Consider the following 1,120,044-nt stretch of genomic DNA (forward strand, 5'->3'; position numbering starts at 1 on the left):
TGCGAATTAAAACATACCATGTATTGTTGATTTGTTGATGAGCAATATTCAAAATTGTAGATTTATAAATAACATAGGTTTATATCAATCATTTTAAAACATTAAATGAAACCATTTGTACTTGAAATAACTTTTTCTAATTGAATTGTCTCATAGAATAATGCGATTTGTCATTATTTCAATGATAAATTATTGAACTTATACCTGTATGTTATTTACTTACATTTTCTTTTAGCCTTTTTTTTCAAATCAGTGTGACACTTTTCAAATTACTTTGCAAATAACAAAATATAATTATTAGAAGTCATACAATTTAATTTACATGCATATATAAGGACATGTCAACAGTAATTTGAACATGTTTGTGAAAGGTCTACATATATTATGCATGGATGGGTAAAATGACCAACACTTCAAATTTTATTTGAAAGTTACACATGCACATTCTACATAAACAATACCATATATGACCATGAATGTTGATTCCTCATTTAGAGAAAATCAGGCATGTAGTCATTTGTTTATAATTATTTGGGTTTTTTTTATTACCAATAGTACAGCATCATAAGTATGAACCCAGGTGACAAGATTTCAAACAGTGTTATGGTAGTAATATACTGAGTTCTAAAAACTAACTATAGTAATAATTAATAAGAAATTAATGTGCATGAATATCTTACATCAACTGGATGAATGTGTAAAAAATATATATGAACTGTCATGGAAGAATTTTGAACACAGTAGAAAGGTGTTATTGATCAGCTGTTCATCAATTTCCAGAAAATGAAATCAGCATCTTTTAGCCTGCACTGTACTGATTTTCAGAAAATCAAATCAGCTGTTTTCACACAGTCTTTGTATTGTTTACTTACAAATTGAAAAAAAACCAGCTGTGTAAAACTAAATATTATCAGTACAAGTACTATGAACTGATTCGTGTCGATTGGTGAAAATGATCAACAATTTAACTTACTGGCAATAAAGCTACATGTACAATGTACATTGTACAGGCCTAAATGTAAACAATGCAGTCTCTCCTCATGTTTAGAACGAAACAACACATTAAGTCGATCAGAAATGCATCAACAGTATAAAATCACAATAAAGTAGTTATTGAGCTATCTGGTACTTTCAAATACACTGTATATCTATTCTATATACCTGATAAATCATCAAAAGATCGCAATCATCGGGAATACCAGCTACACGTGTTTACATCGTCTGACGAGCGCTTTTTGGACGCAGATTCACACCCATACGACAGATGCGTTATCGAAATTCTTCGTATATTCTGATTGTTGTAAACTTATAAAAACACACATGAGTGATTCGTAGTTATATTTTTCTTATGAAGCATTAAATCAGCCGTATTTTATGCTTAAACTGCTGTTTTCGGTATATTTTCTATATATGGAAATACAGAGGCGGGGCGTATATTATGACGTCATAACTCATTATCCCTTCATTAGCATATCAAAACGATGTGCTGCCTTATCTGTCCTGCGTGCTTCCATTGTTGCTACAAGTCATAATTATTAAGAGTTTACAGGAACAAAGTGAGGATATCTTCAACATAAAATTCAGAGGAACATTCCAGTTTTGATAGAAGCTGTAAAAACTTAATCAACTTTCTGAAGTCAAAGTAATAAGGGAAATGTTCAGTTAAGATAAATGCACATATTCCATGGTAAAATTGTTAACAAAGTTTAGTAAGATATCATACAATAGGTAAATGTTACCAATAATAATAATATATGATTCAATAAAACTTAGATTGATCTCGAAATACATGATTTTAATACTTGAAGTAAATAACATTATTCAGAATTTTTTATCACAAAGTTTAGACTGAGCCATTGCCCATAAAGTTTCAAAGAATGTACTCACGACTTAACTTCACACTTTGCATATCTGATACATTGACTTTCAGGCTTGACGACGTAACACGTGGTTCCATACACCTCGACCTTGATAGGATAGGCAACCTCTGATGGACAGACATTTGTCAGCCCAACAGACTTGTAATAGCTAAAACATGATATCAAAAATGATCAATAATCCTGTTATATTAAAATGTAATAAAAGAAAAACAACTACAACCCTAAAAAGCAACGTGATAGATAAAATGTTTTAGGGTACAAAAAAATTCATGATCATACTCTTGTTTTTTTAAATATATAGAGGCGGTATATTTCTATTCTATAGATCTTTCCTATTTTTTTATCGTAGGACACCTTAAATTAAATCTTAGAATTGAAATCATTTCTAAATAAGCGTTTCCCCAAAAAAGAATAAAATATGAGAACGCTGCCGTCTGTTCTTAAATTCAAAACATTTGATCTTAAACTCTCATACCTTTTGTCACAACGGATGTATTTTTCTTTGATAACAGCCATTACACTTGGGTTCTTTCTTAAGAGGTATTCGATTTTAAGTCTAAAAAAATCATATTACATTGGCATTTCTCTCAGACGTAAAAAAAACGTTATGCTCTTAACTACATAAAAAGTCCAAAAATATGTCAACCCAGGTATGCACATTTTTGAACAGTTACTAAACAGCAACTTACTTAGTACTGGCTGGTATGCAATCATCAGAGACAGGGAGAGTGGGGTTCTCCGGGCCGTCCTTCCAACATTCATTGTCTTTGTCAAAATCTCCGTAAATGCTTGTTTTGTCATAAAACTCCACAGCAAAGGTATCTGCTGCCTCTGTGGCCACCACAAATAAGAATGGCCCAACCAAGGCAAGGAATATGGTCTAAAGAAAAATAATAAAAGAAAACCTTTATCTTTAAAACATTATCGCTCTTGTTTAGTTACTGCATTTAATTAATCATTTCACTATTTCAAAGTACCCATTTTGTAATCAGTGCACATATGTATGCATGATTATTTTGGAAAATATAAGAATGAAAATTAGTAGAATAACAAGTCAAGATAGAATTGAAGCATTTTTGCATTCGGTTAATTCTTTTACAGGTAAGTTTGGAGGTAATTTAGTCATTTGAAGGAAAACTGTCTCATTTTTTAAATTAAAGATTTAAGAATGTTTTTTTCCTTTTTTGCGTTTCACTTGTTACAAAATTGTTGCTTAGTTTATATTTAGCATAATTGTGATATAGGAAATATGTAAAAAACATTGTTTTGATGATCAAAATAATCATTTTATGTACATGTATGCATTAAACCTTGACTTGTTAGAAATTAAATGATTTTCCTTGAAAAATATATGTTTATACAAAATTTGTCCCTTCATTCTTTTAAATAAGAAGTAGACGATAATTTGGCATGTTTATTTATACCCTTGATGCTTACAAAAATTAATGCATTTAACGTGGAAAGAATAAATGTAGTTTTAACTCCAAGTCTGGTTACATGTTGATATTTAAGTAGTCTAGCTTGCCTTCGATAAAATACGAATTGCGTTAAAATGTATTAAATCATTGCCCTTTCATTCAAATTCTGCACTGTCGTTAAGATATCATGCGATTTTCTTGACTTAATGTTGCAAAACTGAAACAAAACATATATGAATAACACCTTACCAGCTCTTTTTTGTACACGCATTACTCGGTACATGTATAACGATATTTGAAACTTTCTCATATTTTTGCTCTAAAGCTACGTAACGCACAAATTCATTATTTCAAGTTTACGTAACAATATTTTACCTTAAATGAGTAATTAAAATAAATCTTTAAAAATGATGAAAATTTTACCTGCATGCTGTAAATCACTGTTGCAAGCTGAAGAATCAAGATGACTAAACACGCCGTACATCCCTCTTTTTTATATCCCCAATCCGTTACAAAATACGCTCATTATTATACAAGATCATTCGTCGATAAAGATATATGTGATATTATACCGATTCATTTATTAACTTGATCTTTCAAATTAATTTAGTTCATGGCACATATCTGTACGAACGGATTTTATATAACTTAGGATTAGATAATAGACCATAAGTTAATCCATTGTTCATAGCAATATTATCTGCTCATTTTAAAAGAAAGGGGCGAAAATATACATGTATCTTCCCCTCAGCTATTGCGTCTATTTATTTTTGTCGATCAGTTAAGTTTACAAAATGTCGGTTTGAATCCCCTCTTAATTATTTTTATTTTTTCTCATCCCAAAGTCTTTCATCCATAAAGCATTTTTTTAAGACTGTTAACCCACAACTTACAAAACAACAAAACAAGAGGAGATTTAAAGAAAATCAAACAGTATTTTATGAAAAACTATACATTGTTCTGCTTATAATATTGATCTTTTTTAACTTAAGTTTTTGTTAAATCTTTGTAAACGGATCATTACGTTACAACAGCGTAAAAATTATTCCCTTAGAACCGCGTCTTTAAATCAAAGAACATCATTAGAATCTTTTTTATTTGTAGAGGTCAATGTTCGTGGGTAGCCAAAATTGTCCTGGTACTTGGGGAAGTAATTACGTTGGTAATCAGGATAATTTGAATCAATATCAAAGATATACTTGTAAATAGGTTTGTGGGGATGTAAATTCGTTGGCATGAGTTTCCCACGAAATCCAAGATCATTGGTCACCCACGAACAATGATGATTCAACAGTATAAGTTATTTCTTACCTTTCAAATATATGTTCAGAAGTGAGTCTCAAATGTTATTTCTTTAAAAAGTAATGTTTATTCTATGTTTATCTGTTTAAGAAAGTGAGAAAAAATTAAATCATTTTAAAAATACAAGATTTGTATAGATGAAAACATAACTTTAAAAAAAGTTGACAACAACTTGTAATAATGTAAAATATTGATATTTATTGAATATAAGCTCCTACTAATCATTAATACACATTGCTAAAAGGGACAAATTAAACGTCACAAAGCCTGAAAATTTTATTTAAAAAATTATTTTCATCTTTGAAAAGAAATTGAGAGAAGAATTAAAGGAAAATACATCCTAATTTAATATAATTAGCATAATTTCTGCAAATTTTCAACAGCAAAAAGCCCTAAATACGATATGATATTTTAAAGGATAAATTGATTCACACTCATCTCAGTTAAGTTTTTCTTTTCAAGTGCTGTCTCTGTTGTTTCTAGTTTCCAAAAATCGTTCATACTTTATTCAAGAAAGTCATCAACAAATAATGTTTTAACAATTTGTCTCTTTATTTTTTTTTAAATCACAGCTATTTCAAACAATAACTTTAAAGAAATTATACATTGATGACACCTCTCATTTATTTATTTCTAATACAGATGATTTCAAGTACGGATGACGTTGTTTTTAAAGTATATATTCAGTTAAACCTTAAAGTGTACCCAGTCATATTTTTTATTCATATTTTTATCAAATATTTTGGAATCATTAGAATTCAACGGTGCTCAATTTTAGTGATATTTGTGAGTTTGTGAGTTAAAAGAGTTAGTTTTCTAACTGAAACTGATGCATCCACGAAATTACATAAAAATGACAAACAGTAACAGATAAAGATGCAATCCTTTATTTCCTGTTCATGAAATCTATACTATCTGCGTATCTCCAGGGGAAGTTTTAAACGAATATTTATGATACTATGATAAAATGCAATTAGTAACAATCGTGTTAAAACACTGAGTAGAAAAAAGCCCCATTAAATATACTCAAGTTTGTCTTGGTATCTGAGTTGCATTATGTGTAATACATGATACTTATTACAGTTGTCTTGAATAAAAAATAAATGACTTTATGATATAAAACGCGTTACAAAAAATTTAATCGTAAATACTCCTTCATGTTTTAAAGTTTGGAAACATACCAAAAAGCTATAAGATAAAGAATAATCGTCCTTTCTCCTTTATCTTAATCATTGATTTAAGATAAAATTATACAACATTAATCTAGAATTATAGTCTTAATGATTTTTTATAAACTGATAGGTGTTTTCATATCAAAAATTAATGTTCAATATTATACAACGTTGATTGACTTAAGATATGCAAAACATATTGTCATTTTTATAACTTATTTGCTATATATAAAGGAGTGTTTCAGTACAGCCATCATCTTTCTTCAACGGTTTAGCGTTGGTTAACATCATGCAGGTAAGGTTTCTAGATGAAAAAGTGAATAAATAACTTATGTCTGAAGTGAATATGTTTTTAATAAAGATAAAGCTTCCAGTTAAGTAATTTAGGTGCAGCTGATCAATCAAACGACGAACAGTTTTTAACGAAAAATTATTAGAAATTTGAAAAATTGAGAATAGATTGCTTTTCTGTGATGAAATTTTTAAGATCGAGACATGTACATTTTCTTAAAAACAAAGATAAGCCTCTGGTTTGTGGTTCGAAAGCATTAAGGTCCATGTAGGCTCAAAATACTTAACTGAGATACAAAATTAAAGTACACGAGTAATACCACTATTTATAAGAGAAGTTCTCGAAACAAGAGTTCTTTTTAATATTAAGTTGAAACGACATACGAACAATTTATCCCGGAATGATTTGACATGCATAAAACGATTATTGTCTATTCATAATGTTAATTTAATCATCTTAAAGGTCATAACTGTGGTCATTGCGATTTCTCTCCTGTTCTGGAGTCACGTGGTGGGTGAGGATTCTCCTGTCGCTAAATAAGCCGAACGCCGTGATGCTGACTTGTATGCTGTTTCGCGTTATGACAAAACTAGCCTGTATGGAGAGTATGACAAAGAGGGTGAATGCTGGACAGATGGACCTACTAATCCAGACCTACCAGTTGGAGACGAGTGTCAAAGCGCGGCCGTGAAGCAAGATTAGCCACCGCAATAATGTACTGCTTATCTTCATCAAATATTCATTCAAGTTAACATGCAAACATTTTTTTTAATACTTTGCCATATGATGGAAAAAAATGCAGTTGCTTTTTAGTTTACACGTGCAAGATGGAACGTATATAATTAACAATTGATAACGAAAAATAATTTGTTGATAAAATTATTATTTCAGGCTGAAGATTGAGTATCGTTTGAGAAAGAATCCAGCTGTTAATGAGGAAATCAAAGAAAAATATCTTCACTGCGCAAACACGTAAATTAAATTCTATACAATATGTGATTAATTGATTAATTGATTCAAAAACCATTTCAATCAAAACAAATAAATTGGACATTTGATATATTTCATGTATTTTAATTTTGTAAAAAAAATATGCAAAACTGGTTTTTAGCTACTACACTCCATATGGGCTGGATAATGTTTGTCCCAGCGAGGTCACCTTTCCTACGACAGTTGAAATATATGGCAAGACCTGTTACATCGTCAAGCCAGAAAAGCAATGTCTGACCTATGTGAAATGTGACGACGCACCGTAAGTATAAGATAAATAATACTTGCATTTGCTAAAACCGCTTAATCTTAAAAAATAAATCTTTTGAATGACTATTTCAGATTTAAATTCAGAATAATTTTAAAAAAATACATGGAGAAACTAATAAAACAATGCTATACAGTCTATTATAACAAAAAAAGCATGTTCGAATTAAAACATCAATTACATATAGTTTAATTTCTTTAAAATTAACCAAACAAACATCCCTCTTGAATATATATTGTAAAATTATTTCTAGGGGCTGCTCTGGTTCAGATACAGAAGATAGCAAGTGTTTGATGTCTTACTTCCGTGACTTCAATGCATGGGTTTATTGCGAGAATTGTGGATTTACGATGGTCAAGCTAAGACTTCCACAATGCTGCACATGTAACAAGTATGAACAATGTACCCCCCTGTAAAAAAAAAATCAATAGGATGATTATCACCGGATTGGTTTAAATAAATTGTATTCAGTCCATAACTGTCTGATGTGTTTTATATACTTGGATGAAAATTGATCCTTTTTACAGTATTTTTTAAGGTACATACTTAAAAATTGATATTTATTGCATGATTTTATTAAAATCGGTATTATGACGAAAATCATGTTATGTGTTTCGCATGCAATCCTGAACTTACCTAATTCTTAAATATATGGAATTTTATCATGCTTTCGATTCGAAAATAACAGTCAAAATGTTCAATTTTTGAAAACAGTCTGCTTCTAAAAATGTACTGCTATTTATAAAAACAAAAACCCCTATTGTAATCAAAATTGGATTATATATAATCCAATTTTGACCTATATAGGTCGAAGCTGTATTATAGCGCTACAACGATAGAGATCCACTTCCAGCGATATCTAAATGGAATGTTTAATAAAATTCAAGATTATTACAGATTGGTTTGAAAAAAATAAACTCAATATCTTTGATTTATGGTATTTGCATTTTTTGATTGAAGAAAGTCTAGATCTGCAGTGCACAATTCTTTCTACTTGCTGCCGCTGATTAAACTGTTTTTTTGTATTAAGTCGACGGAGCATTCATCATTATCAAAAAGTCCTTTTATGTAAAGACATTATTTCGTATACTGATGCTAAGCCAGTACACTGTATATAGAAGCACTAAAAATGGCTAACGATACGACTTCTTCAGGACATAAGAAATAAATGAAATGAAATAAAAACAAAGAAAACAAAATTTAGCCTTTAACCTAACACTACTAAAGGAACTTAAAAAACAATTTCAATGCTTCGGAAACTGTAAGCCAAGCGACCAATCGCTCTAGAGTAATTAATCGAACGTCGATTTCACACCTGATTGAGTTGATTAAGCTAATTTAAATTGACGTCCTTAATAATGATTGAAATATACAGCACCAATGTGAAGTCGAACGGAGGGCGCTTTGGTTAAAATCCGAAGTATTTAATTAATTCAAGCTAAGGAATGAAACGGAGTTTGAAATAAAAGAGGAAAACAAATTTAAAAATAGCATTAAAAATATCAAATAAATGATGAAAAAGCGTTAAGTAGACTAAAACGGAAACAGGAAAAGTCGACAGATTCGGTAAAATTACTATAAGGGTATCAGGTAATAAGTCTATCAGACATTCATTTTAATGAACTTGCTTGCTCATGTCAACAAGTCTGAATGTTTTGGGTCAGTGCATCTATAAATTATTCTTGATTTTCCCCTCCATACACATCCAATGGGAATTATTGTCAATAACCAATGCTGTCATGTCTTCCAATTTCTGAACACTGAAAATAAACTCTTCCCCGATTGGCTTCCTATTTTTTTGGTCTATGGTTGAACGGAGGGTTGAACGGAGGGCACCTGTTTCTGCAATTTATTGCTTAGATCAAACCTTGAAACTAATAAAACTACTGGCGCACTGGAGCTGGCGTACTATATAACTTCAATTTCACTCCTCATTTCCTTATTTTCATATCAATTTTTTACATACTACCAAAAAAGTGGGGGGGGGGGGGCAACTCCATGATTATTCCATTTTTTATATGTAAATTTTACAAAATTTGTTGCTGCGAGACAAAAGTGGGGGGGGGGGGGCAGGCCGCCCCTGCCCCCTCCCCCCCCCCCCCCCCGATGCTACGTGCCTGCATTTGGGAAGTCAGGAGCAATTCAAGAGATCGTACTACGGTACTTTAGTTTTATATTCATCACGCATATATAGTTAAAGTGTAAATATTATATCTGCTTACTTTCATCGATAATCCGTCACATATGTATGATCGGTTGAAGATGACATGACAAAAATGCATTGCCAATAGCAGGGAAACATCATATTATTTAAATTTCATGTTTCCGTACAAAACCGCTGATAATCAATGTTATACTTAGTTGAAAGCTTTAACCACAAAGAAAATATTGATATATTTTCTAAGCGTTTTGGTGACTTCATTCCTATCTTATCTCCCTTTTTAGAAGTGTTTATTTAAATGGGGGTATAACTATTTTGTACCACGACATAATGTTATCACTCCGGAACAAAATGGCGTTTCAAACGGATGTCAGACATGTTGTGACGATGTGGCCTTCAACTTTAACTATTCATGTAATACATTTCTATTTTATAAAGTTATAGATAGCAATATCAATAGCAGCGGAAGGTTTGCAAGCCAAATGCAGGAACGACAAATTCTGAGGAGCATGTTTTTCATTACAAAACGTGCATGTTTATTACAGTGGAGAACTTAAGTATTTATATTCGTATGGCTGCTGTTTCTAATTGTTATTGTAATAAAAAGTTAAATGCAATTTAACTACTTAAATTTTTTTTAAATAGTTTACTTTATTTGATGCATTCATCAAAAATATAATTTGTCTGATTCAAACATGATCATAAGCACTCCTTGCCTTACATGTGTATTCACATATTAAGCATGGACGTTTTATTTTTTATTCTTTCATTGTGATTTTTATTTAATAATTTTATTTTATGGTCTGTAGTTTTTTTTTCATTAAAACCATCCTAGGTGTTACTGTAGGTGAACGGCATTTAATGGTCAATATTTTTTTTACCTTATACAAGATTAAATGTAGATTAGATGTTGCCTCCGTGTCAGAAAAAAACCCATCCAACTTTCGCTAAAATATATGCTTCATATTAAAAACACTGTTAAAAAAGACTGCATGGCACATGTATCTTACGCTCTAGCCTGTTATTACGTATTGACCCTATACATGCATGGTATTTAACCTTATGGCGGTCTGGAAAGACCATTACTTTTTAAAAATTCAAAAATAATGTTACATCTTGATATAGATAAACCACTTTTAAATTCTATACTACTAGCTGTAGAAACAGTGTCAATTTTTTTCTCACCGGTAATTATTATTTCATTGGTTCAACGTGTAAAAATTGTGCAACGGGGACCTTTTTCCTACAATAAATAAAGAGGGGTAAAATATCGGTAAAGTTATGAGGTCAATTTATACTGTAAAACTTGTTGTTTCATAAAACTTGATAAGATTTACATGTAGTGCCGGGATTCAACTTGTATGAGGCCAAAATAAATCAAATTTGGAAGACAATTCTTTTTTGCATCACGTCGATATTCATTTCTCCGACGTTGACCAGACGGAATCCGCTTCCTCCGCTTTTCGTAGCCCTAGCCAACACCACACCCCTCGCCGTAAGGACAAGAAAGATTCAAGGGAAGACTAGATAACAAACTCAGAGAAAGGAACAGAATCTGTCGGATTTCAAAACACGACGGACCTCCGTCAGAATTCCGTCTTCCACATATGCATCATGAAAAACATCGTTGAGAATTACAAAATCGAACATTTCCGTCCAGTCCTGAGGAAGCTGTTCTCCGCATACACAAGAAGTTGACATTGCTCAGCGCTGTCCAGGTCAATGTCATATACGGTGCTGTTAGGATAACGCTTGGATATCATTAGTGAGTATCTCCCGTATCCACAGCTAAGATCAAGCAGCTTGAAGTCGTAACTAAATTTGAGGTCAAACACAGGTAAAAGTAGTTCCAAGATAAAGGTCGTTGTGATAGGTAGTGACAAGTGGTACCCTACTTTTGTCTGTTTCTCTTTGTTAAGCAAAAGGGTTTTCCATCTTTTATTACAATTTCATTAATAATTATTGCAGATTGTTCTATGTTGGCTTAAAAGCCAGGATTACACATATGGGATTTTAATATATAGTTCTTTATTTCAACTATTTCAACAGAAGAGCAGATATGTCTGATTCGGGTTAATCGGATTAAGAATTTCTCAAAATGAAATGGGGGGAGGGGGGGGGGTGTCCTTATAGCTTAAAATATCAGGAATTACAGGGAATAGCCTATTAGAAGTGTACTCTTTAGATCCACCTCCACAGACTCTGCAAAAGAACATCATTCAATCCTGCGATCATATCAAACGCTGTATCGAAAGTTATGATTTCTATAAAAAATAATTTTAAATAAGTAAATGAATTGATGCAAAGATATGGAAAATACTATATATCATCCACCAATCAACGCTTGACGTTGGAACAACTCTTCTATTTGAAATATGGTAAGGGAAATTGAGTCTGATCAAGAGGTCCACGGACCACATCGCTCACCTGAGCAACAATGGGCATAATAAACTCAGCTTCAAGGAGTAATAATACAAAATATCTGGACAATGTGGTGTAATACATGTAGATCCTATACAAAAAAATCTGTTTCCACCTGGATATTTTAAAATTTATAATCAAGTTCCTTTTCTAACTGGATGATTTTATAGTCATTTCACATTCAGCATTGCAGTTCTCAAAAAGACCCTTAACAGTTGTTTATATACAGGATATAAACCTACATCAAACTCTGAACCCCTTGTGAGGCCCAATAATCGTCCAGAGGCCAAAGTTTAAACAATTTTAAAGAATCAGCAATACATAAAAATGCTTGCACATAACTAAAAGCCATTTCATTTTTTGTGAATAATTAAAATGTTTTCCTTTGTATAAGTGCATTCACTTAAGTTACAGCTTTTTTAGGAATTAAAGATATTTTTCTATATATTCTTATGTAAAAATTTGTCCCCTCCTTCTGATCCTATCCTACCCACGAGAGTCATGATTTGAATAAACTTGAAATTCCACTACCTGACGGTGCATCTATACAAGTTTCAGCTTTCCTGGCCTAATGGTTTTGAGAAAAAGATTTTAAAAGATTTACTCTAAATATTCCTGTGTAAAAAGTCGATCACCCCATTGTGGCCCCACCAAAAAATAATGATTTCCACAAACTTTACTTTATATATTCCTATGTAAAAATCAACCCCCCCCACCCCCCCCCCCCCACCCCGTTGTGGCTCCACCATAGTTTCAACTTTCCTTGCCAAATGATTCTTGAAAAGAAGATTTTTTAAGATTAACTCAATATATTTCAATGTAAAAAGTCAATCCCCCATTGTGGCCCCACCCTAACCCAAGGGGCCACGATTTTCACAACGTTAAATCTACACTACTCGAGGACGCTTCCACACAAGTTTCAGCTTTCCTGGTTGATTGATCTCTGAAAAGCAGAATAGCGTGGTCCTTAATTTTCAGAACTTTGAATTCCCTTGGCCTAAGGATGCGTTGTGCCAAGTTTGGTTGAAAATAGCCCAGTTGTTCCGGAGAAGATGTTGAAAATGTGAAAAGTTTACCGACAGACGGACGGACAGACAACCATACAGACGGACGACATACAAAATGTGACCAGAATAGCTTACTTGAGCTTTCAGCTCAGGTGAGCAAACAAAATTCATCATTCTTTTTACACGGTGTTCTTTTCACAATTTCGTCCTGCAACTGGTCGTTAAACTGTCTTACACCATCTTTTCAGACAACTTTAAGAAAAAGTCAATGAGCCACATTGCTCGTCTGTGCAACAAGAAACACAATAAAATCAGCGTTATTATCTCATATAAAAACGACCTCGACTATGTCGTAGAATATATCTTAAAATTAAAGATTTTCAAATATTTTCCAAATTTACTTTAACTTTAACAATATTTTTATGTATATATAAACCTATCTTAGACTTTAAACCTTTTGTGGGACCCAAAAATTGACCAGGTGCCCACGATTTAACAATAAAGAATTTCAGATGTGTCAAAATGCTTGTACAAGTATACCAAGAGGCCCATAGAGCCAAATCGCTCATCTGAACAATAATGACTTTTTATGGGCGTTTAAAAGATAATGTGCAATATTGTTCCTCGGTAGAATAACAAATAAAAACTAGTGCAAAGCCTCGTTGCATAGCAACGAATGGGACTTCCGTTAAGGGTGTTTTTTACTCAGAGTTTGAGTTCTCTAATTCGGATTGTTATAAAGTTCGATGTCATGAGTAAAATTTGTTCTGAACATTAAAAGTATTTATGAAAGGAATTATTATTAATATAAAATTCGATATTTTTCTTCATTATGGAAATAGGCTTAAAAAAAAATAGACTTTTAACCAAACAGAGAAAATTTGGACTGAATTTTTCAGATTTTGTTTTTCCGCTTAAACATTTTTAGCACTACTCTACTATTAAAAGTTAAAATTTAATGTTTTAGTCTGTATAATTTTGCATATTTTCTGTTTGTTTTACCTTACTTATTCATTAAATCAATCGAATGACACGAATTGTAAAAATATTGAAAAATGTTTCAAAACTATAAAAGGCACTATATCTTAAAATTTTGATCATTCACCTCATATCAATTTTATGCATACAGAATTAGGTTAATATAAGTAGTTTGATACTATAAACATTTTTCTATTATCATCACTCATGTTTAAAAAATTGGATCAAAAGTTGGTAGGAATTTAAAAATATAATAGGGGAAATTTGGACTGGAATATTTTTTAAAATGTTGCTAAAATATTATTGCTTTGTACCTATTTAGTGCCACTATCATTCATAAACTGTACCTTTTTTTTGAAGTGTGTAATTATTTGTAATATTTTGACATATTAAAACAATCTCAATCGTAGTGTAAAATTTTACGGAATTTTTTTTGTTTGATTTTTCAAAAAATATTCAATGGCCATTAACTCAAAATGTAGGTCATTGACCTTCTTTTTTGAAAGTGAAAAATAACACTACAATCATAGGTCTATAACATACAATAGATGGTTTTTCATTATCATCAGTTTTGTTTTCATTCTGAGTAAACATCATCCTTAATATCATAAGTAAAGTTGGAATTTACTGGAAGAAGAGTTCTTAAATTAAAAACAATAGTGACTAAAAGTGAAAGAGATGCAAAAAACCGAACAATTCTTGGTACAAAATCCGAAAGATATTAAGTACAAATAAACAAAAACCTTAACAATTTCAAGGACAACATAGCATAAAAAAAATTCGAATTTGTTCAAGTACGACTTAGGAATTATCGAATTAGTTTAGGTACACGTTTACTCAAATCTGAACTAACAACTATTTTGTTAACCAAGAATGCGGAATCAAAAGTTCCGTAAAAATCAATTTTTTTTCACGCTAATATCCATGCAATCAATCGTCGGCCGATTTTTAAACAGGATATCAATCTAAAATTCAGCTTAATAAGCTCTTATTGCGTTTATGGTTTAAAACAAACTATTGCTCCTAAAAGAGTTATCATGAAGAGCTTTTAAAGCCCTCCTAGCCCAAAATTTGAGGGGCCAGCCCCCTATTCCTGATATCAAATAAAAAGTCTCGTAAATATAAACATATTTTGTTCAACAAGTGTTCAAGATTAGTTGATCCCTCTAGATATAATTGAACAACTGTGTTTTAGGAGCCGACCTTTAAACTTCTTAACAGGGCCACCAACAGAAAACTTTTGGGCTGACCTTCTATACTGAGTGCTTGTTGCACCATCAAATTTCAGAAACTTACCGATGTATAGTTTACTTTATTATAACTCTGAGAATATTTTCTATGTCAAACTACAATGAATAAACATGCTTTTCTCTTTACCGTGAATTAGTTTCCGTGCTATCTGCCCATGGTGAATAGTCATCGAAACTATTCATCCGCAACATACGATTTCCCTCCTTTTTAAAGTCGGAACATCTCTGACGTAACATAATCATTGCATTAAATTCAAAGTCCGATAACTCTATCACCAAAAGATTCTGCATCGCCTACAAATAAAGTTTTCTTCTGTATAATAAAATACATGAACCTATTCACTGACTATTCGGAAGATTGCAAGTTTATTGTTCCCCTCGACAGCAATTTCTTCCCTCGGCTTCGCCTCATAATATAATTGCTGTCTTGGAGGAAAAATAAACTTGCTACATCCTTAAACCCATTAAAAAGGTATGTAATGTCCCATCCACCTTCATTTCGAGTTATATAATCTCCCGTTTGCTACCTGTAATTACACTATGTAAAGTCAACACAACAGTCATTGACGCAAGATTCACAATTTATTTCTGCTTCCTATGAACTTAACATTAGGGGGCTTCATATTGCATACCGATTCCTACAATAGACATCCCTCTAACTAACATTAAAATTTATTTCATGAATCTTAGCAACATTCATCAGCCCTCAAGTACAGCAACTCATTTTTACAAAAATATTAACGGGTACTTTATCCGAAGCTGTACTTTGATACCTTCAACTTAATTAGTACACTTACATTTTATGAAAAGACGTTTTGTCTTAGAATTGAAAAGATTATGCAGTTTTGCGAAAAAGTGTACCACAAATTGCCAATTTCATCGAAATTAAAAAAAAACATATATGGCAATTTAAGTGAACCCATCAATTCCACTTCCCTCTATTCAACACAGATTCATATGTTTCTCATTACTAAAACATCTTTACATGACCTTTTGGAGGCCAATTGTTGTTCAGCCTCCTTTAATAAGAAACCTAATTCAATACAACATAAATCTACATTAACAATATCTTGATAAAAGCATCACATCACTTTTAAATGTCTTTACATATATACCCTCCCCTATCTGTTAATTTTCATAAAAAGTCATGGTTTAAAATCTTTAACCTAATTTTATGAAACTTGTGGCAATTTTTTTGAGTCATTTCTCAAACATATTTGAAAACAATCATTAATGATACTAAAATTTTATATTTGTTTGTTTATTGAAAGATTTGTAACTTTTAATTAACAAATATTCCGGCATGTAATTTCTTGTTTCATAAAAAAAGAAAGCTAACAATCATATTAAGTGAATATCTAATCTATTCTGTTTTCTAGTTTCCTTTAACCATGCCAAAACAGTAAGACCTTCAAATTAGACATCCGCCTTAACTTAAAATTAAATTCAAACACAACCGGGTAGCTGGAGACGGAGGAGAATTCCATGTAAAATAATCAAATTTTACATATTTACCTACATTTGTTTATGCATATATACATTAAAACGGTAAAAAATATTGTATTTTGTTCATTTCAAAAATTATAGCAGATGTTATTTCAAGATCAAATGTACATTAACATATCCTACATGTAATCTTAATGGTAGCAATAAAAAAGAGGAGGGTGATTTTTAATTTTGTAAACACATCTAAATATCATTATAAAATACAAAAAAAGGAAACATAATTGCATGCTTTTATTGAAAAACGAATTTTCACAACTAACAATTGTAAATTTATTTAATCAGCCTTAATTTTGGTTTTCATAATTTCTTATCAAACACAAACCACAACAAGGCATGATGCTTTCTTCAAGTTATATTATTGTTCACGCATTATCTGGTTTAATTTGAATTACCGACAAACAGTTTGTAGTAAACAAGGACTATGCATGTCGGTAGAGGAGTACAGGTTAACCTCAAGAGCTGAAACCACAAGATTCAACAGGTAAAGCCATGTGGTCGCCTTGTAGTAACAAGAGTCCGTTTTGACCTGAAATCCTAAACCTAAAATCAATTAGCTGTGTTAGAGGGCGAACCCCCTCACGGGCCCGAAAGGCCTGTGAGAGCGAAGCTAACCCTAAAGACAACACGTGTATATATCTCTAAAGTAGAAATTACACTCTATACCTATGAAGTTAAAAAAAACTTTTCCAAGATGGAGGAGAAAAAGAATAATTTCATGCGCAGAGACATCGCCGGTTAAATTTGCATCTCGTACTTACTTATATTTGGTGATAACTTGTCAATATTGTTTAATGAGTAATAAATACATTCAAACATACCGTGTTTGTTCTTGAAAAATTAATCCTTAATAAAGGAAACGAATTTTCCTTTCCTACAACTTTCAACAGTTGCATTAGATCCGATCAAATGAATTTCATCTGATTGGATAAAAGATGTGTTTTAACAGTAAAGCAGTTTTTTTCACCCTTTTAAAAATAATATCAGGCTTTTTATTTGAATTTACCTTCTCATTATCTTTCTAAATCAATAAAGGCCATTTTTTCCTTCTTTCCCAGGTCAATTCGTACCCAGAATTACATTTTTCTTCAAAAGCCAAAAAATAAGGTGTTACAATCAATAACTAATTCAATAAAAACATAAGATTATCAAGTCTTAAATTGCAGACACCCTAGTCTTTAATAAACACATTGTAAAACATTTCGCCATTCCAAATCACCCTCTACCCCCCCCCCCCCCCCCTTAACCATGTGTGAACCAATTACATATGATTACTTAATACAATAAATTATGTTTAGATTATTCCAAATCTACCTATTTTTAGCATATATGTGTATTTTTTATAAAAACCATCAGATTGTGATGAGAAACAGTACCTTGAGACAGACTACACTCAGGGTTTGAACAAATTAAACAAGGGTCCAATGCTCTTGGACCACCAGCAATGAGATTAGAGTCCAAACAAAACAAACATTAATCCGGGTATGAGATGACCAGCCAGAGAAGATTTTTGGCTTCGACCTCCAAACGAGTTTGTTTAACTTGTAGTGCGACAGTCAATATTTCATTTCGTAACCTCAAAAGGAATATTACCCATCCTAACAGTGCCAAAGTTTAAGCTTCTGCTATAATACCATGTTTTATCAATTCTACTGTTTTTTGCGAATAAATTAAGCGAGAGTTTTTTCTTTTTTTTAATACATGTTTTAAAAACAATATCATGTATAATGTATAATATAAATTATATTATCACTGTGCAAAATAAACAAATATATTTATACCTTTTGTGATGTTATCATATCACAATATTACCACGGAAAAATACCGTTACATTTCATTTCACTTAAAAAGCAATACTGGCAAGCTTTTTGCAGATTCTCACACACTGGTAGCTCTCCCCTGTCTCTTTACCCTTTATCATTAGCCATTATCAAACATCGTGATACAGCAGTGTGTGGAGCAGGTTAAAGCCCCAAACAGCGACTAGACGTACCTCATTGACACCAAGGCCGACGAGGTTATGGAAACTAAAGCGATATTACGTAATTTGAAGGTTTTGTACTCTAGGCTATTTAAAAAAAACCCAGTAGCTTGCCTTGTTTTAGGAATTGTTATTTCTAGGATCTTATTCTCGAAAGCTTATCCTATTTATTGTTTTTCCCCTCGGTGATCGCACATGCCCTTATATATCCAATAAAGCCACACTACAAATAGCGGCAGTTAACTATCCTATATATGATTTAGTGCAGACAGAGGTTGACACTCTCAAGTAATCTAAAATATTTGGGTATCGATTATTATGTTTATTTACTTAGATTTTCTCTTGAATCACTCCCAAAACCTTTTGACCAAGAAGTCTTTGAGCTACAGCTTTACAATTATATATCAAACTTTGGAAAATAAGCCATTCCGGATATCTGAGTTTTTGTTATTAAATCTTCCAAACACTTTGGAGACATAGAGGCTATAAATTAAAGTCCTCTCTGTTGACTAATAATACTTCAGAAAATTGAACGAGCCTTTGTAAGCATCACCATTTTCGTCGTAGCAGCAGCAGAGACCAGAATTTTTAATCAATGCTACAGTCAATTATTGAACCTTTTCTTGCGGTAGTCTACAACCGTATCTATTGTCTATTTCTTATTAAAAAAACAACTTCTGTTCAGAGTGCATTCATTTGAGTCCGAAAAAGAAATCATTAAAAAAAAATCAAAATATCCTATTCCTATCTGTCCATGCCATTTCCAATTTAAACAATGTTGCCAATTTTTTAAAACAAGATGCTGTCATTAGACAGTAATACCCGCACCAAGTGTTTCCCCCTCAATAAAACTGTTTTGTAACAGTTTAGGTAAAAATGAAGGCAACATGTAATTTTTGGTAATTTTTAAAATTGATGATTTTCATAAAGGAGGAGGTCCCATCCCACAATATACAAAATAACAAAAACGATTCCCCTTTGGTCTAGTACACTCACCCATTTACTGATTCTGAGGTAAAAAGAGGAAGGGATAACCTGGTCCAGGATACATGCGCTACAGTCCTGCCAATGGTGACCTTTAATATTAATGTCCCCATGTTTTTGGCCATGTTTTAATTCTAACTTCTTTAGCCAACTCACATTTAGACTCTCAATAATAATGCTCTTTGAAATGCTTCTTCACAGCTGTAGATAAAACATCTGCACCCCGCCCTCCTGATACAGTTAAACACAAATTCGCCATATTAATTTTTCCCTGTAAACGCCCACACTGTCTTTACCTCATATACCCCCAACTCCTTACGACGCACTTTAAGAGCTAAACTAGCTATTTCGTCTACAGTTATTAACAGTACTAACTCTTAAGGATCATGCTATGTGGCCAAAATCGTCACCTTTTCTTTCGTCTTTCCCTCATACTCCTTTCCAGCCAGAGGGATTGCTTCATCACGTCCTCTATTTTCCTTCTTCTTTATTTCTTCTTCCTTACCACATCAGGCTACAAATATCTGCAATAATTAAACAACCTAAAATCTTTTTTACCATTTAAATTTTTGTAATAACAAGATATGTCATTAATTTACCTCATTTGGGCTAACTTTTCCATAATTAATTACCCATCGAAATAACCTTATTTAACAAAATTCAACAAGGTCATTAAAAGTATTTGGACATGATAATGATGACATACATCAACCTGCTAACATTGCCACATTAGAAATGCCAGATAGGTATCCCAAATACAACACTATATCTTCTTGAATGTATATACACACTAAATCTGCATGGTAGGCTAGTTGTATATGATATATATCTGAAACTGCCATCAACAGCTATTCACACTCGCATGCATTTAAAGTGTTATTATGAATTTTACCTGCCAATTCCAAAATAACATGAAGTGGCACTACCGTAATTAGCACCACTGCTCTCTTGATCTCCTTTCCATTTAAGCTCTCCTTTTTTCTCATCGATCCTCTCGAATTCCATTAAATTTCTCACATCACTCTCCTTCATCTTCCGTATCACTGGGAAGAGGGATTATCCTTTGATGAATGTATACTATAAACCTACTATATTTAGCTTGTACGATATTTGGCGAAAAGTGATCTTTCAACAAGTCAACGTGGAATTGATTAAGCGCATTTCTGAAGGTACCTATTTATCTACTAAAGTATTTCGCATTTGGCGATGAACTTTATTTAGCGTACCATATTTTCCGCCAAAAACGCCAAATAGAATACACAGCCAGTTGTAATACGTTTACAGTTATACTCAACTTTACATGTTGAACTATGACTACAGAAAAGGGAACTTATTACATGTAGAAATTTCCCTTCAAACGTAATCAAATACAAATACATGCAGTCTGTTCTATCTTCAATGGTGTGACGTTACACCCATATGTCTTGACCCATACACATTTCCAGTTACATATAATATTTAAAAAACGCAAGCAGTTTAACGTTCGAAAATCCATGGAAAATTACTGTTTTGAAACCAACAGATGCAAATTCTATAAAACTACCATTCCAATACAAACTTTACTTTATTAATATAGGACAAGAGATCCTGTAACAAAATATACACAGTATTTAGTCATATCAATATCACAAAAGATACTACCCTGCATGATCATAATCCATAAACGTCAATTCAATAGCAAGATATCAAACAGTCTCTGCTTACCAAATATATCCTAGAGAAATCCAACAGTCTCATATCAATAAATATATCGATTCCAACAACAATTACATGCACATTACATTAGAGACATGAATTACCCGTCTTCAGCTTGTCGGGCGTTGTCTCTCAAACAACCTAAAAGATAATGATACACATGTATACACGGCCTCACTATATCCCCGAAAATTAAACTTAAATCTACACTGTCTGAAATTGCTTCCACACTACACTCTGTCCCAAGATATCCTCGATTGCTTAATTACTCTATACTTAAGTTAGGGATAACCTATTATTTTTTGATTAATAAGAGCATGGACGGATTATCTTTATTTAGAATAGTATGATGTCGCTTCGTTACAGTTTTTCAAATCCTAAATTTGATTGGTGAATTTATTTTTGAATCTTAAAATTCGAATCTTTCCCAAACAAAAACTTTTTTAAAGAAATCATATCAAAATCACTTAAAAGTCATATCAAACTCACAAATTCATGATTTTGTTCTATAATTTAGATATGATCCAATAAATGAATCATACCCAAATCATAGATGACAAATAAGGAAGTATGATCCTGATGTGGTTTGTTTCTTGGTTTTGAGTCTGCTATGATTTTCTTGTGATTCTGGTATGTGCTATTATCTTAGAAGGCAACAGTGCATGCGTTTGAAATGATTCGTTAATTGCCAGATAAACTGACCACTTAGAATTAAGATTTCTGCATAACAGGAAGTTGAGTTGCAAATTTGAATGTTCATCTTGGAGCCTAAATGTGATGTACATGTCAGGAAAATTTGTTATTGTTGGGCATCTTGCTCTATCCTGGCATATTTATAAAGTGAATTTATGGAAGTATTTTGGGAGAATATATTCTTATTCACTTGAGGTAAATAATATTTTATAAAGACTAATTTACAATACACTATCACGTGATTTATTAAGTGAAGCAAGCAACTAATGCATGGATGTACATGTATCATTAGTTCAGACCGGGAGCTACAGACCTGCAGCAAGGTTTTGAAATGCATACGCAATATTTTAATTTTTACAATTCATGTAATAATTGCTAGAAGAGTTTGAAATAACAGTATAATTATCATCTAAATCATGGAAGACTCTGATCCTGTGTTGTAATTCAGATTATATTGGCTTAACAATACAGTTCGTGTGACATATATGTATACTATTTTTCATATTTGGTAATTGACAATGTATTTCAAATATAATGGCTTCAATGTCATCAGGATATCTTAATTTTTCGGGGCAGCAACTCGAATGAGATGAGTTTTGCATTTAAGTAATTTTAATGCTTTATATCCATTCTTTCAATTTTATTTTGCATTTATTTATCATTGGCACCACATAAAAGATCCAATAATGTGGCTTGTCTTAAACCTCTCAAAAAGTGTAAATATTTTACACACATAATCAACCATTATATACCTTTTTTTCATTGCCGCCACAATTTTATTTCTAACATTTATGTTCCTAAGTATGCACACACCTTTTGACCTAGTTCTGTATGCAATAAATTCCTTGTAAATAATTGAGGAACCCACAACCGAGATACATGTATCAAACTCTAAAATGATAGTTTTACAGCTAGATTGTAAATTTGAAAAAAACAAGTAATACAAAATATTTAATTCTGATTGATAGCTTGTAAGACAAAGACAAAGGTTTCCACAACTTAGCCACATTAATGGCTGCACCTTTTCTAGATGAATGAGACTTAAACATAGTGCTATGTGCCCCCATTCATTTTGATGACCCCCCCCCCCCTCCGAAAGTAACAAAATAAACAGGTCGTTTTATCGGTCATAGAACTAAGTCAATGATGACTTCAATCGAGACAGTTGATAAACTTGTTTTATCATCTTGTTTGTCAGTAGCTTGCCTCGTTTTATAAATTGTTATTTCGGGTTCTTATACTCTAAAGCAAAGCTTATTTATTGTTGTCTCCTCTAGGTGGTCTCACATGCCCTTAAAGGGGCATGGTCACAATTTTGGTCAAATTTTATTTTTCTGTTTTTTAGCTCACCTGAGCTGAAAGCTCAAGTGAGCTATTCTGATCACATTTTTTCCGTCGTCCGTCTGTCCGTCTGTAAACTTTTCATATTTTGAACTTCTTCTCTAAAACCACTTAACCAGATTCAACCAAATTTGGCTCAAAGCATTCTTTTGGAAAGATGAATATAAATTGCAGAAATGAAAGAAAAATTTTCATTTTCATTGCAAAATGTTTTGTTGAGATGCTCGGCATTTTCTCGAGTTTATTCAGTTTAAATAGAGTTTAATATCGCTGACGGAAATATGTGGGTATATACATGTATATGATTCATTTTGAAAAATAAATTGTGTTCTTTATTTGTTATAGTGCATGTTTCTTGTGTTTAATTGTTTACAATTTCTATTTACTTACCATATTTGAGTGTTAAGCTTCGAATTATAAGCAAGATACAGAGATTTGCTCACAATTTTATGTTTGTACACAGATTCATTTTTTTCCATTTTAAATGCCGAATAGGACATACCGAGTTAAAAATCTTAAGCTGAATGTAATAAACTCATGTGAACAAAATATGACTTTAACAAGCAAAATTTTGAGCTCATCTTGCTTATAATTCTACGATTGACGCTGAAATTTTGGTTGATTATTAGAAATTCTATATGAATTATAATGTGAAATGTGAGGAAATAAAAACGACATCGTTAAAACAGTTTCCATAGTTCTGACACATTTCTGTTGCGGGGATAAAAAAAATTATCGCTATTCCCAAGAAAATATTACAGCGGAAAATTATCCTGGTTTGTAGCCATTTGTTATTTTTAATTAAAAATGAAAATAATGGGTGGGCCATAGTAAATTAGAGTGATGTGCCTGTCAATACGGTAACATTGATTTTTATAGCTCTTTAACATGTCACGTGACAAAATTTTTCATTCCAGTGTATTCATCAATCAAGTGTCAGTAAAGTTATAAAAGTCACGAGTTTACGCGAGGTAAACAATAGTCATTTAATTATAATGGAGAAGACAAATTAAATTGTTGATTATTTTTAATTTGAGAAATTGACCGCATTGAGATGCAATTTTTTGTTCTTTTCATATATTCATGTAGGATTTCTTTGATAAAATACAATAACTATTATATTTTAAAAAAATACAATAACTAGTAAGTAGTTGGGGAAGAAAATGTACCTATATGCTCTCATATATTTTGATCGCTTTATTAAGTGGGGGAGGGGGGCAGAACGAAAATACAGGGAATTAGAAGTTATATAACAGTGTACCCCTACCAAATATTTAGTTCTATATCTTGCGTAGGATATTCTTATTCTGTGTAAAAACAGTATTTCATGAAGGTACAATGTCAAAGATTACGTGTATGAAAAAATAAGTGTAAAATTCGAATACTTTACAATATTTATTTTTTTGCCATTCTACCGAGGGCCATATGGCACAATATCTTTTGAACGCCCATTGTTGCTCAGGTGAGCGATGTGGCCCCATGGGCCTCTTGTATTATTAACAATACTTAATGAATGCATTTTAAATGATCAAATGAAATTTGGGTGCCCGTCGATGAGTTTTAAGCAAGATACAGGGCTCACAATTCTTTGTCATGTAAACAAGGCTCGTGCCCTGTTTTTGTTTACATATGTTCAATATAACAGTAAAAAATCTTTTTCAAGATGATTTGTCTATATTCTTATTCTTTTTAAGCATAAACAAACAGTTCCTACCGATTAACACATTCATTTTAAGTCTAAAACTGGAACTTTCACTTCAACATTCAAAATGTAAACAAAAGCTTTGTTTACATAGCGAGGAATTGTAAGCTGTGTAACTCGCTTATAACTCAAAAAATGGCATTCAAATTCTGATTGCCTTTTAAAAATGCCTTACTGAAGCATTATAAAGATAGAAATCGTAAAAAAAAATTTTGACCAAAATCGTGACCATGCTCCTTAACACATTCAAAAGATACTATGCAAATAACTGCAATTAACTTTGCTTTGTGGGATTTAGTGCAGACAGAGGAAGATACTCTCAAGAAGTAATCAAAAATGTTTGGGTTATCGATTACCTTATGACAAAGAAGTTTATTTTGAGTTACATTTTTACAAGGCTATCAATAAAAATATGTATACTTCCCCTAATCCGACCCTAAATTTTGAAGTTGGGTAGGTAGGTAAGTAAAATTTTTTTTTCTGCCATGGTAAAATATAGAATATATTATAAAATAAATCAATTTTTTATTTGATTACAAAACTAAAAAAAAAGTTTGACCAGTTGTAAAACAAAATGATATACTTGTATATAATGATATAACTTGATGGAATGTTAAACAAAGGACTATGTGCGGTATGGTCAAATATCTTCCTCCAATTCTAACCAATTTTTAAATAGTACTGTATAAAAATCAAAATCTTCATAAATCATTGTATAGAAGACGCCTATCACTTTAATCTTGATTTTAGTCATAATTGCTCAATCGCTGTTTATCTATGACGTCATCTAAATGACCTAATTCCTGCAAATTTGCAAACAAATGAAAATATTCTCATTTTTGCTTTAGATTTGGGATTCGGAAGTATAGAGCGCAGGTCTGCTCAAGTACGATTTTAACATATATTTGTTTTCAGGTAATTATACACATTATATTAAAAAATGGTACTTGAGCAAGCATGCGCTCGTTGTTTCCCAGTCGAAAACCCATCAGAAAACACCCATATTTTGCTACAAAACATCAATTGTTCAAAATAAGACAATCTTTATGACGTCATTACTACATAATACACAATTATTTTCAATATGATTTTAACTATCTTCCACCTTATGTTGAAAGCTCTTTTTAAAACTTTAATTTTGGGGGCAAAAATGCATAAAACCGCACATAGTCCTTTAATGTCGAATTCACCATTTGGTATTGTTAATCTTATATTTAAACATGTTTGATTCAATGATTACATGTGCATGAATACATTAATTCATTATCATTTGTATGTTGATGTACATGTAAGCATATATTTGAATATCATTTTAATGATCATAATGTACCTACTTTAAGTGTCAATTAATTTTTTAAAATTTCGTTTATAAAATGTCTACAAGTACATTAAAACAATAATATGAGAAACTTAAAGTGGTGTAATAAATGTAGATATTTGTAAATCATATTTAATAATTCTACAATAATAAGGTTACACGAAATCACTATATTTTCAGAGAATTTCCTTTTCGACAAAAAAAAATTAACCCATATTTGAAACATAATGCTAGCTAGGAAGAAAAAAGAAAAAAGAAATTTAAATGATAAAGATTTTTGTAAATTTACCCAATTTCACTTTAAATATAGTCATTACCAAGCCAACTCTTTTGTTTCTGTTGAATTGAAATTTAACGAAGTTAAGAGAACTGTTTAAATTTTCCAAAACAAAGAGTTTTTTACTTCACAAGTACCAACCTAAATTTGGGGAGATTGTTTCTCCCTAACAGAAATGTAGGGAAACTGTCAATATTTATGATACAGCATAATCTACAGGAATGATAATATACACAGTTTTAACCTTATAATTAATATTCCAACCCATATTTGAAACATAATGCTAGCTAGGAAGAAAAAAGAAAAAAGAAATTTAAATGATAAAGATTTTTGTAAATTTACCCAATTTCACTTTAAAGGGAAAGGTCAGGCAAAAGTAAAGAAGAGTTGAAATATTTATATTTACCATAAAAATAATGTCAACCACTAAATTCTTCTTAACATGATCATAATTCAGCAACAATCACTGATTGAATATCAAAGTTTGACAAAGTCATGGGAGCTGCCATTTTGATGCTCTCCACTATTTAGAGTTAAATATGTTGTGGCTTATCATCGGGTTTTATCCCAGCATCCCGATAACTTCCAAATGTTCTGTGATGTCAGCATACCCCATTCATAGTTCTTATCAGTTCACATGTGTGGTCAGTGTCTAGGGAAGTTACACATCCTTGTTGTTTCTTAAACATCATAAATTGAATAATAGTAATGGAAAGAGGATTAAGAATTAGAAGATCAAATTGGTCATGGTCAGTTATACAACCTATCTCTCCCATATTTTGTATTGTTACAGTATAATCGCATTGTTTACAACACATGCATTCCTCGGCAGTGGGCATGACCTTAAACTGTCTACAGGAACACCATTCCTCTAATGTTGGAATAATTGGACGTAATGATTTATTATCGGCAGGGAGATTTTCAACTTTTTCAGTATATTCAGGTTTAAATGCATAAGGTACTCTCCCAAATGTATTTTCTTGCGCCATTCTTGCAGAGTTAAGTTATACAATTAGTGGGTCAGTTTATCGAAGTGGTATGCTGACGTCACAGAGATGCTATCATGGCAGCCTCCATGCGTTTGAAGGAGATTTAACACTGACCAGATAACTAAACCAAGTTTTATGGCTTAAGATGAGATCATGAGATAAAGTTTATGGTGGATGTTTTAAACAAACTTTTGTTTATCTATTTCACTAGAGATGTGCTATACCTGACCTTTCCCTTTAAATATAGTCATTACCAAGCAAACTCTTTTGTTTCTGTTGATTTGAAATTTGACGAAGTTAAGAGAACTGTTTAAATTTTCCAAAACAAAGAGTTTTTTACTTCACAAGTACCAACCTAAATTTGGGGAGATTGTTTCTCCCTAACAGAAATGTAGGGAAACTGTCAATATTTATGATACAGCATAATCTACAGGAATGATAATATACACAGTTTTAACCTTATAATTAATATTCCAACCAAGTTAATAAAGAATTAAAACACTTTTAAAAATTTTAAAACTCATTTTCCAATCTAATAGATTTAATGTATTTTATGTATTCATACATTTCATAGAAATGTTTTGTAATTGTGTTAGCTAAATGACAAATAAAATCAGTCTCTGTACCTCTGTGTATTTTGAGGTATTAGTCACACCTTTTGACCCAATTAACCGTTGTGTAGAAGATTATTTTAATTTTTATGATAAATATAAGCAGACGATTTTATGATTATTTTAGCATTAATTTGGCAGAGTCATTAACTAATTACAAGCTACCAACCAATTGTAATATCAACACTGAAAGTAGTAATCATCGGTTCCCGGGTAGGTTAAGGCAACTCTGAGTTTAACGACCGTCAAAATTATGATCAATTTAAAAATTGTTTGCTTTTATGAAGACAGTGCTGAATATTAATACCAACTTGAAATGAATATGTTAACCAAGATATTATTTTTTTACTTCAGAATCGACTCAATCTTTGAAGCTGTCGTGCCATAGTATCACTTGACATTTAAAAATAGATCACTTTTTCACCTTAACAAAAAATCAAAAAGTTTAACACTACCCCGAAGTTCATTTGTATGTATGATACAAAAATTCGATCGGCAATTAGTTCATGTTTATAAGTATTACTGCTAGAATCCTATTGTTAATCGCATAAAATAAATATTGTCATTATTTCTCGGAAACCCCCTCAACTTCTTTAATTTTATTGAAGATTGTTTGTATTTTAATTTACAGCAACGAAGCACATGATTCTAGCAGCACTTTTCAAGTACTTAGGGTCATACACTTTTGAAATTTACCAAATTCATCTTTCATAATATTCTGGGTAGTGTTTCACTTTTGCCTTTTTTGTACACACTGACAGAGGAAAGGCCGGTCAAGGCATATAAATGTCTATTTGCTTCCCTTGTAAAACTCGCTGATAAAACAAAATATCAATGCCTTTATTATCCTGATTATATCCTAACTGACACTCATATAAATCTTGGGTATTTGTATTAATTAAGTCTTATTTCGGCATTGTTTACACTGCATTCCGATGATTTGTCTACCGACATTGATCTTCTCTATTAAACATGCTTCTGACGTTGTCATACATACGTAATACAGAGAAATCGAAGATATATCAGTTAGAAGTTTCTAGTGACATTTTTCTTCTGAAGTTCTTATAATTCAAACCAGAGATAAAGTTAAAATTGACATGTTTCTGAGTAAAATATGACACCATGCTGCTTATTGTGACGTCTTATCGATCAGAGGAATTTTACTCAGTCGATCGCTGAGAGTTGCCTTATCATACCCGCGGTGTAATTTTCAATGCACTGTGAGTAGGCTATATGTTGCCTCACCCCGTATTTATACCAATAAAAAATAAGACAATCGATTAATCACAAAAATGGTTAACTGAGACTGTGGAAACGTCTTTTGAAATAAATGATTATCGATTTAATGTATCTGGGGTTAAATAACACGAACGTGAACTCAGAAATCAGGACGACTTCAACTCTTTGGGAGGAAATTTCGGCGAAGTTACTGATCAAAAAGCGAGTATTTCGCCCATGTTGATGATCGATACTATCAAAATAATTGTTAAACGAAAAAGATGTGGGTATTCTAAAAACGAATTTGGATAAATCAGGTTTCTTATAAAAAAAATATTTTCAATGTGTAAAAAAAAAATTCAGTCAACGGGATTTAATTGGGTCGGTCGAGTAAGGGGAAAGATATATAATTTTAATTTTGGCCCAATTATCTAACTTAAGGGAATAAGCGATGCCGGAAATGTTAGATCTTCCTATTGAATCTACCAAACCCTTTGCAGACATAAAGCCTATCAAAAGGAGACCAAGAGTAGAAAAATTGAACGAGTATGTTAATATCTCTTTTTTTTCTTCGTGCTAGAAGATGAGACCAGATTTCCTAATCAGGGCTGCAGTCAATTGTTGACTTTTTTCTTGCGGCCGTATTCTACAACCATATCTACTCTGTCTATTTCTTATTTCAAAAACACAACCTTTGTTCAGAAGCCTACTGTTTTCTTTGATTTTATTGGAACCCAAGTAGTTTCACACAAATTCCTTCGACCCTGCATTAATGAGCACATTCATTTGAACCCGAAAAACCCGAGAAAAAGAGAAAGCCCACCCCCCACCCCCCCAAAAAAATAAAAAGTTAAAAATATTATATTCCTACTCGTCTCTGCTTTTCCCAATGAAAAATAAATGACGTTTTTCATACTTATGACTGGAAATTGCACATCACTTTGGCAAACATTCATCAATGCAATAATTTTCTGAAAACTTTTGAAATAAAAGATCAAACTCTCCAAAATTTAAAACCATCAATTAAAATTTGATATCCAGTTTTTGTTAGATAAGAAATGTGTGTTTTAAAGTCCAGCCACCTCGAAACACTTGAACTATACTTATTGTTGACGATTTTAGGTTATTTATTGATTTGTTCAAAAAAGGCCATGAAATTCGAATTCTACATTACAGAACTTCTTCACAGCTTATTTTCTCTTTAGCTGCATTAATATTAATTTATATTTTTTACACATATTGTTGTCATTTTAAACGCCTTTATTTGTTTGTTTTATAGTAACAATTTAATTTGAAATGAAAGCTTTTTCAATTTAAAGATTTCAAGAAAACATGCGATAAGTGATGTAGACCTTTTGTTTTAGAAAGTAAACCCCAATGGTATACATCTTGAAATGTTGCCTAAACGTTTATGAATTATTATATTATCAATGAGCAAAAAAAAAAAAAAAACAACAACATATACATTAATTTCGTTTTGTGATTGTTGTCAAATAACGGAAAAATAACGTCATATTTTCATTTCACTTAAAAAGTAACACTGACAATTTTGTTTACCTTTTCTGACACACTGATTCATCCCCCCCTGTTTGTTCAACCTTTACCCTACGTCATTATCAAACAGCGTGATACAGCAGGTTAAATCTCTAAACAGCGACTAGGTGTAACTTATTGACACCAAGGCCAATGAGGTTCATACGGAAACTATGGCAAGATTATGTATTTTGAAGGTTTTGTACTCTAAGTCATTGACAACCCCCGCGGCCCTCCTCAAGACAACACTGGTTTATGCTGAAATTTTCGCTGCTACGGATTGTTTCATTCTTAAACACTTTCTAAGTCATTTGTTTGTTTAAGTTAATTTTATTGGGTAATGTTTTGTTTACATTACCGTTTGGAACTTGTTTACTTAGTTTTAAAGCTTTGTTTCGTTCCTGTAATAAAAATGTATAGTGTTATGTGCACTCAGAAATGGAAAATTTATTTTTTATTCACGCACAATTTTGAACGTAAGAAAGTACTTAAACAGTTTTAAAAGAATTCGATTAAAGGGATTTATATGACTTGTACTCCAGAAAATGGAACGAATCTCACTAAGTATTGCCAGCAAGATGAAGATTTTACTTAAATCTTAAAAGACTCAAAACCTGTTTTAACCAAGGACAGGATATTTTATTGAAGTGATAGTAAATTGAACCTTTTTGGTGTAAAACATAATTTTGATTTTCTATTTTTCAGACATAAAGAGTATGGTTTGTACGTACTCCGTTTGACCATGCTAGATGATTTATATTAGTTACAAAGTTGATAATGAATATAATAACCGAGGTGAAATATAGATTAAACAATCATTAATTTCTTTTCAGTTTGATGATTGCAACCTCAAACAAAGTCCCAAGTACTTGATAACTTAGCAAACTCTTATTAAATCAAATTTATGATTTTCTTCCTTGAGAATTCCCTCAATCAAACAATTTGAGATGGTGCAAACTTTGAACTTGTCTTGTGAACTTGGTTTAAATCTTTCAACTATATCGATGCAAAATGTTAAGAAAGAAACCGAAAATTCTTTTCGACATTTACTTAATGAAACATGAAAAAAAAAATTGATAAAAATAAATTCAGGAAATTTTTAGGTAACACGAAAGTTCGTAGATTTTATTTCATTTATCATCTTCCATTATCATATTCTACATCATGTACAATATCACTATTTTAATCTTTGTTTAAATAATTAGTTTTATTGTTTAAAAACGGCTAAATTTTCAAGTTGTTAAAATGAATCAAAAATACGACAGATAACGCCGGCGCAAACAAGACTGATTTATCTTAAGGCCATTCACCTTGTAATAATCGGGTGTCGACATTGATTCAAGTTTTGTCGCAAAGTACGGCGAAACACCCTGATAATGCATGATTTATAAAGCACCATTGTATAATATAATAATAACAGATTTGAATAGAAAAAAGACAGTTATTTTCGAAAACATAATAAAAAATACAATTTTACTGTTACTACAGATTAGAAGCTTGTAGCATTTTCGAATTAACACTGTTTAATCTATACTTCTTTTTCGGAGAAAAAATTATTTTAAAGGTTTTATTTAATATTTACTTTTGTTATTTATTATAAAAATTGTTTTTTTAACAGATAAAATGGAGTTTGTATAGCGATACAGTTTAATTCTAATTAACATATTCCATACAAGTTTGTTATCTTGATGGTCCATTTAAGCTTTGCTTACATCATCACTCATCATACACGTGATCTAATCATGAATACTTATGTATGAATTAGACTTCCAAGATTAAGACTTAGATTATTAAATGAAAAAGTGCTTGACTGTTAGACAACTCTTTCACAATGGGAATTCTTTTCGTTATTTTGGTAAGACATCAAGCAGTTCATCAGTTAATGAATCATGTCTCAAAGATTTGTTATAAAGCTTAAGTTTTTAAATATTTTCTACGATTTTTAATTGTGAAAGTGAGTCCTATTGATTTCAAAATGGTATGTGCTTTTGATTTTAAAACAAATATTTTTTTTCAGATACTAGGATTATACTCAGACGATGGTTTGAACATTTTTTAGCTATCAAATTTAAAAAAATTCTAAGCACAGAATTTACAAATTTAAACCCATCAATAAAATTATTTTAACCATTTTTATTGGTCGTCAGAGGTAGCATTTATTTCAATTTTGATCATCCATTTTTTTCAAATGGAGCTTCAATGGATAGGTACTACAGTTCAAACTTTTAAAAATAAATAGCTCTTAAACTGATTTTTTTATTTGATATTTTTTAAGGTATGAGTTATGCATTTTGTATATCATCTTACAGATGTATAAATGGCGACAGTTTTGTTTAAACTCAAAATGATAATTGTACAAAATCACACCCAATTGACACGCACTCACGATATAACGTACAGCGGGGAAAGATCGAGACAGACACTCTTATCAATAGTGTTGTAATTGCGACTTAAATTAAGTAGAAAAAGGCGGTCAATATAGACGTTTCATTTTATTATTATTAACCTTGCATTTCGTGCCTTTCCTGTCTATGCACATTTAAACAATCTGTCAGCTTGACCAAGCTTTGCAAGTCTAATAAGCGAAAAAAAAATCAATGTTCAATTACCAAACAAAAAAGTGGTTATATCTGAAGTATTTTACCTGCACTCTAAACATTATTCTTTTAAGAAGCCATTCATGTGTGAGGTAAGCACGTATTTACCTGATTTTAAAATAGCCTCGTTTTCAAAATGTGGTATATTTTAAGTAACGTTTTAATTTCTTTTCGTTTAGGTAAAGTTAACGCATCCACATACAGTAAAACTTGTCTAATCGAGCGGAGGGTGGTTCTGAAAAATTTGGTCGGATTAGGCAACATCCGGTTTGGAGAACATTGTTGTTGATTAATTTTAGTATCTCATGCAGTAGGTCTTGATCGTCTATTCTTGCAAATGGTTTTAATTTTTCTGAAATATTTTAGCTCTCCTTGGTCGTAATTACGGTGCAGATTTACATTTTTCTATTTAGAAAACATTAATTGCATAACGGATTACGTACGATGAAATACTTGTGAATCAAATAATCGTAACTGATAAATTTTCAAACATCCGATTAACTTGAGAAGTCCGACACGAGACAAGTGCAGGAATCCCCGCAAATAGTTAAACAAACATTTACCACGCGACATCTGGCTGATTATGTAATGACAAGCACTGTTTTGAAAAGGAACCAATGATAAATATACGGGAATTTAAATAAAAAACGGGAATTTACTATAGAATGGAGCATTTTGACAAAGTAAAATGTGACTCTGTAAGTGTAACAATACAACGCGCATTACAAACAATATTGACAGTCTTTCTCCCACGGTATCAAGAATCATGGCCTGAAAAAAAAATGAGGTGAAGCTTTTCATGTTAATCATCAATTAATAGTTTTAAAGCCAAGGAACAATGTAGTTGATTTTAAATTTAACCATTTATACAGTTACTTATGGTTTAAATCATGTTTTGTTTTTCATTACATGCGTATGAATGTTGTTCGGAAATAGTTTTCCTACTAAATATAGAGTGTATTTGTTCTTGGTTGTTCCGGAAGCCAACAAACAACGCAATTTGTCCTATATAATGTATGTTGTACTTTTGGCAAAACATTTCATTTTGACAACTGGTTTCACATGCCGTTCATTCCTTTAAAAGGAATATCTGTTTAACCTCCCACGGACTCGCGATAGTTAATAAATAAATAGACATGTTAAAACGTTTACTTGTTTAAAGTATAGAACAATATGATTTATTATTAGAACAATAAGTTGTCTATTATATAGTTTATATTTATTCAATTTGAACACACGTCTTTCCTTTTAAAGCTTGACAGAACTCTTAAAATATATATTTTGAGATAATAGATCAATGGATGAGTAAAAAATATGGTATGATTTATAAAAGGTGTGTGTTCTCCCTAATGCTTACATATTATATGACACAATTATTACATGACCCAAACTACATATCAACCCAAAACAAACACACTAATCGCAGACACACTTTCGTCTAACCCTATTGATCAAACATATCTATGTACCGTTGAAATACTTTTGATAATGAATTTAAGCTGAAATTTAAAAATGTAAAATCAATCTCTATAGTTTAAATGTTTGAAAATTCAGACTGTTTTGCTGACAATTTGTCAACGGAAGGTACTGTTTTTAATTTTCAGACGGGATTGTCAATCACATTTCAATGTTTTATTCAATTTCTTCTCCAAATACATATACACAACCCATAATATAAAAGTATGTTAATACACTGTCATCATACCATACAATATAAAGATTTATACATTAGAATGATAAACTGTCATCATACCATACAATATAAAAATTAATACTAGAGAATGATATTGTGGAATCATTTTAATTCATGGGGACCAATTTCCCTGGATTACTTACATTTTACAGGTTCGTGGGAACGTACTTTCGTGTATTTACTCAAACCAACATAAGGAAATATGACTTTGAAACCCTAGTCTATTAATTCTAGGGGAATGTTAATTCGTTGATGAGAGGTACCCAAGAATATCACGAGATAATAAACTAGCACATAACATACTAAGTGAAAATTGATACAATTGAATAATACACTAGCACATGTGTCTGACCTTTCTATCCCATTCCTTTCCAACATCTATTTTATATGCAAATCATACTGTTTCCAAATTTAAATAATGTCATTCTATGTTAAGGGGAATTGAAATTGTTAATATAGAAAAATGACATTTTTAAATTAACCCTTTTCAGAATTTCCTACTTTCCAACAACTTAATTGCCTACAATAGCATAGTGTTGTTAACAATCTTCTTTTATTGTAACAGTATTTTGAATAATGAATGGCCCGGTGTTTTTCCTAGCGTTATAAAATTGTGATTTTTCTCTCCATTAGGCTGATCAAATATTAGCCTTTCCTACTAAATAAACGTATATTGTTTCTAGAACTTTTCGGTTTTCTGTAAGCATTATATATGCATAAATTACGTTGTTGTATTGTTAAGAGTGTCTTGCTTCCAACGAAAAAAAAATTGTAAAAGGATATAAGTACATGTAATATATTTTATATATCAGACTTTGTTCGTACATGCCATACAGTTTAAAATGTGTGTTTACGGAGTATAGTTATGTATAGTCTGTCCCAAGATATTTATGCAGCACATTTGGACGATTTTTAATAAAATACAGTAAAACACGCTTATAACGAAGTCCCAGGGACGGCCAATTTAACTTCGTTATAAGCGTAATTCGTTATTACCGTCAAGTTTACAACATGAAATGGAGACTTCGGGAATGAAATTCACTTAGCTGTAAGCGTCAATTCATTATAAGCGTGTTCGCTATAACCGTGTTTTACTGTATACACACACCTGTAAAAGAAGTGCAATTGAAATAGTTGAAAGGGATAATTTCCAAGATAATTCCATTGACACATTATCATCTTTCACTCGGAAAAATTCACAGAATCGAAAACAGATTCCTTACGGAGATTTATAATGGGAAATGTTTACATCTTTTTTTCAATTCGGAATACACTCGGAATACATCGCGCAATTTTACAAAGTTATCATCCGGACTTGCTTCAATACAAAATCCTCGTAGACATCACATTTTTTAGCATTGTATTTAGACCTGATGAGGTAACAGGGGCGTTTCCACTGAGAAATCATGGAAATTTTTCATACTTTTGAATGAACATTGTTTTGACCCTGATATATTTATAAATATAATGCAATTAAGCAAAATGTAAATCCAGGATATCTTGGGACAGAGTATAGTTATGTAGTGCTATACAGGTGTTTGAGGTTTTAAATCACTTGGGTTTATTTTGAAGTCCATACGACACCAGTTCATCAAACAAAGATCAGTTCTAAAGCAACTACCTCATTGTCCTCTAAAATGACAATACCAGGTAAATATGTATTTTTTCATTTCATCAAAATGCAATATCTAAGAACCTACTGTTCAACTTAAATCTAATATATGTAATAATTTTATTTTGTAGTTTACGCTCGTACAGTAGGTAAGATTATTCAACGCATGATTTGATGGGAATATTCCCAATGTTGCCTTAAATCCTTTTTTTGGCCTTTTTTAATTTACAGTTCTATTTTAAAACATAAGCATTTATTTTGCGACAGGAATCTCTGATGTACTGTTTCCTTTTCGTTATGGGGGACACATCAAACTCAACGGTAGGGAGCTGTGTTATAGATCCTTCACCAAAACAGCCGGGGAGGCACTCTGCCAATCAAAAGGGCTGCAGTATGGGTCACATAACAGGTATACATGATTTAAAAATACTAGTGTGCGATATAGGCAACGTTTTTTTTAAAATTATGTTTTAGGACGCAGTTGAAGATGAAAGCATAAGCGAGTCGAGTACCGTTGAACAGTAAAAATTACAATCAATAAAGTTTTACGTAAAATTATTTTTTAAAGTTGACATAAGTCAAACTTCAGACAATATATTAGGCTGTATGAAAATTCCTAAGGATGAAGTAAAACGTTTCTAAAACAAAGATCAATTTCTTATCGTAGTAAAATTACATCAAGTTGATATTTGAATTCCTATAAAAATTTAACGAAAATCATCAGGCATATTATGAAATTCAGCAAAAACTTTTTTTTCGATGAAAAAAAAAACATATTCTAAAATATATGTATGCGAAGAAACAACGCCAACAGGATATTTCAAAACTTTTGTTTAACTTTTACATTAAAAGTTTCTGAAATGTTCATTTACATATATAAATCAAATTAAGGAAACCATTCATAAAGTTGTTTTGTGATTTCGTATGTTGTAGAACAATAATGTATGACCGTTATAGATCCCAGCTGCTTCACTGTTCCTATCCAGACCTGTCTTATTGCTACATTTTCCAGAGATTTTGTGATGAGGCTGTTGAATTACATTGTACAGGTTGGCGTTTGTTTTCGTAAAGAAAAGTACGAATCTAATATCTCGAATCTCAAATGAGCCTTCTCAGCCTTCGAAAAAAACAATTCATAAGAGACTATCAGCTGTTTATCAATCAAAAGTAAGCAGATGGATGATATAAGAATTTTAAATTTACGAGATGCTTTGGTTCTAAAACATACCTTTATATCTAATAAGGCTTCGAACTCATTTGGAATCCAATGTTTTATCAAACCGTTTTGTTTCAAATATTGGTATGTTGATCACTTGACAAGGAGAAGAAACAATTATGTAATAACAAATGAATTGAAACAGTACAGCGAGGAAACAAATAAAATCATCAAAGTATTAATTGTAAGAACTTACTTCGAAATTGTCATTGAAAAGTGTTGACAAAACATTTGTAGCATTTCAGATGGAAATTGATGTCTTTGACTGGTTGTTTGTTCGTACATCTACATGTATAAGATGCTTTGTGCAACGCGAAATCTCATTATAACACGAAATTCTACAGCCCTTTCCTTAATAATAATAACAACAAGGGGGTAATAACAATGTGTTGTGTTATGTCAACAACTGTTGTTTTTACTACATATTTATAAACGTTATATACGATTAATAACAGTTGTTTTGAGAAACATAATCTTCTTGGAAATGTTTCTAAAAATAGTTTTGCCATTGTGTGAGACCATATGACTATAAAGTCTTTCAATCCTGTTTCAGATAAATACTTAATAAGTGTTAGAGGTATTCATGAACATACACCTAGTTTACAATTATAAAACTTTTTTTCAATATTTTGTCCTGCTGCTGTAGTTAAAAACAAAATCTGATAGATAGAAAGGATTAAAAGATTGATAGAAAACTTGATATGTATGGGAAAATCACATTTTTTAAACATTTCATTTTATTTCTTTTAAGCAGGATATTCCACAAATCCGATAGGTAAGCAATATAAATTATTTCTTGTTCAATTTCAATGTAAAACAGTCTTTGCAAAATACATACATACAATTCTAAAAATTACATAATTTCAACTTAATATTTGCAGTTAAAAAATGTCAAGCCTTACCACTGATCTTTACACGTTTTTTCTATAAACTGTCATCTCTTAAAAATACAATTATTATCTTACATTTGAAGTTACAACAACCAGTTCTCCAACACGTAAGTTTTACGTGATATTTGCAGGATTTATCACGAACGATTTTCTGCACAAACTTTAATATCTGTATATACAACAAAAGTTTACTAAATTACGAATCAAGACTTAATTCATTGGTTTATACTTTCTCCTATATCATATGCATGTTAATGAACAAAATCAGTTTTCAATAATGATACATGTCTTTTCCCTTTCTATGATAATGAAACATATAAAATAGTATAATTAGAACGTGTTTCATAGTTGTAAGACTCATAAATGGAGAGTCTGAGACGGAAGGTAGAGTAGAGCTGTTGCATGACGGGAAATGGGGTACGGTCTGTGACGACATGTTTGATAAAGCAGACGGTGATGTCATCTGTAGAATGATTGGTTACAAAGAGGCAAGGTAGATGAACAATAAATGACCATTTCTTACAGTTATTAAAGTTTGGTTTTTCACTGTTCAAAAAAGCCAACCTAATGCCTACAATTCGAATTTAGAGTTTTCAAATTTAAAATGATGACAAGTTCACAGTTTTTGGCTTTGATTCTGCTTATGAAATATTATTGTTTTTATAGGTATTAATTTCGATAGGCCCGAACATTTTCACACTGATTAATTAGGGGAAAATATTCCAATGATAAGAAGAAATGTTTTTTTCTTGTTTTTTTCTTGTTTTTTGCAGTCAAGTGTTTAAATATGCCCACTTTTCAAACGGATACGGACCAATATGGCAAGACAATTTACAATGCGTGGGAAATGAGACAGACATCGGAGACTGTCCCTCAAATGGATGGGGAAACACTGACTGTAGTCACGGGGAGGACGCTGGGGTTTCTTGTGGTTAGCTGTTAACCTTAATTACATGTGCATGTACAATTACATAAATGTATAACTGATTATCTGTAATGAGTTTAATCTAGACGTAATCCGATAGTGTAAATTTTAAATAGTTCTGTAATCCAGGTCACATAGCTAAAATATATATCAATATAAATAATTTTATAAACAACTAAAAACTTTATTGCGTCTTTTTGTTTTAAATTTCAGTACCTTATGAGTTTGGTAACATTCCTTTGAATCAGAAGACGACGGTAGGAAACCCTTGCACTTTGACCTCGACACCGTGCAAGAGTGGCGGTACATGTGTTGTCAGTTCAAATTATGGTTACACATGTATATGCTCGGAAGGACTCGGTGGACCTTACTGTCAATACGGCATGTTTTATTTGATTACGCTCTTGTATTTTCAACGTCTTTTTCATAAATGCAACGCAGTACACACTTAAACAATTTGCATGTTAGATATTTTGATAAATTCAAGGGGCATGGTCACAATTTTGGCCAAATAATATTTTACAATTCTTTTATGAATAACAATGCGTTAGTAATGCATTTCCAATGATCAACAAAAGTTTGAGTGTTGAACGTAAATTAATAAGTAAATGTTTACAAGGCTGGTGCCTTGTTTTTGTTTACATTCACAGGATGAATGACCATCTTTAAGTTCTCCTTAAAGATAGCTTAAAGATGCTTAAAGGTAGCTTAAAGACGATCTTTAAGCCACCTTTAAGCTACCTTTAAGCTATATGTGTTGCTTAAAGATGGCTTAAAGAAAGCGTAAAGATGGCTTAAAGGCAGCTTAAAGACTATCTTTAAGCCACCTTTAAGCCACCTTTAAGGACAACTTATAGGTCCTTAATGTCCAAACTTCTTTAAGCCACCTTTAAGCCACCTTTAAGCTACCTTTAAGCCACCTTTAAGCCATTAAAAAATTTTTATTTCAATATTGTGCTTAATTTCCAACAAAATGTATTAACTTTATGAAAGAAAAGGTATTAAAACGGTTTTTGTTCTAGAAAGAAAAATGAAAAAAAAAACAAAAAAAAACCCTGCCACGGCGAGAATTGAACCCGGGACCCTTAGTTTACTAGCATCACCACACTTCCTCTGCGCCACGGCAACTTACATATATATGTGTGTTTTTATATCCTATATATCAGTGGATATTGAATCACTGTATTGAATGTGTTTACTTGAAAAGATTTTGACAAACCATTCAGTTTATAACAATCAATTATATCTAATTTATAAATTACATGCATGCGTGTATTTAGAATGAAATACGGAACTTGGTCTTAAGTGAACATAAATATATTATACCTAAATGGAAACCGTTAGGTTCACTATAGTAGGCTTTCTTAGTTAATAAATGTAAACCGAGTAGATATACGTTCATCTAATTTATAGCTATAAAAATGTAAGAAAGAAAATGAAATTATTTCTTTTATGAAATGCATTGATACTATTAGGGTATTTGTTCAATTTCCCGCAATTTCCCGGTTTTCATGATTGCGGCGCCGTTCCAATATGTTTAAATATTTACATGTAATTGTATGTACATGATTTTTAAACTATCAATTCTATAAAAAACAAAATTACCAATTACCGATGACGTATTTACTGCATGTGGCAATTGCAAATGACTTGTATATACAATTGTATGATGTGCCAGGCCGGGTATATTTGACATATTTACCCTTATACATATATTTAAATAATCAACCCCTATTTATGATCACCGGTACATTAATTAATTAGCCTCAAGATTTTACTCTTACATACATGTATCGTTAAGTTGTAGACGTAACATCTTTGAAACCCAGAGCTAGGAAATAATACTTTGAAAATGAATTACAAATGTAAATTAACTTTTATTCACTAGACTTATCGTATACTCGTACATACTAAGATTTAACGCCTTTAGAAACCCTGACGTGCACCTGGGCACACGACACACCTGTTGTGTATATCTTGTATATTCTGTGTTAGTTCCAGGGGTTTTCTTAAGTTGGACAAACAATAGACTTTAATTAGATATACACAAACATGCACCTGGGCACACGACACAACTGTTGTGTATATCTTGTATATTCTGTGTTAGTTCCAGGGGTTTTCTTAAGTTGGACAAACAATAGACTCTAATTAGATATACACAAACGAACAAAACTATGTCTAGACAAACAAAGCAGTAATATCCTGCCCGATATAACAAAGGCAGTTGAGAGTCTTTTCATCTTTAACATGTATCTAGCAGATCTAGAGTTAGAAATAATGAAAATTGAAAAAAAAAATACAAACCTTAAACCGATTATCAAATTAAATCATGCATTTTTGGTTCATTATCTTTATTTTGTTTAATAACCGGAGAAGAGAGAGAGAGAGAGAGAGAGAGAGAGAGAGAGAGAGAGAGAGAGAGAGAGAGATTTCACCGATTAATTTATAATAGGAAACAAACATACTTTAATTAGTTTTATGCACATATTAAGATTGCGCTCATCCCTATAATAATTTTGAAACCCCAAAAAAATTATAAAGAATTTTATAACGGCAATCTGTGTCCATCGGAGCGGTGCTGATGATAGCGATCTGTGTTTAATGGAGCGACGATTAAAACCGCCTGGAACACCCCCCCCCCTTCCTTGGAAATTATATTATCACTCGGATGACCCCCTCCCATCTCTATAAAAGAGCTTTTGCATTTAATATATGTTTTTATTGTTCAGCTTGATCAATATTGACTTAAAGGCCACTTAAAGACAGTGTAAAGGCAGTGTAAAGAGAGCGTAAATGCCACTTAAAGATGCTTAAAGATGGCTTAAAGGTGGCTTAAAGGTGGCTTAAAGAAGTTTGGACATTAAGGACCTATAAGCACTTGCTTAAAGGTGACTTAAAGGCGGCTTAAAGGTTGTATAGCCTTTAAGCTCCTTTAAGTCACCTTTAAGCCACCTTTAAGGACTTGCTTAAAGATGGTTTTTCGCCCTGTGATTCGTATATAAACCGGTTAAAGCTCTTTTTCAATCAGATATTTCTATCCGCTGATTCGTTTTGATATATGAATGAACAGTTCCAATCGTTTGTCACATCCAATGAAGCTATATGTCTAAACATGGAATATTCAAAATGTAATCGAAAACATCGCCCAAGCTTTGTTTCATAGCAGCTAACAAATAATTGTTAATCCTGTATCTAGCTTATAATTTAACGAATAACCCTCAAATTTTGGTTGCCTATCAGAATGCTTTACCGAAGCATTATAAACATTTAAAACAATTTTTTTTTATGGAAGATTGTGACCATGCACCTTTAAGTACAAATGATTAAATTATTGCCATGGATTTCTGTAACGTGTGAAGATACGTCGAATATTTAGAAGGAGTTATTTTACTATACACAATTGTATCTACATGTATACTATACAATTTTCAAAAATATATTTAACTTTTCATGACACGAAAACGCGATATCATATGTAATCAATATCTTGAACAATGATATTTATATGACATCCAATGTCTTGGAACACGTTGAAGGTTGAAAAGTGTTACAAACGTTTTGATATCGATCGTAACATTACGTTTATTAATAATTGTTATAAATAAATCAGGTATCGCCAGAACAACAACGAAAAGCGCTTGTCCAATCAACTATTGTCAAAATGGGGGCACGTGCTTTCAAACTAGTTCCCAAAAAGGACACACTTGTGCGTGTCCTAATAGCTATACTGGACACACTTGTGAAACAGGTGAGTATTCAACTTTATATTAAAACTAACAATGAATATACCTGCTCAAATTCAATTATTAATTTATTGATATATTGTATACCAATGAAAACATTTGGAGGATACGCCCAAAACGAACTGCACAGATATTGATTTAAATGGAAAATGGGTCAATATACGTTTGTCATCATGGCAAACATTGATATATATTTTCATTCACTTTCTGCCCCCCCCCCCTCTTAAATTTCTTTAATTGATATAAGTGTTATTTACTTATAACACAGAAAATCACCAACTCTGTTGCGTATGAAAACAATATTTCTTTAGTATTTCTTAAAGAACTTGACTGACTCTCCTCGCGACTTCAAACCGGATTACGATCGATCTGGTATTATACGTATGCTTATAAATATAATTATTTCATTGATGTGAATATTTTTTATACTTGAATAAATTCAAGTAGAATACCAAAGATTTTATTCATCTTATAACAAAAAGAAAACAAAATTGTGGAAATAGAAAACCATAATCTATAGAATTGTGCACTATTTTGGCAGCATAGTTCGGCTGTGTCAATGCCTTTTCCATTGATTGCACACAATCCGTTTTTTTTAAAAAGTGAAAAAACGCAAATGTAAGCATTAAATCATTAATTCTTTTAAAGATGTGGACTTCAACGGTATGTGTAAACAAAGTTTCATAACGCAGTAGTGCACGTTAAAACATTTGAGAGCGTTATTTAATTTGTATGCATACACCGTTGCATTTACAGAAGAGACCACATCTTTAAAAAAATACTGATTAAATACATGTACTTAATTACACGAGATGCACTTTTGTACCTTATGTTTTCAGATACATCTTCCTCGTCATCAGTCTTTGTCAGCTGTCTTGATGACGCATGGAACATCACAGTGGATCTTCAACCTTTGCGTCAAAAATACCCGGATTTTGATCCAGATGAATGTTATATAGGTTTTGACAACGCTAACTGTACCGGAAGTATACATGGTGATAGTCTCTATTTCAGACAAAAATACAAGGACTGCAAAACAATTGAAAAGGTAATTTAATGAAAAGTGTTAAAATTGATATTGTGTACGACGACATTAAATATATACATAATCATATTTTTGTATAGCATATGGTATGCATACACAACTATCAACATCCAATTCTACCAGACTATTACAAGTAACTAACTATGGAGTAATCACTTCGGTGTTTATATTTGCACAGAAAAGTAATCCTGAAGGAAACATTCGGAAGAAAAGTACATGAAAAGGTATCTAGCCATTAGTCTTAATTCTTTACAGAATCTGACGGAAGGTATTGAATACAGCAATGAACTTCTCTGCGCCCGTCATGATCGTCTGTACCACTTCATAATTCGTGAAGTTCGACTTCAAGTGAAACTGCTTTGCAAATTTTTCTCTCTTGATGTGGTTTCTTCAACACCTACGGATCGACAAGTTCATCTTCAATACTTTTCTGACCCCGCGCTCACAAGGGCCAAGGATTTCAATAGATGCCAAGCTGGAGAGAAGCTATATGTTCGGGCATTGAGTGACGTCACGGACAGTAACATAAAAATGAGATTATCACACTGCTATATCACACCAGCGGTTATCACTGACCTTGGGATGCAGTATTATATCATCAAAGATGGGTAAACATTTTTTCACATCATTTACAAGTACCTTAAATCCCTTTGCAGTATTTTTATAAAACTAAGTAGTTGTCTTTTTTATGAGAATTATTCAATTGCCAATGATTGCATTACCATTTAGCAATACATTTATTAATACGAAACAGTAACAGAAAATATCAGATAACATAATGAATGTCACGGGTATGATACTTTTTGTTTAATGATAATTGTAAACCACGGACGAAAAGTGTTTAATAAGTATTTTTTAGTATAAGAAAATTTAACCACTTTACTTTTTCCCGATATTTTTTGTTGTGGTCAATAAGGTCTGAATTCTACATTTACAATATCTAATTGTGCACCTTATATATATCATACAAATATATATCGAATGTTTTTGAGAATACATAATACATGTAACTTAGCAATTTGTTTTCTTAATTCGTCAATTTTTCTTAAATACAGTCACTTTCTATTGACATTTTAATACTGTAAACGTACTACATTTGGCTCTGTATTTTATTTAGCCCTTTTGGCGGAACGATACTTCCGCTAAAAATCAAGTACATCGCTAAATGCCATGCATAAATGTATAAGAATAGTCACATTCAGGAAAATGCTAATTCAAATCCTCGCCAACTTGTTCAAAAACTAATTTCCGCCAAATATCGTACACGCCAAATATAATACGTTTACAGTATAGAACCTATTGCTACACTGTAAAAACAATTCATATAAAGGATGGTTAACGCCACTAGTTTCCCTAATACCTGCCTAAATGTAAAGAAATACTTTTTATCAGTTCAGTAGGGATCACATTCTTCTTGCGTCTGTCTATTTAAAGCACCTGTTTAATGCTGGTCAGCGAGTGTCATTTGAAACAAATTTAATACGTTTTATTAAATCTTGTAACCGTTGTTCGCTGCAGTCCGAACTTTAACAAACACTAATTACTTTATAAGCATTCGGTCGTATAAATGGTATGGTTTGTTGAAGAACACAAAAGTAATATGCAGCAAAGATTTCCACCTTTTCACTCGTACATTTATGCGCACCATCAGACGTACTGTATGTTATGAATCTGCCTAGTATTTACGTAGGTGAATATACTTTTGTGTCTTTGCAGGTGTGTAATTGATCCTAATGCTGTAGTTTTCTATCAGTTAGATCACGAAACAAGGTTCTCCTTCCAGTATGTTGAGTTCTCTAGCAGTCATGGTGCTGTGCATTTATACTGTAACGCTACTTTCTGTCAGAAAAATGATCATTCTCCCGCCTGTCAACCCACGTGTTCTAGTCACGTGGCCAGAAGTTTAAGGGAAAATTTATCAATATCCAAAATGATACCGACAATGATGAAGAAAAACGTCGTTTGTTGAATTTGGTAGGTTATAATTCGCAATTTCCGATCAAGACGTGCTGAATTCAAATGTTAATTGGGAGGAAATATTTAGGTTATGTTTTACTTTTCTATTTTCAGGTCTCCCGCACAACTTTCAGCGTCAAAGCAGTTTTTCCGATTTTAAACAAAATGAATGTATCTGAACAGATCGCAGAGCTGTGATTCATACATCGAACATTTATATTATGACGCAAAACACAGGAATAATTTTGTTTTTAAATATGAACTATAACTAAGTATTATGCATTTTTGTAATGCTAATGATTGCACAATAGCAAATGTCGAAATAAGATTTTAAAGATTTGTTGTTCTCCCTTTCTCTCGTTTATGTAAATCTAAATACCGACTATCTATTGAATATTGTAAATAAGTCGACACCACACTGATACCATTTGCATTCAAATTATATTTGGATTTGAGATTAATCTCTAACAGATTTAAAAGAAACATAACATACAAACAAACATTCAAACAATAATGCCAAAAATGCAATATGTTATATTAGTGTCAGTGAGTAAATGACTTGTTAAAATAAGTGGAAATCGATTATATATACTTGAAAGTTGTAACGAAATAAAACAAATTTTAATTCTGAGATAAAATGTTGTACAATTATCATAAGAAGTCGTTATTAGGAGACATGACAAGTCATCGATTTGCAATGAAAATACATTAAATGGAAAGAAAAGAAAGATAAACTCAAAGATATTGTTATGATATATATAAGTGGATTATTAAGATATCTGATGCATAAACAATTGTTAAAACTAAGTCACTTAACAATGCAATGAGTTGACTCAAAGAATAATCCGAGGCAGCGCAAAAATTTTGAAGGCGTGTAGACGTCGATATTTAAATGAACAGAAAATAAACACATAACTGTGTAAATAGATAAATAATCATAAAATACATGTACTGAGATAAATTATAAAATTAGAGGGAGACAAGTGTTAGTGTATATCAGTGTATAATATGATTTTCCAATGAATGAACAGTCGTATTAACGATCAACAAATAAAATTTTAAGTAAATATTTCCCACTTAGATAGAAAAATTGCGAGAGTATTGCATTTTTCAAATTCAGGTTGCCTCCCTTGCATTAGAATCAAGTAAAAGAGTATTTTTTAATCATGCGTTAGGGGAAACATTGTTTAGAAAGTGATATTTCCATGACCAATAATCATATGTTAGATTGAGATTGTTGCACAGTTTATAGAATATAAAAACAGCCCAGTTAAGTGTGGGTTTAAACAATGTATCATTTCTTTAACCATGCAGTCATTTTTTTTTTCATTTCCTAAGACCATTATAAAAGTTTCTTATCTAAAATGATATAAATTGGTTTTTGGTGTGTGTGTGTGTGTGTGTGTGTGTGTGTGTGTGTAATGCATGTATGTATGTATTGAATATTTGTTTAAAACATTTTCGTGTTAAAAAAAGTATGATAAGATAGTCCAGGTCTTAAATTCAAAACATCTTATTCGTTCGTTCAAAAGGAAATTGTGCATACATGAACTTGTACATTGTCTCTAAAAATAAGATGTTTGCTGCTTTAGCAAACTAATCATTTGCTAATTTATAAATGAATGCCAAAGTAAAATGCAAAAAAAACCTAAGTAACAATGTCAAAACCGTTTATATTTTTATTATAAGCACAGACGTTCCAAAAACATCTATAAGATCTTTTTTGTACAATATAATGATCAAAAATCAAGTTCATCATTTTACTTTTCTATATCATTCCATATCTTGAAACCAATTCTCCAAACGATAAAATATACGCTTTTCTTTCTTTATACAGCATCAGATGATATTAAGCATAAAGATTAATTAAAACTGACACATGTTTTTGAAATTTAAATTTAAAGTTTTACGTCACTATATTAATACAAACTTGCTTGTGTTTTGTCAGATACAAGCATCTTCGGGTGTATTAGGGTAAGGATAATTGGCAATGAGAATCAAAGTCAATGGCCAGAATAAATACAAATAGTTATCTTTTTCAAAATATCAATAAGGTTTAAACACTTACTCTCTACATATTAAAATGATAAAGTTAATGGTTTTGATAAATATATTGATTTGTTTTCTATAACTAAACATTTATACAGTGAATTTGATAATGATACACGTTTGTATCAGGTTTTGTCTCAGTGCAATCGATAAATTTTATACTAAGGGGAAGCCGGACTAATGTACAGATATTTTGTCCTTAGTATCAGTTTTTTTAAACCTACCGGGTTTGTACACAATCTATGTAATATGATCCAATCTTTAAAAAAACAACAATAAAACATCATGCGCATATCTTAGACCACAACTTTTGTAACAGCAAATCTTTCATAAGTCTGAGTGTAAAATGTACCAAACATCCTTTTTGAAGCAAAAAAATAAAAAATAAATAAAATAAACACCATTTATGTGAATACGATTGAAATAGGCGTGTATTACTGTAGTCTATTTTTCTTAGCAACTTTTATTCGTTATCGAAGACCATTTTCATAAATGTAATGTTCTATAAAATGATATCGCCTGACTATTGCTTAAATTTGTATGTGTTTGCTATTTCAAATAACGTTTCAAAAACAAATCTGCATTCAAAAAATGTATGGAATAGTTTTATGTCTGTAGGGCTGAACGTTTAAAAAGTATCATAATCTATCATAAAGAATGATAGAAAGCATTTATCATACTGGTCCCTCAAGCTTTCCCTTTAAATATTGAAACAATGTTTTATATGACTTTACTCATAAAAAACTTAGTTGTATTTTTATCAGACACATGCATCGTTAGGGGTAATAAGTTTAAAAAAATAACGTTATGAATCGAAAAAGAACAAATGATAATCTTTCACAAAATAACTATAAGGCTTTCACATTTAATATCCACATATCAAAGCAGATTTAAATAGTTTCGATTTTGATATTGTTTTCTATTGTAAAACTATTTCGCGGTGAATTTAATCAAGGTACCCGTTTGTATATGCACAAAAAAATATTAGCAATTTTTTTAAAGTGCAGTCAACGAATTTTATACCTAGGGGGGAGCCAGCCCTGACTGTACACATATTTTGTCTTTCAGTTTTTCAACCGATCGACTTTAAAATCGCTGCAAACTGATCCTATTTTTTAAAAAGCAGCACCATTGAAACCTCAGGCGCATATCTTAAGCCACAAGTTTTTGTGTAAAATTATCAAACCGTCCTTTTTTTTGAGATGAGAATAAAAACCTTCTTATGAATGACATTGAAATATGGCATTGTAGTGTCGTCTCTTAATCTCAGCCGTACAGCGCATCGAAACCGAAACCTTTTAATATTATGCCCTTTTAATAATACCTTCATATCTTGTGTAAGACTATATCTTGCACTGAATCTCTGCCTAAGTAAATAACGTATTCTAAACATTTTTGTTCATTCCCCTTGCTCTAGAACAGCGCTTATGTAACATATGTGTGATATTTATTTAAATATAAACTCTACGTCTTCATTGTTTACCAATCTCGTTATTTGAAAAATTAGATTAAGGCTAAACTTAACATGTATTTAAAAGAAGAGACTGTGAATGGTTAAAAGTTAAACATTTTCATAAAAATAAATCTTCTGCGAGTATATTTAGATGGAAAGAACGTGTGCAATGAACAAAATTCATATGTTCATAGGGGGGGGGGGCCTTGCACTTGCCTGTTCACACATTATTTCTTTGGTATCAGTTCTTTTTAATCCACTGTGTATACAATTGGTGTGAAATGATCAAATCTTTTATAAGAGGCAACAGTGAAACATCGGGAGCATATCTTAAACCATTGTAGTGTCGTCTCTTTATCTCGGCAGTACAGCGTATAACCAGAAACGAAACTCTCAAAACCTGGGTTGTCATTTTAATTACCATTTTAGCAGTACTTACATATTTTGTGAAAGACAATACCTTGTACTGAATACCTGACTATGTATTTTACGTATTGAGAACAATTTTGTTCATTCTTTTTATTCTAGAAAAAAGAATTTGGACCATATGTATAAAACTAGTACTTATATAGTTACAAACCGTACATTAATTTTTTTTTACCAGTTCCTTTATTTAAAAAAAAATCAGATTGCAGCACACATATTTTGTCTTTCAGTTTTTCAACCGATCGACTTTAAAATCGCTGCAAACTGATCCTATTTTTTAAAAAGCAGCACCATTGAAACCTCAGGCGCATATCTTAAGCCACAAGTTTTTGTGTAAAATTATCAAACCGTCCTTTTTTTTGAGGTGAGAATAAAAACCTTCTTATGAATGACATTGAAATATGGCGTTGTAGTGTCGTCTCTTAATCTCAGCCGTAGAGCGCATCGAAACCGAAACCTTTTAATATTATGCCCTTTTAATAATACCTTCATATCTTGTGTAAGACGATATCTTGCACTGAATCTCTGACTAAGTAAATAACGTATTCTAAACATTTTTGTTCATTCCCCTTGCTCTAGAACAGCGCTTATGTAACATATGTGTGATATTTATTTAAATATAAACTCTACGTCTTCATTGTTTACCAATCTCGTTATTTGAAAAATTAGATTAAGGCTAAACTTAACATGTATTTAAAAGAGGAGACTGTGAATGGTTAAAAGTTAAACATTTTCATAAAAATAAATCTTCTGCGAGTATATTTAGATGGAAAGAACGTGTGCAATGAACAAAATTTGAGGTGAGAATAAAAACCTTCTTATGAATGACATTGAAATATGGCGTTGTAGTGTCGTCTCTTAATCTCAGCCGTAGAGCGCATCGAAACCGAAACCTTTTAATATTATGCCCTTTTAATAATACCTTCATATCTTGTGTAAGACGATATCTTGCACTGAATCTCTGACTAAGTAAATAACGTATTCTAAACATTTTTGTTCATTCCCCTTGCTCTAGAACAGCGCTTATGTAACATATGTGTGATATTTATTTAAATATAAACTCTACGTCTTCATTGTTTACCAATCTCGTTATTTGAAAAATTAGATTAAGGCTAAACTTAACATGTATTTAAAAGAGGAGACTGTGAATGGTTAAAAGTTAAACATTTTCATAAAAATAAATCTTCTGCGAGTATATTTAGATGGAAAGAACGTGTGCAATGAACAAAATTCATATGTTCATAGGGGGGGGGGGCTTGCACTTGCCTGTTCACACATTATTTCTTTGGTATCAGTTCTTTTTAATCCACTGTGTATACAATTGGTGTGAAATGATCAAATCTTTTATAAGAGGCAACAGTGAAACATCGGGAGCATATCTTAAACCATTGTAGTGTCGTCTCTTTATCTCGGCAGTACAGCGTATAACCAGAAACGAAACTCTCAAAACCTGGGTTGTCATTTTAATTACCATTTTAGCAGTACTTACATATTTTGTGAAAGACAATACCTTGTACTGAATACCTGACTATGTATTTTACGTATTGAGAACAATTTTGTTCATTCTTTTTATTCTAGAAAAAAGAATTTGGACCATATGTATAAAACTAGTACTTATATAGTTACAAACCGTACATTAATTTTTTTTTACCAGTTCCTTTATTTAAAAAAAATCAGATTGCAGTCAAACTGGACATACTTGTAAAAGTTTAATGAATCGTAAATGTTAATTGTTAGAAGTTCAATGACATTTTTATAAAATTACATCTTTTGCAATTATAGTTTAAAAGTTTGTACCGACTGGCTGTGTATTGTGTATATTTCATCAATCATTGTAAGTTAAGATGTGTAAAGTATTCGTCATGTGCTGTATTTTCACGTCTAGCCAATTCAGTTTTACACCGACTAGTAATAAGAAACAGCTACTTTTAATCGACAGAAGTTAGCCTTAGCATTTACATGTAATTGTGTTGAGAGAGTTATAGCTTTTGTGAATGATAGTGCTAACAGATTTTTAATTAGCGATCGATTAAGATGCTTTATTGCTAATCTGTCTCACTCCATACATATTAGCTAAAGTGTGTATCTATTGAAACAGATAACAACCCGTGTAGCTGGTTTTTTAAAGCACATGTCTCGCTTTTGTAGGGATTTCTATTTTTGGCGACACATGTGAACGATGCGTGATAAAGCCATTTAATGCCTAAGTTTCTACATTTTGCTTACACATGAAGAAATTTACTCTATTATAACAGATAACAACCCGTGTACCTGGGTTTTTTTTAAAAGCACATGTTTCATTTTTGTAGGGATTGGTATTTTGGCGACACGATGCGTGATAAAGCCATTTAATGTCTTTCTATATTGTGCACACAAATGAAGAAATTTAATATATCTGTTCAAACTGGCGGCACGGACCTTTAAGCAAATTAAACACAAATTGTTCGGAAACGTGATATCGTTTTAAAGAAAGAGGAAACAAACATTTAAATGCTATTGTCGGTTTTGATTAATATTTCCTTATTAAAAATAATTTCTGAATGGCAATACCTAAAAACATAGTATGTTTTAGTTTGAGTAAATCTAACGGATACAAACAATTAAATATTTGTAACTATGACCATTAATACCTTAGATATCCATTCACTTTACAGTTAGTTACTCTAATTAGATAAATTAAGATTATAAAATTAACAAGTCATTATTGTAAAATACAAGCCGTTAAAACGATAGGAAACACTATTTGTGTTGTTATCATTTACTCATAACTAGCAAAAGCTTAATTCGTACGTTGTACACAAATACCATAAAATTATACATACATGGCATTCCCATACATTTCGAGGTCATAGAGCAAATGTCATACAGATGATATGTAATACCTAATACCATTGTTCAGGAAGCCCGACTTTAAAAATTAAGGTCAACGTTTTAACGTCCTATTCCTTCTTGCCTGTTACCTATTTTTTGTAAGAGGCATGACATTATAATGCAGTCCTTGATAAAGTCTTTGTTATCAAAGTTACTTGTAGGAAGATTTTCTATATATATGAATTGTTTTTTAAATATTCTAACACTTTATTTTTTCTATACCTGATGATTATGCTGAACTCATTTTGGTCATTAACTGTGAACGCTAATTAGAACGTTTCAGAGGCTTGCAAAAGCATCATTTTAAAAAAAAACCTACTGCATTGAACAATAAGATTCGATAAGACAATATACACATTGTCACTCATGAACCAACGTTACAAGAAACATTAAATTTCTTAAAAAATACAAGATGGTTTTAATTCTTATCTGTATCTTATTTTTTTTGTTTGATATTTGTGTTTAATATTTCAAGCGCATCCCATTGTATTTTGTTTTTCCGTTTGTCTTATTCTTTGCTTGAATTAGCTCAGTGTTGTTTTTGTAAACTAGTCATCCAATTGCTGTTTCATTTTGATGGTATCTGAAAGAATTTTCAAATTTTCTGAAATTCTTGGCTCAGATTACTGGCTAAGTCATCTTGATTGGTTTCAACAACATATATCTCTGACAAATAGGAATTATAATTAAGCCTTGAATCATTATTTTTTGAAAAATATAGTCTCATAACTGCAGCGCTGCAGTTATGAGAATGTCTTTCAAAAAAGAATGATTTAATGCTTATATTTAGATTTTTTCAACTTCTTGCTTTGTCTGCAAATGGGATTTATACGTCAAAATTTCTGTTTTGTGACGTTGCATTTTACATCGTTCAACGTTTGTGACGTCATAACAAAACTAGTCTTTCTAACCTTTGAGTACCCTGTGTGTGTTACGGTCTTAGAACTGAAGTGTCTATTCACACACTTTACATGCAAACACTATTTGGAATGTAAATATTTCCGAATAATTCCACGTTTATTACATTACCGATGATAATATCATATCTGGCTATATTATGCTATAAAAATTCTTTTAAAAGAGTGCGTTTTGTTTAAAAAGAACAGCATGCTTGAGGTGATTTACATTGTAAAGTAATGCATTGCATCCCCCTCACCATTACTTTGTGAATTTTAAAAGGCATTACATTACCATTACAAGTGCTCATTTTCTTGAACTTATGCATTACATTACTATTGCATGAGTAAAGGTATGCCATACCATAACCTTTAATTCGAAAAGTCAATAACAAACTTTAAAAAGTATAGCTACATTTGTAAATAAAGAGTCTTTGCGAAATGTTTAATATATATATTACACACTTAACACATACAGGTTTATGTTCAGTATTAGGTTCAAATTTAATGATTTATACAAGCAAGATTGCTTTAAATTTGAAATTGAAGGTCGTCAAAATTTCTTTTTTTTAATTTAAAAAATGAATATGCATAAATAAACAAAGTAATGTTTTGTAATGCCAGCATTACATTATGTTTGGAAAGTAATGCATTACATTTTCTTTTACTTGTAATGCTAAATTTGTAGCATTATGCATTACTAGCATATACTTTGAAACGCATAATACATTGCAATGCATTGCCATTACGTTTAGCAATACCCCAAGCCTGAATAATAGAAAATCAAAATAGGAAACAAAAGCAACAATGCAAGTTTAAATCAGGTTTTTATTTATTTGTGTCTCGTCAATTTTCACTTTTGGTGTAACTTCAATACGGCATCAAAACGATGTGCCTTATTTCTAACAACATATCAAACAAAAAACAAGTAAGAGTTTGATAGTCTGTTATAAATTACTCAATCGTTCGTATGAACCTTATATCTGGATCTTTTTATTCTTTTTTTTTTTCTATTTTTATCCACGGCAACATATCTACATTTAAATATAGACAAAAATCATTAAACACGCATTTAATAATCTGAATAGAAAAACAGCAACATACCATAAATTAAATATATAATTATGATTTGGAGCAAAATTATTATTATATACTCTATGTGTGAGAAGTAATTCAACCACTTCCAACGTTTTTAAAGATTTTTCTGGTTTGTTAGGAAAAGGAAACCATTACGAACATTTACCAAAAAACATTTAGATTATTTTTTGCCGGTCTTTGTGAAATGTCATAGATATTTTTAAAGCGATACTTAAACTGCAAAGATATTGCAGAACATGTTCATTCTCTGCTTTTTCATCCTCTTTGTTTCCATCGGTTTGAAATTGTGACTATAGGATTTTTAACGTTATTCCTTAATTAAAAATATACTTATGTTATATATTTAACTAAAATACATTTAGATGAAATTTACATCTCTAATGAATGTCCTTCCGTGACATCTTTTTTTTTGTTTCCTTGTACCGAGAAATTAAACCACTTAAATTAACTTAGATTTAAATATATACTCATATATCTTCCGTAATGTTACCTAACATGAACTAATTTGGATTTGGTATTTTTTTCCCTTTAAATTTATTGCTTGATCCGTGTTGAGAAATAAATAGTAATATACTTACTACAATTAAAGGTCTGGTATCCTTTTTTCCACCAAAACGATTGCAAAACAATCACATCGTCAGTGTCTTAGATTATATATTGATTTAAACATTTTAAAAGTGCTCTGAATCATTTGTTTTATTACTTTTATTACCAAAACTACAATTATTGTTTTATTGACCTGCTCTGGTAATAAAAAAGCGATAAAAAATTCATATGTATGTATATTTTTCTACATAGTTGGAATATAAACATTTTTATAACATTAGGTCAATCCATTTACTTGCCATTTATTATTAAGTCATTTACCTATTATCTAATTAAGACCAACAGATATTTTGATGAATCATTTCAAGATTACAATAAATAATTGGGCGTTTTTTTCTTCAAGATGTGTTAAACTTGTTTTGGGTACCAAAACACAAGATCTAGGGTAGCTTCTGTCCGAAAAAAATAATAAAGGGGCATGGTTAGGATTTCGATCAAAATTCATTATTCCGTTTTTAATGTTTACAATGCTTCAGTAAGGCATTTCTATTAGTTAACCAAAATTTGAATATCAGTCGTGTAGTTTTAAGTGAGAAACAAAGCTCACATGTATATTAAACCAACGTTACCAAAAACCTTCAATTGACACTCAAATTACCGTAACAGTCTAATAATAAGTGTAATATTAGACTAGTCATTAGCTTTTCTTATTCATTGTTCATTGCAAAATATAAATTTATGCTGAAAATAAATATGAAAGAGCAGCATTTTTACAACGTTACATAAAGTCAGCAGCTTACAAAGATTGACTAATATATCACAATGGTACAGTTTATTATGAACAATAATAACTTCATTTTATTTTTTTTCTAACATTCTATATCATGAAAAACTGTAACATATATACTCCCTTTCCTTATCTAGAATCAGAAGGTATTTCGCATGATCATATTTAAGAAGTTTTATTGAAAACTTAATTATACATGCTTAAAACATGTAGCAAACATCGTCGGGGGTAACAAGTTAAAGATAATTAGTAATAAAGTCAAAACCAATGAACAAAATCCGTATGAATGATAATCTTTTACGAAAAAAAAATACGTTTTTACACTTAATCGCTACATTTTAACATAGTGAGATATAAATGGGTTCTAATAAAGTTACTGGATTATTTCCAAAATAGTTTTTTTCCTTCAAGAACATTTAATCAAGTTTTCCCCCAGTGCAATCGAGGACATTCATACATAGCGAGGAGCTTGTAGTTGCCTTCCTGTATATATATTTTGACTTTGATATCAGTTTTAAAACTCACAGTGTATGCAATCGGTGCAAAATGATCCTATCTTTTAAAAAGCAGATACAATGAAACATCAGGCGCATACTTTATACCACCACATTTGTTAAAGCAAATCTTTTGTGCGTTTCTGTGTAAAATGACCTAAGCGTCCTTTTTTTAAACAAGGATATAGCCCATCGATATGAATGAACTTACAACATTTCTATTGTAGTGTCATCTCTTTATCTCAGCAACACAGCACATAACCTGAAATGAAACTTTTCAAAACTGTGTTGGTATTTAATGCCCTTTTAAATAATACCTCCATTTTTGTGAAAGGCCATATCCTAGACTGAATACCTGACTACTAAAGTCGCGTATTATGAACATTCTTGTAAATTCTCCTTGCTCTGAAACAGTGCATTTGTAACATGTTTTAGATTTATTTAACTATAAACTTTTGTTTTCATTGTTCACTAATCCTATTATTTTAAAAAGTAAGACTAATCCCAAACAGGACATGTTTGTTAAAGTATATACAAAATTGATATTGTTGATTGTAATAGGTTTAACAACATTCATTTTTATAAAATAACATCTGCAAGTATACTCTAAAAGTACTTGCGGACCGGGTTTGTAGATAGAATGCAATCATTGTCGGTTAAGATGATTGTGGTAACACGGGCTCTAATCCACGATCAACAAACTTTTTTACACTACATATAATCGAAAAAAACCAATGGTAAGATATAAACAGGTTCTGATAAAAGTTACTGGATTTTTTTCCATAATAATGTTCTTTTCTTCAAGAACATTTAATTGAATTACATCTGTGTATATGCACAACAAAAACCTGAAGAGTTTTTTCCCCAGTGCAATCGAGGACATTCATACATAGCCAGGAGCTTGCAGTTGCCTTCCTGTACATATATGTTGACTTCCATATCATTTTTTAAACTCATCGTGTATGCAATCAGGTCAAAATGATCCCATCTTTTAAAAAGCAGAAACAATGAAATATCAGTTGCATACCTTATACCACCACATTTGTTAAAGCAAATCTTTTGTGTGTTTGTGTGTAAAATGACCTAAGCGTCCTTTTTTAAAACGAGGATATAACCCATCCATGTGAATGATCTTGAAATATTTCTATTGCAGTGTCAACTCCTTATCTTAGCAGCACAGCACATAACCGAAAAGGAAACTTTTCAAAACTGTGTTGGTATTTAATGCCCTTTTGAATAATACCTCCATTTTTGTGAAAGGCGATATCATAGACTGAATACCTAACTACTAAAGTCGCGTATTATGAACATTCTTGTAAATTCTCCTTGCTCTGAAACAGTGCATTTGTAACATATGTTTTAATTTATTTAAGCATTGAATCATTATTTTTTTGCAAGACATAGTCTCATAACTGCAGCGGCGTGTGCATACAAATTGAATAAAGCGCGCTAGCGCGTTATGAAAATTTGTATGCACACACCGCTGCAGTTATGAGACTATATCTTTCAAAAAATAATGATGTATTGCTTATATTTACATTTTTTTAAACTTCTTTTCTTGTCTGCAAATGTGATTTTTACGTCAACATTTCTGTTTTATCCTAAGGGTAAGTTCAAATTAATGGACGACCCACTGTAACAGCCACAACCGTGAACTTTGATTCTCGTTTGTGACGTTGCATTTTACAGCGTTCAACGTTTGTGTCGTCATTATAAAACTAGTCATGTTAATCTTTGATTACCCTGTGTGTGTTGCAGTCTTATAACTGCAGTATCTTTTCACACACTTTACATGCAAAACATATTTGGAATGTAAATATTTAAGTAGTCCTATTAATTTAAAAAGTGAGATTAATCCCAAACAGAACATGTTTGTTAAAGTATAAAAAAAATAGATATTGTTGATTTTAATAGGTTTAACAACATTCATTTCATAAACTTACTTCTGCTAGTATACTCTAAAAGTACTTGCGGACCGGGTTTGTAGATACAATCATTGTCGGTAAAGATGATTGTGGAAACACGGGCTCTAATCCATGACTACCAAACTTTTTTTTACTCCAACTACTACATATAATATAAAAAACCCTGGTTTTAATCTACACAAGTTAGCCTCGGTACTTACATGTAATTACATCTAAAACACTGAACTGAAATTATTACTAACAGTATTTTAAAATAATTGATTTTTTAAAAACACATTAATGAACGTAATAAATGATATAATTCGTTTTCTTCTTAATATCAAGACACGGAAAATTCGCTGTTCTCGTTTTTCTTTTTGAGAAACAATACAATTCTTAATGCCCCTAGACATTGTACACAAGTATAATGAAATTTAATACACCTGAGAATACATATGGGCGGCATTGTCCTTTAAGCAACTTAAATGCATATTATTACGAAATGTAAAAACGGTGAATAAATCGGTAAAGAAACAGTTCCTTGTTCCTGTCCGGGTTTTACTTCACATTACCTTATTTTAAAAGATGAGATTTGCATAAACTATATGTAATTGCATAATGGTTCTATATTCACTAATGATAAGGCCAAAGACATCCAACCGATATAAACACTTTGAAGCTAATTTGTCATACTCATACGTATAAAGCTGACTAAGGACTACATTATACATACACACGTTATATTAATCTTCAATGTGATCAAATCCAAATGTCATTATTGTAAGAAACAAAACAAAGAACTAGTAGACTAATTGTTCTCGAACAATTAGAGGTCTTTCCACCTCGTTGTTTTTTTATGTTTGAAATAAGATTGCTTCAATAGAATAAAGTATTTTTTCTGCGTTACTTTAAAAAAAGTGTCAAACGATTAAGTTTGCAATTTTTTATTGCTTGACCTTGACCTTTGACCTTTATGTGATTTTCATCTGACAAGGAAGACAATTCAATACCAAGTGTCCGATGTATCTAGGATCATTGATTCAAAAGTTATTTGTGTTTTTATTGAATGTTCGAAACTTTCAGGGGCAATAACTGCTAAAAAGGGACTTTGGACCCTGTCGGTATGATAGATTGAAGAAGCGTCTTAGTATACTGAATACATTAGTAAAAGTTTCAAGTCTTTATCTCTAACCGTTAATGAGGAGTAGCGATAACAAGCATTTCGTACATTAGGGGCAATAACTCTATAATTGTTACATGGTAAGGGTCAAAGGGCTATATTTTTAAATGTCTTAAGATGTCCTATTACATCCATGAAAAAGTTTTTCTTTACTACACTAATCAAAAGAGATATAAAAACTCATTGATTAAGAGATTTCCAAATGACCTTGACCTTTGACCTTTATGTCATTTTGTTCGGCCAAGGTAGACGCTTCCTTCCCAAGTAGTCCGAAGTCTTTATGATAAGTAATAAAAAAGTTGGAAGTGATTTTATTGAAATGTAAATACTTTCAGGGGAAATAACCACTAGAAGGGGGGCTCAGATCCTTTCGGTATGAATAAATTGAAGAACCCTCTAAGTGTACTGAAGACATTGGTAAAAGTTCCATGTTTCTATCTCTTATGGTTTCAGAGGAGTAGCGATAACAAGCTTTACATACAAAAGGGGCAATAACTCTGTTTCTATTTAAAAGAAGGAGCCAAGGGGATATATTTTAAAATGTCTTAAGATGTCCTATTACATCCATTAAAAAGTCTTTCTTTACTACACTAAACAAAAGAGATCTTAAAAGTCATTAATTAAGAGATTTTCAGATGACCTTGACCTTTGACCTTTATGTCATTTTGTTTGGCCAAGGTAGACGCTTCCATCCCAAGTGGTCCGAAGTCTCTATGATAAATAATAAAAAAAATTGGAAGTGGTTTTATGGAAATTCAAATACTTTCAGGGGCAATAACTGATAGAAGGGGGGCTCGGATCCTTTCGGTATTAGTAGATTGAAGAACTCTTTAAGTGTACTGAAGACATTGGTAAAAGTTCCAAGTCTCTATCTCTTATGGTTTCAGAGGAGTAGCGATAACAAGCTTTTCGTACACAAGGGCAATAACTTTGTAAGTTCTGGGAGTTATCGAGCAAAGGGTCATTTGGTACCATAACTTTTAATGGCCAATAACATAAAGAAAAAATTGTTTCAATATCTCTTGAAATAAAAAAGTTGTCCCAAGGAAAATAGAAAAGAAAAATTATAAGAATAATAAAAAACATAAGAAATACAAAAGGTCTTTCACCTGAAAGGTGGAAAGACCTAAAAACATAAGAACAACAAAAGGTCTTTCACCTGAAAGGTGGAAAGACCTAATAAGAATTGAAATGTTAAGTAATGAAGAAGATAGGCAACTACTAATTTTGGTGTTAGTTCATACTCATGCCCAGCTAAAGCTGCGTACTCTGTACAGTTATACAATAAAGATTTATGCATGACATTATCATGTCGATTTGCAAATAGAGTTAAACTATTTATACGCAAATTAAACTGCTCATTAAACTGTGCTTTACAAACTAAGAAGGTCAACGTTTCAACGTAATGCTCTCTTATCTTCTTTATGCTCCCTATTTTGAGAGAGAGATATTGCATATTAAGGTTAATGAAAAATTATGTAATTATAATCTGGTTTTAATTGTTTTTGAGATATCGAACATTTTATTCATACGTGATGATATTATACAAAATCATATTTTCTAAAACTGCAAAGCATCTCACCAGTGAGAACATTTCTGAAGCTAGGAAAAGCCTCGTTGTTGCAAATATTTATTGCAATGAAACAGTCTTTATTTTCTGACTTTGTTCAAGAGGGCAATGTACTTAGTCAAATGACGTTTGCTACCAGCACCAATGTAATTTTAAAGCTTTGTGAGTATACAAAATGGTTTTATTTCCTATCGGTATGAAATTTTGATATTTTGTTTGATAATTGTTGCTAATAATAAGTAAAAATAGCCCAGCGTGTTATCGTTTTCCTTTATTTGATCTCCTGATCAAAACTAGCTCAAGGTTGATTTTTTTTTTACACTCTGGAATAATTTTCTCCTTTAGATTTTCTGAAATTCTGATTTCAGGATACAGGCTTGACATATTAGTTTCAATAAGAGATGTATCTGACCGCTTTCAATCAATCTCCATATATTCTAACCAATGATATTATCGGAATCTGGTAAATCATGCTAGAATAATCTTTAATATTAATACAACGCGTTTCAAAAATAAAACTACAATAGGCCTCATCGCTAACCTGAGCAACAATAAGCATGATAAAATCAGCTTCATGGAGTCACAATACAAAATATCTGAACAATGTGGATTAATACATGTAGATCCTATACAAAAAATGTTTCCCCTTGGATATTCTTATATTTATAATTATGTCCCTGATTTTAAAGTCAGATCACATTCAGCACTGCAGTTCTAAAAAGACCCTTTACAATTGTTTGTATACAGGATAAAAACTACATCAAACTCTGAAACCCTGGTGAGGCCCAATAATCGTTCAGGGGCCAACGTTTAAACCATATTAAAGAATCAGCAGTGTATAAAAATGCTTGCTTATAAGTAAAAGCATATATATAATAACATTTCAGTCTTTGTGAATAATTAAACAATGTTTTCCTTTGTATAACTGAATCAAAAACTTTGTCACCACACTTCTCCTAAAGATTGTGAATTGAACAAATTTGAATGTACACTATCTAAAGTTCCTTTCACTAAAGTTACAGCTTTTCTAGGCAAATGCTTTTTAGAAAACGATTCAATGATATTTCCCATATATTCCTATGTAAAAATTTGCCCCCCCCCCTTTTGACCTCATCCTACCCCCGGGAACCATGCTTTGAACAAACTTGAAATCCCACTACCTGACGATGTTTTCGAACAAGTTTCAGCTTTCCTTCCCAAATAGTTCTTGAGGAGAATATTTTTAGAGATTTACTCTTTTTATTACTATGAAAAAAAATGACCCCACCAAACCCCAGAGGGTCATGATTTTTACAACTTTGAATTTTCACTACCTGAGGATGCTTCCATACAGCCTACATGGATTTATATACTGTGCGTTTTGATACTGTTGATTTATTAGTGTTGACTTTGTAGCGTTGTGACAGTGGTCGATGAGCATGATGTAGCACACGTTTGGATCCCATAGGACTGTTTCACTACCACGCCACACCACAACCAGTTCTAGGACTACAGCCCCAGAAATTGTGATGAGGGTGGACTTGTGATTGTCTTTATTAAGCCATCAGCGCAGACGTCCGTATCTAAATGTCGATGGTTGAGATAAGTGGAACCCTATAGCGATAGGATTAGTGGACAAGAAGTGTTCTTGTGAACGTTTGGCAACATATATAATATAAGCATTACAATATGATTGTGTTTGCAAACTGAACATTATTAATAAGATCATTTAGCTGTCTATTATTTATTATTTATACAATTAATTGTCAAGAAAGGAATTTAATTTTTTGGGGATAGATTTAAGTATTTAGTTTTTAAACGATAGTGAGTGTGTGAGTGAGGATGAAAGTTAGTGAGAATTTGTTAATATATTCTATTGATTTATTTTCTTGTAAAAAAATTCACTAATTGAAGCTATCTTGAGTGTAATTTGGAGATCGCATGGCTCAATCACGTTACAAACCCAGTCAGAAGTATACCCCTGAAAGCAGACGCTAACTGTGTATTCGGAATATACAAAGGGTAGGAATTACAGGCAGTAGGATGGTAAGACAAAACACTAGTCTGCTTCACACTTCATCGCATACAGTTGACCTCAAAAGCATTTTCAAAGTTAACCAAAGTAAACCCCGAGTAAACCTAAAGTAAACCCGGAGTGGACCAAAATTTTCAAAACGTAAACACAGAGTAAACCCCAAGTAAACCCAAAAAGTAAACCCAGGGTTTTTTTGAGGTTTACTCTGGTGTTAGGTTGGGTCTAATCGGTACTGTACCTATGTAAAAAGTCGACCCCTCATTGTGGCCCCATTTATCCCTGAGGATCATGATTTTCACAACTTTGAATCTACAATACCCGAGGATGCTTCCACACAAGTGTCAGCTTTTCTGGCCGAAAGGTTAGTGAGATAAAGATTTTTAAAGATTTACTCTATATATTCCTATGTTAAAAGTCAACCCCTCGATGTGGCCCTACCCTACCCCCCAGGGGTCATGGTTTTCACAACTTTAAATCTACACTACCTGAGGATGCTTTCACAAAGTTTCAGCTTTCCTGGCCTAATGTTTCGCTAGAAGATTTTTGAAAATTTCTCGAACATTTTCAATAATTCCTAATTTTCTCCCTTTGAAAAATAGCATAGTCCGTAATTTTCACAACTTTGAATTCTCTTAGACTAAGAATACATTGTACAAAGTTTGGTTGAAATTGGCCCATGGGTTCTGGAGAAAATGTTGAAAATGTCAAACGTTTACAGACAGACAGACAGACAGACTGACGGACAGACAGACGGACGACAGACAAGATGTGATCAGTATAGCTCACTTGAGCTTTCACCTCACGTGAGTTAAAAACCCAATAAAAAAACTCAAAGAGAAAATATTGAGCGAGATACAACTTTCGAATCTATCTTTTCCTATATTTGTTTGTCAATTTTTACTTTTTGTAGAACTTCACCACTAAGCAAAAGATTGGTTATAACTGGTAATTGATTACACCGGCATGAAAAAACAACAACACAATAATCTTTACTGATTTAATGTGGCATATTCGCTAGGGGTTTAATATCCTAACAAAGGTGTTGCTAGCCTTTAGGTATCTTTCACCTGCAAGTCCTGTTTCTATCCTGAGTCAAACACATCTACGTAGAAATAAAGGGAATCATAAGACATGTGAGCCTCGTGCCAGGAACTATACACGTTTATATGATGATGATATGAAAAAACATAACAATCAAACACTGTATGTGCGAGAAGGTTGACTTTTAACATAGAAATATATAGAGTAAATCTCTCAATAACCTTGTAATCATTGTGTTTCTAATTTGTGTATAAAAAGAAACGTTCTTAAATATTTACAAAAAAAAACCCAGACCATATGACAATCATTGTAGAATACGTTCTCAAAACGATACAGAAACTAGAAATATAATAGTATTACATGTTTATTTAGGCATCCTCATAAACTTCATCGGAGTTTGAAAAAGTAAAAATATGCTAGAGTTTTTAATTTAACTCAAATACATTTAGATGGCATTGACAGTTTACTAATGAATATACTTCCGTGATATCAGTTTGTAAAGCTTCCTTGTACCGAGTGATCCAACTGCTAAAATGCATCTAGATTTGAATTTGTCTTTGTATTTCTACGAAATGTTACAAAAATGACCTGAGTTTGATTTGTTCTTTTTTTATTGAAATTTAAAACTTGACTTGTGTTGAAAAATAATGGTTATATACTTACAATTTTCAAAAGTCTACTTACAATCCACCAGGCATCATTTCTTCCATCAAAGCGAGAGCAAAACAATCACATCGTCCGTGTTTTATACACATGTATTATATATACATCGTATGTATTTAAACTTTTTAAATCTGTACTGAATTATTTGTTTTATCATACTTTTATTTAAACCCTTCCGAATAAAAAGTACAAGAGTGTTTCGGAAAGGTGTAATAACGGGTACAATTAAAAATGAAAAAAGGAAAATGATACAGGAGATGTGATAGAGGGGTGTACCTTTGATCATATCAAGTTTGCAAAACACATATATTCTATATAAGATGCAAGTGTATATGATAAAAAAGAGTATAAAATGGCAAACTTATAAGCTTAAATGTACCTCACGTACAATAAAATCTATAGAAGTAAATGTCGTTTTATATTGTAACTATCATATACTAGTAAATGGATTTTTCAAAGTACACATTTTTGCAATCTTACGCCGATGTTTACTCTTAAATTGTAATTGTAACATTACTTTTATATAAAAAGTGTGCAATTGCTGTGAAATGTTATTTGTTTATTATAAAGTGAACGAAATTTAGCATTTTGTTTTCTCCATCCTTTAAAATATGTAAAAAATCAAATGTCTTAAAGTTTAAAGAATTCTGACTTACTGCGATTTTTTTGTTTTGTTGTGTTGTATATAGCAAGGGGTACTGACGATCCAGAAGTCATTAGTTTACTGGTACTTTGCCTTGTTTCTATATACAAATACATTAGGAAATTTAAACACTGTTCGTTATCACTACATTTCATTTAAGAAATATACAAATTGTTTTGAAATCTAACAAATTTACAAACTATAATCATAAGAAATCTATTTCTTTTGTTTGTTTTTGCTGTTGTAGTTGTTTTGGGGGAATTTTTTGGTTGTGTTTGAGCTTAGTGAAATGAAGCAATAAATTTTCTATTTTCAAACAAAATTTGAAATATCGAAAAAAAAAATAAAAAAAATATACCAAGAATGGTTTGGTTTGTTATGTTGATCACATCATGGGTTACTGTTGTTTCTGACTTTATATGTTCAATTGTACTTGCCTCTATTAAAAAAAAGAATGCTGAATTTCTATAATTCATGGCCAGAAAAGTTTTCATACATCAAAACTATTAACAATTTTAAAAAATGTTATACAAAGCGCATGCCGTGCATGATATTTTTCTTTTAAATTTGTTTACATTCAAATTAAATAACACAAGGACAGAATATAATATTTTAAAATATTTATTTCAAAGGTCTTACCTGTTGTCATGCAACCGAATATGTGATGACATGATGTACATTTACATGACTGACTGCACAATTTTCCGTAGGTATGTGGGGGACATACATCAGAGCAATTGTCTCCAGTATACCCAACAGGACAATCTGAGTTACACCATTTAAATAGCATGATATACTATACATGTATTTTTTCTTGAAACAATTTCTTTAAAAAACTGTGACTGTTATGTCTATTTGAGTATTCGCATGTTTGGCTATGTTTTTTTTAATTACCTTTGCAATTGTCTCCATCCCTGAATGCACCGTAACGACAATCATCATTGGAATCGTTTTTAACTCTGTAAAAAATGTTTTTAAAAATTGCATGATTCATTCATAAATTACCATAAAAAGATGTTGTAATGCTTGGTTAAAATATTTCAGGTTTTTTGATAAAGAGCAAAACCAAAGCGATGATCAATGATGTACAAATACTTTTGAAAAAGAGATGTCCAAATAATGAATAACGTAAGGATTTTACACGTCCTCAAAAACCATCTTTGCATGTTGATTGTAATTTTTGGTATGAATAGTTTCTCTTCTGGTGTGTACCGATATTTAAATCATTAATCATACTTCCTCAAATTATTTTTATTTTACGGATGTCAATAACAGGCAACTTACAGACCCTGAAACTTACTACTACACCACACGCTCGCTACGCGCTCGCTAAACGGTTGACGTGAAACGCTGAACGATTTACACGAAACACTGACCGGTTTACACGAAAGGATTCTCGCACGAAACGATTTGCTTTTTCCCCACATTGATATGTTTATTGGTTTTAGAGAATACGATGTAAAAATACTAACAGTAAATAAACCTGTAAATGTTCCGTACATAATATCACTAAAAAAACGCAATCGATTAAAAAATAAAGAAAGTTGTCATTACTATTTCGGACAGAACAAAAAATAAATGATTTAAATTTTTGTCTCAATATTCGTATACATAACCGGCGCCACGCATAACGGCGTACAATATATCTATCATAATCTATTTGAATTTAGTACAGTGCATATAGATTCCCATAGTAATTAATTGCATGTGTACATTTTAGGAAAATTTCAGTGTGTTAATTACTTGTTGTTTTCCGTTATCAGTGTTTGAATAATTAAAATAATAACTTAAAGAAATATTTTTAATCGCGATTCAGAAGAATTTACTTCCTGCATTTCATTTAAATGAACAGAATATTTCCTTTCTATGTTTACATTTAATTTGTTTTCAAATTAATGTTAAATAACCTTTATTGAAATTGTGTGCATCGTCAATTCCGACTACCGTGAAGTCATTTAATTTCTATTGGCTATGACAAAAAAGAGACGAGTGACCATCCAATGAAAACGAATATAGTGAGTTTGATTGACAGGTTATGCCAGGTGCAGGTCTTATCCGATGTCCGAGGTTATATGTACTGGTTGTACACAGCCGAATAGTCTCAGTAACTAGTCTTCTTTCAATACACGTACTTTTCTTTTGTTTGTTAAAAATTAATTCAATTTGTAAAAAGATAAGTATATCATTTCTTATAGATTTTTTTCACGAGAATATGTCATAGGAGTTTTGCCAATCACAAACAGTTTAAAGTAATGTTTAACACGAGCGCTATTTTGAAACAATTAAATTGTCAGAGAGTTCCGAATGAAATATGATGAACGTTTCACACGGTTCTCGCACGCTTAGCCCGAAACGATTTACACGCTTTGCCCGAAACGCTGCACGCTATGCCCGAAACGCTAAACGGTTTACACGAAACGCTTTCCGATTCACACGAAACGCTAAACGGTTTACACGAAACGCTAAACAGTTTACACGAAACGTTTCTCGCACGAAAGTCGCGCGCTTTCGTGGTGTAGTAGTACGTTTCAGGGTCTGTAGTCAAAAAAATCAGAGACTTTAGTCGAGCGATGGTCGAGTCCTTGTTTATATGTTTTGAAGTCAATACAACTCACTTTTGGTAAGCTTGTAGCTTACTTTTGTAAGTTATCAGTTGCATGTATTGTTTTTTATTATTTGCTAAGCCTTACCATGTTTAAATTAATTGTAAGTTGCAAGTCAGTACTCCAGAGAGAATCACGAATTATTAAAAATGTGTTGGTATCTTTAAAAAAAAATATTTCTCAGAAGTCAATCGGCTGGAAAAAAAATTGTAACTTGTGTGAGGGCATTCTTAGATTGTGTACAATTCGTGATTCCTGGGGGTAGGTTTTGGCCACAATGTCTGTGTATGGGGGGATATTCACATAGGAATATTTAAAGAAAAATCTTTACAAATATTCCTTTAAAAACCAACTGGCCAGAAAAGCAGCTTTTGTTGAAGCATCCTCATGTTGTGTAGATTCTAGTTTGTTTCAAAAATGAGGTAGGGTGGGGCCACCATGGAGACTAATTTTTACCTAGGAATATTAAGAGAAAAATCTTTTAACATCTTTTAAAATCTTTTTAAGGATGACGTTTACTCAGAATGAAAAAAAAATCCACTGATGATAATGAAAAACCATCTATTGTATGTTATAGACCTTTGATTGTAGTGTTGTTTCTCACTTTCAGAAAAGTAGGTCAATGGCCTACTTTTTGAGTTAATGACCATTGAATATTTTTTGAAAAATCAAGAAAAATCCCGTAAAATTTTACACCACGATTGAGATTTTCTTAATTGTTAAAATATTACAAATAATAAAACACTTTAAAAAATAAAATACAGTTTATGAATGGTAGTGGCACTAAAAAGATACAATGCATGAAGATTTCAGCAACAATTTTTAAAAATATTCTAGTCCGAATTTCCTCTATCAGTTTTAAAATTCATACCCATTATTGATCTGATTTTACAAAAATTTGAATGATGATAATACAAAAACATTTATAGCATTATATTACTTATTTTGACCTTATTCTGTTGGCATAAAATCTATATGAGGTCAATGATCAAAATTTTGAGATATGGTGTCTTTTATCGTTTTTAAGCATTTTTCAATATTCGTGAAAGTCGTGTCATAAGATTATTCTAATGAATAAGTGAGGTTAGAACTAACAGAAAATATGCAAAATTATAAATACTAAAATATAAAATCTTAACTTTCAATATTAGAGTACTACCAAAAAAAATTTAGCGGAAAACAAAATCTGCAAAATTTAGTCCGAATTTCCTCTGTTTGGCTAAAAGTCTATTTTTGTTTGAGCCTAATTTCATAATATAGTAAAAATACCGATTGTTTTGTCAATAATAATTCATTTCATAAATACTTTTTGTGTTTAGAACAAATTTGACTCATTAAATTGAATTTTATAACAATCCGAATTTGAGAACTCAAACCCTGAGTAAACAACACCCTTAAAACCATTTGGCAAGAAAAGCTTTTATTTGTATGGAGGCATCCTCAGGCAGTGAAAATTCAAATTGCTCAAATCATGATCCCGGAGGGTAGGGTGGGGACACAATGGACGTGCGTTCGATTACTAAAAACTAAATGACTACCCCACATTTCCCCCGCCAGAACACAGGGGAAATGAATTAAAATTTAAAGGTTTTTTAATCCTACATGCTTATCCTAACCATGTTGGATAGATTACAAGTGGCAATTCAATACCTCCATATCTCTATCAACAGACCCTGTACCCTTGGTATAGATTCCATGATTTCACAAAGCTAAAAAATGCCTCTTTGTTCACCATTGCCATGTACTTACATTGCCTTTTTATAAGTTTAGTAGTTGTGAGGAATATTTTTTGCCTTTAATAAATGCCTTATTTTAGAGTAGAATATTTTAAATGAAAGGATAGTCACTTTAGTACCTCTACAGCTATACCCTAGTATCAACCCTTCAACCCTAGAACCGAAAATGGTAAAATTTTAAAGTAGAATAATACTTTTTGTCTTGATCATGCCTTGGCTTGCTTGCTAGATGCCTTGTCGTTAAGACATTTTTTAAAGGAAATAGAGCATATATGCGCTCAAGGGTCCTACTCTAACAACAAAACCCCGGACTTAGAGCCATTTGTTTCACAATTTTACTTTGTAAGGGTAAAAAAAAGTTCTGATATCAAACATCATTGGCATTATAATTTTGTTATTCGATTTTCGGATGAATGTTTAGATAATCATTTTTTGAAAAAATGCAATAACTTTGACCCAAATTTTAAGAAGGAGTCATTAATTTAACATTTTTGTTTACCTCCTTCTCGAAATAAATCACATTAAATTTGGTCAATTTAGTCCTTGTTGCTACATAAACAAGAAACTGAAAATGTTCTAATGTCAAACGACGACGCACACTGGCAGAAAAAAACCCAGCTAATCTAAACAAATAGATCTAAAAAAAATGTTATCGTAAACTTGCACACGAAGTTAGTTTAAGGTTGGTTTAAACAAAATTAAGATGAATGCAAAACATTCATTCTTAAAGTGCAACGAATGTCTGACAAAAACATATGGCTATAAAACTAATGCACAGTCTTATTTTCATTTTAGTAGAACATATTTAAAACCACTATATTTGTGCAAAGCATATTGGGTTAAAATTTGGTGTTATGATGTGAAATTATCTGTTCTTCTTTATAAGAAACCATAAAACGCCCAAGCATACAAAAGATCGTAAATGATGTAGAAAGATTTCTTTTGTATAACTTGTATATCATGTTTTATTAGAAAAATATGTTGTTATTTTAAAATCCAATTTAGCAATACCTGCATATTTTGTAAAAAAAAAATATATATTTTTAAAACTAAATATAACTTCGTATGTATTTTCTGCCTTGGGAACATAAAAATGTATTCTTTTAAAAAGAGTAAATTTGTAATATATTGAAAATGCAATAACATTCGACCGCATCTACGCCCTTATTAATAACACGGATATTGTAGGCCAAATTCAATTTGTCAGATTCACATGATTGATTATTTGTTGTACATGGACTTGTTTATACATCTAGCCTGCTTATTAAAGTTGATGTTCAAACGAATATGGTTGTACTTTTTTATATACCTGACAAGTAAGATAAAGGGTTTTTGTGATATAACCTGTGATTTTAATTGATATAGGAAGAAATTTAGAAATTTGAAGATAATGAAAACAGATGTGGCCTATCTTAGTTACATCTGTATTCAAAAATTTTCATTAACTAAAGATGAGAAATACAAAACTTTTGCTTTCAAACAAAGCAATAGAATGAAGCTGATATGAATGAATTACTATTGAATAAGGTCGTTTTGTGAATAGAACAAAAATTGCTTGTAAATCATCAACCATCAACTACACTACTGTTCAAACAGTTCTTTTCTTACTAGCAGAATAGAGCATTGTACAACGGCTTGGCATACTGTTGTACTATATGCATCATATGCTTATTATCAGCTTGATTTTGGTATTGTTAGATGTTTTACAGCATGTAAAAACACATTGGTTGTAAATATACTTTAACAGTACGTGCTGACTAGATGTGAAAATGACATTATCATTTAACAAATTATTATTATTTTATACACGTCCGTTAAAAGGTTTGTTGAATTCAACATTTATCACCATTTATCACAAGACGTAATCATAAATATTAATTTGAAATACGGTCAAGAAATAAATTAAAGTAAATTTTTAAGTTTACTGGGTTTTTTAAATTAATTCATTACATATCTACTGATTTACTTGAAAATATTAGGATTTTTTAAGACTGGTTGAATGACTTGTTGCAATTATAAAACTGAAAGAACCTCTGGGTTATTGTTTTGCATGACCTCACAATTTTCTTCTGTATAATTTTTTTTTGTGGCGCATGAGATAATTGCGTAATGGTGAAATTCAATGCTTCTCGACATTGTGTGTGATTAGGATGAATGCCGTTATGCACACTGCCACACATTTCTCAACAACTTGAACGCTGAACAATGGGAAACATGATATTGCTGAATAAAAACCGTAAAAATTTAGAATGCGTTATCATATGTCCCCAAATTTACAAAATGGTCATCTTTTCATAATCCAAAACCAGAAATGGCTGGTTGGTTATTTTAAACACTTTGTCACTATTATATACATTGCATTGGATGAATAGCAATATGCTAATTCATACATAGTGCATTAACAAAAATACACAGTAACAAGGGTAAACATTTTTCTTAGATCATGACTAGATACAATTCAGATGAACATTTGTTATTTTCATAAGATTTTACCAGGTAAAGTATATCAGAAATAATTATTGACACGTGCATTTATATTTGTAATCATTTAATATGTATTCATTATTGGCACAATGTTTTGTTATGGCTGGGGTAACAAGTAACACAACACTAATGTTTTCAGTAAAAGGAATTTCAGTTGGAATTCTTGTGCGCTATATAATATCCCCGAGAAAACCATGAGTTACGCTTGTAGGATACACGCTACTTTTGTAAAGAGTCAATTTCGAAACCATAGAGATGACGTGAAAACGCTTGTAAGCATAATAACACTTGTTATTCTTACTTATATTTTGCAAACCAGTATACATGTATATATATATATTTTAAATATGCAAAACAACTATTTATAAGACTTAATACTTTTATTGCATGATTGGTGGGGAAATACGAAGATTTATTCCTGTGTGGAAAATTATATTTCCCGAGATCGACGCCCGAAAGAAATATGATTTTTTAGGGGGGATACATCTTCATATTTCCCTTACAATCATGCCACAAATTGTATGCTATACCGAACGACAGGTGAGGATTTAAAATATATCAAATTTTAATCGTTTTTTAAATCCAGTAAAGCAATAACGTAGTTAATGTTTACCGGTTTCTTTTTATGCCAGTTTTATAACATAAAAAGGATTTAAAACATTTTTTAATAGAATTAATCATTGCATCACATCGAATGTTCATCCTGTGGATTTTTCATCACTACACTGTATGCAATGAAAAGTCGAGGGGGTAGGATATGATGAAAAATATGACGATGAGAGAGAAATATGAAGTTTATTGACCTGACACGTGGTTGTCTAGAACCAATCAGATTTCGCATTATATGGCATAATCAAAAATCAATAGCATTATGAACAAGGTTGTCTAAAATGACCTTTGAAAAATGATAACTGCAGAATACCGGCTTTAACGAACATCAATTAAATTATACACACTGAAACATATTTTAGAAAACATCCCAGTTATGTATAACTTTCCTTTTGTTGCTTTGAATTCTGTAACCAAAACTAAGCCTTGAGGTATGGTCTATTTTAAAACCGTATTTGGTTTCAGACATGCGCATTAAAGGAGAGGTGTTGTCCTTGAGCCCGCTACCGCTTAAGGACTAGGTTTGAGTGAAGCTGCTAGTTTTGCAGAGGAAATACAATGGTTGTGCATACACAATTGTGTTTTTTGCTCCTTGGAACATGTTTGGTCTCTCTTCTTCTGCTTCTGGAGTGTGTAAGTACCAAGTTTGAATTCAAATATTAATAATGAGTTGTGATTCGTTTCAATCTAGACTAAGAACTGGAGGAATAGTGATCAAAGTATCATTATTTTTATGATAATATCATAGTTAAATTTCATGCTCTGCGTTATTGATATTATTTTAATGACACTGAGTAAATTTACACACAAATGTTGTTTTAATAGGTGATGTCTGAAGACGTGCAAAGCATAAAAGAAATGCAAAGAAACAAACTTCTTTTCATGTCTTACTGGTTAATCCAAATACATATTGTTAACAACTTACCATACATCTAAATATCTAAAGCAAGAATACATGTAGTAAAGTATTTTCATCTTAAAAAAAAGTCGAGTGCGACCATTAGCTACGAAAAGAAAGGTTATGTGTGTCACAAAAACAGTTTAATGATTGCATCTTAAACGAACTCTCTAAAATACTTTGTCTCGATATTTTATACAATCGTTTCTGAACTTGTTTAAACCAGTCAAGATAAAAAAAAGTTACGATTGACTGCTTTCAGGTTAAAATACAGTAATGTCTTGCTCATTAGATATCCCTTACCTGTTGACTGGCTGTGGTGGCTTTTTAAAATGTTTTTTTTTTCAAATCTATTGTGCTCGGTAGGATAAAATATTCGATGCAGTAAATCTTGAATGATGTTCTTACTTTTACATTACAGAGTTAGCTATACTTTGAAAGCATATATGGAGATTAAAAAACAATGGTGGTAGTTTAAGAAAAAAAGTAAATTTAATGCGCATAATTTATAAACGTATGTCTGTTTTAACATGAGTGTTCATTATAGAACCGTTGACTTATTCTGTCGTTTGAAACTGCTTTGCCAAAAACATGGCCTTGATTTCGTGCAACCCTATCGGTGCATGTGTTTTAGGTTTTTAGGTCTGTCCCTGTAACTGGAAAAGATTATTTTGATCTACTTTACATAACTTTTTATATTCAAAACAAGGAAGCAATATAAGTACATGTGTGCACATGATAATAAATAAACACTACTATATATGAACGATTACATCTATGCAAACGATTTTGAAACATATTCATTGTAGTGTCGTCTCTTTGTACCAGCAGCTTATTACCAGAAACGAGAATTTTTAAACTGGTTGTTATTTTAATATCCTCTTTAGTAATACCTACATATTCTGTAAAAGCACCGAATACTCGACTGAATTTTTAACATATTGAGAACATTCTTGGGTATTCTTCTCACTTTGAAGCAGTCCATTTGTACCATACTAGTACAAGTATGTATCATATTTGTTAATTCTGTACATCTTTGTCTTGATAAATCGGTATTTTTGATCGGCTTATTTAATAAGCGCCACGTTTCCATTTACCTCCTTATATGCAACTTCAACAGAGTATGACACGGGTCCAATTCAAGTCATAATAGTTCCAGGTGTTCATCGACTCTGATGATAATCATGGAGAGTGAATGTCTGTCGTTGTTAAAATGTACGCAACATTCTCTTTTTCCTTTCACGCACTTCTGTTTCAACTCCACCTTCCTTCTCACATCCGGTCCCATAAGGTCCAATCTTGATTAAGGACTTCTCCACATCAGCAATTTAGCTAGAATTACATTTCGCGATATTATTATTGATAAAGGAAAGTCCATGTACTCTGTGGTACGGGTATTGCTCATGTTTGTTTGAAAACAATTGCTTTGAGATTCCTGAAAAGTACTTACTTTAAATAGTTAAATAGATTTTCGTATCATTTTTTCATATTAATTTTATGATTGAATCCATCAATATGTCACTTTAATTGTTAGTTTCGTTTTGATGAAAAGTAAATTAAAAAAAAAAACTATTTAAAACAAATAATTTCAAAAGTAAAAATCAATTGCATTTATCATAACGCCTCCAATACTATTTTATAAAAGTCCACTTGGGGTTATATGGGGTGTTTTGATATTTAATTTATTTAGATCCTCGAGATCTTTGTTCCAACATGCCCACACCTGGTGGGTGCTCTAGCCAATGTCTAATACTCTACATGGGGAGTAGCCCGTGTCCCAGTCTGAATAAAAAGAGGAGGCAGAAAGACAGCTTCCAGATGACTACTCTTTTATTAATTTAATATGAAATTTAAACAATAAAGATCAATATTAATTACAATGAAATTATAAACATTAATAGTTATTACAAAAATCTCTGAAAATAAAATATTAGTTGAACCCTCTGAATCTATTAACTTTACTATTGAGAATGCGCGCAAACGTTATAATTCATCTTACCTGTATAAAAAGAGGAGGCAGAAAGACAGCTTCCAGATGACTACTGGAGAGCTGTGTTTCCCGCACCCCCATTTTAAACGCATGGACACTGGGCTACAACATTCTCCTCCTAATAAGTTAATGCGATTAAGTGCATACTAGTGATCTGACGCACCCAGGTCAGTAAAAGCGTTTTATTTAGATTTCTGACCCGGCATCGACAGGCTCATCACTGGAATTAATAACACATTTTTCCATGAACATGAATAAACATACAATATCTATTCAACGCAAGTACTTTAACCAATTTCTATAGAATTTCCGTTATGATACATTCATGTACTCACTTTGCCAGCCACTCCCCCAAAATAAATACTATCTCTTTGATCAGTTTTGCTTACGTACAATATGACTATCTGAGCCCTTCTCTTACTTCACCTAACACCCTATACAGCTAGGCATTTACCCAGGGGTCATAATTTCAGAATTTTAATTAAAAGCCTCTTTTCTCATTATTATTATGCATTTGTTTTTTTCTAAAAGCTCATTAAAAGTTGAGACAATTTAACGTAACTGCGAGATTATTACCCCCTCCCCATCGCAAAAACTGGAAACGACGACCAAAGGTCACTAGTTTAAAGGTTTTGATTAGGCCTACTAATCCTAAGCATAATAAGATTACAAGTTGCAAGTCAATCTTCCCATCCCGTCATTAAAAACAAGAGGCACAGGGGCCACATCGCTCACCTGAGCAACAATTGCCTTAATTCTGATCAAATTAGCATTACAGTATCAAAATAACTTGACAACTAAGTACAGTAAATCTTGCTAAAAAAATTGAAAATCTGCCAATTTTTATCCACTTCTTTTTGTTGGTAAATACCAAGCCCCTTTTGTTGTTGTACCTGTAAGAAGATTTTTCTCTATTCCTATATACCCCCCCCCCCATTTCGTGGCCCCACTTTTCTCTATGGAATCATGGTGTCATCAAACTTAAATCTGCATCACCTGTGATTTCACACTAAGAACTGAGTTTAGGACCGAAAACTTTCCCAGAATATTTTTAAAGATTTTCTCTATATATTCCTATGTAAAAATGCATCCCCCATTGTGACCTTACCCTACCCTTTGACTATTATTAAACAAACTTGAATCTATACGATCTGGGAGTGCTTCCACTCAAATTTGGGCTTTCCTGGCCCAATAGTTTTGAGAAGAAGATTTTTAAAGATTTTCACTATATATAAAAATTCATTCCCCATTGTAGCCCCGCCCTACCCCCAGGGACCATGATTTGAACAAACCTGAATCTACACTACCTGAGGATATTTCCATTTTATTTTGGGCTTTCCTGGCCTGATAGTTTTTGAGAAGAAGATTTTTAATGATTTTTTCTATATATTCCTATGTAAAACTCGATACCCCTACTGTGGCCTCACCCTACCCACAGGATCCATGATTTAACACAATTAAATCTACACTACCTGAGGATGCTTTCACTTTAATTTGAGCTTTCCTGGCCTAATAGTTTTTTAGAAGAAGATTTTTAATGATTTTTTCTATATATTCCTAGGTAAAACTTAATCCCCCAATTGTAGCCCCACCCTACCCCCAGGGACTATGATTTGAACAAACTTGAATCTACACTACCTGAGGATGCTTCCATTTTAATTTGAGCTTTTCTGGCCTAATAGTTTTTTAGAAGAAGATTTTTAATGATTTTTTCTATATATTCCTAGGTAAAACTTGATCCCCCAATTGCAGCCCAACCCTACCCCCAGGGACTATGATTTGAACAAACTTGAATCTACACTACCTGAGGATGCTTCCCTTTTAATTTGAGCTTTTCTGGCCTAATAGTTTTTAGAAGAATATTTTTAAAGATTTTCTCTACATATTCCTATGTAAAAATCTATTCCCCCATTGTGGCCCCACCATACTACCGGGGACCACACTCTGCTCACCATTCCAATACAGTCAATGTGACTGTTAAATATCCAATAAAAGTGAAGAATATTTTAATAAATAGTCAATCCATGTTCACAGTATTTCGAATAATAATATGTCTCAGTACCGAACTTGTGATCATAAATTCATACATTTTACACTTTTTTGTCCATGTTGACTTTCTTAGTGTGACAGTTCACTTACTTTGTCTGCTGAATGTCTGTTTAAAAGTATACTACTCAAAAGAAATAAATAAACAATATGCACTTTATGAGCACCAGAACCCTAACCTAATACAAACATTCTAACCCTAATGCTGTATTTTTTTTTCTTCAAATTTTAGATAAAATAATATATTTTCTTATTGCTATCATGCATTAGTTGCTTGCTTAATGCCTAGTTGTAGAAACTTTTTTTTTAATAGTTGAAGCATATTGACTATATGATCACAAGAGCCCCACCCTAACACGAGAGCACCTGCCCCGAGCCATAAATTTTACAAATAATTTTGATAAATAAAGCAAAAATATTTATGGTAAAGGCATAACTACGTGTCTTGTTTGTTTGATGAATGTCCAGATTTAGAAAATATATTTTTGTACAAAATGGATCAATTTTTTTAACTAAGTTTTAAGGATTAGAGTTTTGAATTATGCACTTTTGCTTACCTTCTTTTCGAAATACATATCAAATATAAGTTAGTTACATTGTATTTAAATCTTTCTCCATGCCATGAATGCGCATAGGGCCGGAGCTTATCCTTAATTTCCGTGGTGCTAAGTGGATTAGAGTCATTGACTCCCCCTGGATGGGACACCAGTCCATCGCAGGTTAGCCCACATCGTAAGCCGGTACCCAATTTCAACTTAGTGGACTGAGACAATGTAGATAAATAGCCTTGTCAAAGTGTACAACACACAACATCAAGTGGCCACAGTGGGGTTTGAACCAGAGACCTGTCGGATACTGGCCTAACACCCATAGCCACTGAGCCATTTGCTTTACACATATCACATATCAAAGCAAATGTATCTTATTAGTTTCAGAAAATCAGAAAAGAAACAGAAAATGTTCAAATTATTAAAAGATAGACCTAAAGAATTGTTGCACAGTGGTTTTAAAGAAAATATTCTGTAATATTCCTGGAAAACGTCCAATCTTTTCCAAAAATCATGAATTTAATTTTGGTATTGTAAGATGTTTTACAGCATGTAAAAACACTTTAGCTGAAAATATCTTTAACAGTACGTGCTGATTAGATGTAAATATAACATAATCACTTTACAAATTATCATTATCTTATACATGTCATTCAATGGATTTGTTGAATTCACAATTCATGGACAGCATTTAGCCTAAATATTTACTTAAAAATACTGTAAAGATATGAATGAAAGTATGATTAGTTTAAATGTTTGAATAATTTTTTAATAAAAAGATGTGTAGATTTATTAATTTAGTTTAAGATATTTGATTTTATTGGTTTTTGTGTCGATCATAATTATGGTTGTATTTGTCGTATTTCAAATACCTAGCCAAATGTTGTGCATTTCAATATATTTTGAGATGTCCCACTTAAGATTTCTCCACCCTTGATGTTTTTTATGGTTACTGAATATTCCTTATTTTACGCGAGTACTTAATTCCGCAATTCAAGGGTTTTCCATCAATCGCGAGAAAATAAAATTGCAAACGTCGAAATTTTAGTATAGTTTCATGTAGTTTACATATGTTCGAAAATTAAAAGCGAGATTTATAAATTCTCTCGATTTTACGCGGATATTAATTCCTCGCGTTTAATTAGGAATTTACAATAAATCCGTGTGATATTTGTTGTAATTTGAAGATTAATATGTTAACATTTAAATTAAACTTAAAAAGCATTATGTTGCAAATATTTTGTTTATGCTGTAGGAGCTAACCCAGGTACACTATCAGGGCAATTATAGCGACGAATTCTCTCCAATCAAACTTCACATTTTTTTTACTGATTTCTATATGATAAAAGTAATTTTTTAAAGAAAATAATTGCAATCCATTATTTCATGTATTTTAACATTTAACGGCCATTTAGACTTACAAGTATGAAATTTATCACATTTAGAGTGAATTTTGATGCAATTTATCAACCATGAATAAGTACAGTTTAGCAACATAAACCGTTTATAACTTTTGAAATAATAGTGCAAACTCACTAAAAATTGATACGTTTGTTACCCATCATAGCTCCTATCGAAATCTGCTAAGAAATGTTAACCTTGCCTGGTAAAAAATTATGAATTGTAGTCTCTGTCAACTTTTCCTATGTACTGTTTTATCAATTTGTTCATAGAATTCAGCGAATCAATCTACTCTCTATAAATTGTTTAGTTTTATTGTCATTTCACTCTACAACACAAGATAAATCAAGAAATATTGGCAAAACTATGCATCACATAACAATGCAATTAGAAAATGATTTAATTAATCACATATTTCAATTTTAGGAATACCGCTATTTTAGTTTTTTCTTAATCTGAAGTGCGGAAAATGACAATTTCTTATATATTCCTAAAGTAAGTATACTTTTATTTTGAGATAGCATATTACAAAAAACCAGATTGTCGATTTTCTTGAAACTCCGCAACTATATAAATTTGAGAGTTTTGATATTACAGTTTTTCCGTAAAAACCTCAAATTTGCCCAATTAAAATCACGACACATTTTTTTTTTAGAATAATTGAGAAGAATGTATAAGAACTTTAATAAAGTAAATGTTTTAGTGTTATGATATCATTATTCATATTTCTCTTTGTTATATTGATTAAAAAAATAGGTAGTGATTTAAAAACCTGATAGAAGAAATTCGGGTTAAAATATTTGATAAAAATTGTTACTGAAAAGTTAATGTTTTGTATTTAATTATTTTTAATGCGTTTTTAATTAAGAAAATCTCAATCATAGTGGAACATTTTTACTGATTTTTCTAAATTTTCTAAAATATCCCATGGCCATTTACTCTATTAAAAAGGTTATTGATTTACTTTTTTTGAAAGTGAAATATAACATAGCAATCGAAAGTCTATAAAATACAATAAATGTTTATTCTTTATTATAGTGGATTTCTCTCATTCTGAGTAATCGTCATCCGTTAAGAGGTTCGCTCCTCTGTATGGGGTAGCCATTTTGGGTCACATCTAGTCTGAACATTCTTCCTATCTTATATCTACTTGTATATTTATATTTTATAATACCACATAAACAATTATATTTAAATAACTAAGTAAACACTACATGTTTACAGAAATTAGTAATGGACAATACTAGGGGGGGGGGGGGGCCTCAAGAGGAAAATTAACATTTATCATAACTCAATAGTTATAGAGTATTGTAACTGTAGCTCCCTAATTTTAAGTGCGGATCAAACTTTCAGATGTTTACGCACTGAGATATGAATTGGAACACATTTTTTATTATTTCTATTGATATACATATAGATTGGTATTTTAGCTATATTTTAAAAAAGGACAAGAACAAATAAACGTTTTGCCTAAAATTAAATTAAAATTAAATATCTTAAAATTTTCTTTTTGTCTCTGATGACCTCCAACCTTTGAAAATGTCCTTGTCAGAAATTGACCACAATTACAAAGTTTTGAATTGTCTTGTACTAAAATTGTTCTATGCTATTTGAATAAATCTTCTTATAATTTTCACTTTTTATGAATATTAAAATTTCATCAACGTAATTTTAAACTCTGAAACATCTACGAGAGACTACGCCTAATACCTACCCTTGCCCATGGTCATCTACCTAAAACATTATTAGCTTTAATGTTATATAGCCACGATTTGTTTAATTCCTGTTCAAACATACAATGTCACATGTTTAGAGAAAGATGGAAAATTATCGTAATAGCACATTTTTACAACAAAAAAAGCAACTAAAAATACCAATTTTCAAGATAGATATATAAAGTTACGTGTACTATGAACTATATTTCTTAAACCACTAATGATTCCGAAAAAAAACACACGACTGTATAAAATATCAAAATTTAGGAAAATGAAATTTTAGCAAAATGACTGCCAAAAACCTTTCTCTTTTTTTGTAAATTAAATGGGAGAATATTAATAAAAACATGAAAAAAAACTAGATGCTGTCATTAGACAGTGATACCCGCGCCAAGTGCCCCTAAATAACACTGTTTTGTACCAGTTTAATAAAAAATGAAGGCCACATGCAAGCTCCGGTAATACATTCAAAAATTATAATTTTCATAACTGAAGGATGAGATCCCTTCCCATATGATAATACACATGAGCAGCACTTTTTGTGCAATTTGGGGTTGAACTGTTTGCAGTGATTTCTCAGTTAATCAATAATCTTAACATTTCATGTCATAGAAAGTGTAATGGTCTATATAATTGTTACAAATAAAATTAAAAATTAAATTATGCCCCCTCCCCGTGGCGGTTGCCGGTTTTAGATTTGCATGTACATTATCGTGTGCACAGATTTAGAGAAGGGATGGGAGTGAGGGGTCCAGACCCCCCCCCCCTCTCCCCATGAAAATTCATTTATATCAATCGTAAAATTACCAAAAATATACCTTGGACCCCAATGCTCTTACAGACATGTAAACGCTCTAACCCATTGTGTCTCAATGTTAGGTAACTTTATTTCGGGGGTAAATATTTAATTAATATTTAATATACTTTATTGTTTATCTCAATAGGAAGTATACATCACAATATGCAGGTGTCATGCACCACCTTCAAGCTCTTATTTACCTAATAAAAAAGTGCGAGTGGATTTGAAGAATAGGTCATAAAAATACATGCAAGTTATAAATAACTGATCTTTGTCTGAAGTTACGTACACAACACAGGTCTGCAGGTCTCATTAGCGGGTACTAGTTTTACCCTCGATTAGATGGGTTCACGTGTATACATACATGCATGTGTTTTCCATATGCAGAAAAGGATTAGTTAAGATCAGCTAAAGGAATTCATTATTGTGTTTTATATGGATTATCATTATGATGTTGACCAATATAGGTAAGCATAATACATGTAGTAGCAGTAGCACAATATAATGAGATGCCAGCATACATAAGTTCTACTTTCACTTTCTAAATGTGATATCCCTTTGACAGCATACTGTATCATCATCTTTTAATATTTAATATTTAAATAAGCTTATCATCGTTACCTATCCTATCGCTTTTGTAAAGTTTCTGTCATTTTAATTGCAAAAGTTATTTTTTTCATTTGTCTGACTTGCACTATTGAGTTGACCCCATATGGACCCTGTATAAACAATTTCGTATTAAATTGGTGTATTACATGTAAGTGTAGACACCTCTCATTTTTATATGAGTTATAATAGGAAGGAGGGAGTATTTCTTTCTTAATGTACTATAATGCATCAAATACAATGTAGGCCATGACCTTATGGGACTGTTCTGGCCCCACGAAACAGGAAAATACAAAATATCTTCTAATGTCATTATGATGCATCATATGGTGTAATGTACATTAATGACCATTTTGTTTATAAATCTTAAAAATTGAATTAAGCAATTTCCAAAATGTTAATGTACATCAGGAGAGAAAAAGCAATCAAGAAATGATTTAAAATTTGCTACTGTACACATGTAAAAATGTATTAAGAAGACTGACTCTTTAGAACCAGGTTAGATTGGGGGGTGGGTGGGTGAATGTTGAATGGTGAATGTTGAGTATAAACATTTATAATTTGAATCATTTATTGTTATTAATTTTAACTTGTCAATGAATACTAGTTATTGATCCCGAGGTAGAAATAGGATCTCCGATCATATCTCAATAGATCATTTGTCAATTATTCAAGGTGTAATAAAACTTTTTAAAATCAACATTTTTTACCAGCTTATAAAAGTTTTTAGACACCCAAATTATATTTTGATTTTAATAGATCATTCGACAGGGGGGGGGGGGGCAGTTTATATTTGAGTTTGTTTGGGGGTGGGGGTTCCAAGTCATATATTTGACAATTTTTTAATGTAATTCAAAATAAGACTAAGCCATATTACAGTCATGAACATGAATAGCATAGAACAAAACACAAACTAATACATGTATATATACATAGGAAGTATTACAAAACATAGATGATTGATCTATATCTGGGTTCTTAAATTGAATCATATATCATGTACATATTATATTATTGTATCTTTGTTTAAGACATTTCAGATGGTACATGTATGTTGAGGTCATTATCCCAAGTGCTCTTCCTGAAATTGACAAATATCATAAAAGCCATTGAGATCCCCACCTTAATCCAAAGATATTATTCCTCCTTAGGTTATGGCGCATCAGATCATTATGGCATGTAAGTCATGACCCTAAGGGTTCATACTGACCCCCTTAGAAACAGAAATTGTCAATTATCTTTAAATTATTGATGTTTGATGATCCTATTTCTATTTAGTCTTTATTATTAAGTCTCCCGAATGAAATTTGGAGACTTATTGTTTTTGTACGGTTCCTAATACATGTATTATTATTCTTCAACTTTTTCTTCTTTCTAGCTCTGAACTTGTTTCTCAGAGATGGCTGAACAGAATTGTACAAAACTCCAGGATATGATAGGCTTGCAAATCTAGTTGTGCACCCTGGTTTGATTTTTCTCATTTTGGGTTAGACAACCACTTTTCGGGAGGAGGGGGGTGGAGGGGATTCAAAAGGGTGTAGAGTCTAACATTGAACCTTGTAGGAAGAATCGTAGACTCTATTGTAAATGGTAACTTGAAAACAGACAAAGATAATAATGTAGGGTTTTCATAATCATATATTGACTGTTACTGGCAATAAATAGGGCTTATTAGTTATGATCCCTGGGGTCAGCCCCACCCCCTAGGAATTTGAAATTACCATATATCTCAAAAACTGTTATAATCATGACCCCTAAATCATATATATTCATTTTTCTGATGTCTAGGGGCATCAAATGTTATGTAGGTCATAGGCCCTGTGGGTGGTCCTGACCCCCTCAAACAGCAAGTCCCTTAATATCTTCAAAACAGATGAGATCTCCAATCTTAAACATATATATTCTTGTTCCTTGTGTCAATGGGCATCAAACGGTATGTAGGTCATGGGCCCCGGGGGTGGTCATGACCCCCCTCGAACAGGAACTGCACGAATATCTCAAAAAACGGTTGAGATCCCCACCCCTTGTATGTAGGTAATGGGCCTCAGTGTTAAATTTAATTTTTCAAAACCGTAATGCACATCTATGGAACAGTTCCTATCATATCCCAAGATATGATGTGTCTATCTATTAAATCATAAGAGGAGCTCTTGGATCCTTGGATGAAATTTAACTTTTTAAAACCTTATTGCAGATCTATAGGACAGCTCCAATTATATCCTAAGAGATGACGTAGCTACTCCAAAAGTTGTAAGAGGAGTTCTGGGAGCCAAACTTTATTTGCAAAAAACGTCATTTTTTGTTGCCCACTGATCCCCTTAAGAAAAAAAAATCTGGAACCTGATCACACTTAAATGACCCCTAGGTCAAAATTAAAAATTCCGAAACCTTATTGCGCATATATGGGATACCCTAAAACATATTCAAAGAGATGATTGGTCTACTGTTGAAAATGTAGGAGGGGTTCGAGGAAGAAGGTTTTTTGTGAAAAGACGTAATTTTTTACCAATTATTTGACCCACAGGACTAACAGAGAATTTTTAAAACCTTTTTACAAAACAACATGATACCCCAAATCAAACTTCAAGAGTTGAGTTTGCTGGTTTATATGATGTAAGAGCAGTTTGAGAAAGTAAAACGTGACAGACGGACGGACTGAAGGACGGACGGACGGACGGAACAGGGTAACAACAATATACCCGAACTTTCTTTAGAAAGTGCGGGTATAAAAATAGTTTAGATATATTTATTGGATGTACATGTAAAAATGGAATCAACAGTATATTACAAAGTATGAAGTAAATTTTGTATTTAAACTCAGCAGGGAAATTTACAAAGTAAAAATGAGTAAGCATGAGTAAAAAAGTATTATGCACTGTAAATTTTGTATTTACACCTTTACAGCAAGTTTGTGAAACGAAAGTATTTCTGGACGGAATAGTACATTTTTTGTGTAACCTTGTAAAACAATGAAAAAGTATTCTTGTTAAAGACATTATTTTTGAATCATTAATATCAAAAAACCTAGCAATGTTATATATACACTACATATAATAGCATGCGTGTTCGAGGGATTCATATTAATAATTCAAGGTCTAGTCATAAAAATGTTTATTGTTTTCGAGATACAATTTGTTTTGAATTGAAGATGCTCCAATTACAAATAAACCTTTAAAATATATTTATCTGAAGGTTGAATATGATTGCACTATAATATTTTAAATTCAATATATCAAACATATAAATATAAGTTCGGTTTACGTGTTTCCTTGTTGTTAAATTAAAAACCGGTTTAATGATTAAAATTCTACGATGCGGGTCAATTTTCATTAAACTAGGGTCTTTATTTAACATCTTTAGTTTCAATATTCAATGTTGAAAAATCCTTTAAGGTCAATTTTTTAGCTGGGTCAAACTTCTTTGTTACGCCATATAAGGACCTATAACATTTTTTGTACATAAGAGAGACCATCAAACACTTGATTTTTGTAACAGTGTGCATATATGTTTAAATGTTTTGTGACTGCACTAATATCGATAGCAAGGCGATTGCTGAATAAAACTAAGTAATAAATGGTAGCAGTTTCAAGTGTGATTTTAAAATAGTCTAGCATATAGACGTGTTACATACACCAAGTAATTTAAAAGCACGTAAAGGTGTGTATGTCATATATTTTAAAGGTCATTTACATGTGGTCTGTTGCAACAACTATTGAAATAAAACCACTATTGAAATAAATTATTTCAATAGTGGTTGGGAATGTATTTCATTTGAAAAATCAACTTGCAACCACTATTGAAATACAACCACTATTGAAGTAATGATTTAAAGAGGTTGGGGATGTATTTCATGATAAGAACTACTTTACAGACACCATTAAAGTTCAACTACTATTATTTTTTTTTTAATTGTAGATAGAAATGAATTACTTATAATCATAACTATGTAATCACTATTATGTAACACATTTGGAAAGAAAGAAGTTGTATATCATATTTGCAAACTATTTTGAAATGCAAGAAATCTAATATCTAATATCAAATACACAATTATGGTACAATTTTCACTGCTGTGTAGAAGTAAATGACCAATTCTCAAAGAAAAACATGCATATACATTTGTTTAAATTTAACAAACAATTCAAATACACAATTAAGGTACTAAGGACTTGCATATTTTATGGTAATAGTAATCAAGACTATGATGTAAATGTACTTATTTTAGGATTTTCACTGTTGTGCAGAAATAACTAATCCTCGCAGATTAACATATAGAATTGTTTCCATATTTTTCTTTACCTTTCTCTTTCTATAGTTATATCATGTTTTATGGAAATTGTAAATTATTTGTACTAGAAGACAACGTTGTAAATTGCCAGAACTTCTATTCAAAACCCCTGCATATTAAAAAAATAATTTATAGCTTATATATCATTATAGATTTATGTAATAATGAATATCACTATTAAGATAGATAATTTCAATGATTGTTGGGGATGTACTTCATTAAGACCAATATTGAATGAAATAAATTATTTCAATAGTGGTTGGGTGTGCGTTTCATTATAACCACTGTTGAAATATATTATTTCAATGGTGGTTAGGTATGCATTTAATTACAACCACTTTTGAATTAATTTATTTCAATTGTGGTTAAGGATGCGGTTCTTTACAACCATTATTGAAATAAAATAGTTTAATAGTGGTAGGATGTTATTCTAATGCCTATTACTCCGACTTTGCATAACACTTTCGGTTCCAGGTGACAGGTGGTATGGAAAACATGACCATATAGAGGTAAATCAAAGAACATCATAATCAAAAAGGAATTCATCATCTCATAAGACATACTTCTTTTTTTAAGAAACTCCCCTAGCAGAATGGAAAATGTTACAAACAGACATAATGATAGACATAAAACTGAAATGCATCATCAACCACTATTGAAATACTTTTTATCAATAGTGGTTGAAATGAAAGGTATCCCCAACCACTATTGAAATAAATTATTTCAATAGTGGTTGAAATGAATTGCATCCTTAACCACTATTGAAATAATATATTTCAATAGTGGTCGTAATGAAGTAACCCCCAACCCCTATTGAAATAATTTATATTAATAATGATATTTATAATAATATTTATCAATAAATAATTATTCAATATACAGGGAGTTTGAATAGAAGTTCTGGCAATTTACAAGATGTTCACATTTGTGCAAATAATATACAATATCATAGGACATGATATGTTTGTACAAAGAGAAATGTAAAGAAAAAAAATGTAAATTTTCAAAGAAAAATTAATAAAGAAATTCATTATAAGCTACGATTGACAAATCATTTTAATTTTAGTTTGTCTTTAAATTTATATTGAAAATGGAATACATCCCGGAACACGATTTAAATATTTTGTTTTAGTAGTGGTTGTATTTCAATAGTGGTTGCAAAGTGATTCTTCAGATGAAATACATTCCCAACCAGTATTGAAATAATTTATTTCAATAGTGGTTTTATTTCAATAGTGGTTTCAACAGTGGTCTGACGTGACGATCCAATTTTTAAATATTTTATCGATTCCTCTTTAAGTATAGTCCATTGACAATTTATAGAATCATTGTGAGATTATAAACATTTGTAACAAAAGTTAAATATTATTCAGAGAAAGCTTGACGGCTATGCGTTTCCGGTGTTTTCAACAAAAGAATGCCCTGGAAATCAAGCAGAGTGGAAAAACAGGTCCTCTGCTATCAACTGCACGGATAGTAATGGATACATGTGTCTACCAAACGAAAACTTTACTGAGCTCTTAGAATTCTGTTACATATATCCACGAATATTGGTTCAAAAAGGTATGGAACATTGATATTAACACTTTTGTTGGTATAAATAAATATTCATTGTGCTTACATTCATTAAGATAATTGATTCATTCTATACTGTTTTATTTCGTTTAGATCTGTGTTTGTATCTGGTCAAACGTTTCTCCAGAATAGATTCATACAATTGCCGCATATTTACAAATGGATGCCCTAAACTGAGTTACTTCTCGTCTGAAACCTATACTCGTGAGTAAATGATCTTTATATACTTTAAATTGTATTCAATTTTTTTTCATTGTAATGCCATTCTTTAAAAAATTCAAAACATCTACAACTGCTCCAGTAGGCATATGCAAAAAAATTAACTCTTTTGGTTTTTAGGGTTAGGTTACCTGAGTAACTCAGGTGACATTTTGCAATCGGTATTGGTCCATCGTCGTTAGCAGCTTTTTCTGAAAGCTAAATGGTCAATTGCTTCAATTTTTGGCTTAAACTACATCTAGGATAAAAGAAATCATAATTATAAATAATTATGTCATAATCTTACCATCGCTGGGGCCTCATGAATGGGGCCAAATATGCAAAAAGGCAAAGTTTTAAAAATCTTCGATATGAGAAAAAACGTATATGAATGGTTATGATGTCCATAAAGTTCCCTACCAAAATTGTGAAATTCGTGGCACCTGTATCAAGGTTTAGGCCTCTTCATTTACTTCCATTAATATCTGAGAAAAACAAAATTTATGGTAATGTCCACAAAACCCTCTATCAATATTGTGAAATTCATTGCTCCGGGTCTTGGGTTCAAACTACACGGCGAGGCTAACTGCAAGAATGTACACTCTCTCTCTCTCTCTCTCTCTCTCTCTCTCTCTCTCTCGGGGGGGGGGGGTACAATCATAGGATCTCGGCTCGGTATTGGTGCAATTCGGCTCAAATTACATAAATGAAAATAACATTTGCATTTCTTACCTGAACTTAAACATTGTAAACTTTATCCAATAATATAATAAAATCTACTAAAATTTCTAGAATCCCAAACATAATACATGTATCATAGTATCTAAAAATGCTCATCCTTCGGTCAAATAGACATCCAATGACGTATTGATTTGCTAATCATATGACTTTGTAAAGTATTTTGTAGCCTAGGAGCGCTATAAATTAAGCATATTTTGAAGAAAAAAACCCGTTATTGATGATCCTACAAATGACAGAATTGTAATAATCATATGTGATGAATGGAGTTAAGGGGAAAACTAAATAATTAATTAAAACGATTTGTGTGGAAAAAAGCCCAAGGAAACAATTGAAAATATTGTAAAATACATTGGATAGGTGTTGTCATATTTTGCGTATCTATAATTATTAAAAAAAATGTCGATAAATCCCACAACTACATGTAGTATCGGAAACATAAGACGCCCATTTCAATTGGTCAACTTCGGCATCCAGTTCATATGAAGCAAGAACAACATATGACGACGATTTTTGTATCGGCAATTTCCGATGTTTTCTGAGGTCAAAAAATTGAATAGTTTCAAAACTGTTAACTAAACATTTTCCTGTATTATGGTACTTGAATACTACAGTAACCAATTTATATTCCCTGCTGCATATTCATCTACTAGTATATGTGCCATGGTGTTCAGTATCAATCATTCGATTTTATAGGTCTCTGATTGGTTAAAACTGTTCTATTTGTATACAAAGAAATGTCATATAGTTTAAATTGATATTATTGAAAATTTCTACAGATCCGAGTTGTATGGAAATTGAAAATGGGTGTTTCTCTGCTGAGCCTAGTTGCAAAAGGTAAGACTGCTTCAGGTTTATTTTTTACCACCAGAGGACGGTCGGTTAGTTAATTAACCGTATTTTTATGCTGAGTCGCGTGCATTATTAACTATTCTTGGTCATACAGACGCTTTGTACATGTTCATTTATAGAAACGATTTAAAACTGTGCTCAGAGAAAGCATCTGCTTGAATGCCAAGTTCTACGGGTAACTGTGAAAATATGGTCTTTTTTAAAAGTAATGATAAAGTAGTATATTCACATTCACTTTCTTTTGCCCTATTGAATTGCTTTGATCGATTTGAGTGATATTTACGCATAACACAGAAGACCCAATCACCAGATCTGGTACGTATAAATACTGAAAGTATTTCTTGTAAAACATGACTGACTCTCCTTGCCGATTCAAACCAGATCACACCCTGATATTATACTTATGCTGATCAACAATTTATTGGTGTAAATATTTTTAACAATTAAATGAAATCAATTTCAAATTAATTTCAAATTATCTTATTATATCTACCAAGGGTTATATTCACTGAATAACATATTTTAAAATAATATTGTGTACTTAAAATGTATAGCGTTGTGCACTATTCCTGTCCGCATAATTCGGCTGTTCCAATGGCTCTTCGGTTTATTGCGCATTTACTCGTAGAACAAAGCAGAAATTTTGACAGATAAATCTTTTTGTCGAAGGCAAATAAAGTTAAATTAAACGTAAATATAAGGATTGAATCATTATTTTTTGAAAGATGTGTCTCGAAACTGCAACGCATTATTCAATTTGTATGCACACACCGTTGCAGTTATGAGACCACATCTTTCAAAAAATAATGATTCAATGCTTCAGTGTTTAAAATGTAAGTTAAAATTGCATTGGTGATTTTTTTAACCCATTTTTTAAACACACTATATGATATCCCCCGCACGCGCGGGAATTTACACGTTACACATTATTATGATACAGTGTTAATATTCTGAACTATATTTTTTGTTCATAGTTAAGTTGTATTTACGTTTCCGAATTTTTTCTTCATTGCTTTCATAAACTATTCGTTGGTATTAACATAAAAACCAAACTGCATGGGTAGATATTTCGAGGTTGAACAGTGTGAACAGTTTATTTTATCTCTTTGGTTGTAATTTACAACATAGAGAATATCACAAACATATACACAATATATACTTTATTCGTGAGTAGAGAAAAAAATAAACAATTATAACGATTCTCTACAAAATATATATGAAGTATTAAAGTACAATTTTTTATGTAGATTAATAACCAAGAGGTTTAGCCTTCTCGTTAGCAATATCAATAAACTTATGTAACTTGCTAAATAAGCTCACATTGTTTGAGGAAAAAAGCTCGTTAAATTAACCAATATTTGGTCTAAAAAGATAAAATTTTGATATATACTTTTCTCTTTCGTTTTTCAACACAGTGCAACACAAAATATAGTGAAATTCATCTCCAATGTCTCTGTTACATAAATTACATAACCTGTTTCTTCTTTCTATGTCATTCCATCTACATGTACCAGTTTAAATACGTAATTTATGGTAAGTTTGAAGTTCAAAATCTAGCTAAAACTTGTTTCATAAAATTTCTTAAATTACAATTAACATACGATTGGCATCTAAAGTCTAAATAAGTAAACAACTTGTATATACATGTAACACCTTTTGAAGAATTATTGCAGATTGATTCCCAGTTTTGTTGAAACTGTTAGTGAATCTGTTAGCTTTTGGTTTAAGCTTTTGATTAGCCAATCATGATTAACTACTTGGTTATTCATCCACATATTACTGTACCCACTGTCATCTAAAGTTGATTTCGAGTTTTTTAGCCATTTGGATTTCTAACCATTCACATATTTAGCATAAAGTAAACGATACATTATGTTACAATATTTTGACTGTTTTCCATGAATAATTGTTAACCAATATGCAATAATTCTTGTCTTGATAAGTAAAATTAATGGTACTCTCTCTAATTTTCCATATATCATGTAATTTGGAGTAGGTGACTTAAGATGAAAAAGTTGTTTACAAAAATTAACATGTATTCTTTCTATTATAGCAACATTACTGTATCCCCATACCTCGCAACAATTTTAAAGTATAGGAACTACGATCTTATCAAACAAAGGCAACTAATCATCTTAAGAAAGATGCAGCTGATTACCTTTTTTTAGAATCCCATACATAGCTTAAGTAGCTCTCTCAGTTGTATATTCTTTGTCTGAATAAAGGAACTCGATGACGAAAATATAACTTCAAGATATTTAAAGTTTTTTACAATTTCAACATCTTCACCATTGTAATAAAAAACATTATTTTTCATCCGTCCCTTTGTAAAAATAACTATTTTTGTTTTTTCAATATCAAATTCAAGTTTCCATTTTTGACAATAAAGTAGGAAACTATTAAGTTGGTTTTGAAGATCTTAAGATGTTTCTGAGAGTAAAACTGTATCATCAGCTTTCAAAATAATCAACAATTTTAACAATATCCCAAGCTCATGTTTAATTTCATATGATATCGTAGAAACAACAATATTGTTAGTAGTTATCAAAAAAGATTTTACATCATTAAGAAATAAAGCAAACAAAAATGGTGATAAATTTTCCCCTTGACGCACTCCTATTCTGCATGGAAAATATTCAGAAAAAATATTTTTACAGCAATTCTCGACTTACATTCAGAATACATCTTAACCATTACATCAAAGCATTTTCCAGCAATACCATTTTGTATAAGCTTCTGCCATAGTCCCACTCTCCATACATCGTCAAAAGCAGCTATAAAATCAATAAAGTTCACTATTCATTTTCTTTTTTGCTATCAAAGATAATTCACTCAAAGAATGTAAAGTCAATATATTATCTATGGTAGAATAATTTGATCTGAAACCACCTTGATTCTCATTCAAAATATTTTGTTGATCGGCATATGTATTCAACCGTTGGGACCAGGGATGGGGTAATTGAAAAAAGTATTTGTAATTGAGTGTAATTAATTACATTTTTCAAAGTAATTGAAAGTAATTTGTAATTGAGGCTGTCTTCAATTACAAGTAATTGAATGTATTTAAATACATTCCAAAAATAGTGTGAATTGTCAATTACTTTTCAATTACATCTCAATTACTTTTTTTCCAAGTTTAAAATATAAAAAAGGTGTCTTATAATGATAAATAGATTTTATACATGTTTGGCATGGACTTTTGTTTACACAATAATTAAATGTCCCATAATGTTTCATATATTTTTACAGCATAACACACTGCCCAGGGCAATAGGTAAAGATCTAATTTTGTGGAGGTGTGAACTCCTCTAATACCCAAGAACCCCCATTGATTTTAGACTTAAGGAAGTCAAAATATCTCATTTTTGTGAATTATAGCAATTATTATTTATATATGATATCCTGTACTGCCGAAAGTTGTACTTTCTGAATAAACATAGTTTTAATATGTGAATAAAAATTAATTCACTATAGAGAAAATATTATTCAGAACCAAAAATGAACTCAATGGTACTTAATGAATTTCATGTTGAAGAAAATTTTTCTAGAAAATTTCAAAAAAATTTGATCTGAACTGAACTATACAACCTTTAAAAACATAACTGTACATAAAGTTCTGTATATCGTAATGCTGTTAAAATATGTATATGTTCTCAAGATTAAAAAAAAATTAAACTAAAGTATTTGAAATGTAATTAATTACATTTATCAAAGTAATTGAGAGTAATTAATTACATTTTAAAAAATCAATGTAATTGTAATTGCAAGTAATTGATAAAATTGTCAATGTATTTGAAAGTAATTAATTACTTTTCAAATAATTGACCCCAAGTCTGGTTGGGACAATATAGATGTAAAAATTTACCCATGCAACTAAGAAGGGTAATTGGTCTTTAATTTTCTGGAAGATTATCATTACCTTTTTTATAAATAGGCAGGATATTACCCACGATCCAAGCTTCGGGTTATATTGCAATTTCAAACACAACATTAGATATTCTTACATAAATGGACAACATAAGACTGGCTGAAGATTTGATATATTCATTAAAAATGCAATCGCTTCCAGCACTTTTATTACTTTTACAATTGGCTATAGCTTGTTTAATTAAACTTTTTTCCGTTATAACATCATCCAAATATTCATCTGCATCTGAGCCCACGTGTGGTACAAATTCGTTACTTTCTATGTCACCCTTATTTTTATTTTTAAAATATTCATAAAATTCATTAATATTAACCTTACATTTTTTATTTACTTTTTTATTTATTATTATTTTCCAGTAGTTTTTTGGGGGTCCCTGCTCCTTAATTTTCTTATTTTTGTCATTATAGTTTTTCTACACTGTTTCATGCTTTGGTCCATGATTTTCTTACATTAACGTTCACTTTCCCGAACCTCGTCCTTGAATATGATTGACCCCATACTCTCTATATAACCGTTTTGATCTTTGATATTTTTTACGGGCTATAAAACAATCCGTATTGAACCAGTCCTTTCTTTTCTTTGGTTTTTTACTATGATTTTAATAAATTTTAGATGTGCCAACTGTTTTTTGAGCAGAGTTTAAAGTAAATTAGCAGTGTTTGTAACGATATCATCTACATGTTATTTGCTTAAATTGTTGACATCAATATTATTTAGAGAGGATAGAACTCTCTCATAGTCACGCATATCAATGGTTCTTAAAAATGTAACTGATTTCTCAGCAACCCAAGGTTTTGTTTTTATACATGGTAAATTAATAATAGACCTTTCAATTTAATCAGTATCAACAGAATTAAAGACATTCTCTGAGTATTTACACCTATTGCACACAGAAATGGTATATGTATATCAGAATATAACTTGCTAAAATCTAGAACAGAAAAATCAATGACATGTTCAAATATTCTATACTACTAATTTCACACTGAGATTTCTCTGTTTATGAATATGATTAAGTTGGAGAAAAGCTTCAAGTTGGTAGGATGCCACTCGGCTTTCTACTGGTTGCCAATGGAAAAGAGAAACAATTCCGTAAAATTAAAACAAGTTCTTTATTCTTTAAACGTCGGATGGAAAGTGAATTAATACAAAAACATATTTCGAAACACCCTGTAGTAAAACACAGCAATGATCGTTTTTACGCTTTACGGCTTATAATCTAAGGATCGATAATTCCGCATAAGTATAGAAATGCATAACACTTATAAAATGTAAGAAAACTAGAAAACAAAATATAAACTGTTGTCATTAAATAATTAGAGAGAAAATAACTTACAAATATTACTTAGCTGACGAATTTCTACCGATTCTTAAATTCACCTTTTCGCACTGAAGAGTTCACTACAGGTTTACAATATTTACGCGGCGAATTCAAACTTTATAAAAAACTGCATTTAACAGCATAGAAATTCAATAATAAAAACCACTCATTTAAACAAAATGAAGCACAATTATGTATCATGGCATAATAAACAATGACGCGAAATATCTTTTATAGAAAATGAAAACTAAAATTCTGGAATGACGAATTCATAGTTCCGCAAAATAATAAGAAATATATAGTTAATCAATGTTCTAAAGTATTTTAAACAAAACAAACTAAAATTTATCAAAATTAGCAACAGAAAAATATAATAAAAAATGTAATGAAAACCTAAAATACTGAAAATAGATAACATTTCATTCAAGCTTACCAAATGGAAAAGAGAAACAATTCCGTAAAACTAAAACAAGTCCTTTATTCTTTAAACGTCGGATGGAAAGTGAATTAATAAATGTACTCACCGTCCGGCTCAATTTGGAATTGCTCTCAATGACCAATCAGGATACTTGATTCAAATGCTAGCGGGCTAATTTCACAGAATTTCTTCTACGAGCTGACACTGATTACTAAAGGCCAAAAAGGTGATAAAGTCAATTAGATGAATTTCGATGTACGTATGTTAAAAAAGAGAAGATTAAGTAAAGCCGAAATGAGTAAATAAGTTTTCTGACGTAATGAAAATAGAATAATCTTCGCGAGTCGCTAAAGTGTCGCTCTGATAACACAAAGAATTTATCTTCAAAGGTTTGCCTGGACGAGGAATTTGTCAGTTTATTAAACAAGTTAAGTTATTTTCCGACAATTTGTCGTAACTAAATAATTTCCAGAAACGTGTCAAATTGTTTAGATGCCATGGTTATACAATTAAAAAGTAAAACGCTACCAATAAATTTTCTCGATTAAGAAATAAAGTAAAACGTTTAACAGTGAGAAAAAAAAACAAAGCATTTAAAATAAGTAAAATTTAAATGATTAAATTGTTATAGATAGTTTCAAATTCTCTGAATTTTCAAACTTTAATGTAACACTAATACAGTAATCAACAACATTTGATTTTATTGTGGTAAATGTTCCTTCTTCTAATTGACCATTCATTAAATACATATACTTATTTTTTTTTACAAAAATTTAGTAAAAAATTACCAAAGTTGTTCTTAGTCTTATCAAACGATTTCCTTATTTTTAGAATTCCCATGTTATGTAATTCAAAAATATTGGATAAACAATCTAGATCAGGATCATCTAAATCATACTCGTGGTTTGAGATATTATCTAATTCAATAAAACCATCTTTATCAAAAGTTCTTGAGTTAAAATCACCAATTAAACAAATATGACTTAATTCACTCTTTAAGTTAAAAAATTCTAGTTCAATTTCATTAAATGCTTCGTTTGAGCTATATACAAAATTCTCTGGAGGTATGTATACAATTCCTAAAATCAAATCTTCAACACAATTTACTAAAACAGACTTTAACTTTAGCCAGTGTACATATTTACTATCAGTGTACACAACAGAAACATTATCTTTTAAAGATCTTTTGTAGCCAACAACAATACCTCCAGAGCGTCTGTAAGAATATTCATGTCTATTTTTAGCATCAAATTAAAACTCAGTATTCTCTACCGGTGTTGTATCGTCTGTTTTTGTTTCTGTAAAACACATAGAAAGAAGTAACAGGTTAGGTAATTTATATAACAGAGACATTGGAGATGAATTTCACTATATTTTGTGTTGCACTGTGTTGAAAAACGAAAGAGAAAAGTCTATATCAAAATTTTAACCTTTTGAGACCAATTATTGTGAAAAACGAGCTTCTTTCTCAAACAAAGCGAGCTTATTAAGCAAGTTATATAAATTCATAAGTATTGTTAAGGATGACGTTTACTCAGAATGAAAAAAAATTCCACTGATGATAATGACAAACCATCTACTGTGTGTTATAGACCTTACATAGTAGTGTTATTCTTCACTTTCAAAAAAGTAGGTCAATTTGAAAATTTAAGAAAAATCCTTAAAAATATTACACTATGATTGAGAGTTTCTTAATTGTGAAAATAATACAAATTGCTTAACTCTTTAACAAATGAAATACAGTATATGAATGGTAGTGACATTAAATGGATACAAAGCATTAAGTTTTCATTCACAATGTTATAAATATTCTAGTCCGAATTTCCTCTATCAGTTTTCAAATTACTTCCCATTTTTGATTCAATATAACAAAAAACTGAATGATGATAATGCTAAAACATTTATAGTATTAAACTAAGTATATTGACCTTTTTCTGTTGGCATAAAATGTATATGAGGTCAATGATCAAAATTTTGAGATATGGTGTCTTTTATCATTTTTAAGCATTTTTCAATATTTTTGTAGTGTGTGCCATACGATTATCTAAACGAAAAAGCAAGATAAAACCAACAGAAAATATGCAAAATTATGTTGACTAACAGATAAAATCTTTACTTTAAATATTATAGTACTACCAAGATTATTTCAGTGGAAAACAAAATCTGAAAAATTAAGCCCGAATTTCCTCTGTTTTGCTAAAAGTCAAAATTTGTCAGAGCCTTATTCCATAATTTGGTAAACATATCAATTCTTATGTCAATAATAATTCATTTCATAAATGCTTTTTGTATTTAAAACAAATTTTACTCGTGAAATTTAACTTCTTAACAATCCGGATTTGAGAACTCAAATCCTGAGTAAACAACGTCCTTAACGAGAAGGCTAAACCTCATGGTTATTAATTCCTATTTATTTATCTACATAAAAAATACTTCATATATGTTTTGTAGAGAACAATTATAAAAGTTTATTTTTTGTTCTCTACTCACGCATAAAGTATATATAATTGTGTATATGTTTGTAATATTCTCTATGTTGTAAATTACAACAAAAGAGATAAAATAAACTGTTCAACTTTTCGTCATGACGTTAATAAGTCAATCCACCTTTTTAATTACCCCGATTTCTATCCCCTTTTCCCACCAGAGGTTGTGCTTCACAAGCTCTCTTTCATTCAGAACTAAAATTGCACATCCAAAAAACGAATTGGCTTATCAATTTTTTCAAGCATGCACGGATCAATTTTAGGGGGGGTGGGGGGTGGGGGGTCCGACGGTTTTTTGAGTTTGCCGCGAGGGGGGGGGGGGTCTTAGACAAATTTTTGGCAATTTTATAATGTATATTTAAAGAAATTTGATTTAACCGGGAAAGGGGGTCGATACGCGCATGTCAACACTTTATTAATCTTGACTTCTATAAATACTCTAAAAACGTCACCTGTAGTTATTTTCGTTCTTTGAGCAATCATTCAATATCATTTCATTGCAAGTATATATTTTCATTTTGATGCAAACTACCCCTGACTTGGATCCACCAAAGCGTGTCCTCTACCTCACTCTCATTTTTACTATTTTGGACTTTTTTTATCGAAAATAAAAGTAGGTTTTTGATTAACATCACAATAACTATTTATCAGTGAAAATTCAGTTAAAGCTTACGAACATCATCTCACACGTGTTGAAATACCAAAGGTGTTCGCAGTTACTCTGGTGCAGGCATTACAATGTATGTATTTAATTTGCAAAATGTCTTAATTTATAGGTATATAATTTTAAAAATAAAAAGAACCTTTCCTTTCAGATTCAAACATTTTACATTTATGTCCTTTGAAAAATTTAGACCTTACTTTTCAAATGCACACTGAAAGGTCTGCAATAGATCTGGAACATTTTATTACTTAAATACTATTTTTTTAATCTAAATTGCAGACAACCTTTACAGAGCAAAACTTCAAACGACGATACTCTTCCAATCATTTTGGGTGTATCTATTCCTATATGCCTTCTATGCATTCTTGGACTCACCGTGATCGGAATAAGTGAGTGTATATACATGTACTTATCGAACGTTTTATTACACTATATTAATTAAACTCTATTTCTTATGCGCTGTTTTATTAGATATCTATATTCTGTGTAGTTCGTAAAATTAATATATTTGCTTGGTTTTTTAAACCAGGGATGTCTGTCATGTTGTCCTCTGTATGCCTAATTGTTGAATCTATATGAACTGCGCAATGTCCATAATTTGAACCAATACTACCATATTGTTTTGTCTTTCATTGATGGCTTTAACATTCAATTAATGGTAATGATTATTTGATATACAGCATGTTATACACCTACCTAGTGAGTGTGACAATGAATAAAGAATTCACATTTTAGACAGGTGGTCAATCAACTACAAATATAAACAATCAAATTGCAGATGCATAAATTTGTGGTAGCACTGAGTGTCAATGCTGGTTTAGTTAGAAGAATCGTAACTCTACTGCTCGTGGCACTTCGAAATTGGTTTCAACGGGTTTTTTTTTATCTTGAAAATAAAATTCATGTTTTTACCTAATTATAATAATTCTACTGATTGGGTCTCGACAATCACGTGACATGCAGTGCATTACAACTTCATATGTTCCTGACATCGTAATCGTAAAATATTACGCTAACATTATAATTTTCATTCCATGCATATGAAAAATCTCGAGGATGGGCATACGACGAATCAACTAATCAATTTTAAAAAAATGTTTTAAATGCCTTTTTATAATCAGAAAACTATCAAAGAAAGAAATCCTATTTTTTATTGCATGAGTTTTCGGGAGGTATTAAGATTTATTTCCTCAGAAATATCATATTTCTTTCGGGCGTCGCCCTCGGGAATTATGATTAATCTAGCATAAATCTGCATACCTCCCGAAAATTCATGCAATACAGAATAGGATTTCCTGATGCAATACATTAATAATTAGCGAAAATAAGAGTCTGAAACACAGTTTCATCGATCCACGAATCAAGTGATATGTTGAAATGTTTAGAATATCTTCTCGAAGTTTTTCATCAACGGTCAGTTTAAAAAAAATGTTAATATTTTTCGACGAAAAAACATTACGATTTATACGTTGATGTTAACAATATACTCCTGAATATAACTAATCTAAACAAGAGGCCCATGGTCACATCGCTCACCTGAGCAACAATGCCTTTATATGGGTGTTCAAGAGATAGTGTGTCATATGGCCCCTCGGTAGAAAAACAAAAAAAGAATACCATAAAATAAACTGTATCCAAATTTTACACTTATTTTCTTACACTTAATCTTTGACATTGTACCCTTATGAAATACCATTTTTACCAAAAATAAGATCGTATGCAAGATATAAAACTAAATTTTTGGTAGGGGTACACTCTTAACTTCCGATCCCCTTTATTTCAGTTCTGGCCCCTCACTTTAAAAAACAATCAAATTATGTATGAGAATATGCTTATAGGTACATATTCATTTTCAACTACATTGTACTAGCTAATTATTGTATTTTATTAAAAAAAATTCCTATATGTGAAATAGGAAAATTGTACCTCAAGGCGCTCAAATTAAAAAGCATTCAAAACTTTTATTGGTCTTCCGCATTAAAAACGATCGTTGTTTACCAGGCGTGAACTAGTGCTACGTTTTTTAACCTTACTCACTTGATCAATGAATACATTATATTGAAAAATGTTGTCATGTGATATGTTAAGGAGCTATTACAAGTATAATCAATGCATATGCGTCATATCTGGGTGGAGGGGAGGGGGATCACCCCCCCCCCACATTTTTTGCAAAGTTAGACAAAGCCGCACTCAAACAATTTTTTTTATGTTGTCAAGATATCTGATTAGGTCTAGCCCCCTACCCCTCTCAATGAGCCTCAGACTGCAATGTATTGACAGGCATATCGCTCTTTTTTAATAAGGCGCACCCTTTATTTTTCATCTTTATTCAAAATCAACGTTTACAAATGGCTATAAATCAAAATGATTTTCCGCTGTAATTTTCTCTTAAGAAACTGTTTTAAAGAGGTCATTTTTATTTAATTATGTCTGAAAAACCAACATTGGTGTAGATTCATTGTATAAGGAGGGGCCCCAAAAAAGTTGTTACAGCATATCATCCTTTTAATTTTTCTGTACAAGTATTTAACATTTAGTGCGACATTTCTAGTGATAAATCAAAATGTCAGCGTCAATCGTAAAATTATAAGCAAGATACAGAACTCACAATTCAGCTTGGTTTGAGTCAATTTTTTGTTCACAAGAGTTAATTACATTCAAGTTAAGATTTTTAAACTTGGTATTTCCTATTCAGAATGAACAAAAGCATGACCTCAGTTCTGTGAGCAAAGCTCTGTATCTTGCTTATCATTCGAAACTTTACACAGCTGAATATGGTTAGTAAAGAAAAAATGTAAACAATTAAAACAGAAGAAACATGCACTTTAAAGAAAGAGCACAATTTATTTTTCATAATATATATATATATATATATATATATATATATATATATATATATATATATATATATATATATATATATATATATATATATATATATATATATTTCTAACAGCAAAAACAAACCCGGTTAGATTGAACATGCAGAGCATCTTAACAAAACACGCTGCATTATAATCAACCATAACGTAGAGATCGTACCGAATTACCAATAGAATGCATGGTATTCATAATATAATATGTTGTTAGTGCATCAGATTTTGCTCATTTTGCACAAGTAAACAATTAACTGTCTGATTTACAGAATTCTATATTTGATTCGATACGTAAACATTCAAAAATACAGGCGATATTTCCCCTCAACTTCAAGTTAAAAAGCATAAACGAAAATTAAATTAACGTAAAACCACTGTCACAAGTGAAAATGGCAACGCATTGAAAGATTTAACCTCAATTCACTTCACGAAATCGGCACAAATATATTAAGCATGTTTCAAGTTTCCCTTCGCACGTAAACTGTCGCACAACAAGCAAATTCATCTTTGTCAGTTTGACCCGTTTGTCATGCGTCAACATTCAAACATGGCTGCCTTATACAATAAACTTTCGTTTTCGATATGGAATATCGAACCCGAAGTGATAAACTGATTGACAGCGATTATCTCTTTATTTTTATTTTCGTTAATTACTTAAATTTGAAACATAATTCGCCGATAAGTTTTGCAATTTATATCTTCCTTTCCATAAGGATTATTTATGCAAAATTACGTTGAATTTGACTCAGTAGTTCTTGGGAAGAAGATTGTTAAAAATGCACCACTTTTCTACAGTTTCGAGGTTTTCTCCGTTTTAAATAATTATCGGTTGAAATTAGCCAAGTGGTTTTAGAGAAGAAGTCTAAAATGTGAAAAGTTTACAGACGGACAGACGGACGACGGAGAAAAGGTGATCAGAAAAGCTCACTTGGGCTTTCAGCTCAGGTAAGCTAAAAACAGAACAGGCGTCAGAGATTAGAATTAATCTTTCTACAATAATTATTGACTAAAGTAAACTGACTAAACATGCAGAGTCATGTTTATGAAGAAAATCGAAATAGTATACTAGGATAAATCAATTGCACTAAAAATAGATTAAAAGCATTAAATTAGAACTGATGAAATAAATATAGCTAATCGGAAACAAATGAAGAAAGTAGAGTTTCCCCCTTTACATCATTCCTGTCATGGTAATGGCGGATCATTCATGACAATATTTCTAGACAAGTATTCTTTTTAAGGTAATGATCGGCATGCAATATCTGTGGTTAGAACTGTTTATGTAAGCATACTACTTTCAATAAACATGATAAATAAGATACACATTATACAGCACCGTTTTGTTGATTTCCGGAATAGCAAGGTATGAATAAAGTTTACATAAAGAAAGGCAAATTATACTTCCGATTAATATTCTAACGGATATATGTAAGACAAACGTGGTTTGAATCATTATGTATGTAACTGCATACATGTTTTACTTTCAAGGCAAACGGATAAGAGTTCTAACGTTTTTAGTAATCTAATTGCATTTATAAACCTGTCATTGCATAGTTGATAAAAAAAAGTGCATGGCGCAATGGGTGCGCATATAGTAAAATTTACTGGATGCCTTATATGGACAGAGACGATATCAGTAGTAAATTGCATAAAGAGTTCAATGGTTTTCACAGAATCTGCGTTTAAATCAGGTCAATCAGTCCATTATTAGCGCAAGTTTTTGTATTGATAAAGAAATGGGCGCACAGGGAGAGTGAAAATTATATCGATTTTTTCCCCCCACAGTTTTTGAATAATAACAGTACTGTTATTTGGTTTCTTTTAAACTTAAAATGGGTAGACAAATGTTTGAAATACAGAACATTTTATTATAGTTTGTTTCTGAATATAGCAACACGACGTAATCAATGCAAAATCCTACTTATTTACAAATGTGTTAAGTAATTTTGTTGTCTCTGGGTCTTCCCTTCGTGAATTTGAAACGCGTAAAATGATATATTTCAACATAAAATATGCTGCTCTTTCAAAAGAAGAAGGCCCAGAGATGACAAAACAATATGTACTTTTTCAAAATAATTTTGGAAGGAAGGTAAACAAAGTCTAGATATATGACAATGCTGTTTTAAATACTACTTTATACCAGATATCATAAAGTATCGCATTGCTCACTGGTCTCGTCCTGGATTAGTAAATAAAGACATGTGATGTTTTGGGTTCAAATCCTGCTTGTGTTTTTAATTTTTGGAACAATTACATTATGTTGAACTATAGAATTTATATTAGTGTGTTGTTATTGATTCCTGTTAAATGCACACTATTTTATGTTCTTAGAACTAGTATATTATGATTTTAGATATACAATTCTAGACTTTGACCCCTGAGCTAATTTGTATATGTTTCAAATAAACTAGGTGCTGCGTGCACAGGTTGACATTGCATATGATATCGGACATTTACAAAATAGATACATCAACAAACCGTATTGTTGACATTTACATAACCAAGCTTTAAGCCTACAATAATGCTATTAATTTCACAACAATCTGCTTTGTTAGAATAATCTGTGTCTCAGGACATTCCATCGCCACAGTTAAAATGTCTCCCATATACCCGTATTGTAGCAAAAAATTGCAAAATCGCTCTGAAACGATTTTGGAGAAAATTAATGAAGCTGCGTTGAAAATAAGAGTTAAATTATTCATAACAAACAATGTTGAAGCTGTAAATATCTTTAATCTAAAAATTTAATTCATATTAATGAAGAATTCAACACTTTTTCACAATAGTGTTTTATTAGCTTCGAATTAACACACCATGTTGACATTCGGGACTCTCAGGATTTTTCATATTAAATGCACTGAGTTAGAGTTATTTCCCATATTTCCGTTGATGAGCAGAATATATGACAAATTTTCAATGCAAATTTACATGTATTTGTAATATTGTTTCTGAGTTTATCCATGCAAATATGATATTGTGAAAACATAAACTAAAGAGCCTCCCGTGAATGTAATACGCATGTGCAAGATTGTAAAATTCAAAAAATACAGATGATTTCCAGATTTTTTAAAAGAATTTTCTTGATTATGAAAAGGGACAGACAGACAGACAGACGGACAGACAGAATGACAGACGGACGGACAGATGGACTGACGGACGCAGAGGAAAGCTTAAGTCCCCTCCGGTGAAATCGGCAGGGGACCAATAATACCTTGCAATATTTGAGTAATCAAGTTTTTGTTCGAGCCTGTAGTATTTTGGGGTTATAGCCATTTAAGTCCCAATTGATTCGTATCGATGATTTCTGCAAACTTGCGATCTTGTGCGCCCACTTTCTTTGAACCATTTAAATATAACTGTAAACAAATGATGGCATATGCAATTTACCTTTGTATCCATATACTTTGCTAAAATAATCCTACAAATATTATTTCTTGTTCTTTTACTCCTTGTAGATATTCTAAAGTTTTCAATGTCGCTGTTCTCACAAAACAAAGTTCACTGTTCTAAACATACAATAAACACGTCATTTTCTAGCATCTGGTATATCTATGACATCGTATGGTCAATATAGTTGTCCCAATTAGTATTTTCAAGCTCAGAATATCTACGTCGATGATACATGCACTGTCTATCTTTACATTAAGGCTGACAGTGTGCATTTGAGTGGAATAAAAATGTCTAATCAAAATTGCGGCTGCATGATTTTTCCTATGTACCCTATATAGGGTATCTAAGGACAACCAACAAAAACTTGTATGATAGCTACTACAAAGTCTGTATAATTATGCACGAAGTTCGACAACCATAGCATTGTAATATTAGAACTTTGCACAAAAACACGCACAATTAAGCTTAAGATATTTAACACACGTGCGTGGTAAGCACACCTTTTATACTGTTACGGTCATTGTGTATAAAACGTGATTCAAGAAGATAACCCCAACCAAAAGTGGTCGAAAATGCGGTAACTAGGTCCACATATTATATGTGATGTAAAAAAATATTAAACTTTGTGTATAGACTGTAAGACTTACATACTGATGTTGTTGTCTTTTGGATATTACTTGTTGATGTTTCATTTGTGCAAACTTTTGAGAAACAAATCGCATTGTGACTTAAAATACATGTACCCAAAATGACTGTGTTGTTTCCAAAGAAAGCTACAATAGAGATATTAACTTCATTTCATGATTACTATCATTTTAAAATTTTTATCTCCTCAAAACAAAGTGTTTCGGATCCGCTCCTCTAGTAACAAACCAATGACCAAGCAGACAAAACATATTTTTATAGGTTTACAAATGCACCATCTATTGAGAGTTATAAGTTATAAATTTTTGTTCTGGTGATTCTGATATTCGCGGAGTCCTCTACCAAATGATGAAATGCATGATCCCTGAGACAGGGGTTCAGGACCGAGGGTGGGGCAAATATAACAATAAAGTGAAAATATATTAAATCTTCTTCTCTACTCTCATATACATGTATATTTGAGAAAAACTAAATGCATTGTTATGATGTCCTTGAAGTCCTCTACATGAATTGTAAAAGTCATTGTCCCTCAGGGCTGGGACAGGGGTTCATGCCATAAAGCGTGAACAAATAGCCACCTAAGAAAAATGTATTGCTTCAATAATATTTTCTTCTGTACTATCACGGTAAAGGGAGATGAGGTCATACACTGTTTTTATGTTCATAATGTCCTGACGATAAAGTGTGCAATTTACTGCCCAGGCGACGGGGCAGAAGTTGGGGCTTTTTATTGGGGTAGGGTTGGAGGTTGATAAGTTTGGTCATATATTGAACATGCTGTATGTCATCCATGAACATATATAACTTAATACTTCAGATCTCTAATTACCAAAAAGCTTACACTGTTTGGCCCTTGGAACTGAGGTATAGATAATCCGAGATTCCTCCGACCCTTGACGCCCCCCCCCCTCCACTTTTCTTGAATGAAGGTTTTTGAAACATTCAATGATAAAAGAAGGGTAAAAGTCAGAGGAGCCTCGGATAGGGGCTTAGACTTCAAAATGAAGCTTAAAATACAAACATGAGACTCTCTGACATGTCAGTCTAAGGAATATGGTACTTAGATGACCGTCAAGGCCAGAGGGCCTCTTGTTAGAAATTTGTATCTGCAAAAGAAAAAGGGATTTAGAAAATCGAATCGAAGTGGCAATATATTTAATATCCCCAACCTAGTAATCAAGAACCCAGTGAACTAATGGTCACCTACAAAGGTATGCATACACAAATTAATTTGTCTACACTATATTACGTTAAAGACACAAATCTTAGCTTAAAAACCTATTTTTATATTTTTGGGAGCATACTATTATAAAATTTAGTTAGTTTGGGTATTCCTAATTACACGTTACATCTTTACTACAAGAACTGTAAATAACACATGCATAATTTTTGTTTAATAACGACAGTAAGAAGTTTTTGTAAGAAAAGAGATCTGCGTAACAAGATGTTTTATCTTTGATGTAGCGAATTCGACTTGGTTTTTTTATACCTACACTTTACTTTATTGGGGGTCTCTAACGGGGATTTTTTAAATCTTACTATCTTAATGTTATTCAAACGTAAGCCTATTATTTAGTTCCTTCAGGTCTACTAAAGGAAATAACTAAGTCCAAATAAGTTTTCAATAACACTTATGTCAGCGTGAATTACATAGTACATGTAGTTAAAACAAATTCAACATCCAAATTTAAAGTCAAACACGCAACTTTTACCAAGATATACATTCAAATAAACAGTTCTGCTTGATTGGTTGGTACACCTGGTATGATCATAAGTTACAAGTAACTGCTGACCTGAACTATTCTATACAAATAGGTATATGCACGAAGCATGAGAGTAACTAGGCAACAATATAAACAATGACAATTCGTGCTACAAGTATGAAGACTCTTATTTATAAAACCTATTGACATTAAACCTTTTTCCCACAGTAGATTGCACATGGCCAACATGCAATTTTACATCCATATATTATGTTAAATTAGATATTGATCTAAATTGTCTAATCTTTGAGCTGATCGCAGGTCGATGAATTTCAGACTCACAGTCCTGATTCCTTAATTAGTGACAGATTTGTGTTGCATGCAAATAGTTGATGATTAAAAAAGATGATTAAGACTGCATAACTACTGTCTAACACAATTCTGTTCTCACTTATCAGAGTCACAGCATAGCTATCAGTCTGGTTACAGTAGAAACAAATATGAAATGTGCAGAAAGAGCTAGGGCGACGAAGGGTTATATCAGCCTTGTCACGAAAATAAAGAAATTGGTAGAATATATAGTTGAACTATCATATTTTATATATCAGAGGGTATTTAATCAAAATACTTTTAAGTAAAAAATGTGTTAATACACTACATCTAGATTAAATGTCAGTAGGTCATAGTAACATTTGAATGATGAAAGAAAACATTTTCATTTTCTGTTTGTACTACATGTACATATATTACTTAGATTTTACCAGTATTATAAATTTGAATTACGGGAAATGCTTTTAACTTTTAAGCAGCCGTTATTCAATTAAGAATGTTTTGAATAGTAAGAAGGTCATTTGTTTATGCTATTTAGGATTTATCCAGCTTGCCTTGATATGTATTCGGTATCATTATAACATAATAATATATGGGGGTCAGTGATGTCAAATTTTAGATATTAGGCTTCAACGGTAAACTTCTCACAAAATTTGGCTTAAAAATAAAGACATTTCTATATATGTGCATGAATTTTTTTGCTAAACGTCTATCATTCTATCTCTCAGATTTAGATTTGTACATGTCACACAAAATCTATAGAATTTGTTTCAAAAATATCAAATGTTATAAATGTGAATAATGAATAAAGTATAATGAAAAAAGGTACATATATCAAAAATTTATAAAACTGCTTGTCTCTGTCATTTTCGTCTAAAAACGTTTTGCATGAAAAAATCGCTATCCCACAAACTTTTTCGTTTCTCTAATTCAAATGGATTTTTTCTATGAATGTTGTGTAATTATAAAATATTTATCTTTTTGTAATGATTAAATAAACAAAATCATATTCATTTTAAAATATAATTATCATCTGCGCAATGAAATCAAAACGTGAGGAGTGAGATACCTTAATGTTTTATTATATTCATTTTGAAGCTGATAAAATAATGCAATATGTTTCTTTCTGTAAACATCGTGTAACTGTTTAGGCTAATCTGTTCAAATCGGTTATTTTAGGCATTTACAGTAACTTTCACTTTTAAACTGTCGGCCCAATTACAATGTCATATTAACACATTCTTTAAAAAAGTGAATAATTTGTTATAAAGATGAATATGTTTGAATTGAATGAAAATTATACATAAAGTGCTATAAAAGATCGAAACATTTTAGATTTATAAAATAATTTTAAATGGGGAGGGCAGAATTATTCCATTGACCCGTTTTACAGCAATTGTAAGTCTTTATTCAAACATTATTCACAGTTTTTAGTATAACAAAATATCGAACGTTAATTATATAAGTCCATTTGTTTTGTACAGACTGTCTGTCCTGTGCACATAGTACATGCATATGTATGAGCCTATATACAGTCATGACTGGTGCAGGTTTCATTATTGTTGAGATGCATTTATCTTTTTCAGATAAGTAAAGTCATTCTTAAATAAATCTACTCATTTCTAAAATATATTATGAATGTGTTAAGATTGGATTCTTTTTATAGTTGAATGTAAAACGCGCAAGTAAACTGGATTATGCATCAACATTTATTGTCTGTTTATAATTACATTGAAGATGGGTATGACTAATAACAGTAACACCATAAATTAATCTCTCTTTCGCAGGTTGAAAAATATATTACAAAAAATTCGCTGACATGGATTTTTGAAATAGAACTAAACAACTGAAAGACACATATATTGGAAATTTCATTTACAGCATAATCATAAACAATATTTTTTTTTTAAATATGCAGAATTGTAGGAAAATTGCCATCGTTAGAATTTTTGCAAAATGTTGATTTTTTTTATATGAGCATAGGTCTGCCCCAAAAAACATTGAATCAAAATTGAAAACTTCTTTACGTTATACTTAAATTGATATATGAATTAAAATATGAAAAATTTATTTGAAAAATGTGATTATATTTATATTAGAAAATTACTGTATCTAAAGACATTTCGAGCTATGGATCTACAATATATCCACACTGATGCTAAAGATTTTCTAATTTTAATTAACTACAATACCTAAGCCATATTTAAAGCAACAAATAATTCATCAAAACTATCGTCAAATTCTTGTCATATTCCAGGGCTTAGCTCTTTTAGACAAAAATTGGAGTTAATTTTTTCTTGACTTTTATGAAATATAAGCTACATATGCCAAAATATACATGTATCGATAAAAATGTTAAAATATTGTTCCAATATGCTAATACCATGATAATATTTTAATACACAATCTATCTGGAAGTTTGGTCTGCGCTGAAAATTAGAAAGATAAAGTAACAGTACTCTAAAACTATTGAGTTATGAAAATTGATCATTTTCTTTTTGTAAACCTTCCGCCACAAAATAAAGTCCCTTAACTAACTCAGTAAAATTTATCTTTTTTTTAACAATTTTATTCAATATGGTTTATCTGACATCGTAAATTATAATTATACAATTCTAAATAATATAGGAATGGATGCAAAAACTAGAGGTGACATTAAATAGTTACCCCCCCCCCCCTTCCAATAAAAAAGGAAGGAACCTCTTTAATTTCATAAGCTTTAGAAAAATAGGTGATATTTTAAAACCTGCAATTTTTAACTCTAAAACCCCCCAAAATACGCTGATATTAATTCCTCGCGTTTAGTCAGAAATATACAGTACTGTAGCCTAATTGAAGTCAGACAGTGATTCATGGAAGTGAGAATTTTCACACGTGTACTTGACAAGCATACTTATAAGCATTTCGTACCCTGGCCCTTTTTATTCTTTTTCAAAACATCTTTAAATTGATTTATTTTTATTTATATTTGATCTTCATGTTCAACATGTACTTTTTGACAGAACTGCGCTCACCTCCAAATCTTTTCCCCTCAAGTAATAAATTAATAATCAAATATTAACGGCTCAAATTAATGATTACAGTAAATAACGACTCGGTGGCATTTCTATTGAGATTTGTATATATATATATATATATATATATATATATATATATATATATATATATATATATATATATATATATATATATATATATATATATATATATATATATATATATATATATATATATATATAGGGAAAGGAGAGGGAATGCGCGGTTCATTGCAATGACATGTTCCTATTTTAATAATTTATCACCCATGCGAATAATTTATTATTACTTACATGATATTTATACGACGCATTGTATTGCAGATCTAGAATGGCAGTAAGATCCACACACCCTGAAAAATTCACACCTATTCAGTCAACTAAATAAAAAAGAATTCAAATTTATCCCTCAGACCCCCCCCCCCCCCCCACACACACACACACACCTTGAGTATTTTATAGAATTGTGCAAACTCATTGTACATATACAGTGTATGTATACATGTATAAAAAGAGAGCGTATTTTTTTTAGCCTGCGTATATCGTAGCTTATTGAAAAGTTGATCACATCTATTTCATATTCCTATATTATACTGTATTGAGTCCTTAATTGAATCTGTTTTTACCAAATCATGATACGTGTATTTATGCCATTTGTTAGTTTTGTTTTCATGAATCTTCGGGAGCAGCAATTGCAGCGCACATACTGCCTCCTGGCGTCATAGTGCAGCATTAAAGTCATGCCACTTGTAATTGTCTGTATCTAAAATGATATATGGTTTACGTGATTTAATTCACGTTTGTAACAGAGATAGAAGTAGGAATCTACACGAATAAGAATAGAATATTGCAACAAAGAATTAAGCAAGCCATTAAGAATCAAAGTGAAATTTATTGGGCATGAATATGAAAACAATAAAGTGAAATGCAAGTCTAAATGTGATGAAGAGTAAAGAAGTACGCATAATAAGAATAAAAGCAAGCTATATAAACTTTTCTTTGCGAGACACTCCATCATTTTTGTTCGCCCAAACAGCTATATAAAAAAACGCACAAGACTTTTACATATATTTTCAATTACAGTGCTTCATTTTTTGGAAGGCCTGTACCCGATAAATAAAACTTGTTTAATGAAAAACGTTTTGCTAATTAAATGTTGTTAGATATACATGTATCAAGTTTTACAAGGTATGTGTTCTCTTAATGTAGAATTTATTAACTTTAGTTATTTGACTTTCTGATTATATATAAGGGTTTTTAATTTATGATTTTCTGTTGAAACATACATTTCTTTCATTATTTCTCTATGGTGTTGTCTTTGCAAGTAAGACGAAAATATTTCTATTACTTTAGAAATTGGTTTCCGCAAAAGAAGAAGCGATATAGATATAGTAAGAGATGACGAGGAAACGGAATTACTACTTTGTGGATATGAACAACGTGAACCGACGGACAAAAACAAAGGTAAACATACATTATTTCAGATTAAGAAGTCACATGTCTTCGCAAACCCTTTTCCTGAACTGTACTACGTTAAAGATGTTAGTTTACATGTACAATCTAATAATCATATTATGAGTATAGTACCTTAATTTATATAGATATTAAGGGTATTATTGCAGGTCACTTCCGGATATTTTAAATTCCAGTTCAGATTGCAAGAGATTAACCGAAAAAAATATATATTTTGAATTAATTAGATTGTATTGTTTCCAGACAATCACTACAAAATAAGTTTTTTTCCTATTAACTTAATCAGTAAAACAATGAAACAATTTATCACAAGTGTGTAACCTGCATACATGTACCACGTTTAACATCAACAAAAGGCATCTGTATTCTACATGCAATGCTATATTCTTGGTTTGATTTACTTAATACTCGGGTAATGTCAATTTGAAAAAAAAAACACATCTGAAAAAGTCAACGATTTCTGAAAAATGTCAAAGTAGAACTTCAGCTATATATCAATTTTAAGCTTATACAATTGAGAGAGAGAGAGAGAGAGAGAGAGAGAGAGAGAGAGAGAGAGAGAGAGAGAGAGAGAGAGAGAGAGATGAAAAGAGAGAGGGAGACAGAGAGAGAGACAGAGAGAGACAGAGAGAGAGAGAGAGAGAGAGAGAGAGAGAGAGAGTTTGCCAATCTTACTTACGTAATCTGTACAATTACAGAAGATTGTCTTTAAGGATGAAGTTTACTCAGGATTAATTAAAAAAATCCCCTGATGATAATGAAAAACCAACTATTGTGTGTTATAGACTTTACAGGATAGTGTTATTCTTCATTTTCAAAAAAGTAGGTCAGTAACTTATATCAACGACTTATTCATAAAATATTTTAGAAGAGTTTCGTATGTAAAAATTTCGAAAGGACAGACTTAGGATAGACAATATTTTGTATGCTAGATTCTTTTTTCAGCACCGCCTTCTACTGTGAATGTAATGCATTCTGCTTTTCTTTTGATTTTCCTTTCGTTTTAGTTTCAATTTCTAGCAATCGCTTTCTCTATCTGAGCGTTATTTTTATTCCTTTTCAATAGTAACAGTAAGTAGATTCCCTCTGTCATGTATCGGCAGTGACTACAGTTTTGTTAAAAACAATCATGAGAAACTTTGAAAGAGAGAATGGAGGCAATGGGTCTAAAGAGGTCAGAAATCAAGCATACCATATTATGGGGATCTCAGATTGTGTTTTGTGTTAAATCAAAATGCAAGCATCGAGGTAGTTGCTCTTACAGCACTTTTATAAATACTGAAAACAGTCATGCATTAAAATCAATAGTCTATACAGGCTCTACTTACTGTTCATAAACATGATCTTTCCTAAATCAGTCAGTTGCACAGGGCGAAAAACCATCTTTAAGCAAGTCCTTAAAGGTGGCTTAAAGGTGACTTAAAGGAGCTTAAAGGCTATACAACCTTTAAGCCACCTTTAAGTCACCTTTAAGCAAGTGCTTATAGGTCCTTATTGTCCAAACTTCTTTAAGCCACCTTTAAGCCACCTTTAAGCATCTTTAAGTGGCATTTACGCTCTCTTTACACTGCCTTTACACTGTCTTTAAGTGACCTTTAAGTCAATATTGATCAAACTGAACAATAAAAACATATATTAAATGCAAAAGCTCTTTTATAGAGATGGGAGGGGGTCATCCGAGTGATAATATAATTTCCAAGGAAGGGGGGGGGGGTGTTCCAGGCGGTTTTAATCGTCGCTCCATTAAACACAGATCGCTATCATCAGCACCGCTCCGATGGACACAGATTGCCGTTATAAAATTCTTTATAATTTTTGGGAGGTTTCAAAATTATTGTAGGGATGAGCGCAGTCTCTGTATCTTAATATGTGCATAAAACTAATTTAAGTATGTTTGTTTCCTAATTTAAATTAATTGGTGAAAAAAATATTTCTCTCTCTCTCTCTCTCTCTCTCTCTCTCTCTCTCTCTCTCTCTCTCTCTCTCTCAGTTATTAAACAAAATAAAGATAATGAACCAAAAATGCATGATTTAATTTGATAATCGGTTTAAGGTTTGTATTTTTTTTTTCAATTTTCATTATTTCTAACTCTAGATCTGCTAGATACATGTTAAAGATGAAAAGACTCTCAACTGCCTTTGTTATATCGGGCAGGATATTACTGCTTTGTTTGTCTAGACATAGTTTGTTCGTTTGTGTATATCTAATTAGAGTATATTGTTTGTCCAACTTAAGAAAACCCCTGGAACTAACACAGAATAAACAAGATATACACAACAGTTGTGTCGTGTGCCCAGGTGCATGTTTGTGTATATCTAATTAAAGTCTATTGTTTGTCCAACTTAAGAAAACCCCTGGAACTAACACAGAATATACAAGATATACACAACAGGTATGTCGTGTGCCCAGGTGCACGTCAGGGTTTCTAAAGGCGTTGAATCTTAGATTCTTGTTTTTACATTTGTAACTCATTTTCAAAGTATTATTTCCTAGCTCTGGGTTTCAAAGAAGTTACGTCTACAAATTAATGATACATGTATGTAAGAGTAAAATCTTGAGGCTAATTAATTAATGTACCGGTGATCATAAATAGGGGTTGATTATTTAAATATATATATAAGGGTAAATATGTCAAATATACCCGGCCTGGCACATCATACAATTGTATGTACAAGTCATTTGCAATTGCCACATGCAGTAAATACGTCACCGGTAATTGGTAATTTTGTTTGTTATAGAATTGATAGTTTAAAAATCATGTACATACAATTACATGTAAATATTTAAACATATTGGAACGGCGCCGCGATCATGAAAACCGGGAAATTGCGGAAAATTGAACAAATACCCTAATAGTATCAATGCATTTAATAAAAGAAATGATTTCATTTTCTTTCTTACATTTTTATAGCTATAAATTAGATGAACGTATATCTATTTTATTAACTAAGAAAGCCTACTACAGTGAACCTAACGGTTTCCATTTAGGTATAATATATTTTTGTTCACTGAAGACCAAGTTCTGTATTTCATTCTAAATACATGCATGCATGTAATTTATAAATTAGATATAATTGATTGTTACAAACTGAATGGTTTGTCAAAATCTTTTCAAGTAAACACATTCAATACAGTGATTCAATATCCACTGATATATAAGATATAAAAACGCTCATATATATATGTAAGTTGCCGTGGCGCAGAGGAAGTGTGGTGATGCTAGTAAACTAAGGGTTTCGGGTTCAATTCTCGCCGTGGCCGGGTTTTTTTTGTGTTTTATTTTTCATTTTTCTTTCTAGAACAAAAACCGTTTTAATACCATTTCTTCCTTAAAGTTAATACATTTTGTTGGAAATTAAGCACAATATTGAATTAAATTTTTTTTAATGGCTTAAAGGTGGCTTAAAGGTAGCTTAAATGTGGCTTAAAGATAGTCTTTAAGCTGCCTTTAAGCCATCTTTACGCTTTCTTTAAGCCACCTTTAAGCAACACATATAGCTTAAAGGTGGCTTAAAGATCGTCTTTAAGCTACCTTTAAACACCTTTAAGCTATCTTTAAGGAGGACTTAAAGATGGTCATTCATCCTGTGTTGGAAATAAATTGCATGGTCCATCACCATAAAAGCCATGCAGTTTGTTGATTTGCTTCAATTTATTTTTATCATAAAGTAATGTTGTCAATAGCTAGAAATACTGTAAGCAAGCTCACAAATGATACCCCCCCCCCCACACACACACACTATGAAAATATAATGTACGAGTATTTCTTTATTGGAAAGTAATGGATGCACAATTTTCTTATATTGACCTATTGACTTGTAATAATGAACTCACGAACATAACATGTTTACATGTCTCAAGCAATTTTTGTGTTAAATTTAAGTTTTAATCATTTTCAATAACAAGATATGCCGCTTAGACAGGAATTATGCATTTGTTTAATAACGACTTTGAACCTATATCAAATTCATGACACATCCAAACAGGTTTTGCACTTTTCCTTTCTTCCAGTGATCTTGAATTTGCCAAATTGACCTTGGGTCAAAATCAGGTGATACGCAATCTTTGTGTTCAGTAAGAACTTCCGGTGTTCATAAGAAAGATTTAGCCTAAAGACGAATTTTACATGAACATTTTTATTTTCAGTAAAACTGAACTTGTCCAAATGACCTTTTGTTAATTTTATCATGACACACCGCAATGTCATACCATAGGAACCTAAGGTAGTGTAGATTCAAATCCGTTAAAATTAAAATCTTAAGTAGGGTCGGGCCACATTGGAGATCCAATTTTACAAACGAAAACATTTTAGTTATTCACAAAAACTGAAATGTTATAATGTATGGTGTAACTTATATGAAAGCATTTTGACATATTGTTGATCTTAAAATTGTATTAATGGCCTTTGGACAATTTTCAGAGTTTGATGTAGGTTTATATCCCATATATAAACAATTGTTTAGAATCTTGAGAACTACAATGCCCAGCATGTGATACGACTTTAAAATCCTTCTGTTACAAAAAGGACTTAACTATAAACATAAGAATATCCAGAGGGAAAGAGTTGATTTTTATTTATACAACATTGTCCAGATGTTTTGAATAATGAATCCATAAAACTGAATTTAGCATGTCTATTGTTGCTCAAATGAGTGATGTGGTTCATGGGCCTCTTGTTCTAGACGTGACTTGCTGTTGGGAGCAAGTTTAACACTTCCTTCGTGTAGGTCTATCATTTGGAGTTGACACATTAATGATTGTTAGATTCTAAACACATTGTTTTGTGGCTGGAGTGTAGCATTTTGAGACTGAGTCAAGTTTGACAGATAATTTTCTAAACTGCGGCAAGGAAGGCTTTTCAAATAAGCTATATCTTCTTTTGCCTTTTTAATTATGCTTGTAGGTTTCCGGTATATTTTCTCTTTCTTATCTCAACTAATTTTCTGATATTCAAAAATTGTATTAGTATAGGTACATTTAAAGACAATTTTAGTTTGTTTTGTTTTTAAAATGTTATTTCTTTTTCAGTCACTAAGTATGTTTTCCATGCTTCTGAATTTGTGACTCAGTTGTTATGAAAACCATCTTAGTTTTAATGTTAACAGTAATTTCTGATAATCCTGGCACGAAGCACAGAGGGAAAGCAAGAAGATTAGGCTTCACCTTTTTTTTCTCAGATTTACATATAAAATGTTGAATTTACACGGAGATATCCACCACCACCACTATTTTAAGAGCATGTAAAAAAAACGATGTGAAAATAAGGAAAATGTTATTGAAGTTATACATACATGTTGACGCACAATATACCCCCCTCCCCCCCAAAAAAAAATGGATTATGATATATAAAAGTTTGAATCGGCCTATTAGCCCTAGCTTTGGTTGCTCTCACGACTACGCCAAAACACGCGTATCAAGGTGTCCTTTCCTCTATCGTCAAGACATTTCTCGAGTAGACTTACCCTCCCCTACCCAATGTATGATTATTGACAGACTTAACGGTAGTTTTCCGGTCAATTGGGTCATTTTTGAATATCTTAATTCTGGTTGTAAGGCCTCATTTGATTGGCTAAACAAATTTATATATGTGACAGGGGTCCCATGTCACCTGTACTGATTAATATACATGTATTGTCTATATTAAAAAGTTTATTTACATATTTACAACGAACACAAAATATATGAAACATAAAAAATACTCCTGCATTACATAAAATGCGTCCTTACTCGATCACATGTAAACTAGTACTCGTTCTCCCTCTCTCCCACATGTTCTCTGGGTAAGGCTCTACCAATTATCTTTCAATCCTCAGAGTTTCCCATACCTCAATCAACTACTCACTTTCATATCTCTATCATGCACAATTTAAACAATAAAATGCTTTCTTTGTGGATTCATTCGGGATATACATTGCAGAAAAATACATAACCCGCTATGTAATTTTTTTCTTTAATGATCGCTACCTTCATAACCCGCATGAATCATCAAAGAAAGCATTCTTTTGTTTATATTAACGTCTCTCTTTTAACAACTTAATAAACTGATTATGAAAAATAAGTAAAAATCACTAAGTTACTGTAAATACACATAAGTACGTTAGCTAGAAGAAACAGCCAAATCGTCTCCCATAAGACTTTGCGTCTGACATCATCATAATTATTTCGTGCAGTCCGTGATATTTTTTAGGTCGCTGTATGTTTAGACCAATCGATAAATAGGGCGTGTCAATTTCGGACCTATTTTCTCAGTTTCAGCCGCTGTAGATTTCGACCAATCGATAAACGGGGCGTGTATATTTTAGTCTGGCTGTTTCTATAGAGCTGTGAATTAACTATATGTTTTCGTGAGAAATAGAGAGAATAATACTTGGTAGATGTGAATATAAACAAATGACAACTACTTTTTTTTACAAATGATAAATTCATGTTCGCTCGCGCTCACTTTTCTTAAAAGGTGTAGTGATACTCTTGGGAAGCAAGGCTACAACGCCTGCATTCTGCACCTGCAACGTTTTTAAATCTTTCATTATACCACTTTTCACATTTGTTATGAATAATTTACCCCAGGGGAATGCCTTGTAATATATATATCGTCTAACATTACTTGCATACGCCAGAATACGACGCTCGTTCGAAACGTTCGAAATCCGCTTGCCGTTACGTTTAGTTTTGCCCAAATAAACGTTATTTTAGTAAATCATTGTCCTAATCTTTTATATATTAGAAGCATACAATTGAATTTTTTAAGGAGTAAATTTTTTTTTTACCTATATCAAACGATATTATAATAAAATAACTTTTTACGTTTTTTATAAACTGCTTCGCGGTTTAAAAATTCATTCCTTTAATGGAAAAATGGTATACGTAATTTAGGTGCAAAACCAAACTTTTCAAGGCTACAGCTTTATCTAGTATTTTAAAATGAATGGCTTCTGATGTCGAGACATGTATAATTATGTTACGACTTACAAAACATATAAAGCAAGATTTCAAAAATGTTTTGGCAAATCAAAAATAAACCCGTGTTCGTTTTTCCCCGTTTTTCACTATTCTTTCTGAAGTTTGTATTGTTGACAATCGATGCATAATATCCGGGTTAAATAATTAAAAACAAATTTACCGCAGGACGAAACTAAACGGATCTTTATTTTGACAAACCCATGATCCATTTGTTTTGGGTTGTTGTGTTCCCGTTAATGAATTATTTTCTATTAAATTTAGATATTCCTATCTTTAAAACTAGACCGATTATAACAAGTCTATATTAATTGATTTTTGTGGAAATTTATTTGATACTAGATACAGTACTGTAACTATATAATAGCCAAAAAATCGGACCAAGCAGCTTTGATAATTTCATCAACGAAAACAAATGTCTCTTTGTTGGATTTCCAAATCATACAAAACAAAAGGGCAAATGATGTCACTGTTTAATACTAAATGATAAAATGGCTGAAAATGTTATCAATATAAGTTAAAAGGACTATTTTTAAAATTGCATTGAGGTAGGTAATCATTACGGTCAGGGGTGATGAAATCTCAAAGAAAGTTCGACGGGCTTTATTGGATATGTTTGCTTACCCTGATGGTCACCTTATAGTATACCTATTAATAAAGAATTATTCCTTAATAACAAAGTTTTTAGTAATATCTTTTCAATTTCTGTAGTGAATTGAAATAGTGTGTTTTCATTGACAATTCGTTTCTTTTAAAATAGACTATACAGCTCATTTTCTGCAAATACCATGATATGACAATTTTTCCCATAACTTCAATGAATTTTCTGAAAAGTTTATTGCATACTTTGTAAAACCCATGCTTTACAACATCTTAAAATTCTCAACGAACCGTGAGCATATTATTGCTGTAAAAAGATTCAAACATCTAGTGCATTCACGCATTCACAAATTCTTTTATATTATTGAACTGTATTTAAAAAAGTAATTAACCAAGATAAATAAAATAAGCTGTAAGGTATTTTTTTATATTAATTTCTTTTTTTAGCTGCTTTTTAGTTTTACAATAAATTAAAAGTCAATAGTTTACTCTCCACTATTTTTTTCAAACTGAGATTTGAAATCAGCATGTTCTGTGGCTCAGATTAAATACGTGTTTTAAGGCATTCTACATGAACTTAATCGTGATAAAACTAACCCTTATAATACATAAACTTTTTTAGGCTTTTGGAAATTGTATTTATTGGCATCTTAAATGCATTGTCGCTATGAAATCGAAATAAGTAGATATTTTGAAAAAAAATATCAATTTGTGTTAACCCACGTGATTTACCTTTGCTTTATCAACGAGTGATGTTTATTCAAATACTTCCTCGGTTGCGGTCATATTGTTATTAATTTAAACTCGACAGTTTTCGTAATCCGACTGCTTTTAAACTTATAATCATTTGATACTTTGCTGAAATAATTTGAAATAATGAAATAATTGAATTGCAAATACTATTGGTTGGTTTGATCATATTTTACTGTGTATTTGATAAACAAAGTGTTCGAAAACAAGTTCTTGCAACGTACTAGATTCTCACTCTAATATTATAATAAACTCTAATATAATAAAAAAAACACATTACTTCTTGAGTCTGCACGTTTCGATTATGAATCTATGAACAGAAACGAAAATTAAAATTTTTGCAAAAATTGATCCATGCATGCTTCCGAAAAGATAATTTTATTTGAAAATGCAAGATTTTTGGAAAGCTATTATTTGTTACATTTATAGTACTGGGAATTATCTTATTTCAAAAGGATTTTTTCAAGTCAGATGCCTGTGCAGGATCCGATCAGTATTTTTTGTGTCGGAGGTATAATCCTATTCTTTCTCCTCATGATATGTCCTGGTTGCTTGCAAACCGATTTCTGTTATAAGAAGACAACTCTTTAAAATAACTCAGTTATATAGCAAAATATTATACCCCCCCCCCCCCTCCAAACAAAGTTTGGGGGTATATACTATATACGAATCACCTTATCCGTCTGTCTCTTAGTCCGTCTGTTCGTATGTCTGTGCAATTGTGTTCGGCCCAAATCTGTCTTATAAAGGAACATTGTAAGTTTTTATTCCACACAAAGAATGTTTATGACCTAAGGGTGTTTCATGATATTTACCCTAGGTTATTTGGGCAAGTTCAAAATCACTGGAAGGAAAAGTGCAAATTTTCTTAGCGGGGATATCATCTGTGAGCTTGCTCACAGTAACTCTAGTTAGATTAATACACTATGAAATATGGAAAATTTCACCTCATGATTTTCCTTATATGTATAAAATTCATTTAAAAACCAGATATCTATTTATCTAAAAAAATAGAAAACCATTAATTAAACAAACTATAACATGTCATATTTTAAGAGTATTAAAAAATTTAGTAACAAAGTGGCAAGTAATTCTGTGATAAGATTCGCAAAATGAAAATGAATCAAAGGAAATGATAACGTTTATTTAAAAAGAGTTTCTTATAAAAGTTATAAGTATCAAGTATCAAGTAATGAAAAAATGTTTTCATTACATGAGCAGTAAACAAGCTCATTACAGTCATGGCCGTACCGTTTGCTGCTTAAAAATAACCCCACACATAAAAAATACACATCGTGGAATGCAGGACATATTTTTTTTCTGGATAACAATAATTTTGGAAATAGATGATAATTATGAGATGATGAGAAAATGAACATACATGTACATGTGTTTTATATCAATCTCACAAAAAAAGTATATTAGGACAAGTAGCACCCGAAGGTATATAATATGTAATCTATATTATGAGGGAATGTAAACAATTTTATATTTTTACTTATCATATATTCAATCATAATGATTCAGTTATAGAAATTTCCTTTTTTGATAATTCTGATGTTCATTGCGTAATTTGGGTAATCTATGTTCCATCTTTGGGTTTTTTTTTTTTATGAGTTGACTTGTCATCAGATACGAATGTTAATTTGTTGGACACTTACACTATAGATGTATGTGTCCGTTTTACGTGTATCATCTACTATGTTATCATTGATTACCTACTATTTATCAATTCCAGAATATTCTATTGAAGAAGTTATATTCGATCAATGGGAACAGGAGGACATTAATTTCATTTCAACAACGGCATGTAAAAAGGTAGAAAACATAATTAAACGCAGGAACCTGGTTATTGTTGCTGGTCACTCGGGATCCGGAAAGTCAGCCATCATTCAACATATTGCGCTCCAATACAGAAAACAGGACTGGACCGTAAAACCAGTAAAAAAAGTAGAAGACATCGTAGATGTATATAATTCAAGTGGATTTCAAAATTATAAAACAATTTTTGTTTTTAATAATCCATTGGGAAAAGAATCTTTTGATGAAATATATAATGATTCATGGCAAAGATATGAGGAAGATTTAACGTTGTTCCTAAAAACAGCAAAAATTCTCATGTCATGTAGAAATCATATTATATCTGATTCTAGAGTGGCGCGTTATCTCGTTAATCGGACAGCTACTGTTGACCTCGATAATGAGAAATACAAATTGTCTGTTGGTGAAAAACGTCATATTATGACAAAATATACATTAGATAAGAATTTATCCGACGAAGATTGTAAGGAGATTGTCAAAGTAGAAAGGTATTTCCCGTTATTATGTAATTTTTGTTCTAGAAAAGAAAAATACATTTCTATGGGGATACGGTTTTTTACTGAACCCGTAACAGTGCTGAAAGAGGAAATACTAGGGTTCAAGGAAAAAGACAAGGGTAAATATTGTGCGTTGGCTCTCCTTGTTCTTTTTAACGATGATCTTTGCGTAAGTGATCTTTTAAAAAATAGAGACACGGAAAACAAATTCAAATACACGTTAAAACTTTGTGGATTACCAGAAAGCACGTCAGTGTTAGAAATGTCGGACAATCTTTACTCCCTAAAGGATTGTTTTGTTAAAAAAGTTGGCAACACGTATCATTTTTACCACGACCTTGTGATGGAAGCTACTTCTTATGTGTTTGGAACAGATTATCCCGCTGAAACACTAAAATACGCTGATATCGGATTCCTCAGAAGAAGAGTAAAATTAGAAAATTGTAATAAACACGACGACTCGTTCACTATCTATCTAAGTGACAAATACATTGAAGAACTTGGAGAAAGGCTTTATACTGAACTGTTTGGAAATCGTTTAATAGATGTTGCTCTCAATCCTTGTTTAAAAAATAAAAAAGTAATTGAAACGTTGAAAAAAATCATACAAAAGCATCCAGAAAAACTGCCAATGCTACTAGAAAAGAAAAAACAAAAATATGAAAAACAAAATTATTACACAGCAAAACATCTTACGAAAATCGCTTTCATGCGTTTGGAAAATGACGTATCACCTTTATATGTACTGATCGTTTATAGTCATACGGATTTATCATGTGAATATTTATATACTCTGACGCGAATGCATATCAATTTTAAAAGCAGTTCCTTGCTTCCTGCAGTATATTGTAATGGATCAATACAACTGTTTAATATATTTCCATCTGTTCATGTAAAAGAATCCTTGAGAAATGTTTTGAGAGGATTCTCACCTATTCACATTGTGAGCGCGTTCCATAATTATGAAATACTTCAAGAATTAATTATGATCGGTGGCGATGTTAATTCAATTAGTAACACCTGGGGTCATTTTACCCCCTTACTATTGGCAGCTAGTTACGATACCAAGGAATACGAATTTAATTTTTATGGAGGAAGTGGTGCACGTCGAAGTAATATAACTGTAGAACTTTTACTGAGAAATGGAGCAGACATTGATTTATGTGATAAAGACGGAGCCAGTCCTCTTTATATAGCGTCTCAAAACGGACATGATAGCACTATACAACTTTTACTGACCTATGGAGCAGACATAAATTCATGTTCAAACAACGGAGCCAGTCCTCTCTATATATCTTGTCAAAACGGACATGATAGCACTGTACAACTTTTACTAGATAATGGAGCAGACATTAATTTATGTGATAAGGACGGAGCCAGTCCTCTCTATATATCTTGTCAAAACGGACATGATATCACTGTACAACATTTACTGAACAAATGGGCAGACATTAATTTATGTGCTAAGGACGGAGCCAGTCCTCTCTATATAGCTTGTCAAAACGGACATGATAGTACTGTACAACTTTTACTGAACAAATGGGCAGACATTAATTCATGTGCTAAGGACGGAGCCAGTCCTCTCTATATAGCTTGTCAAAACGGACATGATAGCACTGTAAAACTTTTACTGAAAAATGGAGCAGACATTAATTTATGTGATAAGGACGGAGCCAGTCCTCTCTATATATCTTGTCAAAACGGACATGATAGCACTGTACAACATTTACTGAACAAATGGGCAGACATTAATTTATGTGCTAAGGACGGAGCCAGTCCTCTCTATATAGCTTGTCAAAACGGACATGATAGCACTGTAAAACTTTTACTGAAAAATGGAGCAGACATTTATTTATGTGATAAGGACGGAGCCAGTCCTCTCTATATATCTTGTCAAAACGGACATGATAGCACTGTACAACATTTACTGAACAAATGGGCAGACATTAATTTATGTGCTAAGGACGGAGCCAGTCCTCTCTATATAGCTTGTCAAAACGGACATGATAGCACTGTACAACTTTTACTGAGTAATGGAGCAGGCATTAATTTATGTAATAAGGACGGAGCTAGTCCTCTGTATATATCTTGTCAAAACGGACATGATAGCACTGTACAACTTTTACTGAGTAATGGAGCAGGCATTAATTTATGTAATAAGGACGGAGCTAGTCCTCTGTATTTATCTTGTCAAAACGGACATGATATCCCTGTACAACTTTTACTGAGTAATGGAGCAGACATTAATTTATGTGATAAGGACGGAGCCAGTCCTCTCTATATATCTTGTCAACTCGGACATGATAGCACTGTACAACTTTTACTGAGTAATGGAGCAAACATTAATTTATGTGTTAAAGATGGAGCCAGTCCCCTCTATATATCTTGTCAAAACGGACATGATAGCACTGTACAACTTTTACTGAGTAATGGAGCAGACATTAATTTATGTGATAAGGACGGAGCTAGTCCTCTCTATATATCTTGTCAAAACGGACATGATATCACTGCACAACGTTTACTGAGTAATGGAGCAGACATTAATGTATGTGCTAAGGACGGAGCCAGTCCTTTCTATATATCTTGTCAAAACGGACATGATATCACTGTACAACGTTTACTTAGTAATGGAGCAAACATAAATGTATGTGCAAACGACGGGGCTAGTCCTCTCTATATAGCTTGTCAAAACGGACATTATAGCACTATACAATTTTTACTGAGTATTGGAGCAGATATTAATTTATGCAACAAAAACGGAGCCAGTCCTCTCTATTAAACTTGTGAAAAGGGATCTCATAGCACTGTACAACTTTTACTGAAAAATGGAGCAAACTTAAATGTATGTGCAAACGACGGAGCCAGTCCTCTCTATATAGCTTGTCAAAATGGAGATAAGAATATTGCAAAAATTTTACTGAAAAATGGAGCAGACATTAATTTATGTGATGAGGACGGAACTAGTCCTCTCTATATAGCTTGTAAAAAAGGTCATGATAGCACTGTACAACTTTTACTGAGTAATGGAGCAGACAATAATTTATGTATAAAAGATGGAGTTAGCCCCCTCTATATAGCTTTTAAGGAGAGAAGATACAAAACTGTTAATATTTTGCATAACAACGGTACAGATACTAGCCTAGCTTGCGGATGGAAAGTCAACCCTGACTTGGTCGACTTCTTTGATAAACAAGACAGCACAATTGATTTTTTTACTACAAAAGGACAACATTTCAAACAACTTGTATGACCCTGATTCGTATTTTTCTCTTTTTGTGTCATGTCAGATAGAAAGAGTGACACGAATGATTTATGATCAAAATACATTCATATTATCACTTAAACTTAAAGGTATGCATTAACAATTTAGTACATTCAAGCAGATATATATGTAGCAGAATTTGTGTTGAAAACAAATATTTGAACACACTTTGAATAGGTCGTTTAAGATTAGAAAAACTTATCTTCCATTTTTTTACTTTTCTTTTCTATCTTCGCAGTGTAAAGATTATATTTTATTTCATATTAAGTTTTCGTATGATCATACATACATTTAGTTTCAATGAGCATCATAAACTATGACTTTACCTACTATTTTTCTATTTATATTGTGTGCTTAGTACTCTCATTTCTGAAACTTCCGGACGTGGGAATGCATGTACAACTCTTACCTAGATTGAGTTGAGTAAATGTGTCGACAACGTCAAATTAGCTAATGTTACTTTTTGTAAAATAAGCGTTAAGCTTTTGCTTTGGGTAGGGTCAGTTGAAGATAAAACGTTCTATTTCTGTTGTTACAAGAGAATTGTTTTTGTTTAGCTGTTTTTGAATTATGCATAGTATGTATGTAGTCATTTCTGGACTATCCAGAATGTCAAGGTTATTATAATACCATTTTCGATAAGGTCTATTACTGCCCTTTTTCTCACAAAGTTTAAAAAACATCATTTCATACTGATATTCTAAAAGCATATAAAACTTAATATGTAAGTAACAGAAATCAAGAAATTTTACAGCTTCATTTTTTCCTCGTGTCTCTATGATGTCATGCAATTGGCCAATTCCCGCAATCTCTCAAAAACGCGTATAGTAAAAATTAGTTTTTCTTCATATTCCAATGGGAAATAAAGAGCGTACCATTTCAACATATATTATTGCGCGTATCATTTTGTGTATCATATTAAAATAAGGTTTTGGACCAGGGATGCGCTCGATGTTTCCTGTTTTAAAAACTGATATGAAATACCCATGTTTTTTTGCCTAAATCCGTACTTTTTTTGGAATTAGATCATATATGAATTATTTATTATAACATCGATCAGACATTTTATTTTTTAAAATGTGACTTATATATGTTTTTATCTTTTTATTAAGTAGTTTCTATTCATAACGTTAAATTTTGAGGCATAAAAATACGTTATCCCGCACATAGTTCTTTGTTTACTACATGTACATGTTTAGTGCGAAAATTATATCTACACTTGGAATATAATTGCATTCATATTTTTTCTGTATGTTCAGGTTCCTAAAATATTTGTAGCAATTAAAGGGTGGAACTGTGTTTCTATTGTACTTGATTTGTTATTTAAAATTGTAAATCAACTAATCATGATAAATTATATATAAATTTTAAACGCTTTATAGACTTGTTGTTTTCTTTTTATCATACTTGAACGTTATCGGGTCAAAAATGTGTGCTGGAAAGTCCCCTACTGTTGATGTGTTATTTTCGTACATATATTAATAGAATTAGTCTATTCAGTTTTCTTTTTGTAAAAATATACTCTTATGAATCGTTATATCACATAAATTGTTCCCCTTACCTCTATTGAGTGCATAATTTGAATTAAATACCAGTAACCTAGAAGTAAAGGTTATGGCAAATAAAACATTCACAAAGAATGCTCTTACATGTATAATAATTACTTTCATTTGTGTACGATCTATTTGTTTGAATAATCCAAGAGGATGGCACTAATTTTCAAAATTCTAATCTCGCTAACAGTCATTAATCATAAATTCTTCGTAAATAAGTACTCCCAACTTCTGTCTCATATAGTTTGAAAAGTAAATTTTGCCGCATTTTCCAATACATCAAAGTTTTTCCGTCACGCTGTCAGTTTAAAAAAAAAAGACAAAAAAGAAACCAATTGATGCAATAGTTTAACGTATTATCTTCTAGTAACGCAGTAGAATCTTTTGTGAGATCTAAATAAAAAAAAACATGCAAAATTGAATAAAAAATGACTGCAGGATTTTGAAATTCAAGAACAACATCCTTTCGATGATGCTTCATAATTATAGCTCTGTTGAATATGGTGTACTTGGGGCCTTAATCTTTGGTAAACAAAAAAGTACTCTTTTTCTGTCAATTTACATTTAAAATGAGGGAAATAAGTAACACAATTTTTTTTTCATTTTTGTTTACCTCTGAAATATATCTATAGGTGTTGACACTTAATGTTATTTTTTATGAAATGATGTACGGAAAAAGGGGCTGTTGCATCATAAAAGGTTTTTTTTTTTTAAATCTATCCAATTTTTACACAAAAAAATCTTCTTTAGTATTCAAATTTAACACAATTTATGAGAATACATCCGACGCACGCCCCGCCCCCCCCCCCTCTCCCCGCCCCGCACTAACATTTCTTGTATAAGAAGAAGACATTATCAACGATGACAGCCATTCTAGGTTCATACTTTACAAGTTTTGATTTGTTATTTACAGCCATACTGCATGTATACTCAATTACTGTAACTTCTGGATTTAAAATGCTTTGTTTGCATCAATGTAAACATTTCGTCCAAGGTTGCTGTTTTAGCTTCGTGAATTGTTTGTCCCGGGCGAGAGGAATAGGGGAAGGAGTTGTGTAATTGTGAATGATTTGGCTTTTGTATAAAAAATGTTTAATAATTTAGCATATTAGAAATAAAGATCGTCGTAAGTCATGAATTTTAACAGTTCGATGAATAAATAAAGGACTATGTGTGGTTTTATGCATTTTTTGCCCCCAAAATCAAAGTTTTAGAAAGAGCTTTAAAAATAAGGTAAAAGATAGTTAAAATCACATTGGAAATTAAGGTGTAAAAGGTTATCACCACAGTGACGTCATAATGTAGTAATGACGTCATGAAGATTGCATTATTTTGAGAAATTGATGTTTTGTAGCAAAATATGGGTGTTTTCCGATGGTTTTTCGACTGGGAAACATCGAGCGCAGGCTTGCTCAAGTACCATATTTTAGTATAATATGTATAACTATCTGAAGAAAAACATATGTCAAAATCGCACTTGAGCAGACCTGCGCTCTATACTTCCGAATGCAAAATATAGAGCAAAACTGAGAATATCTTCATTTTTTGCAAATTTGCGGGGATTAGGTCATTTAGGTGACGTCATAGATAAACAGCGAGTGAGCAATGATGACTAAAATCAAGATAAAAGTTATAGGCATCCTCTATACAATGATTTGTGAAGATTTGATTTTTATACGATACTATTTAAAAATTGGTTGAAATTTCACTTAGATCCGCGAAGCACACTGCAATATTACTAGTCTACTTAGATATTCTGTGTATGATTATATAGTTAGGTAGGGAGAAGTGAACATAGCATTTTTGTGTATATAAGAGCATGTACGGATAATTTTTATTTAGAACAGTTTGATGTCGCTAGGATACATATTTTCAGATCCTTGATTCGATTGGTTAACTTAGATATTGAATCCCAAATTTCGAATCTTGAATCTCGTATTTCGAAACTCGTATTTCGAATCTCGAATCTCGCATGATCCTTCTCGGCTTTCGTAGGTAATGGCAAAAATGTCTTTCCTTAGGCCAGTGTCATCAGCTACATATTCTCTACTTGAACTTGCCAAAGATTGTGACAGCAAATGCATCTATAGCTAAATGCAACATCAAGTTTTAAATGGTGGGCTGTGGAGGGTATAGGCAGATATGTGGCTTTGACATTAAGTCAGTCAAGTAGCAGACTGGCAATGGCAAATAGGCATGATAACATCAATTTTCTAGGGCCAATGTCTAAAGCTCCACCTAAAATCTTGAAGGTATTTTACGTGTGTAACAGCAAAACAGTTAAGTAATTACTTATTAGTTCTGGTTAAGCTATTTCTTACTTTGTTTCAAAAGTTAATATAATTTCAACATTCACATTCACATGTTGATTTTAAATTTTAAAAAAAGAAATTTTAAGAGAGAGACAGAGACAGAGAGGAGAGAAAGAGAGAGAGAAAGAGAGGATAGAGAGAGAGAGAGACTTAGAAAGCAGAGGGAGAGAAAGGAGTTTGATGGGGTCAAAAGTACATAGAGAGATCTTACCATGGCAAAGAAAGGAAAATAAAGGTATGTCTTTTGTTTAGGCCCACTTAGATTATTACTAAAGTGAGTTTTTCTGATCAAGAATTGTTAATTATGTCTGTGCAATGAATTATTTATTTTATTGAATTCTGTAGTCTCAAAACTTCACTGAGTGTGTGTTATCACAGATTGAGTTCTGCATTTTATGACTATCTATAGATACACAAACCATTGCAGTTAGGAGACTACATCTTTAAAATAAATACAGAATCTGATGTATTATTAAACGCTTAAGTTTATTTTTATTTATTGATAATATCTGCCTTGCTGTATAATATTACTATATGCAGTTATTAATGTTTTAAAGTTAAATAAAGAATAAATCCTTCTCCATGCCATAAAGGCACATAGGGCCTGGGCTTGTCCAGATATTCGTGGTGCTAAGCGGACAAGAGTCATTGACTCCCCCTGGATGGGACACCAGTCCATTGCAGACCCCATCGTAAGCAGTACCCATTTTCAGCCTAATGGACTGAAACAGTAAATAACGTACCTTATCTGTTTAGTGCACAACACACAACACCAAGTGAGCATAACAAGGTTAGAACCAGCCACCTTTTCAGTCAGTTACTGGCCTAACGCCCATTACTATTGAGCTACCTGCTCCACAATGTCTTAAAATCCTTGTATCATTCTAACATTAAGCTCACATTAAGTTAAAACTTCAAAACCATTGTCTTCTCTATCTGTGTATGTCAAAGCTCTCCACACACTTTTTACAAACAAAATTCATATGGAAAGTAAATATTGTTGCAATGTTTCTGAAGGAAGATCGTTTTAAGTGCATGAGCAATATGGACTACATACATGTAGGTCTGTTGATTTTTTTAGCATGATTAACTGTTTCCCAACTGATGAAACCCGGACAGTTAATAGTAATATATACTACTATATTAAAATAATATTCGAATTGTTGGGATTTAATACCGAGAAATCGGAAGAATATTGTCTTTTGTTTTATATATTTTTCACATTATTGGTACTAGGAGATTCCCAATTTGTTTTTATTTTTTCTCAATAAGGCTTTGCTAATTAATAATCAACGAAAATTCCTTTTAAAAATCCGGAAATCGTCTGATTTTTTTGGATTTTACAATCCTGCGCATGCGCAATACATTCACGATAAATCACGGGATGTTCTTTAGTTTATGTTTCCACAATGTCACATTTGCATAAATAAACTAAAAAACGATAATACAAATACGTGTACATTTTCATTAAAAATTTGCTATATATCCTATTCATGAAAGGAAAAAAAATAAGGGGGATAACTCTAACTCAGTGCGTTCAATATGAAAAATTCATAGAGTTCTGAATGTCAACATGGTGTGCAAATTTGATGTATCTACTTCGTAGATGCCCGACATAATAGGCAATGCTAACCTATGCACGCACGGGTCAAAGTCTAGTTAGAAATAAAAACTATGGAATGCTGAATGTGTATTAGTACTTATTTAAATCAAAGTACTTAGAGTACTGAAAGACAGGGTCTTAAAAGGTTGAAATTGTAATTGTCCACTTGTCCTCGAAATGTAATATGTTCCAAACATTAAAAATTTGAATTCGTTGTTTCAATCTAGTACATGTATGTTAAAATTCGGCATTTTACAATTGCCTGATACTTTGTCTAAACACCGACCGGGACTGTTCTTCATAATTGTAGAAAATTGACACAACTTTATTTAATTTTTATTTATTTTAAGACCCCAAGGAAAATTTTTAAAAAGTACATCTAACAGGGAAAATCAAAACAACTATATTTAGGTAGATAATTTAAATCATTAGATTTATTTGATTTTGTGATCCAAGGGAAAAACTGTTTTACAAGGCTTATGAATACTCCGAAAACTCTCAAACTGCTAAATTACCGAACAAAGTTAACATCTGTATACCGATAACAAACACAGGCACCTGACGTTAGAAATATTTCTTTTTACAATAAGATTATTCCAAGTACTATAACAATAAAAACGTCCTATACGGCATCCTTTTTTTTTAGACGGACTTATCTGTCACGATTTTCTTGCATCGATTCATATAAAATTGATGGGTAAAAATAAATTCGTTCGCCGCCTACTACTTTTTGTGTAAACTCGTGCATCATCTACACGAATTACGATAAAACCGTTACTTTCATTTAAAAATCATACTCTGAATTCATTCTACTGCTTTTCAAATCGATAAAACTAGAAAATGGAGACCAAAAGTGAATGAATCACGTCATATTTTGGGGTAAACCTTTCCTGAATGACTGTTATAAATGTTGTAAAAAATAAAGCAACAGAATAATAAAGATATTAACGGATAACTGTACAGTCAGTAAATTGACTGGTTAGAAAAAAAAATGAGGAAAATGTTCAGATCAGTTACTTGTGCTAATGAAGGAGAGTAGGTTTCATGTCTAGAAAAAAAATATTTACATGGTCGGTAATATGTTTTACTGACAATTGATAAAGCAATAATTATTGTATGATAATTGTAAATTGTTAATTTTAGCTATTAATTCAGAATCATTTGATTTAAAATTTCTAATATATATATATATAAGTTAACGCTTTTAATGGCAAAATTAACAAATGTCGTAGGAAATTGTCATTTCAGGGATCTGTGTCATTTCAATACACTCTCGTCTATAACGCACACATTTTCATGCGTGTCTTGGAAAAAATTAACTTAATTTCGAAAGCGATTTAATTTCAATTTTTTTGAAGAGCTACAATAAAGAATTTGTAAATCAGATTTTAAAACTACGATAAAAACTTGTACTTCTAAATCTTTTTAAAATTGAGATAAGCATTATTTATTTACATATACTACCACACGGTAAATTAAAAATTTAAAACATAACCATGCATTATCTCTGAATTCATAGGTCTAATATTGGTGTGAAATATTTACCGATGAGAGAAAGATTAGCTGAGTTTCTGATGAGAGACATTAAGATATTGATGAAGAATTCTTTAAAACCATGGATATGACTGGTTTTGTCCGTTATAAAGTATAAAAAAAAAGAGTGTAACCTTATGTCTCATAACATTAAAAAATAATATAATGATATATTCCTATTAAGCCGGACAACATGAACATTAACTTTTAACTTGGTTCTTCAATCGATAAGATTATATACATGTATCTTACTTGATCTATTGGTCCCTCAAAATGTATAATCTATGTAGATTTTGCTTACAATGCATTGTTCAAAATTTAATTCCAGTTTAATTAACTAAAGAGTCAATGAACGAGAAGGCAAATTCAGACTTGTTTTTATTTTCTATGTACAAAATTCCTTTAGATATGAACAGCAGTCATACCGCAATTAGACTCGAAGCCAATGAAACACCTATTTAGTATGTAAGACATCTGTGTATAACCCGTCCAGATTTTAACCTCGGCTCGCGTATGAAGTTCGGTATTTCTCAGGTGTTAGATTGTTAAAATGAAATACACAACTTTTCAAAAAATGGCACATTGCGTTTAGGAACTTTACTTTCGATTCAACTTTCAACCTCTTCTATTGATTAATGAGCTCGTCCACCAACTGAATCGTCAACAGCGTTGTGCATTCAGTTACGTAACTGACATTCCACAAATCACTACAACTATTAAATCCGAGCAATAATATGTTGATCAATAAAGCTATATTTGTTTATTTTCTTTATAGAATTTGGTTTATACATAGAGGAATTAAATCGATTTAATGCGTGTTTTATAATACATATGTTTACTTAAATGCATGAACAGTTTCTGTATTATTTTCTTACGCGTAAACTCTATTCATTTGTTCTACGCGTGCCTTCCGGTTTGAGACTTAGGCTGACAGTAAACTAATAGACGGGGGTCACTTCACCCCGTCTAAAACTTAGTACTGTAAAAAAAACTTCAGCATTTTGTAATAGTTTATCCTGCATCACATTCCGTTCCGTTTGACGGATGTATGCATGTACAATATATGTTTAAAATCGAGTACCAGTACTGCAGCATAAACAATTTAACCACATGACGACCCTAAGAGCACGCATATCAAATTTTGGCTCAACCAATTTAAGAATACAATAAAATATTTATAAAAAATTTAGAGACTAGACATGGTTATCATGTATTTGGTACAGATATACCTTGTACATGTATTTGAAAACAAATCAAAATGTTTCATTTCCAGCTTAAATTATATGAATAGTTATTTTATCTATAGGTGTAATCGGTACCAATAAAAGGGCAGAATCTTACCTGGCAAATAATATAAATTTTGATGTGTATCTTACATTTTGAATATGATAATTTTGAAATTGATTTTAAAAACGTAAACTATATACATGTATTTTAATAGATATGATTATAGAAAATACTATCTGTCACGCCATGTTGGGGATTCCTAGTTGGCAGAACTTTTACATGTACCATACTCTCTTCCATAAACAGGTACATGTACTACTTATTTGTCTTAATGTGGTAGACTCAGACATATGGCATTCCTAATAGCTTTAGCTTAAGCTCAATCCATAGAGTGCTGGACTGGCGTGCCAGAGGACCCGATGACTACAATGTGGTAGTGTCAGACATATGGCATTCCTACTAGCTTTGACTAGTGGGTTAACCCTTTAGTTCGATCGGTAGAGTGCTGGACTGGCGTGCCAGAAGACCCAGGATCAAACCCCAGCAGAGGCAATAAGTGACTCTGTTACATTAACTAATATATTTAATAACTTTTTTTAATAATATGTATTTGAGTATTTAAATGATCAGTGATGATTATAATGATAAATCTGAGCATGTATAGATTTCTTTATATCATGTCAAATTCAATATTTTTACATGTAAAATGCGGTGACAAGGGGAATAACTCTTCCATATTGTAGCATTAAAACTTGATGTATATTCTTTGCCTGTTAAAGTAATTATATTATATGAATTTATTATGTTACTGTATAATATTGATGTTTATTTACAGGTTGATTTTTAAATGACAACAAGAAAAGGGAATAACATTCAACAACAAATGTGTCCATCATTTTCCTATTTACAAGGACATCTGTTATACCCAGATATTGCATTGGCTGTTTCTTTTTTTTTGGAATGATCACCACCTTCTTAGACCACATAAATCACCCTAGAGAGTATTTAACTTATTGTTTATTTGTGTATATATGATATCAAATGATACGTGGGTGTCGTTTTCTATGAAAACCCAGATTTTTTTTATCAGATAGCACACAGTTAAATTGCTTTGTTACATACATGTAATACTGGAAAAATATATCATGGTAAGGCTAATGGTATAATGAGACGTCAAGACCTTTGTTAAAGGAGTGCATATGTGTGAAGTTAAAACTACATGTACATGTACCTGTATTTTTTATCATAACAATGAAACACATAGATATACTAATTAATATGAACTTCCTATTGAGTTTCTAAGCATGGCTTAAAGGTGATAACTTAAAGCAATATGAGCTGTATTTTTTAGATTTTTATTTTGCTGCAAAAACCTGCTAGTTTGATAAGTCTGCATATAACTTAAACTTTTATGATCAATAAGATTTAAAAAAATCATTAATTTTTGTCAAAGGAAATATTTCTCTTCTAAGGAATATATAGCAGATCAATTTTGTACAGGACGACAATCATTCCATTTTGCTCCAAATAGGGCTTCTTATCAACCTTTTCCACAAAAATATGGCTTACAGAAATTAAAAAACCATGATATTTTTGTCATTTAAGTAGAAAAGAACATTTTCGTAAAAATAAAATTCAACATGAAAGATGCAGCTCAAATTGCTTTAAGTTTGTTTTACATGTATATATTCATGGCATTTTCTGTTAATCATGTAGATATTTTACATATACATATGTATTTTGGCTATCTAAAGCAATTCCCTAATAAATTTATTGTAGCACAAAGTGAATAAGCAACAAATGACATTAACTTGATGTATTGATGGATTAGAAAAATCACCTAAATGTTTTTTTTATTTTGGAAAAATCTATAAGACACCAAAATAATTATATTGTCATTTATAGGGCTCACAACAAACATGTAACAATTTCCTGTGATCAACTAAGTAGGCACTCCTATAATTTTCCATCTGATGTACATGTAATTAAACTAGGCATTATTGTGTAATTTTTTTTTTACATGCGATAAGTTTCTGCATTGTAATAGATGCATATTTTCTAATCATTTGGTGGCATTGAAAAAGACCGTTTTGACTAGATGGTAAGGTCAACAGCAAAGATCAGCTAACAGGACACCTATCTGTACCAATCTGAATTGGAAGGAGGCAGCTGTGCATCACAGGACCAGCCGAAGGGCTGAAAAAATGCTGTGATAGAAACACCTGTTTCCATCATCATTCAGGTGAACTCCATCCCTGTCAAAGTATTTCTCCTTAAATAATTTGTGGGAAAAGAAAAATACTTTCTTCCCCTTCTCGAAAACACCAAATTCTTTAAGAAGAAATGTATTGACCCGTTTCTTCTTACGGTCATATAAGACCGTGAAGAAAGACCCCTGGGTCGCGTTCGACAAAAGATCGAGGCCACAATGATGATGAAATCCTCTGTGTTTTTTCTTATTCAGCACGGAAATCAGACTCTTCAGCTTCACCAGGACATCAGTGGCGGAGGTCGTGTCTATGATGTCATTTACCCCCAGCTGAAGCAAAATAACGTCAGGACTGATCCTCTCTACCAACTGCATGTCAACGTGGTACACCTGTGGGACAGTTTTGCCTCCAACACCATGCAGATGGACATGCAGGTTGCCATGCCTCATCACTCTGCCGTTCACCCTCAGCCAGTATCTCAGTCGCCTGATAAAGCTGTGCCCAAGAACAAGTGCTTTCATAGTGGCAGCTTCTCTAAATGACTACACTGCCCGAGTGTTACGTTTATATAGCCGAAGAGCGGACGTCTGAGAAAGCAGTTATGGAGTCAACACACTAGTCAAGGAGTTGTGCCCCTTTCCGATCAGCTGATATGCATTTGTGTTTCTTAAAATATATTTTCAAGAAATTTTGAGCACAGTTTAATGTTTCCTCTATTACTCAAGGGTTGTAAAACACTATGTACCTATGAAAGTGTCACACAATGTACGGAATACTATAAAAATAGATTATTACATGTATGCAACGCAGAATTATGTTGAAGGGAATCACTTTCGTGAGCAAATTAGTTTAAATTGTGCGTGAATAGTTTGACTTGGAGTAAATTTTAATTTCATAAGAGGATATAGCAAAGTTAAAAAATATATTTATGTATTTGTTGTTAACTGACATCGCATTTATAGAGAGAAATTCGTATAAACTCTTGGCTATGAAACACAAAATTTAATGTTAAACACGCGGACTATACATATGATTTAGTAGTTATTTCACCAACACGTAGGCTTAAATTTTTTTTTAAATGTATTAATAATTAAGTGCTAAAATATAAATTGGTAGACTTATTATGCACGCAGAAAATATGTATTTAACAGACAAAACTATGTTGACCTTCAGCTGATGATAAACATGCAAGCACTGGTCAAATATCATGAACCTCTTCAACATTTATTCTACACCATTCATTCCTCTGTATGACTAAAGTTATATAAGACATTGAATTGTGGATTAGGTATGTTTGAATCATTAACATGTATATTATTTCCTCAGTGAATGAACGATAATATATTGTTTTAAAACTTATTGTTTATGTATACTTCGATTTTAAATTGTTTACATTGGTTTTCGAGCGATTAATAAATCATAGCAATTTCTTTTCTTATACAATAAATTATTTTAATTTTTTCAGTTATATTTATGAATAAATTGTGCTTTTTTACTGTTTGATTTATATATATTTATAAGTATAACTAAATCGGAAAAATATAACGTAATCGGAAACTTTTTCTGCGTTACATGTAAATCTTGCGAGATCCCAGCTTCTCAACATCTGCCCCTGTGACACATTCAATAAATAAAGGGTAGTTGGTGTAACGTCACAATTAACATCTCCGTGTAACCGCAAATCTTACCTTAAAGCTTGATTTTTTTTAACATTCGTTAAGTTTTTTACACCTTCAAGTATAGGTGGTGTGCATCCAACGATTAGAATGAATTTGGTGGTTAAAAATGTGTGTAAGTTACTGCTGAATATTTTTTCACAACCGTTTTGCTCTTACAAATGTATTTTGTTATTTTTTATAGGAACAATTTAATTTGAAATGAAATTTTTTCAATATCAAGATTTGGGGAAATTCAATGACATTTGTCTGGTCAGGTATGTTTTTTTAAACAAACCGTGATAAACTGCTTATTTGTTAAATTTCATCTGTGTTAACAAAGACTACTTAATATGTTCCAAAGATATCACAAGTCAAAAGTTTGCATGCACAAAAACAAAAGATAAATCAAATATATATTCTGTCAAATTTATATTCTGAAGTACATTTTCGAAAATTGCATGATATTTTTACTGTTTTAGATACATTGTACATGCAACCCTAATTTTCATTATTTATATCACTTTTCATATTGAGTAATAAAGAAATTATATTATTACTGTGAACATTATTATATCTTTTGTAATTCTTGTTTAAAGCCGGATACCTTAAAGGTCTGAAACTAAATTAAACTATATTGTAACGTTATACATTTTTAATTATAAAGGTATTGTAGAAATATCTATCAAAAAATATATTGATTCATTGTTTAGGTTATCTGATAATTCAGCTTGCAGTGCCATTAAATTGCCAATTGAAGACAATGCTATCAATACTGTCTATTATATAGAAATTATATTGACATTAGTATTTCTCTACAAGCCTGCATCATATTATGTAGACATGTACAATAGGTAGTGTCCACTAGTTCAGTGTGGTTAAATTTTCTTTCATGAGTTTAGATAAGTTATTTTTTTAATTCATGTATTTAAAAGCAAGCGTACATTTACGTTATTTTAATCAAAATATGAATATTTTTTGGTGACATTGTACCTGTTATCCGATACACCTTAACAAAATTAAGGTATTTGATACATATTACATGTAGGACTTCATTTTTCCACCTTAAATATCCATCACGTATTTAATACTTTGATATTTATTTAAAGCATTTAAGATTAGAAAAAAAAGATTTACCGACATAATTGTTACAAATATTATTAACTAAGCAGTAATTAATTAATGATAATTGCATTAAGGTCTATGGAAACAAGCAAATTCTTTTTAGATAATAAAGCAATTACTAGAAATATCAAAAATCCTTTGGTGGAAAGAGGTATTTTATTATTAGGAATACAAAAACCATTGAAAATAAATTTTATATTTTTTTAGAATTAATTTTAATAGAATAAAAGCAAAACGGGGGGGGGGGGGGGGCTCTCTAAAAAAAGTTACTAATAAGGACACAGTTCACTCTTACATATTGATACTTATATAGGAAAACTATATCCAAGTATACTGAGTATTAAGCCCATACATATATGTTATGCACCAATATTCATTCATTAGATCTGAGGATACCTTAAGTACATCATAGACAGTTATTTATATCAATGTCAAGAGATTTGTTGAAAGAAGTAGAAAACATGAGAGTTTCTTAAAATGACAAGATCCCCCTTTTCGTTCTTACATGTAAATGTATATGCACCCCATCAGGCTCGCAGCATGTGTTTAATAAACCTTGTATTTACCTTACTTTTGTGTCTTTGCAGGTGAATGCACAGCTGCAAATTTACATTTATAGTGAATATTTGCAAGGTTTTCATTGTATAGTATTTATAACTATTAATATACATAGTAAAATAAGATTTGTTCTTTGCATTTATTTATTTCTCTCGTTTATTTAAATCTAAATACCGACTAATTATTGAATATTGTAAATTATTTAAAAACATACTGCAACCTTGTGTATTTAAAGAATATTTGGACATCAGATTAATCTCTTAACAGGATTAAAATGAATATGAAAAAAAAGGAGACAAGCTTTAGTGTAAATTATGATTATCCAGTGAAGATGTATTCATATTGACGTTCAACAATTAACATTATACAAAAGAATTGGGGTTGAGTACACCATTGATTATATTCGCACCAGAGAGATGATACATTGTCTGAAGCGAAGATGACGTCTCCTTGTTTTGAAGCCGAGAAAATGTATTAACATCATTGTCTAAGAGTTTACGAATCAGAAGCGATTTATCGAAATATTTTACATTTTTTTGGTAGAAAATATTCGATAGTTATGATTTTTTTTTAAATTCATGTTGCCTCCCTTGCATTAGAATCGACGGAAAAAGCGTACTTATACTATTACATGATGTATGTGGTGGTAAAACAATGTTATGTTTTCCAGACCAGTAATCATTTGTTTAGATTGTAATTGCTGCATAGTTTATAAAATATTAAACAGTTTAGTTATATCATTTTTCGTTCACCCGTCATTTATCTAAAGTGATATTAACTGGTTTTTTGTGTATGTGGATTTCTATTAATAATGAACAAAAATAGCATTCATCATTTTAGTGTTCTAGAGCATTCCATATTTTGAAACTAAAACCAATTATCCAACCATGATATCTTCACTTTTTTTTCTTTATACAGAATAAGATAATAAAACGCATGGTAATTTTAAAAAAAATTGATTTGAAAACTGACATATGATATTGAAATCTAAATGAGTTTTACGTCATTGTTCTAATAATTACTTGCATGTTTTTTGTCAGATACAAGCATCTCTCGGTGTTATGGATTGAAGATCATGATCATTGGTTATAGAAATCAAAACAAATGATTTAAATAAGTAGAAATAGTGATCATTTAGAAAATAACACATATCTTCTCTTTGATATCGGTTTTAAACCCGTTGTGTATAGGATCTATCTACACTGTAATATGACCCCATCTTCTGAACAAAAACGATCGCAATGAAGCAACAGGCGCATATCTTAAACCACAACTTTTGTATCAGCAAATCGTTTAGGAGTCTGTTTGTGAAATGACCAAAGACGTCCTTTTTAAAGCAAAAATAAGTATATCAATAAAATGCATTCATGTGAATGATATTGAAATAGGCGGATATTACTGTAGTCTATTCATCTTTGCAGCTCACTTTTTTTCATTTTCGAAAATCCTTATTCATAAATATAATGTTCTATAAATGATATCACCTGACTATTGTTATACACGTGTTTGCTGTTTTGGATAAAGTTCAAATACAAAATTAATCTGCATTCAAATAATGTATCAGATAATTTGATGCCGAAAGCTTTCCCTTTAAATTATTGCTAGTTGATACGTTTATTTACCAGAGACGTGTTGAGTTTGAGAGATACAAATACTGCATGCAACTGATATAAATTCAGCTTAGTTTTTTGTGTATTCAAACAATATGATATTTCGTTGACTAGTTATTTATTTTCATTTGCTGTAATCATTATTGATGTTTGTTATATAAAATGATAGCACATGACTATTGCTGTACATGTATGTATGGATATATGTTATATACAATTGTGTATTAAAAGAATCAGGTCGTATAATTTAAAATAGCTCATTCTTCCATTCATAAGAGAATGTAACCTATATCGGACTAAAATACTGTCTTTAAATTCTAATAGGAATGATGTTGTTTACCTCATTCGGTCCTAGTTTAAAAGATACAAATATTGCGACAGTCAGCTAATAGTAAGGGTAAACTCAGACTGATCATTAGTTTATTTAGAAAGGATTGCAAAGGGAAAATGCTACAAAAAATAATAATGTCGAAGCCATATGTCAACAATTCTTATCATAAACACATAATTGTCAAACAATGACTGGTAGATAACCTTGGATACTGTGTGTCATGATCAAAAGTAGAGTTCATCATCTATAAGATTCTATAACTTGAAACTGCTACCAGTTCTTCAAAAGAAGACACACACACTTTTAGTTTTTATCATGCATCAGAAGATATTAAATGCAAATTAATATTTTATATCTAAAAAGGATAATTAAAAATCGATCTATGTTTTTAAACCAACCTTTGAATATTACTATATTGACCTCATTTAAACATACCTGCTTTGTTTACCGTCAGGAACAAGCATCGTTGGTGTTGATAAGTTAAAGATACTATTGAAAATGGTTATGAATACGTAGAAATAATTACTATTATCCTTTACAATATAAATATTAAGTTTTAACATATAATTTCTTCATGTAAGAATAATTAGATTTGTAGTTTTGATAAAGATATTGGTTGTTTTCTGTTAAAAAAAAACTTACTTTATAGCAATGAATTTGATTAAGATATACGTTTGTATATGCACATCAAAGTTTTTTTTTTTCGAGTGCAATGGACGACATTCATATGTTCATGAGGGTGGGGGGAAAAGAGCTTGCACTTGCTTGTCCACACATTATGTCTTTGGTATCAGTTTTTTTAATCTACTGTGTATGCAACCGGTGTAAAATGATCAAATCTTTTATAAGAGGCAACAATGAAACATCTGGCGCATATCTTAAACCATTGTATTGATTTTATTTCTTTATCAGCAGTACAGCGCAAACCCGAAAACGAAACTCTTAAAAACCGGGTTGTCATTTTAATGTCCTTTATAGCATTACTTACATATTTTGTGAAAGACGATACCTTCTACTGAATACCTGACTATGTATTTTACGTATTGAGAACAATTTTGTTTATTCAATTTATTCAGGAACGACGAATTGGACCATATATATGATATTCAATTAGTTATCAACACTACATATGTATGTTTTACCAGTTCCAATATTAAAAAAAAAGATTGCGGTCAAACTGAACATGTTTGTAAAAGAATAATAAGTCTCTATTGTTTATGTTTTAAGATCAACAACATTTTTATAAAATTACATCTTTTGCAATCATAGTTTAAAAGCTTGTACCAACCGATTGTGTATATAGCATCAATTAGTGTAAGTAAAGGTGTGTAAATTATATAGCATGTACTGTATTCAGTTTTACACAGACTAGTAACACGAAAATGCTGCTTTAAATCTACAAAAGGTTGTCGTGGCATTAACAGGAAATTAATGGAGAGAGTTATAGCTTTTGTTAATGATAGCGCTAAGAGATTTTTAATTAGCAATCGATTAAGACATTTTGTTGCTAATCTGTCTCACTCCATACATATGAGCTATAATTGGTCTCTATTATGACAGATCACAACCCGTGTACCCTGGCTTTTTTTAAAAGCACATGCCTCGTTTTTGTAGGGATTGCCAAGATGGCGACACATGTGAACGATGCGTGATAAAAGCCATTTCTATGTTGTGCACACAAATGAAGAAATTTAATATATCTGTACAAACTGGCGGCACGGTCCTTTAAGCAACTTAAATAAACACACATTTTTCGGAAATGAGATATCATTTTTTGAAAAGGGAAACAAACATTTAAATTATATTATCGCTTTTGATTAACATTAAAAATAATATTTGCATAACTTTACGTAAAGACGTAATATGTTTTACGGTGCGACCGTTGGGGCGAGCGCAGCATGTGATCAAATAATAAATTATGATAAATCAATAAAGTTAAAAGTATCAACGTAACGTAAATTAATTTGAATGCAAAATAAAATATAAACATGCCTATTTGTTCCAGTAAATTTTCATTATTCATAATTTATAAGATTGTTTATTTATTTAAATAGAATTTATCTCAGATACAATATTATTGAATAATAAAGATTTTAACAGTTTATTGCAGTTTATTTCCTCTTTTCTTGCAGCAGACATTTTTCTTAAACTTACATATAAAAAATTGACTTATCATATACCCCCTCCCTCCCCGTTTAAAATAAAATATAATTTACGTATAAAAAAATTGCTGATCATATAAGAAAAACAGTTTTGCCCCCCCCCCCCGGGAGGATGTCATAAATGTGAAAATAAAGATACCATTGAGCAGTTAAAGAGCTAAATGCATACTACGCAATCACCATTCCTCACCCGGATTAGAATTTCCCTGATTTTGAGAATTTCTTGTTCATTTATTGCTTGTAAATATTTTTTGAATGATGCTGCCGCGTCCCCTTTTAAAAAACGTTCCTGGAAATTAATTACTGTAAATAAATAGTGAATAAAATAAACGTGAACATTCATCCAAATGAGAGCAAGTTACAACTGTTTCCTATTTAAAAAAAAAGATGTCCCCATTCGTTAGCTTTGCAAGATTTTGAGAAGATTTTGGTATTTATATTTCAGCAGATTTACAATAACTACTTAGAGTAATTTCCCCTTATTGTGACGTCAAAGGTCACGTCGGTCATGTGTCGTCTGTCTCTTTGAAAAAACCCTGAAAAAAAACTAAGTTAAATATACTGCTTAGTTTACTTAAGAAGCATGATATTCTTGAAATTACACAGTTTATCTGTTTCTCAAAAGTTTTACTTTGATTCTGGCGAGAAGGCATCAAGTCTAGTGAGATTGTCCGACATTGATAAATTGCATTGTGGGTCGAAATTTACTGACGCCGAAAAATTTTGTGGGATCAATGTGCAAGAAATCCATTGTGACGTCACTCGAAGGAACGACAACTCTGTTAGTCTTATGAAATGGAATTATTTTATTTACAATGCATGATGTACATAGTCTTTTATCCTAGTTCTCGTGAGAGTGTGAAATGGGAAACCATATTTACAGGGAATTACTGGGACGATTAAAACAAGGCATTACTGAGACGATTTACTGACGCCAAAAAAATCCGTTGAATGAATGTGTAACTAGTCCGAATTGTCTATTCACACACGCCTTGTCGTTAGAGCTCGCTTCGAGCCGGCGCTGCGCGCCGGCGAGCTGCGCTCGCTATTAGGTTTCAGTCTGGATACAAACACTTTGATATATTTAGTAATGACCCACTTATACATTATATATACATACACTTTACAGTTCAATTTACTCTAATTAGATAAATGATTATAAAACCAATATGTCATTATTGTAAAAGACAAGTCGTAAAAACGATAGGGAAACATAACTTGTGTTGTTATCATTTACTCATAATTAGCTAAAGCTTAATTCGTACGTTGTACACAAATACCATAAAATTATATGTACATGGCATTCCCACACATTTCGAAGTCATAGTGCAAATGTCATTCAGATATAATCGTAATACCTAATGCCATTGTTCAGGAAGCCCGATTTTAACAATTAAGGTCAACATTTAAACGTCTTATTCCTTTCTGCCTGTTACCTATTTTTTGTAAGAGGCATTACATGATAATGCAGTCCTTGATAAAGTCTTTGTTATCAAAGTTACTTGTATGAGGCTTTCATATATATGAATTGTTTTTGAAATATTCTAACACTTTATTTTTTTTATACCTGATGATTATGCTTTACTCGTTTTGGTCATTAACTGTGAACCAACTCGCCAATTAGAACATTTCAGATGCTTGCAAAAGCATCATTTTTAAAAATACCTACTGCATTGAACAATAAGATTCAATATGACAATATGCATAGTGTCACTCATGAACCAACGTTATAACAAACATTGAATTTCTTAAAAACTACAAGATGGTTTTAATTCTTATCTGTATCTTATTTTTTTGTTTGATATTTTTGTTTATTTTTTCAAGCACATCCCATTGTATTATCTTTTTCCGTTTGTCTTATTCTTCACTTAAATTAGCTCAGTGTTGTTTTTTGTAAACTAGTCATCCGTTTGCTGTTTCATTTTGATGTTACAATGTATCTGGAAGAACATCCACTTTCATATTTTCTGAAATTCTGAGCTCAGGATACGAGCTAAGTCATCCTGATTGGTTTCAACTACATATATATCTGAAAAATAGGATTTATAATTCCTAATAATCCCACGTTTATTACATTACCAATGATTATATATCTGGCTACATCATCCGATAAATATTGTTTTAAAAGAGTGCGTTTTTGCTATAAAAAGAACAACAGCTGGCTTAAGGCGAATTACACTGTAAAGTAATGCATTACATCACCGATTAACCAATTATCCAACCATGATATCTACACTTTGTTTTCTTTATACAGAATAAGATTATATAACGCATGGTAATTTTTTTTAATTGATTTGAAAACTGACATATGACATTGAAATATAAATGAGTTTTACGTCATTGTACTAATAATTACCTGTTTTTGTCAGATGCATGCATCTTCGAGTGTTATGGATTGAAGATCATGATCATTGGTTATAGAGATTAAAACAAATGATTTAAATAATTAGAAATAGTGATCATTTACAAAATAACACATATCTTCTCTTTGGTATCAGTTTTAAACCCGTTGTGTATGGGATCTATGTTCACTGTAATATTACCCCATCTTCTGAACAAAAACGGTCACAATGAAGCAACAGGCGCATATCTTAAACCACAACTTTTGTATCAGCAAATCGTTTAGGAGTCTGTTTGTGAAATGACCAAAAACGTCCTTTTTAAAGAAAAAATAAGTAAATAAATAAAATGCATTCATGTGAATGATATTGAAATAGGCCTATATTACTGTAGTCTATTTATCTTTGCAGCTCGCGTTTTTCCTTTTCGACAATCCTTATTCATAAATGTAACGTTCTATAAATGATATCACCTGACTACTGTTATACATGTGTTTCCTTTTTTGGATAAAGTTCAAATACAAAATTAATCTGCATTCAAATAATGTATCAGATAGTTTGATGCCAAAAGCTTTCCCTTTATATTTTTGCTAGTTGATGCGTTTATTTACCAGAGACGTGTTGAGTTTAAAAGATACAAATACTGCAACAGTGTGATTATCAATGTAGTATTAGACTGGTACATGTAATTTCCACGTTATATATACAGGACTACACCAGATAAATTTATCCACATTTGAACAACTATTACCCTTATATAATTAATAATTTAAGAACAATGAATTATAGATGGGTGTTGGTAATTTTATGATAAGCAAGAATATAGTTTATCAATTAATTTTTCTATCAAATCCTAAATCCTATAAAACGATATCATTTATTTTTCACTTTCTTTCCTTATCTAAACCAGAAGTTATTTTGATCATAATAAAGAAGTTTCATTAAAGGGTGATATAGTTTTTTTTAATGTTACTTTGAAACTGTCAGTGTTTTAATGACTACTTCTAAATACCTACTTGCATTTATATCAGATACAGGCATTGTTTGGGGTAATAGATTGAAAATGATAAAGGTACACGTTTGTTTCTGCATATATTTTTGTGTAAAATGCCCCAATCCTCCTTTTTGCAGCGAGAATAAAAACCATCCATGTGAATGACATTGAAATATGGCCATTTGCATGTCGTCTCTTACTCTCTGCGGTACAGCGGATAATCTAAAACGAAACGTTTCAAAACTTTGTCGTTTTTCAACGTCCTTTTTATAATACCTTCATATTTCGTGAAAAACGATATCTTGCACTTAATACTTGACAAAGTAAATTACGTATTCTAAACATTCTTGTTCATTCTTCTTGATCTGGAACAGTGCATATGTAACATATGTATGATATTTATTAAAATATAAACTGTACGTCTTCATTGTTTACCAATCTCGTTATTTAAAAAATAAGATTAAGACCAAACTTAACACTTATTAAAAGAAGAGACTGTTAATGGTTAAAAGTTAAACATTTTCATAGAAATAAATCTTCTGCGAGTATATTTAGATGAAAAGAACGTGTGCAATGAACGACATTCATATGTTCATGAGGGTGGGGGGGGGGGAGAGAAAGAGCTTGCACTTGCCTGTTCACACATTATGTTTTTGGTATCAGTTATTGTAATACACTGTGTATGATATCGGTGTAAAATGATTAAATCTTTTATAAGAGGCAACAATGAAACATCTGGCGCATATCTTAAACCATTGTAGTGGTTTTTTTTATCTCAACAGTACAGCGCATAACCGAAAACTAAACTTTTCAATGGTCATTTTAATGACCATTTTAGCAGTACTCACATATTTTGTGAAAGACGATACCTTGTACTGAATACCTGACTATGTATTTTACGTATTGAGAACAATTTCGTTCATTCTATTTATTCTGGAAAAAAAAACATTTGATCCATTTGTATAACACTAGTACTTATTTAGTTACTATTACTTCATTTAATTTTTTTACCAGTTCCATTATTTTAAAAAAATCAGATTGCAGTCAATTGGACATACTTGTAAAATATAATGAATCGTAAACGTTAATTGTTAGAAGTTCTATAACATTTTTAAATAATATCATATTTTGCAATTATAGTTTAAAAGTTTGTACCGATCGGTTGTGTTTTGTCTATACATGTATAACATCAATCATTGTAAGTTAAGATGTGTTAAGTATTTGTCATGTGCTGTATTTCACGTCTAGCTAATTCAGTTTTACACCGACTAGTATTAAGAAACAGCTACTTTTAATCGACAAAAGTTAGCCTTAGCATTTACATGTAATTACGTGGAGAGAGTTATAGCTTTTTTTGATGATAGCGCTAAGAGTTTTAATTAGCGATCGATTTAGACCCTTTGTTGCTAATCTGTCGCCCTCACACATATTAGCTATAATTTGTCTCTATTACAACATATTACAGCCCGTGTAGCTGGGGTTTTTTAATAGCACATGTTCCCTTTTGTAGGGATTTCTATTTTTGGCGACACATGTGAACGATGCGTGATAAAGCAATTTAATGCATTTCTACATTTTGCTTACAAATGAAGAAATTTAATATATCTGTACACACTGGTGGCACGGTCCTTTAAGCAACTTAAACACAAATTATTCAGAAATGTGATATCGTTTAAAGATAGAGGAAACAAACATTTAAATGCTCTTGTCGGTTTTCATTGATATTTCCTTATCAAAAATAATATCTGAATGACAATACGTAAAGACATAGTATGTTTTAGTCTGAGTAAATCAAACGGATACAAACAATTTAAGATGTGTAACAATGACCCATTATTACTTTATATATACATACACTTTACAGTTATTTACTCTAATTAGATAAATTAAGATTATATAATTAACATGTCATCATTGTAAAATACAAGTCGTTAAAACGATAGGAAACATAAATTGTGTTGTTATCATTTACTCATAACTAGCAAAAGCTTAATTTGTACGTTGTACACAAATACCTTAAAATTATATATACATGTACATGCCATTCCCATACATTTCGAGGTCATAGTGCAAATGTCATTCAGATAATATGTAATACCTAATACCATTGTTCAGGAAGCTCGACTTTAAACATTAAGGTCAACGTTTTAACCTAAAGTCCTATTCCTTTCTGCCTGTTACCTATTTTTGTAAGAGGCATTAAATGATAATGCAGTCCTTGATGAAGTCTTTGTTATCAAAGTTACTTGTAGGAAGCTTTCATATATATGAATTTTTTTTGAAATATTCTTAAACTTTATTTTTTTATATACCTGATGATTATGCTTAACTCATTTTGGTCATATACTGTGAACCAACTCGCTAGTTAGAACATTTCAGAGGCTCGCTAAAGCATCATTTTTAAAAATACCTGCTGCATTGAAAAATAAGATCCAATAAGACAATGTACATATTGTCACTCATGAACCATCGTTATAACAAACATTAAATTTCTTGAAAAGTACAACTGAAGATGGTTTTAATTCTTATCTGTATCTTATTTTTTGGTTTGATATTTGTGTTTAATATTTCAAGCACATCCCATTAAATTATCTTTTTCCGTTTGTCTTACTCTTCGCTTCAATCAGCTCAGTGTTGTTTTTTGTAAACTAGTCATCGGTTTGCTGTTTCATTTTGATGTTATCTATAAGAACATCCTCTTTCAAATTTTCTGAAATTCTGTGCTCAGGATACGGGGTTAGTCATTTTGATTGGTTTCAACAGCATATATATCTGACAAATAGGAATTATAATTCCTAATAATCCCACGTTTATTACATAAACAATGATAATTCTCTGCTTTTTCATCCTCATCGTTTTCATCAGTTTGAAATTTCGACTTAATGATTGTTATTTTTTAATTAAAAATATACTTTGGTAATATATTTAACTGAAAAAACATTTAGACGAAATTTGCATTTCTCTAATGAATGTCCTTCCGTGACATATCTTTTTAAGGTTCCTTGTACCGAGCGATCAAGCCACTAAAATTAGATTTAGATTTGAATATATATTCATATATTTTCTTCCGTAATGCTACTAAACATAAAATAATTTTGATTTGGTATTTTTTTCTTAATTATTATTTGTTTCATGTTGAGAAATTAATGGTAATATACTTACGATAATCAAAGGACTGGTATACTTCTACCATCAAAACGATGGCAAAACGATCATCTCGCCAGTGTCTTAGATTATATATTGATTTAAACTTATATAAAAGTGCTCTGAATTATTTGTTTTATTAGTTTGAGTACCAAAATTGAAATGATTGTTTTATATAACCTGTTCTGGTAATATAAAGCGACAATAAATTTATATGTGTGTATTTTTTTCTATATAGTTGGTATATAAACATTTTTATAACATTAGATTATTCCATTGACTTGCCATTTATTATAAAGTTCTTTACCTAATTATCTAATTAAGATCAAAAATAGTGTGATGAATCATTTAAAATTTACAATCAACAACTGAGCGTGTTTTCCAATATCTGTTAAACTTGTTTTAGGTACCAAAAACACAGAGTAGCTTCTATCTGAAAAAAAATTAAAGGGGCATGGTTACGATTGCCGTCAATATCTATTATTCCGTTTTTAGTGTTTACAATGCTTCAGTAGGGTATTTCTAATAATTAACCAACATTTGAATGTCAGTCGTCAAGTTATAAGCGAGCTGTAAAGCTCACATGTATTTTAAACCAATGTTACCAAAGACTTTAAATTGGCACTCAAATTTTCACTGACCAAAAGAAATGTTTTTTTGAGGCAATGTAAACAATAAATATAGAAAATAAAATTTGACAAAAATCGTGATCATATCCCTAAAACAGGAAAATAAATATAAATAGACATATGCATTTATTTGTTCGTGAAATATTAGAAGCATTATTATTCTAAGATAAGACAAATGTTTGGTATTGTGTTTTGTGTTTTTCAAAGATAAAATACTGCAAATGAGTTTTTGTAAAGTCAATTGATTCATATATGAATAGATGAGTGCATTATAATGTTCAATATGGCCAACAGATAATTCTCCAAAAGCACAGTTATTCCAAAATGGGACGATGCCAAACATGCATACATGCCACTTAACATTAAACGAAAGATTACTCTATGGATATTTGGATTCGCCTGTATTAAATATTTCACTGTAAAAACATGCAACAGCTTTCAAAAGATGTGTATCAAAGTTGGTCGAAGATATATACTATGCAAAATGTCAAACTGACTCATATTTTCTCTGTGATCATATATGGTATACTACTAAAATAACTGTTGATTGAAGATCAGTATTTTCTGAAAGTCCTTATATTTCAGGAATACTATCTGCTAATGATCTTATAAATGGAAATGGTAATGTACATGCCTTGTATTATGTTAAAAAAAATGTATTAAAACCTAAGATAAATGATTTAGAATATACAGGGTTAAATCATGCACAAAAACAAACATTAGTCCATTCACAAATTATAAAATCGAGAATGCAATCGATGGGATAAGATCCTATCTTTTAAGAAAAGCCAAAAAAAACAAAACAACAAACAAACAAACAAACAAAAACCAAAGAAAAACAGCGCTTATCTTAAACCTAAACTTTTGTAAAATCTTATGTGTGAGTCTGTGTAAAATGACCCAATCGTTCCTTTTAACAAGAATTAAAACTATTCATTTATTTAAATGAAATTGAAATACTCTGATAAAATTGTCGTCTCTTTATCGTGGCATTGCATTTTTTTATTTTCTAAGATCATTATCTACAGAAGTAATGTTGATCAATTTAATTGATATTATTTCACAATTGTTTAATATATGTTCGTTACCTTCAGTAAAAGTTAATTTTAAATTTGAATTTAAAAAAAAATATTGGGGAGTTTGAGATCTGTCAGGCCAAAGGTTTCAAATGTATCGTAATCGTTAACATAGAATTGTATGAAGCATTAATCATACTTCATACATTCCCTTTTAATCATTTAAATATTTTGATTATTCATTTGTTGATTTACGAGATGGTGCAAGTTTGAACGATACAAATACTGTATCCGTCTCATTATTAGAGTGATATTAGACTGGTCATTGGCTTTCTGTATTCATATAAGATTGCGAAATAGAAATTTATGCTGAAAAAAAGTTATGAAAAGCCACCATTTTTACAACTTTCATTATAATTAGTAGCTTACAAAGATTGACTAATAAATCACTATGCTGTGGCGTGTAATGAACAATAATATAGTTCATCATTTTATTTTCTATTTTCTAACATTCTATTTCATGAAAAACTATAACATATACACTTCCTTTCCTTATATAGAATCAGAAGGTATTTCGAATGAACATTTTCAAGAAGTTTTAGTAAAAACTAATACATGCTTATAAAATGTAGCAAGCATCGTTGGGGGTAACATGTTGAAGATAATAAGTCATATAGATCAAAACCAATAAACAAAATCCGTACGAATGCTAAGCTGATACAAAATAACTATGAGGTCTTCACACTTAATCGTTACTATCAACATGGTATGATTTAAACAAGTTGTGATAAAGTTATTGGATTATTTTCCATAGTAATTGTTTTCTTGCAGTACATTTAATTAAATTAAATCGTTGTATATGAACAACAAAAATCTGAATTTTTTTTTCAGTGCAATCGAGGACATTCATACACAGTGAGGAGCTTGCAGCTGCCTGTACACATATTTTGACTTTGGCATCAGTTTTAAAACCCATTGTATATGCAGTCGGTGTAAAATGATCCCATCTTTCAAAAAACAGCAACAATGAAACATCAGGCACATAATCGAAAACGAAACTTTTCAAGGCTGTGTTGTTATTTTAATGTCCTTTTAAATAATACCTACATATTTTGTGAAAGACGATATCCTAGACTGAATACCTGACGATGTTAATCGCGTATTGACAACGATTTAGATATTAAAAGTGTATTGTCGAGATTACACAGAGAGAGAGAGAGAGAGAGAGAGAAAAAGAGAGAGACTGACTTATGGTTATGGTTTCAAATTCAAAGAGAGGAGATGGCAGTAGGGTAAGGCAGACCTACAAGCAAGCTTTATTTCCTTCATCGGTGGTAGCGCACGTGTGATTTACACCAACTCTCTCTCCCCTCTCTTTCTCTTTCTCTCATCACCTGGTTTAAGGTAATATGTGGATTTAAAATGAACATTGGTTTGCAACGATGTATTTTATTTTCCGTGAGGGGGATTGTGGGGATTTGTGATGTCTTGTACATCAGCTAACTAGCGATAATAATTAAAAAACCATTAAATTTTCTGAAAATTGTTTGCAGATGTTCCAATGATAACGTTCAGTGTATATTTTGCAGGGTGGGTGCGTGGGCAATATACTAGTAGTCTTCATTCCGATTTGTCAGTTTTTCTGTCCCTTCTTCTTTTTTCCTTCGTTTCCTAGGTTTTTACGTTTTGGTTCGGCAAACTAATTTTACATTTTCTGTGTAGTTTCATAACGATGTCCTACAGGTAAATTATGAGTAATTCTACTTCTAATCAACATGTATATTTATGTACTTAATTTAAATCTGACTCTAGTGATCGGGTTAGTTGAGTTTTTTAGTGTTCCAATAAATAAAGGTTAGGATAAAATGAAATATACCTATGTTTCCCCTAACGCGATCGACCCAATAAAATCTCGCCGACTGAATTGTTTTTTAACACATTGAATAGAGAATTTTTTTTCAAGAAACTTAATTTTACCCAAATTCGTTTTCAGTTGACCCAATTTTTTTTTATATTTTACAATCATTGTGTTAACCTTGATCATCAGCATGGGCAATACTCGCTTTATGATTGGTAACTTAGCCGGAATTCCCCCCGAAAGAAAAATGAAGTCGCGCTCTATTTTGAGTTCACTTATGTGTGAATAAACCCCAAAGGCATTGAAATGATAATCATTCAATTCAAAAGACGTTTTCACTACCTAAGTTATAAACTGCTAGTATAAATAATTCGCGATTGTCTTATCTTTTATGGGTAATAAATACGGATGATGCAATATATAGCTTACTGTGCATTGACAGTTACAACCGATGTTTATTACTTTAAATGTTGATATTACAATTAGTTGGTAAGATGTAATTAGATTATAACTCTGCTTAATTAATGCTAAAACAATCATAAAATCATCTGTTAACCGTAATCTTAAAAATAAAATGATTCTCTACACATCAACTCTCTCTTGGGTCAAATGGTTGAAATAATGCCTCCAAAATACACAAAAGTACAGATAGTGAGTAATTCTAATTTGTCATTTAGCTAACATAATTACAAAACATTTCATTTTTAAAATTTATGAATACATCAAATAAATTGGATAATATTTTAAAACGTTTAGAAGTTGTTTTATTTTTATTAGTTGCTTAATTTTTTAATCCAATTTAAACTAAGGTTGAATGTGTATATCATCATTCATTTAGTTTATGCTGTATCAAATAGTGACAGTCTTCCTGATTTCTCAAACTTCTCCATATTTTGTTAGGGTGAAAATGCTCTCAAAAATTAGGATGGTACCTGTGATATGAAAGACATTTTATGTTGTGAAAATTTTATACAGTTCTCTTAAATTCGTTAAATTTAAAATAGACCAAAACAATAGAGTTGGTTTTGATAATGACTATAATCAAAGTGAAATTGGGTAAATTTACAAAAAATCTGAAAATCATTTTCTTCTCTGGCATTATGTTTCAAATTTAGATTAGTATTTCTTTGCATAGACACCCATTTCATTGTCAAAAAAGGAAATTCTCTGCAGAAGTAGTGCTTTTACGTAAACTTGACATTAAAGGATCATTGAATATGACTTCACAAACATTTGCATTCATTTTCAAGTTTGCATTCAAGTTTATTAAATATTATCCTTTCATTATTTTTTTAATAAATTTATAATTATTTAACCAAATTTTGAAAAATTAATTGATACTTTTTATGTACATTATCATTAAAAATGATATCTAAATATAGTTTAACATCTACATCAACATACAAATATTAATAAATCTATATTCATGTAGGTTTAATCATTAAATCTAACATGTTTAACTTTAAGATAAACAATATCAAATTGTGAATTCAAAATTGAATTTGTTTTACATTCCCTTATAGTAAAATTATAACAATTTGTTTTGCAACTAATTATATTTTTTTAGTTTTTAATTAATTAAAAAAATGATTAATTTCCTTTTTTATTTTTTATTTATAATGTACTCATATTTTCAATTATGTCCTGGCAGAAAAAAAAATATTTTAAAAATATCTTATAAAAATAATAATATATTAATATTAAAAAAATTGTAAAAAGTAAAAATATGTTAGAGTTATTAATTTAACTCAAAACATTGACATTTTACTAATGAATATACCTCCGGGAAATAAATATTGTACGTTTCCTTGTACCGAGCGATCCAACTCCTAAAATTCATATAGATTTTTAAAAATATGTCTTTGTATATTTACGAAATGTTACAAAACATGACCTCAGTTTGATTTTTTGCTTTTTTTCTTGAAATTTAAAACTTGATATGTGTTGATAAAGTAATGGTTATATACTTACCATAACCAAAAGTATACTCACAATCCACCCGATATCCCTTCTTCAATCAAAGCGATTGCAAAACAATCAAATCGCCAGTTTCTTAGATTATATATACATTGCAATGTAAGACTTTAAACTTTTTAAATCTGAACTGAACTATATGTTATATTATACTTTTATTAATAAAAATGAAACTGAAATAATTGTTTTAGATGACCTTTTCTGGTGAATTTAAAAACAAATACTAAGTTCACATTTTCTCATCATATTCATTTTGTGTTTATATGTTTGTTACATAGTTGGTATATATAAACATTTTTACCAGTGTTTAAATGACGCATTTCAAAATTACAAGAAACACATAGGCGTATTCTTTTATATGTATCAAATTTGTTTCGGGTACTAACAGACAAGGGTCGCTTCCGTCCAAAAATGCTTTAACAGAAAAATAAGTGATAAAGATACGCTTGTATATGTTCGATGTTGTGTATTTTGTCTCAATAAAGTACTGCAGAAAAAGTCTGTAGAGCAAAAATTTATTCTTATTGATTTATCATAATGTTCATTATATCCAATCCTTTTTGGAAAAAAATACAATTCTATAAAAGCACAGCTATTTCACAATAGTATGATATCCAACCTTGCGTACATGTTATACAATAACAAAAGAATGATTCATGTGACAAGGATCAGAATATATCATAATAATGATACACGTCGGGTAAATACACTATATTTTTACGTCATATCTTTAACCTTTAAGATCAATTACATAGTTACGAACTTGACTTTTATTGTAATAAAAGAGGGACGACTATTCAAACACATCTCCAAATAATTGGTATCCACTTTTAAAAAACGTAAAAACAATTAGGACATTATATGATCAGTAGGTTAACAAAATAGAGAATAATAGAGGAACAATCTGTACCACATCTCATATCTAACCGAGATTCCAATATCAGACCTAGGGCCGAAGGCCTGTGGTCGAAGGTTGATTTGATGTCGTGATACGGATTTCACATAAATTGTTGTTTTGTTATATATTTGAATACATAACTTGTTTAAATTTTTATGTAAAAACTTAAGAATCGACGACCTTATGGGAAGAATTATGCATTGTTTGACTTTTAAAGGTATTATAAGGTTAACGTAATATATGTTGTACTCTGTGTACAATAATAGAAAGCTCTCAACACCACACGATATCAGATTACCATGGATTTACCTCAAAGGTTGGTTTTGATGTCGTCTGTTGAAAGGCTTCGCAAGAGAGAGAGAGAGAGAGAGAGAGAGAGAGAGAGAGAGAGAGTTGTCTTCTAATATCCGGTGACGTCACTTCCGGGTGTAGGCCTAACCCGATCTACACTACATATATGTGTCAAATTGAATATGCCTTGTTTCGACTACGGATATGCAACGAAAAAAGAGAAAAAGGCAAAGTATTCCAAAGAAAAAGTACAAAGGTGTTTCGGAAAGTTGTAATAAAGGGTAGGATAAAGAATGAAGTAAAGGATGATGATACAGGAGGTGTGATAGAGGGGTGTACCTTTGTTCATTTTAAGTGTGCAAAACACATATATTCTATATTAGATACAATAAGAGTACTATATGAAATAATTACAAGCTAAATTGAACCTCACGTACAATAAAATATGTTGTCTTTTAAAGTAATTGTCGTTTTACATTCATTTGTAACTATCAAATGCTAGCAAATGGATTTTTCAAAGGAAGCAGTTTTGTTACTTTATACTTCGATATTTACACTTTAATCGTAATCCGAACATTACTTTTATATTAAGAGCGTGCAATTGCTGTGAATGGTTATTTGTTTTGTATAAACCAAACACAATTGAGCATGTTGCTTTCTCCAACCTTTAGAATTGATATGGAAAAAATCAAAAGTCGTAAACTTTTAAGAATTCCGACTTGCTGAAAATGTTTTGGTTTGTTGTGTTGTATACAGCAAGGGATACCGACGATCAAGACGTCATTATTAGTTTACTTGTACTTTCCCTTGTATCTGTATACAAATTCATTATGCAATTCATTATCACCATATTTCATTTAAAAAATATATAATTTTTAAAACAAATTATATATTTAAAAAATATATAATTTGTTTTAAAATTTACCAATTTAGAAACCTTAATCATTAAAAATCTATGTATTTTGTCAGTTTGTTTGTTGTTGGGGTGGATTTTTTTTTTATTGGGGGGGGGGCTGTTTGTTTTAAGCTTAACGAAATGAAACAATAAAGTTTCTATTTTCAATCAAAATTACCAAAGATACAATAATCTTGTCAGCAAATACAATCTTCCACTGGGTCGCGTGCTGACCGACGTTTTTCATACTAATTGTTAGACCATAATTAATCACCTAATTGTCTACGGACTTTTTCGGTTTTCCCGATTACGACAAAGAACACACTGCGGGTGTATCCTGTCAGCAGATGATGCTCACTCCTCCTACAATTTGTTATTGTCATTTTTCATTGAAAAGAGTGTATTTGTATTATATGTAAAACATGAATTTACATTCGACCGCATTTACAGCCTTATTATTAACATGGTAATTGTAGGCCATTTTTATCTTGTCAGATTGGCCTGATAGGTTATTTGTTGTACATTGACGTGTTTAAGCATCAACCCTTCATATCAAAGTACAGATGATCAAATGAAATATACTTGTACTTTTTATATACATGACACGTATGCTAAGGAATTCCTTTTATATAGTTTGTGATTTTAATTTATAAAGGGACACATTTTGAACTTTGAAATAAATGAAAATAAGTGTAGCCTATCTTGGTTTCTTCTGTTTCAAAAAACTGTAATATAAAATCCACAACTAAAGTTGAAAAATAAAAAAAACTTCAAGCAAAGCAATAGATTTAAGCGAATATAAATGTATTACTATTGAAAAATATCGTTTGTCAACAGCACAAAGAAAAGAGCACGCAAACTCTGAACCATCAACTATATCTAATTCCTACTGTTCAATGTATTTTCCTAAAGTGGTTCTTTCTTTTCTTACTACCAGACTACTGAGTACTGTACAACGGCTTGACGTATTGTTGAACTATCATATGCTACTAATTTATTGATCTGCAATCCTTTTTGTTGTATTATTAGCTTGTTTTTGTTACTGTTAGAAGTTTTAGACCATGAAATAAACACATTGACTGTAGGTACAGTTTAACGGTACGTGGTGATAAGATGTGAAAATACATATACATGTAACATAATCATTAAAAAAATTATCAATATTTTATACATGTCCGTTAGGAGGTTTGTGGAATTCACCATTCACCATTAACCTAAATATTTTTTTAAAAATACTGCAAAGAAAAATACTAAAGTAAGGATAATTTATGCGTATTATCAGTTTTTAAAAATTAATACATGTATATATTTATTGTTTTGCGTGGAAAAAAAATGGGTTTTCTTGAAACTGACTCTTATCTTGATCATGACATAAAAACAACCTCTGTGTTACTGTTCTGCATAACCCCAATGTTTTTCTCTGTATGAATTATTTTGTGGCCCATAAGAGAAATGCGTGATGGTGAAACTTAATGCTTTTCGACGTTGTGTGTGGTTACGGTGAATGCCGTTGTGTACAGTGACACATTCCTCAAGAACTTGAGCGCCGAATAGTGGGAAACGTGTTATTATTGCATAATAAATGTAAAAAAGTATAGTGTGCTAGTGTCGGTTTTTTCTTTATATATCCCCAGATTTACAAAATGCCCATGCAGCTTTTCAAAAGCTAAAAAGAACAGCCTCGTTGAATTTTTTAGCATTCATATGTGATAACAAGAAGTTGTTATCTATATACACGTAAGCACTTTGATGCAAGTATTCCACTCTCGTACACTTTACACTGTAGTAGGACTTATATATACTTTACATTGTATAACGGCTTTAAATGTAATACGATATTGAATGATATATTAATGTTCTATTTAATACCAAATGCCTCTCCTTAAGCTTGTCAATTCAGAAGCAAGGAGTATCGGGGTATGCGCCCCCAACCACCCCCACCCCCACTCTCACACACACTTTTTTCTCACAGCTAGCATTTTCTAAAATTTACCTATTAAGAAAAGTGAAAAAAACATGTAATTGTAACCCAATTTTAAGAACATAAAAATAGAGGTGAAAAGAAGTGAATAAATGATATAATTAAAATGATGTACACTACGCTCCTTACCCCTCCTACCCGGAAGCTGATTTGGGAGTATTAAAAAATTGTAGTAAAAGAAAGAAAACAAACAGTGAAATTAAAGTTATAGGTACACTACCCCCTTCACCCCACGGATTAAGATTTTCATGAGTTGAAGAAAATGAAGCCCCTCCCCCTTTTTTTGCATGTAAAGATTTTTTTGGATGAGTCTACCAACCTACCCCCACTTTTAAAAAAAGATGCTACGTGCCTATTAAGGAATTTGTAAAATCACTGTTCGTCAGCAGAAAGTAGCCTTGACACATATATTTACATGTATTTAGAATACTGTCTAGAAAAGAATAAAAGTAAGTGTATTTCATATGCATGAGGATTATTAAATATTTCATGTATATACATGTCAATATTCATTTTCTTATATTATTTATTTATTATTAAATATTTACAGCGCAATGACAATGACAAATTACATGAGCAATCATATTTAAAACTTAATATAAATATCATTTAATGTACACATATGTAAACACATGTAGATATAAAACAAGTCAAAATCAACCCACAAAACAGCCGGGTAAAACAATCAAACATCTTGTAAAGTTCATGACTAGGCATATATTTGATAAATACTAGTAGCCATATGCTAATTCATGAATACATGTAATACTTTTAAGTAAATACACAGTAGAAAGGGTAACATTATTCTGAGGTCATGACTAGATACAATTTAAATGAGCATTTGTTATTATCATCCCAAAGTATATCAGGAACAATTAATGGCATATACATTTATATTTGTATTCATTTAATGTGTATTCATCATTGACACAATGAGTTGTAATGAAACAAGTGACATGTTATCAATGTTTTCAGCAAAAGGAATAAGAGTTAAAGCTTGTGTGAACTATATAATTAATATCTTTGATAAAGCTATCAGTTATTAATTATTGTTGGAACTACAAATAACTGTAAAATCTACTAGTATACGAAAATCAAATTCAAAACCATAACGATGACGAGGAAAAGCTTGTAAGCGTGATGATGCTCGTATTGTTACTCGTATTTTGGCAAAACAATCATATTTGTTAAATATATGCCAAATAACTATATGTAAAACACTATAATATCGTTATTATGAACATGATTGTCTCAAATACCCTTTGAAAAATTATATCTGCGTAATATTGGCTCTAACAAACATCAATAAGATTATTAGAATTTAAAGAACACCCAAGTTATGTATAACTGTCCTTCTGTTGCCTTAAATTATGAAACCAAAACTAAAGCCATGAGGTATGGTCTATTTTTAACCATACATGTATTTGGTTTCAGACATGCGCATTAAAGGAAAGGTGTTCTCCTTTTAGCCCGCTACTGCTTTAGGACATCGTTAAAGTGAAGGTACTAGTGTTGTAGAAGAAAACAATGGCTGTGCAAGTACAATTGTGCTTTTTGCTTTTTGGAATATGTCTGTTCTCGTTCCTTTTGCTTCTCGAGTGTGTAAGTACCTAATTTGAATTTAATTTAATATTTAATTCGACTTTCGTTTTAATCCGGACAAAGCACCGGACAAACTGTAATCCAAGTATCATTATTTTAAAGTTCATAGCATAGTTAATTTTCATGCTATGCATTATTGATATTATTTAAATGACAGCGAGTAAATGTACACGCAACGTCATTTTAATGGTTAATGTCTGAAGTCGTGCAATGCATAACAGAAATGCAAAGAAAGGTTTTTGAAATATAATTATATATTATATAATAATATATAATATTTTAGAATATGTTGTTTTCTACTTAATATACAGAAGGTTTGGAATTATAAATTAAGCAAAACGAGTATTTTTAAAAGTATTTGTATAAAAAAAAGTCGAATGCGAAAAAGAATAACTACAAAAAGGATGGATAAATGATCACAAAAAACCAGTTACCCGCTTTCGAGGAATTATTCATGACCAGTTTGATGATTTCATCTTACATGAATCTCCAAAAAATTACATTGTCTTCATATTGTATACAATCCTGTCTCAGCTGCTACCGTAGAACCTGTTCTTACCGGCCAAAATAAAAAAGGATATTATTGACTGCTTTCAGTTTGGCCTATAGTATGTTGTGTTGTGCATTAGATATTCCTTACCTGTTGACTGGCTGAGATGTTTTCTAAAAATACTTGAATTTAATCTTATGATCTCGGGTGAAGGAAATATTTGATGCATTAAGCTTGAATGATGTTCTTAGTTTAACATGGCAGAGTGGAGCAATACTTTAATGGAATCAATAGAAATGAAAAACTGATATGGTGGTAGTTTAAGACAAAAAAGTAAATTGTATGCACATAGTTTATAAATTTATGTTAGCTTTAACATGAGTGTGCAGGTGGCAGGGGATAGTTTCGAACGAAAGACCCGGTTAAAATTTTGAAATAAATGGAGAATCTGAGGTTTGGCTGGCTATTTGGGGGTATAAATTGCTAGAAAATTTATTGCATTCATTTTGTGGATAAAGGAGCTCATGATCATGTCAATTTCATTGACATATGACACTTTAATACTGGTAGCACTTTTCATCAGATATGGAATGAAAATGCAAAACTGTGGCCAAATTTTTCACTTTCGGTTTTTTGCTTGAAAGGTAGGGTAGGTTCAGAACACAAAATGTCACTCGAAAAGAAGGTGATTGACTCCCAATCGATTGGTAATTATTTGCATTGTAATACATTAAGCTACCAATCCTATGGTAGTTTATGAAAGTTGCTCGGGACTGGGGCGGTGTGTTGGACCCGTGAAAGTGTGAAAAAGGGCAATTTTTCAGAAAACTTTGAGACCTTCCCTGGCTATTCTATACAGTGCTAAATGTAAGTTGTACTTGTATTATTCTGAAATGTTTCAAAACTCTCAAGGGTCGGGTCCATGTGTCCCCTGCATGCAAACCAATTTTAGTAAAATTAGAAATCCACTGACAAATTAGATCACATATATGATCACTATCTGCCTCACATTTCCTCGACCAAAAAAAAACCATCCCCTGCCACCTCATCATAGAACCACTGACATGTCAAGTCGTTCAGAACTGCTTTCTGACAAATCTAGGTCTGTCCCTGTAACTGGAGAAGATTATTTTGATTAGTTTGACCTAGCTATTATCATATTAAAAAGGGGAACAGTAGTAGTATTTGTATGCACATAATAACAAAGAAACACTACAATATAAACAATTAAATCTATGCAAAATTGCAAAAGATCTTAAACATGTTTATTGTAAAGTCGTCTCTTTATCTCAGCATGACCGGAAACCGAAACTTTTTAAAACTGGGTTTCTATTCAAATATCCTTTTTAATAACACATGTACGGTACCTACTTAACTTGTGAAAGACGATACCTTGCACTAAAAGCCAACGTATTGTGGACATTATTGTTAATTCTTCTCGACTGGAACAGTCTACTTGCACACTATGTGACATATTAATGAATCGCAGTTATGCATTTTATGTCTGCAGGTCGAGCATTGCGCTACGAAACTAGTACATTACTGTATCAACCTGCGTACAAACAAACATAACAGTTAGAACCATAATGATACATTTGCGTAATAGAAATATGCATTAAATAACATTCCCACCCCACTCTCCTTAGTAAATATATGAGTCATTTCCTGCAACTTAAGCTCTCATACATTTACTTAGGAATGCAAAGATTAATACTTTTATATAAACTTGAACATACATACAAATGAGAAACTTGCTTCTCATGCCACCATGCATTAGGTTTCATGAATAGGTTTTTGTTTATTACAAACATAATCCATAAGATGTTTTGGTAATTTTCTGGCGCTGACTGGTTATCGTGGTTCGGTGCATATGGCATAAACGAGTTACCACTTGAAGCATGTGTAACAAGTGGTTCTGTGTCGCGCATAGATGAATCAAATGGAAAAATGGCTGATGTCACAGTTGGTTTGTTAAATTGTATATCCGTGTCTTGCTTAATCGGTATATTTGATCAGCGTATTTGATCAGTATGCCGTCCCCACCTGCCTCTTTTTGCTACACTGTACTTAAACCGAGTATATCACGGGTCCAGTTTAAGCCATAATAGTTCGAGGTGTTTACCGTCTATGACGATAATCCCAGAGAGCGACCGCCTGTCCTATCTTTGTTTTAACTGCGCCTCTCTTCTTCCATCAGGTCTCATACGTTACAATCTTGATCAGAGACCCCCCCCCCCCCCACCATTTATCTGCACTTTCATTTGTCGTTTTTGATTAAGGGAAAATCAATATTACATATGGTACGGGTATTGCTCATGTTTGTTTGAAAACAGCTATGTTGATAATTCTGAAAATCATTTACTTTGAAGTAATTATAATTCATTTAATGTTGAATTCATCAACGAATCATTTATCAATTTAATTGCTTCTTTTGTTTTAATGATCGGTAAATTTTAAAGAAAAAAAATATTGTGATAATTAATAATCAATTACAAGCGGTGCACACAGCAATGCGTAGTCGTTCTTTTCTTATAAAGAAACCACTACGTTTTGTAATGTAAATTATTACTGTCTCATCACGATCTGCGACAATTACGTTTTGCGTCATAACAGTACAACACACGGAAAGGTTCTGATTTTTCACTTCAACTTAAAATACAAATATTGGTTTGCATGAGTATATTATATAATCAGTTGTTTACTCTGGTTTTTTTTTTACATTTCCTTGCCTTGCATATTTTTAATCTAGTTATATGTCTTAAGATATGCAAAATCACTAGAGCTACCTAATGATTGACCAATTATTGGGAGGGAGAGCTTGATTTGAAAACATACTGGATGGGAATAACTCTTATTAAGGTCTTCCGTTTCCAACGGAAGACCTTTCTATTATTGTGCGGGTTAAGATTATTCTTATTTAAGGTCTTCCGTTTCCAACGGAAGACCTTATTGTTTTTGCTTTGTTTCTTTTTCCCTATTATTAGGGTTTTCCGTTTTCAACGGAAAACCCTTTTGTTATTCTACGGTTTCTTTTTCTTTATTATTATACTTTTTTTTCTTTTTCTGACTTTTTTGGAGCGTTATTTCTCAAAAACTATTCAACCGATTTACACCAAATTTTTAGGAGTTATAAAGCATCAATGTCGCTACTGATTATTAAAATTTCAAATGATTACGTCACTTCCGGTTTCAGATATGGACGATATTGTAAATTTTTAAGGGTCATTTTGTCCACGCATCTCCTTTGAAACTAATCACGATAAAATCTTGAAATTTGCAGGGATTGTAGATGAATGTCTGTAGATTTCCCTCCATGCTTCCAATTGCGAAAAATGCGCAAGGCCTAGAAGCTCGCCTGAACCTGAAAATTAGCACCATATTTTTTCACAAAATATTCGCACATTTTCCGTAATATCTTTTGACATATAAATATTTTGTTAAAACATGTAATGTAAACGCTGTTTCAATTTGCACGGGCTTTTATTTGATATCAAGAAAAAGGGGCTGGCCCCTCAAATTAGGGGCCAAGAGGGCTCTAAACTCTATTTGCAATAACTTTTTAGTGAACAATAATTTGTTATCAATTATAGAAGCAAAAATGTTCATTGTACAGCTGTTTATCTATACAGTGTCATACTTAAGTCATATATTACGTAATAAGGGGTTTCAAGGGGCCAGAAGTTCAAAACTTTGATCATTAATATCTGAAAAAGGAGAAATATTTTGAAAAGCAATGTAGAACAAAAGTTATTCAAAATAATGTTTTGTACAATATGCTACCTTAAATGTTTTTGTTTATGACCCCATTTAGGAGTTAAAGGGTCGGCCCCTAAAACACATTTGTACAGATATCTCAAGAACGGTAAACATTTTGTGAACACTTGATAAACAAAATATGTTTATATTTACAAGACCTTTCATTTGATGTCAAGAAAAAGGGGTTGGCTCCTCAAATTAGGGGTCAAGAGGGCTCTAATGTCTTCTTACAATAACTCTTTACTGAACAATATTTTGTTATTAATTATAGAAGCAAAAATGTTCATTGTACAGTTTTTACTCTATACATTACCATACCTAAGTCATATATTACGTCATTAGGGGTTTCAAGGGGCCAGAACTCAAAACTCTGATCATTAATATCTGAAAAAGAAGAACTATTTTTAAAAGCAATGTAGAACAAAAGTTCTTCAAAATAATGTTCTTAACAATATGATACCAAAAATTTTGTTGTAAGTGGCCCCGGTAAGGGGTTAAAGGGTCGGCCCCTAAAATGCATTTGTACAGATATCTCGTTAACGGTTTACAATTCATGAACACTTGTAGAACAAAATATGTTTATATTAGCGAGACCTTTTATTTGATATCAAGAAAAAGGGGCTGACCCCTCAAATTAGGGGCCAGAAGGGCTACTAAGTCTTTTTATAATAACTCTTTTTTGACCAATAATTTGATAATAATCATCAAGCAGCAAAGAAGCTTTTATTAAGCTTAATTTAAAACCGAAACCCGTTTTAAAATCGGACGATGCATTACAGAGATATCGGGGTTTAAAAATTATTTTTTTTCCGGAAATTTTGATACCGCGTCCTTGGTTTAAAAAATAGCGTTATGTTGAAAGTAAAATTAACTCGTACCAAAAATAATTGTTAAGTCGTACTTCAACACATTCGGATTTTTTTTGTTAAGTCGTTCTTGAAATCGGAAAGGTGTTTGTTAAGTCGTACTAAAAATCATTCGTATTTTGTTAAGTCGTACCAGGAATAATTAGATTTTTTTTCATCTTTTATATTTAAGTTACTCTTGTTATTGGTTTAAGAGCTCTGCTTCTTACAGGAACTTCCAGCTTTACTTCCGACATTAACGGAAGACCCTACTCGTTGCTTTGCAACGAGCTTTGCTCTAGTTATTTTTCTTTTTTTTTCTTACAAATTTTGTCCGCGCGAGTTCTCGGAAATGGCTCGGCCGATTTTCTTAAAACTTTCAGATCTGATAGATACTGATCTGAACCTTATTGGAAATTTTTTATTTGGATGACGTCATTTCCGTTTTAGAGATATTGACGTTTTAGCGATTTTTAGAGGGTCACCTTGTCCGTCGAACTCCTCCTAAACGATAAAAGATATCAAATTCAAATTTTCAGGAATTGTAGACGAATGATTGTAGTTTTGTCTAAAGTGAGCCATTTATGTTTGGCACAAAAGGCGCCGAAACTCGCCTGGACCCGAAAATTGAGACATAAAACATGTAGTGATTTTTCTTGGTTTTCTTTAATTATCTCTTTTCTTGAAAATATTTTGTTAAGACATGTAGAGCAATTAAAATTTATTTTTTCAAGAGCTTTCATTTGAGATCAAGAAAAAGGGGCTGGCCCTTCAAATTAGGGGCTGAGGGGGCTCTAAAGTCTTTTGATGATAACTTTTTAATGTGAAATATTTTGTGATACATTATAGAAGCAATTATGATTATTCTAACGTTATTTACCTATACATGGCAATCATTTACTCCTGTATTACGTAATTAGGGATTTTAAGGGGCCAGAAGTCCAAAACTTTGATGCTCAGTATCTAAAAATGGAGGAAAATTTTGATAAGCAATATTGAACAAAAGATGCTCAAAATATTGAGCTTATCAATATGCAATAAAAATTTCTTTGTTATGCGGTCCCTGAAAGGAGTTACAGGGTCGGCCCCTAAAACGACCCTCTCCAGATATCTCCAGAACGGTACAGAATTTCTCAACACTTGTTAAACAAAATGTGTTTGAATTGACAAGAGCTTTCATTTGAGATCAACAAAAAGGGGCTGGCCCTTCAAATTAAGGGCTGAGGGGGCTCTAAAGTCTTTTGATGATAACTTTTTACGGTAAAATATTTTGTGATACGTCATTGAAACAATTATGTTTATTCTAACGTTATTCACCTATACATGGCAATCATTTACTCCTATATGACGAAATTAGGGATTTTAAGGGACCAGAAGTCCAAAACTTTGATGCTCAATATATCTAAATGGAGGAAAATTTTGATAAGCAATATTGAACAAAAGATGCTCAAAATATTGAGCTTATCAATATGCAACAAAAATTTCTTTGTTATGCGGTCCCTGAAAGGAGTTACAGGGTCGGCCCCTAAAACGACCCTCTCCAGATATCTCCTGAACGGTACAGAATTTCTAAATACTTGTTGAACAAAATGTGTTTGAATTGACAAGAGCTTTCATTTGAGATCAACAAATAGGGGCTGGCCCTTCAAATTAGGGGCTGAGGGGGCTCTAAAGTCTTTTGATGATAACTTTTTACTGTAAAATATTTTGTGATACGTTATTGAAACAATTATGTTTATTCGAACGTTATTCACCTATACATGGCAATCATTTAGTCCTATATAACGTAATTAGGGATTTTAAGGGGCCAGAGGTCCAAAACTTTGATGCTCAGTAAATCTTAATGGAGGAAAATTTTGATAAGCAATATTGAACAAAAGATGCTCTAAATATTGAGCTTATCAATATGCATTAAAAATTTCTTTGTTATGCGGTCCCTGAAAGGAGTTACAGGGTCGGCCCCTAAAACGACCCTCTCCAGATATCTCCTGAACAGTACAGAATTTCTAAACATTTGTTGAACAAAATGTGTTTGAATTGACAAGAGCTTTCATTTCAGATCAAGAAAAAGGGGCTGGCCCTTCAAATTAGGGGCTGAGGGGGCTCTAAAGTCTTTTGATGATAACTTTTTACTGTAAAATATTTTGTCATACCTTAAAAAAACATTTCCGTTTATTCTAACGTTATTCACCTATATATGGCAATGATTTACTCCTATATTACGTAACTATAGATTTTAAGGGGCCAGAAGTCCAAAACTTCGATCCTCTATATCTCTAAATTGAGGAAAATTTTGAAAAACAATTTTGAACAAAAGTTTTTAAAAAAATTAAGCTAAACAATATGCAACCATATTTTCTGTGCGATGCAGTCCTTTAAAGGAGTTACAGGGTCGGCCCCTAAATCGACCCTCTCCAGATATCTCCAGAACGGTACAGAATTTCTAAACTCTTGTTGAACAAAATGTGTTTGAATTGACAAACACATTCTTATGACATCATGAAAAAGGGGCTGGCCCTTCAAACAAGGGGCTGAGGGGCTCTAAAGACTTTTAATGATAAATATTTACTGTGAAATATTTTTTGATCCGTTATAGAGGCAATTATGTTTATTCTAACGTTATTTACTTATACATGGCAATCATTTACTCCTACGTTACGTAAGTAGGGATTTTAAGGGGCCAGAAGTCCAAAAATCTGATCCTCTATATCTCAAAATGGAGGGCAATTCCGAAAAGCAGAATTTAACAAAAGATACTCAAAATAATGTGCTTAACAATGTACATCCATATATTGTTTGTTATTTGGACCCTAAAAGGAGTTTAGGACCAGATATAAAAACTATTTTTCACATATATCTCAAAACGATAACCAATTTCTAAACATTTATTAGCAGTACACAAAAATACCTTTTAACTAAAATGAATGAAAAGGAGCTGATCCCTCAAAAAAGGGACACAAAAGGGGTAGATTGTCTTTCAACCATTACTCTTAGATCCCGCTTCCATTTCCAGATACGTTTCGTTGACGAAGATCAAGAGCAAGGTCATTCCGTATTCTAAAAATCGGACGGAAGACCTCCTCGTTGCTCGCAACGAGATCGTGTCTAGTTTTTTTTTTTTTTTTTTTTCTTCCTAGACGCGAACTTTGAGGCTTCATATCGTGCTCATTTCTGAACGGTTTTTGCTCAAATTTTCAGGGCTAATGGACTTTACAAAACACTATCTTCATCAATTCATAAAAGTTAGAATTCCGTTTCCGTTAACGAGTTATTCCCCTTTTAAAAATTTTTAGGGCCTTTGGTTTCCAGACAAAGGCTCCGAGACTATGATAGCAGGGAATAGGAATCCAACGAATTTGAATAACAAAGACATTGAAGTTGTATACATCGGTTTTTGTTTTTGGATTACGTTCCTTATTTAGGAAAAGGTAGGGGGTCAAAAAACAGGATTCCAAAAAGTGCAAAAATTTAGACATATTTTCCTTTATATCTTTTTAACCAAAAATATTTTGTTAAGACATGTAGAATAAAAGTTGTGCAGAATATCAAGGGCTTTCATTTGACACCAATAAAAAAGGGCTGGCCCCTTAAATTAAGGGCCAATAGCCCCTAAAAGTTTTTGCTTAATAACTCAAAAACGGTTAGGATTTTGATATGGATGTTGCTGGAAAGTTGTTTGTTGGGATCTCATAAAGGTCGTAACAATATTATTTTGTAAGTGATTTGTGTAGTATGAGTGTAAAAAGCTTTACATGTTGACATGTACCTGTTTTCATTTGACAAGTTATCGAAAGTCTTTGTGCGTACAACTGGCATAAAGTTGCCGCAGAAAAGTATGCTGGTTTATACAGGAGGCATTAATTTATAAGAAATTTTTTTTTGGAGTACATGCTTTTTTTTAGGAGTTTAAGTCATTGTTGTTAAGTTCATAGAGTGCACAATCATTAAAAACGGCAATTGGAAAACAACACATTCTTTTTCTGTTCTATTTAACCACAAAATATGGAATTAAAAAACTCTATGCATTACAGTTTATTTATTAACTCCATGCATTTAAAATCTACCTTGAATCAGAGCTGTGTGTGTGTGTACCATTACGTAAGCTCTCCCTCGCCCGCGGCCGAGAAAATCGGTCACCATGCTCGCGGCTGTAGCGGTCAGCGGTTATCTAATACACGAGAGCTGTGTCTCTCATATAAATGTATGAGTTTATTTAGCCGCGAACTCGATAATTAGTTTCGTTTTGATTACACATAATTTTTTTATGGATTAAACGATTGGTTGTCAATTAAGAAATCGTTCAGTTAATTAATAAAAGCAATGTCATTCTCAATCTAAAGTAATAATAGACACAGATCAATTGTGGGTTTTAAGTTTAAAATAAATAACTTCTATTTGATAGAGTATGGTCATTATACTGCAAACTTTTCAAATCTTCCTGGGTTCTGAACTGTGCCTGTCTTTGCGTTGTACGTGTACCTTTACGTAATATATCCTTCGCCAACGGCCGATGAGATCAGCCACGGCTGCACTACCTAGAGGTAATTAAGCGGGTATTTAATACACAAGATTCTCACACCGTGACGCACACTTACATGCATATGAACGTGTTTGAGTTAACATAGCCGTAAAAACAGGAACTGTAATTTAATCCTATAAAAGTTTGTCCATCTTGTATTTATTCAATTGAGCATTTGAGTGTAAATGAATATTAATGAGCGATATTACTCCAAATCGTAAACATCGTACATGTAAGACATAAATTAATGGTTAGTTTGTTTATGTAAAATATTTTAGAAACTGCACAAATAATGTTTTAAATAAACAACAAACCCCCCCCCCCCCCCCCCCACACACACACATAGTAAACCTTTAAATGATGATCATCCCTCGCACATGGCTGAGGAGAACCGGCGCGAGTGGACAAGTAATCCGGGGTCGGATCGTGTTCTTCTACATGTACCTTATCGCGCGTTCATGTTTCATATTTTGCACGGACACAACTATATTTTATTATGTTTTCAACTATTATATTCCTTTAAGATGAAAAGATAAATTCATTAAACCTGTACTGTTGATTAAGCATTGATTTATAGATAGCGTACAAGGTAGTTTAAAAATCAAATTAAAATCAAAGTTCCATGTAACATGTTTGCGGTAGGTGCTAGCATGATAAAAAAATAACTTTAGAATAAACAACTTTAGATTAGATTCAATCAGTCACATATTAATCACTTCTGTAGTTTTTCTACATGGTCGTTCGTTTCTTTGTAGAAGCGAACTCATTGCTGCCCCCCCCCCCACCCCTCCCGCCCCGCTGACAGGAGCTCGCGCTGGACTTTTTTAATTGTCAAAACGATATCAAGATCTATCGAAAATCATTTTTGGTGGCTTCTTCTCATGTGTAACATTTTGTTTCACTTTCCCACCCGTTTGTTTATTCGGTCAGTCTGTGTAAATTCAATCGCCACAAGCGACCGAGAATCTTGTGTCGCTTCAGCGCACACAGCTCGGGACATATATAGCCCCAGGTCATCAATTGTTATATAATTGAGTAACTGTTGGAATGGTGCTTTTACATAAAATAATAAATAATAAAATCATCCAGAAAAAAAGTTACCGTAACTCAATAGTCAAAACCAAAAATAAAATCCGTATGATTGCTAACTGAAATCGGTTTTTCAGTATTCGGCGGGATTTGATTTTTCTGCTAACATTAGTATTTTTATTGGTTTCAGAGATTACGATGTAAAAACACAAACAGTAAATACACCTGATATTATTTACATAAATAATGTTGAAAAATATTTAAAATTAAATTAGTCACATTCGTAAGATAAAAATTCTCTACGAACAACCGATTACTTTTTTCCTATGTCGTATCATTCGCGCGTAAATAAGTATGTTCTGTACATATATATACATGAACCCAGAAAAAATTCAAATGATTACACAAAAAAGAAAGTTGTAATTAGTATTTCGGAATTTTTTTCTGAAAGTAATTTCACATTGTATTGAAAAGAACAAGAAATAAAAATGATATAAATTTTTGACTCAATATTCGTATATATTACCGGCGCTTCGTACATGTGTAACGGCGTACAGTGTATAGATTATTATAATCTGTTCGAATTAAGTACCATGCGTAAAGATTCCCATAATAATTACTAGTAATTGCATGACTGTTTACATTGTAGGCAAATCCCTGTGTGTTAATTACTTCTAAGATTCTTTGTTTTCCATTAACAGTGGTTTAAATAATTTTCAGATAATTAATAAAAATTTTGTCATTTGAATTGTATGCTTCATCAAATACTGATTCCGATTACCTTGAAGTCATTAATTTTCCATTGGCTATTGACAAAAAAAAAGACGCTTGACCATCCAATGAAAACAAATACATAGAGGTTGATTGACAGGTTCAGCCAGGTGCAGGAGACACCCGATATCCGAGGTTATGTGTGCTGCTTGTACAAAGTCGAATGGTCTCAGTAAGAGTTATCGATGTAAATAAATAAAAAATATATATGCTTATCAAAACATGATCGTTTAAGTTACAGCGAAGTACATTGAAGCGTTTAATAGGGGTTTACTCCAGAAAAGTTTCTACCTAATGTTTTCACTGACCTTTTTCCAATCAGATCGTAGCTGGGCGGAGTTAAGACATTGCCGCTCGTGACTTGATTGAGAGAAAGAAGAGAGAGAGAGAGAGAGAGAGAGAGAGAGAGAGAGAGAGAGAGAGAGAGAGAGAGAGAGTTGAGTAAATTTTAAGTGGTGCCGATAAAGGAATAATCATTAGTTATAAACTTGCAAACAAATTAATTAAGGTCTGTATATAAAAATTACATGTATATCCTATATTGTATAACTTTAAAGCTTTTTAAAGAACGATTGTGAAAATTTCTTTGGCCGCGCGCCGTCGACAACATGCACATGGATAAGAATGACGTAGTTTATATTCAACTAAATTTCCTAGCATGGAGTCCGAGAATACGGACATTAAATATTTTAAAATGCGAACGAATAATCACTTATGAACATGATGAATTTAGATGTAGTGTAAAGGAAAGGCAACGAAGGCGGATGCTTAGTGGAAAAGTAAAACGTATAAGGTAAAGAATGTTTCACACACTGAGTAACCATGAAAAAAGTTTTTATACAAAGTAAATTTACAACCTATGTTTAATTCCAGGAAGATTCGGCAAACTTTGATTTAATTATCAACGGTAACACTTGTAATAAAACAGTTTCTTAAATATTCGTACAGTCTTCGATGTTTGACATTACCTTATCCTATTACTGATCTATATATAGACATCGTTGTTCCCTGGTTAAAGAATTTCAAAACACTTCAAAGTTTCATAAATTCATAAGATATACTATGTCCCGAGTTTTTTCTTCCACCACTTTTTGCTTCATATTTCAATAATAGTAAATACTTTTATGCTCAAACTACGTTCATCCACTTATATGAAAAATGTCCAGATTATATGTGTTGAAACGCCCCCTCTACCGCTTCAGGTTTCAATACACATCCCAATATTGAAAGTCTACGAGGATTTTGCATTGCATCAGCCATTAATAAGCCCGGATGATAACGTTTAAAAATTGCGCGAGGTATCCCGAGTACTTCCGAATGGAGAAAAGATGTAAACATTTCCCATTATAAATCTCCGTAAGAAAATTGTTTTCGTTCCTGTGAAATTTTATGAGTGGAAATTGTTCAATGAAAATATCTTGGATATATTCCCTTTCATAAATTGAAAGTGAATTGAAGTGTCAGTGAGTTCCGAATGAAATCTGATGAATGTTTCACGCGGTTCTCGCACGCTTTGCCCGAAACGATTTACACGCTTTGCCCAAAACGCTAAACGGTTTACACGAAACGCTTCACAATCACACGAAACGCTAAACGGTTTACACGAAACGTTTCTCGCACGTAAGTCGTTCGTTTTTTTGGTGTAGTAGTACGTTGCAGGGTCTGTAAATGTTGTCATCACGCAACAATTCTGAACTTGCACATAGTTTCAAAAATTTAGAAATATTTTTAAATAAAGAAGTTATCTTAGAGAAAATGTTACGTGTTTTGTAGGCGGGTTCGGTTTTTAAATCAAAGTACTGATGTACTGACGAGAGTTGATTTTATCGAATATTTATTTATTTATTTTAAAATCAACGATATGCTAGCTTGCTTGGCAAGTAGTTTATAATCTGCATTTGAATTATGCACATTTTTATAATATGAATTCTCTGACTTTTCCGACTAGAATTTCGAGAAAACCTCTAATGAATCATGTTGTGTAATATTATAAAATAGAATTGATTTCATCAAACTATGTTTTGGTATTCCAAATATTTCAAAAATTGTATGGATCCAACCAAAAATGAACTCTAGTCTCGTTCAACCAGATGCTTGGCTGTCTTCGTTAATCTCCGACAAGTAAGAGATACCAGGTCACGTGATAGCTTGATGATGCGACCTCTAAATATAGACTGACTCTCTACTTGCCGGAGATGTAAGGAGACAGCCGATGGTTGAACGAGACTATATATTGAACTCTGGCGTAGGAATACACACGACTAAAAAAACTTCAAATTGTTCGTACCATTTAAAATCTGACTATCTCCAAGGTATTTATAAAAAAGTTTCCTTTAAAAAAATGTTCATTATTTTCAAGAACTAAGTCTTGTCAGCGGCGATGATTTGTGCTTAGGTGCAAACACAGTTTCAGTTTCGGTATGCTAGAGTAACTGCATAGGAGAGTTGATTAAAATCAACTCCCAAAAAACACAATTCCTCACATGAATCATGAGTACATGTAACAATGCTTGCTACCCTCTGAAAATTTAACTCGCCATTAAACATCTCATTTTTTAAAGAATGTTTGAAACGATTACATAAACTGTGTTCGACAGATAGTTTTCCTAAAACATTTTCTCTCTTTCTTTCTTTTTCAAAACACGTTTTATATACAGGCTTTCAATCACAACACATTTTTTAACAAAAGCAGAACTGAAAGTTTAGTCATGATTATAAATTATTGACACCATATCACATACATTTTCAACTCGCAGCAACAACGGAAGACCTACTCGTGGCTTTGCCACGAGCTCTGCTCTAGTTCTTAATAATTTTGTATATGATATGTGTGGTATACACGAATGTTAGAACAGCCCGGCGTATTCCTTTTTTTTTCGTTGTCTTACTCCTCAACAAATTAGCTCAGTTTTGTTTTGTTTTGAACTGTCAAGTCATTCGCTGGATGTTCCATTTTGATAATTTCTGGTGTGATATCTTCTTTTAGGTTTTGTTTTTTTTTTTAGAGTTTTAGGCTCAGGGTAGGGGCTTAGTCTTTTTGGCATATCAATGGATATCAACAGCATGTGTCCTTAACAGTTGAGGAAATATAAATTTCCAGATAGTCTAACCACCTCGTTGTTACCAATGACTATATCATAAACTGGCTCGGTCAAGAAAGAAATAATTTTTTGATAAAGCGCATTTGATAAAAAAAAAACAAAAAAAAAACAGAAAAAACCCCACAGAAACAATCAAACATCGTCAAAAATTTCAGTTTTACACATATCTTTGAACAATTGTGTCTCTTCATTTTTTGCTTTTTCATACAACGCCACTACCTGATCAGAGTAAATGTAATTTAATTAACGTGAACCGTTTTGCTAAAACTTAAAATATTATTGACTTAATGTGTCATATTTGCAAGGTCTTTCGAATTTTGAAACAAATGATTTGTTAGTGCTAATATTTTTTCACCCGAAAGTCTTTGTGATTTCTTGTTTATATGCTGTAAGAAACTAGGCTTCTTTTGTACTTTCACTTAACAAGAGCAATAAACACCAAAAACAAAATACAATATTTATTTTTTGCATTTGCATTCTTGCATTACAGAAGGTCACTTCCACAAAATCTGCAATATTTAACATCAATATTCTGCGATATTCAACATCAACCACATCTGAAAACTTCTGAAATTTTCATTTGACAAGCAGCTTGTCATCTATGCTCAAGAGCACATTTCCATAATACCGGTATACTCAATAAGAACCTTATCAAGGACTGATTACCACAACAATACACTTTAAACTTTCCCGTGCAAAGTTTGAACGCCAGAATGAATACATATCGAACACGACTAACCTACAAAACCTTACGCCCCGGCCCTATCGTTTATTGGCGTTTCCACAAAAGAAAATAATTTTATTCTAATTCATCGAGTTCAACCGAAATTAATTTTATATATCGTTCACATGGTCATCAGATCTGAATTTTATATATTAATTTCTTTTTTAATTTCTATTCACATGTACAGCAAACTGATTTACATTTAACTATAAGGAATTAAAAGATTTTTTTAAATTATCTTCACCACAAAATGTCACAAAGTCTTTATAAACATTATTATCATACACTATATGTGCAAAAAGGAATTCAAAGATGTCGGTATTCTTCATTGGTTTTTTATTTATCTATTCACACACTTGACAGTCCTTGGTAATTATAAAATGTTTCAACGAAATACAGAAACTGCAGAAATATTACACTACATTTATATTCGTTATATGCATATACATCATCAATTTCATTTTAGTTAAACATATGTTTGAATGTCTGTTATTTCTTGAGTAAAACAAATATACTAAAAAAATATCTAATTTAAATACATTAGGATTATATATACATTTTTACTAGAGGGTATCCTTCCGTGACATCGTTTTAAAGGTTTCCTCGTACCAAGCGGTCCAACCAATTTAATTCCTGTTGATGAAATACATTACAATATATTTTCCTTAATGTTACTGAAACTATTGCCACAATTTGATTTGTTCAATGTTAAAATTAATCGTATTAGTAAAAGTCTGAGTTCATCATATATTTCATATCTATGTTTATATTCATCATAAATTTATTTTTCATAGAAATTGTAAATTTGCTCAGTGTTGAAAAAATAAGAGTTGGTTAGAAAATGAAATATTGAGAAATTAAAAAATATATATTGAGAATGGTTTGGTTTGGGGTTTTTTAATAACAACAAGGGTTGTCAATTCGGACTTCACTTAATGATAAAGTTGATTTTATTTTTAAGAGTGTAAATCCATCACAAATATAATTTTCATAGAAATTGAAATAGTGTTGAAATAAGGTATTTTACTTACAATTATCTTATGTATACTTTCACCCATCCATTCGTTGCTTCATTCATCAAACCGATAGCAAAACAATTACATCATCATTGACTAAGATTAGATATTGATCTAATTTTTTTTAAAGTGCTTTCAGTTTGTTTCCTTTCTTTAATCAATCTAAACTAAAATAAACACAGTAATCTTCCATTGTATTGAATTTGCTCAGTCTAAAATTTGCCCGGTGACACCGATTGCGAAAGTGGCGAAAACATAAGCGGTTCCTTCGACTATAAATATTAGGCTGCGGTTAAAGAATACATTAACATTCCTGTCAAACACTAGTAGCATCTTTAGTTTTAACTTATCTTCGGAGAAATTGCATATATGTGACCGTGAGTTTTACAGATAAAGTACTGCAAATAAATCCCTGAAAATTAAATTATTTCTTTTATGTTAATAAATGAATGAATCGTTAAGTTCTAGCTGTAAGTCTGTAGCTACATGTAACTGTCTGAAACAATTTTGGTAGAAGACCTGGAAGCGACAGTGCCACATATGGAAAAAGTGTGTACTAATGCGCACAAAAACGTGTGCTAGGTTTAGACTACATAATTTTAATAAATTCTATGAAGAAAATAGTACAATTAAACTCTTCATTCAATTTACCACTATTATCGTATCCTTACGTGTTTTAGAATTTCTCACGGAAGCAGAACACGCTACCGACATCGAAAAATCAGGTATATAAAATTTACATCGAGATCGAGATTCGCAATATTTACATGTAAACGTCTTTACTTTACGGGACTTGTGATTGTGTTTTAAAGCCTATTATATGAAATATTAAGCAACGGGCCTTTTTTATTATCACTGAGTGAATAAATAAATTTTAAACATAACTCTTAGACGTTCACTTTTTAAAATTAATACATTTTATTTACAATGCACATTTCATAAAAATTGCCTTTGTACGGATTTTTAGCCGGGCTTTGCTGAAAGCAGAGTCCTGGCTGTAGGCAGGCAAATCGCCAATGATACACGTACTATTAAAAACACTTATTTAAAAGTAAACAAAAAAACCAAGCAACGTCAAAATAAAAGCTTCCGCTATACCAAATAGTTACACAGAGAGCCATGTTTTGTCAAATCTATTGGTTTTTTCATTTGTTTGCAAATAATTTTAGCGTTGAATTTTTTTCCTATCTTATTAATTACGTGTTTTTTAAACATCAATTTTTTTGGGCACATATACAATGCACATGAATTTCCATGAACTACTTTTCAAAGCATTGGTGTTTGGCTGCACAAAGAAGTAATGAGGGGAAAGGGGTTGATTTTATAATGCTTGTTTCAAATTTCAATGCAACTTTTTTTCTACTAGACAGACATATTTTTATTTATAGCCGCTTACAAAACAATTAGTCGCTCTCTGTTGCATTTCCGACATAAAAAACATGAGAGAGAGAGAGAGAGAGAGAGAGAGAGAGAGAGAGAGAGAGAGAGAGAGAGAAACAGTTTTTACTACACAATATGCATAACGACACATCAAAAGAACCCGGCTTTTAGTACTACTTCGGTACTTTGATTAAAGTTTAGTTGGTTTTTTTTTACATGTTCAAAAAGGTACATGTTTAAATTTCAACCACTAGCTTAATTATATTTATGAAGTAATAATTATCGTATTTTTTGTAATAAACATTTCACATTTCTGTCTCCTTGCGCCGATCTTAACACTTCATCGTAATTATGACATAACTTTTGGATTCGCCATTGTATTTGAAGAATGCAATATTTATAAATGGTACCATTTACCGTAAAAACTGAACGAATGAAAGAATTAAGCTTCTACATCATTATCAATTAGAATAAAAATCAAATACTACTATCTTAAAACTTCAATAATCTTGATTTACTAGCAGTTCCTTGATCTGTTATGTTGTATACAGCAAGGGGTAACGGCGTTTCTGGCGCCATATGTTTACTTGTACTTTGCCTTGCTTCTAACAAAAAAATACATCGCCAATTTTTGAATTGTTTGCTAAGTGATAAAGTAAAATTTATAATTACTACTGTTATTATAAAATTCGATGTAGTATTTGTTGGTCTGTTTGCTGTGTTTCTATTTGTTTGGTTTAATCTTAGCGCATTAAAACATTAAACTTTCTTATTTTAAAACGAATTATTGAGATATTTTTTTTTAATTTTTGAGAATGGTTTGGTTTGTTATTTTCATTACAACAAGGGTTGTCAGTATATGAATCGAAAACTTAACAGAGCGTACAAAATGCAAGAAAAATGTTCATTTTGATTTGATTTACGATCGATTGAAAATAAATAAAGAAAAAAAAACATTTATTTCAAAGGTATTACCTGTTGTCTCTTCTGTTACATTGCAACCGAATATGTGATGACATGATATACAGTGACTGTCACATGTCTGACTACAAAGTTTTCCGTAACTATCACTGGGACATACAACAGAGCAGTTATCTCCACTATATCCGACGGAACACTCTATGAATTGATAGACAGATAGATATGCACAACATAAATCATTAAAATACTGCCAATTATCTCGTTTGGTATTTTCTCATGTAGCCTATTATTTTTTTCTTCTTAAATACCTTTACAATTGTCTCCATCCTCTACTGCACCGTAACCACAATCATCATTGGAATCGTTATCAACTCTATAAAAAAATATAGATTAATTTCAAAATTCATCAATACACTATTACAAAAAAGATATTTAAATTTTTGGGTAAAATACTCCCTTAATTATAAAGACACAACCGAACAGATAGTCGACGATATACAAATCTACAATTACTTTTGAACAATAGATGTCCAAATGATAAAATACGTAAGGATTATAAACTCTATCCTAAACAATCCTCGGATGTTGATTGTATTGTTTGATTTGAGTACGTTCTATTCGCAACAAATTTAAATATTAAAATAATATATCATATTTCCTCATATACTATATATATTACGGATTTCAACAACAGACAAATTAGTCAAACAATCAGAGACTGTAGTCGAACGATGCTCAATTCGAATCCTTGTTTCTATGTTTTAAGCCCATTGGCAACTTATCTTTTGTTGAACCTGCAGCTGACGTGTAAATCATCAAATGCATCTTTTGTTATTACCGTTATTTTACGTCGATTTTTTTTATATTTAAGAATTATGCAATTAAATTTGAAATGCATGTTATAAAGATAAACGTCTATATTATATGCATCGCAAATATGTAGTAGTATTTCTCAGTGCAATCGACCCTTTTCATAAACAAGAGCCCAAAAGTCTTAACAGTTACCTGATTGTAATGGAGCCGTTTTATGATTAAAGATATAATTTATAATTATATGATAAATCAATAAAGTATGAAGTAAAGATCGATGTTTCATGTGGTGATAAGGGATAAAAAAAAAACTAATGGCTGTGGAATTTCATTTTTTTAAATATTTGATTTCATTCAATGTCTTTATAATGAAATTAATAAATGTATGACCCACTTGATTACTTGATTACGTAATAAGTGTAACACATGGCATTGTTTGACCTCACCAACAGGCGGGTTAAAATTGTTGAATTTGCGTTGGACTTAACAATATTAGATGAACAATGTAAATTGCAAAATGTTCCCATCCATTATTAGTAACGGCATACCCTAAATCAGGAACGCTTACCTAAATGTCATGAGGAACACTATTTAGAAGATTGTTTAGCTCATCTTATAGTACTCAGTTTGTCAGCCACGTGTCAAAAAGTACATAATTTATCGTTTAAAAATCATGCATATTCACTATATGACCATTATAACCCTCTTCCCCTTCCCTAAAACAACCTAGCCATTTACCCATAGGTCATGGTTTTCAAAATTTCAGTAAAAGGCTCTTTCCTCATTATAATCGAGCATTTGTTAGATGCCCATTAAAAGGCAAGAAAAACAAACATAACTATATATTTGCATCCACAAAGTATGATTCCTTCCTGAAAATTATAGTTAAGAAATAGCTCTATAAAAACAGCCAGACTGAAATGTACACGCACCGTTAATCGATTGGTTGAAACCTATAGAGACTGGAACTGACAAGACTGGTATCTTTAGGCCCCGTTTGATCGATTGGTTGGACGCTACAGCGATCTGAAAAAATCAGAGACTGTACGAAATAATCATGCTGATGTCAAACTTAAAGTCTCATCGATGACGATTTGGCTGTTTCTTTATGCTAACGTACTGATGTACATTAACAGTAATTTGGTGAATTTCACTTTTTACGATTAATTAATTAATTCGTTCAAAGAAAGATGTAAAAATATAAACAAAATGCTTTCTTTGATGATTCATGCAGACTATGAAGTTAGCGATCATTGAAGGAAAAAAATAAATAACCCTTTAACGCGGATTTTATATTTTTTCTGCAATGTCACCATCTTAATATCCCGCATGAATCACCAAGGAAATCATTTTATTGTTTAAATGACCACCACCCAAAAATGTTGTCCATATTGACCTGTAATGTCAAATGCCTTTTTCCAAGCTTGTTCTTGTTACATAATCATCATCTAGAATGTTGTTACCTTTATATGCAATTAACCTTGGTATTTATTTAAAACATTGTAAAGAATAAAATTAAGGGTATTTCATACGTACGAATATATTTAAGTATATGTATATACATGTGTATATTTATATTCTATTTTTGTATGCGACGACTTGGCCTGAGTGCTTCCGCTGGTTGGCCCTTGTCTCAGGCAGCCGTCCGTCTGGTTTTTTCTTTGGTTTTGGCATCAATATATTTATACAATACAAAAAGAAAAAAATATTGTTAACGTAAACTTCAAATTCTGTGCTTGAATTTCTGCAATTGAACTCGTTCTACATAATTTGTCGGCAATTGACAGAACAACAGTAAAATATAGTTCAATCCAAATACACACAATCAGCAGAACTCGGTGGTCATCGATAATATATAAACCAACGTTGATTCTAATATATCTTGAATAAAAAAAAAACAATATATCGATTATCAAGCTATTTAAATGTTATTTAGATTACCTTTTAAAAAAAAACTTTGAACGTGTCTAATGAGTCTTAAGAGAAGGTAAGAAAGAAAACGTGAAGCCCATCTTAATTTAGAAGTAAAAATGTTCGACTGGGAAAAGTCCGGAAAAGCAAACATACTATGAATGGGTCCTTGGAGAAATTCGCATATCATTTGAGTAATATTAGAAAAAATCGAAGCCTAAGAATCATTTTCTAATACATGTATTACCTCAAATGATCTGCGAATTTATCCAAGGACCCATTCATAGTATTTTTGCTTTTCCGGACTTTTCCCAGTCGAACATTTTTACTTTGATCTGTTTTTGAGCAGGTTATTTTAAAGTTAGAGCTAACTTATTGAAGTGAATACTTGCCCTAATCTGTTAAAACTGGCGTACCTTATGTCAAGGTTTTAGGATGTATAACATATGAAGAGCTTTAGATACAGAGTTCTAATTTCTATTATTTTTATCATTTTCAATAATTTTTAAAGAAAATATTGCTCCATCATGATCTGCGTTACGTTTTGCATATTTGCAACGTCATAACAGTACAACAATTGAAAACGTTCAATAACGTTCGTCAATAACATTTATCACATGAAATATGTGAGGCGGTACATGTATTCAAGTTTGTCTTAATTTGTTTCACTATGAATATTCATCACCTGTTAATTTGCTCTAATATTTATTTGAAATTTTTATGTTAAATATAATGTTTTCAAGAAATGAATTACCAAAAGATGTGGAGCTTGGATAGCTATCTTATTTTTGCTATGAAGGGGGTCCCTTTTCGAAAAGTTATAAGTTTTTGACTTAAACCAATGTATCAATACATACGTACATACTAACCTCTTATGAAACGGGCCCTTAAGACTTGTTTCATAAAGCGTCATAAATATTTGATCTAGCATTTGTCTTCTTCAATGACATACTACGAAACTTAGTCGAGCTTTTTTGGCATTTCATAAAGCGGCATAACGACAGAATTTATCTCTGGATTATTGATGTAGCACGAGTTATTGGCAATGGCGCACTGCACACACACAAAGATGTGTCAACTACACTGTTGTAGTATATGTAATATGTGTACATAAAGGATCTAACAATTGCAATGAACAAACCAAACAAAAAATACAGTTATTTATTACTCGATTCTTGTCTAAGTATAAACTTACAGACAAACATTACTACCATGATTCTATTTATCTTATATGCATGTATTTTTAATAGGCAACAAACCGAGTATTTATAACAAAATACTTAATGATTAAATTGAATGGTTTATTAAATCTATAGTTCTAACAATTAAAAATCTTAAAGACGCAATAAGAGGTATATGATTATTTAGCATCAATGCCGGGTTTCCCCTTGCCAATGTCAAGCAAAGATTAGGATTTTCCATTACGAATTGGTTTTTACTAAATCATTTACATAAATTGTGCGTATTGTATGTATATAACGCTACTCCAGTATGCGGAAATGAAATATTTTATTCAATCTTTAGATTGGATCCTGCTTGAAATGATTAGACTAGTGCGCTTTTCTTGTATTAGTTTAAGTATCAGGTTATGTAAAAGAAAACCCCCAATAAACATACATGTGTATGGTAATATTGTAATTTTTTGCTAATTAAGATCCCCGTAAAATTTGTTCTTTTTTCTAATTGAAATCCCCGTAAAAAATATATCTTATTAGGTTTGTTACAACCGACCACCGATTTATATTATGTCAATCAATCTCATTCTGATTTATCAACAATGAAATGGATCAACCCATTAATTGCAAACCAACATTTCGTCGCATGCGAAAAATTTTGGCGAGGTCCGAGAGCCTTATATTGTTGCAATTATTTCTCGCCGCGGGCCGTTATTTGCCATAAATTTGTAATAAAGAAACGGATGCAGATAAGGCTTTGTCTAACAAATTAGACAACGGGAACCAGTTCATATCAGGTAAATCGCGGAATAAAGTCGTTGCGAGTAAAAGTTAGCTTTTCATAGTCAATCCCATTAGAATAACACACCTGGAAAAATCAGTCAAATTAACATAATTTTGATAATGAAAGATATATAATGATAAAAAAACTGTACAAATGTCAAATAGGCGAAAATTTGCAGTTTGAGGATAAACATTAATATCTTAAATAATTAATCCAGTAAGTAACAACAAAAGCTCCTACTGAAGCAAACTTTGAGATTAATAATAAAATTGCAAACGTAGTATGATAGGTTCAAAATGCAAATTCTAAAAAATATTAGAAATTTGTACGATTTTTTTTTGGGGGGGGGGGGGGTCCTTTTCCCCAACGGGGCAATTCTCGCAATAAATTCTAAATAATATTATTTATACTTCCTTATCAGGTTTAAATATGTCTAGAAATTGTCCAGAGGGTCATTTTCAACGTTGAATATTGATCCGGAGGTGCTTATTCAACGTTGAAAACTTAGACCAAAACTCGTGAAACTTATACAAGGGTTCATTTTTTAACATCTTCAAAAAAATTTCTTGTCTTTGATAACCTGCAACCTTTGAAAATGTCCTTGTTAAAATTGATCCTAACTACGAAGTTTTGCATTGTATTTAAACTGGAACGTTCAAGGTTGTAAAATGTCCATGGGTCAATTTTCTAGGGTAAAACATCTTCGTTACATGGGCCATCTTAAGGTAGCTCCATACTCGTAAAATTCTCTGAGGAAAGTTGAAAAACCGAACTGATTTCGACTTAATAGACTTATATTAAATGTCATCAATTGTTAGAAAAAATATACATGTCATCACACTTTTTGAGATGCCAGATAAACATAAACTAAGACATATTTTAGCATTAGAAAAACGTAAGTTTTTTTGTTTAAAAGTAAAATCTTGTAGGCAGAAATTTGTTTTTCTTGTTTAATTTTAATGTCAACTTTATCAGAAAACTGCAGTTACAAAAATATTTTAAAATTAATCGTTGAAATAAGAAAAACTAGAACATTTAGACATACAACTGAGAGAAAAGTCAGAAAAGGAGTTATTTCCCCTTTGCATAGATAAAATATATAAAAATTTGGAAATTTAGTATAAAATTAAGTGCGAAAATATCTTGAACCTACCAATAATTCTAATTACATCCATGTGATTATATTCACATAAAATAAATAAAACTATCTTGCACAATTTTTAAAGAATTCAAAGTTTTACAAAAAAAGTGTGACATCACAGAACACTGGATCTACTTTAAAGGGTTTTTTTTAAACATAAGAATGACCATCATATGCTTTATTATTGTGCATTTATACTTATAGGCATATATGTTTAAATGATTTGTGACTGCATCGATTTCGACAAGGAAATTGCTGAAATTAACAAAGTGATGAAATGATAGCAATGCGAATCGTTAATTAAATATTATCTAGAATAAAGACGCGTTATATGTACCAAGAAAAGTTTAACAGAAACGTAAATGTTTGCATCTGTCATAGAATTTTAAAGTTATATAATTTAAAGGTCATTTACATCAGGTCTGATGTGATGATTCAATTTTCAATTATTTTAATGAATTCTTGTTTTAATAAAGTATATTGCGTATTTATAAGATCATTGTGGGATTATTTACATTTTAAACAAAAGTTAAATATCATTCAGAGGAAGCTGGAAGGTTATGATTTTCCGGTCTTCTCAACCAAAAAATGCCCTGGAAATCAAGCAGAGTGGAAAAAAAGGTCATCTGCTATCAACTGCACAGAGCAAAATGGATACATGTGTTTACCAAACGAAAACCTCACAGATCTCTTGGAATTCTGTTACAGATATCCACGTATATTGGTTCAAAAAGGTACGGAAGATTGATATTAACACTTTTCTAGAAATATGTACTAAGCTTACATTCATCAATATAATTGATTTATTCCGTACTGTTTCAATTCTTTCTAGATTTGTGTTTATATTTGGACAAACGCTTCTCCAAAGTAGATTCATTCAATTGCCGCAGGTTTAAACATGGATGCCCTGAATTGCATTACTTCTCCTCTGATACATATCTTCGTAAGTAAATCATCTACATATAATCTATGTTTTTATATTTCAATTCAATGCCAAATGTTTCAAAAATTCAGAACTTCTACAGCAGCTCTAAAAGGCATATGGGTATAGTCCACTAATGCATTTTCCATAGGCGGTAATGTTAACGTTAGGGTTTATAGCTCCGATGTTATATAGTGCCTTATCTCCCTAGCCATCCCCCCCCCCCGGAAAAATGGCTATATAGCAGTTTTTCCCCCACGGAAAGCTGACTCTATAGTGGGTTTTCCCCTTTTATAACCAGATTACCCCCACGGAAAACCTACTATACAGGGGATTTTCCCCTTTTCTACATTCCGGTTTTTAGCTCACCTGAGCTGAAAGCTCTCAAATGAGCTTTTCTGATCACATTTTGTCTGTCGTCCGTCTGTCTGTCTGTCCGTCTGTCTGTAAAATTTTCACATTTTCAACATCTTCTCAAGAACCACTGGGCCAATTTCAACCAAACTTGATACAAAGCATCCTTCGCCTAAAGGGATTCAAAGTTGTGAAAATTAAGGATCACGCCCTTTTGCACAGGGAGATAATTAGGAATTTATGAAAATTTTCGAGAAATTTTCAAAAATCTTCTTCTCATGAACCATAAGACCAGGAAAGCTGAAACTTGTGTGAAAGCATCATCAGGTAGTGTAAATACAAAATTCATGACCCCCGGGGGTAGGGTGGGGCCACAATGGGGGATCAAAGTTTAACATAGGAATATATAGAGTAAATCTTTAAAAATCTTCTTCTCAGAAACTAATTGGCCAGCAAAGCTGAAACTTGTGTGGAAACATCCTCAGGTAGTGTAAATTCAAAATTATGAAAATCATGACTCCCGCGGGTAGGCTAGGGCCACAAAGGGGGGGGGGTCGAAGTTTTACATAGGAATATTTAGAGTAAATCTTTAAAAATCTTCTTCTCAGAAACTAATCAGTCAGCAAAGCTGAAACTTGTGTGGAAACATTTTCAGGTAGTGTATATTCAAAGTTGTGAAAATCATGACTCCCGCGGGTAGGGTGGGGCCACAATGGGGGATCGAAGTTTTACATAGGAATATATAGAGTAAATCTTTAAAAAATCTTCTTCTCAGAAACTAATCAGTCAGCAAAGCTGAAACTTGTGTGGAAACATTCTCAGGTAGTGTATATTCAAAGTTGTGAAAATCATGACTCCCGCGGGTAGGGTGGGGCCACAATGGGGGATCGAAGTTTAACATATGAATATATAGAGTAAATCTTTAAAAAATCTTCTTCTCAGAAACTAATTGGTCAGGAAAGCTGACACTTGTGTGGAAGCATCCTTAGGTCGTGTAGATTCAAAGTTGTGAAAATCATGACTCCCGCGGGTAGGGTGGGGCCACAATGGGGGGTCGAAGTTTTACAAAGGAATATATAGAGTAAATCTTTAAAAATCTTCTTCTCAGAAACTAATCAGCCAGGAAAGCTAAAAATTGTGTGAAGGCATTCTGAGGTAGTGTTGATTCTAAGTTGTGAAAATCATGATCCCCCGCGGGTAGGGTGGGGCTACAATGGGGGATCGAAGTTTAACATAGGAATATATAGAGTAAATCTTTAAAAATCTTCTTCTCAAAAACTAATTGGCCAGCAAAACTGAAACTTGTGTTGAAGCATTCTCAGGTAGTGTAAATTCAAAGTTATGAAAATCATAACCTCTGGGGGTAGGTTGGGGCCACAATGGGGGGTCGAAGTTTTACATAGGAATATATAGAGTAGATATTTAAAAATCTTCTTCTCAGAAACTGATCAGTCAGCAAAGCTGACACTTGTGTGGAAACATCCTCAGGTAGTGTAGATTCAAAATTATGAAAATCATGACCCCTGGGTGTAGGGTTGGGCTACAATGGGGGGTCGAAGTTTAACATAGGAATATATAGAGTAAATCTTTAAAAATCTTCTTCTCAGAAACTAATCAGCCAGCAAATCTGAAACTTGTATGAAAGCATCCTCAGGTAGTGTAGATACAAAGTTGTGAAAATCATGACCCCCAGGGGGTAGGGTTGGGCCACAATGGGGGATCGAAGTATACAGAGTAGATCTTTAAAAATCTTCTTCTCAGAAATTAATCAGCCAGCAAAGCTGAAACTTGTGTTGAAGCATCCTCAAAAAGTGTAGATACAAAGTTGTGAAAATCATGACCCCCGGGGTTGGGAAGGGGCCACAACGGGGGGGGGGGTGGTCGACGTTTTACATAGGAATATATAGAGTAAATATTTAAAAATCTTCTTCTCAGAAACTAATCAACCAGCAAAGCTGAAACTTGTGTTGAAACATCCTCAGGTAGTGTAGATTAAAAGTTGTGAAAATCATGACCCCCGGGGTAGGGTGGGGCCACAATGGGGGATCAAAGTTTAACATAGGAATATATAGAGTAAATTTTTAAAAATCTTCTTCTCAGAAACTAATCAGTCAGTAAAGCTGAAACTTGTGTTGAAGCATCATCAGGTAGGGTAGATTCAAAGTTGTGAAAATCATGACCCCCAGGGGTAGGGGGGCCACAATTGGGGGTCAAAGTTTAAGAAATGAATATATAGGGTACATCTTTAAAAATCTTCTTCTCAGAAACTAATCGGCCAGATAATTCTTGATAATTGTTAAGACTTAGGCCCCAGGACAATTCTTTGGCCTCACAAAAAGGTTCAGATTTTGATGTAGGTTTATATCCCATATATATATATAAACTATTGTTTAGGATCTTTTTGAGAACTGCAATACTCAACATATGATATGACTATAAAATCATCCTGTTAGAAAAAGGGACTAATGGTTATAAACATGAGAATATCCAGGGGAAAATGGATTTTATTTATACATGATCTACATGTATTATTGTACATTGTCCAGATAGTTTGTATTATGACTCCATTAAGCTGATTTTATCATACCTATTGTTCATCAGGTGAGCGATGTGGCCCATGGGCCTCTTTTTTTTTTGGCGGACCATTGGTGGCAATAATTTGCAATAACTGATATGATGTTAATTATGGCATTTATTAATACATAGAATAACATACATGGTTTTTTCACCCCTGATATGAACAAAGGCGCGCGCCTTCGTAACATTCATGTGTCATCATCGTTTAATTTTACCTTTTGTTACAACTTTTTGGAACACCTTTTACACGGATTTCAGAATGCCTCGAAACTTTTTCATCTAATCGAAAACCATATATTTCTTCTTCTAAATATCAAACGAGAGACAGAATGAAATGATATGATGAGAAACTGAAATATTTTACATTGACTGATAGGTTTCTTAATTAGGGATAATGGGTATTATAATTGATTATATATTAAAAACATGTGTAAAGTTAGTATTTTCAATTTTGTTTCAAAGTAACGCATATTCATATCCATATTTTCAAGCACATTTTTTTACGACACGCGATGTTTAAAGATGTAAATATTTTTAAAAAAAATGACATGGCTTCACAACCAAAGCAAAGTCGGCATCTTTGCTGTTTACTTTGGAAAATGTGGAATGGAGCCTGAACTAACCTTATGTATCTATTATCATTCACTTATTGCTAACTTTTTGGTTTGCACCGTGATTTCGAAATCTACAATTTTGAAAACGATGCCATATAAAAACAAGATATGAATACGATTCACTTACCCAAAAATCTTATACTATTTAAGGTCTTCCGTTTCCAACGGAAGCCCTTATAGTTTTCGTACAGTTTCTTCTTATTAAGGTCTTCTGTTTCCAACAGAAGACTTTATTGTTTTCGTATGTTTATTTTTTTCTCTCCAAATTTTGTGCACGCGATTTCTCAAAAACTACTCAACCGATCTCAACAATTTGTTCACAGATGATGGGACATTTTCTGAATTTTATATGGTTTTGAATTTGTTGTCGTCGTCACTTCCGGTCCGGATTTACGGTCGATTTTGTAATTTTTTACGACCAATTTTTATGCAGAGCTGACCTCGGAAACTATTAGAGATATGACTTTGAAATGTTCAGGATAGGTAGACCATGGTTTGAACTTGTGCACTATACAGTTGTTTTGCGCCAATGGAGCTACTGGTACTGTACCAGTTATCGGCTAAGACCAGTTATCGGCTAAACTGAGAGTTTGGGTTTATAGCACGCGACAATCCAAGATTTTTAAATTCAGTCGTCTTTTTCGAATAAAGAAAAGTAAGGTTGCTCTTAAACTTTCTTGAATATGTTTTTTACATGAGCTTAAACGATCATTGTTTACCGCTGATTTTACATCTTTGCACTTTCAGCAGTGGGGAAAGTGACGTAATAAGTTAAAAATAGAATATTACCTCTGTGTGATACGTGATTATATCCCTTCTTTGATTTGACATATAAAATCAATACATTTAGCATATATAAACAAAAGGTATTCACGAATTTCCGAGAAATTCGTAGCGCAATTGAATGCCTGATTGCACAATTATGTATTGAATAGTATACGATTTGGTGTATTACCGTATGATAATAAACGAATTATTAAGGTCTTATTGTTTTCGTACTGTTTATTAGGGTCTTCCGTTTCCAACGGAAGACCCTTTTGTTTTTCTACGGTTTCTTTTTTTTCTTATCCTTATTATTAAGGTCTTCCGTTTCCAACGGAAGACCTTATTGTTTTGTTTCGGTTTCTTTTTCCCTATTTAGGGTCTTCCGTTTTCAACGGAAGACCCTCTTGTTATTCTATTGTTTCTTTTTCATTAGGGTCTTCCGTTGAAAACGGAAGACCCTCTTGTTATTCTATTGTTTCTTTTTCATTAGGGTCTTCCGTTTTCAACGGAAGACCCTCTTGTTATTCTATTGTTTCTTTTTCATTATTATTATTTTTCTTTTTCTTTATTTTTCTGACTTTTTCAAAGCTTAATATCTCAAAAAGTTTTCAACAGATTTACATGAAACTTTCAGGGATTATGAAGCATTATTGTGCCTCAAAGTTTTAAATTTTTCAACTACAACGTCACTTCCGTTTTTACGTTACGTCAATTTTTAAATTTTAAAAAAGTAATTTTGTCCAGGGCGTTTTTCAAAAACGGTTCAAGATAAAGACTTGGAATTTTCTGTGTTGAAGCAATGATCGTTTTTATTTGGACATAAGACTGGAAATTAGTTTCCGTCACTTCCGGTCTAAACCGGAAGTGTTTTAAAATTTTTGAATTTTCGAATTTTTCGTTTTAATTTAAAATGTTTACGAGGTTTGTAGAGTTTGTTATGCTGAACACGAATCTGAAATCCGTTTGAAAATCGGACGATGCATTACAGAGATATCGGGGGTTAAAAATTGATTTTTCCGGAAATTTTGATTCCGCGTCCTTGGTTTAAAAAATAGCGTAATGTTCAAAGTAAAATTAAGTCGTACTTGAACACATTCGGATTTTTTTGTTAAGTCGTTCTTGAAATCAGAAAGGTTTTTGTTAAGTCGTACGTAAAATCATTCGTATTTTGTTAAGTCGTACCAGGAATAATTCGATTTTTTTCATCTTTTTATTTTAGTTACTCTTGTTATTGGTTTAAGGGCTCTGCTTCATACAGGAACTTCCAGCTTTACTTCCGATATTAACGGAAGACCCACTCGTTGCTTTGCAACGAGCTTTGCTCTAGTTATTATTATTTTTCTTTTTCTTTATTTTTCTGACTTTTTCAAAGCTTAATATCTCAAAAAGTTTTCAACAGATTTACATGAAACTTTCAGGGATTATGAAGCATTATTGTGCCTCAAAGTTTTAAAATTTTCAACTACAACGTCACTTCCGTGTTTACGTTACGTCAATTTTATAATTTTAAAAAAGTAATTTTGTCCAGGGCGTTCTTCAAAAACGGTTCAAGATAAAGACTTGGAATTTTCTGTGTTGAAGCAATGATCGTTTTTATTTGGACATAAGACTGGAAATAAGTTTCCGTTACTTCCGGTCTAAACCGGAAGTGTTTTAAAATTTTCGAATTTTCGAATTTTTCGTTTTAATTTAAAATGTTTACGAGGTTTGTAGAGTTTGTTATGCTGAACACGAATCTGAAATCCGTTTGAAAATCGGACGATGCATTACAGAGATATCGGGGGTTAAAAATTGATTTTTCCGGAAATTTTGATTCCGCGTCCTTGGTTTAAAAAATAGCGTAATGTTTAAAGTAAAATTCACTCGTACCAAAAATAATCGCTAAGTCGTACTTGAACACATTCGGATTTTTTTGTTAAGTCGTTCTTGAAATCAGAAAGGTTTTTGTTAAGTCGTACGTAAAATCATTCGTATTTTGTTAAGTCGTACCAGGAATAATTCGATTTTTTTCATCTTTTTATTTTAGTTACTCTTGTTATTGGTTTAAGGGCTCTGCTTCATACAGGAACTTCCAGCTTTACTTCCGATATTAACGGAAGACCCACTCGTTGCTTTGCAACGAGCTTTGCTCTAGTTATTATTATTTTTCTTTTTCTTTATTTTTCTGACTTTTTCAAAGCTTAATATCTCAAAAAGTTTTCAACAGATTTACATGAAACTTTCAGGGATTATGAAGCATTATTGTGCCTCAAAGTTTTAAAATTTTCAACTACAACGTCACTTCCGTTTTTACGTTACGTCAATTTTTAAATTTTAAAAAAGTAATTTTGTCCAGGGCGTTTTTCAAAAACGGTTCAAGATAAAGACTTGGAATTTTCTGTGTTGAAGCAATGATCGTTTTTATTTGGACATAAGACTGGAAATTAGTTTCCGTCACTTCCGGTCTAAACCGGAAGTGTTTTAAAATTTTCGAATTTTCGAATTTTTCGTTTGAATTTAAAATGTTTACGAGGTTTGTAGAGTTTGTTATGCTGAACACGAATCTGAAATCCGTTTGAAAATCGGACGATGCATTACAGAGATATCGGGGGTTAAAAATTGATTTTTCCGGAAATTTTGATTCCGCGTCCTTGGTTTAAAAAATAGCGTAATGTTCAAAGTAAAATTAACTCGTACCAAAAATAATCGCTAAGTCGTACTTGAACACATTCGGATTTTTTTGTTAAGTCGTTCTTGAAATCAGAAAGGGTTTTGTTAAGTCGTACTTAAAATCATTCGTATTTTGTTAAGTCGTACAAGGAATAATTCGATTTTTTTTTATCTTTTTATTTTAGTTACTCTTGTTATTGGTTTAACGGCTCTGCTTCATACAGGAACTTCCAGCTTTACTTCCGATATTAACGGAAGACCCACTCGTTGCTTTGCAACGAGCTTTGCTCTAGTTATTATTATTCTTTTTATTTTTTTTTCTGACTCCTTTTCGGCTTTATAACTCAAAAAGTTTACAACCGATTTTAATGAAACTTTCAAGGATTATGTGCAATTATAATACCTCAAAGTTTATGAAGTTTCTTCGAAAATGTCACTTCCGTTTTAACGTTACGTCATTTTTAAAATTTTCAAAAAGTCATTTTGTCCGCGGCGTTTCTCAAAAACGCTTTAAGATAGAGGCTTGAAATTTTCAATGCTTATGACCTGGTCGATTTAACTCTGTAATAAGGCTCGAAATGAAAATCGGTTACTTCCGGTCGAAACCGGAAGTGAAACAAATTTTTCGAAAAAATAAATTTTCTGATCAAATCAAAAATGAATATGTGTTTTGTAGACCTTATTAAGCTGAATCTAACACTGAAAGCCGTTTTAAAATCGGACGATGCATTACAGAGATATCGGGGTTTTAAAATTGATTTTTCCGGAAATTTTGATTCCGCGTCCTTGGTTTAAAAAATAGCGTAATGTTGAAAGTAAAATTAACTCGTACCAAAAATAATTGTTAAGTCGTACTTGAACACATTCGGATTTTTTTTGTTAAGTCGTTCTTGAAATCGGAATGGTTTTTGTTAAGTCGTACTTAAAATCATTCGTATTTTGTTAAGTCGTACCAGGAATATTCGATTTTTTTCATCTTTTTATTTTAGTTACTCTTGTTATTGGTTTAGACTCTGCTTCTTACAGGAACTTCCAGCTTTACTTCAAACATTAACGGAAGACCCACTCGTTGCTTTGCAACGAGCTCTGCTCTAGTCTTCTTATTATTATTTTTCTTTTTTTTTCTTACAAATTTTGTGTACAGGATTTCTCAAAAGCTACATAACCGATTTACACGAAACTTTCAGATTTGATAAATAGTGGTCTGAACCTTATTGGAAATTTTTTTTTACCGATGACGTCACTTCCGGTTTTGAGTTATTCACAATTTAACGATTTTCAGAGGGTCGGCTTGTCCAGGGGTGAACTCCTAAACGATTTAAGATATTGAGTTCAAAATTTCAGGGATTGTAGACAAAAGATTGTAGATCTGACATGTGGTATATATATTTTTCATGTGACCAAAAGCGTCGAAGTTCGCCCGAGCTCGAAAATCACGGTTAAAAAAGCGTCGTGACTTTTCGTGGTTTTCTTTCAATATCTCTTTCCTCGATTGTATTTTATTATAACATGTAGAACAAAAAATCTTTATAAAGTCCAGGGCATTCATGGGACATCAAGAAAAAGGGGCTGATCTTTCAAATAAGGGGCTGAGGGGGCTCTAAATCTTTTAATGATAACTTTTTACTGTGAAATATTTTGTGATACGTTATAGAAGCAATTATGTTCATTCTTACGTTATTCACCTACACATGGCAATTATTTACTCTTTTATTACGTAATTAGGGATTTTAAGGGGCCAGTAGTCCAAAACTTTGATGCTCAATATCTCAAAATGGAGGCAAATTTTGAAAAGCAATATTGAACAAAAGATGCTCAAAATATTGAGCTTAACAATATGCATCCATAATTTTTTGTTATGCGATCCCTAAAAGGAGTTACAGGGTCGGCCCCTAAAACGATCCTCTCAAGATATCTCGAGAACGGTACAAAATTTGTAAACACTTGTTGAAGAAAATGTGTTTGAATTGATTAGAGCTTTCATTTGAAATCATGAAAAAGGGGCTGACCCTTCAAATAAGGGGCTGAGGGGGCTCTAAAGTCTTTTAATGATAACTTTTTACTGTGAACTATTTTGTGATACGTTATAGAAGCAATAATGTTTATTCTAACGTTATTCACTTACACATGGCAATCATTTACTTTTATGTTACATAATAAAGTGATTTAAGGGGCCAGAAATAAAAAAATATGATGCTCAATATCTCAAAATGGAGGAAAATTTTGATAAGCAATATTGAACAAAAGATGCTCAAAATATTGAGCTTAACAATATGCAACAATAATTTCTTTGTTATTCGGTCCCTAAAAGGAGTTACAGGGTCGGCCCCTAAAACGATCCTCTCAAGATATCTCGAGAACGGTACAAAATTTGTAAACATTTGTTGAAAAAATTGTGTTTGAATTGACAAGAACATTCTTATAAAATCAAGAAAAAGGGACTGGCCCTTCAAATAAGGGACTGAGGGGGCTCTAAAGTCTTTTAATGATAACTTTTTACTGTGAAATATTTTGTGATACGTTAAAGAGGCAATTAAGTTTATTCTAAGGTTATTTATCTATACATGGCAATCATTTCCTCCTATGTTATGTAATTAGGGATTTAAGGGGCCAGAAGTCCAACACTTTGATCTTCAATATCTCGAAATAGAAGAACATTCTGGAAAGCAGTATCTAACAAAAGGTGCTCAAAAAATGTGCTTAACAATGTACAACCATATATTGTTTGTTATCTGGACCCTAAAAAGAGTTTGAGGACTGGATATCAAGATATCAAAACGATTTTTCCCAGATATCTCAAAAATGGTAACTAATTTCTAAACACTTATTAGCGGTACACAAAAATACCTTTTAACAAAAATGAATGAAAAGGATCTGATCCCTCAAATAAGGGACACCAAAGGGATAGATAGTCTTTCATCCATTGCACTCATAGATTCTGCCTCCTTTTCCGGATAAGCTTCATTGACGAAGATCAATTTAAGGTCATTCCTTATTCTAAAAATCGGACGGAAGACCTCCTCGTTGCTCGCAACGAGGTCGTATCTAGTTTTATGAGTTTTGTTTATAATGTATCATGACCCCGAATACTTTAGTCTGACCTAGCAAAGGGGCATAATTCAAACTACATTTAGCAGAGTATAAAATCAACATGAACACGGATTTTTACTATGTTATTATCACGAAGCCGATAACTGGTACAGTAAATTGTAAAATCTCGGCAAATTCGGGGCGTGCTTAAAAGCACAAAACAAGATGTTTTGGGTTCTAAATAATGATATAAACTAATAGATTGATAATTAAGGAGTTCACTTTTTAAAGTATGTCAAGTTTTATCCAAAAATATCAAGAAATAAAGAATTACGAAAGGAAAACGTTAAATTTTAGCCGATAACTGGTACAGTGCCAGTATTCCTTGGAGCTTTCTTAGGCACGAAAATGGGCTACAGATTTTGAATCAAAATTTCCATACGTTTTGATCAGTATCTTTTTATCGGTTGATATTTTGTTACGACATATAGAACAAAAGTAGTAGAGAATCAAAAGTTCTATCCAACAAAAGCAAGAAAAGGAGGCTGGCTACTTTTATTTAGGGACCAAGAAACTCGTAAAGACTATCACGAATAACTTCAAAACGATAAGTATGTTGTTATGCATTATAGAATCAAAGTTGTTGATCGCTACATTATCTGTTTGAAGAAGTCATCGTCAGGCCCATGTTTGACGTAATTAGGGATTTTATTTATTATCTTAATTTTTTTCGGGGGGGGGGGGGGGGTTGTGGTGGTGTTAATTTTGATATCGTATCGAAATTTCATGGTATCATTTAGATTAATAAAAAAAAAAAAACGGACGGAAGACATACTCGTTACTCGTAACGAGGTCGTATCTAGTTATTTTTTTTTTCCACAAATTTTGTGCACGCGATTTCTCGGCAACTATCCAACCGATTTACACAATTTTTTCACAGATGATAGGAAGTGATCTGATGTTATTTTGTTTATAATATTTTTGCCTTCGTCACTTCCGGTACCGATTTATTGCTGATTTTGTCACTTTTTCGACCCATTTTGTGCACGCTTCATCTCAAAAACCATCAGCGATATGAATATGAAATTTTCAGGATGGGTAGACCATAGTCTGAAGTTGTACCTGTTTTTTGGTTGATGCCATTGGCGCCGTTCTTAAGAGCTCACTATGACTCGAAAACTGGGTACGAATGTTGTTCTCCTTCTTTGTACACACGATTTCTCAGAGATGGCTCGAAAGATTGTATTGAAATTTTTAGGAGTGATAGAAATAAATTATATATCGAGTATCCAATTTTTAATTATTTCAAAGCACTTCAAAAATTATATTTTTATTTTGCATTTAATTTGTTTCATATAGAATTGAAATATAAGTAATAATCCTTATATATGTCATGTATCCGATGTTAAATAAAAACAAAAAAATCTACTTCCGGTGAGATATATCAAGTATCTCAGAAAGCGTTTTTTTAATAAATGTTTTACGCACGAAATCTCAGAAATTCAAGTGATCAATACACGAAACTTATAAAGATAATAGACATTCGATAGAAAATGCGTTTAATCACTGGCATTTTTTCAACCGTCACGTCCGGTCCTCACCGGAAGGGTTAAAACAAATCAAGCTGTTTGAACTCTTTTTCTTTGACAATTTTGGTACGATTGATAAACAATAAAGTACAAGTGTCTAATGTTCAAGAAACTAACTTTTTATTTTCACTGAGCATTTCCGTTTGTCCGTTTCCTGTCAAGAGACAAGACACAATGACTCCACGAGATCTCAAAAACGGTGATGACTTGAACAACCAAACTTTGAGGGATGATAGCCCTAAGCATGTATCCATGTTTACATTCTTTTGTTTGAATTGTCGTCAATTCCGGTCGTCACCGGGGCACCTAAAATATTTTTTTCCTTATTATTTTTTTTACATGAAATAAATACCGGTATATCAGTACGCGATCTTATATATGTTAAATAAGCAAACATATTCTACTTCCTGTGAGATATATCAAATATCTTGGGTACCTATCCTTTTTACAAATTTGATACCCGCGAGATTTTAGTCACTGTACATTGTAAGTGATTGAGACACGAACATTTATGAATAATAGACAATTGATTGAAGATGTGTAACGGGTTTCTTTTGTTAACCGTCACTTCCGGTACTCACGAGAAGGGTTCATACAATTCATGTTTTTAACAAGTTTAACCGATTTTCTTTAGTGTTTCGTCTAGGATAATAAACAGTAATGTACACTAGGCAAATGTATAAAAAAAAAAAAACCTAGCTTTTTTTTCATTAATCACTTCCGTTCGTGCGTTTCTGGTCTCGAGACAAAAAAAACATAGTTTCACCAGAATCTCAGATTTTGCTGAGAGTATCGATATTACATCGTATCGTATAAAAAAAATCGGACGGAAGACCTACTCGTTACTCGTATCTAGTTATTTCATATTTTTGCAATAAAGATTTACTTGTGTACCATATTATTTCTTCGAACAATAAAATAAGGGTAATTAAAAAACCTGAAAAAAACCAAAAAAACTAACACATCTTTTGTGATGAGCTGACTTATTTTTTTAATATAAGCTTGTTCTTCGAATCAATTAACAGGTAAAAAAAAAAGTCGTATATCAAATGCGCTAGGGTTGGTTATTAATTTTTGCTTTTCGGTTGCTACTTTTATGAATAAAATCTTATTGATTTATTTATCTAGTTATTTACTATATCATTAGTCATCTTATGAATTGATTAAATGTTTTGAAGAATAATGAATTTACTCGCGAACTTTTTGAAATTTTTTTGAAAAGAAATACATAATTAAACGTATTTTTTAACCATTTCGATAAAGATATATTTGAATGAGTGTGTATTTTTAAACGATGTTTTTACATTTAAATGGCCGGGCTCGGAAACAACAAAGGCCCCTACCCTGGGGGCTAAAATTTTCAATGTCATCTACTAGTGGTATACCACTACCACTAAGAAAATATGGCTAAGTGGTCATCTCTTGAATTTGAGATTCGGGTCCCTACTTATAGAACACTATTCGATCATTATAATGAGGTTTTAAACATCAGGCCCTGGAACATCATGGGCCCCTACCCTGAGGGCTGTAATTTTCAGAGTCATCTACAAGTGGTAAACCACTGTCACTGTGAACATACATGTTTGGTGATATGGTCATCTCTAGTTTATGAGATATTGGACCCTAAAGAATATACACTATAATCATTATAATAGGATTTTAAACATCGGGCTCTGAAAAATCGGAAACAAATTTCTCTAAAACAGATGTTTAGCGTGAATAAAATTTGCACAAAAAGACAGACAGACTGATAGATTTATCAAATATTTTTTTAAAACATTTCCACTTACAATTTCAGAACAGAGAATTTTGCATTTAACTGTACATCTTGTAAAACCAAGTACTATAATAATTTTAAATTAATTACCTAAATAAAGTTCTATGTGTAATTCCATTACACAAATGTTCAATTGTCAACATTGTATATAAAAATAATAAATCGGAAACACAAAACTTAACCTGTACAGATGAATGCAGATATATGCAACCTGGGAGAATAGAAACATTGATTTTAATCCTTACTGGATTTCCATAAACATTATGGGGGGAAAACTGCTATATAACACCGGTCCTAATTTTAGTTCAGCAACGTGGTATCTCTTGAATGAAAGCTCATCAAACTGTCTCTTTCCTGTAAAAATTTCGGGGTGAGAAGTCAGATTCGTTTTCCGGCAAAATGCGTCTGTACTGAAAAACACTGAAAATGAAAGTCAAAGTAGGAAAATTCACAGTTTTGGATAGGGTTTACGTCAAACAAATTTCGATTCTTTTCTTCAAATGATAATTTGATTTTTACACTTGTTTTTTAAATTGCAAATTCTCTTTTCTGACATGTGTCGAGCACAGGAACCTTTTTTATCGGATGGCCATATACTGTAAAACTTGTTATTTATGTGCAGAGAGAATTTACACTAGTTATGCGGTAAGCTTAAAACAGAGCAAAATACCCCCGCACGTATGGTAAAAAAAAGCAAAATTTGCCTGCCAGGGTGGTAAATGACGCATCCGCGTATTTAAGCTCTACGGACTTATTTCGCTTAGCGTAAATATATATCGTGCAACCTACAATGGGGGATTTGTACGAACATCAAATTCTAAATATAACGTACCAATCACTAAAACTTTATGAAAAATCGCTTATGACGCAATATATACATGTAGCTGTCCTATATTTGTACGTCATTTATACATTAACATTAGTGGCTGACCTTGAAATAAATCAACATGCTAAAATACGCTCATCATATAGTAAAAATGTTGTTATTCTTAGATTTTTCCCCTCTACATCCAAAGCAACAGGAAATAAACAAAATTAATATGTGTTTCATTTTAGTAAATCTACTTCAATATCCTGTGAATCGTGTGTTATTGGGCATTATCGTTCAACAAGATGTCAATTCTACGAACATCTAATACTCATATAGCTTTCAGTATTTTTTTAAGATTGACAATCTAAGGCCTGCATATCTCTTTATTACCAAAAATTTACATGTATTTGGCCCTGGAACTACATGTAGGATATGGATTTTTCGATATTTCTCTGATTCTTCCCCCTATCTCCTTATGAAATGATTTGCAAACAATATTAGTTGGAGGAATAGACATATGAATGTTGGATGAGGGTTAAAACTCAAAAATGAATCTTAAAATACAAACATGAGACTACCAGGCAAGTTCATCTAAAGGTAATTGTACTCAGGTGGCTGTCTTGTCCGAATGTCCTCTTGTTTCAAAGTATCACTAGTCTTTAAATTCATTGCAATTGAAATTTTATATTATACTGCTTATTAACTAATAAAATAAAAACGATTGTACCGAGATATCATGCAGTCCTACTTTAGCAGACACCCAATTGCTCCAATCAAACAACCATTTTATATATTGCGTTTAAGTTTGCGTACATTTAGAGTGATAAAGTTAACAAAATTATTTTATTCATCATCTGCTACATTTGGGAAAAATACTGATTTATATTTCCTACCGATTATTCATCTTCTAATAAATGTACCTTGATGTACAGTATCAATCATTATTTTCTAAGTCTATGATTTGTTTAACATTTTATATATTTATACAAAGAGATATTATGAAGTAAATTTATTGTTTAAAATTTCTACAGATCAAAGTTGTATGGAAATTGAAAATGGGTGTTTCTCTGCTGAACCTAGTTGCAAAAGGTAAGACGGCTTCAGGTTTATTTTTTACCACCAGAGGACGGTCGGTTAGTTAATTAACCGTATTTTAATGCTGACTCATGTGTATTATAAACTATTCTTGGTCATCCAGGCACTTTGTACATGTACATTTATAGAAATGATTTAAAACTTTGCTCAGAGAAAGGGACTGCTTGAATGCTAAGTTCTACGGGTAAATGTGAAAATATGTTCTTTTTTTTAAAGTAATGATAAAGTAGTACATGTATATTTACATTCATTTTTTTTTGCCCTTTTGAATTGCATTGATTGATTTGAGTGATATTTACGCATAACACAGAAGACCCAATCACCAGATCTGGTGCGTATAAATACTGAAAGTGTTTCTCGTAGAACATGACTGACTCTCCTCGCCGATTCAAACCGGATCACACCATGATATCATACTTACGCTGATCAACATTTATTTGTGTAAATATTTTTAACAATTAAATGAAATCAATTTATTTATTTATCATATGTACCAAGGGTCATATTCATTTAACAGATTTTAAAATAAAATTGTGTACTTAGAATGTATAGCGTTGTGCACTATTTTTGTCCGTAAAATTCGGCTGTTCCAATGGCTCTTCGGTTTATTGCGCATAACTCGGAGAATAAGGCAGAAATTTTGAAAGATAAATCTTTATTGTCTAAGGCAAATAAAGTTTAAATAAACGTAAATATAAGCATTGGGTGTTTATTCTTTGAAAGATGTTGTCTGATAACTGCAACGCATTATTCAATTTGTATAATTTGTATGCACATACCGTTGCAGTTATGAGACCACACCTTTCAAAAAAATAATGATTAAATGCTTCAGTGTACAAAATATAAGTTAAATTTGCATTGGTGAATTTTTTTTTACTAATTTTTAAACACACTAGTTGATACCCCTTGTACGCACGGGAATTAACACGTAACACATTATTATGACACAATGTTAATATTTTGAACTATAGTTTTTGTTCGTAGTTGTATATACTGTTTCCGATTTTTTTTCTTAATTGCTTTCTTATACTATTCTTTAGAATTAACATAAAAAAAAACAACTGCATGGCTGGATATTTAGAGGAGCGGACAAGGGTGATAAGTCTAAGCTAAAATTGATGGTATATATATATATATATATATATATGCATGTACATGACCCTAAATCTTTTCGTTGCAAATTGGAACAAAAACCTTTTTTATTTTATTTCAAACCAATAAGTAGGGATTAAGTGCGTCGTCTCCCTAAATGTTGTTCTTTAGGTCAAATGACAATATAAGAAATTTTAGATGAAAAATGGTTTTAAAAATGGTCACCCCCACCCTTTATTAAACTTCCTTGTTTTATGTATAACAAATCTGTTCATTGTTTACAAATTAATGTCTCAGGCTTTCTCTCGATCTGTTGGGACGTAAAAATGTATGAAATTAAAAAAAAACGCTAGTGAGGGCATATTTGTTTGCATATATTAAACCAAAGTTTTCAGAGCCATAGAATTTACATGATGGTTAAAGGAGCATGGCCACAATTTTGGTCAAGAATTATTTATCCGATTTTAATTTTTACCATGCATCAGTAAGGTATTCTTAATATGCATTCAAAATTTTAGTGTTATTCGTTGAGTTATTAGCAAATTACACAGCTTGAAACTCTTTGCTATGTAAACAAAGTTTACATTTTGAAATTAAAGTGAAAATTCCAAGACTAGACATAAAATGAATGTGTCAAACGTTTTATTATGCTTAAAGTAAATAAAAAGATAGACAAATCAGGTTGTAAACAATTCTTTTTATTGGTATATTAAACCAATGAAAACATAACAGACCACGAACCTTGTTTACATGACAAAGAATTGAGAGCCCTGGGTATTGCTTATAACTCCACGAATGACTCTCAAATTTCATTTTATATTCTAAAGCATTGTAAATAATAAAAACAGAAAAATAGAATTTGACCAAAATCGTGACAATGCCCCTCGCCTACACTTCCTGTCATGACGTCAATTAGTCCTTTCGCATTCCTAGGCACCCCATTCTGAATTTTTTTCCCATCAAAACTAAAATCGCTTTAAATTTTTCCATTTTCTTTATTAACTGTTTTGTATTAACTAGAGATGTCCGATACAAGGTATATACCCGCGAATCGCCCTACACTTTTCGTCATGACGTTACATGTAATTAGTCAACCCACCTTTTTCAATAACTCCGATTTCAAACGTTCTATCCAATTCTCCAACCAGAGGTTTTGCGTCACAAGCTCTCTATCAATCAGAACTAAAAACGCACATTGAAGAAACGAATTGGCTCATTAATTTGTTCAAGCGTGCGCGGATCCAGATAATTTCCGGGGGGGGGGGGAGTTATTTGAGTTTGCCGGGGGAGGGGGGGGGGGGTCTGAGACATACTTTTGGCAATTTTATAATGTAAATATAAAGGAATTTGATTTAACCAGGGGGGGGGGGGTCGGGACCTGACTTGGATCCGCAAAAGCGAGTCCACCACCTTACTCTCATTTTTGCTATTTTTCACTTGTTTATCGAAAATGAGAGTAGGTTTCTGATTAACTTCACAATAATTATTTATCAGTTAGAACTCAGGTAAAGCTAACGAACATAATCTCACACGTGTTGAAATACCAAAGGTGTAAGCAGTTACTCTGGTGCAGGCATTTTGTAGTTTAATTGGAAAATTTCTTAATTAAAGGCATAGATTTAAAAAATAAATAGAATACTGATAAATTCAGACGTTTTGCGCTTATGTCCATTGAAACTTTAAACCTTACGTTTCCGAATGCAGACTGAAAGGTTTGCAATAGAATTGGAACATTTTTAATTACTAAAATAATACTTTTTAAAAAATCCAAATTGCAGACAACCTTTACCGAGAAAAACTTCAATCGACGATACGACACTTGCAATCATTTTGGGGGTATCTATTCCCGCATGCCTTCTATGTATTCTGGTATTCTACATGATCAGAACAAGTGAGTGTATATATTTATTTATCATTTTATTACAGTACTTTAATCTATTTTTTTTTTCGAGGGACATTTTGTGTTTTGTGTAATTCGTAAATATATAATTAATATGCTAAGTTTTTTAACCATGATGTCTGTCATGTTGTCCTCTGTATGCCTAATTGTTAAATCTACATGAACTGCGCAATGTCCATAATTTGAATAAATACTAACAAATTGTATTGTATTTCATTGATAGCTTGCATATTCAATTAATGGTAATGATTATTGGATATGCAACATGTAATACACCTACCTTGTGAGTGTGGCAGTAAATAGAGAATTGACACTTTAAACGGGCGGTCAATCAAGTACAATTTATCAAATACAGTGCAGAAGCTTAAAGTTTTGGTAGCACTGTTTCATAAGAAGAATCGACTACTACTGATCTTCGCACATCAACATTGGTTTTGTTTACTATAATAATGATAAAAAGATCTTATTATCATACCTCATTATCAAAATTCTGAATAACGCGCTATCTGATTGGTTGAAGACAATCACGTGACATGCAGGGCAATACAATTTCATATTTCCTTGGCATTATTAATTTTTTTATCATATCCTCGAAAGCTATGTGAATTTTCATTCCATGTATATGAAAAATCCCGAGGATGGGCATACTATGTTATCAAAGTATAAGTTCTAAACAGAATTGTTTTAAATGCCTTATATATCAGAAAACTACCATAGAAACAAACTGGTAAACATTCACTAAGTTATTGCTTTTCAAGAGCAAACCGTTTAGAATCCGATCAATGTATTATAAATTAAGACATGTCGATTGGTATAATGAACGTTTGGGAGGCATGAAGATTTTTTCCCCTACAAAAATCGTATTTCCCTCGGGCATTGCCCTCGGGAAATATGTTTTTCTCCGTGGGAATAAAATGCCATACAAATGTACCACCCTCACAATCATGCTTTCAATAAATAATGGGCATAAATAAGTGTCTGAAATACACAGTGCTAATTTTATTTGCGTCATTGTCATCAAATCCACAAATCAAGTGAAGTATTGAAATGTTTGGAATATCCTCTTGATGTTGTTCATAAATGGTCAGTTAAAAAAATTAAATATTTTTTTCGTCGATCAAACGTTACACTATGCATTTAATGCATGATTATGAGGGAAATATGAATATTTATTCCCCACAGAAAATTATATTTCCCGAGGGCGACGCCCGATGGAAATATGATTTTTTGGGGGAAATAAATCTTCGCATTACAATCATGCAATAATATAAACTATTTATTTTACGGAAAGACAGGTGATGATTTACAATAAATCAATTTTTAATCGTTTTAATTCACCTGAGCTGAAAGCACAAGTGAGCTTTTCTGATCACATTTTTCCTTTGTCTGTCTGTCTGTTCGTCCGTCTGTAAATTTTTTACATTTTGAAATTATTCTCTAAAACGCTTGACAAATTTCAACCAAATTTAGAACAAAGCATTCTCATGGTAGGTTTACTATAAATTGCAGAAATGAAAGACTGATCTTTATTCAAAGCGGAGAAAACAACAAAAATGTAGAAAAAGGGGGTATCATTTTTAAAAATCTTCTTCTTAAGAACTACATGAACTAAGTCAAAGGACTATTTATGATAAGGGCCTAAAATGGCCCCCTAAAATGAACATCAACATTTTACTATCATTCTTTGTTTTCTTAATACAGATATGTCTGTGATGTGTTTACATAATATTCATTTTGGTTTAAGTGTCCACAATATAGATATATGACATCGTAAAGACAACCTTTTCCCGCCATTTTTGCATTTTTAGCGTAAAACAGCTTGTTTTCAAACAGTTTTTCCTTCCGAAAACATAGAGCGCATTCTTGAACAAATAAAATATTTTAATTAGAGATGTATCTAGCCAAGACTAATAAGTGACAAAAAAATTTTCCTTGTTAAAGCATGCGATCTATATTTCCCATTCGTAAATATATAAGAAAAATGTCAATTTTTGGCCGATTTTGATTGAATTATAGAAATGGCGTCACTTCTGACGTCATATACTGCCAGTGAGTGCAAATAAATAAAATAAATAGATGAAAAATATATTTTATATCAACTCTTCTCGAAAATTAGTTAACATTTTATTGTACCCGAAACACTTAAAAAATGGCGAATTATGGGGGCAAAATTTAACTCTTATCATGTATAGCTCTTTAATGTAATTAAGAAAAAATAGTCCTAATGGAAAGGAAAAATTTAATTTCAAAAATCATGGGCTAATTCTGTTTCAAATATGAGTTAATTATGAAAATAATAATAAAGGAAATGGGTGTTTCGATCATATTATAACTTCGGGTTTGGTATTCTATACTTCTAAAACGGGACAGTGTAAAAGTAGGTCCTTTGTTTAAAGCAGCCATGTTGAATGATAAACCGGTCGATCTGACAAATGTTGTGCAATAGTTCGCGTGCAAAAGAATCTTTAAAACATGCAAGAGATATTGATGCCGATATTGATGTAAATTGAGGTTAAATATTTCAATGCGTTGACAGTTTTCACATTTGACGGTTGTGTTATGTTCGCTTGTTTTGGTTTTTGTTCATTTTTATATCGTTTATGCTTTGTAACTTTGGAAACTATCGCCTGTATTTTGTAATTTTTACGTATCAAATCAAAGATAGACTTCGGTAAATCAGACAGTTGACTGTTTACCTGCGCAAATAAGCAAAATCTGATGTATTGACAAAGTGCTAAAATACAATTCTGTCTATTGGAAATTCGGTATGATCTTTTGCATAATGGTTGATTAATGTAATGTGTTTTTTTTGAGATGCTTATCATTTTCTAGAGTTTAAAATAAGTTTAAACAGAGTTTAATGTCACTGAAGAAAATATGGACTAAGTATATATATTATTACTTATTAGGTTAGTTACTGACTCACTAGGGAAATAAATTGGGTTGATCAATCTGATAGATGGCGAGGCGAAGCCGAGCCGTCTATGAGATTGATCAACCCAATTTATTTCCATAGTGAGTCAGTAACTAACATAATAAGTGTTTTGTTTTCCCGAAGACTATCAAGTGACATATTTATTCACAAAAAGCGATGATTCAGCCACGGCGTGTACAAGAATACTAACATCTCGTCCAATTTAACACATTTAAACTCTTCAAAATTTTCAATCTCACCTTTCAAATATTTTCTCCCTTTCCTCTGCAGAGATTTGAGCAAATTTCGACGCTGCCATTTTGTTCTGCTCCAGACAAAACAATGTGACGTCAATATTCTAAGGGCAACTACTCTAATTTTAAAGAGTTTCAAAGGGCAACTACTCCAAATACTTTAAGAACGTACGGCATGCGATTTATGTATTAAATACTATAAAATGTCGAAATGAGTAAGCGAAGCGTCGGCCAATGATGGCCATTTTGCCTAATATTATTTCTCACAGCACAAATATAGAGATATATGATGCAATCACGTGCTATGTTTAAACCAATTCAAATGTGACATTTCAGTCAAAGGGAAAACAAATATATATATATATATATATATATATATATATATATATATATATATATATATATATATATATATATATATATATATATATATATATATATATATTATCGATTGTTTAGATTTTATAAATACAAACAATAGACATATAAAAACTATACTAAATTTTATAACGCACTGGTTTTTTTTTACCGCTAGTATAGAATACAACGGCTTCAATTCTAGTAAATCTATAACGTAGTTAATGTTTACCGGTTTCTTCTATGTCAGTTTTCTGATATAAAAAGGATTTAACACATTTTTTAATAGAAATAATCATTGAATTAAATCAAATGCTCATCCTCGGAATTTTTCATAGGGAACTTGGAATGAAAATTCGAAGGGTGAGATATGATGAAAAATATGACAATGACAGGGAAATATGAAGTGTTATTGCCCTGGAACGTGATTGTCTAGAACCAATCAGATGTCGCGTTATATAGATTAATCATACTGAGGTAAAATAAAATGAAAAAGTATGACGATGAGAAGGAAATATGCAGTTTTGTTGCCCTGACACGTAATTGTCTAGAAACAATCAGATGTATCAATATATAGCATAATAATATTGAGGTATAATAATAGATTTATCGGTTATCAGTTAATAATAGGTTATACTCATACTCCTGAATATAGTTAATCTATATATTAGAGCAAGTGTCAGAAAATACAGTTAAGGGTTACTGACTAAAGGACAAAATAGTTAAACAATGCTTTAATATATTAGTTATCTGATACATATGACACCTTGGTATTTAATGCAATTTAATATGCTGTGCTCGCCCCAACCATCACGCTGTAAAATAGGTAGAGGTTATAAACATATTATTGTATATTGGTTAATCTTATCTGTTTGAGTCGTCTAAGTGAGGAAGGTACATGTCATACTTTATCAATGAATTAGATTCTGTTTTTTCACAAAGCTTTAAAGTTAAAATGCACGTGTTTAAATGATATCTAATATTTAATTTAATATCCAACAAATAACGTAAATAAAGAATCAAGTAAAATAATGCAAACCAAACTCAAAAAGAATAATCCTTATAATTCCGCTTATAATAAGGACGCAAAAGACATGCACAAACACTTTCTTTTGAAATACTTTAGCTTTGGGAGCACCTGTATTAAATACAAACTTCATCCCAATTTAATGATGCTAGATGTATTAAGAAATCTAAAGTATGGATTTTTAAAGAGAGGATTAACAGTGTACGACTTTTATTTTACGAAAAACCAAAACATTTTTCCTTCCATATTTCTTCTCGGGTTACAACTTCCCTTAGGCAACCATTCTTTATCTTGCTGTATTGATTTTTCAAACAACTTCCAGATATTGCAAAACATAGTAGATATTTGTTTAAATGATTTTCCTATACAATATTTTCGGATTTATAATTTAATCTTGAATTAGAGGTTCCTTTACTCATATTTGATGAAGCTGTCTTTGTAAGCATGTAAGACAAATTATTTCTATAACTTTAGAATATCAGAGCTCCAATAGAAGACGCTACTTAGAAAGAGATGATGAGGAAATACATTCCCTATTTCCTTGGAGGGATAGCTACAAAGGTATGAATACAGTTTTCATATGCTTTAGCAGCCAAGACGAACAATTTTGGTTTACAATCCTGTACAGTAACTTTAATCTTGGGTAGTAACCTATATAGCTATATACAGTCATTTGGAGTGTTTAGAATCACATTTTACATTTTTGTTGCAAAATGTGTACATAGCACGCTCATGATTGATTATTTGGTATTAACAGATAAAAGATAATGTCAGTAAACAGATCTGTGTCAAAAGTTTGCGTTTTGACAAAGCAAATCTGACACGGTTCTTTTGACACCAACCAGTTAGTGTACCGCTGGTCACTTCTGTGTATTTCGAAAATGAGCTAAAAAGTCAAACAACAGTCCAACGGAAGTATTATTGTTTACAAATTGATAAAAATAAAGAAAATATTTATTATTGCTTTTCAATATTTTAAAGTTGATAAGACCGTCTGCATTTTCTGAAGACCAAAGTCTGACGTGTATTTTCGTGTAAGCTATTGTTTAATTAATACAGGTCTATGTTAAGAAACAACAAAACTCAAAATTAGAAAAATTAGTTTTCAATGCAAATTGTTCCAGCAGTAGTTGTCATAAGAAATTGTAAGCTCACATACAAAATCAAACAGGCATCTAATGACATAAGTTTATAAGTTCAACCAAATTCCATTCAAAGCCATCAAGGTCAAAGCATAGCTATCTTGTTAAAGTAAAAACAAAGATAACAAGTGCAAAACTTAGTACTAAATAATCAGAATAACCTTCAAATGTTAAAAATATATGACCATGATTGACTGTCGTGTACAATATTTGTAAAGTACACATTTTTTATTAAGAAATTATAACAATTCCAACTTTGATTTCAATTAAAGAAATGTTAACAAATAATGACATATCTAGTTCAACTTTGAAATATGCTATGCTAGAACAATTGTACAAATATTTTTTCGAGTACTCTTACTCTTGTTAGATTATATAAGGTTTTCAATGTCGCTTTAATCACGAAACTTCCGGAACCAATCATTTAAAATTGACTGTTTTAAACATTCTCTGCGGTAACAGGTTCATGAGTCAAAATAAAAATCATTACGCTCTGCAGTATGAGACTAAGATAAATCACTGATACCAGTTAAAGTCATCCTTTAGCATCTGGTCAACCAGTGGCAAGGTATGGTAGTCAGTAGAAGTGTCCTTCTCAGTATGCTCAAGCTCAGACACTTACTGTCTATCTTTGCATAAAATTTCGACTGCAAGTGTGCATTTGAGCGAAATAAATATGTAGTTTAATTTGCGCGACAGCATGTGTTCATACCATTCCTGTTTCATCATATAGCCAATTGGACCACACCCGGTAATTGATTTTTTTAAATTTTAGCATGCTCCTATATTTTTATTGAGATCTCTTCTTTTATTCGAAATCAATGTAGACTAAAAATTGCCAAGACCATCGAGCCCTGTGAATTGATTTTCCCTTGATTCACTATATAGGTTGAAAGGTCAATCGAAGGTTGCACCTTTTTTAACATCTATAGGCTACCAAAAGAAAAGCATTAAAATTTACGGTAACCACTACAGAGAGTATATATGTACAAAGATCGACAATCGCATGCATTGTATTATCTTTTTACACTTTTTTTTTTACACTTTTTACACAAAAACATGCACAATCAAGCTAAAAATATCTTATGGAAGAGAAAAACTATATCAAAAGAACGTTCCTTCGCATTGCCTAATATTTCAGAGAATGTGAAGGACAAAATAAACAACAAATTAAAAGTGAATACAATATGTCATAGAAACAATACAAATACCAATATTTCAACGGCTCTGGCTGTTTTCTCAAAGATCATTTTGGTCATGTTAAGTGTTTTTAGCTCACCTGAGCTGAAAGCTCAAGTGAGGTATTCTGATCACATTTTGTCCGTCGTCTGTCCGTCTGTCCGTCCGTCCGTCTGTTCGTCTGTAAACTTTTCACATTTTGAACTTCTTCTTCAAAACCACTTAACCAAACTCAACCAAATTTGGCTCAAAGCATTCTTATGGAAAGATGAATGTAAATGGCAGAACTGAAAGAAAATTTTCCATTGAAAGCAGAGAAAACCTGAAAACTGAAAAAAGGGGGGTGCATTTTTAAAAATCTTCTTTTCAAGAACTACTGAGGCAAATTCAACGTCACATGAATAATCCTTATGGGAAGGAAAATATAAATTGCAAAAATTATGGGCTAATTCTGTTTCAAATCTGAGTTATTACGAAAATAACAAGAAAAAAAAGGCGTGTTTCAAGCAATTTATAGCATCCATGAGTCTTGGTAAAATGGGTAGGCATGACCGGACCAGGGCAAAACAAAAGATTGACAGTTATTAATCTGCCAACATCATTATTTTCAAGATTTCAAGATATTTACTGACCAGTATATTTATATTCGCTGTAAATATTGCTGCAAAATAATGCGTAATTGGAATTGACGATTGCCGATCTGCCCCGGCTTTTATTTTGCCCCGGCCCGGGTTTGCTTACCCATTTTACCAAGACTCGTATTCTATAGTTCTAAAACGAGGTTCATTGTTTAAAGCAGCCATGACACTATATGATAAACTGGTCGATCTGACAATGATGAATTTGTTTGTTGTTCAACAGTTCGTGTACGAAGGGAATCTTTGAAACATGCAAAATACATTGGTGCCGATTTTGTGAAGTAAATTTTAATGCGTTGACAGTTTTCACATATGACGGTGGTGTTAGCTTGTTGTGATTTTCGTTTCGTTTTCATTTATGCTTTGCGTTAACCTGGGAACTGTCGCTTGTATTTCCTGATTTTTACGTATCAAATCAAACAGAGACTTCGGTAAATCAAACAGTTTACTGTTTACATGCGCAAATTAAGCAACATCTGATGTATTAAGAAAGAACTAAAATGCAATATTCATTCGGGCTATCGGTAATTCGGTATCATCTTTTGCGTAATGGTAGAATAATGCAATATGTTTTGTTGAGATGCTCGGCATTTTCTCGAGTTTATTCAGTTTGAATAGAGTTTAATATCGCTGACGGAAATATGTAGGTATATAAATGTATATGATTCATTTTGAAAAATAAATTGTGTTCTTTATTTGTTATAGTGCATGTTTATTGTGTTGAATTGTTTACAGTTTCTATTTACTTACCATATTTGAGTGTTAAGCTTCGAATTATAAGCAAGATACAGTGATATGCTCACATTTCTATGTTTGTACACAGATCTGAGGCCATTCATTTTTTTCCATTTTAAATGCCGAATAGGAAATACCAAGTTAAAAATCTTAAGCTGAATGTAATAAACTCATGTGAACAAAATATGACTCAAACCTAGCAAAGTTTTGAGCTCATCTTGCTTATAATTCTACGATTGACGCTGAAATTTTGGTTGATCATTAGACATTCTATATGAACTAGAGATGAGTTCGTTGCAAGCAACGATTAGGTTTTCCGTCGTAGCTGCGTCATACTTGTGACGTATTACAAAAAAATGATAGCTGGCCATAGTACAATATTAGATGTGTAAACACTGAGAAACAAAGTATTATATTTCTGTGACCGCGTAGATTTTACGGTGATAGAGAAGTCGTCTGGATCTGCATCGGTCGTGTGCAGTACGAACTGGGTGAGGGAATGTTGGCGTAAAGTGTATAAGGTAAAAGGTTGGGGCGCGCTGTGGGCCGTAAGCTAAAACGAAGGGTAGGTTTGCCGTATTCCCGAAGGTCCACCAGTATACAGTTCCAGAGAAATAAACAGGCAATTGATGCAGGATTCCACATTATTGGACGAGACTCAACGATGGCAACATTATAACAATTTAACAGACAGACATGTTACAAACAAGTCGGATATGGCCAGAAGTGGCCTCCGGACTCAAGACTCTTGGAGAGTCGGACGTGGCCGGGGCTGAACGCCGTATTCCAGACTGCGCATTGACAATTGTACATAACTATTTATAAGAATCTTAACTATGAGTATATATAAATTGCAATTGAAAGGTAATGATATAAGTAAGCTGAGTGAAAGGTTCACAGATAAAAAATAATTAAATAAACTCAATGAGTCTTTGATGTCCAAGAAATGAAAATCTGATAATTGCACAATGTTGTTTTAAGAGATTAACAGTCCTTGAGACATGACACTCTGTCTCTTTGAAATCACATATAAAGTCTGAAAAGTGTCAATCACTAATTAAAAAAAGTAACTATGCAAGAAATAAACTGTGAGAAAAAATTACGAAACAGATGTTGAATTTTAAAAGTAAAGTAAAAAAAAAAATTATAATTGAACAGTGCATTTTGCACGATGATACTACATGTTTATAAGCAAATACAGATCTTTACACGTTGTCTCTAGTTTGATTCGCCGCATTTTTTTCACAGAGTGGGACTGTGGTTATGCCCGGTACGAAGGTAAAAAGACCATTGGCAAACGTTTTTACACGCATTTTTATCGAACGCAAGCGCCAATGAATCTCTTATGCGGAGATCCTGAAAATTTTACAAGGGGTTTTGAGGAATAATTTTGTATTTCGAGGAGGGGGAACATGCGCGGATCAGAAAATTTTTCCGGGGTGGGGGTTGAAAAGTCAGACGGTTATTTGAGTTTGCCAAGGGATGTCCGAGGCATATTTGGTAAGTTTATAATGTACACGTAATTGAAAGAAATTTCGCTGGGGGGGGGGGGGGGGGGGGTCTGGAACACTTCCCCTTCTAGATCCGCGCACGGAGAAGACCGATGCCGGTAATTTTACTGTAATTTTAACCATTTTTATTTAATTATTCATGTTCATAATTATCAGAAAACCAATATTACCTTTCAAAGCAGTTAAAACTTAAAACTTAAGATACGAACCATTTACTCTCGGTGAGTATTGCGTCCGCGTCAAAAAAAAATGGCAATTTTCAAGAAATTCGGATAGACGATCTGTGTCCTGGGTCGTCTATCCGATTCTTTTTCTGACTAAAAGCTACAGACCTGCAGTTAAAGATTGTCAAACTCTTATTGATTATGTCAATTTGTTTGTCTCAAAGAATCATTTTTTAAATCAATAAAGTTTTACCTTAAAAAAAAGAAAGAAATCGGGCACAATTTTCAATGTTAGCATTTTACAATTTTATGGTCTAATAAAATTTCAAGAAACAACTCTTCATTGCTATATCCGAAATATTGCATGAAAAAATTTACATCGCATTTTTTAAATTACCAAAGGAGATTCAAAATGAACTTTGATTAACCGCTAACAAACAGGCATAAAGAGAGACTGAGAACCAATTTCTTCTCTTTTTTTTTTTACATCAAAAGAAATTTAAAAATAAATCAAAATATATTTTTTTCTTTGTATGCGTTAATGAAAATGTAGATCAGCAAGGGGTTCTTTTTCGTGCAAGCACCTACTTAACCGATTGTTACACGGGTCTACAACGATGACAAATATCGTAAAGGCAATATTGTGGGTGAAGGATGAATGTATAGTTTGTTTTTTAAGTTTATTTTTGATACATGTAATTATATTTATCTGGGTCGGTTATGTTTGTTAGTTTGTTTTGTTTATTAAAGAGGGGAATAAAGAAATGAGTAATTTCCAAGCACGGAGCATCGTTTTTTAAAGTGTGTGGGGGGGGGGGGCAAACTCATCCAACAAATCTTGACAAGCAAATAAAGAATTTTTTTTGAATTTTCTAAAATTTTCAAAGTTTCACTCATAATTTCATGATTTTCATACCACTATTTTTACATGCTACCAAAATGGGGGGGGGGGCAACTCCATGATAATTCATTTTTTTATGTAAATTTTATAAAAATAGTTGCTTCGAGAAAAAGTTGGGAGAGGACATCTTTATGTCATATAACATGTGAAACTGATTTCATTCCACCCACAAGCTTGAAATAATGAAATAATTTTAAAGAAAACAATATAAATAGACGTCATCAATCCCATATCAAACAACATATTACCACTTGATTCTGCGCGTCTTTTTAATGAATTTATAAACAGCGGCAAATTCTAAAATGTATTTTTAAAGGTAATGTTAGCTGCAATTCTGTAGACCTTGTATGAAAAATTTCGGATGGTAGTCAATTTTTCCGGGATACAGACCGAGCGGTACATATATGCAGCTAAGGTAACTAAGAATGATTCCAATAAAATACTTTGTTGAGTAATGCAAGCTTTTAAGAAAGCAATACTTATATTTGTTTAAAATATAACACCCAAATACTTCGTCTTACATTCGCTATTTGTAGAACAAGCAGAACCAGTATCAGTCTGACCGGCCTCACCATAAACATTGTTGGAATTTTATTGTCCTAGCATTGCATTGCTCTGCATGTACACAATTTCTGTTAAAAATTAAACACTTAAAGTGTTCATCTATATGGCTACACATAACGTACACACGTGATTCAAAATAACCCAGACGGAAAACGGTAAAGAATTCAGTCATTGGGTCTACGTTTTATAGAACTTGTGAGAAAACACATTGCGGGTCTGAATGTTTGTTGATATGTCAATGTATCAATAAACAGTTTGTTAATTGTTTTCGATTTGGTGAACATTGAACAACATTTTTTCCATGCCACTTTTTTCCATGGAAGTTAGCGAATACAAGTATAAAGCATTTATAAAATTTATTTAATTACCTCTTTAGAATTGTGTATGGAATAAATAATTTATAAGTTGCTGCTGAAGGTTGTTTGGTATTTTCGTTTGTAGATGTTTTGCAAGTAAAAAACCTGAAACGCGGGGCAAGTCATAGTTAATATCCCTAATAACCGTAACTTAAAACTAGCGGCTTTGGATTCAAATATCATCGTATACGAATATTAAGTTCACTTTTTAAAATCATCTCCACGATGATAATTATATGATATCCATCGCAAATCAGTATTTTTTTTTTTTTGCTTTAAAAGAATTGTTCTATCAAGAGCAATCCCGCGTTCGTTTTAATTGCCAGCGTACATTTGTCATGTCAGTAATACACATTGTGCTTTATATGACGGCCGTGTATACGTATTGTAGAAAAGTTGAGTTTAATTACCATGCATTGGAACCATTTTATTAACACATCTCCCAATACTGAAACAATTCAAAATTTCTCTGTTACAGTAACACAGTGGGCTGTTAATCGTGTACGTCCAGCTCTACAAGCACATGCACTGTCGTCTAGGCTACGGCCTGAATACAGCTAGCGACTCTCCTATCGATCGGTTACCTGAGTCTCGTAATGCATCTAAATATAGACAGGTTCACAGTTATGAAACAAACAACAAAAATAAGGTCAAAGAGGTTTATCTATATGAAATGAAAATGTACATATGTATAAAAACATTTGGGAATTTTATGTGGAATTATTTTTGCGCGCTACATGTATCAGTTAGTGCATTTTAAGAAGCCCTTTCATAACCTCATAAACGTGCGCACCCCCACAAAAGTGGACCAAACTGAAAACAATTGTTTCTGCAAATACTGACTATAAATTACGCAAACATTAAATTGAATACTATAGAGGATTCAAAATTAATTTCTTTGCAACTTTGCTTCAATGTTTATTCCTTTTTAAGTTATTGACAAGAAACTTTGGACGCCTCTAACTCCCTAATTATAAGGGCCAGCCCCTTTTTCGGTATACCAAATGAAAGGTCTGGGTAAGACCAAGAACTTTTAAAATACATGTTATAGCAAATTTTTATCAGGTAGAAAACTAACACGGAAAATACGCGAATTTTTTTGATTTTTTTCCTTACCTTTGTTTCAACATCTATACCACCCCTTTTATTTGCATTTAAATAATAAATAAAATATATATCGCACAAATTCAATGTATTAGCTTCCAAACCAGCCCATCTTTGAGACTCTGCCAGTCATCGTTAAAGCTAAACCCCCTGGACAAAAGAAGTCGTTAAATTTAACTAAAAAGGGAATAACTCAAAACCGGATAGAGATTTTCCTCAACTAAAATATGCAACGACAACATCACGCGGCATGTTATCAGTCCTGAAAATTTCAAAAAAATCGGTGAACTAACGAGCGAGATATTAAGGAAAAAATAAGAAGAAATTTGAAAAATTTTCAGAATAATAGTAAGGTTTTCCGCTGAGAGCGGAAAACCTTAATTAGAGTATGTTAAATACTTGTTCACAAAAAAATTAAAGAATTATATGCTGTATATAACTACTCTCTTGGGCCCCCTCTTTATACAATGAATAATGTGAAATGTGAGTAATCAAAAACGACATCGTTAAAACAGTTTCCATAGCTCTGACACATTTCTGTTGCGGGGATAAAAGAATTATCGCTATTCCTAAGAAAATATTACAGCGGAAAATTATCCTGGTTTGTAGCCATTTGTTATTTTTGAATAAAAAATAATGGGTGCATAGGCCATAGTAAATTAGAGTGATGTGCCTATCAATACGGTAACATTGATTTTAATAGCTCTTTAACATGTCACGTGGCAACATTTTTTATTCCAGTGTATTCATCAATCAAGTGTGAGTACAGATAAAAAAATTACAAGTTTACGCGAGGTAACCGTCATTTAATTATAATGGAGAAGACAAATGAAATTGTTGAATATTTTCTATTTGAGAAATTGAGCGCATTGAGGTGCAATTTTCGTCTTCACATATATACATGTAGGATTTTTGATAAAATACAATAACTATTATATTTAAAAAAAAAATACAATAACTAGTAAGTAGTTGAGGAAGAAAATGTACCTATATGCTCTCATATATTTTGATTGCTTTATTAAGTGGGGGAGAGGGGGGGGGGGCAGAACGAAAATACAGGGAATTAGAAGTTAACAGTGTACCCCTACCAAAAGTTTGGTTTTATAATTTGCATAGTATTTTCTTGTGTTTTGGTAAAAATGGGCATTACATAAATATATTTACATTTTCCAGTGTCTTTGCCTGTGATAACACTACGTATCGATTTTGTACTATATAACTCATAATACAAATGACGCCAAATTGAGGCACCAGCGGGGTTTGCTTATTCATATTTAAATATTAAATCGTACGATAGCTTAAAATTATATAAATATAAGTAATAAGAAATCATTCTTTGAATATTATGAGGTGATAATTTCGGTCGGGGCGTGATCAAATCTATCATATTTCGGGCTTTATTGGATTTGATCACGCCCCGACCGAAATTATCACCTCATAATACTCAAAGAATGATTCTTTATTCCTTATATACAGTTTCAAAGATTTAGTGTATGCAAAAATAAGTGTAAAATTTGAATACTAATCTTTACAATATTTAGTTTTTGTTATTCTACGAGGGGCCATATGGTATCATATCCTTTGAGTGCGTATAAAAAGTCATTGTTGCTCAGGTGAGCGATGTAGCCCCATGGCTCTCTTGTTTTAATTGTAGTAAAGCAAAGTAGTTAATGTTAACCGGTTTCTCTCTATGTCAGTTTTCTGATATAAAAATTGTAATAGAAATAATCATTGAATTACATTAAATGCCCATCCATGGGATTTTTCATTAGTATGCATTGGAAATTTGAGGTGGTGAGATATAATTCATTTATTGCATGATTGTAAGGGAAATATGAATATTTATTCCCCCATGGAAAATTATGTTTCCCGATTGCAACGCCTGAGAGAAATATGATTTTTCTTGGGGAGTAAATCTTCATATTTTCGAACTTTCATGCAATGAATTGTTTATTATACCGAAGGACAGATGATAATATATACTATCGGAAAAAAGAAACTGTGCATTATTAAATATATGAAAAAACATTTAAAAATTACAATGAACAAATTTTATTTTTTTGTAATACTGTTAACACATGTATTCGTAACAACACCTCATAGCACATTAATGTCGACGACGAATAACGTCAATTTCAGCACACTCGAAAGTCACTTTTATTTGAAATTGAATTTAAAAAATCAATAACGCGTGTGACTACCATTTCCGTTTACGCATGCTTGACAGCGACGGCTCATTATTGCCACTGAAGTGTTCAGAAATGCTTGAGGGATGTTGTTCCAGATGTTGGTTAAAGCCAATGTCACAGGCTGATTTGGTAAACGGCGTAAACGTCTTTCTATTTCATCCCGGACGTGCTCGATCGGCGACAAATCGGGGAAAACAGCTGGACAAGGTAAGACATCGACAATCTGTTGAACAAACTAATCTCTGACTACACGTACAATGTGACCTTGCGTTGTCTTGCTGCAGAGTGATGTGATTTTGATGTCTCTGTACGAAGGATATCACATGACGCTGAATAATTTCATCTCAATAGCGTACGCCGGTGAGATTTCCATTGACAATTTGTAGAGGGGTGCTTCCACGTGCTGATATTCAACCCCACACCATAACGCTACCTCCACCAAATTGTCGACGTTGCACAACACAAGAGTCCTGGTAGCACTCCCGAACGCTTCGATACACCCTAAAACGGCCGTCACTGCTATTCAAATGAAATCTGGATTCATCAGTGAACAGAAAATTGGCCCAGTCCTGTTTTTTGAATCGCAGATGTCGTGTGCACCACGCTAGCCTGGCGATACGATGACGTTGAAGCAGTACTGGGCGCACCGCTGGACGTATTGGTCTGATGTTTTGCTCGGGCAGACGACTACGCACGGTTCTTTGACTAATTGGTTGAAGCGCTGGAATGCTACAGGCAGTAAAACTTGCTGTCTGCAAACGATTTCGCAGATGCACAAGTCTAATGTGGTTGTCCTGTTGACGTGACGTCACACGAGGTCGCCCAGAACGCGGTCGATCCTGAGTGTTGCCAGATTGTTGAAAACGTCTCCACAATGACTGGATGGTGTTCCGATGAACTACAAACTGCCTTGCTACAGTATTTTGTGTCATTCCACCTTGCAGCATCCCAACAGCACGATTACGTTGGTTTTCGTAGAGTCGTGGCATGACATAGAGGTAAATTTTGTTGAAACTAAAGTGATTTCCTTAACAAAAATAAGTTTAAACAAATCCTTTACAGTTCTTATTTCAAACAGTATCGGCCCGTAAAACTTGTGGATACAAGTTCTTCAATAAACAACAGGTGCTCACTAACCATGATACAGGCCGTGCACCCGAACGACTACCATCCGATATTGTCAAAAACATTACCATTATCGATTTTTTATATTTTATAAATGCAAACAATAGATATAATTTTTTTTACTAAATTGTATAATGTACAGTTTCTTTTTTTCCGCTAGTATAGAATACATCGGGTTCTTATAGTTGTTCAATTGTAGTAAATCTATAACGTAGTTAATGTTTACCGGTTTCTTCTATGTCAGTTTTCTGATATAAAAAGGATTTAAAACGATTTTTGATAAAATTTATTATTTAATTTCATCGTATGCTCATCTTCGGGATTTTTCATAAGGAACTTGGAATGAAAATTCGACGGGTAAGATATGATGAAAAATATGACGATGACAGGGAAATATGAAGTGTTATTGCCCTGGCACGTGATTGTCTAGAGCCAATCAGATGTCGCGTCATATAGATTAATCATACTGAGGTAAAATAAAATGAAAAAATATGACGATGAGAGGGAAATATGCAGTTTTGTTGCCCTGACACGTAATTGTCTAGAACCAATAAGATGTATCATTATATAGCATAATCATATTGAGGTATAATAATAGATTTATCGGTAATCAGTTAATAATAGGTTATACTCGTACTCCTGAATATAGTTAATCTATATATTAGAGCAAGTGTCAAAAAATACAGTTAAGGGCTACTGACTAAAGAACTAAATGGTTAAACAATGCTTTAATATATTAGTTATCTGATACATATGAAGCCTTGGTATTTAATACAATTTGATATGCTGTGCTCGCCCCAACCATCACGCTGTAAAATATATAGAGGATATAAATTATCGTATATTGGTTAATCTTATCTGTTTGAGTCGTCTTAGTGAGGAAGGCACATGTCATACTTTATCAATGAATAAGATTCTGTTTTTTTTTCACAAGGCTTTTAAGATAAAATGCACGTGTTTAAATGATATCTAATATCTAGCATATAACGTAAATAAAGAATCAAGTAAAATAATGCAAACTAAACTCAATAAGAATAATCCTTATAATTCCGCTTATAATAAGGACGCAAAGGACATGCACAAACACTTTCTTTTGAAATACTTTAGCTTCGGGAGCACCTGTATAAAATGAAAACTCCATCCCAATTTAATGATGCTAGATGTATTAAGAAATCTAAAGTATGGATTTTTAAAGAGGGGATTAACAGTGTACGACTTTTATTTTACGAAAAACCAAAACATTTTTCCTTCCATATTTCTTCTCAGGGTACAACTTCCCTTAGGCTAGCATTTTTACATTGTTATATGAATTTTTCAAACAACTTCCAGATATTGCAAAAAATAGTAGATAATTAATGTTTAAATGATTTTCGTATAAAATATTTTCGAATTCATAATTTAATCTTGAAATTAAGGTTCCTTTACACATTTTAATGAAGCTGTCTTTGTAAGCATGTAAGACAAATTATTTCTAAACCTTTAGAATATCGGAGCTCCAATAGAAGACTATTCTTTAAAAGAAGTGATGAGGAAATATATACGAAAGCCGAGAAGGATCATTCGAGATTCGAGATTCGAAATACGAGATTCGAAATACGAGATTCGAGATTCGAAATTCGAGATTCAATATCTAAATTAACCAATCAAATCAAGGATCTGAAAATATGTATCCTAGCGACATCAAACTGTTCTAAATAAAAATCATACGTACATGCTCTTATATACAAATAAATGCTATGTTCACTTCTCCCTACCTAACTAAATAATTATTTGTATTTACTTTTACACAGAATATCTAAGTAGACTAGTAATAATGCAGTGCGCTTCGCGGATCTAAGTGATTTTGTTTGCCCTGGTGCATTTCCACCTGATGCGTTTGAACCCTAAGGTATTTCACCACCAGTAATAGTTTAAAACCCGGGTTTATTCACCCGTTTTGTGTAAAAATGCGGTTATGGTTGTAACGGGATGAGCGGAGGCTACTCCAAACAACAACAAGACATCTTAAATTTAACAAAATTTAATAACAAAAAAAATAAGAGAAAGAAAGAAAAGATAGAAATATAAACACTAAACCACACAAACACTCACACACCTTTCACTCAACAAGAAAAAATATTATGTTTATACAAATGACCAAAAATAAATTAGAAGAGTGTCCGAATCTCCGGGGCTGTAGTCCTGGACCAACTACGGACAACTACAACTAGAGTAGTTTCGTCACCACAATCATCATCATCACCATCGCCATCATAATCATCGACACTATCGTCAACACCATCGCCTACAACACCATAATCATAAAAGACATCATCGTCATCACCATAATCATCTACATCATCATCATCGACATGACCATCATCATCGTCGTCGTCATCATCACCATAACATCATCGTCGTCATCAACATGAACATCGCATCGTCATCGACTTCACCATAACATCATCATCTACACCATCATCATCATAATCGACATGACCATCATCATCGTCTTCGACATCACCATCACACCGTCATCTTCTCAACATCAACAATATGACACTACAATAAGTGTACAAGTGACTCCATAACACCATAATAAAAACAATATTGTATAATACATCATATAAGTATCTCACTGATAGTATCAAACTATGATAATGTATAAATAGTATTATATTAAAGGCAACATCTCAAAATATTGTAAGTATATGGTAACTAAGTTATTTGTTTACAGTAAACAATATGGCGTCTGAGACTTCCGGTGACGCACTTCCGCCCAAGTAGTTAAGTGGAAAAAGTGACAATAAATTGTAAAATAAAATAACGCATAGAAAATAGCCCTTTAAATCACCGTTTCTTTATACAGCAATAGCAAAAACTGTACTATAGAAAAAGACGAATTCCATTTAAACACTCTCGCTAAAGTCACACATCAGTGAACACACAGGTAACTCTACAGTGAACAATGGTCAAGGTGACTTTATAGGACGACTGCGTAATACTAATAAAAAGGCAAAAATTTACAAATAAACTACACCAAACTAAATAAATACTTACCAGGGTCAGCTATCCGTGTCCGCGTCAAATGCTGAACTTGTGAAACTAAAACATGCCACACAGGCTTCTAACACGATACCCCCTTCATACACTAAGCACGTCTTAATCGCTGGACAGCTCGGCCGGGTATATCTTAGCGCCTATTGTTAGGGTCGGCCAAGCACGTTGCAAAGAATTATGGGGAAAATAAAATCGGGTGTGTTCGATATGAACAGTGATTGTCACACACCTCCCCCCTTAAAAAATTGTCCTGCAATTTCAAATAAACAATCACTGAATTTTGAAAATTCTCACGTATTTACAATAAAACCTATACACATACCTGTACTGTCTACTATACATCTCACTGACGACTCAGGTAATCCGCACCCACATTGTCGCTTCCTTTGATCGCAATGATCCTAAAGCGGTATGGCTGAAGCTGCAAAGCCCAACGCATCAGTCTGGAGTTCTCTGTCTTTGCTTTGTTAAGGTAGGTCAGGGGTTAGTGATCAGTTTCAAGTAGAAACTCGCGTCCATAAAGGTACTGGTGGAACTTCTGTATTCCCCACACTACCGCCAAACACTCCTTCTCGATAACAGCGTATGCCTTTTCTCTTGGTTGAAGTTTCCTACTGGCGTACGCTACGGGTAGTTTCTCGTCATCCTCCATCTGTAACAGCACAGCACCTATCCCATCATCCGTGCGTAAAATGAAGGTTTCATTAAATTCTGGCAACTTCAATATTGGCCTTTCTGATAACATGTGTTTCAATGTATCAAAAGCTCGTTGCTGACTTTCAGTCCAAATAACTTTATTTGGTTGGCCCTTCTTCGTAAGATCAGAAAGTGGAATGGCTATCGCAGAGAAATTCGGAATAAACTTTCTGTAGAATCCTGCTAAGCCTAGGAAGGCACGAACCTGTTTCTTGGTTTGTGGTATTGGCGCATTTCTGACTGCATCAATCTTGTCCTGTTCTGGTTCTAGACACTTGTTGCCCACCATATGTCCCAAACAGTCAATCTTGTCAAATCCGATGAAACATTTTGTCGGTCTGGCCGCAAGTCCCGCATCTCTGAGTCGTTCGAACACAGTCTTCAGTATGTGTAGATGTTCTTCAAAGGTATCTGTAAAAACAATGACATCATCGATAAAGTTTTCTACGCCGTTCATACCTTGAAGTAGTTTTCTCATCATACGACTAAATGTTGCCGGCGCGTTTACAAGACCAAACGGCATTGTCCTGAATTGGTACAATCCGGATGGTGTGGAAAAGGCTGTAAGCGGCTTACTCTCGTCAGCCATCGGTACTTGCCAGTATCCTTTGCTTAAGTCTATCTTTGACACAAACTTCTTTCCGGTCATTTTGGAAAATATGCTTTCTGGACTGGGCATTGGTTCTGCATCAAATACCGTAGCACAGTTCAGTCGTCTATAATCAATGCAAAATCGATTCGTTCCATCTTTCTTCCGAGCTATGACAACTGGAGCTGAATAAGGGGAAGATGATGGCTCAATCACATTCAACTGTAGCATTTTCTGAACTTCTTCTGTAATTGTTTTCTCTGTACTGAACGGAATTGGATATGGTTTCACACGCACAGGTTCAGACGATGTCACAACAATCTTATGCTCCACTAAGTTCGTCATTCCAGGTATATCCGTAAATACATCTGAGAACGAATCACACAGTGATTTAGCAGTTTCCAACTGATCTGGTGTTAGTCTGTCTGCAAACTTTATGTCCTTTGCTGTTTCGGTTTGAGTAACAGGTGGCATAAGAATAGGGTCCTGTTGTTCATCATCATCTAGGTCACTAAAGTCTATGAGTGAAATTGCACATGTTGACAAAACACCACAGTTCAATGTATCTCGTTCAACATACTTCTTAAGAAGATTTGCGTGGAAAGTTTTCAGCTTGCCTCCCATATCGATCTTGTAGTCCATATGTCCTATCTTCTGTATTACACTATAAGGTCCCTTCCATTGCATGAGGAGTTTGTTTGACTTTGTCGGTAGAAGAACCAGTACTGTGTCTCCCTCTTTCATCTGACGACCTTGCGTTTCCTGTTGTAGTACTTGCGCTGACGTTTTGAAGCTTTCTCCAAGTTTTGGCGAGCTATGTCACATGTTTCTTCCAATCGTGTGCGTAAGTCAAGTACGTATTGATACGTTGTCTTAACGTCCTCGTCAGGAATTTCCTTTGTCCAAAGTTCTTTAAGAATTGTCATCGGACCACGAACAGTACGTCCATAGAGAAGATCAAACGGCGAAAAACCAAGGCTCTCCTTTGGTACTTCACGGTATGCAAAGAGTAATGGGTTGATGTACTTATCCCAGTCTCTTGGTCGCTCAGCACACATCCTCTTTAGCATCTGTTTCAACGTACCATTGAACTTCTCGACGAGTCCAATACACATGGGGTGATACGAAGTAGTAGTCATCCGTTTAAATGACAACAGACGGCTCACTTCTTTCATTACGTCCGATGTGAATTGCGATCCTTGATCTGTTAGCATCTCGATCGGAACTCCTAATCTACTAAAGATGTCTACCAGTGCCTCCGCTACTCGCTCTGTCTCAATTCCAGGAAGTGGAATAGCCTCGGGATAACGGGTTGCGTAATCGACAAGCGTCAGAATGTAACGATTCCCTTTGTCGGTAACTGGTTGCAGAGGGCCTATAAGATCAACTGCTACTCGTTGAAACGTTTCTGTAATTAGCGGCATTTGTCCTAACGGTACTGCAGGTACTTTTCCTTTTGGAATAGTCCGCTGACACACGTCACATGATTTGCAAAACCGTCTAATGTCTGACTGAATTCCTGGCCAGTAAAATTCGGACACTACTCTGTCGGTTGTTTTCTTTGATCCCAGATGACCACCCATCAGCGTTTCATGTGCTATCTTCATAACGATAGTTCTGTATTTCCGAGGAACGATTAACTGTCGGAAAAGTTTTCCACTGGACACTTTGGGACTGCAAAATTCTCTGAACAACATTTGCTTCCGTTCACACATTTTTGAAAATCCGCCGTCACTGAAATGTTTAAGCTGTCCACTCTCAGCTAAGCTCCATAACTTTTTCAGTGTCTCGTCGTTTCGTTGTTCTTGTAAGATATCCTCCGGCGATACATCCCGTATTGCTTCCGGTACTTTCAATGGTTTGTATGGAGACTGTTTTTTTTCAGTTGCGCACGCGTTTCAACAGCTGCTATGTTTTCAACGGAATGAATCCAGGCTGGATTTGGTTCATGTGGTTTCCTTACTCCACGAATATTACCAAGAATAAGATCGTACGAAGGCGAATCAAAGCACCAAGCATCAAAACTTCCGGTAAAGTAAGGAGTATCGACATCAATTCTAGCCACATCTGAATCAATAATACGACCGTCTGCTAACTTGCATCGTTGAGATGTCCCTGTTAGTTGATCATCGTTTACCAGTTCTCTACGAATAACGGCACCACTACAACCTGTGTCTCTTAGCACAGTCACTAGTTTATTGCCAACACATCCTTTCACAACTGGCATTTCCGTTTCACAGAAAGCACCCGAATCACCAACACACGGTAAGTTTCCATGTTTCTCGACGACACTCGCGGCTCCTTGGCGACCTCTACCGCGTCCTGGATATCCATGGTTCCCATTATTGTACGACCCACGTTGAAAATCACTAGGGTAAGTATGTTTCGGTGTTGTTTCTTGTTTCTCGCTCGAATTAAACGGCCTGTTATTCGGACTTTTGCGGAAGTTGCAGTTAAAGGCTTTATGTCCTTGTCGTCCGCACTCATAACACTTCACTGCATTTCCAGATTGGTTTTGTTGCACGGAATCTTTGTACGGCGGTTGTCTATCGGACTGCTGTCGTCTGTCAAAGAGCGGTTTTTGCGTAAGTGAAGAAGATGTCACTGTTCTGGCCTCAGCAAACTGGTCCGCGTATCGCGCCATGTCTTGGATCGAAGTAGGAATCCTCTCCTTTAGGAATAAGGCAAGTTCTTTCGAGCAACACAATAAAAACTGTTCACGTAAGAACAAGTCCTTCAGATCATCGAATGTCTTGTTAGTCTTAGACAGCTGAATCCACCGCTCAAGGTAACTGTCCAGTCTGGTAGAAAATTGCATAAAAGTTTCACTTCCGTCTGGTTTTGAAAATCGGAACTTCTTGCGGAAACCGTCCTCCGTCATGTCAAATCGTTTCAACAGGGCGTTCTTCAACTCGTTGAAATCAAGTGCTGTTTCGGGTGAGAGTCTTGCGAACACATCCAGTGCCTTTCCTTTGAGTAATGCGCTAAGATGAGTCCCCCACGTGTCTTTATTCCATTTCTGCGTTGTTGCGTATATCTCAAATCTTTGAATGTACGCGTCAATGTTGTCTTTCGAATCCTCAAACGGAGGAAGTTTTGGTCATTTTATCACTTGAGAAGTTTCTTTCTCCTCTTTAGTCACAACACTCGGCTTCATGTGAGATCTCTCGAGTTGCAGTTTGTGATCAAGTTCCAGTTCTTCTAGTTTTTGCTGATGTCTCTTTTCTTCTATCAATCGGGCGTGCTCTCGCTCATCATGTTCTCTCAATCGGGCGTGCTCTCGCTCATCGTGTTCTCTTGCGGCGCGCTCTTTCTCCATCTGTAGTTTGAAGTCGCGGTCTCTCTCCTCCTGTCTCTCGACTCTATGTTTCTCACGTTCGTCCCGCATTCTGGCCTGTTCGTCCTTCACGAATTGTTGAAGGTCTTCATCCTTCATCCCCATCTTGGTCCCCACTTCAAGTAGCTCCAGCATCTCCTTGACAGTAGACATGGTGCATTGACTGACAGACCAACTTACCTTAAAATTATCTCATAAAGGGACTAACTTCTCAACTTTTAACAAAACAATCTGCCTAACGTAATGTACTCACCAAGGGAAAAGGAAACAACGACCTACACTTGCTCTTACATGTACTACAAAAAAGATCAAAAAATGAAAAATAAAATAAACCTTGGCAACTGTTCACTTATAAAGATATCTTGTAGTATCTGGAGGAGTCAACTCATCCCACCGCTGCCACCAATTGTAACGGGATGAGCGGAGGCTACTCCAAACAACAACAAGACATCTTAAATTTAACAAAATTTAATAACAAAAAAAATAAGAGAAAGAAAGAAAAGATAGAAATATAAACACTAAACCACACAAACACTCACACACCTTTCACTCAACAAGAAAAAATATTATGTTTATACAAATGACCAAAAATAAATTAGAAGAGTGTCCGAATCTCCGGGGCTGTAGTCCTGGACCAACTACGGACAACTACAACTAGAGTAGTTTCGTCACCACAATCATCATCATCACCATCGCCATCATAATTATCGACACTATCGTCAACACCATCGCCTACAACACCATAATCATAAAAGACATCATCGTCATCACCATAATCATCTACATCATCATCATCGACATGACCATCATCATCGTCGTCGTCATCATCACCATAACATCATCGTCGTCATCAACATGAACATCGCATCGTCATCGACTTCACCATAACATCATCATCTACACCATCATCATCATAATCGACATGACCATCATCATCGTCTTCGACATCACCATCACACCGTCATCTTCTCAACATCAACAATATGACACTACAATAAGTGTACAAGTGACACCATAACACCATAATAAAAACAATATTGTATAATACATCATATAAGTATCTCACTGATAGTATCAAACTATGATAATGTATAAATAGTATTATATTAAAGGCAACATCTCAAAATATTGTAAGTATATGGTAACTAAGTTATTTGTTTACAGTAAACAATATGGCGTCTGAGACTTCCGGTGACGCACTTCCGCCCAAGTAGTTAAGTGGAAAAAGTGACAATAAATTGTAAAATAAAATAACGCATAGAAAATAGCCCTTTAAATCACCGTTTCTTTATACAGCAATAGCAAAAACTGTACTATAGAAAAAGACGAATTCCATTTAAACACTCTCGCTAAAGTCACACATCAGTGAACACACAGGTAACTCTACAGTGAACAATGGTCAAGGTGACTTTATAGGACGACTGCGTAATACTAATAAAAAGGCAAAAATTTACAAATAAACTACACCAAACTAAATAAATACTTACCAGGGTCAGCTATCCGTGTCCGCGTCAAATGCTGAACTTGTGAAACTAAAACATGCCACACAGGCTTCTAACACGATACCCCCTTCATACACTAAGCACGTCTTAATCGCTGGACAGCTCGGCCGGGTATATCTTAGCGCCTATTGTTAGGGTCGGCCAAGCACGTTGCAAAGAATTATGGGAAAAATAAAATCGGGTGTGTTCGATATGAACAGTGATTGTCACAATGGTAGAGAACTTCATAAGCGTAGCTAATTTTTTCTGTAGGGGGTCCTAGGCCAATTTTAAAAAAAAATTACTATGTAAATTTAATAAGCTCCAATTTTCCCGAGGAGGGGGTCCAGATCCCCTGACCCCCTCCTTTCTAGATCCCCGCATGAAGATTAGTACATGTATCTAAATAATCTACATATAAATAATCTGTCCTGTTTAACTAATAAATATAAGCATTACTTATCGTTTTTATGTATGCATACAGTGATACACTAGTACTATGATTATAAAAAAAATCATTGAGATATTATCACATCATACGGAATTATTAATAAATACAATTTTTTTCCTTTTCCTCAGTAAACAACTTATTATGAGTCTTACTTTTGGAATTGTTTTCAATATAGAAGGATACCTACTCTCTACAATTAAAGGTAGGGATGATAGGGTGCCAATTTGTTCACATTGCCGATTTCTTGTGCAGAGAACAGTAAAACCCTTTATTTGATTGTGCATTAATATTTCAAAATTAATTGTTGTACATATATTTTGTTATAATTCATTCATTGATATATCAACAAGAAAGAATAAAAGCATATGTTTCACAGCCAAGTTAAGTTTCTCTGTAGTTTCCTACCCCCCTACCCCCACCGCACCAAAATTGACAATAATTACATATAAGTCATACAAATGTTTACTTTTTTTGTAAGTAAATCTCTATAGATGTAAATAAGCACTGCAAACAAAGATGTGTGTATTTAATATACTACTACATTACACTTAGCCAGATAAAATGTAATCAGGATGAAGCTACAAGGGGTGAGTGGTGCAAATTTACCAATTTGTCGCCATACACACAGAACACCAAATAAAGAAACTGTGAGTGGTGTGTGGAATGCATAAAAGATGGCGGCAAATTATCTCTAATAATCAGTGCAAAAACCCACAAATAGGCTGTTATTTGCTACATATCCTGCAAAAACATTGATAAAAAATGTTATCGTCCCATAACATAGCCGATTAAGTTAATGTGTACATATGGTCAACGTACATGTAATTCTAATATACAAGAAGGCGGACGTATCAGGCGGGGATCCAGAAAATTAAATTTCAAAAATGATCGGTTGAATTACATTAAATGCTTTGAAAATTGTTTTAAACTATCGCACGGGTCAAAATGCGTGATAGAAGCTATGTACAGTGTAATTGGAAACTTTCATTATATATCAATATGTAGTATTACCTATTATAACAAATGAGAGTATAGCACACAACTGCCACAAGCAATACATGTCCTTTACCGGCACCACCTCCTTCCCCATAAAAAAATGAAACAATTGTCGTTTTATTTGCTAAAATGTGTGTGGTTCAAGATTTTTCTAAAGGACATACCCGATTAGAATTGAAAAAAAGAGTCGTACGTTTAAAACTAATTTTGTCAAAACTTTTAGATTCATTTGGTTATATTTTGGTCCATTTTGGTAAATATATGCACCAGCGCAGCTCTAATTTATATATAATCAGGCCATAAATTCAAAATATTTTCAAAAATTAATAGCTTTAAATCCAGTGGATGAAAGAAAAGGAAAGCAAGTCGAACTCGATGAGTGCTAATACCTGTGTTGAATGAATGGTACAGTAGGATATGCGCAAAAAAGTCCCGTCTACTCTTTCCTACCCTATAATTATTGGAATATTAAATCCGATTATAAGAGTCAAATTAAAAATCAAGTACGGATATGTACCTGTTTATCAAAAGTAAAACTACTCATAATTTATCTACAGTGCATCGTTATGGAGCTACACAAAAAGTTTTATATTAATTTGCCGAGCCAAATAAAAAAACCATGGAAAACGAAGAAAAAACAAAGTGGGGACAGAATAGAGAGAGAGAGAGAGAGAGAGAGAGAGAGAGAGAGAGAGAGAGAGAGTCGATGTAAATCACAGGTGCGCTAACACCGTTAAAATTAAAGCTTGCTAGTTGGTCTGCCCTACCCTAGCTACCTCCTCTCTTTTCTCGTTTTAGAGGCTTAATTATTGTCTATATATGCTTGTAACAAATCAAATCAATTTCAAATTCTAAATCAAACTGAATTTGACACTACAAAACTCTCTCTGTGTCTGTCTGTCTGTCTGTCTGTCTCTCTCTCTTTCTCTCTCTCTCTCATATCGACAATGGCATTGCCATACCCTACAATACACTATTCTTATCTGGATTTTTGTCTTTGAGGTTGTAAATCATTATATCTTCTATGGTTTAAAACTTTATCATAACCTATATTTTGACATGTCGATTATTTTTTTGAGTTTTGTTTCATAGCTAAAACATTTAGATAAAACAGATCTTTCTTCGCGAGCCGATTTTTACACAGTTGGGGCGAATACACTTCGGGTTAAAATTGTTCGGGGGGGGGGGGGGGGGGGATACATAAACGGCAAACAAAACCACTTAGATTCGCAAAGTCAACAGTGTTATTTCTAATTTAATTGTTTATACTGTGTGGGGTTAATTCATCAATGTTAATTTAACCATTTTATAACCACTATATAAGAGCTATTAAGACATTTATTTGTAGGAAAGAGCATGTACGAATGATCTTTATTTAGAACAGTTTGATGTTGCTAGGATACAGGTTTCAGATCCATGATTTGATTGGTTAATTTAGATATTGAATCTCGAATTTCGAATCTCGAATCTCGTATTTCGAATCTCGTATTTCGAATCTCGAATCTCGAATGATCCTTCTCGGCTTTCGTAAATATATCCCCTATTACGTTGGAGGAAAAGCAACGAAGGTATGAATACAGTTTTCATATGCTTTGGCAGGCAAGACGAAAAATTTTGGTTTACAATCCTGTACTTTAATCTGGGTAGTAACCTATATACAGTCATTTGGAGTGTTTAGAATCACATTTTACATTTTTGTAAGGCTATTGTTTAATTAATACAGGTCTTCTTTAGGAAACTACAAAACTCAAAATTAGTTTTCAATGCAAATTGTTCCAGCAGTAGTTGTCATAAGAAATTCAAAGCTCAAATACAAAATCAAACAGGCATCTATTGACAGGAGTTTATATAAATTCATGTTAAGAGTTCTGATTGGATTTGTACACCTGGTATGACCATTAATAACTAAACTATATTTCTATCTATATTTAGACATGTTTCTTTAAGGATATTGATGACAATATATTCCTAGACGTTCCTCCTATTTTCATAGAATGTAGTTTTATTGCTTAGGCATTCTGTTTCATAATTATCACAAGAAACTACCCTACTTGTTATTTATATTACAACATGGGATGAAAATGTGAGTATGTGAGACGTGAGAGAGCAAAAATATCATAAAATAATTAAGTAAAGTATATACTTAACATTGTTCACAATAAAAAAGAAATAACTAAACTCTAGCAGTTCGATGCTTGAGAGTAGATAAGCAACAGTACAATTGACTATTCTTACTACAAGTATCACGTCTATAAGTATGTAATAAACCTATTGACATTTACACAATTTTCCTCGTGCAGACTCCCGCTTGGATACATGTATATAACATGGAAATCATGCAATTTTACACACATATAAGCATTGCTTATTATGATTTAATTTTCATCAAGGCCGTCAATGATCTTGTACTAGTTCTACGAATTTTAGTTTCAAGATTCGGTGTCGGACTTGTTATTGATAGTACATGCAAATTTAAAAAAAAAATTAAAACAGTATAATTACTGTCCAACCAAATTCCATTCAAAGCCATCAAGGTCAAAGCATAGCTATCTGGTTAAAGTAAAAACAAAGATAAAATGTGCAAAACTTAGTATTAAATAATCTGAATAACCTTCAAATGTAAAAATATTTGACCATGATTGACTGTCGTGTACAATACTTGTAAAGTACACATTTTTGATAAAGAAAGAATGACAATTCCAACTTTGTTTTTGATTAAAAAAATGTTAACAAATAATGACATATTCAATTCAACTTTTAAATTATATGCTATGCTAAAACAATCTTACAAATATTTTTTCGAGTACTTTTATTCTTTTTATATAAGGTTTTCAATGTCGCTTTAATCACGGAACTTCCGAAACTTCCCGAACATCGTTCAAAGTTGACTGTTCTAAACATTCTCAGCGGTAACAGTTTCATGAGTCAAATAACAATCATTACGCTCTGCAGTATGAGACTAGGATAAATCACTGATACCAATTAACAAGTCATCCTTTAGCATCTGGTTTACCAATGACAAGGTATGGTCGTCAGTAGAAGTGTCTTTTTAGTATGTTCAAGTCAGACATGTACTGTCTATCTTTGCATTTAATTTCGACTGCAAGTGCGCATTTGAGCGGAATGTATATTTAGTTTAATTTGCGCGCCAGCATGTGTTCATACCATTCCTGTTTCATCATCTAGCCATTTGGACCACGCTCGGTATATGTTTTTAAATTTTAGCATGTTCCTATATTTTTATTGAGAGCTCTTCTTTTATACGAATTCAATGTAGACTAAAAATTGCCAAGACCATCGAGCCCTGTGAATTGATTTTCCCTTGATATATATGTTGAAAGGTCAATCGAAAGTTGCACATTCTCGTGACTTTTTTACATTTGTAACAGCTATAGGCTATCTAAAGTAAACATTAGAATTCACGGTAACCATTAGAGAAAGCATATATGTACAAAGGTCGAAAATCATATGAAAAGCATTGTAACATTATATTTTTACACAAAAACATGCACAATCAAGCTAAAAATAGCTTAGGGAAGAGAAAAACTATATCAAAAGAGCGTTCACTCGCATTGCTTAATATTTAAAAGATTTTGAAGGACAAAATAAACAGCAAATTAAAAATGAATACAATATGTCATAGAAACAATGAAAACACCAATATTTCAACGGCTCTGGCTGTTTTCTCAAAGATCATTTTGGCCATGTTAAGTGTTTTTTTAAACTATTGCCAAATCTAATATCAATAATAAAAAATCTCAATCATCTTAAGCATGCGCAGAAACAACCCCCAATGTTTTGACGTTTCGTCACGGGTAAGTGATTTCAATTGGTGTTGTCTTTTTCGTCTGTGCTATAATGAAGATTAATGTCAGTTACGAAATGTTGAAAATTTCACATTATTTAATTTTGTAAATTTCAAATTAATCTGTTTATCAGGGTGAACACTTGGGAATTTTGTTGATTGTATTCTCTACATGGTGCATACAGACACACCCTGTAGATTGAACAATTTTTAATCAACTCCAATTTATCACGAGAGAATAAACGATACAATAGCACTATTTTGTGTACTATGTTGTGATAGCTTCGTATGGAGCGCCTCAACTGTCTTATTTACATAATCTTCATAATATGATGATACTTCAACATTACAGGCTGATACTTTAACATAACATGCTGATACTTGAACATTACATGCTGATACTTCAACATCATATGTTGATATTACATAAAATGATGGCATCTCAGTATGCGTCGGTACTAAATTAGCTATAAGCAGCGGGATCGAAATTCCGCAAAACTACGGGATATTAGGAAAAGAGTATATGAATAAATCCAAGCTACTCAACAATTTAAATAAAATTTATTGACGTTGATTTCTTTATATAGAAATGGAACTCTTCGAACTTGATTGCATGGTTATTATTAAAATCTATATTGCCAAAACTAGGGCATGTGTCACTCAGGTAAACCTGGATTCTAAAGAGGGCATTGGGGCACTGTCACCATCATTATATTTGTTGAATCCTGCGCCGAAATCTTTCTGTGTCAAATGACCCCCAGTCCCCTAATCATAGATCGGCCTTATTTAGGCGCCTTTAAATTCGATGTCAATTTTATTTATAAGTTAGAATATTTTATTTCGTATGCTGATTGTTTTAATTTTTCAAGAAGGCGCCTTCAAATGACCCTTTTTCACCCCTATTGGTTTCGGCGCTTCTACGCTAATAAACAGTGACCTAAATGCTCCTTCAAGGGAATCAGAGCATTTGCATTCATCCAGTAGATCCCAGCGCACGCACGTATCATCTTTTATTTGGGGAGGTGCAGAACTATCCCTCAATCAAAACAAGTAAATAGAAAATAGGCTGGGGGGGGGGGGGGCAGTTCCGTATTTTTAAAACACCTCTTATATTGTACATGTATCTATTGATCTACATACGATCAAATTTTCATATATACTTAATGTATGTATTTTAACCTTGTTTGAAATAGAGTGAAATAGTCAGTTCTTCAAAACTTTTTTTTTTTAATTTGATAAAGTAAAATAAGTTTGGCTTCATGAAACATTTACTGTGCTTTTATTGTATAATTTCACTGACTTAATGCATCTGCCAACATACATGTAAAAAAAAAAGCTGTCACTCCAGAAATACACAGTACAGCTAAAAAGAGAGGATATCTTCTGAATAAAAATAATGTCGGATTATACGATATCTTTGGGTGTAATGTATTTTAAAAGGCATATTAAAACCACACGCTCTGTTTATAAGACCATGCCCCCATTCATGCAAAGAATAAAGCATTGCGTTCTCTGGATTGCAATATTTTTATGCGCTGATCGCGAGTGTAAATGGTATCACCAATTATGCCGGCATTCTCTAAACGTAAATAACCCTTTTTAAAGTTAACACGTAATCAAATAGCACTATTTGTTGCGTACCTTGATCTAAACCAGTCTCAGTCCTATCTGATCAATCTCCAAAACAGAGAAACAGTCCAGTGTTAAAAACCTAACAGGCATTCACGTATTCCGAGTTTTAGCGTATTTCGATCCCGAGGCAACGCTACCTTACTTTTAGAACCATTGCAAAGTGAAATACCATCATAAAAATGAAGTATTAGCATATAATGTTGAAATTTCACCATGTAATGTTGAAGTACTAGCACGTAATGTAGAAGTACAACATGTATTGATGAAGTATCAGCATGTAATGTTTAATTATTACGTATAATATTGAAGTATCAGCATGTAATGTTAAAATATCAGAATGTAACGTTAAAGTATCAGCATGTAATGTTGAAGTATCATCATATAATTAAGATTATCCACAGAGCAGTTGAGGCGTTCCCTAGCTTCGTGTAAACTTTTACATGTATATTACTAACATAAAATCATTATTCTTATGCGTTTGTATTGAGATTTAACGTTATTTTTCTGTTACATTATGATTCAAATTTCGTTTTCAAATTCAAATTTTCTTTACATTCGCAAGAATTTAATCGGAAATATACTTCGCGTACTAAGAGTAAAGTTTATTTATTCCTTGCTATATTTGCAACTGAAATCAGCAAAACGGTGCAATATATCCTTTTCATCATGCTTATTGCATGTAAGGCTTTACATTACATGTACATTAACACGAAGCTGACTAATGGATCACATTCGAATCATTCCTGTAAAATGAATATTTATTTTCATAATCCGATGATTCATGCGGTGAATAATAAAGGACCTAAATTTTCGAAATCATCTTAAAAGGCTATAACATAGGGGCAGAAAATTCATTTCAAATCGGTTTTGGATTAAAAACACTACTATATATAAAATCAAAAGCGCGATCCAAGGTTAACAAAATTTCCCCGATTCCATTTGCTTATTTTTTAGAATAAAGTTATAAATTCCAAACTATGCCGACCACTATACAAAACAGACTTCTTAGCACCCCCCCCCCTCCAAAAAATAATTACAGAGTACAGTGTATTTCTAAATTTGTCATATATAAAATATTGAAAAAATCTTCATGTTTATATTTAAAGCAATTTTATGAATATATATTGTCTTTTTAACTTTCGGCAGAAATCGCCCCCCCCCCAAAAAAAAAGACAGAAAAACAAAATTAAACTGGGAGATGATATAGGAATAAATATAATTCATAAAATTTTAAATCTTTAATTGGAAAATACACAAATTTTTCGAATTTTTAGGCATTCATCTACTACAGTATCTCTCTAACAGAAATTCATAAAAATATAAAATATGACATACCTCTGCAACACTTCCTCTCATGCTTGTGGTTTTTTCTGATGCCAAACAGTTCCTTTTCATGACATCAACACCCCTGCGAATGTTATTGTTATTTAAATTTTAGACCACGTGCTTTTATTTGACCCTTTCAGTTTCACAGTAAAAATGGTGCCTCGTGTATAAAGTCTATTTCCTAGAATCTAGGTACTTGAGGTCAAACATTAAATATAAAGGTTTATTGATTTTAAACCTTATCTTCATTAATTTGTGGATAAGATATGTTATAGAAATAAATATGACAATATACAATATTTTTTTCTGCTGTTGCAAAATTTAACATGCTTGGAAGTGATTCCTCCTAAGGAATAAATTGCGATCCGCGCCTGACCTTGTAATAGCATCAGTAGTAAAACAAACAATACTATTTTATGCAGAATGTTCCTTGGAAATGGCTCGATATACTAATTTTTTATGCAAAACAAACACCCATTATTTTTAAAAAAAACATGGTATTGCACACCACAAGTATCAAACATTGCTATGATTTTACTAAGCAACCTAATGTTAATATTTTCAACCACTTTACACGTGGTTGAACACGAACGATAACTTAATTCTGAATATTATCGTTTAATTTAAATAAACGCAAGATGGTGAAATAAGACATATATCCTAAAAGATTTTCATGTTTTAACTTAAATCAAAATAAGATATAATATGAAAAACGACCAGTGCTTACGTATTTTGAGAATATTTTCCGAACACTTATATCTCCGCTCGAAATTTCACAGGAACTGAACAAAACTTGGTGAAGTCTCGTGAACTTTCATTCGAGCACCTCTGGATTTACTACAGACTAATCAACGCTAAAGAAAACATTCCGAACACAAACGTAGGGGTGATCAATATTTCATTTGATCGTTGACACATTCAAAGAGGACAGAGACTACTTCCTGTTGCCAATTTTCTGTTCTATGCATTTGTAAAATAAATCGTCTGCGCGTCATCGCGTTCTGGTTCTCGCGCTATTCAAGTGTATTGTCATACCTTTACAAGAGTTCCATTATGAATTGCTGGAAAAGTTGCAATTTCGGTGTTACATTGTGCAGTTAGGACACGTTTCATAAACCAGCATTACGTTTTGTCGTCGGTTAGGAATGTTTTAGACTAAGGACATACGACTTACACATCTAAGACGGTCTCTCCATACCACAACTAAAGAAACAAAACAAAAAAAAGCTCCCAAGAAGGATGCAAAATATAGTGGTTAAGTTTGAAACTAAGTTCAAAAGTCAAAGTCGACGAGGGATATAGTAACAACTTTGTTGGATGGAATTGTACGGTATCTATAACTTAACAAATCAAAGTACTGAGAGTACTGAAAGACGGGGTCTTGAAAGTTTGAATTTGTACTTGTTCACGTTTTCCTCGAATATTTTCCAAAAATTATGAGTTTGAATTAGTTGTTTAAATCTAGTATGTAAAAATTTGGCTTTTTGCAATTGCCTGATACGTTGTCTAAATTTAACTAATTCCCGGCCGGAACTGATTTTCATAATTGTAGAAAATTGACACAACGGTTTTTTATGTAAAATAATACCCCAAAGAAAAATTTTTAAAACTACAACTAACCGGGAAAATCAAAACAACTATATTTTAGTAGATAATTTAAATCATTAGATTTATTTTATTTTGTGATCCAAGTGAAAATCCACAAGTCGGACGGTATCTGATATACAAGGTTTATGAAAACTCCGAAAACTCTCAAACTGCTGAATTACCGAACAAAGTTAACATTTGTTTACCGATAACAAACACAGGTATCTGACATTAGAAATAGTTCTTTTTACAATAAGATTATTCCAAGTACTATAACAATAAAAAAAAGTTCGTCACCGTAGCCATTTTGTTATTTTAGACCGACTTTTCTGTCACAATTTTCTTGCAGCGATTCATATAAAATTAATAGGTAAAAATAAATTTGTTCGCCAATTACTACTTTTTTGTGTAGACTCGTGCATCATCTACACGAGTTACGATACAACCGTTCCTTTCATTAAAAATCATACTCATATTAGAACCGATAAAACTAGAAAATGGAGACCAAAAGTGATTGAATCACGTCATATTTTGGGGTAGATCTTTCCTGATCGACTGTTATATATGTCGTTAACAATAAATCAACAGAATAATAAAGACAATATCTGAAAAATGTACAGAAATAAGTCAGTTAAAGGACTGGTTAGAAAAAAATAAGAAAAATGTCCAGATCAGTTACTTAGTGCTAAGGAAGGAGAGTTGGTTTCATGTCTAGAAAAAAATATTCACATGACTGTAATATGTTTACTGACAGTAGATATAGCAATAATTATTGTATGACAATTGTAAATTGTTAATTTTAGTTATTAATTCAGAATTATTTGATTTTAAAATTTCTAATATATGCAAAATAAACGCTTTTAACAGCAAAATTAACAAATGTTGTTGGACATTGTCATTTCAAGGATCTGTGTCCTTTCAATATACTCTCGTCTATTAAGCGCACATTTTCATGCGTGTCTTGGAAAAAAATGAACTTAATTTCGAGAGCAATTTAGTTTCAAATTTTTCGAAGAGCTACAATAAAGGATTTGTAAATCGGATTTTAAAACTACGGTAAAAACTTTTAGTTTTTAATCTTCTTAAAATTGAGATAAGTACTACATGTATTTATTTACATGTACTACCACACGGTAAATTAGAAATTTAAAACATAACAACCATGCATTATCTCTGAATTCATAGGTTTAATATTGGTACGAGAAATTTACCGATGGGAGAAAGATCAGCTGAGTTTCTGATGAGATACATTAAGATATTGATAAAGAATTCTTTTTAATCATGAATGTGACTGGTTTTGTCCGTTATAAAGTATAGAAAAAAGTGTGAACTTATGTCTCATAACATTAAACAAAGATTATATATTCCGACTAAGCCGGTCAACATGAAAATTAACAATTAACTTGGTTCTTCAATCGATAAGATTGTATATATTATTTGATCTATTTGTCACACAAAATGTATACTCTTTATAGATTTTGCTTACAATGCATTGTTCAAAATTAAAATTCAGTTTCATTAACTAAAGAGTAAATGAACGAGAAGGCAATTTAGACTTGTTTTTATTTTCTTTGTACAAAATTCCTTTAGAGATGAATAGCAGTCATACCGCAAGTAGACTCTAAGCCAATGAAACACTTAAAATTTAATATGTAAGACATCTGTGTATAACCCGTCCAGAATTTAACCTCGGCTCGCGCATGAAGTTCGGTTTTATCAGGTGATAGTGTAACGTGCAAGGGGGTCACTGCCTGTGATCCCCGCGGGCCCGTACCCGAGATAGAATCGGATAGCCCTGATTGCTGCCAATATTTACAAGTGCAGACTTAAATCACCGCTCCTGCACATATATAGGGACTCAACGTTACGTAGGTAGGGATGACCGCACACCTACGCAACTCAACAGGTACCAACGTTAACGCAAGCAGGGATGACCGCACACGTGCGCCAACAACGCAACCTAACGCAAGCAGGGAGTGCCGCACACTTGCGCTAGAAAGGCCAGATCACCAGCAGGATTGACCACACACTAGTGCTCCGCCGCAACCACCACCAATACAGAACAGGGATGATTGCACACTCTGTATTGTAGGTTAGATCACACAAAGATCAGATAGATCAGGGAATTCCACAAATTCAATCTAGCCGTACCATTCCAAGTTTTACCCGAACAGTCATTTTCTCAAACGCGGTTGACACTGTCCCTATATATAAGCCGGCCTAAAATAATTCATAATATCTTAAAACGAATAATCAAAAATAAACAAACTAATCCGATCTAATCCAAAATATACTTATACATAACAACTTATTGACATTGAATAATTATATTGCATAAAAGTGATTAGCAAACTCAATGGTCATTATTGGGAACATTAATTACATAATCAAAAATCAATATATCAAAGGGCAATAACTCTAACCAAAAATACATTCATTTCGTTTGGGAACTTTACTTTCGATTCAACCTTCAACCTCTTCTATTGATTAATGAGCTGGTCCACGAACTGAATCGTCGACGGCGTTGTGCATTCAGTTATGTAACTCATCTCACAGATCGTTACAACTATTGAACCCGAGCAAGAATATTTTGATCAATAAAGCTATTTGTTCATTTTCTTTATAGAATTTAATTTATACATAGAGGACTTTAAACGATTTAATGCGTGTTTTTATAGTATATATCTACTCAAATGCATGAACAGTTTCTGCACTATTTCCTTACGCGTAGACTCAATTCATGTGTTCTACGCGTGCCTTAAGGTTTGAGACTTCGGCTGACAGTAAACCAATAGACGGGGTCACGTGACTCTGTCTAAAAATCGTTGGATGATACGTCCTAGTGGTAATGAATTAGTAATGAATGCTAAAGCACTCACATACATATTATATAACTATTTTTGAGAGTAATCAGTTTAATAGTTTGCAAAAAGGAAAGCTGAATCGTTGCTTGCAGATTGCTGAGACTAATAGAATCATTCATTATTACGAGTGTGATATAGTGCAAATCCACCAAGGGGACAACTCCACGGTCTAGGACGAGGCTCTGCCGAGCCCTAGACCGTGAATCTTGGCCCCGAGGTGGAATTTCACTATCCCACACGAGTATATGATGAATGATTATTTTTCTCGCATTAAATTACCTTAAAAAGTGATGTTTGACAACTTTCTGTTTTGACGTTCAAACGATTACTTTCACTTTATCCCTCCGCGTGCTTCAAATAGTGCAAGTCAAAATGAGAGCATATGACAGTTTTTTAATTAAAAAGATGATAAATTGTAATTAAATAAGCAAAACAATTACTTAATGGATAATCTCAATGCACCATCTTGCATTTGTCTACAGCAAACAACGTTTGTTTACGTTTTAAAACGGAGTAGTAATACACAGTGTAAGACAGAAAAATGTCACACTGCTGTCTCACGCCGGACAAACCGATCTCACACCGGTGATAATGCGAGAAATATATGGTTTCAACAACTAGACATGCGAGTGCCGTCAGTACAAAAAGTTAACTTGTTTGGCTCTAGTGTGATCTTGGTTTTTGGAATATTTCTGCACTTTCCTACCCATTAACTTGTTTATAGCGAGCGCAGCTCGCCGGCACGCAGCGCCGGCGAGCGAAGCGAGCTCTAAGAACCAGTGTGCGCGGGAAAAAGAACGAGCTAAACCTACAGTTCATCAAACAAAATTTTTTGTCTACGTCCCATAATGCTCTCTAATATTTTCACCCGTGGTGCTATGCCAAAAATGGCCGACTTTTAACTCGTAATTTACAGTGACTTAAAGTTTGAAGACACGTTTTGAGTACCGCATATGCTTTGGCGAGACTCAAAAGATTTGTTACATGCTTCCATACCTCCGTAATGAGTCGAGAAACGTAAACAAAGACGAACAAAGTCATGGATGACGTCACAGTGCACTCGCGCTATATTTCCCGCGATAAATTTAGAGGTGGATCAAACATCTGTAATGCGTGTACTAGCTATTTCAGTACAGACTGCGACACCTGCCTCATTGACGTATGATTTGTTTTTAATTTTTTTTAATATAGAGATTTTATGTATATATATTAGCAAGAGCCATACTTTACTGTCATATCGATCCATTTTTAAGCTAATTGTGCATGAATGAGTAGGGAGGAAATAAACAATAGGACATTTTGAAATAAATCAAAAAGGAATAAAATAAAAAAAATAAACAGTTAAAAAAATTATGTAGATATGGGATATAGTCAGACCATTAAATTTAAAAGTGGGAAATTACACACCTACAAACAGGTACCGGTCTCTCTCTCTCTCTCTCTCTCTCTCTCTCTCTCTCTCTCTCTCTCTCTCTCTCTCTCTCTGGGAAGTGGGTTGCGCTGTATGTATCATAACCATTAAAATTAGTACCTTTGGCATACTTTTTGTAGAGCAATATACTCTCTCAAAAATTCTTTGACGTTCGTTGATACCTAAATAAAACTATAAGTTGACAATGATGCAAGGTATGTGTATAATTCTTGCTGCGCTCGCCAGAACGGTAGCACCGTAAAACATATTAACTTTCTTGATTCTAATCCGCTTTTGTTGATTTTGATTCTGATCCTCTTTTATTGATTCATGGTCAATCCCCTAGAAGTGCATACAACTAATATTGCCTGAGTAACCAAACTAGCTTGATAGTAGGCCTGAGTGCATGGTTTTTGTACAAGCTTAAGGTGTATTGTGAATATGGGTTAAAAGCTTAGAAGTTATATCATAGTTATATCATTAGAATTGAGGTTTTTTGACCAACATCGAACATTAAGTAAATCAATTAAAGGGAGGTACGTGTAGACACTCTGCCATAGCTGCAATAGTCACCTCATGTTGGTGTCACATTAGGTATTGGTGTAACCATTCCAGGTTATCTTGGCTGACAGGTTAAGATTGGAACATTTATCCAGGGCTGTGTCCAGCTTCAGTTCCTAGTCAATACGATATGAATGATCCGGGTATCCAGATGGGTATAGTCCACGAATGCATTTTCCATAGGCGGTAATGTTAACGTTAGGGTTCATAGCTCCGGTCTTATTTTCGTTCAGCAACGAGGGACCTCAATGAAAGCTCATCAAATTGTCCCTTTGCTGTTAAAATTTCGTGGTTTGAAGTCAGATTCATTTTCCGGCAAAATGCGTCTGTATTGAAAAACTCTGAAAATGAAAGTAAAAGTAGGGAATTAGGGTGTACATCAAACAATTTCAATTCTTTTCTTTAAATGATAATTCAATTTTCACACTTGTTTTAAAAATTGCAAATCCTTTTTTCTGACATGTGTCAAGCATTATAAATTAAAATGTCCCAATAAATGTATATACACTCTGCAAGTATAGGGACTATTTTGCTTAACGGCACTACTTTGTTGTCATACCGATTCTTAAAATAGTTAGAGGGATATACCCAGATATAAACACACGCAAATCCTGTTTTAAGTTAACTTAATACTATATATTTGAGATTTTTATTTTATTAAATCAAAAGTGGGGGTGGGGGAAGAAACAACATATCAAGATATGACAATATAATCGATGAAATAAAATCCAGTGGAGTTGATTGTGTTTTAGGTGACCCTGCCTGAACTCCACCTTCCCCTGGCTCTTATCTAGCTAATCGATACCTAGTGATTTAACAATAATGTTGCCATACGTTTGCGCATAAGTTATGAATTGTAAAATATCTTCTAATCTGCTAAAAATTAAAATGGTTGTAAAATTCATTAATACTGAAAACGTGTGATTGGTTTGTTGAAAATATGTAGGAGAAGTGTGCCCGTATAATCTGACATTTATTTTAACGAGGTCGAGTACAGTTCGAGTATGCACACTTTCGCGCAGCGTTTTATTTGAATGGTGACATCATCTTTTTGCTTAATAGCTATTGATATTGATATTTTATTGTAGAATAAACATAAATGTATGAAAGTATAAACTTTATTTGAGCTCGGGTCGAAAACGTGAAGAGGATTTCAGCAAGCCTAGCACTCTGTCACGTTTTCTTGCCCCGACTAAATATGGCTTAATACATGTATTTCAAGACAGTAACCATGCACTTTGTACTTATGACCTTTAATATATGATTTTTTTATTTGTTATTGCTTAAATATGTCTGAATGTTTTAATAACACTATAAAGATCACCATTTCCGCCTTTGTCAAATAAAAATAGCCATTATCCGACAACTTTTGTGAAATTGGGCATACAAATAGAACTTTGATACATGTAGGACCCCTAGAAAAAACCAGGAGGTAAAATGTTTTTTATTTGATCATTTGATGCCTTTTAGCAATAACCTTCATATGTAGAACAGGAAAAAATCCATAGGGCAGAAGTTTGAAATATAAATGTTCAAAATTGATACATTCCAAGCAAAATCCCATAGGGTCCTATGTTAAAAATTAACAAACTTTGAGATGACCCAATAAACAAACGATGCGGTAAATCTATGAATGTTTTGTTTCCAAATGATAATTATTTCAAATATAGGTTTATTTCTTTAGTTTAACTGATGGATGGCGCCCTCCTTTATCTGTTTTCGACTAAGTAATTTTCAGATCAAGATAACCTGCGGCATCAAAATAAAGATCTGAAAGTTGATTGCGTAACAGATAGTTTAAACCCTATAAACCAAAGTAAGCTATACCATAGGCAACTGAAAAAAGGAAAGCCTAATATGGGGTTCGGCATACACAGGAGATGGTCTTTGCTATTCTTGTAGAAAATTTTTGAATTTTGACCCCAAATGAATGACAAAGACCTTTTAATTTTGTAAATATGTAAAACGGCATTAATAAAAAAAAACATGCTGTTCTGTGTGCACAGCTACGGGGGATAATAAAGCAATATACTAAAAATGCAGAAATGGTCAACTGAAGCTGCCAAGCTTCATTTAAGGTCTCACATAGAGAAAGTTAATTTCATATATATGTTACTCTCCATAGGTTTAATTAAGTTTATTGATTAACTAGACTTTCAGCATATTATTGATAGAAGAAACATTATCATTGTTAAATGTAAACAGATAGCCATGCTATGACCTTAAATTACTAGTATTACATATTGGTCACTGTGATACTTATGTATACCTAAGTACTGCGCACTGAATGGTGGTAATGATAATTAACAGATTGAACTCTGTGACTCTTGTAACACTGAGTAGTATTCCTAAATGATGTTATGAAACCAGGTGAATAATACGGGCATAATAATATCCTAAATGAGAGTTTATAAACAAGTGTCATATTTGGCGATTTTGTGTCTGCAACAATGGCTCTGGTACTCTATATTGAGTCATGTATTGTATATTCTACATATTAACCTTTATAATCTTTATGCCATGTATGAATGAACGTATTATGAGTAAGTGATGCCTTATACTTAGGTGGGGGACTTCGAGACTCAGGACTCGGAGACTCAAATCCTGCATCCGTACTCTTTGATTGGCAGTTTTGACGGTTTTGTTAATTTATTTAGAAATCAAATATTAATCTTAATTTTGAACACTAAAGGTTCACTCATGATCGTCGTAAATGGGCCGAACTAGCCAGAACTGCCCATCATAAGTAAAATGTTATATATACCCAGGTGAAATGATGTTGACGAGACTCTTTGATTTGGGCTGCTTTTAATTGTTGAAACTTTGACTATACGATCACGCTTTAATAAAACTGCTTGTGAAAGAACTTCTAGACGTGGTTATTCCAGGAGATAACTAAAGTTTGAAGGCCTACATGAACTTTCTTGGTGCCAGTGACCAGGACTTACCAAATTTAAAACAGAATAAAGTAAGAACCATTTCTATATGTCTCTTATAGCGATCTCGAAGAAAACAACTTTGTCTAAGCAACCAATATGGCGACAGGTGATGGGTTTGATAAAAAAGAATTTAAAAATCAAATGGAGCAATTAGAAAAACAATTTGCGGGGTGGAATCAGAACAAAGAAAATAAAGGGCAAGAAACAGGTCAAAATTCCATAGAAAAAGAACAGATTAAACAAAATCCTTTTGAAACATATCATGATGCTAGGCCGTATGAAACTCGTGAACCTCGACACCGAGTCCCAAATCAGGATGATGACAGAGATTTTTTCATTGGTGAAGTTAAAGCTATAACAACCGCACTCTCAGTGCCCCTATCTTCTGTGATAACTCCTTTTGAGGGAGATGCTCAAAAATTTAAACAATGGATAAAAGAAGTTGAAAAGTACAGTGTTATGTCTGGGGAAAAAAGGTCATGAAATCCCCATGCTTGCATACATAACGAGTAAGGGTTCAGTTTGGGATTATATTAAAAGGTATTTAGATGAAACAGATGCGTCTGAAGAAATCCCATCTTGGAACGATCTTAAGTAATCCCTTAAAATAGATTTGCAGAAATAACAGATCCCAACGCGCGTGAGCAGTAATGCGTAGGAATCTACAAAATTCCAATGAAAGTGTTCAGTTGTTCGCCGAGAGACTATTGCAAATCGCAGAAGACGCCTACAGTAATGTCAGAAACTAAAAGATCCTTTGGTACAACAACAGTTATTAGAAATCTTTTGTGACAGGTTGACATTCGACTACCTCAGAATGAAAATTTTGCGAGAAAACCCCAAAGATGTAGTATCTGCAATTCAAATAGCAATGCGAGAACAAAATCTGAGACAGAGGCTAGCGATAAGAGGGTCAAATATGACAGAAATTGTACAAAGTAATGACAACAGACGAACTCTTTCAAATTTTGATACTACTCTTCCCTTATTAAAGGATAGCTTAGCTAATCTTACCTTAGTAGAAACAAGACATGTTGAACCAATGGAAGTTGACCATGCACGAAATAGTAGGTGTTTTAAATGCAAACAGACGGGTCATAGGGCTCGATTTTGTACTCAAAACAAACCTTTAGTCAGGTCCCATCCTCAAATGAATAAACGACTCAATCAAAACAAACCCGTTCATAATATAGAGCAGAAACCCCATTCGCCTGTGGAATGTTGGAATTGTGGAAAAGTAGGTCATGGGCGTGCAGATTGTTGGAGTTCGCATATGTATCAAAGAGCGCAGCAAAATCGGGACAGACCATCAAATCGTCGAGGCCGAACATAATCTAGCGACCAAGTAAATAGGGGATCCTCTCAAAATTTCAAATCTCGTTCTTATTTTGACAAACAAAAACAGGAAAACTAAGAAGTTCTTCCTTCGTTGAAGCCCGAAGAAAGAATTTTAAACAAAGACCTACATATGAAATTAATTTTACTAACAACTCTAGTAGCTGTTTATTTAAAGTAGGTAAAAATAAATTTAGAGCTTAGGTAGATACAGGTGCAGCCGTATCTCTAATTAGTAAGAAAATGTATGATAATCTATTTTTCCGCCCCAAGTTGTTTAATTATGACATCCCTTCTTTACAAGCAGCAAATGGCAATTCTTTAATTGCGATAGGGTATGTAAATATTTCCTTTAGGGTTTTAGGATTAACTTTAGACCACAAACTTTATGTGACAAAGGGACTCAACCGAAACATGATTCTCGGTCGTGATTGGCTCAAGAAAAACAATGTTTGTTTATACTTTGATCTTGGACTCATGCGTATCGATGGTAAAGTATACGCGGAACTTAAAGAAGATTTACACATCTCAACTACTGTAAGAACACCTAAAAAACTTATTATGAGACCAAACACGGTGACTGTATTCTATGAAAATATAAATAACAATTTTCCTCTGGAAAAAAGTGATTTGGTTGAAGAAAACAGCATAGACAATAACTGCATTATGGAAGACCCAGGACTATATTTAAAAGACACAGTTTGTATAGTTTGAAAAGATAAGAAGGTTCCAATGATCTTCGTTAACCAAACTAACAAAAATTATAAAATTCAAAAAGGATACATAGTAGGACGTATTACTGCATTTAAACAGAAGGAAATCTCAGAAATACAGACTACTCAAGACACAAAAAAAGAAATTGATGTACCAAAAAGATTTGAACACTCAATCAAAAGACTTGTGAGCAAAAACAATGATTTATTTGCAAAGAAAGACAGTGATCTTGGAGTGATTGATGCTGTTAAAATGAAGATAGAAACTGGAAATCACCACACATTAAAGAACAGACCCTACGTGTACCTCTAGATAAAAGACAAATAATTGACAAGGCCATACTTGAAATGATGGACGCAAATTTTATTGAGAGATCACGCCTTGGTCATTTCCCTTAGTAGTGGCAAAGAAAAAAAGACGGATCAGACCGGATGTGCGTCGACTTTAGGAGTTTGAATAAGATAGTGAAGCCAGTATCATTCCTGTTACCGTTGAATGATGACATCCTATGTTTACTAGGTAAGGCAAACTATTTCAATGCACTAGTCTTATAGAGTGGATATCGGCAAGTGAAATTAGAAGATTCAGGCAAAGAAAAAACGGCCTTTGCATGTCACAAAGGTCTATTCCAATTCACCTGGATGCCATTTGGGTTGAATAATGCACCAGCAGTCTTTCAGGAGCTGATGAATATAGTTCTTCAAGGACAAGAAGAGTTTGCCATCGCATACCTGGATGACATTCTTATATTCTCAGAGACACCAGAAGATCATCTTCGTCATATTCAAGACGTTTCAATCGCCTAAGAAATCATGGACTAAAACTGAAGCTAAAGAAATGTAGTTTCTTTAAGGAACAGACTGAATATCTTGGTTTCATCATTACTGAACTTGGTGTTACACCTGATCCAAAGAAAGTCGAAGCTATAAGAAAGTAAGCTTTATAGGTATTTGTAGTTATTACAGGAGATTCATACCGAACTTCTTTAAGATTGCAAAACCATTGATTGACTTAACCAGAAAGTATGAAATGTTTAAAGGGACACCATGTTGACAAAAAGCGTTTGACTTAAAATTATGGAAAGTTTAACTGCAGTGCCTTTGCTAGCATATCCAGATACTAATAAGCTGTACATCCTGTACACCAATGCCAGCGACAATTGTATTGGAGCTTGCTTCACCCAAAAGACAGATGAGGGTGAAGATAAATAATATATTACTTATCCCAGGAGCTGAATAAAACTCAAGAAAAGTGGGCAATCATAGAAAAGGAGGCATTTGCAATCCATTACACCCTTCAGAAGTTAGACCATTAATCACACGGTGCTCAGTTTACTATAAGAACAGACCATAAGCCGCTCAAGTATATCTTATAATCTCCGATGCAAAATAAGAAAATTCAACAATGGGCGTTAAGTATTGCAGGATATAACTGTAAGGTAGAGTACATAGAAGGGCAGATCTCTTATGCAGATTAGCGACAGTCAACCTGGAGTGTGAAGAGGAAGAACAATCAGAGCATGATGAACCAGATGTTAAGGACAATTTATTTGAAGTGAACGTACTTAACTCCAATGCCTTTTCACCTAAAAGATTGGCCAGATGTGAAGTTAACCAACACGACGAACTGGTCAAACCCTTTGTTGATCTACCAGAAGAAATTAACATCAAAGAAAGTCAACAACACGATGGGCAGATCAAGTAACTGAAGAATCAGTTAAGAAAACGAACAGCAACGGCAACCGAAGAAAATAAGTTTCTGGAAACTGATGGTTTAATGTACTATCTTTCAGATAGAGACTCAGAAGGCCCAAGACTTCGCCTGTATGTACCTCGTGAGTTAGAACTTTTAGTAGTGCAGCAGTATCATGATGGACTTGGACATATGGGAGTAGACAAAACATATGACGGAATTAGACAAAAGTGCTACATACCAAATTTATACAAAAGGTTATATTCTTATATATAAGGATGGGTAGTATGCCAAACGAGGAGCAATAAGAAAAATCAATCTCCACTTCAAGAGACATACCACCTTTTCCAATGGCTAAAGTAAGACTTGATCTATCAGGACCATATCCAGCATCCTTGTCGGGATACAAATACATAGTCTTTTCTATTGACATTTACTCTGGTTGGCCAGAAGCTTTTCCCGTTCCTGATAAGTCAGCTGACAACATAGTACATCTTATCTTAGAAGAAATATAACCTAGATATGGTTGTCCTCTTCAAATCCTCACCGACAATAGAACAGAAAATGTGAACAAGCTAGTGGAAGAAACCTTAAAAGAATTGAACATCCACCATATCACAACATCTTATTACAGTCCTCAAGGTAATGGTAAAGTGAAAGATTTCATAGAACTCTTCATGACGTGATGGCTAAGAAAATAACAGACAACGCTCCAACTTGGGATATTCATTTTAATCAGACGTTGGCAGCCATTCGTTTCCATTCTAACGATTCATCGAAGTTTTCCCCATATTATCTTATGTACAACAGAGATGTCGTATTACCTCTTGATACTGAAACCTCGAAGGAGATATGGGGTAGATCAACAAAAGATCGCCCTTCAAGAACAACATAAAGCTTTCCTGCTAGTACATCGTAATATGAAGGAAGCCAAGAAGAAACAGAATGCTCAGGTCGATAAGAAAAGCAAAGACGAAAATTTTCAGGTAGGTGACCCTTTCTACCTTAAGAACAACAGAAGACAAAACAAGTTAGATAAAAAGTGGCTACCATATTATCGAATCATAAAGCAGAAAGGACCAGTAAGTTTAGTGGTGAGAGATCAATTGACTGGATTGACCTCCAAATTTCATGCACGACAATTAAGACTGGCAGACATTTCGCACTGGCCCCTTGCACAAACTACTTAAGATGATTGAAGAACTCTTAGGAGACTAAATATGTGGTGCCACCAGAAACTGAATCATCGTCGGAAAACGAAGACACGCAACCAGAGCCATTAGAAAAAGCTATATAGTCCAAACAATGGAAAAGAGAAGGATCTTCAGACGAAGAGGATATACCCCTCGCAGAACTTCAAAGACGTACAAGAGCTAAGAAGATCATGGACGATCAGCAGTATAAACACGAGAACGACAAGACCGTAGATTCAGAATTGGATGAGACCCGTGAGTCAGAACAATGTGATGAAAATAGTGGTCAAGATTATGAAATAACCTTAGATAACCCAAATGTACCCTTAGATGAAAATATGGAAATAGATGAAATAGCCCCTAAAGTAGGTCTAGGCTTCAAACCAATCCCTAAACCCCGTAAATCTAATAACATCTTAAAACAGTTAGTAATAGGGTAGATAAAGTATCCTTTATTTTCAGATGTCAGAATTTGAATTTTTGGAACTGAGATTGACGCACCCTAGCGAACTTTATATCAAAATAAAGTTTGGAAGAGTCACATTGACAGCAACCTTGAACATATACAGCCATTATTTGAGTGATACAGAACCATACTCTGATATGGTCATGATAATCATTAGAGGAGAAATCACCTCCACGAGCGTTAGGAGGGAGGGCTTCACTCGAAAACGAATGTAGATGTAAATAATTTTGAATAAGCTTAGCTTTGTATATATTGCACGCTTTAAAAAAGGTATGACAGGATGACCCCCTGTGACATAAAACATGAATTGAGATACGCATGTTAGCAGCACCTCGGTTATCTGTATGAATATGCGGAGTTAAAGAGATTTAACATATATTCGAAATTCATGAAACAGCAACTAAGTAAGAAACTTTTTTTTGTAAGTGTGATTTTTGTATGTGATTTAAGATTATTGGTAAAAACAATCAAATATTGTGTTTGATATCTTGAGTATGGGACAAAGTTGCTCGAGTTTTCATGGTTCAATTTACTTAACCCATGTTTTAAACATGAAAATATTTCAAATTTAGTGATTTTTCAGTATTTCATACAAAATAACTAGATATTAGACAAATAAGGATTCCTAACAAACTAAAAGAAATTAAAAATGTCCCTATGAATGCACTATTGGCGGAATTGCGAGTAATTAATTTGCAACCCATGAAATCCTCGTCTTGGGTGGGAAGCCCCTGGTTTTATATGTGTTGAACTTTGGTAGTAACAATAACGATAGGACTTTGTATTAAGAAACGCAAAACTATTAAAAAGTGGGGTGGTATATGCTGTGGTGGTTGCTGGACAGGTTGTCGAAAAAGGGGAAGTGACAGAGATAAGAAAGGTTCTTCCAAAGACACTGTATGTTGTTGTGTGAATCCAGAGAAATGGACCTCTAGTGACATTATTTAAGTTAACCAATCTCGAAAGACACTAGGATCAAAGACAAACCCCGACGGAGCGGAAGACTCGAAACTCGCAAATTGACCAGTAACACGGGGACAATTTCGACCAAACTAGCACAACAATTAATTGGAGAGGAGAAAAATAAAGAATCACCATGGACCATATACTATAGACCGGACCCAGAGCTGGCACGTAAATACCTGAAAGAAGGCGGCGATGTCTACGCAACAGAGGAACGTAGGAGACGCTCCGCGAGAAGTCGCCTCGCCATCCGCGCCGACCCTCTATCCACGGGTGCCAATGATGGATGAATAATTAAGCTGCAGCCGTGAAGAAGTTTTGTATTCCTTATAAAAGAATTGTGAAATTTAGTGAAAATTAAAACCTATGAAGCTAACCTCACTTCTTAGAAAAAAGAGATATTTTGTGAACTTACAGGCATGCCCTGACTTTGTGTATATATTTATATATATATATATATATATATATATATATATATATATAAAAAGCACTAAAAATGGCTAACGACACGAACAATAGAAATTGTCAAATTTTCGGGACAACCAGTCCCTTCTTCAGGACTAAAAAATAAATTACATGAGTACAAAACAAAGAAAACAAAATCTAAAGCTACTACTAAACTACTTAAGAAACTATAAAAAAGAACAGCTACATTATAAACATTTGTTCACATTCTTAAAGAAGGTGTTGCTACTGTCGCCGATCGCTCTAAAGAGCGATCGGCGACAGTAGCAACACCTTCTTTAAGAATGTGAACAAATGTTTATAATGTAGCTGTTCTTTTTTATAGTTTCTTAAGTAGTTTAGTAGTAGCTTTAGATTTTGTTTTCTTTGTTTTGTACTCATGTAATTTATTTTTTAGTCCTGAAGAAGGGACTGGTTGTCCCGAAAATTTGACAATTTCTATTGTTCGTGTCGTTAGCCATTTTTAGTGCTTTTTATATTCAGTTTACTGGCTTAGTATCTATATATTAGATCCGACACTTTAAAGATGCCTAGTGTTGTTGATCCTATTCAGTGCTTTTTATATATATATATATATATATATATATATATATATATATATATATGTGTTTGTGTGTGTGTGTGTGTGTGTGTGTGTGTGTGTGTGTGTGTGTGTGTGTTCGGTGTGTGTGTGTGTGTGTGTGTGTGTGTGTGTGTGTGTGTGTGTGTGTGTGTGTGTGTGTGTGTGTGTGACATTAAGCTTTACCATACTTAGTATTACTTTGATGATGAATTACGATTATATTCAACTACGGTTATGTCATCTTGGTCATTATTGTCATACTTTATTCATTATTGTTTTCATGATTGTAATGCGATTTAATCAAACCATATGATTTTTATGTACATGTATATATCCTGGTTATAGATTTGTTTTTGTAGATGAATGATGTTTCAAGCCGAAAGTGGAAACATGTCACTTGTTACTATCTCTTAACATAGATGTTCTGACTGGTTTGTCACTAGGAAGTTCGTCTGATCAAGGGTAGATCAAGGACACTTTCTTATTCCGGGCACCAGGCATGAGAAATCTCCCTTAGGGATATTTCTTTTGTTTGGGGGACGTATGTAAACAGATAGCCATGCAATGACCTTCAATTGCTATTATCATATATTGGTCACTGTGATACTTATGTATCTAGGTACTGCGCACTGAATGGTGGTAATGATAATTAACAGATTGAACTTTATGACTCTTGTAGCACTGCGTAGTATTCCTTAATAATGTTATGAAACCAGGTGAATAATACGGGCATAACTAGAGACGAGCTCGTTGCAAGCAACGATTAGGTCTTCCGTCGTAGCTGCGTCATACTTGTGACGTAATACAAAAATTGATACCTGACCATGGTGCAATATTAGATGTATAAACACTGTGTAAAAGAAACAAAGTACATGTATATAAGCAAATACAAATCTTTAAAAGTTGTCTAAAGTTTGATTCGCCGCATGTTGTTTTTTTGCATGTGCATTTTATTTTGAGAAACTTATCTAATCATCATAATTAACTCAATATACACAGAATATGGACGACGATTATAATCACACAGTGGGTATGCCCGGTATGTACGTAAAAAGACCAAACATTTTACTCGCATTTTTTATCGAAAGCAAGGGCCAATGAATCTTTTAGAATGTATGCGGAGATCCTGGAAATTTTACAGGAGGTTCTGAAGAATAATTTTGTTTTTTGAGGGGGGGGGGGGGTGGGGGGGATGGAGGGGGGCATGCGCGGATAAGAAAAATTTTCCTGGGGTGGGGGTTGAGTGTCTGACGGTTGAGTGTCTGACGGTTATTTGAGTATGCCTGGGGATGTCCAAGGCATATTTCTGTAATTTTATATTGTACATATAATGGAAAGAAATTTTGCGGGGGTTGGGGTGGGGTCTGGAACCCTCACCCTACTCTTCTAGATTCGTGCAATGGGAAGACCGATGCCGGTAATTTAACGGTAATTTTAACCATTTTTATTTAATCAATCATTTTCAAAATTATCGGAATTCCAATATTACCTTTAAACGCAGTTAAAACTTAAAATACGAACCATTTAGTCTCGGTGAGTATTTGGCCAACATGGGTCCGCGTACGAAAGAAATGGCAACATTCAAGAAATTTGGATGGACGATCTGGGTCCTAGGTCGTCCATCCGATTCTTTTTCAGACTAAGAGCTACAGAACTGCACTTAGAGAATGTCAAACTAATTATGTCAATTAATTTATTTTGTCTCAAAGAATCAGTTTTATTTAATGAATGAAGTTTTACCTTAAAAAAAAAAAGAAATCGGGCACAAATTTCAATGTTAGCATTTTACAATTTAAAGGTCTAATAAAAATTTGAATAAAGTTTCAAGATACTACTCTTCGTTGTTTTATACGAAATATTGCATGGAAAAAAGATTTACATCGCATATATATTATAGAACTAATTTCTTCTCTTTTTTATTTACATCAAAATAAATCCAAGAAAAAATCTAAATATTTTTTTTCCTTTATATGTGTTAATGAAAACGTGGTCGGCAAGGGCCGGTTCTATGTCGTGCAAGCACCTACTTAATAGATTGTTACACGGATCTACCACGATGACAAATATGGAAAAGGCAATATTGTGGGTGAAGGATGAATGTGTAGTTTGTTTTTTAGGTTTATTTTTGATAATTATATTCATCTGGATCAATTTGGTCTGTTGGTTTGTTTTGTTTATTGAAAAGGGGAATAAAGAAAATGAGTAATATCCGATATGATGTCAAGCATATATTTTCATATTATTATTGACTTAAAACATGTTGGAAAAAAGAAATATTGTATCAAGCAGTTAGTTATTATGCGCAGATCATGCATTCCTCTATGGTTTTCACAATTGCATGTATCAGTTACTATACGTATTTGCTTACGGAGAAATAAATTTCCAAAGAGATGATATAGTTATCAGTTAAGTTCCAGATTGTCTTCTGCACATGCAAGCACGTGTGTAATCCTGATTTAAAAATAGGTATAATGGCCGGGGGGGGGGTCATCGCAACAAAATTGTGTATTAGCGTTCTAGAGTGTACATTGTTAATTAATAATTGATGTTGAATTGTTATTAACAAACAAAATCATAAATTTATAATAACATACACTAAAATGCCAGGGAGTTCTGCTGGACGCGATTTCATTTGTGTCAACCGATTAAAAATGACTGTATTTTGGATTTATAAATCGTTCTAAAACATTCGATCTGATATATCGTTGTTAACAATTCAAAACTTTGAACGATTAAATTTGTTTTTATACCTACCCCGACCCTCACGGAAAAATCCATTCAGATCAATGGACATTTCATTTACAAGACTCCGCGCCAGAATCAGAATGTCTCATTCATTAATTTTTTCGTAGTTATAGTGGACGAGTCCAAAATAGGAATAGAATAGGAATAGGAATACCATGTGAACATATGCCGTGAATGCAGTTTACTTTGCGTCTATTTTCTTATTTTGAGAGTCCTTTTTATCATGCTTATCATGGCTTGAAAACAACAAAAAAAAAAAAAAAAAAAAAAAAAAAAAGTTTTTCCCAAAATCTTCAATATCCTAATCCGGAAAAATTAATTGCTGTGAGAAAAAGTGGGGGGGGGGGGGGCACCCACAAGCTTGAATTAATAATTGCCTGACGATGCATCTTTAATGTGTCAACATTTATATTCATAATTGATGAAAACGTTATATGGGATGTAATAAGCAACAATGAGCAAGAGTGTTCAATTAAAAGGGCTTTTCACATTGCACGTGTGTAATCCTGATTTAAAAATAGATTGCCATATTTGAAAGGTCAAAAAAAAAAAAAAAAAAAAGAGGGAGGTGTCATCGCAACAAGATGATACACATTGTCTAAGTAGTACAATGTAAGTAATAGTTGGTGTTGGATTATCATCATTAACAAAGAATCATCAGTTTGGATTAATTAAACAAATATAAATTCATATAATTGGAATATTTACTGGAGGGGCTACGTACAAGTAATTCGCCGAAGTGGGGTACGTGTGACCCGATTTTCGATCAATTGGGCGATTTCATTCATCTGGAAAAGGGTTTCACTCGCGTGTACAAATGTAAATGTACATCAAACAATTGCTAGTCAATTAAGTGTGTATGTTATTTGGATAGATTTCTTCTAAAACATTCAATCCAAAGTATAATATATGTAGTTATTAGTTTACACCCTCCCAATGGATCTATGCCGATGGATCTATCTGAGATCTCAGCTGTTGCGTGAATGGTAAAGAAAGACTTCGCGCCATAATACGTCTCATTCATAATTTTGGCTCGTCGATTAGTGGGCGAGTCCAAGTTAGGCCAGAGCACATGATGTGTAGATGGTCTTACCCACTCTATTTTCTTAACTGGTCATATAAAAAATAGAGATATCATGGATCTTTCACTTTTGTCGGAGCATGTAATAAATGGAACCAAAAAATAAAGTAATTTTAATTGAATTAAATTGAAGTTAAAATGTAAACACCCCCTCCCACCTACGGATTAGGATTTTCAAAATTCCCCATTTTTTAAATTCCTTGTCAAGAATTTTATTTGATGAAGCTGCCCACCTAACCCCCCCCCCCCCACACACACACACACACACACACACTTTCAAATAACGATGCTACATGTACGTGTTTGAATATCCTGTCCTATATGGTTAGAAATAACAAAATGTCTTTGATTTTGCATCTAATATATAACAAATTCAATTTTCAATTTGGCTGTTTGAGATTATTCGATACACGTACATTCCTAAAATGATTTAAAATAATGAAATGATTTAATTTCCAGTGATATACAGGTACATGCACTCGATCGAAGAAAAAGATTGAAATTGCTTCTAAACTCTGCACGTTCAGTTTAATAATTTATGATCCGCCGCGAAAATTAAATTTCATTTCTTATAAGATAGCCTAATTGATACATGCATGCTTCCATTGAATAAATTTGGGTAGTCAGACAAGCTTTTTGGAAAGCTATTGCTTGTATAATATTAAGGTCAGACGCGACCTTCATCACTACTGGCTCTAAAAAGTACTGAAAGTGCCATTTTTTACTGATAGTTTCTGATATTTACTGATCTTGTACTGTAAGTGCTGAGAATTGCTGATATTTACTGATAATTTTACTGCCGTTACTGATAATTGCTGTTGGTTCTGATATTTACTGATATTTACTGATGCTTTTGCTGTGAGCTCTGATAATTACTGATATTTACTGAGATTTACTGTTGGTACTGAGAATTGCTGATAATTACTGAGAATTACAGGCAGGGGATTTTTAAGAGATTAATTTTAATTACTGTAACATGCAAATTATATTTATTTAAACATATCGGTAAACAATTACCGGGCATTTTTTAAAAAGAAATATGTAAGATCTAACTAAAGTTTAATCAACAGTAACTTCTTTTTTACAACCACAAAAATTAGATTTGATTATTAGGGTCTTCCGTTTCCAACGGAAGACCCTCTTGTTATTCTTCGGTTTCTTTCTATTATTAGGGTCTTCCGTTTTCAACGGAAGACCCTCTTGTTATTCTTCGATTTCTTTTTATTATTATACTTTTTCTTTTTTTTTCTGACTCCTTTTCGGCTTCATAACTCAAAAAGTTTTTCACTGATTTTTATGAAACTTTCAAAGATAATGTGAAATTATAATGCCTCAAAGATGATAAAGTTTCTATAGCAACGTCACTTCCGTTTTTACGTTACGTCATTTTAAAAAATTTCAAAAAGTCATTTTGTCCGCGGCTTTTTTCAAAAACGATTCAAGATAGAAAGTTGAAATTTTTCGAGCTTATATATTGATCGTTTTGCCTCTGTAATTAGGCTGGAAATGAAAATCCGTCACTTCCGGTCGAAACCGGAAGTAAATCAAATTTTTCGAAAATTTGAATTTTTTGATCAAATAAAAAACGTATATGTGTTTTGTAGAGCTAAATAAGCTGAATCTAACACTGAAAACCGTTTTTAAATCGGATGATGCATTACAGAGATATTGGGGTTTAAAAATTGATTTTTCCGGAAATTTTGATTCCACGTTCTTGGTTTAAAAAATAGCATAAAGTTAAAAGTTAAATTAACTCGTACCAAAAATAATTGTTAAGTCGTACTTGAACATATTCGGATTTTTTTTGTTTAGTCGTTCTTGAAATCAGAAAGGTTTTTGTTAATTCGTACTTAAAATCATTCGGGTTTTGTTAAGTCGTACCAGGAATAATTCGATTTTTTTCATCTTTTTATTTAATTTACTCTTGTTATTGGTTTTAGAGCTCTGTTTCTTACAGGAACTTCAAGCTTTACTTCCGACATCAACGGAAGACCCTGAGTCCTGAGTTGCTTTGCAACGAGCTTTGCTCTAGTTATTATTATTTTTTTTCCTTTTCTTATTTTTTCTGAGTCCTTTTCGGCTTCATAACTCAAAAAGTTTTCAACTTATTTAAAGGAAACTTTCAGGGATTATGTGCAATTATAATGCCTCAAAGATATTAAAGTTTCCATAACAACGTCACTTCCGTTTTGAAGTTACGTCATGTTTAAACTTAAAAAAAAGTCATTTTGTCCGCGACATTTCTCAAAAAAGTCTTGAAATTTTCTATGGTTATGAATTTGGCAATTTACATGTGCAATAAGGCTGGAAATAAAAATCCGTCACTTCCGGTCGAAACCGGAAGTGAAACAAATTTTTCGAAAAAATGAATTTTCTGATCAAATCAAAAATGAATATGTGTTTTATAGAACTTATCAAGCTAAATCTAACACTGAAATCTGTTTTAAAATCGGACAATGCATTAAAGAGATATCGGGGTTTAAAAATTGATTTTTCCGGAAATTTTGTTTCCGCGTCCTTGGTTTAAAAAATAGCGTAATGTTCAAAGTAAAGTTAACTCGTACCAAAAATAATTGTTAAGTCGCACTTGAACACATTCGGATTTTTTTGTTAAGTCGTTCTTGAAATCAGAAAGGTTTTTGTTAAGTCGTACTTAAAATCATTCGGATTTTGTTAAGTCGTACCAGGAATAATTCGATTTTTTCATCTTTTTATTTTAGTTACTCTTGTTATTGGTTTAAGAGCTTTGCTTCTTACAGGAACTTCCAGCTTTACTTCCGACATTAACGGAAGACCCACTCGTTGCTTTGCAACGAGCTTTGCTCTAGTTATTATTATTCTTTTTATTTTTTTTTCTGACTCCTTTTCGGCTTTATAACTCAAAAAGTTTACAACCGATTTTAATGAAATTTCCAGAGGTTGTGTGCAACTATAATACCTCAAAGTTTGTGAAGTTTCTTTGAAAACGTCACTTCCGTTTTTACGTTACGTCATTTTAAAAATTTTCAAAAAGTCATTTTGTCCGCGGCGTTTCTCAAAAACGCTTTAAGATAGAGGCTTGAAATTTTCAATGGTTATGATTTAATCGATTTACCTCTGTAATAAGGCTGGAAATGAAAATCTGTCACTTCCAGTCGAAACCGGAAGGGAATCAAATTTTTCGAAAAAATGAATTTTCTAATCAAATCAAAAATGAATATGTGTTTTATAGAGCTTATTTAGCTGAATCTAACACTGAAAGCCGTTTTAAAATCGGACGATGCACTACAGAGATATACGAGTTCAAAAAATGATTTTTCCGGAAATTTTGATTCCGCGTCCTTGGTTAGGAAATTAGTATCAAGTTCTTGGTTAAATTAACTTGTACCTAAAAATTAGTTGTTAACTCGTACTGTAACACATTCGGATTTTTTTGTTAAGTCGTTCTTGAAATGGGAAAGGTTTTTGTTAAGTCGTACGTAAAATTATTCGGTTTTTGTTAAGTCGTACCAGGAATAATTCGATTTTTTCATCTTTTTATTTAAGGTACTCTTGTTATTGGTTTAAGAGCTCTGCTTCTTACAGGAACTTCCAGCTCTACTTCCGACATTAACGGAAGACCCACTCGTTGCTTTGCAACGAGCTTTGCTCTAGTTCTTCTTATAATTTGCTTATTTATTTCAATGCATATTTTTTCTGTTTGTTCTTGTTCTAAGTTTTATTTTAGCTGATTAACACAATTCAGCACATAAATAAATGAATGTAGAAATTGCAGAATTGCTATATAATCCATCCCCGTGCGCCAATCCACTCGATACTACAGTGTTACATTGTATAATTATATAGAACAATCCATAGTAAAAAAAATATATATATAAAGATTTTAACCACTTTATGTAATTGATAAACATCTATTTAATGATTCTAAATTTTGAGCGATCAACTCTTTAATTGAACCGTGTTAAATATTTATAATTATAAACTGAAGATATTTTTATCCCGGCCATAATCACTAATTTTGTTTTCAAAATAAAATCAAACACTTTTGTTTCACATTGTATTTCCCGGCCATTTATATTTGTTTATTCTGAGGCTGCAAGACATATACACAGGTGGTCAATTTTCACACCTTGCCATGGTCACCCTGTCGTGTATATATTCTGAGCGCTGTCTGTTAGTTCTGAGGGTTTTCTTGATCCCAGACATACAAAAGAATCTTTTCAGCGACTGCCAGACATATACACAGGTGGTCAATTTTCACACCTTGCCGTGGTCACCCTGTCGTGTGTATAGTCTGAGTGCTCTCTGTTAGTTCTGAGGTTTTTCTTAATCCCAGACATACAAAATATTTTTTTCTGCTTGCTTTTAGGCGTGGAGATTAAATATCTAAGCGTTCATAGATTACGGAAAATCAGTTAAATTGTGTCTTATTTTCAAAATTGCATAGCTGCTGGTCATATAACCGTATACAAGTGCATGAATAAAGTATTAATGAGAGAGAGAGAGAGAGGGAGAGAGAGAGAGAGGGAGAGAGAGAGAGAGGTTTTCAATCAAATCGCTGTTGCAATCGGTAGTTATGATACTGTCATGGGACATAATCATGCTTATGCCTTTCTGCATTGACGCCTCAAAAAACGTTATAATAGATTATCTGAGAGAGAGAGAGAGAGAGAGAGAGAGAGAGAGAGAGAGAGAGAGAATTAAAGCATGATAAGCCGTAACACTTTTTCACTATATTAAGCTGGTGTAGTCTTAGAAAAGTTTACACTCGAAATCTGTGCTTGAAATGGCGGTTGTGATGCTGAAATAGAACTTTATCGTGCTAATGCCGTTATGCCATTTTGACTCGGAAACTCAAATTTTAGGACTAGATAATATATGCGAGCGAGAGAGAGAAAGAGAGAGAGAGAGAGAGAGAGCAGGGTGGGCAGATTTACAATAATAGAACTAGATCATGACAACATTACTTAGCCGTGCAACAGATGATATATTACATATGTATTAAAAGAGGAAGAGTGAAAGGCCGGACAATAAAAATTATTCTTCGCCGATTGTTACCTATTTCGATTTCAGCAAATGGTAGGTTAAAGAGAGAGAGAGAGAGAGATTATTTATCCAACTTTTTTTAATCAATTGAATGCGGAACAAATAAAATGATGAATATGAAAATCATTCTAATACGTTATTTATATTGTTGTCAGTAAAAATAATACTTTTCTCTTTGAATAAATATTCTCAAGATCACGGATTCCTGTATACGGATATTACGTAATGTCATACACAAGGTGCCAGACTGACAATTTACAAGGTTGAATTGCGACATTCAAACCTCTTGATCTGCTGAAAGTATGTATACTATACACAGATACTGCCTCGCTAATATTTCTGTGAAGTAAAACATCAAAGACATTATAAAGTCCTGACCGGGTATCTCTCTATTTTGAAAAGAAAAATAATCATGTTAAGAATTATGGGGTTTTTCATTGTTGAAAAAAAATGTCCACCGCATTTAGAAATTAAAATTTTTGTGGAGTCTGCCTTAAGTTTAAGTACCAATTTTTGACCGGCTTTCTAATATTGTCTAAAATGTGATCTGTGAGTTTCCGAAGTACAAAAGAAGCTAAATATCAAATAAATAAAACTTAACAATATATAATTTAATAAATTGTGTTAAATCTGAAATATATGTTTTTTAATAATTAAAAGACAATGTTTTGGGCCTTAAAATATTCTCAGTAATTATTAGCAATTCTCAGTACCAACAGTAAATATCAGTAAATATCAGTAATTATCAGAGCTCACAGCAAAAGCATCAGTAAATATCAGTAAATATCAGAACCAACAGCAATTATCAGTAACGGCAGTAAAATTATCAGTAAATATCAGCAATTCTCAGCACTAACAGTACAATATCAGTAAATATCAGAAACTATCAGTAAAAAATGGCACTTTCAGTACTTTTTAGAGCCAGTAGTGCATGTATCTTCCATTTTTTCCTATCTCCACAATGTGAATTAAGATTTCCACTTTGTTATTTCATAATTAAATTTTTATGTAATATGATTTTTTTGGTTTGAGTATAAAGTGTTCAAATTAAAATAAATAGTATGACTTTACTTATAAGCATTCAAATGCATTTTGCGTGCTATCTTAAGGAAAGTTCAAAATATTCTAGCTCCAAAACGAGCCTGGTAATGTACTCTAAATTTTTTGGAATTAACAGGTTTAAATGTTGATAAATAAGGAATGAAATATCAAGGAAAATTATATAAAATTGAGGAAAGTCTCATCTGTCCTTAATTAAAATAATTTAAATAGACATCATAAATCCCATATCAAACGACATATAACCACTTGAATCTGCACGTCTTTTAATGAATTTATGAACAGCGGCAAATTCTAAGGTAATGTTAGCTGCAAGTCTGTATAGCCCTTGTATGAAAAATTTCGGATGGTACTCAATTTTTCCAGACAGAGAGCTACATATATGCAGATAAGGTAACTAATAATGCTTCCGATGAAATTCTTTGTTTAGTAATGCAAGGTTTTAAGAGAGCAATACTTATTTGTTTAAAAAATAACAACCTAATACTTCGCATTTCATTCGCTGTTTGTAGAACAAGCAGAACCAGTATCAGTTCGATCCCTACCGTATGTACATTGTTCGAATTTAATAGCCCTTGCATTGCATTGCTTTGCATGTACAAAATATCTTTTAAAAATTCAACACTGGAAGTGTTTATCTATATGGCTATTAATCTATATGTACATGTACACATAGCGTACACATGTGATTCAAAATACCCCAAACGGAAAAATTCACTTATTGAGTCTACATTTTATAGAATTTGCAAAAATACATTGCGGGTCTGAATGTTTGTTAATGTGTCAATCTATCAATATACAGTTTGTTAATTATTTTCGATTGCTAAGGCTACATCGTTTTTGATGAACATTGAACATTTTTCCATGCCATTATTTCCACGGAAGATAGCGAGTACAATTATAAAGCACAATTTATTTAATTATCTCTTTAATATTGTGTACTAGTATGTAATAAATAATTTATAAATTGCTGCCGAAGGTTGTTTGGTATTTTCGTTTGTAGATGCATTGCAAGTAAAAAACGTGAAACGCAGGGCAAGTCATAATTAATATCCCTAATAACCGTTACTTAAAAATAGCGGCTTTGGATTCAAATATTATCGTGTACGAATATTAAGTTCACTTTTTAATATCATCTCCACGATGATAATATTATATCCATCGGAAATCAGTATTTTGTTTTGCTTTAAAAGAAATGTTCTATCGGGAGCAATCCCGCGTTCGTTTAAATTGCCGGCGTACATTTGTCATGTCAGTAATACACATTGTGCTTTGCATGACGGCCGTGTATACGTACTGTAGAAAAGTTGAGTTTAATTACCATGCATTCGAACCATTTTATTAACACATCTCCCAGTACTGAAACCATTCAAAATGTCTCTGTTACAGTAATACAGTGGGGCGTTAAACATGTGTACGTCCAGCTCTACAAGCATATGCACTGTCGTCAAGGCGACGGCCTGAATACAGCTAGCGACTCTTCTATCGATCGGTTACCTGAGTCTCGTAATGCATCTAAATATAGAAAGGGGCACAGTTATGAAACAAACAACAAAAATAAGGTCAAAGACGTTCATCTTTATGAAATGAATATGTACATATGAATAAAAACATTTGGGAATTTTATGTAGAATTATTTTTGCGCGCTGCATGTATCAGTTAGTGCATTACAAAAAGCCCTTTCATAACCTCCTAAACGTGCGCACCCCCACAAAAATGGACCGAACTGACAACAATTGTTTCTGCAAATACTGGCTATAAATTACGAAAACATTAAATTGAATACCATGGAAGGATTTAAAATTAATTTCTTTACAACTTTGCTTCAATAATGCATTAGAAATTTTTATTCCTTTACAAGTTATTGACAAGAAACTTTTGACGCATCTAACTCCCTAATTATAGGGGCCAGCCCCTTTTTCTGTATACCGAATGAAAGGTCTTGGTAAGACCAAGATCTTTTAAAATACATGTTATAACAAATTTTTATCAGGTAGAAAACTAACACGGAGAATACGCGATTTTTTTTGAATTTTTTTTCTTACCTTTGTTTCAACATCTATACCACCCCTTTTATTTGCATTTAAATAATAAATAAAATATATCTCGCACAAATTCAATGTATTAGCTTCCAAACCAGCCCATCTTTGAGACTCTGTCAGTCATCGTTATAGCTAAACCCCCCTGGACAAAAGAAGTCGTTAAATTTTACTAAAAGGGGAATAACTCAAAACCGGATGGGGATTTTCCTCAACTAAAATATGCAACGACAACATCACGCGGCATGTTATCAGTCCTGAAAATTTCAAATCGGTGAACAAACGAGCGAGATATTAAGGATCAAAGTTGGCGTCTAGAAGAAAAAAAAAAATAATAAGAAATTTGAAAAATTTTCAGAATAATAGTAAGGTCTTCCGTTGAAAACGGAAGACCTTAATAATATCCTAACTGAGAGTTTATAAACAAGTGTCATATTTGGCGATTCTGTGTCTGCAACAATGGCTCTGGTACTCTGTATTGAGTCATGTATTGTATATTCTACATATTACCCTTTGTAATAAATTAACCTTTGTAACTTTTTATGCCATGTATGAATGAACGTATTATAACGTATTATGAGTAAGTGATGCCTCATACCTAGGTGGGGGACTTCGAGACTCAAATCCAGCATCCGTACTCTTTGATTGGCAGTTTTGACGGTTTTGTTACTTTATTTAGAAATAAAATATTAATCTTAATTTTGAACATTAAAGGTTCACTCATGATCGTCGAAGATGGGCCGAACTAGCCAAAACTGTCCATCATAAGTAAAATGTTATATATACCCAGGTGAAATGATATTGACGAGACTCTTTGATTTGGGCTGCTTTTAATTGTTAGGGTCTTCCGTTTCCAACGGAAGACCCTTTTGTTTTTCTTCGGATTCTTTTTAGGGTCTTCCGTTTCCAACGGAAGACCCTATTGTTTTTCTTCGGATTCTTTTTAGGGTCTTCCGTTTCCAACGGAAGACCCTCTTGTTATTCTACGGTTTCTTTTTCTTTATTATTCTTTTTTTTCTTTTTCTGACTTTCTTGGAGCGCTATTTCTCAAAAACTATCCAACCGATTCGCACAAAATTTTCAGGACGGATAAAACATGATCGGCGCTACGTATTTTAAAATTTTTAAATGATGACGTCACTTCCGGTTTCAGATATTGACGATTTTGTAAATTTTTAAGGGTCATTTTGTCCACGCATCTCCTCCGAAACTAATCAAGATAGAAGATTGAAATTTTCAGGGATTGTAGATGAATGTATGTAGATGTACCCCCATGCTTCCAATGATGAAAATTGCTCAAGGCCTCAAAGCTCGCCTGAACCTGAAAATTAGCACCAATTTTTTTCACGAAATTTTTGCACATTTTCTGTTATATCTTTTGATGTATAAATATTTTGTTAAAACATATAATGCAAAAGTTGTTTCAAATTACACGGGCTTTCGTTTAATATCAAGAAAAAAGGGCTGGCCCCTCAAATTAGGGGCCAAGAGGGCTGTAAAGTCTTCTTACAATAACTCTTTACTGAATAATAATTTGTTATTAATTATAGCAGCAAAAATGTTCATTGTTGGGCTGTTTATCTATTCAGTACAATACTTAAGTCATATGTTACGTAATTAGGGGTTTCAAGGGGCCAGAAATTCAAAAATTTGATCATTAATATATGAAAAAGGAGAAATATTTTGAAAAGCATAGTAGAACAAAAGTTGCTCAAAATAATGTTCTGTACAATATGCCACCTTAAATTTTTTGTTGGTGGTCCCATTAAGGAGTTTAAGGGTCGGCCCATAAAACACATTTGTACAGATATCTCGAGAACGGTCAACACTTTGTGAACACTTGGTGAACAAAATATGTTTACATTTGCAAGACCTTTAATTTGATATCAAGAAAAAGTGGCTGGCCCCTCTAATTAGGGGCAAAAAGGGCTAGTAAGTCTTTTAATGATAACTTTATTCTAAGCGATAATTTAATATTTTTCATTTAGCAAAAACAAAGAACTTTTTAAGCTTAATCTATCGCTGATATTCGTTTTAAAATCGGACGATGCACTACAGAGAAATTGGAGTTTAAATTTGATTTTTCCGGAAATTTTAATTCCGCGTTCTTGGTTTAAAAAATAGCGTGAAGTTATTTTTTAAAATTAATTCGTACCAAAAATAATCGTGTCAAGTCGTATATGAACACATTCGGGTTAATTTTGTTACGACATTCTTGAAATCGGAAAGGTTTTTGTTAAGTCATACTTAAAATCATTCGGTTTTTGTTAAGTCGTACCAAGAATTATTCGATTTTTTTCTTATTGTTTTAGTTACTCTTGTTCCTGGCTTAAGAACTCTGCTTCTTACAGGTACCTCTAGCGTTTCTGTCGACATTAACGGAAGACCCTTTGTTGCTTTATTTTTTTTTCTTTTTCTCTGACTCCTTTTCTTCTTTATAACTCAAAAAGCTCAGAACTGATTTTAATGAAACTTTCAGATATTACGTTAAACTATTTTGTCTCCAACTTTGTGAAGTTTCCTCGAAAACGTCACTTCCGTTTTTATATTTCGTCATTTTTAAAATTTTCAAAAAGTAATTTTTTCCGCAACGTTTCTCAAAAACGCTTTAAGATAGAGGCTTGAAATTTTCAATGATTATGATTTGGTCGATTTACCTCTGTAATAAGGCTGAAAATGAAAATCCGCCACTTCCGGTCGAAACCGGAAGTGAATAAACTTTTTTGAAAAATTGAATTTTTTGATCAAATCATAAACGAATACGTGTTTTGTAGAGCTTTTTAAGCCAAATCTAACGCTGAAAACCCTTTAAATATCGGCTATGCATTACAGAGATATTTGACTTTAAAAATTGATTTTTTCGGTAATTTTTATTCCGCATTCTTGGTTAAGAAAATAGAATTAAGTTCTTGCTTAAATTAACTCGTACCAAAAAAATTAGTTGATAACGTGTACTTGAACATATTCGGATTTTTTTTGTTAAGTCGTTCTTTAATCAAAAAGTTTTTTGTTAATTCTTACTTAAAATTATTTGGATTTTGTTAAGTCGTACCAGGAATAATTCGATTTTTTTTATTTTGAGTTACTCTTGTTATTTGTTTAAGTGGTCTGCTTCTTACAGGAACTTCCAGCTTTACTTTCGACATTAACGGAAGACCCACTCGTTGCTTTGCAACGAGCTTTGCTCTAGTTCATTATTATTATTCTTCCTCTGACTTTTTTGGTGGCTTATATCTCAAAAACTATTCAACCGATTTTCACGAAATTTTTAGAAGTTTTTTGGTATCGTAAATACTCGAGGTTATCAAACTTTAAACTTATGACTTCACTTCCGGTTTCAGAAATTGACGATTTTGTAAATTTTTAAGGGTCATTTTGTCCACGCATCTCCTCCGAAACTAATCAAGATAGAAGCTTGAAATTTTCAGGGATTGTAGATGAATGTATGTAGATGTACCCCATTGCCTTCACTAATGGAAATTGTGCAAGGCTTTGAAGATCGCCTGAACCTGAAAATTAGCACCAATTTTGTCCATGAAATTTTCGCACATTTTCTGGAATATCTTTTGATGTATAAATATTTTGTTAAGACATGTAATGCAAAAGATGGTTTTATTTGCAAGACCTTTCATGTGATATCAAGAAAAAAGGGGCTGGCTTCTCATATTAGGGGCAAAGAGGGCTCTAATGTCTTCTTACAATAACTCTTTACGTAACAATAATTTGTTATTAATTATAGAAGCCAAAATGTTCATTGTACAACTGTTTATCTATACAGTACCATACTTAAGTCATATGTTACGTAATTAGGGGTTTTAAGGGGCCAGAAGTTCAAAACTTTGATCATTAATATTGGAAAAAAGAGAAATATTTTGAAAGGCAATGTAGAACAAAAGTTGTTCAAAATAATGTCCTAAATAATATGATAACTAAAATTTTGTTGTTAGTGGCCCCAGTAAGGAGTTAAAGGATCGGCCCCTAAAACACATTTATACAGATGTCTCGAGAACAGTTAACAATTCATGAACACTTGTTGAACAAAATATTTTTATATTTGCAAGACCTTTTAATTTGATATCAAGAAAAAGGGGCTGGCCCCTCATATTAGGGTCCAAGAGGGCTCTAAAGTCTTTTTATAATAACTCTTTACTGAAAAATATTTTGTTATTAATTATAGAAGAAAAATTGTTTATTGTACAACTGTTTATCTATACAGTACCATATCTAAATCATATGTTACGTAATTAAGGGTTTCAAGGGGCCAGAAGTTCGAAAATTTGATCATTAATATCAGGAAAAGGAGAAATATTTTGAATAGCACTATAGAACAAAAGTTGTTCAAAATAATGTTCTCAACAATATGACAACTAAAATGTTGTTGTTGGTTGCCCCAGTAAGGAGTTAAAGGGTCGGCCCCTTAAACACATTTATACAGATGTCTCGAGAAAAGTTAACAATTCGTGAACACTTGTTGAACAAAATATGTTTATATTTGCAACACCTTTAATTTGATATCAAGAAAAAGGGTCTGGCCCCTCAAATTAGGAACCAAGAGGGATCTAAAGTCTTCTTACAATAACTCTTTACTGAACAATATTTTGTTTTTTATTATAGAAGCAAAAATGTTCACTGTACAGCTGTCAATCTATACAGTACCATAGCTAAGTCATATGTTACGTAATTAGGGGTTTCAAGGTGCCATAATTTTAAAAATTTTATCATTAATATTAGAAAAAGGAGAAATATTTTGAATAGCATTGTAGAACAAAAGTTGTTCAAAATAATGTTCTCAACCGTACGAAAACTAAAACTTTGTTGTTGGTAGCCCCGGTAAGGAGTTTAAGGGTCGGCCCCTAATACACAGTTGTTAAGATATCTCGAGAGAGGTTAACAATTCCTGAACACTTCTTGTTGAACAAAATATGTTTATATTTGCAAGACCTTTTAACTGGTTCCAAATAAAAGGGGCTGGCCCCTCAAATTCTTAATTTAGAAAATAGTGTTAAATTCTTGGTTAAATCAACTCGTACCTAAAAATTAATTGCTAAGTCGTACTTTAACATATTCGGATTTTTTTTGTTAAGTTGTTCATGAAATCATGAAGGTTTCTGTTAACTCGTACTTAAAACCATTCGGATTATGTTAAGTCGTACCAAGAATTATTCGATTTTTGTAATCTTTTTGTTTTCGTGTCTCCTGTTATAAGTTTTAAACACTTCTTCTTACTGGAACTTTTAGCTTTACTTTCAACATCAACGGAAGACCCACTCGTTGCTTTGCAACGAGCTTTGCTCTAGTTATAATTCTAACTGTACGATCACGATTGTTTGTAAACTTTTGGTAAAAGAAGTACTGGACTTCGTCGTTTGAGTAGCACCCCCAGGAGATAACAAAGTGTGAAGGCTTTCATAAATATAGAAACAATTTAGATCAGAAAAATAACACCATATACACAAAATACAAAAAATAGATTACACACTTTTAATATACTGAGTGGATGTAACAACAAAAATTATAAAAATGTCATAATAAACTTTTGGAACTTTGATATGTTGTATTTACACCCGTCTAGCTGTGGATGGACAACATAAGAGCTACAGTGGCTCCCATAGTGAAAAACTACAATTTACAGCGCACTAAAAATGCGCTAGTTTTGGACAAATTAATTAGCTTAACATCAGCTGAAAGCTGAAATAAGCCTTTTAAATACATTTTGTTTGTCGTCCATCTGACTGTCCGTCTGTCCGTAAACCTTTCACATTTTCAACATATTCAACCAATCTTGGCACCTTTAGGCAAAGGGAATTCAAAGTTGAGAAAATTAAGAACCACGCATTTTTTGAAGGGAAAGATCATTAGGAATTTTTGAAATTTTTTTAGAACCTTTCAAAAATCTTTTCAACAACAATTTGGCTAGAATAGCTGAAACTTGTTTTGAAGCATTTTCAGGAGGTGTAGAATCAAAGTTGTCAAAATCACGACACCCGGGGGTTGGGTGAGGCCATGATGATGGGTCGGATTTTTACAAAGGAATGTATAGAGTATATCTTTTAAAATCTTCTTCTCAGAAACCAATTAGCCAGTAAAGTTGAAACTTGTGTGGAACCATTCTGAGATATTGTAGATTCATAATTCTTAAAATTATGACCCCAGAGGGTAGGGCGGGGCCGCAGTGAGGGTCAAATTATTACATACATGTATGAATATATAGAGTAAATCTTTGAAAATCTTCTAGAAACTAATCAGGCGGGAAGGCTGAAACTTGTCCGGAAGTATCCTCAGATAGAGTAGATTCAAGTTTGTTCAAATCATTATCCCTGGGGAGTAGAGTGGGGCCACAATGGGGTTGAATTTTTACAAAGAAATATTATGAAATGTTATGACCTTGAATTTTTAGAATTACATATTGGTCACTGTGATACTTATGTATACCTAGATACTGCAAAATGAATTGTGACAATGATAACTAACGGAATGAACTCTGTGACTCTTATTGCGCTGCGTAGTATTCCTAAGTGATATTATAAAACCAGGTGCATAATACGGGCATAATAATATCCAAATTGAGAGTTTATAAATAAGTGTCATATTTGGCGATTCTGTGTCTGCATCGATAGCTCTGGTACTCTGTATTGAGTCATGTATTGCATACTCTCTCTCTCTCTCTCTCTCTCTCTCTCTCTCTCTCTCTCTCTCTCTCTCTCTCTATATATATATATATATATATATATATATATATATATATATATATATAAAAGCACTAAAAATAACCAACGACACGAACAATAAAGTCAAATATTGTCAAATTTTCGGGACAACCCGTCCCTTCTTCAGGACAACAAAATAAAAACTACATAAGAAAGAAGAAAAACATCTACAAAACTAGCACTAAACTACAAACTAAATAATATATAAAAACTAGATAATGTATAAACACCGGATCAAAACGTGGTGTAGAAGTGATCTAGTTTGTTTCATCTAAAAACTCTCGATCTTAACGTAAATTAAACAATCTTTTTTTTTTTCAAGGGCGGTTAACGTGTTTCTCAGAGGGTCTGAGACAAGTATAGAGACGGTACATGTATCAGTAGTAAATTGCATGAAAAATTGAATGCTAATTATATTTTTCACAGAATTTGTCTGTAAATAAGGTTTTTAGTCCAAAACTGGCTCAATTTTCTGTGCGCCATAGATTTCAGTTTTTTAACTATGAGAGGAACTATCGCTCCCATGTCGTCCATCTGAATTTTTTTCAGACTAGGAGCTATATACCTGCACCTTACAACCACCAAGAAAAGAAGGTGCACTTCCTATGCTATTTTAAATAAATTCAAGGTCATTGGGGCAGGTTAAAGGTCTCTGGAAGTAAAAGGTTCAAAATTCAAGCCCAAGTTATACCTTTTTTATGGAGAAGCATTAGTATTTCATTTTTCACACAAAAATTGCTTATGGCCTAAGAATATATCTTTACCTATACCTAAGATTTTGAATAAAGGTTATTATTGAAGGTCAATGGAAAGACAATGCAACTTTGTGTCCGGTGTTGGAAGTTATTACATTTCACACAGACTGCTTTTGACCAAAGGGCTTGATATGATTTGATCCAAGGTCATACGGGCAGTTCTAGATTACTTGAAGAGCAAGTGCTGCTCATGTGTATTATCATATGGGAAGGGATCTCATTTTTCAGTTATGCAAATAATAATGTTTTAATGTATTACCGGAACTTGCATGTGGCCTTCATTGTTAATTAAACTGGTACTAAACCAGTGTTATTTAGGGGCAAACACTTGGTGCGGGTTTTACTGTCTAATGACAACATCTATTTTTCTTTTGAAATCAGTGATGACTAATAAAAATTAGCAGATAATGAGAACATAAAGTGAACCTGCATGTACATATTTTATAGAGAGGGCCACGCTTAACATAATACCCGTTTATCATTATAGTTCGGTTAATATATTATTTTTTTTTCAAAACACAAAACAATGTCTTCATAAATCATTGTATTCTACATTTGCTTAAATAGTGCACCCCGCTGAACATAATATGAAGATAACGCCTGTCAATTGAGTTTCACACCTTTTCCATGTGCTTGTCCCTCATGGGTAGCTTGTATAAACACTCTAGATTCCAAAATTCCCTTGAAATTTACCAACAGTGCTGACCAGACGAGATTAGTCACGCCTCACCGCACGTGGCTTGGGTACAAGGTGATCCATAATATTTGATACTGTTTTTAATTTCCATTACAGCTTAAAAGAATAATTTAAAATTAGTGAAACATATCATATAAATATACAAGGAGTACAGTTTTACATTATGTAGGTTAAGTGCCCTTTGCATACTTTACATAGCAGAGCTGGGAAATTGGGCTTTTTTTTAAAGAGATTTCTTTCAGTAAAGTAAAGATGATATAACATTTTAGCCTCGGGAGAATAAAGATATCTTATTTAACAGTTTAGCTTATCGGGTTAGAGTTTTATGAAGTTTTAAAGTGGTATCAGAATTTATGAATTACTTCACCTGTGCATCCGTCAAGTTACGTCGCTGAATATTGAAGTTCTTTACAGTTTAAATAAGCGAACGCCTCTTATTTGTCTGAAATCATTTATAACTATAATAGGGTATTTTATATGACTTACAATAAACTGCATCTAGTTTGTTTCGCTTTGGCGATTTGTACTGCAGTTATGTAGTGACACAGTCTTTTTTAGTTATGTCTTTAGTTTATAGGAAGAATGAGCTACGTTTTGCATAGCTTTGTGGCTTATTTGATCTCATTATTGAAAAAAAGTTATTGAAAACAAACCGTCTCGTGAATGCCTCATTAGATTTTGTCAAAACTGGAACAACAGGAAAAAAACAAAATGAAAGTCTATCAACCAATCGGAAGCAGAATGGTGGATCTTGCAATTTTCCCATCTTGTAATAGTAAACTTCATCCATAAAATTAACTTTTTTGAAGCATTAAATGTAAAGTTTTAGAAGAAATCTTCAATCATCGTAGAAATTACATTGTTTAGCAATAGAAAGTAATAATACCTAACGTGAATTATTAATGCACTTATCACACTTGTACACATTGAATTTAGCTGGGTTCGGTTATTAATATTATAGTCCAGTTAATATAATATTTTTTCCTGACTAAATAACTATTAATCGGGGTTCACTCTTACAATCTATCTAAAAAAGTGTAATAAGCTCCATACCAATCTGTCAAAAAATGCATATTAACGTAGAAGTGTATATTTCATCTAACATGTAAATTATATTCTAAGGCAATATTACTAACATGTTTTTAAATATTATTTATTTAATTACAATTATGTCCAGTTATGTTGATGTGAATGTTTAATGCCCAATTTATATAATTCAGTAATCATAATTTATCATCTTTGTTTTTCCGACAACTTGACTTGTTAATTGGATACTATTATTATAATCTTTACTTGCTGGTTATTAATTTATATGACGTTCCTCATGTATCCTCAATAATGTAACCATTTATTTCTGACTATAATGATTTTCAATTTTAGAATTTCCAAATGAAATAGCGATGTTTGACCAATGGGAACAGGACGATTCTTGTTTTATTACAACAAAGGCGTGTAAAGAGGTAGAAAAACTAATTAAAAGCAGGAACCTGGTTATTGTGGTTGGTCACTCAGGATCCGGAAAGTCAGCCATCATGCAACATATTGCGCTTAAATACAGAAAACAGGGCTGGACCGTAAAACGAGTAACACATGCAAAAGACATCAAGACACGTTCATATGAAGAAAGAGCACTTTTTGTTTTTAATGACCCATTTGGAAAAGAATCCTGTGATGAAGTATTGATAACTTCATGGAAACTGTGTAAAGTAAATTTTCCGCTTTATTCAAGAAAATCAAAGCTTCTCATGTCGTGTAGAAACAATATTATGTCTGATACTAGAATCGCTCATTATCTTGTGAATCAATCAGATATCGTAGACATCGATAGTGAGCAATACAAATTATCCGTTGATGAAAAACGTCATATTTTGACCAGATATTCATCCGATATGAATTTATCCGACAACGAGTGCGATAAAATAGTTCAAGCAGAAAGGTATTTCCCGTTATTGTGTAAATTATATTCTAGCAAAAAATACAAAAAAAAGAATATACTACTTTTTACAGAACCCGAAACAGCGCTAAAAGATGTAATTTTAGAGTTTCAAAAGGAAGACAAGGGTAAATACTGTGCGCTGGCTCTCCTTGTTCTTTTTAACAATGATCTTTGCCCAAATGATCTTTTAGAAAATGAAGACACGGTAAACAAATTTAAACACACGTCAAAACTGTGTGGATTAACAGGGAACATACCACCCTCAGCTATTAAGGATAAGCTTGACTCCTTAAAGGATTTTTTGGTCATAAAAGTTGGTGACAAGTACCGTTTTTGTCATGATTTTGTGATGGAAGTTACAACTCATGTGATCGGAACAAAATATCCCGATGAAACAATAAAATACGCTGATATCGGTTTGCTAAAAAAAGGAGTACGATTATGGGATTTTGAAGAAAACAACGACCCATTCAATTTCTATTTAAGTGATAATAACATAGAGAAACTTGGAGAAAGGTTTTTAAATGAACTGATCGGTAATCGCTTTATGGATGTGGTTTTCAATCCTTTCATGAAGGAGAAAAGGATGATTGAAGCATTGAAAAAAATAATTCAAAAGAATCCTGAAAAACTACAATTGCTACTTAAGGGTAAAAATCATAGACTTAAAATGCCACATTGTTTTTGTGCCACAGTAAAAGAATTATATATGTCGAAACTTGTGTTCATTGGTTTAGAAAGCTACATAACACCTTTATTTGCACTGATTGTTCTTGGTCACACTGATTTTTCACGTGAATGTTTGATTACTCTACAAAAATTCAAAGCCAATTCCATTGACAGATCATTGCTTCCCGCAGTGTATTGTAATGGATCAATGAGTTTGTTTGATATATTTCCCAAAGATGTTGTAAACAAATCCTTAAAAAATATACGGGATAATGAGTATGGAGATTTCTGGCCTATTCACATCGTAAGCGTATACCATAATTATGAAATACTTAAAAGATTAATACAGGACGGAGTCAAAACAAATTCAAAATGTAGCACCTGGGAAATATTGACCCCTCTACTAATAGCAGTTGGAAATGATACCCAGAGATACAAAGATTATGATCATGAAGAATCAGGTGCAAGTCGAAGAGATAAAACTGTACAACTTTTACTAAGTAATGAAGCAGACATTAATTTTAGCAATCGAAAGGGAACCAGTGCTCTCCATATAGCTTGTAAAAGGGGATATACTAGCACTGTACAACTTTTACTAAATAATGGAGCAGACATTCATTTACGTACGGCGATAGGTGATAGTCCTCTCTATAAAGCTTCTAAAAACGGGCATGATAGCACGGTACAACTTTTACTGAATAATGGAGCAAAAATTAATTTATCTAAGGAAGACGGAGCCAGTCCTCTCTACGGAGCTTGTCAAAAAGGGCATGATAGCACTGTTCAACTTTTACTGAATAATGGAGCAAACATTAATTTATCTACGGAAGACGGAGCCAGTCCTCTCTATGGAGCTTGTCAAAACGGGCATGATAGCACTGTTCAACTTTTACTGAAAAATGGAGCAAACGTTAATTTATCTACGAAAGACGGAGCCAGTCCTCTCTATAAAGCTTGTCAAAACGGGCATGATAGCACGGTACAACTTTTACTGAATTATGGAGCAAAAATAAATTTATCTACGGAAGACGGAGCCAGTCCTCTCTATGGAGCTTGTCAAAACGGGCATGATAGCACGGTACAACTTTTACTGAATAATGGAGCAAAAATTAATCCATCTACGAAAGACGGAGCCAGTCCTCTCTATGGAGCTTGTCAAAAAGGGCATGATAGCACTGTTCAACTTTTACTGAAAAATGGAGCAGACGTTAATTTATCTACGAAAGACGGAGCCAGTCCTCTCTATGGAGCTTGTCAAAACGGGCATGATAGCACTGTTCAACTTTTACTAAAAAATAAAGCAGACGTTATTTTACCTACGAAAGACGGAGCCAGTCCTCTCTATAAAGCTTGTCAAAACGGGCATGATAGCACGGTACAACTTTTACTGAATAATGGAGCAAAAATTAATTTATCTACGGAAGACGGAGCCAGTCCTCTCTATGGAGCTTGTCAAAACGGGCATGATAGCACGGTACAACTTTTACTGAATAATGGAGCAAAAATTAATTTATCTACGAAAGACGGAGCCAGTCCTCTCTATGGAGCTTGTCAAAACGGGCATGATAGCACTGTTCAACTTTTACTGAAAAATGGAGCAGACGTTAATTTATCTACGAAAGACGGAGCCAGTCCTCTCTATGGAGCTTGTCAAAACGGGCATGATAGCACTGTTCAACTTTTACTGAAAAATGGAGCAGACGTTAATTTACCTACGAAAGACGGAGCCAGTCCTCTCTATAAAGCTTGTCAAAACGGGCATGATAGCACGGTACAACTTTTACTGAATAATGGAGCAAAAATTAATTTATCTACGGAAGACGGAGCCAGTCCTCTCTATGGAGCTTGTCAAAACGGGCATGATAGCACTGTTCAACTTTTACTAAAAAATAAAGCAGACGTTAATTTACCTACGAAAGACGGAGCCAGTCCTCTCTATGGAGCTTGTCAAAACGGGCATGATAGCACGGTACAACTTTTACTGAATAATGGAGCAAAAATTAATTTATCTACGAAAGACGGAGCCAGTCCTCTCTATGGAGCTTGTCAAAACGGGCATGATAGCACTGTTCAACTTTTACTGAGTAATGTAGCAGACATTAATTTATGTACGAAGGATGGAACTAGTCCTCTCTATATTGCTTGCCAAAACGGGCATGATAGCACTGCACAACTTTTACTGAGTAATGGAGCAGACATTAATTTATGTACGAAGGATGGAACTAGTCCTCTCTATATTGCTTGCCAAAACGGGAATAATAGCACTGCACAACTTTTACAGAGTAATGGAGCAGACATTAATTTATGTACGAAGGATGGAACTAGTCCTCTCTATATACCTAGCCAAAAGGGACAAGATAGCACTAAACAACTCTTACTGAGTAATAAAGCAGAACAAAAATGAAACAAGTCCTCTCTTCATAGCTAGTTGAGAGGGGCGTGGAAGCACGGAACAACAGTTATAAGTTCATAGAGTAGACAATAATAAAAGTGTCAAAGGTGTGAAGTGGACATGATACGTATAACAGTGTTACTGAATAAGGAAGTAGACATAAATTTATGCAAGTGAAATGGAACCAGTCCGCTCATTGATGCTTGGCAAAACGGACATAAAAGCATTGTTCAACTTTACTACGCGGGTATGATAAGGCAACTCTCAGAGTAAAAATTGCTCTGATCGATATGACGTCACAATAAGCAGCAATACTCAGAAATATGTCGATTTTAACTTTATCTCTGGTTTAAATTATAAAAACTACAGGCATAAAATATCATTAGAAACTCTTCTAACTGAATATATCTCTGATTTCTTTGTATTACGTATAATTATCATTGATGACGTCACAAGCATGTTTAATAGAGAAGATCATATCGGGAGACAAATCATCGGAATGCAGTGTAAACAATGCCGATATAATACTTATTTAATACAGATAACAAAGATTTAAATGAGTGTCAGTTAGGATATAATCAGGATAATACAGGCATGAGTATTTTGTTTTATCAGCGAGTTTTATAAGGTAAGCAGATTGACATTTAGTTGGCTTGACCAGCCTTTCCGCGGTCAGTGGGTACAAAAAAGGCAAAAGTGTAACACTACCCCGGATATTATGAAAGACGAATTTTGTAAATGTCAACAGTTTATGACCTAAACTGCTTGAAAAGTGCTGCTAGAATTCTGTGCTTTGTTGTCGTAAATGAAAAATACGTAGTATTTTCAATGCAATTAAAGAAGTTGAGAGGGTTTCCGATAAATATTGACAATATTTATTTTATGCGATTAACAATAGGATTCTAGCAGTAATACTAATGAACATGAACTAACTGCCGATCGAATTATTGTAGCAAACATTCAAATGAACTGTGGGGTAGAGTTACACTTTTTGATTTTTTGTTAAGGTAAACGCATGATCCATTTTTAATTGTCACGTGATACCATGGCATGGCAGCTTCAATAATCAAGTCGATTCCGAAGTAGAAAAATAATATTATGGTAAACACATTTACTTGGTATTAATATTCAGAACTGTTTTCATAAAAATAAACAGTTTTTAAAATGATTATAATTTTGACGGACATTAAACTCGGAGTTGCCTTACCCTACCCGCGTAAAGTATGGAGCAAACATTGAATATTGTGATGATTAAGTAACCAGTAATCTCTATATAGATGTCGAAGATATTATTTTGCTACATATGACGGCATTATATTTTATAATGCAAAAGGACAAAATTTTAAAAAAATATTATCCGGATGTAATTTGTATTTGTAATCTTTTTGTATTGTGTCAAGTGACAAGAATGAGAATTGATAAATGCGTGTGAATGGTTTCCTGAACATACTACTTTTTATTGAATAACTCAAGTGTACAAGACATTTCAGCCAAAACACTTGTCTTGAAGGAATAATGAATCATTTTTGAGTGATCAAATAGAATAAAGCCCGAAGGGCTTTATGGTAGATATGATCACGCTCCGACCGAAATTGTCACCTAATGATATTCAAAGAATACTTTTATTATATTTTTATAACTTCTATCAATTGAACGATTAAGTATTTAAATATAAATGAGCAAACTCCTTTGCGCCCTAATTATGGGTCGTATTAATTTATTGGACCGTATAGTACAAAATCGATACGTAGTGTTATCAAAGGCAAAGACCCTGAAAATGTAAATATTAATGTATAAAAGATGGACACATGCAGATATTTTACAATTTTTCTTCATTTGTACTTTTAATGGAAAGGGGTATAACCTGTCCTAATTTTAGTGTATCATATGTATATTAAGACAGGGTGCCAATATGTTATATATTGTATCTAAATGTAATTTTACTTGTGATATTGACATGTGACAATTAAATAAACAATTACTTACCTACTTACTTTACATTTCTTTTGTTGGCGTTACTGACAAATACGTACAATTATGGATATTCAAGCAGACATCGTAGCCAATTTGAAAACCTAAGAGTTTTGAAAATTATTCCATATGATTTTGTAGTTATTACCAGATAATCCAGAATGTCAAATGTCAAAGTAATCAATATTTCAAATTGTTTATTTTAGTGACAAATTATATTTATAGAAATTCGCAGGCATGTTAAGACTTCCAAATGGATTTTACAGCGATATGTAGAAAGTCACTTGTCTGTACTTCATACGATATGATGTCATAATTAACATTGACGTCACGATCTGCATACCTGTCGATAGTTGTCAGGGAATGAATCTTAACGTTAAAAGTGAATTATATCAAACCAGTATAATACCGCATGTTTCCTTTACATAGATGCTGCCGTTAATGTTAGACGTACAGAATTCATTCATATTAAAATCCAGTATCAAATAATCTGCAGTTTTAATGCTTCGTTTTAAGTAAAAGACTATTTATAAACTAGTAGTTTGGAGACTCCCCCTGCTACGTGTAAACAACTGAATGAAGAAATTTTAATGCATGTAAAACCAGCTTGGCGAAGGTGAAAGATCAACACAATTTTAGAATATTTTATGTTAAATTGGAAGAAAATATAAGTACCAATATGAATCCTGCTTGGGAAACCTACGGATTTACCCCAATTTTTTGTAAATCGCTTTTGATTAGTAAAAATGTGCATTATTTTTATGATTTTGTGGAATGTTTTAACAATATCTTCCAAAAAACGAAAATATCTATTTCTCTTCCAAGCAAGAACTTCAAAGTATATGACTTAACAAAGGATTTTTCTTTAAAATATGTATGATTTAATGTCATTTATCACCTGCACCGATGCAATTTAAATAGATCATTTGCAATATTAGGATCCGCCTGTCACGTGACTACAAAGTACATATGACGTCACAAAATGCATCAAATATAATGTTAATTATCGACTTCAATAAATGCAACATACATTTTAAGAAATACTCCCGGTCAAAGTATTTTTGCGATGATTCAAGTAATATCGTTTTCCAGCCGTATTTTAGCATCGGGATTCCTTAACATTGCTGCGTTCACTTCTTTTGAACTTATTTGAATCTCGAGATTCCTAATTAAGACTAACAAGTAATGTACCGAACCCTGTATTTTCTGTACCTGATCTGTTATTTGAAATTGTATATCAATATATCACTTAAATTCAATATCAATTGTACATAAATTTTAAAAGATTTGTTGACTTGTTTGTCTTTTTTGTGCAATAACCAGTTTAAAAGGAGTACTGATATTTTCCCTTCCTTTTTTTGTGTAATTTTACATTTATTTATAGAATTACTCTATCCAGTTCACTTTGTAAAAACATGTTTTGATAATTATCGTTATATTGAGATTGTTCCCCTTACCCCAAATAATGTATAATTTGATATTTAAATATTAAACTTTAGAGCATTGATCTATGATAATATATTTCTATTTTATATCTTAATTTACGCCGGGATATAAATTTTTCTGTTTCATATTAATATAATAGAGGGACTTTACTCACCAATAGTTTAGTTAATTGGACATTTTTTTTTTGATATTTCAGAATCTAAAAACAACACAAACAAGAATGATATTTTGTATAGATATACCCCCCCCCCCCCCAAAAAAAAATACACGCCATAACATCTGGTTATTTTGCTGATAACATTTAGAAGAAAAATCACCTGTTTATAGCCTAATGCATCATTTTCTGCATATGTTTTCATCCCATAGCGGAATGGTTGTTTAGTTTGGTTGAAGGAAGAACGACAAAATAAGATTTTATTTCATTAAGTTGGAATGTTCAGTTATTGTTGCTATTTGCTTTTAAACTAAAAACAGAAATTGTCTAGATTACTGTTGTTTACCTCCCCCTTTATACAACACTACATCCCCTTCCATCTATAACCGACGTCGGTTTGATGTCATATCCATAACATATGAAGAAAGCTCTCTTTGCTAGACTATGTTTTATTTTGAAAAATACAAATTGTTGACGGCAACTTGAAAGTGCCTATCTTGCTGCCAGTCGTTAATTGCATATTCTGCGTACGTCGAGTTCAACCTTTGCCTCGTACATGAGTATATCTAGAAAATATTTGTGGGAATTTTTGGTGCATTTCTTTTTCCAATAAAGCACACTTTTTCGTTACATTGTCAATAATCTGAGAAAAAACAACGATGCAACGGTTTACAGTGTAATCTTCAAGTAATGGCTGTATGGCAGTACTATCTTTGGTTAGATCTAATGAGATTAAGATATCCAAATAAATACTATGCAATAATTAAAAAAAAAATGTCCAGTTATTTAATATTTTGTTATGGAAGGCATCAGAAATCAATAGTTTAAAAAAAAATCAACCATCAATTAAACTACTTTGATGGACTGTATGGGCAGCGGAAAGGGCAAAACATACATTTTTACAAAAACATTGAAACAGGGCTTGCTTTTATGCATGCACCGCCAAGACAGCGTGCTTGCTTGATTAGAATTTTTATTTACTTATTTTTTGAAGCCATGCCGTTTTATATGGTTCAGAACAAGAGGTGTGAATTGTGTTGTGATAACAATTACAGCCTGCCATTTACGTGAAAATTACCTGTATTTTTATTATGAAAAATTTGGGAATGTTAATGTAATTACAAATGTATAATATTAAATAGTTAGCAAAGCTCTATTTTGGGGATCATTTAATTACATGAATTATGTGCTTGAACTTCAAATACTCCTTTACTTCCCTGCATCCACTATTTAACTACAATTTTTACCAGTCTTATAAAATTGAAATAAATTTCAATTAAAAAATTAAAATTCTTATAGCAAAAGTCAAACTAAATCAAATTTAATCGTTAACAATTTTGGTTCTATCCGACTGGTTTTTTCTGGGTTTTTTTAATTTACCGGATAGCAGCAGAAAGGGAAGCACGTGACCAACATGGAGTAGTCGAGATTTTGGTCGCTCCGCATTTTATGTAGATTTATTTGATAAAAGGAATGGATCACACCAGGATTTCATTTAAAAGGTAACAAACACAACACGTTACTGATATTTATGCATTTTGTGCATTGAAAATGTCAATTTACAAACAACATGCAGTTAGAAAGCCTTTTTGCGACCAGTGAGTTCAGCTCACGGGTTATGGACTAAGGAGTAAGGACAGTCATTCGTTTACTCGTATTTACCCACATGCTTGTGCAAAACTTTATGTGCTTATACCTTTATGTGTCTTTATGTGTCCGTGTGAAGAGTGATTTATATTAAATTAACAATGAGTGGAAGAGGTAAATCGTTCAACGGTAACAGGGGCAACAGATCATACAGATCAAGTAAACAGCCTCAAGCCAGTATTCATTCCACACCCATATCCAACTCATCTGACAAACCAAAATCACTTAAAAGGTACAGACCAAATTCTGACTCTGAAATTTCCCAAGAACTCCAAGATCTAAGTAACATACTTGATAATTTGTCAAACAATAAGGAGCTTCTTAAACAAGCCACCAGCATTATCCTCGACAAACCAGCAATCAAAAATTGTATCCTTGATGAACTTTCTACTGAAGTTCAAGAACTCAAGTTTAAAATTGTCATTCTCGAGAATCGTATCGATGAGCTCGAACAGTACTCGAGAAAGACATGTCTCAAATTTTCCGGTATACCGGAAAATGTAAACGAAAATACAGACGACCTTGTGATTAACACAATTAACTCATTCGTCCTGCCACCTGATGCCAGAAAACTGGACAAATACGCAATAAGCACTTCCCACAGACTCGGTCCTCCGAACAAGGAAAAACCACGCGACATCATCCTTCGTTTTGATAGAGATCGAGACAAAGCCGTGGTTTATGCTAACAAAACCAACCTTAAAGGGTTCAACACAAACTCCAATAATAGTTACAGAATCTTCATCAATGAAGCCCTTACGAAGAAGCGATCTATCATTTACGCCAGCGCCAGGCAAGCTGTTCGCACCGGAAGTGCCAAGGGATGCTGGACTATCGACGGGAAGATTTTCGTTAAACGTAATGACGATAAACGGGTTTTGATCAGGACACAGGAAGACTTGGACACTCTTGTCTCTCGTGCAGCAACGATGCAGGACGCGTACTGTGAATCTGACATTGAGGAAGCTACCGAATCTACCAATCAAACGCGCCGTAGCTCGTATTCTGATGTGGTGAAGAGTTTTCCTACACAAGATGACCGATCGAATGACTGCGTTAAATCCTAAATAAACTAAATGTGTCTCAGATATGTGAACTTAACAAATTTGTGTCTTCTACACCTATCTGTGTGATTCTACGATCGATAACTCACTTCACTAATTGCGGAACTGTGAACTAAGTGTATATATTCTTGTTTACACTATGTTGCATTACTTTATTCTCATAGTCATGCTATATTTAGCATTGTACTGGTCAGTAGGAACCGTCCAGTACACTTTTTGTTTTCTCCTTTCTGAGGAGCAATCAATCAATCCAGTCTTTTGTACATTTATTTTTGGTGTTATTGATTTTTCATTACACCATCTGTTTTATATAACTCATATTTTTTTCATTTTCTTTCATATTTACTACATTCTAACGCAATACGTTTATGCGTAATTTAACTACCTTTGTATATTGTTATTTACCTTTTGTTTTGTCATTGTGCACATACATTTTTTATGCTATTACTTTCACCCCTACGTTTTGTTTATCTCTTTTGTTGAACAATATTTTGTCAATTGTCATATTGAGGTATCGTCATTTTCATTTGAATACCTTCATTCAGCTGTAAGTTTACTACTAGTGGTATATCTTCCGGGTTTTGGTCTTATTCATTACCCATATACGACACATTATACAGATTGCAGCCATCATTTCCCCCCTATTGTTATCAAACAGTTAATCATTGACAATGGGTAATTCATTAGAACAATACCGTGCTGCAATCGGTAACTTCTATTTTTCATGCAGATGTGTATGCAGAAGTGTTCTGGTCAATTTTTTTGGTTTCTCATTTTTTTCTAAGATCTTTATGTTTCGAAGTATTGGTCTTTTTGCATTAGCTATGAAACACTTAAGCCGTCACATTGTCGTTTATAATTTCTATCTACAATTTTTCATGTTTCCTTTACTTCTCTGCGGTGATATTGAAGTCAACCCGGGACCTATTATGACCAATGTCCTTGACATTTTACATTTGAACATTCGCAGTATTAGAAACAAAGTCGCGAATCTTAATACTATAGTGCATGATTTTGATATACTTTGTTTTACCGAAACACATCTAGATCGTAATGTTACTAACGAAAGCTTAATGTTAGATGGATTTAACACTATTTATCGCAAGGACAGAAATTGTTTTGGGGGAGGGATAATGATATATTTATCAGATTTATTACGAGCAATAAGGCGTCCTGAATTCGAAACAACATGTAATGAAAGCATATGGATAGAAATTGAAAGCCATACCTGTAGTTATTTTCTATGTTGCGTGTATCGACCCCCAAATTCCGACGGAAATTTTTGGACCAGTCTTTCTTGGAGCATTGAAAAGGTCGGGGAAATCACAGACAATATCATTATAATAGGCGATCTAAATGTTGATTTGTTAAGTATTCCACAAACTCATGTAATTCACGATATTATGTCCAACGCAAACTTTGTTAACAATATCAATGAACCCACTCGTGTCAAAAACACTTCGAGCACACTCATTGACCTAGTTTTGTCAACACCGGCTGTAAAGGTACACGAGTCCGGCGTACTTAACATGGACTCGTCCGTTAGCGACCACAAGGCTATTTATATTTCCTTCTCCATCGACATTGAACTGAATCGTGCATACGAGCGTAATATTTGGGTATATAAAGATGCAGATTTTGAAAAATTAAACTCTCTAATTTCCAACTGCGATTGGGATATTACAATTAACAGCGCTCCAAATATTGATGCGGCAGTTGCACAGTTTACTTCAACATTTATGGCATACGTTCGTGAATGTGTACCCGAAAAAACTATAACCATACGCCCCCGCGATAAACCGTGGTACGACTCGATGCTTCGTAAAACTATGAGAATTAGGGACCGCTTACGAAACAAAGCTTTAAGAACCAATAATGATGCCGACTGGACAAAATTCCGACACGTTCGCAATAAAGTAAATAATATGAAAAAACACGCTATAACTAATTATTATGATAATATTGAATCTGCATTGCATGATAGTAGTAGGAATGGTAAAATATATTGGAAGTTGATGAAAGATTTATTCAAAGTTAAAGCAACAACTGAAATACCCCCATTGCATTTCTTTGAAAATGGACAACCTACATTAGCCTTTTCAGATATTGAAAAAACAGAAACTTTGAACAAATATTTTTCATCAATTTCAAATATTGAATCTGCGAATCGTTCATTACCAAATTTATACTATATGTGTAATAATTTTTTTTCAGATATTCACATAGAGGTTCAAGAAGTTTTTGACATTATATCAATCTTGCCCGTTAATAAGGCTATTGGCCCTGATAATATTAGTCATAGAATGTTGAAATATACAAAATTTTCCATTTCTAAACCTTTATGTATGCTTTTTAACAAATCACTTGTTGAAAATTCATTTCCAAATTATTGGAAAATAGCTCATGTTCTACCGCTCTTTAAGAAAGATGATCCATCTGTTGCAAGTAACTACAGACCGGTATCCCTGCTAAGCTGTGTCAGCAAAATTATGGAAAGGATAATTTTTAAGCACGTTTATAATTTCTTTCACGAAAATAATTTATTCTATAAATACCAGGCAGGTTTTTTGCCTGGCCATTCCACGGTATTCCAACTATTAGAAACATATCATAGCATTGTCAAAAGTATAGAAGATGGGAAAATGTGTTGTATGATTTTTTGTGATTTGTCTAAAGCTTTTGACAGGGTGTGGCACGAAGCCCTAATTTTCAAACTTCAAACTTATGGTATAAGTGGGCATCTTTTACAATGGTTTAAAAGTTACTTAAGTGATAGAACACAAAGGGTAATGTACAAAAACAAGTTATCATCAACGTTATGTATCAATGCTGGTGTTCCACAAGGGTCAGTATTAGGACCACTTTTATTTCTTATTTACATTAATGATGTAGCAACGAATATGTTATCATTTTGTAGACTTTATGCAGATGATAATTCATTACAGCATTGTGATTTATATACTAAAAACATTGAAATTGTATTGAACCATGATCTGAAAATTCTCAGCGATTGGTCTGACAAGTGGTTATTGAAATTTAATCCGTCTAAAACAAAAGCAGTTTTTTTCACTAAGAAACATGTAGAAGAATTTCCTAAGTTATTTTTTCAAGGGTGTCAACTGGACTATGTTTCAACCCACAGACATCTTGGTTTACTTTTTTCTAATGATTTAAGTTGGTCTCAATATATTAATAATACAGTAAACAGTGCATACAAAAAATTAGGACTTTTGAAAAAACTTAAGTTTACTCTAGGTAGAACTAATTTATCAAAAATGTATATCACGTTTATTAGACCAGTTCTTGAATATGCTTCTGTAGTATGGGACGGTTGCAAGATGTTTGACATGGAGAGATTAGAAAAAGTTCAATTAAGTGCTGCAAGGATTGTTACTGGTTTACCCATTTTAGCATCTACAGATTCTCTCTACACAGAAACTGGCTGGGAATCTCTGGTCAGTCGACGAAATAAGGCTAAATTAATAACCATGTTTAAAATTCATACAAATCAAGTACCTGAGTACTTGAGCAATATTATTCCTCCCGTAACAAAAAATGTCTCAAAATATCACACAAGAAATAGCGAAAATTATAGTGTTCCAATCAGCAGATTAGAACTTTACAAAAAATCTTTTGTACCTGACACCATTCGGAAATGGAATTCTCTCAAATTAGAAGTTAGGGAAGCAACGTCTCTCAACATATTCAAGAAAAACATCACTGAAAGTATTCCTCAACCTCCAAATTTTTTTTCATTTGGTAAACGCACTATTAATATTTTACATACCAAGTTGAGACACAACTGTATTTTGAATTATGATCTGTATAGATGAAACATTATTGAATCACCAAATTGTATTTGTGGTCAAAAGGAGGATATTTATCACTTTTTCTTTGTATGCAAGAATTATGTAAATGCAAGAAACAATCTTTTTGAATTACTTTTTAATAGGCTTGATGAAACAATTTTAATTAACTCACATTTGCTTCTTTGGGGTAGTGACAATTTGTCTTACAATACAAACTGCTTTATTTTTTCAGCAGTTCAAAAGTTCATTAATGAGTCTGGAAGATTTAATAATTAAATTCCTTTTTGCTTTTGCTTTCTATACTGTACATTAACGTTATCTACTATATATTTGCAATTACTTTGTAAATGTATGTCCATGAATTTAATTATTATGAAGTCAATAACTATAAGTAACATGTAATATTACATGTACTATGACAATTGTATATATTGTATGTATTATCATTAGGAGAGGAACTTGTAAGTTGTAAGAACTTGTTTCCGATCCTTTTGTGTTACTTACACAATAAAATATGTTCAAATCAGCAGTAAATACAAAATTTTCAAAGATATCAAGTTGTATAGTTTCCATTACTTCCATCCAGTACAATTCAAGTGATACGAAATGCAAAAAATGACTGACATAACGTGAATAGTGGAAATTTGGTTTGCTATAATTATCTATAGAGATGCGCCTTAGCCTGACGGAAACGACTAGTCATAAAGTAAACATTTTGTATAAATTGTTATCATCAAAATATGCATTAATTAATGCATACAGTGTTTTCTTTAATGAGGTTTGATTTACATGTATTTCCCTACAGTCTTAAGTATTGTCTGTAAAAGTAGTTCGAAGAAAATATAAGACATGGCAGTATTCATGTCGATAAGCGTGAAGTGTTCTGATACATCCACTTAATTTTAATTTACAATGTACATGTGTCTTGTAGCATTTTGAAAATGTTTCTTTCAGATTTTTGTATATCATCATGTTTATAATGATAACAATTAAATGACTTTTTTATATAATTGTATTTTTCGCCCTTTCTGCTGCCCATAGGAATGGGCTTTGAATTTCGGTCTCGGGTTATGTGAATGTAACATATAGTGTCAAATGTGACATATGTATGACGACCATCCACTCAGACAGATTTTAATCATGTGGACATCTTCAATGTATGCACAGAGCGTATATGAATGAAATTGATTTCAGTTAACTCATCCTTTAAAATCACATGGCTCATCAGACTAAACTGGTTCGATAGACACGTATTATTGTTACACTTATAATAATAAAAAATGAGAGATATAAAATATTTAATTAAAATATATTTGCATCCAACCTTCCTTTTCATGATTAAGGCAAGCTAATTATCAACAACCAATTTAGAATAGTGTGTATAGTTCACATTACATTTACAAGCCAAAATAAAAAAAGTATGTCAATCAACAAAGATTCTATACAAACTGATAAAAACTAGATTCCGTCCAAAGCTATTATTTCTATTGTCACACATTTTTTACCAGAAGAAACTCAAAATAACGAAAACAAACTTATTGTCAGTGCTCTCGAGTGCTAGCAACTACGTTAGTCCACATTTCTGGAATAAGCATGCTCGACTTCACGGTCGAGCATCATGTGGAAAACTATTGTAGATCTGTAAACTGTGCGATGCCACTTTCGTTTTATCAGAAAATAATAAAGATATGTTCCATATTCTGAAGTTTCTTAATTTATTGTCAAACTTATGCATAAAACTATAAGAAAAACTAACTAGGTCGAATAATGCCATGAGTGTAAAGATAGTGTCCATGATATCCTCTTCCAAATTTGTGAAAATCATGACCCGTTGGACAGGGGTTTAGGCCCTAAAGTGGGGCCATTATAGCCATATCCATGAACTCCTCCACCTAGATCAGAGGTTCATGCCGTTGGGGGGGGGGGGGGGGGGGGGTAATATCATAATGATATTTTACATTAAATTTGCTTAAAGTACATGTGGGTAAATATAGGCTAAATATATCGCGGCAATGATTAGAAACACGTGTACAGATTCATTCATAATATTGTTTTTCGCTGGTCAGTAGATAGAGAATTCTTAAGAGATGAACTAGGGGTCATGTGTACATCATTAGGGGGATTGTATTGCTGATATATGATAAGAAACACGGAACCGAGTTAGTGGCTAAGTGTTAAATATAAAGTACGATATAAACTGACCACGGCGCGTCGGAGTAAGTGAACGCGTTGTGAGATAAACATATAAGGGTACGGAGGTTGAGGTGACGTAGGTTAGGGCATATAGACGGCGGAGATAGGACTTTTGGATTAGTGGTAAACCGAAGTCTTGTCTGCGTTGTTCTATATTCAGAGCTTGGGTCAAGAATTTACACCCCAGAGCGGGTAGGACGCCACTCCCCATAGCGGTGAGCAATCCAGATACCTTCGGTAAAACAGCGATTTCAAGATCCCGTACATTATGACAATTTTACCCCAGTAACACCAAGAATTGTCATAATAAGTGGTGAGGAGAATCCGGGGTTTCATCTTCGTCGCTAGAAGAACAGTGTACAGGCTTCCCCCAGGCCTATATTAGGGTGCGTTTACAGGCTTCCCCCAGGCCTATATTAGGGTGCGTTTACAGGCTTCCCCCAGGCCTTCATTAGGGTGCGTTTGCATAGGGCAAATAAATGGCATAAAAAACGTTACAAACTAAACTGACTCCATTCCAAAAACTTAAACGTGTGGTGACCAGACGTTCCGTGGATAATCTAGGTTCAAAGTTATCACTGGATAAATATATACAGCCTGACAATACGGACAACGAAATATTGTTCAATTCAAATACTTATAAACCGGACTATTGGAATATTTCAACAGAATCTCCTCCAATTTGGTTTGAACCTGAAGTTACGCCTAGACAATTATCGGAGACAGGCGAAGCCAAGTTCAAGTCAGCAGGAAAGGTGGTAGATGAAAAATCCTCCGTCAGCCCCACCGCCGCCCGTAACGAGAATTCAACTAAAGACAAACTCGGGGAGCACGGTTACGATCCCGACACAGAGCCCGACGGTACTGTAGATCCGTCCAACACAACACCTTTGAACTTTAAAACGTTTCTGCGTGCTGATCTAGGAAAGGAGCAAATTCGTGGTAGATTTGGAACCTTTTCCGACGACGGTTGGTCGAGTCATTCGCAGCAAGTATACGAGGACGAAGAGGACCAGGACGGAAATACGCGTGCAACAGAGGACCACGTACAGAGTGCGCGTTCGGAAACATACACAAGAGACAATCCGACGAATTTTACAGGATCAACGATTCCATCAGTTTCAGGTAGAAACTTAGGCATGTCTTCAAAAATTAAATTAGACAAATTTAAAGGAGACGGTACACAAGATGTAAATGCATGGTTTGAGAGTTTTTGTCAATGGGCTAAATTTCATGACTTGGCTGACGACAAAGCATTGGATGCCTTTCCATTTTATTTAGAGGGTCATGCAAAAATTTGGTATGAGACATTGTCTCAACAGCAAAAATCAAATTCTCTTATGTTTAAACCTTTGTTTTTTGAAAGATTCAAAGAATTGGAATTTTTTTTTAGATTTATCTGTGTTACAAATGAAACAAAACGGAACAGAACCTGTGATTGATTTTCTGTCTAGATTGATCAAAACAGCTTCCATCAAAAATGTTCCTGAGAAAGTTTTGCTTTCCGTTGCTATGAATGGGTTAAAATCAGAAATAAAGGCTTTTGTAGTAACTCAAAATCCTAAAACTATGGAACAATTAAGGCAAATTGCTATTTTGGCTAAAAAATCGCAATCAAACCAAGTCACTGCCTTGGAAACTTATGAAAATTGTTAACAGAAATCAAAAGCATTAGAGATCAAATGGTAAAAAAGTCTGAAATCAATCAGATGACCCAAGGTCAGCAATACGCCCAACCATATATGCCTCAACAGTATTCTGAGTCATGGCAATATGTACAGCAACCACCGGTACAGCGTGCGCCCATATTTGGTGAGAGAGCATCTCAAAGGGTCGGGTTCTATGAACCACGTGAGAGGTCAAGACGTCCAAACCCTCGATTTACAAGGGCTAGATCACGGTCACCGGTCACTGAGCAAGTCCAAAGTAATGAGTTCAAAACAACATACCCTCGCATGATAACTCCGCCCCCGTGTGGAAATTGTCTTGGCATGTGCATGGTAAACAGATGACCTGCCCAGAATGCGGTCTGTTATAATTGCAACAGAATTGGTCATTTTTCAAGGGCATGTAGAAAAACTTTAGCATTACAATAGGAATTCGCGCCTGTCTCTAGGAATTTTGGGACAGTTTCAAACAGACAAAATTTTTCAAAATTTCAATTTCAACAACGATTTAATATGAATCAAAGAGGTCAAAGCAAACTTAAAAATTTTCAAAATTTTCCTAGAAATTTGAATTTGAAATCTCGAGCAAAAGTTAAATTTTATCGTTCTCACAAAAAATTAGATTCTAGAGATGGGCAAGAAACAAATTCTGTTGGTACGTTAATTTCTTTTCAAGAAAAATGTTCGATTCCACTATTTGTTGAAAATATTCAATTCAAAGCTCTTTTAGACACTGGTTCCACAATTTCAGCAATTAATTCACAAACTTTGAAGAGAATTCAAAAGCGTACTGACACACTTCAAAATTCAGCAATCTCTTTCATAACGGGAGCAGGAGGAACAGCGCATAATGTGAATGGCAAAATTGATTTAAAAATTAAAATTGCACATCTGAATTTAGTTCAAACTTTTTATGTGATTCAGGATTTGTGTCAGCCTATTATATTAGGTACTGATTTTATGGAAAAACAAAAGGCATGCATTGATTGGGGCACTAGATCTTTGTATTTACAGGAAGGTTCTACTCATGTTAATCTAATGCACATTGGTCAAGGGGTAGCGAGAGTAGTAAAAACAGTCAATATTCCGCCGAATTGTTTTGCTAACATTCCAGTCAAGATATCGCGTACGGAAACTAATCAAACAATATTATCAGAACCGGTCTCGACTAACCAGAAACAACTCGCGATGGCCAAGTGTCTTGTTATCAATCGCCCAAAACGTGTAGTTATGCAGGTCGCTAATGCATCTACTAGTGATCTTTGTCTAAAAGCGGGAACAATAGTAGCTCGTGCCAATAAAGTTCACAAGCACAACATTTATTCTATGACTGAAGATAAAACAACGGAAAAGGTGAATGTAAAAAGGTTCCTTTAGATAAACAAGTTCCTTTAGATTTGACATCTACGGTTTTAACAAATGATCAAAAACAAGTATTTCAAGAATTTATAAATAACAACAGTGACGTGTTTGCAAATGATTTATCAGAACTGGGTAAATGCAACAAATTTTATCATTCCATAAAAACAACAAATGAAAAGCCAATTCAGTTGCAACCGTATAGAACATCACCAAAGGCTAAAATAGAAATTGAAAAACAAATTCAACAAATGTTAAAATACGACATCATTAAATAAGTACGTCATCTTATGCATCTCCGGTGGTGTTGGTCAAAAAGCCAAACAATGAATATAGATTTGCAATTGATTACAGAAAATTGAACGCGGTTACTCAACTTCAAACATTTCCAGCTCAAGGATAGATGATGTGTTTGATGCTGTTGGACAAACCAAAGCTAAAATATTTTCAACTTTAGATTTGGCATCTGGATATTGGCAAATTGCTCTAGATGAAGAAACAAAACTTAAAACAGCTTTTATTACGCATGATAATTTGTATCAATTCAAAAGAATGCCTTTCGGTTTAGTCAATGCACCCGCAACTTTTCAAATGGTTATGAATATGATTTTAAAAGGGTTAACTTGGAAACATTGTTTGGTTTATATTGACGACATCATTGTGTGGTCTGACAACTTTGACAATCATTTAAAACATCTTGATTTAGTTTTTCAAAGATTACGAAAAGCAAATTTAACATTAAAACCTTTAAAATGTTCATTTGCTAAAGCAGAAGTAACTTATTTAGGACATATTATATCAAAGGACGGAATGAAAGTAAATCCATCTAAAATAGAAGCGGTGAAATCATTTCCGATACCTCAAAATCAACATGATGTTCGAAGTTTTCTAGGATTGGCAAACTATTACAGAAAATTTGTAAAAGGTTACTCTAAAGTTGCGTTGCCACTAAACAGATTATTGACTAAAAACACGCCTTTTAAATGGACAACAGAGTGTCAAGATGCGTTAAAATTGTTAAAAGAAAAACTAAATAATACTCCGTTATTAGCTTATCCAGATTTTCGAAAACAATTCATTTTATCCTGCGATGCATCGGGAATGGCGATAGGATACATTTTATCTCAGATAGGAGATGATAATAAAGAACATGTAATCGCTTATGGAGGAAGAGCACTTAATAATGCGGAAAAAGCATATTCGGTTACGGAACAAGAAATGTTGGCATTAATTCTGGTTAATACAGATCACAAAGCGTTAACTTGGCTCAAAACAATAAAACATACAAATGCAAGATTAATTAGATGGGCGTTAAGGTAGCAAGGGACAGTTTCGAATAAAGTACCCGTCAATATTTTTGTAAAATTGAGAGTTGCTGTACTTGAAGGCTTATGAGTGTTGCTAAAATTCATGAAATGATTTTTAATGATTATCATTAGTTAGAGGGGTGTCTCTTGTTGAAATTGATATGCAATATGTAGGCCCCTTATGTTAGGTACATGAGAATCAGAAGTAAAATGCGAAACCTGCGGCTTTGACTGTTGTGCTGACTTTACACAGTGAAATTGCAAGTTACAGACGGGAGGTAAAAAAACACGAAAAGTAGGTGGATGGGACATTGTAAACTATACACCGGTAAGTTTCTGACATGTGATAGTGCAGCATGCACGCGGTACGGAAGGTCAACCCTCTGCAGGGAATTAGCTGGGGGAGGTCTAAAAAGCTGAAAAATCATGAAAAATTAGCAAAATATGAAAGGGTCAAAATCTCATAAAAACCAGTATGTAGAGAATTTTACCGGTTTTGATTAGCAATTTTCTTCAGAAATTGGTGATTGGCCTTATAAAGAGTGAATCAAAGGTATTTGTGCTGAATGGGAACTGAGGAAATTCTAGTTACAGAGTTCCGAAGACATGCATCCCTTGGCTACAATGAATTGGATAAAAAAAACTGTCCCCTGCCACCTTCAAGACTACATGGTATTTTCATATTTCTCCTTTAAGTGTAATTTTGAGTGGATTTTGTACCATAAGTAATACATTTTGTGAAAATGGATGATTTTCTTGGCTATAGATGTCATGACATCATTTATTAGCTAAAATATTCAAGGGGAGTAACTCCCTCTTAAATGTGTAGAATGACCACCACTAGAGTTAATTGGCTTAGAGAGTAGGCATTTCCTATCCTGATGACAATTAATAGGCTTAAGTTAATTACTGAGATAAGAATAAATACTTTAAAACAGTTTTTATCAATTAAATCATTAAATTTATGAATTTGCAGCCATTTTGCTGTCTGATTTTATGAAATAACATTAATCCACCTGACTTATATCACCCAATTTTTTTAAAACAGCATATTTTTATTTCAAATGAACTTTACATGTAGACAAATGCAGTTATCAAAGTATACAATATGTCAAAAAACTCAAAGTTTTTGCTCCTTCCTATCAAAAAATGGTATTTTAGATGTATATACAGAATTGAAAAAGCCACCCCCTCTTTCCAATGGACTCCATTACCATTACATGTAGGATATGTAACTGTACATTTGACCTTGAAATAACATCTGCTATGATAATTACTCTTGAAATGAACAAAAAACAACAAATTTGTACCCTTTTATTGTATATATGCATCAAAAATGTAGAAAAACATGTAAAATTTGAACCTTTTTCATGGAATTCTCATCCGTCCCCAGGTACCCGGGTGTGTTTGAATTTCATTTTAATTAAACGCACATGTCACACTTGTAGGTCTTACTAATTTAGCAAAGTTGAAAGGAGACTAGAAACCAGAATATATAAGATATTCACTAAATATGATTATAGGCTTAGTTTTTCATGAAAACAAGAAATCACATGTAGGGCGACATGACTTTTTGTGAATAAAAATGCTACAAATCATCCATTTACCAAAAAAGATCAATTTTAAATATCAGTGATGGTTGTTTTCAATTATGTGTAAGAAATGACTCAAGGAAACTGCCACAAGTTTCATAATATTAGGTTAAAGTGTTCAAACTAATGCTTCTTGTGAAAATCAAAAGATAGGGGGAGGGTATACATGTAAAGGGATTTCTAAGTGATGTGATGCTTTTATCATGATAATATCAAGCAGGTGCATGTAGTATTCAATAAGGTTTCTTATTTAAGGAGGTTGAACAACAGTTGACCTCTAAAAGATTAGGTAAAGATGCTTTATTTATGGAGAGCCCTGTGAATCTGTGTTAAATAGAGGAAAGTGGAAATGGTGGGTTCACTTAAATGGCCATATTTTTCTTAAACCTCAATGGAATTGGCAAAATGTGGTGTACTTTTTTTCAGAATAGCATAAGCTTTGTAATTTTAAGACAAGATGACTTTTCAGAGAATGTGAGTGTATGTTAAAGGTAGCAAGGGACAGTTTCGAATAAAGTACCCGTCAATATTTTTGTAAAATTGAGAGTTGCTGTACTTGAAGGCTTATGAGTGTTGCTAAAATTCATGAAATGATTTTTAATGATTATCATTAGTTAGAGGGGTGTCTCTTGTTGAAATTGATATGCAATATGTAGGCCCCTTATGTTAGGTACATGAGAATCAGATGTAAAATGCGAAACCTGCGGCTTTGACTGTTGTGCTGACTTTACACAGTGAAATTGCAAGTTACAGACGGGAGGTAAAATAACACGAAAAGTAGGTGGATGGGACATTGTAAACTATACACCGGTAAGTTTCTGACATGTGATAGTGCAGCATGCACGCGGTACGGAAGGTCAACCCTCTGCAGGGAATTAGCTGGGGGAGGTCTAAAAAGCTGAAAAATCATGAAAAATTAGCAAAATATGAAAGGGTCAAAATCTCATAAAAACCAGTATGTAGAGAATTTTACCGGTTTTGATTAGCAATTTTCTTCAGAAATTGGTGATTGGCCTTATAAAGAGTGAATCAAAGGTATTTGTGCTGAATGGGAACTGAGGAAATTCTAGTTACAGAGTCCCGAAGACATGCATCCCTTGGCTACAATGAATTGGATAAAAAAAAACTGTCCCCTGCCACCTAAAGTTGCAAGAATTTACTTTCGATTTGAAACATAGACCAGCGGCTAAACATCAAAATTGCGATGCACTTTCAAGAAGACCTTACGCGGAAAATTCTCAAAATGACCAAATAACAGAAAACGACAATGATTTGTTACCGATGGATAGAATTGAAACAACATTTATTTATGAAAAGGAAAATCCGGAGGAAATTTTACAAATGTCACAAGAAAAATCAGGTAAAAATTTGCCAGATGAAAATCAAATTAGTCAACAACAACAACATTGTCCTTATTTTAAACATATGTATGAATATCTTCAACATGGCAATTTACCAGATGATAAAAAACGAGCAAAAGCTATTCCATATGAAGCACAACAATATGAAATATTCAACAATGTTTTGTATCATATTTTTCAACCAAGGTACAAAAATAAAGTTAACGCAGAAATTATGATAAAACAATTAGCGGTTCCGGAAGTGTTGAGAAATGATGTTATAAGGTCATATCATGATTCCTTAGCGGGAGGTTGTCATTTGGGAATTCAAAGAACATACATGGCAATAAAACAAAAGTATTTTTGGCCAAAAATGTATCAGAATGTATATGATTATATTAGGTTTCATAGGTGGCATATGGATATTTTAGCCGGTCTACCAAAAACCAAAGAAGGTTATCAATATATTTTACTGGTTACAGATTCTTTGACACACTGGTCAGAGGCATTGCCAATGAGAACTCAGGAAGCAACTGAAGTTGCTTATTTATTGTACAAAGAAATATTTACTAGATACGGAGCGCCGAGAACTCTAGTAAGCGATAGAGGACAAAATTTTATGTCTAAAGTTGTTCAACTCTTGTGTAAAATATTTCAGGTGACCCGGCATGTCACAAGTTCATATCATCCGCAAAGTAATGTCGCGTGTGAAAGAATAAATTTTACGTTGGCGCAATCTTTACGGGCGTATTGTCAAAAGAATCAAACACAATGGGATGAAATTTTACCAAGCGTATTGATGGCTTTTAGAATGAGTCCGTCGACGCAATCATCGGGGTTTTCGTCATATTATATGGTCTTTGGACAAGAAATGTCCTTACCGTTGGATATAGCGTTATTACCAACTGAAGAGTTGAGGAAAGCACCAAAACAATATGTAGAAGAGTTGATAAACAAAGTCAAAATTATTCAGGAAATCGCGAAGCAAAACGTTCAAAAAGTCCAAAAGGTTACAAAGCAAAGATATGACATAAAAACAAAGGTACCCCAGTTTCAAATACGAGATCTGGTTTTACTTAAAATCATGAAGCGTACTCCAGGAAAAAAACATAAACTTGAACCTAAATGGGAAGGGCCTTATTACATAACTAAGGTAAACCCGAATCATTGATTTAGGTTGGGAAAATGTGACAGTCACACAGAGTTAAAAGCATCGGTTCATGCAAACAGGTTGAAACTCTTTAAAGATCCACGGGATCATAGAACACCGCCGAATTATGAACAAGCATTGCAACAAAAGGCAAATGTTCAAAATAAAGAAACACAAGAACCTGACAACATTGAATAACAGAACAATTCTACCCAGCCGAATAATGAAAGTAAAAGAAATTGTTAAAGTCGAAATACATGAATAATAAAAGATATTACTTAGTGAAATGGGCAGATGGATCAAATCCTACATGGGAGCCATCAAACAATGTTTCACAATATCTAAAACAATTGTATCATTCTACAATCAGAAAGAGAAAACGAAAACGTTATTAATGGGTACGTTATATAGTAAACGAATTAGACAAGTATTAAATAAAGCAAAGTAGAAATTTGTGCACAAATAGAATAGAAATAAGTGATTTTATTTCTAACAATTGTTTATGCATTTTAAGAAAAAGGGATATCGTTGAAGGTTGACAAGAATTATTTTGAGCCCATTCATTATCATTTTTCTTTCATTGTTTCTTCTATCAGGGCGCCCGCTTTCTTATCAAACTATTTTCATTTCATTGTAGGTATGGTGGGCACGATATGGCTCTTCGTCTTCCTTATGTTTGCGAGTATCATACCTTTTTCAATGCAAGATGAAAACAGACTCAATTATGGAGTAATGTTTCAAAAGCAGATTGATGTTGATTTTGCGTCAGATGTCTGGGTACATACTTTTTAAATACCTTTGTTTTTAGATACAAAGATTCCTACACTTTCTAAGTGTACTTTAAACAGTCAGAGATATTGTTTTACGTTGCATCAGTTAACGGTGAACATCAATGTTATACGAAATAATTTAAAAAGCCATCTCGACACAACTAAACGGTTGGTATATGATTTGATTCCACAAATCACAAATCCAATAAATTCACGCTCTAAACGTGCATTGTTACCATTTGTTGGCGAGCTTTCCAAAAGTATTTTTGGTGTTGCAAAAACAAATGATGTAAATATATTGGCTCAACATGTTAATCAATTAACTAAAAATAATAACAAGGTAGCGAAGGTACTTGAGAGATACGGTGGAGACTTTTCCTCCTTTGTTAGTCATATTGATGACCGGCTGTCAAATGCAATTAAAGGTATGCAGGAGGAAGCCGTTACAATAAATAGAATGATTACCGAGATAAAACAAGCTGAATCGGAATTGACTTCGATCACTACTATCTTTACAGGGTATTTAATGAGGCATTTAAATGATGGATTTTTATTAGAAACATTTATGACAAACTTAAGAGCATCGTTATCTGATTTGGCTGAAGGGAAACTTTCACCTTGGATAATTTCTCCAAAGATTTTAAAGAAAACAATGAGCGATATCCAAACGATACTTGAAAATGAAGAGCTGGGATATAAATTTGTTACAACAGATCCGCGATATTATTATCAGTTTGCGAAATTTACAATGTTACACTTTCAGAAAAAACAATGGCACAATGTCAGAAAACAGAGAAACTCATTCATTGTTATCAAAAACCTAATCTGTATACGGTACACAATTCAACAAATTGTCTCTTTAATTTATTTCAAGGAAATACAAGACAAGTTAAAAATACATGTGATTTTCGTTTTCTTTCAAATGAATTGAAACCTCACTTGATTCAAATTAGTGACACGGAATTATTAGTTTACCAAACTCCCAGTATAACAATGCAGTGTAAATCAATTGTGTCTGAATTGAAGGGTTGTAATTTTTGTGTTATTAACATCCCATGCCATTGTACTGTACTAACGCAAACAAGCAAATTCTTACCCCATGTCGCTAGTTGTGATTCTACTAATCAAACTGTAACACGATTGCATCCTATTAACTTGGCATTATTACAACATTTCTTTTCATAATATATTGTGGGAGATATTTTGGCAAATACGACATTCAAACAGATAGTTGATGTTAAAATTCCTTCATTTAAAATATATAAACAAAAAATGCAAAATATTTTGGCAAATGATAAAATTATAGATTTAAGTTTAAAACAGGTTATCAAGCGTACTAAACAAGATACTAAAATTTATTCTAATTTGGCTGAATCTTTGATTGATGGAGAAATTCAGTTAAAAAGTGCATGGCCTACCACTAATGATATTTTGACTTATGTTGCGTTTGGATTGACAGTCTTTAACACAATTTGGCTAATGTGGTTATTTCATAAATTTAGAACGTTTGCAGCAGCTTTAATGCTTCTAAGGTCAGCGCATGCAGATTCGCAATTTTATGTCACCAAACCCACTACAACAACAGAAACTAATACAGTTTGGGATAATTTGCTACAAGAACAATTGAATGGGATCATTTTGCACTTGCATTGCTCATAATTATAACTCTATTGCTTGGACTTGTAATTCAAAAGGTATGGTTTAATTATTCAATTAATACGAATGTATACTTGGAAATTACAACGGTCAGACATGTATTGATATCAAAACTCTAACTATTCCTCTGTGTTTATCACACTGGCATGTGCAACCACCAATTGTTATTGAGGATATAAAGGTAATTGGAACATTCCGTCCCAAATTAACTGTCAGTTGGCCGGATTTTCTATTTACAAGTAAAATAAACCCAGGATCTTTACAGGTGCCAGGAATAATAAATATTTCTTATTATCAGGCCTTCAAGTTAAAAAGGATGTTAAAACAATCATATTGTGCGTACATCTTGTTGACTCATAAGAATATTTATTATCCTTTGAAAGTGAATACTTCAAGACCTCATGCTTCTGGTCATCAACAAATATATCCGAATTTGTTGACCTTTGAGAAAGAACAAGATAAATAATGATATAGCTCATTCATAGTATACCCTGATAGTTCATTTTATTGGATAAGAAAAAAAATACATATATCTATAAAACAAAAAAAAAAAAAAATAATTTGGTTTTTCTTGTCTTTCGAAATATTTTAAATACAACTTTAAAAACATCACAGGTTTTGTTTACCGTTGATTTGAATCGAGATGGTCGTTTTTTTTTATTTTTGCAAACACACTGACAATTTGATATAAACTTGGTGAACAATATTTTTTATATACATGTGAGACACATGTACAATTGATTTTATGATTTGATGTTATGATGATATGTATAGGTGGTGCATATTGACACTTGCGGATATTAACGTTGAGCACACTATACATAATTATTTAAAGTGATGTGATTCAATATGGAATAACAAGTCGTGATAAGAGGCATAATAATCCTCTGGCTTGTTGTATAAATATTGTATTAAGAGCATGTCTACGAGAAAACCATGCAAATATGGCAAAAAGCTGCGGAAGCAAGTCTCAAGAATGAACAGAATTTTATATAAAGGATACCCATCTAGAGTCAGATATATGATGTTTGTTTTTGCACTTGATGTTTCTATTTATAGTAACGGCCAGTATTGCATTCTGGTTAATTAGCCTCTAAAATCCAGAAAAGTTAAGAGAAAAATTGTCAAATTCAGTAAATAATTACAAAATGTATAAACAATGTTTGAAAAAAATAAGACTACATCACTGCAATAGAGGCATTATTTCGCTGGATATATTCACTGGCGTCGGAAGCAAATTGAAAGTGGAGCGGCTAAACTAATCCTCAGAAATATTGAGGAAAAAATAATTCCCGAAATCATGGAAATCCTAATCCGTAATACTTACCCCAATTCTTTTTTCCAAAATCATGAAATTCCTAATTCGGGGGGGGGGGGGGGGGGGGGGGGGGGGCTGGGCTGGGCTAGTATGCTTCTGATTCCAACTTCTCAATCTTTCAAGGTAAATTTAGGAACAATAATCTTTCCTGCGAGAAAAAGTGGGGGGCTGAACTCTCTATCATGCTATGTTTCTAATGGTTAGGTATAACTTTGTATAGCTAAGCCCCCCCCCCCCCCCCCCCAGCCCCCTAAACAAAAATAAAAACATTTGGAATTCCGATAATAATAGTCGCATGCACGACGAAACCGCATACTGATTCGTTACCGGTAAAACGATTGTACCTTTTCTGAAAATTAAAATATAGTTGTAAAGGAAAAAATGAGGTGTTAGGTTACCCTTTCCCCCGGGGATCTCAACCTGCGAAAACCACTTCCACATTTTTAAAAATATTCTGTTAAATTCAACAAAGATATGTTTAATCATTTTTTTTTTCATGGAGGTGATCCTTTTGTTTTTGTTTGTTTGCTTGTTTTTTTTGGGGGGGGGGTGTTTTTTTTTTTTTTTTGGGGGGGGGGGGGGCTTTGAAATTTGGTCCTACTTCCTGAATTAAAAAGTTCTAGTTCAAGTATAAAAAACGAAAAGATCAATACATAATACATGCAGAGAGAGAGAGAAAGAGATAGAGAGAGGGGGGGGGGAGATTGTCAATCTGTGGTAAACAATATGTAAAATTACACACCAAAAGAGCCCGGCTTTAAGTATTTCAGTACTTTGAATTTTGTAGTTTTGCCTCTGTATTATTCATTCGTGTATCTAATGGGCACTCTGCTTGTCTGAATGTGTAGCACTGGCAAATAAGTCCACTTCAGCTTACAAGCATATTCAAATTCCCATTTTCCTTTGATTTCTCGTGTTTTAATGACATTGATTTTAAAAAAAACCTGAAACGTGTTGAAGCAATCCTTCAGTTCAGTAAAATATTGTTTGGCTCGCGAATATGTCTGGTTTTTTCCCCATAATAAACATGTAACAATGTATAGCTAATGCCAAACTACAGATTCTGGAGAATTTTAAAAATAGAAAAATGTCCAACTTTAAGACAATATATTTGCAATATTATTGAGAGTCCAAAGACAGATTGTTGATATATTGTAAAGATAAATGTCCTTTTATAACTAGAAACAGATTTAGTGAATTTTAAGTGCCATTTTCTGACTTTTAAGCATTTAAAAAATGTATATTTTCACAATTTTACAAAAAGTTGGAAACATGCCAGATTCGTGACCTCTCTGCACTTTACAGAAAGAATATATGGGAATTCTCACATAATGAATTACACAAGTGTACCTTGTTAGTGTTAACTCTAAATGACTTTTTGAATTCATATTTAAACTAAACTCAGAATTCTTAACAATAATTTGGTGAATTATACAAAAAAAATGTCTTAAAAGGGTCAAAATGCTATTTTTAGTAACAGTGCTGCAGAACCAAGTTTAGACTGACCACATCAACATTTTTTTTTTATGGCAAATTAATTCATATAGATGCACACTGTTACACACAAAATACGAAGTTGATCAGAGAACCTTGCTCCCACCACCTTTTGCATGGTTTTCTCGTAGACATGCTCTTAAATATGTATTGCAAATTTATGATGTATGTGTGGTGATATACTTAAACGATGATGAATTTTCTTTCATCTGAAATTGTTTTCATATATGACTTGGTGTTTTTTTTAGCGTTGTATTATCGAATCATTTCGGGTTAATAAAAATTGTATTTTGTGACACAGTGCCGAGGTTATGCGAATAATGTTCCTTAACCATTGAATATATCGTCAAATTTTGATTCGCAATTTTGCAACATTATTGACAAAATTTTTTTTCCTGCGATTATATATTGCTATCATATTCTTTTTAATAAGAATTACAATTCAACTTTTGGGAACATTATTAAGGAGGTTGGCCGTCTCTACCGTGGTGCTGGGTTCTTACATTGTTTTGAAACCCTACACCATACGACAGGCTAGGTTTTTGTGTGTTTTTTTTTGGTGTCAGTGTGTGGTATTAATTTTTTTAATTATTTTTTTTATTATTCTGTAGTTGTACGAAATCATCTGAACAATGAATGTTTACCGCTTTCGAATTACAAAATATATGCTCCATCAGTCCAACGTTCTCTCCGAATATTATTTGCAAACAAGAAAAAGAGTTTTTGAAATTCAATTGCCATCAACTATAACCATAGGAACAGAATTATTGGTATTATTTAAAAAATCTTACGTTGCGTAAATTGGTCAAATTTATTTATAATTTGAATCAAAATTCAGGTTTAAGTTTAAATCAGATTTGTTGGCAATTGGTTTAAATTTATTTGCTAAATTGTTTTCTTGGAATTTATTGCTCGATTTATTAGAATATTATTCATTAGAAATGTGTAAAGGAGCATCGTTTGAACTGTTGGAAATTTATTTTGAAACTTTTGGACCTTTCGTTAAATCACCGCGACGTGAAAATTATTTCAAAAATGTGTGTAATTTATACAGATTACCGGGTGACTGTGTTCGTCGTTTGCTCTCGGAATCTACGCTTGGGTATCCCAGACGTTTTTCGGCAAGTAAGCTACGAACAAAAGTCATAAAACAGGTAAACACGGACTGGTATGATCAACCTAGGTCTCCTTCAAAGAAAATTCAATGTGCGGTATGTACTTTTCAGTGTCCCGCTCCACCTCTCATTCTCTGGACTCGCTGCTGTTCTGCTCGAGTTCATGAGAAATGTAGAAAAGACATTGACGAACACACTCCGTGCGCTGTATGTGAGGCTGAGACATTATATAAATATCTCACCCATACACCACGGAATTTTGAAAATACAGAACAAATAATATATGATAATCATTTTGAAGGTGTACCTTCCGATCCTGCTTCATTTCAACCTCCATATATTAAAAATAGTTTTGACATAGGTACACTTTTTCCAAGTTTTCCACCTCTTTATACTTGGAAACCAGACGTTTTTTCACTCAAACTCAAGCGTTTTTCAAAATTTTCTTGATAAATCTTGGGGACAAGATTTTTTTTGTAGAAGGGGGAATTTATCATAATGATATTTTACATTAAATTTGTTTAAAGTACATGTGGGTAAATATAGGCTAAATATATCGCGGCAATGATTAGAAACACGTGTACAGATTCATTCATAATATTGTTTTCCGCTGGTCAGTAGATAGAGAATTCTTAAGAGATGAACTAGGGGTCATGTGTACATCATTAGGGGGATTGTATTGCTGATATATGATAAGAAACACGGAACCGAGTTAGTGGCTAAGTGTTAAATATAAAGTACGATATAAACTGACCACGGCGCGTCGGAGTAAGTGAACGCGTTGTGAGATAAACATATAAGGGTACGGAGGTTGAGGTGACGTAGGTTAGGGCATATATTAGACGGCGGAGATAGGACTTTTGGATTAGTGGTAAACCGAAGTCTTGTCTGCGTTGTTCTATATTCAGAGCTTGGGTCAAGAATTTACACCCCAGAGCGGGTAGGACGCCACTCCCCATAGCGGTGAGCAGTCCAGATTCCTTCGGTAAAACAGCGATTTCAAGATCCCGTACATTATGACCATTTTACCCCAGTAACACCAACAATTGTCATAATAGTAATATGCCAGATAGAGTAAATGCATATGAAATTTAAAAATCTTCTTTTCTATTCTCACACATCTGTAAGAAAAATTGACTTCATAATTATGTTAACCAGGAAGCCCTATACTAAAATTGTAAATTTCATGTCCCCTAGAATAAGGGTTTTGACTCTAGGGCGGGGTCTAAAAGATGTAAAGTATTAATGCATATCATGTTATAAAATTATCTTCTTTACTCCCACACACCTGAAAGGAAATTGAATACTTAAAATTGTAGACCAGGAAGTCTTCTTAGACTACCAAAATTATAAAGTTCATTCCCGATATAGGAGTTCTGACAATAGGACAGGGCTTCTGCTGATACTGAATAAAAACTGGCAGCATATAAAGAAAGAAAATTAAGCCATTTACAAATGTAGCAAAATTTTAAACTTCATGCCCCCCAGTGTAGATATTTGAATCAAGGGTGGGGCCAAAACATTCATATAGTGTATAGGGTAGGGGTTCTTAATACAGGGTGTGGCCAAAACGGTCATTTAATGTTAATGTAGAGAATGTTTTTAAAAAAGGTCTACTGACACGGAATAAAAACTGACTGCATATTTAGAAAAAAAATATTTTAAAAGCTGTCATTTTTAATACAATTTCGTGTCACCTACATGTTAGGCACGGGTTATGGCTGGGAGGAAGGTATATATTGGTCTTATCATTTTAATCTGCTCAAGAATTTTAATGAAAAAAAGAGTTAATTCACATATTAACAAAAAAAGTAAGAATGATTCTGTCTTTCAAAGCAAAAATATTCTGAAAGCATTTGGAAAGAGCACAGGGGGAGGGTTGTAACAGTTAATGGAGTTACCTCCATTGCTTCTTCTCAATGGAGTTATCTGCCAGTGCTTGTTCATGTATAGTAATTAATAATTAAATTTAATGTAGTTAAGAATTTGTATGATCAAAAGAGTAATGCAAGTATTTTTTCATTTGAAACAGAAACAGTTTTTAATTTCTAAGTTAAACAAACAGTCTTGTTAACAGTAAATTTATACCGGTAATTGGTCAGCCAAAATCACTGATAAGCAGTGCATGTAAAATGATTTTGGTATAAACCAAAGATGGTAATAAAATGTGAATTAAGATCAAATAATTAAAAGGTGGAACAGAAGTGAATATACCAATATACATGTAGATTTTACAACTTTTTTTGTTTAAATGCCCACAGGGAGAGTTACCGTCAGCCCCTGGGGAAGTGGGATGGTAGGTAACATGTTTAAACATGTATTAGCCACCTTGTTCTAGTTTATCTATGAAAACATAAACACAAAAAACCTATCTTGAGGGTTAACAAAACACATGATGAAATTCTTTTTATGAGAGTATTGTGCCTTTTTAATATAAGGTCATACACTCAATTTTGATCTTTAGGTATTTCGCTATGAATCGCTAAGTTTCAGTCCTTTTTGAAAGATTTGAGGAAGGGAGGTGGTCATCATAATCTTATAATTCTTATACTCTAGAATGAAACTTAATTTAATGCATATATGAGACTCTTCGACAAGTTTGTGGTTAAGCTACGGTACTCAGGTGACCATTAAGGTTTTTTTACTACTTTGAATTTTCATAACATGGACTGTCAAATTCCTTTCCAGAACTCTAATTTACGCAAGCGGAATTGACATTTTTTATTAGTCAGGCTTACTAATGAATTTTAAGATGTATATTTCCGCTTGAAATTAACATATGAGATTAGTCTTTGGTTCAATATTTCCAAATTCAAATCGGAGACCTAACGGTACGTCCAACAGAACTAGATTTAAACGACCTAGTGGCTAGGTTGGCTGCTAAGATCTTTAACGCATCCCAAGCTTTCCTTTCAGATATATCACCTACCTTGATAAATCTGGCTCAAAAAATCCCCTAAAACAGGACATTTTTTTCAGAATATGTTGGAAAGATAAGAAGCGATTTATACATTGCAGTCCAGTGCACACTGACATGAATCTATAGGGTTACATTTGTTAATCATTTTTTGACGCAAAAGCCCGATTTAAACGATACTCAAGCGAGGACATAATTTTCTATTTGTCAATTTGGCTTTTTTCTATTTTATGGAAATATTCAAGCAATCACAGGGGGATCATTTCAATAACTAATCCAGTTGATCACGGACCTTCCTTTGTGAGTTTAAAAATGATTACAGCGCTAGCTCACCTATCTTTTTTTTTTAAAAAGATAACACTGTTCCGGAGTTTTATATTGAAAATATTTTTTTTTTCATTCGGATATGTTCGGGACACCTCGCGTACTGTTTTAACATTATCATCCGAGGTACTATCATGTGGTTTGCAATACCAAATCCTCGTAGAATTTCATATCAAACGTGAATTGAAACCTAATAACTAAAAGGGCACACAGTCTTTGATTTGATCAACCATTGAATGAACAGATTTGACCGTAAGGTATAAAGTAATATCAAAATTTAAATTTTAAGAAAATTTGCTGCATTAATAGTTAGGAAAAAAAATTGCAGTATAATAATAAAAAAGAAAAATAGAAAATGGTATTTGTCTTAGTAACCTTTCAAAAACAAAAATCAATTCAGTTTTCATAAAACAAAGAAAGGCGTGTGCCAGTATTGATTTGTTTCCATGGAGTCAATTAAGAAATAAAGAACGAGTTATCGTGAATGTTGCAGAATAACCTCCGAGGTCGAGAAATGTTGTTTAGAAATATAAAAGCCGAGGCGTTAGCCGAGGCTTTTATATTTCAAACAACATATCGAGACCGAGGAGGTTATACTGCAACATTCACGAAAACAAGAACTGTATTTCTATTCTACTAACAGCCCAGTATTTCTACCGAGCGTTTCTCCTATAGAGAGACGATCTAGGTCATTTTGACGGCTGTTCAGTGTAACCCCAACGATTTTGTTAGTAATGTTTACATGTGTATCGATCAAAGGAATCACATGCAGACGACAAATTTTTCTTTGGATTTTTATTACTCCTCACATATTTATAAAATATCTTTGAGTTATGTTATTAATATTTTAAGGGCAATTTAATACGATTATTACTACTACACGTTATATATTTTATGTAAAAAAAAAACCGCAGTGAAAATGTGGTGGGGAGGTCCTTGGAACAGCTGCATTGATCTCTTTTGAGGCAATACATATTGTTTTGACTGGCACTAACACGTGAAATTGACATGGTTTTAAAACTTTTTACGGTTTGAAGTTGTACTTTCATGATAAGTGCTAGAAAAATAGGTATTTCTGATCTTATAATTTACTGATGACGTACGTGGTACATTGAAGAATAATGTCCGAGGCATCTTATTGATCTTGGCAATAACTGTAGTAGAATTTGTAATATTTCACAGTTTATTTCATCCAAAGCTACTTATTTAATTAGTCATTGACACTTTTCGGACCCTTTGTTTGTGATTTCAAAGAGACAGAGTGTTATGTCTCACGAACTACTAATCTGTTAAAAAACATTGTGCAACTATCTGTTTTCATGTCTAGGACATCAAAGGCTCATTGAGTTTATCTAATTATGTACAGTTGTCAATCGGCAGACCGGAAAACGGCGACCAGCTTCGAGCTTCGGCCACGTCCGACTAACCCAGAATCTCAAGTCCGGAGGCCACTACTGGCAATATCCGACTCGTTTGTAACATGCCTGTCTGTAAATTAAGCAGTGAATCATTTTTTTTATTAAAGTTATGGTCTCATAACTGCAACGGTGTATGCATACAAATTAAACAACGCGCGCTAGCGCGATAGGATAATTTGTTTGCACACACCGTTGAAGTTATGAGACCACATCTTTCAAACAATAATGATTCAATGTTTATATTTACGCTTTTAAACATTTATTTCCTTCCCGCAAATATGATTTGTTTTTAACAAGCTCTGATTTATACAACGAGTAATGCAAAATTTACGGAAGAGCCATTGGAACAGCCGAATTATGCTGACAAAAATAGTGCACAGCGTTTTAAATTCTAAAAACACAGCGTTATTTTTCTTTATGTGATTTAATAAATTTACTTTTGGTACACTAAGAAATTAATCGATTGAATTCATTTATCCGTCAAAATAAAATTACATCAATGAAATATTATTCAGCGTAAGTATAATATCAGGTCGTGATCCGGTTTGAAGTCGCGAGAAAAGTCAGTTCATGTTCTTCGAGAAATACTGAAATAATGCTGAATGTATTCCTTCGTACCCGATTTGGTGATTGAGTCTTCTGTGTTATGCGTAAATATCACTAAAATCAACCAATGCAATTTAATAGAGGGAAAGAAAGTGAATGTAAATATATTGTTGTAATGGTGCCATCGTTGAGTCTCGTACAATAAATTCGGAATCCTGCACCAATTGCCTTTTATTTCACGGAATTGCATATCGGTGGACCTTCGGAAATACCCTTTGTTTATACCGTACGGCCCATAGCGCGCCTCAGCCTCATACCTTGTACCCTCTACGGCAATACATATTCCATCACCCCGATCGTACTGCACACGACGGATGCAGTTCCAGACGAATTCCCTAACACCGTAAAATATCGTACAAGTGGTGATCTGTATAACATCATGTTACATCATTTACAACTGAGCGTACTCATAGATATAAAATGACTTTAGAAATGTGTATATATGCAAATACATGTACTGATTTTACTAAGGTACCTCAGAATGTGATTTCCTATACTTAAGAGATAGCACAATCATGTAATACGAGGGCTGTTCGGAAATTATTGAGACATTTACCCTTATTTCCTTGGGGGAAAAGTTAAACCCTTGAAATTTCACTGAAACGTACCCCAGGATAGATTTTATCAATGTGAAAGATTCTTGTCCATAGCATGAATAGATCATTCCTGGAAAATGAAAAAACTGCCCTCACCCAGTGACCAGGAACAACCGAAAACCTATCGCAACGTCATTTTAACGCTTCTCGTTGCTCTCCAAACACGTTAAAACGAATGGAAATTGAAATTTATTCTTCATTTCTCATATTTTGTTTACATTTTATGATGTCAACATTTGCATATTTTCTCCATTCTTGATTTGTGTGGGAAAAAATCGAATTATATCTATCCGAAAGCCAAATTACTGTGAATTGTCTCCTCCAGTCATTCTGTGTACGTATTTTAGAACAGTGTGAAAAGTTCTTTATATTTAGTCCCCTTGTCTTAATCATAGTCAATCAATCGGTGAAAAAAGACGATAAACTTAAGTCCTTTATCCCTTGTCATCGTATAGTTTTTGTTCAAGCAACTGGGTGGCCTGAAAAGGTCTTTTCCGAAATTTCCACCAAATTGACGAATTTTTGCTATGCCGCCTTGACCTCAAAATTCAATATATTGGCGTTGACAGATCTCCATTGTTTGTTTAATATATCTGTACCATATCCGTATTTCAACTCGAACATTAGTGAAACTTGATCAAAAGTTAGTAACAATGAATAGCAAAATGAACATATATAAGTTGATTTCTTTTTTCATAAACTGTAAGTCTGTGGACACTAAAAAGAATATGATTTTGATTTTTATTCTCCGAGTTTATGCCTGCGCCAGGTTCCCTGACCACCGATTTCTTTATCTACCATTGTCACAATTGTTTTTTTAAGTTTTACTAATTTTCACCCTTCGTCACATAGAAAAGGGAATATTCGTGCTGTCTCAATAATTTCCAAACATGCACTTTTCGTACAAACACTTTTTGTCAAGGAAGAAGCCATATCAATGATGGCTAATTTTGTACGTTTATACATAATATTTTTTAGAACGCCAAACGTATTGCAAAATTCTACTGTAAACCCCTATTGTTTTATATACATGTACACTGATAACCAAGGTTGGTGTTTTGCGCTTCACAAATGGTTTGTCGCGGGTGAGAGGGGAAAGGAGTTGGGGAGGGCTGTGGTTGATCTTGCTTTTGTATAAAAATAATATTTAATAATTCAGCACATCTGATAAAAAATAATAGTTATGTCATGAATATAAACAGGTCAATGAATGATAAAATGTACATTCGAAATCATCAAAATAATAATTGTAGCTTCGCAATTCCTGTCAAGCATGCCAGTATATACAAAAACCAGAATCGCGAGACATCTATTTTAATTCTAGAGCAATTATTGTAAATGAAAAGTACATGTAGAAAGTTAGCATTTTGCATTGAATATCAGAAACGTTTTCAGCCAACAAGCTGGAGTTGTTTTAACAGTTCATGTGTTAAAGTTGCGTCATGTGTCAGATACAATAATACGCTATCCTTTCTGTCACTTTGTATATTATCATTTCCAATTTGAATACCGTTTGTATGACCGGAAAAACTACTCTGATGCATATTGTTTTACACAAACTAAATAAAACCAAGCTGCGGTTGACAGTGGAGCCATAAACAAAATGTATATGTATATCTCTTGTAAATAAACAATGTACACTGTGCCGGATAATTATGCCATTGCCAAGGTGGCATTTGTGCACTCGCTTAAGATGCAGTTTTGGAAAAATCCATATATACCAAAAGATAAACCATTGACTACATTGTATATAACCACTTTTGTTTTTAGTGTGTTTCACCTGACAGGTGAGATATTTACCTTTAAAAATTAATATCCCATAGGAAAATGATAATTCCTATACGAAAACTGATTCTCCTACAGGAAATATGGACAATCCTATAGGATTTTTTTAAAGTCCTCTAGGAATTATCTTTCCTATAGGAGAATGGTATTTCCTGTAGGAATTTGATTTTGACATGTAGTTTTCCTATAGGATAATAGGTTTTCCTATCGGATTTTATCAAATTCTATCGGAATTGAAATTCCTAAAGGAAGTTCTTGCATTCCGATAGGAAACTTCAAATTACCTATAGGAATATTGTTTTTCCTATAGGAAAATTTTATTTCCTATAGGAATATATTTTTGAAAGGTAAGTATCTCACCGGCCAGGTGAGATACAATGATAACGAAGGTGGTTATTAACTCTTTAAGTAATGGTCTTGCATATGGCATATTTGAATTTTTCGATATATGCAGCTTAGACGGGTGCAAAAATGCCACCTTGGCACTGACATAATTATCCGGCACAATGTTTATAATGCATGGAATTGATGAAGAACTCCTTTGAAGTTATCCGTCTTTTACTTTTACGTTTAATGAAGGCAAAAATAACTATATCTAATGCATTGATTATTGTGGTAGCATATGATACGTGTCGTCAGGGTATCGTGAAAACAAAAATTGTCCACAACATAACGCAGCCATCAAAATGTGCATGTACAAAGTGCGAGTTTATATCGTAAATATTTAAACAATTTACTTAATTTTTGTCATAAAAAATCTCTATATTTATGGTGCACATGCATTTAGAAAAGGAATAAAAAATAAATCCTCTACTCTACTTCAGCTAAAAACTTTCTTTCAAGCTATCTAAACTGTATGTAAATTTTGAATCTTTTGGTTGAAGTAAATAACAAAATTGCAAAATGACAATTTACTGCCCTTGTTTTCAATCTAAGCAGTTTCTGGGACTGTGATGATGCAAAACCTTTGACACACACATAGACCTGTCAGGCATTGCATCTATCACGCTTTTCCTCTAACACTGTGTGTACATATTTATTAGCATCAGCATTGTACTTTTCTTTTAAAAGAAAATGATGCAGAAATATGTGTGTCAGTGTGTAAGCTTTTGATCATGCAGGCCATAAATTAACTGCAAAATGCATCAGCATTATCATGTATATGGTAAATTGATACATAAGTTTTTGGTAACAGTGCAACATTCACATGGTTCTGCTATATTCAGAAGCCCATACTAAGTACAAATACATTTAATAAACCATTCATGCTACCTATCTGATGTCAAGCTAATTGTAATCGTGTCATAAACGCAATTTTCCATGTCAAGGAATATGTTTTTAAAAATGTTAATGATGTTAAACTGAATTTATTGCTGCACATTTATTTGAAACATTTAAAGTTGATAATTAAATTTATAAATATCTGATTACTTGTGAAATGTAACATCAATTTTGTTGCATTATATTCTGATTTGCAGTGTCTACTGAAAATTGCAGTTTGCTTATATTTAGATATTTTTATGCGCGGTAGACGCTGTAAAATTCGCCCGCGGGGTAAAATTTACAAATACGAAATTGGCGTGAGTTTTACTGTTCAATTCTTCCTACCTCAGTGTTACTCAAGATGAAGCTGTTCATATTACTATAAGGCACAGATTCACGACATCAATCCTAAAATTACCAGATCAGCAATTCACAAAGACGCTGTTTGATAAAACTCCTTAGACAAGGAATCAAATATCAAGGTATTACATATATTTAGCAATTGTTACAATACAGTGGATCGAAAGAACCATTCTTTTTATTTAGAAATCACAATTTACCTCTGGAGATTCATCGGACGTTTTTGCTGTGAATACATTCACCAAAATTTGAATGTTAGTGGTCAAATTACTAGCAAAATACACTGTTATGTAAACTAAGCGCTCGTCTTATATTTGTTAACAAATAATAAAAAGTAAAGAAATTACTATTTCTTTGACGAAATAACCTACTCTCACTGCAATTTGCAAGAGGTGCCTAAGTTGGAAAATGAATTTGAACCTGCCTCGCAAGCGTCTTAAACACTGTGTCAAGGACACTAATTTCCAACATAATATTTACATAAAACATTACAAAACGTTTTGCATGTGCAATTGGTAAGACTTTTAGCTTTGTAATAAATCTAAATGATTAATATAGCCAATGAACTCTAAAGCACTGTTTGGTTATGAGAGGGTTACTTTTTTACAAGATATATACATTTTCTATTGCTATACCTGTGATAACACTACGTATCGATTTTGTACTATATAACTCATAAAGCCAAATTGAGGCGCCAGCGGGGTTTGCTTATTTATATTTAAATATTTAATCGTACGATGGTTGAAAAATATGTAAATATAAGTAATAAGGAATCATTCTTTGAATATTATGAGATGATGATTTCGGTCGGGGCGTGATCAAATCTATCATAAAGCTCTTCGGGCTTTATTGGATTTGATCACGCCCCGACCAAAATTATCACTTCATAATACTCAAAGAATGATTCCTTATTCCTTATGTATGGCATGTCTTACATTTTGATCAACCGCAAATGAAAACTTAATGTAATTGAAAATTTTATGAAGGCCTATAAAGTTTATAGGTGATACAATTTAAACTTGATCAGAGTTAAAAAACAGGTTATATGTTCGATGATTAATTAAGTGATATATCTGGAAATGATTAATCTAACAAACTATGTTCAAACTCTTTGATAAAAATCAAAATTAAGATTGTCGAATCAAACAACGAATGCTAGTACTTGCCAAGAACACACTAATACATGTGTATTCGATACAAGCATCGTATCATGGTTGTTTAAAATTTACTTTTTCAAACCATAAAAACAAGTGAATGCGTATACATGATACCAAGTAGAATACGTCAAATATTTAGTAAGAAATAATAATTTGAAAGGAATAAATTGTATACATTTAGTACATCCGCATCTAACTATGAAAGCATTTTATCAATTCATAGTTTATCTCACATAATTTATATATACGTATTTACTGGCTATGAGGACGATTGGAAGTTCATTGCCCCCCCCCCCACCCCCCCCCCCCCCAGAAAGCAACTATTTCACGAAGCGAAGCCTTGGGAAATATAGTTGCTGTTGAGAGGGACAATAAACTTGCTATCGTCCGAAAAGTCACAAATAGGTATTTTATTTTGTTATACTTTCATGTTAAATACTGAAATCTGATTGGTTAAGACGCAGTTCATAATCCGTTCTATTACCCTCAGCGTTAGCAACGCACTTAGCAACGGGTAACATTACAAATTGTTACATGCGCGAAAATCATGCGTGTACGGTTCGCTGTAGAATTCACGTTATTCCTATATAAAGCGGTAAGATTTTCTTTAAAATTAAGACATTCAATATAACAAAAAAAAATAGTGCCTGTTTGGGAGGATAACAGTTGAAAATGACACCCCGAGAAAACCATTGTCAACCGACGCGAAACGAAGCTGTTACCCTCCCAAACAGGCACTATTTATATAATACAGAAGAAAATTTAATTTATCGGTGATGCAGATTTGCTTTAAGGGAAATAGATTACAGTTACTTCGAATTCAACGGAGCGACTCGGTTTACGTCTGAGGTGTTCCTAGTTTAAAAACGAGGAAAATTGAATATCGCCGGCGAATAGTTTCGAGAATTATTCATCACGGGCAGAAAGCACGGAAAATATTTCACAGTTAGATAGAATAGCATGTTTATTTGTTGTAGTTTTACATAGAAAAGACTTACAGAGGTATAATAGAGTGAACTATTAAACAAAACAATCTCCTCAATTTGGATTTAAGATATAAAGACACTTGTCCTATTTGTAGTCTCAACATTAGATAGTTAGTATGATTAGCTAGTGCGTCAAGTTTATTAGTCAACTATACAGTAGTCTAAGTTTATTTGAATTCTTAATTGCATTTTCCTCGGTCTTGTTTGTTCCCTTGTTATTAGAAAACTTGCATGTTATAGTTGCATTTATGTAAAATATTTTTTGCACGCGTTAAACAATGTGGACAGGATAATTAGAGTTAATTATAAGTAAAATATTATCAAATTCGTTCATTGCTAGTCAACGATTTATTGAAAAACGTATGTGCATACTAAAGATATATGTACTCTATTAACCACAAAAGGCGTTTCTTTCTCAAATAGTTTTAATCAAACGTACCTTGATATTTAGCTGTTTTTAAATTTATTTTTTTCCCCTTCTAATCAACTGAAATTTTAAAGGACACTTGCTAAAAAGGTATGCAATTGTTGTTTAAAAATATCCCCTGATAAAATCTGACAGTTGCTTACATTTTCTTAATATTTATAATGATAAAGAATAGCTTAAAAAAAAACCAATCAACTTAAAAAGTTAGAATTACATTTAATTTAAATAAATTGGTTAAGAGGGTTGTGTAGTCAACAAACTAACATTCAGATCTACTTTGAAATGATGCTTTAAGCCTTAGACTTTTTGTGTAAGAAAAAGAAATTAAATGTACTAACTTTAAAATTTGACTATTTTCTTATATATTTATTTAGAGCTCTTTTTCTTATGAATATCAATAAAGTCTAAAAATGGCCATGACCATCGAGCTTTCTTTTAAAGTTTTCATATTTGCGATCATTTGTTTATGTGACTGAGTTAATGATATGAATGTAAATTTTTGAAACAACTAAGTTAGATGTAGCAAAAGTTTGATTGCACCTGATCCTACCTCTACCCTTTTAGAGGTCCGTGTTGCTCTGCTTTGAATTTGTTTTTCGTTTTGAGATGGTTGACAGTTTATATTCATTTTTTCATGTATACTAATGACATTTGATAATTGCTATATATAAATACCATCGTATACCTCTATTATAATTATGGTTCTGTTGTATCAACGTACCTTTGAGATTCATCAATTTTTCACCTAACTTTTAGACTCCTTCACATTAACTGCAGTACTACTATTATGCAAGAGAAATATTTACATGTAAAGTTTGATGAGATATGACGTCAATTGCATAATCTACGTCATTTTAAAATTATCAACCATACTTTGTCAAGATGTACATGTATGTTCTGTAGGAGAGAAGTTCTTGTGGTTATTGTGAAAGGGTCAATAACATTAGTTACCTCTTTATATGTCAAAAAAATTGTATAACAAAAGATAACACTTTTAATACCACTTACATGCATGTCCACAATTAGTGTTTTGCAATGTTGACTCATGTACATGTAGCACCTACCTCATCGTCTTTTTTCAATGATTTTATTTTGCATGTAATGCTAATCCTTTGTTAGAAGGATTGGGGGAATGCATTCTTTAAATGAAAAAAACGTCGTACAAATTTAGATCAACATTTTAATGCAATCAATAGTTACAGTAGTTCATTATTCAAGGCCGTGCGCCATGTTTATTAAAGTCTGATCAGGTTGCAGTTTCCATCCGTTATTGTTGTGGTTTTTTTTTAGTAAATACACACACATGTAAGTGAAAATTGAATATTAAATTAGAAAATATTGAAATTAATATATTTTAAAAAATATCAAGATTCTCAAGATTTCTTCATATATTTTTTTATTTGGTTATGTATTGAAACCTGTAGTTTTATAGGGCGTTTTCAAAAACAGAAAAACTTGAATTTTTCATTCTAGTGGATGAATTTAGCTTGGGACCTAAGATATTTATGATTGTCAAAATATTATGCAAAAAGTGGTGGAAGCAGAAACCTGCAACAGAGTAAAGTCAAAAGAATTCCAATTTTTTTTTACAGTCAATCAAGAAAATCCTTTGAAATCAATTAGATTTTATGCAATCATTCTGAAACGGTTATAACTTTGAGCTGTTCCTATCTAATCAATAACGACTCGCAAATGAAAGGAAACCACTCCCGGCGTAAGGAACAGTTTAACTTCCGTTTAATTTTGTTCCCATCACGTAAGAATCATAAACTGTTTCCGATTCAGTGGAAATATATGGAAATACCACATACAGAGGCCAATCAAACGGGAGAAAATAAATGTCCTTTGCAGTTAATTCACTTTTTTAAAATAAATGAGGACCACTTGTCTGGTAGGATTTATATTAAATACGGGTATTACCTACTGTATTATATGTAACTGGCCGTGAGAACGATAACAAGTTTTTTGTCCACCGAGACATCAACTTTTTTCTGAGGCTTCGCCTCGGGAAAGACATGAGGACAATACACTTGCTATGGTATTCATAGCCAACAAGTAGTATTTTGTTACATCGAACAAAGCATAGAAAATATTCACAGACTGAGTTATGTTTCATATAAAGTAGAATTTTTTTCTTTAACTTTTTAGTTCTTAGATGCGTGCACTGTATTGTAAAATGTTTTTACATAGAAGTATTTTTGAAAAATAAACAGGATCATTTTCTTTCGGTTTTCCTTTTACGTTCAAGAAGGTCTAAGACATTTCTTGATGCGTCGTTGATGTTTCTGTCAAAGTGTTTCCTTTGTGGCCTTCCTTGATGCACAAGGATGCATTTACAGACAAAACAAGGAAAGGCGCCCGGAACTGCACGCAAGGCTTCTTGATTTATTATGGCCTTACTATATTTCTGTGTACTAATACTTTTATTTTCGCCTCCCTGTAGCTTCTTTATTACCTGTATGACTCATTAAAGAGTTTAAAGATTTAAAAAAAAAATATTTTCTCAAATATATTATTCTTGTCAAATTAATATTTTTAAACAAATCTTGAAGCTTTTAGGTGCAATAGATATACACATTTGTGTAAACACGCAATATCCGTACAAGTTTTCTTCCAAGTGGAAAAAAAACCTCAAATCTTTCATATACTTTAGCTGAAGCTTCCTCCATTTGGCCAGATAAACATTATTAACCTACAGTTTTATTCTCGACTTCCTCTAGACGTGGCTATTTTTATTACATGCATGACTCTTGAAAGAATTTGAAAATGCTTACATTGTATTAATGAAATATTTACTTTTACAAATATGTTATTTTTGGTCAGATTATTATTTTTTTAAAAATCGTGAAACTTTTCAATGCAATGGTAATAAACACTTGTATACAAAAGGAGTGGTCGACAATATTTCTACCAATATATCTACATAATACCCTTTTTCTTTCATATTTTTAGGTTGAAGCCCCTTTAATTCTGTTTGGCCAGATCAGCTAAACAATGTGCACATTGTAGACAAACTTGATCGATACGTAATCTTCAAAATTATCGAACTTGTTTTTCTTTGATTCTCCAGCTACTACCCCCTCAAATATATAATGGAATGGCAGATGACTTTTTTTATTAGGAATGAGAATGTTTAACCATGCATGTGTTCGTTTGGCCTAAAATGTATTTTGGCTAATTATCTTCGACATGTATCATACCGTTATGTTACTTCCTTAATACATTTTACACATAATTAATATACTATGTGTCGGCATATTATTGATCGAAGATGTAAAGTTTTATCTGTTCTTATGTTCCACTTCTCTCCTATATATGCAGGTTGTCCTCTTAATTTGTCCTCTATCCCATCTCTAATTCCGTCTATCACTACTCTACAAAAACTTTCAAAGGTACAGATAGTAGTGATATTACTCTATAATTGTGACATATAGTGAGATTCCCTTTCTTTGGTATTTTGACGATGAGTGATCTTTTCCAGTCTGAATATATCTCCTGTTCATCAATGATTTTGTTGAATAATACCGTTAGTTTTGGTGCCGTTGGTGCTACACTTTCTTTTAACAGTTCTGTGCTGATGTTATGTATTCCGGGGCTTATTCCGTTTTTCATTTTTAGGATTGCTCTTTTAACTTGCCCTCCTCTTATCAGTGAAGATATGTCCGTGTGTTGCAACCACTATTGAAATAAAACCACTATTGAAATAAATTATTTCAATAGTGGTTGGGGATGCATTTTATTAAAAAAATCACTTTGCAACCACTATTGAAATAAAGCCACAATTGAAATAAATTATTTCAATACAGGTTAGGATTGTTTTTCATCTGAAGAACCACTTTACAACCACTACTGAAATACAACCACTACTAAAAAAATATATATTTAAATCGTATTCCGGGTTGTATTCAATTTTGAAAAGCAATTTACAGACACTGTTGAAGTTCAACTACAATTAAAATTATTTTTTCAATCGTAGCTTAGAATGAATTGCTTTATTAATTTTTCTTTGAAAATTTACATTTTTTCTTTACATTTCTCTTTCTTCAAATATATCATGTCCTATGATATTGTATATTAATTGCACAATTGTGAACATCTTGTAAATTGCCAGAACTTCTATTCAAACCCCCTGTATATTAAATAATTATTTATTGATAAATATTATTATAAATATCACTTTTAATATAAATTATTTCAATAGGGGTTGTGGGTTACTTCACTACGACCACTATTAAAACATTATTTCAATATTGGTTAAGGATGCGATTCATTTCAACCACTATTCAAATAATTTATTTCAATAGTGGTTGCAAGGTGATTTTTCTGACGAAATACATTCCAAACCACTATTGAAATAATTTATTTCAATAGTGGTTTTATTTCAGTAGTGGTTGCAACAATGCACAGTCGGAATAATAGGCATTAAAATAACATCCTACCACTATTAAAATATTTTATTTCAATAATGGTTGTAATGAACCGCATCCTTAACCACAATTGAAATAAATTATTTCAATAGTGGTTGTAATAAAATACATACCTAACCACTATTGAAATAATTTATTTCAATAAGGCTGTTTAAAATTAATTCTACGTTTAACGTAACCCGCGCGCGTAGGTTTCGGCGAAATTCTCGTTTTGAAAAAACAAACAAATCCGGATTTTAAAAAGTCGTTCCGGTTTGGGTTTTCATTTAGCGACTGAATTCTACATCCTGGATGAGAGAAAAACATGCTCAAACTGTCATTAAGGTATTCAGTTTTCACAATACGAAGAACACAACAGTCTATGCCACTATCAAAGTAAAAAACCCAACAATAATGGATCAGACAATCACATGATCGAAGTTGGCAGTAAAAATCAGATTCGAGAGTGTTTAATGTCGGTTGTCAAGTCACAGAGCCTGAACCATGATGAACCAACTTCCGCCCAAAAAGGCAAAAACGAGGTTTGTTGTATATATTTATTTAAGTGATCCATCAACAACTGAAATGACTACACATCTTATTTAACAAAAACTCAGAATGTGTACGGTTAAGTTATTAGTGCATTTTTTTTAGGAAGGGGAAAGCTTAAGTAATTTCTTACCACCGCTGTACTGAAAAGATATAAAAAGAGTTTTAAACATTATACCTTTCTCCATAGACTTCAATATTACCTTCAAGATGTGATAAATTTGTTCCTTTTTAACTTTTGTTCAATTTCAAAGGTGAATGACCCTTTAAAATCATACAAAGATTTCAGTGTTCGAACTACCAATATTTGGTTTTAAATATAATAATTGTGGATGTAATACCTTGAAGTGAAGCAATGCATTAAGTCAGCATAATTTACTGATTTAGATAAGAGTTTTGACACGATAATGAATGCAAATCCCTTTCATTTGAAATGTATCTACATTTTTAAAAACATGTTCAGGAATAATAATTCATTTATTCACAATATATAATAGGAGAAACTAACAGGTGGCCCAGCTAAAGTGGAAGAACGGAGAAAACTGGAATACACTTGTAGGGTGGCAGTTATTTCAAGAACCCTGTCTTGAGTTCTTAGAAGTAGGTATAGTGAATCTTACAACACAACTCTGATATGATAAATTTTAAAATGTATCATTATGAAAATGTATGAAATAATATCATTATTTTGATTGTAGATAATCTGTGAATCACATGTGTTGTGCAACATTTTCCCCGAAAAGAAAATGATTTCTCTTCGGTTGCTATGTTGATGTAAATCCATTGGATGTACCACTTGATGTGCTTGCAAGTCACTCCACTTTCTCGTCCAGTATACATGATGTACCCACAGAAAGGATATACACATAAATAACACAAAAGTATATGCTTTGAAAATGCAAAAATTAACATGGACTGAATCCTACCATATGTATTATATGACAGTGTTGATGTATTGATAACTGAATGGGTGACTTTCAATAAATACGCACTTGTTTGAAATTTTTGTTTGTTTATTTTTTTCCTCCCTCCCTCATAGGTTTTAAATTTTTATGTTACGTTAAACGTAGAATTAATTTTAAACAGCCTAATGGTTATAATGAAACGCATACCCAACCATTATTGAAATTATTTATCTTAATAGTGATATACATTATTACATAAATCTATAATGATATATAAGCTATAAATTATTTTTTGATATGCAGGGGTTTTGAATAGAAGTCCTTGATATTTACAACATTGTCTTCTAGTACAAATAATTTACAATTTCCATAAAACATGACAAATCTATAGAAAGAGAGAGGTAAAGAAAAAAATATAAAAAACAATTCCATATGTTAATCTGCAAGGATTGGTAATTTCTGCACAACTGAAAATCCTAAAATAAGTACATTTATATCATAGTCTTGATTACTATTACCATAAAATATGCAAGTCTTTAGTACCTTTATTGTGTATTTGAATTGTTTGTTAAATAAAAACTAATGTATATGCATGTTTATCTGCGAGAATTGGTTTTTTACTTCTACACAGCAGTGAAAATTGTACAATAATTGTGTATTTGATATTATTCGTTAGATTTCTTGCATTTCAAAATAGTTTGCAAATATGGTATACAACTTCTTTTTTTCCAAATGTGTTACATAATAGTGATTACATAGTTATATTTATTAGTTATTCATTCCCATCTACAATTAAAAAAAATAAATTTTATAGTAGTTGAACTTTAACGGTGTCTGTAAAGTAGTTCTTATCATGAAATACATCCCCAACCTCTGTTAAACCATTACTTTAATAGTGGTTGTATTTCAATAGTGGTTGCAATGTGATTTTTCTAATGAAATACGTCCCCAACCACTATTGAAATAATTCATTTCAATAGTGGTTTTATTTCAATAGTGGTTGCAACATCCAATCGTTTGTCACATTCAATGAAGCTATAGGTCTAAACATGGAATATTCAAAATGTAATCGAAAACATCGCCCTAGCTTTGTTTCATAACAGATAATTGTGAATTCTGTATCTTGCTTATGACTCAACGAATGACCCTCAAATGGTGGTTGCCTATTTGAATGCTTTACTGAAGCAAAATAAACATTTAAAACATTTTTTTTAATATGGAAGATCGTGACCATGCACCTTTAAGTGCAAATGATTAAAATATTGCCATGGATTTCTGTAACGTGTGAAGATACCTCAAATATTTTGAAGGAGTTACTTTACTATACAAAATTGTATATACATGTATGATATACAATTCTCAAAATTATGTTTGACTTTGCATGACACGAAAACACAATATTATACGTAATCTATATCTTGAATAATGAAATTAATGACATCCAATGTCTTGGAACACGTTAAAGGTTGAAAAGTGTTACAAACGTTTAGATATCGATCTTAACATTACGTTTATTTATAATTGTTATAAATAAATCAGATATTGCAAGAACAACAACGAAAAGCGCTTGTCCACTCAACCATTGTCAAAATGGGGGCACGTGCTTTCAAACTAGTTCCCTAACAAAATATACCTGTGCGTGTCCTAATAGCTATACTGGACACACTTGTGAAACAGGTGAGTATTCTACTTTTTATGAAAATTATCAATGAATATACCTACTTAATTTCAATTACTAATTTATTGATATATTTTATACCAATAAAAAAAATTGGAGAATACGCCCAAACGAACCGCACATATATTGATTTGAATGGAAAATGGGTAAATATACGTTTGTCATTATGGCAAACATTCATATATATTTACATTCACTTTCTGTCCCCCTTTTAAATTTCTTTAAATGATATGAGTGTTATTAACTTATAACAAAGAAAAACAAATCACCAAATATAGTGCGTATGAAAACAATATTTCTTTAGTATTTTTTAAAGAACTTGACTGACTCTCCTCGCGAGTTCAAACCGGATCACGATCGATCTGATATTATACGTATGCTAAGAAATATAACTATTTCATTGATGATAATATTTTAATTGTGGAATAAATTCAAGTGATTACTTTTATATTTATTGAATGCCAAAGATTTCATTCATCTTGTAACAAAATGAAAACAAAATGGTGGAATCAGAAAACTATCATCTATAGGATTGTGCAATATTTTGGCAGCATAGTTCGGCTGTGTCAATGCCTTTTTCGTTGATTGCGCACTATCGTAGACCCCCCCCCCCCCCGATTTTGAAAGATAGTCAAAATTGCGGAAAGGGAAAAAAAGGGAAAAAACGCAAATGTAAGCATTTACTCATTCTTTTTAAAGGTGTGGTCTCATAACTGCAACAGTGGGTGCAAACAAATTTTCATAACGCGCTAGCGCACGTTAAAACATTTGAGAGTGTTATTCAATTTGTATGTATACACTGTTTAATTTATGAGAACACACCTTTAAAAAAAATACTGATAAAATACATCTACTTAATTACACGAGATGCACTTTTGTATCTTATGTTTTCAGATACATCTTCCTCGTCATCAGTCTTTGTCAACTGTCTTGATGACGCATGGAACATCACAGTGGATCTTCCACCTTTGCGTCAAAAATACCCGGATTTTGATCCAGATGAATGTTATATAGGTTTTGACAACGCTAACTGTACCGGAAGTATCCATGGTGATAGTCTCTATTTCAGACAAAATAACAAGGACTGCAAAACAAGTGAAAATGTAATTTAATGAAAAGTATTAAAATTAATATTGTGTACGACGACATTAAATATATACATTATCATCTTTTTACATAGCATATGGTATACATACGCAACTATCAACATCCAATTCTACATGACTAATAAAGTAACTAACTATGGAGTTATCACCTTGGTGTTAATATTTGCACAGAAAAGTAATCCTGGAGGAAACATTCGGAAGAAAAGTACATGAATAGTTATCTAGCCATTAGTCTTAATTCTTTACAGAATCGGACGGAAGGTATTGAATACAGCAATGAACTTCTCTTGCACCCGTCATGATCGTCTGTACCACTTCATAATTCGTGAAGTTCGACTTCAAGTGAAACTGCTTTGCAAATTTTTCTCTCTCAATGTGGTTTCTTCAACACCTACTAATCGACAAGTTCATCTTCAATACTTTTCTGACCCAGCGCTTACAAGGGCCAAGGATTTCAATAGATGCCGAGCTGGGGAGAAGCTATATGTTCGGGCATTGAGTGATGTCACGGACAGTAACATCAAAATGAGATTATCACACTGCTATATCACACCAGCGGTTATCACTAACCTTGGGATGCAGTATTATATCATCAAAGATGGATAAACATTTTTTCACATGATTTACAAGAACCTTAAATCCCCTTGCAGTATTTTTATAAAACTAAATAGTTGTCTTTTTTATGAAAAATATTCAATTGCCAATGATTTCATTACCTTTTAGCAATACATATATAAATACATAACAGTAACAGCAAATATCAGATAACATAATGAATGTCACGGGTATAATACTTTTTGTTTAATGATAATTGTAAACTACCGACGAAAAGTGTTAAAGTATTTATTAGCATAAGAAAATTTAACCACTTTACTTTTTCCCGATATTTTTGTCGTAGTGAATATGGTCTGAAGTCTACATTTGCAATATCTAATTGTTCACCAAATATATATCATACAAATATATATCGAATGTTGTTGAGAATACATAATACATGTAACTTAGCGATTTGTTTTCTTAATTCGTCCATTTTTCTTAAATACAATCACTTGATATTGACAATTTAATATAAAACGTATTGCTACACTGTATAAACAATTCATTCAAAGGATGGCTAACGCCACTAGTTTCCCTCACACCTGCCTAAATGTAAAGAAATCCTTTTTATCAGTTCAGCAGGGATCACATTCCTCTTGCGTCTATCTATTTAAAGCACTTGTTTAATGCTGGTCAGTGAGCGTTATTTGAAATAAATTTGATACGTTTCATTAAATCTTGTTACCGTTGTCCACTGCAATCCGAACTTTAACAAACACTAATTACTTTATAAGCATTCGCTCGTATAAATGGCATGGTGTTTGTTGAAGAACACAAAAGTAATATGCAGCATAGATTTCCACCTTTTCACTCGTACATGTTCATTTATGCGCACCATCAGACGTACTGTATGTTATGAATCTGCCTTGTATTTACGTAGGTGAATATCCTTTTGTGTCTTTGCAGGTGTGTAATTGATCCTAATGCTGTAGTATTCTATCAGTTAGATCACGAAACAAGGTTCTCTTTCCAGTATGTTGAGTTCTCTAGCAGTCATGGTGCTGTGCATTTATACTGTAACGCTACTTTCTGTCAGAAAAATGATCATTCTCCCGCCTGTCAACCCACGTGTTCTAGTCACGTGGCCAGAAGTTTAAGGGAAAATTACGTTATCAATATCCAAAATGATACCGACAATGATGAAGAAAAACGTCGTTAGTTGAATATGGTAGGTTATAATTCACAATATCCGATTAAAACTTGCTAAATTCTAATGTTAAATGGGAGGAAATATTTAGGTTATGTTTTTCTTTAATATTTTCAGGTCTCCTGCACAACTTTCAGCGTCAATGCAGTATCTCCGTTATTAAACAAAATGAACGTTTCTGAACAGATCCCAGATCTTTGTTTCATACATTGCACATTTATACTATGACGCAAAACACAGGAATAATTTTACATTTAAAAATGAACTATAACTGAGTATTATGCATTTTTGTAATGCTAATGATTGCACAATAGCAAATGCTGATTTATAATGAAAATATGCCCTGTATCTACTATATAGCATTTATCACTATGAGGATAAATGTCGAAAAAAGATAGCTTCTTTGTTATTCTCCCTTTCTCTCGTTTATGTAAATCGAACTATCGACTATCTATTGAATATTGTAAATAAATCGACACCATAATTATACCATTTGCATTCAAATTATATTTGGATTTGAGATTAATCTTTAACAGGTATAAAAGGAACATAACATAGAAAAAAAACATTCAAACAATACTGCCAAAAATGCAAAAAAAATTATGTGTCAGTTAGTAAATGACTTGTTAAAATAGGTGGAAAACGAATATATGTACTTGAAAATTGTAACGAGATAAAACAAATTTTAATTCTGAGATAAAATGTTGTACAATAAGCATAAGAAGTCGATATAATGAGACATGACAGGTCATAGATTTGCAATGATAATACATTAGATGTAAAAGAAAATGAAAGATAAACTCAAAGATATAAGTTGATTACTAAGATATCTGATGCATAGACAATTGTTAAAACTAAGTAACTTAACAATGCCATATGCTGACTCAAAGAATAATCCGAGGCAGTGCAAAATTTTTCTGGTATGATCAACTTTTTGATTTTAGATGTTCAGGCGTTAGCAATTTTCATTTACTTTTAATTACATAAGATTCTTTTATACATAAGGCATGTATACGTCGATATTTAAATGAACAGAAAATAAACACATAACTGTGTAAATAGATAAATCATCATTATCTCTTTCAGTTGAATAAAATACATGAACTGAGATAAATGATAAAATTAGAGCGAGGCAAGTGTAAGTGTATATCAGTGTATAATATGATTGTCCAGTGCATGAACATTCGTATTAACGATCAACAAATACACATGTCGCATAAGTAAATAATCCCCACTTATATAGAAAAAATTGCGATAGTATTGCATTTTTTAAATTCAGGTTGCCTCCCTTGCATTAGAATCAAGAGAAAAAGAGTACTTTTATTATCATGCTTTAGGGGAAACAACGTTTAGAAAGTGATATTTCCAAGACCAATAATATGATTGTTGCACAGTTTATAGAATATAAATACAACCTAGTTAAGTGTGGGTTTAAACAATGTATCATTTCTTTCACCATGCAGTCATTTTTTTTTTCATTTCCTAAACCATTATAGAAGTTTCTTCAATCAATTTTATGAGTTGATCTGGTGTACATTGTAGTATAAAACATTGATGAATTAAAAATCAATTTGACAGCTCTAAGTTAATCTAAATAATTATAGAAAATTGGTTATGAAAATTAATTAGGATTGCATGTTTACTTATTAGGAAATTAATTCCCTGTTAAACTATAAGTAACTTTAATTAAAAACCAATGCAATCTCTCTCTCTCTCTCTCTCTCTCTCTCTCTCTCTCTCTCTCTCTCTCTCTCTCTCTCTCTCAACTCCTTAGGATACATGTATAGAAAACACTAATTCTACATTTACATGTATGTTGTGTATGTTCTGACCAAGGCTGCGGAATGATAAAGAATAGATAATAAAAATTAGGATTGCATGTTTACTTATAAGAAATTAATTCCCGGGTAAACTATATTATTAATTAATTTAATTCAAAATCAATGCAATCTCTCTCTCTCTCTCTCTCTCTCTCTCATGACTTTTTTTTCATTTCCTAAACCATTATAGAAGTTTCTTCAATCAATTTTATGAGTTGATCTGGTGTACATTGTAGTATAAAACATTGATGAATTAAAAATCAATTTGACAGCTCTAAGTTAATCTAAATAATTATAGAAAATTGGTTATGAAAATTAATTAGGATTGCATGTTTACTTATTAGGAAATTAATTCCCTGTTAAACTATAAGTAACTTTAATTAAAAACCAATGCAATCTCTCTCTCTCTCTCTCTCTCTCTCTCTCTCTCTCTCTCTCTCTCAACTCCTTAGGATACATGTATAGAAAACACTAATTCTACATTTACATGTATGTTGTGTATGTTCTGACCAAGGCTGCGGAATGATAAAGAATAGATAATAAAAATTAGGATTGCATGTTTACTTATAAGAAATTAATTCCCGGGTAAACTATATTATTAATTAATTTAATTCAAAATCAATGCAATCTCTCTCTCTCTCTCTCTCTCTCTCTCTCTCTCTCTCTCTCTCTCTCTCATGACTAATCAGGGTGTTTTTTTTTAATTTCTCAATATCTATAAAACCTCCTACATGTAAAGAAAACACATTTACATTTTCTGACCTTGGCGGCAGATTTCTGTTCACTGGCAATTAATTAAATTATCTTTGATATCTTCCACTTTGCAGTAAAAAGAGATATGACAATGAGATTTTGGAAATTAATGAAATTGATTATAAGAGTAAATCATCGTTTTAAATTCTATTCAAGAGTCCAATAAGCCGGTCAGAAACGAATTGAACACACATACTAAAATAATTTCTTAGGCAAACTTATATGAGCTTTATTTTGCTATTCACGGGAAATTAATAAAGGTATAACAAAGAACTTGGTTAAAAAAAAAGAAGAAAGGTGTACTCTATTGTTACATAGCTGATTATAAATTCTATATTCTGACTGATATATTGGTGTTAGTGCGCTCCTACATGTATATGTTAAGAAACATACAAAATTAAAAACCTTGTGCCACGCTTAATCTTAGTTTCTAGTGTGTTGTTTATTACCAAGGATCATATAATTCATAGGCTTAAGATATTCATAAGTAAAGTGTAAATATATCTGTAGACAATTTTAAAATATGAATAATACACTCTATGTTTATTTTTATGTCTGTTTTTCAAACATTAGGGAGTAGCGATATTCCCAAGCTCTAAAGGACTACATGCCATGAGGGCTTGCACACCTAATATAAAAAATAATTCCCGCCCTCACCTGAGGTTTACCAACCGGTGAATCGCAAATCTTTAGTTGTTAGCATGATTATTGAAGTATCAATAAATTATCAACTAAAACATGTGATTTCTAAAATTACGATAACAGTTTGCCTTGTGATTCGGCGCTGTTGAGTGCAAATATTGACTTATAGCACCAAATATAACACATGTGATTTTTTTTAGTTGCAGTAAGAAAATAATACTGAAAAAAAAAACAACAGTCTAAAGCCGTACAGGGGATGTCAGGGGCATGCACAGGGGTATACAGTGGCTTACAGGGGATGACATGAGCATACAGGGGATGACAGGGGCTTACAGTGGCACTCAGGGGGATGTGTACAGGGGCGCACAGGGGATGATAGGGTATACAGGGGCTCTGTACAGTGGCACACAGGGGATGTACAGGGGATGACTGTGAAATCACAGGGGTTTTTAGAGCCAGTAGTGTAACCATGCCCCTTTTTCTGACAGAAGCTACTCTAGATCTTGTATTTTGGTACCTAAAACAAGTTTAACGCATATTGAAAACAAAAACACGCCCAATTGGTTATTGTAATCTTGAAATGATTCATCAACAAATCTTTTAATCTTAATGAGATATTAAGTTAATGACCAAATAATGGCAAGTAAATGGATTGACCTAATGTTATAAAAATGTTTATATTCCAACTATGTAGAAAAATCTACATACATATGAACTTATTATCGCTTTTTTATTACCAGAGCAGGTCAATAAAAAAATCATTTTAGTTTTGGTAATCAAAGTAATAAAACAAATAATTCAGAGCACTTTGAAAAAGTTTAAATCAATAAATATTCTAAGATACTGACGAAGCGATTGTTTTCCAATCGTTTTGGTGGAAAAAACTATACCAGACCTTAATTGTCGTAAGTATATTACCATTTATTTCTCAACACGAATCAAGAAATAAATTTTAAGGGAAAAAATACCAAATCAAAATTAGTTCATGTTTAGTAACATTACGGAAAATGTATGAATATATATTTAAATCTAAATGAATTTTAGTGGTTTGATCTCTCGGTACAAGGAAACAAAAACAAGAGATGTCACAGAAGGACATTCATTAGAGAAATGTATATTTCATCTAAATATATTTCAGTTAAATATATAACCTAACTTTTTTTTAATTAAGAAATAACAATCATTTAGTTTCAAACCGATGAAAACGATGAGGATGAAAAAGCAGAGAATGAACATGTTATGCAATATCTTTGAAGTTTAAGTATCACTTTAAAAATATCTAAGATATTTCACAAAGACCGGCAAAAAATAATCTAAATACTTTTTGGTAAATGTTCGGAATAGTTTCCTTTTCCTAACAAACCAGAAAAATCTTTACAGACTTTGGAAGTGTTTGAAATACTTTTCGCACATACAGCATATAATAATAATTTTGCTCCAAACCATAATTATATATTTAATTTATGGTTTGTTGCTGTTTTTCTCTTCAGATTAGAAAAAAAAAAAGAATAAAAAGATCCAGATTTAAGGTTGATACGAACGATTGCGTAATTTATAACAGACTATCAAACTCTTAATTGTTTATTGTATGATCTGTTGTTATAAATTAGACACATAGTTTTGATGCCCTATTGAAGTTACAGCAAAATAAAAAATGACGAGACACAAATAAATAAAAACCTGATTTAAATTTGCATCTTGGCTTTTGTTTCATATTTTGATTTTCTGTTATTCAGGCTTGGGGTATTGCTTAATTTAGTGGCAATACATTGCAATGTATTTTGCGTTTCAAAGTAATGCTAGTAATGTAAAATGCTAGAAAATTTACTTTAAAGTAAAGGAAATGTAATGCATTACTTTCCAAACACAATGTAATGCTGGCATTACAAAACATTACTTTGTTTATTTATGAATATTCATTTTTTAAATTTAAAAAAAGAAATTTTGATGACCTACAATTGCAAATTAAAATCAATCTTGCTAGTATATATCATTAAATTTGAACCTAATAGTGAACACAAAACTGTATATGTTAAGTGTGTAATATATATATATATATTAAGCATTTGCAAGTACTCTTTATTTACAAATGTAGCTATACTTTTTTTTAAAGTTTATTATTGACTTTTCGAAGTAAATGTTATGGTAATGCATACCTTTACTCATGCAATAGTAATGTAATGCAGTACTTCAAGAAAATGAAGCAGTTGCAATGGTAATGTAATGCCCAAATTCACAAAGTAATAGTGAGGGGGTGAAATTCATTACTTAACAATGTAAATCGCCTCAAGCCAGCTGTTTTTCTTTTTTAACGAAACACACTCTTTTTAAAGAATATCTATAGCATAATGTAGCCAGATATGATATTATCATTGGTAATGTCATAAACGTGGGATTATTAGGAATTATAATTCCTATTTGTCAGATATACGTATATGCTGTTGAAAACAATCAAGATGGATTAGCCCGTATCCTGAGCTCAGAATTTCAGAAAATTTGAAAGAGGATGTTTTTCCAGATACTATCAAAATGAAACAGCAAACGGATGACTAGTTTACAAAAACAACACTGAGCTAATTCAGGCGAAGGATAAGACACACGGGAAAAGAAAATACAATGGGATGTGCTTGAAATATTAAACACAAAACTAAGATACAGATAAGAATTAAAACCATCTTATAGTTTTTAAGAAATTTAATGTTTGTTATAACGTTGGTTCATGAGTGACAATATGTATATTGTCTTATCAAATCTTATTGTTCAATACAATAGGTATTTTTTTAAAAATGATGCTTTTGCCAGCCTCTGAAATGTTTTAATTAGCGAGTTGGTTTACAATTAATGACCAAAATGAGTTAAGCATAATCATCAGGTATAGAAAAAATAAAGTGTTAGAATATTTAAAAAACAATTCATATATATGAAAGCTTCCTACAAGTAACTTTGATAACAAAGACTTTATTAAGGACTGCATTTTCATGTAACGCCTCTTACAAAAAATAGGTAACAGGCAGAAATGAATAGGGCGTTAAAACGTTGCCCTTAACTTTTAACATTTTTTACATATTATCTGAATGACATTTGCACTATGACCTCGAAATGTATGGAAATGCCATGTATACATAATTTTATGGTATTTGCGTACAACATACGAATTCAGCTTTTGCTAGTTATGAGTAAATGATAACAACACAAGTAGTGTTTCCCTATTGTTTGTGCGACTTGTATTTTACAATAATGACATGTTAATTTATTTTATAAGAGTAAATAACTGTACAATGTATGGATATATAAAGTATTAATGGGTCATTGTTACATATCTGAAATTGTTTGTATCCGTTTGATTTACTCAAATTAAAACATACTATGTCTATACGTATAGTCATTCAGATATTATTTTTTAATAAGGAAATATTAATCAAAACCGACAGTAGCATCTAAATGTTTCCTTCTTCTTTCTTTAAACGATATCACATTTCCGAATAATTTTTGTTTAAGTTGCTTAAAGGATCGTGCCACCAGTTTGTACAGGTAGATTAAATTTCTTCATTTGTGTGCACGATATAGAAAGGCATTAAATGGCTTTATCACGCATCGTTCACATGTGTCGCCAAAAATAGAAATCCCTACAAAAGCGAACATGTGCTTTAAAAAACCCAGTTACACGGGTTGTAATATGTTGCAATAGAGACTATGTATGAGTGCGAAAGATTAGCAACAACATGTCTAAATCAATTGCTAATTAAAACTCTTAGCGCTATCATTCAAAAAAGCTATAACTCTCTCAACGTAATAACATGCAAATGCTAAGGCTAACTTTTGTCGATTAAAAGTAGCTGTTTCTTATTACTAGTCGGTGTAAAACTGAATTGGCTAGACGTGAAATACAGCACATGACGAATACTTAACACATCTTAACTTACAATGATTGATGTTATATACACAAAACACAACCAGTCGGTACAAACTTTTAAACTATAATTGCAAAAGATGTAATTTTATAAAAATGTTATTCAACTGCTAACAATTAACATTTGCGATTCATTATACTTTTACAAGTATGTCCAATTGACTGCAATCTGATATTTTAAAAATATTGGAACTGGTAAAAAATTAAAATGTAGTGTTAGTAACTAGATACATGTAAGTACTAGTGTTATACATATGGTCCAAATTCTTTTTTCCAGAATAAATAGAATGAACAAAATTGTTCTCAATACGTAAAATACATAGTCAGGTATTCAGTACAAGGTATCGTCTTTCACAAAATACTTCTAGAGTACTGCTAAAATGGTCATTAAAATGACCATTGAAAAGTTTCGTTTTCGGTTATGTGCTGTACTGCTGAGATAAAAAAAAACCCACTACAACGGTTTAAGATATGCGCCAGATGTTTCATTGTTGCCTCTTATAAAAACAATTGATCATTTTACACCGATATCAAACACAGTGGATTACAAAAACTGATACCAAAAACATAATGTGTGAACAGGCAAGTGCAAGCTCTTTCTCTCCCCCCCCCTCCCCCACCCTCATGAACATATGAATGTCGTTCATTGCACACGTTCTTTTTATCTAAATATACTCGCAGAAGAATTATTTGTATGAAAATGTTTAACTTTTAACCATTAACAGTTTCTTCTTTTAAATTCATGTTAAGTTTGACCTTAATCTAATTTTTAAAATAACGAGATTGGTAAACATTGAAGACGTAGAGTTTATATTTAAATAAATATCATACATATGTTACATATGCACTGTTCCAGATCAAGGAGAATGAACAAGAATGTCTAGAATACGTTATTTACTTAGTCAGGTATTCAGTGCAGGATATCGTCTTTCACAAGATATGAAGGTATTATTAAAAGGACATTAAAATAACAATGAAATTTCGAAAGGTTTCGTTTTTGATGCGCTGTACGGCTGAGATTAAGAGACGACACTACAATGCCATATTTCAATGTCATTCACAAGGGTGGATTTTATTCTCGCCTCATAAAAGGACGATTTGATCATTGTACACAAAAACTTGTGGTTTAAGATATGCGTCTGATGTTTCTCTGTTGCTGCTTTTTAAAAAAAAATAAGATCAATTTACACCGACTTTATCGTCGATCGGTTGAAAAACTGAAAGACAAAATATGTGTACAGGCAGGGCGGGCTTCCCCCTATGTATGAAATTCGTAGACTGCACTTTTGAAAATCGCTATTTTTTTGTTGTGTATATACAAACGTGTACCTTCATTAAATTCACCGCGAAATAGTTTTACAATAGAAAACAATATCATAATCGACACTAAACTATTTGAATCTGCTTTGATATATAGATATTAAATGTTAAAGCCTTATAATTATTTTATGAAAGATTATCATTTGTTCTTTTTCTATTCATAACGTTATTATCTAACAATCATTACCCCAAACGATGCCTGTATCTGATATAAATACAACTAAGTTATTTTTTGAATTAAGTCATGTAAAACATTGTTTCAATATTTAAAGGGAAACCCTGAGGGACCGAAAATGATAAATGCTTTCTATCATTCTTTATGATAAATTAGGATACTTTTTGAACGTTCAGCCCTACAGACATCAAACTATTTCATACATTGCTTGAATGCAGATTTGTTTTTGAAAATTTATCCAAAATAGCAAACAGATGTAAAACAATAGTCAGGTGATATCGTTTAATAGAACATTACAATTATGGATAATGGTCTTCGAAAATGAATAAAAGTTAGCTGCTAGGAAAAAAAGACTACATTAAGACACGTCTATTTCAATTTCATTCACACAAATGGTTTTTATTTTTTCTTAATTTTTTTTGTTTTGAAAAGGATGTTCGGGTCATTTTACACTCAGACTCATGAAAGATTTGCTGTTACAAAAGTTGTGGTTTAAGCTATGCACGTGATGTTTTATTGTTTTTTTTTTTAAAGATTGGATCGTATTACATAGATCGCATACACACCCGGTAGGTTTGAAAAATAAAACCCCTGATACTAAGGACAAAATATGTGTACATTAGTCCGGCTTCCCCTAAGTATAAAATTTGTCGATTGCACTGAGACAAAACCTGCAAATATTTGTTGTACAAACGTTTATCATTATCGAATTCACTGTATAAAAGTTTAGTTATAGAAAACAAATCAATATCTTTATCAAAATTATTTACTTTATCATTTTAATATGTAGAGATTAAGTGTTTAAACCTTACTGATAATTCAAAAAAAAGATAATTATTTGTATTTATTCCGGTCAATGACTTTGATCCTCATTGCCAATGATCCTTTGCCTAATACACCCGAAGATGTTTGCATCTGACTAAAAACAAGCAAGTTTGTATGAATATAGTGACGTAAAACTCATTTAAATTTCAAAAACATGTGTCAGTTTTAATTAATATTTATGTTTAATATCATCTGATTCTGGATAAATAAAGAAAAGCGTATACATTTAATCGTTTGGAGAATTGGTGTTAGTTTCAAGATATGGAATGATATAGAAAAGTAAAATGATGAACTTGAATTTTGATCATTATATTGTACAAAAAGTAATCTTATAGTCATTTTTGGAACTTATGTGCTTATAATGTGCTTATAATAAAAATCTAAACGGTTTTGACGTTGTTACTTAGGTTTTTTTCCGCATTTCACTCTTGGCATTATATATTAATTTATAAATTAGCAAATGATCAGTTTGGTAAAGCAGCAACCACCTTATTTTTAGAGACAATGTACAAGTACATGTATGCACAATTTCCTTTTGAATGAACGAGTAAGACGTTTTGAATTTAGGACCTGGACTTTTTTTAACACGAAAATGGTTTCAACATATATTCAATACATACATACATGCATTACATACATACATACATACATGCATTACATACATACGTACGTACGTATGTATGTACGTATGTATGTAATAGTTTAGTGTCGATTATGATATTGTTTTCTATTGTAAAACTATTTCGCAGTGAATTTAATGAAGGTACACGTTTGTATATACACAACAAAAAAATAGCGATTTTCAAAAGTGCAGTCTACGAATTTCATACATAGGGGGAAGCCCGCCCTGCCTGTACACATATTTTGTCTTTCAGTTTTTCAACCGATCGACGATAAAGTCGGTGTAAATTGATCTTATTTTTTTTTAAAAAGCAGCAACAGAGAAACATCAGACGCATATCTTAAACCACAAGTTTTTGTGTACAATGATCAAATCGTCCTTTTATGAGGCGAGAATAAAATCCACCCTTGTGAATGACATTGAAATATGGCATTGTAGTGTCGTCTCTTAATCTCAGCCGTACAGCGCATCAAAAACGAAACCTTTCGAAATTTCATTGTTATTTTAATGTCCTTTTAATAATACCTTCATATCTTGTGAAAGACGATATCCTGCACTGAAACCTGACTAAGTAAATAACGTATTCTAGACATTCTTGTTCATTCTCCTTGATCTGGAACAGTGCATATGTAACATATGTATGATATTTATTTAAATATAAACTCTACGTCTTCAATGTTTACCAATCTCGTTATTTTAAAAATTAGATTAAGGTCAAACTTAACATGAATTTAAAAGAAGAAACTGTTAATGGTTAAAAGTTAAACATTTTCATACAAATAATTCTTCTGCGAGTATATTTAGATAAAAAGAACGTGTGCAATGAACGACATTCATATGTTCATGAGGGTGGGGGAGGGGGGGGGGAGAAAGAGCTTGCACTTGCCTGTTAACACATTATGTTTTTGGTATCAGTTTTTGTAATCCACTGTGTTTGATATCGGTGTAAAATGATCAATTGTTTTTATAAGAGGCAACAATGAAACATCTGGCGCATATCTTAAACCGTTGTAGTGGGTTTTTTTTTATCTCAGCAGTACAGCACATAACCGAAAACGAAACTTTTCAATGGTCATTTTAATGACCATTTTAGCAGTACTCTAGAAGTATTTTGTGAAAGACGATACCTTGTACTGAATACCTGACTATGTATTTTACGTATTGAGAACAATTTTGTTCATTCTATTTATTCTGGAAAAAAGAATTTGGACCATATGTATAACACTAGTACTTACATGTATCTAGTTACTAACACTACATTTTAATTTTTTACCAGTTCCAATATTTTTAAAATATCAGATTGCAGTCAATTGGACATACTTGTAAAAGTATAATGAATCGCAAATGTTAATTGTTAGCAGTTGAATAACATTTTTATAAAATTACATCTTTTGCAATTATAGTTTAAAAGTTTGTACCGACTGGTTGTGTTTTGTGTATATAACATCAATCATTGTAAGTTAAGATGTGTTAAGTATTCGTCATGTGCTGTATTTCACGTCTAGCCAATTCAGTTTTACACCGACTAGTAATAAGAAACAGCTACTTTTAATCGACAAAAGTTAGCCTTAGCATTTACATGTTATTACGTTGAGAGAGTTATAGCTTTTTTGAATGATAGCGCTAAGAGTTTTAATTAGCAATTGATTTAGACATGTTGTTGCTAATCTTTCGCACTCATACATAGTCTCTATTGCAACATATTACAACCCGTGTAACTGGGTTTTTTAAAGCACATGTTCGCTTTTGTAGGGATTTCTATTTTTGGCGACACATGTGAACGATGCGTGATAAAGCCATTTAATGCCTTTCTATATCGTGCACACAAATGAAGAAATTTAATCTACCTGTACAAACTGGTGGCACGATCCTTTAAGCAACTTAAACAAAAATTATTCGGAAATGTGATATCGTTTAAAGAAAGAAGAAGCAAACATTTAGATGCTACTGTCGGTTTTGATTAATATTTCCTTATTAAAAAATAATATCTGAATGACTATACGTATAGACATAGTATGTTTTAATTTGAGTAAATCAAACGGATACAAACAATTTCAGATATGTAACAATGACCCATTAATACTTTATATATCCATACATTGTACAGTTATTTACTCTTATAAGATAAATTAACATGTCATTATTGTAAAATACAAGTCGCACAAACAATAGGGAAACACTACTTGTGTTGTTATCATTTACTCATAACTAGCAAAAGCTGAATTCGTATGTTGTACGCAAATACCATAAAATTATGTATACATGGCATTTCCATACATTTCGAGGTCATAGTGCAAATGTCATTCAGATAATATGTAAAAAATGTTAAAAGTTAAGGGCAACGTTTTAACGCCCTATTCATTTCTGCCTGTTACCTATTTTTTGTAAGAGGCGTTACATGAAAATGCAGTCCTTAATAAAGTCTTTGTTATCAAAGTTACTTGTAGGAAGCTTTCATATATATGAATTGTTTTTTAAATATTCTAACACTTTATTTTTTCTATACCTGATGATTATGCTTAACTCATTTTGGTCATTAATTGTAAACCAACTCGCTAATTAAAACATTTCAGAGGCTGGCAAAAGCATCATTTTTAAAAAAATACCTATTGTATTGAACAATAAGATTTGATAAGACAATATACATATTGTCACTCTTGAACCAACGTTATAACAAACATTAAATTTCTTAAAAACTATAAGATGGTTTTAATTCTTATCTGTATCTTAGTTTTGTGTTTAATATTTCAAGCACATCCCATTGTATTTTCTTTTCCCGTGTGTCTTATCCTTCGCCTGAATTAGCTCAGTGTTGTTTTTGTAAACTAGTCATCCGTTTGCTGTTTCATTTTGATAGTATCTGGAAAAACATCCTCTTTCAAATTTTCTGAAATTCTGAGCTCAGGATACGGGCTAATCCATCTTGATTGTTTTCAACAGCATATACGTATATCTGACAAATAGGAATTATAATTCCTAATAATCCCACGTTTATGACATTACCAATGATAATATCATATCTGGCTACATTATGCTATAGATATTCTTTAAAAAGAGTGTGTTTCGTTAAAAAAGAAAAACAGCTGGCTTGAGGCGATTTACATTGTTAAGTAATGAATTTCACCCCCTCACTATTACTTTGTGAATTTGGGCATTACATTACCATTGCAACTGCTTCATTTTCTTGAAGTACTGCATTACATTACTATTGCATGAGTAAAGGTATGCATTACCATAACATTTACTTCGAAAAGTCAATAATAAACTTTAAAAAAAAGTATAGCTACATTTGTAAATAAAGAGTACTTGCAAATGCTTAATATATATATATATATATATATATATATATATATATATATATATATATATATATATATATATTACACACTTAACACATACAGTTTTGTGTTCACTATTAGGTTCAAATTTAATGATATATACTAGCAAGATTGATTTTAATTTGCAATTGTAGGTCATCAAAATTTCTTTTTTTAAATTTAAAAAATGAATATTCATAAATAAACAAAGTAATGTTTTGTAATGCCAGCATTACATTGTGTTTGGAAAGTAATGCATTACATTTCCTTTACTTTAAAGTAAATTTTCTAGCATTTTACATTACTAGCATTACTTTGAAACGCAAAATACATTGCAATGTATTGCCACTAAATTAAGCAATACCCCAAGCCTGAATAACAGAAAATCAAAATATGAAACAAAAGCCAAGATGCAAATTTAAATCAGGTTTTTATTTATTTGTGTCTCGTCATTTTTTATTTTGCTGTAACTTCAATAGGGCATCAAAACTATGTGTCTAATTTATAACAACAGATCAAACAATAAACAATTAAGAGTTTGATAGTCTGTTATAAATTACGCAATCGTTCGTATCAACCTTAAATCTGGATCTTTTTATTCTTTTTTTTTTTCTTATCTGAATAGAAAAACAGCAACAAACCATAAATTAAATATATAATTATGGTTTGGAGCAAAATTATTATTATATGCTGTATGTGCGAAAAGTATTTCAAACACTTCCAAAGTCTGTAAAGATTTTTCTGGTTTGTTAGGAAAAGGAAACTATTCCGAACATTTACCAAAAAGTATTTAGATTATTTTTTGCCGGTCTTTGTGAAATATCTTAGATATTTTTAAAGCGATACTTAAACTTCAAAGATATTGCATAACATGTTCATTCTCTGCTTTTTCATCCTCATCGTTTTCATCGGTTTGAAACTAAATGATTGTTATTTCTTAATTAAAAAAAAGTTAGGTTATATATTTAACTGAAATATATTTAGATGAAATATACATTTCTCTAATGAATGTCCTTCTGTGACATCTCTTGTTTTTGTTTCCTTGTACCGAGAGATCAAACCACTAAAATTCATTTAGATTTAAATATATATTCATACATTTTCCGTAATGTTACTAAACATGAACTAATTTTGATTTGGTATTTTTTCCCTTAAAATTTATTTCTTGATTCGTGTTGAGAAATAAATGGTAATATACTTACGACAATTAAGGTCTGGTATAGTTTTTTCCACCAAAACGATTGGAAAACAATCGCTTCGTCAGTATCTTAGAATATTTATTGATTTAAACTTTTTCAAAGTGCTCTGAATTATTTGTTTTATTACTTTGATTACCAAAACTAAAATGATTTTTTTATTGACCTGCTCTGGTAATAAAAAAGCGATAATAAGTTCATATGTATGTAGATTTTTCTACATAGTTGGAATATAAACATTTTTATAACATTAGGTCAATCCATTTACTTGCCATTATTTGGTCATTAACTTAATATCTCATTAAGATTAAAAGATTTGTTGATGAATCATTTCAAGATTACAATAACCAATTGGGCGTGTTTTTGTTTTCAATATGCGTTAAACTTGTTTTAGGTACCAAAATACAAGATCTAGAGTAGCTTCTGTCAGAAAAAGGGGCATGGTTACACTACTGGCTCTAAAAACCCCTGTGATTTCACAGTCATCCCCTGTACATCCCCTGTGTGCCACTGTACAGAGCCCCTGTATACCCTATCATCCCCTGTGCGCCCCTGTACACATCCCCCTGAGTGCCACTGTAAGCCCCTGTCATCCCCTGTATGCTCATGTCATCCCCTGTAAGCCACTGTATACCCCTGTGCATGCCCCTGACATCCCCTGTACGGCTTTAGACTGTTGTTTTTTTTTTCAGTATTTTTTTCTTACTGCAACTAAAAAAAATCACATGTGTTATATTTGGTGCTATAAGTCAATATTTGCACTCAACAGCGCCGAATCACAAGGCAAACTGTTATCGTAATTTTAGAAATCACATGTTTTAGTTGATAATTTATTGATACTTCAATAATCATGCTAACAACTAAAGATTTGCGATTCACCGGTTGGTAAACCTCAGGTGAGGGCGGGAATTATTTTTTATATTAGGTGTGCAAGCCCTCATGGCATGTAGTCCTTTAGAGCTTGGGAATATCGCTACTCCCTAATGTTTGAAAAACAGACATAAAAATAAACATAGAGTGTATTATTCATATTTTAAAATTGTCTACAGATATATTTACACTTTACTTATGAATATCTTAAGCCTATGAATTATATGATCCTTGGTAATAAACAACACACTAGAAACTAAGATTAAGCGTGGCACAAGGTTTTTAATTTTGTATGTTTCTTAACATATACATGTAGGAGCGCACTAACACCAATATATCAGTCAGAATATAGAATTTATAATCAGCTATGTAACAATAGAGTACACCTTTCTTCTTTTTTTTTAACCAAGTTCTTTGTTATACCTTTATTAATTTCCCGTGAATAGCAAAATAAAGCTCATATAAGTTTGCCTAAGAAATTATTTTAGTATGTGTATTCTGACCGGCTTATTGGACTCTTGAATAGAATTTAAAACGATGATTTACTCTTATAATCAATTTCATTAATTTCCAAAATCTCATTGTCATATCTCTTTTTACTGCAAAGTGGAAGATATCAAAGATAATTTAATTAATTGCCAGTGAACAGAAATCTGCCGCCAAGGTCAGAAAATGTAAATGTGTTTTCTTTACATGTAGGAGGTTTTATAGATATTGAGAAATTAAAAAAAAACACCCTGATTAGTCATGAGAGAGAGAGAGAGAGAGAGAGAGAGAGAGAGAGAGAGAGAGAGAGAGAGAGAGAGAGATTGCATTGATTTTGAATTAAATTAATTAATAATATAGTTTACCCGGGAATTAATTTCTTATAAGTAAACATGCAATCCTAGTTTTTATTATCTATTCTTTATCATTCCGCAGCCTTGGTCAGAACATACACAACATACATGTAAATGTAGAATTAGTGTTTTCTATACATGTATCCTAAGGAGTTGAGAGAGAGAGAGAGAGAGAGAGAGAGAGAGAGAGAGATTGCATTGGTTTTTAATTAAAGTTACTTATAGTTTAACAGGGAATTAATTTCCTAATAAGTAAACATGCAATCCTAATTAATTTTCATAACCAATTTTCTATAATTATTTAGATTAACTTAGAGCTGTCAAATTGATTTTTAATTCATCAATGTTTTATACTACAATGTACACCAGATCAACTCATAAAAAAACTTGAAGACACATGATTAACAATTAGCTGATTGAAGCTACAGTTTTCAAAGGAGAGGATGTTGACAATATTTCACTCGGTCAGTGATTATATAATAGCTAGTGTACACAGCCCTTCTTGACAATTTGCAGTGCACGGTAGCGAGATTAAGAACAATGAGGTGACAGACACACGTGTACTTGTATATACACACACGTCTTCAGGTCTGGATGCTTGGTAATGTTACACAATACTGCAATATGTTGTTTAAACACCCCTTATGACCTTTTACTTAGTATGTCAAGTAAAGAAACAAGAAATTGAAAATTTCGATTTTTCAGTTCTGAGAATTTCAAACATGAACAGATTGAAGAGCTTTAACTTCGGAACATTATATGCATCAAAACTGTATGTTGCTCTTTTATACTTTTCATTTTCAAATGAAATAAAATTTAAATAAATGCATGATATTTTTCTGATCCGAAACCCGGACCATTGTTTAAGATAATGCATGTGTGTATAATTAAATGGTACCCCATTAAGCGTCCTTTTTTAAAACGAGGATATAACCCATCCATGTGAATGATCTTGCAATATTTCTATTGTAGTGTCGTGTCTTTATCTCAGCAGCACAGCACATAACCGAAAAGAAACTTTTCAAAACTGTGTTGGTATTTAATGCCCTTTTAAATAATACCTCCATTTTTTGTGAAAGGCGATATCCTAGACTGCATACCTGACTACTAAAGTATTCTTGTAAATTCTCCTTGCTCTCAAACTGTGCATTTGTTACATTATGTTTTAGATTTATTTAAGTATAAACTTTAGTCCTCATTGTTCACCAGTCCTATTGTTTGAAAAAAGTGAGATTAATCCCAAACAGAAAATGTTTGTTAAAGTGTTAAAAAAAAATAGATATTGTTGATTGTAATAGGTTTAACAACATTCATTCTTATAAAAATACCTCTAGAAGTATACTCTAAAAGTATTTGCGGACCAGGTTTGTAGATAGTATGCAATCATTGTCGGTTAAGATGATTGTGGTAATACGGGCTCTAATCCACGACCACCAAACTTTTTTACACTACATATGATCGAAAAAAAAAAATCAATGGTAAGATATAAACAGGTTCTGATAAAGTTACTAGATTATTTTCCATAATATTTTTTTTTCAAGAGCATTCAATTAAATTACATCTTTGTATATGCATAAAAAACCTGAAGATTGTTTTCCCCAGTGCAGTCGAGGACATTCATACATAGCGAGTAGCTTGGAGTTGCCTGTACACATATTTTGACTTTGGCATCAGTTTTAAAACCCATCGTGTATGCAATCCTCGCAAAATGATCCCATCTATTATTAAAATGCAGATACAATGAAATATCAGACGCATACCTTATACCACCACATTTGTTAAAGCAAATATTGTGTGCGTTTGTGTGTAAAATGACCTAAGCGTCCTTTTTTAAACCAAGGATATAACCCATCATGTTTATGATCTTGCAACATTTCTATTGTAGTGTCATCTCTTTATCTCAGCAGCACAGCTCATACTTTTCAAAACTGTGTTGGTATCTAATGCATGCCCTGTTAAATAATACTTCAATTTTTTTGTGAAAGGCGATATCTTAGACTGAATACCTGACTACTAAAGTTGCGTATTATGAACATTCTTGTAAATTCTCCTTGCTCTGAAACAGTGCATTTGTAACATATGTTTTAGATTTATTTAACTATAAAATTTTGTCCTCATTGTTCACCAGTCCTATTATTATAAAAAGTGAGATTAATTCCAAACAGAAAATGGTTGTTAAAGTATAAAAAAATAGATATTGTTGATTGTATAAAATTACATCTGCAAGTATACTCTTAAAGTACTTGCGGACCGGGTTTGTAGATAGAATCCAATCATTGTCGGTTACTAGTAAGATGATTGTGGTAACACGGGCTCTAATCCACGACCACCAAACTTTTTACACTAAATATAATGGAAAAAAACCTGGTTTTAATCTACACAAGTTAGCCTTGGTATTTACATAAGGAATAAGGAATCAATCTTTGAGTATTATGAGGTGATAATTTTGGTCGGGGCGTGATCAAATCCAATAAAGCCCGAAGGGCTTTATGATAGATTTAATCACGCCCCGACTGAAATTATCACCTCATAATATTCAAAGAATGATTCCTTATTACTTATATTTATATAATTTTAGGCCATCGTACGATTAAATCTTTAAAAATAAATAAGCAAACCTCGCCGGCGCCTCAATTTGGCGTCATTTGTATTATGGGTTATATAGTACAAAATCGATACGTAGTGTTATCACAGACAAAAACACTGGATACTGTAAATATATGTTATTACATCTAAAACACTGCACTGGATTTATTACTAACAGTATTATAAAATAATTGATTTGTTAAAAACACATTAATGAACGTAATAAACAATATTCTTCGATTTCTTTTTTATTATTAAGACACAGAAAATCCGCTGTTCTCGTTTTTCTTTTTGAGAAACAACACATTTCTTGTTTCTTGTTTTTGTAAGAAGAGGTAGCGGTAATTTGTGGCGCATGAGAGACAAAGGAGAAACATTGTATGTTTCTTGATATTGTGCACACGTATAATATATGATACAGTCAAGCTTTGTAGCTTATACTCATATAATTTGAAAATATGCAATCGTTGAATGAAAACCAACACAACCATTTTGAACGTTTGTGTTGGTTTAGTCTAGATTTTTAAAATTGATACATTTTTCATAATCTGTATCAAATGAGAATACGGTCATTTTAGCTTTTGTACTTTATGATACATGCTTAGAGACCAAATTGGTATATAAATTTTAACGCTAATCTGTCGTACTTATACTTTTATACAGTAACTATCATTTGTCTCTATCATATCAACCCCAGTACGTGATTATTTTGTTCTCAGGTGAAGCACATGTATTGCTTTTGTAGGGATTCGTAATTTTGTGTCACATGTTAGATATTCCTGATAAAGAAACTTAATGCCCCTAGACACTGTACACAAGTATAATGAAATTGAATATACCCGAGAGTACATATGGGCGGCATTGTCCTTTTAGCAACTTAAATACATATTATTCACTACTGAATTCAAAATCCACTGATATTCCCAAAAATTGACTGACATTGTCTGGCATCTACTGTATAACCACTGTACCCTATTGTAAATCCACTGTACACCCACTGTACAGAGCTACTGTACCACACTGTACCCCACTGTACCCCTCTGTACAGAGCCACTGTACTCCACTGTACTTCACTGGACAGCACAGTACCTACCCACTGACCAGCACTGTACCTCACTGTACACCACTGTACGGGGCACTGACCAGCACTGTACCCCACTGTACACCACTGTACAGGGTACTGACAAATACTGTACACCACTGTAACCCACTGTACCTATTTTTGTTTTTATAAGTTATTATGTTTAAACAATGAATTGAATATTTACTTTATTTGAGACCAAAATCTGGAGTTGTTTTGATTCTTTCATATTGCTCACAAGAGAGAAAATGGGCTTCTATTTCTTTAAGTTCATATATAATTAAATGCGCGGTCAGAATTCTTTTCAGGGAAAGGGCAGGGATACTTGTTTTCTGGGGGAGCTTAGACATATTTTGGATAGTTGTACTATGTAAGTTTAAAAAATTAAATTATCCTCTGAACCCCCCCCCCCCCTCCAATCCTCCGATCCACGCATGTATTTATCTAAAAACTCGGAATCCAATTATCATACAAAATATACCAACTTATTCAATAAAAAGGGGAAAATATTTTTATATATTTCAAAATCAATGTTTTAGTAACTAAATATCTAGTTGATTTTTTTTTACGATGAATTTCATTTAATCAATATTGTCAAATAAATATTAGTATATATGTTACATTTAAGTCTTAAAATTAAGAGAATTTAAAACTATGAATTACAATTTATAGATAGTTTTAAATTATCTGAATTATAAAACGTTAATGTAACATATATATGGAGGAGGGACAACTTTTTTAACGATAAAAAAAATTCCACCATATTGCTCAACATACTGACTTTTTTTTTCAAAAGAGAGAAGATAACTGATCTGGACTTTAAAATGTCTTTGAAGTTTCACTTCACAGGAAGATCAGCGAGTCAGTATTTGTGTATAGTATACATACTTTCAGTAGATCAAAAGGTGTGAATGTCCCAATATTCAACCTTGTAAATTGTCAGTCTGACACCTTGTTCAAGATATTATGTAATACCCTTATAAGGGTATTTGTGGTCTTCAGATTATTAAATCCATTTGAAATATATTTTTTTTAAAACATACCATGAATGAATAAACGAAATACTCTTTATATTAATCATTTTAGATGCGGTTTTTTTATAATTTAAATCAAGTCGGATATTAAACATGTCAAACATTTATAAATCCTCACCCCCCCCCCCCCCCCACCAGTCGCTGATATCAAAATAAGTATTGTGTTAAATTAAAAATGAAATATGGTGATAGCGAACAGTGTTCAAATAATATTTCACCCTATTAGGGTACTTTTAATTATATACTAGTACTTTCGAATTTGAACACTGTTCATTATCAACACATGTAATACATATACATGTATCTTCTCTTGCACAGCTAAGAATGTTGCCATGATATACATGTAGTAAAAGTTTTAATAAGAAAAAATATACCCCCTCCTTCCCTCTCTCCCTCCTCTCTCTCTCTCTCTCTCTCTCTCATGTTGTAACTATTCTCCTCCAAAGTCAGGGAGGCATACATAAGCCCCCCCCCCCCCCCGCGCAATATTTTTGCTGCATCACAATTTAATTTTAGCATCTCTTCAATTATAAGCGCACCTTGATTAATAGGCAAACATGTTTATTTTCTCTTTCCGTAATAAGTGAATTGTGTAAAGGTCGGATAAATGAGAAAAATAGTTTTATTATTCAGTAATTGAAAATACGCAATTTATTTTTGAATCATATTGAATGTATAATTATGATCTAATAAATTTCACGACGATGAATGAGCATGCAGCCCAAAACATGCAAACAATATTTTCTTTTTTAAAACAAACTTATGAGCTATTAAAGCTGTATTTACTGATTAAACACTCAATTGGAACTTGTTGCACGAAAACGTCACTTCATGGAAAACGAACTCCATTAGTTGTCATCGTATAATGGCTGCATTTACATTCAAGTGAATATTTTTACTGATCGTATGGTTTTCTTATACAATTATATTTGTTAAAATTAACGTCTTAAACAATGTCAAGTGCTAAACACAATGAACTGAGTTAAATCTTTAAAGCAGAATTAGTTTACTGAATTTTTTAAATTGTGCTTTACATACGTGCTCGGACGACATTTCCGTATAAAATCGCTTCGTATGGTCATTAAAACAAAAAGATATTCAAACTATGACGAATTCTGACTAATTATTTATATCTTGTGTAATATTTGTTCCTGTGTATAGTGATTAGCAGCGTTCACGATCGCAGGTAGACTTCCAGCCCCGGAGGCTTTCACACCTCTAGAAATTAAGCCCCGCCCTCACCGGAGATTTACCCCCTAAAAATTCGGCCTCTAAAACGATATTTCTTTTTTTCTTCTGTTTTTTTTTTCTTCATTTACTGAAACCAGTATATTTTATCATAGCAAACATTTCAAATCTTCTATATAATCAAAATCTCTCTCTCTCTCTCTCTCTCTCTCTCTATGCTATAACGTACGAATATTTTAGTATTTAAATAAAGTACTACCGGTATCATGTAGTAATGTTGACAGCGGCTAAATCTACATATTGGCATTAAAAAAATTAAAGTATGTATTTATCTTTAGTTTCGGGATAATGTCCATGGATTCAAATGGTTTGATGTTCGTTATTCAATGATTGTCTTAAAAATTATTAATGATTGAAAGTCAACGCTAAAAAGTAATATTTAATATCGACAGAGTACTGTCTCCTTCTTTGTGTACGCTACAGAAAAAAAATCTTTTGTCTGTCTGGGAACAACGAAAAACCCGGAACTAACAGAAAGGCTCAGACTATACACACGGCCGGGTGACTGTGTCAAGGTGTGAAAACTGACAACCTGTGTATATGTGTTGGGGCCTAGGAATAAATAGATGTAAACGTCGGGGAAATACACTGTTAAAACAAAAAAATCTGAATTTTCACTTTTGATTAAAAAAGATCATTATGGTTGTCGGGTGCATTGGGATCATAATCATTTAAAATCTGTCTTAAAAGATTATTATAATTTACTTACATGTAGGACTAGTTTCATGTAATGTTTGCACAAAAGTGGGATTTATTATATCTATTTAATAGTGATTACACATCGAGGTCAAAATTAGAAAAAAATGCATTAATTTTTATAACCGATTGCTTAACATGAATCGTTTCGACATAACGGGTATCAAGTGGATTCGGGAAGAAAAAGGGGGGGGGGGGTGATATTATCGATATAATTACATTTCATTTTTCGACTTAAAGTTTGCAGATATTTTTCTAAAACCACGGAGTTGGTTGGCAAAAATAAACGTAAGACAAAAAGAAATATAATCGATATGTAAAAAAAGCAGATTAATAGACAATCAATTTCTTATTATTCTAATCAATTTCTGATAAATGGATCTCTCCCTCTCTCTCTCTCTCTCTCTCTCTCTCTCTCTCTCTCTCTCTCTCATGAATTTTCTTGTGCTAAAACTTGAGGCCCCGAGTCCGAAAGGTATAAGCACGTCAAAATCCCCTTACGGCATCACAACCGCCACTTCCAACATAGATTTTATTGTGAACTTTTCTACGCTTGCAAATGACACCAATACAATATTGTCAGAAAGTGATATACCTGTAATCTCTCTCTCTCTCTCTCTCTCTCTCTCTCTCTCTCTCTCTCTCTCTCATTATACAAAAAAGTGTGTAGCGTAGGGCATTTTATATATCTTATTTCGTAAACATTTAAAAGTAAATCATATATTAAGAAAACTGTACACTCAGCTACGCATATTACAAGATGTTACAACCTTCCTTGATTTAAATCCTTCCTTTTATTTCTTGTTGAAATTAATGATACAGTTAATTACCGCTTAATATGTCACTGATTATGTTTAACATTTATAATGTATTCTGAAGTAGGTGTTATTTTGTAAAATTAAAACCCGACATTTGCAATGTATATTAAAATATTTTAATCAAAAGAATTCAATTAACAAATGAGCTAGAAACTCGCACGCTATCTTCAAAATGTACCCGTGTAGTCAAGCGGGCAGTCATGATATTTGGACATTTGTACAAAAAAAAAACAAGCATGGATATATTTTGTGGATTCTGTGTTTAATTGACTGTTTTTAGTGGCTAGAACACAGCTTATGAGACAAAGAGAATTAACAACCCGATTATTTAATCGAGTGCTTGTCATATATCATCAATAAGAAATGATTATGTAACCTTGCTGCTGGGGGAGGGGGGGGGGGTATTTTCGAATGACTGGCAGAATGAACATAATGACGTACTTTTTTAATAATCAGATTCCGCATGTAAAATTTAATACTTTCACCTTATAGCTAGGGAAATTATCATAATTTTATGATCGTAACATTCAATAACAATAGACATTTATTAATAAAGAAAACATATTAAATCCATTTAACGACCTGTTGCATTCTTCTGTCAAGTTATCTGTATACATAATGATAATGCTATATACAGCATAATAAAAATAAATATCGAAGAAAAAAAATATACTGAAGATTTAAAAATCTGATATTTTTCTCAAATCAATAGTACAGTGCCGTACAGTGGGGTACAGTGATGGTCAGTGCCCGGTACAGTGGCGTACAGTGGGGTACAGTGCTGGTCAGTGCCCTGTACAGTGGCGTACAGTGGGGTACAGTGGAAGTCAGTATGACTGTACAGTGATGTACAGTGTGATACAGAGCTGTTCAGTAGAAATGTACAGTAGGGTACAGTGGGGTACAGTGCAAGTCAGTGAAATGTACAGTGAGGTACAGTCAATGTACAGTGGATGTCAGACAATGTCAGTCAATATTTGGGAATATCAGTGGATTTTGAATTCAGTAGTGATTACAAATGTAAAAACGTTGAATAAATCGGTAAAGAAACATTTTCTTGTTATATTGTCCGTTTTTTACCTCACATTATCTTATTTTAAGAGATAAGATTTGCATAAACTATATGTAATTGCATTGTGGTTCTGCCTTCACTTATGATAGGGCCAAATACATTCAACCGATATAAACACTTTGAAGCTGATTTATCGTTCCCTTACGTATAATGCTGACTAAGGACTACATTATATATACACACGTTAAATTAAACTTCATTTTAATTAAATCCGAATTTCATTATTCGAAGAAAAAAATAAGAATTGATATGTTAAGCCATGAAGATGATAGGCAAATACTAATATTGGCGTAAGTTCATACTCATGCCTAGCTAAAACTGCGTACTTTGAACAGTTATACAATAAAGAGTTGTGTATGACATTATGCACGCCGACGTCATATTGCAAATAGAGTCAAACTATTTATACGTAAATCAAACTGCTCAGGAAACTGTGCTTTACAAACTAAGAAGGTCAACGTTTCAACTTAAAGTTCTCTTCTCTTCTTTCTGCTCCCTATTTTGTGGGAGGTATTGCATATTACGGGTAATGAAAAATTATGTTATTACAATTTGGTTTTAATTGTATTTTGAGATATCGAACATTTTATTCATACGATATTATACAAAACCGTCTTTTCTAAAACTGCAAAGCATCTCACCAGTAATTACATTTCTGAGGCTCGGAAAAGCCTCGTTGTTGCAAATATGTATTGCCATGAAACGGTCTCCATTTTCTGACTTTGTTAGAGAGGGCCATATATTTAGTCAAATGACGTTTGCTATCACCACCAACGTAATGACAATTTTTAATATTATTCCCTATCGGTATCAAATTTCAATATTTTGATTGATATTTTTGGCTAACAATTTGTTAAAATAGCTCAGTTTGTTATCGTTTTCCGTTTCTTGATTTCTTGACCTAAACTAGCTCAAAGTCGATTTTCGAAATTGGTCATCTGTATATTGTTTTATTTTGTTACGTTCTGGAATAATTTCTTCATTTAGATTTTCTTAAATTCTGATTCCAGGATACGAGCTTGACATATTAGTTCCAATAACATATGAGTCTGACCGTTGGCAATCTAAATCTGTAGATAGTCTAAAAAATGGCATAATCATAAGCTGGTAAATCATGCTATAATAATCTTTAATAATGATACAACGCGTTTCAATAAAAAGAAACAATTAAACACTCAATGAGAAAACATTGACCCAGATACAACTTCTGGATTTATCTTTTTGCATATCTGTCTCCTTAATTTTTACTTTTTGTAGAACTTTACCACTGAGTAAAAGGTTGGTTATAATTGGTAAATGATTACATCCGTATGAAAAAAAACCCCAAAGACACAATAATCTTTACTGATTTAATGTGGCATATTCGCTATGTTTTTCAAAATCTTAACACACGAGTTGCTAGCCTTTAGGGATCGTTCATCTGCAAGTCCTTGTTTTTTCCTGTTTGATGTTAGAAATTGCATCGTTCAAATGAGCCTCAATTCTGAATCCTTTTATCCATTTCCTATTTCTATCCTGAGTAAAATACATCTACATAGAAATAAAGGGAATCATAAGACACGTGAGCCGCGTGCCAGGAACTATATACATTTATATAATGTTGATATGAAAAAGCATTACAATTATAAACTGTATGTGCGAGAAGTAATTTTGTAATCATTATTGTGTTTCTGATTTGTGTAAAAAAAAAAAAGAAACTTTCTTAAACATTTACGAAAAAAAAACCTCTCCAGACCATATGACGGTCTTTGTACAATACTGTTTCTAAACGATACAGAAACTGCAAATATAATAGTATTACATGTTTATTTTGATATTCCATAAACTTCATCAGAGTTGGAAAAAGTAAAAATATGCTAGAGTTCTTTCTTTAACTCAAATACATTTAGATGGCATTGATATTTTACTTATGAATATACATCCGTGACATCACTTTTTAAAGTTTCCTTGTACCGAGCAATCCAACTGTTAAAATTCATTTAAATTTAAATATGTCTTTGTAATTCTACGAAATGTTACAAAACATGACCTGAGTTTGATTTGTTGCTTTTCTCTTGAAATTTAAAACTTGACACGTGTTGAAAAAAATAATGGTTATACATGTATACTTACCAGAATCAAAAGTATACTCACAATCCACCAGGCATAACTTTTTTCCATCAAAGCGAGAGCAAACCAATCACATCGCCAGTGTCTTATATTATATATACATTGTATGGATTTAAGGGATTTAAACTTTTTATATTTGTACTGACTTATTTGTTTTATTATACCTTCATTAATCAAACCATTATGTTAATGTGTATCAAACACCAGCCATATATAATTAGAGTATAAATTATTATCTAATTAAATCAATATATAGTTTGACGAATCATTTCAAATTCACAAAAAACCAACATGGGTTTGTTCTTTAATATGTATCAAAATTGTTCTGGGCACTAACAGACAAGAGTAGCTTCTGTCCGAAAAAAAATCTTTAACAGAAAAAGAAGTGGTAAGCGGTGATTGAGATATGCAATCATATTTCTACCAAACAGTTGAGTAACCATTATGTCTATAATATCTATATTATATTCAATAATATGATAAATGTTCGGTATTGTATATTTTGTCTAAAACAAGTACTGCAGATGAGTATGTAGAGTAAATTGATTCATATTAATTGTAATGTTCATTAAAGTCCATACTTTTGAGAAAAAATACCATTCTCAAAAAAGCACAGTTATTTCAAAATAATATGATATCCAAACATGTGTACATGTTATAGAATAACAAAAGAATGATTCATGTGACAAGGATAAGAGTATATCATAATAATGATACAGGTAAACATACTATATTTTTACGCAATGTTTTAAACTTTTAAGATCACTACATACGAACTTGATCTTTATTGTAATATAAGAGGAAAAACTGTCCATACACATCTTCAAATAATTGGTATCCACTTTTAAAATACGTAAAAAAAATTGGGACATTATATGATTAAAAAGTGAACTAAATACAAAATAATATATTATACCCATATTCCAATATTGGACCGATGACCGAAGCCAGTGATCAAAGGTTGATTTGATGTCGTATTCAGATTTGACATGTATTAAATTTGTTGTTTTGTTATATTTTTTAATACATAACTTGTTTTTATTTTTATGTGAAATGTGAAGAGGTATGCATTGTCTGACATTTTAAGGTATTATGACGTTAACGTTATATCTATGTCAAATTGGATATACCTTGTTTCGACTCCTGATATGCAACGAAAAAGAAGAAAACCCTTTCGAATAAAAAGTACAAGAGTGTTTCGGAAAGGTGTAATAAAGGTTACAATTAAGAATGAAAAACGGATAATGATACAGGAAATGTGATAGAGGGGTGTACCTTTGTTCATATCAAGTGTGCAAAACACATATATTGTATATAAGATACATGTGTACATGATAAAAAGAGTATTAAATGGCAAAATTACAAGCTTAAATGTACCCCACGTAATTGTCGTTTTATATTATAACTATCATATACTAGTAAATGGATTTTTCAAATTACACAATGCTTTTGGAACTATACGCCGATCTTTACTGTTAAATTGTAATTGTAACATTACTTTTATATTAAAAGTGTGCAATTGCTGTGAAATGTTATTTGTTCAGTAGAAAGTGAACGAAATTTAGCATGTTGCTTTTTCCATCCTTTAAAATATGCAAAAAATGAAATGTCTTAAAGTTTAAAGAATTCCGACTTACTGCGAATTTTTTGTCTTGTTGTATTGTCTATAGCAAGGGGAACCGACGATCCAGACGTCATAAGTTTACTTGTACTTTGCGTTGTTTCTGTATACAAATACATAAAGCAATTTGAAACACTGTTCGGTATCACCAAATTTCATTTAAGAAATATACAATTTGTTTAATTTGTGATCTACCAAATTTACAGTTTACAAACTTTAATCATTAGAAATCTATGTCTTTTCTTTTTTTTTCTTTCTGTTGTTGTTGTTGTTGTGTTTGTGGTTTTTTGTTTGTTTGTGTTAAAGCTTAACGAAAGGAAACAAACAATTTTCTTTCATCAAACATAATTTGAAATAACGAAAAAACAATAATATAAAAATATATACCTAGAATGGTTTGGTTTCTTATGCTGATCAAATCATGGGTAACTGTTGTTTTGGACTTCATATGCTCAACTGTACTTGCTTCTATATTAAAAAAAAATGCTGAATTTCTATATTTTATGGCTAGAAAAGTCTTGTTAATCAAAATATTAAACATTTAAAAAAATATTATACAAAGCGTATACCGTGCATGAATTATTATTTTTTAAATTTTGTTTTGTTCGAATAAAATAACACAAAGACAAAACATAATATTTTAAAATATTTATATCAAAGGCCTTACCTGTTGTCATGCAACCGAATATGTGATGACATGATGTACATTTACATAGCTCACTACACAATTTTCCGTAGGTATGTGGGGGACATACATCAGAACAATTGTCTCCAGTATATCCAACAGGACAATCTGTGAGTTACAACATTTAAATTGCATGATATACTATGCAGGTATTTTTCTCGACATAATTTCTTAAGAAAAACTGTTACTGTTACTGTTATGTTTTTATGTGAGTATTCACATGGTTGTTTTGGTTTATTTTTTCTAAATTACCTTTACAATTGTCTCCATCCCTGAATGCACCGTAACGACAATCATCATTGGAATCGTTTTTAACTCTGTAAAAAAATATAAATAGCTTGCATAATTGATTAATAAATTATCAAAAAAAAAAATGATGAAATGCATGGTTAAAATATCTAAGTTTCTTAATAAAGAGCAGAACCAAAACAATGGTCAATGATGTACAAATCTACAAATACTTTTGAAAAAGAAATGTCCAAATAAATAAAAACGTAAAGATTCTACACTTCCTCCAAAACCATCCTTGCATGTTGATTGTAATTTTTGACTTAATAGTTTTTCTTCTCGTGCGTACCAATATTTAAATCATACACCATACTTCCTCTTATTATTTTTATTTTACGGATGTCAATAACAGACAACTTAGTAAAAAAAGACTTTAGTCGAGCAATGGTCTCGTCCTTGTTTTTATGTTTTGAATCCAATGCAACTTTCTTTTGGTAAGCTTTTAGCTTACTTTTGTAAGTTACCAGTTGCATTTATTGTTTTGGATTATTTGCTACGCCTTACCATGTTTTAATTAATTGTTAGTTGCAAGTCCAGAGAGAATAAAAAAATATTAAAAATGTGTTGGTATCTTTAAAACAATTCTTCTCAGGAGCCAATCGGCTGAAAAAAAGTAACTTGTGTGAAAGCATCCTTAGATTGTGTACAATTCGTGATTCCTGGGGCTAGGGTTTGGCTACAATGTGTGTGTGTGTGTGGGGGGGGGGGCGATATTCACATGGGGATATTTAAAGAAAAAAATCTTTACAAATGTTCTTTTAAAAACCAACTGCCCAGAAGCAGCTTTTGTTGAAGCATTCTCATGTTGTGTAGATTCTAGTTCGTTTCAAAAATGAGGTAGAGTGGGGCTACCATGGAGGTTAATTTTTACATAGGAATATAAAGAGAAAAATCTTTTAACATCTTTTTAAATCTTCTTAAAACCATTTGGCAAAAAAAGCTTTTTTAAATGAAGGGATCCTCAGGTAGTGAAGATTCAACTTGTTTAAATCATTATCCCAGGGGGTAATGTTTAGTCACAATGGACCTGGGTTCGATTACTAAAAACTAAATGACTACTCCACATACATGTATCCCTTGCAAGAACACAAGGGAAAATTTAAAGATTTTTTTTAATTCTACATGCTTATCCTAACCATGTCGAATAGATAACAAGTGGCAATTCAATACCTCCATATCTCTATCAAAGACCCTGTACCCTTGGCATAGATTCCATGATTTCACAAAGCTAGAGAATGCCTCTTTGTTCACCATTGCCATGCGCTAACATTGCCTTTTTATACGTCTAGTAGTAGTGAAGAATATTGTTTGCCTTTAATAAATGCCTTATTTTAGAGTAGAATATTTCAAAAGAAAGAATAGTCACTTTATTACCCACACAGCTAAACCCTAATATCAACACTTCAACCCTAGAACCGAAAATGGTAAAATTTTAAAGTAGAATAATTCTTCTTATCTTGATCATGCCTTGGCTTGCTTGCTAAATGCCTTGTCGTTATAGGAATTAGAGCATATATGAGCTCAAGGGTCCTACTCTTACAACAAACCACCCGACGAAGAGCCATTTGTTTCACATTTTACTTTGTGAGGGTAAAAAAAAAATTGATATTAAACATCATTGGCATCATAATTTTGTTATTCGTTTTTCGGATGAATGTTTAGATAATCATTTTTTTTTAAATTCAATTACTTTGACCCAAATTGTAAGAAGAAGGGGTCATTATTTTAACTTTTTTTGTTTACCTCCTTCTCTAAATAATTCACATCAAATTTGATCAATTTAGTCCTTGTTGCTACATAAACAAAAAGCTGAAAATGTTCTAATGTCAAAAAACGATAATCTAAAAAGATATATCTAAAAAAATGTTTTCGTAAACTTGCACACGAAATTAGGTTAAGGTTGGTTTTTAAAAAAATTAAGATGAGTGCAAAACATCCATTCTTAAATAAAGAGCAGCGAATGTCTAATAAAAACACATCGCTATAAAACTAATGCACAGTCTTCTTTTCATTTCAGTAGAACGTATTTAAAACCACTATATTTGTACAAAGCATGTCAGGTTTAAATTTGGTGTTATGATGTGAAATTGTCCGTTCTTCTTTATAAGAAACCATAAAACGCCCAGACATACAAAAGATCGTAAATGATGTAGAAAGATTTCTTTTGTATAACTTGTATATCATGTTTTATTGGGAAAATATGGGAAATTTTAAAATCCCATTCAGCATTACTTGCATATTTTGTAGAAAAAAAAATTAAAAACTAAATATAACTACGTATGTATTTTCTGTCTTGGGAACATAAAAATGTATTCCTTTTAAGAGAGTGAACTTGTAATATATTAAAATATGCATAAACATTCGACTGCATCTACGCCCTTATTAATAGCACGGATATTGTAGGCCATATTCAATTTTTCAGATTGACATGATTGGTTATTTGTTGTACATGGACTTGTTTATACATCTAGCCTGCTTATCAAAGTTGATGTTTAAACAAATATAATTGTACTTTTTTATATACCCGACAAGTAAGATAAAGGGTTTCTGTGATATAACCTGTGATTTTAATTGATAAAGGAACACATATAGAACTTTGAAGTTAATGACAACAGGTGCATCCTATCTTAATTACATCTTTATTCAAAAATTGTCATATAAAGTTATAACTAAAGATGAGAAGTACAATACGTTTGCATTCAAACAAAGCAATAGAATGAAGCAGATATGAATGAATGTCGTTTTGTCAACAGCACAAAAATTGCTCGCAAATCCTCAACCATCAATTACACTATTTCTTACTGTTCAGGCAAATTTTTAAAAGTGTTTCTTTCCTTACTAGCAGAATGGTGAGTATAGTAGAACGGCTTGGCATACTATTGTACTATATGCATCATATGCAACTAAGATATTGAGCCGTAATCCTTTTTGTTTTATTATCAGCTTGATTTTGGTATTGTTAGATGTTAAACAGCATGTAAAAACACATTGACTGTAAATATAGTTTAACAGCATGTGCTGACTAGATGTGAAAATGACATAATCAAACAAATTAACAAATTATTATTATTTTATACACGCCCATTAAAAGGTTTGTTCAATTCACCATTAATCACCAGACTTAATCCTAAATATCTATTTGAATTCCGGTAAAGAAATAAAGTAAATTTTTTAAGTTTTACTGGGTTTTTTTTTAAATTTATTCATTACATATCTACTGATTTACTTGACAATATTTGGATTTTTTTTAGACTGGTTGAATGACGTGTTGCAATTTAACACTGAAAAAACCTCTGTGTTGTTATTTTCCATAACCTCACAATTTTCTTCTGTATATTTTTGTGTGGCGCATGAGAAAAAAGCGTAATGGTGAAATTCAATGCTTCTCGACATTGTGTGTGATTAGGATGAATGCCGTTGTGCACACTGACACACATTTCTCAACAACTTGAACGCTGAACAAAAGAAAACGTGACATTACTGAATAAAAACCGTAAAAATTTAGAATGCATTATCATATGTCCCCAAATTTACAAAATGGCCAGCTTTTCATAATCCATACAGAAATGGCTGGTTGGGTATTTTAAACACGTTTTCACTGTCATATACAGTGTGACCTCAGATATCCGGACGCCAGATGACCGGACGCTTCAGTTTACGAATGATTTTTTGGAGGGAACAGCTTTTTTGATACGCTTTTTTGTCTCATTTATCCGGAATTCCGCGTACCGGATCTGTACGGTCTGTTTTTACTACAAAACATTGATTTACTACTTATCTTGCTTCATTTAATCGGACGGTAAAATTTGATGATACCGTACTCAGTACAAAAGATTACCCCTGTGAATGAAGTTTCACATCTTTTTACGTGCTAGACCCTCATGAGTAGCTTGTATAAACACACTGACTTCCCAAATCACTTTCAAAAATTGAAAAGAACAGTGTATCACACACGTATCACACTTAGACACATAGAATTTAGCTAGTATCTAAAAACGTTCATATCAACAGACAACTCTAGTATCTGTGATATATCATATGGAAGGCAAAAAAAACCTAGTATCAACACTAGGAGCCATTGTATACAAATACATTATCATTCATGACAACGATAGACATATTTCAGTTATCCGGACGCTTCACCTATCCGGACGATTGGACTTGGGAACGGAAGCGTCCAGATAACTGAGGCTCCACTGTACATTACATTGGATGAATAGCCATATGCTAATTCATACATTGTGCATTAACGAAAATACACAGTACCAAGGGTAAACATTTTTCTTAGATCGTGACTAGATACAATTCAGATAAACATCTGTTCTTTACATAATATTTTACCAGGTAAAGTATATCAGAAATAATTACTGACACGTGCATTTATATTTGGTAATCATTTAATATGTATTCATCATTGACACAATATTTCAGAAAACATCCCAGTTATGTGTAACTTTCCTTTTGTTGCTTTGAATTCTGTAACCAAAACTAAAGCCATGAGGTATGGTCTATTTTAAAACCATATTTGGTTTCAGATATGCGCATTAAAGGAGAGGCGTTGTCCTTTAGCCCGCTACCGCTCAAGGACTAGGTTCAAGTGAAGGTGCTAGTTTTGCAGAGGAAATACAATGGTTGTGCAAACACAATTGTGTTTTTTGCTCTTTGGAACATGTTTGGTTTCTCTTCTTCTGCTTCTCGAGTGTGTAAGTACCCAGTTTGAATTTAAATATTTTATCTGAGTTGTGATTTGTTTCAATCTGGAGGAATAGTGATCAAAGTATCATTATTTTTATGATCATATCATATTTAATGTTCATGCTCTGCGTTATTGATATTATTTTAATGACACTGAGTAAATTTACACACACATGTTGCTTTAATAGTTGATGTCTGAAGTAGTGCAAAGCATAAAAGAAATGCAAAGAAACAAATTTCTTTTCATGTCTTTTTGGTTAATAAAAATACATGTTGTTAACAACTTACCATACAGAAAGTCTGGAATTATATCTAAAGCAAGAGTAAATGTAGTAAAGTATTTTCATCTAAAAAAAAGTCGAATGCGACCATTAGCTACGAAAAGAAATGTAACAGTTTAATGATTGCATCTTAAGTGAACTCTAAAAAAAATACTTTGTCTCGATATTTTATACAATCGTTTCTGAACTGCTACCGTAGTATCTGTTTAAACCATTCAAGATAAAAAAAAGTTACGATTGGCTGCTTTCAGTTTAACCTACAGTATGTTGTGTTGCTCATTAGATATTCCTTACCTGTTGACTGGCTGTGGTGTTTTTTTCAAATGTTTTTCAAATCTATTGTGCTCGGTAGGATGAAATATCCGATGCAGTGAATCTTGAATGATGTTCTTACTTTTACATTACAGAGTTAGCTATACTTTAAAAGTATATACGGAGATAAAAAAAACTGTGGTGGTAGTTTAAGAAAAAACAGTAAATTTAATGCGCATAATTTATAAATGTATGTCTGTTTTAACATGGGTGTTCATCATAGAACCGTTGACTTATTCTGTTGTTTGAAACTGCTTTGCCCAAAAACGTGACCTTGATTCCGTGCAACCCTATCGGTGCATGTGTTAATTTAGGTCTGTCTCTGTAACTGGAGAAGATTATTTTGATCTATTTAACATAGCTTTTTATATTCGAAACAAGAAAGCAATATAAGTACTTGTATGCACATAATAACAAATAAACACTTCTATATATGAAAGATTACATCCATGCAAATGATTTTGAAACATGTACATTGTAGTGTCGTTTCTTTATCCCAGCAGCTTATAACCAGAAACGAGAATTTCTAAACTGGTTGTTATTTTAATATCCTTTTTAATAATACCTACATATTCTGTAAAAGATGATACATTGCACTAGGTACCCGACTGAATTTTTAACGTATTGAGAACATTCTTGTTAATTCTTCTCACTTTGAAACAGTCCATTTGTACCATACTAGTACAAGTGTGTGTCATATTTCTTAATTCTGTGTATCTTTGTCTTGCTAAATCGGTATTTTTGATCGGCTTATGTAATAAGCGCCACGTTTCCATTTGCCTCTTTATGCAACTTCAAAAGAGTATGATACGGGTCCAATTCAAGCCATAATAGTTCCAGGTGTTCACTGACTCTGATGGTAATCTGTCGTTGTTAAAATGCACGCAACATACCCTTTCTCCTTTCACGCACTTCTGTTTCAACTCCACCTTCCTTCTCACATCAAGTCTCATAATCAATCTTGATTAAAGACTCCTCCCCATCAGCAATTTAGCTAGAATTTCATTTCGCGTTATTGTTATTAATAAAGAAAAGTCCATGTACTGTAGTAGGGGTATTGTTCATTTTTGTTTCAAAACACTTTCGTTGAAATTCCTAAAAAAAGTATTTTTTTTTTTTATAATTTATTTCTTTTTCAAGGAACAAACATACAGAAAAGACATTCAGTCACACACACATACACACCCACACTTATGAAAAAACACCTAAATGTATTATTTAGTGGTTACTTGCCTACATAAAAAGAAAAAAGAAAAAAAAGAAAGTTTAAGTGACAAAACAGAAATAGAAAAAATAGTCATAATGAAAATATATTAGATGTCAGCATCAAAGATACATTTCCAACTATCCCATAATTTTTCAAAATATTGTAATTTACAAGTTTGTACTGCAGCATATCTTTCAATATTGTATTTTAGTTTTAAATGACAAAGGAAACCAATTAAACATGGAATCTTATTTGACATAAGACAACACAATATATATTGTTTCATATAAAGAATTATAAAATTAATGACTTTGTTATGAAACGACAATGGAAGTTGGCCAAGTATAATATTAGACATATTAAATCCGACTCTTTCAGAGGTCTTTCTGTAAATGTATAAACTAAGTTCACTCCACAGGGTATGTATTTTTTTCACAAGAAATAAAAACATGTATAATAGTTTCAACATTACTTTTACAGAACCCACATATGTCAGTAGTTTTGACATTAATTTTTTTAAGGTAGAAACCAACTGGAAGAATTTTGTGTAAAATTCTAAATTGAAGCCATTGTACAGAAGAATCTTTGGTAGTATTAAAACAAATCTTAAAAATGTCACATATAGTAAGATCTTCAACATTATAATCCGTTAGATCTGTTTTCCATTTGGTTACAGCAATTGGAACAACTACCGGTACATTTTCATTCAAAACATTATAAATAATTTTTGTACACTTTTCATGGGGTATAACTGTTTGGAAAAAAATGGTATACATGGATTAGGATTTCTTTTAACAGAAGTCCTGTCAATATTAGACATTTTGAAAAACTTAAAAATTGCTGTTTTTACACTATTGTATTGCATTGTACATAGAACCTTGAGACTGTATTTACATTTAAATTCCTCAATATCTAAAAAATTACAATTTTCATCATAAAAATCTTGAATAACCTTTACACCGGTCTTGTACCAGGCTTTAATAAAAACATATTTATTTGCTATGTGTATATTTGAGTTATACCACACTGGAGTATTTAAAAAATTATCTTTTACCTTTGGGTGATTCTTATAGGTAGTAATAAAACATAACCATGAATTTAACACATCTTTCCAAAAATCATTGTTTACCTTGTGTAAGCATTCAATTACAAAACTATCACCAAAATCAAACAATTTCTGTAAAAAATCATTTCCATAAATGGTAAATAAAAAATCCATCCAAGGTTTGTGTGCTTTTGTAAGCCTTTTAATCCAAGAACACTTAAGAGATGTTATAAAATTGTTAACGTCAACCATTTTTAACCCTCCTGACGAATAGTCCTGAGTAATGACTGACCTCTTAACTTTATCAATCTTAGATTTCCACAAAAATTCAAAAATAGTTTTGTTAAGGTATGAAATTGTTTCTTTCTTTGGATTTGGTAGTGATATGAATAAATGATTTAGTTTTGGAATGAGCAAACTTTTAATAACAGTAATTCTACCAATGGGAGTAAGAACTCGTCGTTTCCATTGCTGGACCATAGCTATATTTTTTGGAATTAGTAAATTATAATTAATATCGACAATATTATGAAGATCTACCGAGAACTGAATTCCTAAAGCGTTAAATGTTGTTGACCCCCAATCCAATTTCCATCTTGTGTGATGATAGACCTGATCTGAAATTTTTTTTGATCCAATCCAAATAATCTTTGTCTTAGATGTATTTATTTTAAGACCAGAAAAACTAGAAAAAAATTCTATGGTTTCTAGAGCTGCAAAAAGAGATTTGGGTGAACCATCAAGGGCTAGTGAAGTGTCATCTGCATATTGTGATATCTTATGTTCATTATCGTTAATAAATATACCTTTAATGTCTTTGTTTTGTTTAATCATTATTGCTAGGATTTCTGCACACATGATGAATAAATATGGAGCAACAGGGTCTCCTTGCCTACATCCCCTTTGTACAACAAACTGTTGTGATAAATGGCCGCACTGTAAAATAGCAGCATGGAAGTTTGTATTTAAAATCTTAATCCACTGAATAATATTCTCCCCGAAGCCAAAATATTTAAGGACTTGGTATATGAATGACCACGACATAGAATCAAACGCCTTTTCAAAATCTATAAGTACTAAAAGACCAGGTATGTTTTTGAACTCAGTATAAGATAAAAGGTCAAATATAAATCTAGTATTCTCTCCAATGTACCTTCCCTTGATAAATCCAGACTGTGTATCAGATATTAAATAATCCAAAACTTTCCTGATTCTGAAACTAACACACCCTGAAATAATCTTATACAAAACATTCAAAAGAGTGATTGGTCCCCAGTTTTTTAAAAACTGTCTAGGTTTATCACCTTTAGGCAAGCATGAAATAATTCCAAGCCTCTGTGAGATGGGGAGTTCCTTCCTCAGAAATATACAGTTAATGGCTCGTACAACAAAATTTTTAATATCTTTCCAAAAAAATTTAAAAAATTCAGCAGTGTACCCATCACTTCCAGGAGATTTGTTGTTCTTCATATGTTTTATGACATTCAATACCTCTTTTTCTAAGAAAGCCTCTTCTAAACCATTTGACAACTCCTTTTCTAACTTGGGTGAATTGTAATTAGAAATAATATTATCTAAATCAATCTTTACCAAATTTGTATCCACACTTGCATATAATTTTTCATAGTACTTCTTAACATAATCTAGTATTTCTCCTTGTTCATGCAGCGTTCCAATATCCTCAGCTTAAAAAAAGTATTTACTTTAAGTAATGAAATAGATTTTCATATCATTTTTCTTATAAATTTTATGATTGAATCCATCAACAGGTCAATTTAATTGCTAGTTTTGTTTTAATGATAGGTAAATTAAAAAAAAACTATTTAAAGCAAATAATTTCAAAAGTAAAAATCAAATGCATTCATGTACTCACTTTGCCAGCCACTTCCCCAAAGTAAATAGTGTCTCTTTTATCAGTTTTGCTTTTTTACTATATGACTACTAGAGCCCTTCTCCTACTTCCTCTAACACCCTTTACAGCTAGCCATTTACCCAGGGGTCATAATTTCAAAATTTTAACGCTATAAATCCACGATTTTTGAAATTCCTGTTCAAACATACAATGTCACGTGTTTAGAGAAACATGGAAAATTATCGGAATAGCACATTTTTACAACAACATAAGCAACTAAAAATACCGATTTTCAAGATGGATATATAAAGTTACATGAACCTTATTTCTTAAACCACTAACGATTCCGAAAAACACATGACTGTATACAATTTCATTTTTTTTGGAAATGAACTATTGGCAAAATGACTGCCAAAAACTTTTCTCTTTCTCTGTAAATAAAATGAGAAAATATGAATAAAAAAAGTAAAAAAAAATAGTTTAGATATATTTATTGGATGTACATATATATGTAAAAATGGAATCAACAGTATATTACAAAGTATAAAGTAAATTTTGTATTTAAAACCAACGGGAAAATTTACAACGTAAAAATGAGTAAGCATGAGTACAAACTTAAAAAGTATTATGCATTGTAAAACTTGGATTTACACCTTTACAGCAAGTTTGTGAAACAAAAGTATTTCTGGACGGAATGGTACATCTTTTTGTGTAACCTTGTAAAACAATAAAAAGGTATTCTTATTAAAGACATTATTTTTGAAACATTAATATCACAAAACCTAGCGATTTTAGATATACACTACATATTCACGATAGTTAATGCATGTTCGAGGGATTCATATTGATAATCAAAGGCCTAGTCATTAATGTTTAGCGTTTACGAGATGCTACTTGTTTAGAAATGAAGATGCTTCAATTACATATAAACCTTTAAATTATAGTTATCTGAAGGTTGAATAGGAATGCAGTATACTATTTTAAATTCAATATATCAAACATATAAATATAAGGTTGTATTACGTGTTTCCTTGTTGTTAAATTAACGAGGCCGGGTCTAATTTGTTCTGCCCTAGATTTTTTAATGAAATTTTTTACAAGAATTTCTACTGATACAATTATTATTTTAAGATTAAAAAATAAGACATTTACCACACCGTTTGTTTAGGGGGTCATCTCAAAGTTTGTTAATCTTTAACATAGGACCCTATGGGATTTCGCTTGAAATGTATCAATTTTGCACATTTTTTTAAACTTCTGCCCTAGGGATTTCTTTTTCTGTTCTACATATTAAAGTTATTGCTAAAAGGCATCAAATGGTCAAATAAAAAAAAACTTTTACCTCCTGGTTTGTTCCAGGGGTCTTATCAAAGTTGATTTTTGTATGCCCAATTTCCCAGATTTGTCAGATAATGGCTATTTTTTACTTGACAAAGGCGGAAAAGGTGCTCTTTACAGTACTATTACAGCATTCAGACATATTTAAGTAATAAAAAAATATATAACATCACATATTAAGGGTCATTAATATAAAATACATGGTTAGTGTCTTGAAATATATGAATTAAGCTATATTTAGGCGGGTTAAGAAAACGTGACAGAGAGTTAAGACTGCTGAACCCTCTTCACGTTTCCGACCCGAGCCCAAATATAGCTTATACTTCGAGACATTTATGTTTATTCCACAATATAACATTAATTTTACGCATTAAACGAGCCATTTTCAACAAATTTCGCTGAATATCTGCAGTTGAAACTATCACCCCATGGCGTTAACCAAGCAAAAAGATGACGTCACAATACAAATGAAACGCTGCGCGAAAGCGTGCGTACTCGTTCTGTACTCGGCCTCGTTAAAACCCGGTTTGCCGATTAAAATTCTACGATGTGGGTCAATTTTCATCAAACTAGGGTCTTTTTAACACCTTTAGTTTCAATGTTCAATGTTGAAAAATCCTTTCAGGTCAATTTTTTTAGCTGGGTTAAACTTTTTTGTTAGGCCATATAAGGACCTATAACATTTTTTTTTACATAAGATTGACCATCATACACTTAATTATTGTAATAGTTAGCATATGTTTAAATGTTTTGATATCGATAGCAAGGCAGTTGCTTACCTAATTAACCAAAGTAATAAATGATTGCAGTTTTCAGAGGTGATTTAAAAATAATCTAGCATATAGACCTGATACATGTACCAAGTTATTTAAAAGTTTATCAGAGCGCAAAGGTATGTATGTCATATATTTTGAAGGTAATTTACATGTGGTCTGATGTGACGATCCAATTTTTGATTATTTTATCGATTCCTCTTTAAATATAGTCCATTGCAAATTTATAGAATCATTGTGAGATTATAAACATTTGTAAAGAAATTTGGATATTATTCAGAGAAAGCTTGAAGGCTATGCGTTTCCGGTGTTTTCAACAAAAGAATGCCCTGGAAATCAAGCAGAGTGGAAAAACAGGTCCTCTTTTATCAACTGCACGGAGAGTAATGGATACATGTGTACACCAAACGAAAACTTTACTGAGCTGTTAGAATTCTGTTACATATATCCACGAATATTTGTTCAAAAAGGTATGGAACATTGATAGTAACACTTTTGTTGGTATAAATAAATATGCATTTTGCTTACATTCATTAAGATAATTAATTCATTCCATGCTGTTTTATTTCGTTTTAGATCTGTGTTTGTATCTGGTCAAACGTTTTTCCAGAGTAAATTCATACAATTGCCGTAAATTTACAAATGGATGCCCTGAATTGGGTTACCTCTCATCTGAAACATATATTCGTGAGTAAACGATCTTCATATACTTTAAATCGTATTTATTTTTTTCATTGTAATGCCATTCTTTAAAAAATTCAAAACATCTACAGCTGTTCCAGTAGGCATATGGAAAAAAAATAACTTTTTTAGTTTTTAGGTTACCTGAGTAGCTCAGGGGACATTTTGCAATCGGTATTGGCCCGTCGTCGTTAGCAGCTCTTTCTGAAAGCTAAATGGTCCATTGCTACAATTTTTGGTTTTAAAGGGACATGAACACAATTTAAGATCAACAGTTTTATTTTTTATGTATTAAATGGTTTATTGATGATTTTAAAAGATTGACCAAAATATTAAATGTTAAAGTAAAGTTATAAGCGAGATAGAGAGGTAATAATTGATAGTTATGTAAACAAAGCTCGAGTCCTATAGTTGTTTACAAAAAATGAAATGTAGAGAATTACCATTTCTTAGACAAAATGACATGTAAAAAACAATTTAAACTATTTCAATATCTTCTTAAATACTATTATCAACAAAAAAAAAGTTACATTTGATTAATATTTATACCAATAAAACGAATATGTAAAAAATGACAATATTCGAGCTTTGTTTACAAAACAAAGAATTATGAACTCTGTATCTTGCTTATAACTTGATATTTGAGTTTCAAATTTTGACATAACATTACAAACTTCTATATTTATCAGTATAAACATTGAAAATGGAACAATTTTAAGTCATATCATGTCCAAGTCACTTTAAGTACGCCTAGGATAAACTAAATCATAATTGTAAATAATTATGTCATAATCTTACCATCGCTGGGGCCTCATGAGTGGGGCCAAATATGCAAAAAGGCAACGTTTTAAAAATCTTCGATGTGGGAAAAAACGTAAATGAATTGTTATGATGTCCATAAAGTTCCCTACTAAAATTGTGAAATTCGTGGCACCTGTATCAAGCTTTAGGCCCTAGGGCCGGATCAATATGGCCATATAAAAAAATCGAATCTTAGATCACCTCTTCATTTACTTCAATTAATATATTGAGAAAAACAAAATTGATGGTTATGATGTCCACGAAACCCTCTATCAATATTGTGAAATTCATTACTCCGGGTCTGGGATTTAGGCTACACTGCGGGGCTTACTGCAAGAATGTAGCCCCTCTCTCTCTCTCTCTCGTTTTAAATAAATACGATTTTATGTACATATATGTAAATTATCTTAAGACGGTCAGTGTTAAAAATAGTTTAGACAACTGTATGGTCAATCATGGAACAATTATTACTCTTTTTTTTTTGGGGGGGGGGGGGTACAATCATAGGATCTCGGCTCGGTAATGGTGCAAGTGCGTGTTTGACTCCCGCAAGAATTCGGCTCAAATTACATAAATGAAAATAACATTTGCATTTCTTTCCTGAACTTATACAGTGTAAACTTTAAGCAATAATATAATAAAATCTACTAAAATTCTAGAATCCCAAATATAATACATGTATCATAGTATCTAAAAATGCTTATCCTTCAGTCAAATAGACATCCGATGACTTATTGATTTGCTTATCATATGACTTTGTAAAGTTTTTCTTAGCCTAGGAGCGCTATAAATTAAGCATATTTTGAAGAAGAAGAAAAAAAGTTATTGATTATCCTATAAATGACAGAATTGTAATAATCATGTAATGAATGGAGTTAAGGGGAAAACTAGATAATTAATTAAAACGATATGTGTGGGGAAGAAAAAGCCTAAGGAAACAATTGAAAATATTGTAGAATACATTCGAGAGGTTGTGTCATATTATGCGTAACTATGATTATTAAAAAGAAATTGTCGATAAATCCCACAACTAAATGTAGTATCGGAAACATAAGACGCCCAGGTTAAAAAGTTGTATAGTTTCAAAAGTGTTAACTAAATATTAGACAATCATTAGGGATAGCGTTTAGTGTAAGACTATCGTAAACCATGACGCCAAGATATATCCTCTTTTCCTGTATTATGGTACTTGAATACTACGGTAATTAATTTATGTTCCCTGCTACAGATTCATCTACTAGTATATGTACCATGGTGTTCAGTATCAATCATTCGATTTTATAGTTCTCTGATTGGTTAAAACTTTTCTATTTGTATACAAAGAAATGTCATGAATTTTAAATTAATATTATTGAAAATTTCTACAGATCCGAGTTGTATGGAAATTGAAAATGGGTGTTTCTCTGCTGAGCCTAGTTGCAAAAGGTAAGACCGCTTCAGGTTCAATATTTAATTTAATTTTTACAATCAGAGGACGGTCGGTTAGTTAAGTAACCGTTTGTTTATGCAGAGTTATGTGACTGTATTATAAGCTATTATTGGTCATCCAGACGCTTTGTATATGTACATTTTTAAAAACGACTTAAAACTTTGCCTAGAGAAAGCGTCTGCTTGAATGCAAAGCTCTAAGGTTAAATGGGAAAATATGTCTTTTTAAGTAATGATAAAGTATGTGTACAAAATATAAGTTAAATTTGCATTTTTTTTTTACTAATTTCTTTAAACACACTAGATGATATCCCCTACACACGCGGGAATTTACACGTTACATATTATAATTGTACAATGTTAATATGTTGAACCATATATTTTTGTTTATTGTTGTATATACTGTTTCCGAATTGTTCGTAGTTGCTTTCTCAGCCACCTATTTAATATTAACAAAACAATCATGTATGATACGTAGAGGAGCGGATATGGGTGACATATCTAAGCTAACATTGATGGTATATACATGTATATGTACGTGGCCCTAATTCTTTAATTTTTGTTGCAAAGTTGGAAAAAACTTTTTTTTTAATTTTACTTCAAACTAGTAAGTAGGGCTTTAGCTTTTGCTCTTTAGGTCAAATTACATTATCATTTTTATCACTGTCCAAAATAAAAAAAAAAAACAGATGAGAGATAGTTAAAAAAAAATAGTCACCCCCACCCAATTTATTCAACTTCTCCGTTTTATGCAAAACAAATGTTTTCATTGTTTACAAATTAATGTCTAAGGCTTTCTACTAATTTGTTGTGACATAAAGATGTATGAAATAAAAAATAACTCTAGTGAGGGCATATTTGTTTTCAAATTTTAAAGTTTTCAAATCTATATAATCTCTAGTGAGGGCATATTTGTTTTCATCTTTTAAAGTTTTCAGATCTATATAATCCACGCGATGGTTAAAGGGGCATGGTCACGATTTTGGTCAAAAATTATTTTTCCGACTTTTATTCTTACCATGCTTCAATAAGGCATTCTTAATAGGCATTCAAAATTTGAGTGTTATTCGTTGAGTTATAAGCGAATTATACTACTTAAAATTCTTTAATATGTATACAAAGTGTTTGTTTACATTTTGAATGTTGAAGTGAAAAATCCAATTTTAGACCTAAAATGAATATAAACGTTAGAAACTGTTTAATTATGCTTAAAATAAAAAAAGACAGACAAATCAGGTTGTAAAAGATTTTTTACTGGTATATTGAACAAATTTAAACAAAAACAGGGCACGAGCTTTGTTTACATGACAAAGAATCGGATCTTGATTATAACTCCACGAATGACTCAAAAAATTCATTTTATCATTAGAATGCATTTCTAAAGCATTGTAAATAATATAAATAGAAAAAAAAGATATGACCAAAATCGTGGCCATTTCCATTTAACTCGCCCTACACTGTCATGACGTCCAATAATCAACCACGATTTTGGTTACCCCGATTTCGAAAGTTAATTCTACCCCATTCTCCCACCAGAGACCGTTCTATCAATCAGAACTAAAATCGCACATTCAAGAAACGAATTGGCTTATTTAATTTGTTTAAACATGCGCTGATCCAGAATCTTTTTCAGGGGAGGGGGTGGGGGTCCGATTGTTATTTGAGTTGGCCGGGGGGGGGGGGGGGGGTTCTGAGACATACTTTTGGTAATTTTATAATGTAAATTTAACCAACCCCCCCCCCCGACCTCCCCTCCCCCTAGATCGGCGCATGTCAACATTTTTCAAATCTTAACTTTGAATACTCTAAAAAGTTACCTCTAATTATATTCGTTCTTTAAGTGTTCATTCAATATTATTTTATTGCAAGTATGTATTTTCATTTCGATGAAAACTACCCCTGACTTGCATCCGCCAAAGCGTGTCCACCACCTTCCTCTCATTTTTGCTATTTTGGACTTGTTTATTGTAAATGAAAGTAGGTTTTTGTTGAACTTAACAATAATTATTCATCATTTAAAATTCAGTTATAGCTTACGAACATCATCTCACACATATTGAAATACCAAAGGTTTACGCAGTTACTCTGGTGCAGGCATTGTATAGTTTATTTGCAAAATGTGTTATTTTTGTCATGTTGTGAATTTTGAATTTACCGGGTGGCAGTAAATACAAAATTCACAACATGACGGTGGCAGTAAATACAAAATTCACAACATGACGTTGTCATGTTGTGAATTTTGTATTTACTGCCACCCGGTAAATTCAAAATTCACAACATGACATTTTATAGGTATAGAATCTTAAAAAAAATTGAATCTTTCCTCATAAATTCAGACATTTTAAGCTTATGCCCTTTAAAGATTTAGACCTTACGTTTTTGAATGCAGACCGAGAGGTCTGCAATAGACCTAGAACATTTTATTACTTAAATAATATGTTTTTTTAATCTAAATTGCAGACAACCTTTACAGAGCAATATTTCAATCGACGTTACCACACTCGCAATCATTTTGGGTGTGTCTATTCCTTTTAGCCTTCTATGCATTCCGGTAGTCTACGTGATCAGAAAAAGTGAGTGTATATTTATCCATCATTTTATTACAGTAATGATCTATGTTTTTTGTTAGTTTGTTTTTTTTGCAGAGGAACATTTTGTGTTTTGTGTAATTCGTAAATATGTACGCTTAATTTTTTTTAACCAAGGCTGTCCGTCATGTTGTCCTCTGTGTGTCTAATATTTAGATTTACAATGTAAATGAGATGCACAATGTCCACAATTTGAACCAATTCTAACAAATTTTAATGGATTTCATTTATGGCTTGCACATTCAATTAATGATAATGATTATTGGATATACAGCATGTAATACACCTCCTTGTGAGTGTGACAATGAATAAAGAATTGACACTTTAGACTGACGGTCAATGAACTACAAATATAAATAATCAAAGTGCAGATTCATAAAGTTTTGGTAGTACTGATTGTCAATGCTGGTTTAATTAGAAGAATCGTAGCTCTACTGATCTTCGCACTTCGAAATTGGTTTCAAGATTTTGTTTATCTTGATAATAAAATTCATTATTTTACCTTATTATAATAATTCTACTGATTGGGTCTAGACTATCACGTGATATGCAGGGCAATACAACTTCATATTTTCCTAACATCGTAATCGTCAAATATCATGTTAACATTATATAATTATTATATTATGTTAACATAATATTATTATGTTTTCATTCCATTCATATGAAAAATCTCGAGGATGAGCATACGACGCATCAACTTATCAATTCTAAAAAAAAATAGTTTTAAATGCCTTTAAAATCAGAAAACTATCAAAGAAAGAAAATCCTATTCTTTATTGCATGAATTTTCCGGAGGTATGATTTATTTCCCCAGAAATTCATATTTCTTTCGGGCGTCGCCCTTGGGAATTAAGATTTATCTAGGGAGAATAAGTCTGCATACCTACCGAAAATTCATGCAAAAAAGAGTAGGATTTCTTGATGCAATACATTACTAATAAGCGTAAATAAGAGTCTGAAAAACAGTTTCATCGATCCACGAATCAAGTGAAATGTTGAAATGTAAGGAATATTCTCTCGAAGTTTTTCATAAACGGTCAGTTTACAATTATTGACTATTCGTCTGTATAGATTTATACGTTGATGTTATACATGTACTCCTGAATGTAACTAATCTCGAAAATAAAACAAGTGTCAGAGATTAGAAATAGTCTTTATACAATAATTATTGACTAAAGTAAACTGACTAAACATGCAGAGTTATATTAATAAAGAAAATCAAATCAATATACTAGGATAAATCTTTTGCACTAAAATTAGATTCAACGCATTAAATTAGAACTGATGAAATAATCATAACTCATCGAAAACAGGTGGAGAGTAGAGTTTTCCCCTTTCCGTCATTCCTGTCAAGGTAATGGCGGATCATTCATGACAATATTTCTATACAAGTATTCTTTTTAAAGTAATGATCGGCATGCGATATCTTTGATCAGAACTGTTAATGTAATACAAAAGCATACTACTTTTAATAAACATGATAAATAAGATACACATGTATACAGCACCGTTTTGTTGATTTCCGGAAGAGCAAGGTGTCAATAAAGTTTACTTTAAGAAAGGCAAATTATACTTCCGATTAATATTCTAACGGATATGTGTAAGATAAACGTTGTTTGAATCATCATGTATGTAACTGCATACATGTTTTACTTTCAATGCAAACGGATAAGAGTTCTAACGTTTTTTTAGTAATATACGTGCATTTATAAACCTGTCATTCCATAGTTGATAAAAAAAAAGTGCAGGGCGCAATGGGTGTAAAATTTGCTGGATGCCTTATATGGACAGAGACGATATCAGTAGTAAATTGCATGAATAGTTCAATGGTACGAATTGTTTTCACAGAATTTGCGTTTAAATCAGGTCAATCAGTCCATTATAAGCGCAAGGTGTTGTATTGATAAAGAAAGAAACTGGGCGGTTAAGTTTAAATTCGGCAGAAATCTGGGCGCACAGGGAGAGTGAAAATTATTTCGATATTTTTTTGCACATTTTTCAAATAATAATTGTAGTAATTTGGTTTCTTTTAAACTTTAAATGGGTAGAAAAATGTTTGATATACAGAAGATTTTATTATGCTTTATTTCTGAATATGGCAACACGATGTAATCAATGCAAAATCCTACTTATTCACAACTGTTTAAATAATTTTGTTGTCTCTGGGTCTTCCTTTCACGAATTTGAAACGCGTAAAAATGACGTATTTCAACATAACATATGCTGCTCTTTCAAAAGAAGAAGGCCCAGAGATGACAAAACAATATGTACTTTTTCAAAATAATTTTGGAAAGAATGTAAACAAAGTCTAAATATATGACAATGCTGTTTTAGATACTACTTTATACCAGATATCATAAAGTCCCGCATTGCTCATTGGTCTCGTCCTGAATTAGTAAATAAAGACATGTAGTGTTTTGGGTTCAAATCCTGCTTGTGTTTTTAAGTTTTGGAACTATTACATTATGTTGAACTATAGAATTTATATTAGTGTGTTGTTATTGATTTCTGTTAAATGCTCACTATTTTATTACTTAGTATGTTCTTTGAACTAGTACATTATGATTTTAGGTATACAATACTAGACTTTGACCCGTGACCTAATGTTCAAATATACTTGGTGCTGCATGCACGGGTTGACATTGCATATGATATCTGACATTTACGAACTAGATACATCAACAAACCGTATTGTTGACATTTACATAACCAAGCTTTAAGCTTACAATAATGCTATTAATTTCACTACACTCTGCTTTGTTAGAATAATCTAACTGTGTATCGGGACATGCCATCGCCACAGTTAAAATGTCTCCCATGTACCCGTAATGTAGCAAAAAATTGCAAAATGGCTCCCAAACGATTTTTAGGAGAAAATTAACGAACCTGCGTTGAAAATAACAGTTAAATTATTCATAACAAACAATGTTGAAGCTGAAAATATCTTTAATCTAAAAATTTAATTCATTTTAATGAATTTAATGAATTCAACACTTTTTCACAATAGTGTTTTATTTGCTTCGAATTTACACACCGTGTTGACATTCGGGACTCTCGGGATGTTTCATATTAAATGCACTGAGTTAGAGTTATTTCTTGTATTTCCTTTGATGAGCAGAATATATGACAAATTTTCAATTAAAATGTACATGTATTTGTAATATTGTTTCTGAAATTATCCATGCAAATATGATATTGTGGAAACATAAACTAAAGAGCCTCCCGTGGTTAAACGTGAATGTAATACGCATGTGCAAGATTGTAAAATCCAAAAAATACATGATTTCCATAAAAAATAATTTTCTTCGAAAATATGTCAACCAGACGCTATAAAAGTGTAAACTTGATATGTAGTTTGACATTTTGAAGCTGTTCAGCAAATTTCATATTATTCCTATAACGCATAAAAAAACACATGGCCCATGGGGCCACATCGCTCACCTGAGCAACAATGGGCGTTCAAAAGACATTGTGCCATATGGCCCTCGGTAGAATAACAAAAAAATAAATATTGTAAAGTATTCGAATCTTAAATTTATTTTTGCATACACGTAATCTTTGACATTGTACCTTCATGAAATACTGTTTTTACACAGAATATGAAAATCCTACGCAAGACATAGAACTAAATATTTGGTAGGGGTACACTGTTATATAACTTCTAATTCCCTGTATTTTCGTTCTGCCCCCTCCCCCACTTAATAAAGCAATCAAAATATATGATAGCATGTAGGTACATTTTTTTCCTCAACTACTTACTAGTTATTGTATTTTTTAAAAAATATAATAGTTATTGTATTTTATGAAAAAAAATCCAACATGTATATATGTGAAGAAGAAAATTGCACCTCAATGCGCTCAATTTCGCAAATTAAAAATATTCAACAATTTAATTCGTCTTCTTCATTATAATTAAATTACTGTTGTTTACCTCGCGTAAACTCGTGACTTTTATAACTTTACTCACACTTGATTGATGAATACACTGGAATGAAAAATGTTGTCACGTGACATGTTAAAGAGCTATAAAAATCAATGTTGCCGTATTGACAGGCACATTCCTCTAATTTACTATGGCCCACCCATTATTTTCATTTTATTCAAAAATAAGAAATGGCTACAAACCAGGATAATTTTCCGCTGTAATATTTTCTGAGGAATAGCGATAGTTCTTTTATCCCCGCAACATAAATGTGTCAGAACTATGGAAACTGTTTTAACGATGTCGTTTTTATTTACTCATATTTCACATTATTGATTGTATAAAGAGGGGGCCCTAGAGAGTAGTTATATACAGCATATCATTCTTTATTTTTTTGTGTACAAGTAATCAAGGTCCTCCGTTTCCAACGGAAGACCTTATTGTTATTCTTCGGTTTCTTTTTCCCTATTCTTATTAAGGTCTTCCGTTTCCAACGGAAGACCTTATTGTTTTTGCTTTGTTTCTTTTTCCCTATTATTATTTTTCTTTTTTTTTCTTTCAAATTTTGTCCGCGCGAGTTCTCGGAAATGGCTCAGCCGATTTTCGTGAAACTTTCAGATCTGAAAGATATTGATCTGAACCTTATTGGAAATTTTTTATATTGATGACGTCATTTCCATTTCCGAGATTTTAACGTGTTAGTGATTTTTGAAGGCTTAGTTTGTCCATGCAACTACTCCTAAACTACACTGAAATTTTCAGGGATTGTAGACAAAAGATTGTAGATGTGTATGATGTCAATCAAATTTGTCTGATCAAAAAGGCGTCGAAGCTCGCCTGGACCTGAAAATCGAGTTTAAAAAAACATCGTAATTTTAATAGGTTTTCTTTGTTTATCTCTTTTCTAAAAAATATTTTGTTAAGACATGTATTGCAAAATAAGTTTATATTTTCAGGACCTTTCATTTAAAACCAAGAAAAAGGGGCTGGGCCTTCAAATTAGGGGACCAAAGGGCTCTAAAGTCTTTAATCTGTATCACTTTACTGAGGGATATTTTGTGATACATTATAGAAGCAAATATGTTTATCTCTTAGTTATGTATCTAAGCAATGCAATGATTTTATCATGTATTACGTAATTAAGGGTTTTTAGGGGCCAAAAGTCCAGAATTTTGATCACCCATATCTCAGAAAGGAAAAATATTTTGTAATGCAGTACAGAAGAAAAGTTGTTCCAAATAATGGTCTTAACAAAATGCAACCTTCAAAATTTCGTTAACCAGCCCCTATAAGGAGATACAGTGCTGCTATCGTGAAAGTTGACATAACTATCCTATCCTATCCTATATCCTGTATCCTGCATCCTATCCTGCAAATAAGCTCTATCCTATCCTATCCTATCCCATACCTTCAAAATATTAGAATGCAAGTTAAATGAAACGAAATTTAAGAACGAAATGATTTTATCAATTAATGTAGTACTCAAAATGAATAACTAAATCTTAAAACCGAATATTCATCGAGCGGGATAACTTACTTACCTGTACTACGGTCAAATTAAATCGTACGCGGGATGGACACAATAACGTAAACAAACAGGTAAGCGATTATATTTTTGATTTATTTATATTTATGCATAAAAAACAGATAAATAACTTCGATGCACTTATTGAGGAACTGTTTTGTCACATATTTTTATCAAATTATTTTCTTATCACATTAAACTGAGCGTAATTCTCATTATTCGAGCGATTCGTTCGGCGATAAATGTAAACACGATCTGAAAATAAATAATTCCTTTAGGAAGTTTATATCGTTTATAGCTAAACCACTCGGAGTTATTTTTAAAGTATAAATTCTTAAGCATTTATAGCTAGCTAACATTTATTAATTCGATATGTTCAGGTTAATATCGGACAGAAATATGCGTCCCTGTTATTGGGCATCGAAGAAATTATATGAAACGTGAAGCAATGTCTGTTTCTTGTATACATGTTTATCTTTTAAAATGCCAAATTAGTCGTTTATAAATTCAAGCTTTTATTAATTTGCAGACTTTAAATGAAGTAAATACAGAAATCTATTTCTGACGTTGTCAAATGTTGCAACGAATTCTCGCAGTAACTCCGTACTTGCCTACGAGTTGACAAAGATGTAGCGCCGATATTTTAGCGCGCATTAATGTTTTACACCTTATATGGTTTAACTTGTAAAACGTATTAAATTGACATTGAAAATACATTGTTTAGCCAATTTTCGTTTCGCAAAATAACTCTGAAATTTATACTCGAATCTGATTGGCTACAGGATGCAGGATAGGATAGGATAGGATAGGATAGAACTTAACTTTTATATTTCTATCATGTATCGTGCATCCTGCATCCTATCCTACCCTATCCTTGTCAACTTTCAGGATATCAGCACTGTAAGGGATCGGCCCCTTAAACCTTCTTTCTCATATATCTCCAGAACGGTAACGAATTTCAAAACACTTGCTGAACAAAATTTGTTCAAAATTGAAAGTCCTTTCATGTGATATCAAGAAAAAGGGGCTGACCCCTCACATTAGGGGACCAAAGGGCTCTAAAGTCTTTAATCTGTATCTCTTTACTGAGGGATATTTTGTGATACATTATAGAAGCAATTATGTTTATCTCACAGTTATGTATCTAAGCAATGCAATGATTTATCATGTTTTATGTAATTAAGGGTTTTTAGGGGCCAAAAGTCCAGAATTTTGATCACACATATCTCAGAAAGGAAAAATATTTTGTAATGCAGTACAGAAGAAAAGTTGTTACAAATAATGGTCTTAACAAAATGCAACCTTCAAAATTTCGTTAACCAGCCCCTAAAAGGAAATAAGGTACCGGCCCCTAAAACCTTCTTTCTCATATATCTCCAGAACGGTAACGAATTTCAAAACAATTGCTGAACAAAATGTGTTCAGAGTTGAAAGTCCTTTCCTGTTATATCAAAAAAAGGGGCTGGCCCCTCAAATTAGGGGACCAATGGGCTCTAAAGTCTTTTATCTGTAGCCCTTCACTGAGAAATATTTTGTGAATGGTTATAGAAGCAAATATGTTTATCCTACAGTTATATATCCAAGTAATGTATTGATTTTATCATGTGTTGCGTGAATAAGGGTTTTTGGGGGCCAAAAGTCCAAAATTTTGATCACCTATATCTCAGAAAGGAAACATATTTTGCAATGCAGTACAGTAGAAAAGTTGTTCCAAATAATAGTCTTATCAAAATGCAACCTTCAAATTTTCTTTAAACGGTCCCTATAAGGAGATAAGGGATCGGCCCCTAAATCTTTCTTTCTCATGTATCTCCAGAACTATTCTAAACAGTTGTTGAACAAAATTTGTTTAAAATTAAAAGTCCTTTCATTTGATATCAAGAAAAAGGGGCTGGTCCCTCAGATTAGGGGACCAAAGGGCTCTAAAGTCTTCAATCTGTAGACCTTTACTGAGAGATATTTTGTGAAATGTTGTAGAAACAAATGTGTTTATCTTACAGTTATGTATTCAAGCAATGTAATGATTTTATCATGTGTTTTGTAATACGGGGTTTTCAGGGGCCAAAAGTCCAGAATTTTGATCACTCATATCACAGAAAGGAAGAAATATTTTGTAACGCAACAAAAGTTGTTCAAAATGATCTTCTAAACAATTTTCAACCTTCAAAATTTCGTTAAACGGCCCCTATAAAGAGATAAGGGATCGGCCCCTAAAACCTTCTTTCTAATAAATATCCAGAACGGTAACGAATTTCTAAACACTTGTTGACAAAATGTGTTTAAAATTAAATGTCCTTTGATTTGATTCTAAGAAAAAGGGGTTTGCTCCTTAAATTAGGGGATCAAAGAGCTCTAAAATCATTTAGCTATAGTCCTTTAATGAGAAGCATTTTGTGAAAGCTAGATTAGGTATAAAACGTTTATATGTCCTAACAGTATAATGATTTTCTCTTGCGTTACCCAATTAGGGTTTTTAGGGACCAGAGGTAAACAAGTTTAATCTTTTCTATCTAAATTGGAAGAAATGCAAATATTCAAAAAAGCAATGTCAGAAAACTTATAAACAGCGATACAATAAAGCCTTAGTACTTCACTCCTTTTTCCATAACATGTTTTGTTGTCGAAAATCAAATCATATTTCCTGCTAAAAATCGGACGGAAGACCTCCTCGTTGCTCGCAACGAGATCGTGTCTAGTTAGGGTCTTCCGTTTCCAACGGAAGACCCTCTTGTTATTCTACGGTTTCTTTTTCTTTATTAGGGTTTTCCGTTTTCAACGGAAAACCCTTCTGTTATTCTACGGTTTCTTTTTCTTTATTATTAGGGTCTTCCGTTTCCAACGGAAGACCCTCTTGTTATTCTACGGTTTCTTTTTCTTTATTATTCTTTTTTTTCTTTTTCTGACTTTTTTGGAGCGCTATTTCTCAAAAACTATCCAACCGATTCGCACAAAATTTTCAGGAAAAATAAAGCATGATCGGCGCTACATTTAATAAAATTTTTAAATGATGACGTCACTTCCGGTTTCAGATATTTACGATTTTGTAAATTTTTTAGGGTCATTTTGTCCACGCATCTCCTCCGAAACTAATCAAGATAGAAGCTTGAAATTTTCAGGGATTGTAGATGAATGTATGTAGATGTACCCCCATGCTTCCAATGATGAAAATTGCTAAAGGCCTACAAGCTCGCCTGAACCTGAAAATTGGCACCAAATTTTTTCACGAAATTTTTGCACATTTTCTGTGATATCTTTTGATGTATAAATATTTTGTTATAAGATGTAATGCAAAAGTTGTTTCAAATTACACGGGCTTTCGTTTGATATCAAGAAATAGGGACTGGCCCCTCAAATTAGGGGCCAAGAGGGCTGTAAAGTCTTCTTACAATAACTCTTTACTGAATAATAATTTGTTATTAATTATAGAAGCAAAAATGTTCATTGTTCAGCTGTTTATCTATACAGTACCATACCTAAGTCATATGTTACGTAATAAGGGGTTTAAAGGGGCCAGAATTTCAAAATTTCGATCATAATATCTGAAAAAGGAGAAATATTTTGAAAAGCATTGTAGAACAAAAGTTGCTTAAAATAATGTTCTGTACAATATGCTACCTTAAATTTTTTTGTTCATGACCCCATTTAGGAGATAAAGGGCCGGCCCCTAAAACACATTTGTAAAGATATCCTAAGAAGGGTTAACATTTCGTGAACACTTGTTGAACAAAATATGTTTATATTTGCAAGACCTTTCATTTGATATCAAGAAAAAGGGGCTGGCCCCTCCAATTAGGGGTCAAGAGGGGTCTTAAATCTTCTTACAAGGACTGTTTACTGAACAATAATTTGTAATTAATTATAGAAGCAAAAATGTTCATTGTACAATTGTTTATCTATACAGTATCATACCTTAGTCATATATTACGTAATTAGGGGTTTCAAGGGGCCAGAAGTTCAAAACTTTGATCATTTTAAAATATCTGAAAAAGCAGAAATATTTTTTAAAAGCAATGTAGAACAAAATAATGTTCTGAACAACATGATACCATAAATGTTGTTATTAGTGGCCAAGAGCTAAAGGGTCGGCCCCTAAAATACAGTTGTTTAGATATCTTGGTAACGGTTAACCATTCGTTAACATTTGTAGAACAAATATGTTTATATTAGCAAGACCTTTTATTTGATATAAAAAAAAGGGCTGACCCCTCAAATTAGGGACCAGAAGGGCTATTAAGTCTTTTTATAATAACTCTTTTCTGACCAACAATTTGATAAAAGTCATAAAGCAACAAAGGAGCTTTTATTAAGCTTAATTTAAAACTGAAATCCGTTTTAAAATCGGACAATGCATTACAAAAATATTGGGATTTAAAAATTGAGTTTTCCGGAAATTTTGTTTCCACGTTCTTGGAAAAGAAAATAGTGTTATTTTAAAAGTTAAATTAACTCATACCTAAAATAATTCGGAAATTGTTAATTCGTACTTGAAGACATTCGGGACTTTTTTTATTAAGTCGTTCTAGAAATTGTAAAGGTTTTTGTTAATTCGTTCTTGAAATCATTCAGACATTGTTAAGTCGTACTAAGAATTATTCGATTTTTTTTTAAATTTTTTTTTTATTTTCTTTGTAGTTGGTTTTAGAACTCTGCTTCTTACAGGAGCTTCTATCTTTACTCTCGACACCACCGGTAGACCCACTCGTTGCTTTGCAACGAGCTTTGCTCTAGTTATACTTTTTTTTCTTTTTCTGACTTTTTTGGAGCGTTATTTCTCAGAAACTATTCAACCGATTTACACTAAATTTTTAGCAGTCATAATGCATCAATGTCGCTACTAATTATTAAAATTTCAAATGATTACGTCACTTCCGGTTTCAGATATGGACGATTTTGTAAATTTTTAAGGGTCATTTTGTCCACGCATCTCCTCTGAAACTAATCATGATAAAAGCTTAAAATTTGCAGGGATTGTAGATGAACGTCTGTAGATTTCCCTCCATGCTTCCAATTGCGAAAAATGCGCAATGCCTAGAAGCTCGCCTGAACCTGAAAATTAGCACCAAATTTTTTCACAAAATTTTCGCACTTTTTTCGTAATATCTTTTGACGTATAAATATTTTGTTAAAACATGTAATGCAAAAGCTGTTTCAATTTGCACGGGCTTTTATTTGATATCAAGAAAAAGGGGCTGGCCCCTCAATTTAGGGGCCAAGAGGGCTCTAAAGTCTATTTGCAATAACTTTTTAGTGAACAATAATTTGTTATCAATTATAGAAGCAAAAATGTTCATTGTACCGCTGTTTATCAATACAGTACCATACTTAAGTCATATATTACGTAATTAGGGGTTTCAAGGGGCCAGAAGTTCAAAACTTTGATCATTAATATCTGAAAAAGGAGAAATATTTTGAAAAGCAATGTAGAACAAAAGCTGTTCAAAATATTGTTTTTAACAATATGATACCAACAATTTTGTTGTTAGTGGCCCCGGTAAGGGGTTAAAGGGTCGGCCCCTAAAACGCATTTGTACAGATAACTCGAGAACGGTTTACAATTCATGAACATTTGTAGAACAAAATATGTTTATATTAGCGAGACCTTTTATTTGATATCAAGAAAAAGGGGCTGACCCCTCAAATTAGGGGCCAGAAGGGCTACTAAGTCTTTTCATAATAACTCTTTTCTGACAAATAATTTGATATTAATCAAAAAACAGCAAATAAGCTTTTATTAAGCTTAATTTAAAACCGAAACCCGTTTTAAAATCGGACGATGCATTACAGAGATATCGGGGTTTAAAAATTGATGAAATTGATGAAATTTTGATTCCGCGTCCTTGGTTTAAAAAATAGCGTAATGTTTGAAGTAAAATTAACTCGTACCAAAATATGATTGTTAAGTCGTACTTGAATACATTCGGATTTTTTTTCTTAAGTCGTTCTTGAAATCGGAAAGGTGTTTGTTAAGTCGTACTTAAAATCATTCGTATTTTGTTAAGTCGCACCAGGAATAATTCGATTTTTTTTCATCTTTTATATTTTAGTTACTCTTGTTATTGGTTTAAGAGCTCTGCTTCTTACAGGAACTTCCAGCTTTACTTCCGACATTAACGGAAGACCCACTCGTTGCTTTGCAACGAGCTTTGCTCTAGTTCTTATTATTCTTTTTTTTCTTTTTCTGACTTTTTTGGAGCGTTATTTCTCAAAAACTACCCAACCGATTTGCACGAAATTTTTTGGAGTGATAGAACAACATCGTCGCTACATATTTTTTAAATTTTTGCATGATGACGTCACTTCCGGTTTCAGATATAGACGATTTTGTAAATTTTTAAGGGTCATTTTGTCCACGCGTCTCCTCCGAAATTAATGAAGATAAAAGCTTGAAATTTTCAGGGGTTGTAGATGAATGTCTGTAGATGTACCCCCATGCTTCCAATTATGAAAATTGCTCAAGGCCTCGAAGCTCGCCTGAACCTGAAAATTAGCACCAAATTTTTCCACGAAATTTTTGCACATTTTCTGTAATACCTTTTGTAGTGCACATAATTTGTTAAAACATGTAATGCAAAAGATGTTTTAATTTTCACGGGCTTTCCTTTGATATCAAGAAAAAGGGGCTGACCCCTCAAATTAGGGGCCAAGGGGGCTCTAAAGTCTTCTTACAATAACTCTTTACTGAACAATAATATGTAACTAGAGCAAAGCTCGTTGCAAAGCAACGAGTGGGTCTTTCGTTAATGTCGGAAGTAAAGCTGGAAGTTCCTGTAAGAAGCAGAGCTCTTGAACCAATAACAAGAGTAACTGAAATAAAAAGATGAAAAATCGAATTATTCCTGGTACGACTTAACAAAAACCGAATGATTTTAAGTACGATTTAACAAAACCCTTCCCGATTTCAAGAACGACTGAACAAAAAAAATCCGAATGTGTTCAAGTACGACTTAACAATTATTTTTGGTACGAGTTAATTTTACTTTGAACATTACCCTATTTTTTAAACCAAGGACGCGGAAACAAAATTTCCGGAAAAATCAATTTTTAAACCCCGATATCTCTTTAATGCATTGTCCGATTTTAAAACGGATTTCAGTGTTAGATTCAGCTTGATAAGCTCTATAAAACACATTTTCATTTTTTATTTGATCAGAAAATTCATTTTTTCGAAAAATTTGTTTTACTTCCGGTTTCGACCGGAAGTGACGGATTTTTATTTCCAGCCTTATTGCACATGTAAATTGCCAAATTCATAACCACATAAAATTTCAAGACTCTATCTTAAATCGTTTTTGAGAAATGTTGGGGACAAAATGACTTTTTTTTAAGTTTAAAAGTGACGTAACGTCAAAACGGAAGTGACGTTGTTATGGTCACTTTAAAATCTTTGAGGCATTATAATTGCACATAATCCCTAAAAGTTTCCTTTAAATAAGTTGAAAACTTTTTGAGTTATAAAGCCGAAAAGGAGTCAGAAAAAAAAGAAAAAGAAAAAAAATAATAATAACTAGAGCAAAGCTCGTTGCAAAGCAACGAGTGGGTCTTCCGTTAATGTAGGAAGTAAAGCTGGAAGTTCCTGTAAGAAGCAGAGCTCTAAAACCAATAACAAGAGTAACTAAAATAAAAAGATGAAAAAAATCGAATTATTCCTGGTACGACTTAACAAAATCCGAATGATTTTTAGTACGACTTAACAAAAACTTTTCTGATTTCAAGAACAACTTAACAAAAAAAAAACGAATGTGTTTAAGTACGACTTAACAATTATTTTTGGTACGAGTTAATTTCACTTTGAACATTACGCTATTTTTTAAACCAAGGACGCGGAATCAAAATTTCCGAAAAAATCAATTTTTAAACCCCGATATCTCTGTAATGCATCGTCCGATTCAAAAACAGATTTCAGTTTTGAACTCAGCATGAAAATTACTGTAAGATACGTACGTAAAATTTTCAAAATTGAAAAACATGAAAATTCAAAAAAATTGATTTTGCTTCCGGTTTCGACCGAAAGTGTCCGAATTGAGTTTCCAGCCTTATGTCTAAAGTAAAACGGTAGTTCTACCTTCTCTGTAAATCTCATAGCTTTATCTTAAATCAAAAAGGAGAAAAGCACCGGACAAAATCACTTTTTAAAACGTGAAAAACGTCAATATCAGACGAATTTGATGACGTCATCAAATAATTTTTTCACATCATAGAGATCTTTTAGATATACATAAAACCTGTAAATTTCAAAACAATCGATGCAAGCGTTTTTGAAATATTTGAGTTGGAAAAAAAATAAAAAGAATAATAATAATAAGACTAGAGCAAAGCTCGTTGCAAAGCAACGAGTGGGTCTTCCGTTAATGTCGGAAGTAAAGCTGGAAGTTCCTGTAAGAAGCAGAGCCCTTTAACTAACAACAAGAGTAACTAAAATAAAAAAAATGAAAAAATCGAATTATTCCTGGTACGACCTAACAAAATACGAATGATTTTACGACGACTTAACAAAAAACTTTCAAGAACGACTTAACAAATTAATTCCGAATGTTTTAAGTACAACTTAACAATTATTTTTGGTACGAGTTAACTTTACGATAAACATTATGCTATTTTTTAAACCAAGGACGCGGAATCAAAATTTCCGGAAAAATTAATTTTTTAACACCGATATCTCTGTAATGCATCGTCCGATTTTTAAACGGCTTTCAGTGTTAGAATCAGCTTAATAAGCTCTACAAAACACATATTCGTTTTTGATTTGATCAGAAAATTCATTTTTTCGAAAAATTTGTTTCACTGACGGTTTCAACCGGAAGTACGAGTGGGTCTTCCGTTAATGTCGGAAGTAAAGCTGGAAGTTCCTGAAAGAAGCAGAGCTCTTAAACCAATAACAACAATAACTAAAATAAAAGGTGAAAAAATCGAATTATTCTTGGTACGACTTAACAAAATACGAATGATTTTTAGTACGACTTAACAAAAACCTTTCCGATTTCAAGAACGACTTAACAAAAAAAAATCCGAATGTGTTACTGTACGACTTAACAATTATTTTTGGTACGAGATAATTTTACTTTGAACATTACGCTATTTTTTAAACCAAGGACGCGGAATCAAAATTTTCGGAAAAATCAATTTTTAAAGCCAAATATCTCTGTAATGCATTGTCCGATTTTTAAACGGTTTTCAGTGTTAGATTCAGCTTAAACAGCTCTACAAAACACATATTCGTTTTTGATTCGATCAAAAAATTCAATTTTTCGAAAAATTTAAATCACTTCCGGTTTCTACCGGAAGTGACAAAATAACTTTTTTTGTAAAAATGCCATAAGTAAATCCGCAGATTTACAATCACAGAAAATTTCAAGTCTTTATAAACTACCGTTTACGAGAAAAGTCCTGGACAAAATCACTTTTTGAAAATTTTTAAAATGGCGTAACTAGAAAACAGAAGTGACGTAATGACTGAAAATTTTAAAGCTTCTAGGGACAAGTATTTAACATAATACCTGAAAATTTCTTGCAAATCGGTTGAATAGTTTTTGAGATATAAAGCAAAAAAGAAGTCAGAAGGAAAAACAAGAAGAATAATAATAATAAAAAAAAACAATAGAATAACAAGAGGGTCTTCCGTTGAAAACGGAAGACCCTAAATAAGAAAAAAAAGAAACCGTAGAAAAACAAAAGGGTCTTCCGTTGGAAACGGAAGACCCTAAAAAGAAACCGAAGAATAACAAGAGGGTCTTCCGTTGGAAACGGAAGACCCTAATTAATTATATAAGCAAAAATGTTCATTGTACAGCTGTTTATCAATACAGTATCATACTTAAGTCATATGTTACGTAATTAGGGGTTTCAAGGGACCAGAAGTTCAAAACTTTGATCATTAATATCTGAAAAAGGAGAAATATTTTTAAAAGCAATGTAGAACAACAGTTGCTTAAAATGGTGTTCTTGTCAATATGCTACCTTAAATGTTTTTGTTTATGACCCCATTTAGGAGTTAGAGGGTCGGCCCCTAAAACACATTCGTACAGATATCTCAAGAACGGTTAACATTTCATGAACACTTGTTGAACAAAATATGTTTATATTAGCGAGACCTTTTATTTGATATCAAGAAAAAAAGGCTGGCCCCACACATTGGGGGCCAAAAGGGCTCTAATGTCTTTTTACAATAACTCTTTATTCAACAATATTTTGTTATTAATTATAGAAGCAAAAATGTTCATTGTACAGCTGTTCATCTATATAGTACCATACCTAAGTCATATATTACGTAATTAGGGGTTCCAAGGGGCCAGAACCCAAAACTATGATCATTAATATCTGAAAAAGGATGAATATTTTAAAAAGCAATGTAGAACAAAAGTTGTTCAAAATAGTGTTCTGAACAATATTAAACCAAAAATTTTGTTGTTAGTGGCCCCGGTAAGGGGTTAAAGGGTCGGCCCCTAAAACACATTTGTACAGATATCTCGAGAACGGTTAACAATTCATGAACACTTGTAAAACAAAATACGTTTATATTAGCGAGACCTTTTATTTGATATCAAGAAAAAGGGGCTGGCCCCACAAATTAGGGGGTACAAGGGCTACTAAGTCTTTTTATGATAACTGTTTTCTGACCAATAATTTGATATTTATTAGAAAGCAACAAAGCAGCCTTTATTAAGCTTAATTAAAAACTGAAATCCGTTTTAAAATCAGACGATGCATTACAGAGATATCGGGGTTTAAAAATTGATTTTTCCGGAAATTTAGTTTCCGCGTCCTTGGTTTAAAAAAAACGTAATGTTTATAGTAAAATTAACTCGTACCAAAAATAATTGTTAAGTCGTACTTAAACACATTCGGATTTTTTTTGTTAAGTCGTTCTTGAAATCAAAAAGGTTTTTGTTAATTCATACTTAAAATCATTCGGGTTTTGTTAGGTCGTACCAAGAATAATTCGATTTTTTCATCTTTTTATTTTAGTTACTCTTGTTATTGGTTCAAGAGCTCTGCTTCTTACAGGAACTTCGAGCTTTACTTCCGACATTAACGGAAGACCCACTCGTTGCTTTGCAACGAGCTTTGCTCTAGTTATTATTATTTTTTCCCCTTTTTTTGTGCACGCGATTTCTCAGAAACGGCTCGGCCGATCTCAATCAAATTTTAGGATGTGATAGATAGTGGTCTGAACTTGATTGGAATTTTTTTGAATTGATGACGTCACATCCGTTTTTGAGATATTGAGATTTTTCTATATTTTATATGGGTATTTTGTCTTCTGTTGTTCTCCTAAACTATAAGAGATATTAAACTCAAATTTTTACGGTAGGTAAAGGAAAGATTAAAGTTTTGCATGATTGTTGTTTTGTATGTTTAGCACTACTTGCGCCAAAGCTCGCTATGGCTCGAAAATTGACATTAAAAAAGCGTCGTGAATTTTTGTGTTTTTCTCTCTTTATCTGTTTTCTGGAAAATATTTTGTTTAAGCATGTAATGTAAAAACGTTAACATTTACAAGGCCCTTCTGCTGATATCAAGAAAATGGGATTGGCACCTCAAATTAGGGACCTAGAAGGCTCTAAAGTCTTTTATCCATATCTCTTTACCGAGGGATATTTTGTAATAAATTATAGAAGCAAATATGTTTATCTTACAGTTATGAAGCCAAGCAGTATAACGATTTTCTCATATGTTACGTAATTAGGGGTTTTTAGGGGTCAAAATCCAAAACTTCGATCACTTATATAATTTGCTTGAAACACGCCTTTTCTTTCTTATTATTTTCGTAATAACCCAGATTTGAAACAGAATTAGCCCATAATTTATGCTATTTATATTTTTTCCTTCCCATAAGGATTATTCATGCTAAATTACGTTGAATTAGCATCAGTAGTTCTTGAGAAGAAGATTTTTTAAAATGCACTCCACTTTTTTTTTTTTTTTTTTTTTTACAGTTTTGAGGTTTCCTCCGCTTTCAATGAAGATTTTTCTTTCATTTCTGCAATTTATATTCATCTTTCCATAAGAATGCTTTGAGCCAAATTTGGTTGAATTTGGTTAAGTGGTTTTAGAGAAAAAGTTCAAAATGTGAAAAGTTTACAGACGGACAGACGGACGGACGGACAGACGGACAGACGGACGGACGGACAGACGGACGGACGGACGACGGACAAAATGTGATCAGAATAACTCACTTGAGCTTTCAGCTCAGGTGATTAAAAAAGTGTTGAAAACTGAAGAGAGATAGACAGACGGACAGACAGACAGAATGACAGACGGACGGACATATGGACTGACGGACGCAGAGGAAAGCTAAAGTCCTCTCCGATGAAACCGTAAGGAGACCAATAATACCTTGCAATATTTGAGTAATCAAGTTTTTGTTCGAGCCTGTAGCATTTTGGGGTTATAGCCGTTTAAAGGGGCATGGTCACGATTTTGGTCTAATTAAGGTCTTCCGTTTCCAACGGAAGACCTTATTGTTAAGGTCTTCCGTTTCCAACGGAAGACCTTATTGTTTTTCTTAGGTTTCTTTTTCCCTATTATTATTATTTTTTTTTTTTTTAAAAAAGGCGTCGTGATTTTTCTTGGTTTTCTTTTAATATCTCTTTTCTCGAAAGCATTTTGTTAAAACAAGTAGAATTAAAAAAACTTAATTAAATCAAGAGCTTTCATTTGAGATCAAGAAAAAGGGGCTGGCCCTTCAAATTAGGGACTGAGGGGGCTCTAAAGTATTTTAATGATAACTTTTTACCGTGAAATATTTTGTGATGCGTTGTAGAAGCAATTATGTTTATTCTTGGGTCATTAACCTAATCATGGCAATCATTTACTCCTATGTTACGTAATTAGGGATTTTAAGGCACCAGAAGTCCAAAACTTTGATGCTCAATATCTCAAAATTAAGAAACATTTGGATAAGCAGTATTGAACAAAAGATGCTCAAAATATTGAGCTTAACAATCTGAAACCATAATTTTCTTGTTATGCGGTCCCTTAAAGGAGTTACAGGGTCGGCCCCTAAAACGACCCTCTCCAGATATCTCGAGAACGGTACAAAATTTGTAAACACTTTTTGAACAAAATGTGTTTGAATTGACAAGAGCTTTCATTTGAAATCATGAAAAAGGGGCTGACCCTTCAAATTAGGGGCTGAGGGGGCTCTAAAGTCTTTTAATGATACCTTTTTACCGTGAAATATTTTGTGATGTGTTGTAGAAGCAATTATGTTTATTCTTAGGTCATTAACCTATCTATGGCAATCATTTACTCCTATGTTACGTAATTAGGGATTTTAAGGGGCCAGAAGTCCAAAACTTTGATGCTCAATATCTCAAAATGAAGAAACATTTGGATAAGCAATATTGAACAAAAGATGCTCAAAATATTGAGCTTAACAATCTGAAACCATAATTTTCTTGTTATGCGGTCCCTTAAAGGAGTTACAGGGTCGGCCCCTAAAACGACCCTCTCCAGATATCTCGAGAACGGTACAAAATTTGTAAACACTTTTTGAACAAAATGTGTTTGAATTGACAAGAGCTTTCATTTGAAATCATGAAAAAGGGGCTGGCCCTTCAAATTAGGGACTGAGGGGGCTCTAAAGTCTTTTAATGGTAACTTTTTACTGTGAAATATTTTGTGATGCGTTATAGAAGCAATTATGTTTATTCTTAGGTCATTAACCTAAACATGACAATCATTTACTCCTATGTTACGTAATTAGGGATTTTAAGGGGCCAGAAGTCCAAAACTTTGATGCTCAATATCTCAAAATGAAGAAACATTTTGATAAGCAATATTGAACAAAAGATGCTCAAAATATTGAGCTTAACAAAAATGAACTATAATTTCTTTGTTATGTGGTCCCTAAAAGGAGTTACATGGTTGGCCCCTCACACGACCCTCTCAAGATATCTCGAGAACGTACAACATTTGTAAACACTTTTTGAACAAAATGTGTTTGAATTGACAAGAGCTTTCATTTGAAATCATGAAAAAGGGGCTGGCCCTTCAAATTAGGGACTGAGGGGGCTCTAAAGTCTTTTAATGGTAACTTTTTACTGTGAAATATTTTGTGATGCGTTATAGAAGCAATTATGTTTATTCTTAGGTCATTAACCTAAACATGACAATCATTTACTCCTATGTTACGTAATTAGGGATTTTAAGGGGCCAGAAGTCCAAAACTTTGATGCTCAATATCTCAAAATGAAGAAACATTTGGATAAGCAATATTGAACAAAAGATGCTCAAAATATTGAGCTTAACAAAAATGAACTATAATTTCTTTGTTATGTGGTCCCTAAAAGGAGTTACATGGTTGGCCCCTCACACGACCCTCTCAAGATATCTCGAGAACGAACAACATTTGTAATTACTTGTTGAACAAAAAGTGTTTGAATTGACAAGATCTTTCATTTGAAATCATGAAAAAGGGGCTGGCCCTTCTAATAAGGGGCTGAGGGGGCTCTAAAGTCTTTTTATGATAACTTTTTACTGTTAAATATTTTTTGATACGTTATAGAAGCAATTATGTTCATTCTAATGTTATGTACATGGCAATCATATACTCTTATGTTACGTAATTAGGGATTTTAATGGGCCAGAAGTCTAAAGCGTTGATGCTCAATATCTCAAAATGGAGGAAAACTTTGGAAAGCAATATTGAACAAAAGATGCTCAAAATATTGAGCTTAACAATGTACAACCATATATTGTTTTTATCTGGACCCTAAAGGGAGTTTTAGGACCGGATATCAAAACGATTTTTCCCAGATATCTCAAAAACGGTAACCAATTTCTAAATACTTATTAGTGGTACACAAAAATACCTTTTGACTAAAATGAATGAAAAGGAGCTGATCCCTCAGATAAGGGACACCAAAGGGGTAAATAGTCTTTCACCCATTACTCTTAGATCCCGCCTCCTTTTCCGGATACGTTTCGTTGATGAAGGTCAAGAGTAAGGTTATTCCATATTCTAAAAATCGGACGGAAGACCTCCTCGTTGCTTGCAACGAGATCGTGTCTAGTTTTCGTACTGTTTCTTCTTATCATTTTTTTCCACAAATTTTGTGCACGCGATTTCTCAGAAACTATTCGGCCGATTTTGACCATTTTTTCACAGATGATTGCCAGAGGTCATTTGAAATTTTGAAATCGTCACTTCCGGTACCGAGTAACGGCGGATTTTCTATTGTTTTACGACCTATTTTGTGCAGAGCTGATCTCAGAAACTATTAGAGATACGAATACGAAATTTTTAGGATAGGTCGTCTATAGATTGAAGTTGTGCACTATTATATTGTTTTACGCCAGTGGCGCCATTTCTGTGAGCTCGCCTAGGCACGAAAAATGAAAACAAATTTTCATTCAAAATGTTCATACGTTTTGATCTGTATCTTTTTATCAGTTGATATTTTGTTAAACAATATATAACAAAAGTGGTAGAGAATCAAATTTTTTTTCTAATAAAATCAAGAAAAAGGGGCTGGCCCCTTTAATTAGGGACCAAGAGACTCGTAAAATCTATTACGAATAACTTGAAAACGATACAAATTTTGTTATGCACTATAGAATCAAAGTTGTTGAACACTACATTATCGGTTTGAAAAAAGTCATCGTCAGGCCCATGTTTGACGTAATTAGGGATTTGTATTCACTGCTTTAAAAAAAAATTTTTTTTGGGGGGGGGGGTGTTAATTTTGAAATTGTATTGATATTTCATGGTATCATTAAAAATAAAAAAACAAATCGGACGGAAGACAAGGGGGTCGTATCTAGTTTTATTTTTCTGTTTTTATTATTTATTTTGCATTAGAAATGCATTTCTAGTGATCAAATGAAATTTGGGTGCCAGTCGATGAGTTTTAAGCAAGATACAGGGCTCACAATTCTTCTTCATGTAAACAAGGCTCGTGCCCTGTTTTTGTTTACATAGGTTCAATATACCAGACACATTCTTTTTCAAGCTGATTTGTCTATTTTCTAATTCATTTTAAGCATAAATAAACAGTTCCTAACGATTAACACATTGACTATAAGTCTAAAACGGTAATTTTCACTTCAACATTCAAAATGTAAACAAAAGCTTTGTTTACATGTACATAGAGAAGAATTGTAAGCGCTGTAACTCGCTAATAACTCAACAAATGACACTCAAATTTTGGTTGCCTATTGAAAATGCATTACTGAAGCATCGTACTCATTAAAATCGGAAAAATAATTTTTGACCAAAATCGAGACCATGCCCGTTTAAGTCCCAATTAATTAGTATCGAGGATTTCTGCAAACTTACGATCTTCTGCGCCCACTTTCTTTGAACTATTTAAATATAAATGTAAACAAATGATGGCATTTGCAATTCATTTTTGTTTTCATATACTTTGCTAAAATAATCGTACAAATATTATATCTTGTTCTTTTACTTCTGGTAGATAGTCCAAGGTTTTCAATTTTACTGTTCTCAGTAAACAAAGCTCACTATTCTAAACATACAATAAACACGTCATTTTCTATCATCTGGTCTATCTATAACATTGTATGGTCGATAGAGGTCTCCCAATTAGTATTTTCAATCTCAGAACATCGACGTCGACGATACATTCACTGTCTATCTTTACATAAGGACTGACATATTGCATTTGAGTGGAATAAAAATATAGAGGTTATCTAAGGACAACCAACAAAACTTTGTATTGTCGCTACTACAAAGTTTGTATAATTATGAACAAAGGTCGACAAACATAGCAATGTAATATTAGAACTTTGCACAAAAACACACACAATTAAGCTTAAGATATTTAGCACATGTGCGTGGTAAACACAATTTTATACAGTTACATTCATTGTGTATAAAAAGTGATTCGAGATGATAACCCCAACCAAAAGTGGTCGAAAATGTGGTAACTGGGACCACATATTATATGTGATGTAAAAAAGTATTAAACGTTGTTTATAGACTGTTAGACTTACAAACTGATGTGGGTGTCTTTTGGACAAACAACATCTTTTGGTCTTTTTATTACATGTTGATGTTTCATTTGTTCAAACTTTTGAGAAACATAAATCGCATTGTGACTTAAAATACATGTACCCCAATGACTGTGTTGTTTCCAAAGAAAGCTACAATATAAATATTAACTTCATTTCATGATTACTATCATTTGATAATTTACATTTCCTAAAAACAAAAGTGTTTCGGATCCGCTCCTCTAGTATCAAACCATTGACATAGCAGACAAAACATATGCATGCGGGATTGCGCCATCTATTGAGAGTATTAAGTTATAAATTTTTGTTGCTGGTAATTCTGATATTCACGTAGTCCTCTTCCAATTGATGAAATTTATGATCCCTGGGACAGGGGTTCAGGATCGAGGGTGCGGCAAATATAACCATAAAGTGAAAATATATTAAATGTTCTTCTCTACTTTCATATATATATATATATATATATATATATATATATATATATATATATATATATATATATATATATATATATATATATATATATATATATATCTATCTATCTATCTATCTATCTATCTATCTATCTATCTATCTATCTATCTATCTATCTATCTATCTATATATATATATATGAGAAAAACTTAATGCATGGTTATGATGTCCATGGAGTCCTCTGCCTAAATTTTAAAATTCATGATCCCTCAGGGCTGGGACGGGGGTTTAGGCAACAGGGCGTGACCAAAATAGCCATGTAAGGAAAATATACTGAACAGATTCAATAATATTTTCTTCTGTACTATCGTATTTTTGGGAGATTAAGTCATGCTTTTTTACGAGGGTCAATCAAAAAATACGAAGACAATGTGGCTGTCTATCATATCTTGTTTATGAAAGTCATACTTAACAAATTAATCTGTGCACCAACTCTTATGTTATTGATATGCAAAGTTTTAGTCTATTTTATGAAACGGTATTTTTGTTACCCCTTTTTTAAAACAACATGTTTAGTCACCACGGCGCACGGTAACGTTCAAAACATGACGTCAAGATTAAACACGTACAGTTTATAGATATACCCCATCTTTGTATCACGATTAGTCTCTTGTGTCTTTAACCTTACAATTTAAAATGGCACTGAACCACTAAACATCTTATTTACACACATTTGTTCGAGAATCATAAGTTAGTTTTTCAAAGTTTTCATTTTCTAACCGTGTGTCTCTTAGTTTACAGTAAGGATAACCCTGAACGTCGGTTGACGTTACTTATTTTTTGACCAAATACTTACAGATATTTGACTCTCTTGCGGACTGTTTTATATTCAAAATACAATTATCACCAACCCAGCAAAATTTATTACAGTTAAACACAAACTTGCAAATAATTGTTGACATATTTTTTGCACCATTGAACATTTTCACAGCTTATATCGGCTTTTTCCTGAGTAAAATCCATTTTGTTTGTACTTCTCGTTGCGCCGTGACGTCCGGCGACGTCGATGTTTTTAGTCAATTCTAAAGAGGACTCTCTGTCTTTAGTTACTAATATCTGTTCGACAAAACAATATATCCCGTCATTATTTGGAACATAGAATACCATGACTATACTTAATTTGAGGTTTCAATATTATTTGGTTTTAAGCCCAAATTATAGAGATATTATTTTCAACATTATATTGTTTATTGTTGACATAACACAAAGTTTGACCGTGCGCCGTGACCTCATTTTTGCAGGATTAGATTATAAATAATTCTTAGAAATAAAAAAATTTATTAACTTTTTTTCTTGCAAATTGTTTGAAACTACCACTTAATTATGTCTACCAAATAAAGTAATGATATGACATTAAGTAACATAGCTATGACAAAAGTCTTCGTTTTTTTTGATTGACCCTCGTATGTTCATAACGTGCTGACGTAAAAGTGTGAAATTTACTGCCCCGGCCACGGGGTAGAAGTTAAGACTTTTTATTAGGAGTGGGGTCCGATAAGTTTGGTCATATATTGAACTTGCTGCGGGTTATCCATGAACAAATGTAACTTCATCTTGAAAACCTTATGTTAAATTGTCACTTGGCAATATTTAATTTATGTGTTCTGGAAAACTTATTTAATATCCTGGCATTGTATACTTGTAGAAATAAGCTGTATGCATTTTGTGTACTTTATGAATGAAACTGTAAATATTATAAAAGATTGAATGCTGCAGATATCTTATTATCAAAAGTGTAAAATGCTTTTCCTCTGGAGCTAAGGTGTAGATGATATAGATATTCCTCCGACCCTTGACCACCTTCACTTTTCATTAATGAAAGTTTTTTAAACATTCAATAATTAAAGAGGGGTAAAAGTCAGAGGAGTCTTAGATACTAGTAAGGGTTAAGACTTAAAAAATGAAGCCTAAAATTCAAACATGATACTCTCTGACATGTCAGTTTAAGGGCTATGGTACTTATGTGACCTTCAAGGTCAATGGGCGTCTTATTAGAATTTCGCATCTGCAAAAGAAGAAGGGATATACGAGGGTTGTTCGGAAATTATTGAGACATTTCCTCTTATTCTTTTAGTAAAAAAGATAAACCATTGAAGTTTCACCAAAACGTAAATCAGGATAGAGACTATCAATGTGAAAAGTTTATTGTTCATGGCATGAATAGATCATTCCTGGTAAGCTGACCAACCTACCTTCGTCCAATGACCCGGCGCAACCGCAAACTTTTCGCAACGCCATTTTAACGCTTCTTATTGCTCCTGTGTTTTAAACACCTCACAAACGAACGGAAATAAGAATTATTCTTTATTTATCATCTTTTGTTTTCATTTCAAGATGTCATTATTTACATTTTCTGTCATTCTTGTTATTTTCAGGGGGAAAATCGAGTTATTTTTCCCGAAAGTCTAATTACTGCGAATGTCTCCTGCAGCTATTTTTTTATATATTTTAGAACTGGTGATAACAGTTAGTGTGTCAAAAGTACTTGATAATTAATCCCTTTGGCCTAATTCTAGTTAAACAATCAGTGAAAAAAATATGATGAACTGAAGCTCTATACTTTGTCTACATCGTATAGTTTTTTTAAGCAATTGCTTGGCCTTGAAAGGTCTTCTTCCGAGATTTCCACCAGTTTGACGGTTTTTAATGCGCCGCCTTGACGTCAAATTTAATGTAAAGTCGTTGTCAGATTTTTATTGTTTGGTAAATATATGTGTACCATCAGTGAAACTTAATCAAAAGTTAGTCGCAAAGAATAGCAAAATGAACATATTTAATTTGATTTCTTTTATCATTAACTGTAATTCTACGGACACTTATAAAGTAGATGTTTAAGTTATTAAATCTCCGAGTTCATGGCTGCGCCGGGTACCCCGACCACCGACTTGTTTATCTATCGTCGTAAACAAAATATTAGATATTCTTTTAATATCACTTTGTTTTATTTTTTGTTGGCGTAACTTCAGTGTCTATGCCAATTTTTTTTACCAAAATTCGTCAATTAGGAAAGAAAATATTCGAGTTGTCTCAATAATTTCCGAACAACCCTCGAAAATCGAATTGAAGTAGCAAGCAATAGTTTTAATATCCCCAACTTTGTAATCAAGAACCCTGTGAACTAATGATCACTTACAAAGGTATGCATACACAAATTGATTTAGTGAGTCAATTTGTCTTTACTATACTACGTTAAAGACAAAAGGTCTTGGCTTAAAAACCTATTTTCATATTTTGGCGAGTATACTTTATTTAGTTAGTTTGGGTATTCCTAATCACATGTTACATCTTTAATGCAGAAACTTTAAAGAACACTTGCATAATTTTCTGTTTAATCTTGGACGTAGCGAATTTGACTGGGTTCTTTTGACACCTAAACTTAAGTTTTGAAGGGTCGCTAACGGGTATTTCAAATCTGAGATAAAAGTGCAAAAGTCTATGCTTTTGACTATCTTAACGTTTTTGAAATGTAAGCCTATTATTGAATTCCTTTAGGTCTACTTAAGGAAATAACTAAGTCCAAATTAGTTTTCAATAAAATTTATTCCAGCGTAAATTGCATTGTAGTTAAAACAAACTCAACGACTAAGTAAACAGTTCTGCTTGATCGGTTAGTTCACCTGGTATGATCATAAGTTACACGTGACCTTAACTATTCTATACAAATAAGTACGAAGCATGCGAGTAACTAAGCAACAATATAAACAACGACAGTTCGTGCTACAAGTATGCAGACTCTTATTTATTAACCTTTTGACATTAAAACTTTCCCCCCAGAGTGGATTGCACATTACCAACATGCAATTCTACATCTATATATGTTAAACTAAATGTTCATCAAAGTTGTCTGTGCTTTGAGCTGATCACGGGTCATCTAATTCCAGACTCACAATTTAGATTACTTAATTGGTGAAAAAATAAGACTACATAACTACTGTCTAAAACAATTCCGTTCTCACTTATCAGCGTTGCAGCATAGTTATCAGTCTGGCTACTGTAGAAACGAATATGAAATGTGCAGAAAGTGCTAGGCCCATGACGGGTTAAAATCGGCCCTGTCACGAAAATTAATGACATTGGTAGAATATACTGTTGAACTATTATATTTTATATATATCAGAAGGTATTTATTCAAATAAACTTAGACTGTGTCAATATGCAAGTTCAAAGGTCAGTTGTTCAGAGTGAAATTTGAACGATGAAAGAAATTATTTTCATTTTCTGTTTGTGCTACATGTACTTTTATCACAACATTTCACCAATATAATATATTTGAATTGCGTGAAATGCTATTAACTTTTAAGCAGTTGTAATTCAATTAACAATGTTTGGAAAAGAAAAAAAAAGGTCATTTGTTTAGTGTTTATGCTAAAATGCTAGACTGAAAAATTGATAAAATGCATATATATAAAAATACACTGTATTGATAAAATAATATTTACAACATTTAAAATAGAGTCTTTGCTTAATCAAAAATATTGCAGTAATTTTATTGTAAGTTAGAAATCGTTATCAGATTTTTCTAGTGGTTTCATGGGAACTTTTTAAAACCTTTTTCATATTGTAATTACTTTTAAATACAAGGTATTAATACCGGTAATAATACATGTAGTCATTTTCCTAAGCAATGATAACATTGCAAGCATCTTTTCTTTACTCAGAAAAAAAAATACATTGATTGAGTTACAGCTCTCAGAATTTCTAAATAATGATAGCTGATATGTAATTGCATATACTAATATTCTGCTAAGATAATTAATTTAAAAAACCAGTGTCAACTTAAAAAACATAAATGAAAAAGATTGATTAGACAATATATTATCAAATCTTTTAAGGTATTCTACACCTCAATGTTGTTGTAACAACATTTTTTTGATAAGTATATTAATGAAATCTGCTGACAACCCTTGCTTAAAGATACAAAAAATAATGGAGGAGGGGGCCAGTATTCATCCCTCAGAGTTATGGCTCATTGCATTCGACCTTTTTCCATCTACATTGTAAAATGCAATTTCAGTCTGATTAGGATTTGTTATCAGTTTTTTCATTAGGCAAACTGATTTCTTTAGCACAATGGTCACACTGAATAAAGAAATTTCAAAAAAAATGTAAAAAGCTGCTTAACATTTTTTGTAACCTTTTTGCACTTAAAATAGACAATTCTAAAATAGTTACAATTTGATTTTAAATAAAAACTTTTTAAATATCAAGAACTCTATAAGAATAACCATTACCTTGATTTGTATTCGGTATCATTTTAACATAATAAAACATGGGGTCAGTGATGTCAAAATTTAGATATCGGGCTTCAAAGGTAAAATTCTCAAAAAATTTGGCTTAAAATATTTAGACATTTCTTTATATGTGCAAGATTTTATGCTAAACGTCTATCATTCTCTCCTCAAATTTAATTTTGTACATGTCACACAGAACCTATAGAATTTGTTACAACAATGTCAAATGTTAAATATGTGAATAATGAATAACGTGTAATGAAAACAAAGGATATTAAAAATTGTTAAAACTGCTTGTTTCTGTCATTTTTGTTTTAAAAAATCTTTCGGACGAAAAATAGTTCTCCCAAAAACTATTTTGTTTCTTTAATTAAAATGCTTTTCTCTATAAATGTTGTGTAATCATTAAATAATTATCTTTTTGTAATGATTAAAGAATAAAATCATATTCATTTTAAATATAATGATCATCTGCACAATGAAATCAAAACGTTAGGCTTGGTATACTTTAATTTTCAAGTATATTCATTTTGAAGCTGGTAAAACAATAAAGTATTTTTCTTCCTAAAAACATCTTGTAACTTTTTAGACTAATCTGTTCAAATCGGTTATTTTTGGCATTTAGAGTAACTTTCACTTTTAAACTGTCGGCCTAATGACAATGTCACATGAACACATTCTTTTAAAAAGTGAATAATTTGTTATAAAGATGAATCTGTTTTTATTGAGATGAAAATTATAGATAAAGTGCTATAAAAAGATCTTTTATACATGTAACATTTAATATTTAAAAAAAAAATAAAAAATATTTTACCGGAGAGGGCTGAATTGATCAACTGACCCTTTTTACAGAAATTGTAAGTCTTTATTCAAACATTAACCATAGTATTTAGTATAACAAAATATCGAATGTTAATTATATAAGGCCATTGATTTTGTACAGACTGTCCTGTGTCTATTGTACATACATATGTATGGGCCTATATACAGTTATGACTGGTTCAGGTTTCATCATTGTTGAGATGCATATATCATTTCAGATAAGTTAAAGTCAGTCTCAAATAAACCTACGCATTGCTATAATATATTATCAATGTGTTAAGACTGTATTTTTTTATAGTTAATGTCAAACGCGCAAGTACACTGGATCATGCATCAAAAGTTATCGTCTGTTTACATTGGAGATTGGTATGACTAATTACAGTAAAACCACAAACTAATCTATCTTTCGCAGGTTGAAAAACATATTATATGTAATTCTCTAACATAGGTTTTTTAAAGAGAACTAAAGAACTAAAAGACCCATATAATAGAGTTATTCCATTTACAGCATATTCATCAACATTTATGTTTATAATATGCAGAATTGTAGGAAAATTCCCTTTGTTAGATATTTTGCGAAATGTTGATTTATTATATGAGCACAGGTCTGCCCCAAAAACTTTTATTTAAATTAAAAACTATGACCTTGAATTGCTAGTATTACATGATGGTCACTATGATATTTATGTGTACCTAGGTACTGCGCACTGAATGGTGTTAATGATAATTAGCAGAATGAACTCTGTGAATCTTGTAGCACTGCGTAGTATTCCTAAATGAAGTTATAAAACCAGGTGAATAATACGGGCATAATAATATACAAATTGAGAGTTTAAAAACAAGTGTCATATTTGGCGATTCTGTGTCTGCAACGATAGCTCTGGTACTCTATATTGAGTCATGTATTGTATATTCTATTTATTAACCTTCGTAACCTTTTATACCATGTATGAATGAACGTATTATGAGTAAGTGATGCCTCATAACTATGTGGGGGACTCCGAGACTCAGGACTCGGAGACTCAAATTCTGCATCCGTACTCTTTGATTGACAGTTTTGATGGTTTTGTTACTTTATTTAGAAATAAAATATTAATCTTAATTTTGAACACTCAATGTTCACTCATGATCGTCGTAAATGGGCCGAATTAGTCAAAACTGTCCATCACAAGTAAAATCCTTTATATACCCATGTGAAATGAGGTTGAGGAGATTCTTTGATTTAGGCAGCTTTTAGTTGATGTAGTTTTAACTGTACGATCACGATTGTTAATAAACTAGTGGTCAAAGAAGTACTTGACTTCGTAGTTTGAGTATCATCTCCAGAAGATAACGAAGATTGAAGGCTTACATATACTTAAATTGATATATTAATTAAAATGGGACAAGCCTGTGCTGTAGATAAAATTTGAGAAATTCATTTGAAAAATTTGATAATATTTAGAAAATTACTGTATCTAAAGACATTTCGAACTATGGATCTACGATTACCCACACCGATGCTATAGATTTTCTCATTTAATGACTTACAATATTTAGGCCATATTTAAAACAGAAAATAAATCATCAAAACTATCGTTTAACCTTTGTTCTGTTATAGGGCCTAACTCTTTTAGGCAAAAATTGGAGTTAATGTTTTCTTCACTCTTATATATATGAAAATTAGAAAACTAAAAATTAGGAAACTAAAGTAACAGTACTCTAAAACAATTGACTTAGGAAAATTGTTCATTTTCTTCTTGAAACTTTCCGCCACAAAATATAGTCCCTTACCTAACTCTGTAAAAAGTATTTTAGACAATTTTTATTCAATATGGTTTATTTGACATCATAAATTATAAATATACAGTTAGAATTTATATGGGAATGGATGCAAAATGTTTAGACGAGTGGTGACAAAATAGGCACCCAAAAAGAAAGGAACGAACCTCTTAAATCTCACAAGTTCACAACTTTCAGAAAAATAAGTGAGATTTTTTAACCTGCAATTTGTATTTCTAAAACCCAAAACTTTACGCTGATTAATTTTATTGCGTTTAATCAGAAATATACAGTACTGAAGCCTAATGAAAGTCAGATAGTGAATCATGGACGTGATAATTCTCACACGTTGTAGTGTACAGGGCAAGCATTCTAAGCACTTTGTACCCCGGCCCTTTTTATTGTTTTTCAAAACATCTTTAAGGTCAAGAGCTAGTAAATGATTCCAGACTGTCTTTTTGGTGATAGAACCATTATGACGTCATAATTGATTTGATAAATCTGTTCCCGTATTTTATGGCTATAAAGAAATTGTGTAGAAATAAAACAGTATTTTGACATTCTATATTTAATCACGAGAAAAGTAATCCCGGTATCTATATTTAATTTGACATCAGGAGGTCAAGAGCTTGTTTTTTACCGTTTTTGAAGAAACTATAGGCATTCTAGATATATTTCATTAGTCAAAAATGGATAACACTCCAAGATTTGTTACTTTTATCCTTCATATTTCATAGAAAATGGTTGTTTAAAACATGATTTTTCATTGTGGTTACCAACAATTTAAGCCCCGGTACACCCTATGAAACAAATCTATTGCTATGAAGCATCATGAACAGAATTTATATCTTGAATTTCATAAAATTGTAGCCACCTTTCATTTACTAGATCTTGACCTTAAATTGATTTATTTATATTTTTATTTCATCTACGTGTTACATGTTCCACGGATACTTCTGGAGAGAACCGTATACCACCTCCACGTCTTTTCCAAATGCAATTTTTATTTCTTGTCTCAAACCACCACAAATTCATGCAACTTGTATTCGTCTTTAATGAAAAGGATATATGGTTTGCGTGATTTAATTCACGTTTGTAACAGCGATAGAATTAAGAATCTACACAAATAAGAGGAAACTATTGCAACATAGAATTAAGCAAGCCATAGAGAATAAAAAATAATCAAAGTGAAATTGGATGGGCATGAATATGAAATCAATAATTTGACATGTAAGTGTAAATGTGCTGAAGAATAAAGAAGTGCGTATAATAAGAATAAAAGCAAGCTACATAGACTTTTGGCGGTAATTGCCTTCCATAACTCCATGGGGTTGTATGCTATATCTAGCTCGCGTTGTTCAGATTACAAGAGTATCAAGACTGATTAAATCCACAGAATTATCATTCAAATCATCGATAGGAAGTGTTGGGAAATTGTCATTCACTTTTATAGTTGTAAATCCTTTAATAAAATGACGTACTCTTTGGTAACATTACGTTTATACTTCTTGCATCTAACTTGTGTTGCCATTTTGATCAGGCTATCGGTATTTCAATGACGTTCCCCAGGTTTATGCTGAATTTTCAGCATAAACGCGTCTAACTGTTGTAACTATCTCACTATCTGTTCATTGGGTCCTTGAATTTGTGGACCTGCACTAGGAATAGTGATAAATGGTCCGTTCTTATTGTAAATTCAGGGCGAAGTAAACGATGTTTAAAACGAAGAATAAAAGTGCTAACATTATTTTTTGCGATCAAGTAACTCCATAATATCTCTCCGCCCGAGCAGCTCTATAAAAAACGCACAAGACTTCATTATATATTTTCAACTACAGTATTTCATTTTTTGGAGGGCCTGTACCCGATAAATAATATTTTTTTAATGAAAACTGTTTGCTTATTAATTGTTGCTAGATATATTAAGTTATCCAGGGTAAGTGTTCTTTAAATGTAGATATTTATTACGTTAAGTTATTTGACTTTCTGATTAGATATAATGGTTTTAATTTTATTTTATAATTTTCTGTTGAAACATACATTTCTTTCAATATTTCTTTATGATGTTGTCTTTGCAAGTAAGACGAAAATATTTCTATAACTTTAGAGATCGGTATCAGCAAAAGAAGACGCAATACAGTAAGAAGTGACGAGGAAACAGAATTACTACTTGGCGGACATGAACAGCGTGAACCGATAGACAATAACGAAGGTAAACATATATTATTTTAGATTAAGAGGTCACGTGTCTACGCGAATCCCTTTTCCTGAACTGTACTACGTTAAAGATCTTAGTTTACATGTACAATCTAATATTCATATTTTGAGGAGTATAGTACTATATACAGTTATTTCGGGTATAATTGCGGGTCACTTCCGGATATTTTAATTTCCAGTTAAAATTGCAAGAGATTACCCGAAAAAAATACATTTTGAATAAATTGTATTGTTTCCAGACATTCACCACAAAATAAGTTTTTTCCATATTCACTAAATCAGTAAAACAATGAAACAATTTATCACAAGTGTACCACGTTTAACATCAGCAAAAGTCATCTGTATCTGCAGTTATACATGCAATGCTATATTATTGGTTTGATTTACTAAATACTCGGGCAATGTCAATTTAAAAAACACATCTGAAAAAGAAAACGATTTCTGAAAAGCATCAATTGAAAGTAAAAACTTCAGCTATATATCAATTTTAAGCTTATACAATTGGAGAGAGAGAGAGAGAGAGAGAGAGAGAGAGAGAGAGAGAGAGAGAGAGAGAGAGAGAGAGAGAGAGTTTGCCAATCTAACATACAAAATCTGTACAATTACAGAAGATTGTCTTAAAGTTTACTCAGAATAAATAAAAAAAATCCCCTGATGATAATGAAAAACCAACTATTGTGTGTTATAGACCTTACAGGATAGTGTTATTCTTTTCTTTCAAAAAAATAGGCCAATGACCTACTTTTTGAGTTAATGGCCATTGAGTATTTTGGAAACAAAAAAAATCTCTAATTTTAAACTACGATTGAGATTTTCTTAATTGTGAAAATAATACAAATTGCTAAACTCATTAACAAATGAAATACAGTTTATGAATGGCAGTGACATTAATAAAATACAAAGCATTAAGTTTTCAGTCCGAATTTTCTCTATCACTTTCCAAATTCATATCCATTTTTGATGCAATATAACGAAAAAGTGAATGATGATAATGCTAAAATATTTAAAGTATTAAACTAAGTATATTAACATTTCTCTGCTTGCATAAAATTTATATGAAGTCAAAGATCAAAATTTTGAGATATGGTGTCTTTTATCATTTTTAAGCATTTCTTAATTTTTTTGTAGTATGTGCCATACGATTCTTTTAACGAAAAAGCGAGATAAAACCAATACAAAATATGCAAAATTATGTTGACTAACAAATAAAATTTTAATTTTTAATATATTAGTACTACCAAAAATATATCAGTGGAAAATAAAATCTGAAAAATTTAGTCAGAAATTCCTCTGGTTTGCTAAAAGTCAACCTTTGTTTAAACCTAATATCATAATATAATAAAGATATAGAGTTTTATGTCAATAATAATTTATTTCATAAATACTTTTTGTGTTTAGAAAAAACTTTTACTCATGTCACTGAACTTTTTAACAATCCGGATTTAAGAACTGAAATCCTGAGTAAACAACGTCCTTAATTAAGAACTTCATTACTTTCATTCAGTATGTTACAGAATATATGTACAAGGGTCGAAAGGCTAAAAAAAGTTACATTCTAAATTATCTAAAACATTACTTCAGGTTACAATTTGGGCTAGAAGAGAGGTTGAAAGTTTAACATAAAAACATATATGGGGAATTTTGTGAGTTTTAAAATATTTTAGAAGAGTTTCGTATGTAATAATTTCGAAATGATAGACTTAGGATAGACAATATTTTGTATGCTAGATTTTTTCAGCACTGCGTTCTACTGCTTATGTAATGCATTCTGCTATTCCTTTGATTTTCCTTTCGTTTTAGTTTCAATTTCTAGCAATCGCTTTCTTTTTTTGAGCGTTAATTTTATTCCTTTTCAATACTAACAGTATGTAGATTACCTATGTCATGTATCGGCAGTGAGTACAGTTTTATAAAAAACAATCACGAGAAACTTTGAAAGAGAAATGATACCCCCCCCCCACTCTGAAAATATAATGTACCAGTATTTCTTATTTTCTAACATTACGCGGGGGTGTTAAGGAAGCACATGGGCAATTTAGTGTCTTATTTTGACTGTTATATTTAAAATCGTGAAATTAAATAACTATTTTGAATAAGATCAAAAACTGAGTATTATCCTTTAAAAAAGATTTCAGTGCAACATAATCGGGTAGTGCATTACTGCCACATTGGTACATTATCACGTGACAACTATAAATATATAGCTTACGTATGTTCCTTAACATAAAATGAGATAGAACAACACTACCCCGCGGTTTCCAAAATAAAATAAACATACCAAGTAAAGGCAAAACATCTCAGTTTAATCAAAACTGCTGCTAGAATTCTATTATCTTAATTATTTAGTTCGGCTCTCGTAAAACCTTCCCAACTTTTATAAAGTTTGCACGGAAAACGTTATGTTGCATCAAAACTACACACAACATGCGATTCTAGCAGCTTTTTTTAATTTAAGAATTGATCAAATTAACGATACGTATAAAATTTCAAGTTCAATATATACGGGGTAGTGTTGTTTTAGTCGGATTTGTATATTGTAAACAACGACAGAGGAAAGACTGGCCGAGAAATGAAAGCAAATTTACATACCTTTTAACGAATGATTGATAAAACGTACATCTCTCCCAGTATTCTTATGTTCAATTCTCAATAAATCACACCACAATACTGTATTAGAGTTCTTAGATTAGTTATATTTTGAATATGTTCAAATTCACACGACATACAACTTTAGTCATGACGTCATCAATGTGTAAATCTACGTAATACAAACTAATTTCTGAGAAAAAAAAATTGTCTTCAGTTTTTTTTATTTGTTTTTGGCCCACGTTTCGTTGCTTAGATATTTGAATATGTACATAATAATTAAGATTTGTGCTTTCACGGAATTATATGTGACTCAGAATCCATATGCTTCCTTAACACCCCCGCGTAATTTCTGACACTCATTGCACGAAGTATCAGGGGGAAAGCAAGAGGATTAGGCTGCACCTGTTTTTATCGCAGCAAACATTTTTCTTAAATTTACATATTAAATGTTGAATTAATACGGAGATATCCACCACCACCACTATTTTGAGAGCATGTCAAAATCGATGTGAAAATAAGGAAAATGTTATTCAAATTGAAGTTATACGTACATGTTTACGCACAATATACCTCCCCCCCCCCCAAAAAAAAAAGGGGGGGGGTTATAATATTACAAAGTTTGAACCGGCCTATTAGCCCTAGCTTTTGGTTGCTTTCTCGCCTACTCCAAAACACGTGTATCAAGGTATCCTTTCCTCTATGGTCAAGACATTTTTTGAGTAGCCTTACCCTCCCTCTACCTAATGTATGATCATTGACAGACTTAACAATAGTTTTTCCGATCGATTGGGCCATTTTTGAATATTCAAATTCTGGTTGTAAGGCCTCATTTGATTGGCTAAACAATTTTTTATATTCCTCCTGTCACCTCTACTGATTAATTTACATGTATTGTCTATATTAAAAAGTTTATTTACATATTTACAACGAACACAATATCTATGAATCATAAATAAAATCCTCGCATACATAAAATGCGATCACATGCAAACTAGTACTCATTCTCCCTCTTTCCAACATGTTCCCTGGGTAAGGCTCTACCAATTATCTTTCACTCCTCAGAGTTTCCCAAAACTCAATTAACTGCTCACTTTCAAATCTCTATCATGCACAATTTAAACAATAAAATGCTTTCTTTGGGGATTCATTCGGGATATGAAGGTAGCGATATTGCAGAAAAAATTCATAACCCGCGTTAACGGGTATGTAATATTTTTTTTTCAATGATCGCTACCTTCATAACCCGCATGAATCATAAAAGAAAGCATTCTATTGTTTATATTAACGTCTCTCGTTTAACAACTAAATAAATTGATTATGAAAAATAAGTAAAAACCACTAAGTTACTGTAAATACACATAAGTACGTTAGCTAGAAGAAACAGCCAAATTGTCTCCCATGAGACTTTGCGTCTGACATCATCATAATTATTTCGTGCAGTCCATGATATTTTTAGGTCGCTGTATGTTTAGACCGATCGATAAACAGGGCGTGTCAATTTCAGACCTATTTTCTCGGTTTCAGCCGCTGTAGATTTCGACCAATCGATAAACGGGGCGTGTATATTTTAGTCTGGCTGTTTCTATAGAGCCATGAATTAACTATAAGTTTTCGTAAGAAATAGAGAGAATAGTACTTGGTTGATGTCAATGTAAACAAATGACAAGTACTTTTTACAAATGATAAACTCATGTTCGCTCGTTTCACTTTTCTTAAAAGTTGTAGTGATACTCTTGGGAAGCAGGGCTACAACGCCTGCATCCTGCACCTGCAACCTCTTTAAATCTTTCTTACCACCACGTTTTACATTTGTTATGAATAGTTAACCACAGGGGAATGCCTTGTAATATATATTTCGTCTAACATTACTTGCATACGCCAGAATACCACGCTCGATCGAAACGTTCGAAATCTGCTTGCCGTTACGTTTAGTTTTGCACAAATAAACGTTATTTCAGTAAATCATGGTCCTTATTTTTTATATTAGAAGCATACAATTAAATTCTATGGAGAATATTTAATTTTTACCTATATTAAACGATATAAAATAACTTTTTACGTTTTTTATAAACTGCTTCGCGGTTTAAAAATTCATTCCTTTAATGGAAAAATGGTATACGTAATTTATGTGCAACCAAACTTTTAAAGGCTACAGCTTTATCTCGTCTTTTAAAAAGAATGGCTTCTGATGTCGAGACATGTATAATTATGTTACGACTTGCAAAATATATAAAGCAAGATTTCAAAAATGTTTTGGCAAATCAAAGATAAAACCCGTGTTCGTTTTCCCCGTTTTTTCACTATTCTTTCTTAAGTTTGTATAGTTGACAATAGATGCATAATATCCGGGTTAAATAATTAAAAACAAAATTACCGCAGGACGAAACTAAACGGATCTTTATTTTGACAAACCCATGATGCATTTGCTTTGGGTTGTTGAGTTCCTGTTAATGAATTATTTTCTAATAAATTTAGATATTCCTATCTTTTAAACTAGACCGTTTATAACTAGTCTATAATTGATTTCTGTGGAAATCAATTTGATACTAGATGCAGTACTGTTACTATATAATAGCCAACAAATCGGACCAAGCAGCTTTGATAATTTCATTAACGAAAACAATTGTCTCTTTGTTGGATTTCCAAATCATACAAAACAAAAGGGCAAATGATGTCAGTGTTTAATATTAAATGATAAAATGGCTGAAAATGTTATCAATTTAAGTAAAAAATACTATTTTTTAAATTGCATTGAGTTATCGGGCGGGCGTGATGAAATCTCAAAGTTCGATGGACTTAATTGGATTTGTTCGCTGACCCTGATGGTCACCTTATAGTTTACCTATTAATAAAGAATTATTCCTTAATAACAAAGTTTTTATTAATATCTTTTCAATTTCTGTAGTGAATTGAAATAGTGTGGTTTCATTAACGATTCGTTTCTTTTAAAATAGACTCTAGAGCTCATTTTCTGTAAATATCATGAAATGACAATCCTTCTCATAACTTCAATGAATTTTCTGCAAAGTTTATTGCATACTTTGTAAAAACTATGCTTTACAACATCTTAAAATTCTCAACGAACCGTTAAAATTGTATTTTGTAGACGGACAATACATTAAATATTAATTGCTTGTTCTGCCTTTTGTTTAATAGCGTAAGCGTATCGATTGTAAGCCGTTCAGTGTCGCAGCGACGCTTTCAGCAAGAAAGTTAAAAGATCACGCATTTTGCTGGAAAAAGATAAAAGAGATGGAAACAAAACACAAGTACAAACAATATATTTTGTAAGAGTAAAATAAGTAGATTTACAGATTTCATCAAATTTTTTTTTTTTGGTATTGGATCACATTTAAGATCCTGATCCGCCGAGCGTTTTTCATGTCCATTTTCGTCATGATTACGTGGCTTATTTAACATAAGGTTTTGAGATCGTAAAATGTGTAGGAAGTTCTTAACAATACGAGCTTTGACAGTTGATTGGTCCTGTGCAAGATCCTGTGCAAGTTCCTGTGCATGAATTATTAAAACTACATGTAAGTTATTTCAGTCTGTAAAATTAGTCAATTCATTTACTCTCATTTACAATGACAACTGTTTTCATTCAAAATAAAGTGGTGTAAATGAAATTAATATGTAAACGGTGTGACCGTGAAACCGAGTGCAGATTTAACATAGCGCAGTTTGATTTTTTTGCACAACAATTTATTTGAAACGCACACAGTAGGATCCGCCTACTCAAATCATTAACCAAAGTTAAACTAAACGTCGCGTGCTCACTCTACATTAGGACGTCATGTCTCGTACGTAAAACGTACAAGTTTTATCTTCGAAGAGAGTTACATGATTCCGATTATTTCTCTTTTCATTGTTTATCAATTTAATTCATATGTCGACTACCGGTAATAAAATTGAATACTTTACTCGTTAATGTTTGTATTTTCCATCTAATAATTTGATAACACATACGTAGAACTAGTCGTGTTCCTTGTTTGAAGCACTATTGACACTTATCTGGTTTTCACATTAAGTTTTAATAATGCATACTATTTCACTCAATGTGTTCTGTCCTTTCTCACCCCCACTAAAAAACATAAAAACAAACTTTCACACCATTGTTAATTATCTTTTCTTGCATGTTTATTGTATGTAAAAAAAATGTTGAGACTCCAAAAGAAATGTAGTATGTAAGAAAGCTGTGAAAGTCATGAATAAAAACATAAATAAAAAAAATTAATAATTTAAATACCTTCAATTGTAACACTGGAAAGTTTTAATCAAGTCTAAGGGCAATAAACATCGATAAGTGCCAGTCAATCAATGATCCAGCTAATTTTTTAAAAACAATATGACGGCGCCCAGGGCTGGAAGAATTGTTTTTTGCCCATAGTACCCCTGATTCAACTCTCATTTTCGCTGATTTTCTTACATACATGTTACCATTAATCCTTGCTTCGCTAGGCGGGCTTTGCCCGTCTCCAGCTCCGCTCGATATCAAGTAAGAATCAATATAATATAAATTTCGTATTTCTGACAATTTCTAATACACAATTGTGAGCTTATTATTGCTGTAAAAAGATTCAAATTCAGTGCATGTACACATTCTTTCATTTTATTGAACTGTATTTAAAAAAGTAATTAACCAAGATAAACAAAATTAGCTTTACGGTCTTTTTACATGTTAATTTCTTTTCTGAGCTGCTCTTTAGTTTTACAATCAAAAGTAAATTGTTACTCTCCACTATTTCTTCAAACTAACCCTTATAATGCTTATGCTTTTTTTAGGTATTTAGAAATTGTATTTATTGGCATCTTCAATGCATTGTCGCTATGAAATGGAAAAAAGTAGATATTTCGAAAAATAAATATCAATTTGTATTTACCCATGTGATTAACCTAAGTTGCTATATCAACGAGTGATGCTTATTCAAATACTTCCTCGGTCGCGGTCTGAACTCAGTCTCAGCTCATCGCTTCAACTATTCAATTGCCTTAAAATTCTCTTGTATATTTTCCACATCACTGTCGAAGATTTAAATTACAATATAAAAGAAAACACACCAATGTTTTATTATTACGACGCATTTAAAATTTTGCGTTTAAATTCTTGATTAATGAAATATTAAACTGGATGATATAAGCAATACTGAGCAAGATTCTTACAGTAAAAAAGGAGGTTATTTACTGTCTACTAATGTAGAGTTTAAGTTATAATTGATATTATATTATCAAATATGAAACAAAATCTTTTGCTTGAATGAAAGATATAGCCTGAGATATTTACTGAAGGTCTGGAACTGAATAAGCGAAGTTTTGTTTTTTAAGCCCAAATTTTTCGATCAATTAGGGCCATTTAGCTCAAAAAGGGTGTTACGTTTTTGTCTTACTTAAAGCTCAATAAACATTTAGTGTTTATGTTTATTCGATACACCCATTCTTAAACATTCGATCTGAAGTATAATAATCCGAGTATATATTATTTGTAACAAAACAAATGTCATAAAATCGATTTCTCCCCATTCCCCTAAATCAATAGATGAGTTAATTTAAAGCCTCGGGCTCCTCCTTTGGCTGAAAGTTAAAACTGGATTTCGCGCCATAATGTCACATGCATTAATTTAACACATCAACATAAGGGACAGGTCCAAATTGGAACTACTCATGTCATTTAAAAAAAAAAATCCTATCATGAGAATACTGTAGAACATACTGTACAAATGCAGCTTCATTTGAAGAAAAACTTCCCTGTTTTGAATTTGCTTGGAAATGAAAAAATAGCCGGTTATTTTCTTATCATTATACAATTTAAACTCGACAGTTTTCGTTATCCGACCGCTTTTAAACTTTAAATTATTTGATACTTTCCTGAAATAATTTGAAATAATGAAATAATTTACTTGCAAATAATATTGGTTGGTTTAAACATATTTTACTGTGTATTTAATAAACAAAGTGTTCTAACACAAGTTCTTGTAGCGTACTAGATTCTCACTCTAATATTATACTAAGCACTAAGATTATGATAATAATAAAAAACATTACTTCTTGAGTCTGCACGTTTCGATTATGAATCTATGAACAGAAACGAAAATTAAAGTTTTTTGCAAAAATTGATGCATGCATGCTTCCAAAAAGATAATTTTATTTGAACATGCAAGCTTTTTTGAAACTTATTATTTGTTACATTTATAGTACTGGAAAATATCTTATTTCAAAAGGATTTTTTTTCAAAAGTCAGATGCATGTGCCGGATCAAATCAGTCTTTCGCTGTGTCGGATGTATAACCTTATTCTGTCTCCTCAAGATATTTCCTAGTTGCTCGCAAAGTGATTTCTGTAATAAGGATTCTTCTCCTAAAAAATAACTCAGTATTGTAGCCAAATATTATTATAATACCCCCCCCCCCTCCTAGGGGGAAATTTGGGGGTATATACAATATTGAAATCACCTTGTCCTTCTGTCTCTCCCCCAGATGTCCGTTTGTCTGTGCAATCGTGTCTGGTGACACGGTGTCGTATAATTTATAAGGTCCACCCCGTGAAATAGTCCGGGGCGGACCATTAATGTTAACATTTAGGGTCCACCTTTGCTCTTAAAGGGTCCAACCCGTATACATGTAAGAAAAGGTCCGCCTAACGGGTCCGGGGTATATTTTTCATTTTTATTTTTTCAATTTCGAGTATTTTCATACAAAAAAGTGGTATCATTTTGTAATTCTTTTAAAAGAATTTCTACCCGAAGTGAGCCACTAAATATCCTTATATAAACAGGAAATGAAACTCATTGGTGTCATTAATTAAACAATGACTTGAACCAGGTGTTACATATACACACACCATCCTGCAGGTGTGAGGGGTTCACACCTGCAGCTAGGTGTGTTTGACTGTTTAAAATAATCATGTAAACAATAGACATTTCACACGTCTTCTTTTTGCCCATCTTTCCAATACGATACACGCTTAAAATGTAACCCATTTTAAAATCAAATATTCTATAAACTTAAATTACAACGATACCTGCAAGCGGCATCATTGCTTTTTCTTATTTGACTAGGTGTAAGTGATGTGATTTATTATAAATTGTTCAGTTCTTCAATCCTTCTTTTCTATTTGAAATTATATTTTTAGATCAGACCTTTGCCTTTGTTATAATCAAAGAAGGAAAATATCAAAAGGAATTAGTTTGTTGATAAGAAATTAAACAAAAAATCAAAAAATTAATGGGATTTTCATCTAAGAAAGAAAATATGACAGGTGCTTAAAGAGGTTTGTTCCTCTGATTTTTTGTAGCCATTTTGGGTCACCTCTTGTCTGGAGATTTTGTGTCATATATGAACTCTATTATAAATTATTTTCTTTTTTTTACAATGCCAAATGAACTATATTGAATCAAATAGTTAATGAAAAATTACATATTTACAGATTTTACTAAGGGACTATATTTTGTGGCAGAAGGTTTTTAAGAAGAAAATGATCATTTTACTAACTCAGTTGTTTTAAAGTACTGTTTACAGTAATTTTAGCTTTCTTATTTTCAGTGTAGACCAAATTTCCAGATAGTTTATGCATTGGAATATGTTCGTGTTGTTTCAAAAACATATTCTAACAATATATCAAAAATTCTATCGACATATATTGGGATAGTTAACTGATATTTCATAGAAGTCAAGAAAAAATGAAATCAAATTTTCCCACTAAAATTAGCTTAGTTCATGCCATATATCAAAATTAACAATATAGACCCATACTTTTGATTTTATTTTCTGAATTTGTAAGTTTCTTTTGACAATTCTGTCATAATTTGAGAAAAAATTTAAGACTTTTACATAATTTCATTACATGTTGAATTTTTTAATAAATTAAATAGTGTTTTCTTTGCAGTGCAAAAGGGTCAATATATTAATTATGTGAAGAAAAAAATGTATTAGTTCTAAACAATGTAAATTTGTATTTGATACCATGGTTCATTTCGAAAAAAAATATAGAGAGGAAAGCGATGTATGAGGAATTTGCACTGTCACCGAGAAACGCCATTTTAAATACATCGTAGCACCGAAAGGAGCATATAGACCCAAAAATTTTGTTTTGAATTTTGGTTTAGCTATGTATGTAAATGTTAAAAAAATACTTTAGAAAAAAAAAATAAAGACTTTTGATCGCAGGATCCAACGTCCTTAAGGATAGGACCCCCCCCCCCCCCCCCCCCCAATTTAGCCAATTTAGACCCCTGGGGTAGTTGACTCTATTTTGTTAGAAATTCCCTTAAAGTCATGTACACAAAATGCTCTTTATCAAATATCTGAATATTAATTAAAAATAAACGATTTTTTTTAACGGCCCCAACCTGCAGATTATAGATCCTCTTTTCAAATGCAATGGTGGGGGGGGGGGGGGTACATTAATCGTTTATTTTATGCTAATTTTTAAATAATTAAAACGGAACATGTTGTGTTTATGGCTTCAGAGGAATTTCTATTAAAAAAATCAACTTTGCTGAAGGTATAGATCGGAGAGGTGGGAGGCTGGGGGTGGGGATGTGGCCTGTCGTCAAGCACCTGTGGAAAATATTTGTGTGAAAAAGGCAAATGTTCACACCCCGGTAAAATGTTATTGTAGATTCCTGCCAACTAGTCCCATATTTGGCATAATTTTGTTTTCACAAATATCGTATAAACATCATGACATGCATTTCTTATTGCCATTAGATGAAAAATGATACCGTCGGACAGATAGGACAAACCTACCTTAATATTTTAAGATTATTTCAACGAAACGGACAATCGTTTGCGATGGATTCCATGCATTTGTCACATCTTTAAATAGTCGTGATTAAAAAACTCAATTTAAATAATAAGTTATTTGTTTTACGACTCTTACTTAACATTAAAGGTTTCGCTCCTTGAATTGAAATATTTTACGATGATAATCATTTATATAAATATTATTATAGATTATGTTTAACTACTCTAAATGCATTTTTAAAATAAAACATACGCTGATGTCAATTTTATGTCCACTCCAACAATAAGAAGATCAACTGAAAAATATCACAACAAGAATATATAACAAACTCACTACATCCATGCATGACTATACAATTCTTTTTACGAGGCAAACCTTTTCTTGAACTATAATATTGGCTCCTACCTCTGAAATAACAGGTTATTGGGTCTAAATATTGTGAATTTTTTGCACACAGCATTTCAAAGGTTCGGACCTTTTCTTCAGGTCCTACCTCTATATTAAAAGACCATCGGGGTCAAACAAAGCAAGAATCAATATGAATATTAATTTTCTGCATTCTATATATCTCAAGAGGCAGGCATTTTCTTTTTTCAGCCATAATATCAGGTCCTTCCCCTAAATTAAAAGCTCATCCGGATAAAAAAAAAACAGGCCTTGATATGATTATTAATTATCTGTATTCAGTATTTAAACGGGCGGACCTTTTCTTGAACTATATTATTTGGTCCTACCCAATGAAACAAAAGATCATCATTAAATTAAAGTCAGTACAAGTGTCAACTTTATTAAGTATTTTCCTATATAACAATATAACAATGACATCATTGCTGCATTGAGAGAAAGAGAGAGAGAGAGAGAGAGAGAGAGAGAGAGAGAGAGAGAGAGAGAAAGAGAGAGAGTTATTAATCTATACCAATGCAATACGGCTACTCTTAAATCAGCAAGGATATTGTTTTTAGGCAGTTTACAAATATATTGCATTATCAAAGATGCCTAAAGCATGAGAGTAATACAAATAGCAATACAAACATTACCTCGTAATGAGTTTTTTGGCGATTTAGGCCACGGGTGCTTACAATAAGGGAGCCAGGCATCAATTATTGCCTTGTTGGGCATCCACAGACAATACAAGCAAGAATGGTGAGTCCTGGGAACACATGCCCACCTGCTTGAACACCAAGTATAGATTAAAATGCAAATACAATGTCAAATAGGAAAAAGTTGAGCACTACTAGTGAGCAAAATAGACGCCTCCATTCCTGGTAAACTTGTTTACAGCCGAGACGATTTGGTTGGTGGAAGATCAGATAGACCAATGGATGTTTCTCTTAAATTGTAAGAAGAAAGACACGAGAGAGCGGAACTGGTTATAGCAAAAGTTTAAACATTTTAAACAAATGGAAAAAAAATGACGGGTTCGTAAAGGAGGGGTGAATGTTTTCGAGAAGACTGACGAGTTTGCGTATGACGTCACAGATTTGGTTGAGGTTATTAATGTCCGAAAGGCCAAAGAACCTGTGGACACTGACAATACTAAATTCATTGCAAGGCCCATTTGAATCTTGAAACAAGCGTTTTGGCCATTAAATAAATGGATTTAACCCTGAATACATGTACATGCAGTTATTTTCTTTCTCAACGCAATTTTTGTAAGGATGCTGTTAGCTCAGCCTATAAGTTTTTATAAATGTGCTTACAGAGAAATCCTAACTTGGACATATCAAAAATTTTGAATTTAAAAACTTTATCGAGGGAAACGGATTTACTTATTAAGTGTTCACTTGTTTCCAAATCCTTGCTTATTTACATGCAGGTATCATTATAAATAAAAAAAAGTATTGCATAAGATATCGAAGACTGATATCGCATAATGAAAATAGATCAAAGGAAGCGAGAACGTTTTTCCAAAAGTTTTTTTTTCATTTAAGTATTTCATTAAATAATGGAGAATTTATTTTTTGCATGAGCAGTAAACAAGTTCATAGCAGCATTGGCTGTATTTGTGGAATGCAGGATATATCTTCTTACTGAATAACTAAATATTTTGGAAATCGGTGAAGATTATCAGATGATTAGAAGGAAAAATTAACATTGATGTACATACAAAAGAATTCATGTATGTTTTATATTAATCTAATCAAAAAGGTATATTAGGACAGTTAAAACCCGAAGGTATATAATTAAATTGTAAACTATATATTGAGAGAATGTAAACAATTCAATTTTTTTACTTATCATATATTCAATCATAGTAATTCAGATATAATTATTTCCTGTTTTGATAATTCAGATATCCAATGCCTAATATATGTAATCTATTTTTCATCTTTGTTTTCTCGACAGGTCGACTTGTCATAAGATACTATTGTATAATTGTTTGACACTTACACTGTATATGCGCGTTTTACCTGTATCATCTACCATGTTATCATTGATTCCCTACTATTTATCAATTCCAGAACATTTAATTGAAGAAGTCATATTTGACCAATGGAAGCAGGACGACAAAAATTTCATCTCAACAAAGGCGTGCTGGGAAGTAGAAAGAAATATAAAAAGCAGAAACCTGGTTATTGTGTATGGTCACTCAGGATCCGGAAAGTCAGCCATCATTCAACATATTGCTCTCAAATACAGAGAACAGGGCTGGACCGTAAGACGAGTAAAAGGAGTAGAAGACATCGTGAATATATTTTATTCAGGTCGATTTCAAAAAGATAAAACAATTTGTGTTTTTAATGATCCATTGGGAAAAGAATGTTTTGATGAAATATATAATGATTCATGGCAAAGATATGAGGAAGATTTAAAGTTGTTCCTAAAAACAGCAAAAATTCTCATGTCATGTAGATATTGTATTATAAATGATTCTAGAATGGCGCGTTATCTCGATAATCAGTCAGCTATTGTAGACATCGATAATGAGAAATACAAATTGTCTGATGAGGAAAAACGTGATATTTTGACAAAATATACATTAAATATGAATTTATCCGAAGAAGATTGTAATGAGATCGTCAAAGTAGAAAGGTATTTCCCGTTATTATGTAGTTTATGTTCTAGCAAAGAAAAATACATTTCTAAGGGGATACGATTTTTTATTGAACCTGAAACAGTGCTGAAGGAGGAAATAATAGAGTTCAAAGAAAAAGACAAGGGTAAATACTGTGCGTTAGCTCTCCTTGTTCTTTTTAACGATGATCTTTGCATAAGTGATCTTTCAAAAAATAAAGACACGGAAAACAAAATCAAACACACGTTAAAACTTTGTGGATTACAAGAGAGCACACCGGTTAATGCTATTTGTATCTATCTTGACTCCCTAAGGGACTGTTTTGTCAAAAAAATTGGCGACAGGTATCATTTTTATCATGATTTGGTGATGGAAGTTACCACTCATGTGTTTGGAACAGATTATCCCACAGAAACAATAAAATACGCTGACATCGGTTTCCTCAGAAAAAAGGTACGATTAGAAGATTGTGAAGAACACACCGACCCGTTCACTATCTATTTAAGTGACAAGTACATTGAAGATCTTGGAGAAAGGCTTTTTACTGAACTCTTTGGAAATCGTTTAATAGATGTTGCTCTCAATCCTTGTTTAAAGAATAAAAAAGTAATTGAAACGTTGAAAGGAATCATACAAAAGCATCCAGAAAAACTGCGAATGCTACTAGAAAAGAAAAAAATAAAATATAATAAACCAAATTTTTACACAGCAAAACACTTTCATCTTACGAAAATTGCTTTCATAGGTTTGAAAATTGACCTATCACCCTTATATGTACTGATTGTTTATAGTCATACGGATTTATCACTTAAATGGTTAGATACTCTGACAAGAATGCATATCAATTTTAAAAGCAGTTCCTTGCTTCCTGCAGTTTATTGTAATGGATCAATGAAACTGTTTAAAATATTTCAATCTTTTCATGTAAAAGAATCTCCGAGAAATGTTTTGGGAGGATTATCCCCTATTCACATTGTAAGCGCGTTCCATAATTATGAATTACTTAGAAAATTAATTTCTCTCGGTGGTGATGTTAATTCAATTAGTATAACCTGGGATCATTTTACCCCCTTACTTTTGGCAGCTGGTAACGATATCCAGGAAAACGGATATTATTCCTATAGAAAAACAGGTGCAGATCGAAGAGATAAAACAGTACAACTTTTACTGAATAAGGGAGCAGACATTAATTTATGCGAATCGGCCGGAGCCAGTCCTCTTTATATAGCTTGTCAAAACGGACATAATACAACTGTACAACTTTTACTGAGTAATAAAGCAGATATTAATTTATGTGCAAAGAATGGAACCAGTCCTCTCTATATAGCTTGTCAAAAAGGACATGATAGCACTGTACAACTTTTACTGAGTAATGGAGCAGACATTAATTTATGCAGGAAAAACGGAGCCAGTCCTTTCTATATTGCTTGTCAAAACGGACATGATAGCACTGTACAACTTTTACTGAGTAATGGAGCAGACATTAATTTATGCAATAAAAACGGAGCCGGTCCTTTCTATATAGCTTGTCAAAACGGACATGATAGCACTGTACAACTCTTACTGAGTAATGGAGCAGACATTAATTTATGCAATAAAAACGGAGCCGGTCCTCTCTATATAGCTTGTCAAAACGGACATGATAGCACTGTACAACTTTTACTGAGTAATGGAGCAGACATTAATTTATGTGATGAGGACAGAGCCAGTCCTCTCTTTAAAGCTTGTCAAAAAGGATATTTTAACACTGTAAGACTTTTACTGAATAAGGGAGCAGACATTAATTTATGCAAGAAAAACGGATCCAGTCCTCTCTATATAGCTTGTCAAAACGGACATGATACAACTGTACAACTTTTACTGAGTAATAAAGCAGATATTAATTTATGTGATGAGGACAGAGCCAGTCCTCTCTTTAAAGCTTGTCAAAACAGACATGATAGCACTGTACAACTTTTACTGAGTAATGGAGCAAACATCAATTTATGCAAGAAAAACGGAACCAGTCCTCTCTATATTGCTTGTCAAAACGGACATGATACCACTGTACAACTTTTGGAGAGTAATGGAGCGGATATTAATTTATGTGATGAAGACGGAGCCAGTCCTCTCTATATAGCTTGTCGAAACAGACATAAGAGTATTGCACAAATTTTGCTGAGAAAAGGGGCAGACATTAATTTTTGTGATGAGGACGGAGCCAGTCTTCTCTATAAAGCTTGTCAAAATGGACAAAACGACTTTGTACAACTTTTACTGAGTAATGGAGCAAACATCAATTTATGTGATGAGGACGGAGCCAGTCCTCTCTATATAGCTTGTCAAAAAGGATATTTTTACACTGTAAGACTTTTACTGGAAAAGGGAGCAGACATTAATTTATGTGCAAAGGACGGATCCAGTCCTCTCTATATAGCTTGTCAAAACGGTCATGATAGCACTGTACAACTTTTACTGGAAAATAGAGCAGACATCAATTTGTTTATCAAAGATGGAGTTAGCCCTCTATATATAGCTTTTAACAATAGATTATACAAAATTGTTAATATTTTGCTAAACAACGATACAGATACTAGCCTAGCTTGTGGATGGAAAGTCAACCCCGACTTGGTCGACTTCTTTGATAAACAAGACAGCACAATTGTTTTTTTACTACAAAAGAACAACATTTTAAACAACTTGTATGACCCTGATTCGTATTTTTCTCTTTTTGTGTCATGTCAGATAGAAAGAGTGACACGAATGATTTTATGATCAAAATACATTTATGTTATTACTTAAACTGTAAAGTATGCATTAACAATATGGTACATTCAAGCAGATATACATGTAGCAGAATTTGCGGTGAAAACAAACATTAGAACACCCTTTGGTTAGGTCGTTTTAGATTAGACACAACTTATCTTCTTCCAATATTTTACTTTTCTTTTCTACCTACGCAGTGTAAAGATTATATTTTTTTTCATATTAAGTTTTCGTATGATCATACATACATTTAGTTTCAATGGGCATCAAAAACTATGACTTTACCTACTATTTTTTTCTATTTATATTGTGTGCTTAGTACTCTCATTTTCTGAAACTTCTGGACGTGGGAATTCATGTACAACTGTTACCTAGATTAAGTTGAGTAAATGTGTCGACAACGTCAAATTAGCTTATGTTACTTCTTGTAAAATAATGGTCAATATTTATTTAGCTGTATTAGAAGTATGTATAGTATGTATGTAGTCATTTCTGGACTATCCAGAATGTCAAGATAATTCAAAGACCATTTTCGATAAGGTCTGTTACTGCCCCTTTTCTCACATAGTATAAAAAACATCATTTCATACTGATATTCTAAAAGCATATAAAACTAAATGTGAAGGTAACAAAAATCAAGCATTTTTACAGCATCATTTATTCCCCGTGTCTTTATGACAACATGCAATTGGCCGATTCCCGCAATCTCTCAAAAACACGTATAGTAAAAATGAGTTGTTCTTCATATTCCAAAGTAGGAAATATAGAGCTTATCGTTGCTTTAAAACCATTTCAACATATATTATTGCGCGTACTATTTTGCATATCATGTTAAAATATGGTTTTAGAGTAAGGATGCGCTCCATGTTTCTTGTTTTAAAAACTGATAAGAGATATACTGTAGAATCATTAGAATTCGTGGTGGCTCAATTTTCGTGGAATCCGTGGTTGCCTTTCATCCACGAAATAACATTATCCACGAATTATTGAATATGGGTTATAAAGTCATATATACTTTTGTAGGTATAAGAAAATACACGAAATTACATCCCCACTAACCTGTAAAACTTGAGCAATCCACGAAAATTGGTCCCCACGAAATTTAATGATTCCACAGTACCCAATTTTTTGCCTTAATCCGTACTTTTTGTGAAAATAGATCATCAACAATATATAATATTTTGATATTTCTATTGTGACATCGATCAGATAATTTATTTTGAAAATATACATGATACATGTTTTATTCTTTCTAAAATCAAGTTTCTAAAGCTATATTCAAAGCTTTAAATTTTGAGGCATAGAAATACATTATCCCGCACATAGCTCTTTGTTTACTACATGCTTAGTGCAAAAATTATATCTAGACTTAATGGAATATAATTATATTCATATTTTTTTGTATGTTCAGGTTCCTAAAATATTTGAAGCAATTAACGGGTGCAACTGTGTATCTATTGTACTTGATTTGTTATTTAAAATTGTTTATCAATCTATCATGATAAATTTTAAAAGCTATATTGACTTGTTGTTTTCTTATATCATGCTTAAACGTAATCGGGTTAAAAATGTTTGCTGGAAAGTCCCCTACTGTTGATGTGTTATTTTACATATATTGATAGAATTGGTTTATTCAGTTTTCGTTTTGTAAAAATATACTCTCATGAATCGTAATAACATATAAATTGTTCCCCTTACCTCAATTGAGTGCATAATTTGAATTTAATGCCAGTAACCTAGAGGTTAAGCTTATGGCAAATAAAACATTCAGACACAAAGAATGTTATTACATGTGTAATAATTAATTTCATTTTTGTACGATTGATTTGTTTGAATGATCCAAAATGCTGGCACTCATTTTCAAACTTCTCATCTCGCTAACAGTCATTTATCATATATTCTTCGTAAATGAGTACTTCGACTCCCAACTTCTGTATCATATAGTTTGAAAAGTAAATGGCCATTCTTGCTGCATTTCATTTTCCAATATATCAAAGCTTTTTCCGTCACGCAGACAGTTTAAAAAAAAACAAAAAAAGAAACCAATTGATGCAATGGTTTAATGTATTATCTTCTAGTAACACAGTAGAATCTTTTGTGAGATCTAAATAAAAAAAATCATGCAAAAGTGAAAAAAATGGCTGCAGGATTTTGAAATTCAGGAACATTCTTTCGATGATGATTCATAACTATAGCTCTGTTAAATATGGTGTATTGGGGCTTTAATTTTTGGTAAACAAAAAACCACGTTTTTTCTGTCAATTTCCATGTAAAATGAGGAAATTTTTTTTTCAATTTTTTTTACCTGTGAAATATATCTATAGATGTTGACACTTAATGGTTTTAATGAAACGATGTACGGAAAAAACGGGGTTGTTGCATCAGATAGGGTTTTTCAAAAAGAAAAATTTCTATCTGATTTTTACCATAAAAAACTTCTCTAGTGCTTAAATTTAACAAAATTTATAAGCAGACTCGACGCACTGCCCCCTCCCCTCCCCCTATTAAAACCCCGTTTGTTTAATTTGAAAATAACCCTCTAAATATATATTGGATTTGGGTTGGCATTTAACACAATTCATAATGATAAAAGTATTTTCAGTTGCAATTATAGTAAGTATATTGCATATAGAACAGGCAGTCAAAGCCGAAAAAGTTTATAATATTAAGTCTTTGGCGTGGACTTTCATGTCCATAATTATAAGGAATCATTCTTTGAATATTATGAGGTGATTAAATACGATCGATGTGATCAAATTTATAATAAAGCACGAAGGGCGTGATCGCCCCCATCGTATACTTATTTACTAGTATTCACTTCACCATACTCAGAGAATGATTTCTTATTTCTAACTTATATATAAGAAGGCGAGTTTTCTAGACTTTTGAGATGGCACAAACATTTCTTGTATAAGAAGAAGGCATTATCAACGATGACAGCCATTCTAGGTTCATACTGAACAAGTTTTAATTTGTTATTCACAGCCATACTGCATGTATACTCAATTACCGTAACTTCTGGATTTAAAATGTTTTGTTTGCATCAATGAAAACATTTCGTCCAAGGTTGCTGTTTTGGCTTCGTGAAATGTTTCTCCCGGGCAAGAGAAATAAGGGAAGAAGTTGTTTAGTTGTCTATGATTTGGTTTTTTATAAAAAAAAATGTTTAATAATTCAGCATATTAGACATAAAGATCGTCATAAGTCATGAATCTTAACAGTTCGATTAATAAATAAATTTGAATTTGGTTCAATGATTTTCTTCAAAATGGTAACTTACGAGACCTCGCAATTATGCTCAAGCATTTTTATCAAAACCAGGGACATCTCGAATAATTCTAGAGAAAAGTAGAAATTTTGGATATTGCTTTTCTACAACTACATGTACACTGTATTTTAGAAATATATTATGACAACAGGCACTTTGAAGTTCTTTTAACAGTTCAAGTGGCAATGTTCGTAGAAACTTTTCATATTTCTTTGTTAAATTTAATGAGTTTTGACAAACAATTTAAAACTTACAGTTTTTCATCAAGATGAATAGTTACATTTTGTGTGCCATCATTATGGCTATAAAAACAAAACTTGACTGTAACACGCTCCCCTAAAATTTAAGGTGGCTCTATACACCACTTTTTGATGACGCAGTATACAAAAAAGTACTGGCTGGTTTAAACTGGGAAGAATTGTATGGAAACCGCTCTTTTGAAAAAAAGAGGACAGAAATGGTAATACGCAGGGGTGTTAAGGAAGCACATGGAATCTTAGTTAGATTCTTTGAAATCACAAATCTTACTTATTATGTACATATTCAAAAATTTAGTCATGAAAACGTAGGCAAATCTATACTACTATACTATACTAGTTACATAATAGACTCGATTTTTGGGCTTTAATACCGAGATATCGGAAGAGTACTGTCTTATGTTGTATATATTTTAAACATCATTGGTACTTAAAGATTACCAATTTGTATTTATTTTTTCTCAATCAAGCTCCGCCAATTACTTATCAACGAAAACATGTACACCTTTCAAAAATCCGGAAATTATCTAGATTTTTGGATTTTACAATCTTGCACATGCGCATTACATTCATGCTAAACCACGCTCTTTAGTTTATTTTTCCACAATATCACATTTGTACATTTAGATAAATTCAGAAACGAAATAACAAGTACGTGTGAATTTTCATTGAAAATTTGTCTTATATTCTGTTCATCAAAGGAATACGAGAGATAACTCTAACTCAGTGCATTTAATATGAAATAGGGACATATCCGATGAGTTTCGAATGTCAACCTGGTGTGTAAATTCGAAGCAAGTAAAAATATTTGGTGAAAAAGTGTTGAATTCTTCATTAAAATAAATTAATTTTTAGATGGAAATTTGACTGTAATTTTAAACAATACGGTGTGTCGATGTACCTACTTCGTAAATATCTGGTATCATAGGCAATGTCAACCCGTGCAAGCACGGGTCAAAGTCAAGTAACAAATAAAAAATACTGAAGACAATTTTTAACAAATTAAATTTTATTACATGTCCGTGGATTTACACATTGATGACGCCATGACTGAAAGTTAAATGTCGTGAAAATTTGATCGGAGAGCATGGTAAACAGATTCAAAATATAAGTAATCTACGGACTCTTATAAAGTATATGGTGTGATTTATAGAGAATTGAACATACGAATACTGGGAGAGATATTAGTTGCGTGGTTCCTGAGGTCCACACAGAAAATGTATAAGCGAGGTTAAACCGGATGCTATGGGGAAAATTCAGCCTGCACATGAGTTAGCCTGGTTCCTGTGCGTAATGGGTAGCTACGGGAGCCAGGCTTGCACACGTTTATCTGAGTCGGGATCAGAATTCCGTGCCATATGCATAACTGAAACTACAACATGCATCAAATAGCATAATTTGCAATGTTTTGTTGTTTTCCGAATACACATGTAATTTAACTTTACTTTTATAGTAGGCGAGGCTAGAGAACTTCCCGATTACATTTTTTAAGCATTTAAGTATGATTGAATAATTATGTCACTGTATAAAAGTTTAAATCTCAAGAAAAATGCATCAAAATATGAAATTTTTAATTTACACAAAGCTGTCACTGCATAGTTAACAACGTATACGTAGTGCGAATCGTAATATGTACGCAAATAGTAGAATTCCCCGAATGCCTGATACTATATGTGATAATGTTGAATTTCGTAAATATTATTTTATGCATTTTATGTTTCAGCTTTACAAATTAACGTTTATCATTACAATAATAAAATCATTCATATAAAAAAGTTGTGTTATACGTGTTATCCCTTAAAGTTAAAAATAGCAAATGGTCAGTTCTATATGTAATTCTGGTTGTTGATTGGCTGGGGAGAATTTTCGCGCGGTGCGCGGCAGGTAGGTTTCTGGTGAGGGGTTGTTTTTGTCGAGCTCAGGAGAGGTGGACATTATATGTCTGAGATTATACAACTAAATACGACTTCTGACATGACTTCATACTGTAAGTTTTTTTTACTTTTCAACTCACAGTTAAACTTTATAAAATAGTGTTATTGTAAAATTTTGATTGTCTATAGTGTTCTATACGCACACATTATTGTTTAACAGGATCCTGACTTGATTAACAGCATTTGTCTTAATTATTTGAAGTAGACCGTAATCAACGATCAGGTATTACAATATTTTGTTACCTAAATAAATCTATACATTGTTGTTATTATAGAGATGCATATATATGATATATCTCTTAATGTATAAATATATGATTTAGTAATGTTGCATATGTACGTGTAGAAATTACATGGATGAAGTAATTGACTATGTAAGAGCGTTAGCTCATATTATTATGAACATCGTGTAATTGTTGTGTATTCATTGTTTTTATCATTATCATGTTGCGCATATCATAAGGCATACTCTCATTGTATATTTCAGGGTTTTCATTTTAATACAGAATATATATATATATATATATATATATATATATATATATATATATATATATATATATATATATATATATATATATATATATATATATATTTATATATATATATATATATATATATATATATATATATATATATATATATATATATATAAATCCGAACCATCAGTATTGTTATTCTTGGTACAACGCCCAATAGTAACGCTACATTATATACATGCAAACTTCATTCATAGATAGATCATAATTATTTTAAAAGTATGAATCCTTTAAATTCTGAGACAAAAAGTCAGGGCTATACATACTTGTAAACGTAATACAACGTACAAATTTAGTTGTTAAAAGCAGGGGGCTAGAGTCGTAGAATATGCTATAATCTTAGAGCTTTCACCTCTTTTGTTGGAAACACATGCAAATGGTCCACGTATTGTAGTCCTTTTTAAAGGAAAGCAACTTGTTTTATCAATCTTTCGCTAAAAGGTATGAAAATGTGGTTCTATTTCTCGGCTATTTCTCGGCTAGGTTTTCCTATGTCGTTGTTCACGATATAAAAATCCGACTAAAACAACACCACGCCGTATATATTGAACTTCAAATTTTACACTTATCGATAGTTCGATCAATGCTAAAGTTGAAAAGTGCTACTAGAATTCTAGGGTTTGTGTTGTTTTGATGCAACATATCTGATGCAACATATCGTTTTCTGTGCAAGCTCTATGCAAGTTGGGGAGGTTTTTTTTTAAGAACCGGATGAATAAATATTTGATTAAGAAGAACATAGGATTCTAACAGCGGTTTTGATCAAACTGAGATGTTTTGCCGCCATACTGTATGCTCGTAACTATATTTTGGAAACCGCGGGGTAGAGATGTTCTATCTCATTTGATATGAAAGAATATACTAAAGCTATTTATAGTTGTCACATGATATTGAACCGATGTGGCAGTTATGTACTAACCGATTTTATTGCATTCATATTTATTTTAAATGATAAAACTAAGTTATTGATGAGATTTAAAACTATTATCAAATTCCACGATTTTTAAAATAACAGTCAAAAAAGACGCTAAATTGCCCATATGCTTCCTTCTCACCCCTGCATATTTGATCTAAATCTTAATCCAAGTACTGAAGTACTGACGGGAGTTGATTTTATCGATTACCATTTATTTTAAAATCAATGATATGTGATTTTGCATGGCAAGTAGTATCAGTAATCGAAATATTTCTGGGAAATGATATGACCCCAGGCAAGATTGAACTCTAGTCCGTTTATCTCCGACAAGCAAGAGAGACTCTCTGTTTTGTCGGATATTGACGGAGACAGCCGAGCGTCTAGTTGAACAAGACTACATTGAACTCTAGCGGAGGAATACATACGACTTAAAAACATTTCTAAACTGTTTGTGCCATTTAAAATCTGACAAGGTTTAAATAAGTTTTCCTGAATAACAATGTTTCAGAACACATTGCATCGAATTTATCGTTGTTTATTTGTTGTGTTTTTCAAATGCACAATAAATAAAAACAAGAACGAATTAACATTGAAAAAATAAACCCAGATGCGTGATAGAAGTGGTGACCCTACCCCCTTTAATATTGTACATGGATTTATTGAATGGATTAGCGGAAGATGCGGATGGACAGTGACTTTAATGATATCGATAATTAGCACTGTTATAGCACAGGTATGACAAACATATAATAAACAATGGTGGTATTGTATTTAAAACAAATTATTCGTATTTTTTAAAATCAACCATGACGATGCATTAACACATCATATAAAGCGAATATATTTACTCCTATAGACCTGTATGGAATATGTATGTAATACTATGTTTTTATCATTCCAAAACAATATTTAGGAAGTCCCCAAGGCGTTTTGGCTTTGGGACTTTGGAAAGATAACTCTTACCTGTTGAACTTTAAAAAAATTAAAAAAAAAAATTGTGTTTAATTTTTTTAAATCAACAAATTGATAGAAAACTGTTAAATGATGTACATTTCCTTCAGACATATGAAAAAAATATAACACTTTATTTGTAATGAGTAAAACATATTTTACAAAAAAACCATTAAAAATTCTTTTAAAATACCTATAGTATCAATATCATCATATATTTGATACATGTAGGTGTATATATTTATTGTGGTTTTCCACTGAAAATTGGAATACACTGTGGATATGTAGAGCCACCTTAAAAGTTGTACCGATGCATCGGTAGTTTGAACCCCTTTACCTATATGTAGCAGATCTCTGTGGAGCCACTACGTCAAGCATATATGATAGGCAGATTTATGGTACGAACACAACAATCCGGATAATTTAGAGTTATAGAACATGGCCGAGGGTCTAAGATCATTAAATGCATTTACTATCGTGGTAACATGTCGTTAGGGTATCGTTGAGATAAACATCGTCCAAAACGCAGGACGGCGATCAGGTACCTGTTTATATCGAAGGAATTTAAACAATTTATTTAATCTCTGCCATTAAAAAGCTTCTCATATTTACGGTGGACATGCACAGCAATATGATTTTTTTTCTATCCTTTTCCAGTTGATCACTTGCTTCTAGGCTATGTAATCTCATTTTTAATTTAAATTAATCTTTTGGTTGAGGTGAATACCGAATTTGCAAAATGCCACTTTCCGGCCATCGTTTGAAATCAAAATGTGAATCCCAAAATTAGATTTTAAAGGGTCATGGTCACGATTTTGGTCAATAATTATTTTTCCGATTTTAATAAATACCTTGCTTCATAAAGGCATTTTAAATAAGCAACTGAAATTTGAGTGTCGTTTGTTTAGTTATATGCGAGTTAGAGAGATTGAAGTTCTTCGCTATGTAAACAAGGCTGTTTACATTTTGAACGTTGAAGTAAAAATTTCAGTTTTAAACCTAAAACGAATGTGTAAAATGTTAGGAAATGTTCATCCATGCTTTAAATAAATAAACAGATGGACAGGTAAGCTGGAAAAAGATTTTTTAATGATATTTTGAACCTATGTAAACAAAAACAGGGCACAAGCCTTGTTTACATGACACAGAATTGTGAGCCCTGTATCTTGCTTATAACTCGACGAATGACTCTCAAATTTTATTTAATCATTAGAAATGCATTTCTAAAGTATTGTAAATAATAAAAACATGAAAATAGAATTTGACCAAAATCATGACCATGCCCCTTTAAACCTTCAGTCTTTTTATCTGTCACACAAAGATCGACACGCCGTTACTTCTTCTTTTAATGACAGTATATACGTACACCATGGCGATTTAAATGCACTGTGAAACAGTTTAAAATGCCAAAGTTTTGTGTCTATTTCTGTGGCGGAATGGGTGTAGCTAACTTTAAGGCATTTTTTCTTCCATTTTCAATTTGAACACATGCTAGAAATCTATATTCTTGAGTAGTTTAGAAGAATGGGCTTCCACACAGAACTTTTCCCAGATGTGTGAAAAACCCTTAATTAATCGTTTGGGTTTTAAGGTGATTTTCATAGTGCAGTCAAAAATCGAATGCATGCTATTATTTAGGCAAAATAAGATATATATGCGCAATGCATATATTGAAATCTCTCTCTCTCTCTCTCTCTCTCTTTTAAATATAAACTGATATCTTGATATCATAAAAAACGCTGCAATACCATTGCGTCCCAAAACCAATTTTGTTTTTACGGTTATTGCAATATCATTAACATTTAGCAGACAAAAATGAGATACAATGCAGTTTTGCATTTAAGATCGAGTTATATGACGTCATCTTTTTTACTTCCTCTTCTGATAATTTCGGTCAGTTTCACAGAATACCAATAGGTCTTTGTTTAGTTTCTTGAAGCGGAAATACTGTTACAATTAGCTGTCGTTTCTTAGGGAGTGTTTATTTTTTTTTAAAAAAGATTCTGCCAAACAGTGCCTTTCATTATCGTAGTTATCGAGAGTTACCGTTTGGCAAGTTGTAAAAAAAATTCTTCAGTTTATAGCATTTTTCCATTCAATCAAATTCACAATAGATTTAGTAAACTTAGCATCTTTTATTTCACCTATATTAATATAGTGTAAGTTGTTGATTGCCGATTTAATTCTTTTTCCAGAATTTTTGAAAGCCTTAGTGATCAAACATGATTATCTATTTAATTTTTAAGAAGGGACGTGGTCACGATTTTGGTCAAATTGTATTTTTCAATTTTTATTATTTACAATGCTTAAGGAATGCATTTCTAATGATCAAATGAATTTTACAGTCAGTCGTAGAGTTATAAGCAAGATACTGGGCTAACAATTCTTTTTTTCATGTAAACAAGGTTCGTGCCCCATCTTTGTGTAGACATATGTTTAATATACCAATAAAAAAAATTCTAATTTAGTCTACTTTCTCAACTTAATATTCATTTTGAACATGAATAAAAAGTTCCTAACATTTAGCACATTAATTTTAAGATCTAAATCTGTTTCGAAATGTTAAAAAAAGCTTTGTTTACATAGCAAAGAATTGAAAGCAATGTGATTCGCTTTATAACTCAACGAATGACACTCAAATTTTATTTTCGTATTTAAAAAGCCTTACTGAAACAATGTAAACATGGATATCAGAAAAATAATTTTTGACCAAAATTGTGATCATACCTCTATAAGTTTTGACCCTTTTTTTCTTAATTTCTTTACTTTTAATTCTTTCATTAAACAAATCAAATCATAATGCTAGATTTTCCCTATAATGCACAGAAAATGAAATAATTAAATTCTAAGTTGTCAGGTCTTCTCGTTCGTTCCTTTCTGACATGTTAGAAAAGATTTTAGATTGATAAAGTAATACGATAGTACATTCCAAATTCTCCAGAACCGTGATGTAAACAATAATTCTTGGGGTATCAATTGCATTAAGGAATTAAAAGACATTTTTATTCTCATTGCTTGGAATGTTTAAAATCTTGAAAAGACTTTTCAATGAGGCAAGGTGAGATGCAACTTACAATACAAGAATCCTGATAAACATCAGCATTCTACTTTTAAACAAGTAAAAAGCTGTCAATGTGACAGCAAACCGGGTTTTCTTTTATGTGAACTGTATCCATAATCCATGTCAATACGTATCCAGTGAATGGAGTACCCTATATGCAACATTTTGCCAAAAAATGACTAAGTTCAAAAGCTGGTATTTTTTTGATGAATTATTGGAAATCAAAATCCTAGCAATATGCACATTTCCAATATAAGTACAATTGATCTGCAAAAGAACAAGTTCCTATCTTGAGAACTGTTGGAGGAGTTATCCGTACAATGAGGGTACCTTATATGCAATATTTTGCCAAAAAATGACTAAGTTCAAAAGCTGGCATTTTTTGATAAATAATCAGAAATCAAAATCCTAGCAATATGCACACCTCTAATATATGTACAATTGATCTGCAAAAGAACAACTTCTTATCTTGAGAACTGTAGGAAGAGTTATCCGTACAATGAGGGTACCTTATATGCAATATTTTGCCCAAAAATGATTAAGTTCAAAAGGTGGTATTTTTTCGATAAATTATCAGAATTCAAAATCCTAGCAATATGCACACCTCAGATATATGTACAATTGATCTGCAAAAGAACAACTTCTTATCTTGAAAACTGTAGGAGAAGTTATCCGTACAATGAGGATACCCTTTTGGCAGCCGCCCGCCCGCCCACCATTTTCACCATTTTAATAACCGGATTTTTCCGTTGGAAAACCCGGTTAAAAATGGAAATGGATGCATACATATGTGTGTCAGTGTGTAAGGTTTTAATAATGTAGTTGTTATAAGCCATTGTTAACTGCAAATTGAATTTTATATATATATATATATATATATATATATATATATATATATATATATATATATATATATATATATATATATATATATATATATATATATATTAATGCTGTACATTTATTGGAAACATTTTGAGTTGATTATTAATTTTACAAATGTCTGATTACGTGTAAAATATTAAATCAATTATGTTGCAATATATTCTGATTTGCAGGGTCCACATAAAATTGCAGTTTGCTAACATTAAGATTTTTATGCGCGGTAGAAGTTGTGAAATTCGCCCGCGGGGTCAAATTTACAGATCAGATATTGGCGCGAGTTTTACTGTTAAATTCTTCCCACAGAGTAACTCCAGACAAAGCTGTTCATCTTCATAAAATATAGCTCAGCGACATGCATCAAGCCTAAAAGTGTCAGATCAGCAATTCAACAGATGCTGATTAATGAATTTAAAACTGCTAAAACAAGGAATCGGACAGAACATTTGAATTTTGGCTAATCATTCAAAATGCGCAAGTAAATCACAGTATACATATATATAAAAAAAATTTAGAGCTCAAATCGTGCCTGGTCCCTTTAATGTAATTTACATATGTACTAAAATAACCTAGCTTGCGTTAAACCTTCCCATTTGTTGACATCAGGTCACGTCTACACACAACCGCTAACGTATACAATTAATAAGTTATGTAACCAACACTTGCATTAGATTTATCTAAAAAAAAATTGTACTCGTAGTTTCTTTTTTTCAATAAAATGTCGTTCAGCATAACTTTAATTTGATATAAATTTCAAATAACATTCCATACATGTTACTTAATTTCAAAACATTATTATCTTTTTTTTTTATTTAGCTTATTTTATGTGTAATCCTTAAAGTTCGTTGAATACAATGTTCGAAAATCTTCAACTGTTGAATGTTTTATATAAAAATTATATATATTTACATAATCGTACCATAAAGTATGTTTTGGATTCGCTGGTATGCATTAACTCGCGGGTGAGGGATACGCACAAAATCCACGACAGTTTAGCCCCGTGAAATTAAAAAAAAATGTTAGTGCATATTATACATGTAGACTGTATTTTCCACACACTTGTATTGTCAATACGGAATTCTATAGAATTTGGTTTCCAGTAACACCTTGGCTTGGGCATTCGCCAGGTGTGGACATGTTGGAATTTAGATATCGAGGATCTTATTGATAAATATCATAAATCTTCATATGGCAGAGAATAAAGTCGTTATCATAAATATAATAAACTAGACTTTGACCCGGCGTGCACGGGTTGACATTGTATATGATATCTGACATTTACAAAATAGATACATCGACACACCGTATTGTTGCCATTTACATAATAAAGCTTTAAGCCTACAATAATGCTAAACTGTATCTCGGGACAGGCCTATACCACAGTTAAAATGCCTCCCATACCTGTAATGTAGCTAAAAATTGCAAAATCGATTTTGGAGAAAATTAATGAAGCTGCTTTGAAAATAACAGTCAAATTAAATATAATAAACCTCTTGAGGCTGTAAATACCTTTCTTCTAAACATTTCATTCATGCATGCATTATTGAAGAATTCAACACTTTCTCCAGCAACGTTTTTCACTCCCTTCAAGTTGACATTCGGAACTATCGGGATTTTTCATATTAAACGCACTGAGTAAGAGATATCTCCTGTATTTTCTTTGATGAACAGAAAATATGTTGAAGACATTCAAATTATTAATGAAAATTGATAATACGGAAACAAAAACTGAAGAGCCTTTCGTGATTTAGCGTGAATGTAATGCACATGCGCAAGATTGTAAAATCAGAAAAATCCATATTATTTCCGGATTTTTTAAAGGAATTTTCGTTGATTATATATTAGCGAAGCTTGATTAAGAAAAAAATAAAAACAAATTGGTAAACTTCAAGAGTCAATAATGTTTAAAATATATAAAACAAATGACAGTACTCTTTCGATTTCTCGGTATTGACGCCCAAAAATTCGAGTCTATTCTTTTAAAATAGGAGAATAGAAGATTGAGAGATGAAACCTTTCGATGAAGTAAATATCTTTAAAACTTCGATCGAGTAACGCAGAACTTTATCATGCTAACTCTTACTGTATCAGGCGCCTTGGTTTGGCTAATTGATTTAAACCTTCGACGCGAGGGTCAAACTTTGTTCCAGGGGCGCTAATTGTGAACATAATTTCATAAAAATATTACAAAAACAATGTGAATGTGCAATTCACAAGACCTTTACTGTTAATTTAGCCAATCTACTCTAAAGCATTACTATGTCATGAGTGTGTTACTTTATTACAAGATCTGGCAGGTCATTACATTCATAGCAATTGCAAAAAATAAGGTAATTTAATCTTTCACGGAGGCCATATTAAGCTTATAAAAGGGTATAGTTACAATTATCCACTGTCTTTGCCTGTGATAACACTACGTATCGATTTTGTACTATATAACTCATAATACAAACGACGCCAAATCGAGGCGCCAGCGGGGTTTGTTTATTTATATTTTAATATTTAATCGTACGATGGCTTAAGATTATATAAATATAAGGAATAAGGAATCATTCTTTGAATATTATAAGGTGATAATTTCGGTCGGGGCGTGATCAAATCTATCATAAAGCCCCGACCAAAATTATCACCTCATAATACTCAAAGAATGATTCCTTATTCCTTAGGCTGTTCAAAATTAATACTACGTTTAACATAACCCGCGCGCGTAGGTTTCGGCGAAATCGTCGTTTTGAAAAAACAAACAAATCCGGATTTTGAAAAGTCGTTCCGGTTTGGTTTTTTATTTAGCGATTGAATTCTATATCTCGTTTGAGGGAAAAAACGTGTTTTCAACAGATTACACGAAGAAAAATGGGTGTCTATACAACTATTAAAGTTAAAGAAACGTTTAAAAATGGATTGAACAGAACCATAATGGATCACTATATGATCGAAGTGGAAGATAAAATATCATTTCGAGAATGTTTTATGTCTGTCGTGAAGTCGCAGAGTCTGGGTTCTTCGTTGTTTCTGCACAGATTAGACCCACCTTCGCCCAAAGACGAGGTTTGTTGTCAGCTCACATGGCCTTGGCAATTTCTGTTCATGATCTTCGAGAACAAGTATCAAAAGACTTACCAGAAGGTACAGCTATTCCCAGTGAGAACTATTTGAGGCTTCAATTTTGGCCAACCAATCCTTATTTTAAATCTGCCATCTATTATACTGGGAAGTTCAATGTGAAATACATGGTTCAATCACGACAGTTGCGCTCTCAGCATGTAGATTCCCACTATGCAGCTGCAAGCTTTAAGTATCTGAGGGAGTTCTGTATAAAATTTCAGCCTTTCTGTACATTTTTGTCACTTGACGACAAACATCAAATAAAAGTAGGTGAACCTGGCTACCCTGTTGCTGCTGTGGAAAGGGGCCGTCAAGTTTTAGTTTCCAAAGACCAAGCCTTTTCTGTTGGTGACCATGATTTCACAAAATTCAAGATAACACCATCTGTTGCATTTAAGATTCAGATACCTGATTCCATAGATAAATCATTCTATGATGGCCATGTATATGTAACTTTGAAGAATACTAATCTTCAACCAAGTTCACCTATGAGACACATGGTCGAGATTAGTCAGATTATTAAAGATCAGGGAAATCCTATATTGGTGGTGTTTAGTGATGGTGGAGGTGAGGGAAAAAACGTGTTTTCAACAGATTACACGAAGAAAAATGGGTGTCTATACAACTATTAAAGTTAAAGAAACGTTTAAAAATGGATTGAACAGAACCATAATGGATCACTATATGATCGAAGTGGAAGATAAAATATCATTTCGAGAATGTTTTATGTCTGTCGTGAAGTCGCAGAGTCTGGGTTCTTCGTTGTTTCTGCACAGATTAGACCCACCTTCGCCCAAAGACGAGGTTTGTTGTTTTATATCTAAAATGAAAGACAAAGCCGAAATACGAGTGAGCCCAACTCTATGCATTAAGGCAGCATTAGAGGCCCACAGCTGCAATTTTCTGACATTTGATATAGTTAGGAATGATGCTATCACAACCACAAGTGAATCCAATTCGAATGCATTTGACGTTCTAATGAAAAATGCAAGATCACAAGCTAAAGCATCACGCTTTTATCCATTGAAATATGCCAATCCACAAAGGGGTGACTGGATATTGTTCAATGATATTTCTAGTCTACTTGAAAAGGAATGGGCATATTTTAATGCTGGCCAAGAACTTGTGGCTAGGAAAATTGCTAATCAAATCAGCAACAGCATATATTACATTTTGCCACATCTTTCAAAACTGAAAACAAGGAGATATGACTTTCCAAAGCTCTTTTTAGAGAATTTAAAAATTGGGGAGAATGAATCCCAACCATATAATAACCCCACCAGTCATAAACACAAGACTCCACATCTGTCATCAAACACCTTAAAGCAATATGCTGATGAATTATTTGGGATACTCACAGAGCCTGTCTTTATAACTGAAAGGTTTAATTCTTTAAAACAGAATGTTACCCAATTAGCCAAAATATTTATCAAATACTCACAATATATTGATTCATGTAATGAAGCCATGAACCAAAATCATTCTGCCCTTGAACCTCTTAGATCAACAAATGATGGTTCTTCGTCTGCTTTTCAAATGAAACCAGGCAATGCTCTTAGAATGCCAGTTACTATTGATCGTTACAAGTCACTTGAACTTAAATTGAGTTCTCTTCCATTTTATGAGCCCCTACTTGTGAATGACTTTGCCCCTGTCAATGGACAGAAAAGGTACAGATACATTCTAGCGCTATCTCTGCCCTACCAAACTGAAACATACAGTTATAGTGCAGGAAATTATGTTGGCACATCTCATTTTGTTTGGCGTACACCTCCATGTGCAGATTTTAATGCCTCAAAGCAAGTCATGTCAAATATAGACAAGCAGATACCTATGTACCATACTAGAATGATGCGTAGAGAGTTTCAGTCCAGATTTGAAGGTCTAGTCAGTACAAAGCCAGTAGTAATGCAAGAAATGTATCGCTTCCTTACTGGGGATAGTTCACAGGTTGTTAATGATATCTCAAAGGAAGTAAAGGCTAGGTTAGATATTCTCCTTCAAACTGGTGACTCTGAGAACTTAGTAGATCTCCGTGAGTTAAATAAGGGCAAACCTGTGAAATTTGACACCTTTTTTGATTGTGTACAGGCTTTTATCAATAGAAATGCATTGGAAGCAGTTGATGAGAGAAGGCATGAACAGCACACTCACATGGCCTTGGCAATTTCTGTTCATGATCTTCGAGAACAAGTATCAAAAGACTTACCAGAAGGTACAGCTATTCCCAGTGAGAACTATTTGAGGCTTCAATTTTGGCCAACCAATCCTTATTTTAAATCTGCCATCTATTATACTGGGAAGTTCAATGTGAAATACATGGTTCAATCACGACAGTTGCGCTCTCAGCATGTAGATTCCCACTATGCAGCTGCAAGCTTTAAGTATCTGAGGGAGTTCTGTATAAAATTTCAGCCTTTCTGTACATTTTTGTCACTTGACGACAAACATCAAATAAAAGTAGGTGAACCTGGCTACCCTGTTGCTGCTGTGGAAAGGGGCCGTCAAGTTTTAGTTTCCAAAGACCAAGCCTTTTCTGTTGGTGACCATGATTTCACAAAATTCAAGATAACACCATCTGTTGCATTTAAGATTCAGATACCTGATTCCATAGATAAATCATTCTATGATGGCCATGTATATGTAACTTTGAAGAATACTAATCTTCAACCAAGTTCACCTATGAGACACATGGTCGAGATTAGTCAGATTATTAAAGATCAGGGAAATCCTATATTGGTGGTGTTTAGTGATGGTGGAGGTGATCACAGGCTCACATTTGTATCAGTACAGTTAGGATTTTTGAGTCTCTTCATAAAATACAAATTGTCACACATTGTTGCTGGTAGATGTGCTCCCTGTCAGAGTTACATAGATCCTGTTGAAAGGGTTATGTCTGTCTTGAACTTGGGTTTGCAGTCAGTAGGCGTCATGCGCCAAGAAATGCAAAGGGGGTTTGAAAAGCAAATCAGTGGTTTAAATACAATGGCAGACATTAGAAACAAGGTAATGAAAGATGGTGCTCTCAAGAATGAAATTGATTCTTGTATCAAACCTGTAACTGATTTGCTTGGGAGTACACTTGGTAGACTGAGCTGGAAAGGAAAACAGATTAACATTCATGAAGCAGCCTCTGAAGCTGAAATTGATGCAATGTTTGATACACTTAAGAATCTTGAGCCAAATTTTGACAAAAAGAACATGCAACAGAAACACCTCAAAAACTATCCAGTTCTTCAGAAGTTCCTTGAAACTCATTGTCAGAGGCACCATTACTTGTTCACCATGAAAAGGTGCAGAGAACGAGATTGTGCAGTCTGTAATATCGCAGGTGATGAGATTATACCTGTTGATCTTTTGGAGTCCCTCCACAAGTTTCCTCTTCCTGTTCCTGATGATGGTGACAATGCAGATCATTACAAGTCTTTTGAGCAGGTAACAAGTTTACAAGAAATATTTGCAAGTATTAATTATGTACATTGATTAATGAATATCAATATTGATAATTTATCACATATATTGCATTTGTTATTGTATGTGTGTCCTGAGACATGAGAATGACAGTTTTCATTTTAGTGAATGGTGAAATATTTGCAGGTTTGGGGTTCAGTTCCTACAGAGAAGTATAGGCCAAGTCTGGGAAGACAGTTGGATGAAAGTCAGGAGCTGGCTGTTCCATTCACTGTCTCTGGTGAAAACTGCAGGGGTTTCATCAAATGTGAAGTGTGCCTAAAACCACGATGTTACTATGCACAGTAAGATATTACATTAAAGAGTTTCTTCCTTACATTTTGGTCAATTTGTAATCTTTGAAATAAAACATGTACTTCAAATATATTGACCAACATACTAGTAATTTAAAAAGAACAGCAAATTGAGTTCTTAATGCATGTGGTCTTCATACATGCAAAGGAATATCTACATATATTCATATACATGTACAGGTGTATATTTATAGGAAGAAACCTACAGAAGATGAGGTTGCTGAAGTGGAGGAGAGGAAGGAAGATGTTGAATACACTTGTGGGGGGCAGATTTTCCAAGAGCCATGTCTTGTATATGTAGAAGTAAAGGTACAATGATCTTACAGTTGTGGAACATTGATACAGCTTTATAAAATTATGTAAAATTTGATCGAATATGTGTCATTATGAAAATGCATTGAATATTAGCATTATTTTGATTGCAGATAACCTGTGAGTCACATATTGCCAGCAATTATTTCCATAAAAGGAAAAGTTTTCCCTTGGTATGTTTTGTTTGCGGGAATCAAAATCCAATGGACATTCCACTTGATGTCATCGCAAGCCACTCTTCCGCTCATCCTGTCTGCATGATGTGCTCCCAGATGGGATACAAACCAAGATTGAGGAAAAAATCTCTGCTTGGAAAACGCAAAAATTGACTTGGAATAAATTTGCAATGTGTACTATTTCAAAGTGTTCATGTAATATTAACTGAACCGGTGTATTTCATTAAATACATGGCTGTTTGAAATTTTTGTTTGTTTATTTTTTTCCTCCCTCCCTCGTAGGTTTTAAATTTTCATGTTATGTTAAACGTAGAATTAATTTTAAACAGCCTTATATAGAACTTTAGCTTGATCGGAGTTAAAAGTTATTTGTTCGTTCGATAATTAATTAATATATTTAGCAAGTATTAACTTAACAAACTACTCAAGCTTTCTTATAAAAATCAAAATTAAGATTGTCGAATCGATATCAAAACGACCAATATTACATAATGTAGTAGCTGCCAACAATGCACCGGTTATACATGTGTATTCTAGACGAGCATCGTTACATACAATTTACTTTTTTCAAAGCATAAAAACAAATGAATGCGTATACATGATACTAATTAGAATACATCAAATATTTAGCAACATTAAATGATAATTTGAAAGAAGTCAATTACATATATTTAGAGCATTCACATCCAACTATGCAATCATTTGATCAGTTAGTTTATCTCATATATATAGTGAACTATTAAACCAAAGAATTCCCCAATTGGGGTTTACGATATAAAGACAAATGTCCGATTTGTGGTATGGAATTAGGTAGTATTATTAGCCTGTGCATTAAGTTTATTTGTCAGCTAAGTTTATTTGCATTCTTAATTACATTTTCCTTGGTCTGTTTTTTTTTTCCTTGCTATGAGATAATCTGGATGTTCTAGTTGAATTTATGTAAAATAATTTTTGCACGAGTTAAACAATGTGGACAGTATTAGTATGGACAGGATAATTAGAGTTAGTTATAAGAAAACATATATGTATTACTTTACTCGTTCGTTGCTAGTCAACGATTTCTTTAATCACGTATGTGTATACTAAAAATATATGTACAACATTATTGACCACAAAAGGTCGTTTATTTCTCAAATGATTTTAATCAAACTTACTTTGATATATTGCTGTTTTAGAATGTATTTAATTCTTTTTTTCCCCTTGTAATCAACTGGAATTTTAAAGGACACTTGCTAAAAAGGTATGCATTTGTTCTTAAAAAAATTCCACTGATTAAAATTGAAAAAGTTGCATACATTTTCTTAAATTATGATAAAGTTTTTAATAGGAAACCGAAATTTTAGTTTTATTTGTTGAGTAATAAGCGAGTTACAGAGCTTGAAATTCTTCGCTATGTAAACAAAGCGTTTGTTTACATTTTGATTGTTGATTGTCGTTGAAGTTAAAAAAAAATTGGAATGTGTTAAACGAAAGGAATTGTAGATCTATGCTTAAAATCAATAAAAAGATAGACAAATGAGCTGAAAAAAGATTTTTACTGGTATATAAAGTCTATGTCAACAAAAACAGGACACGAGCCTTGTTTACATGACAAAGAATAGTGAGCCCTGTATCCTGCTTATAACTCTACGACTGACTCTCAAATTTGATTTGATCAGTTAAAACGCATTTCAAAAGCATTGTAAATAATAAAAACATGAAATTAAATTTGACCAAAATCGTGACCATGCCCCTTTAAAGTTTGAGTATTTTCTTATACTTTTATCTAGAGCTCTTCCTCTTAAGAAGATAAACAAAGTCTAAAAATGGTCAAGACCATCTAGACAACTTACGTTTATGTATTGTCGATTATTTGTTCATGTGACCGAGTTTGTGATATGCATGTTATGTTAAAAGAACTAAGTTAGATGTAGTAATAGTTAGATGGTACCCGATCCTACCTCTATCCTTTTAGAGGTCCGTGTTGCTCTGCTTTGAATTTGTTTTTCGTTTTGAGATGGTTGACAGTTTGTTATTGTCATTTTTTCATGTATACTTATGACATTTGATATTTGCTATAGATAAATTCTATCGAATACCTTCATCATAATTATAGTTTTGTTGTATCATCGTACTTTTAAGTTCATCTATTTTCACCAAACTATTAGACTCCCTCACGTTAACTGCTGTACTACTCTTTTGTAAGAAAAATATTTATATGTAAAAATTTTGATGAGACATGACGTCAATTTCTTACTCTACGTCATTTAATTATCAATCAAACATTGTCAAAAGTATACCCTGTAAGATAGCAGTTGTTGTGGTTATCGTGAAAGGGTCTACAGTATAAGTTCCCTCTTTATATGTCAAACAATTTTAAAACAAAAGATAACTCTTTATATATCAAATATGTCCACGATTAATGTTTTGCATTGTTGATTTCTGTACAATTAGTGCCAACCTTATCCACTTTTGTTCAATGATTTTATTATGCATGTAATGCTTATCTTTAGTGAGAAGGATTAGGGGTATGCATGCTTTAAATTTGCAATGACAAGAACGTTGTACAAATTCAGATCAACATTTTGAATGCAATCAATAATTACAGTAGTTCATTATTCAAGGCCGTGCGCCATGTTTATTAAAGTCTGACCCGGTTGCAGTTTCCATCCGTTTTTATTGTGTGTGGTTTTGTTTTAAATAAATACACACACCTGTAAGTGAAAACGATTGAAATTAATATATTGCAAAATTCTCAAAATTCTCAAGATTTCTTCATTTTTTTTTTACTATTTTGGCTGTGTATTGAAACCTGAAGTGCTAGAGAGAGCGTTTTCAAAAACTGGAATTTTTCATTTCAGTGGATGAATTTAGATTGGGACCAAAGATATTTTAATTATGATTGTCAAAATATAACGCAAAAGGTGGTGAAAGCAGAAACCTGGAGCAGAGTATAGTCAAAAGAATTCCATTTTTTTAACAGCCAATCAAGACAATCCTTTGAAATCCATTAGATTTTATGCAATCGTTCTGAAACGCTTATAACTTTGAGCTGTTCCTATCTAATCAATAACGGCTCGCAAATGAAAGGAAACCGCTCCCGGCGTAAAGAACAGTTTTACTTCCGTTTTACTTTGTTCCCATCACATACGAATCATAAACTGTTTCCGAGTCAGTGGAAATATATGGAAATACCACGTACAGTGGCCAATCGAACGGGGGAAAATACCGGTAAATGTCCTTTGCAGTTAAACCACTTTTTAAAAAGAGAAATGAGGACCACTGATCTGGTTGGATTTATTGCGTGGACCCTGAGGTCCACGTAGAAAATATATAAGCGAGGTTAAACCGGGTGCTATGGGGACAATTTAGCCTGCGCATGAGTTAGCCTGGTTCCTTTGCGTAATGGGCAGCTTAAGGAACCAGGCTAGCACACGTTTATCTGAATCGGGATCGGAATTCCATGCCATTTGCACACATAAGTTCAAAGGCGCTGTAATTGTAAAGTTGTCGGTAAACAGTACAGAAACAAAAATTTCTTTTAAAGAAATGGTCAGAATGTGATATGAACTGTCAGTATTATGAAATAAGGTAATATTATGCCGAAACTACAACTGGCATCAAATAGCATAATTTGCAATGTTTTGTTCTTTTCCGAATACACATGTAGCTTAACTTTACTTTTACAGTAGGCGAAGTTAGAGTACTTAAACATTTTTAAGCATTTAATTATTATTGAATTGTTATGTGACTGTATATGATAGATGATTGAATAATTATGTCACTGTATAAAAGTTAAAATCTCAAGAAAAATGCATCAAAATATGAAATTAATTTACACAAAGCTGTCACTGCATAATTAACAAAGTAAAGCGAAGCGTACTGTGTGCGCAACTAGTAGAATTCGCCGAATGTCTGATACTATACATGCAATCTTCATTTATATAGATTATAATTATTTTAGAAGTATAAACCCTTTAAACTCTTGAGATAAAAAGTCAGGGCTATACGTGATACAACGTACAAATTTAGTGGTTAAAAGCAGGGGGTTAGAGTCGGTGGAATCTCTGATAATCTTACGTCTTTCACGTTTTCGTTGGAAACACATGCACATGGTCCACGTATTGTAGTCCTTTTTTAAAGGACAGTAACTTGTATTATATATTACCTACTGTATTACATGTAACTGGCCATGAGAACGATAACAATTTTATTGTCCACCGAGACAGCAACTATTTTCTGAGGCTTCGCCTCGGGAAATACATGGGGACAATAAACTTGCTATCGTTTTCATAGCCAACAAGTAGTATTTTGTTACATCGAACAAAGCATAGAAAATATTCACAGACTGAGTTATGTTTTATAAAAAAAATTAGAATTTTTTTCCCTAACTTTTTACTTCTTAGATGCGTGCACTGTATTGTAAAATGTTTTACATAGAGGTATTTTTGAAAATAATAAACAGGATCACTTTTTCTCGGTTTTCCTTTTACGTTCAAGAACGGTCTAAGACATTTCTTGATGCGTCGTTGATGTTTCTGTCAAAGTGTTTCCTTTGTGGTCTTCCTTGATGCACAAGGATGCATTCACAGACACAACAAGGAAAGGCGCCAGGAACTGCACACAAGGCATTTTGATTTCTTATGACCTTTCTACATTTCTGTGCACTTATACTTTTATTTTCGCCTTCCTGTAGCTTTTTTATTACCTGTATGACTCATAAAAGAATTTGAAGATTTTTTTATAAAATGTTTATTTCACAAATATATTATTCTAATATTTTTTAATGAATCTTGAAGCTGTTAGGTGCAATAGCTATACACACATGTGTAAACAAGCAATATTCGTACAAGTTTTCTTCCAAGTGGAAAACCCCCCCAAATCTTTCATATACTTTAGCTGAAGCTTTCTCCGTTAGGCCAGATAAAAATATTATATAACCTACAGTCCTAGGCTTATTCTTTTATTTGCGGCTTTCATTAGACTAGGCTTTTTTTATTACATGTATGACTCATGACAGAAGTTGAAGATGCTGATAAATGGAATTTTTATATTTACAAATATATTATTTTTGGTCAGATTATTATTCTTGAACGAATCTTGAATCTTTTAGGTATAATGTTAATAAACACTTGTATAAACATGGAGTGGTCGACAAATATTTCTACCAATTTTCCTCATAATACCCCATCTCTTTCATATTCCAAGGTTAAAGCCTGTTTGGCCAGATCAGCATATACAATGTGCACATTGCAGACAAACTTATCGATATGTACTCTTCAAAATTATCGAACTTGTTTTTCATTGATGCTCCAGCTACTACCCCTTCAAATATATAATGGAATGGCAGATGATTTTTTTTATTAGGAATGAGAATGTTTTATCATGCCTGTGTTCGTTTGGCCTAAAATGTATTTTTGCTAATTATCTTCGACATGTATCATACCGTTATGTTACTTCCTTAATACATATTATTAATACATCGGCATATTATTGATCGAAGATTGATTCCAATCAACCACGCACACAAATATATGAATATATTGAAAATCTAATAAGATAGCTTGCGGCAGCTGACACACTAATTGTGATAGCATTAAACAAACGTTAATTTCATTTATGTGCATTTTCATGATAAAATGATTTTCGATAAAACAAATAAGGCCATGTTGACGCATGCGCATATCGCGGCCAGCTGTTTCCTCGGTTCTTTGTCGCCCACCTTATCTTCTTTTTCCTGACACACCTGTTGTATCTACTACAAAGTATTTTTCACCAAGATCTTAACAAAAAACATTGTTCCATCTGAACTGTTATAGGGGTGTTTGTATGGGTAAGAGAAAAACTGGGGTAGTGGTAATTATGTAGGGAAAAAAATGTTCATAAAAGAATCTCCGTATACTAGTAGATGCTTGTCGACGCATTTGAATGTCAGGGTACTCAGCTTTAAAAACTGTAAAAACAAAAGATGTTTAAAGTACATAGTATGGCTGCATTAAAATGGTTTATTAATCAATATGACATCTTAATGGGTTGTTTTATTCAACACTTTTGTGGTGTAACAAATTACTATGACTGTAGAAGATTTTATACAGAAAATCTGTTGTTTTAAAGCAAAATCGACTCTTAAAAACTTTATACATGTAATCCCAAAATAAACGAATACGCGTTTTGTGCACTTCTGTACGTCCAGTATCTGTGAATTTAAATGCATGAATACATACAGTATTTGCATTATTGATTTATCAATTCTGATATACCACACTCTAAAACGATCAAATAGTCTTATCGTCTCTTCATGTAATGTAAATTAATTTCAACAAATTCTTGGTTTTTTTTTATTTATGTTCAGCATTTCAATCAGAAATAGTTGTTTAATTTAATTAATAATAGAATTTAGCAGCATAGTTTGACAACATCAAAGCATCTGTGTAACAAAATAGCCCTTGTTACATGTAATTATATAATCGAACACTGGTGATTGGACTTTATATTTACCTATTATTATATAATCGAACACTGGTGATTGGACTTTATATTTTACGTATCCTATAACTTTGACTATACTGATTGGACGTTACATATTATTCTTTGAACTATTGTGAATTGACTTATCATTTTATTTTAGAATCAGTATAGAATGCTTTCGTAAAGTAAATACCTTTATTTAATGTATATTCCATGTAAATTGAATCACGATAATTCTGTGTCCATCAAAGACTTTATTGCTTTAAAGGAAGGGTCAGAGAGAGAGCCAATAGCTACCATGTTTACATATTTATGGGGTATATTGTTTTGAGGTGAGAATCCTTTAATGACCGTAATTAAATCCTTGCTGGTCAGTATGTCTCCAATTTGGACATTATGTTCCCGATTAGTACACAAATATCCTGAGGGGGTAAAGTTTGATGTAAACCAAACAATTACATACATCAATCTGCTAATTGAAGTCAATTAGTCGTTTGATCGGTTCATGTAGATGACAGTAATTGGTCACGATACAGTGACCCACCCCCTAGTAAATATATGTCGCGACCTTGGTTGACCCTAAGTACACTGATTAGGGGCGGGTTCTTGACTGACCAGCTTGACGCCATCTTGGAGCATCATAGTAACAAGGTGGTGGCGCCCTCTTAATGGGCTTTTCAACACCCAATGAACACTTGTATTACTTTGATAGTTGTTTTCCCCAAATAGTATAAAACTACTAACTTCTCGCAAGTTAGGTTAATTCCGACGCTCTTTCGAACTCTCAACATCTCTCTCTGACTTCCCCGAATTGGGACTGTGTATCTAGTTTGCTTTTTGCCGAATAAAACCACTATACGATCACTTAAGACTTTTACTTAACGTGTACACTGCTTACGTAAGATACGCGTGGTAGTGTTATACGGGCTGATTGGCGCCAGCGACCAGGATTTGTACCTTCTTTAAAAGACTTTGGATTTTTGGATCTATCTAACCAGTCACGGTAAGACAATTTTATTATTCTTTACTGTCCTGTTTTGTAAGTCCGAGTCTCATCTACTCTTGATTTATTCTTATTTATTCTATTATTCTTTTGGGTATTTATTGTCTGGTAAACATGACTGAAGGTTTAGAACAAGCCACAAATATTGTTGCTGGTACGATACAGCAAGGGTTTACTGAACTTAGTACGACAGTGAATGAGAAACTCAAGCAAATTAAAATTGCCATTAAAAAGCAAGAAATCATAATTGATACACCTCCTTTTTCGGGGAAGCCGTCGGAATTCCGGGCTTGGATAAATGCAATAAACAAAGCTTTGGTCTTAAATCCCCATTTGACAGATGATGAAAAAGTCCGTCTTGCTCTAAGACATAGTAGGGGGGATGTAAGTGACTATATCGGCCTGTACATTGAACAGCGCGTGCATGACCAAACTGTAGAAAGGGGATGGGGACACCTGAAAAACCAACTAATATTAAGATTTGGGGAATGTAGTGACAAACATCACGCATATGCATCCCTGTTCAAAATTAAACAAAAACCTGACGAAAATGTCCAAGTGTACAGCACTCGACTCTCTCGACTGGCCCTCGATGCATTTGACAGCCTTGACCCTCCTGAGGTACAGCGCCAGTTGGTACAATTATTCATTGACGGTATGTCCGACGATCACATGAAAATTAAAATCATGCATCAAAAGCCGACTACGCTGACGGCTGCCGCGGATAGCGCGCTTTCAATACAGAACTTTCATACCGAGGTTAAAATGCGGTTAGGGAAAGAGTTTGTCCCGACGCGAGATCCGGAAGATGTGGTATTTCCCAGGCTCAGACCTGTCGCGCCTGATCTGCCTAACCCTATCCCAACTTTAAATCCTCAAAACCCCCTCCCTGCCCCTCGCACTATTGTGCCTATGGAAATAGGTCACATGCGGTATAGAAGAAGGCCCAGAACTGAACAATTTGAGAATGCATGCTTTAATTGTAAAAGAGAAGGTCACATAGCTCGAAATTGCCCCGAAAGAACAAGACAGCCCCAAGCTCGAAAACGTCCCACCCCAAAAAACCGTTTAAACTAAAAACCCTCCGTCGCAATGAGGCCGGCGGCGGAGGAGGAAAGGTAAGAGTAGGAGAACTAAGTAATCAATCACCCGCCAAGAGGTTAAAATCAGCTTTCATTAATTTTGCTGGTAGTCCAAATTCTTGTTTAATTAAAGTTCAGAACCAGAAACTTAGGGCTTTAGTGGATACTGGAGCAGAGGTGAGTCTTATCAAACGGAAAATTTACGATTCACTAAAATACAAACCGGAACTAAAAAGAAAAAGGTTAAATTTAATGGGTGTGGATGGTTCCCCACTAGACATAGATGGGGTGGCTAGAATTTCTTTTATTATTGGCGGAAATAGTGTTGTACAAGATTTTTATGTAACGCGCTCAATGTCCAGAAATGTTATCCTTGGACGTGATTGGTTGCTTAGTAACGGTGTTAGGTTGTATTTTGACCTAAAATCTTTAAGAATTAAGAATGCGTATGTGCCCCTGGAGGAGGATGTGCATATCTCATCTGTAGAAAAAGGTACGAATTGCAGACTGGCCTCACTGAAAATTAATGATTCTATCGTACCATTGGATGATGATTTGTGCATATCTTCCCTGCTACGAACCACAGGTAAAGTTAAAATAAAACCCCAGACAGCAGTACAAGTACCGGTAAAGGTTGGTAGTAATTGTCGCTCCCGCGAAATTGAAATTTATGGTCTTGATCGCGGATTTTTGTCCCTAAATCCAGGATTACTGGTCTGTAATGCGGTAGCCCCAAGGAACGAAAGAAATCGTTCAATGGTAATAGTCGTTAATACCACAGGTAAGTGTATGGTTTTAAGACGAGGTGCCGTTGTGGCCCGGGGCGAGCCGATTACAGATCAACGTGTTGAAGACCCGCGCACGTCGGATCCGTATCCGATACCGGAAATAAACGCTTTACAGACAGGCGCCCTCGATTTTAAGGCACCTGACGAATTTCAACTTTTGGTTAAAAATTTACTTGAAAAAAATATTGACTTATTTGCGAAGTCAGACGCGGACTTAGGACGGACCGATACCGTCAAGATGTCTATAGACACTGGTGACCATCACCCAATCAGGAAACGACCATACCGCGCTCCTTTGAATAAACGAAGAATAATTTCCCAAGCAGTCGATGAGATGCTGGCAGCGAAGGTGATAGAACGATCAGTATCCCCATGGTCCTTCCCGATGGTAATTGTGAAGAAAGCAGATGGGAGCAACCGACCCTGTGTGGATTACAGGTCCTTGAACAACATCACCAGGAAAAACAGTTATCCCTTGCCACTGATAGATGATATCCTCGCACAATTAGGCCAGGCTAAGTACTTTACTACGCTGGACTTAAAAAGCGGCTACTGGCAAGTGGCCATGGACGAGGAATCGAAATCAAAAACGGCATTTGCCTGTCATCGTGGACTTTTCCAGTTTAATGTTATGCCATTTGGGTTATGCAATGCTCCAGCAATTTTTCAAAATTTAATGGCAGTGGTTTTACAGGGATTAGAAGACTTTACAACAGCTTATCTTGATGACGTGATCATCTGGTCAACAGACGCAGAGCAACATCAACAACATCTTCAACAGGTATTTGATAGGTTACGACATCACGGGCTTAAATTGAAGTTAAAGAAATGCTCCTTTTATCAAAATCGAACCAATTATCTAGGCTTTATCATCAGCGAACAAGGTATTCAGCCCGACCCAGAGAAAGTTAAAATTATCAAAGCGTTGCCCCAACCTCGATGTGTCCGCGATGTTCGGTCGTTTATTGGCATGACTGGATACTATCGACGTTTTGTTCCCCAGTACTCACAGGTTGCAGAACCCCTGACAGCTCTTACAAGAAAACATGCCAGGTTTAAGTGGACAGAAGAGTGTACTGCTGCATTTGAGAAACTGAAGAGTTACTTGAGTACTGTGCCGCTCCTTGCGTATCCGGACCCCACCAAAAGTTATATACTATATACGGATGCGAGCCAAAATGCTATTGGGGCCTGCTTGACTCAACCTTGTGATGATCCCCCTGACAACCCCAACGTAAGGAATGAGAAACCTCTCTTCTTCCTATCCCACAAACTCAGTGACACACAGACAAGGTGGTCTGTTGTTGAAAAGGAGGCTTACGCTATCTACTATGCACTGCAAAAACTGGACGCGTACTTGCATGGAGCCTCTTTTATCATCCGCACAGATCACAAACCACTGAAGTATGTCTTGGAATCCCCCATGCAGAACAAGAAAATCCAGTTGTGGGCAATGTGTATGACTGGATATGACTGTACCGTAGAGTATGTTGCGGGTACAGATAACTCTTGTGCTGACCTCCTCTCTCGGATAGATCACTCACTACTGACTGATGACTCTGATATTTGCACAGAGACGGGACCGGATGTAAGCGACAAGACGTACGAGATCGGAGTCCTTGATTCTTCTAATTTTCGTCCTTATTTTCGTCCTAAGGATCATAAGGACTCCACAATCGAAGACGAAGGGCCAGAAGCTCTCAATAACAAGTTCAGAGACGAAAGGACGGACTCCTCTGATGAGGATGACATACCACTGGCCGAACTACAGAGACGAATAAGACATAGGGAAGAACGTTTAGCTGATAGGCCAAACGAACTTAGTGATCAGTTGACACTTGACCCCGACGACATTGAGACCGATGAGACTATGCATAATGACGTTGAACCACTCACAGACGAGCAACTCAAGAGGGATGATATAAGGTCAAATTCGGACGACGACATGTCAATTGGGGAGGTCAAGGTCAAGAGGCCCAAATCAAAAAGCATAAAGGCTAAGGGTCTCTTGAAAGCACTGTATCAATTTTTGTAAACTCGTATATACCCTCACCACGTGGATTTTAAAATCCGGACGATATTTACGTCTTTAGGTCTTAATGACTGACTTAAGCGTTGGAATAGCTAGATACATGATTAAAGCATTGTTTGTAAAGAATATTTTTTATAAATTAAATATGTTGGCCATGGGACGTTTAAGCCCAGCAGTTATTTCCCATTGTTCACGTCCCTCTTTTTAGACGGATATTCTACGGTTGAAGTATACCAAGTTGACAATTTACCTGTTCCACTAGTTACCACTTCTTCCGTTCCCGCTGAGGAACAACCGCTTTCTCCTAACTCCAATGATAATAATTTTGTTGCAAGATACGCGCTTGAAAATGAAATGCTAGCAATCATTCAGACCGAACCCAGTATGTCCTATTAACTTCACACGAATTGGATAAGTGTACCAATGTTGTCAAAGATTTTTGTACTATTAAGAGTCCCCTTTATCCTGTGCATTTGAGTAAAACCTGCTTAGTAGCCCTCTTTATGGAAAAGGCGAATGCAATAAAAACGTTTTGTGAAAAAGTAGTTCATGTGAGTAATTTGCCGCTGGCGCAGTATATTAGCGCTGGTCAGTGGGCTGTGTCGACAGTCCAAGAGTTGAAATTTTCTCAAGTCTGCCCGACAAGTGAACGCGGTACAGAGACCACGATTCGTTCTGTAAAGCCTCCGGTTGGCGTGCTGCGTTTACCGATGTCATCTCGAGCTGTACACGGTCAAATAACCTTATCCCCATATTTTCGCCGAGAAACGACTGTCAAATTCCCTGAAAACCACCTTAATATTACAATTGTACACACCCTCAATACCAAAAATATTTGGGAGAAATTTCACCGAACCTTACCCAACTTTACCTATCCTACTTATCCTTTTAAATTAAACAAAATTAAACACATTGAAATGGATGATTTGCAAAATGAGCTTAAGTACATGTATTTTCCACCTGAAGAAAAGTTTTACTTACCCCATTGGTCTTTTCCTTTCATAGGGATTTTGGGTATCTTACTCATTGTCGTATGTTTAATTAGTATTAAATGTCGTAAACGAATCAAGAGTAGAATAATTGGGCTCTGGAATGCAAAGGGGGATAGTGAGGAATATAAGATGTCAATACTGCCGTCGTATGCAGCGGTCAAGACCCAAGGTGGTGACATTCCTACACTATCCACTGCACCGCCTGCAGAGACTGAACCTACTGCGACCTTGCTACCTCAACAATCTCCAGCCAGAGACGCTCAGGATGACTGCTGAACACGGGCCTATCTATCCAAACCTACCAAGATTTGAACTGATTACAAGCCGGGCCTCATCTTTAATTGGGTCAGCTCCGACATCTATTACTGACTAAGGCAAATTAGGACATCTCCGGTTTACCGGACATGGGATGTATTGGGCACGTCTCATGTAAATCAACGGCCTTATTTTTATTTGAACTGATCTGGACTTGTATCAACGACCTGGACTTTCCTAAAGAACTTTCCGTGGGTATGTGCTACCTTACCCATAGCCAATAACTTTTAAATACTTGTTACAGCAAACTACAATCATGTATAGTGAAGCAGATGAGGGAAATGGAATATGTTAAACATTCCGATGATGACGGAAGGATGAATTACCTTCTACTTTTTGTGTATATTGTGTATAATCACAACCAGAGCCGAGGAAATACCGATGATTCTAGAAGTATCCACTTTCTAGTATCACTTCGACGATGTTACCGATGACACCGACTACGACGAACCTACACCAGACCTGTGTTTCGTTTCCGATGATTCCGGAAGTGTCATACGCTATTCGATGAATTCTCCGATAATACCGGACGCTGAACTCTATACAGACTTTTCTGTGTAAAGAGACTGTTTTGTGTAAAGAGACTCTTTTGTGTATCGAGACTGTGCTTAAAAAGTTGCAGTGTATTGAGCAACTTTTTCCCGATGTGGTGGAGGTGTGTAACAAAATAGCCCTTGTTACATGTAATTATATAATCGAACACTGGTGATTGGACTTTATATTTACCTATTATTATATAATCGAACACTGGTGATTGGACTTTATATTTTACGTATCCTATAACTTTGACTATACTGATTGGACGTTACATATTATTCTTTGAACTATTGTGAATTGACTTATCATTTTATTTTAGAATCAGTATAGAATGCTTTCGTAAAGTAAATACCTTTATTTAATGTATATTCCATGTAAATTGAATCACGATAATTCTGTGTCCATCAAAGACTTTATTGCTTTAAAGGAAGGGTCAGAGAGAGAGCCAATAGCTACCATGTTTACATATTTATGGGGTATATTGTTTTGAGGTGAGAATCCTTTAATGACCGTAATTAAATCCTTGCTGGTCAGTATGTCTCCAATTTGGACATTATGTTCCCGATTAGTACACAAATATCCTGAGGGGGTAAAGTTTGATGTAAACCAAACAATTACATACATCAATCTGCTAATTGAAGTTCAATTAGTCGTTTGATCGGTTCATGTAGATGACAGTAATTGGTCACGATACAGTGACCCACCCCCTAGTAAATATATGTCGCGACCTTGGTTGACCCTAAGTACACTGATTAGGGGCGGGTTCTTGACTGACCAGCTTGACGCCATCTTGGAGCATCATAGTAACAAGGTGGTGGCGCCCTCTTAATGGGCTTTTCAACACCCAATGAACACTTGTATTACTTTGATAGTTGTTTTCCCCAAATAGTATAAAACTACTAACTTCTCGCAAGTTAGGTTAATTCCGACGCTCTTTCGAACTCTCAACATCTCTCTCTGACTTCCCCGAATTGGGACTGTGTATCTAGTTTGCTTTTTGCCGAATAAAACCACTATACGATCACTTAAGACTTTTACTTAACGTGTACACTGCTTACGTAAGATACGCGTGGTAGTGTTATATCTGTCCCCAGGAACCGTACGCGTTGTACAAATCATGACTCCTTGTTTACAACGAGGAAGTAAGCCCGAGATGAAAGCTTCTTTCTACATGCATAATTACAATTAAATTAAAATCTTTAGAGATCATTGATTTAAAGAAAGAGAATATTAACCTATAAAGTTTGACTTTGAATTCATTTGACCACAAGTTACATCCTTCATTATAACATCATAGTAAAAACACAATTAATGAACAATGACATTGTATGAATGAAACAAAAGCTGAAGATGGATAACACATCTATCAACTGAGGAAGAACAGACATGGAATAAATACATAATAAAGCATGCAGTAGTTTAATTGAATTAAAGATCAAAAGCCGACATGAGCCATAGCAATAAATATTAAACACGTGTAGAGCATGTCATACAATCACGGCCTAATGACCTGAAAAGGTAAGTATATGGCTTAATTAAGGAGGCTTGGTGGTTGTAGCTACATGGATTTCACAATATATATAAACTTCAAACATAGAGGAAATTTCTACGATGTGCGGTGTAAAAATATACGTATATCAACAATTTACGAATGTTTATAAAGTATATTTCCATTTTCAAACTTTCAGGTACATGTTCATTTCACAGTATGTGGTGAGAAATTCATAAAATATATATATACATTGTACATTCAATTAGAGATTTAATAGTCTAATATTTTAATTATCTAAGGTTTTCTTTCATCGAAAAGTGGACCTATGTGAAATTAACGTGCAGAATTTGGTGTTTGCACCAATATTATGTGTAAATATATAATTAGATTAAGCAAGTTTGAAAAAATCCATAGACCCTTCCCAAATTAAGGAAAATGCAGCAAAGAAATAGCTCCATGTGTGTTATAATTATCTTACATTTGTCTTTCAATATTGTTGTGTTTGATTGAATAACTTAATTAGAATGTAGCCCTGGGTGTTTTTGTTACGTAGATGAGAGTGAGCTGGCCTGAGATAAGCCAAGGAGACACACTGTGTATACCTCATTAGTACCCATTGTTCTTTCACAGACCTTTTAATTAACTAAGAACTCTTATGTGTCTTTGTATCAGGCACGTTCTGTGTATACCAATTAACCACCCTATTGTTTTTTTAATGCTACGATCAACAGTATGGGGAGGGGGACACTTTTTCTTGCAGCAAAACTTTTGTTGAAATTAAATTATCATGGATTTACCCTCACCCCCACCTCGCCCACTTTTTTGGGAGCATGTTAAACATTGAAATGAAACAAGGAAATTAAGAGAGAAAATAAAGTCATTACATGTAGGTAGACTACGCGCTTCACCCCCACCCCCCTCACCAACGGATTAGGATTTTCATTATTTTGGGTAGTTTTAATGGACTTCCAGCTTTTAATATCTCAGGAATGAAAAGGGCGACATATTTTCGACTTGCATTCATAATGGATATTAAAATATATGCACATTTGGAACTTTTCATAAAGTTTTGATTTGTGAACGAATCCAAACGGCTCTAATCAGGAAGCATATCACTTCTGAATTGGGGATTGGGATTTAAAGCAATAGGTTGGAAGCAGATTTGAGTTTTAAAACAAGAGGCACCTGAGGAACAATTGCCTTAATTCTGATCAAATTAGCATTACAGTATCAAACTATCTCGACAACTAAGTACAGTAGATCTTTCTAAGAAAAAATTGAAAATCTGCCAATTTTTATCCACCTCTTTTGGTAAATACCAAGCCCCTTTTATTGTTGTACCTGTAAGAAGATATTTCTCTATTCCTTTATACCCCCTCCCCCATTTCGTGGCCCCACCTTTCTCTACGGAATCACGTTTCATCAAACTTAAATCTGCATAACGTGTGCTTTCACACTAAGTACAGATTTTAGGACCGAAAACTTTCCCAGAATATTTTTAAAGATTTTCTCTATATATTCCTATGTAAAAATTCAAACCGCCATCACGGCCCCGCCCTACCACTAGGGACTGTGATTTTGCAAACTTGAATTTACTCTACCCAAGGAAGCCTCTACACAAATTTAAGCTTTTCTGGCCAAATAGTCTTTAAAAAGATTTTTAAAGATTTTCTTTATATATTCCTATGTAAAAATCCATCCCTCAATGTGGCCTCACCCTACCCCTGGACTATTATTTAAACAAACTTGAATCTATACGATATGGGGGTGCTTCCACTAAAATTTGGGCTTTCCTGGCCTAATAGTTTTGAGAAAAAGATTTTCTATATATATATAAATTTATCCCCCATTGTAGCCCCACCCTACCCCCAGGGACCATGATTTGAATAACCTTGAATCTACACTACCTGAGAATGTTTCCATTTAAATTTGAGCTTTCTTGGCCCAATACTTTTTGAGAAGAACATTTTTAGAGATTTTCTTTGAAAATTCCTACGTAAAACTTGATCCCCTAATTGTGGCCCCTCCCTTCCTCCGGGGACCATAATTTGAACAAACTTGAATCTACACTACCTGAAGATGCTTCCGTTTTAATTTGAGCTTTTCTGGCCTATTAGTTTATGAGGAGAAGATTTTAAAAGATTTTCTCTATATATTCCTATGTAAAACTTGATCCCCTTATTGTGGTCCCACCCTACCCACAGGGACGATGATTTGAACAAACTTGAATCTACATACCTAAGGATGCTACTACTTTAATTTGAGCTTTCCTGGCCTAATAGTTTTTGAGAAGAAGATTTTTAAAGATTTTCTCTATATATTCCTATGTAAAAATCCATTCCTCCATTGTGGCCCCACCATACCTCCAGGGACTATGATTTGAACAAACTTGAATCTACACTACCTGAGGATGCTTCCTCTTCAATTTGAGCTTTTCTGGTCTAATAGTTTTTGAGAAGAAGATTTTTAAAGATTTTCTCAATATATTCCTATGTAAAACTTTATTGTGGCCCCACCCTACCCCCGGGGACCATGATTTGCACAAACTTGACTCTACACTACCTGAGGATACCTCAACACAATTTAAAGCTTTTCAGACCTAATAGTTTTTGAGAAAGAGATTTTTGAAAAATACCAACAAATTTTCAATAATTCTCAATTATCTTCCCTTTGAAGAAGGCGTTGCCCTTCATTTGAACAAACTTGAATTCCCTTCACCTATTGGTGGTTTGTGCCAAATTTGGTTGAAATCTGCCGAGTGGTTCTTGAGAAGAAGATGAAAGTGTGAAAAGTTTACAACGACGACGACAACGCCGACAACGACAACGATAGACAACGGACAAATTGTGATCAGAAAAGCTCACTTGAGCCTTTGGCTCAGGTGAGCTAACAATTTTGTACTGGTTACAATTAAGTATGCGATTGAAATCAATCCCAGTATTTATTTAGTTGAATCCCTTCTTTTTGGTCGATAAAAAGATCGATATTTGAATGGTTAAACGACATGTTATGTTGATGTTATGTGGATTTTTTCTGCAAAGATGTATCACTGTTGACCAGTGCACCCATTACATCTAAAAAATATTCGGCACTCAGAGCCATTATTTAAATAAAGTCTTTTTAATTGTTGGATCTCACAAAAACAAGTACAGGCACGTAACATCGTAATTCAAAAACCGAGGCAGACTCATCAAGGAAATTTTGACAAGCAAAAAGAAAAAAAAAGAAGAAAAAAAAAAAAGGGAGATCAAATATGCAACATGCTAAAATCATGAAAAATCCTAACCCCTTGGGGGAGGGGGTGGGGGTGGGTGTTAGAGTCTCCAAAAAGCTGGCGGGGCGGGGGGATTCCTTCATAATTAACTTTTTGTGTGTAAATTTATGAAAAAAATTGCTGCGGCAAAAAATTAACTGGGAGAGCTTCATTTGTATATTTTACAAAATTAATAACATCGTCACCAAGGGTGTAGGGACAGGGGCGGCGGCCGCCACCCCAATAATTTTGCAAAAAAGTGATTTTTTAACAAAACATTAAGGCTAAAATGAAATTTTAGAACGGCGATCGACGTTTATTGAAGCGGCGATGATAACAGCGATCTGTGGTCGGCGAATGTAGCGGCGAAGTGTGAACTCTCTTGTAAACCCTAGCAAGAGTGGAAGTATATATACCCGTTTCTGGCGTGTGTTGACAATGAACAGGGCATTAATAGATAGTTTTGGCATCAAAGAAGTAAAGAAAATAAGTTCTCTAGCTTTTGGGATTTATAACAAGATGCAAGTCATAACCAATTCTCGGAGAATATCACAATGAATGAGCATATCAAACACTGTGCATAGCACTGGAATTTTCTGTAGTAAAAATATCTTTATAGTACAATTATCATTAACGTATTATTTATGCATTCCAATTTCAATACTGGAAGGATCAATATAACAATCCTGTATATTTCAAGTACCAAAGAAGTTTTTTTCGGCAAGAAAAAATGTTCAATCATTCCTGGTTTTAAGTTCTATCTATGGTTATTTACGGTTCATTTTGACAAGGTAAATATCACAAATTTATAATATTCTGCTAATGTACTATTTGTAATTATAACTAAAACGAATTTAGAAATGTTTACGTTTAACCATGATACAAAACAGGATTAAAAATAATCTGATCCTGCAAATTCACTGAGATACTACAACTGTTTTGAACTTTTCCGAAAGCAAATTTGTGTCAGCACTGGATTTTTGGACGTTTTAGATGTGCAACAGAGACTGATAAGTTAATCAAAATTGATGCTCATACATGAATATAAACAAATCAAATTAAATGTGTATGCCGTCAAATGTAAACAAACAAAGATCAAGTACAATGATCTTGAGTTGGTTCTGATAGTGCAATAAATATGATACAATGATATCATTAAATGTAAAAATCATTGGACACGTTGTGGAATATATACATGTATTTCCAGTCAAATTCGGTTTAATCCCGACGCCCCCCCCCCCTCCCCTAGCTGGTTATCGATAAAATTTGCCGCCTGGGTATGGATACCTTCCGACGCCCCTGGGTAATTAAACGAGGAACGATTATAAAATACTAAAGCATAACTGATGAATATAAAATACAACATTAATTCATTTTTTTCCATAATCGGTTAATGGTCCTTTATGATATCATTCAAATATCTCATTACATATGCGAAAAAAGAGCGCCGTTGCGCATATGGTAGTGCGTGCGCCTCCGGACCCAAGGGTCGTGGGTTTGGTTCCCATTGCCGGTGTTGATTTTTCTCCAAATTCCTCCTCTGTAAAATGCCACAAAAATCAGAATGATATCAATCCAGTAACAGTTCGTACTTCTCGGCTCGATACAAGTAGAAGTTATTGTATATTTATTATGGTGTATCCTGAATTATTTGGACGAAAGGCGGTGACGAGTGCGAAGCACGAGTCTCTGCCCTTTGTCCAAATAATTCAGGATACACCATAATACATATTCAATAACTTTCTTGTATCATGGGCCAATTAAAACATCAGTGAGTGTCTTGTGACAAGTGTTTGATGCCTGATTTTCAACTTGACCAATAGTGTCTTAATAAGAGTGTCTGATGCGTGATAGTAATTTTGACCAATAAAGAAAAAGATTTCGTCAAGTGACCGCGTGCATATTCTCTCTTTCCCGCCAGTATATTCTTCGACGCATTGTTTGACCTGCTGTTAAAGACAGAGGATGTCTGGCTGCAGCTTTCCCACAGGGAACACGGGTGATTTACGAGATTTGGGCCTGGATTTTTTGTCAACTGACGAGGACTTAATTTTATCTCAGGCCTGCAAAGAAATAGAAATGAACTGTTGTTTTGAAGAAATTAAACTTGAAGATTATTTCATGGATTTTGATGCAGACAAGGAGAATCTTGTGAATTTTGACATGAGCTTCGACGCATCGAATGGCGGGGTTTCTGGCATGGACGTAGACGTGGTGACAAAAAGTGAACATTTTCAAATCCCTGAGGAGCCACGATTTGGTTGTGAAGTTGACGAAGAGGAAATTCAAGCTCTGATAGAGAGTCAAGAAAATCACAACACGAAAAAATACCCGTTGGTCATATACATGTAACATATTTGAAAGTTGGCGGCTTGAACGAAACGCGCAGTGTCAAGTGCCGCCTGAACTCTTAATACCAGAAATCGACACCATGGACGCGGCGCAGCTCAACTTTTATTTAGGACGCTTTATTATGAGAGTACGCAGAAAAGACGGTAAAGAATATCCTGCAAAAACTCTTTATTACATTAGCTGTGGCATTTTAAGATATTTACGTGATCGTGAAATACATGACAAAAACATTCTTGATGCGGCGGATCCAAGATTTGCAGGGTTCCGAAAAATTATGGACAGTAAAATGAAGGACGCGTTAAGCAGAGGAGTTGGAGGGAAAAGAAAACAAGCTGACACCATACTTCCGGAAGATGAAGCAGTTATCTGGGAAAAAGGAATATTTGGGATGAACAGCGCAGAAACCCTTCAAAACACCGTGTTTGTTTTACTGTTGCAAGTTGTTTGGGTTGAGGGGGCATGACGAACATCATTCTTTAGAATATAATCAGTTTCTTCTTGGTGAGGATAACCGGGGTAAATTCATTGAATTCACGGGCATGTCAACAAAGACATTCAAGGGAGGACTAGCTCACAAGGAACTACATAACAAACAGATACGACACTACTGTCAGCCTGGTAAGTCGATCAACACCCCCACCCCCCGTTTTATTCCGTTTTTATGAAAAATCCGACCTTAATTCGACTCTGATAATTATTTTAAAGAATGTTATGTACAGCTATAACTGATTTAAGTTTTTTGTTTTCTTTATAAGGGGACCACTGCATGGCCAACTTCTTCAAGATATACTTGGATGCTTTGGGAAACAAAGGACCGTTTTACCGCCGTCCACTGACAGGTTCGCCCCCTCGTTCCGGCTCGCAACTAGTCGGTGTTAATAAACTAAAATCTATGATGAAGGTATTCTGTGAAGAAGCCGGCCTTAAAGGAAACTTTACCAACCATTCCGGAAAAAGAACGTGCGCAACGGCCCTCTATCAAAAAGGAGTTGATGAACAGGAGATCATGGGTTGAACGGGACATCGGTCAGAAATGGGAGTGCGGGCCTACAAACGCGGAAATACAGATATTGCGTGCACGGTCTCGAAAGCATTAGATTCCCCAGAACCTAAATGTCCAAAGAAAGAACCGGAGGAAGCTTGTGGACATCTCGTATATATATCTTACAAAATGAACGTACGCGTCCCTGAGAAATTGGAAGCTGGTGGTAGCAGTACTTGCTCATATAACAACTGCACGTTCATTTCATATCAGTAGTTGAACTTGTTGACTTTGCAATTATCAGTTTATGAGAAATGTTATGTTATGTTTTATTTGAAGTTACAAAAGAGTGTCTTTATTAAAAAACGATTGTGCAAGTCAGAAATTAAATGTTGAAATTACCTTGGTGTTCAATAACTTATTTACACGCACAGTTTTTGTTGGCTCCGCCCATCGGTGTATCTTCAGTTATTGTACACTCTACTTACAAAGGAAAAACACCACAGCCATGATACAAATTTGAAAACATGCATTAATACAAGCATGCATTGAAATATTTTGTATAGACAGCATTCCGTTGATATACGTAATACGAGGGTTGTTAGAAGTTTGATTGTGAGCGGGCTATTTGTGGTATAATATACACTTAAAAGAAAATTTCCAACAAAATTAACAACAACACAACTTATGTGTGAGCCAGACGAGCTTTGCGGGCAGCTGGCCTTTAATGATAATACATCATCGATATCGTGTGTACATAAAATGTATCATTATACTTTCATGTTAAATACTGAAATCTGATTGGTTTAGACGCAGTTGATAATCTGTTCTATTTCCTTCAGCGTTAGCAACACACTTAGGAACGGGTAACACAACGAATTGTTACATGCACGTAAATAATGCGCGTACGGTTCGCCATAGAATTCACGTTATTTCTATATAAAAGCAGTAAAAATATTCTCTAAAATTAAGACATTCAGTATAATAAAATAAATAGTGCCTGTTTGGGAGGATAACAGTTAAATTGACACCCCTCGAAAACCATTGTCATCCTCCGCTTCGAGTCGGTTGACAATGGTTTCCTCGGGGTGTCAATTTCAACTGTTACCCTCCCAAACAGGCACTATTTATATATTAATAGAACCATTTTAACAAGACCTTGGACTTAAGTTGGACGTAGCTATCTATTTCTTGCGTCAAAACAAGTTAAAAATGACGCGTTTTTAGCGAAATAAACATCGATTGCGTAGTCTTAGCTCAAAAGCCAGACAAATCTGGTTGAAGCTGAGTGGCCAACAATGAAATAGACAGGCATTCGTCACATTGCTGTTTGACACATTTAATCAAAGTTAAAATGAACGGAAACTGTTGCTGGACCGACCGACAGACCGACCGACCGACAGACAGCAGCAAAACAATATGCCTTCCCTTCTTCGAAGTTCATAGTACTTGTGCTGACAATATTTAGCTTTACACAGCTGTTGGTTGTTTTTTTTTTTCAATTTGTAAGTAAACAATACAAAGACTGTGTGAAAACAGCTGATTTGATTTTTTGAAAATCAGTACAGTGCAGGCTAAAAGATGCTGATTTCATTTTCTGGAAATTGATGAACAGCTGATCAATAACACCTTTCAGTTTCTACTGTGTTCAAAACTCTTCCATGGCAGTTCATTTATATTTTTTACACATTCATCCAGTTGATATTTATAAGTAGAACTCAGTATATTACTATGATTTATCATAACACTGTTTGAAATCTTGTCACCTGGGTTCATACTTATAATGCTGTACTATTGGTAATAAAAAAAACCAAATAATAATAAAGAAATGACTGCATGTCTCCATCTGATTTTCTTTAAATGAGGAATTTACATTAATGGTCATACATATTGCATTGTTTGTGTAGAATGTGCATGTGTAACTTTCAAATAATGTTTGAAGTTTTGGTCATTTTACATGTACCCATCCATGCAAAATATAAGTAGACCTTTCACAAAAATGTTCAAATTACTGTTGACATGTCCATATATGCATGCAAATTAAATTGTATGACTTCCCATAATTATTTTTTGTTATTTGCAGAGTAATTTGAAAAGTGTCACACTGATTCGAAAAAAAGGCTTGAAGAAAATGTAAGTGAATAACATACATGTATACATGCACACTAATTTATCATTGAAATAATGACCAATCTGATTATTCTATGAGACAATTCAATTAGAAAAAGCATTTCATGTACGAATGGTTTCTTTTCATGTTTTAAAATGATTGATATAACCCTATGTTATTTATAATCTACAATTTTCAATATTGCTCATCAAAAGCAAAAAAATACATTGTATGTTTTAATTCTCACTGACTGCACCAGCATTATAATAATATCAATCTTGTATAAAATCAGTTGTGTGTGTGTGTGTGTGTGTGTGTGTGTGTGTGTGTGTGTGTGTGTGTGTGTGTGTGTGAGAGAGAGAGATAGAGGTGCATTTTTAAGGTCAGGCCGGGTAAAATAAAGGGGCGCATGCAATTAAACTAATATCACGCATATACCAGGGGTGAGGATGATAATAATTTCAAATCGAACAAACCAAAAAACTATTTCAAAGCTGTATTTGAATTTGTGCAAAATTAAATGCATATCTAAACATAATGAAATGTTTATTATAGGAATGTCAACGAGTACCCGGTTAACCGGGTACTCGATCGAACGTCCGAGTATCGAATACTAAAATCGGTACTCGGTTACTCGGGTGTATATTTTTTAATATTTCTAAGTTTATTTAATAATGCATTAAAACCTCGGTTTTAAAACTTAAAATGTCCATTGCACTTGTACATACAGGTATTAAGATTTTCTACGCCTCTAAATATGCTAAATGACCGTTATCGCCTGTGGCAGTGTTTATATAGTAATTATAGTAAACAAGCACCTGTTACCTAGCTTTCCTCACCTTTGGCTGGTGTCTATCCTTATTTTTGGCTTACTTTAATGATTTGTTTTCACTGAACATCGTTTATATAGTCTATTATATAAATTAAGTAGCACAAAGTAGAGAAATTGAACAGACCTAAAATGCCGCCACCGACTTCAAAGGTCTGGAAATATTTTAAAAGAACTGAAGATTCAAAAACGTAAAATGTCAGCTGTGCGAAGTAAACTTATCCTATACGGGGGAACGACAAAAATTCGTCTTAAACATAAGGAGGAATTTGACAGGCAAGAAACTCCAGAAAAACAACCGTGTTTATCGAATTTTGTCAATTCTCAAAGAAGCCCTAAATTCTCGGGAAATAAGACAGATACAAACACACTTACGGGGAAACCTCCCATTAGATCATGTGGTTTTATTTCTACAAAAATGACCAAGGTTTTACAGTTATCAATGTTCTGGTTTATATTTATTTACACTTTTACCGAGTACCCGGGTACTCGATCGGAAAAACGTCCGAGTAACCGAGTACTAAAAATTGACCCATTTGACATCCCTAGTTTATTAAGATAAAAAAAAAACTCCATTGACTATCAAATTGTAGAAAATCCTCCATTTCAGTCTTTGAGCCATTTTGATAACAAGTTAAACTTACTGAAATATATATAATTTTCATTTTAGCTGGTACCTGCTTTGTCTTGAGATTTACATAAATGATGTTCTTATTGGTGACAATTTACCCGCACCCTTATCCTGGGGTCATATAAAAGTTGAAATGATGAAAAAAGAAACCTGAACTTTAAGAACTGACTGTGTTTTTGAAGAGAGAAGAGGAGCAGAACTAAGGAGTCATACAATAAACACATTGACATCATAAAAAGAAATTGCAGTTTTGAGTTTAAATGTTGTCACAGAATTTTTTTTTTCAGAAAGTCCCTTTTTTTTCTTGAATTAATAAAACAAATGAACCAAATATAATCGTTTTTATATTCATAATTTTGTTTGAGAAGTGGAAAGGGGAGGGTATTTACTTAAGTTAATATATTAAATAGCCATATGCTGCATATATTAAGGATGTAAATGGGCGGGAGAGAAACTCTCACATAGGAGAATTAAGACTTATTTAAATTCAATAGATCGATGTGAACCAAAATGGCTTTTGATCGCCTTGTTGCATGATTTACACACCCTCTTTCCTTTCTCTGTAATGAGAAATGAGCGATTAGAATTTATTTTGTGAATGCTGTTACTTCTTACTTGTAAACCGACCATAACGCGTTTACAACCTATTCAGCAGCCCACTTGCATACTACTGGTTTATGAAAATGTTACAGATCATTACGACCACTGTTAATATTTATATAAATCAAATCAAAATTTTTATATTGGCGAATATCAATATATTGATTATGTGTAAATATCATAATGTGTGTTTAATACTTTGTAATCATATGCTGAATTGAAAAAAATTAACAATAAAACTTCTAAATGTGTGAAAACAATACTTAAGACATATTTAAGTCACCTCTATCGGCCGCCTAAGTTTTGGGTAAATTGTCTTAGCTAAGCGATCTTTTAGTTACGGACTTAAGTCTAAGAATGTACATAAGTCCTACTTAAGCACTGCCTTAGACTGAAGTACTCTTTATGTTACGAGCCCCTGCTCCCTAAATCTAAATCATGCAAAGTAAAAATCGCTGTATCTTTTTTAAAATTCATATGATTTTTTGCATACTTTTTTTTCATTTGGTAGTCATATAATAAAACATACGTCATCCTGCAAAGTCATAGTAATTTTTGCCGTAAATCACTTTGTCCGCGAAATTTTCTAACAAACCTCGTAGATATACACGTGTTGAAATTAAATTGTCACACGCCTCGGATCGGCTTTGATTCTTTGCTTCACCTTTGTGTATAAGTAATTTTTTCAGCCATGATATCTTTTTTCATTTATTGAATCATTATTTCAAATATTTCATATTCAAAGTAATTTATTTATAATAGTTTCTGAGCATTCTCACATATATTTTCACATTGTACCACTCTAATGAACAGCAAAAATCTATCAAGTAATTAAGTACCCTGCCCCCCCCCCCCCCCCACCACACACACACTTCCTTCCCCCCAATAATTCCACATATTTATACCAAAATATATACCTAATTGCCGCGGACGCCAACTAACAACCTCCTGTTAAAGTTATTAAAACTAAATATTGCTTTTACTATAAAGATATATGAAGCATTGCACACTCTGGTACTGCATGTAACGTTATAATGCTAAAGCACCCCCCCCCCCCCCCCCAATCGACCCTTAATCCATCGTGTTCATAATTATAGATGTAAAATTGATAATATTATGGTGTTCATATGGAAATAGAAAGTAATTCTTCAGATTTTTAAGCTTTTTGAACGGCATCATACTTAAAATACACCACAGATCGACTGTTCTAACCGAAACTTTGTGCCCCGATTTGTCTGTAACAATAAATTATCACATTCGGTTTTCATCTCAGGCAGCTTGTGAACTTGTGTTGCTAAGTTTGTATTTCTGTCCAGTTTTATAGGTAATTCAACTGATTGCGATTCAGTTGCACTTTAAATCTAAACTACATCTTTTTGTTCTTTATTGACTGTTAAATGAAAAAATAGATACTTATAGAAAAAAAGCGAGATTTATTTATGGTCCGAATTTTCTCGAATTACAGTGTCCGGGAGCTGTCTAAATAAATACATTTAATGTGTAATCTTAAGTTTATGATCGCATATAGATCTATCGTAAATTTATGTCTTGTTTAATATGATTATTTAAATGTTGGTATATACAAACAATACTTTTGTTTCTAAACAGTTAATTATTTGTCAATTTTATATACAACCTATCAGTTTTTGAAGAGTTGTGCACTAAGCAGGACAAGGGTTGTGTTTAATTCAGATATGACTTCTTAATATGATTTACCTACATAATTTCTATAATATCTTAGGCACACTAAAGAGACAGTGCATACCTTTTTGTACTGACTGTCACACTTGTCATTAGAAAAAGGGATGTTTTTGGAAGACAATGCCACCACCAATGGATTATGATATTATTCTTCAATGCAGGTTGGAGAAAATCTAGAGACATTGAACTAATGCAAACATTTATAAGTCATGATCAGTCTTGAGTAATTAATCTTTGAGAATCTGATTTATGTGCTTGAATTAGTTTAGCTAACACCACCTTAAATTGTCAACACTGTGAGTATTTTAATTGAAAGGCAAACTATTAATAATTTTTCCAATAAACAAATGGTGTAATCACCCCATGTCATTATAAATCCCATGGCAGCGTCGTTAAAAAAATAAATAAATGCCACATCATATGAAATTTGGAAATAATATATTTGTTGAAGATTTTGCAAATTATAAAGGCTAATATATCTTGTAGAGTAAAACAGCCTGACAAATATATCAATAATTAGTGTTTTATACAAAAAATCCCATGGGAGTTTTTTTTCCCATAGGAGTACAGTATACTGTAACTGTGGCCAACTAATTCCTATAGGAGAAAAAAGAAATCCTAGAGGAAATATAAAAAAGGATTTTTTGCTATAGGAAATTATAATATCCCATAGGATTCTGTTTCCCATGGGAGATTTTCTTTATCCTATAGGAATTTTTCTTCCCATAGGACATATAAATATCCCACAGGAGGAAAATTTCCTACAGAAAATCCTGTAGGAATTGTCTTTATCCTATAGGATTTTCTGAAATTCCCAGAGAATATGATTTTTCCTAAGGGAATTTTATTTTTCCTACGGAAAATTTATGTTTAAAGGTAAAAATCTCACCTGTCAGGTAAGATACACTTAAGTCAAAGGTGATTATATACATATTTGTACCCTCTAGACTATTGTCTATCATTTGACATGAATGGAATTTTAGAGAAATGCACCTTAAGCAGTTGCAAATATGCCACCTTGGCACTAGCATAATTATCCACACAGTGTTCTCTTTATTTTATCTCCTGTAATTTCGCCAAGTCCATTAAGTATTTGCTGGTAGAAATTTGTGAAAACAATGCACTGTAAGCAGAATATCATTTCTTATTGTCTTCTGCACCCCGAATCAACAGACCTATCCGATAACGAACCCGATTGTATTACTACAAAAAATCCTGTCGATTAAATTTACTACACAATTCAATTCAATTCTTTATTTCTTTAAGCTTTACAGGTTATCAGTATAACATATGTATAACATGACGTGGTAGTGTATTTACAGGAGAACTTGTGCACATACAAAAAATAACATATACTATACTATACGTATATACACGTTGAGAAAACAGAACAAAAGACTAACAATTATGTAATACAGTCTCTTGATAGCATACTTTGAGAGATGAATTCGCCAAGATTACAGAGATCTTTAACATTTTCAGTATAAAAAAGTTGAATTGATTCAAACATAGAAGGTTTTATTTAATAACACTCTTTCATGTATAATCTGCACAATGTTCTGTACAAAGGACAAAGAAATAAAAAAAAATGGAATTCATCTTCAACACTAGTTTTGCAATGTGGACAAAATCTATTTTCTCTTTTTGTGTTATTATATCTACCAGTTTCAATAGGCAGGCGATGTGACGATAATTGTATTTTAGTTATATATTTCTTTAAATCTGCTTGGTCCGATGTTTTTTAATCACAGTATCAAATTTTCATTTATCTTAAAAAGTTATGGACTTTCTCCTATTTACACCAGCAGAATCAGTCTCCTTTCAAAGTTAGAAATATTCAAAGTAAATAAAAATAATTTCTCTTTGGGCAAACGAAAAAACAAACCAAAATGCATCACGGGAATGTTCAGAAAAGGAAAACGCATGGTACCGTCCCCGAATGATTGGGGTTATTCAACCAGCAGGCTATGCATCGATTGTAAAGAAAGCAGACTTTGGAAATATTAGCAAACAAAACGTACACATGTTGATTTGTAATTTGTCTGATCATTTCGACCTTTATTTAAGCGATGTCAAATCGTAATACAACCATTCCCGTCTCGTCGTCAGGGGTGAAATTTAAGATGAGGCGAAATTACGCGGTACCTTTTAATGTCGTTTGTTTTGTTAGCAAATTTTGTACGTATTTTTCTTCAATGAAATTTGGCATAATTGACGATTGACGATTGACTACAATGTCTATTATCATACATTTACTAAGCATACCCATCGTTTAAAAGCGTGCATAAAATTTGATATAAAATCGGACCAAGCAGCTTTAAATTAATGGGAATAGGTTTTCTTAAATAGTATTGAAGATATATACCATCGATAAGATATTTGTAAAAAGAACACTTTTTTGAATTTTCAACATTTGCAAAAATATCTTGTTTGGCCTGATCAAAAATTCTTTGTTTTACAAGTTGTAAAATACCTTTGTTTATTTTTTGGTTAGTCCATATACTAGTATAAAAGAAACCGAGGTCAATGATACATGTAATTTTCTTTACATCGAAAATCCAGTCTTTATAACCGTGTTCTTCACAATTAATGTACATAACTTTGTAACAATGTCTAGTTATACAATTGTTACTGATTAAGACATTTTTCCAAAACTTAATGTTAAACATTCTATAATGCACAAGGGGCACACGGCCTAATTCAGCATATAAATAAGCAGTATTTGTACTTTTTTAAACTCCGAGAATTTGTTTACAGAAGTCTGTGTGAAGTTTCTCGATATTTTCTCTATATTTTTTCCCAATATATCTGAACAATAATTAACAATTCCGCCAATAAAACAATCAAAAAGCGACGATAAAGTTTCTATATTAAATGACATTCCCGATATATTTTTTCTAAGCGCAAACAATGCGTTTCTACCTTGTTCAGATAATTGTTTTTCAGCTTAGGTAAATTTGTTGTTAAAGTTGAAAAGAATTTCTAAGTAAGTAAAATGATTTACAATTTCTAAAACATCGTTACCAATGTGCCAACCTTCATTATCTTTTACTCTGCTATTGTTTCTGAAAATTACAATTGTTGACTTATCCGCATTAACATGCATTTTCCAAGTATTGCAATAGCTATCAATCAAAAGACATTGTAAGCCTTCCACAGATTCAGAGAACAGGACCATGTCATCAGGATACATTAATAGAAACAGGGAATAACATCATTTTCTTTTGATTATTTCAATTACCTTTTGTTTAAAATTGAAGTAAACAACTTACACATATTACTAACAAGACTAATACCCCTGTAATTATTAGGGTCTGTAAAATCACCTTTTTTAAATACTGTAATAATAATTGATGAAAGCCACATACTAGGGAAAAAACCAAATTATGGTGTCATATAAGGATTCAACAACAGATATGTACGGGGTATATTCACTTTTAATCAAAATAATTGAGCCTCCTCCTTGTGTTGATTTGGATTTCCTAGGGTAGATATATGCTTTAAAATCTGGATCGTCCATTGTAAATTCCATGTCGATTCAACACTCGTACAGACAAATTATGTCGCACGTACACAAACAGTTCTTATAATTCTCTCTTTCCATTTATTTTCAAAGACTCCGCAAATATTCCATCCTATGATTTGTAGGTCCTTCTGGTTGTTTTCCTGACTTCCTTAGCGAGTCTTGCGTCCCCTTCCGCCACCTCTCGTATCCCTTCTCTCCCAGCGTCCGTCCCGAAAGCTATGGCTCTTAGCTACCTGCGCCGGTACCAGTGCGTCCGAGTGGTCAGTCTCGGTTGCTGGAGGGAGGTATGGGTTCCCATCAATAAATAGATAATCCTTTATGAGGACCGCTTTTCGCTGTCAATCGTTTGCCTCCTTCATCGCTGGAAGAGTTATTTTCTTTTCTCTTGGATGATTTTGGCGAATTGTTCACCAATCGAGATATTAGAACCTTTGAGCTTGAATGCCGGCTTTCTGACGACCTCGCGTTGTGGAAATCTGGCGAATTTGGCTACGATAGGGCGTGGTCGATTGCCGTTGGGTCTGCCGATTCTGTGAGCTCTTTCAATTAGATCACCATCTGCTATATTCAGAGAAGAACGACATATATCAAGGACAATTTTTTCACAGTCTTCCATTTCCCCCCTTAGGGCCTAAGCCACCCCGTAGAACAACAAATTATCCCGCATAGATCGGCACTGGAGGTCAAGAATGTCCTTGCTTAACTGATTGTTGGCTCTTATTGACTCTTCGAGTAAAGTTTTGAGATTGTCAAGCTCATTAAGGGCTATAGCATTGCTTTTTGTGTTTTCATCGTAAGAGTTTGAAATAGATTGTTGACTTTTTTCTACTTCTGAGACACGGGCGCTAAGACTATTAAGCTCGCCCTGCATGCGGGGGAGGGAAGTTTCAATAGAATCGAGTTTTTCAAGCTTTTTATTCACACTCTGAATTTGAAGTGAAATATCTTGGGCCCACGGTGCGGGGATTTGAGATGTGTTCGGGGTTTTCGAATGAGTTAAGATGGTTTTGAAATGATGTAGAGCACTGCATAGCTTGCTGCATAGGTTGTATAGGCTGCATTTGGTGGTACGTTTCGTTGTCGACTTGAATAATATGCCGCATGGGACTACATGATAGGCTAGAAATGGGAATCGTACCTTGGCACTGAGCTTGTCCTTGTCCCTGTCCGGCAGCCATCTTGACTTGTGATTTGGTTTTCTGGTTTTTTTTCTTTGTCGGTGGTTTCCAGGGAGACGGGGATCCCAAATTCATTAGAATAGACAATTGACGCACACTTACACTACACCTACACTAAACCTCTTACTATATACCTATCATAGAAAACAATCTTTAAATTCTAAACACCGAGCAGCACTCCAGAAAAACACGTCCACCTCCATGAAGGTCAAGGTCTCAAAGACACAATGCTTGACACTATATTACAGAGCTTATTTGTTTGTAAGAAACAATAAAAGGAATGGTAATTGTACAAGAAATGCACGATATTATTACTGACTACATACTTTCCTCGTTTATTCAATACAAACCGAACCCGATAACGAACGCGAACATTAAAAATTGGAATATAAAAAATTAGTTTTCTCGAAAATATGTCAACCAGACGCTACAAAAGTGTAAACTTGATCTGTAGTTTGACATTTTGTATTCTCTTTGAGAAGTGGACAGGCATAGCCTACATCCACTTTTCTTCACAAGCCCTTATATTTTGATTCTGGAAAACGTGTAAATGTCGAAACCAAAGACCATAGAAAGGGCGTTGATGTCTTAGAAATAGAGGAACGCGGTCGATGTTATGCGAGGAGCCAACTCGCCATTCGCGCAGAAAGTGCCGTTGATTTGCTAATAAAAACTGTGTATTCAATATTTTTCCAATTGTGAATAATGTAAAATGTTTTTGAGATAATTATGAAATGTTATATTTGAAATCGAATGTGGTGAGCTGTAAACTGCGAATGGAATTCATCGACTCCGAATTACGCAAACGTCTTAATTCTTAATTATCGTTCGATTATTCGAAATGAATGCTATTGTGTTGAAACCGATAACTTAAGTGTAACCTTTGTGTACGCTGGACTATGTAACCTTTATATATGCTTATATATTTTATTATAATTCTAGCGGCGCTTATGATTGAATTAACATTTAATAATGGACATTATATGTTACGTGTGTGGAACTTTGGACATTGGCAATCCTGATCGCAGTTAAATGCGATTATATTTTGTATTGATTGTTGTTAAAAGTGTATTTGTTATTATTGACGTTTTGCATGAAATACCAAACGATTATATATAGTCATGTGTGAAGTATACATATTTGTTGACAGATTATTATTGTGTCCCAAGCTGGTATAGGAATTTAGTCACTTCATTCGACCTCTTTACATAAATGTTCTGACCGGTGTTTAACTAGGAAGTTCATCTGACCTACATTGAAGGATAATTTCTCACACCGGGTACTTGGCGAAAGAAATCTCCTTCGGTGATATTTCTTTTGTTAGGGGGACGTATGTAACCAGATAGCCATATATATATATATATATATATATATATATATATATATATATATATATATATATATATATATATATATATATATAAAATCCAAAATGAGTAAAGTTAATCCACACAAGTAATAAATAATAAAAAATAACAGAAAGCCAATTCAAAACTCTACCGGTTTCATTATAATCTTCAGGAGTTTTTCTATATATACATGTATATATATGTATATAATATAATTTTATTCTGCTTTCCGTTAATTAGTCATTAGCTTGTTGTGCATTTGATACGAGACAAGTGTAAAGTGAACAATGTTAAAGGTCATTGACCGAAAAGGGACACTTGTAGTAGTTTTAATTGTGGGTGTAAACGGAATGACCAGGAAGAATAAAACTCTCGATGATCAATGGACTTTGGAAAGCGGTCGACGGATGCAAGACTCTTAATTGTAATTAACCTTTAACAATGGACTTCGTTGATAAGTCAATTATGAACTGTGACGCGAAAGGATGTATTAACAATTACTTATTCTATATACTGATTTTTAACCGGGTTTTCCAACGGAAAAATCCGGTTATTAAAATAGTGAAATGGCGGGCGGGTGGCTGCCAAAGGGGTGCCCTCATTGTACGGATAACTCCTCCTACAGTTTTCAAGATAGGAAGATGTTGTTTTGTAGATCAATTGTACTTATATCAGAGGTGTGCATATTGCTAGGATTTTGATTTCTGATAATTTATGGAAAAAAACAGCTTTTGATCTTAGTCATTTTTAGGCAAAATATTGCATATAGGGTACTGCATTACACTGGATGCAGGTTGACGTGGATTATGGATATAGTTCATATAAAAGAAAACTCGGTTTGCTGTCACATTGACACCTTTTCATTTGTTATGCTTATGATTTGATTAAGAAATTGTAGATTGATTTTATACCACTATATGATAACTGTGCTTAATAAAAATAATAAAACATAAACTGACATGATCTCAAAAGTCTAAAGAATAAAAACAGAAGGATCACAGATGCCGTACGATATACGTATCTGGTGCTGAAATGGCAGTCTCTGTGGACATTGATATTAATAAGTTAGAAGAACGTTTTAATACCTAGTGTATTTAATAAATAGGAATAATGTGAAATGTTACATATAGATCGCATTCATTCGAAAGCGGAAGACTGGGAACGGTAAACAGTTGGTAAATCCTCAATCTACGAGTGCATGCCTCTGTTGATAAACATTCTGGTGTACTTCTTATTGTACCATTGAATGATACATGCATCATGAAGGCTCAAACAGAATGACTAGACAAATAGGGGTTTTGAGCTATTCGTGTTAGAGACACTCATGAATAAACAGTAGGAAAACATTGTTGAATAAATCAGATATACTTTGCATTTGATTGGTCGAACGGTTACAGCAAACCCCTATCAAAATACATCGAAAAAGCCCGACTTTTGATACTGACATGTATATCGAGTTATTCATGTATGCCTTGTTTATTTTATGTATGGCCGGAAGTCAGTTTAAAAAAAGTACTTGTTATGGTGTCACACATGTTTTCTACATGGTTTCAGAAGTGATTTAGGGATACCATCGACATCGTTCGCCATCACCTCTAAAAATGACGATGGGTAGTCTAATGGGTTCAAGCCCAACGATGAATTGGGAGAGTATTGACCTAGAAGGTTCACGGAAATCGTTTAAACAGCATGTATAATTTGTATTTACCAGACCGCTGAAATCGAAAACTGAAGCCGAGAAATGTGCGTTTCTGATGATATGGGTAGGAGACAAAGGTCGAAATATCTTCGCTACCTGGAACCTAGAAGAAGATAATCGTAAGAAGCTGAGTGTTTATTACGAGAAATTTGAGGAGTATCTCAAGCCACGGACAAATGTGATTTATAAATTTTACAGATTTCAAACTAGAATTCAAGCTGACAGAGAAACTTTTGATCAGTTCATAACAGAATTAAATCTAATGGTCAGAGACTGCAACTATGACATAGGTGAGGAAATTATTCGTGATCGAATTGTTATTGGTGTGAAATCGCATAAAATACACGAGAAGCTCATAAACGTGGGGTCTGATTTGACTCTACACTTGATATCGCGCTACTTCATGAACAGTCTACATCTCAGGCAAGACAAAATTCTGATGAGGACACATCCGTTCATGTTATTCACAAACAAACCACAGTCTATGCAACCAAAATCTGCGCAACAACCTACTGGTAATTCACGCAAAGCAGTTCACACACACAAACGACAACCTCAACAACCAAAACCGAAATGGCACCATGGCAAACCACAGGAAACGAATGAATGAGCACAGTACTTCGGGCTGCCCAGCTAAAGAAAACAGATGCCATAAGTGTGGTCAAAATGATCACTTTGCAAGGAAATGTTATTTCTTGGTTACATCTGCGCAGACTTAAATACAGTAGAGACAGAGTGGAGTGAAAACATTGAAATCAATGACAGAACTGTTCGTTTTCAATTATAAACGGGTGCTAAATGCAATGTGTTACCTTTAACCACGTTCAAGGAACTAGGATTGAATTGTAACCAACTTGCTTTGTCAAAAAATCGTATAGTGGACATAGAGTCAAACCTGTTGGAAATATAATACTGCAGTGTAAATATCAAGATCATGTGAGTGACAATACTTTTGAAGTTGTTGACTTGCCGTCTGAACCAATTCTTGGATATGCCTCTTGTTCAGCAATGGGACTTGTAAAACACACCTACAAACTTGACCAGGCAGAGACGACGAATATTCATAAGGACATTCAGTCAGAATACAGTGATGTGTTTAAGGGTCTAGGACTCTTACCAGTGAAACAGGACATTAAGATTGACCCATTGATACCTCCTGTGATACACACACCTCGTCGTGTTCCAATAGCACTTCGTGACAAAATCAAGGATGAAATTGATCGCATGGAAGAAGCTGGCGTAATAGTTCAACCTAAAGAACCTACAGCATGGGTAAACTCCATGGTTACTGTCCAGAAGCCAAACGGAAAGCTACACATTTGTATTGACCCCAAAGACCCACACAAAGCAATCCGTAGAGAACATTACAGCAAATTTGCCAATTTAGAAAGGACCATATCGCATATTTCGGTCATGTGACTACCTCTGCAGGGATCCAGTCCGACTCCGAGAAGATTCGCGCTGTGAAAGATATGCCTGCTCCACAGAATATCTCTGAACTTCAAACCTTTCTTGGTTTTATTCAATACCTTTGAAAGTTCTTAACAAACTTGTCTGAGGTTAGTGCACCACTCAGATTACTTCTGAAAAAAGACATACACTTCCATTGGGACAAGCCACACGAAGACAGTTTCCAGAACTTGAAGCACCTTGTGAGCAACACACTTCTTTTGCGATCTAAAGACAATTAGAAGCCACTGACGTTGACTGTAGGTGCAAGCTCGAAAGGCCTCGGTGCTGCACTTGTCCAGGAAGGCCAACCTATTGTGTATGGATCACGTGCATTAACGAAGAGCCAGCAGAACTATTCTCAGATTAAAAAAAAAGGCTTTAGCCATATCTTACGAATGTACAAGATTTCATCAATATGTGTTTGGTCGACATATTTTGGTAGAGAGTGATTATAAGCCACTCCAGTCAATTTTTCGAAAACCTTTTTATCAAGCACCTGCTCGACTTCAGTCACTTCTGCTCACGCTACAGCGTTATGATCTAAAAGTTGTTTATAAACCGGGCAAGACCATGTTTATCGCAGATACCCTTATCCGAGCCTTCATCAATGAAACGAAGGAACAGCTTATGCCTGACATTGAAGTTAACTCAGTCAGCTACTTACGTATATCTCCAGAGCAATATGAGCGCTTTTAACAAGCTACTCAAGACGACCTACAAACCTTACAGTAAGTAGTGAAATCCAGATGACTAGACACCAAAAAAAACTTACCTCTACTGGCCTGTCCGTGATGAGATCACATGTATCGAATATTCGGTTTGCTTGGCTTTGGGTGAATTGTTGTCAGAATTTTTTGGGATATTCCTTTGTTTCGTGTTTCCATGTTTCAAACAGATCCAAGTTGAAATTCCTCTTTTTTCCCAGTATATATCAATACAGATCACTATTTGACAGACAATAAGTCAAAATAGATTCCCACTTTGTATAAAAAAAAACCTCAATAAACCAAAATCACCAGCACCAAAAACTTACGTGGTCATGGTCTCGGGTGTCACGTGACTTTTAACCTTACCCTATCTCGTTCCTTGCTTAGTTATGCAACAAACAAATAAGGATCGTGATTTTACTTCTTGAGATCTAGAACTTCGATAAATCTTAGTTCGAACCATCGAGTGTTACCTGTAGTTTCTGGCAAACTATCTCCAGCAAACTTGTCTCTGGTAAACTGTTTGCGGCAATTCTACCTCAAGATCTTTGCCTCGCCGCCTATGAGATTGATCAAGCTGATAAATTGCTGTAGTCAGTCAGTGACAAACCTAATAAGTGATATATTTTCACGAGAACTATCAAGTAAGAGATTTCTATAAAAAAGCGATAATCTACGCAAAGCCATGTAATATTGGCTTTACATCTCGTTCCTTTTTACACAATTACATTCTTCAAAATTATCATTCTCGCCTTTCAAACACTCTTTGCAAATTCTCGCCGCACCATCGTTTTCTCATAAAACTTTTTGTGATATTAAGTTTTCTTTTCTTCAGATTGAAATATCATAATTTACATAACACGTAATTGCCAGATATATATCTCTATGTCCGTCTGTTGAGAATCAATATTCGGCAATGTATCCGACACATCTCGACATTTCATAATATTGAATACCGAAACCACGTTAAGGATATGTGAACCTGACATTAAACTAATTGAATAATTGAAAAAAAATTGCTTAAACAGACTCTAATCGATTTGTTTTTGTCAAAAAAGACATTTTAAGCATATGTTCGTGAGTTCGTTTCCATGGCAACGACCTTCAAACTTACCCATGTTCAAAAATTAGAACGAGAAAAAAAAACTTAAATGCAAATTAAAAATGTCATAAAAGACATATTTTCAATTAACTAGAAAAATTTTCTCACCAAAATATTAAAAAGGTTAATAAAATACTCTATTTATCTGGAAATGGATTATAAGAATTCCTTTTATTTAATCCGCTATTTTAGTTTGAATTTCCTCTGACCACTAAAAAAGTGACATTTTTTGACGTGACCAGAGCTAGAAAAATTACAAAAAATACTATTTCCTATAATAACACTATTTTTTTTCAATGTAATTTTGAAGAAATGTTAATAGCAAAAAATTAGTAATCAATAATTGGGATGTTGGTGAATGAGAAAAAAAGATAATAACGTCTGAATTTCCTCTGACCTCTGTTGAAATAGATGCTACAAACCCTACATGCTGTTAAAAAAGACGTATAATTCAGTTTTAAATGGCAATTTCTTTCAACTAGTTATACTGTGAACCTGCATAATTTCTTGTAGAACAAAATTAATGGAGCTGTGTTGTAAATACTACAATTAATTAAATTAAAAAGGCTGAAAATCTGAATTTCCTCTGATCTGACTTTTACAAAAAATCACTCTGCACGCTTCATGAAAGTCAACACTGCCATAAATGGTTGTATTTCTAAAAACCAATCATATAAAGAGAAAATGATTCTTTAATTTAACAATTTTTTCACTTCCTAAAGAGTTTATTTTAATGGTAATTAACAGAGTGTCATAGTTGTGTATCTGATATAATCAAGAAACTCTAGTATCTGTACACGAAAAAAAGAAAAAACAAGCATGAAAACTTTAATACACACAATCTTTATTAAGCCTTTGTTGAAAGATTTAAAATACAATCAAACCAAATAAATCACAGGTTTCATAAAAATCATATACCCTACTGATTGTAATTAATTTGAATTTCCTCTATCAATCTTTAAAATTTTAGTTTTGTCCGATTTGCAAGGTATTGCATTAAATGGGTGTCGGAAAATAGGAGAATCTTTCAAATAATTACAGGTTTAAAATGAAATTTGATACTTAATCATGATAATTCTTTAAATCATATCTGATTGGACTAAACAACACTGCAGATTCTGAAATGATTTATGATTAGTCCTTATGTATATACATGATTGTATGCAATCCTATAATTCCTTTGAACTTTGAACCCTTCCTTGGTCCCCATTTTGGTCTTGATGCTATTTATAGTGTATGATTTAGACTTTATCAGAATGATTATGCAGGGTAATATATTACAATTGTTCAGCCTCAATTTGAACTAAAATATAGAAAATGTGGAAGTCCACACCAATTAAATTTCTTTTTCATCGGATCCTGCAGCTCGTGTTTAAATAAGACTTTACAAATCATATCATTATGGACCGCTTAAAAATTTTGGCTACAAAAAATAATTATCTTTTTATTTTATCGCTAGCCCGCTTGTACATGTACCCTTTTCCACTTAATGTCCGACAAGCAAGAAATTTTATTGGTGTGGCCTAACTAGGATATGTATATTTTTTTTCATGCAAAAATGATAAAAATAAAGATAAGGATAAGTTATAACAAAAATATTCTTATTCACAAAAATCATTTCAAAAAATATTTAAAATAAAAATTTTACTCAACCATACATTCATAACTCATTCAAAAACTCTGTAATTTAAGAGGACTGATATTTTCTGTGAGGCTTGTTGTATATAAGTGTCATAATGATGATAAAACAGACTTCAGACAGATAAATGGATGGACAGACAGACACTAATAGACAGAAATGATGATTTGATATACTATGCAATCATCAAATTAAACATAATTATAAACATAAGACATATATTTTAAAAACCAGTTTCTCCACATGAACAGTATATAGCCATTACAAACTTCATTACTGCACTTGGTCAGTATAAACACCTTTTGATATCTATCAATTGTATTTCTTACAGCATATGCATTATCATAATATATATATTCTTTTACAATACTAATTCTTAATTGTATGCATTATATGTCCAAATTATTCATGACTTTTGGAGTTTCACAAATGGTTTTCAAATCCAAGTAAATGTAATAAATCAGAAATGGCAGATTATCATTGGTTCGGTCCAGTTTCTTATTTCAGGATATGTTGTGCTGCTTATTAATTGTCTTAATATTATATCATAAATGTTGAAATAAATATTGTCATCCTTAAATTACCAAATAAATGATCCAGGGCATCAATCGGGAAAGGCTTTATCAGGATGAACATAACAGAGACAATAATCTGTTTATCAGCTCTTCTCTTCATCACTCATGGTTTCAGTTCTTTACATTAGTCTTATATTTTTCCGCAATGGGTCTTGTATTAGGAATGACCTCGTTAACACATACCAGTGATCTTCTCATCTCTTGGAGGTTTGAAAAGTCTGTATTAAAAAAACCCCTGATATTACTGGTACTATTACTTATAACATATAAGAAGGACTTATATGAAAGGATGATTTTAAGAAGCTACATGTAGAAAAATAATTCATATAGGCATATTATGAAAGTGTATGCAACATAGACAGACAGAACCTTATATAAATGGATTATTCTATATACAAATTTGATATCAGGTGAAACTTGTCAACATTTTATTTTAATCTTGAAAATTTAAATTAATGTTACTTAACTTGACAATTTCATATCTTATATAACTGTGTGTATTTAGAAATCTTGCGTTTTAATGATTTGAAAATAATGGGAAAAAAATGAGAATTTGTAACAATAATGAACCCAGCAAATTTTTCTTTCAACTGTACTTTGATTTTTACAGTCCAATAAAGGTGAATATCAGTCAGCTGTTCAAATGTTTTCACAGTACAGAGAATCAACATTATCAGTTATTGATAGTGAATAAAAGATCAATTCTTCATGTTATGAACTATATTTGCTAAAAAAAATCATCAATACAAACATATAACCTATTCCTTACAAATATACTGTTCAAGCTAATATGTGCATGAAAGTGTTACACTAAAAATATTTTGTGAGTTAATGTTGGTAAATAAGCTTGTCATATGCTAGAGTAAACTCTAGCTCTCTATGGCTCTCTATGCGGTTAACCTTACCATTCATCATCAGATGGTTAATTTCATTTAAGAAAATTCGAACTAAAATTGTGATTATTTTATTTACAAACACTGACTGAATTAACAATGAATAATTTTTATGTTTGAACAAATTAGGATTATTGTGTAGCTATTCTGCATATAGGCTAGGCGATATTGTTTTCACGTGCATAATCTACGAGCATAATAATCTGTAATGTGAACATAATACAATATCACATGTCATGATAAGACACCTACCATTCTTACTGCTTGCAAATGGCAGGTTTCGATCACAGGGAACTGTTGTATGGTCTCGTCCTTTTTTCCATTCCCTTTTTATGACACCCAACATCAGTTTGTGTTCGCAATATTCGTCATACACTAATAATATCCATCAGTTTTTGTCATTCCAACTTGTTGTTTACATCGAGATTCGGGAAATTACCGGAAATCGGCGCAAGTATGCTGTAAACTTTAAGTTTGTAAATGATTAAACAAGTAAAACCTTTTGATGTAAACGTTGATATAAATGATATTTTATGCAATTTCATAAACTTACACATTTTATATCACTGTTTTATATCTTAAATTAAGCAAATAAACCGTCGATGTGGAAATACGACAGCTCATCGCCAGACGACAGTTCGCGTTGCGCAATGAACTTGTTTTTGTCAGGTTCACATATCCTTAATCTATAATAGTTGGAGTAGCTGCCATTTGTAATTACTTTTATATTAGAGTAGTTGCCCGTTGAATTGAAGTCGCATTGTTGTGTCTGGAGCAGTATAAAATGGCAGCGATGAGATTTGTTCAAAGCTCTGCGTAAAAAGGGGGAAAAACGTTTAATATTAGTTATTAGGTTTGTTACTGACTGACTCCATTATATCTTATTTTTTAAGTTCAATAAAAAAAATTTGAATAACGTGCAATGAGGTACATTTTAAATTACAAAATATTGAATTAAAAAAGAATTCTTTTGAACATAATTATAGTAGTTAATGTTAACATATCATAATACGATTCATTTTTTGTTTGTATTTTTGTCTCTAATTGATCAGGTCCAATGTCTATCATTCTTTTTTAAACCATTATACTTTAACAAATACTTTGATGAAAATTTAAAACAATGCCAGTAGCAACATTCTAGAAGCTTGACAACAAACGTTTATGCATCTTGACTCGGCGATGTCCATTAATTTTCATCATCTTTATTAAAGGGAGGTATACATGTACAACGCAATTCTGCTTGGCATACATGAATATAATGTTTTATAGTAAAAGTTGTGTTACAACAGGCATATACTCGATGCTCGTAAGAAATTATAAACAAGACATGATAAGAAACATGATTTTAAGCAGTTAAAAGAGTGTTTTAGTTTAATTTTTATGAAAAATATTTTTTTTTCAATTACAGGCCATAATATATACTAAAGTAGACCAATAAAAAAAGAGTTAAAGCATTGAAAATTAATTAATTTTGAAAGAATATTTGGTCAAAACAAGGATGTCTATATTTCTTTTGAAATTTTACCATTCATTTCATTATGCATTTCGTGACTTCTTACAAAAGTTTTCTTATAGTCTAAAAAAAAATGTGGGACAGAAAACTAAACAGTTGAATAAAAATGGGTAAATTTGGAACATTTCCAACAATTTCTTAAAGGGTCAAATAGTAAATACTGATAACATTCGAGACGACTCCTGGTAAAACAAAATGGGTCGTAAATAAATGATTTTTCAATCTCAAAATAATTGAAGAATAAGTTATACTACATGCAACAAAACTCTTTAAAATATCTAAGGTCGACGTAGTTAGATTTGCCCTCTTTAATTCAAATCCATGCACAGTTAGATGACATAAACATTTCACTAATGAATATCCTTCCGTTGCACCCTTTTTAAAGTTTCCTTATATCGAGCGATTCAACCGGTACAAAAATTTAAATATAGTAACTTTAAATTTCCTTAATGTTATTAAAGCTATGGCTTTTTTTACATATTAATGATAAACATGGTAGCATAAGGAAGACCTATTTTTTTTAATTTATGATTTGTTACATTGTGAAAAAATGGCGGTACATGTAATTGTCTTACAATGACAAAAAGTTGTACCCACAATTTAAATTTTACCACAAAGCATCAGTATATAAATTAACTACGGATTACATTTTAATAGTATGCAGTTTATGTATAAGTTAATATAAATATAGTTAAATAAATCGGAACTTTAGGTGTTTATTTTCGATGTCATATAGTTTACTTTTACCTTTATTGTGTGCCTCTATTTTTTATCAATAAAAACAGTATTTGAACATACCAGGTGATTTATATATGTTATAGTTTTTTAGGAACGTTTGTGTCTATATATATCTCGTATGAGTGTGTGCGTGCGTGCGTGTTGGGACATTCTTATTATGTAATTTTCGAAAGCTGTGAGATCTGTCACACCGGTGTTTCATAATATTTTGATGCCATGAAGTATTGAATTCGGGATTAAATTATTTTGCAATAATCTCAACCCCGATTCAATATCTTGCTACAAAGTATTGACAACCCCCTCCCCTTTTATCTTTGCAATAATGATGACAAAATACTGAACCCTGATTTTAATCTGTTTATCCATTTTTACTTTTTATCTACAGTCAAACATTTAACAAACTACCGTTTCAACTAATCTAAACTTCAATACAACCACGTGTCTGCATAACATTCAAATATTTGATTAGCAAGTACATCAAATGCTGTAATGCGAGAATTAAACAAAGAAGTCTCAGGAACATCTGAATGGCTGCTGATAATCATGAACTTTTTAGAAGAAATGTGGAATCGGTAAACCCCCCTTAAAGGACGGGTGCAATAACAACCGATTTAAAAAAAATCAAATATATTTAGATACATGTAACATAATTGGAAACGTCTACTATTGAATTTCCTTCCGTAATATTTCAAAAACAATTTCCTTGTATCAAGCATTGCAGATTATTGAATTCCTGCTCAAAACTTTTAAATATGTCAACGTTTATTTTCCCTAATGTTACTGGCGCCATGCTCTAATGAGTTGATTAATATGCATGATCGTATACATTTTGATGTACATTTTCATCGAGAAAAAAACATATTGTCCCATGGGGAGAACATTTTTGTAATAAACTTACGATTATGAAATGCATATTTATAATCCATCTGTCATTAATCCGTTCATTAAAACGATATCAAAACAAACGCATCGTCACTATCTTTGATAATTCATTTGTTTAATGTATAAAACATGTACTGAATATATATGTCATTAAATGAACCTAATATGATATCTCCGATGACGTTTTCTGATAGATTGAAATAACTTTAAGTTTACAATATTCAACATTGTCTTTCAGAACTTGTATGCAAAACTCTGTTATAGGTAGCAATTCTGGGCCAATTCTACTTTGAAAATTCAGCATCTTATATAAATTCTACTTTTGCGTTTATATTTTACAATGCCAAAAAGATATATTGAATAAAATAGTTAAAAGAACATTAAAACAAATTACATATTAACAAAGTTTAATAAGGGACCATGTTTTGTGGCAGAAGGTTTCCGAGAAGAAATGAACGGGTTTTTTTTATTTCATTTCTGTTCAGTACTGTTACTTAGGATTCCTAATTTTCAGTGCAGACCAAAGTTTTAGATTGTTTGTGCATTGATATATATTCATGTTGTCCCGATATAACGTATATATATTTATATATATATATATATATATATATATATATATATATATATATATATATATATATATATATATATATATATATATTATATTATATTATATATTTCGACATATTTAGCTAATATTCCATAAAATTAAGAAAACAGTAATTCCAATCCAAGCTTATTTTTATGCCATGTCCAAAAATTTACATAACTGACCCATACTTTTGGATATATTATCCAAACAGGAACAGTTTGGTTAAAAAAATGTTTGATGTGAACTGGAAGTAATATATTTTAAGCACAGGATAATTTTTAATACCTCAACAACAAGTTTTCAAGCTAGATAAAATGATGTCATGATTATGTATTATTATTGTATTAACTGTCCACATCCAAGAGGATGGTCAAGTATATCATAGGATTTTTAATCAAAACCAAATTGTTTAAAACATGTTTTTAAAGGGTTTTTTCACTGAAAATTTTTAAATAAACAATCTATTTTTCAAAATTTAACACTAATCTTTCAAACCTAGATGCTGAAACTAAAACAAATATTTGAAATCAGAGGAAATTCGGGCGAACTTTTTTTTTTAATTTGACACAGTTTTTTTATTTTACTTATATATCATAAAGCATTAGATTAATGTCTATTTGTATGCATAGTTTTGAAAATATGAGATCGCTTTTTTTTTATTTGCGTTAAAATTTAATTGATCCAACATTTTGAAAGAATATTACATATGTAACATATGTTCAGTATGTATTTGAAGCCACCATTAAGACAAAGTTTAACTTACCTGTTTATTTTTTTAAATTTACTACATGTTTTCAGCATTCATACTAAAGTAAGATTATAATTACTAGTAAATAATCGTCCAAACTTTAAAAAAAAATTGTTTATTTGTTTGATTTCTTCAAATATAATCAGTTTCCAGGCCACATTTTAGCAACACAATTCAATAAAATTATGATTTCTGTTTAAGTCTCGTATGTTAAAAAAATATGGCATTTCACAAACAAAAGAAATGAACATTCAAAATAACCATCTTAATATCCAAATGGCTTTCAGATGATTATCATTACTTATATTTCAATGGCCATGTTCATGAAAGTATCTTAAAATCTATCTTAATACATGTCCTAGAATATGTCTTAAGACATATATTATGACCACTCTAGGACATATCTTAAGATGTAAACCGACGCTATATTAGACGTATCCTAAATTAAGATATCTTAGATTGACCAAATTTCTTTTGAAACAATTAAATACAAACAACATATAATGTGAAAAAGTATTTGAGTATTATGAATATATACCAAAACATATTTTAATATTAAGGAATTAAATTTTCAAAGATTTCTAATGTGCTATTTGATTCACAAATGACGATTATTCATAATTCATCATGAACTTTTTTTTTTTTTTTTTTTTTTTGGGGGGGGGGGGGGGGTTGGGGGGTTCAAACTAAATAAAATCACATAGTAAAATTGCTGAAAATAGGCCTCGACCTTCAATACAAATTTCAATACTATCAAATATGTCCATCTTTGGTTTGGATAATTCACTTAAAATCAACACCAAAAGTACAAACATTACAGAATAAGTAAAATTTATCTATAAAAGCTACTTGAATGAAGTAATTTCGATTGACTTTAACTTTATTAAGGTCTTCCGTTTCCAACGGAAGACCTTATACACTGCAGTGATTGTAATGCTTCTTCTTCTTATTTTTTTCCTTTTTTTTTGTCCACACGATTTCTCAGAGATGGCTGATCAGATTTTCTTGAAATTTTTACAACTGAAAGAGAATGATAATATCTCCAGGCCCTTTTTTCATTTGTTCAAAATTCATTTCCGGTCGTCCGTTTCCTGTCCCGCGGTAAAAAGCTATGGACAATGAGATCTCGGAAACGATAAAGACATGAATCTCCAAACTTTGAGGGATGATAGACCTATAGTGGTAAATTTGTTTAAACTATTTTGTTTTGTTCGTCGTAAGTTCCGGTCGTCACTGGAAGCACTTAAGAAATTATGTTTTTACGCATTTTATTTGTTTAACACAGAATTGAAATATATGTATAAACGCTTTTATATGTCATCTATCCGATGATTAATAAACAAAAAACAATTACTTCCGGTGAGATATCTCAAATATCTCAGGTAGTCTTTTTAAAACAAATATTCTTACAGCGAGATCTCATAAACATTAAGTGTTAAAGACACGAAACTTAAATGGATGATATACATTTTATAGAAGATGTGTTTCATCGTTTTTATTTTGTCAATCGTCACTTCCGGTCCACACCGGAAGAGTTCAAACTATTCAAGTTGCTTGAGAGTTTTACTGTTTTTGTTTGACAATGTAAGAAAAATTGATAGCCAATAAAGTCTTGTTGTGTAATGGTTAAGAAATACTAACTTTCATTTTCATTGAACACTTCCGTTTGACGTTTCCTGTCCCGAGACAAAAAACTTTGATTCCTAGATATCTCAAAAATGGTAACAACTTGAACAATCAAACTTTGTGGGATAATAGACCTATGTATGTACATGTGTTTACATTATTTTGTTTTGTTCGGCGTAACTTTCGGTGGTCACTGTAAGCACTTCAAAAGTTAGTTTTTTTTCATATTTTATTCATTTTACTTAAAATGAAGATATCAGTTTACAATCTTACATATGTCATCTATATGATGTTAAATTAAAAATAAAGTTTACTTCCGGTGAGATATCTCTAATATCTCTATGTAGCTTTCCTTTTTCCAATTTTATGTCCGCGAGATTTTAAACACTGTAAGTGATTGAGACACGAAGCTTTCAAGATTGATAGAAATTTGATTGGTGATGTGTTTTACAGGTTTAATTTTGTCAACTGCCACTTCCGGTTCTTACTGGAAGGGTTCAAACAAATCATGTTTTAACAAGTTTAAATACCTTCCTTGGGTGTTTCATCTAGCCTAATAAACAGTGAAGTACGCTAAGCAAATGCACGAGAAATACCAGCTTTTGTTTTAATTAATCACTTCTGTTTGTCCATTTCCGGTCCCGAGACAAAACATATTGTTTCAAAGAGATCTTAGATTTGGCAGAGACATGAACAACCAAACTTTGAGGAACGATTCACTTATGATTGTACACATGGTTAACATTTTTGTTTAGTTCGGCGTTTCTTCCGGTCGTCACAGAAAGTACTTCAAAAATTGATTTATTTTTCATTCTCGTTGTTTTACATTTAAGTAACGTCTGGATATATCATTAACAATAATTATCATATTCACTATTTTTTCTTATGTGAGAGAAGCAATTGATACATGTATATCAAAACGGAAGACCTTTTTGTTGCTTTTGCAACAAGAGTCTAGTTTAGCTAAACTGTTCATCTAAAGGCGGGAATTGATTAATGATCTAAAAGAAATACGTGTATTCGTATGCCTACTTGTTTTACTGCATTGCCCAGATTTCGGTTTTGTCAATTAAGAAGTGTATGGATTTTAATCTATTTTCGTAAAACAAAATAATAGGGGAAACTATCTAGTGGGTATAAATTGATCATGATGAATATTGTCTTGTAACTGGGGTCCATTTTATGATGTTTTTTGGATTGTTAAACAATGAAACATAATATCTATTTAAAGTTTTATGTTACATAGGTTACCAAACATTCAAGCAGACCATTATATTTTCCCATATTTATATTTTTCAAAATTTATATATTTTCACATTATTATACAGTCATGTATCCATGAAACTGTTCATATTGTCATGCATAAAGCAATAAAATTGTGTTAAAACAAATATACACTGGTTGCTTTCTTTTTAATTAACTGATGGAAAATATCAAATACTTTGATTAAATATATAATTTTGTTAAATTAGATCCTCGTCAATATGCCATAAATCTAAAATGACATCAATTAGACATTTAATTCTTATAATGAGCGCATCGCCGGCAAGTGAAGCAAGCTCTAAGTTACAGTGCGCGGGGGAAATAGAAGGAGCTGAACAAGCACATTTTCAATAGAAAAAAAATATTTGGTATCACAGCACTTTATCGAAAAATGGCTGAATTTTCACTCGGAATTTACTGTGTCTTGTTGTTTGTCAACTCGTTTTGAGTATTGAAGATGCTTTGATGAGACCCAGAAGAACTAATTCACGTTTCCATTCCATGGCATTCTATCGATAAACGTAAACAAAGGAAAAGTAGGTTCATATATGACGACACAGTTTTTAAATAAATTGTGTTTCCTTGGCTGAATAGTTTTTGTTGAAAGTTTTGTTGAAAGTCATTTGTTGCTTAAATAAGGGGCAAAATCGATGCAAATTTCATACTTTACTATTATATAGACCTTGTTGTGTAGAGGAGTGTATACAATGTTATTTAAACGTATGTAATATACAGGTTAATGTTTTATGTGTATACAGGAGGAAAAACATACCTCGTATACCTACATCGTATGTTTAGCATAAAAAATTGACAAAAACATAATTCGTGAAAAGCTGTAAAAATTAAAACTCAGATAACAAAGAACTCAAAATGAAATAAATAACACTAACAAACAATTTATCGTTTATAAATTTTACTGATCTAATTATCTTTAGGTATTAAGTGCTGTTTTTAGGTAGTTGAAGTCTAAAGGATGCAGTTAACAACGATGCAAGATATGTGCAGATCCTGTTGTGTCCGCCCATCAGTAACACTGTAAAAAATGTGTGATTTAAATATTATTTATACATGTATATCTTTTAGCAAATTTCGAGTTTTTTCATAAAGTTGATCTTTGAGTCCTAAGAGTACAAGCCTACAAAAATTCCTTCCCTAAAAAATCATAGCGTAAAAATCGTAACGTAGTGAAACAAAATATATATATATATTTCACTTACATAAGAAAAGATATACTCACAATGCATCTGTTCTAAATTCTTGAATCAAAGCGACAGCAAAAAAAAAAAACAAAAAAAAAACAAAACAAAAAAACCGCCTCGATAATAAGTGACATTGTTTTTATTCATTCTTTTTTTGGAGTATTATAAATATTATACATGTTTTGACATAGCAAATTAGATACAGTATACGAAAGATGTTTTTCTAAATGATTTGACCAATCATAACTACTTTTAATCAAGATATCACGATTGCTAATTTTCGCGACATGCATGGATCAAAATTTAATCGATATTTTTAAGCTTGCTTAGTTCAATATGCATACAATTGATATTCAAATTGTTAAAATTTAAGATTACTTGTTATAATCGCAATTGACGGAAAAAGGTTTGCTCTATATTAATAAGTGTATAATTTGCAGTAGATCAATTACGTGTGACACGTCATTGTAAAAACCACATGCAGGTACAACATAGGCCAGCATCAGTCCAAAAATTAATCCCTGCATTTCAGTTTACCAAATATCACTGAAATGTCTGTATATGTGACTAAATGACATGAATTTGTACACTAGATACCATTTTAGACATTTAGTAACCTTTTAGATACTTCAAAAACATTTCCATGATATTGTATGACTCTATAGGAAGATGGAACGAACAATGTCATAAAAGATATGAACTTAATATATATATATATATATATATATATATATATATATATATATATATATATATATATATATATATATATATATATATATATATATTAATCTAAACACGTTTAATAATTACAGTGTACATGCATATCAATTTAAGGAAAGAAAACCGCATATTCAATTTGTAAAAATCAGGCGTTACTTACAAACATATGACGTCACATTTCGAAGTGCAGTGAAATCTGTCTCTCGCTTATTTTTCAGTTTGAATGATTTAACTGATGACAAAGCTGAAAGTAATGACATTTGTTTTTGAAATTGCAATCGGTATTTTATAAGATGACCTCTAAAACATATAACGGGTTTGGGCTCATTTCAGTCAGTTTTTTATTTGTCATATTCATCGTATATAGATAGAATCAAGAAAATGAGAATAATCGAAATAAATTAAATTATTAAATAATTCATTAAAATACTTAATTATTTAAGTTATTACTGTTTACTTTTTACAAAGTTGTTTCAATATTTTTTTTTAATTTCAAAAAGAAAAAAAAACACAAATGAAAAGCTGTCAATATGACATCAAACAGGGATACCCTATATGCAATTTTCTGCGAGAAAATGTCTCAGTTCAACAGCTGATATTTTTTTCAATAATTATCAAAAATCAAAATCGAAGCAATATGCATATCTCTGATATATGTACACCTGATTAGCAACACATCAACTTCATTTCTTAAAAACTGTAGGAGTTATCCGTACATTAGGTTTACCCTTTAGGATTTTATATGAATATAGGGGTTTTTAAACTTTACGAAATATTGATCCAGCAGTATACGTTTAATTATTATATATATTTTTCTTTGTTAGAAACTGCATGCAAGTTATCGTTTTGAAAAACTTCATGCGTCACTTACAGACAAATGACGTCATATCTGGAAGTGCAGTGAGATCGGCTTCTTGTTTATTTTTCGGTGTGAATGGTTTAACTGATGACAAAACTGAAAGTAATGACATTTGTCATTAATTTTGTGGTCATCGTTAATTAGATCTTGCATTTACACGTCTTAGTATTGCAAAATATTTAGTTCATAACGCATTGTCCCTGCTTTTTTGTCTAAAGGACTTAAGTAGTAAACTTATCAACTGGAATAATTAAGATTGATTTTCTTCTTATAACGCCTTTTTCCATTGTCGCTTTCACGTTGCTACAATGAAATGAAACATGTTTGATTTATGAAGTATAACATGTTAAAAGACCATACCGAATATTTTTTGTTTTGACGTTCTGTTTACAGCATGGGATACTGAAGATCCGGACTTAAAATGTTTTATCGTACTTGACATTGTCTCTAAAACAAACAGAAAAAAGAATTATAACTATAATATGGCAAGTCAAACGAATTAACAATTAATTTCTATAGTACTATATTAAAATTATAGACTCAAAATTGTGGGCTTTAATATATTTTAAACATCATTGGTACTTGAATATTACCAATTTGTTATTATTTTTTTCAATCAAGCTTCGCTCATTAATAATCAACTAAAATTTCTGAAAAATTCCGGATATCATCTGAATTTTTTTGATTTTACAATATTGCGCATGTGCATTAAATTCACGCTAAATCACGGGAGGCTGTCTGGTTTATGTTTCCACAATATGGGAGTCAATTTATTTATGGCGAAGGCCTGTTCCGAGACACAGTTAAATTATTCTAACTTAGCAGCGTGTAGTGAAAATAATAGCACTAGTGCTGGCTTAACGCTTGGTCAAGCAAATGTTAAAGCTGACATGAATTCATAAATACGCATTATTTCCCTTTTATCTCCGACTACCGCCATATTAGTTGTCGATTTCTATTGTTCTGCACATCGCTACACACCCCCTATATAAGGCCGAGAGCCCTCGTCTTGCTTCACCGCATTCAGAAATTTCATACACCCGAGCACGTTACCTTGGACGAAAAGACTTGTAAAAACGCGTTTTGAACAAAAATAATATGACAACCACTTCACTGGCAAGATATATCCAATAAACGACGAAAAAAGACAGACTGAAATCCAGGCGCAGATACTTAAAAAATTCCTCGATAATTGTAGACCGTTTCCCTGTGTATGTTATAACATCGCACATGTGCAAACCACACACTGTGGCAGATCGAGCATTGTCAGTTATCGCATGGATTTTATAAACGGGGAGTTTTTGTAGGAACGGATGGAAACGTTGTTACTTTCTTGGATTTACTATCATTTATCTATTGTGTTGGATGTAGTGTTGCCGGGGTTTTCAAGAAGATGCAGACGTTATGCACTCTGTATGAACGACATACGTGTTTGATGTGCATGCGAAGTAAGGCAGCACTGTCTGTGCAAAATACCTTGGACATCCTTTCAAAGAGTAAATATATTTGTATTTCATTGATTGTTATTTTCTTTATTCTTTATTACTACATTTTACTACAATGTGTACTTCATGCATTTAGAAGTCCGTGCAACGTGAATGCCTCGATCGGAAAGCAGCCGACTGTAACTTTCTCAACCGGTATATATACCCCAGTGGCAGTAGAGGAGCGATCGAAACTAATATGGCGACCAAATGCTCTTATGAATTTATGTCAGCTTTAACAATATACGATGTGTCGATGTATCTACTTCGTAAATGCCCGTTATCACATGCAATTGGAGCCCGTGCAAGCACGGGTCAAAGTCTTGTTATAATTTTATAATCGTATCATTTTCTGTTTGTATTATCTGGTTTTCTTTAGTTTCTTTTTATTATGTTCACATTTTATATAATAATAATCCTCTGTAAATAAAATTTTGCCACTAGAAGAAGTGAACATAGGTTTGTTTGTATACAACATACATAGAGGATATTATGTTTTGTTTTCCCTTGGACTGAAATGTCACATTTTCATTGGTTTAAACATAGCACGTGATTGCCTCATATATCTCTATATTTGTTCTGTGAGAATTAATATTAGGCAATATGGCCGTCATTGGTCAACGCTTCGCTTACTCATTTCGACATTTCATAGTATTTAATACATAAACCGCATGCCGTAAGTTCTTAAAGTATTTGGAGTAGTTGCCCTTTGAAATTCTTTAAAATTAGAGTAGCTGCCCTTAGAATATTGACGTCACATTGTTTTGTCTGGAGCAGAACAAAATGGCACCGTCGAAATTTGCTCAAATCTCTGCAGAGAAAAGGGAGAAAACATTTAAAATTGAATAGCAACAAAACATTGTAGGTTAACATGGGTGAAGCAAAGATTTTTAAAGAGTATTTGAAAGGTGAGATTGAAAATTTTGAAGAGCTTAAATGAGTTAAATTGGACGAGATGTTAGGCATCTTGTACATGGCTGTGCCATGATCATCGCTATTTGTGAATAAATATGTCGCTTAATAGTCCTCGGGAAAACAAAACACTTATAAGGTTAGTTACTGACTCACTACGGAAATATATTGGGTTGATCAATCTCATAGACGGCTCGGCTTCGCCTCGCCATTTATGAGATTGATCAACCCAATATATTTCCGTAGTGAGTCAGTAACTAACCTAATAAGTAATATTGTAGTTGGATACGGAAGTTATTTCACTCGTGAGATAATAATTTTTAATCCTGTTTCACAATGAAATAACTTCCGTATCTAACTACAATACAATTCATTTTCCGTTTATTACATTTGTCCCTGGGGTTTTGTTTCCCCGTATTAGCCATCCCTAATTAAAGCCATCTAAATGAATATGGCGGGGGTAATTTTGGTCTACAAGAGAGATACACTTACAGTTATTTTCTTATATTAAATTAAACATTAAATAAATAAATTAAGGATGTTTAGGGACATATTACTATTGAAAACGAATCAAAACGTGGTTTTGAATTCAGAAAGTTAATGAATGAAATTTAGGTATGTTTAATTACTGTCACTGTCTAGGGGTAAGATTTTTTGGGTGTTTAGCCAACGTGTCATCGTCCTTATCCCGTTTAAATTCTCTCTTACTATGACATAGTACCATTTTCATATAATTTTACAATGTTAAAGAAAATCACCTTTATCCAGTGAATAAGTTAGAGTATTTCACTGTTGGAAATGTAATAGATATTGGTCTTTCATGGCATCTAAAACTCTTTTTGTCCATAAACACTTGCGTGCGACCCCCCTCCCCCAACAAAAAACAAGACTGAATACCCTTTGAAAATCATCGTTAACATCTTGAGCATGACGCATTTCAAATACTAGTGAAAATATCAAACAAATGATATATTGTGCAATAATTAAAAAAAGGCCATTAAGAAACAGTAAAAAAAATATATTTTAAAAATATTAATAAAATTATAGAATAATAAGGAAATATCATAGAATGCAATTGAGAAATTAAGGAATAGAAATGAAAAACTTCATAACACAAATGAAACTTTTTACAATAACACAAATTTATTCAAAGGGATTAATATTATAAAATACGAATGATAATTATAGGATACAATTAGTATAAATTATAGAATACAAATAGAATGTTATATAATTTCCCTATAAGAAAAAAAGAACATTGCAAGGTTTGGAACGTCGTGCTTAAAATATAAAGATATTATGTCTAGCTTTTTGACATTAAAAACTTACATTTAAAAAGTTTTTACGTTTAAAAAGTTTTTTTACATTAAAAACTTTCTTTTAGAAATCATTGGTAAATCTGTAAAAAGCCCATATATTGCTTTAATCTGGTTTTGAAAAAAAACAATTAGAATATTTGATAATTTAATTCCAGACGTTTTACCTGTGGTTTCTGTTGTATGAATACAGCCAAACATGTAATGGCATGGTTCACAGCCAGTTTCACATTCCTGACTACATAAATATCCATAATAAGGTGGGGAACATTTATGCAGGCAATTTGGTCCAAAATATCCAACCGAACATTCTATAAATGTTAATACATAATGTTTGTTTGCAAAAATCATCACCTACATGAATGCGGTTTATTCAGATTGAAATTTCTTTTCGAGAAGAAAACAAAAATGAGATTACAGTATCATCGTTTCTTGACTGTTTTCGATTATTCTTAAATACCTCTGCAAACGTTCCCATCCATATATTTATTGAAATTACAGTCTCCATTGGCAGCGTTTTCCACTCTGCAAAATTCATGAATCATACGACAAATGAATATCCATAAAAAAAACCTAAAATCTGATAGTACATGAACCATATTAATTATAAGTACGATTGATTCTGATTCAATCAGACGATTCAAAAAATGACAATTACTTACTTTTGAATGCAAGATGAGTAAATGACGAAAAATGTGAAGATCCATCCACGCTTGTTTTGGGTATTTATAAACCGTCTTGGCATATTGATTGTATTTTCATATATGAAACTTTGATTCCAACAAATAGATACTTTATGTAAGCAATGTTTTATTTAAAGCCTACTTCATCAGTTTCTTCCTCATTTAATTATATATCTCATTAGATACTAGCGGATATAAACAGTGCATTATATATATATATATATATATATATATATATATATATATATATATATATATATATATATATATATATATATATATATATATATATTATACAGACCCTGAAACGTGCTGCTACACCAGTTGCACGGTTCGGTTCGTTACGCTTTTTGAACGGTACGGTTCGCTTTCTGAACGGTACGGTTCGTTTTGTGAACGGTACGGTTCGCTTTGTGAACGGTACGGTACGCTTTGTGAACGGAACGGTTCGCTTCTTGCACGGTACGCTTTGCTAAAAATAGCTGCACGCTTTGTGAACGGTTTGCGCGCTTTATTAATGAGGTAGGCGTGGCCTGAACGCTTTGATTTTTCTCGATATAATTTTGTTTACTTTTCGATATAATTTTGTTTAGTTTTCAGCAAGGTGGTAATTATGACAAGAAGTTTTCTTTTTTTATATGATATATTACAAAAGTATTTCAATCGATCTATTTAAAATCAGAACGTCCATCAGTTCCCCCGTTTTTGATACGTTGCGTGAACCGTGTACTCAAAGACAACCGGGAAGCGGGGGTAATTTTAATTTTGATCAGTCTGTTATTATAAGTATTTAATTTAGATTACTGTAATCATTAAGATAGATTAAAAGAACTGTTTGACTTTAATCGATATATTTTTGTTAATTAAGCGAGCTGTCGATAATTTTACAAAGCATCTTAAGTTTTTTTTTTCTATACATGTACTTGAGTTGAAGTCATTAAATACTTCTAATCCATTTGAAATTGCTATGATAAATTGCCCCGACTTTATTCCGATATTTTTAAAGTTTCCTTTATCGTTGTCTTGATTCTCGGCTAGTTGTTATTATTCATAATTCGTATTATCATTCTTTATTGCGTACTACAGTAGTACTATTGCCGATCGCCGATTGCCCTAGTGAATAGACAATGTAAAATTAATGATAAGATAAACAATGAATTTCAGATAAGAAATCTTGAAATCAACTGTTATATAGTTTTTTGACACGAATTTTTATTCATTTAAATATTGATTCTATGATTTTCTGCACTTGTTTGTATACATATATCATACCTACATCTAACCCGTAATCGCCTCTCTTATCTGAACTAAGATCGCGTGTATAGTCAAAATATGACTATTAGTTTTTGTTTTTACGTTAAACTATACATGTTCATATAACATATTTCAAACGATGTGTACACAACTGAATATACACAACAAGTCAATAACTTTTATTTATATAATGGCGATATTTATCATTCTGTTGAACAAGTGCCCCGTCTTCACTGTATGCATGCGATTTAGCTGAAGTTTTACAAATGCTGACTAAACTGTTTATATTTTATTTACCTTTTTACACACATACGTGTTGTAACCAGGACACAACAAAATACCCGGTAATCAACAAATGAATGTTAAAAGTGATAAATATATAAGAATTTATCTAGTAACAAAAATAATACGACAGCGAGGAAAAACGACTCTGATCGCCAGTACATGAATTATAATCATGAAATCGGAGAGAAATTATTGTTGAATAATTTTAAATAGGAACACTCTTTTCAATAGGGATTTAAGAAAACATAAAACAAAAACGTTTCATTCGATAATTTTCTTCTAGCCATATAGGAGGAGCCAAGTAGCATGCGGCGCATGGCGTGATCTGTACTGTTATACTTAAACTGATTGACAGGCGAAGCACGCGGGGTCCTGAGATAAAATCCCGCTCAAATGACCAACTGTAGAAACCTAAAGCGAAATAATAAAATTCAGTGATACAACTTTAATTTAAGTATTATAATCAACACACAAGTTCTCTCTCTCTCTCTCTCTCTCTCTCTCTCTCTCTCTCGTATTATAATCAACACACAAGTTCTCTCTCTCTCTCTCTCTCTCTCTCTCTCTCTCTCTCTCTCTCTCTCTCTCTCTCTCTCTCTCTCTCTGAGAATCACTTAAAGCTATGTAAAGTCCAGTATGTACCCAATGTTTCAAACATTTCATACAAATAATCAAATAGTATAACCACGAATTGTGTGAACGTTAATAGTTTACAATGTTTAAGAAATCGGCGATGCAACTTAGTCAAAAAACAAAGAATCGATTACGGTCTAAGAAAGGAAATATTTTTGTGACTGTTTAAATAAGAATAACAGTTTAAAATCTTAGTATGTGTTATCTTATCCCGTATAAAAAATCTAGCAAAATGTTGAACTTATCTGGTAATCGATAATCTCCGTCCGTATTCATCGAAAGACATTAGGTCAATAAGCCATATATGGAAGTTGCACGCTTATTGCACGGTACGGTACGCTTTTTTTGTCCGTCTGTAGGCGGGTCTCGCATAAATTATCTTGCACGCTTTTTGCACCGTACGGTTCGCTTTGTGAACGGTACGGTTCGTTTTGTGAACGGTACGGTACGCTTTGTGAACTGTACGTTTCGTTTTGTGAACGGTACGGTTCGTTTCTTGCACGGAACGGTACGGTTCGTTTTAGAGGTGTAGTAGCACGTTTCAGGGTCAGTATATATATATATATATATATATATATATATATATATATATATATATATATATATATATATATATATATATATATATATATATCATGATCAGGCTTGGGGCGAATTACATTGTGAAGTAATGCATTGATTACCATTACTTCATGAATTTGAGCATTAAATTACCATTAACATTACTTGATTTTCTTAAAGCTATGCATTACCATTACCATTACTTTGTTTTTAAAGTAAAGCTAATAAAGAGGTTTAGCAAATGTTTCAAATATACAACACTCTCAACATATCTACAACTTCATTCTCAGTATCAGGTTCAAATTCAATGAATAAACAAGAGTCATTCTTTATTTGCTCAATATATAATCATATTGTGGCAATATGAACAACACATTACATAAGTAAAATGTTATTTATAGACATTTGGCATGATACAATATCAGATATGAAATAGAGACACAGGATAACAAACGTAACAAAAAACAATTTATGAAATAATGTTGTGGTTTTTAAAAGCTAGATATAGATGAATCCAAAGATTACACAAATCTTTATAATTTGGACACTTAATTTTATTAATTTATCAACAGATGGTTTTACAGCTCACATGAGCTGAAAGCTCAAGTGAGCTTTTCTGATCACCCGTTGTCTGTCGTCCGTCCGTCCGTCCGTCCGTCCGTCCGTCTGTCTGTCCGTCTGTAAACTTTTTACATTTTGATCTTCTTCTCTAAAACCACTTGGCCAAATTTAACCAAATTTGGCACAAATCATCCTTATAAGAAGGTGAATATAAATTGCAAAAATAAAAGGCCAGATTGTATTCAAAGCGGAGAAAACGTCGAAACTGTAAAGAAGGGGGTGCATTTTAAAAAATCTTCTTCTCAAGAACTACTGATTTAATCTTAACGTAATTTAGCGCATAAATCATCCTTAGGGAAAGGAAAATATAAATTGCAAAAATTATAGGCGAATTCTGTTCCAAATTTGAGAAAATTGCGAAAATACTAATAAAGAACGGCTCGTTATTCCATCTATCGTAGACTGGCAATTCATTGCGATAGACTAGTCTTATGACAGGCATCGCCAGTCTACCGCATCTCGAAAACGAGGTTCTTTGTTTGAAGCTGGCAGTTTGTTGTGCAACAGTTCACGTGCGAATATAATCCATGAAACATGGAAATAACATTGGTGCCGATTATTGTGAAGTAAATTGAGGTTAAATATTTCAACGCGTTGTCATTTTCACTTGTGAGGGTGGTTTTAGCTTGTTTTGATTTTTTCGTTTCATTTTGCTTTTTAACTTGGGAAACAATCGCCTTGTATTTGGAACGTAGACTTCGGTAAATAGGCAGTTGATTGTTTACCTGCGAAAATGATAAAATCTGATGCATTAACAACGTACTAAAATGCATTTCCCTCTGTTTTTATTGTTTATTGATTTCTAATTGTATCAAACAAGGGAGCGACTTTGGTTGAAATAGTCGATTTTTGATCGGTAACTTCGCCGGAATTTCTTCCGAAAGAGAATTTAAAGTAGCCATGTATTCCGAGTTCATAATCGTGTAAATTTAATCCAAAGACAATAAAAAGATGTTTATGAATTTGAAAAGACGTTTTCACAGTCTCAGTTAAACCCTGTTGTGATTAATCACCCGCGACTGTCTTATCTTTAGAGGTTATAAATACGGGTGATGCAAACACATATACCGGGCATTGAAAATTACAATCGATAATCATTACATTTCTTGCTGATACTACAATTAGAAGGTAACTTGTAATTATTTAATAACTCTGCCAAATTAGTGCAAAACCGTATGTTTACAGTTATCTTCAAAACTAAAAACTGTTGTAATTGGGTCATAGGGTAGGACTAATTTCTCCAAAATACACAGTGCATAAACTGATTTTGTGTCACCTGGCTAACTCAATAACAAAACATGTTATCTATATAATGTATGAATGCATTTAAAATCAAAGTACTGAAAGTACTGATAGGCGGAAGCATGATTGCAAGTTGTCAATATCATAGTGTTATTATAACTATCTTCTTTTTAAGAATTAGTTTGATAACATAAAACACTATTCTAATATGTCAATTAAGGTATATACATGTAGTAAATGTGGAAATACTCTGTTACTGCACCAGATTAGTCTGGACCATGCCTTGAATAAAGATTAAATAAAAAGAGCTATTTAAACATCAAAACATTTATTTTGTGAAGTACATTCGTATTACAGTTGATACTTATATGCAAACTGAAATTACAGGAATACATTTTCATTTATTATGCCGATTTATTAAAAATGTTCATTTTGACATCAAAATGATGAAAGAATATTATAGTATTAGAATTTTGTAAACTTAACTTCTGAAACTGTAGTATTTTATTCTTTACAATAATGTTTCACAAAAATGCAGAAGTTACATTTGTACATCACTTGATTACACAGGCACGTGGCATCGTTTTTGAAAGTGGGGGGGGGGGGGGGCAGACTCATCCAAAAAATCTTGACAAGCAAAAAAAAAAAAAAAAAAAAAAGGAAAAAGTTACTTTCCAAAATCCTGAAAATCCTTAACCGGCCCCCCTGGCCCCCCTGATGCTACGTGCCTGTTACAGTATTTTACAGAATCAAGTAGTATGTGTGTCACTTTGCTTACCTGGGAAGCACTAGCCATTGAGAAATCAGCTTCATAAAATAATACACAAAATATCTGGACAATGTGTTGTAAAAAAGGTATTCAATAAAGAGATTTTGATGTTTTCTTAATATATTCTCAAGTTTAACAGTAACAGGATGATTTCAAAGTCATTTTATATGTGGAGAATTGCAGACCTCTAATTGATCCTCAGATTGCAGTTCATATATTGTTGACAAATGTTTAAAACTTAGAAAGAATGTATTTACTTACTGTACTGTATACCAAACATATTTTACAAAGATCAAACATATATGCAAATGTTGAGAATTACAATACAATGTAAAAGCCCAGTAATTGATGTACAAATTATGTGTCCATTACAATTGCTCCATGTCTCTAGTATTGAAGACATTTGAACTTTTAACATTAAGATTTTATTTTAATACTAATGGAATCTTCACGAGAACTTCCACCATTACAGAACATAGACTTTCAAAGAATCCCTTAATGGCTGCATGCCGTAATTGTGTTTTTGGAAAGCGTGTAATCCTGGAGTGTGCCATTTGTGGTAACAACAATTTCAATTCACTAGTGTTGTCTTGCATCCATTATACCAATAACAACTGTCTTTTTCAGCAGGATATTCTAAAATGTGTTGATGAAAAATGACTAATGGATATGTTATCAAGCAACATTTCATTACAATATACTTGACCTCCAATAAAGAAAACATGGATTTTTAAAAAAAATTAATCTATAAAATATTTTGAATTTATATGTGTTTTACCTTAAATAATTTATTTTCAAAAGTATACATGTATTTTGCAAATAAAGGATGAGGTATATAAGAAGATCACACGATATGAATTATCAATAATTGTAAGGTTATTTTGGTTTATAACATACAAGTAATGGAAAATATAGTGATTGAACTGTAAATGAAAGTTTAATTTTTTTCTTCAAAATTCTTCAGTTTTTAATTGCATTTAGTACCAGAATATTTCCTATATTATTAGAGATATGACAACAAGATTTCTGTGAGTCAATGCTCACTAGTGATACCCCTGCTCTGATGTGTATACAAAAAAGCATAGTTAACATTACATGTAATTGGAAGTTGACATCAAATATTTTGAAAAATCAATCCTACCAAATGGCATGCCTTAACAAAGACTGAGTTTAAATTTCAAGCATCTGCGATTGTTGCTGAGATAATTTTGACAAAATTTGTGTTATAGACAAACAGACACACAAGGGTAAAACAATATACCCCCTCTCCTTCCGAGCATGGGCATAATTAGTTCATACTAATTAAAAAAAAGTATTTACTAACCTTGAAAATGGCGTTAAGGCCATTAAGATGAGGATTCCAGCATATTTCAGATGTCCTGCTTCCATTTAAAAGTTGCAAACGTGCAATGTTTGTCCCTCTTTAAACGTGCTGAACTGGGAAGCCAACACCCCATTTTTATAGCATCCATCTTTTTCTTTGTTTTGTTTGAATTTAGCTGTGCACCCACATTTAGCAACTCTCCCCTTCACTAGAGATGAAGAATGATGTTGGGCTCTCATTGTCTCCTCTTGTCAGTTAATGTTAATCAGTTTCTTGATATTCATCTGTTAGAACATATACATACTAAGTATAGAACAAATAGATATATGTAAGGTTATTATCTATAATCATTGTTAGGTATATAATTGAGTCTTTTTGGAATTGCAATTAATCATGAACATGGTAGATCAAAGATATACTGGTATATAGTCCAAGTTCTCATAAATTGAAAATTAAAAAAAAAAACGCAGTCATCAAAACTATCATATAAATTATGATGTAGAGAAATTTCCATAGGAAATTTTAGTCACTTTCATTATAGAGTAATGATAACGTAATTCTGAGATACAAGTAAATACAGTAGGTAAAAGGATAAATCATATTATACTCTGTCCCGAGTTTTTGCTTCCACCACTTTTTGCTTGATATTTCAATAATTGTAAATACCTTTGTGCTCAAACTACGTTCATCCACTAATATAAAAAATGTCCAGATTATCTGTTTTGAAACGCCCCCTCTATCGTCTCAGGTTTCAATACACATCCCGAAATTGAAAGTCTACGCAGATTTTGCATTGCAACAGCCATTAATAAGCCCGGATGATAACGTTAAAAAATTGCGCGATGTATCTCGAGTGTATTACAATAGAGAGAAGATGTAATCATTTCCCATTATTAATCTCCGTAAGGAATCTGTTTTCGTTCCTGTGAATTTTTCTGAGTGGAAATGGATAATTGTTCAATGAAGATATCTTGGATATATTCCCTTTTAACGATTTCAACTGCATTTCTTTCACAGGTATGTGTAATTTTATTAAAAATCATCAAAAAGCGATGGAAGCAATACATGTAACTCGGGACAGACTATTTTTTTTTTAAATGTTCAATTAAATATAGAAGTCTCTTTGCAATAGCCTATCTGGAATATCTATTATATTCAACCAATGAATTGTATCTTGTATGATACTTAAAAGCTATATTTGAGATATTTTTAGAGAAAATTCATTTGCAATATTCATAAGTCATTTTTAAACCAAGCTGATTATTGCAATTTTTTGTAAGCAAAATGAATGAACCCGATATCATACAGTGCAGTTCGTTACATATTATAAAATCACCATATGAACATATAGATCTGCAAAGATGTCACAAATATTAAAGGTTTGAAAAAGGAAATGTTATCTTCCTTTATATGCGATTCCATTGTGCTAAATTTTAATCTGTAAAGATATCCTGTAGGCCTCGCCTTGTACAGTATTCATAACAAAAGGCAGACTTTCAGAATAATCGATGAATGCCTAACACAAACAATATAAATTCTTTCAGAAAATTTATGTACTTATCTGAGATTTCTGATTCTAACCCCCGCTTTTATATTGTGACATGTCTCCGCCGCACATCACGTCACAATATACAAGCGGGGATTAGAGTCAGAGGAATTTCGGATTAAGAATATACCAGCTCCTCGATCAAAATTATTGTAACATGAAAATCTAAAATCATGAGGCAAACGTTTATACAATGAGAAATAACACATTAATTACCTAACTTACCTTACGTATGTCGAAGATGGACAGTCACCAGTTGTTCTCAACGTGGGTTTGTTGACAAAAATTTTAAACTGCATAACGTTATGCAGTATTGTCTGAGATTACTACGCGAAACGTCGGTGTGTTTACAAATAATTTATAGGCATTGTATTATTCTAATAATCTTTTTTAAATAGATTTATACACACCCTTGTTTATTTAAAAAAGCATTCATTACCTGTTTCTCCATCAATTTTTCCTTCTGTACTCATAAACACGCAATTTCAAATTGAACTATTTTTTCCCTCGGAATTTCATCTACAGGCATCAGACTCCGTGTTTATCCTTTGTTTATGTCGCATACCTTCGCAAGAGTTATCGTTCGTTCATGTACTATCAAAAACATAAATCTACCACTTGCTATCTTTGCTATAGGCATTTTCAATGGATAATTAAAAACGATGAAGTAAAAATTTAGAGACAAACCACAGTTCTATTATCAGAAACGACGTTTAAACGGGGGTCGAACAGTGGGGGGGGGGGGGTGTTATAGAGTTGTGTGCCCTTAGTTTGAATAACTTCCGATAGTTTACAATGAAAAAAGGGCAGGAATTTGACCTATGACGTAGAAGGTCATGAAAGCAATTGCAATAGGCGCTTCCGCCTAAAAATGAAATTGAACAAATTGGATAAGTTTTTAAAAGTTGCCTATCATTCTACGACTGACGCTGAAATGTTTGTTGATCATTGGAATTGTCTTGCTAAACATTATATACTTGTGTACAGAAAAATCAAAAGGATGATGTGCTATAACTACTTTCTTGGGTCCTTTCTCATTTGATAAATTATTTAAAATCTGACACAATTTTGGTATTTTTCAAACGAGTAAATAAAAACTTCTTTTAAATAGTTCTGACACATTATAATTATGAGGATATCCGTGCATTATCATTATTTTGAAGAAAATATTGCAGCAGAAAATCTTCTTGGTTTGTAGCCGTTTGTTGTTTTTTTTTTCAGGGAATATGAAATAATGAATAGGCCTTAGTCTGTTAGTACAGAACTGATACCTGTATGCCTGACAATACATTAAATTATATAGCTTTTTAACACATAATGTGACAACATTTTCCAGTCAAATGTTTTCATCGATCAAATGAGTAAGGATATAAAACGTCACACAAGTTTACATCAGGTAAACAATTCTTTAAGGGAAGACTAATTAAGTTTTTTACTGTACCCTTAGTAACTTTTGCCACATAGTTATATATATAACACTGCGTATTGCCTTCCAGACTAGCTGGCGATTCTCTGTCCGTCAATCTTTGTTAACTTTCACATATGAGATATCAGCTCTGAAAATGAAATGTATCTCATCTGCATGGTATATTCATAGAGCTTGGCATCTTAATTGAAAATAAAAATTACACTAATTTAAGTTCGATATTTTTTTTCTTAAGTACCAATATACCAAGCAAGAAATATTGCAGGTAAATGGTAACTACCTTTTCCAGTATTTTCATCATATAAAATAAATATGCATTGCATGGCCTCTAAGACAACCTATTAATGAAATCGAATGTTGGCATCCTTTAATTGTGTAGATTCAAAATGTTCAAATTATGATTACACACAATAAGGTAGGCCCACAATGGGTGCTGATTTTTTAACTGATATTCGTCTTAGGAAATGTATGATTTTTTTTTTATCTTAAATGAGCTAATGCTGTTTACATATGTGTAAAAACTGTAGAAAATAATATACCGGTGTTATATATAATTAATATATCACAATATATTATCACCCCTACCCCTTTATAAAATATTGAGTTTTAGGTCAGAAAATTATCATGGTACTTAACTTTGCTAAATATTAAATTTTACTGTTCTTAATTATTTAAGGTCACACGAGGAGTTCCTCAATTATATATAATTTTCCTTGATAAATTATTCCTTATTAGTCCCCTACCGGTTTTCACCGGAGGGGACTATGGCTTTCCTCTGCGTCCGTCAGTCCGTCCGTCCGTCTGTCTGTCCGTCTGTCCCAATTCAGTTTTCCACACTTTTTTTCTTTATGCGTTTGAGGAATAATATGAAATTTGCTGAACAGCTTCAGAATGGCAAACTACAGATCAAGTTTACACTTTTGTTGCGTCTGGTTGACATAATTCCGAGAAAATTAATGTTTTATGTTCCAATTTCTTAATGTTCGGGTTTCGATATTCTGCATAACAGTACATAGTTTTCACAATTTCCACAAACCGGTAGGGGACGTGTATTGCTTATGCAATACTCTCAGAATGCTTGTTTATTAACATTTAAACCTGTTAATTCCCAAAAATTCAATGTTTATTACCAAGCTATTTTAAGAGCTATAATATTTAGAATTTTCCTTAAAATAGCATGCCAAATGCATTTGAATGCTCATAAATAAAGTCATAGTATATATTTTCAATTGAACACTTTATATCTAAATAACAAAAGTATCATATAACATGAAAATATAATTATGGAATTACTTGGTGGAAATCTTCACATTGTGGAGATAGGAAAAAATAGAAAATAATGGAAGATAGGTCGCGTCTGACCGTAAAGTGTGTTAAGTCAATGTAGTTCGCCATTGTTGCTCAGGTGAGCGATGTGGCCCATGGGTCCCTTGTCCCATTTATATTTCTTAATATATTATTTATATTTCTTAATATATTTTAATCGTTTTTCTTTTTACGGAGGACACTTTAAGACAAAAGATTGCTGTTGCACTTTATGATCGAAGTTTCAAAGGGTTCATCCTTTAACTGCATCCATCTTCCGGGCTATACTAAATCAATGTTTTGCAGGAGCAGTCAAAGCTTGGACTGGAAAATACTGTTTAACGATATTTATCTTAGGATATATTTAGTGCAATAATAGATTAAATACATAAATCTTGTATTTTCTATCAGTCCAAACTAATGTACAGTGTAATTAATATACGAGAGAGAGAGAGAGAGAGAGAGAGAGAGAGAGAGAGAGAGAATAAGTAAGATTTATTTCAAATGGGTTATAATATTGGAAGTGATATTGATTTTCATCATGGATGGACAGTGCATTTATTTTGTTTTTAAAGTGCATGTCTGTCTCCTATTCTATTGTGATATAGCGAAGGGAAGGGGATTGGGGACTGTTTAGCACTTCTTATAACAATGGATTGTTTTGATATTTAGATTATCCTGGGGGCATAGTGTGTTGTTGACACATTTCTTGTTAAAGTGCGAACTAATTGGAGTTAATTGTTTAAATGATCAAAAACTCTTAATAACAACACTCTTAAAAATGTTATAAAATTGTGCTGTTATCTTCAAAAATGAATTTTAAAAAACCTCTTTTAATAATACATGTACAATTAAAACATTTTTTTCTCAATTAGAATTCTTTCTTTCTTCTTTAAAAATAAATTTAATCAAATTCAATTTCAACTATTCATTTTTAAAGTAAACATGCATAAATCTATATAGTAATGCAAAGTAATGCAATGTAATGCCAGCATTACACTAGATTTTGAAAGTAAAAGTATTTAGCAAAGTTAATGCATATATATATATATATATATATATATATATATATATATATATATATATATATATATATATATATATATATATATATATATTAAGAAAGATGGATGGATAGATAAATCCGAGAAAACCCTTAAAAAAGGTTTGTTTAGTAACACTTCATATATATATATATATATCTCCCCGAGTACCCATACTCCGTCACCATAAGCAGAAAACATTCCGCGTTTCTCTGCTGACCACCGTAAATGACCGAATGGGCCCGCATGTCAGAAATATCGATATTTTAGTGCACCCGTGAAAATGTTTTAGCTGATTTCACACAATTAATGGTGCATAAAATGACAAAGTTTGATTCTGTTATTTTTTGACACATTCTTAAATTTACCCGTTGCAAATTGTTGACATTTGCTTAAAGATTTTTGACATGTAAAAAATGACGTCATGATCATACTTGATTTCAAACGATAAGGAGTTTCCCGAAAAGTGACGGAGTTAGGGTTGTGACGGAGTTAGGGTTGTGACGGAGTTAGGGGGCTATGCGATATATATATATATATAAATATAAAAGTCACAGTGTCCGGCAATATATATCAAAATGAAAAAATAGCACTTATTGCAAAACGTACAATAAAAAGTCACAGTGTGTCCGGAAATATTTTTTTTAAATAAAAAAAATAAGAACAGTAATCGCAAAACGTTAGCGCTTTCATTTCTTCCTCAGACGTTTCAAGATACATTTAATTAAGGAATGCATTCAATATTTATTAGTTTTATACGATATAAAATGGTTTGAGGCAGTTTACGCTTTATAAACCGCGAAGCGGTTTATGAATGAGCGTAAACTGTTTGCTGTGGAACCTGTCGATATTTAAAGGAAGGAAACACCTTCAAAATCCGAGACTGGAAATTTAAAGTAAACTCAAGCATGACGTGCGAAACCAAAGACCTGATAAATTGTATAATATGCAAGGGATGTGGACAATACTACATCGGCAAAACCAGAACTACACTCCGTACAAGGATCCTACGCGGATTTAAACGTTCATAAAACGATGCATATTTTATTAGAAAATATTTATGTAAAGTTATCTTATCATGATTTAAATGTGATATTAAAAAACAGTACAGTACGTAGTGTACGTAAATGCTACAGTAACTTTTTTATGACACTTAGTGTGGTCCTCTGAATTGGTAGTCACGTGATATATGTCGATAGTTCTCCCGAATGGATGTCATAAACAAATTTCAATACTACAAGGGCATATCCTTATTTGAATTAAAATTTTGAATTATAGTTAAATTTAAAGGGTTCATTTTTTATTAGAATTAAAATCAAAAGAAATGAGCTTCGGTTGGAATTTATATGAACTTCGCCTATAACATTTTACGTATCTATTTATTCATTCTGTAGATTTCATTGAAGCAGCAGTAATTTTAAAATCAAAGTACTGAAGTACTGAAAGCCGGACATTTTTGATGTGTCTTTATGCGTTTTGTGTAGTAAAGACCGAAAATCTCTCTCTCTCTCTCTCTCTCTCTCTCTCTCTCTCTCTCTCTCATGCTTTTAGTGTCGGCAAAGCGTCAAAGAGAGACCGAATTTTGTAAGCGGTTATAAACAAAAAAATGTCTGTCTAATAGAAAAATAATTCAACAGTTGCTGTCTTGAATTTTGCAACAAGCGTAATATATTCAATCCCCATTTCTTCAACGCGCAGCAAAGTAGTTCATGGAAATGCATGCGCATTGTATGTGTCAAAAATGCATAGTCTAGTTTTTAAAACACGTCATTAATAAGAAAACTAAAAAATATCGACAATTCTTTAAAGGGACTTGGACACGATTTGAGATCAAAAATTTTATTTTTATTTTTTATGTATAAAATGGTTAACTGGTGCATTTTACATGATTGACCAAAATATTGAATATTAAAGTCAAGTTACGAGTTAGATACAGAGGTGAGAAATGGTTGTAATGTAAACAAAGCTCGAGTCTTATAGTTGTTTACAAAAAATGTATTGTAGAGAATTACCATTTCTTAGACAAAATGACATGTAAAAACAATTTAAACTAATTCAGTATCTTCATAAATACCATTATAAACAAAAGAAAGATACATTTGATTGAAACTTACACCAATACAACACATATGTAAAAATGACAATATTCGAGCTTTGTTTACAAAACAAAGAATTATGAACTCTGTAACTTGCTTATAACTTGAAATTTGACTCTCAAATTTTGACATAGCATTATAAACTTCTATATTTATCAGTATAAACATTGAAAATGGATAAATAAAATTTGAAAATGTTAAGTCAAATCGTGTCCAAGTCCCTTTAAAAATTAAAGCTATACACGCTATAATTTGCGTCAATTTTGAATGACAGTGAAAACGCATGTGTTTGTCTACTTATAAAAGTTATCCTTAATCTGTAAATTACAATGGTGAAGTCCATCTCGTTACAAAGATATAGATTTTTAATTGTTTATTTTCCTGCCAGGAAAATATACCTTTTCATGAATATTGATGAAGGAAGAGCAAACCGACCTCATTGCGCATGTCCGCGGAGAACTAGGTGGTCGTTATTGTTTGCCTAATTAAATATCCAACTTGATTTTTAATATGCTTAACAGTTGTTAATTTGAAATAAATACATGTATAATGAGTAAAATACGCTTGCCATTTACGATACCCTTACTTCTGCATTAACACTTATAGGATCTATAAATAGCACATAGGGGAAAAACACAGGTCTACGTCATTTTTTCAAAGGAAGTATTCATATCTACTCACAGGCTTGTATTTTTTTCTTTTGTTTGTACTCGTATATCTGACAAATTTATGCTTTACTGAAAATATCCTTTCCTTTGTGAAACTATCACAATTATGAAGATGTTGACCCTTCACCAGTTTTGGTATGATAGGCTAAATTTAGCTGTCGATATCACGTGATAGATTGATATTCACGAGGAGGCATTACTTTCCTGGCAGGACAATAAATATTTTTTATTGTTTAATATTTGATATATTTGTTACGTGATCGAATTGAGCATTATAATTAACAGAATAAAGGTAACTTTTATTAGTAATCAAACCTTTATTCAAAATTGACGCAAATTATAGCGTGTATAGCTTTAAAATAAAACCATAATGCTAACAATTTTGACAAAACGTGGCACTTTGTGTAACTATTTGGTATAGCGGAAGCTTTTACTTTGACGCTGTTTGGTTTTTGTTTACTTTTGAAATTGTGCTATTTATAGTAACATTGGTGATTTGCCTGCCTACAGCCAGTACTATGCTGTCAGCAGAGCCCGGCTAAAAATATAACATTCCCTTAACTTATATCCAAAAGATCGAAATGATCTGTTAAGTGAATGCCCTTGTAAAAAGCGGATTTACAGTACCGATCAGACCCAACCTAACACCATAGTAAACCCCAACTAAACCCCGAGTTTACTTTTTGTTTACTTGGGGTTTACTCTGGGTTTACTTTTTGAAAATTTGGGTCCACTCTGGGTTTACGTTGGGTTTACTCGGGGTTTACTTTGGGTTTACTTTGAAATTGCTTTTGAGGAAACTGTATGCACTGAAGTGTGAAGCAGACTAGTATTTTATTTTACCATCCTACTGCCAGTAATTCCTACCCTTTGTATATTCCGAATACACAGTTAGCGTCTGCTTTCAGTGGTATACTTCTGACTGGGTTTACTCTCTGTGTCCACTCTGGGTTTACTTTGGATTTACTCTAGGTTCACTCTAGTAAACCCGAAGTAAACCTAGAGTAAACCCAGAAAGTAAACCCAGGGTTTAGTTGGGGTTTACTTTCTGTTAGGTTGGGTCTGATCGGTACTGTAGATAGGCTTCCCGATGTCAGACACATCGAAATTGTACATTAAACACTCTAGAATGAAATAATATACTTTCTAAAATATAATTACCAGCCAAATCAAAACAAGCATAGTAGATAGGATTGAATGGAAAAATAATCGTTTTATGATTATGCTCCGTTCATTTTTAAATGCATTTTCTCATGTAAAAAAAAAAATGATTGATCTGCCTCTCTCTACACATAGTATGTGTCAAAATTTTACAATATGACGTCAATTCGACAAGTGCATCGCGATCAGTCTGCTGTTTATATTTATCGTTGGACTTATTTGACGACAAAGTTGCACGAATAGGTAATTTTTAATGTAGTTCAATGTTTTCGTACCCATAACAATTTGAAATTACTCTATTTATTAGTATATTTGACGACTTTTTGTTTTGTTTGATGTCATAGTTAACATTTCCCGTACGTTCTGGTCGGTGCCACCACAAAGAAAACCTTAACAGTTCTGCGTAGTTCACGAACAGCAAATTCAACATCCAGAATACAATAAAATAAAAGTAAGTGAACATTCAGGTATTTGCGGTAAAGGGCATTTTACCGTGATTCCGCTTTACAAGACTTATAGTGACAACGTAGAGGAAAGGAGAGAAAAAGAAAAATATTTTATTCAAACTTTCAAACCATCTTTAACAGTCTAATAGTCAAAAAATAAAATGTATCTGTATTTACTTTGCTTTACTTTGCAATATCATGAACATTATAGACTGGTTCCTTATACTATATTGTAACGTCATAGTATTGTTTGTATAACGTCATCGATATTAACGTCACCTGTTTTAAAGGTATCTCACTCCTCACGTTTTGATTTTATTGCTCATTACTCAATAAATTTTAAATGAATGATTTTATTTATTTGATCATAAAAAAAGATCGTTATTTCATAATAACACATCATTCATTAATTTAAGAAAAAAAAACATTCGAACTCAAGAAACATTTACGTTTTTCGGAACTATTGTGCGGAAGGTTTTTTTAGACGAAAATGACAGGAACAATCAATTTTATGAATTTTTAATATACTTTTCTTTTTATTATACGTTATTCATTATTCACATTTTTAACATTTGATAAGTTTGTGACATGTTCTATAGGCTCTGTGTGACATGTACAAAACTAAATTTTGAGAGAAAGATAAACGTTTAGCATAAAATCGTGCAGATATATAAAATATGTCTGAATTTTTTATAGGCCAGGTTTTGCGAGAGTTTTACCTTTGAAGCCATATATCTAAAATTTGACATCACTGACCCCCCATGTTTCATTATGTAAAAATGATAACGAATACATATGTAGACAAACTAGATTAATTCAATAATATTCTTGATATTCAAAATGTTTTTATTTCAAATCAAATTGTAACTATTATTGAAATTGTCTATTTCAATTATCAATTTCAGCAGCCCTTTCGGGCATTGGAGAACAATGTACTCGTAACCCCTGCTCATTTGCCCACATGTGTCAATCATGCTCAGGTTTACATGCATGAGGCAATTGTAAATTTTGTAAGCAAAAACCAAACAGTACAAAGACCACCATCAAGTCCACAACAATCACCCAGCCAACTACCCTCTCCCGTCCACCCAAAACCTTTTTGTGATTTTTAGTTGACACTGATCAGGCTTTGTACTTTATGAACGGTTTTAAAGGGGCATGGTCACGATTTTGGTCAATTTTTTGTTGTTGCGATTTTAATATTTACAATGCTTCAGTAAGGCATTTTCAATAGGCAACCGAAATTTGAGTGTTATTCGTTGAGTTATAAGCAAGTTACAGAGCTTGAAATTCTTTACTATGTAAACAAAGCGTTTGTTTACATTTTAAAAGCTAGAGTGAAAATTCCAGTTTTATACCTAAAATGAATGTTTTAAACATTAGAAACTCTTTAATTATTCTTAAAATGAATATAAAGATAGATAAATCAGGTTGAAAAAGATTTTTTACTGGTATATTGAACCTATGTAAACAAAAACAGGACATGAGCCTTGTTTACATGATAAAGAATTGTCAGCTCTGTATCTTGCTTATAACTCCACGAATGACTCCCAAATTTCAATTGATCATTGGAAATGCATTTCTAAAGCATTGTAAATGATAGAAACAAATTTAGAATTTGACCAAAATTGTGACCATGCCCCTTTAATCATAGTTTTAAAACTTTTATCAAATTAGGCTTTACCTCTGCCCCTTAACCATGTGTACCTCAAAACGATAAATCCACATTAGATCCACCAGACGTTATAGACAATTTTATACAAACAGGTTTAAAGAAAGGCAGAATTGCAGGTCCATTTTCAAACAAACCTTTTAAACACTTTGTGATATCCCCATTACGCTTGATGCTAAAAGGCAATACAGACAAAGTAAATCATGATCTTTCATTTTTCAAAATTCAATTGGTGAATTCCAATATATACCAAGAGAAAATTCAGCTGTTCCATACGATTCCATTGATCAGGTGGTTGATTTAGTTCAAAAGTTTCGGCGAGAATGATTATAAGCAAAGACTGACACTTAAGGTGCTTTTCGTATTATACCCATTCATCCATCTGATTACTATTTGCTAGGGTGTACTTGGAAAGGTCAATACAACTATTACAGATGTCTTCCTATGGAAGCGAGTAGTAGCTATCAAATTTTGAATCATTTAGATAAAGCACTTATGAAATTGTGACGTCGTCTTGTTTTAGTGTATAACGTTTTAATATTCATTTTCGGTCAAAACATATACCAGGGAAGTTGAGTGTAACAGCTGACATAATATTTCAGAGAATATTTCGAGAAACACCTCATTTATAAGACAACAAACAAAATCCAAGTGGATCTTCTTTACATTTGACAAACTCTGCAAAAAAGACATTTAGTAACAAGAAGAGCATATACATGTATACAGCAATGGCAGATTTTCCTTGTATGGGCATGCTCCATATCCTTAAGAATCCATTTGGTATTGGACTTTTGGCATAACTTTGTACGAGGGTTAATCAAAAAATACGAAGACTTTCGCCATACCTATGTTATTTAACGTCATATAACTACTAAATTTGGTAGACATAATTAAACAATTGCTTCCAATTATTTGAAATTAAAAAAAATAATATATTCCTTTATTTCTAGGAATGATTTAGATTCTAATCCTGCAAAAATGAGGTTACGAAGCACGGTCAAACTTTGTGTTCTGTCAACAATAAACCATATTATGTTAAAAGTATTATCGTCATAAATTGGGCTTAAAAACAAGTAATATTGAAACCTCAAATTAGGCATTGATATTTTATATACCAAATAATGTCGGGACATATAGATTTGTTGATCAGATATCCGTAACGAAAGACATTAGTCGTCCTTAAAATTGACTAAAAAACGTTGAAATCACCGGACGTCACGGCACAACAAAAAGCATAAACAGTATGAATTTAACTCGGGAAAAAAGCCGATAAAAACTGTAAAAATACTCAATGGTGGAAAAAATGAGTAAAAATGATTTTCACAAATTTTGTGGGGGCTGTGGTGACTCTATTTTGGACATCAAACGTAGAACCATTGTAAATATTTTGTCAAAAGAATAAAAACGTCATCTGACAATTAGGGATTTTCTGAATGTAAACGATGAAACATGCGCTTAAAAATAAGAAAACTTCGAGGAACAAACTTATGATTTTGGAACAAATTAAACGTCAAGTGACATACTGCCGATTAAGATTGTATGGTGAAGACCTCAATAGACTAAGGGTGATATAAAGATTGGATATTTCTGTTTACTGTACGTGCGACCTTGACGTCGTGTTTTCAACTTTACCGTGCGCCATGGTGACAAAACATGTTGATTTTAAAATCAAGTAACTACATGCAAAATACCTTTTCATTAAATGGAAACTTCGTATATCAATAAAATATGTGTTGTTGCTTAACATTATCTGTAATTTATGAGTTTTATGAGAAATTTATGATAGACAGTCCAATTGTCTTTGTATTTTTTGATTGACCTTCGTATATGCAACCTTAATTTTTACATGTATATGAAGCATTGTTGTTTACTATTTTGTATATATTTTACCCGGTGGTCGCAAAATTTGTTCAGATGTTTTAAACTAATTAGGGAGTCCCACAATACCTGTTTAATAAGACATTTTGATATGTTTAAGTACCTACTGTATCAGGAATCTCCCTGTATGTGATGTAGTTTATTTGTGGTAGTTTTTGATTTATCAATAATAAATAAAACTAGACACGATCTCGTTGCGAGCAACGAGGAGGTTTTCCGTGCGATTTTGTGAAGGTTTAATGACCTTGACTGTAATAAATGACCCTTTATCTCCTTATCGGGGCAACAACAAAAATTTGATGGTTGAATATTGTTAGGAACATCATTCTCAGCATTTTAATTCTATATTGATTTTCAAAATGATGTTTTATTAAATATTTGTTTTGTTTGAGATATGAACATTTTTTATTCTTAAACATATTACAAGATATTTCTCAGTAAAGTGCTATTGATGAAAGACTTTAGAGCCCTTAGGGCTCCTTAAATTGAAGGGACAGCCCCTTTTTTCTTGACATCATATGAAAGGTCTTTTGATATTAAACATATTTTGTTCAACAAATATTTAGAAATTCGTTGCCGTTTTTGAGCTATCTTGGAAAGTACGTTTTAGGGGCCGACCCCTTATCTCCTTACTGGGGCCAGATAACGAAATTGTTATGATTGAATATTGTTTAAAACATCATTTTAAGAATCTTTTATTCTATATTGTGTTTAAAAATATTTGTCTTTTTGAGATATACAGTACCGTCAACGTGGATCACGTATTTTCCGCGCACCCCTGCGGTCCAAATTGCAACGCGGTTTAAACACCTGTCTCTGGTAAAAACCGCGTGCCCCCGCGGTTCAATCACCCATAATGACAACACCCCTTAGGTTTGAACGATCGATTACAGGTGTTAAATAGTATCGACAAGGAACACGAGTTATCTCCCTCGATTAAAAAAAATATAACATGCATTAAGCCTAAATAAAAGTTAACAAATGCATAAAGATAATCATAATCCTTTTATAGAAAATCACATATTTTGAAGGTAAATATTCCTTTTAAATATTAGCTGTTTATTTGGTAATACTGGGGTAATATTTTAATTCTAATCATTTAAAGCTGTTATCTGTACAATCCAAGGAAAATTGGGCCATGCCCGCAGGTGGTTGAAAAATCATGCTTTACTAACTTATTGATATATCGATATACAATTAAATTAAATTTTAAAATCTAACAAAAAAAATGTAAAATTTATAAGACTTATTTACTTAAATGAAATATTTTACTTTATAATTATTCAGGTATGTATATTTTTATTTTCAATATCATTTTATCTTTTTATCCTATCAAACCGTTAAAAATTCATTCAAATTTTAAAAGTGGCTTAATCGCTCATATTATGGAAAATCACGTCCTTATAATTGCTGTAACAAGCGTCATTGTTTTGATAAAAATTTTATAATTTGTTTAAAAAAATTGATTTCAACCAGCACTGTAGACCGACTAGTTGTAGCCTTATAAAAACACATGCTCACAATTAAATGTTCAAAGAAAAATCAGTTCTCCTAATTAAAACACGAAAGAAAAAGGTACTTATAATTACCTTTATAATTACCTGCATCTGTGCCCACTGGACCGCAGACTCCGCCCGTCGTTGTGCCTGCATCTGTGCCCACTGGACCGCAGACTGCGCCCGTCGTTGTGCCTGCATCTGTGCCCACTTGACCGCAGACTCCGCCCGTCGTTGTGCCTGCATCTGTGCCCACTGGACCACAGACTCCGCCCGTCGTTGTGCCTGCATCTGTACTCACTGGACCTCAGACTCCACCCGTTGTTGTGCCTGCATCTGTGCCCACTGGACCGCAGACTCCGCCCGTCGTTGTGCCTGCATCTGTGCCCACTGGACCGCAGACTCCGCCCGTCGTTGTGCCTGCATCTGTGCCCACTGGACCGCAGACTCCGCCCGTCGTTGTGCCTGCATCTGTGCCCACTGGACCGCAGACTCCGCCCGTCGTTGTGCCTGCATCTGTGCCCACTGGACCGCAGACTCCGCCCGTCGTTGTGCCTGCATCTGTGCCCACTGGACCTCCGCCCGTCGTTGTGCCTGCATCTGTGCCCACTGGACCGCAGACTCCGCCCGTCGTTGTGCCTGCATCTGTGCCCACTGGACCGCAGCCTCCGCCCGTCGTTGTGCCTGCATCTGTGCCCACTGGACCACAGACTCCGCCCGTCGTTGTGCCTGCATCTGTGCCCACTGGACCGCAGACTCCGCCCGTTGCTGTGCCTTCATCTGTGCCCATAGGACTTCAAACTCCGAGAGCATCTACACCAGTCGTGAGATTCCGTCCACACCGGTTATCCACCAGTGATAGTGACTCTCTCGTCGACGGGCTTTTTTAGGAAGTGTCCGATCTGCGTTAATCCGTCGACATTGTTAATAAGAAGATAGATGCCACCAACAGGCGCACAACCCATCTAGAAACTCTACTGACAACAGCCATTGCCAATACAAACATCATTATTGACATTATAAGGAGGCAGTCCAGCGACAACACTTTGACGCAGCTGAATTTGGTGATGCACAGCCAGACTAGCGCAGAAGAGACCCCTTCATCAACGCCCACAGCTGAAGGAATCCCTCCGGAATTCAAGATTGATGACTCTGAACTTCGCGTCTTTGTCCGGGAGTCCAGGAATGCCGGCAATTTCGCGGTGAACCTTACACGGAAACTGTTTCCTGAACTGTTTGATGAAGGACAGTTGCGATACGAGTATAATTGGTATGGAGGCGGGAAGTTAGCAAAGAAAGAACTGGATCCAGTGAGGAAACTGGTGGTGAAACAGAACGTTGTGTATTTCTTCCCAGAGTTCCAATTTCACGAAGCATGGAGGGAACGTGTGGTTCCAAAGATAAACGAGTGCCTGAGAAGGAACGATAAGCGTCTGAAGAGGAAATCCATCGTTATCCCTCAGCTGACCGAGTGCCATGACGACGTTTTTGACTTTGTGGATTAGAGACGATCGGCGTACACGTACCTGTGTGTGTAATGATATTATGTTTGTCTTATGATACATGTATTAACTACTTGTCATTATGACGAACTTTTTATATGCTATGCTGTGAAATTTAAAATATATTGAAGTTTCTCATTTTTGAAAGCTTTTTCATCTTGCGATAAATGTGTGAAACAACTTTTCTGTGTTGCTATTCTGTGTATATATACACATTCTTTATAAAGAGTTAACTTATTTAGAGTTAATGAAGCGAACAAGATACAGGTAAAGTTTTCATATAAATACCCGCTAGGTATTTATACTACTAAATTAAAATTACTGCTTTACTTTAGATAAGAGGTAGTACAATGTCAAGTAGTTTGATCTCAAATATGATGACTGCTTAATTCATTAAAAAGAAGTGGACATACACACAGTGAAAGACCTAACTAATTTGTTCACAATATCGTTGTGGTAAAGTACTGGTTGATCGGGGATCATCGATCACCTTGTCTCAGGCCTGTGTATTATAGTCAGTCAAGCGGAGAACGATTTCCTGTCAGTGCTTGGGTTGTTTATTTGACACATTTTAAGAAAAACAGGAAACCCATTTGAATTTTCATGTTGCCAGTATTTTGCTTACAGAGTGTCGTCGATGCAAATATTCTCTGTTTATGATCTTCATATGAGAGAGAGAGAGAGAGAGAGAGAGAGAGAGAGAGAGAGAGAGAGAGAGAGAGAGAGAGAGAGAGAGAGTTTAAGGCGTAATTTACCTACTTTCATTTGAACTATACCATAATAATAGGGTACATTGTGATTGAATCCAACATGCAGTTTAGTCTGAGTCCACGTGCTACACCTGTCAATCAAATCAGCCTGCTAGATGCACTACGCGTTTCTTCCATGGTTATGGAACGCCTGGACTGTCTTATCATGGCAAAAATAAATTTGTTATGTGCTTATATTATTATGTAGCGTGCTTTAATCGTTATGTGATGTCCTTGTATCATTATGTGGTGTGCTTTTATCATTATGTGGTGTACTCCTTCTATTATGTGATGTGCATTCATTATTATGGCGTGTGCATTTGGTATTATGTGATGTGCATTTGGCATTATGTGATGTGAATTTGACAGTATGTGATGTGCATTCATCCTTATGTGATGTGCAGTTTTCATTATGGCATGTGCATATATCATTATGGCATGTGCTTTTCTAAGTATGTGATGTGGTTCCGTCTTTACCGAATGTACTTTTAAAGATCATTATGCGATATGCTTTTTTCTTTACGCGATGTACTTTTTTATTCATTACGTCATGTACAAACATCCTTTTGTTATGTACAAACATCATTATGTGGTGTGCAAACTTCGTTATGATGATGTGATGACGTCACACTATCCGGGTCATTTGGAAAAATGGACGACATTAAACTAATTTTAAAAAACATTGATCTCCCAAATTTAGCAAATAACTTTGCGGAGGCAAATGTAAACAACGTTGATATTTGCAAAAGTTTAAGCGATGTGGATTTATCGAGGCTTGGAATCGCCACGATCGGCGATAGGATACGTTTTAGGGAAGAGCTTAGACGCAGTAAGTATGCTCACGTGCTCGTGTCTAGAAGACGAATTAATTTGATTTAAAGTTATAATTAATTAATGAAGTTTGAAGCATACATATTAACCTATAGATTAATGTTTACCAATTGCTTGACCAAAAACCTTGCGGGTTTTCACACATTTTATTGTAGAAAATGTTTTGAGAAATAGAAAGTGGATTGAGTTGTTTCCCTTTGCTGGACAAACGAAAAGGTCAAAGGGGGGGGGGGGGGCAATCTTTCCGATTATTTCCCTTCTTTGTGCTACCAAATATTTTGGCGTCCTTTGAAATTTCTTTAAATCTATTTTATTCCTCTAAATTACAAGTCTACATTTAGAAACCCATGCCCCACCCCACCCCCAAAGATGGACATAACTTTTGTAATATGGGTCTTGCCCTGCTACAGCTTGGGTTTTTCGGATGGGAGGTTGACTTGCACACGATGAGGAAGAAAAAATTCATACATGACTGTGCCCTGGTTTATTTCAATAACTATTTAATTAAAATTAAGCTGTTTTACAGGCATATAGCATTGTTTTGGAAAGGGGGGGGGGGGCAGACTCATCCAAAAAATCTTGACAAGCAAAGTATACCTTAACTTTAATTTCACTGTTTATTTCCTTATTTTCAATTCAATTTTTTACATGGTCCCATAAAAAGGGGGGGGGGGGGGCAACTCTATATTAATTCATTTTTTTGTATGTAAATTTCAGAAAAACCAAAGTGGCACCCCCCCTCCCGATGCTACGTACCTGGTTTTTACAATACTCACAGACTTGAAATTAATATATTCTTTTAACCAAACTGAAGAATGACTTGGCAAAAAACGATCACACCGGAAATCAACCTTTCTATCAAATTGAAAGTATAAATGGCATTGGATTAAAAATCATTTAAATTCGCGATAATTGACACTAAACAACAACAAAGAAGTTTAATTTCATTTACACAACTATGGCAGACTGCATGTCACAGTAGTATGTACAATTTAGATAATTTTATTTTAATACAGACCTATTCAATTTACCTGTATTTTGAGATGGCCCATAAAAAGAACCAGATGATAGATTTTCTTAAAATTTCACAAATTTAGAAGAGTGGGTATATTTTACTTTTGGTTAAAAATAAAGGGTTTTGCTCTTGTAGTATTTACAAACATAGGTTTAAATATATTGTTTCAACTGTGTTTAATCTTAATAAAACTATTATAGTACGTGTGATTTAAAGTTTTAAACAATAAATATAAGCATTACCGGTACATATTGATTGTTCTGTATACAAAGCGATTTTAAATTGATCATTGAGATACATGTATGTCATTTATGTGAAAAATTCAACATGTTACCACTCATGCATCTGATCTGCATGGGGTTAAGGTCACTTCATCATCAATGGGGCAGCGGGGGGTTGGGGTTCCAATCCCTACATGTGGTTAATATACACATGTAATAAAAAGTATCTCAATTGTTTTGTACAAAAATGTTTCACTTTTTACAGTATCACTTCCATCTCAGAACAATCAGCAATACCAGCATGAAATACGAGCTTTATTCAGACCAGTGAGGGGTACATCTACATCAGGAAGAATTAAAAAGCAGAAGAAAAGAAGAACATGGACCTGTGAATTTATTTGTCTGAGTGAAACAGATGCGATGAAAGTCCCAACAAGAGAGGAAAAAGCACTAGTTAAAGCGGGACTTGGCTCCAAAAAGATCCAATTTAATGCAGATGATACAGAGGAGCTATTTCAGCAGAAATTGATTGGTGAGGATGGGTTCAGTAAGCTGAGTGACTGTGGTGGGTTTGAAATAATGAGATGTATAAGTAATTGTAGAATATATATATATATGTGTGTGCACACACAATGGTATTTACTCATATTATGAATATTTTATCATATAACATAACTTTTTGGTATAATATGATTCAGTTTTGTATTTTATCATTATGAAATTGTATAATATGATCTGTTATTATATGATTGTATCAGATTGTTTGATATTTTACAAGTATATAATATAATGCAATGTATTTTAAATTCTATCGTTTGATACCAAACAATAAAAATCATCTGATACAATATACGTGATACAGAAGAGTATCACATAATAAAATATCATATTGTATGATGACATTATACATTTTCGTATGATATAATAAAGGCGATCTCATAAAGGTGACCCTTCATCTCGGTGAGCTATGTAAAGTTTGATTACCTATGTTTATTTTTTCAAACCAAGAAGGAATGACATTTTTTTCTATCAAAAAGCAGTATAATAAAAACAAATCTGAAATCTTTGTTCATCTTACTAATTTTATTGACCATCATGAAGAGTCATTGTAGTAGAGTCATGAATGGTAACTAAATAGCCCTTTTTTGTCATGATAAAAATCTGGTCATTCTTAGTCAATGGGCCAAGCAGATTAGGAAAAAAGATACACTAGTCTTGCAGACAGTGGCAAGTGAATTTACATTGTATATCATATTGTTAAGCTGTTGTTTCTTTCGACAATTTCCACAGCCTTTTGGAAAATATCAATTCCATAGTTAGCAGAATGCCAATTAAATGGACAATGTTGTTGCAATTCTTGTAGAGTGTCATTTGTTACTGCATATGAAGGCGGATCAAACACAGGCCTGGGATTAACATTGTGAAGATATTGAACATCAGTATTATCTTCAATACCATACTGTTCCCAATCTAAATCTAAAACATCAATTGGATTATTGATAATGCCGGCTGCAAACAAATGCAATGGCGAGGTCTTAACAGTGCGTAATCTATGATTAGCCCATGCTTCTTTCCATATTTGAAGCTTTTCGTCTATCTTTTTCAGATACACATAATGTAAACAAAACATATGTATGTCATTCAAAATATCAAGCAGTTGTACGTCTTCCATATAGTAAAAAAGTTCATAGTAGTAGCAGAGAACTCCTTCATACACATCCCTCCACAGCCTCTCAATTCTTTGGTTGTGGACACTTTTTCCAGTTATCATGCTTCCTCTGTTTGGTCCTCGAGTTCTGACCATATATTCAGCGACAGCTTTGTTCTCAAGTCCTTTATCAGAGCGAACTCTTAAAGGCAAGCCATAGCTTCGAATAGCACTTTGGAAACAACTGAAAATTGTTTCAGACTTATTGTTGTCTGTACAGTTAAGGAATGTGACAAACAAACCTACTGAAGCCATCGATACCACCAACGATTATGAAATTCCATCTGATCAATTTGTGGTTTGTATCTATATGCCAAAGATGATTGACACCTTCGACATTGTAAACTCTTCTTTGTAATCTTCCTTTTATCCTGCTTTTTATGTTATCCCCATTTGTTCTATGTAAGCTCTCTCGCAGTCTTGCTCTTGTTACCTGTTTTAAAAACATCCAATTGTTTAACATGATATGAAACAGAATTCGAAGATTAAAAGAATTGGTATGTACAGCTGTTCCAGATCATGTCGTACAATTATTCAAGGAATAAGGAATCATTCTTTGAGTATTATGAGGTGATAATTTCGGTCGGGGCGTGGTCAAATCCAATAAAGCCCAGGGCTTTATGATGGATTTGACTACGCTCCGACCGAAATTATCACCTCATAATATTCAAAGAATGATTCCGTATTACTTATATTTATATTATTTCCAATTTGTACACTTTAAAACAACATTATTTTAAAACCACTATTTTTTATGTAGCACATGCTATGTATTACAATACCGTTTTTCGATTATGCTATAAGACACGCCCATTTGTGTCACTCATGTTTTGTGAAGTTATTGGGTTTTGGGGTTCAAAATTGATTCGTAATGTTATCACAGACAAAGACAGTTGAAAATGTAAACATTAATATATATATAAGTGGATTTTGTTTAATACAAAAGCTTTCTTTGTTGATTCATTCGGGCTTTGAAGGTAGCGAAATCATGTTAAAATGTCATTGGTTCGTGTAAGGAAACATTTGCAAAATGTAAATATAAAATAGTGAACTTTTTTTTTCAGTGTTAGATTCATATCAAAAAGCATATTTGCAAATCTAAATATTGAAAAAAGAGGAATTTCTCTCACCTGGACACCTTTTTGCCGAAGAATTTCTCTGACCATTGTTTCTCCACATTTCGGGAACTCTGTAGCAATTTCAGAAACTATTTGATCCAGCTCATGATCTAATATATCGTTATATTTTGATACAGAAAGATTGCATCGTCTCATCCTTCTGTATATTGTGCTCTCTGACACATTTAACATTTGAGAAATTTCAATGATTTTGAACTTAGATTCCAGCAAAAAGTCCAACACATCTTCTGGTATCAAGTACCCAGAATTTCTTTGTATCAAAAGATTGCTTCCATGGTGAATACAAGCCACTCTCAATTTCATCATGGCTGATCTATCAGCAACTCCTAAAATTTGCATTTCAACTTTTGAGAGTTTTGATACAATATCAGGTGTTACCTTTTCTTCTTGAAACTTTCTTGTTAAAGAGCCCAATCCGAGTTTTTCTAGAATAGTTTCCATGTCTAATTTCCAAAGACTACTAATCTTTATTTTCAAATAATGCAAAACGTACATCATATACGCAAAAATAGATGCACTATATGTAATAATCAAAGCACAGCAAATAATGCCAAATGTACACCCCACAATGACGAAAGTGCACCACAAAATGACATACATGTAAGCACACCACATGATGATATAGTCACACCAAAATATGACAATAGCACACCACATAAAGGAATAAGCACACTACATAATGATATAAATACACTACATTACGATAAAAGCACAACACGTAATAATATATGCACACTGCATAAAAATAAAAGCACACTGCATAATGATTAAAGCACAACGCATAATGATATAAGCACACTACATAATGATAGAAGCACACTACATAACGATAAAAACACACCACATAATAATATAAGCACACCGTATAATGATTTAAGCACATCACGTAATGATAAAAGCACACCACATAACGATGTAAGCAGATAACGAATTTATTTTTGCCATAATAAGACAGTCCAGGCGTTCCATACATGGTAAAGGAAAAAAGTTTCGTTCTGTTAATTTTCATTCTCTCGATTAGTTTATATTGAAGGTTTAATAGGTTTTTTTGCGGAGAGGAACATCTTAAAACACGTTTAACAATTTAAGAACGAAATAAAATGACACAATAATTATTGTTACTGTTAGTAAAATTGTTTGATACTGGTAGAATTCCTTATGGTCACTCGTTTCACGGATGACCCACCAGTCTATACCTGTGTATTCTGTGCGTTCAAGCGTAGAGTGGATTTCCTGTCAGTGCGATGGTTTCACACCTCTGTGTAAAACAATTGGGACTAAAGTTAAATACAGTTTACTTTGACAGTCATAAAAAGTTCAAGATGGGGGGGGGGGGGGGGGGGTACGAAAAACGTTATTCGAAACTGTTACAACATATTTTAGCACCTTTATTTATAATCAACACACATAAAATGATAATATCATATAGTATTTTCAGAGTAAAGTAAAAGAACTGGGTACGCTAAGTATAACAAATTGGCCCTGTCGAAATGTGAAAAATCAAAACACATGATATCTTTAAAATGTTCGCCGGAATAATTCATGTAGGACACCCCATGCATGAAAGTAACTTTCGTTTGCTAGAATTCACGTGCGTTTGGTAATTGTAAACTCCGAAACCGGACCTTGTTTACGGATTTTGTAAAATATATGGGTTTTTGTAATGTTTGATCTGATATTTCTATAAGGCCGCATTCGAGTTCATACACCAATAATTCAGAATAACACAATTTTAGACTGCTTATTTACATAGAAACGGAAAAAAATATGTACAAGACTGCGGCCACTTTCGTTTTTTATTTTTTTCTATTTTCAAGATGCACAAAAAATGAATGTTTTCATTGGTTAGCTAAGACGTAAGATGAGTTTCTTTAATATAACAATACCTAAATAAATACTTAACTGAAAAAATAGACTTATGTTGACAATTGACTTTAATCAAAGAAAAATAAAACCGTTCCATGGAAAAATTGGAGTATTTTTATTAGTTTATTAGTCCTTAGACACAGTGTATTTGAATTACTCACAATTACATACCGTGTATTGCAGATAAAATGGTCAACATTGTTGTGTAGTAAAAACAAATATACAATATTGATTTCAGGATGGATATAAGAATTTTTTTGGAAAAAAACCTCAACGTTTCTTATAATTTGCTATTAACCCCTTCACGGTAACTGCGGTACTGCTCTTTTGCAGGGCAAAATGACATAGTTTGGTGAAATATGACGTAACGTCAATTGTTTCAATTACGTCATTTAATTATCTATCTACTGAAATTTCGGCAAAGTATATCATTTTGCCCTGCAAGATAGCAGTACCGCAGTTATCATGAAGGGGTCTATTTAATGAATATAAAGTTATCTGTGTGTCGTTGTACTCTACATAAATGACGTAACAAGTGTAAGCAAATGACGTCATAAAGTAGCTGAGAGAGAGAAAGAGAGAGAGAGAGAAACATGTTTATACCGATACATTTAAAATTTCAAAACAGTTTTATTATCAAATCAGAAGTCAGATTCAAAACATTATATTTGTGTAGATTTATATATTTGGTACAAAGATCGATTTCATTCATCTGAAAAGATATAACTCGCGTGTCTTACTAAATGTACATTAATCAATTAGTAGTTAAGTGTGCATAGTGTTTCTTCGATAAATTTCTTCTAAAACATTCAATCTAAAGTATAATATATATATATAGTTGTTACAAAACAAATGTTTAAAAAAAAATCATTTGACCCCCTCCCAATGGATTTATTCAAAACATTGGAGATCTAATCCTTTGAGTGTTAGGTAATTTAAAAGCAGGTCTTCGCGCGATAACTTCACATGAATTCATAATGTTTGCGTGCCGATTAGTGGACGGGATCATGAGAGTACCCCAGAGCACACCGTGTGTACACATGCAGCTTTATAAATATTTGAATAATAGAAACTGTTTCTATTACTTTCCTGTCGTTGGAAATGACTTGATACATGTACACTTCAAATAATTTGAAATAATGAAATAAATTAATTTCAAATAATATACATGTACATGCTCCAGCTATTATGGTGTTCCGATGGGGCCACTTCGACTTTCGCCTTGGGGGCGAAGATGCGAGAGTGTGAAGTTTGCGAAGGCGAAAGTGCGAAGTTGCAAAGGCGAGAGTGCGAAGGCGAAGGAGCGTTCCTTCTATCGCTCTTTCGCCCATGCAACTTCGCACTCTCACCTTCGCAACTTCGCACTTTCGCCTTCGTTTTTTTTTTATTGCATTCAGCATGAGGTATCGGTCGATTCCAATGGAATCGAATTTGTTGCAGGCACCGTACTCGCCCGAGGTTTGCCGATTAATCTCAGATGTTACCCATGCGCTGTAGGCCATCGTGCTTACTATGAAAGTTTATTAATATTTTACTGTGTTATGTGACATATATGTTTACCGGTGCTCACTATGCTTAATCATTATATATTCCTCATAAAATGTAATGTCCGCAATAATGTGTACACATACACTTCCAGACTCCCCGTGGTTCAAACACATTACCATATTAATTTAACCATGCGACATTCCTTTTTCATGCACGGATGAGCTGGAGAGGGGCCCGGACCCCCCCTTTCCCCCACGGAAAATTAATTTCACACAGTAATGGAGAGAGGGTCGGATACCTTCCCCCCCCCCTCCCCTCTCCACCCCTGGAAAATTTAGTATTATTGATTTCACATAGTAAAATTACCAAAAATATGCCTCGGACCCCCCCCCCCCCCCCCCGACTAGTACAATAGTCCAATTATCCCTCGGACCCCCCCCCCCCCCCCCCCTCCCCACTAGGAATATTGAAAATATTGATCAGCGCGGGTGGTTGAAAATAAATTCTCAAAAGTTAATCTTCTGCCAAAGATGTTATTTTATACAGCTAAAGATATCTTTAAACGATAGAGAGCTCCAAAAACATAAAAAGGCGAAGGCAAAAGTGCGAAGGCGAGAATGCGAAGTTGCGAGGGCGAAAGAGTGATAGTAGTATCGCTCCTTTGCCCTCGCAACTTCGCACTTTCGCCTTCGCATCTACGCGCTTCGCCGTCGCATCTTCGCACTTTCGCTCCTTCGCCTTCGCAACCTCGCATCTTCGCCCGAAATTGCAAAGGTCGAAGTGGCCCTATCGGAACACCATAAGCTATATATCGATGAAAAAGACTGAATTTTCTACTTCCGTTTATGCATTTATGAACAATAGCGAAAATTAAAATTCATGTCATAAGATACGGTAGCCCTTGAATTATTTTGTTTAGTCGAGCAAGCTTTTTGGAAGGCTATTACTTGTACAGCTTACACTTCTGTCAACATTGGGGAAATAGTATGTCACATGCTCAAAACAAGGATGACAGGCACGTGTTATTGCTGTTTTCATTCTCTTGTCTAATCATCTTAAAGAGAGGACAAGCATTGTGGGCAAGTTTATAAGATTATAGAAGTTGACACTGCTGCTGATTTCTATAAAACCAGCGATCAATCTGGAGCGGGCAAAACCTGCCCTTTCAATTTTTCAAAAATCCGTCAAACTAGATAATGTAGTCATGCAGTTTTTAATTTTTACCTCGGCTAAAAAGCTCTTACAGTAACTTTGAAAGAAAGATGTTCACATGCATTAGACATTTAAATTGATTTTAGATCAAAAAACAAAAAAACAAAAAAAAACAACAAAAAAAAAACATTGATTTTAAATACATTTTGCCCATCGTCTCAATTTGTACATTAATCTTGTACATTGGGCGTTGTCAGAGGTGCAAGCTAAAGTTGCGTAACACGACCTCTGGTGAGAGAATGCAAATTATTATGAGGATGATGTATAAATTTATATAACATGAAACATAATTAATTCCTTACTGCAAAAGGCAAAGAAATAATGGATTAAATATGTCTTTATTTACATTATATACCAGAACATCCTTTCTATAATTATTATTTGAAGAACGTTGTCAATACATTTCATGACGTCATGACGTTTTTGGTTAACTGAATAGCTATAAACAACGCTATGTTTAGATAACTATTATATGGAAAACGTAAAAGTTATTTTCAAAAATCAAACTGTTTTGAAACAGGTTAATTCTCCAAATATTTCACTCAAAATTTCATGAACTTTGAAAACAGGGCCGATTTTGCTGCTTACCGTACCCAGTTCTTTTCATTTTATGCCGTTGATCGTAAGGTAATTATAAACGTTCACTGTGAAGCATGTGCTTGCCACGGACTACAGTATAACATTTACTGTCTTGAGCATCGAGAGACCAAGCCGTAAGACGTATCTACTTCTTGATATGGATTTAAATATATTTAGAGTCGAAAATGTTTAAACTCATTAAAAACTTGGTATTTTTTTTTAGTTTTTATCTTATCCTACATGTAGATTATATCAAGAAAATGATAAAAATAAAATGTCTTCGAAATAATAGCTTTATCCACCGTTACATGAAAATTGTTATGGGTGCATATAATTATTTAATTAAAATTTCTTAAAAATCAATAGAGAGTTTTGAAAACGTGCATTTAATACGTAATCATTAAATGTGAAATGAAGCCATTCATCAGACATTATCAGTATATATTCTTAATATTAGGTGGCCGTCTTATTGTCTAATAGCGTACAGGTAAAAATATCCGATCACCTTGTTCAACGGTAGGTCACACCGCCGCGGTTTAAACATGGCTGCAGCGAGGACCGCGATGAATTAACCGCGATGGTGTAACGCGGAAAGGATTAATTAACCGCGGGGGAGCGCGGTTAAATACGGGATCCGTGTTGACGGTACTGTAATTGATGACAGTTTTGGACTTCTGGCCCCTTAAAACCCCTAATTATGTAACGCATGAGAAACATGTTATAATGTGTAGTTTTTTAAGTGAAAGATGAATATTTTTTATTCTTAAACATATTACAAAATATTTCTCAGTAAAGTGCTATTGATGAAAGACTTTAGAGCCTTTATGGCTCTTAATGTGAGGGACCAGCCCCTTTTTTCTTATCTCAAACGAAAGCTCTTGTAAATATAAATTGTATTTGCTCTATATTTTATGTTAAAATATTTTTAGGAAAGGAGATAAAGAACAAAAACCATTCAAAATCACGTCGTTTTTTCAAACTCGATTTTCAGGTCCAGGCGAGCTTCGACTCCTTTGAAGCCAGACAACCATAAATGCCTTTAAACACATCTACGACCTTTTGTCTACAATCCATGAAAATTTAAATGCAATATCATTTTTCGTTTAGGAGGAGATAACTGGACAAACCGACCCTGTAAAAGTCGCTAAAACGTCAATATCTCCCGAACGAAAATGACATTGAAATGTCATTGAAATAAAAAAAATATATATAAGGTTTAAATCAATATTAATAAGAGCTGAATTTTTCACGAAAATTTGTTGAGTCGTTTTCAAGAAATCACTTGTACAAAAAGGCGTAAGGAAAAAAAATAAAAGGGAAAAAGAAACAAAGCAATAACAAGTGTATTTCGTCGATGACTATTTAGTTGGTTTTAAGGTGAAAAATTAGTAAGCTACCATAGTGTCAACCGAGTAACCGGTTAGTGATTGCCATCCCTAATTTAAAACTTCATATCCTACAATTTAGATATTATTTTTCTATTTCCTGGTCTCAACGTATCAAATATAAGAATATTGGAAAATAAAGAATGATAGAAGGAGAAAAATGGGCTACCGTTGCCTACTTTACAACAAAGATATAATGAGGTGGCAAAACACACCAACTAACTAACTTTATTGAACATAGACCTTAAAATTTCTTATATAGATTTTACTTGAGATAATTATAAGAAAAAAATATGTGCCATTGTGACCTTGATATAAGGATATTAAGATATAAAGATGATTATAAACGTGTAGAAGTAGCATTGCAGTTCTTGAGGAAAAGACATTTAACAGTTTTCCTATGTTAAATTGAACCTCGTTTGGACCCAAGTATTTTTTTGGGCTCATTTTTTGAATTGTTCAAATTGTACCTCTAGGAAGATTTTTAAACATTTTTTTCCATATATTTATTTGTTGAAGCTTGACCCCCTCTTGAGGCCCCATTACTGGCTTTGGTGTTACGGTGTTAAAAAGCAAAAATATATCATAGAAATCACACAAAAAAGATAAATGCAATAAAACATGTAAAATTCGAGCACTCACTCAGACATCTTTGTCAAAGCATCATACATTTACAACATTTTTTTATTATCTCATTTAACCATGTGAATGTGAAATGAAGCGTTGAGTCCATCATTAGCTTACAAAAAGATACATGACTTTATGCTTCTACACACAAACTCGAAAGGTGAGCCTAGGAGTTTAATTTTTTTTCTTAATGTTACTAAAGTAAACAGTGCTATTCTTACAATTGATGTTAATGTCCTTTTGTTCATGCGAAACAATTTCCCAAAGTATTACGTAACATTGGTGCAAAAAACATAAAAAAGTCTACACATGATAGTAGATCGTTTGTAAAATTTCGTGTAATATTATCCATTATTTTTTGTATAAAAGAGCCCACAAAAATACCTGAATACCTAGGCAAACAGAGTGTCTCCTTATCTCAGGTCACATATTTAAACCCAAAACGTTTTTTAAAGATTGTGTTGCTACCTAAAAGTCCTATATATAGCAACTCCTGCATATTTTGTAAAGGAAAATACCTTATGACATTTACATACTTTTGCATAATATCTCTAAAACAAACAGCTGTGTTACTTTCAAGTATATGTATTGTTTATATGTTTGCATTTAGTCCAATACAGTATATGCATATGTTTTAAACAAAATAAAAGGTGTTACATGTATGCAAAAGGTTGATCTGATGGATAAATTGTAAATACATAAACATATAGTTTTTGTATCACCAAAAATATGTTGTTTGTAAAATGTACGGACTCGATGTACATAACGCGTATTATACAATGTAACGTATTGTTGTTCTAGATAGGTCTAGGATTAAAATTCATACATTTATACTGCAAGGGTGACTTACCAAATAACAATGAATCAGCTAACGTGTCTCTAGAAATAGACATTTGTTTCTGAAGTTTTTAAATACATTTACATGTAACGGATGTAGGTCATTTATCAATCATAATGATATGTGTAAAACCAGATCAATAGATAGACGCATATATGAAACTTTTTGTATTCTACAATTTTGGTTTGGTACAAAAGTTATCCTGCAACCAACTTTACTTTGTTGTTGAAGAAAGGTTTCAAAAGATTGACATGTTTTATTTCGTGAAAAACTTGTAAACTCCCGGCATTTATGTTTCCTAGTTGAAATGTGCGATCGTTAAATGAAAAACGAAACAAACATTTTTAATCTATTGTAGATTTCTATACTTGATATGAAAATCTATCTTTAAAGATGAGTCTTACATGACTTTATTTATCTATAGCTACCCGATTGTTGTTTTGTTTTTGTCAGATATAAGCATCGTTGAGGTACTGGATTGAAGGCTAAAAATAATGAACTGATAAACATCATATATATTTACCAATACATATAATCTCTTCTAAGTGTGACACATTTTAAAACTTCATTTGGTATAATAAAATATATCAGTACGATACTGAATACATTTCAAAATACGAAACTTGCAGATTTGAATATGAAGATTTGCTTGGAGTTTTGATAAGTACATTTAACGAAATTTCTATCTGGGATGGGGAGCTATTTTACCTAGTCGTCTATGAAATTGGTGCAAAATAATCCATTATTTTACAAAAAAGTAGCACTGAAAAACGATGTGCATAACTAAAATCACAATTTATGTGAAAAAACATGGTTCGTTATTTTTTGTGAAAATGACCCACCAGTTTTTTTTAAGCAAATTTAAAAATCACCTAATTATAAATGATCGTGAATCTTAGTTTAATACCATCTCTTAATTTGCTATTTAGTTTGCGCGAATTATATTTTCATTGATCTAAACTAGAGCTACATTGAAGCGCAATTTCTACGAACATGTACGGACTGATCTTAAACTTCCAAGTAGCATTGGTTACCATGGTAACCTTCAAATAAATTGAAAAGTGGCTGTTACGTGTTGTTATTACATAATATGATAAAAAGTAATTGTTTTCATTTTTATGCATAACGTGTAACAAGAGTTGTGTATTTATCTGCAAAAACTAGCTGCCTTCCTAATCTCCTGAAGTTTTTATGAAAGTGTATTCATTTGATATGTTTCATCTTCTGCAAGTATAGCTTAAAACTAAGTACTGACCTGGTGTGATGAAATGACTTTTACTGAAGAGGTACATGTAGATCACGAATCCACCAAACTGCGTACACTGTAGTAATAAGAAACAGATGCTATAAATCTTCTTACAGGGAAGACTTAAGAGTGAACTGAAATTATTAAAAGATACGCTATTACATGCGTTTAATTTAATGCATTTTTAATGAATGCGATAAGAATTCATTGTTTACCTTAACCATAACACAGACAAAAAAATGTTTCCAATTTTAAAAAAAAATGCCCAGTTCTTACTTTTGGAAGAATTAGTCTTTCATCTGACCTGTGTGAGAGACGCGTGTCTGTAACATTTACTAGTGACTCTTCTCGATACTGTACAAAATGATGAAGTGGACTATAACAGTGATACATATTGATACGGTTCATTAAAATATTATCAAGAACTGTGCTAATGTTACATGAAAAATTAAATCACATTTTTTTTTCTTATTTAATTTCATATTACAACGTATCAACTTTTCTTCATCTAAATGCAAATCTTTGTACTTGTTCGATCTATATCAGCCTTCATGATTTTAAGTTTGAAAAATAAACATTTATTAAATAGATACGTTGATGCTAATATGTTGCACGTGTGCTTTTTAATTCTATGTTGTTAAATGATTGCACATACACGTACACAGTAAATGAAACTAATAAGATATAGCATGTATTTCAATTTTTTTTCATTCAAAACATGTTTTCTTTTAAATAGTAACTGGCATATGAATAAATTTATTAGTTTTAATCTCTTATCAACGAGTTTATTTTTGTAGAAGTGGTAATTGTTAAAACTATTCTCTAAAATTAAGTCCTAGTTTTCAATTAATTGATAAATTGAAGACATTTGAATTTTCTTGTGCAAAGTCATATCTCTGAGTAATGCAGTTTAAGCAGTGTTTCCATACCAACATCTGCTTGTACTTGTTTGCTTCTGATTGTCAGACTTTTGATACTGATCAATTTTTGAAGCAACAACTGATAACTAAAACGAAAAACGAGTTGAACAAATTTCCGGCAAGTAATTAAATATTGTATATAAAACCGACAAAAACCACGTCAGTCGGTTAAATTGTTAACACGTAGTAGACCGTCATGCTTTCCGACTCATTCAATTGTTTGGAGAATCTGGTTGACCTAAATATTGTCACATGTTAAATAATGCTATCCGTGTAACGCAATATACCGGACCTTTTAAATCGCAGCCGATTACAAATGCGCATATAGTATAAAAGAAGAACCATTGTTACGCATCTTGTTCTTGATAAGAACATCTTTCAGGTGTAACTTCCGGTTTTATGGGAGACATACCATGGATCTGTATGTTACATTGTGTTTTCTGTTATTTGGAACATTCTTGTTCTCTTTACCGTTGCTTCACGAGTGTGTGAGTATCTTATTTAATATTTATAAAACAGCAGAGCATTTTTGTAGTCAGAAATTTCTGACGTTTTCATGGCCTTTTTATCGAGTTTGATATTTTACATGTCAGTAAAACCCAAGAACCGCCGCCATTACAAAAACGGGAAATTAACCGCCTCGAACTGGAAGCGGCAATCAATGTTCAATTATATATATATATAGGTTAAAATTATAATATAACTTTACTCCATATTTTGATAAACACACTGATAAACAATAGTGTTGTTGACCTATTTTCTCGCAAGATTTCAAAAATACACGAAATCGAACCAAGACAGAATGTGTTTAACAGTCTGTTTATGTTATGAAAGGACGCATAAAAGCGATATTAGTTAGCAGTAAAACATCTTAATTAATTAAATTGAAACATTTGAAAGAACACGTTTATGTTTAAAATCGAACCGAGAATGTCACCTCCAGTTGGTGGCAGCGATTTTCAAGTTTTTGTAATGGCGGTGGTTCTGACGTTATCCTGGCGTGTAGAATATCAAAATCGTTAAAAAATAAATGCAGAAAACACGTAAGTTATTTCGGACTACAATTTGTGATACTTTACACAATATGTTTATTACTTTACATTATATTTGAAAAAGAAAGTACTCAACGATATCGACAGTGTTCAGCAAATTCTTAATATAGAGTATGACAGGGCAAAATGTACGTGTACAACAGCAAAAACTTTAAATTGTAAAAAGGTTTTCGGCTTGAATAAGAGTTTTAAAGACATATACCATAATGATTGTTTCTCCATTATTCCTCAATACAAAAAATTTGCATAAACATCCATCGACTCAAATCTATTTGAATTTGACACAAGTGTAGAAGAATATCAGTCCAACAATATATCCAAAGTACAAGAAAATTAATAAAGAGGGAACTGAGATATGGCCCCTACTATAACCCCTACCTTGCAAAATTCAATTTTAGTTTTAAAAAAAAACAACAACAGTGGAATGTGATCAGATAGCGGCAATGAAAACAAAATATGGCGTACAATGTCTTTCATCATAAATAACCATCAATAAGTCACTTGACCGTGAATGTGAGAATCATGATCAAAAGGGGAAGATCGAAATTCAATTCTGAGCTTAGTTGGGTCAATCCTATTTACATTTTTTTGTTTTGTTTTGCATTGGGTGTATTTCATTTTTGCGAAAAAGGTGTTGCAAAAAGGTGAAATTTTAGATACCCGTAACGCTTGCAAAGTCGTTCTAAATATAGACCCGGCTACGTAGAAGATTATATTTACACTGAGGATATGACCTGTAAAAATGCAAAATACCCAACAATTTACGCATATTTCTTTCATTGAACACGGCTACTGCCAATTGATCTCAAGTTAGGAAGATTGCTATATTTTCTGTATTTTGATGTCAACATAAAACAAGATTAAATATAATTCTGGCTCTTCCAAATAAAAAATCTTCAGTTTTATTTTGATTGTAATTTACATGTAATCACTGCGTTTTTCAATATCATTACATGTGAGATAAAAACTTTGCATAGATAAACGTGTGGTACAAACCTATCCGTATATATTTTCATCTGCATATTGCTTTATCGCTGATTCATACTTTTTGTATGAATATTTGCTTTTTCTATACCGGTACATGCATCTTTAAAACAACACATTTTCCATAACAATTACATACAGTAATTTTGTTGATTAATGTGTTCGTTGTTTTGAAATCTCTCATTCAGTAGAAGATAATTACAATTTTGGATTATAACGTGCACTTTATACATAAGTAACGTTGAAACAAAAATAAGTACACATCCATGTAAAGCATGGTGTACATGGAAATACACATTCAATTGAAAAGCATTTTATTATGTATTTTCTGACATTAATTTTGAATATTCCGATCTGTTTATGCAAGGAACACATAATATATAAATAAAATACCAACCATTCCGGGATTCGAACTTAAACAAAAAGGCCAGCAATGGTCATAATTCTGTCGACATGTGCAACCACTCGACTACGCTGGACAAGTCTATATTTGTGAAATTTAAATCAAAATGATACCACTCATCTTATCGCGTAAATATATGTTTATTTTATTTTTCCACCATGCTTTACTGTTTTATTAACCATTCAAAATCCTTTCTTAGAGTTAATGTTGGATTATCTTCAAAAAGTGTAACAACCAATTAAAGAAAAATCTACAAAAAGAGGTATATGAAATAACACATCGTTATTGAATTTCGATAATATTTGTGGGGGGTTTTTCCAAACATTTTTTAAAGTATCTCTTTGAGACAAAAATCTGAAATGAGAGTTTTCAAGAAAATATCTTATTTACTCTAAATGCGAATGTCAAATTAGTTTTGTTTCAAATAGGTATTTTTTAACAACAACAATTAGTATTCTGCTTTTGAGAAAAGCATGGAATTTGCCAAATTTATCTGTGTAGCAATTGTTAAGTCGATTGAATTATCTTGCAGAAGTTATGATTTAATTCTATATTGCATTGTCATAACATATAACGTTGCATGAAAAATAGATTTACATCGATTTATGTAACTGTGAGGCGACATATCAAATACGAGAGCGTGAAGGATCTAATTTTGATTAGATTGCTGCATGATATTGATATTCTACTGCTCATATTATATTCTATTATACGGCACTGTTTCCATGCACTTTGAAAAATTACCAGTTTGAAAAAAAAATTCAAAGAGCGTTAATTTTGGAATCAAGTTAACGTACTTTGAATTATTTTTTTTTAAAAGTGCGTTGATATCGTCGATATCAACGCACTTTGAAAAAAAAATGTTCCAAGTTTAGTCGAAATAATTGATACTTTTATATTCAATAAATGATTGTTTTAACATTGTTAAGCTAAATGAGATATATTTAAAAAAGAACCCAATGCATTCTCAGCAAACTTAGTAAACCAGGGTTTTTTTTCTTTTCTCATAAGATTATGTAGTTTGACAATTTACACATAAAGAACAACTTGGGAGATTAGAATTATCCAAATATGTCATAAACTATATCGCTTAGCAATTGCCTTTTTCCTTTTGTTGATGTAACACATTTACTTATCTGGTACATTAGGCTATGCCAGAAACGAAAATGGGTAATATATTTTAATAATGATTTATATATATATTCATAATTAATGTCAATATATGAAATATTTCACCTGGTTTTAATTGCATGTGCTTGTAAATGAATATAATGTGAAAAAAGATACCTTAGTTATGTTTATCTAAAACAATATGATGTTTAAGAAAATCAGTGCAACAAAAAAAAACCCACATCCTAATGCCTATTTTAAAGAGACAGTACGGCGCATCTTATAATAAAAACGACTTGACATTTTTTTCCGATCGGATTCGGTATTTTTGTACTACTCATAAATGATAAATGTATATTCTTTCAGAAAATTACAAAGTTCTCCATGAAAAAAAATCTAATTATTTCATTAAAATTAATAATTACGTATAACCCAACACAGATTTACATCGCAACGTGTTACGGGGTTCAACCTTCTATACTATTATGGATGTGTGTATTCTGTAAACAAAACACATGCAGGGCTCACGAAGATTCTTCTGGACATTTTTGTTGATAAAAATATGTTTTTTCTACTTCTCCAAAGTAATAATTGTTCAAAGTTGTTAAAATAACCACGCTTATTATTTTGTAAGCTTGTATTTTTCGTGCTTATCAAAGGAGTTGCTACAATCTAAATTCATTTTTGTAAATGAGGCCCCTCGAGGGGTTATTTAAAATATTTATGTATGTTCATTTTTTTTAAATGAATTGAAATAAGTTTACCATTTATATATTATCGAGTAAGTGAGGATGTGTTCCGTTAGGAGAGTCCCTTTAACCTCGTATAACCGTATGACCGTAGTCGGACGAATATCATGCAGTTTTCAGCACTTGTCAATTACTGTCAATCAAAGTCCACGTGGTACAAATAAACGATATAATATTATTCTGGTTTGTACGACCCTTGAATTTCCGGAAATTCATTATTACATATACGTTAATTAAGTATGTGAAAGGGATTTTTATGTATTTCAACAATTAAAATTTACGTTATTTCTTATTTACTAACGATACTATAGCTGTACTGTCTTTTTAAAATTTATAATAATTCAAATTTTGTCAATGTGATATTTTTTTTTATAATGAAGTGATTAATTTAAGTGATTAGAATATGAAAAAAGGGTGTATGTTAAAAACTTACTGATTCTTTTGCATACCATTGGGGAAATCATTGTTTGTCTAGTTCTTTTTTTCAATATCACTGTATTTAATTTGTATCAAAGCATATTTCTTTCTCCAAACTTAAGCATTTACACACAGTTGTTGAATATCATATGTTTTTGAAGGAAATTAAGGGGTTAGGTGACCTTCTTCCTGTGATGATATACTGGTAATTGACTTGTATCTATTGGTTAAACCCCACCCCGTCCCCATCTCCTTTCTTAAAGACGGTAAAATAGATTTACTAGTGTTAAATAATCTTACATGTACTGTGAAAAAATTAGAAATTCAATTCCAGAATTTGCAAATATTTAAATATATTTTTTTCAAAGTGCAGTAAGTGTCTCAATACTAAAAAATGTAGATGTACCTTCATGACACACTTTGAAACCGTTTATTTGGTTCAAAGTCTAACGCACTTTGAAATTTTTTTCAAAGAGCGTTGATTTGGTCCAAAGTTTAACGCAATTTGACTTTTTTTTCACAAGAGGTAATTTTTTTCAAAATGCATTGGCACATGGCATTAAACCTTCAAAGGTACCTGCAGTGCCAGGCAAATTTTGTATATTATGGAGATCTATTTGAAATATCATCATCCTGGACATTTTACTGCGATTGCATACGTAATTTTCGAAATATTTGGGGAAAACCCGATTTTACACCTGAAAATATATTTAATCAAGCCGTTTTGGTGCGAGATGAACTGTGACGTCAAGGGACAATGCTGCCACATGAGAAACAAGAAATATGTATGAAACTGTTTGTTTTCTTGCATTGTTTTATCGATATATGAATAGTTGTTTCTGTATGTTTATTCTCTTATCAACCCTGGATGACTACATAAACTGTTGCTTAAGTTTTAAACTCGTATTTTATCGTACAAAAAAACCGAATGCGGAAAATAGTTTGCTTCATGAATTTGGTAAAATATGTAACAAACTTGTTCACAGTCTATGTAGCAAGATGACTATCAATCAAAGCACTATTCTTATAAGAATTTTTTTTTCTTATTTCTTTGTTAATATTAAATTATCATTCTTTCGGATGAGTTTCCTATGACAGTATCAATAAAATGGATAATACGTGTACATATTCTTTAAAGGTAGCACGGGGTCCATTCCTCGGATGAAGCATAAAATTACAACCATGTAGCCCGAATAATCATAAATTTGATATTGATTTTGAACCAATAACTATCAAAACTGCATGCATATTTTAAGAAACACAGAATCATAAACGGATCGGGGCAAAAGTCCAAGAAGCCTGTCTCGTACTCTTTAAAAATACGACAATGTCTGTTCATTTTACTGGGTTTTTTTAAATCCTTTGTTTAAAAAATTTAAAGTTTATTCAGATTTCATGATGATTCGGTGTCAGTATAACAGTCAAAGCTATTTGGAGTACCAAAGCGCTCAAATGAAAGTTGCACTTTATAAAATAAGAAATCATGACCTTAATGATCAACGTAATTACTTCCCAAATAATTACTTTATTAAATGTAAAAAAAATTGCTGAATTGTAAAACATATCATTTTTAAAGATCAGTAAAAATTTAGTTTGAACATAAGTTACTTTTCAGAAGTCTCATGCACGCATGATTCTTTATTTGCTCATCGACGGACTATACACATATACTAAATGTAGCTGATGAATGCCTGATTTTACACAATTTAATTCATTGTTTCTGTTTTATCTCATAATGATTGAGTTGATTATTATAAACAAATCAATTTATCAGTCAAGAGGTGTGAACCCTTCCTCCCCCCCCCCCCCCTTCGTTCACCAGACCCATGTACCATGTGTATACATACCCCAGATACACAATTGTCTGGAAAAGTAGCTTCGTTCGTTTACCTGTTAACCTGAATCAATGTCTCGGATCATTTGTGTGTGGAGTAATGTTATGTGATAGAAAAATGAATAATGATCATAAATATGACCATGCAAGTGTTTTTTTATTCAGATATCGTACCCATCGGTAAGAAGGAAAAGAAAAGAGCAAATATATATATATATATATATATATATATATATATATATATATATATATATATATATATATATATATATATATATATATCGTGTCCCTTCATGGGGCCCCACACAATGAAATATACCATTTATGATTATTTTGAGGTGATTATCCAGACAAAACCTTTATAATGTTTAAAAAATATTTACATTTAAAACATTCAAACAGATATATACGCTATATGCGATTGTACTTGCAAGTCTTACCTCGTTGTATTCTGATTCCATCCTTTTCTGTCGCTTGTCAATTAATGTCACGTGACGCTAAACGTAAACTAAAAACCGTTCCGGATCATGCAATCTTCGTTTTCCCAGTGCATTCAAATTGCATGTTTTGTCTGCATTCCGGTGCAGATGAATGCACAAAAACTTGGCTATGGCCATCTTTCTTCACAATCTTTGAATTTTATGAAAAATATTTACGAAAAAAATATGTACGTTTGAGTCACCATGTCTCTTTAAAAAGAAATATTACCTTAACAAAATGTATACATGTACTGATACAAATTTGTAAATCTACAGTGCTCAAAATTACTATAAACGTCAAAACATCAATTATTTTGGCTGTTAAATTGATTCATGATATAAAATCCAGTAAATAGAACCTGCACTCAGTTCCATGAATTGGTAACTTTATGTTTCTGTCATTGCTTTAAATACACGTAGTTTTATTTATATTTATTACGGTAAATATTTCTGATCATTTGGAAATATTATTTAATTAATATAAATTGTCAAATTATCGCTCTTTGCTAATAATATAAATAAGTGACCTAAGTAAATATATGTTATATGTGAATGTCTGTGCAATGTTTGTGTTTGTATTGTCTTTGTTGTGTACTTATATGTTTTATGTTTGTGTTGTTCTAGGGTTATTTCCTGCAATAACTATATTCATACAATTCATTAAAAAAAGGAATCGAACCCTATAAAATCGACTTGGTGTATTTATGTCATCTGCATCAAGATCTGGTTACAAAATGGCGCCCAACGTGGTTTAAGGACGGCTATGTGGTGGTCTTACTCGCCTGCATAAGAGTTAGTTTGCCGTGAAAGTAAAATGTCTCTTACCAACCAGCTGTGAAACCCATGGCACTATTGAACATTAGAATATTACAACACATTTCACTTTAGATAGATCGTGCGTTTTAAATTAAAAAAAGAAAAATTATTTTGCTAAAACGTACAGGTAGTCGTTTATAAAGTAACAAAAACATGTTACTCAATATAAATTGCTACTTATCTAGCTGCAGGTATGTAGCTCCCGGTAAAAAAAAATTGTACTATTACCCAATTTTTTACAGGGTAGAAACTACCTGCTGCCTAGTTTATTTAAATCATGCTAAGTAGGGTCACCTGAAATTGATCGTATTATCAGTGATCATATGTTTTTATTATGGCATATTATTGATTCATGCAATTAGTCTCTCTTTTTAAATTTCTTTTAAAACACTATTTTGTTTATTTATTCCCTGTACTTTTTGACAATTTACAGTTAGATTTGTTTTTCAATTTACAAGATAGTGTTTTTAGTATTATATGAACATTTTCCCCGAAAACAAAAAATGATAAAATGTAGACAACACAAAGCAAAAATAAAACATGGTTAACACCCCATGTGTATTTTCTCCTGATTCATACAATGTAGTTTTGCATTAACTGACAGGGCCGAAATTTACACGACTCATTTCTAATCAGTTTATTGATCGATACTTAAAGCAACGTATACAACCTTTACGAATATCTTCGGCCTTAAGGTATCCGATCCATATTAAGACGTAATTTTTCCGACATTGAATATCCATAATGTATTTAATACTTTGATATTAATATAAAGCATTTAAGAATAGAAAAAGATTTACCGAGAGAAATTTTCAAAAATATTATAAACTAGTAAGCAGTAATTAATAATGAAGATTGCATTATGGTCTATGGGGACACGCACATTTTTTAAAATAAGCAAAGTACTGAAGTACTGAAAGGAGTTGATTTCATCGATTATCATTTATTTAAAAATTAACTTATCTTGCATGGCAATTAGTTTCTAGTCTGTATTTGAATTACGCAATTTTTTATTATATGAATTTTAGACTTTTCCGACAAGAATTTCGAGAAAACCCATATGAAACATGTTGTGTAATATTCAAAGATAGATTTCAAACTATGAATACGTAATCGAAGCAACTCTAAAAATTGCAGGGATCCAAGCACTATTGATATCGAACTCTAGTCTCGTTCAACCAGACGCTTGGCTGTCTCCGTTAATTTCCGACATGCAAGAGAACCTCTCTGCTTGTCGGAGATTTACAGAGACAGCCGAGCGTTTGGTTGAACGACGCTAAATAAAACTATGGCGTAGGAATACATGAGACTATAAAAATATCTTAGTTGTTCGTATTATATACAATTCTTACTATTTTCAAAGTGTTTATTGATTAGTTTCCTTGAAAAACAATGCTTCAACATACATTAAATCGAATTTTTCTATTATTTTCAAGAACTAAGTCTTGTCAGCGTTGATGATTTGTACTTAGGCCCAAACACTGTTTCACTTTCGGTTTGCCAGAGCAACTGCATAGCAGAGTTGATTAAAATCAATAAATGCTTTTGTGGAAAGATGTATTTTATCATTAGGAATACAAAAACTATTGAAAATAAATTTTATACTGTAAAGATTTTTTTAAATAATTTTTTTTAGAATAAAAGCAAAGAAAAGGCAAAGGTCATTAATTAGGACACATTCCACTCTTACATATTGATACTTAAACATGAAAATTATGTCCAAGTATACTGAGTATTAAGCCCATGCATATCTGTTATGCACCCAAATTCATTAAGTCTTGGGCTGTTATGGATCGGATACCTTAAATTGCATATATCAATTCAACATTTCTTCTATCTTACGTACTGATATACTTTATACAGTATTTTTGTTAGAAAATAGCATAAAATGTATTCACGTTGTTTTTCCTGATGCAAGTACTTAGTTTTTTTATTTTTTTTTCTTTTTATAATTATAGCCTTTGTAGTTTGTTCTGTTGTTTGATTAGTAATATATTTGATTCAGAGGTATCAATAATGGTATTTGTATCACGTGGCTGAGATTATTACCTCATTTACAAAAATTTACTGTGCGAAAAATTTAATGATTATAGTCTAAAGAGTCCATAGTAACATGTTTTTTTATGGATATCTGTTTGGTTGCATGTTGACTCCAACTGCCTTTCCCCCAAAACTATGATTTAGCACAAAACCACCCAGATATTATAAAGATTAAATATCATATTTAAAAAATTCTTAGAGAGATTTACAATAGTATTTGTTGACATCTTTATTCAGAAATCACCCTCAATACTTTTTTCAATATTCAACGTTATCATCTTGAGTACTTTCAATACAAAACTCCCATATAAATTTTAACCATGTATTAAAATCTGACAACGTAGAAGGAGCGTTTCAAAGGAAAAATCAATGTTGTTCATTAATAGTTATATGGTCTGAAATTGACCAAGTAAGAAAAAAACACACAGAAAATGTTTCTCAAGTCAACATGACTGAGACCCAGTGGACTAGGTGAAATAACAACAACATGAAGTCACCGTCAAGTGTGACTAACTATGACCAAATTAGTCATAGCGCAGCCATGGCCCCTCTTCCCCTACTCTAGGCGACGTAAACACAGTGGGGTCAGACAAGAATGTTTGTAGTGCTTGTTGCAAGCGGTACAGAAAAAAAGCATTGCCCAGGCCAGAAAGATGTACATTGTCTGTGGCAAACAAGCAAGGGCTATCAGTGCGCAGCTCTGGATATCTTTTATATTTTCCACCTAACCTTTTTAGTTCCTCACACCCCTCCATACACCCCTGGGCAGAATCTGGGTCCAAACTAAATGTGGTGGATGGCATCAGTCTAGAAAGTTTTTCCAAGGTTTTGATAATACTAAATCTCAGTTCAATTGATTTAGCCCCGTTTTGCATAGGGATATTATTACCTCCGCAATGTATGACCAAAATCTGAGGTGGATCTTCTACCTTAAACAAGGTCGTTAATCTTAGAGTAAAGTTCACCCCACCTCATGCCCCCTTTACCCAGAAAATGGATGCCTTAAGTCTGTAAATCAGTGCCCCGGCAAGACCTTCTTGCGTGACAAAAAGCATGTTTAATGATGGATGACCCAACAATCCAGATTCTTGTATGATCTAAAAAGAATTGACATACATGTAAATATAAACATAAGAGACGGTTGTCACCTTTAATACCTAAACATTTTGAGAGGAGCTACTGTCTTATATAATTAAGCAAGCAAGAAGATTTCCATCTACCCTCAATTGCAATAGACTTTTGACTTGCTCCTGACGCCAAAGCATTAGATGTTGCACCAATACTGAATGAATGTGTCTTGTACAACCTAGTGTCTAAACCTAATTTCTCTAGTAACATATTGATAACGGATACTACCTGGTATCTAGTCACCGAGCTTCCTGACATATGGCAAAACAATAACCCCCTAAACTGTAAATATAACCTAATACAGGACACGGGACAAACAATCTTATGTATATACTTAAAAAGTGTGTTGTCCAGTGATGAATATGACACATTTTGGACTTGGATAGAATACCCATATCCTGCTTTGTGTTTTGTACAAACTCGCCCATTCTGAAAAACCCAAAGAATGCTGTAAGAAATATAGTTGTAAAAAGTGTAGATTCATAATATGAATGGCAGATGGGAGGGTCTGGACCATGGTGGTTAAAATCTGCTAGGTAATTGGTTTTCTAGTGTCATGGTGGGGATTGCTGCGGCTCAGGCCTAGCCAAACTTTAAGTAAAAAATATGGGGTCCTGTCTGGGAAGCCATGTAATATACAGTGGTAAGAAATACCTGCAATATATGTTTTAATTGTGTTGGCTGATAATTTCCGCAGTGATAGATATGACATAAAATTGACTAAATCTGACTGAGATGGGGGCCAAACTGGCCGACTTTGATAGACTCGACAAAACAAATGGAATGCATTTACTGCAGTATCATATACTTTATTATTAGGTTAAAATCAAATATTTTGAAACTTACCTAAAAAGGATAAGAAAATCTATTTGTAATATTTCACTTTTTTAATTAACTATTTGAGCAATTTTACACTCTTCTAAAAATTATTTAATTATTCTGTACTGTTATACATGTATTAACGATTGTCGGACGATAATTCAATACATCAGAATACTCGTTTCAGCTTTACTTGATCTTCTTTTTGGTTTCACATGTACCGCTGAATACCTCTAATTAACCTCACCACCTTATTTGGTCTTTAGTAATTACATGTAATGTCAAGAATTTCTATGAAATAAGTCCATGGACAGCTAAAAATAGACAGTTCACTAAAGAATCCTGATTAATCAATGAGAACGATACCGAATTAAGCTGGATAATTAGTGAATTTTCTTAATTCACTTTTAATCTGTTGCTTAAAAAAATAAAGAACTTATTTTGATTTTAGTGAATTGTCTCTCCTACCCATAAGTTTATCGTAAATAAAAATTTATATTATACTTTCAGCAATTTAATTTTCCATTACATAAGCTAATCTGTGAATTTGTCATTTTAAATTTGGTAAGATATTTCAAATGTAATAGCTGTTATGAGAAACGTAGATTTTTTTTTAATCAGTTAATTAACATACATGATACTTGATAAAGGAGATAAAACATATATACTTTAACGTGTCAAAAGTGTTAATCCCACTGACACAAGTCCCTCATGTATTTTTTGATGTCATTTTAACTGAATCTTACGGCAAAATAAATAATTGGTAGACAATAGAGATGCGGGATATTGATAAAATCTATGTACAATGTACATGTGTTCATGTGTGAATGTTTCTTTTCCATGCATGTTATTGCCTTCTCTACTTATCGAAAAAAACAATGCCTGTCCAAAACATATAAGAGGTATTTGTTTAAGATCTGCAAGTGTACTGTTGGCCTAACTACATGTAACTGGAACCACGTACAGTAGCACAGAGTGTGTCTCGGCCTTGCAGAGTTTATTTCCCCACCTCAATGTCAATTTTATGTACAGAATTATATTGAACTGCCCATACTGGAACTTTCAAGTTAGTTGAGTTTTCATCTCAAAACTCCGAGACCTAGTTTAGATTTGAATATCATGCACCGTTATTTCAACTTGAATCCAACTTGAACTTTTTCTTTCGGTTTAAAGTTTTTAATTAGGCGTTCACTTAAATGATATAAAGAATGGCATAAATGATAATATTGATTTAAAGAGGTTAAAATAAGAAAATTTGATGACTTAAATGAAAATCGCATTGTTTTTTACCCCAAAAATGTAAATGGCGTAACAGTTAGTAATTAAAAAAAATTATACTTTCTATTGTAGCTTTTTTGGAAAATACATGAAGACAAACTACGTATAGATATTTTTGTAAAGTTTATAAATTATCTGAAATAGAGGGAGGGAATGAGAAAGAAATTATTAAATTGTCATTGACCGTTGCAGTTTGTGGAAAATTGAAATCCCTCAAATCAATGCAGGTGCCCGTTACATGTGTATTGAAACAGAATTACAGAAGTTCAGCGTATCATTTGAAAGTTTCAACGGTATTATTTGAAACGAAACCGATAAGAATGGGTGTAAAAAATACATGTACACATTTTTTTTTCGATTGAGTTGAAAAATTGTCGCTTTTGAGGGGAAATGTAAAAAACCGAAAAAATACTATATGTTATAAAAAGAAAACATTCATGTTTGTGTGATTAACTTTGATGTATCAAACAGGTTGAAATTGTGTTTATATTTGCTGGGCAAATATAAACATTATTTTAATGTAAAAAATACAGCAATTTAAAAATCATCACTATTGATACCAATACATAGACAACGATATATTTATATCGATAAAGATATACATTTTATGCTTAATTTATAAGGAATCTGTTTTAAATATTTTTTTTAATTAATAAAAATCTATTCCTTTTTTAAGGTAGTGCGAAACACCTTTAAAATTATGTATTTGAAATATTTTCTATAATACAAAACATAATGACTTAATATTATGTAAAAACTAATTTCAACCCACTATCTTTAGAAAAAAATGTATAAATAATACCCATCAATTACTCCAGGATAAAAAAGATTTGAGATGCAACGTATTTTGATCATTTTGAAATGGCGGTTCGATGGTGTTCATATGATTTGTATGTGCAATTTAACCTAATATTATTTAAAAATGCGTAACTTGTGTTCTTTGAAAGTAAAGACTTGAACATAACCACCACCAGTGTTTTGGCTTTATGTCAAACAAATTTCAAGGTCATATCAACAGGTCAAAGGTCTAATATGATGACGTCATCTCGGATTTTTATCCCTTTTTACCTCCTTTAATATACTTAAACCTGAATCAATCTAAACACAATGGTTAAATTCTCTTTATTTTTATATTTTAACAACAGGGTTATGGCAATTATACTGTTAAATTTTATTCAAATTTGAATCACAAATTTTCTTTTTAAATACCAAGAAGTTACCAGTTACTATTTATTTCCGTATCTTTAAGTAACAACGTCTCCTGTATAAAAAGCAGCACAAATATTTGTCATATGAAAAATAACTTAATGGCATAGGAAATTATAACAAGTACTAACAATGAGTATTTCAAATTATACTCTCTTTAAAGGAGATTCGAATGATGTGTTTTGGTTAATGTGGTCAAAATCTGTGAGGTCGGATTTTTTTTTTTAATTTTACATATTTCTAGATTTCATTCCCAAGAAAAACGTAAACAAATTTCAAATTAATCTAGCTTATCTGTTTTACACTAACTTAAATTAATTATAAAAGTCATGTTTTACATTATTTAATATATCTATTTTTTATATATTTCAGAAAGAACCGAAAAGTTGTACGTTTCAGGTTAATAAAACCAAATCTTGCCCAAGTAACCAAACAGAATGGAACAAAAGGTCGAAAGACATGAATTGTAGCAAAACCAATGGCTACATGTGTATACCAAATGAAAGTTTCACAGAGTTGCTGGAATTTTGTTACGATCATCCCCGAATATTGATTTTAGAAGGTAAAGAATTTTCACGAAAATACGGACCCACTCCCCCGCTTATTCTTCACACACACGCACAACCACATACAAATACAATGGAACAAAAGGTCGAAAGACATGAATTGTAGCAAAACCAATGGCTACATGTGTATACCAAATGAAAGTTTCACAGAGTTGCTGGAATTTTGTTACGATCATCCCCGAATATTGATTTTAGAAGGTAAAGAATTTTCACGAAAATACGGACCCACTCCCCCGCTTATTCTTCACACACACGCACAACCACATACAAATACAATGGAACAAAAGGTCGAAAGACATGAATTGTAGCAAAACCAATGGCTACATGTGTATACCAAATGAAAGTTTCACAGAGTTGCTGGAATTTTGTTACGATCATCCCCGAATATTGATTTTAGAAGGTAAAGAATTTTCACGAAAATACGGACCCACTCCCCCGCTTATTCTTCACACACACGCACAACCACATACAAATACACACACAACCACACACCCACCCACCCACCCACATTCATTGGGAAAGCAATCACTTCTCTAAAAGCAAAAATTATTATGCTAATAACTATACATCAACGAATACAATATAATGTCAAACATACATGTATATGTCTTATAGAACTACCAATGAATTTTTAAGATAAAATAAACAATACGATATTACTTTAAAGTAGTAAATGACATCACATATTTCGGTTTTTTTATTTCTCTTTATTTAAAGGACTTTGACTTTCGATTGAAGTATAAATTACTTGCAAACAAATCAGGCGTAAAGTTTACACTGAATACATTCAACGTAAGAACAAAGTTGTAAACTCTAACATAAGATTAATTAAAGTTATCTTTTTTTCCATCTTTGAGTTTTATCTTAATCTTCATGTTATGCTGAATAATACTTTGTCTTTATTTAATTTCAGGAACCTGTTTATATTTTAGCAGACAATGTTCTGACGTGGAAGTTTACAACTGTCGAAATTTCGAATATGGTTGTCCATCAACCCATTATCCATCTTCAAAAATTTATGAATGTAAGTGCATTGATTTTAATACATGTTAAACTTTTACAATTACAAAACTCCCTTTTTAAGTTCTTAAAAAAAATCATATTCCCATGATTAACTGTAAAAGTATTCACATCGAATTAATTCATGTATTTTGGATATGTGGGGGTTTTTTTGCGTGTAAGGTAAAAACCAACTTTTCGCCAAGCATGTATCGCATTTCCGATTTTTTGGCGTGTCACAAAATTTGCAAAAATCTGTAACACTTTTAATTTGCGGCAGTCATTTTTCTTATAGAAAACGACGCAGGATTTAATTTTTGCGTATTCCAATATTTCCAAATTTAAAAGGGGTCGCGAATAAAGCGAAAATTAGATCATCGAGAAAATTCCCAGATATAAGATATATTGCCTAAAACCATGCAAACAGGTCAAATATATAACTACAGAGAGGTATTTAATCCCAACCGGCTACAATAAAATTAATCAACTGTAAAAATTTCATGATTTGGTGTTTTAAGAACACTATAATTTCAAAACACATGAACGTGCTTTTTTCGGTATGTTAACATATACATGTAATTAAAAGAAACTTTAAAAAATGTAACCCTTTAAAGGGACTAGGACACGATTTGAGATTTATTTAAGTTTATTTTTTAAGTATAAAATGGTTTAATGGTGCATTTTAAATGATTGACCAAAATATTGAATGTTAAAGTCAATGTACAAGCGCGATACAGAGGTAAGAATTGGTTGTTATGTAAACAAAGCTCGAGTCTTATAGTTGTTTACAAAATGTGTAATGTAGAGATTTACCATCTCTTAGACAAAATGACATGTACAAATCAATTCTGACTTGATATCTTCATAAATACTAGTATCAACACAAGAAAAATACATTTGGTTGAAACTTACACCAATACAAAACATATGTAAACAATGACAATAATTGAGCTTTGTTTACAAAACAAAGAATTATGAACTATGTATATTGCTTTTAACTTGATATTTGACTTTCAAATTTTGACATAGAATGAAAAACTTCTTTATCTATCAGTATAAACATTTAAATTGGAAAAATAAAATTTGTAAATTTTTATGTCAAATCGTGACCAAGTGCCTTTAAAAAAGATAACAAGATATTTAAATAAAATATTTATTTTTTCAATGACAGGTATATGTTTAGTTTAATATTAACAGGATGAATGACCATCTTTAAGTTCTCCTTAAAGATAGCTTAAAGATGCTTAAAGGTAGCTTAAAGACGATGTTTAAGCCACCTTTAAGCTATATGTGTTGCTTAAAGATGGCTTAAAGAAAGCATAAAGATGGCTTAAAGGCAGCTTAAAGACTATCTTTAAGCCACCTTTAAGGACAACTTATAGGTCCTTAATGTCCAAACTTCTTTAAGCCACCTTTAAGCCACCTTTAAGCCATCAAAAAATCTTTTAATTCAATATTGTGCTTAATTTACCGACAAAATATATTAACTATATGATAATGATAGAAAAGGTATTAAAAACGGTTTTTGTTCTAGAAAATAAAATTTAAAAAAAAATAATCAAAACGCCGAAGACGAGGATTGAACCCGGGACCCTGCGTTTACCAGCATCACCTCGCTTCCTCTGCGCCACGGCTACTTACATATTTAGGGAGGTTTTTATATCCTATATATCAGTGGATATTGAATCAATGTATTTAATGTGTATTTTTTACTTGAAAAGATTTTGACTTCCATTCAAATTGTAACAATCAATCATATCTAACTTATAAGTTACATGCATGCATATATTTAGAATGAAATACGGAACATGGTCTTCAGTGAAAAAAAATATATTATACCATAATGGAAACCGTTAGACTTATATAGTAAATAAATTTAAACCGAGTAGATAAACGTTCATCTAATTCACAGCTAAATGAAATGCAAGGAAGAAGATGAAATCATTTCTTTTATTAAATGCATTGAAACTATTAGGGTTATTAGTTCTACGCAATTTTCCCGGTTTTCATGATCACGGCGCCGTTCCAGTATGTTTAAAGGGGCATGGTCACGATTTTGGTCAAAAATTATTTTTTCGATTTTAATGTTTACATTGCTTCAGTAAGGCATTTTTAATAGGCAACCAAAATTTGAGTGTCATTTGATGAGTTATAAGCAAGTTACAGAGCTTACAATTCCTTGCTATGTAAACAAAACGTTTGTTTACATTTTGAATGTTGAAGTGAAAATTCCAATTTTAGACCTAAAATGAATGTGTTTATCGTTAGGACCGGTTTATTTATGCTTAAAATGAATAATAAGATAGACAAACCAGCTTTAATAAGATTTTTTACCGGTATATTGAACCTATGTAAACAAAAACAGGGCACGAGCCTTGTTTACATGACGGAGAATTGTAAGCCATGTATCTTGCTTAAAACTCAACGACTGGCACCCATATTTCATTTGATCATTAGAAATGCATTCCTAAAGCATTGCAAATAATAAAAACAGAAAAATAAAATTTGACCAAAATCGTGACCATGCCTCTTTAAACATTTACTTGTATACATGATTTTTAGACTATCAATTCTATAACAAACAATATTACCAATTACGGGTGACGTATTTACTGCATGTGGCAATTGCAAATGATGTATACATATACTTGTACATACAATTGTATGATGTACCAGGCCGGGTATGTGACATATTTACTCTTATACATATATTTAAACAATTAACCCCTATTTATGATCACCGGTACAGGAATTAATTAACCTCTAGATTTTACTCTTACATACATGTATCTTTAATTTGTAGACGTAACATTTTTAAAACCCAGAGTTGGGAAATAATTCTTTGAAAATGAATTACAAATGTAAATAAACTTTTATTCACTAGAATTATCGTATACACGTACATACTAAGAAACACTGACTTGCACCTGGGCACACGACACACCTGTTGTGTATATCTTGTATATTCTGTGTTAGTTCCAGGGGTTTTCTTAAGTTGGACATACAATAGACTCTAATTAGATATACACAAACGAACAAAACTATGTCTAGACAAACAAAGCAGTAATATCCTGCCCGATATAACAAAGGCAGTTGAGAGTATTTTCATCTTTAACATGTATCTAGCAGATCTAGAATTAGACCTAGAAATAATTAAAATTGAAAAAATACATACCTTAAACCGATTATTAAATTAAATCATGCAGTTTTGGTTCAGTATCTTTATTTTGTTTAATAACCGGATGAACGAAGAGAGAGAGAGAGAGAGGAGAGAGAGAGAGAGAGAGAGAGAGAGAGAGAGAGAGAGAGAGAGAGAGAGATTTCACCGATTAATTTATAATAGGAAACTAACATACTTAAATATAATTCCATGCACAAATTAAGATACAGAGACTGCGCTCACCCCTACAACAATTTTGAATAGTTTTGAAACCAAAAAAAAAAATTATAATGAATTTTATAACGACAATCTGTGTCCATCGGAGCGGTGTTGATAGCGATATGTGTTTAATGGCACGGAAAATAAAACCGCCTGGAACACCCCCCCCCCTTCCTTGGAAATTATATCATCACTCGGATCAACCCCTCCCCTCCCTATAAAAGAGCTTTTGCATTTAATACATGTTTTTATTGTTCAGTTTGATCAAACTTGACTTAAAGGGAACTTAAAGATGGTTTAAAGACAACTTAAAGGGAGCGTAAATGCCACTTAAAGATGCTAAAAGGTAGCTTAAAGATGGCTTAAAGGTGACTTAAAGAAGTTTGGACATTAAGGACCTATAAGCTCAGCTTAAAGGACCTATAAGTTCAGCTTAAAGGTGACTTAAAGGTGGCTTAAAGATTGTATCTCCTTTAAGCCACCTTTATGCCACCTTAAAGCCACCTTTAAGGACTTGCTTTAAGATTGTTTTTCGCCCTGTGGGTCAATTATTTGCTAAAAAATGACGTTTTTTAACAAAAAAAACTGGTTTCAAAAACGTCAATTTCTTTTTGCAGTAGCCAAATGATCTTCTAGAATAGGATTGGGGGTGTCATATTGAAGTGTGATCAGGTTCCAGAATTTTTTTTATTAAGGGGATCAGTGGGCAACAAAAAATTACGTTTTTTTGGCAAAAAAAGTATGGTTCCCAGAACTCCTCTTATAACCTTTATTATCATTTATTTTTTTTATGGCCGGATTTATAGAAGAAAACTATTGGGGTATATATAATTCTGTGATTTTTAAACAAATAATGGTTACAAACATCTCACACCAAAAAAATGAGAAAATTTAGCAGCATTTGTTTTTACAGATCCAAGCTGTATCCATGTTGAAAGGGGTTGTTTCGTTGCCGAACCATTTTGTAAAAGGTAAGATGGATAATAATGTAAATAATGAATTGAATTCTTATTTTGATATCATAATTATATTACGTAACAACAACAACGTCTAGTTCATAATAACATTATTTTGATGAAAAAACTAAATGAATGTATAGCTAATAAAATTCTTAAATATTATTTTCTTTCTCGATCTTAATATTATTCCTAAGTAATGCGAAGCATTAATTACGTTGATAATGTTTAACTTGTTTTTAATTATATTATGTAATTCGCTAGTTTGTAACGCTTGATTTCAATTTAAAAAAAATCATCAACGATCAAAATAAACGTTGAATAAATTTGAATCGACCATTCTTATTCATGCTACGTTATGTTCCTTAGTTTGACTTTTTATATAGTAACTTAATTAGATAATAAATAAATTTTTATTGATAAAGATGATTTTATAAGAAACTACTAGTTCATAGGTAAACCATCCAATATTGATAAAATGTCTGGTAGTTTCTCGAGTTTTTGAAAGTAAATAAAAAAGATTCTACAAAAAATTACAGAGCATGTTTAATATTATTTAATTTATTTAATCCAAATGCAGTCAACCTCCACAAAAAGAGAATGAATTCAACGTTGCGACACTTTCAATCAGTTTGGGAGTATCTATTCTTGCATTTTTTCTATGTGTGCTGCTTTTTTACTTCATCAAAAAAAGAAGTGAGTGTATTTACTTTTTTATCAAGTTATTACAAAAATTATTCTCAGAACTGTTTGATATGGGTAAACAATCGACAATGCATGTAGACATAACAACAGCCATCAAATAAATTTAACCGATGTCATTATCAATTTTTGTGCTTCCATTTTGTGTCGAAAAATCGCTTGTAAAGTTTACAATTTATTGAAATATACGGTGACGAAATCTAATGAACAAATATCACAATTCAATCTCAAAAAATAAAACATGTAATTTTTTCCATCTAGCGATATATCCTTCTATATACCATATAAGGTGAAACATACTGGAGGTTCTTTTATTTTTACGCGATACAAAGCAACACCCATGAAACTAGTTTACATTTTTTTAGTTCAAATGTAACGTAACACTTATAAACATTTAAACTATAAAAATAGAAAATGCTTTTTTAAAACTTAATGAAAAAATACCGTGTGAATTATATTGCTTTGTTACATTTTTGTTAACATGCAACCTCTCCTTAAAATAAGCTAGGTATAAAATATCAATAACACAAAACTTTTTAAAAATGTTTCTATCAAGTACTGTAATCTAAACATGTCTCATTGATATCAATTTCAACCGTATCATTTAATAACCGAGTGCAGTTGCCTAGCTAGGAACAAAATACTTGTGAGCAGGAGGTCTTTGGGGCAGCAACCTCCCAGAAGCAGATTTTGTTTTCAATTACAGTGGCAGTATTTTATAACTTTGATATATCAGCATAGTATTGTTATTGTACTTACAGAAAACAAACTCTAATTAAATTAGGATCACTATTAGCAGTGACATTTTTTTCTAATTATTTGGTTTTGGTTCTTTGTTATTTTCTCTTTTGTCTACATAAAACCGAAAGCTTTGAACAAAAAGTCGAAGAAAATACAAACAAAGCAACTTTAAAACAACACACAGAACACCAACAGATATAAACTAACCTTACTGTCATTTCCTATAATTTTTTGTCAAATTAAATACCGTACATGAGTGCCTAACCTAAATAGGAAAAATAAAATTTACTCTGTAAAAATATTTAATTAATTTGCAGAATTAAATTTTTAATAAATAAAATTTTATTTATTTAGTTTAGTTTTTATTTAGTTTTATTAAAAAATCACGTTTGTTCTTTAAAATTCAATATGCCATCAAAGGAATTGACGCAGTACATATTAAGATTCTTTTCAACACAATGAAGTCTAGTCTGGTGTTTAACATATTTTAAGTTGAAGACTACTACTTTTATTTCTTACAATTATACATGGATCATTGCTTCGAAACTGTTTAATTACAAAAAAAAATCCCGTATGCCATCACATCGAGCATCTGAACAGTCATCCTTAAACGTGTTCCTGTTCTTTTTCACTCTAAAACTTTTGTCCTGCAGGACACATCATTTCTTGTGACGTAAAGATAGTAAATAATGGTGACCTTCACTTATTCTTAAATGTCCAAAATTAAGGAAATCTCTATGTTTCAACTGGCATTATAATTTTATACATATTATTAATAATATAATAGAACACGCCAAACGATTGTCCAAACATGAAAAAGAAGACATTGGCACTTTGTTTAGAATGGATAAAAAGTGTTCGATGCATGTTAAAATCTTGCATTTAGCGATTAGAGCGCTGTATGAAAACCAGCTACATGTATTTTTCTATATTTAATAATTTAGAAATGAAAATAAACTTAATAGATTACATGATCAGTTTTAATAGTCCCTGCTGATAAAGCTGGATACAACATTGTTAATTTTGTCATTGGTCATCTACAAAACTATTTTATTACAAACCATCGGTTTGCGTACAGACGTATAAAAATGTACTTGCGTTTCTGATTGACAAAACCTATAAAGTTTTTTTTTTTAAATCAGCTCTTCCAATCAGGTCTTCCAAAAATCTGTTGGAGTTCCGAAGGGTACCAATTGCTCTCCATTGTTAACAGACCTATTTCTATGTTCACGTAAAGCAGAATTTTTCAAAAACGTGTACGTACAAAAAGGAAATCTCTAGCTTTGGCCTTCAACTCGACATTTAGGTATATTGACTATATCAATTAACAACAGTTATTTCATTCTTACGTCGACTCGATATACATGTATCCCACTGAACTTGAATGAAAGGATACTTCAGAGTCCGATTTATCTCTTTCATATTCAGATGATTTACTAGAAAAACACATTAAAGGCAACCTAACAACAAAACTTTATGATAAACGTAATGACCTCAATTTTTTATCGTCAATTTCCTTATTTATGTAGCAATATATCTTCATCACCTGCATATAGTGTTTGTCTCTCAGCTGATTCGATACGCAATGACATGCTCTACATATGATTAGTTTCTATAACGAGGCAAGCTACTGACTAACAAGTTGATTAAACAGGGTTATCAACAGTATCAATTGAAGTCATCATTTCGTAAGTTGATACAACGACCTTGTCAGTAAATACAATCTTCCGCTAGGTCGAATGCTGACTGACGTTTTTTATATTTATTGTTAGGCCATTATTATTCACCGAAAAATTAACGGACTTTTTTTTGTTTTTCTCGAAAAGTCAAAGAGCAATCTGCGGGTGGGGCTAAAGATTTTAGTGACTACGTAGTTGCAGTATTTTGCGAGCAACATTTTATGCATTATATTTGTACAATAAGTTTTTACGCAATACAAAAAAAATCGTAATTTACAGTTGCCATTTAATGCAAACGTATAAAATGTTTAGAGCAAACTCTGCTTTTGATTTTTTTTTCTATTTGATAAGAATGGAAAGCCCGGGTGAATTTTAATGAAATGAGGGTATGCAACATTGTTAATTCGTACTAAATCGTGTATTGATCTATCTTGAAGCCACTGCATAGTATATCAGAACAAAAGGTATCTAACTCCGAATTACGTAAATTGTCCCTTCCGTGATTTGTTTTCAAATTTACTTTCAACGGAAATTCAGCCAAATTTCTACAATATTATCAAGGTCTTGACTGCCTTTATTTACCTTCATCTGAATAAGTAGCGTTTAAACAGTGATCGCCAACGAACATTCGTGTAAGATTAGGTATGAGTATTTAATGATATTTGGGTAAAGCTTAAATATTACGATGTTTGAATAAAAAATTATATCTGTTAAATAGTACATAAAGTAGCTTTTCAATTTTGTGTTCATTATTTGTTTACTTTTTGCATCTAAAAGCGAAAATTGTTGCAATTGACAGAAGGTGGGGAAACAACGGTATTCGAAAATTGAACTTAGATGCCTTGTGTCATATAATCATACTGTAGTGAACTGTAGTGAATTACAATACAGAAACAAGCGCTTGTGGCACAAATTCGTTATCTTTCATGAAAAGTATCGGCCCAAACGCAATTTGAGATTTGCAATGAAAAGTAACTATTTTTAATAAAATTAAGATTCAGACAAAATTTGCAAGCACATGCTTACAGTGTAGCTACGCCCCTCGCGTGAGTTTATTGGTGAGCAGTGGATCCTTTCAGCGATAGACGTTAGAAGGCAACAAAAATAAGTTGACAATTTTAGTGTCTTTTATATTTCTTTAATGAAAGTCATAACCAACATATTAGCTAGGAATCAACATTTTATTTATCAACATGTACAGGTTCGTTTTGTATGACGAAATGGCGTTCGTGTTACCCGTTTTAAAAACTGCATGTTTTTATATTAGAGCACGTAGACATCCAAAACAAGACGCCAGGTTGAAGCATGCACAGTTTATCAAAATACCTTATACATACACTTAATCTCTTGTGCCTTTAAACCTGTATTTTAAAACGGCTTTATACAACTCGGTGTCTTATTTGCTCACAATTATTCGAGAATCATCAGTTCATATAGTTCTTCGATGTTATTTTCAGTTTAAGCTCACCTGAGCTGAAAACTTAAGTGAGCTTTTCTTGTTCGGATTCATTGTGTCTGTCTGTTTGTCTGTCTGTCCATCTGTAAACTTTTTACACTTTTGACTTCTTCTCTTGAACCATTGGGCTAATTTTAACCAAGCTTTGCTAAAAGTTTTATTGAGTAATGAGGATTCAAGTTTGTTAAACTGAATGACCACGCTAACTGAACGGAAGATTCCAAAACAGGTACATTTTTAAACATGTGTCATTTGTGTTATATATAACCTTAGGATAAGCTATCATCAATACAAATAAACCCTGCTTTATAATGACTTTCTTTTTTAAATTGCGTTACCTTTCTAAATGTTTTGGGTAATCACCTAACTGTTCATGTTTCTGTTGACTTTTTATAGCTACTTGTTAAAATAACTGTTGTGCAAGATAATGAAAGTTCTTTGCAAAAAAAAACTTGTCATTTTCTTGCTCAAATTTGAAATGAAATCAAACTTTCTCTCCCATAGCTGTGTTATATTTATCTGTCAATTTGTCTCAAGGAGTTTATTTATTTTCCTTAGAATGAACCAATATTTTATTCCAAATTGGCTTTAACCCTCTGACTGCGGCAGGGAAATATATGTCCTTTTACCGCTGGCTGCGAGAGAGACATAATATTATATGTCCTTCACGACGTCATAAACGTAAAGTCAATTTTCCCTTTCATTTTTAATGAATTTTATTACATCTTAACCGGTTAAATTGATTTTAGTTTTTAAAAACATCAACCTTTTAATATAGTAGATACATAAATATCGTTTTTTACGAACATTTTTAAAATACCCAAAAGATACAGTAACTTGCGACGACTTTATGTCGTCAGTAATGGAAGTTAACTTGTTTGCAGTTATCGTCTACATACGAAAGCCGAGAAGGATCATTCGAGATACGAGATTCAAAATGCGAGATTCGAAATACGAGATTCAATATTCGTAATTCGAGATTCAATATCTAATTAACCAATCAAATCAAGGATCTGAAAACACTTATCTTAGCGACATCAAACTGTTCTAAATAAAGATCATATAGATACAAATGAATGCTATGTTCACTTCTCCCTAGCTAACTAAATAATTGTTTGTATTTATTTTTACACAGAATATTCAAGTAGACTGGTAATAATGCAGTGTGTTTCGCAGATCTAAGTGATTTTGTTTGCCCTGGTGCATTTCCACCTGATGCGTTTGAACCCTGGGGTATTTCACCACCAATTGTTTAAACCCCGGCTTTATTCACCCTTTTTGTGTAAAAATGCGGTTATGGTAGAGAGCTTCATAAGCGGAGACAATTTTTTTTCGGTGCGGGGGGTGGGGGGGGGGGGGGTCCTAGGCCAATTTTCAATAATTTTACTATGTAAATTAAATAAGCTTCAATTTTCCCGAGAAAAGTCCAGATCCCCTGACCCCCTCCTTTATAGAGCCCCTTCGCGCATGAAGATTATTAACTAAAATATGTTTTAATCTAGATATAAATAATCAGTCCAGGTTTTACCAATAATATAAGCATTACTTATCGTTTTTTATGTATACAGGCATACACTAGTACTATGATTATAAACTAAGCATTGAAATATTATCATATCATACGGAATTATCAATTAATACAATTTTTTCCCCTTTTCTTGAGTAAACAACTTATTATGAGTCTTACTTTTGGCATTGTTTTCAATATAGAAGGATACATATTCTGTACAATTAAAGGTAGGGATAATAAGTGCCAATTTGTTCATATTGCCGATTTCTTGTGCAGAGAACAGTAAAATTTTAAAAATTTGATTGTGCAGAATTTTTCAAAATCTATTGTTATAGTTTGTTATAATTCATTCATTGATATATCAACAAGAAAAAAAAAGAAGGTAAAGACAGCATATGTATCACACCCAAGTTGAGTGTTTTTGTATAGTTTCCGACCCCCCCCCCCCCCACGCACGAAAATTGACAATAATTGCATGTAAATCATACAAAAGTTTACTTTGTATGTAAGTAACTCTCTAAAGATGTAATTAAGGGATACACTAGTACTATGATTATAAACAAATCATTGAGATATCATCACATCATACGGAATTATTAATAAATACAATTTATTTTTCATTTTCCTCAGTAAACAACTTATTATGAGTCTTACTTTAGGAATTGTTTTCAATATAGAAGGATACCTACTCTCTACAATTAAAGGTAGGGATGGTAGGGTGCCAATTTGTTCACATTGCCGATTTCTTTTGCAGAGAACAGTAAAACGTTTTAAAAATTTGATTGTGCATGAATATTTCAAAATTAATTGTTGTACATGTTTTTTGTTATAATTCATTCATTGATATATCAACAAGAAAGAATAAAAGCATATGTTTCACAGCCAAGTTAAGTTTCTCTGTAGTTTCCTACTACCCCCCCCCCCCCTAACAATTGACAATAATTACATATAAGTCATACAAATGTTTACTTTTTTTGTAAGTAAATCTCAACGGATGTAAATAAGCACTGCAAACAAAGATGTGTGTATTTAAAATACTACTAAATTACACTTAGCCAGATAAAATGTAATAAGGGTGAAGCTACAAGGGGCGAGAGGTGCTATTTACCAATTTGTCGCCATACACACAACACCAAATAAAGAAACTGTGTGTGGTGTGGGGAATGCATAGAAGATGGCGGGAAATAATCTCAAATAACCAGTGCGGAAACGAACAAATAGGTTTTTATTTGTTACCTACCCTGCAAATACATTGATAAAAAATGTTATCCTCACATAACAGAGCCGATTAAGTTAATGTTTACATATAGTCAACGTACATGTAATTCTAATGTACATGGAGGCGGACGTATCAGGCGGGGATCCAGAAAAATTATTTCCAAAAATGATTGGTTGAATTACATTAAATGCTTTGAAAACTGTTTTAAACTATCGCGCGGGTCAACATGCATAATAGAAGTTATGTACAGTGTAATTGGAAACTTTCATTTTATATCAATATGTAGTATTACTTATTATATATAACAAATGAGAGTATAGCCCAACTGCCACAAATAATACATGTCTTTTACCGGCACCACCCCCTCCCCATAAAAAGATGAAACAATTGTCGTTTTATTTGCTAAACATTTGTGTGGTTCAAGGTTTTTCTAAAGGACATACCCGATTAGAATTGAAAAATGAGTCGTTTAAAACTAATTTTGTCAAATTTTTTAGATTCATTTTGTTATATTTTGGCCCATTTGGGTAAATAGATGCACCAACGCAGTTCTAATTTATAAATAATCAGGCCATAAATTCTAAATATTTTCAAAAATTAATAGCTTTAAAACCAGTGGATAAAAAAATTAAAGTCGAAATCGATGAGTCTAATACCTGAGTTGAATGAATGGTACAGTATGATATGCGCAAAAAAGTCCCGTCTACTCTTTCCTACCCTATATTTATTGGAACATTAAATCCGATTATAAGAGTCAAATTTAATCAAGTACGTATATATATATCTATCTATCTATCTATCTATCTATCTATCTATCTATCTATCTATCTATCTATCTATCTATACCTGTTTATCAAAAGTAAAACTTCTTATAATTTATCTATAGTGCATCGGTATGGAGTTACACAGAAAGTTTGAAATTAATTTGCCGAGCCAAGTCAAAACAAGCCTGGAAACGAAGAGAGAACGATGTGGGGACAGAATAACTGACAAATTAAATTAGGACTATCTCCCCCCCCCCCCCCCCCCCCCCGAAATTTATATACTGAAAACAGATAATTGAATACAACATCCGCACACGATTTAAAGAAAATTTCATGTTTTTTTTTATCATTTTCGCTAGCTTATGTAAGACATCAAACCCCTCCACGGAAAAGGAAATGCTAGATGATGAGAGAAAGAGAGAGAGAGAGAGAGAGAGAGAGAGAGAGAGAGAGAGAGAGAGAGAGAGAGAGAGAGAGAGAGAGAGAGAGAGAGAGAGAGAGAGAGAGAGAGAGTCGATGTAAATCACACGTGCGCTAACACCGTTCAAATAAAAGCTTGCTAGTTGGTCTGCCCTACCCTTGTTACCTCCTCTCTTTTCTCCTTTGAGAGGCTTAATTGTCTATATATGCTTGTATCAACTCAAATCAATTTCAAATTCTAAATAAAAATTGAATATGACACTACAAAACTCTCTCCTCTCTCTCTTTCTCTCTCTCTCTCTCTCTCTCTCTCTCTCTCATATCGACAATGACATTGATACCCTACAATACACTATTCCTATCTGGATTGTTGTCGTTGAGGTTGTAAATCATTATATCTTCTATGGTTTAAAACTTTATCATAACCTATATTTTGACATGTCCATTATTTCATTGAATTTCGTTTCATACCTAAAACCACACTCAGTTTTGATTTTTTAGATTAAACATATCTTTTTACGCGAACCGATTTTTACACAGTTGGGGCGAATACACTACGGGTTAGAATAGTTCGGAGGGAAAATTCATACAGGACAATCAAAATCACAAAGATTCGCATAGCTAACAGTGTTATCACTAATTTAATTGTTTATATTGTGTGGGGTTAATTCATCAATGTTAATTTAAACCATTTTATAACCATTACATAAGAGCTATTAAGACATTTATTTGTAGGAAAGAGCATGTACGAATGATCTTTATTTAGAACAGTTTGATGTTGCTAGGATACAGGTTTCAGATCCATGATTTGATTGGTTAATTTAGATATTGAATCTCGAATTTCGAATCCTGAATCTCGTATTTCGAATCTCGTTTTTTGAATCTCGAATCTTGAATGATCCTTCTCGGCTTTCGTATCTACAAGACTCATTCAGCCTTTCTTGTGGATAATATCAAACAGATGTGAAATATACACAAAAAGCTGGTTTGAAGTTATTTATATACAGTACCGATCAGACCCAATCAAACAGAAAGTAAACCCCAACTAAACCCTTGGTTTACTTTCTGGGTTTACTCCTAGTTTACTCATGGTTTACTAGAATGGACCCAGAGTAAACCCAAAGAAAACCCAGAGTGGACACAGAGAGTATACCCCATCAGAAGTATACCCCTGAAAGCAGACGCTACATGTGTATTCGGAATATACAAGGGGCAGGGATTACAGGCATTGAAATAGTAAGACAAAATACAGGTCTGCTTCACACTTCAGTGCGTACAGTTCACCCCAAAACCAATTCTCGAGTAAACCCAAACTAAATCCAGAGTAAACCCAAAGTTAACCCCGAGAGGACCCAATTTTTTTTTCAAAAAGTAAACCCGGAGTAAACCCAAAGTAAACCCGGGGTTTAGTTGGGGTTTACTTTGGTGTCACATTGTAGGTTGGGTCTGATCGGTACTGTATAGTGTGCCACTTTGAGCTTCTTGCGATTTTCGTGAAATTGAGTTGCACGAAATCAATGTTTGTTTACAGTGTATACATGTACCATACCTATTCATTTTGTTCTTCTTTTTAATTATCCCAGTTTAAATATGAAAACATCATAAAAATTGAAAAAAAATTTAAACAAAGAATTATTTAGTAATCAATACCTCTCCAACCCCCAACCCCCGGTTCTTCATCAGGGTAAAAATTAATCAATGCTTGAATTTTCTCGTAAATTGTAAGAGTACTTATACATCATATTGTTATTATTATGCAAATTAAACTACATCGAAATCCACACCATCATTCGCATTTTTTACAGATCTACAGATATGAAAATGATTTTCCTCTGCTTTGAAAAAGATTGCGGACAGAGTATGGTTTTCTATGTTGACTAGCAGTATTTGCAAGTCATTAGACCGTTTAAAGAAATATGAACTCTCTAGTAAGGAACTCGAAGCTTCTGTCTACATAAAATCAAAAGATTTTCTAGAAGGACATGTATATGTATACCAGGTTATACATGTAGTAGAAGTCTGATACAAATTTTGCGAGAATCAATTGTAAGCTACAAATGAACTAGCATACTATCACGATGAATTTGCAGTTAATTAGGGCCTGAAGTTTTGAAAGGAATAATAAAGAAATCCGTCACCGACTCTTTTTACATAGATTATGTTTTGTTGAAATTTTCCAATATAACGACCATATATACAAACACATATATTGTGGGAGTTCTACGTTGCCGTCAAACAATGATTTTATAATGGTTTCTGAGAACGTAGACTTGTTCCTACCCGTTAGAATACCCTGACATATAAAGCACAATTTACAGAATTTAAATGTTAATATTTTTTAAAACATTTTGTTAAAAAAGGATGGTGGTGTCATTAAATCCGATAATACTTTGGTACAAAATGAAACGGCTATCATCATTTTGACCATATATAGCACGCTAGGTACAGAATGTTGCTTAAAGGATTTGGAGACTCCATCAATACACAATTATTGCTTATAAAATCTCACTGTAAATGTACTTATTACATTTGTAACAGTGGTGTTTGTTTTTTAAACAAGTGTCAACAATGTAAAAACAAAACCAATGTATTGATTTACTACATATTGGATTTCTTTCTTGCTAAGATTTACTTCCAAAATTGTATAACACACTTTCATGTTTGAAGTGGGGATAAAATTTTGCAAACAACATCTCCAGTCATACATTACCATCATCGCTATTATATGTGCTAGCGCTATACCTATTTTACTAGTCCAGTGATTAAACCTAAGAGTTAGAAGTACATGTTTAACAGAGATACAACTTTTCTAAAATAAACATCAACAAATACTTAAATGACATACATGTACACATGTACTTAAATATTTAAAGTATTCCGATATATTTTATAACTTAGTTGCAGTAGTTGACGTGTAAAATAATTTTGAACGGAATAGAAATGCAAGTTTTGATCATGAAATCAAACGATCGTAGAAATTGCAGATCATCGTAACTTTCGGTGCATGAAATAACCATAGCAAGCACCCATGAACAAAAGTACTGTCTTGATGTAAAGGATGACTGAACCTAGTGCCGGGTTTTAGACCCTTTTCGGTCGCTTCTGTTGCGTATATTTCTTAACGTATTATCACTTTTGTTTATTTTTTTTAAAGGGACTTGGACACGATTTGATTTAAAATGTTCATTTTTTTTTTCAATTTTCAATGATTATACTGATAAATATTGAAGTTTATAATAGTATGTCAAAATTTGAAAGACAAATATCATGTTATAAGCAAGTTACAGAGTTCAATTTAATTCTTTGTTTTGTAAACAAAGATAGAATATTGTAATTTTTACATATATATGTGTTGTAATGGTGTAAGTTTCAATCAAATGTATCTTTCTTATGTTAATAATAGTATTTTATAAGATACTGAATTAGTTTAAATTGATTTTACGTGTCATTTTGTCTAATAAATGGTAATCCTCTACATTACATTTTTTTGTAAACAACTATAAGACTCGAGCTTTGTTTACATAACAACCAATTCTTACCTCTGTATCTAACTTGATTTTAATATACAATATTTTGGTCAATCATTTAAAGTGCATCATTAAACCATTTTATATATAAAAAATGAAAAAAAAAATGTTAATCTCCCTTTGACATAACTTTGATAATGCAAACATACAACTTCTGTTAAACGGAGAACAATATCAGTATAATCAATCAGCTTAAAAGTTGGCGTATGGAGATCTAAGAAAACACTACATATACAACATGTTTGCAATAATCTTTCTTGTTTAAAGAAATTAATGAAATTGTTCGTGACCAAACTGATGTTTGAAATTAAATTCAAGAGCATGAATGGCAATTGTATATAAATGTGCTTTTATGTAAGTTATACCCTAACATTAAATAAATATAACTAGAAACAAGCTCGTTGCAAAGCAACGAATAGGTCTTCCGTTGCCGCTGCGTCATACTTGTGACGAAATACAAAATTAGTGGCCATGATATGATAGCATTTAAACTAAGACATTAAAAGATGGTTATAGCGAACACGCTTGTAATGAATTGGTGCTTACAGCGAAGTGATAGTTATTCACAGATATAATGAATTACGTTTGAAATGAAGTAAGATTGCCCGTTCCGGGCACTTCGTTCTGAGCATGTTTTACTGTACAATGCTAGATGAAAAGATCCTTAGTAAAAAAGACAAATGCTTTCGGTTCACATAAGAGTTTGTTTCATGATGCGGTTTTTTTGTGAAGTACAATTGGTATGGGGCCATATACATACAAATCAAAGTTAATTTGATATACACGTATATACCATCAATATTTTATTATATACAATATGGTGCATCAAGCCTAATTACGCTAATACATGTAGACTTAGTCTTAAGAAGGATGAAAATAATGTCTTGGAAAAAGGATTCATAGCTCATTTTTTTTTATCAATTGCTTGGGGATTGTCTGGAATTCAATATACATTTGTTTATTTTTGCTTGTACCATATTTGTTTACATAATCACGTACATTAAATAATTACACAATACAGACACGTACAGTACAGATCAGATCCAACATACCAGAAAGTAAACCCCAACTAAACCCTAGGTTTACTTTCTGAGTTTACTCTGAGTTAAATAGAGAGGACCCAAAGTAAACCCAGAGTAATACATCTCAAAGTAAACAGTGGAGTGGACACAAAGAGTAAACCCTGATCAGATGTACGCCCCTGAAATCAGACGCTAACTGTGTACTCGAATACACAAGGGGCAGAAATGACAGACACTAGGATGGTAAGATAAAGGACGGGTCTGCTTCTCACTTCAGTGCATTCAGTTGACCACAAAAGCAATTTCCAAGTAAACCCTGAGTAAACCTGAGTGGTCCCAATTTTTTCAAAAAGTAAACCCAAAAAAGTAAACCCAGGGTTTAGTTGGGGTTTACTCTGGAGTTAGGTTGGGTCTGATTGGCACTGTAGTATCGATATTCATGTGGAGAGGGGGTGATGCAGACTCACCCGTAAAACCTTGACAAGCTTACCCAAACCCCACCCCCTGAATAAAAAATACATTGTACAAATCATAAAAATCCCAATCCGTTCTGGGGCAGAAGTATGCTTTTACCTATAGCTACAATTTTGCTGTTAATTTGACTATTTTTGTTATGACTCGTATGTATCCATATCAAAAGTACCCGACCTGGATTTAGTATTATCATATACATGTACTATATACATTTATTTAATTAGCAGCAGTTTATTGATTATCGATTAGATGCATTAAGGGAATATAGATTTTTGGCCTTTTATATTCACAATGATGGTAATTATCACATTCTCGGATTTTATATCATATTATGCTATTCTATTTAAACAAATAGAGATCTTTAAATATTGTCTATAGTTTGAGTCTCCGTATGGTGTGTTGTACATGTGAAGTCTATTTTGAGAAACTTATTTAATCACCATAATTGTCTAAATATAAACTGAAACACATGAACAACGACTTTATTTACAAAAGACATAGCATTTTACGCGCATTTTTTATCGAAGCGCAAATTAATCTTTAAAAAATACAGTGAATGCAGAGATCCTAAAAGTGTTCACAGTGGGTTCGATTTTGATTTCCGGGATGGGGGAAGATCAAAGCCTTTTTTTCGGTAACTTTATTCATTTTCATTTAATTGATCATTTTCAAAAATATCGGAATGCCTTTTCAGGCAGCGCTAAAAGTTTAATTACGAACCAGTTAGTCTCGGAGAGTATGCACAAAACAATGCGAGTCCACATCAACCAAATATTTTACAAACAAATTGGTTTAACATTTTACCCCCTTCACAGTTCAAAAGGTGACAACGTACTTCACAAAAAAATCAAAGCTTACGAAGGCCTCAGTTGCTTTGGTGTGCACAAGCGCCACATGACAACGACCAATAAAAGGAGAGTTTGCAGTCATCCCACACATGGGGGAGCACCAAAGTAACTGAAAAAAGCCCCCACAGACCAATGTTTTCTGCAACAAGTTTTGAGAATATACCCGCCGCCGTTGCGATTGGAAGTATTCTAATCCCCCTTGGTTATTATTGAAGAAGAGCCTATTTCCTGTTGAGATGGACGCCATCAGGCATCAGAAACTGGGACATGTTTTTCAACAGATTAGGGTGCTTAATGTAACAAACCCCCAATTTTAAAACTGATGAAGCAGCTACAATGTACCTTATTGGCCCTGAGACTGCATCTTTCCATTGCTTTATCATTAGAATACCTCTTTATTAATTTCGTGGAAGCATCTGTAACCAAACACGTGTGTACTGTGGAAATCGAACTTTGAAAAATTGTTAGTGGGTTTTAAATTTTGGAATAAGTGAATACAGATCAATAGCACCAATGTCACTCACCCTACAGTGAATAATTAAGTAGTCTGGTGATTCTTCACATTGTGTTAGAAAAAAGACCTTTCTTTTCACCTCGAAAAACTTTAAACCTGAATATCCTTGCCACCAAGTATTCATATTCAATCTTTCCAATCCTAGATTTGAACCCCCCCCCCCCCCCCTGCTCTGCACACTGATGCCATCATTGCATTCTTGATAATAAATGAGCCCACACACCACAATGTAACTTCAGGGACCTCTACAATTCCAGCAAGAATTAGTTTTGAACCTGATTACTTTTAAGAATTACATCTCATTTGTTCCTAGCATCTGCCTTATAGGACATCTCATGTATGTCCTATATGCCCTATACTTCCCACGGCCTGCTTCCATTATAAGATTATGTGTGAACCCAGCCTCAAATGCTAAAAGGCCCTTATACGAAACGAATGGGTCCTATAATGTTCCTTAACTTCAAGAAGATGAAGTGTTTTTTTATAAAATAGCTGAGAACCGATACATAATAAGAGAACTCTCTCCCAAATGAATGAACAATGGGCCTTTAATTTTTGGTCGAACAGCACGATATTCAATTAAACTTGCTTCTTGACACAAAATTCCCTCAATTCTATCAATGACCAGAGAAACACCCTCCTTATCCTGATCATGGGAATACATTTGTCTATGCAATATAAGCCATCTACAGAGAAACCTAACAAATCAAAAAATCCCCTGGATAGATAGTAATTGAACGAAATGCACGTTTAACATCCATCTTCCCTATCAAGGCACCCCTTCCCAAATTGGCAATCATGTCAAGTACATCAACAAAAGATGCATATTGTACTGTACATATATCTGGATCTATAATGTCATTGATCACACGATCACAAGGGTAGGATAAACGAGTTATCATTTGCCACCCCCATCCGATTTTGGAACAATGCCAACTGGCGAAGTACGAAGGTTGGAAATAGGCAGTTGGTCAAACGGACCCATAATCCTGTCCAGCTTAATTTCTTTATTTGTCTTATCCCTCAAATGATCATGGTGTTCAGTTGCAGACCTGATATTTTTTTAATACACATGGGTCAGTATCAGGCTTGGGGAAATGCTAAATGTAATGGTAATGCATTGCAATGCATTACATGTTTTCAAAGTAATGCTAGTAATGTGTAATGCCACAAAATTAGCATTACAAGTGATGGTAATGTAATTCATTACTTTCCAAAATTTAGTGTAATGCTGGCATTACATGGCATTACTTTGCATTACTATGCTTATTTATGCATGTTCACTTTAAAAAAATGTGATGAATAAATGAATAGCTGAAATTGAATTTTATTAACTTTATTATAAAGAAGAAAGAAATAATTCTTGAAATAAAAATGTTTTGGTTGTATTAAAAAAGATTTTTAAAATTTCATTTTTAAATTGTTCATATTACTAGATTTAACAACACAGTATCATAACATTTTTATGAGTGTTGTTTTTAAGAGTTTTAAATCATTTAAACAATTTACTCCAATTAGTTTGCACTTCAATAAAGATGTGTCAACAACACACTATGCCCCCAGGATAACCTAAGTATCAAAACAATCTATTGTTATAAGAAGTGCTAAACACCCCAATCCCCTTCCCTATGCCATATCCCAATAGAATAGGGGACAGACATGCACCTTTAATGGCGAAATGAATGCACTGTCCATCCATGATGAAACTCAAAATCACTTCCAATATTATAACCCGTTTGAAAATAATTTTACTCTCTCTCTCTCTCTCTCTCTCTCTCTCTCTCTCTCTCTCTCTCTCTCTCTCTCTCTCTCTCTCTCTCTCTGTTGTACACGTATGTTAAGTACATTAGTTTGGACTGATAGAAAATACAAGATTCATGTATTTTTTCTACCTGTAGAACGTTTATTTAGTATAGCTGGAAAGATTTTCAAACTAATAGGAAGCAGTTAAAAGATGAAACCTTTGAAACTTTGATCATAAAGTTCAACAGCAATCTTTTGTCTTAAAGTGTCCTCAGCATAAAGAAATCCGATTAAAATATATTAAGAAATATAACTTGGCAAAACCCTCTGTCTATAAATTAATACAATTAAGTGTCCAAAATTATAAAGATTTGTGTTATCTGGGGAAATATCTCTATTTAGCTTTTTAATAACCGCAACATTATTCCATAAATTGTTTTCTATTATGCACGAATCTGTGTCTCTATATCATATCTGATATTGTATCATTCCAAATATCTATAAATATCTTTTTACTTATATAATATGTTGTTCATAATGCCACACGATTATTATATATTGAGCAAATAAAGAATGACTCTTGTATACATAGTCATCGAATTTGAACCTGATACTGAACATGAACCTGTAGATATGTTAAAAGAGTGTTTTATATTTGAAACATTTGCAAAAACTCTTTATTAGCTTTACTTTTTTAAAACAATTAATGGTAATGGTAATGCATTACTTTACTCATGTAATGGTAATGTAATGCATTACTTCAAGAAAATCAAGTAATGGTAATGGTAATTTAATGCCCAAATTCATGAAGTAATGGTAATGTAATGCATTACTTTACAATGTAATTCGCCCAAAGCCTGGTCAGTATAGATTATTTCAAAACCTCTGGAAAACCCATTTTTAAATAATTAGCAGCATATTTGTCTGGGTATGATTGGAAATATTGATCCAACTTTTTAGTTTTAATAGGGGGAGTTCCAACCCAAATCTCCCTCTCCACATCTTGATGCCCCTAGTCTAATGTCATGCAAATATTTCAGAAGACCTTGAGAAGGTTCTGGATGGGCTGAAGTATAGATACATGCATAAACTAAAAATGCATTTGTCCGTCTACTGATAAATAGAGTCTTTATACTAGGCCTAACTAACTCTCTTGTGACCAACTCACCCTTATCATTAAAAAATATTTTTTTCTCTGAAGATTCCGTCGGAGACGTATTATCAAGTAATAAGCTAATGTCAATGTATGATGAACCAAATTTTTTTATTCCAATGAGTTAGAGACACCGCTAGATAACAATGTATGAATGATATCCACGTATTGACTTTCAACACCAATGCTTGTACCTCATTGAATGGCTAAAGGAGGAACAGTTTGGGGGCAAACTTTGGTTCACAGTTGCCACATCTTCACTTTCTATTGCGATGGCGCCTCCCCTGCTTCGTGATGGACCTGGTTCCTGAGATGCCTTATCCTCAGTGGATGGAGCTGATCGCTCGGGCCTTGACCTCTTTGAACTTGATCCTTTCCCCTCGTGGTGTCTTCAATACCGCTTATTATTTTTTGGTGGCATTTCCGCTCTTTAAAATAAACAATACACATACAATTACTCACTTATTTGACATCGTAAATTATAAATATACAGTTAGAATTAATATGTGAATGGATGGAAAATGTTTAGAGTAGAGGTGATATAATTGTTACCCAAAAAGAAAGGAACGAACCTATTTAATTTCACAAGTTCACAACTTTCAGAAAAATAAGTGAGTTTTTAAACCTGCAAATTTTAATTCTAAAACCCAAAAAATTACGCTGATATTAATTTCTCGCGTTTAATCAGAAATATACAGTACTGAAGCCTAATGAAAGCCAGATAGTAATTCAAGAACATGATAATTTTCACACGTTCTAGTTTACAGGGCAAGCATACTTCTACGCAATTTGTACCCTGGCCCTTTTTATTGTTTTTCAAAACATCTTTGAATTGATTTATTTTTATTTCATCTACATGTTCCACAGAAACTTCTGGAGAGAACTGTGCACCACCTCCACGTCTTTTTCCCTTAATTGAAAAAAGCAATTTTTATTTCTTGTCTCAAATCATCACATATTAACGGCTCAAATTAATAATTACAGTATCTATCTATCTATCTATCTATCTATCTATCTATCTATCTATCTATCTATCTATCTATCTATCCATCTATCTATCTATCTATCTATCTATCTATCTATTCTGTCCAGAATTACCAATGCCATGTTCCTATTTTAAAAAATAATCGCCCTGCAAAAACTATGTTATTACTTACATGATATTTATATGGTATATTGCATTGCAGAGCCCCACCCCCCCCCCACCCCACCCCACCCCACCCCAAACACACACACATTGATTTTTTTTAGAATTGTGCATATGCATTTTATATGCATGTATTCACGTAAAAAAAGAGATTATATCTTTTAGAGCCTCATGAATCTTGGAAAGCAGCAATTGTAGCTCACATGCTGCCTCCTAGCATGATAATGCAGTATTAAATTCATGCAACTTGTATTCTTTATTGAAAATGATATATGGGTTTCGTGATTTAATTCAAGTTTGTTGTCTAATGTCATGACGTCAGGCATATCTAAGGTTTAAAAGTTGCCTTCTCCGAAACAGTACAGTCACCAGGAGCAAGCAATATCAAGATTTTACACCAAAAAGATAAACCGATGCAAGTTTAATGTGTAAATATTTACATTCATAATTGATGGAAATGTAAAATGGGTTATAATGAGCAATAGTGAGCAAAAGTTTTCAATTAAATAGAGGTTCGCCATGCACGTGTGTAATCCTGATTGAAAAATAGATTTGGCATAATATTTGAACTGTGGTAAGGAAGTGAGGGCGGGGGGGGGGGGGGGGGGGGGGGGTCACCGCAACAAGTTGTTATATTTTTTCTATTACTGTACAATGTAAGAAATAATTGGTGTTGGATTATCATTATTAAAAACGAATCATCAGTTTGGATTAAAACAAATATATATTCACATAGCTGGAATATTTACTGGAGGAACAAAATCGCCAAAGCTGGATGTGACCCGATTTTTGATTTCATTCATCTTGAAAAGGGTACATTAAACATTTGCTCCAAAATAATATTATGATCTACGCCACTGGACGAGTTTATTCAAACCATCGGCCAGAGATCTCACTCGTTGCGTAAATGGTAAGGTTGGACTTCGCACCATGTTATGTCTCATTCATAGTTTTTACGCGCAGATCAGAGGACGAGTCCAAATTGGGATGATAATACTCCAGAGCACACCGTGTGTATGTACATCACACGCAAATAGCTTTTGGGGATGTTGGTGTGCCCCCGCCCCCTTTTTGCAGCTAACTTTTTTCTAAAGTTTACATATAAAACAGAAATGTCATTCTTTTTTAATTGAATTGAACTACCCTCCTCTCCACCAAGGATTAATATTTTCTTTCCTGATTTTAAGAAATGTCTCCTTCCTTTTTTCTTAAATGCAATGCTTGTCAAGATGTTTTAGATGAAGCTGCGCGGGCACCTCTCCTCCACACACAATTCAAAACGACAATTAAATATCACCTCCTATTTCCGATGGTTGGAAATTTTAAAAAAAATGTGTTTTTTTTTGCATTTTAATATTACAAATACAATTCAAAATTTGACTGTTTTATCTTATCCAATTGCAATTATTTGATATATATGTATACATTCATAAAATAATTTGAGATAGAATTAAGTATCTACACGAATAAGAGGAGAATATTGCACCATAGCATTAAGCAAGCCATAACGAATAAAAAATAATCAAGAGATTGGATGGGCATGAATATGAAAACAAAAAAGTGACATGCAAGTGTAAATGTGCTTCAGAATAAAGAAGTGCGCATAATATGAATAAAAGCAAGCTACATAGACTTTTGGCTGTAATTTCCCTCCATAACTCCTGGGGTTGTATGTAATATCTCACTCGCGTTGGTCAGTTTATAAGAGGCGCGTTTGATTGAACTGACTCTAGTAATTCTAGTGTTATGTTGGTGCATGCACAAAGGCTAGACTCTATGAATGTGAATAAAACGACGAGTGTTGTTCTAGTGTAAAAATGACGGATAAGTTTTTTCCTTTCAGCTGACCCAAGGCTAACTGTCTTAGATTTATATAAATTTACGTAATTTTTTCACCGTTTATCTCTAACTCTACTTGAAATCGGGAATAATATTAGTTATATAAAAGTTTATTAATTTCTGCTGTTTGGGTGATATATAGTATTAATACACACCAAAATTTAATTTTTCATATGTCAAACTCGCAATTGCTTATCGTTTTCCGCCATCTTGAAACTCTTGTGTCTCACCAAAATTAGGAGTAGAGTTGTGTAACACGGGTTAAACACTAGTGTTGTGAAATACATGTTTTATTAACAACTCTGGCAACCTAAGTCACTCTTGTCGTTCAATCAACTTCGCCAAAAAGTATCAACACTGATTGGATCCACAGAATTATCATTCAAATCATCGATAGGAAGTGTTGAGGAATTGTCATTCACATTTATACATGTGATTGTAAATTCTTTAATATATTGACGTACTTTTCTGTTACATTAAGTTTACACTTTTTGCATTTAACTTTTAATGTTGCCATTTTGATCAAGCTATCGGTATTTCAATGACGTTACCAAGGTTTATGCTGAATTTTAAGCATAAAAGCGTCTAACTGTTGTAACTATCTCACTATCTGTTCATTCGGGTCTTTGAATTTGTGGACCTGCACAAGGAATTGTGATTAATTATCCGTTTTTATTGTAAATTCAGGGCGAAATAAACGATGTTTAAAACGAAGAACAAAAGTGCTCACATTATTTCTTTGCGATCAAGTAACTCCATAATTTCTCTCCGCCCGAACAGCTCTAAAAACGCACAAGACTTCAACATAATTATATTTTCCACTACAGTACTTCATTTTTTGGAGGGTCTGTACCCGATAAATAATATTTGTTTAATGAAAACCTTTTTGCTAATCAAATGTTGCTAGATATATCAAGTTATCCAGAGTATGTGTTTTCTTAATGTAGAATTTATCACCTTTAGTTATTTGAATTTCAGATTAGATATAATGTTTTTTTTAATTTACAATTTTCTGTTGAAACATACATTTCTTTCAATATTTCTTTATGATGTTGTATTTGCAAGTAAGACGAAAATATTTCTATTACTTTAGAATTCGGTATCTGCAAAGGAAGAAGCGATGACAGATATGACGAGGAAATGAAATTATTACTTTATGGAAATGAACCGATGGACAATTACAAAGGTAAACATCCATTATTTTAGATTACATGTAGGAAGTCACATGTCTTCCCGAATCCCTTTTCCTGAAATGTACTTAGTTAAAGATCTTAGTTTACATTTACAATCTAATATTCATATGTTAAGGAGTATAGTATTATATACAGTTTTTTAGGGTATTATTGCGCGTCACTTCCGGATATTTTTATTTCCAGTTAAAATTGCAAGAGATTATCCGAAAAAAAATATTTTGAACTAATTATATTGTATTGTTTCCAGACATTCACCACAAAATAATTTTTTTTTCCTATACACTAAATCAGTAAAACAAAGAAACAATTTATCACAAGTGTGTAACCTGCATACATGTACCACGTTGAACATCAACAAAAGTCATCCGTATCTGCAGTTATACATGCAATGCTATATTCTTTGTTTGATTTACTTAATACTCGGGCAATGTCAATTTAAAAAAAAACCGCATCTGAAAAAGTAAACGATATCTGAAAAGCGTCAAAGTAAAAATTCAGCCAGCTATATATAGATTTTAAGATTATATAATTGAGAGAGAGAGAGAGAGAGAGAGAGAGAGAGAGAGTTTGCCAATCTTAGTTACAAAATCTGTACAATTACAGAAGATTGTCTTTAAGGATGACATTCACTATTAATTAATAAAACAAATCCTGATGATAATGAAAAACCAACAACTATTGTCAAATCCATACCCTTTTTTGATGCAATATAACAAAAACTGAATGATGATAATGCTAAAACATTTATAATATTAAACTAAGTATATTAACCTTTCTCTGCTGGCATAAAGTGTATATGAGGTCAATGATCAAAATTTTGAGATATGGTGTATTTTATCATTTCTAAGCATTTTTCAATATTTTTGTAGTATGTATCATACGATTATTTTAACGAAAAAGCGAGAAAAACCAAAAGAAATTATGCAAAATTATGTTGACCAACAAATAAAATGTTAATTTTCCATTTAATAGCACTACCAAAAATATATCAGTGGAAAACAAAATCTGAAAAACTTAGTTTGAGCCTATTTCCATAATGTAGTTAAGATATAGAGTTTTATGTTAATAATAATTTATTTCATAAATATTTTTTGTGTTTAAAACAAATGTTACTCATGACATTGAACTTTTTAACAATCCGGATTTGAGAACTCAAACCCTGAGTAAACAACGTCCTTAATAAAGTACTTCATTACTTTCATTCAGGATGTTACAAAAGGATTAAAATGCTAAAAAAAATATATTGTAAATTATTTAAACCATGACGTCAGGTTTAAATTTGGGCTAGAAGAGGGGTTAAAAGTTTGACATAAAAACATATACGGGGAATTTAGTGAGTTTTAAAATATTTTAGAAGAGTTTCGTATGTAAAAAGTTCGAAAGGATAGACTTAGGAAAGACAATATTTTGTATGTTAGATTCTTTTTTTTTCAGCGCTGCCCTCTACTGTTAATGTAATGCATTCTGCTATTCTTTTGATTCTCCTTTCGTTTTAGTTTCTATTACTAGAAATCGCTTTCTTTATTTCAGCGTTGATGATATTTTTATTCCTTTTCAATACTAACAGTAAGTAGCTTCCCTCAGTCATATGCATGTATCGGCAGTGAGTACAGTTTTGTTAAAAACAATCATGAGAAACTTTGAAAGAGAAAATGGAGGCAATGGGTCCAAAGAGAAGTCAGAAATCAAGCAGACCATGTTATGGGGATCTCAGATTGTGTTTTGTGCTAAATCAAAATGCAAGCATCGAGGTAGTTGCTCTTACAGCACTTTTAGAAATACTGAAAACAGTCATGCATTGAAATCAAAAGTCTATAAGGCTTTACTTACTGTTCATAAACATGATCTTTCCTAAATCAGTCACCATAGAAGCCATGCAGTTTGTTGATTTGTTTCAATTTATGTTATATCATAAAGTAATGTTGTCAATAACTAGAAATACTGTAAGCAAACTCACAAATGTTACCCCCCCCCCCCCCCCGCACTATGAAAATATAATGTACCAGTATTTCTTTATTGGAAAGTAATGGATGCACCATTTTCTTTATTGACCTATTGACTTGTGATAATGAACTCATGAACATAACATGTATAAACATCTCAAGCAATCTTTGTGTTAAGTTTTAGTTTTCATCACTTTCCATAACAATATATGCCGCTTAGACAGGAATTATGCATTTGTTTAATAACGACTTTGAACTTGCACAACTGAACCTATATCACATTCATGACACATCCAAACAAGTTTTGTACTTTTCCTTCCTTCCAGTGACCTTGAATTTGCCAAAGTGACCTTGGGTCAAATTCAGGTGATAAGCAATTTTTGTGCGAGGTACGAACTTCCGGTGTTCGTAAGAAAGATTTAGCCCAAAGACGAATTTTACATGTACTTTTTTTCTTTCAGTGACACTGAACTTGCCAAAATGACCTTGGGTTAATTTTATCATGACACATCCCAATGTCATACCATAGCAACCTAAGGTAGTGTAGATTCAAATCCGTTAAAATTAAAATCTTAAGTAGGGTCGGGCCACATTAGAAATCCAATTTTACAAACGAAAATATTTTAGTCAATCACAAAAACAGAAATGTTATAATGTATGGTGTAATTTATATGAAAGCATTTTGACATATTGTTGATTTTAAAAAATGTATAGACTTTGGCCCTTGGACAATTTTGTTTGATGTAGGTTTATATCCCATATATAAACAATTGTTTAGAATATTTTTGAGAACTTCAATGCCCAGCATTTGAAACGTATTTAAAATCATTCTGTTAGAAAAAGGACTTTATTATAAACATAAGAATATCCAGAGGAAAAGAGTTGATTTTTATTTATACTACATTGTCCAGATGTTTTGAATAATGAATCCATTAAACTGATTTTATCATGTATAGTATTGCTCAGATGAGCGATGTGGTCCATGGGCCTCTTGTTCTAGACGTGAATTGCTGTTGGTGGGAAGTTTAATACTTCCTCCATGTAGGTCCATAATTTGGAGTTGACACATTAATGATTGTTAGATTCTTAACACATTGTCTTGTGGCTGGAGTGTAGCACTTTGAGACTGAATCACGTTTGACAGATACTTATCTAAACTGCGCCGAGGAAGGCTTTTCAAATAAGCTATACCTTCTTTTGCCTTTTTAATTATGCTTGTAGGTTTTCGGTATATTTTCTCTTTCTTACCTCAACTAATTTTCTGATATTCAGAAATTGTACTAGTATAAGTACATTTAAAGACACTTTCAGTTTGTTTTGTTTTTAAAATGTTATTTCTTTTTCAGTTACTTAGTATGTTTTCCATGCTTCTGAATTTGTGACTCAGTTGTTTTGAAAACCGTCTTAGCTTTAATGTCAACAGTAATTTCTGACACTCCTGGTACGAAGCATCAGGGGGAAAGCAAGAGGATTGGGCTGCACCTTTTTTTCTCGCAGCAAACATTTTTCTTAAATTTACATATAAAATGTTGAATTAATACGGAGATATCCATCACCATCACTATTTTGAGAGCATGTAAAAATCGATGTGAAAATAAGGAAAATGTTATTGAAATTGAAGTTATACGCACATGTTCATGCAAAATATACCCTCTTCCCAAAGAAATGGGTAATTATATTTCAAAATTTGAATCGGCCTATTAGCCATAGCTTTTGGTTGGTTTCTCGACTTCTCCAAAACACGTGTATCAAGGTATCCTTTCCTCTGTGGTCAAGACATTTTTGGAGTAGCCTTACCCTCCCCCCTACCCAATGTATGAATATTGACAGACTTTACAGTAGTTTTTCCGGTCAATTGGGTCATTTTTGAATATTTAAATTCTGGTTGTAAGGCCTCATTTGATTGGCTAAACAAATTTATATATGCGGCAGGGGTCCCCCTGTCACCTGTACTGATTAATATACATGTATTGTCTATATTAAAACAGTTTATTTACATATTTACAACGAACACAATATATATGAAACATAAATAATATTCTCGCATACATAAAATGCGGCCTTACTTGATCACACGCAAACTAGTACTCATTATCCCTCTCTCCCACAGGTTCCCTGGGTAAGGCTCTACCAATTATCTATCACTCCTAAGAGTTTCCCAAATCTCAAGCAGCTACTCACTTTCATCTCTCTATCATGCACTATTTAAACAATAAAATGCTTTCTTTGGGGATTCATTCGGGATATGATGATAGCGACATTGCAGAAAAAATACATAACCCGCATGTAATTTTTTTCTTCAATGATCGCTACCTTCGTAATCTGCATGAATCATCAAAGAAAGCATTTTATTGTTTACATGTATATAAACGTCTAACTTTTAACAACTTTATTAATTGATTATGAAAAATCAGTAAAAATCACTAAATTACTGTTAATGTACATAAGTACGTTAGCTAGAAGAAACAGCCAAATCGTCTACCATGAGACTTTTAGTCTGACATCATCATGATTATTTCGTGCAGTCCATGACATTTTGTAGGTCGCTTTAGGTTTAGACCAATCGATAAACAGGGTGTGTCAATTTCAGACCCATTTTCTCAGTTTCAGCCGCTGTAGATTTCGACCAATCAATACACGGGGCGTGTATATTTTAGTCTGGCTTTTTCTATAGAGCTATGAATTAACTACCGGTATAAGTTTTCGTAAGAAATAGAGAGAGTAATACTTTGTAGATGTAAATATAAACAAATAACAGCTACTTTTTTACAAATGATAAACTCATGTTCCCTCGCTCTCACTTTCCTTCCTCAATTTTAGATAACTTTTTCCAGGAATTTGTTAATGGTTTACTACTACTTTGACAAACTTGCAAAAAATTTGGGTACCTTACCAGGCATTTCTGCAAAATACTAGAGTATGCAATATCCTATATAATCTTCTTGAAAATACACTTAAATTGCTGATATAAAAATAAATACATCTACAATACAGCGAAATTCACTATATTAGAACAATATCTCCGCCGGGGCGGGGCTTTGAACTCACGATCTCAAGAACCTATACGCTTTTGGCAGTGAGCGGCCACGGTTCTCACCACTCGACCATCTAGACATATAACCAAATCCAAGTAAATATTGATGATTTTTAAAGTAATTATAAATTTAATATATTTTATTGGAACTCTTTATAACGAGGAGATACAAAAAAGATTGTTGAGGAACGTGTCGTCTGACCTTAAAAGCTGTAGTGATACTCTTGGGAAGCAGGTCTACAATGGCTGCATCCTGCACCTGCAACCTTTTTAAATCTTTCATACCACCACTTTTAACATTTGTTATTAATAATAAACCCCAGGGGACGGCCCTGTAATAAATATATATACATATCGTCTAACATTACTTGCATACACCAGAATGCGACTCTCGTTCAAAACGTATAAATCCGCTTGACGTTACGTTTAGTTTTGCACAAATAAACGTCATTTTACTAAATCATGGTCCTTTTTTTCTGATATTAGAAGCAGAAAATTAAATTTTATGGAGTAAATCTAATTTTTACATATATTAAATGATATAAAATAATTTGGGACAGTTTACGTTTTTTATAATCTGCTTTGCAGTTTATAAATCCATCCCTTTAATAGAAAAATGGTATACGTAATTTGTGTTCAAACCCAACCTTTCAAGGCTACAGCTTTATCTAGTCTTTTAATAAGAATGGCCCCTGATGTCGAGACATGTATAATTGTGTACCGACTTACAAAATATATAAAGCAAGATTTCAAAAATGTTTTGGGAAATGAAAAATAAAGCCGTATACGTTTTTTCTCCGTTTTTTCACTATTCTTTCTGAAAGAACAAGGGACGTTATTAGCCGTATTTGGCCGCAAAATTTATCATATTTTCAACGTCTTAGTTTTGTTTTTTGATGTGGTGCATTGTACTAAGTTCGATACTGGCTAAATTCTACAGGCACCAAAATGACGTCATTTTTCATTATGACGTCACTAGTGTACGCTAAACATGGAATGATCTCCAAAAATCGTTATAATATATAGAAATATGAATAATCTTTGCTGAAATTAAAACCTTTCACATGCATTAACCACTTTTATATTTAACATACTTATTTTCTGTATCATAACAAATTCATATACTGAAAATGGTGACGGTTAATAACTGTGAACAATGTGAATTTTAGCAAAAAGGATTAGAAAATTGCACATTTTAACAACGTAATTCAAACAACGCGATCCGACACGGACAGTTACTCGGCGTAACACGCAGTTTTTACCGGTGAAAGAGGGTTTATCTTATAAAAATCTAAAATAATTTTTTATATACGTAAGAGAAGCCAAAAGGAAAAAAGAAATAGAAATTGCAACCGAAAAATAAATAAATTGATAATTAAATAAATAGAAAATTACAACACACGCACTATTTAGATGTAAACAATTAATATATAAAATTTTTACAGTGGATTTTTGTTGAGATCATAACAGAAAATAATCGCCGACATATTGACAGGATTGATCAAAGCACTACTAATTTCCTCTTTAAGTAAACAGTTTATGTTTAAGTCCATTTGTATCCGTCATATGTGATCGAAGTAGTTTAATCAATCGTAAAACCAGAACAGACGTTAGACATATTGTCATATTGTCTTCGTCTTCCGTGATCTTTTCTTACTTTCGACTAGTACCGATGGTCGGTCGATTAAATAGACAACTTCGCAATTGCTGAATATTCACCTGAAATTTCGTGAGCATTGCTTCAATATGTCGAGGAAAAGGGTTCCGCGCCTGACCGCCGCTTATATATTAACCGGTAGTCGGTAAATGTTAAACCTAATCCATATACGGTTGATCGTCAGTGCATCAGCCGAGCGACGACAGACTTAAGAATTGTCTTCCGAAGGTCGGAAGATGATCGAGAATTGCTCGACGGACTACTAGTATTGAACGACTGGTTTAACTGAAGAAATCGGCCACCGACGCAGAAAAAAAAATGTAACTTGGCCCGATGGACACAAAATTGGTCGGCCGACGAAAAATGAATACGATATCGTACAAGTAAACGGCTGATGAACTGCCGACTGTCACCCGATTAATCCCATATTTACACCCCCCCCCCCCAAAAAAAAAATCCGCCGTTGCTCGTTTTTGGAAATGTGTCTCGGGTTTTACTCTATTCAGCGATATCAAATCTAAAATATGAATAAAAACAATTATACCTTCTCGATAAGAACAATATATGCAGTTAATTTCAACTTATATTTTCTTTCTATAAAACATTTTATATTTACTAGTATCTATTTTATTTTTCTATAAAACATGCACATGTTTCATACACCGGTATATTAAAGGAATAAGAAATCATTCTTTGAGTATTATGAGGTGATGATTTAGGTCAGGACGAGATCAAATCCAATAAAGCCCGACGGGCTTTATGATAGATTTGATCACGCCCCGACCGAAATTATCATCTCATAATATCCAAAGAATGATATTTTATTACTTATATTCATATAATTTTCAGCAATTGTGCGATTAATTATTTGAATATAAATAATCAAACCCCACTTGCGCCCCAATTATACGTCATTTGAATTAATTGGACTGTACAGTACAAAATCGATACGTAGTGTTATCACAGGCAAATACACTGAAAAATGTAAATATTAATTTTTTTCTCGCGCAGAATTAGTGAATCAGTAGATAAAGTGTCTTTCGTGATCTTATCTAAAATTTTAGACTTCATCTCTATCAAACTACTTAGAAACCGTTTGTTTATAGGTTACATCACTTGTTCCAAGAAACGAGAGAGAGAGAGAGAGAGAGAGAGAGAGAGAGAGAGAGAGTGTGTGTGATAGACTAAACTTTACGTACATTTAATTTTAAATCACTAATATAAGCTATTTATTTAATCTAGTTGTCATATATCAAATCCTTTAATCGATAAAATAATGCACAATAATATTATGATGAAATTCAACCAAGCAGTTTCAGAGTCCACGTGCTATATATATACTCAGCCCGTTAGCTGCATCACATGCTCCTTCCGCGAGTCGACAACAAAAACGTGTCGTTCCTTTGTTTTTCAAGTCCGAAGATAATAGAAGTATGATCAGCAATAACTTAGTCTTACATTGTTCGTTATGTTTGATATGATTCTTACACTGCGAGTGTGCAGTTTAATTTGTATATAGATACGTTGAACAGAAATAAATTCAAACTCTCTCTCTCTCTCTCTCTCTCTCTCTCTCTCTCTCTCTCTCTCTCTCTCTCTCTCTCTCTCTCTCTCTCTGAATGTATGTTTGTGCATACTAACAGTGACTGAACTACTTAAGTCTTAATTGAATACATTTTATTTATTTTAGACTTACGGTTTAAACAACGATCTCCACACAATAACAAAAAGTTTGTAGACGATCTATGACCAGGTTATAGGTTTTATCTATAAAAGCACACGTAATTAGATTGAAAAGAAAGTGCATTGACCTGTGCTCGTTCTTAATACTTGCTAGTAGTTAAAATATATTATTCATCTGTTTAATCAATCAGTTTTCTTGTATATTATTGTACCGGTTGGTAAATGATTTTCTTTTTGAAATTCCCGTATTTATAAAGTTGCTAAATTGTTCTATCCACGCGCGTCGATTGTTTTAAATTACATGTAGTTGTTGGTGTATTAGAAACAAATCAACAAACTAACAAAGTATAAGTAAGATATTAAACAATAAAATGCTTTCTATGTAGATTCATGCGGTAAATGAAGGTGGTGACATTGCAGAAAAAAATTACATTACCCGCGTTCTTTTTCTCTGCATTGATCACTAATTTATTGTTTATATTTACATCTTTCTATCCACAAATTAATAAATTGGTTGAAAAAAGTCAAAAAAATTAACAAAATTATTGTTACGTACATCAGTACGTTAGGTATAAGAAACAGCCAAATCGTCTCTCATTGGAATTTGATTCTGACATCACCATGATTATTTCGTGTAGTCCGGGATTTTTCTTAGGTTGCTGAAGGTTTCGACCGATCGATAAACTAGTAAGAACTGGATCGTTTATATTTCAGTTCTGTCAGTTTCAACAGAGCTATGAATGTACAATCCATTTTCGTAATAAAATAGAGGGAATCATACTTGGTGGATGTAAATAATATATTCATTTACCTCTACTGGCTTTCGAGTATTTCTCTGCAGTACGGATTCCCTAACTATGTTGGGTTAGTTAATACGAAATTCTTATTCTAAACAAAGGGAATGGGAAGTTTGGAAATTAATACTAATACCAAAAAAAAAAAGAACTAGAGCAAAGCTCGTTGCAAAGCAACGAGTGGGTCTTCCGTTAATGTCGGAAGTAAAGCTGGAAGTTCCTGTCAGAAGCAGAGCTCTTAAACCAATAACAAGAGTAACTAAAATAAAAAGATGAAGAAAATCGAATTATTCCTGGTACGACTTAATAAAATACGAATGATTTTAAGTACGACTTAACAAAAACCTTTCCGATTTTAAGAACGACTTAACAAAAAAAATCCGAATGTGTTTAAGTACGACTTAGCAATTATTTTTGGTACGAGTTAATTTTACTTTGAAAATTACGCTATTTTTTAAACCAAGGACGCGGAAAGAAAATTTCCGGAAAAATCAATTTTTAAACCCCGATATCTCTATAATGCATCTTCCGATTTTCAAACGGATTTCAGTTTCGTATTCAGCATGACCAACTCTACAAACCTCATAAACATTTGAAATTGAAACGAAAAATTCGAAAATTCGAAAATTTTAAAACACTTCCGGTTTTGACCGGAAGTGTCTGAAACTAAATTCCAGCCTTATGTCTAAATAAAAACGATCAATGCTTCAACACAGAAAATTCCAAGTCTTTATCTTTTAGCGTTTTTGAAAAACGCCCTGGACAAAATCACTTTTTTTAAATTTAAAAATTGACGTAACGTTGAAACAGAAGTGACGTTGTAGTTATAAATTTAACATCTTTTAGGGACAGTGATGTGTCATAATCCCTGAAAGTTTTATGTAAATCCGTTGAAAACTTTTTGAGATATTAAGCTTTAAAAAAGTCAGAAAAATAAAGAAAAAGACTAGAGCAAAGCTCGTTGCAAAGCAACGAGTGGGTCTTCCGTAAATGTCGGAAGTAAAGCTGGAATTTCCTGTAAGAAGCAGAGCTCTTAAACCAACAACAATAATAACTAAAATAAAAAGATGAAAAAATCGAATTATTCCTGGTACGACTTAACAAAATACGAATGATTTTAAGTACGACTTAACAAAAACTTTTCCGATCTCAAGAACAACTTAACCAAAAAAATCCGAATGTGTTCAAGTACGACTTAACAATTATTTATGGTACGAGTTAATTTTACTTTTAACATTACGCTATTTTTTAAACCAAGGACGCGGAATCGAAATTTCCGAAAAATCAAGTTTTTAACCCCAAGTTGTATAAGACTGTGGTATTGTCTTATTTTGATCCAAAAAATGAAAATTTACAAAAATTAGAACTACTTCCGGTTTTGAGCAAAATCGGTGAATAGAATTTTAAACCCCCCAGTACATCAAAGAATAGATACATCTATCATCAGTTAACATTTCAAAGCGATATCTTTAAAGTTTTTATATGGCTAGAATTATCCTATCTCTGACTAGCTCAAAAGTAAAGCAATATGTTTTAGTTATTATATTGTTAAATCTTTTTTTCTATTCGTTAAAAATCATATGTTCATATTTTTTAAACAGAACCCGCTTAGTACTTGCACCTTTATCAAATAAAAGATTATTAGCGCCTTATTTGACTTTTTAAAGAAAGAACTTTCCATTTTTGCCAAATTGTTCAAAATTGCAAGGAATCATAAGAATATAACACAATTTACCGCTTAATGCAGCAATTATAAATTGGTAAAGTTGGAAGTTTGGATAAAAATTTTCACGATGAAACTTTCCCGATTAATTATACTTCTTTGTTCTTGGTCTTATAAGACGTACTTTATTTCAGAGAAATAGAGCTACAGCCTCATGATAACTGTAAAAAGTGGAGATTCTTGCTGTGTGTGCGTGGATCGGGTTTGAGATATAAACATGATCTAAGGTGGTTCCACCTTCTGTTGTGAAAAAATTTACTATCTGAGTGAACCCGTTGTTTTCCATAAAAGTTTGTATCGGTCCTTTCGTTTTGGTATCTTCGTTGAAATCTCCTAGGAAAATGCAAGTCTCGCCTTGTAATTTTACTGTGTCTACAAGAGATTTTAAAGATTGCAAAAACGTGGTTACGTTTAATGTAGGCGGTCGATACAAATTGACCAATACTATGTTTTTCCTCAAAAGCTTGACAACAATGCTTTCAATGTTTTTGATCGAATGATGAATAATTTGTTTTTTATCATCATTTTCTTTGAGATAGAAAGCAACTCCGCCTCCTTTTGAATTGTGCAACAGCCTTGTGTTCTCATCGTCATTGTTATATGCCTGTGTCCTTGTAAGATGGTGAAACTTAAAGCCATTTAGATTAAGCTGTGTGATTTCCTGGTCAGGTTTTAACCATGTTTCTGTTAAACAAATCACGTCTGCCTTTGTAAATCGCATGTCGACCTTAAAGTGGTTAAAGTGTTTGTTCAGGCTTTGAATGTTATGAAATACAACTATTGTGCTATTGGTGTAGATATCAAAAGGTCCGTCAAGTGGTAGTTTTTGCATGTCTTCCATGGCTGATTTGACATCTGGGTCAGCATACAACTTGTTTGTTAACTTTGTTCTGTCGGTTGTTTCGATGAATAATCCTTTTTTTTATGTTACTCTTGTTAATGCCACATAAGCTTGACCAGGAGCAAATGTTCTGTAAAGGTTGACAACAACTTTTTCTACAGTCATACCTTGTACCTTGTGAGCTGTACAGGCCCAGGAGAGTTTTAATGGAAACTGTTGTCTTACTATTGAGATCGAACTTCTGATAACTATTTCTTCCTGGATTATTTCAATCAAAACCAGATTTCCATTTTTTGTTCGTTTTCCAGTTTGTTTCCCTACATTTTCAGAGTCAAATACAACAGCTATAGCTTTGACATTTGTTTTGTCTGCATCTCCATGTTCAAAGTGCGAAATGTATCCCATAACTCCATTTACTAAGCCATCTTTGACATCGCAATTCCTGGTCAACATGACACGAGCATTAACTGCAAACAGTAATGAACTTGATAAACTCTCATTCTTCGTTTGGCATGGTTTGTCTCTGAGGCAGAGTTTTCCTGTGGTTTTATCTTTTCGATAATCTTTTGCATCAATCTGTTTTAAATCTTTGCATTTCTGTTTCAACATGTCCAAATTGTATGTGTTCACCTCATCATTTGTAGAGTATACATGAAGAACATCTGCGGGGCCTTCTCTGATGCATTCATTAACTGTGTTCATTGTTTCAGCTGCTAGAGGTTCTTCTAAAGTTCTTGTGCGCAGCAAATTCAAAGCTGTTGCAAATGGGACATCATCGCGTTGACGCATAATTTCAGTCATTTCTACTTCGTGGAACAATTCTCGCCAGAAATCGATGGGATATGATGCGTTATCTTTGTACAATCTCTCGTCTTTTCTTTGTTTTACAGGTGGAAGTTGAAAGAAATCACCAACAGCTATTACACTAACGCCTCCAAACGGGTCTTTGCATTTTTTAATTTGCACCAATCGTTCATAAATGTAGAATAAAAGCCTTTTGTACACCATCGATACCTCATCAATGACAAGAATCTGCAAGTCTGCAAGTTTCATTCTTATTTCACTCAAAGTTTGCTCCTTTAATGGTTCGTATGGCAGAGGCAAGAATTTTGTCAAAGAGAAAACGCTATGAATTGTATTGCCACCAATGTTGAAAGCAGCTGTGCCAGTAAACGCTGTCAGCAAAACTGACAAAGCTTCAGGTGAAGACAAACTTCTAGAGAAAAGACGTGATGCCTCGAAATTGATAGCTTTTACAATTTGGCTTTTTCCAGTACCTGCACCTCCAGTAAGAAATATATGAAATGGAGCTGGGTTTTCATTTACAATTTTCCTTATACACCAGTCTCGCACATAGTAGAACACTTTTTGTTGGATTTCATTTAGATTCTGTACTATGTTCAACATTTCTACATTTGAGACGCTGATTTGTTGTACGTGATATAAGACATCATCTTTTTTCATGTCATTTTCTATGTCTGGAATATTTTCGACAAATTCATCGGAGTTTTGCCGCTGAGACTTTATCATAACACATTCATCTCTATCACGTTCTGTTTCGGGGCACAAATTTGCCCATGCATCTTCTGCTTCTCCTATGTTTTCATACATTTCCTGAGCTTCATCTATAACATTTTCATTTTCAGCATATCGAGCATGATTTGATTCCACTATAACTTTGACCGGTTTTACACATCTTGTGTCTTGCAATTTTACAAACCCCGGTACGGAAGGAAAAGCTGTAGTCGAGATTGATAAAATTTCTCTGGTGTTTTCTCTGCACTAAATCGAGGATACCTCACAACTGCTTGTTTTGTTCTTGTTCTCTTTTGAACAAATCCCTTGGAATTTTGAAGTTCGAAAACGTTTTCGTTGGTTCCCTTTGGAACTTGGGATTTAGCAAGTACGCGATATTCAGAACAGAACTCAGCTAGACACATGTTATTGAACGTAATGCTGTTTGGTCGGTTCTCATACCTTTCCACAATGTTTGTCATGAAAATTTCGTCATCGTCGTCTTCCCCTTCTAAATCATCTTCTGGTAACTGACGTTTCGGTTTCATTTGAGAAAGGGGCTTTGTCATGCGAGTAGGGTTTTCTCCAACTGGTATAAATATTACTTTTCTTGAAGCTTCTTTCATTCTCAAATTACAAACTCTGTACACAGCTTCTTGTGCGGTAACTTCCCTGTGTGTCATATATGCTGATCCTATTTTTTTCATTGTTTGTTTGGCATCAAGATTTCCTTCTTGGGCTTCAAATTTTGTTTGTTTCAATAACATCCCCATTCCCTTTCAGATTTCGATATGTACGATACTATGTATACAATGCAACTAAAGGGATCTAAAACATATTGTATGTCCATATTTGCATTCCAACATTTAAGGAGACATGGATTGTATTGGTTTGTCCACATTTCATTTGGGTGCCTTTTGAGAACAACTGTCAACTTTTTAGACAAAACATTCAGTGCATTTTCGTACATTTCTTGCGTCAGAGAAAGATCATCGAAAACTTCATCTGTTGTTTTAAATTCACAGGACTCACTTTGAATCTTATTCCACACACTCAATAACATTTCTTTTGCTTGAGACTTGGTGAGATACTGATTAGAATTCTGTTGGTGCAAATCTGGAGTTTCTGCAATCTCATCATTATCGTCGTCATCATGCATTTCTGTTATAAAAGTACGCTGTGATGGTGGCCTAGGGAAGTTAAATCTACATTCTGATCCATTTTTTCTGCACGACTTTGAGTGATTCTTACTGTGTTGTTGAACATCTAGTACTATTTTTCTCAGATCAGAATCCTCATTTTCAGATGGTATAGCACAGGTTACATATTTGTCGATAAAATCGGCTACTGTTTGTTTCCCATGAAGATCTATTTTCGGAGCATTGTCTACCCAAAACAAGCAATGCATGTGTGGCGATCCTCTTTGTTGAAATTCAACCCTTTGAAAGAAATCTGCTATTTTCCCAATAGGTTCCGCTTGTGAGTGAATAACGTCACGTTGAAAGACACGGAATCTATGCTCGAACATTCTAGCTACAGTGACAGGATTGCTTCGTAAAATTTCATTTTTCTCTGACCAGTCTAACGAATCAGGATTTCGTGTGTCGCATTGATGTTTTAGCAAGGAACTGATTGCATCATTCCATCTATATTCAGCTGAAGAGAAGGAACAAAACCATGTTGGAATTCCAAGCTGTCTAAGCATTGCAAAGAGATCTTTCTGTATTGCTGACCAGTATGCAGGAGTACCTCTAATTGGCTGCATAAATCTAATTGCTTCATCATTCCTCAACAGTTTCGACAAAATTTCAGGATTGCGTAACATATCAGAATTGATCGACTTCCCTTTATAATCTTTTGTAATTGCCTTTCGAATAGAGATCTGAGTTTTTTCAATAACTTGATTTAGTTCTGACATGTACTGGCTGAAGAATATGTAATTTGAATCTTTTGCAAATCTGTTATCTGCATTCATCAGTCTATTATTGAAATATCGAGCTAGTGTCAGTCTTTTGTCTCTTTGCTCATGAAATGAAAAATTGCCTTTTGGAAAATGGCAGGGAAATGATTTTGCTTCGTTCCCTGGTTCTTGAAGCATCCGTACCGGGTTATTTCCTTCTGCTGGAGCGATATTGAAAACATCATCGAAGAAATGGTCTAAAACTTCCTTGTCCAATATCTAAAGGTTGAAGGCAAGTGTCAACTGCAATCTGTGCCTGTTCGGTATCTTCGATAAATGATTGAGCATTTTCTTGTTGATTATTTTCATCTGATGTTTGAGTTTCATTTTGTTCGGCATCTTCATTTGATTCAAAACTCTCAATGTTTCTGTTGATAGAGATTCCGGTATACCACTTGTTGTTTTGTTTCAAGTAATCAAGAGCAGCGTTGACATGAGTTATGTTTATGAATTGATATTCATAATAACTCTTGTAGCTCAGTTTTTTCTTTAATTTTACTCGAAGCAAAAGGTTCTCGTCACCTTTCAAAGGCAAAGAAGTTGTTTTCTTCAAATCAGATGGCACGCAAACAACAGGACCATGGATATTTTTCTGTCCACCCTTTGGAAGAGCCATAACTTTCATGAAAGGTATATGTAGGGAAATCAAATGTTGTTCCAAACTATTTAAGCGGGAAAGTTCCACAGGGACAGGATCAAGGTACATGTTATTTGCTGCTGCTTCGGGTGGAATTTCACCACTAATGATTTTTCGATGACACGTAAAACATATCCACAATGAAGATTTTGAACAATCTTTAGAACATGATGTTTCACATTGATGCAAAAACGTTTCTTTAATGCAAGTACTAGCAACTTCTGCAGATTTTTCACTTTTGGCATATACCTCTCTATTACACGTCTGTACTTGATTTTGAAACAATAACCGATGACAGCTGCAACATGCAAAATCTGGACCCCGAGCAGTATTTCTTTTGAATAGGTTAAGGACTTCCTCAACATCTTCAAGTTTGATCTTTTTATTTAACCTTCTTTGCTGGACATTTTCTTTTCTCATTCTCTTTACACTAGGAGAAGAATGATAGTGGTGTTTGCTGTTCTCTTGGACCTCTGATCTAAAACTTTCATCAGTTTTGTATTTTAAGGAGCTAGTACGGAGGAGATTTTCTCTGAACTTATCATCTTTGCTATATTTTTGAACACTAGCTTTTCTAACGTTTTCCTTATGAATTTCATCCACACGGTATTTATCAATACTTCTTTGTTTCACATTCTTTCTGTGCTTCTCATTCAATCTATACTTTTTTGAGCTCCTCGTTTTCATTTCTTGTCTATGAACATCATCGGTTTTGTACTTGCTTGTACTTTTTCTCTTACGGGCTGCTCTGTGTACAGTGTCTGTATTATACCTTATAATTCTCTTTTTCTTGATTTTCTCTCTGTGTTCAGTATCAGTTTTATACTTGACACTAGCTTTTTTCAACACCTTTTCTTTGTGAGCATTGTCTTTGTATTGCTCCCGACTTTTAACCCTACTTCTAAGTCTAGTCGTATTGCGAAAGTCAAGATCAGTTTGATATCTTCTGTTTTTTTGGTCTTTGACTAAAATTCTAAATTCGTCATCTTCCTTGTACCTAAGAAGAGCTTTCCTAAGTTTTTCCTTTCTTAAGTCATCATTTTCTCTGTACTTTTTTCTGAACATTTCCCTTTTGTATTGAAGCTTCTTTTCTTCTCTAGCAATACGTATTGTTTGCTTTGAATTTTCTTCACTTCCTTTTTTCTGAAGGTTCTTTTCTGTGCTGTCTCTATCATTTACAAGTAATTCACCAACTTCCAGAACAACATCGTAATGGTTCTCATTCATGTGGTTTAAATATAACCCATCTCGGTTTGGTCTGATAGATGCAGAAATATTTTGTCCTGAGAATTTGAGCCATGTACCATTTGAAAATGTGTAAATATTGACATCCAACATATGAGCTAATCCTAAAATTTCTAACTCTGTTGCCCAATTTCCCTCCTTCTCCATTAAAGACACATGGCTTTTGACTGATAATTCGTTAGACCTCAGAAATGTTTGAAATTTATCCTCATGTTCCAAAATGTGATTACAAATAACACTTCGAACAGCATAATGGTGACTTTCTGTACAAGTTAGACAATAGGAAACTGCTCTGAAAAAACAATTGCCATCTCCAGTAATATCCTTGGTCAAAGAGGGTCTACCTAACTCTCGTGAATGCATTTCAATTGTATTTTCATCCTTTTGAAAATATGGTAAGGCTAACTCATTGCAACATTCATGTTTTAAAGCTTCGGACAATGGACAAAATTGAAATCTATGTCCTTCACAATGAAGAAACATTAAATCATCGTCATCGTGGTTATCTACTACACTGGCATCTGTAGAATTGTCAGACCAATTCTTCTCAGTTTGATTTCCAGCAATATGGTTGTTTGAGACTTGTTGCTCCAAAGGGTTTACCCTGCATTTTGCCGCTGTTATGTTACATTCCACAATATTTGAAAACCCCATTGAAGTAGCTAGATTCTGGATATGGTTCAATAAATCTTGAACATTTTTGAACAAAAGTCTTGTACTTTTCCCATTAATTGAGAATAAGCCTCAAGTTGATCTTGAATGGGAGTCAAAGGTGTAAAACAATCCATTTGATTTTCCTATTAAGAAGGTATTTCCCCCAAAGCACACAAAACACCCATTTGATTCCAGCAAAGCAATTTGTAACGCCTCATTTAAAGGGTATGCATTAAAGTCTTCATAGCATGGTTCTTCGCCAGAGAGACAAATAATACTTGCTATTGGTGAATCTGTTGTAAATTCAAATGAACTATTGTAACACTCAAAGAACTGAGGCAACTCATCTACAAGCAAGTATCTGCTATGCATCAAAGAACTTCTTTGTAAAAATGTGTAAAACTCATCACCAGTTGCTAGAATCTTGTTCATGTCTTGAGTAGTCCAGTGCATAGTACTTTTAACCTGTTCAAAAGCTAGCCCCGCTAAACAGTTAGCAACACACTGAGTACCTGCATTGTCACCAAACATAGGATGTGCCTGATGAAATGAACCTTGAAGAAAAGTTGTAAAATATGTGTTTTCCATTTCATTTTCATCTTCATTTTTATTTGTGTTTCTATCATTACTTTGTTCTGAAAACATATGATTTACTGTGACCAAGTCAGTACTATTTTTACGATCAGAAGCCGGTTTGAAAACTGTCTTTATTTCCTCATCTTTTGATATACTGCTGAACCCTCTTAGCACGGAGGAGTCCAGCTGCGCCTGACCTGCTGGGCTAGGCTCAGAGCCTTCATCATGCCCAGGTACTCTCGCAGGAGTACAAACACACGCTGGGGAGTCAGGGGACGGTGCCTTTGTCACGTTTTTGACAAACAGACGACTTCCCCGAGGAGATGGCAACCTCGGGGCAGGTGAATGCATTCTCACACAAGGCGAGGCCTGCATCCTGGCCAGGGGTTTTTCCTCTTTAGGTGGAAACCCCATCAAACCAAACCCTGGAAGACTACCAGGAGGGACCGTGACAGCCCCATCCGTTGACCTGCAAGGGACAACAGATTTTGCAGTGTCATGTGGTGTTGTAACATCAGAGGAACAAGCCATCTGTTATCTTTTCAGTCTTTTCCTCATCTTGTCTTTCTGGCGTTTCCGCCTATCGTCAATTATTGCTCTCTTTGGCATCTAAAAAAAAAATAACATAAAAAAAAAACCACTTTAAATTATCCATTAAAAGGATATACCATGTAAATGAATGGCCTTTGAATAAAACATTATTTTCTCCTTACGTTTATGTGGAATAACTTTTCCTTTAAAAACTGTTTTAAAATGATCATCGTATCATAATATGTTCTTGGTCAGAATATTTGTTTTAATATATATAATGATATCACTTAAGCTTTACTCAATGATAAATATCAATTTCGGGTGTTCCAACTGTTTCTTATTGATGTATATGAAATCTATTTTAGATAGGTAAAAACAACTCATATCAAACACTAAAAGAAGCTCTTTTGATTCATTATTTATGATTATTGTGAAGGAAATGCTGGAAAACAGTCTCTCTCTCTCTCTCTCTCTCTCTCTCTCTCTCTCTCTAATTCTTTGGTACTAGCATTTTTGCAATACTTTCTAGGAGAGAAATCAATGGTACATTGAATTTGGGGCAGTCAATACAAATCCAATATCTTATTTCTTTGATCTGCCGCTTAAAACCAATGTATTGTAAAATAGTGTATAAAATTTCAAAAGAACAGCGTTTGTTCCCAAATTGGACAATTTTGTCTTAAAATCATATATTAAATAAGAAAATGAAAACAACAAATCTCCTTTGCAAAATTCATTTGCAAACAGAACTTAACAAGAGTGTCATCCCTAAAAGTTCTTTCAAAGTCAAAGTTAAGAAGAGGCCCAGGGACCACATCACTACTTGAGCAGCAATAGCCATAACTGATCAAATCAGCTTTATAGTATAACATTTTAAAAATTCAACAATTACTTACAGAACATCTTACACAAAAAAGTTAAGGAATCTGCCAATTTTTAAACTTGGAATTTTCTGGTTATTTGCAAATCTTTACATATATAGTGTTCTCTTTACATGCCAAGTTTTACAAAGTTCTGTACAGTGAAAGGGTTTATACCAATAAAATACACAACAGATAGACTGAAAGATTCATTTTGACGTGATTCCTGCAGAAAATATGCACAAATTTTGCTCGGGACGCATCATTTCATTATATGTGCATCTCTAAGGACGTATCATATAACCGGTAGGAAAAACACACATTTTCTCGCTTACGAATTCCAAAACATCGATTGTTCCTTTCTTTACCTACTGACTAGAGGCACAATATGTTTTGAATTTTAAAAAAAGTACACTTCAAAAGCCAAAATTTCATTGGTCAACACTTAATGATTAACCAATGAGATTCAATGATATACAAAATCATGGCTGGGAAATTGATGTCGATCATGATTTCACTAAATAAAACAAATAAAATTCCTCCTGAACCTAGATAGATTAACCTAAAACCAGAGTTTATGATAAAGTAGATAAATGGCAGTTAATATGAATAACTTAACAGACAATAAGATTTGGAACTTATTTTATTTCTGAAGTTTTATTATGTTCTCCAGGGGTCCTTTACTATATATCAGGTAAACCAACATGACCCAAGGAAGAAGAATATATATGGTTAATGGGTGGGGATCTTAACCGTTTTCAAGATATTCGGGCACATCCTGTTTGAGGGGGTCAGGACCATCCCCGGGGCCTATAACCTGCATACCATGTGATTCCCCTTAACACAAGGAACGAAAATATATATGGTTTAAGGGTGGGGATCTCGACCGTTTTCAAGATATTTGGGCACTTCCTGTTTGTGGGGGGTCAGGACCACCCTTGGGGCCCATGACCTACATACCATTTGATGCCCCTTAACACATAGAACAAAAATATATATGGTTTATGGGTGGAGATCTCGACCGTTTTCAAGATATTCGGGCACTTCCTGTTTGAGGGGGGGTCAGGACCACCCCTGGGGCCCATCCCCTGCATACCAATTGATGCTGCTTAAAACATGGGAAAAAAATATATGGTTTAGTGGTGGGGTTCTTAACCGTTATCAAGATATTCAGGCACTTCCTGTTTGAGCGGGGTCAAGACTACCCCTGGGGCCCATGACCTGCATACCATTTGATGCTGCTTAAAACTTTTTTAAGATAAACGGGCACTTCCTGTTTGAGGGGGGTCAAGACCATACCCAGGGCCAATGACCTACATACCATTAAACCCCTTGACAAAAGGAACAAGAATATATATGGTTTAGGGGTGGGGATCTTAACCATTTTCAAGTTATCTGTGCACTTCCTGTTTGAGGGGGGTCAGGACCATCCCCGGGGCTCATGACCTACATACCATTTTATGCCTCTTATCATATGGAAAAAGTAATTAATGGTTTAGGGGTCAGGATTCTGAGAGTTTCTGAGATATATGGTCATTTCAAATACCTAGGGGATGGGGATGACCCCAGTGGTACGATCTAATAAACCCTATATATTGCCTGTAACAGTTAATATATGATTCTGAAATCTTTGTCCGTTTTCAAGGTATAACCATTTACAATACAGTATACTATTTTTCCCCATTAGGTTCAATGTTAGATCCCACGACCTTCTCACCCCCTAGAGAAGTGTTTGGCCAACCCCAAATGAGAAAAATCAAACAAGCGTGCACATCTAGATATTCAGGCCTATCGTATCCTAGAGTTTTGTACAATTCTGTTCAGTCATATCTGGGAAACGCGATGGAAAAGTTCAGAGCGGGAAAGAAGAAAAAGAAGAAGAACCGTACAAAAATAATAAGTCTCCAAACTTTGTTTGGGAGACTTAATCAATGCCGGTATCCTATTTTAATCTTATATGCTTGTTATATTACCACTGTCTCTAAAGTATTCTTTTAGAAGAAATGGAAAGAAGTCATAGATTTTGCATCACACAACAACATGAAAAAAATGTACAAGCATTTTTATGGATGCATGCATTCATCTAAATTTATATTTTAATTAAAGCAATATGTATCTTTTAGAATTTTATTTTGCTGCTAAAACATGCTAGTATGAAAAGTCTGCCAGTAACTTAAACTTTTAGGATAAATAAGATTAGTAAAAATCATTAATTTTTGTTAGGAGAAAGATTTCACTTATATAAGGAAAATATATCCGATCAATTTTATACAGGACGACAATAATTCAATTTTGCTCTAATTAAGACTTCTTAATGGCTTTTCCCACAAAAACAGAGCTCACAGAAATTAATGAAAAACCATGATATTTATTGTCATTTAAGTAGAAAATAACATTTTCTTCTTTAAAAATTTCAACATGAAATTGCAGCTCATTTTGCTTTAAAAGAAACCATATGCAAACTTTTTGATGTACATTTTCCTCTTCCTGTATATATTAAAGAGACAGTACAGCTAAAAACACATGCATGAATAACTTCAGATTTAACTGCAGATTTACCCATTGTTTTGTTAGGAAATAAAAAATAAAGTTGATTGTAACAGTTGAAATTAATGAAAATCCCTTTCACATACCTAATTACGGTAATGTAATTATGAGCTTATGGAAATTTAATAGTCGTACAAACTGGAATAATCTTATATCGTTTATTTGTACCACGTGGATTTTGATTGACAGTAATTGACACGTGCTGAAAACTACAAGACATTCGCCAAACTCCGATCATCGTGGTATACGAGGTAAAAAGGACTCCCTAAATGGAACACATGATCACTTTCTCGATAATCTATTAATGGTTTTCCAATTTCGGTTCATTTTAAAATGCACAAACATAAGTGAGTCAAATAAACCCTCAAGGGGCCTCACTTACAAAAATAAATTTAGCTTGTAGTCAACTCCTATGATAAGCACACAAAATACATGCTTACAAAATAATAATTGTGGTTATTTTAAAAACTTTGAACAACTATTACCTTCGAGAAGTAGAAAAGACATTATGATATTTTTATCAACAAACATGTACAGGAGAATCTTCGCGAGCCCTGCATGTGTTTTGTTCACAGTAAATACGCATGCGTAATAGTATAGAAGGCTGACCCCGTAACATGTCCGTTGTATTTATGTGATAGGTTATACGTAATTATTAATTATAATGAATTAATAATTAGATTTATTTAATGGAGAACTTTGTAATTTTCAGAAAGTTTATATTTTCATGAGTGGTACTAAATTACTGAACCCAATCGGAAAATTTTTTCAAGTCAGTTTTTTTATAAGATTATCCGTACTGTCTCTTTAAGTTTATGTCGCAATCATTTCCTGTGAATAGATTGACAAACTCTGGGTAGGAAAAACATGCCCAAGGGAGGGGGGGGGGGGTTGGGAGGGGGGGGGTTAAACACTAAAAACACTAAATAATGGATGGTTTGAATGTCTAAAATGTACAAAATCCACCCATTTCTATCTTTTAAAAGAGGCTTCTTGATTGAAGTAAATTCAGATGTTTGATGATCATTACATTAATATGAGAGAGAGTTTTATCTTTAAAAAACATAGTATACAAATTATACTTCACAAACAAAGTGCATCACAATAAATTAAACACAGAAACACACACAGAGTAAAAATACTTTCTTTGACATGTAGTACTTTGTTTTCATTTACTTGAAATAACAACTTGTTTCTCTTATCATTGAAGAAGCATGTGGTGCAGCTTGTAAGCAGCCTGTTTGATTTAAACACAAAGTACATTTTCTTTTATGGTAAAAAGCATGCATCAAAGATTTCTGATTCTCAGCCATGCTTGATAACTCTAAATTATCCATTTTTTTTCCATTCCTACCACAAATATGACTTTTATATAGATAAAATGATCTAGTCTTCTAATGCTAATGATTATCAAATACTCAACAAATTGCTTCGCTTAGTAGATCTATTCTACAAAGATCTACTACCTACTGGTAAAGAGGTTTAGCCACTGATACATCAGTACAATCTTTTTATTGATTTGATCTCAACTTGTATAACTATTTGAGGGCAAATGTGTAATAACTTTGTGAAATGCATGGATACTATCAGCAAAATCATTTATAAAATGTTTTGATTGAAATAAATGTACATAAATGTATATTTTTCATTGTAAAATATAAATAGGTCAATATAATACATGAGTTTCACTTACTTATTAGTACCGATAAACCAAGAATAACTATAGTTTTATTGGGCACTGCCAGTCAGTTTCCAGACATTTTTCTGTTATCATATGGATAATTGGTTTGAAACTAGCTGCATAGTTTTCAAATGAAAAACTACTAGCTTATTAAGTTCAAGTTTTGTTTGGTCTGGATGAAAGATGATGACAAAAGTTATTTTTTACAGTCCTTTTTTTCCAAATCAAATTCATACTTCAAACAAGAACACAAAACAAAATTTGTGGTATAACATAAAAGGTTGTTTTAGCAAGATAACATCAAATATGAATAAATAATTCCATTAGAATTTAAATTGATTTCAATGATTTATACCCTATAGCCTGTATATGTACTTGTATGCAATACACACTTATGTCTAGCATTCACTTTAGGTAACTGTGTTAAATAATGATTTATCACATAATTTCTCAGGATGAAATTGCATATACAATATAATCAAATACCTGTATCTGCCAGGGGTGTGCAATTACCATCGCCCGACGCCCGGGGCTACCGATTTTAGAGGTCGGGCTAGCAAAAACATTAACTGTGGTAGCCCGTCGGGCTAGTAAATCATAACCAGAGTTGGCAAAATATGCCGGTAAATTTGCAGTGTCCTAGTAGGAAAAGTGTATCGTCATTGTTATCACAGAGGCATGATGTCTGCTCCTTTTAAGTCATGATAGCCTAAAAATTTCTTAAGCATTTTTTTCTCGTGCTACATTCTTCTGAGAAAAACACTCTGCTGTAAGTTTCACACTTTGAAGTTTTACCGACAGTGTTGGCCTGACCAGTGGCTAGACGAGATAGTCACGCCTCACTGCACATGGCTTCCGTAGTTACCTGTGCAGCTGTTTCAAGTGACATCAGTGTAAGATGATTCCTTTTTCTTTAATATGTATTCATTGGCTTTTTTTAATATATTTTTTTTTACAGAGAGAGAGAGAGAGAGAGAGAGATACATTACAGAGATATTATAAATTTCTGCACTAACTATTCTCATGAACACATTTTAAAGTGACCTGCTTGGTGAATTAAAAAAAAAATCATATTTTGCATATTATTATTTGTGCATTTTCCATTATTTTAAATTAAAATTTACCATCACTTAATTAATTGCATAGGTGTATTTTGTAAATGGAAATTAAACAGGATAAAATGCATGCACACATAGATAGTTGCAGTGATTTTATAGAGTCTGTTCACATTCACAATGTTATGTTTGGGTTTTATTATATAAACGGTACCCAAACCAATTTTGTAACTAAAATGTGAGAGATCAATGAAGTTGAATATTTTTCAACTAGTCTACCACAGAAAACATTCAAGTAATAAATATTTCGTATATTAATAATTATATACTAGTATCATACAGGGTTTTTTATAAAATGAAATGTCGACATGTCCGAAATAGTCTGGCTAGTAACTTTGAATCTTGGGCTAGTAACTTTGGTACTCCCACTAGCCCCTGGGCTAGTGGCCAAATTTTGTAATTGCACACCCCTGTCTGCATTTTTTAATACCATTTATGCATAAAACAACAATGCGTAAAACAGACTTTAACTCTCGCAAACTTAAGACAGCTTTCTACAACTGAACTAATTCCTCAAATCTTAATCAGCAGAAACTTACTGAAATGTAATGTTAGATAGAATGATGTATGAGAAGCATATTAGTCAACTTGACAAAAAAACATGCAAATTTAGATGAAAAATTCTATTTCAAAAATTTTAATACAGCACAAGGGATTTGAACTCATGATCTGTGCTTCAAAAGTGGTACGAACTGATAGGATGCCGCTCTGTAAATTGAGACCGAATACCAACCAAGTCTGACCCAGCCTGTATGAAACTTTAACCACTGAACTATGATGATACACAATACAAAAAAAGTAAACAAACAGTTTAACAGCATCGATATCGCAATCTTGAGACGTAGTGTCTTAAAAAGTATAAGTCTAGATGTAGTGAAGTACCTTAATTGTCCAACCCATAACCTTCTGCTTATATATTACATGTATATTGGTTTCTGGTGATGCTCATGAAACCCATGCTCATTTAACGATCGCTGAACATTTTTTTTCCTGGCCGAGATTTAGGCTTCTAAAGCTACATGTAGGTTGCTTTACAGCAGGTAACCTTAAAAATTAAAATATGTCAAAGTGTTTGCCATTGTTTATCGTTATAACATATTTCTATCAATCAACACACCTCGGCCGATTCGTATTTCATCTAATCATACTAATTCAACATACACAAGCATTCTGAGAGTATTGCATATAAGCAATACACTACCACTACCGGTTTGTATCATTCTATAAAAGCTTCAAAGCATACATCTATTTCAAAACTATTAAAAACAAGATGTTATTCTTTAATCAGAGATAAAAGAACAGAGGAAATTTAAAAATTAAATGAAAAATGGGTAAAATAAGACTCTATTTTATCTCCTGTAATTTCGCCAAGTCCATTAAGAATTCGCTGACCAGTAGAAATTTTTTTAAAACATTGCACTGTTATGTAGAATTTCATTTCTTACAGTCTTCTGTACCCCGAATCAACAGACCAACCAGGACCCTAAAACGAAGCCGATTGTAATATTATAAAAAAACCTGTTGATTAAATTTACAACACAATGCTTGTCACTATTTTACAGAACTTACTTGTTTGTTATAGAAACAATAAAAGGAAAGGTACAAGTAATGCACGATATAATTACTGACTACATACTTTCCTCGTTTATTAAAGATAATGAAACCGAACAATAAAAAAATTGGAATGTAAAAAATTAATGTTCTCGAAAATATGTCAACCAGATGCTAAAACAGTGTAAACTTGATATGTAGTTTGACATTTTAAAGTGGTTCAGCAAATTTCATATTATTCCTCAAATGCATCAGGAAAAAAAGTGTGGAAAACTTAAGTGGGATTGACAGACTGATGGACAGACAGACGGACGGACTAACGGACGCAGAGGAAAGTCCCCTCAGGTGAAACCGGTAGCGGACAAATAAATGTACATTCGAAAATCGGTTCATGTTTTTTTTTACATCAAGATCGATAACTCTTCTCAATAATCAGTTTCATACATTTACGCCCAAGATGACACGCAATAATTCAAACTGTGATATCGAAAGCTACTAACAAAGCAATGACAAAATGATTGCCTAGTTAAAGGTATATTTATTGGATTTTTAAAACAACTATCACTGAAATCTCACAAACACGAGTAGACCTATACCAAACACGTGACCTGTTACAAAACAAACAAAAACTTACGATTCTTTACTTGTTTGCGCTGATAAAACAAAACGCAAGGAATACGTAATGCTGGAGTTTGTCAAACCATATATCTATGTTGTTATTCTTCTTTCAATTTCACATTCTTTAATCGATGTTCAATCAAATAAAGGGCATGCACAATCTAGTAACTTTCCGATGTGACGCAGCTTTCTCGACCTTCACCTTCAACGGTTGTTTACACAGTGAATCGTACGATAATTATTTCGAGTAAAACAAACATGTTTGTGTTTGATACGCAAATTACAGATTATCATAAATTAATTTGATTCGTTTTTTAATCAATAAAATTATATCTTCAAACTCTTCATTCAATATGTCCAATGCAATATATGATCCAATATTATGTACGTGTTGTTCGATCATTCATTAACCAATCTCCGACGATTAGACCCGCTTAATATTGCGATTTACGCTTTTACCAGCACAGTCTTCGTTAACTATAATGAGTTTTCATTAATTTTCACCAATAAAATTTTTTACAAAATCTGCATTCAGTGATGTACGGGGTGATTTATGTTCGATTATTCGATTATTTTAACAACTAATTTAAATAATTTGCAACGATTAGGCTTTTGCGATTTGAATATGCTTTTACCAAATTTCAGAAACGACTATCAATCGCTTTTTGCTGTTAAATCGGGATCTATGTCTTCCACCTGCTTCGTTTTTCTTTTTATTCCAGCAGAGAAATTGTTCATTTTTCTCAAATTAGAAGCACATATTCAACATTCATGATCAGTCAAATTAAAGAAATCGTTTTAATTCTCACTATAATTAACTATTTACAACCAGGGTTTGGTTTAATGACCAGTATCAATTGTTTACAGTAAGAGTTAGTTTCGTTGAGAATTGTACACTATTTTCTTAAAGCTTACCTGCGGAATAAAAAATTCCGGAAAAATCGATTTTTAAACCACGATATCTCAGCAATGCGTCGTCCAATTTTAAAAAGAATTTCAGTTTCGTTTTAGGCTTTATAAACTCTATTATATGCAGTTAATGTTATTATTTGCACAAAAAAATGAAATTTTCGATAATTTAAAATCACTTCCGGTTTCAACCGGAAGTCACGAAATGCAATTTTTAGTTGAAATGCCATTAGCAAATCGGTACTTTTACATTCACAGAAAATTTCAAGTCTTTATGAATAACCATTTAAGAGAAAAGTTGTGGACAAAATCACTTTTTGAAAATTTTGAAAATGACATAACTAGAAAACGGAAGTGATGTAACTTATGAAAGTTTAATACTTTTGAGGGACAACAATCGTCCATACTCCCAGAAAATTTCATGCAAATCGGTTGAAAAGTTTTTGAGATATAAAGCCAAACCGGAGTCAGAAGGAAAAACAAGAAGAATAATAATAATAAACTAGAGCAAAGCTCGTTGCAAAGCAACGAGTGGGTCTTCCGTTCATGTCGGAAGTAAAGCTGAAAGTTCCTGTAAGAAGCAGAGCTCTAAAACCAATAACAATAGTAACTAAAATAAAAAGATGAAAAAAAATCGAATGATTCCTGGTACGACTTAACAAAATCCGAATGATTTTACGTACGAATTAACAAAAACATATTCGATTTCAAGAACGTCTTAACCAAAAAAATCCGAATGTGTTCAGGTACGACTTAGCAATTAATTTTAGGTACAAGTTAATTTAACCAAAAACTTGATACTACTTTCTTAACCAAAAACGCGGAATTAAAATTTCCGGAAAAATCAATTTTTGAAGCCAAATATCTCTGTAATGCGTCGTCTGATTTTTAAACGGTTTTCAGTGTTAGATTCAGCATAAAACGCTCTACAAAACACATATTCGCTTTTGATTCGATCAAAAAATTCAATTTTTCGAAAAATTAAAATCACTTTCGGTTTCTACCGATGTGACAAAAAAATTTTTTTTTGTAAAAATGCCATAAGTAAATCTGCAGATTAACAATCACAGAAAATTTCAAGTCTTTATAAACAACCGTTTACGAGAAAAGTCCTGGACAAAATCACTTTTTGAAAATTTTTAAAATGACGTAACTGGAAAACGGAAGTGACTTTATGTCTGAAAGTTTAAAATCTTCAAGGGACAAGTATTTAACATAATCCCTGAAAATTTCTTGCAAATCGGTTGAATAGTTTTTGAGATATAAAGCAAAAAAGAAGTCAGAAGGAAAAACAAGAAGAATAACTAGAGCAAAGCTCGTTGCAAAGCAACGAGTGGGTCTTCCGTTAATGTCAGAAGTAAAGCTGGAAGTTCCTGTCAGAAGCAGAGCTCTTAAACCAACAACAAGAGTAACGAAAATAAAAAGATGAAAAAATCGAATTATTCCTGGTACGACTTAACAAAATACGAATGATTTTAAGTACGACTTAACAAAAACATTTCCGATTTCAAGAACGACTTAATAAAAAAAATCCGAATGTGTTCAAGTACGACTTAACAATTATTTTTGGTACGAGTTAATTTTACTTTGAATATTACGCTATTCTTTAAATCAAGGAAGCGGAATCAAAATTTCCGGAAAAATCAATTTTCAAACCCCGATATCTCTGTTATGCATCGTCCGATTTTAAAACGGCTTTCAGTGTTAGATTCAGCTTGATAAGCTCTACAAAACACATATTCGTTTTTGATTTGATCAGAAAATTCATTTTTTCGAAAAAATTGTTTCACTTCCAGTTTCGACCGGAAGTGACAAAATAATTTTTTCTGTACATTTGCCATAAGTCAATCTGCAGATTTACAATCACAGAAAATTTCAAGTCTTTATAAACAACCGTTTACGAGAAAAGTGCTGGACAAAATCACTTTTTGAATTTTTTTTAAATGACGTAACTAGAAACCGGAAGTGACTTAATGACTAAAAGTTTGAAGGCTTCAAGGGACAAGAAATTAAAATAATCCCTGAAAATTTCTTGCAAATTGGTTGAATAGTTTTTGAGATATAAAGCAAAAAAGAAGTCAGAAGGAAAAACAAGAAGAACTAGAGCAAAGCTCGTTGCAAAGCAACGAGTGGGTCTTCCGTTAATATCGGAAGTAAAGCTGGAAGTTCCTGTATGAAGCCTTAAACCAATAACAAGAGTAACTAAAATAAAAAGATGAAAAAAATCGAATTATTCCTGGTACGACTTAACAAAATACGAATGATTTTACGTACGACTTAACAAAAACATTTCTGATTTCAAGAACGACTTAACAAAAAAATCCGAATGTGTTCAGGTACGACTTAGCAATTAATTTTAGGTACAAGTTAATTTAACCAAAAACTTGATACTACTTTCTTAACCAAAAACGCGGAATCAAAATTTCCGGAAAAATCAATTTTTGAAGCCAAATATCTCTGTAATGCGTCGTCTGATTTTTAAACGGTTTTCAGTGTTAGATTCAGCATAAAAAGCTCTACAAAACACATATTCGCTTTTGATTCGATCAAAAAATTCAATTTTTCGAAAAATTAAAATCACTTTCGGTTTCTACCGATGTGACAAAAAAATTTTTTTTTGTAAAAATGCCATAAGTAAATCTGCAGATTAACAATCACAGAAAATTTCAAGTCTTTATAAACAACCGTTTACGAGAAAAGTCCTGGACAAAATCACTTTTTGAAAATTTTTAAAATGACGTAACTGGAAATGGAAGTGACTTTATGTCTGAAAGTTTAAAATCTTCAAGGGACAAGTATTTAACATAATCCCTGAAAATTTCTTGCAAATCGGTTGAATAGTTTTTGAGATATAAAGCAAAAAAGAAGTCAGAAGGAAAAACAAGAAGAATAACTAGAGCAAAGCTCGTTGCAAAGCAACGAGTGGGTCTTCCGTTAATGTCAGAAGTAAAGCTGGAAGTTCCTGTCAGAAGCAGAGCTCTTAAACCAACAACAAGAGTAACGAAAATAAAAAGATGAAAAAATCGAATTATTCCTGGTACGACTTAACAAAATACGAATGATTTTAAGTACGACTTAACAAAAACATTTCCGATTTCAAGAACGACTTAATAAAAAAAATCCGAATGTGTTCAAGTACGACTTAACAATTATTTTTGGTACGAGTTAATTTTACTTTGAATATTACGCTATTCTTTAAACCAAGGAAGCGGAATCAAAATTTCCGGAAAAATCAATTTTCAAACCCCGATATCTCTGTTATGCATCGTCCGATTTTAAAACGGCTTTCAGTGTTAGATTCAGCTTGATAAGCTCTACAAAACACATATTCGTTTTTGATTTGATCAGAAAATTCATTTTTTCGAAAAATTTGTTTCACTTCCAGTTTCGACCGGAAGTGACAAAATAATTTTTTCTGTACATTTGCCATAAGTCAATCTGCAGATTTACAATCACAGAAAATTTCAAGTCTTTATAAACAACCGTTTACGAGAAAAGTGCTGGACAAAATCACTTTTTGAAATTTTTTTAAATGACGTAACTAGAAACCGGAAGTGACTTTATGTCTGAAAGTTTAAAATCTTCAAGGGACAAGTATTTAACATAATCCCTGAAAATTTCTTGCAAATCGGTTGAATAGTTTTTGAGATATAAAGCAAAAAAGAAGTCAGAAGGAAAAACAAGAAGAATAACTAGAGCAAAGCTCGTTGCAAAGCAACGAGTGGGTCTTCCGTTAATGTCAGAAGTAAAGCTGGAAGTTCCTGTCAGAAGCAGAGCTCTTAAACCAACAACAAGAGTAACGAAAATAAAAAGATGAAAAAATCGAATTATTCCTGGTACGACTTAACAAAATACGAATGATTTTAAGTACGACTTAACAAAAACATTTCCGATTTCAAGAACGACTTAATAAAAAAAATCCGAATGTGTTCAAGTACGACTTAACAATTATTTTTGGTACGAGTTAATTTTACTTTGAATATTACGCTATTCTTTAAACCAAGGAAGCGGAATCAAAATTTCCGGAAAAATCAATTTTCAAACCCCGATATCTCTGTTATGCATCGTCCGATTTTAAAACGGCTTTCAGTGTTAGATTCAGCTTGATAAGCTCTACAAAACACATATTCGTTTTTGATTTGATCAGAAAATTCATTTTTTCGAAAAATTTGTTTCACTTCCAGTTTCGACCGGAAGTGACAAAATAATTTTTTCTGTACATTTGCCATAAGTCAATCTGCAGATTAACAATCACAGAAAATTTCAAGTCTTTATAAAAAACCGTTTACGAGAAAAGTGCTGGACAAAATCACTTTTTGAAATTTTTTTAAATGACGTAACTAGAAACCGGAAGTGACTTAATGACTAAAAGTTTGAAGGCTTCAAGGGACAAAAAATTAAAATAATCCCTGAAAATTTCTTGCAAATTGGTTGAATAGTTTTTGAGATATAAAGCAAAAAAGAAGTCAGAAGGAAAAACAAGAAGAACTAGAGCAAAGCTCGTTGCAAAGCAACGAGTGGGTCTTCCGTTAATATCGGAAGTAAAGCTGGAAGTTCCTGTATGAAGCCTTAAACCAATAACAAGAGTAACTAAAATAAAAAGATGAAAAAAATCGAATTATTCCTGGTACGACTTAACAAAATACGAATGATTTTACCTACGACTTAACAAAAACATTTCTGATTTCAAGAACGACTTAACAAAAAAATCCGAATGTGTTCAAGTACGACTTAGCGATTATTTTTGGTACGAGTTAATTTTACTTTGAACATTACGCTATTTTTTAAACCAAGGACGCGGAATCAAAATTTCCGGAAAAATCAATTTTTAACCCCCGATATCTCTGTAATGCATCGTCCGATTTTCAAACGGATTTCAGATTCGTGTTCAGCATAACAAACTCTACAAACCTCGTAAACATTTTAAATTAAAACGAAAAATTCGAAAATTCGAAAATTTTAAAACACTTCCGGTTCAGACCGGAAGTGACGGACAACTAATTTCCAGTCTTATGTCCAAATAAAAACGATCATTGCTTCAACACAGAAAATTCCAAGTCTTTATCTTGAACCGTTTTTGAAAAACGCCCTGGACAAAATTACTTTTTTAAAATTTAAAAATTGACGTAACGTAAAAACGGAAGTGACGTTGTAGTTGAAAATTTTAAAACTTTGAGGCACAATAATGCTTCATAATCCCTGAAAGTTTCATGTAAATCTGTTGAAAACTTTTTGAGATATTAAGCTTTGAAAAAATCAGAAAAATAAAGAAAAAGAAAAATAATAATAACTAGAGCAAAGCTCGTTGCAAAACAACGAGTGGGTCTTCCGTTAATGTCGGAAGTAAAGCTGGAAGTTCCTGTATGAAGCAGAGCCCTTAAACCAATAACAAGAGTAACTAAAATAAAAAGATGAAAAAAATCGAATTATTCCTGGTACGACTTAACAAAATACGAATGATTTTACGTACGACTTAACAAAAACCTTTCTGATTTCAAGAACGACTTAACAAAAAAATCCGAATGTGTTCAAGTACGACTTAGCGATTATTTTTGGTACGACTTAATTTTACTTTGAACATTACGCTATTTTTTAAACCAAGGACGCGGAATCAAAATTTCCGGAAAAATCAATTTTTAACCCCCGATATCTCTGTAATGCATCGTCCGTTTTTCAAACGGATTTCAGATTCGTGTTCAGCATAACAAACTCTACAAACCTCGTAAACATTTAAAATTAAAACGAAAAATTCGAAAATTTTAAAACACTTCCGGTTTAGACCGGAAGTGACGGAAACTAAATTCCAGCCTTATGTCCAAATAAAAACGATCAATGCTTCAACACAAAAAAATTCCAAGTCTTTATCTTGAAGCGTTTTTGAAAAACGCCCTGGACAAAATCACGTTTTTAAAATATAAAAATTGACGTAATGTTAAAACGGAAGTGACGTTGTAGTTGAAAATTTAACATCTTATAGGGACGATAATGGTACATAATCCTTGAAAGTTTCATGTTAATCTTTTGAAAACTTTTTGAGATATTAAGCTTTAAAAAAGTCAGAAAAATAAAGAAAAAGAATAATAATAATAACTAGAGCAAAGCTCGTTGCAAAGCAACGCGTGGGTCTTCCGTTAATATCGGAAGTAAAGCTGGAAGTTTCTGTAAGAAGCAGAGCTCTTAAACCATTAACAAGAGTAACTAAAATAAAAAGATGAAAAAATCGAATTATTCCTGGTACGACTTAACAAAATCCGAATGATTTTAAGTACGACTTAGCAAACACCTTTCCGATTTCAAGAACGACTTAACAAAAAAAAATCCGAATTGTTCAAGTACGACTTAACAATTATTTTTGGTACGAGTTAATTTTACTTTGAATATTACGCTATTTTTTAAACCAAGGACGCGGAATCAAAATTTCCGGAAAAAATCAATTTTTAAACCCCGATATCTCTGTAATGCATCGTCCGATTTTCAAACGGATTTCAGTTTCGTATTCAGCATGACCAACTCTACAAACCTCGTAATCATTTGAAATTAAAACGAATAATTCGAAAAATCGAAAATTTTAAAACACTTCCGGTTTGGACCGGAAGTGACGGAAACTAAATTCCAGCCTTATGTCCAAATAAAAACGATCAATGCTTCAACACAAAAAATTCCAAGTCTCTATCTTGAAGCGTTTTTGAAAAACGCCCTGGACAAAATCACGTTTTTAAAATATAAAAATTGACGTAACGTTAAAACGGAAGTGACGTTGTAGTTGAAAATTTAACATCTTTTAGGGACGATAATGGTACATAATCCCTGAAAGTTTCATGTTAATCTGTTGAAAACTTTTTGAGATATTAAGCTTTAAAAAAGTCAGAAAAATAAAGAAAAAGAATAATAATAATAATAATAAAAAGAAACAATAGAATAACAAGAGGGTCTTCCGTTGGAAACGGAAGACCCTAACTAGAGCAAAGCTCGTTGCCAAGCAACGAGTGGGTCTTCCGTTAATGTCGGAAGTAAAGCTGGAAGTTCCTGCAAGAAGCAGAGCTCTTAAACCAATAACAATAGTAACTAAAATAAAAAGATGAAAAAATCGAATTATTCCTGGTACGACTTAACAGATCCGAATGATTTTAAGTACGACTTTACAAAAACCTTTCCGATTTCAAGAACGACTTAATAAAAAAAAAATCCAAATGTGTTCAAGTACGACTTAACAATTATTTTTGGTACGAGTTAATGTTACTTTGAACATTGCACTATTTTTTAAACCAAGGACGCGGAATCAAAATTTCCGGAAAAAATCAATTTTTAAACCCCGATATCTCTTAAATGCGTCGTTCGATTTTCAAACAGATTTCAGTTTCGTATTCAGCATGACCAACTCTACAAACCTAGTAAACATTTGAAATTCAAACGAAAAATTCAAAAATTCGAAAATTTAAAAACACTTCCGGTTTGGACCGGAAGTGACGGATACTAAAGTCCAGCCTTATGTCCAAATAAAAACGATCAATGCTTCAACGCAGAAAATTCCAAGTCTTTATCTTGAAGCGTTTTAAAAAAACGCCCTGGACAAAATCACTTTTTTAAAATTTAAAAATTGACGTAACGTAAAAACGGAAGTGACGTTGTAGTTTAAAATTAAACATCTTTGAGGGACAGTGATGCTCCATAATCCCTAAAAGTTTCATGTAAATCCGTTGAAAACTTTTTGAGATATTAAGCTTTAAAAAAGTCAGAAAAAAAAAGAAAAAGAATAATAATAATAATAATAAAAGGAAACAATAGAATAACAAGAGGGTCTTCCGTTGGAAACGGAAGACCCTAATAATAAAAAGAAACAATAGAATAACAAGAGGGTCTTCCGTTTCCAACGGAAGACCCTAATGAAAAAGAAACAATAGAATAACAAGAGGGTCTTCCGTTTCCAACGGAAGACCCTAATAATAATAATAAACTAGACACCATCTCGTTGCGAGCAACGAGGAGGTCTTCCGTCTGATTTTAGAATTTGAGATACATTTTCGATCTTGATTTTGCTATTTAACAGCTAAACATGATTTAGAATAGAAAAACGGGGTCTACATTCTAAGGGCCAGATACTATTTTGTTTCAGGTATAAGAGCTTTGTTCAACTAGTGTTTAGAAATTCGTCACCGTTCTTGAGATATCTGAGAAAAAAAAGTTTTAGGGATCAGTCCCTTACCTCCTTATTGGAGCCGCTGAACCAAATTTTGAAGGTTGCATTTTGTAAAGTACATCATTTTGAGCATCTTTTCTTCTACACTGCATTTCAAAATATTTTTATTTTTGAGATATAGCTGGTTTATGGACTCATGACCCCTAAAAGATCCTTATTCCATAACACATGAATACATCATTACATTACTTGGATACAGAACTGTAAGATAAACATATTTGCTTCTATATATATATTTTTTTATATCAAATAAAAGGTCATTTAAATCTCAACACATTTTGTTCAACAACTGTTTAGAAATTCGTTACCGTTTTTGAGAGATATGGGAAAGAACGTTTAAGGGGCTGATCCTTTAACTCCTTATAGGGGCCATTTAACGAAATTTTGAAAATTGCATATTATTTAGTACACCATTCTAAGTATCTTTTCTTCTTTACTGCATTTCAAAATATTTTTCCTTTCTGAGATATTGTTGATCAAATTTCTATAATTTTGGCCCCTAAAACCCCCTTATTATGTAACACATAATAAAATTATTACATTACTTGGATACATAATTGTAAGATAAACATATTTGCTTCTATAACCGTTCACAACATATCCCTCAGTAAAGGGCTACAGATAAAAGACTTTAGAGCCCTTTGGTCCCCTAATTTTAGGGGCCAGCATCTTTTTCTCGATATCAAATAAAAGGTCATTTAAATCTCAACACATTATGTTCAACAACTGTTTAGAAATTCGTTACCGTTCTTGGGATATATGGGAAAGAACGTTTAAGGGCTGATCCCTGAACTCCTTATAGGGGCATTTTAACGAAATTTTGAAAATTGCATATGATTTGATACCCCATTCTGAGCATCTTTTCTTCTATACTGCATTTCAAAATATTTTCCCTTTCTGAGGTATATGTGATCAAAATTCTGGACTATTGGCCCTTAAAAACCCCTAATTACGTAACACATGATAAAATCATTACATTGCTTGGATACATAACTGTGAGATAATCATATTTGCTTCTATAATTGTTCACAAAATATCCCCCAGTAAAGGGCTACAAATAAAAGACTTTAGAGCCCTTTGGTCCCCTAATTTTAGGGGCCAGCCCCTTTTTCTTGATATCAAATAAAAGGTCATTTAAATCTCAATATATTTTGTTCAACAACTGTTTAGAAATTCATTACCGTTCTTGAGATATATTGGAAAGAACATTTTAGGGGCCGATCCCTTAACTCCTTATAGGGGCCGTTTAACGAAATTTTGAAAATTGCATATGATTTAATTCATCATTCTGAGCATCTTTTCTTCTATACTGCATTTCAAAATATTTTTCCTTTCTGAGATATTGGTGATCAAAATTCTGGACTTTTGGCCCCTAAAAACCCCTAATTACGTAACACATGATAAAATCATTACATTGCTTGGATACATAACTGTAAAATAAACATATTTGCTTCTATAACTGTTCACAAAATATCCCTCAGTAAAGGGCTACAGATGAAAGACTTTAAAGCCCTTTGGTCCCCTTATGTTAGGGGCCAGCCCCTTTTTCTCGATATGAAATGACAGGTCTTGTAAATATAAACTTTTTTTTGCATTACATGTGTTAACAAAATATTTTTCAGAAAAGAGATAAACTAAGAAAACCATGAAAAATTACGACGTCTTTTTAGTCTCAATTTTCGGGACCAGGCGAGCTTTTACGCCTTTTGAGCATGACAAATATGAATGCCAAATTGCACATCTACAATCTCTTGTCTACAATCCCTGAAAGTTTGAACTCAATATCTTTTACCGTTTAGGAGGAGATCCCTGGACAAGCCGACCCTATGAAAATCGCTAAAACGTCATTTTCTCAAGAACGGAAATGACGTCATCAAAATAAAAAAATGTATATTAAGTTCGGACTAATATCTATTTGATCTGAAAGTTTTACGAAAATCGGTTCAGCCATTTCCGAAAAATCGCCTGCACAAATTTTGTAAGAAAAAAAAAATAATAATAGGGAAAAAGAAACCGAACGAAAACAATAAGGTCTTCCGTTGGAAAACGGAAGACCTTAAAAAAAACAATAGAATAACAAGAGGGTCTTCCGTTGAAAACGGAAGACCCTAATAATAATAAAACTAGACACGATCTCGTTGCGAGCAACGAGGAGGTCTTCCGTTCGATTTTTAGAATGAAATATGACATCAACGACTTTGATTTTCGACAGCAAACATGTTATGGAAAAGGAGTGAAGTACTAATGCTTTATTGTATTGTTTTTGTATAAGTTCTCTTGCTTTTTTAACCTAATCTAGCTTTAATAACCTTTTACAAAATGGCTCTCATTACAGGGCTATAGATAAAAGATTTTAGAGCTCTTTGATCCCCTAAATTAAGGGGCAAGTCCCTTTTTCTTGGATTCAAATGAAAGGACATTTAATTCTGAACACATTTTGTCAGCAAGTGTTTAGAAAATTTTTGGCCCCTAAAAACCCTTAATTACGTGACACATGATAAAATCATTACATTGCTTGAATATATAACTATAAGATAGACACATTTGCTTCTAGAACATTTCACAAAATATTTCTCAGTAAAGGGCTACAGATTAAAGACTTTAGAGCCCTTTGGTCCCCTTTTATTAGGGGGCAGCCCCTTTTTCTTGATATGGAATGAAAGGTCATTAAATTCTAAACAAATTTTGTTCAACACATGTTAAGTAATTCGTTACCGTTTTGGAAATAGATGAGAAAGGTTTTAGGGGGCGGTCCCTTATCTTCTTTTAGGGGCCGTTCAACGAAATTTTGACGGTTGCAATTTGTTGAAAACATCATTTCGAACAACTTTTCTTTTATACTGCATTACAAAATATTTTTCCTTTCTAAGATATGGGTGATCAAATTTTTTGATTTTTGGCCCCTAAAAACCCTTAATTACGTAACACATGATAAACTCATTACATTGCTTGAATACAGAACTATAAGATAAACACATTTGCTTTTATAATATTTCACAAAATATCTCTCAGTAAAGGGCTACAAATTAAAGATTTTTGAGTCCTTTGGTCCCCTAATTTGAGGGGCAAGCCCCTTTTTCTTGATTTCAAATAAAAGGTCATTTAATTCTACACAAATTTTGTTCAACAAGTGTTTAGAAATTCGTTACCGTTTTGGAGATATATGAGAAAGAATGTTTTAGGGGCCGGTCCCTTTTCTCCTTTTAGGGGCCGTTTAACGAAATTTTGACGGTTGCATTTTGTTAGAAACATCATTTTGAACAACTTTTCTTCTGTACTGCATTACAAAATATTTTTCCTTTGTGAGATATGGGTGATCGAAATTTTGGACTTTTGGCCCCTAAAAACCCTTAATTACGTAACACATGATAAAATCATTACATTGCTTGAATACATAACTGTGAGAAAAACATATTTGCTTCTATAATCTATTACAAAAAATCCCTCGGTGAAGAGCTATGGGTAAAAGACTTTAGAGCCTTCTAGGTCCCTAATTTTAGGGCCCAGCCCCTTTTTCCTGATATCAGCCGAAAGGTCTTGTAAATATAAGGCTTTTTTACATTACATGTTTTAATAAAATATTTTCCAGAAAAAAGATACAGAGAGAAAAGCACAAAAATTAACGACGCTTTTTTAATGTCAATTTTCGAGCCATAGCGAGCTTTGGCGCCAATAGTGCTAAACATACAAAACAACAATCATGCAAAACTTCAATCTTTCCTTTACCAACCGTAGAAATTTGAGCCCAAAATCTCTTATAGTTTAGGAGAAAGGCCGCAGACAAAATACCCATATAAAAATTAGAAAAATCTCAATATCTCAAAAACGGATGTGACGTCATCAATACAAAAAATTTGTTATCAGGTTCAGACCACTATCTATCACATCTGAAAATTTGATGGAGATCTGTTAAGACGTTTCTGAGAAATAGCGTGCACAAAAATGGGAAGAAAAAAAAAGAATAAAAATAATAGGGAAAAAGAAACCGAAGAATAACAATAAGGTCTTCCGTTGGAAACGGAAGACCTTAAAAAAACAATAGAATAACAAGAGGGTCTTCCGTTGAAAACGGAAGACCCTAAAAAAACCAATAGAATAACAAGAGGGTCTTCCGTTGAAAACGGAAGACCCTAAATAATAATAATAACTAGAGCAAAGCTCGTTGCAAAGCAACGAGTGGGTTTTCCGCTAATGTCGAAAGCAACGCTAGAAGTACGTCTAAGAAGCAGAGTTCTTAATCTAGTAACAAAGAAACCTAAGTACAAAAAGATAAAAAAAACAAGAGGCCCATGGGCCACATCGCTCACCTGAGGAACAATAGGTATGATAAAGTCAGCTTAATGGAGTCACAATACAATCTGGACAATGTACATTAATACATGTAGATCCTGTATAAATAAAATCCATTTTTCCCCCTTGGAACTCGGATAGCCCTGATTGCTGAAAATATTTACAAGAGCAGACTTTAATCACCGCTCCTGCACATATATAGGGACTCAACGTTATGCAGGCAGGGATGACCGCACACCTACGCAACTCAACAGGTATCAACGTTAATGCAAGAAGAGATTACACAAGCAGGGATGACCTCACACTTGCGCCAACAGCTCAACCTAATGAGGGAGTGCCGCACACTTGCACTAGAAAGGCCAGAACACCAGCAGGGATGACCATACACTAGTGCTCCGCCGCAACCACCACCAATACAAGCAGGTATGACCGCACACTTGTATCAATGCGATACAGGGCAGAAATGACCGCACATTCTGTATCGTTGGTTAGAAAAACACGAAGACTAGAAACAGCAGGGATGTCAACACCCTCAATCTCTCCGTACCTGTTCAAGTTTAACCCCAAACAGTCACTCATTGCAATGCAATAGACACTGTCCCTATATATTGTATTGTTGACAATCGATGCATAATATCCGGCTTAAATAATTAAAAACAAATTTACCGCATGACGAAACTAAACGGATCTTTTTTTTTACAAACCCATGATGCATTTGCTTTGGGTTGTTGTGTTCCTGACCGTTAATTAATTGTTTTCTATTAAATTTAGATATTCCTATCTTTAAAACTAGACCGATTCTGCTGGTCTAAATAGTTAAAAGTCTATTACTAGTCTATACTTGATTTTTGTGGAAATTCATTTGATACTACATACAGTACTGTAACTATAAAATAGCCAAAAAATCGGACAAAGCAGCTTTGATAATTTTATCAACGAAAACAAATGTCTCTTTGTTGGATTTTCTTATTCAATAAAACAAAACTTTTTAAATTGCATTGAGTTATCATTACGGTCGGGCGTGATGAAATCTCAAAGAAAGTTCGACGGTCTTTATTGAATTTGTTCGCTGACCCTGATGGTCACCTTTTTGTATATATATTAATAAAGAATTATTCCTTAATAGCATAGTTTTTAGTAATATATTTTCAATTTGTGTAGTGAATTGAAATAGTGTGGTTTCATTAACGATTGGGTTTTTTTTAAATAGACTCTTTGGCTCATTTTCTGCAAATACCATGAAATGACAATTTTTCCCATAACTTCAATGAATGTTCTGCAAAGTTGATTGCATACTTTGTAAAAACTATGCTTTACAACATTTTAAAATTCTCAACGAATCGTTAAAAGTGTATTTTGTAGACGGACAATACATAAAATACTAATTGCTTGCTGTGCCTTTCGTTTAATAGCGCAAGCGTATCGATTGTAAGCCTTTCAGTGTCTCTTTCAGCAAGAAAGTAAAAAGATCACGCATTTCGACAGATTTGGCTGGAAAAAGATTAAAGAGACGGAAACAAAACACAAGTACAAACAATATATTCTGTAAGAGTAAAATATGTAGATTTACAGATTTCATCAATTTCTTTTTTATTTCTATTCTTTTTTTTTTTTTTTGGGGGGGGGGGGGTCACATTTAAGATCTTGTTCCGCCGAGCGTTTTTCATGTCCACTCTCGTCATGATCACGTGGCTTATTTAACATAACGTTTTGAGATCGTAAAATGTGTAGGAAGTTCTTAACATTTCGAGCTTTGACAGTTGATTGGTCCTGTGCAAGATCCTGTGCAAGTTCCTGTGTATGAATTATCAAAACTACCTGTAAGTTATTTCTGTAAAGTTAGTCAATTCACTTACCTTCATTTACATTGACAACTGTTGTCACTCAAAATAAAGTGATGTAAATAAAATTAATGTATAAACGGTGTGACCGTTAGACCGAGCGCAGATTTAACATAGCGCAGTTTGATTTTTTAGCACAACAATTTATTTGAAACGCACACAGTAGGATCCGCCTACTCAAATTATTAACCAAAGTTTAACTAAACGTCGCGTGCTCACTCTACATTAGGACGTCATGTCTCGTACCTAAAACGTAAAAGTTTTATCTTCGAAGAAAATTACGTGATTCCGATTATTTCTTTTTTCCTTGTTTATCAATTTAATTCATATGTCGACTACCGGTAATAAAACTTTACTCAGTATCTCAAAGATCAGTTCCTTTATGTTAATGTTTTTATTTTTCATCTGATAATTTGATAACACATACGTAGAACTAGTCGTGTTTCTTGATTGAAGCACTATTGACACTTATCTGGTTTTCACATTAATTGTTTTAATAATGCATATTATTTCACTCAATATGTTCTGTCCTTTCTCACCCCCACTAAAAACATAAAAACAAACTTTCACACCATTGTGAGTTATCATATATCTATTGTTGCATGTTTATTGTATGTAAAAAAGAAGTTGAGATTCCAAGAGAAATGTAGTATGTAAGAAAGCTGTGAAAGTCATGAATAAAAACATAAATAATAATAAAAAAAAAATTTAAAAACCTTCAATTGAAACACTGGGAAGTTTTTAATCGAGTTTAAGGGCAATAAACATCGATAAGTGCCAGTCAATCAATGATCGATCTACTTTTTAAAAAACAATATGACGGCGCACAGGGTTGGAAGAAGACTTTTTAGCCCATAGAACCCCTGATTAAACTCTTATTAGGTCTTTCCACCTTTCAGGTGAAAGACCTCTTGTTTTCTTTATTAGGTCTTTCCACCTTTCAGGTGGTGAAAGACCTTTTGTATTTCTTATGTTTTCTATTAGGTCTTTCCACCTTTCAGGTGAAAGACCTTTTGTTAGGTCTTTCCACCTTTCAGGTGAAAGACCTTTTGTATTTCTTATGTTTATTAGGGTCTTCCGTCTTCAGCGGAAGACCCTTCTATTATTCTTCGGTTTCTTTTTCACTTTTCTTATTCTTATTCTTATTATTATTATTCTTTTTTTTTCTTACCGATTTTGTGCAGACGATTTCTCAGAGATGGCTCAACCGATTTCATTCAAATTTTCAAGATTAACGCGACTTTATCTGAAGTTTATTGTTTTTTATCCATTTTTGAAAATACACTTCCGGTCGGAAGTTATCGTCCGTTTACGATTTTAAAAGGTAAATTTTGTCTGTCGGGTTTCTCAAAAACGAGCAAAGATATTGAGCTGAAATTTTCAGAGATTATAGATCTACCGTTTTTCTAATGTACCTCGGTCAAGAGAAGGTCCGCCGTCACTTCCGGTCGTCACCGGAAGGAAATATCAAAAATTGAATTTTTCGACTTTTTTATTTTTTAATATTTTTCTTTGAAATTTTTACACCTTATAGTAACCCTTTTACTGATTAAGAATATGTAATTAGTTTTAAAATCGATCAAGGCATTCTCGTTATTATTCTTTTTTTTTCTCCCACGTTTTCTCAAAAATGCTTCAGCCGATTTTCATGAAATTTTCAGATCTTATTCATGACAAAATTTGTAAGAAAATTACACGAGCTTTTTTTGGTCGTCACTTCCGGTACCGAAATATTAAAGATTTTACGTTTTTGCTTGTTCACGATTTTTCTCAAAAAGTATTTAAGATAGAACCTTCAAATTTTCAGAGATGGTAGAGAGTGAACGACCGCAGTGCCCTTCGCATATCCGAACGTCCGCCGTCACTTCCGGTCGTCACCGGAAGGAAATGAAAAACCTTAATTTTTCAATTTTTTAAACTTGAATTTTTTTTATGTTTTTATTCGATAGAGACACTTAAAACACTTCAAAATATATAATTCGTTTTTAAATCGATCCATGCATTCCCGAGATTTTGAGCTCAAAAGTTCTGAAGCGAGGATCCGCGTAGCTCAGTCGTTAGAGTGGTGGACTTGTGCCCAGGCGACCCGGGTTCCGTCCCCAAGTGCCGATTATATTTCTTCCCTAATTTTGTTTTGTTTAATGATTTTATCTTTAAAATGATGGTTTTTATTGTTTTCCGTTTTATTTTTATAATAAATAAAGATAATAACAGCTTTTTTAGTACAAATATAGAGATCGTTTCTGTCAGCAGTTGGCTTAATTCAGACGCTCGTCGCATCGCAAGCATCAAAGACATGCCGCCGAAGCTCCCTTGCAGTACGACTGCATTAGAGTTCACTGGGTCGCTTTGCTGGCATCAAAGAAATGCCGCCATCTCCTTGACTGTATGCACACAACATTTACTTAGCAATGCACAAACGTTATTCTACATGGTTTTAAAATGAGGACTGATTAGTATTTATTCACATAATTATATAGATTAACGCATGCATGAATACATGCGTTTATTGACATAGGTTGCTTATATATTAATTTCCTGAACACTATAAAACACTATGTAATCTCTCTCTCTGTCTCTCTCTGTCTCTCTCTCTCTCTCTCTCTCTAAAGTAGCATTTTAGCATTTGAATAAGAACTAGTACAGGTAACATGCAGTAAATTGGATAGAAGCTAAATGTACATTGGCGTCCAAAAATTATACATAGTTTATATCAAGTTACGGGATAATGTCTATGGATTCAAATAATTTGAAATTCATTGTTAAATGATTGTCTTCTTACTGATTGGAAGTCAACGCTAAAAAGTCATCTTTATTAAAGATGGTGTACTTTCTCCTTTTTGTGCATGTCTATATACTGATACAAATCTGTTGCCTGTCTGGGATTAAGAAAAACCTCCGAAGTTTATACACATAACTATTAAAACGAACGGATGACTGCAACAAGGTTTAAAAACTGACCACCTGTTTATGAGTGTTTGAGCCTAAGAATAAATAGATGTAAAAAAATCAATAGTTACATCTTTCAAACAACGCTTATACATTGTTCTAACATATGCATTTTATTTATAAATTGTGTAATATGTGATATTTAGAATCTAATGTTCTACGTTTAATTTAGAAGTCACCGACCGACCCCCCCCCCCCTCCCAATTCATAAAATCATTTAGTTTTTCTGGCCTGATTTTACTTGATCTTTGATCTTGGGCCTTTAATTTCAAATAATTACCATTGTAGATTACTGTACTAATTACCAGACTAATTCGTTCATTTATAACAGAGTTATGAAGTTTTTGGCATTTGAGTTTCGATTGGCGTGTTTGACATGTACTATAAAAAAAAATTCTAACTCCCAAGCCCTTCACTCAATCCTAATGAAAATTCGTGAAAATGAACCTCGGACCCCATTCTTATTGTCTGTGAAATATGCAGCGGATTGAACAATTAAGACGAAATTCCTGAGATAAAACGGCGCTTATTGCCTATACGTGGAAATTAAATTTACACAGTACACCCACCGACCCCCCCCCCCCCCCTCATTCCTATTCACAAAATCATTTAGATTTTCTGGCCTGATTTTACTGGATCTTTCATCTTGAACCTTTATTTTCAACCTAGTTCAAGTCGAGATGACTGTACTAATGACCAGGGGCCCGTTTCACAAAGCTATCTTATGACAAATATCTGTCTTAAGACCAAAATTTGTCATAAGTTTTTATCATAGCTGTTTCACAAAAGTGTCTTAACTTATGATAATCTTAAGATTGTCCAAAATCTTAAGACACCCATATACCTCTCTTAAGTCAATTTTAAACATGGCGGCGGCCTATGTTTTGATAAGAAATAGGCAACTTATAAGGCGTGAGAGTGTATTCAGGGACAGAATCAACCCATTAGATTATATGGACGATTGCGACATCTAGAGAAGTTCCGTTTGCCACGACATGTTATCTTTGACTTATGTAATGAGCTCAATGATCGTTTAGAGCACCCAACCAAAAGATCACATGCCCTTCCAACATCATTGCAAGTCATGGTTGCGCTTCGCTTTTATGCAAGTGGAAGTTTTCAAGCTGTTTGTGCAGATCTTCATGGTATAAGTAAAGCAACTGTGTCCAGAATTGTTTATGCTGTTACATCTGCTCTAGTTGCCTTAAGTCCTGTCTACATTAAATTTCCTTCTACTGACAGAGATATAAACAATACTACACTGGACTTCGCTCTTATATGTAATTTCCCAAATGTGATATGGGCAATAGACGGGACACATACATGTATTCCTATTCAGACACCTTCAACTCATGAGTATTTGTTTGTTAACAGAAAAAAAAACTTTCATTCAATAAATGTGATGGCAGTTTGCGATTCCAATTTGAAATTTTTGAATTTGGTAGCGAAGTGGCCTGGATCATCTCATGACGCATTTGTGTTTTCAAATTCTGTTTTGTGTCAAATGTTTGAGAATGGCAACATTAACAGAGGTTGTCTAGTTGGTGACAGTGCGTACCCGTTAAAGAATCAGTTACTAACACCCGTCTTGAACCCAAGCAACTCCCATGTGGAGGCATACAATGAAGCCCACGCTAAAACCAGGGCCCCCATTGAGCGAGCGTTTGGTGTCCTTAAAATGAGGTTCCGATGCATCGATCGCTCCGCAGGGACCCTACTTTTCCTGCCCGAGAGAGCTTGTGGAATCGTGACTGCTTGTGTGGTGCTACATAACATTTGCATCAATAACAACGTCCCTGTGCCCCGAAACAGAAATAATTATCGTGTTTTCCAGACAATGATATATTCCAAGGAGTAAACAAAACGGTGCTAAAGTTAGAAGAAGATTAATTCAAACTCGATTCTGAGAATTAAGTAATTGCCATCTTTTCTTTGAATATTGTGTTCATTCAAATTTTATTAAAATTTCAAAATTGTTTCTGTTGCTTTATATACTGGTAATGATAAAGTAATAGTAATTCAAAGATATTTCATCATTTAAATGCGAGACATGCATTTGTATACAGGTATTTAGGAGGCCAAATGGTCAGTAAATTACAATTTTGAATTACTATAGAAAAAATTAAAATTCTGTGGTTTCCAAATTATCAATTTATATTTTTGTAGATTTATCTTTCAAACATTCAGCCTCCTTAATAATCAACAATCAATAAAAGAACACTTAACTCGGACACTAAGCTTGTAAAAACAATTCACTAAATTAAATGCTGCTCCGACTCCGGTTGCACACTGATATCTACACTTGAAATAATGCCCATTATCATCGTAAAAGATATTAATGTAAATGTTATAATTATAAGAGATAAAAATGATGTTTTTGCACTTATTTTAATTATATAAACCTACCATGCAGTAGTTGATATAATTCATTCCAGTTGAATGTGATTTATTTTCTTCACTGGATTGTTTTTATTTTTCTTATCAAAAGAAAGTACAAAAACATACGGTACATTATAAAGTATCCAGTAATGTTATTAAATGTATATTTATACTACGGATTTCGTAAATAAATTATTTACTTTACAATTTACAGACTGAATTTTATGCAATCGCTCCTATGATAATTATCTTAAGATTATCTTAAGATAAGTTAAAGTTATGACAGCTTTGTGAAACAGCTATGTCATATCTTATGATAATCATAAGTCAAATCTTATGACAAGCTTAAGACATGTCTTATGATAAATCTAATGACAGCTTTGTGAAACGGGCCCCAGACCTATTCGTTCATTTTCAAGAGAAATATGAATTTTATGGCATTTGAGTTTCGATTGGCGTGCGTGACATGTACTGTAGAAAAAAAAAACTCTTACTCCCGAGCCCCTTACTCAATCCTAATGAAATTTTGTGTAAATGAACCTCGGACCCCATTCTTATTGTCTGCCAAATATGCAGCGGATTGAACAATTAAGAAGAAATTCCTGAGATCAAACGGCGAGCATAGCCTGTACGGGGACTTAAAATTTACATGGGATGTAAGCAGCCGCGTAATATTTCTGTTGCATGTATATTTCTTGTTTTCCGTTTAATCTGTATCTACGATAGCGTGTGAACTACTTATGAATGTTAGAACTGTGGAAATGACTGTCATCAAATTTTTACCGAATAAATTAACGTGTTTCTGATTTCGTTATTTCTACATTTATAAAGATTTTATCAATCCTGCTGAAATAAAACAGCCAAACATAATAGTAAACGACACAAAAAAAACAACTCAACACTGAAATACATGGGTAACATGCATCAGTCATTGTTTTAGGACTTCCCCTAATTGTTGTTAACCGAATCCGAGATCCACACCTCAAAATTCTTTTTCGATTTATTTAAGACGAAAATCAAGCACGGGTCTTTTCACCCCCTCCAGACACAAACACGCATCAATATTTCAAATGACCTCGCACTGTAACCAAACCTGAATAGTCAGACATCTTACACGTTATTTTTCATCTCATACAAAAACTCAGCTCCTCTCCCGGGCGGAAACGCCCCAAATTCAAAGACAAATTCGGGAATTATTTCGCGTCAACCATGTTTTGAGACACCTGCAAAGGCTGTGTGTTCTAATCTCGCCGGAGCCAAGATTTGTTCTTTCTCTCTATTTCTTTCTCTCCTTTTTATTTAATTTTCTAACTAAAATATTCAACATAAAAGGGTTGTTGGACTGTAGTTCATGTTGAAAAACACTCTTCAATTAAGATTTAGACAAAAACAGTCTTTTATTATTAGGGTCTTCCGTCGACCCTTCTATTCTTATTGTTATTAGGGTCTTCCGTTTACAAAGGCAGACCATCTTTTTCTTCTTCGATTTCTTTTTATTACAGGTTATTAGATCTGTTATTAGGTCAAAAGACTTCTTATTTAATATGAAATATATGGGGCGGGTTCTTTAAATAAGGGATCCAACGGGGTGTATAATCCTTCATCCATCGCTCTTTTAGATCACATCTGCATTTCCTGATATGTTTCGTTGATGAAGATAAAAGGCAAGGTCATTTCCTCTTCTAAAAATCGGACGGAAGACATCCTCGTTGCTCGCAACGAGATCGTGTCTAGTTATTATTATTATTATTTTTTTCTTCTCTTTTTTTCCAAGGACAGCTTTTTTATTTCAAGAGATATTGGAAAAAAAATTTCTTTATGTTATTGGCCTTTAAAAATTATAGTACCAAATGACCCTTTGCTCGATAACTCCCCGAACTTACAAAGTTATTGCCCTTGTGTACAAAAAGCTTGTTATAGCTTCTCCTCTGAAACCATAAGAGATAGAAACTTGGAAGTTTTACCAATGTCTTCAGTACACTTAGAGGGTTCTTCAGTTTATTCATACCGAAAGGATCTGAGCCCCCCTTCTAGTAGTTATTGCCCCTGAAAGTATTTACAATTCTATAAAATCACTTCCAACTTTTTAGCTCACCTGAGCTGAAAGCTCAAGTGAGCTATTCTGATCACATTTTGTCCGTCGTCCGTCTGTCCGTCCGTCCGTCCGTCCGTCTGTCCGTCTGTAAACTTTTTACATTTTGAACTTCTTCTCTAAAACCGCTTATCCAATTTCAACTAAATTTGGCACAAAGCATCCTTATGGGAGGGCGAATATAAATTGCAGAAATAAAAGTCCGATCTGTATTTAAAGCGGAGAAAACCTTGAAACTGTAGAAAAAGGGGGGTGCATTTTTAAAAATCTTCTTCTCAAGAACTACCGAGGCAAATTCAACGTACTTTAGCATAAATTATCCTTATGGGAAGGAAAATATAAATAGCAAAAATTAAGGGGTAATTTTGTGTCAAATCTGAGTTATTACGAAAATAATAATAAAGGAAAGGCGTGTTTCAATCAGTTTAATAGCTTCGGGTTCGGCATCCGGTAAAATGATTCCATACTTCTAAAACGAGGTTCTTTGTTTAAAGCAGCCATGATTTTATACGAAAAAGGGTCGATCTGACTATGATGAATTTGCTTGTTGTGCAACAGTTCGCGTATGAAGGGAAATTTTGAAACATGCAAAATATATTGGTGCCGATTTTGTGAAGTAAATTGAGGCTAAATATTTCAATGCGTTGACAGTTTTCACACATGACGTTGGTGTTAGCTTGTTCTGATTTTCGTTTCGTTTTCATTATCTATGCTTTGTAACCTGGAAACTATCGTCTGTATTTCGTGATTTTTACGTATCAAATCAAACAGAGACTTCGGTAAATCAAACAGTTAACTGTTTTCCTGCGCAAATTAAGCAAAATCTGATGTAGGGGTACTGAAATACAATTCATTCTATCGGTAATTCGGCATTATCTTTTGCGTAATGGAAGGTTAATGCAATAGCTCGGCATTTTCTCGAGTTTATTCAGTTTAAATAGAGTTTGATATCGCTGACGGAAATATGTAGGTATATACATGTATATATATGATTAATTTCGAAAAAAATAAATTGTGTTCTTTATTTGTTATACATGTAGTGCATGTTTCTTGTGTTTAATTGTTTACAATTTCTATTTACTCACCATATTTGAGTGTTAAGCTTCGAATTGTAAGCAAGATACATAGATTCTCACAATGCTCACAATTCTATGGTTGTACACAGATCTTAAAAACTAAAGATTAAAAAAGTAAAAAAAATGTCAATATTTATTAAGAAAATTTTCAAAGTCTGTTCTTCCAGAAACTAACTTTGACAACTTATTGTATTGTAAACTTAACCTTTTTAGCTCACCTAAGGTTGGGGCCACAATGGGGGGGGGGGGGGGGGTCGAAGTTTAATAGAGGAATATCTAGAGTAAAAATCTTCTTCTCAGAAACTAACCAGCCATGAAAGCTGAAACTTGTGTGAAAGCATCATCAGGTAATGTAGATACAAATTTGTGAAAATCATGACCCCCGGAGGTAGGGTGGGGCCACAATGAAGGATCGAAGTTTTACATAGGAATATATAGAGTAAATCTTTAAAAATCTTCTTCTCAAAAACTAATTGGCAAGGAAAGCTGACACTTGTGTGGAAGCATCCTCATGTAGTGTACATTCAAAGTTGTGAAAATTATGACCCCCGGAGGTAGGGTGGGGCCACAATGGGGGGTCGAAGTTTAACATATGAATATATAAAGTAAATCTTTATAAATCTTCTTCTCAGAAACTAATCGGCCAGGAAAGCTGACACTTGTGTGGAAGGATCCTCAGGTAGTGTTGATTCAAAGCTGTGAAAATCATGACCCCTGGGGTACGGTGGGGCCACAATGGGAGGCCGATGTTTTACATAGGAATACACAGAGTAAATCTTTAAAAATCTTCTTCTCAGAAACTAATCAGCCAGGAAAGCTGAAACTTGTGTGAAAGCATCCTCAGGTAGTGTAGATTCAAAGTTGTGAAAATCATGATCCCCAGGGGTAGGGTGGGGCCACAATGGGGGTCAAAGTTTAACAAAGGAATATATAGAGTAAATCTTTAAAAATCTTCTCAGAAACTAATCAGCCAGATGATTCTTTATAATTGTTAAGACTTTGGCCCCAGGACAATTCTTTGGCCTCCCGAGAAGGTTCAGAGTTTATATCCCGTATATAAACTATTGTTAAGGATCTTTTTGAGAACTGCAATACTCAACATATGATATGACTATAAAATCATCCTGTTAGAAAAGGGACTGATTATAAACATAAGAATATCCAGGGGAAAATGGATTTTATTTATACAGGATGTACATGTATTATTGTACATTGTCCAGATAGTTTGTATTATGACTCCATTAAACTGATTTTATCATACCTTTTGTTCCTCAGGTGAGCGATGTGGCCCATGGGCCTCTTGTTTATTATTTGTCATAGAGACTTCGGATGACTTGGGATAGAAGCGTCTTTCTTGGCCGAACAAAATGACTTAAAGGACATAGGTCAAGGTCATCTGGAAATCTCTTAATTAATGAGTTTTCAGATCTTTTTTGTTTAGGGTGGTAGAGAAAAACTTGTTCATGGATGTAGTAGGACATCATAAGACATTTCAAAATATAACCCTTTGACCCTTACCATACATGTATAACAATTATAGAGTTGTTGCCCCTATTGTACAAAATGCTTGTAATCGCTACTGCTCATTAACCGTTAGAGATAGAGACTTGAAACTTTTACTAATGTATTCAGTACACTTAAGCGCTCCTTCAGTCTATTCATACCGAAAGGGTTCAAAGTCCCTTTCTAGCAGTTATTGCCCCTGAAAGTTTTGAACATTCAATAAAAACACAAATAACTTTTGAATTAATAACCATAGATACAACGGATCACTTGGTATTGAAGCGTCTACCCTGTCAGATCAAAATGACATAAAGGTCAAAGGTCAAGCAATAAAAAATTGCGAACTTAATCGTTGGCACTTTTTTAATGAAGTAACGCAGAAAAAATACTTTATTCTATCGAAGCAATATTATTTTAAACATAAAAAACAATGAGGTGGAAAGACCACTAATTGTTCGAGAACAATAAATCTACTAGTGTTTTTTATTCTTCTTCTTTTTTTCTATTTAGCTCGGGTGACTTTTTTATCATTAGAGTTATTCAAACAATTTAAACTTTATGTAATTGCTCATTAAAAGTTATGGTACCAATTGACCCTGTGTCAAAGAACTCCCAGAACTTACAGAGTTATTGCCCTTTGAGAAGGAAATGCTTGTTATCGCTACTCTTCTGAAACCATAAGAGACAGATATTTGGAACTTTTACCAATGTCTTCATTACACTTAGAGGGTTCTTCAGTCTATTCATACCAAAAGGATCTGAGGCCCCCTTATAGCAGTTATTGCCCCTGAAAGTATTGAAACTTCGATAAAATCATTTCCAACTTTTTTACTATCTATTATAGAGAGTTCGGACTACTTGGAATAGAAGCGTCTACCTTGGCCGAACAAAATGACATAAAGGTCAAAGGTCAATGTCATTTGGAAGTCTGTTAATTAATGATTTTTCATATCATTTGAAATACAGAATTATAGTTAGGGTTTTAATAGCTTGCTGGATTGCGCAATGAGGTATTCAATTGGCTCAGCCAGGTATCACATCAAGTCCTGTGGTTACTCAAGTGGAACTTGTTTTTACAGTCAACCCATTTATTTTGTACAGACAGCTAGCCTCCAGAACACTCTCTTCTATTGTTTGGTTGACTGTTTATATGATTGTGTAAAGAATATTCACTTGGCTCAGTTGTGTTCATAGTAATTGGAAAAAAATTCAGAAAAGTAATTTAATAAATGTTAACGATATATACAACATGGAATTCTTAAAGAATTGGCTTGAAAATAAAACGAAATCTCTTTAAAAATCATTTATCATGTCATGGCTTTGTGGTTTTCCCATTTTATAGTACAACATGAATCATAGGTATAAAAAAATGTTGTATACCTTTTTGAGCAATCTAGCAATTTATTAAATATATTAAGGTGGAAAGACCTTTAATTGTTCGAGAACAATTAGCCTACTAGTTTTACACTGTTTTTCTTACATACGTGTTACTATTAATCCTTGCTTCGCGAGGCGGGCTTTGCCCATCTTTCGCTCCGCTCGATATCAAATAAGAATCGATATAATAAAAATTTCGTATTCCTGACAATCTTTAATACACAATTGTGAGCTTATTTTTGCTGTAAAAAGATTCAAACATTCAGTGCATGCACAACTTCTTTTATTTTATTGAACTGTATTTAAAAAGGTAATTAACCAAGATAAATAAAATTAGCTTTACGGTCTTTTTTTCATGCTAATTTATTTTTTTGAGCTGGTCTTTAGTTTTACAATCAAAAGTCAATAGTTACTCTCCACTTTTTCTTTAAACTTAAATTTGAAATCAGCATGTTCTGTGGCTAAGATTGAGTACGTATTTTAAGGTATTCTACTTAATCGTGATAAAACTAACCCTTATAATGCATAATCTTTTTTAGGCATTTGGAAATAGCATTTATTGGTATCTTAAATGCATTGTCGCTATGAATTTTAAAATATCAATTTGTATCAACCCACGTAATTAACCTTTGCTTTATCAACGAGTGATGCTTATTCAAATACTTCCCCGGTCGCGGTCAGAACTATTTGTGTCTAAGCTCATCATTTAAACTATTCAGTTGCCTAAAAACTCTCATGTATATTTTCCACATCACTGTCGAAGATTCAAATTACAAAATAAAGGAAAACACACACATTTTTTGTTAAAAAATCTGCTATTTTTATACACGTTAGGTATCAAGGAGTTAATCCTGACGACGCGATGAAAACAGAATGCTTTGTTTGTGTTTCTGTACACAATAACTTACCGAAATAGTGTCTCCCAACATTTTACCAGCTTACGATATTTTCAATTTTGAATCATTAATAAGCATTCTTTTATAAAACATTACCAACTGTTTCTCGTTTATGTCAATTCACACTACCGAGAATTTGCAACTTCGTTCAATAAACTTGACTATTCATGTCTTCTGTGTTTTCATTTCAGTTATTAAGCTCTTAAGTAAAGAAAATATATTCAGAGATATAAAAAAAATAGATTTTTCAAGGTCTATTTCAATGATTATTTACATTAAAACCGATAATATGTGTATCTCTGAAATGAAGAACTTAATTGTATTGCGCAAGGTCATAGTAACCATATAAAACCAACGCATCACCGATTATGCTAAAAAAAAAATAGATTCTTGTTGTTAAATGGCTGTCTTAAATCTTTATCATATAAATCAAATCGTTTGAGTTAAAAAGATATTCTAAAGTTGTAAGATTTTATATTTGCATTATCTAACTCGTAAAAATGGTTATAGTCCGTTGGCGAGCCTTGGGATTTTGTATTGCTTTATGTTTTGTAACACGTTCTTTGCTTTAAAGTGATGCTTAATTTTATACAGGATACTTACAGGCAGTTGCATTACTGATTATCTTGCATATATATATATATATATATATATATACTCGAGAATCAGGGTCAATGTCGACGCTCGATATACATAGCATCAATGTCGACACTTAGGAAAATTGAGTTTATAAGCAATTTCTAGTTGTAATTTGACAAGGATGGACTTTGATAAGATTGGTTTGCTGTAATTAAGACATATCTCATCGTTTTATAAAATAAAATCTAAGAAAACAAGAGATCTCAAAATCGTGTCGACTTTCGCAATATATACGCGTCGACGTTATGTTTTTCTGCAGAATGTCAACACGAAAAAATGTATATGTGTTTGAAAGGGGAATTACTGTTCACGTCTTATTTCGTGTTTTGAAAAGAAAAATAGTTTTAACATGCATAGAGATTTTATTTATCAAAACGCTACCCATATTCAGTGTTTTCTTTTTATGTCGTCAACTGCATTTAGTTTTTGAGCGGAATTTGCAAATCATTTAATAAATCGATGTATTATCACAGTTTTTCTAAAAATAGACAAAGAGTTGTCCCGCATGACAGTAATGCGGAAAGTCCCGTCTACTTTCGTTTTTCAACTTACTCGCGTATATTTACATTATGAATTCTTTATTCCTCGCGGCATTTCTTGTTTCTAGATTGTAATTTTCGTTTGAAAGAAAAAAGAAATAGTTCTATAATTGTATCCACCGGTGTATACTAATTCTTGAACTCTTTTTTAGGGAAAATACATACATACTGCGAAAGTCGACTCGATTCTTACATCTCATGTTTTCGTAAAGTTTACTATATAAAACATTTAGATATGTTTTGGATAAGGCATATAAACATCATCTAAGTCATTTCTTATTACATTACAACGGGAAAACGCTTATAAATTCAATTTTCCTACGTGTCGACATTAATGCTATGTATATCGAGTGTCGACATTTTATATATATACTCTCCCCCCTAAAACCAGTTTTCCCGGAAATGTTACCCTTTTTCGAGAAAATAAGATTTAAAAAAAATAGCGTTTGTTTATATCTATATATACACCTGTTCCTCGCTCCGGAAAGAATAAGTACAAGCCAAATATTTATAATAAATTATTGTCACATTAAATGCATGTATATACTATTTCAAAACTTATAGTATTACTATTAGGGTGTTTTCTCTTGTTATTCGCACCGTATGAAAAAGTTAAAGCCTAATATTCTTATCCATTAAATCCCACACAATGTTTAAAATAAATTCTTTAATTTACCACACCTAAAATATTCCAAGCCCCATTTTAATAAAACCCTTTTCCCGAGAATTCTTCTCTTTGTTGAGAATATAAGGTTGTTGGAATAAACAGCGTGCGTCCCCACCCCCTTCCGGTAAGAGTACTTATCTGGTCGCGTCTTATTCTTTTTGAGAGCGTCTTCATATATTTACATGTTTTGTTATGTCTTGATTATAAGTTAAAATACATATGGATGCAGATATATCATGACATGACATGCAACACATCTTATATACCGTCGAAGCCTTGTGCAAAAAATTGCGATTACGAATTAATTTGCAAAAATTTAAGGCTGTTCACTTTCGGAAAAAGATATCAAAATTAGGTAACTTTAACTTTCATATAGGGGAAATAATCTGAACTACAAGGCATCATACAAATATTTAGGGATGATTTTTCAACGAAAATACGTGATTTTAAAGTGATTTGAAAGTGAGTGCCCTGGGATCCGTCTTCTAAAAAAATCAACGCAATTAAATCGGTTCAATTCCGAACCTTCGAAAAATTATTTAATAATTTTGTTATATCCGTCCTTTATAAGCATTGGGGTAGGGGATACAATAAGCATCATTGTATTGAAATTGTACAAAATCGAGCCCTCCGATACTTTCTCGGTGTTCATCGGATTACTCCGTTGCTAGGTAAAGCGGGTGGTAAAGTTCTAAAATCCGCCACGAAATGAACATTTTGCGTCTGTTGAATCGACTAGTATGTATGGAAAATGAACGCATTACCAAGTTGGCACGGTGCGCAAAACAGTTCTTCTCACTGGAGCTCTCAAGTTAAAAATATCCTGGAATCCCTAAACATGGGAAGTACTAATACCAATTTTATACCTTGTAATTTGAACTATGCAGAGGAAAATTAACATAATAACTTCGAAACCGAATGTTTCAAAAATATTCAAGATGTACCAAAACTTCGAACATATATCCTATTTAAATCAAGCTATTCCGTTGAAGAATATACGTTACGCTAGATCTCGCAAAATTCATCAGATCCTTGGCAATGTTTAGATGTGGTGTACTTCCTCTAAGGATTGAAACAGGTCGCAATACAGAGGAGAACCGGTACAGGAAAGAATATGTAACTTGTGTGACTTAAATGAAATTGAAAATGAAAAGTTTTCTTAGTGATATTGTCCATTCAAAATATAACCAATTATAGTACTCTGTTCACTAATCTAATATGTAACTATCTCCGCCGAATTGCTCATTTTATCTATTAATTATACAACAGAAATATTTGACAAAGCCAACTAACTCCTAAAACATGCAAATTTTATTCACTCTGTAACAGTTTTAAAGCGACTTATAGGTCCATTGGCCGGGTGTATTGACATTATAACTGTAAAATGAATTTTGTAATTAATTATATACATGTATACATATCACTATAATAAACTATTGACTTAATTGCTATATATTCTGCTTCGTAACGACTCACAGGATGATTTGTTTATTGGGTTGTATATGTTTTATACCCATTCCCCCTATTCCCTCCAATTTATAAGTCTCAAATCAGTGTATGACTCCTTTTTTTTTTTAACATAAATGATTTTCAAATTACATGTTGATTATATAACACTTTTGATTTGCAATTTTGACAAAATTAATGTAACGTTATAATTTCTTTGTAACATTGGCATCTATTTTTATTATAATCTAAAACTATTACGTTATATATATCAATATTTTTTACTATTCGACTTTTCTCATCAGTTATTTTGATTTATCATTAATTAAATTGGGCCTATGTCCGAAAAGTCTTCATGTGAAAATAATGAAAGTTTGACAACAAGAAATTCCACCCTCACCATATATTGATCCGGAGTACCTTTTCAACGTTAAAAATTGAGACCAAAAGTCGTGATCCGGGGTCATTTTTCAAAAGCTTGAAAATAGTTTTCTGAACTCTGATGACCTCAACGCATTTAAGTTTGAACTTATCCAAAACTAACTCCAATAACTGAGTTTTGAACTGTTTTTTAACTCGAACTTCAAATTGTTCAACACGGTTTAATGTACATTTATATCCTTTATGTCCCTATACATATACGGACGTGGCTGTGTTGTTTTAAACCCCTGTCGCACCTGGCTGGCTGACAACGCACTAGAAACGCCGTGGGAGCGCGGTACAAACGCTAATAAACGCAGAGGAAACACCAAGAGAGCGCGATGATCGCAGCAATAGCTCTCGGGGGTCGCTGTGTAAACGCAGCAAAACAAAAAACAACTCGTTCAAACGCTGTGAGTGCACAATGAGAGTGCAATAAAGACGCAGTGATTTCCCAAAGGACTCCAAGAGGTCTCCGTGCAAGTGAGGAAGGTATATTGCTACATAAGTAAGGAAAAATGAATATAGAAAAAATTAAATTCACCGCGTTCATCATATAGTTTTTTGTTGGGTTATCATCAAGGGTTTGACTCTGTTAAACTAAATAGGGTACATGTACATTCAGCTTAACTTAAAAATGATAGTGCTAGACTATTGGTTAGTAACTCTGCAAATTTTCAGAACAGACATGAATTGTTTCCGGGCCCGATGTTTATCACTCTATTTATGTTAAATGGATGTATTACAAGTATATAAGAGAACCTATTTTTTCACCTTTTTTTCCTAACTGTAGTTTTTACAATGGTGGTTGTGCACCACTAGTAGGTGCCATGAGAATTTCAGCCCACAGGGATAGAGCCTCCGATGTTTTCGAGCCAAATGTTCTTTTACATTTTTAACATATATAAAAACACTGTTAAAGGTCGTCACCGCTTGATAAATTCACAGCAGTAATGTCCACACGAAATATTTATGTATACGTTGGTTTATTTCAATTTTAATTCCCTTTGTGTACTGTAGGGTCTGATTCTGCCTAACTAGTGAGGGTACATGTACTTTCAGCTGAACTTAACAGTGGTAGTGCTAGCCTATTGGTAATTAACAATGTTTATAGTTATATGTATGTTTATGAGATGTATTACATGTATAGAAAGACCTAAATGTTTTAAAGAAGAAGTTGTATAAACACAATATATCGACAGTTTCAGACCAATTGCGGATGAGCCTAACAATTTCAGCTCCTGGGTAAGGTGTTTCGATGTTTCAGAGCCCGATGTTTTAAATGTCTTTTTCCCTTCCCAAAGTTTTTACCATGGTAGCTGTCGACAACTAGTAGGTGCCATGAGAACATCAGTCCACGGAGTAAGAGCCTCCGATGTTTTGATTCAACTCCTCTTTCACCTTTTAAAAAAGAAGTTGTATGAACACAATATGTTGACAATGTTAGACCAGTTGCGGGAGAACCTAACAATATCATCTGCTTGGTATGGTGTTTTGATGTTTCAGGGCCCGATGTTTTTATTTTACAATAGTAGCTCTCCTCCACTAGTCAGTGAACACTTCAGCTCACGGGGTAAAAGCGTCTGTTGTTTTCGAGTATAATGTCCTCTTACCTTTTTTTAACATATATATAAACAAGACTATACAAGGTCGACACCACTTGATAAACACAGCACTAATGTCGACAAGAAAGATATATGCGTCGCTGTTTTTCATTTTTAATTCCCTTGGTGTACAGTAGGGTCTAATTCCGTTAAACTAGAAATGGTGTATGTACTTTCAGCTTAACTAAACAGTGACTGTGCTACACTATAGGAAAGTAACACTGAAAATTTCGGTCCCTAAAGAATAGACATTCAATGTTTTCGAACAAAATGTTTATAATTCGATTTAGGTTAAATAGATGTATTACTGGAGGGCCTATATCTTTTTAAAAAGAAGTTGTATCAACACAATATAATGACAGTGTCAGACAACTTGGGGTGAACCTAACAATTTCATCTCCTGGGTATGGTGTTTCGATGTTTCGGAGCCCGATATTTTTATTGTTTTTTTCCCTTGCTATAATTTTTACAATGGTAGCTGTCCACCACTAGTAAACGAAAACTTCAGCCCACGGGGTAAAAGCCTCTGTTGTTTTAGAGTATAATGTCCTCTTACCTTTTTTAACATATATAAAAACAACACTGTACAACGTCGACACCACTTGATAAACACAGCACTAATGTTGACACGAAAGATATATAAGTCGGTGTATTTCATTTTTAATTTCCTTGGTGTACAGTAGGGTCTTATTCTGTACATGTACTTTTAGGTTAATCAAACAGTGATAGTGTTAGACAATTGTTTATTAAAAAAAGTTTTAGTCCCCACAGAACGCCATTCAATGTGTCCGAGCCCGATGTTCATAATTGTATTTATGTTAAAGAGATGTGTTACAGGAGGGCCAATAGCTTTTAAAAAAGAAATTGTATCAGCACAATATGTTGACAGTGTCAGACCACTTTGGGCCGAACTGAATAATATCAGTTCTGAGATAAGGTGTTTCGATGTGTAGCAGCCCGATGTTTTTATTGTTTTTTCCCTAAGTATAATTTTTATAATAGAAGCTGTCCACCACTAATAAGTGGCATGAAAATTTCAGTCCACGAGGTAAAAGCCTCCGTTGTTTCCGAGTACAATGTTTTCAACCTTTTTTAACATATATAAAAGCAATAAGGTACAAGGTTGACACCGCTTGATAAACACAGCACTGATGTCGACACAAAAGATATATACGTCGGTTTATTTCATTTTTAATTTCCTTGGTGTACAGTAGGGTCTCATACTGTTAAACTGTAAAAAGTACATGTATATTCAACTAAACTTAACAGTGAGGGTGCTAGTCTTTTGGTTATAACACTAAAAATTTAAGTCCAAAGAGAACGGAAAATGGTTCGATGTTTCCGAGCCTGATGTTTATAATTCGATTTAGCTTAAAATGATGTATTACAGGGAGGCCAATATCTTTTGAAAAAGAATTGTATCAACACAATATATTGACGGTGTCAAACCACTTGCGGGTGACGGTTGTAAAAACAACACGGCAAAATGTCGACACCACTTGATCAACACACCACTAATGTCGACACTAAAGATATATACGTCGGTGGGGTTTTTTTTCATTTGCAATTCCCTTGGTGTCAAGTAGGGTCTGATTCTGTTAAGATATATAGAGTATTTGTACTTTCAGCTGAACTTAACAGTGATAGTGCTAGACTTCTAGTTACAAACACTGAAAAATTCAGTCCCAAGAGAACGGACATTCATTGTTTTCGAAGCCCGATCTTAATAATTGTATTTATGTTAAATAGATGTATTACAGAAGGGCCTATGTCTTTTAAAAAATAAGTTTTATCAACACAATATGTTTACAGTGTTATAATACTTGCGGGTGAAACTAACAATATCATCTTCAGGGGAAGGTGTTTCGATGTTTCGGAAACTAATTTTTTTATTTTTTTTTTCCCAAACCATAATTTTTACACTGGTAGCTGTCCAACACTAGTAGGTTCCATGAAAACTTCAGCCCACAGAGTAAGAGCCTCCATTGTTTCCGGGTACTATGTTCTTTAACCTTTTTTTAAACATATATAAAATTAACAATGTTAAAAGTCGACACCACTTGATAAACAAATCACTAATGTCGACACGAAAGATATATATGTCTGTGTATTTTACTTTTAATTCCCTTGGTGTACAGTATGGTTTGATTCTGCTAAACTAGATAGGGTGCATGTACTTACAGCTTAACTTAACAGTGACAGTGCTTGACTTCCGGTAACAAACACTAAAAATTCAGTCCTAAGAGAACGGACATTCATTGTTTTCGAAGCCCGATCTTCATAATTGTATTTTTGTTAAATAGATGTATTACAGAAAAGCTCATGTTTTTAAAAAAAAAAAAAGAAATTGTATCAACACAATATAATGACAGTGTCATACCACTTCCGGACTAACCTAACAATATCTTTTCCGAGGTATGGTTTTTTGATGTTTCAAAACCCAATGGTTTTATTGTTTTTCTTAACTATAATTTTAAAAATGGTACCTGTCCACCACTGGTAGTTGCCATAAAAACCTCAGCACACGAGATACGACCCTCTGATGTTTTCGATTCAAATGTTCTTTTACCTTATTTTAACATATATAAACACAACATTGTAAAATGTTGATGCCACTTGATAAACACAGAACTAATGTCGACAGGAAATATATATATATATGTATATATACACATCGGTTTATTTCATTTTTAATTCCCTTGGTGTACAGTAGAGTCTGATTCTGTTAAACTAGATAGACAACATGCTCTTTCAGTTACCTTAAATCGAATTATAAACATTTGGTTCGAAAACATTCAGTGATACGCAGCACTGTTAAGGCTTACTACGAAAATATCAGCGGGTTTAAACGTTCATAAACCGATGCATCTATCAATACAAAATATTTATGTAAAGTTATTCTTTCATGATGTAAATGTGATATAAAATAAAGCAGGATAGTAAAGGATACTGTGTATTACACTCAGAGAACTTCAGCCCATAGTGAAAGTACATGTACTTTTAGGTTTACCTAACAGTGATAGTTTTAGACAATTGGTTACTAACACTGAAAATTTCAGTCCCCAGAGAAGGGAAATCTGATGTTTCGGAGCCCCATGTTCATAATTGTATTTATTTTATATAGATAAATTACAGGAGCGCCAATAACTTTTTAAAAAGAAGTTGTATCAACACAATATGTTGACAGTGTCATAATACTTGCGGGTAAAACTAACAATAACCTGAAAATTTCATTCCCCAAAGAACAGACATTGTAATATATAATGCAATAAAATATGTTCAAATCAAAAAACAGACATTCAATGTTTCCCAGCATGATGTTTATAATTTTATTAATGTTAAATAGGTGTTTAATACATGTAGGAGGCCACATACTTTTTAAAAAAGAGGTTTTATCAACACAATATGTTGACAGTGTTAGAACGTGCGGGTGACTCTAACATTTTCATGTCTGGGGTAGGGTGTTTCGATTTTTCCGAGTCCCATGTTTTAATTGGTTTTTAATATCATTTATACCATGTATAGAGAAAATTACAGAAACGACTGAATCTTTTAATAAGGTTCAGATTGTATCCTCGCCGTATTTTAATGTTTAAGTGCTAACAACTAGTGGATGACTCTCAATATATCAGGCCTTAAGGTAGGGGCTTTCCATGTTTCCGATTCTGATGTTTCAAAATCCCATCATTTTATGTAGATAAATTACAAAAGGGCCTGGGTTATTTAAACTAGATATGTAATTTTACTCATAATTTTTACAATGGTAACTATCCACAATTAGTAGTTGCCACGAGAACTTCAGCCCACAGTGAAAGAGTCTCCAATGTTTTCGAGTCAGATGTTCATTTACTCTATTTAAACTAAACTAAACTAAACTAAACACTATTGCTTTATAAACACAGCACTAATGTCGACACGAAAGGAATGTACGTGGCTGTATTTCATTTTTAATTTCCTTGGAGTACAGTAGGGTCTGATTCTCTTAAACTAGATATGGTACAGGTACTTTTAGGCTAACTTAACAGTGATAGTGTTTGGCAATTGATTACTAACACTGAAAATTTCAGTCCGCACAAAACGGAAAAACAGTGTTTCGGAGCCCAATGTTTATAATTGTATTCATGTTATATAGATGTATTACAGGAAAGCCTATATCTTTTCAAAAGGAAGTTGTATCGATAAAATATATCGACAGTGTCAGACCACTTGCAGGTAAAACTAACAATATCATTTCCAGGGTAGGGTGTTTTGATGTTTCGGAGCCAAATGTTTATATTCGTTTTTTTCCCAAACCATGACTATTACATTGGTAGCTGTCCACAACTACTGTGAAATCATTAAATTTCGCGGTGGCTCAATTTTCGTTGAATTCGTGGGTACCTCGCATCGACGAATTAACATCCTCCATGACTTAATAAATTAGGGTAATAAAGTCATATATCCTTTGTAGGTTTAAGAGAATACACGAAATTACGTCCCCGCGAACCTGTAAAATTTAAGCAATCCACGAAAATTGGCCCCCACAAAATTTTATGATTCCACAGTAGTAGGTGCCATGAAAACTTCAGCCCAAGGGGTAAGATTGTCTGGGTTTTTTTCGAGTACAATGTTCTTTAACCCTTTTTAACATATGTAAAATTAACAATGTAAAAGGTCGACACCACTTGATAAACAGAGCACTAATGGCGACAGGAAAGATATATACGTATGTGTATTTCAGTTTAATTCACTTGGAGTAAAGTAGTGCCTGATTCTCATAAACTAGATATGGTACATGTACTTACAGGTTAACCTAACTGTGATACTGTTAGGCTATAGGTTCATAAGACTGAAACTTTCAGTCCCCATAGAACGGACATTCAATGTTTTCGAGCAAGATGTTTTTAATTCGATTTAGGTAAAATATATGTATTACAGGAGGACCTATATCTTTTAAAAAAATAGGTTGCATCAACACAATATGTTGGCAGTGTCCGACCACTTGCGGATGAAACTAACAACATCATCTCTTGGGTAGGGTGTTTCGATGTTTTGAAGCCCGACGTTTTAATTGGTTTTTTTCCTAACTGTAATTTTTACAATAGTAGCTGTCCACCACTAGTAGGTGTGATGGAAACATCTCCCTACGAGGTAAGAGGCTTTCTTGTTTCCAAGTACAATGTTTTCTTACCTTTTTATAACATATATAAAAATAACAATGTAAAAGGTTGACATGTCTTGATAAACACAGCACTAATGTCGACACGAAAGGTATATACGTTAGTTTATTCCATTTTTTCCCTTGGTTTACAGTATGGTCTGGTTCTGTTTAACTTAATATGGTACATGTCCTTTTCGATTACCTTAACAGTGATTGTGTTAGACAATAGGTTACTAACACTAAAAACATCAGTCCCCACCGAACGGACATTCAGTGTTTCCGAGCCCGATCTTCGTAATTGTATTATGTTATATTTTAAATTACAGGAGGGTCTATATGTTCTAAAAAAAGAATTGTTACAGCACAATATGTTGACAGTGTCAAACCACTTGCAGGTGAATCTAATAATTTCAGCTCAGGGGTAGGCTTTTCGATGTTTTGGAACCCGATGTTTTTATTGGGGTTTTTCCCAAACCATAAGTTTTACAATGGTAGATGTCCACAACTAATAGGTGCCATGAAAACTTCAGCCCACGGAATAAGAGCCTCCGTTGTTTTCGAGTACATTGTTCTTTAACCCTTTTTTAACATATATAAAAATAACACTTTAAAAGGTCGACACCGCTTGATAAACACAGCACTAATGTCGACACGAGAGATGTATACGTCGGTGTATTTCATTTTTAATTCCCTTGGTGTACACACAGGTTTGATTCCGTTTAACTAGATAGGGTACATTTACTTTCAGGTTAACTTAACAGTCATAATTTTAGACTATAGGTTATAAACACTGAAAATTTCAGTCTTCATAAAACGGACATTCAATGTTTCCGAACCCATTGTTTTTAATTCGATTTAGGTTGAATAGATGTAATAAAGGAGAGGTTATATCGTTTCACAAAGACATTGCAGCAACACAATCTATTTACAGTTTCAAAGGTCAAAACCACCTGCGGGTGAACCTAATAATATCATCTCTTGGGTAGGGTGTTTTGATGTTTCGGAACCCGATGTTTTTATTGTTATTTTCCCTAATTATGATTTTTACAATGGGACCTGGCCACTACTAGTAGGTGGCATGAAAACTTCAGCCCATGACGTAAGAGCCTTTGTTGTTTCCGAGTACAATGTTCTTTAACCTTTTTTTAACATATATAAAAATAACACTTTAAAAAGTCGACACTGCTTGATAAACAAAGCACTAATGTCAACAAGAAAGGTAAATAGGATGGTGTATTTCATTTTCAATTCCCTTGGTGTACAGTAGGGTCTGATTCTCTTTAACCTAATATGGCACATATACTTTTAAATTAACTAAACAGTGATAGTGTAAGACCAAAGGTTACTAACACTGGGTTTGTCAGTCCCACAGACCGGGCATTCAATGTTTTTCGAGCCCGATGTTCATTATTGAATTTATGTGAGATAGATGTATTACAGGAGGGCTTATATCTTTTAAAAATAAGTTGTATCAACACAATATTTTGACAGTGTCAGACCACTTGCAGGTGAACCTAATAATTTCATCTAATTTCATGTTTCGATGTTTTGGAGCCAGATACTTTTATTGTTTTTTTTCCCAAACAATAAGTCTTATAATGGTAGCTGTCCACAACTAAAAGGTGCCATGAAAACTTCAGCCCACGGAGTAAGAGCCTCCGTTGTTTTCGAGTACATTGTTCTATAACCCTTTTTAACATATAGAAAAACAACCCTGCAAAAGCTTGATTAACACAGCACTAATATCGACACAAGAGATGTATACGTCGGTGTATTTCCTTGGTGTACAGAAAGATCTGATTCTGTCGACACCCCTTGATAAATACAGCACTAATGTCGACATGAAAGATATATATGTCGTTGTATTTAATTTTTATTTCCCTTGGTGTACAGTATGGTCTGATTCTGTTAAACAAGATATGGAGGGTATATGTACTTTTTGGTGAACTTTACAGTGGAAGTGCTATCTAAATGCCTAGTAACACTGAAAATTTCAGTCCCCATAGAACGGAAATGCAATGTTTTCGAACCCAATATTTATAATTCTATTTGTGTTAAATAAAAAAAAAATGACAAAAACAAACTCAACCATCTCAAAAATCCATAAAACAAAATATAATTTTTTAGGAGAACAACACGGAACTCCAAAAAGGATCAGATGCCTAGGAGGAATGAGTATCCTCTGCTGACTGGTCGTACCCGCCGTGTGCTCCTTGACACAATTTGGCATGTCATAATAGATGTAAATGTCAAAATCGGGAAAATGTCACAATAGGGAAAAAACGAAACGTTGATTATTTGGTTTGTTTGGGATGGTCAAAACACAAACCTTGAGCCATTACATTTAAGGTAGCATCAGGTGCTTAGGAGGAGTGAGCATTCTCTGCTGACCGGTCACACCCGCTGTGTGGTCTTTGTCGTAATCAGGAAAAAAACCCGGAAAAGTCCGTAGACAAGTAGGTGTTAATTATGGTCTAACAATTTGTATGAAAAACGTCAGTACGAATGCAACCCAGTGGAAGATTGTATTTGCTCACAAGGTCTGTGTATCGACCATAGAACTTACGAAAAGATGACTTCAAACGAGGCTTAGATTTCTAATGACAGGTAAGCATTTTTACAACTTCCATTTTTATAAAAGAAACAACAATCTATAATATCAAAAAACCTAGATTTTAATCATATTTGTAACTCTTATTACGTTATTAAGGTTTATTGCAGGAGAGCCTATATATCTTTTAATGTAGAAGATGTACCAACACAATACTTTGACAGTGTCTCGATGTTTCTGAGCCCCATGTTTCAATTGTCTTTTAATAATATTAATATATTGAGACATTATAGCAAGGACTGTAGATGGTATCTTCGTCGTAATTTTGATATGGTAGTGCTTAACAACTAGTAGATGACCCTGAATACTTAAGACCTCAGGGTACGGGATTTTAATGTTTCCGATTCCGATGTTTACAAATCCAATTATTTTTGTAGATAAATTACAAAAAGGCCTGGATCTTTTGAACTAGACTTGTAACTCTAACCATATTTTTTACAATGAAAATTGACCACTACTAGTAGGTGCCATGAAAATTAAGTCCACAAAGTAAGGGCGTCAAATGCTTTCGGGTCTGATGCTTTTTACTCACTATTACATAATTATATAAAAACAACACTGTAAAAGGTCGACACCTCTTGATAAACACTTCACTAATATCGACCTGAAAGATATACATGTATACGTCGGTGTTTAAATGTTCAATTTACTTAGTGTATGGTAGGGTCTGAATCTTTTCACATACATAGGGCATGTGTTCTTTTATCATAGCTTTACAGTCATAGTGCTAGACTCAAGGTCAAGAATATTTTGTTTTATGCAGAACAGATATTTATCATTGAGTGCTCGTTTTGTTAAAGTCTTTTTCAAAGTTCTTGAAAAGATTTTTTGTGACCCTTTCTTTTGATCTTATTTTCCAATATATCTGCCCTTGTTTATGGAACAGACCCTTTTTTGGGGGAATATATAAAAGCCCACTGGAAGCTTTGTGCTACATTTTATCAAAATTTTGAGATATGGCCCACTTTTCAAAAAGTATTGCAACTTAATCAATGTCAGAAGTTGGAGGATGACAGAATGTCTCATATTAAATAGAATATTTGGCTACGGCACATTTCCCAAAATATGAAAGTAGAAATATATAGAATAAATGCATATTAAACATTTAAATATATCTGTATGTATTTAAAACAACTCGAAATTTCATCGAAAATATTTTTTTTATTTTATTTGCACCTTTCCAAACTAACTTTCATTTACATGTCAAAACACTTATGAACACAAATAAATTCAATTTAAAAAGCACTTATTTGTTAAACTACCAAAAATAAGTAAATAATCTGTAACACAAAAGATATCTGAAAAATAAAAAAAGAATACTAAAAAGATAAAGTAGTTAAATTATAAATGACTATTTGCAGAAGCTGCTTAAAGCATCTGAGCAAGGTCCATGAATACTATGAAGGTATGTTAAGGTTTCCCAAATGAGTTCACAACAATGTGTAGAAAATAATTTGTAATTCAAATATGTCATTATTAACTTCCACGTAACAATCAACATTCTTTACAATATTTCTAAGACAGTGAATCGTAATAAGTGACTATTCGTGAACATAAATAAATCCGGTTGTTCTCTGTTATCAATAAGCGATTCTAAATTTCAATACAAGTGATACTATATTTCATATTATCAATATTAATTATCAAATAATCAGCTTTGTATTAGGTAAGTGACTATTTCTAAAAGAGTGGGTTGGAGGCTCCACCTGCTACGTGTACACTAATGAATGGAGGTATTTAATGCATCTACAAATCATGCGATATTAGGATAATTTGCATGAACTTGGGAGAGATCATAAGTATCAGTATGACTCATGCAGGGGGAAGTCTGGCCCAATTTTGTGTAATTCGAGCTTAAAAAGTACCTAATTTGAAGGATAGGGCACAATGTTTGGACGAGGAATCACCTATATCATATTACCGGTGTATGAAAATCATTAACGATCTTAAATAAAATCTTAGATACTGAGTTTAGTTTTATTAGACAGTTTTGTATATCATATGAAACAAAGTTGTATAATAATCATAAGTAAAGGACAAGAGCGTACAAGGCCTGACAAATCCCCCCGTACCCAGGATTTTGAAATGGCATATGAACATATAAAAAAAATCTTTACATTTGAAAGTGTACACCAGGACATATACATGTATGATATAGAACTGCATTTCTGACAAATAAATGGTAAACATTATTACATGCACTTGGTATTCATTTCCTTTGGTTTATTTGTTTGCTTTCTATTCATTACAGCATGATCTCTTATCTGTGCTAGCGCTGTTTCTATCCGACATTGAGTGTAATATGAATATTACGTAATAATTGTCATAATACAAATGGTATTAGATATTTTTTACATAATAGCCCAATAAAAAGGCAAAAGATGTTTTACTAAAAAGCAAATTAATTTTATATAAAACGCCGTTGAACGATTCAAGCACCCTCTCAATCGAGAAGAATGGGGTGCAAGCCTCCGCCTATCCTAGTGAGCTAAGTTGACACATTAGGATATAGGTGAATAAATTTAACTGCTTGACAATATTTAATACAGTAAAACTTTTTTGGTGAAACCCACGAATTTGGCCGATTATGGGTCTAGACTTCATTTTGAAAAATCAATAATAAAAATCATTAAAAACTTATTCTTTAAATAAAAGTACTTTTAGGATGGAGACTGGACCCATTCATACCTAAATTTTTGCAATTTAGAACAGTGAATGAACCAAGATTTTTGTATAAAACGCTGTGCAGCTTTATTTGGAAATCTATAACCGTGGTGTTTGTAGAACGAAAGCATAATATTGGCTTTCATCCTGAAATTTATACTAAAAACAATGCATACAAACCAAACATTAATATTCAAACTTCAATTGAAATTCTTTCGTCTCCATTGCTCCAAGTGGGGGATATACAACGCCTTGTACGCCCATGTCCTTTAATACGTATCACATTTTATCGCACCACTTTAAAATAAGCATATAATATCGTACCTTATTATATGATACAATATTGTATCACATAATACATTACAATGATATGTCTTGATACGGAACTGCATCATAATATATATCATTTTGTATACTCATCTACTTATATTTGCAAATATGCGTACATAAATGAATATATAGAATAGCGAAACGTTTAATTCTGTGTGAACATTTAAATGATTTCACAATGATTACCGCACATGCTTATCACATGCTTATCACTTGACAGTTGCATTATTGAAAACATTAAAACACGATTATTTTAATAATTCTCAAGGGTTTGCCTATTTCAAATGTAAATATAAGTTGTAATCAGCATTATTATAATTTCATGTTAAATACTAAAATCTGATTGGTTTAGACGCAGTTGGTAATCCGTTCAATATTACCCTGAGCGTTAGCAACACACTTGGCAACGGGTAACCCAACGAATTGCTACCTGCGCGTAAATTATGCGCATATACGGTTTGCCATAGAATTCACTTCATTTCTATTTAAAAGCAGTAAAATTTTTCTTTAAAATTAAGACATTCAGTATAATCAAATAAATAGCGCCCATTTGGGAGGGTAACTGTTGACACCCCTCGAAAACCATTGTTAACCCCCGCTTCGCGTCGGTTGACAATGGTTTTCTCGGGTACTAATTATATAACGTTAAATAAAATGTTCACCGGGATATGAACTCAGTTGGTACGTAATCAAGTCTTCCGAGAAGCCCTTTGGGCTTCACAGGATATGATCACGTGACCAACCAGGTCCGATAAAATTTTTCAATTGCTGTTTATTTCTTAAATATTATATTATTTTACAATACTATGTTATATTATTCAAAATTGTATCATATACATGTAACACAATACTGTATCATATCATCCAATACAATAATATAGGAATCATTTTATATAACAACAAACTCATCTTTCAAACACGTTTGATTGAGGTACTTAGGACAATTGTTTTAGCATCCTTGATAATGAAGAGATCATTCTCTGTTTCTGAAGCAAGCCGTATGTATCAAATTCAAAGTTATATGATCCATATAAGTTTGTCAGGACAGCTGTTCTCCAGATATCAAACCTACATTCGACTACTCAAAAAATCTACACGTGCTCCATTATAATAACCTCCGGAATCCGAAAAATATGGTTCGGATTTAGCATCCATACATGTTGAGTGCATCAGTATCAAAACCTGCATCATTTATACAAATTTAATAAACACTTAACAAAAAACTAGGATGTGTCCATCAAAGGGCATCTGCTCCAAAAAAATTAACCAATTCCAAAAACCTTAAATGTATCATCATTCAGCATCTGAAACCTATGGCTCAGATTAAGCATTTGATCCTGTCAACTGCATATCTATCATCAGACACACCTGTCATGCAAGTATGGTGGAGTTAGGACTAGTAGTAAGTAAGATATAGTCATCAAATGGCACCTGCTCCAAAAACTTTGCTCTGCTCTTAACATTTTTATAGCCAACATCCATAATTCAAGTTCCAGATTCAGCATCCAAGTCTTAAAAGTTCATTAGTTTGTCCAGATGCACAATCCATGCAAGTTTGATGAAGGTAAGTCAATAAATAATTTAGATACAAGACCTGCACCACAAACTTTTACCACGTCCAGACGCCAACGGTATAACATAAGCTCCAGTCTACCTCGTGTCAGTGAGCTGAAAAAGTTTTGATTAAATGTTAATTGCCACTTGCCCCAATGGGATTTACATAAATCATTTGCAATGTTATGATATGTGACATGATTAAGTACGATAATTAAAACGTTACTGTAGTGACGTCTATGATCAATACAGTATAATGAAAATTACAGCTTATAGTTTCGTTTAACATCTTTAATCTTCTCATGAAATACAGGACATTTTCATTTCCAGCCTCTTTGCACACAGATAGCAACAGACTTGATGGCTCGTGCCATCGTGAATGATGCTGCCTGTTTTAGCTTTTCTCAAACACAGGTCATTTGGACCTTTCTACATGGCAAATTGCTGCGGTAGTTAAGCAGAGAACGTCGCAACTTGATGTTCTAGACAAGTGGTTTACGAGGGCATGGTGCCCTGGCTGTACGGACACACAATTGAGTAAAAGTTGTCCTTAAACTTCTTGGTAGAGTTCATGTCTTGAGTGTGACAACTTCAACATCTTAGCAGATTTCGATGGAGAATGCATCTTCCATTTTCGTTCGCCAGACTAGACGAATCTTCAAGCAGAAGATTCAGTGGCATTGAAGGGGTTTGTTCTTTATACCTCATTCACATTCCAAGTGGAACTGAAATAAAACAAAAATGATAGATATTCACTTGTTTGTTATATGAGGTTGAATCACTGGCATGGGATACCTCCATATTGTGACATAAAATGCTTAAATTAAGTAAAATATATGCATATATATATATTTCGCAGGTTTCTAATTTAAAGAAAGTGACTATTTCCCTGCAAAGGGTTGACCTTATGTACCGCGTGCATGTTGCACCATCACATGTCAGAAACTTACCGGTGTATAGTTGACAATGTCCAATCCACCTACTTTTCGTGTTATTTTACCTCCCGTCTGTAACTTGCAATTTTACTGTGTAAAGTCAACACAACAGTCATAGCCGCAGGTTTCGCATTTTACTTCTGTTATGTACCTAACATATGGGGCCTACATATTGCATATCAATTTCAACAAGTGACACCCCTCTAACTAATGATAATCATTAAAAATCATTTCATGAATTTTAGCAACACTCATAAGCCTTCAAGTACAGCAACTTTCAATTTTACAAAAATATTGATGGGTACTTTATCCGAAACTGTCCCTTGCTACCTTTAACTTACACTAACATTCTCTGAAAAGTCATCTTGTTTAAAATTTAAAAACTTATGCTATTCTAAGAAAAAGTACACCACATTTTGCCAATTCCATTGAGGTTTAAGAAAAATATGGCCATTTAAGTGAACCCACCATTTCCACTTTCCTCTATTTAACAGAGATTCATAGGGCTCCCCATAAATAAAGCATCTTTATCTAATCTTTTAGAGGTCAATTGTTGTTCAACCTCCTTAAAAAAGAAACCGTATTCAATACTACATACATCTACTTGATATTATCATGATCAAAGCATCACATCACTTAAAAATACCATTACATGTACACCCTCCCCCTATCTTTTGATTTTCACAAGAAGCATTAGTTTGAACACTTTTACCTAATTTTCTGAAACTTGTGGCAATTTCCTTGAGTCATTTTCACACATAATTAAAAACAACCATCACTGATATTTAAAATTGATCTCTTTTGGAAAATGGATGATTTTTAGTATTTTTATTCACAAAAAGACATGCCGCCCTACATGTGATTTCTTGTTTTCATGAAAAAGTAAGCCTAAAATCATATTTAGTGGATATCTAATATATTCTGGTTTCTCCTTTTAACTTTGCTAAAATAGTAAGACCTACATGTGTGATGTCTGCTCTTAATTAAAATGAAACTCAACCACACCTGGGTACCTGGGGACGGATGAGAATTCCATGAAAAATGTTCAAATTTTTAAATTTTTGATGCATATATACAATGAAAGGGTAAAAATATGTTGTTTTTTGTTCATTTCAAGAGTAATTATCATACAGATGTTATTTCAAGGTCAAATGTACATTTACATATCCTACATGTAATGGTAATGGAGTCAATTGGAAAGAGGGGGTGGCTTTTTCAATTCTGTATAAATACATCTAAAATATCATTTTTGGATAGAGGGAGCAAAAACTTGAGTTTTTTGACATATTGTTTAATTTGATAACTGCATCTGTCTACATGTAAAGTTCAGTTGAAATAAAAATATGCTGTCTTAAAAAAATTCGGTCATATAATTCAGGTGGCTTAATGTTATTTCATAAAATCAGACAGCGAAATGGCTGCAAATTCATAAATTTAATGATTCAATTGATCAAAACTGTTTTAAAGTATTTATTCTTATCTCATTAATTAGCTGAAGCCTATTAATCGCACCAGGGTATGAAATACCTACTCTCTAATCCAATTTACTCTAGTGGTGGTCATTCTACACATTTAAGAGGGAGTTACTCCCCTTGAATATTTTTGCTAATAAATCATGTAATGACATCTACAGCCATAAAATTCATCCATTTTCACAAAATATATTACTTATGGTACAAAATCCACTCAAAATTACACTGAAATGAAAAATCTGAAAATACCATGTTGTCTTGAAGGTGGCAGAGGACAGTTTTTTTATACAATTCATTGTAGCCAGGGGATGCGTGTCTTCGAAACTCTGTGACTAGAATTTCCTCAGTTCCCATTCAGGTCAAATACCTTTAATTCACTCTTTATAAGGCCAATCACCAATTTCTGAAGAAAATTACTAGTCAAAAACTGTAAAATTCTCTGCATACTGGTTTTTATGAGATTTTGACCCTTTCATATTTTGATAATTTTTCAGCTTTTTAGACCTCCCCCAACTAATTCCCTGCAAAAGATTGACATTCCGTACCGCGTGCATGTTGCACCATCACATGTCAGAAACTTACCGGTGTATAGTTGACAATGTCCAATCCACCTACTTTTTGTGTTATTTTACCTCCCGTCTGTAACTTGCAATTTTACTGTGTAAAGTCAACACAACAGTCATAGCCGCAGGTTTCGCATTTTACTTCTGTTATGTACCTAACATATGGGGCCTACATATTGCACATCAATTTCAACAAGAGACACCCCTCTAACTAATGATAATCATTAAAAATCATTTCATGAATTTTAGCAACTCATAAGCCTTCAAGTACAGCAACTTTCAATTTTATAAAAATATTGACGGGTACTTTATCGAAACTATCCCTTGCTACCTTAGGATGCTTCCACACAAATTTTCCTGACTGGTTAGTTTCTCAGAGGAAGATTTTTAAAGATTTACTCAATATATTCCTATGAAAAAATTCGACCCACCATTGTGGCCACACTTTATCCCTAAAAGGTCATGGTTTTCACAATCTATACTACCTTAGGATGCTTCCACACAAGTTTCAGTTTTCCTAGCCAAATGGTTCTTGAGAAGAAGATTTTTGAAAAGTTCTTAAATTTTTTCAATAATTCCTAATTATCTCCTCTTGAAAAATAGCGTGGTCCCTAGTTTTCACAACTTTGTATCCCCTTTGCCTAATAATGCTCTGTGCCAAGTTTTGTTGAAATTGGCCCAGTGCTTCTGGAGAAGATGTTGAAAATGTGAAAAGTTTACAGACAGACAATCAACAGACAAAATGTGATCAGAATAGCTCACATGAGCTTTCAGCTCAAGTGAGCTAAAAAACCAGTTATACATTATTTAGTACCCGACACAATTCATGCTTTTCACTGAAAGCAACTCAACAGCTATGCACCAGAACCTCAGGCGATTGAAACTGTCTATATAGAAGCATCATTTCAAATATTAATAAGTACACTGGGTTATTGCTTTAGTCCACTGAAAGGAACGTATTAATCTGTACCCTAGGCTATGGATAGGTCTACTGGGTGAAAAATAACAGCTACAAATTAGTATTTTTGGCTATTGATACTGTCACTGAGAGCAACTTAACATCAATATTAGTACCCTAGGTTATTGGTAGTAGTCTCTTGAAAGCAACACAGCAGCTGTACATTAGTATAACTTACCTCTTGATATTCGCTTTCTGGTAAGAACATAACCATTGTACCATAGTAAACTTAGCTTTTCCTATGTTCACCATGACAACCTAGCTTATTGATATTGTCCACTGAGAGAAACATAATAATTGTAAAATAGTGCACTAGGCTATTGATATGATTCACTTAGAACAACATTATTTCAAAGAATGCACTCCCTTTTTCTACAGTTTTGAGGTTTCTCCCCTTTGAATAAAGATCGGTCTTTCATTTCTGCAATTTATACTTGCCTTCCCATAAGGATGGTTTGTGCCAATTTTGGTTGAATTTGGCGAAGCGGTTTTACAAAAGAAGTTCAAAATGTTAAAAGTTAAAAGACGGACGATGGACAAAATGTGATCAGAATAGCTCACTTGAGCTTTCAGCTCAGGTGAACTAAAAATCAAAACTGAAGTAATGAAAACAAACCACATTTTCCACAGAGATTCAAAATTGTTACAAATGAGGAAATAGAGAAATTTTTCAACTCCAGGCAAGCAAAATCAACAAAAAGAAATACAGCATGGGGATTTTTCAAGGTAAATGTGTCTGCAGCAATTTGACATTTGTATAAAAATCTTTAAGGGTCAAGATTTGTTGCAGAATTTACACAACCAAACACAAGACCCCCAAACGTTACACAATGTCAGTCTCTAAAACACAACTCACTCCTTTTAAATTGGAACATGGAGGTCTATGGTTCTGTAACCATGCAACTCTAACGGTGCAACATTAGACCTGCAAACAGCAAATGTGTCAACTCTTGCCAGTAATCTCTCGCGCTTTTATTGTGAAGCCAGCCCCAAAGAAAAAGTTGATGATAATGCCAAAAATACTTTGATCAATATCAAAGAAGCAATAAATCGCCATCTTGCTGACATTCAGAAAGATGTAAATATAGTCCATGACAAGGAGTTCAGAACAGCCAATGGAATCTTGGATGGGTTTTTTAAAGAGCGAACCTGACTTGATCTGTCAAAACCAACATCACACAAAGATATTATCGAGATACATGATCTGCAGAAGATTTATAAATACCTCCAAGGTGCCACATCATCACCAGTGGTTTTGCGCCATGCTGTATGGTACTTTCTGTCCATCAATTTTATTACCAGAGGTTTAGAGTTCCACCATAAGTTTAATCATAACAGCTTTGTCTTCTGCACAGATGAAACTGGCCAATATGCTGCATTACAACACAAAACATTACGAAAGAATAATCAAGGTGGTGTAGATGCCGATGACAGCCATACAGACAAGAGAATGTACGCAACTGATAATGAAAACTGCTGTCATGTTTATCTCTTAAAGTTACTGATTTCAAAAACAGATTCAAATGCTACAAATCTTTTCAACCAATACATATAAGAGAGAGTTCATTCTGATATTTGGTATTCAGCAAAACCCCTGCCAAAGCGCACTTTCAACAAGTCTCTCAGGGAGATTTGCTTTGCTGCTGGTGTGGAGCATAAATACACATCCCACTGTTTACGGGCTACTGCAAACACTTACCTTAATGATCAGGGATTTGAAGCACGACATATCATGTTCATGTCAAACCAAAGGAATGAGAGTTCAATGAGGTCATATAATAGATCGCTCTCCTCTAAGCAAAAAAAAAAAATGCATTCTGCGATGGCGTCTGTATCCTCATCCCCTTTTACGATCATAGCTATTCCATCGCTGTCGACCAGGGCTGCGTTTTACAAAAGAACTTACGACTTAAGACTAAATTAATGAATGCTAATTAATCGCCAACTAATCATTAATTTATCTTATGGCTGGAAAATATAATTATTGGAATTGAAATATTTGTAAACAAATGATTTTATGTCAATTTTGTTCTTTAAAGATTATTTTACGAGGCTGTAAATATTTACGACTTTGTCATAAGTTCTTTTGTAAAATGCAGCCCAGGTTCTCAAACTTGCCACCATGAACCCATGAAAATCAGGCTCAACTTGAAAACTTACCGTCACCATCGGCACATGAGACCACAACTCTCATATCGTCAAATTCCACAGCCACAACATCGCCCTCAATGCCAGCAACATTGTCAACAGTAAACATGAACATGCAAAACATTAATCCAACAGCTGGGTTTTTCAATAATGCAAACTTTAGGGAGAGCACATTTCGTTTTACTCAGTTGTGCTTACTGTATTGTTACCTGTTGATAATGTTTATTCTTAATGAATAAATCATCTTGTTGGAAAATACTCATGTATTGTTATTGAATTCAAACTTTTGCAATTAAATATAGCATTTCTCGAAAAAAAAATCTTTCTTCATAATATTTTTGAGCACTATATTTCCCATGTCACAAGAGCTGATTTTTTGGCTCTTCCATCAATTACCCACACCTGCTAGTAAAGGCGCATATTTCAAAACTAAGACCATTAATAAAACAAAAAATAAAATTAATATAAATATAATTTGTTTGCTCGCATTGGTGTGTCATATGACCGACAAATCCAAAAAAAAAAGCATTCAATGCTTATATGCACGATACATAACCATTGTACCTTAGAACAGTAAGCTAAACATATGTTCACCTAAGACCTAAGAACACCATATTATGTAATGCACGATACCCTAGCTTATTGGTATGGTTCTTTAAGAGAAACTTAATAATTAAACAAAAGTACACAAGGTTATTGATATGAATCACTAAGAACAACATTATTTCATTAGTATACAGAAACACTCATATCATCGAATGGGACCACATGGCATTTCATTATAATAGCTTTAGTTCACTAGGATTAATAAACATACGCAATCACAGATTACAAAGCTCACTAAGATGAGGCATCACCCTTAAGAGGCATCACCTTTATGAGACCACCTTTATCATATCATATGAAAATCTTTATGATCTTGGATATTCTTGGATCCTGTTGGACACAATATCGTATATCATCTGTTTAAAAATTGTATGATAATCATATGTTCATAAAATTATCTTAATCAATACAATAATATAAAATTAAATATTGCATCCTATCATACTTACAAACAATATCATTAACTACAATAAAATACCGTAATAAACAATGATGAGATATGATATTGTAACATAGGATATAAAATTGTATTCTGTTATACATTATTGTATTTGATCACATAATACAATATCATATTACATAATACATCATAACAGTGAATCATATGATATTATATTGTATCTTTAATAAAATATTGTATTGTATGACACTGTATCATATTTGATACATAATATTATATTGTATCATATGAAACAATATAATTTAATACAACATTGTATCATATCAAATGATACAATGTCATGTGAAAAAGTAAAAAAGTATATAATACTGATATATAATATTATACATATTATACATATTGTATCAATAGTGGTACCTTAGACAATTGGTAGTCTTCTGAGAGCAACACAACATCTATACATTAATAAAACGTGTCTATTCATACACCTTCTGGTAAGAACATAACCATTGTAGCTTAGTACAGTAAGCTAAACATATCTTCACCTAAGAACACCATATTATGTTATGCATGATACCTTAGCTTATTGATAAGGTCCTCTGAAAGAAACATAATAATTGTACAATAGTACACTAGGCTATTGATGTGACAAGAACAAATTCCTATCATCCAATGAGACCAACACGGCATGTCATAATAACATCTTAGGCAATGATACAGTTCACTAGGATTAACACAACAGTTTTCAATAAGTAATCTAGCCTTATGATCAAATGTCATTGGAAAAGCTACCATTTGTACAACAGTAACTCGAGCAATTGATACCGTCTAATCAGAGAAACACGTAAGTTACCGTACACATATGTTACACAATACGATTCACACTGTCCTTTGAGAGCAACATAATAGTAATACATCAGAATCCTAAGCCATCGATATGGTCAACTGAGAGCAACACAACATTATTCTAAAGAACCAAACCAATTGGTAGGTATACTGAAAGCAACTGAACAGTTGTACAATCCAGTTTTATAACTGTAACTTACAGTACTCAAGGCAAATGATGATGCAGTTGATACCAAGTATCCAATGCTATTGGTATGGTCTTCTAAGAGCAACAAAACAGTCATACATTAGTACCCGACACATTTCATACTTTCCACTGAGAGTAACCCAACAGCTATGCATCTGAATCCTAAGCTATTGAAATTGTCCATATAAGAGCAACATCATATTTATTTATAAATGCACTAATCAACTGCTTTAGTCCACTGAGAACAACTTAACACCTATATACCTGGTATTAATCAGTACCCTGAGCTATGAATACAGTCTTTTGAATGAAACAAAATAGCTACATATTGGTATTTTTTGTCTATTCATACTGTCACCGAGAAAAATCTAATACAATAGTAGTACCTAAGGTAATTGGTAGTCTCCTGAGAGCAACACAACATCTATACATTAATATAACTTGTCCATTCATACACCTTCTGGTAAAAACATAACCATTGTAGCTCAGTACAGTAAGCTAAACATATGATCACATAAGAACACCATATTATGTTATGCATGATACCTTAGCTTATTGATAAGGTCCTCCGAGAGAAACATCATAATTGTACAATTGTACACTAGGCTATAGATGTGAATCACTAAGAACAAATTCCTATCATCCAATGAGATCATCATGGCATTTCATAATAACATCTTAGGCAATGATACAGTTCACTAGGATTAACAAAACAATTTTCAATAAGTAATCTAGCCTTTTGATCAAATGTCATTGGAAAAGCTACCAATTGTACAACAGTAACTCGGGCAATTGATACCGTCTAATCAGAGAATCACATAAGTTATATATATGTTTCACAATACGATTCACACTGTCCTTTGAGAGAAATAAACGAGTAATACATCAGAGCCCTAAGCTATTGGTATAATCAACTGAGAGCAACACAACAGTAATTCTAAAGAACAAAGGCCATTGGAAAGTATACAGAAAGCAACTGCACAGTTGTACAATCCAGTTTTATAACAGTACTCAAGGCAAATGATGATGCAGTTGATACCAAGGATTCAATGCTATTGGTACGGTCTACTAAGATTAACAAAACAGTGATACATTCGTACCGGACACAATTCAAACTTTCCACAGAAAGCAACCCAACAACTGAGCACCTATTTACATGCTATTAATCAGTACACTGACCTATGAATATGGTCTATTGAGTGAAATAAAACAGCCACACATAAGTATTATTTGTCTATTGATACTGTCACTGAGAGAAACTTAACATCAATAGTAGTACCTAAGACAATTGGTAGTCTTCTGAGAGCAACACAACATCTATACATTAATATAACTTGTCCATTCATAAACCTTCTGATAAAACATAACCATTGTAGTTTAGTACAGTAAGCTTAACATATGGTCACCTAAGAACACCATATTATGTTATGCATGATACCTTAGCTTATTGATAAGGTCCTCTGAGAAAAACATCATAATTGTACAATAGTACACTAGGCTATTGATGTGAATCACACAGGCACCTGACGTCATATATTTTTCTCATAATAAAAATAATACACCGCTTACCTAATAATACACAAGGTACCCATCCCCGCCATCTTGGATTTTTTTTAAAACTGTCACATCGCCGTGAATTTTCGCTTATAACTCAGCGGTAACATTTTTCTGCGATCATCTCCGCCGTCCGATCGGTCACTCGATTTATTAGCTTACTGCTGATTCAACCAAAACGGCCCATAACATCGTTTATTAATAAAAATATCTCCTCATTCTGCATCTACTGCTGCTGATTTGCGACAAAAGGCTAAAGGGTGGACGGAAGTTGACATCTTTGCGTCATCTTTTGGGATATCCCTTTTCTGATTGGTGCATTTTTTCCCTAATAAAATACTATTATGCATATTCAAATGGCGGTCATTTTTGAATTCTGTATTGCGTGCAAATAAGAAACGATGGAAGTGGATCACTTTTACTGGTAATTATGAGTTATAATAACATGTTCCTGTATGTAATTATATACACAAAGTACACACGGGCGTCTGACGATATTATTTTTCTCGTAATATAAGAGAATTATAATTTATAATTGACAGGTGCCCGTACATATACACACAAACATACAAAATCTACGTATGAATGGTTGCAACTCGGACACTTGATGATTTATTAGGTAGAAGCTTGTTTAATGGGGTGAGAGGGACTGTAATTTTAAGGACACAAATATTTAAAAGCATAAGCATTCAAGTAGATCTAGCTTTTTTTCTTTCCAGGTATTGGGGGGGGGGGGGGGGGGGTCTAAACAACGCAATTGTATATATATATATATATATAAATACCCATTGCAAAAATGTGGAGAACCTAGAGACACACCCAACAGGCACCTGACGTTATCGGTGATTTTTTTTATTGTGAGAAAAAATATGACGTCAGGTGCCTGTGACCCCCCCCCCCCCCCCCCCCCCCCACTCCTGTTAAGTCATGCAAGTACCATTAGAAAAGCCAGGTGAACATTTTTGGGCTTCTGCTGAGTTGTTCAACACATAAATTCCTGCATTTTATCACATATCATTCAACTGGCACATATAAGCTAATTAATCCAATGAACTTTTATTTCATACATTGATTTTACTATAAAACAATCTTTTAAAATAAATACGATCTATTAATAATTACATTTATAACATTTTGAAAATGTGCATATATACCTGGGGGCCATAAAACTTTGAAGAGCTCATTTTACATTAAAGACTATATAGCAAGCAAGTAATTAAAGTGGAAAATTAAGACTAAGATCAAAAGTGAGCTCATCTAAGTTTTATGGCCCCGGGACCTAACTTTTGGGCCACAAACTTTGTCGAAGTCAATTTTGATCCTAGTCTAACTTTACAAAAAGCATATACCAGGCTCCTGGGCCATAAAACTTAGACGAGTTCACTTCTGATCCAAGTCTCACCTTTTACAAAAAGAACATATTGTTGAGAAGTGAGACAGATCAAGTGAGCTCGTCTAAGTTTTATGGCCCTGGGGCCGGTAGTGTGAAAAAGTGAGACCGAGACCATAAGGGAATTTGTCTAGGTGTTATGGCAGGCTGTTACCATTTAATAACTTTCAATAAACGACATGAACATACTGGAAGGTCACTGTGATACAAAATATTTCTTCCCAAACAATGTACATTAAACAATGTACATGTACACTGAACAATGTACATTGAACAACATGTACATTGAACAATGTAAATGTATATTGAACAACGTGCATGTACATTTCTATTCCCAAAATAATTTGATTTAAATAAATATGCATGTAGCATTAGCCTGCTGTTTAGATGAAATAAAGTGTTAAAGATTCAAAATTACACAATTTTAATTTCAAATCAATATTGCCATGTTAGCTTTGATCATATTACATGTACAACATAGTTCTTTGAAATCTACAATATACCCCAAATTTTAAATCAATTACCGTATGCTGATTGGTATTTTGAAAAATAAAAAAAATTTCTTTCAAGATTTCCTTCTGTTTTAGTTGACACTTCACTACATGTTCTTAATTATAAAGATACTGTATGGAATTTCCTAATTTGTTGTTGACATTATAAGGCTGTACAGAGTAACAATGCATGAACACCTTTAATTTTTCCATATACAACTATACAACTAGTTTTTGACACAAGTACAATTATTTTCAAACTATTTTACATAAATAAGTAACCTCATAATTTTTAACATGCAGGTTGCATCAGCATTACATTGAAGATAAAGATTCATTTGTACCAGTAGAAGATGTAGTAGAAACTTTCCGCAAACATTTTGGCCAACAAAAAGATGTTGCCATACTGATTGGTCGACTTGTTTCAAGTACATTTAAGGGGGTAAAAAAAGAAAGAATACGTCAAAAGGGCAACTGGTCACAAAGACTGCACGTTTACAAGGGAATGGCTACCCGTTCTTGTGTTCTTATTCCTGCAAACTTGCAGAGCATTTCAAAGTACATTCCGGAGGATTTTTTCCTAATACGGAGTTCATCCACCTCAGCTGTCTATGGAAGAGACACCTCGCTGATTTGCAATGGTTTCAAAGTCTTGATGGAGGTGATGATCCATGAGGATGGGTCTATTCAGATATCTGTTGGAAATAAAATAAAAACATTGAAAGACCTTGACAAGATTGATCTGAATTCCCTTAAAGTCAATTCATTTTTTTGCTTGCTTAAATCTTTTCGCTTCTGTGAGGGAGTAGACGCAAAACTGACTTCCAAAGAAAATAAAGAGAACATCATTCTACAAACAAATGCTCACCATAACTGTACTGCATACTCTCCACAGTGCATCAAAGTGTTGCCATTGAATTCTAAAAGGGAAACCATCACATGTCATCACTGTAAAAGTATGCGACACAAGGATTCTGATGAACCAGAACTGCCCATAGAAAAACCACCATTTCCACCTCCTCCTCCTCCGTCTCTTCCTCCACCATCTTCAGCCATCAACAGTATTCTGAACACCCCAACTGAAATAGTGAACTATCTTAAACAGGTGGCACCATATTTAGTAGAGGGACAACTTGCACTAATAAAATCCCAACTAATGAATTCAAGTGTCAGCAGTGTGAAATCTAGGAAATGGGATTTTGACATTATGCAGTTAGCATTATCTATTTGGACAAGAAGTCCCAGGGCTTATGAACAACTATGTTTCAGTAAAAAGTTAATTCTACCATGTGTAAACACATTATCTAAATATAAAAACTCTGTTTACCAAACTCCTGGGGTGAATGACACCATGCTTCAGTGGATGTTTATGCAGGCAAAAAATGATAACATTCCACATGAAGGTTACTATGGAGGCCTAATTTTGGATGAAATGGCCATACAAGAAGACATACAGATAAAACGTCATGGGGGATCTAGCAAATTTGTAGGAATGCCTGATTTGGGAGATGAGGGTAACCAATTGCAGTCCTCTAAATACCAAATGGCAAACCATGTCATTCAATTCATGTTTCATGGCCTGACAGGTTTCCGCTTTCTTGTTGCCCACTATCCCACCACTCAAGCCAATGCGCCACAAATATATACAATGTTTTGGGATGTAGTCCAGGCACTTGAACAATGGGGGTTCCATGTGATTTATACCTCTTTAGATGGCGCATCTAACAACAGATCTTTCATAAATATGCATTTTCCATCACCATCATCTGACATGGCTGGCTTTAATCCATTCTGTGATGCCCATCCAGTAGTCTTCATTGCAGACCCATCACACCTGTTTAAAAAAATCAGGAACAATATTCTGAGCAGTGGTACATGTAAATGGCACACAAGACTTCTAAAGATTGATGGGTGTGTAACAACATGGAAAACATTTATTGATGCCTATGACTGGGATAAAAAGCATGGTCTCTCTATCCATCAAAAACTTACCTCTCAACATCTTCATCCAAACCAGGCTGAGAAGATGAGAAATCACCTTGCTGAGGAATGTCTCAATTCAGATATGCTGCATCTCATGAAACAGTTCAAGGAAAGTTTGTGTGAAAATTCCTCCGCAGCTTCCCTCTGTGATGGGCCCATCAAATTACTGGAGCAGACTAGTCGTTTGATTGCCATATTTCATGATCGACGTCCCATTGCAGACCTGAAGGATGAACGCCTTGAACATCTTTCAAGTGCCCTTCTCTTCTTTCTTCAGTGGGAAAAAGATACTTCAGATGTAAAAAACTTGATGTCACATGAAACACGAGAAGACTTAAAGGTTCTTCTGTATGGATTTCAAAAATTATGTACAATTGTTGTGAATGATATAAATTACATACTTACCCCTGGATTCATCAACAGCGATATTGTGGAAAATATATTTTCTCAGCAAAGGGGGCTCCATCACGGTGCTGGGAGCAATCCAAATTATCAGCAATACTGTACTGCAACAAATAGCATTACCCTTTGCCAGAATTTAGTTTCCAAAAAATCAAATGCTGCAAGAAGGAAATCAAACACCCATGGAGGATCAGCCCTTCCGTTCAAACAGCTGTGCAATAATCTGAACATAAAACAAAACCAATAAAAATCTTAACAAAACTGATAAAATTCATTAAATACATAAATTAATTTGTTGCATTATTTATCTTAATTATTCTTATTTGAAGCTTTGGTAAAATTGAATATTACATAGTTTACCTTACTAAGATTGACAATAACTGAGGACCTCAGAGACTCAACTCAACATCTGGATTTGGCATCTTCTCAGATTTCAAAATAGCATTCCTTAAAATATCACACTGAACTTCCTTCTTGTCAGATTGCTTTAGCTTAGTGTTGTAAAACTTTCCCAAAATTAACAGTTCTTTCTTCTTAAATGTATTTAGTATTCCTGAATTTTCAAGTAAAGCGGCCTTAAGTTTTAAATGATACGCTTCTCTGTTTGAACATGTAGTTTTAAGCAAAGCATCAATGGAAATGTCCGTATTTGTTGTGGAGGTTTGAGCTTTTCCTTTTGTTAAAACCTTTTTTCTAAGCTCCATAGATTTCTTTTGTCCGATATCTTCTAAAAGTTTTTTCCGGTATTCGGAGTCTGTGACTCTCAAGTAGGATTGCACAATGTCTTCAAATAAACAGACTATTGCTGAAGCTCCATCTATCATGTCAGACACTATCAAAGAACAATCATCTGAATCTGAATCTAAAGTAAACATACTGGTCTGCAGTTTAGAAAATAAACTAGTCCATAAACTGAACAATTTTTCGTTCTTAAGTACTGTCGAGTGAATATGCTGCAGCATGTTCTGTCCATGAATCCTAAGTTGATCTTCACTATATAAAGGAATTCGAATTTTCTCTAATTCCAAGAAAAATTCAAATGTATTGTCTGATATGTTTGTAAGGCCACATGACAAATTTTGTTTTCTTTTGACATCAATTATACTGCGAGAATACTTTAGAGCATTCAACATCAGCTTGAGAAACAATAGTGGTTTGAAGCAATGAAACTTTAACTTTTGCTTGTTGGTTGTAGATTTGCCCAAAATTTCTCAAGTCATTTCGCACCAAGTTAGTATTATGATACTTCACTTTTGCCACAGCACGACCCCCAACATAACGTATTTTGCCATGTGCAAAGTCAGATATACATATATCACAAGATGTTTTGAGCTGGTCTGACTCTTTAGGTGTCTGTGATGTAATGATGTTCTTTCGAACAGCTGTAGCAATACTTCCACAGAGTAAGTAATTAACATTTCGACTTTGAAAAAGAGATTTGCATAACGCATTGTATTCCGGAGACTGCATAAAGGTATGATAGCTCGAATAAAATGAATTCCAATTTTTCACTGTTTGAGAAGTACTACAATGCTCATTCTTCATTAATTCTATCTTTTGTGACAAAATTTTCACAAAATCCACAAATAGATGGAATTTCCCCTCAATATAATCTATGTCAGCATTCAGTCCCTTCTGTTTGTCTGATAAAGGGTATGGAGCCCTCATTTCATTGAGCAAACGTCTTGTATCCTGTTGATGACCTTGACCATCACTTGTATTTGTGCTTGTGCTCTCAACCTGAAATGTATATATGGAATGCAAATGCCTGACTAAATTATTTTTCCTTGGGGGGGGGGGGGATATGGTATTTAAAATGTCCTGTATCATGCAGTGGTAATTTTAAGTTGCAACAAGTTTCTTTCAATCCCATTCACATTCATATATATCTGTTAATTATTGTTAGTGTCTATTGATTCAAAAAATGTTCAAAATATTAGCATTAATGATTCATGTATAAAATTGATATTGCAGATTCTAAAATGATTTCATGATTTGAAAAGTAATCAAAATTAAAAGCATTGTGCTAACCCTTTCTAGCTCTTCCATCATTTTAATGTCATCTTCATCAAAGTCAGACTCATCAGAATTTTCAGCTACATATATATCACAGGTAGGAAAGAATTCCTCTTCAAATATGTCATCTTCAAACACCTGTAAAAATAATAAAAATTAAATAAGACATATTATAAATTTGACATTATTTCTTTATAGACACATCAATTCAATACTTTAAAAAAAATCTCACGATCTATCATTTAATGTTTATTAAAGCATGAAACATCCTAAAAAAAGAATGATAACATAATTATGTAATAATTAAACAGATATGCACATACTTTTCGGCAGCAAGATAAATCTTCTAAAGCAGGAGCTCCTGACGATGCACAGTAATCATTCACAGCCTGAGGGTGCTGCTTGCTGCATTTGGGATCGTAGTTCTTGATGCAGAGTCCTTCACGGTCTGTTGAACGTCCAACAGCAACACCTATCTGACCTGCCTGGAATATGTTTTTACAGTCAACAATAACACAGGGCAAAGTTAATCCCTGAGATTTATGGACAGTCATGGCAAAAGCCAAACATATTGGATATTGTTTTCTTTCAGCTACTGTAATACATTGAGAAGGGTCATACACACTAAATGTCACTTTGCTTAATTTTATTATTTTGTCTTCAAACTTCACAGTGGGCCCATCATCTTCCAACTTGAAAACAGTGCCAAGTAAACCATTGACTAAAGTGTCAGAAAGGTTCCTAATCAGCATTACTGGAGCACCTTCTTTAAGAAGAAGAACCTTATTTGCATTCATCTTGCGGAGATATTTTTGTTCGCCTTCTTCTTCGGCAACGTAGCTTGTTGATTCTCCTTGCATTTTGTGTAGTTCTGTCATGTTAAAGCAATCCACTTCAAAATTTGTTCCAAAGAGAACACATGGATTGTTTCTTGACAAGGGTCTCTCTAGTGCAAGCATCAGCTGGTTAGTTTGATGACTTGGAACCCCCCGTTCTAATTCATTGATGGCTAAGATCAGGTCTTTGTCACTCTGGCGAATAACAGTTTTGAGTGTAATAATGTGTGGAACAGTCTTTCTCCATGTATCTGAAGCAAATGCGTGATCTCCCGGATCCCTGTAGATGTCATTTGGAACTGGTGGTAATTGGAAAAAATCACCAACACAGACAACCTATTATAGTTAAAAAATTCATTCAATTGTGAAGCTTCAAATGTTGTGTCTCCAATGGGAAGAAATAGTGAAAAATTCTACTGACCCAGGAGTAATTCTCATCTATAGTAGCATTTCTCGCCAGTGCATTGAAACTGCATTAATCAGCACATGAAATTACATTGTGGCGAGAAATGGAACTTTGTGAGAATTGGTCTTAGGCCAGTAATATGTGGTACATGTAAATGTTTTTACAACCTTATTAAATTTCAGGCCTTTGGGAAGCTGTTTAAGATTTTTAACTCAAAATTAAGATGAGCTAAAATGCTATCGAGGTGTAATTGAAATTAGGATATAAGAATTCTACAGTCTAATATTTTTTGGACAAATGTGCCCTCCCAGCTCCCGTAGGCCTGCATGTTTAAAAGATTTCCATACTAACCTGCAATCCACCAAAATAAAGACTGGGATCTTTAACTGATCTACAGATAAACTCAAGCTGAAAAAAAAAGATGCATAATCTTATAGGTTTTTTTTTTTTTTTTGGTAGCTTGAAAAATGCACTAAATAATAAAAGATACAACAAAATAAACCATATTAACAAAATAGTTTGGTGGGCTTGAGCTCAAAATATCAGTATTAGAATCTTGCCTCAAGTAATCTAAACACAAACCGTATTTTGATGTGAAACAGTTAAGTACTGTAACTGGGCTTTCCTTAGGTATCAATTAGTCAATCATGTTTTGTTTATTCACATGATTTCAGAAATTATAACAATTATCGATATTACCGGAAATGAGGCTGTGTAAAATTAAAATCAAAAGGAACCTAGACTATCCCGTTCAAGCACAGGCACGTACCCGACGTTAAATATTTTTCTCATAATAAAAAAATACCCTGTATCTAATAATACATACATACAGTGCACAGGCACCTGACGTTATACATTTTTCTCATAATAAAAATAAATACCCTATATCTAATACATGTAATACACGTGTATTATTAGATATAGGGTATTTATTTTTATTATGAGAAAAATGTGTAACGTCAGGTGCCTGTGATACAGTGTATTATTAGAAACATGGTATTTATTTTTATTATGAGAAAATTATAAAACGTCAGTTGCCTGTGGTTTTCTATTATGTGCATTTTGAAAATGATAAATAATTTGTTTACATTATGCAATAGAGGGTTGGGCCCTTGATTAAATTAGTGAACAACAATAAACCATGATAAACATATAAAACTTAATATATAACTAAATATCTATATTATATAAATAGTGCCTGTTTGGGAGGGTAACAGTTGAAATTGACACCCCGAGAAAACCATTGTCAACCGACGCGAAGCGGAGGTTGACAATGGTTTTCGAGGGGTGTCAATTTCAACTGTTATCCTCCCAAACAGGCACTATTTATTTTGTTATACTGAATGTCTTTTTTAAAATTTTAAAGAAAATTTTACTGCTTTTATATAGGAATAACGTGATCTCTACAGCGAACCGTACGCGCATAATTTTCGCGCATGTAATATTTTTTAATGTTACCCGTTGCCAAGTGCGTTGCTAACGCTGAGGGTAATAGTAAATATTATTAACTGCGTCTTAACCAATCAGATTTCAGTATTTAACATGAAAGTATAACAAAAAAATATAATATATGTTGTTTCTTATATATGCTGTTTGGTTGATATATTCATTCTCTAGTTACACCATGATATATACTAACATCCGCTAACAATGAATTTTTGCAACATCTGTATATAGCTTTAAGAAAATCACACGCACCTGCTCAAAAACTTTCCGACTGATCATGCTGATTTCATCGATAATCAAAACGTTACACGTTTTAATTCTGTTTCGAGTTTCTTCACTTATAATACGCAAAAGATGCTGGTTTTCAAATCTCCCATCCATTAGTCCAGCCCAATGGTGAATAGTTGTGGCTCCCGTGAACTGTCGGGCTGCAAGTCCCGTGCTTGCAGTAACAGAAACGTTTTTGTTATTAAGTTTCTTGAGCGTTTCTTTTATAAGATATGATTTCCCAGTCCCTGCTTGCCCCAAAACGACACAACTGTGTCCACTTTTGATAAATTCTAAGGCCTGTGATTGTTCGTAGTTCAACATGGCTGTTTTTCCCGCAATACTTCAACGTCACGCAAGTGTATCTCTTAACCAATCAGATTTAAGAAGGGAATCCCCATTTACATACAGATGTCAACTTCCGTCCACCCTTTAGCCTTTTGTCGCAAATCAGCAGCAGTAGATGCAGAATGAGGAGATATTTTTATTAATAAACGATGTTATGGGCCGTTTTGGTTGAATCAGCAGTAAGCTAATAAATCGAGTGACCGATCGGACGGCGGAGATGATCGCAGAAAAATGTTACCGCTGAGTTATAAGCGAAAATTCACGGCGATGTGACAGTTTTAAAAAAATCCAAGATGGCGGGGATGGGTACCTTGTGTATTATTAGGTAAGCGGTGTATTATTTTTATTATGAGAAAAATATATGACGTCAGGTGCCTGTGGTGAATCACTAAGAACAAATTCATATCATCCAATAAGACCAACATGGCATTTCATAATAACATCTTAGGCAATGATACAGTTCACTAGGATTAAGGTATTTAATGTATTATGAAGGGCTATTGAACAATTTTGAATAATTTTAAACTAGTTAAATATGTATTGCTAGATAACTATGAAAGTGAAATGAACCAAATTCACATGACAGACAACATATAAGGAGCTGGTCATTTTGCACTTTAAATTTTTTTTTAAAGAGTTATCTCCCCTTGATGAAAAAAAAGAAAATTTTAATTTCGTCAAAAATCTGTGGTAAATGATTCATTTTATTTCATAATTCGATAAAAAGAAACTTTATGCATCTATTAACCAAGAGAGTTTAACGAATTTCAAGTTACTTTTTACAATATCTTTATAAAACATACGTTGCCCATAGACGTCAATGCAAAATTCAAAGTGTAATTAGTTGGACCATAATCAAAATTTTGAAAATTCCTTTGGTGGAGTATTTTTATTTGATAACACCTTCAAAATGATATCATGATTAAGAATATCGGACCATTCATTTATAATGTACAAAACGTGGTCGTTATACATCGAATACCTTAACAAAACAGTTTTGAATAAGTAATCTAGCCTTTTGATCAAATGTCATTGAAAAAGCTACCAATTGTACAACAGTAACTCGAGCAATTGATACCGTCTAATCAGAGCAACACGTAAGTTACACATATGTTACACAATACGATTCACACTTTCCTTTCAGAGCAACATAATAGTAATACATCAGAACCCTAAGCCATCGATATGGTCAACTGAGAGCAACACAACATTATTCTAAAGAACCAAGGCCATTGGTAGCTATACTGAAAGCAACTGAACAGTTGTACAATCCAGTTTTATACCAGTACTCAAGGCAAAGGATGATGCAGTTGATACCAAGTATCCAATGCTATTGGTATGATCTACAAAGAGCAACAAAACAGTTATACATTCGTACCCGACACAATTCATTTTGTTCTACTGAGAGCAACCCAACAACTTAACACCTATATACCTGGTATTATTCAGTACCTTGACCTATGAATACTGTCTATTGAGTGAAATAAAACAGCTACACATTAGTATTTTTTGTCTATTGATATTGTCACTGAGAGACACTTAACATCAATAGTGGTACCTAAGGCAATTGGTAGTCTTCTGAGAGCAACACAACATCTATACATTAATATAACTTGTCTATTCATACACCTTCTGGCAAGAACATCACCATTGCACCTTAGTACAGTAGGCTAAACATATGTTCACCTAAGAAAACCATATTATGTTATGCATGATACCCTGGCTTATCGATACGGTCCTTTGAGAGAAACATAATAATTGTACAATATTACACTAGGCTATTGATGTGAATCACTAAGAACAAATTCCTATCATCCAATGAGACCAACATGGCATTTCATAATAACATCTTAGGCAATGATACAGTTCACTAGGATTAACACAACAGTTTTCAATAAGTAATCTAGCCTTTTGATCAAATGTCATTGGAAGAGCTACCAATTGTACAACAGTAACTCAGGCAATTGATACCGTCTATTCAGAGAAACACGTAAGTTACCGTACACATATGTTACACAATACGATTAACACTGTCCTTGGAGAGCAACATAATAGTAATACATCAGAATCCTAAGCCATCGATATGGTCAACTGAGAGCAACACAACATTATTCTAAAGAACCAAACCAATTGGTAGCTACTTGTATACTGAAAGCAACTGAACAGTTGTACAATCCAGTTTTATAACAGTACTCAAGGCAAATGATGATGCAGTTGATACCAAGTATCCAATGCTATTGGTACGGTCTACTAAGAGCAACAAAACAGTCAAACATTAGTACCCGACACAATTCATACATTCCACTGAGAGCAACACAACAACTTAGCACCTATTTACCTGGTATCATTCAGTACACTGACCTATGAATACTGTCTATTGAGTGAAATAAAAAACATTAGTATTTTTTGTCTATTTATAATGTCACTGAGAGAAACTTAACATCAATAGTGGTACCTAAGGCAATTGGTAGTCTTCTGAGAGCAACACAACATCTATACATTAATATAACTTGTCTATTCATAAACCTTCTGGTAAGAATATAACCATTGCACCTTAGTACAGTAGGCTAAACATATGTTCACCTAAGAAAACCATATTATGTTATGCATGATACCCTAGCTTATTGATAAGGTCCTCTGAGAGAAACATAATAATTGTACAATAGTACACTAGGCTATTGATGTGAATCTCTAAGAACAAATTCCTATCATCCAATGAGACCAACAAGGCATTTCAAACACTGTAATAACATCTTAGGCAATGATACAGTTCACTAGGATTAACACAACAGTTTTCAATAAGTAATCTAGCCTTTTGATCAAATGTCATTGGAAGAGCTACCAATTGTACAACAGTAACTCGGGCAATTGATACCGTCTAATAAGAGAAACACGTAAGTTACCGTACACATATGTTACACAATACGATTAACACTGTCCTTGGAGAGCAACATAATAGTAATACATCAGAATCCTAAGCCATCGATATGGTCAACTGAGAGCAACACAACATTATTCTAAAGAACCAAACCAATTGGTAGCTACATGTATACTGAAAGCAACTGAACAGTTGTACAATCCAGTTTTATAACAGTACTCAAGGCAAATGATGATGCAGTTGATACCAAGTATCCAATGCTATTGGTACGGTCTACTAAGAGCAACAAAATAGTCAAACATTAGTACCCGACACAATTCATACATTCCACTGAGAGCAACACAACAACTTAGCACCTATTTACCTGGTATCATTCAGTACATTGACCTATGAATACTGTCTATTGAGTGAAATAAAACACATTAGTATTTTTTGTCTATTTATAATGTCACTGAGAGAAACTTAACATCAATAGTGGTACCTAAGGCAATTGGTAGTCTTCTGAGAGCAACACAACATCTCTAATATTAATTGTACAATAGTACATTAGGCTATTGATGTGAATCTCTAAGAACAAATTCCTATCATCCAATGAGACCAACATGGCATTTCATAATAACATCTTAGGCAATGATACAGTTCACTAGGATTAACACAACAGTTTTCAATAAGTAATCTAGCCTTTTGATCAAATGTCATTGGAAGAGCTACCAATTGTACAACAGTAACTCGGGCAATTGATACCGTCTAATAAGAGAAACACGTAAGTTACCGTACACATATGTTACACAATACGATTAACACTGTCCTTGGAGAGCAACATAATAGTAATACATCAGAATCCTAAGCCATCGATATGGTCAACTGAGAGCAACACAACATTATTCTAAAGAACCAAACCAATTGGTAGCTACATGTATACTGAAAGCAACTGAACAGTTGTACAATCCAGTTTTATAACAGTACTCAAGGCAAATGATGATGCAGTTGATACCAAGTATCCAATGCTATTGGTACGGTCTACTAAGAGCAACAAAATAGTCAAACATTAGTACCCGACACAATTCATACATTCCACTGAGAGCAACACAACAACTTAGCACCTATTTACCTGGTATCATTCAGTACATTGACCTATGAATACTGTCTATTGAGTGAAATAAAACACATTAGTATTTTTTGTCTATTTATAATGTCACTGAGAGAAACTTAACATCAATAGTGGTACCTAAGGCAATTGGTAGTCTTCTGAGAGCAACACAACATCTCTAATATTAATTGTACAATAGTACATTAGGCTATTGATGTGAATCTCTAAGAACAAATTCCTATCATCCAATGAGACCAACATGGCATTTCATAATAACATCTTAGGCAATGATACAGTTCACTAGGATTAACACAACAGTTTTCAATAAGTAATCTAGCCTTTTGATCAAATTTCATTGGAAGAGCTACCAATTGTACAACAGTAACTCAGGCAATTGATACCGTCTAATCAGAGAAACACGTAAGTTACCGTACACATATGTTACACAATACAATTAACACTGTCCTTGGAGAGCAACATAATAGTAATACATCAGAATCCTAAGCCATCGATATGGTCAACTGAGAGCAACACAACATTATTCTAAAGAACCAAACCAATTGGTAGCTACATGTATACTGAAAGCAACTGAACAGTTGTACAATCCAGTTTTATAACCGTACTCAAGGCAAATGATGATGCAGTTGATACCAAGTATCCAATGCTATTGGTACGGTCTACTAAGAGCAACAAAACAGTCAAACATTAGTACCCGATACAATTCATACATTCCACTGAGAGCAACACAACAACTTAGCACCTATTTACCTGGTATCATTCAGTACACTGACCTATGAATACTGTCTATTGAGTGAAATAAAACACATTAGTATTTTTTGTCTATTTATAATGTCACTGAGAGAAACTTAACATCAATAGTGGTACCTAAGGCAATTGGTAGTCTTCTGAGAGCAACACAACATCTATACATTAATATAACTTGTCTATTCATAAACCTTCTGGTAAGAATATAACCATTGCACCTTAGTACAGTAGGCTAAACATATGTTCACCTAAGAAAACCATATTATGTTATGCATGATACCCTAGCTTATTGATAAGGTCCTCTGAGAGAAACATAATAATTGTACAATAGTACACTAGGCTATTGATGTGAATCTCTAAGAACAAATTCCTATCATCCAATGAGACCAACAAGGCATTTCAAACACTGTAATAACATCTTAGGCAATGATACAGTTCACTAGGATTAACACAACAGTTTTCAATAAGTATTAAATCTAGCCTTTTGATCAAATGTCATTGGAAGAGCTACCAATTGTACAACAGTAACTCGGGCAATTGATACCGTCTAATCAGAGAAACACGTAAGTTACCGTACACATATGTTACACAATACGATTAACACTGTCCTTGGAGAGCAACATAATAGTAATACATCAGAATCCTAAGCCATCGATTTGGTCAACTGAGAGCAACACAACATTATTCTAAAGAACCAAACCAATTGGTAGCTACATGTATACTGAAAGCAACTGAACAGTTGTACAATCCAGTTTTATAACAGTACTCAAGGCAAATGATGATGCAGTTGATACCAAGTATCCAATGCTATTGGTACGGTCTACTAAGAGCAACAAAACAGTCAAACATTAGTACCCGACACAATTCATACATTCCACTGAGAGCAACACAACAACTTAGCACCTATTTACCTGGTATCATTCAGTACATTGACGTATGAATACTGTCTATTGAGTGAAATAAAACACATTAGTATTTTTTGTCTATTTATAATGTCACTGAGAGAAACTTAACATCAATAGTGGTACCTAAGGCAATTGGTAGTCTTCTGAGAGCAACACAACAACTCTAATATTAATTGTACAATAGTACATTAGGCTATTGATGTGAATCTCTAAGAACAAATTCCTATCATCCAATGAGACCAACATGGCATTTCATAATAACATCTTAGGCAATGATACAGTTCACTAGGATTAACACAACAGTTTTCAATAAGTAATCTAGCCTTTTGATCAAATGTCATTGGAAGAGCTACCAATTGTACAACAGTAACTCAGGCAATTGATACCGTCTAATCAGAGAAACACGTAAGTTACCGTACACATATGTTACACAATACGATTAACACTGTCCTTGGAGAGCAACATAATAGTAATACATCAGAATCCTAAGCCATCGATATGGTCAACTGAGAGCAACACAACATTATTCTAAAGAACCAAACCAATTGGTAGCTACTTGTATACTGAAAGCAACTGAACAGTTGTACAATCCAGTTTTATAACAGTACTCAAGGCAAATGATGATGCAGTTGATACCAAGTATCCAATGCTATTGGTACGGTCTACTAAGAGCAACAAAACAGTCAAACATTAGTACCCGACACAATTCATACATTCCACTGAGAGCAACACAACAACTTAGCACCTATTTACCTGGTATCATTCAGTACACTGACCTATGAATACTGTCTATTGAGTGAAATAAAACACATTAGTATTTTTTGTCTATTTATAATGTCACTGAGAGAAACTTAACATCAATAGTGGTACCTAAGGCAATTGGTAGTCTTCTGAGAGCAACACAACATCTATACATTAATATAACTTGTCTATTCATAAACCTTCTGGTAAGAATATAACCATTGCACCTTAGTACAGTAGGCTAAACATATGTTCACCTAAGAAAACCATATTATGTTATGCATGATACCCTAGCTTATTGATAAGGTCCTCTGAGAGAAACATAATAATTGTACAATAGTACACTAGGCTATTGATCTGAATCTCTAAGAACAAATTCCTATCATCCAATGAGACCAACAAGGCATTTCAAACACTGTAATAACATCTTAGGCAATGATACAGTTCACTAGGATTAACACAACAGTTTTCAATAAGTAATCTAGCCTTTTGATCAAATGTCATTGGAAGAGCTACCAATTGTACAACAGTAACTCGGGCAATTGATACCGTCTAATCAGAGAAACACGTAAGTTACCGTACACATATGTTACACAATACGATTAACACTGTCCTTGGAGAGCAACATAATAGTAATACATCAGAATCCTAAGCCATCGATATGGTCAACTGAGAGCAACACAACATTATTCTAAAGAACCAAACCAATTGGTAGCTACTTGTATACTGAAAGCAACTGAACAGTTGTACAATCCAGTTTTATAACAGTACCCAAGGCAAATGATGATGCAGTTGATACCAAGTATCCAATGCTATTGGTACGGTCTACTAAGAGCAACAAAACAGTCAAACATTAGTACCCGACACAATTCATACATTCCACTGAGAGCAACACAACAACTTAGCACCTATTTACCTGGTATCATTCAGTACACTGACCTATGAATACTGTCTATTGAGTGAAATAAAACACATTAGTATTTTTTGTCTATTTATAATGTCACTGAGAGAAACTTAACATCAATAGTGGTACCTAAGGCAATTGGTAGTCTTCTGAGAGCAACACAACATCTATACATTAATATAACTTGTCTATTCATAAACCTTCTGGTAAGAATATAACCATTGCACCTTAGTACAGTAGGCTAAACATATGTTCACCTAAGAAAACCATATTATGTTATGCATGATACCCTAGCTTATTGATAAGGTCCTCTGAGAGAAACATAATAATTGTACAATAGTACACTAGGCTATTGATCTGAATCTCTAAGAACAAATTCCTATCATCCAATGAGACCAACAAGGCATTTCAAACACTGTAATAACATCTTACGCAATGATACAGTTCACTAGGATTAACACAACAGTTTTCAATAAGTAATCTAGCCTTTTGATCAAATGTCATTGGAAGAGCTACCAATTGTACAACAGTAACTCGGGCAATTGATACCGTCTAATCAGAGAAACACGTAAGTTACCGTACACATATGTTACACAATACGATTAACACTGTCCTTGGAGAGCAACATAATAGTAATACATCAGAATCCTAAGCCATCGATATGGTCAACTGAGAGCAACACAACATTATTCTAAAGAACCAAACCAATTGGTAGCTACATGTATACTGAAAGCAACTGAACAGTTGTACAATCCAGTTTTATAACAGTACTCAAGGCAAATGATGATGCAGTTGATACCAAGTATCCAATGCTATTGGTACGGTCTACTAAGAGCAACAAAACAGTCAAACATTAGTACCCGACACAATTCATACATTCCACTGAGAGCAACACAACAACTTAGCACCTATTTACCTGGTATCATTCAGTACACTGACCTATGAATACTGTCTATTGAGTGAAATAAAACACATTAGTATTTTTTGTCTATTTATAATGTCACTGAGAGAAACTTAACATCAATAGTGGTACCTAAGGCAATTGGTAGTCTTCTGAGAGCAACACAACATCTATACATTAATATAACTTGTCTATTCATAAACCTTCTGGTAAGAATATAACCATTGCACCTTAGTACAGTAGGCTAAACATATGTTCACCTAAGAAAACCATATTATGTTATGCATGATACCCTAGCTTATTGATAAGGTCCTCTGAGAGAAACATAATAATTGTACAATAGTACACTAGGCTATTGATCTGAATCTCTAAGAACAAATTCCTATCATCCAATGAGACCAACAAGGCATTTCAAACACTGTAATAACATCTTAGGCAATGATACAGTTCACTAGGATTAACACAACAGTTTTCAATAAGTAATCTAGCCTTTTGATCAAATGTCATTGGAAGAGCTACCAATTGTACGACAGCAATTCGGGCAATTGATACCGTCTAATCAGAGAAACACGTAAGTTACCGTACACATATGTTACACAATACGATTAACACTGTCCTTGGAGAGCAACATAATAGTAATACATCAGAATCCTAAGCCATCGATATGGTCAACTGAGAGCAACACAACATTATTCTAAAGAACCAAACCAATTGGTAGCTACATGTATACTGAAAGCAACTGAACAGTTGTACAATCCAGTTTTATAACAGTACTCAAGGCAAATGATGATGCAGTTGATACCAAGTATCCAATGCTATTGGTATGGTCTACTAAGAGCAACAAAACAGTCAAACATTAGTACCCGACACAATTCATACATTCCACTGAGAGCAACACAACAACTTAGCACCTATTTACCTGGTATCATTCAGTACACTGACCTATGAATACTGTCTATTGAGTGAAATAAAACACATTAGTATTTTTTGTCTATTCATAATGTCACTGAGAGAAACTTAACATCAATAGTGGTACCTAAGGCAATTGGTAGTCTTCTGAGAGCAACACAACATATATACATTAATATAACTTGTCTATTCATAAACCTTCTGGTAAGAATATAACCATTGCACCTTAGTACAGTAGGCTAAACATATGTTCACCTAAGAAAACCATATTATGTTATGCATGATACCCTAGCTTATTGATAAGGTCCTCTGAGAGAAACATAATAATTGTACAATAGTACACTAGGCTATTGATCTGAATCTCTAAGAACAAATTCCTATCATCCAATGAGACCAACAAGGCATTTCAAACACTGTAATAACATCTTAGGCAATGATACAGTTCACTAGGATTAACACAACAGTTTTCAATAAGTAATCTAGCCTTTTGATCAAATGTCATTGGAAGAGCTACCAATTGTACAACAGTAACTCGGGCAATTGATACCGTCTAATCAGAGAAACACGTAAGTTACCGTACACATATGTTACACAATACGATTAACACTGTCCTTGGAGAGCAACATAATAGTAATACATCAGAATCCTAAGCCATCGATATGGTCAACTGAGAGCAACACAACATTATTCTAAAGAACCAAACCAATTGGTAGCTACATGTATACTGAAAGCAACTGAACAGTTGTACAATCCAGTTTTATAACAGTACTCAAGGCAAATGATGATGCAGTTGATACCAAGTATCCAATGCTATTGGTATGGTCTACTAAGAGCAACAAAACAGTCAAACATTAGTACCCGACACAATTCATACATTCCACTGAGAGCAACACAACAACTTAGCACCTATTTACCTGGTATCATTCAGTACACTGACCTATGAATACTGTCTATTGAGTGAAATAAAACACATTAGTATTTTTTGTCTATTCATAATGTCACTGAGAGAAACTTAACATCAATAGTGGTACCTAAGGCAATTGGTAGTCTTCTGAGAGCAACACAACATATATACATTAATATAACTTGTCTATTCATAAACCTTCTGGTAAGAATATAACCATTGCACCTTAGTACAGTAGGCTAAACATATGTTCACCTAAGAAAACCATATTATGTTATGCATGATACCCTAGCTTATTGATAAGGTCCTCTGAGAGAAACATAATAATTGTACAATAGTACACTAGGCTATTGATCTGAATCTCTAAGAACAAATTCCTATCATCCAATGAGACCAACAAGGCATTTCAAACACTGTAATAACATCTTAGGCAATGATACAGTTCACTAGGATTAACACAACAGTTTTCAATAAGTAATCTAGCCTTTTGATCAAATGTCATTGGAAGAGCTACCAATTGTACAACAGTAACTCGGGCAATTGATACCGTCTAATCAGAGAAACACGTAAGTTACCGTACACATATGTTACACAATACGATTAACACTGTCCTTGGAGAGCAACATAATAGTAATACATCAGAATCCTAAGCCATCGATATGGTCAACTGAGAGCAACACAACATTATTCTAAAGAACCAAACCAATTGGTAGCTACATGTATACTGAAAGCAACTGAACAGTTGTACAATCCAGTTTTATAACAGTACTCAAGGCAAATGATGATGCAGTTGATACCAAGTATCCAATGCTATTGGTACGGTCTACTAAGAGCAACAAAACAGTCAAACATTAGTACCCGACACAATTCATACATTCCACTGAGAGCAACACAACAACTTAGCACCTATTTACCTGGTATCATTCAGTACATTGACGTATGAATACTGTCTATTGAGTGAAATAAAACACATTAGTATTTTTTGTCTATTTATAATGTCACTGAGAGAAACTTAACATCAATAGTGGTACCTAAGGCAATTGGTAGTCTTCTGAGAGCAACACAGCATCTCTAATATTAATTGTACAATAGTACATTAGGCTTTTGATGTGAATCTCTAAGAACAAATTCCTATCATCCAATGAGACCAACATGGCATTTCATAATAACATCTTAGGCAATGATACAGTTCACTAGGATTAACACAACAGTTTTCAATAAGTAATCTAGCCTTTTGATCAAATGTCATTGGAAGAGCTACCAATTGTACAACAGTAACTCGGGCAATTGATACCGTCTAATCAGAGAAACACGTAAGTTACCGTACACATATGTTACACAATACGATTAACACTGTCCTTGGAGAGCAACATAATAGTAATACATCAGAATCCTAAGCCATCGATATGGTCAACTGAGAGCAACACAACATTATTCTAAAGAACCAAACCAATTGGTAGCTACATGTATACTGAAAGCAACTGAACAGTTGTACAATCCAGTTTTATAACAGTACTCAAGGCAAATGATGATGCAGTTGATACCAAGTATCCAATGCTATTGGTACGGTCTACTAAGAGCAACAAAACAGTCAAACATTAGTACCCGACACAATTCATACATTCCACTGAGAGCAACACAACAACTTAGCACCTATTTACCTGGTATCATTCAGTACATTGACGTATGAATACTGTCTATTGAGTGAAATAAAACACATTAGTATTTTTTGTCTATTTATAATGTCACTGAGAGAAACTTAACATCAATAGTGGTACCTAAGGCAATTGGTAGTCTTCTGAGAGCAACACAGCATCTCTAATATTAATTGTACAATAGTACATTAGGCTATTGATGTGAATCTCTAAGAACAAATTCCTATCATCCAATGAGACCAACATGGCATTTCATAATAACATCTTAGGCAATGATACAGTTCACTAGGATTAACACAACAGTTTTCAATAAGTAATCTAGCCTTTTGATCAAATGTCATTGGAAGAGCTACCAATTGTACAACAGTAACTCGGGCAATTGATACCGTCTAATCAGAGAAACACGTAAGTTACCGTACACATATGTTACACAATACGATTAACACTGTCCTTGGAGAGCAACATAATAGTAATACATCAGAATCCTAAGCCATCGATATGGTCAACTGAGAGCAACACAACATTATTCTAAAGAACCAAACCAATTGGTAGCTACTTGTATACTGAAAGCAACTGAACAGTTGTACAATCCAGTTTTATAACAGTACCCAAGGCAAATGATGATGCAGTTGATACCAAGTATCCAATGCTATTGGTACGGTCTACTAAGAGCAACAAAACAGTCAAACATTAGTACCCGACACAATTCATACATTCCACTGAGAGCAACACAACAACTTAGCACCTATTTACCTGGTATCATTCAGTACACTGACCTATGAATACTGTCTATTGAGTGAAATAAAACACATTAGTATTTTTTGTCTATTTATAATGTCACTGAGAGAAACTTAACATCAATAGTGGTACCTAAGGCAATTGGTAGTCTTCTGAGAGCAACACAACATCTATACATTAATATAACTTGTCTATTCATAAACCTTCTGGTAAGAATATAACCATTGCACCTTAGTACAGTAGGCTAAACATATGTTCACCTAAGAAAACCATATTATGTTATGCATGATACCCTAGCTTATTGATAAGATCCTCTGAGAGAAACATAATAATTGTACAATAGTACACTAGGCTATTGATCTGAATCTCTAAGAACAAATTCCTATCATCCAATGAGACCAACAAGGCATTTCAAACACTGTAATAACATCTTAGGCAATGATACAGTTCACTAGGATTAACACAACAGTTTTCAATAAGTAATCTAGCCTTTTGATCAAATGTCATTGGAAGAGCTACCAATTGTACAACAGTAACTCGGGCAATTGATACCGTCTAATCAGAGAAACACGTAAGTTACCGTACACATGTTACACAATACGATTAACACTGTCCTTGGAGAGCAACATAATAGTAATACATCAGAATCCTAAGCCATCGATTTGGCCAACTGAGAGCAACACAACATTATTCTAAAGAACCAAACCAATTGGTAGCTACATGCATACTGAAAGCAACTGAACAGTTGTACAATCCAGTTTTATAACAGTACTCAAGGCAAATGATGATGCAGTTGATACCAAGTATCCAATGCTATTGGTACGGTCTACTAAGAGCAACAAAACAGTCAAACATTAGTACCCGACACAATTCATACATTCCACTGAGAGCAACACAACAACTTAGCACCTATTTACCTGGTATCATTCAGTACACTGACCTATGAATACTGTCTATTGAGTGAAATAAAACACATTAGTATTTTTTGTCTATTTATAATGTCACTGAGAGAAACTTAACATCAATAGTGGTACCTAAGGCAATTGGTAGTCTTCTGAGAGCAACACAACATCTCTAATATTAATTGTACAATAGTACATTAGGCTATTGATGTGAATCTCTAAGAACAAATTCCTATCATCCAATGAGACCAACATGGCATTTCATAATAACATCTTAGGCAATGATACAGTTCACTAGGATTAACACAACAGTTTTCAAAAAGTAATCTAGCCTTTTGATCAAATGTCATTGGAAGAGCTACCAATTGTACAACAGTAACTCAGGCAATTGATACCGTCTAATCAGAGAAACACGTAAGTTACCGTACACATATGTTACACAATACGATTAACACTGTCCTTGGAGAGCAACATAATAGTAATACATCAGAATCCTAAGCCATCGATATGGTCAACTGAGAGCAACACAACATTATTCTAAAGAACCAAACCAATTGGTAGCTACTTGTATACTGAAAGCAACTGAACAGTTGTACAATCCAGTTTTATAACAGTACTCAAGGCAAATGATGATGCAGTTGATACCAAGTATCCAATGCTATTGGTATGGTCTACTAAGAGCAACAAAACAGTCAAACATTAGTACCCGACACAATTCATACATTCCACTGAGAGCAACACAACAACTTAGCACCTATTTACCTGGTATCATTCAGTACACTGACCTATGAATACTGTCTATTGAGTGAAATAAAACACATTAGTATTTTTTGTCTATTCATAATGTCACTGAGAGAAACTTAACATCAATAGTGGTACCTAAGGCAATTGGTAGTCTTCTGAGAGCAACACAACATATATACATTAATATAACTTGTCTATTCATAAACCTTCTGGTAAGAATATAACCATTGCACCTTAGTACAGTAGGCTAAACATATGTTCACCTAAGAAAACCATATTATGTTATGCATGATACCCTAGCTTATTGATAAGGTCCTCTGAGAGAAACATAATAATTGTACAATAGTACACTAGGCTATTGATCTGAATCTCTAAGAACAAATTCCTATCATCCAATGAGACCAACAAGGCAATAACATCTTAGGCAATGATACAGTTCACTAGGATTAACACAACAGTTTTCAATAAGTAATCTAGCCTTTTGATCAAATGTCATTGGAAGAGCTACCAATTGTACAACAGTAACTCGGGCAATTGATACCGTCTAATCAGAGAAACACGTAAGTTACCGTACACATATGTTACACAATACGATTAACACTGTCCTTGGAGAGCAACATAATAGTAATACATCAGAATCCTAAGCCATCGATATGGTCAACTGAGAGCAACACAACATTATTCTAAAGAACCAAACCAATTGGTAGCTACATGTATACTGAAAGCAACTGAACAGTTGTACAATCCAGTTTTATAACAGTACTCAAGGCAAATGATGATGCAGTTGATACCAAGTATCCAATGCTATTGGTACGGTCTACTAAGAGCAACAAAACAGTCAAACATTAGTACCCGACACAATTCATACATTCCACTGAGAGCAACACAACAACTTAGCACCTATTTACCTGGTATCATTCAGTACATTGACGTATGAATACTGTCTATTGAGTGAAATAAAACACATTAGTATTTTTTGTCTATTTATAATGTCACTGAGAGAAACTTAACATCAATAGTGGTACCTAAGGCAATTGGTAGTCTTCTGAGAGCAACACAGCATCTCTAATATTAATTGTACAATAGTACATTAGGCTTTTGATGTGAATCTCTAAGAACAAATTCCTATCATCCAATGAGACCAACATGGCATTTCATAATAACATCTTAGGCAATGATACAGTTCACTAGGATTAACACAACAGTTTTCAATAAGTAATCTAGCCTTTTGATCAAATGTCATTGGAAGAGCTACCAATTGTACAACAGTAACTCAGGCAATTGATACCGTCTAATCAGAGAAACACGTAAGTTACCGTACACATATGTTACACAATACGATTAACACTGTCCTTGGAGAGCAACATAATAGTAATACATCAGAATCCTAAGCCATCGATATGGTCAACTGAGAGCAACACAACATTATTCTAAAGAACCAAACCAATTGGTAGCTACATGTATACTGAAAGCAACTGAACAGTTGTACAATCCAGTTTTATAACAGTACCCAAGGCAAATGATGATGCAGTTGATACCAAGTATCCAATGCTATTGGTACGGTCTACTAAGAGCAACAAAACAGTCAAACATTAGTACCCGACACAATTCATACATTCCACTGAGAGCAACACAACAACTTAGCACCTATTTACCTGGTATCATTCAGTACACTGACCTATGAATACTGTCTATTGAGTGAAATAAAACACATTAGTATTTTTTGTCTATTTATAATGTCACTGAGAGAAACTTAACATCAATAGTGGTACCTAAGGCAATTGGTAGTCTTCTGAGAGCAACACAACATCTATACATTAATATAACTTGTCTATTCATAAACCTTCTGGTAAGAATATAACCATTGCACCTTAGTACAGTAGGCTAAACATATGTTCACCTAAGAAAACCATATTATGTTATGCATGATACCCTAGCTTATTGATAAGATCCTCTGAGAGAAACATAATAATTGTACAATAGTACACTAGGCTATTGATCTGAATCTCTAAGAACAAATTCCTATCATCCAATGAGACCAACAAGGCATTTCAAACACTGTAATAACATCTTAGGCAATGATACAGTTCACTAGGATTAACACAACAGTTTTCAATAAGTAATCTAGCCTTTTGATCAAATGTCATTGGAAGAGCTACCAATTGTACAACAGTAACTCGGGCAATTGATACCGTCTAATCAGAGAAACACGTAAGTTACCGTACACATATGTTACACAATACGATTAACACTGTCCTTGGAGAGCAACATAATAGTAATACATCAGAATCCTAAGCCATCGATATGGTCAACTGAGAGCAACACAACATTATTCTAAAGAACCAAACCAATTGGTAGCTACATGTATACTGAAAGCAACTGAACAGTTGTACAATCCAGTTTTATAACAGTACTCAAGGCAAATGATGATGCAGTTGATACCAAGTATCCAATGCTATTGGTACGGTCTACTAAGAGCAACAAAACAGTCAAACATTAGTACCCGACACAATTCATACATTCCACTGAGAGCAACACAACAACTTAGCACCTATTTACCTGGTATCATTCAGTACATTGACGTATGAATACTGTCTATTGAGTGAAATAAAACACATTAGTATTTTTTGTCTATTTATAATGTCACTGAGAGAAACTTAACATCAATAGTGGTACCTAAGGCAATTGGTAGTCTTCTGAGAGCAACACAGCATCTCTAATATTAATTGTACAATAGTACATTAGGCTATTGATGTGAATCTCTAAGAACAAATTCCTATCATCCAATGAGACCAACATGGCATTTCATAATAACATCTTAGGCAATGATACAGTTCACTAGGATTAACACAACAGTTTTCAATAAGTAATCTAGCCTTTTGATCAAATGTCATTGGAAGAGCTACCAATTGTACAACAGTAACTCAGGCAATTGATACCGTCTAATCAGAGAAACACGTAAGTTACCGTACACATATGTTACACAATACGATTAACACTGTCCTTGGAGAGCAACATAATAGTAATACATCAGAATCCTAAGCCATCGATATGGTCAACTGAGAGCAACACAACATTATTCTAAAGAACCAAACCAATTGGTAGCTACATGTATACTGAAAGCAACTGAACAGTTGTACAATCCAGTTTTATAACAGTACCCAAGGCAAATGATGATGCAGTTGATACCAAGTATCCAATGCTATTGGTACGGTCTACTAAGAGCAACAAAACAGTCAAACATTAGTACCCGACACAATTCATACATTCCACTGAGAGCAACACAACAACTTAGCACCTATTTACCTGGTATCATTCAGTACACTGACCTATGAATACTGTCTATTGAGTGAAATAAAACACATTAGTATTTTTTGTCTATTTATAATGTCACTGAGAGAAACTTAACATCAATAGTGGTACCTAAGGCAATTGGTAGTCTTCTGAGAGCAACACAACATCTATACATTAATATAACTTGTCTATTCATAAACCTTCTGGTAAGAATATAACCATTGCACCTTAGTACAGTAGGCTAAACATATGTTCACCTAAGAAAACCATATTATGTTATGCATGATACCCTAGCTTATTGATAAGATCCTCTGAGAGAAACATAATAATTGTACAATAGTACACTAGGCTATTGATCTGAATCTCTAAGAACAAATTCCTATCATCCAATGAGACCAACAAGGCATTTCAAACACTGTAATAACATCTTAGGCAATGATACAGTTCACTAGGATTAACACAACAGTTTTCAATAAGTAATCTAGCCTTTTGATCAAATGTCATTGGAAGAGCTACCAATTGTACGACAGCAATTCGGGCAATTGATACCGTCTAATCAGAGAAACACGTAAGTTACCGTACACATATGTTACACAATACGATTAACACTGTCCTTGGAGAGCAACATAATAGTAATACATCAGAATCCTAAGCCATCGATATGGTCAACTGAGAGCAACACAACATTATTCTAAAGAACCAAACCAATTGGTAGCTACATGTATACTGAAAGCAACTGAACAGTTGTACAATCCAGTTTTATAACAGTACTCAAGGCAAATGATGATGCAGTTGATACCAAGTATCCAATGCTATTGGTATGGTCTACTAAGAGCAACAAAACAGTCAAACATTAGTACCCGACACAATTCATACATTCCACTGAGAGCAACACAACAACTTAGCACCTATTTACCTGGTATCATTCAGTACACTGACCTATGAATACTGTCTATTGAGTGAAATAAAACACATTAGTATTTTTTGTCTATTCATAATGTCACTGAGAGAAACTTAACATCAATAGTGGTACCTAAGGCAATTGGTAGTCTTCTGAGAGCAACACAACATATATACATTAATATAACTTGTCTATTCATAAACCTTCTGGTAAGAATATAACCATTGCACCTTAGTACAGTAGGCTAAACATATGTTCACCTAAGAAAACCATATTATGTTATGCATGATACCCTAGCTTATTGATAAGGTCCTCTGAGAGAAACATAATAATTGTACAATAGTACACTAGGCTATTGATCTGAATCTCTAAGAACAAATTCCTATCATCCAATGAGACCAACAAGGCATTTCAAACACTGTAATAACATCTTAGGCAATGATACAGTTCACTAGGATTAACACAACAGTTTTCAATAAGTAATCTAGCCTTTTGATCAAATGTCATTGGAAGAGCTACCAATTGTACAACAGTAACTCGGGCAATTGATACCGTCTAATCAGAGAAACACGTAAGTTACCGTACACATATGTTACACAATACGATTAACACTGTCCTTGGAGAGCAACATAATAGTAATACATCAGAATCCTAAGCCATCGATATGGTCAACTGAGAGCAACACAACATTATTCTAAAGAACCAAACCAATTGGTAGCTACATGTATACTGAAAGCAACTGAACAGTTGTACAATCCAGTTTTATAACAGTACTCAAGGCAAATGATGATGCAGTTGATACCAAGTATCCAATGCTATTGGTATGGTCTACTAAGAGCAACAAAACAGTCAAACATTAGTACCCGACACAATTCATACATTCCACTGAGAGCAACACAACAACTTAGCACCTATTTACCTGGTATCATTCAGTACACTGACCTATGAATACTGTCTATTGAGTGAAATAAAACACATTAGTATTTTTTGTCTATTCATAATGTCACTGAGAGAAACTTAACATCAATAGTGGTACCTAAGGCAATTGGTAGTCTTCTGAGAGCAACACAACATATATACATTAATATAACTTGTCTATTCATAAACCTTCTGGTAAGAATATAACCATTGCACCTTAGTACAGTAGGCTAAACATATGTTCACCTAAGAAAACCATATTATGTTATGCATGATACCCTAGCTTATTGATAAGGTCCTCTGAGAGAAACATAATAATTGTACAATAGTACACTAGGCTATTGATCTGAATCTCTAAGAACAAATTCCTATCATCCAATGAGACCAACAAGGCATTTCAAACACTGTAATAACATCTTAGGCAATGATACAGTTCACTAGGATTAACACAACAGTTTTCAATAAGTAATCTAGCCTTTTGATCAAATGTCATTGGAAGAGCTACCAATTGTACAACAGTAACTCGGGCAATTGATACCGTCTAATCAGAGAAACACGTAAGTTACCGTACACATATGTTACACAATACGATTAACACTGTCCTTGGAGAGCAACATAATAGTAATACATCAGAATCCTAAGCCATCGATATGGTCAACTGAGAGCAACACAACATTATTCTAAAGAACCAAACCAATTGGTAGCTACATGTATACTGAAAGCAACTGAACAGTTGTACAATCCAGTTTTATAACAGTACTCAAGGCAAATGATGATGCAGTTGATACCAAGTATCCAATGCTATTGGTACGGTCTACTAAGAGCAACAAAACAGTCAAACATTAGTACCCGACACAATTCATACATTCCACTGAGAGCAACACAACAACTTAGCACCTATTTACCTGGTATCATTCAGTACATTGACGTATGAATACTGTCTATTGAGTGAAATAAAACACATTAGTATTTTTTGTCTATTTATAATGTCACTGAGAGAAACTTAACATCAATAGTGGTACCTAAGGCAATTGGTAGTCTTCTGAGAGCAACACAGCATCTCTAATATTAATTGTACAATAGTACATTAGGCTTTTGATGTGAATCTCTAAGAACAAATTCCTATCATCCAATGAGACCAACATGGCATTTCATAATAACATCTTAGGCAATGATACAGTTCACTAGGATTAACACAACAGTTTTCAATAAGTAATCTAGCCTTTTGATCAAATGTCATTGGAAGAGCTACCAATTGTACAACAGTAACTCGGGCAATTGATACCGTCTAATCAGAGAAACACGTAAGTTACCGTACACATATGTTACACAATACGATTAACACTGTCCTTGGAGAGCAACATAATAGTAATACATCAGAATCCTAAGCCATCGATATGGTCAACTGAGAGCAACACAACATTATTCTAAAGAACCAAACCAATTGGTAGCTACATGTATACTGAAAGCAACTGAACAGTTGTACAATCCAGTTTTATAACAGTACTCAAGGCAAATGATGATGCAGTTGATACCAAGTATCCAATGCTATTGGTACGGTCTACTAAGAGCAACAAAACAGTCAAACATTAGTACCCGACACAATTCATACATTCCACTGAGAGCAACACAACAACTTAGCACCTATTTACCTGGTATCATTCAGTACATTGACGTATGAATACTGTCTATTGAGTGAAATAAAACACATTAGTATTTTTTGTCTATTTATAATGTCACTGAGAGAAACTTAACATCAATAGTGGTACCTAAGGCAATTGGTAGTCTTCTGAGAGCAACACAGCATCTCTAATATTAATTGTACAATAGTACATTAGGCTATTGATGTGAATCTCTAAGAACAAATTCCTATCATCCAATGAGACCAACATGGCATTTCATAATAACATCTTAGGCAATGATACAGTTCACTAGGATTAACACAACAGTTTTCAATAAGTAATCTAGCCTTTTGATCAAATGTCATTGGAAGAGCTACCAATTGTACAACAGTAACTCGGGCAATTGATACCGTCTAATCAGAGAAACACGTAAGTTACCGTACACATATGTTACACAATACGATTAACACTGTCCTTGGAGAGCAACATAATAGTAATACATCAGAATCCTAAGCCATCGATATGGTCAACTGAGAGCAACACAACATTATTCTAAAGAACCAAACCAATTGGTAGCTACTTGTATACTGAAAGCAACTGAACAGTTGTACAATCCAGTTTTATAACAGTACCCAAGGCAAATGATGATGCAGTTGATACCAAGTATCCAATGCTATTGGTACGGTCTACTAAGAGCAACAAAACAGTCAAACATTAGTACCCGACACAATTCATACATTCCACTGAGAGCAACACAACAACTTAGCACCTATTTACCTGGTATCATTCAGTACACTGACCTATGAATACTGTCTATTGAGTGAAATAAAACACATTAGTATTTTTTGTCTATTTATAATGTCACTGAGAGAAACTTAACATCAATAGTGGTACCTAAGGCAATTGGTAGTCTTCTGAGAGCAACACAACATCTATACATTAATATACCTTGTCTATTCATAAACCTTCTGGTAAGAATATAACCATTGCACCTTAGTACAGTAGGCTAAACATATGTTCACCTAAGAAAACCATATTATGTTATGCATGATACCCTAGCTTATTGATAAGATCCTCTGAGAGAAACATAATAATTGTACAATAGTACACTAGGCTATTGATCTGAATCTCTAAGAACAAATTCCTATCATCCAATGAGACCAACAAGGCATTTCAAACACTGTAATAACATCTTAGGCAATGATACAGTTCACTAGGATTAACACAACAGTTTTCAATAAGTAATCTAGCCTTTTGATCAAATGTCATTGGAAGAGCTACCAATTGTACAACAGTAACTCGGGCAATTGATACCGTCTAATCAGAGAAACACGTAAGTTACCGTACACATGTTACACAATACGATTAACACTGTCCTTGGAGAGCAACATAATAGTAATACATCAGAATCCTAAGCCATCGATTTGGCCAACTGAGAGCAACACAACATTATTCTAAAGAACCAAACCAATTGGTAGCTACATGCATACTGAAAGCAACTGAACAGTTGTACAATCCAGTTTTATAACAGTACTCAAGGCAAATGATGATGCAGTTGATACCAAGTATCCAATGCTATTGGTACGGTCTACTAAGAGCAACAAAACAGTCAAACATTAGTACCCGACACAATTCATACATTCCACTGAGAGCAACACAACAACTTAGCACCTATTTACCTGGTATCATTCAGTACACTGACCTATGAATACTGTCTATTGAGTGAAATAAAACACATTAGTATTTTTTGTCTATTTATAATGTCACTGAGAGAAACTTAACATCAATAGTGGTACCTAAGGCAATTGGTAGTCTTCTGAGAGCAACACAACATCTCTAATATTAATTGTACAATAGTACATTAGGCTATTGATGTGAATCTCTAAGAACAAATTCCTATCATCCAATGAGACCAACATGGCATTTCATAATAACATCTTAGGCAATGATACAGTTCACTAGGATTAACACAACAGTTTTCAAAAAGTAATCTAGCCTTTTGATCAAATGTCATTGGAAGAGCTACCAATTGTACAACAGTAACTCAGGCAATTGATACCGTCTAATCAGAGAAACACGTAAGTTACCGTACACATATGTTACACAATACGATTAACACTGTCCTTGGAGAGCAACATAATAGTAATACATCAGAATCCTAAGCCATCGATATGGTCAACTGAGAGCAACACAACATTATTCTAAAGAACCAAACCAATTGGTAGCTACTTGTATACTGAAAGCAACTGAACAGTTGTACAATCCAGTTTTATAACAGTACTCAAGGCAAATGATGATGCAGTTGATACCAAGTATCCAATGCTATTGGTATGGTCTACTAAGAGCAACAAAACAGTCAAACATTAGTACCCGACACAATTCATACATTCCACTGAGAGCAACACAACAACTTAGCACCTATTTACCTGGTATCATTCAGTACACTGACCTATGAATACTGTCTATTGAGTGAAATAAAACACATTAGTATTTTTTGTCTATTCATAATGTCACTGAGAGAAACTTAACATCAATAGTGGTACCTAAGGCAATTGGTAGTCTTCTGAGAGCAACACAACATATATACATTAATATAACTTGTCTATTCATAAACCTTCTGGTAAGAATATAACCATTGCACCTTAGTACAGTAGGCTAAACATATGTTCACCTAAGAAAACCATATTATGTTATGCATGATACCCTAGCTTATTGATAAGGTCCTCTGAGAGAAACATAATAATTGTACAATAGTACACTAGGCTATTGATCTGAATCTCTAAGAACAAATTCCTATCATCCAATGAGACCAACAAGGCAATAACATCTTAGGCAATGATACAGTTCACTAGGATTAACACAACAGTTTTCAATAAGTAATCTAGCCTTTTGATCAAATGTCATTGGAAGAGCTACCAATTGTACAACAGTAACTCGGGCAATTGATACCGTCTAATCAGAGAAACACGTAAGTTACCGTACACATATGTTACACAATACGATTAACACTGTCCTTGGAGAGCAACATAATAGTAATACATCAGAATCCTAAGCCATCGATATGGTCAACTGAGAGCAACACAACATTATTCTAAAGAACCAAACCAATTGGTAGCTACATGTATACTGAAAGCAACTGAACAGTTGTACAATCCAGTTTTATAACAGTACTCAAGGCAAATGATGATGCAGTTGATACCAAGTATCCAATGCTATTGGTACGGTCTACTAAGAGCAACAAAACAGTCAAACATTAGTACCCGACACAATTCATACATTCCACTGAGAGCAACACAACAACTTAGCACCTATTTACCTGGTATCATTCAGTACATTGACCTATGAATACTGTCTATTGAGTGAAATAAAACACATTAGTATTTTTTGTCTATTTATAATGTCACTGAGAGAAACTTAACATCAATAGTGGTACCTAAGGCAATTGGTAGTCTTCTGAGAGCAACACAGCATCTCTAATATTAATTGTACAATAGTACATTAGGCTTTTGATGTGAATCTCTAAGAACAAATTCCTATCATCCAATGAGACCAACATGGCATTTCATAATAACATCTTAGGCAATGATACAGTTCACTAGGATTAACACAACAGTTTTCAATAAGTAATCTAGCCTTTTGATCAAATGTCATTGGAAGAGCTACCAATTGTACAACAGTAACTCAGGCAATTGATACCGTCTAATCAGAGAAACACGTAAGTTACCGTACACATATGTTACACAATACGATTAACACTGTCCTTGGAGAGCAACATAATAGTAATACATCAGAATCCTAAGCCATCGATATGGTCAACTGAGAGCAACACAACATTATTCTAAAGAACCAAACCAATTGGTAGCTACTTGTATACTGAAAGCAACTGAACAGTTGTACAATCCAGTTTTATAACAGTACCCAAGGCAAATGATGATGCAGTTGATACCAAGTATCCAATGCTATTGGTACGGTCTACTAAGAGCAACAAAACAGTCAAACATTAGTACCCGACACAATTCATACATTCCACTGAGAGCAACACAACAACTTAGCACCTATTTACCTGGTATCATTCAGTACACTGACCTATGAATACTGTCTATTGAGTGAAATAAAACACATTAGTATTTTTTGTCTATTTATAATGTCACTGAGAGAAACTTAACATCAATAGTGGTACCTAAGGCAATTGGTAGTCTTCTGAGAGCAACACAACATCTATACATTAATATAACTTGTCTATTCATAAACCTTCTGGTAAGAATATAACCATTGCACCTTAGTACAGTAGGCTAAACATATGTTCACCTAAGAAAACCATATTATGTTATGCATGATACCCTAGCTTATTGATAAGATCCTCTGAGAGAAACATAATAATTGTACAATAGTACACTAGGCTATTGATCTGAATCTCTAAGAACAAATTCCTATCATCCAATGAGACCAACAAGGCATTTCAAACACTGTAATAACATCTTAGGCAATGATACAGTTCACTAGGATTAACACAACAGTTTTCAATAAGTAATCTAGCCTTTTGATCAAATGTCATTGGAAGAGCTACCAATTGTACAACAGTAACTCGGGCAATTGATACCGTCTAATCAGAGAAACACGTAAGTTACCGTACACATATGTTACACAATACGATTAACACTGTCCTTGGAGAGCAACATAATAGTAATACATCAGAATCCTAAGCCATCGATATGGTCAACTGAGAGCAACACAACATTATTCTAAAGAACCAAACCAATTGGTAGCTACATGTATACTGAAAGCAACTGAACAGTTGTACAATCCAGTTTTATAACAGTTCTCAAGGCAAATGATGATGCAGTTGATACCAAGTATCCAATGCTATTGGTACGGTCTACTAAGAGCAACAAAACAGTCAAACATTAGTACCCGACACAATTCATACATTCCACTGAGAGCAACACAACAACTTAGCACCTATTTACCTGGTATCATTCAGTACATTGACGTATGAATACTGTCTATTGAGTGAAATAAAACACATTAGTATTTTTTGTCTATTTATAATGTCACTGAGAGAAACTTAACATCAATAGTGGTACCTAAGGCAATTGGTAGTCTTCTGAGAGCAACACAGCATCTCTAATATTAATTGTACAATAGTACATTAGGCTATTGATGTGAATCTCTAAGAACAAATTCCTATCATCCAATGAGACCAACATGGCATTTCATAATAACATCTTAGGCAATGATACAGTTCACTAGGATTAACACAACAGTTTTCAATAAGTAATCTAGCCTTTTGATCAAATGTCATTGGAAGAGCTACCAATTGTACAACAGTAACTCAGGCAATTGATACCGTCTAATCAGAGAAACACGTAAGTTACCGTACACATATGTTACACAATACGATTAACACTGTCCTTGGAGAGCAACATAATAGTAATACATCAGAATCCTAAGCCATCGATATGGTCAACTGAGAGCAACACAACATTATTCTAAAGAACCAAACCAATTGGTAGCTACTTGTATACTGAAAGCAACTGAACAGTTGTACAATCCAGTTTTATAACAGTACCCAAGGCAAATGATGATGCAGTTGATACCAAGTATCCAATGCTATTGGTACGGTCTACTAAGAGCAACAAAACAGTCAAACATTAGTACCCGACACAATTCATACATTCCACTGAGAGCAACACAACAACTTAGCACCTATTTACCTGGTATCATTCAGTACACTGACCTATGAATACTGTCTATTGAGTGAAATAAAACACATTAGTATTTTTTGTCTATTTATAATGTCACTGAGAGAAACTTAACATCAATAGTGGTACCTAAGGCAATTGGTAGTCTTCTGAGAGCAACACAACATCTATACATTAATATAACTTGTCTATTCATAAACCTTCTGGTAAGAATATAACCATTGCACCTTAGTACAGTAGGCTAAACATATGTTCACCTAAGAAAACCATATTATGTTATGCATGATACCCTAGCTTATTGATAAGATCCTCTGAGAGAAACATAATAATTGTACAATAGTACACTAGGCTATTGATCTGAATCTCTAAGAACAAATTCCTATCATCCAATGAGACCAACAAGGCATTTCAAACACTGTAATAACATCTTAGGCAATGATACAGTTCACTAGGATTAACACAACAGTTTTCAATAAGTAATCTAGCCTTTTGATCAAATGTCATTGGAAGAGCTACCAATTGTACAACAGTAACTCGGGCAATTGATACCGTCTAATCAGAGAAACACGTAAGTTACCGTACACATATGTTACACAATACGATTAACACTGTCCTTGGAGAGCAACATAATAGTAATACATCAGAATCCTAAGCCATCGATTTGGCCAACTGAGAGCAACACAACATTATTCTAAAGAACCAAACCAATTGGTAGCTACATGCATACTGAAAGCAACTGAACAGTTGTACAATCCAGTTTTATAACAGTACTCAAGGCAAATGATGATGCAGTTGATACCAAGTATCCAATGCTATTGGTACGGTCTACTAAGAGCAACAAAACAGTCAAACATTAGTACCCGACACAATTCATACATTCCACTGAGAGCAACACAACAACTTAGCACCTATTTACCTGGTATCATTCAGTACACTGACCTATGAATACTGTCTATTGAGTGAAATAAAACACATTAGTATTTTTTGTCTATTTATAATGTCACTGAGAGAAACTTAACATCAATAGTGGTACCTAAGGCAATTGGTAGTCTTCTGAGAGCAACACAACATCTCTAATATTAATTGTACAATAGTACATTAGGCTATTGATGTGAATCTCTAAGAACAAATTCCTATCATCCAATGAGACCAACATGGCATTTCATAATAACATCTTAGGCAATGATACAGTTCACTAGGATTAACACAACAGTTTTCAATAAGTAATCTAGCCTTTTGATCAAATGTCATTGGAAGAGCTACCAATTGTACAACAGTAACTCAGGCAATTGATACCGTCTAATCAGAGAAACACGTAAGTTACCGTACACATATGTTACACAATACGATTAACACTGTCCTTGGAGAGCAACATAATAGTAATACATCAGAATCCTAAGCCATCGATATGGTCAACTGAGAGCAACACAACATTATTCTAAAGAACCAAACCAATTGGTAGCTACTTGTATACTGAAAGCAACTGAACAGTTGTACAATCCAGTTTTATAACAGTACTCAAGGCAAATGATGATGCAGTTGATACCAAGTATCCAATGCTATTGGTACGGTCTACTAAGAGCAACAAAACAGTCAAACATTAGTACCCGACACAATTCATACATTCCACTGAGAGCAACACAACAACTTAGCACCTATTTACCTGGTATCATTCAGTACACTGACCTATGAATACTGTCTATTGAGTGAAATAAAACACATTAGTATTTTTTGTCTATTTATAATGTCACTGAGAGAAACTTAACATCAATAGTGGTACCTAAGGCAATTGGTAGTCTTCTGAGAGCAACACAACATCTATACATTAATATAACTTGTCTATTCATAAACCTTCTGGTAAGAATATAACCATTGCACCTTAGTACAGTAGGCTAAACATATGTTCACCTAAGAAAACCATATTATGTTATGCATGATACCCTAGCTTATTGATAAGGTCCTCTGAGAGAAACATAATAATTGTACAATAGTACACTAGGCTATTGATCTGAATCTCTAAGAACAAATTCCTATCATCCAATGAGACCAACAAGGCATTTCAAACACTGTAATAACATCTTAGGCAATGATACAGTTCACTAGGATTAACACAACAGTTTTCAATAAGTAATCTAGCCTTTTGATCAAATGTCATTGGAAGAGCTACCAATTGTACAACAGTAACTCGGGCAATTGATACCGTCTAATCAGAGAAACACGTAAGTTACCGTACACATATGTTACACAATACGATTAACACTGTCCTTGGAGAGCAACATAATAGTAATACATCAGAATCCTAAGCCATCGATATGGTCAACTGAGAGCAACACAACATTATTCTAAAGAACCAAACCAATTGGTAGCTACATGTATACTGAAAGCAACTGAACAGTTGTACAATCCAGTTTTATAACAGTACTCAAGGCAAATGATGATGCAGTTGATACCAAGTATCCAATGCTATTGGTACGGTCTACTAAGAGCAACAAAACAGTCAAACATTAGTACCCGACACAATTCATACATTCCACTGAGAGCAACACAACAACTTAGCACCTATTTACCTGGTATCATTCAGTACACTGACCTATGAATACTGTCTATTGAGTGAAATAAAACACATTAGTATTTTTTGTCTATTTATAATGTCACTGAGAGAAACTTAACATCAATAGTGGTACCTAAGGCAATTGGTAGTCTTCTGAGAGCAACACAACATCTATACATTAATATAACTTGTCTATTCATAAACCTTCTGGTAAGAATATAACCATTGCACCTTAGTACAGTAGGCTAAACATATGTTCACCTAAGAAAACCATATTATGTTATGCATGATACCCTAGCTTATTGATAAGGTCCTCTGAGAGAAACATAATAATTGTACAATAGTACACTAGGCTATTGATCTGAATCTCTAAGAACAAATTCCTATCATCCAATGAGACCAACAAGGCATTTCAAACACTGTAATAACATCTTAGGCAATGATACAGTTCACTAGGATTAACACAACAGTTTTCAATAAGTAATCTAGCCTTTTGATCAAATGTCATTGGAAGAGCTACCAATTGTACAACAGTAACTCGGGCAATTGATACCGTCTAATCAGAGAAACACGTAAGTTACCGTACACATATGTTACACAATACGATTAACACTGTCCTTGGAGAGCAACATAATAGTAATACATCAGAATCCTAAGCCATCGATATGGTCAACTGAGAGCAACACAACATTATTCTAAAGAACCAAACCAATTGGTAGCTACATGTATACTGAAAGCAACTGAACAGTTGTACAATCCAGTTTTATAACAGTACTCAAGGCAAATGATGATGCAGTTGATACCAAGTATCCAATGCTATTGGTACGGTCTACTAAGAGCAACAAAACAGTCAAACATTAGTACCCGACACAATTCATACATTCCACTGAGAGCAACACAACAACTTAGCACCTATTTACCTGGTATCATTCAGTACATTGACCTATGAATACTGTCTATTGAGTGAAATAAAACACATTAGTATTTTTTGTCTATTTATAATGTCACTGAGAGAAACTTAACATCAATAGTGGTACCTAAGGCAATTGGTAGTCTTCTGAGAGCAACACAGCATCTCTAATATTAATTGTACAATAGTACATTAGGCTATTGATGTGAATCTCTAAGAACAAATTCCTATCATCCAATGAGACCAACATGGCATTTCATAATAACATCTTAGGCAATGATACAGTTCACTAGGATTAACACAACAGTTTTCAATAAGTAATCTAGCCTTTTGATCAAATGTCATTGGAAGAGCTACCAATTGTACAACAGTAACTCAGGCAATTGATACCGTCTAATCAGAGAAACACGTAAGTTACCGTACACATATGTTACACAATACGATTAACACTGTCCTTGGAGAGCAACATAATAGTAATACATCAGAATCCTAAGCCATCGATATGGTCAACTGAGAGCAACACAACATTATTCTAAAGAACCAAACCAATTGGTAGCTACTTGTATACTGAAAGCAACTGAACAGTTGTACAATCCAGTTTTATAACAGTACCCAAGGCAAATGATGATGCAGTTGATACCAAGTATCCAATGCTATTGGTACGGTCTACTAAGAGCAACAAAACAGTCAAACATTAGTACCCGACACAATTCATACATTCCACTGAGAGCAACACAACAACTTAGCACCTATTTACCTGGTATCATTCAGTACACTGACCTATGAATACTGTCTATTGAGTGAAATAAAACACATTAGTATTTTTTGTCTATTTATAATGTCACTGAGAGAAACTTAACATCAATAGTGGTACCTAAGGCAATTGGTAGTCTTCTGAGAGCAACACAACATCTATACATTAATATAACTTGTCTATTCATAAACCTTCTGGTAAGAATATAACCATTGCACCTTAGTACAGTAGGCTAAACATATGTTCACCTAAGAAAACCATATTATGTTATGCATGATACCCTAGCTTATTGATAAGATCCTCTGAGAGAAACATAATAATTGTACAATAGTACACTAGGCTATTGATCTGAATCTCTAAGAACAAATTCCTATCATCCAATGAGACCAACAAGGCATTTCAAACACTGTAATAACATCTTAGGCAATGATACAGTTCACTAGGATTAACACAACAGTTTTCAATAAGTAATCTAGCCTTTTGATCAAATGTCATTGGAAGAGCTACCAATTGTACAACAGTAACTCGGGCAATTGATACCGTCTAATCAGAGAAACACGTAAGTTACCGTACACATATGTTACACAATACGATTAACACTGTCCTTGGAGAGCAACATAATAGTAATACATCAGAATCCTAAGCCATCGATTTGGCCAACTGAGAGCAACACAACATTATTCTAAAGAACCAAACCAATTGGTAGCTACATGCATACTGAAAGCAACTGAACAGTTGTACAATCCAGTTTTATAACAGTACTCAAGGCAAATGATGATGCAGTTGATACCAAGTATCCAATGCTATTGGTACGGTCTACTAAGAGCAACAAAACAGTCAAACATTAGTACCCGACACAATTCATACATTCCACTGAGAGCAACACAACAACTTAGCACCTATTTACCTGGTATCATTCAGTACACTGACCTATGAATACTGTCTATTGAGTGAAATAAAACACATTAGTATTTTTTGTCTATTTATAATGTCACTGAGAGAAACTTAACATCAATAGTGGTACCTAAGGCAATTGGTAGTCTTCTGAGAGCAACACAACATCTCTAATATTAATTGTACAATAGTACATTAGGCTATTGATGTGAATCTCTAAGAACAAATTCCTATCATCCAATGAGACCAACATGGCATTTCATAATAACATCTTAGGCAATGATACAGTTCACTAGGATTAACACAACAGTTTTCAATAAGTAATCTAGCCTTTTGATCAAATGTCATTGGAAGAGCTACCAATTGTACAACAGTAACTCAGGCAATTGATACCGTCTAATCAGAGAAACACGTAAGTTACCGTACACATATGTTACACAATACGATTAACACTGTCCTTGGAGAGCAACATAATAGTAATACATCAGAATCCTAAGCCATCGATATGGTCAACTGAGAGCAACACAACACTATTCCAAATAACCAAACCAATTGGTAGCTACATGTATACTGAAAGCAACTGAACAGTTGTACAATCCAGTTTTATAACAGTACTCAAGGCAAATGATGATGCAGTTGATACCAAGTATCCAATGCTATTGGTACGGTCTACTAAGAGCAACAAAACAGTCAAACATTAGTACCCGACACAATTCATACATTCCACTGAGAGCAACACAACAACTTAGCACCTATTTACCTGGTATCATTCAGTACACTGACCTATGAATACTGTCTATTGAGTGAAATAAAACACATTAGTATTTTTTGTCTATTTATAATGTCACTGAGAGAAACTTAACATCAATAGTGGTACCTAAGGCAATTGGTAGTCTTCTGAGAGCAACACAACATCTATACATTAATATAACTTGTCTATTCATAAACCTTCTGGTAAGAATATAACCATTGCACCTTAGTACAGTAGGCTAAACATATGTTCACCTAAGAAAACCATATTATGTTATGCATGATACCCTAGCTTATTGATAAGGTCCTCTGAGAGAAACATAATAATTGTACAATAGTACACTAGGCTATTGATCTGAATCTCTAAGAACAAATTCCTATCATCCAATGAGACCAACAAGGCATTTCAAACACTGTAATAACATCTTAGGCAATGATACAGTTCACTAGGATTAACACAACAGTTTTCAATAAGTAATCTAGCCTTTTGATCAAATGTCATTGGAAGAGCTACCAATTGTACAACAGTAACTCGGGCAATTGATACCGTCTAATCAGAGAAACACGTAAGTTACCGTACACATATGTTACACAATACGATTAACACTGTCCTTGGAGAGCAACATAATAGTAATACATCAGAATCCTAAGCCATCGATATGGTCAACTGAGAGCAACACAACATTATTCTAAAGAACCAAACCAATTGGTAGCTACATGTATACTGAAAGCAACTGAACAGTTGTACAATCCAGTTTTATAACAGTACTCAAGGCAAATGATGATGCAGTTGATACCAAGTATCCAATGCTATTGGTACGGTCTACTAAGAGCAACAAAACAGTCAAACATTAGTACCCGACACAATTCATACATTCCACTGAGAGCAACACAACAACTTAGCACCTATTTACCTGGTATCATTCAGTACACTGACCTATGAATACTGTCTATTGAGTGAAATAAAACACATTAGTATTTTTTGTCTATTTATAATGTCACTGAGAGAAACTTAACATCAATAGTGGTACCTAAGGCAATTGGTAGTCTTCTGAGAGCAACACAACATCTATACATTAATATAACTTGTCTATTCATAAACCTTCTGGTAAGAATATAACCATTGCACCTTAGTACAGTAGGCTAAACATATGTTCACCTAAGAAAACCATATTATGTTATGCATGATACCCTAGCTTATTGATAAGGTCCTCTGAGAGAAACATAATAATTGTACAATAGTACACTAGGCTATTGATCTGAATCTCTAAGAACAAATTCCTATCATCCAATGAGACCAACAAGGCATTTCAAACACTGTAATAACATCTTAGGCAATGATACAGTTCACTAGGATTAACACAACAGTTTTCAATAAGTAATCTAGCCTTTTGATCAAATGTCATTGGAAGAGCTACCAATTGTACAACAGTAACTCGGGCAATTGATACCGTCTAATCAGAGAAACACGTAAGTTACCGTACACATATGTTACACAATACGATTAACACTGTCCTTGGAGAGCAACATAATAGTAATACATCAGAATCCTAAGCCATCGATATGGTCAACTGAGAGCAACACAACATTATTCTAAAGAACCAAACCAATTGGTAGCTACATGTATACTGAAAGCAACTGAACAGTTGTACAATCCAGTTTTATAACAGTACTCAAGGCAAATGATGATGCAGTTGATACCAAGTATCCAATGCTATTGGTACGGTCTACTAAGAGCAACAAAACAGTCAAACATTAGTACCCGACACAATTCATACATTCCACTGAGAGCAACACAACAACTTAGCACCTATTTACCTGGTATCATTCAGTACATTGACCTATGAATACTGTCTATTGAGTGAAATAAAACACATTAGTATTTTTTGTCTATTTATAATGTCACTGAGAGAAACTTAACATCAATAGTGGTACCTAAGGCAATTGGTAGTCTTCTGAGAGCAACACAACATCTCTAATATTAATTGTACAATAGTACATTAGGCTATTGATGTGAATCTCTAAGAACAAATTCCTATCATCCAATGAGACCAACATGGCATTTCATAATAACATCTTAGGCAATGATACAGTTCACTAGGATTAACACAACAGTTTTCAATAAGTAATCTAGCCTTTTGATCAAATGTCATTGGAAGAGCTACCAATTGTACAACAGTAACTCGGGCAATTGATACCGTCTAATCAGAGAAACACGTAAGTTACCGTACACATATGTTACACAATACGATTAACACTGTCCTTGGAGAGCAACATAATAGTAATACATCAGAATCCTAAGCCATCGATATGGTCAACTGAGAGCAACACAACATTATTCTAAAGAACCAAACCAATTGGTAGCTACTTGTATACTGAAAGCAACTGAACAGTTGTACAATCCAGTTTTTAACAGTACTCAAGGCAAATGATGATGCAGTTGATACCAAGTATCCAATGCTATTGGTACGGTCTACTAAGAGCAACAAAACAGTCAAACATTAGTACCCGACACAATTCATACATTCCACTGAGAGCAACACAACAACTTAGCACCTATTTACCTGGTATCATTCAGTACACTGACCTATGAATACTGTCTATTGAGTGAAATAAAACACATTAGTATTTTTTGTCTATTTATAATGTCACTGAGAGAAACTTAACATCAATAGTGGTACCTAAGGCAATTGGTAGTCTTCTGAGAGCAACACAACATCTATACATTAATATAACTTGTCTATTCATAAACCTTCTGGTAAGAATATAACCATTGCACCTTAGTACAGTAGGCTAAACATATGTTCACCTAAGAAAACCATATTATGTTATGCATGATACTCTAGCTTATTGATAAGTTCCTCTGAGAGAAACATAATAATTGTACAATAGTACACTAGGCTATTGATGTGAATCTCTAAGAACAAATTCCTATCATCCAATGAGACCAACAAGGCATTTCAAACACTGTAATAACATCTTAGGCAATGATACAGTTCACTAGGATTAACACAACAGTTTTCAATAAGTAATCTAGCCTTTTGATCAAATGTCATTGGAAGAGCTACCAATTGTACAACAGTAACTCGGGCAATTGATACCGTCTAATCAGAGAAACACGTAAGTTACCGTACACATATGTTACACAATACGATTAACACTGTCCTTGGAGAGCAACATAATAGTAATACATCAGAATCCTAAGCCATCGATTTGGCCAACTGAGAGCAACACAACATTATTCTAAAGAACCAAACCAATTGGTAGCTACATGCATACTGAAAGCAACTGAACAGTTGTACAATCCAGTTTTATAACAGTACTCAAGGCAAATGATGATGCAGTTGATACCAAGTATCCAATGCTATTGGTACGGTCTACTAAGAGCAACAAAACAGTCAAACATTAGTACCCGACACAATTCATACATTCCACTGAGAGCAACACAACAACTTAGCACCTATTTACCTGGTATCATTCAGTACACTGACCTATGAATACTGTCTATTGAGTGAAATAAAACACATTAGTATTTTTTGTCTATTTATAATGTCACTGAGAGAAACTTAACATCAATAGTGGTACCTAAGGCAATTGGTAGTCTTCTGAGAGCAACACAACATCTCTAATATTAATTGTACAATAGTACATTAGGCTATTGATGTGAATCTCTAAGAACAAATTCCTATCATCCAATGAGACCAACATGGCATTTCATAATAACATCTTAGGCAATGATACAGTTCACTAGGATTAACACAACAGTTTTCAATAAGTAATCTAGCCTTTTGATCAAATGTCATTGGAAGAGCTACCAATTGTACAACAGTAACTCAGGCAATTGATACCGTCTAATCAGAGAAACACGTAAGTTACCGTACACATATGTTACACAATACGATTAACACTGTCCTTGGAGAGCAACATAATAGTAATACATCAGAATCCTAAGCCATCGATATGGTCAACTGAGAGCAACACAACATTATTCTAAAGAACCAAACCAATTGGTAGCTACTTGTATACTGAAAGCAACTGAACAGTTGTACAATCCAGTTTTATAACAGTACTCAAGGCAAATGATGATGCAGTTGATACCAAGTATCCAATGCTATTGGTACGGTCTACTAAGAGCAACAAAACAGTCAAACATTAGTACCCGACACAATTCATACATTCCACTGAGAGCAACACAACAACTTAGCACCTATTTACCTGGTATCATTCAGTACACTGACCTATGAATACTGTCTATTGAGTGAAATAAAACACATTAGTATTTTTTGTCTATTTATAATGTCACTGAGAGAAACTTAACATCAATAGTGGTACCTAAGGCAATTGGTAGTCTTCTGAGAGCAACACAACATCTATACATTAATATAACTTGTCTATTCATAAACCTTCTGGTAAGAATATAACCATTGCACCTTAGTACAGTAGGCTAAACATATGTTCACCTAAGAAAACCATATTATGTTATGCATGATACCCTAGCTTATTGATAAGGTCCTCTGAGAGAAACATAATAATTGTACAATAGTACACTAGGCTATTGATCTGAATCTCTAAGAACAAATTCCTATCATCCAATGAGACCAACAAGGCATTTCAAACACTGTAATAACATCTTAGGCAATGATACAGTTCACTAGGATTAACACAACAGTTTTCAATAAGTAATCTAGCCTTTTGATCAAATGTCATTGGAAGAGCTACCAATTGTACAACAGTAACTCGGGCAATTGATACCGTCTAATCAGAGAAACACGTAAGTTACCGTACACATATGTTACACAATACGATTAACACTGTCCTTGGAGAGCAACATAATAGTAATACATCAGAATCCTAAGCCATCGATATGGTCAACTGAGAGCAACACAACATTATTCTAAAGAACCAAACCAATTGGTAGCTACATGTATACTGAAAGCAACTGAACAGTTGTACAATCCAGTTTTATAACAGTACTCAAGGCAAATGATGATGCAGTTGATACCAAGTATCCAATGCTATTGGTACGGTCTACTAAGAGCAACAAAACAGTCAAACATTAGTACCCGACACAATTCATACATTCCACTGAGAGCAACACAACAACTTAGCACCTATTTACCTGGTATCATTCAGTACACTGACCTATGAATACTGTCTATTGAGTGAAATAAAACACATTAGTATTTTTTGTCTATTTATAATGTCACTGAGAGAAACTTAACATCAATAGTGGTACCTAAGGCAATTGGTAGTCTTCTGAGAGCAACACAACATCTATACATTAATATAACTTGTCTATTCATAAACCTTCTGGTAAGAATATAACCATTGCACCTTAGTACAGTAGGCTAAACATATGTTCACCTAAGAAAACCATATTATGTTATGCATGATACCCTAGCTTATTGATAAGGTCCTCTGAGAGAAACATAATAATTGTACAATAGTACACTAGGCTATTGATCTGAATCTCTAAGAACAAATTCCTATCATCCAATGAGACCAACAAGGCATTTCAAACACTGTAATAACATCTTAGGCAATGATACAGTTCACTAGGATTAACACAACAGTTTTCAATAAGTAATCTAGCCTTTTGATCAAATGTCATTGGAAGAGCTACCAATTGTACAACAGTAACTCGGGCAATTGATACCGTCTAATCAGAGAAACACGTAAGTTACCGTACACATATGTTACACAATACGATTAACACTGTCCTTGGAGAGCAACATAATAGTAATACATCAGAATCCTAAGCCATCGATATGGTCAACTGAGAGCAACACAACATTATTCTAAAGAACCAAACCAATTGGTAGCTACATGTATACTGAAAGCAACTGAACAGTTGTACAATCCAGTTTTATAACAGTACTCAAGGCAAATGATGATGCAGTTGATACCAAGTATCCAATGCTATTGGTACGGTCTACTAAGAGCAACAAAACAGTCAAACATTAGTACCCGACACAATTCATACATTCCACTGAGAGCAACACAACAACTTAGCACCTATTTACCTGGTATCATTCAGTACATTGACCTATGAATACTGTCTATTGAGTGAAATAAAACACATTAGTATTTTTTGTCTATTTATAATGTCACTGAGAGAAACTTAACATCAATAGTGGTACCTAAGGCAATTGGTAGTCTTCTGAGAGCAACACAACATCTCTAATATTAATTGTACAATAGTACATTAGGCTATTGATGTGAATCTCTAAGAACAAATTCCTATCATCCAATGAGACCAACATGGCATTTCATAATAACATCTTAGGCAATGATACAGTTCACTAGGATTAACACAACAGTTTTCAATAAGTAATCTAGCCTTTTGATCAAATGTCATTGGAAGAGCTACCAATTGTACAACAGTAACTCGGGCAATTGATACCGTCTAATCAGAGAAACACGTAAGTTACCGTACACATATGTTACACAATACGATTAACACTGTCCTTGGAGAGCAACATAATAGTAATACATCAGAATCCTAAGCCATCGATATGGTCAACTGAGAGCAACACAACATTATTCTAAAGAACCAAACCAATTGGTAGCTACTTGTATACTGAAAGCAACTGAACAGTTGTACAATCCAGTTTTTAACAGTACTCAAGGCAAATGATGATGCAGTTGATACCAAGTATCCAATGCTATTGGTACGGTCTACTAAGAGCAACAAAACAGTCAAACATTAGTACCCGACACAATTCATACATTCCACTGAGAGCAACACAACAACTTAGCACCTATTTACCTGGTATCATTCAGTACACTGACCTATGAATACTGTCTATTGAGTGAAATAAAACACATTAGTATTTTTTGTCTATTTATAATGTCACTGAGAGAAACTTAACATCAATAGTGGTACCTAAGGCAATTGGTAGTCTTCTGAGAGCAACACAACATCTATACATTAATATAACTTGTCTATTCATAAACCTTCTGGTAAGAATATAACCATTGCACCTTAGTACAGTAGGCTAAACATATGTTCACCTAAGAAAACCATATTATGTTATGCATGATACTCTAGCTTATTGATAAGTTCCTCTGAGAGAAACATAATAATTGTACAATAGTACACTAGGCTATTGATGTGAATCTCTAAGAACAAATTCCTATCATCCAATGAGACCAACAAGGCATTTCAAACACTGTAATAACATCTTAGGCAATGATACAGTTCACTAGGATTAACACAACAGTTTTCAATAAGTAATCTAGCCTTTTGATCAAATGTCATTGGAAGAGCTACCAATTGTACAACAGTAACTCGGGCAATTGATACCGTCTAATCAGAGAAACACGTAAGTTACCGTACACATATGTTACACAATACGATTAACACTGTCCTTGGAGAGCAACATAATAGTAATACATCAGAATCCTAAGCCATCGATATGGTCAACTGAGAGCAACACAACATTATTCTAAAGAACCAAACCAATTGGTAGCTACATGTATACTGAAAGCAACTGAACAGTTGTACAATCCAGTTTTATAACAGTACTCAAGGCAAATGATGATGCAGTTGATACCAAGTATCCAATGCTATTGGTACGGTCTACTAAGAGCAACAAAACAGTCAAACATTAGTACCCGACACAATTCATACATTCCACTGAGAGCAACACAACAACTTAGCACCTATTTACCTGGTATCATTCAGTACATTGACCTATGAATACTGTCTATTGAGTGAAATAAAACACATTAGTATTTTTTGTCTATTTATAATGTCACTGAGAGAAACTTAACATCAATAGTGGTACCTAAGGCAATTGGTAGTCTTCTGAGAGCAACACAACATCTCTAATATTAATTGTACAATAGTACATTAGGCTATTGATGTGAATCTCTAAGAACAAATTCCTATCATCCAATGAGACCAACATGGCATTTCATAATAACATCTTAGGCAATGATACAGTTCACTAGGATTAACACAACAGTTTTCAATAAGTAATCTAGCCTTTTGATCAAATGTCATTGGAAGAGCTACCAATTGTACAACAGTAACTCAGGCAATTGATACCGTCTAATCAGAGAAACACGTAAGTTACCGTACACATATGTTACACAATACGATTAACACTGTCCTTGGAGAGCAACATAATAGTAATACATCAGAATCCTAAGCCATCGATATGGTCAACTGAGAGCAACACAACATTATTCTAAAGAACCAAACCAATTGGTAGCTACTTGTATACTGAAAGCAACTGAACAGTTGTACAATCCAGTTTTATAACAGTACTCAAGGCAAATGATGATGCAGTTGATACCAAGTATCCAATGCTATTGGTACAGTCTACTAAGAGCAACAAAACAGTCAAACATTAGTACCCGACACAATTCATACATTCCACTGAGAGCAACACAACAACTTAGCACCTATTTACCTGGTATCATTCAGTACACTGACCTATGAATACTGTCTATTGAGTGAAATAAAACACATTAGTATTTTTTGTCTATTTATAATGTCACTGAGAGAAACTTAACATCAATAGTGGTACCTAAGGCAATTGGTAGTCTTCTGAGAGCAACACAACATCTATACATTAATATAACTTGTCTATTCATAAACCTTCTGGTAAGAATATAACCATTGCACCTTAGTACAGTAGGCTAAACATATGTTCACCTAAGAAAACCATATTATGTTATGCATGATACCCTAGCTTATTGATAAGGTCCTCTGAGAGAAACATAATAATTGTACAATAGTACACTAGGCTATTGATCTGAATCTCTAAGAACAAATTCCTATCATCCAATGAGACCAACAAGGCATTTCAAACACTGTAATAACATCTTAGGCAATGATACAGTTCACTAGGATTAACACAACAGTTTTCAATAAGTAATCTAGCCTTTTGATCAAATGTCATTGGAAGAGCTACCAATTGTACAACAGTAACTCGGGCAATTGATACCGTCTAATCAGAGAAACACGTAAGTTACCGTACACATATGTTACACAATACGATTAACACTGTCCTTGGAGAGCAACATAATAGTAATACATCAGAATCCTAAGCCATCGATATGGTCAACTGAGAGCAACACAACATTATTCTAAAGAACCAAACCAATTGGTAGCTACATGTATACTGAAAGCAACTGAACAGTTGTACAATCCAGTTTTATAACAGTACTCAAGGCAAATGATGATGCAGTTGATACCAAGTATCCAATGCTATTGGTACGGTCTACTAAGAGCAACAAAACAGTCAAACATTAGTACCCGACACAATTCATACATTCCACTGAGAGCAACACAACAACTTAGCACCTATTTACCTGGTATCATTCAGTACATTGACCTATGAATACTGTCTATTGAGTGAAATAAAACACATTAGTATTTTTTGTCTATTTATAATGTCACTGAGAGAAACTTAACATCAATAGTGGTACCTAAGGCAATTGGTAGTCTTCTGAGAGCAACACAACATCTCTAATATTAATTGTACAATAGTACATTAGGCTATTGATGTGAATCTCTAAGAACAAATTCCTATCATCCAATGAGACCAACATGGCATTTCATAATAACATCTTAGGCAATGATACAGTTCACTAGGATTAACACAACAGTTTTCAATAAGTAATCTAGCCTTTTGATCAAATGTCATTGGAAGAGCTACCAATTGTACAACAGTAACTCGGGCAATTGATACCGTCTAATCAGAGAAACACGTAAGTTACCGTACACATATGTTACACAATACGATTAACACTGTCCTTGGAGAGCAACATAATAGTAATACATCAGAATCCTAAGCCATCGATATGGTCAACTGAGAGCAACACAACATTATTCTAAAGAACCAAACCAATTGGTAGCTACTTGTATACTGAAAGCAACTGAACAGTTGTACAATCCAGTTTTTAACAGTACTCAAGGCAAATGATGATGCAGTTGATACCAAGTATCCAATGCTATTGGTACGGTCTACTAAGAGCAACAAAACAGTCAAACATTAGTACCCGACACAATTCATACATTCCACTGAGAGCAACACAACAACTTAGCACCTATTTACCTGGTATCATTCAGTACACTGACCTATGAATACTGTCTATTGAGTGAAATAAAACACATTAGTATTTTTTGTCTATTTATAATGTCACTGAGAGAAACTTAACATCAATAGTGGTACCTAAGGCAATTGGTAGTCTTCTGAGAGCAACACAACATCTATACATTAATATAACTTGTCTATTCATAAACCTTCTGGTAAGAATATAACCATTGCACCTTAGTACAGTAGGCTAAACATATGTTCACCTAAGAAAACCATATTATGTTATGCATGATACCCTAGCTTATTGATAAGGTCCTCTGAGAGAAACATAATAATTGTACAATAGTACACTAGGCTATTGATGTGAATCTCTAAGAACAAATTCCTATCATCCAATGAGACCAACAAGGCATTTCAAACACTGTAATAACATCTTACGCAATGATACAGTTCACTAGGATTAACACAACAGTTTTCAATAAGTAATCTAGCCTTTTGATCAAATGTCATTGGAAGAGCTACCAATTGTACAACAGTAACTCGGGCAATTGATACCGTCTAATCAGAGAAACACGTAAGTTACCGTACACATATGTTACACAATACGATTAACACTGTCCTTGGAGAGCAACATAATAGTAATACATCAGAATCCTAAGCCATCGATATGGTCAACTGAGAGCAACACAACATTATTCTAAAGAACCAAACCAATTGGTAGCTACATGTATACTGAAAGCAACTGTCGACAGTTGTACAATCCAGTTTTATAACAGTACTCAAGGCAAATGATGATGCAGTTGATACCAAGTATCCAATGCTATTGGTACGGTCTACTAAGAGCAACAAAACAGTCAAACATTAGTACCCGACACAATTCATACATTCCACTGAGAGCAACACAACAACTTAGCACCTATTTACCTGGTATCATTCAGTACACTGACCTATGAATACTGTCTATTGAGTGAAATAAAACACATTAGTATTTTTTGTCTATTAATTTTATAATGTCACTGAGAGAAACTTAACATCAATAGTGGTACCTAAGGCAATTGGTAGTCTTCTGAGAGCAACACAACATCTATACATTAATATAACTTGTCTATTCATAAACCTTCTGGTAAGAATATAACCATTGCACCTTAGTACAGTAGGCTAAACATATGTTCACCTAAGAAAACCATATTATGTTATGCATGATACCCTAGCATATTGATAAGGTCCTCTGAGAGAAACATAATAATTGTACAATAGTACACTAGGCTATTGATGTGAATCTCTAAGAACAAATTCCTATCATCCAATGAGACCAACAAGGCATTTCAAACACTGTAATAACATCTTACGCAATGATACAGTTCACTAGGATTAACACAACAGTTTTCAATAAGTAATCTAGCCTTTTGATCAAATGTCATTGGAAGAGCTACCAATTGTACAACAGTAACTCAGGCAATTGATACCGTCTAATCAGAGAAACACGTAAGTTACCGTACACATATGTTACACAATACGATTAACACTGTCCTTGGAGAGCAACATAATAGTAATACATCAGAATCCTAAGCCATCGATATGGTCAACTGAGAGCAACACAACATTATTCTAAAGAACCAAACCAATTGGTAGCTACATGTATACTGAAAGCAACTGAACAGTTGTACAATCCAGTTTTATAACAGTACCCAAGGCAAATGATGATGCAGTTGATACCAAGTATCCAATGCTATTGGTACGGTCTACTAAGAGCAACAAAACAGTCAAACATTAGTACCCGACACAATTCATACATTCCACTGAGAGCAACACAACAACTTAGCACCTATTTACCTGGTATCATTCAGTACACTGACCTATGAATACTGTCTATTGAGTGAAATAAAACACATTAGTATTTTTTGTCTATTTATAATGTCACTGAGAGAAACTTAACATCAATAGTGGTACCTAAGGCAATTGGTAGTCTTCTGAGAGCAACACAACATCTCTAATATTAATTGTACAATAGTACATTAGGCTATTGATGTGAATCTCTAAGAACAAATTCCTATCATCCAATGAGACCAACATGGCATTTCATAATAACAACTTAGGCAATGATACAGTTCACTAGGATTAACACAACAGTTTTCAATAAGTAATCTAGCCTTTTGATCAAATGTCATTGGAAGAGCTACCAATTGTACAACAGTAACTCAGGCAATTGATACCGTCTAATCAGAGAAACACGTAAGTTACCGTACACATATGTTACACAATACGATTAACACTGTCCTTGGAGAGCAACATAATAGTAATACATCAGAATCCTAAGCCATCGATATGGTCAACTGAGAGCAACACAACATTATTCTAAAGAACCAAACCAATTGGTAGCTACATGTATACTGAAAGCAACTGAACAGTTGTACAATCCAGTTTTATAACAGTACCCAAGGCAAATGATGATGCAGTTGATACCAAGTATCCAATGCTATTGGTACGGTCTACTAAGAGCAACAAAACAGTCAAACATTAGTACCCGACACAATTCATACATTCCACTGAGAGCAACACAACAACTTAGCACCTATTTACCTGGTATCATTCAGTACACTGACCTATGAATACTGTCTATTGAGTGAAATAAAACACATTAGTATTTTTTGTCTATTTATAATGTCACTGAGAGAAACTTAACATCAATAGTGGTACCTAAGGCAATTGGTAGTCTTCTGAGAGCAACACAACATCTATACATTAATATAACTTGTCTATTCATAAACCTTCTGGTAAGAATATAACCATTGCACCTTAGTACAGTAGGCTAAACATATGTTCACCTAAGAAAACCATATTATGTTATGCATGATACCCTAGCTTATTGATAAGGTCCTCTGAGAGAAACATAATAATTGTACAATAGTACACTAGGCTATTGATGTGAATCTCTAAGAACAAATTCCTATCATCCAATGAGACCAACAAGGCATTTCAAACACTGTAATAACATCTTACGCAATGATACAGTTCACTAGGATTAACACAACAGTTTTCAATAAGTAATCTAGCCTTTTGATCAAATGTCATTGGAAGAGCTACCAATTGTACAACAGTAACTCGGGCAATTGATACCGTCTAATCAGAGAAACACGTAAGTTACCGTACACATATGTTACACAATACGATTAACACTGTCCTTGGAGAGCAACATAATAGTAATACATCAGAATCCTAAGCCATCGATATGGTCAACTGAGAGCAACACAACATTATTCTAAAGAACCAAACCAATTGGTAGCTACATGTATACTGAAAGCAACTGTCGACAGTTGTACAATCCAGTTTTATAACAGTACTCAAGGCAAATGATGATGCAGTTGATACCAAGTATCCAATGCTATTGGTACGGTCTACTAAGAGCAACAAAACAGTCAAACATTAGTACCCGACACAATTCATACATTCCACTGAGAGCAACACAACAACTTAGCACCTATTTACCTGGTATCATTCAGTACACTGACCTATGAATACTGTCTATTGAGTGAAATAAAACACATTAGTATTTTTTGTCTATTTATAATGTCACTGAGAGAAACTTAACATCAATAGTGGTACCTAAGGCAATTGGTAGTCTTCTGAGAGCAACACAACATCTATACATTAATATAACTTGTCTATTCATAAACCTTCTGGTAAGAATATAACCATTGCACCTTAGTACAGTAGGCTAAACATATGTTCACCTAAGAAAACCATATTATGTTATGCATGATACCCTAGCATATTGATAAGGTCCTCTGAGAGAAACATAATAATTGTACAATAGTACACTAGGCTATTGATGTGAATCTCTAAGAACAAATTCCTATCATCCAATGAGACCAACAAGGCATTTCAAACACTGTAATAACATCTTACGCAATGATACAGTTCACTAGGATTAACACAACAGTTTTCAATAAGTAATCTAGCCTTTTGATCAAATGTCATTGGAAGAGCTACCAATTGTACAACAGTAACTCAGGCAATTGATACCGTCTAATCAGAGAAACACGTAAGTTACCGTACACATATGTTACACAATACGATTAACACTGTCCTTGGAGAGCAACATGATAGTAATACATCAGAATCCTAAGCCATCGATATGGTCAACTGAGAGCAACACAACATTATTCTAAAGAACCAAACCAATTGGTAGCTACATGTATACTGAAAGCAACTGAACAGTTGTACAATCCAGTTTTATAACAGTACTCAAGGCAAATGATGATGCAGTTGATACCAAGTATCCAATGCTATTGGTACGGTCTACTAAGAGCAACAAAACAGTCAAACATTAGTACCCGACACAATTCATACATTCCACTGAGAGCAACACAACAACTTAGCACCTATTTACCTGGTATCATTCAGTACACTGACCTATGAATACCGTCTATTGAGTGAAATAAAACACATTAGTATTTTTTGTCTATTTATAATGTCACTGAGAGAAACTTAACATCAATAGTGGTACCTAAGGCAATTGGTAGTCTTCTGAGAGCAACACAACATCTCTAATATTAATTGTACAATAGTACATTAGGCTATTGATGTGAATCTCTAAGAACAAATTCCTATCATCCAATGAGACCAACATGGCATTTCATAATAACAACTTAGGCAATGATACAGTTCACTAGGATTAACACAACAGTTTTCAATAAGTAATCTAGCCTTTTGATCAAATGTCATTGGAAGAGCTACCAATTGTACAACAGTAACTCAGGCAATTGATACCGTCTAATCAGAGAAACACGTAAGTTACCGTACACATATGTTACACAATACGATTAACACTGTCCTTGGAGAGCAACATGATAGTAATACATCAGAATCCTAAGCCATCGATATGGTCAACTGAGAGCAACACAACATTATTCTAAAGAACCAAACCAATTGGTAGCTACATGTATACTGAAAGCAACTGAACAGTTGTACAATCCAGTTTTATAACAGTACCCAAGGCAAATGATGATGCAGTTGATACCAAGTATCCAATGCTATTGGTACGGTCTACTAAGAGCAACAAAACAGTCAAACATTAGTACCCGACACAATTCATACATTCCACTGAGAGCAACACAACAACTTAGCACCTATTTACCTGGTATCATTCAGTACACTGACCTATGAATACTGTCTATTGAGTGAAATAAAACACATTAGTATTTTTTGTCTATTTATAATGTCACTGAGAGAAACTTAACATCAATAGTGGTACCTAAGGCAATTGGTAGTCTTCTGAGAGCAACACAACATCTATACATTAATATAACTTGTCTATTCATAAACCTTCTGGTAAGAATATAACCATTGCACCTTAGTACAGTAGGCTAAACATATGTTCACCTAAGAAAACCATATTATGTTATGCATGATACCCTAGCTTATTGATAAGGTCCTCTGAGAGAAACATAATAATTGTACAATAGTACACTAGGCTATTGATGTGAATCTCTAAGAACAAATTCCTATCATCCAATGAGACCAACAAGGCATTTCAAACACTGTAATAACATCTTACGCAATGATACAGTTCACTAGGATTAACACAACAGTTTTCAATAAGTAATCTAGCCTTTTGATCAAATGTCATTGGAAGAGCTACCAATTGTACAACAGTAACTCGGGCAATTGATACCGTCTAATCAGAGAAACACGTAAGTTACCGTACACATATGTTACACAATACGATTAACACTGTCCTTGGAGAGCAACATAATAGTAATACATCAGAATCCTAAGCCATCGATATGGTCAACTGAGAGCAACACAACATTATTCTAAAGAACCAAACCAATTGGTAGCTACATGTATACTGAAAGCAACTGTCGACAGTTGTACAATCCAGTTTTATAACAGTACTCAAGGCAAATGATGATGCAGTTGATACCAAGAATCCAATGCTATTGGTACGGTCTACTAAGAGCAACAAAACAGTCAAACATTAGTACCCGACACAATTCATACATTCCACTGAGAGCAACACAACAACTTAGCACCTATTTACCTGGTATCATTCAGTACACTGACCTATGAATACTGTCTATTGAGTGAAATAAAACACATTAGTATTTTTTGTCTATTTATAATGTCACTGAGAGAAACTTAACATCAATAGTGGTACCTAAGGCAATTGGTAGTCTTCTGAGAGCAACACAACATCTATACATTAATATAACTTGTCTATTCATAAACCTTCTGGTAAGAATATAACCATTGCACCTTAGTACAGTAGGCTAAACATATGTTCACCTAAGAAAACCATATTATGTTATGCATGATACCCTAGCATATTGATAAGGTCCTCTGAGAGAAACATAATAATTGTACAATAGTACACTAGGCTATTGATGTGAATCTCTAAGAACAAATTCCTATCATCCAATGAGACCAACAAGGCATTTCAAACACTGTAATAACATCTTACGCAATGATACAGTTCACTAGGATTAACACAACAGTTTTCAATAAGTAATCTAGCCTTTTGATCAAATGTCATTGGAAGAGCTTCCAATTGTACAACAGTAACTCAGGCAATTGATACCGTCTAATCAGAGAAACACGTAAGTTACCGTACACATATGTTACACAATACGATTAACACTGTCCTTGGAGAGCAACATGATAGTAATACATCAGAATCCTAAGCCATCGATATGGTCAACTGAGAGCAACACAACATTATTCTAAAGAACCAAACCAATTGGTAGCTACATGTATACTGAAAGCAACTGAACAGTTGTACAATCCAGTTTTATAACAGTACTCAAGGCAAATGATGATGCAGTTCATACCAAGTATCCAATGCTATTGGTACGGTCTACTAAGAGCAACAAAACAGTCAAACATTAGTACCCGACACAATTCATACATTCCACTGAGAGCAACACAACAACTTAGCACCTATTTACCTGGTATCATTCAGTACACTGACCTATGAATACCGTCTATTGAGTGAAATAAAACACATTAGTATTTTTTGTCTATTTATAATGTCACTGAGAGAAACTTAACATCAATAGTGGTACCTAAGGCAATTGGTAGTCTTCTGAGAGCAACACAACATCTCTAATATTAATTGTACAATAGTACATTAGGCTATTGATGTGAATCTCTAAGAACAAATTCCTATCATCCAATGAGACCAACATGGCATTTCATAATAACAACTTAGGCAATGATACAGTTCACTAGGATTAACACAACAGTTTTCAATAAGTAATCTAGCCTTTTGATCAAATGTCATTGGAAGAGCTACCAATTGTACAACAGTAACTCAGGCAATTGATACCGTCTAATCAGAGAAACACGTAAGTTACCGTACACATATGTTACACAATACGATTAACACTGTCCTTGGAGAGCAACATGATAGTAATACATCAGAATCCTAAGCCATCGATATGGTCAACTGAGAGCAACACAACATTATTCTAAAGAACCAAACCAATTGGTAGCTACATGTATACTGAAAGCAACTGAACAGTTGTACAATCCAGTTTTATAACAGTACTCAAGGCAAATGATGATGCAGTTCATACCAAGTATCCAATGCTATTGGTACGGTCTACTAAGAGCAACAAAACAGTCAAACATTAGTACCCGACACAATTCATACATTCCACTGAGAGCAACACAACAACTTAGCACCTATTTACCTGGTATCATTCAGTACACTGACCTATGAATACTGTCTATTGAGTGAAATAAAACACATTAGTATTTTTTGTCTATTTATAATGTCACTGAGAGAAACTTAACATCAATAGTGGTACCTAAGGCAATTGGTAGTCTTCTGAGAGCAACACAACATCTCTAATATTAATTGTACAATAGTACATTAGGCTATTGATGTGAATCTCTAAGAACAAATTCCTATCATCCAATGAGACCAACATGGCATTTCATAATAACAACTTAGGCAATGATACAGTTCACTAGGATTAACACAACAGTTTTCAATAAGTAATCTAGCCTTTTGATCAAATGTCATTGGAAGAGCTACCAATTGTACAACAGTAACTCAGGCAATTGATACCGTCTAATCAGAGAAACACGTAAGTTACCGTACACATATGTTACACAATACGATTAACACTGTCCTTGGAGAGCAACATAATAGTAATACATCAGAATCCTAAGCCATCGATATGGTCAACTGAGAGCAACACAACATTATTCTAAAGAACCAAACCAATTGGTAGCTACATGTATACTGAAAGCAACTGAACAGTTGTACAATCCAGTTTTATAACAGTACCCAAGGCAAATGATGATGCAGTTGATACCAAGTATCCAATGCTATTGGTACGGTCTACTAAGAGCAACAAAACAGTCAAACATTAGTACCCGACACAATTCATACATTCCACTGAGAGCAACACAACAACTTAGCACCTATTTACCTGGTATCATTCAGTACACTGACCTATGAATACTGTCTATTGAGTGAAATAAAACACATTAGTATTTTTTGTCTATTTATAATGTCACTGAGAGAAACTTAACATCAATAGTGGTACCTAAGGCAATTGGTAGTCTTCTGAGAGCAACACAACATCTCTAATATTAATTGTACAATAGTACATTAGGCTATTGATGTGAATCTCTAAGAACAAATTCCTATCATCCAATGAGACCAACATGGCATTTCATAATAACAACTTAGGCAATGATACAGTTCACTAGGATTAACACAACAGTTTTCAATAAGTAATCTAGCCTTTTGATCAAATGTCATTGGAAGAGCTACCAATTGTACAACAGTAACTCAGGCAATTGATACCGTCTAATCAGAGAAACACGTAAGTTACCGTACACATATGTTACACAATACGATTAACACTGTCCTTGGAGAGCAACATAATAGTAATACATCAGAATCCTAAGCCATCGATATGGTCAACTGAGAGCAACACAACATTATTCTAAAGAACCAAACCAATTGGTAGCTACATGTATACTGAAAGCAACTGAACAGTTGTACAATCCAGTTTTATAACAGTACCCAAGGCAAATGATGATGCAGTTGATACCAAGTATCCAATGCTATTGGTACGGTCTACTAAGAGCAACAAAACAGTCAAACATTAGTACCCGACACAATTCATACATTCCACTGAGAGCAACACAACAACTTAGCACCTATTTACCTGGTATCATTCAGTACACTGACCTATGAATACTGTCTATTGAGTGAAATAAAACACATTAGTATTTTTTGTCTATTTATAATGTCACTGAGAGAAACTTAACATCAATAGTGGTACCTAAGGCAATTGGTAGTCTTCTGAGAGCAACACAACATCTATACATTAATATAACTTGTCTATTCATAAACCTTCTGGTAAGAATATAACCATTGCACCTTTAGTTAGTACAGTAGGCTAAACATATGTTCACCTAAGAAAACCATATTATGTTATGCATGATACCCTAGCTTATTGATAAGGTCCTCTGAGAGAAACATAATAATTGTACAATAGTACACTAGGCTATTGATGTGAATCTCTAAGAACAAATTCCTATCATCCAATGAGACCAACAAGGCATTTCAAACACTGTAATAACATCTTACGCAATGATACAGTTCACTAGGATTAACACAACAGTTTTCAATAAGTAATCTAGCCTTTTGATCAAATGTCATTGGAAGAGCTACCAATTGTACAACAGTAACTCGGGCAATTGATACCGTCTAATCAGAGAAACACGTAAGTTACCGTACACATATGTTACACAATACGATTAACACTGTCCTTGGAGAGCAACATAATAGTAATACATCAGAATCCTAAGCCATCGATATGGTCAACTGAGAGCAACACAACATTATTCTAAAGAACCAAACCAATTGGTAGCTACATGTATACTGAAAGCAACTGTCGACAGTTGTACAATCCAGTTTTATAACAGTACTCAAGGCAAATGATGATGCAGTTGATACCAAGTATCCAATGCTATTGGTACGGTCTACTAAGAGCAACAAAACAGTCAAACATTAGTACCCGACACAATTCATACATTCCACTGAGAGCAACACAACAACTTAGCACCTATTTACCTGGTATCATTCAGTACACTGACCTATGAATACTGTCTATTGAGTGAAATAAAACACATTAGTATTTTTTGTCTATTTATAATGTCACTGAGAGAAACTTAACATCAATAGTGGTACCTAAGGCAATTGGTAGTCTTCTGAGAGCAACACAACATCTATACATTAATATAACTTGTCTATTCATAAACCTTCTGGTAAGAATATAACCATTGCACCTTAGTACAGTAGGCTAAACATATGTTCACCTAAGAAAACCATATTATGTTATGCATGATACCCTAGCATATTGATAAGGTCCTCTGAGAGAAACATAATAATTGTACAATAGTACACTAGGCTATTGATGTGAATCTCTAAGAACAAATTCCTATCATCCAATGAGACCAACAAGGCATTTCAAACACTGTAATAACATCTTACGCAATGATACAGTTCACTAGGATTAACACAACAGTTTTCAATAAGTAATCTAGCCTTTTGATCAAATGTCATTGGAAGAGCTACCAATTGTACAACAGTAACTCAGGCAATTGATACCGTCTAATCAGAGAAACACGTAAGTTACCGTACACATATGTTACACAATACGATTAACACTGTCCTTGGAGAGCAACATAATAGTAATACATCAGAATCCTAAGCCATCGATATGGTCAACTGAGAGCAACACAACATTATTCTAAAGAACCAAACCAATTGGTAGCTACATGTATACTGAAAGCAACTGAACAGTTGTACAATCCAGTTTTATAACAGTACTCAAGGCAAATGATGATGCAGTTGATACCAAGTATCCAATGCTATTGGTACGGTCTACTAAGAGCAACAAAACAGTCAAACATTAGTACCCGACACAATTCATACATTCCACTGAGAGCAACACAACAACTTAGCACCTATTTACCTGGTATCATTCAGTACACTGACCTATGAATACTGTCTATTGAGTGAAATAAAACACATTAGTATTTTTTGTCTATTTATAATGTCACTGAGAGAAACTTAACATCAATAGTGGTACCTAAGGCAATTGGTAGTCTTCTGAGAGCAACACAACATCTCTAATATTAATTGTACAATAGTACATTAGGCTATTGATGTGAATCTCTAAGAACAAATTCCTATCATCCAATGAGACCAACATGGCATTTCATAATAACAACTTAGGCAATGATACAGTTCACTAGGATTAACACAACAGTTTTCAATAAGTAATCTAGCCTTTTGATCAAATGTCATTGGAAGAGCTACCAATTGTACAACAGTAACTCAGGCAATTGATACCGTCTAATCAGAGAAACACGTAAGTTACCGTACACATATGTTACACAATACGATTAACACTGTCCTTGGAGAGCAACATAATAGTAATACATCAGAATCCTAAGCCATCGATATGGTCAACTGAGAGCAACACAACATTATTCTAAAGAACCAAACCAATTGGTAGCTACATGTATACTGAAAGCAACTGAACAGTTGTACAATCCAGTTTTATAACAGTACCCAAGGCAAATGATGATGCAGTTGATACCAAGTATCCAATGCTATTGGTACGGTCTACTAAGAGCAACAAAACAGTCAAACATTAGTACCCGACACAATTCATACATTCCACTGAGAGCAACACAACAACTTAGCACCTATTTACCTGGTATCATTCAGTACACTGACCTATGAATACTGTCTATTGAGTGAAATAAAACACATTAGTATTTTTTGTCTATTTATAATGTCACTGAGAGAAACTTAACATCAATAGTGGTACCTAAGGCAATTGGTAGTCTTCTGAGAGCAACACAACATCTATACATTAATATAACTTGTCTATTCATAAACCTTCTGGTAAGAATATAACCATTGCACCTTAGTACAGTAGGCTAAACATATGTTCACCTAAGAAAACCATATTATGTTATGCATGATACCCTAGCTTATTGATAAGGTCCTCTGAGAGAAACATAATAATTGTACAATAGTACACTAGGCTATTGATCTGAATCTCTAAGAACAAATTCCTATCATCCAATGAGACCAACAAGGCATTTCAAACACTGTAATAAAATCTTACGCAATGATACAGTTCACTAGGATTAACACAACAGTTTTCAATAAGTAATCTAGCCTTTTGATCAAATGTCATTGGAAGAGCTACCAATTGTACAACAGTAACTCGGGCAATTGATACCGTCTAATCAGAGAAACACGTAAGTTACCGTACACATATGTTACACAATACGATTAACACTGTCCTTGGAGAGCAACATAATAGTAATACATCAGAATCCTAAGCCATCGATATGGTCAACTGAGAGCAACACAACATTATTCTAAAGAACCAAACCAATTGGTAGCTACATGTATACTGAAAGCAACTGTCGACAGTTGTACAATCCAGTTTTATAACAGTACTCAAGGCAAATGATGATGCAGTTGATACCAAGTATCCAATGCTATTGGTACGGTCTACTAAGAGCAACAAAACAGTCAAACATTAGTACCCGACACAATTCATACATTCCACTGAGAGCAACACAACAACTTAGCACCTATTTACCTGGTATCATTCAGTACACTGACCTATGAATACTGTCTATTGAGTGAAATAAAACACATTAGTATTTTTTGTCTATTTATAATGTCACTGAGAGAAACTTAACATCAATAGTGGTACCTAAGGCAATTGGTAGTCTTCTGAGAGCAACACAACATCTATACATTAATATAACTTGTCTATTCATAAACCTTCTGGTAAGAATATAACCATTGCACCTTAGTACAGTAGGCTAAACATATGTTCACCTAAGAAAACCATATTATGTTATGCATGATACCCTAGCATATTGATAAGGTCCTCTGAGAGAAACATAATAATTGTACAATAGTACACTAGGCTATTGATGTGAATCTCTAAGAACAAATTCCTATCATCCAATGAGACCAACAAGGCATTTCAAACACTGTAATAACATCTTACGCAATGATACAGTTCACTAGGATTAACACAACAGTTTTCAATAAGTAATCTAGCCTTTTGATCAAATGTCATTGGAAGAGCTACCAATTGTACAACAGTAACTCAGGCAATTGATACCGTCTAATCAGAGAAACACGTAAGTTACCGTACACATATGTTACACAATACGATTAACACTGTCCTTGGAGAGCAACATAATAGTAATACATCAGAATCCTAAGCCATCGATATGGTCAACTGAGAGCAACACAACATTATTCTAAAGAACCAAACCAATTGGTAGCTACATGTATACTGAAAGCAACTGAACAGTTGTACAATCCAGTTTTATAACAGTACTCAAGGCAAATGATGATGCAGTTGATACCAAGTATCCAATGCTATTGGTACGGTCTACTAAGAGCAACAAAACAGTCAAACATTAGTACCCGACACAATTCATACATTCCACTGAGAGCAACACAACAACTTAGCACCTATTTACCTGGTATCATTCAGTACACTGACCTATGAATACCGTCTATTGAGTGAAATAAAACACATTAGTATTTTTTGTCTATTTATAATGTCACTGAGAGAAACTTAACATCAATAGTGGTACCTAAGGCAATTGGTAGTCTTCTGAGAGCAACACAACATCTCTAATATTAATTGTACAATAGTACATTAGGCTATTGATGTGAATCTCTAAGAACAAATTCCTATCATCCAATGAGACCAACATGGCATTTCATAATAACAACTTAGGCAATGATACAGTTCACTAGGATTAACACAACAGTTTTCAATAAGTAATCTAGCCTTTTGATCAAATGTCATTGGAAGAGCTACCAATTGTACAACAGTAACTCAGGCAATTGATACCGTCTAATCAGAGAAACACGTAAGTTACCGTACACATATGTTACACAATACGATTAACACTGTCCTTGGAGAGCAACATGATAGTAATACATCAGAATCCTAAGCCATCGATATGGTCAACTGAGAGCAACACAACATTATTCTAAAGAACCAAACCAATTGGTAGCTACATGTATACTGAAAGCAACTGAACAGTTGTACAATCCAGTTTTATAACAGTACTCAAGGCAAATGATGATGCAGTTCATACCAAGTATCCAATGCTATTGGTACGGTCTACTAAGAGCAACAAAACAGTCAAACATTAGTACCCGACACAATTCATACATTCCACTGAGAGCAACACAACAACTTAGCACCTATTTACCTGGTATCATTCAGTACACTGACCTATGAATACTGTCTATTGAGTGAAATAAAACACATTAGTATTTTTTGTCTATTTATAATGTCACTGAGAGAAACTTAACATCAATAGTGGTACCTAAGGCAATTGGTAGTCTTCTGAGAGCAACACAACATCTCTAATATTAATTGTACAATAGTACATTAGGCTATTGATGTGAATCTCTAAGAACAAATTCCTATCATCCAATGAGACCAACATGGCATTTCATAATAACAACTTAGGCAATGATACAGTTCACTAGGATTAACACAACAGTTTTCAATAAGTAATCTAGCCTTTTGATCAAATGTCATTGGAAGAGCTACCAATTGTACAACAGTAACTCAGGCAATTGATACCGTCTAATCAGAGAAACACGTAAGTTACCGTACACATATGTTACACAATACGATTAACACTGTCCTTGGAGAGCAACATAATAGTAATACATCAGAATCCTAAGCCATCGATATGGTCAACTGAGAGCAACACAACATTATTCTAAAGAACCAAACCAATTGGTAGCTACATGTATACTGAAAGCAACTGAACAGTTGTACAATCCAGTTTTATAACAGTACCCAAGGCAAATGATGATGCAGTTGATACCAAGTATCCAATGCTATTGGTACGGTCTACTAAGAGCAACAAAACAGTCAAACATTAGTACCCGACACAATTCATACATTCCACTGAGAGCAACACAACAACTTAGCACCTATTTACCTGGTATCATTCAGTACACTGACCTATGAATACTGTCTATTGAGTGAAATAAAACACATTAGTATTTTTTGTCTATTTATAATGTCACTGAGAGAAACTTAACATCAATAGTGGTACCTAAGGCAATTGGTAGTCTTCTGAGAGCAACACAACATCTCTAATATTAATTGTACAATAGTACATTAGGCTATTGATGTGAATCTCTAAGAACAAATTCCTATCATCCAATGAGACCAACATGGCATTTCATAATAACAACTTAGGCAATGATACAGTTCACTAGGATTAACACAACAGTTTTCAATAAGTAATCTAGCCTTTTGATCAAATGTCATTGGAAGAGCTACCAATTGTACAACAGTAACTCAGGCAATTGATACCGTCTAATCAGAGAAACACGTAAGTTACCGTACACATATGTTACACAATACGATTAACACTGTCCTTGGAGAGCAACATAATAGTAATACATCAGAATCCTAAGCCATCGATATGGTCAACTGAGAGCAACACAACATTATTCTAAAGAACCAAACCAATTGGTAGCTACATGTATACTGAAAGCAACTGAACAGTTGTACAATCCAGTTTTATAACAGTACCCAAGGCAAATGATGATGCAGTTGATACCAAGTATCCAATGCTATTGGTACGGTCTACTAAGAGCAACAAAACAGTCAAACATTAGTACCCGACACAATTCATACATTCCACTGAGAGCAACACAACAACTTAGCACCTATTTACCTGGTATCATTCAGTACACTGACCTATGAATACTGTCTATTGAGTGAAATAAAACACATTAGTATTTTTTGTCTATTTATAATGTCACTGAGAGAAACTTAACATCAATAGTGGTACCTAAGGCAATTGGTAGTCTTCTGAGAGCAACACAACATCTATACATTAATATAACTTGTCTATTCATAAACCTTCTGGTAAGAATATAACCATTGCACCTTTAGTTAGTACAGTAGGCTAAACATATGTTCACCTAAGAAAACCATATTATGTTATGCATGATACCCTAGCTTATTGATAAGGTCCTCTGAGAGAAACATAATAATTGTACAATAGTACACTAGGCTATTGATGTGAATCTCTAAGAACAAATTCCTATCATCCAATGAGACCAACAAGGCATTTCAAACACTGTAATAACATCTTACGCAATGATACAGTTCACTAGGATTAACACAACAGTTTTCAATAAGTAATCTAGCCTTTTGATCAAATGTCATTGGAAGAGCTACCAATTGTACAACAGTAACTCGGGCAATTGATACCGTCTAATCAGAGAAACACGTAAGTTACCGTACACATATGTTACACAATACGATTAACACTGTCCTTGGAGAGCAACATAATAGTAATACATCAGAATCCTAAGCCATCGATATGGTCAACTGAGAGCAACACAACATTATTCTAAAGAACCAAACCAATTGGTAGCTACATGTATACTGAAAGCAACTGTCGACAGTTGTACAATCCAGTTTTATAACAGTACTCAAGGCAAATGATGATGCAGTTGATACCAAGTATCCAATGCTATTGGTACGGTCTACTAAGAGCAACAAAACAGTCAAACATTAGTACCCGACACAATTCATACATTCCACTGAGAGCAACACAACAACTTAGCACCTATTTACCTGGTATCATTCAGTACACTGACCTATGAATACTGTCTATTGAGTGAAATAAAACACATTAGTATTTTTTGTCTATTTATAATGTCACTGAGAGAAACTTAACATCAATAGTGGTACCTAAGGCAATTGGTAGTCTTCTGAGAGCAACACAACATCTATACATTAATATAACTTGTCTATTCATAAACCTTCTGGTAAGAATATAACCATTGCACCTTAGTACAGTAGGCTAAACATATGTTCACCTAAGAAAACCATATTATGTTATGCATGATACCCTAGCATATTGATAAGGTCCTCTGAGAGAAACATAATAATTGTACAATAGTACACTAGGCTATTGATGTGAATCTCTAAGAACAAATTCCTATCATCCAATGAGACCAACAAGGCATTTCAAACACTGTAATAACATCTTACGCAATGATACAGTTCACTAGGATTAACACAACAGTTTTCAATAAGTAATCTAGCCTTTTGATCAAATGTCATTGGAAGAGCTACCAATTGTACAACAGTAACTCAGGCAATTGATACCGTCTAATCAGAGAAACACGTAAGTTACCGTACACATATGTTACACAATACGATTAACACTGTCCTTGGAGAGCAACATAATAGTAATACATCAGAATCCTAAGCCATCGATATGGTCAACTGAGAGCAACACAACATTATTCTAAAGAACCAAACCAATTGGTAGCTACATGTATACTGAAAGCAACTGAACAGTTGTACAATCCAGTTTTATAACAGTACTCAAGGCAAATGATGATGCAGTTGATACCAAGTATCCAATGCTATTGGTACGGTCTACTAAGAGCAACAAAACAGTCAAACATTAGTACCCGACACAATTCATACATTCCACTGAGAGCAACACAACAACTTAGCACCTATTTACCTGGTATCATTCAGTACACTGACCTATGAATACTGTCTATTGAGTGAAATAAAACACATTAGTATTTTTTGTCTATTTATAATGTCACTGAGAGAAACTTAACATCAATAGTGGTACCTAAGGCAATTGGTAGTCTTCTGAGAGCAACACAACATCTCTAATATTAATTGTACAATAGTACATTAGGCTATTGATGTGAATCTCTAAGAACAAATTCCTATCATCCAATGAGACCAACATGGCATTTCATAATAACAACTTAGGCAATGATACAGTTCACTAGGATTAACACAACAGTTTTCAATAAGTAATCTAGCCTTTTGATCAAATGTCATTGGAAGAGCTACCAATTGTACAACAGTAACTCAGGCAATTGATACCGTCTAATCAGAGAAACACGTAAGTTACCGTACACATATGTTACACAATACGATTAACACTGTCCTTGGAGAGCAACATAATAGTAATACATCAGAATCCTAAGCCATCGATATGGTCAACTGAGAGCAACACAACATTATTCTAAAGAACCAAACCAATTGGTAGCTACATGTATACTGAAAGCAACTGAACAGTTGTACAATCCAGTTTTATAACAGTACCCAAGGCAAATGATGATGCAGTTGATACCAAGTATCCAATGCTATTGGTACGGTCTACTAAGAGCAACAAAACAGTCAAACATTAGTACCCGACACAATTCATACATTCCACTGAGAGCAACACAACAACTTAGCACCTATTTACCTGGTATCATTCAGTACACTGACCTATGAATACTGTCTATTGAGTGAAATAAAACACATTAGTATTTTTTGTCTATTTATAATGTCACTGAGAGAAACTTAACATCAATAGTGGTACCTAAGGCAATTGGTAGTCTTCTGAGAGCAACACAACATCTATACATTAATATAACTTGTCTATTCATAAACCTTCTGGTAAGAATATAACCATTGCACCTTAGTACAGTAGGCTAAACATATGTTCACCTAAGAAAACCATATTATGTTATGCATGATACCCTAGCTTATTGATAAGGTCCTCTGAGAGAAACATAATAATTGTACAATAGTACACTAGGCTATTGATCTGAATCTCTAAGAACAAATTCCTATCATCCAATGAGACCAACAAGGCATTTCAAACACTGTAATAAAATCTTACGCAATGATACAGTTCACTAGGATTAACACAACAGTTTTCAATAAGTAATCTAGCCTTTTGATCAAATGTCATTGGAAGAGCTACCAATTGTACAACAGTAACTCGGGCAATTGATACCGTCTAATCAGAGAAACACGTAAGTTACCGTACACATATGTTACACAATACGATTAACACTGTCCTTGGAGAGCAACATAATAGTAATACATCAGAATCCTAAGCCATCGATATGGTCAACTGAGAGCAACACAACATTATTCTAAAGAACCAAACCAATTGGTAGCTACATGTATACTGAAAGCAACTGTCGACAGTTGTACAATCCAGTTTTATAACAGTACTCAAGGCAAATGATGATGCAGTTGATACCAAGTATCCAATGCTATTGGTACGGTCTACTAAGAGCAACAAAACAGTCAAACATTAGTACCCGACACAATTCATACATTCCACTGAGAGCAACACAACAACTTAGCACCTATTTACCTGGTATCATTCAGTACACTGACCTATGAATACTGTCTATTGAGTGAAATAAAACACATTAGTATTTTTTGTCTATTTATAATGTCACTGAGAGAAACTTAACATCAATAGTGGTACCTAAGGCAATTGGTAGTCTTCTGAGAGCAACACAACATCTATACATTAATATAACTTGTCTATTCATAAACCTTCTGGTAAGAATATAACCATTGCACCTTAGTACAGTAGGCTAAACATATGTTCACCTAAGAAAACCATATTATGTTATGCATGATACCCTAGCATATTGATAAGGTCCTCTGAGAGAAACATAATAATTGTACAATAGTACACTAGGCTATTGATGTGAATCTCTAAGAACAAATTCCTATCATCCAATGAGACCAACAAGGCATTTCAAACACTGTAATAACATCTTACGCAATGATACAGTTCACTAGGATTAACACAACAGTTTTCAATAAGTAATCTAGCCTTTTGATCAAATGTCATTGGAAGAGCTACCAATTGTACAACAGTAACTCAGGCAATTGATACCGTCTAATCAGAGAAACACGTAAGTTACCGTACACATATGTTACACAATACGATTAACACTGTCCTTGGAGAGCAACATAATAGTAATACATCAGAATCCTAAGCCATCGATATGGTCAACTGAGAGCAACACAACATTATTCTAAAGAACCAAACCAATTGGTAGCTACATGTATACTGAAAGCAACTGAACAGTTGTACAATCCAGTTTTATAACAGTACTCAAGGCAAATGATGATGCAGTTGATACCAAGTATCCAATGCTATTGGTACGGTCTACTAAGAGCAACAAAACAGTCAAACATTAGTACCCGACACAATTCATACATTCCACTGAGAGCAACACAACAACTTAGCACCTATTTACCTGGTATCATTCAGTACACTGACCTATGAATACCGTCTATTGAGTGAAATAAAACACATTAGTATTTTTTGTCTATTTATAATGTCACTGAGAGAAACTTAACATCAATAGTGGTACCTAAGGCAATTGGTAGTCTTCTGAGAGCAACACAACATCTCTAATATTAATTGTACAATAGTACATTAGGCTATTGATGTGAATCTCTAAGAACAAATTCCTATCATCCAATGAGACCAACATGGCATTTCATAATAACATCTTAGGCAATGATACAGTTCACTAGGATTAACACAACAGTTTTCAATAAGTAATCTAGCCTTTTGATCAAATGTCATTGGAAGAGCTACCAATTGTACAACAGTAACTCAGGCAATTGATACCGTCTAATCAGAGAAACACGTAAGTTACCGTACACATATGTTACACAATACGATTAACACTGTCCTTGGAGAGCAACATAATAGTAATACATCAGAATCCTAAGCCATCGATATGGTCAACTGAGAGCAACACAACATTATTCTAAAGAACCAAACCAATTGGTAGCTACATGTATACTGAAAGCAACTGAACAGTTGTACAATCCAGTTTTATAACAGTACTCAAGGCAAATGATGATGCAGTTGATACCAAGTATCCAATGCTATTGGTACGGTCTACTAAGAGCAACAAAACAGTCAAACATTAGTACCCGACACAATTCATACATTCCACTGAGAGCAACACAACAACTTAGCACCTATTTACCTGGTATCATTCAGTACACTGACCTATGAATACTGTCTATTGAGTGAAATAAAACACATTAGTATTTTTTGTCTATTTATAATGTCACTGAGAGAAACTTAACATCAATAGTGGTACCTAAGGCAATTGGTAGTCTTCTGAGAGCAACACAACATCTATACATTAATATAACTTGTCTATTCATAAACCTTCTGGTAAGAATATAACCATTGCACCTTAGTACAGTAGGCTAAACATATGTTCACCTAAGAAAACCATATTATGTTATGCATGATACCCTAGCTTATTGATAAGGTCCTCTGAGAGAAACATAATAATTGTACAATAGTACACTAGGCTATTGATCTGAATCTCTAAGAACAAATTCCTATCATCCAATGAGACCAACAAGGCATTTCAAACACTGTAATAACATCTTACGCAATGATACAGTTCACTAGGATTAACACAACAGTTTTCAATAAGTAATCTAGCCTTTTGATCAAATGTCATTGGAAGAGCTACCAATTGTACAACAGTAACTCGGGCAATTGATACCGTCTAATCAGAGAAACACGTAAGTTACCGTACACATATGTTACACAATACGATTAACACTGTCCTTGGAGAGCAACATAATAGTAATACATCAGAATCCTAAGCCATCGATATGGTCAACTGAGAGCAACACAACATTATTCTAAAGAACCAAACCAATTGGTAGCTACATGTATACTGAAAGCAACTGAACAGTTGTACAATCCAGTTTTATAACAGTACTCAAGGCAAATGATGATGCAGTTGATACCAAGTATCCAATGCTATTGGTACGGTCTACTAAGAGCAACAAAACAGTCAAACATTAGTACCCGACACAATTCATACATTCCACTGAGAGCAACACAACAACTTAGCACCTATTTACCTGGTATCATTCAGTACACTGACCTATGAATACTGTCTATTGAGTGAAATAAAACACATTAGTATTTTTTGTCTATTTATAATGTCACTGAGAGAAACTTAACATCAATAGTGGTACCTAAGGCAATTGGTAGTCTTCTGAGAGCAACACAACATCTATACATTAATATAACTTGTCTATTCATAAACCTTCTGGTAAGAATATAACCATTGCACCTTAGTACAGTAGGCTAAACATATGTTCACCTAAGAAAACCATATTATGTTATGCATGATACCCTAGCTTATTGATAAGGTCCTCTGAGAGAAACATAATAATTGTACAATAGTACACTAGGCTATTGATGTGAATCTCTAAGAACAAATTCCTATCATCCAATGAGACCAACAGGGCATTTCAAACACTGTAATAACATCTTACGCAATGATACAGTTCACTAGGATTAACACAACAGTTTTCAATAAGTAATCTAGCCTTTTGATCAAATGTCATTGGAAGAGCTACCAATTGTACAACAGTAACTCGGGCAATTGATACCGTCTAATCAGAGAAACACGTAAGTTACCTTACACATATGTTACACAATACGATTAACACTGTCCTTGGAGAGCAACATAATAGTAATACATCAGAATCCTAAGCCATCGATATGGTCAACTGAGAGCAACACAACATTATTCTAAAGAACCAAACCAATTGGTAGCTACATGTATACTGAAAGCAACTGTCGACAGTTGTACAATCCAGTTTTATAACAGTACTCAAGGCAAATGATGATGCAGTTGATACCAAGTATCCAATGCTATTGGTACGGTCTACTAAGAGCAACAAAACAGTCAAACATTAGTACCCGACACAATTCATACATTCCACTGAGAGCAACACAACAACTTAGCACCTATTTACCTGGTATCATTCAGTACACTGACCTATGAATACTGTCTATTGAGTGAAATAAAACACATTAGTATTTTTTGTCTATTTATAATGTCACTGAGAGAAACTTAACATCAATAGTGGTACCTAAGGCAATTGGTAGTCTTCTGAGAGCAACACAACATCTATACATTAATATAACTTGTCTATTCATAAACCTTCTGGTAAGAATATAACCATTGCACCTTAGTACAGTAGGCTAAACATATGTTCACCTAAGAAAACCATATTATGTTATGCATGATACCCTAGCTTATTGATAAGGTCCTCTGAGAGAAACATAATAATTGTACAATAGTACACTAGGCTATTGATGTGAATCTCTAAGAACAAATTCCTATCATCCAATGAGACCAACAAGGCATTTCAAACACTGTAATAACATCTTACGCAATGATACAGTTCACTAGGATTAACACAACAGTTTTCAATAAGTAATCTAGCCTTTTGATCAAATGTCATTGGAAGAGCTACCAATTGTACAACAGTAACTCGGGCAATTGATACCGTCTAATCAGAGAAACACGTAAGTTACCGTACACATATGTTACACAATACGATTAACACTGTCCTTGGAGAGCAACATAATAGTAATACATCAGAATCCTAAGCCATCGATATGGTCAACTGAGAGCAACACAACATTATTCTAAAGAACCAAACCAATTGGTAGCTACATGTATACTGAAAGCAACTGAACAGTTGTACAATCCAGTTTTATAACAGTACTCAAGGCAAATGATGATGCAGTTGATACCAAGTATCCAATGCTATTGGTACGGTCTACTAAGAGCAACAAAACAGTCAAACATTAGTACCCGACACAATTTATACATTCCACTGAGAGCAACACAACAACTTAGCACCTATTTACCTGGTATCATTCAGTACACTGACCTATGAATACTGTCTATTGAGTGAAATAAAACACATTAGTATTTTTTGTCTATTTATAATGTCACTGAGAGAAACTTAACATCAATAGTGGTACCTAAGGCAATTGGTAGTCTTCTGAGAGCAACACAACATCTATACATTAATATAACTTGTCTATTCATAAACCTTCTGGTAAGAATATAACCATTGCACCTTAGTACAGTAGGCTAAACATATGTTCACCTAAGAAAACCATATTATGTTATGCATGATACCCTAGCTTATTGATAAGGTCCTCTGAGAGAAACATAATAATTGTACAATAGTACACTAGGCTATTGATGTGAATCTCTAAGAACAAATTCCTATCATCCAATGAGACCAACAGGGCATTTCAAACACTGTAATAACATCTTACGCAATGATACAGTTCACTAGGATTAACACAACAGTTTTCAATAAGTAATCTAGCCTTTTGATCAAATGTCATTGGAAGAGCTACCAATTGTACAACAGTAACTCGGGCAATTGATACCGTCTAATCAGAGAAACACGTAAGTTACCGTACACATATGTTACACAATACGATTAACACTGTCCTTGGAGAGCAACATAATAGTAATACATCAGAATCCTAAGCCATCGATATGGTCAACTGAGAGCAACACAACATTATTCTAAAGAACCAAACCAATTGGTAGCTACATGTATACTGAAAGCAACTGTCGACAGTTGTACAATCCAGTTTTATAACAGTACTCAAGGCAAATGATGATGCAGTTGATACCAAGTATCCAATGCTATTGGTACGGTCTACTAAGAGCAACAAAACAGTCAAACATTAGTACCCGACACAATTCATACATTCCACTGAGAGCAACACAACAACTTAGCACCTATTTACCTGGTATCATTCAGTACACTGACCTATGAATACTGTCTATTGAGTGAAATAAAACACATTAGTATTTTTTGTCTATTTATAATGTCACTGAGAGAAACTTAACATCAATAGTGGTACCTAAGGCAATTGGTAGTCTTCTGAGAGCAACACAACATCTATACATTAATATAACTTGTCTATTCATAAACCTTCTGGTAAGAATATAACCATTGCACCTTAGTACAGTAGGCTAAACATATGTTCACCTAAGAAAACCATATTATGTTATGCATGATACCCTAGCTTATTGATAAGGTCCTCTGAGAGAAACATAATAATTGTACAATAGTACACTAGGCTATTGATGTGAATCTCTAAGAACAAATTCCTATCATCCAATGAGACCAACAAGGCATTTCAAACACTGTAATAACATCTTACGCAATGATACAGTTCACTAGGATTAACACAACAGTTTTCAATAAGTAATCTAGCCTTTTGATCAAATGTCATTGGAAGAGCTACCAATTGTACAACAGTAACTCGGGCAATTGATACCGTCTAATCAGAGAAACACGTAAGTTACCGTACACATATGTTACACAATACGATTAACACTGTCCTTGGAGAGCAACATAATAGTAATACATCAGAATCCTAAGCCATCGATATGGTCAACTGAGAGCAACACAACATTATTCTAAAGAACCAAACCAATTGGTAGCTACATGTATACTGAAAGCAACTGAACAGTTGTACAATCCAGTTTTATAACAGTACTCAAGGCAAATGATGATGCAGTTGATACCAAGTATCCAATGCTATTGGTACGGTCTACTAAGAGCAACAAAACAGTCAAACATTAGTACCCGACACAATTCATACATTCCACTGAGAGCAACACAACAACTTAGCACCTATTTACCTGGTATCATTCAGTACATTGACCTATGAATACTGTCTATTGAGTGAAATAAAACACATTAGTATTTTTTGTCTATTTATTATGTCACTGAGAGAAACTTAACATCAATAGTGGTACCTACGGCAATTGGTAGTCTTCTGAGAGCAACACAACATCTCTAATATTAATTTTACAATAGTACATTAGGCTATTGATGTGAATCTCTAAGAACAAATTCCTATCATCCAATGAGACCAACATGGCATTTCATAATAACATCTTAGGCAATGATACAGTTCACTAGGATTAACACAACAGTTTTCAATAAGTAATCTAGCCTTTTGATCAAATGTCATTGGAAGAGCTACCAATTGTACAACAGTAACTCAGGCAATTGATACCGTCTAATCAGAGAAACACGTAAGTTACCGTACACATATGTTACACAATACGATTAACACTGTCCTTGGAGAGCAACATAATAGTAATACATCAGAATCCTAAGCCATCGATATGGTCAACTGAGAGCAACACAACATTATTCTAAAGAATCAAACCAATTGGTAGCTACTTGTATACTGAAAGCAACTGAACAGTTGTACAATCCAGTTTTATAACAGTACTCAAGGCAAATGATGATGCAGTTGATACCAAGTATCCAATGCTATTGGTACGGTCTACTAAGAGCAACAAAACAGTCAAACATTAGTAACCGACACAATTCGTACATTCCACTGAGAGCAACACAACAACTTAGCACCTATTTACCTGGTATCATTCAGTACATTGACCTATGAATACTGTCTATTGAGTGAAATAAAACACATTAGTATTTATTGTCTATTTATAATGTCACTGAGAGAAACTTAACATCAATAGTGGTACCTAAGGCAATTGGTAGTCTTCTGAGAGCAACACAACATCTATACATTAATATAACTTGTCTATTCATAAACCTTCTGGTAAGAATATAACCATTGCACCTTAGTACAGTAGGCTAAACATATGTTCACCTAAGAAAACCATATTATGTTATGCATGATACCCTAGCTTATTGATAAGGTCCTCTGAGAGAAACATAATAATTGTACAATAGTACACTAGGCTATTGATCTGAATCTCTAAGAACAAATTCCTATCATCCAATGAGACCAACAAGGCATTTCAAACACTGTAATAACATCTTACGCAATGATACAGTTCACTAGGATTAACACAACAGTTTTCAATAAGTAATCTAGCCTTTTGATCAAATGTCATTGGAAGAGCTACCAATTGTACAACAGTAACTCAGGCAATTGATACCGTCTAATCAGAGAAACACGTAAGTTACCGTACACATATGTTACACAATACGATTAACACTGTCCTTGGAGAGCAACATAATAGTAATACATCAGAATCCTAAGCCATCGATATGGACAACTGAGAGCAACACAACATTATTCTAAAGAACCAAACCAATTGGTAGCTACATGTATACTGAAAGCAACTGAACAGTTGTACAATCCAGTTTTATAACAGTACTCAAGGCAAATGATGATGCAGTTGATACCAAGTATCCAATGCTATTGGTACGGTCTACTAAGAGCAACAAAACAGTCAAACATTAGTACCCGACACAATTCATACATTCCACTGAGAGCAACACAACAACTTAGCACCTATTTACCTGGTATCATTCAGTACATTGACCTATGAATACTGTCTATTGAGTGAAATAAAACACATTAGTATTTTTTGTCTATTTATTATGTCACTGAGAGAAACTTAACATCAATAGTGGTACCTACGGCAATTGGTAGTCTTCTGAGAGCAACACAACATCTCTAATATTAATTGTACAATAGTACATTAGGCTATTGATGTGAATCTCTAAGAACAAATTCCTATCATCCAATGAGACCAACATGGCATTTCATAATAACATCTTAGGCAATGATACAGTTCACTAGGATTAACACAACAGTTTTCAATAAGTAATCTAGCCTTTTGATCAAATGTCATTGGAAGAGCTACCAATTGTACAACAGTAACTCAGGCAATTGATACCGTCTAATCAGAGAAACACGTAAGTTACCGTACACATATGTTACACAATACGATTAACACTGTCCTTGGAGAGCAACATAATAGTAATACATCAGAATCCTAAGCCATCGATATGGTCAACTGAGAGCAACACAACATTATTCTAAAGAACCAAACCAATTGGTAGCTACTTGTATACTGAAAGCAACTGAACAGTTGTACAATCCAGTTTTATAACAGTACTCAAGGCAAATGATGATGCAGTTGATACCAAGTATCCAATGCTATTGGTACGGTCTACTAAGAGCAACAAAACAGTCAAACATTAGTAACCGACACAATTCGTACATTCCACTGAGAGCAACACAACAACTTAGCACCTATTTACCTGGTATCATTCAGTACATTGACCTATGAATACTGTCTATTGAGTGAAATAAAACACATTAGTATTTATTGTCTATTTATAATGTCACTGAGAGAAACTTAACATCAATAGTGGTACCTAAGGCAATTGGTAGTCTTCTGAGAGCAACACAACATCTATACATTAATATAACTTGTCTATTCATAAACCTTCTGGTAAGAATATAACCATTGCACCTTAGTACAGTAGGCTAAACATATGTTCACCTAAGAAAACCATATTATGTTATGCATGATACCCTAGCTTATTGATAAGGTCCTCTGAGAGAAACATAATAATTGTACAATAGTACACTAGGCTATTGATCTGAATCTCTAAGAACAAATTCCTATCATCCAATGAGACCAACAAGGCATTTCAAACACTGTAATAACATCTTACGCAATGATACAGTTCACTAGGATTAACACAACAGTTTTCAATAAGTAATCTAGCCTTTTGATCAAATGTCATTGGAAGAGCTACCAATTGTACAACAGTAACTCAGGCAATTGATACCGTCTAATCAGAGAAACACGTAAGTTACCGTACACATATGTTACACAATACGATTAACACTGTCCTTGGAGAGCAACATAATAGTAATACATCAGAATCCTAAGCCATCGATATGGACAACTGAGAGCAACACAACATTATTCTAAAGAACCAAACCAATTGGTAGCTACATGTATACTGAAAGCAACTGAACAGTTGTACAATCCAGTTTTATAACAGTACTCAAGGCAAATGATGATGCAGTTGATACCAAGTATCCAATGCTATTGGTACGGTCTACTAAGAGCAACAAAACAGTCAAACATTAGTACCCGACACAATTCATACATTCCACTGAGAGCAACACAACAACTTAGCACCTATTTACCTGGTATCATTCAGTACACTGACCTATGAATACTGTCTATTGAGTGAAATAAAACACATTAGTATTTTTTGTCTATTTATAATGTCACTGAGAGAAACTTAACATCAATAGTGGTACCTAAGGCAATTGGTAGTCTTCTGAGAGCAACACAACATCTCTAATATTAATTGTACAATAGTACATTAGGCTATTGATGTGAATCTCTAAGAACAAATTCCTATCATCCAATGAGACCAACATGGCATTTCATAATAACATCTTAGGCAATGATACAGTTCACTAGGATTAACACAACAGTTTTCAATAAGTAATCTAGCCTTTTGATCAAATGTCATTGGAAGAGCTACCAATTGTACAACAGTAACTCAGGCAATTGATACCGTCTACTCAGAGAAACACGTAAGTTAACGTACACATATGTTACACAATACGATTAACACTGTCCTTCTAGAGCAACATAATAGTAATACATCAGAATCCTAAGCCATCGATATGGTCAACTGAGAGCAACACAACATTATTCTAAAGAACCAAACCAATTGGTAGCTACTTGTATACTGAAAGCAACTGAACAGTTGTACAATCCAGTTTTATAACAGTACTCAAGGCAAATGATGATGCAGTTGATACCAAGTATCCAATGCTATTGGTACGGTCTACTAAGAGCAACAAAACAGTCAAACATTAGTACCCGACACAATTCATACATTCCACTGAGAGCAACACAACAACTTAGCACCTATTTACCTGGTATCATTCAGTACATTGACCTATGAATACTGTCTATTGAGTGAAATAAAACACATTAGTATTTTTTGTCTATTTATAATGTCACTGAGAGAAACTTAACATCAATAGTGGTACCTAAGGCAATTGGTAGTCTTCTGAGAGCAACACAACATCTATACATTAATATAACTTGTCTATTCATAAACCTTCTGGTAAGAATATAACCATTGCACCTTAGTACAGTAGGCTAAACATATGTTCACCTAAGAAAACCATATTATGTTATGCATGATACCCTAGCTTATTGATAAGGTCCTCTGAGAGAAACATAAAAATTGTACAATAGTACACTAGGCTATTGATGTGAATCTCTAAGAACAAATTCCTATCATCCAATGAGACCAACAAGGCATTTCAAACACTGTAATAACATCTTACGCAATGATACAGTTCACTAGGATTAACACAACAGTTTTCAATAAGTAATCTAGCCTTTTGATCAAATCTCATTGGAAGAGCTACCAATTGTACAACAGTAACTCGGGCAATTGATACCGTCTAATCAGAGAAACACGTAAGTTACGGTACACATATGTTACACAATACGATTAACACTGTCCTTGGAGAGCAACATAATAGTAATACCTCAGAATCCTAAGCCATCGATATGGTCAACTGAGAGCAACACAACATTATTCTAAAGAACCAAACCAATTGGTAGCTACATGTATACTGAAAGCAACTGAACAGTTGTACAATCCAGTTTTATAACAGTACTCAAGGCAAATGATGATGCAGTTGATACCAAGTATCCAATGCTATTGGTACGGTCTACTAAGAGCAACAAAACAGTCAAACATTAGTACCCGACACAATTCGTACATTCCACTGAGAGCAACACAACAACTTAGCACCTATTTACCTGGTATCATTCAGTACATTGACCTATGAATACTGTCTATTGAGTGAAATAAAACACATTAGTATTTTTTGTCTATTTATAATGTCACTGAGAGAAACTTAACATCAATAGTGGTACCTAAGGCAATTGGTAGTCTTCTGAGAGCAACACAACATCTCTAATATTAATTGTACAATAGTACATTAGGCTATTGATGTGAATCTCTAAGAACAAATTCCTATCATCCAATGAGACCAACATGGCATTTCATAATAACATCTTAGGCAATGATACAGTTCACTAGGATTAACACAACAGTTTTCAATAAGTAATCTAGCCTTTTGATCAAATGTCATTGGAAGAGCTACCAATTGTACAACAGTAACTCGGGCAATTGATACCGTCTAATCAGAGAAACACGTAAGTTACCGTACACATATGTTACACAATACGATTAACACTTTCCTTGGAGAGCAACATAATAGTAATACATCAGAATCCTAAGCCATCGATATGGTCAACTGAGAGCAACACAACATTATTCTAAAGAACCAAACCAATTGGTAGCTACATGTATACTGAAAGCAACTGAACAGTTGTACAATCCAGTTTTATAACAGTACTCAAGGCAAATGATGATGCAGTTGATACCAAGTATCCAATGCTATTGGTACTGTCTACTAAGAGCAACAAAACAGTCAAACATTAGTACCCGACACAATTCATACATTCCACTGAGAGCAACACAACAACTTAGCACCTATTTACCTGGTATCATTCAGTACATTGACCTATGAATACTGTCTATTGAGTGAAATAAAACACATTAGTATTTTTTGTCTATTTATTATGTCACTGAGAGAAACTTAACATCAATAGTGGTACCTAAGGCAATTGGTAGTCTTCTGAGAGCAACACAACATCTCTAATATTAATTGTACAATAGTACATTAGGCTATTGATGTGAATCTCTAAGAACAAATTCCTATCATCCAATGAGACCAACATGGCATTTCATAATAACATCTTAGGCAATGATACAGTTCACTAGGATTAACACAACAGTTTTCAATAAGTAATCTAGCCTTTTGATCAAATGTCATTGGAAGAGCTACCAATTGTACAACAGTAACTCGGGCAATTGATACCGTCTAATCAGAGAAACACGTAAGTTACCGTACACATATGTTACACAATACGATTAACACTGTCCTTGGAGAGCAACATAATAGTAATACATCAGAATCCTAAGCCATCGATATGGTCAACTGAGAGCAACACAACATTATTCTAAAGAACCAAACCAATTGGTAGCTACATGTATACTGAAAGCAACTGAACAGTTGTACAATCCAGTTTTATAACAGTACTCAAGGCAAATGATGATGCAGTTGATACCAAGTATCCAATGCTATTGGTACGGTCTACTAAGAGCAACAAAACAGTCAAACATTAGTACTCGACACAATTCATACATTCCACTGAGAGCAACACAACAACTTAGCACCTATTTACCTGGTATCATTCAGTACATTGACCTATGAATACTGTCTATTGAGTGAAATAAAACACATTAGTATTTTTTGTCTATTTATTATGTCACTGAGAGAAACTTAACATCAATAGTGGTACCTAAGGCAATTGGTAGTCTTCTGAGAGCAACACAACATCTCTAATATTAATTGTACAATAGTACATTAGGCTATTGATGTGAATCTCTAAGAACAAATTCCTATCATCCAATGAGACCAACATGGCATTTCATAATAACATCTTAGGCAATGATACAGTTCACTAGGATTAACACAACAGTTTTCAATAAGTAATCTAGCCTTTTGATCAAATGTCATTGGAAGAGCTACCAATTGTACAACAGTAACTCAGGCAATTGATACCGTCTAATCAGAGAAACACGTAAGTTACCGTACACATATGTTACACAATACGATTAACACTGTCCTTGGAGAGCAACATAATAGTAATACATCAGAATCCTAAGCCATCGATATGGTCAACTGAGAGCAACACAACATTATTCTAAAGAACCAAACCAATTGGTAGCTACATGTATACTGAAAGCAACTGAACAGTTGTACAATCCAGTTTTATAACAGTACTCAAGGCAAATGATGATGCAGTTGATACCAAGTATCCAATGCTATTGGTACGGTCTACTAAGAGCAACAAAACAGTCAAACATTAGTACCCGACACAATTCATACATTCCACTGAGAGCAACACAACAACTTAGCACCTATTTACCTGGTATCATTCAGTACATTGACCTATGAATACTGTCTATTGAGTGAAATAAAACACATTAGTATTTTTTGTCTATTTATAATGTCACTGAGAGAAACTTAACATCAATAGTGGTACCTAAGGCAATTGGTAGTCTTCTGAGAGCAACACAACATCTCTAATATTAATTGTACAATAGTACATTAGGCTATTGATGTGAATCTCTAAGAACAAATTCCTATCATCCAATGAGACCAACATGGCATTTCATAATAACATCTTAGGCAATGATACAGTTCACTAGGATTAACACAACAGTTTTCAATAAGTAATCTAGCCTTTTGATCAAATGTCATTGGAAGAGCTACCAATTGTACAACAGTAACTCAGGCAACTGATACCGTCTAATCAGAGAAACACGTAAGTTACCGTACACATATGTTACACAATACGTTTAACACTGTCCTTGGAGAGCAACATAATAGTAATACATCAGAATCCTAAGCCATCGATATGGTCAACTGAGAGCAACACAACATTATTCTAAAGAACCAAACCAATTGGTAGCTACTTGTATACTGAAAGCAACTGAACAGTTGTACAATCCAGTTTTATAACAGTACTCAAGGCAAATGATGATGCAGTTGATACCAAGTATCCAATGCTATTGGTACGGTCTACTAAGAGCAACAAAACAGTCAAACATAAGTACCCGACACAATTCATACATTCCACTGAGAGCAACACAACAACTTAGCACCTATTTACCTGGTATCATTCAGTACACTGACCTATGAATACTGTCTATTGAGTGAAATAAAACACATTAGTATTTTTTGTCTATTTATAATGTCACTGAGAGAAACTTAACATCAATAGTGGTACCTAAGGCAATTGGTAGTCTTCTGAGAGCAACACAACATCTATACATTAATATAACTTGTCTATTCATAAACCTTCTGGTAAGAATATAACCATTGCACCTTAGTACAGTAGGCTAAACATATGTTCACCTAAGAAAACCATATTATGTAATGCATGATACCCTAGCTTATTGATAAGGTCCTCAAAGAGAAACATAATAATTGTACAATAGTACACTAGGCTATTGATGTGAATCTCTAAGAACAAATTCCTATCATCCAATGAGACCAACAAGGCATTTCAAACACTGTAATAACATCTAACGCAATGATACAGTTCACTAGGATTAACACAACAGTTTTCAATAAGTAATCTAGCCTTTTGATCAAATGTCATTGGAAGAGCTACCAATTGTACAACAGTAACTCGGGCAATTGATACCGTCTAATCAGAGAAACACGTAAGTTACCGTACACATATGTTACACAATACGATTAACACTGTCCTTGGAGAGCAACATAATAGTAATACATCAGAATCCTAAGCCATCGATATGGACAACTGAGAGCAACACAACATTATTCTAAAGAACCAAACCAATTGGTAGCTACATGTATACTGAAAGCAACTGAACAGTTGTACAATCCAGTTTTATAACAGTACTCAAGGCAAATGATGATGCAGTTGATACCAAGTATCCAATGCTATTGGTACGGTCTACTAAGAGCAACAAAACAGTCAAACATTAGTACCCGACACAATTCATACATTCCACTGAGAGCAACACAACAACTTAGCACCTATTTACCTGGTATCATTCAGTACACTGACCTATGAATACTGTCTATTGAGTGAAATAAAACACATTAGTATTTTTTGTCTATTTATAATGTCACTGAGAGAAACTTAACATCAATAGTGGTACCTAAGGCAATTGGTAGTCTTCTGAGAGCAACACAACATCTCTAATATTAATTGTACAATAGTACATTAGGCTATTGATGTGAATCTCTAAGAACAAATTCCTATCATCCAATGAGACCAACATGGCATTTCATAATAACATCTTAGGCAATGATACAGTTCACTAGGATTAACACAACAGTTTTCAATAAGTAATCTAGCCTTTTGATCAAATGTCATTGGAAGAGCTACCAATTGTACAACAGTAACTCAGGCAATTGATACCGTCTAATCAGAGAAACACGTAAGTTACCGTACACATATGTTACACAATACGATTAACACTGTCCTTCTAGAGCAACATAATAGTAATACATCAGAATCCTAAGCCATCGATATGGTCAACTGAGAGCAACACAACATTATTCTAAAGAACCAAACCAATTGGTAGCTACTTGTATACTGAAAGCAACTGAACAGTTGTACAATCCAGTTTTATAACAGTACTCAAGGCAAATGATGATGCAGTTGATACCAAGTATCCAATGCTATTGGTACGGTCTACTAAGAGCAACAAAACAGTCAAACATTAGTACCCGACACAATTCATACATTCCACTGAGAGCAACACAACAACTTAGCACCTATTTACCTGGTATCATTCAGTACATTGACCTATGAATACTGTCTATTGAGTGAAATAAAACACATTAGTATTTTTTGTCTATTTATAATGTCACTGAGAGAAACTTAACATCAATAGTGGTACCTAAGGCAATTGGTAGTCTTCTGAGAGCAACACAACATCTATACATTAATATAACTTGTCTATTCATAAACCTTCTGGTAAGAATATAACCATTGCACCTTAGTACAGTAGGCTAAACATATGTTCACCTAAGAAAACCATATTATGTTATGCATGATACCCTAGCTTATTGATAAGGTCCTCTGAGAGAAACATAAAAATTGTACAATAGTACACTAGGCTATTGATGTGAATCTCTAAGAACAAATTCCTATCATCCAATGAGACCAACAAGGCATTTCAAACACTGTAATAACATCTTACGCAATGATACAGTTCACTAGGATTAACACAACAGTTTTCAATAAGTAATCTAGCCTTTTGATCAAATCTCATTGGAAGAGCTACCAATTGTACAACAGTAACTCGGGCAATTGATACCGTCTAATCAGAGAAACACGTAAGTTACTGTACACATATGTTACACAATACGATTAACACTGTCCTTGGAGAGCAACATAATAGTAATACCTCAGAATCCTAAGCCATCGATATGGTCAACTGAGAGCAACACAACATTATTCTAAAGAACCAAACCAATTGGTAGCTACATGTATACTGAAAGCAACTGAACAGTTGTACAATCCAGTTTTATAACAGTACTCAAGGCAAATGATGATGCAGTTGATACCAAGTATCCAATGCTATTGGTACGGTCTACTAAGAGCAACAAAACAGTCAAACATTAGTACCCGACACAATTCGTACATTCCACTGAGAGCAACACAACAACTTAGCACCTATTTACCTGGTATCATTCAGTACATTGACCTATGAATACTGTCTATTGAGTGAAATAAAACACATTAGTAACACAATCCAAATCAAAAAAGGAAAATCAAAATTCCTTTTTTTTGACCCCGTTTTTCATATCTGCATCCATATAAACCCTTTTCTGCCAAAAATAAGCCTTTACAAGTCAAAGTTCATGGAATTTTCCTGAATCATTGACATTTAAATGCATTACACAGACATTTAAAATGAGTAACGTTCCTCTTATTCTTATAAAAACTTATGAAGCATCAGAAGAACGTTCCTCTTTACCTAAACTAAAATCTATACATTTCATCTGAGGAACGTTCCTCTTTTCACTTCAACAGAAATCTTCACAAAGAATCTGAGGAACGTTCCTCTTTTCACTTTAACAGAAATCTTCACAAAGAATCTGAGGAACGTTCCTCTTTTCACTTTAACAGAAATCTTGACAAGTCATCTGAGGAACGTTCCTTTTTTCACTCCAACTGAAATCTTGACAAGTCATCTGAGGAACGTTCCTCTTTTCACTACAACTGAAATCTTCACGAGGAAATTCTTGAGGAACGTTCCTCTTTTCTCTTTAACTGAAACCTTTACATGGTACCTGAAGAATGTTCCAATTTCCTACATTTGAAAGTAAAAACAGCAATAAGCAAAATACCGGTAATCTTAAATTAAATAGGCATTTAAACATGTTATACTTTACGAAAATATTAAGGATGTTAACAAGTACTCGAGTACTTGACTATCGCTCAGTCCTGATGATGATCAGCTAAAATTTTCTAAGTTGATTACTCGATATAAAGTAAAAAAGATTTTGAATTTTTAATATTTTATATCGCGGCATTTTTGGGTGCCCCTTGTGTATTTTTTAAGCGGCAAATACATGTATATTAATTGGTGTCAAATATTGATCTTGTATTGTAGATCAAACTATAACTAATTGTTTTCAATAAAAATACATAGGCATGTAATTAAGAATACCAATTTTAATATTTCTTTTTATATTAAATATCAAGTTTAGTTTGTAATTGGATTAGATGTTTATATAATTAAAAATTTAACTATATTAATAATTGTCTCAGTGCATATGATTTTATAATTACTAAAATCATAAAGCTCGCATCCATCAAATTCAGGATGGAGTTCCCAAGTAGAGCTGCATATTCCAGAAAGCACTTTCACTTAATTCGGTCTTTGATACATGGTTGACATGAATCAAGGTTTATCTTCTGTTCTGTTTATCTTCTGTTCATACTGTGTGACTAGCTGGATGGCTTTTGAACTTTTCTGTGGCCTCATTGATTTCCTCCCAGGGGGGATGTCCAGATCTTCTATAGAATCTATGTATAATACATATTTCCATTAAAACTCATCATCGCTAAATAACTTCCTGTTATTTCATTTCATAATGAAGATCTGGTTGTAATTCTTATTTTTGTTAACAACACACAAATTCTCAAACATACATTTAGGTATTGACATTCTTTAAGAAGAAATACCAAGTATATTAAAGGTCACATAAGTTTTTCCCTGCTTAACTTGAAAGAGAGAGAGAAATTAGAGAGATGTAGCACAAGAGAGAGAGAGAGAGAGAGAATGAGAGAGAGATTTGTACAACAAATATATATACCTATATACCTAAATATGTTGAAACATTTACAGAATCCAAGCAGGATAATTAAGCATGAGTTTGATTTGAATCTACCAAACATCAATATACTCTTGAATTTCTGCTCTAATCTTAAAACACATTGGTATTATTGCATTATTTTTTTTGGATGGCGACAGATCTTAACACTTCACATCAAATCCCAAAGCTATTGTTATCGGGGCCGAACATTCTTGTGAGTATGAGAATGGTTCACAGCTCTAAATTATTTGTTTTAAGCCAGACAGCTGAGCAGATGGAATTTGCATAACTTAAATAAAGCAGGAATTATTAACCACGTCAAACAAGAGAGCTGTATAATTCAGATTCTGTTCATCCTATCAATTTAATGTTGCAGCAAGGGAATACTAGAATTCAGTAAATAAGCTTGATGAGCTTGGGCAAACTTATTTTTGTTTGAAATTTAGAAGCATAAATTATTCAGAATATTTGCTCAGCATAAATTCTGACTTGTTATACTAAGGACTTTATGTTTGTTTCATCAAAATTCTCTTCAATATTTTACATGCTCCCCAAAAAATGGGGGGGGGGACTCCATGTTTATTCACTTTTTGATATGTAAATTTAAGAAAATTGTTTACAGAAAAAGTTAAGGGGGGGGGGGGGTCCCTCCTACACCCTGATGCTACGTGCCTGCTTGAAAGGGTTGATTTAAAAATAGGGTGGTGTGTTTTTTTTAAAGAAAACACTGCAAATAAATGCATCTTGGCTGATAGAAGAACTGAGGATAAAAGGCAAAAAATTCTGAATGAAACAACATTATAAGGATGATTTAGCATCAATATTCCCAAATCACTTAATTTGCGGTAATTCCTATCCCCTACCCCCCTTCCCCCCTCCCCCGACAAAAAAAATAAGATGAAGAAAACACCTAACATTTCTCCCCTAAAAGAAAAGCTATTTTCGTGGAGGGATAGGACAAATCATCCAGTCATTCTTTAATTGAGTATTTATGTAGTATTTATTCCTTTTTAAGATATCAGTAATTCTCAGGCATGAATAACTTAATTATCATCAGTGCACTAGCTATAACTATATACCCGCTATCCATCTGCGCGTGCAACCAGATAATCTAAAAAAAATGTAAAAATTAAAAGTCTACACCAAAGAAATTAATTGAAGAAATATATGAATAATTTGATAGTTCTAATGTTTTCAGTTTAGAAGTAAAGTGGATATATAACAAGAAGAGGACATACATAGGCTATGCCTGTTGTCCAATCCTATTGAATTTATTCAATTAAACATGTTTAAATAAATTAGAAGTAAAGTGAAAAAGTCTTAATGATACCCGTTATCTAGTATTTTTGTTCAACTTAATTGTGCATATAATTCATTTCAATATAATATAAACAGTCGCCATGTTAAGTTTGTTCCTAAAACATCAATTTACCTGTCTTAAAGTTAAAATTCATAATATACAACTGGAATAGTGAAACGGATAAGTAATGAACTTAGGAAAAAGTTCTTTCCTAAGATATAACTTAGTCTTAAGTTTGCTTTGTGAAATGGGCCCCTGTGCACTCATTAGATTAATCCTTTCACATTTGTACAGGTTACAATTGTGTGATAATTCATTTTGGCAGATTAATCATATATTTAATATTTAACTTTTTCTTAAATAGAGCATGTTCCTATTCCATATGACCTAATATCTGTTTATGATTTTCCTATTTACAAAGTCTGATTTGTAAGATCTAAAACTCACATCATGTAAATGGAGTTTATAGTGTTACTGAATTCATTTGTCCCAAGAGGGCCATATTCCTAGCAATGGCGTTGTCTGTTGATAAGCATTTGTAGGGGAAATTGATAACCTGTAAAATGAGAAGTGGCTAGCAGATTACGCTGTTTCAAAAGAGCCTTATGGGAGTAGTCCCAGAAGGACAGCTATAGTGTGAGATTAATTTTAAATTAAGAATAACAAACCTTAATCTTCAAGCATCTTCCATCCCGATCAAGCTCTGTCCAAATTAATGCTCCCCATCCTCTAGACCAGCAAACAATTCAAATGCAGTGATTTCAAATCAAAATCCACCAGGCAAAATATTTTGTCACTGCCAATCATCATCACCTATAACATTACATTGTATTATGATTACATTTTAATTTTGCACATCATTTTCAAAATTTGATGATTACAATAATTTTTTAAAATATCAGATAATCAAGAATTTTGTATCAATTTAATTTAAATGCTTTAGATTTGCAATTACCTTGATTGTAGTAAATTAGCAGAAGAGCAAAAGAAACTCAGTTATGTATTTTAAACGTTTGGATATAATAAAAGTATTTATTACCTTGATGCATGCATCCTGCAAAGTTTGCAACTGCAATTTCCAAACAATATTTCTGTTCTGCTTCATAAAGTACACATGCAGCGTTGATCTTAAATTAAATTTGCGACCACATTTTGCATCTGTTCCTAAAGCAGTGATCTGCTGTTGAAAGCTCTCAAATTTCACACAGTTACTATTATTAGCACACCCCGAACATCTTATCAGCATCCAGTTAGTGATTGACATCTGATAGAGGACCTTAGCATGTGCATGTAACAACAAGTTGTTACTCAGCTTGAAATGGCCGGCGGTGACATTAGCAAACCAAATGAAGCAGAGGAATATGGGCTTTAGGTCATGACATTTAAAGAATATACTGGAGTATTTTGATATTAGATATTTTCTAGTTGATAAACATGAGGTACTCCAAGAAAGCCAAAAAGTGAGTTGGTTTTTTTTTTTTACCTAAAATATCCTACTTAATACCAGAGGTAGATTTGTAGATTTATCAAAACTACGAGTACACTATTGAATTATGGCTCGTGTATGTTGTGATTTTATTAGGAAGGGGGTGGGGGTATTTGTTAGCTAGTGTAAGATAATATAATTTACATGTATATTAATATAATGATTGCATTTCATATGAGAACTGTAATTCAAATTTTACATCCTAATAATGTTTGTTACTATCATCCAGCTCAAAGAATTTGACAAATGCAAATTTCTGGTAACCTGATGGTTTTCTCAAAGCTTAGGTCCTGTCACACCAGATTGCATTCCCCCAGAGTTTCACGATACTGTTATATTTCTGGAATCGCCGTGGGTTCGCTGGGAAATTCAAAAACATTGTACTGTTGTATTTTAAATTTTTACAAGGTGAAAATGTGACAGTTGACCAAGGGATTTCTACTCAGCTCCTGCAGCGTGTAACTGCATTCCTACAAACTTTTACTAACAAATGACTGCGCTCCAACTGAGTGCTCATAATGTGCTTAGAGTTGTGACCTCGAGTTTACAGTGTGTGTGAGTGTGTGTGTGTGTGTGTGTGTGTGTGTGTGCACCCTTTTTCATCAGTCCTTATATTACTTAACCAACATCATATTGCTGTTTCAGCGGCTTGACACAAAGTTTTTGATTTTATATTTAAAATTGTTAAATTATGAGCTGCAAACCCGCTATCATCAGGAGTAATTTTGCACACTTGTTAAACAAGTTATTTAATAAGTGACATAATTAGCATGTCTTCTAAATTTCAATTGTGCTTATAGCCACAAGTGCAATAGGGGTTTTAGTGAAAATCATCCCTGCAATAATAATCACCGCAATGTATCAAATCAATTTGCATCATGATAGATATTAAAAATAAAATCAGGATTTTTCAGTAAAATGTTGACAATCGCACATCAATTATTTACAATTAATTTAAGCAAAACTTTTTAAAGTCCAATTGCACAGAAGACAAACAGACGGATAGTCAGACGGACGGACAAGGTGATTCTTATATACCCCCTAAACTTTGTTTGGGGGGGGGGGGTATAGAAACAATAAACTTAAGGTCAGTCGCGGGTTTACAATTTTGCGCCCTCTGCACAAGGTATTGCACAATACTTAAAGGAAATAGTTTCAATGTCGTAAAACACAAATGCAGAGTAAAATGTTCAAATATTCAGGTTATCATGTAACGTTTCTATATTTTTAAAATTTATTTATTATAAAAATTATTTTTTTAAAAAGTGAATCCTTAGAAAAATGTTCAGAAGTATTTTAATCATTTCGCCTCTTCTAGATCTTCAAAATCGATGTTATCCACCTCGAAGTCAACGTCTTACGATGACGTCAATTGAGACTCTGAGTCTCCTTAAGAATGATTAATTAGCTTACTTTTGGTTTGTCAAAATCGTTGTTTCAATTTGTCTTTTATTAGTTTTACAGAGAGGATTGTTGCCAGTCATAGTTTGGGTAATGATTAAAATACTAAAAAAGGAAATGTTTTGAAGTCCTTGGGTGAGAAGTAAACATTTTGTTAAATGAAATGAGGAACTTTCCTCGAATGCATTGTAAAGATTTCAATTTAAGGAAAAAGAGGAACGTTCCTCGGATGCTTTATACAGATTTCATGTAAAAAGTAAACAATCAACTTGTGAAAGATTGTACGTTCATCAGATACCTTATGTAGCTTTCAGATGAAGTGAAATGAGAAACGTTTCTAAGATACAGTGTAAAGATTTCAAGTCAGGAACGTTCCTCAGATTCTTTGTCAGGATTTCAGTTTATATAAAGAAGTGAAAAGAGGAACGTTCCTCAGATGACTTGTCAAGATTTCTGTTGAAGTGAAAAGAGGAACGTTCCTCAGACGAATTGTCAGAATTTCTGTTGAAGTGAAAAGAGGAACGTTCCTCAGATTCCTTGTGAAGATTTCTGTTAAAGTGAAAAGAGGAACGTTCCTCAGATTCTTTGTGAAGATTTCTGTTAAAGTGAAACGAGGAACGTTCCTCAGATTCTTTGTGAAGATTTCTGTTAAAGTGAAACGAGGAACGTTCCTCAGATTCTGTGTGATGATTTCTGTTGAAGTGAAAAGAGGAACGTTCCTCATATGAAATGTAGATCTAGATTTTAGTTTAGGTAAAGAGGAACGTTACTCATTTTAAATATCTGTGTAATGCATTTAAATGTCAATGATGCAGGAAAAATTCCATAAACTTTGACTTGTAAAGGCTTAATTTTGGCAAAAAGGGGTGCAAATGGATGCAGATATGAAAAACAGGGTTAAAAAAAAGGAATTTTGATTTTCCTTTTTTGATTTGGATTGTGTTTAGTATTTTTTGTCTATTTATAATGTCACTGAGAGAAACTTAACATCAATAGTGGTACCTAAGGCAATTGGTAGTCTTCTGAGAGCAACACAACATCTCTAATATTAATTGTACAATAGTACATTAGGCTATTGATGTGAATCTCTAAGAACAAATTCCTATCATCCAATGAGACCAACATGGCATTTCATAATAACATCTTAGGCAATGATACAGTTCACTAGGATTAACACAACAGTTTTCAATAAGTAATCTAGCCTTTTGATCAAATGTCATTGGAAGAGCTACCAATTGTACAACAGTAACTCGGGCAATTGATACCGTCTAATCAGAGAAACACGTAAGTTACCGTACACATATGTTACACAATACGATTAACACTGTCCTTGGAGAGCAACATAATAGTAATACATCAGAATCCTAAGCCATCGATATGGTCAACTGAGAGCAACACAACATTATTCTAAAGAACCAAACCAATTGGTAGCTACATGTATACTGAAAGCAACTGAACAGTTGTACAATCCAGTTTTATAACAGTACTCAAGGCAAATGATGATGCAGTTGATACCAAGTATCCAATGCTATTGGTACTGTCTACTAAGAGCAACAAAACAGTCAAAGATTAGTACCCGACACAATTCATACATTCCACTGAGAGCAACACAACAACTTAGCACCTATTTACCTGGTATCATTCAGTACATTGACCTATGAATACTGTCTATTGAGTGAAATAAAACACATTAGTATTTTTTGTCTATTTATTATGTCACTGAGAGAAACTTAACATCAATAGTGGTACCTAAGGCAATTGGTAGTCTTCTGAGAGCAACACAACATCTCTAATATTAATTGTACAATAGTACATTAGGCTATTGATGTGAATCTCTAAGAACAAATTCCTATCATCCAATGAGACCAACATGGCATTTCATAATAACATCTTAGGCAATGATACAGTTCACTAGGATTAACACAACAGTTTTCAATAAGTAATCTAGCCTTTTGATCAAATGTCATTGGAAGAGCTACCAATTGTACAACAGTAACTCGGGCAATTGATACCGTCTAATCAGAGAAACACGTAAGTTACCGTACACATATGTTACACAATACGATTAACACTGTCCTTGGAGAGCAACATAATAGTAATACATCAGAATCCTAAGCCATCGATATGGTCAACTGAGAGCAACACAACATTATTCTAAAGAACCAAACCAATTGGTAGCTACATGTATACTGAAAGCAACTGAACAGTTGTACAATCCAGTTTTATAACAGTACTCAAGGCAAATGATGATGCAGTTGATACCAAGTATCCAATGCTATTGGTACGGTCTACTAAGAGCAACAAAACAGTCAAACATTAGTACCCGACACAATTCATACATTCCACTGAGAGCAACACAACAACTTAGCACCTATTTACCTGGTATCATTCAGTACATTGACCTATGAATACTGTCTATTGAGTGAAATAAAACACATTAGTATTTTTTGTCTATTTATTATGTCACTGAGAGAAACTTAACATCAATAGTGGTACCTAAGGCAATTGGTAGTCTTCTGAGAGCAACACAACATCTCTAATATTAATTGTACAATAGTACATTAGGCTATTGATGTGAATCTCTAAGAACAAATTCCTATCATCCAATGAGACCAACATGGCATTTCATAATAACATCTTAGGCAATGATACAGTTCACTAGGATTAACACAACAGTTTTCAATAAGTAATCTAGCCTTTTGATCAAATGTCATTGGAAGAGCTACCAATTGTACAACAGTAACTTGGGCAATTGATACCGTCTAATCAGAGAAACACGTAAGTTACCGTACACATATGTTACACAATACGATTAACACTGTCCTTGGAGAGCAACATAATAGTAATACATCAGAATCCTAAGCCATCGATATGGTCAACTGAGAGCAACACAACATTATTCTAAAGAACCAAACCAATTGGTAGCTACATGTATACTGAAAGCAACTGAACAGTTGTACAATCCAGTTTTATAACAGTACTCAAGGCAAATGATGATGCAGTTGATACCAAGTATCCAATGCTATTGGTACGGTCTACTAAGAGCAACAAAACAGTCAAACATTAGTACCCGACACAATTCATACATTCCACTGAGAGCAACACAACAACTTAGCACCTATTTACCTGGTATCATTCAGTACATTGACCTATGAATACTGTCTATTGAGTGAAATAAAACACATTAGTATTTTTTGTCTATTTATAATGTCACTGAGAGAAACTTAACATCAATAGTGGTACCTAAGGCAATTGGTAGTCTTCTGAGAGCAACACAACATCTCTAATATTAATTGTACAATAGTACATTAGGCTATTGATGTGAATCTCTAAGAACAAATTCCTATCATCCAATGAGACCAACATGGCATTTCATAATAACATCTTAGGCAATGATACAGTTCACTAGGATTAACACAACAGTTTTCAATAAGTAATCTAGCCTTTTGATCAAATGTCATTGGAAGAGCTACCAATTGTACAACAGTAACTCAGGCAACTGATACCGTCTAATCAGAGAAACACGTAAGTTACCGTACACATATGTTACACAATACGTTTAACACTGTCCTTGGAGAGCAACATAATAGTAATACATCAGAATCCTAAGCCATCGATATGGTCAACTGAGAGCAACACAACATTATTCTAAAGAACCAAACCAATTGGTAGCTACTTGTATACTGAAAGCAACTGAACAGTTGTACAATCCAGTTTTATAACAGTACTCAAGGCAAATGATGATGCAGTTGATACCAAGTATCCAATGCTATTGGTACGGTCTACTAAGAGCAACAAAACAGTCAAACATAAGTACCCGACACAATTCATACATTCCACTGAGAGCAACACAACAACTTAGCACCTATTTACCTGGTATCATTCAGTACACTGACCTATGAATACTGTCTATTGAGTGAAATAAAACACATTAGTATTTTTTGTCTATTTATAATGTCACTGAGAGAAACTTAACATCAATAGTGGTACCTAAGGCAATTGGTAGTCTTCTGAGAGCAACACAACATCTATACATTAATATAACTTGTCTATTCATAAACCTTCTGGTAAGAATATAACCATTGCACCTTAGTACAGTAGGCTAAACATATGTTCACCTAAGAAAACCATATTATGTAATGCATGATACCCTAGCTTATTGATAAGGTCCTCAAAGAGAAACATAATAATTGTACAATAGTACACTAGGCTATTGATGTGAATCTCTAAGAACAAATTCCTATCATCCAATGAGACCAACAAGGCATTTCAAACACTGTAATAACATCTAACGCAATGATACAGTTCACTAGGATTAACACAACAGTTTTCAATAAGTAATCTAGCCTTTTGATCAAATGTCATTGGAAGAGCTACCAATTGTACAACAGTAACTCGGGCAATTGATACCGTCTAATCAGAGAAACACGTAAGTTACCGTACACATACGTTACACAATACGATTAACACTGTCCTTGGAGAGCAACATAATAGTAATACATCAGAATCCTAAGCCATCGATATGGTCAACTGAGAGCAACACAACATTATTCTAAAGAACCAAACCAATTGGTAGCTACATGTATACTGAAAGCAACTGAACAGTTGTACAATCCAGTTTTATAACAGTACTCAAGGCAAATGATGATGCAGTTGATACCAAGTATCCAATGCTATTGGTACGGTCTACTAAGAGCAACAAAACAGTCAAACATTAGTACCCGACACAATTCATACATTCCACTGAGAGCAACACAACAACTTAGCACCTATTTACCTGGTATCATTCAGTACATTGACCTATGAATACTGTCTATTGAGTGAAATAAAACACATTAGTATTTTTTGTCTATTTATAATGTCACTGAGAGAAACTTAACATCAATAGTGGTACCTAAGGCAATTGGTAGTCTTCTGAGAGCAACACAACATCTCTAATATTAATTGTACAATAGTACATTAGGCTATTGATGTGAATCTCTAAGAACAAATTCCTATCATCCAATGAGACCAACATGGCATTTCATAATAACATCTTAGGCAATGATACAGTTCACTAGGATTAACACAACAGTTTTCAATAAGTAATCTAGCCTTTTGATCAAATGTCATTGGAAGAGCTACCAATTGTACAACAGTAACTCAGGCAACTGATACCGTCTAATCAGAGAAACACGTAAGTTACCGTACACATATGTTACACAATACGATTAACACTGTCCTTGGAGAGCAACATAATAGTAATACATCAGAATCCTAAGCCATCGATATGGTCAACTGAGAGCAACACAACATTATTCTAAAGAACCAAACCAATTGGTAGCTACTTGTATACTGAAAGCAACTGAACAGTTGTACAATCCAGTTTTATAACAGTACTCAAGGCAAATGATGATGCAGTTGATACCAAGTATCCAATGCTATTGGTACGGTCTACTAAGAGCAACAAAACAGTCAAACATTAGTACCCGACACAATTCGTACATTCCACTGAGAGCAACACAACAACTTAGCACCTATTTACCTGGTATCATTCAGTACACTGACCTATGAATACTGTCTATTGAGTGAAATAAAACACATTAGTATTTTTTGTCTATTTATAATGTCACTGAGAGAAACTTAACATCAATAGTGGTACCTAAGGCAATTGGTAGTCTTCTGAGAGCAACACAACATTTTTAATATTAATTGTACAATAGTACATTAGGCTATTGATGTGAATCTCTAAGAACAAATTCCTATCATCCAATGAGACCAACATGGCATTTCATAATAACATCTTAGGCAATGATACAGTTCACTAGGATTAACACAACAGTTTTCAATAAGTAATCTAGCCTTTTGATCAAATGTCATTGGAAGAGCTACCAATTGTACAACAGTAACTCGGGCAATTGATACCGTCTAATCAGAGAAACACGTAAGTTACCGTACACATATGTTACACAATACGATTAACACTGTCCTTGGAGAGCAACATAATAGTAATACATCAGAATCCTAAGCCATCGATATGGTCAACTGAGAGCAACACAACATTATTCTAAAGAACCAAACCAATTGGTAGCTACATGTATACTGAAAGCAACTGAACAGTTGTACAATCCAGTTTTATAACAGTACTCAAGGCAAATGATGATGCAGTTGATACCAAGTATCCAATGCTATTGGTACGGTCTACTAAGAGCAACAAAACAGTCAAACATTAGTACCCGACACAATTCATACATTCCACTGAGAGCAACACAACAACTTAGCACCTATTTACCTGGTATCATTCAGTACACTGACCTATGAATACTGTCTATTGAGTGAAATAAAACACATTAGTATTTTTTGTCTATTTATAATGTCACTGAGAGAAACTTAACATCAATAGTGGTACCTAAGGCAATTGGTAGTCTTCTGAGAGCAACACAACATCTCTAATATTAATTGTACAATAGTACATTAGGCTATTGATGTGAATCTCTAAGAACAAATTCCTATCATCCAATGAGACCAACATGGCATTTCATAATAACATCTTAGGCAATGATACAGTTCACTAGGATTAACACAACAGTTTTCAATAAGTAATTTAGCCTTTTGATCAAATGTCATTGGAAGAGCTACCAATTGTACAACAGTAACTCAGGCAATTGATACCGTCTAATCAGAGAAACACGTAAGTTACCGTACACATATGTTGCACAATACGATTAACACTGTCCTTGGAGAGCAACATAATAGTAATACATCAGAATCCTAAGCCATCGATATGGTCAACTGAGAGCAACACAACATTATTCTAAAGAACCAAACCAATTGGTAGCTACATGTATACTGAAAGCAACTGAACAGTTGTACAATCCAGTTTTATAACAGTACTCAAGGCAAATGATGATGCAGTTGATACCAAGTATCCAATGCTATTGGTACGGTCTACTAAGAGCAACAAAACAGTTAAACATTAGTACCCGACACAATTCATACATTCCACTGAGAGCAACACAACAACTTAGCACCTATTTACCTGGTATCATTCAGTACACTGACCTATGAATACTGTCTATTGAGTGAAATAAAACACATTAGTATTTTTTGTCTATTTATAATGTCACTGAGAGAAACTTAACATCAATAGTGGTACCTAAGGCAATTGGTAGTCTTCTGAGAGCAACACAATATTTTTAATTAAGGTCTTCCGTTTCCAACGGAAGACCTTTCTATTATTGTGCGGGTTAAGATTATTCTTATTTTTCTTTTTTTTTTTTTTCTTCCTAGACGCGAACTTTGAGGCTTCATATCGTGCTCATTTCTGAACAGTTTTTGCTCAAATTTTCAGGGCTAATGGACTTTACAAAACACTATCTTCATCAATTCATAGAAGTTAGAATTCCCTTTCCGTTAACGAGTTATTCCCCTTTTAAATTTTTTTAGGGCCTTTGGTTTCCAGACAAAGGCTCCGAGACTATAATAGCAGGGAATGGGAATCTAACGAATTTGAATAACAAAGACATTGAAGTTGTATACATCGGTTTTTGTTTTTGGATTACGTTCCTTATTTAGGAAAAGGTAGGGGGTCAAAAAACAGGATTCCAAAAAGTGCAAAAATTTAGACATGTTTTCCTTTATATCTTTTTAACGAAAAATATTTTGTTAAGACATGTAGAATAAAAGTTGTGCAGAATATCAAGGGCTTTCATTTGACACTAATAAAAAAGGGCTGGCCCCTTAGATTAAGGGCCAATAGCCCCTAAAAGTTTTTGCTTAATAACTCAAAAACGGTTAGGATTTTGATATGGATGTCGCTGGAAAAGTTGTTTGTTGGGATCTCATAAAGGTCGTAACAATATTATTTTGTAAGTGATTTGTGTAGTATGAGTGTAAAAAGCTTTACATGTTGACATGTACCTGTTTTCATTAGACAAGTTAACGAAAGTCTTTGTGCGTACAACTGGCATAAAGTTGCCGCAGAAAGTATGCTGGTTTATACAGGAGGCATTAATTTATAAGAAATTTGTTTTTGTTGGAGTACATGCTTTTTTAAGGCGTTTAAGTCATTGTTGTTAAGTTCTTATAGTGCACAATCATTAAAAACGGCAATTGGAAAACAAAACATTCTTTTTCTTTTCTATTTAACCACAAAATATGGAATTAAAAAACTATATGCATTACATTTTATTTATTAACTCCATGCATTTAAAATCTACCTTGAATCAGAGCTGTGTGTGTGTGTACCATTACGTAAGCTCTCCCTCGCCCGCGGCCGAGAAAATCGGTCACCATGCTCGCGGCTGTAGCGGTCAGCGGTTATCTAATACACGAGAGCTGTGTCTCTCGTATACATGTATGAGTTTATTTAGCCGCGAACTCGATAATTGGTTTCGTTTTGATTACACATAATTTTTTTATGGATTAAACGATTGGGTGTCAATTAAGAAATCGTTCAGTTAATTAATAAAAGCAATGTCACTCTCAATCTAAAGCAATAATAGACACAGATCAATTGTGGGTTTTAAGTTTAAAATAAATAACTTTTATTTGATAGAGTATGTTCATTATACTGCAAACTTTTCAAATCTTCCTGGGTTCTGAACTGTGCCTGTCTGTGCGTTGTACATATACCTTTACGTAATATATCCTTCGCCAACGGCCGATGAGATCAGCCACGGCTGCACTACCTAGCGGTTATTAAGCGGGTTTTAATACACAAGATTCTCACACTGCGACGCACACTTACATGCATATGAACGTGTTTGAGTTAATATAGCCGTAAAAACAGGAACTGTTTTAATTTAATCCTATAAAAGTTTGTCCATCTTGTATTTATTCAATTGAACATTTGAGTGTAAATGAATATTAATGAGCGATATTACTCCAAATCGTAAACATCGTACATTTAAGACATAAATTAATGGTTAGTTTGTTTATGTAAAATATTTTAGAAACTGCACAAATAATGTTTTGAATCAACCCCCCCCCCCCCCCCCCCACACACACACACACACACAAATAGTAAACCTTTAAATGATGATCATCCCTCGCACATGGCTGAGGAGAACCGGCACCAAGTAATCCGGGGTCGGTTCGTGTTCTTCTACATGTACCTTATCGCGCGTTCATGTTTCATATTTTGCACGGACACAACTATATTTTATTATTTTTTCAACTATTATATTCGTTTAAGATGAAAAGATAAACAGGTAGTTTAAAAATCAAATTATAATCAAAGTTCCATGTAACATGTTTGCAGTAGGTGCTAGCACGATAAAAATGTCCTGAATTGAGGCATTCGATGATTTTTTAAAAAAAAATTCACATGAATTTTAAACAACTTTAGATTAGATTCTATCGGTCACATATTAATCACTTCTGTAGTTTTTCTACATGGTCGTTCGTTTCTTTGTAGAAGCGAACTCATTGCTGCCCCCCCCCCCCCGCCCCGCTGACAGGAGCTCGCGCTGGACTTTTTTAATTGTCAAAACGATATCAAGATCTATCGAAAATCATTTTTGGTGGCTTCTTCTCATGTGTAACATTTTGTTTCATATTCCCACCCGTTTGTTTATTCGGTCAGTCTGTGTAAATTCAATCGCCACATGCGACCGAGAATCTTGTGTCGCTTCAGCGCACACAGCTCGGAACATATATAGCCCCAGATCATCAATTGTTATATAATTGAGTAACTGTTGGAATGGTGCTTTTACATAAATAATGAATAATAAAATCATCCAGAAAAAAAGTTACCGTAACTCAATAGTCAATACCAAAAATAAAATCCGTATGATTGCTAACTGAAATCGGTATTTCAGTATTCGGCGGGATTTGATTTTTCTGCTAACATTCGTATTTTTATTGGTTTCAGAGATTACGATGTAAAAACACAAACAGTAAATACACTTGATATTATTTACATTGATAATGTTGAAAAATATTTAAAATTAAATTAGTCACATTCGTAAGATAAAAATGTTCTACGAACAACCGATTATTTTTTTCCTATGTCGTGTCATTCGCGCGTAAATAAGTATGTTCTGTAAACATATATACATGAACCCAGAAAAAATTCAAATGATTACACAAAAAAGAAAGTTGTAATTAGTATTTCTGAATTTTTTTCTGAAAGTAATTTCACATTGTATTGAAAAGAACAAGAAATAAAAATGATTTAAATTTTTGACTCAATATTCGTATATATTACCGGCGCTTCGTACATGTGTAACGGCGTACAGTGTATAGATTATTATAATCTGTTCGAATTAAGTACCATGCGTAAAGATTCCCATAATAATTACTAGTAATTGCATGACTGTGTACATTGTAGGCAAATCCCTGTGTGTTAATTACTTCTAAGACTCTTTGTTTTCCATTAACAGAGGTTTAAATAATATTCAGATAATTAATAAAAATTTTGTCATTTGAATTGTATGCTTCATCAAATACTGATTCCGATTACCTTGAAGTCATTAATTTTCGATTGGCTATTGACAAAGAAAGAGACGCTTGACCATCCAATGAAAACAAATACACAGAGGTTGATTGACAGGTTCAGCCAGGTGCAGGAGACACCCGATGTCCGAGGTTATGTGTGCTGCTTGTACAAAGTCGAATGGTCTCAGTAAGAGTTATCGATGTGAATAAATAAAAAAATATATATGCTTATCAAAACATGATCGTTTAAGTTACAGCGAAGTACATTGAAGCGTTTAATAGGGGTTTACTCCAGAAAAGTTTCTACCTAATGTTTTCACTGACCTTTGTCCAATCAGATCGTAGCTGGGCGGAGTTAAGACATTGCCGCTCGTGACTTGAATGAGAGAAAGAAAAGAGAGAGAGAGAGAGAGAGAGAGAGAGTAAATTATAAGTGGTGCTGATAAAGGAATAATCATTAGTTATAAACTTGCAAACAAATTAATTAAGGTCTGCATATAAAAATTACATGTGTATCCTATATTGTATAACTTTAAAGCTTTTTAAAGAACGATTGTGAAAATTTCTTTGGCCGCGCGCCGTCGACAACATGCACATGGATAAGAATGACGTAGCTTATATTCAACTAAATTTCCTAGCATGGAGTCCGAGAATACGGACATTAAATATTTTAAAATGCGAACGAGTAATCACTTATGAACATGATGAATTTAGATGTAGTGTAAAGGAAAGGCAACGAAGGCGGATGCTTAGTGGAAAAGTAAAACGTCTAAGGTAAAGAATGTTTCACACTGAGTAACCATGAAGAAAGATTTTATACAAAGTAAATTTACAACCTTTGTTTAATTCCAGGAAGATTCGGCAAACTTTGATTTAATTATTAACGGTAACACGTACAGTCTTCGATGTTTGACATTACCTTATCCTATTACTGATCTATATATAGACATCGTTGTTCCCTGGTTAAAGAATTTCACAACACTTCAAAGTTTCATAAATTTATAAGATATACTATGTCCCGAGTTTTTTCTTCCACCACTTTTTGCTTGATATTTCAATAATAGTATATACCTTTGTGCTAAAACTACGTTCGTCCAGATTATATGTGTTGAAACGCCCCCTCTATCGCTTCAGGTTTCAATACACATCCCAATATTGAAAGTCTACGGGGATTTTGCATTGCATCAGCCATTAATAAGCCCGGATGATAACGTTTAAATATTGCGCGAGGTATCCCGAGTACTTCCGAACGGAGAAAAGATGTAAACATTTCCCATTATAAATCTCCGTAAAAAACCTGTGAAATTTTATGAGTGAAAATTGTTCAATGAAGATATCTTGGATATATTCCCTTTCATCAATTGAAAGTGAATTGAAGTGTCAGTGAGTTCCGAATGAAATCTGATAAATGTTTCACGCGGATCTCGCACGCTTTGCCCCAAACGATTTAAACGCTTTGCCCGAAACGCTAAACGGTTTACACGAAACGCTTCACAATCACACGAAACGCTTAACGGTTTACACGAAACGTTTCTCGCAAGTAGGTCGCACGTTTTTTGGTGTAGTAGTAAGTTTCAGGGTCTGTAAATTTTGTCATCACGCAACAATTCTAAACTTGCACATAGTTTTCAAAAATTTAGAAATATTTTTAAATAAAGAAGTTATCTTAGAGAAAAGGTTACGTGTTTTGTAGGCGGGTTCGATTTTTAAATCAAAGTACTGATGTACTGACGAGAGTTGATTTTATCGAATATTATTTATTTTAAAACCAACGATATGCTAGTTTGCTTGGCAAGTAGTTTATAATCTGCATTTGAATTATGCACATTTTTATAATATGAATTCTCTGACTGTTCCGACTAGAATTTTGAGAAAACCTCTAATGAATCATGTTGTGTAATATTTTAAAATAGAATTGATTTCATCAAACTATGTTTTGGTATTCCAAATATTTCAAAAATTGTATGGATCCAACCAATAATGAACTCTAGTCTCGTTCAACCAGATGCTTGGCTGTCTCCGTTAATCTCCGACAAGTAAGAGATACCAGGTCACATGATAGCTTGATGATGCGACCTCTAAATATAGACTGACTTTTAAAGCGCTAAGCATAGCTCAGCGCTTTATTGTCGTTAGACTTCTATTTCCGGTGCAAGGAATAACTGCCCTCTATGAGCAGAAATATACATCATTTAAACTGGTAAGAGGTATAGGGAACCAGTTATCTGGGTGACGGAAATGGCCGAGTAGATACGATTGGTTTGCGGGGCTTACGTACATCAGCACGGGATGCTACGCAGTGATGAAAAAATATAGTGCGTATTCAGAAGCTAAAAAATAGAAAAATAAAATCGATTCTTTGCAAGAAAATGTCAAAAACTGTGGTAAATAACTGTTCAAAAGGTGAAATTTGTGATTTTAACATATCTTTTTTCAGGCATGTATCCATATACAAGTCGTGTTCAGCTTTAATTCACATCATCTTAAGAAAGTAACATATATTTAAAGAAATCTGGCCTTCGATACTTTAAATTGATATTCATTAAACATAAACCAAAATTTCAATAAGGCTCATTTCCGCCTACGCTTGCACACAGTAAATTTTCTTAGAACCAAGCTATGTTAGCGCTTTTCAGTACTTTCAGTACTTTGATTTAAAGAATGTTTGAAACGATTACATAAACTGTGTTCGACAGATAGTTTTCCTAAAACATTTTCTTTCTTTCTTTTTCAAAACACGTTTTATATACAGGCTTTCAATCACAACACATTTTTATAACAAAAGCAGAACTGAAAGTTTAGTCATTATAAATTATTGACACCATATCACATACATTTTCAACTCGGAGCAACAACGGAAGACCTACTCGTGGCTTTGCCACGAGCTCTGCTCTAGTATTAATTGTACAATAGTACATTAGGCTATTGATGTGAATCTCTAAGAACAAATTCCTATCATCCAATGAGACCAACATGGCATTTCATAATAACATCTTAGGCAATGATACAGTTCACTAGGATTAACACAACAGTTTTCAATAAGTAATCTAGCCTTTTGATCAAATGTCATTGGAAGAGCTACCAATTGTACAACAGTAACTCGGGCAATTGATACCGTCTAATCAGAGAAACACGTAAGTTACCGTACACATATGTTACACAATACGATTAACACTGTCCTTGGAGAGCAACATAATAGTAATACATCAGAATCCTAAGCCATCGATATGGTCAACTGAGAGCAACACAACATTATTCTAAAGAACCAAACCAATTGGTAGCTACATGTATACTGAAAGCAACTGAACAGTTGTACAATCCAGTTTTATAACAGTACTCAAGGCAAATGATGATGCAGTTGATACCAAGTATCCAATGCTATTGGTACGGTCTACTAAGAGCAACAAAACAGTCAAACATTAGTACCCGACACAATTCATACATTCCACTGAGAGCAACACAACAACTTAGCACCTATTTACCTGGTATCATTCAGTACACTGACCTATGAATACTGTCTATTGAGTGAAATAAAACACATTAGTATTTTTTGTCTATTTATAATGTCACTGAGAGAAACTTAACATCAATAGTGGTACCTAAGGCAATTGGTAGTCTTCTGAGAGCAACACAACATCTCTAATATTAATTGTACAATAGTACATTAGGCTATTGATGTGAATCTCTAAGAACAAATTCCTATCATCCAATGAGACCAACATGGCATTTCATAATAACATCTTAGGCAATGATACAGTTCACTAGGATTAACACAACAGTTTTCAATAAGTAATTTAGCCTTTTGATCAAATGTCATTGGAAGAGCTACCAATTGTACAACAGTAACTCAGGCAATTGATACCGTCTAATCAGAGAAACACGTAAGTTACCGTACACATATGTTGCACAATACGATTAACACTGTCCTTGGAGAGCAACATAATAGTAATACATCAGAATCCTAAGCCATCGATATGGTCAACTGAGAGCAACACAACATTATTCTAAAGAACCAAACCAATTGGTAGCTACATGTATACTGAAAGCAACTGAACAGTTGTACAATCCAGTTTTATAACAGTACTCAAGGCAAATGATGATGCAGTTGATACCAAGTATCCAATGCTATTGGTACGGTCTACTAAGAGCAACAAAACAGTTAAACATTAGTACCCGACACAATTCATACATTCCACTGAGAGCAACACAACAACTTAGCACCTATTTACCTGGTATCATTCAGTACACTGACCTATGAATACTGTCTATTGAGTGAAATAAAACACATTAGTATTTTTTGTCTATTTATAATGTCACTGAGAGAAACTTAACATCAATAGTGGTACCTAAGGCAATTGGTAGTCTTCTGAGAGCAACACAACATCTATACATTAATATAACTTGTCTATTCATAAACCTTCTGGTAAGAATATAACCATTGCACCTTAGTACAGTAGGCTAAACATATGTTCACCTAAGAAAACCATATTATGTAATGCATGATACCCTAGCTTATTGATAAGGTCCTCTGAGAGAAACATAATAATTGTACAATAGTACACTAGGCTATTGATGTGAATCTCTAAGAACAAATTCCTATCATCCAATGAGACCAACAAGGCATTTCAAACACTGTAATAACATCTAACGCAATGATACAGTTCACTAGGATTAACACAACAGTTTTCAATAAGTAATCTAGCCTTTTGATCAAATGTCATTGGAAGAGCTACCAATTGTACAACAGTAACTCGGGCAATTGATACCGTCTAATCAGAGAAACACGTAAGTTACCGTACACATATGTTACACAATACGATTAACACTGTCCTTGGAGAGCAACATAATAGTAATACATCAGAATCCTAAGCCATCGATATGGTCAACTGAGAGCAACACAACATTATTCTAAAGAACCAAACCAATTGGTAGCTACATGTATACTGAAAGCAACTGAACAGTTGTACAATCCAGTTTTATAACAGTACTCAAGGCAAATGATGATGCAGTTGATACCAAGTATCCAATGCTATTGGTACGGTCTACTAAGAGCAACAAAACAGTCAAACATTAGTACCCGACACAATTCATACATTCCACTGAGAGCAACACAACAACTTAGCACCTATTTACCTGGTATCATTCAGTACACTGACCTATGGATACTGTCTATTGAGTGAAATAAAACACATTAGTATTTTTTGTCTATTTATAATGTCACTGAGAGAAACTTAACATCAATAGTGGTACCTAAGGCAATTGGTAGTCTTCTGAGAGCAACACAACATCTATACATTAATATAACTTGTCTATTCATAAACCTTCTGGTAAGAATATAACCATTGCACCTTAGTACAGTAGGCTAAACATATGTTCACCTTAGAAAACCATATTATGTTATGCATGATACCCTAGCTTATTGATAAGGTCCTCTGAGAGAAACATAATAATTGTACAATAGTACATTAGGCTATTGATGTGAATCTCTAAGAACAAATTCCTATCATCCAATGAGACCAACATGGCATTTCATAATAACATCTTAGGCAATGATACAGTTCACTAGGATTAACACAACAGTTTTCAATAAGTAATCTAGCCTTTTGATCAAATGTCATTGGAAGAGCTACCAATTGTACAACAGTAACTCGGGCAATTGATACCGTCTAATCAGAGAAACACGTAAGTTACCGTACACATATGTTACACAATACGATTAACACTGTCCTTGGAGAGCAACATAATAGTAATACATCAGAATCCTAAGCCATCGATATGGTCAACTGAGAGCAACACAACATTATTCTAAAGAACCAAACCAATTGGTAGCTACATGTATACTGAAAGCAACTGAACAGTTGTACAATCCAGTTTTATAACAGTACTCAAGGCAAATGATGATGCAGTTGATACCAAGTATCCAATGCTATTGGTACGGTCTACTAAGAGCAACAAAACAGTCAAACATAAGTACCCGACACAATTCATACATTCCACTGAGAGCAACACAACAACTTAGCACCTATTTACCTGGTATCATTCAGTACACTGACCTATGAATACTGTCTATTGAGTGAAATAAAACACATTAGTATTTTTTGTCTATTTATAATGTCACTGAGAGAAACTTAACATCAATAGTGGTACCTAAGGCAATTGGTAGTCTTCTGAGAGCAACAGAACATCTATACATTAATATAACTTGTCTATTCATCAACCTTCTGGTAAGAATATAACCATTGCACCTTAGTACAGTAGGCTAAACATATGTTCACCTAAGAAAACCATATTATGTTATGCATGATACCCTAGCTTATTGATAAGGTCCTCTGAGAGAAACATAATAATTGTACAATAGTACACTAGGCTATTGATGTGAATCTCTAAGAACAAATTCCTATCATCCAATGAGACCAACAAGGCATTTCAAACACTGTAATAACATCTTACGCAATGATACAGTTCACTAGGATTAACACAACAGTTTTCAATAAGTAATCTAGCCTTTTGATCAAATGTCATTGGAAGAGCTACCAATTGTACAACAGTAACTCGGGCAATTGATACCGTCTAATCAGAGAAACACGTAAGCTACCGTACACATATGTTACACAATACGATTAACACTGTCCTTGGAGAGCAACATAATAGTAATACATCAGAATCCTAAGCCATCGATATGGTCAACTGAGAGCAACACAACATTATTCTAAAGAACCAAACCAATTGGTAGCTACTTGTATACTGAAAGCAACTGAACAGTTGTACAATCCAGTTTTATAACAGTACTCAAGGCAAATGATGATGCAGTTGATACCAAGTATCCAATGCTATTGGTACGGTCTACTAAGAGCAACAAAACAGTCAAACATAAGTACCCGACACAATTCATACATTCCACTGAGAGCAACACAACAACTTAGCACCTATTTACCTGGTATCATTCAGTACACTGACCTATGAATACTGTCTATTGAGTGAAATAAAACACATTAGTATTTTTTGTCTATTTATAATGTCACTGAGAGAAACTTAACATCAATAGTGGTACCTAAGGCAATTGGTAGTCTTCTGAGAGCAACACAACATCTATACATTAATATAACTTGTCTATTCATAAACCTTCTGGTAAGAATATAACCATTGCACCTTAGTACAGTAGGCTAAACATATGTTCACCTAAGAAAACCATATTATGTTATGCATGATACCCTAGCTTATTGATAAGGTCCTCTGAGAGAAACATAATAATTGTACAATAGTACACTAGGCTATTGATGTGAATCTCTAAGAACAAATTCCTATCATCCAATGAGACCAACAAGGCATTTCAAACACTGTAATAACATCTTACGCAATGATACAGTTCACTAGGATTAACACAACAGTTTTCAATAAGTAATCTAGCCTTTTGATCAAATGTCATTGGAAGAGCTACCAATTGTACAACAGTAACTCGGGCAATTGATACCGTCTAATCAGAGAAACACGTAAGCTACCGTACACATATGTTACACAATACGATTAACACTGTCCTTGGAGAGCAACATAATAGTAATACATCAGAATCCTAAGCCATCGATATGGTCAACTGAGAGCAACACAACATTATTCTAAAGAACCAAACCAATTGGTAGCTACATGTATACTGAAAGCAACTGAACAGTTGTACAATCCAGTTTTATAACAGTACTCAAGGCAAATGATGATGCAGTTGATACCAAGTATCCAATGCTATTGGTACAGTCTACTAAGAGCAACAAAACAGTCAAACATTAGTACCCGACACAATTCATACATTCCACTGAGAGCAACACAACAACTTAGCACCTATTTACCTGGTATCATTCAGTACATTGACCTATGAATACTGTGTATTGAGTGAAATAAAACACATTAGTATTTTTTGTCTATTTATAATGTCACTGAGAGAAACTTAACATCAATAGTGGTACCTAAGGCAATTGGTAGTCTTCTGAGAGCAACACAACATCTCTAATATTAATTGTACAATAGTACATTAGGCTATTGATGTGAATCTCTAAGAACAAATTCCTATCATCCAATGAGACCAACATGGCATTTCATAATAACATCTTAGGCAAAGATACAGTTCACTAGGATTAACACAACAATTTTCAATAAGTAATCTAGCCTTTTGATCAAATGTCATTGGAAGAGCTACCAATTGTACAACAGTAACTCGGGCAATTGATACCGTCTAATCAGAGAAACACGTAAGTTACCGTACACATATGTTACACAATACGATTAACACTGTCCTTGGAGAGCAACATAATAGTAATACATCAGAATCCTAAGCCATCGATATGGTCAACTGAGAGCAACACAACATTATTCTAAAGAACCAAACCAATTGGTAGCTACATGTATACTGAAAGCAACTGAACAGTTGTACAATCCAGTTTTATAACAGTACTCAAGGCAAATGATGATGCAGTTGATACCAAGTATCCAATGCTATTGGTACAGTCTACTAAGAGCAACAAAACAGTCAAACATTAGTACCCGACACAATTCATACATTCCACTGAGAGCAACACAACAACTTAGCACCTATTTACCTGGTATCATTCAGTACATTGACCTATGAATACTGTCTATTGAGTGAAATAAAACACATTAGTATTTTTTGTCTATTTATAATGTCACTGAGAGAAACTTAACATCAATAGTGGTACCTAAGGCAATTGGTAGTCTTCTGAGAGCAACACAACATCTCTAATATTAATTGTACAATAGTACATTAGGCTATTGATGTGAATCTCTAAGAACAAATTCCTATCATCCAATGAGACCAACATGGCATTTCATAATAACATCTTAGGCAAAGATACAGTTCACTAGGATTAACACAACAATTTTCAATAAGTAATCTAGCCTTTTGATCAAATGTCATTGGAAGAGCTACCAATTGTACAACAGTAACTCGGGCAATTGATACCGTCTAATCAGAGAAACACGTAAGTTACCGTACACATATGTTACACAATACGATTAACACTGTCCTTGGAGAGCAACATAATAGTAATACATCAGAATCCTAAGCCATCGATATGGTCAACTGAGAGCAACACAACATTATTCTAAAGAACCAAACCAATTGGTAGCTACATGTATACTGAAAGCAACTGAACAGTTGTACAATCCAGTTTTATAACAGTACTCAAGGCAAATGATGATGCAGTTGATACCAAGTATCCAATGCTATTGGTACTGTCTACTAAGAGCAACGAAACAGTCAAACATTAGTACCCGACACAATTCATACCGGTACATTCCACTGAGAGCAACACAACAACTTAGCACCTATTTACCTGGTATCATTCAGTACATTGACCTATGAATACTGTCTATTGAGTGAAATAAAACACATTAGTATTTTTTGTCTATTTATAATGTCACTGAGAGAAACTTAACATCAATAGTGGTACCTAAGGCAATTGGTAGTCTTCTGAGAGCAACACAACATCTCTAATATTAATTGTACAATAGTACATTGGGCTATTGATGTGAATCTCTAAGAACAAATTCCTATCATCCAATGAGACCAACATGGCATTTCATAATAACATCTTAGGCAAAGATACAGTTCACTAGGATTAACACAACAATTTTCAATAAGTAATCTAGCCTTTTGATCAAATGTCATTGGAAGAGCTACCAATTGTACAACAGTAGCTCAGGATTGATACCGTCTAATCAGAGAAACACGTAAGTTACCGTACACATATGTTACACAATACGATTAACACTGTCCTTGGAGAGCAACATAATAGTAATACATCAGAATCCTAAGCCATCGATATGGTCAACTGAGAGCAACACAACATTATTCTAAAGAACCAAGACCATTGGTAGCTATACTGAAAGCAACAGAACAGTTGTACAATCCAGATTTCACAATCCAGTCCTCAAGGCAATTGATGTGATGCAGTTGAAACCCAGTATCCAATGCTATTGATACGGTATACTAAGAGCAACAAAACAGTGATACATTCATACCCGACACAATTTATTTTTCCACCGAGAGCAACCCAACAGCTATGTACCTGTACTCAGGCTATTGAAACTGTCAATATGGGAGCAACATTATATTTATTAATATAAACTGGTCAATTGCTATAGTCCACTGAGAGCAACTTTACAGCGCTGATAAGACCCCTGGAACAAACCAAGAGGTAAAAGGTCTTTTTTATTCGACCATTTGATGCCTTTTAGTGATAACTTTTATATGTGGAGCAGAAAAAAAATCCCTAGGGCAGAAAGTAAAAAAAAATTGAAAAAAAATTGATGAAAATGAAGGGAGGGTAATTGGAGGGTTATAATTTCTTACACCTTTACAAAGACATGAAATCATAAAAAAAGGTTGGATACTCTAAGTATTCCGGGCTCTGTAGACTTAAGCAAGACCACAAATGAGCTACATCGTGATGAAAACGAATAAGTGGCATCAACGAAACCTGTATTTTAACAGTTTTATAAAACATACGCTTTTGGAACCCAAGATGGCCAATGATTATTAAAAAAAGCCTCCCTCATCTATTTCATCAACAATGAAAAGGGAAAAAATGCTTCCCTCTCACATCCATTTCTAGAAAATTTGACCCGAGAACCATTATTTCAACTTTATGTGGCCTTAGTTCATTAACTAAACTCTCAGTATATTATAAATGAAATAGAAATTACTGTTAATTGCTTTAAGACTAATGAGACCAGGAAAATAATGACTTGCTTGGTTTCTAAGAGAGAAAATTAAAAATAAGCATACCCACCCCTAAAAACAAATGGGTTTCACAGGTTGAAAAACAAACTCAACACGATCCAGGAAGTTGTATCATTATGCGTGTCTAAAAAAAAAATAGTTCCATTTAATTCAATGTGATCATTCCACTAAAGTGATAGTTTTCCTAGCAAATGAGTCCAGAATCAATACTATAGGCCTAAGATAAGATACCATAAAAGGAAACGAGATATCTGTGATAACCCCTAGTGATACCCAGCTCTAATGTGAAAATACATAAAGGCAAAGTCATCATTTAACAGGAGATTGATGTCTGTTTTGTTAAAAAAAAAACCAAATCATACCATATAGTATGTCTAAACAAAGAGTGTGATAAAATGTCAAGCAGCTCTGATGAATAGTTGCTGAGAAATCTCTGATGACTATTTGTTTGAAAAGTAAGGCTACAAATAAATAAAGGTGTCATTTAACAGGAAGTTGACATCTCATTAGTACAAAAATGAATCCCACCATAAGGCATGCCTAAACAAAAAGTGTGTTAAAATTTCAAGCATCTGCGATAAAAAAAATTGTTTATAATATGGACATACACAGAGAAGGACAGATAGACACACAAGGGTAAACAGTTTACCCCCTCTCCTTCCGAGCAAGGGTATTATTAGTTAATAGTCATGTAGTGACCTGGAACGGGATAATACCTGGTTAGTAAATTTCATACCTGGTGAGGCAAATTTACTAACCAGGTATCATCCCATACCCGGTCACTACATGACTATGTAATGATTATATCTTACCGACTGCCTTTGTGTTAATGACATAAAACAATGAAAATCAAGCGTCTTATAATAAAGTTACAAGTTTCAATATGGGTACGAAACCTGACGTCACAATACTCTAAGAATGATGTCATAATGCTCAAAGGGAAGATATATTTTGTACTGACTGTGTATGGAATATACATGGTCTCCACGTGACTGCTGTTAGCCGTTGATTTCTTTACAATTCAGCAGAAGGTAAGATATAAAAAGATATTGTGACTATATACATATATATGGAATGACTAATAACTGTAATTAACAAAGTTTATTTTGATTGGCTATTTCCTTGCTATTTCCTTGCTAAAAACCTTTAAGAAGTCTATTTCCTTGCTAAAAACCTTTAAGAAGTCAACTCAAATTTTATGAAATTAAATGAAATTTGCAGAAAATATTTATCAATTATTTATAAATGTCATACTGTAGATTCCATATTTTATGCAAGTACTTAATTCTGCGATTCAATTGTTTTTTATTAAGACACGAGAATTTGAAATATGAAACAGCAAATTTGTATCCTGATTTCTAATTATCTACATTCATCCGAAAAATGAAAATAAAATTTTAAATTTCGCAAGATGTGCTCCTCACGATTTTATGCAGATATCAATTTCTCACATTTAATTAGGAATTTACAGTATGCTAGTGTAAGAAATCTACTTCTGGCTCTAAGGGATGAAAAAGTATTCTGATCTACTCTTAAGATATTGCTGAACTCTGGAGAAAATGTCTTTTAAAATTCATCTTCTGTATAGTAAAAAATTTAATGTTCAATAAAATTGAATCAGTGAAATGTTGAGAGAAAAAAATTAAATTAAATTAAATCTGAAATGTTTGAACTTATGAGTACCAATTCAACATTAATTAATAGAATTAAATACGAAACAAGAAGTTTACTAAAGGAATTAAATAGCAAAAGTTAATAATTTTAATTCTAAGACAAAGTCAGGGACTGCAAAAAAAAATGGTGCCAGAAGAGACTTCCATAATGTACCTGGGAGCTTTGATAACGGTGGTCACTGATTAATGGCTAGTGATTAAGATAACAAGTTCTTTAGCAAAGGAAGTGATGAGGATTTTCCATCAGTCATCAAAGAATGGAGTTTCTCTTAGAAGGCATGGCAGCTCTAAAATATAATAAACAGGATGAAAGTTTACAAAATATATACCTGTTAACCTTTCACTGCTGCTATGTGGGAGAAACTCCCCCTAACCAACTTGGCTAAGGGGGAGAATTTGCATAAACGACGATTTTGCGCGTGAAATGCAAATAGGGACCAAAGTGGATGTATCAACATCAGTACATAACATAGAACTCACTGAGATGGGGCAATACCTTTACGAGATCACTCTCATCATATTCTATGAAAATCATAGTTTTTAATCTTTATCATTATATCATATATTAATGTGTGGTTTGACACAATATCATATATTGTTTTCCCTTGGACTGAAATGTCACATTTTCATTGGTTTAAACGTAGCACGTGATTGCCTCATATATCTCTATATTTGCTCTGTGAGAAATAATGTTAGGCAATATGGCCGTCATTGGTCGACGCTTCACTTACTCATTTCGACATTTCATAGTATTTAATACATAAACCGCATGCCGTAAGTTCTTAAAGTATTTGGAGTAGTTGCCCTTTGAAATTCTTTAAAATTAGAGTAGTTGCCCTTAGAATATTGACGTCACATTGTTTTGTCTGGAGCAGAACAAAATGGCAGCGTCGAAATTTGCTCAAATCTCTGCAGAGGAAAGGGAGAAAACATTTAAAATTGAATAGCAACAAAACATTGTAAGTAAACATGGGTGAAGCAAGGATTTTTAAAGAATATTTGAAAGGTGAGATTGAAAATTTTGAAGAGTTTAAATGAGTTAAATTGGACGAGATGTTAGGCATCTTGTACATGGCTTTACGTAGATCATCGCTATTTGTGAATAAATATGTCGCTTGATAGTCCTCGGGAAAACAAAACACTTATTAGGTTAGTTACTGACTCACTACGGAAATATATTGGGTTGATCAATCTCATAGATGGCGAGGCGAATTACTGACTCACTACGGAAATATATTGGGTTGATCAATCTCATAGATGGCGAGGCTTCGCCTCGCCATCTATGAGATTGATCAACCCAATATATTTCCGTAGTGAGTCAGTAACTAACCTAATAAGTAATATTATTATAGCTTCATATATTATTTTACCTCAATATAAATATTCTATATAACGCATCATCCAATTGGTTCTAGACAATCACATGTCCTTGTGCACTTTCCTGCAAGAGTTGTCATTCATTTAAGGTATTCGATCCATAATAGCCCCAGATTCAATGAATCTGGGATCATAACAGATATGTATGGACTTAATACGGTAATTAGTATACTTGGACATAATTTTCATATATAAGTATCAACATGTAACAGTGGAACGTGTCCTAATTAATGACTTTTGCCCTTTTCTTGAAGAGTTGTCCCCCTTTGCTTTTATTCTATAAAAATTAATTCTAGAAAATCTATATGGTATAAAAATTATTTTCAATCATTAGTTTTTGTATTCCTAATGAACCCCGTTCCTTACTTTCAGAAATCCAATTTCCAAAGAAATTGGAATCCCAATGTGGCCCCACCCTCCTCCTCAAGATTTTGATTTGAAAGAATTAAAATCTACATTATCCGAGGTTGCTTTCAGTAAAGATACAGCTTTTCTAAGCAAGTGGTTTTTAGAAAAAGATATTTTTAAAAATTTTCTATTTTTATAATCCTATGTAAATTTTAAATAAATGATTTTTGAGAAGAAAATTTTTAATATTTACACTATACTCTTATGTAAAAGTATGACCCTCCTTTGTGGCCTCACCCTTCCCATATTGTATGTAAAACTCCAAACCCCCCTCCCATTGTGGCCCCACCTTACCACCAGGGACAATGATTTGAACAAACTTGAATCTACACTATCTGAGGATGCTTCCACACAAGTTTCAGCTTTCCTGGCCAAATGGTTTCTGAGAAGAAGATTTTTGAAAAATATCAACAAAATTTCATTAAATCCTAATGATCTTCCATTGAAAGAGAGCAGGGCCCTACATTTTAACAACCTTGAATCCCCTTCACCCAATGATGATGCTTTGTGGCTAGTATGGTTAAAACTGGCCCAGTGGTTTCGGAGAAGAAGTCGAAAATGTAAAAAGTTTACAGACAGGCAGACGGACAGACGGACGCCAGAAAAAAAGTGATCAGAAAAGCTCACTAGAGCTTTTAGCTCAAGCGAACTAAAAACGTTAACCTCCTCCAGCACCTGAAACAGATGCAATTAGTTGTTATAAATTTTCCTCACTTTCTCCAATGGTACAATGAAACTCCATATCAGAAAATTGATCCCATAGGACTATGATTTTCTTTGATGAGCTTGTTAAATTTAAAAAACTCTCAAAACAATACTATAATTACCATACTATGTAAAAACATGTAAAAAAGAAAATTTAATATTACAAACAATTTTAAAATTGTCTAAACACTACAATCTGACATAACATTAATTTTGAATTTCATCTAAATCAATGCCCTATAGGGTCATTTCATCAATTTACTTGACTAAAAATAGTTAACTTCTTTATAAATAATGATAATATTTATTTCCTAATAATGATAGAAACTTTTGGTTTACATGAACAAGTGATGATTTTTTTTTCTATAGAAGTTGTTATCTAAATGATTAAACTTGTTGGAAATTTAGTTTGCTCACATAAATGAGAGGATGTACGAAAGAGAAACACACGTTTATCATTATAGTTGCAAGTAAACAACGAATATGCCCTACCAGCATGGAGCTTCATTTTCCATAGGTGGTAATGTTTATGTTCAAGCCTGAATTTTCGTTCAGCAACGAGAGACCTCTGGAATGAAAGCTCATCAAATTGTCTCTTTCCTGTTAAAATTAAGTGGTGTGAAGTCAGATTCATTTTCCGGCAAAATGCATCTGTATTGAAAAACTCTGAAAATGAAAGTAAAAGTAGGGAATTTTACAGTTTGGGAAAGGGTGTACATCAAACAATTTCAATTCCTTCCTTCAAATGATAATAATAATTCAATTTTGACACTTGCTTTTAAAATTGCAAATACTCTTTTCTTACATGTGTCACGCATTCTGATTTAAAATGTCCCAATAAATGTATATACACAAGGCACGTACTACTTTGTTGTCCTACACACATTCTAAAAATAGTTAAAGGGATATACCCACATGTTGACAAACAGACTCGGCACCATTCAGGAAGTTGCATCATACGCATCTACCGTAAATAACAGTTCCATTTAATAAAGCGTGACAATTCCACTCAAGTAATAATTTTCCTAGCAAATGAGTCCAAATTTAATACTGTAGGCCTAAAAAAAATTGTGCCAAAAAAGAAATAAAAGAAAAGAAATTGTCTCTATATGAATGGAACTACAATTGATTAAGTACACAGTTTGATTGGCTAAATCCTTGTGTAACACCTTTAAGAGACTTCCGTCAAATTTTTTCAGCCCTGACGACTCTCGCTGAGATTTATAGTAGACGATAACTTTACAACCAGAAAAACAAGTTCATGATTAAACAACCTGAGAATGCGTCCACACAAGTTTTAGCTTTTCTGGCCAAATAGTTTTTAAGAAGGAGATTTTTAAAGATTTTCTCTATATATTCCCATGTAAAATTTGACCCCCCCATGGTGGCCCCATCCTACCATCGGGGACCATGATTTGAAAAACTTTAATCTACACTACCCAAGGATTTTTTAAAATACCAACAATTTTTTTTATAATTCTGAATTATCTCGCGCTCCATTTATACATCATTTGAACTTATTAAAGTGTATAGTACAAAATCAATATTATTATATAATCCAGGTCCAAACAAGGGGTATGAGGATTTATCCTGGGTTGTATTCCATACAGCCTGAGGCTGCAGGCCCGAAGTATGGGGACATAACTCTGTCAAAAATTGCTCGATCGTACCCAAAATCAAACTTGACCGAGATATTATGATACTTTTGTATACCAAATTTCATTGCAACCTATGAAAAGAAAATGAACAGAAACTAAAGTAATGACCAGTAATAACTAAGATAAAATCATCAGAGGGCACCTGCTCCATTATGTAATTTTCTTTTGTTACAGTACCATATCATAACATATGGTAACTTTATATTTTCCGTATGAAAAAAAAGGGAAACTTATCTATTATAGTTACTTAAACAATAGCTGACATTTAATTAGCTAAACAATAGATTTGAAAGACTGGCCTTCGCAAGTCACCTGGGATACCTGCGCCAGGTTCCCTGAAAACCTGAAGGTGGGAACACTCTGGATCAGGTCTGTCAACGCGGCCAAACTTCGAAGGAGTTGGTCAGCCAACCACACGCACACTCTAAGTCGCATAGCCGTGGCTTCATCCCCCAAGGGCATGGACCTCCTAAACACAGGGTGAAGGTGGGAGAGCGTCACATGATCCCTCAACTTGTTCGTCCTTTCGGCACAATTGGGAAAGGGGCAGGAAAAGAGTGGCGATCGTCTCCTCCTGCTGTGAAGCTGGTCGTCTCTGGGTGGAGCGGGACCACTTGGGCTAGGAGCTTGCCACGCTCCATGCTCTTCGTAGGGCAGGGATCCCCCTTCTTGTCACTGGCTTGCCAGGATGGCCTCCTGGCACACACTCCATAAGACAGTGGTGGCCCCTCAGGGGCAGCCACCAAGGCTTCCTCTTCCTCATGATGTGATGGCGGCTCCACAGGGGGGCCAGCCATAGGGTCTCCTCTGTCTCCGCCGGCCTGCTCATTAGGCGCCCCAGCGTTGCATTCGTGCCACAATGGTGGCCCCTCAGGGGGGCCTGCCATGGGTGTTCTCTCATTCCGCCACTCCCGGCAGGAGGAGGTGCAGTCTTCTTCGCTGTCAGAATTTCTGTAAAAGAGAACAAGACGATTAACAATAACCCCCCCCCCCCCCCCAAACACAGTTTGGGCACACAAATTGTTCCAAGGTGGAGGCCTCCTCAGGGGTGACACCCACACACAGACCGTGAAACCATTCGTCAATGTACCATTAACTTCCCATCGTCAGGGCGCCAACAGGTACAAACACAATCTCATTAGACGGGCCCGGAGATGAGGGGCATGTGGGGGAGGCTACGTTAGGTTTTGGTTACGGGGACGCCCCTGATGTCTGGGGGGGCTTGGGAGAACTGTCAGGAGGCCCTCTGGCAGCAGGAGAGTGTTTTGGGGGCCGACATCGGCGTGGCTGCTGCCTGAGGGATATTCAGGAAGCTTGCAGGCACCTGCCGCCCCTGCAGGGGGGCTGGAAGCCAAGACGCTCCCGGTCTCCTGCTTGGCACTCTCAGAGTTCTCAAAGTTCTCCCTAAACCGAACGAGCCATGGGGGGATGTCCCTGTCAACACACTTCTTCAAGTCGTCGTGATTGGCCACCATGACTGCCGACTTGGTCTTTACTTGGTACAGGTGGGGGGTCAGCTTCTTGACTTTGATACCAGGGCCCTTCCAGGACGGGCTACGCTTGCAACACTTCCCCGTTGCGGTGTCCAGCACATACACAACATCTCCTTCCTCAAAGGGACGGGAAGCAGCCTTGATGTCATAATCTCTTTTCATCCCTCCTCAGAGGTGTGCAGGTGCCTCCTGGCTGTCTCGTGAGCAGTCAGTATTTTGTCTTCAAGGTCCCTCACATACGTCTCGATATCTGCAGGGCCCTCCTGCAGGGGGGACCTGTACATCAGGCTAGCTGGTGTATTGACCTCTCTAAAAAGCATGAGTTTGTTGGCCATGAACCTTGAATTACAATTGACTGCAGAGCGGAAGGCCCCCGCTATCTGGGCCAGATGCTCGTCCCGACAGTCTTGGGCCTTATCAATATAACACCTTACCGCATCCATAAGGGTTCTATTGTAGCGCTCCACCTGTCCATTGGCAGACGGACGATAGGGGGTGGTGGGGGCCTTATGTATTTTGAGGAGGTCGCACACAGCAGTAAACAACTTACTTTCAAAGTTGCGCCCCTGATCTGTAAATATCTCAAGGGGGCAGCCGAACCTAACAAAGAATTCGTCCACTGCTGCTGTGGCAGTAACCTCAGCTGTCTGGGAGGGGAGGGGGACACAATCCACCCACTTAATAAACTGATCCACCATGACTAGGACATACTCATTCCCCTTTGAAGTCTTAGGGCATGGTCCCAGGGAGTCAAGGTGCACCCTCTCCATGGGTGCCCAGGCAGGATTCTTAATCATTTCTGCCCTGGCGTTGCACTGTGGGTGCTTTTTTCTACTGCAGGGGCCACAAGTGCTAACAAACCTCTCGGCCCCCTACATCATCCCGTACCAATTCAAATGCTCTCTCATCATGGCCTTGGTGCACTTGATCCTTTGAAGTCCAGCCGCCAGTACATCGTAGCAGAGTCGCAGAACCGCTCTCCTCAGCTCTATGGGGACGACGAGAACTTTCCTTTTCTCTCCCCCCTCCTCTGTCTCTTTCCAAAGGACCCCGTCGTTGTCCAACTGCAGCAAAATCCTGTTGATATAGTAATGTTTGACAGCTGGACTGGCTAGGAACAATTTGTCTTCCTCTGGCTCCACATCTCCCTGCAGTCAATTCAAGATTAGACTAAGCTCTGGGTCACTTAACTGGCTATGGCTCATCTCCTCGGGGGTGAGGCCCACCAAGGAAGGCAGGCCAACCAAGCCTTCCAAGGAAATTCCCATGATACAGGCGAAACTGGGGGTAATGACTTATTTGGATCTGAGACTGGCATGGGCCATTTGGACTGCTCTGACCCTCACAGTCGTCTTCACGGATCCGGCCCATAAGCTTCTTGGAGACATAATCCCAGAGCTGCCTCGCTGATTGAGGGCCGGGCTTCTTCTCGGTCAACAATGTTGGGGCTCTGATCCTCCGTAAGGCTGGATTCTTCCCCCAACAAGGGGGAATATGTCCAACTACCAGGCCTAGCTAGAGGGGCCACATCGTCAACTTCATCCGCAAAAGCAATCCAGCTAGGACTGGTGGGCTCTAGTACAATTAGGGCAGCCACCACAAGGCAAATCACTAAGGTTAATGGTGAAATCCACCCCCCTACACCTGGATGGGGATGGCGGATTGTACAGTGCATCAGCGTTCACATGGTGCCTTCCTGGTCTATGCTGGATCACCATATCGTACTGACTAAGCTCCTCATCTTGAGGGTACTTGAATTTGAGCAACTAAGTAAGGCTACGGTGATCCGTGCGAACGACAAATTTACGGCCAAGCAAGTAATGTCTGTACATGTGCGTGAATCTGACAACTGTTAGGAGCTCCTTCCGGGTAGTGCAATTCCTCCACTGTTCTGCTGTTCTGTTCTGACACTACTGTAGGCTATCAGCTTTTCTTGCCCATCCTGGATCTGTGAGAGCTCAGCACCTATCGCCTCCGCTGACGCGTCAGTGTCCAGTACAAACTCGCCCTCGGCAGTTGGGAGGGCTAAGATTGGGGGTGAAGTGAGAGCTTTCAGGAGGGCCTCAAAACCAGTCCGCTGCTCTGGTCCTCATACAAAAGGCTTTGCCGCAACTCGAACAGGCCATATCGGGTGACGAAGGCAGTCTTCTTCCGGTCCTTAGGGCTTATCATAACTTGATGGAAGGCGGAGTTCGCATCCAGCTTGGAGAACCAAATGTTCCCTGACAAAGTGTCCAAACACTCTATGATCAATGGGAGAGGGAATACATCCTTCCTTGTAACATTGTTCAGCCTGCGGTAGTCCAGGCACCATCGAACTTGTCCATCCTTAACTTCTTACCGATGAGCACCAGCACTGACACCCACTCAGACATAGAGGGCTGAATCACCCCAGCATCCAGCATTTTCTTGAGATGCGCCTCTTCTTCATCCACAAAGAATGCTGGTGTATGCCGCACCCTCTCCTTGATAAGCGCCACACTGCCAGTATCGATATCATTCTCTAGAGCAGTAAAGTTTCCAAAGTCGAACTTGCTCCAGGCAAATACATCCTGAAATTCTGACAGCAATTCGGCGAGCTGGGATTGCTCCTCCTCACTCAGCTCTGTAGAGGATCGTTCTAGCAGGTCCTGCAAATGGGCGGGCACCTTAGGATGGGATCCCCCAGGCTCACACTCAGCTAAACTCCGGGCCGCTCTCCTAGGGTAGGGCGCAGGCAAATGCAAATCAGCCTCAACTACCTCTCCCAGGAGGCTCCCCTCCTTCAGAGTAATATCCTTTTCTGAAGTGTTCACCAGGCAAGCCACGAAGGCATCTCCAGCAGAATGGTAAGTATGGGGCATAAGCAACGCCTCTGACAACTTCTCTATCCCCGGGATGGTCATGAATTCAGACAGACTCCTGTCCAGCTTGAAGGGCACAATACAGCAGAGCCGGCACGAACGCAGACCTCGCGCACTAGGGTCATGCGAGCAACGCTCTGCGTCTCACCTCTACCATAGGTCATCTGCATCTCTTCCCCACACAAGTTTATCACCCCGAGCTCCAGTCCATCTTAGCCTTGTGTTCCCATAGGATGTCCATTCCCAACAACTAGTAATAGGAATCAGTGAGATTTTCATAATCGATAATCGGTTTTCCACATCTAACTAATTATCGATTATAATCGGAAATTTCTATATTTTACAGTGTAGTGCTAAATTAATGTAAATAAACAAGTTACAATGAACAGACTCATTACTAGGCTTTCGTAATTTGATTTACTTAGTATTTCTAGCGATAAAAAAACTATATTCAAAAGATTTTCCTTTGTAGGCAGTCCAACAATAATTTTCTTGAAACCAAAATGCGTCCAAATTCTAGAATGTGCTTTATTTCCCGAGTAAGAATATCGAGCTCTTCTGTCATGTCAGCCATTTTCAGACCGCGCGCCTTTTTAGGGTTTAGATAGTTCGCGTCTGGAATATTCTGTTTATGATATGTGCTCGTTGAAAGGGAAAAAAACCTTAACCGATTAATCGTAATGAAACCTTTTATGATCGAGCGCTTGGAATGCGATAACAATCCATCGATTTTCGATCATAATCGATGATTGGAACATCACTACCAACAACATCCTGTCCTTAAGAGGGGCCACATAGAGATCCACCTGATGAGTGTGCTGGCCTACACCAAGGTCAAATGGGCCAAAACAAATCCCTGGAGATGGGCTCCACTTCCGGCTTGCAGCAAAGTGACCTGTCTCTTAATGGGGGGCTTTGACTCCAAATTGTCATAGAACTTCCTCCCAAGTACACTCACTTCTGCACCGGTATCCACCACAGCTTCAATGGGGGCTCCCTGGATCATCAGCTTTATGGTAAATGCAGTCCGTGGGCAATGCTGGCTTACTGTGACACACAACTCCCCCTCCATAGGGACTGCCTGTGGGTTCAAAGGCATGCGACTTCCATTCTCGCTGTTACCAGGGGGCCCAGACTCTGAGGTCGTATCCTCCCTCGGTGGCTCCTGCAGCTTCAGACTGTGGTCTACTGGATTCAGGATCTCATCACTAGGAACCGGAGGTTCCTCTTCTTCGGTCAGCAGCTCCTCCTCAGGAAACGGTTCAGGTATGGGCTGATTCCTGAAACCCACTCCAAATCCACCATGCTGCTTGGAATGCTTAAGACAGGAGCGACGGGTTTCCCCTGACTGACCAAACTCTGGCTTCACTCTCTGCAGGTCCTCTTGATTGTCATCTGTTCTCTGTCTCTCCATCCCAACTTCGCGGTCTGGTGTCAGTGTAGGCACAGTCCTTGGTGGCTGGTTGTCTCTCCCTCCCATGCTGCTAGATCTGGATCCTCCACTACCCATATCCTCTCGACGTCCACTAGGTATTGAGGGGGCGGTCCCCACCCACACTAGCACCTGCTAACTCCTCGTCCCTACACTGGTGGGGCACTCCCTCCGGAAGTGCCCGGTTTCACCACATTTAAAACATTGGCTAGCTCTGGGTGCCCCCGGCCCTCCTTGTGGAGGAGGTGGCGGCGACGGAAACATCGGGTCTGCTGGGGCCCTGCCACTCTCCCTCAATTCTCAAACTGCTGCATGCGGCTCTTGAATTCCGTAATCTCACTCTCCCCTTCACCATCCTTCTGGCTATCTATAGATACCTTGTACTTATCCGCCATGGCCCTAACCGCCTCCCGCTTAGGCTTGGGAGGTCTGCTCTGACACGAATGCTGGAAGTACTGCATGCGGTCGACAGCTTCCTCCACAGTCTTGGGTTGGCCATCCAAAGTGTACAAACCTGCCTCCCGGTCCTCCGCTCCATAACACAGACGCGGTACAGCCTGGGCATGAACATCCGGTAGCTGGGGGAATGCACAAGTAGCCAAGGTGAGCACTCAGTCAGACCACTGTCGCAGGGACTCACCACTATTCTGAGTCGCCGATTGGAAATTAAGTTGATGAGTGAGGTCTGGTGCTGATGAGCAAAAGCGCTTGTCAAACTTCCTGAGTATTTCGCTGAACCTCAGGCGGGGGGTAGTCTCCAGCATGTAATACTCACTGGCTGGGCCCTCCAGGAAGAAACAGAATTGATCATGTTGCTCGGTCTCATTCCACTGTTGGCGAACAAATTTATGAAGGAAGGCTTTCCAGCTGGACTTACCATCATAGCGGAGATCCTTATATCTAGGTCTATTCCAGACAGTCTGGTGGCTGGAACTAGCTGGTAGTGCAGCATAGTCTTGAGGATTGTACTGCACCGCAGGCATTTGCACATCTCCAGGTGAGCCATAGGTCGCAACAGGCGTCTGCGAAAACTCCAGGGCATGGCGAAATGCTGCAGATAACCGCGCGTGTTCATGGGGATGATGAGGCGCTGCGGATAACCGCGTGTGTTCATGGGGATGATGAGGCGCTGCGGATAACCGCGCATCTTCATGGGTATGGTGAGACGCTGCGAATATCCGCGCGTATACAGGGGGACTGCAAGACGTAGCGAGAGTTCGCGCGTGACTTGCATTGCGAGGTACATCTCTAGCTGGGGGCTCATATGCATGGGGTACTGAGACGTATGAATGGTCACCCGGGAGATGGGGTTCCCCAGACAAGGGCTCATGATACTGTAGCTGGACTTGTGCTATTCTACTTCCCTCTCCCTCAGGACTGTAAGGCTGGGAGGAGGCCTCAGGCTTTTGGACCGAATAACCTGTAAAATACTGGTGCATTCCCAACATTGTCCCCCCCCCTGCACAGTAACATACTGATCATCCCGGGGCTGGGGTGTGGGGTAATAACAGCTGGGTGCAACCGGCTGGGTTACAGCAGTGCACATGCGCAGACCAAAGGATCCCTGTGAGGTATGGACCAAGGACTCCTGGACCCTAGTGGCAAGGTACTCCCACCCAAGGAAAGGATGGCGAGGCACCCAATGAGGGGGCCTTCTACCTGGCATAGAGTTACTATTCCTTGGGGCAGGGCTAGGCTGAGCAAGTGAAGCTTGGGGTTGAGAATCAACAATTTGAGATGCATGTGGCAAATCAACAAGCTGCTCTTGGTTTATACTAGCAGGGTCCTGGGGTTGGTTAGTTGAACTAGTAGGGCAATAGCTACAGGACTGGGGTGTGGGCTGGTATGTGGGCATGGGGTTGGAGGGGGATGGGGTGATGGGGGAGGATCAAGGTCTAGCAGGTGGTGCATACTTGCCAACCTCCAACATGTGAAAATCTGGTCATGACCAGATTTGGAAAGTAAAAAATCTGGTCATAGCTCGTAACGACATTCACGACATACTTACCATGCATTTCATAGGTGTATATATACAATAGAAATATGTGTTAAAACTTATGTGTTAAAACTTATGTCACGTGTAATATTTCAGTGCAAAGAAGCATTTTAACTACAGTTGCTGATTTTGAATTTTGTAATTTAAAAGTGATCTGACACAGAAAATGGAAGGTTGTGTTCAGCTAAAAAAAAATACAAAAGGAGTTTCTGCCTTGACTTTGAATGTTTATTTAGATCATTTTGGGCACAAAATCCAATATTCAAATGTGCGTTACATAGAACACAAAAGCCTCGTTTTGTACTCGATTAATTTGTTTTACTATGGGAATTCATTTTCCCAGATATGTTGATAGGTACAAAAATATCGTTTTTCTTTTTGATGGTTTTGATTCGGCTGGCCCCGATGAAGACCTTTTCTTATTGGAAGCCATCACACTTAATGGTTTAAACCTTCGATTTGTCAAAACAACTAACGATAATAATCAACACTATAGCCATCGGCATTGTTTACGTAGATCCAAGCATAGCTTGGGTTCATAACTGGAAGTCAAACGCGCAACGTAATTTACCAACCAAATCCGGAAATCGAGAGATTTTCAGATTGTTCGACAAAAATCGGGTGAAAAGCATGACCCGCCGGGTCATAAAAAATAATCAGGTGAAGGGTCGAAAAATCGGGTGTGACCCGACGAAATCAGGTCAGTTGGCAAGTATGCGGTGGGGTCTCAGGTCCCCTTGAACATTTGGTGGAAGCAGCGGGGTGACAGTTGGGGTCTCAGGTCCCCTTGAACATTAGGTGGATGCAGCGGTGTGACTCCAATGGTATCCTAAGGCCCTCGGTTGACACGAACATCCTAACAGTTGAATCACACTTACAGGTAAGGGTCACATGGGAAAGACGTGACATGGGGACCCCTACATAATCGCTAGGCGGGACAAATTCCCTATAACAAACTGGTGAACTGCATCTTACTGAAGAGCCGGGGGACACCCCTGGCTGAATACTAATGGCTTGCCCAGGCACAACAGAGTGTGCCACCTTGACCTCTGGCTCCCTTACTGTACCATGCCAAACCCCCCTCCCACACTGGGGATAGTCTGCCTGCCCCCCTGGAAAGCGAGATGGGCCGGCAGCCTGACCTACCCTAACAGTGCTAGGAGCACAGTAACCCATATTGCCTGGAGTTCTAAAACCTACTGTATTTGGGCCAAGGAGTCTGCCACTAATATACTCAAACTCCTCATCGGGTGTTAAAGTGTCGTCTAACCCCAAGGCTTGCAAAGCCTCTTCAAATGAAACATTCATGATGAGCGAATGGTACAATACACAAAAAGTTTGAAGTCATAATCAAAACAGACTATGCGAGAAAATGCAAAAATATGTGCTAAATGCAGCAAACAATACCTATCAACAATGGAATGAAAACTTTAAATGGGAAAACTATGCACAAAATATACAGAGGTGAAAATAAATTCACGAATTAACCCTACAATCCTAAGCATGGGGTGGCCTCAAAAATGGCGGCTACATCCGTATATCTACAGAGGAAAAAAAACGCCTAATAAACAGCTTTTGACACTTTGCGGGGAAAAAAATTTTTCCTGTCTTATATACCAGTATACTGGAGTTTAGGGCCGCGAGTTGGGCGCCAAAATGGTGTTTATATACCTAACACTGCCTATGATATTAACCGTGGGTTACCCCGAACTCACCTGTTCATCTCTATCCATTGCTGTCAACTTCTAGAAAGGCGATTGGGTCCAAATTCCTTTTAGCTGGCGCAGGGGTTCCCGCCATGTGACGTCACGGGCTATTAGATAGCCCGTACGGGAAACGATTCCACAAACACCACACACACAAGAAATCCGAACTAATTAAATCTGTAAGCGAAAAAAAATAAAATAAAATGTGTGCAAAGATACAGCTATTACCATACATATTCTGGTATTCTATTATTAATATGAAAATTATCCCCTCCCTCACCACAAATGCTTGGAAAATACACACAAAATCACATATGTATCATTTGAAAGTTAGAAAATTTATTGTAAAAAAAACAAACACTTTTCACATATGCTGATATGTACATGTATTCATTTTTAAAATACATGTATTACAACTGTTTGTTGCATGTACATTTATGTAGGATCCATTCATATATGTAGGGGATATAATCAACAGTCAGAGGTAGTTTCTAAATTTTTGGAGTAGAGAATTTTGTTCCTTTTATAAGTTTCCTGCTAGCTATTAAGAAAGTTGAAACATGTTACCAAACTAACTTTTATACTGTTTGAGGGGATTATTTTTTCAAGCATACCCACATTAATAAATAAAAATGCATGTAGGTATTGTATTGATATGTATTGTTTAAAATAGGCTTGTGTTTACTGGTCTATATGCCAGTAATTGTCATTGGAATATAGGAATAGGACTGTAAATATCAAGATTCGCATATCTTTTAACTTTTTATTTCTTCAAAATTTGAGTATAAATAATTTGCCATTACACGCACTGATCTATAGGGCTGTCGGGAGTGTCAGGGTCACTGAATTCCCCTGTTGTATTTAGAATTACAAATTTCATAAAGAGAACTAAAAATGACAATGAATCCGCCCTACCCAGGAAAACACTTAAAAATCATGTTTCTTAAAATGTATTGTGGGGTCCATTGTTACCTGAATTTACTTTTATTATCTATTGAAGTTCACATACCATAAGATTTATAATTATTATAAACTTTTGAAATCAGCATCAAATTTTATGACATTTGGGATAAGTAATGAATTTATAGCTTACTTGATGAAAGTAATATTTTTTTCTGCTGAGAAATTATATTTCATGCATACTCCTATGCTGATTTCTATATATTAAATAATGAGCCATTCTGATTCAACCAAAACTGTTAATTGGTATGAAACAATAAAAGGAATGATATATTATGCATTAGGAATGTAAACATAACTTTAAATACCAACTTGCTATTTGGATGAACATGTTTGAAAATTCTCTGCATTGTTAAATTGCAGGAATTGTTTTTTTGTAAATAATGCATCTTTCCTACCATGTAATAAAATATTACCAAAGCAATCAGTTATGCAAACAAGAGGCCTGAGGGCCTCATGGCTCACCTAATCAACTGTAGCCATAACTCTGATGAAATTAGAACACTGTATCTTGACAAGTTAGTAAAGTAATTCTTGTTTAAAAAAGATCTTTAAAATTTTCTGCACATGTTAAAAGTCAGGGTTTTTTTTCTTCGAACATTTTGAATTTTTTCTTTTTATTTCTATGTAAAAATTCACCCCCCCCCCCCCCCTCCCCAGATTGTGGGCTCACCCTACCCCTAGGAATCATAAGTTGAACAAACTTGAGTCTACGCTACTTAAGGATGCTTCCACACATTGGCTGCCCAAATGATTTTGAGAAGATTTTAAAGAATGCCAACAAATTTTAATAATTATAAATAAGGGTCGTGCTCTGTATGTGACCTATAGTCATCTGTTTGTCTGTACATTCATCCATCCAAACATCTGTCCATCTAATGAAGGTCATATCAGATTACTCTAAAAAAAAATCTAAGCATATACACCCTCCTTTAAGCTCTGTCTGGCTCATACTTTTCAAAAACAGAACTTTTTATGTAAAAACCAATTTCAAGGTCAAATGTTTAGTCCTTTATCACTCCCCCCTAAAAGAGGGTGTTACCCTTATTCTAACAAATTTGAACCCCCCCCCCCCCAAACTTCTGGATGATTTGTGCTAAGTTTGGTTAGAATTGGCTTAGTGGTTCTGGAGTAAAAGCTAAAATGTGGAAAGTTCACAGATGGACGGACAGACAGAGCGGATGCCCTCCAAAAAGCTTTCAGCTCAGGTGAGCTAAAAACATAAGTTTGATAATATATGCTCTCCTTTTTTTCATCAAAACTTGGTCATCGTTACATAATGAAATGAGATACAACAACATAAACTGTCTATTATATGTAGAATTGAACAAATTTGTTTATCATGTTTCCATGGTAACGATTGTTTATATATCTTACCTAGATTCGATAATTTGTAAACCAATATTACATACACTCTCAATTTATTGCATATTTAAATATTCACATATTTTTTTCTCAAAAGGACATAATTTACACATATTTATGAACCATAGTAAGGGTTTTATAAAGTTTGAAAGTTGTAAAATATACATTTTGTTTCCATGGAAACAACAAATTTGAGGTAACTTCCCCATCATGTTTTGATTGTTTCTGATAACAGAAGACCCAGTCAATTCAGGATTGGTGTCGGTTTGCATCAACCTGTCTGAAAGAATTTACAGGGCATCACCAAAAATGCCTCATTTCTAGGTTTTTTACGAAGTCGTCAACCAAGTACTTTTAAGCCCTTGGTACAAAAAAGAAAAATAAATACTTTGATTTGATTAATGTAATATTCAATAGTTAAGATGTGATGCTTTGAGAGTTTGATGAAGATTTATCACTAACTAATCTAATTGACATAAATATTTAAGCTGAAAAAGTGTGTTCTTCAGTAAAAATCAAGACCATTTTGTGCTAAGAATGATGGGCATATGTATCCATGGTAACAGAGTTGCCTAGCAACCAACGTTTGGTGTTTTTATGATAGGTATATGATAATATGCATCATATTAAAATTTGAGAAAAATCGGTGACTATGTGTGCCGAACCTCCTATACAAGTGTTAAAATGTTTACAGAGAATGGCTCTTAAAGAGCAAAAATCTTTTTCCAGTTATTTATCACCTTTACAGTGATAAGTAGATGTAAAATTGTTGTTATTCAATTCAATTTTCATAAAAACGCTTGCACCTGCTGAAAGCGTCGCTAACTTCAACTTCGATCTCAGCAAGGGGACACACGTGGTAAACGGTTAAAGGACTTGGCTTATGATTGATGAAACTATAAGAGTTTATTAACTGGTAATAAATTCATAAATAGAGACGTCATTACTACTTGTTTTAAGGATGACGTTTACTCAGAATGAAAAAAAATTCCACTGATGATAATGAAAAACCAACTATTGTGTGGTATAGACCATACATGGTAGTGTTATTCGTCACTTTCAAAAATGAAGGTCAATGACCTTCTTTTTGAGTTGATGGCCATTGAATATTTTTTGAAAATTTAAGAAAAATCCATAAAAATTTTACACTATGATTGAGACTTTCTTAATTGTGTAAATAATACAAATTGCTTTACTCTTTAACAAATGAAATACAGTTTATGAATGGTAGTGACATTACATACATACAAAGCATTAAGTTTTCATTCACAATTTTTATAGATATTCTAGTCCGAATTTCCTCTATCAGTTTTCAAATTACTACCCATTTTTTATTAAATATAACAATAAAACTGAATGATGATAATGCTAAAACATTAATAGTATTAAACTAAGTATATTGACCTTTCTGTGCTGGCATGAAATTTATATGTGGTCAATGATCAAAATTTTGAGATATGGTGTCTTTAATCATTTTTAAGCATTTTTAAATATTTTTGTAGAGTGTGCCATGTGCTTTAAACGAAAAAGCAAAATAAAACCAACAGAAAATATGCAAAATTATGTTGACTAACAAATAAAATCTTAACTTTAAATATTATAGTACTACCAAAAATATTTCAATAGAAAACAAAATCTGATAAATTTAGTCCGAATTTCCTCTGTTTCGCTAAAAGTCAAACGTTGTCAGAGCCTAATTCCATAATTTAGTAAAATTATCTATTGTTATGTCAATAATAATTCATTTCATAAATACTTTTTGTATTTAAAACAAGTTTTACTCATGAAATTGAACTTTTTCACAATCCGCATTTGAGAAATCAAACCCTGAGTAAACAACATCCTTAATAAACATACCTCCGCCATTATCGAATGTTGTGGATTTTCCAAGATCTTAAAATAGCACAAAGCTCACTCGATGGTGTTAGCTTGGTTGCCATATGCTAGAACTGTTTATTTGCCGTGAAAATATTGGAAACTTGAGCAAATGTACACAATAAAGAAAAAATGTTTACAGTTAATTGCAAGTAATACTCGTATAGCATGCCTCTTAAAATGCTTGTGTGCACATGTATAGGGACTGACTGCAAAGATAAAGTACAGTAACTAGCGTATTTTTTGGACGAATCGTCTATGCGGACGCTTATTTGAATTGCTCATTTTTAGCCCAAATTTAAAAAAAAAATCCTACGATACGTCGATTCAGACGACACATAGAACTTATCGCTTTAACATGGCGTATCAAACTGCAAGTAACATTATTAGTGTATGACGCCAGAATGTCACCGATATTGCTACCAATTATTATTAATGATTAACATTTAAACAATTAAGCTTTATACTTATGCATTCTATTTTCAAATACCAGTAACATCTATAAAGTCGCTTGCATTGTATACAATTCCCGATATCGCGTGTTATGCAAGTTGTATGAGAGTAAACTAACCTTACTTTGTCAGAAATATCCTATTCACATGTATTAAAATAAATATCCACTCTGACCATCGCCAGTGTACACCATTACGTAACCAGCCACCTGTTGACTCTACAGGGTGCGTCTTTTAACCCCAAGGAACCCCAAGGAAACCCCAAGGAAACCCCAAGGAACCCCAAGGAAACCCCAAGGAACCCCAATGATAGAAATTAATACCTATTAATACCCAAGGGGTCTCATTGGAGTTCACTGGTCACCTCTTAGTACCCCAAGGACACCCCAAGGAAACCCTAGGATGCCCCAATGAACCCCAATGATAGAAATTATTAACCACTGAAAATCCAGCGGTCTCATTCAAATCCAAGGCTCACCCCAAGGTACCCCCAATGATAGAAATTAATACCTATTAATACCAAAGGGATCTCACTGGAATCCAAGGGTCACCTCCAAGTATCCCAAGGATACTCATAAGAACCCCAATAATAGAAATTAGTAACAAGTGATACCCCAGGAGTCTCATTGATATCAAGGGTCACCTCAAGGAACCCCAAGGATACCACAATGATAAAAATTGATAACTATTGATACCCAAGGATACTTATTGGAGTCTATGGGTCAACTATTGGTACCCCAAGGATACCTGTAGGAAGTTAGGAACCCCAAGGTACCCAAATGATACAATCTAATAACCACCCCAATGGTTTTACTGTAAAAGCAGTACACAGTTTGGACCCAAGACAATCCTTATTAATTGTTGCTGAATTTGTATTGATTAATTACCGGTATGTTTAATAAAAATGTACATCTGGAGAATCCCTACAGCAAATTGTTTATCAAAACTCAAATTAAAACACAATGAATAGTTTTAGCCCTTTTTCACAAAGATAAAATCTGAACTATTATATTACTCTCATTAACTTGTTTAGTCATAGACATGTAGGCCATTGATTGATAATTGACGATATCAAACAATTTTATTAATACTCTCTCTCTCTCTCTCTCTCTCCCCCCTCTCTCTCTTCCTCTCTCTTACTTAAAATCCTTAAAAAAAGGGTTATTTTTATAAGACAATAAAAAATTTGAATAAAATTACAAGGAGAAAGAATAATAAAAAGTATATACCAGCCTGGTTGTATTTGAGGTACATTAAACTTATGATGTGCATAAAAATCAAAGGAAACGAGGATGCAAAAACTTGGAAAATATGTTTCAAGAAATGCTGTTTGAAAAACTGAACTTTTTTTTACTTTACAACGATTAATAAGCAAGCTTTACAACTTATATTAATATCTCTCGTTGGCACCAATGTTAACACCAGGGGGTCATTGGTGTGGGAAGAAGCCGGAGTACCCGGAGAGAACCCACGTGTCCAAGCGGGCGACCGCTATACCCTATCACATACAACCACTGTCGATCACGGGGATCGAACTTGGGTTGCAGCGGTGAAAAGCGTGTGCAAGGAGTGCTGTTTACTGTGCGAAAAAAATATACCCCCCCCCCTACATAGTAGAACTTTACATACTAAACTAAAAATAAGGATTAAAAAAAAACCACATTGATTTATATCAACCATTTTAAGCTTATTATTTAAGCTTAAACAGATATCATCAGTAAATAACTTGTGTATAAAGACCGAGAGCTATTTGTTCCTTTTTCCTAAAAGGAGTCATTCAAATAATCAATGCATCTTGTTTTAGTTTATCAATTTAGGTAATACTAGGTATATGTAAATACAAACAATTGGAGTGTTGTTCGAGTACATTAGAGTATATTTAAGGTTCTTTGGGTTGACATTTTTTTGAGAATGTCATTTTTTTTATGTGTGTTTATCAAATACTGGAAAGCAATTAACTTTTACTTGTGGGAAAGAATTTTTCAAGAGGTCCCGGGAACCTCGTCCTCACAAATATTTCTTGCTAAGAATCAGTTCTTGCCCTATAGGTGTAAGAACAACACAGTTGTAGATTAAGGTTGATCGCAAAAATAAGTCACCATAGATGAGTTTATCTTAGGTCATTTGGGAAATAAAGTCGTCACAAATAGGCATTGAAAAACAATGCATATAAAGCATATGATGTATTATGGTCTCCAATTGAACCAAATTACACAGAGTATTAATGTATACACTAAGTGCCCTGGTGTATCAAAGGTCATAAATGTATGGATGTATCATTGGAGTTCCATAAGGTTCCTTCGGATACCTAGTGATGACCTATCAAGTGTTTTAAATTTGTATTATTAGGGTATCCTTTTCTATGGTGTATTAAGATTTATAAGTCTGTTTTATTAGGGTATCTTTTAGAGTTTCTTGGGATTTCCGTGGGGTTCCCTAGGCTTTTTAGAGGTAAGTCTGGGATACCAATGAGTCCCCTTGGGGTTCCATTGGGTTCTATGGGGTATCAACTTTTATGAATCTGTATTAAAAGGGTATCCTTTAAGTTCCATGGGGTATCCATGGGGTTCCGTGGGATACCTTGTGGTGTTTGGGATATCAAAAAGACCCCAAGGTGTATCAAGAGATATAAAATTGTGTTATTAGGGTATCCTTGGGGTTCCTTGGGATATCAAAAATTATAAAATTTAAATTACTGGTATTATTAGGGTATCCTTGGGGTAATTTTGGGGTTCCTTGAGATATCTTTGGGGTTCTATGGTGTATCAAGAATTATGATTCTGTATTATTGGGGTATTCTTGGAGTTCCTTGGGATATCCCTGTGGTTCTTACAGGTGTGTCTGGAAAGTCAATGAGTCCCCAGGGGTATCAAGAGTTTTAATTTTGTATCATTATGGTATCCTTTGGGTTCTATGGTGTATCAGAAGTTATAAATCTGTATTATTAGGGTATCCTTGGAGTTCCTTGGATATCCATGGGATTCCCTGGGGTTCTTAGAGGTGGGTCTTGGATACTAATGAGTCCCCAGGGGTACCAAGAGTTTAAATTTTTTATTTTTAGGGTATCCTTGAGGTTCCTTTGGGTTCTATAGTGTATCAAGAGTTATAAATCTGTATTATTTCGGCATCTTGGGGGTTCCTTGGGGTATCCTTGGGGTACCGAGGGGTGACCCTTGAACTCTAATGAGACCCCCTAGGGTATTAATAGTTATTAAATTCTATAATTGGGGTTCCTTGGGGTTTCTTGGGGTTTCCTTGGGGTTTCCTTGGGGTTCCTTGGGGTTAAAAGACGTGCCGACTCCCCGCATGGTCAATGTTTGTTTAACAATTTCCAGTGTTAGAAGCATGCACCTGTCTCGTGTTGGACTTCAAAGGGGGATCTCAAGTGCAGAAAGCTTAGCAATTACTATGATTTAATAAAATTGTTTACTTTGTATCCAGTAATGCAGTTACACGCCATTTTTTTACATAGACACTGTTAGAAATAGACCAATCACTTGTACGACTTGATAATGACGATATAAGACATACATATGTTTCCTAAAATTTTAACTTTACCACTTTCAAAGAATTGGACAATAATCAATCAATAAACTATAATCATCATGCACTCTTATAGCGGTACTCTTTATATACACAGGAAGAGAACACGCCATATGGATCTCAGCCTCAGGGAATGATTACTAGTATTATTTAGCACAACTGGTGTCAGCCTATTGTATAAACAATAGCATTGATAATTGCCGATTATGTATTTAAAGAATTAATTTGACTAAAAAACATTTCTTATTTATACTTTCCACTAACAACTCTTTACCAATAAAATAACTAAAATTAAAAACATTCCTCGTACTGCAATAATTTTTTCCATTCATTTTTGGTTTTAATTTTACTTCACAATGTTATCTTCCCACTTATTCTAATGATATATGGAACCATGTGACGATGTATTTATAAAAACCAGAACAGTAAAATTTTCAATTGATTAAAGACATGAACCATTTTTTAAATTACCGTTATCATTATGTATACTACTGTTAACAAATGAGAGAAAACGATACTTAATAAAGATGAACAATGAATTTAATAATGTAATTTCCAATCACACAGCCAACTCAAGATGATTATTTAAAACCAAGATTTTTTATGCTATTATTGCTTTTTTAAACAATTTTCTGACCTCCAGCCTTAGACAAGTCGATTTAGATGATAAGTCCGGTGCTCTGCTTCAGAGAAAAAAAAAAAAAAACAAGAGGCCCAGGGGCCACATCGCTCACCTGAACAACATTTGCTTTAATTCTGATCCAATTAGCATTACAGTATCAAAATATCTTGACAACTGAGTACAGTAGATCTTGCTAAAACAAAAATTGAAAATCTGCCAATTTTAATCCACCTCTTATTTTTTGGTAAATACCAAGCCCCTTTTGTTGTTGTACCTGTAAGAAGATTTTTCTCTATTCCTATATACCCCCTCCCCCCCTCCAATTTGTGGCCCCACTTTTCTCTAGGGAATCATGGTTTTATCAAACTTAAATCTGCATAACCTGTGCTTTCACACTAAGTACCGAGTTTTGGACCAAAAACTTTCCCAGAATATTTTTAAAGATTTTCTCTATATATTCCTATGTAAAAATTCAAACCGCCATCAAAGTCCCGCCCTACCACTAGGGACTGTGATTTTGCAAACTTGAATTTACACTACTCGAGGATGCCTCTACACTAGTTTAAGCTTTTCTGGCCAAAAAGTCTCTAATTGAAGATTTTTAAAGATTTTCTCTATATATTCCCAAGTAAAAATATATCCCCCATTGTGGCCCCGCCCTACCCCCAGGGACCATGATTTGAACAAACTAGAATCTACATTATCTGAGGATGGTTACACACCAATTTGAGCTTTCTTGGCTAAATAGTTTTTAAAAGAAATTTTTTAAAAGATTTTCTCTATATATTCCTATGTTAAACTTGATCCCCCAATTGTGGCCCCACCTTACCCCCGGGGATCATGATTTGAACAAACTTGAATCTACACTGTCTGCATGAGGATGCTTCCACTCAAATTTGAGCTTTCCTGGCCTAATAGTTTTTGAGAAGAAGATTTTTAAAGATTTTCTCTATATATTCCTAAGTAAAAATACATCCCTCATTGTGGCCTCACCCTACCCCTGGACTATTATTTAAACAAACTTGAATCTATATGATCTGGGGATGCTTCCACTTAAATTTGGACTTTCCTGGCCTAATAGTTTTGAAAAGAAGACTTTTAAAGATTTTCCCCCAATTGTGGCCTCGCCCTACCCCCAGGAAACCATGATTTGAACAAACTAGAATCTACACTATCTGAGGATGCTTCCATTTTAATTTGAGCTTTCCTGGCCTAATAGTGTTTGAGAAGAAGATTTTTAAAGATTTTCTCAATTTATTCCTATGTAAAACTAAATCCCCCAATTGTGGCCCCATCCTACCCCCGGGGATCATTATTTGAACAAACTTGAATCTACACTATCTGAGGATGCTTCCACTCAAATTTGAGATTTCCTGGCCTAATAGTTTTTGAGAAGAAGATTTTTAAAGATTTTCTCTATATATTCCTATGTAAAACTTGATCCCCCAATTGTGGCCCCGCCCTACCCCCGGGGACCATGATTTGAACAATCTTGAATCTACACTACCTGAGGATGCTCCCATTTTAATTTGAGCTTTTCTGGCCTGATAGTTTTTGAGAAGAAGATTTTTAAAGATCTTCTCTATATATTCCTATGTAAAACTTGATCCCCTCTTGTGGCCCCTCCCTTCCCACGGCAATCATGATTTGAACAACCTTGAATCTACACTGCCTGATGATGCCTCCACACAAGTTTAAGCTTTTCAGGCCGAATAGTTTTTGAGAAGAAGATTTTTGAAAAATACCAACAAATTTACAAAACTTCTCAATTATCTCCCCTTTAAAGAGGGCGTGGCACTTCATTTAAACAAACTTGAATCCCCTTCACCTAGTGGTGCTTTGTGCCAAATTTGGTTGAAATCTGCCCAGTGGTTCTTGAGAAGAAGATGAAAATGTGAAAAGTTTACAACAACAACGAAGACTACGGACAAATCGTGATCAGTAAAGCTCACTTGAGCCTTTGGCTCAGGTGAGCTAAAAAAACTAATCGTCGGAAAAATAAAATGACAATGCTGTGTATCTGATCAGCTTCCGTATAGGTGTATTGCATGAATGATTTTTTGTTCATGCGAAATCACGGCGCCATTACCAGCTTTACGGGAAATAAAGTTGAAAGTTATTTTATGAAATTCGGGTATATTTTTAGTACATGTACAATGCTTGAATATAATTTAACAAGAGTTTGTACATGTATTTATCTATAATCTATCATATAAAAGGGATTTTTTGTTTATTTATTGCTACATAATTTAATAGCATATCAAAGTACTAATCATTCGAGTCACGGGTAATAAAGGGTTGTCACTTACTACAGCACATCCACATGAATTTTTTTTTAAAAATCATCCGAAATGTTTTTATTTCTCATTTCTTATTGGTTTAAAGTAAGGTTGTAAATTATTTAATATGAGTTTTCAGATAACAGAAAATAAGACGTTTAAGCTCCCGACATTTTAATCGGATCGTCAGTAACAACATCATGTGTGTTTAGAAAAAAAAAACCGATGAATTTAATTGATTTGAATTTGATTATATATCAATTGATTAATAAATATATTTGGTGAATTTTTTTTTAATTTATTTAAAAGCAAATGAATTAAAAGGTACCGATTCACGTCGAGTTTTCAGATCACAAAAAATTAACTTCACTTTGAAAGCCCTGACAATTTCTAGGTCCGCGTAACTAAGTTGACATTCCTTTTTTTAATTTCAAAAAGATATATGTTTCAACCATTATTTAGCCATAACCTATTTATTTCTAAACATACGCTGTTTCCATCAACATCTCAGGTAACAATATCCACAGGGTGACACATTGGCCACAGAGTTACATGCGCAGCCACGGTGCGACACGGTACATTTTCTTTCAATACACATACACGGTGTCACACCGTGTACACGATGTGACACAGACCGTTTTTCACCGTGTTTTTTTACGTGGTGGGTGTCGGGATACTTGTGACCAAGTGTACTGTGTCTGGCCACATTGTTTACAAGCAGCACTGATTTTTATTAATAAACTGATGAACAAATACTGTCCTCTCAACCAATCGCTAAGCCCCTCTCTATTCTAAAGGTTTCCCTACATTGGGTATCAACTTCAGATAGACAGAAGAATGCTCCATCTCTTCTTTCTATCATCATCCAAATTGACTACACAACTCAACAATTTTTACCTTCACTCAAGAAACAAGCTACATAGCGTAGTGGTAACACTCTCGCCTATTATTCTTAGGGTTCTCAGATCGATACCGATGTGCAGAACCATTTTTTTTTTTTTAAATTCTCGAATATTGATTTTTCTCTAATTATCAACATTTTCTGGAATTTTTTTAATCATCATGAAAGGTGGAAAGGCCTCTAATTGTTCCGTGAACAATTAGTCTAGTACTAGTTTTAATTGATTTTCACATTTGAACGTACCTAGATTGATAAATACAAGTAAAATGAGGAAAATGAACATTGCATTAAAATCTTCAACATTTTCTCTTGCATGAAATATAAGTTTGGTAACTGTTGAATAAATAGTTGCTGAGATACATTATTTTAAAACTTGATGGTCAATTACCATGAATTGTAATTCAGCAGTGGCAGCCATCTTGGCGAAAATTAAAGCAGCAGCCTAAGGGTTAGGCCGAAAAAAAAAATATGTGTGTTTCCTATTTCATCAAATTTTAAAATAGGGTAGGTAGGTCGGCTTTAAATGAGCTTTTAAGTTTTCCCCTTTCCTAGCATATGATTTTTCTATACAATAAGAATGTATTTTACAGGTGGAGCAATCATGGATAGAGACAACTGTTACAGAATTAAAGCTTTCTTAAATCTAAGGTTTATTTGGAATGTATACGAAGATTTTATTTTCATGTAAATAAAAAATATAAATATGCCAGCCACTATAAATTAACAGATTATAATACTCATTACCACAAATATATCATTAATTGGTTATTAGTTCTATTTTCCTGGTCAACTGACATAACAGTAAACATTAATATCGTAACTGTAAGTGTTGAATTCAGAAACAGAGGAAATTCTGGTTAATTAGACGAGAGCCTTAGAATCAAATCTTTTCAATAATTCGAAAAAAATTTTAAAAAAAACCATAATTAATGGTTTAAGATTAAATTTAAAAATTTCATTTGCAATTGAACTGCAGCATTTTAGAATCATATTTATAATGTGAATGATTGTTGGGCCTATTCACAGACTTAAGATGTCTGCAGTCTCCACACCCAGAAATATAAAAAAAAAAACTTTGCCTCTGCTTTTTTCATGTACATCTTTATATTAATTTTTAACACATCACTGCCCTATGAAACTATTTATTGCATTGATAATTTAGCTAAAATAACCAAGGATAACTTTCATCCATACTGTCAATCTGCACTTAGAAATCTTTAAAACGCTTTGATGAGTGGTGTTTTCTATTGAATAGTTACAAGCGTTTTTTGAACTCTGATTTGTAAGACTCTTTTGTTTAAACCAATTACGGTTGGTAATCTGGATTTGGAATAAAAAGTGTTAGGGTCGGCGCATAAAAAATAGGGTCGGTCGGGAAACCGGAAACACACATATTTTTTTTTTGGCCTTATTTAAAGTTGCGAAAATGATTTGACAGTGGGTAAGTGTTGATTATTTGTGATATATGGCTGCAATAATGTTAAAATGTAGAAATAATAGGTCTGTTACAAAAATTAAGGGAAACTGGAGTCGAAACATGGGGAGAAGCGTAGAACGTCTTTGGTTCCGACATTAAGACATTTTCCAGATTCAAAATATGAGGGAGTGGATGTAGGCTATGCCTGTCCACTTCTCAAAAGAGAATAGAGATAGATCAAATAAAACAGCTGTAAAGGAACAACAAGAGATGTGGTTGATCTGAGTTATTAGATTTTAGAAAATGAAGTGTTTGAAAATCTAAAAAAAAATAGAAATTGAATTTTAATTTATATATGCATGTATCGCATAGCCCCCTAACTCCGTCACTACCCTAACTCCGTCACTTTCAGGAAACTCCTCGCCGTTTGAAATCAAGTGCGATCATTTTTTGTATGTCAAAAATCGTCACTCAAATGTCAACAATTTACAACGGTTAAATTTAAGAGTGTGTTCAAACATAACAAAATTACACCTTGTACATTTTATGTAACAATAATTGCGTGAAATCAGCTAACACCTTTTCACGGGTGCACTAAAATAACGATATTTCTGACACGTGGGGCCTTTTTTATTATTTACCGTGGTCGGTCATTTTAAGAAAGGTCAAGATGAAACATTTCACATGTAATTTACTTTTTATTAAGGTTATTAATACATTTTTTCAGTCCGCAATATCGTTTATGCACTACACTTGATGATAACGTCAAATCGCTCATGCCGTAATTTTTGCCTTATACAGGGTTACAGATATATACGGCATGTCGGTATTTAGAATATGCTAGCCTACATTTATTAAAAATGTAATAAATAAATAATATAATCATTAATATACTCATTATTGATATGATATATTTGAAATATGTAAGGACAGAAATCAAACGGAATCCATACATTCTGAAAAGGTCATTGTGATTTTTGTTACAAGGGCCCATTTTTTTTATTCTGGCAATCATTTCACTTTGGTGAAATGATATACAATTTAAATTGTATACACCGATTTTACTTATTATAACTTGGCTTAGATACAAGTTGAGTTTAAACTAAATTGTTAATGTGTCTTCATTCCCTGGCGTATCATAGATCATGTGGGTGACGGAGTTAGGTTCATAAGTTATGATAGCACGTGTGATAAACGTCGTATTCAGAGGGCTTATTTGAATAATAATAAAAATATTTTTGTTTATAATTTTATAAATTATAACGTTTCAGGTTATATTTAGTGATTGCAAATGATAAAAACCGCAAAAAATAATTTGCAGAGAAATGCGGATTGTTTTCTGCTTATGGTGACAGAGTTTGGGTACTCGGGGATAATTAAATGAGATTAAAAATATTTTTCTTTCTTTTTTTAAAATAAAAGTGTGGGCAACTAAATTTGGATGTGGGCCCCTGGAATGATGAAGATTAGTAGCCCACATGGCTAGCAAAAAAATCAAGTTAGTGTAAAACCCAGGTGATAAAGTCATCATGTCAATTATGAATAAGATCACAACTCAAATGTAAAGTTATCATGTCAGTAAGATCACAGCTCAAATTACATGAATTGATATTAACCCTTCACCATCTTGCCAAAAGAATTTGTCAAGAAGTTCGTAATATGCAACCCAAAACACGATGGAATAGTGATCGGATTCGGAATAGGTTCTCATATCAGACTGCATGTCCACCGGTGGCGTCAATGAAGAAATCAACTTGAACGTTGAAGATGCAAAATTCGATCGATAAATGAAACCTTATGAACCATACCAACAAAAAATAAATACAAGCATGCATAGTAGTGCCTACGAAATACTTATTACCTTTAATGCCTCAGCTTGGATTACTTTTCGATTCAATAGGCCCAATAGTATACGACGTCTGACTCTACGTTCAGCTTCCCCGCCATCAACACAGATTTCTTGAAGACTTCCGGTTTACGAGCCCGATCTAATTAAAGTTTCATACCAAAAAACTTGTCATTATCAATGTGAATGTAATATTTTTATATCTATTGTGTAGTCTAAAACATATTTTTTTTTCACGAATTTCAAATGAGGTGACCACTCAACCAATCATTACATAAAATAAAATCTCTCTCTCTCTCTCTCTCTCTCTCTCTCTCTCTCTCTCTCTCTCTCTCTCTCTGAGATACAATGCATATTTATGAGAGAGAGAGAAGAGTAAAAAATTGGATTCCAGATGTTCCAATGAGTATCAAAAATCTCATTTTTACCATTTTTATAAAAAAATAAATTTCTGTTTTTTTTTCATAGAAGTGCTTTGAAGATGACAAATGCATAAGAAACACTCAACTGTTTCTCAGCACACCTTGTTTTGTAAATATAGTACTTTAACCAAAGAAAACTGATATTAAGGATATTTTGCTTTTACCAAGGATGCCTAGAATAAAAGTTTTTTGGGGTAAATGTAACCTGAAAATTGATTTTTTCTTCTAAATAATGTTTATAAAATTCTCTAAAAAAGATTGAACACAATCACAATTCCACAATATATGTATATATGTTCTACAGCTTCCTCTTCTTCAGGTGACAAAAGGTAACCATTTTAGAGTTTACCTTTTTAATTTTGAAAAAAAAAGTTTGTTGCTAAAATTTTGTTAATTATTCTGTTTTGGAACCATTGAAGTTTACAGCCTTTTGTTGTTATGAAAGGTACAGATGTAGTTTATTGATTATTTTCCAATCCATGTCCTCTATATCCAATAATTCATTCCAGGCACCTTCTTTTACCTGTTGTCACAGAGATATTACTGTGTAAAATATCATAGAAGAACTTTGACTTTTTACATTTCATAACTGTATATATTGTTTTCTCTAATAAGCGGGTTTGCTAATTTTCTTAAAGTTTGGTTTTCGCCCAATTTTCTATTCTAAAAAGTTGACCTTTACATCTGTATACATATCACAAAACTTATCAAAACTAAAAAAAAGTACCATTTTCTTCAATAATATCATTGATATATCTAAACTTATATTATTGTCTAATAGTAGTTGTTTATTAAAAAAAGATTTCCCTCCAATATGGATCAAAGGGTTATAAAATAAAGTTGAGTCTGCAGGTACACCAGACTCTATTGTATTATGCAGGTCAACCCATGCTTTAAATGCATCTATCCAGAACTTGTTTTTTTAATTATTTCATAAGTATATCAATGTATTCAATACCACAGGATGTAAATTTAATTTTGATTAAAATTAGGCATGAATTGGTTCAAGTCCCCCTGTTTGTAATGAAAAGCTGTCTCTCCGCTACTTAAATGTATATACATTTATCTCAAAACCCCTCTCTCTATTTTTTTTACTGCTCTGCTTTTGTTTGATCTTTCTGTCTCTATGTTTTTCATATTTTTCTTATTTCTATAATCTCTCTCTCTCTCTCTCTCTCCTTCTATCTCTCTGTTTCATTCTCTCGCTCCCTGTCTCTGCTTTTTTGGTCTCCAATCAATCTCTCATTTTCTGTCTGTCTGTCTGTCTGTCTGTCTGTCTCTGTCTCTGTCTGTCTGTCTGTCTGTCTCTCTCTCTCTCTCTCTCTCTCTCTCTCTCTCTCTCTCTCTCTCTCTCTCTCTCTCTCTCCTTATGTATATATACATAAAAAAAACCGCTCTCTATCTGCTCTTCATCTGTCTGATCTTTCTGTCTCTCTGACTTTCATATTTTTTTCTATTTTTATAACTTCTCTCTCTCTCTCTCTTATCTCTTTCTCTCTCTTTATCTCTCTGTTTCATTCTCGATCTATCCCTCTATCTCTCTTTCTGAGCTTCTGCATGAGCTTGTTTGGTCTCCAATCAATATCTCTCATTGTCTGTCTGTCTGTCTCTCTCTCTCTCTCTCTCTCTCTCTCTCTCTCTCTCTCTCTCTCTCTCTCTCTCCATTGTTTTCTTGTTAAATGTCTGTTAATCTGTCAGTTTATCATGATATCTTTTTCTTTGACAGATGTATCTGTCAATGTTATTTATCTGTATCTTTTAACTTTTTATCACTTATTTTATTCCCCTTTCTTTAAAATTCTCATTCTCTCTCTATCTCACTCTGTATATGTATATCTCTTTTTTATGTACATGTCTTTATCTCTCTCTCTCTCTCTCTCTCTCTCTCTCTCTCTCTCTCTCTCTCTCTCTCTCTCTCTCTCTCTCTCAGTGCATGTCTGTATAATGTCTTAATCCTGTGTAAAAAAAGCTTTAAATGACTTTTTTAAAATTTATTCTGTCTGATTTGATCTCTCTCTATATATATTTTTTTTCATTTCATGTGATTTTTAATTTAACCTCATCCTCTCTTGGGCCCCTTTTCTTCACTTGTTTCTCGTCCCAGGCTTGATAAACGCTGCATATGTGTTTCATCAGAGTATCATATTTCTAATCTGACTCAGCTCTGGCATGACATTCCAATGTGGTTTTAACTCCCCAAACTAGGCTTGCTATCACACCAGAGAGTTCATGGACCACCCCCCCCCCCCCCTCTCCGAATTTATTCAGCTAGCTTTTACATAAAGAAATTTCATGTTACATTATATTTTAAATAGATCTGTTTACAATAAAATGAAAGTTCAAAGAAAACTATTGTAAAATATGACAAAGGATCAAGTTCAAAAAAATAATGATGTAGTACATATATTATCTAATGAAAATGAATAAATACATGTGTGTATATAACCATTAATTAATCTGCATTTGATTTATCCTGACTGAATTAAATTAGCAATCAAGGTCACATGGAATCTCGGATTAATATATCATTAAGAACAAGAAACTAAAAAAATAAAGAAGTACCATTCAGGTTTATTAACACACCTAAACAGAATCAAAATATAACCTAATTTATCACTGTTTATATATCTCATTATTTTTATAAATATAAGTGCATGTATCTCTCTCTCTCTCTCTCTCTCTCTCTCTCTCTCTCTCTCTCTCTGAGCACATGCATGGATAGTGCATGGAAACAGGCAGTGTATGAGATATTTTCTACAATGTGTTTATGGAATGGAATGCACCTAGGGTAGTTAATAGCCCAAAACTACTCATTGTTAAAATATGAATTCAAGATGGGATCTGTTATGCCATTCCATATATGAAAAAACATATTAGAAATTGATCCTTATCACTCAATCTTATGTGTTAAAACATGACTTTTTTATTGGTGATTTGAAAAATTCATCTTATTGTAATGGGTTTGTAATGATTAAATCCCATAATTTGATAGACACAGTTCCTTTTAGGAATATAATGAAGAGACATGCCAGCTATTTAGTGTTGATCACAATGTGGTATGTGATTTTAAAGAATAAATTTCGATGATGCCTAATGATTGATGAATCTAAAGTGTTCTTGATCACTTTTCCAATAGCAGAGGAATAGTGCTTATTAGAAATAAGGAATATGAAAGAATTACCCAAAACTCTAATTAAAAGGACTTCATCATTTTTCCTGCAAACTCCCATCTGCACATGAGCTGATCATGCACACAGATATAGCATTTAAAAATTCAGTGTATGAGATACATGTAGTTTCCACCAAGATGTGTTCATGGAATTAAACACTCTGGGTATAGTTAATCGCCTGAAAACCATTCATCGCTAAAACATGAACACAAAATGGGATTTTGCATGTCATTTTTATGAAGAAAAAAAACAGGAGAGAATGATCCAATGTGATAAAATATGATATTTTTATAGTAACATTGTGAAATTCATCTTATTCTGATGAGTTTGTAATGATTAAATCTTATAACATTATAGACACAATTTTCTTTGGTATCTGGTTTAGAGGAAGAAATTTTGATGATGTGTAATGATTGGTAAATGTAAAATGTCATCTTCATCATATTTCCAATGCAGAGAAATTGTGCTTATAAGAAATAAAGAATCTGAAAGATTTGACCAAAAAAACTGAAAACGTTGAATCTGATGGGACTTTAACATTTTTCCTCCAAGCTCCCATCTGCACATGCGCACACGGCTAGTGCATGGCAATAGGCAGTGTATGAGATAGTTTCCAAACTGTGTTCATTAAAAGAATGCAACACTCTGTGTGTTAATCGCCTGTAAACCACTCATTGCTAAAATATAAATTCAAAATGGGATTTTGCATGCCATTTATAAGAAAAAAGCCATTAATTAAATGATCCTTAACATACAATTCAATGTGATATAATATAATGATATTTGATAGTCGATTTGAGTTATTCATCTTAATCAAATGAGTTTGTAATGATTAAATTGTATAATTTGATAGACTCAGTTCCTTTTAGGATTAATGAAGTGACCTGCCAGCTATTTAGTGTTGATTGGAATGTGATGTCATTTTTGAGGAATCAATTTTGATGATGTGTAATAATTGGTGAATGTAAAGTAAGGTCATCTTGATCACTTTTCCAATGCAGAGAAATTGTGCTTATTTGAAATGAAAATTGACCAAAAAACTTAAAATTTAATTTGAATCAGATAGGACTTTAACATTTTCCCTCTAAGTCTAAACTCCCATCTGCTTATGAGGAGGACACGGATAGTACATGGAAACTGGCAGTGTATGAGATATTTTTTTAAGATGTGTTTATGGAATGGAATGGCTAGACTAATCATCAAAAATCTTGACAAGCAAAAAAAAACGAAAACAAAAAAAAACAAAGACACCTATTTCCCAAAATCATGAAAATCCTAATCCGTGTGTGTATGGGTGGGTGGGTGGGGGGGGGGGGGGCAGTATGCCTAGTACTCTAAAAATAAAAAAAGATCTCACCTGTAAAATTCCCCCCAAATCCAGGGAGGGGGAAGGGGAGCTGGTATATAAATGACTCCAATTTTCAATATCGCTATTAATATTTCAATCTTTTAAGGTTAATTTAGGAACAATTTTGTTTGCTGCAAGAAAAAGTGGGGGTGGGGGGGGGGGGGGTTGGACCCTCCCTAACGCTATGTGCCTAATGGTTAGGTCTAACTTTGCAAAAGAAAGTGGGCTATTAACATGTCTAACATGTTCTTATTATGAAATTGTTTAAAGTACCATAAACTGGAAATGATAATCATTAAAGTATGTAAAACAATATGAATATAAGCCTTTGCACACACACTCTCTCTCTCTCTCTCTCTCTCTCTCTCTCTCTCTTGTTTTTTGGTTAGTTTATATTTGTACTTTTATAATATAAAAGTTGAGATTTTCATCCAAATATGAAATACTCAATAAATAAACTAACGTATATACAGAATGTTACATATAGATGACTCAATTTTTGTTTATCACAGTTTTAGGTGTAAATGTTATATTGTTGTGTTTTTTTTTAACAACAAATAGTAGTCTTTAATTACCCATGTTAGATTAAATACATTTATTTTTTATGTTTTGTCTATAATGTCCTTGTATAAAATATGCATTAATACTAGTAAGCCTCTGTTATAATACAAAAATATAAAAAAAAAAGTCCAATTTTTTAGCTCCTTCCTGTCCAAATGAAATTTTATATATATATTTACATAGTTGAAAAATCACACACTCCTTCCAATTGTCTCAATTTACATTATATGTAGGATATGTAATGTACATTTTACATAAATTAAAATAACATCTGCTAAATTAACTACTTTTGAAATGAACAAGAAGCAACACTATTTTTACCTTTGTATTGTATTTATGCATCAAATAAGTAGAAAAACATGTAACATTTTAACATTTTTCGTTGATTTCTTATCCGTCTCCAGCTACCCCGGTGTGTTTGATTTTTTTTTTAATAAAGGCAGGCATCACACTGGTAAGTCTTAATTTTTTTTTATCATGGTTGAAAAGGGAGGAGAATTAGAAACCAGAATATTAAATAAGATTTTCATGAAATTTGATTGTTAAGCTTAATTTTTAATAAAAACAAGAAATTACATGCAGAACGGCATGTATATTTGTCACTAAAAATGCTTCAATTCATCCAATTGATCAAAATAGGTCAATTTTTAGTGTCTGTGATAATTGTTTTTAGATATGTCTGAGAACTGACACAAGGAATTTGCCACAAGTTTCATAATATTAGGTGAAAGATGTCAACCCACTGCTTTTAATGAAAAACAATACATGGAAGGAATGGTATACATGCAAGGGTATTTCTAAGTGATGTGGTGCTTTTATAATGAAAATATCATGTAGATACATGCAGTACTGAATAAGGTTTCTTATTACAAGAGATTGAACAACAATTGACCACTAAAAGATTAAGTAAATATGTTTTGCTAAAGAAGAACTATATGAATCTATGTTAAATAGAGTAAAGTGGAAATGGTGGGTTCACTTAAATGACCATATATTTCTTAAACCTCAATGGAATTGGCAATATGGGGTATACTTTTTTTAAGAATTGCATAAGCTTTCTTATTCTGAGACAGGATGTCTTTTCATAGAATGTTAGTGTAAGGTAAAACCTATAAATTTATCAGAAACAGTTTTTTAGCCTTTGGACTGTGTTTTATGATACTTGTACCTTATTAATTTACATATTGAAAGGAATTTATAATGGTATTTTGAAGCTATTACATTGTACTTTAACAGTGTTATATAGACAACAAGAAAAGAAAGGATTTGGAAAATTGCAGACTTTATAGGATGGAACCCTGAAATGATATAGATGTTCAACATATAATTATATTAATAATATTTCACTAAATTCAAACTTATTGAAATCCCAAAGCAAAATCTTTTTCTTCATATATAGGCAGTAAAATTGAATGATGGGTAACCAAGTGATTGCCAAGTGGTTAACTCAGTTAACACAGTGTTAGCTAACCAATGCGTTAAATTTCTTTTGATCAACAGAATTTAACCACTGCGATAGCTAATCATTTGATTAGGATTTATCACGTTGTTATCCTTCACACAGTGTTAAATTTAACTACCTTTCGAAAAACCGGACCCTGAACATTATTCTAAGGATTCATTTCACTAAAAAAAAATTATGATAAGCAATCTTTTTAAAATAAAAACGTTGCATGATATCCGTATATTTGAACACTTTACTCTGCTATTGCGTTTTACGACAGTAATGAGCAATACCCTGCGTAGGGGGCTCAAAATTTCAAACGCGCGACCGACCTTAACACACAATTCAATGTGTTGAAAACAGGACATTTTTGTTATTGATTTGTGAAATTCAACAAAACTGTTGTTCTTTAGAAATGAAAAGACCTTTCAGCTATATAGTGTTGATTGGAATGTGGTATATGATTTGGAGGAAGTCGTTTTGATGATGTTTAATAATTGGTGATTGAAAAGTTTCATCTTGATCACTTAGACCTTGACCGCCAGACATTAACGTGCCACCTGTTGTGAAAGCAATACTAAATCCTTAGTAATCCTTTTAATTAATTATCTATTATGGCAAGAGTAACTCTCTTTATTCACTCATGTATGTCTTGCCTATAAAGTGGTCGTTATTCACATTCATCATCAGTTGGAGACTGGACCTTGTATTGTCCATGCCCACTGCATAGATCGTGTAGGAAAAGTTAGGATCGTTAATAAATTGTTAGGTCATATTTTTTTCCAAGCTGTGTTTATGGCATGCGAACCACTCACTGTCCAAAAAATGAACAAATAAACACCATATATATGGAAAACATGTTATTTTCACGTTAATAAATAACAATACTTGAAAATGTAGACTCATTGCTTTATACCTAAGAAATGACATGTGGTGATAACGAACAATGTTCAAAATCAAAAGTTCAAAGGAAAAGTACAAGACAGGAGCAGAGGAAACACGGAAGTCTTAAAAAATAGAGGTAGTATCAGGTACAATGGAGGAGTGAGCATCCTCTTCTGACCGATCACACCCACCGGTTGCTTTTTGTTGCAATCGATCGCGAGAAAAACAGAAAAATCCGTTGAAAGGTTTTTCAATTATGCCCAACAAAAGTAGGAAAAACGTCAGTCAGCCTGCAACCAAGTGGAAGATTGTATTTGCTGACAAGGTCGTTGTATCGACCATAGAACTTACGAAAAGATGACTTCAAACGAGATTGTTGATAGCCATGTTTTATCAACTTGTTTGTCAGTATCTTGCCTCGCCTTAGAAACTGTTCATAATAAGTAAGGAAAGTTGCATGACTATAGAAAAATTGAAGACATCACGTTTATCATTAAGTGTTGTTGTTAGGTTACCATCAATGTCCTTTTCCAGTAAAATATCCAATTATGAAACAGGTGATGCAAACTCTGTGGTATCTTTTGTTTCAAAACTTTGGAATATATCGAGTCGATGTAAGTATGGAAGTAACAACTGATATGACAACTAATTGTCGATATACCTGAATGCTGAGTTGAAGACCACGGTGAGTGTTTTATTTTTCCACGTACACGTTTTTGAATAAATTCTGCTTCATATGAATACAAAAATAGGTCTGCTAACAATAGGGCGAAATTAGTACCCATGGGAATTCAAACAGATTGTTGGAAGACTTGATTTCCAAAAACTACATAGATGTTGTCTTTCAGAAACTCAAGCATCTTTTTAATATCCACTTCAGAGTACTTATATACACAATCCGAATGGTTTAAAACAAAACAATTTTGCAAATGACCGATGTGACAAGGTAAGTAAATCTACGTGATCCACTTTTCTTGAAAAACCAGGCATCGATGATGTTAAAAAGCCTGGACTTTGATATAAAATATGTGAATTACCATGAAAGACCATAATGACGTGCCATACTTTTAAGAATGTTTTTTCTGTATATTAATAGATTTCCATATGTACAAGAAATGAGCCAAAAGTAATGTCATACTATGCACCACGTTTCACGCTGACGCTGTATTGTATAAGATGGTACGTTCATTTCCATATGAACAAGGGTTGATCCAAAAGTAATGTCATACTGTGCAATATTACGGGGCGCTCTCTCCCGTACAGGACTAACACTGGGCCAACCGTGAGCTTTTTCTCTTGTTGTTGGACCCAGCCTCATGAAACCTCAGAGAAGCCAACACGCGTTTTAGATTTAGACTTTTATATAAACTTTACATGAAATATACTTTTACGTGAGTTTGGTATGCATCAGCACCGAAGGCCCGATTCCAACTGACCATATTTACAATTCAGAATAATATATAATGAACAATGGAACAACACAATGAAGGATTAACATAATAAGTACAGATGTAAGTAAATCAATTATCAAACAGCTATTGAGTAACTCGGGACATTTTAGCAGCATGTACATAAAAGGATTAATAAGATGAAAGAATCTTAAGTGTCAATAAACATAAACAGAAGTCAATTAAAAGATTAGCTGTCCATCACTGATTGTGCCTCAGGTGGGATTAATGCTGCGCGGAACTTATAACGTTTATAAAACAGTTGTCGAAATAGATAAAAAGTTTTTGTAGCAATTAACACAAAGTCCGAAAAAGTTAATTTACACAATAATTAAATATAGTCCGAAAGATTGAATTTCACACCGTGACACATGCTTCGCGTCCGCGTAAAACACGTCCTCGTGTTTTGAATTTTATCATCGACGGTAGCCGCGTTGTTGTCTTCTTTGCTGCCTGTGTGATTGAAATCGGCGGTCAAGTTGTTTATCAAGCAACACGGCCTCTAGATGTTCGTTATCACATTCCAATACCCAAATGGTCTGCAGCAGGGCGTTGTTTTGTTCCCTCAGCTGTTTGATTGTATCGTCAGCCTCCGTCTGAATTTTCATTACATATTGAGAATGTTCACTCCCGATATCTTTTAGTTTCCTCTGCATTATATCCATGAGTACTCTATCACCGTGTGCCTCTTTTTCTAATTTATGAATTTTCTTCACATACATATCAATGTCAGAACGTCTCGAGTTTTCTTGCAGCTTCGTTTTCAAATCCGTATTTTCATTTTGAAGTCTTGCGTTCTCAGAATCAGCACTTCGTATATATTCAACCGTACTCTTCGTATGCGTAGCTTAATCTTAATGCTGTGTAGCTCAGTTCGTAAAATACTTGAGGTATCAAACAAAGAATGAAATTGGTTGTTGCGAAGTGAATTGAACGGCAATTCTCTCAAAGTACGTTTGTTTTCAAGATATTTGCACAGTCGTTTCATGTCTCGCGTCTTTTTACGACCCAAACCTGCTTCCTTTTCAACACATTTTGTTGGTTTCTTAACCTGTGTAAAACACATTCTGGAATAATGTCCAATTCTGTGACATCGGTAACACTTCTGGTTGAACGCGAAACATAAAACGTTGGTATGCACGTTTCCGCACTTTCCGCACACTGGACGTTGACATGAGGGGAAGCTGAACTTCTTCTGTCTCCACTGCGGTCGGAAAGAATATTCCATGTTGAATTTAGTTTAAATTGTCTTCTTCATCTGTAGACTCTGAATCTATGGAAACTCGCTAAACTGTTGTAGAGGTCCAGGATCTGACTACTACAAAATATATGTAGCAGTCCCGGGTATCGTTACCTTTAGGTTTATCCACCAAATATTACGGGGCGTTCTCTCCCGTACTGGACTAATACTGGGCCAACCGTGAGCTTTTTCTCTTGTTGTTGGACCCTGCCTCATAAAACCTCCAACAAGCCAACACGCGTTTTAGATTTAGACTTTTATATAGACTTTACATGAAATATACTTTTACGTGAGTTTGGTATGCATCAGCACCGAAGGTCCGATTCCAACTGACTATAACTAACAATTCAGAATAATATATAATGAACAATGGAACAACACAATGAAGGATTAACATAATAAGTACAGATGTAAGTAAATCAATTATCAAACAGCTATTGAGTAACTCGGGACATTTTAGCAGCATGTACATAAAAGGATTAATAAGATGAAAGAAGCTTAAGTGTCAATAAACATAAACAGAAGTCAATTAAAAGATTAGCTGTCCATCACTGATTGTGCCTCAGGTGGGATTAATGCTGCGCGGAATTTATAACGTTTATAAAACAGTTGTCGAAATAGATAAAAAGTTTTTGTAGCAATTAACACAAAGTCCGAAAAAGTTAATTTACACAATAATTAAATATAGTCCGAAAGATTGAATTTCACACCGTGACACTATGCACCACGTTTCGCGCTGGCGCTGTATTGTATAAAATGATACATCAAAACTTTCCTTATCAAAATTCTGATTTAAAGTAAAATTTTGATTAAATTTCATTGAACACTTAACACTTTGTAGGGTGATATATACGTGACATCGACGCGTCATGAATTTACGTATTTTCAAGGTTTGTATTTATGCATAAACTACATGCTTCCAAAATTTGAAAAAGACCAAAAACAACACAATATTTTGAAACAGATATATCATATACTTTTCCTAACTGTTTTAAAAATTTAAGGACCGTTACCGTCCATTTCGGACATATACACAATGCCCTTTGTCTCTATATCAAGGAATAAAAATACTCGACATGTGAATAGTGATACGAGGCATTCTTTGCTTCGATGGATAGAAATCATTAGAAAATGTACTGGAACTGACATATCAATCTAAAATTGAGAGCGAATGAAAAGGGTTCCCTTAAAGTGGTTCCAATATTTAATAAAAGCATGTGTTACGTTAATAGAAAGAAGGTATTCGCTCTGAAGTTCTAGGTTCTTACGTTATGAGCTGTATCATAAAGCTTCGTTCATGACTTCTTGAAGAGAGATCGACAAACTGATCGCACATTAAATAATATCCATCATATTACCCCATCGATTACAAAAAGAGTAATTAGTTACTTCAGAAATATTTATCATAATGCAGTAATTTTTTTTTAGATCTGAACTGAATTAGGTAGATAAGTTTTTTGTCGATTTTTCACGATTTTATTGCATCTGTGACATTACTATTGGATCAACCCTCGTAATTATTCTTTCAAAATATGATACAATACCGACAAACTAAAAATTCAAAATTAAAAAGACTAGCATAGATGTTTGAGGCAGTCATCAAACAGGATGGAAGAGAATTGACAAATGTGTGACCGAACTGGTTATTTAGGCTAAGGGGAAGTGAGTGCTTGATCAAAACTAAATAGATAACTTGTATAAAAGATATTTAGCCTCTATTAACACAAAATAATTAGCTTGTTATAAAGATATTTATACCAAACTGAAATAAGTAAGTTTGTAAGAAAAAAAAACCACTTCTCATGAATTTTAAAATTGAACTATAGACAACACAGGTTGTGAAATTTAATAGTTACTGGTATTGAGGACTGACCGTTACCACAGCTACCGTCTTCCAACATGACGATGACCAAAAAGACACGAAGTTCTCATGTTGATAATTTGCTATGTATTGATATTTTTATTGCTTTCTAGTTATTTTCGTTCTTTTTGTACATAAATTTGTCCTTTCTGATATATTCTGAAGTAGTCATGTTGTATATTTTATTTGATAAAATGAAGTATATCAGAAAGGACACATTTTTAGTGAAATATGAAGCGATAGCATGTTCTTACATTTAACTTAAATCCAATGCAAGCGGTGTTTATAAGTGGACGATGTTGAATACTAACACGAAGTTAAGAAAAAGATGTCAGTTACTTCGGAGACTGGTGTCAGCTACTATAATTTGAATAAATTGAATAATTAAATCAAATGAAGGTTTAATAAATAAATAAATAAGCATTAGTAAAATCATTTATAAAAAGTACAATCATATTTTTAACAAAGAGTTTTAACTTTGACATTTATTTCCTGTGTAGAAAAAACTAAAGTTTACTTTATAAGGTAGAACAAATTTATTAAAAAATGTATATCACATTCATTAGACCAGTTCTTGAATATTCTTCTGTAGTATGGGGCGGTTGTAATATGTTTGACATGGAGAGATTAGAAAAAGTTCAGTTAAGTGCTTCAAGGATAGTTACTGGGTTACCCATTTTAGCACCTACAGAATCTCTCTACACAAAAACTGGCTGGGAACCTCTTGTCAGTCGACGTAATAAGGCTAAATTAATAAACATGTTTAAAATTCAAACAAATCAAGTACCTGAGTACTTGAGCAACATTATTCCTCATGTAACCAAAAATGTTTCAAAATATCACACAAGAAATAGCAAAAATTATATTGTTGCAATCAGCAGAGTAGAACTGTAAGAACTTGTTTCCAATCCTCTTGTGTAATTACACAATAAAATATGTTCAAATCAAATCTGTGTAGAAATGTAAACTGCATTGAAATAAATACTGCAGTACCAATTTATACATTTAGGCATTAATTCAGGAAAAGTGCATTTTTTGCGTCGTATATCAGAACAAAATATTATGTTAACCTTTATATTTAATCCATTTTATTTAAGACATCCCACCAGCTATCTTATTCTCAATAAACTCAACAGTAAACATGTAGATTGTGAACCAGCACTTCTAAAACTAAGATGAACTAATATATACATCATGTCATAGTACTTTGGGATATAAATAAGCACACAAACAATAAATCTAGATGTACAAGCATTTGGATGTTATTGGGAGATACAGTTGATGGGTTCACTGAATACACCTACCTACATGTATACATTTTTCTTTACTTGTTTTTGAGTCTAAATATAATACAAACAACATATGAATGGATTATTTGCGGAAATATTTGCGGGAGGAGGGTGGTTGGTAACCAGGGATAATATCTAATAATATTTACATTTGCTTTTCGGGAGGGTGCGAGGCCTATTTTCATTAAACTGAATATGTGATTCTCCGCCAATCCACACATAGCTCATGTTATATCTTTTGAGTATAAAATCCGTTTTCTATATTTCAAGAAAGTTTTCCATCTTATATATTTACATGTAGATCTAAATGAGCCGTTTTTGTAATTTGTATTTTATTAAAATAATAATATGCGGCGAATTATACCTGATCGGCATATAATATAATATAATATATACAGTTACAAGAGTTTCAATGTGTATGTTATCATTACTTGTAGGAGGTTTTGAAAATCTGTCTCGGGTCTCGGAGGATTTGGATTCTAAATAAGGTGACCAAGCCTTGCTGATTTTTGAAATGGGAGATAAAATTTAAATACAAAAAGGGACACACTTTTTTACAAAACGTATAACAGTCATTCTCAGAATTGCTACTCCATTACACTGGTTACGTTGTTAATAAAGTAAGTTTGCCAGATTGTTTTAATAATTTGGTTTTTCAAAAGAACATCATCTATGATACTTTTTCTTAAAATATTCCCCACATAACTTTTTTTATTTACAAATCTAGCTCAGATTCTTTGCATTGGGGGTGTGGGGTGTGGGGGTGAAATCACAGTAACGGATGTTAATCTTATAAAAGCTGTGGGTTTTTTTTCAGCAATAAAAAAATAAATAGTTTAAAAATTCACTAATTCTATATATCTTTCAAATTATAGAGCAGTCTTTTGCTAAAACTTTTAAAACCGAGGACACTTTTAATAAAACTGCAAAAAAATTGAATGCCCAGCACGCATGGAAATTGAAGCAAATTTGCTTACATACAAAGACCCATTTCAAAGATTGTTACTTTAATGTGAGAAACATATATATGTCTGAGTGGTACAAAATGAAAAGATAAGGTAACGGATGTTAGATGAAACTTCAAACTATATTCCTTTATATGATACTATTTAGGTATATCTTCAATAGGTAATTCAATATTCCTAATAATAACGTTCATTGACAAAAAATGTAAAACATATAAAATTTACTTTTCCTCTCTCATTTTATTATTTTTGCCCTTGATTTTTTCCCAATACCGGCGGTTGCATTTCTGCTGTGTAAAGTATCGCTGAGGAAAAAAATCATGTTAAATTAAATCAGGAAAGGTTTTACTGCTTTAAGAATATTAATATATATTTTACCATTTAAGGATGCATATATCATAGACGAATTTATATGACGTTCTCAATCTCAATTATTACTGGATTAGCTTCATTACATGTAAAACGAACATGAGCAGATCCAGATTTTTTTAAAGAGGGGGATCCGAGGATTATCTTCGTTTGCTGGGGGAAGGGGCCTATTTTCGATAAATTTATTTTGTACGGTAGATATAATTTTCCAGGTGGGATCCAGACCCCTCCCTCTTCCATATAGAACCGCACATACACCGTGACCAATAATTCCATTCAATAAACTTTTCATGTTGAATAAATTGCTTATAAATCATTATACAAGATAAATACTGAAATGTGTCTTTACATATTTAAACAATGAAAAACATCTACACGATAAAGAAATAACTTAAAACTGTATCTTTGTGTAATAAAGGCGGTAACGGGCGTTGTATTATAACTTCTTTATACATAACAAAGCTCCTTATAATCTGTTACCATTGCTCTTAGAGTCAGTGCATATTTTTACCAAAAAGAAATAATATATACAGCTTTTAATGGGTGCCGTTATAATGAGTCGTATACTCATGTTCTTAATACTTGTATGGGCATTGTCAAAAAAAGTCATATACGTCATATGATCGATACTCGAATGTACTAGTGCACATGAAGATAAAAACTTTAAGTAACAAATGTTGTGATCTTTCAAAAGTGCTGCTGTTGTGGTAATTTTTTTCTTACTAGTGGTTTTTACTTTACTGTTACGTCATGGGTGCCTAGATATTTGAAATTCTCGATTAGTAATATTCGTTTCGAAAATAAAAGAAAACAACGCTTGTTCACGGTAACACTTGTTAACAAAAAGTCATATATTTTATTGTTTTTCTTTACATCATATCTTTATTAACTTTGAATATCGCCAAAAATTAAGCTATAAAACTACCCAATGGATAGATAGGATAGGATTATTCAGAGAGTATTGTTTACGCAGAGAAAAAGCGGTAACACTTGTTAACCCATATTCATATTACAGTGAACAGAATCGGAAGATGGCGATTTTTTTTAACAACGCAAATGTCATACAGTAAAGACTGATCATATATTTAAATACCTACAAAAAAGATATATTCGAATGAAACTTTATTCACACAATATCGTTTTTGGCTTAGTTTCTATCGGAGGTAAGTTTTAGTAACGCTAGTTAATGCTAACATTGCGACAAGTTTTATCAATCCTTGATTTAAAAATATTGACGAATGGCAAAAACTTTAGTCTCTAAATGATGGAGTTTTATTACATCAAAAATATATATTTTCTTTTTTTTCCTTTGTCTACTTCAATAGCAAAAAAAAAAAAATGAAAAAAAAAAATGGACGAACATTATCACTAGCCTATATAGTGATATATGGAAAACACTGTGCCATCTATAAATCGGCTGTTGAAATTACAATAATGCATTTCAAACATAAACGGCGATTTATTATATATGAATTGGAAAGAAACTTCCAAAATCATTTACATGTACTGCAAAACATGTATAATATTATCCCTTCACTTTAAGAAAGAACGATCTTAACTTGAGCGACAGTGATATTTCAAAATCGAGTCACATAAATGAGAATGACTGATAAATATGTAATGAGTGATACAAAATTGAGCATTAGTGAATCAAATACCACACTAGGGATCTTTGAAAATGTATTTGCTTAATATTCAAGTATGTTTATGATTGACAATCACATTAATTGTTCACATATTTTGTTGATATTTTCATTTTAAAAAGGATACAGTTTATTTAAGATATTTTAATTTAGAATAGCTTCAGTTTACATCCTTTCTAAGCGTGGTAATAAGATATGGCTTAAGACAAATCCCATGACAAGCCTTCAGATAGATCTTAAGATCTTTTATGAACCTGGTCACATGTTTAAAAGCGTTAATAATTTGATTTACTTGTATTCATAATGATTGTGGAATTCTGTTCAGATTTGTTGGCATGTTTAACTCTTACCGTATATATACTAGTAGTTTACTCAACATAATTGAATTCAAAGTTGAAAAATTGACATACATGTAAAACATATTTATTGAATTCCAATACATATGCATAATGTTTCCATCGGTTTGGTTGGTGAGGGGGATGGGGTTTAAACATACAGTGTGCTAATTTGTTTAAAGAAAATGTAAACTATTATAAATGCGCTTATAATAAGACTTGAACTCTATTATTGTTCCTTTATGTAATATATTACTATAGCGGCTGTCTGCTTAATTTTACTTGATGTATCACAGTTGCTCCCCGTATTGAAATTGAATATCAATAATAATAATTGATGTATTGTAACTTTATCTCCAATAAAAAATATATATTCAACTGCAACAATAATGGTATCAATACAATCATTTAGGCAGTTGCAAACAATCCTTTTGTTAATCAATCAGTAGTTACCGTCATCAAATGATATAGTTTCTGCCATCGTCACATTTTTAAACGTCGATAAAACTCAATATGTAAGTACTAATGACCTGTCATCACTTCATATTTTCAAAATTCGTCAACGGCGAAAAACGTGTTCTAATATTTCTGCTTAGCAAGTTATCGTCTTGAAAATGTTATGCCTTTTGTGGTCATCGCCATATTGAATGACGGCTACTGCAGTAACGGTCGGAGGCTTAACACCTATGAATAGTGGTTCAAAAGTGATACTTATAATGAAATTCATTCTCATCTGTAACGGAAATAATTATTCAATAGTAGTTGCAAGAGAGAGAGAGAGAGAGAGAGAGAGAGAGAGAGAGAGAGAGAGAGAGAGAGAGAGAGAGAGAGAGTATATATGGGATGCATCATATTTGAATTTGCTTTCTGGGAGTGGGGTGGGTGATTCAAAGACCTATTTTTTGTAATTCTACCAATTGATTTTAATTAGTTTGAATTTTAACCGACCCGACTCCACACCCCATCTATGTTTGCACATGGATTATGTATTATTAAGAGCAAAATCTGTTTTGAATTTCAGAATATTTTCAGTTTTTATGAATCACTCAAGATCTAAATAAACATTTTTTATCTGATTCAATGTATCAGTAAAATGATGATAATAATATAAGTATCAATATTAATATCTAATCGGGAGAGAAAATTCGTATTTTAATATAAAAATTAATCTATATTTATTTGATGAATAGCGGTCAGTTGGACACAGTTTAAAATTAATGATCACGTAACAAATATCATAACATGTACATATATCAAGACAAAAACTTGAAAGCTTGAAATCGAATGTTTCCTCTTTAACTCCAAGACGGTTCCTCTTCAAGTTCTTTAGAAATCCCCTCCCTTCCCCAGCTCTGAAGTTACAAAGGTTGGATTTTGTATCTAATAACTACTAGAAGGAGTGTTTAACACTATGTCTCAGACCATAGAACTTCGATTCCAAGTATAAGGTGAGAATGCCACGTTGATATCTAAACTGAGTGGAAAAAATACTTTTTAGGGAGCATATTCACTGAATGTATACGTAAATGTAATGTTAATACGAAATCGGCGCGCATAAAATGACTAAACGTCATTGGTAGATCAAATGCCACATTTTATAGAGTAGCTGAATATTCAATATATCTATGATAGACACAATACTATTTGAAATTTGAGTAGTTTGATTTCACTTCGCATTATATTTTGTTGGTATCTTATTAAAGAAAAAAAGAAATGTATCAAAATTAGGTCATAAGATATATCCTAAGACATTTTTAATATCTTAAGATACTTTTATGAACATGATCACTGTATCCATAATAAAGATTTTAAAACCCAATTATGAAGATTCTCTAAATACAAAAAAAACAACAACAAAAACAATAGAAACAAACAAGCATGAAAGTGATTCGTACGTATCTTCTTTCCTTTCCCAAACACAGTTTAGGTAGCATGCGTAAATAAACATTTACTGAACAACTGTGTCTTATTTCATTTTGTATGAATTATATTTTTTTTCCGTTGCCATGAAGAAGATATTTCGGAACCTTTGTATTATTGCTATTACTAGAAATGTTTCTTCAAAATTGACAAAAAGATGTTGATTTTTAAATATCAGTTGCAAATTATTTTTATAAGTAAATAGCATCTGAAATATTAAAGATTTTTTTCAATATGAATCAGATTTAGTTCTAGGAATTGTATCTTGATAAATAGTACTGTATGGAGAGTTTACTGGGGTATATCGATTTACACAAATTTCGAGTTGAAGGACACAGCAAGTTATTTCTTCTTCTCGTGTACAAATTCTGCTTCATATGAATATAAAAATAGTTTTGCTAACAATTGGGCGCAATTGGTACCCATGGCAATTCCAAAAAATTGTTGGAAGACCCGTTATCCAGAAATTGGTATCTTTTCGAAAACATTCAGCAATGTATATGAGATATTGTTGCACAAGATTTACTTAGCAAATTCCCACCTTTTAACTAAAATTCTCATCCCGTTTTAAAATAATGATTCAGTAGAAGCTAAATTGGAAGTCCCGTGACAATGCTATAGCTTCATGTAGTTATCATAACGGAAATTGTATAGAAATTGGTTAAAGAACACGCGTTATATAGATAGCGTATAATTGTTTTTGCTCATTAAGAAATGTAAAATGAAGTGCTGTGATGAGTTTGTTGACGCTGGGTCATAAAATAAAAATAAACGTCTATCGCTGACTACGTTGCGTCAAATCATTAGTATGGACGCATTTACTTATTAGGATACGAATGTCCGTGCGTATAAAATGGAGGTGAGGAAAACACAGCTCTCCAGTAGTCTCCTTTTTTTACAGCTAAGATTATTACACCTGTGCGCATTCTCACAAGTAATGTTAAGAGATCCATGGGGTTCAACTAATATTTGATTTTCAGAGATTTTTGTATTGAATATTAATGTTGATAAACTTCATTGTAATTAATATGAATATCTATTGTTAAAATGTTGTATCTGAATAAAAGATACTCAACTGGAAGCTGTCTTTCTGCTTCGTCTTTCTATACAGATTAAGACATAGGCTACTCCCCATGTAGAGGAAGATACTTTTCAGTAACACCTTGGCAAGGACACCGCCAGGTGTGGGCAAATTGGTAATGAGATCTCGGGGATCTATTTCATAAATATTATAACACTCCATATGACACACTAGCGGACCATTATGATATGGTAGTAGAAGAGTTAATATATAGCTATCAAGAATATGCAGACATGTTCATGAATCTATCCTAGGACCATGCTCTTAACAAACGTTAGTCTTAGTTTTAGATCAGTTTCTCTAAGCTCTCCTAAATTCAGGAACCTGCATTTCGTCGTCCTAGCTTTAGATCAGCATTAGTCTAAATCACGATTTCACGAACTATTGGTGTTTTTTGATGTTATTTGTAAAGATCGGCAGAATAGGGCGATCAAATCTTTATTCTCTGAACCTAACAACCCTTTTATAGATACTTTTTAAAACTATAGAGCACATTAGCATTGTACGTATATTTTTCTAATAATGAATATAACAAAAAAGTACATTGACAAAAATAAAAAGATGGACCACCACCCCCCCCCCCCCTCCCCCGTTGCTACGTGCCTTACTGTGAGCTCATGAAATAATCAATTTGTTTTTTGTTTTTTTTTTACAAATATTGTCTCTGTGTCGCGAAAATGAAAATTGTTCATCTATTTAATCATGACACTGATTTAAGTATGTTACATTTATTGCTTTGCAAATTGACCAATAAATTATGAAAATATTTTTTGCTAAAGAGTTAATTTACTTTAATTAGTATTAGCCATGCAAGATGATTTTCACATTTTCATTTTATTCCTGAAAAATAATTGGAAGAGACTTGCAGCTTTGTTTGATGAATTAAGTAGAAAAATTGTGTTTTTCAGAAACAACGACAGAGTAAAAGATAGTGAGTGGTGGCACATTGGTAATGATGTTTGAGAAATTGTAAATCAATTCACTTACTCAGGAATACTTTTCAACTTTAACAACAACTTTACTAAAGCTGAAAAACAATTTTCTGAACAAGGTAGAAAAGCATTGTTTGCGCTTAGAAAAAATATACGGGGAATGTTTTATTGGCGGAATTGTTAATTATTGTTCAGAAATATGGGGAAATAATATAGGTTGCAATATCGAAAAACTTCATACAGAATTTCTGTAAACAAATTCTCGGAGTTAAGAAAAATACAAATACTGCTTATTTATATGCTGGATTAGGCCATGTGCCCCTTGTACATTATAGAATGTTTAACATTATTATGTTTTGGAAAAATGTCTAATTATTGACAATTGTATAATTAGACATTGCTACGAAGTTATGTATATTAATTGTGAAGAACACGGTTATAAAAACTGGGTTTTCGATGTAAAGGAAATTCTCATTGACCTCGGTTTCTTTTATATATGGACTAACCAAAAAATAAACAATGGTATTTTACTACTTGTATAACAACGAATTTTTGATCAGGCCAAACAAGATATTTTTGCAAATGCTGAAAATTCGAAAAAGTGTTCCTTTTACAAATATCTTATCGATGATATGCATCTTCAATACTATTTAGGAAAACCTATTCCCATTAAATTACAGAAATATATAATTCAATTACGACTATCGTCACATCGCCTCGCTATTGAAACTGGCAGATATAATATCACAAATAGAGAAAATAGATTTTTTCCACATTGCAAAACAAGTGTTGAAGATGAATTCCATTTTTTATTTCTTTGTCCTTTAAACAGAACATTGCGCATATTATACATGAAAGAATATTATTATAAAAAAAACCTTCTATGTTTAAATTAATTCAACTTTTAATACTGAAAATGTTAAAGATCTTGGCAAATTCATCTCTAAAAGAATGCTATTTGTATTACATAATTGTTATTCTTTTGTTTTGTATTCTCAACCGGTATATATAGTATAGTATATGTTATTATTGGTACGTGCACAAGTTCTCCTGTAAATACACTACCACCTCATGTTATACACATGTTATACTGATACTAGTAAAATGTAAAGATTAAAGAAATAAAGAATTGAAATTGAATTGTGTAATGTATTTTTGAGGTAGATTAATACCAATTTTTTTATAATCATACTTGTAACTAACATTAATATTCTATTCATTGCAAATTAAAAGTGATTTTATTAATCCCCCCCCCCCCATGAATTCTATGAAAAGGTGCTTTCTCGTGTATTACCCATATGGTAAGAGTGTCTAATTTCAAGAAAATTTCTTGTTAAAATAATCATTGGATTGTATTATATTCTCATGTTTTACTAGCTACTAATTTCCTTGTAAATCTCAATAGATACCTTTATTTTAAAAATGTATACAAATTGAAATATACTGTTTTTTTTCGTGTTGATTAATTTTTTTCTGTCAAATTCATAGTGATTTTTCCCCATAAAAGTCTCTTAAATTAAAGTACTGAATATAATATTATAAAATGATTTTTTGATAAGGTTTTTATAGGATACCGTCGATCTACATCATAAGGTATGTCTTAAGCTGATCTAAGGATTTTTCTAACTTTTTATCTAAGTCATATGTGAGTAAAACTCTTAAGTCACAACTTAGGAAAGTTTTGTGAATATGTCTGCTGGTTTCTCTTTTGTCTTCTTAAAAATGATATCTCAGAACAATATATTACAGAAAAAATTGAACTGTAATAATGAAGAATTTATTCAGGTGCAAAAATGTGCCTTCACCTTTTTTAATAAAACAAGTTCAAAAAATCCGTTGGTCATCGAATGTATCAAAATCAGGAATTGGAACTCATTTCTGGTGTTGGAAAACTCAGTAGCAACAGACTGTAGTACAAAATCAGCTTGCTTAATTTCAAGACTCATCAAGTACTTCAATCAATAGCCACACCATATGACAGGATCAACTATCTGAAATAAAATAGGGTTTTTTAAAATTAAAAAAAAACACAAATCAATATGCAAGAAACCGGACAAAAATGTTTTTTAAAAATATTTAATTTTCTACATACATGATTCCCGGTATAGAATTCGTACGGTATAAAAATCGTACAAAACAATTTTAATTTCTTTATTTACCAATTAAGGCCCTCAAGGGACAACATGAAGATTGTACATACAGCATCCATTGTACATTAAACATTCAATAAACATGTGCAAGAGGGAAAGAGTTGGATGATTGAAAGAGCTAGGACAGACATAAACATTTTATTAGTATATATATATATATATATATATGTATGTTTCTATACACTCAATACAATGTCCTCTGTATATTTATGTTTAACACCATACAGAAATATGTCAAAATACAAATGTACATACAAATATGAAATAGTTTATCATATGATTAAAAAGTTAAAAACCAATATTTGACCAGGAAATACAAATTAAGGAATTGCTTGCAAACTAGTAAAATATTTTGCTTTAGATGAAATGAAATCAGTAGTTCCTCTCTTTCCTTTGTAACTTTGCTGCATTGGATAAGAAAATGTTCTTTATCTTCAATTCTATTAAGTGTACACTTTTTACATATTCTTTCTGTTCTAGGTGTGTGATTATATCTGCCCAAATCAATGATAAGTATATGCGCTGATATCCGCAGTCTACAGATTGATTAGAATATGTCATAATATTTTGAATATTAAGATTGTTTAGCTTTGTGAAACATGGTTCATACTTTTCGTATTCAAACCCAATATTGTTTTACATAATTTGAGATGTAAAGTTTCAGCTATTAAGTTGTTATAACACTGTTGTATCAATATATCATTAGACTGTTTTATTTTTATGTTATTGACATAAAAGATTCCCCATATTTCAGAGCCATCAAGTAAAACTGGCTTTATAGTGTGGTCAAATACATTTAAGCTAGTGGATATCCCGGGGTTTTAGACTCAGGAAATCTTTCCGTAGTTTGAAATAATCTTACAATCCCTTTTTGTGTAATTCAACCTTAGCCAGTGAGAAAGTCCCTGATGCTGTGAAATGAATGCCTATAAGTATTTGTAACTTGGTACACATTCAATATTGAAAATTTTGAAGCAAAATTTATGTTTTATTGTTCTCCCGGCTTTGTTAAATATGATAACTTTGGTTTTATTAGAATTAACTTGCATACCCCAGTCATCACAATATTTCTCTTAAGCAATTAATTTTTGCTGAAGTCCTTCTGGTGATTATGGTGGTTATGGTGATGATAAACATTTAGTGAATATTGGTTTTGTGACGGCTTTAAATGTATTTGAAGTTTCCTCGCTTTTTTTTTTAAAGGAATTTGGATATTTTACTTGCCATAATAAAGAAAACCCAGAAAAATTTTGTACATGCCACATTATTTTCACCGGCCAAAACATGTGTGCTAGGAATGGTGAAGGGAAGATAATTCACGTGTTTTGCCACTTTGTTTACAGGTTATTTTTAGACTACGGCATTCCATTTACAAGGACTGCAACTCGTTTGTTTACATTTTAAAAACATGAATTAAGAACATGTACTATTCCTAGTTTCTGGTTAGATTTAGTGGGTATCTATACTCCGATTTTAAATAATCAAACTCCGATTTTAAATAATCAAAATTAAATCAGTTATACCCAATAAAAAAAAAACTTGACTTAAAATTTTCAGCAACACCCTACTTCAACAACAAAAAGTAAAAAAAAAAACCCAGAATTTTTTTCTCCTCTCATTGAATGAAAATTTTTAGTTTTTTCAAAAAATAGACTACGTTTTTGGCGAATGAAAACTTATTCTGTTAAGAACGTCATTATATTTTTGTAAAAACTGTAAATGAAGAAAAAAAACTTACATTCACCTATGTTTTAATATTAATTGAAGATATTTCTTTTACAATGAATAACAAAATAAACACGTCTTGTGAGAGTATATTTATCACAAAACAATCCATTTAATGTTTTTATATCATATTGATTTCACGCAAAATGCATGTATGGAATATTTTAAATGGTTCATATTCTTGAAAATTAGACGTGAAATATTAAAAGCTGAGGGTTTATATTTCATATATTTGGCAAATTAAGACGATAGATAAATGTATGACAAATAAAGAAAAAATTGAACCGTTCTTTGATCCTTAAAGATAATTGTCACATGAAAATGATAAGGACAGTGCATCGAATAATTTTCTTGCATCTGAAATACATTCTTGTATTCAAACAAAATTGCAAAATCAGAAAATATTGATCGGTAAAAATCCTATTTTAGATCTCTTGTGTTTTGTTATTTGTATGACAACTTCAACTATTTCCATTCCAATATTATGGGTAAACAAAGTATGCTATTGACACACATATTATATTTTAAAATTAATTAAACGACGCAAATCGATGTAATTCACGGTACACAATTTCATACTTATTTTTTTTTTTTTTTTTACAGCAGATTCAAATGAGGAATAGTGGTGATAAAGAGAAAATCTAACCCAGAAAAATAACTGTTACTTTCTAGCGTGTAGTTCATGTGTAAACAAAGGAGGTATTACCTACCGAAAATACGAATAATATAGCTAAAAGCATGATCACAAGAATACAAGTAATGAAGATACTTACGTTAACAACACCAATGAACAAAAAAGTAACCTTAAAATACTCCATTGAACTTGCACAATTCATGAAAACAACAAAAATTCTCCTGAAGCGAACTAGCCTAGTCCGCCATTGTTTTCGAGCTAAATAAACCGCCTGACGTCACAAAATGTATATACAGTTTGAATGCCGGTTTTAGAGCCTGTTAAAATAGAAATTCCGAAGTCTTTTAAACACTACTGAAAAAATCATTGTGATATCTTCAGGTTATATCAATTCTTTACTACTTTAACGTATGCACTCATTCCTTTATTCTTATATAGTTAGAATTATTAAAAGAAAGTCAAAAAACATGCGTGTCGACATTCTCACTATGATTATCAAGGTGGCGATATATACTTCCTATGAGGGTACCCTCCTTCCAAAGATAAAAACACGAAAGCAGATAAGTTTAAAGAAACCAAAGCAAAGTTTTTTTTACAATTAAATGTCAATCTTTCGAATAATAACAAGAAAAATGACATTCAGTAAGCAGATCATACCAAACCAGAAGGGTGCGGAACAATGTCAACACCGATGTGTTGACATTCTTCCGGGTCGACATTGATGCTATGATTATCCGACGCAGTGTTGACCTTATACAGGATTGTCGTATATATATATATATATATATATATATATATATATATATATATATATATATATATATATATATATATATATATTGAATATGTAACCTATTTTTCAGCAAAGCAGAGAATGTACATACATTTATATATACGATCATTAGCGTTTACCCCAAAGCAAATATTTATTATGTACAGTACAACAAGGAATCAGAAAAAATGTACATAAAATTTTAACCTGAATAAAAAAAATCTACCGGTCTCTTTGAGAAGAGGTGGCTCAATTTTTTTTGCATCATTTTTATAAAGAGCAGAGCTAATTATAACCATGGTCTTTGCTAGAGTCTTATTTAGTAGATGAGCAAAAAACAAACAAACCTTGTTTTGACGTCTTGACGTCAGGCATATCTTTGGTTTAAAAGTTGCATTCTCAGTAATGCAGCCAAATATTATTATAATGTGTGTGTGTGTGTGGGGGGGGGGGGGTATACACTATATATAAATCACCTTGTCCTGTCTCATTTAGGGTCCACCTTTGCTCTAAAAGGGTCCGGCCCGTATAAGAAACACAGTATTAATGAAAATACATATACATGAAGCTTGGTGAACACAAATAAATCACAATAATTATTACAGTTTAAAACTGGATTTTCATTTCAACTTCAAATATGCCGGTCGATGTTATATAAACCGGAAAATAATGAAACTGATTGGTGTTATTAATTAAACAATGACTTGAACCAGGTGTTAAATAAACACACTACTCTGCATTTTGACCATATATAGCACGCTAGGTACAGAATGTTGCTTAAAGGATTTGGAGACTCTCTAGATACACAATTATTGCTTTTAAAAACTCACTGGAAATGTATTTATTACATTTGTAACAGTGGTGTTGATTTACTTCATATTTGATTTCTTTCTTGCTAAGATTTACTTCCAAAATTGCATAACACACTTTCATGTTTGAAGTGTGAATAAAATTTTGCAAACAACATCTCCAGTCATACATTACCATCATCGCTATTATATTATATGTGCTAGTGTTATACCTATTTTACTAGTCTAGTGCTTAAACCTAAAAGTTAAAAGTACATGTTTAACAGAGATACAACTTTTCTAAAATAAACATCAACAAATAATTAAATGACATACATGTACACATGTAGTTAAATATTTAAAGTATTTCGATATAATTTATAACTTAGTTACCGTAGTTGACGTGTAAAATAATTTTGAACGGAGTAGAAGTGCAAGTTTTGATTATGAAATCAAACGATCGTAGAAATTGCAGATCATCGTAACTTTCGGTGCATGAAATAACCATAGCAAGCAAACATGAACAAAAGTACTGTCTTGATGTAAAGGATGACTGCACTTAGTGCCGGGATTCAGACCGTTTTCGGTCGCTTTTATAGCGTATATTTATTTACGTAATATCACTTTTGTTTATTTTAATAAAGGGACTTGGACACAATTTGATGTAAAATGTTCATTTTTTTTTCAATTTTTAATGTTTATACTGATAAATATATTTAAATTCATAATAGTATGTCAAAATTTGAAAGACAAATATCATGTTATAGTAAGTTACAGAGTTCAATATAATTCTTTGTTTTTTAAACAAAGCTAGAATATTGTCATTTTTACATATGTGTTGTAATGGTGTAAATTTCAATCAAATGCTTCTTTCTTTTGTTAATAATAGTATTTATGAAGATACTGAATTAGTTTAAATTGATTTTACATGTCATTCTGTTTAAGAAATGGTAATCCTCTACATTACATTTTTTGTAAACAACTATAGAACTCGAGCTTTGTTTACATAACAACCAATTCTTACCTCTGTATCTTGCTCGTAACCTGACTTTAACATACAATATTTTGGTTAATCATTTAAAATGCATCATTAAACCATTTTATATATAGAAAATAAAATAATTTTTTTTATCTCAAATCGTGTCTTATTTTGTTCACCTTATTAATTATTCCAGTTATAAATATAAAAACATCATACAAATTAAGAAAGATAATTTAAACAAAGAATTATTCAGTAATCAATACCTCTCCAACCCCCCAACCCCCGGTTCTTCATCAGGGTAAAAATTAATAAACACTTGAATTTTCTCGTAAATTGTAAGAGTACTTATACATCATATTGTTGTTATTATTATGCAAATTAAACTACATCGAAACTACATCGAAATTCACACCATGATTCGCATTTTCTAAGTTTTTAAGGTCCGGCCCGCATAAGAAACACAGTATTAATGAAAATACATATATATGTAGCTTGGTGAACACAAATAAATCACAATAATTATTACAGTTTAAAACTGGATTTTCATTTCAGGTCGATCTTATATAAACAGGAAAATAATGAAACTGATTGGTGTCATTAATTAAACAATGACTCGAACCAGGTGTTAAATATACACACTACTCTGCAGGTGTGAGGGGTTCACGCCTCCAGCTAGGTGTTTGACTGTTTGAAATAATCATGTAAACAATAGACATTTCACACGTCTTCTGTTTGCCCATCTTTCCAATACGATACACGCTTAAAAACATTACTCATTTCAAAATCAAATGTTCCATACAATTAAATTACTACGATACCTGCAAGTGGCATCATTGCTATTTCTTATTTGCACTAAGTGTAAGTTATGTGATTTATTATAGATTGTTCAGTTCTTCGAACCTTCTTTTCTATTTGAAACTATATTTTTGGATCGGACCTTTGCCTTTGTTATAATCAAAGAAGAAAAATATCCAAAGGGATTAATTGTTGATAAGAAAATAAACAAAAAATCAAAAAAAAAAATTAAGGGGATTTTGATATAAGAAAGAAATATCACAGGTGCTTAGAGAGGTTTGTTCCTCTGATTTGTGGTAGCCATTTTGGGTCACCTCTAGTCTGAAAATTTTGTGTAATATATGAACTCTATTGTAATTTTTTTACAATGCCAAATGAACTATATTGAACCAAATAGTTAAGGAAAAATTACATATTTACAGAGTTTACTAAGGGATTATATTTTGGCGGAAGGATTTTAAAAAGAAAATGATCATTTTTCATAACTCATTTGTTTTAGAGTACCGTAATTTTAGCTTTCTTATTTTCAGTGCAAACCAAATTTCCAGATAGTTTATGCAATGAAATATCTTCGTGTTGTTTAAAAAACATGTTTAAACAATATATCAACATTTCTATCGACATATATTCAGATATTTAACTGATATTTCATAAAAGTCAAGAAAAAATGAAATCCAATTTCCCCCTAAAATTAACTTATTTCATGCCATATATCAAAATTAACAATAAAGACCCATACTTTTGGTTTTGTTTTCTGAATTTGTAAGTTTCTTTTGACAAGTCTGTCATAATTTGAGAAAAAATTTGAGACTTTTAAATAATTTCATTGCATATTGATTTTTTTAATAAATTAAATAGTGAGTTTTTTCAGTGCAAGAAGGTCAAAATATTATTATGTGAAAAATATTGCAAACTTTGTCTTTATGATAATTTAAAATTCATTAATTCTAAACAATGTAAATTTGTATTTGATACCATGGTTCATTTCGAAAAAAATATAGAGAGAAAAGCGATTTATGTGGAATTTGCACTGTCAGTGCAGAAAGGTCATATCAAATACACCGTGGCACCGAAAGGAACATAATTATAGACCCCAAAATTTTGTTTTCAATTTTGGTTAAGCTAAGTGTGTAAATGTTAAAAAAATACTTTAGAAAAAAACTTAAAGACTTTTGATCGCAGGATCCAACGTCCTTAAGGATACGACCCCCCCCCCCCCTAATTTAGACCCACGGGGTAGTTGACTCTTCTTTGGTAGAAATTCCTTTAAAGTCATGTACACAATGCTCTATATCAAATATCTGAAAAATTAATTAAAAATAAACGATTTTTTGAACAACCCCTACCTGCATATTATAGATCCTCTTTTCAAATGCAATGGTGGTTGGGGGGGGGGGGGGTGTTACATTAATCGTTTATTTTACGTTGATATTTAGACAATTAAAACGGAACATGCTGTGTATATGACTTCAAAGGAATTTTTATTAAAAAGTCAACTTTACCGATGGTTTAGATCGGGAAGGGGGGAGGCTGGGGCTGGGGCTGGGGTTGTGGTCTGTCCTCAAGCAACTGTGGTAAATATTTGTGTGAAAAAGGCAAATGTGCACACCCCGGTAAATTGTTATTCTAGATTCCTGCCAACTACCCCCATATTTGGCATATATTATTTTTTTTTCACAAATATCGTATTAACATCATGACATGCGTTTCTTATTGCCATTAGATGAAAATCGATACCGTCAGACAGATAGGACAAACCTACCTTAACATTTTAAGATTATTTCAACGAAACGGACAATCGTTTGCGATGGATTCCATGCATTTGTCACATTTTCAAGAAGTCGTGATTAAAAAAGTCAATTTAAATATGTTTTAAATTTACTACTCGTACTTGACATTAAAGGTCTCGCTCCTTTAATTGAAACATTTTACGATGAAAATCATTTATATAAGTATTATTATAGATAATGTTTAACTACTCTAAATACATTTTTTTAAAATAAAACATACGCTGATGTCAATTTCATGTCCACTCCAACATTAAGAAGATCAACTGAAAAATATCACAAGAATCTATATCAAACTCATTACATCCATGCATGACTATGCAGTTCTTTTTACGAGGTAAACCTTTTCTTGAACTATAATATTGCATAACAATTTATTCGTAAACTTGGTAAAAAGCTACAATAAAACAAAATGATAAGAAGTACAATCAACACATATACGACGCAAAATTACACATTTCCACAACTTCCTTACGACAGTATTAGGGTTCTAAGCAGATCATGCATTCAGCACATATTATGTAGAAAACTAGCATATATTAAAAGCATACACATATTTGACCTATTAATGACGCTACTGATTCACCGTAAATAAATGTATTAATATAAATATATAATAAAGATGTATCATGAATTATAACTATTAGATACACGTCAATGTTATATGTTATATTGTGACAAAAATCTATTGACAGGATATACGTTTATGGTAAAACAATTCATCACGACTCGATACAGTATGTAGTGATTCGTTAATTATCAACACATCGATATGGCATTATGAATTATCATAAAAATTGGAAGTAGGTAGCAAATATTGTAAATACTTACACCGTGGCGAACCAAAGTAGTGTCACATTGCGAACAGTTAGCGTCTGACTAGCGTTTTGTAGCGGGGTTAAGTGATGCAAAAATCGTGCACACCTCTTAATACAGAAGAGTTCTAATTTTCTAATAATTCGTACATGAACTGATCAGTACAAAAACGATATTTATAAAACAAGTAACACCACACAATTTAACCAGCACAATAATAGTAAGGTCTTTTGTTTGAAGGGAAGACCTTAATTAATTTCCCAATCATTACTTATCAGGTAAAATTATAGTTTACAGACATCACCTCACACTTGTTAAAAATGCCACAGGCATTTGGCTGTTTATTGGCATTTATTCAAAAGTATATACGTTTAGATTTATGTAAACAATTCACTAAGTGTAAATTTGCTCATGTTTGTGGAATAATTAATGGAAAGAAAAGGCATGCGAGAGGAGGCATGATAGTATTTTTTGAAAAAAGCTAACTAAATTGAAATATGAAAATAATTTCATGACGTTGGTAAAATATTTTATTCCTTCGTAGCTTTCTTTACAAAGAATGAAATTCAACAATTATAAACAATATACATATAGACCACATTTCCACACTTGATCAGAGAATAAATTAAACAAGACGTCAATATTATTCCTTTCAAGAGCCCATCGACTCAAATGATCTCTTATGTCTCGATCTCTCTTTTTATTTCCTCTCTCTCTCTCTCATATGTATGTAGATAGATAGATAGATAGATAGATAGATAGATAGATAGATAGATAGATAGATATATATATATATATATATATATATATATATATATATATATATATATATATATATATATATATATATATATATATATATATATATATATATATATATATATATATAAACAACCTAAGTTCATATGCAGTACTTGATCCAGAAAACCATACTCTTATGCAAAAAAGCAAACAATGTTAAAACAAGCTTTCATGAATTAAAAATGTTCGAGTTTTGTACAAGGCGTTTAGCGTTATTTGATACTTTTAATGATGTTGCTAATTTTACTGTATTTGGCGTTAACCAACTTAGAATTAATGATTAACACCAGACAGGTTAATCATGCAAAGGGTTAGTATCGTTTATATGTGAATGCATGAAATCATCAACAGCAACTTATCATGACAAAAAAATTAGATATAAATATACATCGATTTAATAGCAATCTTATTGGGGAAAGGTGATTATACAAATTTATGATATATATTTATCAAGGTAAATATATTTATTCGTTTTGATTTATTTGTTTACATGTACAATATGATGTATGAATCATATTCGTTGTGAAACCGGGACGTTGGGGCCTCAATTTCTACTTTATTAACAACAAAAATAATCGACCCAAGGCTTGATTCTATAACCACTTCAATACAGAATAACTCCGTTAATGAAGCAACGGTTCAATATAGTTATTTTTAGAGTTAACATAGATACAATATATAAAATAAATTTCACTTTTGTCCGATGATATTGAGTAATCATATAAAATCTAAGTACTTCTAAATACATTGCATTCTTTTTTTTCTTTTATCAGAATCACCATTTGACAAAGCTATATTTGAACAATGGGAGCAAGAAAACGAATGGTTTATTCCGTCACGAGCTTGCAGTGCGGTTGAAAATAAAACGAAAAGCCAGAATCTAGTGATTGTTACAGGAAAGTCAGGTTGTGGTAAGTCGGCCATCATTCAACATATTGCACTTAAATACAGAAAAGAAGGCTGGACCGTCAAACCAGTAAAAGATTTTGAAGAAATAGTATCTGTTCCGTTCATAGAAACACAGTTTAAAAAAATCCTTTTTGTTTGTAATGACCCACTTGGAAAAGAATCGCTGGATGACATTTTATACAATAAATGGGAAAAATATGAGGAGGCATTGACATATTTTCTAAAACGCGCAAAACTTCTGATGTCGTGTAGGAAATGTGTTCTTTCTGATAAAAAAGTAAAAGGACTTATTACTGATGCATCAAACATTATAGACATCAATACTGACTGCTGCAAATTAACTGAGAAAGAAAAGGAAAACATTTTAAAAATATACAAAATCGATGAAACATTTTCTAAAGAGGAGTGTGACGAAATAGTTCAAATTGAAGAGTATTTTCCATTATTATGTAAATTATATTCTAGAAAGAGCGAAATCGAAGGACTGGATTTTTTTAAAAAACCCGAAAAAGTTTTAGCAGAGGAAATAAGAGGACTCAGAAGAAAAAAAAGAGAACAATATTGTGCTTTGATTCTTATCATGCTTTTCAACAATAGTATCTGCGTTGAAGATATACTAGAAAACAAAGAAAAATTCAAACATGCATTGGAATGTTGTGGAATGGATATGAAGACGACAGTTTATTCGATAATGGACGAACTTGAAACCCTCAAGGGTTTTTTGACTAAAAAGATTGAAAACACTTATCATTTTTATCACGATCTTGTAATGGAAGTCGCTACTTTTATAATTGGAACAGATTTTCCTACAACAGTTTTAAAATACGCCGATATTGGTTTTCTCCGTAGACGAGTGAGATTGGAAACAGAAAATGATATCCGTAACAAGTTTACCATATATATTTTGGACAGGCATATCAATCAGCTTGGGAAAAGATTTTATTCTGAAATTTTTGGAGAGCGACTGTTAGATGTAGTCCTTAATCCATGTTTACAAAAGGAAAATGTAATAAAGGTGTTTGAAGACCAACTAAAAAATGATTTAGAAAAGCGACAAATGATCAAAAAAATAAAACATCAAACTAATCAACAGAAACTTCATCAAAAGTCAACAAAATTGGATTTGTCAAAAATTGCCTTTGTAAATTTGGAAAATGAAGTATCATGCCTCTTTGCTTTGATTGTATTTGGTCACACAGATTTATCATTACATTGTCTTAAATCTTTAAAAGAAACAGAAGTCAATTTAACGGGCAGTTCTTTGTTCCCGGCAGTGTGTTGCAATGGTTCAGTAAAATTGTTTAATTGGTTTATAGGAAATTATAGTGAATGTTTGACGGAGAAATGGGGAGGTCTCTCTCCTATTCACATTGTTACCGTCTTCCAACATTCTGATATTCTAAAAGCATTGATTGATATCACCGGTGTCGATGTAAATTTGAAGATCGACAAAAGAAATGAGCCGAATCTTTTGATTTCACCAACTGAACAAGTTACAGAAATAAACACGGATCTGAAAAAGGAACATTTAATTAGGAAACAAAGCAACAAAAAACAACGTTTAATAAGTAATAAAGAAGATATTATTCCATGTTTGAAAAATGAAATAAGTCCTCTCTATATTGCTTGTTTTGATGGACATGATAGCATAGTCAAACTGTTTCTAAGTAATGGAGCAAAAATTAATTCATGTGATGAGGACGGAACTAGTCCTCTATATATAGCTTGTAAAAACAGACATGTTAGTACTGTTCAACTTTTACTGAGTAATGGAGCAGATCTTAATTTATGCAAGAAAAACGGAGCCGGTCCTCTCTTTATAGCTTGTCAAAACAGACACAATAGCACTGTACAACTTTTACTGAGTAATGGAGCAGATATTAATCTATGTGACGAGGACGGAACCAGTCCTCTCTCTATAGCTTGTCAAAACGGACACGATAGCACTGTACAACTTTTACTGAGTAATGGAGCAGATATTAATCTATGCATGGAGGACGGAACCAGTCCTCTTACTGCAGCTTGTTTTGACGGGCATGATAGCACTGTACAACTTTTACTAAGTAATGGAGCAGAAATTAATTTATGCAAGAAAAACGGAGCCGGTCCTCTCTTTATAGCTTGTCAAAACGGGCATGATAGCACTGTACAACTTTTACTGAGTAATAGAGCAGACATTCAACTATGCATGGAGGACGGAACCAGTCCTCTTACTGCAGCTTGTTTTGACGGGCATGATAGCACTGTACAACTTTTACTAAGTAATGGAGCAGACATTAATTTATGCAAGAAAAACGGAGCCGGTCCTCTCTTTATAGCTTGTCAAAACGGACACGATAGCACTGTACAACTTTTACTGAGTAATAGAGCAGACATTCAACTATGCATGGAGGACGGAACCAGTCCTCTTACTGCAGCTTGTTTTGACGGGCATGATAGCACTGTACAACTTTTACTAAGTAATGGAGCAGACATTAATTTATGCAAGAAAAACGGAGCCGGTCCTCTCTTTATAGCTTGTCAAAACGGACACGATAGCACTGTACAACTTTTACTGAGTAATGGAGCAGATATTAATCTATGTGACGAGGACGGAACCAGTCCTCTCTCTATAGCTTGTCAAAACGGACATGATAGCACTGTACAACTTTTACTGAGTAATGGAGCAGATATTAATCTATGTGACGAGGACGGAACCAGTCCTCTCTCTATAGCTTGTCAAAACGGACATTTAAGCACTGTACAACTTTTACTGAGTAATGGAGCAGACATTCAACTATGCATGGAGGACGGAACCAGTCCTCTTACTGCAGCTTGTTTTGACGGGCATGATAGCACTGTACAACTTTTACTAAGTAATGGAGCAGAAATTAATTTATGCAAGAAAAACGGAGCCGGTCCTCTCTTTATAGCTTGTCAAAACGGGCATGATAGCACTGTACAACTTTTACTGAGTAATAGAGCAGACATTCAACTATGCATGGAGGACGGAACCAGTCCTCTTACTGCAGCTTGTTTTGACGGGCATGATAGCACTGTACAACTTTTACTAAGTAATGGAGCAGACATTAATTTATGCAAGAAAAACGGAGCCGGTCCTCTCTTTATAGCTTGTCAAAACGGACACGATAGCACTGTACAACTTTTACTGAGTAATAGAGCAGACATTCAACTATGCATGGAGGACGGAACCAGTCCTCTTACTGCAGCTTGTTTTGACGGGCATGATAGCACTGTACAACTTTTACTAAGTAATGGAGCAGACATTAATTTATGCAAGAAAAACGGAGCCGGTCCTCTCTTTATAGCTTGTCAAAACGGACACGATAGCACTGTACAACTTTTACTGAGTAATGGAGCAGATATTAATCTATGTGACGAGGACGGAACCAGTCCTCTCTCTATAGCTTGTCAAAACGGACATGATAGCACTGTACAACTTTTACTGAGTAATGGAGCAGATATTAATCTATGTGACGAGGACGGAACCAGTCCTCTCTCTATAGCTTGTCAAAACGGACATTTAAGCACTGTACAACTTTTACTGAGTAATGGAGCAGACATTCAACTATGCATGGAGGACGGAACCAGTCCTCTTACTGCAGCTTGTTTTGACGGGCATGATAGCACTGTACAACTTTTACTAAGTAATGGAGCAGAAATTAATTTATGCAAGAAAAACGGAGCCGGTCCTCTCTTTATAGCTTGTCAAAACGGGCATGATAGCACTGTACAACTTTTACTGAGTAATAGAGCAGACATTCAACTATGCATGGAGGACGGAACCAGTCCTCTTACTGCAGCTTGTTTTGACGGGCATGATAGCACTGTACAACTTTTACTAAGTAATGGAGCAGACATTAATTTATGCAAGAAAAACGGAGCCGGTCCTCTCTTTATAGCTTGTCAAAACGGACACGATAGCACTGTAGAACTTTTACTGAGTAATGGAGCAGATATTAATCTATGTGACGAGGACGGAACCAGTCCTCTCTCTATAGCTTGTCAAAACGGACATGATAGCACTGTACAACTTTTACTGAGTAATGGAGCAGACATTCAACTATGCATGGAGGACGGAACCAGTCCTCTTACTGCAGCTTGTTTTGACGGGCATGATAGCACTGTACAACTTTTACTAAGTAATGGAGCAGACATTAATTTATGCAAGAAAAACGGAGCCGGTCCTCTCTTTATAGCTTGTCAAAACGGACATGATAGCACTGTACAACTTTTACTGAGTAATGGAGCAGACATTCAACTATGCATGGAGGACGGAACCAGTCCTCTTACTGCAGCTTGTTTTGACGGGCATGATAGCACTGTACAACTTTTACTAAGTAATGGAGCAGACATTAATTTATGCAAGAAAAACGGAGCCGGTCCTCTCTTTATAGCTTGTCAAAACGGACATGATAGCACTGTACAACTTTTACTGAGAAATGGAGCAGACATTCAACTATGCATGGAGGACGGAACCAGTCCTCTTACTGCAGCTTGTTTTGACGGGCATGATAGCACTGTACAACTTTTACTGAAGAATGGAGCAGACATTAAGTTATGTGCAAAGGACAGATCTAGTCCTCTCAATAAAGCTTGTCAAAACGGACATGATAGCATTGTACAACTTCTACTGGAATATGGAGCAGACATTAATTTATGTGATGTGGACGGAGCCAGTCCTCTTTATATAGCTTGTCAAAACGGACATGATAGCACGATACAACTTTTACTGAATAATGAAGCAGACATTAATTTATGTGATGAGGACGGAGCCAGTCCTCTCTATATAGCTTGTCAAAAAGGACATGATAGCACTCTACAACTTTTACTGAATAATGGAGCAGACATTAATTTATGTGCAAACGACGGAGGCAGTCCTCTCTATATAGCTTGTGAAAACGGACATGATAGCACTGTACACCTTTTACTGATTAATGGAGCAGACATTAATTCATGTGATAAATACAAAGCCAGTCCTCTCTTTATAGCTTGTCAAGAAGGACATGATAGCACAGTACAACTTTTACTGCAGAATGGAGCCGAAATTAATTTATGTGATGAGAAGGGAGCCAGTCCTCTCTATAAAGCTTGTCAAAACGGATATGATAGCATTGTACAATTTTTACTGAATAATGGATCAGACATTAATATGTGTGCAAACGACGGAGCCAGTCCTCTTTCTATTGCTCGTCAAAACGGACATTTAAGCACTGTACAACTTTTACGAAATAATGGAGCAGACAAATGACTGAACCAGTCCTCTCTATATAGCTTGTCAAAAAGGAACTTATAGTACTGTACAAGTTTTACTGAATAATATAGCAGAAATTAATATGTGTGCAAACGACGAAGCCAGTCCTCTCTATATAGCTTGTCAAAACGGACATTATAGCACTGTACAACTTTTTCTGTGTAATGTAGTAAAAATTTATTTATGTGATGAAGACGGAGCAAGTCCTCTCTATATAGCTTGTCAAGAAGGACATGATAGCACAGTTTATAGAACTGTACAACTTATACTGAGGTATGGAGCAGACATTATTTAGGTATAAAACATGGAGGTAGCCCCCTCTTAATAGCTTTTGAGAAAAGACGATACAAAACTGTTAATATTTTGCTAAACAACGGTACAGATACTAACCTAGCCTGTGCATGGAAAGTCAACCCCGACTTGGTCGATTTCTTTGATAAATAAGACAGGACAATTGTTTTTTTTTACTACAAAAGGACAACATTTCAAGCAACTTGTATGACCTGATTCGAATTTTTCTTTTTTTGTGTCATGTCAGATAGAAAGAGTGTCAGGAATAATTTATGATCAAAATAAATTCATATTATCACTTAAACTTTAAGGTATGCATTGACAATTTAGTACATTCAAGCAGATATACATGTAGCAGAATTTGCGTTGAAAACAAACATTTGAAAATCCTTTTGATAGGTCGTTTAAGATTAGGCACAACTTATCTTCCTTTATTTTACTTTCCTTTTCTATATACGCAGTGTAAAGATTATATCCTATTTCCTATTTACTTTTCGTATGATCATACATACATTTAGTTTCAATGGGCATCATAAACTTTGACTTTACCTACTATTTTTCTATTCATATTGTGTGCTTAGTACTCTCATTTTCTGAAACTTCCGAACGTGGGAATTCATGTATAACTCTTACCTAGATTGAGTTGAGTAAATGTGTCGACAACGTCAAATAAGCTTATGTTACTTCTTGTAACATAAGCGTTACGCTTTTGCTTTGGATAAGGTCAGTTGAAGATTACACGTTCTATTTATGTTGTTACTAGAGTATTGGTAATGATTTGGCTATTTAGAATTATGCATAGTATTTATGTTGTCAGTTCTGAACTATTCAAAATGTCAAGTTTATTGTCATTTTCGATAAGGTCTATTTTCTGCCCCCTTTCTCACAAAGTTAAATAAAAAATATCATTTCATACTGATATTTTTAAAGCATATAAAACTAAATATGTAAGGTACAGAAATCAAGAATTTTTACAGCATCATTTATTCCTCGTGTCTCTATGACGTCATGCAATGGGCGGATTCCTGCAATCTCTCAAAAACGCGTATAGTAAAAATGAGTTTTTCTTCATATTCCAAAGTAGGAAATATAGAGCGTATCGTTCTTTAAAAACTATTTCAACATATATTTCTGCGAGTATTATTTTTCGTATCATATTAAAACATGGTTTTGGACCAGGGATGCGCTCGATGTTTCCTGTTTTAAAATCTGATAGGAAATACCCAATTTTTGTTTGCCTAAATCCGTTTTTTTTTTGGGGGGGGGGGGGTTAGATCATCATATCATCATCAATATATGAAATATTTATTATGACATATATCAGATTTTTTTTTTAAAAGGTGACTCATATTTGTTTTATTCTTTCTATTATCAAGTTTCTATTCATAACTTTAAATTTTGAGGGATAAAAAAACGTTATCCCGCATGTAGTTCTTTGTTTACTACATGTACATGTTTAGTGCGAAAATAATATCTACACTTAAAGGGTAGGAATATAGTTGTATTCATATTTTTTCTGTATGTTCACGTTCCTAAAAAATTGTAGCAATTAACAGTTGAAACTGTGTATCCATTGTATTTGATTTGTTATTTGAAATTGTTTATCAATTAATCATGATAAATTGTATATAAATTTTAAAAGCTCTATTGACTTGTTGTTTTCTTATATCATACTTAAACATAATCGGGTTAAAAATGTGTGCTGGAAAGTCCCCTACTGTTGATGTGTTATTTTACATATATTGATAGAATTAGTCTATTCAGTTTTCTTTTTTTTAAAATATACTCTCATGAATCGTTATATCATATAAATTGTTCCCCTTACCTAAATTGAGTGCATAATTTTAATTAAATGCCAGCAACCTAGAGGTTAAGCATGTTGTGAAACATTCACAAAGAATGCTATTACATGTATGATAATTAAGGTCTTCCGTTTCCAACGGAAGACCTTTTTCTACGCTATTTTTCTTTTTTTTTCCCAACAAATTTTGTGCACGCGATTTTTCATAAACGAATGAACCGATATTCATTGAACTTTTGGATATGATAGATAGTAATCTAAATTTCATACGTAATCTTTCATTTTGATGACGTCATTTCCGTTTTCGAGATATTGACGTTTTAGCGATTTTTAGAGGGTCGGCTTGTCCCAGGATCTTCTCCGTAACGATTATAAAGATATTGAGTTTAAACTTCCAGGGATTGTAGTTAAAAGATTCTAGATGTCTTTAGGCACTCATTTTTCTCTGACTCAAAAGGCGCTGAAGCTCGCCTGGACCGGAAATTTGAGATTTAAATACGTCATTATTTGTTCGGGTTTACTTTGTTTATCTCCTTTCTGAAAAATATATTTTGTTAGGACATGTCAATAAGTAAATATGTTTATTCTACAGTTATGTATCCAAGCAATGTAATGATTTTATCATGTGTTAATAGTAATTAGGGGTTTTTAGGGGCCAAAAATCCAAAATTTGATCACCAATATCACAGGAAGGAAAAATATTTTGAAATGCAGCATAGAAGAAAAGTTGTTTAAAATGATGTTCTTATTATGATACAACCTTCAAAATTTCGTTAAAGGCCCCTTTAAGGAAATAAGGGATCGGCCCCTAAAACGTTCTTTTTCATATCTCTCAAGAACGGTAACGAATTTCTAAACATTTGTTGACAAAATGTGTTCAGAATTAAATATCCTTTTATTTGATATCAAGAAAAAAGGGGCTGGTCCCTCAATAAGGGGGTCAAAGGGCTATAAAGTCTTTTATGAAAGATTATAATAGCATTTATGTTTATTTTAGAGTTATGTATCCAAGCAAATATAATGTTTTCATCGTGTGTGAATTGTAATTTGTGGTTTTTTTTGTCAAAAGTCCAAAATTTGATCACCCATATCTCAGAAAGGAAAAATATTTCCAAATGCAGTAAAGAAGAAATGTTGTTCAAAATTATGTTCTTAACAATATGCAACCTTCAAAATTTCGTTAAAGAGCCCATATAAGATGATAAGGGATCAGCCCCTAAAACGTTCTTTTCCATATCTCCCAAGAACAGTAACGAATTTCTAAACATTTGTTGACAAAATGTGTTCAGAATTAAATGACCTTTCATTTGCTTTCGAGAAAAAGGGCCTGGTCCCTTAACTTAAGGGACCAAAGGGTTATTAATTCATTTATCTATAGCCCTCTACTAAGAGCTGTTTTGTGAATGGTTATTTATGCTGAATTAGGTATAATATGTTTATATATCCTAACAATATAATGATTTCCTCTTGCGTTACCTAATTGGGGGGTTTAGGGGCCAGTGGTAAACAAGTTTAATCTTTTCTATCTTAATTGAAAGAAATGCAAGTATTTAAAAACCAATGTAAGAGAACTTATAAAAAGCGATACAAAAAAAAATTAGTACTTCACTCCTTTTTCGATATCATGTTTTTTTTTTGTCGAAAATCAAAGTCGATGATGTCATATTTCCATCGGACGGAAGACCTCCTCGTTGCTCGCAACGAGATCGTGTCTAGTTACTTTCATTTTTGTACGATTGATTTGTTTGAATAATCCAAAATGCTGGCACTAATTTTCAAATTTTAATCTCGCTAACAGTCATTTATCATATATTCATCATAAATGAGTACTTCGACTCCCAACTTCTGTCTCATATAGTTTGAAAAGTAAATGCCATTGGCCATTTTTGCCGCAATTCATTTTCCAATATATCAAAGTTGTTCCGTCACACTGTCTGTTTTCAAAAACAAAACAAAAAAGAAACCAATTGATGCAATGGTTTAACCTATTATTTTCTAGTAACGCAGTAGAATCTTTTGTGAGATCTAAATAAAAAAAAATCATGCAAAAGTGAATAAAAAATGGCTGCAGGATTTTGAAACTCAGGATCAAAATTCTTTCGATGATGCTTCATAACTATAGCTCTGTTGAATATGGTGTACTGGGGCTTTAATTTTTGGTAAACAAAAAAGCACATTTCCTTGTAAAAAAGGGAAATAAGTAACAATTTTTTTTTCATTTTTTTACCTCTGAAATATATCTATAGGTGTTGACACTTTATGGTTTTTTTTTATAAATGATGAACGGAAAAAACGGGGCTGTTGTATCAGAAAGGGTTTTTAAAAAACTGTTGTGCGGTTTTTACCAAAAAAAAACTTCTCTAGTGTTCAAATTTAACACAATTTATGAGAAAAGATTCAACGCACTGCCCCCCCCCCCTCCCCGCCCGGATTTTTATTAAAAAAATTCTCGGCATGTATATTGAATTTGGGTTGGCATTTAACACAATTCATAATGAAAAAAAAGTATTTCCAGTTGCAATTATATATTGCATATAGAACAAGCAGTCAAAAGCCGAAAAGTTTATAATATTAGGTCGCTGGCGCGGACTATCATGTCCACAATTATAAGGAATCATTCTTTGAATATTATGAGGTGATTAAATACGGTCGATGTGATCAAATTTATAATAAAACACGAACGGCTTGATCACCCCATCGTATACGTATTTACTAGTACTCACTTCACCATACTCAGAGAATGATTTCTAATTTCTAACTCATATATAAGAAGGTGAGTATTCTAGACTTTTGAGATGGCACAAACATTTCTTGTATAAGAAGAAGCATTATCAACGATGACAGCCATTCTAGGTTCATACTTTACAAGTTTTAATTTGTTATTCACGGCCATACTGCATGTATACTCAATTACTGTAACTTCTGGATTTAAAATGCTTTGTTTGCATCAATGAAAATATTTTGTCCAAGGTTGTTGTTTTGGCTTCGTGAATTGTTTGTCCCGGGCAGGAGAAATATGGGAAGGAGTTGTGTAGTTGTGAATGATTTGGCTTTTGTATAAAAAATGTTTATTAATTCAGCATATTAGAAATAAATATCGTCATAAGTCATGAATCTTAACAGTTCGATGGATAAATGAATTTGAATTTGGTTCAAGGATTTTCCTCAAAATGTTAACTTACAAAACCTCGCAATTATGCTCAAGCATTTTTATCAAAACCAGGGACATCTCAAATAATTCTACACAAAAGTAGAAATTTTTGATATTGCTTTTATACAACTACATGTACACTGTATTTCAGAAATATTTTAAGACAACAGGCACTTTCAAGTTCTTTTAACAGTTCAGGTGGCAATATACGTAGACACTTTTCATATTTCTTTGTTAAATTTAATGAGTTTTGACAAAACATTTTAAACATACAGTTTTTCACCAGGATGAAAAGTTACATTTTGTGTGCCATCATTATGGTAATAAAAACAAAATTTGACTGTAACATGCTCCCCTAAAATTTAAGGTGGCTCTATACACCACTTTTTGATGACGCAGTATACAAAAAAGTACTGGCTGGTTTAAACTTGGGAGAATTGTATGGAAACCGCTCTTTTGAAAAAAGAGGAAATAAATGGTATTACGCGGGGATGTTAAATGTAATTCTTTGAAATCACAAATATTACTTATTACGTACATATTCAAATATTTAGGCAAGAAAACGAAGGCAAATCTATACTACTATATCAAAAAATAGAGTCGAATTTTTGGGCTTTAATACCGAGAAATCGGAAGAGTACTGGCTTATGTTGTATATATTTTAAACATCATTGGTACTTGAAGATTACCAATTTGTATTTATTTTTTCTCAATCAAGCTTCGCCAATAAATACTCTTGGAATTGTATTTTTGTAAAACACCTCTAACAGATCCGGAAATTATCTGGATTTTTTGGATTTTACAATCTTGCACATGCGCACTACATTCATGCTTAATTACGGAAGCTCTTTATGTTTTCACAATATCACATTTGCACATTTGGATAAACTCAGAAACGACATTACAAGTACGTGTAAATTTTCATTGAAAATTTGTCTTATATTCTGTTCATCAAAGGAATACGGGAGATAACTCTAACTCAGAGCATTTAAGAGCCATTCTCTGTAAGTATTTAAACTTTTTCGGCACGCATAGAAACGGATTTTGCTGAAAAATTTTCCAGAATGAAGACCTTATTAAACTGTCTAAAATGCACATGCCAGACTTTCTATATACTGACTAGTTTCCATGAAAAATCGACCCAAATTTCATTTTTTTTTTATCAAAAAAAGGCCATTTTTACTGCAGTGTTATAAAAGTTTGTACAGTTTAAACAGTTTATTGTCATTCTTAAGGTTCAAATATATTTACTGTTATATAATTTATCCCCTAACTCACCACAAAAGCTTAGAAAACACACACAAAATCACATATGTATCATTTGAAAGTTGGAAATTGATTGTTAGAACCTCACATATGATTATATGTATTTATTTTTAAAATGCATATGCCAGACTTTCTATATACTGACTAGTTTCCATGGAAAATCGACCCAAACTTCATTTTTTTTTATCAAAAAAAGGCCATTTTTACTGCAGTGTTATAAAAGTTTGTACAGTTTAAACAGTTTATTGTCATTCTTAAGGTTCAAATATATTTACTGTTATATAATTTATCCCCTAACTCACCACAAAAGCTTAGAAAACACACACAAAATCACATATGTATCATTTGAAAGTTGGAAAATTGATTGTTAGAACCTCACATATGATTATATGTATTTATTTTTAAAATGCATATGCCAGACTTTCTATATACTGACTAGTTTCCATGGAAAATCGACCCAAACTTCATTTTTTTTTTATCAAAAAAAGGCCATTTTTACTGCAGTGTTATAAAAGTTTGTACAGTTTAAACAGTTTATTGTCATTCTTAAGGTTCAAATATATTTACTGTTATATAATTTATCCCCTAACTCACCACAAAAGCTTAGAAAACACACACAAAATCACATATGTATCATTTGAAAGTTGGAAATTGATTGTTAGAACCTCACATATGATTATATGTATTTATTTTTAAAATGCATATGCCAGACTTTCTATATACTGACTAGTTTCCATGGAAAATCGACCCAAACTTCATTTTTTTTTATCAAAAAAAGGCCATTTTTACTGCAGTGTTATAAAAGTTTGTACAGTTTAAACAGTTTATTGTCATTCTTAAGGTTCAAATATATTTACTGTTATATAATTTATCCCCTAACTCACCACAAAAGCTTAGAAAACACACACAAAATCACATATGTATCATTTGAAAGTTGGAAATTGATTGTTAGAACCTCACATATGATTATATGTATTTATTTTTAAAATGCATATGCCAGACTTTCTATATACTGACTAGTTTCCATGGAAAATCGACCCAAACTTCATTTTTTTTATCAAAAAAAGGCCATTTTTACTGCAGTGTTATAAAAGTTTGTACAGTTTAAACAGTTTATTGTCATTCTTAAGGTTCAAATATATTTACTGTTATATAATTTATCCCCTAACTCACCACAAAAGCTTAGAAAACACACACAAAATCACATATGTATCATTTGAAAGTTGGAAAATTGATTGTTAGAACCTCACATATGATTATATGTATTTATTTTTAAAATGCATATGCCAGACTTTCTATATACTGACTAGTTTCCATGGAAAATCGACCCAAACTTCATTTTTTTTTTATCAAAAAAAGGCCATTTTTACTGCAGTGTTATAAAAGTTTGTACAGTTTAAACAGTTTATTGTCATTCTTAAGGTTCAAATATATTTACTGTTATATAATTTATCCCCTAACTCACCACAAAAGCTTAGAAAACACACACAAAATCACATATGTATCATTTGAAAGTTGGAAATTGATTGTTAGAACCTCACATATGATTATATGTATTTATTTTTAAAATGCATATGCCAGACTTTCTATATACTGACTAGTTTCCATGGAAAATCGACCCAAACTTCATTTTTTTTTATCAAAAAAAGGCCATTTTTACTGCAGTGTTATAAAAGTTTGTACAGTTTAAACAGTTTATTGTCATTCTTAAGGTTCAAATATATTTACTGTTATATAATTTATCCCCTAACTCACCACAAAAGCTTAGAAAACACACACAAAATCACATATGTATCATTTGAAAGTTGGAAATTGATTGTTAGAACCTCACATATGATTATATGTATTTATTTTTAAAATGCATATGCCAGACTTTCTATATACTGACTAGTTTCCATGGAAAATCGACCCAAACTTCATTTTTTTTTATCAAAAAAAGGCCATTTTTACTGCAGTGTTATAAAAGTTTGTACAGTTTAAACAGTTTATTGTCATTCTTAAGGTTCAAATATATTTACTGTTATATAATTTATCCCCTAACTCACCACAAAAGCTTAGAAAACACACACAAAATCACATATGTATCATTTGAAAGTTGGAAAATTGATTGTTAGAACCTCACATATGATTATATGTATTTATTTTTAAAATGCATATGCCAGACTTTCTATATACTGACTAGTTTCCATGGAAAATCGACCCAAACTTCATTTTTTTTTTATCAAAAAAAGGCCATTTTTACTGCAGTGTTATAAAAGTTTGTACAGTTTAAACAGTTTATTGTCATTCTTAAGGTTCAAATATATTTACTGTTATATAATTTATCCCCTAACTCACCACAAAAGCTTAGAAAACACACACAAAATCACATATGTATCATTTGAAAGTTGGAAAATTGATTGTTAAAACCTCACATATGATTACATATATTTATTTTTAAAATGCATGTACATGTATCACAACTGTTTGTTTCATGTACATTTATGTAGAATGCATTCATACATGTAGGGGATACAATCAACAGTCAGAGGTATAGTTTCTAAATTTTTGGAGTAGAGAATTTTGTTACGTTCTGATAAGTTTCCTGCTAGCTATTAAGAAAGTTGAAATATGTTACCTAACTAATTGTTCTACTGTTTTAGGGGATTATTTTTCCAAGTATGCTTACATCAATGAATAAAAATGCATGTAGGTATTGTTTTGCTAGGTATTGTTTTAAATTGGCTTGTATTTACTGGTCTTTATGCCAGTAATTGTCGTGGGATATAGGAATAGGACTGTGAATATCAGATTCACAGATCTTTTAACTTTTTATTTCTTCAAAAATTTGAGTTTAAAAAATTTGCCATTACACGCACTGATCTATAGGGGTGTCGGGAGTAAGAGTCACTTCCCCTGTTGTATTTAGAATTACAAATTTCATAAAGAGAACCAAAAAATAACAATGAATTCCGCCTACCCAGGAAAACCCTTAAAAATCATGTTTATTAAATTGTATTGTGGGGTCCATTGTATTATGATAGGAGTTACCTTAATTTACTTTAATTATCTCTTGAAGTTCACATACCTTAAGATTTATAATTATTATAAACTTTTGAAATCAGCATCAAATTTTATGACATTTGGGATAAGTAATGAATTTAAAGCGTACTTGATGAAAGTAATATTTTTTTCTGCTGAGAAGATATGTTTCATGCTTAACTCCTATGCTGGGTTCTATATAAATGAGCGGTTCCGATTCAGCAAAAACTGTTAATTGCCATGAAACAATAAAAGGAATGAACTATTATGCATTAGGAAAGTAAACATAACTTTAAATACAAACTTGCTAATAGGATGAACATGTTTAAAAATTCTCTGCATTGGTAAAATGCAGGAATTGTATTTTTGTAAATACTGCATGTTAATTAATTGTTATAATATCATATCGGGTACTTGTATTATATAGATTGTGAAGTTTTAAAGAAGATAATTTGAAAATTCCTGATCCTTGATGACAGTTAAACAGGAAATATGGAATGAAATTAGCAGCCACGCAAATACTTTGATCTAAGGGGAGTAGAGTTTTTCAAATACAGTTCTATTACAAGAAATAAGTCTTATTTGGTATTAAAAGTGTGTATATATAACTAAAAAATAACCTTGTATGCTGAGTAACAGTTTCCAGGTAAGTTTCTAAGAGTATTTTAAACTTTTCTTCAAACTGCATGGTTATAAGCATATGGGTTCATCCATGAATGAAAAGTTCAAGTTTTTTTATTGAGTGAATTGGCATTTTAAGCAATGGAGAAATGGAAACTACATCAATTGGGATTCTGACCATCATATTTATAGTTAGAAGTACTTTTATTTTTATTTTGCAGCTAAGAAAATTGCAAGCAATCATAAATATAGTATATAATTAATCAACACATGGATCATTACTTACAAGTACATTCGCATGATTATATTTTTACATGTATATATACACTTGATTTTAAAAAATAATTAATTTCAACATTCTCATCTTTATGCATTATTTGAAAATTCATTTAAATTATAATTAAATAAAATGCAGATGTATGAGTTTATTAGTGCTGCAACAATTACTTGAGGGATTGAAAAAGAAGATGGCAAAGGATGTTCTGATAATTTATATTAGATCAATGATCATTATGAGTAATAATTAAGGTCTTCCGTTTCCAACGGAAGACCTTATAGTTTTCGTACTGTTTCTTATTAAGGTCTTCCGTTTCCAACGGAAGACCTTATTGTTTTCGTTCGGTTTCTTTTTCCCTATTATTATTAAGGTCTTCCGTTTCCAACGGAAGACCTTATTGTTTTCGTTCGGTTTCTTTTTCCCTATTATTATTATTATTTTTTTTTCTTACAAATTTTGTGCACGCGATTTCTCAGAAACGGCTCAACCGATTGTCATGAAACTTTCCGATAAGATAGATAGTGATCGAAATCTTATAGGTTTTTTATTATATTGATGACGTCACTTCTGTTTTTGAGATATTGACGTTTTAGCGATTTTTAGAGGGGTTGCTTGTTACTCTAACTTCTCCTAAACTATAACAGATATTGAGTTCAAACTTTCATGGAATGGTAGACAAAAGATTGTAGATTTGCAATTTTATTTTCATTTTGAACTGGATTGAAAGGCGCCGAAGCTCGCCTGGACCCGAAAATTGAGTTTAAAAAAATGTCGTATTTTTTCCTTGTTTTCTTTGTTTATCTCTTTTCTGAAAAATATTTTGTTAAAACATGTAATGTAAGAAAGGTTAATATTTACAGGACCTTTCATGTGATATCAAGAAAAAGGGGCTGGCCCCTCAAATAAGGGGACCAAAGGCCTCTAAAGTCTTTTATCTGTAGCCCTTTACTGAGAAATTTTTTGTGAAATGTTATAGAAGCAAATATGTTTATCTTACGGTTATGTATCCAAGTAATGTAATGATTTTATCATATGTTACGTAATTAAGGGTTTTGAAGGGCCAAAAGTCCAAAATTTTGATCACCCATATCTCAGAAAGGAAAAATATTTTGTAATGCAATACAGAAGAAAAGTTGTTTCAAATGATGTTCTCAACAAAATGCAACCTTCAAAATTTCATTAAACGGCCCCTAAAAGGAGTTAAGGGACCGGCCCCTAAAACCTTTTTTCTCATATATCTCCAAAACGGTAACGATATTTGAAACACTTGTTGAATAAAATATGTGTAGAATTAAATGACCTTTTATTTGATACCAAGAAAAAGGGGCTGGCCCCTTAAATTAGGGGACCAAAGGCCTCTAAAGTCTTTAATCTGTAGCCCTTTCCTGAGAGATATTTTGAAAAATGATGTAGAAGCAAATGTGTTTATTTTAAAGTTATGTATTCAAGTAATGTAATGATTTTATCATGTGTTACGTAATTAAGGGGTTTTAGGGGCCAAAAGTCAAAAGTTTTGATCACCCATATCTCAGAAGGGAAAAATATTTTGTAATGCAGTACAGAAGAAAAGTTGTTCAAAATGATGTTCTCAACAAAATGCAACCGTCAAAATTTCGTTAAACGGCCCCTAAAAGGAGTTAAGGGACCGGCCCCTAAAACCTTCTTTCTCATATATCTCCAAAACGGTAACGATATTTGAAACACTTGTTGAACAAAATTTGTGTAGAATAAAATGACCTTTTATTTGATACCAAGAAAAAGGGGCTGGCCCCTTAAATTAGGGGACCAAAGGCCTCTAAAGTCTTTAATCTGTAGCCCTTTACTGAGGGATATTTTGTGAACGGTTATAGAAGCAAATATGTTTATCTTACAGTAATGTATCCAAGCAATGTAATGATTTTATCATGTGTTACATAATAAGGGTTTTTTAGGGGCCAAAATTATAGAATGTTGATCACAAATATCTCAGAAAGGAAATATACTTTGGAATGCAGTAAAGAAGAAAAGATACTCAGAAAGATGTACTTAAAAAGATGCAATTTTCAAAATTTCGTTAAATGGCCCCTATAAGGAGTTAAGGGATCAGCCCCTTAAACGTTCTTTCCCATATATCTCAAAAACGGTAACGAATTTCTAAACAGTTGTTTAACAAAATGTTTTGAGATTCAATTGACCTTTTATTTGATATCAAAAAAGGGGCTGGCCCCTAAAATTAGGAAACTAAAGGGCTCTAAAATGTTTCATCTGTAGCTCTTTACTGAGGGAAATTTAATGAAGAAGCAAATATGTTTATCTTACAGTTCTGTATCCAAGTAATGTGATGATTTTTACGAGGTGACGTAGTCAACCTCGTTTAGTCAGCGTTCAATTCCAAATGTCTTTCCGCCAATTTACTGCTATATTCATTTTGGTTAAATATTTTTCATTTGACGAATTTTACATACATCTGTTGCTAGATAGTGAAAGAATATTTGATCCTTTTCAAAACTGATATGAAAACTTGTTATCGTTCTGATTCAGAAAAAGCAGTAAATGATTGAATTTTAATTTGTTTACTTTTATCCTTTCGTTATAAAAAAGAGTCCGCGAGGAAATGTAAAAATTGGCGTTGAAAAAGGGATTATTTGTTACTAAATGAACATGTTCTTAAATGTCATGATTTATAATAGTCAATCCATGTGCGCAATTATTATGACACCGCATATCCAATAAAAGTATTAATCGGACAGCATGATTGCACGATCCAGTATTTGTTTACAGTGTATCGTAGTGGATTCTGGGAAGAAACGTCGTTTCCCGCGCTTCTGTCTGGAAAATATGCTAATTAGCCGAATAACTTCCCCAAACAAATTAGTCCATTATTGTTGTGTACACAAAAGAGCGATATATGCTTAAATTAATTAGTTTCGTAGGAAATTCAAAAGCAACAAATACAGATAAGTGAAAAGTGTCTGTGTTTAGATAATATAGAACTGCATTGCTGATATTCGCTCTACTTTTAAATAATCATGCGCGCCACGCCGAGTTGTTGACAAAACAGAACCACGCCATCGTAGATTTACAACCGAGGAATACAACCGAAGTTTTCAGCATTGTGCCCTTCCACATATTATCCAAGCCCATCCAAGGTATATTTAGCTTTAATTCCAATATCAAAAGATATATAAAGAACGATCTTATATGTATATTATTTATTTGAAGGCTGAATGGGGGGGCTGAATGAAATTCGTGTTAACTTTCGCTGCCCTATTGACATGTTTTGGTTTGAGACGCGTTCGTTAAAGTCATAATTATTTGTTATGTAGGGTTTTGAATTATGGAATAATTATTATTCTAAATAAGAATAAGTATATTGTCTTGCACACGTTGTATGTAATACTTACTTCGATATTGGGAAATATACGATATTTTGTTGTTCAGAATTTTTTAAAGGAATATATATATCGATATGCTGGGTTGAGTTTTTCCCCTTGATTATCAGATATAACGTTAAATTATTTAGAGCTTTTTATTAGTAGAATTCAAAGGTTTTGGATAATACAAAATTTAAAAAAAAATCAAGAATATTGTGTCATTTATTTCAAGAGATGAACAAATTCAAGAGATGAATTAACAAGAGTTGAATAGAAAACATTGTTTACTGAATATCTTTGCAAGAGTTGAGCAATTCAGTGGAAGCAAGAGTTGACATATTGTATGAAAAAAAGATTGTGTCAAAAATATATTACAAGAGCTGAACAAAATCAGGAGATGAATTAACAAGAGTTGATCTTTGCAAGAGTTGAGCAATTCAGTGGAAGCAAGAGTTGACATATTGTATGAAAACAAGATTGTGTCAAAAGTATATTACAAGAGCTGAACAAAATCAGGAGATGAATTAACAAGAGTTGAATAGAAAACACATTGTACATACTGAACATCTATCATGCAAAAGTTGAAAAATTCAGTGGAAACAAGAGTTGACATATTGTATGATTTGCTAAGAAATCAACAATGATTATCATAGAAAAGTTGAGACAATCAATGATCTTTCAAGGAATAATTTTATTTTGAGAGTTATACATGTAGTAGTATATATTATGTTGTCTATTATTGCATTGTTTTACTCGGTTAATCACTAGGGAATGTTATTTGCAAGTATGTTTAAATTTAATGGCAACCTGTTTTAAATTAGTACATGATGGGGGAAAAACTCAAAAGCTGGCAACAATATTGCAATTAATAACTTTTTAATGATATGATAAATAAGGTGTCGCAAGGTTTTTAAAGAAATTTCTCAGATCAAGATGGAAAATTTCAAGAGAAAAAACAATAAGGAACAACATAAATCAAGAAAAAGAATAAGGAAAAGTGAGATAATAATAGAGAAATGTGTTACGGCTAACTTTCATCAAGGATCAAATTGTTTTTCTGAGGAAAGCAGAGGTAGGCAATGTGTAGCAAATTCACTTCTTTGTATTGTTCATAAAGAAATAAATAACAAATCATTAGAAGTGTGGACTCCAGAGGATACTCATTTTGTGCTACAAAAGGGTGACTTGATGTACAGACATGTCAGAATTTCATGTAATCATTCATATCTCCATCCACAAGATTTGCCTAATATTTTTCTCCTCCAGGAAAAAATAACACATGTATCGATGACAAATGTTTATTCTGGAGATATGATTGATGGTTTTCAAGACAATGGTCCTTACCTTTCACTTGCTTCTGCCTTGAATCTCTGTTTTGCAAATCAACAGATGGGAGGTGGTGCAATTTTCACATGCAAAGGCAGTGCAGTTGCAATATTTACAATGAATTCAAAGTTTTATCTGTTTGATCCTCATGCACGTGATAGTGAAGGCAATGCTAATCCAGACTGTAGCGCTGTTTTATTGACAGTATGTGGATTTTCAAACTTTCAAAAGCTATTGAAAAAGGTATACCAGATTAATGGAAGCTCACCTTTTGAGCTGCACAGGGTTATAATAAAGCAAGGTAAAAAAAGCAAAAGAGAGAAATTGTTGAATTTGGATGCTGAAATGAGTGAAACATGTAACATCACAAGAGATGAACCCGAATGTGAAACATGTAACATCACAAGAGATGAACCCGAATGTAACAGTTCATTATGTGATAACAACCTCTCAAATATTTGTGGTTTACCAAAAAATTGCAATTACGACAAAATGATAAGCAAATTTCATGCCTCTGTGAATACTGGTCCAAGTTGTGTTTGTAAAACCTGTTGTCAAACTTGGTTCAAACATTCAGTTAGAAAAGCTACTGGAATACCCGAGCATGTTCTCTGTCAATATGACATTCAAAAGTGTGATATAATTTGCAACACTTGTCATAAATATTTGAAAGAAGGGAAAGTCCCACCATGTTCTTTAATGAATGGATTTAGTTTTCCTAAAAGACCACCTGAGTTGGACCTGACTCCATTAGAAGAACGACTTGTTGCTCCGAGAATACCCTTTATGCAGTTGAGAGAAAAACCCAGAGGAGGACAGTTAAGCATAACTGGCAATGTTGTAAATGTTCCTGCTGATGTTGCCACAACAATTCAGAAACTCCCAAGGCTTCAAAGTGAAGATGAAACAATACCTTTGAAGTTCAAGCGAAATTTGATGTTTAAGCATTCAATATCGTTTGAAAATGTACGTCCTAATAAAGTATTAAATGCAACTAAGTGGTTATTACAAAATAGTAGTTTATTTCAAGCAGAGGGAATTGAACTGAATGAAGACTGGGAATTGCAGTGTTCTGATACAGAAGATGACAGTGAAGATATTTGTAGCACTGATGCAAGGGACAGTATTGAAGATGACTGGACCGAAGAAGTGAATGTAGATGACCGACCAACAGGCAATATGGATACTGTTATGCAAAGTGTAGACTTCAGAGGATTTAATCAGATTTTAAGTGTTGCACCTGGTGAATGTAATAGCCCATTAAGTATATTTCAGGACAAAAATGCAGAATTTTTAGCATTTCCTGTCATATATTGTGGCGAAGCAAGAGCAGATAATAATACCAGAAGAGTTCCAGTGCATTACAGTAGTATTTGCAAATGGGAATTGAGAAATGTGGATAGACGGTGTGCAAAATGTATTCCTAATTTGTTTTTTAAGCTGAAAAAACTACAGCTTAAACAAATTCAGGACAAAGTGATGCTTGCAATGAGAAAATGTAAACTTCAAGGGAAGAAATATACAGCTGCTCAAATACTTGACTCCCAAACAGCAGATTCAATAGTTCGTTTGAATGAAGGATTTCATGTCCTTCGATCTTTGCGTGGCTCACCACCCTATTGGGAAAAAGCTAAAAAAGATATTTTTGCCATGATTCGCCAACTTGGAATACCCACATGGTTTTGTTCCTTTTCTGCAGCAGAAACTAAATGGATTCCCCTTTTGAAAACTTTAGGTCAGTTAGTTGAAAATATGTCTTACACAGATGAGGAAATAAGTAGCATGAGTTGGGAACAGAAAAGTAAATTAATTAAATCTGACCCAGTCACATGTGCAAGATACTTTGATTTTAGATTTCAAAAATTTTTTGCTGAGGTTTTATGTCACCAAACACATCCTATTGGTATTATTGAGGACTATTTCTATAGGATTGAGTTTCAGCAACGAGGATCACCTCATGTTCATATGTTGGTGTGGATAAAAGATGCCCCTACAGTTCAAGAGAACACATATGAAGAAGTTGCAGAATTTGTTGACAAGTATATAACTTGTGATGCACAAAGTGCAGATCCTCACCTGATAAATTATCAAACTCATCGCCATGCAAGAACTTGCATGAAGAAGAACAAACCAATTTGCAGATTCAATTTTCCAATACCACCAATGCCTTACACTGTTGTTTTATCACCTTTAGAGGAGGAGGATGAACATTACACTCAAGCAGCTACAGACTACCAGAAAGTTGTAGAATATCTCAATTCTTCTAGTTTCAAAGAATATCAGGCTGAACTATCATTTGAGAGTATTTTGTCACAGTTGCAAATAAATTTAGAAAGATACATCCATGCCTTGAGGTCTTCTCTTAATCAAGAGAAAATTTTTCTAAAAAGAAAACCAAATGAGGTAAGAATAAATGCGTTCAACAGTGAACTCTTAAAAAGCTGGCAAGCAAATTTAGATATTCAGTTTATTACAGATGGATATGCTTGTGGTACATACATAGTGTCATACGTTTCAAAGGGTCAAAGAGGAATGTCAAATCTGTTGCGTCAAGCTTGTGAAGAGGCTAGACAAAATGATTCAAATATTCGTCAACAAGTTAGACGTATCGGCAACAAATTCCTGTCACATGTTGAAATTGGAGCTCAAGAGGCAGCATACCTAGTCCTTCAAATACCATTACGTCATACATCAAGATCAGTCACTTTCATTAATACAACTCCTATTGAGGACCGTGTTGTGTTATTGAAATCAATGCATGCATTAGAAGAGCTGAAAAATGATAGTACTGATGTTGAATCTGGTAACATCGTAAAATTGTACCAACAAAGACCAAAGATATTAGAAGGAATTTGTCTTGCAGACTTTGTAGCATGGTTTCAAGTAAAGTATAAAAAAGAGAATGAAAGGAACACTGCAAGTACTTGTGATGAATTGCCTGAGGATGTAGCAGATGATATTTGTTCAGATGATTCAATCACTATTTCAACAGAGTCGTGTGAATTTGCTCAAAGTTATTTATTTAGAAATGGAACAGAAATTGTTAAAAGAAGCAAACCTCATGTATTAAGGTGGGTTAACTTTGATAGGGAGACAGACTCAGAAAAGCACTACCAAGAGTTATTGATGCTGTTCACACCTTGGCGAAATGAAGAAAAAGATTTGGTCAATGTAACGCGATCCTTTGAAGAAAGATACATAGAGTTTAAAGCAGACATAGATAAAAAACTTCAAAAATATCAGCATGGGGGACAAATTGTGGCTGATGTGGAAAGGGCTCTTCATGGTATTGATGCAGAAGATTTGTGTGTAGATTTTGTTGCACCAAATAATGAACATGAAGAAGAACTAGATAGGGAAAAGGAAACAACACTCTCAGAACAATGGGGCTGTTTTGACCCAGGAAAACAGGCACCGTTGTATGATATAGGACTAGAATTTGGAGTTCAGAGAAAACAAATTGATGAAGAGGATATCACACAATTGGGTGAAATGAATGATTTTTCATATAGAGAAATGATAAGGGACCTAAATGAACAACAGAAAGAGTTTTTTAACCACGTATTACACTGGCTGAAGACAAAAACAGAACCCTTATATGCTTTCTTATCTGGAGGGGCAGGTGTCGGGAAAAGTGATCTCACAAGAGCTCTTTATCAGGCTTTGTTGAAATATTATTCTCATCGTATTCATGAAAATCCAGACAATATACATGTTATGCTTTGTGCACCAACAGGAAAAGCTGCCCATAACATCAATGGAACAACACTCCACTCTGCTTTCTGCATTCCAGTTGGTAGAGGATTTGCATACAAACCTTTAGACATGCAACAGTTAAATACTTTGCGTACAAAGTTCATATCTCTAAAGGTAATTTTCATTGATGAAATTTCAATGGTTGGACACAATATGTTCAATTTCATCAATCTCAGACTACAAGAAATAAAAGGTTGTACTTTACCATTTGGTGGAACAAGTATTGTTACTGTTGGTGATCTATTTCAGTTAAGACCTGTTATGGACAACTGGATATTTACTCAATCAAACAAAGGGTATGGACCACTGGCTGCAAATTTATGGAGAGACAACTTCAAGTTGTTTGAATTAACTGTAATCATGCGTCAAAGAGATGACAAAATTTTTGCAGAACTTCTCAATAGAATACGAGAGGGAAATCAAACTGAGGAAGATCTGAGTTTATTAAAAACTTGTGTTAAGGAAGAATGTCAAGAGATCTCAAATGTACCTCACTTGTTTACCACAAGAAATGAAGTCACACAGTACAACTATGACATTTACAATAAAGCTGATAATTCTGAAAAAGTGTGCATCAAAGCTATTGATTGGGTCATTAGTTCATGTGATGAAAATGTGAAAGCAAAAGTTTTGTCTAGAATTCCAGATGATTATGCCAAGACTATGGGCTTGTCTGCAGAATTGTTCTTAGTCATAGGAATTGCTGCAGAAATAACGAGCAATGTAAATGTTCAAGATGGAATCACAAATGGAGCATCCTGTGTCATTAAACAATTTGACTACCGTGTTGAAGGATCAACTAGATGTAGCATAATTTGGGTTCAATTTGATGATGAAAAGATTGGTAGAGAGATCCGAACACAGTATAAAAGATTGTATAAAAGTGGCATAGAGAAAAATTGGACTCCAATTTTGGAAATTACAAGGTTATTCAAAATTCAATACTATGGCACTTATCAAATAAAAAGAAAACAATTTCCACTAAGATTAGGTGCAGCAAAAACAATTCACAAGGCTCAAGGATCAACTCTTAAAGCTGCTGTTGTGCATTTTGGTACCAGAAAAAATGATCACATGCATTATGTTGGATTAAGTAGGGTGACTCATATTGAAAACCTGCACATTATCCAACTTAATGAAAATAAAATAAAACTGTCATCTTGTGTTTTGGAAGAAATGACCAGGCTTCGAGAACAAGCTACAATAAAATGTTGTGTGCAAAACTTGGTAGAACGAAATGCAGAAACCACTGTGTTTTCCTTTTTCAATATAAGATCACTTCATAAACACATAGATGATTTGAAAAAAGATTTCAATCTCCTTACTTCGGATGTTTTAGCTTTATCAGAAACCCGTCTCATAGAATCAGATAGAGATGAAAGTTTTTCACTACCAGGGTATACTTTGTACAGATTTGATCATCCATGCAACAGTGAACAAAGATCCTCATATGGCCTTGCTCTCTATATTAAGGACCAACTTGAAATTCTTGATTGCAGAAGAGAAATGTTTGATAACATCCAAGTCTTCTTGATTGATGTGATATTGTGCAATGGAAAATCAGTAAAGTTAATTTTCATGCACATTCCACCTAAAGAGAATTTTACGGTGTTAAAGAATGTCCTTTCAAGCGTATTCGAACAATATCTTAGAATGTACTTAAATCCTATCATAGTGACAGGAGATTTCAATATCGACAATCTTTCGACCAATTCAGAAACCCTTGTTCAGTTTATGTCAGATAATTTGAAACTTGAACACTTGCCTACTAATTCTACAACTGATTATGGTTCAGCTTTAGACCACTTTTACACCAGTTTTGCCCAGTCTGACATTGAAGGGTGGGGTACACTAGAATCTTATTATTCGGATCATAAACCTCTGTATATTACATTAAAATGATTTTACTCTTGTTAAATATAATCCATTGAGATTCAAAACCCAGTACAAAAAAGTATATATCAAAACATTTTATATGCATCAATATGTGGTTATTGTTTTTAATCAAAAATTGATATCCTTTATATATTTTTAGATGTTGACGGTAACAAAATTAAAGGGAAACAAAGGAGCAAAACCCTACTCGCTTCCACTAAAACTTAAAGTGTGTGCCATTGGTACTACTCAAAAGTATGTAACAGATGGAGAGAAAAAGGAATACACAGTCGTCGGATTAGCTGACACAACTGATGCCATCAAGGGAATGGTGTATGACTCTTCGAAACTAAACAACATGCAAGCATCAGCCACCATCATTCTAATGAATTACATATTCAAGAATGAAAATGAAGGAACAGTTGTAATCACAAAGACCACAAAAGTCTTGAAAACGGCGCAGATGGATGTGCCAGAACATCTGATAGAGAAGGGGGCAGCCATCGCAAACCCACCCCCTGCAGCAACTCTTGCCCTCAGAGATGTTAAGAGATCCCCTGTCAAGACACTAGTCTCTGTGAAGGGGAGAATCATTTCGGTAAGCTTAATTATATTTAAATATACTAGTTATATGTTTATGCTTAGTCTTTGCATGATTATGTATTATTCATCAATTAAAAAAAATATTGTTAATCATTATTAAGTTTATCTTGCATTCTGATACACTGTACATAATGCATATTGGTATAGTTCTAAGAAAATGAAGAAAAGGAGTTTCCGATTGATTTAATCTTTAGGGATATTAGTACATTTTAATTCAGAAAATAATTCGACTTTGTTATAAATAATTCTTAATATCAAAATTGCAGTTTCACTGAAAAACAATACATGCATTTGTGCAAGCATTTGCTTTTATTACTATTATTTGTGTTTGCAAAATGCTGACAAATTTGACAATGTTACCAATATTTAATGATTTAATGATTTTTATTTTTGACTTTTGAATGATTGTAGGAGGACATGGCAAAAACTGTGAAAGTACGTGGACAGGATGTCACTGTCAAGACTGTTAGCCTTAAAGATAATACAGACACCATTAAAGTCTCGCTCTGGAGGGATTTGGCAGAACCATCATTTGTTGGAAAGTTTCTCCAGATGACAAATGTGGTTGTGACTGCATTTAATGATGAAATCTCAATATCTTCAACCTCCAAGACTGATTTGAAGGTAAATTATTTGAAATAAACAAGTTTTCATCCTAAGACTGTTAAAAATCTTGATAATTCAATCTCTATTACTATTTTTTCAGATAGAAAATTGAATTTGCTGTTGTAAACTAAATTTTGTTTATGCTGTATTTTGATAATTTTTGAAAAATATATTTTCAATAACTCTGTTATCTAATTGCAGGAATGTGATGTCCCAATGACGGTAGTAAAGGGATCTGCCATTGGATTTGAAATGAAAGAACTAACTGTGTCGATTTTGTTGTGCAATGGAGATGAGTTTCAAGAACTCGAAGCACCAGTTCAGATGATAGCAGACACTCTGAGTTGCCAACTTGAGGATATTGAAGAAAATTTGCAGAACAGAATACCTATGAAATGTGTGTTTAAGATCAAAGACACCACCATTCATATTATTGATCAAATGGAGAAAGAGGACTGAACAAAGATATAAAGTTCATTCAACCAATGGAAAATTATGATGTTTTGAAATACACCAAATTATTTCTTGATGTGTAATTCAAACCACATTATGAAATTATGTTTGTTTTCTGACTTACCGGTATATTGGTGTTGTACTATTTACCATCTTTGATTTAAACTCATTTCATCAATTTAACTATTTGGTGTTGTAAATAGACCTATACATATTTTATAAAAAGTTAAGAAACACATGTTTATGAGATTTTTTAATTGTCAAGTCTTACGTATCAGTATTTTTCATATTGCCATTTTTTTTTTGGCTATAATTGTATTTTTTCTACAACTTTAGAAGAATTTTGTGTCATATTCTTCACTGCCATTCTTTATATGTTTATAAGCAACGTATAATCCTATCTTTGTGCCAAAATGTGTTCTAGTGAATATATACACAGTGCCAACATTTCAGGGATAACATGTCTGTGTTATGACATGCTTCTTTCCTTTCCTTTTGTAAAACGTAAATGTACATAGAACTATTTCTGCATTATATAAGCTACATGTATTCAACCCAAGACTTGGCAGAACTTGTCCGAATTTAAGATTCCTTTCCAAAATGCTGTATTTTTTTGCTTTTCTTAATCTTTACAAAACATTTATACCCTCATTATGTTTATTTTAGAGAACTTAAAATTCTCATTTTTACTGTCTATCATGAGCAATGCTGCTTTTAGCCTTATTGAAAAGGTTTGTACATAAACAGACATGTTGTCTGTCTCTTGTAATTTTAATGCAACAATCAAATTCACAAGCCTTTATACTACCCTTTTTTTTTTATTGTCCCCCTTTGCCTTCTATTGACCTGAAATCCAATTTTGATGACAACCCCATAAAGTGTCTCATACTTTTTTTGCACTTTTAATGTTTTGGTATTTAACTCCAATGACCTCTTCATAACAAAACATTGTCTCTTATGTAAATAACTTTATAGCTTTTCCTTGTTTTTACATTTTTTTTATTTCCATTCTTGCTTATGTTTATATGTTTTGCTTTTATAATTACATACCAAATAGAAACTTTTGTAATTTGTGGTTGTGAACAATGTACTTCTGATTGTTACTTCTTTTCTTAGTATTGAAAGACTGTAATTTGTACATAAAATGATAGTTTCCACTTCTGGTATTGAAATGACTGTAGTTTGTAGATTTTCTTGTCGCATGTTTTGTCGTCTGCAATCATTTAGAACTATGGTAAATTAGATTTTTCGTTTATGCTCAAATACATAACAGTATACTCTTATTGTGTTATCAATCTGCAACAGCACTTTGTCTAGTGTTGACAACCAAAATATTTGATAACTTAGTGTTTCAGAGCTAAAGATCAGACTTTCTAACAAAAAAATTGACTCATTTTGGATACCTGTTTCTTAAAAATTGAATTAAATCCATTAAGATTCTCTACATGTAAGACTGCTTTATTTTGATATAATATAAACAACCTGATGTCTAATGACCATTTTACCTCAGCTTGTACATTTTGCAATGCATAATTTGATCTTTAGCATTAAATACAGCATAAAAACCATATTATCATTGTTGTTCCTTTGTATCAGAGGGGAAAAATTATCTTAAATGAATGTGCTTTTTGTTCCAAGCAATAAAAACTTAACTTTTCAATACAAAATGTATGGAACACCAGGCTGACTGTTAGAGTTAAGTAATAAGGCATTCAATTTTATCTGGTGAATTTTAGAGATGACAGAAATTGCATTTTATAGATATTTGAACATTATAATTGGTTCTCTTATTTGAATATCATTAGACTCAAAAGTTATTTATTTCATTAATTAAAGCATTTATAGGACCATGGCAAAATCAAATTATAGCGACTTTCAGCAATCTGTTATGTATTGCATTACTCAATGTCTTTAAGGGTCTTGGGTCCTCAGTCTAAGTGAATGTTCTCATTTTAAGATGTCTGTACTCCAAACATTAACTTTGACTTAAATTATTCAATGTGTACTATAGGCATTTTACAAAATTATGACAAATTTCATTGAATAAAAAAAATAAAATGAGATAAAAGTACTAATCAACACACATTATTCATTAATCTATCTCAGACATCTGGTCTGGACTTTATTGAATGAGTTGATGTATAATTGAATTGCATTTACAATCTCATTGCGTTAAACGTCACCTCGTTTCAGTACTTTCAGTACTTTGATTTCATGTGTTATGGAATAAGGATTTTTTAGGGGTCAAGGGTCCACAAACTATGACCAGCTATATCTCAAAAAGGAAAATGTTTTGAAATGCAGTGTAGAAGAAAAGATACTCAAAATGATGTATTTACAAAATGCAACCTTCAAAACTTGGTTCAGCGGCTCCAATAAGGAGGTAAGGGACTGGCCCCTAAAACTTTTTTTTCTCAGATATCTCAAGATCGGTGACGAATTTCTAAACCCTTGTTGTTGTTATTATTATTATTCTTTTTTTTTCTTACCGATTTTGTGCAGACGATTTCTCGGAGATGGCTGGGTCGATTTCGCTCAAATTTTCAATATAAACGTGTTTTTATCTAAAGCTGATACATTTTTTGTCATTTTTGAAAAAACACTTCCGGTCAGAAGTTATCGTCCGTTTACGATTTTAAAAAGTCAATTTTGTATATCGGGTTTCTCAAAAACGAGTAAAGATATAGAGCTGAAATTTTCAGAGATGATAGATCTAGCGTTTTTCTGGTGCACCTCGGTCATGAGAATGTCCGCCGTCACTTCCGGTCGTCACCGGAAGGAAATTTGAAAAAATTGAATTTTTCGACTTTTTTATTTTTTAATATTTTTTTTTGAAATTTTTACACCTTATAGTGACCGTCTTACTGATTCAGAATATGTAATATGTTTTAAAATCGATCAAGGCATTCTCGAGAAATTAAGCGTCAAAGTTCTGAAGCGAGAGTTCGAGTAGCTCAGTCGATATAGTCGTGGACATGGCCAAGGCGACCCGGGTTCGAGCCCCGAGTGTCGGAAATTTGTTTCCCTCCTTTTTGGCTCAGATCTGATTTTTTTATCTTAAAAATTGATGGATTCTGTCTTTTCCGCTTTGATTTTGTAAAAGAATTTACAATAATAGCGCTTTTCCCCGTATTTGTCTATTGAGATCCATAGCAAATAAAATTAACATGTTGAAAAAAAATCTATAGTTATATCTTTAAAACAACGCTTATACATTGTTCTAACATATGTATTTCATTTATAAATAGTGTAATATGTGGTACTTGGAATTTAGTATTCTCCGTTTAATATAGAAGTCACCGACCGACACCCCCCCCCCCCCCATCCCCTATACATAAAATCATTTAGTTTTTCTGATCCGATTTTACTTGATCTTTGATCTTGGACCTTTAATATCAACTTAGTATCATTCTAGATTACTGTACTAATTACCAGACCAATTCGTTCATTATTAACAGAGTTATGAACTTTTTGGCATTTGAGTTTCAATCGTCGTGTTTGATATGTACTGTACAAAAAAAATCTAACTCCTGAGTCCTTCACTCAATTCTAATGAAAATTCGTGAATATAAACCTCGGACCCCATTCTTATTGTCTGTAAAATATGCAGCGGATTGAACAATTAAGAAGAATCAAACGGCGCTTATAGCCTACACGCGGAAATAAAATTTACACACTACACGCACCGACCCCCCCCCCCCCCCTTATTCACAAAATCATTCAGTTTTTCTGGACTAATTTGACTGAATCTTTCATCTTGGACCTTTATTTTCAACCTAGTACCATTCTAGATTACTGTACTAATTACCAGACCAATTCGTTCACTTTTAAGAGAGTTATGAATTTTTGGACATTTGAGTTTCGATTGGCGTGCTTGACATGTACTGTAGAAAAAAATTCTAACTCCCGAGCCCTTCACTCAATCCTAATGAAAATTTGTGTAAATGTACCTCGGACCCCATTCTTATTATCTGCCAAATATGCAGCGGATTGAACAATTCAGAAGAAATTCCTGAGATCAAGCGGCAAGTATAGCCTGTACGAGGACTTAAAATTTACACAGTAGAAGGGATGTAAACAGCCGCGTATTATTTCTGTTGCATGTATATTTCTTGTTTTCCGTTTAGTCTGTATTTACGATAGCGTGTGAACTACTTATGAATGTTAAACCTGTGGAAATTACTGTCATCAAATTTTTACCGAATAAATTTACGTGTTACTGATTTCGTTATTTCTACATTTATAATGATTTTATCAATCCTGTTGAAATAAAACAGTCAAACACAATAATAAACGACACGAAAAAAATTCTCAACACTGAAATACATGTGTAAAATGCATCAGTCATTGTTTTAGGACTTTACCTCCCCTAATTGTCGTTAACCGAATCCGAGATCCACACCTCAAAATTCTACTTTCGATTTATTTACGACGAAAATCAAGTTCGGGTCTTTTCACCCCCCTCCAGACAAAAACACGCATCAATATTTCAAATGACATCGCACTGTTACCAAACCTGTGTAGTCAGACATCTCACACATCGTTCCTCATCTCATACAAAAATTCAGCTCCTGTCCCGGGCGGAAACGCCCCAAATTCAAAGAGAAATTCGGGAATTATTTCGCGTCAGCCATGTTTTGACGTGAACCTTTGCTGAAATACTGTTATGACACCTGCAAAGGCCTCGCCGGAGTTAAAATTTCTTCTTTCTCTCTATTTCTTTCTCTCCATTTTTTTTTTTTTTTTTTTTTTGATTTTCTAACTAAAATATTCAACATAAAGGGGCTGTTGGACTGTAGTACAAGTTGAAAAACACTCTTCCTTTAAGATTTAGACAAAACAGCATGTTCAAGCCTCGAGTGCCGCAAAAAAAATTTTCTCTTTTTTTTCGCTTAGATCTACGATTTTATCTTTGAATTGATAAGTTTAATCTTATCTTTTCAAAAATCGGACGGAAGACCCACTCGTTGCTTGCAACGAGATCGAATCTAGTTATTATTCTTTTTTTTTCTTACCGAATTTGTGCAGACGATTTCTCGGAGATGGCTGGGTCGATTTCGCTCAAATTTTCAATATAAACGTGTTTTTATCTAAAGCTGATACATTTTTTGTCAGTTTTGAAAAAACACTTCCGGTCAGAAGTTATCGTCCGTTTACGATTTTAAAAAGTCAATTTTGTATATCGGGTTTCTCAAAAACGAGTAAAGATATAGAGCTGAAATTTTCAGAGATGATAGATCTAGCGTTTTTCTGGTGCACCTCGGTCATGAGAATGTCCGCCGTCACTTCCGGTCGTCACCGGAAGGAAATTTGAAAAAATTGAATTTTTCGACTTTTTTATTTTTTAATATTTTTTTTTGAAATTTTTACACCTTATAGTGACCGTCTTACTGATTCAGAATATGTAATATGTTTTAAAATCGATCAAGGCATTCTCGAGAAATTAAGCGTCAAAGTTCTGAAGCGAGAGTTCGAGTAGCTCAGTCGATATAGTCGTGGACATGGCCAAGGCGACCCGGGTTCGAGCCCCGAGTGTCGGAAATTTGTTTCCCTCCTTTTTGGCTCAGATCTGATTTTTTTATCTTAAAAATTGATGGATTCTGTCTTTTCCGCTTTGATTTTGTAAAAGAATTTACAATAATAGCGCTTTTCCCCGTATTTGTCTATTGAGATCCATAGCTATGTATTCATACTAAATAAAATTAACATGTTGAAAAAAAATCTATAGTTATATCTTTAAAACAACGCTTATACATTGTTCTAACATATGTATTTCATTTATAAATAGTGTAATATGTGGTACTTGGAATTTAGTATTCTCCGTTTAATATAGAAGTCACCGACCGACACCCCCCCCCCCCCATCCCCTATACATAAAATCATTTAGTTTTTCTGATCCGATTTTACTTGATCTTTGATCTTGGACCTTTAATATCAACTTAGTATCATTCTAGATTACTGTACTAATTACCAGACCAATTCGTTCATTATTAACAGAGTTATGAACTTTTTGGCATTTGAGTTTCAATCGTCGTGTTTGATATGTACTGTACAAAAAAAAATCTAACTCCTGAGTCCTTCACTCAATTCTAATGAAAATTCGTGAATATAAACCTCGGACCCCATTCTTATTGTCTGTAAAATATGCAGCGGATTGAACAATTAAGAAGAATCAAACGGCGCTTATAGCCTACACGCGGAAATAAAATTTACACACTACACGCACCGACCCCCCCCCTTATTCACAAAATCATTCAGTTTTTCTGGACTAATTTGACTGAATCTTTCATCTTGGACCTTTATTTTCAACCTAGTACCATTCTAGATTACTGTACTAATTACCAGACCAATTCGTTCACTTTTAAGAGAGTTATGAATTTTTGGACATTTGAGTTTCGATTGGCGTGCTTGACATGTACTGTAGAAAAAAATTCTAACTCCCGAGCCCTTCACTCAATCCTAATGAAAATTTGTGTAAATGTACCTCGGACCCCATTCTTATTATCTGCCAAATATGCAGCGGATTGAACAATTCAGAAGAAATTCCTGAGGTCAAGCGGCAAGTATAGCCTGTACGAGGACTTAAAATTTACACAGTAGAAGGGATGTAAACAGCCGCGTAATATTTCTGTTGCATGTATATTTCTTGTTTTCCGTTTAGTCTGTATCTACGATAGCGTGTGAACTACTTATGAATGTTAAACCTGTGGAAATTACTGTCATCAAATTTTTACCGAATAAATTTACGTGTTACTGATTTCGTTATTTCTACATTTATAATGATTTTATCAATCCTGTTGAAATAAAACAGTCAAACACAATAATAAACGACACGAAAAAAATTCTCAACACTGAAATACATGTGTAAAATGCATCAGTCATTGTTTTAGGACTTTACCTCCCCTAATTGTCGTTAACCGAATCCGAGATCCACACCTCAAAATTCTACTTTCGATTTATTTACGACGAAAATCAAGTTCGGGTCTTTTCACCCCCCTCCAGACAAAAACACGCATCAATATTTCAAATGACATCGCACTGTTACCAAACCTGTGTAGTCAGACATCTCACACATCGTTCCTCATCTCATACAAAAATTCAGCTCCTGTCCCGGGCGGAAACGCCCCAAATTCAAAGAGAAATTCGGGAATTATTTCGCGTCAGCCATGTTTTGACGTGAACCTTTGCTGAAATACTGTTATGACACCTGCAAAGGCCTCGCCGGAGTTAAAATTTCTTCTTTCTCTCTATTTCTTTCTCTCCATTTTTTTTTTTTTTTTTTTTGATTTTCTAACTAAAATATTCAACATAAAGGGGCTGTTGGACTGTAGTACAAGTTGAAAAACACTCTTCCTTTAAGATTTAGACAAAACAGCATGTTCAAGCCTCGAGTGCCGCAAAAAAAATTTTCTCTTTTTTTTCGCTTAGATCTACGATTTTATCTTTGAATTGATAAGTTTAATCTTATCTTTTCAAAAATCGGACGGAAGACCCACTCGTTGCTTGCAACGAGATCGAATCTAGTTATTATTCTTTTTTTTTCTTACCGAATTTGTGCAGACGATTTCTCGGAGATGGCTGGGTCGATTTCGCTCAAATTTTCAATATAAACGTGTTTTTATCTAAAGCTGATACATTTTTTGTCATTTTTGAAAAAACACTTCCGGTCAGAAGTTATCGTCCGTTTACGATTTTAAAAAGTCAATTTTGTATATCGGGTTTCTCAAAAACGAGTAAAGATATAGAGCTGAAATTTTCAGAGATGATAGATCTAGCGTTTTTCTGGTGCACCTCGGTCATGAGAATGTCCGCCGTCACTTCCGGTCGTCACCGGAAGGAAATTTGAAAAAATTGAATTTTTCGACTTTTTTATTTTTTAATATTTTTTTTTGAAATTTTTACACCTTATAGTGACCGTCTTACTGATTCAGAATATGTAATATGTTTTAAAATCGATCAAGGCATTCTCGAGAAATTAAGCGTCAAAGTTCTGAAGCGAGAGTTCGAGTAGCTCAGTCGATATAGTCGTGGACATGGCCAAGGCGACCCGGGTTCGAGCCCCGAGTGTCGGAAAATTTTTTTCCCTCCTTTTTGGCTCAGATCTGATTTTTTTATCTTAAAAATAATGGATTCTTTCTTTTCCGCTTTGCTTTTGTAAAAGAATTTACAATAATAGCGCTTTTCCCCGTATTTGTCTATTGAGATCCATAGCTATGTATTCATACTAAATAAAATTAACATGTTGAAAAAAAATCTATAGTTATATCTTTAAAACAACGCTTATACATTGTTCTAACATATGTATTTCATTTATAAATAGTGTAATATGTGGTACTTGGAATTTAGTATTCTCCGTTTAATATAGAAGTCACCGACCGACACCCCCCCCCCCATCCCCTATACATAAAATCATTTAGTTTTTCTGATCCGATTTTACTTGATCTTTGATCTTGGACCTTTAATATCAACTTAGTATCATTCTAGATTACTGTACTAATTACCAGACCAATTCGTTCATTATTAACAGAGTTATGAACTTTTTGGCATTTGAGTTTCAATCGTCGTGTTTGATATGTACTGTACAAAAAAAATCTAACTCCTGAGTCCTTCACTCAATTCTAATGAAAATTCGTGAATATAAACCTCGGACCCCATTCTTATTGTCTGTAAAATATGCAGCGGATTGAACAATTAAGAAGAATCAAACGGCGCTTATAGCCTACACGCGGAAATAAAATTTACACACTACACGCACCGACCCCCCCCCCCTTATTCACCAAATCATTCTGTTTTTCTGGACTAATTTGACTGAATCTTTCATCTTGGACCTTTATTTTCAACCTAGTACCATTCTAGATTACTGTACTAATTACCAGACCAATTCGTTCACTTTTAAGAGAGTTATGAATTTTTGGACATTTGAGTTTCGATTGGCGTGCTTGACATGTACTGTAGAAAAAAATTCTAACTCCCGAGCCCTTCACTCAATCCTAATGAAAATTTGTGTAAATGTACCTCGGACCCCATTCTTATTATCTGCCAAATATGCAGCGGATTGAACAATTCAGAAGAAATTCCTGAGATCAAGCGGCAAGTATAGCCTGTACGAGGACTTAAAATTTACACAGTAGAAGGGATGTAAACAGCCGCGTAATATTTCTGTTGCATGTATATTTCTTGTTTTCCGTTTAGTCTGTATCTACGATAGCGTGTGAACTACTTATGAATGTTAAACCTGTGGAAATTACTGTCATCAAATTTTTACCGAATAAATTTACGTGTTACTGATTTCGTTATTTCTACATTTATAATGATTTTATCAATCCTGTTGAAATAAAACAGTCAAACACAATAATAAACGACACGAAAAAAATTCTCAACACTGAAATACATGTGTAAAATGCATCAGTCATTGTTTTAGGACTTTACCTCCCCTAATTGTCGTTAACCGAATCCGAGATCCACACCTCAAAATTCTACTTTCGATTTATTTACGACGAAAATCAAGTTCGGGTCTTTTCACCCCCCTCCAGACAAAAACACGCATCAATATTTCAAATGACATCGCACTGTTACCAAACCTGTGTAGTCAGACATCTCACACATCGTTCCTCATCTCATACAAAAATTCAGCTCCTGTCCCGGGCGGAAACGCCCCAAATTCAAAGAGAAATTCGGGAATTATTTCGCGTCAGCCATGTTTTGACGTGAACCTTTGCTGAAATACTGTTATGACACCTGCAAAGGCCTCGCCGGAGTTAAAATTTCTTCTTTCTCTCTATTTCTTTCTCTCCATTTTTTTTTTTTTTTTTTTTTTGATTTTCTAACTAAAATATTCAACATAAAGGGGCTGTTGGACTGTAGTACAAGTTGAAAAACACTCTTCCTTTAAGATTTAGACAAAACAGCATGTTCAAGCCTCGAGTGCCGCAAAAAAAATTTTCTCTTTTTTTTCGCTTAGATCTACGATTTTATCTTTGAATTGATAAGTTTAATCTTATCTTTTCAAAAATCGGACGGAAGACCCACTCGTTGCTTGCAACGAGATCGAATCTAGTTATTATTCTTTTTTTTTCTTACCGAATTTGTGCAGACGATTTCTCGGAGATGGCTGGGTCGATTTCGCTCAAATTTTCAATATAAACGTGTTTTTATCTAAAGCTGATACATTTTTTGTCATTTTTGAAAAAACACTTCCGGTCAGAAGTTATCGTCCGTTTACGATTTTAAAAAGTCAATTTTGTATATCGGGTTTCTCAAAAACGAGTAAAGATATAGAGCTGAAATTTTCAGAGATGATAGATCTAGCGTTTTTCTGGTGCACCTCGGTCATGAGAATGTCCGCCGTCACTTCCGGTCGTCACCGGAAGGAAATTTGAAAAAATTGAATTTTTCGACTTTTTTATTTTTTAATATTTTTTTTTGAAATTTTTACACCTTATAGTGACCGTCTTACTGATTCAGAATATGTAATATGTTTTAAAATCGATCAAGGCATTCTCGAGAAATTAAGCGTCAAAGTTCTGAAGCGAGAGTTCGAGTAGCTCAGTCGATATAGTCGTGGACATGGCCAAGGCGACCCGGGTTCGAGCCCCGAGTGTCGGAAAATTTTTTTCCCTCCTTTTTGGCTCAGATCTGATTTTTTTATCTTAAAAATAATGGATTCTTTCTTTTCCGCTTTGCTTTTGTAAAAGAATTTACAATAATAGCGCTTTTCCCCGTATTTGTCTATTGAGATCCATAGCTATGTATTCATACTAAATAAAATTAACATGTTGAAAAAAAATCTATAGTTATATCTTTAAAACAACGCTTATACATTGTTCTAACATATGTATTTCATTTATAAATAGTGTAATATGTGGTACTTGGAATTTAGTATTCTCCGTTTAATATAGAAGTCACCGACCGACACCCCCCCCCCATCCCCTATACATAAAATCATTTAGTTTTTCTGATCCGATTTTACTTGATCTTTGATCTTGGACCTTTAATATCAACTTAGTATCATTCTAGATTACTGTACTAATTACCAGACCAATTCGTTCATTATTAACAGAGTTATGAACTTTTTGGCATTTGAGTTTCAATCGTCGTGTTTGATATGTACTGTACAAAAAAAATCTAACTCCTGAGTCCTTCACTCAATTCTAATGAAAATTCGTGAATATAAACCTCGGACCCCATTCTTATTGTCTGTAAAATATGCAGCGGATTGAACAATTAAGAAGAATCAAACGGCGCTTATAGCCTACACGCGGAAATAAAATTTACACACTACACGCACCGACCCCCCCCCCCTTATTCACCAAATCATTCTGTTTTTCTGGACTAATTTGACTGAATCTTTCATCTTGGACCTTTATTTTCAACCTAGTACCATTCTAGATTACTGTACTAATTACCAGACCAATTCGTTCACTTTTAAGAGAGTTATGAATTTTTGGACATTTGAGTTTCGATTGGCGTGCTTGACATGTACTGTAGAAAAAAATTCTAACTCCCGAGCCCTTCACTCAATCCTAATGAAAATTTGTGTAAATGTACCTCGGACCCCATTCTTATTATCTGCCAAATATGCAGCGGATTGAACAATTCAGAAGAAATTCCTGAGATCAAGCGGCAAGTATAGCCTGTACGAGGACTTAAAATTTACACAGTAGAAGGGATGTAAACAGCCGCGTAATATTTCTGTTGCATGTATATTTCTTGTTTTCCGTTTAGTCTGTATCTACGATAGCGTGTGAACTACTTATGAATGTTAAACCTGTGGAAATTACTGTCATCAAATTTTTACCGAATAAATTTACGTGTTACTGATTTCGTTATTTCTACATTTATAATGATTTTATCAATCCTGTTGAAATAAAACAGTCAAACACAATAATAAACGACACGAAAAAAATTCTCAACACTGAAATACATGTGTAAAATGCATCAGTCATTGTTTTAGGACTTTACCTCCCCTAATTGTCGTTAACCGAATCCGAGATCCACACCTCAAAATTCTACTTTCGATTTATTTACGACGAAAATCAAGTTCGGGTCTTTTCACCCCCCTCCAGACAAAAACACGCATCAATATTTCAAATGACATCGCACTGTTACCAAACCTGTGTAGTCAGACATCTCACACATCGTTCCTCATCTCATACAAAAATTCAGCTCCTGTCCCGGGCGGAAACGCCCCAAATTCAAAGAGAAATTCGGGAATTATTTCGCGTCAGCCATGTTTTGACGTGAACCTTTGCTGAAATACTGTTATGACACCTGCAAAGGCCTCGCCGGAGTTAAAATTTCTTCTTTCTCTCTATTTCTTTCTCTCCATTTTTTTTTTTTTTTTTTTTGATTTTCTAACTAAAATATTCAACATAAAGGGGCTGTTGGACTGTAGTACAAGTTGAAAAACACTCTTCCTTTAAGATTTAGACAAAACAGCATGTTCAAGCCTCGAGTGCCGCAAAAAAATTTTTCTCTTTTTTTCGCTTAGATCTACGATTTTATCTTTGAATTGATAAGTTTAATCTTATCTTTTCAAAAATCGGACGGAAGACCCACTCGTTGCTTGCAACGAGATCGAATCTAGTTATTATTCTTTTTTTTTCTTACCGAATTTGTGCAGACGATTTCTCGGAGATGGCTGGGTCGATTTCGCTCAAATTTTCAATATAAACGTGTTTTTATCTAAAGCTGATACATTTTTTGTCATTTTTGAAAAAAACACTTCCGGTCAGAAGTTATCGTCCGTTTACGATTTTAAAAAGTCAATTTTAACAGTGCGACATTTAACTCCGGACATGACAAGGTCCGGGCTTTTAGCTACCCTTTCCGTTGGACATAGCTTACTTTTGTTTATGTATCTTGGTGGGACATTTTCCTTTGATTCTATCATGTCAGCATGAATGTACACATTGCTCTAGTTTTCTTATAATTGTCTCTCAAATATCAAAATCCCATGGGATTTTGGTGGGATTTTTCATCCCATCTCAAACCCCACCAAAATCCCATGGGAGAAAAAAATCTTTGTGGGATATAAACTCCCGTGGGATTTTTTCTCCCATCTTTGGTGTTGATAGGATAATTAATCCTATAAAAGGCTTTTATAGGATTTAAAATCCTATGAATGACCATGTTTGGATATTTTATCCCAGAGGATAAAAAGTCCTCTAAATATATCATATTGATTGATTGTATGTTGGGGTTAACTAAACACTTATGATTCAATTGTCTGATCATATAGTCTAGTAAAAGCAATATTCAAACAACCAATGTATTAATTTATTAGATAATGTCATTATATCCATCTAATGAAATACACATGCTAAATTATATGTACAATCAATAATATATTCTTCTTGAAATGACTTAATAGAGCTTATAACAATAAGATTTAACAAATTCTGAGAAAATAAATACCAAAAATTACCAATTCTATTGAATATTAATGAAAATATTTCTGTTTATGTAAACCTATAAACTCTTACTTTTCACTGCTGCAAGGAGACTCATTTTTGTTTTAAATTTTGATTGATTGATATGATTTGATTTGATACTGTACATCAGGTGAACCGGCATGACCCAAGGAACAAGAATATATATGATTTATGGGCGGGGATCTCAACTGTTTTCATTTGACAAGATATTTGAGCACTTCCTGTTCAAAGGGGGGGGGGGGGGTCATGACCACCCTTGGGGCCCATGACCTACCGGTATATACTATTTGATGCTCCTTGACACAAGGAACAAGAATATATTTGGTTAAGGGGTGGGGATCTCAACCGTTTTCGAGATATTTGGACACTTCCTGTTCAATGGGGGTCAGGACAACCCCCAGGGCCCATAACCTACGTACCATTTGATGCCCCTTAACACAAAGAACAAGAATATAAGTAGTTTGGGGTTGGGGATCTCATAGGAATTTAATGAGATATTTAAATTAAGGCACTTCCTGTTTCAGGGGTAGACGGAACCACCCCCATAGGGCCATAACCTATAAACCATATGATGCCCCATTACACAAGAAACAAGAATTTATATGGTTTAGGGGTGAGGAGTCATGGTTTTTTAAATATTAAGTAATTTCCCAAACCTCAGGGTTGGGGAATATATATAGTCCCCAGAGATCATATCTATAATGTACCATGTATTGACCAAAATTAACACTCGATCAATATATTTAGCATTTGAAAAATCCATGTCAATATCTTCAACGGTTTTCAAGTGATAACCATTTACAATATAGTGTATAATTTTTCTCTACGGATTCAGTGATCATATTCTAGATCTGGAGTTGTGTACAACTCTGTTCATGCAGCCATCTCTGAGAATTAGCTATGGACAAGTTCAGAGGCAAGAAAGAAGAAAAAGAGGAAACCGCTTTCAAAAACAATGTCTCCAAACTTCTTTTGGGAGACTTATAATTACAAAAGGTACAATGTAAACAATTATTTTTATATACATACAGAAGAAGAGTTTATTAATACTCCCTCTTCAGTTACATGTGTAGAATGGCCACCACTTGAGTAAAATTTGGCCTACCCATAAAGTTGGAATTTCCTATTCTGGCTTATTTTGAGTTAATTACTGAGATAAGAATAAATTAATACTTTTAAAACAGTTTTTATCAATTTAATAATTAAATTTATAAATCTGCAGTGAAGTTGTTCTCTGGTTTTATGAAATAACATTAAGAAACCTGACAAATTATAAACCCATTTTTTTTTTAAAGAATATGTTTCTTTCAAATGTAGTACAAATGTAATTACATGTAAACAAATGTAGTTATCATAGTACCCAAGTGTATGTATCCTGTGCAAAAGTGATATTTAAGATGTTTTTACATATAGTTAAAAAATCATCTCCCTTCTTTCATTACGTATATATCAGGCTTGGGGTAATGCTAAATGTAATGGTAATGCATTGCAATGCATTACATGTTTTCAAAGTAATGCTAGTAATGTGTAATGCCACAAAATTAGCATTACAAGTAATGGTAATGTAATTCATTACTTTCCAAAATCTAGTGTAATGCTGGCATTACATGGCATTACTTTGCATTACTATTCATATTTATGCATGTTCACTTTAAAACGTGATGAATAAAATTGAATTTGATTGAATTTATTTTTAAAGAAGAAAGAAGTAATTCTTGAGATAAAAATGTTTTAATTGTACATGTATTATTAAAAAAGTTTTTTTAAAATTCATTTTTGAATTGTTAATATTATAAAAGATAACAGCACAATTTCATAACATTTTTAAGAGTGTTGTTATTAATAGTTTTTAATCATTTAAACAATTTACTCCAATTAGTTTGCACTTCAATAAGAAATGTGTCAACAACAAACTATGCCCCCAGGATAATCTAAGTATCAAAACAATCTATTGTTATAGGAAGTGCTAAACACCCCAACCCCCTTCCCTTCGCTATGTCACAATAGAATAGGTGAAAGACATGCACCTTTAAAAGCAAAATGAATGCACTGTCCATCCATGATGAAAATCAATATCACTTCCAATATTATAACCCATTTGAAAATAAACTTACTTATTCTCTCTCTCTCTCTCTCTCTCTCTCTCTCTCTCTCTCTCTCTCTCTCTCTCTTGTATATTAATTACACTGTACATTAGTTTGGACTGATAGAAAATACAAGACTCATGTATTTAATTTATTATTGCACATAATATATCCTAAGATAAAGATCGTCAAACAGTATTTTCCAGTCCAAGCTCGACTGCTCCTGTAAAACATTTATTTAGTATAGCCCAGAAGATGGATGCAGTTAAAAGATGAACCCTTTGAAACTTTGATCATAAAGTGCAACAGCAATCTTTTGTCTTAAAGTGTCCTCAGTAGAAAGAAATATCATTAAGAAATATAACTGGGAAAAACCATCTGTTTATAAATTAATAGAATTAAGTGTCCAAACTTATAAAGATTTGTGTAATCTGGGGATATATCTATATTAAGCTTTTAAAAACCGCAACATTAATCCATAAATTGTTTTTTGTTACGCATGTAATTCTGTGTCTCTATTTCGTATCTGGTGTTGTATCATGCCAAATGTCTATAAATATCATTTTACATATGTAATATGTTGTTGATAATGCCACAAGATTATTATATATTGAGCAAATAATGACTCTTGTTTATTCATTGAATTTGAACCTGATACTGAGCATGAAGCTGTAGATACATGGATGTTAAAGAGTGTTTTATATTTGAAACATTTGCAAAAACTCTTTATTAGCTTTACTTTTTTAAAACAAAGTAATATGGTAATGGTAATGCATTACTTTACTCATGTAATGGTAATGTAATGCATTACTTCAAGAAATTCAAGTAATGGTAATGGTAATTTAATGCCCTATTTCATGAAGTAATGGTAATGTAATGCATTACTTTACAATGTAATTCGCCCCAAGCCTGGTATATATGTATGATATGTAAAGGTACACTTGACCTTCAAATAACATCTAGCTACTATAATTACGGTACTGCTATTGAAACGAACAAGAATCAACATATTTTTACCCCTTTATTGTATATATATATGCGTCAAAAATGTAGAAATACATGTAAAAATTGAACATTTTTCATGAAATTCTTATATACGGTGACAGTAATATCCATCTCCAGCGTAACCCTGGTGTGTTTTAATCTTGCAGGTCCTACTGTTTATCAAAAGGAGACTAGAAACCAGAATAGATAAGATATTCACTAAATATGATTGTTAACTTCCATTTTCATGGAAACCAAAAAAAAAAACACACATGCAGGATGGCATGTCTAGTTGTGAATAAAAATGCTACAAATCATCCAATTTACCAAAAAAAGAGGAATTTCTTAGCATCAGTGATGATTATTTCAAATATGTGTAAGAAATGACCCGAGAAAATTGCCACAAGTTTCATAATATTACTAATAGGTAAAATATTTCAAACTATAAATGCTTTTTCTGACAATCAAAATATGGGGAGTGTAATACATGTAAGAGTATTTCTAAGTGATTTGATGCTTTTATCATGGTAATATTATGTAGATGTATGTAGTACTGAATAAGGTTTCTTATTCAAGGAGGTTGAACAACAATTGATGTCTAAAAGATTAAGTTAATATGTTTTACTAAAGGAGAGCCCCATGAATCTGTGTTAAATAGAGGAGTGGGGAAATGGTAGGTTCACTTAAATGGCTATATTTTTCTTAAACTTCAATGGAATTGGCAATATGATGCATATTTTTTCTCAACATTGCATAAGCTTTCTAATTTCATCTTTTCATAGAATTTTAGTGTAAATTAAAGAGAGCAAGTCAGACAGTTTTGGATAATAATGGGAGTAACTCCCTCCTAAATTATTATTTTTTTTTAAAATAAAATATGTTTAAAGATATTAACTGTTCCTCTTGAGTTGGGAATTGTAACTTATTTTTTAAAAAGTGTTCATCCCACGGGTACTTAATTAATACTAAGGAAGTTTTTGTCCCATGCTTTTCCTTGTATGAAAAAATTAAGTCATTGCCCCATGCCTGTTAAATGAACTGGGTCCCATCATTGTGATAAATTTAAGGTTCTCAAAAATTATAGCTCATACAGCCTCAAAATATTAGATTTGCTCATCTGACTTATATTGGAATCATATATGATTGACATTTATTAGTCAAGATTGTTTTAAAATATTTACTGAATGGCGGATCAGAGGCTAGAACCCATTAATTTCTTAAATAACATTTATTTATTATGCAGTTGTATTATGTTGGTCTCAGTGGTACTTTTATGGATATTGTGAGGTTATACAACAAACACTTAAATGTTTATTCAATAGTTATGTTACATATTAAATTTTTCCTAATACTCTACTCAACAATGCTCAATGAGCTTAAATAAAGCTCTGAATACCGGTACATACCAGGTACATGTATTTTTAACCAGTGAACCCTAATGTTCAACAACTCTCTCTCTCCTAATGAATGATTTCGGTTTGTTTCAAAGTTAATTATGAACATGATTATATATACCGGGTATGTTCTCTTTCTCTCTCTCTCTGAAAATTTTTGGCCATAGGTTTTTAAGGATTAATTCTGATTTTTAACTTGCAGTTACCTACATGTAGTACTTAATTATTTCTGATCGACTTCTTCTATTCATTGACAAGATGTTTTAGTAACTAAAAGCCTTGTATTTATGTTACTCATTATTTACTGAAGTTGTTGTCTTTCTGGGCAGTCATATGGTATATCATGTACATAAATTGTTGTTTGACAATACGCGTATTAAAATGTACGTGTAGTAGTGTGACAAGGACTATTCATAAAAGCACAATGTCTATTCTAGATGATGTAGATATACTAGCTGGCAACCTATGAAAATATGCCCCCATGTACTTCATGTATATATTAACTCATTTTATTAGCAAACAGCAGTTAGAACATGAACTAAGATGGCAAATGGATATCCACATTAAATACTCCTAAATTAAGAACATGCATACAAACTATCAAAGGAAAATTTTTGCCTAGAAAATAATATCTCAATGAACATTCCTAAACATATTGTTAGCTAGATCAACAATGGCACAGTTTCGGTGTGGGGTATTACTTTTTCACGTCTTATATTGGAAACTCCAGAAAATATTTTGACAGTGCACGAAGTGATATATATGATAGCACAAATTTCATGTCTTGGCATGGGCAGATTTAGAGAGGGGGGTCCGGTAAATTACCTAGAATATGCCTCAGACCCATCCTTGGTGGCAAACTTATATATTCCTCGGAACAACCCCCGCCCCCCGGAACAGAATTATGGATCTACCCCTGAAAATAGAGACTGCACAATTTCAGGGTGAACTTGTCTAGACTGAGTGCACATGAAAACTCTGTAGACGAAATACATGTAGAGGACACATTCCAATTTCTTCTAAAATGAACTTAGATTACAATCTCAGAAAAAAACTATATCAAATTGTTATTTTTCCAAATAATCTCTCTAATTTCTCTATTTTTTAAATTCAAACTCTCATTTATAATTTTCCAAGACAAGCTGCAAATTTTATTCATTCTGCATTTTAATTCAGACAAATTAAGTTCTTGCCCATGCATAAAATCATAACTTAGTGTTAACAGTGACTTATCATAGGTCCAATGGGCAGGTGTTTGATTTATGTAATTGTATACTACTCAGTTGTAAAAGATACACATGTCACAATAATAAATGATTTACTTCAGTGACTTACATATAACTTAAATCATTCAACGGACTTATATAAATTTGAATTAGTTTGGTAAGACTATCTCAGATGTCCAGCTCATTCAATTAAGTTATTCAAGTTTTTTTACAATCATCATATGGTATATGATATATATTACATCAAATTAATAATTTTTGGTAAAAATATGCTTTGCATACAGACATTAATAATTGATAATTTTATACACATGTGTTATATTTTTGGAAGAATATAAGTTGACATATTAGTTTACTTTGTAATAGGAGTAGTAAAATAATTTGACTATAATGACAGAAACGGTTCCTGAAAAAAGTCTTCACAACCCTCCCCCCCCCCAAATAAGAGAATGCAACAGTGCACAGTCTATAATAGACATGATGCCAGACTATATAATGTTTTTTAAAATGTTGCCAATTGTACTAATGACAAAATTGAAATATGGATCTGTTCATATTACTTATAAATATTTCCTTAAAATGAAAACAATACAAGTGTAGTAACAAAACTGTATTTAAACTTTATCAATATAGATCAATGCATATAGTTTTGTGAATGCAATGATTTGTATTACATTGACAATATATGATAATCTACTCTTTCAACATTTTATTACTTGCACATTCATATCATTTTAATAACTTTTAAATAGTGTGTTGATGTCAATTACAAATAAGCTTTACATGTGCCAGCTGTGTACATGTAGCATTAAAAGTCTTTGTTGTGTTCATTATTAATTCCTCATAGATAAGTCAACTGACCAAGGACACACATTCTGTGTATACCTAATTACTATCCTATTGTCCTAAAGCATCTACCAATTCACATGGCAGTATCTACAGGTGTCAGTCTGTGTATATTAATTAGCACCCTATTGTTCTACAAAGAATGGAGATATACACGTGTAAGACACGTGCGAGCAGATACCAGATTGAACAGAAACACGTGACACAGGTGAACTCGCTCGAGGCTAAAATTGGATGAAGAAAATAATTAAGAACATACATGTACTTACTGGTCATGATAGCAAAATTATTCCCCTCGTTTGTCTTCACTCCACTTCCGAGTTTTGGAAACTGGCTGTGAACCAGTTTATCAAATTACATGATAAAATGGAAATTTGGCACATACAAGGAGTACATTGTGAATCATTGTATTAATTTTGGATTGTTTTTCATCCATTTCTAAGGTTCTGCGTTCTTTTTTTTTTTTACTGGAAGTTCAGAAGCGAGAAATGTTTACCGAACACTTATCATTAAGGTCTTCCGTCTCTACGAAATCAAACACAGTTTTTATTACGTGAATGTAAACATTATTAACCAATTTTGTTAACTTTTAATCGTCACTATCAATATTAATGAATTATTGAATTAATTAATCAGATAGCTTTTGGCATAAGATATTTACGTGAGACACCAGCGTCCCTGGTTTTTCTAAGCCCGTTACAATGCCATCCCGAAACGAAGATTATTATATTCACATTTTGCCAATCAATACAAGTGAGCGTAAGTTTTAAAACACTGTTAATTATCGGGCTTCTTAACATGTATCAAACGGGATGCCACAAATTTGGGCTGATCATTAAATTAAATTATTTCGTGTAAATCCAAGTTAAATGCATGATTTTGAGAATCATTTTCAAGAATGAACAAGTACTTCGGCTATAATGAAAAAAATATCATTGGTTTCTAATTAGAACATATAAATGATAACGAATTTCAAAGCTAATGCTAAGCTGAGTATCAAACCGGCAGTGACAAAACGCGTATCATTGACCGGACGGACCCCTCTTGAAAATTTAAATTTACATAAAGAAATATCGAAAATATGCCTCTGACCCCCTGGCAAACTAAAATGTCTCTCCGAACCCAACCCAACCCCCTCCCCAAGGAAAAAAAGCTGGATCGGTGCATTCCATGTCAGGCGGTGATATACATAAATGTCCCTGGTACTATAAAACATCAAAAAGTAATTATTCAAATTTTGAATAAAGAACCATAACAAAGGGTGAAAATACATGATATATATATTTTTTAGAATATATTATTTCGAAGAAAAAAATAGTTTTATACTTTTATTGATTTTCAGTTTATTTCCTTTTTAATAAGATAGCCTAACCTTATATTAAAAAAAAACAACACTTATAAGTAAAGCGCGAGTGGCGCAGTGGCTGCGCGGAGGGCAATGAAAGTAGCACTATTGTACTAGCGTGGGATCAAATCACGCTCGCGGCACTGATTTTTCTCCAAAATTTCTTCATAACTAATACAAGTTTACAATTGAGAGCAAAATTAATCACAAGCTAAGCAAGTTGAGAGAAAACAATAATCTAGACAAAAACACTGACTTGTGTGCTGTGTACACAATGACCTTCTCGATATACATGTACATACAAAACGACATGAATACAAAATATAAACAGATATACAAAGCAAATATATAGGAATTGGTCAGGTGAATAATATATTTACTAATTCAGCATCACAAATAAAGCTATATGAAATGGAGTATTTACGGCATGAATGCTAGCAGTTTGATATTATAGAAAATTATTTGTTTTACTTACATAATATAACTATAATTAAGGCGACATATTTAACATTATTTTATTCATTTGCTTATTCAACATGCGGAAGAGAGGTTACGAGATCAACAGGAAGGGAATTACCTTAAAAAGCATTATAAAATAAATTCGATTTTGCGGTCAACAATTTAAAAAATTGATATAGCTCTGATGTTTTGACGTATCTAGTTATTTATAAATATTGAAGCTTTATAAATTTGTATCCGTAATTATTTTGTTACAATCAAGTTTCTTTTTAAAGGATTTTGGCTATTCTCGTCGCCTTTTTTTAACGATGATTACGCTTGCATGGACAGATTGATGTTCATTATTCAGTTGTTGATTACATAATCTCACTTCACACACGATTGGCCCGAGATGATGGCACAGGTAAACTAACGAAGCTACTGCTCCAGACACGTGTGTGTCTGGGGTATGTATACACATGGTACACGAGTCTGGTGAACAAAGAGTAGGTTTCACACCTCTAGACTAGTAAATTGATTTGTGTATAATTAGCTACTCAATTATTAACAGCTAAAACAGAAATTAAATTAGACTGTGTAAAATAAGCATTCATTAGCTAATACACGGGTATAGTCCGTCAATCAGTGGTCAAAGAATCATGCATGAGACTATCAAAAAGAAACTAATGTTCAAAATATGCCTTAATTGTTACTTATCTTTTAAAAAATGACAAAACTCACAATTCAGCAGTTTAAACCTTGTTTAAAAAATGCAATCAAGTAATAATGAAGTAATAATTTCGGAAGTAATTACGTCCCTGGTCTTCATTTCCTTAATTAATACTTACATACTCCCCCCAAAAGTAGGGGGGGGGGGGGCTCCATGATATTTCAATTTTTTATACGTAAACATGGTAAATGCAAGCCCCCCCCCCCCGACCGATGCTTCGTGCCTGAATTTTATGTCTCATACGAGGAATAGACCCCCACATCACCTTTTACAAAACATATAAATTTATCAATATCATTATTAATTAATGTCATGAAAAAACATCCGAAAAATGTTTAAAAAATAGGTTTCTTATAACAATAGTGCCTTGATTGATTGTTAATTTGCTACATAGAATAAACATGTGTAGCAAAATGTGTCACATATTTGGCTAAATTCATGAAGCAAACGTTAACAAGTTTCCGAATTCGGCATTTTTGTTCGATAAAATATGGGTTTAAACTCAAACAGCAGCATATTTAGTCATTCATTGTTGATAAGGAAATTAAAAAAAAATGTTCATATATCGAAAAAGCAATGCAAGAAAACAAAAAGTTATCATACGATTTTCTTGTTTCTCATATTATAGTAGTTGACCCCGTGACGCCACAGTTCATCCCGCGCCAAATCGGCTTGATTTTTTAAAAAAATCGTTCTGAAGGGTGTGAAATCGGGTTTTCCCCAAATATCTCGAGAAGTACTTATGCGACCGCAGTAGATTTTTCAGGATGTTTTTACATATAGATCTCAATTGTATCAAAAAGTGACCGCACTATACATGTAGGTAGTCTAGATACCGTTTGTCCCTGGTATACTTTAAAGCAGTACATGTACTTAAAGGCCGAACATTTTACAAACGCCCCCTTTTTTACCTGTACAAACTTCAAAATGATGCCGCTTGTCAATCAAGTTTGAAACAATAGCACCCAGTTTGATTGACGTGATCGTCCGAGCGTGATCTTGCCAGGTCCGCGGATTTCTGTTTACTAGCAATTAACAACGTTATCTTTGATATCTTCTGTCATGTATTAAAGGGGGGAATTGAAAATTGATTTTTAAACATTACCAGTATTAAAATTGATTATGAAAAATAATTATTCAGTGATTGAAAATACGCACAATTTATATTTGAATTATGTTGAATGTGTGTGACCTAATAAATTCAACGAAAATGCATGGACAGCTCCAAAACATATAAAATTTTCTTTTTACAACAAACGTACAATATGCTACTAAAGCTATATTTACTGGTAAGAAGTTGGTGTATGTAAACGTCACTCCATGGAAATGAACTCCATTAATTGTCGACGTATAATGGCTGTCTTTACATTCCACATTCTTACTGATCCGATCGTATGGTTTTCTTATACTGTTATAATTGTTAAAATTAACTTTTTAAGCAATGTCAAGTGCTAAACACAGTGTACTGAGTTATACTATTATAGCAGAATTTTTTTACTGCATTTTTTCAATTGTGCTTTACACACGTGTGCTTAGAGAAAATTCGGACGACACATACCATGTCCGTATAAAATCGCTTCGTATGGTCATTAGAACAATAAGATATTTAAACTAAGACCAATTCTGACTAATTCTTTATTTCCTGTGTATTAATTTGCTTCCTGTGTATAGCGATTAGCAACGTTCACGACCACAGGTAGACTGCAAGCCCCGGAGGCTTTCACACCTCTAATAATTAAGCCCCGCCCTCACCTGAGATTTACCACCCGGTAAAAATGTTCGGCCTTTAAGCAAGCAAATAATGAGAGAGAGAGACGAGAGAGATTGAGATTTCAAAAAATGAAACATTTGGTAAATGATTAATTCATATATAATTTCTTTCATAGGGAAATAATATTGTAACCAGTAAATTGAATTTTAAACAAAAATTTCACTTTTGTGTTATCCTAGAACCGTACATCGCGGATTTAATTACAGGTAACAAGTCTTAAACATCCGGGGATATAATTACATGTATATTCAATACGAACCACCGAGGGGTAAGAATATTAATCAAGGTGACAGTCTGGCATTTTACGGGTTGATGTTTGCAACATTGCCACCTTTGGTCTTCTGTACTATGTATGTGCATGTATTTTTAAAATACACTTATTTGATCTACTGTTACTTACACGTATGCAGGTAATATACACAAGTACAGAAACTCGCTCAAGCTGAGCTCGGTGCAACCAACCTATAGAAATAGCGTTTGTGAAATTTATTAAACTTAGCGACAATTTGAAGTCTTAATTGTTACCTTCTTATGTATCAAAACAATAACAATCACATTGAAAAAAAACGCAAACAGTCTCACTATAATGACTTAATTAAACTACAAAACTTGATACAGTTATTTTAGCATGATTTTGAAGTCAATATAAAACATTTTTTTTTTCCAAATGTTATATTTTCCTCTCTTTTATTTAAAAAAATCCGTTCAATGGGTAACAATACGGCGTAGACAATCGCCGTTATTGACGATGTGGTGATGTGGTTCTTGTTCTGTGCACCTGACTCCATGAAACATGTTATGAGATTGTCGTAGTATTCCAAATTCTTTTAAAGGGGGGGGGGGGGGTATTTAACAATCGGGTTCGTAATTCAACATAATTATTACACTCCAAGATGGAAACTAGGAACATCACTGGGAACATCAGTCTGATCAGAGTTGAGAAATGACTACATGAAGTTTATGAGCATTAGATATGAAAAAAACGTCATCATTGGGTAAACATTTGGTTGCTTACAATCTGCATAAGGTATTTTTTGAGCGTTGCATTAGTACTGCACAGCAGCAAAGGTCATTCTTATCTGCTGAGGTAAAGAACTGCACCTGTTAGACGCTCATCATCTATACATCATTGTGCCAAATATTCATCTCTTTTCGGGATGGATTTTTTATACACTGATTTTAGGTGGGAAGCGCCTATGGTAATTACCAGAAAGAACTATATAATATGTAATGAAATTATAAGTTCCTAAGAGATAGATAACAAGAAAGTCTAATTAGATGGATTTAAAATGAAGAACCAAATAATAACTATTAATTGAGGATTAGAATCTGCATTTTATAGCAAACATGCACCTACAGTATTTTGGAAAATCAACACAATACTTTCTAACATGTCTTTAAAAGATTAATATCAGATGAAAACATGAAATGTTTGTACAGTTGTCCAATCAATTACTATGAGACAGAGTTTAATGTTATGTGCAAATTAAGGTGAAATAACAAAAGAAAATAATTTATTATGAGAAATCATGAGAAAAATATCTGTGATATATGGGAACATTTATCCTATGTGAAAAATCATGGGATATATCCCATTTTCTTTATTATGTGGGATTTTTTGTCCTATATGGGAGAATTAATCCCATCTTTTAACAATTATGGGATTTTTTCTCCCACATGGGACAATTTATCCCACAGTTCTTTTTCTCCCATGGGATTTTGGTGGGGTTTGAGATAGGATGAAAAATCCCACCAAAATCCCATGGGATTTTGATATTTGAGAGACAATTATGAGAAAACTAGAGCAATGTGTACATTCATGCTGACATGATAGGGTCAAAGTAAAATGTCCCACCAAGATACATAAACAAAAGTAAGCTATGTCCAACGGAAAGGGTAGCTAAAAGCCCGGACCTTGTCATGTCCGGACTTAAATGTCGCACTGTTCTTTGTATATCGGGTTTCTCAAAAACGAGTAAAGATATAGAGCTGAAATTTTCAGAGATGATAGATCTAGCGTTTTTCTGGTGCACCTCGGTCATGAGAATGTCCGCCGTCACTTCCGGTCGTCACCGGAAGGAAATTTGAAAAAATTGAATTTTTCGACTTTTTTATTTTTTAATATTTTTTTTTGAAATTTTTACACCTTATAGTGACCGTCTTACTGATTCAGAATATGTAATATGTTTTAAAATCGATCAAGGCATTCTCGAGAAATTAAGCGTCAAAGTTCTGAAGCGAGAGTTCGAGTAGCTCAGTCGATATAGTCGTGGACATGGCCAAGGCGACCCGGGTTCGAGCCCCGAGTGTCGGAAATTTTTGTTCACTCCTTTTTGGCTCAGATCTAATTTTTTTATCTTAAAAATGATGGATTCTGTCTTTTCCGCTTTGATTTTGTAAAAGAATTTACAATAATAGAGCTTTTCCCCGTATTTGTCTATTGAGATCCATAGCTATGTATTCATACTAAATAAAATTAACATGTTGAAAAAAAATCTATAGTTATATCTTTAAAACAACGCTTATACATTGTTCTAACATATGTATTTCATTTATAAATAGTGTAATATGTGGTACTTGGAATTTAGTATTCTCCGTTTAATATAGAAGTCACCGACCGACACCCCCCCCCCCCCCCCATCCCCTATACATAAAATCATTTAGTTTTTCTGATCCGATTTTACTTGATCTTTGATCTTGGACCTTTAATATCAACTTAGTATCATTCTAGATTACTGTACTAATTACCAGACCAATTCGTTCATTATTAACAGAGTTATGAACTTTTTGGCATTTGAGTTTCAATCGTCGTGTTTGATATGTACTGTACAAAAAAAATCTAACTCCTGAGTCCTTCACTCAATTCTAATGAAAATTCGTGAATATAAACCTCGGACCCCATTCTTATTGTCTGTAAAATATGCAGCGGATTGAACAATTAAGAAGAATCAAACGGCGCTTATAGCCTACACGCGGAAATAAAATTTACACACTACACGCACCGACCCCCCCCCCCTTATTCACAAAATCATTCAGTTTTTCTGGACTAATTTGACTGAATCTTTCATCTTGGACCTTTATTTTCAACCTAGTACCATTCTAGATTACTGTACTAATTACCAGACCAATTCGTTCACTTTTAAGAGAGTTATGAATTTTTGGACATTTGAGTTTCGATTGGCGTGCTTGACATGTACTGTAGAAAAAAATTCTAACTCCCGAGCCCTTCACTCAATCCTAATGAAAATTTGTGTAAATGTACCTCGGACCCCATTCTTATTATCTGCCAAATATGCAGCGGATTGAACAATTCAGAAGAAATTCCTGAGATCAAGCGGCAAGTATAGCCTGTACGAGGACTTAAAATTTACACAGTAGAAGGGATGTAAACAGCCGCGTAATATTTCTGTTGCATGTATATTTCTTGTTTTCCGTTTAGTCTGTATCTACGATAGCGTGTGAACTACTTATGAATGTTAAACCTGTGGAAATTACTGTCATCAAATTTTTACCGAATAAATTTACCTGTTACTGATTTCGTTATTTCTACATTTATAATGATTTTATCAATCCTGTTGAAATAAAACAGTCAAACACAATAATAAACGACACGAAAAAAATTCTCAACACTGAAATACATGTGTAAAATGCATCAGTCATTGTTTTAGGACTTTACCTCCCCTAATTGTCGTTAACCGAATCCGAGATCCACACCTCAAAATTCTACTTTCGATTTATTTACGACGAAAATCAAGTTCGGGTCTTTTCACCCCCCTCCAGACAAAAACACGCATCAATATTTCAAATGACATCGCACTGTTACCAAACCTGTGTAGTCAGACATCTCACACATCGTTCCTCATCTCATACAAAAATTCAGCTCCTGTCCCGGGCGGAAACGCCCCAAATTCAAAGAGAAATTCGGGAATTATTTCGCGTCAGCCATGTTTTGACGTGAACCTTTGCTGAAATACTGTTATGACACCTGCAAAGGCCTCGCCGGAGTTAAAATTTCTTCTTTCTCTCTATTTCTTTCTCTCCATTTTTTTTTTTTTTTTTTTTGATTTTCTAACTAAAATATTCAACATAAAGGGGCTGTTGGACTGTAGTACAAGTTGAAAAACACTCTTCCTTTAAGATTTAGACAAAACAGCATGTTCAAGCCTCGAGTGCCGCAAAAAAAAATTTCTCTTTTTTTTCGCTTAGATCTACGATTTTATCTTTGAATTGATAAGTTTAATCTTATCTTTTCAAAAATCGGACGGAAGACCCACTCGTTGCTTGCAACGAGATCGAATCTAGTTATTATTCTTTTTTTTTCTTACCGAATTTGTGCAGACGATTTCTCGGAGATGGCTGGGTCGATTTCGCTCAAATTTTCAATATAAACGTGTTTTTATCTAAAGCTGATACATTTTTTGTCATTTTTGAAAAAACACTTCCGGTCAGAAGTTATCGTCCGTTTACGATTTTAAAAAGTCAATTTTGTATATCGGGTTTCTCAAAAACGAGTAAAGATATAGAGCTGAAATTTTCAGAGATGATAGATCTAGCGTTTTTCTGGTGCACCTCGGTCATGAGAATGTCCGCCGTCACTTCCGGTCGTCACCGGAAGGAAATTTGAAAAAATTGAATTTTTCGACTTTTTTATTTTTTAATATTTTTTTTTGAAATTTTTACACCTTATAGTGACCGTCTTACTGATTCAGAATATGTAATATGTTTTAAAATCGATCAAGGCATTCTCGAGAAATTAAGCATCAAAGTTCTGAAGCGAGAGTTCGAGTAGCTCAGTCGATATAGTCGTGGACATGGCCAAGGCGACCCGGGTTCGAGCCCCGAGTGTCGGAAATTTTTTTTCCCTCCTTTTTGGCTCAGATCTGATTTTTTTATCTTAAAAATGATGGATTCTGTCTTTTCCGCTTTGATTTTGTAAAAGAATTTACAATAATAGAGCTTTTCCCCGTATTTGTCTATTGAGATCCATAGCTATGTATTCATACTAAATAAAATTAACATGTTGAAAAAAAATCTATAGTTATATCTTTAAAACAACGCTTATACATTGTTCTAACATATGTATTTCATTTATAAATAGTGTAATATGTGGTACTTGGAATTTAGTATTCTCCGTTTAATATAGAAGTCACCGACCGACACCCCCCCCCCCCATCCCCTATACATAAAATCATTTAGTTTTTCTGATCCGATTTTACTTGATCTTTGATCTTGGACCTTTAATATCAACTTAGTATCATTCTAGATTACTGTACTAATTACCAGACCAATTCGTTCATTATTAACAGAGTTATGAACTTTTTGGCATTTGAGTTTCAATCGTCGTGTTTGATATGTACTGTACAAAAAAAATCTAACTCCTGAGTCCTTCACTCAATTCTAATGAAAATTCGTGAATATAAACCTCGGACCCCATTCTTATTGTCTGTAAAATATGCAGCGGATTGAACAATTAAGAAGAATCAAACGGCGCTTATAGCCTACACGCGGAAATAAAATTTACACACTACACGCACCGACCCCCCCCCCCCTTATTCACAAAATCATTCAGTTTTTCTGGACTAATTTGACTGAATCTTTCATCTTGGACCTTTATTTTCAACCTAGTACCATTCTAGATTACTGTACTAATTACCAGACCAATTCGTTCACTTTTAAGAGAGTTATGAATTTTTGGACATTTGAGTTTCGATTGGCGTGCTTGACATGTACTGTAGAAAAAAATTCTAACTCCCGAGCCCTTCACTCAATCCTAATGAAAATTTGTGTAAATGTACCTCGGACCCCATTCTTATTATCTGCCAAATATGCAGCGGATTGAACAATTCAGAAGAAATTCCTGAGATCAAGCGGCAAGTATAGCCTGTACGAGGACTTAAAATTTACACAGTAGAAGGGATGTAAACAGCCGCGTAATATTTCTGTTGCATGTATATTTCTTGTTTTCCGTTTAGTCTGTATCTACGATAGCGTGTGAACTACTTATGAATGTTAAACCTGTGGAAATTACTGTCATCAAATTTTTACCGAATAAATTTACCTGTTACTGATTTCGTTATTTCTACATTTATAATGATTTTATCAATCCTGTTGAAATAAAACAGTCAAACACAATAATAAACGACACGAAAAAAATTCTCAACACTGAAATACATGTGTAAAATGCATCAGTCATTGTTTTAGGACTTTACCTCCCCTAATTGTCGTTAACCGAATCCGAGATCCACACCTCAAAATTCTACTTTCGATTTATTTACGACGAAAATCAAGTTCGGGTCTTTTCACCCCCCTCCAGACAAAAACACGCATCAATATTTCAAATGACATCGCACTGTTACCAAACCTGTGTAGTCAGACATCTCACACATCGTCCCTCATCTCATACAAAAATTAAGCTCCTGTCCCGGGCGGAAACGCCCCAAATTCAAAGAGAAATTCGGGAATTATTTCGCGTCAGCCATGTTTTGACGTGAACCTTTGCTGAAATACTGTTATGACACCTGCAAAGGCCTCGCCGGAGTTAAAATTTCTTCTTTCTCTCTATTTCTTTCTCTCCATTTTTTTTTTTTTTTTTTTGATTTTCTAACTAAAATATTCAACATAAAGGGGCTGTTGGACTGTAGTACAAGTTGAAAAACACTCTTCCTTTAAGATTTAGACAAAACAGCATGTTCAAGCCTCGAGTGCCGCAAAAAAATTTTTCTCTTTTTTTCGCTTAGATCTACGATTTTATCTTTGAATTGATAAGTTTAATCTTATCTTTTCAAAAATCGGACGGAAGACCCACTCGTTGCTTGCAACGAGATCGAATCTAGTTATTATTCTTTTTTTTTCTTACCGAATTTGTGCAGACGATTTCTCGGAGATGGCTGGGTCGATTTCGCTCAAATTTTCAATATAAACGTGTTTTTATCTAAAGCTGATACATTTTTTGTCATTTTTGAAAAAACACTTCCGGTCAGAAGTTATCGTCCGTTTACGATTTTAAAAAGTCAATTTTGTATATCGGGTTTCTCAAAAACGAGTAAAGATATAGAGCTGAAATTTTCAGAGATGATAGATCTAGCGTTTTTCTGGTGCACCTCGGTCATGAGAATGTCCGCCGTCACTTCCGGTCGTCACCGGAAGGAAATTTGAAAAAATTGAATTTTTCGACTTTTTTATTTTTTAATATTTTTTTTTGAAATTTTTACACCTTATAGTGACCGTCTTACTGATTCAGAATATGTAATATGTTTTAAAATCGATCAAGGCATTCTCGAGAAATTAAGCGTCAAAGTTCTGAAGCGAGAGTTCGAGTAGCTCAGTCGATATAGTCGTGGACATGGCCAAGGCGACCCGGGTTCGAGCCCCGAGTGTCGGAAATTTTTTTCCCTCCTTTTTGGCTCAGATCTGATTTTTTTATCTTAAAAATGATGGATTCTGTCTTTTCCGCTTTGATTTTGTAAAAGAATTTACAATAATAGCGCTTTTCCCCGTATTTGTCTATTGAGATCCATAGCTATGTATTCATACTAAATAAAATTAACATGTTGAAAAAAAATCTATAGTTATATCTTTAAAACAACGCTTATACATTGTTCTAACATATGTATTTCATTTATAAATAGTGTAATATGTGGTACTTGGAATTTAGTATTCTCCGTTTAATATAGAAGTCACCGACCGACACCCCCCCCCCCATCCCCTATACATAAAATCATTTAGTTTTTCTGATCCGATTTTACTTGATCTTTGATCTTGGACCTTTAATATCAACTTAGTATCATTCTAGATTACTGTACTAATTACCAGACCAATTCGTTCATTATTAACAGAGTTATGAACTTTTTGGCATTTGAGTTTCAATCGTCGTGTTTGATATGTACTGTACAAAAAAAATCTAACTCCTGAGTCCTTCACTCAATTCTAATAAAAATTCGTGAATATAAACCTCGGACCCCATTCTTATTGTCTGTAAAATATGCAGCGGATTGAACAATTAAGAAGAATCAAACGGCGCTTATAGCCTACACGCGGAAATAAAATTTACACACTACACGCACCGACCCCCCCCCCCCTTATTCACAAAATCATTCAGTTTTTCTGGACTAATTTGACTGAATCTTTCATCTTGGACCTTTAATATCAACCTAGTACCATTCTAGATTACTGTACTAATTACCAGACCAATTCGTTCACTTTTAAGAGAGTTATGAATTTTTGGACATTTGAGTTTCGATTGGCGTGCTTGACATGTACTGTAGAAAAAAATTCTAACTCCCGAGCCCTTCACTCAATCCTAATGAAAATTTGTGTAAATGTACCTCGGACCCCATTCTTATTATCTGCCAAATATGCAGCGGATTGAACAATTCAGAAGAAATTCCTGAGATCAAGCGGCAAGTATAGCCTGTACGAGGACTTAAAATTTACACAGTAGAAGGGATGTAAACAGCCGCGTAATATTTCTGTTGCATGTATATTTCTTGTTTTCCGTTTAGTCTGTATCTACGATAGCGTGTGAACTACTTATGAATGTTAAACCTGTGGAAATTACTGTCATCAAATTTTTACCGAATAAATTTACGTGTTACTGATTTCGTTATTTCTACATTTATAATGATTTTATCAATCCTGTTGAAATAAAACAGTCAAACACAATAATAAACGACACGAAAAAAATTCTCAACACTGAAATACATGTGTAAAATGCATCAGTCATTGTTTTAGGACTTTACCTCCCCTAATTGTCGTTAACCGAATCCGAGATCCACACCTCAAAATTCTACTTTCGATTTATTTACGACGAAAATCAAGTTCGGGTCTTTTCACCCCCCTCCAGACAAAAACACGCATCAATATTTCAAATGACATCGCACTGTTACCAAACCTGTGTAGTCAGACATCTCACACATCGTTCCTCATCTCATACAAAAATTAAGCTCCTGTCCCGGGCGGAAACGCCCCAAATTCAAAGAGAAATTCGGGAATTATTTCGCGTCAGCCATGTTTTGACGTGAACCTTTGCTGAAATACTGTTATGACACCTGCAAAGGCCTCGCCGGAGTTAAAATTTCTTCTTTCTCTCTATTTCTTTCTCTCCATTTTTTTTTTTTTTTTTTGATTTTCTAACTAAAATATTCAACATAAAGGGGCTGTTGGACTGTAGTACAAGTTGAAAAACACTCTTCCTTTAAGATTTAGACAAAACAGCATGTTCAAGCCTCGAGTGCCGCAAAAAAATTTTTCTCTTTTTTTCGCTTAGATCTACGATTTTATCTTTGAATTGATAAGTTTAATCTTATCTTTTCAAAAATCGGACGGAAGACCCACTCGTTGCTTGCAACGAGATCGAATCTAGTTATTATTCTTTTTTTTTCTTACCGAATTTGTGCAGACGATTTCTCGGAGATGGCTGGGTCGATTTCGCTCAAATTTTCAATATAAACGTGTTTTTATCTAAAGCTGATACATTTTTTGTCATTTTTGAAAAAACACTTCCGGTCAGAAGTTATCGTCCGTTTACGATTTTAAAAAGTCAATTTTGTATATCGGGTTTCTCAAAAACGAGTAAAGATATAGAGCTGAAATTTTCAGAGATGATAGATCTAGCGTTTTTCTGGTGCACCTCGGTCATGAGAATGTCCGCCGTCACTTCCGGTCGTCACCGGAAGGAAATTTGAAAAAATTGAATTTTTCGACTTTTTTATTTTTTAATATTTTTTTTTGAAATTTTTACACCTTATAGTGACCGTCTTACTGATTCAGAATATGTAATATGTTTTAAAATCGATCAAGGCATTCTCGAGAAATTAAGCGTCAAAGTTCTGAAGCGAGAGTTCGAGTAGCTCAGTCGATATAGTCGTGGACATGGCCAAGGCGACCCGGGTTCGAGCCCCGAGTGTCGGAAATTTTTTTCCCTCCTTTTTGGCTCAGATCTGATTTTTTTATCTTAAAAATGATGGATTCTGTCTTTTCCGCTTTGATTTTGTAAAAGAATTTACAATAATAGCGCTTTTCCCCGTATTTGTCTATTGAGATCCATAGCTATGTATTCATACTAAATAAAATTAACATGTTGAAAAAAAATCTATAGTTATATCTTTAAAACAACGCTTATACATTGTTCTAACATATGTATTTCATTTATAAATAGTGTAATATGTGGTACTTGGAATTTAGTATTCTCCGTTTAATATAGAAGTCACCGACCGACACCCCCCCCCCCATCCCCTATACATAAAATCATTTAGTTTTTCTGATCCGATTTTACTTGATCTTTGATCTTGGACCTTTAATATCAACTTAGTATCATTCTAGATTACTGTACTAATTACCAGACCAATTCGTTCATTATTAACAGAGTTATGAACTTTTTGGCATTTGAGTTTCAATCGTCGTGTTTGATATGTACTGTACAAAAAAAATCTAACTCCTGAGTCCTTCACTCAATTCTAATGAAAATTCGTGAATATAAACCTCGGACCCCATTCTTATTGTCTGTAAAATATGCAGCGGATTGAACAATTAAGAAGAATCAAACGGCGCTTATAGCCTACACGCGGAAATAAAATTTACACACTACACGCACCGACCCCCCCCCCCCTTATTCACAAAATCATTCAGTTTTTCTGGACTAATTTGACTGAATCTTTCATCTTGGACCTTTAATATCAACCTAGTACCATTCTAGATTACTGTAAACAGTGCGACATTTAAGTCCGGACATGACAAGGTCCGGGCTTTTCGCTACCATTTCCGTTGGACATAGCTTACTTTTGTTTATAAATCTTGGTGGGACATTTTACTTTGATCCTATCATGTCAGCATGAATGTACACATTGCTCTAGTTTCCTTATAATTGTCTCTCAAATATCAAAATCCCATGGGATTTTGGTGGGATTTTTCATCCCATCTCAAACCCCACCAAAATCCCATGGGAGAAAAAAATCTTTGTGGGATATAAACTCCCGTGGGATTTTTTCTCCCATCTTTGGTGTTGATAGGATAATTAATCCTATAAAAGGCTTTTATAGGATTTAAAATCCTATGAATGACCATGTTGGGATATTTTATCCCAGAGGATAAAAAGTCCTCTAAATACATCATCTTGATTGATTGTATGTTGGGGTTAACTAAACACTTATGATTCAATTGTCTGATCATATAGTCTAGTAAAACCAATATTCAAACAACCAATGTATTAATTTATTAGATAATGTCATTATATCCATCTAATGAATTACACATGCTAAATTATATGTACCATCAATAACATATTCTTCTTGAAATGACTTAATAGAGCTTATAACAATAAGATTTAACAAATTCTGAGAAAATAAATACCAAAAATTACCAATTCTATTGAATATTAATGAAAATATTTCTGTTTATGTAAACCTATAAACTCTTACTTTTCACTGCTGCAAGGAGACTCATTTTTGTTTTCAATTTTGATTTGATACTGTACATCAGGTGAACCGGCATGACCCAAGGAACAAGAATATATATGATTTATGGGCGGGGATCTCAACTGTTTTCAAGATATTTGGGCACTTCCTGTTCAAAGGGGGGGGGGTCATGACCACCCTTGGGGCCCATGACCTATATACTATTTGATGCTCCTTGACACAAGGAACAAGAATTTATTTGGTTTAGGGGTGGGGATCTCAACCGTTTTCGAGATATTTGGACACTTCCTGTTCAATGGGGGCCAGGACAACCCCAAGGGCCCATAACCTACATACCATTTGATGCCCCTTAACACAAAGAACAAGAATATAAGTAGTTTGAGGTTGGGGATCTCATAGGAATTTTATGAGATATTTAAATTAGGGCACTTCCTGTTTCAGGGGTAGACGGAACCACCCCCATATGGCCATAACCTATATACCATATGATGCCCCATTGCACAAGGAACAAGAATTTATATGGTTATGGGGTGAGGAATTACGGTTTTTTAAATATTAAGTAATTTCCCAAACCTCGGGGTTTGGGAATATATATAGTCCCCAGAGATCATATCTATAATGTACCATGTATTGACCATAATTAACACTCAATATATTTAGCATTTGAAAAATCCATGTCAATATCTTTAACGGTTTTCAAGTGATAACCATTTACAATATAGTGTATAATTTTCCCCTACGGATTCAGTGTTAGACCCCACCCCTATTTGACCCCCAAAACTATGGTTGCCCAACCCCAATTTAAAAACAAAAAATTTAAATTTTAAAACAGGGTATGCAGGCCTATCATATTCTAGATCTAGAGTTGTGTACAACTCTGTTCATGCAGCCATCTCTGAGAAAAGTGATGGACAAGTTCAGAGGCAAGAAAGAAGAAAAAGAAGAAACCGCTAGCTGTCAAAAACAATGTCTCCAAACTTCTTTTGGGAGACTTGATTACAAAAGGTACAATGTAAACAATTATTTTTATATACATACAGAAGGAGAGTTTATTAATACTCCCTCTTCGGTTACATGTGTAGAATGGCCACCACTTGAGTAAAATTTGGCCTACCCAGAAAGTTGGAATTTCCTATTCTGATGACAATTTATAGGCTTAAGTTAATTACTGAGATAAAAATAAATTAATACTTTTAAAACAGTTTTTATCAATTTAATCATTAAATTTATAGATCTGCAGTGAAGTTGCTCTCTGGTTTTATGAAATACCAATAAGAAACCTGACAAATTATAAACCCATTTTTTTTTAAAGAATATGTTTCTTTCAAATGTAATACAAATGTAATTACATGTAAACAAATGTAGTTATTATAGTATCAACCTTAAAAACCCAAGTGTATGTATCCTGTGCAAAAGTGATATTTAAGATGTTTTTACATTAGTTAAAAAATCATCTCCGTTCTTTCATTACGTATACATGTATGATATGTAAAGGTACACTTGACCTTCAAATAACATCTAGCTACTATAATTACGGTACTACTATTGAAACGAACAAGAATCAACATATTTTTACCCTTTTATTGTATATATATATGCGTCAAAAATGTAGAAATACATGTAAAAATTGAACATTTTTCATGAAATTCTTATATATATATCCATCTCCAGCGTAACCCTGGTGTGTTTTAATTTTATTTAAATTAAAGGTAGGTATATCATACTTGCAGGTCCTACTGTTTATCAAAAGGAGACTAGAAACCAGAATAGATAAGATATTCACTAAATATGATTGTTAACTTCCATTTCATGGAAACAAAAAAAAAACACATGCAGGATGGCATGTCTAGTTGTGAATAAAAATGCTACAAATCATCCAATTTACCAAAAAAGAGCAATTTCTTAGCATCAGTGATGATTATTTCAAATATGTGTAAGAAATGACCCAAGAAAATTGCAACAAGTTTCATAATATTAGGTAAAATATTTCAAACTATAAATGCTTTTTCTGACAATCAAAATACGGGGAGTGTAATACATGTAAGAGTATTTCTAAGTGATTTGATGCTTTTATCATGGTAATATTATGTAGATGTATGTAGTACTGAATAAGGTTTCTTATTCAAGGAGGTTGAACAACAATTGATGTTTAAAAGATTAAGTTAATATGTTTTACTAAAGGAGAGCCCCATGAATCTGTGTTAAATAGAGGAGTGGGGAAATGGTAGGTTCACTTAAATGGCTATATTTTTCTTAAACCTCAATGGAATTGGCAATATGATGCATATTTTTCTCAGAATTGCATAAGCTTTCTAATTTCATCTTTTCATAGAATTTTAGTGTAAATTAAAGAGAGCAAGTCAGACAGTTTTGAATAATAATGGGAGTAACTCCCTCCTAAATTATTATTTTTTTTTTAAATAAAATATGTTTAAAGATATTAATTGTTCCTCTTGAGTTGGGAATTGTAACTTATTTTAAAAAAGTGTTCATCCCACAGGTACTTAATTAATACTAAGGAAGTTTTTGTCCCATGCTTTTCCTTTATGAAAAAAGTCATTGCCCCATGCCTGTTAAATGAACTGGGTCCCATCATTGTGATAAATTTAAGGTTCTCAAAAATTATAGCTAATACAGCCTCAAAATATTAGATTTGCTCATCTGACTTATATTGGAATCATTATTATATGATTGACATTTATTAGTCAAGATTGCAGTTTTAAAATATTTACTGAATGGCGGATCAGAGGCTAGAACCCATTAATTTCTTAAATAACATTTATTTATCATGCAGTTGTATTATGTTGGTCTCAGTGGTACTTTTATGAATATTGTGAGGTTATACTACAAACACTTAAATGTTTATTCAATAGTTATGTTACATATTAAATTTTTCCTAATACTCTACTCAACAATGCTCAATGAGCTTAAATAAAGCTCTGAATACATACCAGCCTGGTACATGTATTTTTAACCAGTGAACCCTAATGTTCAACAATCTCTCTCTCTCTCTCTCTCTCTCTCTCTCTCTCTCTCTCTCTCTCCTAATGAATGATTTTGGTTTGTTTCAAAGTTAATTATGAACATAATTATATATACCGGGTATGTTCTAGCTCTTTCTCTCTCTCTCTCTCTGAAGGTTTTTGGCCATAGGTTTTAAAGGATTAATTCTGATTTTAAACTTGCAGTTACCTATATGTAGTACTTAATTATTTCTGATCGACTTCTTCTATTCATTGACAAGATGTAACTAAAAGCCTTGTATTTATGTTACTCATTATTTACTGAAGTTGTTGTCTTTCTGGGCAGTCATATGGTATATCATGTACATAAATTGTTGTTTGACAATACACGTATTAAAATGTACATGTAGTAGTGTGACAAGGACTATTCATAAAAGCACAATGTCTATTCTAGATGATGTAGATATACTAGCTGGCAACCTATGAAAATATGCCCCCATATACTTCATGTATATATTAACTCATTTTATTAGCAAACAGCCGTTAGAACATGAACTAAGATGGCAAATGGATATATCCACATTAAATACTCCTAAATTAAGAACATACAAACTATCAAAGGGAAATGTTTGCCTAGAAAATAACATCTCAATGAACATTCCTAAACATATTGTTAGCTAGATCAACAATGGCACAGTTTCGGTGTGGGGTATATAGTCCTAATACTACCCCTGAAAATAGAGACTGCACAATTTCAGGGTGAACTTGTCTAGACTCAGAGTGCACATGAAAACTCTGTAGACAAAATACATGTAGAGGACACATACCAATTTCTTCTAAAATGAACTTAGATTACAATCTCAGAAAAAAACTATATCAAATTGTTATTTTTCCAAATAATCTCTCTAATTTCTCTAGTTTCTAAATTCAAACTCTCATTTTAATTTTCCAAGACAAGCTGCAAATTTTATTCATTCTGCATTTTAATTAAGACAAATGAAGTTCTTGCCCATGCATAAAATCATAACTTAGTGTTAACAGTGACTTATCATAGGTCCAATGGGCAGGTGTTTGATTTATGTAATTGTATACTACTCAGTTGTAAAAGATACACATGTCACAATAATGAATGATTTACTTACTTACATATAACTTAAATCATTCAACGGACTTATATAAAAATTGGTAAGACTATCTTAGATGACCAGCTCATTCAATTAAGTTATTCAAGTTTTTACAATCATCATATGGTATATGATATATATTACATCAAATTAATAATTTTTGGTAAAAATATGCTTTGCATAAAGACATTAATAATTGATAATTTTATACACATGTATAATATTTTTGGAAGAATATAAGTTGACATATTAGTTTACTTTGTAATAGGAGTAGTAAAATAATTTGACTATAACGACAGAAACGGGTGCTGGAAAAAGTCTCCACCCTCCCCCCCCCCCCCCCCCCCCCCAATGAGAGAATGCAACAGTGCACAGTCTATAATAGACATGATGCCAGACTATATAATGTTTTTTAAAATGTTGCCAATTGTACTAATGACAAAATTGAAATATGGATCTGTTCATATTACTTATAAATATTTCCTTAAAATGAAAACAATACAAGTGTAGTTACAAAACTGTATTTAAACTTTATCAATATAGATCAATGCATATATAGTTTTGTGAATGCAATGATTTGTATTACATTGACTATATATGATAATCTACTCTTTCAACATTTTATTACTTGCACATTCATTTTATTTATAATATCATTTTAATAACTTTTAAATATTGTGTTGAAGTCAATTACAAATAAGCTTTACATGTGCCAGCTGTGTACATGTAGCATTAAAAGTCTTTGATGTGTTCATTATGAATTTCTCATAGATAACTCAACTGACCAAGGAGACACATTCTGTGTATACCTAATTACTATCCCATTGTCCTAAAGCATCTACCAATTCACATGGCAGTATCTACAGGTGTCAGTCTGTGTATATTAATTAGCACCCTATTGTTCTACAAAGAATGGAGATATACACGTGTAAGACACGTGCGAGCAGATACCAGATTGAACAGAAACACGTGACACAGGTGAACTCGCTGTAGGCTAAAATTAGATGAAGAAAATAATTAAGAACATACATGTACTTACTGCTCATGATAGCAAAATTATTCCCCTCGTTTGTCTTCACTCCACTTCCGAGTTTTGGAAACTGGCTGTGAACCAGTTTATCAAGTTGCATGATAAAATGGAAATTTGGCACATACAAGGAGTGAATTGTGAATCTTTATATTAATTTTGGATTGTTTTTCATCCATTTTTAAGGTTCTGCGTTCTTATTTATTTTTTTTTTACTGGAAGTTCAGAAGCGAGAAATTTTTACCGAACACTTATCATTAAGGTCTTCCGTCTCTACGAAATCAAACACGGTTTTTATTACGTGAATGTAAACATTATTAACCAACTTTTATTCGTTACTATCAATATTAATGAATTTTTGAATTAATTAATCAGATAGCTTTTGGCATAAGATATTTATGTGGATCAATGCGACATATATCATTTTAAGTAAATTGGTAGTTTTCTTGCCAGTGAGACACCAGCGTCCCTGATTTTGCTAAGCCCGTTACAATGCCATCCCGAAACGAAGATTATTATATTCACATTTTGCCAATCAATGCAAATGTGCGTAAGTTTTAAAACACTGTTAATTATCGGGCTTCTTAACATGTATTAAACGGGTTGCCACAAATTTGGGCTGATCATTCAATTAAATTATTTCGTGTGAAACCAAGTTAAATGCAATACATGCATGATTTTGAGAATCATTTTCAAGAATGAACAAGTGCTTCGGCTATAATGAAAAAAAACATCATTGGTTTCTAATTAGAACATATAAATGATATTATCAAAGTGTAACAATAAAAAAAAAGTACCACCTCCAATAAATTCTAATGGTAAAATACATATACACCCAGTAGATAAAGCTCAGAACTTAACAAACATTTTGCAAGCATATCACATATAGAAACAACTAATGAACCCAGGCTTCCACCCCAGGGCCCAGGGCCCCCTCACAGCATAGAAAGAATTAACATCACAGCCCAAGATGTTGTTGATCAATTATCAAATCTAAATATCACCAAACCTCCAGGCCCAGACGGTATCTCACCTAAGATTCTTAAAAATATCATACCTTCAATCAAACATCCAATCGCTAAATTATTTAACCTTACACTTCAACATCAAGAATTACCTTTTATATGGAAATTGTCACATATTACACCTGTATATAAGAACAAGGGCAACCCAGAGGACCCCTCAAACTATAGACCAATTGCACTCACATGCACCTTATGTAAAATACTGGAAAAAATTCTTTTAAAAACCCTGCACAATTATATGAAGGACCACAATCTTTTATTTAAAAACCAATCAGGATTTCAGCCCTCTGATTCCACTATTAATCAGCTTACTGAAATTTATAATATTATAATATCTAACCTTGATAAAGGTAAAGATATTATGTTCATATTTTGTGATATATCAAAAGCTTTCGATAAGGTCTGGCATAAAGGTCTCATCTATAAATTACAAAAATATGGAATCAGAGGAGAAATCCTTGGATGGATAGAAAACTATATTACTGATAGAACACAAAAGGTTGTCATCGAGGGCTATTCCTCAGGAATTGAAACCACTAATGCAGGAGTACCCCAGGGGTCAGTGTTAGGACCCTTCCTCTTTCTTATTTACATTAATGATATTGTTGAAAATATATGCAACCAAATAAGACTCTTTGCAGATGACACATCACTTTTTGTAGTAGTTGATGATAATGATAATAATTCAGCTAAATCATTAACAGCTGATCTTGAAAAAATCAAACAGTGGTCTAATCAATGGCTGGTGGATTTTAATCCAAGCAAAACAATAAATGTTAACTTTTCCAGAAAGAAAAAAACCCATCCCCAGGTCTCTTTTGGTAACACTATAAACAATGTTATCCAAAAAAATAATCATTGTCATTTAGGACTTACTTTGCAATCAAATGGGGGATGGTCACATCATATATCAAATATCTACGAAAAAGCATGCCAAAGATTGAACATGCTATGCATACTCAAATATAAAATAAATAGGGAATCTTTGATTAAAATTTACTTTGCATTTATTCGCCCTGTGTTAGAGTATGGTGATGTAGTCTGGGACAATTGTACAGATGAACAAAGTAATTTATTGGAAAGTATACAGATTGAAGCTGCACGAATAATTACTGGTCTTAGACGAAACTCATCTAAACAATACCTATATCAGGAATTAGGCTGGGAAACACTTAAGAAACGTAGAAGTAACCATAAATTAATATTATTGTTCAAAATATTAAACAATTATACCCCTGAATACTTATCTAATATTGTTGGTGAATGTTTCCCCCCACATAATACCTACAATCTTCGAAACAATTTCATCTATCGCACACCTGTTGCAAGAACAACATCTTACTTCAATAGTTTTATACCATCTACAATTATATTGTGGAACAATCTACCTCAAAATACAAAAAATATAACTACAGTTTCAGCATTTAAGAACAGCCTCAAAAATATTAATAGTAAAAAACTGTATATGCATAAATTATTTAACCATGGCAAAAGATTAGAAAATATTTGGCATTGTCAGTTGAGAAATAACAGTAGTAACTTAAATGCTGACCTTTATTCACACCACCTTATTGCTTCTCCACTATGTCAGAAGTGCTTTCTTGAAGTGGAAGACTCTAAACATTATTTCTTACACTGTCCATCATATGCCTCCCCGAGAAAATCTCTATTTGATTATATGAACGACAATTCCATACCAATCACAACTAAGAATCTACTTTTTGGAAGTGATAAACTAACATTTCAAAATAACTTACTATTATTTGATAAAATTCATTTTTACATAAAAAGTACAAACAGATTTAAGTAAATGCATAGGTAAAAATGTACACATTGTATAAAAAATGTATCAAAATGGGTACCACTGACTTTCCTTACACTCCTTTCTTTTCATTTTTTATTGCTTATTTGTTCTCCCCCTCCCCCTCCCACCCCATCCCCCCAAACTTTCCATTTTTTTCTACTCTGTTATTAATTTTTGTTTTGTTTTTATTACATGTTTTTTCTTTTCTTTCTCATTTTTTCCCTACATTACATATACTTTTTTATTTCCAACCTTAGCAATTAACCATTATTTTTCTATTTTTTTTATTTTCATTTTCCTATCATGAGCTATTTGTTTTGTTTATTTTTTTGCACTGTACCTCCTTCCAATACTATTTACAATATTAATCTATTATACAAAATTCCATGGCAATATATATGTATATATATATATTATATATAATTATATAATTACTCATATTATACCTTGACTACAGGAGAGAACATAAATAGGCATTGTGCCTGCTGTTCAATCCAATTCAATGTATTTATATACTTGAATAAAATACTTATTAAATTAAATCATTGACCGGACGGACCCCCTTGAAAATTTAAATTTACATAAAAAAATATCGAAAATATGCCTCTGACCTCCTGGCAAACTAAAATGCCACTCCGAACCCCCCCCCCCACCTCCCCAAGGAAAAAAAGCTGGATCGGTGCATTCCATGTCAGGCGGTGATATACATAAATGTCCCTGGTAGTACTATAAAACATCAAAAAGTAATTATTCAAATTTTGAATAAGAAACATAACAAGGGGTGAAATACTCTATATTTTTAAGAATATATTATTCCGAAGAAAAAATTAGCTTTACTTTTATTGATTTTCAGTTTTTTTCCTTTTTAAAAAGATAGCCTTACCTTATGTTAAAAAAAAAATGCCCGTACAATTAAAGCGCGAGTGGCGCAGTGGCTACGCGGAGGGCGATGTATGTAGCACTATTGTACTGACGTGGGATCAAATCACGCTCGCGGCACTGATTTTTCTCCAAAATTTCTTCATGACTAATACAAGTTTATAATTGAGAGCAGAATTAATCACAACTTGAGAGAAAACAAAAATCTAGACAAAAACACTGACTTGTGTGCTGTGTACACAATGACCTTCTCGATATACATGTACATGCATAACGACATGAATATTAAATATACACAGATAAACAAAGCAAATATATAGGAATTGGTGAATAATATATTTACTTATTCAGCATCACAAATAAAGCTCTATGAAATGAAGTATTTATGGCATGAATGCTAGCAGTTTGATATTATAGAAAATTATTTGTTGTACTTACATAATATAACTATAATTAAGGCGACATATTTAACATTATTTTATTAATTTGCTTATTCAACATGCGGAAGAGAGGTTATGAGATCAACAGGAAGTAATTACCTTAAAAAGCATTACAAAATAAATTCGATTTTGCAGTCAAAAATTTAAAAAATTGATATAGCTCTGATGTTTTGACGTATCTAGTTATTTAAAGTATTGTAGCTTTAGAAATTTGTATCCGTAATTATTTTGTTACAATCAAGTTTCTTTTTAAAGGATTTTGGCTATTCTCGTCGGCTTTTTTTACCGATGATTACGATATCTTAAATGCTTGCATGGACAGATTGATGTTCATTATTCAGTTGTTGATTACATAATCTCCCTTCACACACGATTGACCTGAGACGATGGCACAGGTAAACTAACGAAGCTACTGCTCCAGACACGTGTGTGTCTGGGGTATGTATACACATGGTACACGAGTCTGGTGAACAAAGACGAGGTTTCACACCTCTAGACTAGTAAATTGATTTGTGTATAATTAGCTACTCGATTATTGACAGCTAAAACAGAAATCAAATTAGACTGTGTAAAATAAGCATTCATTAGCTAATACACGGGTATAGTCTGTCAATCAGTGGTCAAAGAATCATGCATGAGACTATCAAAAAGAAACTAATGTTCAAAATATGCCTTAATTGTTACTTATCTTTTAAAAAATGACAAAACTCACAATTCAGCAATTTAAACCTTGTTTAAAAAATGCAATCAAGTAATAATGAAGTAATAATTTCGGAAGTAATTACGTCCCTGGTCTTAATTTCTTGTCCAATAAAGAACACCTTTCTTTCGAGCGCTATAGTCAGCAATTTAACTCCAAATAGCTTAATTAAATTGTTATACTGACACTGAATCATTATTAAAACTGAAAGAAACTTTAACATATCTTGACAAAGGATGTAAATAAGTGTAAAATAAAATTCCATTATCGTATTTTCAAAGAAGTTACGAGACACACTTCATCATGCGGCCATCTTGGACTTTCTCCTTGATCCGTTAATAATCCCTCGATTGTTTGTTAAAATGTGCATGCTATTTTGATTGTTATAAGTCCGAAATCAATATTAAAATGAATAATCGGGCAATATTGATGCAATTTCGGGCAGGTAGCATCGTTTTTGACCCCCCCCCCCCCCCCCAAATTAAAAAACGATGCTACCTGCCTGAAATTACATCTCAGACTCATCCAAAAAATCTTGACAAGCAAACAAAAAAAAAATAAAAAAAACAAAGGGGACATTGAAAATCTTCTATATCTTTATCCGTGGGGGAGGGCGGGAGCTGGCGTGGTATATATCTGTTACTTCAATTTCACTCTTAATTTCCTTAATTAATACTTACATACTCCCCCAAAAATGAGAGGGGGGGGCTCCATGATAATTAAATTTTTTATATGTAAACATGGTAAATGCAAGCCCCCCCCCCCCCCCCGACTGATGCTTCGTGCCTGAATTTTATGTCTCATACGAGGAATAGACCCCCACGTCACCTTTTACAAAACATATAAATTTATCAATATCATTATTAATGTCATGAAAAAACATCCGAAAAATGTTTAAAAAATAGGTTTCTTATAACAATAGTGCCTTGATTGATTGTCAATTTGCTACATAGAATACACATGTGATGCAAAATGTGTCACAATTATTTGACTAAATTCATGAAGCAAACGTTAACAAGTTTCCGAATTCGGCATTTTTGTTCGATAAAATATGGGTTTAAACTCAAACAACAGTATATTTAGTCATTCAGTGTTGATAAGGAAATTCAAAAAAAAAAAATGTTCAGATATCGAAAAAGCAACGCAAGAAAACAAACAGTTATCATACGATATTCTTGTTTCTCATAATTATTATAGTAGTTGACCCCGTGACGCCACAGTTCATCCCGCGCCAAATCGGCTTGATTAAAAATCGTTCTGAAGGTGTGAAATCGTGTTTTCCCCAAATATCTCGAAAAGTACTTATGCGACCGCAGTAAAATTTTCAGGATGTTTTTACACATAGATCTCCATTATATCAAAAATTGACCGCACTATACATGTAGGTAGTCTAGATACCGTTTGTCCCTGGTATACTTTAAAGCAGTACTTAAGCAAGCAAATAATGAGAGAGAGAGAGAGAGAGAGAGATTGATTTCAAAAAATGAAACATTTGGAAAATGATTAATTCATTTATAATTTAATTTATAGGGAAATAATATTGTAACCAGTAAATTGAATTTTAAACAAAAATTTCACTTTTGTGTTATCCTAGAACAGTACATCGCGGATTTAATTACAGGTAACAAGTCTTAAACATCCGGGGATATAATTACATGTATATACAATACGAAACACCGAGGGGTAAGAATATTAATCAAGGTGACAGTCTGGCAATTTATAATTACGGGTTGATGTTTGCAACATTGCCACCTTTGGTCTTCTGTACTATGTATGTGCATGTATTTTTAAAATACACTTGTTTGATCTACTGTTTGCAGGTAATATACACAAGTACAGAAACTCGCTCAAGCTGAGCTCGGTGCAACCAACCTATAGAAATAGCGTTTGTGAAATTTATTAAACTTAGCGACAATTTGAAGTCTTGTTACCTTCTTACATGTATCAAAACAACAACAATCACATTGAAAAAAAAAACCCAAACAGTCTCACTTTAATGACTTAATTAAACTACAAAACTTGATACAGTTATTTTAGCATGATTTTGAAGTCAATATAAAACATTTTTTTCCCAAATGTTATATTTTACTCTCTTTTATTTAAAAAAAATCCGTTCAATGGGTAACAATGCGGCGTAGACAATCGCCGTTATTGACGATGTGGTGATGTGGTTCTTGTTCTGTGCACGTGACTCCATGAAACATGATATGAGATTGTCTTAGTATTCCGAATTCTTTTAAAGGGGGGGGGGTATTTAACAATCGGGTTCGTAATTCAACATAATTATTACACTCCAAGATGGAAACTAGGAACATCACTGGGAACATTAGTCTGATCATCAGAGTTGAGAAATGAATACATGAAGTTTATGAGCATTAGATATGAAAAAACGTCATCATTGGGTAAACATTTGGTTGCTTACAATCTGCATAAGGTATTTTTTAAGCGTTGCATTAGTACTGCACAGCAACAAAGGTCATTCTTATCTGCTGAGGTAAAGAACCGCACCTTTTAAACGCTCACCATCTATACATCATTGTGCCAAATATTCATCTCTTTTCGGGATGGATTTTTTATACACTGATTTTAGGTGGGAAGTGCCTATGGTAATTACAGGAAAGAGCTATATAATATGTAATGAAATTATAAGTTCTTAAGAGATAGATAACAAGAAAGTATAATTAGATGGATTAAAAATGAAGAACCAAATAATAACTATTAATTGAGGATTAGAATCTGCATTTTATAGCAAACATGCACCTACAGTATTTTGGAAAATCAACACAATACATTCTCACATGCCTTTAAAAGATTAATATCAGATGAAAACATGAAATGTTTGTACAGTTCTTGATCCAATCAATTACTATGAGACAGAGTTTAATGTTATGTGCAAATTAAGGTGAAATAACAAAAGAAAATAATTTATTATGAGAAATCATGAGAAAAATATCTGTGATATATGGGAACATTTATCCTATGTGAAAAATCATGGGATATATCCCATTTTCTTTATTTTGTGGGATATTTTGTCCTATATGGGAGAATTAATCCCACCTTTTAACAATTATGGGATTTTTTCTCCCACATGGGACAATTTATCCCACAGTACTTTTTCTCCCATGGGATTTTGGTGGGGTTTGAGATGGGATGAAAAATCCCACCAAAATCCCATGGGATTTTGATATTTGAGAGACAATTATAAGAAAACTAGAGCAATGTGTACATTCATGCTGACATGATAGGATCAAAGTAAAATGTCCCACTAAGATATATAAACAAAAGTAAGCTATGTCCAACGGAAATGGTAGCGAAAAGCCCGGACCTTGTCATGTCCGGACTTAAATGTCGCACTGTTTGTACTAATTACCAGACCAATTCGTTCACTTTTAAGAGAGTTATGAATTTTTGGACATTTGAGTTTCGATTGACGTGCTTGACATGTACTGTAGAAAAAAATTCTAACTCCCGAGCCCTTCACTCAATCCTAATGAAAATTTGTGTAAATGTACCTCGGACCCCATTCTTATTATCTGCCAAATATGCAGCGGATTGAACAATTCAGAAGAAATTCCTGAGATCAAGCGGCAAGTATAGCCTGTACGAGGACTTAAAATTTACACAGTAGAAGGGATGTAAACAGCCGCGTAATATTTCTGTTGCATGTATATTTCTTGTTTTCCGTTTAGTCTGTATCTACGATAGCGTGTGAACTACTTATGAATGCTAAACCTGTGGAAATTACTGTCATCAAATTTTTACCGAATAAATTTACGTGTTACTGATTTCGTTATTTCTACATTTATAATGATTTTATCAATCCTGTTGAAATAAAACAGTCAAACACAATAATAAACGACACGAAAAAAATTCTCAACACTGAAATACATGTGTAAAATGCATCAGTCATTGTTTTAGGACTTTACCTCCCCTAATTGTCGTTAACCGAATCCGAGATCCACACCTCAAAATTCTACTTTCGATTTATTTACGACGAAAATCAAGTTCGGGTCTTTTCACCCCCCTCCAGACAAAAACACGCATCAATATTTCAAATGACATCGCACTGTTACCAAACCTGTGTAGTCAGACATCTCACACATCGTTCCTCATCTCATACAAAAATTCAGCTCCTGTCCCGGGCGGAAACGCCCCAAATTCAAAGAGAAATTCGGGAATTATTTCGCGTAAGCCATGTTTTGACGTGAACCTTTGCTGAAATACTGTTATGACACCTGCAAAGGCCTCGCCGGAGTTAAAATTTCTTCTTTCTCTCTATTTCTTTCTCTCCATTTTTTTTTTTTTTTTTTTTGATTTTCTAACTAAAATATTCAACATAAAGGGGCTGTTGGACTGTAGTACAAGTTGAAAAACACTCTTCCTTTAAGATTTAGACAAAACAGCATGTTCAAGCCTCGAGTGCCGCAAAAAAAATTTTCTCTTTTTTTCGCTTAGATCTACGATTTTATCTTTGAATTGATAAGTTTAATCTTATCTTTTCAAAAATCGGACGGAAGACCCACTCGTTGCTTGCAACGAGATCGAATCTAGTTATTATTCTTTTTTTTTCTTACCGAATTTGTGCAGACGATTTCTCGGAGATGGCTGGGTCGATTTCGCTCAAATTTTCAATATAAACGTGTTTTTATCTAAAGCTGATACATTTTTTGTCATTTTTGAAAAAACACTTCCGGTCAGAAGTTATCGTCCGTTTACGATTTTAAAAAGTCAATTTTGTATATCGGGTTTCTCAAAAACGAGTAAAGATATAGAGCTGAAATTTTCAGAGATGATAGATCTAGCGTTTTTCTGGTGCACCTCGGTCATGAGAATGTCCGCCGTCACATCCGGTCGTCACCGGAAGGAAATTTGAAGAAATTGAATTTTTCGACTTTTTTATTTTTTAATATTTTTTTTTTGAAATTTTTACACCTTATAGTGACCGTCTTACTGATTCAGAATATGTAATATGTTTTAAAATCGATCAAGGCATTCTCGAGAAATTAAGCGTCAAAGTTCTGAAGCGAGAGTTCGAGTAGCTCAGTCGATATAGTCGTGGACATGGCCAAGGCGACCCGGGTTCGAGCCCCGAGTGTCGGAAATTTTTTTCCCTCCTTTTTGGCTCAGATCTGATTTTTTTATCTTAAAAATGATGGATTCTGTCTTTTCCGCTTTGATTTTGTAAAAGAATTTACAATAATAGCGCTTTTCCCCGTATTTGTCTATTGAGATCCATAGCTATGTATTCATACTAAATAAAATTAACATGTTGAAAAAAAATCTATAGTTATATCTTTAAAACAACGCTTATACATTGTTCTAAAATATGTATTTCATTTATAAATAGTGTAATATGTGGTACTTGGAATTTAGTATTCTCCGTTTAATATAGAAGTCACCGACCGACACCCCCCCCCCATCCCCTATACATAAAATCATTTAGTTTTTCTGATCCGATTTTACTTGATCTTTGATCTTGGACCTTTAATATCAACTTAGTATCATTCTAGATTACTGTACTAATTACCAGACCAATTCGTTCATTATTAACAGAGTTATGAACTTTTTGGCATTTGAGTTTCAATCGTCGTGTTTGATATGTACTGTACAAAAAAAAATCTAACTCCTGAGTCCTTCACTCAATTCTAATGAAAATTCGTGAATATAAACCTCGGACCCCATTCTTATTGTCTGTAAAATATGCAAAATATTATAAAAATTATTTCGCGTCAGCCATGTTTTGACGTGAACCTTTGCTGAAATACTGTTATGACACCTGCAAAGGCCTCGCCGGAGTTAAAATTTCTTCTTTCTCTCTATTTCTTTCTCTCCATTTTTTTTTTTTTTTTTTTTTTTGATTTTCTTACTAAAATATTCAACATAAAGGGGCTGTTGGACTGTAGTACAAGTTGAAAAACACTCTTCCTTTAAGATTTAGACAAAACAGCATTTTATTATTAGGGTCTTCCGTCTTCAGTGGAAGACCCTTCTATTATTCTATTGTTTCTTTTTCACTTTTCTTATTGTTATTATTAAGGTCTTCCGTTTCCAACGGAAGACCTTATTGTTATTGCTTTGTTTCTTTTCCTCTATTATTATTATTCTTTTTTTTTTCTCCCACGTTTTCTCAAAAACGCTTCAGCCGCTTTTGATAAAACTTTCAGATCTTGTTTATGACAAAATTTGTAAGAAAAGTACGTGGGAATTTTTTGGTCGTCACTTCCGGTCCCGAGATATTAAAGATTTTATGTTTTTGCTTGTTCACGAGTTTTCTCCAAAAGTATTTTAGATAGAACTTTTAAATTGTCAGGGATGATAGAAAGTGTCCAGCCGCAGTGTACTACGCATATCCGAACGTCCGCCGTTACTTCCGGTCGTCACCGGAAGGAAATGAAAAACCTTAATTTTTGAATTTTTGGGATTTGAATTTTTTTTATTATTTTGTTCGATAAAGACGCCCTCAAAACCTCCAAATATGAAATTTGTTTTAAAATCGATCCATGCATTCTTGAGATTTTGGACCCCAAAATCCTGAAGCGAAGGTCCGCGTAGCTCAGTCGTTAGAGTGTTGGACTTGTGCCCAGACGACCCGGGTTCAGTCCTTGAGTGCCGAATGTTTTTTCTCTCTTATTTGTGTTTTGATTAATGATTTCGTCTTTAAAATGATGGATTTGAATGTTTTTCGTTTTATTTTTGTCATAATTAAAAATAATAACGGGTTTTTTCAGTACAAAGATGGAGCTCTTTTCTGTCAGCAGCTCTCTAAATTTAGACGCTCGTCGCATTGCCGGTATGAAAGACATTTTCTAAATTTTGTTTTGTTTAACGATTTTATCTTTAAAATGATGGATTTTAATGTTTTCCGTTTTATATTTATTATATATAGAAATAATAGCGGCTTTTTTAAATTACAAATAGATAGCTTGTTTCTGTCAGCAGTTCGCTAAATTCAAATGCTCGTCGCATCGCAGGCATCAAAGACGTGCCGCCAAAGTACCCCTGCAGTACGCTGGGTCGCTTTGCCGGCATCAAAGAAATGCCGCCATCTCAATGACACACACAATATTTAGCAATGCACCCACGTTTAAGTAAGTATTCAACATGACCTTAAAAGGAGGACTGATTAGTATTTATTCACATATATAGATACACGCATGCATGTATATAAATGTGTTTATTGACATACGTTGCTAATATACTGATTCCCTAAACACTATAAAAAAAACTAGAAAATCTCTCTCTTTCTCTCTCTCTCTCTCTCTCTCTCTCTCTCTCTCGCTCTCTCTCTCTCTCTCTCTCTCTCTCTCTCTCTCTCTAAAGTAGAAATGTTTTAGCATTTAAATAAGAACTAGTACAGGTGACATGCAGTAAATTGGATAGAGGCTAAATGTACATCGGCGTCCAAAAAGTATACATGTATTTATTTCAAGTTACGGGATAATGTCTTTGGATTCAAATAATTTGAAATTCAATGTTTTAATGATTGTCTTCATACTGATTGGAAGTCAACGCTAAAAAGTCATTTTTATTAAAGATGGTGGACTTTTTCCTTTTTTGTGCATGTCTATATACTGATTCAAATATGTTGCCTGTCTGGGATTAAGAAAAACCTCCAAAGTTTATACACGTAACTATACAAAAGAACGGGTGACTGCGACAAGGTTTGAAAACTGACCAGCCGTTTATGAGTGTTTGAGCCTAAGATAAACAGATGTTAAAAAATTAATAGTTACAACTTTCAAACAACGCTTATACATTGTTCTAACATATGTATTTTGTTTAGAAATTGTGTAATTTGTGATATTTAGAATTTGATATTCTACGTTTAATATAAAAGTCACCGACCGACCCCCCCCCCCCCCCAATTCATAAAATCATTTAGTTTTTCTGGCCCGATTTTCCTTGATCTTTGATCTTGGGCCTTTAATTTCAACTAAGTACCATTCTGGATTACTGTACTAAATACCAGACCAATTCGTTCATTATTAACAGAGTTAAGAAGTTTTTGGCATTTGAGTTTCAATTGTCGTGATTGACATGTACTGTAAAAAAATCATAACTCCCAAGCCCTTCACTCAATCCTAATGAAAATTCGTGAAAATGAACCTCGGACACCATTCTTATTGTCTGCCAAATATGCAGCGGATTGAACAATCAAGACGAAATTTCTGAGATTAAACGGCGCTTATTGCCTATACCGGGAAATTAAATTTACACAGTACACGCACCGACCCCCCCCCCCCCTCCTATTTACAAAATCATTGAGTTTTTCTGGCCTGATTTTACTGGATCTTTCGTCTTGAACCTTTATTTTCAACCTAGTTCAATTCTAGATTACTGTACATGTAATGACCGAATCCGAGATCCACACCTCAAAATTCTATTTTCGATTTATTTACGACGAAAATCAAGCTCAGGTCTTTTCACCCCCCTACAGACACAAACACGCATCAATATTTCAAATGACCTCGCACTGTTAACAAACCTGAATAGTCAGACATCTTACACGTTGTTTTTCATCTCATACAAAACCCAGCTCTTCTCCCGGGCGGAAACGCCCCAAATTCAAAGACAAATTCGGGAATTATTTCGCGTCAGCCATGTTTTGAGACATCTGCAAAGGCTGTGTGTTCTAATCTCGCCGGAGCCAAGATTTGTTCTTTCTCTCTATTTCTTTCTCTCCTTTTTATTTAATTTTCTAACTAAAATATTCAACATAAAAGGGTTGTTTGGCTAACGTTCAAGTTGAAAAACACTCTTCCATTAAGATTTAGACAAAAACAGTCTTTTATTATTAGGGTCTTCCGTCTTCAGCGGAAGACCCTTCTATTCTTATTGTTATTAGGGTCTTCCGTTTACAAAGGAGGACCCTCTTTTTTTTTCTTCGGTTTCTATTTATTACAGTTTATTAGACGTGTTATTTGGTCAAAAGACCTCTTATTTTATATGAAATAAAATGGGGCTGGTCCTTCAAATTAAAGATCCAACGGGGTGTATAATTCTTCATCCATCGCTCTTTAAGAGATCACATCTGCATTTCCTGATATGTTTCGTTGATGAAGATAAAAGGCAAGGTCATTTTCTCTTCTAAAAATCGGACGGAAGACCTCCTCGTTGCTCGCAACGAGATCGTGTCTAGTTATTATTTTTTTTTTCTTACAAATTTTGTGCACTTGATTTCTCAGAAACGGCTCGACCGATTTTCATGAAACTTTCAGATATGATAGATAGTGATCGAAACCTTATAGCTTTTTAATTATATTGATGACGTCACTTCCGTTTTTGAGATATTGACGTTTTAGCGATTTTTAGAGGGGTGGCTTGTTACTCTAACTTCTCTTAAACTATAACAGATATTGAGTTCAAACTTTCATGGAATGGTAGACAAAAGATTGTAAATTTGCAATTTTATTTTCATTTTGAACTAGATTGAAAGGCGCCGAAGCTCGCCTGGACCCAAAAATTTAGCTAAAAAAATGTCTTATTTTTTTCTTGTTTTCTTCGTCTATCTCTTTTCTGAAAAATATTTTGTTAAGACATGTAATGTAAGAAAGGTTAATATTTACAGGACCTTTCATTTGATATCAAGAAAAAAGGGCTGGCTCCTCAAATTAGGGGACCAAAGGGCTTTAAAGTTTTTAATCTGTAGCCCTTTACTGAGAAATTTTTTGTGAAATGTTATAGAAGCAAATATGTTAATCTTACAGTAATGTATCCAAGTAATGTAATGATTTTATCATATGTTACGTAATTAAGGGTTTTAAAGGGCCAAAAGTCAAAAATTTTGATCACCCATATCTCGGAAAGGAAAAATATTTTGTAATGCAGTACAGAAGAGAAGTTGTTCAAAATGATGTTCTCAACAAAATGCAACCGTCAAAATTTCGTTAAACGGCCCCTAAAAGGAGTTGAGGGATCGGCCCCTAAAACCTTCTTTCTCATATATCTCCAGAACGGTAACGATATTTTAAACACTTGTTGAACAAACTTTGTGTAGAATTAAATGACCTTTTATTTGATACCAAGAAAAAGGGGCTGGCCCCTTAAAATAGGGGACCAAAGGCCTCTAAAGTCTTTAATCTGTAGCCCTTTACTGAGAGATATTTTGTGAAATGATGAAGAAGCAAATGTGTTTATTTAATAGTTATGTATTCAAGCAATGTAATGATTTTATCATGTGTTACGTAATTAAGGGGTTTTAGGGGCCAAAAGGTAAAAATTTTGATCACCCATATCTCAGAAAGGAAAAATATTTTGTAATGCAGTACAGAAGACAAGTTGTTCAAAATGATGTTCTCAACAAAATGCAACCGTCAAAATTTCGTTAAACGGCCCCTAAAAGGAGTTTGAGGGATTTGCCCCTAAACTTTCTTTCTCATATATCTCCAAAACGGTAACGATATTTTAAACACTTGTTGAACAAAATTTGTGTAGAATTAAATGACCTTTTATTTGATACCAAGAAAAAGGGGCTGGCCCCTTAAAATAGGGGACCAAAGGCCTCTAAAGTCTTTAATCTGTAGCCCTTTACTGTGAGATATTTTGTGAAATGATGAAGAAGCAAATGTGTTTATTTAATAGTTATGTTTTCAAGCAATGTAATGATTTTATCATGTGTTACGTAATTAAGGGGTTTTAGGGGCCAAAAGTCAAAAATTTTGATCACCCATATCTCAGAAAGGAAAAATATTTTGAAATGCAGTAAAGAAGAAAAGATACTCAGAAAGATGTACTTAATAAGATGCAATTTTCAAAATTTTGTTAAATGGCCCCTATAAGGAGTTAAGGGATCAGCCCCTTAAACGTTCTTTCCCATATATCTCAAGAACGGTAACGAATTTCTAAATAGTTGTTGAACAAAATGTGTTGAGATTCAATTGACCTTTTATTTGATATCAAAAAAGGGGCTGGCCCCTAAAATTAGGAAACTAAAGGGCTCTGAAATGTTTCATCTAAAGCTCTTTACTGAGGGAAATTTAATGAAAGGCTATAGAAGCAAATATGTTTATCTTACAGTTCTGTATCCAAGTAATATAATGATTTTTTTCATGTGTTATGGAATAAGGATTTTTTAGGGGTCAAGGGTCCATAAACTATGACCAGCTATATCTCAAAAAGGAAAATGTTTTTAAATGCAGTGTAGAAGAAAAGATACTCAAAATAATGTACTTTACAAAATGCAACCTTCAAAATTTGGTTCAGCGGCTCCAATAAGGAGGTAAGGGACTGGCCCCTAAAACTTTTTTTTCTCAGATATCTCAAGAACGGTGACGAATTTCTAAACACTTGTTGAACAAAGCTCTTATCCCTGAAACAAAATAGTATCTGGCCCTTAGAATGTAGACCCCATTTTTCTATTCTAAATCATGTTTAGCAAAATCTAGATCTAACATATATCTCAAATTCTAAAATCAGACGGAAGACCTCCTCGTTGCTCGCAACGAGATCGTGTCTAGTTATTATTATTAATTTTTTTTTCCAAATTTTGTGCACGCGATTTCTCGAAAATTATTCGACCGATTTTCAACATTTTTTCACAGATGATGAGTCATCATCTGAATTTTATATGTTTTTGAAATTTTTGTTGTCGTCACTTCCGGTACCGATTTATCGACCATTTTGTGTTTTTTTACGACCTATTTTGTGCAGAGCCGATCTCAGAAACTATCAGAGATATGACTATGAAATTTTCATGATAGGTAGTCTATAGTCTGAAGTTGTGCACTATTATTTTGTTTTACGCCAGTGGCGCCATTTCTTGGAGCTCGCCTGGGCACGAAAATTGAGTACGAATTTTCATTCAAAATTTCCAAACGTTTGGATCTGTATCTTTTTATCAGTTGATATTTTGTTAAGATATATATAACAAAAGTGGTAGATAATCATAAGTTCTTTCCAACGAAATCAAGAAAAAGGGGCTGGTCCCTTTTTTTAGGGGCCAAGGCACTCGTAAACTCTATTACAAATAACTTAAAAACGATAAAGATTTTGTAATGCATTATAGAAGCAAAGTTGTTGATCGTACCAATATCTATTTAAAAAAATCATTGCCACGCCCATTTATTACGTAATGAGGGATTTTTAGGGGCCAAAGTACTTAAACTTTGACGAAAAATAATTAAAGAAGTATACATATTTTGTTAGACATCATAGAAGAGAAAATGTTTGAATTAATGATTTAAATTAATTCCACTTATCAAAACACGAATTTCTGTCCCCATTAAGGATCTAGAGGGCTGACCTCTAAAATATTCAATCATTTGTATCTCAAAAATGATCAACAATTTTACATGGGTGCAAGAACAAAAAATGTTTGTATTTTTAAGACCTTTTCAAAGAAATCAAGAAAAAGGGGCTGGCCCCTTTTTAGGGGCCAAGGCACTCGTTAACTCTATTACAAATGACTTAAAAACGATAAAGATTTTGTTTTGCATTATAGAAGCAAAGTTGTTGATCGTACCAATATCTATTTGAAAAAAATCATTGCCACGCCCATTTATTACGTAATGAGGGATTTTTAGGGGCCAAAGTACTTAAACTTTGACGAAAAATAACTAGAGAAGTATACATAATTTGTTAGACATCAAAGAAGAGAAAATGTTTGATTAAATGATTTAAATTAATTCTACTTATCAAAACACGAATTTCTGTTCCCATTAAGGATCTAGAGGGCTGACCTCTAAAATATTCAATCATTTGTATCTCAAAAGTGATCATCAATTTTAGATGGATGTAAGAACCAAAAATGTTAGTATTCATGAGACCTTTCGTATAAAATCAAGAAAAAGGGGCTGGCCCCTTAAATAAGGGGCCAATAGACTCCTAAACTCTATTACTCATACGTTAAAAATGATCAAGATTTTGTAATGCATTATAAAAACAAAGTTGTTGATCGCAGCAATATCAGTTTGTAAAACTCATTTCCAAACCCATTGATGACGTATTTAGAGATTTTAGGGGACTAAAATCTTAAATCTTTAATGTGCTGTATGTTAAAAAGCAAAACTCTTTGTTAAGCATTTTAAAGGATATTGACAATCGTATACATTATCTAAAAGGAAGTGGTTGAGGGAGAATTCTGAAATTTCATTGATATTTTAATCGAATCGTTTAAAAAATTGAACGGAAGACCTACTCGTTACTCGTAACGAGATCGTATCTAGTTACCATTATGATAATATATTTCGATACCTTAATCATTAAATTATTTGAATGAAAATTTAACATCAACGAAGAAGTCAACTTGTGGGGTTTTTTTTGCACTAAATGAATACTTCTACATGTAGCATTATGATCTTTCATACCATATAATAACATATTACCATAGCAATCAATTATGCAAACAAGAGGCCTGAGGGACGCATGGCTCACCTTATCAACTGTAGCCATACCTCTAATGAAATTAGAACACTGTATCTTGACAAGCTAGTAAAGTAATTCTTGTTTAAAAAAGATCTTTAAAATTGTCTCAGCATATTCTCATGTTAAACGTCAATTTTGTTGTTTCTTTTGATTTTTTCTTTATATTTCTATGTAAAAACTCACCCCCCCTCCCCTGATTGTGCGCTCACCCTACTCCTAGGAGTCATAATCTGAACAAACTTGAGTCTACGTTACCTAAGGATGCTTCCACACAAGTTTCAGCTTATTTGGCCAAATGATTTTTGAGAAGATTTTTAAAGAATGCCAACGAATTTTTAATAATTATAAATAAGGGTCGTGCTCTGAATGTGACCTATAGTGATCTGTTCGTCTGTACATTCATCAATCCAAACATCTGTCCATCTAATGAAGGTTATATCAGATAACTCTAAAAAAAAATCTAAGCATATACACCCTCCTTTCAGCTCTGTCTGGCTAATACTTCTCATAAACCTTGAACAAATTTCAAGGTCAAATGTCCTTCATCACTCCCACCCCCCCCCCCCCCCCCGAAAGAGGATGTTACCCTTATTCTAACATATTTTAACCCTCTAAACTTCTGAATGATTTGTGCTAAGTGTGGTTAGAATTAGCTTAGTGGTTCTGGAGAAAACGCTTAAATGTGGAAAGTTCACAGATGGACGGACAGACAGAGACAGATGCCCTACAAAAAGCTTTTAGCTCAGCTGAGCAAAAAACAGAAGTTTGATAAAATATGCTCTCCCTTTTTTCATCAAAATTTGGTTATCGTTACATAATTGAAATGAGATACATTTTGAAATGAGATACATACAAAGACAAAAACTGTCTATTATACATAGATTTGAACGAAATTGTTTATCATGTTTCCATGGTAACGATTGTTTATATATCTAACCTAGATTTGATAATTTGTAAACCAATATTACAAACACTTTCAATTTATTGCATATTTAAATATTTGGATATATTTTTCTCAAAAGGACATAATTTACACATATTTATGAACTATGGTAAGGGTTTTATGAAGTTTGAAAGTTGTAAAATATACACTTTTGTTTCCGTGGAAACAACCATTTTGAGGTTGAGGTTGAGGATCATGTTTTGATTGTTTCTGATAACAGAAGACCCAGTTAATTCAGGATTGGTGTCGGTTTGCATCAACCTGTCCGCAAAAATTTACAAGGCATCACCAAAAATTCCTCATTTCTAGTTTTTTTTACAAAGTCGTTAACCAAGTACTTTTAAGCCCTTGGTACAATAAAAAAGATAAATACTTTGATTTGCTAAATGAATCATTCAATAGTTAAGATGTGATGCTTTGAGAGTTTGATGAAGATTTATCACAAACTATATGTAATCTAATTGAAATAAATATTTAAGCTGACAAAGTGCGTTCTTCAGTAAAAATGAAGACCATTTTGTGCTATGAATGATTGGTATGTGTATCCATGGTAACAGAGTTGCCTAACAACCAACTTTTGGTGTTTTTATGATAGGTATATAATAATATGCATGATATTAAAATTTGAGAAAAATCAGTGACTATGCGTGCCGAACCTCTTATACAAATGTTTAAATGCTTACAGAAAATGGAAATAAAGGAATAACTCTAACTCAGTGCATTTTATATGAAATAAGGACCTATCCCAAGAGTTCCGAATGTCAACCTGGTGTGTAAATTCGAAGCGATTAAAAAAAGTTGGTGACAAAATGTTGAATTTTTCATTAAAATGAATTAAAATTTTAGATGGAAATTTGCCTGTTATTTTCAATGCAGCCTCATTAATTTTGTCTAAAATCGTTTCGGAGCGATTCTGAGATTTTTTTTGCTACTTTACGGGTATATGGGAGGTATTTTAACTGTAGTGAATGCCTGTCCCGAGACACAGTTGGATCATTCTAACTAAGCAGAGTGTATTGAAATTAAAAGCATTATAGTATTCTTAAAGCTTGGTTATGTAAAAGTCAACATACGGTGTGTCGATGAACCTACTTCGTAAATGTATGATTTCATATGCAATGTCAACCCGTGCACGCACGGGTCAAAGTCAAGTAACAAATAAGAAATTCTGAGGACATTTTTTTTACAAATTAGATTATATTACATGTGCGTGGATTAACACATTAATGACGCCATGACTGAAAGTTGAATGTCATGTAAATTTTATCGGAGAGCATTGTAAACAGATTTAAAATTTAAGTAATCTAAGGACTCTTATAAAGTATTTGGTGTGATTTATTGAGAACTGAACCGAATGGAATACTGGGAGAGATGTTAGTTTTATTGATCATTCGCTAAAAGGTATGACAATGTGGTTTTATTTCTCGGCCAAGCTTTCCTCTGTCGTTGTTTACGATATAAACACTTATCGATAGTTGGAGCAATGCTTAAGTTGAAAAGTGCTACTAGAATCCCAGGTTTTGATGCAACATATTGTTTTCTGTGCAAGCTGTATGCAAGTTGGGAAGGTTTTTTTAAGAACCGGATTAATTAATATTTGATTAAGAAGAACATAGGATTCTAACAATGGTTTTGGTCAAACTGATTTGTCTTGCCTTCACACTGTATGCTTATAATTATATTTTGGAAACCGCATGGTAGAGTTGTTCTACCTCATTTTATATTAAGAAATATACTTAAGATATTTATAGTTGTCACGTGATATTGCACCGATGTCGCAGTAATGTACTAACCGATTTTATTGCATCTATATCTACTTTAAACAATAAAACAAAGTTTTTTGATCTGATTTAAAACCATTATCAAATTCCACGACTTTGAAAATAACAGTAAAAAAAAACGCTAAATTGCCCATATGCTTCCTTATCACCTTATGACTTAGCAGAAGATGCGGATGGACAGTGACTTTGATTATATCGATAATTAGCACTGTTATAGCACAGATATGACCTATATATAATAAACAAAGGTGGTATTGTATTTAAAACAAATTATTCGTATTTCTAAAAATCAAAAAATTTTGAAAATCAAACATTGCGATTCATTAACATTTCCTGTAATGGAATATGTATGTAATACTATGTATTTACCATTCCAAAACAATATTTGGGAAGTTTTCTTCAACTAAAAAAATTGATAAGGTGTTTGAGCTTTTGAACTTTGGAAAGATAACTCTTATCTGGGAAACTTTATCAAAAAAAATTTAAAATGTGTTTATCTTTTTAAAGTTAACTATAATCGAATTGATAGAAAACTGTTATAAATGGAGTATATTTTCTTTAGACATATGAACAAATGTAACACTTTTTTTGTAATGATTTTCATTCATTGTTATTTTTATGTAATATTTATTAGGATATATTGTCTTATCACATCAAGCAGCTTATTTAGATAATTTGTCAACAGAATATGAAAAAATAAAAAAAATATATTTTTGATATTTTACAAAAACACGAAAACCATCAAAAAATTCTTTTAAAATACCTATAGTATCAAAACCATCATTTTAAAATTTGATAGGTATATATATATATATATATATATATATATATATATATATATATATATATATATATATATATATATATATATATATATATATTCTACTGAAAATTGGAATAAACTGTGGATGTGTACAGCCACCTTAAAAGTTGTACAGATGCATCGGTAGTTCGTACCCCTTTACCTATATGTAGCAGTTCTCCGTGGAGCCACTTCGTCATGCATATATGAAAGGCAGATTTATGGTACGAACAAAGCAATCCGGATAATTTAGAGTTATAGAACATGGCACGGGGTCTAAGTTCATTAAATGCATTTGCTATCGTGGTAACATGTCGTTAGGGTATCGTTAAAACAAACATAGTCCAAAACGCAGCACGGTGATCAGGTTATTGTTTATATCAAAGGAATTTAAACAATTTATTGAATCTTTGTCATTAATACACTTCTCACATTAACGGTGTACATGCACACTAATAGGACTTTTTTTCTATCCTTTTCCAGTTGAACACTTGCTTCTAGGCTATGTTGAGGTGAATATCGACTTTGCAAAATGTCACGGCCATCGTTTGAAATCAAAATGTGAATCCCAAAACTAGATCTTAAAGGGGCATGGTCACGATATTGGTCAATAATTATTTTTCCAATTTTAATAGTTACATTGCTTCAGAAAGGCATTTTTAATAAGCAACTGAAATTTGAGTGTCATTTGTTTAGTTATATGTGAGTTACAGAGCTTGAAAGTCTTCGCTATGTAAACAAGGCGTTTGTTTACATTTAAACGTTGAAGTAAAAATTTCAGTTTTAAACATAAAACGAATGTGTAAAACATTTGTTAGGACATGTTTATCAATGCTTAAAATAAATTTTTAAAAAATGGACAGGAAAGCTGGAAAAAGATTTTTTTACAGGTATTTTGAACATATGTAAACCGAAACAGGACACAAGCCTTGTTTACATGACAAGGAATTATTAGCCTTGTGAGCCTTATAACTCTACGAATGACTCCCAACTTTTTTATTGATCATTAGAAATGCATTTCTAAAGTATTACAATAATACAAGTACGTGTACATTTTCATTTGCTTTTATTCTATTCATATATATGAGAGAAAATATAAAATAACAATTATACATATCAACTTAGTACTTACTCAACTTTGCCTCCGTGATGGCAAAACAATATTTGATTCCATGCAAAAATTCACTTTTTGTTTCAGAGAAGAGTGAAGATGGAATATTTTATTGTTGAAATAATAAATGTCCTATGGACACAGTTTTACGATAGAATGCGTTCCGTTCTTTAGCAAAGAAAATACGTGTACGTTGGTGGAAAAGTGTTGAACTCTTTCATTATATGGATTAAAATTTTAGATGAGAGGTATTTACAGTCTCAAAAAAGGTTTATTATGATTAATTTGACTGTTATTTGCAATGCAACTTCAATTTTCTGTTACGGGTATATGGGAGGCATTTTAATTGTGGTGAGGGCCTTTCCCGAGACACAGTTAGATCGTTCTAGCCAAGGAAAGTGTTGTGAAGTTACTGCAATGTAGCATTATTGAAGTTATAGCTTTGTTATGTAAATGTCAAATTTACGGTGTGTCGATTTATTCATTTCGTAAATGCCCGATATGCAAAGTCAACCCGTGCACGCACGGGTTAAAATCTAGTTGTAAATAATAAAAACATGAAAATAGAATTTGACAAAAATTGTGACCATGCCCTTTAAATTTTCAATCTTTTTTATCTGTCATACAAAGATCGACACCCTGTGACGTTTACTTTTTATGACAGTATATACGTAGACCATGGCAATTTAAACGTACAGTGAAACACTTAAAATTGCCAAACTTTGGTGTCTCTTTCTGTGGCAGAATGGGTGTAGCTAACTTTAAGTTATTTTTTGCTGCCATTTTCAATTCGAACACATGCTAGAAATCTGTATCTTTGAGTAGTTAAGAAGAATGGGCTTTTATGCAGAACTTTTCCCAGATGTGTGGGAAAACCCTTAACTAATCGTTTGGCTTTTTAGGTGATTTTCATAGTGCTTTCAAAAATCGAATGCATGCTATTATCTAGGCAAATTACTATATATATGCGCTATGCATATATTGAAATAAATCTCTCTCTCTCTCTCTCTCTCTCTCTCAAATATAAACTATTATCTTGATATCTTAAAAACGCTGCAATACCATTACGTCCCGAAACCAAATTTGTTTTTACAGTTATTGCAATATTTCAAACATTTAACAGACGAAAATGAGATACAATGCAGTTTCGCAATTAAATCGAGTTATATGACGTCATCTATTTACCCCCTCTTCTGATAATTTCGGTCAGTTTCACAGATTGCCAGGTTGGTCTTTTTTTCTTTGTTTCTTGAAGCAGGAATACTGTTACAATTAGCTATCGTTTCTTAGGAAGCGTTTATTAATTTTTTTTTATAGATTCTTCCAAACAGTGCCTTCCATTATCGTAGTTATCAAGAGTCACACGTTTTGCAAATTGAAATACAATCAATCTTGGTTTTTTTTTTCCTTCAGTTTTAAGCATTATTCCATTCAATCAAATTCACAATAGATTTAGTAAACTTAGAAACGTTTATTTCATCTGTATTAATATAGTGTATGTTTTGGTCAAATTGTATTTTTCAATTTTTATTATTTACAGTGCTTTAGGAATGCATTTCTAATGATCAAATGAAATTTGAGAGTCAGTCGCAGAGTGATAAGCAAGATACGGGGCTAGCAATTCTTTTTTTTTTTTTATGTAAAAAGGTTCGCGCCCCATCTTTTTTTAAGACATAGGTTTAATATACTAATAAAAAAAATTCTAATTTAGTCTACTTTCTCAACTTAATTTTCATTTTTAACATGAATAAAAAGTTTCTAACATTTAGCACATTAATTTTAAGGTCTAAATCTGTTTCGAAATGTTAAAAAAGCTTTGTTTACATAGCAAAGAATTGTAAGCAATGTAATTCGCTTTATAACTCAACGAATGACACTCAAATTTTGGTTTCCTATTTAAAAAGCCTTACTGAAGCAATGTAAACATTGATATCAGAAAAATAGTTTTTGACCAAAATCGTGATCATGCCTCTATAAGTTTTGACTCTTTATTTTCTTAATTTCATAACTTTTAATTCTTTTATTAAACAAATCAAATCATAATGCTAGATTTTCCCTATAATGCACAGAAAATGAAATAATTAAATTCTAAGTTGTCAGGTCTTCTCGTTCGTTCCTTTCTGAGATGTTAGAAAAGATTTTAGATTGATATAGTAATACGATAGTACATTCCAAATTCTCCAGAACCGTGATGTAAACAATAATTCTTGGGGTATCAATTGCATTAAGGAATTAAATAACATTTTTCTTTTAATTGCTTGGAATGTGTAAAATCTTGAAACGACTTTTCAATAAGGCAAGGTGAGATGACACTTACAATACATGAATCCTGATAAACATCAGCATTCTACTTTTAAAAGATGGAAATGGATGCATAAATATGTGTGTCAATGTGTAAGGTTTTTATTATGTAGTTGTTTTAAGCCATTGTTAACTGCAAATTGAATTATATATATATAAATATATATTGCTGTACGTTTTTTTGAAACATTTTGAGTTGATAATTAATTTTACAAATATCTAATTACGTGTAAAATATTAAATCAATTATGTTGCATTATATTCTGTTTTGCAGGGTCTACTAAAAATTGCAGTTTGATAATTTTAAGGTTTTTATGCGCGGTAGACGTTGTGGAATTCGCCCGCGGGGTCAAATTTACAGATCAGATATTGGCATGAGTTTTACTGTTAAATTCTTTCCACAGTGTAACTCCAGACGAAGCTGTTCATACTCCTAAAAGATAGATCCGCGACATGCATTAAGCCTAAACGTGTCAGATTAGCAATTCAACAGACGCTGTTTAATGAATTTAAAAATGCTTAAACAAGGAATCAGACAGAACATTTGAATTTTGGCTAATCATTCAAAATGCACGAGTAAATCACTGTACACATCTATATAAAAAAAATAAAATTTAGAGCTCAAATCGTGCCTTGGTCCCTTTAATGTAATTTACACATATACTAAAATGACCAAGCTTGCGTTAAACCTTGCCATTTGTTGACATCAGGTCACGTCTACACACAATCGCTAACAATTAATAAGTTTTGTAACCAACACTTGCATTATATTTATCTAAAAAAAAAATGTGTACTCGTATTTTCTTCTTTTCAAAAAATTGTCGTTCAGCATAATTTTAATTTGATATAAATTTCAAATAACATTCCATACATGCTTACTAAATTTCAAATCATTATTATCATTTTTTTTTATTTAGCTTATTTTATGTATGTGGTAGAACAGATTTATTAATATCTATTTCATATGTATTTATTCGTTTTTGGATTTTCTATTTTCGTTTTGTGCAGTATATTCTTAAATATTATTCATCTAAAGTTTTATTGCGCGCGTATGGTTCTTTAATTTCATTGGTTCATATTATTATCCAATAAATTTGATTCTCTATTAGTATAAGTAACCGTTCAACCTAAGTCCAATTGGGCAGTATTTCATTTTAAACGACGTCGGACAATCCAGTGTATATCAGCTGCATCTTGTGGTAGGTTAATATTATATTTAGTCATATATTTCTTTACTACCATGATAGTGATTAGGGCATATTATTTTAATTGCAAGGTGTATACTTTATCGTATTTTTGCAGTTAATCTTGCCATTGTAATTTCTGAAACTTGTTTGTAAGTTCTAATATTAAATTGCTACAAAACATGTTTTACCATATAAATGAATACTGAAATAACGGTTGCATTTTTATCAACGAAATATCGAAACTGAAACATATTGAATGTACATGTAAAATTGTATTTTGTCTAATGTATTTTTCTTTGTTATAGGTCAATGCTTTAAAACGTTTAATAAATCTGTTAAACAAAACGGCTGTCTTTTGGAATTCCTTACTGCTCGGTTACATGTGTAATCCTTAAAGTTCGTTGAATACAATGTTCGAAAATCTTCAACTGTTGAATGTTATATATATATATTTACATAATAGTACAATAAAGTATGTTTTGGATTCGCTGGTATGCATTAACTCGCGGGTGAGGGATACGCACAAAATCCACGACAGTTTAGTCCCGTGAAATTAAAAAAAAAATTTTAGTGCATATTATACATGTATATTGTATTTTCAACACACTTATATTGTCAATACGGAAATTCTATAGAATTTGGTTTCCAGTAACACCTTGGCTTGGGCATTCGCCAGGTGTGGGCATGTTTCAATTTAGAGATCGAGGATCTTTTTCATAAATTTCATAAATCTTTATATGACAGCGAATAAAGCCGTTATGATAAAAATAATAAATTGAGAGATGACACCTCTCGGTGAAGTAAATATCTTTAAAACTTCGATCGAGTAATGAAGAATTTTATCATGCTAACTCCTACTGTATCAGGCACCTTGGTTTGACTGATTGATTTAAACCTGCGACGATGCGAGACTCTAACTATGTGCCAGGGGCGCTAATTGCTAACATAATTATTTAAAAAAAACATTACAAAAACGTTGCGAATGTGCAATTCATAAGACTTTTAGTGTTGTAAAATTTAGCCAATCAACTCTAAAGCACTGCTTGGTTATGAGTGGGTCACTTTATTACAAGGTCTGGCAGGTCATTACATTCTTAGCAACTGCAAATAATTAGGTAATTTAATCTGTCATGGAGGTTATATTAGGCTTTTAGAAGGGCATATAATTTTAACTTGATCAGAGTTTAAAGTTATGTGTTCGTTTGGTAATAGATTGATATATTTAAGAAGTATCTATTTAACAAACTACTCAAACTTTCTGATTAAAATAAAAATTAAGATTGTCGAATCGATATCAAAACGACGAATACTAGTAACGGCCAATAATGCACCGGTTATACATGTGTATTCAAGACGAGCATCGTCATTTACAATTTACTTTTTCAAACCACAAAAACAAATGACCGTAAATACTAATTAGAATACATCAAATATTTAGCAACATTAAATGATAATTTGAAAAGAATCAATTACATACATTTAGTAAATTCGCATCCAACTATGCAATTATTTGATCAAGTAGTTTATCTCATATATATGTATAGTGAACAGTTAAACCCAATGAATTCCTCAAATGTCCGATTTGTGATCTGAAATTAAGTAGTTGGTATTATTAGCTTGTGCATCAGGTTTATTTGTCAGCTATACATTAGTCTTTTTTTTTTCAATCTTAATGGCATATTCCTCGGTCTGTTTTTAGTCCCCTACCGGTTTTCACCGGAGGGGACTATAGCTTTCCTCTGCGTCTGTCTGTCTGTCTGTCTGTCCGTCTGTCTGTCCCACTTCAGTTTTCCACACTTTTTTTCTTTATGCGTTTAAGATATAATATGATATTCGCTGAACAGCTTCAAAATGTCAAGCTACAGTTTTGTAGCGTCTGGTTGACATATTTTCGAGAAAATTAATTTTTATATTCAAATTATTTAATGTTCGGGTTCGATATTTTGCATAACAGTGCACTGTTTTCACAAATTTCTACAAACCGGTAGGGGACGTGTATTGCTTATGCAATACTTTCAGAATGCTTGTTTTCCTTGCTATGAGATAATCTAGTTGTTCTAGTTGAATTTATGTAAAATAGTTTTTGCACGTGTTAAACAATATGGACAAGATTAATGTGGACAAGATAATAAAAGTTAATTATAAGTAAACAGATATGTATTACTTTTTTCGCTCATTGCCAGTCGACTTTTTATTGAAACACGTATGTGCATACTAAAGATATATGTACACTATTGACCACAAAATGTCGTTTCTTTCTCAAATGGTTTTAATTAAACATACGTTGATATAAAGCTGTTTCAGAATTTATTTAATTCTTTTTTTTCCCTTCTAATCAACTGAAATTTTAAAGGACACTTGCTAAAAAGGTATGCATTTGGTTTTTTTTAAAATTTCCACTGTTTAAAACTGAAAAAGTTGCTTACATATTCTTAAATTGTGATAAAGAATAACTGAAAAAACCCATCTACTTTAGAAGTTAGAATTACAATTAGTTTAAATAAATCGGTTAATAAGGCTGTGTAGTCAACAAACTAACATTCAGATCTACTTTGCATTTTCAGGAATGATGTTTTAAGCCATATACTTTTATTTTGTAAGAAAAAGAAATTATATGTATTAACTTTAAAGGGGCATGGTCACGATTTTGATCAAAAAATTATTTTTCCGATTTTAATATTTACAATGCTTCAGAAAGGCGTTTTTAATAGGCAACCGAAATTTTAGTCTCATTTGTTAAGTTATAAGCGAGTTACAGAGCTTGAAATTCTTCGCTATGTAAACAAAGCGTCTGTTTGCATTTTGCACTTTGGAGTAAAACTTTCAGTTTTAAACCTAAAACGAATGTGTTAAACATAAGAAATTATATAGCTATACTTAAAATAAATAAAAAGATAGACAAATGAGCTGACTTTTTTTTACTGGTATATTGAACCTATGTAAACAAAAACAGCACACGAGCCTTGTTTACATGACAAAGAATTGTGAGCCCTGTATCTTTCTTATAACTCCACAAATTTAATTTGATCATTAGAAATGTACATGTATTTCGAAGGCATTGTAAATAATACAAACATAGAATTAGCCTAAATTTGACCAAAATCGTGACCATGCCCCTTTAAAGTTTGAGTATTTTCTTATATCTATATCTAAAGCTCTTCCTCTTATGAAGATAAACAAGGGAAAATTGGCCATGACCATCGAGCCCTCTTAAGTTTATGTATTGGCGATAATTTGTTCATGTGACCGAGTTTGTGATATGCATGTAATGTTAAAGCAACTAAGTTAGATGTAGTAAACGTTAGATGGCACCTGATCCTACCTCTATCCTTTTAGAGGTCTTGTTGCTCTGCTTTGAATTTGTATTTCGTTTTATGGATTTTAGAGATGGTTGACGGTTTGTTATTGTCATTTTTTTCATTTATACTTATAACATTTGATAATTGCTATAGATAAAAACCATCGTATACCTCCATCATAATTATGGTTCTGTTTTATCATCGTACGTTTTGGTTCATCAATGTTCACCAAACTATTAGCTCCTTCACATCAACAGCAGTACAACTGTTATGCAAGAGAAATATTTACATGTACAAAGTTTGATGAGATATGACGTCAATTGCATAATCTACGTCATTTTAAAATTATTAACCATACCTTGTCAAGACGTACATGTATTTTCTGTAGGAGAGCAGTTGTTGTGGTTATTGTGAAAGGATTTATAACATTAGTCCCCTCTTTATATGTCAAAAAAAAAGATAACACTTTATATACCACATATGTCCACGATTAATGTTTTGCAATGTTGACTCATGTACATGTAGCGCCTACCTCATCTTCTTTTTTCAATGATTTTATTTTGCATGTAATGCTAATCCTTTGTTAGAAGGATTGGGGGTATGCATCATTTAAATTTGCAATGAAAAGAACGTCGTACAAATTCAGATCAACATATTTAATGCAATCAATAATTACAGTAGTTCATTATTCAAGGCCGTGCGCTATGTTAATTAAAGTTTGACCAGGTTGCAGTTTCCATCCGTTTTTGTTGTGTGTGTGTGGGTTTTTTTTAATAAATACACACACCAGTAGGTGAAACATGAATATTAAATAAGGAAATATTGAAATTAATACATTGCAAAGACTCTCAAGATTTCTTCATATTTTTTTTTATTTTGGTTGTGTATTGAAACCAGTAGTGTTAGAGGGCGTTTTAAAAAAAACAGAAAAACTGGAATTTTTCATTTTAGTGAATGAATTTAGCTTGGGACCAAATATATTTATGATTGTCAAAATATTATGCAAAAAATTGTGGAAGCAGAAACCTGGGACAGATTATAGTAAGAAGAATTCCATTTTTTTTACAGCCATTCAAGACAATCCTTTGAAATCAATTACATTTTGTGCTATCGTTCTGAAACGGTTATATCTTTGGGCTGTTCCTATCTAATCAATTAATATTACGACTCGCAAATGAAAGGAAACCACTCCCGGCGTAAGGAACAGTTTTACTTCAGTTTAATTTTGTTCCCATCACGAAAGAATCATAAACTGTTTTCGATTCAGTGGAACTATATATCAATACCACATACAGTGGCCACTCAAACGGGGGAAAATAAATGTCCGTCCTGTGCAGTTAAATCACTATTTTAAAAGAAAAATGAGGACCACTGGTCTGGTAGGATTTATATTATATATTACCTACTGTATTACATGTAACTGGCCATAAGAACGATAACAATTTTATTGTCCACAGAGACAGCAACTATTTTTTTAGGCTTCGCCTCGGGGAAGACATGGGAACAATAAACTTGCTATCGTAGTATTTTGTTACATCGAACAAAGCATAGAAAATATTCACAGACTGAGTTATGCTTTATAAAAAGTAGAGTTTTTTTCTTTTACTTTTTAGTTCTTAGATGCGTGCACTGTATTGTAAAATGTTTTTACCTAGAAGTATTTTTGCAAAACTAAACAGGATCATTTTCTCTCGGTTTTCCTTTTACGTTCAAGAAGGTCTAAAACATTTCTTGACGCGTCGTTGATGTTTCTGTCCAAGTGTTTCCTGTGTGGTCTTCCTTGATGCACAAGGATGCATTCACAGACACAACAAGGAAAGACGCCCGGAACAGCACACCAGGCATTTTGATTTCTTATGGCCTTCTACATTTCAATGCACTTATACTTTTATTTTCCCCTTCCTGTAATTTTTTATTACCTGTATGACTCATAAAAGAATTTGAAGATTTTTTAATAAAATGTTTATTTTCACAAATATATTATTCTTGTCAAATTAATATTTTCAAACGACTCTTAAAGCTTTGAGGTGCAATAGCTATACACACTTGTGTAAACACGCCAACAATATTCGCACAAGTTTTCTTCTAAGTGGAAAAAAAACAAATCTTTCATATACTTTGGCTGAAGCTTCCTCCGTTTGGTCAGATTAACATAAATAACCTACAGTCCAACGCCTTTACTTTTATTTGCTCCTGTAGACGTGGCTATTTTCATTACATGCATGACTCATGAAAGAATTTGAAAATGTATTAATGGAATATATGTTATATTTGGTCTGATTATTATTTTTTAAGGAATCTTGAAACTTTTCAATGCAATGGTAATATAAACTTGTATAAACATGGAGTGGTCGACAATATTTCTACCAATTTTCTGCATAATACCCTATTTCTTTCATATTCTAAGGTTGAAGCCTCCTCTGTTTGGCCTGCACATTGAAGACAAACTTGACCGATATGTAATCTTAATCTAATCTGTTTTTCTTTGATTCTCCAGCTACTACCCCCTCAAATATAAAATGGAATAGCAGATGATTTTTTTTAGTTTTATCATGCCTGTGTTCGTTTTGCCTAAACTGTATTTTGGCTAATCAATCATCTTCGACATGTATTATACTGTTATGTTACTTCCTTAATACATTTTACATATAATTAATATATTATGTGTCGGCATATTATTGATCGAAGATTGATTCCAATCAACCACGCACAACAAAAATATAAATACATGTATATTGAAAATCTATTAAGATAGCTTGCGGCAGCTGACAAACTAATTGTGAAGGCATTAAACAAACGTTAATTTCATTTATGTGCATTTTCATAATAAAATGATTTTCGATAAAACAAATAAGGCCATTTTGACGCATGCGCATATCGCGGCCAGCTGTTTCCTCGGTTCTTTGTCGCCCACCTTATATTCTTTTTCTTGACACACCTGTTGTATCTACTACTGTATTACAAAGTATTTTTCATCAAGATCTTTTCAATCAGTGTTCCACAATAACTTTTATTGGGGTGTGTATATGGGTGAGAGAAAAAACTGGGGTAGTGGTAGTTATTTAGGAAAAATTTAATGTTAAAAAACGAATCTCCGATTACTAGTAGATGCTCGGCGACGCATTTGAATGTCAAGGTACGCAGCTTTATAAACTGTAAAAACAAAAGATTTTTAAAGTACATAGTATGGCTGCATCAAAATGGTTTATTAATCAATAGGGCATCTTAGTTTGTTTTTATTCAACACTTTTGTGGTGTAACAAATTACTATGACTCTAGAAGATTTTAAAAAACAAAAAATCTGTTGTTTTAAAGCAAAATCGACTCTTAAAAACTTAATACATGTAAACGAATACGCGTTTTGAGCACTTCTGTACATCCAGTATCTGTGATTTTAGATGCATGAATACATACTTGCATTATTGATTTATCGATTCTGATATACCACACACTAAGACGATCAAATAGTCTTATCGTCTCTTCATGTAATGTAAATTAATTTCAACAAATTCTTGGTGTTTTTTATTAATATTCAGCATTTCAATCAGAAACTGTTGTTTATTTCGATTAATAATAGAATTTAGCAGCATAGTTTGACAACATCAAAGCATCTGTCCCCAGGAACCGTTGTACAAATCATGACTCCTTGTTTACAACGAGGAAGTAAGCCCGAGATGAAAGCACCTGCTTCTTTCTACATGCATAATTATAATTAAATCAAAATCTTTAGAGATCATTGATTTAAAGAAAAATAATATTAACCTATAAAGTTTGACTTTGAATTTATTTGACCACAAGTGGCATCCTTCATTATAACATCATAGTAAAAACAAAATTAATGAACAATGACATTATATGAATGAAACAAAAGCTGAAGATGGATAACACATCTATCAACCGAGGAACAGCAGACAGGGAATAAATACATAATTAAGCATGCAGTGGTTTAATTGAATTATAGATCAAACGCCGACATAAGCCAAAGCAATACATATCAAACACGTGTAGAGCATGTCATACAATCATGCCCTAATGACCTGAAAAGGTAAGTATATTGCTTAATTAAGGAGGCTTGGTGGTTGTAGCTACATGGATTTCAAAGTATATACCTACCTCAAACATGGAGGAAATTTCTACAATATGCGGTGTAAAAATATACGTATATCAACAGTTTATGAATTTTTATAAAGTATATTTTCATTTTCAAACTTTGAGGTACATTTCACAGTATGTGGTGTGAAAATCATAAAATCATAATAATTTTTTTTTATAGAATTAAGTCATTTTAAAGTTTATACCTCCATATTTCAAACACATAGAAATGTCCACTGTGTGGTGCGAAAATATATCAAGCATTTAAGAAATTAAAAGATAAACATAATTGATTGCAGACTTTTTTCCTGTTACTATTATTATGCTAATTGTGTTAGAAAAGGAAATTTACTAAGTTTGAAGATGTTTGCATACACGAGTACTAGACCAGCATCCCCCTTAACAACCTGAGACAGTAGTAGTGTTATATCACAGACAATTAATATGCAGATGCAAACTACATACTGGCCATAGATGACCAAGGATATACAGTACAAATACTGTGTTATATAGGTACAATCGAACCAATGCAGAGAAAAGACAAAGAGAAACAATTATGGCTATGTATATACATGGGAACAGGTTGCAAATATAGACAGACATTGAAGTTTTTTCATTTGATTCCAATTTATCATGATTATGATGTACAAATATAGTATAAAATTGATCTAAGAAACGATATTGTTTGGTTATTTGAAATAAACACCATATAAATGTAAACACGTGTATGTAGAAAAAAATGAGTATATTGGAATAATGAGTAAAGTAAAGGGAGTTGAAAATGATATTTTAAGTTCCATTTTTGAAAGTAAAAATCTATGCAATAAATACGGGCATGCAAAAAAAAATATAATAATGAGTGACTAAAAATCCTATGAAAATAAACTAACATCTATATAAGCATACTAGACTATATACATATGAGTAAATAAGTTGCAAATATTTCGACCATTCGATTCTAAAAAATATGTACAATCAAAATAGTATTAGCTATAGTAAATTTACTACAGCATAAGGTTACATTTCATGATTACTACTTGTATAAATCTACCGTGTAGCTTGGTTCCATCATTGAACATATTTAAGAACAACATCTCTTTGGTAATATTGTAATCAGTACGGTACTACCAGTCAATTCAGAATTGACAATTTGACAATCTACTACCATACAAGGTAAACGCCTTGAATAGATATAAAGCACAATATCATCAATAATCTTAATTATCATACAGAGCTCTTCGTCAAAGGATGAAGAAACAGGACAACCATGAACGATGCTTCCTTTTGCAAGATTACTCCCTAGATTACATCTACAGGTAATTGGTGCAAATTTTCAGATACCGAGGATCAAAATGCTGGAAACGCACACCAATGTATCAGAATCCGCCCAATTACGTATTACATTGGAGCTCTCTTATTGGTTTGTCAGTGATCCCTTTCCTCTGGTGGACGGTAGGGTACCCCCAGATGTCTGAAAACCGATTCTTCTGTGGGGGTGGGTAGGGGGGTTCCCTTAAAGACTTTCTCGTTTCCCTGAAAAAGTGAAAAGTGCAAAGCATCAACAAAGTCCAGTGCAAAAGAGTAGTCAATAAGATTGAAAATGAAAGTTTTGGGGAATTCCCCTCCTAAATTAGCACCTTGCAAAACAAACCTATAAAAGAAACCAAAGAAGTCATGGTGAAGTAGATTTTTTGCGCCGATAGCAATATTTCATATTTGGTTTGCGGTAACTGGGAATGGTTAAACAAAAGAAAAACGCAATTTCCTCAGCAAACTTTCTCATCAATTCCAATAATTATTGAGTATAGCAGGTTTCTGGTGTCTTGGGTCTGTAATTTTGGAGAAATATATTGGACAGTTCTACTGAAATCATCTAGCTTATTCTGAAGAGAAAAATCTGTTTCAATTTTTAATTACAGAATTATATGAGTCGAGAAGGAATATTGACACGTCTTTAAGAGGTCTATTCAAAACGACTTCTAAATTAAAGAACGTGGGATAATATTGATTAGTTGTAGTTTTACAACTCGTTTGACATATAAATCACTAGTACGAAGGTTTCAGCAATATTCTAGTCAAGGTTTCAAGATTTCTTCTTATAGTTCTTGAATTTAGCACACACATGCCGCTACAAATAAACACAATGACCTTATCTTATGGTCAAGTGTTATCCAAAAGACTGTCCTCCTTATCCCAAAGCCCGCGAATTTCCCCCATTAGAAGATTTCTGTCGCAAATCAAGTCGTCAAAAGAGTGCCAAAAGAACTTTTATTGACATTGCGTCATGAGCATAAAAGATCTCGGATTCACCTTCAGTATTCAAAGAATGAATTCCTTAGCTTTCCTTATTCTTATTCAATCGTGATCCAAGAATTCTTGCAACCTGTTAGTGCATAAATGAAAGAAGACCTTCACCTTATAACCGTAGCTCAGTGTGTGGTATTGCATGGGAATCGTGTGATGCTGAGCAATAATATTATATATCTGCAGCTTAGTACAGCGATATGGTGTACAGAGAGGGGAAGTAAATTGCCAAAGTGCGTCAAACGCCGATTTCAACGCGCAGCATCTCCGCGGGAAAAGGATTGAGTATTGGCACGTGACCATTGCAGCCTTGTAATTGACACAGCTTGTCGGACAATTAAAGACGTTTAAAATTACTAAAAAAACCTGTCTAGGTTTCCCCTTTAAATGATAATATATATTGGTAAGATTGGAAGAAGTTTTCTGAACGTTTTTTGTATGCAGGGGTTGTCGATATGTAGAGACATTGCAAAAAATTGCAATCAATATATGTGTAAGAGTAGAATTGCTTGAATTGATTCCAATACTTGTTAATTGTCAATGATCTTATCGAGCAAAGCTAATCTTATTGAAACGTCTGCACTTTTAAGAGTTCTCTATGTTTTCACTGCAATAGTACAGCAGGTATGACGCCCCTTGAACAGCGGGTGTATAAGTGTACGCTTCGCTTCATTTTCACAGATCTAATATACATGTATATTCCCTGTGGACTCCAAACATCTCACCTTGAAATTCTGTGATAGAATGACAGCCGTTAATTAGAAATCAATTAACCTGTCTCACCTCGTCATAAAGTAAGTCCTAGCTGTCTGATGTTTCTGTGGGTCTGGTGTTTCCGCGATAAATTAATGACGTCGTCAACCAATGCAAGTGAATATTGAAGGTACATGTAGAAAAGACAGAAAAATTGCAGAGAGAGAGAGAGAGAGAGAGAGAGAGAGAGAGAGAGAGAGAGAGAGAATATCTCGCACAAATATATATAGTTGCAGTTTATCAAGATGCAAAATATACACACAGTTAATTATAGTTAATTCGTTTTAAAAAATAGTTAAAATACACGTACTATATATGGTTGTCTTTACAGCTGCACAGCGAAATGCGAATTTTTGTTAAGAAAGTACCCTTCATTTGCATAATATCGTATTCATGTAAAGAATCCCAGTTTTGACTTTTAACTCATAATGCATTTTCTAATGAACACTTTCCTTATCTTACTTTAGAATAAATTAATCTAATAATACATTTTTAAAGAGAAACAACAGATTCTATAGCTCAAAATTGCAAATAATAAACAATTTATGTTATCTTATCAACTTAATTGAATGGCGCAAGTAAGTGGTGCTACGTCTCAAAGCCCCAGTCATTTGCGCGTCTAAATACGCAATTGCTACGCTTATTTAAATAAAATAAGCAAAATATTAAAAGCTTACAATTAAACACCACAGCATGCGCCATATTGGTAAATGAGAAATCAGTTTTTATTCTTAGAAATTTAATTCTTAAAAAGAAAAAGCACACTACTTGCGATGCCCAGTGTACTAAGCAATACTAGTTTAAACTTCCTTGGAACTGCAGCATACCGACTAGCTTTGTTAATGCCTCTAAAATCCATAACTTGATAAATAATGGAGAAAAAAATTAATTGGACTAGGATAGACGTGCTCTTGTATAGGTTGATCCTGTTTCTGTTTTCTAGGGGGTTGTACTTGGTGTTCACACCTCACTGACAGGTAGAGCTTTCAATTGCACACTTTTTGTCAAGGATGCCTCTACCTATAGGTCGTTTAATGTCTCTACTTACGACAATCAAATGTATCAGAGAATATTCTTCTCATTTAAGGAATTATCATTTTGTCATTTGTTAAAATATTCATTTGTGTTGACAACTTGATATCTTTCGGTAGACATTTATGGGTTAATTTTGTTGAAGTGTAAAAAGACAGTCCTAATCACACACCTGCAAACAACTTACATTATACACTTGAAAACAAACATTGTTATTGCAATTTCCAAAGAATCTTCTAATATAAGTACAACAATAAATAGTTAAGGTGCATCACACTGCACTCGGTTTGATTACGTATACTTTGTATGCAATTAAGTGCTCCGTACAAATGATGTTTGAAAGTGGTCGTTTTTCACGAACAAAAATACGCTTCGTGTAGATATTGCCAATCAGTTTGTTGCAAATAAAAGTCGTTATATGCACTTAAATTTTTTTGGGAAAAGGTATTAAGGTCAACAATGATCGTCTGCGATTACTGCTGGAAAGGTTTTTGTCGTTACAAGGTCATCTGCAATTTGTACAACTTCTTTCTAGACAAGTAAGTCAGTTTCTGATCACCCCGGTATTTAGTGATCCGGAAAAGTACACCAACGCGCGTGCGTACTCGTCAAATGGCACTACAATGATATCAATTATGCGACGGTGCAAAAAAAATTAAATAAACATGACTGATATTCATCATTACTTTGATTTTCTCTGTTTCTGTGGCTTTATTTTTTATAGATAAAAAAATATCAAAGTATGTTTTTGTAAAACAACCGGGGTTTAAGTTGTAGGTTAATATGTTCTTGAACTAGGTGCCAGAGCAATCACACAGAAAGTGTGCAATGCAGCATTGCCAATGCGCAGAGTGAATTATTGAACACATCTATAGGTCCTGATGATACAATATAATTAGATTATCCTTGTTTCATTTTCATCTTTGCACAACAACTAGAGAAGAGGTAAATTTAAAATATTCATTAATGATTTCAATTAAGAAAATTCCTATAAAACCCCCCCATTAATTTGGCCACGGGGCAGCGCGAACCAGGAAGATAATGACTAATATTTCCACACAGAAAAATCGACATGCATGTGTATTTAACAGATCAAATAATTTATGAGGGTAGCCGGACATCTCGGCCCAACGACACCTCGGCCAAGGGCGTTTGACACCTCGGCCCAGACGGGTCGGCCCAAATTTATTGACACGTCGGCCCATGTAAAAGACACCTCGGCCCAATAAAACTTTCGGTTCTACTTAAAATAAATATAAAAAATAGGGGCAGATAATAACTTTATCTATTCATTTATTTCTTCTTTTTATCTCTTTTTTTGAGGATAATGACCAACGACATGAAATATTGAATCGGCGCTAAATGTAATAAAATGTCAGGTAATATTCAGCATCAAAATGTTTGTACAAGATGCGCACATGATCATTATATTTAAAAACAGTATGATCATATTTACTTAATCAACACTGAATGATTAGTATATTGTTATTACACAACATTAATGAATAAAGTTCATTTAAAGTCTATAAAAAATATGTTTTTATGTGGAAGGTTAGATAGAAACAAACCTAAATCAACTTTTAGTGAAAAGGTTATGTCTCTTTTTTTTAATTTACATCGATATGTACAATAAGCGCGCATAACTTCGGACATCTGGTCACACTTACATACATGTATGACTAAACCTGTCAATCAACCTATGTGTAAATGTTTTATTGGATCGTCACGCGTCTCATTTTTTTTTTGTCAACAGCCAATAGAAATTTGATGATTTTAAGGTTGTCAAAATCTTATTACTTAACTTTATTCACTACGATAATAATAGAATTTGTGAATTTTGTAGATCAGAAATTTCAGGCATTGATGACACACTTGAAATATATATTAGTGTTAAATCTACGAGTAAAAGATTGCAATATATAGATATTTTCATGATTTTATTAAATCTACAAAGATTGATCAGAAAGTGGACACAATAAAAATATTTTTCGTAATAATGAAATGAAATGTCATGATGTGTTGTTTCTCTGACGATTTTGTAAATCTGATATGGGGTGGTACTCATTAAAAGGATATATATGGACTTCGGTGATCTTCATTGTCATCCGTGACACGCGTTTGATACTCCAAAGGAGAGTGCTGCATCCTCTTGTTTGTTTAACTATTAGCGTCATTGTCGTTGTCGAAATTGTCGTCATTTTCTTAATTTTACTTTCTTGTTTGCTTAACAATTAGAGCTTAATGGCCTCATTTTTTTTTATTAATTCAATTTCTTTTACAAGTATTTGATATGTAATACTTTGAGAAAATATAAATGTTTATAAAATAAAAACATTTAAATCAAATATCTTTGTTTTAATTTTGCTTGAACCTAGATGTCTTTTACGTGAGCCAAGGTGTCTCAAATTTTGGGCCGACCCGTCTGAGGTACAACGCAAGACTTTTCAATCAAATTTCCAGGGAGGTACATTGTAAACCCGTGACACTCGTCAAATTGTGCCCGTTAAACTAGTTTCCAAGCTTTGTGTTTAATATTGCTTCCTTTGATGGATACTTTCAAAGTCAAACATCGGGTCTTGTATTTAAACTAGAAACCTGAAATGCACCAAACTCGTTTTCAAAATATCAATCAATAACTAGAGGCACTGTGAACAAGCTCACAAAGTATACCCCCGCTAATAAAGTACAGTACCGATCAGACCCAAACCTAACACCAGAGTAAACCCAAACTAAATCCCAGGTTTACTTGGGGTTTACTCTGGGTTTACTTTTTGAAAATGTGGGTCCACTCGGGGTTTGCTTTGGGTTTACTCGGGGTTTACTCTGGGTATTTTAAAATTGCTTTTGAGGTCAACTGTATGTACTGAAGTGTGAAGCAGAATAGTATTTTAATTTTACTATCATACTGTCTGTAATTCCCACCCCTTGTATATACTGAATACACAGTTAGAGTCTGCTTTCAGGGGTATACTTCTGGCCGGGTTTACTCTCTGTGTCTGTGTTTACTTTGGGTTTACTCTGGGTCCACTCTAGTAAACCCGAGGTAAACCCATAGTAAACCCAGAAAGTAGACCCAGGGTTTAGTTGGGGTTTACTTTCTGTTAGGTTTGGTCTGATCGATACTGTATAATAATTCAAGTATTCTCTATAAAAAAGTAATCGTAGATAAAAACTATGAACTTTTTCTTTCAATATATTTGAACTTGCCCAAATTCAAACTAACTTGGTTGAAAATCAGGACACACCCTCAGGTCATAAGCAATCTTTGTATGAACTAAGAACTTCCATTGTTCCTTCATAAGAAAGATATGGGCTGGGCATGATTGCACAGACAGACGGACAAGGTGATTCCTATGACCCCCCTTTCAAACTTTGTTTGCGTGAGTGTAATGAAACATTTAAAAATATACATCTCTTTAAGCTGACGAATTAAGAGGGAATATATTTGCAACTAAAGGGTCAATTTAAAGACGCACTACAATTCAACACAGTGAGCTACAAGACAAAACGTTTGAACACAATACTATATTGAATATTATTTTAATGGTATTTTTAATACCTCTGGGCCCATGTTATTTGAAAATATCCAAACAAATTGCACATTGAATCCGGATTTCCAACCTATTGGTTCTCTCCCGGAAGTCTACAGACTCCAAAATACTTCTTCTGGTTTCTGTTGTCCTCTGGTGTTACTAGGTCGTCCGTCAGAAAACTTGTCAACGAAAGAAGTTTAACTTAAAAGCATTGCACGTATGGAAACACAGTAAAATGTTCACATACATGTACCAGAGGAAAACAATCGTGTTTATGTTAATGTAGTGCAAATAATCGTTCCGGTAGAAATGTCCAGATAAGTTAAAAAAGAAACAAAGGGATTGCACAAAGTTTACAATCGAGCCTAGATTCATATAAATATTACAATAAATATGCGTAAAGCAACGGGATACACGTATGAGGGAAAAGTTAAAAATAACATATATGCATTATTAATGCATGTTATCATTTCGATTAGAACTTCGAACATATGACCTCTGCAGGGTTAATTTTACGACAAGACATCGATTACAGAGCAGAACTAATGCAGGTTTGAACCACATTGCACGTTACAGAACTTTGTACAACACCAAAGCTCGATTTACAATCAAATAACCTTCCAATTTGCATAACGTTTGTGCACATTACGAACGTTAGCACTAAGCATTTTGCACATAAATATCAAAATCTCGTTGAAATAAATGTGGTAATGAACTCTTTCGACATTATGTAAACAAATACATACATTTATCACACGATATTTTAGCTCCATATGCGCGCGGTATATATCGCTGATTAAATATATTTTTGATATCACAATAAGTATTCTTATGCCACTTTACGTTGCTCTGAGCAGAATGATTGACGTAGATTGAAAAAGTAACAAAACAATATCGTTGAAAAGTCAAGAGTTATATGATTTTGAATTATGCTATTTCATAAATTATCTTTCATAATTTAATCAAAATTTGTTAAAAAATGATTTTTTTTCTTTTAAGGTAAGGTTTGTTGGACTCATTTTTAAGGAAGTGTACCAAAGTTACATTCCATTTTGTTCACTATACTAAAGTCTTTCCTCTTGAAAATTAAATGATATTGCCGGTGTTACGACAAAAAGTGACCCCCGTAGAATATTGACCCAAATTTCTACAGAGAAAACTGACCCAGGGTCAGTATTCTATGACAAGTATAGGGTCCTTTTTCTTCAGATGAGAACCATTCCAGACCTGTAGATCTACGACCCCCCACACGTTGACTGACCCCCATAGAATTTTGATCTCACTTATGAACTACATAGAAAGTAAAGAAATTCAAGGCGATGCATTTAGCATTCATGTTTTGAAAGTGTCTCGGGGGTTGGGGGGGGGGGGGTAGCGAAAGCATATGAAAAATTAGATAGAACTAAGCATGCACCTCTAGTTTGCATGTTGAGCCCCTTCGCTTAGCCATTTTAGAGTTGTGCCCCCCCCCTTCCCCGATGTATTAGCATTACATGTATGATGTGCTCGAATGCGCTCCCTTTTTGAATTATGCTTGCTTCGCTAAATAGAGCCCATTATTACACTTACTTTTCCTCTCCGTGCCCCGGAGGATGCATGAGGACGTGCAACAAAAGACGCCACTTACGTCAGTCGCTGACAACAAGTCTCTCTCCAATTGTTCCACCAGAGTTCTCCATTGTACGCCTCCAGGTGTTCCTTGGACTTCCTCGCCTTCTTTTTCCTTCAGGAGCTCAGGTCAGCGGAGTTCTGATATTTGAGTTGTTGTTGGTGTTTGTTTATATAGTTGATGGTTTGATACCTTGTCTTGCCAGTGTCTTTTCAAAATTCTCCGAAGATATTTCCAATGGAATATATCAAGTTTCTCCTTATCTTTTTCGCTGGTTCTCCAGACTCCAGGGTAACACAGTAACACAGAGTCGTTGAATATTCTCAGCTTGGTCTTAGTGCTATATTAGGCTGATTTCCATAAACTGCTCAGGGATGGAAAGGTACTCCTGGCTAGCCATATTTTTTTTTTTATATCTGCTTCTGTCCTTCCAATCTTGTATATTGTGGCTAGGAGGTAATGGAATACTTGCACCTCCTCAATTTCTTTGCTGTTTAGGCTGGTGACATCTTTCTTTTTCCATTTCCACATGCTTTTTGTTTTATTAATATTAATATTTAGTTTTCTATATCTTTCCTATATCTCATCAGTCAGCCTGGTGTATTATCTTGTATGTCGCTATATTTGCTGGATATCAGCGTCAGGTCGTCGGCATAATCAAGATCTGCTAGTGTGCATGAATTTCCAGCGTATACCTCGTTTCCTATCGTTGGTGTTTTTCATTATCCAATCGACCATAATGATGAATAGGAACCCAGACATGACATATCCCTGCCTCATTGAACCATTCAGTTGTTTTTCCGTTTTCAATAACACTGGTAGTACTTCTATCATACCCTTTTCTGATGATGTTAACATATATATATATATATATATATATATATATATATTATATATATATATATATATATATATATATATATATATATATATATATATATATATATATATATATATATATATATATATATAATATATATATATATATATATATATATATATATATATATATATATATATATATATATATATATATATATATATATATATAACAAGACAATGCTATTAATATTAATCAACAGAATGGTACTACGACAAAACCATCCAGTCATACAGTAAGTAACCATCGTACAGTGCAGACAAAGACGCGCAGATGCAGAATAGTCCTTCAGTAACGTATGCAATGGTGGTGAACAGCCCTCAGGAAAACAAATCTTTTTCGGAATCCAAACAATCACATTCGTATAATGCGTTTACCGCGGATTCAAAACAGAAATCGTCCACGTTAAACGACGTGTTTACGAACCAGGATCGTGCTTCAGAGGTTGATACTGATGTTGCTGCAAAGGATAATACTCCAAACTCCTTCAAAGGATATACTTTTGTCCGCAAAAAGCATACACCCTCGAAACCTTGCCAATATTAAGGCACGTGATACCACTTTCGAAAAGGTTAAAGAAGATATCGTCAGCTGGTGCCACAACAAAAATGTCAATGTCTTTAGCATCTTCCTTTTGGCAAATCACTCTGCACGACGATACCCAACATTCGTTATCCGTGTAAATATTGACGAAAAAGATTATAACAAAACTCTAGAACCTGATTTCTGGCCAGATACAATATCAGCCAGAGACTGGATTGTAAGAAATGAAACCACGAACAGATAAAATGGCTCCGTCGTCCTCATATTTATCAATTTTAATGATTCTCTGTACATGGAATATACATGGGGCATTTAGTGGCATAGCTGAACTTAAACAAGTAGTCACGTTTAGCGACATTGTATTTGTATCAGAGCACTGGCTCTCTAAAAACTGTCTGTCAATTCTTGAGACCTCTTTTGATCATAAAGTTACACTTTTCGCAAAACATGGTGTTACCACAAATAATACTACCAGAGGCGGTGTGGCTTTTATCGTTAAACAATCTGAAGACTACATCATAAACCAGATTGAATTATCTAATGAACGTATTCTTGCAATCAAATTGACAATCCGACAAAGTCATGTATATTTCATTGGTTGCCTACTTCCTTCGACAAACCTGTCTTTTGAAGCTTACAAGGATGTGCTTCTAGAACTCTTTGATCTCTATGACGAGTTATGCGAAAAACGGGCCTGTTATTATATGTGGAGATTTTAATACAGACATAATAAACAAACGCAGCAGCTTGAAATCTAAACTACTAGTTGATTGCGTCATCGAACGAAACTTGTGTAATACATTTGAATCCGATGAAGTGTTTTCGTATCGATCAAAAGATAAAAAATCCCAAACGTTATTGGACTACATTTTTGTACCGGAATGGCTGAAATCGAAAATTATGTATAAAGAAATTTACTCAGAATTCAATTATAACATTTCAGATCATTTTCCAGTATTTGCAGAAATTGACTTTGAACAAGCTTTTACACAAACTTCTTTTGATTTATCGAGAATTATACCCAAATGGAATGTTGCAATTTCCGATAATCTGAATTCCTACAAAAACAAGTGTGACAACTATCTGTACATATTACAGGAAGATACACACCGCAAAAATGACATCGATCAACATCTGATGAAAATTACAGCTTCTCTACTAACAGCATCCGACCAACATATTCCACATGGAAAGTTTAGACATTACTTAAAACCATATTGGAAAGACAGCGGTCTCGACCAAGCTCACTATGACATGAGAGATGCCCGCCGATCATGGAAAGCTGACGGGTCACCGAGATCAAGAGATGCAAACTCGTTTTTAAACTATAAGAAAGCAAAGCAAAACTTTCGAAGACTACACCGACAGACGGCAAAACAATGGCAGCAGTCCGTATTTGACGATATCGACAAGGCAACAGAAATGGACCTAGGAACGTTCTACAAGACGGCATGGAAAAACATGAAACGATCCTCATCTAAACTCCCTAGTTCATTATCATATCAAGGCAAGTCCGCAAACAACATACCTGACATGTGTAACTTGTGGAAAGACTATTACTCAAAACTAGCAGAGGAAAATCAGGACGCGACTAAATTCGACAAGTTATTTAAACAGCATATTGACCAGCGTGTGCACGATATCGACAATGATCTCAATTCAACATTAGATTAAAAAATTTCAATATCACGCGAGGAAATTCAACATCATATTAAATCATTATCCAAGGGAAAAGCACCTGGTCCAGATTTTCTCACGAACGAACATATCATTTTTTGTGGCGATAAAATTGTTGATGAATTATGTATTTTGTTTAACTCGATACTTAGACATGCTCATGTTCCCGAAATGTTTAAAGTTGGAAAAGTTATATCAGTTTTCAAAGGTAAAAACAAAGATAAAAGTAATCCTACAAATTATAGAGGTATAACTCTAACATCAGCACTTAGTAAACTGTTTGAAAAGGTTATTCTGTCTCATATTGAAAATGATTTATTAGATAGACAAATCTGTTTTCCACATCCATTACAATTTGGTTTTAGAGCTGATCATGGTGCTGTCCCTGCCTGTTATGTTATAAAAGAAATCATTGGTTATTATAATAGTAGAGGTTCACCAGTTTTCTGTACATTTCTTGATAACGAAAAGGCTTTTGATAGAATATGGCACAATGGTCTCTTGTATAAGTTATATGAACTTGGAATTGACAATACCTTGTGGAAAATTTTAAAAAATTGGTACTATGATAGCAAATGTTTTGTATCTTTTGCTGGAGTCAATTCTGAACTCTTTAAAATATCTCAAGGTGTTGGCCAAGGTAGGGTGCTCAGTGCCTTTATGTTTCTTGTTTATATTGATGACCTATTGTATGAAGTATGTACATCTACCAATGGTATACCGATGGGCAGTTTGCATATTCCAGGGATTCTGCTTGCCGATGATACAGCGCTAATAAGCAACTCGCCTCGATCTCTTCAAGAATTATTATATGTTGTTGAATTATATGCTTACAAATGGAGATTACATTACAATCCAAATAAAAGTGTCTCTATTGTTTTCAACAAACAGTCACATATTTCATTGAAACTTGATGTTCACCTCTTTGACAATGTGATACTCAATTGCAACGATGTTATTTATGCTGGCTGCTTATTGCAGGCTAATCTGAAAAGTGATAGACTTGTAGAACGAGCTTGCAAAAATGCAAGAAGTAAAATTCATTCACTCCATCCTGTTGGCGTTAATAATTCCCAAATCAACCCAGCTGTGTCAGCCAAAATTTGGAAAAGAATTGTTCTTCCTTCTTCTCTTTATTCATGTCAACTTTGGACTGATATCACAAAAAAGGACCTGTCCAAACTGGAATACACCCAACGACATTTTTCAAGAATTGTGCAAGGACTCTCGAAATACTCACCTTCTCTATTCTGTACATCAAACCTGGGCCTGTGGTCAGTAAAAGGATATATATATAAATGCCGCCTTCTATTTCTCGGTAGACTAAAGAGAGCGGACAAAACCACTGTTCATAATAAAGTTTTTATGTTTTTATCTTCCGATGATATTTCAGATAAATATATTGTTACGAAGATAATTCAAAAGACAGCAATTGAGTATGATTTGTCTCTTAATGTTAATACAGATTGTGTGTACAACAAAGCTATATTTTCAAAACAAGTTGTCAAGAATGTGTTTATTGAAGAGGAAACAAAATGGAAACAATTGTTGTACAGCACTCCTGAAATGTCAGTATATAGAAATATTCATTGTAAATTAAAGCCAATTCATTTATGGGCAGTTGTTTAAGAAAACCCTGGTCTAAGAAAATATTTTAATCGATTTATTGCATTATTGTCTATGAAAACAGTTCCCAAATTGTGTAACCATTGTAAAAGAATGGAAAACAATTTTAACATGCACATTATGCTCAATTGTTCATTATTTATGAATGAGAGAGACAAACTTTTGGAAGATTTATTAGATATTCTAGATGTATTTGAATATGTTTCTTTTGATTTGCAAGATACCGAAATCCAATATTTGGCTCTATTAGGGTGCATTGCAAATACCAGTTTTGCCCAAATTACATTTGAAAAGTGGAAAAAAATTATAATTTGTGTATCGAAATTCGTATTTTTATTGTGGGATCATTTTGTTATTGATTGTAGAAAAATCTAAAATAATACTGTTTTCTCCTGAACTGATTGTAAATATGTTTGCAATTATATTTATTTTTCTCCTACTGTTTTTTGTTATTTAGTTTCATGTTAAACATCATAATACTCTCCAATAATGTGGAGGAAATAAAGAATATCTTATCTTATCTTATCTTATATATATATATATATATATATATATATATATATCAATCAGATATCAACAATTCCATAATGCTTGAGTATATTCCATAATTCATCCCTAATTATGCTGTCAAATGCTTTCTTGAAGTCTATAAAGCTTATGTATAAAGGTGCTTGCCTTTCTATGGACTGTTCTAGTATGTTTCTTAAGATGTTAAGTTTTAGCTGTTCTTATTTTCCCCTTCTCTTCTATATATGCAGCTTGTTCTGGCCTTAATTTGTCCTCTATCCCATCTCTAATTCTGTCAATCTCTACTTTACAAAAACTTTCAAAGGAACAGATTGTAGTGATATTACTCTATAATTGTGACATATAGTGCGATTCCCTTTTTTTGGTATTTTGACGATGAGTGATCTTTTCTAGTCTGATAATATCTCCTGTTCATCAACGATTCTGTTGAATAATACCGTTAGTTTTGGTGCCGTTGGTGCTACACTTTCTTTTAACAGTTATGTGCTGATGTTATGTATTTCGGGGCTTTTTCCGTTTTTCATTTTTAGGATTGCTCTTTTAACTTGCCCTCCTCTTATCAGTGATGATATGTCCGTGTGTTGCAACCAGTTTTAAAATAAAACCACTATTGAAATAAATTATTTCAATAGTGGTTGGGAATTTATTTCATTAGAAAAATCACTTTGCAACCACTATTGAAATAAAGCCACAATTGAAATAACTTATTTCAATACTGGTTGGGAATGTATTTCATCTGAAGAACCACTTTACAACCACTACTGAAATACAACTACTACTAAAAAAATATATTTAAATAGTATTTCGGGATATATTCCATTTTGAAAATCAATTTACAGACACTGTTGAAGTACAACTAGAATTAAAATTATTTTTTCAATCGTAGCTTAGAATGAATTTCTTTCTTAATTTTTCTTTGAAAATTTACATTTTTTCTTTACATTTCTCTTTCTACAAACATATCATGTCCTATGATAATGTATATTATTTGCACAATTGTGAACATCTTGTAAATTGCCAGAACTTCTATTCAAACCCCCTGTATATTGAATAATCATTTATTGATAAATATTATTATAGATATTACTATTCATATAAATTATTTCAATAGGGGTTGGGGGTTACTTCACTACGACCACTATTGAAATATATTATTTCAATATTAGTTAAGGATGTGATTCATTTCAACCACTATTGAAATAAATCATTTCAATAGTGGTTTTATTTTAATAGTGGTTGCAAGGTGATTTTTCTGATGAAATACATTCCAAACCACTATTGAAATAATTTATTTCAATAGTGGTTTTATTTCAATAGTGGTTGCAACAATGCACAGTCGGAATAATAGGCATTAAAATTACATCCTACCGCTATCAAAATATTTTATTTCAATAATGGTTGTAATGAACCGCATCCTTAACCACAATTAAAATAAATTATTCCAATAGTGGTTGTAATGAAATGCATACCTAACCACTATTGAAATAATTTATTTCAATAGTGGTTATAATGAAACGCATACCTAACCATTATTGAAATTATTTATCATAAATCTATAATGAAATATAAGTGTAAACAGATAGCCATACTCCCAGATAGCAAGCTTATATTGGCCCAGCGTTGGCCCGATGTTATCATTTATGTGGGTCCAATGTCGGAAAATAACATCGGCCCAATGTAATTTTGCTCATCGGCGCAGCATTGCACCAACACGCTGGCCTGACGTTGGCCCATTGTCAGTAGATTGACAGTTTTAATGTTGGCCCAATGTTGGGGCAACAATTTAATCCAACCAACATTCCCCAAACTATGTCCTTAATTCCTTATAAAACAATCTCACAAAGATCAACAGTAAGGTTAATCTTTATTGTTTTCTCAGAGAAATATAATCAATATTCAAATTTTCAAATGGTTTTTTATAGTCGATCTATATACTTCCACATCCCTTCAATCTTCTTCATTTGTTGTCTTTACTCCTATTTTCCAATCAGATGCATAACGAATCACAATAAATGCGCTTGGTCACTATGTTTAGTTCAGTTCTAATTTAGTTCTCTAATTCTGACCTCGTTGATAACTTCAAAAGCCCGTTTTCGCAAATTGCTGCTGTAAATTAAAAAAATAATCATATAAATAGAATTGCATTTACATTATAAAAATAATAATGCAGAAAAAATACTCAATATATAACGATTTAAAACAAATAAATTTGTTTGCGGGAAGGGGGTCTATTTTACTGTGCACAGTTTTAATATGTGTATCAGAATTTGTTTTGCAATATTACTATTTTTTTAACTGTGCATAAGTCAATTTGAGTTTTCCGGGGAGGAGGCCAGGGGCGCGGGGGGGGGGGGGGGGGGGTCTGGATATATCCGACCTTCTTTAGATCCGTGCAAGACCCACAGCTTCTGATTTAATATTATCAGCATATCATGCCGATGATTTATCATACAAACATACGAAGGTAGTATTTAATAAAGCTGCATTGAGGATAATTATATAATTTTGCCATGACATATTCTGATCATCTCACATCATTGATAAAAAAAATTGTGCCTTCAATTCCTACCCTAAATATTGAATATTATCATAATATCAAATTTAGTTACCTTAGATGTTCCTTAACTTGAGCCGATAAACTGCATGGTTCTATTCATCTTCACAAATAATATAGGAGACAGCCATGTCACCGTGTTTGAACATCAGCAGGAGAATGTCTGTACAAGAACATTGCCTTTAATTTGCTTTCAAATTTTCATTTAAAAGTATTGAGAACATCATTGTATAATAATCACCCATATATAATAAAAATCTGTAAAAGAAGATCTGCATACTTACATTATTCCTACAGGCAGCCATGATGATAGCATAAGATCAAGTTACACTGATGGATTTGTCAAAAATGACATCACAGTTCTTTTGGCGGTAATGTTTCATTCACGAGTGCAGAAAAGTTACTATGCATTGACACTGTATTTCATTCAAAGTGTAGACAAGTAAAATGCTTCATGATGGACACACATAATATAGTCATGCACATTTTAAAAAAAATAAACAACTAAAATTCTAAATCTGAAATTAATTTGAATACATTTATATTTATAGTAACCGTTATATTTTACACATTTCACACATTTTAGTCTGTCGGCCCGACATCAGTGCAGTGTATTCGCGCCCACCGAGATCAATTTGATATTGGCCCAACGTTGGCACAATGTTTATGTTCCTACGTTGGATGAACTACGTTGATCCAATATTGGAACGATGCCAATGCACCAACAGTGATAAATACAACGTAAGTCCAATGTTGGTCCAACGTCGTTCTACCAACAGCGATATGTAGCCAACCTTTCAACCATAAGCCAACGTTGGGCCAACGTAAGCTTGCTATCTGGGCTATGACCTGGAATTGCTAGTATTACATAATGGTCACTATGATATTTATGTGTATCGAATGGTGTTAATGATAATTAACAGAATGAACTCTGTGAATCTTGTAGCACTGCGTAATATTCCTAAATGATGTTATTAAACCAGGTGAATAATACGGGCATAATTATATCCAAATTGAGAGTTTAAAAACAAGTGTCAAATTTGGCGATTCTGTGTCTGCAACGATAGCTCTGATACTCTATATTGAGTCATGTATTATGTATTCTATATATTAACCTTTGTAACCTTTTATGCCATGTATGAATGAACGTATTATGAGTAATTGATGCCTCATACATAAGTTGGGAACTCGGAGACTCAGGACTTGGAGACTCAAATCCTGCATCCGTACTCTTTGATTGGCAGTTTTGTTACTTTATTTAGAAATAAAATATTAATCTTAATTTTGAACACTAAATGTTCACTCATGATCGTCGTAAATGGGCCGAACTAGTCAGAACTGTCCATCATAAGCAAAATGTTATATATACCCATGTAAATGATGCTGAGCAGATTCTTAGACTTTTGATTTGGGCTGCTTTTAGTTGATGTAATTCTAACTGTACAATCACGATTGTTAATAAACTATTGGTCAAAGAAGTACTGGACTTCGTAGTTTGAGTATCATCTCCAGAAGATAACAACGTTTGAAAGCTTACATAAGCTATAAATTATTTTTTGAAATGCAGGGGTTTTGAATAGAAGTTCTGGATATTTACAACGTTGTCTTCTAGTACAAATAATTTACAATTTCCATGAAACATGATATATCTATAGAAAGAGAGAGGTAAAGAAAACATATAAAAACAATTCCATATGTTAATCTGCAAGGATTGGTTATTTCTGCACAACTGTAAAAATCCTAAAATAAGTACATTTGTTTCATAGTCTTGATTACTATTACCATAAAATATGCAAGTCTTTAGTACCTTTATTGTGTATTTGAATTGTTTGTTAAATAAAAACAAATGTATATGCATGTTTATCTGCGAGAATTGTTTTTTTTACTTCTACACAGCAGTGATCATTGTACAATAATTGTGCATTTGATATTACTCGTTAGATTTCTTGTATTTCAAAATAGTTTGCAAATATGGTATACAACTTCTTTATTTCCAAATGTGTTACATAATAGTGATTTCATAGTTCTAAGTAATTCATTCCCATCTACAATTTAAAAAAAAAAGATTAAAAGTAGTTGAACTTTAATGGTGTCTGTAATGTAGTTCTTATCATGAAATACATCCCTAACCTCTATAAAATCATTACTTCAATAGTGGTTGTATTTCAATAGTGGTTGCAAAGTGATTTTTCTAATGAAATGCGTCCCCAACCACTATTGAAATAATTTATTTCAATAGTGGTTTTATTTCAATAGTGGTTGCGACATTCAATTGTTTATAGGTCTAAACATGGAATATTCAAAATGTAATCGAAAACATCGCCCTAGCTTTGTTTCATAACAGCTAACATAGAATTGTGAATTATGTATCTTGCTTATGACTCAACGAATGACCCTCAAATGGTGGTTGCCTATTTGAATGCTTTACTGAAGCATTATAAACATTTAAAACATTTTTTTTTAATATTGAAGATCATGACCATGCACCTTTAAGTGCAAATGATTAAAATATTGCCATGAATTTCTGTAACGTGTGAAGATACCTCAAATATTTTGAAGGAGTTACTTATCTATACAAAATTGTATATACATGTATAATATACAATTCTCAAAATTATGTTTAACTTTGCATGACACGAAAACACAATATTATACGTTATCAATATCTTGAACAATGAAATCATATGACATCCAATGTCTTTGAACACGTTAAAGGTTGAAAAGTGTTACAAACGTTTCGATATCGATCTTAACATTACGTTTATTAATAATTATTATAAATAAATCAGGTATTGCAAGAACAACAACGAAAAGCGCTTGTCCAATCAATCATTGTCAAAATAGGGGCACGTGCTTTCAAACTAGTTTCCTAACAAAATTAACCTGTGCGTGTCTTAATAGCTATACTGGGAACACTTGTGAAACAGGTGAGTATTCTACTTTTTATTAAAATTATCAATGAATATACCTACTTAATTTCAATTACTATGATATATTGTATACCAATGAAATTTTTTGGAGAATAAACCCAAACGAACCGCACCGATATTGATTTAAATTGAAAATTGGTAAATAAACGTTTGTCATTATGGCAAACATTCATATATATTTATTCACTTTCTGTCCCCCTTCTAAATTTCTTTAAATGATATGAGCGTTATGTACTTATAACACAGAAAATCAAATCATCAATTATGGTGCGTTTGAAAACAATATTTCTTTAGTATTTCTTACAGAACTTGACTGACTCTCCTCGCAACTTCAAACCGGATCACGATCGATCTGATATTATACGTATGCTTATAAATATAATTATTTCATTGATGTAAATATTTTTTTATAGTTGAATAAATTCAAATGATTACTTTTATATTTATTGAATACCAAAGTTTTCATTCATCTTGTAACAAAATGAAAACAAAATTGTGGAATTAGAAAACTATCATCTATAGGATTGTGCAATATTTTGGCAGCATAGTTCTGCTGTGTCAATGCCTTTTTCGTTGATTGCGCACTATTGTAGAACCCTCCCCCCAAGATTTTGAAAAATAGTCAACATTGAGGAAAGGGAAAAAAGGGAAAAAACGCAAATGTAAGCATTTACTCATTATTCTTTTTAAAGGTGTGGTCTCATAACTGCAACAGTGGGGGCAAACAAATTTTCATAACGCGCTAGCGCACGTTAAAACATTTGAGAGTGTTATTCAATTTGTATGCATACACTGTTGCATTTTGAGAACACATTTTTAAAAACAATAATGATTAAATACATGTACTTAATTACACGAGATGCACTTTTGTGCCTTATGTTTTCAGATACATATTCCTCGTCAACAGTCTTTGTCAGATGTCTTGATGACGTATCACAAAAAATCTTCAACCTTTGCGTCAAAAATACCCGGATTTTGATCCAGATGAATGTTATATAGGTTTTGACGACGCTTACTGTACCAGAAGTATCCATGGTGATAGTCATTATTTCGGACAAAATTACAAGGAGTGCAAAACAAGTGAAAAGGTAATTAAATAGAAATTAAAATTGATATTTTGTACGACGACATTTAATCTATACATTGTTCGTCTTTTTTTATAACATATGGTATGCATGCGCAACTATCAACATCAAATCATACTCGACAACTCAAAGTAGCTAACTCTGGAGTAATCAAATAGGTGTTTATATTTGCACAGAAAAGTAATCCTGAAAGAAACATTGGATGAAAAGTACATGAAAAGTTATCTAGCCATTAGTCTTAATTCTTTACAGAATCTGACGGAAGGTATTGAATACAGCAATGAACTTCTCTGCGCCCGTCATGATCGTCTGTACCACTTAATAATTCTTGAAGTTCGACTTCAAGTGAAACTTCTTTGCAAATTTTTCTCTCTCGATGTGGTTTCCTCAACACCTACGGATCAACAAGTCCATCTTCAATACTTTACTGACCCCGCGCTTACAAGGGCTAAATATTTCAATAGATGCCGAGCTGGAGAGAAGCTGTATGTTCGGGCATTGAGTGACGTCACAGACAGTAACATCAAAATGAGATTATCACACTGCTATATCATACCAGCAGTGATCACTGACCTTGGGATGCAGTATTATATCATCAAAGATGGGTAAACATTTTTTATCACATCATTTACAAGTACCTTAAATCCCCCTGCAGTATTTTTTTAAAAAAACTATATAGTTGTCTTTTTTATGAAAAATATTCAATTGCTAATGATTGCATGACCATTTAGCAATACATATAACGATACGTAACAGTAACAGAAAATGTCAAATAACATTAAAACGTCACGGGTATGATACTTTTTGATTAATGGTAATTGTAAACTACTGACGAAAAGTGTTTCATCAAATTTATTAGTTTAAGAAAATTTAACCACTTTACTTTTTCCGATATTTTTGTCGTATTCAATAAGGTCTGAATATTTAATTGTTCAACAAATATACACAAATATATGTCGAATGTTGCTAAGAATACATAATACATGTAACTTAGCGATTTGTTTTCTTAATTCGTCCATTTATCTTAAAAGCAGTCACTTTCTATTGACAATTTAATAAAGAACCTATTACTACACTGTATAAACAGTTCATTCAAAGGACGGTTTACACCTCCAGTTTCCCTTACACCTGCCTTAATATAAAGGAATACATGTACTTTTTATCAGTTCAGTGGGGATCACATTCTTCTTGCGTGTGTCTATTTAACTCACTTGTTTAATGCTAGTCAGCGAGCGTCATTTGAAACAAATTTTATACGTTTTATTAAATCTTGTAACCGTTGTCCGCTGCAGTCCGAACTTTAACAAAGACTAATTACTTTATAAGCACTCGGTCGTATAAGTGGCATAATGTTTGTTGAAGAACACAAAAGTAATATGCAGCATATATTTCCACCTTTTCACTCGTACAAGTTCATTTATGCGCACCATCAGACGTACTGTATGTTATGAATCTGCCTTGTATTTACGTAGGTGAATATACTTTTGTGTCTTTGCAGGTGTGTTATTGATCCTAATGCTATAGTATTCTATCAGATAGATCACGAAACAAGGTTCTCCTTCCAGTATGTTGAGTTCTCTAGCAGTCATGGTGCTGTGCTGTGCGCTACTTTCTGTCAGAAAAATGATCATTCTCCCACCTGTCAACCCACGTGTTCTAGTCACGTGGCCAGAAGTTTAAGGGAAAATTACGTTATCAATATCCAAAATGATACCGACAATGATGACGAAAAACGTCGTTAGTTGAATATGGTAGGTTATAATTCACAATATCCGATTAAAACGTGCTGAATTCTGCTGTTAAATGGGAGGAAATATTTAGGTTATGTTTTTCTTTTATATTTTCAGGTCTCCCGCACAACTTTCAGTGTCAATGCAGTATTTCCATTTTTAAACAAAATGAATGTTTCTGAACAGATCGAAGAGCTTTGATTCATACATCGAACATTTATATTATGACGCAAAACACAGGAATAATTTTGCATTTAAATATGAACTATAACTGAGTATTATGCATTTTTGTAATGCTAATGATTGCACAATAGCAAATACTGATTTATAATGAAAATATGCACTGTATCTACTATATAGCATTTATCACTATGAGGATAAATGTCGAAAAAAATAGCTTCTTTGTTATTCTCCCTTTCTCTCGTTTATGTAAATCGAAATATCGACTATCTATTGAATATTGTAAATAAGTCGACACCATAATGATACCATTTGCATTCAAATTATATTTGGATTTGAGATTAATCTTTAACAGGTATAAAAGAAACATAACATAGAAACAAACATTCAAACAATACTGCCAAAAATGCAACATATTATATGTGTCAGTTAGTAAATGACTTGTTAAATTAGGTGGAAAACGAATATATATACTTGAAAGTTGTAACGAGATAAAACAAATTTTAATTCTGAGATAAAATGTCGTACAATTTTCATAAGAAGTCGTTATTAGGATACATGACAAGTCATTTCCGTTTTGCAATGATAATACATTAAATGTAAAAGATATCGTTATACTATATATACATGGATTATTAAGATATCTGATGCTTAGACAATTGTTAAAACTAAGTCAACAATGCAATGTGTTGACTCAAAGAATAATCTGAGACAGCGCAAATTATTTTGGTATGATCAACCTTTTGTTTTTAGGTGTTCAGGCGTTAGCAATTTTCATTAACTTTTAATTACATAAGATTATTATATACATAAGGCATGTAGACGTCGATATTTAAATGAATAGAAAATATACACATAACTGTGTAAATAGATAAATCATCATTATCTCTTTCAGTTGAATAAAATACATGTACTGAGATAAATGATAAAATTAGATGGAGACAAGTGTAAGTGTATATCAGTGTATAATATGATTGTCCAATGAATGAACATTCGTATTATCGATCAACAAATAACACAAGTAAATATTTCCCACTTAGATTGAAAAATTGCGATAGTATTGCATTTTATAAATTCAGGTTGCCTCCCTTGCATTAGACTCAAGAGTAAAAGAGTACTTTTTTTATTATGCTTTAGGGAAAACAATGTTTAGAAAGTGATATTTCCAAGACCAATAATCATATGTTAGATTGAGATTGTTGCACAGTTTATATAATATAATATACAGCCTAGTTAAGTGTGGGTTTAAACAATTTATCATTTCGTTTACCATGCAGTCATTTTTTTTATTTCCTAAGACCATTATAAAAGTCTCTTATCTAAAATGATATCAATTGGTTTTTGGTGTCTGTCTGTCTGTCCGTCTGTCCGTCTGTCTGTTCGTCTGTATGTAATGCACGTATGTATGTATTGAATATATGTTGAAAACATTTTCGTGTTGAAAAAAAGTATAATTAGATAGTCCAAGTCTTAAATTCAAAGCGTTTTTTTCGTTCATTCAAAAGGAAATTGTGCATACATGTATTTGTACATTGTCTCTAAAAATAAGGTGGTTGCTGCTTTAACAAACTGATCATTTGCTAATTTATAAAGGAATCCCAAAAGTAAAAGCGGAAAAAAACCCTAAGTAACAACGTCAAAACCGTTTATATTTTTATTGTAAGCACATACGTTCCAAAAATGACTATACGATCACTTTTTGTACAATATAATAATCAAAAATCAAGTTCATCATTTTACTTTTCTATATCATTCCATATCTTGAAACTAACACCAATTCTCCAAACGATTAAATATACGCTTTTCTTTCTTTATAAAGAATCAGATGATATTAAGCATAAATGTTAATTAAAACTGACACATGTTTTTGAAATTTAATAAGTTTTACGTCACCATATTCATACAAACTTGCTTGTTTTTTGTCAGATACAAGCATCTTCGGGTGTATTAGGTCAAGGATAATTGGCAATGAGAATCAAAGTCAATCACCAGAATAAATACAAATAGTTATCTTTTTCAAAATATCAATAAGGTTTAAACACTTAATCACTACATATTAAAATGATAAAGTTAATAGTTTTGATAAATATATTGATTTGTTTTCTACAACTAAACTTTTGTACAGTGAATTTGATAATGATACACGTTTGTATATTTACAACGAATATTTGTAGGTTTTCTCTCAGTGCAATCGATAAATTTTATACTTAGGGGAAGCCGGACTAATGTACACATATTCTGTCTTAAGTATCAGGGTTTTTTTTTTCAAACCTACCGGGTGTGTATACGATCTATGTAATATGATCCAATCTTTAAAAAAAAACCAATAAAACATCACGCGCATATCTTAAACCACAACTTTTAAAACAGCAAATCCTTCATGGGTCTGAGTGTAAAATGAACCAAACATCCTTTTTTAAGCCAAAATAAAAAAATAAAAAAAACCATTTATGTGAATAAGATTGAAATAGGCGTGTATTACTGTAGTCTATTTTTTCTTAGCAGCTAACTTTTATTAGTTTTCGAAGACCATTTCCATTAATGTAATGTTGTATAATGTTGAAATCACCTGACTATTGCTTTATATGTGTTTGCTATTTTGAATAAAGTTTCAAAAACAAATCTGCATTTAAACAATGTATGAACTAGTTTGATGTCTGTAGGGCTGAACGTTCAAAAAGTATCATAATCTATCATAAAGAATGATAGAAATCATTTATCATACCGTTTCCTCAAGCTTTCCCTGTGAATAGTGAAACAATTTTTTACATGACTTTACTCATAAAAACTTAGTTGTATTTATATCAGATACAGGCATCGTTTGGGGTAATGAGTGTTAGATAATAACGTTATGAATAGAAAAAGAACAAATGATAATCTTTCATAAAATAACTATAAGGCTTTAACATTTAATATCTATATATCAAAGCAGATTCAAATAGTTTAGTGTCGATTATGATATTGTGTTCTATTGTAAAACTATTTCGCGGTGAGTTTAATGAAGTTACACGTTTGTATATACACAACAAAAAATTAGCGATTTTTAAAAGTGCAGCCTACAAATTCCATACATAGGGGGAAGCCATCCCTGCCTGTACACATATTTTGTCTTTCAGTTTTTCAACCGGTCGACTATAAAGTCGGTGTAAACTGATCTTATTTTTTAAAAAGCAGCAAAAGAGAAACACGATGCGCATATCTTAAACCACAAGTTTTTGTGTAAAATGAACAAATCGTCCTTTTTTGAGGTGAGAATAAAAACCACCCTTGTGAATGACATTGAAATATGGCAATGTAGTGTCGTCTCTTAATCTCAGCCGTACAGCGCATCAAAAACGAAACCTTTCGAAATTGAATCGTTATTATAATGTCATTTTAATAATACCTTCATATCGTGTGAAAGACGATATCGTGCATTGATCATTAATCCCTGACTAAGTAAATTACGTATTCTAAACATTCTTGTTCATTCTCCTTGATCTGGAACAGTGCATATGTAACAAATGTATGATATTTGTTTAAATATAAACTCTACGTCTTTATTGTTTACCAATCTCGTTATTTGAAAAATTAGATAAAGGCCAAACTTAACATGTATTTAAAAGAAGAAACTGTTAATGGTTAAAAGTTAAACATTTTCATACAAATAAATCTTCTGCGAGTATATTTAGATAAAAAGAACGTGTGCAATGAACGACATTCATATGTTCATGAGGGTGGGGAGGGGGGGGGGAGAGAAAGAGCTTGCACTTGCCTGTTCACACATTATGTTTTTGGTATCAGTTTTTGTAATCCACTGTGTTTGATATCGGTGTAAAATGATCAATTGTTTTTATAAGAGGCAACAATGAAACATCTGGCGCATATCTTAAACCGTTGTAGTGGTACCTTGTACTGAATACCTGACTTTGTATTTTACGTATTGAGAACAATTTTGTTCATTCTATTTATTCTGGAAAAAAGAATTTGGACCATAAGTATAACACTAGTACTTATTTAGTTACCAACACTTCATTTAAATTTTTTACCAGTTCCATTATTTAAAAAAAAATCAGATTGCAGTCAAACTGGACATACTTGTAAAAGTATAATGAGTCGTAAATGTGAAATGGTAGAAGTTCAATTACATTTTTATAAAATTACATCTTTTGCAATTATAGTCTAAAAGTTTGTACCGACCAGTTTTGTGTTGTGTATACAACATCAATCATTGTAATTTAAGATGTGTTAAGTATTCATGTGCTGTATTTCACATCTAGCCAATTCAGTTTTAGACCGACTAGTAATAAGAAACAGCTACTTTTAATCGACAAAAGTTAGCCTTAGCATTTACATGTAATTACATGGAGAGAGTTATAGCTTTTTTTAATAATAGCGCTAAGAGTTTTAATTAGCGATCGATTTAGACACGTTGTTGCTAATCTGTCACACTCATACATATTAGCTATAATTTGTCTCTATTACAACAGATTACAACCCGTGTATCTGGGTTTTTTTAAAGCACATGTTTCGCTTTTGTATGGATTTCTATTTTTGGCGACACATGTGAACGATGCGTGATAAAGCCATTTAATGCCTCTCTATATTGTGCACACAAATGAAGAAATTTAAAATATCTGTACAAACTGGCGGCACGATTCTTTGAACAAATTCAACACAAATTATTCGGAAATGTGATATAATTTAAAGAAAGAGGAAACAAACATTTAAATGCTATTGTCGGTTTTGATTAATATTTCCTTATTAAAAATAATATCTGAATTACTATACCTAAAGTATGTTTTAGTTTGAGTAAATCTAACGGATACAAACAATTTAATATTTGTAACAATGACCATTAATACTTTATATATCCATACACTGTACAGTTATTTACTCTTATTAGATAAATTAAGATTATAAAATTAACATGTCATTATTGTAAAATACAAGTCGTAAAAACAATAGGTAAACACTATTTGTGTTGTTATCATTTACTCATAACTAGCAACAGCTTAATTCGTACGTTGTTCATAAATACCATAAAATTATACATACATGGCATTCCCATACATTTCGAGGTCATAGTGCATATGTCATTCAGATGATATGTAATACCTTATACCATTGTTCAGGAAGATCGACTTAAAAAATTAAGGTCAACGTTTTAACGTCCTATTCCTTTCTGCCTATTACCTATTTTTTGTAAGAGGCATTATATGATAATGCAGTCATTGGTAAAGTCTTTGTTATCAAAGTTACTTATAGGAAGCTTTCATATATATGAATTGTTTTTGAAATATTCTAACACTTTATTTTTGTTATACCTGATGATTATGCTTGACTCATTTTGGTCATTAACTGTGAACAAACTCGCTTAAAAAACATTTCTGAGGCTCACAAAAGAATCATTTAAAAAAAAACCTATTGCATTGAACAATAAGATTCGATAAAACAATACACATATTGTCACTCATGAACCAACGTTACAACAAACATTAAATTTCTTAAAAACTACAAGATGGTTTTAATTCTTATTTGTATCTCATTTTTTTGTTTGATATTTGTGTTTAATATTTCAAGCACATCCCATTGTATTATCTTTTTCCGTTTGTCTTATTCTTCGCTTAAATTAGCTCAGTGTTGTTTTTTGTAAACTAGTCATCCGTTCGCTGTTTCATTTTGATGTTATCTGGAAGGACATCCTCTTTTAAATTTTCTGAAATTCTGAGCTCAGGGTACGGGCTAAGTCATCTTGATTGGTTTCAACAGCATATGTATCTGGCAAACAGAAATTATAATTCATAATAATACCACGTTTATTACATTACCAATGTTAATTCTCTGCTTTTTCATCCTCATCGTTTTCATCGGTTTGAAATTTCGACTTAATGATTGTTATTTTTTAATTAAAAATATACTTAGGTAATTTATTTAACTGAAATACATTTAGACGAAATTTGCATTTCTCTAATGAATGTCCTTCCGTGACATCTCTTTTTATGGTTCCTTGTACCAAGCGATCAAACCACTAAAATTAGATTTAGATTTGAATATATATTCATATATTTTCTTCCGTAATGTTACTAAACATAAATTTTTTTTGATTTTATATTTTTTTTCTTAACAATTATTATTCGATTCATGTTGAGAAAATAATGGCAATATACTTACGATAATCAAAGGACTGGTATACTTCTACCATCAAAACGACTGCAAAACAATCATATCGCGAGTGTCTTAGATTATATATTGATTTAAACTTATATAATAGTGCTCTGAATTGTTTGTTTTATTAGTTTGAGTACCAAAATTAAAATGATTGTTTTATATTACCTGTTCTGGTAATTAAAGGCGATAATAAATTCATATGTGTGTATTTTTTCTATATAGTTGGTAAGAAATGCAAAAAAGAAAAAAAAATCAGCGCTTATCTTAAACCCAAACTTTTGTAAAATCTTATGTGTGAGTCTGTGGGTAAAATGACCCAATCGTCCCATTTAACAAGAATAAAAACTATTCATTTAAATGAAATTTACATACTCTGATATAACTGTCGTCTCTTTATCGCGGCATTGCATTTTTTTTCATTTTCTAAGATCATTATCTACAGAATTAAATTGATGTTACTTCTCAATTGTTTAATATATGTCCGTTTGTTTAAATAAAAGTTAATTTCAAATACGAATTTAAGTAGTTTAAGATATGTCCGGCAAAAAGGTTTAAAATATATCACAATCTTTAACACAGAACTGTATGAAGAATTAATTATACTTGATACATTCCCTTTTGATCATTAAATTATTTTGATAATGTATTTGTTGATTAACTAGATGGTGCAAGTTTGATCGATACAAATACTGCATCAGTCTCACTATTAATGTAATATTAGACTGGTCATTGGCTCTCTGTATTCATATAGGATTGCGAAATAGAAATTTATGCTGAAAAAAGTTATGAAAAGCCTTCATTTTTACAATTTTTCATTATAATCAGTAGCTTACAAAGACTGACTAATAATCACTATGGGTGCAGCGTGCAATGAACAATAATATAGTTCATCATTTTATTTTCTAACATTCTTTACCATGAAAAACTATAACATATACACTCCCTTTTCTTATCTAGAATCAGAAGGTATTCGCATGTTCATTTTCAAGAAGTGTTATTAAAAACTAATACATGTTTATAAAATATAGCAAACATCGTTAGGGGTAACCTGTTAAAGATAATAAGTCATAAAGATCAAAACCAATAAACAAAATCCGTACGAATGATAAGCTTTTACAAAATAACTATGAGGTCTTCACACTTAATCGTTACTATCAACATGGTATGATTTCAATAGGTTGTGATAAAGTTATTGAATTATTCTCCATAGTAATTGTTTTCTTGCAGTACATTTAATTAAATTACATCGATGTATATAAATAACAAAAATCTGAAAAGGTTTTTTTCTTCAGTGCAATCGAGGACATTCATACACAGTGAAGAGCTTGCAGCTACCTGTACACATATCTTGACTTTAGTATCAGTTTTAAAACCCATCGTGTATGTAATCGGTGTAAAAGGATCTCATATTTTAAAAAGCAGCAACAATGAAACATCAGGTGCATATCTCAAACCAGAACATTTGTAAGCAAATCTTTTGTGCATTTGTGTGTAAAATGATCTAAGCGTCGTTTTTTTTTAAAACGAGGGTATAACCCATCCATGTGAATGATCTTGCAATATTTCTACTGTAGTGTCGTCTCTTTATCTCCGCAGCACAACGCATAACCGAAAACGAAACTTTTCAAAAATGTGTTGTTATTTTAATGTCCTTTTGAATACTGCTTACATATTTTGTGAAAGAGGCAATCGGTTTTTAGAACGCAGTTCGCAGTTCGCAGTTTGCAATTGAATAGTGAACTGCGTTCTATAGAACGCAGTTCGCAATTCAAAATTTAGTGCGATTGAATAGTGAACTGCGTTCTATCTAGAACGCAGTTCGCAATTCAAAATTTAGAATTCATATTTGGGGCCCGCTTGCCTTATATGCAATTGAATAGTGAACTGCGTTCTATAGAACACAGTTCGCAATTCAAAATTTAGTGCGATTGAATAGTGAACTGCGTTCTATCTAGAACGCAGTTCGCAATTCAAAATTTAGAATTCATATTTGGGGCCCGCTTGCCTTGTAGAAATTGAATAGTGAACTGCGTTCTATAGAACGCAGTTCGCAATTCAAAATTTTGTGCGATTGAATAGTGAACTGCGTTCTATCTAGAACGCAGTTCGCAATTCAAAATTTAGAATTCATATTTGGGGCCCGCTTGCATTATATGCAATTGAATAGTGAACTGCGTTCTATAGAACGCAGTTCGCAATTCAAAATTTTGTGCGATTGAATAGTGAACTGCGTTCTATCTAGAACGCAGTTCGCAATTCAAAATTTAGAATTCATATTTGGGACCCGCTTGCCTTATATGCAATTGAATAGTGAACTGCGTTCTATAGAACGCAGTTCGCAATTCAAAATTTAGTGCGATTAAATAGTGAACTGCGTTCTACCTAGAACGCAGTTCGCAATTCAAAATTTAGAATTCATATTTGGGGCCCGCTTGCCTTATATGCAATTGAATAGTGAACTGCGTTCTATAGAACGCAGTTCGCAATTCAAAATTTAGTGCGATTGAATGGTGAACTGCGTTCTATCTAGAACGCAGTTCGCAATTCAAAATTTAGAATTCATATTTGGGGCCCGCTTGCCTTATATGCAATTGAATAGTGAACTGCGTTCTATAGAACGCAGTTCGCAATTCAAAATTTAGTGCGATTGAATAGTGAACTGCGTTCTATCTAGAACGCAGTTCGCAATTCAAAATTTAGAATTCATATTTGGGGCCCGCTTGCCTTGTAGAAATTGAATAGTGAACTGCGTTCTATCTAGAACGCAGTTCGCAATTCAAAATTTAGAATTCATATTTGGGGCCCGCTTGCATTATATGCAATTGAATAGTGAACTGCGTTCTATAGAACGCAGTTCGCAATTCAAAATTTTGTGCGATTGAATAGTGAACTGCGTTCTATCTAGAACGCAGTTCGCAATTCAAAATTTAGAATTCATATTTGGGACCCGCTTGCCTTATATGCAATTGAATAGTGAACTGCGTTCTATAGAACGCAGTTCGCAATTCAAAATTTAGTGCGATTAAATAGTGAACTGCGTTCTACCTAGAACGCAGTTCGCAATTCAAAATTTAGAATTCATATTTGGGGCCCGCTTGCCTTATATGCAATTGAATAGTGAACTGCGTTCTATAGAACGCAGTTCGCAATTCAAAATTTAGTGCGATTGAATAGTGAACTGCGTTCTATCTAGAACGCAGTTCGCAATTCAAAATTTAGAATTCATATTTGGGGCCCGCTTGCCTTATATGCAATTGAATAGTGAACTGCGTTCTATAGAACGCAGTTCGCAATTCAAAATTTAGTACGATTGAATAGTGAACTGCGTTCTATCTAGAAAGCAGTTCGCAATTCAAAATTTAGAATTCATATTTGGGGCCCGCTTGCCTTATATGCAATTGAATAGTGAACTGCGTTCTATAGAACGCAGTTCGCAATTCAAAATTTAGTGCGATTGAATAGTGAACTGCGTTCTATCTAGAACGCAGTTCGCAATTCAAAATTTAGAATTCATATTTGGGGCCCGCTTGCCTTGTAGAAATTGAATAGTGAACTGCGTTCTATAGAACGCAGTTCGCAATTCAAAATTTTGTGCGATTGAATAGTGAACTGCGTTCTACCTAGAACGCAGTTCGCAATTCAAAATTTAGAATTCATATTTGGGGCCCGCTTGCCTTATATGCAATTGAATAGTGAACTGCGTTCTATAGAACGCAGTTCGCAATTCAAAATTTAGTGCGATTGAATAGTGAACTGCGTTCTATCTAGAACGCAGTTCGCAATTCAAAATTTAGAATTCATATTTGGGGCCCGCTTGCCTTGTAGAAATTGAATAGTGAACTGCGTTCTATAGAACGCAGTTCGCAATTCAAAATTTAGTGCGATTGAATAGTGAACTGCGTTCTATCTAGAACGCAGTTCGCAATTCAAAATTTAGAATTCATATTTGAGGCCTGCTTGCCTTATATGCAATTGAATAGTGAACTGCGTTCTATCTAGAACGCAGTTCGCAATTCAAATTGTTGATTAGTGAACTGCGTTCTATCTAGAACGCAGTTCGCAATTCAAAATTTAAAATTCATATTTGAGGCCCGATTGCCTTATATGCAATTGAATAGTGAACTGCGTTCTATCTAGAACGCAGTTCGCAATTCAAATTTAGAATTCATATTTGGGTAGTTTTTAGCTCACCGAAACGAAGTCGGGGGGAGCTTATGCTATCCCCTCGGCGTCGGCGTCGGCGTCGGCGTCCGAACCTGGTTAAAGATTTTGTTGCAGGTCCTGTATCTAAGTTATTAATTGTCCTATCTTCACCAAACTTGCATGGATGATGCATCTTGACCAACTCATGGACTTGAAAGACCTGAATGCTGAATCAGGGGCATGAGTTTCAGATGCTGGAGGAGGTTAAGGTTTTTGGAGCAAGTTAAAGTTTTTGGTGCAGGTGCCCTTTGATAGCAATTTATAGGTTACTACTGGTCCTAACTTTACCAAACTTGCATGGATGGTGCATCTTATGATACTGATGCATCAGACATGCTTTAATGCTGAATCTGAGCCTTAGGTTTCAGATGCTGGATGAGGTTAAGGTTTTTAGAGCTGGTTAAAGTTTTTGGAGCAGGTGCCCTTTGATAATTATATCTTAGTTATTACTGGTCCTAACTTCACTAAATTTGCATAGATGGTGCGTCTTATGATACTGATATACCTGGCAGGCTTGAATGCTGAATCTGAGCCATTGGTTTCAGATGCTGGATGAGGTTAAGGTTTTTAGAGCTGGTTAAAGTTTTTGGAGCAGGTGCCCTTTGATGATTATATCTTAGTTATTACTGGTTCTAACTTCACCAAACTTGCATAGATGGTGTGTCGTATGATACTGATGCCTTTGACAGGAAGGAATGCCGAATCTGAGCCACAGGTTTCGGATGCTGGATGAGGTTAAGATTTTTAGAGCTGGTTAAAGTTTTTGGAGCAGGTGCCCTTTGATGATTATAACTTAGTTATCACTGGTCTTAACTTCACCAAACTTATATGGATGGTGCGTCTTATAATACTGATGCACCTGACAGGCATGAATGCTGAATCTGAGCCATAGGTTTCGGATGCTGAAGGAGGTTAAGGTTTAAAGAGTTTGTTAAAGTTTTTGGAGCAGGTGCCCTCTGATGATTATATCTTAGTTATTACTGGTCTTAACTTCATAAAACTTGCATGGATGATACGTCTTATGATACTGATGCACCTGGCAGGCTTGAATGCTGAATCTGAGGCGTATGTTTCGGATGTTGGATGAGATTTGTTTTTTTGGAACAGGTCACATATTTTATAGATAATAGCTTGCATAGTTGATTTAACTATAATATTAATGAACTGCAGAGGTAGCTTTAGATGCAGATCTCCATTATCAAGGATGCTAAAAAAAATTATCCTATCTAAAACCTGCTTGATAGATGTGTTCGTTGTTAAATGATATAATTTGATTCCTATGATATAGTATTGTATGATATGATACACTATTGTTTTATATGATACAATATTATATCATATATTATATTGTAAAAAGTTATATGATACGATATGATATTGTATCAATTTTTTTTGTACATTATGTTATGATATTGTATTGTGATATTGTTAAGTATAGTATTGTTTATTATGATACAATATTGTATAATATGATATTGTATAAAATCACATATATTATATTTTATCACATGCTATTTCATATGATATTGCAACATAATATAGTATCATATGATATGATATTGTATACTATATATCATATCATATGATACGATATTGTATAAAATGAGATTGGTTTATATAATATATTATTATATCAATATATGAAAATGTATTATATGATATTGTATAATGTGATATTGTATCATATAATACAATAAAGTATACTATGATATTGTATAATATAATATAGTACTATATCACATGATATTGTATCAATTGATATGATACAATGTTGTAGCTAATATTATTGTATCATATGATACAATATCCTACATTGTATCAAATATGATACAATATCATACAATGCAATATCATGCTATAATATTATACAGTATAATATTGTGATGCATTATGTGATATGATATTGTATCATATATTATTATAATGTATCATATCATATCAATATCATAATATATTATGATATTGTATTATGTGATCAAATACAATAATGCATAACAAGATGCAATGTCATATCATATGTTACAATATCATATTTCATCATTATTTATTACAGTATTTTATTGTAATATATGATATAAATTGTACTGGTATCATAGGATGCAATATAGTATTTTATATTATCGTATTGATAAACATTGTATCATATAATACCCTATGAAATGAACATATGATTATTATACGATTTTTATTATATGATATTGTTATACGATATTTTGTCAAAACAGTATCCATGTATATCCAAGATCATTAACTATGATTTTCAAATAATATGATAAAGGTGGTCTCATAAAGGTGATTCCTCAAAAAGGTGATCCCTCGTCTCGGTGAGCTTTGTAATCTGTTATTACCTATGTTTAAGAATCGGGCTTATATGCAATTGAATAGTGAACTGCGTTCTATCTAGAAAGCAATTCGCAATTCAAAATTTAGAATTCATATTTGCGACCTGAATTTTTCAGGGGCATCTACTAGTGGTATTTCACTACCACTGTGAAAATATGGTGATGCAGTTATCTATAGTTTCTGAGAATCGGGCTTATATGCAATTGAATACTGTGGTTTCATTAATATTCAAGGGCATCAATTTTCGTGGATAAAGTGAAAATCACAATATCAAGTATACGTAAATTAGTGGCCAAGGAACCTATCAATACAAAATGTTAATTAAAATTGCACTTCAATGAATATTTAATTTCGTGGATCAACTAAACAATGATCCACGAAATTCATATCCTTATCTAGTGACACACTAGTAACAATATTTTTATTCATATGCACTGTTAATAAATGAAAATAATATATATATTTCAAAGTACATTTTATTTATTTTTTATCCATGCTTGCGTGCATGCATATTTCAGCATGCGCAGTCTAATATTTCCGGACACGACTTTTTACTAGACTGTGAAACTTGCAAAGTTGCGTTAGCGCGACGGCATGTTAAGCAAAGTTGTGTTAGCGCGACAGCGTGTTGTGCAAAGTTGTGTTAGCGCGACGGCGTGTTGTGCAAAGTTGCGTTAGCGCGACGGTGTGTTGTGTACATGTGTTAGCGCAATGTCTCGTTTATCTGAACGCGATGTCGCGCTAATGCAAATGGCCCTATCCGGACACCATACAGATCTCAAAAACTATAGATTACTGCATCACCAAATTTCACAGTGGTAGTGAAATACCACTAGTAGATGCCCCTGAAAATTTCGGGCCCCAAAAATGAATTGCGAACTGCGTTTTAGAACGCAGTTCACTATTCAATTGCATATAAGGCAATCGGGCCCCAGATATAAATTCTAAATTTTGAATCGCGAACTGCATTCTAGATAGAACGCAGTTCACTATTCAATTGCATATAAGGCAAGTAGGCCCCAAGTATGAATTCTAAATTTTGAATTGCGAACTGCGTTCTAGATAGAACGCAGTTCACTATACAATCGCACTAAATTTTGAATTGCGAACTGCGTTCTATAGAACGCAGTTCATTATTCAATTGCATATAAGGCAAGCGGGCCCCAAATATGAATTCTAAATTTTGAATTGCGAACTGCGTTCTAGATAGAAGGCAGTTCACTATTCAATCGCACTAAATTTTGAATTGCAAACTGCGTTCTATAGAACACAGTTCACTATTCAATTGCATATAAGGCAAGCGGGCCCCAAGTATGAATTCTAAATTTTGAATTGCAAACTGCATTCTAGATAGAACGCAGTTCACTATTCAATCGCACTAAATTTTGAATTGCAAACTGCGTTCTATAGAACGCAGTTCACTATTCAATTGCATATAAGGCAAGCGGGCCCCAAATATGAATTCTAAATTTTGAATTGCGAACTGCGTTCTTATTAGAACGCAGATCACTATTCAATCGCACTAAATTTTGAATTGCGAACTGCGTTCTATAGAACGCAGGTCACTATTCAAATGCATATAAGGCAAGCGGGCCCCAAATATGAATTCTAAATTTTGAATTGCGAACTGCGTTCTAATTAGAACGCAGTTCACTATTCAATCGCACCAAATTTTGAATTGCGAACTGCGTTCTAGATAGAACGCAGTTCACTATTCAATTGCATATCAGGCAAGCGGGCCCCAAATATTAATTCTAAATTTTGAATTGCGAACTGCGTTCTAATTAGAACGCAGTTCACTATTCAATCGCACTAAATTTTGAATTGCAAACTGCGTTCTATAGAACGCAGTTCACTATTCAAATGCATATAAGGCAAGCGGGCCCCAAATATGAATTCTAAATTTTGAATTGCGAACTGCGTTATAGATAGAATGCAGTTCACTATTCAATCGCACTAAATTTTGAATTGCGAACTGCGTTCTAATTAGAACACAGTTCACTATTCAATCGCACTAAATTTTGAATTGCAAACTGCGTTCTATAGAACGCAGTTCACTATTCAATTGCATATCAGGCAAGCGGGCCCCAAATATGAATTCTAAATTTTGAATTGCGAACTGCGTTCTAGATAGAACGCAGTTCACTATTCAATCGCACTAAATTTTGAATTGCGAACTGCGTTCTAGATAGAACGCAGTTCACTATTCAATTGCATATCAGGCAAGCGGGCCCCAAATATTAAAAGTAAATTTTGAATTGCGAACTGCGTTCTTATTAGAACGCAGTTCACTATTCAATCGCACTAAATTTTGAATTGAAAACTGCGTTCTATAGAACGCAGTTCACTATTCAAATGCATATAAGGCAAGCGGGCCCCAAATATGAATTCTAAATTTAGAATTGCGAACTGCGTTATAGATAGAACGCAGTTCACTATTCAATCGCACTAAATTTTGAATTGCGAACTGCGTTCTAATTAGAACACAGTTCACTATTCAATTGCAGTAAATTTTGAATTGCAAACTGCGTTCTATAGAACGCAGTTCACTATTCAATTGCATATAAGGCAAGCGGGCCCCAAATATGAATTCTAAATTTTGAATTGCGAACTGCGTTCTAGATAGAACGCAGTTCACTATTCAATCGCACTAAATTTTGAATTGCGAACTGCGTTCTAGATAGAACGCATTTCACTATTTAATTGCATATCAGGCAAGCGGGCCCCAAATATTAATGCTAAATTTTGAATTGCGAACTGCGTTCTTATTAGAACGCAGTTCACTATTCAATCGCACTAAATTTTGAATTGAAAACTGCGTTCTATAGAACGCAGTTCACTATTCAAATGCATATAAGGCAAGCGGGCCCCAAATATGAATTCTAAATTTAGAATTGCGAACTGCGTTATAGATAGAACGCAGTTCACTATTCAATCGCACTAAATTTTGAATTGCGAACTGCGTTCTAATTAGAACACAGTTCACTATTCAATTGCACTAAATTTTGAATTGCAAACTGCGTTCTATAGAACGCAGTTCACTATTCAATTGCATATAAGGCAAGCGGGCCCCAAATATGAATTCTAAATTTTGAATTGCGAACTGCGTTCTAGATAGAACGCAGTTCACTATTCAATCGCACTAAATTTTGAATTGCGAACTGCGTTCTAGATAGAACGCATTTCACTATTTAATCGCACTAAATTTTGAATTGCGAACTGCGTTCTATAGAACGCAGTTCACTATTCAATTGCATATAAAGCAAACGGGCCCCAAATATGAATTCTAAATTTTGAATTGCGAACTGCGTTCTAATTAGAACGCAGTTCACTATTCAATCGCACTAAATTTTGAATTGCGAACTGCGTTCTATAGAACGCAGTTCACTATTCAAATGCATATAAGGCAAGCGGGCCCCAAATATTAATTCTAAATTTTGAATTGCGAACTGCGTTCTTATTAGAACGCAGTTCACTATTCAATCGCACTAAATTTTGAATTGCAAACTGCGTTCTATAGAACGCAGTTCACTATTCAAATGCATATCAGGCAAGCGGGCCCCAAATATGAATTCTAAATTTTGAATTGCGAAGTGCGTTATAGATAGAACGCAGTTCACTATTCAATCGCACTAAATTTTGAATTGCGAACTGCGTTCTAATTAGAACACAGTTCACTATTCAATCGCACTAAATTTTGAATTGCAAACTGCGTTCTATAGAACGCAGTTCACTATTCAATTGCATATAAGGCAAGCGGGCCCCAAATATGAATTCTAAATTTTTAATTGCGAACTGCGTTCTAGATAGAACGCAGTTCACTATTCAATCGCACTAAATTTTAATTGCGAACTGCGTTCTATAGAACGCAGTTCACTATTCAATTGCATATAAGGCAAGCGGGCCCCAAATATGAATTCTAAATTTTGAATTGCGAACTGCGTTCTAGATAGAACGCAGTTCACTATTCAATCGCACTAAATTTTGAATTGTGAACTGCGTTCTAGATAGAACGCATTTCACTATTTAATCGCACTAAATTTTGAATTGCGAACTGCGTTCTATAGAACGCAGTTCACTATTCAATTGCATATAAAGCAAACGGGCCCCAAACATGAATTCTAAATTAGAACGCAGTTCACTATTCAATCGCACTAAATTTTGAATTGCGAACTGCGTTCTATAGAACCCAGTTCACTATTCAAATGCATATAAGGCAAGCGGGCCCCAAATATGAATTCTAAATTTTGAATTGCGAACTGCGTTATAGATAGAACGCGGTTCACTATTCAATCGCACTAAATTTTGAATTGCGAACATATAGAACGCAGTTCACTATTCAATTGCATATAAGGCAAGCGGGCCCCAAGTATGAATTCTAAATTTTGAATTGCGAACTGCGTTATAGATAGAACGCAGTTCACTATTCAATCGCACTAAATTTTGAATTGCGAACTGCGTTCTATAGAACGCAGTTCACTATTCAATTGCATATAAGGCAAGCGGGCCCCAAGTATGAATTCTAAATTTTGAATTGCGAACTGCGTTTTAGATAGAACGCAGTTCACTATTCAATCGCACTAAATTTTGAATTGCGAACTGCGTTCTATAGAACGCAGTTCACTATTCAATTGCGAACTGCGAACTGCGAACTGCGTTCTAAAAACCGATTGCCTGTGAAAGACGATATCCTAGACTGAATACCTGACTATGTAAGACGCGTATTGTGGACATTCTTGTTAATTCTCCTTGCTCTGGCACAGTTCATTTGTAACATATGTGTCATAATTTTTACCTATAAACTTAAGTCTTCATCGTTTACAAATACTTTTATTTTAAAATGTGAGATTGAGCCCTAACAGGACATGTTTGTCATAAGTATAAAAAAAATAGATATTGTTAATTGTTAGAGGTTTAACAACATTTTTAATAACATTATATCTTCAATTATATTTAAAAGGTGGGTGCGGACCGGGTTTTGTAGGTAGAATATAAACCTTGTCGGTTAAGATGAATGTGGTATCATGGGTTTTATTTCAGGTCCAACTAGATTTTTACACCGGCTACTGATAGGAAAAATAATGGTTTTAATCTACACAAGTTAGCCTTCCCTTACCAAAATGAATTGTTTGCGGCAAAGTTGCAGCAAACTTGCCGCAAATTTTCGGTAAACTGATCAGTTTACCAGAAAACTTTAGAACTTGTTTGCCGATCTTTGCCAGTAGTAGCGAACTTCTGGTAAACCTCTTATATTTTGCCATAAGTTTACCAGACACCCAATTATGTTTGCAGCTTCTTCGCCAGAAGTGGCAAACTTTTGGCAAACACCTAAAAATTTGCCAGAAGTTTATCACAAACATTTCTTCTTTTTTCTCTGTTTTTTTCACTTCATGAGCTTGCCAAAGCTTTACCAGAAATAAGACTTATACAATTTCATATACACATTCAGCACAAATTTAAGACTGTCAATTATAATGAATTGCTTTTATAATATGTGTATAGAGAAAAAATAAATCTAATTAATATTTTTGGATTTAAGTTTTATTCTAAGATAGTCTCGATAAAAATGTTTATTATTACGAAAATAAGATCAACTTTAATCGCATGATGCTTCATAATGACCCCCCCCCCCCCTCCCACACACACACACACAGACCCCACGTATTACGTGAACACCAACCTGTCTGTTCTTTTGTTATGCTATATTCTTTTTTCCTACGTTCAAATATCAGTCAACTTGGATTTGAGTATATAAACCGCTTGATGTTGAATCATGTAGATTGAAGAGTTTTCCGTAACGTTATGCTGTTCAGTGTTTGTTTCTACTTTTACTTTTGTTTCAATGTTAAGCTACGCGCGCGCTGATTGGTCGATCAATAGCTAGCCGCCAATTTTCACATTCGATGCTGCCATGTTGTCTGCCATCACCGAGATGGTAAAGTGAATGAAAATAAGGGAATAAGGCTGTGCACAAGGTAAAAGAAACATTGTCAATGGAGTGTTTACTTTAGGAAAATCCACGGCTAAACAGAGGACGAATCCACGGCTAAACAGAGGACGAATATAAGTGAATGAATCGAGTCTCGACACCCAAGGCCACTGCATGCACCATCTGCATGATCATGAGCACGTTTTTGAAAAAGTAAGTGAAGTAATGAAAACATATTCGTTGAATGGCAGTTTAAACAGTTATTGGAATATAAAACGAAAGACTGTGATCTTTTATAATGAGTTTAACAGTATAAGGCCGTCCCATGACAATGCGGGGTGTCGAATCGAGCAAAACGCTCGTTATTGACATCGTTGTGATGCATGAACAAATGATTAAAATTTATTTAAACAACGCCAAATTTAGGAAATTATCATTACATAGTGTAAAAGTACATTTTATATGATTTACATTTTTATTACTTAAATAAAAGAATTCATGTTCTACTCGCATAGTCAGACTTAGAGTAGGCCTAGTGCAAATTTGTAGCTTTATATAGATTTATAGATTGAGTAAGTATATGATAGGCTAACTTGTTTTAATCTGAAAACAATTGTGCTTATATGAAATCCATTTATCTTCCCAATAGGTGTCTGCCCTGGTGACTGGGTTACACAGACCTAAAGAAAACCATGCAAAAAATAAAAAACCCACTGATTTTATGATCAAATGATGCAACCAAAAAAGAGTGAAGACAGAATTTGTGTAAGACTTACGTAGAAAAGCATATAAACAACAGTGCTGAAGTCTGACCATTCCATTGTGGGTATTATTGTGATATACGGCTATTTGTGTGATATTGTTTATGTGTGAAATTAAATCAGAGAGCACGTACAGGAGACCGTCATAAAAAAGACATCGAGAATGCCTTAAAGAATCTGTGATTAATTGTAACATGACCAGTGACCGTGCAGGGCTTAATTGTGAACTACCGGTAAAAGTATCGACCTAATTTCCGAAAAATATGGTATATGGTTTGAACTTCGCTCATTGTGAACTTTTGACAAGTCCTTCTGTGCATGCTATTGTGATCAAACTGCATTCAAGTTTATCGATCTGCAGCAACAAATCATCACCTATCGGTTGAGTACTATTTGTCAAATTTCAATATGGTTTGTTCATCAGTTTTGTGTTTATTTTTGAAATTTATAAAATGTGTAAAATTTTAATTTAATTACTTGTGTCCTTTATCTCTAATTTTGCTGCAACTGTTTAAGTTAAACAACATCTTTGTCAATCACCAGTAGAAGTTATTTGTTAATTGATTGAAAAGCATAGTACATGTATTAGTAACTCATTATTAAATAATTATTAGTGTTTATTAATTGTTTTTCTTATGTTGTAGTATCTAAAAGTTGCTATGTCTATCTGTAAGCTTGCGGCAAATTTGCCGCAAACAGTTTGCCGGAAGCTAATTTGCATACGAATTCTGAACTTGCTGCAAATTTGCCGCAAACAGTTTGCCAGAAGCTAATTTGCATATGAATTCTGAACTTGCCGCAACTTTGCCGCAAACAGTTTCCCAGAAGCTAATTTGCATACGAATTCTAAACTTGCCGCAACTTTGCAGCAAACAGTTTGCCAGAAGCTAATTTGCATACGAATTCTGAACTTGCCGCAAATTTGCTGCAACTGTTTGTCGCAAATTTGCAGCAACCTCTCTGCAAATTTGCGGCAACTGTTTGCCAGAGGCCTTATATTTTGGTAAGGGTTGGTATTTACATGTACTGACATCTTAATCACGGCATTGAAATTATTACCTACAGTATTCTATAATAATCAATATTTTAAAAATACTTTAATGAATGTCCTAAATACATGTAATAATCAACGGATTTTTTTTCTGAATAGTAAGAAACGGAAAATCGGCTGTTTCTGTCTTGAGAAACAACACCATTCTTGTTTTTGTAAGAAGTGCCGGTATTTTTATAGCGCATGCAAGAGATACGAGATGATGGTAAAATTGTATTTCTCTTGATATTGTGCACATATATTATAAAGTCAAGTTTTGCACCTTAAACACATATAATACAACTAGTAGGCTAATTGTTCGAGAACAATTAGAGGTCTTTCCACCTAATATTTTAATGAATTGCTAGATTGCTCTATAAGATTTACAAAACATTACTATACCTATGATATATGTTGTACTATAAAATGGGAAAACCACAAGGCCATTAATTGATAAATGGTTTTAAAAGAGATTTTTTATTTTTATTATTATCAAGCCATTTTTTTAAAAAAATTCCATGTTGTATATATCGGTAAAGATTTATCTAATTACTTTTCTGAATTTTTTTCCACTTACTATGAACAAAACTGAGCCAAGTGAATATTCTTTACACAATCGTATAAACAGTAAAGCTAACAATAGAAGAGAGTGTTCTACAGGCTAGCTGTCTTTGTACAAAATTAATAACAAGTTCCACTTGAGTAGCCACAGGACTTGATGTGATACCTGGCTGACCACAATTGAATACCTTATTGCGCAATCCAGCAAGCTATTGAAACCCTTACTATAATTCTGTATTTCAAATGATATGAAAATTCATTAATTAAAAGACTTCTAAATGACGTTGACCTTTGACCTTTATGTCATTTTGTTTGGCCAAGGTAGACGCTTCTATTCCAAGCGGTCCAAAGTCTGTACGACAAATAATAAAAAAGTTGGAAATGATTTTATAGAAAATTAAAACCTTTCAGGGGGAATAACTACTAGAAGAGAGCCTCAGATCCTTTCGGTATGAATAGATTGAAGAACCCTCCAAGTATACTGAATACATTGGTAAAAGTTCCAGTCTTTATCTCTTATAGTTTCAGAGAAGTAGCGATAACAAGCATTTCGTACAATAGGGGCTATAACTCTGTAATTATTCAAAGGTATGAGCCAAGGGGCTATATTTTAAAATGTCTTAAGATGTCCTACTACATCCATAAAAATGTTTTTCTCTACCACCCTAAACAAAAGAGATATAAAAATTCGTTAATTAACAGCTTCTCAAATGACCTTGACCTTTGACCTTTATGTCATTTTGTTTGGCCAAGGTAGACTCTTCCATCCCAAGTGGTCCGAAGTCTCTATGATAAATAATAAAAAAGTTGGAAGTGATTTTATGGAAATTGAAATACTTTCAGGGGCAATAACTACTACAAGGGGGCCTCAAATCCTTTTGGTATGAATAGATTGAAGAACCATCTAAGTGTAATGAAGACATTGGTAAAAGTTCCAAATCCGTATCTCTTATGGTTTCAGAGGAGTAGCGATAACAAGCATTTTCTTCTCAAAGGGCAATAACTCTGTAAGTTCTGGGAGTTCTTTGACACAGGGTCAATTGGTACCATAACTTTTAATGAGCAATTACATAAAGTTTAAATTGTTTGGATAACTCTAATAATAAAAAAGTCACCCCGAGCTAAATAGAAAAAAAGAAGAAGAAGAAGAAGAAGAACTAGTAGACTAATTGTTCTCGAACAATTAGAGGTCTTTCCACCTCATTGTTTTTTTATGTTTGAAATAAGATTGCTTCAATAGAATAAAATATTTCTTCTGCGTTACTTCATTTAAAAAAGTGTCAAACGATTACGTTTGCAATTTTTTATTGCTTGACGACCTTGACCTTTGACCTTTATGTCATTTTCATCTGACAAAGTAGACGCTTCAATACCAAGTGGTCCGATGTATCTATGATTATTGATTCAAAAGTTATTTGTGTTTTTATTGAATGTTCGAAACTTTCAGGGGCAATAACTGCTAGAAAGGGACTTTGGACCCTGTTGGTATGAATAGATTGAAGAAGCGCCTAAGTATACTGAATACATTAGTAAAAGTTTCAAGTCTCTATCTCTAACGGTTAATGAGGAGTAGCGATAACAAGCATTTTGTACAATAGGGGCAATAACTCTGTTTCTATTTAAAAGAAGGATCCAAGGGGATATATTTTGAAATGTCTTAAGATGTCCTATTACATCCATAAAAAAGTTTTTCTCTACCACCCTAAACAAAAGAGTTCTAAAAACTCATTAATTAACGGATTTCTAAATGACCTTGACCTTTAACCTTTATGTTTTTTTGGTCGGCCAAGGTAGACGCTTCCATCCCAAGTGGTCCTAAGTCTCTATGATAAATAATAAAAAAGTTGAAAGTGATTTTATGGAAATTCAAATACTTTCAGGGGCAATAACTGACAGAACGGGGTCTCGGATCTTTTCGGTATTAGTAGATTGAAGAACCCTCTAAGTGTACTGAAGACATTGGTAAAAGTTTCAGGTCTCTTTCTCTTATGGTTTCAGAGGAGTAGCGATAACAAGCTTTTCGTAAACAAGGGCAATAACTTTGTAAGTTCTGGGGGTTATCAGGAACAGGGTCATTTGGTATTATAACTTTAAATGGTAAATTACATGAAGAAAAAATTGTTTCAATATGTCTTATAATAAAAAAGGTGTCCCTTGGAAAATAGAAAAGAAAAATAATAAGAACTAGTAGACTAATTGTTCTCGAACAATTAGAGGTCTTTCCACTTCATTTGGTTTTATGTTTAAAATAGGATTGCTTCAATAAAAAAAAGTATATTTTTAATCTGCGTTACTTCAGAGAAAAGTGTCAAAAGATTAAGTAAGCAATTTTTTATTGCTTGACCTTGACCTTTGACCTTTATGTCATTTTGATCGGACAATGTAGACGCTTCAATACCAAGTGGTCTGATGTATCTATGATTATTGATTCAAAAGTTATAAGTGTTTTTTCTATTGTTCAAAACTTTCAGGGGCAATAACTGCTAGAAAGGGACATTGGACCCTTTCGGTATGAATAGATTGAAGAAGCGTCTAAGTGTACTGAATACATTGGTATAAGTTTCAAGTCTCTATCTCTAACGGTTCATGAGGAGTAGCGATAACAAGCATTTTGTACAATAGGGGCAATAACTCTAGAATTGTTTAACGATAAGGGTCAAAGGATTATATTTTGAAATGTCTTATGATGTCCTACTACATCCATGAAAAACTTTTCTCTACCACACTAAACAAAAGAGATCTAAAAACTCATTAATTAGGAGATATCCAAATGACCTTGACCTTTGAACTGTATGTCATTTTGTTTGGCCAAGGTAGACGCTTCCATCCCAAGTGGTCCGAAGTCTCTATGACAAATAATAAAAAAGTTGGAAGCGTGTTCAGAGAAATGTTAACATTTTAAGGGGCAATAACTACTAGAAGGGGGGCTCAGATCCTTTCGAAATGAATAGACTGAAGAACCCTCTAAGTGTACTGAAGACATTGGTAAAAGTTCCAAGTCTCTATCTCTTATGGTTTCAGAGGAGTAGCGATAACAAGCATTTCGTGCACAAGGGCAATAACTTTGTTAATTCTGGGAGTTTTCAAGCAAAGGGTCATTTGGTACCATAACTTTTCATGACCAATAACATTAAGAATAAATTGTTTCAATATCTCTTGAAATAAAAAAGCTGTCCCAAGGAAAATAGAAAAGAAAAATTATAAGAACTAGTAGACTAATTGTTCTCGAACAATTAGAGGTCTTTCCACCTCATTATTTTTTGTTTGAAAAAAGATTGCTTCAATAGAATTAATTATTTTTTCTGCGTTACATCATTAAAAAAGTGTCTAACGATTAAGTTTGCAATTTTTTATTGCTTAACCTTGACCTTTGACATTTATGTCATTTTCATCGGACAAGGTAGACGCTTCAATACCAAGTGGTCCAATGTATCTATGATTATTGATTCATAAGTTTTTTGTGTTTTTTATTGAATGTTCGAAACTTTCAGGGGCAATAACTGCTAGAAAGGGACTTTGGACCCTGTCGGTATGAATAGATTGAAGGAGCGTCTAAGTGTACTGAATACATTAGTAAAAGTTTCAAGTCTCTATCTCCAACGGTTTATTAGAAGTAGCGATAACAAGCATTTTGTACAATAGGGGCAATAACTCTGTAATTGTTACATGGTAAGGGTCAAAGGGTTATATTTTGAAATGTCTTCAGATGTCCTACTACATCCATGAAAAAGTTTTTCTCTACCATCCTAAACAAAATACATCTGAAAACTCATTAATTAAGAGATTTCCAAATGACCTTGACCTTTGACCTTTATATCATTGTGTTCGTCCAAGGTAGACGCTTCCATCCCAAGTGGTCCGAAGTCTGTATGATAAGTAATAAAATTGTTGGAAGTGATTTTATAGAAATGTAAATACTTTCAGGGGCAATAACTACTAGAAGGGGGGCTCAGATCCTTTCGGTATGAATAGATTGAAAAACCCTCTAAGTGTACTAAAGACATTGGTAAAAGTTCCAAGTTTCTATATCTTATGGTTTCAGAGGAGTAGCGATAACAAGCTTTTCGTACAAAAGGGGCAATAACTCTGTAACTATTTAAAAGAAGGAACCAAGGGGATATATTTTAAAATGTCTTAAGATGTTCTATTACATCCATAAAAAGAATTTTCTTTACTACACTAAACAAAAGAGATCTAAAAACTCATTAATTAAGAGATTTTCAGATGACCTTGACCTTTGACCTTTATGTCATTTTGTTCGGCCATGGAAGACGCTTCCATCCCAAGTGGTCCGAAGTCTCTATGATAAATGATAAAAAAGTTGGAAGGGATTTTATGGAAATTCAAATACTTTCAGGGGCAATAACTGATAGAAGGGGGTCTCGGATCCTTTCGGTTTTAGTAGATTGAAGAACCCTCTAAGTGTACTGAAGACATTGGTAAAAGTTCCAAGTCTCTATCTCTTATGGTTTCAGAGGAGTAGCGATAACAAGCTTTTCGTACACAAGGGCAATAACTTGGTAAGTTCTGGGAGTTATCAAGCAAAGGGTCATTTGGTACTATAACTTTTAATGGCCAATAACATAAAGAAAAAATTGTTTCAATATCTCTTGAAATAAAAAAGCTGTCCCTGGAAAAAAAGAGAAGAAAAAAAATAAGAATAATAATAATAATAATAAAAAACATAAGAAAAACAAAAGGTCTTTCACCTGAAAGGTGGAAAGACCTAACTAGTAGACTAATTGTTCTCGAACAATTAGAGGTCTTTCCACATTATTGTTTTTTATGCTTGAAATAAGATTGCTTTTATAGAATAAAGTATTTTTTCTGTGTTACTTTGATAAAAAAGTGTCAAACGATTAAGTTTGCAATTTTTTATTGCTTGACCTTGACCTTTGACCTTAATGTCATTTTGATCTGACAAGGTAGACGCTTCAATACCAAGTGGTCCGATGTATATTTAATTATTGACTCAAAAATTATTTGTGTTTTTATTCAATGTTAGAAACTTTCAGGGGCAATAACTGCTAAAAAGGGACTTGAGACCCTTTCGGTATGAATAAATTGAAGGAGTGTCTAAGTGTACTGAATAATTAGTAAACATTTCAAGTCTCTATCTCTAACAGTTAATGAGGAGTAGCGATAACAAGCATTTTGTACAATAGGGGCAATAACTCTATAATTGTTACATGGTAAGGGTCAATGGGTTATGTTTTGAAATGTCTTGAGATGTCCTACTACATCCATGAAAAAGTTTTTTTCTAGCACCCCAAACAAAAGAGATCTGAAAACGCATTAATTTAGAGATTTCCAAATGACCTTGACCTTTGACCTTTACGTCATTTTGTTTGGTCAAGGTAAGCGCTTCCATCACAAGTGGTCCGAAGTTTCTATGATAAGTAATAAAAAAGTTGGAAGTGATTTTATGGAAATGTAAATACTTTCAGGGGCAATAACTACTAGAAGGGGGTCTCAGATCCTTTCGGTATGAATAAGTTGAAGAACCCTCTAAGTGTACTAAAGACATTGGTAAAAGTTTCCAGTCTCTATCTCTTACGGTTTTTGAGGAGTAGCGATAACAAGCATTTTGTACAATAGGGGCAATAACTCTATAGATTTTTTAAAGGAAGGAACCAAGGGGATATATTTTGAAATGTCTTAAGATGTGCTACTACATCCATGAAACAGTTTTTCTCTACCACACTAAACAAAAGAGATCTAAAAACTCATTAATTAACGGATTTCCAAATGACCTTGACCTTCGACCTATATGTCATTTTGTTCGGCCAAGGTAGACGCTTCCATCCCAAGTGGTCCGAAGTCTCTATGACAAATAATTAAAAAGTTGGAAATGATTTTATAGAAATGTAAATACTTTCAGGGGCAATAACTACTAGAAGGGGGCTCAGATCCTTTCGTTATGAATAGATTGAAGAACCCTCTAAGTGTACTGAAGACAGTGGTAAAAGTTCCAAGTTTCTATCTCTTATGGTTTCAGAGGAGTAGCGATAACAAGCTTTTCGTACACAAGGGCAATAACTTTGTAAGTTCTGGGAGTTATCAAGCAAAGGGTCATTTGGTACCATAACTTTTAATGGCCAATATCATAAAGAAAAAATTGTTTCAATATCTCTTGAAATAAAAAAGCTGTCCCTGGAAAAAAAGAGAAGAAAAATAATAATAATAATAAAAAACATAAGAAAAACAAAAGGTCTTTCACCTGAAAGGTGGAAAGACCTAATAAACTAGTAGACTAATTGTTCTCGAACAATTAGAGGTCTTTCCACTTCATTGTTTTTTATGTTTGAAATAAGATTGCTTCAATAGAATAAATTATTTTTTCTGCGTTACTTCATAAAAAAGTGTTCAACGATTAAGTTTGCAATTTTTTTTTTTGCTTAACCTTGACCTTTGACCTTTATGTCATTTTCATCTGACAAGGTAGACGCTTCAATACCAAGTGGTCCGATGTATATATGATTATTGATTCAAAAGTTTTTTGTGTTTTTTATTGAATGTTCGAAACTTTCAGGGGCAATAACTGCTAGAAAGGGACTTTGGACCCTGTCGGTAAGAATAGACTGAAGAAGCGTCTCAATATACTGAATACTTTAGTTAAAGTTTCAAGCATCTATTTCCAACGGTTAATTAGGAGAAGCGATAACAAGCATTTTGTACAATAGGGGCAATAACTCTATAATTGTTACATGGTAAGGGTCAAAGGGTTATATTTTGAAATGTCTTAAGATGTCCTACTACATCCATGAAAAAGTTTTTCTCTACCATCCTAAACATTAGAGATCTAAAAACTCATTAATCAAGAGATTTCCAAATGACCTTGACCTTTGACCTTTATATCATTTGGTTCATCTAAGGTAGACGCTTCCATCCCAAGTGGTCTGAAGTCTGTATGATAAGTAATAAAAAAGTTGGAAGTGATTTTATAGAAATGTAAATACTTTCAGGGGCAATAACTACTAGCAGGGGGGCTCAGATCATTTCGGTATGAATAGATTGAAAAACCCTCTAAGTGTACTAAAGACATTGGTAAAAGTTCCAAATCTCTATCTCTTATGGTTTCAGAGGAGTAGCGATAACTAGCTTTTCGTACAAAAGGGGCAATAACTCTGTAACTATTTAAAAGAAAGAGCCAAGGGGATATATTTTAAAATGTCTTAAGATGTCCTATTACATCCATGAAAAAGTTTTTCTTTACTACACTAAACAAAAGAGATCTAAAAACTCATTAATTAAGAGATTTTCAGATGACCTTTACCTTTGACCTTGATGTAATTTTGTTCGGCCAAGGTAGACGCTTCCATCCCAAGTAGTCCGAAGTCTCTATGATAAATAATAAAAAAGTTGGAAGGGATTTTATGGAAATTCAACTACTTTCAGGGGCAATAACTACTAGAAGGGGGTCTCGGATCCTTTCGGTGTTAGTAGATTGAAGAACCCTCTAAGTGTACTGAAGACATTGGTAAAAGTTTCAAGTCTCTATCTCTAATGGTTTCAGAGGAGTAGCGATAACAAGCTTTTCGTACACAAGGGCAATAACTTTGTAAGTTCTGGGAGTTATCAAGCAAAGGGTCATTTGGTACCATAACTTTTAATGGCCAATCACATAAAGAAAAAATTGTTTCAAAATCTCTTGAAATAAAAAAGCTGTCCCTGGAAAAAAAGAGAAGAAAAAAAATAAGAATAATAATAAAAAACATAAGAAAAACAAAAGGTCTTTCACCTGAAAGGTGGAAAGACCCTAAAAACATAAAGAAAACAAAAGGTCTTTCACCTGAAAGGTGGAAAGACCTAAAAAACATAAAGAAAACTAGTAGGCTAATTGTTCGAGAACAATTAGAGGTCTTTCCACCTAATATTTTAATGAATTGCTAGATTGCTCAATAAGATATACAAAACATTACTATACCTATGATATATGTTGTACTATAAAATGGGAAAACCACAAGGCCATTAATTGATAAATGGTTTTAAAAGAAATTTTTTAGTTTTATTATTATCAAGCCATTTCTTTAAAAAATTCCGTGTGGTATATATCGGTAAAGATTTATCTAATTACTTTTCTGAATTTTTTTCCACTTACTATGAACAAAACTGAGCCAAGTGAATATTCTTTACACAATCGTATAAACAGTAAAACTAACAATAGAAGAGAGTGTTCTACAGGCTAGCTGTCTTTGTACAAAATGAATAACAAGTTCCACTTGAGTAACCACAGGACTTGATGTGATACCTGGCTGACACAATTGAATACCATATTGCGCAATCCAGCAAGCTATTGAAACCCTTACTATAATTCTGTATTTCAAATGATATGAAAATTCATTAATTAAAAGACTTCTAAATGACGTTGACCTTTGACCTTTATGTCATTTTGTTTGGCCAAGGTAGACGCTTCTATTCCAAGTGGTCCGAAGTCTGTACGACAAATAATAAAAAAGTTGGAAATGATTTTATAGAAAATTAAAACCTTTCAGGGGGAATAACTACTAGAAGAGGGCCTCAGATCCTTTCGGTATGAATAGATTGAAGAATCCTCCAAGTGTACTGAATACATTGGTAAATGTTCCAAGTCTTTATCTTTTATGGTTTCAGAGGAGTAGCGATAACAAGCATTTCGTACAATAGGGGCTATAACTCTGTAATTATTCAAAAGTATGAGCCAAGGGGCTATATTTTAAATTGTCTTAAGATGTCCTACTAAATCCATGAAAAAGTTTTTCTCTACCACCCTTAACAAAAGAGATATAAAAACTCATTATTTAACGGCTTCTCAAATGACCTTGACCTTTGACCTTTTTGTCATTTTGTTCGGCTAAGGTAGACGTTTCCATCCCAAGTGGTCCGAAGTCTCTATGATAAATAATAAAGAAGTTGGAAGTGATTTTATGGAAATTTAAATACTTTCAGGGGCAATAACTACTACAAGGGGGCCTCAGATCGTTTTGGTATGAATAGATTGAAGAACCCTCTAAGTGTAATGAAGACATTGGTAAAAGTTCCAAATCTCTATCTCTTATGGTTTCAGAGGAGTAGCGATAACAAGCATTTCCTTCTCAAAGGGCAATAACTCTGTAAGTTCTGGGATTTCTTTGACACAGGGTCAATTGGTACCATAACTTTTAATGAGCAATTACATAAAGTTTAAATTGTTTGGATAACTCTAATAATAAAAAAGTCACTCCGAGCTAAATAGAAAAAAAGAAGAAGAAGAAGAAGAAAGAACATAAAGAAAACTAGTAGGCTAATTGTTCGAGAACAATTAGAGGTCTTTCCACCTAATATTTTAATGAATTGCTAGATTGCTCTATAAGATTTACAAAACATTACTATACCTATGATATATGTTGTACTATAAAATGGGAAAACCACAAGGCCATTAATTGATAAATGGTTTTAAAAGAGATTTTTTATTTTTATTATCATCAAGCCATTTTTTTTTTAAATTCCATGTTGTATATATCGGTAAAGATTTATCTAATTACTTTTCTGAATTTTTTTCCACTTACTATGAACAAAACTGAGCCAAGTGAATATTCTTTACACAATCGTATAAACAGTAAAGCTAACAATAGAAGAGAGTGTTCTACAGGCTAGCTGTCTTTGTACAAAATGAATAACAAGTTCCACTTGAGTAGCCACAGGACTTGATGTGATACCTGGCTGACCCAATTGAATACCTTATTGCGCAATCCAGCAAGCTATTGAAACCCTTACTATAATTCTGTATTTCAAATGATATGAAAATTCATTAATTAAAAGACTTCTAAATGACGTTGACCTTTGACCTTTATGTCATTTTGTTTGGCCAAGGTAGACGCTTCTATTCCAAGTGGTCCGAAGTCTGTACGACAAATAATAAAAAAGGTGGAAATGATTTTATAGAAAATTAAAAACTTTCATGGGGAATAACTACTAGAAGAGGGCCTCAGATCCTTTCGGTATGAATAGATTGAAGAACCCTCCAAGTATACTGAATACATTGGTAAAAGTTCCAAGTCTTTATCTCTTATAGTTTCAAAGGAGTAGCGATAACAAGCATTTCGTACAATAGGGGCTATAACTCTGTAATTATTCAAAGGTATGAGCCAAGGGGCTATATTTTAAAATGTCTTAAGATGTCCTAATACATCCATAAAAATGTTTTTCTCTACCACCCTAAACAAAAGAGATATAAAAACTCGTTAATTAACAGCTTCTCAAATGACCTTGACCTTTGACCTTTATGTCATTTTGTTCGGCCAAGGTAGACTCTTCCATCCCAAGTGGTCCGAAGTCTCTATGATAAATAATAAAAAAGTTGGAAGTGATTTTATGGAAATTTAAATACTTTCAGGGGCAATAACTACTACAAGGGGGCCTCAAATCCTTTTGGTATGAATAGATTGAAGAACCATCTAAGTGTAATGAAGACATTGGTAAAAGTTCCAAATCCGTATCTCTTATGGTTTCAGAGGAGTAGCGATAACAAGCATTTTCTTCTCAAAGGGCAATAACTCTGTAAGTTCTGGGAGTTCTTTGACACAGGGTCAATTGGTACCATAACTTTTAATGAGCAATTACATAAAGTTTAAGTTGTTTGGATAACTCTAATAATAAAAAAGTCACCCCGAGCTAAATAGAAAAAAAGAAGAAGAAGAAGAAGAAGAAGAAGAAAAAACATAAAGAAAACTAGTAGGCTAATTGTTCGAGAACAATTAGAGGTCTTTCCACCTAATATTTTAATGAATTGCTAGATTGCTCAATAAAATATACAAAACATTACTATACCTATGATATATGTTGTACTATAAAATGGGAAAACCACAAGGACATTAATTCATAAATGGTTTTAAAAGAGATTTTTTATTTTTATTATTATCAAGCCATTTCTTTAAAAATTCCATGTTGTATATATCGGTAAAGATTTATCTAATTACTTTTCTGAATTTTTTTCCACTTAGTAGGAACAAAACTGAGCCAAGTGAATATTCTTTACACAATCATATAAACAGTAAAGCTAACAATAGAAGAGAGCGCTGTAGAGGCTAGCTGTCTTTGTACAAAATGAATGGGTTGACTGTAAAAACAAGTTCCACTTGAGTAACCACAGGACTTGATGTGATACCTGGCTGACCCAATTGAATACCTTATTGCGCAATCCAGCAAGATATTGAAACCTGTATTTCAAATGATATGAAAATTCATTAATTAACAGACTTCCAAATGACCTTGACCTTTGACCTTTATGTCATTTTGTTCGGCCAAGGTAGACGCTTCTATTCCAAGTGTTCCGAAGTCTGTACGACAAATAATAAAATAGTTGGAAATGATTTTCTAGAAATTTATAAACTTTCAGGGGCAATAACTATTAGAAGGGGGCCTCAGATCCTTTCGGTATGAATGGATTGAAGAACCCTCCAAGTGTACTGAATGCATTGGTAAACGTTCCAAGTCTCTATCTCTTATGGTTTCAGAGGAGTAGCGATAACAAGCATTTCGTACAACAGGGGCTATAACTCTGTCATTATTCAAAGGTATGAGCCAAGGGGCTATATTTTAAAATGTCTTAAGATGTCCTACTACATCCATCAAAAGTTTTTTCTCTACCACCCTAAACAAAAGAGATATAAAAACTCATTAATTAACAGCTTCTCAAATGACCTTGACCTTTGACCTTTATGTCATTTTGTTCGGCCAAGGTAGACGCTTCCATCCCAAGTAGTCCAAAGTCTCTATGATATATAATAAAAAAGTTCGAAGTGATTTTATAGAAATTTAAATACTTTTAGGGGCAATAACTACTACAAGGGGGCCTCAGATCCTTTTGATATGAATAGATTGAAGAACCCTCTAAGTGTAATGAAGACATTGGTAAAAGTTCCAAATCTCTATCTCTTATGGTTTCAGAGGAGTAGCGATAACAAGCATTTCCTTCTCAAAGGGCAATAACTCTGTAAGTTCTGGGAGTTCTTTGACACAGGGTCAATTGGTACCAAAACTTTTAATGAGCAATTACATAACGTTTAAATTGTTTGGATAACTCTAATAACAAAAAAGTCACCCCGAGCTAAATAGAAAAAAAGAAGAAGAAGAAGAAGAAGAGGAAGAAGAATAAAAAACATAAAGAAAACAAGAGGTCTTTCACCTGAAAGGTGGAAAGACCTAACAAGAGGTCTTTCACCTGAAAGGTGGAAAGACCTAACAAGAGGTCTTTCACCTGAAAGGTGGAAAGACCTAAAAATATGCTATCGTTGAATGAAAACCGAAACAAGCATTTTGAACGCTTTTGGTTGCTAAATTTATAAAATGGATACGTTTTTCTTAATTTATATCCTATGATAACAGGTAGAGAGGTATTTTTGCTTTTGAACAATATGATAATAATGCTTAAAGATCAAATCGATATTGACACGTTCACGCTAATCTGTCGTACTCATACTTTAAATACAATCATTTGTCTTTATCATATCAACCCTTGTACGTATTTTCTTTGGTATTCAGGTAAAGCACATGTCTTTTTTTGTATTAGTATTTTTGTGTCATATAATGCCCCCAGATATTGTGCACGAGTATGTTGAAATTTAATATTTGTACATACAGGCGGTACGGTCCTCTAAACAAATTAACACATATTATTTAGAAATGTGATTACGTTAAATAAAAAGAGGAAAAACATTTTAATATTAGTGTCGTTTTATTACTTTGTATTACCTTATTTAAAAAAATGATAAGCTTTACATAAACAATAGGTAACTGCATAGTGGTTATACCCTCATTAATGATAGGGCCAAGATATCCAACCAATATAGACACTTTGATGCTAAATTGTCAAACTTATTTGTATGTAAACACGTTATAATAAACATCGAAGCAATTAAATCTAAATTTCATTTTTGTAAGACTGAAGATGACAGAGAAACACTAATGTTGGTGTTATTTCATACTCATGCTAAGCAAAAGCTGCGTACTTTGAAAAGTTATACAATAATATTCTTTACATACATTATCATAAAGTTCGATGTCATAGTGCAAATGTCTAACAGTCTAAATATTCATAGCCAAATGAAACTTCTCAGGAAACCTGTGCTTTACAGAAAGTCAACGTTTCAACTTTTCCATGTTTTGACTTTGTTATAGAAGGCAATACACATATCCAAATGACGTTTGCTACCAGCACCAACTTAAATACATTGTTTTAGTTTCCATATCTCTACAAGATTGTCATATTTCCTATTGGTATCAAATGTTAATATTTTATTTGATATTTGTGGTAAAACAATAAGTTAAAATAGCCCAGCGTGTTATTGTTTTCCGTTTTCCGATCTTCTGACCTGAATTAGCTCAAGGTAGATTTTCTATATCGGTCATCCGTATGCTGTTCATTTTTGTTACTATCTGTAATGAGTTCCTCATTTAGATTTTCTGAAATTTTGATTTCAAGATACGGGCTTGGCATATCGACTAGTCTCAACAACATATGTAACTGACTGTTGGTAATCTGAATCTCCAGACAGTCTAACCAATGATAATATCTAAACTGGCTATATCTCGTGCTAAAATAATCTTTAATAATAAAAAAACGCGTTTTAATAACAAGAAACAGTAGAAACACTCAAAGATATATATAAAACATGATTATTATACACTAGATGAGCAAGAAGTAATTAAAAAAAACGTCAGTAATCTTTATCGGCTTTCTGATTTCTGCAAAGAAAAAGAACTATGTAGAGCATTTACCAAAAGAAAAAAAAATCAGACATATGTGACGGTCATTTTAAAAGATCTTATGCAAACTTATTAAATTGCATGCTCATTTTTGTGCACTCAAAACTTCGTCAGTTTGAAACTATAACTAAAAACTTGTCCATTCATAAGTAAAAATATCATAACGTTATATATCTAATTCAAATACATTTAGATAATATATACATTTCACTAATGAATATCCTTCCGTGACATTCCTTAGTAAGCTTCCTTGTACTGCGCGATCCAACAGATAAATTAATTCATATTTAGATATATATATCACAGTATATTTTCCGTAGTGTTTTAAAACATGACCTGATTTTCATTCGTTCTATGGTAAACATGATTGTATAAGCATGAGCTCAAATTCATTTTAAAAAGGTTTTTTTTTTCTTGAAATTTATAACCTGTTAGAAGTTTAACAAAATGATGGTAATATACTTACAGTATTAAATTATATACTCACAATCCACCCGTTATTTCTTCTTCCATCAAATCGAGAACATAACAATCACATCGTCAGTGTCTTGGGTTATATATTGATTTTAACGTTAACAAAAAAGTACTCTGATTTTTTTTATTTCTTTGATTAAACCAAAAGAAAATGATAGGTTTAGATTACCTTTTCTGACGTACATGTATGTTTAAATTAGAAAACTACAGAGTTCGTGTTTTCTCACCATATTAACCATATTTAAATAATTTTATCAGACATATTCCAACTTATCTAATTAAGATTTAAGATGATTTTAAGAATTATTTCAAAATCACAAGAAACAAACAGTCGGGTTCTTTATATGTATCAAACTTGTTTTACGTAAAAAGATGTACCAACGTACACACAAGAGTCTCTTCCATCCCAAAACTCTTCTTCACAGGCTTGTTTGAATAATAAAAAAACAAGTCGCGATGGAGAAATACATTCACCTTTTCTGTCGAACATTTGAAAAAAAAATACATTATTTCTTCTGAGATATGGAAATTGTATGTATTTTTGAATATTTTTGTATATGCCTCGACGTCATAGTTTTAACTGCAGATATCAACATAATAGAGAGGGGGAGAGAAAACGTTGTTACGAATAAAAATTACAAAAGTGTTTCGGAAAGATGTTATAAAGGGTGCGATAAAGGATGAAATATAGGAACAATATACAAGGAATGTGTAAGAGGTGCGTGCATTTGTTCATATCAAGGGAGCAAAAACCCTTTATATTATACTAAATATACAATAAATAGAGAATAATACATGGCAAAATCCGTATCAAACCCTATATCAACCCGAAGGCCGAGGGCCAGAGGGCTGATATTAGTCGAGGGTTAATTTGGGGGTTATGCAGATTTAAACAAGCATTGATATTTTTATAATATATTTGAATTGATAGTTCGTTTTTATTTTGATATGAACAATTCTATCCAGCTCTATCCAAGTTTTCTCATCTCGAAACCGACGTATTTTTGACACTCAAATGTATTGCGACGTTATCTAGTCTATGGTATGACGTCATAGTTTAAACTGCAGATGAGAATTAAATAAAAAAGAAAAAAAAACCCGAGTCAACACGAATCAAAAGTGAAAAGGTGTTCAGAAAAGGTGTAATATTGTGTGTGATAAATGGTAAAATAAATAGTGATGTTACAATGTGATATAAGCGCGTGTCTTTGTTTATATTAGGGGTGCTAAACACCCTATATTTTACACCATGTATATGATAAACAAGATTTAAACGTATGCTATTAATTTTTAATTGTTAGATATTTATACATTTTTCAAGGGATACATCTATTAAATATAAATTGCTTCGGATTATTGAAAATAGGTGATTTCTTTTTATTTTAATATGTTCAAAACGATACATGTTTAATAAAAACACTAGCCTAGATAGAAGATTTTAGAACAGAGCTAATAACATTCAACACAATATTTTTACACTTTCTACATTGTCTGTATAATTTATTATTAAAGTAAAAGATGTTTTCGTTTTTATTAACTACACGTAGGATTTCATTTCTTTGAGCATGCAAACAGAAATAACGGCAGTTCTGAACAAGCTTACATGTACCTCACGCTCGATAGAATATGAGATCTAATGAAGAAATTGTCGTTTAATATTCTAACTTTCAGATTAGAAATAAATAAAGAGAATTTTCTACCTTACATAGTTTTGTTACCTTACGCGATAGTTACGACATGATATATTTGTGACAAAACTTTCAAATTAAGCGAGTGCAATGCAATAAATTGTTTAAACCAAACGGAATATAGCATGCAGCTTTCTCTAACTTTTAAAATGGAAATATCAAATATCTTAAAGTTTGAAAAATTCCGACTTACTGCGGATTTGTTTGTTTCTTGTGTTGTTTAAAGCAAGGGGTACCGGCGAGCCTGACGTCACATGTTTACTTGTACTCTGCAGTGATTCTGAATACAAATACGAAAGGCAATTTTAAGTATTTAATAAATACAGTTTGTATTTCTCAAAGTGATATGATAAAATCTACAAATACAACTCTTATTATTAAAATCTATATAGCAGCACTTTGTCTGTATGTTTGTTGTTGTGTTTTAAGCTTTACGAAATAAAGCATAAAACTTTATATTTTCAAACAAAATTTGAATCACCTTTCTTTTTACCGAGAATGGTTTCGTTTGTTACGTTGATTACAACATAGGTAACGGTTGTTTCTGATTTCATATCTTCAGTTGTTTTTGCCTCTGTATTAAAATAAAGAAAGCATTGGGTTTTTTTTATTTCTAGAAGTTACACCCAGAAAAGTTTTGATACACTAAAACTACAATTGTTTACTCAAATAACCCCCCCCGCCAAAAAAAAAAAAAACACCAAAAAACGTACACCGCAAATTGAAAGGAATTTAGTTTAATTCTCGTTTACGTTAAAAAAATAAACTAAGAAGAGAATTTAATGTTTAAAAATCTTTATTTTTAAATGTCTTACCTGTTGTCTCCCCTGTTTCATTGCAACCGAATATGTGATGGCATAATGTACAGTCACATACGTCACTACATAACTCTCCGTAGCTAGGTGGGGTACATTTATCGGTGCAACTTTCCCCAAAATATCCAACCGGACAATCTATAAATAACAAAATATAATTTGCTTATATTTTTCACAAAATGATTTTCTTCTTCACTGTTAATATGATTTTGTATTGGATGCTCGTTGTTTTTTTTTACCTGTACAATTGTTTCCAACCTTGACTTTACCATAACTGCAACCTCCATTGGAATTGTTATCACCTCTGTGAAATATATGGATAACAATGAACGATTTATACAAAAAAATGGTAAAATACATAAGCATCTTAACAAAAGGTAAACTATATAATTAGTCAACATTGTATAAATCTATACTTAAAACTTACTCCTGAATTAGGGATGTCCAAATGACAAAAAGAGTTAAAGCTCTACTTTTCATCCAAAACCATCCTTGCATATTGATAAGATTTTGTGAAATGAATTTTTTTACTATTTGCGTGTGCAAATATCTGAAAAAATGTGTTTCATGTTTTTCCTCATATACAAAAATATATCACGGATGTCAACAACTTACATCTTTGTCTGTCAAACAATCAAACAAATGAAATGAATTCCTATTGAATTTCTAAATGACTTGTATTTGCCATTTCTATATTGTAAGATATTGAACTTATATTGTTATTCTGAAGTATTCTTGTTTCTTTTTCTCATAATTTATTTTTCGGCGTGCAATACTAACAGATAAGATAAGTTGAGGTCATTAAATCAAAACTATATATATAATTTTTGCAAATGTATCTTTGTACCTAAAATTTCATATTGGTTTGTTAATGTTATTAATTTATTAAAAATCGTTATGCTCATTTTTTCACAATCATATTCTTTTTAATATATGATTTAAAAAATGAAAAAACACAAATTTTTCTAACAAAAATGTTTAATATTTCCTTATTTTGATAGGTTAGTTATGTTGTATAATATATGATATTTATACCACTCTGAAAACTGCATCAAATCTGTAGAAATAATTACTGCTTTTAAGATAAAGAAACCTAAACCAAAAATCTCTAAAAATCAGTGCAAAAATCTGATTATGGTTTTCCAATAGGACGCCTTTTTCTATTATTTACTTTTTTTATTAAATATTTAATATGTAAATGATGTTTCATTTGATTGTAAAATGCTTTTATATCAGCATTGTGTATTTGTGTTAATATATACTACAACCCCCCCCCCCCCCCCTCATCCAACAAACAACAACATTGATGATACAGGATTATGGATTTCACAAAGCTAGAAGAGGCATCCGTGCATTTATGCCTGTTATACATCCAGTGGTAGGATGACTAATTTTATTAGACTAGTTAATCCATGTTCACAATGACATAACCACCTAAATGCCACTACCCTTTACACACGAGTCATCATTTTCTCAACCTTTGGTAGATATTGACTTCATTATCCTCACTCTGCACTGAGTGATGCTAAGTCTAAACGAAGATGGTTTTAAAAGAATAAATGCATACAATCATCAAATGACCACCTAGGCCGCGCCCTACTGCAGAACACCTCACCCTGGAACCTCAGTTTTAACAGTTTTATGATGAACATATTCTTGTTAAATATGAACATGTTCCCAGTTTACCTTCTATAAGTCTATTTTCATATATATTTCTATATGTCTCGTCCAGTTTTACTTTTTGTAGAACTTCACAACTGAGTTAAAGATCTGTCATAACTGGTAATGGATCACATCCTCATAATTTTTTTTATATTTCTAACCGCTGTAGTTAACAGTTTTCTTTTCTCGACATGTTTGATCCGTAAGTAAGTAACTTTTTTCCATCGGTATCCCTGGAGCATTTTTTTAAGTGGCTAGTAATTGATCTCTTTTGATTAAAAAAAAAAGCCCTAATAATTCCAGGTACAAAACTAGAAATTGATATTGAAATATACTTTTTTCATCATTTATTTTGTACAGTCAAAACTTTATTTCATCGGCTACGTTCACAAGGTTTGATCTAAAAGTAATGTCACGCAATGCACCTCGCGTCTCGTGAGTGCCATAATCATCGAAAATAATTTATGAAAATTTGCACAGTTATAATTAAACTTCACATAGATATTATGATAAAACGTTTTTAGAAATATAATATATTAAACATAGAATATTCCTATTAGGTGTTTATTTCCCTCAATGACCCAGCCCCAGGCTCGAATCCCGGTCTGGTCCTACATCATTTTCCCCTTCCCGTTACAGTATATTTGGTGCCGTGACCAACACCTGGATCTGATAGGTAAACTCATGCCACTGAACGAGCCTGGTGTGATCATCAAAGGTGAAATCTGCTCCGTTCAATTTTTAATAACACACTCGGCGTATGAACACAAGTGATTTTATAAAAATGATTGTTATATTCAGTAGTATATTCTCACTATATAACTCTATATAGACGAATAGTCAATAATTGTAATATTAGCTCGTCCGAAAAATATTGACCGGTCAATATTTTTTTGATATTGACTGGCTAGGAACAATATCTAGAGAACATTCCCTCTATTTCAAATAATCGCCTCTGATTAGTTGATTCAAAATCAGGTAGAACATCTGTATATTATTTCTTTCGGTCGGCAGAATATCACCAGTGACCGTTTGATGCTGAGGATATTTTGGAAATGAACTTTGCACAGAATTGAATTCGTGAATTCTTTGTTGAGCCGAGAAAATTATGGCGATCTGTTTTCAATTACTTTCTTAATTTTGGTTTGTTTCTTTATATAACAAAACAAATGTTGACTGTGTTTTCGGGCAACATTGATTATATTAGCCCCCTTGGGACGAAAATATTGCCCTCCGCTCCGCGTCGGGCAATATTTCGTCCCTCGGGGGCTAATATAATCAATGTTGCCCTCAACCCCAGTCAATATTTGTATATTATTGTACGATTATATAAAACTTACATAACCCTTTTTAAATGACCTTTTTTTTTGGGGGGGGGGGGGGAGGGAGGGGAGGGGATTCCGCACACGGGATCGCACTAAACAATATATTTCATGACTGTCCTATCAATCTTCCGAATCAATATATAGATATAAGCCTTGAAAGCTTATTTTTTGATATCGTCTGTCCTATTACAGCAGGTCGTGGAGACAAATTGAGTTAATGTGAGTTATAATTATTAGTCTGCAAGACCTGAGATAATATTTACATCCAATTCTTTATGTATTGGATGGTGTTATCGAAGAAAGGGCCGACACCATTATCTCCCCTTTGTCACGAACTTTATTACTAGAGTTATCTCCCCATTGAATATATAAATTAAAGCCCCAGACCAATACTCTTTCTTTCACTTCCTGTTCCTGAGAAGATAGGTTGGTTAAGCTAATTTTTATCTTTGATAAGCACGTGCTGCAAATAAATTTTTCAAAAAATACAATTTACAAATCATAGTCAATCTTTATTTTTGGCTCAATTAATGCCGATGCTTTCATTATGTTTTGATTTATATGGATTTTATTTCGGGTAGCCCAATATTTGGATAACCTTTCCACTAGCCATTTTGATTTGTTGTTGAATTTTCTGAATTCCTCGTTTGATCAAGATAATTATCAATTAATCCCTTATAAATATATACATGTACACATGTTTATATAATATAATGTGTAAATATAAAAAAAATAGATATAAAGTGTAACGTTAAAATAAACAAATCCATAGATAAAACAATTGTAGACTAATTTTGAAATCAATTTTTTAAAAATAAACTCTTGTTTATTTATACATATTGCGAATTATCAACTGATTAAAATGCCACCAAGGCGGTCCAAACGGATGAGAATTGAGACGACAAGGGCGAGCGAAAGTAAAACGGCAAGGACCAGGGAGCAGCGGCCCATAATGGATAATGGCCCATCAGAACCGGTGCAAACCAAATCGGAGGTCACGCAACCATCAAGGACAACGACGTCATCTTCTTATGCCATATGCATGGACGATATTCCTCCAGCAGTCCCATCGGTCCACAACATGCTAGGTATGCACGTTAGCAACGCAATTAAACAAAAAACTATAGAAGGGCAGAATATTGATCTGGCCTTTCTATTGCCTCGTAGACCTGGTGGGGATGAAAAGAAATTAATTGTAAATAATAGGGGGTAAATAAAATCCAAGGATGCAAACCCCAAAAAGTTTGATACCATAGAACACTGGACTGATCTCATGTTTATATTTGCTGGGATTTATCTTAGTGGCCACCCTGCTAAATCCATAGAGCTTTTGAAATACATGCACTGTGTTAGGATGGGGGCTTATAGGGAAGCAGTGGGATGTAAAGAATATGATGTTCAGTATAGGTTACGTAAGGCTCATAATCCAGCATCATCATGGGGGGAAGTGGATTCTGAGCTCTGGTTAATGTACATGACCCCAACTTCAACCGTTAACGCTCCTCAAACCCTGCCTAGAGTTACATCTATAGGAAAGCGCTACAACTTCAATTCTAAAGGGTCTTACGATAAGTTTCCTTGCACTCATAGATGTTTACGTTATATCGGCCAGCATGCTATGATACACTGCACTCTTGCTCAAACTCATATGCATAATTTTCGTGCCCCCCCCCCCCCCCCCAGATTTCCAACACAACATGCTAACAATCAACCCAGGACACAACAATCGCATTTCAGGGGACCACAGAATTCCAACAACCCGCGCCCCCGTTTTAGATCTACAAACCCACAAGGTGTGGGGCCTCGGCAAAACCCCTATTAAACTCCAGACACTAGAGAGGTACTTGTCAGATTATCCAAAAACTCAGACTGCGAAAAGATGTTTAGGGTTTTCCAAGGGTTTTCAATTATATTACACAGGGCCAAGAATTCATATTTAATCAAAAAATTTGGTATCTGCGTATAAACATCATAACGAGCTTCGAGAAAAAATAATGAAGGAAGTAGAATAAGGACGGGTGGGGGGGGGGGGGGAGGGCATTTCGGAGAAGTACCAATTTCAAACCTCCGCATATTTCCTATCGGAGTGGTGCCAAAGGAGGACAACTCTGGTTGGAGATTAACAACACAACTCTCATTTCCTAAATTCAATAGCGTAAATTTTTTCATAGACCCAGAGGAAAGCTCAGTTAAATATACATCTTTTGACTCGGTTATACAGATGATTGCTAAAATTGTTCAGGGGGCATTTATAGCAAAATGCGATATAAAATCAGCTTTTACACTTTTGCCAATATGTCCGGGGGATTTTGACCTACTTGGTTTTATGTTTGATGATATGTACTTCATTGATAAGCGTTTACCAATGGGGTGTTCTGTGTCATGTAAGGTCTTTGAAGAATTTGCAACATTTTTAAACTTGTTGGCAATAAAAAAAAATATCATGTAGACACAATAGACCACTATTTGGACGATTTTATATTTGCGGGTCACAATGCTTCTGTTTGTAAGGACACCAAGTCTACATTTCATAGTATTTGTCATGATCTAGGGGTACGTTTAGCTGAGGATAAAAGTGTAGGTCCTACCATTTGCTTAACATTTTTAGGTTTGGAAATCAACACTGTTGAAATGCTGGTTAGATAACCTTATTCGAAATGTGTTCAACTCCGAAATCTTTTAAAACAATTGTTTCCACTCAAAAAGGTCACACTGAAGCAGTTGCAGTCAGTGCTGGGAAAACTTAATTTCTTTACAAGGGCAATACGGCCAGGCCGTGCATTTGTTCGGCGCCTGTATGACGCCACCATCGGTGTCACGCAACCACATCATTACCTAAGAGTTACTCAATCGATGCGGGAGGACATTTTTATGTGGTGTAGGTTTTTGGAGGATTTTAACGGTGTGGTTTATTTCTCAGAAGAAGAATGGTAATCAGATTAAAATCTCAATTTGTTCTCCGATAGCTCAGGGTCTGCTCAACTAGGAGTGGGGCGTATCTAAATGGGGAGTGGTGTTTCTTTAGTTGGCCCAAAAGTTGGAAATATATCGATGGGCATCACGACATGACCCTATTAGAGTTTATCCTTGTGGTTTTATCTGTTATCATTTGGGGCAACAAATTAGCCAACAAAATAAATACATTTCACATAGACAACCAGGCATTGGTTGCAGCTTTGAACAAACTAACCTCTAAATCTGAGCTTGTCATGTTATTAGTTAGAGCATTGTTTTCATGTTATTAGTTTTCATGTTATTAGTTAGAGCATTGTTTTCATGTTATTAGTTTTCATGTTATTAGTTAGAGCATTTGTCTTAAAATGCATGCGACACAACATTTTATTTCGTGCAGAATATATTTCAACCAAATCTAATAATATTGCTGATGCCATTTCTCGTAAACAGTGAACCAGGTTTCGCCATGTGGCACCAAACGCAGGGAGGGACCCCAAACCCATCCCCCAGTCATTTCACAACCTGTTTTCAAGTTTGAATTTGATCGGCTGCTAGAAGCTGCAATATCCAATATCACACATATGGTTCAAAAAGTCGGTTTCCTGTCGTATCAAAAATTTTGTCATCAGTTCGCACTTGCATATTGGCCTCCAACACTATGTTCGGTGGTTTAGTACTTATTGCATCTATCAACATCTGGCCTTGCTTATTGAACGGTCCGTTCGTATGTGTCTGCAATTTCTTACCACTGCAAGTTACAGGGAATAGGGGACCCAACTTCTCAATTTTTAATTACAAAGCTTTTGCAGGACATGAAACGCTTAAATCACAATTCTGATCCCGTTTGCCTATCACTAAAGACTTGCTTGAAAAAATAATTTTGGTTTTACCCACTACATACACTAATTCTTATGTAACAAGTCTTTTCTCGGCAGCATTTTCACTGGCATTTCATGGTTTATTTCGTGTCGGTGAATTCACTGTTCACTGTAAAATTCCGAACAATATTGTACTTGGTATGGAAAATCTAACTCTAGACCCCGAGAAACAGCTATTGTTAATCAATCTCAAACATTCCAAGACTGACCAGGTAGGAAAAGGTACCATTTTGCAAATTGGTTAATTTAAGGAAGTTGCGTGTCCATTTAAGCTTGTTGAGAAATATTTAAGTGTCCGTCCGTTGACTGCAGGGCCTCCTTTTTGTCACTTTGATACGACCCCGCTCACAAGATACCAGTTTACGACATTACTCTCAAAAGCAATAGTTCGTCTTAAGTTACCGGAGAACACAAGATACAAATCTCATTCTTTTCGGATTGGAGCAAGCACTGCATTGGCATTGCAAGGTTTTTCTGCGGAAACAATTCAGAAATGTGGAAGATGGAAATCTTTGTGTTACAAGTCATATATTCGTATACCAAAATTCTAACTAATAGGCTTTGCTTATCTATCGTGGACAAACAAAAAGTGTGGTTAGTGGGGTCCTCAATACTGAAGCAAGCTCAATTAGAAGCATTTTTAAGACCTGAAGGTCTTCACCTGAACTTGAAAAGGCTTAATATTTCATTATGGTGGCAGGGGTACAGTGGCCTGAAATTGTCTCAAGTAGGGCAGAAGCTTAAAACCCTTGCAAAGGAGGGTCCTGCACTTAATGTCATTTTAATACACTGTGGGGGAAATGACTTAGGGGAGACTTCAATTAGAAAACTCAGGCTATGTTGCATGAAGCTTTTTCAATTTATTCAAACCAACTTCCCACATTCTAAGGTCATTTGGTCTTGCATCCTTCCACGCATACAATGGCGTTACTCTCAAAACTCTCGTGCTATGGAATCACAACGTAAACGCCTTAATTCTTGTGCAGGTTGGCCTTGCGGTATGAAGGCGCAATTATCCGCCATCCTGATATAAAGCGTGACTCCTTGTTTTTCTGTGATGGAGTACACTTGTCAAAATTGGCTAATGCTGTTTTCCTAAATACTCTACAGCGGGGTCTTGAGGCTATCTTAACAAAAGGGCATGCTTGTTATCCGGCTTAGCAAGCTTACCCTAGGGCACGGTTGTAAGTTAAATCCGCTCATACCCCCACCTATATGGTGGCGGAGTTCCCAATCTCTAAAGCCCCATAGCTGCTTTTGAGTTTGGGAACTTATGGCGTGAATGAGCGGCGCTGGTCATTTCAGACTAGCGATGTATTATTATGTGGACATCGACCCCTGCACCTCCCAAGGATCAATCGTAAATTCTTGACTTCTGCACCTCCCAGAGTCAAGGTATTAAACCTGTGAACTTTGAGTAAACTTTGAATGAACTTTGAACTTTGTTTGAATTTGTTGAATTATGTTAACTACATGTATGATGTTACTTGATGTGTTGAATTTTGAAATTTGGGGCATGCCCTTTGTCATGTATGGCGGCCCATTACCCTTAATCAGCCGTGCCCAATCATCGCCAGATTTGAAATAAAATTAAAGAAAATTAAAAATGTTTTACTATTTGTGTTTTGTCGCGCACTTTTCTGAGATAATAGTTTGTTATAAGACCTACGATATTTAAATACATTTATAAGCATACAATGATCGCAATAGCCCGAAAAAATGATACTTAAATAAAATAGAAAAAAAAAGAAAATAAAGAACTTCAAGATGCGATGAATATTGGATTTGACTGATTACAAATCATCATAAAAGGTGTTTAAATTGATATATTGAACTTTAAGTAAAAGTTAGTTATCATGATGCCGTATAGGTGATTCCAATGTTGTTGTTTTTTTAAAACATACGCATTTCTTATGAATAAAGAAGAAAGTCAAAAGGCAGGTGGTCAGAGGGAAAATGTAAGCTAGCGTCTTATGTCAACTCTAATATTATAATGCTAAGTTCATGAGAGCGCTCGGTTTGATTGATCGCAAAATAAAAAAAAAAAAGCAACAACAAAGTATCGAAAGTACTGACGATAGTTTATTTTTATTCAGGAGTGAATGATGTCTTGTTTAAGCAATGGGTATTCACCTACTTCACAGATAATGTAACTCATGGCTTAGGATCATCAAACGCATCTAAAGTAATATGGAACAACTAATAAAAAAATCAGTTTTACTCTACAAGCTATAGAAATTTTGTATATTTTATAGACCGGAGTTTAATGTCCAGATGAATCCTTAAATTTGCAACAAACACTAAATGTGAATGTCCTTTTTTCTTTTTAATGATATGTGTATTACAAAACTGTTTTTAAGAGATTGCATTTCAATTATATTTATCCATGAATGTTATTAAAACTTACAATGAATTAGGAAAAATTTCAGTTAACAATTCAGACATGAATTCAAGGTATCAGGTCTATTTTAGTAATATTTTGCCCCCCCCCCCCCTTCCTATATAGTAGGAATACAAAATATGAGTAAGGTTCAATATTTCGCCGCCATAATATCTTAAACTTCCTGTCAAAAAGAAAAGGGGTGAACAGTATTTCGCAACTATACTATTTTTTTAACCCCAGGTTCAATATTTTAAAAGGGAATCAATATTTTGCAGCGACATATAACAAAAGAGATGTATACAAAGGTGTAAATATATGAACAGGGAAAAAAAACCCCCAAAATCCTGTACTATATTTATACAAAGGTATATGTTAAGTGCATACGTTTAAAAATGTAGTTCCCAAAATATACATCTTTTTATGACATTTTTTGACATTAAATAATGCTTTTGAGTTTAAACGATTATTCATTACACCGACAAATAATGATATATATGGTATAATGGTTCAAAAAACTGTTATAGTCCTTTAAAATCAAAGACAACCAGTTTTTTTTGTTCGTATGGCAAATAGTTACTTAGTTTTATTTGAATTTCTTGTACATTCTTTAAATATGAATAGCAATTTTTATTCCTCGAGTTTTTCCGACAATAATTTTGAGCTATAAACGGATTTTGTTGTGTGTCTTAATGTAGAATTGACACTATCAAACTTCATTTTGTATCGGAAATCTAAATATTTCCCTTCGATGGGTAACTAATTTATTGCACGTTTAAAGATTAAATTAGTTGGTATACAAGCCATTTTTTTTCAACAAACAAAAACATGCAGATAATCAGTGGAGGGAATTATCAGGCTACGACATTTGCCCACCGTTTTTACTGGAAAACGTAGTTTAATAGCACACTTCAACAAATATTCATCGCCAGTACCCCTCGGTGGGCAGACGAAGTTACAACCTTGTTGTATTATATCTAAAGGAGATATTTTTTTTTTCAAAATGTTTGTTTTAAGTTATTTTGAGCAGGGAATGTATACATTTGATTATAAATATGTCATGAAAAAAAATTTCAAGAAAAATTTTAGTAAATTCGTCCCGGGGGTCTAGATACTTGGGAGTGGGGGATGGAGGGGGTGGTCGGTCCTGTTCTCAAGCACCTGTGTGTACAGAACCCTAATCATTGTTCGCAATGTATATAACCAACACTTTTACATATGCATGTTTTACATATTACATATATCGATTTACTTGAATATTTTTGGTTTATTCAGAACAGGTACTTGTATCGATGGTAACACAAATACCTCCTTGTTTTTGGGGTATGAATTAACATTTTATTGCGGCGCATGAGAGAGATGCGAGATTGTGAAATTCAATGCGTTTTGACTTGGTGTGTGGTTAAGGTGAATGCCGTCATGCACACTGACACATTCCTTTTAACAACTCGAACGCTGATGGGCGGAAAATGTGATATTTTTAAATGAAAACCAAAACGGATATTTCATATTTTGTCGTTTTAAACTGAATGTTCCCAGATTAAAACAATAACTACACATGTAGTTCTTTAAAATTCAAACGAAAATGCTGTTATTATTAAATTATCATTAGCACTTTACTGCAAAATTGTCACTCTAGCACACAGTACGCTGTAGTAGGACTATACATATACGTTATATAACGACTATAAATAGTTTATAGAAAACAATTACTAATTATGTTTGTATATCTTTATTTATTCAATACGTATTCACACTAGTCAGAATGAGCTACAAGCAATAAATAAAAGTTAAATGAAGTGTCAGTTCTCTTGTAGTATGTTTTATCTAAAATCAAACTATTATCGTTGGATACAACCTATATAGAATTCGATTTCGGAGTCATAAAGATGATAGGGAAACGGTTAATGGGTTGTTATTCCAATTTTGATTTGGTAGAATCGGAATATTTGTTGAAAACATGACAGATAACTATATATATTAAGTCATTATATTTTAATTTGAAATAGCGAAAATATCGTCATATAAACCACTGAAACAATTAAAATTGCAAAATATTGGCGGCCACCATTTTAAATATATGACTCACATCATATAGTATTTCCATTTTGTTGCCCAAATTCGGTGAAAACTAGAATCACGAGTCATGGTCTATTTATAAACCATATTTGGTTTCAGATATGCGCATTAAAGGCTAGGCGTTGTCCCAAAGCCCGCTTCTGCTTTAGGACTTTGTTAATGTGAAGCTGCTAGTTTTGTAGAATAAAAACAATGGCTCATCACACGCAACTGTGCATTGTGCTTTTTGGAACATGTCTTTTCTCTATTCTCCTGCTCCTCGAGTGTGTAAGTATCTATTTTAAATGTGAATATTTATACAGAACTGTGATTTGTTTTAATCCAAACTGAGACAAACCCGGACAAAATGTAGCCTAGTATCATTATCTTAAATTTCACATTATAGTCATTCTTCATGTTATGTACATGTATAATATTGATAAATAATATTATTTTATTGGAAGTACGTGATTTTGCAAACAAATTCGTTATAATGTTTAACGTTTGAAATCGTTCAATGCATAAAAGAAATGCATAGAAATGAATTTCGTAGAATGGTGTTATTGGTCAGTCAAATAATACTTCGTAATATGCAGAAAGTTTGGAATGATATCTAAGTCTGTTTATCAAAAAAGGGTAAAATGCGACAATTAAGATGAGAAAAGAAAGATACGCGTGTGATCGGAAAAATATATCGGCTAAAACTTACTTTTTAAAGAAACTTACAATGACCGGGTTAGTTGAATGAATTTTACATTAATTTCAAAAAAGACTTTGTCCCCATATTTTTAATCAATCGTTTCTCAACTGCTGCCAGCCGGTGTCCTTGTTTCTTACCTGTCGAGAAAGGTACGGTTGGCTGCTTCCAGCTTGATTTGTTGCTTATTAAATATGATTACCTTTTGACTGGATGTAGTGTTTTCTTAAAATGTACCATAAACGCGATACTTCAAATGTATCAATGGAAATTAAAAACTGATAATTATGCATGATGGTAGTTTGAAACAAAAAAGGAAATAAAAACATGGGTGTTTATCATAGTCCACTGCCTTGAACAGTGAAGTCGTTTGAATCTGCGTTCTGACAAGACGTGGCTTTTATTCTGCGCATCACAATCGGTGGATGTGCGAATTAGGCGTTCTAGTATGTCCCTGTAATTTGAGAATCTTTGTGTTTATCCAAACCAAAGGAGTAATAACAATACAAGTCTGCACATAATATCAAACGACCAATACTTTAACAAGCTAAAAAATCGTCTCAGAACAACAATCCTACATTGTATGTGATTATTATACGACGATCTTCAGAAATTGTAGATTCAAAATTGTTGAATTCGAGACCCCTGGATCAATTAGGGATCCCAAGAGGAGTTTCACAGAAATATACAAACATATGTTTTAAAATCTTCTTCACAAAAGCTACATATATGTACAATGTCATTACTATGCACGCATCCTCAGATGGCATTACTAATTGTTAAAGACATGACCCCGAGGTCAACACAGGATCTCCACAACTCCACAAGGGGTTTAAAATTCAACATGAAAATGATAAAACATCGGAAATTTTAGAATTTGATGCCCAAAACTATTGGCAAGGTGAGGGATGTGGCCCAGGAACCTTTTTTGTTGTTTTTAAGAGATCAAAAATTTCGGTCCCATCACATAGTATTTCATACATTTTTTTATACTCTTATTTTCTCAAAAAAATGGAGAATGTCAATATATTACATGTACTACAGTAACTACACATTAATGACAGTGGTGTATATCTATATTTTATTTGAGTTTACAAATGCTTAAGGTTTATTAGTTTAGGGGGTGCTTTTTACCAAATTTTCATCGCTAATTCATGATATACCAGCTGTTATATCAGAGATTAAGCCTTATTCTGTTGGGGAGGGGGGTTGAGAAAACAAAACTTAAGATTGTTACTCTGGTTAAGACTAATTAATTTCTGTATTTTCTCCTATTTTATGAGCACATTAATATTATTTTTAATAATGAAGTCAAATTAAGATCAGAAGTAAAATCTTTATAGGCATATAAAGCAATGGACTTAGTCTAGAAATCAATGAAAACTTGAAAATTAATTTAGAATAAATAGGCGAGTATTGCTTCGTAAAGAGGTTGTGCTCTGCTTGTATTCAGCCATAAATAAAACAAGCATTCTGAGAATATTGCACAAGCAATACAAGCCCCCTACCGGTTTGTATTGTTTTATGAAAGCTTAAAAGAATACAACTATTTCAGAACTATTTCATGTATTACTAAACGAGATGTTATACTTTGTAAGAAATAAAGAACAGAGGATATTCAAACAATACAGTTATAATCGTCGAAATAAAAAACAAACTGGGTAAAATAATACTCTTTATGTAATATTGTTGGTCTGGCAAGAATTGATAGAAAAACATAAAACATGGTTGTGTGTATATACTGCCATTTATTTTTGCTAATAGGAAAAATTAGGCAATAAGGGGAGGTCTTCAAACAGTCATAATATCAATTACCAGACATTGAATGTAAGTTATAAAAGGTGAGCAAATGACCTCCCCTATATTAATAAAAAATGTATACAATATCAACATGTACCAAATATACATACAACAAAATAATTGTTGAACAAAAACAGCATTTCACACATCAACAGCAACTACATGTGTATAAAACAGTGCAAAATAAATCCCCAACTACAAAGGTGATGAAGGGGAAGGGGGATGGGTTGATTGCGGTATTTACAAACTTGTTGACAGCTGACAGTTAAAATGACGTAGTCAAAACATCGCGCGACTTAACGCCGCACTCCGATTGGCTAATGTAGACAATTAAAGAAGATCAGCTAAATGCTCAAAAGTACTCAAAAATTAGAATTACAATTATATTATGACTAGAATATTATTTTGGTACTGGCATAAAAAATAACATATCACAATTTACATAAATGCTATTATTTACAATAATGCTGTATTATATTATCTCCTGTAATTTCGCTGTTTCATTAAGTATTCGCTTGTAGAAAATTGTGAAAACAATGCACAGTTATGCACAGTATCATTTCGTACCGTCTGCTGTACCACGAGTTAAACAGCCATACCTGATAACAAACCCGAGTGTAATATTACCCAAAAAAAACCACAAGAGACCAACGGGCCACATCGCTCACCTGAGCAACAATAGGCATGATAAAAGCAGCATCATGGAGTCATAATACAAAATATATGGACAATGTTGTATAATACATGTAGATCCTGTATAAACAAATTTGTTTCCCTCTGAATATTCTTATATCTCTTTTTTAAAAGGATGATTTTACAGTCATATATATATGTATATATATAACCCCTTGTGAGGCCCATTAATCGCCCAGGGGCAAATTTAAACAATTGTAAAGAATCAGCAATATATAAAAATGCTTACATACAAGTAAAAGCATATATATAATAACATTTCAGTTTCTGTGAATAATAAAAATGTTTTCCTTTGTACAACTGAATACCTAATGTGGCCCCACCATACTCCTAAAGATTGTGATTTGAACAAATTTGAATCTACACTATCTGAAGTTGCTTTCACTAAGGTTACAAATTTTCTAGGCAAATGATTTTTTAGAAAAAGATTTTAAGATATTTCTCTATATATTCCTCTGTAACAATTTGTCTCCCCCCCTCTTGTGACCCCATCCTACTCCCCGGGAATCATGATTTGAATAAACATTGAATTTTCACTGCCTGGCGATGCTTCCAAACAAGTTTCAGCTTTCCTGCGCAAATGGTTCTTGAGAAGAACATTTTAAAGATTTACTCTATAAATTTCTATGTAAAAAGTCGACCCCCCCCCCCATCGAGGTCCCACCCTACCCATAAGGGTAATGATTTTCACACCTTTAAATATGCACTACCTGACGATGCTTCCACACACGTTTCAGCTTTCCTGGTGTAATTGTTCTTGAGAGGAAGATTTTTAAAGCAATACTCTATATATTCCTATGTAAAACTTCAACCATCCTTTGTGGCTCCACCATACTCTCGGGAGTTATGATTTTCACAACGTTAATCAGCACTACCTGAAGATGCTTCCACATAAGTTTTAGCTTTCCTGGGCAAATGGTTCTTGAGAAGAAGGTTTTTAAAGTTTTATTCAATATATTCTTAAGTATTTAAACCCCCCCCCCCACCCCCATTGTGGCTCCACCCTACCCCCGAAGGTAATGATTTTCAAAACGTTGAATATTCACTACATAAAGGAAGGTTCCACACAAGTTTCAGCTTTCCTGGCATGATGGTTTCTGAGTAAAAGATTTTTTAAGGTTCACTCAATATAATCATATGTAAAAATGCACCCCCCATTATGACCTTACTCTACCCTGGGTTTAATGATTTTTACAACCTTGAATCTACACTACCTGAGAATGCTTCAACACACGTTTCAAGTTTTCCTAGCCAAATAATTTCCAAGAAGAAAATTTTAAAGTTTTACTCTATATGTTCCTATGTAAAAAATTCAACACTCATTGTGGCTTAACTTTACCCTTGGGGGTCATGATTTTCAAAACCTTGAATCTTCACTACCGTAGAAAGCTTCCACACAAGTTTCAGCTTTCCTGTGCAAATGGTTCTTGAGATGAAGATTTTTAAAGATTAACTTTACATATTCATATGTTAAAATTTCACCCCACTCCCATTGTGGCCCCACCCAACCCCTGAAGGTCATGATTTTCACAACCGTGAATCTACGCTACCTAAGGATGCTTTCACATAAGCTTCAACTTTCCTTGCCAAATGATTCTTGAGAAGATATTTAAAGATTTACTCTACATATTCCTATGTAAAAATTCGACCCCCCCCCCCCCCCCGCCCCAATGCGGCCTCATCATTTCCCCAGGAGTCACGATTTATACAACTTTAAAGCCACACTTTACCTGAGGATGCCTCCATACAAATTTCAGCTATCCTGGCCAAGTGGTTTTTGAGAAGAAGATTTTTGAAAAAGTCTCGAAAATTTTCAATAATTCTTAATTATCTGCCTTTGCAAAAGGGCATGGTCCTGTAATTTTCACAACTTTGAATCCCCTAAGCCTAAGGATGTTTTATGCCATGTTTGTTTGAGTTTGGCCCAGTGGTTCTTGAGAAGATGTTGACAATAAAAAAGTTTACAGACAGACAGACAGACGGACGACAGACAAAATGTGATCAGAATAACACACTTGAGCTTTCACTCAAGTGTAAAAAAAACTGCCGATTAAATTTAGAACACAATACTTGACACTTTTTTTACAGAACTTATTTGTTTGTTAGAAATGATAAAAGCAATGATATAAGTTACTGACCACATACTGACCTCGTTTATTTAATACACACCAAACCCGATAACGAACCAGAACATTAAAAAAATTGGAATGTAAAAAATTAATTTTCTCAAAAATATGTCAACCAGACAATACAAAAGTGTAAGTTTGATCTGTGTTTTTTTTTTTTGGTTTTTTTTTGACATTTTGAAGCTGTTTAGCAAGTTTCATAGTATTCCTCAAAAGCATAACGAAAAAAAGGATTGAAAACTGATGTTGGACAAACAGACGGATGCAGAGGCAAGCTAAAGTCCCCTCCGGTGAAAGCGGTAGGGGACTAATAAAACACAGCACTGAAATACCACTCTATGTATAAGACATTAGATACATGAAGGCTGTCCTCGATTACAAGCACTGCCGCAAGTTGTTCAAAGTTATGACAAATGTTACTCATGTAAGCAATGTTGCCCCTGGGCCTTTGAAAAAGCTCTTGTATTAAAATATCATTGCAAAAACATAAAGTCGTAGTAAGAATATAAACATTACTAACAAAAAGATTTAATATTATTCAGAGAAAGCTGAAAGGTTACGAGTTCCCGGTGTATTCAACAAAAAAATGCCCTGGAAATCAAGCAGAGTGGAAAAACAGGTCCTCTGCTATCAACTGCACGGACAAAAATGGATACATGTGTACACCAAACGAAAACTTTACAGACTTGTTAGAATTTTGTTACATATATCCACGAATACTGGTTAAAGAAGGTATGGAAAATTGATATTAGCACTCTTGTTAATAAACAAAATGTGCACTTTGCTTGCATTTAACAAGACAATTGATTCATTCCATGATGTTTTATTTCGTTGTAGATCTCTGTTTATACTTGGACAAACGCGTCTCTAGAGTAAACTCATATAACTGCCGCAAATTTACACATGGATGCCCTGAATTGAATTATTTCTCCTCTGAAACTTATGTTCGTAAGTAAACGACCTCATATACTTAATGGTTTAATTTTTCCATTGTAATACCACTCTTATAAAAACTCAGAACAACTACAACTGCTCTAATCGGTATATACACGTTTAACTGTGTTATTTTCTTGATCACTTGAGCTACTCAGGTGAAATTTTGGTATTCGTCCATCTTCGTTAACAGCTCTGTCTGAAAGCTAAACGGCCATTTGCTACCATTTCTGGTTTAAAGTACATATAGGATATAGGGAACCATAATTATAAATAATAATGTCATAACCTTAATATATCCGGGACCTCATGAGTGGGGCCAACTATGCACAAAGGCCAATTTTTTAAGTCTTCGATGTGAGAAAAAACCTAACGTATTGGTTACGATGTCCATACAGTTCCCTACAAAAATTGTGAACTTCGTGGCCTCTGTATCAAGGTTAAGGCCCCAGGGCTGGATCAATATGGCCATATAAAAAATTCATGGTTATGATGTACATGAAGCCCTCTACCAAAATGGTGAAATTCATGGCTCCTGGTCAAGGGTTTAGGCTACACGGCGGGGCTAACTGCAATAATGTAGCTCTCCCTCCCTTCTTTTTAATGGCGGGGGGGGGGGGGGGGTAAATAATACAACTAAGGATCTCGGTAATGGTGCAAGTGCGTGAAAAATTGACTCCCGCAAGAGTTTGACTGCAGTCGTACATAAATGACAATAACATTTGCATTTCGTACCTGAACTCAACATTGTAAACTAAGAAAATACGTCAGTAACTATTAATTAAATTCACTTAATTGCCCAAAATCCATAATATCATACACGTATCAATTATCTAAAAAATAATCGTCAGGTCAAATAGACCTCCGATGAGGTATTTATAAGCCAAAACTATCATATGAGTTTGTAAAGTTTTTCTTAGTTTGGAATCCTAGGAGCGCTATAAATTGAGCATCTTCTGAAATAAAAAAAAACACCTTATTAAAATCATACAATTTACAGAATTGTAATGATTATATGTGATAAATGAAATTAAAGTTAAGGAAAAAACTAAATAATTGAACAATCTATGTGAAAATAAAAGCTAAGATAACAATTGAAAATATTATAAAATACTTTCAAAAGGTTATGTCGCATTTTGCGTAACTATTATTCAATATTTTTTTCGATGAATCCTACATTTAGTATTGAAATCATATGACGCCCAATGTCATTGGTCAACTGCGGCATCAAGTTTATCTCTCGCTAAAAACTGCATATGACGACGACTAACGTTGATATTGTATCGGCGATTTCCGATGTTATGTCTGAGGTTAAAAATTTATAGTTTCAACATTGTTAACAAAAGAGACAATTATTATGATGGCGTTTAGTGTAAGACTATCGGAAACCATGAGGCCAAGATATATCCTCTTCTCCTGTATTATGGTACTTGATTATTATACAGTAACCAATTTATATTCCCTGCTGTATATTTATCTACTAGTACATGTACCATGGTGTTTAGTATCAATCATTTGTTTTCGGTCTATGATTGGTTAAAAATTTTCTATTTTTATACAAAGAAATACCATGTAGTTTATTTTAATATTATTCAAAATTTCTACAGATCTGAGTTGTATGGAAATTGAAAATGGGTGTTTCGCTGCTGAACCTAGTTGCAAAAGGTAAGACCGCTTCAGGTTTAATTTAATTTATTTAAAATTTATAATTGTTTTTAATTTTATCTAATTTATTTTTTACCGCCAGAGGACGGTCGGTTAGTTAATCACCCGTATGTTTATGCAGAGTAACGTGTATAATAAATTATTATTGGTCATTCAGACGCTTTGTACATGTACATTAATTTTTTAAAAACGACTCAAAACTGTGCTCAGAGAAAGCGTCTGTTTGAATGCCAAGCTCTACGGGTAAATGTGAAAAAATATTCTTTTTTAAAGTAATGATAAAGTAGTGTGTACAGAATATAAGTTGAATTTGCATTGGTGGTTTTTTTTTACTAATTTTTAAACACACTGGATGATATCCCCCGCACACGCGGGAATTTACAAGTTACATATTATTATGGTACAATGTTAATATGTTGAACCATATTTTTTGTTCATTGTAGTATATACTGTTTCCGATTTTTTTAAATTGCTTTCTTAACCTTTTCTTCAATATTAACATAAAACACTAACTGGCTGGGTATTTAGAGGAGCGGACAAGAATGATAAATCTAAGCTAAAATTAATGGTATATATACATGTATATGTACATGCACGTGGCCCTAATTCTTTAATTTTCGTTGCAGAGTTCAAAAAAAAAAACTTCTTTTTTTTTCATTTTACTTCAAACCAGTGAGTAGGGCTTTAGTGCGTAGTCTCTCTAAATTTTGCTCTTTAAGTCAAATTACATTATCATTTTTATCACGGTACAAAATTAAAAAAAAATCAGATGAAAGATAGTAAAAAAAAATAGTCACCCCATCCCCTTTATTGAACTTCTTCGTTTTATGCAAAACAAATGTGTTCATTGTTTACAAATTAATGTCTAAGGCTTGCTACCAATTTGTTGTGACATAAAGATGTATGAAATAAAAAAGAACTCAAGTGAGGGCATATTTGTTTTCATATTTTAATTTTTTAGATCTATACAATCCACGCGATGGTTAGAGGAGCATGGTCATGATTTTGGTCAAAAATTATTTTTCCGATTTTAATTTTAACCATGCTTCAGTAAGGCATTCTTAATAGGCATTCAAAATTTGAGTGTTATTCGTTGAGTTATAAGCAAATTACACAACTTGAAATTCTTTAATATGTAAACAAAGTGTTTGTTTACATTTTGAATGTTGAAGTAAAAATTCCAATTATAGACCTAAAATGAATATGTTAAACGTTAGAAACTGTTTAATTATGCTTAAAATAAATAAAAAGACAGACAAATTAGGTTGTAAAAGATTTTTTATTTAAACAAAAAAGGACACGAGCTTTGTTTACATGAGAAAGAATTGGATCGGGAGAGGGATCAGGACCCCCCCCCCCCCCCCCCCACCTTCCCCTAGATCTGCATATGTCAACATTTTTTCAAATCTTAACTTCTTTGACTACTCTAAATAGTTACCTAAAATTATATTCGTTCTTTAGGTGTTCATTCAATATAATCTTATTGCAAGTATGTATTTTCATTTTGATGAAAACTACCCCTGACTTCCATCCCCCAAAGCGTGTCCACCACCTTACTCTCATTTTTGCTATTTTGGACTTGTTTATTGAAAATGAAAGTAGGTTTTTGATTAACTTTACAATAATTATTTATCAGTTAAAATTTAAATATAGCTTACGGACATAATCTCAAACGTGTTGAAATACCAAAAGTGTAAGCAGTTACTCTGGTGCAGGCATTTTGTAGTTTATTTGCAAAATTTCTTTATTTATAGGCATAGATTTAAAAAATAAGTAGAATCTGTACTTATAAATTCAGACATTTTGCTCTTTTGTCCTTTGAAAATTTAAACCTATACGTTTTCGAATGCAGACTGAAAGGTAAAAATAAAAAAATCAATAGATTTGGAACATTGTATTACTTAAATAATTCTAATATTTTAATCCAAATTGCAGACAGCCTTTACAGCACAAAACTTCAATCGACGATACGACACTTGCAATCATTTTGGGAGTATCTATTCCCGCATGCATTCTATGTATTTTGGTATTCTACGTGATCAGAAAAAGTGAGTGTATATTTATTTTTATATTTATATTATGATCTCTGTTTTTATGTGTTTTTAGCTCACCTGAGCTGAAAGCTCAAGTGAGCTTTTCTGATCACCTTTTGTCCTTCGTCCGTCCGTCCGTCCGTCCGTCTCTCTGTCCGTCCGTCCGTCCGTCCGTCCGTCCGTCTGTAAACTTTTCACATTTTAAACTTCTTCTCTAAAACCACTTCGCCAATTTCAACCAAAGGACTATGTGCGGTATGGTCTAATATCTGCCCCCAATTATAACCAATTTTTAAATAGTGTCGAATAAAATCAAATCTTCATAAATCATTGTTCAGTAGACGCCTATCACTTTAATCTTGATGTTAACCACCATTGCTTATCGGCAATTTATCTATGACGTCAACTTTATGACCTTATTCCCGCAAATTTGCAAACGGATGAAAATATTCTCATTTTTGCTTTATATTTTGCATTCGGAAGTATAGAGCGCAGGTTTGCTCAAGAAAGATTTTAACATATGTTTTTCTTCAGATAATTATACACATTATACTCAAAAATGGTACTTGAGCAAGTCTGCGCTCAATGTTTCCCAGTCGAAAAATTAGCGGAAAACACCCATATTTTGCCTCAAAACATCAATTTATCAAAATTAGGCAATCTTCATGACGTCATTTCTACACTATGACGTCACTGTGGCGATAAACTTTTGCACCCTTATTTTTAATATGATTGTAACTATCTTCACGCTTATTTTTAAAGCGCTTTATAAAACTTTTATTTTGGGGGCAAGGAATGCATAAAACCGCTCATAGTCCTTTGGCGCAAAGCATCCCTATTACAAGGTGATTATAAATTGCAGAAATGAAAGACCGATCTTTATTTAAAACGGAGAAAACCTCGAAACTGTAGAAAAAGAGGGGTGCATTTTAAAAAATCTTCTTCTCAAGAACTATTTAGTCAAATTCAACGTAATTTTGCAAAAATAATCCTTATGGAAAGGAAAACATAAATTGCAAAACTTATTGGCGATCTCTATTTTCAATTTTGAGTAAGTAACGAAAATAAAAATAAAGAGATAATCGCTGTCAGTCAGTTTATAACTTCGGGTTCGGTATTCCATATCGAAAACGAAAGTTCATTGTGTTAGGCAGCCAAGTTTGAATGTTGACGCATGGCAAATGGGTCAAACTGGCAAAGATGTATTTGCTTGGTGTGCAACAGTTTACAGGCGAAGGGATACTTGAAACGTGCTAAATATATTTGTGCCAATTTCGTGAAGTCAATTGAGATTCAATCTTTCGATGCGTTGACCTTTTCACTAATGACCGTGGTTTTACGTTGTTTTGAATTTCGTTTATGCTTTTTAACTTGAGAGGAAATATTGCCTGTATTTTGGGATTTTTATGATCGAATCAAATATAGACTTCGGTATATCAGACAGTTAATATTTTACCTGCGCAAAATTAGCATAATGTGATGCACTGACAGCATATCATATTATAGATACTATTATATAATACATTTTATTGGTAATTCGGTACGATCTCTACGTTATGGTTGATTATAATGCAACGTGTTTTGTTAAGATGCTTAGCATTTTTAGTCTATACGGAGATTGTTTTGGCTGCTAGAAATATATAGGTATATGTATATTATGAACAATAAATTGTGCTCTTTCTTTGTTTAAGTGCATGTTTCTTCTGTTTTATTTGTTTATTTACAATGTTCTCTTTACTAATTATTTTCAGCTGAGTCAAGTTACGAATTATAAGCAAGATACAGAGCTTTGCTTCCAGAACTCAGGCCATGCTTTTGTTCATTCTGAATAGGAAATACCAAGTTTAACAATGTTAAGTTGAATGTAATTAACTCTTGTGAACAAAAAATTGACTCAAACCAAGCAAAATTGTGAGTTCTGTATCTTGCTTATACTTCTACGATTGACGCTGAAATTTTGATTTATCACTAGAAATGTCTCACTAAACGTTAAATACTTATACAGAAAAATTAAAAGGACGATATGCTATAACAACTTTTTGGGGCCCCCTTCTTATACGATGAATCTACACCAACTTTGATGGTTTTCCAGACACAATTAGATTAAAACGACTTCTTTAAAACAGTTTAAAACATTACTGTTACAGGGATAAATCTATTACCGCTAATCTTAAGAAAAAATTACAGCGGAAAATCATCTTGATTTGTAGCCATTTTTTAATGTTGATCTTGAATAAAGACAAAAATAAAGTGTGGACCTTAGTAAAATAGAGCGATATGCCTGTCAATACATTGCAGTCTGAGGGGGGGGGGGGGGGGGTAGACCTTTTCAGAAATCTTGACAAGCCAAAAAAAAAAAAGATTCTGAGTATGGCTATGTCTAACTTTGCAAAAAAAAAGTTGGGGGGGGGGGAACCCCTGCCCTTCCACCCAGTTCCGACGCCTATGCATTGATTATACATGTAATAGCTCTTTAACATATTACATGACAACATTTTTCATTCGAGTGTATTCATCGATCAAGTGAGTAAGGTTATAAAAAGTATTCACGCCTAGTAAACAACAATCGTTTATAATGTGGAAGACCAATTAAATATTTGAATGTTTTTAATTTGAGCACCTTGAGGTACAATTTTTAACCGGAAAATCCGGTTATTAAAATGGTGAAAATGGCGGGTGGGCGGGCGGGCGGCTGCCAAAACGGTACCTTCATTGTACGGATAACTCCTCCTACAGTTCTCAAGATAGGAAGTTGTTCTTTTGCAGATCAATTGAACATATATCGGAGGTGTGCATATTGCTAGAATTTTGATTTCTGATAATTTATGAAACAAATACCAGCTTTTGAACTTAATCATTTTTGGGCAAAATATTGCAAATAGGGTACCTCAATGTACGGATAACTCCTCCTACAGTTTTCAAAATAGGAAGTTGTTCTTTCGCAGATTATTTGTACATATTTTAGAGGTGTGCATATTGCTAGGATTTTGATTTCTGATAATTTATGAAAAACATACCAGCTTTTGAACTTAATCAATTGTTGGCCAAATATTGCATTATAGGGTACTCCATTTCACTGGATACGGGTTGACATGGATTATGGATACAGTTCACTTAAAAGAAAACCCGGTTTGCTGTCACATTGACAGCTTTTCACTTGTCCTCTTTCACATATAGGATTCTTTTTTCATAAAATACAATAACTAGCTAGTACAATGTAGTTGAAGATGAATATGTACCTATGTGCATATTCTCATATATAATTTGATCGTTTTATAAAGTGTGGGGGGGGGGGGGGGCAGAACTAAAATAAAGAGAATTGGAAGTTAAGATTGTATCCCTACCAAAATTGTGTTTTCTATCTTGCATAGGATCTTATTTTTGGTAAAAATGGTATTTCATAAGGGTATAATGTCATAGATTAAGTGTAGGAAAATAAGTGTAAAATTTGGATACGGTTTATTTTATGGTATTTTTTTGTTTTTCTGCCGAGGAGCCATATGGCACAATATCCTTTAAACACCCATATACAGCCATTGTTGCTCAGGTGAGCGATGTGGCCCATGGGCATCTTGTTTTTTGTTGTTGTTGTTGTTTTGAAGAGGAACATTTTGTGTTTTGTGTAATTCGTAAATCTGTATGCTTAGTTTTTTTTAACCATGGATGTCCCGTCATGTTGTCCTCTGTGTGTCTAATGGTTAGATTTACAATGTAAATAAGAATGATGCACAATGTCCACAATTTGAACCAATACTAACAAATTGTGTTGGATTTCATTTATGGCTTGCACATTCAATTAATGGTAATGATTATTGAATATACATTTGCATGTAATAAACCTACCTTGTGGATGTGACAATGAATAAAGAATTGACACTTTTGACTGACGGTCATTCAACTACAAATATAAACAATCAAACTGCAGATGCATAAAATTTTGGTAGCATTGGTTGTCAATGCTGGTTTATTAGAAGAATCCTAGCTCTACTGATCTTTGCACTTTGAAATTGGTTCAAGATTTTTTTTATCTTGATAATAAAATTTAATTTTTCACCTTTTTATAATAATTCTACTGATTGGGTCTAGATAATCAACTAACATGCAGGGCAATACAACTTTATATTCCCTGACATCATAATCGTCAAATATTACGTTAACATTATAATTTCCATTCCATGCATACGAAAAATCTCGAGGATTAGCATACGGCGAATATACTAATCAATTCTAAAAAAATGTTTTAAATGCCTTTATAATCAGAAAACTATCAAAGAAAGAAATCCTATTCTTTATTGCATGAATTTTCCTGAGGTATGAAGATTTATTTCCCCAGAAAAATCATATATCTTTCGGGCGTCGCCCTTGGGAATTGTGATTTATCTAGGGGGGATAAATCTGCATAGCTCCCGAAAGTTCATGCAATAAAGAATAGGATTTCTTGATACAATTCATCATTAATTAGCGTAAATAAGTGTCTGAAACGCAGTTTCATCGATCCACGAATCAAGTGAAATGTTGAAATGTTCGGAATATCCTCTCGAAGTTTTTCATAAACGGTCAGTTTAAAAAAAATGTAAATATTTTTCGACGAGCAAACATTACGATTTTTACGTTGATGTTATACAAATACTCCTGAATATAACTAATTTAGAAAGTAGAACAAGTGTCAGAGATTAGAATAAATTTTTCTACAATAATTATTGACTAAAGTAAACTGACTAAACATGCAGAGTCATGTTTATAAAGAAAATCAAAACAATATACTAGGATAAATCTGTTGCACTAAAAATAGATTCAACGCATTAATTTAGAACTGATGAAATAATTAAAACTCATCGAAAACAAATGGAGATAGTAGAGTTTTCCCCTTTCCGTCATTCCTGTCAAGGTAATGGCGGATGATTCATGACAATATTTCTATACAAGTATTCTTTTTAAAGTAATGATCGGCATGCAATATCTTTGGTCAGAACTGTTTATGTAATACAAAAGCATATTACTTTTAATAAACATGATAAATAAGATGTAAATGTATACAGCACCGTTTTGTTGATTTGGTATAATAAAGTTTACTTTAACGTGGTATGGGACATCTGTCGATATTAATGTGGATTAAAGTACATTACAGATGAAATATTTTCACCAGTTTATAATTTTAAAATTCTACAATATCAAACCAAAAGTAGCTTTTAAAAATATTTTGAAAGGTAAAAATTGTAAAACCTAGAGTGGTATTCGAACTCATGACTTACAGATTCGTAATAAACCCTCTAACTCACTGCGCTACGCTGTTAAATGACAATATTGGGAAAGAAACTACTTATATAACTGCACTTTATGTTATTGTTTATTTCGATAAACAATACGTCACAACATGGAAGTGTCCCATACCACGTTAATTAAGAAAGGCAAATTATACTTCCGATTAATATTTTAACGGATATGTGTAAGATAAAGGTGGTTTGAATCATTATGTATGTAACTGCATACATGTTTTACTGTCAAGGCCAACGGATAAGAGTTCTAACGTTTTTAGTAATCTACGTGCATTTATGATACTGTCATTGCATAGTTAATAAAAAAAAGTGCAGGGCGCAATGAGTGCGCATATAGTAAAACTTGCTGAATACCTTATATGGGCAGAGACGATATCAGTAGTAAATTGCATGAAGAGTTCAATGGTACGAATTGTTTTCACAGAATCTGCGTTTAAACCAAAGCAAACAGTCCATTATTAGCGCAAGTTATTGTATTGGTAAAGAAAGAAACTGGGCGGTTAAGATTAAATTCGACAGAAATCTGGATGCACAGGGAGAATGAAAATTAAATAGAGTTTTTGCACAGTTTTCGAATAATAATTCTTATTTGGTTTCTTTTAAACTTAAAATGGGTAGAAAAATGTTTGAAATACAAAAGATTTTATTATAGTTTGTTTCTAAATATAGCAACACGACGTAATCATGCAAATTCCTACTTATTTACAACTGTTTTAAATAATTTTGTTGTCTCTGGGTCTTTCCATCACGAATTTGAAACGCGTAAAAATGAAATATTTCAACACAAAATATGCTGCTCTTCCAAAAGAAGGCTCAGAGATGACAAATTAATATGTACTTTTTCAAAATAATTTTCGAAGGAACGTAAACAAAGTCTAGATATATGACAATGCTGTTTTAAATACTACTTTATACCAGATATCATGAAGTCTCGCATTGCTCACTATTCTCGTCCTGGATAAGTAAATAAAGACATGTAGTGTTTTGGGTTCAAATCCTTCTTGTGTTTTTTTAATTTTTGGAACTATTACATTATGTTGAATTATAGAATTTATATTAGTGTGTTGTTATTGATTTCTGTTAAATGCACACTAGTTTATGTTCTTTGAAATAGTACATTATGATTTTAGATATACAATACTAGACTTTGACCCGTGACCTAATGTTTCAAATATACTAGGTGCTGCGTGCACGGGTTGACATTGCATATGATATCTGACATTTACGAAATAGATACATCAACAAACCGTATTCTTGACATTTACATATACAGGCTTTAAGCTTACAATAAGGCTATTAATTTCACTACACTATGCTTTGTTAGAATAATCTAACTGTGTCTCGGGACATGCCATCGCCACAGTTAAAATGTCTCCCATATACCCGTAATGTAGCAAAAAATTGCAAAATGGCTCCCAAACGATTTTGGAGAAAATTAACGAAGCTGCGTTGAAAATAACAGTTAAATTATTCATAACAAACAATGTTGACGCTGTAAATATCTTTAATCTAAAAATTTAATTCATTTTAATGAATTTAATGAATTCAACACTTTTTCACAATAGTGTTTTATTGCTTCGAATTTAAACACCATGTTGACATTCGGGACTCTCGGGATGTTTCATATTAAATGCACTGAGTTAGAGTTAGTTCCCGTATTTCCTTTGATGAGCAGAATATATGACAAATTTTCAATTAAAATGTACTTGTATTTGTAATATTGTTTCTGAGATTATCCATGCAAATATTATATTGTAGAAACATAAACTAAAGAGCCTCCCGTGATTTAGCGTGAATGTAATACGCATGTGCAAGATTGTAAAATCCAAAAAATACAGATGATTTCCATAAAAAATAATTTTCTCGAAAATATGTCAATTAGATGCTATAAAAATGTAAACTTGATATGTAGTTTGACATTTTGAAGCTGTTCAGCAAATATCATATTATTCCTCAAACGCATAAAGAAACAAGAGGCCCATGGGGCCACATCGCTCACCTGAGCAACAATGGGCGTTCAAAAGATATTGTGCCATATGGCCCACGGTAGAATAACAAAAATATAAATATTGTAAAGTATTCGAATTTTTCACTTATTTTTGCATACACGTAATCTTTGACATTGTACCTTCATGAAATAATGTTTTTACACAGAATAAGAAAATCCTACGCAAGATATAGAACTAAATATTTCCTAAGGGTACACTGTTATATAACTTCTAAATCCCTGTATTTACGTTCTGCCCCCCTCCCCCCTTAATAAAGCAATCAAAATATATGAGAGCATATAGGTACATATTTTTCCTCAACTACTTACTAGTTATTGTATTTTTAAAAAAAAATATGATAGTTATTATTTTATCAAAAAAATCCTACATGTATATATGTGAAGAAGAAAATTGCACCTCAATTCGCTCAATTTCTCAAATTAAAAATATTCAACAATTTAATCTGTCTTCTTCATTATAGTTAAATTACTGTTGTTTACCCCGCGTACACTCGTGACTTTTATAACTTTACTCACACTTGATTGATAAATACACTGGAATGAAAAATGTTGTCACGTGACATGTTAAAGAGCTATAAAAATCAATGTTACCGTATTGGCAGGCACATTCCTATAATTTACTATGGCCCACCCATTATTTTCATGTTTATTCAAAAATAACAAATGGCTACAAACCAGGATAATTTTCCGCTGTAATATTTTCTTAGGAATAGCGATAGTTCTTTTATCCCCGCAACAGAAATGTGTCAGAACTAGGGAAACTGTTTTAACGATGTCGTTTTTATTTACTCACATTTCACATTATTGATTGTATAAAGAGGGGGCCCCAGAGAGTAGTTATATACAGCATATCATTCTTTAATTTTTTTATGTACAAGTATTTAACATACTCTAATTCATATAGAATTTCTAATGATCAACAAAAAATTCAGCGTCAATCGTAGAATCATAAGCAAGATGAGCTCAAATTTTTGCTAGGTTTCAGTCATATTTTGTTCACATGAGCTTATTACATTCCGCTTAAGATTTTTAACTTGGTATTTCCTATTCAGCATTTAAAATGGAAAAAAATGAATGGCCTCAGATCTCTGTACAAACATGGAATTGTGAGCAAATCTCTGTATCTTGCTTATAATTCGAAGCTTAACACTCAAATATGATAAGTAAATAGAAATTGTAAACAATTAAACACAAGAAACATTCACTATAACAAATAAAGAACACAATTATTTTTTCAAAATGAATCATATACATGTATATACCTACATATTTCCGTCAGCGATATTAAACTCTATTTAAACTGAATAAACTCGAGAAAATGCCGAGCATCTCAACAAAACATATTGCATTATTCTACCATTACGCAAAAGATGATACCGAATTACCGATAGCCTGAATGAATTGCATTTTAGTTCTTTCTTAATACATCAGATGTTGCTTAATTTGCGCAGGTAAACAGTAAACTGTTTGATTTACCGAAGTCTCTGTTTGATTTGATACGTAAAAATTAGGAAATGCAAGCGACAGTTTCCAGGTCAACGTAAAGCATAAATGAAAACGAAACGAAAATCACAACAAGCTAGCACCACCGTCATATGTGAAAACTGTCAACGCATTGAAATATTTAGCCTCAATTTACTTCAATGTATTTTGCATGTTTCAAAGATTCCCTTCGTACACGAACTGTTGCACAACAAACAAATTCATCATTGTCAGATCGACCCGTTTATCATATAGTGTCATGGCTGCTTTAAACAAAGAACCTCGTTTTAGAAATATGGAATACGAGTCTTGGTAAAATAGGTAAGCAAACCCGGGCCGGGGCAAAATAAAAGCCGGGGCAGATCGGCAATCGTCAATTCCAATTACGCATTATTTTGCAGCAATTTTTACAGCGAATACAAATATACTGGTGAGTAAATATCTTGAAATTTTAATGAGATTGGCAGATTAATAACTGTCAATCTTTTGTTTTGCCCTGGCTCGGTCATGCATGCCTACCCATTTTACCAAGACTCATGGATGCTATAAATTGCTTGAAACACGCCTTTTCTTTCTTATTATTTTCGTAATAACCCAGATTTGAAACAGAATTAGCCCATAATTTTTGCATTTTATATTTTCCTTCCCATAAGGATTATTCATGCTAGATTACGTTTAATTTGCTTAAGTAGATCTTGAGAAAAAGATTTTTTAAATTGCACCCCCTTTTTTTTTTTTTTTTTTTTTTTTTACAGTTTTGAGGTTTTCTCCGCTTTCAATGAAAATTTTTCTTTCATTTCTGCAATTTATATTTATCTTTCCATAAGAATGCTTAGAGCCAAATTTGGTTGAATTTGGTTAAGTTGTTTTAGAGAAGAAGTTCAAAATGTGAAAAGTTTACAGACGGAGAGACGGACGGACGGACAGACAGACGGACGACGGACAAAATGTTATCAGAATAGCTCACTTGAGCTTTCAGCTCAGGTGAGCTAAAAAAGTGTTGAAAACTGAAGAGTGATAGACAGACGGACAGACAGACAGAATGACAGACGGACGGACATATGGACTGACGGACGCAGAGGAAAGCTAAAGTCCTCTCCGATGAAACCGTAAGGGAACCAATAATACCTTGCAATATTTGAGTAATCAAGTTTTTGTTCGACCCTGTGGCATTTTGGGGTTATAACCATTTAAGTCCCAATTAATTAGTATCGATGATTTCTGCAAACTTACGATCTTCTGCGCCCACTTTCTTTGAACCATTTAAATAAAAATGTAAACAAATGACAAATATTATGTCTTGTTCTTTTACCTCTGGTGGATATTCCAAGGTTTTCAATTTTGCTGTTCTCAGTAAACAAAGCTCACTGTTCTAAACATACAATAAACACGTCATTTTCTAGCATCTGGTCTATCTATGACATTGTATGGTCAATAGAGGTCTCCCAATTAGTATTTTTAATCTCAGAACATCGACGTCGATGATACATGCACTGTCTATCTTTACATTAGGACTGACAGTGTGCATTTGAGTGGAATAAAAATATCTAATCAAAATTGCGTCTGCATGGTTTTTCCTAGGTACCCTATAGAGGTTATCAACCAACAAAACTTTGTATTGTCGCTACTATAAAGTCTGTATAATTATGCACAAATGTCGACAACCATAGCAATGTAATATTAGAGGTTTGCACAAAAACACACACAATTAAGCTTAAGATATTTAACACATGTGCGTGGTAAACACACTTTTATACAGTTACGGTCATTGTGTATAAAAAGTGAATCGAGATGATAACCCCAACCAAAAGTGGTCGAAAATGTGGTAACTGGGACCACATATTAAATGTGATGTAAAAAAGTATTAAACGTTGTATAGACTGTTAGGTAGCAAAGGACAGTTTCGAATAAAGTACCCGTCAATATTTTTGTAAAATTGAGAGTTGCTGTACTTGAAAGCTTATGAGTGTTGCTAAAATTCATTAAATGATTTTTAATGATTATCATTAGTTAGAGGGATGTCTCTTGTTGAAATTGATATGCAATATGTAGGCCCCTTATGTTAGGTACATGAGAATCAGAAGTAAAATGCGAAACCTGCGGCTTTGACGGTTGTGCTGACTTTACACAGTGAAATTGCAAGTTACAGACGGGAGGTAAAATAACACGAAAAATAGGTGGATGGGACATTGTAAACTATACACCGGTAAGTTTCTGACATGTGATAGTGCAGCATGCACGCGGTACAAAAGGTCAACCCTCTGCAGGAAAATAGCTGGGGGAGGTCTAAAAAGCTGAAAAATCATTAAAAATTAGCAAAATATGAAAGGGTCAAAATCTCATAAAACCAGTATGTAGAGAATTTTACAGGTTTTGATTAGTAATTTTCTTCAGAAATTGGTGATTGGCCTTATAAAGAGTGAATTAAAGGTATTTGTGCTGAATGGGAACTCAGGAAATTCTAGTTACAGAGTTCCGAAGACATGCATCCCTTGGCTACAATGAATTGGATAAAAAAACTGTCCCCTGCCACCTTCAAGACTACATGGTATTTTCATATTTCTCCTTTAAGGGTAATTTTGAGTGGATTTCGTACCATAAGTAATACATTTTGTGAAAATGGATGATGTTCTTGGCTATAGATGTCATGACATGATTTATTAGCTAAAATGTTCAAGGGGAGTAACTCCCTCTTAAATGTGTAGAATGACCACCACTAGAGTAAATTGGCTTAGAGAGTAGGCATTTCCTATCCTGATGACAATTAATAGGCTTAAGTTAATTACTGAGATAATAATAAATACTTTAAAACAGTTTTTATCAATTAAATCATTAAATTTATGAATTTGCAGCCATTTTGCTGTCTGATTTTATGAAATAACATTAACCCAATTTTTTTAAAACAGCATATTTTTATTTCAAATGAACTTTACATGTAGACAAATGCAGTTATCAAAGTATACAATATGTCAAAAAACTCAAGTTTTTGCTCCTTCTTATCAAAAAATGGTTCTTATCTAAAAATGGTATTTTAGATGTATTTACAGAATTGAAAAAGCCACCCCTTCTTTCCAATGGACTCCATTACCATTACATGTAGAATATGTAAATATACATTTGACCTTGAAATAACCTTTCCTATTATAATTACTCTTGAAATGAACAAAAAACAACATATTTTTACCCTTTTATTGTATATGTGCATCAAAAATGTAGAAAAACATGTAAAATTTGAACCTTTTTCATGGAATTCTCATCCGTCCCCAGGTACCCGGGTGTGTTTGAATTTCATTTTAATTAAACGCACACATCACACTTGTAGGTCTTACTAATTTAGCAAAGTTAAAAGGAGACTAGAAACCAGAATATATAAGATATCCACTAAATATGATTATAGGCTTAGTTTTTCATGAAAACAAGAAATCACGTGTAGGGCGACATGACTTTTTGTGAATAAAAATGCTACAATTCATCCATTTACCAAAAAAGATCAATTTTAAATATCAATGATGGTTGTTTTCAAATATGTGTAAGAAATGACTCAAGGAAACTGCCACAAGTTTCATAATATTAGGTTAAAGTGTTCAAACTAATGCTTCTTGTGAAAATCAAAAGATAGGGGGAGGGTATACATGTAAAGGGATTTCTAAGTGATGTGATGCCTTTATCATGATAATATCAGGCAGATGTATGTAGTATTGAATAAGGTTTCTTATTTAAGGAGGTTGAACAACAGTTGACCTCTAAAAGATTTGGTAAAGATGCTTTATTTATGGAGAGCCCTGTAAATCTGTGTTAAATAGAGGAAAGTGGAAATGGTGGGTTCACTTAAATGGCCATATTTTTCTTAAACCTCAATGGAATTGGCAAAATGTGGTGTACTTTTTTTCAGAATAGCATAAGCTTTTTCATTTAAAAAATAGATGACTTTTCAGATAATGTTAGTGTATGTTAAAGGTAGCAAGGGACAGTTTCGAATAAAGTACCCGACAATATTTTTGTAAAATTGAGAGTTGCTGTACTTGAAGGCTTATGAGTGTTGCTAAAATTCATTAAATGATTTTTAATGATTATCATTAGTTAGAGGGATGTCTCTTGTTGAAATTGATATGCAATATGTAGGCCCCTTATGTTAGGTACATGAGAATCAGAAGTAAAATGCGAAACCTGCGGCTTTGACGGTTGTGCTGACTTTACACAGTGAAATTGCAAGTTACAGACGGGAGGTAAAATAACACGAAAAATAGGTGGATGGGACATTGTAAACTATACACCGGTAAGTTTCTGACATGTGATAGTGCAGCATGCACGCGGTACGGAAGGTCAACCCTCTGCAGGGAATTAGCTGGGTGAGTCTACAAAGATGAAAAATCATGAAAAATTAGCAAAATATGAAAGGGTCAAAATCTCATAAAAACCAGTATGTAGAGAATTTTACAGGTTTTGATTAGTAATTTTCTTCAGAAATTGGTGATTGGCCTTATAAAGAGTGAATTAAAGGTATTTGTGCTGAATGGGAACTGAGGAAATTCTAGTTACAGAGTTCCGAAGACATGCATCCCTTGGCTACAATGAATTGGAAAACTGTCCCCTGCCATACTTACATACTGATGTTGTTGTCTTTTGGACAACAACATATTTTGGTCTTTTTATTACATGTTGATGTTTCATTTGTGCAAACTTTTGAGATACATAAATCGCATTGTGACTTAAAATACATGTAACCCCAAATGACTGTGTTGTTTCCAAAGAAAGCTACAATATAGATATTAACTTCATTTCATGATTACTATCATTTAATACTTTACATTTCCTCAATACAAAGTGTTTCAGATCCGCTCCTCTAGTAACAACCCATTGACCTAGCAGACAAAACATATGTATGCAGTTTTACAATTGCACCATCTATTGAGAGTATTATGTTATACAATTTTGTTTCTGGTGATTCTGATATTCACGTAGTCCTCTACCAAGTGATGAAACAGGGCTGGGACAGGGGTTCATGAAACAGGGCGTGACCAAAATAGCCATGTAAGGAAAATATACTGATTCCATGATATTTTCTTCTGTACTATCGTAGTCTTGGGAGATTAAGTTATGCTTTTTTATGTTCATAACGTGCTGACGTTAGAGTGTGAAATTTACTGCCCAGGCCACGGGGCAGAAGTTAAGGCTTTTTGTTAGAAGTGGGGTCCGATAAGTTTGGTTATATATTGAACTTGCTGTGTGTTATCCATAAACAACTGTAACATTATCTTAAAAACCTAATGGTAAATTGTCACTTGGCAATATTTAATTTATGTGTTCTGGTTTTGGAAATCTTATTTAATATCCTGGTATTTTATACTTAAGATATAAGCTGTATGCATTTTGTGTGCTTTATGAATGAAACTGAATTTTATAAAAAATTGAATGCTGCAGATATCTTCTTATCAAAAGTGTACAATGTCTGTCCTCTGGAGCTTAGATGTAGATAGTATAGATATTCTTCCGACCCTTGACCCCCTACTTCACTTTTCATAAAGCAAGTTTTTGAAACATTCAATAATAAGAGAGAGGTAAAAGTCTGAGGAGTCTTAGATAATGGTTTAGACTTAAAAATAAAGCTTACAATGCAAACATAATACTCTCTGACATGTCAGTTTAAGGGCTATGTATTTCTGTGACCCTCAAAGTCAATGGACCTCTTGTAAGAATTTCGTATCTGCAAAAGAAAAAGGGATATAGAAAATCGAATTGAAGTAGCAAGCAATAGTTTTAATATCCCCAACTTTGTAATCAAGAACCAGGTGAACTAATGATCACTTACAAAGGTATGCATACACAAATTGATTTAGCGAGTCAATGTGTCTGTACTATACTACGTTAAAGACAAAAGATCTTGGCTTTAAAACCTAATTTCATATTTTGGGGAGTATAGTATATTTAGTTAATTTGGTAATTCCTAATCACATGTTACATCTTTACTGCAAAAACTTTAAATAGCACATGTATCATTTTCTGTCTTATAGCAGCAGAAAGAAGATTTGGTAAGAAAACAGACCTGCGTACATGTAACAAAATATTTTATTTTTGACGTAGCGAATTTGACTGGGTTATTTTGCTACCTACACTTAAGTTTTGGGGATCACTAACGGGTATTTCAAATCTGAGATAAAAGTGCAAAAGTCTATGCTATTGACTATCTTAACGTTTTTGAAATGTAAGCCTATCATTCAATTCCTTTAGGTCTACTTAAGGAAATAACTAAGTCCAAATTTGTTTTCAATAAAATTTATTCCAGCGTAAATTGCATTGTAGTTAAAACAAACTCAACGTCCAAATTTAAAGTCAAACATGCAACCTTTACCAAGAGTACTATAAATAAATTCAAGTAAACAATTCTGATTGATTGGTTAGTTCACCTGGTATGATCATACGTTACACGTAACTGGTGACCTTAACTATTTTCTATACAAATAAGTACCAAGCATGCGAGTAACTAAGCAACAATATAAACAACGACAGTTCGTGCTACAAGTATGCAGACTCTTATTTATTAACCTTTTGACATTACACCTTTCCCCCAGAGTGGATTGCACATGACCAACATGCAATTCTACATCCATATATGTTAAATTAAATGTTCATCAAAGTTGTCTGTGCTTTCAGCTGATCACCGGTTAACTAATTCCAGACTCACAATTATGATTCCTTAATTGGTGACAAAATACGACTGCATAACTACTGCCTAACACAATTCCGTTCTTACTTATCAGCGTTGCAGCATAGTTATCAGTCTGGTTACAGTCGAAACGAATATGAAATGTGCAGTAAGAGCTAGGCCCATGAAGGGTTAAAATCGGCCCTGTCACGAATTAGAATATACTGTTGAACTATCTTATTTAATATATATATATCAGAAGGTATTTAATCAAAACATACTTAGAATGTGTCAATACGCAAGTTCAGAGGTCAGTTGTTCAGAGTGAAATTTAAACGATGAAAGAAAACATTTTCATTTTCTGTTTGTGCTACATGAACTTTTATTACTAACATTTCACCCATATAATAAATTTGAATTACGTGAAATGCTATTAACTTTTAATCAGCTCTAATTCAATTAACACTGCTTGGAAAAGAAAAAAAGGTCATTTGTATAGTGTTTATGCTAAAATTTTGCAAAATTGCTTATACTGATAAATTAATTAAATGCATATATATAAAAATACTCTGTTTTGATAAATTCATATTTACAACATTTAGAATAGAGTTTTTCGTTAATCAAAAATATTGCAGTCATTTTATTGTAAGTTTAAAAATATATATAAGATTTTTCCAGTGGTTTCCATGGGAACTTTCTAAAACCTTTTTCATAGTGTCATTACTTTTAAAATACAAGGTATTGATACCGGTAATAATAAATGTAGTCATTTTCTTAAGCAATGATAACATTTCAAGCATATTTTCAAAATAATGATAGTTGATATATAATTGCATTAAATAATATTCTACTAAGATAATACAGTACCGATCAGACCAGACCTTATGTTCTCTTTCGCTTCGCTCAGCCGAACATAAATTATTTCCTATTCTAATAAAATAAAACAAACACATAATATTGGATAGACGTAGTTAGCCATTTATTAAACCAAAAGTGCACATAAGTCATCAGGAGGACAGGTCTACTTCTATAGAATAAACATCGATTGGATCTTGGATCTTGGGTGCAGCAAAAACCATGGGAACTGTTGAAGACTGAAATTTATTCCCAATGCTTATTTATCTGAAAATAAAACTCAATTTATAATAATGAAATGAGAAACTTAGTAACTTGTCAGTCGTGTGGCTAACTAATGTCGAATGATTACTATGACCGATTCCTGGATTTAAATACCCTAGAGCCCAAGTACCCATAAATCGCTACGATACATGATATAGTACTTATAATATAACACACACGACTGAAACGTTTAAATACCTAGAATTATACAGCGTGAGTGGCCTTGTGGAACATACGATGGCTCAACAACCAAAACATCGCAGGCTCGAACCCAGCAGACAACACTTATGTTTTTACATTTAACCTAAAAGAAATTTATTTATGTTCTCTTTCGCTTCGCTCAGCCGAACATAAATTATTTCCTATTCTAATAAAATAAAACAAACACATAATATAGGATAGACGTAGTTAGCCATTTCGAAAAACAAACGTCGGGTGATGACTGTAAAGTTGAATAATTTAATACTACATGAAATTAATACATTACAAACCAAGATTTTTTGAAACTGACAAAATATTATTAATATTGTCTTTAACGTAACCATCCTTCGCAGTCTCACTTCTCCATCTTCCATGAGCTTTAAACAACCTGTCTGGAATGTCCGCATTAGCAGCTGCCGTTGCCCCTCCTGACCTTAGGGAATGAAGTCCGAATTTTTTTGGTTCTTCACCGACATCTGATAACGCTCTTAAAAAAATCTCTCTCATTGATGTATAAGATAAAGGTTTATCAGCAAGAGACAATTTATAAGATCTGCTGTTTCTGAAAAACCTAACGGATCTAAAAATAAATTCATCCGCATGAGTTCGAATGTCAGCCAGACGAAGATAGTCTTTCAAACACTGATAAGGACAAAAAGGCGAATTGGATTTCGCTATATGAACAGAATTACCTCTCCTGTATATATCGGTCTTTGAGCTCCTGATCTTAATTTCAACATACTCATCATGGAACTTAATGTCCGAACTTTTAATGCTGCACAATTCACTTGCTCTAAAAAAGCCTGCATATCCTAACACACATATTAATCTGGTTCGTAAATGACACAAGTTATCCATATCATTTTTTGATTTGAACATTTTTTCAATAATGTCAATAGTGATAGGTTCCTTCTTAATAACAAACGGTTTAGCCAAAATGCGTCTTCCACCTTCCGCAGTAAGTTTCACCAATTTTTCATAACATGGATTAGGAAATAAATTTTTGTCATGATACCACTGAATAGCATAAATAGTAGCAGTCAAAACAGAAGAAGATGAATTAGCTTGAACCAAAAAGGAAATATAAAGTGAAACCGTAGATGCCGATGCCGGCAGCGAATCAAGATCATACATTTTACACCAGTTTTGAAATTTGGAAAAATAAGTTTTATATTTACGCAAGGTCGAGTCCGATTTTGATGCATCTATTAAACTAGGAATCTGTCTAGCCAACAAAGCGATTGGTCCATCCATGTGTCTATTTAGTTCATTCCAGTGTGAATGTGACAATGACTGAAATAACAAAGAAAAACAGTAATCAACCTTTTAATAATCGCAAATTTTCAGACATATTTCAGTTAACGAAAATATGTGTATAACGATAGCAAAAATAATCATTGAAAAACACCAAATTAATTCATCTACATGACAGAACAATATCCTCAATACTAAATGACCATAACTGAAACTAAAAAATTAAATAAGCTTTCAAATACAGTTCTGTTGGTTCTAAATCTACCAGCTCACAGTTCTATTGTCTCTCAGCTTACGCACAAAGTTCTTTCGGCTCCCAGCCTAGCACAAAGTTCTGTTGACTCTCAGCCTAGCACAAAGTTCTGTTGGCTCTCAGCCTAACACGAATTCTTGTTGACTCTCAGCCTATCCCAAATGTAAGTTGGCTCTCAGCCTATCACATATTTAAGTTGGCTCGCAGTACAGGCTCCTGATTACAATAAAATTTTAAGCTAACTAAAATTGCAACAGACAAAAAACCAATAATATTCGAGGTACCTCATACCTGCCGAATCACGATACATGTAATTATTGGCAATTCAATTTTAAAACCAAAACATTCGACATGAACTTAGGTTGTGCAAAAATACTCTTTCCATTAGAACCTGGTAAGAAAAAATTTCTTGGTTTAACATACTCATAGTAATCAACCACGAACGCTTTAAAATGTCCAACACCATCAACCAGCAAGGGCCAAAACCAAGACGAAGTCCACTTAGGAACAACAAGCGTTCCCTTGGCTCTACAAAGAAGCATGTGGTTTATTACAGCGGGCACCATACAAACCGGAGGTACAATCCATGCGTTGAAGTCCTTCCAATTGAAAACCAAGGCATCCACACCGGAAGTACCAGGTGTCCAAAACTTACTAAAAAACTTACTAACTTTGAAATTATTACAGTCAGCGAATAAATCTACGTCATATGGTCCCCATTTATTATTGAGAAATTGAAAAACTGTATCTGAAATGGACCAATCATCATAGTCATACATTTTACTAAAATAATCAGCAAGTTCATTTTCTGATCTAGGTATCCACTCAACTTCTAATGAAATTTGATTTTGAATACAAATGGAAAAAATGTTTATAGCAATATCATGTAAACTTTTCTTCATGCTTCCGGAATTAATAATTTTAACAACATTTTGATTGTCTGTGTACAATTTTACAGTTCTATTTCTAATCTTACTAATCAATGAAACAATAGTTGTCTCAACTGCTTTCAATTCACGAAAAGTAGAACTTTGCAAACTTTCTTCAGGTGTCCACATTCTATGTACAATGCTGTCCGCACACTCCACTAAAAACCCGGCTCCGGCGAAATTGCTTGCATCAGTATACACAATCATTTGTGGAATAAAAATATTATTGAAAAAGCATTTGGACGGTAACTGTTCTAAATTGTTCAACCAAAATAATAACTCAGTTTTAATTTCGTCCGTCAAAACAATTTTACAATCCCAAGTTACAGAATTTGCAATGACCATATGCATAACTCTTGTCATTAAAGAACAAATATTTCCTAAACTAGGTTGGAAAGATGTTAAAGTACCTGTAACACTAGCTAAAACTCTAGGAGTTAAACTGGCAGGTCTTAATACAATACCCCTTACTATTTCCAAAAGTTTAGATATTTTATGCTCAGGTATTGTCAAAGTACCGGAAGATGTGTCCCAAATAAAACCAAGCCAATCAAGAGAATTATGAGGCTCCCAAATACTCTTTTCGGTGTTTGTAATAAAACCTGCCTTTGTTAAGTCTTGCTTAACATTGTTAGACATAATTTGACAGGATTCATAACTAGACGCAATTCCAAAACCATCATCCAAATGCACCAAAATTCTATAACCCTTCTCTCTCCAATGTTTCACTAAAGGTTTTAAAAGTTGTGTAAAAATGAAAGGGGCTGAACTCACTCCAAAGGGCAAAACAGAGACACAATAATAAGTTTCTTTCCAGCAAAATCCTAGATATTGAACATGAAATGGATTAATATCCAAATGATGGTAACCACTCTTTAAATCAAATTTAAACATGCAATCGTTTACCTTGCAATATTGTATGGCATTTTTAACACCTTCTAATTTGAATCTGTCTTTTCGCACACACTTGTTCACATGACGTAAGTCTAGAATAAGTCTTTTCTTACCTTGAGAATTCTGTGCTACTGATAAAGGATTGACAACAGTAGGAGGAAAATTACATATGGTGATAATACCTTTATGAAGCAAAGAATGAATTTCAAGATCCACAAAATTCTCGTTGTCAGAAGCAGACTTATTGTTTAACAACACAATAGACTTTGGAATACATTCAAATGGAATAGAATAACCATAAGTTATAGTATCTATGATAAATTGATCAGCATTCAAAGTTCTTTTCCAAAATTCAATGTTTCTTACTAAGTTGCCTTTAACTAAATTGTCATTATATATACATGTATCTTGACCCAAAACATTGCATACCGGATTACTGTCTATCTGCGGAAGTACTCTGGGTCGTTTGTGTTGCTGTTGGTTTTGTAATGCCTTGAGCTCTTCTCTTAAGTGGGCAGTTGACGCTCCAGTGGCCGAAGGCGTTGCAGTAAAGGCATTGATCCGGTTGGACTCTGAACGGAGTATTGATTGCATCGTTGGCATTGAAGTTTCTCTGGTAGGGCGATATTCTGGAGGAATGAAATTTACTGCGATAGCCACGAAAAGGATTGCTGTTAATGTTAGAATCAAACCTCTTGCGTTTGGCCCTCTGCTCTGCCTGCCGCAAGCGTTGGCTGTCTTCAGAATTGTCCGTGATGGGGTCATCCTTGTACTCTCTAGCGACGTCCCAACCATATTTGTCAGCTATCCTGATAACTTTCTGTTGTTCTTTAATTTTGCTAATTGATTCAACAATAATTTTATGAGTATCATCAAGGTCACCACGTTGAACAAGCTTTTCTATATTTTCGAAATTTTCTTTTAATTCTGACAGGAAATTAAATCTTTCTTTATGGTGAGATAATTTAAAATCAACGTTCTTATCTTTTACAGTAGAGATGGATGTCCTTGACTCCAGTTCTCGTAAGATATTTTTCTTATTTTCTGCAAGGGCTGTGTCCAGTTTATAAGCAAACAGCTGGTACGCTTCAGCATTAGACAAATCCGCATTTCCAGGTCTGGATGGTCCTCCTCGAGACTCTCGGGCAGGTGAGCTCACTTGGCCTTCACTAGCACGTGGTGAAAAACGAATTTCCTCTGCGTCGGTCATAAGAACTTGTCAGTCGTGTGGCTAACTAATGTCGAATGATTACTATGACCGATTCCTGGATTTAAATACCCTAGAGCCCAAGTACCCATAAATCGCTACGATACATGATATAGTACTTATAATATAACACACACGACTGAAACGTTTAAATACCTAGAATTATACAGCGTGAGTGGCCTTGTGGAACATACGATGGCTCAACAACCAAAACATCGCAGGCTCGAACCCAGCAGACAACACTTATGTTTTTACATTTAACCTAAAAGAAATTTATTAACAGAAAGTAAACCCCAACTAAACCCTGGGTTTACTTTCTGGGTTTACTCTGGGTTTACTTCGGGTTTACTAGAGTGGACCCAGAGTAAACCCAGAGTAAACCCAAAGTAAACCCAGAGTGGACACAGAGAGTAAACCCAGACAGAAGTATACCCCTGAAAACAGACGCTACCTGTGTATTCGGAATATACAAAGGGTAGGAATTACGGGCCGTAGGATGGTAAGATAAAATACTAGTATGCTTCACACTTCAGTGCATACAGTTGACCTCAAAGGCAATTTCAAAGTAAACCCAAAGTAAACCCCGAGTAAACCCAAAGTAAACCCCGAGTGGACCCAAATTTTCAAAAAGTAGACCCAGAGTAAACCCCAAGTAAACCCAAAAAGTAAGCCCGGGGTTTAGTTAGGGTTTACTCTGGTGTTAGGTTGGGTCTGATCGGTACTGTACACAGTATAAATCTCTGCCATTCAGTCAACTGAATGATAACTGAATGGTCTGGAAAGGTGACTGAATGGCACACATATGCCATTCAGTCACATATCAGTTACCTTTCAGTCACCTTTCCATTCACTGAATGACAGAGATTCATCCTGTGGTAGATTTGAAAAAATCAGCGATAACTTAAAAAACATAAATGAAAAAGATTGATTAGAAAATATATTATCAAATCTTTTAATGTATTCTACTCCTCAGTGTTGTTGTATCAAGAATGTTTTGATAAGTATATCAATGAAATCTGCTGACAAACCATGCTTTAAAATACACAAATAATGGGGGAGGGGGCCAGTATTCATTCGTCAGAATTATGGCTTATTGCATTTGACCTTTTTACATCTACATTGTAAAATGCAATTTCAGTCTGATTAGGATTTGTTGTCAGTACTTTTGATAAGGCAAACTTATTAAGGTAGGAGCGGAAAACCTTACTATTATTCTGAAAAATTTTCAAATTTCTTATTATTTTTTTTTTCTTCTAGACGCCAACTTTGATCCTTAATATCTCGCTCGTTTGTTCACCGATTGTTTTGAAATTTTCAGGACGGATAACATGCCGCACGATGTTGTCGTTGCATATTTTAGTTGAGGAAAATCCCTATCCGGTTTTGAGTTATTCCCCTTTTAGTAAAATTTAACGACTTCTTTTGTCCAGGGGGTTTAGCTTTAACGATGACTTGTAGAGTCTCAAAGATGGGCTGGTTTGGAAGCTAATACATTGAATTTGTGCGAGATATATTTTATTTATTATTTAAATGCAAATAAAAGGGGTGGTATAGATGTTGAAACAAAGGTAAGAAAAAAAATCAAAAAAATTCGCGTATTTTCCGTGTTAGTTTTCTACCTGATAAAAATTTGTTATAACATGTATTTTAAAAGTTCTTGGTCTTACTCAGACCTTTCATTCGGTATGCCGAAAAAAGGGCTGGCTCTTATAATTAGAGAGTTAGAGGCGTCCAAAGTTTCTTGACAATAACTTAAAAAAGAATAAAAATTTCTAATGCATTATTGAAGCAAAGTTGTAAAGAAATTAATTTTGAATCCTTCTATAGTATTCAATTTAATGTTTTCGTAATTTATAGCCAGTATTTGAAGAAACAATTGTTGTCAGTTTGGTCCATTTTTGTGGGGGTGCGCACGTTTATGAGGTTATGAAGGGGCTTCTTGTAATGAACTAACTGATACATGTAGTGCGCAAAAATAATTCCACATAAAATTCCCAAATGTTTTTATTCATATGAACATTTTCATTTCATATAGATGAACCTCTTTGACCTTATTTTTGTTGTTTGTTTCATAACTATGCCCCTGTTTATATTTAGATGCATTACGAGACTCAGGTAACCGATCGATAGGAGAGTCGCTAGCTGTATTCAGGCCGTCGCCTAGACGACAGTGCATTTGCTTGTAGAGCTGGACGCACACATGTTTAACGCCCCACTGTTTTACTGTAGCGGAGACATTATGAATTGTTTCAGTACTGGGAGATGTGTTAATAAAATGGTTCCAATGCATGGTAATTAAACTCAACTTTTCTACAATACGTATACACGGCCGTCTTATAAAGCACAATGTGTATTACTGACATGACAAATGTACGCTGGCAATTTAAACGAATGCGGGATTGCTCTCGATAGAACAATTCTTTTAAAGCAAAAAAAAATATACTGATTTGCGATGGATATAATATAATTATCATCGTGGAGATGATTTTAAAAAGTGAACTTAATATTCGTGTACGATAATATTTTAATCCAAAGCCGCTCGTTTGAAGTTACGGTTATTAGGGATATTAATTATGACTTGCCCCGCGTTTCAGGTTTTTTACTTGCAAAACATCTACAAACGAAAATACCAAACAACCTTCAGCAGCAACTTATAAATTATTTATTCCATACACAATTCTAAAGAGGTAATTAAATAAATTTTATAAATGCTTTATACTTCGCTATCTTCGATGGAAAAAAGTGGCATGGAAAAAATGTTGTTCAATGTTCATCAAATACGCTGTAGCCTTAGCAATCGAAAATAATTAACAAACTGTATATTGATAGATTGACATATCAACAAACATTCAGACCCGCAATGTGTTTTTTTTTACAAGTTCTATAAAATGTAGACTCAATGACTTAATTCTTTACCGTTTTCCGTGTTGGTTATTTTGAATCACGTGTGTACGTTATGTGTAGCCATATAGATGAACACTTTAAGTGTTTAATTTTTAAAAGAAATTGTGTACATGCAGAGCAATGCAATGCTAGGACAATTAAATTCCAACAATGTATATGGTGAGGCCGGTCAGACTGATACTGGTTCTGCTTGTTCTACAAATAGCGAATGTAAGACGAAGTATTTGGGTGTTATATTTTAAACAAATATAAGTATTGCTTTCTTAAAAGCTTGCATTACTCAACAAAGTATTTTATTGGAATCATTCTTAGTTACCTTAACTGCATATATGAACCGCTCGGTCTGTATCCCGGAAAAATTGACTACCATCCGAAATTTTTCATACAAGGTCAACAGACTTGCAGCTAACATTACCTTTAAAAATACATTTTAGAATTTGCCGCTGTTTATAAATTCATTAAAAAGACGCACAGAATTAAGTGGTTATATGTCGTTTGATATGGGATTTATGACGTCTATTTATATTGTTTTCATTAAAATTATTTCATTATTTCATTATTTCAAGCTTGTGGGTGGAATGAAATCAGTTTCACATGTTATATGACATAAATTTTGGAAAATTAAAAAAAAAAAAATTTCTTTTTTTGCTTGTCAAGATTTGTTGGATAAGTTTGCCCCCCCCCCTCACTTTCAAAAACAATGCTACGTGCTTGGAAATTACTCATTTCTTAATCCCCTCTTTAATAAACAAAACAAACTAACAAACATAACCGATCCAGATAAATATAATTACATGTATCAAAAATAAACTTCAAAAACAAACTACACATTCATCCTTCACCCACGATATTGCCTTTTCGATATTTGCCATCGTTGTAGACCCGTGTAACAATCTGTTACATTATATATGTAAGTAGGTGCTTGCACGACAAAGAACCCCTTGCTGATCTACATTTTCATTAACTCATACAAAGAAAAAATATATTTTGATTTATTTTTGAATTTCTTTTGATGTAAAAAAAAAAGAGAAGAAATTGGTTCTCAGTCTCTCTTTATGCCTGTTTGTAAGCGGTTAATCCAAGTTCATTTTGAATATCCTTTTGTAATTTAAAAACTGCGATGTAATTTTTTTTTTCATGCAATATTTCGGATAAAGCAATGAAGAGTTGTTTCTTGAAATTTTATTAGACCATAAAATTGTAAAATGCTAACATTGAAAATTGTGCCCGATTTCTTTCTTTTTTTTTAAGGTAAAACTTTATTGATTTAAAAAATGATTCTTTGAGACAAACAAATTGACATAATCAATAATAGTTTGACAATCTCTAACTGCAGGTCTGTAGCTTTTAGTCAGAAAAAGAATCGGATGCACGACCTAGGACACATATCGTCCATCCGAATTTCTTGAAAATTGCCATTATTTTCGTACGCGGACGCAATACTCACCGAGACTAAATGATTCGTATCTTAAGTTTTAACTGCTTTGAAAGGTAATATTGGTTTTCTGATAATTATGAACATGAATAATTAAAAATGGTTAAAATTATAGTAAAATTACCGGCATCGGTCTTCTCCGTGCGCGGATCTAGAAGGGGATCCAGACCCCCCCCCCCCCCCAGCGAAATTTCTTTCAATAACGTGTACATTATAAACTTACCAAATATGCCTCGGACATCCCTTGGCAAACTCAAATAACCGTCTGACTTTTCAACCCCCACCCGGAAAAATTTTCTGATCTGCGCATGTTCCCCCTCCTCGAAATACAAAATTATTCTTCAAAACCCCTTTTAAAATTTCCAAAATCTCCGCATATATACTAAGAGATTCATTGGCGCTTGCGTTCGATAAAAATGCGTGTAAAACGTTTGCCAATGGTCTTTTTACCTTCGTAACAGGCATAACCACAGTCCCATTCTGTGAATAAAATGCGACGAATCAAACTAGAGACAACGTGTTAAGATCTGTATTTGCTTATAAACATGTAGTATCATCGTGCAAAATGCAGTGTTCAATTATAAAATTTTTTTTTACTTTACTTGTAAAATTCGTAATTTTCTCTCACAGTTTATTTCTTACAAAGTTACTTTTTTATTTAGTGATTGACACTTTTCAGACTTTATATGTGATTTCAAAGAGATAGAGTGTCATGTCTCAAGGACTGTTAATCTCTTAAAACAACATTGTGCAATTATCAGATTTTCATTTCTTGGACATCAAAGACTCATTGAGTTTATTTAATTATTTTATATCTGTGAACCTTTCACTCAGCTTACTTATATCATTACCTGTCAATTTATACTCATTGTTAAGATTCTTATAAATAGTTATGTTCAATTGTCAATGCGCAGTCTGGAATACGGCGGCCAGCCCCGGCCACGTCTGACTCTCCCAGAGTCTTGAGTCCGGAGGCCACTACTGGCCATATCCGAATAGTTTGTAACATGTCTGTCTGTTAAATTGTTATAATGTTGCCATCGTTGAGTCTCGTCCAATAATGTGGAATCCTGCATCAATTCTCTGGAACTGTATACTGGTTGACCTTCGGGACGGCAAACCTACCCTTCGTTTTAGCTTACGGCCCACAGCGCGCCACAACCTTATACCTTATACACTTTACGCCAACATTCCCTCACCCCGTTCGTACTGCACACGACCGATGCAGATCCAGACGAATTCTCTATCACCGTAAAATCTACGCGGTAACAGAAATATAATACTTTGTTTCTCAGTGTTTACACATCTAATATTGTACTATGGTCAGCTATAAATTTTTTGTAATACGTCACAAGTATGACGCAGCTACGACGGAAAACCTAATCGTTGCTTGCAACGAGCTCGTCTCTAGTTTCTTTTAATATTGCTTTTCTTTATGCACAATGGTCACACTGAATAAAGAAATTACAAAAAACAAAAAAAAAAAAATGTAAAAAGGTGCCTAACATTTTTTGTAACCTTTTTGCACTTAAAATAGACAATTTCTAAAATAGTTACAATTTGATTTTAAATAAAAACTTTTTAAATATCAAGAACTCTATAAGTATAATCACGTTACCTTGATATGTATTCGGTATTATTTAAACATAATAAAACATGGGGGTCAGTGATATCAAATTTTAGATATCGGGCCTCAAAGGTAAAATTCTCACAAAATCTGGCTTAAAATATGAAGACATTTCTATATACATGTATGTGCAATATTTATGCTAAACTTCTATCATTCTCTCCTCAGATTTTATTTTGTACATGTCACACAGAACCTATATAATTTGTTACATTAATATCAAATGTTAAAAATGTGAATAATGAATAACGTTTAATAAAAAAAAGGATATAAAAATTTTTAAAACTGCTTGTTTTTGTCATTTTTGTTTAAAATAATAAAAAAAATAATAATGATCATCTGCACAATGAAATAAAAACGTTAGGAGCGAGATACCTTAATTTTCAATTATATTCATTTTGAAGCTGGTAAAACAATAAAGTATTTTTCTTCCTAAAAACGTCTTGTAACTTTTTAGGCTCATCTGTACAAATCGGTTATTTTTGGCATTTAGAGTAACTTTTACTTTTAAACTGTCGGTCTTTTACTTTTAAACTGTCGGTCAAATGACAATGTCATATGAACACATTCTTTTAAAAAGTGAAGGATTTTATAAAGATGAATCTGTTTGAATTGAAATGAAAATTATACATAAAGTACTATCCAATAGATCTTAACATTTAAGATTTATATTAAAAAAAGACTCATTATTTTACGGGAGAGGGCAGAATCGATCAACTGACCCCTTTTACAGAAATTGTAAGTCTTTATTTAAACATTAACCACATTATTAAGTATAACAAAATATCGAACGTTAATTATATAAGTCCATTTATTTTGTACAGACTGTCCTGTGCCTATTGTGTATATATATATATATATATATATATATATATATATATATATATATATATATATATATATATATATATATATATATATATATATATATATATATGGGCCTATATACAGTTATGACTGGTGCAGGTTTCATCATTGTTGAGATGCATATATCTTTCCAGATAAGTTAAAGTCAGTCTTAAATAAATCTACTCATTAATAAAATATATTATCAATGTGTTAAGATTGTATTCTTTTTATAGTTCAATGTCAAACGCGCAAGGACACTTGATCATTTATCGTCTGTTTATATTGGTAATTGGTATGAATAATTACAGTAGAACCATAAACTAATCTTTCGCAGATTGAATTGATATATGAATTAAAATGGGACAAGCCTGTGCTCTATATAAAATTTGAGAAATTCATTTGAAAAATGTGATATTTAGAAAATTACTGTATCTGAAGACATTTCGAAGTATGGATCTACGATATCCCACACTGGTGCTAAAGATTTTCTCATTTTAATGAACTACAATACCTAGGCCATATTTAAAACACAAAATAAATCATCAAAACTATCGTTTAATTTTTGTCCTGTTATAGGGCTTGGCTTTTTTAGGCAGAAAGTGGAGTTAATGTTTTCTTGACTCTTATATATAAGAAATTATAAGCTAAATATGACAAAATATATCGATACAAATATCAAAAAATTGTTAAAATATGCTTTTTCAGAACACCGTGAATATATTTTAAGACACAAAGTTCAACTATCTGGAAGTTTGGTCTGCGCTAAAAATTAGGAAACTAAAGTAACAGTACTCTAAAACAAATGAGTTATGAAAATTGTGCATTTTCTTCTTGAAAACTTTCCGCCACAAAATACATGTACCTAACTCTGTAAAAATGTAAGTTTTTTAAACAATTTTATTCAATATGGTTAATTTGACATCGTAAATTATAAATAAACAGTTAGAATAATATGTGAATGGATGCAAAATGTTTAGACTAGAGGTGACAAAATAGTTACCCAAAAAGAAAGGAACGAACCTATTTAATTTCACAAGTTCACAACTTTCAGAAAAATAAGTGGAATTTTTAAACCTGCATTTTTTAATTTTAAAACCCCCAAATTTATGATGATATTAATTTCTCGCGTTTAATCAGAAATATACAGTACTGAAGTCTCATGAAAGTCAGATAGTAATTCATGGACGTGATAATTTTCCTATGATTATCCTATTTTAAAAATTAATCGCCCTTCGAAAACTATTACTTACATGATATCTATACGGTACATTTCATTGCGGATCTAGAAATGCAGTCAGATCCACACCCCTGGAAAATCCACACTTATTCAGTCAACAAATAAAATAATTCAAAATTATTTCTCAGACCCCCCCCCCCCCCCCCCCAACACACACTTTGATTTTTTTAGGACTGTGCATACGCATTTTATATGTACAGTGCATGTATTCACGTATAAAAAGAGATTGTATATTTTAGAGCCTCATGAATCTTCGAAAACAGCAATTGTATCGCACACACTGCCTCCTGACATAATAATGCAGCATTGAATTCATGCAACTTGTATTCGTCTTTATTGAAAAGGATATATGGGTTGCGTGATATAATTCACGTTTGTTGTCTGACGTCATAACGTCAGGCATATCTAAGGTTTAAAAGTTGCCTTCTCCGAAACAGTGCAGGCAACAGGAGCAAACAATATCAAAATTTTACAAAAAAAACATAAAAAAGATTAACCGATGCAAGTTTAATGTGTCAATATTTACATTCATACCTGATGGGAATGTAACATTGGTTATAATGAGTAAAAGTGAGCAAGACTTTTCAGTTAAATAGAGGTTCGCCATGCACGTGTGTAATCCTGATTTAAAAATAGATTTGGCATATTTGAAGTGTGAAAGAGAGTGTGTGTGTGTGGGGGGGGGGGGGTGTTGGCCATCGCAACAAGTTGTTGTATTTTGTTTATTACAGTACCATGTCAGTAATAATTGGTGTTGGATTATCATCATTAAAACGAATCTTCAGTTTCGATTAAAACAAACATATATTCACATAGCTGGAATATTTACAGGAACAAAATCGCCGAAGCGGGATGTGACCCGATTTTTGATCAATTGCACGATTTCATTCATCTTGAAAAGGGTATATTAAACATTTGCTCCAAAGTATAATATAGATATAGTTTGTACAAATCAAATGTCAAAAATTTCATTTGACCCCCTCCCCATGGATCTACGCCAATGGATGAGTTCATTCAAACGATCGGCTCGAGATCTCACTCGTTGCGTAAATGGTAAGGCGGGACTTCGCGCCATAATATGTCTCATTCATAGTTTTTACGCGTCGATCAGTGGACGAGTCCAAATTGGGATGTTAATACTCCAGAGCACACCGTGTGTATGTACATCACAAGCACATATCATTGGGTGAGGGTGGTGTGCCCCCTCCCCCCTTTCTCATCAGAGATTTTTCTTAAGTTTACATACAAAAACAGAAATGTCATGGATTTGCCCCATCCATTTTTGTTGGAGCTGTATAATAAATGAAACTGAAAATAATAAATTCTTATTGAATTGAATTGAACTACCCTCCTCTCCACCGAGGATTAGTATTTTCTGTCCTGATTTTAAGAAATCCCCCTTCCTTTTTTTAAAAATGCAATGCTTGTCAAGATATTTTAGGTGAAGCTGCGGGAGCCCCTCTTCTTCACACACAATTCAAAACGACGATTAAATATCATTTCCTATTTCCTATGGTTGGAAAATTAAAAAATGCCTTTTATTTTGCATCTTAATATAACAAATACAATTTAAAATTTGACTCTTTTATCTGATCCAATTGCAATTATTTGATATATATGTACACATTCCTAAAATAGTTTGAAATAATGAAATAATTTATTTTTTAGTCATATACAACTAGAGTGAAAGAAAAGACTAAATTTTCCTTTTATAGCCTAATTGATACATGCATGCTTGAATTGAATAATTTTGTTTAGTCAGGCAAGCTTTTTGGAAAGCTATCACTTGTAACAGAGATAGAACTAAGAATCTACACGAATAAGAGAATATTGCAACATAGATATAAGCAAACCATAAAGAATAAAAAATAATCAAATTGAGATCAGATGGGCATGAATATGAAAACAATCAAGTGACATGCAAGTGTATATGTGTTGCAGAATAAAGAAGTGCGCACAATAAGAATAAAAGCAAGCTACATAGACTTTTAGAGGTAATTTCCTTCCATGACTCCTGGGGTTGTATGTTATATCTAGCTTTGGTCAGGTTACAAGAGTATCAACACTGATTGGATCAACAGACTTATTATAATTCAAATCATCGAAAGGAAGAGTTTGTCATTCACATTTATACATGTTGTTGTAAATCCTTCAATAAATTGACGTGCTCTTCTGTAACAGTAAGTTTATACTTCTTGCATGTAACTTTTTGTGTTGCCATTTTGATCAGGCTATCGGTATTTTAATGACCTTTCTCAGGTTTATGCTGAATTTTAAGCGTCTAACTGTTGTAACTATCTCACTAGCTGTTCATTCCGGTCTTTGTATTTGTGGACCTGCATTAGGAATAGTGATTAATGTTGCGTTTTAATGTAAATTCAGGGCGAAGAAAACGATGTTTAAAACGAAATACAAAAGTGCTAACATTATTTTTTTTGCGATCGAGTAACTCCATAATTTTTCTACGCCCGAACAGCTCTATAAAAAAAGACTTCCACATATATTTTCAACTTTGGCTTGTACCCGATAAATAATATTTGTTAAATAAAAGCTTTTTGCTTTTGAAATGTTGCTAGATATATCAATTTATCCAGGGTATGTGTTCTCTTAATGTAAAATCGATTACCGTTAGTTATTTGACTTTCTGATTAGATATAATGGTTTTTTTATTTAAACCTTCTGTTGAAACATACATTTCTTTCATTATTTTTTTATGATGTTGTCTTTGCAAGTAAGACGAAAATATTTTTATTACTTTAGAATTCTGCAAAAGAAGAAGCGATACAGTAAGAGATGACGAGGAAACGGAATTACTACTTTGTGGATATGAACCAACGGACACAAACAAAGGTAAACATACATTATTTTAGATAATGAAGTCACATATCTTCGCGATCCCTTTTTCTGAATTGTATTACGTTAAAGATCTTAGGTTACGTGCACAATCTAATATTCATATTTTGAAGAGTATAGTACTATATACTGTTATTTAGGGTATTGTTGCGGGTCACTTCCGGATATTTTAATTTCCAGTTAAAATTGCAAGAGATTCCCCGAAAAAAATATACTTTGAACTAATGATATTGTTTTGCTTCCAGACATTCCCCACAAAATACGTTTTTTTCCTACACACTAAACCAGTAAAGCAATGAAAAATGTATCACAAGTGTGTAACCTCCATACATGCATGTACCACGGTCAACATCAACAAATGTCATCCGTATCTGCATTTATACATGCAATGCTATATTCTTGGTTTGATTTACTTAATACTCGGCCAATGTCAATTAAAATAAAAACACATCTGAAAAAGTAAACGATTTCCGAAAAGTGTCAAAGTAGAAACTTCAGATATATATATATTTTTAAGCTTATACGAGAGAGAGAGAGAGAGAGAGAGAGAGAGAGAGAGAGAGAGAGAGAGAGATGCCAATCTTGTTTACAAAATCTTCACAATTACTAAAGATTGTCTTTAAGGATGACGTTAACTTATAATGAAAAAAAATCCACTGATGATAATGGAAAACAAACTATTGTGTGTTATAAACCTTACAGGATAGTGTTAATCTTCACTTACAAAAAGTAGGTCAATGACCTACATTTTGAGTTGATGGCCATTGTATATTTTTTTTCAAATTAAAAAAAATCCCTAAAAATATTTCACTATGATTGAGATTTTCTTAATTGTGAAAATAATACAAATTGCTTAACTCTTTAACAAACGAAATACAGTTTATGAATGGCAGTGACATTAATTAGATATGAATCAATAAGTTTTCATTTATAATTTTCATAGATATTCGAGTCCGAATTTTCTCTATCATTTTTCAACTCCCTATCCATTTTTGATTCAATATAACAAACAAAAGAATGATGATAATGCTAAAACATTTATAGTATTAAACTAGTCTATTGACCTTTCTCTGCTGGCATAAAATTTATATGAGGTCAATGATCAAAATTTTGAGATATGGTGTTTTTTATCCTTTTAAAGCATTTCTCAATATTTTTGTAGTATGTGCCATACGATTATTTTGACGAAAAAGCAAAATAAAAACAATAGAAAATATGCAAAATTCTATTGACTTATAAATAAAATTTTAACTTTTAATATAAAAGTACTACCAAAAATATATCAGTGAAAAAACATTTAGTCAGAATTTCCTCTGTTTAGCTAAAAGTCAAACTTTGTTTGAGCCTAATTTCATAATAAAGTAAAATATAGTGTGTTATGTCAATAATAATTCATTTCATAAATACTTTTTGTGTTTAGAACAAATTTTACTCATAAAATTGGGCAAATTTAACAATCCGGATTTGAGAACTTAAACATTGAGTAAACAACGTCCTTAATTACAGTGTAAGTTCTTCATTACTTTTATTCAATATGTTACAATATATGTACAAGGGTCGAAAGACTCAAAATAAGTTATATTCTAAATTATTTAAACCCTGACTTCAGGTTAAAACTTGGGCTAGAAGAGGGGTTCAAAGTTTAAGATAAAAACATACGGGGAATTTTGTGAGTTTTAAAATATTTTAGAAGAGTTTCATATGAAAAAATTTCGAAAGGATAGACTTAGGATAGACAATATCTTTTATGCTAAGATTCTTTTTTCAGCACTGCCTTCTATTGTTAATGTAATGCATTCTTCTATTCCTTTGATTTTCCTTTCGTTTTAGTTTCAATTTCTAGCAATCACTTTCTTTATTTGAGCGTTATTTTTATTCCTTTTCAATACTAAGAGTAAGTAGATTCCATCTGTCATGTATCGGCAGTGGGTACAGTTTTGGTAAAAATTAATCATGAGAAACTTTTAAAAAGAAATTGGAGGCAATCGATCTAAATAGAAGTCAGAAATCAAGCATACCATGTTATATGGATCTCAGATTGTGTTTTGTGTTAAATCAAAATGCAAGCATCGAGGTAGTTGCTCTTACAGCACTTTTATAAATACTGAAATTTCGTGGTCCATCACAATAAAAGCCACGCTGTTTGGTGATTTGTTTCAATTCATTTTATTTCATAAAGTAATGTTGCCAATAACTAGAAATACTGTAATCAAGCTCACAAATGATATCCCCCACCCGCTCTGAAAATATAATGTACCAGTATTTCTTATTTTTGACATTAATTTCTGACACTCCTTGCACGAAGCATCAGGGGGAAAGAGAGGATAAGGCTGCACCTTTTTTTATCGCAGCAAACATTTCTCTTAAATTTACATATAAAATGTTGAATTAATAAGGAGATATCCACCACCGCCACTATTTTGAGAGCATGTAAAAAATCGATGTGAAAATAAGGAAAATGTTATTTAAATTGAAGTTATACGTACATGTTTACGCACAATATACCCCCTCCCCCCAAAAAAAACTACTCCTAAACACGTGTATCAAGGTATCCTTTCCTTTATGGTCAATACATTTTTGGAGTAGCCTTACCCTACCTCTACCAAATATATGATTATTGACAGACTTTACAGTAGTTTTTCCGATCGATTAAGCCATTTTTAAATACATTTAAAGTCTGGTTGTAAAGCCTCATTTGATTGGCTAAACAAATTTTTATGTCCCCCTATCATCTGTACTGATTAATACACATGCATTGTCTATATTAAAAAGTTTATTTACATATTTACAATATATATGAAACATATATAATACTCTTGCATACATAAAATGCGTCCTTACTCGATCACATGCAAACTAGTGCTCATTCTCCCTTTCTCCCACATGTTCTCTGGGTAAGGCTCTACCAATTATCTTTCAATCCTCAGAGTTTCCCATACCTCAATCAACTACTCACTTTCATATCTCTATCATGCACAATTTAAACAATAAAATTCTTGCTTTGTGGATTCATTCGGGATATAAAGGTAGCGACATTGCAGAAAAAATACATAACCCGCTATGTAATTTTTTTCTTTAATGATCGCTACCTTCATAACCCGCATGAATCATCAAAGAAAGCATTCTTTTGTTTATATTAACGTCTCTCTTTTAACAACTTAATAAACTGATTATGAAAAATAAGTAAAAATCACTAAGTTACTGTTAATGTACATAAGTACGTTAGCTAGAAGAAACAGCCAAATCGTCTCCCATGAGACTTTGAGTCTGACACCATCATGATTATTTCGTGCAGTATTTTGTAGGTCGCTGTAGGTTTAAACCAATCGATTAACAGGGCGTGTAAATTTCAGACCTATTTTCTCAGTTTCAGCCGCTGTAGATTTCGACCAATCGATACACGGGGCGTGTATATTTTAGTCTGGCTGTTTCTATAGAGCTATGAATTAACTATGTTTTCGTAAGAAATAGAGAGAATAATACTTGGTAGATGTAAATATAAACAAATTACAACTACTTTTTTACAAATGATAAACTCATGTTCGCTCGCTATCACCTTCCTTATAGCTGTAGTGATACTGTTGGGAAGCAGGGCTACAACGCCTGCATCCTGCACCTGCAACCTTTTTAAATCTTTCATACCACCACTTTTAACATTTGTTATTAATAATTTACCCCAGGGGATGGTCCTGTAATATATATATATATATATATCATCTAACATTACTTGCATACGCCAGAATACAACGCTCGTTCGAAACGTCTAAATCTGCTTGACGTTATGTTTAGTTTTGCACAAAAACGTCATTTTACTAAATCATAGTCCTTATTTTCTGATATTAGAAGCTGAAAATAAAATTTTATGAGATAAATCTAATTTTTTCCTATTATATTAAACGATATAAAATAACTTTTAAAGTTTTCGTTTTTTATAAACTGCTGTGCGGTTTATAAATTCATTTCTTTAATGGAAAATGGTATACGTAATTTGTGTGCAACCCAAACTTTTCAAATCTTCAGCTTTATCTAGTTTTTTAATAAGAATGGCTTCTGATGTCGAGACATATATCATTGTGTCACGACTTACAAAATATATAAAGCAAGATTTCTAACATGTTTTGGCAAATCAAAAATAAACCCGTGTACGTTTTTTCTCTGTTTTCCACTATTCTTTCTGAAGTTTGTATTTTTGACAATCGATGTATAATATTCTGGTTAAATTATTAAAAAGAAATTTACCGTAGGACGAAACTGAATGGATCTTATTTTGACAAACCCATGATGCATTTGCTTTGTGTTGTTGTGTTCCTGTTAATGAATTGTTTTCTATTAAATTTAGATATATTCCTATCTTTAAAACTAGACGGATTCTGTTGGTCTAAATAGTAAAACGTTAATAACTAGTCTATAATTGATTTTTGTGGAATTTCATTTGATACTAGATACAGTTCTGTAACTATTTAATAGCCCAAAATTGGACCAAGCAGCTTTGATAATTTCATCAACGAAAACAAATGTCTCTTTGTTGGATTTCCATATTCAATCATACAAAACAAAAGTGCAAATAATGTCAGTGTTTAATACTAAATGATAAAATGGTTGAAAATTATATCAATATAAGTAAAAAGGACTTCTTTAAATTGCATTGTGTTATCATTACGGTCGGGCGTGGTAAAATCTCAAAAAAAGTTCGACGGGCTTTATTGGATTTGTTCGCTGACCCTGATGGTCACCTTATATTATACCTATTAGTAAAGAAGTATTCCGTAATAACAAAATTTTTTAGCAATATCTTTTCAATTTCTGTAGTGATTATTAAATTGTGTTGTTTCATTAACGATTCGTTTCTTTTAAAATAGACTCTACAGCTCATTTTCTGCAAATACCATGAAATGACAATTTTTCCCATAACTTCAATGAATTTTCTGCAAAGTTCATTGCATACTTTGTAAAAAATATGCTTTACAACATATCAAAATTCTCAACGAACCATTAAAATTGTATTTTGAAGACGGACAATACATAAAATATTAATTGCTTGCTCTGCCTTTCGTTTAAAAGCGCAAGCGTATCAATTCTAAGCGTTTCAGTGTCGCTCTTATTAAGAAAGTAAAAAGATCACTCATTTCGACAGATTTAGCTGGAAAAAGATTAAAGAGATGGAAACAAAACACAAGTACAAACAATATATTTTGTAAGAGTTAAATATTTAGATTGACAGATTTCATCAATTTTTTTTTGGTATTGGATCACATTTAAGATCCGCCGAGCGTTTTTCATGTCCATTCTCGTCATGATTACGTGGCTTTATTAACATAACGTTTTGAGATCGTAAAATGTGTAGGAAGTTCTTAACATTTCGAACTTTGACAATTGATTGGTCCTGTACAAGATCCTGTGCAAGTTCCTATGCATGAATTATTAAAACTACCTGTAAGTTATTTCTGTAAAATTAGTCAATTCATTTACCTTGATTTATATTACAACTGTTGTCATTTAAAATAAAGTTAAGTGAATAAAATCAATATGTAAACGGTGTGATCGTTGGACCGAGCGCAGATTTAACATAGCGCTCTAGCAACCTCTAATGCGTCCACTAATGATATAATGTTGCATTAGTGGTCAGGATGTTGACCACTAATGATATAATTGTATCATTAACGAACAACCTATACGTCCGCTAATGATATAATTTCAGATTTATATCATTAGCGGTCAAAAATCCTAACCTCTAATGATATGGAAAAACAATGTGATATAAGTACTACCTTGACCACTAATGATTTACATTTGCACACATTTTCAATTGCATTAGTGGATGGTGTGTTAACGTCAAGGGGGTCCTATAAGGCTTTGATAAAACATAACGATGGCGTCGGTTCCATGCTTCTTTAATTGTGTACACATGTGTTCTTTCACATAATTTGATGACATCATACACATGAAAATAATAGAGGTCGTTTCAAAACATACAAATGATCCATCTTCCCTCTTTAAAAATTGAGTCAAATGAGCTACAATATGACAGTGAAACATGTGAAACCTTGCACTAACTATTCTTAGGCAAAGACATTAAATTCTGTTGTAAATTATGATTTGGGATGTTACAATGTTATGGAGCATAGTACATTAACAGTTTTGTTTTGTTTTCCCAACATGAACAAAGTACAACGCTGAAACTGTAATATAACAATGCACTATAAATCGCTTGTGCAATGTAATCAACTAGCATTTTAAAAAAAAAACACAAAAAAACAAACCCAAACAAAACAGTACAGCTTATCCAAAATTTACCACAAATGACATAGATATTCATGTCCTTCCTCTCATACCCCATTTTCATGATACTGATCTTACCCACACACAGCAAATTAAATCTTTTCAATTAATCTCTATGGTTTCTTAACTGACCTACCAGACATTGTGGTCCCTGACATATTTTGGGTCGGTACATGATTGGTGCTAATAGACATATCATGACTAAGTGGTGGAGTATTTCCATCATCACATGGATAATGACTAGAATGATAAAATCATTGTTTTGACAATCATATTGCTCATATGGTGTAAACTGTTCATTTGATTGCAAAATATGTCTACGATTTCTGCGGTACATATGTCCATTTTCAGTTTGAACCAAGTATGACCTCGGAGCCACTTGGTCTAGCACCTTGCCACAGTTATCCCAATTGCTGTCATTATGATCCCGAAGTCGGACAGTCTGTCGTGGACTCAACGGCAATAGCTCCTTCGTTTTTCTGTCATGATACTGTTTTTGTTTGAGTTTCTGTTGTATCTTTGCTCGTTCATAAGACTCGGTTAAATGGTTACCACGGCAACTATCAGCCATTGGTAAGTTCGAACGCAGTTTACGTCCATTGTTCAGTATTTCGGCTGGTGATTTTCCATCGAGTATAGGAGTTGCACGGTAAATGAGTAGACTCATGTGGAAATCTGATCCATCATCCGCAGATTTTTTCAATAGGCCTTTTACGATGCCTACGGTTTTCTCGACTAACCCATTCGATTTTGGGTATAATGGACTGGATGTATGATGCTGAAAATCATACGAATTTGCAAATTCACTGAATTCAGCTGATTTGAATTGTGGCCCGTTATCACTGAAAATATTTTAGGTATGCATTGGCCTGAAAACACATATTTCATTGCATTAATGACTGATTGACTTGACACATTGTGCAGACGACACACTTCTGAATAATTGGAGTAGTAATCACATAACACAAGATAATTTTCTCCATTGAATACACACAAATCTGCTCCCACTTTTTCTCATGGGTAATTGCATAAATCATGTGGTTTAAGTGGTTCAGACGGTTGTTTTGGACGGAATTTGATACATGTTGAACATGAACTCACCATTTCCCCGATTTGTGCATACATTCCCGGACAATACATCACTTGTTTGGCTCGATTTTGACATTTTTCAATACCAAGGGGACCTGCGTGGATTTTGGTAAGCATCTCCTTTCGCAATGTGACAGGTATGACAATGCGGTCTGTTTTCATGATGATTCCATCGCATAAACTCAACTCTGTCCGTATATTCCAGTATTCTGATATTTCCTTATGGCATTCAGTGCGTGTTTCTGTGTTTACAATTACTTCTGCTAGTTACTGCAATTTCGGGTCATTTTGAGTTTCCTCACGAATCATCTGTAACTTACGATCTGATATGGGTAGGCTCTTAATGACAGAGTCTACATACACTTTGAGATCCTCCTCCTGTGCTGATTTGATCAGTTTCGTGGACATATCCGTTCCTCTGGACAACGCATCAGCGGTATGCACAAATTCTCCTGGCGTGTAGCCAATACGCAGATCGTATTTCTGTACCCTCAGCAGCAGTCTTTGTAATCGTAGTGGACAGTCATTCAGACTTCTTAAAGATGCTCACAAGGGGTTTATGATCGGTCTCCACTTCTACAACCTGTCCAAATATGTATTGGTGGAAGTGTTTGCATGCAAATGATATGGCTAGCATTGCTTTTTCGATTTGAGCATCTCTTGTTTCGGCGTCTGACATAACTCGCGAAGCATAAGCCACCGGCATCCACTCGTCGTCATGCCTCTGTAAGAGCACTGCTCCAAGTCCAAAACTAGACGCATCTGAAGAGATTTTAATCTCTTTGTTCGGGTCAAAGAATCTAAGTACTGGTGTACTTGTTAATATAGCCTTTAGCTCCTCAAATGAATTTTGTTCAACTGCAGTCTACTGAAATTGTTTTTTTTTCCTCTGTGAGATTTCGCAAAACTTGTGTTTTCGACGACAAGTCTGGAATATATCTTGCCTGGTATTTCAACATCCCTAAAAAGCGTTGTACATCTTTCTTAATTTTTGGAGTCTCAAAGTTTGTTATGGCCTTGACCTTGACCTCGTTTGGCTTGATTCCTTCTGCAGATATAGTGTCACCGACGAATGTAAGTTCCTTAACTCCAAATACACATTTATCGCGATTCAGATTGAGATTGGATTTGCGCGATGCATCAAACACCTGCTGTAGTCGTTGGTTGTGTTCTTGTAGCGTTGAACCCCATACTATAATGTCATCTATCATTGTTGTGCATCCTGGTATGTGCTCATATATCATGTGAATCGTCCTGTAATATATCTCAGGAGCTGATGTGATACCAAATGGTAGACGTAGAAATCGATACCTTCCGAATGGCGTATTGAAAGTAAGTTTTGAGGAATTCTGATCCAGTTTCATTTGCATGAAATCCAGTACGAGCATCAAGTTTTCTAAAATAACTAGAGGTCCTGTGAGCAAGCTCACAATTGATACCCCCCGCTAGGAAAAATCATAACTCATGTATTTTTTTTCTATGATAGAAAATATTGGATGAATCTATTTCACCATCCATTTTTTATAATTAACAATTGCTCTATTTTTTAAAACTGTTAATGCTAATATGAGTACACAGACCAATTTCTATTCTAACAATTCCATTTTAGTTTAAGTTAACTGTTAATGCATGAGGGCATTTGCATCCTAATGTTAACAAACATGACTTGAATCAAACAAATTCCACATGTCAAGCAGCCATTTAATATAAACATTTTGAATTATTGGTATACTGAGCCCGATTTATTTAAAACAATGACCTTGAACTTCCTAAATTGACCTTGGGTCAAGGTCATGACACACCCTCAGGTTATAAGCAATCTTGATGTGAATTAAGAACTTCCAATATTTGTCAATTAGAAAGATACAGACTGGACATGAATTTTGCACTTTTCTGCCAGTGACCTTGGCCTTGCCCAAATGACCTTGGGTCAGGTCATGACACACCCATAGGTCATAAGCAATCTTTGTGTGAACTGAGAACTTCCAATGTTTCTCCATAAAATAGATATGGACCTGACACAAATTTTGCACTTTTTCTGTCAGTGACCTTGACTTTGCCCAAATGACCTTGTTTCAAGGTCATGACACACCCTAAGGTCATAAGCAACCTATGAGTGAACTGAGAACTTCCAATGTTTCTCCATAAAAAAAGATATGAACAGGACACAAATTTTGCACTTTTTCTCTCAGTGACCTTGACCTTGCCCAAATGACCTTGGGTCAAGGTCATGACACAATCTAAGGTCATAAGCAACCTATGTGTGAAGTAAGAACTTCCAATGTTTCTCCATAAAAAAAGATATGAACCGGACACGAATTTTGCACTTTTTCTGCCAGTGACCTTGACCTTACCCGAATGACCTTGGGTCAAGGTCATTACACACCCTTAGGTCTTAAGCAATCTTTGTGTGAAGTAAGAACTTCCAATGTTTCTCCATAAGAAAGATATGGACCGGACACAAATTTTGCACTTTTTCTGCCAGTGACCTTGACCTTGCCCAAATGACCTTGGGTCAGGTCATGACTCACCCTTAGGTCAAAAGCAATCTTTGTGTGAAGTAAGAACTTTCAATGTTTCTCCATAAGAAAGATATGGGCCGGACATGAATCGAACAGACAGACGGACAGACGGACGGACGGACGGACAGACGGACGGACGTACAAGGTGATTCCTATATACCCCTCCAAACTTCGTTTGCGGGGGGTATAATGAGCATCCTTGAACTTCGCATGAATCTCATCTTTCGTTGGAAGCTGGTAATGTTCTCTCTGTATCGCTTTGTTCAACTGAATTGGATCCAGACACACACGGATCTTTCCGTCTTTTTTCGGAACTATTACAATCGGACTCACCCAATCTGTATGCTCGGTTTCTTTGCATATGACGCCCATATTCTCCATGCGTTTAAGTTCATCTATGAGTTTTTCATGTAAAGCGAAAGGTATTTTACGACATTGACTAACTACTGGTGTAACGGCTGGATCTATGGATATTTTATGTTCACCCGGTAGACATCCTAATCTATCGAACAAGTCATTATTTTGACCCACAATCTGTGCAGTGGTGTCTTTTATCTTTGTACAGTTTTCTATTGTATATGTGCGTTTTACTAGTCCAAAACTGTCGCAAGCTTTTACGCCCAAGATTGCTGTCGATGCGTCCTGAACTATCACAAAGTACACCTTAGCTGCTTTGCCCTGATGGGTAACTTCCAGAACACATGCACCTAGGACTAATTACTATGCTTGCTGTATGACATAAGCTGTATATTCGTCTGGTGGAGTTTTGGCCTCCATCGTAGGCTGTAATACTGTTTCTTCAGCAAGATGTTGACTTGGCTACCTGTATCCAATTTGTAATTGATTCCCTTGCCATTGGTGCATAGAGTTACACGCCACTCCTCTGATTTATCCGAATAAACTGTCTCCAGAGCATCAATGAAGAACGCTTGTTCATCCTGAATATCATGAATATGTTTCTTTTTCGGCATTTTCTTTTTTCATGCTATTTTGTTTGCCTTTTGATTTGCACCATTACACTTAATTCAGATTTGACCCATGGCGGGACAAGTTTTATGTGAGTCATCATATCCACAACATCCACACAACTGTGCACAACTTTTACCTTTTTTAGGTACCCATACTTTTTTGTCTCTCGGTTTGGTTACGACCGCATGTACTTCTGATGAAGGGACGATAATTTTGATTTGTTCATTTGTAGACTCTGCTGCTCTACAGGTTGCAAGTGCTTTGTCTAACGTGAGGTTGACTGTACGTAGAAGCCTCTCTTTAAGTGCGTGGTCTGGTACCCCACAAATAATTCTGTCACGAATGAGCGAATCTACTAAGTCCCCAGACTCACAATTCTTTGCCATAGTTCGTAATTCCGTCACATATTGATCTATGGTCTCATCGGACCTCTGCACCCCCGTGAAGAGTTTATGTCTCTCATACGTGGTATTGCGTTTTGGTGTGCAATAAGCTTCAAATTTCTCGAGTACTTTTTTTTTATTTATACTCATCACCATATACAAAGGTGTTATAAACTTGAACTGCCTCTTCTCCTACTAAGAAGAAAATGCATGCTTTTTGCTTGTCACCTTTTTCGGCCGCACCTGTAGCATTCATGTAAACCTCAAACCTTTGTTTGAACTTCTTCCAATTTTCTGCCACGTTTCCCGTGAGCGAAAGTACTCCTGGTGGTTCCCGTGTATCCATTGCACACTTCTGACACCATGTGTTAAAGTCAAGGGGACATATAAGGCTTTGATAAAACATAATGATGGCGTCGGTTCCATGCTTCTTTAATTGTGTGTATCTTCACATAAATTGATTACATCAAACACATGAATATAATAGGGGTCGTTTCAAAACATACAGATGATACAGAAGGATTTGCAACCTTTAATGATATGATATGTTATGATATGATATAATATGTTATAATATGATATAATATGATGTAATATAATATAATAATATAATATAATATGACATGATATAATATAACATAACATAACATAACATAATATAATATCTACTTAAACAATAGTGATCACAAAGAATATTGACCCGGGTTTCATTTTTCAACGTTATTTATTGATTCGGGTGGTGGTTGGGCTTTTCTAACGTTGAAAACAGAGACCAAATGTCGTGAAATTTATACCCTGGGTCATTTTTCAACAGCTTAAAAAAGGTTTTTTTTTCTAATCTCTGATGACCTCACACGTAGAAAATTGACAAACTACAAGTTTTTGAACTGCCTTTGAAATGGAACTTGCTCAACGCAATTAACATGTATCTGATTAAAATTTTCAGTTCCATATTTTAATTTCTAATATTGTACGATATTCATGCCGATATGGATTTTTTTTATTATTACTTTTTTTTTTAATTTTTCTGATTACAACAGTTTGTTATTAAAACAAAGAATTCTGTATCCTGTTATTCAACTGTGTAGATACAGCTAAAAAGAATATACGTCAGACAGCATCGTCTCAATCCACAGTCCGGAGTCCGTATAATATAACCCTCTCCAACATGATCGTTCATGTTCATGTTGGCCGCGGTTTGCAAAGGTTGTCAAGCCAATACCGGCCGTTTATGTAATAATTCCGGCATATCGCTACAACTTTATTTTGAGAAGTCATGATAATTAACTGACAGCACAATAATGAACAGTTGTCATATTTGTATTATACAAGTCGCGATCAGTGAATATTTGATTAATTCAACTTTACAATATCTTTTCTTAAACTTGCCAGAATACCTATATTAAATGATGAATAATTAGCTACTGATCTCTGCTACTGATGACTTGACAGAGAAAAATAATGTGTACAATACAGATACAAACACTAAACAGACACTTTTTCGTAGGTGTGTTTAGGGAGTATTTGACATTTATGACGCATTCGCCGGTGTAACGAAGAATATTGAAGAATATTGAACCGGGTTGAAATTTGATTGGGGGGGGGGGGCATTTTTCAATGTAGAAAATTGAGACCAAAAGTCGTGAAATTTATACACAGGGTCATTTTTCAACAGCTTGAAATATTTTTCAAACCTCTTATGACATCGATGCGTTGAAAATTGACCCTGTTGAAAATTGACTCCGACTTCAGAGTTTTGAACTGTCTTTGAACAGAAGTGCAACTTACTCTTCACGGTTTAACTATACATGTATGTACTTAAGTGTTTCAGTTCCAAAACTTTAACTCTTTTATACTGTCCGCTATATTTGGCGACTTGGGTGATTTTGCATTTCAAAGGTTGATTTTTTCGACTTCAATCATTTAATTTTTCATTAGACTGAAAACGTGGTATGTAGCAACCTCTAATGATACACCGTCAACTTATGATATGATATTGCATTAGTGGTCAGAATGTTGACCAATAATGATATAATTTTATCAAACCCGTATCAATTTTCAACCCGGGTCAATATTCTTTGTTACACTGACTTGATCACTATTGTGTATGTAGTTTTAATTCAACCAACTTTAGTTGATATTCTTTGTTGTTCTAATCTTTAATCAACAAATCCACATATTCAACTTAACAACAGATTAGCGATTCAGTTATATTACAGACCACAATAGCAAATAGTCTTATCATTTGGACCTGTTCATGTTAATAAAATCCCCCTAAAAGTTTTACAATAATTTTTTTAATATCATAAAATTGCTTTTTACAGATTTCCTTCAACTAGAAATGTCTAGCACAACTCCTTTTTGTTAAATGATTATCAATCTGGATTTTGAAGTAAACAGACGAAGTCATAAATTGTTTGTATTATGTCTGTATGCGACTATTTCATTTCAAGTAAAACGGCAAAATGTCTGGGGCAATGTCAGAATGGTGTATATTACAATAAAGGACTATATATATATGTGATCAAATAGTCCCCCCTCCCATTTTAACCAATTCTTATGTAGTATCGTATCAAAATCAAATCTTTATCCAACATTATACAGAGGTTGTCTAACATATTAGACTCAACATTAGTCACCATTGTCCATGACCTGTCCATCTATGAAGTCACTTTAGTAGATTTTGTTTGCAAATGTAAATATCGTAATTTTTTCCTTGATAACTTGCCTTTGTAAGTATAGAGCGCAGGTATACTCAACTACGATTTTAAAATACGATTTTATATTATATTATATCATATTATATTAAAGGTTTCAAATCCATCCGCTAATGTAATTAAAAATGTGTGCAAATGTAAATCATTAGTGGTCAAGGTAGTACTTATATCACATTGTTTTTCCATATCATTAGAGGTTAGGATTTCTGACCGCTAAAGATATAAATCTGAAATTATATCATTAGTGGACGGTTAGGTTGTTTGTTAATGATAAAATTATATCAGTAGTGGTCAACATCCTGACCACTAATGCGATATTATATCATTAGTGGACGGTGTATCATTAGACGTTGCTACATAGCGCAGTTTGATTTTTTTGCACAACAATTTATTTGAAACGCACACAGTAGGATCCGCCTACTCAAATCATTAACCAAAGTTAAACTAGACGTCGCGTGCTCAGTCTACGTTAGGACGCCATGAAGTTTTATCTTCGAAGAGAGTAACGTGATTCCGATTATTTCTTTTTTCATTGTTTATCAATTTAATTCATATGTCGACTACCGGTAATACAATTATTCGGTATCTCAAAGATCAGTTCCTTGATGTTAATGTTTTTATTTTTTATCTAATAATTTGATAACACATACGTAAAACTAGTCGTGTTTCTTGATTGAAGCACTATAGACACTTATCTGGTTTTTCACATTAATTTTTTAATAATGCATATTATTTCACTCAATGTGTAGTGTCCTTTCTCACCCCCACTAAAAGCATAAAAACAATCTTTCACACCATAATGAATTATCATATATCTATTCTTGCAAGTTTATTGTGTGAAAAAATGCTGAGATTCCAAAAGAAGTGTAATATGTAAGAAAGCTGTGAAAGTCATGAATAAAAACATAAATTAAAAATAATTAATTATTTAAATACCTTCAATCGAAACACTTGAAAGTTTTAATCGAGTTTAAGGGCAATAAACATCGATAAGTGCCAGTCAATCAATGATCGAGCTAATCATTAAAAACAATATGGCGGCGCCCAGGGCTGGAAGAACGGTCGCGGTCAGAACTCAGTCTCAGCCCATTGCTTCAACTATTCAATTGCCTCAATATTCTCTTGTATATTTTCCACATCACCGTCGAATATTTAAATTACAAAATAAAGGAAAACACACAAATGTTTTGTTATTAAATATACAATTATTATACACGTTAGGTATCAAGGAGTTAATCTTTACGACGCGATGAAAACAGAATGCTTTGGTTGTGTTTCTGTATACAATAACTTACCGAAATATTGTCTCCCAACATTTTACCAGCTATCGATATTTTCAATTTTGAATCAATAATCAATAGCATTCGTATATAAAACATTAACAACTGTTCCTCATTTATGTCACTAACTGTTCCTCATTTATGTCAATTCAAACTACCGAGTATTTGCAACTTCGTTCAATAAACTTGACTATTCATGTCTTCAGTGGCTCCATTTCAGTTATTAAGCTCTTAAGAAAACAAAATATATTTAGAGATATAAAAAAAGAGTTTTCAAGGTCTATTTCAATATTATCAAAGATGCCTAATGCATAGGAGTAATAAAAATAACAATACAAACATTACCTCATAATGATTTTAATGGCGATTTAGGCCACGGCTGCTTACAATAAGGGAGCCAGGCATCAATTATTGCCTTGTTGGGCATCCCCAGACAATACAAGCAAGAATGGTAAGCCCTGGGAACAGATGCTCACCTGCTTGATCACCTAGTATAGATTAAAATGCAAATACAATGTCAAATAGGAAATAGTTGAGCACTACTGGTGAGCCAAATAGACGCCTGAAGAGCTGGAGAGCTCCCACTCCTGGTAAACTTGTTTACAGCCGTGACGATTGGGTTGGTGGAAGATCAGATGGACCAATGAGTGTTTCTCTGAAATTATAACAAGAAAAACACGAGAGAGCAGCGGAACTAAGTATAGCAAACGTTTAAACATTTACATTGGGGGAAAAAATTGACGGGTTTGGGAGGGAGGGGTGAATTTTTTCGAGAAGGCTGACGAACTTGTGTATGATGTCACGGATTTGGTTGAGGTTACTAATATACGAAAGGCCAAAAGAGCCTGAGAACACTGATAATACTACATTCAAGGCAAGACCCATTTGAATATTGAAATAAGCATATTGGCCCTTCGATAAATGGATTTAACCCTGAATGGTTAAATCCTATTATCAAAGATGCCTAATGCATAGGAGTAATAAAAATAACAATACAAACATTACCTCATAATGATTTTATTGGCGATTTAGGCCACGGCTGCTTACAGTAGGGGAGCCAGGCATCAATTATTGCCTTGTTGTGCATCCCCAGACAATACAAGCAAGAATGGTAAGCCCTGGGAACAGATGCTCACCTGCTTGATCACCTAGTGTAGATTAAAATGCAAATACAATGTCAAATAGGAAATAGTTGAGCACTACTGGTGAGCCAAATAGACGCCATGAGACTATGCCAAGGCATAGGCTGCGCCACCAGTAGGGCAATCCCCCGACCGTTAAGCTTGGACCGAATAAAGGATAAAGTCAATTTGAGTAAATTTTGTATATTATAAACAAAATAATGGGCTGTCAAAAATCAAAATGGCACTCATGCCACAAGAAAATGAAATAGCTTGCCATAAACAATTGTAATTAAGGCAAATTCAAATACTTGATCTTATCACATGACCAAGACAATACCACAAAATGATACTAGGTGTGAAATTACAATACCATAGACCTTCAATAGTCAATGAACAAATAATCTATGACCCAACAATTAGTCATAGCGCAGCCATGGCCCATTTTGCCTAACTCTAGGTGACACTTTGACACTTGAATCATTCAAAAATGCTTGCAATGCCTGTTGCAATCTGTACAAAAACATGTCATTTCCCATTCCAGAAAGGTGGACCTTATCTTTGCAAAACATGCCTGTGTTGGCTTTATGTAATTCAGGGTACCTGATGTACTTTCCCCCCAACCTGATTAAAAGAGTAGCCACATAACTATTAACCCGCATTCTAGTTCTCTCCATGGCCTGCTGATTAATACCCCCCCCCCCTCCAATGAAGGCGTGGGAGAATTTGGTTGGGACCATATAATTATGGTGGAAGGTAGTAATTGAATTAGTTTTTCTATCACGGTTTTTAGTTTGTCACGTAGGTCGGCTGATTTAGCGTGCCTATCGCCTATTTTGGCCCCTTTGGAAGCGGGGATGTTGTTACCACCACAATGGATGACTAACATATGGGGTGCATTTTGTACCTTAAGCAGTGTTCTAACTTTTGAACAAATCTCTTCCACCCTCATTCCCCCTTTGCCTTGCCAAAATATGGTAGCATTATGGCGATCTAGCTCAAGGTTGGCACCAAACTGGGATTTTCTAGCGTAGCAAAATGCATGCTTGACAATGGAAGAACCAAAGATCCATATCGTTCTAGGACCTAAAAAAATGGTTATTAAACAAAATTTAAAATACTAATTGTGTTGGGTGACATTAGCCCTAATTTCTTATGTACCTGTACATGCAATGGGACTTCTATCTCCCCTTGCTAGCAATATCATGAGCGCTGGTACCCGAGACCCAAGCAGCGGACGCTGCCCCAATGCGGAACGAATGAGGTTTGTATGATTGGTTGTCTAACCCCAATTTTTTGAGTGCTAAATTAAATACTGATGCAACTTGGTACCTAGTGACTGGTCTTCCTGAAAGGTGGCAAAAAAATGCCCCCGGGTTGGTGGGTCTTGCCTGCATGAATGATTGAACTATGCGTACAGGACATATTGGCAGTAGTGTGGGGGTTAGCGATATACTTGAACCTTTTCCTTCCTGGTCAGTTTTTGAATGTCTAAGAAAAATGTGCACAGTATTGTTGTGTGCGAGATAGGTTACATCCCCATATTGAATGGCATGACCTGGGTCTTGCAACGAGTTATGTACCAGCTCCCCCATTCTAAAATACCCGAAAAATGCTGTGGAGAATATGGCTGAGAACAGTGTTGATTCATAGGTTGATTTACATATTGTAGGCATTAAATGGATGATGCTGGATAGGATTTCGAATGAAAGTGGTTTTCGGTCGTCAACCCGCTCATTCCTACGACTAAGCCCAACCAAGACTTTTTTAAGTACAAACGCCTGTGTTGGGTCAGGCAGGCTGCGGATCTTGCAGAAGTATGATATCCCTGATATGTATGATTTAACTGTATTAGGTGAAAACTGCTTATAAGACAAGTATGCGACAAAATCTACCAACTGATTGGGATGGGGAGGCCACTCTTCTACTTGATAATAAGCCCTACGAAAGGAGTTGAAAGCATTGATTGCAGTGTCATACAATTTCTTTGTATTGTCAGACATGGAGTATCTCAGGAGCTCTTGAGATCTAAGTTGGAGATGACTTGAAGAAAGGACTGGGGAATTACTGATGGCTCTTCCTCTGAGTCTGGGAAGCTGGCCTGGCCAGCGCATAAATGCCCATTGCTTTTGCAGGATTGCCCCACAACCTAACTCTATATTCCCTGCACTATCTGTAAACAACTCAAATTCGTAATCATTGGACCAATCTATAATTTTGTATGATGTGATTCCATTGAAACAATCTAAGAACACTAGCCACATCTGTAGGTCTGCCTTCATTTCTAAGCTAACCCTGCGCTTGTGGTGTGGTTTCGATAGCCCGCAGGTAGAATCGTAAAGCCTTCTAACAAAAACCCTACCAGCTGGGATAGCCCTAATGCAAAAATTGAGCAAACCTGTGAGAGATTGAAGCTCTTTCAATGTAACCTTACGCTTATCTAAAAAGGACAAAAGCTGTGCTTTGAGTTGCTGCAATTTCTCCACAGGTATTCTGATTGACATATTGATGGTGTCAATTTCTAAACCTAAATAAATTAAATTGGTTGTGGGCCCAAGGGTTTTTTCATGTGCCAATGGCACCCCCAACTCTAAACAGATAAAGCTAAAGGTTGACATAAGGTTAGCACAATCCTGAGTGCCCTTTCTACCTGCTACCAAGAAATCATCCAAATAGTGAACAACATCATTGCTTTTGGCTTGCTGCTTGAGGGCCCACTCTAAAAATGTTGAAAATTTCTCAAATTTTGAGCAGCTTATAGAACACCCAAAAGGTAAACACTTATCCACAAATATTTTACCCTGAATTCTATACCCCAGTAACTGGAAATCAGCTTTGTGAACTGGCAATAGTCTAAAAGCATTTTTTATGTCTAAACGTGCTACCAGCGCTTCATGACCTAGCTTAGAGAGCATGTTTAACGCCTCATCAAAAGAAGAATACCTAACTGAACAATATTTTTTGTCTATGAAATCATTTACACTGGCTCCAGGGGGGTGGGATAGATAGTGTATTTATCTATATGAGCCTCCCTTTTTTGGTACCATGCCTACTGGTGACAACAAGGTCTTTCAAAGGGGGGTCGTCAAATGGGCCTGCTACTCTGCCCAATGTAATTTCCTGTGATACTAATTGAACTGCTTCATATTCTAACCCCGACATGGATTTTAGGTTTTTGCAATCAGTGGCTACTCGTGGACCCTCATAGCAAAGCTTAAAGCCAAGCGAAAAACCCTGTAATAATTCTAAGGCCACTAAACTGAGTGGGTAATGAACTAAAAATTCCCGTAATTTTGAAACTTTGACTGGGCAAGCAGCAATGTTACTGAGGTCTAAATGACTGGGAATAAGGGGCACGACTGGCTGCACTTGGGGCTGAGGGCCTCCTTGGGAGCTGAGGTCGCCATCCTGTCTGCCCACCACCAGACCTAAAATTCAAACTAGATCCTGAGGGTGTCTTATGCCTTATGTAAGGGTGATTGAGGGAACACAAAATACATTCATGTTTGTATTGGTACTGGTATTTGCTACATTGCCCCTTATAATTGAAATCATAGCACTTCAATAGAGGGGTCTGCTGTGATTGTATCTGTGTACCAGTTATATGTGTGCTGTACATGTACAAGAGCCATAGCTCTTGATCAACAATGGCAAATGACATGGAGGGGTTAGCCTCCTTTTTCAGCCTAAATTGTATATCATAATCCCGCCATCCTAATGTCTTAACTCTACTTGCCCCCAACCTAATTGTATGCATGTATTTGAACAATTGTACAGCTGCTTCGGGATGTGCTGATGTATATATGGAGGCGTAAATAAGAAATGCGTCTGTCCACACCTGTATATCAGTAATGGTCTTAGCCTTTGACTTGGGTGCCAAGGTGAGGTTACCCTCTTTCATGGAAAATAATTTTATGTCATCATTGGGGTCACCCCCATCTAAGTTAGCAATTAAAAGGCCCAAATTGACATACTCCCCATTTGCGATTTTAATTTTTAATCTATTGGGCACCACATGGCCCAAATCACTTTCGTAACTCTGTGTTTGGGCAAAACAATTGTCAGAAATAATTTCAGGCACTGTACCTGTACATTGATCATGGCCTGCCATGCTTGGCTGTAGCGACTCGATGGGCATTGGTTGCGTCCCCATGCCTGGCTGTAGCGGCTCGCTGGGCATTGGCTGCGTCCGATTTTGGCCTAGAATATCCGCCACCGCTTGGGACACTTGTTGCAACTGCTCGCTGGAGAGCAACGATGTTGTCGTCTGTGCTGGTGCTACAGGGTCAATAGATATGGGTGCTGACTGAGCTTGGGGGTTGGCAGCAACTGCCCCATGGTGGTGCCTGGGTTGCCTCTTGGACCTTGTCGTTGGCTGGGCCGGCTCTCGTTTTTTTCTTTTTGGCATGCCGAACTGCTCGGAATGTAAATACTTGTGAATTTTTTCGAGAAGACTGACGAACTTGTGTATGACGTCACGGATTTGGTTGAGGTTACTAATATACGAAAGGCCAAAAGAGCCTGAGAACACTGATAATACTACATTCAAGGCAAGACCCATTTGAATATTGAAATAAGCATATTGGCCCTTCGATAAATGGATTTAACCCTGAATGGTTAAATCCTAATATTTTACATTGGAACCGATCATATGTGTATTCTTGAAATTAAGAACGTAATTGTATTGCGCAATGTCATAGTAACCACATAAAACCGATGCATCACCGATATTGCTAACAAAAAATTCTTGTTGTTAAACGGCTGTCTTAAAACTTTATCATATAAATCAAATCGTTTGAGTTAAAAAGAACATCTAAAATTGTAAGATTTTATATTTGCATCATCTAACTCTTTGAAATGGTTATAAACCGTCGGCAAGCCTTGGGATTTGTATTGCTTTTCAACTCGTTTGACGAAGCAGATGTAAAATCACATAATATAGGTATCCTCTATATAGTAAACAAATACAAAACCTTTTGCGGAAGAAGGCTTATTTATGTTTTGTAACACGTTCTTTGCTTTAAAGTGATGCTTAATTTCATACAAGATAATTACAGGCAGCTGCAGTACTAATTATCTTGCCTTGGGCTTCATAAAAATGACAAACACCAAATACACAGGAATAAAACTTTATTTGAATTTTTCAGAATAACTGAATATCATTTTAAATACATATGTATATTGAATATGTTACCTATTTTTCATCAAAGCAGAGCATTTACATACATTTATATATACAATCATTAGCGTTTACCCCAAAGCACATATTTGTAGGTACATGTACACTATAACAACAAATCATTATTTATGAGATGTACATCAAAGAATAACCTGAATTAAAAAACCTACCGGCCTCTTTGAGAAGAAGTGACTCAATTTTGTGCATTATTTTTATAAAGAGCAGAGGTACTTATAACCATGATCTTTGCTAGAGTCTTAGTACATGTACTTAGTAGATGAGCCCCCCCCCCTTGTTTTGACGTCTTGACGTCAGGCATATCTTTGGTTTGAAAGTTGCATTCTTCGTAACAGTGCAGGCAATGAAGCAAGCAATAACAATATTTTTTCATAATAAAGATACATGTAACACGATGCATGTTAAATGTGTCAACGTTTAAATGCTTAATAATGAAATATTAAACTGGATGTTAAAAGCAATACTGAGCAAGATTTCTTAAGTAAAAAAGTTCATCATACTCATGACTGTACAATCCTGTTTGGTAGTCAGGTCTAGACGGTGATAAGAGAAATATGTGAAGCAGGTTGTTACCTACTATCTACTAACGTAGAGTTTGTTATAATTGATATTACATTATCAATATGAAAAGAAATCTTTTGTTTGAATGAAAGATATAGCCTGAGATATATACTGAAGGTCTGGAACTGAATAACCGAAGCGGGTCGTTTTGTTTTTAAGCCCAAATTTTTGGGATTAATTAGGGCCATTTATATTAGCTCAAATTAGGGTGTTACGTGTTTGTCTTACTTAAGGCTCAATAAACATTTAGTGTGGATGTTTATTCGATACATTCATTCTTAAACATTTGATCTGAAGTATAATAATCCGAGCATATATTATTTGTAACAAACCAAATGTCATAAGATCGATTTCTCCCCATTCCCCAAACTCCATGGATGAGTTAATACAATGCCTCGGGCCTCCTCCTTTGGCTGAAAGTTAAAACGGATTTCGCACCATAATGTCACATGCATTAATTTAACACATCAATATAAGGGACGGGTCTAAATTAGAACTACCCATGTCATTTTTTTAAAAATAGATTTCCTATATTGAGAATACTGTAGAACATACTGTATAAATGCAGCTTCATTTGAAGAAAAACTTTCCTGTTTTGAATTTGCTTGGGAATGACAACAAAGCCTATTATTTTCTTATCATTATAAAATTTTAATTCGACAGTTTTCGTTATCCAACCACTTTTAGACTTATAATTATTTGATACTTTCCTGAAATAATTTGAAATAATGAAATAATTTAATTGCAAATAATATTGGTTGGTTTGAACATGTTTTACTGTGTATTTAATAAACAGAGTGTTCGAACACAAGTTCTTGCAACGTACTAGATTCTCACTCGAAAATTATAATAAGCACTAATGTAATAATTAAAAAAAAACATTACTTCTTGAGTCTGCACGTTTTGATTATGAATGTATGAACAGAAACGAAAATTAGAGTTTTTGCAAAAATTGATGCATGCATGCCTTCAAAAATATAATTTTATTTAAACATGCAAGCTTTTTGGAAATCTATTATTTGTTACATTTATAGTACTGGGAAATATCTTATTTCAAGAGGTTTTTTTTTCAACTCAGATGCCTGTGCAGGATCAAATCAGTCGTTCTTTGTGTTGGAGTTACCGTATAACGGGTAATTTTTACTGCTGTGATTTTTTACGAATTTGCCTTAAGATAGGGCGATTTGAATTTTTACGCGTAATTTTTTTACGAATTGGACATGTCCGTAAAAATTAAAATCATCTGTGGTAAAAGGGGATGGAGATTTTCACCGTGATTTTGTTACAGTTAACACACATACAAATTAGAAAATCGTTTTTCTGTTAACGAGTCCTTAATTATTATGATTGTGTTTATTAATTTACCTTTATTTTATATGTGATATACAGTTTACTTATTCCTATTAATCTGGGTATCGTCATTGATGTACACCATGTGGGAAAAGCCTATCAATTATTTTCCCATAGAACTCCATACAAATGTTATGACCTCTCAGTACTTTACTATAATAGTTTCAGTCAAATCTTTGGTATCATTTGAAACTTCAATTCAAGACCTTTCAGGAAATGACAAAAAAAATATAGGGTCCCGTGGCGTTTATAGGTCAAATTTGCAGTTGTTTACAACTTACAGCGATCGGCAGTAAATGTCACTCTTCATAAAAAATCAACCCCCACCCCTACAATTTTTCCTAGTGTTGCTATATTCTTTAAAATATTCCCCCATTCCATCATTTATTTTAAAAACTAATAATTTTACTACAAAATGAGAATTGTCACATACCTGAATTCAGCCAATCGCCTAACGCCTACCCATTCATTCCTTATTACAACGTTCTATAACTTTTTCTCTGATGTAAACATCCGGGGGTTTGGTACTCTCATTCCTATACTTACAATCTTACCTACCTCAGAATTAGTCCATTTGCTATTTTTTAAAGACTTTAGACCTACCTGAGTTTATGTATGAAATTTGAGTCCCATGAGTTCAATGTCATGGATGTTGTCACTAGCTCAATTGATGACATCATGCTGCAGATGCTGGCGTTACAGGGAGTGAATGACATTCAGACCTCTGAATATATTTGTATATAATTATTGCCTGGAATCAATAAAATAGTTTGTTTACTACTTGTTTTTGAGTATTGGTATTATCTATATGATAAAATGTCAAAATTTTATTAATTTCCTAATAAGGGTAGATTCTACCCAGGTTTTAAGAAAACCTCCTGAAATTGATGAAATCCTAGTAAATTAATCAAAATATACATGCTTTATACTGACAAATTGGTAAAAAATGTTCATATCATGAACAATCATCCATTATTGATTCTAATAAGCCAAATAATTCTAATCAGGCCATTCCTGTTGATTGAGCATGTGCGAACAATATCACCACCCCCCAGTGTAATGCAGCTTACAGAACTAGCAGGTGCCCCCTTATCTTTCTTTATAACACTATTCTAGCAAACGAAAAAGGACATAATTTTGATATTATATTAGAGCTAGGTACCTGGGGTAATGAACAGAACTGTTTAATTGTAAAATTATTGAAAATTAAATCTAGAAAAGGCCAAGTTCTTGCCAATGTCAAAATTCAAGAGGGGTAACTATTCTAGTGTCAAATCACAAAATGCGCCTCCAAGTACAGAGACAGAAGATAGTATGCTGAAAAGTTTACCTTCATTATATAGAAGAATGTCCATCGTGATGAATCAGATGGCTACCGTCTGTCCGACAGCATCAATATGGGGCAAAATGACCCCGCCGCCCTGCCACCATCATCTTCCAAAGCTGAGGCGGCTGAACAATGGAGATCATCCTAAGTGCACGAATGAGGAAAAATCAGAGTTATAAGTTATTCATTGCACAAAACAATGTTCATACATCAAATTTTTTCATATCTTCCTTACAAATAAAATATATACATTCTGATTACACACAGAAATACAGAATTTAATGATCTGTCAAGGGTCGGGTACATAAATAAACACTATTACATGTAAATACATGTAATAACATGTAATGCCAAATGTGATTTATGCAGTCATAACATAATTCAAGTAACTCATCAAAAATTACATACAGTCAGTCCAAATAAATAGAATTACATCATGTTGAAATTCTGAATCACTCAGTCAGTTAGTCTAAGGGAAGTAACTCTAAAAACTGCTATCTTGCAATGGACACTGTTGACAGTTTCAAGCAGTTTTAACCATGAAAACTTTACAAAATGCCCCTACTAAGCTCATAAAACATAATCATTCCAATAACATATACCCCATACTAGGCTGACATGAGTCCAATGTGTCATAACCCCAATTTCCCTTTCATGTGCAATAAACATGTGTAACACTCCCCTCCCCACCCCTCTCTAAAGAGGAGTGGGTGGAGGAAAAAGGGGGGGGGGGGGGGGGGGTGAGAGACACTCATTCCTGACCATATGTATGCCTAACATGTACTCCTGGCTAAACACTCACAATCACAAATCTAGGGATAAAAAAATGAAACATGGTAACTTACCAGGTGAAGGCACTAGCTGTTGACAACTGCTGTAGTTTCAGGGCGTGTGGGTGAGACCGTCTTATACATCAACCTTACTCAGGTCAAGACCATTTAGGCGAGGGAAAAGACTGCAGAACTCCTCTAGGTGGATGGCTGGGAAGCATGGGAGGCAGTATTTGATCCAAATCACTCTGCTGGTCCAGATGCAGAATACCCGAACAATGAAAATCTGCTGAAAAATAAACATCAAGATGACATTAAATTGACATTAAATAGCATCAGGTCATCAATTTGAAAAGAATAGACATTTTTTAATGCATTGCGAATATGATGCTTACAAAAAATAAGAAAAACAAATAAAAAACCTTGTTTACAACATAATTTTTGTCCAAATTCTATTGACAGATGATCAGCAGACCTTAATTAATTGAGCCCATCAATTATGAGTTAAATATGAATTTAAAATTGAAAAAACAAGCAAAGAACTGCAAAAATGAATTGCTACACATGTAATCAACAATAATATTATCTAATTTAGAATTCAAACCAATATTTCTTGCTTTTTCTTCTTTCCTGGTCCCTCTAATTTTACTCTTTACACATATCCAATACTCCAGTCCCCCTCAATTTTAAATTACAGCCACTCCCTTCTTAAAATTTAAATTGAATGAACTAATTTTACTGCAAGTGTATTGAAATGTCAAGTCTGTCCAAATAATCGTGAAATATTGACCTTTGTTTGACTTTAAAGAAAGAAAACATTTAAAAAATAGGGTCTCTATAGGGAAAAGCCTACCAATTATTTTCCCATAGAACTCCATACAAATGTTATGACCTCTCAGTACTTTACTATAATAGTTTCAGTCAAATCTTTGGTATCATTTGAAACTTCAATTCAAGACCTTTCAGGAAATGACAAAAAAAATATAGGGTCCCGTGGCGTTTATAGGTCAAATTTGCAGTTGTTTACAACTTACAGCGATCGGCAGTAAATGTCACTCTTCATAAAAAATCAACCCCCACCCCTACAATTTTTCCTAGTGTTGCTATATTCTTTAAAATATTCCCCCATTCCATCATTTATTTTAAAAACTAATAATTTTACTACAAAATGAGAATTGTCACATACCTGAATTCAGCCAATCGCCTAACGCCTTCCCATTCATTCCTTATTACAACGTTCTATAACTTTTTCTCTGATGTAAACATCCGGGGGTTTGGTACTCTCATTCCATGTGCTCGTCTCAGTTCGATTTACCGGGAAAAAAAGAAAGACAACTCCATCTCAAAAAGCGGCACGATCGGAATCGGTTTATTTCGTATATTTTCCCTTTTTGTGTTCTTGGTGGAGAATTAGTTGTGGCAACCGATTTAATTAAAGCAGTTATAACTTCCTTTGGAATCATTTCACTAAGCGATCCATTTGGATATGGCATTGTAGATACTGGTTTAATATAGCTTCGTATCCCAGTCATAGTTTTTGACTGAGTGATTGAAATCTAGCCACTAACGTGGCATTATATGTAGTTTTAAAAAATAATCAAGATTGAATAAAATGAATCTGAACTGTTATCACCCCGTGACCAAAGACGCTCAAATAAACCTACATGTACAGCCGCCAGGGACTGAGTTGAAGGTCATGAACATTACTCTCATATGTACGATGTAGAAAATTTACGTGCAGTGTTATTTTACTTCTGTGAAAATGTACGCGTTTAATTTTTACGGATTTATAAAACTCGTAAAAAATAGTAAAAATTAGCAGCACGTAAAAAATACCCATTATACGGTATAACCCTATTCTTTATCCTCATGATATTTCCTAGTTGCTTGCAAAGTGATTTCTGTAATAAGGAGACATCTCCCCAAAAATAATAAAAGATTACCTTGTCCTTCTGTCTCTCCCCCGGATGTCCGTCTGACTGTGCAATCGTGTCCGGTGACACGGTGTCGTATAATTTATAAGGTTCACCCCGTGAAATGGTCCTGGGCGGACCTTTATTGTTAACATATAGGGTCCACCTTTAATTTGTTCTACATGTAAAAGGGTCCAGATCGTATAAGAAAATGTTCGCCTAACGGGTCTGAGGTGTATTTTTCATTTTTATTTTTTCAATTTCGAGTATTTTGATACAATATACAAAAATATAAATAAACTAGAGCAAAGCTCGTTGCAAAGCAACGAGTGGGTCTCCCGTTAATGTCGGAAGTAAAGCTGGAAGTTCTTGTAAGAAGCAGAGCTCTTAAACCATTAACAAGAGTAACTAAAATAAAAAGATGAAAAAATCGAATTATTCCTGGTACGACTTAACAAAATCCGAATGATTTTAGGTACGACTTAACAAAAACCTTCTTGATTTTAAGAACAACTTAACAAAAAAAAAATCCGAATGTGTCTAAGTAAGACTTAACAATTATTTTTGGTACGAGTTAATTTTACTATTAACATTACGCTATTTTTTAAACCAAGGACGCGGAAACAAAATTTCCGGAAAAATCAATTTTTAAACCCCGATATCTCTGTAATGCATCGTCCGATTTTCAAACGGATTTCAGTTTCGTATTCAGCATGAACAGCTCTACAAACCTCGTAAACATTTAAAATTAAAACGAAAAATTCGAAAATTCGAAAATTTTAAAACACTTCTGGTTTAGACCGGAAGTGACGGAAACTAAATTCCAGCCTTATGTCCAAATAAAAACGATCAATGCTTCAACACAAAAAATTCCAAGTCTCTATCTTGAAGCGTTTTTGAAAAACGCCCTGGACAAAATCACGTTTTTAAAATATAAAAATTGACGTAACGTTGAAACGGAAGTGACGTTAAAGTTAAAAATTTAACATCTTTAAGGCACAGTGATGTTCCATAATTCCTGAAAATTTCATGTAAATCCGTCGAAAACTTTTTGAGATATTAAGCTTTAAAAAAGTCAGAAAAATAAAGAAAAAGAAAAAAAATAATAATAAAAAGAAACAATAGAATAACAAGAGGGTCTTCCGTTGGAAACGGAAGACCCTAAAAAGGACAGACTATACAATCACTACTTATGTAAGATTTTGGTATAATTATAAAGGATCATAATAGGAAAACAACTAAGAGGAGCAGACAGCATCAAAATAATTGAAATAAATACACATAATTTTCTTAGCGATTTACATTTGCAATTAGTCATGAGTTCCGAAAACTTAAAAAAATTTGGTCTTTTCCAAAATTTTGTGTTTAGGTATTTTTTCCTTATTTTTTCTAGTGCCGAGCATTCTAAAATATAATGGAATTCATCACCAATGAGACCTTTATTACACAAAAGGCATAACCTCTCATTCAAAGGAATGTTATACCATCTGCCTGTCTCTACAGGTAAACGATGGTTTGATGTACGAAATTTAATGAATTTTTTTCTTAGTTTTACAGGTAAAATATCAAGATACTTCTCAAAGCCAAAATATGGTTTTAAAATTTTATACACTTGACCTCTGGAAGAACAATTTATATCATTGGACCATATCTGCATAAATTGGTCTTTTAATCTTTGGTTTACAGTAGCAGATAACCATTCTATATTGACAAAATGATGGTTCTTCCAGACATATTGTAGTCCGTACATGTTCAAAATTCTTTGAATACAATCAATCCATGGGCTTTTATAATCGCTATTAAAATGTTGAGAAAATAAATATCTGTACACTGTATATACAATTTTGTTCTCAGGGCTTGTAAGCATTTTTCCCCAATATGTAATTATTCTTGTATAAACATTAATATACAACGGGTAGCGCCCTGTTTCTCCATATATCATATAATTCGGTGTTGTGCTTCTCAAATTAAGTACTGTTTTCAAAAATTTCAGATGTACACGTTCAATAATATCTAGATTTTCAAAGGAAATGAAACTGATTGGTGTCATTAATTAAACAATGACTTGAACCAGGTGTTAATATACACACACAACCCTGCAGGTGTGAGGGGTTCACACCTCCAGCAAGGTGTTAGACTGTTTAAAATAATCATGTAAACAATAGATATTTCACACGTCTTCTTTTTGTCCATCTTTCCAATACGATACACACTTAAAAACGTTACCCATTTTCAAATCAAATATTCTAAACAATTAAATTACAACGATACCTGCAAGCGGCATCATTGCTATGTCTTATTTGCACTAGGTGTAAGTTATGTGATTTATTTTAAATTGTTCAGTTCTTCGATCCTTCTTTTCTATTCGAAATTATATTTTTTAATCGGACCTTTGCCTTTGTTATAATCAAAGGAGGAAAGTATCCAAAGGAATAAATTTGTTGATAAGAAATTAAACAAAAAATCAAAAAAATTAAGGGGATTTTTATCTAAGAAAGAAAATATCACAGGTGCTTAAGGATAAGACCCCCCCCCCCCAATTTAGCCAATTTAGCCCCCCGGGGTAGTTGACTCTTTTTTGGTATGAATTCCTTTAAAGTCGTGTACACAAAATGCTCTATATCAAATATCTGAAAATTGATAAAAAATAAATGACTTTTTTAAACAACCCCAACCTGCATATTACAGATCCTATTTTCAAATGCAATGGTAGGGCGGGGGGATTACATTAATCGTTTATTTTACGTTAATATTTAGATAATTAAAACGGAACACGTGTGTATATGACTTCAAAGGAATTTCTATAAAAAAAGGTCAACTTTACCGAAGGTTTAGATCGGGGAGGAGGAGGCTGGGGCTGGGGCTGTGACCTGTCCTCAAGCACCTGTGGAAAATAATTTGTGTGAAAAAGGCAAATGTTCACACCCCGGTAAAATGTTATTCTATATTTCAGCCAGCTACCCCCACATTTGGCAATATTAAATTGTTTTTTCTACAAATATCGTATAAACATCATGACATGCATTTCTCACTGCCATTAGATGAAAATCGATACCGTCAGACAGATAGGACAAACCTACCTTAATATTTTAAGATTATTTCAAATAAACGGACAATCGTTTGTAATGGATTCCATGCATTTTTCACATTTTTGAAAAAATCGTGATTAAAAAACTCAAGTTTAATATGTTTTACTACTCGTACTTAACATTAAAGGTCTCGCTCCTTTAATTGAAATATTTAACGAAGAAAATCATTTATATAAATATTATTATTGATAATGTTTAACTACTCTAAATACATTTTTAAAAATAAAACATACGCTGATGTCAATTTTATGTTCACTCCAACATTAAGACGATCAATTGAAAAATATCACAACAAGAATCTATAACAAACTACATCCATGCATGACTATGCAGTTCCTTTTACGAGGCAAACCTTTTCTTGAACTATAAAATTGGCTTCTACCTCTGAAATAAAATGTTTACGGGTCTAAATATTGTGAATTTTTGGCATACAGCATTTCAAAGGTTCGGACCTTTTCTTTAGGTCCTACCTCTATATTAAAAGAACATCGGGGTCAATCAAAGCTAGTATCAATATGAACATTAATTATCTGCATTTGATATCTCAAGAGGCAGGCCTTTTTTCAGCCATAATATCAGGTCCTATCCCCTAAATTAAAAGATCCTCCAGATAAATCAAAACAAGTTTTAATATGAATATTAATTATCTGCATTCAGTATTTCAGCGGGCGGACCTTTTCTTGAACTTTTTTATTTGGTCCCACCCACTGAAACAACAGATCATCATTAAATCAATGTCAGTACATATTTTCCTATATAACAATATATTTACATTCCACATATATTTTGCTTGTAAAGCTACTGCAGATATAGCACCATAACACAGACAGGGTACTAAAAGGTTAAACCGCGAGTTTAAATTGTGACGTCACAAACGTTGAACGCTGATAAATGTAAAGTCACAAGCGAAAATCAAAGGTCACGCTTGTGGCTGTTACTAAGGCTCTTCCATCAATTTGAACTTACCCTTAGGATAACGCAGTACTTTTGAGGTATAATTCACTTTTGCATACAAGGCAAGAAGGTAAAAAAAAATGTCAATATAAGCATTAAATCCTTTTTTTTTTTAAAGATTTAGTCTCATAACTGCAACGGTGTATGCATACAAATTGAATAACGCGCGTTTAGCGCGTTATTCAATTTGTATGCACACACCGTTGCAGTTATGAGGCAATATCTTTCAAACAATAAGGATTCAATACTTAATTATTTACATTCCAAATAGTTTTGCACGTAAAGTGAATGAAAAGCTACTGCAGTTATAAGACTGTAACACACAGGGTACTCAAAGGTTAGAATGACTAGTTTTATTATGACGTCACAAACGTTGAACGCTGTAAAATGCAACGTCACAAGCGAGAATCAAATTTCACGCTTGTGGCTGTTACAGTGACTCTTCCATTAATTTGAACTTACCCTTAGGATAAAACAGAAATTTTGACGTACATTATATAAATCACATTTGCAGACAAGTCAAGAAGTAAAAAAAACCGTAAATATAAGCATTAAATCATTATTATTTTTTAAGATATAGTCTCATAACTGCAGCGGTGTGTGCATACAAATTGAGTAACGCGCGCTAGATTTAATAATCATTAAATTATGCATCGGTATTCGAAATATTTCAAAAATTGTATGGATCCAACCAATAATGAACTCTAGTCTCGTTCAATGATGCTCGGCTAACTCCGTTAATCTCCGACAAGTAAGAACTACTAGGTCACGTGTAGCTTGATGATGCGACCTCTCAATATAAACTGACTCTGCTTGTCGGAGATGTACGGAGACAGCCGATAGTTGAACGATACTATATTAGAGAAATCCTAAATTGGACATATCAAAAATTTGAAATTTATAGACTTTATCGATGAAAACGGATCTACTTATTAATTGATTACTTGTTTCCGAATCCTTGCTTAAATATATGCATCCATCACTATATATATATAAAAGTATTGCATGTTAGATTAAAGGTGTTCTGATTGGCACAGATGTGAATACGTCTTTGAGAATAATGAGGTGATCAAATACTGTCAGGAATAAACACTTACTTTTGCATGCACATTATGGAGAGAGAAAAAGAGAGAAAGAGGGAGGGAGAGAAAAGAGGGGGAGTCATCCACTATAAGAGAGAGTATAACAACATCATCACTTTTATTACTTTTTTAAATACTTTACCAGTAGTCCAATAAAACATGCTTTTTAATTATGATAAGTACACGTATAATCTAATTAATATATACCACAGCTACGTATGCACTATATTGTCAACGTATACCCTCTGTTGCGGTAATCCACATATGCGACCTTTTATTATTTATCTTAAACTAGTGATCAATTTGCTTAGAGACGTATAAATTATATGTATATAATCATAAGTTTCTTATCTACTCTAAATTAAACAAAGCACGTGGTAAAAAGACAATTTAAGTTGCGTAGAACACTACAGCGGAGGCATTTTTTCTCTCTCAGTTCAGGGGTGCATTCTGATTAGCACAGGTGTGAATGCCTGCAGGACTTCTTTTACCTGTGTTTACCTCTTGTGAAACCCTCTGCTAATACATATGCACCGGAAGAGATTTAAAAACAAAGGGACTTAATCGTGTAAAAAAGGGCAAATTATTGTCAAAATACTCCAGGTCCACCTCTTTCTTATGAAGAAATATTCTAAATTCTTATTCACAAAAAGACTGCTTATAACCTAAGGGTGTCATAGGTCATTTTGGCAAGTTCAAAATCACTGGAAGAAAAAGTGCAAATTTTCTAAGCCGGGGGGGGGGGGTATCATTTGTAAACTTGCTCACAGTATCTGTACTTATATTATTACACTACATATGTATATAATATGCAACTCTTCACTGCATGATTTTCGTAATGTGTATAAAATTTATTCAACTACCTGATATATGCCGTCTATTTTCTGTGATTTACATATTATTTATTTAAACAAAATAGAAAAACAATTATTAAACAATTTATAACATGTCATATTTTAGGAGTATTTAAATGATATCATAACAATATTTCAAATTTAGTCTCAAAGTGGCAAGTAATTCTGTGATAAGATATCGCAAATGAAATAATTCAAAGAAGTGATAGCGCTTATTTAAAAGGATTTTTTTTATCTAAGCATTTCATCAAATAATGGAGAAATGTGTTTATTACATGAGCAGTAAATAAGCTCATTGCTTTCATGGCGGTGCCATTATCTGCTTGAAAATGAATCCCACGCATAAAAAAGTAAATATCGTGAAATGTAGGACATATTTTCTTTCTGAATAACTTTTTAAATTTTGGAAATCGGTGAAGATTAGCAGATGATAAGATTACAAAATGAACATACATGTACATATGTTTTATATCCATATATCAAAAAAGTATATTAGGGCTGTTAAAACCCGAAAGTACATATATTATGTAAAATATATACTGAGAGAATGTAAACGATTTAATATTTTTACTTATCATGTATATTAATAATTCAATTAAAATAATCTCCTTTTTTGATCATTCAGATGTTTAATGCCCAAGTTATGTAATGCACTTTTGATCTTTATTTTTCGACAATTTGACTTGTCATCAGATTCTAATGTATACTTGTTGGACACTTTCACTGTATATGCCCGTTTTACCTGCATCATTTACTATGTTATCATTTATTCCTTACTATTTATCAATTTTTAGAATATCCTATTGAAGAAGTCATATTCGACCAATGGGAACAGGAGGACATTAATTTTATTTCAACAAAGGCGTGTAAAGAAGTAGAAAAAATAATTAAAAGCAGAAACCTGGTTATTGTTGCTGGTTACTCAGGATCCGGAAAGTCAGCCATCATTCAACATATTGCGCTCAAATACAGAGAACAGGGCTGGACCGTAAAACAAGTAAAAGGAGTAGAAGACATTGTGGATGAATATTATTCAAGTGGATTTCTAGAATATAAAACAATTTGTGTTTTTAATAATCCATTGGGAAAAGAATCTTTTGATGAAATATATAATGATTCGTGGCAAAGATATGAGGAAGATTTAAAGTTGTACCTAAAAACAGCAAAAATTCTCATGTCATGTAGAAATCATATTATATCTGATTCTAGAATTGCGCGTTATCTCGTTAATCAGGCAGCTATTGTAGACATCGATAATGAGAAATACAAATTGTCTGTTGATGAAAAACGTCATATTTTGACAAAATATACATTAAATATGAATTTATCCGACGAAGATTGTGATGAGATCGTCGAAGTAGAAAGGTATTTCCCGTTATTATGTAATTTATGTTCTAAAAAAGAAAAATACATTTTTGAGGGGATACGATTTTTTACTGAACCTGTAACAGTGCTGAAGGAGGAAATAATAGGGTTCAAGGAAAAAGACAAGGGTAAATATTGTGCGTTGGCTCTCCTTGTTCTTTTTAACGATGATCTTTGCGTAAGTGATCTTTTAAAAAATAAAGACACGAAAAACAAATTCAAACATACGTTAAAACTTTGTGGATTACCAGAGAGCACACCATCTACAGCTATTGGGAATAATCTTGACTCCCTCCGAAGGGACTGTTTTGTCAAAATGATTGGCGAGAGGTATCATTTTTATCATGATTTGGTGATGGAAGTTACCACTCATGTGTTTGGAACAGATTCTCCCACAGAAACAATAAAATACGCTGACATCGGCTTCCTCAGAAAAAAGGTACGATTAGAAGATTGTGAAGAACACACCGACCCGTTCACTATCTATCTAAGTGACAAGTACATTGAAGATCTTGGAGAAAGGCTTTTTACTGAACTGTTTGGAAATCGTTTAATAGATGTTGCTCTCAATCCTTGTTTAAAGAATAAAAAAGTAATTGAAACGTTGAATGGAATCATACAAAAGCATCCAGAAAAACTGCGAATGCTACTAGAAAAGAAAAAAATAAAATATAATAAACCAAATTTTTACACAGCAAAACACTTTCATCTTACGAAAATTGGTTTCATGGGTTTGAAAATTGACCTATCACCCTTATATGTACTGATTGTTTATAGTCATACGGATTTATCACTTAAATGGTTAGATACTCTGACAAGAATGCATATCAATTTTAAAAGCAGTTCCTTGCTTCCTGCAGTGTATTGTAATGGATCAATGCAATTGTTTGATAAATTTCAATGTTTTCATGTAAAAGAATCTCTGAGAAATGCTTTGGGGGGATTATCCCCTATTCACATTGTTAGCGCGTTCCATAATTATGAATTACTTGAACAATTAAGTTTTCTCGGTGGTGATGTTAATTCAATTAGTATAACCTGGGATCATTTTACCCCCTTACTTTTGGCAGCTGGTCACGATACCCAGAAAAACGGATATTATTCCTGTGGAGAAACAGGTGCAGATCGAAGAGATAAAACAGTACAACTTTTACTGAATAAGGGAGCAGACATTAATTTATGCGAAGCGGCCGGAGCCAGTCCTCTTTATATAGCTTGTCAAAACGGACATAATACAACTGTACAACTTTTACTGAGTAGTGAAGCAGATATTAATTTATGTGATGAGGACGGAGCCAGTCCTCTCTATAAAGCTTGTCAAAACGGACATTATAGCACTGTACAACTTTTATCGAGTTATGGAGCAGACATTAATTTATGCAAGAAAAACGGAACCGGTCCTCTCTATATTGCTTGTCAAAAAGAACATGATAGCACTGTACAACTTTTACTGAGCAATGGAGCAGACATTAATTTTTGTGATGAGGTCGGAGCCAGTCCTCTCTATATAGCTTGTCAAAACGGACATGACAGCACTGTACAACTTTTACTGAGTAATGGAGCAGACGTTAATTTATGCAAGAAAAACGGAACCGGTCCTGTCTATATTGCTTGTCAAAACGAACATGATAGCACTGTACAACTTTTACTGAGTAATGGAGCAGACATTAATTTATGTGATGAGGTCGGAGCCAGTCCTCTCTATATAGCTTGTCAAAACGGACGTTATAGCACTGTACAACTTTTATCGAGTTATGGAGCAAACATTAATTTATGTGATGAGGACGGAACCAGTCCTCTCTATAAAGCTTGTCAAAACCGACATGATAGCACTGTACAACTTTTACTGAGTAATGGAGCATTCATTAATTTATGTGATGAGGACGGAGCCAGTCCTCTCTATAAAGCTTGTCAAAAGGGACATGATAGCACTGTTCAACTTTTACTGAGTAATGGAGCAGACATTAATTTATGCAAGAAAAACGGAACCGGTCCTCTCTATATTGCTTGTCAAAAAGGACATGATAGCACTGTACAACTTTTACTGAGTAATGGGGCAGACATTAATTTTTGTGATGAGGTCGAAGCCAGTCCTCTCTATATAGCTTGTCAAAACGGACATGACAGCACTGTACAACTTTTACTGAGTAATGGAGCAGACGTTAATTTATGCAAGAAAAACGGAACCGGTCCTGTCTATATTGCTTGTCAAAACAAACATGCTAGCACTGTACAACTTTTACTGAGTAATGGAGCAGACATTAATTTATGTGATGAGGTCGGAGCCAGTCCTCTCTATAAAGCTTGTCAAAACGGACATGACAGCACTGTACAACTTTTACTGAGTAATGGAGCAGACATTAATTTATGTGATGAGGACGGAGCCAGTCCTCTCTATAAAGCTTGTCAAAAGGGACATGACAGCACTGTACAACTTTTACTGAGTAATGGAGCAGACATTAATTTATGCAAGAAAAACGGAACCGGTCCTCTCTATATTGCTTGTCAAAACGGACATTATAGCACAGTACAACTTTTGGAGAGTAATGGAGCAGATATTAATTTATGTGATGAGGACGGAACCAGTCCTCTCTATATAGCTTGTCGAAACAGACATAAGAGTATTGCACAAATTTTGGTGGGAAAAGGGGCAGACATTAATTTATGTGATGAGGACGGAGCCAGTCTTCTCTATAAAGCTTGTCAAAATGGACAAAACGACATTGTACAACTTTTACTGAGTAATGGAGCAAACATTAATTTGTGTGATGAGGACGAAGCCAGTCCTCTCTATATAGCTTGTCAAAAAGGATATTTTTACACTGTAAGACTTTTACTGAAAAAGGGAGCAGACATTAATTTATGTGTAAAGGACAAATCCAGTCCTCTCTATAAAGCTTGTCAAAACGGACATGAAAGCACTGTACAACTTTTACTGAGTAATGGAGCAGACATTAATTTATGTGATGAGGACGGAGCCAGTCCTCTCTATAAAGCTTGTCAAAAGGGGCATGATTGCACTGTACAACTTTTACTGAATAAGGGAGCAAACATTAATTTATGCAAGAAAAACGGAACCAGTCCTCTCTATATTGCTTGTCAAAACGGACATAATAGCACTGTACAACTTTTGGAGAGTAATGGAACAGATATTAATTTATGTGATGAAGACGGAATCAGTCCTCTCTATAGAGCTTATCGAAACAGAGATAAGAGTATTGCACAAATTCTGGTGGAAAAAGGGGCAGACATTAATTTATGTGATGAGGACGGAGCCAGTCTTCTCTATAAAGCTTGTCAAAATGGACAAAACGACATTGTTCAATTTTTACTGAGTAATGGAGCAGACATTAATTTATGTCATGAGGACGGAACCAGTCCTCTCTATAAAGCTTGTCAAAACGAACATGATAGCACTGTACAACTTTTACTGAGTAATGGAGCAGACATTAATTTTTGCAGGAAGAACAGAGCCAGTCTTCTCTATTTAGCTTGTCAAACCGGACATAATAACACTGTACAATTTTTACTGAGTAATGGAGCAGACATTAATTTATGTCATGAGGACGGAGCCAGTCCTCTCTATATAGCTTGTCAAAAAGGATATTTTTACACTGTAAGACTTTTACTTGATAAAGGAGCAGATATTAATTTATGTGCAAAGGACGGAACCAGTCCTCTCGATATAGCTTGTCAAAACGGACATGATAACACTGTAGAACTTTTACTGAGTAAAAGAGCAGACATTAATTTATGTGATGAGGTCGAGTTATTGAGCAGTCATTAATTATGCACAGAAGACGGAGTCAGTCCTCTCTATATAGCTTGTCAAAACGGACATGATAGCACTGTACAACTTTTACTGAGTAATAGAGCAGACATTAATTTATGTGATGAGGTCGGAGCCAGTCCTCTCTATAGGGCTTGTCAAAACGGTCATGATAGCGTTGTACAACTTTTACTGAGTAATGGAGCAGACACTAATTTAAGTGATGAGGTCGGAGCCAGTCCTCTCTATATAGCTTGTTAAGATGGTCATGATAGCACTGTACAGCTTTTACTGAGTAATGGAGCAGACATCAATTTGTTTATCAAAGATGGAGTTAGCCCTCTATATCTAGCTTTTAACAGTGGACTGTACAAAATTGTTAATATTTTGCTAAACAACGGTACATATACTAGCCTAGCTTGTGGATGGAAAGTCAACCCCGACTTGGTCGACTTCTTTGATAAACAAGACAGCACAATTGTTTTTTTTACTACAAAAGAACAACATTTTAAACAACTTGTATGACCCTGATTCGTATTTTTCTCTTTTTGTGTCATGTCAGATAGAAAGAGTGACACGAATGATTTTATGATCAAAATACATTTCTGTTATAACTTAAACTGAAAAGTATGCATTAACAATATGGTACATTAAGCAGATATACATGTAGCAGAATTTACGTAGAAAACAAACATTAGAACACCCTTTGGTTTGGTCGTTTTAGATTAGACACAACTTATCTTCTTCCAATATTTTACTTTTCTTTTCTACCTACGCAGTGTAAAAAAAAATATTTTTTTTATATTAAGTTTTCGTTTGATCATACATACATTTAGTTTCAATGAGCATCAAAAACTATGACTTTACCTACTATTTTTTCTATTTATATTGTGTGCTTAGTACTCTCATTTTCTGAAACTTCTGGACGTGGGAATGCATGTACAACTTTTACCTAGATTAAGTTGAGTAAATGTGTCGACAACGTCAAATTAGCTTATGTTACTTCTTGTAAAATAAAGGTCAGTTAAATATTAAACGTTCTACTTCTGTTGTTACAAGAGTATTGATATTTTTTTAGCTGAATTAGAATTATGCATAGTATGTATTTAGTCATTTCTGGACTATCCAGAATGTCAAGATAATTAAAAGACCATTTTCGATAAGGTCTATTACTGTCCCTTTTCTCACATAGTTTAAAAAACATCATTTCATACTGTTATTCTAAAAGCATATAAAACTAAATATGTAGGTAACAGAAATCAAGCATTTTTACAGCATCATTTATTCCACGTGTCTTTATGACAACATGCAATTGGCCGATTCCCGCAATCTCTCAAAAACACGTATAGTAAAAATGAGTTTTTCTTCATATTCCAAAGTAAGAAATATAGAGCGTATCGTTGCTTTAAAACCATTTCAACATATATTATTGCGCGTACTATTTTGCATATCATATTAAAATATGGTTTTCGAGTAAGGATGCGCTCCATGTTTCTTGTTTTAAAAACTGATAAAAGATATACCGTAGAATCATTAAATTTCGTGGTGGCTCAATTTTCGTGGAATCCGTGGATGCCTCTCATCCACGAATTAACATTATCCACGAATTATTGAATATGGGTTATAAAGTCATATATCATTTTGTAGGTATACGATAATACACGAAATTACATCCCCACTAACCTGTAAAACTTGAGCAATCCGTACTTTTTGTGAAATTAGATCATCAACAGTATATGATATTTTGATATTTCTATTGTGACATCGATCAGACAATTTATTTTGTAAATATACATGATATACATGATATTTGTTTTATTCTTTCTATAATCAAACTGATAAGAGTGATGTAAATGATATATGTTTTATTCTCTCTATAATCAAGTTTCTAAAGCTATATTCAAAACTTTAAATTTTAAGGCATAGAAATACATTATCCCGCACATAGTTCTTTGTTTACTACATGTTTAGTGCAAAATTATATCTAGACTGAAAGGAATATAATTGTATTCATATTTTTTCTGTATGTTCAGGTTCCTAAAATATTTGTAGGAATTAACGGGTGTAACTGTGTATCTATTGTACTTAATTTGTTATTTAAAATTGTTAATCAATTAATCATGATAAATTGTATATAAATTTTAAAAGCTCTATTGACTTGTTGTTTTCTTTCATCATACTTAAACGTATTCGAGTTAAAAATGTGTGCTGGAAAGTCCCCTACTGTTGATGTGTATTTTTTACATATATTGATAGAACAAGTCTATTCAGGGGTTTTCTTTTTTTTTGTAAAGATATACTCTCATGAATCGTTATATTATATATATTGTTCCCCTTACCTCAGTTGAGTGCATAATTTGAATTAAATGCCAGTAAACTAGAAATTAAATTCACAAAGAATGCTATTGCATGTTTGATAATTACTTCAATTTTTGTATGATTGACCTGTTCGAATAATCACAAAATGCTGGCACTAATTTTCAAAATTCTATTTTCTCGCTCGATTCTAATCTCGCTAACAGTCATTTCTCATATATTCTGCGTAATTGAGTATGTCGACTCCCAACCTCTGTCTCATATAGTTTGAAAAGTAAATGACCATTTTTGCAGCATTTTATTTTCTAATATATCAAAGTTTTCCGTCACGCTGTCAGTTTAAAAAAAAATCAATAAAAGAAACAAATTTATGCAATGGTTTAACGTATTATATTCTAGTAACACAGTAGAATCTTTCGTGAGATCTAAATAAAAAAAGAATCATGCAAAAGTGATTAAACATGGCTGCAGGATTTTGAAATTCAAGATCAACATTCTTTCGATGATGCTTCATAACAATAGCTCTGTTGAATATGGTGTACTGGGGCTTTGATTTTGGTAAACAAAAAAAGCACGTTTTTTTCTGTCAATTTCCATGTAAAATGAGGGAAATAAGTAACAAATCTTTTTTTTCCATTTTTTTTTAACCTGTGAAATATATCTATAGGTGTTGACACTTATTGTTTTTGTTTTTTATCAAATGATGTACGGGAAAAAAAACGGGGCTGTTGCATCAGAAAGGGTTTTAAAAAAATTCTCTCCGATTTTTACAAAAAAAAAAATCTCTTAAGTTCAAATTTAACACAATTTATTAGAATAGATTCGACGCACCCCCTCTCTCCGCCCCGTTTTTTAATTATAAAAAAAACTCTGCATATATATTTGATTTGGGTTAGCATTTAACACAATTCATAATGAAACAAATATTCCTGTTAAAGGAATGATCGGCAATAATGATATATAGATAGCTAGAAGCAATCAACTTCATCAATTTGATGTAAAATAATTTAAAAATACTGTATTTTTACAAAATATGGAATATTTTGAATATGTACACCATAATTTCATCATTATAAACCGTCAACAAATTTAATTTTGAAATAAATTTGGGGAAAGCCGTTCGTAAACTCCTTGTCTAGTTTTATATTTTTAACGTAATTATTAAATGTTAATGTATATTCTTCTTCTTCTTCTTCTTCTTCTTCTTCTTCAGAATACTAGCTAGGGCTCTTCAAAGGGCATTAACACGTATACAAAGAAAGAGTTGTATCAAAATAATTTAATGCGACTGAAAAACATTGAATGCGATCATAACTTGCTATTGAGGTCGCATTATAACGTAACTTTGTTATAAATCAAGCCGCATTCCTAGCTACTATTATGCAACATCAATAGATCGAGGTCAGTTCTTATGATCGAGGTCAGTTCATCGAGGTCAACTGCATTACTGAATGAATCTTTAAATTCTTACGCGTGAGACAAAATGTGCATTCCTGAATTAACAGGTCAAACTGTATTTGGTGTAGGTTTGCATCTCTTAAGGTAAATGAATTGAAATAAAACTGATTAAATTGTTATATAAATACTACACCAAAGCTTCAAGTTTTTATAAGAACTACTTATGCAAGCGGAATGTGCGCGCACGTGGACGCATTTGCCGGATGCCTCATGTGGACACAACAGTGATCAGCCGAAGCCGATCTCAAAAAAGTATTTCGAGTTGCAATAATATATTGCATATTAAACAAGCTGTCAAAAGCCGAAAAGTTCATAATATTAGGTCGCTGGCGCGGACTATCATGTCAACAATTATAAGGAATCATTCTTTGAATATTATGAGGTGATTAAATACGGTCAATATGATGAAATTTATTATAAAGCACGATGGGCTTGATCACCCCATCGTATACGTATTTACTAGTACTCAATTCATCATACTCAGAGAATGATTTCTAATTTCTAACCCATATATAAGAAGGTGAGTTTCCTAGACTTTTGAGATTGCACAAACATTTCTTGTATAGGAAGAAGGCATTATCAACGATGGCAGCCATTCTAGGTTCATACTTTACAAGTTTTAATTTGTTATTCACAGCCATACTGCATGTATACTCAATTACTGTAACTTCTGGATTTAAAATGCGTTGTTTGCATCAATGAAAACATTTCGTCCAAGGTTGCTTCGTGCATTGTTTGTCCTGGGCGAGAGAAATAGGGGCAGGAGTTGTGTAGTTGTGAATGCATGATTTGGCTTTTGTATAAAAAATGTTTAATAATTCAGCATATTAGAAAAAAAGATCGTCATAAGTCATGAATCTTAACAGTTCGATGAAAAAAAAAAATGAATTTGGTCCAATGATTGTCTTCAAAATGTTAATTTACGAGATCTCGCAATTATGCTCAAGCATTTGTATCAAAATCAGGGACATCGGGAATAATTCTAGAGAAAAGTAGAAATTTTGAATATTGCTTTTCTATAACTTCATGTACACTGCATTTCAGAAATGTGTTAAGACAACAGGCACTTTGAAGTTCTTTTAACAGTTCAGGTGGCAATATACGTAGACACTTTTCATATTTCTTTGTTAAATTTAATGAGTGTTGACAAAACATTTTAAACTTACAGTTTTTCATCAAAATGAATAGTTACATTTTGTGTGCCATCATTATGGTAATAAAAACAAAAATTGACTGTAACATGCTCCCCTAAAATTTAAGGTAGCTCTATACACCACTTTTTGATGACGCAGTATACAAAAAAGTACTGGCTGGTTTAAACTGGGGAAAATTGTTTGGAAACCGCTCTTTTGAAAAAAAGAGGACAGAAATGGTATTATGCAGGGGTGTTAAGTAAGCAGATGAAATCTGAGTTACATGTAATTCTTTGAAACCACAAATCTTACTTGTTATGTACATATTCAAATATTTAAGCAAGAAAACGAAGGCAAATCTATACTACTATATTAAAAAATAGACAGATGTTTGGGGCTTTTATACCGAGAAATCGGAAGAGTATTGTCTTATGTTGTATATATTATACACATCATTGGTACTTGAAGATTCCCAATTTGTATTTATTTTTTCTCAAACAAGCTTCGCCAATTAATAACAACGAAAACACCTTTAAAAATCCGGAAATCATCTGGATTTCTTGGATTTTTACAATCTTCCATATGCGCATCACATTCATGCTAAATCACGGAAGCTCTTAAGTTTATGTTTCCACACTATCAAATTTGCACATTTGGATAAACTCAGAAACCACATTACAAGTACGTTCAAATTTTCATTGAAAATTTTCTAATATTCTGTTCATCAAAGGAATAACTATAACTCGGTGCATTTAATGTGAAGTAGGGACCTATCCCAAGAGTTCCGAATGTCAACCTGGTGTGTAAATTCTAAGTGAGTAAAAAACGTTGGTGAAAAAGTGTTGAATTCTTCATTAAAATGAATTAAAGTTTTAGATCGAAAGTTGACTGTTATTTTCAATGCAGCCTTATTAATTTTATCTAAAATCAGTTTGGAGCGATTCTGATTTGATTTTTTTTGCTATTTTACGGGTATATGGGAGGTATTTTAACTGTAGTGAAGGCCTGTTCCGATACACAGTTAGATTCTTCAAACTAAGCAGAGTGTATTGAAATTAAAAGCATAATTGTTTTCTTAAAGCTTGGTTATGTAAATGTCAACAATACGGTGTGTCGATGTACCTACTTCGTAAATGTCTGATTTCATATGCAATGTCAACCCGTGCACGCACGGGTCAAAGTCTAGTAACAAATAAAAGATACTGAGGACAATTTTTTTACAAATAAGATTTTATTACATGTCCGTGGATTTTCACATTGATGACGCCATGACTGAAAGTTGAATGTCATGTAAATTAGATCGGAGAGCATTGTAAACAGATTCAAAATATAAGTAATCTAAGGACTCTTATAAAGTATATGGTGTAATTTATTAAGAATTAAACAGAATTGAATCCTGGGAGAGATGTTAGTTTTATCAATCATTCGCTATTTAAAAGCTATGAAAATGTGGTTTTATTTCTCGGCCAGGCTTTCCTCTGTCGTTGTTTACGATATAAACATTCGACTAAAACAACACCACCCCGTATATATTGAACTTCAAATTTTACACTTATCGATAGTTAGAGCATTGCATAAGGTGGTAAAAAGCTACTAGAATCCTAGGTTTTATGTTGTTTGATGCACCATATCGTTTTCTGTGCAAGCTGTATACAATTTGGAAAGGTTTTTTTAAGAACCGGATGAATTATTATTTGATTAAGAAGAACATAGGATTCTAACACCGGTTTTGATCAAACTGAGATTTCTGTCTTCAAACTGTATGCTTATAATTATATTTTGGAAACCGCGGGGTAGTGTTGTTCTATCTCATTTTATATTAAGGAATATACTTAAGCTATTTATAGTTGTCAAGAGATATTGCACCAACGTGGAAGTAATTATATTGTGGTTTCCTATTGAAAATTGGAATAAACTGTGGATGTGTAGAGCCACCTTAAAAGTTGTACCGATGCATCGGTAGTTTGAACCCCTTTACCTATATGAAGCAGATATCCGCGGAGCCACTACGTCAAGCATATATGAAGGCAGATTTCTTGTACGAACAAAACTATCCGGATAATGTAGAGTTATAGAACATGGCCCAGGGTCTGAGATCATTAAATGCATTTGCTATCGTGGTAACATGTCGTTAGGATATCGTTGAAACATACATAGTCCAAAACGCAGCACGGCGATCAGGTACTTGTTTTAACGTAGGAATTTAAACAATTTATTGAATCTTTGTCATTAAAAAACGTCTCTTATTTACGGTTCACATGCACAGCAATATGAGTTTTTTCTTATATATCCTTTTCCAGTAAAACACTTGCTTCTAGGCTATGTAAACTTATTTTTATTGTAAATGAATCTGTTGGTTGAAGTGATTACCGAATTTGCAAAATGTCACTTTCCGGCTATCTTTTGAAATCAAAATGTGAATCCCAAAATCAGATTTTGAAGGGGCATGGTCACGATTTTGGTCAATAATTATTTTTCCGATTTTAATACTTACATTGCTTTAGAAAGGCATTTTTAATAAGCAACTGAAATTTGAGTGTCATTTGTTTAGTTATATGCGAGTAACAGAGCTTGAAAGTCTTGGCTATGCAAAGCCCCTTTCACAATTGGCGCGCGATCAAAGGAGACAAAATATTCGTGCGACCGAAAAAATTAGATATGAATCGGAAACTGTTGCCGAAATAATCGCATTTGAAAATGTATTCGTACGAAATTCGCACGATCTAAGCGAGCGTTGTGCGATGTAAACGCAATAAACCTTGCGATACATCTTGCGTCTATATGCGACTGTTGTGCAATGCAAGCGACTGTTGAAAGATAATGCGATAGGATCGCGCGAGAGACCAGGTGATCGGACGATTGAACGTGCGCCAATGCGATTGGACGTGCGATCATGCGTTCCACGGTACGAATGCTCGTGCGAATCAGAGGGGGTATATACCGCCCGTTTCCGATGCTCTTCAGTAAACATAGTTCAAAGCGAGAGATCATGCCGCCCAAGAAGAAACAGAGACGCAGCATCTTTTATTATTATACCTCAAAATGATTATTCTATTATATCTGATTGGTCTAGAAAGTCACGTGACAGGGCGATTTCATAGGAATGAAACAGCCGACATGAGCATACGATGCAGACAAAAATGATTAAATCAAAAATATTTAGTCATTATGATTCTCTATATATCACAAAACCAACTTAACTATGATTCGAAATTATGAAAGAAAAGTGAGACAGTAACATAGGAAATCAAACAATCACGACGTTATTGCTGTTGAAAAGTCAGACAATTTTTAGACATCAACGTATTTTGTTCCCTAGTAATTATATGTTGTTCGATATAATAAACGTTTATTGCATACATGTTCATATGGCGAAGCCTTCGGTAAATATGATTTTTCTTGGAAAAATAAATCTTCATATTTCCCCCACCATCATTCAATGAATGTATATTGTCAATTGTGGTCTGAAACAGAGATGCTTATACAGGGTATATACCGTACACACTGTACTAGTGGCATATTGAGGCTGATAAGTCATGCAATGATTGTAAAACGTTGCAAGATCACATAAGACATGTTGAGCAACAGTCTCAAGGTCGTAAAACACACGTATTTACAGCAGCAATTCATCTTACGACCTTTAAAAATCGTGCATCAGTCTTGCGAGTTCACAAAATGCTGTAAAACGTTCGTACTAATGTTCGTGCGTTGCACTGCGATAATTTGGATCGTGTTGGGTCGCGTCTGAATAGTGTCCATGTCCACTATTCAGAGGAGACTTGATGCGACCAGTTAAACGGTTGCAACGAATGCGAGGGCTCGTGCAACGTATGCGAGAGCTCGTGCGACGTATGCGAGAGCTCGTGCGAAGCTCAAAAATTTCGATTGCAAAGTGGTTTAAAGTGGTCGTGCGCCAATTGGGAAAGGGGCTTTAACAAGGCGTTTGTTTACATTTTAAAGGTTAAAGTAAAAATTTCAGTTTTAACCTAAAACGAATGTTTAAAACGTTAGGAAATGTTCATCTATGCTTAGAATAAATAAAAATGTGGACAAAAAAGCTTGAAAAAGATTTTTTACTGATATTTTGAACCTATGTGAACAAAAACAGGGCACGAGCCTTGTTTACGTGACAAATAATTGTGAGGCTTGAATCTTGCTTATTACTCCACAATTGACTCTCTAATTTTATTTGATCATTAGAAAGGCATTTCTAAATAAAAAAAAATGAAAATAAATTTATACCAAAATCGTGACCATGACCCTTCAAACCTTCAGTCTTTTTTATCTGTCACTCGAAGATCGACACGCCGTGACTTCTTCTTTTAATGACAGTAGATACGTACACCATGGCGATTTAATGCACTGTGAAACAGTTTAAATTGCCAAAGTGTGGTGTCTATTTCTGTGGCGGAATGGGTGTAGCTAACTTTAAGACATTTTTTCTTCCATTTTCAATTCGAACACATGCTAGATATCTATATTCTTGAGTATTTTAGAAGAATGAGCTTTCACACAGAACTTTTCCAAGATGTGTGAAAAACCCTTAATTAATCGTTTGGGTTTTAAAGTGATTTTCATAGTGCAGTCAAAAATCGAATGCATGCTATTATTTAGACAAAATACGATATACTGTGGAATCATAAGATTTCGTGCGCAGTACAGTTAAGGCGGCCAATAAAAATATCGGCAAATTTTTGTGATGAAAACGCATATACTTTAGTTCAACCGGCATGTCCTTTTTAAAACGATTAACACTCACTCAAATAATATATATTTCTAAAATATATATATATATATATATATATATATATATATATATATATATATATATATATATATATATATATATATATATATATATATATATAGTACAATATTTTATGTCCATAGTGGTCACGTGATATGACAGTCGCATGGTACAAGCAGATGTATTTGTAGTTTTGAGGTCATTTAAAAAATTCAATATTGCAAAGGCATAGTCATGTCAAAATTCACAACTGAATTATAAAATAACTTAATGTTATACCGTAGATTTTCAAAAACGCTCCGAACTTTGTGAGATAAGATTATTTGTTATTGTTTTCCCTTGGACTGAAATGTCACATTTTCATTGGTTTAAACATAGCACGTGATTGCCTCATATATCTCTATATTTGTTCTGTGAGAAATAATATTAGGCAATATGGCCGTCATTGGTCGACGCTTAGCTTACTCATTTCGACATTTCATAGTATTTTATACATAAACTGCATGCTGTAAGTTCTTAAAGTATTTGGAGTTGTTGCCCTTTGAAATTCTTTAAAATTAGAGTAGTTGCCCTTAGAATATTGACGTCACATTGTTTTGTCTGGAGCAGAACAAAATGGCAGCGACGAAATTTGCTCAAATCTCTGCAGAGGAAAGGGAGAAAACATTTGAAATTAAATAGGAACAAAACATTGTAAGTAAACATGGGGAAAGCAAAGATTTTGAAAGAGTATTTGAAAGGTGAGATGGAAATGTTGAAGAGTTTAAATGAGTTAAATTGGACGAGATGTAAGGCATCTTGTACATGGCTTTGCGTAGATCATCGCTATTTGTGAATAAATATGTCGCTTGATAGTCCTCGAGAAAACAAAACACTTATTAGGTTAGTTACTGACTCACTACGGAAATATATTGGGTTGATCAATCTCATAGATGGCGAGGCGAGAGTTACTGACTCACTACGGAAATATATTGGGTTGATCAATCTCATAGAAGGCTCGGCTTCGCCTCGCCATCTATGAGATTGATCAACCCAATATATTTCCGTAGTGAGTCAGTAACTAACCTAATAAGTAATAGTAGTAACCGTATTTTATAATGGATTTGTTGAATAATGTTGAAGGTCACAAGGTTAATTTCATTAAAAAATAATTAATTTGTAAGATTTTACAAGGATCGTAGAAGTTTTTAAGTTACATAGCATATTTCAAATTCACATGTAAAAGTTTGTCAGGATCAGTTAAGCGTTTGCCCTTGCAATTAAGTGATTTATTTAGGTACTCATCTTTAAGATATACGGTATTTTACACAAAACAGAGGTTGCCTCTTTATACGATGTATACTTATAACAAAATGAAAATATGACTATATAGGTAGCATTCTACTAATAATATTGTTAAACAAAATATTCATTTATAATTTTCCGTTAATCTATGACATTTAATTTTCTTCGCTAAAAACTGCATGATAGCCTTCAATGACTTAACTTAAGGTAGCTCGCGGGTTTACCTGCTTGTGAGAAAACCTACCTTGAAAATTTGTCAACGTGATCCATAGGTTTCAGAGTTTTATTTCGAAAATTTATTTGAGATTCGTCTGCGCGGTAAAAATGTTATCGTGTTTCAAATACAGTGTCATTGATAAAATCAAGCAACGCCATTTCAATGAAATATATAGTAAAATGCACATCTTACTCGACAAACGCATTACAAAACCATACTCCAAACTTTTAAACGATTCAGACGAAATTAATTATACTCAACACAACAACAGAGGAGATAATTTTGAATCGATTCATAAAAAATAATCAGTATGTGTTCTCGGCCAATTTTTTGCAAAACAACTTTAAAGATTTAAAAGATTTCTCAAAACCTTATATTTTCATTACGACGTTAGCCCAACGTCATCATTTCCTTACGTCTGAGAACCCAAATATTGAAATGCATTTATTGACAAAACTAGCTGATTAACACATTTTAGAACTTGTAAATACTAATTAGACATTATTGTGAATGTTATCAAATGCCCAAATGCAATTAATGTAAGGCTGTAAAGATACAGAAAATTGCTATTATTTTTATGAAATTCTGAGTCAATCAATGCCAAAACAAAAATGCCAGGCAACTACTGACATAATAAGTTTGTAATCGTATAAGCCTAAAGAATTTTGAAAAAATTGATCGGTAGTTAAAACTACGGAAGTCATAATTGTAAAAAAAAAAACCAAAAACCCCGATTTTAATGCATACGGTTCAATTAATTTACTTGTCTATTTTAAAACATGATTTTAAATGGAAGAGTTCCAACGCACACTCTTACTTTATAGAACAAAATGTGAAAAAGTATGTGACATCTTTAAATTTTCAGCACTTGATATTATAAATGTTTGTATTAACAGTAATAAACTGCATTTAAGCTTTTTGAAATATTTCCTTTTAAGCTTCTATATATCTCATTTGTCATTTTAAAAAAAGCATGTATGAGTTTACTATGATGGTCGACTCTTTACGTCGATTCCTATTGTGACGTCAGCAAACCCGCGAGCTACGTTAATGCGTCATTTTGGAGCATATGACGTCATATTTTGTAGTACAGCGAGAACGACATCTCGCTTATATTTCAGTGTGTAGGATATAACGGACCTCAAAAATGTAAGTAATAGCATTTGTTGTTTTCAATTAAAAGGTTAGCATAAATTAATTTTGCTAATAAATTAATGAATAAGTAGTTTTGAGATTTTTAATATACTGTGATGTCATTATGCACATTTCCCGAACTTTTTGTCTCAACGGAATTTATTGACAGCCTTAACTGTGCTGCGTGGTGGCTCAATTTTTGTGGAATTCGTGGGTACCTTTCATCCACGAATTAACATCCTCCACGAATTAATAAATTAGGGTTATAAAGTCATATTTCCTTTGTAAGTTTAAGAGAATACACAAAATTACGTCCCCACGAACCTGAAAATGTTTAGCAATCCACGAAAATTGGCCCCCACGAAAATTAATGATTCCACAGTATATGCGCAATGCATATATTGAAATATCTCTCTCTCTCTCTCTCTCTCTCTCTCTCTCTCTCTCTCTCTCTCTCTCTCTCAAATATAAACTAATATCTTGATATCCTAAAAAACGCTGCAATACAACTGCGTCCCAAAACCAATTTTGTTTTTACGGCCATTGCAATATTATAAACATTTAGCAGACAAAAATGAGATACAAGCCAGTTTCGCATTTAAGATCGAGTTATATGACGTCATCTTTTTACCTCCTCTTCTGATAATTTCGGTCAGTTTCACAGAATGCCAGGTTGGTTTTTTTTAGTTTCTTGGAGCGGAAATACTGTTACAATTAGCTGTCGTTTCTTAGGAAGTGTTTATTTATTTTTTTTATGGATTCTGCCAAACAGTGCCTTTCATTATCGTAGTTATTGAGGGTCACACGTTTGCAAGTTGAAATATCATCAAAGTAAGTTGCTTTTGTTAATATTTAAAGCATTATTCCATTCAATCAAATTCGCAATAGATTTAGTAAAGTTAGAAACTTTTAATACAGTGTAAGTGGTTGATTGCCACCAGATTTAATTCTTTTTTTTCTAATTTAGTATACTTTTTCATCATTCATTTTAAACATGAATAAAAAGTTCCTAACATTTAGCACATTATTTTTAAGGTCTAAATCTGTTTTGAAATGTTACTAAAAAGCTTTGTTTACATAGCAAAGAATTGTAACCAATGTAATTCGCTTTTTAACTCAACGAATGATACTCAAATTTTGGTTTCCTATTTAAAAAGCCTTACCGAAGCAATGTAAACATTGATATCAGAAAAATAATTTTTGTCCAAAACCGTGATCATGCTTCTATAAGTTTTGACTCTTTATTTTCTTAATTTCATAACTTTTAATTCTTTTATTAAACAAATCAAATCATAATGCTATATTTTCCCTATAATGCACAGAAAATGAAATTATCAAATTCTAAGTTTTCAGGTCTTCTCGTTCGTTCCTTTCTGACATGTTAGAAAAGATTTTAGATTGATAAAAAAATACGATAGTACATTCCAAATTCTCCAGAACCGTGATGTAAACAATAATTCTTGGGGTATCAATTGCATTAAGGCATTAAATAACATTTTTCTTTTCATTTCTTGGAATGTGTAGAATCTTGAAAAGACTTTTCAATGGGGCAAGGTGAGATGGCACTTACAATACATAAATCCTGATGAACATCAGCATCCTACTTGTAAAAAAGGAAATGGATGCAGAAATATGTGTGTCAGTGTGTAAGGTTTTAACTATGTAGTTGTTATAAGCCATTGTTAAATGTAAATTGTGTATGTATATATATATATATATATATATATTGTATGATGATACATAATTACACGTAGCATTGTTATTGTTTAAAAATGTCATCTATGTGACACATAATTTATTGTTGCACGTTTATTTGAAACATTTTTAAGTTGATAATTAAATTTACAAATATCTAATTACTTGTGAAATATCACATCAATTATGTTGTTTAAATTCTGATTTGCAGGGTCCATTAAATATTGTAGTTTGCTTACATTTAGATTTTTAAGCGCAGTAGACGCTGTAAAATTCGCCCGCAGGGTAAAAATTAACAGATCTGAAATTGGCGTGAGTTGTACTGTTAAATTCTTCCCATAGTGTAAATCCAGACGAAGCTGTTTATCTTCCTAAAAGACAGATCCGCGACATGCATCAAGCCTAAAAGTGTCAGATCAGCAATTCAACAGACGCTGTTTAATGAATTAAAAACTGCTTAAACAAGGAATCAGACAGAACATTTGAATTTTGGTAAATCATTCAAAATGCACAAGTAAATCAAAGTATTCATTTACTTAAAAAAATAAAATATACAGCTCAAATCGTGTCTTGGTCCCTTTAATGTAATTTGCACATATACTAAAATGACCTAGCTTGCATTAAACCTTCCCATTTGTTGACATCAGGTCACGTCTACACACAACCGCTAACGTATACAATTAATAAGTTATGTAACCAACACTTGCATTAGATTTATCTAAAAAAAAAAATTGTACTCGTAGTTTCTTTTTTTCAATAAAATGTCGTTCAGCATAACTTTAATTTGATATAAATTTCAAATAACATTCCATACATGCTTACTTAATTTCAAAACATTATTATCATTTTTTTTTTTATTTAGCTTATTTTATGTGTAATCCTTAAAGTTCGTTGAATGCAATGTTCGAAAGTCTTCAACTGTTGAATGTTTTATACATGTATATATATTTACATAATCGTACCATAAAGTATGTTTTGGATTCCCTGGTATGCATTAACTCGCGGGTGAGGGATATGCACAAACTCCACGACAGTTTAGCCCCGTGAAATTAAAAAAAATGTTAGTGCATATTATACATGTATACTGTATTTTCCACACACTTGTATTGTCAATACGGAATTCTATAGAATTTGGTTTCCAGTAACACCTTGGCTTGGGCATTCGCCAGGGTTGGACATGTTGGAATTTAGATATCGAGGATCTTATTGATAAATATCATAAATCTTCATATGACAGAGAATAAAGTCGTTATCATAAATATAATTAACTAGACTTTGACCCGGCGTGCACGAGTTGACATTGTATATGATATCTGACATTTACGAAATAGATACATCGACAAACCGTATTGTTGCCATTTACGTAATAAAGCTTTAAGCCTACAATAATGCTAAACTGTATCTCGGGACAGGCCTATACCACAGTTAACCCATACCTGTAATGTAGCCAAAAATTGCAAAATCGCTCTGAGAAAATTAATGAAGCTGCATTGAAAATAACCGTCAAATTATTCATAATAAACCTTTTGAGGCTGTAAATACCTTTCATCAAAACATTTCATTCATACATGCATTATTGAAAAATTCAACACTTTCTCCAGCACCGTTTTTTACTCCCTTCAAGTTGATATTCGGAACTATCGGGATTTTTCATATTAAACGCACTGAGTAAGAGATATCTCCTGTATTTTCTTTGATGAACAGAAAATATATTAGAGACATTCAAATTATCAATGAAAATGTACATATGTTTGTAATATCGTTTCCGAGTTTATCCATGCAAATTTGATAATACGGAAACAAAAACTGAAGAGCCTTCCGTGATTTAGCGTGAATGTAATGCGCATGCGCAAGATTGTAAAATCGGAAATATCCATATTATTTCCGGATTTTTTAAAGGAATTTTCGTTGATTATTAATTAGCGAAGCTTGAGTAAGAAAAAATAAAAACAAATTGGTAAACTTCAAGAGTCAATAATGTTTAAAATATATAAAACAAATGACAGTACTCTTTCCATTTCTCGGTATTGACGCCCAAAAATTCGAGTCTATTCTTTTGATATAGGAGAATAGATTGAGAGATGAAACCTTTCGATGAAGTTAATATCTTTAAAACTTCGATCGAGTAATGCAGAACTTTATCATGCTAACTCCTACTGTATCAGGCGCCTTGGTTTGGCTGATTGATTTAAACCTTCGACGCGAGGGTCAAACTTTGTTCCAGGGGCGCTAATTGCGAACATAATTTCATAAAAATATTACAAAAACAATGTGAATGTGCAATTCACAAGACCTTTACTGTTAATTTAGCCAATCTACTCTAAAGCATTACTATTAGGTCTGGCAGGTCATTACATTCATAGCAATTGCAAAAAATAAGGTAATTTGATCTTTCACGGAGGCCATATTTAACTTATAAAAGGGTATATTTACATTATCCACTGTCTTTGCCTGTGATAACACTGCGTATCGATTTTGTACTATATAACTCATTATACAAACGACGCCAAATCGAGGCGCCAGCGGGGTTTGTTTATTTATATCTAAATATTTAATCGTACGATGGCCTAAGATTATATAAATATAAGGAATAAGAAATCATTCTTTGAATATTATTAGGTGATAATTTCGGTCGGGGCGTGATCAAATCTATCATAAAACCCTTTGGGCTTTATTGGATTTGATCACGCCCCGACCAAAATTATCACCTCATAATACTCAAAGAATGATTCCTTATTCCTTATATAGAACTTTAGCTTGATCGGAGTTAAAAGTTATTTGTTCGTTTGATAATTAATTAATATATTTAGCAAGTATTAACTTAACAAACTACTTAAGCTTTCTTATAAGAATTAAAATTAAGATTGTCGAATCGATATCAAAACGACCAATATTACATAATGTAGTAGCTGCCAAAAATGCACCGGTTATACATGTGTATTCTAGACGAGCATCGTTATATACATTTTACTTTTTCAAAGCATGAAAACAAATGAATGCGTATACATGATACTAATTAGAATACATCAAATATTTAGCAACATTAATTGATAATTTGAAAGAAGTCAATTACATACATTTAGAACATTCACATCCAACTAGTATGCAATCATTTGATTAGTTAGTTTATCTCATATATAAAGTGAACTATTAAACCAAAGAATTCCCCATTTGGGGTTTACGATATAAAGACAAATGTCCGATTTGTGGTATGGAATTAGATAGTATTATTAGCCTGTGTATCTATTTGTCAGCTAAGTTTATTTGCATTCTTAATTGCATTTTCCTTGGTCTGTTTTTTCCCTTGCTATGAGATAACCTGGATGTTCTAGTTGAATTTATGTAAAATAATTTTTGCACGTGTTAAACAATGTGGACAATATTAATGTGGACAGGATAATTAAAGTTAGTTATAAGAAAACATATATGTATTACTTTATTCGTTCGTTGCTAGTCCACGATTTCTTGAATCACGTATGTGTATACTAAAAATATATGTACAACACTATTGACCACAAAAGGTCGTTTATTTCTCAGATGATTTTGATCAAACTTACTTTGATATTTTGCTGTTTTAGAATTTATTAAATTTGTTCCCCATTGTAATCGACTGAAATTTTAAAGGATACTTGCTAAAAAGGTATGCATTTGTTCTTTAAGAATTTTCACTGATAAAAACTGAAAAAGTTGCATACATTTTCTTAAATTATGATAAAGAATAACTAAAAAACCCATCTACTTAAGAAGATAGAATTACATTTAATTTAAATAAATTGGTTAAGGAGGATGCGTAGTCAACAAACTAATATTCAGATCTACTTTGCATTTTCAGAAATGATGTTATAAGCCATAGACTTTTATTGTGTAAGAAAAAGAAATTATATGTATTCATTTTAAAGGGGCATGGTCATGATTTTGGTCAAAAATTATTTTTCCGATTTCCATATTTACAATGCTTCAAAAAGACATTTTTAATAGGAAACCGAAATTTTAGTTTTATTTGATGAGTAATAAGCGAGTTACAGAGCTTGGAATTCTTCGCTATGTAAACAAAGCGTTTGTTTACATTGTGAACGTTGATTGTCGTTGAAGTAAAAATTTCGAATGTGTTATACGTAAGGAATTGTAGCTCTATGCTTAAAATAAATAAAAAGATAGACAAATGAGCTGAAAAAAGATTTTTTACTGGTATATGAAACCTATGTAAACAAAAACAGGACACGAGCCTTGTTTACATGACAAAGAATTGTGAGCCATGTATCTTGCTTATAACTCTACGAATGACTCTCAAATTTGATTTGATCATTAAAAATGCATTTCGAAAGCATTGTAAATAATAAAAACATAAAATTAAATTCGACCAAAATCGTGACCAATCTAGAGCTCTTCCTCTTATGAAAATAAACAAAGTCTAAAAATGGTCAAGACCATCTAGACAACTTAAGTTTATGTATTGTCGATTATTTGTTCATGTGACCGAGTTTGTGGTATGCATGTTATGTTAAAAGAACTAAGTTAGATGTAGTAAAAGTTAGATGGTACCTGATCCTACCTCTATCCTTTTAGAGGTCCGTGTTGCTCTGCTTTGAATTTGTTTTTCGTTTTGAGATGGTTAACAGTTTGCTATTGTTATTTTTCATGTATACTTAAGACATTTGATATTTGCTATAGATAAATACCATCAAATACCTCCATCATAAATATAGTTTTGTTGTATCATCGTACTTTTAAGTTCATCCATTTTCACCAAACTATTAGACTTTTTCACATTAACTGCAGAACTACTCTTTTGTAAGAAAAATATTTATATGTAAAAAGTTTGATAAGATATGACGTCAATTTCTTACTCTATGTCATTACATTATCAATCAAACCTTGTCAAAATGTATACCCTGTAAGAGAGCAGTTTTTTGTTTGGTTATCGTGAAAGGGTCTACGGTATTAGTCCCCTCTTAATATGTCAAAAAATTGTAAATCAAAAGATAACTTTTCATATACCACATATGTCCAGGATTAATGTTTTGCAATGTTGACTCACGTACATGTAGCGCCTATCTCATCTACTTTTTTCAATGATTTTATTATGCATGTAATGCTAATCCTTTGTTAGAAGGATTAGGGGTATGCATGCTTTAAATTTGCAATGAAAAGAACGTCGTACAAATTCAGATGAACATTATGAATGCAATCAATAATTACAGTAGTTTATTATTTAAGGCCGTGCGCCGTGTTTATTAAAGTCTGATCAGGTTGCAGTTTCCAAACGTTTTTGTTGTGTGTGTGTTTTTTTTAATGAATACACACACCTATAAGTGAAAATTGAATATTAAATATTAAGAAAATATTGAAATTAATATATTGCAAAAATTCTCAAGATTCTCAAGATTTCTTCTTTTTTAAATTATTTTGGTTGTGTATTGAGACCTGAAATGTTAGAGAGGGCGTTTTCAAAAACAGACAAACTGTAATTTTTCATTCTAGTGGATGCATTTAGCTTGAGATCAAAGTATTTATGATTGTCAAAATAATAAGCAAAAAGTGGTTGAAGCAAAAACCTTCTTTTTTTTTACAGCCAATCAAGACAATCCTTTGAAATCCATTAGATTTTATGCAATCGTTCTAAAACGCTTATAACTTTGAGCTGTTCCTATCTAATCAATTGCGACTCGCAAATGAAAGGAAACCACTACATGCGTAAGGAACAGTTTTACTTCCGTTTAATTTTGTTCCCATCACGTAAGAATCATAAACTGTTTCCGAGTCAGTTGGAAATACCACATACAGTGGCCAATCCAACGGGGAAAAATAAATGTCCTTTGCAGTTAAATCATTATTTCAAAAGAAAAATGAGGACCACTGGTCTGGTAGGATTTATATTATATATTACCTACTGTATTACATGTAACTGGTCGTGAGAACGATAACAAGTTAATTGTCCACCGAGACAGCAACTATTTTCTGAGGCTTCGCCTCGAAAAAGACATGTGGACAATAAACTTGCTATCGTATTCAGAGCCAACAAGTAGTATTTTGTTACATCGAACAAAACATAGAAAATATTCACAGACTGAGTTATGCTTAAAAAAAAGTAGAGTTTGTTTCTTTAACTTTTTAGTTCTTAGATGCGTGCACTGTATTGTAAAATGTTTTTACATAGAAGTATTTTTGAAAAAAATAAACATGATCATTTTCTCTCGGTTTTCCTTTTACGTTCAAGAAGGTCTAAGACATATCTTGATGCGTCGTTGATGTTTCTGTCAAAGTGTTTCCTCTGTGGTCTTCCTTGATGCACAAGAATGCATTCACAGACACAACAAGGAAAGTCGCCCGGAACTGCACACAAGGCATTTTGATTTCGTATGGCCTTTCTACATTTCTGTGCACTTATACTTTTATTTTCGCCTTCCTGTAGCTTTTTCATTACCTGTATGACTAATAAAAGAATTTGAAGATTTTTTAATGTTTATTTTTCACAAATATATTATTCTTGTCAAATTAATATTTTTAAACGAATCTTAAAGCTTTTAAGTGCAATAGCTATACACTCGTGTGTAAACACGCCGACAAAGTTCGTACAACTTTTCTTCCAAGTGGAAAAAAAACCCAAATCTTTTGGCCAGATCAACAAATATAACCTACAGTCCTACGCCTATACTTTTATTTGCGCCTTCCTGTAGACGTGGTTATTTTTATTACATGCATGATCCTTAAAAGAATTTGAAAATGCTTACATTGTATTAATGGAATATTAATTTTTACAAATATGTTATTTTTGGTCAGATATCTTCATAATACCCCATTTCTTTCAAATTCTAAGGTTGAAGGCTGCTATGTTTGGCCAGGACAGCATATAAAACGTGCACATTGTAGACATACTTGACCTATATGTTATCTTAATCTAACCTGTTTTTCTTTGATTTTCCAGCTACTACCCCTTCAAATATATAATGGAATGGCAGATGATTTCTTTTTAAATTAGGAATGATAATGTTTTATCATGCCTGTGTTCGTTTGGCCTAAACTGTATTTTAGCTAATCATCTTCGACATGTATCATACCGTTCTGTTACTTCTTTAATACATTTTACATATAATTAATATACTATGTGTCGGCGTATTATTGATCGAAGATCGATTCCAA

At 33.2% G+C, this 1,120,044-nt stretch overlaps 9 protein-coding genes, 14 long non-coding RNA genes, 1 other non-coding gene and 1 pseudogene across 29 annotated transcripts; 10 read left to right on the forward strand and 15 right to left on the reverse strand.

Moving 5' to 3' along the window:
• The first annotated feature begins 36,911 nt into the window (after window positions 1-36,911).
• On the forward strand, window positions 36,912-46,675 carry LOC105330493 (deleted in malignant brain tumors 1 protein). Its single transcript, XM_066070048.1, has 12 exons — window positions 36,912-36,924; window positions 37,154-37,295; window positions 37,820-37,935; window positions 38,857-38,877; window positions 39,076-39,099; window positions 39,341-39,485; window positions 39,766-39,923; window positions 40,131-40,298; window positions 43,528-43,665; window positions 44,500-44,708; window positions 44,961-45,313; window positions 46,422-46,675. Exons 1-12 carry the CDS (start codon window positions 36,912-36,914, stop codon window positions 46,672-46,674), a joined length of 1,740 nt encoding a protein of 579 aa, XP_065926120.1. The 3' UTR covers window position 46,675.
• Window positions 46,676-64,899: 18,224 nt separating this feature from the next.
• Window positions 64,900-67,524, reverse strand: LOC136270848 (uncharacterized). The gene is made up of 5 exons (XR_010708718.1): window positions 67,392-67,524; window positions 67,191-67,255; window positions 66,936-67,061; window positions 66,655-66,735; window positions 64,900-66,396 (listed from the first exon to the last, which is right to left on the reverse strand). It is a non-coding gene; the product is annotated as an uncharacterized lncRNA (long non-coding RNA).
• A 6,668-nt stretch (window positions 67,525-74,192) lies between these two features.
• LOC105334969 (ankyrin repeat domain-containing protein 17) lies at window positions 74,193-850,963 on the forward strand. Of its 2 annotated transcripts, XM_066069666.1 has the most exons (7): window positions 74,193-74,361; window positions 89,393-89,582; window positions 89,688-89,798; window positions 91,310-91,367; window positions 100,479-100,588; window positions 583,572-583,664; window positions 844,019-850,963. In XM_066069666.1, exons 1-7 carry the CDS (start codon window positions 74,287-74,289, stop codon window positions 849,403-849,405), a joined length of 6,024 nt encoding a protein of 2,007 aa, XP_065925738.1. In that variant the 5' UTR covers window positions 74,193-74,286; the 3' UTR covers window positions 849,406-850,963. The 2 variants fall into 2 exon arrangements, with proteins under 2 accessions (XP_065925738.1, XP_065925739.1); XM_066069667.1 differs by lacking the exons at window positions 74,193-74,361; window positions 89,393-89,582; window positions 89,688-89,798; window positions 91,310-91,367; window positions 100,479-100,588 and adding exons at window positions 556,660-556,786; window positions 557,300-557,410; window positions 561,678-561,735; window positions 562,301-562,416.
• LOC117689960 (uncharacterized) lies at window positions 162,869-377,749 on the forward strand. The gene is made up of 6 exons (XR_010708715.1): window positions 162,869-163,039; window positions 365,298-365,465; window positions 372,546-372,735; window positions 372,842-372,952; window positions 375,115-375,172; window positions 377,636-377,749. It is a non-coding gene; the product is annotated as an uncharacterized lncRNA (long non-coding RNA).
• LOC105347706 (uncharacterized) lies at window positions 181,189-182,214 on the reverse strand. Its single transcript, XR_010708714.1, has 4 exons — window positions 182,105-182,214; window positions 181,900-181,964; window positions 181,646-181,789; window positions 181,189-181,275 (listed from the first exon to the last, which is right to left on the reverse strand). It is a non-coding gene; the product is annotated as an uncharacterized lncRNA (long non-coding RNA).
• Window positions 227,688-230,143, reverse strand: LOC117684770 (uncharacterized; annotated as a pseudogene).
• Window positions 278,350-283,914, forward strand: LOC136270844 (serine/threonine-protein phosphatase 6 regulatory ankyrin repeat subunit B-like). Its single transcript, XM_066069668.1, has one exon. It carries the CDS (start codon window positions 278,360-278,362, stop codon window positions 281,966-281,968), a length of 3,609 nt encoding a protein of 1,202 aa, XP_065925740.1. The 5' UTR covers window positions 278,350-278,359; the 3' UTR covers window positions 281,969-283,914.
• LOC136270849 (uncharacterized) lies at window positions 325,423-326,804 on the forward strand. The gene is made up of 3 exons (XR_010708724.1): window positions 325,423-325,795; window positions 326,300-326,402; window positions 326,501-326,804. It is a non-coding gene; the product is annotated as an uncharacterized lncRNA (long non-coding RNA).
• LOC105331273 (uncharacterized) lies at window positions 357,396-361,029 on the reverse strand. The gene is made up of 5 exons (XR_010708723.1): window positions 360,936-361,029; window positions 360,727-360,791; window positions 360,457-360,582; window positions 360,177-360,257; window positions 357,396-359,892 (listed from the first exon to the last, which is right to left on the reverse strand). It is a non-coding gene; the product is annotated as an uncharacterized lncRNA (long non-coding RNA).
• LOC136270845 (ankyrin repeat domain-containing protein 50-like) lies at window positions 410,589-429,247 on the forward strand. Its single transcript, XM_066069669.1, has 2 exons — window positions 410,589-410,687; window positions 424,486-429,247. The coding sequence occupies exon 2, from the start codon at window positions 424,866-424,868 to the stop codon at window positions 427,791-427,793; it is 2,928 nt and encodes a 975-aa protein (XP_065925741.1). The 5' UTR covers window positions 410,589-410,687; window positions 424,486-424,865; the 3' UTR covers window positions 427,794-429,247.
• Window positions 443,270-447,194, forward strand: LOC105339687 (uncharacterized). Its single transcript, XM_011445346.4, has 4 exons — window positions 443,270-446,132; window positions 446,295-446,452; window positions 446,656-446,770; window positions 446,887-447,194. The coding sequence occupies exons 1-4, from the start codon at window positions 443,307-443,309 to the stop codon at window positions 447,100-447,102; spliced, it is 3,315 nt and encodes a 1,104-aa protein (XP_011443648.4). The 5' UTR covers window positions 443,270-443,306; the 3' UTR covers window positions 447,103-447,194.
• Window positions 466,667-468,598, forward strand: LOC117681062 (uncharacterized). Its single transcript, XR_010708713.1, has 2 exons — window positions 466,667-467,860; window positions 467,998-468,598. It is a non-coding gene; the product is annotated as an uncharacterized protein (transcript).
• LOC136271054 (uncharacterized) lies at window positions 497,580-502,891 on the reverse strand. Its single transcript, XM_066070146.1, has 6 exons — window positions 502,733-502,891; window positions 502,531-502,595; window positions 502,238-502,381; window positions 498,719-498,805; window positions 498,371-498,454; window positions 497,580-497,743 (listed from the first exon to the last, which is right to left on the reverse strand). The coding sequence occupies exons 1-6, from the start codon at window positions 502,813-502,815 to the stop codon at window positions 497,652-497,654; spliced, it is 555 nt and encodes a 184-aa protein (XP_065926218.1). The 5' UTR covers window positions 502,816-502,891; the 3' UTR covers window positions 497,580-497,651.
• On the reverse strand, window positions 508,505-512,005 carry LOC105321947 (uncharacterized). Of its 2 annotated transcripts, none has more exons than XR_010708933.1 (3): window positions 511,214-512,005; window positions 509,443-509,726; window positions 508,505-508,754 (listed from the first exon to the last, which is right to left on the reverse strand). It is a non-coding gene; the product is annotated as an uncharacterized lncRNA (long non-coding RNA). The 2 variants fall into 2 exon arrangements; XR_010708934.1 differs by having other exon boundaries at window positions 511,205-512,005.
• On the reverse strand, window positions 530,086-532,310 carry LOC136270921 (uncharacterized). Its single transcript, XR_010708790.1, has 2 exons — window positions 531,336-532,310; window positions 530,086-530,638 (listed from the first exon to the last, which is right to left on the reverse strand). It is a non-coding gene; the product is annotated as an uncharacterized lncRNA (long non-coding RNA).
• Window positions 669,898-675,590, reverse strand: LOC117684142 (ATP-dependent DNA helicase pif1-like). Its single transcript, XM_066069299.1, has 6 exons — window positions 674,851-675,590; window positions 673,504-673,560; window positions 672,234-673,082; window positions 671,926-672,048; window positions 670,255-671,634; window positions 669,898-670,117 (listed from the first exon to the last, which is right to left on the reverse strand). The coding sequence occupies exons 1-5, from the start codon at window positions 675,187-675,189 to the stop codon at window positions 670,990-670,992; spliced, it is 2,013 nt and encodes a 670-aa protein (XP_065925371.1). The 5' UTR covers window positions 675,190-675,590; the 3' UTR covers window positions 669,898-670,117; window positions 670,255-670,989.
• LOC117692199 (uncharacterized) lies at window positions 753,607-757,856 on the reverse strand. Its single transcript, XR_010708717.1, has 3 exons — window positions 757,518-757,856; window positions 757,147-757,291; window positions 753,607-754,888 (listed from the first exon to the last, which is right to left on the reverse strand). It is a non-coding gene; the product is annotated as an uncharacterized lncRNA (long non-coding RNA).
• LOC136270850 (uncharacterized) lies at window positions 780,572-786,147 on the reverse strand. Of its 2 annotated transcripts, XR_010708725.1 has the most exons (5): window positions 785,187-786,147; window positions 783,575-783,645; window positions 782,359-782,491; window positions 781,493-781,543; window positions 780,580-780,655 (listed from the first exon to the last, which is right to left on the reverse strand). It is a non-coding gene; the product is annotated as an uncharacterized lncRNA (long non-coding RNA). The 2 variants fall into 2 exon arrangements; XR_010708726.1 differs by lacking the exon at window positions 781,493-781,543 and having other exon boundaries at window positions 780,572-780,655.
• Window positions 786,259-811,198, reverse strand: LOC136270846 (uncharacterized). Its single transcript, XM_066069670.1, has 2 exons — window positions 811,098-811,198; window positions 786,259-795,999 (listed from the first exon to the last, which is right to left on the reverse strand). Exon 2 carries the CDS (start codon window positions 792,196-792,198, stop codon window positions 791,512-791,514), a length of 687 nt encoding a protein of 228 aa, XP_065925742.1. The 5' UTR covers window positions 792,199-795,999; window positions 811,098-811,198; the 3' UTR covers window positions 786,259-791,511.
• Window positions 850,964-862,163: 11,200 nt separating the features above from the next.
• LOC105328715 (uncharacterized) lies at window positions 862,164-873,378 on the forward strand. The gene is made up of 4 exons (XM_011429707.4): window positions 862,164-862,964; window positions 870,307-870,744; window positions 871,161-871,373; window positions 871,557-873,378. Exons 2-4 carry the CDS (start codon window positions 870,307-870,309, stop codon window positions 871,812-871,814), a joined length of 909 nt encoding a protein of 302 aa, XP_011428009.1. The 5' UTR covers window positions 862,164-862,964; the 3' UTR covers window positions 871,815-873,378.
• Window positions 873,379-945,983: 72,605 nt separating this feature from the next.
• On the reverse strand, window positions 945,984-949,800 carry LOC136270851 (uncharacterized). Its single transcript, XR_010708728.1, has 2 exons — window positions 949,398-949,800; window positions 945,984-947,843 (listed from the first exon to the last, which is right to left on the reverse strand). It is a non-coding gene; the product is annotated as an uncharacterized lncRNA (long non-coding RNA).
• A 12,964-nt stretch (window positions 949,801-962,764) lies between these two features.
• On the reverse strand, window positions 962,765-964,165 carry LOC117684337 (uncharacterized). Its single transcript, XR_010708727.1, has 3 exons — window positions 963,634-964,165; window positions 963,405-963,512; window positions 962,765-962,901 (listed from the first exon to the last, which is right to left on the reverse strand). It is a non-coding gene; the product is annotated as an uncharacterized lncRNA (long non-coding RNA).
• Window positions 964,166-1,004,044: 39,879 nt separating this feature from the next.
• Window positions 1,004,045-1,007,267, reverse strand: LOC117690176 (uncharacterized). The gene is made up of 4 exons (XR_010708719.1): window positions 1,007,193-1,007,267; window positions 1,006,954-1,007,091; window positions 1,006,620-1,006,712; window positions 1,004,045-1,006,418 (listed from the first exon to the last, which is right to left on the reverse strand). It is a non-coding gene; the product is annotated as an uncharacterized lncRNA (long non-coding RNA).
• An 11,059-nt stretch (window positions 1,007,268-1,018,326) lies between these two features.
• LOC136270847 (uncharacterized) lies at window positions 1,018,327-1,028,159 on the forward strand. The gene is made up of 5 exons (XR_010708716.1): window positions 1,018,327-1,018,499; window positions 1,024,070-1,024,259; window positions 1,024,365-1,024,475; window positions 1,026,068-1,026,125; window positions 1,028,061-1,028,159. It is a non-coding gene; the product is annotated as an uncharacterized lncRNA (long non-coding RNA).
• Window positions 1,028,160-1,083,903: 55,744 nt separating this feature from the next.
• LOC117681720 (uncharacterized) lies at window positions 1,083,904-1,087,106 on the reverse strand. 3 transcript variants are annotated; one of them, XR_010708722.1, is made up of 4 exons: window positions 1,087,081-1,087,106; window positions 1,085,970-1,086,183; window positions 1,085,128-1,085,268; window positions 1,083,904-1,084,521 (listed from the first exon to the last, which is right to left on the reverse strand). It is a non-coding gene; the product is annotated as an uncharacterized lncRNA (long non-coding RNA). The 3 variants fall into 3 exon arrangements; XR_010708721.1 differs by lacking the exon at window positions 1,087,081-1,087,106 and having other exon boundaries at window positions 1,083,904-1,084,548; window positions 1,085,970-1,086,326; XR_010708720.1 differs by lacking the exon at window positions 1,087,081-1,087,106 and having other exon boundaries at window positions 1,085,970-1,086,322.
• Between the last annotated feature and the right edge of the window lie 32,938 nt (window positions 1,087,107-1,120,044).

This window comes from Magallana gigas, chromosome 8, assembly GCF_963853765.1.
Source record: "Magallana gigas chromosome 8, xbMagGiga1.1, whole genome shotgun sequence".
Classification (NCBI taxonomy): Eukaryota; Metazoa; Mollusca; class Bivalvia; order Ostreida; family Ostreidae; genus Magallana; species Magallana gigas.

Excerpts from the sequence above, each read along its gene's own strand:
- LOC105328715 (XM_011429707.4), top strand. The coding sequence starts at position 870,307 with ATGTTGACGGTAACAAAATTAAAGGGAAACAAAGGAGCAAAACCCTAC. Across the intron at positions 870,745-871,160 it reads TGAAGGGGAGAATCATTTCG|GAGGACATGGCAAAAACTGT; the intron begins GTAAGCTTAATT and ends GAATGATTGTAG. Across the intron at positions 871,374-871,556 it reads CCTCCAAGACTGATTTGAAG|GAATGTGATGTCCCAATGAC; the intron begins GTAAATTATTTG and ends ATCTAATTGCAG.
- LOC136271054 (XM_066070146.1), bottom strand. The coding sequence starts at position 502,815 with ATGCCAAGACGGTTTATAAATACCCAAAACAAGCGTGGATGGATCTTC. Across the intron at positions 498,806-502,237 it reads TCATACAACAGAAACCACAG|AGACAATGTCAAGTACGATA; the intron begins GTAAAACGTCTG and ends TGTTTGTTTTAG. Across the intron at positions 498,455-498,718 it reads GTCAAAACAAAAAATATTCG|TTTTGTCATCAGTTAAACCA; the intron begins GTATGGTCTTTT and ends CATTACTTTCAG.
- LOC105330493 (XM_066070048.1), top strand. Across the intron at positions 37,936-38,856 it reads TGTTGAATTACATTGTACAG|GATATTCCACAAATCCGATA; the intron begins GTTGGCGTTTGT and ends TCTTTTAAGCAG. Across the intron at positions 39,924-40,130 it reads GGACGCTGGGGTTTCTTGTG|TACCTTATGAGTTTGGTAAC; the intron begins GTTAGCTGTTAA and ends TTTAAATTTCAG.
- LOC136270846 (XM_066069670.1), bottom strand. The coding sequence starts at position 792,198 with ATGGGTAGTGGAGGATCCAGATCTAGCAGCATGGGAGGGAGAGACAAC.
- LOC136270845 (XM_066069669.1), top strand. The coding sequence starts at position 424,866 with ATGTCATGTAGATATTGTATTATAAATGATTCTAGAATGGCGCGTTAT.
- LOC117684142 (XM_066069299.1), bottom strand. The coding sequence starts at position 675,189 with ATGTTGAACTACGAACAATCACAGGCCTTAGAATTTATCAAAAGTGGA. Across the intron at positions 673,083-673,503 it reads TTTATTTTGGTGGATTGCAG|GTTGTCTGTGTTGGTGATTT; the intron begins GTTAGTATGGAA and ends TAACTATAATAG. Across the intron at positions 672,049-672,233 it reads ATTTATCTTGCTGCCGAAAA|GTGTTTGAAGATGACATATT; the intron begins GTATGTGCATAT and ends TTATTTTTACAG.
- LOC105339687 (XM_011445346.4), top strand. The coding sequence starts at position 443,307 with ATGGGTGTCTATACAACTATTAAAGTTAAAGAAACGTTTAAAAATGGA. Across the intron at positions 446,133-446,294 it reads ATTACAAGTCTTTTGAGCAG|GTTTGGGGTTCAGTTCCTAC; the intron begins GTAACAAGTTTA and ends AAATATTTGCAG. Across the intron at positions 446,771-446,886 it reads TTGTATATGTAGAAGTAAAG|ATAACCTGTGAGTCACATAT; the intron begins GTACAATGATCT and ends TTTTGATTGCAG.
- LOC136270844 (XM_066069668.1), top strand. The coding sequence starts at position 278,360 with ATGTTTGACCAATGGGAACAGGACGATTCTTGTTTTATTACAACAAAG.
- LOC105334969 (XM_066069666.1), top strand. The coding sequence starts at position 74,287 with ATGGTTGTGCATACACAATTGTGTTTTTTGCTCCTTGGAACATGTTTG. Across the intron at positions 91,368-100,478 it reads GCTGAGCCTAGTTGCAAAAG|ACAACCTTTACAGAGCAAAA; the intron begins GTAAGACTGCTT and ends TCTAAATTGCAG. Across the intron at positions 583,665-844,018 it reads ACCGATGGACAATTACAAAG|AATCACCATTTGACAAAGCT; the intron begins GTAAACATCCAT and ends TTCTTTTATCAG.